Source organism: Mustela lutreola, chromosome 2 (genome assembly GCF_030435805.1).
Source record: "Mustela lutreola isolate mMusLut2 chromosome 2, mMusLut2.pri, whole genome shotgun sequence".
In the NCBI taxonomy this organism is placed as follows: domain Eukaryota; kingdom Metazoa; phylum Chordata; class Mammalia; order Carnivora; family Mustelidae; genus Mustela; species Mustela lutreola.
Genome location: NC_081291.1, coordinates 14,180,188 through 15,285,186, shown reverse-complemented (window position 1 = coordinate 15,285,186; position 1,104,999 = coordinate 14,180,188). Strand labels below are relative to the sequence as shown.

The window sequence follows — 1,104,999 nt, the reverse complement described above, 5'->3', positions numbered from 1 at the left end:
CCTCCTAAGGCTTTGGACTACATAGGTGAAAAATACACTCGGAGAGGCTCTCTGCACTTTATCTCCTCACAGGGCAGGCAACTCCAGTTTTTATTCTTCCTCTCCCAAAAGGCTGCTTGTAAACAGCATCTGCTAGACAAGAACTCAACCTGTCACCTAGGGAGTCCTGTTGGGTGAGTGAAGGGATGCAGCCCTCTACCTGCAGGCCCCATTTCTATGCAGAACAGAACAAGGCCGTCCATATAAACCCATATTATAGACAACAGGCAGCTGCAACATGTTACTTTCAGATTCATTTTTGGTTTTAGGAGAACACAGGCGTTGACATGAATGTGGGTGATGTGCCCGCACACAATACACCACTGCAGGACAACCAAGCCCCGGTGATGTCTCTGGACACAGAAGGTGTGCCTCATTTCTTTTTTTTCCCTCTTTTTTGGTGACTAGTTTCTTTAAAGATGTGTCACCCCCATGATATCCTTGGTGAATGTCAAAGTCTCTAAAGAAAGATGGGACAGTGATTCTGTCATCAAAAACACCAACTTTAACAAAAGGGTCCTGCTTTGCAGGCCTGGTAAACAGAGGGTGCTTTCAGTGCATTTTTAGTCTGTTTGAGTTCGCAAGTGCTTTGACTTAGGGAGGTGGAAAACCAGAAAAACTCAAGTCAGGAACAGCTCTAATGGCTCAGACTACTGCCAGTAGGCCATGGACCCCTCAGTGGCAGAGAGGAGCCCCTTCTACCCAGGGGGCAGGCCCTCAGTCTGAGTGAAGCCCTGACCTGTAGCAAATCAGATGCATGATGGAAAGAGGGATGGGCAGAGCTAGGAGGGAGACATGCAGCTATCCAAAGGCCACACACCCCAACAGAAGCCAGGAAGGGAAGTCATCCAAACATCTGCCCCACATTCACTGAGGCCCACATAGCAGGCTATTGAGAAGTGGAAGCTGGCCTACTTGACTGTCCCTGCCTCACCCATGGGACCCAGGGAGCCTCAGCCCTGTTTCCGCTCAGATAAAATGAGGAAGTAGAGATGGGTCTTGCTTTGGCACCCATGGACTTCCATCCCCAATGAGCTATACCCCTTAATCTCTAGTCTTTGTCTCCAAGACCTCTGCACATTGTTTCATATTATAGTACACCAGAAAGTAGCTGTGATCACATCCTATCCTATCATTTTTTTTTAAATTAACATATAATGTGTTATTTGTTTCAGGGGTACACGTCTGTGATTCATCAGTCTTTCAGAAACTGTCACAATGTGGGTCACAGAGTCAGCCTAGTCCTGGCCTATTAACAATCCAGGAAGGGCCGATGTCTCAGAAAAAGGCATATACATACACGTTTTCAGTAAAGCATGCGGGTGGCTGTTGATGAAGCCCACACCCCACAAAGGCCCAGACTGACAAGACACCCAGTCCTCACCTTTCAGGTGCAGAGCCTCTAAAGAAAAGGCTCATGTTTTATTAAGTTAAATGCTCCTCCACCCGAAAGTGGGGGTAGGGGGAGTTTTTCTCACCTGTGCATAGCCCAGATTATTTCTAAAGATCAGCAACTTGTGAAAGAAAGAGACTCTCTATAGGAAAGTATAGGAGTAGAATCTATTTATCACAGAAACAAAATAGAGTACCCAACATAGATTCCTCTGCCTGCCCCAACTCCAGCCTCTTCCAACAATCCTGATTTGGGGTGGGGTAGGAGGAGGGCAAGCATGTGTCCATGACCTTTGGGTTGGTCTCACAAGACCAGTAGGCTCAAGTTCCACCTTTGTGGATTTTTGTTTTACTATGAGCACGTTTATGGATGCCAGAAAAAAAACCCCAAACTATTTTAAGCTCATTAATTTTTTTAAATGTCCATATTGAAGTACAATTTACATACCCCTAAAATTCATTCACTGTAGTATAGTTCAATGATTTTTAATAAACTTAAGAGTTGTACAATCTCTACCACAATCTAATTTTAGAATACTTTCACCACCCCCCAAAAGTTCCCTTTGTGCCCATGAGATGTTAATCACTGCTCCCACCCACCCCCATCCCCAGGCAACTACCGGTCACTGACTTTATAATAAGTTTGTTTTGGATATTCCCCATAGATGAAATTATACAACATGCAGTCTCTGGGTCTGTTGTCTCCCCACCAGCATGGGGAGTCTGAGGTTAATCCAAGCTGCTGCACAAATTGGGAGTTCATTTTTAGATTTCTCAATAGTAATCCACTGCATGGTTATAGCAAGTTTTTTTTTAAGATTTTATTTATTTATTTGACAGACAGAGATCACAAGTAGGCAGAGAAATAGGCAGAGGGAGAGGGAGAAGCAGACTCCCCACTGAGCAGAGAGCCTGATGTGGGGCTCGATCCCAGGACCCTGGGAATCATGACCTGAGCTGAAGGCAGAGGCTTTAACCCTCTGAGCCACCCAGGCGCCCCTATAGCATGTTTTATCTATCTTTGCCTGGCTATCTGGATTGTTTCCATCTTTCAGTTATTATGAATTACGCTGTGAACACCCACGTACCTGTCTTTGTGTAGACACACGTTTTTATCATTTCTCTTGAGTATGTTCCTTGGATAGAAAGCAGGGTCTGTGTTAAGTTCATGTGTAACTTTGTAAGAAACCGCTGAATGTTATGCCATTTTACATTTCCACTAGCAAAGTATGAGGGTTCCACCTTCTCCACATCACCAACACTTGTTATTGTGGTTTTTTTTTTTCTTTAAAAAAACAAAAACAAAAACAAAACCATCCCTGAGAGTTGCTTAATGGTCCAGCCTTTGGTCTACCCTGGAGAATGTTCCATGAGCATGTATAAAGATGTATTCTGTTTTCCGTAGTCACTGGTGCTCTATAGATTCCTGTTAGGCCAAATGGATCAACAATGTTCTCTGAGTCTTCTAGAACCTTAACAATTTTCTATTTAGTAGCTCTACCAATTAAGAGTGGAATACTGAATTCTCTAACAATAATTGATAAAATGTGATTTCTACTACCTTATCAGTTTATATCTCAGGTATTTTGGGGTTCTATTCTTAGGTTGATATAAACTTTTGACTGGTATGTCTGTCTCCCTGCTAAATAATTATAAAATGTCGCTCTTTGGCTCTAGTACTATTTTTTGGTCTTATAGTTAATTTCATCTGACATTGGTAACAGTCACTCTAGCTTTCCTATGGTTACTTATAGTATAGCTTTTCCTATTATTTTACCAAAGGATAAAGCATCCTTAAAACTAGTAAGTGTCTTTTATAGACAATATACAATTAAGTGGGATCTTGCTTTTTTTTTTATCTAGTCTGATAACCTCTGCCTTGATAACTGGGGTTTTTAGACCCCTCACATTTAAAACAGTAATTGATCTGATTGGATTTATATGTGTTAATGTGTCATTTTGCTAGTTGTGTTGTACATACATTCCTTTTTTGTTGTTCCTCATTGACAGTCTGCTTTTGTGTTATACATTTCTTAGTATACAACTAAATTCTTCTGATTTTTTAAACTGTATTTTAAAGTTATTCTTAATAGTTGCCCTAGAGATTACAATGATCATCTTATTAATTAACCACAATCTGCGTCAAATTAATATTAACTTGATTCCAGTAAAATGTAGAAAAATTTTACCCCAATGGAGCTCCATTTCATTCCTCCTGTTTTGTACTATTATTCTCTGACATATCTGTCACCATTATAAACACAACAGACTTTGGTATGCTTTGGTCAATTTCCACAGAGATGAAATGGTTATTTTGGTCTATTCTATGACCAATGTTAGTTACAGTTAACACTTTACATAGTGTTACGTGTTTTAAGAAGAAATAAGAATAAAGTTTTTTATGTTAGCCCACACATTTACCATTTCTAGTGCTCTTTTCTTCCTGGGAACCTAAGTTACCAACATGTCATTTTCTTTCAGCCTGAAGAACTGGCAGGTCTGCCAGTGGTGGATTCTTTCGGACTATACCTGAAAATGTCTTTTTTGCCTTCATTTCTGAAGGAGTTCTGCTGGACACAGAATTCCAGGTTGACAGTTTTCTTCCTTGAGCGCTCATGAATACCATTCAGCTTTTATCTTGGGCGAGAAGCCAGCTGTTGTTAATCATATGAATGCTCCCCTGTATGTAATAAGCCCTTTTTCTCTTGCTACTTTTAAGATTTTCTTTTTCTCTGGCTTGTAACATCTTGACTATCTATAATGTGTCTAGGTACAGATCACTTTGTGTTTCCGCTACTTGAGGTCTGTTGAACTTTTTGAATGAGAGCAGGCAGGAATTCTCCTCACGTATGTTCTTGAACATTATTTCTTCAGTTTTTGTCTTGCCCCAACCATGACTGCAATCCTGGGCTAACAGAGTCATTGTCCTTCCCCATTTCCCACCTCTAAGACTGTCATTCCAACCAATAAGGCCAAGGTTTCAGGGCTACTGTCCACAGCTCTCCTAAATCGAATGAGCCCCTTCTCAATCCTGCAAAGGGGCTGGTCTTCATAGCCTGCACCTGCCAGGCAGAAGTTCCCTACCAGAACTGGGGAGAGGGAATGGAAAGAGCCCCAGGCTAAATCCTCACATATTCTCACTATTCTTACCCAAAATTCAGTAGTTCCTTAAGCACAAACACTTCTCAGATCATTATATGCCTCTGATCAATTTCCAAAGTGTTGAAATGATTGACATTTTTGGGCTTATTTCGTCCTGTTTTATAGTTGAGGGGGGTGAAAATCTCTCCTCAATCAATTGTTGCTGGAAATTACCCTCCAGCTTTGATTTACTTTGAAAATAAAATACACACAAACTGGGAGCCTAAAACAGAAAAGCTGCCAGAGATGGAGAGGGGAACTGTTGAGAGGGAAAGAACTGATTTTACCCTTTGGTCTTCCTATGTATGCTACACATCACACCAATGTAGTAAAAAAAAAGTTTTATCTTGGTGATTTTAATTCATCAGCCACTTCCTTAAAGAAAATTCTCTCTCCTAGAAGCTACCAGAAACTCCCTTTAGTCTTCAACATGTCCAATTTGAGTCATAAGATAGCCTGAGGGGCGCCTAGATGTCTCAGTAGGTTAAATGTCTGCCTTCTGCTCAGGTCATGACCCTGGGGCCCTGGGATCAAGCCCCAAGTCTACTTCTCCCTCTCCCTCTGACCCTCCCCCCACTCATGCTTTCATTTGCATGCACTCTAACTCAAATGAATTTTTAAAATCTTAAAAAAAAAAAAAAAGAACAGAACAGTGTAAAAGAAAACGAAGCAGTTGTGAAACAAAGCCAAAGAGAAATTCTAGACACAGAATACCATGCAGCAATGAAAATGAATTAACTACCGCTAAACTCAATGTAGATAAATCTCACAAACAGTTGAATGAAAGCAAGCAAAGGGTACAGACTGTGTAATACCATTATGTATTATGCAAAACCAGGAAAAACTAACCTATGCTATTAGAAGCCAAGAAACTGGTTACCCTTGTGGTGGTGACAATAAGCAGGCGTAAGGGGGTTTCAAGGCTGTTTCTTGAATCAAGCTGTAAGGATGTGTTCACATTTGGGTAAATGTTATCAAGTAGCACCCTTCAGTATGTGTCCTCTATCTCAATTTAAAGAAAAAATGAAATTCTCTCAGAACCATCTAAAATTGCTTGTTAGTTTTACAAGATTCAGTGAACCTGAAGCTGAAGAGCTTCAACCCACTTAAACTATGGTTAGTACAGCTATGCCTTTTGATCTACCCAATGTGGGATTTCACACTAACCTGAGAACCAATGGAACAACCACACCATGATACAGGGAGGTTCCTAAAGGGATGTTCTCAAACCAGATGCACTCAACAAGGAAGGATTCAAAGACCACCTGTTTCTAACACAGAAGCTGGGGCCACGCACTCCAGAACAGGTAAGTTTTAGAATAGTTGTAGGATATACCTAATCCTATGATTTTTGTCAAAACTCACAACTGTACTTCTTAAATAAATTAAACAGAATATTCTATGTCGAAACTCAGGGACATACTAGCTCTACATGTAGACCACCTTATTTTTTTTTTTTTTTTTTTTAAAGATTTTATTTATTTATTTGACAGGGAGAGATCACAAGCAGGCAGAGAGGCAGGCAGAGAGAGAGGAAGGGAAGCAGGCCCCCTGCTGAGCAGAGAGCCCGATGCGGGACTCGACCCCAGGACCCTGAGATCATGACCCGAGCCGAAGGTAGTGGCTTAACCCACTGAGCCACCCAGGCGCCCCTAGACCACCTTATTTTGAGTGTAGACTTTAGGACAGTTGTCACCAATACTTCCCACACTAGGACCAATTCTGGGTACCTGTCACCCAATAACCAGCAAGGCAGAGACTATCACCTATTTTACTAACGAAGAAACAAAAAGACCATCTGCTCAAGATCAGTCAGGGAATATAATGTGACCCCAACTCTGCCTACCAGCCACCAGAGCCAAACTCTTTCCACTCTCTTACTGCTCCATGAGTGCCCTGGGGAGTCTCTAGTCCTGTAGGATCACCCCTGCCCTGTGTGCCTGGGTTAATCTCTGATCCCTGCTCCCTTGTTTCCTTTGTGTCATAAGGATATTATCCCCACCAACCTCAAAAACACCAAACTGTCCAAGTAACGTTGGGTTGGAAGTCAATAGGGCATAATGGGGAAAGTCTGGAAGCAAGAGGCCCAAAGGCCAAATGTAGCCCCAGGCTTTGTCAACAGAAAGATGTGGTAATCTCTCCCTCATAATCTGCTGGGTTGCCTTGCAGAGAACAAGGTGATTACAGGAAAAAATGCACACCAGGAGCCCAGACGCAAGAAGAACCCAGCAGATCTTCACAGGCAGGGGCTCTTCCTCTTCCTCAGCTACCTGAGACAGCACCTGAAACACTAAGGACCAAGTCAGATGGAAGGAAAGAAAGCCCAGACTTAACGATTTTATTTCTGAAGCTTTCAAAGAGGCCTCTGGTTTCAGAACAGGGAGAGCAAAAAGCAGAGCCAGACAGAAAAAGGCCTTTTGGGGTAGTAGAAAAAGAAAGTACCCCCCAATCCACTTTGAATGCTTTCCCCATAGAAAAGGTTGGATTCTCCCATTTATCTCAGAGAGGTTAAGAATTGTAAAACCTGGGGCACCTGGGTGGCTCAGTGGGTTGAAGCCTCTGCCTTTGGCTTGGGTCATGATCCCAGGGTCCTGGGATTGAGCCCCGAGTCAGGCTCTCTGCTTGGCAGGGAGCCCGCTTCCTCCTCTCTCTCTCTCTGCCTACTTATGATCTCTGTCTGTCAAATAAATAAAATCTTAAAAAAAAAAAAAAAAAAAAAAAAAAAAAAAAAAAAGAATTGTAAAAGCTGAGAAATGTCAGGCCAAATGACCTCTGAAATCTGTAGGATTCTGAAAATCTGGCCTCCAAAATGAATTTAACATGAAGACTGCAGGGCAGAATCATCCCTGTGTGAGTTAATCAACAATCATGCTCCCAACTTCCCTGGCTCTGCACCTGCTCCCCTAACCCCCACCCAGGGCAAACAGACTTGGAAAGGAGTCTGTAGGGGAGGACCAGGGAGTTGGTGAGGGAGGGCCAGGAGGGCCACACACCAGTTGTGGCATATCTGGTTCAAAAGACATCTAGGTGTGAACATTCTAGAGAGAATGGTTCTCTCATCAGACCTCCGAGGGGAGCAGTAACAGTAGATGCCAGGCCCAGACCTCTCTTTACAAGAAAATAATGTTTCTGAGTGAAGAAATTGGTGGGGGGCAGGGGGTATGACAGGAACAACATTGAGTCTTAATTCCTCCAAGTTTTCTCCTTAAGAACCTCACAAAACTGAGGATCAGTAAAGTTACTCTTGAAGTAATCAGTACTAAGGAGAAATCAAAACACACACCACAGTAGACTTGAACAGAATGATCTCCTCCCTCATAATGGGCTGGCTATAAGGAGTGATGGCACAAGTACAAGGTATCCCTGGGGTGGACTCCAGACTCTGCCCCCAGCCCAGTGACCCAGAAGAAGCTTAGAACCCCTGCTCTCCTGAACCCCAAATCTACAAAGCAAGGAGATATATTCAAATTCAAAACTCTTGAGCTTTCCCACAAATCAAAAGCATCAGTTGAACAGACAAGAAGTAGGAGTTTAGTGAAGACTTGCTGCCTTACAAGGGAGCTGATGGAGAATACTATCCCTCCTCTTTTGAAAACCACACCTCTGTCACTGATATCCAGGCCCCAGTGGGGAGGTCTGTCCAGGACAGCACAGCGATGCCAGGACTAGAACCCACAGCCATTTCCACAACTCACCCAAAGTTGCTTCCTGAAGACCTGAAGGGAAGCCTCATCCCCATCTCCTCACCACCTCTTCACACCCAGGAGACCTGGTTCCAGGTCCCTCCTGCTCACCTGTATGAGGTACGCATGTCCACGGGCCCGTCACCCGCCTGCCCTTCGCATCTGCCCACAGTCGGCACCTCTGCCCCCCTCAGCAACCCTTGGGCTGGGCCTGCTCCTGGCTCAGGCGTCACTCTCATGTCTCCGTCAGTGTTTAAATCTGAAGACAACAATCCTCTCTCCATTTTTATTTTCTTGCTCTCCACATCATCCTCTGCTGGGTCCCGTTCAAGCGCTCGTTTCTGACTCCGTGTTCGGCATGCTTCTTCAGTCATTCTGAACTTTGGGAGAAGGAGAAAACACGACATTTAAACTTGGCACAACCAAGTTGCTACCTTCTTAGAAACTTTTTCAGAGTGTCAGCTTGGAGAGTTTTCCTTGCCACATGCTGTTAGCGGAAGTAGGCACAACAAATCCAGGAACCCACAAAGTATGCCCAAGACCTTTCTTCACTGCCTGGGGAAGGCTAGGAAGGATCAGTGGAGCATCTGGGGAGTTGAGACCTTTGGGGACCTGGACAAGAACAATGGAAAGTGGCTCCTTATCAGAAGGAGGGGGAATCCTCTGTGCTCCAAACTCACAAACAAACAGAGGCAAACTGTTCTAGGTCTGAACTCCCTGCATTTGGGATTCTGAGTACCTGCCCTGGATTGGAGGTGTCTGTAATCTGGCAAAGGGAAATCACACTGTCCCAGGAGCAGGGTCAATGCCACATCCAGCCTAGCGCTGCCTCAGGTTGACCCTTTTTCTCTCTTTTAGTGAGGGACAGGCTCCTCATTCTCCTCATTCCCTGCTCACCTCTGGGGGTGAGAGGTGGGGGTCACGTTTAACCCTTTGACTGCCAGCAAGGTAAACTTTGAGTGGAATAAGAACTGGCTCGTCACTGTGCCAGCACCCTGTACCTGCAGTACACACATATCTTGATTTAAAGAAAAGAAGAAAAAAAAAAAAAGCTGAGTCAGTTTTTGATCCCATGACATCACTGGGCTCCACATGACCCTTCCCAGGATTCAGTCTGAGAGACAAAGCACTTTCCAGAAAACCAGTCTGAACCGGTTCCAGACAACAAGCTGAAGTGTTGTTAACCCTCACGGAGACAGGACAGAGGACAGCACAGTGATGTCTGTCTGCAGGGAGGCTGCTGGCATTCCACAACAGAGTCTGGGACACAGGCACTCGCTCTTAAAGGAGCCACTCCGAGCCCAGCCTTGATGTCCCAACAAGGCAGGACACAGGAAATAAAACTGCAACAAGAGTTCAGTCAGTCTTAAAAGCCAAGCCAGAGTTCGTGAGAGGACAAAAAAGAATTTAGCTGCCAGGCTCTAATAGAATTCCCAAAGTGCCAGTTCTACACAGGATAGTAGGCATCCAGTCTACCAACATGGGGCCCATGGAGGAATACACCATGGGCTCAGAGAATCTCAGTTCATACCTGTGGTGTACCTACACTGAAGGCACCTGTGTCCACAGGCACAGGCTCTGTCTGTGTCCACAGGCAGGGCACCTGGCACCTCAGTTTCCTCACCACTGAATACCCTGGGAGGCCTATCCTGGACAGAGCCAGTCATTCCCAGTGCCAGAGCCCACCTTCTGGGAGGCTGGGGGCAACACAGAGTAATGAGGGGGCCACTTCATCATACATGGGATACCCTCCTGAGATTATTCACTCACAATCTTCTTTAGGAGCCAATTCCACAAATGAGCAGTAGTAGTGCAGGGCCTTTCCCCAAGGGCCCCTTCGGTTGGACTTAGAGTGAAAGGAATGAAACAGACAGCTGCCTCATGCTGCTGGCTCAGGAGGCAGAATGGCCCATATACACACATCAGGCCAGTGTGGCCTGGCCAGGCACTCAGATATCTGCTACTACAGGCAGGACAAGTGAGTCCAAATGAGCAAGTCTCCTAGTGGTCATGTCACCCCTAGGGTGCTCCACCCATGTTGAAGGAACGTGGGGCTTGAGAACTCAGAGCTCAAGGGCACAGGATATCAACAAGACCTTCATCTGCCGCCAACCCCTGCTGGCATCCTACCCGTGCCTGCCACCAACCCCGTACCAACTGCTCAGTCCCAGTCACACTCCCCCAAATATCCCCCCATCCTCTCCTCCCATTCTGTGTGTGGATATGGTCTCCTAACTGCTCGGAGAAAGCAAGGATACCCCCCATGTCCCTCTTAGCCTAAAACTCTATGGCTTCTGTCCTCCTTTTTTAAAATGTTATTTACTTGACAGACAGAGAAGAGAGAGAGAGAGAGGGAACACAAGCAGGGGGAGTAGGAGAGGGAGAAGAAGGCTTCCCGCCAAGCGGGGAGCCCAAGGCAGGGCTTGATCTCAGGACCCTGGGATCATAACCTAAACCAAGGGCAGATGCTTAAGACTGAACCACCGAGGCGTCCCTGGCTTCTGTCCTCTGATATGCCTTTACCACAAACCCAGTCAGCCCGCTCACTGAGTCTATCAGCCCTGTCTCTGTGAGACTGCAGATAAGTCACTGTCCTGAGTGTCAGTCACCCTCCCCTCCCTCACTGTGGGCACATGGGTCATCTTTCCTTGGGGACGGCCTAAAACAGGAGCCCCTTGAACATTTGGGAATTAGACAAGAGGAACAATTTCAGTAGCTGCCTTGGACAGCAGGTAGCTGCGCTCCCCAGACCAGAAAGGAGCCGATCAAGATCAAACAGGAGAGGACTGGAGACAGAACCAGAAAAAAAGGAAAGAGGGTCCCCACTAGTCAGAAGAAATTCTGCCCCTAAGGGAGAAGCTCCTAGTCTGGCCCGGTACCCACTGAAGGAGAAGCGGGACTACAGTCAATGTGGAGGATGCCCTCCCCAATCTTGTACTCAAACTCCCTCATGCTTCCCCACTCTGCCTCTGCTCCAGCCTGGTACCCTCACCCACCCACCCACCCTGCCGGCCAGCACAGTCTCTGGCCTTGTAAATTCCAGGTTCCAATCCATGAAACTCATCTAAACCCAGACCCTACGTGAAGTCTTTCCTCTCAACTGCCCACACAGATAAGGGGAGAGGGTGAACCAAACCAGACTGCTGTGTGCCAAGTCACCAGACTACCAAGGTAGTGCCCAGGTGACCTCACTTCATTGTCACTGGTGTAAAACAAGAAATGGCAAAGGGCCAGAGCAGAGCCTCACACCCACAGGGCTGCTCCTTCCGGCCCTAGTGACCACCCTGGGTCATAAGATCCTCCACAGCACCCCAGTTTGGGTAGTTGATTAGGGTTGCCAGCAGAAGACCCGCAACATAGCCTTTTTACGCTGTGTGTGCCTCTGAAGCTGAGGGGCTAGAACTCTGCCAACCCTAAGCCCAGAACTAACAGCCATCCTGACAGTGCACACATGCCCTGCCCCTCCAGCTCTGGTGGGGGATTCTTGGGAGGGGGGCTGCTGCATGCCTCCCATACCAAAAGAAGGACCAGCATAGCTGGAGGGGGTACGGGGTGGGGATGGGGCCGAACACTGCACAGAGTGCCTCCAGCTCTGCACCCCACCCCCTGTCCTGCCTTAGGTGGAGCCTGTTCCACACAAGGTGGCTGTCTTAGAGGCCACAAAGGGCACGTGCTCCTGGGGACGGCAGGTGCTGGTAAACAGCAGCTTCTCCCTCCTCGCAGCATGAAGGACCAGTGGTGCCCACCCCCCTCCCCACGCCTCCCGCACTTAGGGCTAGCACCCACCACCTGCAGGCATGAACCCAGGATCGGCCACAAACCTATAGGGAAGAAACCAGCCTTGAGGAATGAAGCATGATTTATGATCTCTGCAAAAAACAGTGAGGAGGTACATTAGAATACATTCTAAAGAGCAGGTGAAGAGGCTGGATTAGTGTGATAGCAAATTAGGATCTGCTTCACATCCCTGGCCAGTAAGGGTAGAATGAAGGGAAAGACAACAGAGTTTCTACCACAGGCCCATTCAGGAACGGCCAGCCCACAAACAGCAGCTCCCTCTTACTGAAGGGGGACCCCATGCAGGTAGGGGAATATCCTGACAGCAGCTCGCCCACTGTAAAGCTGAGTCCCCCAGGTCTGCAAAAGGCCGCTGCCTAAGGCACAGGATGCTACCCAGAAAGCAAGGCTAAAACGCAGGTGGCCTCAGCCCCTCGCAGAGCCTGCTCTAATACATCCTCAGACAGGGATGGGGGGGCAGAGAGGTGGCAGGATGAAACCCAGATCTTCCTCACCCCAAGAAAGAGGTTGTAGCTACACTAGAGGCTACACAGGTATACTTACAAAGCAACCCCAGAACAAAGGGGCCATGAAATCACAGGTGAAATGATGATATGGGGCTTTGGGTCAGTGCAAACTGTAATTGCCTCTACCAAAGGCTACTTTATTTATTTATTTTTTTGGAAAATGCTTTGACAATATATTTTTCCATTTTTTAATTTTTTATTGTTTTTAAGATTTTATTTATTTATTTGACAGATAGAGATCGCAAGTAGGCAGAGAGAAGGGGAAGCAGGCTCCCCACTGAGCAGAGAGCCCGATGTGGGGCTCGATCCCAGGACCCCAGGACCATGACCTGAGCTGAAGGCAGAGGCTTAACCCACTGAGCCACCCAGGCGCCCCAAGGCTACTTTATTTTAAAGATTTTAATTAATTAATTAATTTATTTGAGAGACAGAGAGAGAGAATGCACATGCAAGTTGGGGGGAGAATCCCAAGCAGACTCCACATGAGCATGGAGCCTAACATGAGGCTTGAGCCCACAACCCCAAGATCATGACCTGAGCCAATCAGAGTCAATCAAGAGTCACCTGTCTAGCCAACTGAGCCAACCCCTACTTTATTTTAGTAAAATCCCACTGTCTCACTGATCTGAGAACCTCAGAGGAGAAAAACCTATTCTCAAACAACTCCAAAGGGGTGAATGATGTAGGAACCAGAATTTTTAAACCAAACTAAGGAGACCAATGAAAGCACCTGGCACAAGTTGAGCACATAACACCAGTAAATGTCTCCTGACAATTAAAAAAAAAAAAAAAAAGTAAACAAACACAAGTCATGGAGCTATAACCCTAAGGCATTATCATTCTGTACTTGGAAATATTTATACTATACAGTTACTAACACACCAGCAGGAATACTACCAGTAACACTCCTGTTTCAGGCATGAGAAAAGTGATTAGCGATACATGCTTAGGAAAAGTGACCAGGCTGAGGCTCTAAAAGGTGGACCTGGGGTGCTCCTTCCAGAGCTGAGAGAAGAGCATGAGGAGGTGGGGGAAAGAGGGTACTGAGTGTGGACTACTCTCAGGGAGAGCATGGACAGGTTGGGGGGTGGGTATCCAATTTACTGTAAAGGATCATCTGGCTGATCTGGGGACAGACTAGAGCAGAGGTGGTGGGGGAAAAAGTCTTGGGAGGCTTCTGTATTTTATGGATCAGGATGAGAAGGAGACTGAGCAGTGGGGAGACACAGCCAAACACTTAGGATACTTTAGAGGATATGGACAACACAACATGCCAGCAGCTGGATAGGAGGCAAGAAAGGAGTGCTTTGGGAACCTGGATGGCTCAGTTGGTTAAGTGACTGCCCTCAGCTCAGGTCATGATCCTGGAGTCCTGGGATCGAATCCTACATCAGGCTCCCTGCTTGGCAGGGAGTCTGCTTCTCCCTCTGAACCACCCTCCTCTCATGCACTCTCTCAAATAAATAAATAAAATCTTAAAAAAAAAAGAAAAGAAAGAAAGAAAGGACTGCTTTGTTTGTTTTTGCCTGAGCAACTGGAAAGATGGAATTATTTTCTGAAATGGGGAGAGAGCAGATCTGAGAGAAGGCTGGGACTAGGGTAGTTTGGACATGCTGAGCATGGGTCTACCAGAGCCACAGAGGGAGGCTGAGGAGTGTCTGCTGAAAGGTAGAGGCCTACACATGGGCTAGCCAACTATCCTCAGTAGCACAGGGCCCCCTTTTCTGTCAGGAAGGAAGAAACGCCTGTGATGCATCCAATGCCAAGCTGGGTAACAAGATCCAGACACTGGCCTCACTTGGCACAAGCCAATCTCCTCACTCAACATATAGGCCCTGCTGTGTGGCAGCTCTATCAGGACTCAGCCGGGCACCCACCAAAAGAGTGCCTCCGAGCAGATGCAAAGTGCAGGTGGATGTTTGTGCCCTGGTGATCCTGAGGCTGGGGCTGTGATGCCCCCCTGCATAGCCTCCCCCTTGTCTCCTGCCTCAACCCAGGAATCCCATCCACTCTCCCGAACAGCCTGAGGAAGCTCGGGAAGATGAGTCTCAGACCTGTACACCCTCTACTCACCCTCTGGAGGCTTCCCACATTCTTGAGAGTCAAACCCAAGACCCGAGGAGGGGCCAGGGAAAAGAACAGCTAAGCTGTATTTTGATGCCAGCAGCCTCTGGCTGACAAGCACGTCTTCCCTTCCAGAACAGAGGCCTCCCTCTGTTTGAGTCCTGAGCCACTCTTTGATATATCTCTCTGAGCAACAGCAACAGGGATGAAGTGGCTGTGTTCTGGAAGGAACTCATACTAAAGAGTTCAAATTTTAAACATCATACTCAAGTTTTAAACATCAAACCCTATTAAGGTTGAGTATAAGGGATACAATTTAACTTGGGATCTAGAAGGATGATTCCAACAGTCGGCCTCTACTATCAGACACTAAAGAGAACAGAAGCCAGATCTCAGTGAACTGGATGAAGGATCCTGTTATTCTGTGAGCCTCAGTTTCCCTACCAATACCTCACAGACATACTAAGTGAAGAAACACATAATGATGTTAGAAGTAACTTGAATGAGAAAACAAAATTGCAGAATAGTATAAGCTATAATAGAATAAGTAAAGTATTTGTTAAAATATTTATTATGTATAAATATTATAATATAAATAGCATAAACACACGGCTTAAAAAGGCTTTAATCTTCAGAAAAAAAAATACTGAAAAAGCTTACTAAAATCAAAAGTGAAAGAAATTGGGCTAAAAGCCATAGCACTCATTTCTGAAGAATTAAGAAACTTTCACTTTCTGTATTAATAATTTCTATTGAAATTATTCAATAATTATTCAATAATTATTCAATAATTATTCAATAATTATTCAATAATTATTCAATAATTTCTATTGAAATTATTTCTCCTAAGGATGACTTCATCTCAGTCTTATATTCAAAGAACACAAAGATAAAACAGAGTGCTAGACAAAGTAACACTCCAACATGCAGAGGCTGAAAACTGAAAGGACTAGTGGGAGTGAGACAAGGGAAGAGGGCCCTTTGGAGGGAAGTGCTCCCAGGCCAGAGGGAGGGTGTTCTGTAACACAGGGAAATCACAAGGCTGGCTCCTCCAATAGGAAGAACCAAGAACATAAGACAAACATGCAACCTTCAGCGGACCGAGAGGGGATGCTGCTGCGACATTTCTGTCCACTATGAGCAAGTGTCTATGCAGCTTAAGAGTTTACCCTCTGTGTCACTAAAGAGACTCTCAAGCTCTAAGCCGTAAACCCAGACCCCTCAGCTCCTCCCCACAGTCCACCCTCTACCTGGACTACCAGTTGTGAACTGGCTGCCAGGCGATGGCATCAGTGTGGGCTCACTCTGAGCGAAGCCGGGTCTCACCCAGTTCCTCAGGAAGACTGCCCACAGCAACAACCCCTAAGCTACTCAGCGGCTTCATCTCTCTTCCCAGCTTGCTAAACTCTTCTATGGAAGAAACTCTGTTTTCCCATTCACCTTCAAATTCAGTGTGGAGCAAAACAATACAGGTTCAGTACACGCTACTGTGTTAAACCTACATAAATTAGCTGCATGAAATAATGTATGCTTCCTGGCATTTGCCCTATAGGTCAAAACGAAGCAAACAAGTACTTTCATTAAATACTCTGCGTTCAGCGGCACCTGGGTGGCTTAGTCGGTTAAGCGGCTGCCTTTGGCTCAGGTTGTGATCTCTGGATCTTGGGATTGAGCCCCACATTGGGCTTCCGTCTGCTTCTCTTCTCTCTCCCTCTCCCCCAGCCACCCCCGCTGGTACTCTCTCTCTCAAATAAATAAAATCTAAAAAATAACAACCCTCTGGGGGGCCTGGGGGGCTGAGTGGGTTGGGCCTCTGCCTTCAGCTCAGGTCATGATCCCAGAGTATTGGGATCGAGCCCCGCATAGGGCTCTCTGCTCAATGGGGAGCCTACTTCCCCCCTTCTCTCTGCCTGCCTCTCTGCCTACCTTTTGTTAAATCATGTTTAAATGGTTTGTTTTCATCTGGAGTGATAAGCACATAGTACAGCTAAAATGATGCCCGTGCTAATGAGGAGGAAGATAAAACACCCATCCTCAAATGAGAGGGAACTGCGCCTGAGATAATTAAGATTTGCGCTGCCCAGGGCCAGGGCAGGGAGGACCCTGCAGCCAGGAGCTATGGGACCCCACAGTTAAATGTCACCACCAGCCACGAGGTAACAGGCTACATGACAGCTGTTGCCTCAGTGTCAACGCTCCTGTTTGTCCCTAGCCCTGGAAGAGAAGAGTGTCCGCCACACAGCAGACAGACGAGAGACATCTGATGAATGAACAAATCTAAGTTTTATGAAGAGGAGCTCCCAGTAGGGGAAAGGGTGCTGGTCCAGACATCTCAACCCCATTTCAACACTGAGATCCTCAGATTATGACCCAAGTTTATTGCTCCTCTGTTGTTACCAGAAATGTGGGGTCTTCTTACTTTTAAGGGCAAAACATCTAACACTGAGCTTTTACCTCACACAGATCACATCAAATGCTCCTCATAACCACCTGCAAGGTAAGTGCCACCACCTACCCCCACCTTACAGGTGGGAAAACTGAGGCAGATTGTAGTCACACAGCAAATGGGTAAGACATGCTGAGAACTGAAGCCTATGCTCCAGGCAGTTCCAAATGAAAGATTCCATTAACCACCCAAAGTCACATGTGAGGTTTCCAAAGGATAGTGGGAGCTCCTCACAAGTATAGAATTGGGCTTGACCTCTCACCCACAAGGTCCAGATGAGATATTAAATGATTACAACTTTATATTGTTGAATGAGATCACATCTTTTGCTGTTTGCTTTTTAAGTACAGTAAAAGTTCTGGAGCACAACATATATGCATTTCTTTTTTTTTTTTTTTTTTTTTTTTTTTAAAGATTTTAATTATTTATTTATTTGACAGGCAGAGATCACAAGTAGGCAGAGAAGCAGGCAGAGAGAGAGCGAAGCAGGCTCCCTGCTGAGCAGAGAACCCGACGCGGGACTCGATCCCAGGACCCTGAGATCATGACCCGAGCCGAAGGCAGTGGCCCAACCCACTGAGCCACCCAGGCGCCCCATATATGCATTTCTAAAAAAACATGGCATGTTGCAAAATCGTGCAATAAAAACACAGGGCTACCAGAACAACAGGGTTAGGTACACAACACCCCAAAACTTCATCATGACATTAAAAAAAAAAAAAAAAAAAAAAAAAAGACAGGAACCTGATTTTTAAATGGTAGCATGTTAAACAGCAAAAAATACACAAATGCTACCTACCTGAAGACTGACTCCTCACTGAAGGGAAGACCTGGCACTTGCTGTGGCTGTTTTCTGAGTTACTGTGACATGCTGGAATGAAGCTGTCTGACCCCAAGAGAAAATGGTATGGTCTAGAGGGGGCCTGAAGCATATCTGAGGTGTGCATTTCCATTTTGTGTACTATCAGGTGCTCTTTCAGCTGGGAGCAATTTTCTGGATTCACCTACTGCAGGAGCTGGCAAACTTGTTCTTAAAGGGACACGGTAAATATTTTCAGTTTTGCAGGTCATTCTGTCTCTGTCCTGGTTACACAGCTCTGCAGTTGTATTAGTATGTCCTCAAATGGGCATAGCTGTGTCCCAATCAAACTTTTATTTACCAAAACAGACCACAGGTTGTGGGCCATAGCTCCCCAACCTCTAACCTGAACTTGGCATTTCTCCTGGACAAAAGCATACATGTGTTGTACTCCAACTGTGTCCTAATGTATCAATAGTGTTGGAACAAATCTGCTTTTCCAAAACATGCATTATCAGAGAATTGACTACAGAGGAAAACAGGTTTCAAAAAAGGACGTGAACATGTAAATTCAATCTGGGCCCAGGACTCAAGGTTACCCCTTTTGATAAGTCAGAAGAAATTTAGTTTCAAAAAGTGCTGAGTGCAGAGAGCTTACCAAAGGGTTAGCCTGTCTCACTATTTTATACCATCCTAAAAGCCCTATACACTCTCAAGATAAATAGGTCCATCGTTTAAGGAAATTATGTGCTATAAACTCAATTACTGCAGTGGCTGGAACTTTAACCCAGTTACAAAAGCAAGTGGTTCCTCAGCACTCATACCTGAGCATCAGACCAAAGCTCTAAGGAAAAGCACAGGGATGTGAAGGACCTTGATGGGCACAGGGCTGGGAGGGAATGGGCTGGGGTGAGCCCTTCTTGAAATAGGAATGCTTGAGCTGGGATGAAAAGTGACTTGAACACACTGGGGCGAACCTGCTGAAGGACCAGGGAGTCTCTAGAGATGTCATGCAGTAGGAAGGGAGCTGCAGGACCCAACCAACTTCCCAGGTAACCAGGACTTACCTTCACCCTTGAGGGCTAGGAGGAAAGGGGTCATCTGTGCCAGAGAAACTTCAAGAAGGGGGTGGGGAGAACCCCTCCTGGGGACTAGAAGGATGCAGATCCATACCACAGTGCCCCCCAAGTGCCCCACTCTAGGGCAGGTCCTGGGCAGACAAGTAGCACTGTCATAGCTTTGTACCCTGTGTCCTGCCCCACAGAATGGACAGAGATTTCTTTGTAATCATGACCTTCATTTGGTACATTCTGCCTTCAGCTGCAGCTCCACAGCCCAGCTCAGCCTGGGGACACCAAGAGAACCCCAAGGACCCTCCTGGGGACTCCACCGAATCACCACTTTGGTCCTTCTATTCTGCTTTTATGTGAACACTGGACCTGACTGGTGGGCATATCACTTCACCCCTAACCTGGGGTCTCAGTGCAGGTTTACTGAGCTTTCTCCTTTGTGTTAAAAGCAGCAAACACAGCTCACCAGACGGACAACCACTTTATAAAAATGAGACACATGACCAACAAATTCTTCTGTCCTGTTGGGAGGGGATTAGTCACTCTTTCAAAGGCTTCTCACAAGTTGGACAATCTCACTATCAACCTCCAGTGGCTATAGTGCCCCAGCTCCGGATGCTGGGGAGGATGAGGGAAGTGAGAAAAGAAGAAAAGGAACAGGGAACACATAATGCCCCAGACTTGGGATCATTTGACCCCACTCAGCAGACACCTTATTGGTAGGAGGACATGGAAACTGGGGCACTGACAGATACCTCCCAACTCCCCAAAGCTACAACTCACCAAGGAACTTTGCACTACAAATATACATATATTCACACTCATGCATACTCACAGACACATGCATCCCCACATACATGCACTCACATATGTGCACAGTTTTTAATCCCTTCCTCCCACGTCCAAATCTTGCCTAATTATCTCAGAAAAGGTGTTTCCCTGTTCAATTCAGAGCAAAAGATCAGCATTTCTTTCTTTCTTTCTTTTTTTTTTTTTAAGATTTTATTTATTTGACAGAGAGAGAAATCACAAGTAGGCAGAGAGGCAGGCAGAGAGAGAGAGGGGAGGAAGCAGGCTCCCTGAGGAGCAGAGAGCCCGATGCCGGGCTCGATCCCAGGACCCTGGGATCATGACCTGAGCCGAAGGCAGAGGTTTTAACCCACTGAGCCACCCAGGCGCCCCAAAGATCAGCATTTCTTATGAGTGATCAGTGTCCAACTTCTGATCCACCTGTCTCAAAAAGGAAAACCCTGAAGTTTGAAAATGAGATCAGACTTGGGGCCAGAATCACCACAAAGACACCCAGAACCCCACAGGGCCTCGCATAAATCCCCATGCACCTCAGCCACTTTAGCCCACATTTCCCCAATCCCTGCCCAAGACTAATGATTTCAGAGCTGGCTGGAGCGGCGGAGCATTTTCAGATCACCAGCACTGCAACCATGTTATTTCTACTACTTTGTGCATACAGTAAGCTAAGATTCCAGGGAGGACAAAGAACTAACCACTCTTTACTGTTGTTTATCTGAGTAATGCCCAAACCCAGAAGGGAACTTCTACAGCACAAGGAGCCTGGTCAGTTACAAACTCTGCCTAGGACACTCCCATCTCTTAGTTCACAGCCTACCCAGCCCAGCAGGATGTAGATGCTGACAGGCTCCTAACAAATGCTGATACCACACCAGATAACGACCTCTCCAAGAGACCAGTAACCGAGAGGTACCTGCTCTCTGGAGGGTAGGAGAAAGAGTAGTTCAGGGTCCCTGCCTTCATGGGAGCATAGACCTTATAAACGCTGTGAAATGCATGTGCTAAATCACCATTTTATTACAACTAAATGCCAGAAAAGGAGTTCATCCTGGTAGAAGGGAACAATCTAGAAATGCTTCATTGGTGCTGGGCCCCAAGAACAAAATCTGGATTTGTAAAGATAGAGGGGGGAGGGGGATGCCTGGGTGGCTCAGTGGGTTAAAGCCTCTGCCTTCAGCTCAGGTCATGATCCCAGGGTCCCCTGGGATCTCTGCTCAGCAGGGAGCCTGCTTCCCCCTCTCTGTCTCTGTCTGCCTCTCTGCCTACTTGTAATCTCTATCAAATAAATAAATAAAATCTTGGGGAAAAAAAAAAAAGATAGAGGAGGGAGGAAATATATTAGAAAAGATGAAGTGGAAAATACATAGGCACATGAAAACCCATCTCCAGGAAAAGTAAATGAAACCAAATAAAAGGAGATCAAAACCTTAAAGTTTTTTTTTTAATGGGATGAAATTGTGTAGGAAGGAAAAGGAATCCTGTTAGACCACTTATACTCTGTGTGAGAGGCTCTTGGTGATGGCAGGCCCTCACATGGACTTCTCTGGGTACTTCTGGAACCCTTCAGGAGTCCAGGGACTGGGGTTGGGGTGGAGGTCAGGACCAGTCATCAGCCTGTGAGAGTGAGAAGGGCTAGAACCTGTAACTGGATCCTAAAGGAAAGGGTGGGAGGAAGCCCTAAGAGCCATGATATGGAAAAGGATGCTCCAAAGACACATACACACGACTTAAAATCAAGTGCCTCCAGTCACTCCATCAACCAAATCAATCTGAGCACAGGCACTCTCTTCTGGGGACTTCTCTGCTTCTGGAAAACTCTTTATAACTGCAGTCCTTAGCTTGGACTAGGAGCCAAAGGGAAAGGTTAAGTTCAGGAGCATCTCAGCCTCCTCATAACAGAGCACCTCTAATATCCCAGGTGTGCCCACACACTGCACACCATCTGAAATCCTAATGACCCATCAAATATAAGCCTGTTACCATCAAGGGGTTGGGGGGCCATCTGACACAGGCCACGATATCATCTATCATAGTTACCTCTAGTCCTTTGTTCAAGAACCATCCAGAGAAACAGGTTAAGAATGAAAAAGATTAAAAAGGAATTAGAGGAACACCTCTAGTTTTCACATTTACAAATAGACACACATTTACAATCAGATTTTGTTAAAGCGGAGGACTTGTAAATGATGTCTCTGAATTTATGCTTTTTGGGGATATATTTAACAAAGTTAACCTGGAGAGAAGAAACTTTAACAAACTTAAGTGGTGATGATCAACATTTTTTGTTAAAGATTTTATGTATTGGGGCGCCTGGCTCAGTGGGTTAAATCCTCTGCCTTCAGCTTGGGTCATGATTTCAAGGTCCTGAGATCAAGCCCCACATCTGGATCTCTGCTCAGTGGAAGCCTGCTTCCCAGAGAGCACAAGCATGGGGAGGAGAGAAGAGGGAGATGGAGAAGCAGGCCCCACAATGAGCAGGGAGCCCCATGCAAGACCTGATCCCAGTAACCCCGGGATCATGACCTGAGCCTAAGGCCACTGCTTAACCAACTGAGCCACCAAGGCGTCTGACCATCAACATTTTAAAGACAAAACTTTAATGATCCTCAAATTCCTTGGGGCGCCTGGGTGGCTCAGTGGGTTAAAGCCTCTGCTTTCGGCTCGGGTCATGATCCCTGAGTCCTGGGATCGAGCCCCACATCGGGCTCTCTGCTCAGCCAGGAGCCTGCTTCCTCCTCTTTCTCTGCCTGCCTCTCTGCCTACTTGTGATCTCTGTCAAATAAATAAATAAAATCTTAAAAAAAAAAATTCCTAAACACACAGGCCACACAGGCTACACAGTAAAGAACACAGCACTCATAGTAGCTCACTCAGGCACAGTGCGTGGGAATAAAGCGGGGTTTGGTACAAGTCATCTCCAGAAAATAGACAGGCATGAGGCCAGCCTGCTGACAGTTCACTAGGCGGCTCAAACTCGCCTCCAGGATGTGCAGTGCCAGGCCTGGGACATCAGGTCCTCAGACCTCAACCTCCCTCCCTGGAGTCATGGGAGAAATGGTGGGGGATGGGGGGCAGGAGGGTGGAGAGTTGAAGAAAGTACAGATACTATCCTGGAGAGACAGTGTACAGAATATATTCTTATCTTCCCTCAGACACAGCCAATCTCCTGCAAACTTCTGAAAACAGGGAATAAGGTGGATTAAACAGATCCCCCTCAACTACATCTGCACCATAGCCCCATGCCTTGGCTTCTGAGCACCCCTTCCCAGAGACATGAAATGAAAGCCAGTCTTCATCTTCAGTCAGAGCACACAGTAGTAAAAAGGTGCACTTACACTGATCACATGTTAAGAGAGGGAAAGACCAGTAGCAAGTATCTTTAAAACTACAGTAGCTCCTCCCGGCTCACACTGGAGATTAAGTACCTGGCTTCTGTGTTTGCTCTAGAAGTACCCCGTGAGCACCCAACACCACCCACCTGGAAGTGGCTCCACATACACATACACCAGCAGCAGCCAGAGCCGCTGGGCCAAATCCCAACCCTACAGCCAGAAAGAAATAGATGCTGTTGTAGGAGCACACGACAGAGAAACAAAGGTGCTGCCTGTGAAGGGGAATCTGAGCAATATTAAATGTCCACCGGGAAACACTGACCAGGAATCCCCCTGGTGCGGGATGTTACCCTCAGGGTAGTGGGCTACATTTGCCTCCCATGGGAAAGGAAGAACCCTCTGTTCCTTCCCAGCTGCCTTCTGAACCATGCGCCTCTATGGTCTACAAAGGGTTACACCTACCATTTTCATGCCATCTGCAATGTCCCCATTAGGTGTCACATCACAAAATGGGAAGCCTTAACCCTTTCAGTGCCAAATCCCTCAGGGCCAAGACACAGCTCTAACCACCAGCTCCACTGAGGCCCGTGGCTGAAAATGGCAGGGAGATTTTGCACAGGCAAGTCCAAAAAGGACCAAAAAAGTCACTTCCATTCCTAGGAGGAGACAGAAGGAGAAAGTAGGGGAACCAGGGGTGCCTCTTTTGTCATTTTGTCATCAGGGTACCCAGCAATATGGTAACACCTAGAGGCCTTTCCTGGGTTTCCTTTGTCAAGCTCCTCCCTGCATATTCTGTGCTATCAGAGCACACTGGCAAATGCCCCAGGAGGATCAGAGTCAGCAAGGGAAACTTACTTTTAGGACTAAGTTTCTGGTCTCAATAAAGCCCATGGGACTAAGAAACCATTCCTACAAAGGAAAAGTTCTCTCAGCACTTTCTGCCCAGCTGTAAGAGCTGAAACAGAAATCCCACTTCTAGCCTCTATGATAAGTGGAAATCTTCCCCTTGGGCAGACAGTTGTTCAGATACCTACATCAATCAATCAATCACTGGGAAACAGCAGAGCTGGGCTTAAGGGTATCACATTAAGTGGTCCTTTTTACTATTCAAGGTAAAAGCAAGGCCCTCGCCTCAAGCAGCCTGTCTGTCTCTCTGATTTTGTCTCCTCCCATCCCATGCCCTACTCCACCCTGACCCCATTCTTTTAGGCCACAGTGACATTCTGGCTACTCCAGACAGTCAAGCTCACTCCCAACTCCCACCCCAGGGCCTTTACACTTCCTGCTCTCTCAGCCTGGAAGGTCCCTACCCCCAGGTCTCTGAACTACCCTCTCTTTTTCAGGTCTTAGCTGAGACAGCAAAGTGGTATCATCTCCCCTACACACAACCCCCTCCGTAGATTTCTAACTTCTTTCCCACTTATTACCACTTAACATTCTATTTACTCATCTCTCTGTGTACCCTCCTAACCCAATCTCCCATTAGACAAGGAATAGCCCAGGACACATATTTGTGTGTTAAACATACAAGAAAAAGTATTTTCAGAACTCCCAGCTATCATTCTCTCTTCCTTGTTAAAAAAGCCAAAATGTCTTAATGTCAATAAAAAAAATAAGGATCAAAAACAAAACTCTTAGCTTTTAATAAAAATTAACTCACAATAGGTAAAAGACCTAACTATTAAAAGCTAAACCTATAAACCTCTTAGAAAAAAACAAAAGGGTAAATCATGACCTTGATTTGGCAACATATTCTTAAATGTGAAACCAAAAGCACAGTATCAACAGAAGGAAAAAATAAAAAAGGCAAACTGGACTTCATCAAAATTAAAATCTAATGTGCAAAGGACACTATCAAGGGAGTGAGGCAGGGTCTGGCTGGCTCAGTCAGTTGAACAGAGAAGTGTTCAACTCTCTATCTTGGCATTGTAACTTGAAGCCCCACATTTGGTATAAAGATTACTTAAAATTGTTAAAAAAAAAAAAAAAGAGAGAGAGAGAGAGTGTGTGAAGAAACAACCCACAAAATGGGAGAAAACACTTGCAAATCATCTATCTGGTAAGGGTCTAGTGTATAGAATATATAAAGAACTCTGAACAGGGGCGTCTGGGTGCCTCAGTGGGTTAAGCCTCTGCCTTCGGCTCGGGTCATGATTTCAAGGTCCTGAGATCAAGCCCCACATCCGAATCTCTGCTCAGTGGGAGCCTGCTTCCCCCTCTCTCCCTGCCTGTCTCTCTACCTACTTGTGGTCTCTCTCTCTCTCTCTGTCAAATGAATAAATAAAATCTTAAAAGAAGAAAAAACACAAAAAATCTCTGAACAATTAAAAACAAATCCAATTCAAAAATATACAGACATTTCTCCAAAGAAGATACACAAATGGCCAATAAACACATGAAAAGCTGTCCACTATTTGTCATCAGGTAAATGCAAATCGAAACCACAATGAGATACTACCTCATACCCATTAGGATGACTGTAATTAATTTAAAAAAAGGAAAAAAAAAGTGTCATCAAGGACCTGGAGAAACTGGAGCCCTTATATATTACTGACAGAAACATAAAATGGTGCAGTGATGTGGTAACAGACAGTCTCTCAAAAAGTTAAATACAGCATTACCATATGACCCTGCAATCTACTGCTAGGTAAATAAGCTAAGAGATGTGAAAACAGTCACACAAAACCTTACACACAAATGTTAAAAGCAGCACTATTCACAACAGTCAACAAACAGAATCAACCCAAATGTCCATCAACAGATGAATGAATGAACAAAATGTGATATATCCATACAATGAAATACTATTCACTCATAAAAAGGAATGAAGTTCTGATTCATGTCACAGGTGGATGAACAGTACTATACTGAATGAGAGAAGCCAGATAAAAAAGGCCACAGAGAATCAAAAATTATTCCATTTCTATGACATGCCCAGAACAGGCAAATCCATGGAGACAGAAAGTAGATTAGTGGTTGCTAGGGGCCCTGAAGGGCACAGAGGTGGAGAAGTGGGAAATGACTGCTAATGGGTACAGGCTTCTTTTGGGGATAAAAACATTCTGGAATTTGACAGAAATGATGATCATATGATATTGTGAATGTATTTATTAAATGCCAACTTTGAAATGGCTAAACTGGTGAATTTTAGGTTCTGTGAATCAGTCATTCAGTTCTTACAGCGACGAACTCACAACAAACCCACCACACAAGTGGGAACTAAGAATTGCCTCCAACCAAAGGAGCCAATGCCTGAGAGCATGGCCACGTGGGCAAAGATCAATTTAGCAATGGGGAGCCAAGGCAGAAAGAGGGCAAGGCCTCAGACAATTGGGGTCACACAAACCACCATCAGCAGAACACGATTTAAGTCAGGTTCATTATAGGATCCACACTGCCTAAAAGCAAAACAACACACACTATGGTTTTATATTAATACACTACTGGGAATGTGCCACCTGCCTCAGTCACACGGGTATTTTACTTGCTCATCTAAATACCTGCATAGTTTCTCTTTTTCTTTCTTTTATTAAGCTACAATGTTGTGTGGTTTTTTCTTTTAATATTTTATTTATTTGACAGAGAGAGACAAACCAAGAGAGGAAACACAAGCAGGGGGAGTTGGGAGAGGGAGAAGCAGACTCCCCCTGCTGAGCAGGGAGCCTGATGAGGGGCTTGATCCCAGGACCCTGGCATCATGACCTGACCTGAAGGCAGATGCTTAACAACTGAGTCACCCAGGCACCCCAACCTGCTAAGTTTCTACCAGGAACAAAGGGCTGACTGGACCCCATGACAGGCCTCCTCCTAGGAAACTCTGGGAAGATACACAAGGAGGAGGTAAGTGGACACCGGCTCAAGAGACACAGAGTGAGGTCCCTTCCATGAAGAGTTACAGTGATAATCCCTAAATCACACACAGAATCAAACCATCTATTTTATCCACTCCTCACTGGCTATGGCTACTATGGAAATATGACACCAGTGAGGTGAGTGTGGTTTCTAATCAAAAATATATTAAATTGGGGGCACCTGGGTGGCTCAGGGGGTTAAGCCTCTACCTTTGGCTCAGGTCATGATCTCGGGGTCCTGGGATTGAGCCCCGCATCAGGCTCTCTGCTCAGTGGGGAGCCTGCTCCCCCCCCACCCCCGCCTGCCTCTCTGCCTACTTCTGGTCTCTTCCCTCTCTGTCAAATAAATAAATAAAATCTTTTTAAAAAAACTATATATATGTATATAATGTTGGGCGCCTGGGTGGCTCAGTTTGTTAGGTGACTGCCTTCAGCTCAGGTCATGATCCTGGACTCCCGAGATCTAGTCCCCACATCGGGCTCCCAGCTCCACGGGGAGTCTGCTTCTCCCTCTGACCTTCTCCTCGTTCATGCTCTCTCTCACTCTCTCTCAAATAAATGAATAAAATGTTAAAAAAAAAAAAAAACCCCAAACATAAATTATGTGAGAAAACAAAGTATGCGATATCAGAGTTAAAGTATTGAAGTGAAGAAGCACATGCAGTGGTAAAATGAGCTCCAAGTACTGGAGAAGGAGGCTAGAGGCTCAGGGAAAGGAAGGTGCCATCAGCATCACTGTGCATCAGGTAAAAATCAGAATGCCTGGTTTGCCTCAGTTTCTTCCCCTGTGAAATGGAACAATACCCACTTTATAACTATTGCTCTTTGAAGGCTCTGTGAAAGGTAGTTGTAAGTATTATTATTACAGAAAGTAACGATGCTGTAATCGGAAGCTGTTCCACCTGAAAGGCCACCAGCCACAGATCCTCATTAACAATTCCAGAATCTGAAAGTTTTCTGTTTGAATTTTAAACTAACCACAAGTGGCCACCACCCTCACTTTTGTAAGCAGCTGTCTCCCCTGCCCTGGGTGACAGATGTCATAAAGTTCCCTGAGGGAATACCTGGATTAAGCCCATTTTTCAAATCCTAGATTATGGAAAACTGCAAATATACCCAGAGAAGTAGCAAGAAGAGCATGACTCACAGAGCACATCCATCACTCAGCCTGCAGGTCTTCCACACTCAGCCTTCCCCCACACTCTACTGGCTCCTGGAAAGCAATTCTACACAGCATTCATTTTATGAATAAACTGGTCAGTATTTATCTCTACAGCACAAACAAACCACAATTCCATGAGCTGAGCTCCAACAATTTAACAAGCATTTTTTTTTTAAAAGATTTTATTTCTTTCTTTGACAGAGATCACAAATAGGCAGAAAGGCAGGCAGAGAGAGGGGGAAGCAAGCTCCCTGCTAGGCAGAGAGCCCAATGTGGGGCTCGATCCCAGGACCCTGAGATCATAACCTGAGCCTAAGGCAGAGAAACCACTGAACCACCCATGCGCCCCCGCAACAAGCATGGTTGAAATCTATAGGTGCCCCTCCAACCTTTCCTTTCAACCACACATTTATTTATCCTGTTTCCCACAGTCAAGTTGGCATCCCTGTAACTATAACGCAACATGCCCCTGATTTACTATAAACTAGATTTTGAGGCCCAACCAAGCACACGTCATTACAGAAGGACACACATTCTCCTTGATGGCAGGCAGCTACAGAGGATCACTGTCTGGATTCACATTTCATTAGGTACCTAAAAACTTTTAAGTTTTTAATTCCATCATTTCATTTTAATTAGCTAGAATATGTTAATAGCTGCACTGTCTGCTAGCTGCATGTGGTTATTTAAAGACTAAAATTAAATGAAAATTTGACTTCTTCAAACTATTCCAGGTGCCACATTGGACAGTGAGGGTACAAAGAGTTCCAGGAAGTTATGCAGGGCAGCACTGAACCTGTGAAGGAAGCTTGCTCTCTCCATTTTGTTCCTCGAGAGTTCAGTCCATAGAAAAGTGAAAGAATAAATACTAGTTTCTATTTACCAGTTTTAAAAATGAATCAGTTCAATAGAACCTTCCAAAAAGGACCAAAGCATTTCTTCCTTTCCAGTACCAATATAAATGAACCTGTGGATTTTTAACACATCTGATGTTCCAACTTGGGAATCCATTTTTATTCATACTCCTCTGTCCCACCCTTCGCAGTCTTACACAATGAGGACATTCCCGATGCAGATTTAGAATTAAAATGTAACTTAAATGCTTTGATTTTATATTTGTATTTTTCTTAGTGCTAAAAATTCTGATTCTTAAAGACATTAACTGCTTGTTTTCTCCTGCAATATAATTGTCCCCACTATCCACAGTTTTAGTTACCTGCAGTCAATCACGGTCCAGGAGCTGATGATCCCCTGGCAGACCAACAGAAGTCAATAGTAGCCTAATGCTATGTTGCAACACCTACGTCACTCACCTCACTCCATCTCATCACACAGGCATTTTATCATCTCACATCATCACAAGAAGGGTGAGTACAGTACTAAGATATTTTGAGAGAGACCACATTTACACAACTTTTATTTTAGTATATCTCTAACAGTTCTATTACAATTAGTTATTGTAGTTAATCTCTTACTGCTAACTTTTAAACTAAAATTTTTAAGTATACATGCATAGGAAAAATCATAGTATATATAGGGTTTGATAGTATTGCGTTTTCAGGCATCCCATGATGGTCCTGGAAAGTGTTCTCATAGGGCAAGGGGCACTACTTTATATAACAATAAGACTACTGGTATAATTAACCTAAAACCAAAAATAATTCCTAAAAACAGTTAATGATTTTCTTAAAAAGAAGTTTTTGCTCTTATGGTTTATCACATTACAACATTTACAGTCTAACTACTATGTTTAAAACTCTAGCAAAGGAAATTCTCTCAGATATTAAGTCACCAACCTCAGTCACAACTGACATATACCTAGATTCCTATTCACTTCCTTTTGCTTCTGGTTTTTAGGGGTTGCTTCTCTCCCTTGCCCCAAACAACATCTGCCATACTTTTGTTTATAATTACGTAAAACACCCATCTGGTGCTACACCAAAAAAGAAAGCCAGAGACATCTCCTGGTAACCCTGTCTCTTCTCAGCCTTCCTCCCAGAAATGACCATGTTGTTCATTTATGGCTTAGATTTCCTATATTTAAAAATAAAATATAGGGGCGCCTGGGTGGCTCAGTGTGTTAAAGCCTCTTCCTTTGGCTCAGGTCATGATCTCAGGGTCCTGGGATCAAGCCCTGCATCGGGCTCTCTGCTCAGCGGGCAGCCTGCTTCCTCCTCTCTCTCTGCCTGCCTCTCTGCCTACTTGTGATCTGTCTGTCCAATAAATAAATAAAATTTTTTAAAAAAATAAAAATAAAATAAAAGCAAACACAAACACATACAGCCATGTCTCCTCATCTTCCCTTGGACAGGTAAGTGCACGACATCTCTTTATCTTCCACCTTGTTTTTTCCACTTATTTTTTCATCCTAGAAATCCTGTCACCATGACATGAGGACACGCCTCTTTCCTTCAGGGACTTGACACCACCTCACCAGAAGCTCTACCCCTAACTGCCTCCAGTCCCAACTGACATTCATTTAAGTCATTTCCATCTTTGCTACTTCAGAATGTTGTAAGGAACATCCTTGTCACAATTCTTATTTTTGACAGTGTATCTTTGTGATACATTTCTAGAAGTGGAATTTCTGGAGCAAAGGGTAAGCCAATCTCTCTCTGAGGAGTGGTGAACCTCTAAAGGCAACATATGGCAGTGCCTGATTTCCACCAACACACTGGTATCCACCTCTGGGGACAAAAGGTCAGAAATGTTGTTTTGGGGACGCCTGAGTGGCTCAGTTGGTTAAGCAGCTGCCTTCGGCTCGGGTCATGATCCCAGCATCCTGGGATCGAGTCCCACATCGGGCTCCTTGCTCAGCGGGGAGCCTGCTTCTCCCTCTGCCTCTGCCTGCCATTCTGTCTGCCTGTGCTCGCTCTCTCCCCCTCTCTCCCTCTTGTAAATAAATAAAATCTTTAAAAAAAAAAAAAAAAGAAAGAAAGAAATGTTGTTTTGGGGAAGCTCAAAGAGCACTATTCTTTAGTATCAGAAAGATCTGAGCATCTTTCCATACCTTGGTTAGAGACATCCACATTCACTTTCTCTGTGAACTGTATTTCTGTAAGTCACACCCATTTTTAATCCTTAACACCCAACATAAGGTTAGTCATTCAGCACACTAACAGTGTGCACTTGAACAAACACAGCTCCTGACAAGAAAAATTCAAGAGGCAGATGCCACATCCATTAGCCCAAGCTGACAGTCTGACCCAAGGTGTACACACCTCCACTGTGTACATGGTGGGGCACTATGTGGGGGCTATGTGAGTACCTCAGGGTTCATCAGGAACCTACCTTCCTCCTGCCCCGCTCCTCTTCTGTGCCCACTGAGTCCTGGATGGCAGGAACAGGGAGATACTAGCTGACCACAGGCCATGGTACAATTAAAAGTGGGTATGGGCTAGTATTAACCAGAGAAAAGCCAAATTGCTGAGGTGACTTATACCCCACAACAAAAAGTATAAGCTGACATATTAACAGATCTTAAAAAATAATTATTCAAGGGTGTTTTTGCCTGTTTGGCATTAACCATCATATGCCATAACTGTTCACAGACAGCCCCTTTCCTATCAAGCCCCTTCATGTACTGGGTAGGGAGAGGCAAGGCCAGAAAGAACACTTAGGATGACTTCTAGGAGTTTAAACCCCCAAACTGTCTGCTTCTAATGCTATGGTTGTGTCTTCCCTGCTGGCCCTGTGACAGGAAAGGAGGAGCTTGCTTTCATTCATTCATTCAGCACGTACTTACTACTTCTGAGTTAACAAAGAACCAGGCAAATGGTGGAGCTCCCATCCTAGAACCTCAGAGAATACTAAGCTAGCCCACTGCCTTCAGACAATGACCTGAGCTGCAAGACAAGGGAAGTCCCTAACCCCACTGGGCTGGGGTTCAAGTGAGATATTTTTCAGATGTGAAGTTCCTTGATTTTTGAATGCTAATGTCTAAAGATAGCCTATCAACAGCCAAGTGCCAGGCCCACCCCCTGTGGATGTCCCACTATGCCACCAGGACCAGGTATTGGTCCAAACCTCATCTAGCTCTGGGAAACCAGCACAGACTTAAGGTTACTTCTTGTCTCCAGAACTCTGAGGACCTCAGGCAGGGCTGGGCTATGTAAAATGGTACGGCTGCCACGACAACAGTCTGGAAGGGCCTCAAAATGTTCAACAGTTACCATTATGACCCAGCAACTCCACTCCTAGGTATATACCCAAAGGAATAAAAAGCACATCCACACATACTATGTACACAAATGTTCACAGCAGCACTATTCAGAACTGCTAAAATGTGGAAACACCCAAATTTATCCCAGGTGAACGAGTACATGGTCCATCCATGTGATGGAATTATTACTCAGCCATAAAAGTGTATGAAGCACTGAATCATGCTACAATGTGGATGAACCTCAAAAACTACGCTGAGAAGCCAGACACACAAGGTTATATACTGGGTAACTCTGCTGATATGTCCAGGACAGGCAAATGCGTAGAGAGAGAAAGCAGATTAGTGGGAGAGGGAGTATAAGGAGTGATAGCTAATGAGGATGGAATTTCTTTTTGGGGTGATAAGTGCTCTGGAACTAGACAGAGGTGAAGGTTGCACAACACTATTAAATAAACAAACAAACAAAAATCACCGAATCATATACTATAAATGAGTGAAATGTATGGTAGACAAATTAGATCTTAATTGTTAAAAAATTTTTTTAAAGTTGGGCTCCTTGCTCAGCGGGGAATCTGCTTCTCCCTCTACCCCTCTCCCCAACTCATTGTTGAGCTCACTTTCCCCAAACAAACAAACAAATAAATAAAATCTTCAAAAAAAATTTTTTTTAAATACTGATAAAGCTTGTTTGTTGAAAGAACATTCTGGAACTGTTTTCCCACTAACAGGATTAACTTGACTATGCTCATGTGGGTTTTTTTGCTACATGCAAATAAGAGCCAAAACCTCACAAAATTAATCCCAACTATTATCAAGAAGCAGGCAAATCCAGGCAGCTGGTTCTCACTCCATGCAACTATGGTGCTGTTAAGAGTGGCATGCACCTCTCAGCAAGTCACCTGCTGGCTGGCCTGGAAAAGGAAGCAGCTGACCAACCCAGGTGGTCTCCAACCTGCCTTAAAGTTCTAACTCTGAGCTCTTAAGTTCTCCAGACAGACAGTCCTCAGCCAAAACATGGCTGGGAAAACCCTGCTAATAACAAGACAAAAATCCCACCCAGGGGTCAAGATCAGTCCTGCTAGGTTCTGACAGTTCTTGAGTTGAGGGCCCTAAGCAAGAGGTCAGCCTGCCTCAGTTTCTGCACAGGCATGAGTCGGACGTCAGGGCAACCAGCTCCAACCACTAGTGCCAGGCCCTGTGCCACAGAAAGTGGTCAGGGAAAAATTCTACTCATTTTGGTCAGTGTTGAGAAATCACAAAAATGGCCAAAGGGCAAAAGGCCACCTGGCCAGGATTATCTTTTACTCCTGACACTCCCTGGAAGGTTTATTCCATTTAGGCCTGGGCTTTTCAAATGAGTGAACCCTGAGACAGGAAGGGAGAAGAAATGGCCTCCCTGGAAGCAAGGGCAGGGCCTCAGTGATCCCGTGGTGACAATCCAGTACACAATCCTGGAGGGACTTGCTTCCCTCCCTTTCCTCTAGAAGTGGCTGCAAGCTTCTCAAGCAGTGCTCAGTTTCAAATGTCCAAGAAGCCGGGCAAGTCATTCCACAGATACCAGACGCCAAACACTCACCTGGCTTCTGTGCATGGGATGCTAGTCCTACCAGCTGGCCATGGCGGCAGCTACGTCAAAAGGCAACTTGTGTCAACGTGCTGACCAACCTAAAGTAAAAGAGAGAAAAACAAACACTGAATTTCCAAGGAAATCTTCTGGAATATATGGATGATTTTCAGTTATCTCCCACCCAAATTTATATAGCAAAATTTTAGATTTCAACCACAACTGTGCCTGTGCTACTTTCCACAGGGGGACAGGCTGAGGAAATAAATTTCTATCACTCTCTGACCTATGACCCAATACAGTGTTAACCAATAAACCCTAGCGTCCCAGATACTGACTTCAGCAATATGGTCAGAGATATGAGGTGGTAATAAGCAGCCACAACCTGACATACTGAATATATAGCAAATGGTTCAACATTCTGGTTAAAACAGTAATAACATTAATAGCAGAAACAGTAATATCGAGAATTTAATAGGTGCTCAGTAGCGAGTTCCAGTTACTATGCTAAAATTCCCTACACCTCTTTGAATCCCAAGAACAATTTTGGGTTACACAATCATCCCCATTTTACAGACAAGGGATATGATAGATCTAATATTCAGGAATTTGTCCAGAGTCACCCAGATCTCCCTCTACAGACATAAACTTTTTGCTCCCCAGTCCACGCTCCCTTGCAAAGATGGCAGAGAAACCACCCACTATTCCAGGCAGTTGTAGGGTTTGTCCTCAAGAAGCTGAGGCCATGTGCCTGGAGCCTGGCAGACTTTACCTCCATAGGGCAACTCGAAGTTTTACTCTGAGGATCATTTCCACAGGGGTTACAAAACTGCCCAGAGAGGAACCAGCTGCCTGTTTTACAGACAGGAAAATTAAGGATCAAGAATGTTCAGAACTCTCCAAGGTCACAGAGACAGTGTGGCCCTAGGACTTCCCCCTCCTTTGTGACATCAGATATGCAGGGCTCCACCCACAGAGGCTAAACCTAGAGAAGGAGCCAAACCAGACTCCTAGGCAGTGCTGTCAGTTGTAGCTTGGTGAATATTGTCAGCATCACCTCTGCTGTCATTCTTTGTGCTCACATGACTACCAGGAGCTTGGCTCTGATATAAAACCTTTATTTTTAAACTGGGTTCACAGCAATTCACAGTTCATGGATAGTGAGAAACACTCCCACAGGAGAACTTGCAAAAAAAAAGCAAACATCAGTGAATTCTATGGAAAGACCTTTGGGCACCAAGAAGCACATGGCATCCTCCTCAGTGAGGCCCAGGACCAGCCATAGCCACCATCTGGGCTAGTTTTTGGGGAGTGGGGCACTTTCTGCCACTCTTTTTTAGCCCCATTCAGGCCAGAAAACACAGTGGACACTGTTAACCCTGGTTTTTTCTTTTTTTTTTTTTTTTTTTAAAGATTTTATTTATTTATTTGACAGACAGAGATCACAAGTAGGGAGAGAGGCACGTAGAGAGAGAGGGAAGCAGGCTCCCTGCTGAGCAGAGAGCCCGATGTGGGACTCGATCCCAGGACCCTGAGATCATGACCTGAGCCGAAGGCAGCGGCTTAATCCACTGAGCCACCCAGGCGCCCCAACCCTGGTTTTTTCATATCACCTGAGCCATGGCCTCACTCTGCAATGGAGATGGAAAGCCCAGCAGCAGAGGCTTTCCGAACACCTACCTCTTAGGAACAAGGTCAATGCAAGTCAGCAGTATTTCCACAGTTTTTAAAAATCCATTTACAACAGCATAAATATGAAATACTTAAATCTTTGGCAGACTCCCCACTGAGCTTGGAGCCCAACATGGGGTTCCATCCCAGGACCCTGAGATCATGACCCGAGTTGAAATCAAGAGTTGGATGCTTAAACGAGTGAGCCATCCAGGTGCCCCAGGATAAATTTAATTTTTATTTTGTGTGTGTGTGGTTTTTTTTTTAAGATTTTATTCATTTATTTGACAAACAGAGATCACAAGTAGGCAGAGAGGTAGGCGGGGGGTGGGGGGGGGGTGGGAGCAGGCTCCTTGCTGAGCAGAGAGCCCAATGCAGGGCTCAATCCCAGGACCGAAATCATGACCTGAGCCAAAGGCAGAGGCTCAATCCACTGAGCCACCCAGGCGCCCCAAATTTAATTTTTAAAAAGATGTCAAGGGTAACCCTCTCAGGTCCCCTCCCTCCTTAGGAGCTTTGTGCTATCACTTTGATATCACTCAATAAACTTTGCTTCACTGTCCACCCCCCCCAAAATGTTCTAGACCTATAAAGAGGAACTATAGTAAGACATCACTAAGAGAAATGAAAGAAAACCTAAATGAAGACATGCCTTGTCCATGGGTCAGGAGGTGTCAATCCTCTTTCAAACTGATCCACAGATTAAATGCAGACCCAATAAAAAAATTCCCAGAATTTTTTCTATAGAAAAAAAACAATCTGACTCTAAAATTTACATGGAAATCCAAAGGACCTAGAATAGTAAAAACAACTGAAAAAGAGGAACGAATTTGGAGGACTTACCCTACCTGATTTTAAGACCCACCATTAAGCTACAGTAACCAAGGGGCACCTTGATTTTGGCTCAGGTCATGATCTCACGGTTGTGAGATCAAGTCCCACACTGGGCTCCTCACTGGGTATAGAGACTGCTTAAGATCTGCTCTCCCTCTGCCCTTCCCTCCCCCTCTTAAAAAAAAGAAATCTACAGTAACCAAGACAGTGTGAAAAAGACAGAGGAAAGATGGATGAACAGAATACACCCATGTACCTGTGGACAACTGTTACTCAACAAAGATCCAGTATTCTACTCTGTAAGACCACAAGACACTTTGGATGACAATTTCCAAGACAGTTAACCCTGCAAGGAAGAAGGCCATCTTAATGTGTTCATCACAATACACATCCTGCATCACAGGACAGAATGCAACGTGCAAGAAATTTTAAAGTAAACTCCCACTTTCACACTCAACCATAGCTTTCCCCATCTCAGCTCACAACAAACCTAGTCTTTCAGCTGCTCAGATTAAAAGCAGGAGTTGCCCTCCTGATAAGACTACCCACTACCCAGTCCATCAGGAAATCCTATTGGTTCTGCCATCAAACACATTTGAAGCCCAACATTCTCAAACCTCCACTAGCCACACCATGTTTGGGTGTTTGCTCTGTGAAGCACTATCATCTCCTGGCCCGAGGCCTGCCTGGGGCCCACCTGCTCATCCTGCCCCAGGAAGCCAGGCTGGCTTCCCGGGTCATGCCTTCAACAAATCAAGTACCTTCCCACCTTGGGGTCTTTTTATGTTTTAAACAAAATCCCAGATACTTTATCATTTTAACAATCACTTCTTCAACCAGCATCCCAAATTGAAAATGACCTTTGAAAACATAACTACCATATAATAATCCCTAAATGTCAGCAAATGTCCAGTTCATATTTAGCTTCACACAATTTCTCAGAAATGTTTTGTATGGTCTATTCTAACAGTAGCTGTTACAGTGTTTGTATTACACCTGCTCCCTCAGCCTTGATCACTCTCACCCCCCAGATGGCAGGCCCTTCAAAGTCCATGCTCCCTTCTCTCCCCATCAAGTCAATGCTCAAAATGTCTCCTTTGCAGGTCCACCCTACTCTTTCTCTCTCACAGGCCCAGCTTCTCTGCATATTCCATATTATGCAGCTACTATCTATGGACTTTCTCACCCAATAAGAACAGAAATGCCACAAGAAAAGGGGTGTTTTGTCTGCCTGATGCGTGCTTTTATTTCAAGCACCTAGAACAGGGTCAGACACACACCAGTGCTTGATAAATATTTATGAAATGAACAGGCGGGGATGACTTAACATTGAAGGAAAAGGAACCTATATGAGGATCCCAGAGCATTAGTCCCCCCATACAAATAGTGTGAAATTCACAAAGGAACAGAAACCAGGCAGATATCACTTAGCACCATCAGAACTAGGAGCATTTCTCTAAAATAAACTGTAGTTGCTTTTTACTGATACATCATCTGGACTGTTTTGCCATCCACCCGCATTGGCTGGGTTTAGAGAGCTTTTACCGTTTTTATTTCCAATCCATACATCTAAAACAGTATCAAGTAACCCTTAAATACACAATTACCAACTCATTAAGAGACTCTTCCACTCCCTTGATAAATCATTATGTTTTGGCTTTGACCCCCACACCAGGGTCTAATGCACACCCATACACACACGTACCACCCCAACTCTGAAACCCACCCAAACACATGATTTCCCAGTTTAGGGGGGCAATCACCCTCGGTAAGAAGGTAGCCATAGTAATTTACATGAAATCAAGTCACTGCACTTTGGGGAACAGAAGTCCTTTGTTGCCATTTCATCCTCTCTAGCTCAGGCAAAAGGTTGGCTCCCTTTAAACGTGAGGGGAGGAACACTGGCCAAAAACCAACTGCTGTCTGGGGAACTCCAGTTCTGCAGACACACTCCAGCTGCAGCATCCATGGCCAGCGCAGAGATGGATCTCTGGGGCCACAGTCACCTAAACAGCCTGGGCTCTCCAAGGCACCCCCAAAGGGCCTCATCTGAGGCCTGGCCCTAAAAGAAACTGCACACCTCTTGTCTCCTCTACCACCATCTGCACTCACCAAACATTTGTGCTATCTAAAAATTCTTCAACTGTGTCTGTAACCAAATATTTATCACCCTGGTTCTAATCTAGTTCTGGAAAATAACATGAGGCAAACAAAAAATTCTAAGATGAAACCCAACAATACCCTTCACCTTCTTCCATCTGTAAGTCCACAAAGTCTACTTGCTCCATGAAAACTGAGTGCCCCTGAAGAAAAGGGTTACCTAGACCATCTCTGGCAAAGGTCTTAAGAGACTGCACCACCACATTGTCAAGGAGGGGATTCCCTGGGTCAGCCTTATCAGAAAGGCAAGAACTGAGGCAGGGCAACCATAAAACATCACAAGGAAGCCCAGAGGTCATATTGCCCTATGCGCTGGCTGGCCAGGGAATGATTAACTTGGGCCAACAATTCGATTTCTAATCCAGGTCGGCAAACTTGCCTGAGTGGTCCTTATGAAGGGTATTCCTGAAACAAAGCCACACCCACTCAAATACGCAATGTCTACAGCTGCTTCCACCTATAAGACAGAACTGAGTTATAGCAACAGAGACAGTACAGCCCCAGAAGCTGAAAACATGGGACTACCTATTGAATGCAGGAGGAAACTGCAGCCCTGACAGGTTGTGCTGAGTGAGTAGCAAAGGGACAGAGGTGACCCAGACACACGACAACAAAAAGTCAGGGCACAGGCACACCAAGGAGATGCTCCAGCTCTGAGTTGGCCCCAGGGCACAAAGCAGTACCTGCTCTCTCCAAAGCATGGAGCCTCATTAACCCTCTGTCCCCATGGAGTAGGGGAGAGCATGACTTGGCATACTAGAGAGGCAAAGAACCAGCCCCATGAGAGCCAAGGAGCCAACAGTGAGGCCAGCTACACAAGCCCATCCTTGGCAACCAGAACTGGCCTGTCTCTACTGTCAAACCTAGGAGGCATCCTCTGGGTAACAGCCAGTATGTGCCCTCCAGGCCCCTGATCTGTCCCTGCCTATCTTCCCTTAGCCATGATCAACATGCCCTCACTGAGGAATATATCATTTACTCTCCACACCATGCCAGTGCAGCCATTCCTAAAGCCCCTCAAAACCCCCCAATGCTTATTAACATCTTACCCTGACCTTTGAGGGCCTGCCTGCTTTAGGCCCAAGAGAACCTATGAAGTCATCTGACATGCATGTATATATGTATATACACACACAACATTCCTGGCTTACACTAATCTTGTCTCAATTCTTCATACTGCCACATCTTGCCTCTACCACTGGGCTTTTGCACACAGTGTTCCTATAACTGGGAAAACCCTTCCCTCCTCCCACTCATCCTTCAGACTCAAGCACCTGTTACTTAAGCATCTCTCCCTAAGCAGTCCCTCCCCATTCCCCCTTCTATTACTGAGGACTACAGCCTCAACACTTAGCACAGCTGATCTTGACATTTGACATCCAGCATCCCATTAGGCTCTCTTCCCCAAACACCATGGAGAAAAAGCTCTTGTTCATCTCTTTATCCAATGCCTAATGAAGCAAGAGTAGGAAATGGCACCCTCCATGAGTTATAAATACCCAACCACTATGTTTCCACCATGGACCTGAGGCAAAAACATAGCAATATAAATATAAACCCTACCCTTAATTAGAACAGCAAGTCAACTTGCCAGGAAGAAGTAACACTGAGATAGTCAAGGCCACAGCGCCACCACAACCCCTGAGGGAAGCTCTTCCCACCCTCCCTTATACTGTGTTTGGAGAAAGGCAGAGAGCTTCATGTATCACTGGGAGGTTCCAGAGACCTCTATAGCCTTGCATCTGGAAAGGCTTTCTCTGTCACTGCTAAGAAGCATGACCTACCCCCAGCACCCACACCCTGTACTCCCCTCCTCCTTTCCTATTCTAGCCTAAAACACTCAGTACAATCTTTCCAACAGATCCCTTCCCTCTCCAAGGCTTGGCTCCACCACTCTGGCTCCATCCCTTTTTCCTGGGCATTCCAGGAATCCCTCCCCTTCATACCACCAAACCTGAATGCTCTAGTGCTCCCTCCTAATGAATCATAACTAGTTGCAGGAGCCCACCTGAGCCCTTGGGCAGACCTCAAGTCTTAAGACCATCCGAAGGACCAAGACCATCCAAAGGACCAAGTTACAAGCCCTGGCACCAGGCAGGCTCTCAGAACCAACAAGCTTTATGCTAAGTAGTCTCATTAATGTTGTTCCTCGACATATTTCAACTCCTATCTAGAGTTTCCACCTTGCTCCCCAGCAGTTGCCCTGGCAAGTCCACACAGAAGTTCAAAACTTCAGATAAACCCCGATATTTAAAATGCTCATTAATCGGGGCGCCTGGGTGGCTCAGTGGTTTAAGCCGCTGCCTTCGGCTCAGGTCATGATCTCAGGGTCCTGGGATCGGGTCCCGCATCGGGCTCTCTGCTCGGCAGAGAGCCTGCTTCCCTCTCTCTCTCTCTGCCTGTTTCTCCATCTACTTGTGATTTCTCTCTGTCAAATAAATAAATAAAATCTTAAAAAAAAAAAATGCTCATTAATCAAATGTCCACATCTATCTAGACATGTCTGAGACTTTGGGAAGTGTCTGAAGTGTTAGTGTTTAGCACTGAGGATGCTTGGTATGTTACACTAGCAAAGGACATCTCAAAGAAAATGACCCAAGAACAAAAGAGGAGATAACATCTCTGTTAATGAGAAACTAAGAACTGGTGTCTACCATTCTGTGTACATGTACCAATATACACTACTATTAAGGAAATTTGCTGACAAACAGCCATAGGAAACAAGGAATACCCTCAATCTCCAAGTCAAGCACTGGAGTAGCAAAGACCTCAATCTGTTTCTGGACACTGCTCTCCTAAGTCCCCTGAAGACTCTAAGAGTCCCATGTCACCCCACACAGCTGGAGAAAGTGCATCCAAGCCCCACCCCTGTGGGGACCAAAAAATACCCACAGAATCCCTGTGCTCCAACATTCCCAAAATGATGTTATAATGAGCCTTCTAGAATCACACATATCCACATCTCTTTTTCTTTTTTTTCTTTTTTTTTTTTTTAACCTCATAGCATCCAGCACAAGCTAAGCCATCAAAATGTGAGTGCCTTTGCTCTTTTCTCCCTAAACTAACTCTTGGGAGGATAAAATGCAGGATGCAAGACATTTCTGACTTCAGAAAAATTCCATTTTCCGCCCAATGTACTAAGATATAAGTAACATCAAATTGACCATTTAGCTAGTAAGTCTACAGCTCAATGGTGTTAAGTCCATTCACATTGTTGTGCAACCCTCACCACCAGCACCATCCATTTCTGGAACTTTGTCACCTTGCAAAACTGAATCTCTCCCCAATTAAACACTAACTCCCCCTTCCCCCACCCCAGCCCCTAGCAGCCACCATTCCACTTTTCTAGCTCTGTGAATTTGACAACTCTAGGGACCTCATAAGTGGAATCATACAATATTTGTCCTTTTGTGTCTGGCTTATTTCCCTCAGCACGACATCTCTTAAGGTAGAACCACATACAACATTTTAACCTTTTGAGGCCAAACTGTGTACAGAACAAAGCCCATAGGCCTTGTATTCTACAGCCAAATGTATGACTCTAGAACCCTGCTTCCCAGACAAGCCATGTCTCTGACACCCTCTACTCACCAAATAAACTACACAAAATGGCACTGGAAAAACGTAGAATGGTAAAATGAGAGTAGCAGTAAACATTATGTCTCAGATGGACTTTAAGTATGCTTATCTCACCCCAACTCTGACCTCCCAAAGCACTCCATCTCCCTGGGATATACCTCTTCCAGCTCTATCTCTAACCAAGGGAATCAAGGGAACCAAGCAATCAAGCAATGCCTGATGACTAGCTTGTCTTAGACATAAACATTTCCTAAAATGGAAGCCAGAGATACCACAGCCCAATCCAAAACTATTCCCTGGAGCATCTGGGTTAGATGTGGAAACTTAACACATGCCCACCAGGGGTGCAAGCCTGAGTTCCTGACACAACCAACTCTACACAAGGGAGACCCACACAAGTAGCCCAAACAGTGTCATGCCAATCAGCATCAGTGAAAAGAAAACATTGTAACCCACCCGCTCAAATTTTAAGAAACCAAGCCCAACTATCTTGCGAGGCAAAGCCAGGCCCAGGGGATTCACCACACTAGCTGAGTCCATGGATGATGCTGCCTAGAAAAAGAGTAACATCAAGTGACCCCAATATGAAGCACCAACTCACACAGAGGGAGGACATTTCATTGCCCATCATTTCAGACAGGAATGCCCAGAGCACCCCTATCTCCTGGTCAACTGCCCCGGTACAGATTAAAAGAGGAGCAAAAATAATTGTCTGAGGTTCTCAGACTAGGGAAAGGCAAGCAGGCAGTCAGTCTCCTTTGCCAAACACCTATGTCCCTGTGTGGCCTGTGATAGTAAAACATACAAAGAATAGTCCTCAGATGTGTAAAGAGTGGTCCTGAGTCTCCAGGACCAGTCAAAACAGGAAAATCTGGGAGTGAGGATCACAAAAAGTCCCACGTGCAGAAGACATCACCTCCATCTCTAGGGCAGCCAACAGAAAATCTAATGGCAGCCAGTCTCATTCCCAAGAACATATCATCCAGGCTGCCTCCACATCTTACAGGATCTCAATCACCTCTATTAGCTTTATAATTGGCTGCCAGGTCATGTTTATTTTCATGTCAAGAAATAAAACCTCCAGCCATTCTATTCTTAGGCAAGTTTTCTTGAGTTTGCTTTTAAAGAAGCAACACCTGGGGCGCCTGGGTGGCTCAGTGGGTTAAGCCTCTGCCTTCGGCTCAGGTCATGATCTCAGGGTCCTGGGATCGAGTCCCGCATCGGGCTCTTTGCTCAGCAGGGAGCCTGCTTCCCTCTCTCTCTCTCTGCCTGCCTCTCCATCTACTTGTGATTTCTCTCTGTCAAATAAATAAATAAAATCTTAAAAAAAAAAAAGAAGCAACACCTTACTTATCATAAAGGCAACCTCCTGGAAAGGTGAAACTCCTCCTTTCACCAGTAGACAGTTATCATCCACTACCACTGAGGCATCGTGGGCCCTAACCAGAGGTACCACGTGCCTCCACAGCCAGGTCTGGGTGACCTGGAGCCTTATTGGACCATGCAAGCAAGAGCAAAGCTACCAGTTGAGCACCTTCTCCAAGCTGTGAAGACAGCCCCTAAATCAGCAACCCACACACTCTCATCTGGTGACAACACAGGCACCAACCCTGATCTACATATTCATGAGCAGGACAAAGACCAGTAAATTACACCAAGTCTCTCTGAGGAGCAGCATAAAGGCCATGAGCTGAGCTTACTTCCCCACAAGCCATGGTCCTGGAGAATAACAGCTGCACTGGTACACCTGAAACTAATGTAATATTATGCATCAACTATACTCAAATTTAGAAAGAGGGGGAGCAGATAGACTGCCACTATCTGGTAATCATCTACAAGTACTGCCCAAGTGTTAAAGAACCCTATCTTACTTTTTAGCATATTTTTCTTTGGAAGGAGAAGCTTTTACTATTCAAGAGCACCCAGAGGGAGCAGCATTCTAAAGACGGCCCTACTGTATACATACAAATGAAGACCTGGGCCTAGAAGAAAATAACTCCACAGTCCTGAAATCTAAACGAAGTCTACCCACAGTAGTTCACATAACTTATCTTTGAAATGTCCAAGATAAGACAGTACTATTTTGGTCAGTCAGCAGTTGGTGGGATGGCAGAAATCTCCCCAAAGAAATATAAATGGGAGAGAATCTCCAGTTTTCACCTCTAAACTGCACCTCACCTCTTTTCCCTGTCTTCTCACTGCCAATGAAATTATCCACCAGCCATCCTACTACAGCTGGATGGACATGGAGCCTCAGGTGACCTCTGCCACCTTGATCCCCGAGAAGGATACTATCTTCCAAGCTGGCAATGGGAGACCAAGAAGCAGGGACACAGGTCTATTTAAGCTGGTAGTTTCCCCAAACACTAAAGGTCTGACTAGATCCAAATCCAAAGGGGCAGGTGAGTACCCAGGCAGGCAGCACAGTCAGTGTTGTCCAACCACAAACCTTCCCGATACCCCCAAGCTGAGTTTCAGACAGGAAGGTGGGGCTTAGTAGAATTTTAGAAATCCAGTCTGACAGCAGGTCTTCAAATACAAAACCGCCTACAACCATCTGACCAACCAAGCTTCCCTAAGTGGCAGAATTCATTTCTTTGACCATCAAGGCCCAGGTCAAATAGTCAATACCAACAGGTAACCTTTTTTTTTGTTGTTCTTTTAAAGATTTTTAAGTAATCTCTGCACTCAACGTGGAGCTCAAACTCACAATCCCAAGATCAAAAGTCACACACACTCTACTGACTGAGCCAGGCAGGCACTCCCAACTGGTAACTTCTCAGAAGTAGCTGAACTGTCCACCAACCACACTATGGCATTGATGGCCCTGATTAAAGCCACAAGGCCAGCCCAGGAGTCCTGAGGCCCTGCAGCATAGTGCAGGACAATGAATTTGTTCCTGGCCCCAGATGCTTCATCACTGCTGTAAACTCTGATGATGTACCACAGCAATCACAAAAACTTCAGGACTAAAATGCTGCAAATGGAGAAGGAAAAAACTGTAACAATGGCAACATCTATCAGTAAATAGTGGCTTACACTACATACACCAATTAAGAACAAATTGAGAAATGATGTAAACAGATGCCACACTTACCTGACAATGTATCCAACAATAAAAGTTATGATCAGAGGATGTCAAGAACAGAGGGGCTCCCCAGGGAGAGTATTCACAGAACCATCAACTGTCAGGGGCATCTGGGTGGCTCAGTGTTGGTTAAGCCTCTGCCTTTAGCTCAGGTTATGGTCTCTGGGTCCTGGGATTGAGCCCCACATGGGGCTCTCTGCTCAGCAGGGAGCCTGCTTCCCTTCCCCTCTCTTTCTCTGCCTGCCTCTTTGCTTACTTATGATCTTGCTTTCTCAAATACATAAATAAAATCTTAAAAAAGAAAAAAGAAAAAAAAAAGGAACCATCAACTGTTTTCACCATCCCTAGGTACCCTACAGGGTAAACTGAAGCCAAGGTGTAGGTGAGGGTGAGCCACACCTGGCTTCTCTCAGCCATCAGAGCTCACCAGTGCCCGCATGGACACTTACCCTCACAGAAGGGTCAAGAGGAGGGGGAAGAGGAGGAACCGGGTGGACACAGGGCCCTGCTTGCTAGTTCTGCTGACTAGAATGTTGGTCTAACTGCTACCTGACTAACACAGCCCATGAACTGGCATCTAAGAAGCAGAAAGAAAACTGCACTGAAGATCAGATGCCTGGAGAACCCTGCTCTAAGAGAAGCAAAGCAGACAAGACCAAACTGCCCCCACAGAAGTTTTACGAAGAGTTAAGGGCTGCCTTCTGGGGAGCGATGGCAAGACCAGAGTCTCATAATTTGCTTGCTGCTTCTACCTCTAGTCAAAATTCTCCTTGCTGGTAAGAGGTTTTAGTATTAAAACTCTGAGGTGTTACAAGACGCAATGCAAACGTCAAACGAACCTCTGCCTTAATAAAAGAATACAGAAATAAATTAAAAGCATAAAGAAAACTGCAAGGGCCATACTGGCTCAGACCATGCCCTTAATGGGACTTCAACTGTACCTGAGACTAACCCCAAAGTAAGCTGGAGGCACAATCAGCACATGTGCACACACAAGACCAATATATTCAGGTCACCACACAAGCACACATAGGGCTAACACACTTTGTCCTCCAGGCAAAGGCACAGTTCTAAGCCTTCGAAACTTGTGAAAACACAAGAGCACACATCCCAGAAAAACACTGTCCTACATGTGCCAGGTCCAAACTTCCTCACTCCAAGGCCCACCCCACTGCTCTGCTCTGCCTCCAGCTGCCTCACACAGACCTAGGTCCTACCTAACCATCCAGCATCAAGATGCAGCCTAAGACCCAGGCCCTACAGATCTGTCCCCAAGACCACAGTGACACCACTGCCAAGGCAAGGGCTCTACTGTTCCCATGGTCCAAGCCTCTTCCTGAGTGCTCAAGCATCAGTGGGGCAAGAAGGTGAGCGCCTGACTCTTCACTGAGAAAGTGACCATTAGGCACGTAGTTTCAAACTTCTACAGGAAAGCCAACTGATGTCAACTTCTGGGACACTGAAAGAATCATCTTTAACATGTTGACCAGAGATTTTGTTACTAAACAAGGAAAAGAAAAGCGTAACAGTGACTAAGAATTATTGAATTCTTTATTTGATATCAGGCAGGGTGCCAGCACTTTACATGTCTGATTTCATTTAATCCTTATGACCACAGAACAAGGTACTGCCAATGCCACCCAGTTCACAAGGGAAACGGCCAGGGGGTACTTCACGTGGGGGAACTTCCAGGGTTACCACATTTCACAGAGGGTATTGCCATTATTACTCCTCCTTCACATGAGGTACTATCATTGATGTGGGTACTACCCACACTTCACACAGGGTGGCACTGATGCCCAGATCTGACAGGTGAGAAAACAGAGACTGACAGAAGTCAAATGGGGATCCAAACCCAAACCAGCTATCTCCCAGGCCCAGGCTCAAATCTGAACTACTGTACCATCAGGGACAGTCTGACTTCAAAACCATCCTGAGGCTGGATCCTTCTCAAGGTTCTGGGAAATTTTCCTAGAGCAAAGATCAGCACACCCACAATTCCTCTTCTAAGAGCACATTAACTTAGCCCTTTGCTGAATTGCTAGAAACTTCATGGAGGAGTGAGCCTCAACTGCACAAGCAGTATCCTGTGGACCATGTAGCAAATTCAATGACTCCCTTTCTTCAAAAGGCACAAAACCCGTAAGAGGTATTGAAACTCATGTATCTGAGCCCTTACCTGCCAAGGTACAAGCGAAAGGGCTTAAAGGACATAATCGACTGCCAGCCTAGATCACAAACCAGAACGAATTTTCATCTTCACTCCTAATAAGATGTACACACCCGCCAACCACTCTCTAGTGCATCACAGGAGCAAACCAGAATCCCTCAGCAAGGAGAGCATGTATGCAGATTTCTCTCCTTTTTTCCATAAGAACAGCACAGGCTCACAAGTGTGAGGCAGTAAACAGAGCAGATACAAACCAGCAGGAAGATTGATCTCCTGGCCACTGACACAGCAGAGGACACAGGGCTCAGGGACAGCCCAGGTCCTACAAGGAGGGCTTCCCGGGGTGGGCAGGGGCCAGGACACATGCCAGCCCTCCTAGCTCTGTATAAGGCGCACCAGGCTGCTACCCTCAATTAACTGGCTTGATTCCTCACTCCCATCCTCCCCTCAAAATCGGGATTGTGACAGCATATATTGTACATCACCAACCAGGTGCTACTCTGGAACCCAAGTCATTTCTTTCCAAATGCCAAATCCCCAAGGCCCCTTTCCTTCCTGCAACTACATGCCCTCCCCTCCTCTCAATGCTAGTGTTGTCACTCTGTGGGATGCCCACCTGTCTTCTCCCCTAGACTCTGCCCAAAGAGCCATGATTTGAAAACATTTCAGCAATGCAAGAAAAAAGGAAACTTTCTCAAACCAGGAAGGAGCAGCTGTTGAAATAATTCACGTGAATGTTTCAGAAAAGTGCCTTAATTGCTCTGGGTCTCTCTGGAAAAGTGTCCAAAACCTCAAGTTGGAAAATCCTGAGAATCTGGAAAATACAGGTTGCCAACCAGCTCTTGGGTCACTGGAATTATATCGAGTCTCTTCCTGATTCCTCTAGTTGCTACAATTCCTCAGACTATGGGCTGTGTCCGTGTAGGTTCCATCCATTTGCCATTACTTCACTTCTGGAAACAGAGCAGAACGTTTCCTACATGTACGAGTATGTGATGGTCCCTTTCACCTGCTTTTTGCGCTTTCTTCTAACACAAAGCACGATTAGTTTGGGAGGAAGAAACATAAGAACAGATTAAGTTCTGCACCCCCCCACCACAACAGAGGCCACAATCTGGCAAATTCACAGACATACCTCTTGCATTCAAAAGGGTTCGAGAAATCACAGAGGGCCTTCATACCGCAATTCACTGAATCCTCCCTCCCAGACAGGTAGAACAAAGAGGAGTCATCCAGCACCAAAGGCCAGACTGTCTCACCAACACCCACTTTTTCCCAGGCAGTAGACACTACCTTGAACCACTTTCTCCAGGACCCAGTTCACCTCACCTTTGCTCAAATTTAGAACCCCTTAAAGCAAAGACCCACAATCTCGGGGCCTGCGTCACCTTCCAGTCCTTACCCTGCTGCTACCTCTTAGACATGCTCATACCCACTCTTCCCTCTCTCAAGGCACCCTATCCTATCTCCCTTATGTGGCCGTAAGACCCTTGAGGACAGGAAAAGACCATCAGCAGACCACAAGGGTTTAACATAGGTTGAACAGGGAAGGGACCCCAATTTTTTTTTAAGATTTCATGTATTGGGGCGCCTGGGTGGCTCAGTGGGTTAAAGCCTCTGCCTTCGGCACAGGTCATGATCCCAGAGTCCTGGGATCGAGCCCCACATCATCTCTGCCGAGCAGAGAGCCTGCTTTCTCCTCTCTCTCTGCCTGCCTCTCTGCCTACTTGTGATCTCTGTCTGTCAAATAAATAAATAAACAAAATCTTTAAAGATTTCATGTATTTATTTTTGTGAGAAAGAGAGAGAAAGAACAAGTGGGGGCATGGGGGGGAGGGGCAGAGGGAGAAGCAGACTCCCCATTGAGCAGGGAGCCCGATGTGGGACTGGATCCCAGGATCCCAGAACCATGATCCAAGCCAAATGCAGATGCCTAACCGACTGAGCCACCCAGGTGCCCTGGGACCCCAGTTTTTGAAGGACAGATGACTTGTTCTTAGCCCCTCATATTATGCTACTCCCCACCCAATCTCCTTACACAGTGTCTCTGGCACCTTTTCTCTGCTTTTTATTCCCCATCAGGCAAATTCAAGGCCATATTAGCTCATGCCTGCCTTTTATCCATGTCTCTTTTTCCTGACTGGCTTCCCTGCTCAATTCAAGTGCATACTCTCCTCACAAATCTCTGAGGGCTCTCCATGCTTTTCAGATGAAGTATAAACAATCTTCCATTTAAAGTCGTCAACTATAACTGGAACGACCTGCATTTTTTTTAAAACCTTATTTCCCACTATGACTTTCCATAAAACACTGAGGTCTAGGAAGGTTATCTGCCAACTCCATCCATCCAGGATGCTCCAGTGCAAGGAAACACTCCTTGTAAAATGGTCTAGTCAAACATTACCAACCTTTTCCACGAGAGCTACGGACCTCCTGGGACCAAGAAAACCTCCCCTCACAGAGGAGTGTGCTGGGGAGTGGAAGGAGACAGATCAGAAGTCCCATCCTGTTCATAACAAGATGGCATATAACAAAAATTACATTTGTACAGAGTACTGGAGTATAATAAGAGCGACTCACAACCTGGGGCTAGGACCACCTGGCCGCAAAGACATCTCTGCAACATTGTCACCCATCCCAACCAGCCTGCTAAAGAAGCTCAGAGCCAGCAACACGTCTCCTTCTCTGTTCATTCCACCATGTGGTGGTGAGGAGTCTACACAGCATTTCACTCCATCAGAGCAGCTTAGCTCTTCAATGTCAGTGGTTAACTTAAAAAAAAAAAAAAAAAAAAAAAGCCAAAGGTGATTCATAGACTCAGAAGTCTGGTCAAACAGATTAAAGTTACCTTAATTTTTCTAAGCAATTTAAGTCTCCTTTTTCCCTTAAGCCACAACCATGGCAACAGAGTGGACAAGCTCTCCCACCATCTTAACCTTCACATAAGATGGGGACACATCTGAAATGCTCACCCAACACTAAGCCCCTTCTTTGACCACGTTCACTGCCTATTGTGGCAGGTTCACCTGATTGTCTCTCTAGAAAGAAGAACCCTATTCCATACTCCCTGAGGGGGTCAGTGGGTGCCTACCGGCACTAGGAGTAGAAAGGACCTCTGTCAAATAGTGACTCACCAATGGGCCTCCTAGAATCCCCCATGGCTCCCACCCCCAACCTTCTCTTTTCCAAACAAAACATGTTTAATTCCTCTAAACGGTTCTGTGATAAAGTTTAAAGACCACTCCAGCACCAGATTGTGCTGTTCTAGAACCATCCAGCACCCTTAGGTGGGTGTTAATCCACTCCCACCCCACCCCAGACTAGCATAGCCAACCACTGAAGCCTAGTTCAGCAAATGACATTTAGCCCATTCCACCTTATTTCCATGATTGCTTGTTTTGATCTTGAAATGGTCACCTACATGTCACCTGAAGGACTGCAAGTAAGTGCCATTACTTTTTTTTTTAAGGTAAAAGGAGTTTTATGCTCTTAAAATTGAAAGCCATCACCCACTCAATTCCAAAAGAGGAAACACTGCTAGTTTTGTTTTTGTTTTTTCTAAGGCTGCCCTGAGATTCCAGAAGCAGCCTTGAGTTCTTCTTCCCTATGTCCTGTCCTATCCTTATACTACAGACACCATGATGATGTCAGAACTCAGAAAAGATGAGGCTCCTTCACTTATCCTGATGGCATCAGGTGATGTGTGGAATTCTTTTTTTTTTTTTTTTAATATTTTATTTATTTATTTGACAGAGAGAAATTACAAGTACATTGAGAGGCAAGCAGAGAGAGAGAGAAGGAAGCAGGCTCCCCGCTGAGCAGAGAGCCCGATGCGGGACTCGATCCCAGGACCCTGAGATCATGACCTGAGCCGAAGGCAGCGGCTTAACCCACTGAGCCACCCAGGCGCCCCTGGAATTCTTTAATTACTATGTTATACACCTGAAACTAATAGAACACCATACTGTTAACTGAATTAAAATAAACAAACAACAAAAAAAGAGGCCATGAGGAAGGAAACCTATCAATGGACCTCCTAATTAGGAAGGAGGAACCTAGACAAAACAGAACTGACCAAACCTGTGGATGGAACTAGAGGGTATTACGCTAAGTGAAGTAAGTCACTCAGAGAAAGACAAATATCGTATGATTTCACTCATGTGTGAAATCTAAGAAACAAAACTGATGAACATAAAGAAAGGGAAGGAAAAATAAAATAAGAAACAGAGGGGAGACAAACCATAAAAGACTCTTAACTAGGTAACTAGGGGCGCCTGGGTGGCTCAGTGGGTTAAGCCTCTGCCTTTGGCTCAGGTCATGATCTCAGGGTCCTGGGATCAAGTCCCGCATCGGGCTCTCTGCTCAGCGGGGAGCCTGCTTCCTCCTATTTCTGCCTGCCTCTCTGCCTACTTATGATCTCTCTCTCTGTGTCAAATAAATAAATAAATAAATAAGACTCTTAACTATAGGAAACAAACTGAGGGTTGCTGGAGGGGTGGGGGGTGGCGGGATGGGGTAACTAGGTGATGACATTAAGGAGGGCACGTGATGGAATGAGCACTATACATTACACTTAACTAATGAATCTCTAAATTCTACCTCTGAAACAAGTAATATACTGTATGTTAATTAAATTGAATTTAAGCAAGAAATTTAAAAATTAATTAGACAGATAGACAGATAGATAGATAACTAGCTGACCCAACCATAAAGAAATAAGGATACAGGGTGCCTGGCTGGCTCAGTTAGTAGAGCATGCAACTCTTGATCTCAGGGCTGTAAATTCAAGCCCCACACTGGATACAGAGATTACTCAAAAGTAAAATCTTTGGGGGCACTGGGTGGCTCAGTGGATTAAGGCCTCTGCCTTTGGCTCAGGTCATGGTCCTGGGGTCCTGGAATCAAGACCCACATCAGGCTCTCTGCTCAGCGGGGAGCCTGCTTCCCTTCCTCTCTCTCTGTCTGCCTCTCTGCCTACTTGTGATTTCTGTCAAATAAATAAATAAAATCTTTTTTTTTTTTTAAAGGTAAAATCTTTAAAAGAAACAAGTAAATAAGGATGACAGAGATCAGACGAGGGAAGCTCCAGGAGAGAACAGAGAGCTATGTTCTCCTTCCTTCTACAAATTAAACCAGGGGCAGGCCACTCTTCCTCTCAGGCCTCAGTCTGTAACACCAAGGGCTGCCCCCACTCATCTTTAAGTCTGTGTTATGTTCAGTAAAATGGCACACAGAAGCAAGGTAGTCCCAGGTGAATTCTAAACTTGTCTGGGGCCCAAGGATCAAACATAGTTACATTTCTAATGTTCTGTCTGATAAACATAAACTGACTACCAGGATTCAATTTCATTTCCATCCAAACTGGGTATATTAATATCTCTGCCCAAGAAAACTTCAAAAGCAGACCAGCCAACTCCTACTACTGACACTGGAGGTTCCACCTCCTCCCTGGCTTTCACCAGAGACAAAAGCCTCAACAAGAGAAACTTCAAAGTTTGGGAAGCAGAAGGAAGAGACAGATAACCCACATACAAACTGCTAAGAAGGTCCAATCAAACCTGGAATCTCCCAGGTTCTAGTGCATGTAAGAGAATCCCAGGGAAGGTGGGGATTCAGAATTCTCTGAAAAAACCATTGCCATTGAAGGGGTGGGTGCACACCCTTTTACATGCAGAGGAGTAACACATGAGACAACAGAAAATGAAGTTCGGGGACACTTAGGTGGCTCAGCCAGTTAAGCATCTGCTTCTGCTCAGGTCACGATCCCAGAGTCCTGGGATAGAGCCTAAAGCCCCTATCACATTGGTCTCTCTGCTCAGCAGGGAGCCTGCATCTTTCCCCCACCCCTCCATCTACCACTCTATTTGTGTGCTCTCTCTGTCAAATAAAATCTTTTAAAAATGTTTTTTGGAAAAAAAAAAAAATGTTTTTTGAGGGGCACCAGGGTGGCTCAGTGGGCTAAAGCCTCTGCCTTCAGCTCAGGTTGTGATCCCAGAGTCCTGGGATCAAGCCCCACATCAGGCTCTCTGCTTGGCGGGGCGCCTGCTTCCTCCTCTCCCTGCCAGCCTCTCTGCCTGCTTGTGATCTCTGTCAAATAAATAAAATCTTTTTTTAAAAAAACGTTTTATGAAAAAAATAAAATCTAATCATTTGAACTGGCAATGTTCTGTCAATGATACACAAGTCCTGAGAATACTACAGGTGTGGAGTGACTTGACCAATTCAACCAATGCCTTCAAACCAAGAATTCAGTTTGCTACACTCCTACTTTCCCCAAACCATTGAACAACTGGGGGAAAAAAATGTGCTTCCTCTGCAGATGTGAATAAGGTTGTAGTAGCAAAGTTTTCAGAACCTGCTGAGTAAATCTGCCCAAAACAGACAATAAAACTAAAAATCTCTTATCACTACCACAAAAATCCACCAAGTGAGGAGAATACTGGCCTGAAACCCGCTCACCTCCAAAGTCATGTCAAGCAGTTGCCTCTAAGGTAAGAATGTGTGGAGTATAGTTTAACAGCCACTAAATCAAAGGCTAATTGCACAAAACAACTGGGATTTGAGGAAATATTATGCTGGGATTGTATGCAGGGTTCCTTTTTTTTTTCCCACTTCCCTTCCAAATAATTTGATGACTTTTTTAGGTGAGATCTCCTTACAATGAGCTCTAAAGACCTCCAAATTGTGAGGCTATGGTGGAATTTTGTTACAGAGAAAACCCAAAGCCTCAATCTGTCTGTTTCACTGTGTGATAATTGAGATGTGCAACCTTACGGGGATCACCAGGCAGTTGTCATCTGGAGGGAGAATTTTGTCTTAAAGGTGAATGGAGGAGTCAGGAGCTGGGATACCTCTTACTTGGGAATATTTTCTGTTTGTCCTCACAGTCATCCTAGGAGATCAAAGATATATTCCCTGTCTACAGACAGGAAAGCTGAGGCCAGGTAGCCAGGCAATCCGCCCGAGGGTGAAAACAGTAAACCACTCAGGTGCAAAGCCTATCTATCCAATTTCCAGGCCAGCTTGGGAGCTGTAAGTCTGGAAGGAGCCTAGGATTCGGTCCCAGGATCTCCCATTTGCCACTACATGCACCATCAGGAGGCAACCCACTTCCCATCCTGGGTCAGAGACTACTTAGGGATAAAGCCAAAAGTGCCAGGGGCTCCTCCTGGTTCTTAAACGCAAGAACCCCTGGCAAATACCTTCCCATCTCACACATGGAGGCACTATCAGAACATGAGATTTAGCAAACCCAGGAAAAGGGTTATCTCCTTTCCCCTAGTGGGGCCCCACCAACCAAGCTACCCTATATCACTAGAGAGGCACCCAGGCTAATGGAAAAAACATACAAAATCTGAACTCATAAAGGCTGGAGCCCACTCCCAGTTGTAGAATAATCAGCAAGGTGGCCCTAGAAAGTGTCACCCTCTCTAGGGGACTCCAGCTTCTTCCATCTAGAACATGAAGACAGGCTATGGCTCTAAGGGGCACACAGCATACAGGGACAGTTTGTCCTCCAAGTGTGGAGATGTTCCACAACTGAAGCAAAGCAGTGCCTTTGTGCCCTACCTCATCCATTCTAATAGTAACAGCACTCACTGAACTATATACACACACCAGGCCCTGTGCTAAGCCACCTGAATTTATTATCGCCTTCCAACTCAGTTGTTCAAGGTAGACATTACCTGCTTTTTAGAAACTGGAAACAGAGGGTAAGGTTCAGTCAGCAAGGTCACATCACTAGGAAAGTGGCAAGTGGAACTTACACCCAACAATCTAGGGCAAAGCCAGGGCTGGTCCATCACACCACTGCAGGGACCTGCTGCCTGGGAATAGGCACAGGGGCTCACTTCTCACTCAGCAAACAGCAGGCAGCCCTGGATAAGGAACTGGTTGGCCACTGTTTTAAAGTGGGTTCAAAGGCATCACCTCATTTAGGCTGAATTAAGTCTGAAGATTCAAATCAAAAGATCTGTTCAAAAGGGCAGGTCAGGCGGTGCCACGTCTGGGGACAAAGCTGCAGGAGGTAAGGCTGAAAGATTCTTCAACCTACAAGTGCAGACTTTCTCATCAACCCTGCATTGCTTCTACCCTCTCCAACCACCCCTACCCGCCCCTCAATCCCCAGCTGCAGCTAGCTATCTTTGAGGCCAAGCAACCGCAAAGTACAACAGTCTCAAACGTTCCCCAAAATTCCTACTCCAATTTCCTAATTCAACTTGCAGATACTGTCCATATCCTGCCAGGACACTACTCTATCTCAGATGCTGGTCTCTCTCATTCTCAGACAGGTATCAAGCCTTCAGTCCTTTCATGTAAGGAACCAAGAAACAAGAAGGCAAGGCTCCTGGCAAACTTAACCTAGAAAGAGGGTAACCCTTCTGAGGATCAAGAGAAAGTGGGTGCAGTGCACTGAGAAGCTGCAAGGGCCCTTCTCCCGCAGCGCCCCCCCCCACGACCTCAGAGGGTTTTGGAGGAGTCCCAGTCAATTCCTAAGGCTACCTGCAGGTATTCAATTAGAGTAAGTTCCTTTGTCTTCTAAAAGACTAACCTACATTTTCATCAGACAAAAAGAGGTCAAAAATACAGCCTAGAAAATGAAGGGAGGGGCTTATTGCCCATGGTCTGACATTCCTCTTGACTAAAAAGTCCTGGATCATATTTGCCAGTATCTACAAGTATGCAGGATCTGTCCCCAGCTGGTACTTCTGTTTCTAAGAACACCAGCCTCACTACTCCACTTTCCTGCCACCACTTCAGATCCCGTCTTTTATCTCAACCTTAACCCGTTGCCTTCTAATTCAATGCAAGATACAGTCTTCTACAGTTAGAACATCTTACCCAAAAGAATAGCAACCCAAAGCCAGACTGTCTAACTAACCTAAAACAGTTCAGGTAACTCAAGAGCATCCATTCTATCAACCAACCACACTTAACAGTCAACACAGTTCTGTGAGCCTCAAACTATGACAGTGGCAACTTGTTCTTCCAGTTTTGCCACACTTCCCAACCCAACAACTGTTAAAAGGAAACCCTAGAGATGCTCTATTACCCCAGGATGACTGCTCATAAAGACCTCACCTAATCACCTGTTTCATAATCTTCCCAGTCTTCTACAATGAGCATAAATTAACTCAATTATCAGGGGGAGAAAAAGTCTAGGGAAAATAGCCTTGCTCATTCCATCTAATGGCACAGAAACATCACAAGTCCAAGCAGGTAGTTCTCCAGACAAGCATTTGAGTTGCCCATGGTTTCGGAGATTAGCACACTGACAGTCCTTAACTGAATTCATTGGTAAGGCAGTTACATTTTTGGTCTCTGTGGGGAATTGACATATCCAAGACTCTGGTGGTCATTCTTAATTTTTCCCTAAGAGAACAAATATCAGAAAATGCCAACATTTGGGATTCCTGGGTGGCTCAGTTGGTTGAGCATCTGCCTTCAGCTCAGGTTCCGATCCCAGGGTCCTGGGATCCCCTGGGATGGAGCCCCCAACAGGCCCTCGGCTCAGCAGGAAGTCTGCCTCTGCCCCTCCCTTCCACTTGTTCTCTCCAGCTCTCAAATAAATAAATAAATAAATAAAATCTTTTTTTTTTTTTTTTTTTAAAGTGAAGAAAAAGAAAATGCCAATATTTGGGGCACCAGCTGGCTCAGTTGGTAGAATACGTGACTCTTGGTCTCTGGGTCATGAGACCCCCCATTTTGGGGGGTAGAAATTACTTTAAAAAAAAATGAAGAAAACGGGCACCTGGGTGGCTCAGTCAGTTAAGTGTCTGCCTTCAGCTCTGGTCATGGCCTCAGGGTCATGGGATCGGGCCCCACGTTGGGCTCCCTGCTTCCCCCTCTCCCTCTGCTTCTCCTCCACTCATGCTCTCCCTCGTGCATGCACACTCTCTCTCTCTCAAATAAAATCTTTTAAAAAATAATAAAGAGGGGCGACTGGGTGGCTCAGTGGGTTGGAGCCTCTACCTTCGGCTCAGGTCATGATCCCAGGGTCCTGGGATTGAGCCCTGCGTCAGGCTCTCTGCTCCGCGGGGAGCCTGCCTCCCCCTCTCTCTCTGCCTGCCTGCCTGTCAAATACATAAATAAAATCTTAAAATTTGAAAAAAAAAAAAAAAAAAAAAAAAAAAGACGGGACGCCTGGGTGGCTCAGCGGGTTAAAGCCTCTGCCTTCGGCTCAGGTCATGATCCCAGGGTCCTGGGATCGAGCCCCACATCAGGCTCTCTGCTCAGCCAGGAGCCTGCTTCCTCCTCTCTCTCTCTGCCTGCCTCTCTGCCTACTTGTGATCTCTGTCTGTCAAATAAATAAATAAATAATCTTTAAAAAAAAAGAAAGAAAAAAAAAATAGAGAAAATAAATGGGGGGGGGGGGCTCCCTGGGTTAAGCCTCTACCTTTGGCTCAGGTTGTGACCTCAGGGTCCTGGACTCCAGCCCCACATTGGGCTCTCTGCTCTGTGGGGAGCCTGCATCCCCCCCCTTCTGCCTGTCTCTCTGCCTACTTGTGATCTGTCAGATAAATAACATCTTTAAAAAAATAAATGTAGGATTGCTGAAAGAAAGAAGAGAAAGAAAGCCAGCCAGCCAACATTTCAGAATGGCTTCCCTATTTCCTACCTGTGCCCTTCAGAAGCATCCTTCAGTGATCTGCTATCTAAGGCCCAAGGTGGTCCTGGCTGTGAATTCCATCACATGGGTCTCTGTCTTGTCCTCTTCAATAGCGGTCCCACTGTTCTCAAGGGAAATCCCAGACCCTCTTAGGTCTCTGTGCATGTGTCTCTCTCTCTGCTCCAATCACCCTAATCTTCCTTCAGTCCTAGACACTCTATCAGAAATGCTCTTCCCATTTCTCTTTACCTACTTAGCTCCTACATGCCCTCCAATCCCAGCTGGAGAAAGGCCCCCTTGAGTCTTGCTCACCAGGTCACAGCATCCTTTTCTCCTTGACCCTTTTAAGTTTCCCCATGTTTATGAGATTAATTATGATTTCTCTCCTACTAATCTCATGGTAAACTGCACTGAGCAGGGATTCCTAGCGCAGTGCCGGAGGCACAGTGTACACTTTGGTATTTATTAATCACTCCTCACAATGTCAGAATTCACAAAATACATGACGCAAAGCAAGTGAGAGCTACTGAAGAATTGAGAACTGGAGTCCTTAAACTGTATTTTATTACTCAAATGAAAGTTTCTTGAGGCGCCTGGCTGGCTCAGCTGGAAGAAAGTATGCAACTCTCAATCTCAGGGTAGTGAGTTCAAGCCCCACATTAGGTATAGAGATTACTTAAAAATAATGATAATGAAGAATATCTTTTTGAAGCAATTTCTTATTTTTTAAATAATCATAAAACATAAAGATATAAAAACCTTTAAGGGGAAAAAAAAACCACTCCTCACCCTAACCCAGAAATTTTGTTGACATTCCGGTACAAATCCTTCCAGGATTTTTCCTACCACGAGAAGCATTATTTCTTTCCTCATTATCAAAATATACGATTGTACCTGTACCCCTGGAGCTAATAATACATTATTTAATGAAAAAATTAAAAAATTAAAAAAATATATACGATTGTAGGATCTGCCAAATGATACTGCATTAATAGAGGAGACTTGACATTTAAAAAAAATGATGCTGAGTGGAAAAAACAATGCATCCAAATCGGTAATATAGGACCCATCCCAATTTCTACATCACATCCTAGATGAGAAGTCAGAGTCTGCAAAAATCAGCTTCAGAATTTTAGGGAAAGAATATGGGATGAAAGACAAAGAATGGGGGAATTACATGAGGAAAGTATCTTTTGCAAATTGCTCTCAAAATCTCCACTCTAAACTACTTCCTCTAGAAAAAGGCCAACTTAGGGCACCTGGGTGGTTCAGTGGGGTAGGCCTCTGCCTTCACTTCAGGTCATGATCTCTGGGTCTTGGATGGAGCCCTGCATCAGGCTGTCTGTTTGGCAGGGAACCTGCTTCCCCTCACTCTCTGCCTGCCGCTCTGACAACTTGTGATCTCTGTCAAATAATTAAATGAAATCTTCAAAAAAAAAGATAAAAGAAAAAGGCCAACTTTTAGGAGTTGGAAGCTGAGGAAGCAAATGCAAAGGGGCAAGTCTGTGGCCTGGATCCTTCAGGGCCAGCTGGTAACTCTGCTGAGGACAACACAGGGCTACAATGGTGTCCCTAAGTTATCAGGTCATCCCCTCTACTCCCAGCAGAAGTAGCCTGGAGCCTGGAGAAGTAAATGACCTCTTGTTTTAGGAGGGACCAGGAAATGTTCACACAGTGGGTTGCAAACAGTAATACTCCTGGACTCTGATGCCCCAAACATCAGGCTCAAGCCAAGCTCTGCCCTCTACAACTCAAGCCTTGGATAAACAGCCTGGCCTCCAGGAGCCTCAGTTTCCTCAGCTGTAATGTGGGGATTATATCCTCCACCACACTGGAGTGTTATGGGCAAGGAAGATGTGTGTGTACAACAGGCATTCTAATCTGAGGACTGGTGTCTATCCTGCCCTCCTCCACAGCTTGCTGTCAGGTGTAACATGCTACTAATCTTAGCATCATGATCTGAAGCCAACAAACATTATTTCACCTCATCTAACTTAAAAGAAAACTTGTAACCACTACCAGGGGGGAAAAAAAAAAAAAGAACATCAAAGAACAGTCAGTACAAGTCTGAAGCAACTACACAGAAGGCTGCCTGTCCCTCAGTTTATCTGTGCTGCCACAACCAGAAGGTGTCACTGTGCGAAATGGACACAGAACCACTTAAGCACTGTGTACTCAAGAAAACTGAAAGAAGTAAAAGGGTGAGGAAGAGAGAAAAATTAAAGGCTCAAGTGACTCACCCGGACTTTGATCTAAAGACTCCAAAGCTCTCAAGATAAGGATGAACTACACAGCTAAAAACGATGGGTCAAATACACAAAATTAAACAGCCCCCGCAAAGTTCCCAGGGCAGGGCAGAAATGCGCACCCAAGGGTTGACATTCAGTTCCTGAGAGAGGGCTCCCCATTCATTTCTGGGTCCCAGTGTGTTCACACACACCAAGTGTCAATCACGCTCTAGGCTGGGGCCCTGCCCATAAGCCTTTCCTTGTTGAAGTGATCAATTCCGATTCTTGGCAATAATCCCTTTAAAAGGCCAGCTGCTGCTGTCTAGTCACTGAAGCCGACCCATTCCAGGTGCGGGTAAAAAATCAATACAGCCACCGCCTAAACCGGGAGGCAAATTCAAAGTGTACGGCCCTATGAAGGACTCAAGCCCAGAGTGGGGGGAAGGGTCCTGCGGCTCTCGGGGGGTCAGACAGTAAGGGCGCGAGCAAGGAGAGGGCCGGCCCTGCAGGCGTGGGCGCGCGGGGACTCTTATTCTGACACGGGATCCTCCGCCGCCGCCGTCGCCGCCGCCGCGGGGTTCAGCGCAGCGGCCAGGCCGGCCCGGGACCCCCGCCCCGCCTTGCCTGGGACCCCCCGCCCCGCGCGCCCACGTGCCGCCCGCCCGCCGCCCCCTCCCCCGCCCGTCCCGGCCGCTCGGAAGCGACCCCTGGAGGCCCAGCCCCTCCCCCGGCCCCGGAGGAAGCGCAGAAGGAAGGGGGGCGACGCCGATACTTTCCGGGACCCCCGCCTACCCCGGCCCCCACGTGCCTGGGCGACGTCGGAGCGCGGAACTTTCTAGGGTAGCGCTAGGAAGACGCTCCCAGAATACAAGGAGTAGATAGAACTCACTCGCCCGCTCTCACTTTTCTAGGCTCACGCGGGGGTCCCTCAGAGACCACTGACCCCCGACCCTGCCCGACCCTCGCCACCCCTGCCGCTCCAGGGGGGTCCCAGTCCGGACCCCACCCCCCACCCCCTGCTCCCCGCCAAGTTTGGTCCAGAACTTACCGGGCCGCGGGCCGGCCGGGCCCTAGGGCAGCGCGCGGGTTCGCGGGGCCGTCGGGTCAGGGTCGCCTGCGGGGCCGGGCGGCCGAGGGGCCGGGGGCGCGGGGCCGCGCGCGCTCGCTCCGCCTGTGGGGCCGCCCGGGCCCGCGGCGCTCGCTCCGCCGGTCCGCCCGCCCGCCCGCGCCGCCGGCCAGATAATGCGCCCCTCGGCCGCACACATGGAGCCCGGCGCCGGCGTCACCGCCCGGGACATGCGCACCAGGTCAGCGCGCCCGGCCCGCGGCCCCCAAAACACCGGGGAGCTCTTAAAGGCGACGCCGCCCGCCCGCGCCCGGCTGGGCGGGGACAGACAGCGGATGGGCGGGGCCTTATTGTGGGGGCGGGACGAGTGTGCGGGAAGGGCGGGGCAAGGGAGGCCGGCACCGCCCCGGAAACACCGCCTCTCGGGACTGCGCTCCACGCACCGCCCAGCTCCGCCGGTTGGGTTTCCCACGCGGGTTCGGGCGGGCTCCCTCCCAGCGGAATCCCAGTGCCTTCCACAGGGCCGAGGGGTCGTCGCCAGCTCACCGGAGGCAGAGCCTGGCGGACCGCGCCCAGAGCTGACTCACGACGCGCTCACTACTGACCTCGCTCCAGCTTAGCTACAAGACCTGGAGCAACTCAGCTGCTTCTGAAAAGGAGGTTAAAATGCCACCTCTGTGAGGGTCACACAGAAGCTGCACTCCCAGGTATCGGCTAAACCATCAAGTCTGTGCAATAAAAAGAGTTCTACAGAGTAAGCTCCAGACCCACCCACTTCTAGACACTTGAGGATGACTGCTCTCCCTCTCCCAGTTACCTCCCAATCTGCAAGCCCCCACCCCGAGTTCTGGGAGGTGAACGCCCACCCCCCCGCCCCGGAGAGCAAATCTACCTTTCCCTCTTCAGTGACTTGAAGTAAACACGGGAACAGTCTAAACTGAGAAAGGATGGTTTTGGATGTGTTAAACTACATAAAGGGAAACACAATTTCAAGAAAAAAATAATATAACAAGAAAGTTCTCAATATCAAGATTATGTTTTGGGGCGCCTGGGTGGCTCAGTGGGTTAAGCCGCTGCCTTCGGCTCAGGTCATGATCTCAGGGTCCTGGGATCGAGTCCCGCATCGGGCTCTCTGCTCGGCAGGGAGCCTGCTTCCTCCTCTCTCTGCCTGCCTCTCTGCCTACTTGTGATCTCTCTCTGTCAAATAAATAAATAAAATCTTTAAAAAAAAAAAAAAAGATTATGTTTTGAAGAATCACCAAAAAAGGCCCTTTCCATGTTCTTATTCCAGAGTTCAAACAATTCATAAAACTCCTAGACTCCTGATTAGCGGCTTTTGTTTTATAACATATATTAATACACATTCAAACAGCCAAACAAAAAAGTCTCACCAAACATACTTAAACCACTTGAAATGCACTCTGATATTAACTGTTCTGTTCCATTTCTTTTAAAAGAGATTCAGTGTAATTTAAACCCACCATTGGTCTTTACTCCAAACTTGAAAAACAATGTAGAACTTTTATGTATAAAATTGTTTTCCTATTATGTGCCCCCCAACAATAAGTTTAAAAAGGCCCATTTTAATTTCGTGCTGAGTTCCACACATAATAAGCAATTTTTTGCCCTTGATTTCACCCCTCACTCCACTCCCCAAATCTTCAAATGGCTTAATGCAACATCTGGCACAACTCCCCTGGGCCAAAAGCAAAGCATTCCTCAAACAAAATGATACAAAATGCAAAGTGTTGACCCCCAAACGCCTTCCCTGACCGAGTTTTGTCAGCAGTTTGCTTTGATACAAAGAATTTCAAATGTTCAAATTCAAAAACCAAACAAAAACAGTCTTATTCTCAAACAGGTGACTTGGTAAAGGAATGCAGGAGGCTCCCTGATCCCATGTGCAAGGACAGGTTAAAAGCAAATATCCAATATTTTCACTGTAATCCGGCAGCTTTATATTTTGAGAACTGCTTTACTCTAGGACTATTAATCAGATGATGTATATTAAAGCAATACAAGCAAAATATTACCTCACTGCTCCTCACCTGGGTCTTGATTAACGTCAACTTAATTAACTACAAACACAGCAATGTGTGGTCAGGTGGGAGACCTAAGACTTGAGATAGACACAGAGATTCCAGAGTCTGAACTGGCAAGCCCTAGGTGAGTCACCAAGGTGACAACCATCCTGTTTTAAAGAGAGAGGCATCAGCTGTGACATATTAATGGCACACCCCTGTGGACTGAGGTGTGCACTGGTGACAGGTGGGCTGCTCCAGAGGGCAGTGCCAACATCTCCAGCTGGGAAAGCAGGGGTGGGGGTAGGGTGAAGTAGTTACAGGGTTTATTTCTGTGATAGAAAGAGAAGGCCAGGTGTGTAGATGGAAAAAGTGACAGTAAATCCAGACTTGTTTGGGGTCCCCGGAGCTCAGGCAGGCAAATGCTAAGGCTGCTCAGACAAGAAACCTTGCTACCTCAGTGTCTAGTACTGGACTAAACAGCAAATAGTTCAGCTGGCTGATTATGAAATATGATGCAATCACTTTTAGATTCCATTCTAAAGCTGAAGAAACTAATTAAAAGACAAATAGGGCTCAAACCATGTTGTTGTTGTTTTTTAAGTTTTCCCCCTGCCCTAAAAACAAGGCAGTCAATTAATACTTACAGATACCAGTTAATGTAATACTTTAAAAACACTTCTGTTACTTAGTTAAGCATAATTTCCTTCCAAATTCATTTTAAACTTAATATCCTTCAAAGATCAGAACCTTGCTAATAATAGCCAGGCCTCCTTCCACCCTAACCACTGCAAAAATATTCTAATTACCTTTCTAACACAGTGTTAGATAAACTTCTAAGTAGCATCTGAGCCTGTTCCTGCACAACAGAGGGACAAAAGAAAAAAAGGGGGGGGCTGAATTCCATGTCCATGGCCTCTTTTATAGCAGAAAATTGGTCAAAGGCTCCATACTAGCATGAGACTGAAAAGGAGTAGCATCACCTACTGCATGTTTAAGGTACTGTACTTTTTTGTTTTTAATCAGGAGATTTCTTTAAAGTTTCTGGCAGACAAGATTCAAGATGTTTTATGTGATAAACACTGATGGACAAGAACTATCTAAGAGACAACTCATCCCAAGGGTTTTGCAAGCTGAGGAGCCTGCAGGCACCATCTCCAGAAGTTCACAGGCTGGTAGCACGAAAGACAGTATGATTTCTAAGCAGAAAATGCATTCATAGGAAAGACAGGAATCACAGAGGAAGAGGCTGCTCCCCTGCCTGGGGAGGAGTCTGGGAAATCTTTGTGGATGTGACATTTAAGCCAGTGCTCAACAGATGAATATCCCAGGCACCTAGAACAGCAGAGGCAAAGGCCAGAGCTGGCCACACCTGCAGTGTGGGGTTCTGGGGGCAGATACAGCTAAAAAGGGATGGGTTCATTATCCTTTAAACTTTCTAGGTGGCTTTCTCAAAACACAGAATGAACTGTCATCTACTTACTTAAATTCAAAGGCTAAGCAGACCTAGTTCTGTAGACTTTAACCAATTTTGAAATTACTGCTATCAGTGACACTAGGCTCCCACTTGTTTTCTGAGGTCTCTAAAGAATAAACAGGTGGTTCATTTAAAAGTGTACCAAGTCAGCTCAGGTCATGATCTCAGGGTCTTGGGATCGAGTCCCACATCGGGCTCTCTGCTCAGTGGGGAGCCTGCTTCCTTCTCTCTCTCTCTGCCTGCCTCTCCATCTACTTGTGATCTCTCTCTGTCAAATAAATAAATAAAATCTTTAAAAAAAATAAAAATAAAAAATAAAAGTGTACCAAAATCTTTTTAAAAGTAAACTTTTATGAAAAAGAGCACTGACTGCTTTTCACACTTTGCATTTTTGTTATTTTTAAAAATATTTATTTATTTTGAGAGAGAGAGTGCACAGGGTGGGGTGGCAGGGGAGAGGAAAAGAAAGAATCTTAAACAGGCTCCATACTCAGCGTGATACCCAACACAGGGCTGGATCTCAAGACCCTGAGATCATAACCTGAACCAAAATCGTGTGTCAGATGCTTAACCAACTAAGTCACCCAGATGCCTCCACATTTTGCATTTTTAGAGCTCAAAGGTCTAAAACTGTTTTCACTGAGTTCAGGGACAATCATAACTACACTCTCTAAGGGAGGAGTGTTTTAAAGTTTCTTATTTCACCCCAAATTCACACTCACAGCGACATTACAATGTAATTGGTCAGAAAAGAGAAAGAAAAGATTCATTTCTATGTTAATATTATTTCTTTAGTACTTTGATATTTTTGATACCTTTTTCAAAGATAAGAAAATAGTTAAAAGAACTATTACAGTGGTACTTTATGAAAAATACAATACTCCCAGTGCATAACTCCTGCTAAAACAAATGTCACTTTTTAAGTCACAGCATTCTTACACTAGATTAGTTTGTGGGAGACAGATCTGCACCCCTTTGACCGGTCCCTGTTGTACATACATACACTGAAAAGCTCTCTGAAACACAGCTCTGTAGAGATGGGCCACTTTGTCAGCATGTTTGTTTGTTGTTTGTTTGTTTTGAGTGTCATATCCAACCACAGTTCTGTATACTTAGTGGCTGGGCAACATGGAGTTCAGGCTCCATCTGTACTTAGTCTCTGTGTGGCCCTAAAGAAGTCCCACTACAGTGGAGTTCTGAGCACATGTGCTACCCTGAAGGGTTAAATACAAATGGCTAGATGTATCACTGTGAACCTGGAGGTATATCTCCCACTGTCCTCATCTGCATGTGTCACCAGTTGGCAAGAATATCTCTTTTGTACCTATACATCGCTTACAAAAAAAAATGCCCACCTGATGTAGATCAATTTTAAGTCTTTGAGAAGTCAGTAAGTGAACTATTTTCTAGAAATTAAAAAATTAAAAGGAAAAAAATCAGGAAGTTACAAGGAAAAAAGAATAAAAAAGGCTGTATGTCAGTCTTAAGTCTTAAGTCTGGAGATCAACCTATTCTAACCTACTTAACAAAGAAAGAGTGCTAGTCACATCATTGATCTGTTAATAAACATCCATTATTTAGACATGAAGAAAAATATGTTTTAAAAACTTGATATCCAGGGGCGCCTGGGTGGCTCAGTGGGTTAAAAGCCTCTGTCTTCAGCTCAAGTTGTGATCCCAGGGTTCTGGGATCGAGCCCCATATTGGGCTCCCTGCTCAGCAGGCAGCCTGTTTCTCCCTCTCCAGCTCCTGCATCTTGTATTCCCTCTCTCACTATCTCTTTTTTTTTTTAAGATTTTTTTTTTAAAGATTTTATTTATTTGACAGGCAGAGATTACAAGTAGTCAGAGAGGCAGGCAGGGAGAGAGGAAAAAGTAGGCTCCCCGCCAAGCAGAGAGCCCGATGTGGGGCTCGATCCCAGGATCCTGAGACCATGACCTGAGTCGAAGGCAGAGGCTTTAACCCACTGAGCCACCCAAGTGCCCCTAAGTAAGATCTTTTTTAAAAACATGATAACAGGGACGCCTGGGTGGCTCAGTTGGTTAAGCAGCTGCCTTCAGCTCAGGTCATGATCCCAGCGTCCTGGGATCGAGTCCCACATCGGGCTCCTTGCTCGGCAGGGAGCCTGCTTCTCCCTCTGCCTCTGCCTGCCATTCTGTCTGCCTGTGCTCGCTCTCTCTCTCCCTCTCTCTGACAAATAAATAAAATCTTTTAAAAAATAAATAAATAGGGGCGCCTGGGTGGCTCAGTGGGTTAAACCGCTGCCTTCGGCTCGGGTCATGATCTCAGGGTCCTGGGATCGAGTCCCGCATCGGGCTCTCTGCTCAGCGGGGAGCCTGCTTCCTCCTCTCTCTCTGTCTGCCTCTCTGCCTACTTGTAATCTCTCTCTGTCAAATAAATAAATAAAATCTTTAAAAATAAATAAATAAATAAATAAATAAATAAAAAATAAAAACATGATAACAATTCTCAAAGAAAAATAGCTGAGAAGCAGTCTGCCCAAATTTGTTCTCTCTCTCTCTTTTTTAAAGATTTTATTTATCTATTTGACAGAGATCACAATTAGGCAGAGAGGCAGGCAGAGACGGGGGGGGGGTGGGGGGGAAGGGGGGCACCGTGGGAAGCAGGCTCCCCACTGAGCAGAGAGCCTGATGCAGGGATCAATCCCAGGGCCCTGGGATCATGACCTGAGCCCAAGGCAGGCTTTAACCCACTGAGCCACCCAGATGCCCCATAGACTACATTCTCTTAAAAACAGAGTCCAGGTTTGGTCTGATTTCACAAGACATCATTGATATTTCTGATTGAAAATGCTTACTAAGAGCTCAATTTATATATTATTTAAAGCCTCTGCCTTCAGCTCAGGTTTTGATCCTGGGACCCTGGGATCAAGCCCCATATCGCATGGCTCTCTGCTCCGCAGGGAGCCTGCTTCCCTTCCTATCTCTCTGCCTGCCTCTCTGCCTGCCTCTCTGCCTGCCTATGATCTCTGTCAAATAAATAAATAAAATCTTTTAAAAAATAAATATTATTTTAATCTGAATTCAATTTTGAATCCTACTGTGGCACATTTTATAAAACTTCCTACCTTTGAAGGTAACTGGACTTTTCTTGCCAAAGGTGCTCAGTTCATACTCTGATTTTCAGATGTTCATAACCTCCTCAGGTCAAGAGAACTCACCAGGTTGCTTTTCACCTCCAGGTCCCTGCCCTGGCCCATGCTATTCCAATCCCCAGAATGCCTAGCCACCTAACAAGTAGCTCTCCCTATTGCCCCCCTTTGCTAACCCTCCAATTTGGGCCTTTTTCCCAGTTACCCTATCCATGCTTCAGGGGGCACTGCAAGTCCATATAATAAATATACAAAGGCGATGCACAGCAGCATAAAGCCACAATGAACTGAGGAAACTCAATGGGAAAAATCAGCCAATCTGGGAACCTCTAGATCATCGGTCTTCAGTTACACCCAGCTTGTGGCCCCAACGTGGACTGGTTTGCTCTCAGACAGTATAAACTGCCATAGGTAGCTATCCAAACTTGGGTGCCAATCTTAACAGGGTCAGTAAGCTTTTATATGATTCCATAACGACTACCTTTATTGGACACCTACAACAATCTGGCCACCTGCTTCATTCTTATCATCCCCACCTCACAAATGAAAAACTGAGACTCAAAGAATTTAGGCTATTTGCAATAAAGCCACTTTCCTGAGATCACAGAGCCAGCAAGTGGCAGAATCTGGATACAAACCCAAGTCTTTCTAACTCGGAAGCTTCTACTCCATAGAGGGTACTGTTCTAAGATAATGAAGACAAGTAACGGTAAACCATTCTTCAGGAGCATACTCTTGCAAAAGGACCTTCTAATGTCTGCTTCCTTGAGTTCTACATACATCTCCAGAGCAGCCCTCTCTGTAGGCAAGCTCCTGTGGTTATACAACAGGAAACCATCCTGTTGTCTACCCTGCCAGACAATCCTAAATTTGTGAGTACACTAGCTGAACCCCCAGAACTGCCACGTACAAGTCCCCTGGCGGCTTCCAGCTCTGAAAAAGCAGCTGACCAGGAAAAAGTGAGAATCTGAACATGTTTTCTGTGCTCAAACTGGGGCCCAGGAACTCCGCTGGAGGTGGAGGGCAAGGAACAGGAAGTAGGAGGGAGCAAGCATCCACTTCCCAAGGGCAGCAGAGCCAGAGGTGGGAGCCTGATCATGTGCACAGTTGCATTACTTGTCCACGCCCACTTCCGGCCAGAGCCTGCCTCTTCACCTCCGAGTCAGTATTTTGGTTGAAGGAAAGAGAGACAGACTACTAGAAACTCTCCTTGTAATCTCCCTCTTCCCCTTGGAGCCTGTATCCTGAATGAATACCCACCCCTGCTCTCTGGCTCCACCCCTCACAAATACCCTTAAGAAAAGCACCTGTCCGGGCGCCTGGGTAGCTCAGTGGGTTAAGCCTCTGCCTTCGGCTCAGGTCATGATCTCAGGGTCCTGGGATGGAGTCCTGCATCGGGCTCTCTGCTCAGCGTGAAGCCTGCTTCTCCCTCTCTCTGCCTACTTGTGATCTCTGTCTGTCAAATAAATAAATAAAATCTTTAAAAAGGAAAAAAAAAAAAAGAAAGGCACCTGTCATATAATTGATCTCCGTGGACTCACATCAAATCTGACCACAACATAGCAAAGTCAAAATAGTGCTTTCCCAGTCCCAGCATAAGGGGGAACCGTAGGCCAGACGGAACTGTGTGCCAAGAACCTACTAATACACAAGAAAGCAATCTATTTGAAATCTCACTTTTCTTTCCTAGGCTATAAACAACACCCAAGCACTCTACTTGTCTGAATTTGTTTTTAAGATTTCAAACAAGGTGTAAAGGGATTTTAGAACTGTTTATCTCTCTGCATAATATGCACTGCCATGAAGAAACGTCACAGGATTCCAAAAACACACTACCACTGACTTCAAGAAGAGCAAAGCTGAAAATACTTCTGGCAGTGACCATCCCAGATTCTCTCTTGTGTCTCTAACATTACAGTCACAATCATCCTGGATCAACTAGAGCCAAAAGCCAACAATCAACCAGGAAAACGCCAAAATTTCTGCTCCTTTTCGAGGGAAGAAACAGAAGCAAGTAACCCAGTGAGGAAATCAGACGGATAGTGAGGTTTCACTTCTAACCCTCCAAGAAACTCTACTCCAAGTTCCCAACATCCAAGGATAGTCCCAAAGAAGTCCTGCAATAGTCTTCCATTCCATAGTTTGTTTTCTTGTCTGTGACTGGGATGTATGCACCTTGAAAGCCGACTTCAGGGATGCCTGGGTGGCTCAGTTGTTAAGCATCTGACCTCAGCTCAGATCATGATCCCAGAGTCCTGGGACTGAGCCCCGCATGGGGCACGCTGCTCCATGGGAAGCCTGCTTCTCCCTCTCACACTCCCCCTACTTGTGTTCCCTTTCTCGCTGTGTCTCTCTCTGTCAAATAAATAAATAAAATCTTAAAAAAAAAAAAAAATGAGGGGTGCCTGGATGGCTCAGTGGGTTAAAGCCTTTACCTTTGGCTCAGGTCATGATCCCAAAGTCCTGAGATCAAGCCCCACACTGGATTCTCTGCTCATTGGGGAGCCTGCTTCCTCCTCTTTCTCTGCCTGCCTCTCCACCTACTTGAGATTTCTGTCTGTCAAATAAATAAATAAAATCTTTAATAAAAAGAAAGAAAGAAAGAAAGCTGACTTCATCCATCCTGCTCACTGCTAGGCCCACAGCACTCAGCATTGTGCACTGTAGGTACACAAACATTTATTGCTTGATTATTTGCTGGTGTAAGAGGAAGTTACATGAGTCAAAACAATTAAGACTATTTTTCAATCCAATTTAAGTTAAACTAAAAAAAGAGAAAAATGACCTACGTTATGGCCACACAGGAAAAACCTAGTTTAGTTGAGTGCTCCAACTGTCCCTTATAAGCCAGTTTGAAGGGATAAATTCTTTTTTTTTTAAGACTTTATTTTTATTTATTTATTTATTTATCTGAGAGAGAGACAGATAGTGACAGAGATAGCAAGAAGAAGCACAAACTGGGAGGAAAGGGAGAAGTAGGCTCCTGTGAGCTGGGGGCCAGACCTGGGTCTTGATCTTTTTTTTTTTTTTTTTTTTTTTTAAGATTTTATTTATTTATTTGACAGAGAGAAATCACAAGTAGGCAGAGAGGCAGGCAGAGAGAGAGAGAGGAGGAAGCAGGCTCCCTGCTGAGCAGAGAGCCCGATGCGGGACCCGATGCGGGACCCGATCCCAGGACCCTGAGATCATGACCTGAGCCGAAGGCAGCGGCTTAACCACTGCGCCACCCAGGCGCCCCTGGGTCTTGATCTTGATCCCCGGACCCTGGGATCATACCCTGAGCCAAAGACAGATGCTTAACCAACTGAGCCACCCAGTTTTATTCGGACAACAAACCACTATAAGCAAAGGTAGCCAGGCTGCAGAGAGAATAAAGCCAAAATTAATACTAGAAATTAAAAATAACATCTTCCATTCATTTGGATGGAACGACTTCAGACAGTAGTTATTTCTCAGTTCCAAAAGAGGTCAGGTTCTTTCTTATCATCAAGATCCACAGGGATTTAATGCCCCCAGTGCTGTCTCCAACAGGAAGGAAACCCTGACTTCCCTAGCTATTTCAGTTATATAAATCAACAGTTGATTGTCCAGAGTTAGAAGCTGAGCAGTGTTGGGACCCACATGCCTTTTAGAGCTCCCCACCGACGGGTAACCATGTTACATTAAATCTAATAAATGTACCTAGATCAATATCATTTCTAACTATCCAAGGGTTTTTATTGCTGTAAGGACCTTTCAATTTAAAAAAAAAAAAAAAAGGCTAAAAAAAAAACTTCCTGTTAGATAAAAGAGACTTGGTGGTGGCGCCACCATCCACCAAAGTGACGTCTGTGGCACACAAAAAAACGCAGCATAATTTCAAAAGGGATAGTGATCCCTTTAAAGTTATTTACCTTATTTTTTTATATTTTAAAAATAATAAAACTTTGTTCCTTTTTCTTTAATTGAATAATTGTCCTTAAAAGGATTGAGAGAAACTTAAGATTGGTGGATTCTTTGCCTCAATAGCAAAGTTGAGACAGAGACAGACAGACAGACAGAGACAGGCAGGCAGACGAAAAAAAAGAGGGAGGGAGAGGGTATAATTTCAAAGGTGGAGGGAATCCTTCAAACCTGGGAGTAGCCCAGTGGAGGCCTAGTTCAGATTTTCACCCATTATTTTCCCCTGGGTTTTAGATATTAGTGGCAAGTGCCATCTGTCACCACACTAGTAAGTGAAAAAGGTTAGACCCAAATCACTGGCCATGATTTTAGGGCTTTCACTAATGGCTAAAAAAGAATCCTCTCAACAACAGTAACAAAGGGTGTCCTGCCCACTTTAGCCCCCTATCTCCACCCCTACCCCAGAGGCTGAGTTAGCATCTTCTACAGCTCTCTAGATCTTGGGAGCTCAAGGTGAACTCTGATCTCCTCATGGGCACTAAGCTACACACTGGCCCTCTCAATGCACTATTATTATGGGACATCAAATGCCTTTGTACATCACTTTCTCAGTCTTTTGTCCTCAAATCTGATTCATTACACCAAAAGAACATTCTGCTTTCAAATTTCTAATGTGTAAGAAGAGACACTCACCAAGTAACTGCTGTATATCACTCACTCAAACAGTCCTAAAATATACATATGATCCTTTAGGTTTATAGTTCATCTACTTTTTTCTTCCCACAACTCTTGAAGTTCGTTATAATCTTCTATTTTGCCTACAGTCTAATTATAGTAATACATCTCCCTACTTGCCCTCAACTCACAAATTACCCCATTTTACAGAGGCAGAAGGCAAGGCCAAGGCAACACAAATGCCTGCTACACAGCAAATCCATCTCACAGCTCCCATCTGAACACAGAAAAACGCTGGAAGACCCAGGGTGGCAATGGGTTTTGCCAGAGACATACCACATTTCCTTCTCTACGAACACATTTAACTTTGGCAGAATATCAAGTGTTTCCTGGTCTGGAACCTTAAACTCCTGAGCACGACAGTCAACTTTATTGCACACCAACCATGTGCTAGGTGTTAGGCTGGCTGCCTGCCTCCCTTTCATTACCTCAGATTCATTCATTCATTGTCTAAGAAGCACTTCCCATCTATTGGCACATTCACACACATAGATATGTGACCCCTCAACTATTTAGTAATGTGCTGATTTTGCATTATAACTTGTACAGGACCACACAACTAGTAAGGACAGACCAAAACCTGGATCAGGTCCTTCTGACTTCAAAGCTCCCCCTTCCCTTTCCAACACCCTATCCTGTTGGTCCTACGGGTTTCATTCAAAATAGTAAATATGTGCCAGCACTTCTCTGCGCTGTCTCAGGAAACCCTAAACTCCAAGCTCCCCACCATCCTTCCCCTTCCCCTCAGGGCAGTGCCTACAACTGACCAGGAAGAGGCAGTAGGAGAACATCCAGGTATGAGGCACCATCCTGCCTGGACTTGACTACCCAGGAGCAAAGGGCCCAGGAAACTCTCCAAGCGCTTATCCACAGAAGAAAATAGCTCGAGTTGAAACTTGTGTCCACATGGTCCACCGACAGATTTAGAACTCAAATTATAGCCTCGGCAGGAATCTTCACAAAGGACTCAAATTAAGCAAGACCAGATGGAAATGAACAGGAGAGAGACAGCCTTAAGTCACATTGTTAAGTGAACTGCAGTTCTAGCAGAGTCAGAGAGAAGAACTTGTTGAAATGCTAAACCAAACAGTTCAGTCTTCATTTCAGAACTCCACTTCAAAAACGTTGTCCCCATGTTTTTAGCTCGAGTCTTGTACATGGACACGAAGTGGTTACAAGTTACTCAGGTTTCAAACTGAGTTCATTCCTGTCCTTTGGACCATCTCTCAATGCCAGCATTCATCTACTTGGGCTCCAGAGAGCTCTGCGTTTGGCAAAGCAGATAAAATTAGCTACTGGAGTGAATTTGGAATCCAGGGTGGACCATTAAAAAAAGCACACATGAGATTTGTAAAAGCCATGTAAAAACTTCCTTTGGGCTAGGCTGAAGTTACCTAAAACTTAGAGAAATACTGTCAAATACCTAGTCCTCTGCCTCCCTTCTACTCTTCCTGGATCTAAGGTGACCCATTTCCTGTTCTTGCCCTGCCATTCAAACCAAATTGGCCCACAAACTGGGGATCCTCTAGAGATCAAGGGGTGAATCAGAGAAAACAGAGCAGGAAGACCTGAAGGAGTGTGTTTTTGCTTCTCCTTTTTTGGGGAGTGTGTGACACTATGCAGAAGGAGGACTGAGGGATGGGACAGGAAGTGGGTCGGTCCCACAGCCTAACAGTGTGATAATGGAGGATAATGGGAGGACAATGCTCCAGCCCTGTCCCTCCTGCCTCCACAATGGCCTGACAATACTGTGGTGGCTGATGGTTCAAAATGGAGTAACCAAGATGGTCATCTGGCAACAGCCCCTGCTCCCCCCTCAAATCTAGCAGGTCTCAGAAGGACGAGAGAAAACAGTGCTCTTTGACTGTCTCTCAAAATTCCTTTCCAGCCACAAAATTCTCCAGGTCCTTGGAAGCTGAGGTAAAAGTTCAAAGGACTCCTCCTCCAATCTAGCAAGAAATAAGACTAAAAAGGGGGTCACATTTCTGGTCTCTTCTTCCAGAGAGGAAGAGGGTGCCCAAAAAAGGAACAGGGGAACCTTGAAGTTAGGGGATCCACGAAATGAAAGAAGAGTTTCTCCCTTGAGAATAGGGTAGGTAACCACCTCAGGAAAGGGGGACATGACCTCGGGCAAGTGAGAGGGGAATGCCTCAGAAGCTGGGGCCACCCCTCAGAGAAGTGAGGAAATCTAAAGTGTTTCCCACCAGCAGAGGATATCTTGGAAAAGTGGAGGCAAACTTAAGAGACACTGAGGATCCCCTGGGAGAAGGACAACCCACATTAGGGAGAGAACCTCTGGAGAAGCCAGAAACCCCTCAGAAAATTGTGGCTTCCATAGATTAGTGGAGACCCTAAAAGAAAATATTTTGGGAAAGTGGGGAACTTTTCCTCTGAGAACTAAGGATCCAGTCAGATGAATGGGTGTTTCAGGGTAGTGGGGGACCCCTCAGGAAAGAGAAGACACTTATCAAAATGTGGGGGTCCCAGCAAGAGTGGAAATAGTTCAGAAAAGTGGGGAACACGTCCAGAAGGAATTCTGACAGAGGCAGGAACACCTCGGATTAGTTGGGGTACCCTTGGGAGAAGGAGGTCACCCAGGGAGAGGGGAGGGCAGCAGGGAGAGCATCTCAGAAAGGGGGGGGCCCTATGCAAGGTGGGAGATACCTTAGCAAAGCAAGGGCAAAAAGGGGGTAAGAGGGACAACAGCTCAGAGAAGCAGGGCTCTCCTCAGAGAACTGGGTGGGGGCTCCCTGGAAAAGCCGGGAGGTCTCCTCAGAGAAGCTGTGCCCCCCGAGAAGTGAGAGGGTCCCCCAGAAGCACGGTGTCTCCTGAGAGAAGCAGGAGTTCAGAGAAAATCAGGAGGGGGTCCCTCAGAGACAGAGCACCGCTCAGAGAAGTAGGGGTCCCCTTAGAGAAGTTGGGAGGGGGCTCTCAGGGAGGCGGGACCCTCAGAGAAGGGATGAGGGGGTCCCTCAATGGCACGGGGGAGGGAGGGCTACCTCGGAGAGGGAGAAAAGTGGAGCGTCTATCAGAGAAGGGGGGCGCCCCTCGGAAAAGTGGACGTCCCTCAGAGGAAAGAAGTATCTCAGAGAGGTGGGGTCCCTCAGAGAAGTGGGGGTCCCTCAGAGAGATGGGGGTCCCTCGGAGAAGGGGGTCTCCCCTCAGAGAGGCGGGGGTCCCCTCAGACAAGAGGGTCCGCGCACCGAAGGCGGTCCCCTCAGAGAAGCGGAAGCCCCAGAGAAGCCCGGGGCACCGGAAGCCGGGGACCCGCCACCGGCGGCGCCGGCCCCTCACTCACCGAAGTTGCTCGGCGCCTCTGCGGGCGGCTGCTGGGCCCCGGGTGGCCTCGGGAGGCGGGGTCCGGTCCAATCAGCTCGGGTCCCGCGGCGGCGGCTCCCTCAGGTGGCGCCCGCGGCGGCGGCTGCGACAGGACGACGGACGACCGACCGACCGACTGCGCGGGCGGCGCGGAGCGCGCTCGGGTGGCGGGGGTGCGCGTGCGCGCGCCGGGGCGCTGACCCCGGGCAGGAGGAGCCGCCTCGCCGCGCTCGGAGCCGCCGCTCGGTCTCGCCGCTCCTTCTCACACTGAAATTGCCCGCTTCGCAGCCCGGCTTCCCCGGTTGCTAGGCAGATTTCGCCTCGCACACTTCCGGGTTGAGGCGCGTCTCGTCGAGTGGCGGCGCCGCAGGCCAATGAGGTCCGGCCGAGGCTCCGGGGATCCGCGCCCCACGGAGGGCGTGGCCAGCCTCACGACGGACAGGGCCCCACAGCCAATGAGAGAGCGAGCCGGCTGGCCCTCGGGACCGCGCCGGCGGTCTGGGCGGCCCCGAGGAGGTGGGACGGGGTGACTGACAAGCGGTCTACCAATAGAAGAGTGGAGCGGACCTCGGGGCCAGTTAGGGACCTTTGGGGGCGGGGATTCGGCTTCGGGGCGGGAACGCCACGAGGGGCGGGGACTTGGAGACGCGTCAATTCTTGGCCGGCTCGCTCGGACCCCGGAGGGCGTTTCAGCTGGGCCGCCCCGCGGCCGACCACTGGCTGGGCAGGGGGTTCCCCGCAGTGCTCAGCAGGGGCGCCCCACCCACAATGCACCGGAGAGGGCCTGGGCAGGGCGGGCGTGGGGCGGTTACGCCGGGCGGTGGGCGGGACCGCGTGAGGCGCGCTCTGAGAAGACTGGGCAGCCCTTGGCTCGGCCTTGTTCCCGAGGGAATTCGTTGCCCTGCCCCCCCCCATCCCCCACCCACCCTCGCGCCCGCCCGGATCTTTTCTGACAAGAGTTGTGGTTCGACTTCTGAGAAGAATCTTGGGGATTCTTGTCCCTGGCCCCCGTTCTGAGGAGAATCTTCGGAATTCGTTTCCGAGCCCCCATTCTGAGGAGAAGCCAGGAATCTTGCCCCTAGCCCCTCTGCTAAAGAGAATCTTGGAGGCTCTTGCTCTGGCCCTCTCCTGAAGAAAGTTTTGGCGATTCTTGCCCCGCCCGCTTTTTTCAGTGTGGCCAGGATGAGGGTGATTTTATAGCTTCGCACCCCTAACTCTGTTTTCTAAGCAGATTTGTAGAGTTTCGGGTCCTTGCCCCCTTTACTAAAGAGAATTGGAGGATCTTAGGGTCCACTGCCTTTCCTGGAGAGTATTTGCGGAGCAGACCCTGGCTCTTTTCTGAGCACTATTAGGGGCCACTGGCCCTATCCCTCCCTTGGCTGAGGGGCAGTGGGGGCTGTGTGCCGCGGCCTTCATATCTAAAGATAACTCGGGAAATTCCTATGTCGTATCTCCCTCCCCCGACCAGAGGAGAAACTTGAGACTTCAAGCACCTCTCTTTTCTTCAGAGACAACTCTCAGGAGATTGATACCCCCTCATCCCTTTTACTAAAGAAATGTCAGGTTGTGCTCCCTGAACTTTTTCAAAACAGTGTCCGTGTTGCAGTAATGGCTCCCCTTTTCCTAGGAACTGTGACCGTTTGACTCGTCCCCTAGAAAATTTTGGGGAGTTAAATACTTCCTTTTTGGAAAAGCCACCCATTTAGCCCTCTCTTCTCTTATTTTGAGAGTGGTTTTCGGCGCAGCTCTCTTCTCTTTCCCAAGAGGTAATCAAATCTGTGGCCATTCCTGATTCTGTCCCCTGTTGAGCTCTTTAGCTTGTTTCCTTCTCTACTGGGTGGGGCCGTTCCAGGAAGCATTCCTGCTTCCCACCCACCCCCAGACAAAATTCATCAGTCCCTCAAACTGCAGTGTTCGCACCTATGCTGTAGTAAGTACTGTGGGCCACCAGGTGTCAAAGGCCTTTGCCTGCCTCTGTCTTCCCCCTGTTGATCTGAACTCCTTGCCTGATTTCCCCCTCAAAGAACGCAACTTTGGGATGCCTGGTTGGCTCGGTTGGTAGAACATGGGACTCTTGATCTTGGGGTTGTAAATTCAAGCCTCACACTGGATATGAGGTTACTTAAAAATAAAATCTTGGGGCACCTCGGTGGCTTAGTGGGTTAAGCCTCTGCCTTACGCTCAGGTCATGATCCCAGGGTCCTGGGATCAAGCCCCGCATTGGGCTCTCTGCTCAGCAGGGAACCTGCCTCCTCCTCTCTCTCTGCCTGCCGCTCTACCTACTTGTGATCTCTCTCTGTCAAATAAATGAATAAAATCTTTAAAATTTAATTAATTAAAATCTTTTTGGGGGTGCCTGGGTGGCTCACTTGGTTAAGCAACTGCCTTTTTGGCTCGGGTCATGATCCTGGAGTCCCAGGATCAAGTTCCTGCTCAGAAGGGAGTCTGCTTCTCCCTCTGACCCTCCCACCTCTCATGCTCTCTCTCTCTCTCTCTCTCTCTCTCTCTCATTCTCTCTCTTTCAAATAAACAAATAAAATCTTTAATAAAATAAAAAAATAAAATCTTTTTGAAGAACCTAGCTCTGGGACACCTAGCTGGCCCAGTCAGAAAAGCATGCAACTGTTGATCTCAGGGTTGAGAGTTTGAGCCCCACCTTGGGTTTGAAGATTACTTATAAATAAACAAAAACAAAACAAAACAAAAGAACCCAGCTTTGCCCTTCGTAGACAACCAACCAACCATTGAATCAAAGGAGTGAAGAGAGTAGCCAAGAGAAAGGCCCACAACACTGTGAGGATTCAATATGGCAAACTTTGATCTCCCCACTTTGTGCACAGAAACGTGCAAGGTACTGAGATTCCTAAATTATAGGATGGAACTTTGTGAGCCAAGATGAATACTATAAAGGGAAACAGGCCTGTCAGGCAAGGCAGAATGTTATACTAAAGAGATACCAAGAAGATATTGTAGGAATGTGATTAAATGAGATAATGATGTGAAACTGTTTTGTAAACCATGAAGCGGTGGTGGAAAAGATTGTTACAAGTGGGCTAACATTCCTGGAAGAAAAGTAAAGGATAAATTCTGAGAGTCACAAAAATGGGAGGTTGGCGGGCAGCCCTGTGGGGCCTGATTTCCCTGAACTCAGCCTGGACTCAAGTGGCAAGGTTGACAGAGTCCTTGGCTAGAGAAGGAAGCCACTGGAAACATGAAGACAACTTGTTCCCAGAGCCCCTTGTTTGCACCTCTGTTGTAACACTTACCACATTCTGCAAGTGTCTGAGCTGGTCTCGGTGGACAATAACCACTCAGAATTTGGTGACTAGCAGAACTGTAGCTGAACTCACAGGAGCTAGGCCAGTTACTTTCCTCAGCCCTGTCAGAAATGAGAACACCAATCTCAAAGTTGCCCAGAGAAGAGTGTACCGTGTATGGTGCACAGTAGGATTCAGGAGCTTTCCCTTTCATTCCAGCCACTAAGCAGGATGCTTTCTGAGAGCAGGGATCCAGCCTTATTCGTTTAAGTAGTCTCTCAGTGCTTTTATAGTGACTGAGTTGAACTGGGATCAAAGAGCAACTCATTGTCCAAAGCTTCATTTCATACATGAGAAATGGAGAGACCTACAGGGCCACTGTGACTTATTCACATCCCACTGCTGTTCTATGGCTGGATCCTAAACTTGCATTGCTTTAATCTCATGTTGGGCCTACGTACTGGAAAGAGGAGAAGAGGGACCTATCCCCTTCAGTCCTTATACCAAGTTGAGACATGTTAGGAATCAAAAACTTCCTGAGCCTTATCTCTCTCTTAGGCAAGCCGTGGGAAGATTCTGGATATAGATCTGCTAGAGCCCCCTAACTCCAAGAGCAAAAGCCCGGATGGGGGACCATAACCAGGGTCAAGGCCACTGAAATTAACTTTGTCAAAGGGAGATTGAAAGGTTATTTCAGGTTATTTCAGGGATGTCTTGTGTAATTTCCAGACTAATCCCTAGAAATGTCAGGACCTATAATTATGTTTCACCTTTTTATTTTAAGAATGTACAGAATTTCTTTTTTCTCTGGAAAAAGGCATTGCCTAGAGGCAGCAATGTTGGATTAAGGGATGTCTGAGAAGTCTGGAATCCTAAACATAAACAAGAGCGCCATTTGGCTGGGAAATTGTATCCTGGAAGAGTCCAAGGCAAATGGGCATTCATCAGAGCGAGTGAAAGTCCCACCAAAATGGATGGCACAAGTCGGCTTCTGACACAAAAAATGAAAAGAAGGGCATGTGACCCATACCAAGGATGGCTGTCCTTTCCACAGTGGTAGTAATGATTGCATCTCTCGGCATCAAGGCGTGTCCCTTCCTGGGTCTGGGAAATCATGTGGGCAAACTGGCTAAGTGACATTCACATCCAAATAGGGAAACGGGAACTGAGCCAGGTGACTACACAGGCAGCAAGGAAGGCAAGGCCTCAGTGATAGTTAGAAAAACAAGGGCCTGGTGGGTGCCAGCCCCCTATTGGTGTTATGGTCTTGGATAAGGAAGAGTGCTTACCAACAGTGAAGAATGACAGCTGGTTAAAACCAGTGGGAAGGGTACTAAGCACAAAAGTTAAAGTCCTCCAGGGTCACTTGGCAGTTCAAGTGACCAGAGCAAAGTGCCCTTTCTGTCACTGCCTCCTAAGATTGTGGGACTGCAGAATTCTTTGGGTTTGCCAAGCACTTTGAAATTCACATATGTGAATTGCTAATCTATTGAAACCTGCATCTTTTAGCAGGTCTTTGGAATTGGCCCTGGTTCTCCCAAGGAAAAGATTCAGTGTCTGTTTTCAGGGAGAAATAGACACTACCAAATCAAGAGGTGGCCTAAGTCATCCTCCTGCTCCCCCAACAGAAAGGCAGAGAGCACCTGAAGTACTCAAGGGTGAGGAGCAGAGTGTAATTTCATTGGTGTTGGATGGCTAGAAAAGCTGGAACCGAGTCCTGCCCAGGAGCCCTCTCTGCCAGGCTTTTTTAGTCTCTAGGTCAAAAACCTGGACTGTAGTAACAAATCTTACCTGGTTCTTACTGACATAATTAAATGGGATTAGTGATAACCCTTTGCTGGAGCAAAAAATATTGTTGTCTACACCTGCATGCCTACAACCTAGAAGACTAAGTCAAAAGGGTGACTTCCCCAACCAGGATGGAAAACATTTCTTAATGGGAGGGAGGTGATCTTTGACATGTGTGGCCACTTTGTGTGCAGAGGGAGGAGCCAGCTGCAGTGCTGGACGGGAAAGAGTTGCGTTATTGGCACCAGCGGAGAATTTCCCCTGAGGTTCTGTGGGATCCAAAGGCCTTTAGCATCCTAGACAAGCACTTACATCTGAGCCTAAAACCCAGGTCTCGGCTTTCATTCCACTGCATTTCAGACCCTTCCCCCAACCTCTCTCTGCCTTGAGACAAGAGTCCTGTGCCCTAGGACTGAAGTGACTGCCTCTCTGTCTCCAAGCGACATGCACATCACACCTGTGAATCTGGCCACTACTTACATTCTCTTGCCATTCCTTCTTCCCTGTCAGGCTGGTGTCTAATCCTGCCACTAAAATCCTTCTCTCGGATTACTGAGAACTCAGTGATTCCCTTCGAGGAGCTCTTCTTGGTCTGCATTTTCTCCAACCTCCAGCATCTAGAGAACACTCCCTACTCCTTGAAATGTCTTTCACAGCTTCTGGAGAACTTTCCTCTTCTGGTCTCCTGTTCTGTCTTCATCCAACTTCTACCTGGAAATTCTGCCAGGCTGCTCGTCTCTTGCTACTACTCTGTGCCTTCAGTGTTTCTTCAGAGAATGAATCCCTTCAAGGAGTGGAACTCAGGAACCCCCAGATTTGTATTTCCAGTCCACCTGAGTTCCTGTCCAGGATATCCTTCCCCTCCAGGTGAGATGTGAGTGAAACCCAACAGCTAAATGTATTTCAGACAAAATTTGACGTCTTTCTCTTTGACCCATTCTCCATTCTTTTTTTTTTTCCAAAGAAAAGTTCTCATATATTTATTACTGAACCAACCTACTCATGCAGAAGCATAGAAACAAAGAGAAAAAAATATATTTTCCTAATAAAACACATCCAACTGTTCAGAGAAGAGTGGTGATCTTTTCAACATGACATGGTAAGATGTTAGTGACCTTGATACAGTATAAATGTGTGTGTCATCTCATAAGTGATTCCTTATAGATTCAGTTTCGTCTTTCTTCAGTGTCTCCTCTTGAGTTATTCTTGATTTTATTACCAGTTTTCATCAAAATCCATGTGGAACAGAATGATTCTACTTTTGTTTCTTAAACAGGAAGTTAATCCTAAAAGTTGTGCAAAAAGACATGAGATCTGTGCACAGAATCAGCTGCACACACCACAGTGGCAGAAAAAGAGAGAGGGACCTTATCCTTTCAACCAACTTCCCTTTTTCACTCTTTTCTTCTTCACTAACATTACCTTCCCGGTGTTCCAGGTTGAAAGCTCTTAAATATTTGGAGATTTCTTTAACATCACTCATCAAACTCAGTTAGTTGTTCAACATTATAATTTGTCCCCTTGCTTTTCTGTCTTTTCTTTTGATTTCTATCACTACCACCCGTTCCCAAAAAATGCTCTAAGTGACTCTCTCATAATTACACGCAAACTGTTAGACGGATTTCTCTTAAATCAAGAACCATGTCATACTCCTACTTGAAAAACTTCCATTTTCAAGGAGGCTGTACTCTATTGGTTTTATAATTAAAAAAGAAGAAATTTTCTAAAGCTGCCCATCACCAAAGGTTGAATCTTAGCTTGGCACTCAAAGTCTTTCTCTCTTTGACCCTCCCTTCACTCCAGTTTCTTCCTGGAATGTGTCATAACCCCTTTACCTGAGGTTTCGCTTTCCGTGGTTCAGTTCCCTGAGGATAAATGCTGGTCTGGATACAGACGATCCTCCTTCTAAGGTATTGTCAGGAAGTCAATAGTAGCCCAGTACTGTCACAATGCCTACATCATTCACCTCACTTCATCTCATCCTGTATGAATTGTATCATTTCACATCATCACAAGAAGAAGGATAAGTATGATACCATAAGGTATTTAGAGAGAATGTGAAAGAGACACCAAATACACTTAATTTTTATTATTTATATTCTGATGATTCTAGCTTATTTATTTTTATTTTTAAAATATTTTATTTATTTGAGAGCGAGAGAGAGAGCATAAGCAGGAGTAGCTGCAGGCAGAGGGAGAATGAGACTCCCTCTGAGCAAGGAGCCCAACATAGGGCTCGATTCCAGGACCCTGGGATCATGACCTGAGCCAAAGGCAGATGCTTAACCAACTGAGCCACCCAGGTGCCCCTATTTTATTATCAGTTATTGTCATTGTCATGCCTTTCTAATTTATAAACCAAACTTTATGGAAGGTACGTATGTATATGAAAAAGTCATAGTATATATAGCGTTCAGTACTGTCTGTGATTTCAGGCATCCACTGGGTGTTTTGGAATGGATTTCCACCCACCCCCCATGGGGATATGTTGATCTACACAAAATTTCCCACTCTGGATTCCATGGGACATCAGAATGCCTCAAGATGTCAACAGAGAGGGGCGCCTGGGTGGATCAGTGGGTTAAGCCTCTGCCTTTGGCTCAGGTCATGATCCCAGGGTCCTGGGATCGAGTCCCACATCGGACTCTCTGTTCAGTGGGGAGCCTGCTTCCCTCTCTCTCTCTCTCTGCCTGCCTCTCTGTCTACTTGTGATCTCTCTCTGTAAAATAAATAAATAAAATCTTTAAAAAAAATGTCAACAGAGATTCTGTGATTAGTTTCTCTCTTACAAAAATTATTTTTCAACTAGAGGATTTTGCTAATCCTTTCCTATTGTTAATGGATGTTGTCATGGTATATTGCAAACTTCCTTTGTGACATGGTCTGTTTTCTTTAATTCTTAAAGATTTTTAAAAAATTTATTTATTTGACAGATCACAAGTAGGCAGAGAGGCAGGCAGAGAGAGAGGAGGAAGCAGGCTCCCCACTGAGCAGAGAGCCCGAATCGGGGCTCAATCGTGGGGCTCAATCGTGGGGCTCGATCACGGGGCTCGATCCCAGGACCTCTGAGATCACGACCTGAGCCAAAGGTAGAGGTTTTAACCCACTGAGCCACCCAGGCACCCCTGTTTTCTTTACTTCTAAGAACACCCATTCACCTCCTGGAGAGCTGAGCTCTCCAGGAGAGCTCGGTAGACTGTGGGTCATGGTTTGAAAAGGGCTGGTTCCGCATGCTGCCCTTGCCTAAGCCAGCTTCTGTCACCCCTTATTGCCTCCCCCTCTCTTAGTAGTTATTTTTTTTTAAGAATTTATTTATTTATTTGACAGAGAGAGATCACAAGCAGGCAGAGAGGCAGGCAGAGAGAGAGGGGAAGCAGGCTCCCTGCTGAGCAGAGAGCCCGATGCGGGGCTCAATTCCAGGACTCTGAGATGATGACCTGAGCCGAAGGCAGAGGCTTTAACCCACTGAGCCACATAGGCGCCCCTCTTAGTAGTTATTTGGGGTCAAGGGATAGTGCCCCATTTTGGAGGAGATACAATTGAGGCTCAGGGGTTTTTATTTGGCCAGGGTCACAAATAAATAAAACCAGAACCTCAGTCTGAATTCCAATCTTGAAATCTTTGCAGTTGCCCACACTGTCCCCAAAGCCCTCCTGGCTGCTTCACATTAGACCTGGGTATGGTCACAGCTCTTTGGGCTACAGCGTGGGAAGGTGGGAAGGTGCCAGAGTAAAGAACAAAATCCCTGACTCCAGTCAAACCTTTCTACCTGCTGGGGCCATGAATGTGTTGGTGACTAATATTTTCTGTTTATAATCCTTTAGGTTTTGTGTATTTTGCATTAATTCATCACAAAAGTGTCCCCTTCCTTCCTTCTCTCCTTTTTCCCTCCCTCTTTTCCCTTCTCCCCCGCCCCTCTTTTTTTTTTTTTTTTAATTTTATTTATCTATTTGACAGAGAGAGAGCACAAGCAGGTGGAGTAGCAGGTAGAGAAAAGGGAGAAGCAGGCTCCGCACTGAGCAAGGAGCCCGATGTGGGGGACTATCTGAGGATCCTGGGATCATGACCTGAGCTGAAGGCAGATACTTAACCAACTGAGCTACTCAGGCACCCTTCTTTCTTCCTTTCTTATCTCCATTAGATAATACATTCCCAGAGGATTAGCACCATATTCCTCAGAATATATGTAATGAATACACATACACATTTAATATACACATGGCCAATTACCTATAAACAATAGCTGCCTGGGTCACCCATCTTCTTGGAAATGCCTCCTCATTTCTTTTTCTCTGTGTCCCCTCTTCATGTGGATAGTCCCACGTTGGGGACCGTCAGAGCAAAGAGGAAGTTAAGAAATCAGCCATTCCACTTTCTTCTACATTTCCCAAGGGAGGAGGGCCGGGAGAGGGTGTGACTTAGCTCTGTAGCGAGGAGAGGGCCAAGCTGGTCTCTGAGCTGAGCCTGACTCAGTCTCCAAGGCCAGACACTCACTGCGCTTTCCTGCTTATTTAAGCTCTAGGGGGAGAACAGACAGCTTGGGGTTCCAAAGTTTGTGCTCTTGTCTTGGGTGGAATTCAGCAGTCCCCAAGGAGCTCTGAGCCCTCAGGGACTATGCCCCAAGGGTCACACATGTGCCTTAGCAAGGGAGGTTTCCCTGTCGCTGTCATCATCTGCCGCTGCTGATTGGCTTCCATCCTCCATGTTAAGGCTTTTGGGCCAGTCTGTGGGGAAGCAGCCACCAAGGTTCCCTGCCTTTGGCTTCCACCCAGACTGGGCCAGCCTTGTCCTTCCTGTTGCTCCGCCTCTGACACATCTGATCACCAAGGCTCTGGTCTTTATGAGAATTTTTTCCTGGATTGTTGCTGAAGCATAGGCAAGAGAGCTGGAAGAAAAAGATTTTTTCCCCCAGATGAATTAAAAACTATAGAAACAGGGGCACTTGGGTGGCTCAGTGGGTTAAAGCCTCTACCTTCGGCTCAGGTTATGATCCCAGGGTCCTGGGATTGAGCCCCACGTCAGGCTCTCTGCTCCGTGGGGAGCCTGCTTCCCTTCCTCTCTCTCTGCCTGTTTCTCTGCCTACTTGTGATCTCTGTCTGACAAATAAATAAATAAAATCTCTAAAAAAGCAAAACAAAACTATAGAAACAGACCTGATCAGCCCAGATTCTCCTCTTTCTCCCCTGTAGAGGGGCACAGGGCTGGCAGTGGACAGGTGAGCAAGGTGAGCCCCGCAAGGGGGCCTGGAATGAAAAGGGATTCCTAGTACCTCCATCTCATTTTGTTCTTTTGGTTCTAACTTTTCAAAAGGTCACATATCTGTTTGTATATTAACTTATGCCGTTAAGTGTTTATTGAGCTCCTAAAATGGTGAGACACCCTGAGGCAGAGCAGTGGGCAAAGGCACCAGAGAGAAGGCCTCTCTCTCTTTTGCTCTGAACTTCGGGCCTCTGGTCTCCTCGCCCACAGGCTGTGTGATGTCAGACTCTGATCTTAAACTGAAAACAAGGGATCTGGTGGGTAATGCTTCAAACCACAGATTCAAGTCACCAGTCTCAATCAGTGATTCAGGACTGTCCTGTGGGGTTTGGTTTCAGCCGCCGGAATGTTACTGAGATTGCTGACCACCATAGAAAGCCCTAGAAGCTCCTGCACTGGGGAAGGTGCTAAGATCCTTGGAGCAAGGGTATTCATTTCTACATGTCCTTTATTGGAAAATGCTGAATCCCAACTTTTGCTTAGATTTAGAGATTAACTTGCCTTTCTTACTAGTATAGGAGTGTCTCGAACTGCCTGGTCTTGGCAACCTTCATTCTTGCTCCAGGTGATGCTGAGAGCCGGGAGCTTGTGGCATAGGGGGTCTCGGGTGCCGTGGCAGGAGTTTCGGTGCAAGGCTCAGGTTCCTGATTGGAGTTGTCACCCATGGATACTCAGAGACCCGTGATCATGGGTCTGGATGCTGTGGTGAGCAAGGCGAGTGGGAAGGGACAGACTGACAAAGAAATGCACAAGGTAATTTCAACTACTGATGATGATGATGATGAAGAAAAATAATCAAGGGTGTGACAGTGACTGGGGAGGGCTCTGGCCAGGGCAGAAGTCATGGGCTTGCAAGCAGGTGGATTTGAGCAGAAACCTGGATCTTACAGAGTCAAACTGGAAACAAGCATTCTGGGCAGAGGGGAATAGTGAGTGCCACAGGTGACACTGAGTACGGGACAGAGCAGCTGGCAAGCTGGTGGGAAGGGAAGAGGTGGGAGAGGCTGGCTGATATTTGGGGCCTGGGAGGAGGTGGGATTTTATTCTGATGGGAGGAAGGAAGTGTACTGCAGAGCCCTATGAGTTCTGTTTCCCACCAGGAAAACTCCTTATTTGGACTCAGTCAACTTCCAGTTTTCCGATCGCGGGCCTATGTTCTCTTATTCAAGGATATTATGGAGCTCCCTGGGTGGCCAGACATAGCAAATGAAAACAGAAGACACCCACTCAGATTTGAATTTCAGATCAATGATGGAGAGTCCTTCAGTATAAACCTATCTGAGAACGTCAGAGTCTCTTCTGTGTGCCATGTCGCCACTAAGAGTCAGTCCAGTTTGAGTCATTCATTTCACATAACCCCATAGCTTGGTGTCTTTGGAAGAACTGGTGAAATGTGAAGGTTAGAATCTGGTGTGGATCGGGAGAAAGAGATGAACAAGCTTCAAAAACCCACTTTGGAGGGCACCTGGGTGGCTCAGTGGGTTAAAGCCTCTGCCTTCTGCTCAGGTCATGATCCTGGGGTCCTGGGATAGAGCCCCACATCCGGCTTTCTGCTCAGCGGGGAGCCTGCTTCCTCCTCTCTCTCTCTCTGCCTGCCTCTGCCTGCCTCTGCCTACTTGTGTTCTCTGTCTGTCAAATACATAAATAAAATCTTTAAAAAAATTATTTAAAAAAAACACCCCACTTTGGCCCCAAATCGTGACCTTGAACTGGTGATCCTTTTGGGTGCCCCAACTCTTGTTAGATGCCCACATAGCATGGATTGAAATGACTCTGGCGTTCTCTGCTTCACAAGGGTGTATCATGTTGTATTCTGTTTCTCAGACAGATCTAAGTTCTGCCTTTTTTTTTTTTTAAGATTTTATTTATTTATTTGACAGAGAGAGAGAGATCACAGGTAGGCAGAGAGGCAGACAGAGAGAGAGGGGGAAGCAGGCTCCCCACTGAGCAGAGAGCCTGATGTGGGGCTCGATCCCAGGACTCTGAGATCATGACCTGAGCTGAAGGCAGAGGCTTAACCCACTGAGCCACCCAGACCCCCTTAGCCTTTTTCGTGGGAGTTAAGAGAAGGGAGGGGAGCGTGTCCAGCACTCATCGACTGCCCTGGCTGTGAGGCCCAAGGCGAGGTGTGAAGGTTGGAAGAATCCAGAGAGAGATGATATGGCCATGGGTTGCTCTTCCCATCCCAGTGACTGAGTGGACACTGCCCTGGTACCTCTGTGTGCAAAGTCCACCCGGCCTTGCGCTCTGGAGTCAAGGCATGTGGCTGTCCCACAGCCAGGCCAACCACAAGTGTGGCCTGTGGCCATTTCAGGACACAGTCAGGGAGGGGTAAATAATCCCTGAAAAATAATCTCCTTAAGCTTTTGGGTCTGAGGAGAACTAGATGCCGAGAGAGAAACAGATCCTGTGAATGAGGGATTTGGGTGTGGCCCAGCTGGGACTTCCTTCTGCTGGCACCAGAAGACAGGGGAATGTTCTGGAGGCAGGAAGAAGTCCTTTAAGCGATGAATTCCCTTTTCCTGGGGAGGGGGTGGCTCAGGAAGCAGTGTGGTAGGAGTCTTCAGATCAGAGACCTGGCTCTGAAGCATCTGGTAGGTTTGTGGTGATGTCAGGAGTGCCCCTGCCCCTGGTCACCTGCCAAGGGGAGTCCCTATTACACAAGGGGGTAATGACCCCATCTTTGTCATTGCCACTGTTTGACCCACACTCCTTTGCACATCTAGCCCTGTTTGCACCACCATCACCCAGTTTGTTTCTGGGATATTGGCCTGAGTGTGACGCGGGGAGAAGGAAGGACCTGAGGAGATCTAGGGATTTGATCCCTCTTCTGGAAGTGGGGGCTCAGCCACTTTCCCCACCCATCCATGTCTCCCAGACATGACCCAGGCATCAGCGGTACTCAAGGTGTTGTGTGGCAGCCCCTGGCCTCCAGAATGCCACCGGAGGGCTGGCAGCTCCCATGCCTACCCAGTGTCCTCTTGAAGAGCCAGACACCAGGGCCGGCCCATCCCCTTTCCACAGTCTTGGCGTCTACGTAGCAGAAGTTGAAACATCCATCTAGCTCTGACTGGCTGGCTGAGGGAGGTCTCCCCTCTGTCCTGTTACAGTGTCCCCCACCTGTTCCTGATTTCCCATCCTACAGTGTGTTGGTCTCATCTCACAAGTGGGGTATGGCTCACTCTTACTTGAGGCCCGTGGTCAGACTCCTGGTAGAATGTCCACTCCCTGAGGGTAGGAACTTTGCCAGAAATGGCTCCCGCTGTGTCCCCGACGTTGAGCATCTAGTAAGTGCCAAATAGCTGTTTGGCAAGAAAAGGAGGGAATGTTGTAGCCCTAACCCTTGGGAGATCAGCATCTTCTCTCCCACGTGATACAGGAGAGGAACTGAGAGACTCTGTGGTGAAGGTTTTTCCACATCCCTGCAAATGAGGACAAGGCCAGGCCGCACTGGGTGGGGACTGGCAACTTTCAGCCCATCCTGCCCAGGAGTCCTGTCGGCCCAACCTGGTGGGAACTCTGCCCGAGCCGCCGCGCCCCCTGGTGGCCGAGGATGGATCAGGCCAAGCTGTCCACAGCAACTGGTGACACATGCAGATGAAGACGGAGTAGAAGATACACTTCCGGTTCAAAGCCTTACTTCTGAGCAGTTTGTACTTAACCCTTTAGGGGAGCATCTGTGCGCAGAACTCGAAAGTAGTAGAGTTTTATAAGGGCCACATGCTCACTCTGGACAGAGTGTGACTAACTGCTGGTGGAACCTCAACTCCGTGTTGCGCAGACACTAAGTGTGCGGAATGGAATCGTGGTTGGAAATGACACTCAACACAAAAGAAACGCACGCGGACAAAGTGGCCCATCTCTAGAGAGCCGTGTTTCAGAGGGCTGTTTAGAATATATACGACAAGGATGGGGCAAATGGTGCCGATCTCTCTCCCACAAACTTCTAATCTAGTGTAAAAATGCTATGATTTTTAAAATGCCATATATCGTAGCAGCTGTAATTCATCGGGAGTATGGTATTTTTCATAAAGTACCAGTGATAGTCCCTTTATCTATTTTCTGGTCCTCGAAAAAGGTACCCAAAATATCAAAGTGCTAAGGAAATCAAATTAACATAGAAATGATTCTTTCCTTTTCCCAACCAATTGCACTGTAATCTCAGAATGTGAGCATGACCTGGGGGTGAAATGAATTTTTGAATTCTTCAGCAGTCCTCCTCCTCCCCCTCCCTGGCTCTCTGGGGACCAGCAGCAGACCTTGGAGAGGGTAGGGGATGAGGGAGTAGAGTCCCTGTGGCCCTCAGAGTCCAGCTCCCTCGTGCCACCCCCCCAACCTCTGTTCCTTGACCTCAGGAGACACCCAACCCTCCTCTGACCACAGTAAGCCCCTCAGCCTCTTGTGTCCAGTTGGCACATCTGAACTGACTGGGGTTGTCTCAGTGTGGTTCAAATCAAGGAAGCCATGCCAGGTGCTGGACAGACAGGACCACAGAGGCAAGACTGCCTGCCTCTCCCTGAGTAGCCTTCTTTGTGGAAAAATGTCAGTCTAACGGCCAAACGAAGCCAATACACACTGTGATCATTTTCAGGACCCCCAGTGCCCATTGGCTTGGGGCTGTGAAGTTCACACTCCCTTGCAGTACAGTAGGGTCCTGTTAGCATTTCAGGGGTGGGGGGGCGGGGGGGCAAGCTCAGCGCCTGAGTGTGCTGCCACCTGCAGACAACATAGGCAGGTGTCCATGGAGGCGTCTACCAGAACTGTTTGTCTGTTCTTCCTCCTGGGCTGTCCCCTGGAACTGCCAGCATGTGCCAGGCCTGGGCCAGGACATTCCTGGCTGATGCTGGGCTTCTGAGCAGAGGAGCCGCGGGGAGAGGGCCCCTGGCAGGCAGAGATGTGGGAGCAAGCATACAGAGTGTTCCAGGACCGTTCAGGGAGGAGGTTGGACAACATCCAGGTGGGAGATGTGGCGGGGACTTGGGGAGGGGCAGTGGAGATAGCCAGAAATGGGTGGAGTACAGGATTTCTGAGGATGGGGGTGTGTGTGTGAAGGACAGCCACTCAGTGCTTGGGCCAGCTGCCCTGGCCACCCGCTGGCCTCTACAAGGCCCACTCCTGTCCCCCCATCCTGTGACTACTTCCTGTGTTCGTCGTCCACTTCCTGAGTGTGTCCTGCACACCTGCAGAGCTTCTCCATACCGTGTCCATTTGTGCTGACCAGTCCTGCTGAAAGGAATCTGCTCGGCTTTACCCAAGACATTCCCCAAAACCTAGGACTCCAACACCCACTCTTTGTTCATTAAGATTTGGCAATTCGTGGAAAGTTTTCTGGAACTGCTGATTAATTCAACCAGGGCATTGTTCTGCAGCACCCAAATGAGCCTACTTCCTGTGAAATAGTGGCCATCTCGGGACTGGCTTACTAGCCACACGTGATCCCAGCTGGTGGCCACATGCCTGCTGGTGAGTGGCTTGTCACATGGTGGATTTGTGGCTGTGTTCTGGTTGGGTAGGCTCAGGATGTGATTCTTGCAGAAAGGCTGTGAAACTTAAGGTGGGAAGAATGATGTCCATACCAATAGGGCAGGCAGTCCACCCCATGACGAAGCCATTTATGGCTGGGTTGTTGGGTATAGGGCGGGGGTGGGATCACTGTGTTAGGGGTTCTTCCTGGAAGGGCCTATGGAATCCCTGATACACCCAGTGGCCAGTGGTTCTGCCTCAGGAGCATGGCCCAAAGGAGAGCTCAGACATGCCCCTATTAGTCAGCAGTTGAGAGCACGTTGGTATCATGAGGGGCACGGTGATGAGAGCAACACGAGGGCCTTGACAAAGGGTGGGTGGCAGCCAGGCACCATCTCTGCACGTTAAAAACAAGGCACAACCCAAGAGAATTGAAAACACGTTTGAACAAAAATGTGTAGGGGTACATTCACAATGGCAGCACTACTCACAACAGTTAAAAGGAAGCAGCAACCCAAATGCCCACCAGTGGAGGAACCCGTAAGCAAGCTGGTCCGTCTACAGAGTGTAATATTATTCAGCTTTCGGGAATGAAATTCTGATTCATGCTAGGTCGATGAACCTTCAAGTCATTTGAGTGAGAGAAGCTAGACCTGAAAGGCCACGCATATGATCCCATTTGTGGCATGTCCAGAACAGGCAAATCAGAGCTTGAGAGCAGATTAGAGGCTGCCAGGGGCTGGAGAGAAGGTGAGTGGAACTGACTGTTAATGGGGACAAGGTTTCCTTTTGAGCTGATGAAAATGTGCTGGAACTAGACACGTGTTGGTTGTACATTGTGAAGGTATTTAGTGCCACTGAACTGTACACATTGAATGGTTAATTTTATGTGACTTTCATGTTAAAAAGAAAAAAAAAAAACACAACCCACAAAACCCAAACCACCCTAGACACATGGAGGCTGGCTGATGTGTTTTCTAGGAACACAGGAAATAGGACACTAGGTGAGCAAGCGTGTCTGGGGTGAGGGCCAGGGAGGAACAGGCAGCTGTGGGCCAAATGTTTGAGGTCCTAGGGGTCCACTCTCCTCCAGGCGAGGCTGTTCTGGAGGAACATCATCAGTAAAGGAGAGGACTCAGGTTTCTACCAGGTCCTCCAGTCTGGGGCCTGGGATCTGTCGCTCTGCAGAACTCCCTGATGCCCACTCACCAAGCGGCCCCCCACTGCCCTGGGAAGAGGGCAAAAGCTGTCTCTGGAGTGGTGCACAAAAGGGACAACGCGACAAAGACAAAGCGAGTGATGGCTCCTGCAAATTATTTTACTTGGAATATATAGGAAAAGAAATCCACAAATGGGAATCTATGTTCTATGGTTATGTCTTTTAAACAATGTTTTGTATTTACAAAATTTTTTTTCCTGATTAAAAGCACCAGCTGAAGTTACAGGCTGCTAAAACCATAGATATTACAAACCCATTAAAAGACATTATGCCAAACATACTTATTAAAAACCCTTAACAAAACAGAGACAATGCAATCAACAAATTTACCCACTGCACCAGGCAGCCCTTTTCTGATTTCCTTGCCAGTGTTCCCAATAATGGGGTGTGGAGTGCTTACCCCAGGGAGAGGACCCTCGCTTCACCCATGGATGACTGCAAACACCCAGCACGGGGGAGGCAGCGGTGTGCGCATGCGTGCCAGCGAACCTGGGATCTCCCAGCCCAATCTCCCAAACCTACAGGCCCTGAGGACCCCAGGAGGAGGTGGGAGGAACATACGAGAGTCAGAAGAGCTTTCAGTAATTTACCTGCCAACAGGGATCTTTCTGCTGCTCCCTTGCATTGCTATACACTGAAAGGCTTGGAGTTTTTAATCTGGTCTTCCTAAACACTTAGTTATGACACTGTGTAAGGTCTCCCTTGGGGCTCACTTGCTGCCTGTCTTAAATTCTGATGACTGAGTGAGAAACTGTGAGGCACTCAATTTGGACTTGCAGGAAGGTACTTACGACAGCTTTATGTAACCAGAAGATGCTACGGGAAAGGGGAGGTTCAAAGCTTGCACATGCAGAAATGCATGTACACCCGGTTTGGCTTCCATAAAGCTAGAGTGAATATTAAATATCGAGTACTGAATTTTTAGCTGTAAACATAAAAACTTATCCTTAACTTTACATGAACATAGATAACAGAGTGGTCACTAAAAGCACTTTAACATCGGGACAGATGTTAAGTTTTGAGGTTCTTATTTCAACTGCTCTACATAAAAAATGCCCTAGAAGCAAAGAAAGGCTTAAATAAATATGCAGAGACAAACATGATGCGCAGCGTGATCAAAGTAATGAGGGTCTGGAGAGGTCAGGCGGTGCGGGGTCTAGGCCAGTAGGGGCAGCCTATGGCAAGGGGAGGGGGGGCTCTGTCCCGTGGATGGAGGGGAGGGCCTAGGGGATACCCTTGAGCGGGGGAGGAAGACAGGACAGGGCAGCTCACGGCCACATGTCACACCCTCCTCTGTAGGCCTCCCAGGCCCGGGGAGGGCGGGGTCAGCCAAGAAGGTGGCCCTGAGCAGCACAGGACAGTGCTAGGCTCTCCTGGGTGACCCAGGATGCCACACAGATGGTGGGTCCTCTTATGACAAGCCCCAGCCAGCCCATGCCTCCAATCAGCAGCTCACTTTGCATGCCTGTCGCTGGCCCCCAGTGGCCTGATGCTGGCCTGGGAAGGGCACTGGCCCTGCGCAGGGAGGTCTGCTGACAGCCCTGCTTGTGGCTAAGGCACACTCAGGCCTCAGGGCCTGAGCAGCTGACCTGAGTGATCCCAGTGTTCCTTCTGTCAGACACTGAGGCTTTGAAAAGCAGCCCTCACAGTGTAAGGATAACAAGATGCAAACTAACAAGCCACCTGACTAGCAAGACCACTCACCACTCCTCTGTGGGGGGATGCTCCCAGGCACTGGAAGCTGGAGGAGGTGGTAACCTCCACTGCCCCCAATGCCCCCATCACCACGGGGAACTCCCTCAGTTATCCAAGAGGAGCACAAAGAACCAAGCATGGTTGTCTGGGCCTGGCAGAGCCTCCTGGGGTCCAGCTCAGGGAGAGCTTTCAGTGCTGTCCCAAGACCCAAGGTGGGTAGGTCTCCTCATCCTTCCTCCTGAGAGCAGCATGAGGGACCAGGCTCTGCAAATGTCTTCTGCTGAGGAGGCCACAGAGTTGCCAGGAAGCAAGCCCCTTCTTCGTTCAGGCACCCTGAGTTGGGCTGAGGAGGGTCCCCTCCCTTTTCCTCTGCTTCCTGCCCAGCAGTATGGATGCTGATGGGGGAAGGCGGCTGGCGCCAACAGGAGTCTCAGCCCCCCGCCCCAGCTCCATAAATCACCACACACACACACGCACACACGTGCACACCCGTGTCTACAAGAACGTGCACCTCCACGGCTGGACACGGACTCCAGTCAAGGTGCAGATGTTTTGGAAGCCGAGTTCCTGGATTCCCCAGGATTTCGAACCAGAGGTCCTGGCTGTCAGATGGGGGGACACTGGGCAGAAAGGCAAGCTGGGAAAGTGTTATGGTAGGATGTGCATTTTTGTCCCTGACATGCGCCATCACTTCTTCCCTCCCATTCTGGGGCAGAAACTGGCGTTTTGCCTCTGGGCTCTGGAAGCTGCTGTGAACAGAGGAAACACTCCAGCCAGGCACAGGGGCCCAGGCGACGGAAGTCACGTGGCAACGCACCAGTGGTACCACCCACCCTGGCAACTGGTACCCCACTCCCCGCCCAGACACGCTCCCTTGAAGGCGTGACTCAGACGTGGAAGCAGAACTGGCAATTCAAGTCCACTTTAAAGGATGGCTCTGGAAAGTTGGCTCCAACATCCCACCTGCAAGCCTCAGCATTGGGGTCTTGTTACATGGTGGGAGTGGCTGGCCAGCCCTTCCTGGGAGGGCGGAATCAGCCCTGCACACTGCCTGGGGACCTGGAAGCTCTGAAGACAGTCAGAAAAGAGGCCTGGGGACACCCACTCCAGCACACCTCCAAGGAAAGCTCAAGTGCCGTCTGGATGGAAGTAGGGGATATGCCGGGCCCCACAGAGGCCCTAAGAAGCTGGGCAGCTCCCTCCAGGAGCCTCACAGGAGGCTGGCCAGGCTCGTATTGGGTCCATTCTGAGCTTGGAACTGCACGGGGGGTGGGCCGTCCGTCCACTGCAGAGGGCAGAGAACACACAGGTGAGGTCTTTCCTAAGAAGGAGCAGAGCTGTGCCAGGCTGCGTGTCTGCTCTGGACTGCTGCACTCTTTGGGCTGAATGCCCGGCCAGGGCCCTTTCTCCTCCACACCTCAGTCAGTCAGTGCGGCCCCAGGAAGCACCATGTATCACCCACTTGGGGACTGATGCCACCTCTCCCATCCGAGGGGGCCCCTGAGTCTAAGCTGAGCTAGGGATTGCTGGAGACACGCAAGGAGATGACAGCCAAGCGTGTACTTCCCTTCTCAGGGAATGTGCCCCCTGGAGGTCACAAGGCAAGTGAGCAGGCGCTGAGGAGTCACCCAGTACCCCCATTTTACCTCCCCAAACCCAGGTCCTATACCGTGATGAGGTTGTGTTCAGGGAGACTGCAGGCTTCAATGTGGTCCTGGAGCAGTTGCTGGGAGAAGTTCTGGTGCATCTGGGCGGCTTCATGGGCGTCCATGGCATTCCCACAGGCCTTGTTCAGGTCTAAGGGTGGGACACATACATAGGGTGGATCCACCTTGCCCAGCCCCACGTCTTCCCCTTGGACGTGGGTAGAGCCCTAAGGTCAAAGCCCACTCTGCCAGAGAGTTCTTGTATATCTGGCATGCCACCTGCCCTAAGCCATGCCTGTCTCAGGGTCAGCAAAGCCCACTGCCAACAGCGCTCACACATGCCCCCCTGAGCTCCTGAGTCACATTCTTGGAGGTGGGTGAGCAGTGTGGGTGACACAAGGGTCGGCTGGGCAGTGAGAGCCTCAGCGCTGCGCCCTGTGGACTCTGGCCCTCCTGGGGAGGTCCTGGCCAAGTCCCAGGCACAAAGAAACTCACCAGAGCAGAGTACCCAATACCCCCTCCGGAAGCAGAGACACTGCATGGGCCCACAACCCCACTGCACACCCTCTGCCTCCTCCCCAGAGCCCTTGGCAAGACTCTGGATTTTAGGGGTGCCTGGGTGGCTCTTGGTTAAGCATCTGCCTTCGACTCAGGTCATGATCCCAGGGTCCTGGGATCCAGCCCCGAATAGGGCTACCTGTTTAGCAGGGAGTCAGTCTGCTTCTCCCTCTCCCCCTGCTCATGCTGTTTCTTTCTCAAATAAATAAAATCTTAAAAAAAAAAAAAAAAAAGACGCTGGATTTTAATAGTCCAATCTAAAGAAGGGATCAGCAGTAACGACACTGACACCTGCTGAGAGCCTCCTGGGCACCCAGAGTGTCCTGGCCAGTACCGTTCAATAGGGACGACTGCCACAGCTATTCACGGAGAGGGAAACTGAGGGCAGGGGCTAGGACTCACAGCCCACATCTTCGCCCAGACTCCAAGAAATGGCCTTGTAGAGAGGGCGGACCGCTCCTGTATGGAGGTGATGTCATGAATAAGCCTAGTGTCTACTGCCCCCAAATGGGGCCTGCCGTGGTGCCTGAGCATATGCTAGAACTGGGAGTGTGGCATGCAGAGGCCCAGTCTGGGCACAAGTTCATCAGGGCTTACCTGAGCTCTTTCAGATTCGGGCTCCCAACAGCCCTGATGCCTGGGCAGGGCTGGCCGTTGTACTCACCTCTCAGCAGGGCTGAGGACCACAGCTGCACGGACATGTCTGGGATCTTGCTAGCCAGCTGCATGGCAGGCACCACCATGTTGTTACTCTCCTGTTGACCGAGAGCAGCCAGGGAAGGGCGTGGGGGCTGCGGCCAGTGGCAGGGACAGCCCAGCACCCATCCACCACCCCCAGCCCAGGCTGTGCCCTCCTGCTGCTGCCTGGAAGGCTCCTACTCCTACTCCAGAGCCCATCTCAAATGACCTCCTCTGATGTACTCTTCAACCGCCACAGAAGAAAATGAACTGCACCCGCTTTCCGCTCTCATGGGGACGCTGCTGGCCCTGCACGAGTCTACGCGCCTTTGTCTCTAACCAGAACATCAGAGGTAGTTAGCTCTGGACCCAGAACAGAAGCCGGTTAGAAATGCACATTCAGGGGCGCCTGGGTGGCTCAGTGGGTTAAAGCCACTGCCTTCGGCTCAGGTCATAGCCCCAGAGTCCTGGGATCGAGCCCCACATCAGGCTCTGCTCAGCAGGGAGCCCGCTTCCCTTCCTCTCTCTCTGCCTGCCTCTGCCTGCTTGTGATCTCTGTCTGTCAAATTAAAAAAAAAAAAAAAAAAAAAAAGAAAAGCACATTCAGAGACCCCAGGGCGGGGCCTGGGAGGAGGAAGCAGTCTGCCCTGGTGGGGGTGAGGAGGGCTGAACAGATAGGAGGAAGAGGCAGGGTGGTGTCTCTTCTATATACAAGCCCACTTTCATGGGAGGCTACCTGACATGTGGTTCTGTGGGACACCAGGGCACGCTAACTCTCCAACCCCAACTGTGTGACTTTATAATGCTGCCCCCCTTATCCTTAGGATGTGCCGAGAGGGGGCGGGGGGACCTCAACACCCATTCCTGACCCCATGATGACTGGCAGCACTGTTCCGACCCTGCTCAACCTGGGGACAACAAGCTCTGCTGGCCTGGATGCAGGATTCAAAGTGACAGACAGGGAAGAACTCCCAGTGCAGCAGCCACTGGCAGATACTCGCACATAGACGAGAGATTTGTAAACCCTCCAAACCAGCTCCCGAGGCCTAGCTTCAACACAGGCAGGACTGTTCAAAACACAAAAGCGCAATGACTTCACACTGCCCCACAGTGGGCACCTCAAAGATGAGCTCCAGGTGGGTCTCCAACCTTTTCAGAATTGAATAAAGTCTTTCCAAGACCTCAGAATGCCCAACAGAACACGAAAAACTACTCTTCTCCTCGAGACCTGGGTTGGACCTCTGTCTGGAAGCTGCCAGGAGAGGACTCATGGAGCAGTGGGGAGGTTACTGAGATAAGGTCACGGAGGGGCACAGGATACAAACTGCTGCTAGGTGGTAGTACACAAGCACTGTGCTGGTCCCCTCTTGGCCCAGCCCCGGGCACTCACTCTGTGGTTCCCCAGCACATAGAAGATGTGGCCCAGGAGCACAAGGGAGCAGGCTGTGAGCCGGTTCAGGTCCTCTGCATTGGACATCTTCAGAGTTTCTCGAAGAAATCGCCTATGTGATAACAGATGCTGAAGGCCCATTGGACGCCTTATCAGTAGGCAGAGGCTGTAGCCACCTCAAGGACCTGAGCACATGCTGTCAGGGAGCACACCGAGGGCCAGCCCAAGAGGCGCCAGGCAGGGGCAACCTGTCCTCTCCCCATACTCACTTGGCCTCATTGTATCGTCCCTGGAAGAAGGAGAAGAGTCCGCGCACGTAGAAAGCTGCTGCTCGCAGGCAGTGTGAGCTGACAAGAGAGACGGGCACACTTTGGTGGTGTTTTTGCGAGTGCAGCAGGTTTCCAAAGGGGAGTAAGAAGAGAGGGGCGAGAGGCATCGGGGACACAGGGCGGATGGGTCCCATGAGCACCGGCGCCACCCCGTGAGCAACGAAAGCATGAAGACAACAGGTCCGGTGGGCACTCAGCTCTTGGGCCGCCTACCTGACAGGGAAGCTATGGTCCGGATTGATCCTTTCCAACAAACTGTACAGCTGTGGCAGAAATGTCAGTTAGGATCGTTTTGCATTTTGAAACACAGGAAAATTCAGCCTCAAATTCACCACTAAATTTGACTAGGGCTGCTTGCATCTTCTCAACCCGAGAGCACCACGCCCTCACCCCGAATCCCATGCCTGAGTAACCTGAGTGGGGAGTGGGGTCAGGACCTTCGAGGTTTGGGCACTACAGAGACTGCATGGAGCTGTTTACTTCCTAAGCGCCCCCCGCCACCACCTGATGGCAATCATGGCCTCCAGTGTGAGGAGTTAAGGTTGGGGTCCTCACAGCGTTAGCCTGCCCCACATCAGAGGGGGCTGGGTGGTCAGAGCAGTGGCTCAGTCTCAGCCTTTGTATGGTCAGAAGAGCCCAGTGCGGGGGAGCGCGGTGGGAAGACTGGCCCACATGGGTCTTATGGGCCGGGGGTTTATCTGGAGGTGCAGGAATCCTGGGAGGCTCTGATAGGCAGCCACGGAACTGACGTTCTAGGTCTCCTCTGGCTGCCAAGGAGGAAGGAGGGGTAAAGGACATGGCTAAAGTGAGCTGAAGCTGCTTCCAGTGCCCCACAGCACCTCCAGGAGGCAGACACTGGGAAGGCAAAGACACACGGAAGACAAGCTCTCCCATGACCCATCAAGTGTGACCCACAGAGCCCACTCCTAGTCCTAGACGACACTGCCCTAACTGCTAACTGCTGGAGCAGACAAGGCTGGGCCTTCTGCTCCCCGGAGCCCAATGCATCCAAACCCAGAAGCTGGGAGGTTGGCTAACCTTTCTCTAGACTAAAGATAAAATGAAAGGAGGTGGAACAGCAACTAAATCTCGACACTCTGGAGGCAGGAGGCTAGGGCTGGGAGTGGGTAACCCTAGGGCTGAGGGGATGCCCAGGGCTGAAGGGACTCGTAGGGCTGAGGGTCGCACAGGGAACCTGGTGTGAAGCACCTGTCCTCCAAGGACATGCCCTACTGGAAGGTGAAACTTTGGGGCTGCTGAGATCGGCTGGTACCCAGGACCACCCCAACCCCACCGCCCCGAGTAAGAGTTGAAAAGATACCAAACATGAAGCATGTCACCTACTACCTCTTGGTGTCTATTTCCTTCCCGTATATACACACTCGCCAGATTGGTCACGATGAAGGCCCACAGCTCCTGGTGGTTGGTGAGCTAGAATGGGACACATGGACATTAGAGGGCCAGGCCAGGCAGAGCCCCATCACACTGAGGCCACTCAGTGGCAGCTGAGCCATCCAATCCTCCAGGGAAGCTAATCTGGAATCATGCTTTTTCTTTCCTTTCAGACAGATCCCCCTACCTGCCTCCCAGACCCCAGAAACATAGAGCTGTTAGCTCTCTTTACTGTAAAACCATCCTCTACAATAGGAGAAACTTAGGAAACAGAAAAGGAAAATCAGCTGCCCCTGATCCTGCCCTGAGAACACACTACACTTCAGTCTCTTTTCTGCTTGTTTCCCAAGACTGAGACCCAGACACGCCCTCCCTCCACACCACAAGCAGTGACCCCTGCGACCCCAGGGTGGGCTGACACAGCAGAGGCCCGGGCTGGCCCTGGGAAGGCCGCTGTCAGGAGGGTAACAGAGGCTGTTGGGCACCACAGACGCTGCTCATAGCTGCTGGTGGGTGGACCACTGTCCTCAGTTATCGGGAAATGAGGACAGTCCAGCAAGAGACCAATTTGAACAGCCCGAGCAGTATCAGGATCCTGGTTCCCAGCAGGGCAGAGTGAGCACAGCGGTGCAGGAGGCTGGGGCTGCCTAGGAAATGCAGCCCCCCCACCCCGGACCCTGGCATGCACTGAGGGGGCCCAGGAGGTCTTCTGCTACGAGTATCATGCTCTAGTTTGCTGTAGGACCACAGGAAGAGCACGTGTCTAGGCCCAGGGTCTGAGCGTGTATCCTGGCCGCACCGCTTCCCACGTGGCCTGTAGGAGTGCCGTGTGGGAAGAACGCCTCCCCTGAGGCGCATACCATCAAAGCAGCAGCAGCAGCAGCAGCCCCTAGGTGCACGTTGAGATGGGGAGGCTCACGGCCATGGGGTAATTGCAGGGAATAGGGCAGCCGTGTATGGGTGTCCCGGTACCACTGCAGCCAGCAGTGCGAGCCTCCCAGGGCCCAGACGAGTGGGCAAGGACAAAGAGGCTCAGAAGGCCATGCGAGTGGGTCCCCTGCCCACTCTTCAGACTCTGGCATGCTGCCAGAGGCTCCTCCATGTTGTCAAGACCAACGGCGGGGCTGGCAGCATCCAGAGCCACATGGAACGTCTCAGAGGAGCAGTAATGCCTCTGAACCCAACCCCAGGAGCAAAAAGATCTGGAGAGTAGCACAAGGGGACAGAGCAGAACTCCTCATCTGACAGAGTGCAAACTGCCCCCACCGCCCCCCTCTGCTTGCGCCCCCCTCAGGACCCTGGTGGGGGGAGGTGTTGCCAGCCTCCTTTTCCTGTGGGGACACCAAGGCCAAGGTGGGGATGTGCTTATCTGGTCCTGGAACAAGTCAGGCAGAACCGAGACCTGGCCCCGGGCTATCAACTCCCATGCCTGGGGTGGCCCTGTCTAGGGGGACGCACCAGCTTCCTCCCGGGGCCTGTTGCAATCCTGTCTGAGGTGAGGACGTCGCCCCAGCAGAGCTCCTTTATGACCCCCCGGGGCAATCAGCCTGCCGCAGTGTGAGAGCAGACCCAGTACGGCTGCAGGGGTGACTCCAGGGAGCCCCAGAGCCCTGCCGAGGGACTGCATCTTCAGCTGTAACAGGAGCCAACACCAACCCGCAGGTTATCAGGAAGGCTGGGAACTGGGAGTGCAAGCAGCTGAACAGGTCGTGGCACCAGTAGGCACCGGGCTCTCCCTGATGGAGGCCCTCCAGGTTCACCCCACCCCAGGCTGGCCAAAGGCCTCCTTGCCCAAAGCTATCCCTCGTCATACTGTGCTGCCAGTGCTGGCCTTGCCGCAGAAAGGCCTGGATAAACGGCACGTCACTGCCACGGCCGGCGTCAGGCTGAATGCTGCAGAGTCACCCACCAAGCACGGTTTTGTGCAGAGGTTGTACTCCTCACAGACCGTGCCCGGTTCCTCACTGAGAGGCACCGCCCGCCCCTTGCAGTGAGGGCCGGCACCTTACCCGCAGGGCTGTGGTAAACTGGGCTTCTGCATTGTCCATGCAGTTGACGGAGACGCAGTACAGGCCCTGGAAGGAGGAGGCACAGAGGGCTTGAGGCCACGCAGACTGCCCAGGGCTGCACGACTCGACAAGTGACTGCTGAGCTGGCTACCTCTGCGTTTTACTCCCGCAAAGGCGCATAAAGATGGCATGCTTAATGATTCCCTCCTCCCGGGACCCAACTCCACTCCAACCTCAGATGCTTATCAGAATACGGCCCACTGGAACCATTCTGGGTCCCGCCTGGGGCAGCTGTCATGGGATTTCTCGCTGGAAGGGGGCCGGGGGTGGGCAGGCCCGGGCACTTACCAGCAGTGTGTGCAGCTGTGCCGCGTGGTTGGAGAAGAGCCGGGGGGACTGCTGGCACAGCTGGCAGACCTGGGAAATCTGCCAGGAAAGAGCAAGATCACCGTCACGTGGTCTCTATGGTGGCACCTGGTGTCCCACTGGCCTTTGGGAGACCCCTAAAGCTGACAGGTGTGCCACAAAGTCCCAGCAGATGCATCTGTCACAAGGGCCAAGTGCAGCCCTGACCTCCTTAAGAACAACAACCCTTGTCCATTACTCCCACTTTACCCTCCTTTTCTAACACGGGTCTCAGCCGTACAGCACCTTACCCCTACTCAGGCCCCCCTCCCCCACTCTCTCAAGAACATAAACATCAGAGAGTATGGATTGGGGCAGGAGGAATGCTAGGATCCCTGCCAGGGAACCCCAAATCCTCAGACCCTGTGTTCTTGGGGCATGCAAACTTTTAGGGAAGGAGCACTGATTTGTCACATCCATCGGGGCCATGACCTAACAAAGTACAGTGAAATGACAAGATTCAGATGTTCTGCTGCCACACACTGGGCAAATTTACACTTTCCCACGGACGACTTCTGAGACCCGGCCAGCTCCAACAGCTCTCCCACCCACGCATGTGGCCTCTGGCAGCATTACCTCCTGCAGCGCGGTGGCCTTATGTCCCGTGACAAGCCTGCACATGATGATGTGCTCGAGCAGGATGACTTGGAAGGAGGACAGGATGGGGCTGCAGTCAAGCACTGGGGACGAGAGGCGGGGGTGAGCACTCAATGCGCAGCTAGAGGAGACCCAAGGAGACGGACACAGAGCCTCCTCAGGACTCTGTGTCCTCCCACCTCCTGCCACACTGGGCCCCTGGCTGCCCAGGCCTAAGCCCATTTGCTCTGCAAGGCACGAGTTCAGCACCAGCTCTGTCACCTCTGTCGGTGCCCACTGCACCCTAGAGTGAGGGGTTCATCTCCCTATCCAGGTGGGAAGACAGGCCCGGAGCCAGGTTTTAGTGACCAGAGCGTTCTAAGAGGAAGAAATCCCTGGAAAGATCCGCCTTCCATCCTCACTCTACTGTGACCCAGGGACATGCTCCATAACGCTCTGCATGCAGTGGGTTCTAGAAATGCTGCAGGAGCCCAGGAGAGTGAAAATGAGCAACAGGCCCCAGGCAGCAGTGAGGGAACCCAGCTCTTGGCTTCCCTGAGAGGCTGTCCTCATACTGGAGCCAGAAGGCACCCACAGCCCTTTCCCAGCTCATCTGGAGGGAGAGAACCACCATCCCCGTGGGCTTCGGTTCTCTAGTTCTGAAGGCTCCACCCCCAGCAGCACTGATGAGGGCACAGGATTATCAGGGGTGCCGAGCCAGCCAGGGACATGGACGGCTCTGCGTTCCTACTAATCAAAGGTCCCTGGTCCCACAGGATGGATTAGCTGAGCTTCCAGGAAGAACCCATAACCTCCAGAGGACCTGTTGCTAGTCCGGGACATCTGAGTTCCAGTCCCAGCCTCACCCGGCATGATCCATGTCACAGCACTGAGAACAGACTGCAAAAGCAGCCACCGTCTGTTTCAACTGAGCACTGCTGTCCCAACAGGCCCAGCTTGGGACCCACAAACCCTCATAGTCATCTTGAGCAGTGAGGGGATAGGACAGACATGGCACAAGAGCATTTCTGGCCTGGGATTGAGGATCAAGCCTAAGGCTTGGCCTGGTCTGCTCCAACCCGAGACCACTCCCATCTTCCAACTGGGTTAACAAGACCCACGGGGTGGGGGATTCATGGTGACTGCTCAAGGCTGCTGTCATTCCGGGTTTTTCAGGCCAGCACAAGAGGTGGTACTCAGGCCACTCACCAGGGGGCGCTGTGACTACATGCCCCGCCAAGTAGAGTCCAGTCCGCGGAGACTTACTTTTGAGCTTCTCCAGCTGCATGAGCGCTTTGTCTGTGTACTTCTGTGCTTTCTCCAGGTAGCCAGCCTGCATGGAGTGCATCACGGTCACCTGGCGACAAGACCAGACAGTGGTGGTCACTGTGATCCTCCTCTCCCCGCTGCAGCCATGGCCCCCGTCCCCTGGAGACTCACCAGGTAAACGAGCACACACATGTGCTCCTTGGGCAGCCAGTGGAAGAGGTCAGCGGGGTTGCTGGGCAGGATCTCATCATCATGCAGTGTGGAGATGGTCTGGATGCACTGCTGCAGCTGCTTCAAGCACGGCTTCACACTCTTCACCTGCAGTGGGAGAGAGGTGCCAAGAAGCTGATGGGCTGCCGACTCCCACCGGGGCCAGGCCCCTTAGGATACGAGGCCCCCATGGGGTCAGCTAGCCACATCCTGCCTGTCCAGTCACCTCTCAGGCCCTTCCTCCCAGGAGCTCCTGCTATGCTCACTGCCTACAGGAGACCCACCCCCTGATGGGTCAGCCGGCTCTTGGGGCACAGGGTTGGGCCAGGGAGGTCATTTGGGGGACCAAAACTTCGCCACCACCCACTTTTGGGTCAAATCCCAAGGCCTGAGAGAAGCCTGTTCAAAGACCCTGCTAGAGCCATGTTCCTTCTTTGCTGTAGTGACCCCAGGAGAGGAAAGTAGGGCTGGGGCTGCTGGTTATCCTGAGGGTATGAAGCAACTCCCTGGGAGTCCCGTAGGTGCCATGGTTTGTACAGACTTGCCTCTCTATACTGGGAAGCCCTGTCCCAAGGCCCCCCTAGGCTACCTCTGCAGCCATCAGCTCAGCACGAGAGTTTGCTCTATACTCCTGTGTGTCGAGTGTGGTGCTTAGCCCAACAGGCACAGCTGGGTGCAGATAGGGGAACAGAGGAGGCCCCTTACCAATCAGACACCCACTAGGCTGTACCCGTGGCCTCCCCGCACACCAGAGAGGTCCTGCCTGTGGCTGATCACTAGGCCGGGGCAGGGGAGGTTGGATGCAGCGGCACCCCCAAAAGGCTGCAGTGCTCTCGCACACACAGAAGCACCTGCTGCTCAGCCCCACAGGGATTACGGTCTACATCTAGATACAGCTGATCCTGTCAGTCCCTTCTCAAACTTCATAAAGCTGTCACCAGCTGGGGGATGGTGATCAGACATGGCCAGAGCACCTGCTCTGGGCCAGGCACCATGCCACAATGCTCACTGTATTCTCATGGATTCCACAAACTGCCCTGAGATGCCTTCAGCCATCCATGCTCTGAGCACACATCTGTGCCACCACTACCCCCTCCATGATGCTAGGACAAGGAGACCCCCATTCTCCAGTGCCCTCTGCCCATGGGGACAAAGCACCCGTACCAGACCATGACAAGGTGTGTAGGTAAGGCTGAGCCCCTAATGATAGACATATCACGTGGCCAGTGATAGGAGGCAACAGCAGAAGTGACGTCTTGGCCTAAAGCCCACTCACAGCCTGCCCATTCCCCAACAGTCCTTGGGTTGGAGGCCCTACGTACCTGCCCGGCATCCAAGTAGTGGGTCACCTGGAGGACCAGGAAGAAGACACGCAGAGACTCCTTCTGGATGGGGTTCCCTTGCCAGTTCTCAACTATCTGTCCACAGAGGGTCAGCAGCGGATGCACTTCCTGTAGCTTGCGCTCCATCAGCAGCAGCTGGGGAGGGATGCATGGGTGCTGGGAGCACCTCTTGGTGCCCAGATCTGCCCCTCTCCAGGGGACCACCAGCACCGTACAGAGAGAGCACAAAACTAACCCGGGGCTGCTTCTTCCTTAGCACAAATCCCTGGAATCAGAGTTTCATTCTGAACCCGGCAGGGGCACCAGAGCCTCACCCTTGCTACAGCCTGCTGTGTATGAGGGTCAGGGACCCTAAGAGGCTACACTGCAGCATATGAGTGGGGCCCGGCCTCAAGTCCTCCACACCAGCCCCCCTTCACCCAGTCTTGACTTACCATTCCTTTGCTGAGCAGGAATAGAGCCCTAGAAAAGAGAGGGTGAGTCAGTCTGTGAGGTCCTGGCACCTCCCAGGAAGACCGTGCTACCCCAATGTTCACAGGGACCCAATGTGCAGCAGTCCCTGGTGGTCTCCAGTGAGGTCTGTTTCATAGGCTGTTCTACTTCACCCTGTCTGATCTCTTTTTTGCCTGGCTAGGTGTTCATAAGGTTCAAAAGCCCAGAAGGCATAAACAGGGGCTGAGAAAGTGTGGAGGAGCGGAGTACAGAATGGCAAGCGTGCCACGAACCCAGCCTGGTGGACAGAGTAAAGGGGCTCCTTGTCAGCGGATAGTACTGGGCCAGCGCTGGTGGGAGGCTGGCGCTGCTGCTTTCCGGAGTGGCTGAGCAGAGCCCACTGGCCCCCAGTTTGTTCAAAAGCAAAGTTTCTGTTCTGCCAGTCTTTATAGAGTGCCTGTGTGCTACGACACACTCCCATCCAGCAGGTGCCATTCTCCCCATGTTCTGGGTGAGGAGACTGGGTGAGGTGGGGAGGTCACAGTCACACATAACAGATGTCTATGCTCTAGGCCACCATGTCATTCTCCGTTGTTACCTCATGGCCATCGAAATGTAAGGCTGGGAACTTTTTATCAAGGTTCCCACAGTGTCACATGTTAGTACCCTACGTCCGTGGTCAGAGGTTCTGGGCCAAATGATCTGCAGCTGCTATGCTCTGCTGGAGCCCACCCAGGCCGCCTGTCCTCAGTGGCACAGAGACCTGGCAGGAGGCACTCTCGAGCGAACATGTATAGTGTTCAGCTGCCCCCATGCCCTGTGGGGCCTGAGTGGTGCCAGGAACCCAGTGACAGCTACAGCACAAAGCAGGCAGGAAAGGCCAGGAATGTGGGACCAGAGTGTGTGACAGCCACTGTCTCAGGGCAGGGTGGCCAAGAGTCCAGGACAGCCTGGAGGAAACTGAGTGACTCCAGTGGGCACTTTCAAGTCTCAAGTTCAGAGAACGGAGTCGGGGACAGTTTTTTCCCAACAGCTCCATGGGCTCAGATCAGCCCCTGTGAAACCAAATGTTCCAGAACCCTAAAGTATACAACAGAATAAGAGCACTGGAGCCTGGTGCCTGCCTACTGCAGAGCTCTTTAAGGGGGGGGAAAAAAAAAGACGTAGACTGGAGGCCTTTACAGAGGGTACACAGTGAAGCACCAGTGCCCTCTGACTCCTGACCACAGTGCACCAGTCTCCAGACCTCGGTCTAAGCAGTTCTGTAGGTAACATGAACTCATGTCCCCTCTTCTATACAAAAGTCCATTTCCTCGATCTCCTATTGTACATCTAAAGCTCCTCAGTGTCCCCTGAGCGGGGACACCGGGGCTGCCCGCAGGCACTGCCAAGCACACCATGTTTGCCCTCCGGGGGCACCACTCCTGCGTCTGTGCCTCTAAGGAACCAGCCCAGCACATCATATGAGCACTTTTTATCTTACGAGACACTAGATCCATGCAAGCTCCGAGAATGCAGGCTGCCCTCCCTTCCAATCCACTCTCCCCTCCAACTCCACAAACCAACAGGGCAAGGGACATCAGGTGCTGCTTTTATCCTCGTGGTTTTTACTCTGTGCAAAAGCGATCCCCGTTTCTAGCCAGAGTGCCAATGCTCTTTGCTGCTCGGGACCAGACAGCCAGGCCGTCTCCAAGTAAGAGGGAGAGGGGTGTGGAGAGAGGGTGCCTACCGTGTGTACTCGGATCCCACCACCCGGGCGTACTCAGCCCCCACGCCCAGGAGGTCGCAGGCTGACACCAGGTCCTTCTCAAGTGTGTGCAGTTGCTAGAAAGGAGAGAGTAATGACACTTGCTTTACAGTACCTAATACCTGACCTTAGTGCTCTGCCGGTGACTTAAAACTGAACCCCCCCACACACCTACCAAATTGTTTCAGTGTCAGTTTTGAGCTAAATCAACCAAATCATCTCATCACGTTAATTACTTTGGGCGGAGAACTCTACCTCGTCTAGTCTACGGTATAGATGATGATGGCTCAGAGAGGCAGGAGTTAACTCTTATGGGCACAGACCCCCAATACTTTGTGAGTGTGTCACTGCCTTTGGGGGCTAGTCACAGGGGAGGCACCCAGAGGGTCCCCAAGTGAGGAGGGACTCCCTCCGGGATAAGTGTCTAAAGACACTGTGAACAGGAAAGGCTCAACAGGTTCAGAAGTAAGTGCAGGTGCCGGGTCTTGGTCAGGGGTGTCGGCCCCTGCAGGGACCAAGGCAGGTGACTCACAGTCTGGCTGCACAGGCAGGTGACAGGGTTGTCATGGAGTGTGGGCAAGAGCAGCTTGGTAGGCAGGCTGGATCTGAGACAGAAGAGACTGGAGGCCAGCCAATGAGGGGGGAGGTGTGGGCAGAGCCCAGAACAAAAGAGGTGTCCCTCACAGTAGAGCATACCTGTCCCCATCCTGACCCCCAGCTGGCAGGCCTCTCCACTGTGGCCAGGAAGGCCCAGCCTAGAAAGGCCACTACCCCTGGAGTGTGTCAAAGCACTATGTCTGCAGAGCTGAAGGGAGGTTGGGCAGGGGACCTACATGGACACTCATGATCCAATAGGCAGTCCCCTGGACTCTTAGGTCAACTCTCTTTTTTTTTTTTTTTTTTTTTAAAGATTTTTATTTATTTATTTGACAGAGAGAAATCACAAGCAAGCAGAGAGGCAGGCAGAGAGAGAGAGAGGAGGAAGCAGGCTCCCCGCCGAGCAGAGAGCCCGATGCGGGACTCGATCCCAGGACCCTGAGATCATGACCTGAGCCGAAGGCAGCGGCTTAACCCACTGAGCCACCCAGGCGCCCTCTTAGGTCAACTCTTATAATAAAACACAGTGGGTCACTGGCAAGAAATGCTCCCCAAATTTACAAGAACACAGGCCAAAGGAAGCACCAGAAGGGAGGAGAACATGAAGACAAGGCCCTGTGTCAGCCCCCATGGGGATGGACACTCCCACCATCACCCTGGGTGCTGCCTGGGGTGGTGGGTGTCTTGCAGAGGACAGAGGCTGGTTATCAGGTAAAAGAAACATCTCTGTGCCCCCACCCATTCAGTGCAGCAGCCTAAGGAGGGCCAGTGTGTCCTGGAGTTTGTTATTTGTACTTGGGAGGGCCTGCCCCAAGGTCAGGGCTCCTGCTGAGCACCCATCCTTCTTGGCTAGGCCCGAGGTACTCACAGCGAGCTGGAAGAGCAGGCGGCAGTGCCAGTATGGAGTCTGCTGTGAGATCTGGATCGCTTTCCGCAGCAGTGGCTTTGCTGCGTCTACGGAATTCTGAAAGGAAGCAGTCAAGTTTGGGAAGGAAAAAACAAGCCAGAGAGCAAGCTGGATTCCTTATGGAACAGCTGCAGCACCAGAAGGCCACTCCTGTTCACGCTCACCAAAGGATTTGTGGGTTGCCAATTTACTTTATTAATAAAAGAGAAGATTTTATTGGACTCAGTGGCTGAGAAGTTTTTGCATTACTCTTAAAATAACTTCACATTCAACTAAACTGAAAGTAGCTTTAGCCCTAAGTCTTGAACAGTCAAATTAGACAACAAATTGCCATCTTTCCTGTTCTGCAACCAGAGAGAGGGGCCAGGGATATGAAGCAGGCACTCCCTGCTTCCCAGGGAGCCTCATGTGTGGCTGCTTAAAGAAAGGAAAGGTGATTTTCAGCTATGCTTGAGATTAGGAACCAGGTTAAGGCGGCTTATGGATTTGTTTAGAAATGAATCGCCCAGAACCTAGGAACACAGCTATTTTTCAACAGTCTTTGATGGAAAGATTTTGCTGGCCTTCATAGCAAGTGATGACCCATGGATGCTCTATTCCAGGGCATGGGAGGTAAAAAAGGGGAAGTAGTAAAAGCCAGAAGGGAGTCCACTTCTGAGAGCCCTAATCTGCCGTTGTGCCTTTGCCACAGGGAGAGTCACTTTGCTTTCAGAAACCTTCATGTGCTCTTACCTCTTGACAGTATAACTCAGACAAGAGACTTGCTGCTTCAAATTTAACATCTTCAAACTGTTGGATCTAATAACACCCAGTTAAGGAAGCAGAGACATGGCAAAGAGATCAGTTCAAAAGGGCCACAACTTGGAGATCTTAAACGGTAGAGGCTGGTGGGACAGGAGCACCCCTGCCTGCTCTGATATGTCAAGTTCCCACCTACTCTTCTAGCAACTTCTATGTCTGGTGCCAGCTGGGTGCAGAGCTAGATGACAGGGCACAGGCAGGAGCATGGCTGGTACCCAGGGACAGGATGCTGGTCTGTAAGGGGAGCCACATCCAAGAAGGCATTCTTCAGCTGAGGCAAAGCCTAAAACTTTGGGGTGCTTCACGGGGGGATTCAAATTTACATCAAAATCTTTGCTTCCGACCTCCGGCTCCCGCAATGGAGCTTTCTTTAACAGATATGGTACCAATAAGAAAAGGATACTTGCTGCGATATCAACCACTGAAAAGAAAAAGAAAAAAGGATTAATTCTCAGCCAAATACTGGATGCCCTCTTACTGGCCCACTTCAGGGTTTACACAGGATGTCCTATCACCAAAAGCTGCAGGTGTTCAGTTAAGTGGGAAGATGGACTGCTTGGCCAGAAAGGGTGGGCTTACTTTCCCTGCAATCCCATCACCAGAGTGCACCTGGGGGAGACAGAATGAGTACCTGTGGGATTCCTTACAGACAGGAGTTTTCTGTCCTGCTAGCCCCCCAAGTCAGATTCAGAGCCCCCTCCTATCACAGCAGAGATGCTTCAGGAGGACAAGTGCTGAGAGCCCCCGTGTACCACTCACTGCAGTACATGGACAGTCAGCAAATCATGACACAGGAATCAATTGCAACTGGAGAGTGGATCGGGAGGTGTCAGTCCTTCCTGGAGAAATGACATTTAAAAGATGTTTGGAATTGAGCAAAGCTAGCCTCAGAGTGGAGGTGGGAGTGCTCTGAGAAGGACTGCTGTGGGTAAATATGGCCAGATGGTGGCAGGGATGGCTCTAAGACCCTGTCCTACCCTCTGCCGGCATACACATCAGCACCGGGTTCAAATAACATGCTCCCACTTGGGGACTGCTGTGCCCTGCAGCTCCACGTTTCAACAGGAGGTGATGGTCAGGACGTTATGGGCCAGTCCACCACATGAGGTACACCAAGCATGCTCTGTCAGACCACCTAAAACCCAAGCATACGCCAGACACTGTTCTGGCCCATCCACTCAGCCTACAGACATTCACAGAGCCTTGCCAATTGCTGGCAGGAAGATCTGGAGCTGAACAGAAGACCCTGACTCACCATGCTCTGTGGGAGAACAGTGTGTGTGGGGGGTATGATACTTGGGGTTGGGCCTTGAAAGGCGAGGGTGTAGAAAGAGAGGGGGGCAGTTGTCCCTAGGCAAAGAGGGAGTAGGAGGTACTCGGGGCAGAGGAAAGCCCAAGAAAAAGTCAGAGGTCCAGGAAGGTTTGGTTGGAAGGCCTGATGGATCTCTGTGCCATGCATGTGGGAGCACTACCGATGGGTGAGAATGCCCCAATATCACTTCCAGGGCCTTTCTTAGAAGCATAAAACAGAAGCACCCTATCAGATCTGGGTTTTAAAAGTACCTAGAGGTAGCAAAGAGAATGTGAAGGGAGGAAGAGGGGCCGTGGGGCTGCTGGTCTTAGGGCTAGAGATGCCTCTGGGCCAAGGGTGAATGGTGGCTCAGAAAGTCATAGAGGCAGCGAGAGCCTTAGAGCTGCCAGAGATCAGCTGCCTGCAAAACATAGGTGGGCCAGGAGGGGACGCTGTGGGAGAGGGAGAGAGAAACAGAGCTCAAAACCTCCACACCATGGGGCTCCTGACAGACACACACAAACGTGCACACATGCAGGGCCCAGGCAAAAGGCACTCTGCAGCCTGTCTAAATGTCCTCTCCCAAAGCCCCACTGTGTCAGGGACAGGAGGGGTTCAGGGTCCCCGGGGCGGGGGGGTGGGGGGAGGCAGGACCAGGTTCAGCTACATGGGTGATGTCAATGGAGCCCGTAAATAGAGAAGTCAGGGTGTGCTTTCTTTTCTTTTCTTTTTTTCCTTTAAGATTTTACTTATTTGACAGAGAGAGAGATCACAAGTAGGCAGAGAGGTAGGCAGAGAAGGCTCCCCGCTGAGCAGAGAGCCCGACTCGGGGCTCGATCCCAGGACCCTGGGCCGGAGGCAGAGGCTTTAACTCACTGAGCCACCCAGGCACCCCAGTGTGTGCTTTTCTACTGAAACCACCCATCCCCACAGTGAAGTTCAGTTCAGGGAGAGAAGCTCCCAAAGACCACCAGCTGGAAGAAGGGAAACCAGTGGAGGAAACTGTGTGACTGGAGATAGGGTTGGGCCGGGAGAGCTGCAAGACTGGTCCTGTGTCAGGGCAAGTCAGTCACTTTCCCAGGACTGTCAGTCAGACAGACAAAAGACTTCACTTCTGTATCTTTGTAACACCTGCAACATAAATACACAAACGGGAAATATGGACACATCAGAAAATATATCTCACAATTAGATACATAGAACACTTTACCTAAGGTGACTACTTTATTCAAAGTTGCCACCTGATCTGTACGGTTTTACTGCGCAATGCTAAAAAATAGCTTTAATGTCTCCTTCTTCCTGATGGGAAAGAAGCCAAAGCGAAAGCTCACCACTACTGGGCAGCCTGCAGCTGCGGGGCAAGGATACAAACTAACCCTCGAGAAGTTCCTGGGGTTACCTTGGGGTTCTCAGGGGAAGTAAGGGTCACCACAGTGCCAGCACAAGCCCTGAGGGGTGGTGGGCTTGAATGAGCCCATCTCTCATGCCCGGAAGACCATCAAGGCTTCTTGTGCCTCAAAATCAAAATAATTGTTTTTAAAATCAGGTTTTTAAAACCACCAAAATGTGCAGAAATAGTTATTAACCACAACTCCTTTCGGATGCAAGCACAGCACTTACGAAGCCAGCCTGCCTCCTTCTGCTGTGTGACCTTGACTATGAAAAAGCCCCTGTCAGCAGCAAGTTGGAAGTGGTCCCTACCTCATGGGTTTGGGGATGCAATGAGATAGTGTCCCTCAGAAGGCCACACGCGGAGCCTGGCATGTAGAAGGTGACAATAATACTTCCATGATTTCCAAGCAGGAACAGGAAGAAATCAGGGGTTGGAGGGGAGGCAGAGGGGTGAGTTGGTGGAACCGTGAAGGGATGGTTCCTAGACAGATTTCACATCCTGAAGTCAGGGGAGGCTCAGAGAGTTAGTGAAGAAAATAGAAATGAAAACAGGAGGAAGCACGGATCACTCTTCCCTGAAAATGCTTAATGCCAAGTTCTGCAGATGCAGCTTCTGCACAAGGTTTTGCTCCCAGCGATGGGGCATGGAATTTGGCAGGACATGATGCTGAGCAATTAAAGATCTGCTCCAGCCACACCTGTCGATGAAAGGCCCAGAACTCGGCCCTTTCGGGCTTTCAGAGGAGAAAGGGAAGCATTTAATCACTTGCTGAGAAAGTAAACCAGAGATTCTCAGGTTAAATCTGGAAGAGGAATTAAAAAGCATCTGGATGGCACAGTTGGGAGCTGCTTTCTAAGTCAGGGAGCAAAACCACCACTGATAAGCAGCTCCATTCCAAACCCAAAGAGAAAGCAAACGTGGCACCAACAAGGATAACGCCGTCAAAAAAACAAGTGTATAAAGGAAGACAACCTGGATTATAGAAAATTGAGAACAATTCACTGCAGCAAAGTAGCGCTTCCTCCTCTGTGGCTTTCAAATTCGCAAAGTCTAAGATGATGATGCATCTAAGATGATGATGCATTTTCTAGGCCAAGGGATCAAGAGGAATGTGATCAAAAGTTTAGTTAACAGGGTATAGATACACATCTTAGTACAGACACTCAGGTTCTCTTGATTCCACGGAGGACGTGCAAATGACTACAACGGAACTGTCTGCTGGAACCACAGTGTGAAAATAAGGCAAGAGAAGACTGAAAATGCACACAGACACAGGTATGCAGCAAGAGAAAAACCAAGGTGAAAACAAAATGAAAAGGAACACGATATGAAAGAAGCTACAGGAGACAGCTTCACAAATTCTCTAGCCAAGAGATTTCTGAGTAAAGCGACATCTCTTACAACCATGAACTATTTACTCCAGGAGTCCCAGAGCAGCCAAGAATTCTGATGATACACACACACCATTGCCAAAACCATAATCTAAAAGGAGAGACTCTCAGGTGGAGCGTCCAGCCATGCGCCACAATAGCTACTGAGTTGCTGAGCAGACCCGGGGAATGAAGAAGCCAGCAGGCGATCCAAAGGCCTACAGAGGCAGGAACCAGAGAGACCAACAGCTTTGACCTCAGAGAAAGCTGCTGAGCCAACGGAGAAATATCCTTCATAACTCTGATAGAAACACTTAACAGATAATTCTTTCAAAGTTGGTAGAACTGATGAAACTGATTGGTAAGTATAAAGATTATTCTTTTTTTTTTTTTTAAGATTTTATTTATTTGAGAGAGAGAGAGTGAGCGAGAGAGGGGCACAAGGGCGGGGAGGTGCAGAGGGAGAGGGAGAAGCAGACTCCCCATTAAGCAGGGACCCTGATATGGGGCTTGATCCTGGGAATCCAGGATAATGACCTGAGCGGAAAGCAGAAGCTTAACCAACTGAGCCATCCAGGCACACCCCAAATATATTATATACTTTAATATATTCCTTCTACAATGTTTACAAATGTGGCTGAGGCAGTTAGACACTGACAGAAGGCAAACAGAGGGTAAATAATCAAGCCTTATATGTAAAAAAGTGGTTACTGGGGCTCCTGGGTGGCTCAGTGGGTTAAGCTGCTGCCTTCGGCTCAGGTCATGATCTCAGGGTCCTGGGATCGAGTCCCACATCGGGCTCTCTGCTCGGCCAGGGAGCCTGCTTCCTCCTCTCTCTCTCTGCCTGCCTCTCTTCCTACCTGTGATCTCTCTCTGTCAAATAAATAAATAAAATCTTTAAAAAAAAAAAAAAAAAAAAAAAGCAGAACATGCAACTATTGATTTCACATCGTGAGATTAGCGTCCCATGTTGGAGGTAGAGTTTATTTTATTTATTTATTTATTTATTTTAAAGATTTTATTTATTTATTTGACAGAGATCACAAGTAGGCAGAGAGGCAGGCAGAGAGAGAGAGACAGAGGAGGAAGCAGGCTCCCTGCTGAGCAGAGAGCCCGATGTGGGACTCGATCCCAGGACCCCGGAATCCTGACCCGAGGCGGAGGCAGAGTCTTTAACCCACTGAGCCACCAAGGCGCCCCGGAGGTAGAGTTTATTTAAAAGAAAAAAACCTGCTTTTTGATACTTTAGTTTGGCTCCCTAAAAAGAAATTGGAACCTTTTTGGCCATTTGCTCTTCAGGACTAGGAACAAAACACTTCTAAAAGTAGAACATATTAACAATTTTTTTGTTGAGCGAGTGTGGGAAAGGAACCAATAAAAGTTGAAAGCAGCCTGATTGGGGGAAAATCAAAAGACTAATAAAGAATGAAGATTCAAGAAACATATTTGTGTTGCAACACAATGGAAGATTACATACAATTGCAGAAGAAAAACAGCACTGAGAACAGCACTTTAACTGAAATCTGGACAAATTCCTAGCTGTGGATGCAACTGACAGAAAGGAAGCGATTTCCAAGTATAACATTAGTGTGAGTGCAGAGGGGACCTTGTGGCTCTGTGGGAAACCCCGCAAGATTCAAGGTTCTGTAAAATCAAGGGAAGACATTTCACAAGCATAAGAGATTAAATTATGGGTCCAAAAGCCCAGCGGCTACAAAGAAGCAATCTGAGGCATGGCTGCTTCCGAACTCCACAGCACCGGGTGGGCAAAATGGGACAATATACACAGCAAATAGGAACCACTGCTAGAAAAAGACTGAATAACCCTCAAGATGAGGGAGGGGAGGGAAGGATATGTTGTGAATCCAGAGAAGGGAGAGATTCAGAACCACTCTTTACTGAAGGCACAGGGCTACCGGGCCAGAGCAGTCAGCCTCCAGCATGCCCACACCCAGGAGAGTCTGGAGCTTCATCTGATCTCTCCCTCATCACTGCCTAGGAGAGACTACACCAGCTGGTCACAGCTCGGGCATTCCTTGGGATCGACCTGACACCTTGAGTCATTTTCCAGGTTCGCTTTCTCCATCCCATTCAGGCCTCCTCAAGTGTCACTCTTACAAATAGATTTCACTACCTTTGCCAAAAAAAAGCACCATCTTTTCACCCTGGACCATATTTTCCATGGTTCTTCTATCATGGCTTTCCCTTTTACTACATATTTAGTATTTGTCTCTTTCACATGAAAACATAAGCTCACGCTCACATTAACAGGGACTATTTTAGTCATCACTGATCTACAGCACCTAGAATAGAGCTTAGCACCTGGTATGAGCTGAATAAGTATCTGCTGAATGAATAAAAGGGATAAAAAAATTCATAAAAACAATAATGACTTATTGTCTAGGCATTGAAGCTGGAGATCCTGAGCCCAGGTTTGAGCCACTTTTGTTAATAACTTGATGTGTAGCTTTAGGCAAATCACTTTATCTCTCGGGACCCCTACTGCCTCACTCCTAAAACAAGGAAGGTGATCAAGCAAGGACTAAAGACCCCTTCCAACTCTACATTCTGCAAAACAAACATTTGATATCCTCCCAAAGGCAACTCACTACTGGCCACAGGTGGGCTGGGATTTACCTCAGATCAATACATTTCAAAAACTTAAGTTGATTCTTTTTAAGGAATCAGTTAAGTCAAATAAAGCTGGATAAATGGCAAATGGGGGCCTGGTCTGATGGGAGCACAATGTTGCTGTGACAAGAAACAACACCAAGGGCAGAAGGGTCACAATGACAGCCACTTTCCCACATCCTTTGAAGCACCAAGATCCCACAAGTCAAGTTGGGGGAGATGGGGTCTCTCTTCTGAAGGGGAGAGAGGAATGAATGACTGGAGGAGGAGAAGTCACCAGGGATACAGAGAGAGCAGGGGCTTGGAGATCATCCCCCATTCCACCCCACCGAACCAAGTGGTCCTGGAACCTAGGCCCCCGTCAGTCCTGCCTTAGAGGATTTTAACCTCTTCTCTCTGAGCCTCAGCCCGTCGCCTGTGACACCCTGCATCAGTGATTGGGGCACAATACCCTCCAGACACTTAACAGAATTCCAGGTCCAGGGAGAGAAGCCCTTCTTAGATTTCCTGAGAGCCCAAACTTCAGATTCTCAAGGGATGCTTGTACTGTCACTCTGACCCTCTCCTATTCTGAGTCACGTCAGGAGGGAGCGTTGAGGCTGAAGCTCCAGGGGCTGAGCCCTGAGGAGCTGGAAGCTGCAGATCCCACTGGCCGATCTGGTGGCCTTCCCTAAGGCGCCAACAGATGATATGCTCCTGAAATCCTGAAGAATCTGGGGACCTTGTTGCTCCTGACAAGAGACAACTCTCGAGTACCCTGAGCGGGGTCCTGGTACCCTGCCTGTCACCAAAGACATTAAGTAAGGTACAGAGAGAGGCCCTTGGGGTCCCTGAGAGGCTGGCGGTTTCGGGGTCCTGCTGCCCATGCCGAAGTCGCGCCCCAGGTCCCCGAAGAGAGGCCAGGCGGCCCCTGCCCGCTGGGGTCGCAGTGTGTCAGGCCAGGCCCCGAAAAGAGCCCGCGCCTCCTCCCTCGCGGCCGGGTCCGCGCTCACCGCCTTCTCCAGGTGGCTGCGCGCCTGCTCGCTGTTCTTGGTGTGGTGGTAGAGCACGGAACCGAGCTGCAAGTGCGTGCGGGCCTCGATGCGCTGCGGGGGCTTGAAGGGGAACACGGCCTGCAGGCAGTGCACACACAAGCGGATCTTGGGAGGGCTGGAAGTTCGGAAGTGCTCGGCGAAGCCCAGAAGCGCCAGGTACCACGACTCGGCCGCCTCCGCCTGCGCTGCCTGGGCCGCCGCCGCCTGGGCCGCCGCCGCCGCTTGAGCCGCCATTTTGGCCTCCACAACAACAAGCCGCCGCCACAGGGAGGCGGAAGCAGGCGCGCGGGGCGGGGCCGGGGAAACCCTTCTCACGTCTCTCGCGATAGCTGCCTAATAAAGCATTCTGGAACATGTAGTTCGTCTTTGGAGTGGCCGCGGCTCCGGGGAAGTGTGCGAAAAGTCAGTGCCCTGTGGTCCACGGGACTGAGAAAAGACATTGCAAATCGACTGGGGTTTGTTTTTCTTGGGAAACGACCCCAGGTATCAACTCAGTGGCCGGACTTTCTTGGGGGACCGGACTACATCTCCCATCAGGCCATGCGCACTATAACTAGCCTGTTCAAGTGGAACCGGAGCATTGTGGGATTGTATGAGTCTCAAGATGGACAACCGGGATGTTGCAGGTAACAGCCCCCGCCTCCCTTGAAGCGCCCTCCTGGGTCAGCGGGGCTACGCGTCGCGGTTTTGTCTTCCCATCGGGTCTGCCCGGACCCACGGGCTCCTCGCCCCAGTCCCTAGGGCGTCCCAAAGCGGAGGCTTATGCATCTTCCCCGTCTCCCGAGACCCCAGACCCAGTTGCTGCCCCCACCGCCGGGTTTGCTGTGGGCGCCTGGTGTTCCATAAAGGCCGCCCCTGGGTCGGTCCTGTTCTCCCTTTCCCGAACAATCGCCTTCAGGACTGTTCAGAGCTCTGTTCCGCGAAACAGCAGCAATTTTGGGCTGACCTGCGCCCCTCTGTTCGTAGCAACCGTGGTCTGGCCTGTGTCCACTTGGCGAAAAAGCTGCTTTTTGGAACTGCTCTAGCACCGTCTCTACACACTTTCTCGGTCTTTTGAGCCCCCACTTTACCACAAGTCTTGCCCTTCCCTCTCTCCTAGCCCTAGCGGTCCCCGCCCTCAAGACTGGGATGCATTCATTCAGCAAATACTGTGCTAGGCCCTATGCTAGGCGCTGGGAATGCAGTGGTAATGCAAAAGGGTCCTACTTTCCTGAAGGTTATTTTCTACTGGGCCGTCAGACAATGCACCCAGAGGAAGTATTTACAAAGACACAGGTTATAATGATGTGAGAGAATGGGGGTGGAGGCTGCTGATATTGGGTGGTGAAGGAAGGCCTTTTAGGCAGAAGGCATTTGAGATGAGAAGATGGCAGCTATGGGAAGGCCGGGAGGGCAGAGCTCTGCCCTCCAGGCCTTCCCACACAGAGGGGTGACAGCCAGTGCAAAGTCTTTGGGCTGTGACAGGCTTGTCATTTTGAAGAATGTCAAGAATGAAGTGGAAGTGAGGAGGGGAGTCTCTTCTGACAGGGCCCTGAAAATCAACTTTCAGAATTTGGATTTTAGTCTGAGTCCCATGAGGAACCCTTGAGGTGTCTTCTCACCTTCATCTGAAGACACCATCATCCTCCAAGACACCATCCAAGCCTCCTCGTTGGTCTTCTTGCTGCCACCGTGCACTCTACAATTAGTATCCAGAATTATCTTTAAAATACTGTTTGTCAGCTTAATACTCCTCTGTTCCTCCATAGAGCCCTTAAAGTAAAACCTAGACTCCTCCATCTTGCACCCCCCACTTCCATTCCTTAAACAGTGTGCTCTGGCCACAGAGGGCCCTTGCTGGTCCTTGCATATACCAGGCTTCTTTTTGCCTTAGGTTTTTTGTGTTTTTTTTTTTTTTTTTTTTAAGATTTTAAAAATTTATTTGACAGAGAGAGACACAGAGAGAGAGGTAACACAAGCAGGGGGAGTGGGAGAGGGAGAAGCAGGCTTCCTGCTGAGTGGGGAGCCTGATGCGGAGTTCGATTCCAGGACCCTGGGATCATGACCTGAGCTGAAGGCCGCCGCTTAACTACTGGGCTACCTAGCGCCTCATGCTTTAGGTTTTTGCAACTGCTTATTCTGCCCAGATAGCTTCCCAGGTGGCTTTTCAGGAGGCTGGCCCTTTATCTTCTGGTTTCAACTTAAATGTCTTCTCTTCTATCAGTTATTTTCTGGCTGCCCTAGCTGTATAGGTGCTCATCTATCATTCTTCTAATCCCTTTTTTTGGTTTCTAGCAAAGAGCTCTTACTACAATTTTACTGCAGCTTTTTGGGTGTAAGTCTATTGCCTTCTTTGCCCAAGGTGAGACCCACATTGGCAGAGATCCCTTCTCTGGTTGGTTGAGCTGAGCACCTGGTACATTAGCTAAGTAAATATTCATGGAATAAATCAAGAAGTTGACATTTGAATGTCAGTTGGTGCAGGCAGCCACAACTGGGCTGCTCCTGTAGCAGCCGCTATGCATGTATGTGGAGCAAAGATGATTTCTGATCTGAGTTTTTCTCCTCAGGAAAGGCTAACCGGTGGTTTGGGGTTGCTCCTCCCAAGTCCGGAAAAATGAACATGAACATCCTTCACCAGGAGGAGCTCATTGCTCAGAAGAAACGTGAAATTGAAGCCAAAATGGAGCAGAAAGCCAAGCAGAATCAGGTGGTCATCAGCCCTCAGCCCCCACATCCTGGCGAGTAAGTTCCCCCTGCAGCTGGGCTGGGGTATTAGAGGGTCACTGGCAGAGGGTTTTGTGTTCAAGGGCAGTCTGGGTATTCTAGCACCTGGCCACAACCTGGTGATGCAAGGAGTGACACAGATGCTCTGTTTCAGAAGGCTCAGGTGGCAAGAGAGAAACTGGTGTCGTGTGGGAGCTCAGAGGATGGCCTGCCTATATTCACCAGTTATTTACTGCTGACCAGCTGTGGGCTAGGGCCCAGGGATGTAGCACGGAACAAAACCCCAGACTCCCATCTCTACCCTTTTGGGGCTCATGGTCTACTAACGAAGAGGGTGCCAGTTCTACCCCAGAGCTGCCAATGGGTATCATGAGGCAGTGTGTTCCCCGGTGCAGGAGCCACTGTGGGGGCACAGCAGAGGCTCTCCGTTCTCAGAGCCAGCCCACTGAGGAAGCAGGGAAAGACCTATCTAGTAGAAGACAGGAAGGAAAGAGAGCCCTTGTGTGTCAGGTGGCTCAAGCTGTTGCATCAAAGTGGTTGTTTCATAGCCAAGCAGGAGGAGGAGAAATGCTCAGGGCACCCAAGAGTTTTGAGCAGGGGTGGTGTAATTAGGATGATGAGATCCAAGAATTTTAGGGTGGAGATTGACAGTCAGAGAGACAGGCCCCTTCCTCTGGGGTCTGAAGCATGGAGTATGTTAAACCCTCTACAGAGCTGTCTCAGCTTCCACCTTTTCTAAGAATCTGTGGCACGTCATTGAGGGCAGGACTTAGACCTTATTCTTAACGGGAACCCAGAGCCTGGGATCTCCAAGGCACTTATGAATGTGGGGACTGGATATGGAGTGATCCGTCAGTCAGTGGGCTTGTGGCTCTTACCCTAGGGTTATAGAAGGACTTGCACAAGATGGGAGAGATCTATAGACATGCTTCCAAGTAGGTCTCCTGGAAGCAGCTGGATCCCAGCACCAGCATCAGGCAGGTGGATGCATGATACAGTTAGCTTTGGAAATAAGGTTATTTCTTTAACTGTAAAAGCCTAGAACAACAAGTGTTAAAATTTCTCACTGAAGAAATAAACATTCAAGTTGCCTCAGGCAACCATTTTGCTAACCCTAACCCTACCCCGTGTCTTTGCTTTGTTTCACAAAGTTATGATCCATTTCATGTGCTACTTCCCCCTCACCTTTTTATTTTATTTATATTTAAAAGATTTTATTTATTTATTTGACAGAGAGAGACACGGTGAGAGAGGGAACGCAAGCAGAAGGAGTGGGAGAGGGAGAAGCCGGCTTCCTGCCGAGCAGGGAGCTCAATGTGGGGCTTGATCCCAGGATTCTGGGCTCATGACCTGAGCTGAAAGCAGACACTTAATGACTGAGCCACCCAGGCATCCCATACCCCTCAACTTTTTTAAGGAAAACCTTTCCCTGGATCGCAACTCTTTAGAACCATTATAGTTTTTAAGTTTTATTCTTACTAAGATATAATTAATATGTCATAAAGGTGGTCTTTTTTTTTTTTTTTTAAAGATTTTATTTATTTATTTGACAGATAGATCACAAGTAGGCAGAGAGGCAGGCAGAGAGAGGAAGGAAGGCAGGCTCCCTGCTGAGCAGAGAGCGCGATGCGGGGCTCGATCCCAGGACCCTGGGATCATGATCTGAGCTGAAGGCAGAGGCTTTAATCCACTGAGCCACCTAGGTGCCCCTGGTCTTTTAAACTATACAATTTAGTGATTTTTTGGTAAATTCACGATGTCATGCAACCATCACCAATATGTAGTTCTAGAACATTTGTGTCATCCCAAAAGGAAACTCAGTATCCATTTGCATTGACTCCCTATTTCCTCCTTCCCCGGCCCATGCCAGCCCCTAATTTACCATCTTTATGGATTGATCTGTCCTACAGATTTTAAACATTTGGCCTTTTATGTCTGGCTTCTTTCACTGGACAGGATGCTTTCAAGGTTTACTTTTTAGAAAGCGTCAGGACTTCATTCCTTTTCATGGCCAAATAATATTCTGCTGTGTGGATGGATCATGTGTTGTTTATCCTTTTATCAGGAGCCAGAATTTTTAAAGGCTGCGTAATATCTCTTACCACCTGTTAATGGGTGGTTTTCAAGTGGGATTCATTTGCTGCTTGCTGCTGCCCTGAGGTGTTTTCTTGTCTTTCATTGTCTCCACCTTCTTTCCATCCCTCTTGAGGGAGATATTCATAGTATGAGGACAAGGGCAGGGTCAGCAGAACCTTCTCCTTTGTATGGGGGAAAAAAAAATTTTACAGGGGTACCTGGGTGGTGCAGTCCATTGAGTGTCCAACTCTTGGTTTTGACTCAGGTTGTGGGTGATCTCAGGGTTGTGGGATCAAGCCCCACGTCGGGCTCCATGCTTGGCACGGAGTCCACTTGATACACTCTCTCCCTCTCCTTCTGTCCTTCCCTGCTGTGCTTGTGTGGGCTCTTTCTCTCTCTAAAAAATAAATAAATCTTGGGATGCTGGGTGGCTCAGTCGGTTAAGTGTCTGCCTTCGGCTTAGGTCATGATCCCAGAGTCCTGGGATCCAACCCTGTGTCGGGCTCCCTGCTCAGCTGGGAGTCTGCTTCTCCCTCTGCCTACTCTCTTTGTCTGACAAATAAATAAAATCTTAAAAAAAAATAAATCTTCAAAAAAAAAAAAAACCCCACACAACTTTACGTATATGTGGCAGACTTTATGGAAACTGAAGGAGAGGAAAACGAGGCAAAACCAAAATGAATTTTAACGCTGCAACCCAGAAACAGTGCTGTTAGCATTTTGTTGGGTTTTTTTCCTTTTTTTTTTTAAGATTTGTGAGAGAGAGAGCAACAGAGCATGAGCAAAGGGGAGGGGCGGAGGGAGGAGCAGGCTCCCGGTGAGCAGGGACCCCAAAGGCAGGTGCTTAACTGACTGAGCTACCCAGACACCCATCAATGGGTTTTTCTTTCTTTCAAGATTTTATTTATTTATTTGACAGAGAGAGACATAGTGAGAGAGGGAACATAAGCTTGGGGAGAGGGAGAGGGAGAAGCAGCATTCCTGCTGAGCAGGTGGCCTGATGTGGGGCTCAGTTCTAGGACCCTGGGATCATGACTTGAGCCAAAGGCAGATTCTTTTTTTTTTTTTTTTTTTTTATTATTTTTTATTTTTATTTAAAGATTTTTATTTATTTATTTGACAGAGAGAAATCACAAGTAGATGGAGAGGCAGACAGAGAGAGAGAGGGAAGCAGGCTCTCCGCTGAGCAGAGAGCCCGATGCGGGACTCGATCCCAGGACTCTGAGATCATGACCTGAGCCGAAGGCAGCGGCTTAACCCACTGAGCCACCCAGGCGCCCCAAAGGCAGATTCTTGATGACTGAGCCACCCAGGCCCCTCTTGATGTTTTTTCCTAACAATTTTTTTTTTTTTAATTTGACATAGTTGGGGAGGAGAGAGTAAGCACAAGCAGGCAGAATGGCAGACAGGGGAGGAGACTTCCCGCTGAGCAAGGAGCCAGATGTGGGACTCTGTCCCAAGGCAGCTGTTTAACCAACTAAGCCACCCAAGCGCCCCTAACAATTTTAATTCAGATTTTTTTTTTACATAAATAAGGCTGTATTGTAGTTGTTGTCTGGTTTTCTTTGGGGGTGGCATTGGAAGGGTAGGGGGAGATGGGGAGGGAGAGAAAGAATCGTAAGCAGGCTCCGTGCTCAGTACAGAGAATGATGTCGGGCTCAGTCTCACCCTGAGATGATGACCTAAGTAGCAGTCAAAAGTGGGATTCTTGGGGCGCCTGGGTGGCTCAGTGGATTAAGCCGCTGCCTTTGGTTCAGGTCATGATCTCAGGGTCCTGGGATCGAGCCCCGCATCGGGCTCTCTGCTTGGCAGGGAGCCTGCTTCCCCCTCTCTCTCTGCCTGCCTCTCTGCCTACTTGTGATCTCTCTCTCTGTCAAATAAATAAAATCTTTAAAAAAAAAAAAAAGTTTTAAAAAGAAATTTAAAAAAAAGGAAAGAAAGAGTGGGATTCTTAACCACCCCTGTAGTTTTATATCCTGCTTTTTTTTTTTTTTTTTTTCATTTAAAGTTGCACTTTATTGCTTTATCTCTAGAATTTTTGGTTTTCAGGGCTGCTTCATCTGCCCAATGGAAGTCCTGTGATTTATTTAACTAGTGCTACTTGTTTCCATTTTTAATTCATTATAACAGATTTTTAAAAGAATAAGACTTTTTAGAATTTTACAATTTTTAGAAGAATAAAACTTAATTTTGAAGGAAAAACTCTAGGCCTGTGGGCTCCCTGAGCCTTTACCAATTATTGGATGTGTCACTGTAACGATAATGATAATTGTGTTATAATAATAAAATATGTAATATATAACAGTTACACAAGTATTAGTAATTTAATAACTAATAACAAAAGTTAGAGGGTTGTGTGGCCTTGAAAGCAACATATATGAGCAATTTCTGAGGTTTGGGCAGAGTGGTATGTTATAGTAGAAACCGGAAGAAATATGATATATACTATGATTGTAGCCTTATTTCCTTCTGTTTCTAATTAGGGGACAAATAAAAGAAATACACTAAAGAGTTAGTAGTGGCTGTTCTGAGGGAAGAGACTCTTCTGGATGTTTCCCTTTGCTTTCCATTTTCCTATGTTCCTGTTTGTTCCATAATAAGCCTCCCTCGCCTTTATGATCAGGAAAAATGAATTTGAATTAAACATTTAGGCTCCTGCGTTTGTTTTATTGCTGACTTGTTGAAAATAGATGTTTAAGCATAACTTTGCAAACAAAAGAGAGTGTAAAAATAGTAAGAATACAAAATTCCCCTTTAATTCTTCTACCAAATGATTGCTTTGGGTGTTTTGGTGTGCACCGGTGATACCCACAGAAGTGCCATTTGGCTCAGGCCCCGAACTGCAGTGACGTGGGTATAGACACATAGGCCCTGCCTTGGAAATCTCTGATATCTAGCCGAGAAGACAGACATGGGAGCCAGGAACAGCCCAAATAGTTAACAAGGATGCAGGTGCTATGCGGGCGGGGCAGGTGCTTCTGAGCTGTCAATATAGATAGTATCGCTTTGACTGGAGCAACATTATTCCATTTTACTATGAAGGCTGCTCTGTGCACTTAGTAGTCCCCACTCTCTGGGGGAGGGTTTTAGGTCCCACTAGGTAAGAATGTGGGTTGGGTGTGGGGCTGAGATGGGAGAGACAGACCCCTGCCCCTCCTCTGTGGCTCACCATCTCTGTCCTCTGTCTTGGGTCTAGAATTGCGAATGCACACAACTCTTCCATTTCCAACAAGTTTGCTAATGATGGCAGCTTCTTGCAGCAGTTTCTGAAGTTGCAGAAGGCACAGACCAGCACAGGTGAGTGCCCTCACCCATTTCCTGAGTCTCCCTCTGCTGTGACTTGTCCTGCTGGCTCTCTCCTCTGAGGGTCCCTAGGCATCACAGTAATAGCAGGCCCTGCCTCACACTTATTCCTCTGATCCCGTATTGATTGGGATGAATTCTGTTCATCCTACAGTACCTGACCAAGGGGAGAGCTTAGACCCATCCTTCAAGGTGCTTACCCTAAAGGAACAGAGACAGATAAGCCAGGTTTCAGTCCAGCGGGTAGGGGCCTGACTAAAAACGCCCTGGGTGTTGGGGAATGTCATGGAAAAGATGTGCCCTCCAGTTGGCCAGTGAGCTGGACCCTGGCTGGCACTCAGCGGCCCCTTGCCTCCTCCCCTGTGCTTGAAATGCGGGCTCCCCTTGTTTTTCCCACTCCTGGAAGCTACTCCAAGCACATAGTCTTGAGAGAGTGCTGTGGTATTGAGAACATCTGTGAGTATATGTGACTGAACCCACTTGAGGTCTCTATAAACTTTCAAGATTTGGTGGGCGGGTGCAGGGATCCATTCATGTTGCTGCCGCCCAAGACAAGCCTCATATGCAAGTTCCTTTTGCTTATTACAGCTACTTACAAGCCTGGAGTGGCCTTCCTTTTTCTGTGGTCTCTTCCTGCTCTCTGAGTATAGGGGCCAATTTCAGATTACACCAGGGAAACTCCCCTGAGGATTACAGACCAACATTAGGTCTGTGGGATCACATCATGGGTTAGGGCAGCAACTTAGGTTTAGGGATGGGACCCCATCCCTAGGTGGGAGGGCCACCTGGTCTATGGGAGCTCCATGGGACATGTGAGGTGTGAGAATCCCTCACTACAGGGAGTCCCCCCACATCTGTGGTTGTACAGTTTACCAGTCAGCTTAATTTTTTTAAATTTTTATTTATTTTTATTTCAGAGAGAGCATGCAGGAATAGAGGGGAGGAGCTGAGCAGGGAGCCCTACACGGGGCCCTGAGATCATGACCTGAGCTGAAGGCAGATTTTATTTATTCATTAGAGAGAGTGGGTGAGGCAGAGGGAGAAGCAGACTCCGCACTGATCCCTGAGATCATGACCTGAGCTGAAGGCAGATTTTATTTATTCATTAGAGAGAGTGGGTGAGGCAGAGGGAGAAGCAGACTCCGCACTGAGTAGGGAGCCTAATGTGGGGCTCAATCCTAGGACCCTGGGATTGTGACCTGAGCTAAAAGCCATTGCTTAACTGATGGAGCCACCCAGATGCCCCCTAATTTTGTTTTTTATAAAAGATTCATTTATTTTAGAGAGAGTGCCTGCATGGGTGGGGGTAGGGAAAGAGGGAGATAGAATCTGAAGCAGACTCCCCGCCGAGTGGGTAGCCTGTAGTGACACCAGATTTCAAGATCCTGAGATCATGACCTGAGCCAAAATCAAGAGTCGGATCATTAACTGACTGAACCATCCAGGTGCTCCCTCAGTCAGCTTACTTTTAGTGTAAGAAAGTTGCTGGCAAAACAGCTGACCTTCAGTCTTTGTCAGTCTTTCTAGGAAATAGCTAAGAAACCTAACCTAACTAACCTAAGACGAAATCATCCACAGAGAGGGAGGGAGAATTTCAGCCCTTCACTGAAGGATCTTGGGCCAGAAGCTGTGTTTGAAAAGCCCCGAGTAGGCTGTCTCCAGCTTGCCACTGGCAGGAGGAATGGTCATGGCCAGGTGTGGGGATTCAGGCCTGACCCAGCGGAGCTGGCACATCCTTGGGCGCAAATGTTAGGGAGTCTTCTGCCAGAGCTGCTGCCTGCAGAGCCCAGCCTTTCTGTTCCAGGCTGAGTGACCGTGACAAGTCATTCTTCTCTGAGCCTTAGTGTCCTCTTCTATAAAATGAGGATGGTGTCCTCTCTTGGTGCCCACCCCCCTGCCAGTCACCATGCTGGAAGCCAAGGACTCAGCCCTACTTAATGCACTCATGCCTACGTGTTAGGAGAGAAGATGGGGAAATGTGCGTCTCAGACCTTGAGCATGGGTGTCTTTCTTTCTATGCCAAGATGCCCCACCTAGCACGCCCAGCGCTCCCACTCGAGTCCCCCCACGTACTGGGAAGAGGCCCCCGCTCATCAGCAGCCCGCCAGGCCAGGTGAAGAACTATGTGCACGCCAAGCAGCTGCCCGTGGCCAGCCGCCCAAGTGTCTTCCAGTCTCCTGATGAGGATGAGGAGGAAGACTACGAGCAGTGGCTGGAGATCAAAGGTAGGGTGCGGGAGCTGCCACCTTACTTTGACCACTGCCCTCCAGCTCCATGGGTGGGACCCGTGGTCAGTGGGGAAGGTGTGGCTAGTGGGGGGGAGGCACCAGCCCCCCAGGCTGAGCCGAGGGTCAGCATGGGACCCTCCAGGCTTGGGGGGAGAGAAGAAAGGGTGTGGGGAGCAGTGAAAGGGAAGTGTGGAGGGGCTATAGACTGTGGACTTTGTTCTGGGAGCCGTGGGAACCATCCTCCACCCATGTGGGCTGGTCTGCAGCCAGGGCTGTGGCCTTCTCAGAGGAGGGTTCAGTTATGTCTCTCCTTGTCCCAACATGAGAGGAGGAGCTTCCCTGCTTGCCCTGTCTGGGTGTGTGCTTTCTGAGCCCTCTGAGAACCACACGCCTCTTCTCTTCATGGGTTGTTGTCCCCACCAGTTTGGGCCAGAGGTGCAAGCCCACAGGTTGGAGGACATGCTCTCCTGTCCAGGGGAAGGATGGTCATTTTTCTTGGAAAGCCAGTCTAGGCCATATATTGTAGGAGGGCGGTGCGGTGCGATGGCAGCACTCCCACTGTGTCTGACTCCATCTGCATTCGGAATGAGGCTTCAGTGCCTCCTGAGCTGTGTGGAGGCCTGGGCCATCTCTGCCCCAGCCAGGCTGACAGATTGAAGGAACCATATAGTTATACTGTGACAGCCTTCAGACTTGTTACTCTCAGGGAGGGTGCTGGCTTGTGGCCATGCATCTGAGCAGATCAGGGGCCATTCATTGTCAGGATGGAGCCAGGGAGGGGGCTCTTTCCTGAGGCATCACGGCAGCTCTGACAGCACCCTGCTAGGAAGCAATGCTTTGCAGGGAGCAGTGAGTGTCTCAAGGTCATTGAGGCCTCTTACGGGTTGCTATTGATGTGGCTTCGGAAAAGCACCTGTGCCTGTAAATGGCAAGCAGGTCAGTGTCATGACCAGGCAGTCAGGAAGAGTGTAAGGATAGGGGGAAAGGTGGCTACAGAAAGTCCTTGGGATCTCTTGAGGGTCCTCCTCAGGCTCCAGGTCCCTGATCTCCCATCCCGCAGCTTCCTGGCAGCCAAAGCAATAAGAGGAATAAGTCTGGCTGCAGGTTTGGTGTCTAGCCCCTTGCTGAGAGTAGTGAACATTCCTAGGCAGCGGCAGGGAGAAATTTCTTCTGGGAGTTCTCATAAAAGGAACAGGAGCTATAAATTGGCGGAGAGATGCCTCGGGAACAGGCCAGCAATAAAATACAAAAACAAGTTCCACGCGCATCAAAGGGGAAGCTAATAAAACTACAAAAAGAACATTTCTGTAGCTCTGTTCACTGTAAAGACCCTGAGGTAATGATTAAGCCTGTTGCTGTGAGCGCCCCTGGCACCCAGATGGTGGTCTGGAAACACTTCCTCCCTCATGGACACCAGGACTTCTTGGAGAAATGGCTGGCTCTAGGTCTGGTCAGGAAGTGTATGAGATGACCCTGGAGCACCTTGTCCCAGCAGATAGCGAGGAGGCCATCAGAGACTCCTGGGGTCAGGCCCAAAGGCCTCGGGAGCCAGCTTGAAGAGGCTCTACCAGCCGCAGAGGGGACAATTGAGCTTCTGTGATGACGTTAATTGCAATGGATTGAAACCCAGCTGATATGTTTAAAATGGATTGAAACTCACTCAATGTGTTTAAGTCAGAGTTTGTAATGATACTTTAAAAAGGAATCTGTCATCTTTGAAGGGTGACAGGAAACCAGTTTGTTAAACTGAACCCTGGTGAATAAAAAGAATGAAGCATTTCAGAAAAAGGGGGAGACTGGCTATGTTTTCTCACGTCTCTCTCCAAGCATGGGCATCAGCCTGGTCTCCCAGAGGCTCCCACACTTCTCTCCCGCCCAGTGTGTCTCACGAAGACTGTTTAGACGGCCTCCCCCCTCGTCACAGTGCTTTGTGCTTGGACCCAGGACACCCGACAACCTCCCGCATTTCACCCTCTTCTCCCCCACCCCTCTGTCGTTGTGGTCCATAGAGAGAGTGTGCCTGTTGACTGTGGGGTGTGTGAGTTGAACCCCAGTACTGACAGCCTCCTTAAAGTTTCACCCCCAGAGGGAGCCGAGACTCGGAAAGTGATAGAGAAATTGGCCCGCTTTGTGGCAGAAGGAGGCCCCGAGTTAGAAAAAGTAGCTATGGAGAACTACAAGGATAACCCGGCGTTTTCGTAAGTATTTCTGGGAGGGGAAGGCCACCACTACTTAATATTCTTGACACACAGTAGTACGTTCACTCTTGTAAAACCCTGCTGGTTACTGAGGCTAGTCGGGGCTGGGGGCTTGCTCGTGTGGGCCAGACTGGTCTGAGTTTCCAAGTACTTACTCACACCAGAGGCCACAGGGGCTCCGGTATGATGCGGAGGCTTAGTCTTAGGACCCATCAAGGTGTCTCTGCTCACCAGACTGCTTTTGTTTTGTTTTTGTTTTTAATGTTTTTAAGATTTTATTTATTTGAGAGAGCACAAGTGGGCAGAGGGGCAGAGGGAAAGGGAGAAACAGACTCCCTGCTGGGCAGGGAGCCCGACGTGGGGCTCCATCCCAGGACTCTGGGATCATGACCTGAGCCGAAGGCAGGTGCTTAACCGACTGAGCCACCCAGGCACCCCACCAGCTTGCTTTTGTACAACATTCTTCAGAAGCTGCTTGGGTCACCCCATCCCTCTGCTCACCATTCTGTCTGTTTTTCGGAACTTCTCCCCAGGTTTTTGCATGATAAGAATAGCAGGGAATTCCTCTACTACAGAAAGAAGGTGGCTGAGATAAGAAAGGAGGCACAAAAGTTGCAGGCATCCTCTCAGAAAGGTAAGTGGGTGGAGGGGGTGGGAGGTTCTGGGAAGATGTGTGGACAGATCACATCCCATTTGGAAATGGGGTTCTGGGAGGCTCTGGTGCATGGGGTGGTGCCTAGGGCCCAGGTCTGTGCCCTCTCAGGCAGCCAGGGTCACGCTGGGGATGGCATTGCCCCCTTCACCAGTGGTGGGCGGTGAGTAAGAGTCTGAGGGCCAAGGTCAAGGTCATTGTTATGTTCAAGAACACTGCTCTGTGCATGTATAGGGTGCAAAGGGGTGGAATGCTTGTCTGTTGGTTCTTGGTCATTTAAATAAATGTTAATGAGCTCCTGCTGCCTCTCTGGCACAGAGGACATAAAGACAAATGTGTCTGTCACTTGGGGAGGGGGATTGAGGACAGCCAGGATCTTGGCTGGTGAGCTCCTGCTGGGGTATGTATCAGGGGACGGGGAGATGCTAGCTGGTCTCCAGCCATCATGAAGTAAAATCCCAGCCAGATTGTGGTGGGTGGCAGGCGCACTGATGTTCAGGCCAAACACAGGCCACAGAGGTCAATATGTTTGTCTGTCTCCCGCCACCCTCTGTCCTCCTGCGCCTTCTCCCCAGGAGAGGAGGGCCAGGCCCACTTCTGTGTGTGACCTGGATGGCAGAAAGACTGAGGTGGGGCTTCCATCTCCCCTGCGGCCTGGCTCCAGACCTTCTCTCATGTTCCGTTCTATGATCTATGGGGTGGGAAGGGACGGGGTGCAGGGTGGGGGCACGGGCTCAAGATAATATTGTAATATTAACTCTGGTATTTGGTCCCAGTGCAGTAATCTGATTCCCATTTGCCTGTTTTTCTTTGCATTGTTCCTAAAATAAACCCCTCTTGTTGCCCATGGGGTTCTTAGCAGAAATTAGGCTGTTGGGTGTGGTGAGTTGAGCTCAGTACTGACAGCCTGCTTAAAGTTTCACCCCCAGAGGACGAAGAGGCCAAGAACCTTGCAGAAAAGTTGGCCAGGTTCATAGCGGACGGGGGTCCAGAAGTGGAAACCATTGCTCTCCAGAACAACCGCGAGAACCAGGCGTTCAGGTAAGAGGGGAACTAAACAAGATGACCCCACACACACACTGATCACAGCACCACTACCCCCTGCCCCCAGTGGGCTTGACATGTCAGAGTCCCACAGTCAGAAGGTGGCAGGGTCAGGCCCAGGAGCTCTGACCCCCAAGCCCAGCTCTGCCACCTGCATGGGCAACGATGAGCAACTACTTGTCAGAGCCTAAATCATCTCTGAGGCAGGCATGCGGGGACCCTTGGGGTGTTCTGTTTTCAACGTGCCTCATGGAGAAAGTCTCTGGTGCTCCCCAGGCTCCCTTTGTACCAAAGATGGCAGCCTAGGCTAGGAGCAGGCCAGGGTCTTGGGCAGAAACTCTGAGAAGTGTTCACTTTGTGCATTTGTAGGGTCAGACCTTTCCAGTGAGGGAATGGCAGCGAAGTTGGAATGGGGTACCTTAGGCTCTGTGAAATGGGAACCGTCAGCCTGTACACAGGTTCCATGGAGGGCCTGGGACAAGCAGCCTGGCTTCCCAGCTGTCTCCAGCCATGCAGCCACATCCCAGCCCTCAGGCTGGGTGTGTGTTTACCTGTTCATTCGTGCTGTGGGTTCAGCACCTCTTTGCTGGGGGAGGTTCCTGGGGGGCAGGGCATTGGAGTGGGGACTGGGCAGTCACTGCTGCTCGGTAGGGACCAGCGGGGGCTTAGGAAGTGGATGCTCAAGTCGGTGTGGGGGTCATGCCCCGTGAGGATGTTTTTGGCCATGAATAACACGAATTCTAACTGGGGAAGCGAGGAGGTGTGATGGCATGTGTAACAAAAAGTCCGGGAGCAGCAGTCTGGGCTAGTTGAGTCAGTGGCTCTAGATGCCACTGTGGACTCAGGACAAAGGAAACAGGAGGGAAGCAGCAGAAATCCAAGTGCTGCACCAATGTGGCTGGCATGCAGGGCAAGCATCAGTGCACATGGGCCCTGGGCCTCGGAGCCAGTTAGGGCCAGGTCCCAGAGGGCAGGTGTTCACTGACAGCCTCTGGAGAGTGTGCATAGAGAGTGACAGGGTAAACTGTGCTTCCAGGGGCACTGGCCATAGTTGTAAGGGCAGGGATGGGGTCAGACACACCAGGTCAAAGCAGACCAGCAGAAGAGAAACATTGGGGTTGGGGGAACCGTGTGGGTCGAACCTTGGGGACTAGGGGAGGAAGGGCCAAGGGTCAGTGACTCAGTGGATGAGGGCAGGGGGACCGCTGCTGGGGAATTCAGGGATCTGTGTACATGGTACCTGGGCAGCCAGGAGCCCTTGTGGGGGCAATGGGATATTTGGGTCCGGAGTTCAAGAGAGGGGTCTGCCTGGCCTAGAGATCCACCGGAGATCTCTTCACACGTTGTGATGCTGGCCAGCACTCTGCACCACCCAAACCAGCGTTGACTTAATATTTTAAGTCACTGCATTTTTTAAAAAATTCTATTTACCTAAGTAAGGTATTTACCTAACTAAGGACACTTAATTTACTGTCACTTGTCATAAGTAGGACTGACTATGAAAAAATCTATGGCAGGTAAGGCGGGCAAGGTTATGGATTTCTGTCAAGGCTGTAAGCCCAGCCTGCTCTCCTTGGTCAGAGAGGTCCAGGCCCCAGCAGCACCCTCCCAGGGGGTCAGAACTCAAGAGACACTCTCGGCACAGGCAGCTCTGGGTCCTCTGTGGGTATTCACTGGTGGTCGCCCAGCTCATTGGGTGTTACTCTGATGAGGCCAGAGGGAAGAAGGGGTGCCAGGGCAAGGGCAGAGCCTGGGGTCCCTGATGGGGAAGTGGCCAAAGGTGAGCAGTGTGATCTGTTTAATCTCTGCATGGAGACAGGTGTGAGGCAGCTTCTTTCACCTCCGAATGTAACAGGAACAGCTCCTGTGTTTGCCTCTCTTGGCCCTTCCATGCCCTCCTGATTTCTCACACGGGCCAGGCACACCCCAGTGGCTCTGTATTTTGGGAAACAATCTGTAACAATGGCTGATTCTATAAAGAAACTGGAGGGGCGCCTGGGTGGCTCAGTGGGTTAAGCCGCTGCCTTCGGCTCGGGTCATGATCTCAGGGTCCTGGGATCGAGTCCCGCATCGGGCTCTCTGCTCAGCAGGGAGCCTGCTTCCTCCTCTCTCTCTCTGCCTGCCTCTCTGCCTACTTGTGATCTCTCTCTGTCAAATAAATAAATAAAATCTTTAAAAAAAAAAAAAAAAAAAAGAAACTGGAAACCCCCATTCCTTCTACCAGCCATCCCACTTGTGCGATTCCATCCCCAGAAATAATGTTAAATACAGCATCATCTGTAGTCTTGAAAAATGAGGCACAAGTTGAATGTTGAGCCTCAGTGGGGCTAAATTCTTTTTTTTTAATTTTTTTAAAAGATTTTATTTATTTATTTGACAGATTACAAGTAGGCAGAGAGGCAGGCAGGGTGGGGGGGAAGCAAGCTCCCCCCAACCCCCCCACCAAGCAGAGAGCTCAATATGGGGCTCAATCCCAGGACCCTGGGACCAGGACCTGACCCGAAGACAGAGGCTTTAACCCTCTGAGCCACCCAGGCACCCCTCTGTGGACTAAATTCTTAATGACTGCATCCCTCAGTGGGCTCATGGCCATCAGAAGGCATGTTAGATGAAGGCTGTAGCAGCAAGCACAGCATCGCCCATGAGACACGTGCCACTCTTAACCTGTCACCTGGGTGAGCCATGTTGTTCTTTTCAAGCCCCATTCCTGGCCTCTTACAGGGGAGGAAACTGAGGCGGAGACTGGTGGGAGGAGGTGCCTTCACCACCACACTCCATGCCATTTTAACAGGAAACCCTTATGCTGTCAAGTTGAAAAATCTTTTAAATCTGAATACAGAAACCAGATCTGTATCCCACCATAGCCTTAAATCCATATCCGACCCTTTCTGGTTGCCAGGTTCTTTTTTCATATCCAGCCAACTGTTCCCTTCCCTCCTTGAAAATTTTTTCACTTTTGTCTCTTAACTTTTTTTAAGATGTCATTTCTTTTTTTTTTTTTTTAGAGCAGTTTTAAGTTCACAGCAAAATTGAAGGCAAGGTACAGAGATTTCTCATGTGTCCCTGCCTGTACATGTGCACAGCCTGCCCTGTTATCAGTATTCCCCACCAGAATAGTAATCGATGCACCTACACTGATAACATCATGATCCCCCGAAGTCCGCAGTTTACGTTAGAGTTCACTCTTGGTCTTGTACCTTCTGTGAATTTGAACCAGTGTATGATGACACGTATCCATCATCATGGCATCATATAAAGTATTCTTACTGCCCCAAAGTCACCTGTGTTCCACATAATTCATCCCTTCTTCCTTCTCAACTCCTGGCAACTGATCTTTTTACCGATTCCATGTTTGCCTTTCCCAAAATGTTGTGTAATTGGCATCATATAGTATGTAGTCTTTTCAGATTGGCTTTTTTTGCTTAGTAATACTCATTTAAGACTGATTGTTCCATGTCTTTATATGGCTTGACAGTTCATTTCTTTTTAGCACTGAGTAATATTCCACTGTCTGGATGTCCCATAGTCTTGTTTTTCCATCTAGCTACAGCAGAGCATCTTGGTTGCTTCCAGATTTTGGCGATTGTGAAGGAAACTGCTATAAACATCTGTGTGCAGGTTTTTGTGTGGACATAAGTTTTCAACTCTTGGGTAAAATACCAAGAAACGTGATTGCTGGATCGTGTGGTATGTTTAGTTTTGCAAGAAACTGCCAAACTGTCTTCCAAAGTGGCTGTATCATTTGCATTTCCCTCCGTAGTGAGTGAGGGTTCCTGTTGCTCCACATGCTTGCCAACGTTTGATGTTCTCAGTGTTCTGGATTTTGGCCATTCTAATACATGTGTAGTGGTATCTCAGTGTTGTTTTAATTTGCATTTTCTTGATGACATATGATGTGGAAGATCTTTTCGTATGCTTATTTGCCATCTGTGTATCTTCTTTGGTGAAGTGTATGTTAAAATCATCAGTTCATGTTTTAATTGGGTTATTTGTTATTGTTGAGTTTTAAGAGTTCTTTGTATATTTTGGATCATAATCCTTTATCAGATGTGACTTTTGCAAATATTATTTCCCAGTCAGTGGTGTGTCTTCTCTTGATGATATCTTTTGAAGAGCAGAAGTTTTCAATTTTAGGGATGCCTGGGTGGCTCAGTCAGTTGGGTGTCTGCCTTCAGTTCAGTCATGATCCTGGGGTCCTGGGATCAAGCCCCATGTTGGGCTTTCTGCTCAGTGGGGAGGCTACTTCTTCCTCTCCTTCTGTCTGCCACTCCAACTGCTCGTGCTCTTTCTCTCTGTAAAATAAATAAAATCTTTAAAAACATTTTTTAATTTTTTTTAAAAAGATTTTATTTATTTGACAGAGATCACAGGTAGGCAGAGAGGCGGGCAGAGAGAGAGGAGGAAGCAGACTCCCTGCTAAGCAGAGAGCCTGATGCAGGGCTCGATCCCAGAACCCTGGGATCATGACCTGAGCTGAAGGCAGAGGCTTTAACCCACTGAGCCACCCAGGTGCCCCCCCCAATTTTTTTTTTTTTTTATTAAGTCCAGCTTATCAGTTTCATGATTGTACCTTGAGTGTATCAGAAAAGTCATCACCATCCATGAGGTCATCTAAGTTTTCTCCTCTGTTACCTTCTAGAAGCCCTATAGCCTTGCATTTTACATTTAAGTCTATGGTCCATTTTAGTTAATTTTTGTGAAGGGTGTGAGGTCTGTGTCTAGATTCTTTTTTTATATTTTTGCATGCAGATGTCCAGATCCATTCTTTTTTGGAAAAGAATGTCTTTGCTCCATTGGACTGCCTTTGCCTCTTTGTCAAAGATCAGTTGGCCATGTTTATATGGGTTTATTTCTGGGCTCTTGTCTGTTCTGTTGATCTGTTTGTCTATTCTCTCACTAATACCTCACTGCCTTGATACTATACAGACAGTAAACCTTGAAATCTGGTCATGTCAGTCTTCCAACTTTGTTCTTGTTCAATATTGTGTTGGCTGTTTTGGGTCTTTTATGCCTATATACCCTTTAGAATCAGTGTCCACAAAATAACTTGTTGGGATTTTGACTCAGATGGCATTGAATCTATAAATCAAGTGGGAAAGAAGCAACATCTTGATAATACTGAGTTTTCCTATTTACTGTTAAAGAATATCTCTCAAGTTTTTTAGTTTTGAACGCATTTCCTCAGAGTTGTGTAGTTTTCTTTATATAGAATCTGTTTATATTTTGTAGACTTATACCTAAGAACTACATTTTGTTGTGTAAATGGTATTGTGTTTTTAATTTCAAATCCACTTGTTCATTGCTGGGGTATAGGAAAGCAGGGGACTTTTGTATACTAACCTTGTATCCTGCAGCCTTGTTACAATCACCTGTTAGTTCCAGGAGTTTTTTCATTAGCTTTTTTCTACATAGATGCTCATGTTATTTGTGAACAGACAGTTTTGTTTCTCCTTTCTTAATGTACTTGTTCTTACCTTCTTTTATTACATTAGCTAAGACTTTTAGGACAGTGTTGAAACTCAATTGGTGGGATAGGATATTCTGGCCTTGTTTCCATTCTTAGTGGGAAACCTGGTTTTCTCCCTATTAAGTATGATGTTAGCTGTAGGATTTTTGGTAGATACTCGTTTTGGGAAAGTTCTCTCATGTGTCTAGTTTGCTGTTTTTATCATGAATGGGTGTTGGATTTCATCAAAGAGTTTTTCTGCAGCTATTGATAGGATTATGTGATTGAACTTTTTCAGCCTGTTGATAGTGATGGGTTGCTTTTTTTTTTTTTTTTTTTAAACGTTAAACCAGCTTTGCATGCCTGCAATAAATCCACTGTGTGTAATTCTTTAAAAATTAAAAAAGATTTAGTTGAAGTATGGTTGACACATAGTAACGTAGTTTTAGGTATACAACATCGTGATAAGACAGCTAATATCACGAAATGCTCACGATGAGAAGTGTAGTTACCACGTGTCACCATACAAAGTTATTACAATATTATTGACTGTATTTTCTATGCTGTATTTTTCATCCCCCTGACTTATTTATGACTGGAAGTTTGTACTTCTTAATCTTCACATATGTTGTCTGCTCCCCCCGTCCTCCTATAATTCTTGTTATACATTTGTGGATTTGGTTTGCTAATACTTGGTTGAGAATTTTTACATCTATGTTCATGAGAGATCCTGGTCTGTAGTTTTCTTGTGATATCTTTGGTTTTGGTATTAGGGTAATTGATGAGTTAGGAAGTATTCTCTCTTCTATCCTCTGAAAGGGATTATAGAGAATTGATATAATTTCTTCCTTAAATATTTGGTAGAATTCACCAGTGAGCTCCTAGGCCTAGTGCTTTCAGTTTTTGAAAGGTTATTACTTACTCATTTTCTTTCTTTCTTTCTTTCTTTTTTTTTTTTTTTTTTTAAGATTTTATTTTTAAGTAATCTCTACACCCAACATGGGGCTCGAACCCACCACCCCAAGATCATGAGTCACATGCTCTGCTGACTGAGCCAACCAGGCATCACATTTCTTTAATAGAAGTACATCTGTTCACATTGTCTACCTCTAGGGCGAAGAAGTACAAAGGAAGACAGAAGGGATGCCACCATCTCTCTGCCCTTCTGTCCCACCTTAGGTACTGATGTTAGCTGGGCTGGGGTCCTTCTGCCCCTTCCTAGCTCTCATGTCTATGGTGCTTCTTTCTGCTGTCTTTCTTGTATGAAAAGAATTTATAGCATCCTTGAGCCTGCACGTTGCTTTCACAGCACAGCATTATGCTGTGACCACAGACTTCAAGTCCATGAGTGCAGGTCTGGCCCCTCCATGTGGAATCCTGTGTAGCCCGTGCTGTGACTGAGCTGTGACTCTTCGCTCTGGTGTGGACCACAGAGGTGGAACCGTCAGCTCAAGATATGCATAATCTGAGATGAGACATGCTGGGCAGGTGCAGAGGGAGCCATAGTTTCTGCCAGCTCTGAACCCAGCCTCACCTGCTTCACACTTGGGACTGGAATTGATAGGGAGAGACCAAGGGGACCTCAACTTCCAGTGAGGTGTGGGGCTTTTGCCCTTCAGTTGGAGTCCAGTCCCTGTCCATTCTGATGTTCAGTGTTTCTGTCTTGGCTCATTTGCTATTGATGCCTCTCAGGGTACATCGGAGAGAAGCACAGATGTGTCGGGCCATCAGGTTTGGGACAAACCCTGCCCTTTTGAGCACCAGGTATCTCTCCCAACTCAGGATTTCTTGGTTTGAAGGCACCAGAGTGCTCATCTAGAACAGCAGGGGAAGAAGCCCCACAGAGCCTGGGAAAGGTCTGACAGAGCCCACCCCTTGTCCTTCGAAGCAGGGGGTCAATTACATTGTGATGGGTGCCTGATAGTGCTGGTACCAGGACTTGGGAGTGACAGGTGGCTCGCAGGAATGGCATGGTATCAAGCTGCGAGCCTGCCGTGCTATTCCTCTAGCTTGAACCACCCAAGACAGCAGCCACTGAAGCTTGGCAGTGCAGGAGGTCATGGTGGAGACCTCGACCCTCCTATGACCCTGGCTTACCTGGGCACGTGTGCACAAGGCCCAAGCTGCTCCTGCCCAGAGTCAGGCAGGGGGCTTGGGCCCAGCTGACAGTGTGCCCCCTCTCCAACTCTCCTTTGCAGCTTTCTATATGAACCCAACAGCCAAGGGTACAAATACTACCGCCAGAAGCTGGAAGAGTTCCGGAAAGCTAAGGCTGGCCCTGCAGGCACTGTCGTGGCACCCGACCTCAGCCTGAAACGCAAATCCCCTCCTGATAACCCCTCGGTGTCCTTGCCCCCAGCTGCTGCCTGCCCTGCCTCATCTGCCCCCTCGCCTGCAGTCACCCCAGCTCCAGCCGCCCCCGGGAAGCCAGCCACCACAGCCACTGTGAAAAAGAAGCGAAAGAGCCGGTGGGGGCCCGAAGAGGACAAGGTGGAACTCCCACCCGCCGAGCTGGTACAGAGGGATGTAGACGCCTCTCCCTCACCTCTGTCAGGTGGGCTGACCCCCTTCCCCCACCTCTGTCAGGACAGCCTGGCTCCTTCACTGAGGGAAGGTTTCCACACTTCATCTGTGTCGTAGCATGTGTCAGAGTTTCATTCCTTCTTAATGGCTAAATAATACTCCCATTTTCACGGATGGGACTACACTTTGTTTATCTGTTCACCGGTTGATGGACACGTGGGTTGTTTCCACCTTTTGGCAGCTGCGAATACTGCTGTTGTGAACGTTGGTCTCCAAGTACTGTGTGCGTCCCTGATTTTGATTCTCTTGTCCCTACCTAGGAGTGCAATCACTGGGTCATACCATCATTTGGTTTCACTTTTTGCGGAACCGCCAAACCATTTTCTACAGCAGCTGCACCATTTGCTAGTCCCACCAGCGGCGCCCAAAGGTTCCCATTTCTCAACATCCTTCCCTTTTGATAATGCCATCCTCGCAGGTGTGAAGTGGTGTCCCTCTGTAGTTTGGAATTGCATTTCCCTAATGTCTCATGGTGTTGAGCATATTTTCATGTGCTAATTGGTCATTTGTGTAGCTTATTTGGAAAAATGCCTATTTAAGTCCTTTGCCCACTTTTAAACTGCGTTGTCTTTGTTGTTGAGTTGTAAGAGTTCTTTATATATTTTGGACGTTGACCCCCCCTATTCAGATACATGGTTTGCAAATACAGCCTCTCATTCTGTGGATTGTCTTTTTAGTCTCTTGATGGTTAGTGTCCTTTGATGCACAAACGTTTTGAAATTTTGACTAAGTTCAATTTATTTTTTCTTTCATTGTCTGTGCTTTTGGTTTCATTTGTGAAACCGTAGCTAAGTTCAAGGTCGTGAGGATTTGCCCCTATGTTCTGAGTTTTTTTAGTTTTAGGTCTTTGATCTATCTTGAAGCAGTTTTTATATGTGATATAAGCTAAGGATCCAACTTTATTCTCTTGCATGTGGAGATCCGGTTTTCCCAGCACCATTTGTTGAAGAGACTTTTCTTTCCCCATTGGATGGTCTTGATGCCCTTGTCAAATCTCAGTTGTCCTTAGATGTAAGGGTTTATTTCTGGGCTCTCTTTTCTGTCCTGCTGGTTTGTATGTCTGTCTTTAGGTCAGTATCAACTGTTTTTGATTACTGTAGCTTTGTAGTAAGTTGGTCTTCCAACTTTGTCCTTCTTCCTCAAGCTTTAGCTGTTGAGGATCTTGAATTTTCAGATGGGCTTCTCCATTTCTGCAAAAACACTGTTGGGATTTTGATAGGGATTGCCTTGAGTCTGTAGATTGCTTTGGATAGTATGGACACAATAATGTTAACAATATTTACGTCTCCTTACAACAACAGCAACAACAACCAGTCTTCCAGACTGTGAACACAGATGTCTTTGTGTTTATCTAGATCTTCTTTAATTTCTTTCAACATGGTTTGTGGTTTTCATTGTACATGTCTCATACTTCCCTGGTTAAATTTGTTTCGAAGTGATTTTTTTTTTTTTTGGATGCTATTGTAAACAGAATTGCTTTTTAAATTTTCATTTAGGATTGTTTGTTGCTAATGTATAGAAATACAACTGATTTTTGCATGTTCGTGTTGGATCCTCCAACTTCACTAAATTCACTTATTAGCTCTGACAATCTTTTGATGGATTCTTTAGGTTTTTCCGTATGTATAATTATGGTAATGTCATGTGCAACAAGAGATACTTCTTGCTTTCCAAGTGGGATGCCTCTTATTTCTTTTTCTTGCCTGATTGCTCTGGTTAGCACTTCTAGTACTAAGTTGAATGGAGGTGGGGGAAAATGGGCATCCTTGTCTTATTTTGATCTTAAGGGGCATGTTTTTTCAGTTTTTCATTATTGAATATGATGTTAGCTATGTGTTTATCATGTTGATATGTTCTTTCCGTTCCTAGTTCATTGAATGTTTTTACCATGAAGTGGTACTGGATTTTGTCCCATGCTTTCTCTGTATCAGTTGAAATGATTGCATGGGTTTTTTTCTTCAGTCTGCTAATGTGGTATATTACATTGGTTAATTTTCTCATATTGAGCCATGTGACATTGTGGTTTACTAGAAATACATATTTGGCCATTCAGATGACCAAAATAATATTTCTCATATGTATTTGATCTTTGTTCACAGTTCCTGGCTCACAGTTACTCCCAAAACCCTTGGAATTTCCTGAGTGATAAGAGCAGTGGGAGCATCTTTTGTTGTATTATTGGTCTCCATCCTCAGTTCATGAAAATGCTTCAGAGCCATAAAGGTGAAATGGGGGTCTTGTTGTTTATAATAAGCCCCTTTCCACTGCAACTGGGTTTACATTACTGAGGTGACTTTTGGAAAGCACCTAAGGATAGGGGCTCGTTGCCCGGGGAACTGACCATGAACGGAGGGCTAGCACTTTCCATCCCACCCTCTAGTTTCCAGGGAGGGGAGAGGGGCTGGAGATTGAATCAGTCAACAGCAGCTAGCGATTTCATCAACCATGCCTGTGCACCGAAGCCTCCACAAAACTCGAAGACACAGGGTTCAGAGAGCTTCCAGGTTGCACACGTGGAGGTTTAGAGAGAATGGCACACTCAGAGCATAGAAGCTCTGGCTGCTTTCCCCATACCTTGCCCAGGGCATCTTTTCCATCTGGCCTTACTAAGTTATTTCCATGCATGATATGTAAGTAAGGCAGTAATCCGGTAAGTAAAGTGTTTTTCTGAGTTCTGTGAGTCAGTATAGCAAGCTAATTGAACCCAGGAGGGGATTGCTAGAACGTCTGATCTGCAGCTAGCCAGTAGCTTATGTGATGACCTGGGCCTGTAGCTGGTGGCTAAAGGTGGCCGGGGTGGAGGGAGCAGTCTGAAAAGACTGACCCCTTAACCCATGGAATCCAGTGCTACCTCCTGGTGAATAGTGCTAGAACTGAGTTGACCTATTGGACACCCAGCAGGTATCTGAGAATTGCTTGTTGTGTGGGTGACCCTCCCACATACACATTGGCACCAGAATTCTGTTTAAACCACCCTTGCATTTCTGGGATAAACCCCACTTGCTCATAGTGAATAATCCTTTTAACATGCTGCTGTATTCAGTGTGCTGGTATTTTGTTGCGGATGTCTGCATCTATATGCATAAGGAATGTTGTTCTGTAGTTTTCTTGTGTCCTTGTCTGCTTTTAGTATCAGAGTAATACTAGTGTTACGGAATGAGGAAATATTCCCTCCACTTTTTTGGAAGAGTTTGAGAATTATTAACATTAATTGTTCTTTTAAATGGTTCTAGAGGGTGCCTGGGTGGCTCAGTTGGTTGGGTGACTGCCTTCGGGTCAGGTCAGGATCCCAGAGTCCCAGGATCGAGTCCTGCCTCGGGCTCCCTGCTCGGTGGGGTGTCTGCTTCTCCCTCTGACCCTCCACTTCTCATGCTTGCTCATTCTCTCTCTCTCAAATAAATAAAATCTTTAAAAAAAAAAAAAGGTTGGTAGAAATAATAAATAAATATGTAAATGGTTCGTAGAATTCGGGGCACCTAGGTGGCTCAGTCAGTTAAGTGTCTGCCTTCGGCTCAGGTCAGGATCTCCGGGTCCTGGAATAGAGACCTGCATAGGGCTCTCTGCTTGGCAGGGAGTCTGCTTCTTCCTCTCATTCTCCCTCTGTGTTTTCTCTCTCTCTCTCAAATGAATAATAAAATATTAGTAATAAATGGTTGGAATTCACCAGTAATGGCATCTGGTTCTGGGCTTTTGTTCATTGGAAGGCTTTTTTTTTTTTAATTTTTTTAATTTTTTTTTTTTTAAGATTTTTTTTTTTTTTTTTTTTTTTTTTTTTTGACAGACAGAGATCACAGGTAGACATAGAGGCAGGCAGAGAGAGAGAGGAGGAAGCAGGCTCCCTGCTGAGCAGAGAGCCCGATGCGGGGCTCGATCCCAGAACCCTGGGACCATGACCTGAGCCGAAGGCAGAGGCTTTAACCCACTGAGCCACCCAGGCGTCCCCATTGGAAGGCTTTTGATTGCTGATTCAGTCTCCTTACTTGATAAAAGTCTGTTTAGATTTTCTCTTTCTTTCTTTCTTTTTTTTTTTTTTAAGATTTTATTTATTTATTTGACACAGAGAGAGAGATCACAAGTAGGCAGAGAGGCAGGCAGAGAGAGGGGGAAGCAGGCTTCCCGCTGAGCAGAAAGCCCGACACCGGGCTCGATCCCAAGACCCTGAGATCACGACCCGAGCTGAAGGCAGAGCCTTAACCTACTGAACCATCCAGGTGCCCCAGGTTTTCTCTTCTTGAGTTAGTTTTGGTGGTTTATACGTTTCTAGGAATTGGTTCACTTCATCCATGTTATCCAAGTAGTTGGCTTAACAGGTGTTCATTGTAATCTTTTATAGTTCCTTTTTATTTCTGTAATGTCATTCGTAATATCCCCTCTTTTATTTCTAATTTTAGTGAGTCTTTTCTCATGTTTTTCCTTAGGCAGTCTGTCTAAAGGTATGTCACTTTGGTTGATCTTTTCAAAAAACCAGCTTTTGGTTTTGTGGATTTTCTGTATTTCTCTTCCCTACTTCTTATATCTTCATTCTGATCTTTATTTCCTTCCCTCTGCTAGCTCTGAAATTAGTTTGCTTTTCTTTTTCTAGTCCTTTAAAGTATGTAGTTAAGTTATTGATTAGAGATCATTCTTTTTATTTTTATTTTTTTTTTTTAAGATTTTATTTATTTGACAGAGAGATCACAAGTAGGCAGAGAGGCAGGCAGAGAGAGAGAGGAGGAAGCAGGCTCCCTGCTGAGCAGAGAGCCCGATGCGGGACTCGATCCCAGAACCCTGAGATCACTACCTGAGCCAAAGGCAGCGGCTTAACCCACTGAGCCACCCAGGCGCCCTAGAGATCATTCTTTTTAATTATGTGCAGTTATAGCTCTATGTTTCTCTTGTAGCACTGCTTTTGTTCTATCCCACCTGTTTTGCTCTCATGCTTTTGTGTTCATCTCTTAAATATTTTCTTATCTCTCTTGGTGATTTCTTCTTAGGCCCATTGATTGTTTAAGAGTATGTTGTTTAATTTCCAGCTATTTGTGAGTTTTCCAATTTTCCCTCTGTTACTGATCTCTAGTTTTATTCCATCGTGATCAGAAAAGGTACTTGTTATGATTTCGGTCTTTTAAAATGTATTAAAACCCGTTTTTGGAGCCTAACAGGTAATCTGTTGTGGGGAATGTTCCATGTGCACTGTATTCTGCCATTGTTGGTTTGCATGTTCTGTGTACATCGGTTAGGTCTCCCTGGTTGTAGTGTTTAATTCTATATCCTTATTGATTTTCTATCTAGATACCCTGTCCCTTTAAAAAATGGGTCATTGAAGCCTCTAGTGGTTATTGTAGAACTGTGTATTTCTCTCCTCAGTTTTGTCAATTTTGCTATATACTCGTTACATCATTTTTCTGTTTCAAATTTTTTACCAACATAGAACCTCTTTCTTGGTCTCTTGTAACCTTTTTGGCTAGAAGTCTGTTTTGTCTGATGCTGGTAAGGCCATCCCAGCTGGCTGTTGGTTACTGTTTGCACGTAGTATATTTTTCTATCCTTTCACTTTGAACTTATTTGTGACTTTGTATCTAAAGCGAGTCTCCTGTAGACAGCATACAGATGGATCCTGTTACCTCCCTTAAGCTTTAAAGTACTTGGATCCATTCTTGTCATAGAAAGCTTGGGAAGTACATGATGCTAAGCCCCATGATTGCCACAGTCAGTTTTGCACAATCCACTCCAACGTCCGCCTCCTTGACAGTTTCAGAGGTGGCCAGAGCATGTGGTCTCATTTCTCCTTTTCTACGACAAACCCACCAGGATGGGGAGTCTGTTGCCGTCCCATTCTGCAGGTGAGAATGAGTGAGAGAGCCTTTCTCATGCCCTCTGGCACACTGCCCTCCACACAGCCTGCCCCGAAGGTGGAACCCTCTCCACAGCCCTCGCCCCCGGACGCACAAGTATGCCGAGGAGGCCTTTGCGCCCTGGTGCTGACACCTACGTTTCTTGTGCAAGGATGGGCCAAGAGGGAAGGCAGCCCACCCAAGTTACGTGGCTGGCCTTTTGGCCTTGACCGTCCAGCTTTGAGGATGGTCTTTTAGTCCAAGGAGAAAAGCTAGTGAAGATTCTACTACTCCCTAGGGTTCTAGATAGCATCACTCCCCAGGGTTGAGGGTGTCTCGGGTCAGATTGCCATCAAGCGTCCAACTCTGGGGCCCACAGTAATGGAGGGTGCTCAGCCGTGAGTGCTCTTCTGCCATGTGTGTGCCCTGCGGTTCAGAACTCATATCCCTGAAGCGTGGCCCATCTCCCAGCTGGTGAGGAAGCCTCCCTGTGTGGTCTAGTGTGCAGGCACAGGCTCCAAGGGCTCATGTCCAGGTTTAAGGCCCACTGGTCCGCATCGTCCCAAGGGGAGGTTGAGCAGTCCCCACCTGGTTGCTTGCTGGTAAAGGGGCCCAAGGAGAGGGACGATGGGCATGCTGCAAGCACACAGCAGGCTGCTCAAACCTTGCCTACCTTGCCCTGTTCACAGGACTCTCACACAGACCTTCTAGAAGGTATTAGGGTATAAACATGGGCTCAAGGAGCACTTGTGGGTGGTTCTGGCAGGCAAGGCCTCAACCCTGGTGTTCTGGGAGGACCTGGCTCTTTGCATGTACCAGAAGGGCCTCTGTACCCCGTCTGCCCAGCTTCTCCCCCAGGAAGCTGTCGCCTGAGGGGTGGTGGTTTCCGCCACCCAGATGGGGCCGTCACAGCATCTTCGTGTGCATTAGTGTTGCTGGCTCCAGTCAAACTCCGAAGCTGATGCCAAACTAAATGTCAGTTGCTTTGAGGATGGTCGGCTGCCTCCCCGGAAGGAGCTAACAGCCACACAGCCGAGACTTATGCCAGACTCTGAACCCTTGTGTGTCTACGCTGGGTGTCTGTTCCCTGCAGGCCTATTTCCAAGAGTCAGTGTGTGTCACACACACACACACGCACAGGCACAGTCTATCTTGGCTCTCATGTCTTTGCCTTTGCAAAGTCCCCATCCTGTCACCCGTCAGACATGTGACCTTGAGTGAGGCCCTTGACCTGTAAGTTCTGATGTCATCATCTGCAACATGGGGCTATAGCGCCTGCCTGGAGAGGTCATGTGCCTGGACACTGTGCCTCATGCAGGAGCAAGTCTGGACCTGTGCATCCATGGCTGACCAGCCTGTGTCTTGTTTCCAGTTCAGGACCTCAAGGGGCTTGGCTATGAGAAAGGGAAGCCCGTAGGTCTGGTGGGTGTCACAGAGCTGTCAGATGCCCAGAAGAAGCAGCTGAAGGAGCAGCAGGAGGTAAGTCTGTGGGGCAGAACAGGCAGGCTCTGGCAGGGCTCGTGGGGTACTGCCCCCGCGTCGTCTCACAGTTGTCAGTGGTCGTGTGCTGTTCTTTCTGAGCCTCCCTCTGCTGGGTGGAGCCCACAGTCAGGGGAGAGGTCCTTGGGCAGACAGGGCCCTGTCAGCGGCATTCTGCCTCCCAGGGACCCTCCCCAGCCTGCGCTGGACCCAGAGCTGAGGCCGTCTCCCACTGCCTGGGCAGCCCCTGAGGCTGGTGCTGTGCAGCTACTCCCCAGCATGCTTGTGGGCTTTTCCTGACTAGGTAGTCTCCACTTAGTTTTCCTTCCAGTGCCCCCCGGCATCCAGGACAGGACAGACCTGGGTGCCCGAATCAATGGGACAAATGCTCAGTTGGTGTTGGGCTGTGATTGGGCTAAGGGCTGACTTGGCCTCTCTGCTGCTTTCCTGGGGAGCTGCGGGCACCTGTCTGTTGGTCCTTGGGGACACTCAACTCCAGTCACCTCCTCAGGGCCAGCAGCTGCGTTGCCTCTCCCTCAGCCCTTCCATGGTCAGGGGCCTGTGGTGCGTTCGCTTGGTCCACAGCAAGGGTGCCTGCGATGTGCTGGGTTCCGGGCCAGACTTGGTGCAGTAGAGAGGGTGCTTCCCTGCTCCATGCAGGTGTTCAGGGAAGGCGGGGTACGCCCTGATGCGGGACCTTGTGTCTTCCTGAGTACTTGCTCCGAGCCCTGCTCCTGTGCCTGCCCTGGGGAGGGCGGGACGTGGGACGGGTGAGGGCACCTGGCATGTGCAGGGAAGGCAGGGGGGTTAGCCACCTGCACGTGCGGTCCCAGGCCCCACTCACCAGCATGTGTCGCCCACAGATGCAGCAGATGTATGACATGATCATGCAGCACAAGCGTGCGATGCAGGACATGCAGTTGTTGTGGGAGAAGGCCCTGCAGCAGCACCAGCATGGCTATGACAGTGACGAGGAGGTGGACAGCGAGCTGGGCACCTGGGAACATCAGCTGCGGCGCATGGAGATGGACAAGACTCGGGGTACGCCGGGGAGCACATTGCAGGTGGGGTGAAGGCCGGGGTCTCTGGGTAAGGCCGTGCCCTTGGCACCGCAGGCTCAGGAAGCCTGCCCAGGAAGGAAGCTAGAGGCACCACCTGGGGCCTTAAGCCGCCTGTGCAACTTGTACGGTCTGGAGCCAGAGACTCCTGGCTTCTCTCCCTCTGCTCGGTGGAAAAAAGAGGAATTCTCTAAGCTGTCACTGCTGTTTGAACATGGCACTTAGAAGGGCTCCCTGGAGGAGCAGGGTTTGGGTCGGGGCCTCAACCAGCCACCTCATTCCCCTGGGACCTGAGTCCCTGCCCCCCGCCCAAGACTCACATCTGTGCTGTGGGGCCACCCAGCCCGCTCCCTGCCTCTTCCTTTCTCTCACTTTCCCCCGCTTCACTGGGCAGAGTGGGCCGAGCAGCTGACAAAGATGGGCCGCGGCAAGCACTTTATCGGAGACTTCCTGCCTCCAGATGAGCTGGAGAAGTTCATGGAAACCTTCAAGGCCCTGAAGGTGAGCTGGGAAGGTCCCCGGGACCAGCAGGGGCTGTGGGCGGGCTGGCAGGCAGCCAGGCTAGTGGCCCAGCCCCTCCTGTTAGCCTCATGAGGCAGGAGTCTGAGGCAGCCTCAAGCCCCCCCCGTCCCCCCCATTCACAGGGGGAGCTGGGCCCTCTTGCCTCAGGAGGCATCTGTTGATGATAGACACCGTCTGTGGAGAGAATTAGCAGAAAGCAGCTCAGCTGCTGCTTTAGAAATATCTCCCAGGGCTTCTGGGAAAATCTGCTTTCAGTGGAGCCAATTAAGTGCAGTTTACAGGCAAAGCGTCTCTCAGGCAGAAGGCCCTATGGACTGGCTTCTCCAGAAGAGGAATTCACATTCCTCCCATGCTGTCATTGTGCTTCTGAGGAGAGTCTGCCTGATGGGGCACCTCCCTTGTCATCTTTTGGGGGATTTTTGTAAAACTGTTTTGTACCGCATAACGTCGTCAACAACTTACTGACCTCATCTTTTTAGCATTCTGTGTAAAGAATTGCCCTCAGAACCTAGGACTTCTCTTTGCTGATGAACCATTAATCTTTCCCGTGGTGGGTGAGGCCTGTGTGACCTGTCTCCTTGCCCTTGTTGACTTGGCCACCAGGCAGCTTGGTACAAAGTCTGGCCTTGGGACCCTGAGAAGGAGCATTTTGGTCTGTTCTCAAGGAATCTGACCTGGTACAGAGGCTTCATATGAGCAGGAGGTCCCAGCATCCAGTGAGGCCATTGCTGGTGGGACGTGGTGGTGTTCTGGCCAGGGCTGGGACCCGGGACAGTTGCAACCCTGGTGGATGACAGGTACCTCCTTGCTCTGCAGGAAGGCCGAGAACCTGACTACTCAGAGTACAAGGAGTTCAAGCTGACGGTGGAGAACATTGGTTACCAGATGCTGATGAAAATGGGCTGGAAGGAGGGCGACGGGCTGGGCTCAGAGGGCCAGGGCATCAAGAACCCAGTGAACAAGTGAGTGCACCCCCTGCCGCCTCTTGTGCTGCCAGCAGCCTGGCCCTCTGCTCACTTGGCCCTGTCATCCCCCTGCCCCCCTGCAGAGGCACCACCACAGTAGATGGAGCAGGCTTTGGCATCGACCGGCCAGCTGAGCTCTCCAAAGAGGATGATGAGTATGAGGCTTTCCGAAAGAGGATGATGCTGGCCTACCGCTTCCGGCCCAACCCCCTGGTGCGTGTGTCCCCAGCCCCCGTGTGATTCTGGGTTGCCCAGAATCTCAGCAGGGGGCGGCGGTGCTGGTGACAGAGCTGTCTCTCCTTTCACAGTCCAACTAGGCCAGGTCTCACTAGCGACTCCCCACCTTTCCACCTGCCCTCTGCTCTGGAGGATGTGGGCTTAGCTGTCCCTGGAACGTTCTGGGCAAGAGAAACTGCTGTCTTTAGCATTGACCCCCTCTCCTTTTTATCTTTTTTGCCTCCCACAGAACAACCCCAGACGGCCTTACTACTGAGTATTCTGGAAAAACACACAAATGTATTTTCCAAACGACTGACCATCCCTGGACTGTGGAATGTTCTGGCCTGCATTTCTGCCTGCCCCTCCCATTGTCTCGAATGTCGTGCCGTGTATTAAAGTTCCAGTGCTTGCCTACCATGGAAGCCTGGTTTTGCCATCACCAGAAACCCCTCTGTTTCCTTAGCAACGGGGCTGGGCTGGGCAGATGGGGCTGGGATGCCACTGGGAAAGCTCCGTAGTGCCTGAAAAATATGAGAACCGTCTAGACCTGTGTCTGTGGGCCCCTCTCCCACCAGCCTGGCTTGGAGTTGAGGGGAGGATCCACAGATCCTCTGAGAGGAACTGGTGGCTGACCAGCCAAGCCCTGGCTGCACCTGGACCAGGGGCACCAGGGACCTCCTATCGTGGCACTGTGCTGTAGGGCTTAGGGTGGAAGGGGTCCCCAGACAGGGCCCAACCCTCCTCAGATCTGCGGGTCCGCTGGACCCAGGACACACCTGTACCAATCACCTCACCAGCAGGTGGCGCTGACAGCCACTCCTTGAAGCTAGTCAGCGACAGTTGTAGCCAAGCCACCCCAGCTGCCCTGGATCCTTTCAGTGGATGGACACGGGACTCTCTGGGGCTCATGTCCACTCTGTGGACAGATGCAGCATACCAAGTACTCCCCACATCGCCAGAGCCTGAGCCGAACATCTGTGCCGAGACCACCTGGGGTCAGTTGTAGCTGCTGAGTGAGCAGCTTGTGTGGGGTCCTAGGAATCTGAGAGCCACCATTCAAGTATGGCTTGGAGACCTGGGGGATCCCCACAACCCACCCATCTGTCCACACATGTGCCTTGTGGGTCTTGGTCAACCCCTGTGGGCTCATGGGCTTGAGGACTCCAGCTGGAGTTGGGCTTCTGGGCCAGTCTGCGTTCTCACAGTCATTTAGTAAGCAGCACCAACTGCGTGAACCGGATGGATAGGCTCTGTGCCCTGGGGCAGCCAGTCTGTCGTATTGTGTCCGTGGTGGTGAACCTGAGACTAATAAATGTGAAGAGGAATTGGGTTGCTGTCTTGGTGGCAGCCTGGGGAGTTTGGGGAACAGGGGCATCCAGGGACTGTGAGTCTCAGCAGCAGAGCCCAGGCTGGGACGACATATGCCACTCTATGTTCCCTCTGTAGATGCTGTGCCCAGCAAGGCAAGGGTTGACGTTCCCATGTGTGCCAGCTGTCCTGTGGTCCCAGGGCTTGAGCACAAGAGTAGCTCTGGGCAGCCAGAGGTTCCAGTGATGGGGACCCTAGGCCTTGGTCCCAGGCACCTTGCCACCTAGGTGAATGTCACCCTTCAGTTGAATTAAGGACCTGGAGGCTCTCCAGACTCAGCCCATGGACTTTACCCCCAGGCAAATGGAAAGTTGGAAAATGGCCCCCAAATTTGATGTGCATGTACAGGCACATCCCAGACACAGATACAAGGCCGGGTTGTTAGACAGCTGGATCAGACAGCCGGCCTTCCAGCAGGAGGAGCGGGGCTGGGGTGGCAGAGAGGGCTACATGGAGGAGAGGACATTGGGATCTGCTTTAAGGAGTGAGGAAATACTAGAGGATCCATTTTGCAGATAGGAGGCTTGGGGGGTGTTGGCACCGCTAGAGTTGGGAAAAGTGAAAGAAACAAGACTGGAGCCTCAGGTCAGCCCAGAGGAACCTGAACTTAACCCATGGGCAACGGACAGCTGGGTGCGACACTGTCAGGTCTGTGGCCTGAAGATCATCTTGTTGCCCAGGCTCAGAGAAAGGACCCAGCTGGCACAAGGACAAGGAGGTGCATGGAAAAAGGATGACTCTTCCCCACCCACAGACTGTGGGCCCCCCCAAGGGCAGGTACTGAGTGGGTACCTGCTTACTCTTTTCCAGCAGCTATGAGTACCACATGGGTGAGAGTCCAAAGCTGCTTGGAAAGCACTGCTTCCTTATTCTCTCCCCACCCAACTATAGTTCCCTCCTTGGTGCCACCCCCCCCCCCACCAATACCATTTGCGTCTTCCGGTGGACCCAGCCCAGCCTCCTACAGGCTGTTCAGAATCCTCCCTCAGCTCTGCCACTCTGACCCTCTGAGCCCCCTCACCACACCTCAGCCTCAGGCCTGAACTCGCTAGTCTCTCTGCCAGACACACTGTTCCAAACTCAACCAAACTAGCAATCCATGCCTAATCTAAGCCCACCCTTTGGACTCTCTCCCTTGGACACCACCCACTGAGCAGGGGCACAGCTTCAACTGCCCACAAGGTGCCCAGGCTATATGGAAGGAACACAGCACACAGTCCTTCAAGAGACCCCCCCCCCCCAACCATGACCTTGGCTGCCTGCCTTGAGATGATCCCCAGACCCAGTCAAAGCTTTACACCCCGCCACGTATTTAAATATGTGTGGCCACTGCCTGAACACTCAAATCCAAAGGACCTGAAGGGAACTCTTTGTGTCCAAGCAACTGAGGTTCCTCCATCCGCGTGGAAAGCCTCCAATATCCCCTTCATCCTACGAGGATGTGGCATTTAAAAGGGTCCCCTTTAGAGTCGAGGTAGGTACACAGGTGGCTTAGGACGGAGAAAACAGAAGTACAGAAGGAGGCCTGGAAAACAAATTCCCCTAGCTTGAAATATCTGGCCCAGGGCCTCCAGGTTGCAGTCCCGCGCCTCAAGAGCGGTAGCATCGGGCAACACGGAGTTTTAGACTTTAATAGTGAAGCCGCGGCCGGGAAGGCCACTGAAACCAAGCTGAGTCCCAAGCTGAGTCCGGTGACGGTGACGCGGGAAAGGGAGGGCTGGGGAAAGGGACCGCTTCCAGGGGGACGGGCCTCGGAGGCTCCCCGGGAGCGCGGGGCACAGTCACGGCTAGGCTAGGCTGCAGGACCAAGGCACAGCTGGGGGCGACCTTTGCGCAGGGCGGGGCGGGGCGGGGTGGGGCGGGCCCGGACTGGGGCCCTGGCAACCCCCGAACCCAGACGCGCTGCCGCAGAAGAGTCGAGCGCCCTGGAGGCCGCGCGGCGACCGAGCCGGGGTCCGGCCGCCGCCACTATGGACATCCCGCCGCTGGCCGGCAAGATCGCGGCTCTGTCACTCGGCGCCCTCCCCTTGTCCTACGCGCTTAACCACGTCTCGGCGCTCTCGCAGTGCGTGAGGGGAGGGGCCAGGCCAGCCCCGGGGAGGGGGGCCGGGCTGCGGGGCCAGGTTGGCAGTGGCTGGGAGGGACGAAGCGCGGGCGGCAAGTCTGGCTGCTCGGAGCCCGGAACCCCTGCGCAGCTCCCGCCGGGAGGAAGGGACCTAGGCCGGAACTACCCCAGCCCCATGCAACCTGAAGTCCCCTCTCTGCCGGCCAGCGGGTTGTGTTGTGGGGGTGGGGTCGCTCCCGGGACGTTTAGGATTTGAGGAGAAAGTTTGAGAAGGAGAGCCCCCCCATCACCCCACACAGGACAGAGTTTTGGAGGGTTTCTGGAGTTTCCCAGGGATGTGCCCAGCTCCAAAGTTACCAAAGGTCAAAGTATCGACCCAGATAAGGGCCTGATGACCCAGCTCTTGACACAGGCACACTCGGACTTGCGTTCTGTTCCACCACCCCTAGCAGATAGCCCCTCCATTGCCTGTCTCAGGCCTGAGACTTTATTCTGCTAAGGTTTGGCCCACCCTGTCTTTAGCCTCGGTTTCACCTACATGCTGTGACCTCCCTTGCTTCCTAACCCTAGACCCCAGTCCTGTGGATCCTGCCACTGGGTACTGGGCATCTATAGGCCCCTCATACTCCCAGACCTAGCTCCACTCAAGACATGGGGTAGGAGAGAGTCTTGACTGTGGGGTTGGCTCCTTGGGTACAAATACCTGGCTCCATTCCCCATGGATCCTGGGTGAGTCAGGTTGCTTCTGGGAGCCCGAGTTTCTTCAGTGTATAATGAACAGAATCCTCAATCTTGGCTCATAGGTAGAGTTAAGGATTATAAGTTGTGTGCAAAGACTTGCATGGTCTTATCTGATTACTATAATTGTCATTGTTGGTCAGATGGGACCAGGATGGGAATCTTAGATGTCAGAGGGGTCTATGAGAAGATAGGAGCCTGGAGAACGTGTAGGGGAGTGTGGGACCCTGGATAGCTTTCCCACCCACCCACTCTGCCCACCTGTTGTTGGAGGCTTCCAACCTGACTTCTATTTCTTATCTATGCAGCTGGTTGACCTGTCTTATCTGGTTGATGGAACAGATCAGGGCAGGGGTGGGGTGTGGTTCACAGAAGCATTTGGACTTCAGCTGGGAGGAGTCAGGAGCTTCAGAAAGTGAGGTGTACAGGGCTGAGCATTAGAGACTTTGCAGGCTTTGGGAGGTGGGTCTGGCTACAGAGGGGCTTGGTGGTGTTGAATGACTGAGAGCAAATTGAGTTGAACACGGGATGGATTGTATAGTCAGAAAGAGTTGACTGATGCCCTCTCTGTACTTGGCCCAAGTAGCGCAATAATTCTTTCTAAGGAGTCAGGGAGGGCTTCCTGGAGGAGAAGCCATGAAAGATAGGCCACAGAGTAAGAGTAGGAGTTTGCCAAGTGGAAGAGACTTCTAGAGGGAGGTCCCAGGAGGGAGAAACAGCTCAGGTAACAACCTAGTGATAGAAAAGAGCAGTTGCAGGGAACGAGATTCCTGGATGGAAAGACACCTCAGTCTCGACATCTGAAGCATCCTGGAATCTGCTTTTGCCCTCACCAGGGTGGGTGGGCCTCAGCATTGAGCTTGGCCTCTCTGACTTGTTTTCCCTCTCCACAGCCCCCTAGGGCTGGCATTGATGAGTGCCCTGATCCTGGGCCTGCTTTTTGTGGCTATCTACAGTTTGTCCCCCGGCGAGATCTACTATGACCCACTCTATGCTGGTGAGTCAGTCAGAACTGGGTGAGCGGGGGCCTCCTCCATCCCCTTGAAGGGCTCCCATCAGGCTGAAGAACCTCAAATACACTGGAGAAACCACATTGGTTGGGGAACCTCAGGGGGCCTTCCCCTTCAGACCTGGGGCTCCTGAGAGCAGGACTGTCTCTTCCCATCAGACTGGGAGCCCCTGAGAGACCACTGTTCCTCATCACTTTGGGATTTCCTCAGGGTAGGGTCAGTGCCTTCTCAGCCTGAGGCCTCCCAAAGGCAGGACTGTGCCTCCTCAACAGGGCTGTGGGTCATGTGACCTGTGAAGCGGCAACTGGGAGCAATTGGGTGTGGTTCCTTGCCTCTGCTCTGGGTCCCAGACTAGGGGCCTCAGGCCCCGCCCACACCCGGGTCAGGCTCCGCCCACTCTCCCCGCAGTGTTCGCTGTCTTCTCCTTCACCTCCGTGGTGGATCTCCTCATTGCTCTCCAGGAAGATGGCTACGCGGGGGGCTTCATGGAATTCTTTACTAAAGAGGTACGTAGGGGTCGCCCGGGTTGCCTCCTGCCCTGCGGCCCAGCTGAGCCCTGATCTGCCCTGGCAGGGAGAGCCTTATTTGCGCACGGCACACGGAGTCTTCATCTGCTACTGGGATGGCACGGTTCACTACCTCCTCTACTTGGCCATGGCTGGTGCCATCCGCAGAAGGTGCATGGGGCAGGGTTAGAGTTTTGGGTGGGGGTGGTGTGGCACCTGGACCCTGGAGATCCAAGTCCTCAGGTGGGGTCCCAAGTTTGGGTGCAGTCAGCAGTGTCTGTAGGGGAAATCATGAGTCCTCTCTAGGGCTCCAGCCAGGAGTAACCCGGAGAAGGTTCCAGAATGCCAAGGTGTAAGTGGTAGTCAGCTCTCTTCTCTTGTACACTCCTGTGCCTAAGCAACCATGTGTGTCCTTAGACAGACAATCTGTTCAGTCCCTCATTCACCTCACTGTTGTCCCTTCTGTCCTGGACAAAAATGGGAGGTACCCAGAGCTGGGGAGCCAAGGGTGGACCCTGGGCCCTGGCTAGGGCTCTGAGATAGGAACAGGCATCTGTTGGTCACCCCTCCATCCTCCACCACAGGAAGAGATACAGGAACCTTGGACTGTACTGGCTGGGATCTTTCGTCATGAGCGTCTTGGTGTTCCTCCCAGGAAACATCCTTGGTAAGGACTTGGCTTTGAAGGATCCCGCCTCCTCAGGCTGGGTTACTGTCCTGCGCCTAGAAGGTTCATAGGTAGGTCTTGGGAAGTAGAGGGGAGAGGCAGCCCAGTATGTGGGGATGGCTGAGCTAGAGAAATACACAAGATGTATTCAGGAGAAGCAAAGAACAGCTGAGAGAAAGAAGCCATTTCCAGAAAATAAATTGAGTCAGGCCAGGCTGAGGGGTCTGGACACCATCTGATGAGCACTGGGGAGCCAGAGGTGTTGGAGCTTGAAAAGGACTGCATTCATGAATTACTGCTTCCAACCCAGGGATTCTGGTGTGACTCACCTATGGGTCTGGCCAGGCCTGGGGGATCCTCCCTGAGGGACACCCCCTCTCTCCTACCATGACAGGTAAATACAGCTCGGAGATCAGACCTGCCTTCTTCCTTGCCATCCCCTATGTGCTAGTCCCATGCTGGGCTGGTGTGAGGGTCTTCAACCAGGCCCGGGCACCAACCTGCTATGCCCCCAATGTGGTAAGTGCCTTGCCCCCAGACAGTTTGTTGTGCCAACGTGCCTGAATGCTCCCTCTGACCCCCATTAGAATTGCTTCTGGTCAAAAACATTAACTCTTTGGAAGGATCTCCTTGGCCATTAGGAAAGAAGGGATGAGCCTTTATCAAGTGCCTGTTGGATACCAGACTTCTCACGCTGTCTCTCTCCCATGGGGCAGGTACAGGAGGAACAAAGCAAGGGTATCCTGCGACGTCCAGTAGACTTGGCCCTTGTCATATACCTCACCCTCGCCGGGTTCTTCACCCTCTTTCGGGGCCTGGTGAGTCTGCAGTGGTCAGCCTACTTTTCTTCTGCCCCAGCTCCCTTTCCTGTCCCCACCAATCATCTTCCTTTAACCAAAGCGAAAAGACCACTGCTCGCCTGTCTGATCATCCGGGAGGTTCTTCATCAAGTCTGATCCATGTCTGTCCATGACAAAACCCCATTCCCTGTAACCTTCCTAGCCAAAGTGAAAGAACCAAGGCTAGGGGAAGCCAGAGCAAGGGATAGGGGACCCACCTGGGAGGGTAGAGAAGGTTTCTTGTGGGAAAAATATTTGATGTGGGTTGTTGGTTTGTCTGTCTGCCCCAGGTGGTGCTTGACTGCCCCACAGATGCGTGCTTTGTGTACATCTATCAGTATGAGCCATACCTACGGGATCCTGTGGCCTATCCAAAGGTGCAGGTGAGAAGACAGATGGGAAACGAGGACCATATGGTTCTGCAAGGGGTAGAGGCCTAGCAAGCCCTCTTAGAAGCAGGTACCAGAAACACAAAAGTCAATCTGTTGTCCTCCCAAAAATGTCTGTCTTCCAGTGAAGACAGATATGGTCTTCAAGTATGGCTGGATCTAGGTGTCGAGGATAACTCTGTCTCAGGGCTCTGTTTTCTTTGCATGGACTCCACTTCCAGGTAGTCACTTTGTGGGATTGCAGAGACAGCCTTGGGCAGCAGCAGGCCTCCATCTGCCCTACTTAGCCACCCCAGAGGAATGTGAGCGATTATTTCTCCAGAGCTTAAGCACAAATCTCAGACAGGCTCTGATTGGCCCGCGTGCCATCATCACTGAATAACAGGTGCATCCTGTCGCTGGTCATTATGGCCGGCGGGCCTGGAGTGGTCCAGTTGGCCAGGCCCGGGTCATATGCCACTTCTGGAGTAACATGGGTGAGCTCATGGTGCATGTGACCAGGGGTGGGGGTGGGTCGAGGGAAATTGAGGAGCAGTGTGCACAGGGTTGTGATATTCAGAGAGCCCCCTCACCCAATCCTGGGCAGGGTCTGAGGTTGGCCGGATCCTCCCTGGGGGCCTCTGCCTCAGGGGGCTCAGGGAGGCAGCTACTGCTCATCCTATGGGTTGTGTCCCCCACAGATGCTGGTGTACATGTTCTACGTGCTGCCCTTCTATGGCCTGGCTGTCTATGGCCTCATCTTCCCTGGCTGCTCTTGGCTGCCTGACTGGGCCTTGGTGTTTGCTGGAGCTGTTGGCCAGGTGTGGTGGGGTGTGGGGGCAGAGGGGTGGAGTCTGTAAGGAAGAAAGTTCCTGCCTCCCCATCAGTTTCCTTTCATGCTCTCCCTGGGCAGGGGGGTTGCTGAGCCTCTAAGAGGCCCCAGTCACAACTTCATACCTTAGGATTCCCTCGTCTTGGGGAGAAAGGACCTAACACTAACACTCCCGACCCTGTGAGGTCAGAACTGGGGAGAGTCAAGACTAGGGGCTGAGAGCAATTGCAGAAGGGGAAGATTGCCTAGGAGAGTGAGCCTAGGAGCTGGGCTTTGATGTATGGGTATGAGTTCTCTAGGTAAGGAAGAGCATTGCAGGAATGGGAACAGCATAAAGACACAGAGGGGAATGGTGGTTTAGCACAGCCACAACGCCGAGAGAGAGTCAGAGGCACAAGAGGCTACCTAGGGTAGGGAAGAGCAGGAGGAGAAGCTGGACCCACATCAAGGAGAAGGGAAACAGGGCGGGCCTCACAGAAAGAGTGAAGACAGTTCCGGTTACACAGCTGGGAAGAGGCTCACGGACAAGTGCACAGGAAATGTGGTGACAGTGTTATTTAGAGGCAGACAGATGGACTAGAGAGGGGAGACAGGTCAGCAGCCAGTGAAAGGGACAGGGACCCTCTGGGCTCCGTAGGGTGGGATATTAGGGATGCTGGGCCTTGTTCTTTCCTGACCCCTGACCTATACCTCCTTGTGTGGCCACTAGGCACAGTTCTCGCACATGGGGGCCTCGATGCACGTGCGCACACCCTTCACCTACCGCGTGCCTGATGACGCCTGGGCCTGCTTCTTCGGGAGCAACCTGCTATATGCGCTGGGTCCCCAGCTGCTGGCCTTCCGCTGCCTGTGGCGGCCTGCCTTCTTCCTGCACCCGCCCCCTGGTCCCCTGGCCCACCACAAGAAGGAGGACTGAGAGCTGGGGACTCCCTATGACTCTGTTTTCATGCCCAAAGAGCCCTGCCCCGGGAAGGGTGGGCTGGGTCTCTTAGAGTCAGGAAATATATCTTCAGGTGTCTTCGGTCCTGGCTATGGTGGTATAAGCCCAGCGCACAGGGTGGGACACCCAGGGACTCTCAGCTGTCACAGTATTCCAATCCCACACAGACTGCTCTACACCAGAGCTTACCTATCATACTCACATGGATCCTTTCAGTAAAAAACAAAACAAAACAAAACAAAACAAAAAACCCACAAAACTTTTAAAGCCTCAGTATTGCTGCTGCTTAAGTGTTTCAGGATTCAGAGGTGAGGGATTGCTTCTCTAGAGGCCTACCATCACTGCCAGCATGACCATCGGAGCTGGAGGTACTGGCTAGCAGAAGTCTGCCTCTGTTTGGTGTGTTCAGCTCCATCTTCCAGATGGGAAAAACGGAGGCTCAGAGAGGTCCAAAGACCTGTCTGATGTCACAATCAGGAGAGAAACATCCAAAATCCAGGCTCTGACAATAAATTATAATAAATGATGGCATGGCACAGTTATTAAGCACCTACCACATACCATCACCAAGGGCCAAACTCAAGTGCTACATGCTGGATCTCACCCTATATTCCAGATGGGGAGACTGAGCCTGTAGGCAGTCAAGGTCCTTGTTGGAGGTCATGGCTCCTAGATGCCTCTGAGCTCAAGGACTTCGTGCCAGCCTAGCCTATCCAACCATGGGCCCTATAACCCTGCCTCTATTGTATGGTTGGCTCATATTTTGGGGAAACTGAGGCTGAGGACGCTGCCAAGGGGTTGGGAGAAAGGCACATTGTTTTTTCCTGATTGGATTTTTGAACTTGAGTGAAAGGCCAGGTTTTGGTATGAGTCAGCCGCAGAGTGGGTCAGGGGCTTGATCAGTCTCCCCTGCTCCCGCTCCTACCGACATTAGGCCCCTATCGTATGTCTAACCGTTGGATCTTCACCAAGGAACCAACACTCCCATTTCCCAGAGGTGGAAACTGAGGCTCAGAGAGACAAAGCCTCTCTTATAAGGTCCTGCAGCAGGTGAGAGGCACAGTCAGATTTGGACTTGTTGCTGCAGGTTCCCTCTGCAGAGTGTGTGACAATTGTGGGGCCCCACCCCACAGAGTGAGCACCTTCGCGTGTCAGAGCCCAGGACACGGCGATGGCCATCAAGTGACAAATGGGAAAACTGTGACATGCAAGCCAAGCCTCTTTCCCAGGTTACTCAGACCTCTGGCTCACGTGGGCATCCTAGATGGAAGACCGTCAGGGCCCCCCTCCTCTATCTTAAAGAGAGTTAAACTGACACCCAGAGGTTCCTTTGCCCGCCCAAGATCAGCCAGCAGAATCAGCGACGTGGTCCTGCATTCACTGTCCAGTGTGGCCCTTCCTCCGCCCGCGCCCAGGTTTCTTCGCGGAGCGCGCGTCGCCGCGTCGCCTTTAAAGCTCCTCCCCGCACCCCCATCCGCCTCCCTCCTCCCCTTGCAGGCAGACGCCGGGATTGCGCCGCCCGAAGGAACTGGCCCAGTCCTTTCTGGGTGTGCGGGGAGCGCAGTCCCGGCGCGTAGGGGCCGCTCGGCGGGGGCCGCACCGGCAAGATGGTGAGTGGGGCGCGGGCGCGGGTCCGTGTAGGTCCCTCTCTGGGATTCTGTCTCGCTCCGTGTCTTAATCTACGTCCCTCCGGGTTCCTCTTCTCAGTCTCTCTCCTCTCTGTCTCTCCCATCCCTCCCTTCTCTCACCCTCTTGTATCTCTGTTTCTCGAACTCTGCCTCTCATTTTATATCCCTCTCTGCCTCTCCCTACTTTTCTCTCCCTCTTTTTGTCTTCCTGGTCCCTTTTCTTTTCCTCTGAGTCTCCGTCTCTCCCTACCTTCAAGCCCCCTCTTCTTTCTCGTTCCCCCTCTTGCTCTCTTTGCTCTCTCTTTCAGTCTGTCTCTCCATCTTTCCATACCCTTCTCTGAGTCTCTACCTCTCCACCCCCATCTCTTCCTGGTTTTCTGTCTCTTTCCCTTTCCTCGCCCTCTCCCCGTGTCTCTACATCTCTGTGGCTCTACCCCTCGCGTCCCACCGCCTCCCCCCGCCGCCTGCACACCGCGACCGGCCGGTTTGCTGCAGTCTCCTGGCGCACCGATAACCTTGCCGCTGCCGCGGCTCCAACTCCTCCCCCCTCCCCCCATCCCTGCCTGGGCTGGCCTGAGAAGGGGGCGGAGCTCCGAGCGGCGGGTGTTGGGGTTACGGGATCTGGCGGGTCGCTGGCGCTGGACTGAGCGCAGGTGAGCCCAGAGGCGTGGGCTTTGCGTAGGAGCTGGAGTGTGAAGTCCGGGGAGAGTGCGGGGGACAGGGGGTGAGGGCTGGGAGGGTCTGCTAGCCTTCTCCTTGAGAGAGTCCCCTGGGACCCTGGCCTGGGTAGGGACTTGGGCATGCGAGAAGTCCTGGCCGTGAGGAAGGAAGGTCAGGGGTCTAGTCCTACGACAGGCAAAGTCCAGGAGGCTGGACTGAGTACCCTGTGCCCCCAGGTGTGTCCTCGGGCGGCCCTCGGTCCCGGCGCGCTCTGGGCAGCGGCCTGGGGAGTCCTGCTGCTCACGGTCCCCGCAGGGGCGCAGCGCGGACGCAAGAAGGTCGTGCACGTGCTCGGTGAGTCTGGATAGCGGAAGCCGGTCTTGCCCCGCAGGAGCAGTGGCCGAATGTAATTGCCTGGATGCAGGGAGGATATAGGGGGTAGGGCATGGAGCCTTCTTAGCGGTTACAGACCTCAACCCTCGCCCCTCCCCCTCTGAGTCGCAGTTCCCTTTCCTGATCTCCTTTAACCTTACGATCTCCTGACCTGCGCCCAAGCCTTCTCCCACAACACTTTCACGGGATCCCCTTCCCCCGGTTCCTCACCCCGCCCCCTGGGCCCTCTTCTGAACCCTGCTTGGCCCTCCCGCAGAGGGTGAGTCTGGCTCGGTGGTGGTGCAGACGGCGCCTGGGCAGGTGGTCAGTCACAGGGGTGGCACCATCGTCCTGCCCTGCCGCTACCACTATGAGGCAGCTGCCCATGACCACGACGGCGTCCGTCTGAAGTGGACCAAGGTGGTGGACCCACTGGCCTTTGCTGACGTCTTCGTGGCCCTGGGCCCCCAGCACCGAGCATTTGGCAGCTACCGTGGGCGTGCCGAGCTGCAGGGCGACGGACCCGGGGATGCCTCCCTGGTTCTCCGAAACGTTACGCTGCAGGATTATGGGCGCTATGAATGCGAGGTCACCAATGAGCTGGAGGATGACACTGGCATGGTCAAGCTAGACCTGGAAGGTAACCAGCTGGTGGACGGAATAAAGCATGTTTCTAAGAGAGAAGAGGGGGAAATATTGCAAAAGACAGAAACCATATCAAGTTGGCCTTAAAGAATTTGAGGCTTGGTAGGGTAGGGTAATGGTTCTGATCTGAGGTGAATTTGCTCTCCAAGGTCACTGGCCATGTCTAGAAATGGGTTGCTGATGGCATCTAGTGGGCAGAGGGCAGGGAGGCTGCAGTACATCCTGCAAGCTCGCAGAACAGCCCTGCACAGCAAAGAAGGAACCAGTCTAAAATGCCAATAGTAAGGACTTTGGGGAACCCTTAGGGCTGAGATCCAGGGACATCCACTCATACCATGTCAGGAATTCCTCTCTCAGTTCTCTTTCCCTAAGTGGGCTTTCTTCTGGCAGGTTTCCCCTGATGGATCCAAAAACTAGTGCCAGGCTTCCATCCTCCAACTTGGCAATAAATTTACTCGCAGTGCTAGCTGGAGTCCCAGAGTTGTCCCTCATTGGCCCAGGTTGAGTCATGTGCCCATCCATAAACCAATTACTGTGACTGGGAGATGGGATGCTCTGATTGGCTGACTATGGACCTGGGAGGTGGGGTTTCTACCTGAAAAATTCTCTCCCACCTGTTGTTTGCCTTCCTCAGTCCATCTGAGAAGCTTCTAGAAGAGATTTCAGAGCCCTCACTTGCTGTACCTCCCAACAATAACAAATAACAGCAATAACAGCAGGAAGTTTTCTTATTGTCCAAAGTAAAAGAATCTCTTGTTTAATTTTCCCAAAAACTTTGAGGGAGGTGCTATTACCAACAGATGAGCAACAGGCTCAGAGAGGTTAGACCTTGCTTGAGGTACATGTAAGCGACGTAGTTAGGACTCAAGCTTCGGTCTTCATGCTCCAGGTGTTCACTTGGCCCCTGTTTGCTCCTCCCTGTGTCTACTGAAAGATCCATCTGCCCCTCCAAGGTCTGCCCCTCAAGCACACACACACACACAATGCTGTTGAAGTGAGTTGACTGTGGGTCCAATGAGGGCAAGTTATAAGAACTGAAGGTGGAAGAGAAACCAGTGGAAACTGCCCTGGACAATTCTGGGGATCAAAGAAGTCTTTGCCCAAGGTCATACTTTCAGGGGCTCCCTGTGGAGGAGTCAGCACTGGACACAAACATTCCCAGCTCCATCAGCTCAGGGCTTGACCAGCGTGAAGCTCCCAGTACTGGGGGAATGTCAGAAGCAGTGAAGATTGAAGGGAGAAAGGTTGTGGGGGCTGGGTTTTGAAGGATGAATAGGAGTTCAGCAGATGGAAGAAATGGGAAGTACATAAACATCTCCCGTGGTGGAAAGGGAATGATTGAGATTAAGTAACTTAAGAGGGAGGGTCAAATGAATTCCAGACTTAAGGCAAAGGGAATCACAAGGGGTTGTGAGGTTGTGAATAGCGAATAGCGTGATCAGGTCTACGTCCAGAGTGAGGGATGGAGTGGAAAGTCTAGGTTGAAGAGTCACGCAGCACCCCAAATGTTAGGTGGGTAGGGGTGGGCTGGGATTCCCCAGCTGAACCCCCTACGTATGTCCTCCTAGGAGTTGTCTTCCCTTACCATCCCCGTGGAGGCCGCTACAAGCTGACCTTCACGGAGGCGCAGCGCGCCTGCGCTGAGCAGGACGGCATCCTGGCGTCGGCAGAGCAGCTGCACGCGGCCTGGCGCGACGGCCTGGACTGGTGCAACGCAGGCTGGCTTCGAGACGGGTCCGTGCAGTACCCGGTGAGCCAGCCCCGGGAGCCTTGTGGCGGCCTGGGCGGAGCCGGGAGCGCCGGGACCGGCGGTGGCACCGCCTCCGGGGGCGTGCGCAACTACGGCTACCGCCACAATGCCGAAGAACGCTACGACGCCTTCTGCTTCACGTCCAACCTCCCGGGTGTGTAGGCCCCGCCCCTAGGAAGGAGACCCCGCCCCCCACAGGCTCGGGGTCCGCCCCGCCGGTGAGGCCCCACCCCCATAGAACCCTCTCCCCAGTCCCCCTCCCTCTCAGTCTCTTTCCCACCCTCTCAGTTTCCTGCTCTTAACCCGTCTATCTACTCTGGTCCTTGGAGGTCCAGAACACGATATCCCACCCCCGGCCTGCCATGGCGCAGCAATCACGCATCGCCTGGCACCAACACTATCCTGGACACGGCTGGGGTCCAGGACTGCAGGAGAGAGGGTGTTCCTGAATCCTGTGGCTGGGGTTCTGGGTGGCAGGCACGTCGGGGGTGGGAAGCGTTCTGAACCCGGAGGAGGCCGTCTGCCGGGAGTGGCCTTAACCACTCTCCCCCACTCCACTGCAGGACGTGTGTTCTTCCTGAAGCCGCTGCGGCCTGTGCCCTTCTCGGGAGCAGCGCGTGCGTGCGCGGCGCGCGGCGCGGCCGTGGCCAAGGTGGGACAGCTGTTCGCTGCGTGGAAGCTGCAGCTGCTGGACCGCTGCACCGCGGGCTGGCTGGCCGACGGGAGCGCGCGCTACCCCATCGTGAATCCGCGCGCGCGCTGCGGCGGCCGCCGGCCGGGCGTTCGCAGCCTGGGCTTCCCAGACGCCACGCGCCGGCTCTTTGGCGTCTACTGCTACCGTGCACCCGGCGCGCCGGACCCTGCACCCGGCGGCTGGGGCTGGGGCTGGGCCGGAGGCGGCGGCTGGGCCGGAGGCGCGCGCGACCCGGCCGCTTGGACCCCGCTGCGCGTCTAGGCCCCGGGCGCAGTTGGTTTGGGTGCTTGGCGGCTGGCCGAGTGCTCTGCGGTCTCTTGGAAACGGACCACGTGACTGGAGACTGGCCACGCCTCCTGCGGTACCCTGCAGGCTGACCAGGTCTTCTGTGGTCTTTGACCCCTAGCTGCCCTTCCTGGGGTCCTCATAGACTGCCAGTTCCGGGAGACTGATCAAGCCCCCACTTCTCCTGGACAGTGGATCTCCCTCCTCCCTCGACTTCCCCAGGAGATGGGCCATGTACCCTGAAGACCCCTGGAGGCCAACAAACCTTGAGGTCTCCTAAGATTGGCTACGCCTCCCGAGGTTACTTGAAAACAGACAGAACCACCCCCCTTCGCGGTCTCCTGGAGGCTGGACCCCCAGGATTATCTGGAGAGTGGCCTCAGGCCTTCTGCATCTCCCTGGAGACTGAAGACTGTTCCCTTATGATCATCTGGACCCTGAACCCTCCTCCCCCTCCTACGTAGAGAAACCTCGGAGTTCACCAGGTGATCACGCCCCGTGGTCACATGGAAACTGGGCTCTTGTCCTCTACCCTGTGGTGATCTGGAAATTGGGTATTCCCATTCTGCTGCCTTCCCCTGTGAATCCCTTTAAGTTTGCCGATTAACAGGCCATGTTCCCAGGTCACCCTGAACACCCCCACCCTTCCAGTTTCAGGGGAGACTAGCCTTGTCTGTCACCACTAAAACAGAATGATATGCCCCAGCTGGCTCGCATGACTGGTGGCCGTGCCCCAGCCCTCAGGTATCTCTTTGGACGGAGAAAACCCGCTCCCATCTGATGGACGGCCTCTTTCCCAACTGTCAACAAAGAGACCATCCCCTGGGCCCAGGGATCCATAGGATCCATGTCACTCACTATGGAGACGAGCTGTCCCACTTCCCATTGTTACCAAGGCGACCAGCCCAACTTCTACCTGTAACCTAGTCATACAGCCCTTCCCTCATCAGTCACACCCATGGAGCTAGTGCCTACCTCCTCCAGCTGTAACCATGGATACCACACGTTTCCCATCTCACCTCCGGGATTCCAGAGAGCTACAACTCTACTTCTGAATGTCCCCATTCTTACCAACAGCCCTGAAGACCATTTCCTCCCCCAACTGTCCCGAGAGTGACCCAACATTCAGTTCTCCAGCTCTCACCATGGGAACAGGCTGCCCCAGTGCACCCCAGCTCCTTGCCACCCTCCAAACTCTGCCTCCAAGCTGCTGAAACCCCATAGCTGTTGCCATGGAGACCAAACTCTGGTGTCTGAGGTCACAGAACACCTTTCCCTCTAGACTTTCCCAGGTCAGCAGGGCCCCGCCCCACCAAACTATTGCCATAGAGACTGTCAGCGTAATCCCCATGACAACCCACTCAGGCTCTCAGGAACTTCTTACTGGGGGCCGGAACTGCACCCCTTAGGGCTTCATGTCTGCCCTTAACCAGATAGGCCCAGCCCCCCCGGGCAGCATCCCTTGATATGGCTGGACTTCTGGAGCTGCTAGACACCCTCTGTTTGCACGCTAACTCTATCTCAGACAACAGTGCACGAGAAACCCTTGCAACCCCCAGGTGTTGGCATTGCTGCCATACAGATGAGCCAAATGACTGGCAGGCCTGGCCCTTTATCCTGTGCAAGTACTCGGCTCCCCCCTTCCCTTCTGAGACCACAGCTCCATTCTCACAGAGCTCCGCTCTCCTCTAACTGCCCCCGGCCCTCACATTCCACTTCTTAAAGATCCAGGAGAGATGGAATGTTTTTAAGCTTCAAAATCCACAGTGAGCTCCAGATTCTAAAGGGCAATTTGTGCTAAGAAGTTAGCCAGACACCCCTCCCACTCCCAGTGTTGAGAGCCAGCTCAGGAGAGACGGTCCATGAACAAATCCACCCCAGCCATGGCAGACCTCAGCTCCAAGGTCTTCCCTGGAGTAGCACAGAGGGCCTTCCTGGACCCCTCCCCCCACCACCTTATTGTCACATCCATCTTGAGGAAACCCATCTGTGAGTTTGGGAATCCGGTGGGCTCGGGTTCGAATCCTGCCTCTGTGACCAAGTGACAAGCCTGTTTTCCTCCTCTGTACCAGAGCTGTTCTGAGATCCCAGTGAGTGCAAAGCATACAGCAGGGGCTCAATTAAAAAAGTGTTTGTTTGTTTGTTTGTTTGTTTGTTTTTGGATGAATGAGAAAATGGGACAGCTGGTGGCTAATTGCTTCATAAATGCACTTTGGTGGACAAAATATTTCCCAGCTGGGGGTGTGTGTGGTGGTGATTTGATTGGGAGGCATCCCCCTCGTTCCTCAGGACCATCCTCACTCCCCAATGCCCCCCCACCTCCCCACCCTCCCCCACCCCCGTCTTCCCTCATTCTGCCTTCCCTCTCCCCTCTCTTCCTTGCATCATCCCCTCCCCCCATGTGTCCGGCCCCTTTCAGCCCTGGCCTGACTGGGTCAATGACACACCAAGTGGTCCCTCTCAATCCCCCAGGCACAAAGTGTGCAAAACTGGAAGGAAAGTTCTTGCACCAGGAAGGCAGAGAGATTGCAAATTTTCCCTGGTGCGGAGGTGGAGTGGGGGTGGGGGGTATCGTGGACGGAGAAACATTGTAACTTTCTGGGATACAAGCAAAGGGAGAAGAGGAAAACCTGTAAAAGTGATTAGGCTGTAGACGTGAGATAGTCGATGTTAACTTACCTTTCATCCTTCAATACCAGACGTGACAGAACTTCCAGAGACTCAAACCACTCATCTGAAGGCAGCGCCCAGCCCCTTGGTTAGACGGCCTTGGGCTTCAGCTGGGTTCTTTCCTTCCTTGATTACGAAGTAGGGGGCATATGTCCAGGCATGAGTCATGGGATTTCTAGAATCCCGCCTTTTCCCCGCTGGCATTTTTTCTCCCTTCCGTGGTTCCAGTTTTCTAGTTTTCCCGTGAATACGTAACTTTCTTTTTTCTCCCCCGTCAATACGTAACTTTCTAACCACCGCGGGTACAATGAGAGTCGGAGGGGATGACAGCACCCCCTTCTAGTTTAGCCAGTGAGTGCTGGCCGCAATTCCTTGGGAAAACCTGATTGGTCCAAGGAGGGAGAGAGAGGCAGGGGGACAGTGCCACTGAGTCCCTGGGATTCTGGTGAACCAGTTGTGCCACAGGAACCTTCGTTCTGCTGGAGTTGCTGCACTGTTGGAGTGGAGGTCTCCAGGGCCCACCTGAAGGAGAGCTAAGGGATGGCAACCCGGATAGAAACCTTCCTGACGCCAGATATTCCGAAAATCGCTCTTTCCCATCCAACACCTCCCAGTTCACTGTCCGGAGACATCCAAAGTTTCTTACAAGCCCTTCCAAGAAATGTTGTGTTCATTCAAGCAAACATGCTTATGTATTTTCCCCCATTTTTACATAAATGGCATTTACACAATTCACACTGTTGGAGATTATCTATCTAGTTCCAAGACATTTTTATCATCCCCAAAGGAAACACCATACCCATTAAGCAAACGTACCCCCATGTTTTCCTACCCTCTCCCCGGGCAGTTGCTTATCTACTTTCTGTCTCTCTAGTTTTGCCTATTCTTGATTCACATAAAGAGAATCATATAGGGACACCTGAGTGGCTCACTCTTTAGGATTTTTTGGTTTTTGTTTGTTTTGTTTTGTTTTGTTTGACTCTTGATTCTCTGCTCTGATTGTATTTTCGGGTGGTGGTATGGAACCCTGCATTGCTCCAAGCTGGGCGTGGAGCCTGCTTGAGATTCTCTCTTTCTCCCTCTGCTCCTCCCCCCACCCCGCCACTTGCTCTCACTCTAAATAAAAAAATAAATTGAATCTTATAATATGTGTCCTTATGTGTCTGGCTTCTTTCACTCAGCATAATGTTTCTGAGGCTCATGTTGTGATGTGTATCAAGACTTCATTCCTTTTTATGGCTGAATAATATTCTGTGTCACGTATATGCCCTGTTCTGTTTATTCACTTATCAGTTAATGGACATTTGGGTTTTTCCATCTTTTTGGTGATTGTGACTATGCTGCTATGAACATCTATGTGCCATGTATACTTTTCAAGTCACTCTCCTTTTACTTAGTATTTTACTTTGGAGATAGTTTCAATCACCATATCAAGATCCCCCACGCCCACATTCTTTTTTTTTTTTTTAAGATTTTATATATTTATTTATTTGACAGACAGAGATCACAAGTAGGCAGAGAGGCAGGCAGAGAGAGAGGAGGAAGCAGGCTCCCCGCGGAGCAGAGAGCCTGACAAGGGGCTTGATCCTAGGACCCCGGGATCATGACCTGAGCCGAAGGCAGAGGCTTTAACCTACTGAGCCACCCAGGCGCCCTACCCACACATTCTTTTGAAGGTCAGCCAGAGCATTCATTGCTTGGATGCACCATAATTTGATAGCCCGTCTCTTAATGGCGGATGTTTAGATTTTCCTATTTTGATGTTACTAATAAGTACCTGCCTCACCGCACACAAATTCTAGCATAATTGGGGGATGACATTAGAAGTTGTTTAATCAAGGAGTGAAACTTGCCATTTTGATAGCACTCTCCAGCTCTTCTTAGAGGCGGGGACAACTTAGACCCCACCAGTAATAGATGTACCTGCCTCTTTCCACACATCCTAATCAGCATCGTGTGTTAACGCTTTTTACTTTAGCCAACTTGATAGGTTAAAAAAAAAAATCTCATTGTGGTTGTCACATGCAATTCTCTTATTATGTGTGAGCCTGAGCAAACATCCCCCATGTTGACCTTAGGTGCAAGGGGTGGAAGTCATAAATCATTCACAGTTCGAGTGTGTTGTCATTGTTGATCAATGCAAGTCCCCTCTCTTGTTAGATTTGATTCTCTTTTGAAATATGCTCTTCTTGGGCGCCTGGGTAGCTCAGTGGGTTAAGCCTCTGCCTTCAGCTCAGGTCATGATGCCAGGGTCCTGGGATCGAGCCCTGCGACTTCGGGCTCTCTGCTCGGTGGGGAGCCTGCTTCCCCTTCTCTCTCTGCCTGCCTCTCTGCCTACTTATGATCTCTCTCTCTCTCTGTGTCAAATAAATAAATAAAATCTTTTAAAATAAATAAATTAATTAATAATAAATAAATAAATAAATGTGCTCTTCTTGGGGTTCCTGGGTGGCTCAGTCATTAAGCGTCTGCCTTCAGCTCAGGTCATAATCCCAGAGTCCTGGGATCAAGTCCTGCATCAGACCCCCTGCCTGGCAGGAAGCCTGCTTCTCCTCTTCCACTCCCCCTGCTTGTGTTCTCTTTCTCACTGTGTCTCTCGCTGTCAAATGAATAAGTAAAATCTTTTTAAAAAAATAAATATGCTCTTTGTTCATCCTGGTGTCCTCGCAAAATGTGTATTATTCTGTTGAGTATACATTGTAGTTTAAGAGCATCTGTATTTTCGGGGCGCCTGGGTGGCTCAGTGGGTTAAGCTGCTGCCTTCGGCTCGGGTCATGATCTCGGGATCCTGGGATCGAATCCCGCATCGGGCTCTCTGCTCAGCGGGGAGCCTGCTTCCCTCTCTCTCTCTCTGCCTGCCTCTCCATCTACTTGTGATTTCTGTCAAATAAATAAATTTAAAAAAAAAAGAAAAAGAGCATCTGTATTTTCTTTCCTGTCAATGTTTTATTCATATACTTTGCCTATTTGGCTATTGGATTATTCGGGTTTTTTTCCCCATTAGTTTGTAGGAGCGCTTTATGTATTAAGACAAGTCCACTATCTCTGATATGAAAAATTGTTCCCAAGTTTGGCATTTGCCTTTTGACTTTGTTTTTTGTTTTGCTTTGCTTTTTGTTTTGTTTTGTTTTGTTTTTGCCACTGTTGTGGCACTGTTGTTTTTTCTTTTCAATCTCTTTTAAAAATATATATTTTTTATTTATCTGACAGAGAGGGCACAAGCAGGAAGAGCAGCAGGCAGAGGGAGAAGCAGGCTCCCCCCTCCACCCCAAGCAAGGAGCCCAATGTGGGGCTCCATTCCAAGACCCCAAGATCATGACCCAAGCCGAAGGCAGACGCTTAACCATCCAGGCACCCCTGCCACTATTGCTTTTTAAATAAAACCTAAACTCCTCACTATAGCCTCTATGATCCCGAGTTGTCCATCTTCTGCTTCTCTGACCCCATTTCCTTCTACTATCTACCTCTACCCCTCTCCTCCAGCCACTGTTGATTCCTTGCTGTTTCTCAAATAATCGATGTCCTTTCTGCAAGAGGATGTTTGCCTTTGCTCTTCCCTCTGCCTGAAATTGTCTTCCTTTCTTCCTCTTCTCATCTAGTAGCCACTATTCCTCCTTTAGATTCCATTCACCTCCTCTAGGAAGCCTTCCTTGACCACCTCCCAGGGGCCATGTCTGTCTTGTTCACCGTTGTCTCCCCAGCTCCCAGCACAGTACATGGCTCATAACAGTTGCTCAGTAAGTACTCGCTGAGTGAATAAATGAAGAAAGGTCCCAGGAGGTGACAGGCAGGTTGAACCGTTAAAAAATTTTATTAAAATGTCCAAGAAGTACATTAATGTCCACAGTGTCAGATACCACAGACCCACAGAACACTGCAGCTCACAGCAAAACCAGCAGAACCTGAAGCTGTTCACACGCACACACACTCACACGCATGCCACACACGCGGCACACGCAAACACACACGTACATCCCAAAGGGAAAGACTAAAAGACAAACCACCCACTTTAGAAAAGACCAGAGCCCCCTCCCACCACGGAGCTGGGATGGAGGCAGAGCAAGGGACTAAAGGGGTCAAGGGCAGGGAGCATAAACCAAGACACCCCCCCCAAAAAAAAGTTGCATCCCAGCACCACCCCCAAAAGGAAAATTATTTTATGACATGAATTACTGAAGTTGTATTATTATATTTTTAAACCAAAAAAGTTATCAAAGCAAGAAGGCCAATGTACATCCCTGGGCTTTCTCTATGACAATAAGGTGGAACAGTGGATAATGTCTATAGCAGGGAAGACTGACAACCATGGTCAAGGACAAGGGTCTAGTTTGCACTTCTCAGTCTTATCCTAAGTCTGCCATGTATGTGAGAGAGTGCAATTACATTTCAACCCTTTCCCCCAAAGTAAAGGGCAGTGTTTGGAGTCACAGTGGATGGACCAAATCCTTGCTCCCATCTTGGCTGTGACTTCAAACCAGTGCATTTTTCTTACCTGAGCCTCAGTTTTGTCATGTATAAAATGGGAAAATAATGGTTCCAAAATCACCGGGCTGTTGAGAAGATTCAACGAGAGAGTGTGTCTCTTTAGCTCAGTATAGACTCCACAGTATTATTTCCCAGGAGGAATAGAGGCTCAATGAACACGTTTCTTTCTCTATGGAACCCTTGGACCATATGTTTGCTTATTTTTCTTTCCTGCAGAGGACCATTCTTCACTGTGGTTTTTAACACAAATCCACAGATTTTGCCCAGAGTAGAGGAGTTGAGAGCGGACAAAACATGGAGGATAAGGTGTGGGTTTTTCTGCCAGAGATCAGGGAGCTGAATCCTGGCCTTTGGCCTGGAAAGTTCTTTTACAGGTTGCAGATTTGGGGGAACAGATTCAGTCAGTTCTTTCCCACTTAAAAGATTTTTTTAGACGATGAGAGAAAAATATGTGTGTGTGTGCACGTGTGTGCGTGTATGTGTGTGTTTCGGTTTTAACACTGTGCATTTCTCTACAACATGACTGCAGGTAGATGTCACTACTTCAAGTTTTAAGCATTTCTAGTCCGCCAGGCAATGAATGGAGACAAGGATGGGGTAGGAATAGGAGTGGGACACAGGGCAGGGGCACTACTGATGTCTCTTGAGGGATGGGTATGGGCACTGAGCTAGAAAACTTGGCACCTCCTTGGTCCAGGAAGGAGGTTCTTTGTCTCCCTGAGAGATGGAGGGGGAAGAAATCTGGGCTCATCAAGCCCTAAACATCCTCTCTTCTGTGTGTGTGAGAGAGACTCACCACACATACAGAACCACCAAATCTCAGCATTGGACTCGACCTGGGAGGGTAAGCAATACACCTTCCCTCCATTGCCCATATGTTGCTCTGACTATCCTGACCCCTAACTCTGAGGGCACAGAGGAGGTTGTTCTAAAACATTCCTAAAATTCAGTACGTTGGAGTTCCACACTCCATTTATCTCCCAAGACCAAAGACGGAACTTGGGCTGAAGTCCAGGGTGGAGGAAGAGCAGCTGTCAAGTTCAACTTTCAACTTCCAAAGCCAATGACCTTAATTAAAAGCTCCAGCCCACATTTAGGACATCTGATGGTTTACTAAGCCTGCATGTCTGATGTGATAAACAATTCCTTAGTGTGAATCCAAATATATACCTTTGCACCCTCATCAAAGCCTTAGTTCAACAACTGGTAGTCAGCCTCACCAACAAAGGACTTAACCGGTGCAAAGAATGATCTTTGCTGATTGTGCTTCCCTCCACTGGGAGATGCTCCCAGAGTTCAGCCTGACTAGAAGTGACCTTTCAGATACCTGGCTTTGCCTGCCAAGTGGACCTTGTGTATATAAGAAAGAGGAGAGAGTAGTTTTTTACAAAGGGTTATGGGGGTGGGATGTGGTTTGGGGCACAGGGGCTTCCAGACCCTCTTGTTTTTCTCTGGGCTCTGTCTCCCCAGGTGAAGGCTCCAGAGAAGGTGTGGGAAGGGGGTTGTGCTTCCTTTTGCCTGGTTTCTCAGCAGAAATTCCCTTCTTCCTTCTCCCAGTCCTCCACTGGGTGTTTCTTGTGTTTTCTGCACTCTTTGCGTGATTTGTGGTGGTGATGCTGGTGATGGTGCTGGTGGTGGTGATGGTGTCGCCGCATCCGATGGGACCGTCTGGCTGCAAGGAAATGAGGGAGAACAAGGAAGTGGCAAGAGGTGGTGAGAGACAGGTGGCCTGATGCAGGGAGCCTTTCCAGGCAGAGGAGAAATGAAGGAAACACCAGGTGGGCTGGTAAGTTCCCACTTATCTGCAGGGCTGTATTATCAGGCAGATCAACATGTGTAGCAATAAGATGTTGTGATTGGAGACTACAAATAGCTGGAAACCTGTGTTGGGGTGTCTGGGGACAGCCACTTACGTTTGGTACAGACGATTTGGGGCTGGTCCCACTTGCCATTGCTCCGGCATCGAATTATGGCCACATGGTGCTGGGTAAATCCTTCATCACACTGGTACCGTACAGTGGCATGGACATTATACTTGGCCTTGCGAGCACCAATGGGTGAGGCATTCTGCACTGTCGGAGGGGGACCACAAAGCACTGGAGACAGAGGAACCACCAGTTAGGGAAGTGGCCACAACTGGGGCTGAACTGGTTTCCTCTCTTTTGGGGTATAATACACCCCTCAGCAAAATCCTGCCCTTTGCCCAGCTGTGACTTCTCCAGCTGGATGTGACTGTGGGTCTCCTCTATTCAAACCAAGAGCTCCTTAGGGACAGAAACCTCCTGGACACATCCCAACCTCCTCAGTTCTTACGCATGATGGCAGAGAAGGAGGTGGGAAACAAGAATAAACCTGTGCAAATGAAAAGAAGAAAGGACACGAAAACTGGCAAAGAAACACAGGTAAGAATAAACAAAAGTATCAGAGGTAGGTAGACATGAGACTGCTTCCAAGTGTTCTCTTAATATGTAAAGAGCTCTTACAAATCAACAAGACCAACATGTTTACAGAAAGTTATGCAAAGGAGATGAACTATTTTCCTAGAAAAATAAACACATACAAATAGCTTATTGACATAGGAACAGCTGGTTATTCTCATGCTTAAAGACATGCAAACGACCATAACAAGTAGATACTATTTTTTCCCCTCTCAGATGAACACAGAACAAAAAGATGGAGAACACACGGAGTTGGCCAAAGTGGGAAAAAATGGTCACTCTCACACAGTGTTGTAGTGAAAAGTGGGCAGGGCTGACTTATACTTACAAAAACGGAAATAAAACAAAGAACCAGTGAGTGTGAGAGGCAGGAGGGAAGTGGTGGGGCGAGTAGCAGCCTACCTGTTCCCTTCTTACAGACGTATGGGAGGTTGTAGTTGCAGGGAACGTCGTTCCAGCGCCCGCTCTCATGTGCAACCATCACCACACAGTCCTCCCCGCCCGCGAAGAAATTGTCAGGCTGGTTCTCCCGCCAGTTCTCATATTGCTGCGGGAATAGGGAAGAGAGGGACTCAGGCTCTGTCACTGCCTAGCGCAGGACTCCCCTGGCCAGACCGTTCAAACTTTAAGGACTCAGTGTTTCGATTTACACAACGGGCACCACTCCTGACAGTGGGCTCTGCTGCACTCGGAGTCACCCCTCCTTTGGCCAAGAGGCGGCAGTGCCCTCTTCCTCAGCCCTCCTACCTCCTTCCTTTCTCCCTGACAGTCTGTTTTCCACATGGGTCACTGTTACATGAATAGCTGAACAAAGGTCCCAGAGGGATTCCCTGAGGAGGCAAGGGGATAGCCGAAGACTCAAGGACAGAAATGGCAGGGAACAGAATTCCGAGCAGAGAGAAGAGCTAGTGCAAAGGCCCAGAGGCAGGACAGAGCTTATCCTGTTTGAGGAACAGAACGGAGGCCAGTGGGCAGGAGCTGTTAGATGGAGTTGGGGTCAGTAGGAGACCAAGGGCCAGTTTTTGCAGTAGAGGAGATGGATTCTCTTAAACTGAGCATACTACGTATCACATAATATTTACCATTTTAACCATTTATAAGTGTCCATTTCATTGGTATTAATACAATTCACAACGTTGTACAACTCTCATCATTATCCGTCCCCAGGATTTTGTCATCCCTTCAGACAGAAACTCTGTCCTATTGGCAATCACTCCTCATTCGGCCCTGTCCTAAGCCCCAGGCAACCACTGATCTATGTTCTGTCTCTATGAATTTGCCTGTTTTAGATATTTCATGTAAATAGAATCATACGTCATACATTATGTGACCTTTTTATGCCTGGCTTGTTTCATTAAGCATAATACTGAGCAGGACCCTGGGATCATGACCTGAGCTGAAGGCAGAGGCTTTAACCCACTGAGCCACCCAGGTGCCCCATCATTAAGCATAATATTTTCAAGTTTCATCCTCATTGTACCATGTCTTCGCTTAGTATCCAAACAGTGTTCATCATATGGATGGACGGCATTTTGTTCTGCTGATGGACATTTGGTTGTTTCCATCTTTTGGCTATTATAAATAGTATTGTCGTGCACATGAGGGTCCAAACGTCTGTTTGAGTACCTGCTTTCACTTCTTTGGGGTGTCTCCCTAGGAGTGAAGTTTCTGGGTCATGTGGTAGTCCCATGTGACTAACTTTTTAAGGGACCGCCAGACTGTTTTCCACAGCAGGAAGAGGTGGCCTTTTATCTTGAGAACAATAGAGAGTCTGAGAGAATCGTGATCTGATGTGTGACTTTTAGAAGGTCCCCGTGTATATAGGTTTTCCATTTGGGGTGATGAAAACATTCTTGAACCAGACCGAGGTCACAGTTGCATAACACTGTGAAGGTACTAAATACCACTGATTTATACATTTTAAAATGATCGATTTGGGGGGCAGCTGGCTGGCTCTGTCGGAAGAGCATGCGACGCGACGCTCGCTCTCCGGGTCATGAGTTCCAGCCCCCCTACTGGGTGTGAGGACTTAAATAAAAAAATGTAAAAAAGGAAGCTTTAAAATGATTAATTTTATGTTATGTGAAGTTCGCCACAATTGTTCAAAAAGTTCTCCTGGGTGCCAGGTAGAGAGGCAGGAGTGTGGGTAGCGGGTGTGTTGGGGATGGGGTTGAGGGGCTGCTGGAGGGGTCCCAGTGAGTGATAAGGGAGGCTGTAGGGCATTCGGCATATCTTAGTGTCCATGGCTCGAGGACAGGGTCGTGAGCAAGAGGAGGCCTTAGGCCCCCGGCCCTAGGTTTCTAACTTTAGCCACTGGGTAGACCAGATGTTTACAGGGCTGAGAAGTCAAGGGCTATCTGGGGCTTTGCTGAAGCTCCTTTGCCAACCAAGTTGAGAATCTCAGAGCTATAAGGACCTCTGGTGGATCTGCACAAGAGGGTAAAGTCAGGCCAGAGCACAGAGCCCACGTAGCTCCTACCCATCCCACTGTCCTAGGAAGACCCAAGCCTGGCTTCTGCCACTCACCAGCCCCGTGTTGTCCGTCCACTGGAAATCCCTCTCCACGATCCTGTCATTCAGGCCGATCCACGTGTTTTCACGCCCAAAGCCTGCGAGGTGGGGCATCCTGAGGGCTGGGTGCCCACCCCTCCCCCAGCCTGGGATGTGGGCTGGAGGAGTGGTGGAAGGTGTGGGGAGGGAGGAGCCCAGCCCTTCCCCCAGCCTCTGTGTGGGCTCACTCCTGCTCCCTCGCTTCCCGCACAGATGAGAGGGGGAAGGGGAGGGAAGCATGAAAAAAGCCGGGATTAAGCTCCAGTCTTGCCATGATCTGTGGCTTCAACAAACAGCCAGAAGAAGGAATAAACAGAGACGCGTCAGATCTTTGCAGAAAAGGAGAGTAAGGGATGGGAGAACCCGCAGTGGGGTCGGACAGGGCGGGCAGGTGAGCGAGTGAGGGCATTAGTCACTGACTGTGTTTGATTACGATGGAGGCGTAAACAATCACAAGGAGGGAACCAGGGAATGAACAGATGAAGGAATTAACAGGGGAGGGGATGGGGGAAATGCGAATCATTGGATGGATGAGCCAATGGCATGGGGATAATGAATAAATCAATAAATGCCAGATGTAATTGATGCAACGCTCTTTTTCTAGATTTCTGCAGAGCTCCGTCCTCATTTCATCCCCCACATCACAGATGCCTCTTCATTGCCCTCTTTCCCCTGGCTCTGTTTTGTCATTTGTGCACTCAGGACTCGCTAAATTATAGTATAGACTTATTTAATTAGATATTTACTTGTTTGCCAATAGCCCCCGCAAGAACGTCAGTCCCTGAAGACAGGACAATCTGTGTCTCACTCACCGTTGTGTCCCAGCGCCTGGAACGGTGCCAGCACATACTCAGTCAATTTTTGGTGAATGAAGGAATGAAGTGAATAAATGGAATGGCGAGTGGATAAATGGACATGTGAATTCAAGGGGTCAGGGCCGGCATGAATGCACATAGCTTCAGAAAGGTAGGGTCTTCAGGATCCTAGGGGATGCCCAGGCAGAGGGACAGCAGGGGCCACCCTGCCCACCCCAGCGTCCCTACTGTTAATGAAGCTGTGTTCCTCAGGTGAGTGGATGCTGGTCAGATGGCCAGCCCGGCGGCGGCAGTCCCTCTCGGCGTCCTCCCACGCCCGTCGATGGGCGAAGTAGCGGTAGCAGTGGCCTTGGAACTTGTGCCAGCCGTGGTCACAGCCCTCCGTGTCTGGGAGGTGGGATGGGAGTGTGAGGGAAACTGGCCTTGGGCCAAGCCCCGCCCTCCTGGCCATGAGCACAGCCAGTGCACCAGAGAGAGGACAAAACCCAAGGTTACTGTGGGGCCAGATCACCCCTCTTCCTGTCCCCATCCCCCAGAGGCTCTGCCCTCCCCCCAACCCTGGTCATCTCTCCCCTCCCATATTCACTTCTCTGTTGCAGGAAGAGATTCAACTGGAGATCTTTACACCCACCCCTCTCATCCCAACCCTGACGTCTCCTTCTCTGATTGGCCCGCACACTCTGTGTGGCCCCGGGGAACTTGGGAAATGGATCTCAGGACTTCCTAAAATTTCTCTCCTGCCAAAAGGCTCAGATAGATATTTTTCCCAAAGAGCTACACAAATGGCCAATAAACACATAAAAAGATGCTCAACATCATTAGCCATTAGGAAATGCAAATCAGAATCATCATGGGACACCACCTCACACCCACTAGGAGGGCTAAAATTAAAAATAAATAAATAAATAAGTAAAAAGGGCAACACCAAGTGTTGGCGAGGATGTGGAGAAACTGGCACTCTCGTACTTTGTCTGTGGGAATGTAAAATGGGGGCAGCCACTGCGGGAAACAGCCTAGCAGTTCCTCCAAACATTGAATACAGCATTGCCCTGTGACCCAGCCATTCCAGCCAGGTGTAACCAAAAAGAATGAGATGAGAGGAAAGGAAACTGGTGTTTAAACAAAAACTTACACATGAATGCTCACAGTGGCACTCTTCACATTAACCACAAGGGGGGGAACAACCCAAATAGCTACTAAGTGATGAACAGATAAGGAGAATGTGGTCGATCCCTATAATGGAATATTACTCTGCCATAAAAAGGAATGGAGCCCTGAGTCACACGACAATGTAGATATGTTTTGAAAACATGCTGAGCGAAAGAAGGCAGACACAAAATGACACACAGTGCGGGATTCCATTTATATGAGACGTCTAGAACAGGCAAATCCATAGAGACAGAAAGGAGATCGGTGCCTCCCAGGGGCTGAGAGAGGAGGATGGGGAGTGACTGCTCATGGATACAGGATTCCCTTTCAGGGTGACAAAAACGTCTTGGAAATGGCTAGAGGTGGTCGTTGCACAACATTGTGAATGTACCGAATGCCACTGAATTGTACACTCTAAGGTTAATTCTATGTTATGTGAGTTTCAGCCCCAAATGACAACTGGTCATCTGTTCAACTCATGGCCACAGAAGCAGAGATGGAGACCTAAAGCACGGGAGGGGCATGCGTGGCCCAACCACCAAACCCACTCCTTGGTACTATTTCCAGGAGTCTTGGGAGAGACTCACCTTTCTCGCAGAGGCTGCCCCCATAGCTGGGGAGGCAAAGGCAGACGAATGTGTTCACCTCGTCAATGCAGGTGCCTCCGTTCTCACAGGGGCTGGAGACGCAGTCATCAATATCTGGAGGGGTGGGACAGAGTCAGAGGTCCGCCTCCCCTTGGCTCCCAGGCCCCATAAGGAACCAGGCAGAAGATGAGGTCATGATCCTACCATCCGTCCTGGGCCAGAGAGAACCAACGGTGTGGTCTGCACAGCTGGCCCAAGGACTCTGGAGGTCAAGGGGAGAAACCCCACGCAATTAACATGAATTAGCATTAATGAGAGCAGATGCCACTGGGCCAGCTGAGGGCCTGGGTGTGTGGAATGTTCCACTGGACTTCGGAACAGTGAAAGTAATGCTCTGGCAACCAGACTCACAGAATGTCAAAGATGGAGGGTCTTTCCAGAATGCGGAACTTAGGGAAACCGAGATCCAGAGCATTTGCAAGGACACGCGCCGAGGCAGCATGCTGTTTGTAGGTGGACCTAGCTATCATTTGAGCTCTCCTAACAACTCCTGTGTAGACAGCGCCTGGGATTTGTATTCCTTGGGCAAGTCACTTCCCCTCCCTGGAACTCTTTAATTTTTGCAAAGTGGTGATGAAAAGAGCACCTTCTCAAGGGTGATTGTAAGTGGAGGGTTGGTAAAAGAGTTCAAGAAATCACACCGCTTATGTTTATTGTTATAATTCTGTAATTAGTGTGGTTGTGAAGTCAATGAGGTAGTGCGCAGAGGTCAAGACTGATAGCATTTATATTTGTTGTTAAAATTTCGTAATTTTTCTTATTTCCTGTGTTGAGCTTTCGGGCTCAGAAGGGCCCCCTCGGATCTGGGAGGAGTCCGAGCCTTATCGTTTATCTTCCCCTCTCATCTCTGCCGGAGTAAATGGGAGGAAGCACACCTGAGCCTTGGTCCCCAGGACAAGAGCTCAGCTGTTTGGTGCTGGTTCAGCAAACTGGGGCTGATTTATTGGATCCCAGGAGATGGGGAGGGGAAGGGAGCTTCTGAAGTCAGCCTTTTTTTTATTCCTGAGTCTTCCTGGGGATGTCCGCTGGAGTAGACCCCAGGCCTCGGATTCAAGTAAGTCTAGGTTCCCATCCTGAGTCTGTGGCACTCACCGATCTCACAGTTCTCCCCGGCGAAGCCCTGGTCACAGCTACAACCGTACATGGTACCGTTGGCCTTACAGGTGCCCCCATGCAGGCAAGGGTTGTTCTCGCACGGATCCAAGGCAGCTGCAGAGTGGACAGGCAGTGTGGAGAGGAGGTAGGCCACCAAGTTGCCTGCTTTCCCGGAAGCCAGACCTAAGAATCCCAAAAAACCCTCTCCAGGGAGTCCCCTCTATAACTTCCAGTAGGCAGCTACCAATCTCCTCTTGCATGCTCCTGTGATGAGGAGCTTACTCCCCTCAGGAACTGCCCAGAGCATCAGTGGGCCACTCTGCTTATGCACACTGACTGAACGAGAATGGGCTTCCTGAAGCTTCTTTTTGGAAGTCTCCTGGAATGTGGGTTTAAGTGCCTCCCTGACCTGTCCCTCTCTTCAAGGCTTGCCCTAATGGTTATCGTAATTCTCCCAGTTTGGAGCACAGAAGTGGACATAAGGTTCCAAGCGGGGTATAAGCAGCACTGGCAATAGTGGGAATCATCACCTCCCTCATTCTGGTGGCTCAATCTTTTTTGATGCAACCTCAGTGGTTTTACTGCAGAGAGGTGATGGATTATAGTAGTTCTAACCACGAGCTCTGGAATCAGAGAGGTTAGTTTAATCCTTGGCTCTGCCACTCACTAGGGACCCTGGACAAATTACTTCTCTGAATTTCAGTTGCCTCATCTACAAGATAGAAATCAAAACAATTCATCCCTCTCCCAGTCGCGACCATAATGTCTTGTCTGGCTCTGTCTATATCAACCTGAGGCATCTTGAAGAGTCTCAGCATTGCTCGGTATGGACTGGGCACTCACGGGGCAGTGAGGAATATGAGTCCTTGTCTCCCTCGCCCACCATTTCCCCCCATCAGCTGGGTTTCCCTGGAGGCAGCTGAGTCTCCCCTTGGCCTCTCTGAGGCCCAGATGTCTTGGTGGGTGGTCTCCACCCTTGGGCCTGATAGGGGCAGAGCAAGAATTGTCATGCTATCCCAGGCCAACCACCCATCTTCTCCTGCAGACATTAGAGCCATCACCCAGAGAAGAGTGGGCCTGGCTTAAAGTCACACAGCAGAACAGTATGAGAACCAAGTCTGGCCTCCAAGGTTCTGGAAGTTTAAGGGCCTCTCTCTGGCCCCTAAAATCTAGAATTTGCTTCCGTTTTTCCTGGTCCAAGGCCTCCCAAGAAACTGAGATGGTAATAACCAGTTGACTTCCTCCCTGGTCTGATCTCTGCTGTCACCCTCCATAGGCTGTTCTCCCCATAGTCGCCAGAGAGAGCCTATGTAACCTGAGTCAGGTTACATCCCTCCTCTGCCTAGGTCCCTCCATGGCTCCCCATTACCCTCAGAGGAAAAGCCAAAGTCCTCACTGCAGCCCACAGGGCTCTGTGTGATTTTCCCCAACCTCTCCCTGCCCCACCTCCTCTTTTCTTCCCCTCGCTCATTCTGTTCCAGCCACACTAGCCTTGCTGTTCCTACTACAGGTCAGGCAGGGGTCTGCCTTTGTCCAGTTTATTCCCTCCGCTTGGAATGCTCTTCCTCTCGATCTCTCCATGGCTCTTGCCTCACCCTCTTCCGGCTTGTTCAGATTTCATGTGGTTGGAGAGGTCTTTCTGACTCCCCCTTTCCACTATGAGAAAACTCCCACTGGGATACCCCACACTTTGCTTTATTTTTCTCTTTTGCCCATATCACTTTCTAACCTCCCGTATAATTTGCTTATTTACTGGGGTCATCATTACTGGTCTGTGTCTTCCCCCAGAACACTGACGCTCCACATGGCAGCCACATATAGTTATTCAAGTTCAAATTAAAATGGAATAAAAGTAAAAACACAGTTTCTCAGTCACACGAACCACATTGCAAGGACTCAGTAAGCCCACGTGGCTGGTTGCTACCATGTTAGACAGCACAGCTCTGGAACATTTCTATCATTTTAAAGTTCTAGAATGCTGCCCCAGAGTGTCAGCTTCCAGGGGACAAGGGACTTGGTCTCCAGATGGGGCCTGAAACACAGCACTCACTAATTGCTTGTTAACTGAATGCAAGTAGCTGCTGGCCCTTCTGTCACTCACAGACACCAATGCTAGTCCGCGGGGTGGTGGCATGTGCCCCCGTGGATGGCCAGAGGGGCCTGTGGCTGGATGGATCCGTCCCTGTTACCATCCCAGCACGTGTGTGCACATGCATGGGGCTGCCGGGCGCTGGGACGCGTGAGCCTCGCCAGGTGCCCCGAGCTGCCGACACCTACCCACGGGCTGGCGGTGACTCAGTCGCACACTGGTGCTGCGTTTATTTTTGGCTTCATTAGCATTTCTGCTACAAGCAGGCGGGTGGGTAGGCGCTTGGGTCTCCCCCAGCGTTGGCTGCCTCCCTCTACCCAGGCTGCCACTGGCTTCAGTCTGGAGCCAAGAACCCAGCAGAGTCCAAGACAGACGCAACTATGGTGTTGGGGGCTCCACCAAGGGTGCCCTTTCCTGAGCACCCCTACCCATGATTTTCCCCTTCTGCCTCTCTGAGCAACCCCTTCTCTAGCTCCTCTGGCTTTGAGCCTCCTTTAGTCTGCCTATCCCCCGCCACCAGTCTCTTCTCTGCTCCTTCCCTGGGTGAGCTCACCCCTTCCCCAAGACCTCGGGTGTTTGTTTCTGATACCAATGAAATATGCACCATGCGACCTAGTGTCTGGGACACACTATTGTCCAATGGCCTTCATTCAAATCTTAGCATTTACGCTCTCCTCAGCGGCATGATTCGGCTGAAGCCACTGACTTCCCTGTGCCTCAGTCTCTCCATCTGTAAAGTGGATCATGCTAGGACTTGTTCCACACGGACGTTATAAGGATGGAGCAAGCTGATTCCAGTAAAGACCTCAGAACAAGGGGCGCCTGGGTGGCTCAGTGGGTTAAGCCTCTGCCTTCAGCTCAGGTCATGATCCCAGGGTCCTGGGATCGAGCCCCACGTCAGGCTTTCTGCTCAGCAGGGAGCCTACTCCCCATCCCCCCCGCATGCTTCTCTGCCTCTTTGAGAACTCTCTCTCTGTCAAATAAATAAATAAAATCTTTTTTTAAAAAAATCAATTGATCCCAAAAAGAAGGGTTAAAAAAAAAAAAAAGACCCCAGAACAAGCCAAGCAAGCAAGAAGCGCTGATAAGCTTCAGCCTTTACGGAGGCTTGTGCCCCTGGCCAGAATCCACTTGCCTCTTGGGCATCCGAGAAAAGGAGATGCCATCCTGAACACCGCCCAGGGGTGAGCAGGGCGGGGGGTGGTGGAAGATGGAACCATGCCTCTGCTATTTGCAGCACGGCCACACCTGGCCTTCAAAAAAAGGAGCAAGTGTAAAACCAGTTGTGTTAATAAGAGTGTTTTGCAACTCAGAAAAAGTGTCTTTTAGTTAGCTGCTGCTGCCTTTTTTTTTTTTAAACCTCAATTAACCAAAAAGGAAAAAAAAAAAAAAAAGCCAGCATTTGCTAGCTGAGGTGGCGGGCCGACGAGGCCCAGGAGAACCAGCATTTGACTTTCTTTGGACTCCCCCAGATAGAGAGAGGTTAAGACTGCCACAGACTCGGGCTCTGACTGAAGTCTGGCTACTCACTAGGAAGCAGACATACTTCCCTAAGTCTTATTTTGGTCTCTATAAAGTGGGGGTGATGCCCACCCCTCCTGCCTCTTCCCAGTACCCATTTTCCCTGTGGCTCAAGGGCCCCCACGATCCGCACCACTGAATTCCACTTGCAATTCCTACTTGAACAAAAAGCCCTTCCTGCCACGTCACCTCGCTGGGTCCCCGGGAATAACCCTCCCTTCCCAGCGCTGAGCTCCCCGGCCTCTTGCCCCTCAGCCATGACCACAGTGGGCTAGATGAGGTCACAAGCTTTGAACTCACCCTCCTCTGCACTCCCATTTGCAGGGGTCCCTGGCAGGGTCGGCTCTTCTCCACTCGCTGCCTCTTCCCAGAAGCCCTCCACACCTGGGCTCCCTGCGAGGACCTCCAGCTCAAATTCCTCTGGGCCCAGGGAGGCAGGCAGAAGGGTGCTGGGGGAGTCCCCCGGCACTGTAGGTGCTCCTGAGGAAACTGAGGCAGGCTTGTCCACGCTGGCTGCCGTTGGTGCCCAAGAAGGAAAAACCGACTCCTCTGGGGGGCTGCCCTCATGTGAAGGGGCCAAGGCTCCCAGTGTTCCTGGGGTCACCATCTGGCCCTCTGGCTCTGGATGGGGTTGGGAGCTTGAGGAGACCACTGTGGACATGGCCAGGACCCCAACCTTGTCCCCCTGGGACCAGGGGGACATTGCCATGCTTGAATCCACAGCCACTTGAGGGCTCAAGGTAGGGCTTTTGGCTCCCTCAACTACGTGGGATCCAGGTTCCCAAATCCCATCAGCATCACTGGGATCCAGTGTGGTTGTGGAATCTGTGGGCTCCAACATGGCTTCTCCATTTATGGGGGCCCAAGCCTCTGAACTTGGGGTGACCCTAGGAATCAGGACGACTCTGGGGCCCCCTGAGGGCACCGATGGGGAGCGGGAGTCCAGCCCATCAGTGTGCAGTGAGGGCCACGTGCCCTGTGCCTCGTCCATGATGGCCTGAGAACTGGAACTGGGGCTTTCCGCTGTGCTGAAAACCCCAGACTCAGACCCTGAGATGTCTCTCAGTCCTGTGGGCTCAGTGGCTATCTTGGCAGGATAGAAATCTTCTGCCACATTCCTGTCCACAGAAGTTTGTGGACTGGATCTGGGGAGCTCAGTTTTGCTGAACCCAGTAGGGTGGCTCTCCCCCATTTCTCCAAAGTCTGTCCTGGAATGGTCAGGACTGGCTCCGGCTTGCGTGTCTGTGGCTGTCTGCGAAGAAACTACTGGACGTCCCGCTCGGTAGCTGCCGACTGTCGGGGATGCAGTCTCTCTACTTTGTCCTGTCGGGACTGAGGAGAGGGACAGGGAATGCTCCTCGGGGTGGATGGGGTCCTGGGGGACAGCCTCAGTCTCTGAGGCAGGAGAGAGTGGACCAGTGGCCATGACCTCACTCTGCCCCTTGACCCTGTCGGCCTGCGTGGGGAGGGGCGTAGAGTGTGAATGTAGCCACAGTTTCGGGGCACGAAGCATGGCCATGACAGGGAAGTCTGGGGAAGAGACCATAGGGGACAACCCCCAGGAGGCAGTGCTGGGGCCTTCTGAGGGGCTGGATGCCAGGGCAGTGGCCTCTGAGGGGGACCAGGGCAGGTCAGGAATGGCTGGCCTCACACTGGGGCCCTTGGCTTCCTCTAACTTCAGGCCAAGGACACTGCTGGGGCCTGGGATGCTAGGTGGTACAGCAGTTGGGGGCCACAGCCAGGGGTCTGGGGGGCTCCTGCCACCAGGGAAACCTGAAACAATATTAACAAGAGTAATTCGAATTATCTCTCAGTGGTACCTTCTGTTGAGTCCCCTTAGCCCAAGGAAGAGGGGGCTTCTGAGGCTTGGTGAGGCCGGGGGCCCCAGCTGGGATATGGAGCCTCTTCCTACATCCCCCTCAAACCGCCCCCCAGCAGGTCCCACCTCCTTTAACCCCACTCACCAGCTTCAGGCCCATCCACTTCATTAGTCAGCACGGCCCAGGGGCTTTGGCTCTGGGTCTTTCCTGAGGCTTCTGTGGCTCCTGTGGCCAGCAGAGGCTCCACGTGATTTCCAGCAGCCTCTGGGGTCGGGGGCTGGGTGCCGTCCTCAAGCCCCATCTCTAGGCCTTGCTGGGGTTCCTGCTGCTGGAAGTGGCGCCCATTTAACCCTTTAAAGCGTCCCCTCCTCCTGGGTATGGGGCCAGTAGGAGTGGCCTCCGTGTGTGTGCCCACTGCAGTGCTAGGGCCGCTAGGGCTGGGGGCCACTGTGGTCAGCCACACTTCTTCAGTCTCCAGGGGGGCCCTTGAGGCTAGTGTGAAGCCTGCAGAGGCAGGGCTGGGGGTCTCCTGAGATTCCTGCTTCCCTGCCAGGATCAGAGGCTCTTCCTCCCCACTGGACACTACAGGATCCTGGAAGTCGGGGGTGACCACCTCTTCCCCAATGCTGGGCTCCAGTTCTTGGGTTGGGGGCCCTTCTGCTGACAGAATCTCCCCCTCATCCCCAGATGAGGGGGTCTCTGAGTCTCCGTGTTGATGTGGTGTAGGGTGATGAGCTGTGGGAGAAAGCCAAAAAGGTTGTGTCAGGTCCAGGGGCTGGCTGAAATCTACCTGAAATCTACTCCCATTCCAGCATGCTGCGGCACACACCTGTGTATCTCTCTCTCTGTGCCTCTCTGTCTGAAACTTCTGAGTGGTTTCTGGGATTCCCCCAGACTGAGAGAGGGAGATGCGAAATTATCACCCCTACTGTTCAGGCTAGGACCCACTGTCAAGGTCGGTCAGGCCTTCACCCTGCGATGGAGCATCACAGAGCTCATTTCCAAGGGTCTCTCCTCCATCTGGGCTCCACCTCCACCAGAAGGCAAAACTCCCAGGGGCGTGGCCTTGACCTGGCTGTGTCACCTCGGGGCGGGCCCTTAAACGCACCTCGGAAGCAGTAGGCATCAAAGCGTTCTCCGGGCGCTGGGAAGCCGGTGCGGTTGGCGAAACGGTAGACAGTGCGCACACCCGGGGCTGGGCCCCCGCAGCGCCGGCGCGGCGTCTGGATCGGATAGCGCACGCTGCCGTCGGCCAGCCAGCCCGGGTCGCACTGGTCCAGGCCCTCGTGCCAGGCCAGGTGCAGCTGTCCCACCGAGGCTAGCACGGCGCCCTGGCGGCGGCACTGGGCACGCGCGCCGGCCAGTGTCAGGCGGCGGGCCGGGCCCACATAGAAGACTTCGCCTGCGGGAAGGCCCGGTCCAACGTCATCCCGGCCTGGAGGATCTTTCCCCAGAGCCCGGGAAGGGGGTCCCACTCTAAACCCCAGCCTGGTCGGGTTTGGGTGATGGCTAAACCAGGCGGGCGGGGACAGCCACAGCTGTGCTCACCCGGACCCGTCTAAGTCTTGACCTCTCATGCAGTGCTAAGAGAAGGGCCTTAACTTCTTTTTACAAACAGGGTAACTCAGGTCCTTGAGTGTGCTGGGTTTCAGAGAAATGGAGGGCCTTGGTGAGGGGGCGCTCAGAGAGGAAGAAGACAGAGTAGGAAGAGGGAGAGGGCCAGGGAGGAGAGGCTCAGAAAAGGGACAGGGTCTCAGAGAGAGGGGCTGAGGGAGGGTAGGAAAGCTCCGAAAAGGGGGAGTTCAGATACTGGCTGCAGGTTTAGAGAAGGATGAGACTTAAGAGAGCTCGGCAAGGATTTAGGGAAGCATGGGGCTTGGGGAGGTAACCAGAGCTCCAGGAAGTGGGGTGGGGGTGTCCTGCCAGCCCCAGACTTACCCCCCAGCTCACGGGCAAAGCAATACACATCGTAGAGTTCCCGTGGGTCGCGCCTCCCATAGCTCCTCACCCCTGGAAGGCTGCTACGGTCGCCATAGCAACCAGGACGGGACTGGGTGATGGGATACCTGACAAGACAAGGAGGGGGTCCCTGTCAAATATGTGAGCGTGGGGCTCCCCCATGACCATCTTTCTCCAGGGTCTTGGTCTTCACGTCCCCTGACCCTGTGTGCCCCCTCACCGAACGGTGCGGTCAGAGAGCCACCCGGCATCACAGTTGTCAAAGCCATCTTCAAAGGCGGCCTGTAGGTGCCGTGGGGCTGCAATGGTGGCCGAGCTGAGCCGGCAGGCCTCCTGGGCCTCTGCGAACGTCAGTGCATAGCGATCCTGAGCTGCCCGGTAGTGGAACACCACACCTGTGGGAGAACATCCAGGACAGAGGCTGATTTATGCTGGGATCTTCAAGAACAGACCTCCCTCTTGTAGAATGCCCCTTCCCCTGGTTTGATAATAAGAGACCTGCCCCCCCATACTGCCCTATACCATGCCAGACTGATAGGCCCCCATTTTTAGATAGGGAAACTGATAAAAATGGCCATAAAGGGTTACAGTTTGTCAAAGGTTTACCATGTAATAAGCATTTATAAGCTTTTTTCATTGAAATCTTATAATAACACCATGATTAGCCCCATTTCCAGAGGAGAAAACTGAGGCTAAGAAAGGCTGAGGGACATGTCCAGTTCCATACAGCCCGTGTGAGGCACAGCCAAAATTTGTATCCGGGATGGTCTGGCTTCAAAGATAGCACTCTCCATGGCCAGGTTTAGACCCTGGGAGTGACAGGAGGCATGGAAAAGAGTGCAAGAAACTCTGCCTTTTAAGATATAAGTACATCCTGGCACCTGGCTGGCTCAGCTGGTTGAGCAGGCAACTCGACCTCAGGGTTGTGAGTTCAAGCCCCACACTGGGTGTGGAAATTACTTAAAAATAAAATCTTTTTTTTTTTTTTAAGATTTTATTTATTTGTTTGACACAGAGAGATCACAAGTAGGCAGAGAGGCAGGCAGAGAGAGAAAGGGGGAAGCAGGCTCTCTGCCGAGCAGACAGCCCAATTCGGGGCTTGATCCCAGGACCCTGGGATCATGACCTGAGCCGAAGGCAGAGGCTTTAACCCACTGAGCCACCCAGGCACCTCTTAAAAATAAAATCTTAAGGAGCGCCTGGGTGGCTCAGTTGTTAAGTGTCTGCCTTCAGCTCAGGTCATGATTCCAGTGTCCTGGGATGGAGCCCCACATCCGGCTCCCTGCTCACCAGGAAGCCTCCCTCTCCCACTCCCCCTGCTTGTGTTCCCTCTCCCACTCTGTCTCTCTCTCTGTCAAAGAAATAAACAAAATCTTAAAACGGGGGGGGGGGATAAATATATGTATTGATAGAGGAAGCTATGGAAGATGACAATGGGAGATCAAGTGTTTCTTGCTCAGCCTGGAAATGGAGTCATGGAAGACTTCCTGGAGGAGGTGACATGGGCTCACTGTGACTGAAATTTTGATTTAGGGATGAAAGAAATATCTGAGCAAAACAAAGGAATGAAACATTTTATTCTCTTTTATCAGAGGCCCTGGAAGGCAACAGCTGCATCTCAGTTATGATTCTATCCCCAGCACCAGACTAGCATATGGTAGGTGCTCAATAAATGTTTCATTGAATGGATCGATTGAACAAGCCTAGAGGTGGAATTTTCTTCCTTCCTCATTTACCAGTTTCCTTCAAGCTTTATCAGTTTTGAGCAGCAAGGCCTTGGAAAAGGAATAGTTGGCTGACCGCATAAAATATGCAGTAAGACACTGTTGGGTGGGGGAAGACTGGGGGTGTAGGGACTTGCCCATGGCCAACAAAGGTTAAGGGAAATCAACTTCCCAGCAAGCATCCACAGGATGTTTTCCACACAACACGCATTCACTGAGTCCTTTGTCAATTACCTTTTTACGCATCAACTGTGCCACACCCTGTTCTAGGACTTTGCTTTAATAATCAAGAAATTTTTTTGTTTTGTTCACCTTGATCAGTTAGGAAAAGAAGCACAGGATATTTCAACAGAAGGAATTTAATACTGAAGTGGGTTAAACAGGTATTTGAGGACTGTTATTTACTTAAGATATTTTTCAATTGACTTTAGAAGGAAAACCTCACTCTTTAAAACATAAATTTATTTTATTGTATTAAAAACATAAATTTATTGTAAAAGCAAATCTGTATTCCTATTTCAAATAGAAAGTCAATATACTCTGTCTTATGGGAAAGTAAGTAACCATGGAAGGGACTTAAAGTTATAAAAGCCTATAAAATACTATGGTCCACAAGAGACTGAGCCAGAAGCTGCTCTCTCTTAGCTAAGAGAGAAGTGTGACAGAAAGGGTAGTCCTGGAGAAGATTTTCTTTGGGATGTTATCAGAAGACTCAAAAGAGAATCATTGTTCAAGAAGTGATCTCTAGGGACGCCTGGGTGGCTCAGTTGGTTGGACGACTGCCTTCGGCTCAGGTCATGATCCTGGAGTCCCGGGATCGAGTCCCGCATCAGGCTCCCAGCTCCATGGGGAGTCTGCTTCTCTCTCTGACCTTCTCCTCGTTCATGCTCTCTCTCAAGTAAATAAATAATAAAATCTTTAAAAAAAAAAAAAAAAAAAAAAAAAAGAAGTGATCTCTAAGGTGACATTCTGTGGATGAGCTTCAGGCTCAGCCCCCCTCCCAGGCTTGTCCTCTCCCCTGCCCTCAACTGACCTGTCACCTCCAGGGGCACTAGGTCCTGCTCATCCTCGATGCCCCTCACCACCTGGCAGCGATAGAGCCCAGAGTCGCTGGCCCTCAGTGGTCCCAGTAGCAGCGTCGCGTTGGCCCGGCGCCGTGGGTAAGCAGGCAGGGACACGCGTCCCTGCCAGCCCTTGGCCACCCGAACCACGTTGTCCTTGGCCACCAGGATGGGCAAGTCCTGACGCTGGCCCGATGCAGCCCGCACCTTGGTCCACTTGATCCGAGGGGCTTCTCGGGCTGTACCTGGCCGTGGCCGCAGGGTGAAGAGACAGGGCAAGGCTACCAGCTCAGCCAGCGCGGCCCGAACCAACCCCGATCCCACTTTCTGCATGTGGAGCCCCTTGTCAATGGTGGCAGAGGCAGCAGCAGTGGTGTCCTGTGTGCCTGGAGTGGACAACATGGAAAGAGGACAGGACTCAAAGACAAGGACTATCAGAGAACGTTATTTCCCTCACCTTATGGATGGAGAGACTGAAGCCAGAAAGAGTAGGTTGCCTAAAACGTCGTAATAGGGGCACCTGGGTGGCTCAGTAGGTTAAGCCGCTGCCTTCAGCTCAGGTCATGATCTCGAGGTCCTGGGATCGAGTCCCACATCGGGCTCCTTGCTCAGCAGGGAGCCTGCTTTCCTCTCTCTCTCTCTCTCTCTCTGCCTGCCTCTCTGCCTACTTGTGATCTCTCTCTGTCAAATAAATAAATAAAATCTTAAAAAAAAAAAAAACGTCATAATATAGTCAGCGGATCTGTGATGTGCACAGATCTGTGAGCAGAAGAGGTGTAATAGGGTCAGATCCCTTCATATTCTGCCTCTACTCCAAAACCAGATCTTGGCTGCCAGGGGTTTGACTCTCTTGTCACTGCTCACTGTACGGCCATGGGAAAGTCACTGTCCTTCTCTGAGTCACAGTTGCTCCAAAAGTTAAGGCAGCCATGAGAAGGGAAATGTTGTGGAGTACCTTCTAGATAATGGACACTCTATACATAGCAATCAGTTCATTTGATTTTCATAACCATAGGCCGAGGTAGTCATGTCTCATTATGTTTCAGGGGAGTTGAGGAAACTGAGTCTCAGACACATCATTGTACTTGCCTAAGACCACAGAACCAATCAGGAGGCATTTCTAACGGCTGGGCTTTTAACCACCACTGGGGAGATGCCAAGGAGAGTTACACATACCTTATTTCAATTGCCCCACCCTTGGCAGGCATCACTAATCAATCTCTACACTATTCTCATCATTTTTTTTTTTTTCCCTCTCTCTCCAGCTCATCTCAGCAAAACAGTGAGAGGCAGGAACCTCCAGCCTCCGCTGGCAATGACTAAAAATAACCTCTCAGGTGTCTTGTTCGCTTTTGACTGTTCAAAGACCTTTTTTATCTATTCTCATTTTATTCTCCAGACCAAGCCAGAGAGCCAGCAGGAAAAGGCTCTAGAGTTAAAAAGCTTCCCCATCTTGTCAGTACCCCGGAAACCAACCTCTCCCACCCCACAAGCCCACTCACTCTGTTCCCCAGCCACAAACAGCAGCATCTGGAACATCAGGAGGCCTGAGGCCCACACAGATGTGGCCCCCATACTGGACCTGGAACAAGATGGAGAGAGAAGTGGAATGGGAGTGAGTGTAACCTTCCCAGACAGTGTGGAAGGACCAAGTCCCCCCACTCTACACATCTGGAAACTGGGGCTCAGAGCAGCTAGTGTGTCACTGAAGGTCACACAGTCAGCAAGCAAGGGTTGATCTAGGATCTAAGCCCACGACCAGCTGACTTTAGAATCCCAACAAACAAGTCTCACAGTCAGAAGCATGCGTGCTGGAGTGAATCAGAGTTGGGGTTATCTCTCTGCCTGTTCTTTGCTGTGTGACCTGGAGAAAGCAGATTAGCTTCTCTGTGCCTTGGTTTCTTTGTAGGTTAGACAGGGATAACATCAGGTAGTTGGAAGGAACAGATGCAAAAATACAGTTGATACATATCAAATGTCCAGAACTGGGTGGCTCAGTCAGTTAAGCAACTGCCTTCAGCTCAGGTCATGATCCCAGGGTCCTGGAATCAGGCCACACATGTGGTTCCCTACTTTGTGGGGAGCCTGCTTCTCCTCTCCCTGCCATTCCCCTTGCTTGTGCACTCACTAGCTCTCTCTGTCTAATAAATAAATAAAATGCCTAGAACTGCTTCACATGAAGGAGTAAATTTGAGCTGTTGTTATTATTATTTAAAAAAATTATTTATTTAGGTGATTTCTACACCCAACCTGAGACTCAAACTCATGACCGTGAGATCAAAAGCCACATGCTCTTCCAATTACGCCACCAGCCTCCCCTGAGCTGTTGTTATTATTATTATTATTGACATTAACACAGCCAAGATCGAAATCTCATTTTTCAGGTTGGCCTCACCCGTAAGACTAGGGTTTCCTAAAGGGCAGCAGTCAGTCCCAGTCTGCCTGGGGTCCCCAGTCCTGGCAGTAGGCTGGCCTCCATGCCAGCCTTTAATCTGGTTTGCTGACTGACACGATTCTCAGCTTCAATTCCAGGATTTGGTTGTCGCCAAGATTCTATTCTTGGTTTCTGAGATTTTTGAGAAGCTGCCAAGTCCCAGCTGGAGGAAGGGGCCTCACCCCTGCCCACCCCAATCTCTTTCTGTCTTCATACTACCTAGTGAAGCTGCCTCCTAGGTCCACAGAGAAACTCTAGTTATGGGTCAGGTCTTCTCCCCTGTGGCCCCAGGAGGACCACAACCGGGAGGGCAATTATTGAGTGCCAACCATAAGGCCCAAACCAGGCACTGGGACACAGCAGTGCCCTCCCGGGTTTCACATCCTTCCAGAGACTAGAAACCCTGGGGAGGTAGTCCCTCCCCAATGTGTTCCAACCCTCTGTACCACTCCCCTCACTGGGGCTCAGGAGATGGGGACAGATGGCAAGTTAAAACACACTTTATAAACCCAGCTTTTGCACCCTTACCCCAATAAAAGGATAGCCCCGAGAAAGGGAGTGTAGATAGAGCCAGAATGGGGGCTGTGGAGGACAACTAGTCCCATCCCCAACGACCTTTCCCAGATCCCAGAAGCCCTACTGGGAGGCCAGCCAGGGACCTATCCGTGGTGCTGAACTCTGGGGCGGCAATGAGGGGACCCTGCCCAGAGGGGACACTGCCACTTAGTCTCCTTGCCTTCCTCTGGCAGCACCTCTAGCCCAGAGAGGACAGCAGTTTGCCTAAGGCTGCACAGCAGAGCAGAGTCCAGACCCCAGGATGGTGTTCCCAACTACCAACCCGTAAATCTCAGCAACATCTCTCTCCATCCCAGGCTGTCCTCATTTCTCCACCTTGGAACCTTGAATAAGTGTGACGTCCCCTGATGGCTGTTCTAGGCCTGGCAAGGTATTAGAGGGTGGGGCAGGACTCTGGGCTGCACCTGCCCCAAGACGGCTTTAGGAGGGGGTGAGTTCAGAGAATACACAGAACACACACACACACACACACAGAGTATGATTAAAAGCACAGATTACATCCAGGGCTGCCTGGCTAGTTCAGTTGGAGAAGCATGTGACTCTTGATCTGGGGTCATGAGTTCAAGCCCCACACTGTGTGTAGAGATTAAGTAGGAAAAAAAAAAAAAAAAGCCCTGCCTCTACTTTTCATACATTGTATGACCCTTTAAACAGGCTGCTTCATCATCCTCAGTCTCCCCACCTGTAAAATGGGGATCACCCAGCATGTACCTCATAGGGTTATGGTGAGGATGGAACAAGCTAAGACTGGTGACATGCTAGAAATGTCAAATTAAAAATCAGCTTTTTGTATACAAAGCCTCATGTACACATGCAAATGTACAGAGGTGATCCAAACAGTGACAGTTTCAGGTGCACCCTCCCACGTGCACACATGCCCTCCCAGATGCACTCTGTTCCCTCCACTTGCACCCTCACACACCCACACCTCTTTTCTTAAAATACCTCCTCCCCAGAGCAGCCAGAGGTGAGCATTTACACAGCTGTCTGGGGCTCGTCCCCTCATGAATAATGCACAAGCCTCATGCATATGCAAACAGGGGCTTGTGGGGCCTTGGAGGAGGGGCGGCCCGGAAGGAGTGTGTGTGTGTGTGTGTGTGTGTGTGTGTGTGTGTGTATCCTTCCCTCATACCCACCTCCTGTCTTAGTGGGGACTGAATGTGGGTGAGATTGCCAGCAGGCGTTTTTGTGTGTGCCTAGATGCACATCAGGATGCTGTGTCCAGGCAAGGATATGAACTTGTGCCCTGTGATGTACGGATGTGTGCATGGGTCTGCAGCCGCTCTGTGCACTGCATGGAGCATAGGAGACCCACTGTGGTCTCTGGGTGTGCAGGTCCAAGTGCCCCTCTGCAGGGGCCATGAGCACATGTGTGTTTCTAGCCTTGGAGTCTGGGCATATTCGTGAGCATGGCCATGACCGTGGAACTCCTCAGAGGAGAACGGAAGCCAGGCTCAATAAACCATCTCAGGCTGCCCCTTGGGAACCTGAACCCCAATGTCTCCCCGTTAGCTCCCCAACTCTGCACACAAACCATATCTTACACCCCCATGCTCAGGGTCCACACCACCAATCACAAGGAGAGGACCCCCTTTCTGTACATGCAGCCACACACCCCAGACTCAGAGCCTGGGAGACACACACGCACACTCGGATTCACAGTGACATTAACAAAGAGAGACAATATGGGCACTTACAAGGCAGGCAGCACGTCTTCTGCACAAAGACACACACCCACAGTCTCAGGCTCTCCACATAAACCCCTCGATGAGGCCATACCAGCAGACACAGTTCCTCACACACACTCACACATGGTGATGCCAACCCCTGGCACAGACCAGGCTGGATAAATGTGGCCTTGGTGACTGGTGGGCACACATCATTTTGCCACCTGGTGATGTGGCCCCCGGCATAAGTTTCCTGACAAAGACACAATCTCAGTCACATTAGAGTCACAGAGGACCCCAGACCCTCCATGGGCACACAACATCTCTCAGCATGGGGTAGAGACACACACACACACACACACACACACACACACCACCTCCTGGGGCGGGGGCACCTTCCATCTGGGAATGTCCCTGAGCCAGCGAAGGTGCTGGGTTCTGAGGTCCCACGATCTGCCCACCCCTCCCTCTCTGCCCTTCCCCCACATCCCCCGCTGGGGCCCAGCGCCAACCCTCTCTTCATCCTGGCTGTCTCCCATTAATGCTGCTGAGAGGAACAAAGCCCCGCGCACAGAAATGGGGGTCGCTCCTCCCTAGGCTGGGCCTGGGGTCCCAGTCCCCTACTTTCTAGTGCCTATGCCCCCAAACCAAGCCAGGACTTCTACAAGCATCTCTGTGGGCAGCCTGAACTAAAGGGGTGAGGCAAGAGTCTGTGTCTGTGAGGACACGGTCAGATGTGGAGGTGCTGGGAGCGGCCCCCCTCTTGGGACTGGGTGCCCCTCACGGGTCCTGGGGATCCTAACTGGGGGCTTTTGTTGACTCACACCTAGCATTCACCTGGAAGACCCAGTGTGCTCCCTGAGAGAAGGGACACCACCCCAACTCTAGATCTGAGGGAACAACAGGGACCACCTTGGGAAGGAGCCCCCCAGAGCCTCCTCCCTGAATCAGGATGTTGTGACAGGACCTGGGCCAAAAGGAGAGGGAGCCTGTAGGGTGCCCCTTTCCTGTGGCGGTTCATACTCAGGAAAGGCCCCCTTTCATCATACTCAGGCTAATCTGGAGGGACCCCCTCCCTGCTGCAGTCCAGCCTGGATTCCTCCATTCATCTGCAAATTGGGAATCCCCACTTAAAATCCTGGGGTGTCTCGTCTCAGACACTAGGATGCCCAGTTCTGGAGCCCCCATATAGCATCTGGGTGTCCCCTTCTTCTCTCTAAAGTCAGGGTGCCCTCCCTTAGCCTTGGTTCCCAGTGTCCCCTCCCCACTTCTGAGACCCACCCCCAGTCCTGCCCCCCTCCCCACCTTGGGATTGTCTCCGCATTCCCCGGCAAGCCTGGGATTGACCCCCAAATCCAAGTCCCCTTGATATTCCCAAGCGCCCTCCCAGTTTGCGTTCTCTCCCCAACCTGGATTTCCCCTCCCCCCCGCTCAACCCCCCTTTTCTGGGGGCTTCTCTCTGATCCCAGGCCCCCTCCCCAATCTTGTGCTGTCTCTAATCCAGAGGACCTCTCCCCCAACGCGGCCCCCTCCCCACGACGGACCCCCCCACCTGACTCCTAGCTCGGACGCATCCCGGGGCGGTCGCGCGGCACAAAGGACGCTCCGGCTCGCCTTGCTCGCGCGGGGTCCAGCCCCTGCGCCCTGCGCTCCGCTCGCCCCAGAGCCGCTTCAGCGCTTATAAAGGGGCCGCGGGGCTGCTCTGCGCATGCGTCCCTGCCTGCCGGAGGCCTCCGGCTGCGCGAGAGCGGGGGCTCCACCTACCTAAAGCCCCCCTTCCCACCTCTGTCACCTCACACCCCACCCAAAGGAAGACTGCGTCTGATTTCCTGACCATTCGCTCATGTGCCCCAGGAATCACATTAAATATTCCCAGACTCCCCATGGTGGGGTCTGTCCCATCTTACAGATGTGGAAACTGAGCCCCAGGGAAACGAAGTAGCTCCCGCGGTAGCGCGGAGAGGAAGGGCAGAGCTGGGATTCCAACCCTGCTCTGCCTGACTTTCCAGGGCTCACACCTGAAGCAGTTTTGGCTACAGTTGCTGCTTTATCTCGCGTGTAGAGAGGAAGCTCAGGCTCAGAGAGGATAGGAATATCCCTGGGTCACATAGTTGGTGAGAGACTCGCAGCGCTGGAGCCCAGGCTTGTCACACCCCACAGCTGTTTCCATCAGCTGCAGCCTGAATGTATCATTCTTTCATTCGTTCCTTGATCCAGTGGGCATGCATAGCGCATGAGCAGATACTGTTATCACAGGAATGCTTTTGCTTTGGGCAAGTCTTCGCAGAAAGACTTCAACCTTAAGAAGTCCAGATCCATTACAAAGAAATATTATTCAGCCATAAAAAGGGAAGGAGCGCTGCTACACACACATCATGGATGAATCTTGAAAGCATGCTGAGTGAAAGAAACCAGACACAAAAGACCATAGTATGGTTCAACTTATATGGCATGTTTAGAACAGACAAATCCAGAGACAGGAAGTAGATTAGCGGTTACCGGGGGTTGGGGGAGGGGCAATGGAGAATGACTGCAAATGGGTCCCGGTTTCCTTTTGGGATGATGAAAGTGTTCTAGAACAAGATAGTGGTGATCGTTGCTCCCTCAGGCACATATAACTAATGCTACTGAATTGTACACCTGAAAATGGTAAATCCCCCCTATCCCACGTGTGTGTGCACGCTGATGGGGGGACAAATAGGTGACAAGATAGTTTTGACAATATTACCAAAGAGCAAAGAGGGGATGGAAATGAGTGAAGGTTGAAGAAGAATCTCAGAGAGCAATGTTGCCTCAAGGCATCGGTACGGGTCCATGTCTCGTGCATGTGGCCCCAGTCTTCTGGTCCAGGAGTGGGCCAGTAATGGCCGTAGGGGTCAGAGTGACACACCGGAAGGGACGCTTACTGTTCAGTCCTCATCACAGAGGAGAGATGGAGGTCAGGGATCATGATGAGATCAGTGTCTGCGGCTGACAGGCTGGTGTATGGGGTGATCGTGGCAGCATTTGGTGGGGCGGTCGGGGGTCTGGGTGTGATTGTGCAACATGCAAGGGATCCAAGCAGCTTTGCCTCCACGAGTTCAGGGTTCAAAACGTCTCTTTTCCACTCCGAAGAGAGTGACTCTGGGCCGGCCATTTCATCTTTCTGTGTCTCAGTTACCTTATCTAAAAGAAGGAAAATTAATGAGAGTCCCAGTCTTACTGGATTGCTGAGAGAATGAAGTGGGAAGTAAACACATAAGATGGGGGCTGCTGTTGGGCTGTTGCCCATTTTCCAGCTGGAGAAACTGAGGCTCAGAGGTGTGGGACCATCTGCTTGAGGTTGTACGATATGGATACAGGCCAAGTGGGAGCCTAGGTTCATGGCCTCAGAGCCAAGTTGACCCTCGCCCCTGACTGCCTCCACCTCTCTACACCCCTTCCTCCCTACCCCCATGTCCCCCTGGCCAGTGCCAGGACTGAGCTTAGAGGGGCTGGCCTGCGGCCCAGGGGAGGTGGGAGGGGCGGGCTGTTGCTGGGGGCTTGAATGAGGCAACCTTGCCTGGGAATCTGCTGGGCTCAAAGAACTATTTATAGGCCTGCACTGGGATTGGGTGATCCACCCCCGCCAGCCCTGAGTGCCTTCTCTGTACCCCCACACTGGGGCCCAGGCCAGGGGCTGGAGCGAAGTTGGGGGAGGAAACAGGCGAGGAGGCTGGTGGGCAAGAGCAGGAGCCAGGAGTTCGGAGCTTCTGGGAGAGCTGGTTCTCAGGGGTGGACAGTACTCCAACGTGCTTCTTAACATACCCAAGGTGACACAGAATTGACACAAGCAGTCCCGTTCACATGTGTCACACAATGTCACCAACAAACCCTTAACCCACATCACATCCCAGACACACTGTGACAGCACGGGTGGGTTATATAGAACCACATGAGACAAGGCCGCATATATGTCACACCAACCATGTACGACCTCATTTGGTCACACGCAAGTCACTTGTGTTACACAACCAAACTCATAGCTGCGATCCCAGCCACACCTCTAGCCCCTTCACGCTCAAATACACGCGTCGCCGTTCATACCTACTGCCCCTTTGCCTTGCCGGCAGCCACCAAGGCCCACATTTGTCCCACATCGCTCACCTCTAACCCTGTTTATAGACAAGGGTGCACCTCCAGACAGCCAGCACCCAACGAAAATCCCTGGGCCCCCCTGGTACCTGCACAGAGATCCATCTCAGAGCCCAGCCAATCATGCTCACCATTCAACACACCCGGCCACCCCCTCCCACTCCTACTGTCACCTCCACTTCTCCAGGCTCCCAGGTTCCCAGGCTCGCACCTCACTAGGACTGACAAGTCCAGCCGGCAGCTAGTGTGCATGTCTCTTCTAAGGTGGGCCTTGTCCGGACCAGGCAGACCCTGGCAGATAAGTCACACCTGGACCTGCCCCACTGGGACCTGCTGGCCTGGGAACGGTCACCCTCACCCCCACAGACTCTAGGCTGGGGCCTTAAAGCAATCATTACACTTATCCCCCAGGGGGAAACCAAGGCTTGAAGCTTTCTGAAGACCTTTTCCTACCCAGCTCTGCTGTGACAAACACATGGGAAGTTGGACCTGTTTTTTTTTTTTTTTTTTTTTTGCAACGGGTGGGGCTGTATCCCCAGAGAGAGACCTTGCTGACCCAAACTGGCTGTGTGACTTCAGCAAATACCTGATCCTCTCTGAGCCTGTTTCCTCTCTTGACAAACACAAAACCCAATCCAGGGGGAAAAGACCTCCAGAGCCAGACAGGTTTGAATCTTGGTCCCCCTGGAGGACCTTAGCCAAATGACTTTGCTTTTCTGTGCCTCAGTTTCCCTCGGTGAACTGGAGTGGCAGCTCCTGGCTCTTCCAGAGCTTCCTCAGCCCCAACCTCTGGGTGAGGAGGGAGGGAGTGGCTAGTTTCTTCGCACCAGGCAAATGAATGGGCCACTTTTGGCTGCCCTGCTGGGAGCTTAGAGCTTAGAGCTGCTAATTCCCTGGAGAAACAGGAGGTTCTTTCATGCCCAGGCGCCAGTGGGGTGAGGAGGCGGGAAGAGGGTACTGAGCTGGCCTCATCCCAATGGGCAAGGTGGCTCCATGCCAAGACCAAGAATGGTGTGCAGGGCCCTAGGGCCATGCATATCCTCCCTGGGAGCTATTGGCTGTATCCTCAGCTGTAAAATGGAGGTGATATGGACCCGTACAGAAGGTTTAATGAAACAGTGGATGGAGACAGAATGTGACTTCAAGTCAAACACAGGATGGGCTGGCCATCTTTGTTATGTGTCAGCCCATAGAATCCACTGAATTCTCCAGCAGTCCTATAAATAGAATTCCCTCCATTTTACAGATGAGAAAATCGAGGTTCAGAGAGGTCAGCATAGTTGTCCAAGATCACATGGCCAGTGAGTGAGTGACCCACCCAAGATTCGAACCAAATCTGGACGCTCCAGGGTCCATGCTCTTCCCACCTTCCTCTGGGTATAAGGAGGTCTATTCTGCCACCCGCAGTCTTGGCCCCAGCCCTGAGACAAAGAGATCCAGGTCTAGATGGCACCAGGCCATGACTGAATGCAGGAAGTCCTGGCAGGCAGTGGCTGATGGGGCGGCTCTTCCGCTGGTGCCCCAGTTTCCCAGCCAGCCCCCTCTCCTGGAGTGGGCTTGGGACGATGCTAGCAGGATGCCAAGAGAACCATTCCCCTAGCCCTTGAAGAAAGGGGCTGGATTCTAGATCATTCAGCTAAAGCCAGGAACCTGCAGCCTCCTGCCAATGGCTGATCTGTCTCAGAACCTTCCATTCATGCAGCAGGGACAGTGTCCTGCCTTTTCCCAAACACCTTCAGGCCCAGGATCTTGCTCCATATATTTTATCTAAAATCATGGTCTTTCACCCAACCGGGCCTTTAGTTATGCTGCTCTCCCGCCTGGACAAATCTAACCCCATTTTTCTTACCCTGATAAATTCCTGCCCACCCATTAAAGTACAGACACAATATCTCCTCTCCCAGAAAGCCCTCCCTCCAGGTAGAACCCCTGGTCTCCCAGCCCTATTCTCTTTCTTGTTCAGCCCTCGCCACATGAGTCTGGGGGTGAGTGTGTCTAGCTCCCCAGCACCACCCAGCACAGAGCTGAGCAGTAGGGAGCAAGTCATTTAGTAAATCAGTGAACCAAATATTTAGCATTTGTGCAATCTGGTTTCGCAAACCCCTGTTCATCCTTCAAAACCCACTTCACATGCCCCGCTCCATGAAGCCTGTCCCAGGCAGCATTTACTGGAAAGAAAGATTTGGAGGCTAAGCCTGTGTTCCATCTGAAACACGGGAGGTTGATGAAGACTCCCTGCACAGGCAACATCGTGGTCTCTTTCTCGGCTCTTCCTTTGGTCCCTGGGAGGCAGTGAGGTGCGAGGCAGCCTTAGCAGTTACAGAATGGATTTGGCAGACCTCCCCGGGTAGGGAGACATCATTATAGTAAGTCTCTCAGACTCCAAAACCAGTGCTCTATACCCACAGGCACCAGAGACTGCGAGCCCCACACACTCAGCACACAGTGTTTTAGATGCCCGCCTTCTTCCTCCAGCTCCAACGGAAACTTAATCGGGGGATGGTAACCCTTTAAGAGGCGGGCACGGAGGGGCGGGGCTCAGATTACGTCCTGCCCCGGGAGCGCAGGCTGGGCGGGTCTGAGTCACACTGCGCCTGCGCGGTGTCCTCGTGGTTCCGGGTCTCGCTTTGGTTCTCCGAGCTGTTTGCCGAGAAACGGAGGCTCCGAGCCTGAGCAACCTCCCGAAACCCACATGAAACCTGTTTCCCTTCCTTAACCCTGCTGTGAAACTCTGGCCTCGGGTCACTGGCAATTTCTTTGAAACCCTTGCAGAATCGGGTGTGAAGGTCGTGCCGCCGTGGCTGCGTTGGCGCCGGGATTCGCACACCGGCTGAAGTCAGCTCTGAGACTGCGAGGCTTTGTGGAGTCGAGATGACCCACTCTTTGGTTTGTCCAGAGACAGTGAGCAGGTGAGAACCTAGGGTTGGGGCAGCGGCGGGCGTGGCCCTTGAGTCCAGCGTTGACCGAGCTGGGTCCGCCGGGGAAAGCTGGAGGGGTGAGGAGGGGGCGGGCCCCTTAGTGGGCGGGGCCTCGGTGCCGCGTTCAGTCCCTCATTTCTCTGGTATTCTGTGCCTCCAGGGTAAGTTCAGTGCTGAATCGCGACACCCGGCAGTTTGGAAAGAAGCATCTGTTCGACCAGAATGAGGAGACGTGCTGGAACTCGGACCAGGTGAGGCACCTCTTCCTGGGGACTCCACCCCTCCCGTGAATCAGATTCACGGAGAACTAAGGAGCACTTGAGAACTAAGGAGCACTCCTGCTGGGGAGTCAGGCTGGCCAAGGAGGGAAGGTGTGCCAACGCTCCGCCCCCCACCCCACCCCACCCTAGACTGTGTGAATGGGACGGGAATAGCAGGGCTCTGAGCAAGTGATTGTGAGCCTGTTTCCCTGTCTCCTTCCAGGGCCCCTCCCAGTGGGTGATACTAGAGTTTCCCCAGCGCATCCGTGTCTCCCAGCTGCAGATCCAGTTCCAGGGGGGCTTCTCCAGTCGCCGGGGCCACCTGGAAGGTACTGGAAGGCTCTGGAAGGTGGGGGTTTGGGAGGGACACCCCAGCCTCACACCTACCCCTTTCTCTGCTGCAGGTTCCCAGGGAAGTGAGGCTCTTAGCAAGATTGTGGACTTTTATCCCGAGGACAACAACTCCCTTCAGATATCCTGCCTGGGCCTCTGGGGTGGCAAGGTGGGGGGATGGGAGGTGGTCTGTGCTTCTGAAAGCTATGGACCCTGGTGTATGACCTTGAGTAAGTGGGTTCTGGGCCTCCACTGCTTCATCTGTAAAATGAGCTGGTGGTACCCTGTTCTGTGTGAGAGCTTCAGAGGGGCTCAGAATGTGCTGGGTCATGTGGCACACTGGTCATGTCTACGCTGGGCCTGACAGATGGGAAATGATGAGCTACCTATCTCCCTTGACTGCTTGTGCTCACACCTTCCCTGTGCCAGCTGCCGAGGTGGACCAGCTGAAGGTGACCCTTGAGGACGCCACTGACTTTTTTGGCCGAGTTGTCATCTACCACCTGCGGGTGCTAGGGGAGAGGGTGTGAGATCCCTGGGTAGCTGACTCCTCCAGGAGGCCCCTGGGGAAGCACAGTAAAGCCCTTCAAGTTACGCACACAGAAGGTTTATTGGTTCCTCTTGGGAAGGATCCCCTCCCGCTGTCCGTCCAGGAGCTGCCTTTGAAGCCAGTTCTGGGTTTCCCCAGCTCTGGGTCAACTATTTTGTTCCCTGAGTATCTGAGTGCCCAGCAGGCAGTCTTCACTCAGGATCTGCGGGCACCAGGTTGCTCTGGAAGAGTTTGAGGATGTGGTTCTCGATAACCTGTTGCACTGGAAACAGGACAGGGGAGATGTGGCCCATAAGTCCAGTGGAGGCTGCAGAGGCACCAGCCAAATTATGCACTTTCCTGGAGGATGAACTGGGTTTTCCCACCGTGAGAACTGCACCTGCCTCTCAGGGAACAAACAGGGATCTCCAAACCCTGGGACATGGATGGAGGATCTACTTCATACATGGGGAAATCCACACTCTTCTTCACAGAGTACAGCTGGGAAAACTGAGGCACCCAAGCCAGGAAACTCAACTTCCCCATGGTTTGTAGAAATGCACTTTGGGATGCTTTTTAGGGTCATAAAAATAATCTTTACCAAACAAAATTGGTGACTTGTGACTTGTACTAAAGGATGAGAAGGACCATGAGGAATGATTTCTGTCCCAAATGGGATAAATCTCAAAGGAATCCCTCATTGACCCCAAGGGGTTGGTTCTGTTAGGCTCTCTCCATTTTGGAGATGGGGAAGCTGAAGGGGGAAGTAGAAAATCAAACTGGGGTCTGCCTATGGTCCTGCTCACACCCACCTCCTGCCATGGAGAGGGTTGGCCTCGGTGAGCCTGTGCCTTGTGGCCCAGCCCCTCCTTGATATTCTCATCCTGCCAGGCCTCTGCATGTACTGTTCCTCCAGCCAGGACACCATCCTCCCACCTGTCAGGCCTTCAGGCAGCCCTCCCCGCCTCCCACCTATCATGGGGCTGGGCCAGGGCTTCCTGTGGGCCTCCCAGCGCCTGTGTGTATCCCATGATGAACCCAGTCGCTGACCCATGTCAGCCTCCTGCACGTGCCCAGGCCAGGTACACAGTGGCACTAAATGTTTGCTAACATGAATGCTCTCACTGCTAGCATCTGACATAACTAAGAGAGATGTCCTGTGTACCCCTTCACGGTCATCCTGCCTACAGCACACTGTTACCACCCCATGTCTCAGGCTGACCTTTCCGATATCCTAGGGCTACGGCAAGATCCATTGGGGTATAGCCAGAGTCAGCCTCAGTGGTGAGATCAGCTCCTCGGGCTGCAAAGCAAAGCAGGTGGTACGAGAAGGCGGGGGTACCGGGAGCCCAGAATGGGGCATGGCGACTTGGGAAGTCCAGGGATCCCTCACAGGACAGCCACAGGCCTGCTGTTTGCCCATGTGGGCCTGGATGAGAACCTGGGCTCTCCGAAGAATGTGGCCAACAGCATCCCCACCTCCAGGGCCCCTGAGGCACAGAGGGTATGGATAGTTCAACCTGGTCAGCCAGACCCCCATACTATCCCACCATCTCCTGTTCCCAAATCAGTCCCCTGGGAAAAGCAGATCATGATCACTCATTCCAAGGGCTGTTCAATCAGCTTGGACCCCTCCCTGGACCTCAGGATTCCTGTGGGGCCAGCTGTTACTCCCACTTACCCAGCAAGGCTTCTACGCACTTCACATGGTTCCCACGCACGGCGTACAGCAGTGGTGTCCCTCCATTCTGTCAAGGACAAGGGCAACCAACATTCTGTCTTTTCCAGTTTTGCACAACACCCCCAACCCTCTAATTTAATGTGGTTCCTCCTCCTACTCATCACCTGGTCTAATTCCTCCCTTTGGGTCTCAGCTTAGATACCCCTTCTTCCAGGAAGCCCTCCTTGACTTCCCTTGGCTATATAGGCTACCTCTGAGCTCTTGGAGTTGCCTGTGTGTCTGCTATTACAGTGTTATTCACTGTAATTCAGCTGACTGTTTACGTGTTGTCTTCCTTCCCCCCGAACTAGGAGCTCTGCGAGGTCATGGATGGGTCTGTCTTGTGTTCTGAACACCTAGAACAGGTCTGGTACCCTGCAAGGTGCCTCACCCAGTCGTAGATGTTGATGTCCACATCACGCTCGAGTAGCAGCCCTACGATGTCTGTGTAGCCTCCCATGCTGGCCAGTGACAGGGCACTTTCCCGCTCCTTGGCCAGGATGTGGGGGTCAGCACCCTGCAGTGGTGGTAGCGGGGAGCAGAGGGAGTGGTGATGGGATGGGTGGGGGCATACCCTGGAATCCTGGAGTACCTATCTCAGCCCCATCTTACAGACAGGGCACCAGCAGACTCGGACCCCAGCCCACCCTCCAGTCTCTGGGAAGCCCTGAGCTGGGCTGGGACGCACCCACTCGAGCAAGAAGCGGACAGTCTCGATTTCTCCAAAGGCAGAGGCCCAGATGAGGGGGGTGAAGCCATGCTCGTCCGGCTTGTTGATGAGGTTGTCGCCTGGCAGGAGGGGGGTGGTACCACTGGGATGCACCCCTGCCCACTCTCCCTAGTTTGGCGGGAGCAGGGACAGGGCGGGTGGCTGGGGTCAGATGGGAGTGGGAGTTACACATGTGGACACTCAGGTCCTTTCAGTACCCACATGCCTACCCCAGCACATGTGGTCAAGACGGGTATAGACACACCAGCGGACTCATGTGGACACACACCTTTCCTCAGATGTTCCTTCAGCTGGCTCAGCTCCCCTTGGGCTGCGAGCTGGTGGATGGACAGGGCTAGGGGCCAGAGAGAGGCAGAGTCCTCACCCGTCCTGTCCCCACTCCGTGCCTCCGTTTACCCAACCCGAAGTTGCTCCCCTCAGCCCCCACTATTCCTACTACTTAGGGAGGCTGAGGGACTACAGGCCCACTTACAGTCCAGGGTGGCCGGCAGGGCAGAAACCTCATTCCCCCGTTGCCGGTTGGTGAGGGTTGTGGAATGCTTTAGGGAGCTGCTGCCTGGAACAGAGAGGAAGGGCCTCAGTTTTCAGCTACCAAAGACAGTGCCCCACACCATTGTTCACTCACTCTGCCCTCCTGGATACCCAGATGAGCCTTTCTCCTCTCCACCTGGTGATGTTCTGGGCAGATGAGACAGTCCCTGCCCTCAAGGAGGGGACAGAATAGAAAAATAGGTGTTCAGGAGCTATGAAAAAGAGAAGAAAACAGAAAGAGGGGAGGGCAGGGGGTGAGTCCCTTTTAGACAAGGTGGTCAGGGAAGGCCACTCCGAGGATGGGATACCAATGGAGAGCTTGGTCAGTTGAAGAAACCAGTGCTGGGAAGAGGTGGGAGAAGCAGGGACCAAGGCCCCAAGAGGTACTGAATTCGATGTGTTCAAGGATTCCAGTCCAAAGAAGTCCTTGGGTCCTCCACAGGGTCAACAGAATCACCATCTGTCCCAGCAATTCCACTTCTAGGTATCTACCCCTAAGAGTTGAAATCAATGGCTCAGACAAAAACTTGTACACCAATGTGTACAGCAACGGTAGTCACGATCGCCCAAAGAGGAGCAACCCTAGTGTCCATCAGTGGGTGAACGGATAAACAGAATGTGGTCTGGAACGGACTGTTATCAGGTCAGAAAAAGGAATGAAGCACTGACATGCTGTAATGCGAACGAACCTCAAAAACCATCATGCTGAGGGCTTCCTGGCTGGCTCGGTTGGAGGAGCACGTGACTCTTGATCTCGGGCTCGTGGGTTCGAGCCCCAGGTAGAGATTAGATAAACAAGACTTAAAACAGAAAACCATCATGCTGAGCAAAAGAAGTGAGACACAAATGACATGTATGATTCATTTATATGAAATGTCCAGAACAGGCAAATCCCTAGAGACAGAAAGTAGATTAGTGGTTGAAGAAGGAAGGGGAGGAGGGATGGAGGGTGACTACTAATGGGAATAGGGTTTCCTTTTGGGGTGATGGAAATGGTCTGTAACAAGAGATAGAGGGGGGATTATCCACACTGTGAAAGTACTTACTACCACTGAATTGTTTGCAAGTCTCCTTAAAATAGTAACTTTTATGTTACGTGGATTTAAGCATCATATATACATATATATTCATGTATGTGTATGCGTCTATGTACATATAAAAGCAATCTCTCACTGGGTGGAGAGAGAAGACACATGCTAGGTAGAGAAACACAAAGACAGAGGTCCTATCTGGGGCCTGACATTCCACTGTCCTAGAGGCGGAAGGAGTCCAGGGGAAATATCCCACCTACCCTGAGGTGAGGAGGCACCAGCGTCTGGTTCAGGATTCCCGGGCTCCAGAGTGCAGGGGAAAAGACTGAGCACTACAGTGTCTGAGCCATCAGGAGCCTCATCCCCAGGATCTTCAGGGTCCCCAAATTCGGGGACAGGAAGCTGCTGGGTCCCACCGAGGTCTTCTGCAGGCTGGGTGGGCTCCATGGGGGAAGCTGGAAGAAGCATCAAAAGGGGAGAGAACAATACTTATCAACAACTCCTATTGAGTAGGCACCTACAGCATACCCAGCCTTGCACAGTGAGGGTGGCTACACTCCTTTCAGGTCCACTCCTCCATCCTACCCCCAACCAGGACACATATAACATGCCTAACTTAAAATGGGGTCAACTCTCTGGGTCCGAATCCCTCCACTTATAGGCCCGGGCACATGATTTAACTTATCTGAGCCTCAGTTTCCTCAATAAAATAGGGAAGTGATGTCAAAATCATGCTTGTAAACAGCTAAGCTGGGGGCCTGACACACGAGCAGAGCTTAATAAACATTCCCTGTAGTTATTTGGGGGGGGGTGTCCCCGGAACGAGTGAGTGTTCAACAAAGATGTGATTGGTCCCATCCCCACCGGCCCCTCCCAAACAGATCCAAGAGGTCCACTCACCTCTAACGAGCCTCCTCTGTCACCTCACGCCGCAAGGCCGGGTCCCCCAAAACTTGGGGGCCCAATTCACAAACTTTTCTCCTCCAACTGATACAGGAGGGAGCAAGCTAGAGCCTGGACCCTCAACGTCCCCGTTTCTTCTGCCGGGACAGGGAGCAACTTGATACACGACCGCTACCCCCACCCCAGAGTTCCCCCACTGCGCCTGCGCACCCTGCCTCCCCAAAAGTGCCTAAAGGCGAGAGCAGAAGCTGCTTCTGGCCCTTTAAGGCTCAAGGGAGGGGCGTGGTTTCCGCTGGGGGCCCGAGCACTGCTGTCGCACTTGCGCGTTCTTGCTCCGGCAACTCCGGAGGGAGCCCGGCCGGGTCAGGAGGGATGGGTGGAGCCTCAGAGGGCTCCGAGGATTTCATTGCGCCTGTCTTCCGTCACTCTTTCCCAGCTCCGCCCACAGGTTTTTCCGGAGCTCGTCTCTAGGCTCCAGTTGAGGCCGGATGGGTGGGGCTTTCTCCGGTCGGATGGCGGTGGGCGGGGAGCAGTCGGGGCGTCAGGGATTTAAAGGGGCGACACACCGTTGCACCCGTCCACAACAATGCCCTCCTTGCGTCCTGGGGGCTTACGAGCATTTGTAAGAATCTAATGGCAGCAGAAGGGGTACAGAAAGACCGTTTACACAGCCCGAAGTGGGCAATGTCTGGAGCGTTTCCCCAATCCGTCTGCCCCCGGAAAAGGGAATTCGGGAAGGGAGGGTACCCTTGCCTCTCCCTGTCTGGGTGTCCCTTCTGGAGCTTCAGGGGGTTTCCGCCCCTTCCTCACCCGCCCACCGGTGTGCCTCCTTCCCCAGTCTCTCACTCACGGCTTCTTTCCAGCCTGGTTACAGAGAGGAGTGGGGAAGGCGGGCCAATTGACACTGGAACTAGAATGGCATAGCGTTTGGTTTCACGGGGTGGGAGGTTTAAGTATTCTTCCCCAGCGCCCGATTTCCGCTTCCGGTCTTCGGAACGGTCCGTGGTAGCTATGGAGGAACCGGAGATGCAGCTCAAGGGAAAGAAAGGTGGTGCGGAGCACTGGGCTGGGCAGCAGGGGGACCCGACAGAGGGAAGAAGGGGGCAGTGGCTTGGAGGGAGCATGCAGGGGAACTGATTGAACGACCATTTAACCCTGGCTTGGCCGATGACTAGTTTTAAAACCTTTAGAAAGTCTCCGTCCCTCGGTCTTGTCATCTGTAAAATGGGGTGTATAGCAGTCTTTCCTGGCCCCGCATAGGTTTGTTGTGAGAATTAAGTGACCTGGTATTTGTAATGCATTGGAAGAACGCCTGGGACTTGGCAGTCGTGCGTATTATTCCCGAATGCATTTACGCTTTTGTCTAGCTTTACATTAAAATATTTGTGAGTCACGCGTTTACAAATTACCAAGTGCCAAAAACGATTTTTTTTTTTTAAAGATTTTATTTATTTGTCAGAGAGAGAGCGAGCGAGAGCGAGCACAGGCAGAGTGGAAGGCAGAGTCAGAGGGAGAAGCAGGCTCCCCGCGGAGCAAGGAGCCCGATGTGGGACTCGATCCCAGGACGCTGGGATCATGACCTGAGCCGAAGGCAGCTGCTTAACCAACTGAGCCACCCAGGCGTCCCCAAAAACGATTTTTTAAATAAATATTTTATTTATTTATTTGACAGAGAGAGATCACAAGTAGGCAGAGAGGGAGGCAGAGAGAGGAGGAAGCAGGCTCCCTGCTGAGCAGAGAGCCCAGATGTGGGGCTTGATCCCAGGACCCCGGGACCATGACCCAAGCCGAAGGCAGAGGCTATAACCCACTGAGCCACACAGGCGCCCCGCCAAAAACGATTTTTAAATCACAAAGGTTTTTGGTATTTTCTTACACCCTTTTTATTTTTAATTTTTTAAAAGATTTTATTTATTTATTTGACAGATTACAAGTAGGCAGAGAGGCAGGCAGAGAGAGGGGGAAGCAGGCTCTGAGCAGAGAGCCGGATGCAGTGCTGGATCCCGACCCTGAGATCATGACCCCAGCCGAAGGCAGTCTTACCCCATTGAGCCACCCAGGCGCCCCTACACACGTTTGTTTTCTAATTAATTATTTAGATGGCACAAGTACATTTCATTTGCAAGGACACCGAAGGGTAAGCTGTTCTCATTTTCAAAACGAGGAGGACTAGGAAGATTTCAAAAGGAGGATTCCAAGTTTGGAGATGGCAGGATGGGCTGTGCCCTTCTGAGGGCAGTAGTGAGCTAGAGGGACTGTCACTAGCCAGACTCATGCAGAGCCTTCCCTGACTGTGCCCCTCAACCCCCATCAGGGTTCTCTCTCATCTACAGCCCTATGCTGGTCAATAGCAAGGGGCCCATCTGTGTAACAAACCTCAAGGTGGGTGCTATTATTCCATTTTACAGATGAGGAAACAGGCTCAGAGAAGCCCCTGCCCTCCACTCCAGAGTCCAAGCTTTGATTTTTTTTTTTTTTTGTAAACATATAACCTAATAAAGAATGAGAATTTAAGTGTAAGAAAATGAGCAAGTGCTGAGGTTGAGAATGAGGTGGAAGGGCCATCAGATTAAGCTTGCTGATCAGGGAAGACCGTGCCCAGAAGGTGACATTTGATCTGACACAGAAGGGGTGAAAAGAGGTCAGTGAGGGAAAGGCAGGTCAGTGGCAGAACAGCAGATGCAGAGGCGCCGAGGTGGCAAAGTGTTCAGAGCTGTGCAGCAATACAGCAACTCCTGGTCACACAGTATTTGTGGGTATTTAATTTAACTGAAATTAGGTAAAATTTAAACTTCATAGGGTGAGCACCACGTAATGTATAGAATTATTCAATCACTGCATTAGTACACCTGAAACTAATATAAAACTGTATGTGATCTATACTGGAATTAAAATGTAAAAAAATAATAAAATAAGATTCAGTTTGTGAGTCATATTAGCCACATTTCAAGTGCTTAGTAGCCATATGTGCCTAGTGGCTACATTATTGGACAATTATAGATTATAGAACCTTTCTGTCATCTCTGAAAGTTCTTTTGGGACAGTCCTGGCAGTGTTCAAGGAACACTTTGTGTTCTGGGAGGCCGTTGTGCCATGGGTGGAGGGTGGGGAGGGCAGGGAGGCAACAGCAGGCAGAATATACAGAGCCTTATGGATCATGGTAAGTTGGGTGATTTTCTGCTGTGGCGGATGGGAGCCATGGGAGGATTTCAGACAAGGGAGGGAAAGACTTGATATGGTCATTAGATGCTCACTCCATCTGTTGTGTGGAGATCAGACTGTTGGCAGAGGGGGAGCTGGGAGACCAGGGAGGAGCTGACTGAACCTGGTATCCAAGTGGGAGGTGGCCAAACCCAGACCAGTGGGTGTGGTGTAGTGTAAGAAGGGATGAGGGAAGGGGGCAACAGGATAGGGAGGAAGCTGAGCAAGGAGTGCTGTCAGGTAAAATTCTCAGCCTGATCCTTCAGGAGGACTCAGAAGGATGAGGTATACATTGTCCCAGCAGAAGGCATGGGGCATGATTTAATACCCTTTCATGGTCAGTCATGACTGAAGGCCATCCAGGGATCTGAGCATCCAGGCATTTTCAGATGCAGTAACTGGTGGGTTCCTCGAAGAAGAATCTCAGATTCGTTTCTTGGGATACAAGGAAGGTGAGGGGGTCCAAGTGGACAGAAGCAGGCTCGGGAGGGGAAGGATCGTGAGTGCCCCGATGGGTTAGCATCATGATTAATTGAGGCCGTTTTGTGACCATCTCCTTCCACCTATCCCTGGGGCCACAGGTGACCCAGCTCCTGGACAGTCCCTGCTCTAACTGGATTCATGAATTAAGCAGTCAAGAGTCTTACGCATTGTCTCCTTGTGTCTCCCTACCCTTCCCCTTGTTCTGCCACCACCACCCCCACCCCCCGCCCCGGCCCCATCAACTCCTACCCCAACTGTCGATTCCCGATCCAGTCACAGACAAGTTCACTGAGAGCGTCTATGTCCTGGCCAACGAGCCGTCCGTGGCCCTATACCGGCTGCAGGAGCACGTGCGCCGCTCTCTGCCCGAGCTGGCCCAGCATAAGGTGAGCCCCAGTTGCTCCTGTCCCTGTCCTCCCTGAGAGTCCTCATGAGCTGAGACCTGCTCTGTGGAGCAGGGGCTGTTGGCTGTGGGGGCGGAGTCAAGGCTGGGACACCGGCAAGGAGGCAGAGGGTCACTGAGACAGGTTGGGGCCTTGGGTGGACAGACTTAGAAGAAGAGGGCAGCAGGATGTGCATTAGTTGTGACCTGTGTGGTGAGAAGGGAGGAGGCAGCTGCACGTGGACCCAAAGGAAAGGTGTGCTGGGCAGAGGGAACAGCCAGAGCAAAGGCCCCGAAGCACGGTAGCCAGGTGTTCACAGAAAGCCCAGACTGGTGGGGCAGGGGATCTGTAGGAGGAAAGATCGGGATGGAGGGGGCTGGTCTCTGTGGCCATGGTGATGGGTGATCAGGCGCTCCATCCCAGAGAACTAGGAGGATGGAGGTGGGAGCCCGCTTATTAACAGCTTCCCATCCCCCACAGGCCGACATGCAACGGTGGGAGGAGCAGAGCCAGGGAGCCATTTACACAGTGGAGTATGCCTGCAGGTGAGCGAGGTGGCCTCCCCACTCCCCGGCTGGTCCCACTGTGCCCCGGGGTCAGCTCTTGGGCATTCAGGCACATCACAGCTACCCGCCCAGTGAATCTTGCCCTGTTGAATGCACCTGAGTTGGGGCATGTGCAGGCCGGCTTACCCGGCCACACAGCAGATTCCAGCCCAGGCAGGTTCCTCTCACTATCGCCCCAATCCACATGTGCCTCAGACAGGCTGCTTCGGGAGTCCCTCCCCATGTGGCACAGGGTGGTAATGGTTTCAGGGAGGTGCTACCTGGGCCAGGGAGCCAAGGCCTCAAGGGGTATTTCCCTGCCACAGCCAGGACCACAGACTGGCTAGTGGAGTGAGCAGCAGCTTGGGGGGAGAGCCAAAGCACAAATATGGCTGTTTATTTTTAAATTTTTATTTTTATTTACTTATTTTTTAAAGATTTCCTTATTTATTTGAGAGAGAAAGCACAAGTGGGGATGGGGGGCAGGTGGAAAGGGAAAAACAGGTTCCCTGCTGAGCAGGGAGCGCAGTAGGGGGCTTGGTGCCAGGACTCTGGGATCATGACCTGAGCTGAAGGCAGATGCTTAGCAGACTGAGCCACCCAGGCACCCCTTAAATTTTTATTTCTTTCCAATTTTTTTTTTTAAAACTTCTAAGTAGGCTCCACACCCAGTGTGGGGCTTGAACTCACAACCCTGAGATCAAGAGCCCCAGGTTCCACTTAGTGAGCCAGCAAGGCGCTCCTCCAGTTTTTTTTACTGTGTAACATACACAAAATGTGTCACCTCGACCATTTTTAAGTGTACAGTTCAGTGGTATTAAATACATTGATAATGCTGTGCAGCTGTCCCCACCGTCCATTTCCAGAATTTTTTTCATCTTGCAAATCTGAAACTCCTCGTTCAACCCTAACTCCCCTTCCCCTCTCTCCTAGGCCCTGGCCCCCACCATTCGTTTCCTGGTTATGAATCTGGCCATTCGAGGGACCTCACATAAATAGAACCTTCCAGGATTTGTCTTTTCATGTCCTCTCCTGTCCCTCCATGTGCTGTCCCCCGGGTCTACCCATGTGACAGCCTGAGTCAGAATGTCCTTCCTCTTGAAGGCCAAGTGCCATCCCACTGCGTGGAGGCACCACGTCGTCGGCGTCTGGCAGTGGACTTCCGGGTGGCGCCCATGCTCTAGCTTCTGTGGAGAGCGCTGCTGTGAACGTGGGTGGACCACTGAATCTCATTCTTCCTATTTTGTGTTTAGCTTTGGCTAAATCTTCAGATCCCTGCCCCCTTCCCAAGGGAAGGATGTGTGAGAGAGCCAAAACCAGCAGGCAGCGTTCCTTGTCATCCTTGCTCCTTTGCAGGTCTCGCCTCCCGCTCTTCTGTTGGTTCCCCTGAATATGTGTAATGGCCTGGCTCGTTCTGTCTGCCTCGGGAGCCCGGCAGTTTTGTTTAGAAGTGCTGCTTGTCCCTTGTGCTGGCTAAGTCATTTTGGTGGAGGCCAGAAATCCCAGCCGTTCTCATCTGTGGCACCACGGGCTTGGCCTGCCTGTTCCTGTTGTGTGGGCGAGGGCTCCTTGACAGGCAGTCCTGCTGCCAGGGGCACTGAGCTGTGTGTTCTGCCATTAGCAGCCTGGACTCCTCCGCTGGGACAGAAGGCAGCCCAGACAGATGGCATCTTCTTGAGGCTGATGGCCTCAAACACCCTCCTTGATTAGCTCAAGGAAGAGTAGTAAAGAAGTAGAGGACTTTCTCTCTCACAGCTGCCAGACAGCTGCCAGACCGCTCCTGGACAGCCGCGAGGAGGAACACATCAGAATCTGTACTTTGTCCCGGTTCTTCTAGCCGCCCCATCTAGCACAGGAGTCTGGGCTGTGGGGGACTGTTCACACTCAGATTTTAATGCAGCAAAATGAAATAAAAGATTCAGCCCTTCTGTCTCACATAATCATATTTTAACTGCTTAGCAGCCAAGTCAGTGGATAAAGATGTTCCAGAAAGTTCCACCGGGCCATGCTGAGCTAGACAGGAGGCTGGAGTACTCTGAGTGCTTCTCTTGAGGGAGAGGCAAATTTCTGTCTGCTAAGAAACCAGGTTTCCTTTTAGGGACGTGAAAGAGCCCTTATCTTCTAGTTGTTCAGAATGCTTTACACAGTGTTAACGGTGTGAAATTTAAAGTTACTGAATTGGGGTAAACTATTCCATAGGGAACTTAACAGTGGAAAGTTTTTTATCAAGGTGGGCAAATCCTAGAGCTGACCGCGTTTGGTGGTGCTAAGATGAGCAAGCTAACAGCGGGTATTGGCCAAGGCTCCTCCCCTCTCCCCCAGACCCCCCTTCACCCCTGCCACCCCCCACCCCACCCCTGGCTTTGATCTCTTGGCCATTTTCCAGCAGATTCCTGACTGATAACAAGTGGGAGTGATTTCTTTGTCTTTAATAGAAGAGCTTTAAAAAGACACTTTTCATTGTTCCTGCAGCTGTTATGCTGGTGACTTGCTGGCATCAGCAAGGCCCTGAGTGGCCTGGTAAATATTTTCTGCAGTACTTTCAGAAGGGCCACTTTCCTTAGACATTCCTCAGTGTGGTACCAACATGAGGTTAGCACAGCTTTGCCATAGTGCCCTCCCACCCCCATTTGGTGGTGAATTATTCTAGTTCCCTCCAGACTCAACCTCCAGAGCTTTTCATAGTTGAGTTGATAAAGCTTTCTTCAGAGGCAGGAATAGATTATCTGAGAGGAAAGCCAGGATGTCTTTGAGGCCATCTTTACAGGCTTATAGCTTCTTCAAAACATTAGGTGATCTGGGGTGGCTGGGGGGCTCGGTTGGGGGGCTCATTCGGTTAAGCATCTCCCTTTGGCTCAGGCCATGATCCTGGGATCTTGGGATCGAGCCCCGAGTCAGGCTCTTTGCTCAATGGGAGCCTGCATCTCTCTCTCCCTCTGCCATTCCCCCTACTTGTGTGCTCGCTCTCTCTCTCAAGCGTGTGCGCTCTTTCTCTCAAATAAATAAAATCTTGGGGCACCTGGGTGGCTCAGTGGGTTAAAGCCTCTGCCTTCGGCTCAGGTCGTGATCCCGGGGTCCAGGGATCGAGCCCCGCGTCGGGCTCTCTGCTCAGCAGGGAGCCTGCTTCCTCCTCTCTCTCTGGCTGCCTCTCTGCCTATCTCTGTGAAATAAATAAATAAAATCTTTAAAATAAATAAATAAATAAATAAATAAATAAAATCTTCAGCCAAACAAACGAAACCATGAGGTGACCTGGCAGCAGGCATGTAAAAGGTGCATCTCGGGGCACCTGGCTGCCTCCGTCGGAAGAGCATGCGACCTTTGATCTCAGGGTCATGAGTTTGAGCCCCATGCTGGGTGTAGAGAGGACTTAAATGAATAAATAAATAAGAATTTAAAAGTTGCTTCTAGGGGCGCCTGGGTGGCTCAGTGGGTTAAGCCGCTGCCTTCAGATCGGGTCATGGTCTCAGAGTCCTGGGATCGAGTCCCATGTCGGGCTCTCTGCTCGGCGGGGAGCCTGCTTCCTCCTCTCTCTCTCTGCCTGCCTCTCCATCTACTTGTGATTTCTCTCTGTCAAATAAATAAATAAAATCTTAAAAAAAAAAAAAAGAATTTAAAAGTTGCTTCTAGCCATCATGTGTTCTATTGGATGGATGCCATCTACGCAGGGCAAGGAAATTGAAACTTGAAGGCCACGATGAGCCCTCGGGGAGGAGGTGCCTGAATCCGCAGGGTACTTGCTGGCCCTGAGCCCGTGTGGGCCCCCAACGAGCCTCTGGTAGGGAGGATACATGGGCAGGCCTGGGACGGGGAGGGTAAGGCAAGTGTGGCACTGACCGGTCCGTCCTCCCGTTTCAGCGCCGTGAAGAACCTGGTGGACAGCAGCCTCTACTTCCGCAGCGTGGAGGGTCTTCTCAAACAGGCCATCAGCATCCGGGACCACATGAACGCCACTGCGCAGGGCCACAGGTAGCTCCGGGGACCGCCCGCTCCTGCTGCCCTCAGCCTCCTCGCTGTGAGGACCTTTGCTGCTCAGCCGGGAACTGCCGCTTCTCGCTCCGCTCCTCCGACAGCTCCTTTTCCTCATCTCACGGTGTCTGGTGGCTTCCTCCTGTCCTTCGGCATCTGTAGCAGGGACCATTCAGCCACTCAGCTCCTAGTCCTGAGCTCTGCTGTGGGCCCGGCCCCGGCTGGGGATGGGGGACACGGCAGTGACCAACACTGCGTGCTCGTGGTCTCACAGGGAGGCACACAGCGACTGTGTAAACACAGAACAGATGAGAGCACTTCACATGCCTGCAGGAAGGAAAGGGAGGTGGGAGCAGAGGCCTGCACACTGTGCAGAGGTGCAGTGGGGAGGGTGCTCCAGTTTTGACAGGGGTGAGGCCAGAGGCCCTGGGGCTGGTGTTGGAGGAAGGGCTAGGAGGTGGGTGTGGCTAGGAGGTAGGTGTGGCTGCCCACCTTGGGGTGGGCAGGGGCCCCGGAGCTGAAGGAGGCTTCAGACCCGGGACCAGATGGCCTCAAGTCCTTGCGCCCTGGAAAGAGTTTTTGTTTTCATTGTCATTTTAACATAATAAACATGCATTTGAACCCCCGGGCATGTGCCGTGAGCTGGAGCTCGACTTTGAGGTGTGTCTGGCCCTTGCAGTTTGGGGCTCCGGCGTGCCTGTCCCCCACCAGACATTTAGAAAGAAAGAAGGAAAAAATCTGCATCACTGTTGCTGAGAACTGAGACACAAGAATTGTCAAAAACAAAAAAGCCCCGAGGATGTGTGAGAAGGGGCTTGCGGCTCTGAGTTAGTCCCACGTGCCTGTCTCTGGATTCCTTCTGCTGCAGGGCAGTGACAGCCGTCCAGATGAATGTACTGTGTGGTGTTACACACGGCACCCTGGACACAGTAGGGCTGCAGAGGGCCATGGCTCTTGACTCTTCACTCATGGTCCGCTGAGTGCTTTCGAAGGCCTTGCTTGTGCCTGCCGCTCTGAAGATGCAGGTGCTTCCGAAAGAGGCCGGAGCCACTGAGGTGCTGCTGCCGCTTCCCTGAGCAGGCCCTGTGGCTTTGAAGGGCCCGGGCCTGCGTGAGTCCCCGCCATGACCTCTGAAGTCGGTGGCTGGGCCCGTGGTTACAGAGGGTTCCCTGAAGGCTGTGGCCGGGGTCTTAGGGGACTAGAGGGTGACCCAGGCCCATCTCCAGCCTGACTGAGCAGGCCCAAGGGGCTCTGACCTTGGCCTCAGGGGCGCTGCACATGTTTTGTTCCAGCCCTGAGGAACCACCCCTGCCCTCCTCAGCCTGATCCCAGAAGAGACTTGGAGGTGCTTCGGCCCCTCTGACTCAGGTCAGTGACAAGTGGGGTTGTGAGCCTCTGTCCTCCGTGTTCTGAACTAATCCACCCTGTCTGTGTCCCAGAAGGGACCCGCTTGTCTAACCGCTGGGGCTTTCTCCCTGGGGCCGGTAGGATGCTTTCCTCAGTGCGAGGCTTCAGGGTCGTAGGAACCTTGAGGCCTTCGCTGCTCCGGACGTCATCAGCCTTTCTCCCTCATGCCCTTTCTGCCATCTTCCTGTCCCTTCTCCAGACCACAGGCCCTGTCTCCACCCCACAACACACCTGCCAAGACAGAAAGGGGTTCCCATGTTTCTCCTAGCCTGCCACATGCCAGCTGTCTGCTTTACTCATGCTGTTCCCTCAGGCAGAGCCCAGCATGGCCGTTACCCACCCAGCTCAGGAATCTCTGCTCCACTGCCGACCTGCTGTGTGACCCTGAGGAGGTCCCTCCCCTCTCTGGTCTCTGCTGTTCCCTTCTGTCAGAGTGGTTCATCAGGCAGCAGAGGGCGCTGCTGCCCAGTGCCGTGTGTTGTAGCCGTCAGCTGCTGCTGCGTGACAAGCTATTCCAGAGCTTAGTGGCCGACACACCAGTCATCTGGCTGCTCACAGTTCTGCAGCGTGGGCTGGGTCTGCTGGGCAGTTTGGCGGGGCTTAGCCAGAGGCCACCATCTGGCACTCTCAGAGTTCGATGGGGCTGCCCAGTCAGAGGTGGCTTTGCTCACACGTCTGAACATCGACCAGTGCTATCAGCTGTTGGGGCTCCAGTTCTCCTGTGCCCAGCCTCCCTGGCAGGCCTGCCCAGGCTTCTCTGGAGACCAGGTGCCAAGAGGGCAACCCCAGTGTACCTGTGTTCATCCAGCATCTTCTTGCTTCCCCTTGTGAATGTCCTATTAGTCAAGGCCAGCTGCATGCTATTCTTTGCCCATGGAGGACAGACCCCGGCAGATGGGAGGCCTCTGAGGGACTTTCTAGCCCTCAACTCTGTATCTCTTAAATCCCTGCTCATTTGATAGCCACAGTGATGGCACACTGGGCTTCAGAGGCCCTCTTGGAGGGTTGGGGAGGCATGGGTGCAACAGGGCCTTCCCAGCCCCTGAGCAACAGCCCCTTCCCAGACCTAAGAGGCAGCAGAGCTCATGCCTGTGCAGTCAGAGTACTCAATGAACGCCTGCTGTGTGCCAGGTTTAGCTCTCTGTCTGGGGGTACTGAGGACTTCTGCAGGCTGTGGGATCGCCTATGGGGCATCTGGGAGGGCCTGGAGCCAGAGGGGCTGCCCAGAGGCTCAGCAGCCCACCCAGGGCCCTGCACCAGGTGCCCGCCAGCCCTGGGTTCACACATCACCTTCTCTCTCCCCTCCCATCTCTTTGCCCCGGTGCCCCTCCCCCACCATCCAGCCTCAAGGCTACTGCCCTTCCGACAGCCCGTGTCACCTGCCATCCCTCTGCTGCTGCAGACCTTTCTGAATAAAATGCTCTGTGGCTCCTCCTGATCCTGCCTGGTCCCTGCAGACCCTGGTCCCTTCCTCTTCGAGTTGCTGCCCATTGTCCCTCACAGAGCCTGCCATCCCCACTTTTCCCCCAGCACCGCTCCCCACAGGGTGGTTCGTGACCTTTATAGCATCAAGTTCTAGTCTCCCCTGGCCTCTGACTTCACCTGCCTTTCCAGTCCTGGGCCTGTAGGCACGGTTCCCTTTTACAGAAGAGGAAACAGGCTCCAGACAGGTGAGACGCGGTCACTGCCGTTGACCAGAAGAGGGAGTCATATCCAGACCATCCAAGCCCTGGGTTTCACTTCTCCCAGTCCCACCCAAGCTCCTGCCTCAGGTGCTGTCTCATCCGGGTGGCCGTGCAGCCCTGAGGGTCTCCCACCTCTCCCTAACCCTCGCCCTTCAGCCCAACTAGAGCTGGGCCTCTGGACACAAGTCTGGGATCTGGCAGGGACTAAAAACCAAGCAAGTGTGGCCAGCACATTCCTCTTCTGCCCAGAGCCTCTGGGGGCCCTCTGTGAATGTCTAGAGACAAGGCTTTGCTGCTCCTCGACTTCTACCTGCCCCCCATCAATCAGGGACACGGTCATGGCCACAGGCCTGCAGACCAATAACTGCCATCCTGTTAAACCTGATCAACCACCCACTGTGCCTGGCACCATGCTGGGGCTTTTGGAAGGCTCATCTTTTCATCCTTCATCCTCAGGCAGCCCTGTAAGGCAGGTGTCACCCACAAGTAAAAATGGAAAAAGAGCCTTCCAGAGGTGGCATGAGCTGTACAAGGTCAGTGGACTCCAGTCTGGCTTAGTCCCAGCCCTGTCTCAGATGCTGTGTGACCTGGACCCCAGACCTGGGCCTCTCTGATCCTCCCTTTCTCCACCTGGACAAGGAAAACTGGCTTGGACCTTCTCTGCAGGCTGAGGCGGACATTTGTGTGCCTGCATGCGTGGCCCACATTCTGTCTTGAGCAGAAACGCCTACCCCAGACTCAGGCCATATGGCAAAGCCACCTTCAATTACAGGGGTGGCCGTGGGACACTGGCCTGGCCAATCAGAGCCTCCATCTCCCAGGTCACTGTGATGGGGTGGACATGAGCGTGTGACCCGGTGAGCGGTCTTACCCAGGAATTTTGCTGGGAAGCATGGGAAAGTCACTATCTTTCGTGAGGGTCGTTGAGCTAGGCAGATGGCAGACCAAGAACACTCATGGGGTCTTGGACCCAGCTGTACCCGACACTAGCAAAACTTGATTCTTCAGTTTCATTAGTCTGCAACTTACCATATTCGCCAAAATTGCTCCGAGTCCATTTCTGCTGACTACAGAAGAGCCCACACTGACTGCTATGAATGTCAAGGCTGGAAGGTCATGGCACAATTTGCCCCCCGCTGAGGCCAGCTGTGTACTGGTGCAGTGTCCAGCACCACATATCGGGGAGATCAGAATGGAGTCGTCTGTGGGGTAGAGTCTGGGTGGGTCCCACACCCGCTGCTCTGAGGGGATCCCCACACCTCCCTTGGTGGTGTGGGTGGTTGGAAGAGAGGGGTGGCAAGGATCGGGGCACCCTAGGGGGGAGAGGGTCCTGGTGGGGTGTCAGTGTTGTGGAAGAGCCTAAGGGCCTAGGACAGGGTTCATGAACACAGGAGGTGTGGGAGAAGGACTACCTCCTACTGCCAGGAAATGGGTCAGTTCTGTCTCCTTTCTGGGGTATATTAGGGGCCTCATTTCGCCATCCTGCCTCCCTGCTGCCCCCAGCTCATTTTGGCGGCGAGGGAGGATCCTTAGGGCCATCCCATTAATGGCCTTGACTGGTGTGTGGCACCCCAGAGTCACTCGCCCTCTGTTGGCCAACTCTGAAGGCATTTCTTGTCCAGCTGTCCTTCTACCTGTCCATCAAGCAGTCATTTGTCCAGCCAACCTTGACTGCCCTCTGTGGGCCAGGCCCTGCCCAGGGAATGCCCTGGTGAGCAAGAAAGCCCAGCCCTTTCAGACCTAGGGGTCAGACGGACAGCCAAATGAGTTCATTGCATATACTCCAGGGGCTGCCGTGGGCTATTCTGTGTTGTGAACTAGGTGGGCATAGTCGTGGGGTCCCCCAGACCCTCCCAGGGCCCCCTTCATCATCCACGGTCCCTCTCTGCGATCTCCCCTAGTGATTAATAAATAGTCTTCTCCATTCAAAGAGCAGGACTGGGCTGAAGACCCCTTCCACTCCCTGCCTGGGGGCTCTCCATGTCCCTGGTTTATTTGCATTTCATTTGCATGTCCCTCTCTCACTTCCCACCTAGAGAACGTCCACACCCACTTGGCCACCAGGAGGCACAAGAGGCAAAGACTTGGTTAGGCCCCTGGGCCTCCCAAGTAGTCATCCCCACTCTTGGCTGTTCCTGGTGGATATGTTGTGATCCTCTTTACTTTTTCACCCCATACGTCCTCGCTCCCATTTTTCAGAAAGTGAATTAGGGTTCCATGAGGCCGGATTACCCAGCAGAACCTCGCACCAACCCCTATGTGCTCCTGGGCTGTTCTGGCAGTCTCCCCTCCTTGCCAAGGTGGAGGTGTGGGCATTCCCAGCCCCGATTCAGTAGGATTTGCTTGCAGGACAGCCCCAGAGACAGGAGGTGGGGGTAGCTGGGAAAGAAGCAGTGAGCAACCTGTGCCATGGGGCATTCAAGCTAGAATCTAGAACCCATGAGGGTAGGGATGACCTGAAAAGGATCTCAGCTCTGGGTGAATTGTGAGGCCACCCCAGGCTCTCTCAGATCTGTGGATGCGGTAAAAGGAGGCACGAGAGAGCAGTGGCTTGCCCCTAGTTGGCCCACAGTGATCAGGATGGGAATCAGACTTCAGTTTTGGCTTTTTGTCCTTAGCCCCAGTCTAAGTTCTGTTTTTTATTTCAGTCCTGCTCTATACTCCCAGAGGGCCCTACCCCTAGGAAATTCCTTCCTAGTTCAGCCACATCCCCCAGCAAGGTCTTACCATGCCTCAAGCTTGGTCCTCATGCGCCTCCATCGCTCAGACCCTCTCCAGGTCTCTTTAGTTCTTCAGGAAACCCTTGGAGACACCCTTTTGGTATGACTCCACGCAGGACCTGTCCTGGAGGAGCCTCCACAATGGGGGAAACCGAGTCACACACAGACATCCCCAACTGCCTGGGTCAGCGCTGGGCTGGGAAGAGGAATGGGGGTAGAGGAACTCCAAATGGGAGGAGGGGGCATTGAAGGCAGGCCTCGAAATGATTCCAGCCTCTAGGAGGAGGGGCTGCTATTGTCCCCATTTTTCACATGCGCAAACAGGCTCATGGTGCAGTGACCAGCTTGAGGTCATGTGGTGAATGGAAACCAGAGCTGTAGTGGGGACCCAGGCTCTCTAACCCTGGGCCTATCTACTGGGTCACACTATACTTGCCATGGCGGGTCCTTCAAAGCCACCGCATCCTGACATTGTGGGAGAGGATCTGGAAGAGGGAGAGGCGGTTTTTCCACCTCCATCCTATCTTCTCACCCCTACCTCCACCTCCCCGCATCCCCCATTGTCCAGGCCCCTGCCCAAATCCCCCTCTGTGACCCTTTGTACTCCCTTCTCCCCCCCAGCAACCAAGGGTGTCCCCTCATCTGAGAAGACTGAGGTCGAGACTTTGACTGCCCTGATGGGGGACGAAGGTTCACGTGGGATGACACAGCCAGTGATGGGGGAGGGTACAGGACAGGAACTGGAGTAAAGACAAAAAGGAGCAGCTGTTAGAGGAAACAGTATGAATGGTAGAAGATGGGACTGGCCAGAATAGGAAGGGGGAGTGGAACAGAGTGGGGGGGGGAGCGGGGGCAGGAACATGGGAGGGAGCCCTTGTGGTGGGAAGGGGCAGCGGGTGGGATGCATGGGGGTAGACCCAACCAGCTCAAATCAGGCAGACCCTTCCTGACACACTCTGGCTGTTCCCAGAGCTACTCCAGCTGCTGCCCTCACGTAACCAGAGCCTGCCTGTTGCATCAGAGGCGGGCGGGCAGCCACGGGTAAACAGAGCAGCCCTCGGGGGGCCCGGGGCTCCCCAGCCACCTCCACGCTCCCCAAGCCTTGTTCTGTGCTTTGGAGCCAAGGCAGAAGCCCCCATCCTAGCCTGGGCTCTGGTGTGTTCTTGGGACATCTGAGCATTTGGTGTGGAGCATTGTGGGGGAGCCCAGTGGGGCAGAGGGACAGGACCCCTGGTCCCTATGTTTCTTTGACAATGTGAACCCTAGCTTATGTCTAAAGATGAAAGCTTTGCCCATGTCACAAATGGGTAGATTGAAGTTTGGGGAGAGGCCTTCCAGAACCCCAGTTCCCTGCCTCAGTGTCCCCCACACACTGACATCTCTGCTTGCTCCCCACAGAGTCCAGGAGTCTAGCTATCTCCTGCTATCTTCCAAGAAGGTGGATACCAGGCAGCCCTTGCAACCCACCTGCTCTCCCACTTTATCTACCCCAAATCCCCCCCAAATCCCTCCCCCTCCTCTCCATCTCCCAGCCTCTCTTTGTGTGCCCAGCCCAGGCTGCTGCTTCCTATTGCTCTGGCTTCATCTACCTCATCTCCCCCACCAAAGAACACTCTGCTCTCTGCCTCTACACTTTTGCAAGTGCTGTTGCCTCTTGGAAAACCCTTCTCGCAGTGGCAAACTCCTATTCATGCTTCGAGGCCCCAAAAAAATGCCCCCCTTTCTGGGAAGCCCTCCCTGGCCCCTCTGGGCCAGTCCTGACTCCCCAGAGCTTGGGGCGGGGGGGGGGGGTGTCAATGTGTGTGACAGCTCTGCCTTCTCCAGACCAGTGGTTTCTCTAGGACTACACATTCCAAAATCATCTTCATTCTGTAATTCTATCCACACTGATTCTCTCACCAGTCCTGTTCTGATTTCCTTGTGCCTGGACCTCTGCTAGGTGGTGCTGGGATCCCAGGGAGGAAGTGGATGCAGGGGTCTGGGCTGGGGTCAGGTTCTGGAAGCCACACCCCCTGCACACAGCTGGCCTTTCTAGAGAAGGCCTGCACGCAGCAGCCAGAGGGGTCTGTTGCCCTCCTGTGGGGACACAGGAAGCAAGCAAGCATTCGGCTACAGGGGCACCTCATCGGGGGCCCCAGAGTCAACTTTCTGCAGTCCTTCCATTTGGGTGAGAGCAAGGATCAATGGTGGCTTCCAGGCACCACCCCTGCAGCCTTCAGGGTCTCGGGACCAAGTTGCATTTCACTCAGTTTAGAATAAGTCTAGGGTTGGATTAGCAGTGATCCGAACTAGAGACCAGGTCCGAATTAGCGTCAGGGTCACAGTAGCAAGGTCAGGGCCCCCCGTGAAGGCGGGGGAAGTCTCGCGGGTCTGATCCAGCCCCCGCCCTAGTCCCCTTTCTTCATTATACGCCCTCCTCATTTCAGCGTCTTCCGGGGTCTGAGTCCGGTCCCCAGAACTCCCTGGGCGGGGCCACGCCCTAGTGCCCGCCCATCACGGTCCATATGCAAATATTCACCGCCCCACCCAATCAGCTCCCGCGGGGGCGGGACCGCCCATTCTGGAGGCACCTGTGGCCGCCCCGCGCTCGGAGCGCTTTGCTGCGGCTGCCAGACCGGTCCGCGAGCGTCCAGAGGGCCCCGGGCCCAGCAGGTGCGTGTCACGTCAGGCCGTGGTTTGTGCGGTGTCACCTGAACGGCATCTGTTAGCGGGCTTTGGAAGTCCGAGTGTGCTGCTGTGCATTGGAGAGTTGTGTGTGTCTAAGAGATGTGCGTCCCGGGATGTGAGTCTGAGATATTGTGCGTCCTGTTATGGCCAAAGAGTGTGAATCTGAGGGTTGTGTTCCAAGGGAGGGGTGTGTCCTGCACCTGGAAGCTGACCAGAAAGGGTTGCGAGTCCAAGGGTTGTGTTTCTGAGAGGTTGTGTGTCCAAGGGGCACGTGTCTGAGGGTTTTGATGTCATTTACAAAATTGCGTGTCCAAAGTTGTGGGGCCCTGGGCCCCTGTTACGTGTCTATGAGTTGTGTGTCTGGTCTGTGAGCTGGACTGTGCCCCTCTCCGGGAATGCATCCCTTTTGCACATCCTCCGGGCCCTTGTACACAACCCCATGCCTCTCTGCTGTGGCTGTGCCCTTGTGTGTTATTGCCCTGCACCTGCATGTAGCGTGACTCTGCATGTGTGCATGTGACTGCCAGGACCCTTGTCCGAGCTTCAGGCTGTGAGTGTGGGGGCCTTAGCTGGGCCCATGAGGTACCTGTGAACCTTGGGGGCAGGATAGGAGGTGTGGAGCCCTGGGGGGGAGGCAGCACAGCTGCCTGGATCTGCGCTTCCCTGTGCCTCAGTTTCCCCATCGGGGAGATAGGTATAGGAACAATAGTCACAGCCCTCTGAGGTTGTCAGCACATGACAAGCTGGTGACTCTGTTACCTTCGCAGTCATGCTCCCCCTACCCGCGTCCCCTGCACCTCCTGCACCTCTCCCAGGGTCTGGGGCTGCAGACTTGGCTGACTGATTACCTGGCTGTCCTCGGTCCCTTTGTTGCAGACTTGAGAAGTCCGAAATAGCTGAGGCCATGCCTGGCCTGCCCCAGAAGCCTCACCTGGGAAGGTCAGGACCTTTGGACATTTGACATCCAGTCATGAGAGCTCTCAGACTATTGGGGTGACAGAAACTGGGTTCAAAGCAGTATTTAGACCAGGAAGGACAAGTGTGTGGGGTTTGATTGCAAAGGTCAAAGGGGCTTTGGGAGAAGTCGGCCTTCCTCCCTCCTGTCCCCGTGTCTGCCTCCCACTGCCTGCCTGAGTCTAGGAGTGAATCTTGACTTCCAGGGAATGAAATTGTAGAACATTGAGGGCCTGGGGGAAGCGGGGATCTCACCTGCAGGAGCTGGAGGCTGTTTATCTGGCCCCCCAGAGGAAGTATGGGCTCAAGGCTGCCGTTCTGCCATCCAGAGAGAACAGAACCAGGGATGAGGGCCTAGTCTTCTCTCTCCCCTCTCTGTGTGACTTCAGAGAGATCCCTGCACCTCTCTGAGCTCTGTAGCTGCCCCTGTGACCTGAGTGTTGAGCTCAGTTTTACATCCCACCTCCAACTAATGATTTATTTTGTTAAATCATTAGCCAACCAGGCAGACATCTGGAAAATGCAAATTAAGGGGGGAAAGGAAATTAAAATTATTTGTCACCCCAACTCAGATGCAATGCTTGTAGAAATCTTTGGGGTCTAGCCTTCTAGAAGATTTGAGGAACATAGGCACCTGAAGACAGATGTTATTCTTCAGAGCATTTATCATATACTGGGATCCCATTCAGGGTCAGAGAGCTCAACCCAGTTCTTGCCCTTAAATTCCTGTGGGGTGCACACACACAGGTTGGGTCCTGTTTCCCAACCCCCAAAAAGGGGGGTCTCCCTAGGCCTGCATCTTGGGAGCTATGAGGCTGCCCTGTCACCAGCCCCAGGCCCAAGAATGAGTGTCTTGGACCCCAATGATGCCTCAGGCTCACTTCCCAGAATATACAAGGGTGGGGGTTTGGGAGTGCGGCAGAATGGCTCTGGGGCACAAGCCAAGGCTAGAGTGAGAATCTGTGGGGGTCTCGCTATGTGGCCTGGAGAAGACTGCTTCCTTTTGTATAAAATGGGGACAGTGATCTCCGCTTCACTGGGCTGTTTGTGGGTCAGGCAGGTTCTGTGTGTAAATAAAGTGGCACGTAGGCCTGGGCAAACAGTAGTCACTCAATAATAGGAGGTACCATCCAAACTGTGACCAAGTGGAAATCCCTGTAAGCCCCATCTAGGCCCATCCCCACCCCACCCTCTACTAGGGCCTAGGAGGCCTCAGAGCTATCTGCTTTCCTGGCCTGCTCTCCTCCAGGTCCAGGTTCAGCCAGAATCAAGGCAGGGCCCTCAGCACTGAGCAGTTGAGGCCGGTTGGCATAGGGAGTCACAGGCTGTGGACACAGGACTGCTCCTGTCCACTGTCCACACCCACAGCCTCCCTGTCTTCCACAAAATGCTGTCCTGGCCTCCTGTGCCAGTAGGACTTCTCCCCACAGCAGACATGGTGTCTTTTGAAAACCTTGAATCAGACCACAGCTCTCACCTCCTTGTGCACCCTCCGTGGCTCCCCATTGCTCTCTAGTCCACCTTCTCATCTCCACCCCTGAGGCCCCATGTGGCCTCTATGCCTTCCTCTGTCTCCATCGGCTCCCCCCTGCTTTAGTCACACTGGCTGCCCTGCACCTGGAAGCTGACCAGCAGCTGACCACCTCAGGTCCTTTGCACCTGCCATTTCTTCCGCCAGGTGGTCTCTCCCCCACATCCCAACCTGGCTGGTGTCCTCTAGTCCTTGAGGGCCCCCTTTTCAGAAAGGCCCTTCTGACCCCTCTGTCCAAAGAAGCTCCCTCCCCTGCCACTCACCCCTCTTGCTTCCCCCTGTTGAATTTCTTCCCTGAAGGCCTCTGTCTCTGCCATGATTATGTGTCTGTTGTCCCCGCTCCCACGGGCTTGATCTGTCCACTCCCTGTCGCTGTGTCCCCTGCCCTTGGTGTACTCTCAGACATTTCTGGGGGAAGAGAGTGGAGGCCAGGGATGCCCAAAGATCCCATCTTTGGATGGCTATGTCTTGGGTCTGCGTGGCTATGGGCTGAGTCCCTTCTGCCCAGCGCTGACAGATGTGCTAATTTCCCAAGCAGGGAGGACCTGGCCTCAGGGGATGAATTTCTGGGGTCCCATGGGGAGATCTTTCTCTGGAACAAAGAGAGAGTAATCTTGGGCTGTCCCTGCAGTTGCCCCTAAGGCTCAGGGGACATCACCAGGTGCCTTGGGTGGCCCTGGACTCCAACCTGGGACAGCAGGGTTGGGTTCTGAATGTAAAGGCTCTCCCAGCTCCAAGTGTCAGGGTCCCAAACCCATCAGGAAGGTGTGATGGGGTAGTGGGCTTCTCTCTGCGGTGGCTGTGTCAAAGAATTCGGCCTTCTTGCCAGATGAGAGGCAAGATTTCCTTTTTGGATGGACACTGACACCTATGGAGGGTCAGTCCCTGGGCCCGAGAGGAACATGAGCACCCCTCACTTGGCTCTTGTGCTAGTGGCTGTTTAGAGCAGGGTCTCTAACTGGAAGGGGGCAGGGCACAAATTTATTTTAGTGGCCACGGGGCCTTTGAAAGAAAACTGAACCAGTTGTCCATGTTTCTGTTGATTAAGCAGTTTGCTCATCGACTCAAGGAAGGGTGACTGAGGGCCTACTGTGTGCCGGGCACTGGGCGGGGAGGGCTCTGTCCCTGCCCTCACTGAGCGGACATCCGAGTGGGGCAGCATGAGCCTCAAAGAAAGTAGCGAAGAAGCAGAGAAAGGTTCCAGTGGGGCCAAGTGCCTCAGAGAGAGGTGACTGTCCTCTGGGAAAAGGGGCACCTCCAGAAAAAGGGATTTCTGCCTGGTCTTAAAAGACATGGAGCAGCTCCTCAGACCTGGGCAAGCCTGGCAAGGGTGGTAGCCCCAGGGAAAGGCCCAGCCTGGGCAAAGGCCCGGTGGTGGAAATGTGTCAGATGCCCGAAAAGGGGCAGAAGGGGTACTGGGAATTTGCTGGTAGATGAGGCCTTTCTAAAGAGGAGGGACAGGTGGGTGGGCACTGGGGGGCTCCCAGGGACTCACAGTACAAATGGGGAAACTAAGGCTCGAAGCACGTCAGGCAGTGAATGTGCCATGGAGCTGAGAATTATAACACTGTGGTCTGGCCAGGTTCACAGCCACAGTCCTGGCTTCTCAGCACATGGCCTCCTAGGAGCAGACCTTGGGAGGGGAGGTCTGAGGGACCCCATTGGGCCTCAGTTTCCCCATGAATATCAGAGGGCCTCATGGACAAGGGGCCCTGAGGGGCCTTCTCCAACTGGAACATTCTCAGTTTCTGGGATTCAGAGCTGCATGAGGCTTCCAGATATGTGACCCACCTTAGATGCTCACTTCCCACACACTCCCCAGCCCCCCACCCTCCCCTGGAGCTGCTGACCACTGTGCTTCCAGAAGCCGGTGGGTTGGGCATTGTTACCACCGCAGGGCTGGGAGCCCTACCTGTGTCTGCGGCTCTACAGGAAATGGACAAGAAGCATGCATGTTTTGGGGGGGCATGGTATGCTGAGGGGTGTCTGCATGTATTGGAGAGTCTGTGTGCATTTGGGGAATTAGAATGTGTTGGGGGCTCAGCATCTGGAGAGGTCTGTATGTACTTGGGGGTCTGCACGTGCAGCACGTTCTGAGTGTTTAAGGATATGTGTGTTTGGAAAGCTGCCTGGGCTTAAGGGGGTCCCTGTGTATTTGGAGCCGCATGTCTTCTGGGGACTTTTGTATGGAGGGATCTACTGTGTTGGAGGGTGATACATGTGTCCAGGAGATCTCTGTGGATTTTGAGGGGCTCTGCATGTGTTTGGGGCATCTCCCTACCTGCATCTGTCCATTTGAGGAATGGGCTTTCTCTTTGTCCCCCTATTCCTCAGCCCCCCTGCCTAGTCTGCCCAGGGGGCTTGCTCAGATCTGGGCACCTCCCAGGACCAAGCAGAGGTGACCATGTGACCATGAAAGCTGGCTGCACAGGGGAAGGAGGGAACCAGTATCTATAGAGGACCTACTCGGAAGCCCCAGCAGCCCCCTCCCCCGCCCCCCTACCCCAGCTCAGCAAGGTAGCCCTGACTCTCCCATTTCCTGGTGGAGGAAACTGAGGCCCACAGAAGTTTGGCCACACCAGAGTCACTGCCAGAGCCCACCTGCCCTCGGGGACTACTGTGGGCTGAATCAGCCCCTAGGTCATCCACAGAGGCACCCCCACACTTGGGGCACCATCTCCCCAGGCCCCCAGGGTAGGAGGCAGGCCCAGGGCCCCTGCTGGGAAGGGGAGGGTCTCTGGCAGCTGGGGTCAGAACTGCTTGAGCCCTCAGGAGAGGGGAGGGGGAGGGTCCCAGCTTTCCAAGGGGCTCTTCCTGTCTCCTGTAATGAGGTACTTGGGGAACAGGTGATGAAACCAGCTGCTGGGTTGCGTGAGGCGGGGCTCCAGGCCTGATTCGCTGTGGCCGCCCAGGAGCAGCGCCCCCTCCCCGCTTCGCCAGTCCCCGTGGGCCCTCCCCTCCCCCCCCCACCGCCACCCACCTGCCTCTCACTTCTCCTTTCCTCTCCTCCTGTCCCGGGTCTGGGTCCCGGTGCTCCGCCAAGCTGTGGCTCCGGGGTCGGGCAGCGTGACTGTGCCACTCATCCCCCCATTTATGCCCCACTGGGAGCCAAGAAGGGGAACTTGACTGGCTCCTGGTCTTTTCTCTCAAACCCTCCCCACAAGGCCTTTGAGGTCAGAATTCTGTGACCCATTTTATGGGGGCTTGATGTCACCCAGCCTGTCGCTGTGTGTGTGTCACTGTGGTCTTCCAAGATGGCATGCTGACTCAGCGCCCCCAGCTCCAAGGCCCGGCCCTTCTTCCTTCTGGCTTCTGGAAGGGCCAGAAGACAAGTTCAGCAGAGCCATCCACCACCCCGCCCTCCCCAGCTGGTGGGGGAGAAGGAGTCTCACCCCCATTTACAGGTGAGAAAACTGAGTCCTCAGACAGGGTGTGCACCATGGTAAAGGGTCAGTGGGGGCAAGAATACCAATGGTGGTATTCTTTCCAGCTCCCGTATCTCCATCGCCAAGGTGCTAAAAGGCCTCACCAAGTCAAAGAGGTGACATGCTATAGCCTGAAGGACCCCAGACATGTTTGTTGATCGTCTTAGTGACCACAGGGACAGCTGAAGAGAGTTTCTGGTGCTCTGGGCACTCATGGAACCGTCCTGTGTCTTCTCAGTTCTTTGCTTGCACAGTGCTCAGGCCTGGGAGCTGGGCTCTTCTCCCAGCCCTCATAGATGCCACCAGTGCATCCGGGCCTTTTCCCTGACAAAGGATTCTTCTGCTTCTGCCCCACCCCCCAACCCCCAACCCCGTTCAGGCCTCTCGTCTCCCACCTGGACACCTGCCCCAGCCTCTCCCTGTCACTTTCCTCCTTCTCAGATGCTACTCCCCACAGCATCCTTGAACAGGGGACGCTTTTTATTATTTTTTTTAAAAAGATTTTATTTATTTATTTGACAGAGATCACAAATATGCAGAGAGGCAGGCAGAGAGAGAGGAGGAAGCAGGCTCCCTGGTGAGCAGAGAGCTCAATGCGGGGCTTGATCCCAGGACCCTGGGATCATGACCTGAGCCAAAGGCAGAGGCTCAACCCACTGAGCCACCCAGGCGCCCCGGGGGATGCTTTAATAATAATAATAAAAAAAAAACCTTTTGATTGAGATACATCATGGAGAGAAAAAGGCACCAATCATCAGAGTAGGGCTAACACATCTGCACAAACTAAGCACGCCTGAGTCCCTGGACTCTGGGCCAGGGAGCGAGCGGCCCCAGCAACTCCTACAGCCGTGCCACAGCGCCTGCCCGGCATGGCCACTGAGCTGACCCTCATCACTGTAAGGAAATTTTGCCTCTTCTGGAACTTCATGTAAATGGGATTACACTGTGTGTCCCCACTGTCTCGTCCAGCACTGTGGGGAGGGCCCGCCATCTGGGAGGTCCAGGATGCGATCGCACTGAGCGGGAATGCTTCCTTTTACTGGGCTTCGTAGTCGTCCATTGTGGAGTCTAGTGGAGAGTAGTAGCCGATTCTCCCAGGGAGGGCATCTGGGTGGGTTCCAGTTCGGGGCAAGGATGAATGGAGCTCCTGAAAACATTCTTATCTGTGTCCTTCGGTAAAATACGGACCCGTTTCTCTTGGGTGAATACTGAGCAAAGAGACTGCTTGGTCATAGGGAAGACGGATATTTACTAGTAGACACCAGATAGATTTCCAGAGTGGCTCCACCTCTTCCCCCTCCCACCGGCCAGGTAAGAGAGCGCAAGGGGATTTTTCAAACTGTAAAATTATATCCCGACCCCCCTGCCCCCCAAACTCCCCACGGCTCCTCGTTGACCTCCCAGTAAAGCCCACTGTCTTCACTGTGGCGCTATGTGATCTGACCCTCACAATCTTCCCCACCAGCGTCCTTCATGCTTCTCCCTTCTTCCCACTGTCATGCTGTCCAGCCATAGAGTCTTCTGTGATTTCTTTTAAAATACCAAACTCCAGGGGCGCCTGGGTGGCTCAGTGGGTTAAGCCTCTGCCTTCGGCTCAGATCATGATCTCAGAGTCCGGGGATTGAGCCCCGCATCGAGGCCCGCAGCCCCGCATAGAGCCCCACATCGAGCCCCGCATCGAGCCCCACATCGAGCCCCACATCGAGCCCCGCATCGAGCCCCGCATCGGGCTCTCTGCTCAGCAGGGAGCCTGCTCCCCCACCCCACCTCTCTGCCTGCCTCTCTGCCTACTTGTGATCTCTGTCTGTCAAATACATAAATTTAAAAAATCTTTTAAAAATGCTTTAAAACTCCTGCTTTTTAAAAAAGCTACTACTTAAAAAAAAAAAAATGCTTTAAAACTTAAAACTAAACTCCTGGGATGCCTGGGTGGCTCAGTCAGTTAAGCATCTGCCTTTGGCTCAGGTCATGATCCAGGGTCTGGGGATGGAGTCCTCTCAGCCTTCTCGCTCAGCAGAGAGCCTGCTTCTCCCTCTCCCTCTGCCTGCTGCTCCTCCTGCTTGTGCTTTTCTCACTCTAACAAATAAATAAAATCTTAAAAAATAAAAATAAAATACCAAACTCTTGATTGCTTTGGACTTTTGCCCTTGGAGATCCCCCTGCCAGAAACACCCTCCCCCACCCCACCCTTCCCCCACCCATCCCCCCTCCCCCTACTCGTGCCCCCTCCCCCCCACCTCACCCCAGGCTGTCTTAGCATGACGGGCTCTTCCCTTGCTTTGATGTCTCTCTTGTGCTTCAGCTCTCAGTCCCAATCTCACCTCTTCAGAGAAGTCTTTCCTGAAACCCCTGATTCCCATTGCCCCTTTCATGGTTCATACATCTCTTTCTGGACTTAGTCAGATTCTGACATACAGGATTTTTCATAAAAATGACTTGGGCAATTCTCATTGCTTGCAATGGTCTGAGTTAGTTTCAATAACATTGCGTTTCCCTCTCCTTTGAGGTTTGATAAAAGCCATAAAACCATGTGAGCCTGCTGTCCTTTTAATGGTAGGTCTTGAGTCACTTTTCTATTCTTCTGTGGTCATTGGTCTACTTAAACTTTCTACTTCTGTGATCAGCTTATCGCAGGGGTTGGCACATGGTTGATACTTCCTACATGCTAAGAATGAGGGTATGAAGAAAAGGGTAGGCAGGTGCCGGACTCTTGGCTTCAAATGCCTACCCCCTTCCCATCTGCTCAGACCCCCATTCAACCTGTCCATCAAGGCCCAACCACATGCTTCCTCCTCTGAGATGCCCTCTTGGATTTCTCCTGGCCCTTCTTTGCTGCTCCATTCTTGGGTCAATGGGTCCATCTCTTTGCTCTTCTGCTGGGCAGATGCCACGAGCTCTCTGCCTCCTAGCTGGCTGTCATGAGGGTGGAGGGGGGGATGTGTGCACAGAAGAGGCCTCCCCCCTCGTGCCTGGCACATTCAGCATGTGCTGCCACCTCCCCCCAGCAGTTCTGATCACGCCAACATCTGGAGAACAGGCCACCGGGTCTGTCTGCGGCTCGGTGGGGATTTGCATGTGAGTACAAATATATATGCACACCCTGGGCCTTCGCCTCCGCATTCCTTAGCTGGCCCTTCACACCTGGGCCTGAGACAGGTCAACGCTGAGTGACTGGATTTGCATGCCCATGTATTTCTGGGTAGGGAGTCAGCTGGGGGAGTCTGAGAGGAAGTTGTTGAGGGAGGCTGGGGGGAGTTCAGAGTCTCTCTTGACCTGCTCCATTCACTAAATCTGGGCCTGCGGGACTTCCAGTCTGAGGGAGACAGAGCTGGATATACACACCCGTGGTCCCATGGGGTCAAAACTGGAGGGGAAGTTTGGGAGCTGTAGGAGTCCAGAGTAAGGGCAGGGAAGGATTCCTAGAGGAATGAATTTTTTGAGCCAGGTTTTGAAGTGTGAATAGGAGTTGGCCAAGTGAAAAAAAAAAAAGCTTTCCAGGCAGAGTCATTTTGCTGAAGGTAGATTAAGATGGGCAGGGGCTATGTTGTGAAAAGAAGGGCCATCTGTACCCCAATGTTTATAGCAGCAATGGCCACGGTCGCCAAACTGTGGAAAGAACCAATATGCCCTTCAATGGACGGAATGGATAAGGAAGATGTGGTCCATATACACTATGGAGTATTATGCCTTCATCAGAAAGGAGGAATGCCCAACTTTTGTAGCAACATGGATGGGACTGGAAGAGATTATGCTGAGTGAAATAAGTCAAGCAGAGAGAGTCAATTATCATATGGTTTCACTTATTTGTGGAGTCTAACAAATAGCATGGAGGACATGGGGAGTTAGAGAGGAGAAGGGACTTGGGGGAAATTGGAAGGGTAGGTGAACCATGAGAGACTATGGACTCTGAAAAACAATCTGAGGGATTTTAAGTGGCGGGGGGGTGGGAGGTTGGGGTATGGGGTACCAGGTGGGGACTAGAAACTTCTCCTGAGGACAGAGGAGAGCCATGAAGCGTGTGTGAGCAGGAAGAGGGTACGATCAAAGCTGTATGTTGGGTAGATCGCTCAAGGGCCAGAATTGAGGATGACTTCGGTTCTTGGGTGAGGGTTGGGGGTTCCAAAGTCATTGAAGTTTGGAAGAGTCAAGCCCCTGCATGAGCCCATCTGCATTTGTCAGGCCTGGCCCCAGAGATGGCAGAGGATCTGGTGGCTTCAGGAGGAACCAAAGACCCCTGGAGTACAGTGACTTAAAGTGTATGCTGTAGGCCTAGAACAGAGGGGGTATCACCCCTAGTCTCTTCCCCTGATGGACACAGCCCTGGTCTCCCCTCAAGTCTCCTGTCTTCTCTCATCCGGCCCCCAACAGTCCTGCTCCCCATGGCAGCTGTGGCTAAGCTCATAAATGATAAATCAAAACCCCATTCCTTTTTGCTCAAAACCCTCTCATAGCTCTCTGTCACTTAGACCAAAACACATAGTCCTCCCCACAGATCAGAGGACCCAGAGTGATCTCTGTGGCCTCTACCCCTGGCCGCCTTGCTCTAGCCTCATTACCATGTCTCGCCCTTCCTCAGGGCCTTTGCACCTGCCCCTCCTTCTACCTGGAACTCACTTCCTGTCTTGGCTCTTAGGTCTCAGTTCAAAGAGACCCACGGCCCCAGCCTTTGGCTCATGGATCTCCCTCATTATGTGAACCCTGCCCTGGCCAGGATGTCCTTGTCTAAACCGGGGACAGACTGAGAAAGGTCCAGATTCAGATTTGCCAGGCCCGGAGATTCATGTCTGAGTCCCATGTTCTCATGGGACCCCAGGCATGGGGGCATTTCCGGAGTCACCTTGGCACCAGGACCTCCGGACCAGTGCCCCCCTTCTGTCCCCAGGGACCTGTCAGGGCTGGGGCAACACGTCCCAGCCGTGGGAACGCACCCGATTCCGGCCAGGGAGTAAAATTAGCCTGGGAAGTTAAATTTAGCAAGTTGAGCTGGAGCTGGGGGGCCAGGACTGGGGTTCCCGTGGGTCCTGGCTCTGCCTGGTTGTGACTGCTCAGAGACCCAGACCAGAGAGAGTAGAGGGCACACCTGGGATCACACAGCAAGCCAAATACGACAGTGTCTAACAGGACTGGGCCTGGGACTCTGGGACAGTGAGGGGCAGGGGGAGTCCCACCCAGACCCTTGGGGGGAGTCTGGGAAGCAGGTATGGTTGCTCCTGGAGATGGACCTACGTTTTCCTCCACTTCCCAAGAGCTCATTCCCAGGCCTCGTGTCAGGTGCTCTGTATTTCATACCCAACCCCTTTCATACCCAGACCAGCACACTGAGGCCTAGGGAGAGGCCTGCCTTGCTGAGGATTGCCCCATGGGTCAGAGGCTGTCTGGGATCTGCCAGCAGGCCCGCCTGACCCTGGGCAGGCCACCCGCCTAAAGCCTCAGTCACCTGTGACATGAGAAGTGCCAGGAGGTCATGTGGTCGGAGACGTGGTGGAAGGGGTCTTGGATGTCTTGAGGAGGCTGTCTGTGTGGTGGGAGGTGTGCTCTACAACGGGCAATGTGACTCCTTCATTCCAAGAAGCCCGGCATGGGGAGAGCTGGGGAAGGCCTGGAGCCCACTATGTTGCCTGTCTGGGGGACATGTTGCCCTCCACGAGCTCTCCCTTCTCACCCTGAGCACCCTTCTAGGGAGGTCCTCGTGAGAAGGGTGCAGCATTTCTCTCTAGCTGACCTCAGGCTCAAATCCCAGTGTGAGCTCTACGCTTGAGGTCCTTTTAGGGACCTACTCCAACCTGTTATTCTTGTTTATGTATTTTTTTTTTTTAAGATTTTATTTATTTATCAGAGAGAGAGAGGGGAGAGAGCGAGCACAGGCAGACAGAATGGCAGGCAGAGGCAGAGGGAGAAGCAGGCTCCCCGCCGAGCAAGGAGCCCGATGTGGGACTCGATCCCAGGATGCTGGGATCATGACCTGAGCCGAAGGCAGCTGCCTAACCAACTGAGCCACCCAGGCATCCCTGTTTATGTATTTTTTTTAAAGATTTTATTTATTTATTTGACAGACAGAGATCACAAGTAGGCAGAGAGGCAGGCAGAGAGAGGAAGGGAAGCAGGCTCCCTGCTGAGCAGAGAGCCTGATGCAGGGCTCGATCCCAAGACCTTGAGATCAAGACCAGAGCCTAAGGCAGAGGCTTTAACCCACTGAGCCACCAGGCGCCCCTTGTTTACGTATTTTTTTTTTTTTTTAAGATTCATTTATCCATTGTGGGGGGAGGGGCAGAAGGAGAAGGAAAGAGAATTCTCAAGCAGACTCCCTGCTAAGCACAACCACCTGCCCCCCACCTACCGCCCCCGTCCCGCCCCGCAGGGCTTGATCCTAGGACCCTGATACCAGAACCCAAGCTGAAATCAAGAGTCAGGTGCTTGGGGCACCTGGGTGGCTCAGACAGTTAAGTGTCGGCCTTCGGCTCAGGTCATGATCCCAGAGGCCTGGGATTGAGCCCCCCATCCAGCTCTCTGCTTTATGGAGGGCCTGCTTCTCCCTCTCCCTCTGCCAGCCGCTCACCCTGCTTGGGCTTTCCCTTTCTCTGTCAAATAAATGAATGGAATCTTTAAAAGAGAGGGGAAAGAAAAAGACTCAGAGGCTCAGACTGAACCACCCAGGTATCCCCCCTGTTATTCTTTTAATTTTTTTTATATTTTTTTAAAATTTATTTGAGAGAGAGAGAGAATGAGCAGGGTAAGGGGCAGAAGGAGAAACAGGCTTTCTGCTGAGCAGGAAGCCTGAGGTGGAACTCGATTCCAGGACTCTGGGATCATGACCTGAACCAAAGGTGATGCTTAACTGACTGAGCCACCCAGGGCCCCAATTCTTTCTATTTTATTTTTTTTTTAAAGATTTTTTATTTCTTTACTTAACAGAGAAAGAGAGATCACAAGTAGGCAGAAAGGCAGGCAGAGAGAAAGGGGGAAGCAGGCTCCCCACTGAGCAGAGAGCCCTATGTGGGGTTTGATCCCAGGACCCTGAGATCATGACCTGAGCCGAAGGCAGAGGCTTAACCCACTGAGCCACCCAGGTGCCCCCAATTCTTTTTAAATGAATGTAATCTATAATCACTGAGAGGGGAAAGTTAGAAAATTCAGGTAATTGAAAAGGGCGGGGAAAAAAAGGCCAACGTTCACACATTGTATGATTTCATTTATGAAACATCTAGCATGCACCAGTCCATAGAGACCGCAGAGCCATGGTTGCCACGGGCTGGGGAGGGAGGATAGGGAGTGGCTGTTAATATGCATGGGTTCTCCTTTTGGGGGGATGGAAACTTTCAGGAGCTAGCTGGAGGTGGTTTTGTGCAATGTTGTGAACACACTCCATGCTACTGAATTGCACACTTTAAACTGGTGAACTTCAGGTGGTGTGAATTGCATCTAAATTTTTTTTAAAAGGGGGGAAACTTCACCCATAAATTTCCACCCAGCAGTGACTCTCATCTTGCTCATTTCCTTCTAGTCTTTTTTCTACTCTCGATGCAATTTTTATTTTATTTTATTTTATTTTATTTTTTTTTAAAGATTTTATTTATTTATTTGACAGAGAGAGATCACAAGTAGGCAGAGAGGCAGGCAGAGAGAGAGAGGAGGAAGCAGGCTCCCCGCTGAGCAGAGAGCCCGATGCGGGACTCGATCCCAGGACCCTGAGATCATGACCTGAGCCGAAGGCAGCGGCTTAACCCACTGAGCCACCCAGGCGCCCCCTCGATGCAATTTTTAAATACGTTTTCTGGGAACCACAGCCCTCGATCTTGCTTGTTGGGGAGCTGTTACAGGATTGAATGGCTTCCCAGTGTCCGGTGTGCAGACCGGGTTTTTGTTTTTGTTTTTTCCAATGGCTCGAGATTAGTCATTCAGTGAGCAATGTTTCCTGAGCGCCACCAGGTATGGGCATCAGATGTCCATCTAACGGGGCCCATCAAGGGCTTTTAGGCTGTTGCCAGTATTCATAATAGCAGCACATATGTGGCAACTGCTGTATGCTTGGTGGATGTGAATATTTCCCATGGGCTAGCTCATTCATCTTCCAACAACACTGGGCTGTGCGTGACGCTGTTAAGCCATTGCACACACCGAGGGGCTTAGGAAGGTCAAGGTCCCCCAAGGTCCCACAATTACAAGCTTGTTTCATTTTAGGGCCAAGGGTGGGACATCTATATCCCGACCCTTTGCCCTCGGTTAGCCTTCTCTTCATGTGGAATTCACTGAGCATCTGCTGCATCTGGGGTTGGTTGAGTGGGGACTGTGGGACTGCCACACTGCCTTGATTATCCCCGTCATCTCCCTTCTCAGTGCTTGGCAGGGGCAGGTGGAAGACAGAAGGGAGGCTGGGTACCTGGTCTCACTTTCCACCCACCCACTCTGTTCTCTTTTCCTTCCCCCCAAGGCCAAGGTCGCTCCACCCAGCCTGGCACAATGGGGAGGAAAAAAATCCAGATCTCACGCATTCTGGACCAAAGGAATCGGCAGGTGAGTTCACTGGGTGGAAAAGCGGCTGGGGGAAAGTTGTTCTTGGCACTGGACCGAGCCTGGGCAAAGGCCTGTCCATTTGGGGGAACTGCAAGGGAATGGGGAGCCTTGAGGTGGTGCCTGGGGTTTGAGATATAACATTTGCTCATTTTCATGCTGATTTATTCAGTTATTCTCCCTGATGACGGGAGCCCCAGTCATAGGAGAGATGACACTTGACACAAACCCACCCAACTCAGAGGGCTGGTCCAGAGGGAGGCACAGAACGGAGAAGCCCAAAGAGGGAATGTGGGCCCTGTCCTGGAGACCCAGGAAAACTTCCCAAAGGAGAGGATATTCAGGCTAGGTTTTGAAGCACCAATAGGAGTTTTCCCAGTTGAGAAGTGGAAAGTGGGGGAGCAGTATAGTCAGAACGGACAGTATGCACAAAGCCCGACAGAATCTTGAGGCATGATCGGGGAACGATTGGCCCCTCCCTCTCCTCCTTGCCACGCCCAATCCACGTCTCCTCCCACCCTGCCGGTGGGTCCCGGTTCCAGGTGACATTTACGAAGCGGAAGTTCGGGCTGATGAAGAAGGCCTATGAGCTGAGCGTGCTCTGCGACTGTGAGATCGCCCTCATCATCTTCAACAGCGCCAATCGCCTCTTCCAGTACGCCAGCACAGACATGGACCGCGTGCTCCTGAAGTACACGGAGTACAGCGAGCCCCACGAGAGCCGCACCAACACCGACATCCTCGAGGTACCCCTGGGGCCCTCCTCCCCAGTACCCTGATGTCCAGCTCCTGGCGCTCGCTCCGAGCCTAGGGACTCTGGATTGGCACAAAAGACCAGTGTTGCAATCTAGCTTTGCTGCTGGTAAAAGGTTTGAGGCAATGTGGGGTCCCTCCAAGGGGCATCTGCCCCCATTGTAGAGATAAAAACACCTACCACCGGGCATCGAGGGCTCCACGGCATGCCCTGCACACAGCTCATCTCACTAAATCCTGTCCCCTGTTTGGCGAGGGCAGAAACAGAATAAAGGGCACATCGAAGCAAGGGAGACCTCACTGAGGGCCAGGAGTATTTTTATCTGAGCTGCTGTGTCCCCAGGAGAAAGAGGCAGCCTGGTGCCAGGTGATTCATCCCCCACCCACACCCGCCATCTAGGATGGGTGAGATCACTTCCCTTTGGAAATGGGAATCTTTTCCCAAGATGGGAAGCCGAAGCCACAGAGACGGAAAGACCAGCAAGCCTAGGGCTGTGCGTGGAGCCCCCTTAATGTTTCAGGAGGGTGGGGAGGAGTGGTCAAAGAAGAGGCAGGGGTCCAGGAGTGTGCAGGTCCAGGGGGAGGCAGCTCAGGAAAGCCTAGAAAGTTGTCCTCCAACATTTACGAAACACCTGTCGCACGCGGGGCGTGGAGGCTATGCTCGAGCGCGGAATGGAGGCACCAGGGTCATATTCAGGAGGAGAGTTAGGACAGCGCCAGCAGGGCTGGTGGATCCCGGCCCCCACTGTGTGACCTGGGCCTCTCTGGTCCCAGGGCAGGACAGTCCCTTTGTCACACACATTTGGAATTTGCTAGATGATAACTCACCGGGGTTTTTGGTCAATGGGATTTGCCTGCACTCCAGCGGGTCCGCCCACAGAGGTGGGGGGGGTAGGTCTCCTCCCTCTCCCAAAGAACCAGGTTCCCTGGCTAGGATGGGGGAGGGGAGGGTCACCGTATTTTCTCCCCTCTCTACAGACACTGAAGAGGAGGGGTGTGGGCCTCGATGGACCAGAGCTGGAGCCCGATGAAGGGCCTGACGGGCCAGGAGAGAAGCTGCGGAGGTTGGCAGGTGACGGGGGTGACCCAGCCTTGCCCCGGCCCCGGCTCTATGTAAGTGACTTCCCGCACCACGATGATGGGGCACTCCCTCACCTCCTAGGCCCAAATGGTCAAGGCTGAGACTGAGACAGGGACCTAGAGTTAGGGAGCTGGTCTCTGCCTAGGCAGAATGGGAAGGCTTCCTGGAGGAGTTGTCATTATAGTTGGGGCTTTGAAGGATGAATAAGGGTTCAGTGGACAGCCGTTTCTTTCCTTCTTTATTTCTTTGATTCATCAAACATCCTGGGAAGCCCCCTCAGTGTCAACACCACGCTGAATAAGAAGCCTCAGCTCTGGGCCTAGCTGTTGAGGAGTGACAGCACCAAACACAGGTTCCTTCCATCTTGTGGAAGGAGCCAGAAAGAAGCATAGCAAGGGTTTCAGGAGGCAGAGGCTAGCCCCTGGTTTTCTGTCTTGGATCTGATGTCCTTATCTCCATGTTCTTCCACCAATCCCATTCTCTGCAGCCTGCAGCCCCTACGATGCCCAGCCCGGACATGGTATATGGGGCCCTGCCTCCCCCAGGCTGCGACCCCAGTGGGCTTGGGGAGGCCCTTCCTGCCCAGAGCCGCCCATCCCCTTTCCGGCCAGCAGCCCCCAAAGCTGGGCCCCCAGGTGAGCATGGGTCATAGGCCCTGGGGCAAAAGGGGGCGGGAATCCCAGGGGGGCCTGTAAGGGGGATCTTGGTTCAGGCCCTGCTTGTCTGTGTGTATTACCTCTGGACCTCAGACTTCATTCGATGACATGGCCACATGCCCTCTCTCGGGGGTTTCCTGCTCCTCAGGCCTGGCACACCCTCTCTTCTCACCGAGCCACCTTGCCAGCAAGACACCACCACCCCTGTACTTAGCAGCGGACGGGCGGAGGCCCGACCTGCCTGGAAGCCTGGCGGGGGCCCGAGGGGGACTGAGCACCTCAGTGAGTGAGGGGGAAGTGTGGCAGGGCTGATGGGGGAGGGCAGGATGGCGTGGGTGTGGGCCTCAGTTTCCACTTGACCCTGTTTCCCCACAGAGAGGCCTCTACGGTAGCCTACAGAGTCCATGCTCCGCCACAGCTCCGGGACCCCCACTCGGGAGTTTCCCCTTCCTCCCGGCAGGTCCCCCAGGTATACACCCCCCCTATTGTACCCTGCCCTGGGAGATATCCATACACTTGACTTCTGGGGGTGAGGGTCACCATTTCCCCATCCACCAGATGGGATGGGAAAAGCTTGGGCAAAGGTCTCCCTGAGGTCAAGGCCTCAGTTTTTTCCTCCTACCCTCCAGAATATGGGCTGGGAGACCCCCCTCCGCCCCCTGGCCTGCTGCAGCCCCCCACCCTGGCCCCCTGGCAGCATTCGAGGGGTGATGGGCCCCCAGCTGCCCCACCCCAGCCCAGGTAAGTGCCCCAACTCTCCCTCCTTTCTCCCCTCCCTAGCTGTGTGGCCCCTCCCAGTCTTCCCAAGCCCTAGCCACTGCTGACCTCTGGTGGCCACTCCTGGTTCTACACTCAGCCCCTGCCGTCGGTTCTTGGTGGGATGAGTGACTATTTTGGAAACCCCAAGAGGGACTGCCACCCCCTCCTTTCCCAAGGTCCTCCTGCCGAGCCTTTGCCAAACCACCTCCCTGTCTTCCCTCCCTTCCTCGCTGAGCTCACAGCCCTCCTTCTCTTTCTCTGTCTCTCCCTGCAGTGGGAGCCGTAGCCTGAGTGAGGAGGGTCCCCCCGCCCGTGGCGCCTCCCCGCCGACCCCCCCAATCAGCATCAAGTCCGAACGCCTGTCGCCGGCCCCCGGGGGCCCCGGCGACTTTCCCAAGACTTTCCCCTATCCCTTGCTCCTGTCACGGCCCCTGGCAGAGCCCCTACGGCCCGGGCCCCCCCTGCGCCGGCTGCCCACAGCCGACGGCTGGGCTCGATAGTGGACCCAGGGATGGCACCAGTCCTTCCTCCCACGCAGGGCTGGGTGAGGGCACGTGGGGCCCCAGTCTCCCTCCCCGCCTCGTTAGAGAAGAGCCAGCAGTTACGTCCTTCCAAAGTGAGGGCCTGGAGTTCGGATCCACGGTCGGGGGGCTCCCTTCTCCCTTTCCTGTGTGTGTATCCACCAATAAAACGCTCATGGTGTCCATGGACGAAACTAGCTGTCGCTGCTCAGAGCCACCACCACATGCGGGCCCTCCCATCTGTTCCCAAGAAATATCAGTCTTGCCTTGTCACGGTTTGGGGTACCCCCCTCCAGAATCCTATCCTGAGACTAGGATTCGAAGGTGGGTATCCCGGTGGAAGGCAGTTGAGGGGTAGGGATGTGACAGAGAGGAGCCCTGCAGGGGGCGCCAGCGAGCAGGTGACTCCGTGGGCATCGCTGCCCACCTCTTCCGTCCCTGGGTCCACTGGGCAGCGGGGGTGGGGGGGCTTAGAGTGCGCACCTATAGGGGTTCCACTCCAGGGGCTAGAGGCTGGGCTACTAGCCTCTGAGGGTGTCCAGTCGTGTGCTCAAGGGCAAGTTCCTAGGCTGGGTTGCGATCGCTTGCAGCAAGTAGTTGGGAGTCTTGAACGTTGCGCTACCTACCTGCCGGCTGGGAGCGGTCACTACACGATTTGTCTTTTAATGGGCATATCCCTTGATCCCTTGACCCAGCAATTTCGATCCGCCAGAGGCAGGAGGGAGCCGGGCGTTTATCTACCCACAAACTCCTCCCACTCTGGCGGGTATCCTGAGCGCAGATGGGTGTCCAGGAACCAGAAGGAGCTCCGTCTAGTTCTTCCGTCCAGTCATCCCCGAGGTTGTTTCGTGGGATGTTTATAGCACTCATATCTAATCCCTGACCTTTCCGAGCTCCTGAGTTGCTCCCACCCCTTCACTCTGTCTGCCCCTGTCGCCCACCATGTCTCTTGCTCTGACCCCCACCCCTAGAAATATTTCCTGTCCCAAGCCTTGGCTGGATAAAATGGAAGCAAGGCTGGAGAGGGTCCCTTCTTAGCCTCTGGATCTCACCTTCACGGGGAACAGGAAGCCAGGCCAGCCCATGAAATCAGTGCCCACAGGTTAAGTGCCCCATGTCGGGTTCCTAAAAATGTGGGCTGATTTCAAAGACTCGGGGTTGGGGGGCATGGGCGGGTGGGTGTGGTTCTGCACGCCCATCTTGGGAGACTGCACTTTCGCCATCGTCCATTAGGCGGCGCCCAAGAGCGAACTTTGCTCAAAAGTACTCCCTGCTCAAAAGTTAAAAAAAAAAAAAAAAGTAATTAAAAGATAAAATCCTTCTTGCCTTCCAGGGGCTTCACCACATGTTTTCAGGGTCTGAGCCTGGGGACTCAGAAAGGACTGTGTCACATATTGCCTGCACATGTATAATTATACTGTACAGCTTGGGGTCTCCTGGGTCACGAGAGGTCAGTGAGCAGCAGGCTACTGGCTTCTGAAAACACCTTTTTCCAGACTCCAGCTCTGCAGCTGCTGGCTCTGCCCGAGGAGGGTGGGGAGCAGTGAGGGTTGTGTGAAAGTGTCCTCTGACAGCCTTTCTAAGGACACCATGGTGATGTCAGTCAGAGCCATTGTCACCATCAGAGGGAACCTGAGTCTCCCAGGAGCTCAGTCACTGGCTGAAAGCATCATGGGAACTGTGGCACAAATGCAGCCATGGGAATCGGAAACCTGAGAGATGCATTTTCCAGCGCATCATACACAGAGATGGTGGAATGAGAATGTGGACTTCAGTGTAGTCAGGGAAGCTGGGAGGCGAATACAGACAGACATAGGGAGTGTCTATGAGGGATCAGGGAACATGGAGTACCCAGTGCAGGACAGGGAATGTGTATTCACCCAGTGGAAAACAGAGAACAAGGAGTGTCCAGTGTGGAACAGATAACATACGCGTCCAATGTAGAGTAGAGAGAAGGAGTGTCCATTTTAGAACAAAGGAGGGACATTGTCTGGCTTAAGTGTTAAGAGGTGTCCTCAAGCTGCTCTGGGAAAAATAGACTGGGGGGGGGGGAGGTAAGGTGTGGGGGTGGAAGCCAGAGATTGGGGAGCTAGGGACTGCAGTGGGGTTAAGACGGAAGTTGATTGGGTGGAGGTCATGGGGCTGGTGAGACTGGCTACGCTTGGAAGGTGGAACCATCATCAGGAGGGTCTGACAGATCACGTATGGGTGAGAGAGGAGTCAAGGTCAACTCCAGAGCTTGTGGATCACCTGGAGGATGGGGAGCTGCTGGACGGAACATCAGGACAGCCTGTGTGAATTTCCCGTGGTTCACCGCATGGGCACCTCTGGGACACCTAAACTCATAAGCCCTGGGTCCAGGAGGAGAGGTCAAGGTGTCATGTAGAGATTTGGGCCTCCCAGAGCCTCAGTGTCTGCGTCAATGAAATGGAGACAATCGTCCTGCCACTTCAACCTAATGGAAGGAGCACAAGTGTCAGCAACCCCTCCCAGCCTGGTATTCGGAGGACCTGCAGCACATGTCCCTCCTTTCTTTCTTGGTCCCCTTCTCTGACACCCTTCCCAAATCCCAGCTTCCTTGAATCCCTCGTGGATTCATAGATTGGCTCACAGAACCGTGTTGGTCCAGGGAAATCCCAGTGCCCCTCACCACAACTGTCACCCATCTTCATAGGACACTCTGAGTCCACAGGACCAAAACTACAGTGAATCCCCTGCAAACAGACATCCACATGTGCTCATAAACAAAGACAAAAGCATCCACAGAGGGGTCCTTGGGTGGCTCAGTGGGTTAAAGCCTCTGCTTTCAGCTCAGGTCATGATCCCAGGGTCCTGGGATTGAGCCCAGCATCAGGCTCTCTGCTCAACGGGGAGCCTGCTTCCCACTCTCCCTCTGCCTACTTGTGATCTCTGCCTGTCAAAAAAATATATATATATAAAAAACCAATAACACCCATAGAGACAAGGCAATCAACTATATAGGCCCCTCTCACAGGCCCCATAAAAATCCTCAGACATCTAGGGTGCCTGGGTGACTCAGTTAAGTGACTGCCTTTGGCTCAGGTCATGATCCTAGGATCCTGGGGTTGAGCCCCCACATTGGGCTCCCTGCTCAGGGGGGAGTCTGCTTGTACCTCTCCCTCTGCCCCTCCCCCCAGTTCGAGCTCTCTCTCTCACTTGCTCTCCCTCTCTCTCAAAAAAAAAAAAAAAAAAAAAAAAAAAGGAGGGGCACCTGGGTGGCTCAGTGAGTTAAGCCTCTGCCTTAGACTCAGGTCATGATCTCAGGGTCCTGGGATCGAGCCCCACATCAGTCTTGCTGCTCAGTGGCGAGCCTGCTTCCCCCTCTCTCTCTGCCTGCTGCTCTACCTACTTGTGATCTCTCTATCTTTGTCAAATAAAATCTTTTTTAAAAAACTTTTAAAAAGTTAAAAAAAGAAAAACAGCTCAGACATCTCATCATACCCACATATATGTCCACATTCAGGTAGACACACTTATCCATAAAAACTTAAGTACCCATGCTAGAAGCCCTTTCCTCCAAGCCTCAAAACACAACATATTGGATTCTAGAGACTGACATTTTTTTTGGTCCTTGATCTAGCCATGCCTGAAGCTCACTATGCTTTTAGAGTTCTTTGTCACAAAATTTTCCCTTTTTTTGCTGGAGCCCATTTGAGTTGGTGTGTGTGTGTGTGTGTTCAATCAGAGTCCTGACTTACAGAAATGAATAAGGCTTTGCTAAATGAAAAAGATTGAGAAAGGAGGTATTCTGAGATGAAAGATAGCATTTGCAGATAGCATGGCCAGTGGCAAGCTGTATTCTGGTGAATACAATATGCTGGCGGCCGACTGAAATCAGGTAGAGACTTTACTATGAGACTATGAGCACTTGGGAGTCCAGTCAGTGGGAGCCAGCGAATGCTCTTGATCAGGGGAGTTCCACACTCAGAACTCTCCAGGGGGACAGTGAATTTGCCTCAGACCTGCGAGATGGGTGCAGAGGCTCGGAGAGTAAATCTCAGAGAGGGCAGCCACACAGGGTACCAGAGAGTCCTGACTCTACGGGTGCCTGATCTTGCCGTGGGTCTTCGAACTACAATTTCCAGCATGCAACGCGAGCGACCTCGTGTCCCTCGTGGTTTGCTCCAGCTACAGCCTGACAATTGGTCCTAAGGGCTGTTTGTCAGAAACGTCGGGCTCTGATTGGCTGGATTCCCGAGAGCCGCCCGGAGCTTCAGGTCAGCGGACCGCGCTCCCGCCCGCGACATGGTGAGCCGGCAGCCAGCGGCATGGGGTGGGGGGTGGGGAGGGGCTTGACTGAGGGGCAGGAGATCCAGCTGAGGGGGTCCAGGGAAACACCGAGGGGACTGGGATCCCTTTGTGGGGGTTGGGAACTCTGAGGGACTCTGGGTCGCGCTGAGGGCCATGTGTCCCTCTCTGGGTTCAGTCTCCCTGCAGGACCTATGTGGGGGTTGGGGATTCTGCCTAAAGAATTGGAGGTTTCCAAGCGTTCGGGAATTTTGCAAGATCTCTGAGGGCCCTCTAGGGGCCTGGGGTCCTGCCGAGGGGTCACAACCCCGCGAAGGGGACTGGGGAACGCACAGATCCTCGCTGGGAAATTTGAGGGCCCCATTGGAGCCCAGGCTGGCGACATGGGTCCTCCGGAAGCATGAGGGCGGCTGCGTGGATTTAGGTGTGTGGAAGGGCCAGGGAGAGCCCTGAGAGGAGGAGCCAAGCCAAGGGGATCTGGGAGGCTTCGGGGCGCGCGAGGGTCCCAGAATCGGAGACAGCACAGTCGGAAGCTTCAGGTCTCACGCAGTCCTGGGTCCAACCTATTGAGTTTATTCTTCAGACTTAGCCTGGCCACTGTGGGTGGGTCAGGCTGATGCGGGGCGAGAGCGGGGACTCCCAACCCCTAAATGTTCGAACTGGGCAGAGGAGGGGCCCCAGAGGACGACCGGACCCTGTGTGGAGGATTCCCCAAGGAGGGGCGTTGGAAGTGCGCCTGAACCTGAAAAGTGGACATGGTTCCAGGCCTGGGTGCGGGAAGGAATGGGAGATAATCGGAAGGGTTCCCGAGAACAGGATGGAGGAAAGCCTTATTGGTGTTAGCACGTAGCAGGAGTCTCCTATTCTCAGATTGTAGGTCCAGGGAAAGACTGAGCAGGAAAGGGACGTGAGCTGATGGGAGGCTCCAGGTATCTTTGGAAATCTGCAGAGGCAGGACAAGACCGGAGGCTGCTGGGGGGCGGGGCTTGAAATATATCCCTGGACAGACCTCAGGAGCTTCAGGTGAAGGGAAGCGTGTCTTCCTTCCCTTCTTCCCTTCCTCCCTGCTTCTCCTAAGTCTTCTCTCCCTCCTACCTGTCCTAGGTGCTGGGACGGAAGCTTGAACAAGGGTCTCCTCCCTGGGAGGTGTCAGAGCTTGATAGGTATCTGCAGTGGAGAGGCCAGGGGTCTGGGAGGGCTTCTGAGACCCCAGTGAATTAACGCAGAGAGGGCTACGGAGAAAGCCGGCCAGTGAGAGGCAGGGTGTCTTGAGTTGGGCCCTCCAAGAGTTGCAGGCTGCAAAAAGGATTTGGATGTTGACTGACATCAGGACTCGCCGGAAAGGGCCGAGTGCTGTGTTCGCGGGAGTGAGGGGCGGGTACTGGGGCCTTTAGAGACCTAGATGGTCTGCGCGCTACGCACAGAGGTGCAGGCTAGAGGTGCCGCTGTGTTGGGGTCGTGCAGGGCCGTAGGTGGTTAAAAACCTAGCAGGAGATTGAATCACAGGGTGGAAGCCACAGAGGGAAGAGGAAAATCAGCAGGGGAGCCCCAGAATCTGATGTCTGCAGAATCGCGGATGGGAGGCTGGGGGTGGCACCGGAAAGGACTGGAGAGGATCGTAGGAGGAGCCGCGGGCCCTCCGAGAGGCCCGCTTCACTGATCTTGGGGCTCCCTGACTGTGCTTGTCCCCACGGTCTTTAGTGACCCCTAGCCAGCCTGCACTTGGGGGTTAGGGAGGGTGGGCAGTGAGATTTAATGACCAGAAAGTTGGAGCCCCGACCTCATTACTGAGAAAATGTTTCTGGTTTACAAGTTACAGGCATAGAGAAAATATCCTGTTAGTTATCTTAATGATGGATTTCTCAGCAGTGGTTCTGAATTACTGTGTTGGCCCGATACCCATCCCATTAGAGCTTTTCCTACTGAAGTCAGCATAGTCTTGCCTGATTAAAAGGATAATTTTAATAATTAATTGTAATATTAAAGTAATCTTTATTTCACTTTAGTTGTTAATTATAATATCATAATACTAGTCGACAGCACTCCTGAGCACATAATTTTATATAATTGCATAGTTACTGATACCAAATTGGTATTTACTGCATTCAAGCAGGAAAACCCAGCTTCCGACTGATTACCAAAAGCATTTCTTCTAAAACGTTTTAAAATTAATATACGAAAACGTGTTATGAATTGGTAAAAACTTTGTTATGTAGAACTTAGTGAGAAATTCCTAATTTAAAAAGCCATCCCCTTCATATGTGTAAGTCTTTTGTCCTGAGACTGGTAGTGGCCAGAAATAGGCTTTTCAAGGAGGTTGGTTACAAAGGGAGGGAGGAGGAGAGGGCGATGGAATCATGAGGATAATTTCTGGTGGGACGCGGAGCTGCCAGGGGGAACTACGGAGGGGAGCCTCTTTCACTGGCTGTGCTCCTTGTAGGTCCGGATAGTGGACAGTACATGAAACAAAATAGGCAGCACCTCATTTCCAGATGGGGAAACTGAGGCCTCAGGGAGATGAATACCTGAAATCCATAGCAAAGGCCAGAAGCGAACCCCAGCGTGAGCTCTCCACCACCCTACCCCGCAGCTAGGTGGGGGTGGTAGGGAGTGCGGGAATCCACACACAGCAGGGGCTCCCCCAGTTGAGTCTGAGCCCACCCCAGGACCCTCCTTCAAGACTCAGCTGGAACCCAGGACGCCCACCCTCTCCAACCTGGCCCCAGCCTCTCTATAAATAGCCTGAGTTCTGAGGCAGTGAGCTTGTGACCTCCTGGCAGGCACTGCCCTTCGTATCCCCTCCCCCCAGGCGGTCCTGGGAGTGCAGCTGGTGGTGACGCTGCTCACCGCCACCCTCATGCACAGGCTGGCACCGCACTGCTCCTTCGCACGCTGGCTGCTCTGCAATGGCAGGTGAGCCGCAGCCCCGCCCCGGGCGGTGGGAGGAGCCCCCACCGGGCCCCGCCCCCTCGGCTTCCTCCAATCCCTGCCTTGCGCCCTCCAAAGTGTTTTTAGTTTTTTAAAAACAACTTTATTGAGATATAACTGACACACAATAAACTGCAGATATTTGAAGCACACAGTTGGATCCGTTTTGACAGGTGTCCACACCCGCGCGACCACATTTCCACACTGAGAAGAGCAGCTGCTTTTCCCCACTCCTGCCTTCCTGGAATCTAAACCCCCTTCCACACTACTCTCGCTGTAGATCTGTTTCCTACAGTGCTTTTTGTCCCTGTTGGGATCTCGGACCCTTTCTGAGACCTAGTGGAAACTGAACTTTCCCTCCAGGACAAGGCACACGTCTGCTCCACCAGAAGAGATAGCCGGCAGATTCAGGGGTGTCCGGGACTCCCCGCCACCCTGCGATCTCCCCAGAGCTGCTCGCGGCATTCCCCCCAGCAAACCCCCAGCCCCCCCCCCCGGCGTTCCCCCTGGTTTTGCATAGCCCCAGTCCATCCTGTTCCCATGCATTTTGGGTCCAGGTCTCCCCCTGACACCAGTCCTGGGTTTGAGGATTCATTGCCATGCTGGAGCTTTCCTGACTTCCCGTCTTTGCCCTCAGTCTCTTCCGATACAAGCACCCTACTGAGGAAGAGCTTCGGGCCCTGGAGGGAAAACCACCGAGGCCCAGAGGCAGGAAGGAGCGGTGAGTGAGGCCCCAGACTTAGGGGAACGGCTTCCCTTCCAGGTGCAGTTCTGGGCACCGAGGAGAGTGGTGGACACCCCAGGTTAAGAAGATGTCTGTGTCATTCCTTGGTTGCCTCTAGCTGACAGTTTGCTCGGGGCCAGCCCTGTGAGCAGCTGGCCTCCGCACCCCGGTGTGCCAAGACCCCGGCTGGGGAGAAGGCACCTCCCAAGTCAGCTCCTCCTGTGTTCCGAGGATGGCACAGTGGAACCTTCCAGACTGGTGTGGGGAGGGCTGCCATGTCTGGCTGGGGAGGAGAGAACAGAGGATGCTGGTCTGACACTCCTCCTCTCCTTACTGCCTATCCCTCCCCCAACAGGTGGGCCAATGGCTATAGTGAAGAAAAGCCCTTGTCTGTGCCCCGAGATGCCCCTTTCCAGCTGGAGACCTGCCCCCTCACAGCGGTTGATGCCCTCGGTAACCATCCAGCTGGGTCCCCAGCATCCCAGCCTCAGCCTATACCCCGGGGGGATTGGTGAGGGGGTGTCCTGCGCGGGGCTGCGGACTGAGCCGCAAACTCCCCGCAGTCCTGCGCTTCTTCCTGGAGTACCAGTGGTTCGTGGACTTCGCCGTGTACTCCTGCGGCGTGTATGTCTTCACAGAGGCCTACTACTATGTGCTGGGCCCGGCCAAAGAGACCAACATCGCTGTGTTCTGGTGCCTGCTCACCGTCGCCTTCTCCCTGTATCCTTCCTCAGGCTGCCGAAATGGTCAGGGAGGCGGGAGGCATGTGGGAGCCGGACTGGAGCTTTCCTTCCCCGCTGTCCCGAAATTGGTATATCAGTTATCAGCTGCTGTCCCACAAAACTCCCCAGAACTGGGTGGTGGTGTAAAATGGCCACTGTTCTACTTGATCTGCTCCTGGGCCACAGCCTTATCTCTGCTCTGAGGGGTCCCACCCTCCAGCAGGGTAAGCCAGGCTTCCTCCTAGCAGCAGAAACACCAGCAAGAAGGAAGGGGTGCTGCGAGCCTTCTGAGGCTTTGCAGGAAGTTGGCCCACCCCCATCTCTGTCCCTTCTCTCGGTCAAAGCAAGTCATCGGCCCAGATACAGGGACAGGAAAAGAGATGTCCCCTCTGCTTTTTTTCCCCCTTTTTTTTTAATTAAAAAAAAAAAAGGATTTATTTATTTATTTATTTGACATTGAGAGAGAGAGAGAGAGAGAACAAGCAGGGAGAGTGGCAGGCAGAGGGAGAAGGAGAGGGGAAAACTGGCTTCCTGCTGAGCAGGGAGCCTGATGTGGGGCTCGATCCCAGGACCCTGGGATCTTAACCCCACAGAGCCACCCAGGTCTCCCTCTGCTGTGTTTTATGAAGCTGCTTCGGGAACAGAGGCAAACCTGTGACACTGAGGACCCAAGTCTGAGAAAATGCGCTCATGGAATGGGTTTGTGCAGAAAAATCCATCTTGAAGCCCACACTTGTTCTGGAAAGCCCCATGGGTCTCTTTCGGGGCAGATTTGGGATACAGACAGCCCTTTTATCTCTGAGAGCTTCTCAGAGGAACCGGAAATTCCCCTGCTGCAAATGCAGGTGGGTCAGGGAGGCCAGACCTCCTGAAGAAACGGACTTGCTAGCTCTTTCAGGGAAAAATGGCCACGGGGTGGGGGGTGCCTGATTGAGCGCCCAACTCTTGGTTTCAGCTGGGATCATGGTGTCCGTGTCTTGGGATGGAGGCCCCTGCCCGGGGCTCCAAGCTTGACATGGAGTCTGCCTGACATTCTATCCCTCTCCCACACCCTCCTCCCCTGCTCCTCCCCACCACTCGCTCTCTCTCTAAAATAAATGTTTTTTAAAAAGGAAAGAAAGAAATGGCCACAGGTCGTGTGCTGAGGCAAAACTGGAGGCCCAGGCACACCTGCCACCCACCCACACCCCAAGCCTGCGGACATAGGCATGAGCCGCCCTGGACCTCTTGTCTTCAACTTGTTCAGTGGCTCGCTCTTCTCCTGGGTCACCGTCTTGGTCCCCGAGACGCCAGACTCCAGTGCTGGTGTGTGGGTTCTGCAGTTGGGGGAAATCCCTGGCTGGGAGTGGGGGAGTGGGGAAGGGACACCCTAGTTGCTCCAGGCTTTCTTAGCCCTGCCCCCAGCAAGATGTTCCTGATGGTGACCCGGTTGTACTTCAGTGCAGAGGAGGGGGGCGAACGCTCTGTCTGCCTCACCTTTGCCTTCCTCTTCCTGCTCCTGGCCATGCTGGTGCAGGTGGTCCAGGAGGAGACTCTCGAGCTGGGCCTGGAGCCAGGTACGTGCAGCCTTTGGGGTCACCACGCCCATCACTCCCTCACGGAAGCACAGGACAGGTGAAGGGAGGGGGCCTCCTTGGGCCTGAGTAGTCTCTAGGGCTGCTTCCTGTCCTGGGGTCTCCTGGGGCTTTAGGGTAAGAGGATGTCCAGTCTCGCTGCCTCTGATGGCGGCCCGGAGCTGTAGTTAAGATTTTATTTCATTTTTTTATTATTTATTTGACAGACAGATCCCAAGTAGGCAGAGAGGCAGGCAGAGAGAGGAAGGGAAGCAGGCTCCCCGCTGAGCAGAGAACCCAATGCGGGGCTCGATCCCAGGACCTTGAGATCATGACTTGAGCTGAAGGCAGAGGCTTTAACCCACTGAGCCACCCAGGTGCCCCCTGTAGCTGTAGTTCTTCGCAGGTTCCCTGCCTCTGCCCTTCTCCAAGGCAGCGGTAATGATTTCATACTTCCCCATTCTAATTTAATTTGGTGAAGGAAATGGGTAAATGGCACAGCATTCACAAAGTCCAAGAGGATATACATAGAGTAAAAATCACCCACGTTGGCTCTCTTTCCAAGAGGAAAACTGGGAGGCCACTTTCCTTTATCCCCATAAAACAGTAGTGTTGAAGGCTCTACACCTTGTCTTTTTTCCTTAAAAAGCATCAATGTGGAGATTGTCCCTTGACACAACATACAGAGTGGGTGGGCTTGTGGTGTGTGTGTGTGTGTTTTTTTTATAACACCCACATAGTATTTCATTTTATGGAGGTTTCATGATTTTTTTTAAAGACTTTATTTATTTATTTGACAGACAGAGACCACAAGTAGGCAGAGAGGCAGAGAGAGAGGGGGAAGCAGGCTCCCTGCTGAGCAGAGAGCCTGGTGCAGGGCTCGATCCCAGGACCCTGAGATCATGACCTGAGCCGAAGGTAGAGGCTTAACCCACTGAGCCACCCAGGCGCCCCGAGGTTTCATGATTATTTAACCAGTCCCCTACTTCTGGACATATAAGTATTTCACTATTAAATGTTATTGTTCAAAACCATGTTTTGTTACAACAGTGTCATAGCCCATAGCCCATAGTCATATGGGAAGGCGGCCCTGTGCAAGTAAGTGCATTTGTAATTTCAATAGTGTTGTAAATTGCCATTTAGGAAAAGATTAATGAAGTGCCTACTTCCCCATATTCTCTCCAATGTGTTTCCATGGACTTTTTTTTGTCTTGGGTAACCTGATGGGTGAAACGTAGGCGATGTTGAGCATCTTTCCGAGGTGGAAAAGATAGCATCTTTCCTATCTGCCTTCCAGAAAGGTCTGTTCTTTTGCCCAGTTTTCTAGTGACCCTTTTATTGATATGTAGGAGCTCTTTATATATTAGAGACATTAGTCTTTGTGTGTGATAGTTGTTGCAAATATTTTTTCTTAGTTTCCCATTTTTCTTTTGACTTTCTCTACTCTTTGGATGATCTTTCAAAAATATAATCTGGATCACATCACTTCTCTGCCTGATGCCAGACTCTAGTGGTCTTTGGATAAAGATCAAAATACTCACTCTGCTGTGCACAGCCTTGCTGTGCTCCTTGACCTTTATCTTCACCAATTCTCCCTGCTTTTCAATTTGTAAAATTATATAATGTTTGATATATATATGCATGTGTATAGAACATGTATATGTAAGTTACAAAGCAAAATAATAATGTAACAGACTCATTTTTTTAAGGTTTTACTTATTTATTTGAGAGAAAGAGAGAGAACATGAGGGGAGAGGTCAGAGGGAGAAGCAGACTCTCCCCCAAGCAGGGAGGAGACCCCTGCAGGACTCGATCCTAGGATTCCAGGATCTTGATCTGAATTGAAGGTAGTTGCTTAACCAACTGAGCCACCCAGGCATCCCACAACCTCCCTTCTTAAATGAGAACTAGAACCTTCCCAACGTTCTTGCATGTCTCTGGTGCTTCTTTCCAATCCTCACACTTTCCTCTTTTACTCACAGCCCCAACTAGTCTCTCAAATCTTGTGTTTATCATTTTTTGCCTTTTTTTTTTTTTTAAGTAGGTTCCATGCCCAGTGTGGAGCCCAATGGAAGGCTTAAACTTCACAATCTTGAACTCAAGACCCAAGTTGAGACCAAGAGTCGGATTCTTAACTGGCTGAGCCACCCAGGCTCCCATTCATCACATATGTTTCTGTCCCTAAAGAATTCATCGTAGTTTGCTTGCTGTTGTGGGTGGCGTCAGCCAGTGTGTAATCCGCCAGCTGGTGCTTTCCAGTCTTTTTGATATTGTTTACAGAACGAGGCCCTCTTGGTCTGGGCAGCTTTCGTTTTTCTCTTCACACGGATGAATGGTGCTCTGTTGTGAGGCCCCTTGTCTTTATTTGTCCAGTGTCCTGTTGCTGGACATCTAGGTGGTTTCCAGGTTTGAGGTTTTTTTCACAGTTGCTATAGGGAAGGAACATTCTTGTACCTTTCTTTGTATGCATGTGTAGGCATTTGTTTGGGGCATGGGATCTGGGGACAAGGGGGATGTGTTCACCTTCATAAGATGGTGCCTTGGCATTTTCAGAGCAGTTCTCTCCCATGCCCACCAGCCATGCAGCTGGGGCTTCCGAGGGTGGACCCCCAGACTCAGTCCCAGCCACCCTGGGCAAGTATGGGTGAAGTTGCACCAGCCCCTTGCCTCACCTCCCTGCTTGTAAGGTGGTGAACCTTACAGGGACATGGTCAGCTGTAAGTGAGTTGAGGTCCATGGGAAGTGCTTGATTTTCGTCCATCTAGTGGTGGGAAATGATGCCTTTAGTGGTCTTAACGTGCATTTCTCTGATTACCTAGGAGGCTGAGCAGCTTTTCCTGTCTGTCTAGTTAAGATTCTCGTTTCCTCTTCTTTGAAGAGCCTGTTCATGTTTGTTGCCCATTTTTCTTTGAGGTGGTATGTGTTTTTCCCTCCATTTTTTTTTATTGTGGTAAAATACACATACCATTTATTATTTTGTCTTTAAGAGTCCATCTCAGTGGCATTAAGCACATTCACCTTGTTGTGTGACCATCACCACCATCCGTTCCCCACCCTTTTCATCTTGCAAATCTGAAACTCTGTCCCCATTAAACACTGACTCTCCATTTTCCCCCACCCCAGCCCCTGGTGCCCGCCATCTTACTTTCTGTCTCTATGAATCCAGCCACCCTAGACATGTCATATGAGGGCAATCATGCAATAGCTGTCTTTCAGTGCTGGCCTATTTCCTTTTTTTTTTTTTTTTTTTTAAGATTTTGTTTATTTTGACAGACAAAGATCACAAGTAGACAGAGGCAGGCAGAGAGAGAGAGAGAGAGAGAAGGAAGCAGGCTTCCTGCTAAGCAGAGAGCCTGATATGGGGCTCAATCCCAGGACCTTGGGATCATGACCTGAGCTGAAGGCAGAGGCTCCCTGAGCCACCCAGGTGCCCTGTGATGGCTTATTTCATTCAGCATAATATCCTTAAGGTTCATCCATGCTGCCTTCAAATTTCCTCCCTTTTTAACACTGACTAGTGTTCCTTTTGCAGGAATATATCCCATTCTGCTCATCCATTTATGTATTGGTGGACATTTTTGTTGCTCCTGTGTTTGAGCTGATGCGAATAGTGTTGCTATGAACATGGGTTTACAGGTCTCCGCTTTTAATTCTTTGGGGTACAGATCCAGAGGTGAATTGCTGGATTATGTAGTAATTCTCTTTAATTTTTTGAGGAGTCAACCAACTTGTGTTCTTGGGTGGCTGCACCATTTTGTACTCCTACCAGCCATGCACAAGATTTCCAGCTTCCCCACATCCTCAACAACATGTGTTATCTTCCTTTTCTTTTTCCTTAAGTGACCATCCTAGTGGGTGTGAAGTGGTATCTTGTTGTGGTTTTTATTTGTATTTGCCTAATGATGAGTGATGTTGAGCACTTTTTTTTTTTTTTTTTTTTTTTTAACAGAAAGGGAGATCACAAGTAGGCAGAGAGGCAGGCAGGGAGAGAAGGGAAGCAGGCTCCCCACCGAGCAGAGAGCCCGATTTGGGGCTGGATTCCAGGACCCTGAGATCATGACCTGAAGTGAAGGCAGAGGCTCAACCCACTGAGCTACCCAGGCGCCCCTGAGCCCATCTTCTTATTCTTGTTGGTCATCTGTATATCTTGGAGAAATTGTCTATTAACTCCTTTGTCTATTTTTTTTTTTCTTTTTCAAAGATTTTATTTTCAAGTAATCTCTACACCCAACTTGAGGCTCAAACTTATAACTCTGAGATCAAGAGTCACACGTTCCACCAACCAAGCCAGCTAGATGCCCCCTTTGCCTATTTTTGAACCTGGGTTTTTTGTTTTTTGTTGTTTTTTTGGGGGGGGGTGATGAGTTTTAGGAGTTCTGTATATATTATATATATTTGGGATATTCGTCCCTTATCAAATGTATGATTTGCAAATATTTTTCCCATTCTGTGGGTTACCTTTTCACTCCATTGGTAGTATCTTTTGATGTACAAAATGTTTTAATTCTCATGAGTCCAACTGGTCTATATTTTCTTTTGTTGCTCATACTTTTGGTGCCAAATCTAAGACATCATCACTGAATCCAATGTTTTATGAAGCTTTTCTGGGCTGTGTATCTTTATTACTTTTTTTTTTCTTGTTGATTTGTAGAGTTTCTTTATATACCATGGGAATTGATCCTTTGTTACATGTGTGGGACATAAACTTCCTTCTATGAAACATGACACACCATTATTTCTGGAACTGCAGAAAAAAGATTGAAAACACTTGTTACTTAGACTAGTGCATGTCATCAGTGGTCATGTGTATTTCAATTTTAAAGAAGTTAAAGTGGGGGATGGGGAGTGTGTCTTAAAATCTGTGGCATGGCTTTTTACTTTCTTTTTGTTGTTGTTTTTTTTGTTTTTTGTTTTTTGTTTTTTTGTCTTAAAAAAATTGTGGAGCACCTGTCTGGCTCAGTGGGTGGAGCATGCAACTCTTGATCTCGGGGTTGTGAGTTCCAGCCCTGTGTTGGGTGTAGAGATTGCTTAAAAATAAAATCTTAAGGGACGCCTGGGTGGCTCAGTTGGTTGGACGACTGCCTTCGGCTCAGGTCATGATCCTGGAGTCCCAGGATCGAGTCCCGCATCGGGCTCCCAGCTCCATGGAGAGTCTGCTTCTCTCTCTGACCTTCTCCTTGCTCATGCTCTCTCTCACTGTCTCTCTCTCAAATAAATAAATAAAATCTTTAAAAAATAAATAAATAAATAAATAAATAAAATCTTAAAAAAAAATTGTCCTCAAGGGGCGCCTGGGTGGCTCAGTGGGTTAAAGCCTCTGCCTTCGGCTCAGGTCATGATCCCAGGGTCCTGGGATCGAGCCCTGCATTGGGCTCTCTGCTCAGCAGGGAGCCTGCTTCCCTTCCTCTCTCTCTGCCTGCCTCTCTGCCTAACTGTTATCTCTGTCTGTCAAATAAATAAAATATATTTTTTTAAATTGTCCTCAAATATTTTATTTTGAAAAATTCCAAACCTGCAGAATGATTGGAAGAATCCTCTGATGCTCTTGACCTAGATTCATTTAGCATCATTTGCATTATTCTCTGCACATGAATACACCACACTTTTTTGGGCTCAGCCACTGAATATAGCTGCAGCCCTCACCTCTGGTTTCTTCTGATGAATAGCAGTTCCTTATTTTAGTTGATTTTTGTCTTGAAGATATTCCCCTCTCTTCCCTACAATCAGAAAGATATTTTGTATTTTCCGACATGATATTTCAATTTTGCCTCTCGCATAAACCCTTAAACTCCTGGTAGTTCACTACTGTCTTATGAAATAGGGATGAAACTAAGTGTTTTTCCATGGGACAACCTTGCTGTACAATTGTATTTTTAGTGAATTGTGGGTTCTTTTGGTTTTTCTTTTATCTTTTCCAGTCTTTCTCTCTTGTATGGCTAGGACCTCTGGATTTTCTAGCCCTATTCTGGTAGGCTTCTTTTTCTTGTTTCCAATTTCTTAGTTGGCTATTTAGCTCATTAATTTTCAGCTTCTTCTATTTCTCTTTCTAGCATTTCTAGCATGGAAGGCTATAAATATTTTATTAAGTCCCACTTTAAATTTTGATTTGTAATCTTCATTATCACACCATTGTTTGTATTTTAAAGTTTCCATTATGATTTTCCTTTCTTTCGTTCGTTCTTTCCTTCTCTCTCTCTCTCTCTCTCTTTTTTAGAGGGGGGTAAGGGGTAAAAGAAGAGAGAGAATCCCAAGCAAGCTCCATGCCCAGTGCTGAGCCTGGTGCAGGGCACAATCTCACAACCGTAAAATCATGACCTAAGCTGAAATCAAGAGTCAGATGCTTAAATGACTGAGCCACCCAGGCACCCCAGTCAGTGTTTTCTTTATATGTTTTGTGGCTAATTGGCAAGGTTTTTACAAGTGTAGAATTTCTGTATATACCTGGTGAATCAACCATTTTATCATAGTATATTAACCACTTCTGATTCTAATACTTCTGTCTTACACTAGTTTATCTGGTAATAATATAGTCTTTTCAGCTTTTTTTTTAAGTTGAGATATAACTGACATATAACATTGTTAGTATCAGGTACACAATATAATGATTCAATATTTGTATGTATTACAAAACAATCACAATAAATCTGCTTAACTTCCTTTTTTACACATACAACTTTTTTTCCTTACAATGAAAACTTTTAAGATCTACTCATAGCAACTCTCAAATATACAATACCACCTTTCTTTTGATTAGTATTTGTCACATCTTTTTAACATCCCTTTTTTTTTTCCAACTTACAGGGACCTTGTATTGAGCTATGTCTCTTAAAAAACACACAGTAAGGTAGTTTCAAGTCTGACAATCTGTGTCATTTAACTTCAAAGTTTAATCCGCTTACATTTATTATGATTACTGACATATTTGGCATTGTTTCTACCATCTTACCATTTCACCTTATTTTTGTTCTTTTTCTGTGATTGCTGTTGACATTGGCTGCCAGTCTAATTGTCTTTCCTCTATAGGTGATCTGTCTTAAATCCCTGGCTGCTTTGCGATCTCTTTGTTTTTGGTATTCCAGTGTCACTACGGTGTCTAGGTATGGATTTCTTTGTATTACTCTGGTTTGATATACTTTGTGTGTCATTCATTCCACAGTCTTTCCAACTTCCAAATCCCCTCTCCTTCTTTATCCTCTCTTCCCTTCTCTCTCTGGGGCTCTTATTTGACTTTTGCTGGACTCTCTATTCTGTCTTCCTTATCTCTTCATCTCCCTTCACATTTCCTACCTTTTTATCTTTCTGAGTTGGAATCTGAGTGATTTCTTCAGATCCAATTCATTCATTCTTTCTTTGGCTGTTTTGAATATGCCATTTAACAACCTATCGTTTCAATAATTGTATTTTCCCTTTGGATGAGCTTAACTGGTTCCTTGGCAGATATATCTGGTCATCTAAGGTAGCCTCATGTTGCCTGTTCTGTGATTCCACCTGTTATTTTCCTCAGTAATTTCACACATAATAACACCTGCAAAGTTTCTATAGTCTGTAGGGTCTAAACTACTCCCCCCCCCGGGGCTTTATGGTGATTTGTTCAGTGGTGTGTTTGGTGATTTGGGTTGTAAGCTCATTTTTATTTGCTTTTACTCTGCGGAAAATCTGAGGGCCTGAACTGAGGATTCTTTTGAGGATTTTGGCTCTCTCCTATGGGAGTCCTTCACGCACCTCCAGATTCCTCGTACAGCCCCAGAAACTCAGACTCAGTGGTCCCCCCTCCCCACCATTCTTTCCCCCAGTCCAGTCAAGGGTGTCTGCCTGATACATTTTCTTGTTCTTTAAAACAAAACCAAAAAATGCACATAACCAGAACACAATAAAGTTTTCCTTTTGCCTGGCCCAGGGCTGGCTCCCATGGGTACAATCCTACGGGTGGAGCAAAAGTCTATCTGGGATGGGGGCAGAGCAGACAGTGAGTCTCCAGGGGTCTACTAGACACTGCTCTCTCCTTGTCTTCCCCAGGCCTGGCCAGTATGACCCAGAACTTGGAGCCACTTCTGAAGACTCAGGGCTGGGACTGGGCGTGAGTCCTGGGAAGCGAGGTGGGGCAAGGGCTGGCTGGGACTTTTAGGTGGGTGGTGCTAACGGGCTTTGGGGCCTCCCGACCCTTCTCTTCTTCCCCAGGCTCCCTTTGGCCAAGCTGGGCGTCCGCATAGGGCTGGCATTCGTGGGATCCATGCTGGGTGCCTTCCTCACCTTTCCAGGCCTGCGGCTGGCTCAGACACACCTGGATGCACTGACCATGTCGGAGGACCGGCCCATGCTGCAGTTAATGCAGAGTGCCAGACTGGGGGGTGGGGCGGGATGGGTGGGTGGGTGGAGGTGGGAATCTAAAGGAGAGGCTAGGGGGATGGTGGGTGCCCAGGCCTCAATCCTCTGTGCCCTTATCCCTAGGTTCCTTCTGCATACCAGCTTCGTGTCCCCTCTGATCATCCTGTGGCTCTGGACCAAGCCCATTGCACGGGACTTCCTGCACCAGGCACCCCTGGGGGAGGTGCCCCTCCCTCTGTGCGCATCCGGTGGTGCCTGGAGGGGCGGGGGGGGGGGAGGGCGTGAGGGAAGGGGGGTAGGAGCGTAGGGTGGGTGCTGTGTAGCCCAGTCTCTGAGGCTCAGGGAGAAGCCTTGGATCCTGGGGGTGATCCTGGAGCAGGGGAGGCTTCCCTAGCCCCCTCATTTCCCTTCCCACAGGCTGTCAGACTCAGCCTTCGACTCCCTGCGCCTCTGGGTGCTGGTGGCATTGTGCCTGCTAAGGCTGGCTGTGACCAGGCCTCACCTGCAGGCCTACCTGTGCCTGGCCAAGGCCCGTGTGGAGCAGCTGCGACGGGAGGCCGGCCGCATAGAGGCCCGTGAGATCCAGAGGCGGGTATGGGCACCGAAGGTTGGGAGGGGACCTGGGGCTCAGGGCAGGGGTCCCTGCCCCTGGGGCTTAGGGTTACCGGAAGCCCAGAAAGCCCCCTCCCCCCACGTAGTCCCTGCTACCGGCCTCCTAGGTAGTGCGCGTCTACTGCTACGTGACGGTGGTGAGCCTGCAGTACCTGACGCCGCTCATTCTCACCCTCAGCTGCACGCTGCTGCTCAAGACGCTGGGTGAGAAGCGGCTCGGGGCGCGTAGGGTCGGAGCCGGGTGCGTGGAGGTGCGGGCGGCTGGGGAGCGAAGCCCCGCGGGGCTGAAACGGAGCGAGGTGGCGGCGGGACGGGACTTGGCAATAATCGGGGGCGGAGAGGGGGCGGAGTCTGGAGGGCTCGGAGGAGGGGCGAGTAGGAGGCGGGCCGAAGTTGGGGTGGGAGGCAGGAGATAGAGTTGGGGTGGGGGCGGGGGTAAGAGGTGAAGCCTGGGGCTGGGGGAGGGTCCCAGAAATCAAACAGCGCCTGTACTTCTACCCCTCCCTACCTCCACCCTCTTCTCCGCACAGGCGGCTACTCCTGGGGGCCAGGCCCGGTCCCCACGCTGTCCCCCGCCGCGTCCTCAGCCCGCGACCGCCTGGTAGGCCTCGGGGAGGACGAGGCCCAGCAGACCGCGGCCCGGATCGCTGGGGCGCTGGGCAGCCTCCTCACGCCTCTATTCCTCCGCGCCGTCCTCACCTTCCTCATCTGGTGGACAGCAGCCTGCCAACTGCTCTGCAGCCTCTTCGGCCTCTACTTCCACCGGCACTTGACGGGCTCCTAGCTACCTGCAGAGGCCCCCCGGGGCCCCAAGGTCCGGGCCTGAGCCAGCGGCTAAGGGCCGCCTCCTCCGTGTGTGCCTCAGTGTCATCAGGTGCCAGCTGGGCCCGGGAGTCCCCACAGCACCTGCTGTGCCCGCCCACTTCACCGCAGTGCCTGAGCCCTGGCCCCTCGGATCCCGTGCTTCTGCCTCAAAACTGTTGCCCTGGGCCCAGGGGCAGAGGATCCCAGGGTCGTTGTTCTCGGACTGCATGCTCCGCTCCCCCCCCCCCCCAGCCAAATTTGAGGCAGAGGTGGGGGGGGGGGGGTGTCATTCTTCCGAACAAATAAAAGAACAGGCTGATTTTTACTGTCAGGATTGGAGTGGTCTGGAAGGTAGCTTTCTCCATGTTGGCATTTGGTGCTGAGAGAAGGGGATGACAGGGGAGAGCACAGGGTGACACCGACAGTGAGCAAAGGCCTGGAAGCAAGAAGTGAAGGGGAGAGAAGAAATGCAACAAAGTTGAGAGGAGATGCCACAAGTCAGGGGAGAAGGAGCAGGGGGGTGGGTGAGCCTGGGCAGGGGAGAGTGAAGGGAGGGGACTCAAGAGTGAGGGAGATGGAGATGACAGATGAAGCTTAGAAATCTTGCAGGACAAACAAAATGATAAAAGATGGAAGACAAAGGAAATCAGAGAACCAGCCCAGAAGATCTCCCAAAGAAAGAGACTTCTGGGAAGAGACACTGGAGCAGAGGGAGACCCTGAAGGGACCAGGCGATGGCAATCCCCAGGACCGCAAGCTTCCAGGTGCTGCGGGACAAGAGCCCCATCCCAAGGCATGTGTCTGGAAAGTTCCAGAATGAAGACCAGCTCCGTGCCAGGACAGGTCACACCTGGAATCAGGAGATGATGGAGTTTTCTCCTAGTTCTGCCTGTTCTGCACTGTGGCCGGCATCTCAGGAGTCCCCGAAACCGGCGCCCGGATCCCACTGGGACAGTCCCCCCTCACCCCTACATGTCAGCCAGCGGCGTTGGTGCGGCTGGCCACCCAGCCCTTCGCTTGCTCAGCCAGGGCCATGGCTGCTCTCTGCTCTCAGAGTGCAACACCCTCAGGGACACACAGGAAGGCAGGAATGGCCTAAAGAAAAGCAAGGGCCTGAGTGGTACCGTATCAGGCACAGCAGGTACAATAGGGTGTGGGGCCCACAGGCCAGCCAAGGCAGGAAGAACTCCCGATGGCCACTGGCTCTCACCACGGAGCGTTAAACCACAGACTTTGGGACACATTTCACAACTGAAAAAAAAAAAAAAAAGAAAAAGAAAAAAAAAAGAAACAAAATGGAACCACAATCAGGGAAAAATAGGGAAGCTAGAAGGGGGTGGTCAGGATCCTGTGTTTTCAGAAGTGTTACACTCCTGTTACCTGGCTTCGGTGGTCATCACTGCACATCAGCGCTTTGCAAAGGAGGGGATGAGTCTGCCCACAAGGGACACTAGTCAGTGTCTGGAGACTTTCCAGAGACAGTTTTGGTTGTCACGACCGAGAGGGGACGGGGACGCTACTTTGTCTGGAGGGTGGAGGCCAAGGATGTTGCTCAGCACCCTGAGGAGCCCGGATGTCAGAAGCCCTGTGTTACAAGAAACAAGGTATCGGGGTGCCTGGGGGAGCTCAGGTCGCGATCCTGGGGTCCTGGGATTGAGCCTCTCGTCAGGCTCCCTGCTCAGTGGGGAGTCTGCTTCTCCCTCTGCTGGTCTCCCTGCTTGTGATCTCTGTGGCTCAAACAAATAAATAAAATCTTACAAAAAAAAATAAATAAAAAGAAGAAGAAGAAAGAAACCCAATGACAAGTCAAACTTTCAACTCTAGGAAGTGAGCAAAGGAAAAAAACCAGTGGAAAGACATGACATAACAAATCAGAAGCAGGACCCAAGATGCATTCACACAGCTCACACCTCCGAACCACTCTGGTCCGGGTCCCTGGGGCCTCCATCTGGTCAAGCCCTCGGGCCTCCTGATCTGGCTGTCTCTTCCCCTGTTGCTGCCTGGTCACCACCCAGGCCCTGGACGTCTTGGGGCTTCCCGGTCAGAATTGTAAAGATCCACAAGGCTGATGGCTGGCTCTTACCGAGGGGAGGCGCTGAAATATGTTCTCCCCAAATTCTATGTGCAGGTCCTAACCCCTAGGATCTCAGGATGGTTACTGAGGCTTTAAAAAGGTGATCAGGTTCCGGGCGCCTGAGTGGCTCAGTGGGTTAAAGCCTCTGCTTTCAGCTCAGGTCATGGTCCTGGGGTCCTGGGATCAAGCCCCGCATCGGGCTCTCTATTCAGCAGGGAGCCTGCTTCCTCCTCTCTCTCTTCCTGCCTCTCTGCCTACTTGTGATCTCTGTCTATCAAATAAATAAATAAAATCTTAAGAAAAAAAGAAAAAAAAAAAAAGGTGATCAGGTTCAAATAAGGTCATAAGATGGGCCCTGATCCAACAGGACTGGTATACTTATAAGAGGAAATTTGCTTTTTTCCTTCCCCCTTTTCTTCATTATAAGAAAAATTAGATACAGACATGCCCAGAAGGAAGGCAAGGTGAAGACACAGCCGTCTGGTCAGCTGTAAGCCAAGAGGCCAGAACAGACCCTTCCCTCATGGCCTCGAAGGAATCAAACCCGCTGCCATCTTGATTTTGGACTTCCAGTCTCCAGAACTATGAAGGGAATATATTGGTTTTAAGCCCCCAGTCTGGGGTGCTTTGTTATGGCGGCCACAGGAAACTCAAGACAGTGAGGGTATGAGGTACAAAGAAAGGCTCCCATCGGGGTGCCCAGGTGGCTCAGTCAGTGAAGTGCCCAACTCTTGGTTTCGGCTCAGATCATGGTCTCAGGGTCCTGGGATCTGGCTCGGCTCAGTGGGTTCTCGCTCAGGGATTCTCTCTCTCCCTCTGCCCCCCCCCCCCCACCCATCATGCACACACGTTCTCTTGCTCTAAAATAAATGAATAAATCTTTTTTTAAAAATATGCTACCACGTCCTTGCAGGAGTATCTGGCATTTCTATCCTTCCCTGGATAGATTCCCTTCAAAGATAACTCAGGGCCCATGGTTTACCTGGGAGGCCACCCCAGGGAGACTCCCTGGGGCCAGAGACATGAAACAGGGAGGGAGGAGCCCTGTGGAGGTGCCGATGAACAGGTGAGGAAGTGGGCCACCTGGGCTTGGTCCTGTGGGGGGCCCTCGGGTGACAGTGGATCTCCCTTGAGTGACCCACCCCAGTGGTAAGAGGCTGTCCACAATCATCGGCTGAGGGCCACTCCTGGGGTGTCAGGGCTTCTTCACAGGGCCCCCCAGACCGGGCTGCAGGGGCTTACAGCCCACAGCAGTTTTGGCAACCATGAACGCTGGACTTAGTGAGGGGCACTGGCAGTGTCGGTTAACATATCCCTTGATCTTTTCTTAACAAATTGTTCCTGAAAGACCATAGACACACTAGTGCATAGAAGCAAAGAGGCATATACAAGATTTGTTTCAGAAAATGCCAGGAAGCTCAACCCTAACTGTTTTCAATAGACAGGATATAGCCACTCCTATTGCTAGACATTGAGAAGTAGTCGAGAGCTTCAGGCAGAGCTGGATCCAGCAGCCCAGACAAACATCACCAATAATCCCACTCCTTCTCTGTTTTCTGTATGTCACCTTCATCCGGGGATCACTTCCTATCTTGTGATCGTAGGACAGTCCCACCAATTGCCTGTGCTGGTGTTTCTTCCCTCAAGACCAGTGGGAGAAAGGGAGGGTGCCTCTAGACGTTCTCCCTGGAAGGGATTAACAAACATCTCCCCTGCTGTCATGGGCTCAAATGGGGTCATGTGCCCACCTCTGTATTTTAGGGGATGCAACGGTGGTTGGGGGAAAATGGGGATTTGATCCCCATCTTCTGAGGCTCAGGGGCTGGGACGAGAGGTGGGACTGACAGAAATCAGTAGGACATGAGAGGCAAGCTGGATGGGCCCCAGGAGCCGCCACCACACTGTCATCGAACAACCCTGACGGCCATCAATAAAGGATGGGTAGAGGTCATCACAGGCCACCACCCTGGGGGAAACACCAAACTGTGGCTGAACAATGAGATCAACCATATGCAGTGGGGACGAAGGTATAAGAAATCCGGCTGGAAGAAAGCAGCAGGCCGAGTGGCTCCAGGCCACCGAGGCTGACCCTGCAGAATGCGCCCACCCAGGCACACATGCTCACCCAGTCACCCCTCCCCTGGCACGTGGAGGCTCCTACTTCCTGCCTCTGGCTGGCCGGGCCCTGCAAGTTGGTCCAGGAGCCGGGCTACAGCAGAAGCAAGTCTCAGTGCCTGACGTGAGACCTCTGACGGCCTCGACCTTGGGCCCTGCAGACAGCCAATCTCGCTCCTAAACCAGCTTCAGAGCGGAGCCCCTGGCACGTGGCACGCTGGCAGGGCACGGGGGACAAACAGCGGGCCTCTGCGGCCCTGCTCGCTGCAGCAGGACGCAACCTGTGCTGACCGGGGATGTGGCGAGCCACCTATGTCCTCAAAAGGAGCAAGTGTTCATGCACAGGATGTCTCCGGAAGGATACATGAGAAACTGGTAACAGAAGACACCTCAGCGGAGGGAACTGGCAGGGGGACCTACTTCTCACCGCAACCCTCTGTGCAGTTGGGAGTTTTCTAGAAGACCTGTATGTAGTAATAATTCAAATAATAAACACATTAAAAAGGGTTATTCAAGGGGTATCTAGCTGGCTCAATCTTTCGAGCTCTGACTGCCCCCCAACCCCAGAGGGAGAGGTAGGGGAGGGGTAGAGAGAGACTCCCAAGCAGGCTCCACTCCCAGCACAGAGCGGGGGGCCGGGCTCCATCCCACCGCCCTGACATCACCACCTGAGCCCAAACCAAGAAGTGGACGCTCAACCCACTGAGTGCTCTGAGCATGTGACTCTTGATTTCAGAGTCTTGAGTTCAAGCCCCACACTGGGTGTGGGGCCTACTTTGAAGAAAAAAAAAGAAGAAAAAAAAGGTTTATTCAAGAATATATTAAAAAAATCTGTCAAAATAACCTCAACTCTAACCATTTTTGGTTCACAGGGAGTGGAGGTCGGTGGATAAAGTCGCAGAAAAGAGGGGCACCTGGGTGGCTCGGTGGGTTGAGCCTCTGCCTTCGGCTCAGGTCATGGTCTCGGGGTCCTGGGATCGAGCCCCACATGGGGCTCTCTGCTCAGCAGAGCCTGCTTCCTCCTCTCTCTCTGCCTGCCTCTCTGCCTACTTGTGATCTCTGTCTGTCAAATACATAAATAAAAAATCTTAAAAAAAAAAAAGTCGCAGAAAAGAAGGACATAGTCAGGAAAAAAAATCATTTTAATTTTTATTAAATATACTCTCTTGGCACAAATCTTTAAAATATATAAACATTATATATAAACAAAGTGTCTTCATGGCATCAAAATGTAACTCCAGATCAGGATGGACACCGGTGAGAGGGGTGAGGCCGAGGAGGGCACTGGCCCAGCTGTGTGCAGGGCTGGGGGTGGGGGGGATGCTGCTGAGGCTGTCAGCTGAGAGCCACCTCGGGGAGGCACACTGGGGCCAGCAGGACCTGGGGGCCCTTCCCTCTGCAGCCCAGCCTGCGGCTCAGAGAAGGGTGCCGCCTAACCATTCCTTTGGTCTCACCTGCCTGGGGTGGTCCCCAGCCCCTGCTGCTTTCTCTCACCCCAGCAGGCCCTTGGGTCCCCACCCCATCTCCCTGAGAGGGGCCCCTGCCTCTCCTGCCTCTCCTGGGCATGGGGCAAGGCTGGCAGAGGAGGTGGGAAGCCCCCCAACAGAACAGCCATGGCCCCGGGGACGAGACTCAGGCCGGCCGGGGGACACATGCGAGGAAGGACAGAGAGAGGGGTCTTCACCCCCGCAGGTCCAAGGCAAGAACAGAAATGGGACAGAACACAAGGGAAAAATGAAAGTCATGACTGGAACTGTGCGTGGGGCAAGCACGCCCTCTCAGACCCTTTTGCACAGGGTGGCTGCCCATGGATCCGGTCACCCTCTGGTCACTCTCTGCTGGAACCAGATCAGGCCGGTTAGGGTTTACTGTGACTAGACCCAGGGGCAGCCTGATTGAAAAGCAAAGCCAAAAGAAATCAAGAAACTCCACAGGTCATTCAGAAATGGGTGTTTCTGCATCTGTGATACCCGGCAGACCCCAGGGAACATCTCCGAGACCACTCCCTGGGGATTCCCTGGGGTACACCGGCTGCCCACCCCCAGGCCACACAATGTCTCAGGCGCTCTCACTTTGGGAGGATCAAGGCTGCGGGTCACCTCCATGCACTCTGTTTATGCAAATCAGACTACCCTGTGTGCCTTAAACTGCCCCGAGTCCTGGCCAAGTGCCTGCTAAGGGGGGGAGGGGAGCCAGGGACACGTCAGATGCCACAGGCCTCCAGGAGCCACTGTGCCTAGGGGCTGAGGGTTAGGGCCTGAGGCCTGGCCTCTGGTGGTGAGGCCTGTGGGACAGTGGTGGGAGCTTCCTGGCCCAGAGGAGGTGACTTGGGTCCCAGCAGATGCCTCCAGGTTAGGACTCAGGCCCAAAGCCATGGCGATTCCACAAACCCTGCTGGCTGGAGGCGGCACAACCCTCCTGGGAACATTACAAACCGGGTGGGTGGGCAAGAGAGGAGATGACCCACTCCTGGGGCCTTATTTGGGCCACGGAGTCCAGGACCCAAATAATGCTATCAGGAGGCTCTGGTGACAGAGGAGTCATGTCATCTGGGAAGTAATGGCAAAGGCAAGACAGGTGGGCGGGGAAGTGGGTTTGGGGGTTGGGGGGCAGAGTTGGGGGGCAAGATACTATTTTTCTAGCCCCAGCTGAAAACGAGGCCAGCCCCACCTCACCAGGGCTGGGAGGCTGGGGCCTCTCTGTCCATCCTGGGGCTCCCTCCTCTCTGTAAGAACAGGGGCAGGCGAAGTCTGGCTCCAGGCCCAATGGGCATTGGGTCACTAGAAGCAGGACCGTGTCCCAGGTCACAGAGCACCAGGAGGTGGCGCTGGTCACTCCCAGCTTGGGGCATTTAGGGCAGCCCCTCCAGAACGCAGGGCCTCCCACCTGGGGAGGAGGGCTGGGGAGAGCCCGAGAGGCCCCGCCCACCAGTCCCAACATTGCACTTCAAGGACCACTGCCTTTGGGACCCCCACAAGGCCCCCCAGCTTGTTCTACAAGGTGCTCCGACGTCCCGGTTCCCAGGGTGGAATCGAGCGCACCCTCGCCCCACAGGCTCAGAAACAAGGGGTCGGTGGTCCACCGCACATGGAAGCCCGGCTCCCTGGCGCGCGGGTCCCTAGCTCTGCAGGTGCCGAAGCAGGATCTGCATGAGGTCGAAGGTGGTGAAGCTGATGCCCACGGCGATGGGGCCCTTGAGCCAGTTCATGCTCAGGCCCTTGTAGAGGCCGCGCACAGCGCCCTCCTCCCGCACGATAGCCTGCAGCGTGCCCACGATGGAGGCGTGTGGGTGCCCGGTGACCCCAGCCGTCTGCATGCGCCGCCGCACCACGTCCAGTGGGTATGAGGCCGACTGCCCGATGAGGCCGGCGCAGGCCCCGAATATCATGCGCTCAAAGGGGTAGGGCTGCGGGCGGCCGCTGTACTCTGCGGGTGGGCACAGAGGGGCGGCGTCATTGTGTGGGGGCCGGACCCCCGAGCTGGCGCTCACACGAGCTCAGAGCTCACAGTCCGACCCCCTGCTCCCCAGGACCTTCCCGCCCTGGGCCTCCTCACCTTCTAGCCATTCCTTTTGAGAAGAAAACTTTTTAAGAAAGGCAGAAATGCACAAATAATCACTTAGCCAAGTCCTACGGCGCACAGCGAGCTCACATCTGATCCCTCTTGTTCCGGCTGACAGCCCTCTCCATGCCCCCAGCCTGCTCCATGGGCACTGTCTGCAGGGGTACAGGGGCAGGCAGGGCGAGCAGCTGCCAGGACAGGACACATGGGCAGGATGGAGTGGGGGGCAGCAACCAAACAACAGAGTTCTTTAAAAACATGGGCTTATAAATTTAATAGGAGCAAGCCCCGTGAGACAGCGTTCCTCACCACGCACAGTGGCCGAGGGTGAGGGACTCCACCAGCACCCGAGGGTGGTGAGTGAGCAGGGATGGGGCTGGGCAGAGTGGGGGAGTGGAGTAGATGCCAAAACCTGGGGCTCACACAGAACACACAGGGAGGCACTCCGGGGTGATCACCTGTGATCACTGTCGGGCTGATCCCCGACAACCTGGGAACAGGGGAGGCCGGCTTACAAAGCCGATGGGACAGAGCCTCGGGTACTGCAGGATGGACTCAGAGGTGGCCTGGGGCCCTGCAGAGGGAGCAGAGCTGGGAGTGGGAACATTTGCTTTCTTTAACAAAAACCATCTTGGAACACTGTTAACACCTGGTTGCCTGGGGTAGCCGGTCCGGGTAGCGGTCTACTGTTCTCTGTACGCTTCTGCGCTTTCTGAATTCCTCAAAATTACCACCACCCAAGAGCCCTCTTCCCCTTCTGGCTAGGTTGTATCCGGACGCTTTGGCCACAAGTGACTGCCACTGCTCTTGGTGACACTCAGGATGTCACCAAGCTGGTCTTAAAACTCGGCAAGGAAGGCTGGGAGTCCAGCTGCCTCCGTGGTGGCCTGGTGTCCGTGCCGTTCTGATCTGGACCTTGGCCGGGAGCTTGTCCCTCCCAGGGCAGGGACCTCAGTGGCCCGCCTCTTAAGTCTTCGTGGCCCCGGGGAAGCATGGCCCTGGGGAGGCGCAACCTGTGTGGCCTGTGCGGCCTCCCCACCAGCCCCTTACCTCGGTGCAGGCTCTTGAGCGTCTCATAGGTGAAGAAGCTGAGCCCCGCGTAGGGAATGACCCCCAGCACGGTGGGCGTGAAGCCATGGTAGAGGGTCTTCAGACCCTCTTCGCGGGAGATGCGGATAAAGACGTGAAAGATGTTGCTGTACCTGCAGGACAGAGGCACGGGGCGGGTGGCTCGCGGGCACAGAGAGGGGCCGCTGGCCTACGCTAATGCACAGCGGCCCCCGCCCCCCCCCCCCGGAATGGGGGCTGGGTGTAGGTGCTTGCTTTCTTTAAGGAACACAACCGCACTGCGAAATCTTGGTCACTGGAGGGGGAAATGGGTGCCTTGGGCCATATCCCACCTTCACAGGCCAGATCACTGCAGGGAGCGGCCTTTGTCTTTTAACTGTGGCCATGTGTAACCTACCTGTGCTAATTCAAAACGAAGAGTTGGAGGGGAGCGGGGGCATCCGGGTGGTGCAGTTGGTTAAAGGTCTGACTCTCGGTTTCGGTTCTGGTCATGATCTCGGGGCCATGGGATCAAGCCCCATGTCAGGCCCCACACTCAAGTGTGGAGTCTGCTTGGGATTTGTGCTCTCCCTCTCCCTCTGCCCCTACCCCTTCCCTACTCTCTCTCTAAAAATGGATGGATAGATCTTTTAAAGAAGTGCAGACTTTGGACGTGATGTAAGCAGAAGCTGAGCCCGGGGCGAGGGGAACAATTAGTGCCTTTTTAGCGCGGCTGCAGGCGGCCCGCCCGGCCTCGGGACTCACATTTCCTTTGGGGTCACGGCCATCCTGGCTCTGACCAGGTCCAGGGGGTAGGTCAGTGAAGCAGCTGTCGTTCCGGCCAGCGCACCCGCAAGGAGGCGGGGCCATGGGGGCAGGGCTCTGAAAGAGGGGGAGGCGAGAAAGTGAGACCCCCTCAAGACTCGGGGTGCCCACAGGTCTCAGCCAGTGGGGAGAACCAAGTGAAGGGCAGGGGCTGGCTTCCTCATGGCTGAGTAGTGGGGTCCCTGGGGTGGATGTCATTTTGAGGTTCCCATGGCTGCTGTCCCTTCCCGATGGCTTGTGCGGATAAATGAAGAGTTCCTTCCCTGCAGACACTGCGGGGCAAGCTGGGATCATGGGACCTCTGGGGACTTGGGTTCTCAGGGAAGGACTTCTGCCATGGCGAGCATGTGGAGGACAGGAGGGCAGGGTGACCGGACAGAGCTAAGAGGGTGGGGGGGGGTGGGGACAGGTGGGGGCAGGCACTCACTCCCCGCGGAAGCCATAGTAGCGGCCCAGGACCCGCTTGTACTCCTCATGGGCGCTGAACTGGATGGCGGCGTAGGGCACCACGCGCACCATGGTGGCCGAGTTCCCGCGCCACAGGCTGAAGAAGCCCTCGTTGAGGTAGGTGAAGTACAGCAGCCGGAAGGCCTCCTGGCGGGAAGGGAAAGGTCAGCATTCCCCCGTGAGCACCCTCTTTTGTCCGGCATGCTGACTTATCCCCAGGCAGGGGGACTGAGCTGCCACCTCACTCCTGGGAAAAGTGAGGGTCTCTGCAGATGCTGTGACAGGGGCCCACGTTAGCGAAACCCTGCCCGCCGCCTTATCTCCCTCACATTCTCCCCCACATCCCCCGCACGGGGACCCCTCTCTCCCTACTGCCCTGACCTTACGAGGAGTAAAGTGAGCCAGGGCAAGCCAGGTTTGCAGACGGCAGCCCCACAGAGAAGGTGTGTGGTCCGTCGGTCTAGTAGTCTAGCTTTTAAAGATATGCTTTCTCTTTCCCCAAGAAGGTAATGCCCCCTCTGTTTAAAAATGAATCAAATGGGGGGGGCGCCTGGGTGGCTCAGTCGCTTAAACATTTGCCTCTGGCTTGGGTCATGATCTCGGGGTCCTGGGACCAAGCCCCACCTCGGGCTCCCTGCTTCTCCCTGTCCCTCCCGCTGTCCCTGCTCTTGCATTTGTACTTGCTCTCTCGCTAATAAATAAATAAAATTAAAAAAAAAAAAAAAGAATAAAATGTGAACTCCAAGTCCCCTCCCCACCGCCCCAAGGATGGTGGGGGGGTCTCCTGTTAGTTGCCAGAATGGGCTACACCCGGGCAGAGCTTGGGGTACCAGGACAGGTGGCCCCCTGGTAGCTCGGGGAACTGGCTTGTGGAGGAACCAGATGGAAAAAACACTCTGTAAAGCCTCTCCCTCCACCCCCGGGCCCTGTGCCTCCATCACCTCCTGCCAGCCTAGTAGGGAACATGGTAGTGGCCCCAGAGCCAGGAGTTGGTGACCTAGTGGCTCACCTTGGCAGAAAATCTCTTTGAAGACACTGGAAAAAAACCAAAAACATAACAGAGGCCATTAGCTGTGAAGGGCAGAGCTGGGTCTGCGGGACCCCCAATGCACAGGGAGCGAGAACCACCCGTGTGGATGCTTCCCCGCCAGGGGCCGAGGGGCGGGGCATGCCCAAGCAGGGTCACCCTCCTCCAGGGAACCGCCTCACCTGCTGCGCCCCATACCACCACCCCCTGCCCAGCCCACCTCCCCACTCCCCAAGTCCGGCATGCTGACTTATCCCTAGGCAGGGGGACTGAGCTGCCACCTCACTCCTGGGAAAAGTGAGGGTCTCTGTGGATGCCTGTGCCTCTTGGGGTTGACACTCAGCACCCTGCACCTGGGTGGACCCCAAGTCAACCAAACCCCTTCAGGAAAGGCCTCGCTGCCAGCTGTGCAGAGTGACGGAGGGCCTTGGGCCTCTCAGAACAAGGCCCCGCTGTGCTCTCTGCCCAGAGCTGGCCCTTTCTTCTCCGGGGGCAGGCATGGCGCCCCTGACCAGCCTCTCCCACCCTTGATCGCTTGCACCTTGCTCCCCGACGCCACCTGGTGCCCTGCTGGCAGGGGTCTGAGCCGCTGCGGCCATAAGGGTTTGTGTCCTGCAGCCTCCCTCTCCTCATTCCCAGAGCATCTGCCGAGTGTCTCTGCCATGCTCCCAGGACACCCTCGCACACCCATCTGTGCAGACGTGTGCGCACGCCGATGCGGCCGGTTTTAACCCTGCAGGGCACAATGCTGTGCCTTCGCTCCAGGTAACAACGCTGCCGACGCAAGGGGAGCTGGGCGCCCAGCCGAAGGCCCTTTCCCATGCCAGCTTGTGCCTTCGGGAGGCTGATATGAATGTCCTGTTTTGTGGATAAGGAAACCGAGGCATGGGGAGGCTAAGGGACCAGCTCGCACAAGTGGGGATGGCCTGGCTTGAATCTGCAGTCCCTTCCTCCCCAACGGCGGAGGGGCAGGGGTCCCAGCTTATGCCTGCCCTCCTATAGGCACCGGTCACTGTCTGTGGGACAGAAAGGCCTCATCCTCAGGGGATCCTATGGCTGCTTAACCCAAGGAGAGAGGCTGATGGTCATCTGAACTGGGCCTCCCCAAAAGATATGTCTGTGCCCTTGAGCCCAGTACAACTGAAGGCTTGGAAACGGGGTCTTGGCCGATATAATTTTATTAAGATGAGGTCATAGTGGAGTGGAGTGAGCCCTAAATCCAATGACAAGTATCCTTCTAAGAGGAGAGGACACCGCCATGGGGGGAAGCAGAGACTGGGGTGCTGCGACAAGCCAGGGATGCCTGGAGCCTGGGGCGCTGGACGAGGCCAGGAGGGCTCCTCCCCTGGAGTCCACAATAGGAACCAACCCGCTGGCACCCCGATTTCAGACTTCTGGCCTCTGGAATGGAAGCTGCTTGGTTTGTGGTGCTTTGTGATGGCGGCCCTGGGATGCTAACGGGGCTTCTAAGTGGATTTTAAAGAGGCATTTTTAGGGACGCCTGGGTGGCTCAGTGGGTTAAAGCCTCTGCCTTCGGCTCAGGTCGTGATCCCAGGGTCCTGGGATCGAGTCCCGCATCGGGCTCTCTGCTTGGCAGGGAGCCTGCTTCCTCCTCTCTCTGCCTGCCTCTCTGCCTCCTTGTGATTTCTGTCTATCAAATAAATAAATAAATCTTTAAAAAAAAAAAAAAATAAAGAGGCATTTTTAAAGCCCATTTGTAAGTGCAGTTTGGGGGCTGCGGAGGAGGGGCGCTGCTGGGAAGCCTCTCTGGCACACAGGACAGACGCACAGGAGGCATTTACCTTGGAAGATGATTTTGGTTCGGTCCAGGGGAGCTACAGCCGTTTTGGCAAGAGCACCCGCCAGGGCCCCAGACAGGAGGGAGCTGAGAACTTGCCTGTGATCACTCTGCAAGAAAACACACACACAGCCTGTCACGAGGAAGGGACGGACAGGGGTCGGCTCTGCGAGGGACCTCCTGGAGCAGAAGCATCTTCCTTCTGTCCCCAGTCAAGGGCTATAAAAGGCACAGCTGTTCAGGCTTCACAGTCCTGCTGGGCCCAGGGTACCGTAGGGCAGAGGGAAGGCGTCGTGAGTCCAACAGCCACAGAACCTGGGTGGGACATAGTGAAAAGCTTCCAGAGGACAGGGACCATTAGCATGAGAGGTGACCCACTGGTGGGGCTGTCCCATGAGTTTCCAACTTTTCGGGACAGCCTACAGTAAGACTGGCCCCAAACAGAAGGGTCACTCCACCCTAAGTGGAGACACAGGCTGTGCCTACTGCCTGTGCGTGCTGGACAAGGGCCCCTATGGTCCGGGGATGAGGTCGGGGTTGGGCAACCAGACCCCGTGTCCGTGTGACCCCTTTCCACAAAGTTCCATCAGGTCCGCAGTGGTCAGGCAAGGCAAGGGTGATGGTGATGGTGGCCAGCCTGCATTATTAGGCCAGCCTCAGAGCCAGCACCTTCCCGAGTCTTCTCGAAGTTCCCCGTGAGGAGTCGCACAAGAAGTCCCCTCATCAGCTTGGAGTCTCCGTCCCCCCAGCTGACTTGGCCACAGAGCTCTTGCCAAGCAATCATGAGGAGCACTGGGGACCAGAGGGGCTCGCATCTTCCGTGGTTCTGCAGTGAGGAAGGACGGTGCGGGGCAGGCCAGTCAGTGATCCCAGGACTCCCTGGAGTCTGACAGGAAGCAGGTGCCCCGAGGGGCCATGAGACACATTTGTGTTTGGGGGGTAGGGATGTGTACAACACTCCACTGTCCGTGGGGCTGCTAGTCCACAGGGAGAGCCAGACATGAACTGAAGCTTTAGACAAACGTGTAGGGCACCTGGGTGGCTCAGGCAGTTAGGTGCTCGACTCTTGATTGTGGTTCAGGTCATGATCTCGGGGTCCTGAGATCAAGCCCCGCATCGAGCTCTGGGCTCTGTACAGAGTCTGTTTGTCCCTCTCCCTCTCACAAATAAATAAATAAATAAAATTAAATAAAAATGTGTGGAGTCACCAATCTAGGATGACCATAATGAGGGGGCTTAGGGTCCCAGGAGAAAATGGGGGGTGGGGGTAGGGGGCTGAGGTGCAGCTAACCGGGATGTGTGTGTGAGACTGTATTAGAGGGGGAGGAATGGAACACCCAGGGGCTTTGCTGAGAAGAAGCTCCCAGGGGACCACAAGAAAGGCAGGGTGGCTGACACAGGGAAAGGGAGGGGGCACAGGGAGGAGGAGATGAAAGGCAGGTGGGGGCAAGACTCCACGGTGCCTGTGGGCTCAGCAAGCAGGCTGGGGTTTACCCAAAGAGAAATGGAGATGCACGGAAGGTAGGCAGACCCTTTTAACTGTTAACCAGAGAGGAGGCAACGCCTGCAGAAGCTCAGGGTGAAAAGATGGGGGGCAAGACCAGGGCACAGATAAGGGGCATGTGGGGAGTACAACCGGCAGCCTGGGTCTGGGTGGGCATGGTGGGGTCCAGGGCGACTCCCCAGGTTTGCTTGGCTCAGTGGGTGGATCAGGGTAAAGGGCTGGGCTCCAAGTCTGTCTACACACCTGGCCTGAACCTGGGCTCTGTTCTGATTGTCCACAGTGACCAATGCCTCTCTGATCCCCTTTCCTCACCTCTGACACACCAACGTGCTGTCTGGGGCCAGGTTTGGGTGCTCCCTGGGGCCATGACACCCTGCGACCCGGCCCTGTCCCTGGAGGGCTTCAGCTCCTTTCTCTTAATGTTCCCGGGATCTCCCCTCCCTGAAGAAGCAACTTCCCATGGCACTGTTTTCCCTTCTAAGTTTCTGAGGTGGAGCTTCACCGTGGGGTTCCATCTCCTCCTTGCTGATAGAAGCCTGTCACTGGGGGACCCCTGCCTTTTCTGGATCACACAGCAAGGTTCTGGAGGTCTGGCTATCTACACCCACTTTGTGAACCGTGGATGTCAGGCACCAGAAGGTTCGGTGGTATTCCTTGCACCAGCTCCGAGACCCAGCCGGCCCCCAATCTCCTCTAGGAGTCAAGGTGAGCACCGTTCTCGTCGTGAGCCGCCATGAACTGAGGGCCTATCCATGGTTGGTCCGTGTGCCCTGCTGCTACTAGAGGCAGAGCCAAGGTGCCCATTCCATGGCCTTCACCAGGCAGGTGCCTGGGCCACCTGTGGCGCTCACAGTCACGTGCCTGGCATGTGCATCCTTAAACCCTCACTCAGGGTCTGGTGCTCTGGGGATGCGCTGCGAGCCCAACCCGTGCTCAGCAGAGGGGGCCACTGCCGCATTTGGCCAACGCTCCCGGTGACTCTTAAGTGACCAGGGCCAGTTGATTCTTTGAAGAGCTCAGCCCAGGCATCATGGAATGGCCAGGCTTCATACCCGCCCGCCGGAGAGAACCCTCAAGTGAAGAATGAGCCAGACAGCGCAGCAGAGAGAAAGCAGGCAAGCCCCAGATAGGAGCCATGTGGGCTGTGAATGCCCCACGGCTCCTTCCTAAGACATGGGACTTGACAGAGTAGGCTCCCTCCATCAGGCTGGCCACAAGAATCAGACTGACCACAGCCGTGCTGGCCAGTGCAGAGTAAAACCAGCTCCAGCAAGCGGTCCCAGTGCATGATAGATGCTGGGCCTATGGCTGGGCACATCCGCTTGGTGGGATTCAGCCGGCCCGCCAGGGGCTGGGGACTTTGCTACACCAGTAACAGATGTGCCTGCTCTGGGTTTTGGCCTTGGTCCCCCACACCATGCCCAGCAACGACAACACCAGCCCCACACACTGACCCTACAAAGCAGTCCTCCTGCCCACTTGGTGCTTCCCAGAACAATCTAGAATCTGGGGAAAGCTGGGGGTGGGGTGGGCAGAGGATGACCCCGCTGCGGCCTTGGATCCCACGGACTTTGAGAATGGCCCGTGGGTGCCAGAGCCGGGTTTCTGTGTGGGGCTGGGTCAGCCTGTGCTCGGGTGCAGCCGCCAGAGCCCCTATTGGCCTCTTCGGTGAACAAGGACAGGGTTGCTCCCACTTCTTTCAAAGGGAATATCCCTTCTCTTCAAGTGAAGGGTGGACTCAGAGATGAACCTCAGAGAGGAGACTTGGAGCTGGGAGCACACCCTGCGTGCGAGCGTCTGCCCCCGCAGCGGGCCCTCCCCGTGACTCATTCTCTCATGCTCCTGGTCGCAAATCCCAGCAGGGAGAGGAGTTCAAGGACACCTTCTGGCATCCTAGCCAAAATCTGGGCGAGGTTCTGGCGTCATACCAAGTGGCTGGGCAGACTGGATCCACATCACAAACGGGACTTGAAATGGAACAGAAGGTGGCCAACCAGCGCCCCACTCCGCCCACGGCCTCCCAACAACACAGCTCGGCTCAGAGTGCGTGTGTGTGCGTGTGTGTGTGGGGGGGGTGCGATTTGCCGCGGCGTGCAGGAACACAGAAGAGGGACCTCAGGAAGATGCCCATCCGGGAGGCAGGGTACTTGCCTTGGAACTGACGGGTGAGGGCAGGATGGCCTCGGCATCCTCACGCACGCGCGCCGTACTCTCCTTCACACCATTACCCATTCCAGGCCAGCTCTGGGCGGCAGGAGACTTGGTCCTGGGACAGAAGCGGCAGGGTGAGACCTGGTGAGAGGAAGGCCAACCCGACCTGCCTCAGGCTTGTGACTCATCCCTGAGTCACCTGAAGCCAGAACTGCCCCAGCACGGCGCTAGTCCCAGCCTGGCTTCCGTCCCCTGTGGGGGAAGGATGTGGGCACCTGCAATCCTGCCACCCAACCCTGGTCCCTGGAGCCGATCGCCTAATCATTGACAAGCGCCTTCCTCGTCAGCTCTCTGATCTGATCATCACAAGCCTCTGAGCTTTTTTTTTTTTTTTTTTAACCTAGTACCTCCCTGGCAGATGGGCTCAGAGAAATGAAGCCACCCTGGCAAGGTCACACAGCAGGAGGAAGAGGTGGTCCCACCTGCCTAGACCTGAGCACCCACTGGGCTTTCGTCAGCTTGGACCTGAGTATCTCTCCACAGAAACACTTAGGAAATTACTTTTTCCTACTGTAAGTTTGCCTCTTTCTGGCCAAGCTTATAGTAAAGGGTCCTCATACTTGAGGATTCATCCCTGGAAACCTCCATTTAACCTCGAGGAGGAAGTACCTGCAAAGCTCAGCAAACAGGGAGAGGAAGAGACTGAAAAATGGATGAAGGACGGATGTCACCAAGATGCCAACCTTGCACTGGTGTTCCTGAGGTCTCTGTTTCTGTGCTTCAAGATTATCCAATAAATCAAGGTGCTTTCTTGTAAAATGCTGCAAATGACGCAGACATCTCAACAGTGGGCTGTGAAGGCCTCTCCTGCCTTCCAGGTCCTCCCAGGGACCCTACATCAAAGCTGGAGTTGGGGGGTGGTGCGCGGAGAAGGTCCTAGAAAGCACAAATAGGATTCCCCTCCACTTGTCCTCTGCTGCTGATTCCTACCTAAAATGGGCCCTGGCTCCAGGAGGAATGGCTGCTTGGAAGACGGGCAGGAATGAGCCCGGAGCGCCCGGAGCTGCCAAGGAGGAACCAAACCCATGCGGGTGTGACAACGGGAGAGGGAGGGGAAGGAAAGAGCAGCCGGTGACCGAAGCTGGAACACCCTGAGCAACAAGCACTAGACTATAGCCCGAGGGATAAAATAGATAACCCCAAGCCCACAGTTAGAAGTCAATGATTAGGGGCACCTGGCTGGCTCAGTGGTGGAGTGTGGGACTCCTGAGCTCAGGGTTGTGGGTTCGAGCCCCACGCTGGGTGTGGAGATTACTTAAAAATAAAATCTTAAAAAAGAAAGAAAGAAAGAAAAGGATGATTGAATACATAAATACATAGGAAGGGACAATCTCCCAGGCAGAAGAATCCCAAATAATTTGTGTAGCTGCTCTGCTCTGGAGGAAGGGTGTGTGTGTGACTTCCCACCCCTTGGGTGTGGGCTGCACGTGGTGACTTCCTCCCAAGGAGTGCAGCACCCACAGGGCGAAGAGAGTAACTTTACAGCAGAGACATCTCGGCCAGGTTATCAAGGTCAATAGCCACCAAGAGTCAGGCTGACAGCATGTGCCATGGATACGGTGTGACAAAGAGGACACTTCACCTGTGTGGTCCTCATTGAACCCATCACCCAGGTGAGCCAGGAAAAAAACACGAAACAAATCCCAGCTGGAGAGCATCCTACAAAACACCTGACCAGCTCTCCTCAAAGCGATCAAGGTCAGGGCGCCTGGGTGGCTCAGTGGGTTAAGCCTCTGCCTTCGGCTCAGGTCATGATCTCAGGGTTCTGGGATCGAGCCCCGCATCGGGCTCTCTGCCTGCCTCTCTGCCTACTTGTGATCCCTATCTGTCAAATTAATAAATAAAATCTTAAAAAAAAAAAAAAAAGCGATCAAGGTCATTGAAAACAAGAACGTTTGAGAAACTGTCTCAGCCCAGAAGAGCCCAAGGAGACATGACAACTAGATGTCAGGTGGAAAACCGAGGCAATCTGAATAAACCGAAGATTTTAGTTAATAGTCACCTGTCAGTATCTGCTCATTAGTTGTGACAGATGTGCCAAAGGAGAGTAAGATGTCATTAGTAGGGAGAGTTAGGTGTGTGGGGAATCGGGGAGCTGGTACTTTTGCCAATTTTTATATAAACCCCAAACTGTTCACGACACACAGGGAGACACTAGGCCCTAGGGAACGTCTCAAGCCAGCTGCTGGCGTCCTCGCTTGTGGGGGGCATGGAGACCGCATCACCCCGACCCGTGGTGTGGACAGCTGTGGACCGAGGCTATGGACCCCCCCAGGGGACGATGCCCACATCTGGGCATGCGATGGACAGTGCAGCCTTTCTCAGCGCTGTGTCGGGGACGTGGGCACATTACTGTGGACACATTTTGTGAAAGTGCTTTCCTGAGAAAGGATCCAGCCCTTTGGTCTCGGCCTCAAGTGGCCCTGCTCTGTGGCCTCACCCTCCCTCCAACTCCCGCTCCAAGCCACCCAGGCAGCAACAGCCGGTTAGAATCCAGCAGGGCGGGGGCGGGAGGTGGGGGTGGCTCCTCACTGGGCAGGCCAAGCAGGCTCAGAGGGACCTTCCTTCCCTCAGGTGCCTGGCTCTGGGACCTGCTGCGGAAACTCAATGCCGACCACTCATGAAGGGGCCTTGGTGTGGTGGCTGTGGACAGAAACAGCGTCCCCACACAGTCGTGCTGACCTACGAGACTGTGTCACCGCAGGTGACAGCGCGCCGGAAGCAAGTCATGGGAGCTCTCCCAGAGACATCTCCACCTGCGACTCGTGACTGGATTCCAAAGGGATTGGGTAAAAGGTCTCTGCAGATGTAATTAAGGAAGGGATCTTGAAGGGAGATCATCCCGGATCATCCCCTCACCTTCGTGATCTGGTAAGACAGAGGGGAGACACAGATGGGAAGGCCATGCGACTGGGGGCAGAGACTGGAGTGATGTGGCCACAAGCCGGGCAACCCCGGGAGGCTCCAGAACTGGGAGAGACAAGATCCTGCCCTGGGGCCTTCTGAGACTGTGCGGGGGGGGCCCCTCCACCCCCCCCACTCTGACACGCACCTATTTTGAACTTTGAACCTCAGAATGGTGAGACGAAATTGTGTTGTCTCATGCCTCTAGTCTGTGGCGACTTGCTACGGCCGCCACAGGACACTAAGACTGAGGGCCCTTTTTAGGGAAGCAGGGAGTGTACCGGCCCCCCACCCCACCCCAGTAGAGCGGGCAGTCTGAGACTGCCAACTGCTCCCTAGGGTTCAGCGCCTCCTGGCAGCTCTCCAAGGCTCACAGGGTAGAAAGGAGATCCTTGCCCTGGGGAAGCGAGGGGGGAAAGATCTCAGAGTTTGTCCCCTTGGACCAAAGGCTAATTTCTCTAAGAAGTAGAGTTCTTTGCTCTTTCAAGTCAGTAAAACACAAAAAAACCAACCCAAGACCAAAAAAAAAAAAGGCAAAGAAACTGCCAGGTCACCAGGAAACAACTTTAAAATCTTTAAAATATGATAAAAACAAAAAACAAAGAAAACCAGAAAGGCGCCCGACTCCACGTGAAGGCAGTTTGCAAGTACAGAGCCAGGAACGCCACGGGCAGGAGATGGGGGCGGGCACGGAGGGAGGCCGGAGGGACACCTCTCTGCGGAGGGGGCGGGGGTCTGGAATGTGTGCTCCCCAATACATGAGCATGAGGACTCGGGGCCACTAAGGTGAATAGGTAAGTGCCAGTGAAGGCCTGGAAGGGAAGCTACACGGGGAGGTGGGGGGGTGGGGGGGTGGGGGAGAGGGAATGTGTGACTCACATCCCCACAGGAGAAGGCCACCCAGCCTGTCACTCATGAACAGACCCCATCTTGACGAAGTGATCAAGGTCAACACCACCTGTGACAGGGCCAACAGGGCTGACAGACAGCTCGCCTCCCCCATGTGGTGCCCCAGGAAGGATGCCCCATGGCGTCGGTGGGATTCCTCCCAAAGGATCATGAGGAAGCAGCAAACAGACCACACAGAGGAGACACTGGGTGACACCTGAACGAGCAGTTCTCAGCCCAAGTCCAAAGTCTGTGGACAATGAGGGAAGCACTGAGGAGCTGTCATGGGTTGGGCAGAGGAAGCAGATAGTGTGATGGGGGGGGGGGGGGTCTGGACCGGAAGGAGCCCTTTAGGGGAAGCACTGGGGAGGCCTGCGGCCAGACTGGAAGGGGAGCTCCCACGTGGCATTGCTGCCTATTTTCTGCCACCTGACTGTGCCCGGTACGGTGCTAACCAACACTGGGGGTGGCTAGGTGGAGCATCTACTGGAACTCTTAGCATTTCTGCTACTTTTCTGTCACCCTAAAATAAAGACTAAAGAAAAAAATGCCCTATGAAAACCATGAGCTTCTGGATGTGCCAGAGGTTTCAGAGAAACACACTTCAGATGCGTGTGGCTGTGGAGGGGCTGGGGGGCTGATCTGGCTCCTTCTTGTCCACTTGGGGCCTCCAAGCCAGGGGCTTAGTGTGTTGGGTTGGGGAAGGGCGCTGGCAGCCACGGGAGCCCCGTGCAAGGGACTGGGGCTCCCAGTTTGTGGGAAGACCAGCAGGGAGAGCCTGACCTTGGTCTCTCTTGGGAGTGGGGTGCTGGAGGTCACAGCTGCAGGCCCTCAGGCTGAGGCCTTCACCCAGGGCCCACCTGTGGCTCTGCACGTGGGCTGAGAACAGGGTGAAGGCAGACGCTACACACGATGACATGACGGCAGTTTTAGGAACTCCCTCTGCTCCCGTGCTCTTTAATCTGACCGGCCTTCGCCACCGATAGGGGTGCTGCTTTACCGATGGGGAAACTAAGGCAGCACGAGTTCCCCTGCTGGAGACAACTATGGTGGTAACCGCTGCCACCATCAATTAGGGGTGTCGTGGTCACTGGTTTCTTTCTCCACCTTGCTGATGAGACACAGAAAAACTTGGGTCAGACCAAGGGCATAAGGAAATCCAACCCTGACACCAGATTCCAAAGTCATATGGCATATATCCAAAGTCAAATGGCCATATCCTTCTCCTTGGAGCCCTTACCCTTGGACAGCCCCAGGACCTGATGATTCTTCTAGAGAACCATGTGCCCCTTAAGACTTTGCTTAACCTGAAGGAACAGCAGGGGAGGGAAAGCGGGGTGAAGGTCCGGCCTCCCTCAAGCATCCCCTGAGGACAACTTGTACCCAGCCCTCGGACAACCTGTTCACAGAAGTGTCGTGCACCTAAAGGGACAGCATGGGTTCCTGGGCTGCAAGCCAAGGGGCCCAAGGCTCTGTGCCTGGGGCGGGAGCCTGGAAGAGGCAGACAAGGGCTGGCGAGGCCACCCGCAGGGACAGACAAGGAGGGGCACTGGGTGAGCAGTCCCTGCTGTGGGCTGGCACCTGGCAGAAGGAAGGAATGGGAAGAGGTCCTTGAGGGACCAAGGCCTGAGAACTTCCAGTCTTGAACTTGGAAGGTAGCCCTGGTCTGCCGGCTCCCACAAGCCTAGAAGAAGCCGCAGAAATCATGTCTGGGGTTGATACCCTGGGCCTTGCATGATTCGAAAAACCTAATATCCTGGACACAACCTAAGCACATGAGGCACACAGCAGACTGGACATTTGAAACACATTCTGAAACACGGACATCTGAAAACACGGACTGAAGGTCTGAGTGGGAGGAACCCCGGCTGCCCGACCTTCCGGACGTGGGGCCTCATGTGAAGCAGTGCCCAGGGATTCTGAGGCTCTGGTTCCCTGGCAGTGGAGGACAATAAGGGGCAGTGGACAGTGGCCCATGGCGGAATCTGATAAAACAGAAGAAGAAGAAGCAGGGGCCTCTTGAGACCCTGCAGTGCCACGGCCTGAAGAGCCAAGAAGGGCGACCAAAGAGGGAGCCTGGCTCGAGGTGCTGGTCGTGAAGGCGGCCCGGGCTGTCCGGGTCGGTGAGACTGTTACAACTCCTGTTCCAACACGACTGTCCACACAACTCTGGGCTTTGTTCCGTCTGGCCATTTAGTCCCCCAGCTGCCCTCTTCTGCCCCAGAATCCCACGCCCTCATGCCCCAAGCCCATCTGTCTGAGGTGTTTTCTCACCATGAGCCTGCGGTTGTGTGGTCTTGGGAGGACCTCGCCGGTGAGGTGACATTATACCTGAGAGTACAGACTTAATCCCGGTGAGGCCGACTTGGACCTCTTGGTCAAGGTGGGGTCTGCGGCCATCTGTCCGCCTGCTGAGTGACCCTGTTCTAGACTCTTCTCTTTGGAACCAGTGCCCCATGGGGAGTGGGGGGGCAGTTAAGCTCCCCTCCTGGAGTGGGAGAATCGACATCCGTGACTAGGAATTCTTACACCAAGACTGTGCTCTCTTCTTCCCAACTGACCGACTTCCTCAGTCCTTTACTCAGATCACAATGACCTTGCGGACAGCTACTTAGGCTCTGTTACTGATCTGCTGTTCCAACGCTGGCCCCAGGCCGAGATCCCTTCTGCCCACTGGACGTGGAGGGGCAGGTTTGGGGTGGGGGGCAGGAGGGCAGTGGGAGGACTGACACTGTGCAGATAACAAGTGGTAGTCCAGAGGATCCCAGCAGCGGCAGGAGCTGGACCAGGATGCTAGAGGACAGGTGTGAATGTGCCCGAGCCTGATTCAGCAGATACAGAGGTGAGGCTGGGTGGTGCAGGGACCAGGGCAAGCTCCTGCCTGAGGCCCAGCTCTGCTGCTCATCTCCCTGGTCCTTGCTGCTCCCATGTCATCCCTCTACCCCACTCGCTCACCGTGCTCCCCCGGCTTTGGGACACCTCCCCCCTGCCCCAGCCTTCCACAGGGTACTCTGGGTTACTCAGAGGCCGGGAAGGGGGCACTGAAGGGAATTCACTCCTCTGCTCCCAGTAAGACGAGCCCGGCAAGTTGGAATGGTGCTGCTGGGCAGGCCAGGCCTTGGCCAGGCTGGGAGCCTGTGATGGGGGCTGACGCTTTTAGAATCCTCCTGTCCTGATACTCAGGGGGATGGTCCTAGAAAGGGGAGACCTGAAGACCGGCGTGCTCTGGTCCAATATGGACACCCCTCTGGGGTTGAATCCGATGATCCATGTGCCTGCAGAGTGTATACCCTGGGGAGGTGGCACCACAGTGGGCAGGGGAGATGGCATGGGGAGTGCGGGCAGATGGCCCACAGGGATGCTGCTGAGTGGGACTCTGCGGCAGGAGAGATGCAGGGCAGGGTCTGTCCTGGGGTCTGGGAAGGCCTCCTGAGGAACGTGCAGGGTGGGAGTGGTGGAATGAGCTCCCCGGGGTGGCTCAGGGAGAAAAGGGGACTCCCCAAGGCCGGAGGCAGCTCAGGCTGGTGCACGTGGGCTATCAAAGGCTCTGCTTGTGGGAGAACACCAAACACCCACGCCCCACAACACCCCTGCTGGTGCTTCCACCTCCAGACTGCAGCCAAGCTGACCACCACACGCCTCCCCCAGCACCTCTCACAGTGCTGGCGACCCTGAGACTGCATCTGGGGACTCGGATCGCTAGTACAGCCTGTCTCACGGGGATGTCGAGCACCTTCTGTGAACACAGTCACACGCCTCCGGTGCCACACGACAGAAAAGGATGAGCTGCTGTCACACACAACGACAGGGACAAACCTCGGACATAACAGTGGAGAGCGAGAAGCCAGCGCGAAAGACTGAGCACTGACCGAGTCTAAGTACAATCCAAACACAGTCACACAACGTGGTCTGTGCGAACAGTGGCATGTCACTGAGCTGCAAAGAGGAAGGACCTTCTGACACGAGCCACACTGCGGATGAACCAGGGGTCAAGTGCAATGGGGCCACCTCCACCCCACATGCCACGGGCAGAGAGCAGTCACAGACCAGCCCCAGTGAACAAAAATTCATTTTTTCACATCGTATTTCTGTTCAAGCAATCTTACCACCCATCAAAAAGCACAGCAAAGCAGGACGGGGGTGGGGGGTACAATTCCACAAGCGAGGTCTAGGAATGGTCTAGGAAATGGGAACCAGGGCTCTGGGATCTTAAGCAGCCCAGTCTGTAAGCACCCCCATCCCCACAGCAGCTCCGCGTGTGCCTCCATCCTGGTACATGCGCACGCACGCACACGTGTGCCTGGCTCCCTCAGCTCCCTGGCCAGGGCCACCATTCCTGTTGGTGAGTGCGTGGCGCGCCACTCCAGGCGACAAAGAAAATGTTTGCGCAAACGCCTTTGAGCGGGTATGTGGGGTGGGGGGGCAGCTTCACAGTTGATGGAGTTTACAAGCCATCACGGAATGGATCCTGTAATCTTTCAGTAAACGGAAGCCAATTAACATCCTCTCTGGCTGTTGATAAAGGCTGTTTTCTTTTCCAGTTAACGGGCATTAACTTCTGCCGTTAAGAGAGCAGTAGCATCTTACATAATGGCTGTTCCCTGGTGACCCAGCCCCGACCAGCTGTTGCCCGTCTCTCCCTGCTGCATTCGCTTCTACTTGGGTCTTCCAGACAAACTGGCCTCTGCAAGACACAGAACATCTCACTGTCAATCACTGTCCTGGGTCCTTTCAACACAGGGCTGCTGACACCTGTTACCAACTGCACTTGAATGACCTACAACAAACCAAGGTACTCAACACCACTCACGCTCCTCTCACCTGTGGAAAGCCCTCATCCCCACAGAAGTCTTGGGTTTTCGCAGGGGGAGCCTAGCACAGTGCTTGTTATCTACTCAATTATTTGCTGGTTGAAGTCACTAATTTTTTGGACATACCAAGTTTTGCTTTGGCTGTACTCTCCCCACCCTGGGCCTGGCAAACTCCTCCACAGCCTGCAAAGCCCTTCCTAAATGTCCTGGCCTCGCCTCCCAGAACTTAGTTGCTCTGCCCCATCCTGAGCACTCTGTGGTCCCCTGTGGCATGAGACGGGCTGCTTTCCACTGGCTTCCCCAGCTGGGGCGGGGCGGGGGGAGGCGTGTCTGTGGGAGGCAATGCCCGGGGCTGTGTTCAGGGTCCTTGCTTAGCAAGCAGTCAGAGGCACATACCTGCTAACAGGGGCTTCTGCTATCTGTCATCCGGCCCCTCCGGCGCCCCTCACAGGGCAGCAGAAATGCACCTCTTCTACCCTGTCCACGTCCTTCCCCAAGTAGGACCATATAGGTTCCCAGCCACACCACGCTGGTGTGGTGGGAAGATGGGGTCCGGCGTGTGACCTTGGGCATGTTACTAAACCTCCCCAGGGGGCGCCTGGGTGGCTCAGTCAGTTAAGCGTCTGCCTTCGGCTCAGGTCATGATCCCAGGGTCCCGGGATCCAGCCCCACATCAGGCTCCCTGCTCAGTGGGGAGTCTGCTTCCCTCTCTCCCTCAGCCTGCCTCTCTACCTACTTGTGTTCTTTCTCCCTCTGTCAAATAAATAAATAAATAAATAAGCAAGCAAGCCAGCCAGCCTCCCCAGGCCTCCATTTCCATCTGTTACTCTATTGGGGTAACACTGGTCGGCTGGGTCACAGGTGTGGGTAAGTATCATTCCGCCTTATACTAAGGAGTCAGACATAGCTGGGATGGAGCCCATTGCACACCACCCGGTCCTACTGAGTGGGCCTCCCCAGTTCCTAGATCTCACCATTCAGCCTGCATCCCCCATGCCAGGGCCTCTGAAAGAGCTAAGCCTCAGTTCCTGGCGTCCAGCATCGCCCCACCCCTACTTTCTCCAGGTTCATTTCCCCAAAGCATTAAATAGAAGCTGGCTGGTGGGGCCCTGCTGCCCGCCACATGACAATGGTTTAGGAAGCACGTGTTCCAGCCAAGCGCTCTGCCAATGCCAGCGCCCCTGTCCCACACAACGGGCGGCGCCATCTCCCACACTGACATTCAGAGCTAGCTGACACTTGGCTTTGACCCGTGAGCTCCAAGCCAAAGGGGCTGCTCACAGTCCCCAAATCTATCCCTTCTTCAAGGCCTGGCTCCCACATGCCCCCTTGCCAGCCCAAGGCTAGACCAGCCTAAGGCCTGACCAGTAATGGGTCCTGTCTGCCTGTCCAGTCTGCTGGAAGCCAGGCCCGCCAGCCTCGTCCCTCCCCTCCTTCAGCTAGAGGATCTTCCTCCAGCTCTGGGCTGCTACTCCAGGGAGTTCTAAGAACACCTGTTCCAGAATCCCCAGGACACTTGTACGGGATTCCTGAGCTCCTCCTCAGGCTTAATTTGGGGTCTGCTTAGTGAGGCCTGGGAACCTGCCCTTACGGTAGGGACACATACTATAGACTGGATGGGACTTGGGTCAGCATGGCTAATTAACACTGAATGCAAACATGTATGTTCTCTTTTTCCACTCATCCCATGGCAAAGGCACATGACCTAGAGACGGAATAACGGTGATGACTTCTGTCGGGAGCACTTCATGGGCACATTTCATCAAGGCAGGCTTGCAAATGGTCACAAGGTGTTGTCACCTCCTGCCCCAGTCCCGGTCCCCTGTGCTGGGGAGGCACGGGCTGGGCTGCTAAGGGCTCTGAGCTCAGGTATGGTGACCGTGCCTTGTTGGCAGTGGCCTCGAGGTGAGTCCCCTCCTGTGCCTGTTATGGGCTCCATGGACCAGGTCCCTCAATCTCCTCTCACACTCCTTGCCTTGTGTTCCCAAATACCCAGGCTCTCTTGTTCCCTTTGCTTGCAATGCTTTGCTATCTAGCTAACTCCTTGCTGGCTTTCAGATCTCTGAGAACCTTCTGCTCCCTGAGTTAGCATCCCAATCCTCTGCTAGAACTCATCAATTACAGAGCTCCAGTCATTTGGTGAGAACGGATCCACATCTCCGTCCCCTTCCCTTCTGAGCCCCAGTGTTTCTGCCTCCTCTGCATCTGTCCCTGTCTCACAGGTATTTACAGACTGTAGAACAATGGTATGGTCAGGCTTCAAGTTCGTTCCATTCCTGGAGCCCAGGCTCTGGGCACCATGGTGGCGTTTTGGCCGTCTTAAAGACGCCCATGTCTAACAGCAGCATAAAGCATGAGTGCCACCGGTGACTTGCCTAAGGGACAGGGGTCTGGATTTGGGCTAACCTGCGTCCATCTTGGCTCCTGTTATGTTCTCCCCTTGGTGACTCTTCTACAGACTGGAATATCTAGGACCAAGCTCACAGTCCAGTAAGCACAAGCTGAGGGCGGGCAAAGAGCAAAACATACATGCAACATGTTCGCTTGTCTCCGTCCTTGCTAGCTCTGGGCAGATGCCTCCACCTTCCAGTAAGAAGGCAGGTTGAGTGAGGGGCTGCTCACTTCAACCGCCCAGCCCTGTTTTGCCTAAAACAGCAGAGGCAGCCATACACACACTTCTCTGAATAACATCCTGGCAGAAATTCTGGCTTTACAGCTGGAGGGGTTAAATGGTGCACCCCCCCCCCCAAGTTCATGGACATCCAGAATCTCAGAAAGTCACCATATTTGGAAATAGGGTCTCTGCAGGTGAAATGAGTTAAGGATATTGAGATGAGATCATACTGAATTTATGGCGGGCCCTAAATCCCAAGATGGGTTTCCTTGTAAGAAGAAAAACACAAAGGGAAGAGCGATGTGTGAAGATGGGGGCAGAGACTGGGTTGACGTGGCTGTAAGCCAAAGCCCCGAGGACTGCCAACAGCCACCAAGCCAGGAGAGGGGCCTGGTGACATTCTCCCTCCTGTCCATTGGGAGGAAGCGACCCTGCAGTCTTAGTCTGCTGGGGCCGGTGACAGAAGACCATAGCCTGGGTGGCTTCCAGACAATATGTCTCACAGTTCTGGAGGCTGGGAAGTCCATGATCAAAGTGCCCGCAGACTACGTGTCTGGTTGAGAGCCCTCTCCCTGGTCCACAGATGGCTTCTTGCTGTGCCTCACCAAGCAGAAAGGGCAAGGGCCCGCTTGTAAGGCCTCCCATCCCATTCAGTAGGGCTCCACCCTCATGACCTAATCACCTCCTCAAGGCCCCACCTCCTAAAGCCACCACGTTCGGATTAGCTTTCAACACAGGAATTTCACGGAGACCACCATCCATCTCTAGCACCCGGCAACACCTTGATTTTAGCCTTCTAACCTCCATAACTATGGCGGAATGACTTCTTCTTGTCTGAAGCCACCCAGTTTGTGGTATTCTGTTACAACAGCCCCAGGACGCTGACACGACAGGAGTCTAAGGCCAATGCTCCTGGCACCAGCGGGTGCCCTGCCCATGGCCCTGAGGTCATTCCTCCCCTCCCTGGATCTCTCAGGTCGCCCTGTTGACACAGCTCCGACAGAAAACCTGGCTTCTGCTGACCTTTGTTGAGACCCTAGAATCCAAGCACTCAGCTGCAGCAAAAGGTACTCAGGGAAGAAAACAAACGTTGACAAGCATATTTTAAAAATAGCGCAGTGACCGGGGAGGGGCCGCCGGGGGCCACGTTCTATCTCTTCAGCTGAGTGTCACCTTTGTTATCCTGTACACTCTTTTCACACGCACATTACGGACTTGCTATTAAGAAATATTTCGCACTCCAAATAGAAAATATAACGCATTTTTAAAAAGAGCTGGTTGGCAAAACCCAATCAAGCTAATAGTTCTGATCATCTCAGCATTCCTCTAGTATCTAACTGCCAAAACCGAAAAACAAAAGCAGGACGGGTGGGAAAAGGCCTGGCCTCAGTCTGATGATGCCCTCCACCTGGCACCAATGGCGGGAAACAGCTGACAACTTCCCCCAAAAGATTTAACATCTGACTTATCTCAATCTCATCTGACAGTCAAGTTCTCCTGCTGGATCCAAAGGGAAAAACAAAAACTTAGTAACAGCCAAAATCTTAAATCTCCCCTCCCAGGACTGTGGCCAATGACCAGGTCTGTCTCTTGCAAGTAACGGACCCACCCCCCTCACCCAACCCGGCCCCTCGTCAAACCCAAGGTTTCCTCCAGAGCTCTACAGAGGAGGGACTCAAATATTCCTTGGATTGAACTTTAGTCCAACTGGGGAAGAGGAATAGAGATATAATGTTTAATCACCACTGCACGGGCCAGAACACCCAAGAGATGGACAGAAAGCCCAGAAGTGGCGTTCAAAAGGATCTCTCGGGCTGTGCTTTATCTATCAGATTAGAGAAACCAGGACACTTGATTGTTAACTGTTCTGGCGGCTGGGAGAGGAAACAAGCAAGCCAGTTTTACAGCGGAGAGAAAACTGAGGGAGGAACATTACCATTTCAATAGACATGCCCTTTGGCCTGGCCTCTCCTAGGAAGCTCCCTGAAGACCAAGGGGTTTCGGAAGCATCAGGGCTGGAACCCACACATGATCGTCGCGTATCTGCTCATGACTGTGTCCATCTATTCATTTCAGCGCAGCTTGTAGGAGAAAGTATGAGTGACAACTTCAACAGTCGTTGATAAGCGACTGGCTATAAAACTGGCACACCCATTTGGTAAGAATCTCAGGTAAATCTATCAGGGGTTTAAAAGAGGTGGGGGATATACAAGCCATAGATTATCTCTGGTAGGAAACAGGGCAAGTTGACCATGGATGCTTCCAGAAGGGTACAGGGTGCAGACAAACCCGCCTGGTTTTCACTGTATGTCCTTCTGTATTTTTTTAACCATATAAATCAAATACTTTGTCCAAGTTTATATATTTGCGTATGTATATATGTAACATATGTACATCTGTAGTATATAAAACGTATGTATATGCACATATATATATGTATACATCTACATATACACACACACACATGCACATACATAAACACAAACATCTTAAATGACACTCTTGGAATGTGGACAGAAAACCCCCTTGGCTTCGGTTTCTGAAGGTGAAGGTGACATGACCCTCTGGCATATTTTGGCACCATCTTTGCCAGGAGAGACAGAGGGGGTGAGGCACTATACAGACTTCACAGGAAACCACACCACGTTATGACTTTTCCACAACAAAGCTACTGTCTCCTTCTATCCTGCACACTTGCAAATCATACTCCAGGGAACTTACACAGTTCCAGAAAGATCATTACTCCCAGCACCTCATCAGTTTTACAGTTTGGTTCAGAGTGGTTATAGTATTAGCTCTCCTCACTGAGCCACCCAGGCGCCCCAGTATTAGCTCTCCTCAATCTGAAGAGTGTTTCCCTACTCTCTAGGTTTATCGACTTTAAGAGCCCAAGGAGTTCTTGAGGGTCTTTGGACTGCAAGAGCTGGGGTCAAAGGCCGGAAGCCTGTAACTCCCTCCCAGGCGACCCAGCCGCTGGAGGCAGCCACGGTGCTGAAGTCCTGCCCCTGCAGTATCCCCGCCCCCACCCAGCCCGGGACACTGAGACACGTGCTACAGCAACGATCAGGGGCCGCCCCTTCCAGCTCAGTCTTTCCGGACTCAAAGTCATGACTCCTGAGGAACAGCTGCAGAGAAGGTGGGGGTCCCCTCCCCTACCGACCCCTCAGAGAAAAGCACAACAGATGGGCAAAAATGGGGAAGGTCTACATAGAAGGGTCAGCAAAGCTCAGGGAGGGATGGGCTCTGCCTCCCCAATTCAAGTCTCTTTATGTTTGTTGCTGATAAAATGGAGATAATTCTCGGTTTGCATGGCCAAAGGGATTATTGTAAGCCTGGAAATCACTTTACAGACTGTCAAAAAAGAAAAGATAACATCTGGGTGGGCTCTTCTTTTGGGTGGGGGAGGGTGATATCCTGAGATTGCTAGGCTTGGGTGAATGTTGGGGGACCTGGATGTATGCGGGACGGGGGGGGGGGGGTGGTGGGTTGCGGTTCAAGGATTACAGAGAGGGGCACAAATACAGGTGCACATTTAAGAAAGTACAGGTGGGCACACAGCCTGGGCTGTGTGATGGAGAAGGCCTGGAAACGCACAGAGCAGGTGGAGGGATGGGGGAGATTACCTGAAGGCCCTGACCCAAGTGGCTGAAGGAAGGAAAGAAGCAAGAGAGGGGCACAGACCTGGACATGAGCAAAAGCAGTGAGGGGATATGAACCGGTCCAGGTGTGAGTGGGGGCCACGAGTTGGGCACCACAGGCTCAGGCGTAAGTGGAGGGGGTGCAGGCCCAGTGGCAGAGGTGGGGGTGCATGGATCTGGGTGTGGAGGTCTCATCAGAGGAAGGATTTTAGGTGATCTGAGGGGTATCCATAAGGACGGGGGCGGTGGCAGGTGTGTGAGGGAGAATATCGGTGGGGACACGGACTCAGGTGCGTATAGGTGTGAAGATCCAACTGTGCCAAGCGCCTGGAGACACGGCCCCAGAGGCGTGGGGGACGTCAGCGAGGTGGACAGTCTCAGGTGTATTGGGGGGGGGGGGTGTCAACAAGGAGGGACATGGTGTCAGGTGTGCGCGGACTGTGAGGGTTCAGATCCGGCTAGAAAGGCCCCCAAAGAGCACCAGACGCGGGGTGTGTGTGGGGCAGGGGGCTTTAACCTCTCCCTACCCCTGCGACGCTGCTGTCACGCCCTGTTTCGCCCTCCTCCGCCCCCGGACCAACGACAAGACAGTGCCTCGCCCTGGCTCGGCCCGAGGGGCGCGGGTCCCCGGACGCCTGCGTCACCCCGCGCCCTCTGCTCCCCCTCACCGGCTGGGACGAGTCGCCTTCACCACCACCGCCGCCGCCGCCGCCACCGCCGCCACCGCCGCCTCCGGCCACCTCGGCTCCGCCTCGCGCACCACCCCTCCCAAGCGCGCGCGGCGGGAGGGGTTCACGCCACGCTCCGATTGGCTGCACGATGGCCAGTCGGCGTCGAAAAAGACAACGATTGGTTGTCATGAGACAGACGGGCAGCTCCCAAGGCCAGTCACTGATGGGTAGAGGCGGGCTTTTGGGTAAGGTTTTCGGTCCCAGAGGTGGTCCTGCAGGGTGCGAGGTGCTGGAGGTGAGAGCGGGGCGGTAGGCGAGGATTGGAGCTCTGGCAGAAGACGAGCATCCCTAGTAACCAATCCCTGAGGGGCAAGGGCAGGGCTCCGAAGTGGCTGGCGCGGTTGGCGCTAGAAGAACGGAGGGCGTAGCCTAGAGGGCGATGAGGATTGGCTGCGACGCCGAAGACAGGCAGGCCCTGTGGCCGATCGCAGGGGCCGTGGGCGGTGTACCTCGCGACTGGGCAGGAGAGCGCAAGGTGCAGAGTTTGGCCCGGAGCGCGGCGACGGTAGGTGGCCTCAGGTGCCCCGGGCCGGGTACCCTGAGGCTGTGTGGAAGAGGCAAGCCCTCGGACCTCGCAGCGCGGAGGCAGGACCTCCAACTCTGGCTGTGAACATGGGCCATCGCAGCTGAAAAGACTCCTGGATGATTTTACATTCCTTCACTCCCCGCTATTTCCCTGCCAACTACAAGGAGAAGGCAGACTCTCTGAGGACACTCAGGCTTGTCCTCTGCAGCTCCGGGGTGTTGTGAAGACGCGGAAACAGGTGGAATCCCTACCCATGAGCTTTATGGTTTTCCGCAAGTATTGTACTTGTCTGATTTCAAGCTTTCTCGTTTACGGGATCCAATGGCAGCCCCATCCGGCCTCCTCCCGGATAAGCCTTTGTGAATCAACTGAAAACTAACCACTATCTCATGAGGTCAAAGCGACCACTGGCCATTTTACGGTAACAGAGTGCAGAGAGGTCCAGCTCCTTGCCCACAGTGCTTCAAGTGGCTGAATCTAAGGGTGAATTTAGAGCAGCCTGCTCTTTGGAAGTGGGGTAAAGCAGTGTCAGAGAAGAGCAACCAGGGCCCTGAGCCATCTGGGCCGATTCCATGTCCAGCCACTGGCCCAAATCCATGTCCAGCCATAGGCCCAAGACATAACCTTGGGCAAGGTGGTTGTGGATCAGTTTCCTCAGAGGACAGGGATTCCTACACCTTGATCTTTACTCTTTTGGGCTTCTCCTCTGGGAGAACTTATATCTCAGCCCTTGCCTTGACCTTCTGGTGGAAGCACTGGACCCTCAGCTTCTCTGTGAGGTGAAGTTCATGGGATTCTTTGAAGACAGATGCCAGCAGTTTAGAGAAGACACCTGCCATCCAGTGCTTCGCTGTGTCCCTGGCACTCCCCCCAAGTCCACCCAGTTCTCTGACTCACCAAATGCACACTCCTAATCTCGAGGGCAGAAAGGGTTACAAATGTTCCCAGATACTGGCTCTTATTTCCTCTAGGTGCCGGCTAGGGTTGGTGGAGATCAAGTTCAGAACCAGGGAATGCTGGGAGGGAGCAATCTGAAGCTAGGCCTTAATAAGGGTTCACATTTCAGGGCTGGGCAAGTCCCCTGCCTAGTGCTTAATCCACAACATCTCAAAGGGCTGCCGGTAAGGACGGGGAAGGGGAAAACACTGAGGCTCACACTGTCAATGTCACTAGCCTGAGGCCACCATCTGACTCAGGATATTCCCGTGATATTCCCACCTGGGCCTCTCTCCCATACCTCCCTACTGTGGTTTGCTTCCCAGCCAACTTCCAGGTCCTGATCTCCATTCTGCTCTCTGGACAAGCAGAGGACATTGAGGTCCGCTGAACACCTAATGGGTATCAGATCCTTACTGGGTGATTCCCAGATGGTGGAGGGAGGCGATAGCACCTACTTTGCCCATGAGAAAACTGAGCCTCACACTACAAGTGTTCCTTGCTGAAATGGCCAGAGGCTGGGTTTGAATCCCTGCTGTTTTTTACTCACTGGCCACCAGACCTTCGGCAAGAGACTCAAATTCTCTGCTTCAGTTTCTCCAACTACCTCCCAGGGTTGAAGGCAGCACTAACGAGATGAATGGAAGTAAAAAACTCACAACTTCACTGGTCCACAGCCAGCACTTTTTGAGTGTTGGTGATAGATAAACTGTTCTCGGGGCCTGTTTCCCTTTCTGTAAATAGCACTTCATGGAATGTGGACATAGACCAACTATGGGTGGGGTTTGCCACCCAAAGAGGGAGAGATATTCATGTAGGAGTCCCTACCCACAGCACCCACCTGCCAGGTCCTGGGAGGGAGGCAGCAAGCTCCTGGAAGGTCTCACGGTACTCCTAGGGACAGTGCCAACTGAGGCAAGGGTCAGGCAGCAGCCCAGCACCAGGCTGCCTCTCCTGAGAGTGCCAAAGGCACTGCCTGGGCTCTGGCTTCTTTTGCTTGTCAGCATGCTGGCGCTGGTCAACCTCCCTGCCACCTTCCAACAATGGCCAGTAATGCCCCTTGGCACCAGCGACTGACACCCCCACTGTGGGCACTGCAGCTGTGCCTGGTCAGGGTGCCTGGGATCCCAGCTCTTCCATGTCACCCTGGTTGGCTCTAGGCAGGACACTGTCTCTCTGTCCCCCAGTCTCCTCTAGGTCTTGGGGATCCCTGGAATCATCTGACACGATGGCTCTGAGCCAGGCCTGGGCAGAGTGACAGGGCTTAATCAATGGAGGCCAGAGAGCCATTGGCCCAAGGTCAGGTTAGCAATGCTGGCAAGAAAGGAGGGGCATGGAGGCAGGCCAATCTGGGTTCTCATCCCACTGTGGCCCCTCAAAGGCCAGCGAGTCTATTTCTCATCTGAGAAATGGTGTGCATAGGCCCTTCTTCTCAAAGATGTATGCATAAGCCAGGACGCTGGGTCCTTCCCTGGGTGGAGGGGTACCTGCTGAATGCAACAGTGATGTCACCCAGGCCCAGCCGGTGTCAAGGCAGTTACAGCCAGCCTTCCAGAGATTCAGCCAGGTCATCAACGGAGATGGCAAACACTCTTTAGAGAGGGGCTGTGTATCTTACTGGGGCTGTGGTCCTGTATAGCAACACACTTACCCTGTTTTCAGGGGAGGGGAGGAGGCTGAGGTTCACCTGAGGCGGCAAAGCAGGGACTGGAAGCCAGGTTTGGCCAGCCTCAATTCTGTGCCTACCCACTGTGGGGACCTCCAAACAGACCCTGAGCCAGGCTCACTGACGAAGTCCGTTCCTTCAGACTAAGGTGGGAAGGACGGAGAAGCTAGAGCTCTGCCTCCCCAAAGAGGCCTGCAACTGTAGGAAGGCTGGCCAGGAGCTCGTCGCGGGAGAGGACTAGAGCTGTGGGGGCAGAGGCCTTCCCTCCAAACCACCCCCTTATTATTTAGGTGTATATTCAAAAACATTCAGAGGAAGCTGGAGCAGAGCAGGGAGAGGAGCCTGCTTACATGCAATTCCTGGTCAGTAGGGGACAGAAACACAAAAGCACACAAGCAAGGAGACCTCAGGGAGGCTCAGAGATCAGAGACACGACACAAGAGGTGATGGGACCAAGGCACCAGTGAAGGACAACAGCAGGGGATCTCTCCTGGAGGCAACATGTGAGCTCGAACTTGGTGCCAGGGAAGAGGCAGCCATGGGGAGGGCTGGAGAAAAGGTGCTCCATGTAAGGACAGCATGTGCAAAGGCCCGAAAATGGGGAAGCTGATGTGGCTAGAAAGACAACTAAAAGAGAACGTGGTGGGGGGCACCTGGGTGGCTCAGTGGGTTGAGCCTCTGCCTTCGGCTCAGGTCATGATCTCAGGGTCCTGGGATCGACCCCCACGTCGGATTCTCTGCTCAGCAGGGAGCCTGCTTCCCCCTTTCTCTCTGCCTGCCTCTCTGCCTACTTGTGATCTGTCTGTCAAATAAATAAATAAAATCTTTTTAAAAATAAATAAATAAATAAAAGAGAACATAGGGAAGATGAAGTTGGGAGGTGGACGGGTCCTGGAGGACAGTTGGTTTTGCGGAGAGGGCAATGGGGAGCCTTGGGCAGATTGAGAGCAGAGCCTGGGCAGGAATTACAGGAACGGAACCTCAGGCTTCCCCAGAAATGGGCTGGCATCACCCACTCCCATGAGACAGATGATGATATATGAGGCTCACAGGGCCTGCAGAATGCCCCAAGGTCACATGGGTGGCAGAAGTCAAGGCAGGGCAGCCTGGAGCAAGTGCAAGAAACTTCTACAGGCTGGGTGTGTTCCCAGTGGGGGAAGTCAGGGTGAGGTGACTGGGTTAGAGGTTCATGTCAACCCCTCAGAGCTGGCAGGGCCCTCCCAGCCAGGAGTGGGGAACAGTTTGCCACCAAGGGGAGCTAGGACCCGGGTGACGCCACACGCCACCCCAGCCACTCGCCCAGCCACGGCAACCAGAAGCCTTCTAGGAAGGGGCTTGAGCTGATATTAAGGACCAAATTCAGGTCCTGCTTGAGCTAGGGGAGATGTATATCCAGCAGTGGACTGCGTTTCAAGAGAGTTCAGGTACCACGCCCGGAGCCCACCAGAGCTCTTGAAGCTAACCACCCAACTGGGCCACATGAGATGCACAAGCTGCCGGGTGACCACGGCACGACCCCCAGGTGTAAATGCAGAGGAGTGCTGGGGTTTGCTAAGCACAGCTGCTTGGGGACCCCCAGAACACTTTGGAGGTACAGTGGGTATTTGAGGCAGTAACACTGATGTCCATACTACAGATGGGGAAACTGAGGCTCAAAGAAGGAGGCAGACTTCCCAAGCCGCCCAGCGAGCAATGACCTCAAGCAGCCGGGCAGACGAAGACAGTCCTTTGAGGGTGACTGAGGTGGTGAAGCTAAGATGGTCAGGTGCCTCCCACGTGCCCAGCTCTGCCTGCACACGCCACGGAAGAGGGCTCTATTTTCCCCCATCCCCATTTCACAGAAGATCAGATCAAGGCTTAGACAGAATACGTCGCTAGCTGAAGGCCACAGAGCTCAGTGAGACATAATCAGAAACAGTGGCCGTGGGGCCGAGACCCCAGGTATGAACCATGGCCCCAGCAGACCATATATCCCAGGCGGTTCTCAAAACCCCTTTACTTTCCTCAGCGACTCCATGGCCTCCCCAGACATCTGCCCCCTCCCATTCTCTGAAGCCACGGAGGCAGCACCCATACTCCATCGCGCTATGGAAGAGATCCCTCCATTGTTAACTAACAGAGTCTTTTATTACTGGGCAGTACTGGCTGACCTGGGACCCCTGTAGGCAGAAGAGCTTGGTCCCTGCTCTCTGTCCAGCAGAGCAAGACACCTACAAACCATATTATAAGTAAGAGACGAGCAGGGGAGAGAACAGACTTGTAGGAACCAAAGCAGGGTCCCCACCCTCCTGTGAGACTGGCCAGTATGGATCCCACATTTCAATTAGCACTTTGCCCCCAAGTAATACTAAGGGCCCTCCTTCTGCTAGGAAAGGGCACGGGGTGGGTTTGGGAGGCCAGGACGGGTCACAGCAATGTGGTCAGCTGGCCTGGAGAACAAGGCGAAAGGAGGCCAGGACCCAGGGGCTGCGCTCTGCTGTGTAGACGCTTCATCATGGCTTCCTTCCCACCCCCCCTGTACCTGGTGGCCATCAGAAAACACCTGTCACTGAATGGGAGAGGAATCCGGGGAGTAGAGTGACAGGACATGGACCTCTTCCTGTTCCTGAGTCACATAACTCACCCAGAGCCATGGCCCAGACTGAGCCTGAGGTCACGGCGCCAGGTTGCCCTTCTGGCCAGTCCACAGCTCCCGCAGCTCAACACGGCAACCAAGGTCCCGAAGGGCAGCCTTGGCCACATCCTCGCAGTCACGGTGGGCAGCACGGGCCTGCAAGATGAGTGCTTCGGCCCCCAGGTCCAGGATGGGCTGTGAGAAGGCCTGGCTGCGGGCCACCAGGTTACGGATCAGCATGCAGGCCTGTTTCTGGGAGGAAGAACTGAAGGTGAGTGGTGGTGTGCTGGTGGGTGGGGTCCACTCTGACCTCAGGGCCCCCTCATCATAACATAACAAGACAAAGGTGACCACGGTCAAGGTCCAGTAGGTGCCTACACTGTGTGACTTATCAGGCTAGATTCATTTCTCCACTTTATCCTCTCAATCGCCATGGGAAGCAGGGCTAATTCCCCCATCTCCCAGGTGAGGAAACAGATGCTCACGGCAGTCAAGTGCTTGGCAGGTGTGGCTGATCCCTCAGGTATGGGACCCTCAGCCTCAGGGCAAGATTTCCCTGTGGCTGGCAAGAGCCTGGGTAGGAAGCCCAGGAAAGGAGAGCAGAGAGACAGTGGGAAGAGGGGGTTGTGCACAGGGCCCACCTGTCAATTACATCATCACACGTTCATCAACATCTGTGCCCTGCTTATCTGCTGTGTGTGGGTGCCACAAAGCACCCCACCATTAGGAAATTAGAAGAGAAGTAGGTGGGGTGGGAGAGGCTGCCCAGCCAGGGTGGTGAGGGGTAGGCAAGGTGATTGGTGAGCCAAGGGCAGTGTTCCCGAGGAGACACCATCCCGAAGAGGGAGGCAAAGACCCATAGTGGGACAGAGTCTGGTATGTCTGAAGACCAACAAGGAGGCCCCTGGGCTGGGAGGGCGCTTGAGGTGGGAGTCAGGGAGGCAGGGAGAGCCCTGGAAACTACAAGGAAGTGTGTGGGTTTCAGGCAGGGGCGCACGCAGCCCCGTCTACTGCTCAGCTTCACTGACTCCCCAGTAAGGTATGGACTGTGGGTCCCACGTGCTGAACATGAAGGAGCAGCCCACGGACAGCAAGGAACCTTCCCGAAGTCCCAGAAGATCCCCACCTGCTCTCCTCCCATCTCCTCCTCTTCCTATCCCTCTGAAGGAACTGTTAGGAAAAGATCAATGCTGGAAGAGCAAAGGAGCAGGAAGACAGCCGAGGGCAGAACTGGGTGCATTCTCAAGGATGGGTAGATACCTTCGGGAGCTGGGAAGGAAGAAGAATTGGAGAGAAGTGGGCTAGGCTGGGGATGAGGACAAGGACAGGGACCGGGAGGGCCTGGGTCTGCCCCGCCCTCCTGCCCCCAGGCCCACCTGCACTCCGGCCTCCGCAGGGTGCGCCTTCATGGCCCGCAGTGCTACCAGGGCGCCGCCGCCCTCCATGATGACCCGGCTGTTCTCCGGCTTCCGCAGGGCTAGGACGCACAGGGCCGCACAGCTCTGCTCGCATACCTGTGGGGGTCACGGGGACAGCGGAGACAATCAGATGCCCATTACCCCGACGGCCCTCCGTGGCCACCACTGTTAATTCCCCAGGTGAGTGCCCTGCAGTTTCCCCTGGAGAGTCCACGGCCAGCCCGCATATATATCTGATCAGTAATAACAGGGATGATAAAAACTTCAACCACGCGCTTAGGGGGCATGGTCTCAACGCAGGCCTCTCATGGGCCCCACCCTAGCCCTGCTTGAGGAAATGGGGCAGAGCACCAGGTGAACCCAGACACTAAGCTGGGACTCCAGCCACTGTGCCCCACCGAGTGCGCCGCCTGCCTGGGGTAGGTACCTGGGGACTGGCCAAGTGCTGGGTCATGGCAGCCACGATGGACTCTGTCCCGCCAGCTCGGACAATGGCGTCCTTCACATCATCATTGCCTGCGATGGCCCGCAGGGCACTCAACACTTGCTTTACAACGTCCTATGGGGATGGGGGGAGGTGGGGGTCAGCTCTGGCCAGCTCGTCCTCCTGTGCTGGGCCAGACACTAACTGCTTGGTTGCTGGTTTGTGGAGGGTGCGGGGGGGTGGTCTTGAGGAGAGTCTGTTGTTCCACGGTCCAAAAAACAGGTGGGGCCACCCTGGGGCACACATGGAGCCAGTAAGGGCAGGGGAGGCTCAGAAAGGTGGAGCCTATGAATTAGCCCACCTGTGCCTAGCCCAAGTGTCTGGACAACCTGGACATCCACCCCTCACGCACAGAGGCAGGCATGTGGCTCAGGCCAGGAATCAAAGCATAGGGTCCCCTGGCCATAGCTAAGTCCCCAGGTCCTGAGCTGAGGACAGCTGACCAGACGCTGCCGGGACTCCTAACCGCCCTGCTGAGGGGCAGAGCTATAAAAGAGAAAGCAGTGGGAGGGAAACCAAGCCTCTACCCACTGCCTGGCTGTCCAGGAGTACAAACAAAATGCATTCCCTCATGTGCTTAAGCTGGTTCAAATTCAGCTTTCTGCCATGTGTCCAGAAGGAGACTGGCTGATATCACCAGCTGAAGCTGGGGCCAGCAGGACCATTGCTGCCACAGGACAGGGAGGTACTCCCGCCCTAGGTCAGGCATGGAGAGAGGGGGTTAAGTGGCTGCTAAATGAAAGAATAATGAATAGGAGGCCCCGCCCCATTTTATGGATGGGGAAACCGAGGCACTAAGGATTTGCCTCACCCAAGCATCACACTCCTGAACTGGGAGCTGGGCCAGCCCCTGCCAACACCCACTGGCATTCCTCCCACTGCTGGTAGAAAATACGAAGGTGTTAAAGGTCAGTAAGAGAGGGTGGGTGGCTTTGTTTTCCCCCAAAACTTAACTTCCTGCCCAGGGGTCAATGAGAAGTGAAAATTGCACTTTGCTTCCAGGGTCAGCAGATAGGGCCAGTGTGTTCTGATTCAGGCTGGTCTGGGTGGCTGGGGCTCAAGGGGGCAGAGTTCACTGGGAGATCTGGAACCTTCCTGCAGCATCAAGAGAAATGACAAATCGAAATCCAAGTGAAGGGTGCTTCACACCCTAAGACAGCCTGGACACCCACCTGGTGGTCGCTGCAGTTGGCCAGTAGGGCCACCAGGACACCGAGGCCCCCAAGGTCGACAATCTCCTGGCAGAATTCGTTGCGGACGGCCAGGCGGGATAGGGTGCTGCAGAGCTCACTCAGGACACTGGGGTTGTCAGAGAATGCTGTGGAGAGGGAGGGAGAGGAACCACTGGGGCGAGGACATGGAGAGAACCAGTCCCAGCTTGGAACCAGGAGCCAGCAGTCCTGGTACAAATCCTGTTCCACCTGGGAAGTGGGGCCCTTCTGCCCAGCAGGCAGGTCACACACACCAGGAGAGCCCCACTGAACACCAGGGCTGCCAGGCCTGGAGTGCCCCCTGCTGGCCGCAGGAGAAGACAGCCAAACACACCCTCCCCCACACCGTGTCCCAGATAAATTCCAGACCAACTGATGATCCCAACTAAAAAAAGAAAACCATAATAGTGCTATAATAAAACATCCAAGACTGTTTTTATGTTCTTGGGGTGGGAATGACCTTTCTAAGTGCAACGGGAAACCCAGAAACTGTAGAGCGACATATGGATAGAGCGGACCTGGGTAAAATTGAACACAGATGCCGAAGACAAAGCTCAGAGGCCCTAGGGAGGAGAGGCCTGTGCTGAGGCTCAGATGGGGGTGGGGTGGTGGGGAGTGGAAGGATGGCGGGTGGACAGCCTTAATTTATACAAAGCTCTGTGACAGTCAGCTGGTATGTCTCCATGGTCAGGGTGAAGCCCCAGCAATGCTGGGAGCACTAATCTGGGTGGAGGAATTCTCTAGATGTGGTGACATCTATGATCAGCTGACTTCAAGATGAACCCTGATGGTCTGACTGGGCCTCATCCAGTCAGCTCATGGCCTTAAGAGGGAAACTGAGGTATTCCTGAAGAGGAAGAAGCTCTCTGGAGGAGAGAGCTCTCTGGTGGTGTTGGCTGTTGGCTCCTGCCCAAGCTACTCCGTGGATTTCAGACTCACCAGCCCCTCGGCCAGCCACATGAGCCAATTCCTTGAAACACCCCCCCCCCCCCAATGGCTCTACTTCTCTGGCAGAACCCAGACTAATAGGAGCTCCTGTCAACAAACGAGAGAGATGTAAACTCCCCCTCAGAAAAGGAGCTCGACTTCACAGATGGCGGGACTGTTTTCACCTTCTCCAGAGGTATGAGACTGAGGTAGTAGGCTTGCCTCTCCAGAAGATGGCCAAAGGCCCACAAACAAGACTGGCTGGCTATAGGGCCAGAGCTACAGGCAGGCTGGGAAGAACTCATTCTTCTCTCACCTTCTGTGCACCAGACCACAGTCAGGCCTTTTCTAGTGGGTACAATGGATGGGGGCAGGGAATTTCGGGTCTGAACATCAGTGTTGTGGTCTCCTACGGCTGGCTTGTCTTGGTCATCCCAGTTGGGAACATGTACGTGCATAACAATTTGAGGCTAAGTATGAACCAAACTGTAAACCTTCACTGGGAACCAGACACACTCCCCCACTTTTAGAAAACACCCTTATTTGTCCCTTTGGGGAGCTCTCCTTTCCGTGTACTCTCAGTCTGTGTGGTTGAACAGAGCCAAGCCCCTTCCTCAAATGGCTCCAGAGATGGGCACAAGATTTGGTCTTGGCCAATGAGACCTGGCTGGGAACTCACCTAGAGCAACCAAGAGTAAGGAACTATTCCACTAGGGCTGGCATGTGGGTGTTGGTAAGCCAGAAGAGGCAAGTGGAGCCTGGAGCCAGCCACACCTGAAGCCATCCTAAAACCCAACTCTCATTCTCACACCGCTCCTACCTTTGGCGGCCTCAATGAGTACCTTCAAGCCTCCATTCTCCTGCACAATCATCTTGGCATGGTCGTGGGCATGGCCAAAGGGCACACGGATGTCATCATCGAAGGTCATGACTCGGAGGGCCCAGCAGGCCTCCCTGACCACATCAGCACAGTGGCCATGCCGGGTAATGGCACCCGTCAGCAGAGGAAGCACACCGGCCTTCACCAGGCTCTGCCGATTCTGCTCGTGCTTCAGGCTGGCATGGCACACACAGCGGATGCCAGAACATGTCAGATCAGCCGCGTCGGCATTCTGGGCCAGTGTGACCACCAGCAGCTGCAGGCCCTGGGTGTCTAGGAGATCGGGCTGGCCATCGGTCAGGGCTGACAGGGCGTTGAGGGCCTGGAGCAGGAGGCCCTGGTCGCTTGCTACAGCAAGCTTCCAGGCGGCGAGAAGGATGGGGTAGGCCCCCTTCTGGGCTGCCAGGAAGCGGCTCGCCTTATGCTGCTTGCACTGCTCTAAAAAGCGGGTGAGGTGTGCGGATACTTCCTGGGGGTGAGAGCGGGCCACGGACTCCTGCAGGTCATCCAGGGCCTAGAGGACACGGGAGAGACTTCAGTGTCAGCTCAGCCCAAAGAGGTTCTATAGCAACAATGCCCCTGTGCCCCCACCCCATCAGATCCCCCTTCCCGGGACCTAGGCCTGTGGTGGAAATGCAGTCCAGCCGCGGTAGCTTCCACATATGGGCTTCTAGGAGCTTCGAGCTCCAGAGGTCACACAGAGACGGAGAGACCCAGCTATCTCAGGGTCCCTCCATGGAGCCACACACGTGAGCGCAGGCACAGTCAATGCTCCAACCCTAGCTGCCATTGCAAGAGGCTCTCTAAGCAAGACCTGTGGAACCATCTGGCTGAGCTCAGTCAAACCATAAGGAACAAGAAAAGGCCGTTGTTCTGGGTTGTTTACTGTGCAGCTACAACTAACCGACATACCCTCCAGGGGCCACCTCTCCAAGGAAGGTGAAAGTTACCTTTGCCAGACCGGCCCCTACCAGATGTCTCCTGTTTGTTTCTCCCATCCATTCCACAAACGTTTATCTGCCAAATGAAACCACACCATACACACTGTTGATTTACCCAAATTCAACTCAAAGCCTTTGGGGGAAAAACAGTAATAATGAGAGGAAACGACTTGAAAAGAGCATCCAACTCTAGCTGCCATTCAATTCCATGACCTCCAGATCTGCCTCAGCAATGAGCCCAAGATGAACCTGAGCCTCCTGGGACTTATGAAATCACCAGTCCCTGGCCCTAGGGAGAGCAGCTCTATAGATGCCATCAACCCAGCGCAGAGGGCTGGGATTTGGCCACCACTGTTCTGAATGGCAAGGATGCCAGTTGGCTCTCTGTCCCTGAGCTGGACTTAACTGAGGATATGTTACAATGACACAGAATATTAATATGCCTAAAGCAGAGAATGTGCCTCGAATGGACATTCACCAAAGAAAATATACTGGTGGCCACTATGGCGACAAAATGATGGTCCACATCGCTAGTGGTTAGGGAAATACTCAAGAAAGTAAATATACAATTACCACGTGATCCAGCAATCCCACTTCCAAGGATATATCCTGAAGAACTGAAAGGAGTCTTAAAGAAATGTCTGTATATCCGTGTTCACAGCAGCATTAATTCTGGGAGACGAAAGCTAGAAGCAACCCAACTTTCCATCCACGGACGAATGGATAAACAGACTGTGGTCCATCCACGCAATAGAATATTATTCAGCCATAGCAAGGAACAAAATTCTGACCCAGGCTCCAACATGGATTAACCCTGATGACATTACGCTGAACGAAAGAAGCCAGCCATGAAAGGACAAACTCTGTGATTGTACTTAGAGGAGTCCCCAGAGAAGTCCCATTCAGAGGGGCGGGAAGGAGAATGCTGAGTGACAGGGGCTAGGGGAGGGGAACAGGAAGTTAGTGTTTCATGGGGACAGGGTTTCAGTTTGGGAAGATGAGAAAGTCCTGGAAATGGCTGGTGGGTGGGTGATGGTTCCACAACAGTGTGAAAGTACTTCGTGTCACTGAAATGTACACTTAGAAACGGTTAAGATGGTGAATCTGTGTAATATTTTACCACAAACCCAAAGCAGAGGATGGAGCATTTGAGAAGGAACTTGGCAAGAAACCTGAAAAGCAGTGGCCCAAGTGCCATTAAGATGCACAGTGCTGGAGTTACAACACTCTGGATTTAGTCAGGTGAGAGAGGAAAAGATAAAGGGCACAAGCTGCACACTAGTCTCTATCCAGTTTGTTGGAATCTCCTCTTGCCCCAGATGGTATCAGGAAGGTGAGTCTCTGCGCTGGCTGGCTGAGACAGTGGTCTTCATCGCCCCTAGGTGCTGCCTGAGACCCCAGACCCTGTGGGTGGCTGAGGAGAGGATAGTCACTGAAGTGAAGGTGGCAGAGTCAGCTGTACCCCACCTGTGACACCTTGGCCTGATGATGGGGGCTTTGTCCACTAACCTGGGAGGTCATTCTCTCTATGGCTGATGGCTTGGATTCTGACACTCCTCACATATAAAACCAGTCCGGCTTGTTTTTTCCTTAGTGTTCCAAGACTTTTTGGTTTTGTTTCTGCAAGTTTGTGTGCAACAAACTTCCTGACTCTGGTAGACTCATTTCAAAAGACATCAGCAGAGTTGAATTTTTCCCCCACAGATAAGCATTTTTCACAGGTTGGAGCCGCAGCAGCAGCAGAGGTCAATGCTGCCGTGGCAAGAGAAGGGGCTGGTTCAATTGCAAGGTGAGAATAAGGAAGGATATGAAACCCAAAGCGTGTGGCGCCTCCCACACAGGAAGGGAGAGAAGGGGTTTGGTGGGAGAGAAGGGGACAGGGCCTATCAGATTTTGCTATAAATGCTTGAGTACTGCTTGAATCTTTTATGCCAAGAACATATTCACATTCTTCTTCAGTAATGGAAAAATAAAATTAAAAGTCAAATTAAGAAGAATAAAAAAGTGAAGGTTGTAAACAAAAGGAGTTTTCTGTACTGCTGGTAGAAAACAACAGAGCTGTTCCCAGCTTGATTTCCCTGGGAGATGGACCTGGATCTGGGTCCTAGCTCTGCCCTTCACTGGCTGTGACCACAAGTGAGTCATTTATCTTTTGGAAGCCTCAGATTCCTAATCAGCAAAACAGGCTAACAACAGATTGAGATAATATGTTTTAAGGATTTAGCACAATGCTGAGTGCTTAAGAAGTGCTCAGTGATTCTTAGAGACTGTTGTTATTGAGACCCTTCATATGTAAAGGGCACATACAAATCAATGAGAACGAGATGAACAACCCAATTAAAAAACTGCCAAGACAACAAATGCATTTCTTACTAACAAATAAGTCAAAACAATGAGGTAATTTTCTCAAAATCTCTGTGAGGCTGGAGATGGTGAGGACCCTGAGAGCAGAGAGAAGTAAACACGTTGCCTTAGGCAGAGCTGGGTTCATACCCAGGGCTGTGCTCTCCAACTTCCTCTTTTGTCACGATATTCACTTGCTGTCAGGTAAATCATTGTTTTTGTCTCCGGATTACCCATCTATAAAATGGGATAGTAATCCCCGCCTTGCAGGGATCTTGAGAGAACAACTGAGACAGCACAAAGAAAGCGCCTCACACAGAACTGACTCCACAGTCAGTTCTCAATAAACACTATAGCCTTTTGCCTTTTTATCAACAGCTTATGGTTGTTTAATAGGTGACCTTAAGGATGGCATATAATCTCTGTGATCTTTAACTTCCTTGTCTGTGTGCTAGAGAGTGAGGGTAGGCTCTGGGCCTCTGTTTGCCCATCAGTAAGTCAGGAAGGATGACAACACCCACCTCACAGGCCAGTTTTCATGCTAAAGGGGCTAAATAGTGTCCTGCTGAATAATCAGTGCTCCACAGGTGGTGGAGCACACTTTCTGTAATTCCTATTCATCTTTGAGCAGACTTAGCGGTTGGGAGGGTCCTCCTGAAAGGCTCCTCCATGGTGCCCTCTCCCCCAAGGCTGCCAATACTGGGGACAACCTGAGTGTTGTCCATCCCAAAAAGGACACTCAAATCTGGATTCAGGGAGCCCTGGCTGCAAGCTCGGGCTCCCATGTACACGTTGGGTGCCTGCCCTTCAGAACTGGCATCTGTCATTTAGGAACCAGTGGAAAGGTGCCCCTAACAGACTGTTCAATGGTGACGTGTGTGGAACCACATGTGTAAGGTCAGCCATGCCCACATGGGCCACGCCCACCTACCTGCAGGATGTCGTGTGTAGGTTCCTGGGGTCCATCTGCAGAGACTTTGGGTGCCATCTTTATAATGTTGCTCAGATCAACCCCTGCGGTGGGGTGGGGGGGGGGTTTAGGAAACAAGTGACAGCCAACATCCCCATAGGCCTTCCAGAACATACTCATGTCCCTTCTTCTGGAACCACCCCACTCTGGAGGCCTTTGGGGGTCTGCTCAGCTCCCCACCCTAACCCCCTCCCTACCAGGGCCACATTCATACAAGGGATATAGAATATGGAGAGGGTGGTCTTTGCCCCTGGGCCCTGTCCAGCCAATGGGAGCGGAGCAGTCGTGAGGCTACAGGTCATCACTGCAGTGAGGGACATGTTCTACTTGGTGGTCTAAGAGGGGAGGGGACCCCATAGCCTTTTTCCTTGGGCTCCCATTGTTTTTCAACCTGGTTGCATCCCCCACCCTCCCTGACACCCCCCAGGAGAAGCTTGCACTGCACAACACACATGCGGGTACTCCTCCAGTCCCTGGCCAGTATCTAGATCCCACTCTGTGCCGGGGACACAAGCCTCTGATATCTGAGGCTGGACCCCCTGAACCCTTGCCCTCTTGAGTCTGACTGGGCTTGGCCAATGGGAAATAGGACTTCAGATCAAAAGGAGTGGGAGGGTGGGGTATTTATTCCCAGCTCCCTGCCTCTGCCTCTGCCAGGTGGCTCGCCAACCCCAGCCATGGCCTGTTGTGGGGCTGGGGAGGTCCCTGCTATGGCCAGCAGGATCTCCTAACCCTGGCAACACCACTATAAATAATCCCCTCCTAACCACTGTCCCCCATAGCCTATTTTGAAAATGCCACAGGCTGGTGACCAACCCTCCATGAACTCAGACTGGAGTGTCAGTGAGGCAGGGAGGCAGGTGGCCCTGTTTCTTGGGAGGCAGTCAGAAAAAGCCTCTTCAAGGAAGTGGCAATTAAAAAAGAGACCCATCTGGAAGGATTCAGCCCTGCAGATGTCTGAGTGGGGTCAAGGCAAGTAGAGGGAGGCTAAGAACAAAGTGGGAGGAAGCCACCAGCCTGCTCAGGCCGGGGACCAGGGCTGCCACCAGAGGCAAGACAGAGCCATGGTGGGAAATCATTCTCGCACGTTAAGAGCTGGGGAATGGAACTGACTTTCGGCCAAAAAGCCAGACCAGTGCTGGGCCTGGCCACAGTGCCTTACCTTGTGATTCGAATTGTTCCACAGCCTCTTTTACTGCCTCCTCTGGCCCCATCTCGAACTCTTCAATGTTTTCATGAACGGCTGCATCGAAGGTCTCCTGGGTGATGCGCTTGGCGGACATCTTCATCTCCTGCTCATGGGGCGGCAGGTGCCCGCCTGACAGACACTCTCAAACTGAGAAATCAAGACAGGAAGAAAGCTTCATGGAGGGTGAGATGATAACCGTGAGCCTGGCTATCACTTAGGGAAGAGTGACCAAGAGCCAAAGCCCAGGACCTCCCAGGAAAAAGTCTTACAAGCTGGGTCACAGGGAAGGCTGATACCCCAGCACCTGCACAGCCTCTAGAAGTGCAGAAGAGGGCAGATAGTTGACATTTTATCTAAGAAAGAGAGACTGTTAATACATGTCCTTTTAGTTAACAAAGAATAAAATAATAGTTTAATAATATTACAGGTTGTAAGTTGTTACATGATCATAATGAAATAACACGGTTATAATGCCACATTTTACATAATGTGTTATTTATGATATGCCATATTTGTCATAATATGTAACACGAGAACTATATGGCATTTTATTATATACTTTAGGTATTTCATATGTAACTATGTAATAAAACTACTTACAATGGTATGCTGTTATACCAACAAAAGTTTCAAAATAAAAATTAATTATAATAAAGTGGAATGCTAAATCAAAAACTAATAGAAATAATTACCATAAGGGGAAGTAGGAAAAAGAGGGATGAGGCCAGGAATAGAAGCTGGATTATTTTCTTCAAATGTACCTTGTTTCATGGTTGTTGAGGTTATTGTTGTTGAAGATTTTATTTATTTATTTGTCAGCGAGAGAAAGAACAAGGGGGGGAATGGCAGGCAGAGGGAGAAGCAGGCTACCCTCTGAACAAGGAGCCAGATTCAGGACTCAATCCCAGGACCCCCGGGATCATGACCTGAGCTGAAGGCAGACGCTTAACTGACTGAGCCACTCAGGCATCTCATTTTGCTGAAAACTGGCTAATAAAGAATATAGCATTCATCCTACTTCCTAATTACCGGATTATAAAGACAGGAAGAGGAAAAGTTCTGTTTTGTAGATGAATTCCAACAAATTATCCACAACAGGCCAGATTTAGATGACAGTCCCCATAGGCCGTAAAACCGTGAGGAGTGAACCTGATGGGGAACGTGACAATGAGGGGACTGTACCCTCATCCACTGTGTGATTTCACATGGCCAGAAGAGAAACCCAATACTACCTGTCTCCAGACAGGAATGAAATGCACCTGTGAAGTCTTCTTGCCAAAAACTCAAACCCAATCTGACAATGGATCCAATAGAACTTTCTGTGAAGATGGGATATTCCCTATCTGTGCCGTCCAGGTGGGTTCTAGCACTTGAAATATAGCTAAGGTGACGGAGGCACTGAACGTGTACTTTTTATTTTTTGTACATTGTATTTACTTATTTTTTGTTTTAAGTAGACTCCACGCCCAGAGTAGAGCCCAACATGGGGCTTGAACCCACAACCCTGAGATCAAGACCTGAGCTGAGATCAAGAGTGGGCTGCTTAACCGACTGAGCCCCCCAGGCGCTCTACTCTCTCTTTTCAACAAAGTGGGAAACGGGCCTCAGGCCTAGAGCCTAACAGGGGTTAACAACTCCTTTCATTTTGCTTCTTTTGCTATTTCTACTTTGTTTATTGAAGTAATATTAAGTTTCTGTTAAAATACATCACTTTTTAAATTTGTAACAGAGTTTCAAGAATAGTACAAAGAACACCTATTTCCTTCTAACTTTACCAGTTGTTAACATTTTGCCAAGTTAATCTCTGAGAGCGTGTGTTCCTGCACACACATGTGCCATGTGAGAATACGCTCCAGGAATCAGGAATCCCTCTGAAAGACGTCAGCATGAATCTCCCAAGAAAAGGGCACTCTCACACATTCAATGTGCATCGAAAATTTAACACAGGAGATTTAACAGCGATACGTTACTATTTTCTAATAGACACTCCATGACCAACTTTCTCAATTGTCCTAAGGCTGTCTTTCAAAACAATTATTTTTTCCATCCCAGGTCTGTTAAAGAATCGTACATCACAGAAAATGTAAGGGGAACAAAGGCACAGGGAGTACTAGGACGCCAGGAAGGGAATGTGGCAAAAGTACAAGGGCAGATTTGGGCTGTATGGGAAACAGGCCACTCAAGCCTGTGCTTCTCTTTCTGGAGGTGGCACAGGAAGTGAAGACTCCATTTGTGTTTGTGCAGATGTTTTGGGGGAGGAGGAGGACAGGCTCTGGGGCCAGCAGTGGCGACTTGAATCCTAGGCCCTCCACCTAACCTCACTGTTGGTCAACTCTCTCTTGTGTGACATGGGGATAAACAGAGAGAATCTACCTCATAGGACTGTAGTGACATTTCAAGCATACAATCCCTATAAAGTGCTTAAATAGGATTTGGCACAGAGTAGGAGCTCAATAAACATTAGCGGTTGTTCCTTTCCTTTGCTGTCTAGAAGTAATTCAACCAGTTTAATTGGGGGGAGAGGCAGAAGGGCATCACACACCTCACTTTGCTTCCTTGCAGATAGCCCCCTTACTTCTTTCTGCCCCAGAAGAACAAGGATCCCTTTAGGGGTTGCTAAGGATTTCCATGGTCAAAGGTGAAGGAAAAATAATAAAGGATTTTGTTTCAATAAAGAGCCTCTCAGTGAGGCACCCAGGCTGGTATGCCTGTGTGGTGTTCCTGACCAGTTTCGAGGGGCAGAAACATCCCCGCTGGGGCTGTTGGGAGGACTCTGTTTCCGACTCTGCCACCAAATGATGCTTCCACCACCCCAGCCATGCTTCAGACCTGAGTGGGCCAACAGTGAGGGGCCACACTACCACAGCGACACAGTCCAAAAGGCGAATGTCAATTATGCCTACTTTATGGATGAGAAATCTGAAGCTAAGAGACGGGACGAACCTGCCAGAGATCACACAAGCAGTAAGAGGCCTGGCCATCATGCCGCCTTGCTTCACTAACGCCTTCCCTCCACCTGGGTTCTCTGCAGAGTGTCTGCTATCTGGGTGCCTTCCCTGACCACTTAGAACCTGTATGTGCTTTCTGGCCTTGGCTCCCCTACCCCATGAACCTTCCTCTGCCCAGTCCTGTGCTTGGGAGATCAATGTCTGGCTCTGGGATCCCCCTCTACGGCAAGTCCTACAGGGGTCCCCTAGGTTAGGCACGAGGCTAGGTGGCAGAATGAAAGTACGTATCTGGAGTTCATGAGAAACACAATGCCTAGGAATGGTCGTCTGGGAGCCACCTGGGAACAGTCCAGGTTAGGAAAGGGGGAAAAACAGCATTACCAGTCCCCATGATAGAAGCAAGGTGTCCTGGAGGAAAGAAAGGGAGTTAGCAAGACCTCAAATGACAGCCGGTTTTCCTTTCTAAGCCAGGGTTCCACTCACTGAGAAAACGGTGCCCTGACATAGCAGGGACTCTATCATCTTCCTCCACCCGACAAAACCACCCTGGTTCAGGCACAGTCCTAAGGGTAGTCTCACCAGGTTCCTCCCTGCCACACTCTGTACCTCTATTCTCCATTCAGCAGGCACGGAGAAACTTGAAATCACAGAGACCTCACTGCTCAAAATCCTGCACTGGCGTCCCAACCCTCTCAACAAAATCCAATCTACCTACCAGCACTTTCTCTACATGGACCTTACCTAGGTCTCTAACCTAGACCTTCTCACGGGCGCATCCCAGCCAGCCAAGGGACGCTCTTAATAACCACTGTGGTTAAAGCTGCCCCACCCTCCTATCGCATCATCCTTTTTGAGTACTGTATCTACCTGGAACATGTCCATTTACCTTACTGCCTTTTACTGTCTAGCCTCCCCTCCCAATTAAAATTTAACCTCCAGGACAACTGGGGCTCAGTTAACTTTGTTCTCCTTCCCCCCCTGCCCAGGATGGAGTCAGACACGCAGCAGTCACTCAGTACATAGGTTATGAATGAATGAATAATGAAAAGAAATGAATAATCAAATGAATGAAAAGAAAGAGGAGGCCAGGGAAACAGGGATTTTGGTTCCCTGGCGGCTTCTGTAAGTCATTCCCCAAAATCAAGTCCCCGAGGGCGGCGCCACAGTCACCAGTCCGACCCCGCGGTGCCCACTCCCCTCCCCGCGCGAGGGAACTCCGCAGCCCCGGCTTCTCACCCGGTTTTCACAGCCACGTGGGGAAAGGGTGGGGCTCCCGACTGTCACCGGCAGAACCACCTCTGGTCCCTTCCGGCCACCGTACGGGCGCAGCCGCGCTGGCGCCAACTCGCCTCGGCCTCCCGCAGCTCCACGGACCGCTCCCGGAGAGCTCAAGAGAGACCGCGAGCGCAGGTAAAAGCCGAAAGAGCCAACAGGTGTGCAGCGGCGGCGTCTTTGGCACGTTTTCCCGGCCGCTTTCCGTTGCCGCCGCTCTCAACAAATTAATCTTTCGCCTCGGGAGCGTCTGCCCTGAGAAGCGAGCAACGCGCCTGCGCAAGAGAACTTGGCGGCGGCCGCCTGCGCCTGCGCATCAGGGCTCGGCGGCAGCTTGCGCCTGCGCGGCGCGGCGCTGCGGAGACCGTTGGCTCATTTGCATGTCCCCGCCTCGCGCGGCGGCGGCGGCGGCGGCGGCGGCGGCGGGTGAGGAACCTGAGGCGGTGGCGGGGGCGGCTCCGCGCGCGGTGGGTTCGGGGTGAGGCCTGGGCCCCGGCGTCGTCGGTGGGCGGGTCCCCGGGTGGGAGGCCCGGGTTCCGCTCCGGGGCCCAGGGGCCCCGCGATGACGCCGCGAGCTCGGCCCTCGGGCTGCGCGCCGGTCGCGTCCCCGCCTGCTCGGCCTGGGGGGCGGTCTTCGGCCTCCCGGGCCCGACGCCCCCTTGTCTTCGTTCTCGGAGGCCGGTAGGAGGCGGGCCACGCCCGAAAGGGTTCATTCGTTCATTCATTCCACCCGAGCCCAGAGCAGTTCCGTTCGTACGGGGATTACTGCAGCCGACCGCTGTATCGGGCTCTTGACCATTTTTCACCCGGTTCAATCCCCACAACAGCCCCCACCATTAGCTGCCCATTACATGGATGGGGAAACGGAGGCGCAAAAAGGTTCGGTCACTTGATTTTGATCCGGAGCCGCCTGACTGGGAGACCCTATCCTTCGACAGCAGAGAACAAGGGGCGCCCCAGGAAAAGGGTTTAGGGATGAGAAAGGGGGATGATGGTTATAAGAAATGGCTCGAAGGAAGGGCAGGTTTGGGTCTTGAAGTTGGAGGTTTCAAGACGGAACGGGTATTTTGGTTAAGGACGCAGCCACCGGGTTCCTGAGCGTTGCTTCTCAAGTCTTTTTCCAGTCAGTCTTAAGGGCTTTGTCCCCGATACCAGTGCCCTGTTTTCCAGGTTCCGGTCTGGGCTCTCTGACCTTGGGTGGGTCACTTAAGCCCGAGTCTTTCTCTTTTTCTGTATACTGTCATTCATAACAGGATCTGCTTTTCACTGGGTTCTTGGAAAAACTAAAGGAGATTGTGAGAGTCCCTTTCCTCCGAGAGGACCTGGTACAGAGCAAGCTCTGTCACTAGCCACGGATTCCTCCACTCACTTGTTGAGAGGCAGTTCTCAGAGGGCCAGGCAGTTCTCAGAGCCTCTTTGCATGTCTGTCATACAAGAGAATAGAAATGGGAAAGATCCCATCTTTCCTAACCACCATTTGCAAGGGTTATGCTCCGCCCCCCACTTACATTCATTTGTGTGTGTTGTTTTACTGCAGTTCTCCTCTTAGCCCCAACAGGTAGGGAGTCTGAGGAAATGGGCTCGGAGAAGCAAGGTAGATTGTCTAAGGTCACAGTGCTCGTTTTGTTCCTTCTAACCAACGCACCTGTGAGCTCCGTAAGGGCAGAAGCCCCCTTCATATAATCCAGCCTCCCTCTGAAGCACCATCTGAATTATAAATTACTGTCTCATTACTTTGAGGATTAGGTGAAATTAAGCAGGTTGTGTGTGAGCGTTAGTTGTCATTCTTAGTGTCTTTTTTTCCCCTCTCGCTACAGGTCAGAGAAACATGGCAGCTAGGCGAATTGCACAGGAGACTTTTGATGCTGTTTTGCAAGAAAAAGCTAACCGATATCACATGGACCCCAGTGGTGAGGCCGTAGGTGAAGCTCTTCAGTTTAAAGCTCAAGGTGAATTAAAGTGCTTGGTTTCTTTGGGGGGAGGGTAGTTATTGGGTGTTCTTTTAGCGTCAGGGCAGTAGGATATCAGTGCCTTGGGAAAACTATTCAACTCCTTGAATAGGGGAGATAAAGTTATCTTTTGGTCTACCTGTCAAATCATTATGCAGAAGTGGGCATTATGGTCTGAAGCTTCTTTGCTTCTGTCCTCCCCCACCTGAAGAAGGGTTCTTGAATCAGTCTGTCTCCATCGTCCCCACCACCGCTGCCCACATTTGAGCTCTTACTAGTTTTCGCCTGGATTATTGCAGTAATCTTCTGAACCGTCTCTCAGCTTCTGGCTCCATTCCCCTCAAATCGGCCCTCCCCGACAGGTCTATTAATGCCAGCCTTGCTGGGCCAAGGTCCTGCTTGGATTCTTTGGGGTTCCCCATTTCGGGGTTACATCCTCAGGACAAGTGCAGGAGCAACCAGGTAATGGTAATAGTGGTGTGTACAAGATGAGGGCATGGGAGGTTGCCAAGTGTAGGCCTTGCCTGAAAACATTGTCCTTGGAAAGTTTTGAAATGTGACACCCACAGAATCAAAAATGGTGCATACACCGTTTGCAAGATGACGGGGGTCCCTCACCAGGCACCTAACGCTCCCAGCCCTCGTCTCCTACCTTTGGGGCTCATGTTTCAGTGACACTGTGCTGCCTGTTTGTGCTTTGAATCCCTCTCCAGCCCAGGCCAGCCTGGTTAAGTCTCTCGGGCACTAAGACCCAGCTTACACGTGCCTTCCCTCAGGAAGCTTGGCAGGTTTTGAGGTTGATTTGATTGCTCTCCTGGGCCCACTGAGCACTCCCTTTTTTGAGGTGGGCCAGCCTCCTCCAGACTTTCTTTGGGCCTGTGCTGTCCCCTGCACCAGCCTCTGAGCCAGTGTCCACTGAGGAAGCTGCCTCAGTATTGATCAAGTGAGTCTGAATGCAGGGGCAGGGATAACTTGTGTACTTTGGATGGGCAGAAACCAAAGCCTAGAAGCTATCTTCAGCTACTGTATTTTTTTAAATGCTTGAATATTTCTACACAAGAACATTCCCATTATAAGGGATTGGAAGAATTAAGAAGTACTTAGGAGTATGGGGCGCCTGAGTGAATTTTTTTAAAAAGCAGTAGTTAGGAGTATAATGTAAAAGTTTCTAGCTGCTTCCTTACCCCTCAGAGGCAACCATATCTGTGGTGTTTTGTGAATACTTCAGTTCTTCCATGGTACGTTTATGTAATCCTAAATACTTACGTATAGAAATATGCATACAGGCACATTTATATGTATATATTTGTATGTGTATGTATACACATGTATATATCTAGTGATTTAAATCTTGGTTTATTTTTATCTAGAGACTCAGACATTAACTGACAGTGTATCTTAGTCTCCTCAAGAAAAATGGGGGATGGTAGCTGTACCAGGAAACCAGCAGGATGCTAGATGGTTCTGGAACCACCACTTTGTCACAGGGCTAGCTGCATGGTCCATCCACCGGCCTTTCACTGTGTCTGTTCTAGTCTGTATTGCTTTATAAGGCGTCAGAAAACCCCGTTGTGCAGACCCCATCCCCCACCACTCCTAATGCTGTTGCCCTAACCGTGCTGTCAGTAGCCATCAATACCTGCGTTATCCCAGTGGACTTTTTGCTGGAACATCCATATTCACTATTGTACCTGAGTGGTCAGTCCCGTGCACTAGCCAGGGAGGTTTCCCCTTTGCTCCAGACCCCTTCATGGCTTTCCATCTTGTTCAGAATAAACTGTGGAGTCCCATTGAGGGCCTGACTTGATTTGTTACCCCCATTCTGTTCACATCTTCTAGCATAGCAGGTCCTTAACTTCGCTGCTTGTTAGAATCATCTGGGGACCCTTTGAGATTTTATTTATTTATTTATTTATTTATTTATTTATTTATTTTAGTGAGAGAGCACGTGTACAAGCTAGAGAACATGCACACGTGCATGGGGAGGGGCAGAGGGGGAAGGAGAGGGACAAGCAGACTCCATAATGAGTGTGGAGCCCAATCTCATGAACCTAAGATCGTGAGTGGACTCAACCAACTGAGCTAATTAGATACCCCTTGGGGACCCTTTAAAAATCCTAATGCAAAAAAAAAAAAAAATCCTAATGCCTGGGGCACCTGGGTGGCTCAGTGGTTGAGCCTCTGCCTTCCGCTCAGGTCATGATCTCAGGGTCCTGGGATCGAGCCCTGCATCGGGCTCTCTGCTCAGCAGGGAGCCTGCTTCCCCCTCTCTCTCTCTGCCTGCCTCTCTACTTGTGATCTCTGTAAAATAAATAAATAAAATATTAAAAAAAATTCCTAATTCCCAGGCCACATCCCCATCCCAATTACTTAAATAAGGATGCCTGGGGATCCTGAAGGACTCCAGTAAGCAGTAGAGTTTAGGGGCCACCTTTTATCACTTTGCCCCTGGTTCCTCTGTTCCATTCTGGCTCTGCTCCTTCCTTGCTAGTCTTAGCTCTGGGCTTTGTCCTGATGTCCCACTGCCTGGAAGGCTTCCTCCATAACTGCACAGTCTGACCTCTTACACCAGGCCTTTGCTGCACAGATACGATGCTGTCAGAGCAGCCCTCCTTGACCAGCCTGTCCGAAAATGGCTCTCTTCTTCCTGCTCCTGTCTGCTTGATTCTTACGTATGGTGGATTTCTGTTTACTGCTGGCTCCCTCAACTGATAAATCTAGAGGATAAATCTAGAGGAGTAGGGACTTCGCTGTCTCCTTTCCCTGCTCTATAAATCCATTGCCTGAGCAGTGCCCACACACAGTAGTTGTTCATTTGCTTATTTGTTGAACAAATCAACTTGGGTTTATACACAGCTTTAGCTTCTTGTGGTATCTTGGCCCATTACTCCTTCCTGGCATCTCTCCTACCTTTTACTTGACTTCTTGACTAGGTAATATTCTGCCATAAGCTAGAAAGTTAGAAAGCAACTCTGCAAAGTCTCCCTGAGGCCTGCTCTTCCCGTGTTCCTGGCTTCTTACAGAGTTTCTTTATGTGTGAATAAGCAAGTGCAAATTTCAGCTCCTGTTTTTCTCATTTCTACACATTCTGTTCTGTTTTCATTGGGACCTCTCTCGCTGTGGCTTGTTTAGCTTCTGCGTTCTCTCTTATCTGTTTTGGTCTCTGTTTTTTCAGAGAATTGGTTGGCCCAGTGGACATTTGTAAGGGAGCCTGTCTGCCACCTTTGGGTCAGATGCTCAGCTATGGTTGGCTCTGGTGGGTGTAGTGTCAAACATGGCTCCAGCCACAGTGGCACTGTGGTCTAACATTTTCTCCTCAGAGGCAGGGAGGGCAGGCAGCCGCCAGAGGAGCTGTCTACTGTGTGGTAAGGTAGAAATACATAAGTTGTGTAAAGTTGTAGTAAAGAAGCCCGGGTTATTTGGGGGTCAGATACCCTTCTGTGAGTCTAAAAGAGGGCTAATAAAAGATGCCTGCAGAGCCTGGCCAGCAAGGCCAAATGAGTGACGGGCACTATTGCCCAGCCTCTGTGGCCTGTCACCCAGGCACATGCAGGGCCAGTGCTTGGAGGTCTCCTATTTTTATAAGTTGACAGTCCGGATTTTTAAGTAAAGCCACCCACATTTTAAATGTTAGAAACAAATACAAATTTCTAAAATGTATTCTGGCAAAAAAAGGACCCCTCCTGGCTGCTGGTATGTGGACTGTCTTTTTGCAACCTCTGGTCTAAATTACCTTTGTGCTTCTCTTTGAATCATTTATTTCAGATCTTCTAAGGACAGTCCCAAGAGCCAGAGCAGATATGTACGATGACATTCCTAGTGACAGCAGATATACTCTGGCTGGATCTGTAGCTCATGCTCGAGACACTGGAAGAGAAAGCCTGCGAGGTGATGTATTTCCAGGACCTTCCTTCAGATCAAGCAATCCTTCTGTAAGTGAAGACAACTACTTTCGCAAAGAGTGTGGCCGGGATCTGGAATTTTCCCACTCTGAATCCCGAGACCAGGTTTTTGGCCACCGGAAATTGGGACATTTCCGTTCTCAGGACTGGAAATTTGCACTCCGTGGCTCTTGGGAACAAGACTTTGCCCACCCAGTTTCTCAAGAATCCCCTTGGTCACAGGAGTATAATTTTGGTCCTTCTGCACTCCTGGGGGACTTTGGTTCCTCCAGGCTGATTGAGAAAGAGTGTTTGGAGAAAGAGAGTCGGGATTATGACGTGGACCGTCCAGCAGAGGCAGACTCTGTGCTCAGGGGCAGTGCCCAAGTCCAGGGCAGAGGCCGAGGTCTAAACATCGTTGACCAGGAAGGGGCCCTTTTAGGAAAGGGAGAGACTCAGGGCCTGCTCCCAACTAAAGGGGGAGTTGGGAAACTTGTCACACTGAGAAGTGTGAGCACAAAGAAAGTACCCACTGTAAATCGTATTACTCCCAAAACTCAGGGCACCAACCAAATCCAGAAAACCACCTCAAGTCCTGATGTGACCCTGGGGACAAACCCAGGGACAGAAGATATCCAGTTTCCCACTCAGATCCCTTTGGGGCTTAATCTGAAGGATATTCGGCTCCCCAGAAGAAAGATGAGCTTTGACCTCATAGATAAGTCTGATGTCTTTTCAAGATTTGGGATAGAAATAATCAAATGGGCAGGATTTCACACCATAAAAGATGATGTTAAATTTTCCCAGCTTTTCCAGACTCTCTTTGAACTCGAAACCGAAACCTGTGCTAAAATGCTTGCTTCGTTCAAATGCTCCTTAAAACCAGAGCACCGAGATTTTTGCTTTTTTACTATCAAATTTTTAAAGCACTCTGCTTTGAAAACACCCAGAGTTGATAACGAGTTTTTAAACATGCTTTTAGACAAAGGTGCTGTGAAGACCAAAAATTGCTTTTTTGAAATTATAAAGCCCTTTGACAAGTACATCATGCGGCTTCAAGACCGGCTCCTGAAGAGTGTCACACCCCTGCTCATGGCGTGCAACGCCTATGAGCTGAGTGTCAAGATGAAGACCCTTAGTAACCCCCTGGACTTGGCTCTTGCCCTGGAGACCACCAATTCTCTCTGCCGGAAATCTTTAGCCCTCTTGGGACAGACTTTCTCCTTGGCCTCCTCTTTCCGGCAAGAGAAAATTTTAGAAGCCGTGGGCCTCCAAGATATAGCTCCCTCTCCTGCCGCATTTCCAAATTTTGAGGACTCTACGCTGTTTGGGAGAGAGTACATCGATCACCTGAAGGCCTGGCTGGTCAGCAGTGGGTGTCCCCTCCAGGTCAAGAAAGCCGAACCTGAGCCAGCCCAAGAGGAGGAGAAAATGGCTCCCCCTACCAAACCCGAAGTTCAGGCCAAGGCTCCGAGTGGTCTGAGTGATGGTAAGGAAAGCACCGAAAGTTCCTGTTTACTGTGATTAGTTTGTTATTCACGTGTTCTTGCAATGTCTTTTATTTTTGAGATTTTTTGCCCCGAAGTTTTTTTTAGCCAACTGGAAACATTCAGAGTTTTAGTAGAAAACTCATATTGGCCAGTGTGCGTGGGCGCTGTTCATTCTGTAAGCATATATTAGGAATCTTCTGTCTACCACAGAAGTTTTTAGGCGTTTCTGGGTCACAGACTCCTTTGGGAATCTGATGAAAAGGTGTGGCGCTTGCCAGGAAAAAGGCACACATATTTGTACACAATTCTGTCTGTGCTTTCTGGGGGGCTTATACCATCCTGCAGCCAAGGTTAAGAACCCTTTGTTAGCATCTCCCTCCCCCCACTCTAAGATATTCATTCATAGAGGGGAAAGGAAGCACTGGGCACTGTCTCTGGGGAATCCCTAGGCTCCTAAGGGACAAGTCAAAAAACCCTCCTGTGCCAGGATGAAGGGGATGGAAGAGCCCCCAGCCCGGGGGAGGCCGGGAGGCCATGTTTGAGCTGTGTTGAGGGATCAGTGGAGATTAGCCACATCAGCCCACGTAGTAGAAGCACCTTTCTACCCACTTGCTTTTCTAGAATGACTAAAAGTCGATACATCAGTTAGGTACATCTGGTAATCTGTAGGTAATGAGTCAGCTTCGTGGAGGTTCCAGAAAGGCCAAGAAAGAGGTAATAGTTTTTTTAAAAAAAGGAAGAAGTAGTAGTAATAGAAATATTTGGCTGTTTAGTGTCCCTTTTCTCTCCCTCTTAGCACCAAGGATGGATGCTCTCCTAGCCCAGACATCCCAGAAGTCATGAGCATATGTGGTGCCCATGTGACCAGCAAGGAAGCACTTTCCCCCTCTTTATCTCCCCACAAGGCAGTGTTCAGCTTCCATTGCCCTAACCAAGTGGGAAGGCCTTGTTTGTCCCTGAGTCTCTTTACTCCTCTATACCCTTACGGAGCCCTGACTACATCAGGCACTGGGTAGGTCCCACCATGGATGGGCAGCCACCCCTCATCCTGGAGAGGGAGCCTTCCAGAAGTGAGCTTAGGGCTGAAGCAGGACCCCTCCTCCCCACATCCTTCATAGTGGTGGAGTGGAAAGTTAGTGTAATGATGATAATGAAGAACTTTGTTTGAAGGAGGAAGAAAACACCCATAACTGAAAGTCGCCCACCGCTGTTTTCTGGTTTTGTTGCTCTGCAGGTGCCCCCCACAGCAGCGGTCTTGCTGTACTGAAAACACTACAGTCTGTTCTTTTACAGGATCATCAAAGGCCTTTTTCTGTGTTTCTGCAGCATTTGCTGCCTCATGATACTGACCTAACGTAAATGACCTCACCCTTCCCTTGATGTGGACTCAGGCTGCCTTTTACTAGAGGCCTCCGAGGCTGAGCAGAGTCGGGTTCCCTTGTAAATGATGTCTGCAAACATGGGCTGTCTGGACAGCAGATTGCTGGCACCAGCGCCCGTCTCATGGGGGACTGCCCCGCCACTGCTTCCATTACTGTCAGAAACACAGGGATGACATCTTCCGTTGAATGTTTGGATTACTGCTATTGTTATTTTTTAAGTTCCCCTCTACGGAATATGGTCAGGGGAGGAGGAGTGTGGGATCAAAGCTGGGATACTTGCTTATGGTTGCCTTCTCGAGAGATGGTTGCAGTAATCCACAAATTGCATTGTTTTTAAAAGCTTCCAACTTTGAACCTTTTATTCTTTGGTAAGATCATGTAAAACTAGCAATTCTGTAAGATGAGACCTGATATTAAAAAAAAAAAAAAAAAAAAAAAAAGAAGCAATTTCAACGGGGAAATAGTTGCAGTAGCCTGACAATTGAAGAATCCATTTAGCAGGTATAAAGAGTTCACAGTGAGGTTTAAAATAAGCTCAAAGCTGCAACTCAGGCATGAGCAAGGACAGGACAAACTGGGAAACCTCTCCAGTTCAGAAGTGGTTTTTATCGAATGACTAAACAAACAGACCGTTCTGTGCAGTTAAAACCAGCAAATATCTGAAAATGAAACAGTCTTACTAATTGAGTGCCAGATGCTTTTCTGTGTTGCCAGGGGCCTTTTTTAAATTGAAATTTATGTTAAGGTGGCTCAGTCAGGGGGCGCCTGGGTTGCTCAGTGGGTTGGAGCCTCTGCTTTCAGCTCAGGTCATGATCCCAGGGTCCTGGGATCCAGCCCCGCATCGGGCTCTCTGCTTGGCACAGAGCCTGCTTTCTTCCCTTTCTCTCTGCCTGCCCCTGCCTACTTGTGATCTCTGTCAAATTTAAAAAAAAAAAGAGAAGAGAAATTAAAAAAAAAAAAAAAGGTGGCTCAGTCAGTTAAAGCTCTGAGTCTTGATCTCAGGGTCCTGAGTTCAAGCTCCCTATTGGGCTCCACACTGGGTCTGGTGCTTATTTAAAATAACAAAAACAAGAAATACACCTCATATTGAAGGAGATTTACTCTTTGAGAAATGTTTTTCTTTTCATACATTCAGCAAATATTTTCTGTAAACACCTATCTTATGACCACTGACTTATTTGATTAGGGAATTTTTCTTTGCAAATTTACATATATGTTTTCTGATTATAAAGCACATGCATATTTATTTTTTATAGATAAAGCACAAAGAAAATGAAGTCACTGGTTAATCTACCCATAGAGAATATCTATTAATATTCTGGCATGTTTCCTTTTTGTCTCTGGGTGTCCTTATTTATGTATCTTTTCTTCCTGCCTTCACACTGGGAATCATAATCTAGATTTTTTTAATGTATTTTGTACAGAGTCACATTTTATATCTTTATGTTTTTCACTTAATGTGAACATTCCAGTTAAGCGATACCTGACAAGCAGAATAGAATTGCTTCGTATCATTTCCTTTTGTAGAATATGTGCATATGTTGCTCTGTACAGTCATTGTAAGCTTGTGACTTTCTCTTCTAGTGGTTATGCTCTTCTGTCTTTTGGGAGGATGTTTTGGGTATTGGTTTTTAGAATACTGGGCTGCTTTCCTCTTTTCAATGCTGATTTCTCTTGAATGAGGATTTTGGTCACCGGTGCCTGCTTAGATTCCGTCCTAAGTTTTTGACTCCATCCTGGTCATCCCAGGCGCGATCTGGTCCAGTGTGTTTCTCAGAAAAGCCCTTTTTTTGTGTTCCAGCGGTCCCCCAGCGAGCGGATCACAAGGTGGTGGACACCATCGACCAACTGGTCACTCGTGTTGTTGAAGGCAGCTTGTCTCCCAAAGAGAGAGCTCTTCTCAAGGAGGACCCTGCTTACTGGTAGGTCTTTAAATGTTGCCCCTCTGAATCCCTCCCATAGAACACACAGCAAAATTCGTGTCTCAATGGTGTCCGCTGCGGAGGGTGAGATAGCGATTTTGAGGCATGGTATTAGCCAGTGGGAAGAGCATGAGAGAGGGTCGGGTTCACCTACATTCAAGCCCCAGCTCCGCTGCCGCCCTGCCACCCTGCCACCCTGCCATGGTCTCCCTGCCACTCTGGCCTTCTCTCATCCAGGCAGGGAGCCCCTCATGCCTCTGTGCTGGCTTAAGGATGAGGGGAGAGGCGCATGCAAAGAGCACATGAAGTTCAGGGTGGGTCACCTCAGTTGCTTATGACTTCCTGCTGCTGTCCGCTAAACTCTCTTCTCCTTTTGCCTCATTGCCTCTTCACGCCAGTGGAACAAGTTTTTAAAATTAAAGTTTTCAGCATAAATACAGTACTTGCTGGGGCGCCTGGGTGGCTCATTCATTAAGCATCAGGCTCCCTACTCGGCAAGAATTCTGCTTCTCTCTCTCCCACTCCCCCTGCTTGTATTCCCTCTCTCGCTGTGTCTCTCTCTGTCTATAAATAAATAAAAATTTTTAATAAATAAAATCTTTTAATATACACATACATACGGTACTTGCTTATTAGAGGAAATCGAGAATAAGACAGTGGAGGGAAGCCCCCATGTGCCACCGGTGTCTACTGCCAGTTTTCCTTATTTGCTCCCAGTCTTTCTGCCTGTTGTGGACTGTTTGGGTTTTCGTGTCATGTAGCTATGATTTCACTGTGCTATAATGTATGTTGCTCTTTTGCGGTTTATGTATGTATTTTTCTTGCTCATTTTAGATAGCACAGGAAAATGCTCGTATTCCTTATTTTTCATAAACATTTTCAGACAGCTGCGTTTGTTAGTCCATAGTGGAGGTGGCCGGAGTTCAGTCAGCCATCCCTCTCTGGCTACACTTTCAGAATGATTTTGATTGCATACTGTTTTAAACTGGTTAAGTGAATGGCTTAATGCATCCCATTTTCTGGTGTGTTTAGGATTACCTCTAGATTGCTGCAAGTGGAAAATATTCACACTTTAACTTTTTTTTTAAGATTCTATTTTTTAAATTTTTATTATTTATTTGAGAGAGAGAACATGTAAGCAGGGGAGGAACAGAAGGAGAGGGAGCAGGAGACAGTTTCCAGCAGACAACACACTGAGCACAGAGCAGAGCCCAACTCGGGGCTCGATCCCAGGACCCTGAGGTCATGACCTGAGCCAAGACCAAGAATCAGGAGCTTAACCAGCTGAGCCACCCAGGCACCCCTTACTTTTTAAATCCTAAAAGTAGCATATGTCCTTTAGAAAAATGTAATAGAAAAAAGTAATAAAGAAGGTAAAGATGCCATCACTCAGCACTCCACCACTTCTCCCTCTCAGCGTGTCCTGTGTTTCAGACCTAACATCGCTGTCCCTGTTAGCAGCGGTTGCGTGCTCTTCCGTTGTACACAGGTACCCGAGCACAGTCAACCATTGCCAGTTGATGCGTTCTTAAGATTCTTTCCAGTTTTTCCTCACTGTAAACACCATTATGATAAACAATGTTTTCTATTTATTTCTGTCTACATTTCTGGCAGTTGATTAGTAATATCTGGGAGTGAAATTTCTGGGTTAAAGAGAAAGTTAACTTGAGAAGCCTTTGATCTCTGTTGTTTTTTCTCAGCTGCAACACAGTTGACCTTTGAGACTGGATAATTCTCTGGTGGGGGCTGTCCTGAGCTTTGCAGGACACTTAGCAGCATCCTTGGCCTTCCCCCTTACACTAGATGCCAGTAGAGTTCTCCTTCCCACTGGGGGCAGGAGTTGCCCTTGATGGAAGCCATCAGTCTTTATCATCAGGTTACTTTCTGTGGCTTATCTGTCCCAGTTGAGACCTGTTACCACTCTCTAAGCATGCCATGCCCTCACCTGTGTTTTAACTTAAAGATAATTTCATAGTGTGATGTTTTACCTCCTAGTCCTTTGTTAATTAACAAAGATTATACATTTCCTCATAGTATATCTAGTTGTAGTTCCTCTTTTTATGTGTCTATTTAGGTCTTGTGTGATCAATATTGTACCCATTCTGGACTCAATATTCTTGCTGTTGTAATCGCTAAAAGTGCTTTGAAAGCATAAATTTCCTTGTAACGTTACTAGAGTTTTGGTCTTAACCAGCATCATTTACCAGACGGGAGGGTTGGAGCTTACATGGTTTTACTTTTACAGGATTCTCAGACTCATTTGGATTATTTTCATGTTTAGAATGAGGTATGCATATAATTTAAAAATTAAAAAAACAAACAGCCCAATAAACAAATTGTCCCATCATAATTTATTGAAATCTTGATTGTCAAACACTCTTGCATTCTCCGTACTTGGTACTATTCTCGGCACTTTTCTGATTTAAGCCCTAGCTGACTGAATCTTCATAAACCTTGTGAGACAGATATGTTCTCATCCTTATTTTATAGACAGGAAACTTGAGGATCAAAGAGGCCTCTTACCTAAAGAGTGCAAAACTAGTAAGACAAACTTGAGATTCTCATCCAGGCTCTTGGCCTCAATCAGTGTGCATGCTGAAGGAAGGAAGCTAGATAACCTCAGATTGAAGGGTGAAAGCAGAGACCAAATCCTCTTGGGTAAGGTACTCCAGATTTGGAAGGCCTAGGGGCAATTTCCAGGTGATTGGGCTGGAGAGAAAGGGGACCCCGAGAAGACTGAGGACATGTAACTCTGTATTACAATTGACCAGGCTCATGGTCCCTGACGGCCAGTGGTAACAGACAGAATCATAGCCAGAGTTGTAACTATGGGAGGTACAAAATTAGAAGTAAGCATTGAATTAGAAATAAGATATTTGAGGAAAATCATCATGAAGAAGAGTCACCAAACTCAAATAGAGCTGACACCTGAGAAGATGGAGTTACTATAAGAAAAATAATTAGTCTAAACATGTATGTGTGTAATTAACAGTCTTAGGTGGAAAATAGTATATTGTATCCATGAAATAGGAGCTTTATGTTTTTGAAAAGAACCTGTGTTAAAGATCTTGGAAATGAAAAGTCTCAATGTTGAAATAAAAATGTCAGTGGTTGGCTAGAATAGACCCAGATGAAGAACAGATTAGGGAGCTGAACTCAGACTTGACTCTGAAAACTCTTTCAGAAGGAATTACTGGAGACTATCAGAGGAGAAGATGTGGTGCCAAGAAAGAATGATAAGAAACTAGTAAACTTAGGACTAAGAGTACATGTATGTAGTTCATCAAAAATATCATTTGAATTGGGGTGCCTGGGTGGCTCAGTGGGTTAAGCCTCTGCCTTTGGCTCAGGTCATGATCCCAGGATCCTGGGATCAAGCCGAGTCTGGGCTCTGTGCTCAACAGGGAGCCTGCCTCCCCTGCACCCTGCCTGCCTCTCTGCCTACTTGTGATTTCTGTCAAATAAATAATAAAATCTTTAAAAAAAAAAAAAAAAACTGTCTGAGGGGATGGGGCTTGTATCCTGGGCTTTGGAGTCACCTGGGTGCTGACTCTGCTTTCTGCTCTGGGTGAGGGGGTACCTTACTGGGGCTGTGTTTAATTAACAGGATAACCAGACCGTTTCTGTTAGTCAGTGCTCTTGTATGTGGGAACCCTTGCTTGTTATGGGGCCATCCGACGGGATGGTGGTGTTGGCCCAGCAGAGTGTCCAGGGCAGCGATGGAGAGGGTATGCTCCATCCGATCCAGGCAGACCTTAACGAGAGCTGCCCGGGAAGCTGCCCCCCAGCAGCTCTCCACATTAGGCCATGCTGCCAGCACCCTGCTTCACGCAGCCCTGCCTCCAGTCAGCCTCTGTCATTCCTAATCGGGAACCTCACCAGTTCAGCCACCTTTTAATGTCAGGCAGTCTGAAGGCCACCTGAAATATTCCCCTGCCTACCAGTGTTCATTCCTCTTGAATACAAACTGAAACTGAACATTCTTGAACTCCTGAAATGTGCGAGGTCCCTGAGAAACTCAGCACATTCCAGGAAAGGAAAATCACATGGGCCACATTACACAATGCATATAAGTCAAAACTAGCAACAACCAAAATAAAACTTGCTTCTAAATAACTTTTGAGTGGAGGAGGAGGAGCAAAGACATTAGAAACTTCACAAGGAAGCAGCAGGGGGCGCTCTGCACCCGTTGCATCCAGCTGCAACCGGTTCAATGTGGGACACCTTTGTCAGAAATAGAGTGAATGTGAGCATTCACCCAGGAGGCCAGAAGGAAACGGCGAGAAAAGCCCAGACCCTAGAAGGGAAGGATTAATGGAGATGAAAGAAGGTGCTCACGAAGTGGAAAACAGTAAAGAGTTTAAGTTCCCCTCCGTGCCTCATATGTCCTTTCCCCAGGCTAATTAAGTTTGCTTTATATTCTTTCTACCCATGGGAAGAAAGCAGATGCACATGGATCCGTGTACACAGAGCAGATTCATGTGGTCCATGTCGATGCTGTTCTTCTGTAACATACTGCCTTCTACGCCTATATCGTGGGTGTCTTTCTGTGTCAGCGCTTGGGACTCACCCTCCTTCTCTTTCCTATACTGTTCTTCTTTTTCTTCTTTTTTTTAAAGATTTTATTTATTTATTTGACAGAGTGTGCACAGGCAGGGGAACAGCAGGCAGAGGGAGAGGGAGAAGCAGGCTCACTGCTGAGTAGAGAGCCTGATGGGCTCCATCCCAGGACCCTGGGATTGTGACCCAAGCCAAAGGCAGACACTTAACCACCCCAGCACCTCTGTCTCGTTATAACGCCGGCATATGATTTCACAGCCACAGCACCCTGGCCTCAGTGGTGCAGTTGAAGCCAGGCTCTCTTGAGTACCCAGCGTCCCTGGGCCCTCTGAAGTATGTCATCTCCCAAAAATGGCACCCACAAGCGACAGAGTGGCAGTGTCTCTGTGGCTACAGAGTGAATGTGTTACGAGGCCACCACGAGTTGTGAGCACCTTCATCACTGGGGATGAAACCCAAGGAGGAACGACCAGTGCTGGTTTAGAGCTCCTATTGCTCTGCAGTTACTCTGGGCAGGAGGGGACCCAGGTCATCCGTGGGGCAGAGCCTCTCAGACGGCAGGCAAGGGTGTACAGAAATGGGATCATAGCATTGATTCAGTACGTGGTGGTGGTTTTGTTTGTTTGTTTGTTTGTTTTTGTTTTTGTTTTTAAGATTTTATTTATTTATCTGACAGAGATCACAAGTAGGCAGAGAGGCAGGCAGAGAGAGGAGGAAGCAGGCTCCATGCTGAACAGAGAACCTGATGCCGGGCTCGATCTCAGGACCTTGGGATCATGACCTGAGCCGAAGGCAGAGGCTTTAACCCACTGAGCCACCAGGTGCCCCTACATGGTGGTGTTTTAACCAATATCCTTCTGTGTCTGTTTTGTTATGTAGGTTTCTGTCCGATGACAGTAGTCTGGAGTACAAGTATTACAAACTGAAGCTGGCAGAAGTGCAGCGGGTCAGCCACACCTTGCCGGGAGCAGATCAAAAGCCGACAGCGGCCGAGTGTGCGGTCCGGGCCATGCTGTATGCCCGGGCCATCCGGAGCCTCAAGAAGAGGCTCCTCCCAGGCCGGCGGCGGGGGCTGCTCCGCACCCAAGGGCTCCGGGGCTGGAAGGTGAGGAGAGCAACCACTGGGACCCAGACCCTCCTCTCCTCGGGCACCAGACTGAAACACCATGGCCGGCAGGCTCCAGGTTCATTGCAGGGAAAGCTGTCCCAGCCAGATGGAAATGATACTGCCAAGGACTGCCCACCTGACCCGGCCGGACCCTCTCCTGGGGACCCCAGCCCAGAAGCCTCGGGCCCATCCCCCAAGCCAGCAGGAGTGGAAGTCTCTGGAGCCCCTCAAACCTCCTCTCCCTGCCCATCTGCTGACGGTGGGTGCTCCCTCCCATCCCCCTCTTAACGGGCCCCAGCTTCAACTCTCCAACCTCCAGGGGGTCTCTAAGGAGTGGGGGTGGTAGACCTGGGTGGCCTGAGCGGTGGTGCAGCAGGCAGAAGCAACGGGGACCTGGTCAGGACAGGTGCACGTGGAGGCGCACTTCACTTATTTCCTAGAGGGGCTGGCCCTCCAGTCCTGTAGCCGTGTTCCTCCTGTCCGGGGATGGAGCTAACTCACCGCGCTCCCCTGCAAGGTCGTCTTACTGCCCCCCGCCCCCAAGTTGTGCCGTGGGCCATGCTTGGGGCTTCGAGCTGCTCGATCCATTTCTCTGTTCTTGCCCCTCTTTACGTTCCATAGGGCTGCCCTCGTCTCTTATTCTGCTCCTTCTTCCCTGAGGTCTCTGTTTCCTTCCTCAGACTTAGCTGACCTGCCATTTCTTCTGTTTCTCCTGGCCATTACTTTTTCTCTGTGTGGCAAGCCTGCCCCTGGCCCACTTAGCACTGGGTGTGAACGGAGAGGGGAACCAGAATCTACACCACTGCTACATTCTCTAGCTGTCGCCATTTAACTAGCCATTCTGAACTGTGGCTTCAGACGGGGGGCGTAGTGCCCCGAGTCTGCTGAACTGGGCTGGGCCCACACATGTGTTTGCAGGCAACAGGTTTTATGGGGCCATCAGCGGAAGTAACTGGTGCCTGGGTCACATGCCTGTCGCCCCCTAGCAGTCAGCCTTGATTTGTTCACCTGACAGTCAGGAGGGCGGTGGAGGTGCTCAAGGCCTCAAGCCCAGGTTCCACACTGACGCCTCCTCCTGTCAGTCAGCAGGCAGCTCCAGGTCAGCCCTGATTTGGGGGGACAGAAGAGGATCTGCCTCTGCTGGACAGAGCTGCAGAGTCCCATGCAAAGGGCAGGGATGCAGTGAGGGGACACCAGGGGCTGTCTTTATAATTAGTCTCCATACCCAACCCCCAAAGCAGAAATTGGAAGCAGCAGCTCAGAATTGACATGTGACAGTCGCTTTGTTTTGTAGTTGACACGAAGACCATGGAGACTGCGGAGAAACTGGCCAGATTTGTTGCTCAGGTGGGACCAGAGATTGAACAGTTCAGCATAGAAAACAGCACCGACAACCCCGACTTGTGGTATGTAGCCATCGTGCCCTTTGAATTTGAGTGTCCTGAGAGCCTCTGGGTGGCCTGGCAGACGCTTCTGCCCCGAGAGGCACCTGAGGAGAAGTCATGGCATCACTTCTGCCGAGCTCAGGGCTGTGAGGAGGAAGCATCTGCTTTGGGGTGTTGGACCGTACTGCCCTCATCTGTGGCATCAGGAAAAAACCTGCCCTGGAGGGAAGTTTAAGCTGTATTTGAAGGTCAAGTGGACTTTGATCAGGGCAAGGGGGAGAGAGCACCCAGGCATAGAGGCCAGTGGGTTCCCCAGAACCTTTACAGAGGCCAAGTGTTGTGGGGGAGGGGGAGGCGGGGCACTGTCCCTGGTCACACCAGTGCTCCGGGTGGTGATGGATGGCGCCCGGTCCAGCCGTGGGCAGCTGGCACTTCCACTTAGCAGTGGCCTGGCATCCTTTTGCCAGGAGGGGGTGCTGCTACCACTGTCATTCCTCAGATGCGGTGCCCACTCAACAGCACACAGCCTGCGGGTGACAGAACCAGGAGCCTGCACTGCCTTGTGGGGCGGGTTCCCCTCCTTCAGTGGGAGGCTGCCCAGGAGCTCCATGTTCCTGGTGCTGAGCCGTAACCCAGGTGGGGATCCCATGTTGTGTGTATTTTATCCTCCCATCGGCTGGGAACTCTGGACCCTTGCCTTGCTCCTACCATGCTGGAGAGCCATGCCTTAGTCTAATGAATGAAGACTAGGGTTGAAAACTACACATGTCCTAGAGCATTGCTGGGACCCAGTAGTGACCCAGCACATTCTTCTAGCTTGTTGGGGACCTTGAGTAGATTCTGCACTGGGCCTGCCTCCTGCTTCCTGTGAGACCCAGTCCAGCCTTGGGGAGCACCGACGGCTTCATGGGGTTCAGCCCGTCCTGCCTTTTACAGGCCTGGTGACCTTGGGGCCAGCTGGGCCTAGCACGCCTCACAGTTGGGCAGGACCCAGGTAAGGGGATGGCTCCGCTGAGGGCAGCCGGGAGCATTCCATCGGTTGTGTTGTCTGTCTGTCTGTCTGTCTGTTTTTCTCCAAGTGAGAGTTCTGCAGTATTCTAGGAACCTGCAACTGCCAGGTTTGAGTTTGTCACCATTTCTGACAGCCTTTTCTGAGCAGTGTTCCTAAGGCGGCACTGTCCCTTCCGTCCCCACACAGAGTCCCCCACTGTACAGCAACATTAGGTGGAGTGATTCCCCCTGTCCCCCAGTCCGGTGCTCAGGGAGCAGTTTGAGAATGACTGCACCTGGCAGCACACATACATAATAAATGTCAAAGTGACTTTGTGTTTCTTTTCCTTTAGAAAAATGATACCTCTAACGTGCTCAATAGTCATCTGAGTTAAATCCTTTTTTTGTGTGTGGTTAGGTCATCAATTTGACATATTGTCAGGTTCATTTGTTTCTACAGAGATTCAGTTTAGGGCTATATTTTTCTACCCTTTTTAATTTAATTTTAAAAATAAATTCAGCATTTGAATGGTTCTAAAGTAGAAATTATAGAAGGTAATCTCAGAGAAGTCTCTGAGTGGGAATCCCCCCACCAACAACAGGAAACCATTTTCATTCAATTATAGGGGGTGTGTGCATTTCCCCCTGTTCTTCTACCACTAACCCCTTTGTTCTTACATGTAACTTTCTATATGTAATAGACACTTGTGCATCTTGCTTTTTACCCTTCACCACCTATCCAGAAGTCCCTTGTGCCTTCCCCACTTGTCCCTTCATTCTTTTGTCCACTGTCATTCTCTACATGTAGCCACACCAGGGTCATTCCCCAGCCTTCGTCATTCACATTGTTCTTATGGCCTTATCAGTGGCCTCACACACAGTGACTTCCTGGAGAGAATCTTCATGTATCTTTCAGAAGGGGGACTGTAGGGCCTCAGGGTCAGTGCACTGGTAATTTTGTTAGATAATAGAAATCCCCCTCCCCGAGGGCCACGCCTAGAGCAGTATCCAGAGTACTTGTCCCCACCCCTCACCTTTTGGCATGCCTTAGGGTCAGTAGGATTTATGAGAAATTTCTCATTTCCATGAAATTTTAGTTTCCATTTTCCTTAGGAGTGAAATTGAACATCTTTTCATAAACTTGTGTCCTTTATTTTCCTGTGGACTGTTCATTTGTCCCTTTAAAAAAACAAAAGAAAGAAAGAAACATTTGTCCTTTAAAAAAGCTTTGGTGTTGTAAATAGTTTGCATTTTTTACAATTTTTTGTAAATGCAGCTTGTTCTCACTTTTTGTCCAGCGCAGTTGTTCAGAGTCAGTTGTGTTTGTTGCGTGTGTGCCCAGTTCATTCCTCTTTGCTGCTGAGTGTGTCCCACTGTGCGGCTAGACCAGTGGTTTCCGCACTGCCTGTTGATGGCACCGAGATGTTTCCAGTCTGGGATGGTTACAGATAAAGCAGCTGTGAGCAGCTGTGGATAAGGTCTTTATTTTTCTCTAGGAAAGGCTGGCTCCATGATGAGTCTATGGTTAACTTCTGAAGAAACTACCAAGCTGCCTTTCCGAGGAGTGGCACCATTTTGCATTTCCAGCAGCCTGGACGAGAGTTCTGGTTCTTCCCCATCCTCGCCAGCACTTGCTCGTGTCAGCTTGGTCATGTTAGCGTCCCAGCACGGGGAGACGGGGTTGCACCGTAGTTCTCATTTCTCCAAGGACTAGCCGTGCTGAGTGCCCTCAGGTGTCCTTGTGTGTTTTCTATACTTAAGTGTCTGGATCTTCGGTCCATCTTTTGATTGATTTTTTTTTTTTTACTTATTAATCAGTTTTGAGGGTTCACTACATACATCCTTTATCGGAGTCCTTTATCAGGTGTATGATTTGCAGATATTTTCTCCTGTTCTGTGACTTGTTTTCTCATTCTAGCTGTCTTTTGGAGGGCTCAAGTTCTTAATCTTTGCCCTTCTTTCTGTTGGTTTTTTGGGACTTTTTCTTTCTCCGTTTTTTTGTTTGTTTGTTTGTTTGTTTTTTATTTGACAGGCAGAGATCACAAGTAGGCAGAGAGGGAAGCAGAGAGAGAAAGGAGGAAGCAGACTTCCTGCTGAGCAGAGAGCCCGATGTGGGGCTCGATCCCAGGACCCTGAGATTATGACCTGAGCCAAAGGCAGAGGCTTAACACACTGAGCCACCCAGGCACCCCAGTGTAGTTTATTTTTAAGCCATCTCTGTAGCTGACTTCAGATACCATGTTTCTGACCTTTGTGTTGGTGTTTTCTGTCCGTGTATCCAAGGACTGGTACCACACTGCTATAACTGTAGGGGCCTCGTACACTGTAATATCTGTAAGGTCAGAACCCTTCATTGATTTTATTCAGAGTTCTCCCAGATACTCTTAGAGATTATTTTTTTCCTCTGTGAAGTCTAGAATCATGTTCAAATGCAGGAAAAAAATGAGGCATTTATTGAGATAGATTTATGCATTGATACTTTGATCAGTGAAGAATTGACATCATTATAAGGTTGAGTTGTTCTAGCCAAGAACAAGGGTTTCTTTACTTGGGTCCAAGTGTATTTGTGTCCTCGTGCATGTTTTCAGTTTCTCACACTAGCTGTGGCCCTGGATCAAGGTGGCCGGGGGACCCAGAGGCTCAGAGAGGCAGTATTGCCACCACGCTGACGCAGCTTCACTGTAGAATGAGGGGCAGGAGTGATGTGCCTTCCTCTGTCTTACCTGGCGGTGTGAAAGGAACCGTACAGTCACAGCGAGTGCACGGGAGTCCCAGAGTGTCTGGTGACAGACTAGAAGGGGATGAGGAGAGGGCCAGGTTGGATCTCTGACTACAATGCTAAAGCAGCACATTCCTTGGTCATTCCTGCGTACCATGTTCCTCCACCTCCCTCCCCTGAAAAGCAATGAGGCTTCTTTGCTTGGTTACCACCAGTCCTCGGATCTCTATCTCCTTGTGCGGCTGCGCCATCAACCGTAGTTGGTAGAAAGGGGTTAGGTTATTTGTTTCCTGGTCCCACTCCAGCTTTGCTGGATCTCTTCTGGACAGTGTAATAAATATGAACGTTCAGAGGTCACTCTGATTAACCAGTATCCTTCATCCTTATCCTAGGTTTCTCCATGACCAAAATAGTTCAGCCTTCAAATTCTATCGAAAGAAAGTATTTGAATTATGCCCGTCGATTTGTTTTACATCGTCTCCACGGAACCTCCACGCTGGTGAGGGCGCAGATTCTCAGGAAGGCCCCCTTGATCCCATGGAAGGGGAAGGAGAGTTCGAAGATGAGCCCCCTCAGCACGAGGCTGAGCTGGAAAGCCCAGAGGTGATGCCTGAGGAGGAGGAGGACGAGGAGGAGGACGACGACGAGGAGGAGGGGGGTGAAGAGGTCCCCACTCCTAGAGGGTCCTCCAGGTCCGCAGGAGGAGCGGCCAAGTCCGAGGGTTCTGAGGGCAGCCCCCCCACCGATGGCCTCCCGAGTGAGGCGGCCGAAGATGGCCCAGCTGGGGCACCTGCGCTGTCCCAGGCCTCCTCGGGGTCCTGCTTCCCCCGGAAGAGGGTCAGCAGCAAGTCCTTGAAGGTCGGCATGATCCCAGCTCCCAAGAGGCTGTGTCTCATCCAGGAGCCCAAAGGTGAGTGCCAGGTCATCGCCCCATCTGCCCTAACACGGCCTTCCGGTCAGCACCTCAGAGGAGCTGTGCTGCTCAGTAGTGACCAGGAAAAGTTGTGGAGACCAGGTGACGTCGCCTGACAGTATGGAAGAGTTTACTGGCCTTTAGCCCAGGCTTTTAGCCACAAGATGACCAGCCGGTCCCTGTCCCCCTTCCCGCCTCTGGTTATACCTGCCAGCCTGGACGTTATCTCCCTAAACCCCCCAGGGCCAACAGAACATGAAGTTCTTTGGTCTTGTGTTTTTAACCTAAAATAATTGTAGTGGTTTTGCATACCACTCCGAAATGTTCCTGCGAAGCTCGCGTTGCCAGCTGGTGTAGGGCTGGCAGTCCGAGGACGTGCTGCTGTGTTGGTGCAGCGGCCGTGTGTCAGCATCAGAGGCTGCTCGGTGTTTCCAGGATTGCTCACAGTCCAGAGGAGGAGCCCCAGCCATGAAGGGCACAGGCCTCGGTCATGTCAGCTGTTTCCTGCTGGTGACCTTGGGGAGTACCCAGCCTTCTAAGTCCCTGGACGGCCCAGGGCACTGATGCCTGCTTAGTGATGATGAGGAAGGAGGGCACAGGTGGGGCTGGTCTTGGGCAGGGTTAGTGGGAGCCATGTGCCCTGTGCTCTGCTGCCTGGGCCACGGGAGGTCATCTGCTCTTCTTCCGTGGGGAGGGTTAAGATTCTTGAGGTACCGTTTAACAGCAGTAACACACGTCCTTCTTAAGGGCACAGTCTGAGGAGCTTGGGCAATCGTGTACAGCCAGGAATTGCTCCAGCACAGTGGAGCTGGAGCCTTTCTCCAGAAATGTCTGTCTCTCTCTCTGTGGTCCCCTCCCCATTTTCTGGCCTCGTGGTCGTGCCTTTTCTAGACTGTCAGCAGACAGAATGGGATCGTGTGCGACCTTCTGATGGACCGGCCCTGGCCCTCGTTATTCCTCGTGCCCCCCACCCTTCCAGGTGTCGTCACAAACGCAGGCCTGGGCTGTGCTTGCTGCCGTACCTTCCTGGGAGGTGGTTGTGGCAAACGGTGCCCCATCTTGTGTCACTTCTGTGCTCACTGTCACACTTACTTCCAAGAGCATCAGTTCAGTTTCTCTTGCTGACAGAATAGTCCTGTGGTTTGTGTTTGGAAACTTTGGCGCTACCACGGATTGCCAGCTGTTCTACCCAATTCAGACGTCCGTAAGAACTTCCTGCTGCTGCTGGCAGCCTCTCCCAGTGCCTCAAGTCTCTCATGGGGAAAAAGTGGAGCTCTTTCTGTTTTGGAAGCTCTCAGTTCCTTGGGTGGTTGATGAGAAAAAACCCAGCCCTGCTGATCTCTCCTTCATTAAAAATAAGGCTATAATGTGATTCAGTGCTCAGTATGAGAAGCACGGTTGTTTTGTACTGGAAAGTTCTATGTGGACGTTTAAGTCTTTATCAGCAGAACAGTTGCAGAAACTCTAGGAGGGCTGGAGACTGCGAATAATTTATTTGTTGAAGCAAAACGTGTTGTTATAGTCATGGAAAGTGGCCTGTGCATCGAACCCTTCATCATACATGCAGGAAGTCCTTTGTTAAAGTAGACTCTTTCCAGTTGAGCAGCCCTCACTGGGGCCCGTGTATTCCTGCCTTTGTGCTCCTGGTGCCCGTGATTCCTGAGAGGCAGCCTGCAGGCCACGGTGTGGGCAGTGCTGAGAGATGCGGAGAAATTGATGTGTGTGTACGGGTATGTTTCTCGTGTCTTCCAGTTCATGAACCAGTTCGCATCGCCTATGACAGACCTCGGGGGCGGCCCGTGTCCAAAAAGAAGGTGAGCATGACCAAGTTCTCACACATGCCAGTTGGGATTTGCCGGAGCTTTAAAGGACACTGTGGCTTATAACTAAGGAACACTGGTACTTTAGACCGCACAACGTACAAAGCATAACAAACAGCCTTTTTTCTTGGGGATTTCTTGAAACTGATTTATGTTGCCAGAAGCACAGGTGAGTAGTAATGTGTTTATTTAACCAATAGGCGAGGCCTGATACACGCACTGTGTTGGGAGGTAACGTCCTGGCCCTTACAGTTCGGATTTAGCGGACTGTAAATGTAGCTAAAGAGCTCACTGATTGGCTAGAAGCCAAGACATTGTGTGGATGGGTATTTGCACACATGTGTGCAGTAACTGGCAGACCCTGCGCATGTGCCAGGCCCCGTCTGCCACCTGGAGGCAGTAGCAAGCAGGGCCAACAGGGACAGGAATGTGTGAGACTCTTGTGGCCCGTGTGCTGGAAGCAGGTCTAAGGGAAATAGGGAATAATGTGGGGTTCGGGGTGCCATTTATTCAGGGAGGCCTGGGAGAGGCCCCAGGGTGGTCTTGTGTCAACAGGTAGCCCTTTGTGGCCCCCACGTGGGGTAAGGAGGTGAGGAAATAAAGGCAGTGAGGCCCCAGCTCATGGAAGGCCCGTAGACAGATGTCAGCAGTGAGGCTGCTTCTCTGGGCGAGGCCCGCAGGGACCCATGGTGGTAGTTTGAGGGGAAGACATGGCCGCTGTGGCTGCTGTGCTGAGAGCAGCCTGTCAACAGGGGCCCAGGAGGGTGAAGACACGGTCAGTGGGACTTGCCGATGGATTGCGTGTGGAATAGCCAAAGCCCAGCATGCAGGCCGCCTCCGTGGTTGTCTACCCGGGCAGCTCGGAGTTCGGAGCTGCCACTGTCTGAAATGTACAGACCCGGGGTGGGGGTGGGGGGCAGGTCTTCAGGGAGATGGGGTGCACTCCAGACAGGTGCATACGTGGGGGCAGGTAAGGCTGGCCGAGATCACCTAGGACATATGTGGCACATCCCAGGTCCTTAGAGGTCAGGGAGATGAGTCGGGAACCAGGTGAGGGCTCTGCTGGTGTGGGGTGGTCAGGAAAGCCTGTGTGGAGGACACCTGTTCAAGAGCACTATCGGTCTCAGCAGCCAGAGGCAGGGTCGGCAAACAGCAGGGAGGGGGGACTTTCCTGGGCCCAAATCTCGTGGTCCTAACTGATACGCTCAGTTCGAATTGGTGTTCACAGCCGGCTGCGCCTCCAGTGGTCGGGGTGAGGGGGCACCCGGGCTCGGGCTCAGCCTGGCCCCCTGATCTCAGCATGTGGTTCCCGAGTCTTCATTTGTACCTCTGTGACTTGGTTCAGAGGGGGTTTAATGGGTGAAAAGAAATGCATGTTAACTGGCTGTGCAGCCGAGGCCTGCGAGCTCCAGTCTCTCGGTGGGCCAAGAGCTTCCAGCTTGCTCCGTCTGAGCCGCTTTCCCGGAGGGGTGAGGATCTGCCCTTTGGGGACCTGTGGCCGGCCTTTCCCTTGCCTTAGCCACCCCCTTGTCCTCTCACACGTGTTCCTGCTCAGACCCTCAGACTCTCACCATTACCCTCAGCACCAGCTGATCAGGATGCAGGAGCCCTTTCCCCGTGCGGCCTTCTCAGCCTACCCAGACTGTCCTCGGTGTTAATTAAATGTTTTTAAAAATAGGCTCAGGTGGTAGGGACAGTGTGTACTTATGAATATTCATGAGTAAATGAAAACTTTTTTTTTTTTTTTAAAGATTTTACTTGTTTATCTGGCAGAGAGAGAACATGCGTGCATAAACAAGGAAAGTGGCGGGTGGAGAGAGAGGGGGAAACAGGCTCCCCGTTGAGCAGGGAGCCTGATGTGGGGCTCCATCAGGACCTGAGCCAAAGGCAGACGCTTGACTAACTGAGCCATCCTGGCACCCCATAAACGGAAATATTTTCTGCTCACACTGGGCAGGCTCTCCAGAGGCCCCCCAGGCCTTTTAACCTGTCTTCCCACAGCCGGCTCTGGTGCCCATGTCTTATCCAGGGCTTCTTGCTCCTCTACTTGTAGGGTCTTTCCCTAGCCCTTCTTTCCAGCTTTCCCAGCTCTCAGTGAGGTCTGCTTTGTGCTAGACATGGATCCCAGAGTCCCAGTAAAACCCAGTCTCTGCCCCTGGGGAGCTCCCAGACCTGGGACGGGGCAGCTGGACAGATGAACAAGTCATTCAGGTTTGCTGAGCAATGTCTGAGGGCGAGCGGAGAGGTTTCCAGGATAGGGTCACTGCTCAAGTTCCGGAAGCCCATAGGCGTGTTCCAAACAGGTAGGGGAGTAGGGAGGACCCTGTGAGCCACTTTTTCACATAGAGTGTCTCTATAGCAGGTTCATGGCCTGTTCAGCCCCCTCCTGCCTCAGCCCTGCCTCCCTTCTGACTCCTTACACCAGGGGCCTTGCTGCCTCAAGCCTCTGCTCTGGTTACCCCAGTGTGGGGCTGTACCCTCTGATCATCACCACCTTGGGCTCTTCCTGCTAACCTCTTGGCCCCAAGACCCTCCAACCCCTCGGGGTTTTCCTCATGGTCTTAGCACCACGGTGCTGGTGGTCACACTGGGGCCTGAGAGCCTGGTCTGGCTGGGTTCTGTGGGGGCATCTCTTACTCTTCACTTTTAGAAGCCCCAGTCCACCCAGGGAGTGTTGCTGGGAAGTGGGAAATAGCCCGTGGCTTCATCCCAGTGTCCCCCAGTGTCTGTGGAATCAGAGTCAGTTGCGGCGGGGGAGGGGGTGCTGGACTGTGCCAGGTGCAGCACGAGCAGGCCCGTGCTCCGGGCGCTTTTTGCAGTCTGCAAAGTTCTTACGTGCTATACCCTTATCTCTCTTCAGAAACCCAAGGACTTTGACTTCGCCCAGCAGAAGCTGACTGACAAGAACCTGGGGTTCCAGATGCTGCAGAAGATGGGCTGGAAGGAGGGCCACGGCCTGGGCTCCTGCGGGAAGGGCATCAGGGAGCCCGTCAGTGTGTACGCAGCAGGCGCTTGGGGCCAGGGATGGGGTGGGCAGCGTGCTTGGAGAGAAGAGGCTTTCTCTGGGATTCTGGTCCTGAGTCTTTGATCCGCAGCCTGATTTCTTGGCTCCCCTCATGTTAAACATGGCTTCAAACTGGCAGGGTTTTTTCCCTGACAAAGGGAGTCTTCAGATGAGGTGAGAAGCAGATGATTTACATATACAGGTGTTCCTACAGGCTCCTTGTTGCACTCACACAGATGAGTTAAATGGTTTCTTGGCCCCTGGCATTTCAGCCACATTCCTTATTGTCAGAAAAGCTCAGTGGTAATCTAGGTAGTTCCAATAAAAACCACTTTGCTTTTTCTGGGAACCCATAAGCCAGCTAGCCAGGGTGGGAGAAGATGGCCCAGAGTTTGTTAGGCCCCATTAATATCCAGCAGGGATTGCCTTTAAAACTGAGCTTACCACCTGCTGGGGGAGGCTTTCTGCTGTAATCAGGCTTGTGAGCACGCCCCTCAGAAAGTCCACACACCCGCGCAGGTGAGTACCCTTGTTCGCCGCGGTGACTCATGTCTTCACTTTCCCTCTCCTTCTCCCTGTTGCGTGTCCCACGTGCCTCCATCCACTCTGACCCCTTGTGCCATTTCCAGTCCCCTGGTGGCCAGGCTCTGTGCTTGGGTGTGGCTAACTCTCCATTTTGCTCCTAGGGGAACTGCGTCGGAAGGGGAGGGGTTAGGTGCCGACGGGCAGGAGCACAAGGAAGACACATTTGACGTGTTCCGTCAGAGGATGATGCAGATGTACAGACACAAACGGGCCAACAAATAGGTATGTGTGGGAGCTGGTGCATGGGGCGTTCCGCCCAAGCTGACGTGCTGGTACGTAGAGGCGGTTCCTCCCCCAAAACCAAACAGGAAACCACACATGCGCACACACACACACACACACACACACACACACGGACGTGCACGAAAACATTCTGTGAGGTTAACAAGGAGTGTTTGGATGTGGATGTGTCCCACCTCTCCCCTTCCAGGTTTGGTTGAAGGCGCAAGCCCTGCGCTCACAGGCGTGCAGCCCACCAGCGGGCCTTGGGAGGGGCCTGGTGTCCCGCAAGTGTGAGGGCGATCTGGAAACCGGCGCTGCACCGGGCAGCTGCTTTGCCACATCCCTTTTCTGAGCATCTTCAAATCCTTTTCCTTCTCAAGGGCCTTGGGCCCATATAAACATTCCCTTCTTTCTCTTCTCTTCTTAGTAGCCTTCCCACCTGTAATTTCCAACTCAGTTATGAACAAAATCATTCTCTCCCTGAATAGATGAAACCATTGGTGAGACAAATAAGGCTCGAAGCAGCAGTTACTCTTAAAGCACCACCTCTGCCCGGATCTGCCCTGGAGCCAGTGGCCAAGTAGGTCTGGCGCGTCCTCGAGAGACGAGCGCCTCTGCAGCTCTGGTGTGGAGGTCCCCCTGGCTTTTCTTCTTAAAAGAGAGTGCACCACTTTGATCTGCTTTTGCCTTTACCCCTCTTCCAAATGCTTGCGGCAGCCAGTCCCCTGCAAGTCTTTCCTGGCTCCCACCACAGAAGGTGGTGCTGCCCTTGGAAGCACCGTTTCCTTGTTTGTGCTCTAGCGCCGGCTCTGGTCGGGTTTCCCGTCGCAGGGCGCCTTGCTCTCTTTGGTGCTCTCTTTGCAAACTTGGTGCCAAAATGATGACAGATGGGGGCTTCTCGTTGCTTCTAGGCCGTAAATAGGGGCTGTAATCCGGTATTAGTGGAGTCTGCTCTGGCACACAGCCTGCGGGCTGGGGCTCAGGATCTGAGAAGCGGAGATGCTGGATTCCACAAACATGTGACTGATGGAGGCTCGGCTCCTGAGGGACGGAGTGGAAGTTGAGCGACAGGATAACAGAGCTGTGTTTGGTGGGGAGTAATCATTATGTTGATGAAACTTCCCTCAAATTCGCTGATCTCCCTAGAATCCACACACTGCAGTTTGCTTTTTTGAAAAACCACATATGGAGTCTCTTCTACGAAGGGGCGGGGGTGTAGACTCTTCAGGAAGCATCGTTTCTGGCATGCACCTCGGCAAAGAATTGTGTTGTCAGGGCCCTTGTACAGAACAGAAAGCGTTGTCCTTGTGGGGCGGGCCCGCAGCTGTTCGCTATTTCTAGGCGCGTGATCGCCGCTTTTCCCTCTTCTCCCGGTGCACACTCTTTGCAGCTACGTGCGAGGTTCTCGGGCTGCGGGGCTCTCAAGCCTTTCTTGTAAAGCAGCAGTGTGGAAGCTTTAAATGCGTGCTTGGATCTGGGAACCTTGGGATCCTGCTGACTCTGCAAGCTGGGGGGACAGAGGGGCACAGCTGTGAGTTACCATGTCGGCGCATCTTCCGTTTCTTAAAGCCATAGGCCTCGCCTCTAGGCCTGGGCTCCTCAGGCTCCATCTTGAGGGGCCCACACCATCCCCACCACCACAGCCACCACCACCACGCCCGTCACAGGCCTATGCTGTCTCTTCGCATCAGGTGCGGCCTCCAGGCTCTCCTCGCTTCTCACTGCTCTGTTGCGTGGGCTCCTGGCGGATCTTTGTGGCCGGGCAGATGACGAGACTCCTTGGCACAGCTGAAGCAGCCTGCAGGGTGTGGGGACCACAGCTGTAGGGGTTCATCTCCTTTCTTTCCTCATCCTTCCGGTAGCTTTCCTTGTTGGCCGTGGGTGGAGCAGGTGTATGGAACTCTGAGAACAGGGCTTTGGTCTTCTCTGGCGTTTCACAGAGCGCCTGTTGGCCCCAAGCAAAACATGGACTCCCCAGATAGGTTCTGGCTCTTTCTCTGCAGCGTAGATAGCTCTGCCCATCATCTTCACTCTGTGCTAGTATCTTCGCTCTTGGTCAACTCTGCTTTTATCTGTAAGTAAAATAGGGATTCCCAGGCTATAAGCCCTGTCCCTACAGCCTCCTGCCACTCTTCCTCCTGGGGACATCCCGCTTTGAGCTGACCCTGGGAGCCTTTGGCAAACGTCAAAGGGAACACCTTCTTGATCCTGGAATGTCCTCTGAGCACTCAGGTGATGCTTTTCCTGGGGGGTGGCGTCATGGGAGCCGGGGCGGAGCCTGGTGGTGTGTCCTCATGCCAGCCGTTGGCTAGGGACCAGGGCACACAGGCCCTCGGCACTCGCCCTCGCCCTCTCTGGCAGGGGCTGCTCGCAGGGAGTGTGTGTGCGAGCGCGATGTGCAGTTGCATAGCCTCGTCAAAGTCACAGTGTCTTTTCTGTCATTCTAGTTCCAGGGTCTCTTCCATGAGGACGACAGGCATCCGGAAAGTGCTAACTCACCACTTTGGGTGCTTACTGTCTCTGGCTTGTTTCCATCACTGGAAATCATATAGAGAATTTTAGCGTTTTTGGTCCTTGATAAAACCTAGAAGACATTTGTGATGTTACAAAACGGAAGTTTTTCGGTTTGTTTTTTCTTTCTTTTTTTTAATCTAAGAAGTTGTGAATGTTGTTAATCATTTAGCAGTTGCAATAAATGTAGAGGAAATCCAATGGTCTCTGGTGATGTGTTTTGAAAACGTGGTGGGTCAGGGACCACGTGACGGATGCTGAAGTACCTGCAGGGAAGCCGGTTGGACACACCGAGACCCCGCAGGCGCGCCCTCTGCCCTCCAGAGCCTTTCTGCTAGCTCGCCCCCACCGGCGGGCCTGTTGAGTTGCTGGGAAAGCCCGGAGGGTGCCAGAGAGCAGACAGGGACCAGGGCTAACCAGAGGGCATGGACATGTCCTCTTCTGAGTGGGGATTACTGCTGGATATGAAACCCACCTTCAAGAGCATCAGGGATACCTGCCCTACTGCCCCTTTCAAGGCTTCACCTGCTCCCAGGTCGGCGCTCCAGCTGTCAGGTGTTCAACCGGGGCTACTGGTTGGGCCTCCCCCTGACCAAAGAGGCCTGCCTATGGGGCATCTTCTCAGCTCCCTCAGCTCCCTGCTGTTCTGCGGGCTGCGAATCTGTGTCTGACTCCCCCACCGACAGCTTCTGGCCCTGTGGGGAAGGTCTGAGGGCAGAGGCTGCATCAGGCACAAACCAGACCTGCAGGGGCCTCCCCCTGAGGGTGGACTGATGTGCGGGAGCCAGGCTGCTGTTGGACCCAGGAAGGGGCCAGTTAGGGCTGGATGAAACAGGGCCCCCAAGGAACTGATGTGGAAACCCAGGTGCCCCTTACCCTACTGTGTCCTAGAAAACATCTTTTTCTTGGCTTTTTTTTTTTTTTTTTTTTTTTTTTTTAGATTTTATTTATTTATTTGGCAGAGAGAGAGATCACAAGTACGCAGAGAGGCAGGGAGAGAGAGAGGGAAGCAGGTTCCCTGCTGAGCAGAGAGCTCAACACACAGGACCCTGAGACCAGGGCCTGAGCTGAAGGCAGAGGCTTAACTCACTGAGCCACCCAGGCGCTCCTCTTGCCTTTATCTTGACAAGAGCCTGAGAGGACAGTGCCTGACTGTGGACCTCCGTGCCCTCCCTCCCTGAGACAGTCACTCGGACCCCACAGCTGCCCCCCCCCTCCTCTCCCACCCCTTCTCAAGAGACTGGAGGGAGGGGATGTGCAGATTGGCTCTCCAGCAGCTGCCCCTAACAGGCCAACACCTCATTTTGTCACCTCCCCGGGCTGGTGAAGGTCACTTAGATGAGGACACATGGAGGAAGAGTCTCCAGGCTGGGACACCCATGTTTAGGCTTTGATCTTCGGCTTTGTTTCCACTCCGAAGCCTGGGGAGGATTTTCTTCTAGTCTGGCAGGAAGGATTTCCTCTGCTCTCTTGTTGTTCAGAGCTAACTGGGACCTAAATATGCCTTTCTTGGCCCAGAGGGCCCCTCCCCTTTCCTTCTCCTCCCCAGCACCCTTTCCTGGAAGCCTTTGGGGTGTCCCAAGGCCCTGAGAAGAATGTGTAAAGCAGCTGTGGTTTTAAAGCAGGCTTTTGCTCCGCGTGCACGCACGTGGGTGTCCGTAAAGTGGGTACGTGACGCACACAGACCTGCATGTTCAAGCAACACGTGTATGTATTCTTTGCAAATGAGGGCAGCACATACTTGCAGAGTAAGACACAGAAGCTGCCCCCCCCCACATAAACATGAAATATAAATATCAAATAAAAACTTTTTTCAAAATAAGACGCCGGGGGCACCTGGGTAGCTCAGTGGGTTAAAGTCTCTGCTTTCGATTTGGGTCAGGATCCCAGAGTCCTGGGATCGAGCCCCACATCGGGTTCTCTGCTCAGCAGGGAGCCTGCTTCCCCCCTCTCTCTCTTTGCCTGCCTCTCTGTCTACTTGTGAGTTCTCTCTGTCAAATAAATAAAATCTTTAAAAAAAAAAAAAAAAAAAGACGTCAGGTATGCTCCCTGGAGACTTGCGTCCTCATGCAACTAGAGCTCCACAGTCAAATAAATAAATCCTTTAAAAAAATTTTTTTCCCCAGAAAATTTACATACATATGTAATGAACTGTTGTTTAAGTTCCCCACCCAGAGGCATTTGAGTTGTTCCCAAACCTTGGCTCCTACATCCCAGCACTCTCTGTGGATAAAGCCCTCAAAATGGCATTTCTGGGACCAAGGGCATGCTCCTGGCATCTCCCCTACTTCACTGCCTGCCTCTACAGCATTCCTGTGCTATGCGATTTTGGGGTGACCCCGTTAGCACTCCAGTTTCCCTAGCTGTACCTGCCTCTCCAGGATGTGGGGGGCTATGGTCCCTAGAAGAGGCAGGCTCTACCCTCAAGGTGGACTGAACCACAGAGCGTGGGCTCTGACCCCTCCAGACCCAGTCCCCATGCTCTGCTCCAGATAGGGACCCAGCTGCCACCCCTCTGTGCTTCCTCCAGATTCCCCCACTCTGAGCCCCCGAACCTTGAGCTTCCTGCAGGTGACCTTGTTTGGCCTGGGCAGAGGGGAGCCTGGGTCCCTCCAGTTCTTGATGTCCCCTTCCATCCAATGGCCGCCTGGTGTCCACCCATGGAGGTGGGTCTCAAAGGTCAGAGATGGGCCAGCAGGGAGGAGGCCCCAGCAACCCTCCCCACAGCTGGTGAGCAGTAGGACTCCCCGAGCCTTGGTTGCCTTCCTGGAAAATGAGGCCTTGGGCTTACAGAATTAAAAGCAGTAATCCAGGGCGTGTGGGTGGCTCAGTAGGTTGAGCCGCTGCCTTCGGCTCAGGTCATGATCTCAGGGTCATGGGATCAAGTCCTACATCGGGCTCTCTGCTCAGCAGGGAGCCTGCTTCCCTCTCTCTCTCTCTCTCTGCCTGCCTCTCCGTCTACTTGTGATTTCTCTCTGTCAAATAAATAAATAAAATCTTTAAAAAAAATAAAAAATAAAAGCAGTAATCCAGGACCTCTCATGGAGAGATGGCTTACTTAGGAGGGGCTGGTCCTGATCTGGAACCTGTTTCCCCTCCTGGGAGGCAGATCTTGTGCATGAAGATTCCCCAAGCCCAGTCACGGTACACCCAGGCCCTGCTCTGCTGCCAGCTGGAGGGTGGGGTCACACCCCCAAATTAACCCACTTTGAGAGAGGAAGGGTTGAGGCCTACGGTCAGCCAGAGAGGAGTAATGTGGAACTCCCGTGTGTTTGAGGGGTTGAGAGTTGCGGGGTGGAGGGAGGGTGACCGTGTTGGAGCTGGAGCCAGATTCTTGCCTAGCTCCCACTCTGCCAGCTGCCCCCGCCGCGTTGTACTCTTGGGGAAACTGAGGCTCCGGAAGGGGAAGAGCCTGGCCCCAGGCTGCACCGGTTCTTCAAAGCCTTCAAAGTCTCCACACCTGCTCCAGCCTCAGTTTCCCCATGTGGGTGGGTCTGTGGGTCTGGCTCCAAAGCCACCCAGCCGGTCAACATGGCGGGGGGACGCTTCCCCCTGCCCCCAGACCCCACCATGCCTGTGGGGACCTCCACTCAATCTCCAAGGCCCACTTGCCACCCTTCTCTCTCCAAATAGAGCCCTCTGGCTTCCGTAGGCCTGTCCCTGACCCCCTGAGCTAAGGGTGCCCAGCTCTGTTGTACCCGGGCTGGGGCCACCTCCACAGGGGACCGCATCAAGTAAATGTTCAATGAAAAGGACAACAAACAAGTGAACTGTGTCTCAAGTCCCATCCTTACAGAAGGGACCCACCTTGGGATGCGCGGTAAACCCTAGCCACGTCTCAGCTTGGGGTTATGACAACAGGTGACCTTGAGCAAGCTCTGTGCCCTCTGGGACTCTATTGCCTGCGTTCATAACATTGGATAAGGAAGAATGAGCTAGAGGAGTCAAGGATGTCCCATTAATTGAAAATCCGCTTTTCGTGGCACCTGGGTGGTTCTGTGGATTAAAGTCTCTGATTTTGGCTCAGGTCATGATCTCAGGTCCTGGGATCAAGCCCTGCATCGGGCTCTCTGCTCAGCAGGAGCCTGCTTCTCCCTCTCTCTGCCTGCCTCTCTGCCTACTTGTGATCTCTTCTGTCAAATAAATAAATAAATAAAATCTTAAAAAAATAAAGATGCTGCTAAAAAAAAAATCCACTTTTTACAGTATTTCCATCACCATTTAAATATACTATATTGGACTATATAGAAATAGAAAACAAACTCCAATCTGTAAATGCGTGGTCACGAATTCTGGAAAACTCCACACCCACCTATTAACAGATGTCCCTTTGGGAAGCGGGCTGGGTGGTGGGTAGAATATTCACTCTTTTTTTTTTTTTATGATTTTATTTGACAGAGAGAAAGAGATCACAAGTAGGCAGAGAGGCAGGCAGAGAGAGAGGGGGAAGCAGGCTCCCTGCTGAGCAGAAAGCCCAGTGTGGGACTTGATCCCAGGACCCTGATACGGTGACCTGAGCCAAAGGCAGAGGCTTAAACCACTGAGCCACGGAGGCACCCCAAATATTCAATTTACTGCATACATGGTTTGAAGCTTCTGCTTGTATCATTTTAAAATGGCAAGAAAATTAAGGGTCTGAAAATGTGGATGATAAACTCAGCCTTGAATTTGCTTTGAGAGTCAAAGAATATCACAGGTGTCAACTTCAGAGCCCATAGCACAGACTGTATCCTGTGCCAGATCTTCTGATAGTTCCTGGTCTCCGTGGAGTCCAATCCTCGCATCCAGCAGAAGCAGGTCCATTTCTCGATGGAGAAACGGGCCCTGAACAGTCTGACCCCAGACCCCCACTCAACACCAGGATTTCCACTTGGTCTTATCTGGTTTTGAAGCTCGGCACAGACACGCACACGTGTGCACACACACACACAGCCCCATACAAACACATGCATGCCCACACCCAAAGATACACATGTGCCTGGACAAGCTCAAAGACGGGCACCTGCAGACACGGGCAGACTCACAGGTACGCGTGCGCTCGCGGTTTACTTCCCACCAAGCCCACATCACCGCCGTGGGCACTTGGACATTCCCAGGAATTGAGCTTCTCTCTGATTCGAGGACCAGCCACTTCCTTCAGACCCCAGGAGGGGGACCTCATGAGCTGAGCTTTGCTTCACTGTAGTTTTCTCCAGGGAATTCTCAGGTCACACTTGGGGGAGTGCCGCCTGCTCTCAGTTCCTGGAGCTCCTAGTCTGGTTGTGAGCAGTGAAGTTTCCGCTTCAGAGATTTCAACATCCACGTCTTGGTGACTTGCTTTTTTTGCCCAGAGGCAGCTCCGAGCAAAGCGGAACTTGAGGTTTGGAATACTATAATTGACTTTGGCATGTGCTCCTCCTGCTACAGATAAAGGTCGCAAGCCTCTACCTAAACCCTGCGATGTGCTGGGCAGGCCACAATGGGGGACCTCGGAAAATTCCCTTCACCCCTTAATGCCTCAGTTTCTTCATTTGTAGAATAAGGATATCCCTCCCATCCTGGAACATCAGCCAAGAAGAATTTCTGTGTAAGGGATTCAGAGGACAGCAACGCAGGCAGCAAATAAATTGCCCGAGAAGAAGTGCCCTCCTGCTGACCACATGCCAGCTAAATGTTAGAACGACTAACACCCAGCGCTTGCCTGCTTGCCTGCTTGCCTGTGTTGGCAAGGACGATGCCCCCTCCCTGCTGGGTTCCATGGGCATTGCCCCAACTTTTTGGTTTCTAATTCATGTAAACATAACATGAAATTAACCATTTTAAAGGGAACAATTCAGTGGCAGGTAGTACATTCCCCATGTTGTGCAACCAGCAGCCCTGTCCGGTTCTAGAACATTCTGTCCCATCACCCCAAAAGGACACCCTGTGCCCATTAGCCGTCACTCTCTATTTCTCCTAACCTCTCCAGCCCCTGACAATCACTAATCCCCTTCTTAAATCTGTGGATTTGCCTGCTCTGAACATTTCCTATAGATAGAACCACAGAACCTGTGGGTTTTTCGTGTCTGGCTTCTTCGACTGAGCATGGTGTTTTCAAGTTTCATCCACACCGTGGCGTGTGTCCGAGCTTCATTCCTTTCTCTGGCTGAACAACATTCCATTGCATGGATGGACAGCATTTTGTTTATCCACTCATCCACTGATGGACACGTGGGCAGTTTCTACTTTTTGACGATCATGAGCAGCGCGGCCGTGAACGTGGTGTACAGAGATTTGTGTGAACACCTGTTTCCCTTTTTTGGGGTCTATACCTTGGAGTGGAATTTCTGGATCATGAGGTACTTCTATGTTTTGAGGAAGTGCCAAGCTGTTTTCCACAGGGTTGTACCCCACTCCAGCCTTTGGACCGACCCACCAGAGACAGCGTCTTTAAAAGCCTTATTACAAAAACAAAAATAAAAAACAAACAAAAAAACAAAACAAAAAAAAAAAAAAAAACACGCAAAAAGCCTCATTCCTCTCCCTCACAAGGGCAAACCCACTGAGATCAGCCCAGGGCATGAGGTCTATCCACAGATCTAGGACCCTCACTTGTGCCGGCGGAATCCTAGGGACAAAGCAAAGAGAGGGAAGGAAGGGAAAAATGAAGGGAACTTCAGATGTGAAATGAGATGGAGCGTTTAACCAAGAGCATAAATATGGAGATAAAATCCCATTACGAAGTATGATGTGATTTTCATAGAAATTTTGTGCAATGGGGACCTATCCCCTATCTACAAGGAGGCTCAGCTCTGTTTGAGCCCCAAGAAGACCAGAAAACGGGGCTTCTAACCTGGGGAAATGGGTAAGGGCGGGGCAGGGGCTCTTCCTGCGCCCCTCCTCCCTTCCCCCTCCCCTCCCTCCCCCCCCCACCCCCGCCCCGCCCCCGCTGCATGCCTGTCACGCCATGAAAGCAAGCCTGTGCAGTTTGGAAAGAAAATCCATTGAAGAATATTCAAAGGAAGTAAAAATGACGGAGCACGTGTTGGCAGCAATTGTAGGTCTTTGTTTCGGAGACAGCTGTGCTTTTCTGAGGAAAAAAAGCACCAGATTTGAATGGAGACAGTCTCTTTCCGTGTCAACTGGTTGATGAAGCACCGCTTCCTTTTAGGACCTCAGTCTGCAGGCTGCTGTGAAAGTCGCTCCAGCTTCTCCCTGACAGAGTCCCTCCGTTGCTTTCCTCCATCTATCTGTTGGTTCACTCACTCACTCTTCATTCATTCATTCATTCATTCATTTATTTGCCACACGTTTGAGGAACACCTAACCACTGCAACTTTCTGCCGAATGCCTAAAACCACAGTGAAATGGCCAACTGCAGTCAGTGATTTGAAGGAAACATCTGAGGAACAAAAAAAGGGTAGTAATGGGGCCCAGTCTGGGAGGTGACATTTCGTGAGCAATCTGAAGGATGGATAAGAGCATGCCAGGCAGAGGGAATGACATGTGCAAAGGCCCTGAGGTACAAATGAGCCTGGCTGTGGAAAGAGGATAAAGAGGCAAGAAGGAGTCAAGGGTAGGGGGGTTTAAGGGTGAGATACAAGTATATATTTTGTTTTGAGGCAATGGGGAGCCATGGGAGGTTTCAGAGCACAGCAGGGATAGAGCCCTATTTATACATTTTTTGTTGTGGTAAAATTCATGTAATGTAAAATTAACCATTTTAAAGCAAACATTCCCACAGCATTTGGTACATTCACAATATTGTACAATTACCACCTCTCTGTAGTTCCTCCCCAACATTTTTTTTAAATTTTTTTTTTAATTTATTTATCAGAGAGAGAGAGGGGAAGAGAGAGAGCACAGGCAGACAGAATGGCAGGCAGAGGCAGAAGGAGAAGCAGGCTCCCTGCTGAGCAAGGAGCCCAATGTGGGACTGGATCCCAGGACGCTGGGGTCATGACCTGAGCCGAAGGCAGCTGCTTAACCCACTGAGCCACCCAGGCGTCCCCCTCCCCAACATTTTTATCACTCCCAAAAGAACCCCTGTGCCCATGACCAATCACTCCCCATCCTCCTTCCCCCAGGCCCTGGCAACCACTCATCTGCCTTCTGTCTCTATGGATTTGCCTCTTCTGCACATTTCTTATCACTACGATCACACACTATGTGACCTTTCGTGTGTCTGACTTCTTCAATGTATACTTTAAAAAGAACAATTTGGAAGGGCGGGAATGGAAGCAGGCACTGCGCTCTGCCATCCCCACCCCTGGATCCCTGCCCCACTTAGCAACAGCCCCAGGAACTCAGCTGAATGCACCCCCCCCCCCCAGTTACTTAGTCTCTACTCCCTCCACCTACCTCACAAACTCCCCGCCCCACTGTCTGCCTGGGAGCTTTCTTGCAAAATCACTCACCCGCAAATCCTCTCTCTCTGGCTCTGTGTGATTTGGTGGGGGGGTTGCCCTGGGCTGGAATTGATATCCCCAGGGCAGCCCTGACCAGTTGGTGTGGGGGTATAGATACCCCTGCTGCCTTCCCCTCAAGCAGGAAGCATTTCCAGACCACCCAGCAGGACAGAGACAAGGCACTCCCTTACTTAGTCTCCCCCCTCCTGCACTGACTTCACAAGCTCCCCGCCCCTGTCTGCCTGGGAGCTTTCTTTCAAAATCACTCACCCGCAAATCCTCTCTCTGGGCTCTGCTCCTAGGGCAGGCCACAGGTGCTGGAGGCCAGGGTGGAGGGTGTCATGTCCTCCAGTCCCCATGTACAAGCCACTCCTGTCCCAGAGTGGGCCAAGGGAAACAGAGTGGCCGACCCTGTGCGCCAGACAGCTGCTTGGCCAAATGACCCCATGTGTTCATCAGGAAGGATTTTCCAAGCAGTTCCGTCGGTGCATGGATGCCCCCGTCTCAATGAAGCCATGTCAGAGCAGCCATCGCGTGACCATTGCTCCAGAGCCCAGATCTGAGATGCCCACTCGCTCCATCCTTCTGGTCTTCAGTGTTCGGCGTGGCTTATTGAAGTGGGCGAGGATGGCTGGGCCCAACCGTGTCCCTCAGAAAACTTTTCAGATCTGAGTAAACAGGAGGCTCGTGGAGCTGAGAGTGTTGTTAATGACATCAGAAGTTTTATAACATCAGCCACAGCCCAGGGTGCTCACCATACATGTTCCTTTCCTCTTAGACGATCGCAACCTGTTTTACAGATGAGGAAACTGAGGCCCCGAGAGGTTGTTTAACATCTTTATCACAGGGTGCCTGGGTGGCTCAGTGGGTTAAGCCTCTGCCTTTGGCCCAGGTCATGATCTCAGGATCCTGGGATCAAGTCCCGCATCGGGCTCTCTGCTTGGCAGGGAGCCTGCTTCCTCCTCTCTCTCTCTCTGCCTACTTGTGATATCTCTCTATTATTATTTAAATAATATCTTTCCAAAAAAATCTTTATCACACCACTAATGAGGGTTCTATCCATGGGAACTTTTTGGCTGCATAAAACCAAAAGGGAACTCATTGGTTAATGGAATTGAAAATGATGGCTTCATTCTCAGCTGGATCAAGGGACTTAACCAACCTCACTGGGCAGGATCTTTCTCCATTCCTTGGCTTTGCTGCCCTTGTGTCAGCTCTGTTCCCAGATGAGATGGCAACCAACAACTCTGAATTGACCCTTATCCACTCAAGCAACATTGCAAAAGCTCTGTTATCTTATAGCTTTAGTGGAAGCAGCAGCACTGCATCTTTTGACCCAACCTGGGGCATACGACTGTCTCTGAACAAATCACAGTGACCCAAGGTCCGTAGTAGACCAACTGGCAGGGCCTGAGTGACCTAGCAGAGAAGGGAGAAGCCTATACATGCTGAGATGTCGATCCCAGAGGGAACAGCACATACCCTGCGAGTGGGTAGAGCTAGGATCCAAACCCAGGACTCCACCCCCCCCAGATAGACTCAGCTCAGAAGCAGTTGTCCTAGCACATTCACACTTGCACACGCCTCCAGCTTCAAAATTGCCCTCATCAGTCCTGGAGAGGACTCCGGGAGTCCCCCACCACGAACCCCAATGCCTACTCTCCCCCTCCTCAATTTCATCTGTAAAATGGGTCACAGGGAGGAAGCATCTTGCACTCAGTGAATGGTCAAAGGCCACGCCGGGGTTGCAGAAAACAAAACCCACATTGAGAGGGCAGGGAAAGGGCTTCTTGGAGTGACAACGGGACCCACGCTGGGAAAGGCATCAGCTCCAGGGGTCGGGACTCAGCAGGAAAGGTACAGTGGGTACCAGGCGCTTGGGAGCAGAGGCGGAGCACGTGGCTGCCGGCCCAGCCCTGGGAGGCCAGCCTCTGAAGGCTGCATTCATCTTCCCGGGAAAGGCACAATTCTCTCTTTCCCCTCTGCCCCTCCCGGCCCCCTCCTCCGCCCTACTTTCTTGTTTACCCATTCAGGGCCACGATTTATTTTCGGACCAGAACGTCCGTCCTCCTCACTGTCTGTGGCCACCTGCCAGAGCCATGTACTGGCCACACCAGGAGAAAAAAGGACAGAAAGAATCTAGCTTGGCTGAGAGGACGCAGGGTCTTGGGGAAGGTTCTAGGTCAGGCCCGCCCTTGACCTTCTGTTTATCCTCATAGAGAGCAACTAGGGGTGTGTGTGGCCCTGAATTTCTCATTTTGTCACACTCTTAATGAAAGAAGAGATTGACATGCTGTTTACAGCACTGTCTTTGTGGTGGACATGGACAACATCATCAGGAATTGGCCTGGGTGAGTGAAGTGTGGTTTAGGATGAGTGTGGAAATGTCTCAGTATATTACTCCTTCAGTTTGTGTAGATGAATGAGGAGGCACTCATTTTCATTTTCATTATTTCAGTTATATTATTTTATTCTCTTTATTAGGTTTGATAAAGCTGAGTTCGTGATTAACCCCCAGTTTCAACTTGGCAAACTCCTATTCATCCTTCAAAACCCAACATGCATATGCCCTCCTCCATCCTTCACATGTCCACGCAAATGCTCCATCTTTCCCTTCTCTATGCTACCACCATCTGTTTCTGACTCTCCCCATCTGAGCCCTGTTCTAGCACCCAATTCAGTGCCTGGTATACAGTGGATATTCAGTAAATGCGGGGATTTGGGGGGACATTTTTAAAAACAACTTCATTGAAATATAATTCACATACCATTTCAATTTATCCATTAAAGTAGACAATGGTTCTTAGGCAAATCACAGCTTTGATCAACCATCACCACATTCAATTTTAGAAAACTAAATTATCCCACACACAAACCTTGTCCCCATTAGTGGTTACTCCCGATCCCTCTCCCCTGACCCCTGGCAGTCACTCATTCACTTTCTGTCTCCATGGATTTGCCTGTTCTGGACATGTCACAGAAAAGGGATTCCCCAACAGGTGGCCTCTTGCATCTGGCTTCTCTCACTCGGCACAAGGTTTTCAAGGTTCATCCATAAGGTAAAATACGTCCAAGCTTTGTTCCTTTTTTTTTTTTTTTTAAGAGTTTATTTATTTATTTGACAGACAGAGATCACAAGTAGGCAGAGAGGCAGGCAGAGAGAGGAGGAAGCAGGCTCTCTGCAGAGCAGAGAGGCCGATGTGGGGCTCAATCCTAGGACCCTGGGACCATGACCCGAGCTGAAGGCAGAGGCTTTAACCCACTGAGCCACCCAGGCACCCAAGCTTTGTTCCTTTTTACGACTAGTATTTCACAGTGTGGATGGGCCACATTGTGATCATCTATTCATCTGTTGGTGGACGCTTGGGTTAATTTCCACCTTCTGGCTATTGGGACTAGTGCTGCTATGACCAGGTATGCCCAGGTGTTTGTGTGGACGTCTAATTTCACTCATCCCAGCTGTAGACAGAGATTGGTAAGTCCTGACTCGTTATTTTGACCCCTGTTACACTTTAGTCAGTTGTCACCTGGGTTGGGTAGAGGAGCTATCCAGTCATGCAGGCTTAGAAATCAGGAATATGGACTGCCCGTCCTGACTTATCTGTGAAGGGAGCCACAGAAGCCTGAGATTATACCAATTGCCTTGGAGGGACCCCAGGGCTGCCCACAACCCAGGCAGAAAATTGTCAGCCGCTGTAATCACTTCCTCTTGCCTAGATCTCTTCAGAATGAAAATTTTCTAAATCAGTTGGTCCATGTCTCAGCAACCGTTGGGTCTGCAACTCTCTGTGACCCCAGATCAGGCCATGGGGTTTTGGGGGTAGCTGATCTAAGCACCTTCCCCGGGGTTTATTTTGGTCGAGGGTGGCGGGCTGGGTCAGCACCTTGGGGGCAGCCTCTGCCCGGGACTGTGAAACCTGAGGCCTCTAATGGGTGTCCTTGGCCTGCAGGTGTCTTGGGTAGCGTCCGAGGCTGAAAGCCTGGTCTGCGTCCAGCCAGGGAAAGGCCAAGGTAAGTGGCTGAGATCTGCTTCTGGGCGCTCTCAGTTTGTCAGGAGAATGCTGTCTCTGAAAAGCAAGCCCTGCTAACCCCCAGTGCCAGGCACCTGAGTGTCTGCATCAGTCAGGGCTCTCCAGAGAGATGGAACCAACATGATATGTGTATATTATACATACGAAGAGGTTCGTTTTAAGGAATGGGCTCATGCGATTGTGGGAGCTAATAAATCTGAAATCTATTTCCAATGTTATTTTATTTCCTCCCTGGAAACTCAGGGGGGATGTCTATGTTGCAGTTTTGAAGAGAATGCCTTTTTCCTTACCTCAGCTTTTGCCCTTATCTCCTTCAACTGATTAGATAAGGCCCACCCGGGGTGTCTCGGATAATTTTCTTTCCTTAAGGTCAATTGATCAGATGTGTTAACTACATCTAGAAGATGTTTTCACAGTAACATCTCGACGAGTGTTTGACCAAATATCTTGGCACCATTGGCCGACCAAGTTCACACATAAATTTTAACTGTCAGTATGCTGTTCCCCTGTTCCCCTACCCCTACACACTACTCCTAGAATGCCATCTTCTCTGAGAAGTCTTCTGTGATGTGCCCCACCACATAGGAGAGAACACGGAGATGTGTGACTGGCTGCATCTGGGCAGAGCGGGACGGAAGGAGAGCGGGCAGGGCAGGCAAGAGGGGTGCCTTTGGAGGAGTGGTGGGTATTTCAGCAGAGGCAAGAGCTCCGAGATCAGCTAAGGAGCCCAGGTGGTGGGCATCCCTAATAGGCACTGGAGCAAACAGGGTCTAGTTAGATATACCAACTATTACAAGACTTATATAACACTGGCCATTATGGGTCTATTAGCATCCTGAGTGGGGAATGGTTGAGGAGCAGGGGTCAGTGCCCAAGTCCAGGCAGGGAATGTCAAGGCCTGGGCCAAGGGCTGTGGGGATTGGGGGGTGCAGATTCAAGAGGTTCTGGCGGGGGGAGACTGAGTCAGCCTGGGATGTAAGAATACAAGTTGCTAAACCATCATTCTGAGCCATGAGCTGTGGGTGCAGTGCCAGAAATACCTCTTTGGGCTGCCCAAGGTCAAGGACCCAACCCTGAATGTCTGCAGCAGAGGCCCCTTGGATGCAACCCTGTGGTGCTGCGCGATCATTTTCTATAAGGCTTTCTTACATTTCTACTTGGACAAGAGCATGCAAATTTTTTATCTGCTGCTCTCAAGCACAATCCCGCCGTTTCACAGTCGGGGCTAGATTCAAGGTGTTTCCAGATTCTTCTAGGAGTTGTGATTCTTCTCCTTTTTTTTTTTTTTTTTTTTTTTTGCAATTTGTCAGCTATCCCCTAAGGAATAGCAAAAAGCTTAGAAATCCCATATGGGTAAAGGAGGAGCATTGGGCTATGTCTTAGAGAGTTCAGTCCCTCTCTGGAATATTCTGTCTTCTTGATATTTAGTTGCTCTGTAAGACTGACAAGAGCAGGAAAAAACCATATCTTGTTGCAAGAGGTTGTACTAACTGAATGGAAGGATCTTGCCTAAGGCACCTCCAAGCAGCCTTGCTGGGTACCAGTCTTAGAGATGAGAAGTTGGAGACTCTGGGAGACCAGGAGACAGCTCAGCTGCCTCATGATGGCCCCATGGGAGGCATCCTAACCCGGACAGCCCAGACCCACAGTAGGACACAGGACATCATGGAGCCCCATGTTGGTCATCTGAGTAAAGGGGACCATGCTCCAACTTGGTGACAAGATGCCCTGGAGATCCACGTCAGGGGGCACACAGCTTGCTATTATTGTTGTTATTACCTTTTAAATTTTAATTTTTCCTTTTCTTTATTGTTACTTTTCGCAGTTTTTTGTTTGGTGGTAAAACATACATATAACACCAAATTCACCACCTTAATCATGCTTAAGTAAGTGTACTTTTCGGTGGTATTAAGTATGTTTACATGGTTGTACAAATCATTACCGCCATCCATCCATGCCCAGAACTTTTTTATAAGATTTTATTCATTTGAGAGAGAGGGAGAGAACAAGTGAGAGGCAGAGGGAGAAGCAGACGCCCCACTGAGCAAGGAGCCCAATGCGAAGCTTGATCTCAGGACCCGGGGATTGTGACCTGAGCCGAAGGCAGATGCTTAATTGACTGAGCCCAGGCTCTGGCACCCACCATTCCACTTTCTCTCTCTATGAATCTGACCAGTCCAGGAACTCCTAACAGTGGAATCGATTAGGATTTTTCCCCTTGTGGTTGGTTTATTTCACTCAGCCTAATGTCCTCAATGTCCTCATAATCCATATGGATTCACCCAAATCAAAAACTTTATTCCTTTTCAAGGTTAGTATCCTACCGTATATACACGCCACATTTTGTTTATCCATTCATCCATAAATGGACACTTGGATGGCCTTCACCTTTTGTCTGTTGTAAATAATGCTGCCACGAACTCAGTGTACAAACGTCTCTCTAAGTCCCCGTTGTCAGTTCTCCCGGGGACACACCCAGAAATGGAGTTGCTGGATCATGCAGCAATTCTAAGTTTAAATTTTCCAGTAAAAAAACCATTCAGGGGGCGCCTGGGTGGCTCAGTGGGTTAAAGCCTCTGCCTTCGGCTCAGGTCATGATCTCAGCGTTCTGGGATCGAGCCCCACATCGGGCTCTCTGCTCAGCGGGGAGCCTGCTTCCTCCTCTCTCTCTGCCTGCCTCTCTGCTCACTTGTGATCTCTGTCTGTTAAAAAAAAAAAAAAAAAAAAAAAAAAAAAACAGTTCTCCACAGCAGCTGCAACACTGTACCCCTCACGTTCCAACCAGCAGCGCAGAGGGTTCCCATTTCTCCATATCCTCACTCATGCTTGTTTTCCCTTTGGTGTCATGATCACCGCCCTAATAAGCATAAAGCGATACCTCACTGTGGGTTTGATTTGCGTCTCCCCGGTGACTAGTGATGCGGAGTGTCTTTTCGTGAGCTTATTGGCCGTTTGTATATCTGCTTTCATAAGAGCGTCTGTTCAAATTCTTTGCCTGTTACAAAAAATTGGGCTGTTCGTCTTTTTTTGCTGTTGAATTGTAAGAGTTCTTATATATTCTGGATATTAATCCCTTATCAGATATATAATTGGCAAATCTTTTTCTCTTGTTCTGTGGGTTGCCTTTTTACGCCCGATTGTTTCTTTTGATGCAAGGAAGATCTTAGTTTAGGGGCACCTGGGTGGCTCAGTGGGTTGCATGTCTGCCTTTGGCTGGGGTCGTGATCCCAGGATCCTGGGATTCAGTCCCGTATTGGGCTCCTTGCTGGGCAGGAGTCTCTTTCTCCCTCTGCTGGTTGCTCCCCCTGCCCTCTCTCTCTCTGTCAAATGAATAAATACAATCTTTAAAAAACAAAACTAAAGTCTCAGTTTTGATAAATTCTAATTTTATACACACACACACAAATACATATATATGTATATTTTTTAAGATTTTATTTATTTTTTTGACAGAGAGAGACACAGCAAGAAAGGGAACAGAGAAGCAGGGGGAGTGGGAGAGGGAGAAGCAGGCTCCCTGCTGATTAGGGAGCCTGATGCAGGGCTCCATCCCAAGACCCCGCAATCATGACCTGAGCCAAAGGCAGATGCGTATATTTCTTTTATTGTCTGTGCTTTTGGTGTTTATATCCAATGAACCACTGCCAAATCCAAAGTTGTGAAGTTTTTGCCCTATGTTTTCGATTTTTAGCTCTTATGTTCAGGTCTCTGATCCATTTTAAGTTCTTTTTTTTTTCTTTAAATAGTTAACTTTTTAAGAAGATTTTATTTATTTATTTGACACAGAGAGAGAGATCACAAGTAGGCAGAGAGGCAGGCAGAGAGAGAGGGGGAAGCAGGCTCCCCGCTGAGCAGAGAGCCTGATGCAGGGCTCAATCCCAGGACCCTGAGATCATGACCTGAGCTGAAGGCAGAGGCTTTAACCCACTGAGCCTCCCATATGCCCCTTTTTTTCTTTCTTGAATTAATTTTTGAACATGGTGTGAGGTAAGGGTTCAACATTTTTTTTTTTTTTTTTTGCATGTGGAGATCCAGTTTTCCCAGCACCATTTTTTAAAAAGACTTTTTTTTCCCCCCCGAACTTTATGGTCTTGGTATCTCAATGAAAAATCATTTGAGGGGGCGCCTGGGTGGCTCAGTGGATTAAAGCCTCTGCCTTCCGCTCGGGTCATGATCCCGGGGTCCTAGAATCAAGTCCCGCATCAGGCTCTCTGCTCAGCCAGGAGCCCGCTTCCCCCCCCCCCCAACCCCCTGCCTGCTCTCTGCCTATTTGTGATCTCTGTCAAATAAATAAATAAAATCTTTTTAAAAAAATCATTTGAGTATATATTTGAGGGTTTGTTTCTGGGCTCTTTATTCTATTCTACTGGTATACATATCTGTTCTTATGTCAGTACCTTACTGTTTTGATTTTATTAAAGCTTTGTAGTAAGTTTTTTTTTAAAGATTTTATTTATTTATTTGACAGAGAGAGAGAGAGTGAAAGAGCATGAGTAGGGCGGGGGATAGTAGCAGATAGAGGGAGAGGGAGAAGCAGGCTCCCGGTTGAACAGAGAGCCCAGTTCGGGGACTCAATCCCAGGACCCAGGGATCATGACCCTGAAGGCAGACGTTTAACCCGCTAAGCCATCCAGGCCCCCCTGCAGTAAGTTTTGACATGGGGAAGTTTGAGTCCTCCAACTTTGTTTTTCTTTTTCAGTGTTTTGGTTATGCAAGGCCCCTTGAAATATATTCTATATAAGTTTTAGAGTGGGTTTTTCTATTTCTGCAAAAAAAAAAAAATGTCACTATGATTTTGATGGGGGTGGCATTGAATCTGTAGATCCCTTTGGGTAATATTATCATCTTAATGGTATTAAATTTTCCAACCTATGAACTTGGGAGGACTTTCCATCTATTTATGTCTTCTTTAATTTCTTTCTGCAACATTTTGTAGTTTCCAGTGTAGTCATTCCCCTCCGTGGTTCATTCCTAAGTATTTGATTCTTTGGAGGCCATTGTAAATAAAGTTAGTTTCTTAATTTCCTTTCTGGATTGTCATTGTTAGTATATAGAAATGCAACTGATTGTTACATGTTGAGCTTATATCCTTTTATTTTGCTCTGGCAGGTTTTTTTTTCTTTTTTTAAGATTTTATTTATTTATCAGAGAGAGAGAGGGGGAGAGAGCGAGCACAGGCAGACAGAGTGGCAGCAGAGGCAGAGGGAGAAGCAGGCTCCCTGCTGAGCAAGGAGCCCGATGTGGGACTCGATCCCAGGACGCTGGGATCATGACCTGAGCCTAAAGCAGCTGCTTAACCAACTGAGCCACCCAGGCGTCCCGCTCTGGCAGGTTTTTTTTAATGGTGAAATCTTTGGGGGGTTTCTACATTAAGAGCACCTCCTCTGCAGAGATAATTTTACTTCTTTTCCAACTTGGACGCCTTTTATCTCTTTTTCTAGTCTAATTGCTCTGGAGAGAACTTCTAGAACTAAGTTGAATAGAATTGTGGAAAGTGGGCAATCTTGTTCTAAATTGAGTGGGTCCCCCCAAAATTCATATGTTGAAATCCTAACCCCCAATGGGATGGTATGAGAAGGTGAGGGCTTCAGGAGGTGATGAGGTCATGAGGAAGGGCCCCAAAGTGGGCTTATAAAAGAGCCCCCAGAGGACTCTCTTGCCCTCTTTCTGCCATATGAGTATATAAAGACAGTCCAGAAGAAGGTTGTCACCAGCACCTGACCATGCTGGCACCCTGATCTCAGAATTCCAACCTCCAGAACCGTGAGAAATAAATTCCTGTGTTTTTTTTAATTATTTTAAAAAACATTTTATTTATTTATTTGACAGACAGAGATCACAAGTAGGCAGAGAAGCAGGCAGAGAGAGAGGAGGAAGCAGGCTCCCTGCTGAGTAGAGAGCCCAATGCGGGGCTTGATCCCAAGACCCTAGGATCATGACCTGAGCCAAAGGCAGAGGCTTTAACCCACTGAGCCACCCAGGTGCCCTAAATTCCTGGTTTTTATAAGCCACCTAGTCTCAGCTACTTTGCCACAGCAGCCTGAACAGACTAAGACACTTATCCTGTTCCCGATCTCAGATGACAAGCTTTCTGTGTTAAATCACGATGTATGATGTGACCTATGAGTTTTGCTTTGTAGCGTTATCATACTGAGGAAGTCCCCTTCTCTTACTGGTTGAGTGGGTTTTTTTTTTTTTTTAACCTGAATGGGCGCTGGATCTTGTTGGGCACTTTTTCTGCATCAGTTGGGATGACCATGCCATGTTTATCTTTCCTTCTGTTCAGGTGCTATATGACTGACTGTTGTACATGGATCTGTTTGGTGAGAATTGTTAGAATCTCACATAAGTGGGAGCAGCTTTGCAGCATAATGACTGTGAGGTTCTTCCACGTGACTGTGGGCTGGCTGCCAACTCTTTTCGTAGTCTATAGGATCTCGCAGACGCCTCAAGCACAGGGTCTCCACCTTCCCATGGAGGGCTATTTTGGGGGGTTTTCCATTTGGGGTGACTAGCAGTGGTACTTGGGGCACACTGGTGTTGCATTTCTGGAGGGCACTTCTCAGCAGTGGGGTTGCCGATGTGGGCGTGGTCTTCTATGGGTGAGGACTCTTTTGATTTCCACTCTCTCCTGGCTGCATCACTGTCATTGACACTCACTTAACCAGGCCCTTTAGACTGGGGCTGTGGGCTGCTCCCAATTGCCCTCAGTCCTAGAAATTTTCCAAGCTGGGCCACCCTGAGCCAGAGCCCCTCAGCTGCCTCTCACAGAAGGACAGCATCTGGGATATTTGATGCCCCCCCCAATCTGGCCTTTCCTGCTTGCTCCGCCCGCCCCCCTCCCCCCCGCCTGTCTCTGCCTACTTGTGATCTCTGTCTGTCAAATAAATAAATAAAATCTTTCAAAAAATTTAAAATTAAAATTAAAATAAATAAAAAATAAAATGAAAGGTAGCTCCAGAAACTGGTGCCACTATGCTCATGTTCATATCTTTTGGTTACAAATTTTATGGATGGCTCCGCTCTGTGCAGGGCGCCAGGGCCCAGTGATTCTGGACCCATGACATACCTCAGTCCTGAAGAGCCCCCCTGCCAGAAGAGCAGACCCAAACCCAGATACTCCCAGGCCCACAGGGTCAGGGCTAGGCTAGAGGGAAGAACTGAGGTTGGGTGACCCCCAGAGTAGGGGGCTGGGCCCTGCCGGGGGGTTGGACAAGACTTCCTTGGAAAAAGATACTGGGTATTGAGAGATGAATAGGAGTTTGGCAGGTGGCAAGGTAGTGGTGTAAACCTGACAGAGGGAATCTGCAAGAACATGAAGACAGGAACATTGAGCAAACATGGGGAACCGTGAACAGGTGCACACACCAAGGTCAGGGACACTGCTCAGGGATCCCTGTTTGCAGAGCAACCTCAGGGAAAAGTGTCTCCTGCAGAAACAGCGGCCATGTCTTCCTCAAGGTCTGCCTCCTCTGCTCTGTCCTGAGACCAGCTCCCACTTCAATGTCCTGCAAGAGAGAAACTTGCTCTTACCAGGATCATTATGCTGCCGTGGTAAATGGACATCAGTTCTGTGCCTCTTTTTTTTTTTTTTTTAAACAAATGTGATCTTTTTAAAGATTTTTAAAAAGATTTTATTTATTTATTTGACAGAGAGAAATCACAAGTAGGCAGAGAGGTAGACAGAGAGAGAGGAGGAAGCAGGCTCCCCACCAAGCAGAGAGCCTTATGGGGGACTCCATCCCAGGACTTCGAGATCATGACCCGAGCCAAAGGCAGAGGCTTAACCCACTGAGCCACCCAGATGCCCAGTTCTGAGCCTTTCGAGAGCAATAATATGACACCCACTGCATGCTGGCCTCATGTCAGCTTCTTGTTGTCAGAGGCTAAAACAACCACTCAGGGTTGGATTTGAACCCCAGTCTGCAGGGAGGCGTGACCAGGTGGAGATAGCCCCCTCCTGGATCCTGCATCGCTTCATCCCATCGTCACCCCAACACAGGGAGGGTGTGGCAACAGAGAGAGTCTGAGACCCACGTACTGAGCCTCCAAGAGAGCTTTCCTTCTCCAGGATCCACAATGCAAATTCCAAGGAATTGTAGAACCCGTGACCCCTGCCTGCACCCATAAGCTCTTAGAAGCTCAAACCGGGCAAGGGGCCGAGACCCACCCTCAAGACCGGTCCCTGCAAGGAGGTGTTGCACCCAGGGTAACTAACCCACCCCAGTGACCATTTTCCCCTGATTATAAAAAACGTTGGGCAATTTCCTGATGAAGAATCAAAGAAGCAGAAAAGAAAACAAACGAAAAAAGTCATAACCTCTCCCATAATCGCCCAGCATGGAGATAATCTCTGTTGGTATTTTCAGGCACTGCCTTCCAGCATCTAAAAAATGGTCTCATTATTTTGTTGTCGTTGTTATCCGAGTAATGTGACTCTACTGGAGAAAAAGCAACCAACGAGATAAGCAGAAAGAAATAATAAACAGAAGTTACCTATCATTTTCCAGACAAGAACTGTTAATACTTTAAAGTATTTATTTTTCTTTGCACGCAACCCTTCACGTCTACTGCAGACAATTTGGAAAATTCAGAAGAGCAAAAGCAGAGTGGTTGCTTTTTCGTTCCTTCACCCAGAGACATGCCTGGTTTTCTCTGTGCTTTTCCACACTACGAATGCTCATCAGATAAAGGATAGCAAGTGGGTATGAGCAAAGGTTCTGGACCTGGACGCAGAGAGCTCAGGTTCAGATCCCAGCTCCTCCCACTGGCTGTGTGTCTTTGGAGAAGAAACTTCACCTCTCTGAGCCCCAGTTTCCTTGTCTGTACACTGGGAAGGATGATCATCATTCTGACATCCTCCAAGGACGCAGTGAAAATGGAGATCATGCAGTTGCATTACCTAAGACTTTATTTTTTCTTTTTAAAGATTTTATTTATTTATTTATTTGACAGAGAGAGAGATCACAAGTAGGCAGAGAGGCAGGCAGAGAGAGAGAGAGGAGGAAGCAGGCTCCCTGCTGAGCAGAGAGCCCGATGCGGGACTCGATCCCAGGACCCTGGGATCATGACCTGAGCTGAAGGCAGCGGCTTAACCCACTGAGCCACCCAGGCACCCTACCTAAGACATTTTTAAAAGCTTAATTTTTATACTTCTTTCCTCTACTTACAAAAATAAGACATACATACTTCACCCACAATATCCGGTGTAGGAAGGGCAAGGCTGGCCGTCCCCCTCACTGAGCAGGGAGCCCAGTGCAGGACTTGATCCCAGGACCCCAGGATCATGACCTGAGCTGAAGGTAGGTGCTTAACCCACCCAGGCGCCCCTAAAGGTAATTGTTTAAGCGAGATTTCCTTTTGTTATTTTATTTTAAATACAAAAGGGGGGGGACAACGTGGGTGAAGGTAGTCAAAAAATACAAACTTCCTGAGATTATAAATAAATCCTAGATGGAATGTCCAGCGTGGTGGCTAGGGTTAATAATACCATATTGTATACTTGAAAGTTGCTGAGAGAGTAGATCTTCTCATCACAAGAAAAAATACTTTGTAACTGTGTGGTCATGGATGTTAACTGTTAAAGAGTGATAGTTTAGTAATATACACAAATATTAAATCGTGTACATCTGAAACTACTGTAATGTTACATGTCAATTGTATCTCAATAAAAAGGATGTCTGGGTGGTTCAGTCATCAGGGTCTGCTCAGTAGGGAGCCTGCTTCCCCCTCCCCCTCTGCCTGACCCTTTGTCAAATAAATTTTTAAAACTTAAAAAAAAAAAAAGGAGTCTCATGTTCCACGGACTAAGTCAGCCAGGCACCCCTGCAAATCTCCCTCCCCAACTTCATTAAACTTTTTATTTGGAAATAATTCTAGATTCATGTGCAGTTGTCAAAAGTAAGACGGAGAACCGAAAGCATGTATTCATACAAAGCTTATAGCTGAATATTCACAGCAGTGTTATTTAGAGTAGTCAAAAGTAGAAACCAGGGGTGCCTGGGTGGCTCAGTCTTTAAGCATTTGCCTTCCACTCAGGTCATGATCCCAGGATACTGGGATGGAGCCTGGCATCGGGCTCCTTGCTCGGCGTGAAGACTGCTTCTCCCTCTCCCACTCTCCCTGCTTCTGTTCCCTCTCTTTCAGTGTCTCTCTGTGTCAAATAAATAATAAAACCTTAAAAAAAAAAAGTAGAAACCATCCAAATGTCCACTGACCGATGAATGGACACATAAAATGTGAACTAGCTACGCAGTGGGATATTACTCAGCCACCAAAAGGAATGAAATACTGAAACGTGCTAATCTTAAAAACCTGATGCCCGGGATGCCTGGGTGGCTCAGTGGGTTAAGCCTCTGCCTTTGGCCGGGGTCATGATCCCAGGGTCCTGGGATCGAGCCCCACATCGGGCTCTCTGCTCAGCGGGGAGCCTGCTTCCTCCTCTCTCTCTGCCTGTCTCTGCCTACTTGTGATCTCTGTCTGTCAAATAAATAAATAAAATCTTTAAAAACAAAAACAAAAACATGATGCTGAGTGAAAGGAGCCAGACATAAAAGACCGCATATTATATGAGTCTATTTCTATGAAAGGTCCAAAATAGACAAGTCTACAGAGACAGAAGAAAGTAGATTAGTGGCTAGCACGAGGTGGGGGAAGAGGAAAATGAGAAGTGACAGCTAATGGGCATGGAGTTTCTGTGGGTGATGAGAATATTCTGGAATTAGAAAGTGATGATGGTTGTATAACTTCGTGAATATACTAAAAACCACTGAATTGAACCCTTTAAACGAGTGAATTTTATGGTATGTGAGTCATATCTCAATGAAGCTGTTGGTTTTTGTTTTTTTTTTTTTAAAGGAAGAAAGAATACAGAGAGGTCTGGGTTACCTTTCGCATCACTTCCCCTGATGCTGACCTCCTGCGTGATTTATACATTATCACAACCAGGAAGTTGATTTTCAGACAACCAAGAGAGAAAGGGCTTTGCCTAGAGTTGAGATTTTGTATATGGCATGAGGTAAGGATCGGGGTCCGATTTACCCCACATGGATATCTGGTTGCCCCAGAACAGTTATTTGAAAAAGCCATCGTGTCTAAGCTTCACACAGGTAACCAGGGAAGGAACAGGGATTCCAAGCCGGGTCCATCTGACTCCACGCTCAACTCGGGAACAGTCTTCATGTTCCCTGGGGGCCTGTCCTAAGGCCAGCCAGCTAAGCAAGCTTTGCCCTGTCAGCAAAATGCAATGACTTTCTCCGGCATTGCCAAGGGACGCAGGGTGGGGAGGCACAGGCCAGCTCTAACTCGCTTCCTTCCTGCAGGGATGATGAAACATCTCACGCTGCCTCCTGCCTGGTCTGACCCCACCTATTTTTATTTTTTCCCTTTTCCTGCCTTCTTTCAAGGGGAAATGTGGATGTCTTGGCTGTAGGTCCATTCCAGGAGATGCAGCACGTCTTCAGCAAGGGGACATTCAAGATCACGCCCATGTCCAGCACTTCCCTTCGTCCCTTGGGATTTGTGGATGTGAAGCTCCCAGGCCACCCTCAAACCTGCCCAGTGCCCCCCAAGTCTCCCCAGATCAAGGAGAGTCCTCATCAAACATTCCCTACCCTGGCCAACTTCTCAGGATCGCTCCCCGATACCCCCTCGGGCAGGCTGTCTCTCCCCAAGAGACTGCTCCAGCTCATCTTTGGTTTGGGGATGATCAGGGAGCCCCGTTAGGTTGGTGCCTAATTAATGCTGAACTTAGTAATAGTTACACTTATGATTCCTTCTCCCTACATCAGCCACAGGGGGCTTTTTCAGAATTTGAAAAATACACCAAGTTACCCTTTAAAAATTGCCTGTGGCTCCCATCATCTTAGAAGGGAACCTCCCTCCTCTGTGCAGCCCTGCCAGAAGGCCCAGCTCCTTTCCTCAAATATGCCCAACTCCTTTCCCACCTCAGGACCTTTGCATGTGCTGTGCCCTCCAGCTGGGATGCCCTTCCATCCCCATCTCAAAGTGCCTGACTCTTTCCCTCTTTCAGATCTCAGCTCAAAGGTCACTTCCTCAGAACAGCCGCCCCCACCCCCACCATGCTCTCCAGGCCATCCCCCATTTCCTGTTTGGTTCCCTTCTCAGTACATATTGCCATGTGACCTCTCCATGTTTATATATTTGCCTTTTCTGTTGATCATATCCTCCACATCCAGCCCAGAACCTGTGATGTAAAGACGCCTTGATATATATTTGCAGAATGGATAAGAGAATGGTGGGATAGATCCAGTTAAGGGGCTGGAAATGACAAGAACCCCCTTCTGAGGCCCAGCTACAGAGTGGACTGCTTGTAGCTTTCCCAATTTGGAGGTGGGCACCTCTGGAAGCAGCCAGTAGGGGTGGAGGTGAGGGTGCAGCCCAGACTCCCCCTCTCCCCCCAGCCACTGGATTTAGCCCTGGGGCAAAGCCAGCACTCTGAGCCTGTTTCCTTCTTGGAAAAACAGGCAGAGTAATCATTGTGACCTCTCTAGCCCACCTCCCTCCACCTGGTTTGGGCGGGCTCGGGGTCCAGACACAACATCTGCTGGGATGGTAGGGGCGCCAGGAGGCCTGGGAGCCACGGCTGGTGCTTAATCAATGCCTAAGGGAGTCATAGTTACACTCCATGCCTCCTTTTGGGTCTTTTTTTTTTTTTTTAAGATTTTATTTATTTAGGGGCGCCTGGGTGGCTCAGTGGGTTAAAGCCTCTGCCTTCAGCCCAGGTCATGATCACAGGGTCCTGGGATCAAGCCCCATATTGGGCTTTCTGCTCAGCAGGGAGCCTGCTTCCCCCACTCTCTCTCTACCTGCCTCCCTGCCTACTTGTGATCTCCATCTGTCAAATAAATAAATAAAATCTTTTTTTAAAAAAAAAAAAAGATTTTATTTATTTATTTGACAGACAGAGATCACAAGTAGGCAGAGAGGCAGGCAGAGAGAGAGGAGGAGGCAGGTTCCCTGCCGAGCAGAGAGCCTGATGCGGGGCTCAATCCCAGGACCCTGGGATCATGACCTGAGCCAAAGGCAGAGGCCTTAACCCACTGAGCCACCCAGGCGCCCCTTCCTTTTGGGTCTTAATGTGGGGAGCTCTTAGTACTTCCCTCTGCCTCTCCTCCCCCAGGGTGGGAATGCTTCATCTCTCTGGATCTCTCTGAACCCCTGGATTTGGAATAAGATGGGACCTTGGGGCCTTGGGGGTCCCCACCCCCATGTCACCCCAATGAGGGAACATCCCCAGTACCCTGAGTTTCATGGCAGCCAAGATGGGGAAACTGAGGCTCAGAGATGCTTCCCTACCTGTCCAGCCCTTCTCAAGCAACCAGGCTGGCTGTCCATGCTGCAGGATGACAGCAAAAGCAACCAAACACGCCTGCTTCCGAACGCCCATGAGTGCCAGGCATGCACGGAGCCAGGCTGTAGAAGTGTGAGATGATTCCGAGCACCTCCCATCTGACACCCAGGAAACCCCTCCTTCCCTCCCTGTCTGGTTCCCTCCCTCCCTCCCTCTTTCCCTTGAGCATCCACACGAACTCATGGATTTTTAACACTCATGCTTCAACCCCTCGGGTCCTTACTCTAATTCTTGCTTACTCATCCCATAGTTACCTGCAGGCGCCCCTCGGTGTTTGTTCCTTTCACAGGATCTCAAAATCTGTAGAAGCTTCCTTGCTTTCTGGTCTCACGATAGACTCCTGGCTCTTCCGGCCTGTCTCCTGCCCAGATATGGAAACAGTGCTTCCTCCAGGAAGGAGCCCTGGCTTCTTTTGTGGGAAGTGAGACCAGAGGGGTCATGAGGGGGCTCCTAGCTACAGGTCTGGTTACTGTTTCTAGGCCTTTTCAGTGGACTGAGCCAAAGAACGCTTTTTCTTTTTAGAAGATAATACATTCTGTGTTCGGACTGATTTTCCCATTCTGTTATTTAGGATTGCAAAATTTTAACTGTCATGCTTTTATACTGGTCCATCTTTCCTTTAACATTGAAAACCTTGGTTGCTAACATTCACAGAATCACTAATTGACTTTATCAAAAAATATAATGGTTTCAGAATAGCAATATCAACACTAACACTATGATTGTCAAAAACAGTTTAAGATGTCTTAGTGATTCTGTTTGTCCTCGGGGTAAAGCCCACCAGGGAACGTACTGTGTTCAGATGACTGCGTCTTAAAGTCATCTGAAGTAATTTCTGTCTATAGCATTAAACCACCAGCTCAAAAACAGTTAGTTTCATTTGTCTCATTTTGATTTCAAGGTTTTATTTTGTTGGGCTTTTTTTTTTTTGGTCTTTCTCTCATATAATTTTTTTTTCAAAGATTTTATTTATTTGACACAGACACAGAGAGAGGGAATGAGTACCCAAGCAGGCAGAGGGAGAAGCAGAATCCCCACTGAGCAGGGAGCCCGATGCAGGGCTCAATCCCAGGACCCTGGGATCATGACCAGAACCAAAGGCAAACGCTGAACTGACTGAGTCACCCAGGCGCCCTTAATTTTATTTTATAACCATACAAAACATTGACATGATCCCAAAATTGCATTTAGAAAACAAGAAACCAGCTTTTATTTATTTTTCTTTAAGATTTTATTTATTTATTTGACAGATAGAGATCACAAGTAGGCAGAGAAGCAGGCAGAGAAGGGGAGGAAGCAGCTCCCTGCTGAGCAGAGAGCTGGATGTGGGGCTCCATCCCAGGACTCTGGGGTCATGACCTGAACTGAACTGAAGGCAGAGGCTTTAACCCACTGAGCCACCCAGGTACCCTAAGAAACCATCTTTTAGATGGTCCCTTTCATCCTGTTTCTTACTCTTAAATTTTGAGGATTATTTTTCCATATATTTTTTAAAGATTTTGTTTATTTATTTATTTGACAGACAGAGATCACAAGTAGGCAGAGAGGCAGGCAGAGAGAGAGAGGAGGAAGCAGGCTCCCTCCCAGGACCCTGGGATCATGACCTGAGCCCAAGGCAGAGGCTTTAACCCACTGAGCCACCCAGGCGCCCCAAGGATTATTTTTCCATTTCAAATATAAGCAATAAATGATAGCATACTCTGTGTTCTTTTCCCTGCTTTGCTCTTTGTACTTTGTAACATACAGAAAGATTACTCTGGTTGCTTCTTACAGTCGTGTGCATCACTGGGTGGATGTATGGGTCATTCACCTCCACCATCCCCTCTAGGCTGCTTACAGAAGTTCACTCACATCTCTTTGGGAAAGATCCCTAGAAGTAAAGTGGCTAGTTCAAAGGGTAAATGAACATGTAGATTTGTTACATATGTTCTCCTTTCCCCTCTTTCATGCCATTATACTATTTTACATTCCTACGAGCAATGAATACCTGTTTCTCTGCAGCCTCACCAAGGAAGTAGGATCACACTTCTATCTCCATGTATTTTTTTTCCCCAAACAAAATGGAAATTTAATTTTTTTCTTGTAAGAGTTCAGAGGTAGATGGTTCAGGGCAGGCCTGGTGACTCCTCCACAGAGTCCTCTGAGATTCAGGATCCTTCCATCTTGACCTCCATGCCCATTGCCTCTTGGCTCAAGGTGGCTGCTTCAGCTCCAGCCGTCATTTGCATCCCAGGTAGTAGGAAGGAGGAATGGGATAGAGACGGTCCAAAGAGATGCCCTCCATGGAATTTTAATTTGCATTTCTCATTAGAACATGTTTTCAAGGCAATCACATTTATTTACTGTCATTTCTTGCCCCCCCCCCTTTTTGGACATAGGATAGTTAATTTTCTTATTTGTTTTGGGAAACTATATATTAGGTTAACTCTTCTCAAAATAACTTGCAATATAACTTTTTCCTACTTCATCATCTACCATATTACATTGATAATGATGTGTGGTGACATACAAAACTTCTGTTCTGTTTTATATATTCACAGACTTACATCCTTTCCCTTCTCTGGGCTCTGAATTACCATTAGGAAAGCTCTCTTCCTTCCCAAACAGTAAAGGAGTGTGCACACATTGTCTTTTAGGGTTTGTAGGTGTCTGTTTACAAATACATCTCTGATCCATTAGGGATTATTCTACTATACCTGGTGAGGTATAGACCCAATTCTATATGTTTTTGTATTACTCTCCAATTGTCCCAACAACATTTTTCCCTCTCATAAATTTGAAACTGAAGGGAGGGAGCTACTTTGGCCAGGTGGCAGCACTTGAGCTGAGTGACCTGAAGGAACAGCCAATCAGGAGGAAGAGCTGAGGGAAGGAGCTGTAGGCAGAGGGACCAGCATGTGCAAAGGTCCTGAGGTGGGAATGTTGTTGCCCTGAGCGAGGACCAAGAGGAATGCTTGTGGCTGGAGTGAGCAGATGAGGGAGAGTGGAGGGAAGAGAAGGTGGAGAGGAGAGCAGTCTGACTTTATTCTGAAGCCTCCGGAGTGCAGAGAAGTTTCCAGCTCTGGTGTACAAAAGGTCCTGTCTGGCTCACGTAAGTCCTGGCCTGCCATTTGTCAGATGTGTTAACAGACAAAGGAAACGGGCCGGGTGGAACCGAGCGCAGACAGGGGGTGAGGATCGCGACTTCATTTCCCTGAAGAGGACCTTAGGCCAGCGGCTTCCTCCCCTCGCCTAGTGCGTGGACGGCCGGCAGCCTCGTTTACACCCGCTCCCTGGAGTTGCCAGAGGGGACACCGCAATCTCCAAAAACCCGGCTTGCCTCATCTGGCCGACAGTTTCTTCTCAACCCCGTAAACTTTCTCAGCCCCGCCCAGGCCACGCCCACCAGGTACTACTCCACTTAGTCCGCCCCAAGGGGGTAACCCCGCCCCCAGCGCTGTGGCTCCGCCCACCCAAGTCGAGTAGCCTTGCACCCCCAGGTGCAACCTTGCCACTCGTCCCTTGGAAATCCAGACTCCAAGCTGCACACGGCCTCAGCATAGAGGTGCCGCGTCCATCCCCACCAGAACCCGCCAGGCACGTCTGGGTTCAAGTTCACTCCTCACTGCGCACAGCTGTGTGGTTCCGGCACCCTGCTGATCTCTGTGCCTCCCCTCCCCTCTATGCAGTGAACACGGGACTAACCTTGCCGCCAATATCTGCCTTGTGACCTCAGGGGTGTCACTTCACCTCTCCAAACCTCAGCTTACCATTCTGTACAATGGGTGTGGGTCGCACTCCCTCTTGAAAACCCTGACCCTTGTTCCCCAGCCGTGTTCGCTTTGGCAAGCACTTAACTGCGTTTTGCCTGTTTACTCACATTCAGTGGGGCTGCCGAGAGGGCGAACTTTGGGCCTGCAGGTTGGTCGCTCCGTGTAAAACATGTACTCAATAAACATTTAAGGTTGTTCGCTCAGTTGGTCCAGGAGAGGAGATGCAGAAACAGACTTGGTTGGAGGGGGCTGGCTGAGGGAGAAGCCCGCAGACCAAGGTCCCAGGGCAGCACTGAACCTCAGTTTCTTTATCTGCAAAATGGGCCTGTGAGGTTGTGGTGAGGTCAAAGGGAATTCCCCCGCGGGAGCTTGGTGACAGCACAGAACAGGTGCTTTAGACATGAGGGGTTGCCCTCTGGTGGTGTCAGGAACAGCCATCCCCAGGTGGTCCACCCTTATTCTAGAAATATTTCTCGTCGGCCCCTGCCTCAAGCAGACCTCAGGTGCTCCAAGGGCCTGGAGGCTGGCATGTGCTTGGCACTTTTAAGGACAAGATTTCTGATTCTGGCTGGAGTGAGGAGGAGCGAAGAGGGGCAGGCACTGGGCATCTGAGACCTAGGAGGATCCCTCCCCACCAGGGCTCGAACTGAGAGGTAGGGGAGAGTGTGACTGGCCTGCGGTTCTGTGGGGCCTGTGGCAGAGGGGCTGAGAAGCCAACTCCAGTACTGAGTCCTGGCCTGGAGTCCGCCTGGTTCTGCTCACGTCTGCCCCTGCAAAGACACCTCAACCCCCAACTCATATTCCAAGCCCCACACAACCTGAGGCTTTGGAAGGAGTTGGGAGAACACAGAGAGTCCAGAGTCAGGCCTGTGTCCACCCCCGGTGCTGCCCCCGCTCCTCCTCCCCCATGGCCACTCCTGGGGCCTGTGGCCATGGCTGTGGCCATCACAGTCCTTGGGCTCAGTTTCTGCATCTGTGACATGGGGATGAAGATGTGAGCCTGGGAGGTAGAAATGCCCTGGAGATGGGGGTGGGGAAGGGTCTGGCCAAGAGTGTGTGTGTGTGTGTGTGTGTGTGTGTGTGCAGGGACTGGGGAGGGGTCCTCTTTAAAGGGTTGTAGAGAAAACGAGCAAACCCAGAACATATGACATTCAATTTGGTCACCGTTGCTTTGGTTGGGACCTGCAGAAGCTGACCCCCGGAAGCTGTGGTCCAGGGTGGGGAGATAAGATGGGGAGGGAGGGAGGGTTGCAGGTGATGGGGAGATGGGGAGCCTTGCAGGTGACACTGGGCAACAGGGGCACAGTCCCACTGAGGACCTGGGGGATGTGGCAGAAGGGTCACAGGGATGACTTGGCACTTCCGGCCAGCCCCACAGGTGGGCAAAGTGGGCTGACACCAGAGCAACGGCCGGGCAGGTCCTAGGGGGACAGAAGAAACTGCTCCAGCGCTCGCTCTTTGCTCATCATCCCAGTGAATCCTCCCCTGCCCCTCGAGCCTGGCCTCAGTGTCCTCTTGAGTAGCTAAAGTAACTGAGGCCCAGAGAGGGTGTGCACATGCCCCGGTCACACAACCAGGACAGGGCAGACCCAAGATGCCCCCAGGGTCTGTGTGGGACAGGCAAAGCCTGGAGCTCTAGTCCTACCCCCAGACAACAGGTACCTGCCCAAGACCCATGGTGACTGCCGTGATGGTCAGCAGGGAAGAGGCCCCAGGATTCCCAGGCCATGGGTTTCATGGAGCTGACTTTCCAGAAGGGATGACCACCACCTCCTGGGTCATCAGCCTGACCCATGAAGAGTCTGTCCCTCTATACAGCTTATCCCTTCAGCCCCGAAGACATCCTGAGTCTACGAACTTTTACCTGGTGCTGGCCCAGTCTCCTCCCAGAAGCCCTCAGCCCTGCTTCCAACTCTCTCATGCCTCCCTCATTCTGCCAAAGAGGACTTCTCCAAATCCTTCTAAGGATCTTCCAGCCTGGTGGGAATAGAACTCAAACTCCTCACCAAGGCCTTGCCCCATCTGGACCCTCCCACTACCTCCACCTGCAAGTGAGCTCAGGCTACATTTTGTCTCCCTCTGTTCACCCTGTCACGTACATCATTCTTACTGCTGGGCATTTGCACATGCAATGCCCTCTACAGGAACTCCTTCTCCTGTATCTGCCCCTTTCACTGAGTTCCTCTGTCCCTTAGGTCTAGCTACCCCCCTCCCTGGGGAGCCTTATCCCAATCCCCCAGTCCAGGTCTGGCTCCTTGATATAATCTCTCATTGAACAAATTCTTTTCCTTCCAAATAGCTCTGTTCATACTTAGACATTCATTTCTCTGGCTATAACTTCTACACCGGACCATTGCTCAATGGGGACAGGCCCAGATCTCTACTTGTTCCCAGTAGCATCCCAGGACCTGCACACAGTAGGACTCAACGAGTGCCCAATAAACCTCTTCCATCACCTCATCCTCCCAGGCTAGGACTTCCCTTTGCTCTTCTTTCCTCCAGCAAACAGTTATTGACTGTGTGCCCCCATGTGATCCCTCAGGATGGCAGGCGGAAAAAGGACCCAGCATCTCAGCCCTGAAGTCCCCTCTATGTCCCTCTTTTGGTGCCACATGTCCCCAAATTATCCCTGGTCTCCTCCATCCTCCCTTACTCCAGGCCCCTGAGCCTAAAACCAGGGGAGCCCCTGATGCCTCTCATGCCCAAACCCACATGCACTCGGGTCCCTGGTCCTCAGCTGTTCGGCTGACCGTTTGCTATCCTCTTGGCTCTCAGGTTCCCACCCAGACCCCACCTGGACTCCTCCCTAGACCCCACGTATGGCTCACCCCAGAGAGTCATGGCTGGCCCACCTCCCTTGTTCATACACCTTCATGGCTCCCCAGCGCTCTGAGGTGCTAGAGGGAGGGCCCCATTGCTGCCCTGCTGGCCTGGAGGCCCTGCCCTGGTGTGCAGGGCCCACTGGAGGCCAGGAAGCCTGGGAGGAAGCCGGAGAAGAGGCTTCAGATCCCGGTACTTAGCCCTTGCCCACTCCATCCAAAGGCTGCTGGGCCACAGAGAGAGCCTGTTTTTGAAGGTCAGAGGCAGCCTGCCACTCACTAGCTCCTCAGCCCGGCAGGGCCCACAATGCCTCTTACTTGTAGCCTTCCAGAAAAGTGCAGCTTCTGCTAATGGCCTGAGGCCACCACCAGCTCTGCTTTAACCAAGCTCTGGCCTGAGACCCCGCCCGACTGTTCCTGAGTCCCGCCTCTCACCTGTGGCCTCCAGCAGGCCCAGCCCCCTGGCCTGGCCCCTGGGGGACACACAGCCCCACTGAAGCAGTTGCCAGCCCACAGAGGCCCAGACCGAGGCCATCTCTCACTGCCATTTCACAGGAGGGAACCACTCTCTTAGAAACCCACAATGGGGGGCATCTGGGTGGCTCAGTGGGTTAAAGCCTCTGCCTTCAGCTCAGGTCATGATCCCAGGGTCCTGGAATCGAGTCCTGCATCGGGCTCTCTGCTCAGCAGAGGGCCTGCTTCCTCCTCTCTGTCTGCCTGCCTCTCTGCCTACTTATGATCTCTGTCTGTCAAATAAATAAATAAAATCTTTAAAAAAGAAAAAAAAGAAACCCACGATGGTAATGATAATTGATGTGTCAAGTAGCCTTAAAGCAGGGAACCTCCTGTCTGTTTCAGGAGCAGGTACCGAGTTGCCTTAGACTGAGCAGCTTAGCAAGAGGGGAAGGAGAAAGGGCATTCCAAGTGGAGGGCACTGCTCGGACAAAGGTGTGGTGGCCGAAGGGGTTGGAGGGGAATTGGAGGTCTGCGCTTGACCTGGTGTCACTGCACTGTGGGGAACAGTGGGAGAGAAGGCTGAGCTGGGTCACAGGGGGCTTGGATGCCTATAAGAACCATAAGCGGTTCCAGCATTTATTGAGCACCTACTGTATGCAAGCTGTCCGGCACTAAGTCCTGTTTATTTATGATGACTCCTCACACTGCCATTGGAAGTCCATGCTCACGAGGGTAGGATGGAGACAGAACTAGGCCTTCAGGTGGTTTCCTCCCTGTTTGGGGGCAATTAATTCAGAGCGTCCAACAGGGAAGCATGTCGACTGTTCCCCAGATGTTTAGTAGACACAGAACTGGGAGGCCCCTCTGTTACCTCTATACAGGTTCCCCCAGACACTTAGGTTGGGCTGTTTTGTTTTGTTTTGTTTTTTTCCTCTGTCCAGAGAGTGTTTATGCTGACCAGGAACCAGGAACTGCAGCCAATGGGGCCCCAGGGCTCGTGTTTTATGTTTGGAGACAATTATAGGTGTCAGCTCAAGCCGGGAGAGGGCAACCCTTCTCTCTGCCATCCCCAACCCCCTAGGTCCAACTCCACAGCCACTCAAGGCCCGGAGGCCCCTCCCTAGGGCCAGAGCCCCTAGCCTGTCACCTCCTGGGACACCTTCTTACCCTTACCTTGGGGAGTCACTCTTTGGAAAAGTTTCTGTTCACCTCCCACGCTCTGTGTGGCTAAAGGCACACCATTCATTTGCCCTCCGGCTGTTCATAAAACTAGACATCAAGGGAAATGCTCACAAGCCAAGAGAGGCCAGAAACTGTGTGACTGTCTCTGCCCCCCACCTCACCTTGCCAGAATGCCTTTTCTAGGGGGTGGATTTTGCTTTTTCTCGCTGGGCCCTGATCCCACTCTCGTGGTATATCGTGCCCAGCCTTTTTGAGGGACATGACAGCGATCCCTGGATTCTGATGGTTGTTTCAGGAACATTCATGTATTCAACAAATTTTTACTGAGGACCTACTGTGCGCCCAGCAAGGTTAGTGGATGAGTGAACCAATACGTGAATGAAACAAAGTCAGGGAGAGATGGGAGTTATGAAGACACTTAGAGGACCCATGAAAAGTGCTAGAAGATGTATGGGGGGAGGTGGTTGGGTGTGGCAAGGGGAAGCTTCTGGAAGAGGTGGCATTTGAGCAGAGTTTTCGGGACTTTCTGGAAACCAGAGATGTCAGGTTGGGGGTCTCTGATTTTAATCCACATCACATCTTGCAAATCAACTGTCTCTAATATTTATTTGCAAATGTCAGATGTCCAAGGAAATGGACACACTCAGCTGCTGGCAACAAATTGAGACATGGGGTACCAATATGGAAGGTAGCGTGGCCCTAGGTACCCATCAAAAGCCTTGAAAATATAATTCCACTTTAAAAATTTTTTAAAAGATTTTATTCATTTATTCAACAGAGAGAGAAATCACAAGTAGGCAGAGAGGCAGGGAGAAGCAGTTTCCCTGCTGAGCAGAGAGTCCAATGCAGGACTTGATCCCAGGACCCTGAGACTATGACTTGAGCAGAAAGCAGAAGTTCAATCAATTGAGCCACCCAGGTGCCCCTCCACTTTTTTTTTTTTTAAGATTTTATTTATTTATTTGACAGAGAGAGATCACAAGTAGGCAGAGAAGCAGGCAGAGAGAGAGGGGGAAGCAGCTCTCCCCACTGAGCAGAGAGCCCAATGCAGGGCTCGATCCCAGGACCTGGGATCATGACCTAAGCCGAAGGCAGAGGTTTTAACCCATTGAGCCACCCAGGCGCACCCCCCTTTTTTTAAAGGATTTTATTTATTTATTTGAGGGGGAGTGTGTGTGTGCACACACCAGTGAGTGGGAAGAGAGGAAGAGGGGGAGGAAGGGGGAGAGATTCCAATGCAGATGCCCCTCTGAGAGCGGAGCCCTACTTGGGGGCTCAATCTCATGACCCCAAGATCCATCATAACCTGAGCTGAAAACAAGAGTTGGGTGCTTCACTGACGGTGCCACCTAGGTGCCACCTACGTGCCCCGATTCCACTTTTTTTTTTTTTTTTAAAGATTTTATTGATTTGACAGAGAGAAATCACAAGTAGGCAGAGAGGCAGGCAGAGAGAGAGAGAGGGGAGGAAGCAGGCTCCCCGTGGAGCAGAGAGCCCGACACGGGGCTCGATCTCAGGACCCTGGAATCATGACCTGAGCTGAAGGCAGAGGCCTTAACCCACTGAGCCACCCAGGCGCCACCCCCCCCCCCATTCTACTTTTAAAGCTGTCCTCAAAAGGCATCCCTGCAGGAAACGACCTAGATGCCCAACCATAGGGGATCCATTTAAGAAATCACAAAGAGCCCCAGATGGAGCACAGTAAAGTCCATCAACACAAGAGGGTAGATGGGTGTCCCTCCATGCAGAACGTGGTGCTTGACTGGTATGGTAAATCATGTGTACACAGGACGCCTGGGTGGCTCAGTCCATTAAGCATCTACCTTAGGCTCAGGTCATGATCCCAGGGTCCCGCATGGAGCTGCCTGCATCAGTGGGGGGTCTGCTTCTTCCTCTCCCTCCACCCTGTCCTCTGCTTGTGCTCTTTCTTTTTCTCTCTGACAAATAAATCAATCAAATCTTTAAAATTAAATAAATAAATAAATCATGTATAGCAGGAGACAGTTGTGGCTGGAAAATGTAAAAAAGAAAAAAATCTAGAATGAAATTAGCCATTCAGTTCATAACAAGGATTTCTGGGTGTTGATTTTATTGTAAAAATTTCACGTACTAAACGGATATTTTGGGAGCACGTGGTGCGTGCCAGCCCATGCGCAGGTCAGAGACCACGTCTGGGTTGAGTTTCTTTTGCCAGTGGTTTGCAAACTTACCAGTGAGCCCCAAGCACGTCATCAAGTGTATCATAAAGATTCATTCAGGAAATTAAATGCAATGACAAGGGAGCTATTTTGGTTATTTACATTACATTTGTGTTTTCTGAAGCTGTTTTTACACTGAGTCCATATTACTTTGGCAATCAGAAAAGAAAACATGTAAAGATGCTTCTGCTAGAAGATGTACGTGTGTTACAAGCGGGACGTGTTAGAAAATGTACGATTCCCGTGCCCTCCCTGCCCGCCCCCCAACAGTCCTCTGCCTTCGCAGCCACCCCTCTTTTTCTCTAGCCTGGCTCCTCCTGGCTTCTCATCAAGAGTGGGGGCCTGGGGCAGGTCTGGGCTCCTGGAACAATTAAGGAGCAATTAAGATGAGACGGAGAGATTTCCAGATGGAGGAACTGAGGCTCAGAGAGGTAAAGTAAGCTCTCTAATGTCACACAGTGTAGAATTGTCAGGGGAAGCTGTCTCCTCCCAGAACTCCTTACTGTTCCTTAAATTGGACACAGGTCAAGCCCAGTTTCCTTTCTTCCCTGTGGCCTTTTTATTGGGCTTCTATGACAGTGGTTTTATTGCTGAGGGGGGAGATGGCACCCTCCTCCATGGAAGCCTGGCTGGTTCTTCCATGAACCCTGGGCAGAGATCACTGGGCTTCTCCTCAGTACCCACCTCCTACTGGCGTTGCTGGGCCCCCGAGGAGCCTCAGCCCCAGGACCTCAAAGAGCCCCCAGTCTGGGGAGGCCAAGTCAGACACCTTCATTCTCAGCTCCCTTGGGTCAGGTTTGAGCCAGGTGCTCTGTCTGAAGAGCCTGGAGGGCTGCGTGGAGGAGGGGACACAGAACTGGGGCTTGAAGAAGGAGAGTGTTAGACTGAGAAGAGCTGCACAGATGCACGGATAGGGAATCATGAATGATGCCTGCATCTGTGGGACGGTGGGCAGATGGGGGGGTGTTGCTGGGTGAATGGGTGGGTGGTGAATGGGTGAATGGGTGGGTGGGTGGGTGGACAAAGAGGTATGGGAGTGGAGAGGAGGCACTTGGCCTTGGGCCTCTACACTCTGTAAGCACTGCCCCCACCCACCTCCTAGCAACCCCAATGTAGAATGTCACAGTGGTGGCGCCCCACAGCACCGCCTGCCTTGTGGCCCCTTCTCCCACCTGCCCCTGACAGGGGGTTCTTGAAGGGCCAGCTCCTTCACTCATCTGACTCCTGGACACCTGACCTTGAACCTGTCTGATGTTGTTCAATACCACAGAGACCCAGGCTGGGCGCTGTGACTGCCAGCTGGTGGAGAGCGCTGGCTGGTGTCCCCTGCAGGTCCATTGGCCACCCTGTCTTGGACGCAGGCCCCATGATGCAGTTTCTAGCTGGGCTCAGAGGCACCCCTAGGAGATGGGTCAGCCTGCTGGGGAAATCCCTGGGAGTGGCCACTCTCCCAGGTCTGTAGTGCACATTTGCCTTCCTGTCTCTCACCCTCCTCACCTGGATCCTCACAGCAGTGGTGGTGGGGGGTGTCGTGTGCGCCCAGGCACCCCAGAACCTTGAGGAAGGGGTGCCTGGGAAGGCCGCCAATTGCAGCCTGGACATAGGGTCTCCCCCGTGTATGTAGTTGGTGCCCAGTGTGTGATCTTTTCTCTTCCCCACAGTGGCCTCCCTCCCCCAGCCCAGGGGACAGCAGGCTCCTCTGTGACCTCCTTTGGGGCCGCTTAGGGAAGCAGGTGCTTCCGTCCAGTCGGAGGCCTGGGATCTCCGCGATAAGTCCAGGGCCAAGATCAGGGCTAATGTGTGGGAGAGAAAGGAAGGCTGGACAAGGCAGAAAGAGGGTTGCTGAAATGGACTTCCTCCCTGAGGCCCTGGGAGGGATATAAACTCACAGCCTGTGGACATCCCCAAAGAAATAATGATAGTGCTCACAACAATGTCATTTGTTTGTCAAGCACAGCCCCAGGATACCTTCTGCATCGTGACAATGGAGGAGGACAGTATTAAAATCAGCCCATCTGTCAAAAGCCTCCCATGGCTCTCCAGTGCTCAGAGTATAAAGCCCATACTCTTCCCTGGAGACTATGGGGCCCCTTGTGACCCAGCCTATGGGTCTGCCCACCCCTAGTCCTTCCCCACAACTGCCCCTGTTCTGGCCACACCCACCTCCTTGATGCTGCTGCTCCAAGGAGCTGAGCACATTCCCACCCCAGGACCTTTGCACATACTGTCCACTGAATCACAACCTCATCAGAGCAGCCTTCACTGAACACCCATCTTTGCTTATTGCTTTGCCTGGTTTTCTTTTCTTGGTAAATTGCTGTCAGAATCATTCTACCTCGTGGTCCACTTGTCTTGCTCACCAGGTAGCTGAAGCGCCCTGAGGTCAGAGCCTTCTGCCGTGCTGACACATAGTAGGTGCTCAATAAACATGCATTAACGGATTAACCCCCACCTTACAGAGAAGGAAGCCTCCTGAAAGGCCCCCACTGCATCCATGGAGACAGGCTGTCAGACCCCTGGAAGCTGAGCCTGGATTGTACCTAATCCGCCCACAGGAAAGTGAATGCTCCCTTCTCCCTCCTATGGGTAAATAAGCCTCCAAAAGCTGCAAAGAACAGGGTCTGGTCTCTCAGACCTGGGTTTAAGGCCAAGCTTTTCCACTTAGCCAGCTTTTAAATTGGGAAATTGGCTTGAGCCTCTGGAGCCTCAGTTTCCTTTTTTATAAAAATGGAGTTGGGGGCGCCTGGGTGGCTCAACCGGTTAAGTGTTGTCTCTAATTTTGGCTCAGGTCAATCTCAGGGTCCTAAGATTGAGTCCCGCCTCAGGCGCTGCGCTGGGCTGGGCGTGGAGCCCTATTAAGATTTTCCCTCTCGGCTCGCCCTCTGCCCCTCCCCCATTCTCTCTCTCTTAAGAAGGAAGGAATTAAAGATAGGGCCAAGGAGATTCCTCCTCCTCTAGGGTCCCTTTGCTCCTACCCATGCTGGGCAACAATAGGACCCCTGAGAGGCCTTTCCCTGAGCTGGGACTCCAAGGAGCGCCCTCCTACCCCCTTATACCCCATCTGCAGGGGTTGCGGCGGTGGAGGGAGTCTGAGAAGGCTTCCTGGAGGAGACCAGTGTCAGAGCTGGCATTTCAGGCCATTGGTGGGGCTGAGTACAAAGGCTCAGTGGTGGGGCTAAGGGCAAGCATTCAGAGCTGGGCTTCAGTTGCTAGAACAATAGCAACAAGGAGCCAGATTCTCCCTCTGAAGTCTCCAGCAGAGCCATGGAAGCTACCAGAGCAGGAAAGTGAGCAATGCATCCAGTTACAGGGATCCACGGAGCTGGTTTGGGGGCCACGCAGAGGGGCACATGCTGATTCTCGCCTGTGCCTCGGGACCGGGATTGGCCTCCCCTGGCAGACCGAGGGAGGAGGCTGCAGCATCTGAGTCACCCGGTTCCTGTAAGAACATTCGGCACCCAGCGGCCCCATGTGGGCTGTCACCAAGCGGGAACACGGCCCCCGGAGCCCCTCCGTGTTGCTTTCCCCACGGCTTCCCGCTCTCTGTTCCCACAGCTGTTCCTCAAGGCCACAGAAGGAGAGTAGGAGGAGAGGGCAGGCAGAGAGGAGGCCATGTAGGAATTTGGGAGCGTGGGGGGAAGGGAGCTTCCCTGGCTCAGGGTCCAGTGTGTCCTGGGGCTGTCTGGGCCTCAGGATCTGTCTCAGATGGGAAAATGGAGGCTCGAATAGAGGGAGGGTCTGCCCCCATTCTGCACATGTACAGATACCTGATTCTCTCTCAAGAGCTGCCCCGGAAGTTGCGATGTAAATCTGATGATGTCCCTCTCTGTCTCCAAACTCTCCCATGGCTCCCCAGTACCCTTGGGACAAAACTCATACATTACACCACCACTTATCTCACAGAGATCTCACCTGTGACCTTCTTAGCCCTCAGTGATCTCTACTCTCTTCACATTCACTCTTCTCTGGCTATCCTGGGCCCCCACTGTTCCTCCAACACACTTAGTCCATCCCACCTCAGGGCCTTTGCATATGCAGTGCCCTCTGCCCAGAGTACTCTTTGTGAATTGTTATCCCCATATGATCCCTCAGGAAAGGTGCAAAGAGAGGAGCTCACATGTTCAGTAACATTCATCAAACCGGTGGGAGTCGGGACTTGCACCCAGGCCCATCCAACCAGCTGCCCCAGCCTTCTCCCCACAGTGGTGTCACATTTAAAACAGGCCTCCAGAGCCACGTACCTTAGAGCTGGATGATTCTCATTCCCTCCAGATCTTGCAACCTCCAGCTGGGTGCCAAAGACCCTGAGGCCTGGGGCCCAAACCACCCCCCTCCCCACCGCTCAGGGAACTTCTGGGCCAACCTGACCCCCTAAATTTCCCACTGTCCCTCCTGATGTGGCCGCAATTATCCCGCCCCACTTTCTGCCCTTCATGCAGAAGGATGGCGGAGCCTTCAAGGACGATACAGCCAAAAATAATCGGGCCCCGACCTACCTCCCAAAAGTGGGGCAGCCCCGCCCAGCCACCTGGCACCGCAGAGGTAATTAGTGCATGTGGCAAATGAGGGTAATTAGGTCTGTGGGAATCAAGCCACAGATCCAGGTTCGGAGGGGGCTCAAGTGCTACTTACCCCCACCCCTCACCCAATCCTGCTCCTGGGAGCTTAAGTCCATAACCCAGTGTCAGATGTCTTCCCCCATGCAAGCCCATTCATGCCTTCCTGGAGGCTAGTTATTTAATGAATTAACCTTGGCCTTGTGCAGAAGTTGAATTGGATTTGAATTTAAGGGGGGGTCTCTTTCTAGTGATGAAGAATCATCAATATCAAGTCACCAAATTCACCTGTGCTAGGACCCCCATTCAACCACTCCATGCTGGGAGATATCAAGCCCAAGAGTGGCCTCAGCTCAGCCCTGAGAGGCCTTCAGGCTCAGGAAGTGACAGCTAGTCACAGATGCCCCTAGTACCTAAGATCAGGGTTGGGTTGGAAGGAGGGAGGATGTTGGGGAAGGTCTAGAGGGAGACATAGGAGGGCTTCTCAAAGAAGAGGGCATTGGAGGTGGGACTTTGAGGGATGAATAGGAGCTTCTCAGGATGCTAAGGTCTGGTGACTGGCCCTATTGCCCATGTTCAGGGGAACGTGGAGAAAGAAGAGGAATGTGGCTAGAAGAGCACATAAGGTCCTCCTAGCTAAAGATTTAGAGGTTATCATGCCAAGTTGGACCTATTTCTGCCCTTGAAAGCTCATGCCTAGTTGGGATCCTTCAACCCATAAAAGAAAATCTGAAGACTTTGGCTCAGGATCAAAACCGTATGTCCAGACAGCCAAGAGTAAGTGTAATGCTACGACAACCAGCAATTATTAAGCTCTCAGGGTCATGCCCTTTTCACAGAAGGACTTGTTGGATCCTTAAAGGAAACTTCAGAAATGGGCACCATTATTATGTCCATTTTATAGATGGGGTAACTAAGGCACAGAAAGGGAAAATGGCTTCTTTAAGGTCACACTGCTAGTAAGAGGCAGGGATAGAAGTCAGTCCCGGAAGTCAGTCCCTGGGCATGTGATTCTGGAGACCACCAAAGACCAAGACAAGGGATTAGAGATCCTCTCCTTCTTGAAGCATTTAAAGAGTTCCCGCTGCAAGTCAGGCTTGTTCTAGGTGCAGACCCATGGAAGAGGTGGACAGTAACCAAATCGTGTCATTAACAGATCTAAGTGGCCACTGTCATCCACACCTGGCCATGTGGCTTTGAGAAAAGGTGATAAACTCCCTTTGATCTGGTGTGATAGGAACCCTCTAGGTAAGAGAGACAATTTAGCTCAGTCCACAGGTGGGTCAGCTTTAACTAGGCGGAGGCCAGAGTCTAACCCACAAGAGCTACTCTGCAAATGCAGCATCCCTAGAGCCAGATAAACTGTTCAAGTCTCTGCTTGGTCCCTCCTGTGACAGGAAGTTCATTTTCTTATATCTTCTCTCAGGCCCAAAGGAAAGCTATCACTTCTTATCAGCCACCCTGGGGTGGTGGCCTCTGCCCAGTCTGTAAGGACATCCCCAGGCAGAAGAGGGCTCAGGCTGGGGTGGAGGTGGTAGCTTAGGGCAGCCCCCTCCCTACCTGTCTACCAGAGGAAGGTGAGGAGCTGCTTGTGTTACCTGGATTCTCCTGCCTCCTCCCTGTACCCCCAGGCCTGTAAGCATCAGCCCATTCTCCAGGTGAAAAAAGTGAGGTCCACACTGACAAAGTCACTCCCTCAATTTGTACTTGAGTAACACAACTTCAGGTCAGGGCTGCTCAAGGCAAGCCCCATCCTAACTCCTCCCGGAGGCCTTTGAGTGGGGCCCAGGGAAAGAATTCAACTCCCCACTCTCTCTCATGTTGTTGCCTTCTGCCTGAACAAGGAGTAAAGTCTGCCTGGGCCCCTTTCTTGGCTGCCCCCACAGAATGGCCACCTGGCCCTGGGTCTGCCACCGGCCAGCACTCAGCACACCCTGAGTGGCTTCCAGAAGCCTAAGCCCTGTCGGCACCTTTCCCAGTTAATTTTTTTTTTTTAATCATTTTTTTGGTAATAAGGAAAAGTCACTCTTTGCACAGAACAGACGGTATTTTCTTTGTTCCCCACAATGTTCAAAGCGTTTTGTGGCTTCAGGCCTGAAAGCCAAGCCAAAACCTTTCCTTGTGCAGATGCCTGGCGCAGTTGAAAGCAGTTGGGGAAACTGAGGCTCAGGCTCAGGCTAGCAGGGGTGAGCAGTTCTTCTCATACTGGGTGAGGCTGGGGCTCCAGGATGGGCTAGCCCTCCAAAGAGTGCCCAGACTTGGCTGCAACGGAAGTGATCACAGATAATACAGATCAGGGATCCTAGAGAAAGTGATGGGGGCCCAGTGCAAAACATGGCAGGATCCCTTCCAAGCCCCAGAGAGTCAGAAAAGCTTCCAAGAGGAGAGGGGCCAGTGGAGCTGAGCCTGGAAGGACAAGGCAGAATATACACCTGCAGGAAAGGCTTTCCAGGTGGAGGGAAGAGCTTGGGCAAAGATAATTCCATCTTGGCCCAGGGATAAGGCTCCAGAAACCACGTGACCTAGAATTCGCCTAAAGGTAACTTGAAGATAGCTACCAGCCCAGATGTATGATTCTTGTCAGCGGGGGGAAGCGGAAAGAAAAGAACAGGGAAAGGAGACAGGACAGAGAAGACGAAAAGCAAAATCTCCGAGGTCATCAGAAAGTTCAAACATGAAGTTTGGGGGTCTGTGGGCCTTGGTTTGGGGGAGCTGCAGCCCCTCTATCCATGATTCCGATGGCCCTGCATGACTTTGGAAGAGCCCAGAGAAAGGGCAGCCACAGGATAGACAAGTGGGTCCCACAGGTAGACTCAGGTCTGGGGAAGATGATCCTGGCGGCTCATTTTGAGAAGGACCCCTTTTGGCAACTGTACAAAAGGCTCCCTCTGATCAGAGATGGCAAACCCAGACCTGAGGACCTCCAGGGGATTCACTCATTTAGTGGGAACGGGGTCTCAACATTCCATCTGCCCTAAGTTCTTGGGGCCCTGCAACACAGCAATACTGATAATTCCACCATGGTTGGTATCCATTCCTTCCTCTCCTGGGAGACACGGTGGGCAGAAGCCCCTCCCCAACCGGGGATCAGAGCTAGGTAGAAGTCAGGCAGGAAGGACTCTGATGGGACATCCCTGATCAAGCCTCATGAAGTGCCTACTGTTTGCCTCTCTAACCTCTCTCCCAGCCTGTCTCTTTTATTTCCTGGTAACACCCACAGAGCACCTACTGTGTGCAGACACCGCCCTCTGTGCTGTAGAGGTGCCCTGCCCCAAATCCCTGTCCCCTGGAGAAGGATTCCCATGAAAAGCAGAAGGTGATGACCTCAGGCAGCTAGAGAATGGGCAGCAGTGACCTGGAGGGTCAGGGCCACCCCTGATAGGATGATGAAGTTACGTTCTCCACCCGTCTGTCTCCAGTGTCTCTCTCTGATATCTCTGCTTCTGGGTCTGGGTCTCTGTCCCCATCCTCACCCCCAGTCCCTCTTCCCTGGGACTCCTTCCCAAGGCCGGTCCTGTCCCGCCTTCCTCCGGGCTTCCGCCCCTCCCTCTCCCCCTCCCCCCCACTGCGGAGGGCCGGCAGGGGGCGCTGCGGGGCGGCCTCGGCAGCCCGGGGAGGCGGGGCAGGCGGCGGCCGCGTCGGGACCCGCCGCGATGGGACCGGAGGCGGCGCGGGCGGCGGCGGAGGCGCAGACAAAGGCGCGGGCGGTGCGGAGGGCGGCGCGGAGGGCGCGGGCCCCGGAGCCAGCAAGCGAGCGGGGCGCCCGGCTGCGGGGAGTCGGCGGCGCGGGGCAGCACCCGACTCGCGCCCGGACACTCGCGGGGCGCCGAGCCCGCAGGGTGAGCCCGGCTGTCCGAGCCTGCGCCGGGGACGCGGGGGGCCCGAGGTTCCAGGACCGGGGGAGGGCGCGGCGGGTCCCCGAAGTTCCGCACAGGGAGGCTGGGGGCGGCTCGGGGAGCCCCGAAATTCCGGGGCTTGAGAGGGCGCGGGGGCCTCGAAGTTCCGGAGTCGGGGTCGGAGAGGGCATAGGGCGAGGGGTTCCCAAAGTTCCGGACCGGTCGTTGGAAGAGGCTGCGGTGTCCCCGACGTTCCCGGCCTGGGGTAGGGAGGCGGCGCGAGGAGATCCCGAAATTCCGGACCCGGGGTTGGAGAGGTGGCAGGGAGTCCCCGAAATTTAGGAGTCGGAGGTGGCGCGAGGGATCCCCGAAGTTCTGGACCTGGGGTTGGAGGAGGCAGAGAATGTGTCCCTGAAGTTCTGGGCCCGGAGTTGGGGGGCGTCGCGCGGATCTCGGAAGTTCCCGGGTCGAGGGTGGCACTTCCCGAAGTCGGGGCGCGTATTGGGCGCCCCGCTTCTGACGCGGATGGGAACTCCTTCCTTACTGAATATCAGGCCCCCCGGACTGGGGCGCATGGGGTGGGGCTTCGCCCCCACACGCAATTGGGGATCCTGGGCACCGGGCGGGGTCGGGGCCTCCTCCGGGAGCCCCGCGGGCCGGCGGCATCCGAGGCACATGACTAGTTGGTGAGTAACTTTCCCCAAAGCTGCAAGTCGCGGCAGGACCTTCAGGGCCGGAAGGGCCTTTGTTTCTGGGACCCCTGCACCCTGGAACCCTGCTTCGCTCCAGGACCTGCTCCCAACCCAGGCCAGAGCTGCCGCCCCTCCCCCACACAGGGACTCCGGTTTCAGACCCTGTGACCGGGGCAGCAGCTGCCCAGGACAGGGTGGGGGGGCATCCCTCCTCTGACCCGAGGAGGCCGCTCCGCGGGGTCCTCCCTTCCCCCACTTTGCCACCTCCCTTCCCCCTGGCCCCTGCTGGTCCTCTACAGATGCCCCAAGTGCAGGTTTTGGGGGCACAGAGGTGAGGGTCAAGAATTCTCTAGGACAGCCATTCCTGGTTTCTGTGGGGTTGTGACTAAAGGCACCAAGAGGAGCTGGGGGGCCTCTTCTCCTAATTCTTGATGCCACCCAGCCCAGCCCTATTGGGATTGAGTGGGTATGGGTGACCAGGAACTGGGCACCAAGATAAACTTGTTTGGCTACATCTTATCTTTTTAACTAGGCTGGGAGCTCCCTGGGGATTTGGACTCTGACTCCACAAGGTGTGCTTCTGCCCTACAGTGGAAGTTGAGGGGTCCCCCTGTGGATTCTGGGGGTGGGGGACTAGTCTCCCAGTAGGCGCCTAATCCTGCCCCACATTTGGATGAAAATCTTAGTTTAGGGAGTGATGAGTGAATGTGGCAGAAAATACCAAGCAGGAGTTCACCTTGGCCTTCTCTACCTACCCCAAGATTGAGGGGGTGTCACCGGGGGTTCAGTAAACAGCATGCTGAGAAGTTTATGCTGGAATAATGAGGGCCACCTGTCTCCTCTCAGAGAGCCATCTCCTGCTCGGCATATGTGGGGGCTTCCTCGATGGAGAGGGACAGGGTCTTTTTGCTCTGAGTGATCTGCTGATGCCCTTACCTTTTTTTTTTTTTTTTTTTTTTTTTTTTTTTTTTAAAGATTTTATTTATTTGTCAGAGAGAGAGAGAGTGAAAGCGAGCACAGGCAGACAGAGTGGAAGGCAGAGGCAGAGGGAGAAGCAGGCTCCCTGCGGAGCAAGGAGCCCGATGTGGGACTCGATCCCAGGACGCTGGGATCATGACCTGAGCCGAAGGCAGCTGCTTAACCAACTGAGCCACCCAGGCGTCCCGCCCTTACCTTTTTGACTGACGTTCTATGAATGCTGTACCTTGGCAGTGGATCCTGAGGTTGGACCCGCTTGGTTTCCTTAAGCCTGGAGAGACACTCACAAGCCCCCTCTCCCCCCACCCCCGCCAGAGACTGAGCCCGCAGCTCCTGCCATCCCTCTGGCTGCTTCTTGGAGCCCACCCAGCCCAGCCTGACCAATGTCCACAGCCAGGTGAGCCCCCACCTCCCCAGCTTGGCCCTGAGTCCCCTGGGTGCTGCCCAGCCCCTCTGAGAATGCTCTCCCCCTACAGGGAGCAGCCCATCTTCAGCACACGGGCGCATGTGTTCCAGATTGACCCAGCCACCAAGCGGAACTGGATCCCCGCGGGCAAGCATGCACTCACTGTCTCCTACTTCTACGATGCCACCCGCAATGTCTACCGAATCATCAGCATTGGGGGTGCCAAGGTCCTGGCAGGGCCTGGGTGGGGTGGCAGACTCCTGGAGTTTCAGGCACAGGCCTGGATCTGGTCATTGCCTTGCTGTGTGCCTGGGGGATTGGGGTTGGGAAGAGCCCAGAATCAGTCTCCCTCCTGCAATGGCTCACACCAAGGATCTCCCAGGAGCTAATATAAAATAATACCCTGGGGGGTTTCACGTTCATTATCAGTCTCATCAACCTTGAATTTTGTTTGTCCCCCCCACCCAGGCCATCATCAACAGCACTGTCACCCCCAACATGACCTTTACCAAAACCTCCCAGAAGTTCGGGCAGTGGGCAGACAGTCGCGCCAACACTGTTTATGGCCTTGGCTTTGCTTCTGAGCAGCATCTGACCCAGGTGGGCTTGCAGGGTTCCGTGGTGGGACGGACAGGGCTGGGCCTGGGTCTTCTCCCAGGTACACTGGGGCCCCTGGGCAGGTGTTGTAGGATGGGCCTCCGAGTTAGACAGCCCTTCCTGGTTCCCTGGATCATGTCTCGGCGGGCCACCTACTCCAATTTTGGACACACCCTGACCTTTTCTGGGTGCCTGGGACGGGCTGAGAGTTCCCTCACACACCCTAGCACTCACTCCCTTCATCATCGCCTCCCTCCACCCTCTGCTGTCTCCAGACTTCAGTATTGTCTCATCCCATTTTTTCCCTGGATGGATAGTGCTTTCTGATTCCTAATGAGATCGTGAGGATTCTCTCGCTTCTAGAAGCTTTCATTTTCCTTTCAAATTTAGGTCTTGAATTAATTTCTGTGGGTGGTATAAGGCAGGAGTATTTTTTTTTTTTCCCACTGAGTATTCAGTGGCTGTTGGACTGTTTTGGGAAATGACTTCCTCCCTCCCCCCCACCCGCCCCACCAGTGAATGGCGCTGGCCCCTTTGCCCCAATCAAGTGACTGTTTTTCTTTAAATTTTTCTTTAAAATTTCTTTTAAAAAATTTCTTTAAAAAATTATTATTCAATGAAAGAAATTTATTTTAAAATGAAAAACAGCGTATCCTACCCACCCTAATTGGAAAACTGGTAGTGTGGTAAAGGTAATACAGTAGGAGAACAGGGCAATTTACATTCTCCCTGGGCACAGGTGCCCTTTCGGAGGCTCTGAGCCCAAGACTTGCTTTTTCTTTGTTATAAAACGATATATTCACAAGTGTCCCGGGCACTAAAGAGAGCACCTACCTGAGGCTCTCCTTGCTGAAATAAGCCAGACTGAGAGAAAAGGGGAGCCCTTTCTCAAGGTGGCTCGGTGTACTCCGCTTCCGTGAACATCCCACCCCCGCCACCATACTCAGTCTGCTCGCTGGGAAATGTCCCAAGTCTTCTTCCAGTTCATGAGATGAGAGGATATGCGCGGCTCCTAAAGTCCCTTCCAGAGTGACAGGGCTGGCGCTGGGTGGGGGTGACCAAGTGGGGCCCTGGGAGAGGGGGCTGGGCTTTCTTTGATTGTTTGTTCTGCTTCTCCGCCACCGCCCCCCCTGCCCCGCCCCAGTTTGCTGAGAAGTTCCAGGAAGTAAAGGAAGCAGCGAGGCTCGCCAGGGAGAAATCTCAGGATGGGGGGGAGCTCACCAGTCCAGCCCTGGGGCTCGCTGCCCACCAGGTCAGTACTCCCTGTCCCATGCCTCCTAGTCACTCAGCTGCTACTGAGCGCCCCTGTGCTGTGCAGGTGCCCAAGACCAGTGCTCACAGATCGGGTCCAACTAGACCTACAGCAGGAGCCTTGGAGGGAAAGTGTCAGGAGCACGAACGACCTGGGGGTCTGGCTAGGCTTGGATCCCTGAAGGCCTGGAAACCAGCTCAGATGGCAGAGTAGAAACCTGGAGGTTGAAATAGCTAAGTAGCAGCAAGGTGGCAGAGTGAAAAACTGTCCTGGGAGCCTTCCCCCATTGATTTATTCAGCAGAATTTACCGACCACCAACTGTGTGCCAGGTCCAGGGCTGGGAAAGAGGGTTACAGAGATGAAAAAGCAGGCTCCTGGTCCAGGCAGTGAATTCAGCCTGGAAGAGAGCTTCCCGTCTGAATCTTAAACTCCTGTTGAAATTTGGCCCCAGGGAAGGGTAGTGCCATCAGAGGATAGCACGGAGGTTTCACTTCACTCCCCCCACCTTTGCAGATTTTGAATATCTCAGTGGGTTTATTTAGACTAGCCTGCCTCAGGTGTGCTCCTGGGACTTGATGAGAGCCTAGGCAGGCAAGGTGGGGGTACGGCTCGAGGAGCTCTGGCCCAGGGGTCATGGGGAGCCATAGAGGGGGGATGAGGAGAGGAAGGGCTTACTTGCATCCCAGCGCTTCAGAAAGGACTCCTGTCTTCCGTCACAACCCCAGTAACATCAGCCCTGATCCCAGCCATGACCTAACCAACCTGTCCTTTACCGAAGCCGGACCCCAGTGTGACCTCGCTTCTGCCCATACCCTTAGGTGCCCCCAAGTCCCCTCGTCAGCGCCAACGGCCCCGGTGATGAGAAACTGTTCCGTAGCCAGAGCGCGGACGTCCCCGGCCCCGCGGAGCGCGAGCGGCTCAAGAAGATGTTGTCGGAGGGGTGAGGCGGGTAGGGCGGGCATAGTGCGTGGCGGGACGGAAGGCGCGGAGAGGAGCTTCCTTGAAGCCGGGGGGCGCGACCGGCCGCGGGATCTCACTGTGTACCCAAGGCCCGGGGAGGGGAGGGGGCTGACTCCGGTCCTGCGGCTTCTGGAGCGGACCGCGCCCCGCGAACGCGCTCCTCCTTTGACCACGCCTTTTCGGGGCTGACCCTATCCCTACCTCGTCAGCCCCTGGGAACTAACCCTGCCTCAGCCACGCCTCCCCGACCCGCACCCGGTTCTGAGCTCGCTCGGATGGACTGACCCCGCCCCCGACTAGACCGCGCTCCCCCGGGACGTCCCCACCTGTGGCCCCGCCCCCAGCACGGCCCCATCCCTCGCGCCGCCCCGCCCTGTTCCCCCCTCCCCCAGCCCCCCCCCCCGCCCCCTACCTGTGCGGCCTGGCCTCGCCCCCGCCAACCCTTGCGTCCCTGCAGCTCGGTGGGCGAGGTGCAGTGGGAGGCCGAGTTCTTCGCGCTGCAGGACAGCAACAACAAGTTGGCGGGCGCCTTGCGAGAAGCCAACGCCGCGGCCGCCCAGTGGAGGCAGCAGCTGGAGGCCCAGCGCGCGGAGGCCGAGAGGCTGCGGCAGCGGGTGAGGGGACCCCTTGGAGAGACCCCAGGTGGCTCAGGTAGCTGGGGAGCCCCTGCCTCCGCATGTCCTATCCGTCCTGGGTTCATTGCCTGGCCGTGTGATCTCTGCAGGTCCTTTCCCTGAGCCTCAGTTTCTTGTTCTGTATTATGGGTCTGAGAGAATGCCAACTTTTGCCAAACCCACTAAAGTCCTCCCTGCTTGGAGGTGGTACCCCCAATCAGAGGGGGCTGAGTGTCTGGAGTGTGATTGAGCAAAGGACAGATTCCCCAGGGGTCAGGAGAGTGCAGGCTGGGGTGTCAGGGTCTGACTTTCCTGTCCACACAGGTAGCTGAGCTGGAGGCCCAGGCAGCCGCCGAGCAACCCTCAGCCAGCGAGAAGGAAGGGAGCCAGGCACTGGAGCAGCTGGAGGCATTAGTGCAGACAAAGGACCAGGTGAGCAGAGGGAGTGTCCCTGGGCTTCATCTTCCCTGACCTCCTACAGGGGAGCCAGGACCCCCAGAATAGACCCTGGGAACTCTTCTCTAGGAGATCCAGACACTGAAGAACCAGACTGGTGGACCACGTGAGGCCGTGGATGCCACGGAGCGGGAGGAGACGCAGCATAAAGTGCAGGTGTGTGTTGCTATCACGGGACAGGGTGTCCCAGCCCACCCCCTCTGTGGGACAGATCTGGGGTCTTTCCTTCCTGATGGGTCCTGGGCTGCTGTATGCCTCTCCAAGCCTCAGTTTCTTCACCTGTAAGTGGGGTCAGGAAGAGATTTACCCAAGGTTGTAAAGGATTAGGAGGACCCTACGTTGCAGCCAGTGTTTTGTGATAGTTATTAGTACAATGGTTCATTCTTTGACTAGGCAAGAAATTTTTAAAGAGTTTATTCATTTTTTTGACATAGAGTATGGCAGTGGGGGGAGGAGGGCAGAGGGGGTTGGGAGAAGCATGCTCCCTGCTGAGCAGGGAGCCCAACATGGGGCTTAATCCCAGGACCCTGAGATCACGACCCAAGCGGAAGGCACACGCTTAACCAATTGAGCTACAACAAGCAATTTTTGAGTCCCTGCTGAATTGTCGTGCTTGACCCCATCAAGCCCTCAGGGTCAGCAGCCTGCATTTGAAGCCAGGTCTGACTGGTCTGGCTTTCACTGAAGACTTTTTCTGAGAAATGTTCATGGGGAATGTCCCAAGTCCAGCAGGTGAAGATGTTAAAGGATCTGGGGACCCAGAAGAGACAAGTTGGGGAAATGCTCCCTCTTGTCTTCTGGGCAGAGTACTCAGCCTGTGCAAAGGCCCTGAGGTGAGGAGAAACTCAACATGTTCAAGGAACCACAAGGAAGCCAGAAAGTCTGAGCTGGAATGAGCAAGGAGGGAGGGATGTGGATTTTGTTCCTAGCCTGATGTGTCACAGAAGGGTCTTGAGCAGAAGAGGGATGTGATCAGTTCTATGACCTTTATATTGGCCAAGGGCTCAGGGAGTGTCTTGGGAGAAGCTGCAGGGAGGGTAAGAGACGGAGGGGGCATGGCAGTCCAAAGTGGGGTCTGATGGGATAGCACTCAGATCCTGGATGCCCCAAGCAGGGCTGGTGACCCTAGACTTGTTGGGCCCTAAATCTTGTCTACCGTGTCCCTGCAGGACCTGGAGACCCGCAATGCTGAGCTGGAACACCAGCTGCGGGCAACTGAGCGCAGCCTGGAGGAGGCACGGGCCGAGCGGGAACGAGCACGGGCTGAGGTGGGCCGGGCCGCACAGCTGCTGGACGTCAGGCTGTTTGAGCTGAGCGAGCTGCGAGAGGGCCTTGCCCGCCTGGCTGAGGGCACCCCCTGAGCCTGGCTGCAGGGTCTGCGTGGGAGCCGTGGGAGCTGGGGGCCTGCGGGAGCTGGTTTCAGAAGCATGATTCCCGCCTGGAGCACGAGGCGGGCCGCGGGCGGCACAGTGGGCTATTCACCCTGGCAGGGACCGGGGGGCCCAACTCGGCCTGGGGAGGACCTGGCCACAGTGCCCCAGCTGGCCCTGGCCACTCACAGCTCAGGGGCTGTTTAGAGGGCTTTTCATTGTGTAGAATTTCTAGAATCCCCAGGGCGTGCGTTGGCGCCCAGATTACATTTCTAAGAGCGGCGGTGCGTGTGTGTGTGTTGTGTGGACACCCCGGCATCTAACCGCCGTCACTGCACCCTCTACCTGCTTCCTCTTGGAGGCACCTCAGCTGCTCTGTTGGGCTTAGCAACCCACTTGCCCGTGAGAAGAGTAAGTTTCAGAGTCCGAGAAGCACATCATGCCACAGGGCCAGGAGTCCAGCTCTGCCCAGCACAGCTGTCCCCACTCCCTTGGGCTCAAATCCTCTTGTCTGGACCGGTTTGCCTTTAGGTGTCCCCTGGTTAAGTACCCCTCCCTTTACTCTGGCTACAAACCCCAGATTCTGGTGGGCAGGTTGGGAAGCTTCTAGAACATGGTAGTGTTCAATACACACAGGCGTCATGTCACTGAACCTGATAACCACATTTGGAGAATGGTGTCCTTGCAGTGCCCATTTTCTAGATGAGGAAACTGAGGTCTACAGGGGGCTTCTCAAACCCAAGGTCACCTGGCCAGAATGGCCAGCACTGTAGTTGAAACCTTTGGCTTGGCCTGATGGGAATGGAGGACTGGGGTGGGGTGGGGGGTGACATGATATTCTGGGGGCCTTGGGAAGCACCAGCAGCTGAACCCTCCTCTCCTGCCCCCACTCCTGCAGAGTTCGATGGGAAAAAGTCAAGAGACCCATTTATTAGGTGACTCCTGCAAGCAACACACCTTTGCTCTGGGTCCCTGCAGCATCCACCCCCCAGGGTCACTGTGTGTGGAGCTGGGCCCAACCTCGTAGCCAGTGTTCCTTCTCATCTGCAGGCAGGGGCTCCAAGAAGGGGCCAGCCAGGGGTGGCAAGGTGGAAAGCTGTGTGGAGCACAACATGGGTGTCCCTGGGTCCCACTGACAGGGACTGAGTAGGTCTGGGGGGAGGGGAGGAGCCGTCTGACTGTTAGTTCCAGGAAGGAATTCCAGGCAGGGCCGGTGGGGGCCACAGTGGTGCTCAGGACGGGCCCTGGCTGGGTGCCGGGGCCGATTGTGCTCCAGGGGGGGCCCTGGGTGGACGCCCCCTGCGGCCAGCCCCCCTGGCCTTCTGCCGCTGGAGCACCTGCTCCACCTTGTCCTTGAAGCGCCGGTTCTTCTGCTTGATCTTGGCCAGCTCAGCCTTGCGCTTGGCCTCCAGGTCGGGATCCTGGCATGGGAGGACCCGCAGGTGACCAAGCTGCCAGTCTGCCTCCTGTAAGCCCTCCCTGCCATCCACGTGCCCCTCACCCCTCACCTTCCCCTCCAGGATCAGCTGCTTCCGCTTATTGATCTCCTTCTTTTCGTCAAAGTTGGCCGCCTCCAGTTTCTGGGGAGGGAAGGAGAGGCCGTCACGGGGGCCCTCATCTCCAAGGGGGCACCGGGGGTCTCACGGCTTCTAATACTCACAATTTCACACTCCCTCCGCACCACGTTGACCTGCGTGAGGATCTGCAGCACACTGGCCTCCTCCACAGAGAACTCCTCCAGCTTCTTCTCTGCAGGGGCAGGGGTCCCAGCGGGTGGGAGAGAGCAGACAAGGGAGAGATTCTGGCTTGGGAATGAGCTTCCCATGCAGTAGGGCATGCAAGACTGGCTTCAGAGCAGATTAGGGTCAGATAAGCAAGATCTGGGATCGTAGACCTGAAGAGGCTGTCCTTTTATTTGTCACTGTTAGCAATACTATGAATTTGACAGGAAATATTTTTTTTAAACACTGTCCTTTAGGGGTGCCTGGATGGCTCCGTCAGAACAGGGTGCGACTCTTGATCTTGGGATCTTGGGATCTTGGGATCTTGAGCCTCACGCTGGGTGTAAGGATTACTCAAACACTGCCCTTTGCAGTCCAGAGATTTCTGAATTTTAGGGCAATCTGTGCAGTGATTACAGATTTTCCAATGCTGGTTGGTCTGGGCTGCACATTAAAACACCCAAGGGGGTTGTTAAACACACCCAGACACTGGCCCTGGGGCTCTGACTCATCCACAGGGACCACCGATACATCCCAGGCTGAGAAACTGAAGTCTCTTCCCACCGGATGTAGCTTTCAGCGGCTGAGGGCCACTGTGGGAAGCTGGTTTTGATAACCGGGCTAAAAGCCATCACTTGGGGTTGCACAGAGCGGGAAGTGCAGTCCAAGCTCTGCTCCGCGAGCAGCCTGGCAGGTATCTCACCCAGATGCACCCGTCTCCCCCCCGGCCCCTCTCCTGTCCCTCCACTCACTGATCTGCTCCTCGATGGCATGGACAAGGTGGATGTCGTACTGCGTCACCAGTGTGATGGCCTGTCCTTGCCGCCCTGCGAGGACATGCCACAGTTACCTGCTGTGAGCTAGGGGCCAACAGAGACAGGCTGCGACCACCAGGCAGCTCTCTTGGTGGGAACGGAGTGAGGGCAGGTCCCTCCCAGAGGAGACACAGGGCCCTGGGAGAGGCGGCTCTCCTGGCAGGCCAGCTGTCCACAGGGGCTGGGGACGTGGCTGATTTCCCTCCAGGGCACGGCTGTCAGGGAGTTTTGTCAGTGAGAAGCCTTGACATGCCTCAGTGCAGAGCTGTGCCCACTAGTCTCTCTGTCCCCCATTTCTGTGAGGGTGACGGTGTCTCCCTCAGCACTCAAAGCTGGTGAGGTTCACAACCCTTGGAGCAGCACAAACATGCATCATTCCTGCTACCTGTCCTTTGATGACGAGACGGACCTAGAGAGCTGATATGCCCTGCCCCAGGGCCACAGGACAGGGGAGAAGCACCAGGCCTCGGCTGGCCACCCCAGAAACCCTGTCTCTGACCACCCCGGGCTGAGAATCTCAGAAACCAAAACATTCCCTGCCTTTGCTTTCGAAAGGAAGATTCCCCCAACTTTTGACCCTGCTTCTTGCCTGCGGGCTCTACCCCATTTTCTCCCACTGGCTCCTGACTTGGGCTCCTCGAGGGGTGGGCAGGGTGGAGGGTAACAGGTCCGAAGGCCACCCGGCCCTGTCTGCTTACCTGCCCGAGCTGTCCGGCCGACTCGGTGTATGTAGATCTTGGGGAGCCCGGGGGTGTTGTGGTTGATGACCACCTGCACTGTGGGAATGTCCAGGCCCCTGGAGGCAGAGGCCAGTCAATGGTGCCATCCACATGCAGAAACCAAGGCGGGGACCCACCCCAGGTCACTCAGCCAGAAGTTGGGGCAGCCCCACCCCTCGCCAGGGGAGCCCTCTGATCCCTCTGTGGGGGTGCCACTGGCCAGCCCACAGGAGGGAGTACGGTGGGGCTGCTCACCGGGAAGCTACATCTGTGGCAATCAGGATCCTGTAGATGCTGGACTTGAATTTGGCCAGGGCAGCAAAGCGTTCTTTCTGTTGCCAGATTAGGAAGAGAATTGGGAAGACTGGGGGTCAGGGTTAGCAAATGTTTGGGCATTTACCGTTTGAGGCCTGGGAACATGGGAGTCCAGGCTTCCCACCCTCACGGGCGCCCCCATGAGGACAGACCAAGGTTAACGCATGGAGGAAGTGTTTCAGGCAGAGTGAAGAGGAGTGGGCAAAGGCCCTGAGGCTGGGAGGAGCAGAGAGGCCAGGGCTAGGGATGGGGAGGGGTGTGTCTCTGGGGCAGCCTGACCCCACACCTGTTTCATCATGGAATGCAGAGCCACAGTGGGGAAGTTGAATTTCCGCAGCATCATGCACAGAATCTGGCAGGTCCTGGGGGGGAAGGACACGCTGGCAGCCTCTCCAGGGCCCCGGTCAGGGAAGGCACTCCCACCCCGGCACACCCCAAGATGGCAAGTAGGGAGCTCTGCACAGCTGGTGAAGGAGAAGCAGGGGTGCAGGGTATCCTGCCTGCCGACCCTGGCCTAAGCCAATGAAAGTCAGCCCTAAACCCAGACTTTCCTCTTCTGGTAGCTGATACATTCTTAGGGGGCAGCAGCCACTCAGGAGGTCTCCTCCATGTGACGTAGGCTGCGTTTCCACTCCAGATCATGCTACAGCTTCCTAAGGACCTCCCCAAGAGCTTCAAAGGATTCTGAAGGCCTCCAGGACTGCAGAGAGGAGGGCCTGGCTGTGGGAGCCAATGTGCTGGGCCTTAGCGACAGCCCGAGACACAGTAAAAAGCTGCTGCTTCGAGGCCTTCCTGGCTGCAGCAGGGCGTTTCTGGGGGACACCCAGAGGCCCCCATGCCTTCTGGTTAAGAGCGGGTCTTGGGGAGCCTGGGTGGTTGAGTCGGTTAAGTGTCTGTCTGCCTTCGGCTCAGATCATGGTAGCAGGGTCCTGGGATCGAGCCCCACATCAGGCTCCCTGCTCAGTGAGAAGCCTGCTTCTTCCTCTGCCTGCTGCCCCCCTACCCCCGGCTTGTATGCACACACATGGGCCGCATGCTCTCTCTCTCTGACAAATAAAGAAAAATCTTAAAAAAGAAAAAAGAAAGAAAAAGAAAAAAAAAGGGGAGTCTGAGGAACCCCAAGTCCTGGCTCCCTCTTCAGGAGGTGTGGCCTCAGCAAACTGCTTGATCTGAGCTTCCCTGAGTGAATCCTCTGAAATCTCTGGTCTCAGCAGAGGCTCCAGAGTGCCAACACTGGCCATGTGCCTCGCACCTCAGGCCTCATAAAGGCTACGGGAAGGGGTCTGAGGAGAAGAGAGGCAGCCCGTGCTCACTTGCACGTGTTGGTAAAGATGATGATGGACCAGTCCTCATGCTCGTCCTGGAAGTTCTGAATCAGATGGACCAGATAGGCATCTTTGACCTTCTCAGGCACCAACAGGTAGCGCTGGTCCAGCTGTTCCACTGTACGTACCCTGCGGATAGGGAGGTGGGGGACCGGACTCAGTTTCCCCTACTGCTGAAGGGAGCCAATGCCCTGCACGGTCCATGGGCAAGAACCTCTGTTGGGTGTGGCCCCCGCACCCGACCCCTTGCCTGCCCTGCCCTGCCCCTCGGGACCTGGCTATGGACTCACGGGGCCTGAGCCTCCCAGAAGAAGGGCTGGTTGGTGGCTAGGCCCTGAAGCTCTCTGAGTGTGTCAGTCAGTGTGGCGCTGAAGAGGAGGGTCTGCCGGCGAGCAGGCACGGCCGCCAGGATGGCCTCCAGGTCCACGGTGAAGTCGGTGCAGCCCTGCTCCAACAGCCGGTCTGCCTCGTCCATCACCTGAGAACCAGTAGCCAGGGGTAGGGGATCTGGAGTGATAGCGCTGTCCAGGGCCCGCTCACGTGCCCAGCCTGCTTCTCCCCCACCCATGCCTCCTTCCCAGCCCTGGAGATGGGCCCTGGAGTGTTCTCCCTCAAGGTCTCAGACATCCGCTCCCTCAACTATCTCAGCGCTTCAGAGAGGCCCTGCCCCCGACCACCCTGGCTAGTCTGGGCTACCTCATATTGCTTCTCTGCTGTCCTTGTCACCCCTCCTACGGCTCTACTGGATGGCCTATGGGACACGTGTCCCAAATGGATGAATCCGGGCCTTGGGCCGACTCACCAGGAAACGGATCTTCTTTATGCTAAAAGTGTTGGAGCTCCGTAGGTGGTCAGCCAGGCGCCCTGGTGTGGCGATGACCACGTGTGGTTTCCGGGAGAGCTCCAGGGCCTGGGCCACCATATCTGCAGGTGGAGAGCGAGAAGTGGGTCTGGGTAGGTGGCCTGAGGCCGAGGGGGTTCCCTACCCAGAGCCTCCCCAGGCCCCTTGTACCCATGCCGCCAACAATGATGCAGTCTTTCAGGCCCAGAGGCTTCCCCAGCACCCGGAATTGCTCTGCAATCTGGTAGGCCAGCTCCCTGTGGGTGTAAAGGGGTCAGGCTGGGTTAGATAGGGGTTCTGTGCCTGCCTCCCATTCCCATATCCAACCCTCAGACTTCCTGACTGTCCCTCTCCTACTTACACACGCATCACAGCTCCCAGTTCCCTCTGGATAAAGGCTCTGATATGGAGCGCTGGAGCCCCTCTGACCACATCCCATGGCCCCTTTCCCACCAGTTCCACCCAACCTGGCCTCTCTTCCTCGGCAGTGGCCTTGACACCACAGTCACCAAAGTCCGAAAACCTAAGCATCAGTCCCCTCTCCCCTGAGGCTGGTCAGTGTCCAAGTCCCTTCTTCCCTACCCTTCAGCCCCAGCTCTGCCCAGGCCTGCCCTTGGCTCATGTGCCCACTTACTGTCCTCTGTCTTGCCCTCCCCTGCTCAGATGCCCACAGAATTGGTTCTAATTCTCTTCCTGGCATTCTAGGCTTTTCTCCAGTTGGCTCTAACCCCAAGTACCTAATCTGTTCCCTGCATTTCTCCCACCTCTACTCGAATGCACTAGCAGCTTCCTCTGCCTAGCGTATCCTTCTCCAAACTTGTCCCTTTGAGACATACTTGTCACCCTTTAAGGAATATCTGGAATGACGTGTTCCTCGACTTCCCCTCCCCAGGCCACACTCTTACAACATACAGTGCCTACCTCTCCTACTGCTGTTAGAGGACTTACCACGTCAACTGCCATATTTATATCTGCCCAAGAACAAGAAATGTGTCTCTGTCTTGGGCTACAAGACAACTGACAGCTTACCACGAGACAAGACCTATGCTCAGCACTTCTCACACACTATCCCAGTAAATTGTGCTTCCCTTAAGAGGCAGGAATGATTTCCATCCCCGTTTTAAACATAGGGAAAGGGCACTCGGAGAGGTAAAGGTGCTTGCCCAAGAAAACACAGATGGTTAACTCACCCAGAAGGCCTATGGGGGGCTCACCTGGTGGGTGTCAGGACGAGGCAGAAGATGCCATAGGGATCCTCAGACAGCTTCTGCAAGATGGGCAGGACAAATGCTGCTGTCTTGCCACTGCCTGTCTTGGCACAGCCCAAGCAGTCCCGACCTGGGCAGAGGGCAAAGAGGCATCAACACACACCAGATGCAGACAAGGTTCTACTGGGCAGTTCACAATAGCTAACGTTTGATGAGCGGTTACCATGTGTCCAATGTGTCCTATGTCATTTGTGTTCTGGGCATATGGACAAATTCTAGGAGAGTGTGACCATTATTATCTCCATTGAACAGACAGGGAAACAGAGTCTCAGAGACGTGCTCAGCACACACAGCCAGTGAGTAGCAGGCTGGACTGGAACCCACATCCATCTGACCCAAGATGCCACTACTATCTTTTTTCTTTTTTCAAGACTTTATTTATTCATTTGACAGAGAGAGAGAGAGCAAGCTTGTGTGCGAGAGAGCACAAGCAGGTCGAGTGGCAGAGGGAGAGGATGGAGAAGCAGGCTCCCTGCTTGAGCCAGACACGGGGCTCGATCCCAGGACCCTGGCTGGAATCATGACCTAAGCTGAAGGCAGATGCTTAACCAACTGAGCTACCCAGGTGCCCCACTACAACTCACTATCTCATCTGACTCCCTCACAGAACATCCCAGCTTGGGGAAACCTGAAAACCTTCCCCCAATCTTATATTCTAGGCTGGCTATCAATTTTTCCATCTTTGTCTATTTAATACCTCAACTCTCAGCTTATTATATCCTAGGCTGGCTTTCTTTCTCTCTTTCTACAGAGAAAGAAAGAGAAAACGCGGGGAAGGGAGAGAAGCGCGGGAGAGAGGGAGAGAGAGAATCCCAAGCAGGCTCTACGTCCAGCATGGAGCCAGCCTTGATCTCCACCCTGAAATCATGACCTGAGTGGAAATCAAGAGTGGGACGCTCAATCAACTAAGCCACCCAGGTGCCCCTAACAGCATCTCTTTAATGGCAAACGGGATTGCACTACCAGAGTGGGGAGTGGGGAGTATTCACGGGACCAGAGTCCTGCATTTACTAGTAATCTCGACAAACTCAGTTTCCGTTTGTAAAATTAAGATGTAGTGCAAACTACCAAAGTTTCTCAGTAGTGGCCATTAGTCATTCATCCCTGTGCTCTGAGGTCCCAAGTTTCTGGGATTACATCACTTGTGTGCGGGTGTCCGCACAGGAAATCAACTGTGCGTTACAAACGCCAACACTGCCCAGTCTACTTCGGGGATCCAGGCTCGCCAATAACGCCCAAGCATATTCCCTCGCCTCGCAGAAGTGGGGTGCGCAAAAGCTGCGGAAGGAAAGGGAGCCGATAAGAGGAGGTAGGCTTCCTGGGGAAGAGGCCGAGACACACTTACCCTCTAGGATGGCAGGGATGCAGCCGAGCTGTACAGGCGTAGGCTGCTTCAAACCCAGCTGCCGACATTGTTCCACAAGCCAAGACGACAGTCCGAGCTCCGCGAAACCGGCCATTCCCCTCACCAGCTTCGTGCGAGCACTCGTGTGAGCCGTGCTTTCCGGCGCGTACAGATGACGTCACGAACCGCTCCCGTTTACTGGATCGCTAGCTGCGTGGTCCCACCCACCTCTAGCTCACTCGACCATTCCCAGCCTCGACCACATGCTTACCATCTTTTCCCGATTTCCATTGGCTCTCGCGATAAAATCAAACTACAGTTCCCGAATGCCCTGCGAGTCGTCCTTGCGACTCCCGTCCTTTAACTCCCTTTGGTTCATCATCAGGTAGAAACGAGTAAACTACAATTCCCAGCGTGCCTTGCGGTGACTCTCTGCTTCCGGTCGACGTGTCCCTCCGGAAGAGGAGCGACGGGAACCACAGCGGTATGGCGCCTCCGGCTCCCAGCCCGGCCACCGGCGGCTCCGGAGAAGTGGACGAGCTGTTCGACGTGAAGAATGCCTTCTACATTGGCAGCTACCAGCAGTGCATTAACGAGGCGCAGCGGGTGAAGGTGCGGCCGTTCGGGGGCGAGGGGATGGTGGTGGAGAAAGACGCTTCCAGGCGGCCACGGGTCGCTCTCTTATTTTTAAAATCTTCTTCTTCTCGCGGCGTCTGCCTACCAGTGTACCTTTTCAGAGCACTGTGAGGAGTTAGTTACCCTGACCTTTGACAAAACTCAAAGCTGTGACATATTTTGATATTTCTCACTCAGAGCTCGTTCTGCCCCGTGGAAGGTATTTGAGTAAGGAAGGTGTTTATACCTCTGTAGTAATAATAGTAGTATTTGTCACTTGGGGAGAGCCCGCTTATGCCACCATACCCTCAATCCCCGTGAAGTAGGAACTGTTGTTTGTTCTCATTTTATGATGCTGACACTGCTGTTTGGGAGAGAAATGGCTTCCTCGACATTACCCTGCGCCACGAGCCAGGTTGTTTCTCCTCGAATTTTCCCATTCGTTTCTTTCTTTCTTTCCTTTCTTCATTCGTTCATTGAGCTTCTTTGTGGACCAGGCAGTGTATTTGTGCTGGGTCAAAGCAGTGATAAAATAGATAAAACTCTGAGGTCTCTTGGAAACCTTAAGCTCCTCAGGGAGACAGTAAACAAGTACATAAACAAGAAGTCAGGGGGGTGGTGTGATGGACAGTGATGGGAATGAGGTTGGTCATTTGAGAGCTAGAAAATAGCCCTGCTAGGCAGGACCCAGCTAATGGATGACAAGAGGGGACAGCAGGTCCTTCTGCAGGAACTTTTAGGGAGGGACATGGGTGTTACTGACACTTTGAGAGTGAACTACTGGCCGTGCATTAGAGCTGTGAAATTGACAGGATCTTGCTCGCCCTCCTTGTTAACCTTAAAAAGAAAAATCAGTTATTTTATTAGGAAAATGGGTTCATTGGGGATTAACGGATAATTGCATCTTGGGATGTGTAACCTATGGCAAAACCATGGGCAAGTCCAGAGAACAGAGAGGACTCCTCTTTCACAGGGGAAAGGAAATCGAGAGGATTTGTTATAGACAAAAACCCATTGGAGTAAACTGGGAGCTCAGAGTCCGGTGGCTTCTCATTGCCTGAGTTGTGACAGTCTCCTTGGCTAGCCAGTTGCCAGGCAAGGAGAAAATCTCATCCTCCTGTGGGGAATTCATGGTACCCCTCTTCTGTTGGGGTCTGTCATGGACTTGGAGTGTGTCGTGGCTTGAGAGCTCCCCCTTCTGGCCGCCTGATTCTATTTTCAACGCGTTTTTTGTTTTGTTTGGGTTTTGGTTTTTTTGGTTTTTTTTTTTTTTAAGATTTTTATTGATTTATTTGACAGACAGAGATTACAAGTAGGCAGAGAAGCAGGCAGAGAGAGAGGTAGGGAAGTAGGCTCCCTGATGAGCAGAGAGCCTGATGCGGGGCTCCATCCCAGGACCCTGGGATCATGACCTGAGCCAAAGGCAGAGGCCTCAACCCACTGAGCCACCCAGGTGCCCAAACGAGTTTTGTTTTTATTAATTTTCACATAGCCTTGTGTTCTGGGGATATCAGATGAGAAAAGAAGTGAGTGAATGTGTAATAGCTTGAGTGCTTAAGGGGGCAAGTCTTCTGTCGTATTTTTCAGACTTTCCGTCACTGCTGAAAGGGAGAACCAGTGTGCCCTGCTGTACTCAGGGACTGGAAGCAGTCACAGAAACCAGATTGGCAGTTGCCGTGGGTGGAGGCACACTGCGACCCAGCCTCTGAGCTGGGGAACTGCTCCCTCTTTGGTGATGTAGGAAACATGCACTGCTGCAAAACCATGTCATTGACCCTGATGCATCCAGAATGAGCATACTGTCCCCACTGAGCCATTCAGTGTGATTTAATTTTGGTCCACGGTCCACGAACCCTCTTGGGCAGCCTGTACTGGGTTTAACGGTGTCCCCTGAAAGATATGTTCACTGGGAACCTGGGAACATGACTTATTTGGCAAGAGGATGATTGCAGATAGAATTCAGTAAAGGCTATTTGGATGCAATCAGCCAGGATTTCAGATAGGCCCTAAATCCAATGAGAAATGCCTTCTAAGTGGGGCGCGTGGCTGGCTCAGTGGGTTAAGCCTCTGGGTTCGGTTCAGGTCATGATCTCAGGGTCCTGGGATTGAGCCCTGCATCGTGCTCTCTGCTCAGGGGGGAGCCTGCTTCCCCCTCTCTGCCTGCTGCTCTGCCTAGTTGTGATCTCTCACTCTTTCTGACAAATAAATAAATAAAATCTTTAAAAAGAAAAATGCCTTCTAAGAGAAAGGCAAAGAGAGGTTTGAGGCAGACAGAGAAGATGGAGGTAGAGATTGGGGGGAGGGGACTACAACCCAATGAATACTTGGAGCCCCCAGAAGCTGGAAGAGGCCGGAAAGGATCCTCCATGGAGCCTTTGGTGGGAGTGTGGTCCTGCTGACACCTTGATTCGAACAGCTAGCTTCCGGGACTGTGAGAGGATAATTTTCTGTTCTTTCCCACCATTACGGTGGCCCCAGCAATCTCTGACAGACTCGAGCTGAGGTGACCCCACGTGGGACACCTGGGGAGTCATTGCCCTTGATCGGATGTAGTGCTGTGTCACCATCGTGACATATCCTCATTTGTCAGACATTTCTTAAGTGCCCACAAGATCGTAGGTGCTGCCTGGCGTTGGGGACGAAGCAGTGCAGGAAGCCTCAAGGCGCTGCAGGTCTAGTGGGGCCATCCTGACGGCGGTCCTCATCCCATCACTACCCAACCCCACCATGGTACTTACTGTCCTCAGGACTGGCTGCACCTTGGAGCCGTCTGAGGTCAGTCGGGGGCCACTCAGGGGTCTGCCGGCTTTGGTGGGTGTGGGCCTCCTGGCTTTGTTCTCAGGTAATTCTGGTGAGCTCTCCTCCCCAAGCCACACATGGCAGGAAAACGTTTGCTCAGAAAGATGCCATCCCTGTTTTCTCGGATCTGGAGATCAGCCCAGCACTCACCATGCAGCTTCTGCCCAAGTTTTTTTTTTTGTTTTTTTTTTTTTTTTGTTTTCTTAAGATTTTATTTATTTATTTGACAGAGAGAGAGAGATCACAAATAGGCAGAGAGACAGACAGAGAGAGAGATGAGGAGAAGCAGGCTCCCTGCTCCCTGCTGAGCAGAGAGCCCTATGCGGGACTCGATCGTAGGCCCCTGGGATCATGACCTGAGCTGAAGGTAGAGGCTTAACCCACTGAGCCACCCAGGCGCCCCTCTGCCCAAGTTTTTACGAGCCTTCCTCTTTTCCTGGCTCTGGTCCGTATCCCCCATAGCCTCATGGCCTGGCCAAGGCTCAGGGGGCTTCTTCCCACAGGCCCCGAGTGAGAGGATAATTTTCTCTTCTTTCCCCAAGTGAAATCCCCTCCGCAGGGCTTCCCGGCTTCAAGGCACCAGGGCCGAGCGGCGTGGCCCAGGCTGGATGCAGATGTCATTGTTCCCGGGCAGCCCCGCTGAGCTCTCCTCTGAGTGAGGCAGACCTTTGTCTCTTCTGTTTTCCATGATTAAAACGTGTTTTGGAACAAAAACAGGACAATAACAGGTTACATGGAAGTATTTGTTACCACAAGTAAAGTCCCTTTTGCAGGTCTCCCGGGTCCCATCGGTTCTTCAGAATCAACCATTGGCCTCTGGATGGGAATCCTCCCAGGCCTCTTTTTTCTACCTTTTTTCTTTAAGATTTTGTTCATTTCGGCTGGGGGGAGCATGAGCCAAGGGGAGGGGCAGAGGGAGATTGGGGCTACCCACTGAGCAGGGACTGCCAATGCAGGGCTCAATCCCAGGTCCCTGGGATCACAACCTGAGCTGAAGGCAGACACTTAACCGATTGAGCCGCCCAGGTGCCCCAGTTTTCTCTACTTTTACAAACTCAGGCACTGAGGCATTTCCCCACCAACCTCCTGGACCACCCACATCATTAAGCAGCTTCTGTTTTGACCCATCGCACTCTGGGGGCACCTGTCAGTACTTGTGGCCACATGTCCGGTGGTTAAAGGCATGGGCTCCAGCCTGGCCCGTGACCATGCAGCTGGAGTGAGTGCCCCACTTTCTTCACTTGGGTGGATGCGGGTAAGGATCGAACCCCCTTCCTGGGGTGGTGATGGTCTGGGACAAGATCAGGGCTGTGATGTAGGCCCGGCAGCCACTGGGGAAGCTTCCTGGCCTCCCCTGAGGACAGGTCTGACACACAGCTCGAGGCATCCTGACCGGTCTCCCTGTCTCTCTGCAGCCCTCAAGCCCGGAGAGAGATATAGAAAGGGACGTCTTCCTCTACAGAGCATACCTTGCACAGGTGAGTGTGGGCCTGTGACCTCCAAGGCCCCGGGGACAGGAGAGTAAAGAACAGAGTGCTGGGCGGCGACTGGGGTGGGGACAACAGACAAAGGAGGCCAGAGTTCAGGACCTTGAGCAGCGAGTGTGGCCTCCACAAGTAGGTGGCTGTGTTCCCGAGGTTGTGGACTCATGAGGCCCAACGACCATTATAGAGATTTCTTCCTCCTTTTTTTCTTTATTTATGTAATCAGTAGGTTCTCTTTGCTTAGTATAGCTTTAGGTTTTTGGAATAAGCAAGAGAATCCTGTGTAACCCCCTGTAGTCCACAGGCAGCTTTTCTTCTTGCACTGGCCATGCAGGCAGTCCAGATGGTGTAGACCGAGCTGTGCCCTGCCCTGGCCTCCCCCGCCAAGGCCCACTGGCAGCTGGCCTCCCACCTGCCTCTCCTCCCCAGCTTCAACCTTGGACCGTGATCTGTCCTGGGCACATGGCTCCGCGGCTGCCTCCACCTCACATCAGGCCCTGGGTGGCTTCCTGCATTCTGTTCACATCTTTCCCTCTGTGGAGTGTTCTGAAGCCTGCTGGGACCCCAGCCCTCCCATTGACCCATCCTACTCACCCGGCCTCCGTGCCCTGCCCTTACCTGAACAGTATATGCGGCCCCCAGCAGAGGGGATGCTCTGGTGTACCTGGCGGATGTATGCATACAAAAGGACACCTGCAGGTGGCAGCAAAAACATCAAGACCACCAGGGAAGGAATGTGGTGAAAGTGGGCCCCTGACTCCAGTTCCCCTCCCAGCAGTGAGCACCACCACTGGTTCTGAGCATCAGCGGGAGGGGGTGTGTGTCCTGATGCCTAGACCCCCGACCCCTGGGAGATGCCTTCCACCCGGAGCTGGCGGGGCCCTCGCCCTTCACTTCAGCCCTGGGGTCTCCCGCTAGAGTGGTGGGCATTGTGGCTTGACAGGTGGCAGGTGACGTCGTGCTGGCTCACAGCAGGTCCTGTGGCAGGCCTGGCCCTGGCAGGCCGAGGGGCCCCTGCGGGCAGTGGGTTCTGGGGGAAGCCACTGGTTCCAGGCGTCAGGGCTCTGCCAGAATGCTCCTAGAGCCCTAAAAAGCTCTCGTGTTCCTGGGGGCTGAGGTGTGAGGCCCAGCTGACAGCATGCTTCTCTTGACTGCAGAGGAAGTATGGTGTGGTCCTGGATGAGATCAAGCCCTCCTCCGCCCCTGAGCTCCAGGCCGTGCGTATGTTTGCTGAGTACCTGGCCAACGACAGCCAGAGGTGAGGATGAGAGGGCGGGGTTTGCATCTCTCCCCACCTTCTTGGCTCCCTGAGCCTCAGGGCATTCCTACTCTGCCGGGGCAGTTGTGTGAGCCGTTCATTGTGTTGCTGGCTGGGATACTTGCCTGGTGCTTACAGCTGTGCCTCTGCCCAGGCCTGGAGCACCAGCAGGACCCAGCAGGCTCCGTGCTCCTCTGTGCTGCCTCCCCAGCCCAGGAATGGCTGGTCAAGAGGCCCCCTGGGGTTAGGAAGTTTTACATTCAAATATCCTCCCCACAGGGTGCCTGGGGTAGGGCAACAGCCTAGCCCAGGACTGGGAGACACTCTACCCTGTGGGTCTTCCCCCGCCCACCTGCCCTCCCCCACCCGCCCCTCTGCCCACCTCCCCACCTGCCCAGCCCTGAGACCCCACCACCACCCTGGAGCATCCCTTTTAGTAGCAGGGAAGCTCACAGAAAGGCCTAGTGGAACTTATTAGATACCAGGACTTGATCATGACCTTGTTGATACTATGCTACTCTCGTGGGCCACCGAGGTTGTCTTTGGGTCCCAGGTGTGGGTGAGACCGCCTGCTGTGACCCCCGGCCGCTGCCCTGATGAAGGGCAGCATTCTGTGCCCTGTCTCCTGATTGGGGTCCTTGGCCCTTGAAGCTTGAGGCTGGGGGGAATTTACTTGTCAGCAGTGACAGCTGAATGGGGGCCCCCAGGTTCTGATCCCCAGAACCCATAAACGCGGCGTCATTGGAGATGAGGTCTTTGCAAATATAATTAGGTAAGGATCTTGAGATCATCTTGGATGTAGGGTGGACCCTGAATCCGGGACTGGTGTCCTGATTAGAGACAGATGAGAAGACAGAGTCGGTACGGAGGGGAGGCTTGCGTGAAGACGGAGGCAGAATCGGGATGACACGGAAGCCAATGCGCGCCAAGGACTGTGGGCAGCTGGTTGAAGCCAGGAGAGAGGCTTGGGATGGATTCATCTTCGGGGGCCTCAGAAGGAACCTTCCCTGCCCACACTTGGATATCGGACTTCTACCTTCTAGAATTCTCTGTGAGAGAGTCTGTCCCCGTTGTTTGCATCTTCCGGGTCTGCGGGGCTTTGTGACAGCAGCCCCAGGATGCCAAGGCAGGCAGGCTCCTGAGGCTGTCCTTTCTCCCTCACACCACACTTCATGAGCCAAGAAGACAAGCCCTGTTCTCCTTTTGGAAGAGGAGGGGACCCAGGGACCTTGTAGGAGCAGGGGCTGCCGTGGGGCAGGAGCTCAGGAAGGCGGAGGGATTCAGGGTGCGTCCGTCCTGGCATCCCCACAGCCAGCGCAGCAAGCAGGCTGTGGAGAAAGTCCCAGAACCTGCAGGTGACCCGTGTCATGTTAAAGTAACACCGTATGATGCTCCCATCACATCAACAATAGCAGGTGGCGTGTCTAGTCCTGGTGCCACAAACCAGGCAGGGAACGTCGTGGGGTGGCCACAAGGGCTCCTGTGCCAACCCTGTGTCACACCCTGCACGCGCTCCGGGTGTGCGGAGTGGGAGATAGTCTCGGGTTTGAAGTCATTTGTCCTTCCAGTACCTTGGTGGTCACAAGGACAGTGACAGGCGTGTCTCCATCCTCCAGGGCCTTAGATGCAGATTCTGGCCAGTGGCCCCCGAGCAGCCCACGTGACATGCACACATTTCTGGGGATCCTGTGGACCCTGAACAGCAGTTTTGGTCTGGTGGCATCTTGGGGCCGGGCTCTTCCCTTCTGTCAACTGCTCAGCAGCCTTTTGAAATAAGGGGTTTGGGCTCTGTTTTCTAGTTAAGCAGATAATGGTTCGGGTATCCTATGGTCTGTGGGGGACCCGGCTGATTGTTGGTGGAGACCTGGCTCCAGCCCGGTCACCAGCCTGCACGCGGTCCGCCTGCCCGGAGCAGCTGGCCATTGCAGCTGCCCACTGCAGAAGGCGGCGATGTCACCAGAGTGAGAGTTATCTGTGTGGCTTCCTGTCCCCAGAGAGGCGACCCTGGCAAGTCAGTCTGTCCCTCCACATCTAGGGTGATGTGGACACTACAGCCTCCTGTCTCTGAGGGCCAGGAGGTCTGTAGGCCTAGCAGTCGTCTGTGCTGCTCTGTGGACATGTCCCCTCCTGCCCCCCACCTCCTCATGGGGCCTGAAAGCACCCAGCCTCAGTCTCTCTGTGTAAGGGCAAGAAGTACCATGTGGAAAGGCGGTGAAGTTGGTGCCCAGGGGGCTTGATGGCAACAGCTGGGCCTGTTCTTTTTTTTTTTTTTTTAAGATTTTATTTATTCATTTGAGAGAGAGAACACAAGCAGGGGGAGAAGCAGACTCCTGCTGAGCTGGGAGCCCAACACGGGGCTCAGTCCCAGGACCTGGAGATCATGACCAGAGCCAAAGGCATATACTTAACCAACTGAGCCACCCAGGCATCCCACGAGGGGCCCGTTCTGCCTGCAGCTGCTGTGTTCCCCTGGGGGCCTGGCCCACCCTCTCTGGACCTGTCTGCTCCCACAGGGGCAAGGCTGCTGCCCACCTCTGGCTGCAGGCTTTCAGCAGCCTTGTCTTGCAGGGACTCCATTGTGGCCGAGCTGGACCGAGAGATGAGTCGGAGTGTGGACGTGACCAATACCACCTTCCTGCTGATGGCTGCCTCCATCTACTTCCACGACCAGAACCCAGATGCGGCCCTGCGTGCCCTGCACCAGGGGGACAGCCTGGAGTGGTGAGTGTCCTCCCTGTTCTAGCGGGAAGGCCTAGAGGCCTGAGTGGCCCCTCTGGTCTCCAGGCTGCTCAAGGCCTCATTGGCCGTTGTCATGGGAACAGTGGGGGGCTGTCGGGAGAGACTGGTGGGGCCCAGGCTTCCCATTCAGGCTGCAGCTCCCATTCTTGGTCCAGGAGACACTCCTTTCTGCACGGCTGGGCTGCTGTTCCCAAGGACACGGCTCCCAGGGCTGGAAACCCTCTGTTCCCGATGGCAGAGGAGAAAGCACCTTTGTTCTGCCCGTGGTTTCTGTACCCCCACCCCCACTACGGAGCCTTGTGTTCCTGGGCCCTGGCCTTTCTGTGTCCTCCCCGCGTCCCCCCAGGCCCTCCCCTGATGCCAGCCCCCATTCAGCGCACTCCAGAGCTGGCAGCGTGCCACGGGTGCCACCCCCCGCCCTAGGAGGTGACTCTGGGCCAGTGCTTCATCTAGGGCGCCGTGTCCAGGCTCTGGCCTGGAGGGTGCGACTGCCCTCCCCTATGAACTCTCTGGGTACCTGTTGTCCCTTGGTTAGTTGGTCCCCACAGGTTCATTTTTGTATCTGTTTCTGCCCCCCCCCCCATCCAGAAAGGGATTTGTGGCAGCTTAGAAATAGGTCTCGTGGGGTGCCTGGGTGGCTCAGTGGGTTAAGCCGCTGCCTTCGGCTCAGGTCATGATCTCAGGGTCCTGGGATCGAGTCCCGCATCGGGCTCTCTGCTCAGCAGGGAGTCTGCTTCCTCCTCTCTCTCTCTCTGCCTGCCTCTCTGCCTACTTGTGATCTCTCTCTGTCAAATAAATAAATAAAATCTTTAAAAAAAAAAAAAAAAAGAAATAGAAGAAATAGGTCTCGCACGCAGCTTACAAAGCAGCAGACTCTGTAACTGTTTCTCAGACTCCTACCCCGTTGCTCTGGGCGGGGAGATGAGGGAGCGAGTGACTCATACATGAGCAGTGGCCACAGCTCTCAAGCAGAGAGGGAAGCCATAGGTGTGGGCCCTGGAGGGCGTGAGCACGTGCCCCTCGCAGCCACGCTGTGACTGGACCCACAGCATTCCCTGGGGGCTGACCCTGGGTCTGGCTGCTCAGCTCGCTTCCTGGGCTCCTGCCACTGGGTGGTGGCCAGTGTCCCCCTCGCACCAGGATTGGGGCACAGATATGGTGTCCAGTCTCAGGGTAGTCAGAGTGGGACGACATGGGACTTGATGAAAACTCCGGCCCCACGCGTGCTCAGTGGTGAAATGGGGAAGCCAGGGCCTCAGGAAGCTGTGGGAGGCTTGGCCCAGCCTGTAGAGCCTGGGTCAGTCCAGTGTGGCTCAGCATCGCCCCCGGCCAGGCAGGGCTGGCAGCCGAGGGACCCCTAGGAATGTTCCGGAGGTGGTGCCCACACAGAGTGAACCCTGATGAGCCGCAGAGTGGTGAGGCTGACTGCCTGTCTGTCCCACAGCATGGCCATGACTGTGCAGATCCTGCTGAAGTTGGACCGCCTGGACCTTGCCCGGTACGTCTCTCCCACGCGTCCCCAGCTGCAGCTCCCAGGCTGGGGCCCCCCCGGCGTCAGGACTGTCAGAGCAGCGGCTGTCAGTGCAGCAGGACGCCATGCTTCCCAGAAGCCAGGCCTCTGGCCGCTAGGGGGCACTCAGCTTGGGGGCCCTCCCTGGGCCCTTTCTGAAGGCCCAGAGCATCAGGAGTGCAATTGCTTGTCCATTCACTTCATTCAAGCCCATGGGGGTGACACACTGTTGGTTTGCCTGCCCCTCCCTGCAGGGTGTTGCCTGGGGCGGGGTGTTGCCTGGGATGAGGGATGGTGCTGTCCTTGTCTCCCTGCAGAGTTGGGGTGGGCTTCCCAAGTGTGCAGTGGGGGCAGCTGGGTCAGGGCCGTGAGCCGGCACCAGTATGTGTCCCATGAGCAGAATGCGGGGGGCTCCCTCCTACCCTTCTCTTCTGTCTCCAGGAAGGAGCTGAAGAAAATGCAGGACCAGGATGAGGACGCTACCCTCACCCAGCTGGCCACTGCCTGGGTCAATCTGGCTGTGGTGAGCCCCTGGGCCTTGCTGGGGGAATGAGGGAACATCAGAGGCCCGGGAGGTGCCCCCTGGATCCAGCGCTGGCCGCTGTCTGGGGAGAGTGCTGATACAGGCTTCTATGGACGCACTGGACCTGCTCCTTCGTTTGGGTCAAGGGCCCGTCCCCTAGGGGAACCCCCAGCGCAGTGCGCCCTGGCACATTTCGCACCTTGATCAGCTGCAGCCCCATTCCCGGCTCCTCATAGCCGAGCATCTTGGCCAGAGCCAGAGCAGATGAGCTGGGGGGCTCTGGGACCAGACTTGATGGACCGAGTGAGCCTGCCTGGTGGGGCAGCCTCCCAGGCCTGACCCTGGGCTTGGCTCCCACTCAGCTCACTGCCTGGGCTCCTGGCACTGGGTAGTGGCCAGTGTCTCTCGTGCACCTTCCCTTACGCCCAGCCCCTATCTCCTCCATGCCTTGCCCCTCCTGCCCGCCGGCAGTGGCCCCTTTTCTGGCTTCTGGCACTGGGTTTTCTCTAAGCTTTTCTTTTTCTTGTCTTTTTTTTTTTTTTTTTTTTTCATGGCTGCTTAAAATGTGTGCCCCATCCGCATGCGCCTGCACTGGCCTTTGGGGCTGAGGCCTCACCCAAACTGTTTTCTAGTCCCTGCAACTTAGGGGGGGAGCCCTGCCCACTGTTCACCAGCTCTGTGTTTTTTCCCAAGCCCATCTTGGTCTCAGGGGTCCCCTGTAAGTGATGCTGCATCTCTAGCACGCAGACAGAGCCTTTCATTCTGAACCCGGACTTTCGGCGACAGAAGAGAGGGGTCCAGGGACGGCCTGCCGCATGCTGGCCACGCTGGCATCACTTCCGCGGAGTGCCAGCTGGCGTCACCCTGCCGTGTGCGGGAGCAGGCGGTGGCAGGGCTGGGGAGTAGGGTGACAAACCAGTGATGTTGAAACTCTGCCCGCAGGGTGGTGAGAAGCTGCAGGATGCCTACTACATCTTTCAGGAGATGGCTGACAAGTGCTCGTCCACCCTGCTGCTGCTCAATGGGCAGGCGGCCTGCCACATGGCCCAGGGCCGATGGGAGGCTGCTGAAGGCGTGCTGCAGGAGGCTCTGGACAAGGTATGGCAGGCCCAGCCCACACGGCGGCTCCCGGTGGGGGCGGCAGGGGACGCAGGGCTTGCTGCAGAGGCATACCGACCGGGCAGAGGGAGACCCCACGGGCCTGGCACGTGATGTGGGAATTTATTTTGATAGCAAATCAGCTAAGATTCGGACTGTAAATAGAAGTGTTGATTGTGGCCTTTCTCGGAAATGGGAGGCTCCTATCGGCTTGGACTTCAGCAGGGCTGAGCTGAGCAAAAAGGTCTTGGCTGCATGGTCTGGCAGCCTCTTGATGTGACTTCTCCCCTGAGCCAGTACTTGGAAGAGATGCCTGCCGTTCGTTACCAAGGGGAGAGCGGGCTGCCGATGGGAGGCGTTGCCTGGGCCTTTCGGGTCTAGGAGAGGAACCGCTAGTGAGGCCCTGGCAGGGCAGCCCCGCTGCCTTCTCCCAAATGACGCATGAGGTCTTGTGTGTTACTTTTATAATCAGAGGAAATGTCAAAGTTTTTTCCGTTTTTGGAAAACGTTTTTTGATGTAACGAGAAAAGGACACCAGTAGGAAGCTTTCTCCCCCATACCTGTGCAGGGGGTTGAGTTACCATCAGGAGATTGTTTGCAGATCACGAACAGGCCAGGGGCCATCCGTCGGGTGCTCCTTGGGCTGCCCGCGTGGAGCTGCTTTGGCCTGCCAGGGCGCCTGTGTCTGTGCTGGCCGCTGTGCCTCCCTGACAGGCTTGGACCTTAACTGGACTGCTGGGTGCAGTCAGGAACGTCTGGCCTGGTGGGATGTTTGTGCCCCGGAAGGAGAAGGCAGTGGGGTCCCCAGTGAAATGACACCCATCTGTCCTCATTCTCTGAGATCCCACCTGGGGCAGGGTGCTGCCAGTGGCCCTGACCCCCTCCTCTCCCTGCCATGCCACGGCCTCTCTTGTCCCGGTGCCTTGGGCCACCCCCTGCTTTCCACTGTCCTTTCCATTCCTCTGGCGTTCCCCTCGTTTTGCTTCCATGGGCACGTGCCATTGTCCCTCTTGACAACCTCCGCGAGGAGACTAAGGTGGGGGGGAGTTGAGTCGCCCTGGAGAGGGGCAGCAGTGGAGCAGAGCCGGGTCCATGCAGGAGGCTGGGGTCTATGCAGTCCCTCGAACCTATGACACCTCGCATCCAGGTTGCTGTGTCTCTGTTCGAGTGCGCGGTCAGGGCCCCCTGCAGCGGTCTTGCCTTCCTGCTCCAGGGGGTCTGGGGCCAGTTCCCTGCATTCCCTGTGCCTCAACGCCTCATGTGGGTGGGCGGGGTGAGGTCACCTGCTTGGATGTTCTGGTAGTTTCCCAGGAGCTTCTTGCTAAGGCCCCTAGAGAGCCGGAAGGGTGGGTAGGGTCTGCCCTGTGGTCTCAGATCTCATTTTTGCAGGGAGGGGGACCCCTTGTCTGTGATGGTGTTCAGGCCACCTGGGGTTGGGCTCTATTCCTTTGCCATTGGTGTGATAAATTACTCCTCAAAGACTGCCACCAGCAAGGAGGCTTGGTCTCATCCTGGCCCACAGATGAGACATCGGGCTGAGGGGAAGCTGCTGCTGTGGGGAGGCGGGAAGACGGGTGAGGGCCGGGGCTCCCCCCTTGCCACCACGCTGCCTCCCAGGCAGAAGGGGGGCCCTGAGGTCATGGCCTTGTGGAGTGGCCAGTGGACATGCTTTGGGTCCCCTAGCCCTGCCCCCTGCCCCAGCTCTGAGGGTATGACTTTGAGTGGGTCCTGTCTTTACCCTGGGTCAACGGGAGCCGGTTTCCCACCAGAGATGGGGGTGGACAGGCCAAGTTGGGGGCCTGGGGGAGCTGACCCTACTCGCCTGGTGTCTCCTGTGTTTCCAGGACAGTGGCCACCCGGAGACACTGATCAACCTCGTCGTCCTGTCGCAGCACCTGGGCAAGCCCCCCGAGGTAGGGCCCCCTGGCTCAGGGAGGTTTTCTGGCCTTCTTGCTTTGGGCAGGTCTCTGCGGTGTGGCCCCAGCCCTGGACGAAGCTCAGGGTCTCAAAGCCACTTCTTTGGCAGGGAGGCAGGTGCGGTTGCCATCAGCACAAGGGTCGCTATGAAGTTGGTGTTGCGGGCGCTGAGGCTATCGGTCGGCTGCTCCCGTGGGCTGTGTGAACTAGTGGGCCGTGTCTCAGAGCGTGCCCAAGCCAGGGCCAGCTGAGCCAGGTCCCCCACCTGTGCCACCTCTGGGAGGTCACTGGGCAGAAGAACAGAGGAGAGGGGCCCAGGGGAGCCATCCCTGTGAGCCCCTGTTGTGTGAGGGCAGGGAGGGAGGGAGAACTCTGGGGCCCGGCTGTTTAGGTGGCTGACTGGCCCACTTGACCAGGGACCCACCCTAGGGCTTCCTGGCCGTCTGGTACCCATCCCTATAGCAGGATCCCCGGGTGGCCTCGGGGCTAGCGTAGTATAGCAGATAGAGCAACTCTTCCACTCACCCCAGAGATGGCACTGGACCCTTGGGCTTGGGGAGACAGCTGCCCCCGCCCCATATAGTCAGTGTGGGCCTGAGGAGGAGGGGCGAGGCTGGCAGCAAGGGCTCTGTCTGGGGTCCAGGTTCTAGCACCAGGATCCCTGGGGATTCTCTGCACAGTGTGCCCAGAACAAACCCCCCTCCCCTCCCAGCCCTGTTCCCCCTGACCTGCGCTCCGCCCTCTCCTTGGGCCTGGGTCCTTCCCAACCCACTCACTGAGCCCCTCGGCACATCCTTCCACTGTGCGCTGAGCAGAGGTTCTGTGCCACCTGTCCCCTCTTTCTGCCCCAACCCTGAGGGTCCCACCCAGCATCAGCCAGATTTCCGGATGGAGTAATGGAGGTGATGGGAGATGGAAGCTCTTGCTTGGGGTCAGTGGGAAGCTGGGAAGCTACCCCATCCCCCCACCCCTCCCCTTGCCCTGTATGTGAGCAGCACCTGGCTCCCCTCGCCCCCTTTCAGCTCCCCTGGCCTCCTGTCCCCTGCAGGTGACAAACCGCTACCTGTCCCAGCTGAAGGATGCACATCGGTCCCACCCTTTCATCAAGGAGTACCAGGCCAAGGTGAGCCCAGGCGGACTGTCTGTCCCTGGTCCCAAGACACCCCGGGCAGGGCCAGGGAAGGAGGGTGACTGGGGTCCTGACTCATGTTCTCTCTGTGTCTCCCCCTTCCCCCACCACGTTGAAGGAGAATGACTTTGACCGGCTGGTGCTACAGTACGCTCCCAGTGCATAAGACCGGTTCCCGAGCCAGGGGACAGCAAGGTGTGCCGCCTTCCCTGCTGGGCACCCCTCCTCAAGCTCTCTCACCTGTTCTGGCCAGAAGCAGAGGCTGGAAGCCCAGCCCAGCCCCACTCTTGTCAATAAATGTATCCACCATGGGAGCCACCTCCCCCCGCATCTGTGTCTGCTGTGGCCACTTTGGGAGGGACATGTGGGAACCAAGGCTCAGAAGGGAGGGTTCTAGGCACTGTCCTCCCAGGGCTTTTGCTGGGAGGGGGTCCCCTGGAGACCAGGGCCTGTGAGCAGCAGAGGTGCAGACTCCCGCCCCTCAGACACCACCATATGGTGGTCTGGGCAGCACAGCCGTGTCTCCCAAGCCCCCATGGCACCCAGGGAAACTGAGGTGGCAGCCATCACCAGGGCATCAGAGCTCAAAGGCAGTATCCCAGGGAGGCCTGTAGGGGGCCAGGGAGGTAGGAAGTACTCAGGCTTCAGTTTAGTCGCATGCGCAGTGTATGTGCGCTGGGTGCAAATGCTCTCCATCCCCCATCCCTCCAGATTGTCCCCGCTCCTCGCTGCTGTCCTGTGGGCGGTCCATGGCCCAGATGGAGACCTGCTGCTGTCGGGCTGTGGGCGCAGGAGGGCCACAGTGCTGTGCTGTCTACCTGGAGGGAGAAACCCATGGCGAGCACCCTTCCATAAGAGAAAGCCAGGGTTGGGGCGCATGTGTGGCTCAGTGGGTTTTAAGCCTCTGCCTTCAGCTCGGGTCATGATCTCAGGGTCCCGGGATTGAGCCTCGTATCGGACTTTGTGCTCAGCAGGGAGACTGCTTCCCCTTCTCTGCCTGCTTGGGATCTCTCTCTCTGTCAAATAAATAAATAAAATCTTAAAAAAAGAGAGAGAAAGAGAAAGCCAGGGCACCAGCTGGCGTCTCTTGTCAAGAGATGGTGGTAGGCGAGCAAGGGAGAGCTGTTGGTTGGGCCTCTTAGATGAGGTCACCACCCAAACAACTAGAAGGATCTGCGAAGGCCAGGTTCAAGGGATGGGGGTGACCAGCATTCATTCAAAGCAGCATGAACAGCCCATGCAAAGCCCCTGTGGCTGTGCTGGGCTCCGTGAGTGGGATAGCGCTTTTTGCCCTTTGTCCCTAGGTCAGTGTCTGCCTGATACCTGGTGCTTGGTGGCCAGGACAGGATGCAGAGCTCAGGATTCCCAGGGGCAGGACCCACCCAGCCCTCCCTGCCTGTTGAGGAGCTCAGGGGAGAGAGAGGAGAGAGGTGACAGAGGCATCCGGCAGGGGTGGGGATGGGGGGCCTGGAGATGAGCTTTCCGGAGAGAAGAGGCCTGCCCTCAGGTGGAACAGGGAAGGGGCGCCAGCCTTGGGACCTTAGCAGCCCCTTGTCAGGTCCCAGCTGCCGGCATGGGGAGCCACCTTCCATTTCTGCTCTGCACCCACGGGCTGGTGGCCTCCCAGCTGGCTGCCCCAGGATGAAACTCAAGGCGCTGGGGCTGGGCTGGTGGGTGGGAGCTCCTCTCGAATTACTGATGGCTGCCATGGTGACCAGATAGGGACAGATAGTGCTGGGTGGGAGGGCGGGGGAGGTGGGGGAGCTGGAAGGCCCAGGTCTGCACCACAGGCCCAGTCAGACCTCTGAGGGTGCAGGTAGTTAGCTAATTGAGGATTCCCAAGGCCCCTTCTGCCTGCTGGGCAAGCTGCAGCTTTAGTGAGGTCTCTGGCCTCTGGCTGAGCCTTAATGCTTGACCAGGTCAGGCAGGCCTCATACCGCAATATGCTGGGCTTCTCACTTCCTGGTCTGATGGGCCAGATGGACCCCAGCCCACACAGAGTGCACGTTCAAGGAGGAGGGGGAGGTACCATGCGCAGATGGTGAAAATGGTCAAGAAGACTGATGGGAGGGGCGCCTGGGTGGCTCAGTGGGTTAGGCCGCTGCCTTTGGCTCAGGTCATGATCTCAGGGTCCTGGGATCGAGTCCCGCATCGGGCTCTCTGCTCGGCAGGGAGCCTGCTTCCCCTCTCTCTCTGCCTGTTTCTCTGCCTACTTGTAATCTCTCTCTCTCTCTGTCAAATAAATAAATAAAATATAAAAAAAAAAAAGAAGACTGATGGGAAAGTCGGGTGCACTGAGCAGCTGACATTCGTACGTAAAGTGTGAAGGAAGTGAGGGAGGGTCCCTACTTGTACCTGGGGGACCTGCATTCCAGGCAGAGGGAACAGCCAGTGCAAAGGCCCTGAGGCAGGACTGTGCCAGAGGAACAGTGAGGTGGCCAGTGTGGCATGTGGGGAGCAAGGTGGAGAGAAGAGCATCACAGTAGGTCATGAGTTAGTGAGGAGTTGGCCTTTCACTCTGCACAATGGGAGCCGTGGGTGCTGTGAACAGCGGAAGGGTCGCAAACAGTCTCCCTCCAGCCTCTGCACAGGCTGAGGAGGAAGCCAGGATACCAGGCAAGAGGCACTAGGGGAGCCCAGGGCCACAGGAGGCTGTGCAGGTGCAGAGAAGTGGAGGAATTCGTGAACTTTTGAAGTAGGGCCAACACTGTGTTGCCGGACTGGATGAAGGTTGAGGGGGAAGAGGAGAGAGGATGCCTCCTCCATCCTCTTGGCTGTTTTCCTCCATGTACCTGAAAGTTAGGTCAAGACTCCTGCGGGGCCCATACTGATTTTTACTCTGCATCTTAAAGGCTTTGGGATGAGGACCTTGTTGGGAGGGGAGGAGGAACACAGGAATGTGGGAGTCCTGGGGGGCTGTCTGTGAGGGAAGGTGATATTCCCAACAGGTGACTGGTGTCCTCGGTCATGGCAGTTGAGGGCTTCAGGCACAGGGCCTGGTTGCTGTTTAGTAGAGTATCACCAGGGGTGGTCCCAATGGAGCCAGGGGTCTTGATCCAGCCTCTAAGTCCCATCGGGTGGGTGTCCACTCCCTCTGCCTCTCCGCAGGCCTGTGTTAACCTGCTGCCGGGGAGGGAGGCCTCCCAGGTCCTTAGGGTCACGGAGAGCAGCAGGTGGTCCTGAGGGCAGGGAGAGGTGGAGGGCCAGAGACTGAGTTACCGCTGGAGGGCACTGCCTGTTGGTGCTCACCGTGTCCCAGAGCGGTGGCGTGGGGGAGCCCCGGGTGGGCAAGGGAGTGGGGACGGGGGCTGTGGACACGGTGTCCAGGCCAGGCGTGCACCTGGCAGACCCCCTCCCCCGCCGCTCCGCGCCTTGGTTTTCTCCTGGAAAATGGGCAGGAACGCGGGCCCGTCTCCAGGACACGTCGCGACAGCGCCGCGTCTTAATCGCCCGTGCTCGCCGCTACTGCCTCCAGGAGACCAAGCGCCCACGCGCCCTCAGGGTCTCAGACGTCGCACCCAGGCCCCAAGTCCCCGCCGCCCGCGCCCCCACAGGGGCGGAGCTTGTGCCGGCTCCGCCCCTCCCCGTCCCCAGCTCAGGCCGGCGCGCCCCCGGCCCAGCCGCGGCGCGTGACGCGGGGCGCGCGGCTCCGGCGGCCACCGCAGGCGGGCGCAAGCGGCGGCGGCGGCGGCGGCGGCGGCCAGCGAGCGAGAGGCATGGCGGCGGCGGGGACAGCGGCGGGGCCGGCGGGGCCCGAGCCCATGCCGAGCTACGCGCAGCTGGTGCAGCGCAGCTGGGGCAGCGCGCTGGCGGCGGCGCGGGGCTGCGCGGACTGCGGCTGGGGGCTGGCGCGCCGCGGCCTGGCCGAGCACGCGCACCTGGCGCCGCCCGAGCTGCTGCTGCTGGCGCTCGGCGCGCTCGGCTGGACGGCGCTGCGCTCCGCGGCCACCGCGCGCCTCTTTCGGGTCAGTGCCGCCGGGGGCCGGGCAGCGGGGTCGCGGGCTGGGGGGCCGGGTTGTTATGTGGGGCGTGGGACGCGGACCCCGGGCCCTCGCGGACCCCTTTCTGCCTCTCCAGGCGGGGTCACTGGAACGCGGGGGGCCTCGGGCTGGAGCTTTCGGGCTGAGGGCGGTGGGGGTGGGGTGGATGCGGGGGTGTGGCCGAGCTGGAGGAGGGCCGGAACGTGGGGACCCCTGCACGGATGGGGCTTTCGAGATGTGGGGGAACCGGGGCCGACTTACGCCGGGCGGTGCGGGACAAGGGGGCCCCGGCCGGTGGGAGGGCCCGGGCCGCCGCGCGCTCTTTCGGGCAGGGCCGAACCGAGGGCGGAGGAGCGGAGGACGCGGGGCGGGGTGGTCTCGGGGTACAGAAGCCGCCGGCGCCTTGCGCCTTGGGGCCATGCGGGGCGCGTCCGGAACCGGAGCGGGGCACGAGGTCCACGCGGCCGCAGAGCGGACTTGTCCGCTGCTCCCGGGAAGAGGCAGGAGCTACCCGGTTGCTGTCTCGCGCATGTCTGGAGTCAGCGCCACCCTCCGACCTGGGGAGGCAGAGGCCTGGACTCCCCGGCCACGCCGGTGGTCGCAATCTTAGGAGGTGGTGCGGTCCGGGTCTTCAGAGCTGGACCCAGCTGCCTTTAAGGAGCTGCGTCCGAATTGCCCAGTTTCTAGCAAGTCTGGGGAGGCTACGGCCCCAACTGGAGTGACCCTGTGGGTGACATTGGCGCCTGGCCTCCCTCCCATCCTTAGGGAGGCGTCGCTGCTATGGTAGCTGGTGGGAAGGCGTTTGGGCCCCTAGCTTGGCTGCGACTCCCTCCTGGACTGACTGGGGTCACCCCGCCCCAATCTGGCTGGAGGTGGCAGGGGCTGCGGGGACAGAGAGCCCGGCGCCAACAAAGGGGCCTTTCTCTGCTGGCTGGGAAGAGGCTAGCCCTTGTTAAGTCAAGGATAGGGTGTTGTCCGGCGCCACTGTCCCCACCATCATCCCCATCAACCGCATGGGGAGGGGACCCCGGCCACCACCCTTCTTCAGGTAGGAGGAGGCAGGCACGAGGGCCCCTGCACAGGTCAGCCTTCGTTCCCACCTGGCGTTGTTGGTCCCCTTGCTTTCCCAGTTTCCAGCTGGTAAGTGGGAGGTCCAGGAGGTTGAGGGTCAGAGCCTCTAGGAGGGGGATGTGGTCGCTCTGGGACAACCAGAGTGGAGTGGGCTCTCCCCCTGAGGAGGAGGCTTCACAATGAGGGTGTGGGAGACAGCAACAGCGCGTGCACCCTCCCTTTTGGAGTCCCCACAGCTGTGGCCAGTCCCGCCAGTCCGGGTGGGGCAGAGCAGTTCGAGGCTCGCCCTTCCCAAGAAAGGGGTGGAGGGGCTGCCCTTTCCTCCAAAGCTCATCTTCTTGGCAGCCGCCTGGTTGCCAGGGGTGACTGGAACCGGCTCTGCCTGTCTCCATGGCAACTGTTGGTGCTCCGGCCCCCTCGAGCCTCTCCTCCGGGGAAGGGGGCGGGGAAGGGGGCGGGCTTGACCCAGCAGCTCTGGAGCCCCGCCCCTAGGGAGCGGGAGGCGGGGCGGGGGGCGGGGGGCTCCTGGACTCGGTGTGTGGGGGGGGAGTTGCGCCCCTCAGACTCCTCCATACCTCACTGCTGCATGACCTTTCTTCCTTCCAGGCCTCCCTGGTTGTCCTTAGGTGGCTCAGTTCATGTCCCCTGTCTCATTGTACATCCTTTCCCTGCCTGCCCTCTCTTTCTCTGCCCCATTCTCTCCTCTTTTGCCCCCCCACATTCTCATGCTCTCCCCCAACTACCCACCCCATCTTCCCCAACCTCTTTCGTTCTCTAGCCTACCCCCAGATTCTCCCTCCGAGGTACCCCTTCCCTCAGGTTTCTCTCCCATGGGAGTCCCTTGAGGTTCCATCCTCCCCACTTTCTCCCAGATGCCCCCATACTCACCTCCATGCTCTCTTCACAGCTTCACCCCTACAGGCCCCTCCATATCTTCTCTTTAATCTCCCCTCCTCCCTGGCGTAGCTCCAGCTCCCTCTGGGACCCCCAGGTCCCCCAGCTCCCCTGGGCTGGCCCCATTGGTCTTCCTTGCACCATACTCACGTGTCCCCCTTCTCCCCGCCACAGCCTTCCCTACGTTTCCTCAGTCCCCCCCACTCCCCTCCCCACACTGTGTCGGACAGCTGGGCACTAAGTTTAGCCTTTGGCTGGCACATGTGGGCTCTGGTTACGCTCCCGGCCCTCCCCAACACTACCCAGCCTGGAGAGCCCCTGAGCCTGGCTTTCTCCGCCCTGGAGGTATGGTCCCCGGCCCTTGGCCCCCAGCACTGATGGCCACCCACCTTCTCACCCGTAGCCCCTGGCCAAGCGGTGTCGCCTCCAGCCTAGAGATGCCGCCAAGATGCCTGAGAGCGCCTGGAAGTTTCTCTTCTATCTGGGCGCCTGGAGCTACAGCGCCTACCTGCTCTTCGGCACCGACTACCCCTTCTTTCACGACCCACCCTCTGTCTTCTACGGTAGGGGCCCTGCCAGACAGAGCAGGGTGGGGGAAGGTTCTCCACATGGGGGAGCTGGACACTCATCATATGTCTCATGCTGGATGTCTGCCTTAAGACAATCCCCGCCTCCGCAAGGTAGCTCAAAGACAAGGGTGCCTGAAAGGCTCCAGGGACAGGAAAGGGTCCTGTTTAGGACCTGGTACTGTTAGGGCTCAGGGAGGTGTCCTGAATGAGGTGACCCCTTGTATGGACCCAGGTGGGCATTCCAGGTGTCTGGAACCATGTGTGCAAAGGCCCTGGGACCAGCACGAGCTTGGTGTGTGAGGATGAGAGGAGGATAGGAGGAGTTTGAATTTCATTCTAAATGGGATGGGTTTGTGGCTCATAAAAAGCTTCCTCTGGCTGCCATGTGGAGGCAGGAGAGTCTTGGATAAGGAAGAAAGTGGCCCAGTGGGGAGGTGAGGGACTACTGTGGCTTGGACCGGCTTGGTGAAGAGATAAAGATGACGAGAAATGGCCGCATCCATCAATTGGATTAGGTGTGGGGGTGGTCAAGGCCTGAGCTTGGTGGGATAGGCAGGAAGGTGACTGCATTGTCCTTTATCACCGTCAGGCAGGCCGTTCTAGAAAACCCGATCTGTGATGGGGGCGTCCAGATTTCTCTATTCCTATGTTGACCACGTGGATGTGTTTCCTGCCATGGGACGTAAACAGTTTCTGAAGCCGCCTGGTGGCACCAAGCCCCACGCCCCCATCTGAGGGCTTGGCACACAACTTTGGTGTTTCAGTATCCCAGTGGCGAGCACCGCATTTGCTGGGCACCTGTCTGTCTCAGTGGGACTGCATCACCCACATGGCCACTCGCCCACATGTATTGCCCTTGTTATAAATCCCTGGAGGCAGGTTTTAGCTGTCATTCAATTTCCCTTTGTGTGAATGAACCATTGTGGGTCCTTGTCAGTTTCAGGCATGGCGTTGCCTCTGGCTTTTTCTTTTAAATTATGCAGTGATAACATGCTTGCAAGTGAGCTGCTGCTTTGCATGTGCACTTACTGTGTACCAGGCACCATGCAGACACAGCTTTGAGTGCTCCAAAGAAAGCCCCCCACGTTGATGGCTTGTGGTGACAGTGAAGTACGAAATCTGTTAACAGCTGATGAGAAAATTCCAGGCAAGGCCCGGGAATATTCTAGAGATGAGGATGGCCCCACCAAAAGTGACCTTTCCGTGGGGGACCTGGAGGAGCCCGAAGCAGAGAGGATATGCAAAGGCCACTATGGGACAGGCCCACTCCTGGCAGATGCTCAGAGGCAGAGAGCAGCCCCCCAGGACGGGGTGTTTCCCGGAGGACTGTGAGGTAGGGGGGCAGATACTGACAGGCCCAGTTGAATAGGATGCTGAGGGCGCAAGCGGGCGCTGCCCAGGACGGGGCCCAGAATGGGAGAGAAGTGGTTGGTTTGAGAAATGTTTTGAAGGCAGGCTGGGGTTCCATGGCCGATGAGTGCAGGGAGGCGCAGACAGAGTCTAGATGGGGGATCCCCTGGGGGCTGCACTCTCCCTACCCCGCCCCACATCCGGGGCTCGAGGCTGGAAGGGAGCGCTGGCCCAGTGGTAAAAGTCTTGCCACTGCGATGGGTGGAAAATTCGGTGTCCTGTTTCCACAGCAGGCTGGCTCTGTACGCTGAGGCGCCTCTGTGTCCCTTCCTTCTCGAGGGGGACAGAAGTGCACGGCAGGTGTGTGTATGTAGGAGCCTCCCCCGGCCGCGGCCAGTCCCACAGAGCTCAGAGGGAGGGCCCTCCCGGAAGTGTGCATTTTGTTGTCAAACTTGGAGGAGCCCCTGGACCTGATAAAGTGGTAGGAGGAGAGCTAGAGCTAATCCATTGGTCGGGGGGGGGGGGTAGCATTTTTTAAAATTAGGTGAAATATACATGCCGTAAAGTCAACCATAATTTGCCAGTCGTCAGTTCTGCCTGCTTGTCTGAGGTCCTTGGAGTAGGCAGCTGCGTGGATCTGGGAGACAGGTCTGGGGTGCACCCAGGTAGCTGGTGTTTCATGGGCGCAGAGGTTCGAGTGTGCACCTTGAGGAGTGTTCTGGAGATCGCCGTGCCACGGTGCAAGCACAGTGGTGCCGCCAAACGTAAACATGGCTGGGGGTCAGCGTATCATAGTTTTTAACTATTCGCCATGTTCAAGTGGACGGTTCAGGGGCACGTAGCCCATTCCCCGTGTTGTGCCTCCATCCTCCCAGAAGGAGACCCTGTCTCCCTCCCCCTGGCCACCACGGATCTGCTTTCTGTCTCTGGATTTGCCAGTTCTGGACATTTCCTAGACATGGGATCAGGCAGCATGTGACCTTTTGTGTCTGGCTTCTCTCACTCAGCATCTGGTTTTTGAGGCTCATAGTGGGAGTCAGTGCCTCGCCACTTTGCACCGCCGGGCAGCCTTCCATTGTGTGGGGGCCCGCGTTCTGCTCACCCAACTCACGCATTGGCGGGCGCTTGGGTTGCTGCCACCATTTGGTGGCGGCCAGCAGTGCTGCTGTGCACGCATGTGTGCAAGGAGCCCTGGCTTCAGCTCCCTCGGGCACCTCGCTAGGAGTGGACTTGCCAGAGCTTGGGGCTTGTGTGTTCATGGCGGCCACAGGGAAGGTGGACAGTCGGGGACAGGCTCTGGAAGGCTGGCAGGGCAGGGGGAGCTGGGCCCGAGCTGAGCAGGAGACAGTGGTGTCGGGAACAGGGGCAGGGTGGCGAGGGCAGGGGAAGCAAGCAGAGGCCTGGACCCACATGGGGTCAAGGCATGAGGTCAAGGCACAGATGAAGAACTGTTGCTGAGATGAGGCACTGGTGGGCGGGGGGCGTGGTTTAGGGCATGGCCAGCCTCCAGGGGGCTCCCAGTCTCTGAGGCTGGAGGTGGGAGGCCCCAGAGGGAGCCCAGGGTGGCTGTTTTTGGGGAGTGGCCAGGGAAGTCTGGGTGGATGTAGCCAGAGTCCTCTTGGTAATGGTCCTGAGACAGGAAATGGGGAGAGCTGGAAGTCAGGGTCACCAGAAGGGGGTGAAGCCTGAGTAGGTGGGCACAGGTGCCAGGAGAAGCCAGGGGCAGGAGCAGCGGCGGTGGGGGCGGGGGAGCAGCCACACCCCACGAGGTGGGCCAGCCCATCCCAAACGGCACTGGCCGGGGAAACCAAGCCAGAGTTGGAAATCCTGCAAAGGACAGATTTCAGGGGTAGGAGCACCTTTTCCTATAAATCTAGAACCATTCCCCCCAAAAGAACACTCATTTGTTAAAAAATCATGGGTAGAGGGGCGCCTGGGTTAAAGCCTCTGTCTTTGGCTCAGGTCATGATCTCAAGGTCCTGGGATCGAGGCCCACATCAGGCTCTCTGCTCAGCGGGGAGCCTGCTCTCTCCTCTCTCTCTGCCTGCCTCTCTGCCTACTTGTGATCTCTGTCTGTCAAATAAATAAATAAAATCTTTAAAAAAAAAATCAGGGGTAGAGACTGGGAGCAGAAAAGCAGTAGCCAGGGCGCCTGCGGAAGGGGGTGGCACACCCCAGCCGGAGGGGGTCCTGGAGGCCCCTAACCACATACGCCTGCTCTCCCCAGACTGGACGCCAGGCATGGCGGTGCCCCGGGACATCGCAGCTGCCTACCTGCTGCAAGGAAGCTTTTACGGTCACTCCATCTATGCCACACTGTACATGGACGCCTGGCGCAAGGACTCGGTGGTCATGCTTATCCACCACGTGGTCACCCTGGTCCTCATCGTCTCCTCCTATGCTTTCCGGTGAGTCCGGCAGCGGGCAGGAGGGCAAAGGGCCCAGCATGAGCAGAGAGGGGAGGCTGGTGGGGGCCAGTGGGTATCCACAGGGCTAGGTTCTGGAAAGAGACTGCTAGAGGGATGGTGCAGGGGGTGGGGTATCAGGTGCAGGAAACCCCCAGCCCGTTCGTACACTGCCCATCTCCCTCCGGCCCCTCCAACCTGTGGCAACCTCGGGCGGGACACTTAGAAGTGTTTCCTGGGGGGCGCCTGGGTGGCTCAGTGGGTTAAAGCCTCTGCTTTTGGCTCAGGTCATGATCCCAGGGTCCTGGGATCGAGCCCCGAATCGGGCTCTCTGCTCTGCAGGGAGCCTGCTTCCTCCTCTCTCTCTACCTGTCTCTCTGCCTACTTGTGATTTCTGTCTGTCAAATGAATAAATAAAATCTTAAAAACAAAACAAAAACAAAAACGAAGTGTTTCCTGGGCCGCCCGCTGTGCCTGGCTGCTGCGGGGGGTGTGGCTAGGAGCACAGCAGACCCACCTTGGCATTCTGGAGCCCGCTGCAGCCACCACGTGTGGTCCCTGAGGGCCTCCGGCACAGCCCATCTGCACCTCAACCTGTCCTACATGTAAGATCTCCCCTTTGTTTCAAAGGCAGTGGAGAGTGAATCTCTCTTGCCAATCCTTTCATTGTATCAGTTGCACGTGAAGATGACAATGTTCCGGACTTATTGAGTTAGTTAGAATGTAGCATTAGGATTAATTGTACCTCTTCTTTACGTCTTGTTTTAAATGAGGCTAATAGGGGCCTGGATGGCTCGGTGGCTTAAAGCCTCTGCTTTCGGCTTGGGTAGTAGTCTCAGGGTCCTGGAATCGAGCCCCACATCAGGCGCTCCACTCGGCGGGGAGCCTGCTTCCCCCTCTATTTCTGCCTACCTCTCTGTCTACTTGTGATCTCTGTCAAATAAATAAATAAAATCTTTAAAAAAAATGTGGCTGATAGGGAATCTGAAATAACATTCATGGCTCATGTGCTGTCCCTTTTAGACGGGCTGCCCCATGAGTCTGGTGCGGCAGCTGCTGACCACCCATGCCCATGTCAGCTGGAATTAAACTGAAATAAAGTTGCATACTTCATTCTGTAGCCACACTAGCTACATGGCAGCTGCTCAGTGGACCCATGTGGCTGCTGGCTCTCATACAGGATAATGCAGGTTTAGAACATTCCTATCATTCTAGAAAGTTCTATGAGATAGCATTGCTCTAGAGTAGAATCAGGTGATAAAACCCAAACAAACAAACAGATAAGAAGAGAACTAACAGTTTGTTTGAAGGTGATAACTATGGGGGAAAATCGGAAGATGAAGACCTGGGGGTGGTGAGGTGTGGGTGGTTGGGTGACAGGTGAGCAAAGTCTGAAAGGTGAAGAAAGACTCCATGAACACTGGGAGGTGCGTGTTAGGTGTTGGGATCAGCATGTGCAAAGGGTCTGTGGCACATGAGCTGTCGGAAGGGTGGAGTGAGAGAGATGCCCAGCCATGTCCAGGCTGAATTCAGGTCCAGTGGCCCAAGCAGCTGTCAGGTGGAATGCTGAGGTGGGACTGGGGGGACGGCCTTCAGGCTTCTTTAGAGCCTGCTGGGGACTCAGTCTTCCCTAGACAGGTCTCCAGATTGCAGCAATGTTCAGGTTAAATGAACAGATCTAGGAGGGTCAGCGTGGCAATGATGTTGGAGGTGAGGGACAAACTTGCGGAGGATCTGGATGCAAAATGGCCCTGGCCACCAAGGGTCAGGGGTCACAGAGGCGAGATGGGGCAGACAAGGAGCCTCCAGGGAGGCTCCTGGGTCACCTGGGGACAGTGAAGCAGGGAGGATGAGGGTGCGGGTGGGGCCATCAAGGGGCAGGCACAGCTTGGGTGCTGCCCCTGATCTGGCCCTGTGGGGAAATGGGCAGGTCACGTGGTCACAGCTTTGAACGGCCCTCCAGGAGGCTTGGGGTGCAGACTCGGTGCAGGGTAACGGTCCCCGTGTGACCTACCCTCTCTCCTCTCCTATCCCACCTCCTCCCCAGGTACCACAACGTGGGCATCCTCGTGCTCTTCCTGCATGACATTAGTGACGTGCAGCTGGAATTCACCAAGCTTAATGTCTACTTCAAGTCCCGGGGAGGCTCCCACCACCGGCTCCACGCCCTGGCGGCTGACCTGGGCTGCCTCAGCTTCAGCCTCAGCTGGTGAGGGGGCTGGTGAGAAGGAGTGGGACCAAGCAGGAAGTGGGTGGGGCCTGGTGAAGTGGGCAGGGTAGGAGGTGGGGCTGGTGAGAAGGGGCGGAGCATTCAGGGAGGGAGGAAGGGCTTGAGGGAATGGGTGGGGCCAGGCAGGAAGCGGGTGGGGCCTGATGAAGTGGGCAGGGCCTGGCAGACAGGCTAGCAAGAGGTGGGGCAGAAGGCAGGCAGAAAGCAGGATTAGGCGGGAAAGGATAGAGCTGGGATGGAGACAGATGGGCAGGGGTGAGCAAGGAGGGGACAGAGGGACTGGGATGGGTGAGGCTATGCAGGGACAGATGGATGAGTCCAGATGGAATAGCATAGGGCCTGGGTGGGGCAAGCCACCCCCCCAACAGCTTCCCCAAGCCCCCCTCCCCTCTGCAGGTTCTGGTTCCGCCTCTACTGGTTCCCGCTCAAGGTTCTGTACGCCACGTGCCACAGCAGCCTGCGCTCGGTGCCTGACATCCCCTTTTACTTCTTCTTCAATGCACTCCTTCTGTTGCTCACTCTCATGAACCTCTACTGGTTCCTGGTGAGTTGGCAGCCCACAGCTCCTTGCCCACCCAGCAGGCAGTCCCCAGGCAGTAGTCTAGGCGCAGGCCCTTCTCAGTCACGCCCAGGAGGGGCATATTTGGTCCCCAGGACAGCACATGCAAAGGGCCAGTGGCAGAAGCACAAGGCCGGCCATTGGGAGGGTAGCAGAGGGAGGGAAGTGCCTTTTTCTCACCCGTGCTCCCTCCCCCCACCCAGTACATCGTGGCCTTTGCTGCCAAGGTGCTGACGGGCCAGGTACGTGAACTGAAGGACGTGCGGGAATACGACGCGGCAGAGGCCCAGAGCCCCAAGCCCAGCAAAGCTGAGTGAGTGTGGAGGGGCTGCCGCCCCGGTTCATTCCTTTAGCCACGTCTGTCCGGCCGCGTGTGCTCTGGGGGCCTGCCCTGGAGACGAGGCAGTGAATGATGCCACCATGGACGCTGCCCCCGGAGCCTACGTCCCACAGAGACTGCAATAAAGGCATGGAAGCTTAGCGACAGTTAGACGCCATCAGGCCAGACAGGAAGTGGGTAGAGTAGCCTGGGGCTGGGGCAGGTTGGCAGGAGCAGAGAATTGGGGTGTTGGTGGTAGGAGCATGAGGGCCAGACTGGGTCGCTGGCCCAGTGGGTGAGCAGCTGTGATCCAGGCCACAGAGGAGCCTCTAAGCAGGTGGCAGTGGAGGTGGGGAGGAAGGGGGGCTATTGTGGCCCGGAGACCCCATGCTCGGTCCATGCTGACGCTCCTTGGCCTTGAGGTCCGGCGGGGCAGCCCGCTGGTGAGTCAGGCAGGAGAGGGGGCTTGGGACTCAGACCCAGTCGGGCCCAGGCGGGAGTCCTAGGGAAGGAGGGGAAACAGGCCTCATTGAGCATCACAGAGGTAGGACCCCCAGGACTCGCCAGCCCTGGGGTGTAAGCCAGATAGTGTCCAATGCTCTCAGCCTAGAGGGGGCGCCAGGAGTGACTGGAGACAGGTTTGGGTGACCAGCAGAGTCTAGGGAGTATGACACCCAGAGGGAAAACGGGGAGCGAGACGCAGCAAGGTAGGGGGGCTGCTTACCGCTCACAACGTACTGAGTCAGTCGACCCTGTGATTTGACCTCTGGGGGTGCTCATCAGTGACCATCTGGGAGAGGGGATTTCAAGGAAGCAGGTGGGTCAGAATGGGCCAGGAGGAGGATGAGAGAAGCAGAGATCTTAAAAATCTTATTGGGATACATAAGAAGGGGAGGAGAGAACTGGGGGTTCCAGAGTGGAGAGCTCTGTGGCCAATTCACATATATGAAAGCACTTTGCATCCCCCAAGCGTGGCACTACAGGTGGGGGGTGCTAAGGCCAAGAAGCCAGCGCCCAAGCCAGAGAGGGACCAGACAGGCGAGCAGGGATCACAGACACGAGAGGGCTGGGCAACAGGTGAGGTCTCCCCAGGGGGCTGATGTGCAGGGCCCTGTCAGCCCAGGTGACTGATCACCATGAGGCCATCTCTGTCATCGGGGCATGTGGGCACAGGGGCGGTAGCCAGAATGGGCGTGGTCAGATCCCAACTCTGCTGTAGAACCCACCAGACTTGTTTCAGGTGAAAGAGAAATAAAAGAAACAAGGACAATCCACGGCTTCCTGCTCGAGCTGCCATTTCCCGAGATGGAAGTTGGGGCTGAGCTGGGGGAGGGCTGTGTGCACCGGGCTGAGAGGGGGGAAGGGGGAGGGCTGTGTGCACATGCCAGGAGTGGGGAGGGGCAATCAGGCATCTAGTCTGGGGGCTGTTCGATTGTCCGATGTCCAGTGAGTGTGAGTTGAGAATTCCACGAAGACATTGGTGAGGTGTCACCAAGGGGTCTGACCAGCCCTCAGAAGTTTCCAGAAAGAGCAACGGCTAAAGCAGTGGGTGGGAGAAGGGGGCACCTGCTTGTCCCAAACTGAACACTGGAAAGATATCTCTGTTGGAGACCCGTGAACTCCCGGTGGAGATGTCCAGACCAACCAGTCCCGCCGGGTGCGGCTCCCTAATCTCTCTGCCCTGAGAAGGCACGTCCAGAACGTGGGGTGGGGGCTGGCGCAGGGGGACTGGCACCTAGCCAGCATGTCCAGTAGGGTGACAGCGTGAACTCTGCCCAGAAAGGACAGGGCAGACCAAGGAATGCACTGCCGTGGTCCCCCCAACCCCAGCAGTCACCTGCAGAACTCAGTTCCCTGAGGCTGGCCAGGGTTCGCACAGTCAGGTGTAACGTGTAACGTGGGGTAAGAAGCAAGGAGAGTGTGGAGCGTGTTGCCGGAGTGGTCAGGACCGCCCCCCCAGACCTTCAGGTCATGGAAAGCAAGGCCACTGAGGCACGTCCCCAGTCGGAGGAGACGAGGACACAGTGACTAAATGCGGCATGGGCTGGCAGGCCAAAACAAAAGGATGTCCGCAGAAAAACTCGTGAAATCAAATAAGGTCTACGTTTCGTTCATAGCTGGCCTCAGTGCCCTAGTTGTGACGGATACACGGTGGAGGTGTGAGACGGTGACATTCAGGGAAACCAGGCGAGGGCTACCCCATGGCTACCCGGCCTGCCTTCACGACATCTCTGCCCACTGATGATTACCCTAGAATAAACGTTTTATTAAAAAAACAAACAAAAGCACGAAAGACTGTCAGAGATGACATCAGGTGTCATAGAGCGTTGCCGGTTCTGTCCTAACAAAGTACCAGGAGTTGGAGGGGGCCTTAGAACACCAGAAATGTGTCTCTCACAGTTCTGGAGACTGGAAGTCTAACATTGTCAGCGGGGCCGTGCGCGCTCTGACGTCTCCAGCAGAGAGCACGTCCTCGTCTCTTCCAGCGTCCAGGGGCCCCAAGTGTCCCTTAGCTTCTGGCCGTGACGCTCCAGTGCCCATTCTGTCTTTACATGACCTTCTCTCAGAGCTCTTCTCTCTTACAAGGACCCTTGTCTTCTGATTTTGGGCCCGCCCTAAGTCCAGTCTGATCCCAGCCCATATTCCTACACTTAATCACATCTGCAGAGAGCCTTTTTTCCTCATCAAGTCACCTGCCCAGGTTCCAGAGATGAGGATGTGGATAGACCATTTTGGGGACCGCCCTTCAACCCACTGCGGATGTTAAGGCTCATACAATTAGATGCTGCTAGAGAGAGAATCAGGAAGTTGAAAGCTGCAAAGTGACCCAGATTGCAGTGGCCGTAGTGGAAGCGATGACGGCTGGAATTGTGAGAATAACCCGGCCTCACCGAGTTCTGATAGGAAGCGGAGACAACACAAGAAGATGCAGGGCTGAGAATTTTCCAACGTAAAAGACACAAATCAGAAAGAGGATGAATAAGAAGGCATCTGTGCCCCAAACATGTCGCAGCAAGAAGTGCAAAACAGCCACAGGAAAGGGGCTACGTGACAATGACACAGCAGCAAGGGACACTGGTCAAGTGTGGAGGGAACTATCCTGTCCAGTGTCAAAAAGAAGGAACCAGCAACTGGGAATCTCATACACAATTTTGAAAACATTTACCTGAGGGCTCCTGGCTGTCTCTGTAAGTGGAACACAGGCCTCTTGAGCTTAGGGTCCTATGTTCAAGCCCCATGTTGGGTGTAGACAAAATCTTTAAAAATAAACAAACAAGGGCGCCTGGGTGGCTCAGTGGGTTAAGCTGCTGCCTTCGGCTCAGGTCATGATCTCAGGGTCCTGGGATTGAGTCCCGCATCAGGCTCTCTGCTCGGCAGGGAGCCTGCTTCCTCCTCTCTCTCTCTGCCTGCCTCTCTGCCTACTTGTAATCTCTCTCTGTCAAATAAATAAATAAAATCTTTAAAAAAATTAAAAAATAAACAAAAACAATGAAGAGACAGGACACCCACAGGAACAAAAACTAGGAAAGTTTACCGCCCGCAGATCTCATTGGGTATGTTTCAGAACACAGGAAAGCTATCCCAAGAGGGAGACCAGCAGGAGAAATGACACATGTCTGGGTAAAAAAAATTTAAATGCCTGATTGGAGCTTTTAAAAAATGAGAACTGAAGTAGTAAATGCTGAAATGGGATTGGGGCCTTTGCCCTTTGCAAGTGGGCGGGGATTACCTTTAGGCTATATTAAGGACTTCCGGGAATGCTAGTAGGGTGTAGAGAGGAACTCAGGACAGGCACCCCCCCAAAAGAATAAATAAATAAATGCAAAAAGGGAAGGTTAGTAAACGTAGGATAAGAAATGCACAACGAAGAGGGTAGACTCTCGAACATTACACAACCAAACAAGGAGACATGGAATAATCGTGACAGTACAGGACTGGTTTTTTTCTTTTTTAAGATTTTATTTATTCACTTGACAGAGATCACACGTAGGCAGAGAGGCAGGCAGAGAGAGCGGAGGAAGCAGGCTCCCTGCCGAGCAGAGAGCCCGATGTGGGACTTGATCCCAGGACCTTGAGATCATGACCTGAGCCAAAGGCAGAGGCTTAACCCACTGAGCCACCCAGGCTCCCCAAATTGTTTTTTGTTTTTTTTTTAAGATTTTTTAATTTATTTGTTAGAGAGAGATACAGAGCGCAAGCACAGGCAGACAGAGTGGCAGGCTAGAGGCAGAGGGAGAAGCAGGCTCCCTGCCGAGCAAGGAGCCCGATGTGGGACTCGATCCCAGGATGCTGGGATCATGACCTGAGCCGAAGGCAGCCGCTTAACCAACTGAGCCAGCCAGGCGTCCCCCAAATTGGGTTTTTATTTATTTTGTTTTAAAGAAATTTTTATTTATTTATTTATTTATTTATTTATTTAGAGAGCATGCAAGGGGGAGGGGCAGAGGGAGAGAAACTCATGTAGACTCTCTGCTGTGGACCGCCCCCCCCCCCCACACACGGGGCTCAATCCCACAACCCTGAGATCATGACCTGAGCCAAAACCAAGAGTCAGATGCTCAACCCACTGAGCCACCAGGCACCCCACAAGATTTTTTTTTTTTTTTTTAATTCACCTCTCCACTGGTTAAAAGACTTCAAGTCCAGGGTATGTGAACATTGCAAGTAAAAGGACAGGACAAGAAATTCAGATGCAATCCTTGATCTGGAACATTCCATGGGATACAGTCCTAAATCTCTGCGTGACAGGACCACGGGAGGTAGTCCTCACTCGTCATTGAGCAGCTCAGAAGCAGGGCGAACAGACGTTCCTTTCGAGCACAGGCTGTCTCAGACTTGACCACACCCAGCCACAGAAGACATCTCCCGGACCTAAAACCAGGATCCTGCAGGCTGCGAGGACGAAAATTCAACAAAGTTTGAGAACAGTAAGGAGATGACAATGGAGAGCGCAGTGGAGTAACTCAGGACCTGGCCAGTGAGTAGAACTGCCCCCTTCCTTGGGGCACCCAGCTCCATTCATTCCAGCTGCTTCTTTCTTCTCACTCCCTCTGCCTCCCAGAGCGCCTGCTCCTCTGGCTGACCACCCTCAGGGACCATCACCACCCCCCACGCCCCCCACCTCCGCCATCAGCCCTCTGGAGGGGGCCCTGTGCCCAGCTCCTGACCCAGGTACTGACCCAGCTCCTTGGTCTGAAGTCCACACTGTCGCCTCAGGGGCTGCTGGTCTCCACAGCCATCAAGGGCTGTCACCTGGCTCTGCCCTGCGGCCCCCACCACTTCCCCGTGGCCTCCCGCTCCTGCAGTCCCTTCATTTAATTCACCTGACTTCCAGGGTGCTCCCCTAGCTCTCGGTGCTCCTCTACTCGCCATTCTCTATCTCCTGGTCTGCTTGACGTTCCCAGCATCTGTGGAACTATCTGGAATCAGCCCCCCCCTTCCCTCCCCAAACCACCCGTCCGGAACACTGGCCCATTGCAGTGGAGAGAAATCATGCCAAACCACTGGCAGTAGCCAGTGCCATGACCAGTCCCCTCACTCCCTGTCCTCCTTAGCTCTGAGGAAATAGCCAGAGTCCTCCCAAGATGCTGCCTGCCTTCATCTCCATCTGGTCTCCGCCCTTGTTCTGATTCTCTTGCCCCCACAATGGTGCGATGAAACCAAAAAGCGCAAATCTGACATCATAGAGAAGCCACACACACCCCCACCCCGCGCCAAATGCTAACACGAACACTGGTTTTGAGCAGGGAGAGGTGCTTGGAAGCTTGTACAGGAAAATAAACCAGCATCATCGGGAAAGTTCTGATAGAATGTCACATGGTGTGGTGCAGATCCTTGAATGTATTAAACCTACTATGAAAGTATAGGAACGAAAACAGTGCGGAACAGAGCTGAGTCCATGAATAGAAATAGGCTCCAGTCCTAAATATCAGTGGGAGGGAAGAGCCGTCAGAATAACCATCTGGAGAAAAGCGCAGACTCGTGTATCTCGAATCAGCCTGAGGCAGGAGCAGAAGCTGCGAAATGAAACCAGAGCTGTAAAGGGAGATTGTGGCATCTAGCGATGGAACTAGGAGACGAGCCCCCACCTCTGCTCCATCTGGAGAACCAGCAAGCAGAAACAGACAACACAGGACAGACCTGAGCGCTTATCTCTAGGGGCTTATCTCGAACCTCACAGATCAACGGCTCCTGCCAGGGGCAGCAGCAAGAGAAAGGGCAGCAAGGCCCCGGGAAAGTGGGCAGAGGACGGGATGCATGCTCCCAGGAAGGGACACCCAGTGGCTCCAGACCAAGGGAAGAATGAATTAAAGTGACTGGGGTCATCTAGTTTCTTATACGGAAGGGTCTCCGAGTTAGAGTGCTCTTCGGGATGAGGGGATGCAGGGGACGGTAACAACCTCGTGTGCTAGGATCAGTGTGAGATACCAGCGAGATGTGTGTGAAATGCTACACACAGCCAGGAAGCCCAGGTTGATTTCCAGGAGCGGTCCAGGCAAACTGTGAGTTCTCTGTGCTTTCTGATGTCTAGATCGTGAGAATATAGTACCAGCTCAGAAAACTTAATACATATGTACGTCATAAGCCGGACCGTAGAACCCACTTCTGCAAAGGCATGAGGGGCTCCCCGAAGTGGGAACAGCAGTAGCCAGTGCCATGACCAGTAAGCCGCAGCAAGATGCTGTTTCAGCATCAGCAGATGCTGACAAAGGCACCAAGGAGCAGGGGCGGAAACCCTCGTTGAATCTGGTAAGGTGGTCCTGGGCAGACCCCGAGTTGGAACCCAGACCTGCCACTAATTCAGGTAGGGAAAATGGATTTGATGGAGAACAGTGGTGCGCACAGCAGCAATCTCAGTGTCGACTTTTTGGAACATTGGGGTGAAGAAGACTTTTTTTTTTTTTTTTTTTTTTTTTAATTTGAGAGGGATGGGGGAGGGAGAAGCAGACTCCCTGCTGAGCAGGGAGCCCAACGTGGGACTCCATCCCAGGACCCTCAGATCATGACCTGCGCGGAAGGCAGACGCTTAACCGACTGGGCTACCCAGGCGCCCCCAGAGGACATCTTTATAGTTTGAAATATGCAAGCTATATGTGATTTAAAAATTAGGGGCCTTTCTCTGGTGGACACTTACCATATTGATTGAGTTTTTTTTTTAAACGCTGCATAATCTTTTCAGAACGTGGAAGGAAAGTAGGGGCTGTGGCAGATGTAGACAGAGGCCAGTGGATGGAGAATCATAGGGGCTGTGAAGACTTGCTTTTGTCCTACTCTGGGTGGAGTGTCAGGGAGCTCTGGCCAATTTTGCCCACTCTCTGAAAGGGGCTGAGTATAAAGTGTAGGGTTTATCCAGACCCAAGTGGTGGGGTTAAATCGGGGCAAAAGCCATCCGGCGGGCGGCGGTGGGTAGCTCAGGAGGGAGGAGAGAGGAGGGTTTAATTGGGAGGATCTGGGACGCCCTGGCCACTAGGCGGAAGGGGCCGTGTGGGCAGGGAGGAGGGACCCCGGTGGGCTGCAGCCTGGCCGGAAGAAGGGATGTGGAGGGCGATGCAGGCGAGACAGGGCAATATGCGGGGACATGGGTCCCGGGGCTAACCTGGGCCCGGTTCTGGCCCCCCCAGGAAGCCGCTGAGGAACGGCCTGGTGAAAGACAAGCGCTTCTGAATTCCTTGATCACCGTCCCTCCCCTTAGGACCCAGCCCCGCCCGACGACGCTCCACAGGGACCGACCACGCCCCTCCCCGGGACTCTGGCTGGGTCCAGCTCCGCCCCACCTGGGCCCTGGCCACTCCGGGTCACCTCCCTCTGGACCCCTGCCCCTCATCCCCCGAGGCCCCGCCCCCGGGGTCTATCCCCGTCCGGCTTCAGGACCGCGGCCACTTCCCTCGGGACCCTGACCCCGCCCAGTCCCAGACCTCCGTCCGGGCCCCTCCGGGGACCTCGGCCCCGCCCCCAGCCTGCAAGTCGAGGGTGCCCGGCGGCTCCTGAGCACTCGTCCGGCTGCTGCCAGCGAGGAAAATGTCACGGCCGCGCTACCGTCCTGGCCGCCGCGTCCTTTTCCTCCTCCTGGCCATGCTGCTCCCCTCACTGCCCCCAACCCGCGCCCCAGCGCCCCCGGGCCCCGCCGCCGCCCTGCTCCAGGCTCTCGGGCTGCCGGACGTGCATCGGGGCGCCCCCACGCCTCGGCCCGTACCCCCCGTCATGTGGCGCCTCTTCCGCCACCGGGACCCCCAGGAGGCCAGGGTGGGCCCGCGGCGGATGCCCCAGGAGACCACCCTGAGACCGTGCCACGTGGAGGAGCTGGGGGTCGCCGGAAACATCGTGCGCCACATCCCGGACCGCGGTGAGTAGGGCCCGTGCTGGCGGGGCGTGTGCCGGGGAGGCGGAGACCCCGCTGTGCGCCCCGCCACGAGCCTCCAGCGCCGCGTGGGGGAATCCAGAGCACCTCCGAATGTCCGCACCCACCCCGTCCAGCCCATGAGAAATCTGGACCCGCCCGCACTCCATGGCCTCTTCCCCGTGGGCATCTGCGGGGACCGGTTGGAATGGTCCCAAGGCCAGGCTCCCTTGCACTGGGCAAAGCTCCTAGCTTGCAGCTGAAGCCCTGCCCCCACTCTCCTCTCCTTCCCCCCGCTGTTTCACACCATTTGATGCCTTTCCTGCAGATACCACCTCTCCAGCATCGCTTCCCCAGGGGCCCCAGGCATCCGTTCATCTCTCGCCCTGCCTGGGTTCCGCGGGCAGGCCGCCCTGCACCCGGGCCGGGCCTCCTCTTGCTTGCAATGGATGCCCTGCCCCCCACTCCCCGCCCCCTCACCCGCGCGCCACTTCACACCATTTGACGCCTTCTAACAGTTGGCGCCCCCAGCCCCGGGGGCTCACCTTTTCCCGGTCCGCAGCAGAAACCCCCTCGCGGGCAGGCAAGGCAGGGCGCGGGGGCGCAGCGCGAGCCCAGCCCTCTCCCTGCCTCCCCAGGTGCGCCCACCCGGCTCCCGGAGCCCACCTGGGCCGCGGGGCAGTGCCCTGAGTGGACCGTCGTCTTCGATCTGTCCGCCGTGGAACCTGCAGAGCGCCCGAGCCGAGCCCGCCTGGAGCTGCGCTTTGCGGCGGCTGAGGCGCTGGCCAGCTGGGAGCTGAGCATAAGGCAGGCGGCGGAGGGCCAGGGCGCGGGCGCCGGGCCGGTGCTGCTCCGTCAGGCGGTGCCCACCCTGAGAACGCCCGTGCGCGCCGAGCTGCTGGGCGCCGCCTGGCCCCGCAACACGTCGGCGCCGCGCAGCGTTCGCCTGGCGCTGGCGCTGCGTCCCCGGGCCCCCGCCGCCTGCGCGCACCTGGCCGAGGCCTCGCTGCTGCTGGTGACCCTCGACCCGCGCCTGTGCCACCCACTGGCCCGGCCGCGGCGCGAAGCTGAGCCCGCAGTGGGCGGCAGCCCCGGGGGCGCGTGTCGCACGAGGCGGCTCTATGTGAGCTTCCGCGAGGTGGGCTGGCACCGCTGGGTCATTGCGCCGCGCGGCTTCCTGGCCAACTACTGCCAGGGCCATTGCGCACTGCCCGCCACGCTGACGGGCCCCGGCGGGTCGCCCCCGCTCAACCACGCCGTGCTGCGCGCACTCATGCACGCGGCTGCCCCCAGCGCCGGCGGTCTGCCCTGCTGCGTGCCTGCGCGCCTGTCGCCCATCTCCGTGCTCTTCTTCGACAACAGCGACAACGTGGTACTGCGGCACTACGAGGACATGGTGGTGGATGAGTGTGGCTGCCGCTGACGGAGCCAGAGGGGGGCCCAAACAATAAATACTGCGTGGTCCGCTCCCCAGTCTCGTCTGGTCACGTAAGGGTGGGAGAGGAAGCAGCCACCTCCACCATCACCCATTGGTGGGACAGTGACCCCAGTGACCCCACCTGCCCATCTTTGCCAGGGCTGGGGTCCCAGATCCCCATCCCCAGGCAGCCCATCAACTAACCCACCCAAGAGCCCAGGAGCTGCCCACTGCAGGCCCAGCTGCTGCCAGTTGCAGGGGCCAAGGTCACCCCCGCCCAACAGCCTTGCCGCACAGATCTGGTCATTCTCAGCTTTGCTGTCCAGGTGACCCCAAGGCTTCCAACCAGCCAGGTCCCCAGGCCAAGTGCTCTGCTATTTCCCTGCAGTTCATCTGCCCCGGTGTGAACACAAGAGCTGTTTATTAAGATTTTATTGGTGACAATAGAGCTTAAAACAAATCGACCAGAAATCAAAAGTTACATTGCCTTGGTACAGATGCTCCTCAATCTGGAAAATGGAACTGCTGCTATGAAGGTGGAGAACAAAGCAAACAGCACAAAGCGGAGGCAAAGCATGCCAAGGACAGACAGGGCAGGTGGGCGGGCGCAGGTGTTGCCCACGGGGTGTGTCGCACAAGGGGTCATAGCGGAAACCTATCCAAACTCTATGCCTCTATGTGGCCTATCAAAAGAAGGGGGAAACCGAAAGCCCTACAGCAATGGTAATAAATAAGAGGCCTTGCCAGAAGGAAGGTGGCTTGTGTGTCCCCGTCTCCCAAGTACAAGCTGGAATCTGGAGGCTTCGATAAGGGCCAGTGTCGGCCTCACAGGGATGGGGAAGCTGGAAGGGGGGCGGTGTAGGGTCACCAGGGCCTAGGTAGGCAGGGGATGGTCCCCAAAGAGGTGGTTGTCAGGGAGACTACTATCCCACCACGGGGTGCAAGGAGCTGGGGGTGGCTCTCCCTGCTACAGCAGTTCCTTGAGTCCTGGCCCAGACCCCACAGAGGCCCCCTCTACCAGCTAAGGTGACAAACTGCTCCAAGCCCCTTCAGCATAGAACCCATTTTTTTCTGAAACTCCTTTTCCCAAAAAAAGCAGAAATCACCCCACCCCATCACAGCTGTACCCACAGGCAGAAGGTCTCCCAACTTGGAGGGTGGGGTAAAGAACAAGGTAGGTGGGGCGCTCGGCGTGTCCGACCAGCCACAGGGACTGTGGGTGCCTCCTGGGGAGACGGGTCCTCTTGGCTGCTGTCTTCCACCAAATCCTCAGGAAGGACCCCGGGGAAGAAGCCTCTGGTCAGGGAACCGCCACCTCCCCACCCTCTGGCCTCCCGGCCAGTCCTGCCCAAGGCCCGGCCCAGGGTGGGTGGGGCACGAGTCCGCGGCGTGTGGGAAGCACGTTGCTTCTCAGAGTCCAGCGGAGACTGGGGCTGCCTGGCCCAGGACGAGACTGTGCTCTCTCACCGCCCTGACATGCAGGGAGAAGCCGCTGGAAGCTAAATCTGAAAACAAAAATTCTCCTCGCGATCCCGTCAAAGGTGTTGATCCTAATCTTGAGATGTGTTGCCTTGTTTAAACTTCGTTTCTGGAAGCTTCTCGAATCTCCCAGGTCCACCACTAAGATTTGAGAGACAAACTCAGGAAAGTATATTTTTCAGTACTCCTTTGAAAGAATCTTTAAAAAACAAACAGAAAAACCCCAAAACACCGTGTTTTCTTTAAATGAAACCCTCTTAGAACACAGGCAGCGTGACCAGGGCAGTTTCAGAGCTGGCGGGGACAGAACCCACACCTCCGCGGGGATCTCCCGGCACGGCCGCCCCGGCAAGGAGCCTGCTCGGCACAGAAATGCGAAGTTTTTCCTGCTAAAACGTAGTCCCCTTTCAATAAAAGAGAAACAGAAAGAAAAGAACAGAGGAAAGGGCTACTCTGAGATGAGGGTCTTCCTCCCTCCGCCCTGGTCGCAGACCCAGGTGTGGACGCGGCGAGCGCTGGGCCTCCTTGGCGAGCGGGGCTGGCAGGGCTCGCTGGCGGGCGGTCCTCCGCGGCCGCCTGCCTCCCGTTCTCCCTTCTCCTTCTCCTCGCCGCCGCGGGCCAGCAGTGGGCGCTCGCTCTGTCTCGGGCTCCTCTCTCCCTCGGGTGCTCCTCTCCCTCTCCTGTTGCTCACAGTGGTGCTTCAGTTTTAGCAGTGGAAAACAGGTATCCATTTATTTTTATTTTTTATTACCCAGAATAAGATGCTGATGGACTAAGCCACATAGCTTAGCTCTTCCGCTGCCACCTGCAGGGAGGGAGGAGGGCAAGGGGCCATCAGAGCAGCTCAGGGTGGGGGGGCCCCGCAGGTGCAGGGCTCCTCCCCCCACTCCACTGTGTGCCTGTGAAACGGGACCTCGGAGGCTGGCCGGGCACCCAGACTAGTGACTCCCCACCCAAAGAGAAGGAAGCCAACCACCCCACTCACCCGGCACACACACGGGTAGAGGACCCGGGCCCAGGTTTACCCAGCTCTGGTCATACCACATTCAGGGGAATCCTATGTCAAGGTCTTAATGGCACCGTGAAGCCCCTCGTGCAGAGGTGCCCCATGTAGCTGCGGCCAGGACTCCCACATCCACCCCTTCCTCACGGAGCTCCAGGACTCAGCAAAGGACTACCATGTAGGGAGCTGGGATGAAGCCCCTATTCCCCGGCCACCACAAGCAGATGCACAGGACAAGCTGGCCTCCTGGGGACCTGAGACCCCTACCACACATTTCCCTGATTTCCCATCATGTCCAGATCCCAATAAAGACCTCCTGCAGGGGTCAGCTTGCCTTCTAGTACTGGGACAGCCCTGTCACTCCGCCGTGCTGGTATGCCCGCTCCCCTTGGTACGTGGAGTCTTGCGACAGTGCCACATCAATCTGTGACTTAAACTCATCACCAAGGTAACTGTCCTGGAAAACAAAATTGGGGAGATAAGCATCCCCTTGGAGGATGTGCTGACATCCTTCCAGCCTCAAGAACCTACCCCAGAGAAGGATCTGAAAACCTGGTTCCGAAATCTAAGTGGCAGGAAACCCATATGGGTCACATCACCATCCGACACAGGTCATCCAGCTCCGCTAAGACCCTGTCGTCCCCCTGCCAAGGGCGGCCAGACAGAGCGGTGCTCAGGTCTGCAGGGGTGAATGTGTGGGCTCAGTCCCAGCAGCCCTGCCCTCCCTGCTCACCTGGGACAGCTCGGGCTGGGAGAGGCCGGGCTGGCTCATCTGGGAGGGCTGGCTCATGGAGATGTAGCCCTGGGTCAGGGCGCCCTGGGAGAATGGCTGCGACGCCACGTCTTGGCTGGCCTGGCTGTTGGGGAGATTCGTCTGGCTGGGTCCAGGGAGCCCAAAGCGGTTCTTCTGACGCCCCCCACGACCAGTCTTGCCTTTTGGGGTACCCCGGCCTGAAAGACAGCAGTCCAGGTTCCTTGAAGGAGATCTGCACCCAGCCGACAAGCCCGGCTGCCCGAAGCCCAGATGTGAAAAAATTTTGGTGCCAGCGTGCTTTTCACGACGAGCAGCCACCCGGCGGCTCACCTGCGGCCGGCCCGTTTGCTTGTCCGAAGTACCCTGGCGGTGGCATGGGGGGCATGACCAGATTGAAGGGGATGGGAATGTTCATGGCGGCCACGTGGCTGGGGCCCGCGCTGATCATGCCAATCTGGTCGTGGGTCTGGAAGTACATGTTTGAGGGCCGGCCTGCAAGACACAAGGTAGACGGCGGGTGTCACCGCCACATCCCACTGCGCCCACGCCTGGGCCACGAATGAATGCTGAGGAGCTGGAATGTCACTCTCATCCTGCCGCTGCTGTCACAGGGTTTCTTGGTGCAGCCTGACAGCAAAGCCACTGTAGTGATACAGAATCTCACGACTCGACCCCCACTCTGGACAGCCTCCCAGGGGTGGCTCCTGGGAACAGGACTTTTCTCCCAGGGGACTGGAGAATCCCTGGCCTGTAAGCATCCAAAAGACTGAAGCTGTGATGCATTTCCAACTGAAAAAAAAAAGTTCTTTAAGCTCACATTACCTGCACACACACACACACACACCCCCACCATAACCACCAAAAGCAAGAAAACACCTAAGTGGACAGACCAGTGGATCCCACTGAAAATGCAGGCCCCCAGGCACCCCCGGGCTAGGCTAGACTTGGTCTTTGTCAGTGTCTAGAGCTGCCCAAGGGCTGGGAAGTCAAAGGGAGCCAAGGCAGGACAGCATAGCCTTCTGGTCCGCCCCCCGGGGCCGAGAACCTTAGCTGGATCCACAGGGAGCTCAAGGATGAAAGACGGGCCCAGTGTTCCTACACGGCAACTCCCTGGATGTGGCAACATCTGTCACTTGAGCCCAGCAACCAGAATACAAGGGAAGCAGGGAAAGGTGGCTTGCCTACTTCACAAGTGAGAGGAACTGCTGGGCTGCCCTGGCCCCAGGATGGCCACTGAACCCACAAGACGACAAAGCTCAGTGTAAAATGCAGGCTTGTGGCACCAAGCACCCAGGTGAGCAAGTCACCCTCTGTAGAGGCTGGTGCAAGGAAGGGTCCCAGGGGACAGGGACCTGGGGGATGAATGGGAACCATCTAGACACCGGCTCAGGCAAGAGGAGGTGCTGCACACAGCAGGGGTAAGGCTCAGCCCCAGGACAGAGACCCCATACAGGAGAGCAAGCGGAAATGGGAAGGCCAGTGAAACGGGAACCGAGTCTGTGGGCGGCCTGGAGAGCTACAGGGGGGCCCCCCTAACTGAGTAGGTGAACCAAGTGTAGGGTGGGTAGGGAGCACTGCGCCCTGGGGCCCGGGAGCAAACAGAACTACAGTATTTGCTTGCAAACCTCCACAAGCAAAGCTCTGATAGCTAAGAAACAAAAACAAAATACAAAAAACCACAACGTATGTAGACACTGACAAAGACCAAGTCTTTGATTTCAGACAAGAGAAGGTGAGAAGGTGCTCTGTCAGGCAGTTTCTGTGGACGGAGGCTTGGGAGGTCACCCCAGGAGTGACAGGGCCAAAAGCTGCAGGCGTGGGAACAATCAACACCCACAGGGCCAGTGCACTCCCCCGGAGAGCAGACTCACCCTGGCTGCTGCGATCGTAGACCGATCCGGGGATGATGGCCTCCCGAGCATCATACATGGCTGTTGTCATGAAGCGGGCTCCCTGCAAGGGTTCGCACAGGTGAGGAATTTACCACCTTGACACAAGAACTCTCTCAAGCTCTGGGGGCCAGGCCACGCCAAGGCCGAACTCCAGGCCGACCCCAGGCTTGCTGACTGCTGGGCTCTGGGCCTCGCCCACCCCTCCTCCACTGGCCTAGCCTTTGACACTGAATGGATCTGTCTTCGGGCTTCACCTCAAACAGCACCAGCTCCTAGGTCCCCCAGAGCACCCTGGGTTCACAGGGTTTCTCACTGCCCAGTCCACCTCCTAACTGCCACCCAGGACTTTACAACCCAAAAGGCCAAGTTGGAAAGCTTCGGAGACACGGGACGAGAGAGATCCGTGACAACAGGCCACACGGACACGTGTGACTGCCCTCAGCTCACACTTGCGGGGAACAGCAGCCCGGCTGGGCCCCCGACCCCGCCCGCGGCCGCTCACCGGATTGATGGTGTTGACGAGCTTCCTGGGCTTGCTGAACTGCATGAGGCTCTCGCGCAGGTTGTTCAGCGGCCCCTCCACCAGCACCTTCTGCTCCTTGTAGTAGTTCAGCAGGTGGTTCCAGAGCGGCTGCTTGGACAGGGCCTTCGGGTTGCCCACGATAATGACCCCGTACCTGCAAGGTGTGGCCACAAAAACAAGGCATCTGAGGCTCTGCATGGTATGCAGACCACCACCTAACACAGTGAAGCAAGACAAAACAAAAGCCCCAAATCCATACCCAAGGTCACAGGATGCGCTCCTCGCGCCCCATCTGCCTCCCTGCCCGGGCGCCCAGCCTGCCTCCGACAGCGCCATGAGCGCTGGGCCCAGACGAGCACACTGCTGTCACAGTGACCTGGTGCTGGAGCCCACCAGGCAAGCTGTCCCTAGCGCACCGGGCGTATCTGCAGACAACTTCGGAGGTGCCCAGACATCAAAACCCCTCCATGAGCAGAGGAGCTCAGACGAGCCTCCTTGTTTGAGCCACGGGTTGGCCTTCTGGGAAGTCAGCCGCAGCCCCCAGCAGGCTCTGTGGCCTCGGGAAGCCCGACAGGCCAGGGCACAGACCTCAGTGACCAAGCCGGGGACTGGCTTCTCTGGTGGACGCTCACCCCACCCAGCTGTTTCAGGACCCCCATACCCCAGGGCTGGCCACCAAACAAGACAGCAGCCTAGAAGGGGGAGGCGGTGACAAATAACCACCAATGTGCCCTGACAGGGAAAGGAACCAATGGAAGAAGCGAGCCTGACTTCAGGCTGGTGTGGTGGTAGCTGTGGTCTGGTTTTACTCAAAGGTGACGAAGAGCCACCTTATTCTCTCTAGGCCCCCTCTGCTATCATCATCATTTCAAAACATATTACATTCTAGGGCTAAAAACATAGACAAGACCAAAAGATAAGATTCAGGGATTAACTGTCTTCACAGAGATACAAACTGCACTAGTGGGTTTTGAGCTTAGGACAAAAGGGCCTAGATGACCCTGCCCACAAAACTGAGGCCACACAAGCCCACCAGGACAGGAAACAAAGGCACCTCGTCGGGACGACTTCTCCCTAAACTACCTCTTGGGAGCACTCTGAGCTCTGGCACTGGCAAAGCCCAGTGACACCCACGTGGGGCCTGAAGTTCAGCTGTGGTGGGAGGAGAACTGGAGGAGGCAGCGAACCAGGCCAGCAGCAGCCCTTGGGCAGACCCTCCCAGCTTCAGGGAAGTCAATCTGGAACTCCCGTGGCAGGAGGGAGGCACCTGCCACCAGCAAGGCCCAACAGGACACAGTCCTCCATACCTCGCTCTGGTCAGGGCCACATTAAGCCGCCTGGGGTCATTTAAAAACCCGATGCCTTGGTGCTCGTTGGCTCGCACACAGGAAAGGATGATGAAGTCCTTCTCTCGCCCCTGGAATGCGTCCACACTGGCGATCTCCACCTCCTACAAGGGACCCATGGTCGCAGTCAGCCAGCTGGCTGCCTTTAAGAACCCTCAGACTGTGGGAATGTTGTTGGGATGAACTGTCCAGTCCCATCAAGGAGCCTGGGACCTGAAGCCTACAGAGACCCCAGCGCCAGCCTCCAGCAGCAAGGAGGGAGCCCCTCTGACTGGACCTACTCCCCCTGGGCTTTCCCGGTCCCCAGCCCCTCTCTCCTGGCCTTCCCATGCTCTGGTTGTTTTCTTAACTGTGGCAATTTGTTTCCCAATAATAAAAGCACACATCCTTGCCGCAAAAGCCCTTAGACGGCACCCAAGTTAACAAAACAGAGACCACCTGACATGGTCACTTGGGCACTACTTCGTGTTTTGGTTCATCTCTGCAGAGAAAGAGAATCCTGTGGTCCCGCACCCTTCCAGCACACAAACCCTGGATGCTTCACCCAGACAATGGTGCAAGAGGGAACGGCATTTTCATGACCATGTAACATCCACCATAAGGCCAGAGGGTAATCATACTATACGGTTCAACTTGGAAGTATTTTCAGTTTTGCTCTGAAAACCATCCTGAGAAAAATCCAAAGGGAACACATGCCCTCCCAGGACGGCGGCAAGGGCCGCAGGCACAGCTAGGCGTGCGCACCTGGTAGAGCTTGGTGTGCAGGGAGCCGCTGAACTGCATGTACTGCACCAGGTAGGAGCGCTGGCCCTCGTACGGGGTGATAATGCCGATCTGGTCGGGCTTGGCCCCTGCCTTCAGCAACTTCGTGGTGATCTTCTCCACGTTGGCAGCTTCCGTCCTAGGAAAACCCACCTTTCAGTTCCTCAGCTGCCCCCGCGGGCCTGGAGACCGAGGCCGGAAGCCACGGGAGGTGTAGGGCAGTTCCACGTCCAGGGCAGCCCTGAGAAGGCTTTGCCTGCTGCGCCCAGAGCCAGGCTCCCCACCATTTACCAAGGGAGTCAAAGGAGATGGGGGAGGCTCACACGTGGGCTTAGCAGTATCTGCTCAATAGAACACACATTGAAGATGCAAAGTGGAAACAGCTGCTGGTTTAAGTGTCTACACACAGCGGGGACAAGGAGGGCTAGGAGAAGCTTCAGAACCATGGCAGAAAACGAACACATGGGCAGCGGCCAGTGGCTATTCGCCAAGCTGCCACTGAAGCCGGCAGACACCAAGGGCGAGTCTCCGCTTACCTGTTCAGGTAGGAGGTGCCTGAGCTAGCGATCTCCTCTTGGCCCTGGGTCACGTAGAAGAACATTGGCTTATCAGGCTGGGGCCACTGGAAGTCAAACCCCTTCTTCACTCGGTCCGCTATCACCAGGGAGGGAAAAGAGGCAACACTTCTCATTAGAGAAGAAAGCCACTGCCCATTCTGACTGCATACAAAGGGAACAGTGCAGAAACCCGTGCTACAGCAGTCAGCAGCAGGCTTCAGGCAAGAGACCCCGGTCAGTGGGGCCCTGAGGGGGCCACCCAAGCTGGTCCAACTGGCCTGAAATGCCCCGGAGGGAGTGAAGCTGTGCATTCCAACACCCAGCTGCGCACTGCACAAAGCCGGCTCACTCCCTGAACGTTACCTCCCCGTCTGGTGCTTTCTGTGGCCTGTTTAAGAAATCTCCACCTACCCCAGGGTCATGAATACATTTTTTCTTCTAGAAGCTTTACTGCGGTGCCTTAAAGGACCCATAAATCCCTCCAACTGGCTTTTGTGGATGACACTGCTGAGTCCATCTCTTCCTGTCACAGACCAAAGTCTTCGAACAGGTGGTTCTGCCCCTGGATTCTACCTTGGGCACTGTGCCCACACTACCTGAGCAACGGCAGCTCTGTAGTAACTCGGGACATCTGGACGTGTAAGCCACCACCTCCACAGAGCTCTTCATGTGCACCCTGGCTATTCTGGGCCCTGTGTATTTCCTTATAATTTCAAAAATTAGCTTGTCCATTCACTTGCCCCACTGACCTCTTTGGGAATTGTGGAGCTGCATCTAATCTATAGATCAGCATGAGAAAAATGGCGTTTTTGCATCAAAACAGCCTAACACCAATGATCCACTTTATGTCAAGCTGAGAAAGAGTCCACGTCCATCTCTATCCTTCTAGCGAGGGCAGTAGCCAACAGGCTAGCTCAGTGGCACATTAGCCGAGGGGTTGCTGGAGAATGTTTGACCACTGGGGGTAGTGGGGACAGGGCTGGTCTATTACAGCCTTCAATTTCTTTCCTTTTTTTTTTTTTTTTTAAAAGATTTTATCCATTTATTTGACAGAGAGAGACACAGTGAGAGAGGGAACAGAAGCAGGGGGAGAGTGGGAGAGGGAGAAGCAGGCTTCTCACTGAGCAGGGAGCCTGATGTGGGGCTTGATCCCAGGACCCTGGAATCATGACCCAAGCCGAAGGCAGACGCCTAGTGACTGAGTCACCCAGGTGCCCCATGGCCTCCAATTTCTGTAGTGCAAATGCTCCCGCCACAGCTGATGTCACGCTACCCCAAGAAGGGGTCTGGGTGGGTGCCAGCACTGCCTTGGGCAGGGGCCACCTTGGACCTCAAGGGTACTTCTGGGAATTAGGCTGTACTCTGGGTTCAGATTCTAGTTATTCAGATGTGTTCACTTAGAGAAGACTCACTAAGCTGAACACTTAGGACTTGGGCACTTCTTTATACTTTAATGAAGAATTTAAAAATGTGTACTCAGGGTGCCTAGGCAACACAGTCAATTAAGCTTCCAACTCCTGGTGTCCGCTCAGGTTATGATCTCAGGGTCGTGAGATCAAGCCCCGAGTTGGGCTCTGAGCTCAGCATGGGATCTGCTTCAGATTCTCTCTCCCCTCTCCCTGTCCCTCCTGCTCATGCTCAGTCACTCTAAAATAAAAAAACTTCGTTATTGTTTTTTTTATTTTTTTAATTTCTTTTCGTTTTTAAAAAATTTTTATTTATTTATTTGACAGAAAAATAGCACAAGTAAGCAGATCAACAGGCAGAGGGAGAGAAAGAAGTGGGCTCTCTGCTGAGCAGGGAGCCTGATGCGGAACTCGATCCCAGGACCCCGGAATCATGACCTGAACCGAAGGCAGCAGCTTAACCAACTGAGCCACCCAGGTGCCCCTGTTATTGTTTTTTGAGGATTTTATTTATGTATTTGGCAAAAAGAGAGTGAGAGAGGGAACACAAGAAGGAGAAGCAGGAGAGGGAAAGCAGGCTTCCCGCCAAGCAGAAAGCCTGATGTGGAGCTTGATTCCAGGACCCTGGGATCATGATCTGAGTTGAGTAAGACACTTAACAACTGAGCCATCCAGGTGCCCCTGAAATAAATAAATCTTAAAAAATATATATATATACATGTATGTACTTAGCAGGTGCTGACCATGTGCTGGGCACAGAGGACACCACAGGGAGAAGCCACCACGACCCCTGCTCCCTGCCCCTCAGATCTGCCACCATGGAGGCAGGCAGAGCAGGGCCAGCAAGGGTCAGAATCCATGCTGAGCGTGGCTTTCCCAACTTGTGTCAAATTGCAAACAAGTTCCTTGTAGCCTGGCCTTTCCTAGCACCACCACCATGGACCAGCAATGCTGTAAGCGTCATCGTGATGGGAACACTCATAGTGCCATCAACTCCCAGGACCGCATGGCACCATGGCTGCACAGCCTGGCCAGGCGCACACGCTCAGCCTCCATCTCACCTAGGTGGTAGGCCAGAGAAGGCCAACATGGCAGGCTACTGGCATTAACCAGACATTAAGAACGCCAGTCTCGGGGCGGCTGGGTGGCTAGGTGGGTTAAAACCTCTGCCTTTGGCTCAGGTCATGATCCCAGGGCCCTGGGATCCAGACCTACATGGGGCTCTCTACTTGGTGGGGTGCCTGCTTTCTCCTCTCCCTCTCTGCCTACTTGTGATCTCTGTCAAATAAATAAATAAATAATCTTTTTTAAAAAATGAAGAAAAAAAGCAAGCCAGTCTCGGGGCACCTGGATGGCTCAGTTAAATGTCTGCCTTCGATTCAGGTCACGATCCCAGGGTCCTGTGATCAACCCCCGAATCAGGCTCCCTGCTCGGCAGTGCCTCCTCCCTACTCCCATTCCTCCTGCTTCTATTCCCGCTCTCTGTCAAATAAATAAATAAAAATCTTTAAAAAAATAAATAAATAAATAAATAAAAAGGAATGCCATTCTCAGGATCCCTTATATGCCCTAAAAAGTTGAGGAATCCAAGCAGCTACCATTTCCATAGTTTACATCTAGTGACATTTACTACATTTTAAACCCAGAAACATAAAATACTTATGAATTCCTTTAAAAATAAACATATCAGCAAAAATTTTTAATGAAAAGTAGTATTTCCCATGAAAATATACATCTCGAGTTTCTACAACTCAGCTGTGGCTGACTGCTTCTGTGCACAGTCTCGCATCAGCCCCCGCAGTAGGACAATCGGACCTCACAGATGGGACGGAATTGGAAAAGGGAAGAATGTTTTCTAACTTTCTCCACAATCGTGGGATTCTGCCTGAATCCACACCAAAGCTGCATAGGAGGTCACCCTGCAGGTTGGTGATGGCTTTTCTCCTCTGCCTGCCCTTGGGATGGCCTCTGACTTTGTAACATCCTTGTGGGCCATCAGAATGGAAAGTACTTGTTCACCAAGTCAGAGCTCCCAAAAGACTCACACACTTCATAGACACTTGTCACTACCACAGATCTCATCAGAAAAGCCACTCGACATTGGAGAGACTTGGTTGGCCCAGATCAGGAACATGAGTTTTCCAAAATTCTGCTTTTCATTTTGAGTCCTTAGGTTTTATCACTGGAGATAAGTATTGTCAATTGTTTTCCTTGAAGCCACAGGCTGACTCACTTTGATCATTTCTGGGAAAGAACCTGCTGAACACCTCAGTCTGAATGACTGACCATACTGTGTCCCTGAGTCCTTTTAAAAACACCTACCATACTTGCCAAGTGTCTTAGAAGAGCTCCCTACCTCGACACGCACAGGGTCATATGGATGTGCACAAAGTGAGTACGCGTCACTGAGGCATTCAGGGTCTTGCCTGCTGCAAGCATGTGGCAGTGACGACACATGGTAGTCTGGCAGCACTGTCCCCACTGATGCCAAGGCACCAGCCAGCAGCCCTCCAGGGTTGCCTCTACACCCTCAGCACGAGCGTCCTCATGGCAAAAGGGCATACAATGCCTCAGTATTATCACGAGGGTAGTTCTAACCTCCGTCCTGTGAAGCCCCAGGGCCCGGGTTTCGAGAACAACAGGGTAAGGAGTGGGAGGAACAGTCGGCTCTGCCACCTCCCGTTCTGTCCGCTGTGTGATAAGCCCAAGGTGTGAGTTCTCAGGTAGTGACTCTGCATTTCACCAGGTCAAGCTCCCCCACGGCCACATGCCAAGGATGTTCCACACTCCAGGGGGGACACGCCATCCCGCAGACCACTGTACCTCTCTGAGGTGCCCCTTACACATGAGATCACCACATAAGACAACTTAGGCAGTGACAACAGGTGTCATCTCGCCAGGCTCAGTTCCCTTTGGCCCCCCACTGCGGGTTGAGCGCTACCTGCAGTGACGCCGTTCTGGAGGGAGCCCTCGTAGAAGATGTTGGAAGGGAAGGCGCTGAGTGCGGGATGCATCCGGTACTGGACCTGCAGGCGGATGGGGCGGATGCCCAGCACCACCAGGCGCTCGAAGAGCGACTGAGACAGTCCCGCTTTGGCCGCTTTCTTGCACATCACCACAGGGCCCAGCTGGCAGTGATCGCCCACGAGGATGAGCTGTGGTGAGAGGCCCACACAGGTGAGGATCTCAAGTATGAAACAGGAGACGTCTGCGTAGGGGGCACGAAAGGGCCCTGGTGTTCTACGACCACCCAGTCATGTAGGACTCAAGCAGTAAGAGCCAACCAGCACGGGAAACCGCCCCCACATCCAGGTATCCACCTTTCCCAAACAAGCTTGGTCACATCACTTCTCTTTTATGAAAGACCTCCCTTAGCATGGCAACAGCGTTTGTCGTAAAAGCAAAAATCTTATCATTTCTTTTGGTTGTCAGAAACAGATACTACCGGAGGTCTTCTGTAAAAGCAAAGCAGTGTAATATGAATTTTCAGAAAGCAGGGATATTCTTCACTTTATCCCATTTTGGCTTGTGAGAGGTTTCAAGGCAGAGCTTTACTGTTGGATAGCAGGGGAAACCTAAACATGGAACAACAGACTTGCACTCAGGACCCACAAGAGGTGGGGAAACCCATCCTTCCAAGAACCCTCAGTAAGCCCACTGGGCACCCCTCTGCTCTGCCAAGACATCACACAGCACTACAAAGCATTACCAAAAACAACCCCCCAGCGCTGAGAATGACACGGAACTGGAAAGAGAGAACACACACTGGTTTTCAAACAGGACGACGGTGAATGGCCCACCTGCTTGGCGCCAAGGACCACAGGGACCATGCACTCTGGTTCAGTGGCCTGGGTGCTCTCGTCAATTAAAATGGAGCGGAACTGCATCTTGGCAAGCCTCGGGTCCCCTGCACCCACACACGTGCAGCAGATGACATCTGCGTTCTGAAGACGAGAGCAGGCAAAACATCAGGGAACTTGCATGGTAAATGCTATCAGGTCCCCAAGGGCAGGTGGGGCAGGGCACTGGTTTGCGCCCTCCCTGACACCTACGGAAACAGGCCGCTGTCCCACCTGGACAATATCTACATCCAGACTGTAGTGGCACTACCTTCTGAGATCCTAACTGATCTAGCTTCATCAAGAAAACCTCTCAGCACAGATGTGGTTCTGTGCCTCAAGAGAGCCTCCGAGAGGCAGTGCAGAGCTGGGGAAACCTTGCTTGGTTTGCTATAGAAGAGCAGAGAGTGTTCCAGACCCACCTACAGGCCAAGATGTGCAACCACTGAGAAGGCAAACGTGGGAGGTATCAACGTTTTCTCAAACGCAAAATAAACTGCCGTAAAGGCGCCATGGTCTGCCCGGCACACTGAAACAGGTCCCACAGCCAAACAGAACCGAGCAGCCCAGTGGTTAAGAGCTCACCATGAGCAGCTCCCTCTCGGCGGTGCGCTTCAGGGCCCGGTACCGCTTCTCGTCAGCAGAGGACAGCTCCCCCGTCTCGTCCTTCAGCTGCTGCAGCTTCTGCAGCTCTGGCATGCTGGAAGCACCGTGACACGTCAGCAGGCAGGGGAGCCAGGTGTTGCCAGGGACCGCGCCCAGGACACGTGCCACGCTCGAGGCAGGCTACCCCACACCCACCTATCCATGTTCCTGATCTGGTTGTGCAGGGCCAGGAAGGACACTGGGGAGTCAATGGCCTCACGGCTCTTGGCACAGAGCCGCACGACCTTCAGCCCAGTCTGGTGGATCTTCTCAGTCAGCTGGTCCACAGCTATGTTACTTGGAGCACAGACGAGCACAGGCCTTCAACACAAGGTGAACAAATGTCTCAGAGCTCAGCCAGAGGAAATTCAGGAAATGCTAACTGTTAAGACTGTTTTTCTGACTCCCAGAGAGTGGAGTCCCCCAACTTGTGACCTAAGACTAAAGCCAGGAGTGAACAAAGCTGGAGAAGCAAAAAACCCCACTGGTCTGGAGCTTCCAGCTCCCACCTGGTTGACACGCTTCTCATGTGCAGCTACGCTACTAACGGAATCCTGCATCTCTACCCCCGTCAGCACCGTAAAGACTCTCAAAGTCCGTGATGCGTACGGGCCCGACACCTGCTGCCCCACCACGGCCCTTACTGGAGCAGCAGGCTTGCTTGGGAAGAGCAACCACAGAGGCCAGATCTCATACAAATAATGTTCTCATACAAATAATGTAAAACCCAGCGTGCCAGGTAACAGGGGCCCCCAGACGTCCTGGCAGACAGGTCTCTCTCTTCCCACCTTGGGCTACCCCGAGTCCTACCCATTGCCCTGCCGCGCGAGATGGTAGACGATGGTGGCAGAGGTCACTGTCTTCCCTGTGCCTGGTGGTCCCTGGATCAAACTCAGCGGTCTCTGCAGCACAGTCTTGACAGCATAAACCTTCAGATAACAGGTAGTCGTGAGGTGGCAGCCAGACCCGGGGAGTGGTGGGAACGCCCGCCCCAGCAGGCCCTGCCAGCTGGGCCCGCACTGCGCCGCGCCGCGCCCCGCCCCAGGGCAGGTGGGCACCTGGGAGTGGTTGAGGTCGGGGAGCCCCTGTGCCGTGAAGCGTTTGGGCAGCTGGCACTTGATGATCACGTCCTCCACCTCATGCCCGAGCAGCTTATGGTAGATGTAGCCCGAGACGGACGTCTCATCCACAGCGAACGTTTTCAATGCACTCTGCATCCTGGAAGGAGAACTCGAGGTCGGCGATGCGCACAACACAGCCCCCGCAGACGAGGATGATCACTGAGACGCTGGAGGCAGAAGCCGCGCCCTGGGCCAGGCACGGAAGCAGAGCCAGCAGAGCCTGCAGGGCCAAGGCACACGTACCTATCAAATGAGGTGGACTTCCACACGAAATCCACCTGGAAGTTATGCGTCACCTCCACAGGCGCACCCACACTGCTCCGAAGCTCAATGGCGATCTCATCGCCATAATCTGTGCCGCTGAGTTAAGTTTCGTCGTTGTCAAAAGCTGGGTTTACCTTTCTGAGGAGCCTTCACTGGGTTACCGGGGAGAAAGAGCCTCCTCTGTGCCAAACATTAGCAGACACCGCCCACCTGGCCCACCCTCATCAGCAGATGCCGCCGTGGGGTCCAGGCCCCCCACTGCCAGCTCCCACATCCTCCCTGTGAGCGCGAGGGCAGCGCCCGGCATGAAGCAGTCGCATCCCGGCCGGGATTCCAACTGAGCCTCCAGAGCCCTGGGGCGCAGAGCTGGACACATCCGCACAGCACAACTGAAGCAAGGACTCAGTGGCAAATGCCAGTCAGAGGGGCCCCCTGAGCCAAGGCCGCCTACGATGCCCTTTCCTCCACCTGCGGTGACCCCATGCAGGCCACCTGTGCTCAGGACAAGCTCACCCATCTGTACGCAAAGGATACTATCAGGGACCTTGATGACGTGGCCGATCCCTTTCCACAGGGGTGCCAGATCCCCTTTGTACCTCAGACATATCTCATCCCCCTGCATGAGCCGCATATCTTACAGAGAAAACACAGCAAGAAAATTAGCGTTTTCAACATGTGCCGAGGCTGCCATCATGAAGAGTTCAAATTAAGGGACACTTTACAAGGGAGAAACTAGGAATTTTATGCTACTTATGGTCACAAATATTTTAAAACTTAAAATCACCTCTTAACCAAATTATGACTAAATCCTCATTACCAGAGTCAGTCTTGGGCAAAGTGAAGTAGGCGATTCTCTTCTTGTTAAGGCCCAGGTCCCACCTGACCGTGATGTTATCTTGAGTCTGAGCACATGAAAAATAAGAGCCCTGTTAGCCTGAGACACAGACACGGGCCTGGACTCCTCGTGTCTGGGTTTCCACAGCTGCGCGCCCTATGGCGCCCTCACAAGCCACGATGTCAGTGTGCTGCGTGCAGCAGCCAACCGCCTGCAACACCAGCAAGGGCACATCCAGGACAGAAGCCATGAGGACCCCCAGAACCCGCTCCAGACGACCAGGAGACCCCCACTCGACGGCTGCTCTCGGAGGCGGCTTCTCTGTGAACTGCGGAGGAAGAAGCAGCTGGCGGCCGATCCTCGGAGCTCCCGCTTCCTACACGTGCTCTTCATGAGACCGGTGCCAGAAGTGCCCTCGGTGTGCCACAGGCTCCTCGGCCCGGGCTCTCACAGCCGTGGGCAAAGGACGCAACCCTGACTGTGAGAGATTTTGGCTGGATTTTAAATCAGAAAACACTCAGGCCGGTGTTTAGCTCCGAGCAACCAGGCATCAGCCCAAGGGTCGCTCCCTCGCCTGCCCTCAATCCACCGTCCGTCTCCGGGCACTGCGCCTCGGCCCACGTCAGCATCCGCCGTTTGCAGAGGAAACCGCCCTCCCCAGACCTTAGGAGAGATGCTGTGTTAAATGACCGAAACCCTCCTGCACACACCACATCACCTGGGACTCTTTCAGTTTCTTATCGTAGTCAGCCTCCAGCTTGACCAGAGGCCCGAATATGTTCTGGTACTGGTAGGCGTCCTCATACCGCAGGAGCACGTGCTGCGGCTCCTCGTCCACACCTGGCTTCTCCAGGTCCTCCAAGGTGGCAGAAGGATTTTCCTAGAAGACAAGCACCGCGCCTGTTCTTCCCCATTTTCGCCTATATACGAAAGGAACTACAAGCAGGCTCACGAGTCCCTAGAAGAGCAAGGCCTATCCGTCACCTGTCAGAACAAGCATCGTACAGAGGGCACCGTTGCCGGTGGCATCCACCCCAGGAGGAGAGTCCTCGTATGGGGAAGTGTACGGGGCACAGGGACACAGACACTGGCTGGGTCTCTGCACACCCTTCAGTCCTTGCCATTGCCGTTACCCCTGCCCCTGCCCAGGGCTACACCAGCAGGGTAAATACTGGTGATGTCACGCCAGGGACATAGCCTGACATGCCTAGACCATCAAATTGGCTACGTTCCCCAACAAATGCCTAGCCCCTGAACCAGGAGAGAGAATACCGCTTTGGGGTTGCCAGAAGACCACCAGTTCTCTGTGTAAACAAAAGGGGAGGCCCTTCTTCTTCCCCCAGCCCCCCAGTTTCCTCCTCACCCTGTACTGCACCAATAGGGGTGACACACTCTTCTCTGGCAGGGACAGAACAGTATTTGGTATTAGCTATAAACAGGAAAAGTCAAAGAGTTCTGGGGAGCCTGGGTGGCTCAGTCAGTTAAGCATTTGCCTTCGACTCGGGTCATGATCCTGGGGTCCTGGGATTGAGTCCCGCATCAGGCTCGCCGCTTAGCAGGGAGTCTACTTCTCCCTCTTCCCCTCCCCTCTGCTTGTGATCTCTCTAATAAAATATTTTAAAAGAGGGGGCGCCTGGGTGGCTCAGTGGTTAAAGCCTCTGCCTTCAGCTTGGGTCATGATCTTGGGGTCCTGGGATCGAGCTCCGCATCGGGCTCTCTGCTCAGCAGGGAGCCTGCTTCCCCCACCCCCACCGCCTGCCTCTTTGCCTACTTGTGATCTCTGCCTGTCAAATAAATAAATAAAATCTTAAAAAAAAAAAAAAGTTCTGGCCATCCAAAAATCGAAGCAGAAAGGTACCTTGCTAGAGACACTTGAGAAATATTTTGACTTGCACTCAAAGTGAAAATAAATTTACATTTAAGATTTTGGATTATGGGGGGGCACCTGGGTGGCTCAGTGGGTTAAGCCTCTGCCTTCGGCTCAGGTCATGATCCCAGGGTCCCGGGACTGAGCCCCGCATCGGGCTCTCTGCTCAGCGGCAAGCCCGCTTCCCCTTCTCTCTCTGCCTACTTGTGATCTCTCTCTCTGTCAAATAAATGAATAAAATCTTAAAAAAAGGGAAAAAAAGATTTTGGATTACACAGGCAATTAAAATTTATAGCCCAATTACTAAAACTTTATCATAAAAGCTGAACAGCCAGAACCAGAGAAGGGCTTCCCTAGAGAACTGGGTCTGTTGGGCAGGGCAGACACCCCACTACCCAACCAGGAAGCCCCTCCCCTCTGCTCATCCAGCCGTTGTGGGCCCTGCCTCTCTGACTTTTGTGACCCGGACTCCTTTTCCCCTGAACATTCACCCCTGGCCTGGAGTCACCCTGGCTCAGACACGTTACAGGCCCAACAAGGTCTCCCAGCACCCTCACAGTCCTGTTTCCCCAGGCCCGGCTCCCCCTGACATATGCACCCACAGCCGCCCAGGGCCATTTCTGCTCTCCCTCCTCCTCTGCAATAAGAGAAAAAATTCCAACAACCAGAGCTGTCCTTTCCCAGAGGCCCAGCAGAAGGTGCCTGTGGGATTCCACCAAAGGGCCATTCCAGGTAGAGACTGCAGTCTCTCCCTCAAGTTGCTTCTGGAATCTCCTGTTCCAGAAACACTCTCAGCAGCTCTCCCTGGACAAGAACCACGCTGAGGCAATTTTGCATTCTCGGCAGGCCCTCACCTTCCAGAGCTCCTCCAGCTTGTTGATCTGCTGGGCAGTGATCTGCCGGGCCCGCAGCTGCTCCTGCTCAGAAGGGATCTTGACCAGCCAAGAGAGGAAGCAGCGGTCCTGGATCAGGGGCTGCCACTGGGAGCTGTCCCAGTTGATGTCCTTGAGGCTGCTCTGACTGGCGCAGGGCTGCCTACAGAGACACCAAGGGCGGGAAGAGCCCAGGTGAGGATGACCTCCACCCACAAGGCTTACCTTTCATCCCAAAGTGACGTTCCCTACATCTTACTATGTGATCGTATTACCTTTAAATTGTTAGTAATACGTTGCCTCTCCCCATGCACTTGAGCTCTGAACTCTCAAAACTCTTAACACTGTTGTTACAGAATTCTTTTTATGATTTAACCAGAACACACCCCAGAAGAGTTACTCAGCATTCCCAGTTCTCTAACTAGTCCCAGCCCCCAAATATCCTCACACCTCTCCGCCCACTGGGGCTGAATGCACCCGCCCCTCACCTGCACAGCAGCACCACTACTGAGTCGGCCTTGGCAGGGATGAAGCCGAGGAGGAAGACATTGCGGCAGCCGCAGTTGTAACACTCCAGAACTGTCTCCCCCAGGGGCCCATCCTTGTGCAGAGTCACCTCTTTGCATTTTGCCCTCACGAGGTGATTTACAATGTGGCTGAAACCAGGAAATGATAAATAGTTAACACCCAAAGTTTGGCTTTTCACCACTTCCAATTTTCGAGCCCCCCGTTAAAAGTTCCGGTACCGTTCACAGTCCATTAGCAGGGGCGGTCACACCTCATCCATCTGGCGTCCCAGGGGATCAGCCCGCCCCTGAACTGGTTCCCCACTGAGCGCAAAAATCAATCCGACTTGAACAGCCTTTAAGGAAAACTAACATGTTTCCTAACATGTTTCACATAGTTCCTGCTCCTTTTTTTTAGTTCCTGCTTTCTGAAATCCTCCATACAGGGCGTGAATGAACTTATGGCTAAGGCCAAAGCTGCTGTCCCAGAGAGGCAAGAGGCCTGCCCCTTCCATGGCTCCTCTCGGCTTGCTGAGGCTTCTCGGCTGCTGCTGCTTTCCATTGCTTCTCCGGGTCCCTGTGCCTGCTTTCAGGAGCAACAGCCCCTCCTACCTTGCTGCAGGCCAGGAAACTTGATAACCAAACATATTAGAAACCTGAGGGCAGTAAAAAATATAGAGCAACGGGGCTCAGGGCTACACTCAGGAAGCACAGGGCCGGCTCTAAACCTTCTGAAACCACGCTGTCCCGGCTCCTTCCTTGCTGCCGCGTGGCCAGGATTCTGCTGTCCCTCCCATTTCCGGGACACAGCTCACCGACACCCAGGGCTTATGAACTCCACCTAAGACAAGCTGGCCTCGCCTGGGGTCCACGCATGGTGCATGGCTCTGCCTTAGTCTCCCCCAGCTACCTACAGCCATGCTGCGGGTCTGTCAGATACCGCCTGGCCGCACCTCGGGGAAACCCCTGCTGTTGCAAGCTTCGGCTCAGGCTCCACATTCCAACCCTCTCTGGCCTGTTCTAGCCCAGGAAGCCAGTCAGATTATCTAACCAGCTGTCACCACTCTCTGTACCCACAGAGCACCCTCTCTTCTGAAACTGTCACAACTGGGCATTTTACCAGACTGACTTCCTCCCGTCTTTTCTACACCCACCTCACCCCATTATACTGGAAGCTCCCTGAAGGCAAGTGGCTGTCCCATCATTTCTACCATCTGGCCTCATGCAAACACTCAGTGCTGGCTGATGGAGTCTATTTTCTCTTAGAGGCCTTTCACTAACTTCCCTGATCTTGGCTCTGCTGACCGGAAGATGGGGTTGCCAGCTAAGAAGTTTTATTTAATTGCTTTTCCTGAAGGAGAGGAACTAATGCAACCACAGTAATGATGAAATTACCCAGAACATTCTGAAAATGGGACATGAATCTGGTTACCCTGAAGACACTTTTTCTTTCAAATCTGTAGAATTAAACATCAGCCCATTTTGCCTCATCTAGAATCCCACAGTTTGCATTGCTAACTCTAAGATGACTCGAGATCTGACCACTGTGTCCTCAGGCAGCACAAGATGGTGAGCCCTGGCATGCAGCTGTGGAAGACACAGGAAGGGTGGGGACTCTGTGCAAATAAACCTGCCTATGGGCTTTTGTCACTGTATGTCTCCAAAACACGAACCCCAGAAGATGCTGCTTTCTTGTTAGCGGCCTGGAGCCCTACAAGACTCTGCTCTGCTTCTCTGTGACAGTAGTGTGAGCTGTCACACAACACGGCAGCTCTGGAGGGACACAGGACTGGATTCTGTGCTGAAATCCAAGCACCAGCACAAAACTGGTCTCACCCCAAACACAAAACACAAAACAAGAGACCTAGTCACAGCTGCTGCTGATCAACAGCAGGAAGGGAAGCCCAGAGACGATAGTCAAGTGAACTTAATTTAATCCGATGATTCAGGATCTGGCCCGTATTAACCTCAGGACTGCTCCGATGAGCTAAGGCCAGAGGGAGCCTTCTCAGGAAGCGGCTCCCATGGATGCCCATTACTGTCCTGGGAACATCCTCCCCAGGCACCCAGTAATGAAGATGAATGGGTGTGCCAGGAGCTCATCTTGCAGAAAAATATAAATAAAAACTGGGAATGAGAATTAAGCCAACCCTACTTGCATAATAAAAGAACCACAGAGAATAAATCAAGGGTAAATACATTAAGGCATTCACACACCACCATCTGTTTCAAGTTAAACCAGTCACAGAGGAGGGAAAAAACCAGGTTTGTTAGCGTGATTTTATATTGTGCTTTTGCTTCAACATTTCCATAATTTACACACAAATCTGAGCACAGCACTGATTAAAGACACATGCGCGGTCTGATTATCTACCTGCCAGAAGTATTTCCACGCCCGTTACAGAACCACTTCTTGCTGGTGTTACAGTAAACCACGCAAGCAGGATCGTGTATTCCGCAGTAACTAAAAAAGTCAAAACATCAACAGTTAAAGCTGGAAGATCTCTCTCTGGTTTTAATTTGGCAGGATGTAAAATTCTTTCCTCTTACAACATTTTAAAATTTTTCATTAAACACATACTCAAACCCAACGATCCCACTAGCAAAATCCAATCAGTTAACTGCAGAGGCGTCCTGATCTTGCAAATGCAGGGAAGGGGTACAGGGTGCTGTGAGGCTTCCCGAGAGAGAGGCCCTAGGAAACAGCAAAGCCTCTGCCAGGTGGGGGATGAGAGCTGTGGAAGGTGCCAGGGGAACCCAACAGCAGAAGTCTGACACCCCAAAGCAATTCCTAGCTACCCCACCTTGGACTTAAGTTTCAGGAGCCCTGATTTAAGCAGGGAAATCAGCATCCTTGGCTTGGGGCACACAGAGTTAAGCTGGGACCACGCTGTGTTCAAAAGACGCTCCACTTCCCGGCAGAGGGCGCCATGCTCCTGGGAACGCTCAGCTCAGACCCAGCAACAAAGGGTCGCCGGGTGCGGGTTGCAGCCTGAGCTCAAGCTTGCAAGGAGCACCTCGAGAGAGCCCCCAGCCTCATTCTTCTGAAAACCAACAAACACATCAAAAACAAAAACCAGCTCACCACAGAATTCTGTATGTGTATGAAGCCAAGCCTCAGTCTCAAACTATAATGTGCTCCAGCCAAGAACCTTCCCTCCAACCCCCCACACCATGGGGACAGCCGGGTGGGTAAGGGCATATGCAAACTAAGCACCTGCAACTTTACCAGAACCACTTCTTCGGCAAATGTGTAGATAACAGGAACACGAAAACATCATTAACACATACGTAAAAACATTTGTAAACAAGTAAGAAAAGAGCCAAAATAAAGTTAAAAACAAAAACCCAAAATAATGTTAAAAAAAAAAAAAAGTCTCCCGACAAAGCAGGGAACAGAGCAGCACTCTGTCCTGTGGTGGGTACAACCTTCCAAGGAGCAGTGGCCTGGGAGGTCGGCAAGACAGTGACATGGCTCAGGCCCAGAGTGGCCTGACTGGCCAAGTGCCCTGAACAAGATCAATTCATCTCTTTTGGTTTCAATTTCCTTGTGTATGTGTAACAAAAAACTAAACACAAGTCTCATCTTATGGGTCCAGATACAAGGGATGGGTCCTGCTCTAGGTGAGAATTCCAAATTTGGTCAACAAGCAGTTCAAGCCACTGGCTATTTAATACCAACTTTTGGGGAATTTTGAACTCATCAGAGAGGCAGATATTTTAAAGTATCCTACAATCATCTATTTGTAAAAGAAATCTTAGCTGCTGTTTTTACTCTCTAAACCCAAGTCCTCACCAAATGTAATTCATTTCAAATGAGTGAGTGAGACAGGTACTGGGACCCACCAGGACCTGAGAGAAGGCCTCTGGGTGAATCGGGTATGAGAGGGCTGATTCCACCCTCCTGCCCAGTAACAAGGACTATGTATACACTGGCCTGAAGAACCTTCTTATTTTGGACTAACAAATGTCACAATCCATCAACTTACATGGGCTTCCAAAGCCAGCAAACCCACTCAGAATGCAAGAGCTCTAGGACATAAGTCCATGCCTCCGCCATCAGCACTTACCTGCAGGCATGTACAGGGAGATCCTTAGTGTAATAGGTATCCTCCTCATCTTCTTCGAAGTTCAACTCAGCCAACAACTGGCTGGTCTTGGCCACGCTGTCATCCACAGCCCCATTCTGCAGAATGCCCTCTGGTCCACCGACCTACAGCAGAACAGCAGCATCACCATGCAAGGCTGCAGCTCTCCGCCCCTTAGACCAGACCCACAGCTTCCCCCCGAATGAGCAGCCATGACGACCTTCCCATGAAGCGCTGGCCTGCTCTCCACCTTGAGAGAGTTCAGCTTCTTCTGAATGGACTTTTCACACTCTCCCACCTCCCTATTAAACCTACCTGGCCAAAAACAGGGTGCTGGTGGCCTAGGTCATCCACCCTGCCTCCTGCATATCCAGGTCCAACCCCACCTGGTCACAGAGCCATGACCAAACTGGGATGCTGAAGATGATGCTTTGTTCCCATGACGGGGAGCCGCAAGGAGCAAGATGACTTTATACAAAGCAGCTGCAATCCCCTCTGGGGACAGTTGCACAATGTCAGGCCACAAGGCCTGGAATCCCACCAGAGTGAAGGTTCCCGCCAAAGCCTAAGCCAGAAGAAAAGGCTGTGTCCACTGAAGATGTGAGAGAGCAGGTACCCCGTTAGTCAACATACTTCCTCTGCTGCCAGTTTCCCTTTCCAGAGAGCAGACCATCTTCATTATGAATTAGAAGTTCAATGTTTAGGATTACCTTCTGAACTCAGGCTATATCCTTACTACACATATTACCTTTTATATGTTACAATAGCAAAAACGTACGAACAGGCAACTTTAACAACAAGCCATGAATCTCACAGGCACTTCTGCTGAGCTCACATGTCCATTCAGAGGCACACAGACTCAGTTCGCCAGAGTAACAGGCATCCTAAAGCCATCTCCAGGAACCCTGGGTGGCAGTCAACAGTCCTTGTTATCTTCCCCCTCCTGTGGGGATGACACATCTCCCACATGAGGCTGGGTCAGGCGGCAAGGGTGTGGAGTGGTGACAAGGACAGGGAGGAATAACAGGAGCCCCAGGGCAGGTGCCAGGTTTCTCTGAACTGTGGGAGAGGATCAGACACCAGCCCCCCTCCCTCCAAGAGCCCCTGCCACCTAGAGCCATGCCGTGTGGGGCCAGCTCAGGTCAGTGCAGCTCAGTCCAGCAGTGCCCACAGGGCCTTTCCCTCTCCACTGCTCCAGCCAAGTCACCTCTAAGATTCTAAAGACAGCAGTCGGGGACACCTAAGGGGCTCAGTCAGTTGAGCCTTGGATTCTTTTTTTTTTTTTTTTTTTTTTTTTTAAAGATTTATTTATTTATTTGACAGAGAGAGATCACAAGCAGGCAGAGAGGCAGGCAGAGAGAGAGAGGAGGAAGCAGGCTCCCTGCCGAGCAGAGAGCCCGATGCGGGACTCGATCCCAGGACCCTGAGATCATGACCTGAGCCGAAGGCAGCGGCTTAACCCACTGAGCCACCCAGGCGCCCGAGCCTTGGATTCTTGAGCCTTGGATTCTTGGATTCAGATCATGATCTCAAGGTCATGGGATCAAGCCTGTGCTTCTGGGCTCCATGCTGCTGAGTCTTCTTGGGATTCCTTCCCTCCTCCTCTCCCTCCCCCTTTGCCCCCTGCCACTCACAAACTTGCACTCTAATAAATAAGAAAATAAAATCTTAACAACAACAACAACAAAAAAGACAGCAGTTCATTTAGGGACGGAGGGGGACAGGTGGGAATGGAGAATGCCCTAGGGGGCATTCTGGAAATTGCAGTGGTGAATTTGGGTTAAGCAGGGGGTCAACATCTTTGTCTATTATGGTCTCAGCCCAGACCCGAACCCCATTTCAGAGCTTCTGCCACTACTTTAACGTGCTTTTTTCATGTAGGCAACAACTAGGTTAAATGGAAGAAAACTAGACTTTGTTTGAAAAAAGAAAAATCAAAATCAACTTTTGAATTTTAATGCAAAGATGGTGCTGTAACATAATTACAAGCACTTCTTTGGGAATCCCTGATCTCTTTTTAAAACTGTGTACAAACCACTGTAACCACTTTTTTTTTTTTTAAGATTTTATTTATTTATTTCTCAGAGTGAGCACAGGCAGACAGAGTGGCAGGGAGAGGCAGAGGGAGAAGCAGGCTCCCCGCTGAGCAAGGAACCTGATGCAGGACTCGATCCCAGGACCCTGGGATCACGACCTGAGCCGAAAGGCAGCCGCTTAACCAACTGAGCCACCCAGGCATCCCAACTGTAACCACTTTTAAGTGCACAGCTCAGTGGCATTAAGTACATTCATATTATTCTGCAACCATCATCACCATCCTTCTCCAGCACTTTTCCATCTGCCCAATTTTCATCTGTCCCCATTAAACACCAGCTCCTCATTCCCCTCCCCTAGCCCCCAGAGCTCACCATTCTAACTTCTGTCTCTGTGAATGGGACTACCCTAGAGACACCATATAAATGTCTCATAGTTTGTCTTTTGTGACTGGCTTGTTTCAAATAGCACAATGTCCTCAACACTCATCCATGTTTTATGTAGCAGGTGTCAGAATTTCCTTTTTTAAGGCTGGGGCACCTGGGTGGCTCTGTCAGTTAAGCATCTGACTCTTGATTTCAGCTCAGGTCATGATCTTAGGGGTGTGAGATCAAGCCCCATGTCAGGCTCCGAGCTGGGTGTGCAGCCTGCTTGAGATTCTCTCTCTCTACCTTTCCATCTTCTCCCCCCACTGCTGCACATATGTGCTCTCTCTCAAAAAAAAAAATAAATTAAATAAAAATTTTTTTTTTCCTTTTTTAAGGCTGAGTAACATTTCACTAAATAGACACACATTTTGTTTATCCATTTATTCTTCAGTGGGCTCTTGGGTTTCTTCCACCTTTTGGCTGCTCTGAACATGGTATACAAAGACCAAGTCCCCACTTTCAATTTTGGGGATATGCCCAGAAGTGGGCTTGCCAGATCTTATGGTAATTCTCTGTGTAACTTTTTAAAAGAAACTGCCATAGTATTTTCCACAGAAGCTACATTATTCTCCATTCCCACCCACGGTGCACAAGGATTACAAATTTCTCCACAGCCTCTTCAATACCCATTATCATTTTTGTTTGTTCTTAAATAGCCATCCTAGTGAATGCGAGGTGATGTCTCTCAGCGGTTTTGATCTGCATTTCTCTAATAAAGAATGAAACTGAGCATCTCTTCATCTGTTTGTTGGCCACCTGTGTATCTCCTTTGGAAAAAAGAAGTCCTTTGCCCATTTTTAATCGACTGTTTGATTTTTTGAGTTGTGCTCTGAAATTCTGATAGTTGGCCATCACTTCAAAAAGTCACCTCTCTGTTTCACAACACTTCTCCTGACACATGCAGTGGAAACGCTAGTGTGAGGCCACCCGCAGGGGTCACTCCTGGTGTGACTGTGCCCAGGCACACTCACTGGTTGGTTTTCCGAAACTCTGTAGCCAAGTTATGGCACCTGGATTTTACCTTAACAGCAGTGAAGGAAGTACACATTATCACAATACAGAAGGCAGCAATTAGAAACCGACATTTGTGACCCCTTAAACCCAATAAACTGGTTTATCAAGTATTTGAGGTAACAGAGTTTTTAAGAATATTATGAAACTTGAACTTCTTTTTACTTGATCTGAAACTATTCTTTCCATAGCTCTGGTAACCTGAGCTTGGATAAATGGGTATTGACACCTTCTATGACTTAACTTTGATCAGCTTTCACCTTTCCAAAGAGAAATGTGCTACTTTTCCAATCTAATCTCAGCAGAAAAACTCCGTAAAACCTAGGATCAACAGAGGGCTAAGGTAGTCCAGTAAGGAATTAGCATGCAGGACCCCCCCTCTCTCAAGCTCAAAATGGTACTTACATTTTTAAATGGTTGGATTAAATAACTAATAATATCCTCAATTTTGCCTCTTGTCCCACAAAGTCTAGAATATTTACTATTTAGTCCTTTAAGAAAATGTTAACAGATTCCTTGTCTAAAACAACTCATAAAATTTTTTACCAGGCTGCATAAGCTTTTACATATAAATAAATGCCCTTGGTGATATCTGAATACTTACCTCCCTGAAATAACAGAATTAGTACCTAGAGTAATATAGAAAAGTGCACACCACCCAGGGGCCCTTTTTCAATCCACTCCTGCCCCATTTGGGCCTCAGCTCCTAGTTCACCTCCCCTCCTCAGGGGGAAGCATGAACCAGCAGAGAACACATCCTGACCAGCCACGTGAGGGGGCTCCCTGTACAACACCACACCCCTTCCGATTAATAAGGGGCAGGAAATTTGGGTCTGCTCTCAGAACTCTTGGGAGACAACATGATACAGATATAAGGTCAGGTAGACTTTCCACACCTCTCTAAAGCTGGAGAGGCTGGAGAGAAGAGTCCAGATTTCCCAAGGCCCAGTAGCCCTGTAGCCTCCTGGTTGGGAAACGTGTACATGCGCCCCCCCCCTCCACACACCCACTTCCAGCTCCCACTCAGCCCCACTCCTCCCCAGCTATGATCTGGCCACAATACAAACTGACTTCTACAGCTGGCTTGTTAGTTTCTCCCTCTACTCTTTGGAAAGTTTTAAGATAAACATTAACTTCTAAAATACATTTGACCTTAAAACTATAATTAAATTAGTTAAAACAAAGCACTAGAGAGTGCCCAGCACAGAGAAGGTCCACAACCCATGCCAGGTGACATGATGGGAGGACAGAAGGGACCTTGTCCTCTGAGGTTATCAACCTTGCACTTCCAGCCAGGACCCCAGTGCCTGCTAAACTGAAGGACAGGACCGTCCCCATCCCACCAAAGGCAAAGCCTGCCTCCAGGCACCACATCACTGGGAAAAGGAGTCCCTCTTCACCTCTGCTCTGCGTACTATTTGAAGTAATGAGCTGATCAAGGCCTGCAGACACTCTCTGCCAGGGACTGTTTCATACAACTGACTACAGAACTCAGACTGTGCACAGCAGAGTAATAGGAAGAGAGGTCACATCAGACCCACAGAGGAAAAGCATGTAAATTCAAAAATTACTCCTAAATGTGCTGGTAAGAACTTTTAGGCTACAGATTTTTACGCCAAAAGTACTGTACCACTCAGAAATAAATGGATCTTTCATAGTCCCTCAGTCCCAGAGTCTGCCAGTGCCACAGGGTCTTTGCACTCACTGTCCCTTGACTTCTGCATGGCTGGCTCTCAGTTCTTTGGATCTCAGTGCACAGGGCATCTCCTAGGGAGGCCTCCCCTGACCCATGTGGGGCCCCATAGCAAGTGTCCCTGCTATCACCCCAGCACCCACACCCCAGGAGGCCCTCATAGTGTAGGCTGTATCTTCACATCCAAAAGCCTAAAGGCTGGAATATAAAATAATTAATCAAGTATTCTTTTATCCCAAGGTTTAAATAAAAAATGGGAAATCACCTTTCCCTCAGCGTGGCCCAAGGTAGGGGGGCAGTGGCAGAACCCCTGAGCCTCCCCTCAGGAAAAGGCTAATAATAACAGAAGTTTTGGCCTCCCCCTAGCTTCTGAGAAAGTTTCAAAACTACAGAGAATGAACACCTCACACACCTATCACCTGGATCCACCAGTCACTCATATTTTGCCATACTTGCTTTACACACACACGTTTATCTTCCCAATGCATTTCAGAGTCACAGGCCCCAAGACAAGCACTTTCTCCACACAATCACAAGCCTCCCACTCAGGAATAATACTGATGAAACCGACAGAATACTGCTATCTAATAAGCATAGTCACAATTCCCCAATGTCCACAAGTCCTAATGTCCTTTATAGTTTTTTACATTCAAGACCTGTTATGTCTCTTTAGCCTTCAATTCATTAGTTTTAACCACACGTAATGACTGAGAGTCAACCATTTCTGACCCACAAAGATGACGTCACATGGTCCCACTTGAGAGAGTGGTCCCCAGGTTCTAGATGAAAAGGATCTTCAGGGACACCTGGGTGGCTCAGTCAGTTAAGCGTTTGCCTTCGGCTCAGGTCATCACCCAGCATGGGCGGGGGGGAGTTCCCTGCTTGGGCAGGGGGAGCCTGCTTCTCTCTCCCCCTTTGCCACCCCCCCTGCTTGTGCTCAGTCGCTGACAAATAAATAAAATCTTAAGAAAGAAAGAAGGTGGGCACCTGGGTGGCTCAGTGGGTTAAAGCCACTGCTTTCGGCCAGGTCATGTGGGATGGAGCCGCATCAGGCTCTGCTCAGCAGGGAACCTGCTTCCCTTCCTCTCTCTCTGCCTGCCTCTCTGCCTACTTGTGATCTCTGTCAAATAAATAAAATCTTTAAAAAAAAAAAAAAAAAAAAGAAAAGAAACAAAGAGGAAAGGAAAGGGAAAAGGATCTTCACTGGCCTCTCCCTTTATAGTGGACCCTTTCTCTGGTCAGCATGCTGAGTTCAGCCCTATAGCTCATTTCAATGCTCCAAGTATCCTTGACATGTCCAAAGTATCTCCAGCTCATCCTGGGCTGCCCCTGCCTGCCCAGCCCTGGGGATCACCACTCTCAAAGGAGCCCACTCCACACCTGCAGGGAGCAGCCAGGGTTTGATGGAGGTTCAGTCCAAAAACCAGGATACTTCACAGGACAATGACCCAGACTGAACCCCACCTCAGGGGTGTTAAAGGAAGAGGAAGGGGCTGCCCTGGAGAGCGGGACCAGGAGACAAGACAATCACATTAATACTGGACCTCACAAAGAACCAGACCAAGCCAAGCCATTTTCTGACTAGTGAGAATGTGACTGTGGAGTCAGGGAAACCCCATGTATTAGATGATCCCAGAAAAATTACTGTCGTGCTGTTCCTCTGACAACAGCAGTGCTGTGAGAGAAAGATGCTTTTTTTTTTTTTTTTAAATTTTTAAGATTTTATTTATTTATTTAACATAGACACAGTGAGAGAGGGAGGGGGAGTGGGAGAGGCAGAAGCAGGCTCCCTGCTGAGCAGAGAGCCCAACAGGGTGCTCAATCCCAGGACCCTGGGATCATGACCTGAGCTGAAGGCAGACACTTAACCGACTGAACCACACAGGTGCCCTGAAAGATGCCTTTCGTTTCTAGAATTGCATGCTAAATACAGTAGGTCACAGTGACTGGATATCACTAACTCATACGGCTCAACCTCAGAAGGAAGGGTGAAATGGCGAGATGGATTTGCTTTAGAAGAGAAATGGGGAGAGGCAAATCTTCACAACCGCTGAGCTGAGGAAATGGGTATCAGGGTTTGTTTTACTTATGGAGAATTCATAATCAACATTTTTACACAATACGGCTAGACAAGGTGGCCTCCTAGAATCCAGGTTAACTCCATAGAGCCAAACACTCAAAAAAAGAGTAACGGAAAACAAGCACAGCTCTGACGAAACACCTTCCAGTCTAGGATACGGAAAGCCACCTCCACAAATTCACTGTCATCCCGGCAGCTGAGCTCTGCAAAGAGCTAAGCAGAGGGGAAGGTGCCGTCCTCAGTTGTGACAAAGGGCTGCGCACAGAGCTCAACAAGCCTCCTATGTCTAGAAGCCATCCTGGCAACAGTCTGCAGGGATCCTTAGAAGCCTGGCTTGCCTCGGTAGTCCAGCTCACAAGCTGCTACCAGAATGACACATATCAATGGCACAATGACCCTTTCCCAGCCATGGGGTCCCAGGACTTAGGACCTCGGTATTTATCAGAGGTAGCAGGGTTCTGTTCTCAACAACAGCTCCTCTGGCAAGAAGAGTTCAAAGCACCCCCCTCCAAGAGGGGGACTCTGAGACCTGGAAAGGAACACCAAAGACTCAGCCAGACTCGCTGCCCTTCTGCACCTTCTAGGCTACATTCTGTTCTGGGTCCCACTGAGCAGAGCTGGGTGTCAGGACCTTTCTCTGTAGTCAGGACTACTGCCCACCACCAAAAGACCACCCTGCCACGGTGACCACCCCAACTGCCCCCCCAGCTGAGAGCCACAGCCCAGAATCTGCCCCCTCCAGCCTCTGTACGTGCTGCCCTTGGTGGGGTCTCTTGCCCTTCCTCTCAGGGCAGTGCCTCCAAAGGCTCCGCTAACCAGAAGCACCGCTCCACACCTCCCATCAGAGGAGAGCCCTGCCTCACCCTTAGGGGGGCCTGATGAAAACCACACACAGAAACTCATGTCTGCTCTAGCTATAATTCCTTCTGAGGACTCAGGGCCAACAGGGTATCCAGTATAGTGAACCCGTCCCAGGAGGAGTGGCCACTCTGGCCACCTGGCAGAGTGGTAGCTCATGCACACACACTAGCGCACATGGGCAAACATCTGAGCACCATGCCACTCTGCCTGCACTCCCCTCTGGCCTTACCCACACTCTGCTGTGTCAACCCACCATCTAAGGGCCCTTTCTCCAAGAAGTGAGGTCCCAGCACTTCCACAGCTCCATGAGGCCCCACGATTCAGCCCAAGCCCCTTGGCATGGCATCCCTGCCTGTGTCTGCACCCACTCTCCCTCTACACAAAGCCAAGTGTAGGGCCCCATGCTCACCCCTCTTCCTAGGAGGCATGCCTTCCTGAACAACTCAAGGACCACTACTTATAAAAGCTTTCCCTGTGCAGTGCAAACCACTCTCTTTTCTGGGTCCTCATGATCCCTAAGGTCAACTGCAGTCTGGCCAGCACCTGTCATCTCTAACAAAATAACTACAGATGGCAAAGGATTCACTTTGACCTCCAGCCCTCACAGAGCTCAGCAAGGCAAGGAGGTAAGAACTGCTGAGAGTGGCAAGAGCCAAGGACCATGCCAAAGAGGCTGACCTGACAGCCTGTACAGTGGGGACAAGAGTAAACATGAACAGGTATATGAGGGCACCCAGGTTCACCCTGAAAGTAGTGTGGCCAGGCTCAAGTGGAGGGCTCAGCACACAGGGCGGTGAATCTCCCCAACATGTGGCTGGGAATGGCAGAGCACAGGATCACTCCATTTCCCTACCTTAGAGCCACTGAGAATACACTACAAAGATTAACAGGAGCAAAAATGAAGGAGAAGGAAAGAAAAAGAGAAGTGAAGGAGAATCGAAGACAATGAACAACTGTGGGATGATCAAACTCCCCAAATTTACTAGGAAACACTGAGCTGCACACATACAAACAAGAGACTCTACAGTATGTGATCATGCCTCAATAAAGCTATTAGAAAGATGTCTCCTTTTTGTTGTTGTTGTTGTGGGAGCCAGAAAGAGAACGTTTTTGGTTAATACTGATATTGTAGGGATGCCTAGGTGGCTCAGTGGGTTAAGCCTCTGCCTTCAATTCATGCCATAATCCCAGGGTCCTGGGACTGAGTCCCGTATCAGGCTCTCTGCTCAGCAGGGAGCCTGCTCCCCACCCCCGCCACCTACTTGTGACCTCTCTGTCATAAACAAATAAAATCTTTAAAAAATATATTGATATTGTACTAGTGTTAATTTTGCCTTCCATCATACTGAATCTGGGTTAAGAAATTGGGGTAAATAAAGAAAGAAGTCATTTTGCTTATGTGACTGACACAGAAGCCCTTCCTCTCCCCTAATTGCCCATAGAGTTCTAACCATCTGGAAACAAACCCAGGAAATCCAATAAGGGGAAAGTGCCGGACGAACACTTGCCAGAGCTCCTGCAAGGTTATCAGCCTTTTATCTCCAATTTTCTCAAGGTGTGCTTATATCACAGCTGAACTGAGTGTTCATGAAACCTGATGGAAAAAGTCACTCAAATTTTTAACTCACCACTTTCAGGAACCCCTGGACTGTATCAAACTCATTCCTCCTCTTCATAAGCTACATGCCAGTAAGCAGAAGATGATCTGTTTACCTAGCCGGTCATGAATATGTTAGCACAGTACCTTCCACGATGAATTCTGAAGGCAGTCACAACTATGGTTCTGAAGACCAAGTAGCAACTCTTTAGCCAAGTATCTCACTGCTTAAATAGGAAAAAGAAGCCCAAGTGTATGTACTCAAGACTACAACCGATAGGGACTGGCTCAGTTCGTAGAGCGAGCAATGCTTCACCTCAGGGTCATGAGTTCAAGCCCCAAGCTGGGCACGGAGTCTACTTAGAAAAGACTACAAATAATGAGGAGCCTCTGCTGATCTGTTTACCTGCGGATGGCCGCTGAGGCTGTCTCCCATCCGGGGCTCTCACGAACCAAGCAGCTATAAACACTCAGAGCAGCTCCACGTGTGGACAACTGCCTTTGCTTCTCTGTTGGACCACAGAGGTGGGTATGAACCATTCTACCAGCAAGGTATGAAAGTTCCAAGTGGTTTTCCATCCAGCCTTTTAAAAAATTTGAGCCACTCTTATGAGTGGGTAGTGGTATCTCTGGGTGGTCTTCAAGTTTCACTGGGGTATAACTGACATACAATAAACAGCGCAGGCTTAAAGTGTACATTTTATAAACTGACATACATCAATGTATGTAAACACCCACAATCGAGATAATGAACACATCTACCACCAAGTCTCCTTATGCCCTTTGTCATCCCTTCCTCCCACCCCCCCACCACTGATCTGCTTTCTATTACTACTAGTTAGCTAGCACTTTCTAGAGCTTTTTATGAACAGAATCACAGAGTATACACTTTTTTGGTCACAATACTTTTACTCCGTGTAATTATTCTGAGATGCAGCCACATTACTGTGTGTATCAATAGTTTGTTCGTTCTTTCTTTTTCTTTCTTTCTTTTAAAGTCAGGTAGTGTTCCCAACTCAGATTTTTACTGTAATTTCCATATTTGAAAAAAACATGACAGTAGTGACCATCAAAAGGAGATATAACAACTAGACACGGCAAAAGGTTTGTAATACCAGCTATTACGCAAAGCACTTCTGAAATTACCTTTCCTGCCCTTTGAGGGGTAGGGAAATGGCCCAGGAGAGACTTAGATAAGCAAAAGAAAATGGTCCCTGTATCTTAAGACACTTGGCAGGATTATGTCATCCCAGGATCTCAAGGGCTTTAAGAAATATCAGTTTTACTTCCTAAACAAGAATACAAATGTTCCCTGAAACAAATAATACATATATTAATAAAAAAAAAAAAAAAAGAAAGAAAGAAAAGAAAAGAAAACAAGTGTTATTTGAATGGACTAAGAGCTCAGCAGGAGTCACCCAGGCCTGCCATTCTCCTACTCTGGCAGGGACACACATTCCGCCTCTAAACAAACTTTCAGGTAAAACCAACTAAGCAAAACTGGTATCAAATGTGGCTGCATGCTGGGAAATAGTCTGGCAGCTCCTGGAAGGGTCACACACAGAGGTACCACACAACCCAGCAAACTCACCTACCGCCGCACTGAAACTTGCACATGAATGTCCACGGCAGCATTACCTATAACAACTAAAGGCAGAAACAACCCAAATGTTCACCATCAGGTAAGCGGATCAACAGAATGTAGTCTGTCTGTACTATGAAATACTATTCAGTCCCAGCAAGAAATGGGAGTAGATTCGTGTTACACCACAGATGAACCTTGAAACATGTTCAGTGAAAAGAAGCCAGACACAGAAGACCACACATTATCATTTATAGCAAATGTCCACAGTAGGTAAACCCGAGACATTAAGATTAGTGCTTGCTTCGCATTGGAGAAGGCAGGACGAACAGGCTAAGAAGTGTGGGTTTCTTTTCAGGGTGATGAAAATGTCCAAAAATTGATTATGGAGATGGCTGCACACCTGTGAAGTACTAAAAGGTACTGAACTGTACACTCTAAATGGGCAATTACTCCCATGGTCTATGAATTCTATCTCAAGAAAGCTGTGAAACAAAAGGGGATGCACAGCATTTGATAAGTCACAGCCACTCACCCAGTAAGATAAAATCAAAAGGCATTCAGAATGGGTTTTTTGAGTCTTTCTGAAAGCCCCATCAGACCATTAGCTACACAGCCAACTCCTGAGGACAAATAAGGAAAATCCCAGATGTGGTAGGCAGCCAATGCCACCAACTGGCACAGGAGATACTCAACTTTTTTCCATTTTCCAATTCTATTCAGACTTTTCTGTCCCCAAATTCAGGGCCTTCTCTTGTGATTACAAATGTAATTACTCCCATTTCCCAAAGACAAGAGGTAGGCTATAGGTGAGTGGGTCATCAGAGTTAACTAAAGGTAAGGAAGGATAAAGCCTTCTAATGTCATCAGAACTCAAGTGAGCTCAACTCAACATCTACCTACAGTGGAGAGTTTTAAGGTCTTACTTTACACAGCTCAGTGTCCAGGTGCAGAAAAACAGATCATTTCAACTTAAAGAGAAGGACACACCCTGCAATTAATTGCACACAGAATGCAAGGAACAAAACTTGAAGTCAGAGCTGCTGTATTACATTAGTTACAGTTTAAAAAGAATTTCCAATAGAACAATTACCTTTCCCATTCCTGAGCTGCTATGAATCATGGCACACTGCTTCAACTGAGAGCTCTTTCTCCTCAGCCTTCTAGACAAGTTATAGACAGCGCTATCTGGTCCACCTAAACATGAGTCCAGATTTCGTGTATGTTTAAAAACAACAAAAATGAAACTCCTATACCCCCTTTTCACAGCTGTGGAAACAAGAGAGGTCTACAGAGTAAGAAACTACAGGTGTTGTTATGAGCCTCCAACAGCTCATTGATTTCTCCAGGCAAACTCTCCCGACTCTACCTTCCTCCACCATATGTAAACCAAACTGAAAAAACATACATACTTGCACACCTGTCTCCCTGATGCTCCGCCCATCAGGCATCTATTTTTAAGGAATCTGGGGTTAGAATGAGTCAAATGTTTTCTGCTTCTATTAGGGGCTAAAAGAAAATCTAAGTGGGTGGTCTACCCACGGGAGTGACTCAATCAACTAGAATGCAAGCCCTCCCAGAGTCTGAGCTCACTGTGGCTGAGATGGGGTGGCTCCCCCAGCCCTGACAGTGGGTCCTCCTGCCAAGGGACTCCTGTGACAAGGGATCCCAGCCGAAGACACCAGTCAGTTCCCTCTGCATCTTCAGGGCAGGGGCCTAGGTTCAAGAAGACTGAGCGTGATACTTCCCATAACACATACCCAAACTTAAAATACTTAAGTAGCTTTCCCTAAACATTCACATCACTGAAAACAAACTGTCCAACGTGGCAGTACCATTTATGTAAAACCCACTATCACTGCCCCACTGGAGGAAAAAACTCAAGCCTAACTTTTCCAAGGCAGGGCTGTAGAGTTACATAACAGGTCGGTTTCAGCAACAGGCAATGCAAGGAGGAAAAACAAAACGCAACCTGTCTCTCGAATAATCTCAGTAGTTACCGCGTATGAGCTTCTCCACTGGAGGAAAAAATTCCGTTTCTGCTCTGGGAGCTTCAACCCTCCCCTCTCCAGCGTCCCTGAGCCCGGGTAAATTTGAACCCGTGGCTCAACGGGCATGATTAGGGGGGTGGGGGAATCACAGGTGGGGGGTGGGGCAGGGAGGACGAATCCGTCACAAGGGGAACGGGGCAGATCACCACCCCGGGAGCCGGCATGAGCAAGGCACGAACCCAGCAGGAGGGAAACCCGGAGAGAGATCACCTCCGACCTGGCCAGGGACAGACCGAGGGCAGGTCACCTCGGACACGCCCGGAAGGGACTTCGGGCTGGTGACCTAAGACGCGGCCTGAGATAGTCTTGAGCAAATCACCCGGACCGAACCAGAGCCGGACTCTAAACAGATCTACCTGGGCCCGGCTGAAGACCGAGAACCTAGGCAGGTTACTCCGGACCCGGCTGGAATGGGGGGACCCGGGGAAGGTCAGCCCGGGCCTGAGTGGAAGACCAGGGATAGGTTACTCCGGACCCAGCCAGAGTGTGGGACCCGGGGAAAGTTCCCGGGCGCCGAGGCCCGGCCCGGGCTTCCGGCGCCGCCATGTGCAGCTCACCTGCGCGTCTAGCTGTCCGGCCGCAGCTCCCGCGCCCGCGCCAACCGGGCCGCCCGCGCCACCTCCTCCGGGGCCGCCGGGGCCACCCGGGGGCGTCTGCGTCTGGCTAGGGAGAGTGAAGTCGGTGAACTCGAACTCTGAGCCCTGTGTGTCGGCGCCAAGCAGCTCGGCTTCCTCGGTGTCCAGGAAGGTGAGCGTCTGAGAACTGGGCCCGTACGCCTCCACGCTCATGGTGCCGCCGAGTAGGGCCCTCAGACCGGCTCCCCGCCGCACTCGAGCCCGCCGCCGCGCTGAGGCCTAGGCCGCAGGCTTCGAGCTGCTGCCGCCGCCGCGCCCACGCTCCTAAACCGGACTGAAACGCCTGCCGCAGCGCGAGCCGGGACAAAAGCCACGCGTGACAAGGCGCCGCTGCCGCCGAGCCCCTCAGAGCCGCTTCTCCCCTCGGAGCCGCCCGCCGCTCGCAGCCCCCGGCAGGAACCGCCGCCGCCGCCGCCGCCGCCGCCACCGTCGTGCGCGTGCGCGAGCCCGACGCCGGCGAAGGTGCGCGTGTGCGAGCCCGACGCCGGCGCAGGCGCGCGCGCTCCTCGCGGACGCCTCCAACCGCGCCCGTACGCCCGCAGCCGAGTAGGCCGGCGGAACACCTAGCACGCACGCGCGGGGGGCGGGGCTTTTAACCGCCGTCTCGCCGGCCGCACGAGGACGTGGTCCCGCCCCAACCGCTGCTCAGTGGCGCCCGGCGGCGTGGCTGCGGTGGTTGCTTCCGTAGGGGCGGCGACTGTGCCTCGGCTTAATTGAGCACTATCTGGTTGATTTACAAAGGTGGTGTCGGAACACCCAGTTGAGGAGGCTTGGCAGGGACAATGTACCTCCATCTCTGAGAGAAGCTCCCTGCCTCAATTTCCCCATCTGTAAAATGGGGTTGCCTGGCACAGAACCAGTGCTCAGTATTTATTGCTTGAATAAAAGGAATGGGGATAGTCCTTAGTACGGAGCCTGGCTCAGGGTAATGGTGATTGCTGCTGCTTCCAACAATAATCATAATAATAATGTTAACTATTAATATAATAATTATATTAGCTATAATAACATGACATATTGTAATTATTAATTATAACTACATAACTTTTAATCTTACTATTCAGAGGCAGTATATAACAAAGTGATTGGGAGCACCTGTGCGGTGAAATTCAGACCTGGACACTTGCCAGCTGTGTGACTTTGTACACGTGACTTGTCCTCTCTGGCCTAGAATTTCCTTTAAGGAAATACTGTCCATTAAGATGGGATGAAGGGGGCATCTGGGTGGCTCAGTCGGTTAGGCCGTATGATTTCCACCCCAGGTCCTGATCCCTGGGACCTGGGATCCAGCCCAGTCTCCGGCTCTCTATTCAGTGGGGAGTCTGCTTCTCCCTCTCCATCTGCCATTCCTGGCTCCTGGTGTTCTTTCCCACTCACTCACTCTCTCAAATGGGTAAAATCTTTAAAAAAAAAAAAAAAAAAAAAAGTGGGATGAAGAGGGGCACCTGACTGGCTCAGTGAATGTCGCTTGTCACTCCATCTCCAGACTGTGAGTTCGAGCCCCATGTTGGGTGTAGAGATTGCTTAAAAATAGAATCTTAAAAAAATAATATTTTTAAAAATGGGATGTAGAATACATGAATTTATTCACTACCTTAAGTATTTATAAAGGAAAATTCCACATGGACAGAGGTTGGCTTTGTTCACATCACACACAGTCTTCCCCAAGGAGAGAATAATGCCACTGCACAGTAAGTGTTCAGTAAAAGTTTGTCCAAGTTCAGCTACTGATTTATGAACTTAACTCGAGGACTCAACTTCCTTTTTTATATAGCGACTCAGAGAACCTCCCCACCTCCGCTTCCCTTTTTGTAGCAAGATTCTGGGGCCCTCTAAATGCTTGAAGTCAGTTCACAGGGCTCCTGGGTTTGCACAGCTACACTAAAATTTCCTGACCCTATTTGGTTCCTCATTTTCCAATATTCCTGTCACTACATGATAAGCGGTTCCTTTTTCTTTCTTTACATCTTCTTCTGGCCTCTTACCATGCATTAAAATGTGGTAATATAGTAATTGAATAATTAGGTCCCCAGGAAGTCACAGTTTAAGAAGAAATTCCAACAAACCAATGGATGGTTTCAATAAAACACAAAGCCCTCTTTGGAAAATATTCAATTAGATTGATAGAAGCATTTAAACCCCACCTACTAACACCTATCAGTTTAAATGCCTCCTCCTCCCGTCCTTTGACCTAGCAATTCCACTTCTAGGAATTTCCTCCTTAATTTCTACATACAGTCACATTTGCAAAATGAAATTTTGGATAATACACTGAAACATTATTTAACATTTAAAAAGTTGATAATGGAGAAATTGTTGGCGGGGAAGACATAGACATATAAAAAACAAATAGCAACAGGACAGCAATAAGCTCTTATCAGTAATTTCTTAAATGTAAATGGATTAAACTCTTCACATCAAAGGCAGTGATTGTCAGACGGCTTTTAAAAAAATGATCCAGGGGTGCCTGGGTGGCTCAGTGGGTTTAGCCTCTGCCTTCAGCTCAGGTCATGGTCTCAGGGTCCTGGGATCCAGCCCCGGATCGAGCCCCATGTTGGGCTCTCTGCTCTGCAGGGAGCCTGCTTCCCCTTCTCTCTCTGCCTACTTCTGATCTCTCTCTCTCTCTCAAATAAATAAATAAAATCTTTAAAAAAATGATCCAACTAGGGGTGCCTAGGTAGTTCAGTCAGTTAAGTGTTTGCCTTTGGCTTAGGTCATGATCTCAGGGTCTCTGCTTCTCCCTCTCCCTTTGCCCCTCCCCCTGCTCATGCTCTCTCTCTCAAATAAATAAAGTCTTTTTTTTTAAGATTTTATTATTTATTTATCAGAGAGAGAGAGGGAGAGAGAGCGAGCACAGGCAGACAGAATGGCAGGCAGAGGCAGAGGGAGAAGCAGGCTCCCTGCTGAGCAACAAGCCCGGTTCGGGACTCGATCCCAGGATGCTGGGATCATGACCTGAGCCGAAGGCAGCTGATTAACCAACTGAGCCACCCAGGCGTCCCAATAAGGTCTTTTAAAAAAATGGTCCAACTAGATGCTGTCTACAAGAGAGTCACTTTAGACTCAAAAACACAAATAGCTTGGGGCACCTGGGTGGCTGCCTTCAGTTCAGGTCATGATCCCGGGGTCCTGGGATCAAGTCCTGCATCAGGCTCTCTGCTCAGCAGGGAGCTTGCTTCCCCCTCTCTCTCTGCCTGTCTCTCTACCTACTTGTGATCTCTGTCTGTCAAATAAATAAATAAAATCTGAATATAAAAAAAAAAACACAAATAGCTTGAAAGTAGAGGGATAGAAAGAGATAGTCCATGCAAACAAAAACTAAAATAGAGCTGAATTGGCTATACTAATATCAGAAAAAATAAATGCAAGACAAAAATTGTTAAGACAGGGGCGCCTGGGTGGCTCAGTGGGTTAAAGCCTCTGCTTTCGGCTCAGGTCATGATTCCAGGGTCCTGGGATCGAGCCCCGCATAGGGCTCTCTGCTCGGCGGGGAGCCTGCTTCCTCCTCTCTCTCTGCCTGCCTCTCTGCCTACTTGTGATCTCTCTCTGTCGAATAAATAAAATCTTTAAAAAAAAATTGTTAAGACAAAGAACATTATATAACAATAAATGTTTCAATGTATGGGATAAATAAATAAATGGGATAAAATCTAAAGGAGAAATAAACAATTTAACGTTAATTATAGTTTACAATAGAGAAAAGAAGTCAAAAACTTACCAGAGATCGGAATGTTAGAGTGGATTGCTGTTTAAGACCACCTTTAGAGGTTCCAGAGGACACAATTTTCTCTATGACTGTGAGAGGTGAATTTGTGGGAGCAGGGGTTGGGGAGAGCCCCAGCATCCTTGAGATGAGCTCTCTTATCACTCGTCTCTGTAGGCCAGAACTTAGAGTGGCAACTGTGGCCCCTGACTTGGGGAACCTGAATGTAAAGAGAGTAATTGGACTTTGGGGTGGTAGGGACCCGGTGGTGGCCCTCAATTACCAAAGACAAGGTAGGTGTGGTTACCATAACGGATAGCAGAGTCAAAGGAGCAATCAGAAAAGTCTGACCCGGGCGCCTGGGTGGCTCAGTGGGTTAAGCCGCTGCCTTCGGCTCAGATCATGATCTCAGGGTCCTGGGATCGAGGCCCGCATCGGGCTCTCTGCTCAGCGGGGAGCCTGCTTCCCTCTCTCTCTCTCTGCCTGCCTCTCTGTCTACTTGTGATCTCTCTCTGTCGAGTAAATAAATAAAATCTTTAAAAAAAAAAAAAAAAAAAAAAAAAAAAAAAAAGAAAAGTCTGACCCACAGAATAGTGTGTGGTTTGGTCTAGTTGATCATGGTACTCTCACAGGTGAAATAGATGGGAAACTTACTAAATTCTTATTTGTTCTGTATAAGCAGAGGAACTCTAGATCCAGTGAACAAAAGTCTAACTTGAATCATAAAAACAGAGAGTCATAGCCCCTCAATCAACTTCTAGACGGACTTGAGTCAGTTCACAAACCTAAGTCCCTTGAATAAAAGGGAGGTAGGGTCACCTTGAGGAAAGACCCCAGTATACTACTGAAAATTTATACTATCAATCTTTTTCTCAGCCTCCCCCATGGGACCGATGGCCAGCCCTTTACCAGGGTTACTGTGCATTAGGGAAAAGGGAATAATCAGACTTCTCAGGGATTACTGGATGCTGGCTCTATTTATTTACTTACTTACTTATTTTAAGATTTTATTTGTCAGAGAGGGAGAGCACAAGCAGGGGGAGTGGCAGGCAGAGCAGGGAGGGGGAGAAGCAGGCTCCCCGCTGAGCAAGGAATTCCATATGGGACTTGATCCCAGGACTCTGGGATCATGACCTGAGCCGAAGGCAGATGCTTAACCAACTGAGCCACCCAGGGATCCCTGGACACTGGTTCTAAACTGACACTAATTCCAGGAGACCCAAAACATCACTATTGTCCGCCAGTCAGAGTTGGGCCTTCTGGAGGTGGGTCCAGGGGTCCCCAAACCCATCCTGTGGTTATTTCCCCAGTTCTGGAATACGGTTGGAATAAGTACACTTGGCAGAATCTTTCTATTGGTTCCCCGACCTGTGGAGTAAGGGTTATTATGGGGGGAGGGGGTATAGCAAAGGGAAAGCCACTAGAAATTCTTCCACCTAAGAAAATGGTAAACTGAAGAGACACTCTTGGAATTCCAGAGATCAGTGCTACAACCAAAGACTTAAAAGATGCAGGGGTGGGGATTCTCACTCTATTCCCATTCAACGCTTCTGTGAGGCTTGTGCAGAGGACGGATGGAGCTGGGGGCATGCTGATGGATTACTGCAAGCTCAACCAGGTGGTAACGCTAATTGCAACCACTCTACCAATGTGGCTTCACTGCTGAAGCAAATGAACACACCCCTTGGTACCTGGTGGGCAGCTCTTGGGCAGGCAAATGTCTTTTTCTCCTATCCTATCCCTAAGGCCCACCAGAAGTAGTTTGCTTCCAGCTGGCAAAGCCAGCAGCAAACCTTCCTGGTCCTATCTCAGGGCTGTACCCACTCTCCAGCCTTTATGTCACAATTCAGGTATCAGGCATCCTTCCACGAGATACCACGCGGGGCCATGACATAAGTAGCCTTATGTTGATTGAGCCTAGCAAGGAAGGAGAAAATCCTCTAGGCTAATTGGCAAGACATTCACATACAGGAAGATGGGAAGTCAATCTGACAAAATTTCAGGGACCCTCTATCTCAGTGGAATGTCTTTTTTTTTTAAGATTTTATTTATTCATCTGACAGACAGAGATCACAAGTAGGCAGAGAGGAAGGCAGGGGTGGGGGGGGAAAAGCAGGCTCCCCGCTGAGCAGAGAGCCCGATGCGGGGCTCGATCCCAGGACCCTGGGATCATGACCTGAGCCGAAGGCAGAGGCTTCAACCCACTGAGCCACCGAGGCACCCCTCTAAGTGGAATTTCTAGAGACCCGGCAGTGTGGGGAAATGCCAAGATACCCCTTCTAAGGCGAAGGTTAAGTTGTTGCATCTGTCCCCTACCACAACCGAAAAGGAAGCACAATGCTTAACGGGCCCTTTGATTTTGGAGACAACAGATCCCTCATTTGGGTGTGCTCCTCTGGCTTGTTTACTAGGTGACTCAAACAACCTAGCTCAAGTTTTGCCACTTGAGCCACGAGGCCGAGCAGTTACCATGGCGCTCAAAGTGGCCGTGGCTGGATGGGGAGCTGTAAGAGAATCACAGCACAGGCCCTTAGGATTTCGGTGCAAAGCCTGGCCCTCCTCTGCAGATAAGTCCCCTCCTTTCATGAAACAGCTCTAGGCCTGCTACTGGGCCTTAGTGATGACTGAATACTACACCACGAGCCACGAAGTTACCACGTGAACCAAGCTACCCACCATGAAGACGATATCGTCTGACACGGCAACCCAGAAAGGTGGATAGGTTTCACAGTAGCCCTCTACCATCAAAGGGACGTGGTGTATATACAAGATCTGGCCCAAGCAGATCCCAGAGGCTCAGGTAAGCCACATGAAGAAGTAAGCCACATGGGGAACCCCATGGTCCCCACGTGTCCTCTGCTGCCTTCTCTCTTCTGTATCTGTGGCCTCCTGTGAAGGTCATTATGACGGGCTCACAGAGGAAGCCATCTGAGGCCGGGATTCTATAATAGGCAGTCACCCTCGGAAGGGGACAACTGCAACACTACCATCCCTCTGGGGACATCCCAGAAGGGCAAGGGTGAAGGGAAGTGCTCCCAGCCAGCGGCGTTTCAAGCAATGCACTTAGTTGTTCATTTGCTTGGAAGGAGAAATGGCCAAACAGGGAACTTTATACTGATTTATGGGCTGTTGCGGATGGTTTGTTTGGACAGTCAGAGAATTGGAAGGAAGGCGATTGGAAAATTCATGACAAAGAAATCTGGGAAAGCGGTATGTGCATGGACCTCCCGGAATGGGGGTGTGTGTGTGAAGATATTTATGTCCTGAGTGAATGCTTACCAAAGAATGACCTCAGCAGAGGAGGGTTTTCAGTCAAGCGGATAGGATAATGGGTTCCATGGATTCCAGGCAGCCCCTCTCCCCAGCCACCCCTGCTATTGCCCAGTGGGCTCGTGAAACACGTGGCCATGCGGCAGGAATGGAGGTTATGCGTGCGCTCAGCAATATGGACTTCCACTCACCAAGGCTAGTCTGGCTGCAGCCATGGCTGGCTGCCGTGTAGCCGAGACCCACATTGAGCCCTCAGTATGGCCCCATTCCGGGACATCATCAGCCAGCCACCTAGTGGTAGGTTGATTAAGGTGGTTCCATTATGGGAAGGATCCACCATCATAGTGTTCCCCACAGCGTTCCTTCAGGCCAAGGAACTTGCTTCCCTGCAAAGAAAGTGTAGCAAGGGACCCATGCATATGGAATTCACTGGTTTTCCCATGTTCCCCACCGCCCTGAAGCAGCTGGTTCAGTAGAGCAGTAGAAGAGCCATAGGAAGACTCAGGTACGGGTGGCACTACACTGTAGGACTGGGGCACGTTTCTCTGGGAGGCTGCTTGGGCTCAGAATCAGCGTTCAGTATCTGGGGCTGATTTTCCCCCAACCAGGTTCAAGGATCCAGGAATCAAGGATCTAGGAACTATTACCCCCAGTGACCCACTAGTGAAGTTTCTGCTTCCTGTCCCTGTGACTTCATGTTCTCCCAGCCTAAAGGTCTTCATTCCAAAGGGAGGAATGCGTAGATCAGGAGAAACAATGATCCCACTGAACTGGAAGTTAAGAGGGTCACCTGGCCACCCCAGATTCCTCATGCCTTGAAATTAATAGGCAAGGAAGGGAGTTATTGTGCCTGGAAGGGGTGACTGATCCTGGCCACCAAGGGGAAATGGCCAGCAACTAGCAATGCAGGTAAGAAGGAGCACGTCTGCTCTGGAATATGGGAGGTCCATGAAGTTATCTCTTCGAATTACCATACCCTTAGCATGACCATTAAGGTCAATAGAAAACTGCAACGCAATTCAGCCAGGACCGCTCATGGCCCAGACACTTCAGGAATCAAGATTTGGCTCACCCCATGAAGTGAAAAACTATGACCCCTCAGGAGCTTGCTGAGGGCAACGGGAATATGGAATGGGTGGTGGGAGAAGACAGTTAAAACCAGCTATGCCCATGAGACCAGTCTCAGAGAGGAGGACTAGAATGGGCATGAGTATTTCTTCCTTCTTTCGTTACGAAGGTGTGTGGATAATGTAAATAGCAAATAGCTTTGTTTCCTTCCTTCTTTGCTCCTCTTCTCATGTGACGTGATTGATGTATTGACGTTATATCATAGCATTTAAGTGTTGTCAGTTTCACATCATAGTATTTAACCTACAGGATATCAAGGTCAAGAATAAACATCACCCACGTTCCCTTGCCTTCGTTCTGGAGAAAGGATTAGTGCATTTCTGGTTGTACTCAGAAGATTTGTGTCATGTTAGGTGAAATTATGACCTTGTTAGTGTCTTTATTTGAAGATTAAATATGATTTAGGACATGTGTATGATTGCCCAGCTGAGAAGAGGTGGGCTTATGATAGTTAATTTTCTGTGTCCACTTCATTAGGTCACAGTACCCACGTGTTTGCTCAAACATTGTTTTAGATGTCTCCATGAAGGTATTTTTTAGATGAGATGAACTTAAATCAGCAGACTTTGAGAAAAGCAGATTCGTCTCCATAGTATGGGTGGGCCTTATCCTATCAGTTGAAGGAGTTAATAGAAAAAGATTGACCTCAAGAAAAAAGGAATTTTGCCAGGAAACTGCCTTTGGACTCAAAGTGCAACCTTCCCTGAGTCTCTAGCCTGGTGGTCTACCCAGAAGATGTTGAATTGGCCAAGTTTCTATAATCATGTGAGCCAGCTGTCTGAAATAAATTCTCAATCTCCCTCCTTTCTCCCTTGTTCCTTCTCCCTCTCCTGCTTCTCCTCTCTCTCACTTTCTGTTCTGTTGGTTCTATTTTTCTGGAGAATCTTGACTTTTGTACCATGATATGGGGGAAAATATTCTTTTCAGTAAATGATGCTGGGACGACTGGATATCCACAGGTAAAAGAGAGAGAGAGAGAATTCAGAGCACCACCTCACATCATACACAAAAATTCATTCAGAATAGATCCAAGATTGAAATGGAAGAGCTAAAAACATTTAACTCTTATAAGAAAACACAGGGGCTAATCTGTGTGATCTTGAAATAGACAAAGGTTTCTTAGACATTGACAGTAAAAGCATCAGCAGCCAAAGGAAAACTAGACCACTGGACTTGATGAAAAGTGCCAATTTTTCTGTATCAAGGGACATATGAAGAAAGGGGAAAGATCATGAACAGCATGGGTTGAACCCCGAACCTCCAATGCAATGGTATTGGAGGTGGGGCCTTTGGGAGGTAGTGAGGGGTAGACAAGATCATGAGGGTGGGGCCCTTATGACAGGATTCGTGCCCTTATAAGAAGAGACACCAGAGCGTGTCGTCCCCCCTCCTGCCAGGCAAGGGCACAGCAAGAAGGTGGCCATCTATAAGCCACAAAGAGCTCTCACCAGGAACCGCATTGTCTGGCACCTTGGACTTGGACATCCAGCCCCCAGAACAGAGAGAAATGGATGTCTGGTGTTTAATCCCATCCCCTCAAAGTCTATAGGATTATAGCAGCTCAAGCAGATTAAGATAGGGCCCTTCTTGAAAATCAACGGATTGTGAATGTCAGGCTTGACTTCTTGATTCCCAATTCCATTTGTCTATGCTCATGCTAGTATCACTCCATCGTAATTACTGTGAGTGGGAGTGATTTCCAAAATCAGGAAGTATGAGTCTTCTGATTTTGTTCCTTTTTTTTTTTTTTAAGGTTGTTTTCTGGAGGAAAACTGCCTGTTTGAGTCCTTTGTCCCTTTTAAATTGTCTTTTTATTATTGCCCAGAAGGAGTTCTTTCTATCTTCTGGATACAAGTCCCTATCAGATGTATGATTCGCGAATGTTTTCTCCCAATGCGTGGGTTGTCTTTTTCAGTTTCTGGAGGGTGTTATTTGCAGAACCAAAGTTTTAAATTGTGATCAAGTCCACCTTATCTGTTTTTCCTGTTATCACCTGGTGCTTTCAGGGTCATTTCTAAGCGAATGTTGCCTAATCCAAGGTCGCAGAGATTTGTTCCTGTGTACAGTGGGGGTCCAACTTCATTTTTTTGTGTGAGGATGTCCAGATGCCCCAGGACCATTTGTCAAAAAAATTGTTCTTCTGCATTGAATTGCGTTGGCACTCTTGTCAGTGTTTTTGCCATACAGTATTTGGAATGTACTCAGGCTAAAAAATTACTCCGTCTATCTGAAATTCAAAGTTACTCCAGGCACCCTGAGTTTGTATGTGCTGAATCTGGCAGCTCTATATGGGCATCCAGCGGGTAGAGGCAATGGATGCTGCTAGAAGTCCTACAACACACAGGGCAGTCTCCTCCCCTCTCCCACCCCAGGGAAATCTGGCCCCAAACGTCGAAAGCGCTGAGGTTGAGAGACCCCTCCCATGAAACAAACACGGGGATAGCATCACCTGACAACTGTCACCATGGGAAGTCTGAGAGTAGGTGGTATTGGCCCATTTTCCAAGACCGGAGACTGAGGCTCAGAGCAGTGAAACACACTACATTGAATCCAACACTGGGAGAGAAGAGGGTGGGATTCACCTGGATACTCTTTTTTTTTTTTTTTTTAACATTTTTATTCATTTATTTGACAGAGGGAGAGAGAGCATGCGCACAAGCAAGGGGAGAGGCAGGCAGAGGGAGAGGGAGAAGCAGGCTCCCTGCTGAGCACGGAACCAATTTAGGGCTCAATCCCAGGACCCTGGGATCATGACCTGAGCCAAAGGCAGACACTTAACAGACTGATCCACCCAGGCACCCCCATAAGAGCTTTCTAAGGATATCACATGGAAAGGATGAGAAAGAAAATAATGCTAGGTCTGGCCAAATTCTCATCACTAGAGGTTCTATGACCACTTTTGTTTACTTGGTTACTAGTCATTTTTTAAAAACCTAACAAGCCGTAATTACCATTTGCCTCCTATACTAGGTCGATTGGTGGTCCTCCAATCTGGAGGTTCAAGTCCTGACCCCTAGAACCTCCAGATGTGTCCTCATTTGGGAAAAGGGTCCTTGCAAATGTACTTAAGTGAAGGACCTCAAGAGGAGATCATCCTGGTGGGCTCTGAATCCCACGCCAGGTGTCCATGTAAGAGACAGAAGAGGAGACACACACACAGGGAGAAGGCCATGTGGACACAGGGAGAAGGCTGTGTGGACACAGAGGCAGAGTTTGGAGTGATACGGCTGCAAGTCAGAGAATGCCTGGAGCCCCCCCAGGCTGTAAGAGGCCAGTAAGCACCAGACAGAGTTTTTGCTGGGAACATTGTCCCTCTGATGCCTTATTCCAGGCTCCAGAACTGTGAGAGAATAAATTCCTGGTGTGAAAGCCACCCAGTCCGTGGTGACGTGTTTCAGCAGCCCCAGCGAACTAAGACCTCTACCAAGTAGTGCTCACCTCGAACCCCCTGTTCAGCCCTTATGCTCTAATTTTTTTGTACCCCTATTTGATACTAAAGAGGCAAATAGAGGCACCTGAGTGGCTCAACCAGTTAAGCTTCTGACTTTTTTTTTTTTTTAAGATTTTTTGTATTTATTTGTCAGAGAGAGAGAGCACAAGCAGGGGAGTGACAGGCAGAGGAAGAAGCAGGCTCCTCGCTGAGCAGGAAGCCCAATGGGAGGCTCGATCCCAGGACCCCGGATTCATGACCTGAGCTGAAGGCAGACGCTCAGCTGACTGAGCCACAGAGGCGTCCCAAGTGTCTGACTCTTGATCTTAGCTCAGGTCTTGATCTGAGTCGTGAATTCAAGTCCCATATTGGGCTCCACACTGGGCATGAAGCCTGCTTAGAAAAAGAAATGCGTATACATTTTTAGTTGGATTGTGTTTCACTTTATAAAGGTGCTCATGCTAGCCTGATCTTAGGGAGCTTTACTCCTCTTCACATGGTGGTTCTATGTCTGAGCTGTGGCCGCTTTGGTGCCTGGCCCTCGGGGTGCACTTCCGGATGGCTCTCTGACCTCCTTTCGGCTAGAGGTAGATTTCAGGTTTGCCCGGCTGCGGACACCTCCAACACAGCCAGCAACTCCTCTTGGGCAAATTGCAGGGCGTGTGAATATTCCACTCCAGGAGGAAGAACCAGCTGGCTTTCACAGGGCCAGCGCCGTAACACACACCAGCAATGCGTCCCCCACCATCGGTGAGACTCTCTCTGGGGAACCCCATTCCCACCACTCTGGGTGTTGTCTCCCTTGGTCAATTTTCCCAAACAACTGGAGGCAAAGTGGTATCTCATAGAGATACCAGGTTATTCTGATGAATTTATTTATTTAAAAAAATTTTTTTTAAGATTTTATTTTATTTTATTTGACACAGAGAGAGAGAGATCACAAGCAGGCAGAGAGGCAGGCGGGGGGTGGGGGGGTGGGGAAGCAGGCTCCCTGCTGAGCAGAGAGCCCGATGCAGGACTCGATCCCAAGACCCTGAGATCATGACCTGAGCCGAAGGCAGAGGCTTTAACCCACTGAGCCACCCAGGTGACCCGAAAAATTGAATTTAAAAAAATTGAATTAAAAAAAAATTCTCATGACATAAAATGTAAGACATTGGCTAAAGTTAGGCAATTCAGCGGTATTTAGTACATTCACAATGTTGTGCAACCATCAGCTCTCTCTAGTTCCAGAACATTTTCATCACCTTAAAAGGAAACTTTCTACCTTTAATGCGACTTCCGAGCAAAACTAAGCCGCTGTCTTATGAGCATTTAATGTTTGTGTGTTTCTCCTATTTGGGAAACACCCAGAAGGTTTGTGTGCAGGAGATGGAGTTGTCCACAACTATAAAAGTAACTTATTCTTGACGTTGGGAAAGAAAAAAAAAATCGGACAAAACAGAAAAGTAGAATATAAAACCTCACACCCCAGAACACTGTGTCAACCGCTGTGAACTCCTACCTCCAGGATAACAGGAAAAAGCTGACATGAACAAGTGCTGGTGAGGATGGGGAGGGACCCGGACTCTCGTCCAGGCTGCTGGAAATGTAGAAGGGCCCAGCCGCTTGGAAGGGCAGCTTGGCAGTTTCTGCCCATGTTCATGGGAGACCTACCATGGAGCCAGGCTTTCCCCACCTTGGTGTTTCCTGGAGAGAAATGAAAGCAGGTGCCCATTGAGGGCCGGGTACAGGACTGCTCACAGCAGCTGTGTCTGTAATCGTTCCCTGCTGGAACAACCTGAGTGTCTATCATCAGGATGATGGATGAAGCCATGGATGAAATACTTCTCAACATTGAAAAGGCGGAAGCTGGCAACTCCCTCGGGGATGTACCTCCAGGGCATTATGCTGAGTGAGAGAAGCCGGACCATCACTCAAGATTCCATTCATCTGCCGTGGTAGAAAGTGTATTGTAAGTGCAGAGTATTGCAAATGGACAGAAAACGGATCACAAGTTGTCCTAGGGGAGGTAAGAGGGAGGGATGAGAAAGAGCAGGAGGGAACATTCGGGAGTGATGGCTGTGCTCACTATCTTTTTTTTTTTTTTTTAAAGATTTTATTTATTTATTTGACAGACAGAGATCACAAGTAGGCAGAGAGGCAGGCAGAGAGAGAGAGAGAGGAGGAAGCAGGCTCCCTGCCGAGCAGAGAGCCCGATGCGGGGCTCGATCCCAGGACCCTGGGATCATGACTTGAGCTGAAGGCAGAGGCTTTAACCCACTGAGCCAACCAGGTGCCCCTGTGCTCACTATCTTAATCCTGGTGACAGTTTCATAGGTATAGATGTAAGTCAAATGTATAAAGTATACACGTTAGGGGCACCTGGGTGGCTCAGTCGGTTAAGCCTGATTTCAGGATCCCAGGATTGAGCCCAGCACGGAGCTCCCTGCTCAGTGGGGAGTCTGCATCTCCCTCTCCTTCTGCCCCTCTCCCAGCTCATGCTCACTTGCTCGTTCCTGCTCTCTGTGTCAAATAAATAAACAAAATCTTTTTAAAAAATTGTACACTTTAGCCACAGAGGAGAGCCTATTGATGAGTTTAGGTTAAGTAGAACAGGCCTGGATTCACATCCTTGCCCTGCCATTGGCTTGCTGTGTGACCTCTCTCAGATGTCTTGACCTCTCTGTGCCTCAACCGTGAAATGGGATTCGAGGGTCCCCAACGACCCACAGTGTGTGACTTAGGGCAGTGTCTGGCTCACAGCCATCAAGCACTGGCTTATACAAATGCTCAGCTCTGCTTTGTTTTGTCTGTATTTTAACAATTCATCATTGAAACTAAAAAAAAAAAAAAAATCATTTCAGACCATACCAAAGTCCCACGGGGCTTCCACCACAGGAGTGTGTGTGTGTGTGAGCCCAGGCTGGATCCCAGATACTTCTTGGCCAATCCCAGGCCCATCCCACTTGGTGACTTTCACCCAGCTCAGGTTGCACTTCGGAATCCACCCACCAGTCCCGAATTCACAGCTTCGGCCTACATCCTGGTCCAGCCCCTCCTGAGTTTCCCTGCCAGCCTCCAAGTCCAGGAAACTGGAATTCTTCTCTTGTACCAAGAGAGGTCCCTCAAGGGTAAGCAGCGGCTGTGGCTGCTGCAGGAAAGTTTCACGACTTTGGAGAAAGGAGATTTAGGATCGGGAAGCTGCTTTCTCCCAGACCTGCCACCAGCTTTTTTGAAACCCCCTCTCTTGGGGTCCTGGCTCCCACAGAGGTGGCCCTCTCTCCCTGCCCTTGCTGAAATGAAGCTAGTTCCTGCAAACCTAGATCCCATGTAGGGTCCCCCCGCAAGAACAGTGGGCTCTTGTAGGTTTTTGTGGGCACCCCACTGTGGCCCCATTCTTGCTTCAAAGGAGCCCTTTGTGGAACATGACTGTGTGGCTGAGTCCCCAGCGACACTGGTGGGGAACAGAAAAAGAGGCATGTGTGTATGTTTCATAGTCCTTCTCCTCTCTCTGAACGGCCCCTTTGAAGGTGATGATGGGTCACAGCAGGTCTTGCGTGGGAGGACAGTGTGTGGTCACCTTAATTCTAATTTGACCATACGTTGCTCTTTTGGGGGATGCACTGGGGTGTCTGGAGAGGTGGGTTTTGGTGTGGCCTCAAAGCTCTGGTTCCCACAGAGACTCAAGGCTCCTATTGTGGGTGGCAGGGCTCTGAGGAGGAAGGCAGCCCCGGGGGATCCCCTTCTATTCCCACAGCGGGCTGCATGCCGGGATGTATTTTGGGTGAAATTCCACCATGGCTATTTTTGAAGGTGCTAGGGTGGGAAACTGAGTAACGCCTTCTTAGAGGCCCCGAGCCCATGTCACTGTCCCCCATTCACAGAGAGCTGTGTGGCCTCTTCCAGCAGTGGGACGGACGAAAAGCAAAGTCCTTGGAAACCAGTAACCAGCATAGTGTGTCAGGAGGTGAAGAAAAGAATCAAAAAGAAAAACAGACCATGTCACACCCACTAGGAGGACCGTTGTCCAAAATGGAAAATAACAAGTGTTGTCAAGGATATGGGGATGCTGGAACCCTCGCGCACTGCCAGCCGGAGTGTAGAATGGGGCCAGCCGCTGTGGAAAGAAGTTTGGCGGTTCCTTAAATAGTTAAACATAGAATTATTTTACAACCCAGAAATCCCACTTCTGGGTGTGTACCCAAAATAAGTGAAAATAGGGGGCACCTGAGTGGCTCAGTGGGTTAAAGCCCCTGCTCTCGGCTCAGGTCATGATCTCTGGGTTCCGGGATCAAGCCCCACGTCCGGCTCTCTGCTCAGCGGGGAGCCTGCTTCCTCCTCTCTCTCTGCCTGCCTCTCTGCCTACTTGTGATCTCTGTCTGTCAAGTAAATTAAAAAAAAATAAGTGAAAATAGGGTCTTAATGAGATTCTTGTACATGTACGATAGCAGCAGCATCACCCAAAGGTTGAGAGAACCCAAGTTTCCATGAACAAAGGAGTGGATAAACAATGTGGTCCATGTGCATTTGGAATATTACTGAGCCATGAAAAAGAACAGAGCCCGGATACACATCACATCACGGATGAACCTAGAAAACATCCTGTGGAGGGAAAGAAGCCAGACACAAAAGGCCACATCGTGTGCGATTCCATGTATATGAAATGTCCAATACAGGCAAATCCATGGAGACAGAAAGCAGATACTGTGGGTCCCAAGGACTGGGGGAGGGGGATGGCAAGTGACAGCTAATGGGGCTGGGGCCTTTGTGTGGGACTGATCAAAATTACTCGAGGTGGCTCCATTGGTGGAGTGGTCAACTCTTGATTTTAGCTCAAGTCGTGATCTCAGGGTCATGAGATCAAGCCCGATGTCCGCTTGAGATTCTCTCTCTCTCTGTCCCTGAGCCCCTCCCCTGCTTCTGTGCTCTCTTTCTCTCTCTCTAAAGTAAATAAATATGTCTTTTAAAAAATGATTTGAAAGCGGAGAGGTGATGGTTGCCACATCATTGCAATTGTACTAAATGCCCCTGAATCGTCTGTTTTCAAATGGTGAATTTCAGGTCATGTAAATGTCACCCTGATGAAAAGAGGGTGACAGTGCTGGGAGAATTGATGAGCCATTACCTGCAGGATATGCTGTCAGTGGGAAAATCAGCACACGCTGGGGCATGGGAAGTGTACCCTCAGGACCCTCACACGTACAATGATGGGAGACTCGGTAGACATGCATCTTTCCAGACATGGATGATGTCTGTGGAAGGAGCTTACATCCAGGCACCCCTAGAAGGGAGTAGATGTGCTAAGGGGTTTGGGGGGAGCGCTGCTGATGGAGGCTGGCCAGGCCATCAGACCATGCAAGTACCACCCCGAGAAGGAGGGGAGGAAGGGGGATGGGGAGAGGCTTGGGAGTGGGAGCCATGAGAAGGTCCAGGCCTGGTGGAAGGAGTCCTCCGATTGGGCCCTGCCAGATTTCAGTGTTGCTGTCTGTGGCTGGTGCGCTGGACACCTCCAGAGCAGTGGTAGCTGGATCACCGTTGTAAGTGGGGTGCCTGCTGCTGGCTTATGTGTCGCCCCTTTTCAACCTCATGACTGCTCTGTTCGTGAGCCTGTCACGTGACAAATGACCAAGACAGCCAACGTCACCCGGCCACGTCGTGTGGTCTGTGTGGTGCTTCCAAGTCCCTTCATGGCGGGTGCCTCTGGAGGACATCGCTGCTGAGATAAGAATCCTCATGCTTAGTCCAGCCCCGTTGGCCCACAGGTGCCTCTACCCCTGATCTCCTTGTCCGTGTCCTTTTCCTTGCGGCCTTGGACCAGGCATCCCTGCGCACTCTCATTCAAGGTCACATCCCCTCCCGACAAAGTGGGGGGCCACGGTCTCCCTCATAGCTCTGCCTGTGGGGAAGGATGTCCGTCCACTGCCCTTCAGCCTCCCTTCCGACGACCCCCCACCGAGCCACGCAGGAGGGACAACGTGCCCTGAGTGTCGGGGTGCCAGATTTATCGGCACAGACAAACACACACCCCGATGACACACCAAGCTTTTTATTTTTATTTTTTTTTTTTAAGATTTTATTTATTTATTTGACAGAGATCACAAGCAGGCAGAGAGGCAGGCAGAGAGAGAGGAGGAAGCAGGCTCCCTGCTGAGCAGAGAGCCCGATGTGGGGCTCGATCCCAGGTCCCTGAGATCATGACCTGGGCCGAAGGCAGCGGCCCAACCACTGAGCCACCCAGGCGCCCCCACACCAAGCTTTTTAAAAAGCACACCCAGAATTTGAATTTGAATGTCACAGAAGCAGCAACAAATTTCACTTACGGTTTTTAAAAAATGTGGTAAAATATACACAACAGAAAGTTTGCCATTTTAACTTTTTTTTTTTTTAAGATTATTAATTTATTTGACAGACAAAGATCACAAGTAGGCAGAGAGGCAGGCAGAGAGAGAGGAGGAAGCAGGCTCCCCGCTGAGCAGAGAGCCCGATGCGGGGCTCAATCCCAGGACCCTGGGACCATGACCCGAGCCGAAGGCAGAGGCTTTAACCCACCCATCCACCCAGGTGCCCCCATTTTAACCATTTTTAAAGGTGCATTTAGTAGTGGGGTTTTTTAAAGATTTTTTTTTTTTTTAATTTATGAGAGAAAGAGAGAGAGGGGGCAAGCATGAGCCGGGGAAGAGGCAGATGGAGAGGGAGAGGCTGAGCAGGGAGCCCGTCACGGAGCTCCATCCCTGGAGTCGGGGATCATAACCTGAGCCGAAGGCAGACACTTAACCGACTGAGCTATCTGGGTGCCTCTGCCTTTGGTGTTCCTGATGGCAGCCCCTGGATGGGGATGTAGATAGCTCATTGTAGTTTGGGTTTGCATTTCCCTAATGATTAGTCCTGTTGAGCAACAGACACATTTGGGATATAGTTATCCTTAAAAAATTCATTGTTGATCTGAATTCAAATTCAGATTGAGCGTCCTGTATTTTTGTTTCTTTTTTCATGGCGGTAAAGAACACACAATATAAACTTTGCCATTTTAACTATTTTTAGGCGGACAAATCCTTTGGCTTTTAGTACATTTACGATGTTACATAAACACCACTGCTATCTAGTTCCAGAACTTCCCCCCACCCCCAAACAGAATAGGCATCTGTATCTTATCTGGTGATCCTAGCTCCGGGGCAAAAACTATAAATGCATATTCTTGTCCATCTCATGGGAATGTGAACTATTTCTCATCCCTTTTCCTTTCTTTCCTTTTCCCCGCCATCCTTCTTTCTCACAGGAATGAACGAGAAAAGAATGTGTTCACCCAGCCAGCAGCCATGAGCCCCGGGCACAGGCCACGTAACAGGGATGAGCTCTGGCAAGGCTCCCCACAATGGCCCAGCAGCCGGATGCAGGCAGCTACTTGCTCGGGCCTGTGGGGGTTCATGGTCATTCTCAGGGGCCCAGCTAGTGTCTGCAGACGCTGACTGGAGGAGTCACTTAAGAGGTACAGGGAATCACGCCTCCATTCTTTAGGCCTTTGATGGTGGCCTCTTGGCCAGTGCCATAGCAGTTATCTTTTACTGCTCTGGCAGGAGTTGGGGGGCAGTTTCAGAGACCTCCTCCAGCCTTCCCCACTCTCATGCCCCAGGCCAGGAGCTCCATGGTCAGTGGAAGTTCCGCCAGCTCTCATCAGCTCTAATCGCACACTGGGAGCCCAGTGAGCCGGTCCACTGTGAGCCCAACCTTCTCCAGGACTCTGTCCATTACCCGGACCCCCAGCTCTCCATCTGCAGATGGTTATAGGGACTTGTTGGTCTCTGGGGATCCATGTCAACTCAGCCTCTGCATCTGACCGTCCTTGAAATGTCTGGGCACCCCCTTCTGTGGTGAACGGTGACTCAAGATCAGTACTGCACACAGGTCATCGTGGGGAAGGACCTGGGGATGTCATGACCACCTCTTTTGTTTAGCCCAGGCCTGAGAAACAGGCTCTTTATTGGAGCACCCGGCCGCAACCCCATACTCCTCTCTTCTTCTTTTCTCAGATTCTGGATGTCGATCAAGAGACACCTTCAGGGCGCCTGGGTGGCTCAGTGGGTTAAAGCCTCAGGTCATATCTCAGAGACCGGGGATTGAGCCCTGCATCGGGCTCTCTGCTCAGCGGGGAGCATGCTTCCCTCTCTCTCTGCCTGCCTCTCTGCCTACTGGTGATCTCTCTCTGTCAAATAAATAAATAAAATTGTTGAGAAAAAAAACTACAACAACAAAAAAAGAGACACCTTCAGTGGCCTCCTGTCCATCTCATCTGGAGAGACATTTGTTAACCCTGTTCACCATCCCCATGACTCAGTGGGGACTTGACCACCTTGCCTGGCATGGCAACCAGGTTCTCCCAGAGAGGGAACCACCAGGATTTGCGTATATCAAGAGACTTAGTGCAAGGAGCTGGCTCATGCAGTCTCGGGGGCTCACCAGTCCGAAATTCGCAGGGCTGGCAGGCAGCCCAGAGACCCAGATAGAAGCTGGTGCTGTTGTCAAAGGCTGGCAGAGACTCTCCAGAACCAAACTCAAGCCCAGCTCCTCTGAACCCACTTCTCAGCTAGGCCTGAACCTTGGCTTCTAAAGACTCAGACAGAAATTAACATGGTGTCTCAAGGCTCAAGGCCACATCCCTAGGATGGCCCTAGCCCCTCTTAGAGTACCTGCCTGAGGAAACTCAAAGCTGCTCAAAGAACTGCCCGTTTGAGGGCCCCGTTTCCCAGCCTCGGGGGCCAAACTTTAAGAAGCACCTGTTAGCGAACCCGGATGGGATCCACAAGGACCAAGCCCTCCTTCCTTCCAGATTTTTTGGTATTTGTTCACGTTCCCTGACTCTGAAGTCCCCCTTACCCACCTCCCCGTTCCCCCACTCTCCCTGTAAAACGCCCAACTGAGGTGGAGTTCACTACCCCCACCCGGGCCCTTTGCCTAATGCAATAGTCCATTACTGACTCAAGTCTGTCCCGACATCAGCGAGGGTCTGGCTTTATCTTGGACGAGCTGGACCTTGTTCCTCCTGAGGAAAACCTCAGTTTTGCTCTCAAGGCCTTTCAGCTGACTGGAGGAGGCCCCCCCAATTACTGAGGGCCCAATGGCGTAGATGTTAATCACGTGCACAAAAAGAACTCCACGGCAACACCTGGGCTGGTGTTTAATAGTTGACCGGGCGTTAGGGCTCAGCCGCCTTGACATATAGAACTCTCCACGGCACTGTCTTAGGACAATCAAGAGCTCTGGCAGGACGGGTCCCCTCTTGTCCCCACTGGGTCCCCAGCGCCCGACAGGGACGGGTGCACAGTGGGAGAATAGCAGGTGTTTGTTGAGTGAACACACGATGGAAAATACATTAGCCCCTGGCTGTAGCCCAAGCCTCTGGGGACTTCACCCCAGTCTGGGGGACAGGCATGAAGGGGATTTTGCTCAGGTAAAGACTCTCTGCAGAGCCCAGACCTCCAAGGAGGGCAGAAGAGGGCGGGTGGGGTCCGAGCCCCTCTGTAGAAGAAAGAACAGCATGACGAGGCCTTTCCACTCTGCGGTCAGACTCCTGGTCCCGAGAGCCATAAAACAGCCCTGCTTGGACTGGAAACATTTTCCTTTAATATGTTCCTGGAGGCGTTGGCAGGGCCTGTAAGGAAAATTCCAGGGGAATAAGAAGAGAGGTCTTCGGCAACCATTGAGGGCTGGGAGGTGCTGGCCAGACCCGCGGCTTTGGGGGGACCCAACTGTCTTGAGGGGAGGGTGAGGGAGCTGGGAAGGGCCAGGCAGCTGTCAGGGAGTTATCCGGGTCTGGAAGGATCCTGAGGACTGACAGACCTCCCTGAGCTTTGTGGTGGCGGGGATGGCGGGTGGCCTCACCGGCCGGAGACGGTTCTCCACAAGTATTAGTATAAAGCTGCCTCTGCCTGGAGACGGTCTCAGCGAGCATGAGCATGTTGAACCCACAGGGTGCTGAGGTCTGGGGAGAGAGCCTCCAAGGGCCCGGCACAGGTCAGGGGGGTATAGGTCTGCTCGGTCTTCTGCCCCCTGACCTCCTAGGGCTCCCCATTTCCCTGGGATGGAATCCAGGTGCTGTCATCACATCCAGCTCTGTCACCTGTCTCCCCTCATCCCATGTGGGGCGGGCACCCCCAAACCCAGTTCTGAGAACACTGACTGTTCTCATCGGGGGCCTGCTACCCCAAGCACCCTCTGTGGCCTCGGACCTGGCTTATTCTTATCTCTCCTTCAGCTGGAACTTAGACATTCCATTTCCCGGCCCCCCATGGCTGCCTGTGCACCCCTCATCACAGCCGCAACCATCCTGGCATGTACTGAGAGCAGTTCTTGGTTTTATTTATTTATTTATTTATTTATTTATAAAGGATAATATTCTCTTTCTTTCTTTTTTTTTTTTTAAGATTTTTTTTTTTTTTTAATTTGACAGACAGAGATCACAAGTAGGCAGAGAGGCAGGCAGAGAGAGGAGGAAGCAGAGAGCTTGATGTGGGCTTGATCCCAGGATTCTGGGATCATGACTTGAGCCAAAGGCAGGGGCTTTAACCCACTGAGCCACCCAGGTGCTCCTCTTTTTTTTTTTTTTTTAAGATTTTATTTATTTATTTGACAGACAGAGATCACAAGCAGGCAGAGAGGCAGGCAGAGAGAAAGGGGGAAGCAGGCTCCCTGTTGAGCAGAGAGCCCGATGTGGGGCTCCATCCCAGGACCCTGAGATCATGACCCGAGGTGAAGGCGGGGTCTGAGCCCCTGAGCCCCTGAGCCACCCAGGCACCTCCCAGCGGTTCTTGGTTTTAAATCCCAGGGTGTTGGCGGGGGAGGTCAGGGAGCCTTGGAAAGATAGATGTTTCTCAAATGTTGTCATTGGGACTGGTATGTCCTTTTGTCCCCAAGAAGACACAACCCCACCTATTATGTGCCAGGCACCATGGTATGCAAACATAGTTTATATTTGGATGAACACAAGAAGATGGTAATTCCAAAGGTTGGAGAGTATCGGAAGAAAGTGGGAGGTATTTCTGCTCAGGGGTTGTGAGAGGCCCCCTGAGGGGCTAACATTTCAGGTGAGACTAGAAGTTGGAGAGAAGGGTATCATGTTGATGTGGAGGATGAGCATTCCAGACAGAACGGATGACTCGTGGAGCCCTGGGGCAGGAAAGGGCTTGGGTGCTGGGCGGACATGGAGGAGGCTGGCGCAGCTGCAGCTCAGAGAGCAAGGGAGGGGGAGACAAGCCAGAGGGATGGGCTGAGGCCAGATCACATGGGGCTCTGTAAGCCACAGAGAGAAAGTGGGTTTTATTCTGAGAGGAATGGGGAGCCATGAAGGGTGGGAGAGGGAGGGGAACATAATCTGATTTATGATTTTGAGACATCCCCTGTGGCTGCCGTGGGGAGGAGGCTGGGGCCGGCATCCAGGCAGGAGTCGGGAGGGCAGAGACCAGGGCTGGCGGGCAGGAGAGGAGAAGTGGTTGAACTTGGATATTTTGGAAGCTGAGAGGACAAGAGCTATTGATGTACTGGATGGAGGGGGCCAGGGAGGAGTCTCAGACACCACCCAGGTCTCGGGCCGGGCGCTGAGTGAATGGTGGGGTCATTGCCTGAGACAGGAAGACTTGGAGGGATGACGTCAGGGACCAACAGCCCCACCTTGGCCTTGTGCTTGTGGTGTCTGGTTGGACCCATGTGCCTGGGCTAGGATGGCCAGGCTCCAGATGGAGCCATGGGTTCTACAGGCAAAGAGTGGCCTTTGGTGGCCGGGCCTGGATGGGGTCCACCAGAGAGAGACAGGCAGGGGGCATGGGCCAAGCCCTTGACGCCCAACTTTTGTGCAAGAGGCAGGGCCCACCCAGGTCCTTTTGTTCCAGCTGGAAACCAGGACCAAATCAAAAAGTCCAGATGTGGAGTTGGATGCGGTCCTGTGACCGTGCGGTTTGAGGAGGCCCAGCGGCCAGGCGTCCAGTGGGTCAGGACTCCGTGTGGCCTCGCTGGCCACCGCCCGGCCGGGTTGGGGGGGTGCAGGACGGCTTCGGCTTTGAGTCTCTGGCTGCAACAAAGGTTAAAAAAATAATCACCAGCCCTGAGACCTGGCCCCTCCCAGCATCAACCCCAGCGCCGTGTGGAAAAACAGGTCCCGGGACCCCCGCCAGCCCACAGGCCTGAGACTTGCCCAGGGGCCCCCATTCAAGAGCAGAGACAGGGGTCAAGAGGGCATAAGACTGGATCCCAGTCTCTCTCTACCTGGGTGACTCAGTTTCCCATCTGGACAATGGGGCATTGCTCTAGAATCACATCACGCTCAAGTTCTCCTGAAGCACATACTGGGCTCCAAGCCCCCCACCCACTACCTACCCCCTCTCCCCAGGTGCCAAGGACTGGAATGTCAGACATGCCAAGGCTGGCTCGGCCCTCACAGCCTCCCAGGCAGGTGTGATGAAAGGTAGGATTCGCTGGACAAGGGCTGTCCCATCCCCGAGCCTTGGTTTTTCCATCTCTGTGATGGGGAGAGAAATAGTTACCTCTGAGAGTCATCATTATCCTGTGTAAGCTACTTCTTACAGGACCGTTTAATGACCCAGCTTGGAGCACCGGTGGTCCCAAATCCTCCAGGCCACGGGGGCAAGTTGGTTGATTAAAATCAGGTCTTCTGGGGCACCTGGGTGGTTCAGTGGGTTAAAGCCTTTGCCTTCGGCTCAGGTCATGATCCCAGGGTCCTGGGATTGAGCCCTGCATTGGGCTCTCTGCTTGGCGGGGAGCCTGCTTCCTCCTTTCTCTGTCTCTGCCTGCCTCTCTGCCTACTTGCAATCTCTGTCTGTCAAATAAATAAATAAATAAATAAATAAATAAATAAATAAAATAAAATCGGGTCTTCTGGGTCTTCAGTTAAGTATCTACCTTTGGCTCAGGTTATGATCCCAGGGTCCTGCCCCTCCCTCCACATGTGCTCTCTCTCAAATAAATAAGTAAAATCTTTTTTAAAAAAAGAAAAAGGTGGCTTGGTGGGTTGAGCTTCTGCCTTCGGCTCAGGTCTTGGGGTCCTGAGATCGAGCCCCGCATCGGGCTCTCTGCTCAGCTGGGAGCCTACTTCTCCCTCTACCTGCCTCTCTGCATACTTGTGATTTCTCTCTCTCTCTGTCAAATAATTAAATAAAATCTTAAAAAAAAAAAAAAAGAAAGAAAGAAAGAAAGAAAAATGGGTGCCTGGGTGGCTCAGTTGGTTAAGCCACTGCCTTTGGCTCAGGTCGTGATCCCGGGGTTCTAGGATGGAATCCCACATTGGGCTCCCCGAGCCACGGGAAATCTGCTTCTCCCTCTGACCTTCTCCTCTCTCATGCTCTCTCTCACTCTCTCTCTGTCTCAAATAAATAAAATCTTTAAAAGAAATAGAAAAGAGCTCTGGAAATGACTGCACAAAATGTGAACTTGATGCCATTTAAAAATGATTAAGTTGGTAAATTTTATGTTAGTGTTTTTTACTACAAAAAAAGCTGATTTTTTTTTTTTTTAAGGGAGAAAAGGCTTGAGTTTGGAATCAGATCCCCGCCTCGTTTACTGTGTGGCCTGAGCAAATGTCTTACCCTCTCTAGGCTTCTGTTTGTTCCCTACCTCCCTTCCCCCACCAGGATCTGGGTCACTGTCACCACCCTGATCTTACAGATTCCCTTCAATTCTGCCGTTTCTGCCCACTTCAGCCCTTTGGGGCTTGAAGCAGGGCTGGGAGCAAGGGAGCTGAACATCACTTGTGCTACCTTGGAACTGGCGATGGGGTGAGGAGGCCCCTCCTGTGGGCTCCTCCACTACCCGCCAGCCATTTGGAAATAACAGGCGGCGGTAGCAGCCGTTCTGGGCAAAGCCTGTTTCCTGTGATGTTCAAGGTTGCCTGGTACCCAGGAGAGGTCAAGAGGCCACCAGAGTAGGGAATGGCTTTGGCTGGGCCTGCAGCCGCCCCCAGTGGCACCCTTCCAGGGAAGCCTGGGTCAGAGCCGGGATCACCACCACGCTTCCCAAGGGCAGAGGGCAGCAAGAAGGGCCTCTCTTAGTGTTTGGAGACAGAGGGGAGGATGGGGGCTTGGCACGCTGCCAGAATCACCCCCATGAAAGCAGGTCGGAAGTAAGAGCCTGCGATCCGGAAAGCCCATTGGAGCCCAAGAATGACGGGTGGGGGAATCCAGTCTCTACCATTTGCCTACTCACAGTAACATCCAGGAGGGGCTCACTACCACCAGGGGCCCCCACCCGCCCCACCCAGAGAGGCAGGCTCGGGCCAGAGCACGGTGATTGGTCCTGGGAGGGGCGTGGGACCTGAGCTGAACCAATGAGAGTCAGCCCCGAGATCTCGGCTGGGCCTATCAGGGGAAAGGCGCTCAGTTTCCTTTAGACCTTGGCTTGGAGAAATAGGCACCCGGAGGGGCTGGAAGAGAGCTGAGCGGGGAGATGAAAATCAGATTCCACCTCACACCCACTAGGATGGCCGTCATCACAAGCCGAAAACGAGTGTTGGCCGGGTGGCGGAGAAGCCGGAACCCTCCGGAAGTGCTGGAGAGAGTGTCCGTGGCGTGGCCACCGTGGAAAACAGGGTGGCAGTTCCTCAGAAAGACAATCCAGTTACAGGATTCAGGGATCTCTCCCGCCAGTTACATACTCCAGAGACCTGAAGACAGGTCTTCAGACGACACTTGGCGCCGACGCAATCACAGCATTCATTACGCACAATCGCAAAAGGGTAGGAACAACCCAGGTTGTTGAATGAATACGCGAAGTGAGTACGCCAAATGTGGTCCGTGCGTCCAGTAAAATGCTAGTTAGGCATGAAAAAGAACGGAACTCCTATACCATCGGCAACGGCAATGAACCTTGAGGACACGATCCGTGAGAGAAGCCAGACGCGAAAGGACACATGTTGTACGACTCTGTTTATATGAAACATTTAGAACAGGGAAATCCATAGAGACAGAAAACAGATTAGTGATTGCCAGGGCGTGGAGGAGGGGATGGGGAGTGCCTGCTAATGGGGACCAGGTTTCCTTTTTGGAGAAGAGGAACATGTTCTGAGACAGAAGGGATTCCTGCAGGGCATCACAAATGCACTAAAAACCACTGAATTGTACACTTTATAATTGTTGAAATGATAAATTTATGTCATGGGTATGTTACCACAAGGGTTTTTTTTTGTGTTTTGTGTTTTGTTGTTGTTTTTTGTTTGTTTGTTTGTTTTAGGAAGAAGAATGGGGCACTGGGTGGCTCAGTTGGTTAGGCATCTGCCTTCAGCTCGGCTCATGATCCTAGGGTCGTTGGATTGAGCCCTGCATCAGGCTCACTGCTCAATGGGGAGTCTGCTTCTCCTTCTCCCTCTGCTGCTCTCCCTGCTTGTTTTCTCTCTCTCTCTCTCTCTCTCTGTGTGTGTGTGTGTGTGTGTGAAATGAATAATTTTTTTAAAAAAATATATTTTTTTAAAAAGTAGTTTTAAAAAAAATGTTAAAAATAAAGGAAGAAGAAGACAGCTGATGGAGAGACACATATCCTGGAGGCTTCATTTGAGGATCTGGATCCAGCCATGCCTGAAGGCAACCCTGCAATTGGGGTAAGGCAGTAAGAGATGGGCATTCTCTCCCTATAACTTGGCATTTCTGAAATTCAGCTGAAGTTTGTTCTTGCCCATGCCCCCATTGTGTCAGCCTCACTGAAGGTCCTGGGGCCTCAGGAGTGTCCAAACTTCACTCCTTGGCTCTCTGCTTTCCCATCTGTAAGATGGGGGTGGGGCAAGGTCCCGCTATGCTAGCAATACCAGGTCCCAGTATGCCCTCACTAGGATGATGTTTCATTGCCTATCACAGGCCTGTGAGCAAGGTGCTCTGAGCTCTGCAAAGGGAAGAAATTGCCATGACCCCTGTTCCCACCTTCCGTGCTGTGCCACCTTCAAGCAAACTGCCAGGGCCTCAGGAGGAAGGTGGCCAGGGCTCTGAGAAGCAGCCCAGCTGGGTGCTGATGAGCTCACGCTTAGCATCTGATCAGTTTGGGTTCCTGTCTTGGCTCTGGCCCTCTGTGATTCTGGGCCAACTGTCTTCCCTTCTGGGCCTCAGTTTCCCCTCTCCAATACAGACTGGTTGTTCTGGGTGTCAGGTGTGGGGTCTGCTGGGTGAGCAGTTGCCGTTTCAGGAGAGCTCATTAAGACCTGGATGTGTCTGGGCTAGGACTGCTGGCATGGGCAGAGCTGGGTGCTGGGGGGGAGGAGCAGCTTACCAGTTTACTGCCCCCTCCCCCAAGGGGGATGCAGCCAGGATACATCCTCCCCTCCGTGCCTTGTTGCTATTGGCTTCTGAAAGGATATGGATGTAGAAGTAACTCGTTGATTCTCTTTCCACTTGCTGCTGAGCACTCAGCGTCCTGGCGCGCCCAGCCGGAGGCTGGCACTGTTTCCAGGCACCTGGAGAGCCTCACTTGGCCCTGGCACAGGGACTCACTGAGTGTTTGGCGGCTGGCAGGCTCCAGGAGTCGGCACATGGCGTGGTCTTTCTCTCCTGTGGCTGTTCCAGAGGTGGGGGGTGGTAACCGCCTCATAGCTCCCGCAGCCTCCGGGAGCCTCCCTGGGCAGCTGGCAGGCGAGGGTATGGCCAAGAGGGCAGTTCTGCTGGACTCGGGGATGCCCCCGGGCCTTGTCTCCAGCCTCCCTGGGGCCCTGTGGCTTCCACCATCCTACAGCTCTGGGTCCCTACTGTCTAACAGCCGCGTGACCCCCAGGTCCGCGGCTCTGTAAGACCATGGTCTCTTGGCTCTAGGATCCCACAGTCCTGTGGCTTTAGCATCCTGTGGTCCTCTGGCCCCACTGACCCATGACACTATGACTTTGTCATTCCTAAGTTCTGTGTCTCTTTGTTCTGTGGTCTCGTGACTCTTGGATTCCGTGGAACTTCATGACTCTAGAAAAGAGTAAGTCATTCACACCAGTGGGAAATAGAGTCAGGAAGCCTCATGGGCTGGGTGTTGAGGGACCCCTCCCCAGCAACACGTGGACCAACAGCAACAGTGACATCACCCCTTTTGCAGAGGGCCCCGTGGACTTGTCCTCACCCCACAGCTCCCTCTCAGACTCCCCTGATAGCTGCTGTGCTTTGGCCATTCCTGAACGGTTTCATTAAACACCTCAGTCTCGCTCTGTGGTGAAAGAATATGGACACATGGGCCAGAAAGCCTGGTCTGGCCTGAGGGAGTAAAGTTTAAATTAGGGTAAGCAGGGGTCAGCCTGGTAAAGAGCAGGAGGAAGAGTGCTCCAGGCAGAGGGCAGCCTGTGCAAAGGTCCTGACATGGGGAGGAGCTGAAAGGTAAGAGGCCCAGAGAGGCAGCCAGTGAGGCTGTGGTGAGGGCCTAACTATTCACTGCCCTTTGTCTCAGGCAGGGCAAAGAGGACAGAGAATGGGCAAAAAACAACCACCGTATGCCTCAACTTCATTCTCTCATTGACTCCGTATAGTGATCTCTGAATGGGGTTCCCATCTTGCCAGAGAGGCTCCCAAGGGGTCCAGCCAGCCAGCCAGCCAGCCACCGACCCACCTAACCACTCACTCATCCATTCATCTGCCCAACCACCCGACTGTCCATCCATCCACCTACCCAGCCATCCCATCTGTCTGCCTATCCATCATTTATCTATCCATCCATCCATCTATCCATCCATCCGTGACCCATCCATCTAGCCACTCATCCCCAAACCATCCGGCAATAGAAACATCCATGATCCATCTACCCATCCAGTCACGCATCCATTCATCATCCTTCCCATCTGTCCACCCAGCCAGCCAGCCACCCACCTCCTCACCTGCGGAGCCCAAACACGGCTCATGGCTCTGTCCCTGCACAGGGCTTCTATCACCACACCCTGCTCTGGGCTCCGGCCCTCCTCCCTACTCCAGTGCTCCTCACCTCTCTGCTCCAGCCACACCTGCCTTCTCAGTGAACCCCCAATGTATCAGACACCTCCCACTTCTGGGCTCTTGCCTTTGTCATGCCCTCTGCCTGGGCTGCTCATCAGCCAGAACCCATTCACCTGCCTTGGTCTTGGCACCAACGTCCCCCCACAGTGGCCTCCCTGACCCCTGGGCTTCGTTTCCTGCAGACCAGCCGGCTCCTCCTTCCGAGTGGCAAGCCCTCCATGCCACCGCGTGCACCTGCCCACCTTTGAGATCACGCACCTCGGGGCTGAGACGCCAAGACCACCTCCTTCCTGTGGGCCACAAGGCAAGGGGTCTGTATGGTGGATGAAATGGTCTGATTTCATCCCACTGATCGATAATGGTTTCTTTGGCACCCATTGTATGCCAGTCCTCCTACATTGGGGCTGAGGCTCCTCCCTGCCCAGAACCCTCCCTCTCCTAACTGGCCCATGCCCTGGTCTGGGCCTCTGCCTGCCAGGCCGCCGGTGGGTAAACACACCCCGCCCTCGGTCTCCCGCGCCATCCATCCCTGGCCTGAACAAGGGCCTCCTGTTAATGAGCTGGGGTGGGGGATGCGAGAGGGGCGGGAGGAGGGAGGATGAGGAATCAGGGTTGGGGCCCTGGTTCCTGCGCTCTCTGCTGCCCACCCCCCCATCCTCTGGACAGCTGCAGAAGTCTGGGTGGGAGACCCTCTCCCTATGGCCTTCGTGGGGAGGGGAGTGGGTGACTTCCTTCTCTGAGCATCCAGTGCCCAAACCGAGGCAACAGGCTGAACTTGCCTCTCTGAGCCTCAGTTTTCTCATCTGTAGAGTGGGGACGTTCATGAGTGTCCCCACGGAAAAGTGCTCAGTGCACTTCTCATGGACTAACTTATTCCGTTCTCCTGACACCCCTACGATGTGGGGGCTCTTGTCCCCATTTCATCTCAGTTTTTACTGCTCCTGTTAATGTGCCCCAAACTTTAGCCATTTCTGTGCTTCACTTTGTTTAACAGAGAGAGAACAAAACTTGTGTAGTTAGCCCCATAGACTGTCTGTCCCCCTGTACCACAGACACAGGCTGGTTTTCCTATTACCCCACAAAACTCTCCTTCAGTGTGAGAGGCAAGGAGAGAGGACCAGGGTGCTCATTCGCTCTGCCACAGTTATCTCTGGAAAATTCTAACTTCTTTCTCCCAAATCAGTTCCTGCTGAATGTCACATCGGACTGGGTCAATTCCAGTACTTTCTCCCTGGCAGCGACTCTTCAGTACAACTCACAAATGTTGGGAATTCGAAATTTCCATGATAATAAACTTTTGAAGGTGCCTCTGCTCCTCCCTCCAAAAAAGAAAAAAGAAAAAAGAAGAAACCAAGACACAGAGAAGTTAAGCAACCTGCCTCAGGCCCCACAGCAGAGCTGGGCTACATGGCCCACGGCCCCCATATTGGAAAACAAGACCTTCATGCTTGTGCCCTGCTCCCCACCCCTGGGGCGGGGGTTGGGGGAGCAGAAAGGGGAAAGCCACACATGCGGTATGGCAAGGTTTTGAGCACTTGGCACTTGCCCAATAAAATTGTAGCCACTGTATTTATTGTTATCTCCTTTCTTTATCAGCACCTTCCTAGGACCGGACTGGGACAGGGTTGGGGCAGACAGAAAATGGGAGTGTGGGCGGGGCTTCCTGAAGTTCACAGCGTAAGTCACGATGGGTGTGCCTGACTCCAGTATCTGGGTAGCACCCTGGCACCCGCTCCCATACCCTCAGCTACTTGGTCCTTCTGGGTCCGATGGGTCCGGTGGGGCCGTGCGAGGCAGGCTGGGTCGGGATCTCAGCTACGGATGCAGCCGTGGCCAAGTGGCCTCCCTCATGGCCCTGATGAATTCCCCAGACCCGGGGCCTGTGGCCGGGCCCGCCCAGGGCAGGGCAGCTGCCTTCCCGACATACTTTCCCTCTGGATTCATGAGGAGAGGCGGCTGGCTAAGCTGGGGGCGCCCACATGTCTCCTGGCCCAGCAAACCCCTGCCAGGAAGGGCCCCGGGGCCCCATCATCACACAGGCACCAGCCCCTCTGCCCTATCCTGGCCGGGGTCCCAGAACCACTGGGTCTGGCGTGATGGGAAGGGGAGCTGGCTGGGGCGGCCAGCCAAAGGCTCAGGCCAGGCAGTCCTGGGCAGCAGAATCTTCACAGCTAATGAGGTGCTTGGGCCAGCATTTCTTCTGTCTAGATTCTGGGGCCAAGGGCAATGGGGGTGTGTGTGAAGGCCTTAGGGGTCCTGCCTTCCCCAGTTCTAATTCCTGCTGTGTGACCTCGAGCTGTCTCGTCTCCTCTCTAAGGAAAATGTGAATAAGGACAATCGGAGGTATAAGTGACACAGGGTATACGTTCCATATGGCATAACAAGGCTAACGCAGGAGCCAGACATCCAGTACAGGTTAGCTCCTTCAATTCTCTCCACCATGGTCTCTCGACCCCCATTTTACAAGTGAGGCAACTGAGGCACAGAGAGGTCATGCAACTTGCCCGAAGTCACACAGCAAGACTACGCCCTGCCAACATTTGAACCTAGACCATGTAGCCCCCAAGTCCGTTGTAAAGTACAGTGGGGGCAGGTATTACTATTAGTAATAATAATGATGTCCCAGCAATAATAAGGAATAAGAAGTGATCTGCTAATCCCAATAGGTAATCTCACAGTTCACCAGCCTCCTCTCTCAGCACCGAGGGATCCCCAGGCTGTGAGAGACAGAACCAAACAAACAATCCCAGTTCCCTGAGTCAGGCCATCCCAACCTTTTCTGCCAGGAATATTCTGCCAGGGGTCCCAGCAGGCTCTCATACAGGCACCAGCCCCTGAGCCTGGCCCAGGAAGAGCATGGAGGGCTTCATGGAAGAGGAGGCATTGGATCCTGGACTTGAAGGATGGAAGAAGGTCCTCGGGGTGATGGGGAACAGTATCTGCAAAGACCGGGGAGGACACCTAGAGTAAGTTATTCTGTAATGTGAGCAGTGTGGTGTTCTCAAGAGAAGTCACTGGTTGGAAGGAGGATTTCATGGTCGGTGAGATCCAGGAGGCAGGATCCTGAAACCAGACTGCTCATCTGGGCTTCTGTTGTCTGATCTGCAAACTGGGACATCCTCAGGACTTCTGTCTTTGCCATTCCCCCTGCTTGGAATGCTCTTCCCTGCATCTCCCCATGGCCTGGCCTTGAACAAGGCCACGTGCATCCAAGTCCCAGCCTCGTGTCCAGCCTGTGGCAGAGGCTGGCTTCCATGCACTCTTGTTTCAGCTGCATGAGGCACACGCAAGCCCACAGGTCCTGCTGGAGTTTGTGGTTTTCCCAAGAATTCCAGTGCTAGCCGGGAGCGGCCGCCAGGTGTGCTGAAAGCCAAGGAAAACAGGAGGTGAGCTCATGGCCCAGCCACAGGCAGCAGGCAAGGTGGGCACTGTCAGGGCACAGGCTTCACTAGAAATGCCCAGGTTGGGGCTGACTGCTCCCACTCAGTCTCCTCGCCAGACCCATCCCCTCTTACTTACTCTCTGTGGCTCCCTATTGCTCTAGAAAACAGCCCAGCTCCACACCACTGGTACTGCATCTCCTGAGCCCCAACATCTTTCCACCCTAAGATCATTCCTTCTAATGGACCATGCTCGTTTCTGTCACAGGGCCTTTGCATATTCTGTTCCTCTACCTGAATGCCTACCACCATTATTTATTTATTTATTTTGGCCTGGCCATGTCCTCCTCACCTTCCTGCTCCTGGTTTCATGTTCCCTCTTCCTCTGAAAAGCCTACCTAGATCCTCCCCACCCCACCCCACCCCAGGCTAGGTCAGGCACCTCACTGGAGCTCCCACTGTTGCCTGTGTATTGCTGTCGCAGCTCCACCCTCTTTGGGGGATAATGCAGCTGCCTCCCTACCAACCTGGGCTCCCCTAGAGGGAGGGGCCCTATCTGTCTTGTTCATCCTGTGTCAAGAGTCCAGCCTAGGTCATGACACATAGTAGATGCTCAGTGTGTGTTTGTGGAAGAAATAAATGTGTCTGAAATTTCTCTACCTCCAAGCCATAGGTGCTTCCTCTGCTGGAGCTGTCCTCACCTTCCCTCTGTTGATCTGAGTCCTTCCTTTCCTTCAGGTTTCCTTTCCACCTCCGGGAAGCCCTCAGTGACTTCTCTGAAGCCTTCTGGCTATGACCCTACTCTGACTTCATTCTTGCCCCTTGCAGGGGCCTTAGGCTAGCCACTTCCCCTTCCCAGCCTCTGTTTCCTGATCTATACAATAGAGACTTCGAGCAGTTGGAGGGTGGGGTGGAGAGGGTTAATCCCAGAAAGTCGAAGTGTTTTGTAGCTCAGGAGCTGGGAGGAACGATTTTCCTGATTAGCAGTAATTCTTATTTTTATTACAGGCTGTTCCCACAGCAGCTGGAGCGGAGCTCGGTAGGTATGGCAAGGTCTCCACAAACAGAAGCCCTGGCCACCCCCCGCAGACCTCCTCCAGCTGGAGCCCTTGAATTTGTGCACTCCCCTGCTGAGGATGGATCTGCACACAGCCCATTACACAGATTGGGAAACTGAGTGGGCTCACCACCAGGCTGTCCCCCAGCACTCACCAGCCAGAGAACCACAGACAGAGAAGACCATAAAGCCGATCGGGGACCCACTTGCAACTCTCTAGACCTGGGCAGGGAACCCAAGAGTCCCCACTCTCACTTGAGCCCCCATTTTCCTGTTATAATGATAATCATCAACAATGAAACTTATTACCTCCATGGTACAGAGGAGGAAACTGAAGCACAGAGACGTCATTGGCCGCATTTTGAAGCAAGTGAGGAAGGAGTGGAGGGCCAGTCAGCCTGACTTAAAGCAGAGTCGGGGGGTGCAGGCCCTAGTCTTTAGCCTGCCTTGACTCTGTTTCCCCAAGTGTGAGCTGAGGGGAGCAGCCATAGGAATCGCCTGGTACTCAGCTATGTCCCAATCTTGGCATACAGCAGGCACTCAATAAATAAGTTAAAGAAGGCTAGAGGGTGGTCCCACCTGACGACCCGCGCCACCGATCTCTACACTCAGTTTCCCCCGTGACTCAGTTTCCCTGTCGTGTCCAGGTTCAGTAACACCGGGCGGGCCCTTGAACGCTGAGACTAGCGCCGTCTGTTTACCTTGCGGCTGGACTCTGGGCAGGGCCGCGGGTGGGCCGTCCCGGGAGCCGGCTGCGCCGCTGGGATAAATAGGCCCCGCGGGCCTCGTGAGCAGCAGAGAGCGAGCTGCAGTCCAGCTCCCCGCCGCCGCCATGGTTCCTGCCGCCGCCTGCGTTCTCTTTCTCTCCCTGGCTGCCCTCAGCGCATCGGGTCAGGGCCAGATACCACTAGGTAAGCCGCCCCTTCCCCACGCGTGGCCTCGACCCCTAACCATACCGGAGGACCCAAGAGGCCTGGGGTCGAGGCTCCTAGGGGCTCGGGGACTGTTCATCGGGACGTGCAGGACGGAGAAAGCAGGCAGCAGGGCGGACTTCAAGGAATGAGGGCGTCCCGGGTCCCTGCCGCGTTGCGGTGAGGATTGATGGTGGGGGGGGGGGTCCCCAAACCCCCATGCCCCATCAGCGCCTCCTGTCGGCGCAGGTGGAGATCTGGGCCCGCAGATGCTTCGGGAACTTCAGGAGACCAACGCGGCGTTGCAGGACGTGCGGGAGCTGTTGCGGCAGCAGGTGCGGGCCAGGGTGGGGACACAGGGAGCGCGGAGGAGGGGAGAGGCTTGAAAGAGGAGCGTGGGGAGGAGGATAGGAGAAGCAGGTCCCGGTGGAGAGGGAGAGGGTTCTGGGTGCCAAGATCGGGGAAGAAGTTGTAGAAAGGGGGGAAAGGGGAGTCCCAGGGGTAGAAGTTTCCTCGGGAGAAGACAGGGGTTCGTGAGGGGTTGAAGGAAGTCCCTGGGAAAGAGGGGTGGAGCGGGGAGGATAGGGAGTACAGAGCGGGGGGTGGGGGGGGTGGGGAGCGGTGTGCAGGGGAGAGGGAGGATCCGAGGGTGGTGAGTGGGCCTGTGGAAAGGGAGTCTGGGGGAGGGGGAGGGGAGACCCAAGGGAGGAAGAGAAGGATGGGGCCCCGCTGACTACACTCCATCCTCCTGCACCGCAGGTCAAGGAGATCACGTTTCTGAAAAACACTGTGATGGAGTGTGATGCGTGCGGTGAGCGCCGCTGGGGCGGCAGAGACGTGGCAGGCGGGAGATGGAGAAGAGATGGGGAGACAAAGGCAGAGACAGCGAAGGAAAGACCGGGAGGAAAAGAGGAAGAGACGGAGAGAGACAGAGATGGAGAGACTGGACGAGGGATGGAGAGAGGCGAACAAGGAGCGGAGACAGAGATTATGGGAAGGGACACACGAAAAGAAGCAGAGGCCGTGCGAGAGATGCAGGGAGATGCAGAGACGCAGAGGGAGAAGGCGAAAACGGACGGGCGCCGAGATACAGTGACTGAGAAAATCTGGCGGGCAGGGAGCGTGGTCCGGGGCGGGGTCTCAGAGGGCCCAGGACGGGGCGTGGTCCCATAGACTCCGCCCCGGGGCGTGGCCCTGACCTGCCCTGTATCCCTGCCGGCAGGGATGCAGCCTGCGCGCACACCGGGTCTGAGCGTGCGGCCCCTATCCCAGTGCGCGCCCGGCTTCTGCTACCCCGGCGTGGTCTGCACTCAGACCTCAAGCGGCGCGCGCTGTGGACCTTGTCCCGCGGGATTCACTGGCAATGGCTCGCACTGCGTGGACGTCAACGAGGTGCGCTCGCCCCCCCCCCGCCCCCCACCGCCCGGACGATCCCCCTAACGCCTGCCTCCGCAACTACCCACCTCCCCAGCAATCTCCTCCCCAGCTGAGGGTTCTCACCCAGAGGACCCCTTCACCTCTGGGGGCGCAAGTCCAGACGACCTTGCCGGCAGGGGGCCCTCACACCGACCGGTTCCCTCACCACCAGTGACGCCGGTCCCGCCAAACCCCTCTGTGGCCAGTGACGCCCGCCCCGACCACTCTCCTACCTCCGAGAGTGGTCCGCCCCAACGACCCCCCTCACCTCCCGGGCTCACAAGCCCCAACGGCCCTTGCACCACCGCGAGGCCCCCGCCGGGACGACGCTTCCACCGCCGGGCACGCACGCCCCGACGACCACTTCCCCCTTCGGCTGGGGACGCCCGCCCTCGCAATTCCTTCCCCCATCCTTCAACACCCAGCTCATCTGCTCCCGGGAACAGCCCCCTCCAGGCACTCCCCTCTCCCCGCCAGGTCGCTCCCCTGGCCCCATCAAGGCAAAGTCGTGTCTGACCGCTGGGACGATGGCCTCTGCCCCACAGGGCACCCCCGACCCCAAGTGCTGGCTGATGGTCCCTGAATTTTCTAAGTTTAAGCCCAAAAGATCCTGAGGCTCCGCTCTCGAGGGGGCCCACCACCTGCATCTTCTGACCCTCCGTGGCTCTTCCTCCTCCAGTGCAACGCCCATCCCTGCTTCCCCCGCGTCCGCTGCATCAACACCAGCCCGGGCTTCCGCTGCGAGGCTTGCCCGCCGGGGTACAGCGGCCGGGCTCACGAGGGCGTGGGGCTGGCCTTCGCCAAGGCCAACAAGCAGGTGAGGGCCCTGGAGTGGGCTCCAGGAGGGAATGAGGGATTCGTTTTGTTTAATAAACTGGTCCTACAGTCTTGCGGCCATTTTCCTGCCTCGCTTCAGCGGGAAGGGGTGGGGGTCCGGGGCCTGGGGGACTGATGGGGGAAGGGTCCTCATCAGGATGGTTGAGGTTGGGGGTTGGAATAAAGGGGAGACGTAGGATGCAGAGGAGACATGAACTGGAAGGGAGGTTTGAGGGTTTTGTGCGTGTGGGCGGTGACCTCTGCGCTCCCTGCCATCCAGGTTTGCACGGACATTAACGAGTGTGAGACCGGGCAGCATAACTGTGTCCCCAACTCCGTGTGTGTCAACACCCGGGTAAGGCCCGGGAGGAGTGGATAGGATCGAAACACGGGGTGGGTGCGAAGTGGCAGGCAGCCCAAGCTCACTGCCCGCCGTCCGGGCCCAGGGCTCCTTCCAGTGCGGCCCTTGCCAGCCTGGCTTCGTGGGCGACCAGACATCTGGCTGCAAGCGGCGCTCAGAACGCTTCTGCCCCGACGGCACGCCCAGCCCGTGCCACGAGAAAGCCGACTGCATTCTGGAACGCGATGGCTCGCGATCGTGCGTGGTGAGTGCAGGGGGGCAGGGAGGGGTGTGGCGTGGGTATGCAGGAGTGAGGCGGGGTGGCTATCACGCCGGGGCACCTACTCACTATCCCACCCGCAGTGCGTCGTTGGCTGGGCGGGCAACGGGCTCCTCTGCGGCAGAGACACGGATTTGGACGGCTTCCCAGACGAGAAGCTTCGCTGCTCAGAACGCCAGTGCCGTAAGGTGGGCGGGGTCTGAAAGGCGTGAAATGGACAGTGGTGGGCGGGGTTCCCCGACCACTCCCCTCATGCCGGCTGTGCCCGCCCCTAGGACAACTGTGTGACGGTGCCCAACTCAGGGCAAGAGGACGTTGATCGCGACGGCATTGGAGACGCCTGTGATCCGGATGCCGATGGGGACGGGGTCCTCAATGAGCAGGTGGGGCCAACGTCGAGTCCTAGGCAAGGCTGTTGGGGGTGTGTGTGTCTTGGGTGAGGGAAGCGGCCTCAGAAGGTGTGGCTACGGGGGCTCAGGAGGGATGGGGCGTCTCTGCGGAGGAGGGGGGTCCTCGGAGATGGGCTGGACAGGGGAGTGACATTTGCCCCTCCAGGCCTATCCCCCCTCCTTAACCGGCCCTGTTCCCCAGGACAACTGTAAGCTGGTGCGGAATCCAGACCAGCGCAATGCAGATGGCGACAAGTGGGGTGATGCTTGCGACAACTGCCGGTCCCAGAAGAACGACGACCAAAAGGACACAGATCAGGATGGCAAAGGCGACGCCTGCGACGACGACATCGACGGCGATCGTGAGCGCTGCAGCAGGGGGAGGGGAGAGGGAAGGGCTGGCACCGAGGGCTGGCAGGGCTTGCCTGAGGGCGGGGCTCGGCTAGTTTTGGAAGCAGCAGCGAGTGAGCCTATCCTGCGGTCCAGGGACGGTGGACTGTGCTCTGGTGGGCAGAGAAAATGCAACCCGGGACACAACGCAGAGGGTGAAAGGCAGGAACATTTGGAGGAGGGGGAGGTGGGCCCTTTGTCAGATGCTGCCGGGAATAAGTAGAAGAACAGGGACGCGAACTTGGGGTTTAGGGCCAGGGACATGCCAGTTTTGCACCTGGCACCCTAAGTGTGTTCACACTCAGGGTGCATTCACAGTACCAGTGGAGGGTGCCTCTGAGCTTCCCCTGTGAGAGCCTGTTCCCTGACCCCCTGTCCATCATTAAGTCTCTGAGACGTGGGTCCCTGCAGGAGCACTTGTATCTACTGGAGAGGCGTGCTTTGCATCTGCCTTCCTGGTCAGCCTGGCCCCGCCCCCATCTTGGGATCCTGTGCTGTACCCCCGCTTCTCGCAGGGATCCGAAATACGGTGGACAACTGCCCAAGGGTGCCCAACTCAGACCAGAAGGACAGAGATGGTGATGGTGTAGGGGATGCCTGTGACAACTGTCCCCAGAAAAGCAACCCAGACCAGGTGAGCACAGGCCACACCCCAGCGGAGTCAGATCCCTGAGATGAGCTCCACGCTAGTTAAGGAGACTGAACTCTAGTCTAAGCATGGTGGTGGTGGGTTGTTCCGTGGGGTCAGGATGACTTTGGCTCTGGAACTGGGGGTGGGTGGGAGGCTTCTGAATTTTCCTGCCCTGATTTTGGACTCCTGCATTCTTCCTCCCCAGAGGGATGTAGACCACGACTTTGTGGGAGACGCTTGTGACAGCGACCAAGACCAGTAAGGAAACCATCTGGGGTGGGAGTGGGACCGACGGTGGGCGGCCCTGACCCAGCACTCTGGGAAATCTCACTTTGTGTCCCACCCACTAATTTTAGGGATGGGGATGGGCACCAGGACTCACGGGACAACTGCCCTACAGTACCAAATAGTGCCCAGCAGGACTCGGACCACGATGGCCAGGGTGATGCCTGTGACGAGGATGACGACAACGACGGAGTCCCTGACAGTCGGGACAACTGTCGCCTGGTGCCCAACCCAAACCAGGAAGACGCAGACCGTAAGGCAGAGGGCGGGGCCTGTGGTGGGATTGCGGCTGGTGTGGGGACCTTGGCAGGTGTGGGCGTGGCTAGGTCTTGGGCGGGGCTGCCGCTGACCCCACCGTCCGGGTCTTTCAGGGGACGGAGTGGGCGACGCGTGCCAGGGCGACTTCGACGCGGACAAGGTGGTGGACAAGATCGATGTGTGTCCGGAGAACGCCGAGGTCACCCTCACCGACTTCCGGGCCTTCCAGACCGTCGTACTGGACCCCGAGGGTGACGCGCAGATAGATCCCAACTGGGTGGTGCTCAACCAGGTTGGGACCTGGCCCTGGCAGAAGGCGATGGGAGAGGGTTCTAAGCTGGGGGCGGGGGAACCGAGGGCCCCCGCGGCCAGCCTGAGGCCCTTCTTCTTTTGATCCCTTCAGGGTATGGAGATAGTGCAGACGATGAACAGCGATCCTGGCCTGGCTGTGGGTGAGACACCGAGAAGGGCAAGGCGGTGCGGCGAGCGGAGTAGAGGGTGGGGTCAGAGGAGGGCGGTGCGGGGGCGGGGCTGAACTCAGGAAAGGCGGAGCCAGGTTGGGACTGGGCTCAGGGGCCAGACAGCTCTGGACTCTGAACGAGCATGGTCCTCGGCGGTTGGGGCAGGCTTAGGGGAGTGGTCATGGCTGGTCTTGGGGAGTGGGGACCCGGGTCTAGGAGGCGAGTGGAAATCCAGGGTGGGGGGCGGTGACAGGGCGCCGGTTTAGGTAGGGCTGGGTGGGGGCAGGGCTAGCGTCCCGGAGCCCCACCGCTCCCCTCTCTTTGCCCAGGTTACACGGCCTTCAATGGAGTGGACTTCGAAGGCACATTCCACGTGAACACGGTCACGGATGACGACTACGCAGGCTTCATCTTTGGCTACCAGGACAGCTCCAGCTTTTATGTGGTTATGTGGAAGCAGATGGAGCAGACATACTGGCAGGCCAATCCCTTCCGGGCGGTGGCTGAACCTGGCATTCAGCTTAAGGTGTCTGTGGCCCTACCTGACCTCTAGGTCCCTGTGGTCCTTCCTTAGGAGGCCCCAAGTCCTTCGCTGGACTCCCAAAGCCTTTGCAGCCCCCCAGCATCATTCTATGGATCTCAGAGTCCTCCCAGACCTCCTCTGGATTCCCACAGGCTGATCACACACTCCCTGAGGTCCCCCAGTCTGCCTTTAGGCCCCCAAACCTACTCATGGAGCCTAAACTTTCTCTCAGATTCCAAATCCTCCTGCAGAACCTCTAGACCCCAGTATATCACAAAACCCTGCAGTAAATCCCCCAAATCCTCCAGCCCCCAGTTAATCCCATGGACACCCAAGACTTTCTGTAGGTCACTAAGTCTTCTTGCAGACCCTTCCAAATCCTTTCAGACTCCAAACCTGTCCATGGACTCCTACATCCTCTCATGAGATCCTGGACCATTCCTGCCCCCTGTATCCCACCTATGAATCTCCACATGACCCTCAAGAAAGCTTTCTTGCTGGTCTCCCATCCAGGAACCCTAAGCCCCCACCCCCACCCCACTGCCAAGACTTGCAGCTCCCCACCTGTTCTGGCAGGCAGGGTTTTGGGGGTCTCCAGTAGCTGGTGCGGTCTCTGACTCTGTTCCCCCATTGCTGGGCTCCGCAGGCTGTGAAGTCCTCCACAGGCCCTGGGGAACAGCTGCGGAATGCACTCTGGCACACTGGGGACACAGCATCCCAGGTGCGGCTGCTGTGGAAGGACCCCCGCAACGTGGGTTGGAAGGACAAGACATCCTACCGCTGGTTCCTGCAGCACCGGCCCCAAGTGGGCTACATCAGGTGGGGTCCCCACCCCTTGCTGGTGGACCAGGAGTCCCTTGCTCTGTCCTGGCTCCTGGAGGTTCAGGGGGCCTCAGTCCCCTGATCTGTAAAATGGGAATGATATGCGCCATTAGATTCACTGTGTCTGGCTCAGGGACATGGCACACATCCTAAGATCCAGGGCACAGCAGGTCATCAGATAGAAGGTGGGGTCCCACTCACTCTGTTCTTGGTTCCCACTCCGCATGGCCAGCAAGTCCCGGCATTCTGCTTTAGCAGGTGCTGTATCCATCCTCTCACACCGAGAAACAGGCTCAGCTCAGCAGCCCCACCTGCCCTAAATGTGGCCCAGGCACGGGGGAGGCACAGGGCCCCCTACCCTGGGATAGGAGGGGACCCATCTTCCAAGGCAGACACCAAGGCCTCAGAAGGGAGGGCCTAGCCCAGGACCCTGACTCACCAGCCCGTCCTCCTCACAGGGTGCGGTTCTACGAGGGCCCTGAGCTGGTGGCCGACAGCAACGTGGTCCTGGACACAACCATGCGGGGTGGCCGCCTGGGGGTCTTTTGCTTCTCCCAAGAGAACATCATCTGGGCCAATCTGCGCTACCGATGCAACGGTGAGGGGCGCGTCCTGCCGGGGAGGGTGTGGCACTCACCCTGCCCAAGCTCATCTCTCCTCACTTGCTTGCCCTTTCTCTGCAGATACCATCCCAGAGGACTACGAGACTCAGAGGCTGCTGCAGGCCTAGGGATGGGGAGTGGCGACCCACTGCTGGAAGATGGCCACCCTCGTGGCTGCCCTCGCTGCGACAAGCAGGGAACTCGACACACAGCTCCAAGGGGTGGCTGTCCTAGAGGGGCTCAGGGAGGACAGAATAAAGTGTGGGCGGTGGAGTGGCTGGCTGCTGGGTCTGCTGTGGGGAGATGGTGGCGGGGGCCTCAGAGGGAGTGCTGGGACAGGGACCCCCAAACCCAGGCCTGTGGCTGACTCCCTTCCTGACTGGTTAGGGCCCGATGACCCAACTAGGGGTGTCCAACCCTGACGGGGGAGGACACAGGCCTGCTGCGGCACCCCACCCACTTGAAGTCACGGGCTTCCATCTCCACCATGGAGTGCCTGCCCCAGGATGATGGGGTGGGGGTCCTTCCCCTTTCAGATATTAGCCCTGACTAGCTGGCTAGGGGTGGGGATGAGGCCCTCATGTCTGTGTGTCCATATTCATGTGTGTGTTTTGTGTGTGGGGGGGGTGCCTGTGTGTGGCTCCCAACCTGGCCTGTCTGACTGGGCCCAGGCTCTGTCCCTGGTGTGGGGGGGAAGAGCAGGAAAAAAGGGGAGGAGGCAGAGACGAAAACATTGGATTTTTATTATGTTTCATTACAAAGGATGCAAAGGTACAAAGACAAAAGCGTCCACGCCAGAAGGGATGGGCAGGGGCCGGCCGAGTGCGCCCTGAGCCGCCCGCCCCCACCCGCCGTGGGCACCCAACCCACGGCCCATGGGACATCCACAGCAGAGTGTACATGCTGGGGGCGGGGGAGAGCCAGCCTGCGGACAGAGGAACAGAGGCGGAGCAGAGCTCGGAGGGCGGTTTGCATATATCAGTGGGCCCGCCCAGCCCCCTGGGGGGCACTCTCCTAAAGTGGGGCACAGTGGGACAGGTGGACCTTGGCTGCCAAAGCCCTCCTCTCAGGGCCTGGTGGCAAAGGCCACGGCTATGTCCACCTGTCCCGAGTGGGCAAGAGGTCAGAAGTGGTGGGCTAGGATGGGCTGGGCATTAACGGCCCCCGAGCTCCAGAACCCTGCTAAATGGGGGCGATGCCACTCCCCTACAAGTACTGCCTGTCAGTGGCATCCTGGGGACAGGATGTGGAGGGCTGGCCGAGAGACAGAAGGCAGAGGGAACTGTCTGGAGCCAGCAACGCTCTCATGTCTAGCCCCTATCCCTGACCTTGCCAGGGAGGAGCCGGAGGCCCTAAGACCCATGGGTCTGAGCCAGTGACAGGAGGGAAGCTGAGGCCTGGGTCACAAGGGTCTTTTTAGCATTACCCGTGGCCCACCCCAATACCTCTAAGAGTACTCCAGTGCTCAGGCCTGGGGGTTCAGGTCACCCCACCTCCCTCCTGGGGAGAGGCCACTTCGGAGAGAACGGGTCTGTGGCCAGTTGCCTGCGGCACAGGAAGGGTAATGAGAGGTGCCTGGGCCCCACCCAACCGGGAACCCTGGAGACCAAAGATCAAGAGAAACCAAGGACAGAGTCAGCTCCAGCCAGGCAGGGCCTGATGGGGGAATGATTCAGGAACCCCCAGGAGGTGGGGCAGCAACAGACCCCACAGCCTACTCACCCTAGGCAGGCCTCCAGCAGTGGGGGAAGCACACAGTACGCCCCTCCCCTTCCCCCCAACAGCTCTTCAAGCCAAGTGGGACTGGCTCTGATGGCCAGAGCTCCCTTCCCTGCAGTGGCACCTGCAGGAACAATGGGCCAAGACCAGGGGTACAAGGTACCCTTGACCTTGCAGCTCCCACACTCTAACCCCACACTGAGAACCTCTGTGGCCTTTGACCTGGGGCTCCATCAGATCCCAGGGAAGGTGATGGGTGCTGCTGCTGCTTTGTCAGGACCGGGGCAGGGGGTGGAAGGCCTCCCAATACCAACAGGCCTTACCACACCCAGCCTGTACCCAGGAGTGGGGATGCCTTCTTTGGAAATGCACAAAACCCAGAATCCAGCTGGGGGTGGGAGTCTGGAAGGATGTTTGGTTATGAACCAGCTCAGGGTTGGCTGAGATGTGGAGGTCTGGGGAGGGGGGAGCATTTCCATGTGTCCTCAGCTCCACTGAGGGCCCCTCTAAGGACAGTCCCTTACAGGGGCTCACCAGGTCCAGGATGCTGGATGGGGGTAGGCAACCCAGTTCCCCACAGCCCGGGCATTGGCTCCCATCCTGCCTGACCAGGCCACAGCTAGCACCTGGCACACAGCCCACAAACCAGACCGCCACCCCAAGACATCTGGATGGACGTGGAGCCTTCTCACCCTTCATGCGGGGGGTCTCCTCGTGCTGGACACCCATCCTTGCCTGCCCCACTATGACACATGGGCCTCGCAACAGGGCCCACCCAGCGAGGCACTCTCTGGGGAGCTCAGCCACCCAAAGAAATCAGGCCAAAACACAGACATCAGAACCCCTTTTCCCAGCCCACCAAGCCCCAAAAGAGACAAGAAAAGACCTGCAAAGGCAGGACCCCTGCCCTCAAGGCACAAGCCCGGGGCAGGCAGGTGGCTCAGAAGCCCAAAGGGAGATCTGCATGGAGGTGTGTCTGGGGAAAGGGCCACAAACACACATGGATGCCCTTCCCTTAGGCCTAGCTGCTCCCAGGGAGTCCTCTGGAGTGCAGTGGCAGGGGAGACTGGACTTACACCATTTAGGGCACCTTTCGCTCTGGTTTGTCCCCCAGAGGAGAGCATACACAGTTCTTGAATCTATCAGCTGGGAGTCCCTAAATTTTGTGGAAGGGTCAACCTGCCTCCTGAACTTTCCACTGAGGGTCTCAGGGCTCCTTGCCCCAAGGGACTGGCACCCCCCAACCCTTCCTGCCCAGAAGAGCATTGGGAGGAAGCCGGGGGGTATGAGGAGAACAAGGAGGGGGTCACAGTACGTCCTGAAGAGCACTGCCTGTCTTCCCCCGGAAAGGACTCAGTGGGGATGGAGGTTGGCATGGATACCTGTCACAGGGAATATGGTCCCAACAAGACCCCTTCTCCTCCCCCACATGAGTCCTGGACACTGTGGGGGTGACTCTGATGGGTGTGTGTTGAGGGGACAGGGGCAGAAGCCCTCTTCTCTGGAGGACACAGAGGGGCTGATCCCAGGCTCTACTTTGACCCACAAGCCTCCCTGGGGGTAAACAACTCACTGTCCTGGGAGCTTGGGGGACAGAGGGTAAACTGAGGGAGGTGGGAACATACTGTTCAGCTTGTTCCCAGGGCAGAAGGTCACACAGCTGAAGGGACTAAAATCGAGAGCACTCAGCGGGGGGTGGGGGGTGGGGGGTGGTGCAGCAGCAGAGGGACAGACTGGCTTGGCCTCTGACTTCACGCGGGCTGAGCATCCAGGCCTGTCCCAAGCGCATGAGCGAGGACACAGGCGGCGGGTCTATGTACAATATTCAGGGGCCCCGGCCCACCCCTCTCGGCGCAGCTCGCCTGAAATCACAGTATTTCACATCACAAGTCAAAGGGCTGGTTCCCTTAGGCTGTCCTGTTTCAGGAAATCTTGGCAATTCAAGAATACTTAGTAGAGAAGCAATATTTACGAAATAAGCAAAATCCCCCGCTACGACCTCAGGAGGCCTGCCCAGGCCCAGGCAGGGGTGTGAACCCTTTTGAGGACACAGGGATGCCTGGCCACTGGCTCCTGGCTGGGACCCCCTCCCTCGGAAAACTGCACCTACGCCCCTCCTGGGCGAAAGTGGCCATGTAAATACAATGTCTCCCATGCCCCCCAAGCCAAGGGGCTGTCGGACATGGACCGCAGGGGTGGACGTCCACCCTCTCCTGCCCACCTGTGCTGAGAGCCAGGCGCCGAGCAGGTGGGAAGTACGGGCGGACAAGGCTCCCTCACGGGGGTCCCCAATGCCTTGTTTTGAAAATTGCATCCAGGAAGGTTGCTTGTAGTTTTATTAAGGCCATTTTTAAAAAAGTTCTACACACAAGTCTAATGGTAATCAAACTCTTCTATGTACATGTAGTTTTTTCTTTAAAAAAAAAAAGAAGAAGAAGAAGAAAAAGTCTCACTCTTTGCTCCCAGCCCCTGCCTTGGTAAGAGGCTGGGCCCCCGACCTGGACAGACCAACCCTGTGTCCCCCAGCCCAGACGCGGGCAGCAGGGGTTAACTGACTGAGGACGGGGTCTTCTCACGCCTGGGGCTGCCCAGTTGCTTGGCCAGATGCTAATGGCCTGGCCGAGGGAAGAGAGGGAGGGATATGACTAGGATGGAATCTGGCTCCCGCGAGGACAGAGCCGAGGGCTCAAAAGACCTAGAGACAGTGGCTGGGACACCACAGAGAAATGCACCGAGCAGAAGGTGCCAGCCCAGCCTGCAGTCCGCAGAGCCAGCCAGCGCTCAAGGTGCAGCTTTGGAGGGACTGAGACAGCAGTTCCAATCCCAGGGCAGCTGACAGAAAAGAAAGACAGCCCTGTCACCCCCTCCCAGGCCCAGGGACAGTCCCCAGTATGGTGGCTGTGCCCCAAGGGTCACCTCAGCCTCCCTGAAGGCCACCCCTACAACACACACTGCTCTTGGCCTCCGGAGCCAGCCCTGATGGGAGGAGCCCTGACAGGGGTGGCTGGAAGGGAAGAATGTCAGCCAGTTCTCCGGGCTGAGCGGGGCGAGAGGGCAGCCTCATCCCTGGGGGGGGGGGTGGTGGTGAGGGGAGGCAGAGGGGCTGCTGCTGCCGCCAGCCTCAGAGTCTGGGCCTAGTCCTTCCTGAGCAGCGGCAGGCACCTTGAGGACGACCAGGCAGGGGTGGGCCTTCGAGGGACCCTTAATAAAAGCCGTGGCTCCTTCCTGGAAGTCTTGTCATGTGGCTGGAGGGGAGGCACCCCCGGCCACCTGGAGCTTCTGCCAGGGACCCCAGCAGGCCCCAGCTGCCCTCACTCAGCCTTAGCTCAAGTGGCCGGAGACTCAGCTCAGGCCCGGCAGGCCGCAGGCCGCGTCCGGTTAGCTTAAAAAATATGTAACATGGGATTTCCGGAATAAAAACATGCTCTCAGGAAAGTACTGGATTGAAGGAGTCAGCTACTCGTCTACAACCAAAGTGTAAATACAAACCGAAAGAAACAAACAAAAACACAACAAAACCCGCCCTGGCAGTCCCCACCCCACCCCGCTCTTTAAACAACAGTAACAGTGACCACCGTACAGAGAAGAAAAGATGAGAACGAGTTGAGAGATGAAAACAACCCCCAGAAACACACGCGGTCCCCACATGCACCCCCCAGCTGGCCCCTCCATCCCGGCTAGGGGCTTCATTTTTGGAGCAAAGGCGGCCGCAGAGGGACCTGGCTGGGGGCGGGCAAAGCGGGAGCGCGGGTCCCAGGAAGATTTAGCTGCTTGCCATGCTCTGTTCACACCTTTGATATTCTACCTCCGTGGGATGGAGCATAGCATTCTCTGAATGTGCTCAGAAATATAAAAGACAGCAGTCAAAATAGTGTTTATTTCACGTTGTGTCTGCCCCTCTCTGGCACCTTCTCCCTTTGGCAGGGTGGGGCTGGCTCGCTACCTAACCTCGGGCTGGGGGTGGCGGGCGGGTTGGGATGGGGGGACCAGGAACGAAGGAAGGCAGTGAGAGCTGGACAAACAGTCGGAAAATGCACCTCAGCCCACCGCCGCCGTGGACCACAGCGCCCCCTCCAGGCCGGCGGCCCTGCCCAACACGTTTTCTGCATCTTACAGGGGGACGGCTCATGGCCCAGGGTGAGGGTCGAGAGAGCACGCGCAGGGAGGGTCCGCGGGGGTGACACGCGGCCTCCCGAGGGAGGTGGACAGCTGGGGGGTGGGACGGGCGGGTGGGCAGGGAGCGCTTGGCGGCATTGCAAGCTCAGAATCACAAGCTCGGCCGTTTGCGAAGGACGGAGCGCGGCCGTCCCTGGGCTCAGGGAGACGCCGTCGGGACCACTGACCGGCGGGGTGATGGAGCCGGGGGCTGGGCGGCGACGTGCCGGGTGTGCAGCTCACAGACGGTCCATCCGGAAGGTGTCCTCGGTGGCCGGGTCGGCCAGGACCATGTCAGGGTCGTTGAGCATGTGCAGTCCGTCCAGGGTCAGGGGGTCAATCTTGAGTTCGTCCAGGGGGAACTGGTTGTCGGAGTCGAAGCTGACGTCACCGACCCCTGCCAGTGTGCTGGTCAGTTCTTTAGACAGGCTGGGAGGGGACTCTCCCGTCACTGGGGGTGGGGTGGGGGGGGGCACAGGACAAAAGTCTCAGCACAGCCCTGACTCTCTGTTCCACACCCTGTGCCTCCATGACCCCCTGTCAATGTTCAGGGAAGAGGGGCTTGGGCCACCCCAGGGTACTTACATGGGGGTTGGCCCTCTGGGGGTTACACTGGTGACAACTAGGGGGATTTTGTGTTGTCATGAGTGGGGAGCAGGGATACTGCTCAGCACCTCAGAATGCACGGTGAGCCCCACCACCCCCAGAGAAAGATCCAGCCCCACATACTGGCAGTGCCAAGGCTGCGAAGCCCTGGGCTGGGTCCTCTTCCGCTCTGCCAGGCTCTGCCAGGATGTCGCCTTCACATGCATCCCTGACAAGTAGCCTGGGGTGTGTGTGAATTCCCACCCACCCCCCAAAGAGCCAGTCAACCCTGGGCTCTCTCCTTTACTTGCAGTGCCACCTTAGGCGTTAGTCTCCCAATCTGAGACATGGGTATGAAAATTCTAGTCTTTCTGGGCCACTGGGGCAATCACAGGGGCCTAAGCCTCCTCACGCATCGGAAGCTACTGTTCCCAGAGCACCTGCTGCGGACCGCTGCCTGCACCCCCAAGGTAGGCAGGAAGCACCATGGCGTGGGGTGGGGTGGGGGGGTGGCTCTGGCATGGACTCCTCCATCCTGGAGATGTCAGTGGGACCACCAGGGGGTGTCACTCTCAATCAGACAGTGCTGGCTTATAAGATAATGCTTCTTTTGGTAAAATCCAGAACCCACAGGGTAGGGCGGGGGCAGCAAAGGGTCTGGGTTCTCTGTTGCACGGAGCAGGGACCTGTTTACATATACTTCGCTCGGGCGGCTCATTGCAGTGTCGGGGCGGTTGCAGGTATGTTGGCTGCATGGCAAGAGCCCTGCCGGGCAGGGCCCATCCCCGTTACCTGTGACCCTAGTACACTCAGCTAATGGGGCAGAGGGACCCGGGCAGAGGACACAGGGCGGGGTGAGTGACCGGCTCTGTCCTGTCCTTGCTCTGAGCACGGGACACAGGAAGCCTGGTCCAGTGTGCAGTGGGTCCCCCAGGGCCCATTCCACACAGTCCAGCAACAGGTCAAGATCAGTGGGGTCTGACTCCCTTTGGCCTGGTCATGGCATGGCTCATCCTGCAGGGCAGGGACATCTCTCCTGGGGATGAGGCCCTTTGCAGCTGCCAGGCCCAATCGAGGCACTGTGCCCAAGAGTAGCCCTCCCCAGCCCCAGGATGCCACAGCCAGGGGCGCCTCACCTGTGAGGATGATGTTGGGGATGCTGCTGTGGCTGGGGTAGCCAAGCTGCTGCGTGTCCGGCAGGCTCCCATGGCTGCCCGTGAGGCCCATCATGGCCGCCTGCGAATAGTTCAGCGTCGAACCCGGGCTGTACAGGCTGCTGGAGCTGATGGCATTCTCCATCATGTTGAACTGCTCCAGCTGGGGGGTGGAAGCACACAGGCATGAGGCCGGCCCTGCTGAGGCCCTGCCTGCTGCTGGCTGGTCCGTTCTGCAGCCGGCAGCCGCCGGGACCAGCTCCTCAGGGGGATGCCCAGTGCCTATGCCCAGAGGGCTTGTTGACTAGGAGACCGTATGGTCTAGGGTCTCCCCCTCCTCCATCTCTGACCCTTCCCGGGCCTGTCCACACACTGCCCCTTCAGGGCTTGCTGGATGGATGGATTGATGGAAGGATGGATGGGTGAGTGACCTGCTCCAGTAAGCGACCAACCCTTCTCATGCCCACATGCCCTTGACCCTGCTTCCACGCAAAGCCAGCTCCACCTCCCGGGCAAACCCACATGCACAGCCCACGCTGAGGCGATGCTACAGCAGCTGCCTGTCCCTGTTTGCTGCCCTCCCCCCCCCCCCCCCCCCCCCGCTGTTGGCCTCATCCTGTGGGCGTGGCACAAGCGCCCGGGGAGGCCAAGCCAAGCCACCCCCTCCAAGGCCTGGAGACAGGAGGGAGCCTTAGGAGCGAAGCTCACGCCCGAGGGGCGGGCGGGGTCCGGGTGAGCGTCTGCTGTGGGCGCTGTGACCCGGGCACCCGCTCACCTGGTGGGACAGAGCATTGGCCTGCCTGGCCGCCATCTGCTGCTCATAGTACGAGTCCCCAAACACGCTGCCCAAGGTGGAGGAGTGCTGCAGACAGAAGAAAGGCCTGCTGTCATCATGGTCCCCCAAACCAGGTCGGGGGCTGCCGGGATGGGGGGCCTCCCACAGGCTGCTTGTGCCCATAGGGAAGCCCCTGGAACCTCCTGGAGGGCACTCAGGAAAAAGGAGGTTGAGCAACTTTCACACGCCTCCTGGGAGAGAGCCCACACCTTCCAGGAAGGAGAGGTGCCCCCCATCTCAGGATGCCTCTTTCCACCGCCTGCTCCTGGAGGGCCTCTCTACCCCAAGAGCCAAGGCACCATCCCCATCTCCTCTGCTTGAGCCCAAGTACGGGTGACCCTGTTGCCATCGGATAGAGGACAGGGGGCCCACAGGGATCAGGAAACCCCCCCCAACAAGTTCCAGAGGAAAACACGTGGGGGGCCAAGGAGGGAGGTGTTTTGAATTTCAGGATGGGCAGTGCACTTGGTGACCCTTGTCAGGCCCCCAGGGAGACATGGGACATGATGGCAGGCCAGATACACGTGGACAGGACGGGTGTACGGAGCCAGATGCTGGCTGAGCGAGCACAGGACAGTTACACGGAAAGCCCCCTGCCCGGCTATCTCCCCCTGACTGCTGCCTGGGGGACCCCAGGGCCCATAGGTGGGCAGGGAGCCCACCTCCTGCTCTTCCAAGGCCAGCCGGGGGCCAGGTCTGCTGCTGGGAGAAGAGCGGGGGACTGGGGACCCTCACAGGCAGTAGAGACAACAGGACAGGAGCTGGGAGCCCCTGCCTACTCCCATGATGCCAGCGAGAGATGGCAGGATAGAGCCTGGTGGAATGTGCAAGGGAGGGACAGTGTGGCCAGACCTCACCCGCGGCACCAGGCCTCAGGAAACACATCCGCAGCCCAGACCCAACTCTGCTTCCTCCTTGGTGAGTGAGCTGAGAGCAGAAAGAAAAACAGCCCATGTGGCAAAAAAGCCCATTTTGCCCTAAATACAGCCAGCTTCAGGTTTGGAAAAGGGAGCTGCAAGGTTGTGGCTGGGTTTCCCCATAAAGGAGACCTGCTTCCTGTCCTGGGTTATCTGTGTCTATGGGTTATCTCTGTGTATCTCCACGGCCTTGGCCTCAAAGGGGCGGCCACAAGCAGGGCACCCAGGCTAAGGTTTCTTTTGTGAAGTTGCCATTAGACTTTGCCAGAAGGGTCCACTCAGAGTGGAAGGGAGGAACACAGTACCGAAGGCCAGCTGCCTAAGGGCCAGGGTATGGTCAGACAGATAGAACGTGTACCTGAGAGGCTGGGGAGGTTGTGGATGGGAGGTCCTGGCCCATAGGGCCACCGAATGCAACCTAGAGCCCCAGCTGCAGTGCGAAGCCAGGCCTGGCCTCCACCCAGCACAGTCTGCCCCCCAGCGAGCCTCTGGGCCATCTTAAGCCCAGGTCTGGTTGAGTCTGGACAACCTGAAAGCCCTCACAGCCTCTTAAGCGGCCCACCTCCCTCGCCAGCACCCAGTGAATGGATGGACAGACTGACAGACACACAGACGTGGGCTTGACGAGATGACAACACACTTCCTGCCTAGGATAGACAAACCCACTTTGGTCTACGCAAACCTCTCCCAAGAGATCCGCTCCACCCTTAAATTCCTGTCCTGCTTCCTATGTAAAAAGGGACATGAGTCAAGGTCCAGCCCCAGGAACAGGCGGCACCTGCTCCTTCCCCTGCCTGGACTTGCTTCTCCCTTCCCTCAGCATCCTGTGACACCATGTGACCCGACAAGACACTTTTCGGGAGCCACAGAACTGAGAGCCCACATGGATGGGTCTAGAGCTGGCAGACACCAGGCCGACCTCTGGCTCACTAATACCCTGCCCACCTGGCTGTGGAGCAAGAAGCTGTACACCGATGGTCCCAGCAGGACCCCTCCTATGGCAGATTGGACCATGAGGGCAGCCTTCCTGAACAGGACACCCACAATCTCAACACAGGGCCCAATTTGGGTATATTTCTGGGAACTGGGGATATGGGGACAGAAGGGCATGTGCCCTGGAGCCCGACATTATTCTTGCATGGTCCTGCCTGGTAGGACAGCTCCTCTCCCTTCTTTAGCAGGGAAGGAAAGTCCTATTGCCCTCTAGGCCAAGAATGAGGCTTGAGCCTCGGGCACTGCCCTATGGCAGCAGCTCTTGGGAGTCTCTCAGCTTGGTGACATTTTGCAGATGGAGTGGCAGGGTCCTGAGGAGGCTCTGCAGCATGGAAATTTCGAGCCCAGATGAAGTTCTGTGGGCACCTCTTCTCCTCTGGTGGAATGTTCCAGATGGAATTCGGCCACGGGTTGAGAGCGGCACCAAGGCAAATTCTGAGGAACCCAGGGGGGGGGTATGTGTGCATGTACGTGCATCAGAAACTGGGGTCCAATGGTGTTGGGCGGAAAGCCAAGTCTGATGATGTGGTCAAGCCCTTCCACTGCCTGAGAAAGCCTCAGTCTCCTCATCTGTTGAGACGGGGACAGAAGGCCCTGAGAGGCTGCACTACCACTCAGAGAAGCTTCCTGTGAGGACCCGCCTTCCAGCGAGGCAGACAGGAGAACCTGAGTCGGGGCCCCACCCACAGGCCAGCTGTCACCTCAGCTACTCCCCCCAAAGTGGGAGGAGAACACCCCCCCCCCCCCACTGAGAGCCTCGTGTGGGCAGGTGCGGGGGGCGGGGACACGGGTGCACGGGTGCAGGGGCTGTGGGACACATGCTCTGAGCCACACATGGAGGTGTCCCTGCCTGCCAGGCAAGGGACCAGGGTGGGGCCAATACTGAGATCACTAATGCGAGTGAGGAGCCTGCCACCTCTAGGCGAGGGTCTCCGCAGAGGCCACAGAGACACAGAGGGAATGTGGCAGCTCCTGGGCTGGGCCAGGGGAGGCGTGCAGGGCCTTCTGCTCCCGGCCCCACCCGACTGGACGAGATGGGATGGAATGAGGCGCGCGCAGCACAGAAGGCAGGGGGATCGATGCTGGGGCTGGAGTGCAGGCCACTGGGAGAGGGGAGGCGGCGTCCCTTACTTGCGGGGAGCTCCCCGGGGAGAAGCCTTGATTGGAGACAGGCGAGGTGGGAGACTGGTTGGCCGGGGAGCCGGCGCTAGCGCGGTACTGCTGCAGGGCCGGCGCCTGTGACGACAGACAGGTCAGGACGCGCGAGGGGCCCCAGGCCTGGTGTCCTAGGATTGGCTGCTCCCCACTGGCCACCCCCACCAAAGACCGCCCCCTCCACCTGGCAGGGGATCACCTGCCAGAAGTGTGGGTCCCTGAACCCAGTCTGAGCCTGGCACCTTTTGGGGCTCCAGGGGTGTGGTGTCAAGAGAATCCAGCTTCCTGGAATCACACTGGAGGGCTGTGGGAGGGGCACGGTGGGCTCCAGAGCACCCACATGAACGCAACCTACACCCACATATTGTGCACACTGCCACACGTGTGTACAAACACACCCACACTCAGCAGGGCACAGGAGGCCCAGGGCAGGGCAGGGAGGTGCTGCCTTGCCTGCCGACTCCGGGCAGCACCCTCGGCTCTCTGAGCTCCAGCCCTGGGCGCGGGCACGTCCTGCCCACCTTGAGGGCTGGTGGAACTGACAGCAAAGGCTATCTGGGGCACACTGCAGGACAGCCAGCACTGGGCAGTCTCGATCAGCAGCGTCACTGGAGACAAGCCTGATGAGTATGCTGTCCTGAGACCTCCACGGGGTAGCAACCTCCTCACCTGAAGGAGTGGGGGTGGTGTAGGGGGTGGCTTGGCTTCTCCCCAGGGACAGGATGGGCGGCATTGGGAACCTGGATTTAGGCCCTGCTCTGTTCCCAGTCTAGCCAGGACATGCTGTGTGCCTTTGGACAGGCTGCCTGACTTCTCCGGGCCTGTTGTTCACTGAGACCCAGAGGACCAGCCCAGGGCCCCATAAGCACTCGGTCTCCATTTCCTCAGTGGCCCGTTCCAAGTAGTCTGGGACAGGGGTGGAGCATGAGGGGAGGGGCGGCACGGGGGCTCAGTTAACAGGGATCAGTGCTGGAAGCACTAGCATGGTCACTTGGCAATGACTGGCCCGGGCCTTTTCAGGGTTGAAAAGAGGAAAATGTCCAGAGGGACATTCTCCTTATTTGGCTGAGTCAGCACAAACCCAAGGAAGTGGCCACCAGAGCCCCTCCCCCAAGGAAGTCAGGAAGTCCCTGGTGAAGGTGCCTGGGTGCAGATGTGCTGGCCTGCAAGACTGGGGTGGTGATATCTGTGCCCCTGGCCCAGACACCCATGCCTCCCTTGCCTGCCCAGCTTAGAAGTGAGGCACCACTCAGGGAATGAGGTGCCCCCAGGCAGGCTCCACCATCAGGACTGCTCCCATACCAGCTGTGTGTCTGACAAAGGAAAGGCTTGCACACTTTCCTGGCCGGGGACCCCTAGGGTCTGCCCTATGAGGGGTCAGAGCAGCTTGGAAACAGGTCTCCATTCAACCAGGCTGCCCAACTCAGGGGGGTCTAGTCTTTGCAGAGCACAAGATAGTCTGAAGACATTTATCTTGGGGTTGACAGCCAATGGCCTGAGTGGAGAGGGCTTGCTGTACCCCAAATGTGGTCCCTATTCCTTGGATATGGCCAAAGATCAGCCCCTTGACACCAGGGCAAAAGCCAGAACAAGAAGCTTTGGGGGTGCAGAGGTCAAAACCTAGCACCCATTTCCCTGAGCCCAGACCCAGGCCCAGGCCCGTGGGCTACCCTGCACCTCTGGGCCCCTGCACCATGCTGCTTAAACCACAGGGGAGCTTTATCCCTTCTCCTCCAAGTTCCCCCTGTGCCTCAGGCTCCCAGAATCTGTCCCCAGGCCCTAAGAGCTCTGCATCCTCCCCGCCTCCAAGGAGCCATTTTAGGTGGGAAAGCTTGAAGCACTGGGCTTCAAGGACCATGGGGGGGGAGCCTTGGCAGCCAGACACAGGTGGCCCATCTCGAGTGAAGTTTGGGTCAAATGATCCCTGCTTGTATCTCAGCCTCCCCATCTATACACATGAGATGACGACCTCAGCCCAGCAGTATCTGCTTCAGCCCTGACCCCTGGCCAAGTTGGCCTTGAAGTGGAACCTTGAGGAAGCTTCAGCCAGATGCCTGAGTGTCTCTGGGTCTTGGGAGCCCAGTGGGGGCCCCCACAGCCTCTGGGATACTCCTACATGAGCCCCCCCAACCGCCCCAGCAAGGCCCCTCAAAACCCCATCCTGGGCTTACCGAGGTAATGTCGATCCCCATTGGTGGCTGGCCTGGGTTCTCTGGGGGGGACTGGGGGAGAGAGGACGGTACCGTGACCGCGAGTGGGGGCAGCTGGGGCCCCCGCGTCAAGCTGGCACTTGGCATCAGGGGGCCGCCTGGGGGGAGGCCGACGGGCACCTGCGGGGGTGGCGGGGGTGGCTGCTGTTGGGACGCGGGTGGCGGCGGTGGAGGGGGCTGGGGCTGCGGCGGCGGCGGCTGCTGGGAGCCTGCTTGGGTGAAGAAGGCGTAGGGCAGCTGCTGCTCCAGAGACAGGGCATCCATGGCCACAGCCTGGGGGAAGAGGAGGGCATCAGGGGGGAGGCCACGAGACAGGAGGGGCCAGGCTGGGAATACCTGGTCCCTGGGAACACCCCATGCTTGACATGCTCACCAAAGATGTCACAGGTAAACAAAGGGACATCCAGAGCCTGGACTGGGAAAGCACAGGCTGAGAGAGGGCAGACCTTGCCCAGGGTCACAGAGGGTTAGGCTACAGCTGGATGGGGCCTGGACTTCTAATCCAGCTGTAAGTGCTCTGCTCCCAATGAGCCTTTCCTCCAGCTGTGCCCCACACGGAAAGGTGGGTACCCCCTTCTGTACCTACTCAGGCTCAGAAGGTCCCTGGTGGGTGACCCTGTTGGGACCCCTCTCACTCTGGAGAGCTTTTTCTGTATCTTTACTTAACAAACTTCTATTGCTTTACTCAATCAAAAAACAAAACAAAACAAAACACCAAAAATATTATCTTTCAGGGATTAAAAAAATGGACAAATTCCTAGAAAAACACAAACTATCAAACTTATTCAAGAAAAAAATGGAAAATCTGAATAGACCTACACCAAGAAAGGAGACTAAATCAATAATCAAAAACCTCCCAAGGGAAGATATTTGCAAATGACATATCTGATAAAGGGTTAGTTTCCGAAACACAGGAAGAATTTACAAAACTCAACACCCAAGAAATGAATAATCTAATTAAAAAATGGGCGGAAGACATGAATAGACATTTTTCCAAAAAAGACATAGAGATGACAACTGACACGTTAAAAGACGCTCAACATCACTCACCATCAAGGAAATGCAAATCACAGCTACAGTGAGGTATCACCTCACCCCTGTGACGATGGCTAAAGTCAACGACACAAGCAGCAACAGGGGTTGGTGAGGACGTGGAGAGGGGAGCCCTGCACTGTTGGTGGGGATGCAAACTGGGGCAGCCACCATGGAAAACAGTGTGGAGGATTCTCAGGAAGTTCAAAACAGAGCTACCCTACCATCCAGCAACTGCACCACTAGGGATTTACCCAAAGATACACCAAAACACTTATTCAAAGGGATACATGCACCCCAGTGCTTATGGCAGTATTACCTACAAGAGCTGAATCATGGAAGCAGCTCGAGTGTCCACTGATTGATAAATGGGTAAAGGAGGTGTGGTATATAAACAATGGAATATTATTCGGCCATTAAAAAAAGTTGAAATCTTGCCATTTGCAACAACATGGGTGGACCTAGAGACTGTAACGCTAAGCGAAATTAGTCAATCAGAGAAAGACAAATACCCCATGATCTCACTCATCCGTGTAATTTAAGAAACAGAACAAGCAAGCAAGAGAGAGAAAGAGAGAGCCAGACAGACAAACCAAGAAAACAGACTCCACTACAGACAATAAGCTACTGGTTACCAGAGGTGGAGGTAGGTGGGGGAATGGGAGAAACAGGTGACGGGGATTAAGGAGGCACGTGTTGTGATGGGCACGGGGTGATGTGTGGAAGTGATGAATCACTGTACTGCACACTTGAAACGACTACAACACGGTATGCTACCTAACTGGAATTTAAATGAAAACTTAAAAAAGAAAAACCCTCCCCATAAGGATAAGCTCAGACCAGTGGCTTTGCTGGTGAATTCTACTAAATATTTAAAGAGTTTACAACACCAGTGCTTTTCAAACACTTCCCCCACCCCAAAAAGGAAAAAACAGATGAAGAGGGAACACTTCCTAACTTGTTTTGTGGGCATAAACTAAGTAAAAAAGAATCAAATTGCTGAAATCAAAAATGAAAGTGGGAATATTACTATAGACTTAAGAAAAGTGATTATGAGTGCTATGAATGATCGTATGCCAGCACAATGGATAACCTAGATGAAAGGTTATCCTTTCATCCTAAACACACACGAGCTACCAAAAAAGCAAATGAAACAAAATTACGGTAAACTGAAACAAAAAACAAAACAAACAAAAAGCTTTCTAGGGGTGCCTGGGTGGCTCAGTTGGTTAAGCGTCTGCTTTCGACTAGGGTCGTGATCCCGGAAGTTCTGGGATCGAGTCCTGCATCGAGCTCCTTCCTCGGCAGGGAGCCTGCTTCTCCCTCTGTTTGCCGCTCCCCACTGCTTGTGTGTGCTCCCTCTGATAAATACATAAATAAAATCTTTAAAAAAATGTTTAACAAAATAACTCTAAACTTTTATTTCAGAGAATTTCAACTAGATCCTCAAGGGAAAGTAGCACAATGAAGAATGCTCAGTCACACGAATCCGCCCGTGACAGGTATGGGAGGTTCCAGGACAAGAAAACACACACAGAAAACACACAGGCCAGAAAACACTCCCATTTCCGTGTGTTTGAAAATCTTACAAACAGCCAAAAGCATTGGGAACCTTTGTCTTCAGGAGTCTATGACCCCCAGGGAGGATGGGGAGGTCTCCCAGAGAGGTAGAGCTGGCCACACCTCCCCCACCCCACCAGGCCCTCACACCTGAGTGATGGGTGACAGCTGGGAGAGGGTGGATGACACCTGCTGGGCCTGCTGCCTCCTTGCCTCTGTGTTCAGGGACAACGGGCTGACGCCAGCCGGGCGGTGCTGCGGTGAGGAGCCTGGTGTGCTCATCCCTGAAAGGGAGGACAGGAGAGAAGGGCAGGCATGACTCTAGCCTCCAGAGGGCCGCTCAAACACCACGATCACTGCTGAGAACAGCCCAATCAATCCGACAAAATCTACTGTGTCCTCATCACCAAACCCAGGGTGCCCCCTCCAAGGCCCCAGACTAGTGTGGGCTCTGTTCTCCTTCCTGACCTATCCCCACGTTGGTCAACACTCTCCCACTGATCCTACCATCCCTCCAAGAGGGGTGTGATCCACAGGCCCTGCCAATCAGCACTTCCCTGCTTCTGGACCACATGATTGGCTCCCAGATGGACATGTTACCAGACTGGCCCAATGAGAGCCTGCCCTGGGACTTTTGATGAACTCCAAGGAGTGACATCTGGAGCTGTGTAGGAAGGGGCATCACATGGCTGTAAGTGGAAGAGCCAGCAGGAGAATCAGGTGCTGAGGGGTAGAGGCAGCACCTGAGCCCTGCATCCGGCCTAACTGGAGCTTCCTGGTTTGGGGAGATAATCAGTGCCCTTTTTTGCCTACACTGGCTTGGGGGTGGGTTAGCTTCAAGAAAGCTGCTCCTGGGTGTGCCTGGGTGGCTCAGTCAGTTAAGCGTCTGCCTTTGGCTCAGGTCATGCATGATCCCAGGATCCTAGGATCTGGCCCACGTCAGGCTCCCTGCTCAGCTGGGAGTCTGCTTCTCCCTCTGCCCCCGCTTCCCTCCCTGGCTAGTGTGTGTGCGCTTGCTCTCAAATAAATAAAATACCTAAAAAGAAAAAGAAAAAAGAAAGCTGGTCCTGTCCAGAGGCTGCAGTTTCTCTAAAGCCTCATGCTCTCCTTATCCTCCTCCAACAAAACTGTACCTTCCTATAACTGCTCCTTTGGCCCCTCCCCCGACACCTCTCCACCTTCTGTGCTCCCCATGCTGAACCACCAGTCCTGCTGGAAACTCAATCACTCTCTACCTTCTTACAATACCTACGTTCCTGATTGAGCTCCGTCAGGAAGGCTCCGTGTTGAACTTTCCCTCACCCTGCGCCCCTCCCCCAGCAATCCTATCCCTGGATGCGTCTGTCATGAAGGAGCTGAGGTCAAGTTCAGTGTGGCAGCAGTTGGGGCCTGCCCCATCCTGGGGCACTGTGCCAGGGAGGCAACAGGTCTCCTGATGATGCCTAGGAGAGCCCTGGGGGCTTGGCTTGATCTCCCAGACTTGGTGTCCTTATCCTTGAGATGGAGATGGTAACAGCCACCCTCAAGAGTTCACTGTGAGGCTCCTGGTGAGGCTGGGAGCAAGCTCAGAAGACAGTCCAGCCTGCAGTTAAGGCCAATGCAGGGGCCTGACTCACCCAGGGTGGCTGGGCCCAACCTGCCAAGGGCATCAGATCAACCTGGTTCCAGCAGGTGAGAGAGCGGGCTCCCAGGTCAGTGGGAGCACACCCAGCATGCACCGAGGGGAGAGGATGGGCAGCCTTCCCTCTACCCCAGGAGGCTGCTCACTGTGCAAGGCAAGCCTGGTCACGCCTGCACTTCCCCTCAGTCGCCCTGGCAGCTCCACTCAGCCGTGCATCGCAGGAGGGCCTGGCACCTCGGAGGGCTCCTAAGGCAGAGCCCCAGTTTCCAGGTTATGCACAGACCTTGGGCCCCAGAATTATGCTGCTGCACGCACAGCATGGACAGGAAGCCTGAGTAGGCAGAGTCCAGGAGATATCTGGTAGGAAGACATTCAGATCAGGCCCACGGGCTGCTCCTTCTCTGAGCATCCACGGCCCTTATGTCCCCAGGCTGAGAACACACTACACCCAGGGAGCAGTGATGTCAGGACCCAGTAGCAGCAGAAGCAAAGGCCAGGAGAGACAGGGTCAGGGGAGCAACAGGGGCTGGGGGCAAACCGGACCATCTCAAGGCACAGAACCTCGACCCACCACTGCTGGGCCTTCCAATTCTTCAAGAGAAGCCAGAAATCCCAAGTCTTAACATGTACTTAGTCCTGATTTTTACATGTTGATTCAGACATCACGCACGCAACCACAGGCCAGACAAAATACACTGGCAGGCTGCATCTGTGCTTGCGCTGCCAGCCTCTGTCTATCCAGAATACAAGGGGGTTTTTAATCCTCTGCTGGGCTGCAGGGTGAGCTCCTGGTCTCACACTGGGAGGGCCACCACCCTGGGAGAGGCCAGTTGGGCCAGGAGGGTGGACAGACGCCTTGCTGTTGAATTCCTTTTGGCAACCTGGATCACCTTTGGGAAAAGGAGTGAGGCCAGCTGGAAGGGAAGTCTGGGGCGGGCAGGGAGAGCTGCCAGGGGAGGGCAAGCCAGGTGGCAGGGGCCCAGCCTCAGGCACGCAAGCCTTGTGTGCGGGGCCGGCAGGCCTCGGAGCTGTGCCAGGAAGGAGGACCCGGGCCTGCCCTCCTCCGGGTTCTGGCCGACGACCAGGAAAACGACCTCAGCAAATATTCAAGAGGACGAGAGGGGCCGCTGTCTCCCTGGCGGCGGACACCTCCCATTTTTCTTTGAGGGGCTCACGTTCTGACTGGCGGGTGGGCTAGTGGAGGGGGGGTGATCTCCACGTGTGCCAGGGGCCGGCGGCTCGGCCTGATTTAAAATGCGCCCAGAAAGTGAAGCCCCTGCCAGGCGAGCTGCTCGAGCGGCAGGTTCGCAAACAACCGAACACATGTCAGACATTACTGGGCTGACGCTCCCAGCCAGGCGGGCCAGGGTCTGGGCCCCACACTCGGGGTCTGCGCTTGTTCCCGCGTCTATGGCTTTCACATGTGTTGTGTTTTCCTGTGCTTGTTTAGACTCGGCGTGGGCCGGAGGTGCACAGCTCCCGGGCGGGTGCTGGGGGGCTGCCAAGGACCCTCTGGAGGAGGGGGTAGTGCTCTAGAGGCCACGGCGAGACGTGAGGAGAAAGACGGGGGGCCAGGAAACAGCGGTATCTGCACAAGGGGCCCCCACCGGCATCCCCAGAGCCAACCTTCTGATTTCTTGCTTCGTGCAGGCCTGTGTGGGTGCTGCCTGCCCACCCACCTCTCAGGAGGCCGTCAGTCCCAGGCTCTCCTGTATTTGCTCATTTTGTCTTCTAGGCCTTCCTGGGGCTGGGGGGAGTACAGCAGGGGCTAGTGCCCTCTGCCTAGTGGCTGAACCTGGGTGGGCACGGGGCCAGGGGTGCACAAGCAGGAACAAAGCCTCAGTGTTAGGCCAGGGTCTTGCTCCCCTTTGTACTGTGCCGGCTTCTATGTTCTTGTCTAGAATCCTAGGAACACCTACATTATTCTTGGCACCCCTGCCCTGACTTTTGCCCCATCAGCACCAAAGCCAGGAATGACTCTAGGCTCCTCAAGTCCTCTGCTCCCCATACTGACCCAGCTCCCAAGCCAGCCAACTTCACCTGGAAGTCTCTCTAGAACGTCTGATGGGGCCCTGCCCTGGCACTGCCACCCCTCCCGATAGCCCGTTCTCCCTGCGGAGCCAGAAGGGCTGTAGCAGATGTGAACTGGAGCACGTGGTTCTCCCAGACGAAACCCCACATGGTGCTGCCCATCACACCTGGGGCAGAGGTGTGACACGCAGATGGATGGGATGAGCACTGGCTTCCAGGCGGGACAGAGGGCACAGCAAGGTTGTGCTCGCACTGGCTGCCAAGTCCTGACATGTGCGGACTCACAGAGGGGTCCCCCCATAGCCCATCCTGCCTGTCCCGCCACAAGGCTGTTGGGGCTGCCTTATCTCCTCCCTGGATGCAAACCCACACATCCCACAGTCCACATGGGTGCAGAATGACAGCAGGAACTTGGGGACAGCGGAGTCTTAGTGGGGACACAGGAGAGCTCGGCCTGAGCAAAGGAGTGACTAAAGAGCAACAGGTGAGTGCAGAAAAGCAGTGCCGAGTGAGACGGGGGATAAGGCTGTGTGGGCAGGGGACCAAGATGGCTCACCAAGAAGAGGAGGTATAAGTGGGGATGGAGTGGGTGAGGGGCTCTGCAGCCACCTGGAGGAAGAGGAGGACTGTGGGAGAGGGGCAGCATGTGTCAAGGCCCTGCTTGGCTGGACAGAAGATGGTGTAGGCAACAGAGGTAGGGGTGGGGGCGGAGACCAAGTTGGAGGGTGAACTGGACTTCCTAGGCCCCAGGGGTCTCGGGTTTTCATTGGGAGGTAGATGAGGACCCGTGCAAGGTGCTGAGCAGACAAGAGTCACAAAGGGATTCTGGGTAAGAAGAGGATGGGGTTCGGATGGAGGGCAGACAGGTGGAGGCCATGCAAGGTGGAGGAGCTCCAGGTTGGGCTGGGTCCTTAATGGTGGGGCTAAGGGGATGCATCCACAGGTCAGGGCAGGCAAGAGAAGAAGGCAAGCCACTGGGAAACAGAGCTGCTCATCCCTAGGGGAGGAGCACTAGGGCAGCACCGGAAGCTATGAGGAAGGTGATGGGCCCATGGGATGTCCCCATGGACATGGCCTGGGCTGGAGTGTCCCAAGCAGGGGACACCGTAAGCCACTGGGCAAGAGGGAGTGTGGACGGAGCAGGTCAGGCCTGGTACCGTCCCTCCATGAAGAGCTGAGGACAAGGAGAGGCAGGGGAAAAGCCTGGTATACCCCACAAGTGAAACCCTTGGGGGCTCCCCTCCTAGAATGTTCTGGACTCACCCAGTTTCCCCTCAGAACCACTGTCTGATCCCTGGGGACACTGGGAGTTTTCCCACCTCCAGGTTGTGTGCCCTCCACCTGGGATGCCTTCCCAGGCAGTACTGGGAAATGCCCAGCCCCTGGGATAGGTTCTAGCTCCCACCTGGTACCCGGCATTCTAGAGGGCACCTTGCCAAATCATCATTCCGCTAGTTGCTGCGCTCTGCCGGGGAAGGCAATCCTGCCCCCGCCTGGCCTGGCCTTACCCTGGCTGGCGCCGCCGATGCCCAGATGAGTCAGGTTGGCTGCGAGGTTGCCGGTGCTGCTGGAGCTGCTGAGCGCGGGGAAGGTGGGCTCCTCAGGGTCCAGCGGGGTCGGGAGGGGGGAGGGGAAGTGTATGTTGGTCAGGTCGGGCAGGGAGCCCCCTGTGTTGTGGGTGGCAGGGATCAGGGCTGTAGTGTTTTCCTGGTCAGCGGATGGAAAGATGCTGGGGGAAGGCCAGACAGAGGGGGGGAGGTGAGCTCTCGCCCCGGCCCATTCTCCCCCAAGAGCTGTGGTGGGGGGTGAGGGGGTGGGGGGGGGAGACTGGCCCAAAAACATCAGGAGGCAGAGAATGGTACCCTGGGATCAGGTGCTGCCATGTTTGGCCCGCACCTCCAGTGGGACCTTGGGAAACAACCTATCTACGCAGGAGAGGGGGCTGGGGTGAGGGTCCTCCTGGCCCGGGACAGGCTGGGGCTGACAAGCGCGCCAGCTGAGGCTGAGTGGAGGCGAGAGAGGGCTCAGTCCCTGCATGCAGGGACGGGTAGGAGGGCCCCTTCTTCCCCCACCCAGTGAGGGTTGTTAGACAGCCGCCAGCGCGGGGCAGTCCTCTTATAGGACTTGTAGCCTCCTGAGCAGACGGGAAGCCCGGGGTTCATCGGAGCAGCCCCACCAGCCCTGGGCATGCAGGGAGGGCCCTGCTGACACTTACTTGATCCCGGGGACCTCGCAGGACTTGGGCCTGGACCCCGCCTGAAAGAAAAGACAATAGAGGCTAAGCGGGCCTCCTCACGCACCGTGGCTCCTTGGGGCGCAGCTGACCATGCCAGCAAGAGGGGAAGTTTATAAGGTCCCACGATGTCTCACAAACCAGAACTAGGCAGCCTCAAAGCCAAGGGGCCTGTCCTGGACGTGTGCAGGGGCAAAAGCAAGAGTCATACGCAGAGGAGTCTCTACCGCTCCCACCACCAGCACCTGCCCTTGGGGGCAACAGGCACATCCTAGCCTAGCTCCGCCTGCCCCTAAGGTGGGGGCAGCGGACAGAGGTGACGAGGTCCCTTGTCAGAACAGACATTTGAGGGAGAACGTGCCTTGTCTACTCTACACCTGAAAACCCCAGGGCCATGCCACAGGGGTCAGACACCAGCTCAGCGATGGCACCACTGGAAACCCAGGAACCCAAGGCTGGTCCCCCATTCCATTCCTAGATCAGAGCGGTGGAGCTCCTGGGGAGAGCGGGACAGCACAACAAACACACAGAGGGTGCTGCCCACGCCCCTAATGGACTCACTTACCAGTGGTCCCCCAGTTCTGGCTCTCACAGGGACCCATGGAGCCCACGTCCCACCACCTGAGGACGAAGGTCGAAGACTCTGGCTGCCCTGTGGGCTGGGGAGGAGTCCCAGGGAAAGCCCGCTGGCAGCAAGGCCCTGGTTTCTCGCCCTCGAGCTGGGGCCACTAGGTCACCTGAGAACTACAGGCTCTAGGCAGAGATCCTAGACTCTCATTCAAGGACAAAGGAGAGAACTCTTCAGACAGCAGCAGACGTGACTGGACAGAGCCCCGAGTGCTGATGTGAGGGCTCCAGCTGTGTCACATTCCCTAATTCCCCATCTGCCTCGAAGGCCCTCAGGCTGATGTGTTCTTTGGGGATTATCAGCTAGAAGAAGGTGGGTGCACTAGTGGGGGGCTGGGCTGGCAGCCTCTATGCGCAGGCCCAGCATGTATGGGGTGGGGGGAGGCTGGGGGCAGGTGGCGGGGGTGTGCCAGCAGTGACTGGGGATCCTGAGGGGTGGTGTGCGACCAGGAGGGTTAAGCCTCTGCAGAGTATGCCAGAGGAACGGGTTTCTACTTGGCCATGGGCTCCTTAATTCTGTGAGTAAACACTCGCTTCATTACCGGATTTTTGCAAAGCATGAAGACAATGACTTTCTAAAGAATCTTTTCAAAAGCATTCCCATGAACATTATGGAGATAACAGCAGATTTCTAAACAGTATTAAAAACTCACCCATCATTGCCTGCCCCCCCCAACGCCACCCCACTCCCAATGACTCCAACGGAATCCTTTTGCCGACATCCTTCAGAACGCATCTGCGCACGAGGCAGTTAAAAGCTGGGCCACGATGTTGAGGTCTGCTACCCTCTCCGCACGCCCAGGATGTCAAGTGTGTTTCCACCGACACTCGCCGCTTTCGCTTGAGGGCTCAGTGGCACACTGAACACTCGGAAGGATCCTGATGTCTGTCCTTACCCACCTCTCTGCAACCACAATTCTGTCGGGGTTGGTAGAATTCTTTTTGAGTTATTTTCTTCCCTGAACATGTCAAAAATCACACGTGTTCTCTATCTAAAACTGGAAGATGTAGACAGGGATAAGGGCTGCCGGTGGCGCCCACACCTGCCACTGGAGAGGACACTACCCCCCTCCCCGCCCCCACACCGTGCACATCTCCCCAGGCATCTGTGTGTAGACGGTGTATCTGGGAGATACGCTGGTTCTGTTCCAGACCCACCCCAATAAGATAAGTATCACAGCGAAGTAAGACAAGTGAATTTTTTGGTTTCCTGGTGCATATAAAAGTTATGTTCACCCTCTCCTGCAGTGGTTAAGTATGTGACAGCACTATATCTGAAAAAACTTATGAAAAAAAAAAAAACAAAAACCAAACTTATGTACCTTAATTAAATATGCTGAGCATTTATCTGAGCTTTCAGCGAGTTGTAATCATGAATCAAACATCACACAACAAATACAGTGACGAGAACAGGGGTACCCGGGGGGCTCAATTGGTTAAAACGCACCTGCCTTCAGCTCAGATCCGGCATCCTGCTCAGCACGGAGTCTGCTTTTCTCTCTTTCTCCCTCTGCCCCTCCTCACCATCCATTCCCCCCATCTCTCTCTCTCTGTCTCTCTAATAGATTAAAAAAAATCTGCGATGCCTGGGTGGCTCAGTCAGCTAAGCCGCTGCCTTTGGCTCAGGTCATGATCCCAGGGTCCTGGGATCCAGTCCCGCATCGGGCTACTTCCTCAGTGGGGAGCCTGCTTCTCTCCCTGCCTCTGCCTGCCACTCTGCCTGCTTGTGTTCTCCCTCTCTTTGACAAATAAAAAATAAAATCTTTTTTTGAAAAATCTTTAAAAATAATAATGAAAACACGTGAACTACCATGAGAATTACCAGAATGTGACCCAGAGACACAAAGTGAGAAAATTGCTGTTGGAAAAATGGTGCCGATGTTCTTGTTCAACACAAGGTTGCCACAAACCTTCCACTGGTAAAAAAAACACAGCACAGTAAAGAAAAGTGCAATAAAATGAGGTGTGCCTGTCCATTTCTAAGTGTTGTACACCTTTCCAAATAGCTTTATCCCGTTCTTTCCACACAACAGTATTATAAGAAGCATCACTCATGCCTCCAAAATTCCATCACAAATCCTAACTCCAGGGGCGAATGGTGGCTCAGTTGGTTAAACGTCCTATTCTTTCCTTTTTAAAGATTTATTTATTTTTAAGAGAGGGGGTGCCTGGGTTGCTCAGTGGGTTAAGCCTCTGCCTTTGGCTCAGGTCATAATCTCAGGGTCCTGGAATCAAGCCCTGCATCAGGCTCCCTGCTCAGTGTGAAGCCTGATTCTCCCTTTCCCACTCCCTCTGCTCTCACTGTCATTCTCTCTCTGTCAAATAGATAGATAAAATCTTTAAAAAAAAAAAAAAAAAGAAAGAAAGAAAGAAAAAGAAAAAAACAGAGAGAGAGAGAGAGGGAAAGAGAACATGAGCAGGGAGATGAGAGGGAGAAGCAGACTCCTCAGCTAAGCAGGGAGCCTGACACGGGGCTCAATCCCTAGACCCTGGTATTGAGACCTGAGCCAAAGGCAGTCACTTAACAGACTGAGCCACCCAGGCATCCCTAATGTCTGACTCCAGGTCTTGATCTCAGGGTCATAAGTTCAAGCCCTGCACTGGGCTCCATGCTGGGCAGGGAGCCTACTTAAAAAACAAAATCTCTACTCCACATATGTGGAACTTTCCACAAGGGACAAAGGATAATTTCATTATAAATCCCCTACTGTTGAACATTCAGGTTGTTTCCAGTTTATTCCAAAAGCTCTAACACGCCTTTGAGGAACACATCGGTTTGCTCATTTGTCACCTCCCTACGATTCCCTGAAGGGGATGAGCAATTCATGTTGCTGCCCCATTCACCACAACTTGACCAGCAATAGGTTTTAGTTCTTTTTTTTTTTAATATTCAAAATAGCTCTCTTTTTAAGTGTACCTTGTTCTATGCAAATTCTTTGAAATCTGTATTCATAGCACAAATTCTATCTTACCGCTAGACATTTTATAGGTTGAACTTCAGAAATTTGTTTCTGGACCTGGAAATAATACAGAAATCCCAACTCAATTGGAAATTCCAAGTAGACTTTGTAATCTAATAAACGTTGTAGTTACTGTGCAGATGAATAAAAGTTTTAAGGATGACCATCAACATTTAAAAACATTGATGATGACCCAATACTAGGGGTTAGTAGGAACATCACAGGCTCAGAATTAGGAGGTACAAGTTCTAAACCCTGAGTATCTTCATAGCCTTGGACAAGTCACTTAACCTCCATAGCTTTGACTTCTTTTTTTTTTTTGAGCTATAGCAGACCTATAACATTGTATTAGTTTCAGGTCACACGATGGTTCGCTAGCTGTATGTACTGTGAAGTGGTCACCACAGTAAGTCTAGTTCACAGCCAATACCATACACAGAAATCCGGAATGCTTCATGAATTTGCACGTCATTCTTGGGCACTCTGGGCATTTTTGGGGAGCGGCCACGCTGAGCTCTGAACCACTGCACTTTTAGTACACACTCCGCTATGGCAAACATGGGTTTTCATTTTTCACCGCTTCTGCCAGCCTGACAGGTCTGCCATTCATGTTAAAAGGGCCTATATGACTGGTCAAATCTGTGAGAAGGTTACATTTGAGGGAAGGCAAAACTTCCCCAATAGGCTAATTCTCCACCTTGGGCCAGGCTACACTTAAAAAAAAGATCAAGAAGGAAAATCATTTCTAAAATCCCTTAGGACTCTCTTACCTTCTTGGTGTCCCATGCTTGCTTAGAAAGATTCTTATCTGTCTCCGACGTGGTCTCCTCCATTCCTGGAACTGTTAATAGTAAGACTGGGGGTGGGGTGGGGAGAGAAGGATGATCACAACCTTTTCACTCTGAAGCTATGTGGCACCAAGGGGGGAGCTGCCCCGACATATACAATCATGACTGTGACACCAGTCTAACCGCCCCGACAGTAACTTCTGGGGACTGCACTCAAGTACAAAAAATGGTTTCATGCAAGGCAAGAGGAAGGACAGTTAAAAAAAAATAAATAAGTGGGGGTGCCTGGGTGGCTCAGTCAGGTGACGGTCTGGCTCAGGTCATGATCTCATGATCTCAGTCATGGGATACAGCCCCACATCTGGCTCCGTACTCAGTGGGGAGTCTGCTTGGGATTCTCTATCCCCCTCTCCTTCTGCCCCCCTCCCCCGCTTAAGCATGAGCATGCTCTCTCTCTCTCTCTCAAATAGGTAAATCTAGTAAATAAATAAATAAATAAACTAGAGACCCTGTGACTTAAAAAGAAATGAAAATAGGAGCTCTGGAGCTGAGGACATGTATTACTTCTGCCTCCCATGGGACTGATACAGGCTTTGGAGGTCTCAGGCTGCAGAGAACAGCAGAGAAATTCTTCCAGACTCTTGCCCCACCTGCCACCTTGTGGTCACCTGTCTCCCAGCCCATGATGCTCAGTGTCAGCCTGAGGTTGACTGATCCACTCATTGTAGCTGCAGCCTCGCAAATCAGTTGCAATGCCAGCCAGCCCCACAGGAGGAGAGGAGGGGAGGAAAGGTCTGAGGGATTGGATGGGCATCATTTAAGGCCCTGGAACCAGCTATGCCTGAAGGCCCCTTTCTTTGGACCTTTTGGTTAAGGTGAGATTAAACATTTTCTTTATGAGACCCAGTTTCTTTATGCCTCTTGGAGGTTCAGTCTTTCGCTTGCAATAGAGCTACACTGAACACAGCCAGATGGGTCACCTCCTCCTCCTTCAAACCCAAAGAGAGCAGCTGTGACGGGTGGGAGGGCAGCCAGGCTAACTCCTCACCCTGTCACTGCTTGGGTCCCTTCCAGAGAAACGGGAGCAGGTGACATGTCTCCCCTCTCTCCACCCCGAAGACAGCTGGACTCTGCACTATCAAGGGCCCCTGCATTGCAACTCCCTTCCATGGTCACAGAGTCCCAAGGGATAATGACATTTGCCTTGGAAAGCCTACCTTGAAAGTCTCACTTTCCTGGGGAGCCCATCAAGGAGACGGCCCCCTCAGAATGGCTCCTAACATTGGGAACAGGAGGGCAGCATCTGGCGCCCTGTTCTCTTCACCCCCAGGACACCTGGAATTCCTGCTTTCAGTACGGAGCCCATTCTTTCTGCAATCTCACCTTCACTGTCTGATGAGCGGGGATCCCGGGACGATGGCACATGCAAAGACCCCCGCCCCTCAAGGGGTGAAGATCTGCTTGATAATCCTCATTCTACCAGCAGAATCTCCCTTGTATGTTCACACATTCACACAGTGCAATGCTACCCAAAAAACTGGGAAGTGTTCGGACCTTAACGGCATGTGATTAACTCTCTGGCTTCTGTGTCTCTGGGCAGATCAAGCCTGGGTGGGGATTCTTGCAGCCTCACAGCACTGTGCTCCCCTCTCTGGGCAACACTGCCCAATTTTTAAGATGGCATGCACCCTCCCAGAAGATCCCAGGGACACTGTCCCTGTGCCCAGCTCTGGGGAGGGGCTGAGGGCCTGGGTACAGATCTGCCCTAGCTACTGGTACACAGAGCCCAGAGAGGAGAGTAGGGAAGAGGTGGGAAAGGACTGGCCCCATTTCAACCCACAGGAGGCAGAATGGGCCCAGAGACTGTGAACCAGGAGGGTTCTGAGCTGCAGAGCCAGGAAGTGGTACAGCATGAAGCCGTGACTTGAACTGCACCTAAAGCAGACATCTAGGTCTAGACTGCTTGGTCATGAGCTGATAAATGCCTCCTTTTGGTGGGGCTGGCTGTCCTCTACAACCAAAAGAACTGGCAAGGCCCGCATACTGTATGGCCATGCCCTGAATCCATGAATGGAAGCCAATGAGTCTTTGCAGGGGCAGTTTTCTCCGCCCAGAAAACTCCTATGCACTCCTCAAAACCCAACTCAAGCAGCACCATTTCTGAACATGTTCAAGCCTCTCCCCTTGTCCCATACCACCCACTGACTCTTCCCTGGCAGGTCTCTCCACCTATAAGCTTGTGACCTCTGGGAGCCCACGTGCCTGCTAATACCTCTTTTCTGGTGTGCGTCCTGGGACCCGCCTGTGAAGGGCTCTGGTTGGGTGGGTGTCATTGTGCTCTGGTGCAGGGCAGAGTCAGAATTGGTCCTGAGAAGAAGAGAGAGACAGTGAGGCTTGGCCCCAACGGGGATAAAGGGATAGTCCTGGCCCCACTCTATCCATGATATGCTCATGGGACAGGGTGAGAATGGTGAGTGGTATTTGGGAGCTGTTAAACCTGCATAAAACCACAGGCACACTTTTCTCAAAAGAACCACAGCAGTGACCCTGATTTTCATCTACAAAGACTGCTGAAGACAAAAAGCTACAGTAGAAATGCCCCTCCATTCCCACCAGCCCCTCCCCACTACCACCCTTCTGTGGGCCTCTCAGCTTTGAGGGAAACACTGGTGCCTTCCTCCTGAAACTCTCTGGAGAAGGGGCCCCACGGTCCCACAATGGCCCAGCTCTGGGAGTACAAGGCCCAGCCCATCACTGTGTCCCCTTCTGGTGACAAACACCAGTGGGCAACTGTGCCACCCCAGGATGCTCAGTTGCAAACCAGGTGTAATAAGCAAAAAGGAGAGGCAGCAATAGGAGGCTCAGAGAACAACCCAGAAAGAATGCAGCCCCTGGGGAGGGGGTGTGGCATGAGAGCTGCTAGCTCTGCCTTCTGCACCAGGGATGGGGTAACTCAGTGTACTCCCAGCTGCATATGCCTGGAGGGATGGTCCCCAGAAGAGCCCCTTGGGTACCCAGAAAACTGTGGGCACCCAAGGGGAGCTGGGCAGGTCCAGCCACACGGCTGGCAATCTGGGGATGAAAGAGCAGCATGAATCCAAAAGGGACATCCTAGCTACAGAGAGTGACATGGAGGAAACTCAGTTCAAGGAGAAGAGCAGTTTACAAAGGATTGGGCCAGCTGACCTCTGACCCTGGGGCCATACAAGCAATGAGAAGCTGGTCCGGATCCCGGCTCCCCCCCAATCAGCTGTGTGTCCTTGAGTAAGTCTCCTGACCTCTCTGTGCTCACTTTCCTTATATCTAAAACGTGGAGAATAAAAGCACCGACTCCACAAAGCTCCACAAAGCTCTGTGCATTTTGTATCAGTTAATAACTATGATGGTTAAAACTGATATACGATACATGCCCAGGAGTTTAATTACATTACTGAATGATACATCATATAAATTATATTTCATACATACACATGGGTTTTTTTAAATAACTTTCAGTCTTCGGTGAAATCACCTACATATTTTTTTATGTGTGGTAAAATAAATATAACATACAATTTACCATTTTAACCATTTTTAAGTATACACTTCCATGATATAAGCATATTCACACTGGTGCACAATCATCCCACTATTTGCTGTGGGCATTAACACTAACTATATTATTGTTATTCTAAATCTTTGTAGATGATGGCACTATAGACTTTTTCCCCCTTCTAGGTACACTTATGTGTATTCCTAAACTTCTGCTAATAAATATATAATACTTATATAATCACATTTTCAGTGACTGTTCAGCAATATGAGAAACCACTCATAATATAACATTAAATGGAAAAAGGCAAGTTACAAGACTAAATATCCAACCTAATCGCAACTCTGTCTATAAAAGAAAAAAAAAAGTCATGGAAAAAGAAAAAAAAATCCCTGGAAGACTCCAAAGCTATGACCTTGGTATTACAATGATAGAGCTGGTATTACAAGGATAGAGCTGATTTCTAGAAACTTCTGAAGACTTCTTAGCTTTGTCATTTTAAAGTAACTGCATATTGGTTTTCCAAGCACAAGCATGATGTAAGTTTGTTTTTGTTTCCAACAAGAGGGCTGAGGGCCGGTTCTGGGTCACTGACCTTCTCCAGCTGGTGTCCGCGGGCGGCGAGAGGTACACGGTGCCGTACGGGCAGCTGTCCGCTTGAGTGTGAGTTAAGGGGACAGCACTGTTGGCTCAGGCCCCATCCCAAGCCCCAGGAACCTCGTGGCCAGGCTGCTGGGAGCCTGCAAACAGCTGGGGCTGCAGGGCGGGGGCCTTTCCTGCCTGGCTGCAAGCAGCCCCCGGGGTTCGGCCCTGTCCACCTAGCACTCAGCACTCACCCCCTGCAAGCACACGTGCGGGCTGCGCCCCTTCCAAGAGGGGCCTCGGCTGAGAAACTGGGGCCCGTGGGGGGCAGTGGGGAGTTTCATTCAGCTGACCTGGGTCTTGACTCTTAATTCTAGGCTGACAGGGTGGCTCCTGGGGCCCGAGGGCTCTGTCTGGGGCCTAGCTGGTCGGGCTGCCCCAGCCACGGAAATGAGAAGTGGGAAATGACAGGCTTCTCTGTTCTCAAATGCTTGGGGTGGGGGGTGCATGTCCCAAGAGCAGCCGCTCAGACTCTGGTGATGGGGGGAGGGGTGTGTGCTGGCTGGCCAAGCACCAAGGGGCGGCCAAGTCTGGAGGTGGGGGAGAAACTCTTGATGATCTCTGCTTGGCCAAGGTGCAGAGGAGAATTCTGTCTTCAGATGGAGCCTCCCTTGGATATGTCTGGGTCTGGTTCAGACCCCCCTCGGCTCAGCTGCCTCGGCTGGGCTGCCCTCTGCACGGCCCCAACATGTGGACACCCTGTCACAGTCTTTCTGGGTTCTACTGCCCAGCCAGGTGTCCAACACAGTGTGGGTCCGACCTTACCTTCCCCAACCCTCTCCGCAGCCTGCACACCCCAGCAGCCCGGGGCCTCAGTCCCATGGGCCCCGGCCCTAGCCCAAGGCCCTTTGGCTAGCCACACCGCTTCTGCCAGGGTTGCCCCACAAGTGCACCCTCCCCAGGGCTGCCCGGAGCCCCGGAGCACAGGGGGAGCCCTTATTCAGCTCAGTCAGCTAGACTCCGGGTCCTGCAGTCACCAGTAGCCCCCCTCCCGTCCTCCGGGTAAAAGATATCTGCCGTCCGTGTTTGTCCACTGACAAGGGCCGGCGATGTGGCGAGCCCAACCGGCCACGCTCTCGGTACACTCTGTCCACCAGCCCGTGGTGCCGGGTGGTTCGGCTGGTGTCCAGGCCCGAGGACTGGAAGGGTGTCTGGGCGAGGCGGGGTGGGGAGGTGGGGAGAAGGAGACCAGAAAAGAGAGAGAAACCCAAACAGTTATCAGCCATGGCCTGAGACCCAACCCAGCTCTGCCCCCAGAATGTGACCACAGGGCCCCCCAATCCTGAGTTACCCTTTGTCACCATTCTATAGCCCAGACAGGCTTCCTCCTACAGCCAGGGCCCCCAGCCTCTGAGTGCTGCCGGGGTAGGGGCGAGCCGGGGATCCTGGGCGCCGGGCGGCAGGCGTGCAGTGCGGCTGGCATGCACGGGCCAGGCAGGGCAGCGCAAGCTTGGGGCCCGGTGCCGGCTGGGGTGCCAGGGGTGCAGACGGCCCAAGCGCCCCCCAGCCTCGCCAGGTGCAGACAGGCCTCTGCCTTCTCTCTCTGGGCCTGGCTGGCCTCCTCTCCCCACCTACGTCATCCCTGGAGGGGCCTGCCAAAAGACAGCCCCCAGGGCTTCCAGCTGAGGACGTCAAGGGGCCCACCTGGCCAAGTGCTGACTCCCCAGAGGCTCCTAACTGAGCCCTGGCCGGTCTTGATTGAGATGAGCTCCCCACACCCTCCCCCACCACCTCATCCCTCCACCATGGGAGCCAAGTGCAAGCACTTTCCGGAGCCCTGGCCCGAGGCTGGGCCGGAAGGGGCTTCCTTCCAGCACCTGGGGCTGGCACGAGGCCTCCAGCCAGACCTTGCTCCCTCTCCTAGCTCCATGCCCCTGGGGCCCCTGGGAGTCTGCTCCCTGCCTGCCCTGGGGCTCTGGACCCCTCAGGCCCCTTGCCATCTGACTGGGGTGAGACTGGCAACCTTAGCCAGCTCTGGAGGCAGCCAGTACCCCCGCCCCGCCATCTGGCCCTCGAGCCCTTCTGCCTTCTCTGGGCAGTCAGGCAAAAGCAATTTCCTTCCGGAAGACTGTCACTGGCTGGAAACACTGCTCTTCCCTACCCGTCCGAATGCCTGGGCCAGTGTTCAGGGCTGACAGCTCTCCCTGGAGTCTGGGGCCCCCTGTTTCTCCCTGACCCAGAAAGAATCCTGCCAGCTTGGGTCTTTCTGCACTTTTGCCTCCGAAAGGCCTTGGGCCTGGAGACTTCAGAGACTGAGGGAAGGTGGGAACCTTGCCATCCAGGCACAAACAACGGAGGGCAGGGGCTGCTCATCACCTCCCAGAGACGCCTAGAAGGCCGGGGGGAAAACCAAGGCAGCTGAAGCAGAGCCAGAGGCAGAGAGAAGCTCGGGCCCGGCCACAGCCCGGCTCACCAGGCCGCACCTGGGACCCACACACACACATGTGCATGTGTCACAGGGACGAACCATGCAGCATTGATGCCCATGCTCGGATCCTCCAGGCGGGGGCCTCGCCCTCGTGACGCAACCACGCACGCTCCCCCACACAGGGCAGGGGAAGGTGCAGCGTGGGTCCACTTCTTTTGGCAGACAGGACACTTCCCGCCAGGCCACTGGGGTAGCCACACAGGGATACCCAGCACCCGCACACGTGCCAGGGACGCCAAGGCCTCAGCCCAGGGGCTCATTTACCAGAGAGACAGGAGCCGCCGCCAGGGCCTCCCCCAGATATCCGCTGGGCTGAAAATGCAAAGAACCGAGACTTTGAGACACTCCTGCCTCGTCCGGCCCCCCAGCGGGATGCCCAACAGGCCCCAGTGCACCCTTGGCCCAAGGAGGCTCTATGCTGGCACTAGCCATGGCCGTACTCGGGGGCTGCCCAGAGAGATGCTCCCCTTGAGGGAGAGGGAGATGGGGGAAACAGAGGAAGGGGAGAGGCAGGAAGAGGGGACAAAAACGCAAACTAGGAAGGGCCTTGACAAAGAGGTCAGACTCGTGGAGCACACTCAGGATCAGCACAACGGCCCCATGTGTCTGCTCCTGCAAGGGGGCCCTCTGAGGAGGGCCATGCTCCGAGAAGCCCGGGGGACATAGGGCTGAGCCAGGTGTACCCCGAGCCAGCCTAGGGGACCCCAGGCCAGTGCCCTGCTGCATTCCAGCAGTAGTGTGGGAGGAGGAGAAACTGGGGAGTGACTCAGGTGGGTGGGGGACTAAGCTCCATGTGGGACAGGCTGGGCTCCACCTGGCCTGTCAACACATGGATAGACATGGCTATTTCTGAGGCCCTGTCCCAACAAAGGGGCAGGTGTGTGGCCGTCTGGTGGACCTGTCCCTACAGAGCCCAGACAAGCTAGGGGTGGCCCCAGCTCCCGGCCCCGCTCCCAGGCCCACCTCACCCCTGCTTCCATCTGCAGACCAGGGTCAGGGCACAGTCTGGGGTAAGAGGCCAGTCCTGCACCCAGGTGGTGGGCCTTATCTCTCATTATTTATGATAAGGACGTGCACGGCGGCTGTGTGGCCTGCAGGAGCCGTGTTGTGTGCGTCCCTGCCAAGAAACGTTTGCAGACAAGTGGGGTCAGGCCACAGGGCCTCCTTCTGAGAATTGCTGGGCTTGCGGATTAGTGAGGCAGGATGGAGCCAAGCCCCAGAGGCCCCGAGCGGTTCCCGATGCCGCACAGCCGGCCAACAGGTGTAGCGGCTGCCGAAACGCTCTTGGGCCAGACCACAGCCTCGCTGCGGGCTCTGCTGACAGAGGACAGGCAGGGGGATCCAGGGAAGGCCTGGCCAAGCTGTCCCAGGGACAGGAAAAGAGTAGGTGGGGGCGGGGGAGGCGAGCTGCACCAATTATTTGGTGACCCCAGCTCTCCGCAGCAGCCGACACACATGCTGGCTCGCTCCCTCTGTGGCCAGGGTGGGGCCTGGATACAATGTGCACCAGGTGGGAGGCTGTAGTGGGCAAGGGCTCACCTGGAAGGGCAGATCCACGGTGCCACTCCCGATCTGGTTCACGTTGGGCAAGGACCCACCGTAGTACTGGCCCCGGCTTGGGCCCAGCTGCAGGTACTGAGACTTCTGGAGCTGGAGCTGTAAGAGAAGCTGGCAGCTGCAACGCAGGCCCGACGCCTTCCTGAGCACATCATGAAGAGTGCCACCCCAGGGGGGCGCCCAGAAAGGTACCAAGCGATGGGGTTGATGGCACCAGTCACAGAGGGTATGGGACCCTGTGACTCACATACTCAAAAGAGCCCCATGTCTCTCCACCCCAAAGAGCAGAACCAGAAACCCACAGTGCCCCCAGGCAGCTCTCCCCAGGCAAGGCAGCAGGCCCTGAGGGGGCTGCCTCCATGAACTCGGGGAGCCTTGCTGGTTCCCGTGCATCGTTTGTGAACGAGCAAGACAGTATCAGATAGACCTGGAGCCCAGAGCCCGTGGAGAAGGCCCCTTACCCACGCAGGGGAGCCATTTCTTTCCACAGCTAAAGACTGTGTTCCCGGGGCAGAGGCCAGACATCAGAAGCTGACACCAGGACACACGAGGAATTGTCTTTCCAATGGCCTGAAGCAGAGGGGCTGGCTCAGAAGCCCAGGGCTACCTTTCAAAGCACAGGGTGTATGATCCCGCCGGCCACACACATGGGGCAAGCAGGGCGGCCATATCCCGCCCAAGTGGTAAGGGGTCCTGCCCAAGCCCCCAGACTCCTTCTGCCTCTCTTGCTGGCCTCCCTGGAGCTGGGCGCAGCGGAGGGCCTTCATCTGGGATGGCTGGATGCCTGCATGGGCCTCCCCCCGTCATTCACATAAGGATCTGTCCCACTGGGCCACACCTAAGACCCAGGAGCCCAGCTCTCTGACTGGCCGGCTGCCTTGAGGTGAGGCTGGGACCTCTCCTTCTCTCCCTCGAATAGCTGATTCCACTTTCCTGGGTCCCTGGTGTAGTCAGCACCACTCGTGACCTGCAGGGCTGATGGTCCACGACACCTGTCCTGCTCCCTTGGGAGGCAGGCGTCATGTCCGAGAGGTGGTGGCCAGGCACTCAGGGAGGGTGGGCGTCCGCTCTGGCCCTGGCCAGGGCGGTTGCTAGGGTTGATACTGTGTACACAACAAGGCCGGCTCACGTTCCCTCACAAACAGCTCCTGGCAGCGCTCCGTGAGCTGGCTGCCCGCGCCGCCCCACTCTCCCACGCCGGCCCCTGCTTCCTGGGGGGGCCCAGGATACTGGAGGGGGAAGTGAGACTCGGGAACTGGCTGCCTGCCCAGTAGAGTACCTCACCCAGGTAAACAGCTGTTTCCTGTGAGCGACAGTGGAGTCAGGAGGGAGACTGACCCCATTCCATCCTTCGCGGGTGGTTCTTGGGGTCTGCGGGGCCCAGCCCAGGATCGGTCTCCAATGGCTAGAGACCTCACTGTAAATACCCCACTGTGTCCCTCCTACCCTATAGTCATGAGAGATGAAATAGGCCAGCCTCCGGCCACAGGCAGGGGGAGACCAAGCAGGGTAGGGCCCCCACCCCTGCCTGGGCATGAGTCACCTCAGACCCAAGACACCCACAGGCTTGTGTCTGAGGCTTGTGACAGAAGCCTGCCTTGCAGCCAACCCTCAAGAACCATGTGCCCCACCCCCCCACTGCCCTTCATGGCCTCGGTTTCCCCCTCCATTAGTCCAGAAGTGGGTAGGGACGCCTGGCATGTGGCACATGAAGTGCTTACAAAACAAGTATTTTTGTCAGAGGCTGAACTGCCAGCTCAGGGAGCCCCAGCATCCTGCCCAAGCACTCCACAGAGCCGCCATGTTCCAGGCCAGAGAGAGCCTGGTGTTGGGGATGATCTACAGGACCGGGGACTGACAGGAAGCCCACGCTCGCACACTGCTGGGACACCAGCCCTCCCAGGCCCCACCTCTGCCCCCTTCTTTCTAGCAACGACCTCCCACCCGCCTCCCTGTTTTGCTCCAGGACTGTCAGGCTTTGGAGCACAGCCTCTGGGTTTGGAGTGGGAGGTGTGTGGGGCCCTGCACTTCTTTGAGGCACCCGGTGCCTGTCCCCCACAGGAAAGTGTCCACCTGGCCTGGAGAGGTCTGGTCTTTGTCCCCAGTGCCTGAGAGGTGGAAGCCCTCTGGACATTCTGCCTGACAAGACTCTCTTTGTTTGCCTGCACTCTCAGGCCACACTGGGTGGTCTATGCCAACAGTGTGATTTAGGGGAGGGGTCTTGGGCCACGTGGAATCAGCTCGCCCCCTGTAGGGCTAGAGAGGCAGTCAGCCAGGTCCATGTAAGTCCCAGTAAAAAGCCAGGACCCCGAGGCTCAGGGAGCATCCCTGGATGGCAATACACCATGTGTGTGGCCACAAGGGGTGCTGGGAGAACTGAAAGCTGTCCACACGACTCCACAGACGGGGGACACCCGGAAGCTCATGCACAGAACTCTCCAGGACGCCACCCAGACACCCCTTCCCTTTGCCGTTGAAACCTGTGTCCTTTCGCTTGTAATAAACCCTAAGTGTGAGCATTTAACAGCTTCCGCGAATCCTGTGTCCCTCAAGTGACCTGCTGACCTGAGTGTGATCTTGGGGCTCCCCCCCAATGTTGCAGGAGCTGACTGCCCTCCCAGCCTTGGCCAGGAAGTCCCAGAAGCTGGGAAATGAGGTGAGAAGATGCCAGCTGGGGCCCTGCCCAAGAACCTGCTGCCTGGGAAGGAAGGACAGCAGAATGACATCACGAGGCAGGACCCGATGAGCTAAAGGTTGAAGCTCGAGCCTCTTGCTATTGCCAAGCCACAGCCCCTCGTGCATCCTTCCAGCCAGCAGTCCTCACTCTGTGTCCCCCCCAAATGGCACTTGCCCTTAGTGGGGCACAAGCCTCGCCAACAGAGCTCCATAAACCCAGCATCCAAGCCAGGGCATGTCACTCAGCAGCACCTGCTCGTGGAACAAATACACGTGTGCACACCTGAGTAAGGGAATGACTGAATACCGCTGTTCCTGCTCTCGAGGGCCAACATTCACAAGCCAGGTAACAGGCCCATTTGGAGACCACACAAGCGCCTATCAGAAGGCCCACATGGCTCCCAATACAGTTAGAGGTTCAAGGTCAAACAGGGCTTGGATGCCTCTCTCCCCCAACATCCCCCACACCCACATGGATGTTGGAAAGGGCAGTGCAGATGGGAAAGCGAGGCCCACATGAGGCCATCACGTGCTGGAGGCCAGGTGCTAGAAGAGGAGACCTGCATCTCTCAGGGCTCCCCCTTGCTTGCGGCCTGTGGTCCGATAGCCTGGGGCAGGAGTCTGCGCCTCCCGACTATGAGAGTGGCCTCCACTCCAGATTCAGAGGGCCTGGGCTAAGGGTGGGTGAGTGCCTCATTTCCCATGCTTGTACCTAAACTTCCTGCCTTCTGCTCTCCCCACCCCTTGGCCCCAAAGCACCCTGAGTCTGTGCACCCCCAGGGCCTTGGCCTGTGACAGGCCCCGCTTCTATGCCCATCCCACAGGGGCCTCCCTGACACCCCACCCAGGGAGCAGCCCCTCCAAGTCACTATCACATCAGCCTCCAGCTTGGTTTGTGTTGTTCTTTTTTTTTTTTTTAAGATTTTATTTATTTATTTGACAGACAGAGATCACAAGTAGGCAGAGAGGCAGGCAGAGAGAGAGGAGGAAGCAGGCTCCCCGCTGAGCAGAGAGCCCAACGTGGGACTCAATCCCAGGACCCTGAGATCACGACCCGAGCCGAAGGCAGCGGCCTAACCCACTGAGCCACCCAGGTGCCCCGGTTTGTGTTGTTCTTAATAAAGTTTTCATCGCAGAGGTTTTAGAGTTACAGAAAAACTGCAAAGACTGTTCTGCAACACCTCTCCCTAAAGCCACCCTCCTGCCTTACTGGGACAAAATTAGGGAAGTGGAGGTAGGCTGGCATCCCTGGCTGACCCAGACCCACTCGTGTGAAGCCTCCAGTGGGTCTCATCAGGTTTGCTGTACTGGGACCCTGTCCACCATCTCCATCCGGGACCCACCAAATAGTGGGGACTCAAGACTCACAGTGTGCTGGTCACACTGTGTCCAGCACAGGACTGTGCGTGGTCACAGAACCCCCATAAATAGTATCACGTGTCTGCCTTACCTCCCACAAGCCTGCCGCAGGCTCAAATCTTTCCAGAACAACATGTGCAGTCCCTGCCTCTCAAACCCCCTTGCTCTCAGGTCTGAACTGACTGGGCAATGGGCAGCAGGCCCTGGGGTCAGAGGTATCTGATCCACGATGGATGGCCTAGAAGCACAGCACAGACCCTGGCCATCCTGCACTCAACGACTCCCCACCCCAAGCGTTACAGATGGCACCACGAGTGTCCCTGAGTCCCCGCCACGGCTCCTTCTCAGATTTAAAGTATCAACAATAGTCCTACCACCTTCAGCGTCCCAGGGCTACCGTAACAAATGACCACAAACAGCATGGCTTAAAACAGTAAGAATTTACTCTCTCACGGTTCAGGAGATGGAAATTCAAAATCAAGGTGTGGGCACGGTTGGTTCCTTCCTTCTTGAAACTCTGAGGGAGAGTCTGTCCCAGGCCTGTCCCAGTTTCTGGTGGCTCCAGGGTTCCTGGGGTTGTGGCCATATCTCTTCAGTCTCCACCTCCATCCCCACGTGACCTTCCCCCATTGTGTGCCTCAAATCTCCCTCTCCTTTCTCTTATAATAGCTGTCACTGGATTCAGGATCCCCCCCCCCCCCCCGCCAATCAAGAATGATCTCATCCTGAGCTGTCTACCTACATCTGCAAAGACCCACCTGCCAATAAGGGCACATTCCCAGGTCCTGGGGTAAACACATGGACAGAGGTTTTGGAGGGATACAATTCAACCAAGACAGGCCTTTTTTTTTTTTTTCCCCAAAGATTTCATTTATTTATTTGACAGAGAGAAATCACAAATAGGCAGAGAGGCAGGCAGAGAGAGGGGGGAAGCAGGCTCCCCGCTGAGCAGAGAGCCGGATGTGGGACTCGATCCCAGGACCCTGAGATCATGACCTGAGCCAAAGGCAGAGGCTCCAACTCACTCAGCCACCTAGGCGCCCAAGACAGGCCTTTTGAGAGCAGCACCAGCACACGCCACTTTCCAGATGGGAAAAGCAAGACTTACTGGGCAAGGGAACTGCCTAAGACTGTTAGCCACCCAGCTTGGGAGTGGCTGAGCAGGGCACAGACTTCACTTCTGGAACTTGACCCCTGCGTGACCCCGCAGACTAGGAGGCAGCTGGACCAGAGAGTGTCAGAGGCCATGTGGCATTAAGGATAAGAGCACACCTGCTTCCCAGGGAGCCTCCTGTCAGAGCATCGCTCTGAGGACAAGTCTACCACACTGATGCCATCAACACAAGTCTCTCCATACAAAGCCGCTTGGGTTCCTGCCCCAGCCCGAGGACCCTTGTTTCCAGACAGGGCATCCCCACTTCTTGACACAGCCCAGGCCTAGACCACCTCCCTCCACTATCCCACACAAAGTCCCCTCCCCTGTCCCAACCTGACACCAGCCCTAAGTAAACAGCAGCTTCTCCAGCCTCTTCCAGCCCCACCTTGCTGATCCTCTAGCACAGTGCACATCCCCCACCTCTGTCTATGCCCACAGCCTCTGCTGGCCCGCTGGACACATCCCCCACTTGCTGGTATCTCCAGCAAGGCAGAGGGGAAGCCACAAGGCTGGGCAATGGGGGCCGGTGGCCCTGGAAAGGCCTGGTGTGACAAACACCCACACTTCTCCAGGGCAGCCCCCCAGGACCCTGCGCAGGGTGCAGCAACACCCCTACCTGCCAGCCCCACCCAGTCCTCACTCTCTAGATGAAGCTGCCCTTGGCTTTCCCCATTCCCCCCCCACCCCACCCAGCAATCGCCATGGCAACTGGCTGGCCTTCTAATGAGATTAAGGGGAACAGACCTGCTGAAGGCTGAGCTCTATCCTCCGCAAAGCCAAGGCCAGCGTGGGGGCCATGCTACAGAGGCCCAGAGAGGAGCTGTGTGCTCCAAATGGACCTTGATTCCACCCCCGCCACCACCAAAAAAGGCGTGCATGATCTGGTCCTCTGCTCTCCACCACTAGAGCAAGTCGCTGCCTCGGGGTGCTCACGCTGGCACCCCTCCCCCACTGGGTCACGCCAATGCCGTGTACCTACACAGGATCCCCTGCTCCACAGCTCAGTGTCCAAACCCACTGGACTCAGGTCCTTCTCCTCTAATCTGTCAGCCCCACAAGGACCCTGGCACAATGGAGGGGCCTGGCATCCACAGGGGGAACCTCTGTCAGGACAAACACACAAGTGTAGGACGTACTGAGGTGTACTGTGAGTCCCAAGCAGGGACCACTTTTCTCCCACAACCACATAGGACTACCTGGACGCCCTCCCCACCATTAGTAAAATGAGGCCCAAGGGAGAAGGGCCATTGCCCAAGTGCAGAGGCAAAGATCCACCTGGGAGAGGAAGGCAGAGTAAACACTCTCTGGAGAACATTGAGCACCTGGGGCTCTGAGGGAGACAGCTGGGCATGCACAGGTACCCAACCAGGAAGGTCCGTGATGGCTTTTTCTGTCCTTCTCAACTTATTCATCGAAGTAAGAGTCACATAACAGAAAAGCGCACCCTTTCCGCGTGTACGGTTCAGTGGCACACAGTACGCATGCAGTGTTAGTTGCAACCATCCCCTCTGTCCAGGTCCAGAACATTTCCAGCACCCCAAAAGGAGACCCCATTCCCATCAATAGCCCCATCCCCCTGCCCCTGGCAACCACCACCTTGCCTTCAGTCTCTACAGATCTGCCTGTTCTAAACATGTCATCTAAATGGAATCACATGTGACCCTTTATGACAGGCTTCTCTTACACAGCACTTTTTTTGTTGTTTTGTTTTGTTTTCTTAAAGTAATCTCCACACCCAACATGGGGCTCGAACTCATCACCCCAAGATCAAGAGTCACGTACTCTACCGCCTGAGCCAACCAGGTGCTCCTCTCTCAGAACCACGTTTTTAAGGTTTATCCACATTGTAGCACGTGTCGGGTATCTGCTCCTTTTTGTGGCTGAATAATACTCTATCATAGGGCTGGACCACATTTTGCTTACCAGTTCAGCTGCTGATGGACATTTGGGCTGGTTCTGCCCTTTGGCAATGGTGACCAGTGCTGCTGTGACGGAAAAGGCAAGTACCAGTATCTGTTTGAGTCCCTGTCCTCAAATCTCTGGGTAAACGGCTAGGAGTGAATGAGGGAATGAACTGCCCAGCATGGAGCCCAATGCAGGACTCGAACTTGCCACCCTGAGACCAACACCAGAGCTGAGATCAAGAGTTGGATGCTTCACCAACTGAGCCACCCAGGCGTCCCTGTTATTGTTTTATCGTCATATCTAAAAACCCATCACCCCTGAGCCGGGGAGGCTCAGTCGGCGAAGCATCTGCCTTCTGCTCAGGTCATAATCCCGGGGTCCTGGGATTGAGCCCCACATTAGGCTCCCTGCTCAGCGGGGAGCCTGCTTCTCCCTCTGCCTACTCCCGCTGCTTGTGCTCTCTCTCTCTCTGACAAGTAAGTAAAATCTTAAAAAAATAAAAACCCATCTCCTCAGCTAAGTCTGGGCTGATTCACACCTATGTTTCCTTCCAGGAGCTTTCCAGATCTCAGAGTCAGCTCTTTGGTACACTGTGAGTTAATTCTGAAGTCTCTCGCTGCCCCAGTCCCCCCTCACTGGCGGTACACCCCCCCACCCCACCCCCCACCCCCGCTGGCAGCCTGAGAGGGCTCTGCTGGGAGGAGCACCCGGCTGACCCTGCGGAAGCGTGCTGGTACGCTGGAGTGGCTCATCTAGCGTCCGCTGAGCGCGGGAGGGAATACTGAATGAATGAGGGAATGAATGAAAGCGTCACAGGCGTGTGGCCGAGCGTGGATTCCAGGCTGAGTCACCCCTGCCCCCGGCCCCCCGGCCGACTGAGACACTCCCCAGCTGCCTCCTCACTCGTTCCCAAAGTGTAAATACAGAACCAGATACACAAACACCGAGTGTGCCTCGGAATGCCTTTAATCAGGCTCCGTTGCCGCTGCCAAATTCCCAGCCCCGGCTGAATCAGAGGGTCCTCTGTGAGCACGTTCTGCTTCCCTTGTTGGTGGCGGCTGTTGAGCACAGACGTTCCGGCTGGGATGTGTGAAGGGTCCCTCGGGGCCTGAGCATAGCACAGCTGGCTCACGGGGGCCTCTTTCCCTGTGAACGAGACCCCGGCCCTGCCAGCCGGCTGCAAGCCAAACCTGGGTGGGGACTTGCAGCAGCTCTGGGACGGGGAGACACAGCTTCACCTCCATTTTACAAGGGGGGGAACTGAAACACTGAGGGACTACAGGCTTGCCCTGAGGTCACTCGGTGACAGGAGGGGGCCTCAGTTACAATCCAGGGACTTTCTCCAGCGAGGCCCACAAGGTCCTTTCAAATGCTCTGCTTTCTGCCTCTGGGCCCCTGCACCCAACTCATTCTTTTTCTGGAAACTTCCATGGAGTTCCTTCTCATCATTTAGGTTTCAGCTCAAACATCACCTCCTTAAGAAGCTCTCCTCAACCCCCTCCTTCTAAAATAACCCTCTGTATTCATTCTGGCCGCCCCAACAAAATGCCACAGACTGGGCGGCTTGAATGACACTTACTTCTCCAATTCCGGAAGCTAGAAGTCCAAGACCAGGGTGCTGTCCCTGTAAGAGCCCTCCTGCCGGCTTGCAGAAAGCCACCTTCTCCGTGTCCTCATGTGGCCTTTCCGGGTGGTGCGTGCGGGTGGAGAGGATGCTCTCTCCTCGCTCTCCCTCTTCTCATAAGGATGCCTGTCCTAGCAGATCAGGACCCCACTCTTATGACCCCAATGCACCCTAGTCACCTCCTCCGCACAGACCCTGTCTCCACACACCGGCATGCTGGTGATTAAGGCTTCCACGTAGGAATCTGGGGGACATGCTTCAGTGCACGACACTCTCTCACAGATATGCTGCCTGCCGGTGTCTGTCTGGCAGGCTGGCCTGTCCTCACAGGCCCCTATGATCACCTCAGGGACCAGAGCCTACCTCCAGGTAGTGACCCCTGGAATGGGAAACCTCAGGCTGAGTCCTCTGGGAACACTCCTTGCTAGCCAGTCCCAGACAAAGCCCGGGGACCCCGGAAGTATCCCAGCAGGAGCCCCCAGGATGCAGGGTGCGGCGGCCTATGAGGTGCCCAGAGCCTGGCCCTGGAGAGCCCCAGGGTCAGTGACGTGAGAATGACAAACAGCGCATGCTCCGGGCTAGCGAGCCATGATGGTGGGAAATCAGGAGCACCACTGCCCCAATATAAAATGACGCTGCTACTCGCCTGGGCTATGGGCTGGCGCGGGGGGAGAGTACCCAGAGAGCAGCTCAGGTGGCTGCAAGGGTGTGTGACAGAGCAGGAACAGCCTGAGGTGGATCAGCTCAGCCCCTGCACTGGGCTGGCCAGTGTCCCCCAGATTCACACCCAAGCAGATCCTCAGAATGGGACCTTGTCTGGAAAGAGAGTTTTTGCAAATGAAATTAGTTAAGACTCTTGAGATGAGATCATCATGGTTTTAAAAAGGTTCCTAAACCCTAATTACCATTGTCCTTATAAGAAGGGGACACAGAGGGGCACCTGGTTGGCTCAGTCGGTAGAGCACGTCACTCAGACTTGGGGTGGTAAGTTCGATCCCCACATTGGGTGTGGAGATTACTTAAAAAAAAAAAAAACACTCTTTAAAATGATAAGAGGACACAGAGACACAAAAAAGGCCACGTGAAGATGGAGGCAGAGATCGGGGTGATGTAGCCACAAGACAAGAAACTGCAAAGGTTACTGGAAGCCTCAAGAAACTGGGAGAGAGGCCTGGGACAGATCCCCCTGCAGAAGCCCCAGAAGGATCCAATGCTGCCCACACCCCGACCTCTGACTTCTGTTGTCTGGAACTGCGAGAGAACAGATTTCTGTCATTTTAGGCCTCCCAGCTGACGGTTCCTTGCTGTGGCAGCCCCAGGAAATGAACACCTGCAGAGCAGAGTCCATGGGGGTCCAGGGGGAGGTAGGGCCACTCAGAGCCAAGCTTGGGGCAAGAGGGGACCCGAAAATTAAACAGTTGGGGAAAGCCGACCATGGGGACCCACAAAGAATGAGCTAGGAAGGGACCAGGCAGAGGGAACAGCAGGGGCAGAAGTGAAGGCCCAGGGAGAGAGGGAGGACGGACAAGGCCAGGTCAGCTCTGATGGGCGCGCACTGCGGAGGGGCAGGCTGGGCAGTGCTGGGCCCAGACCAGGGCAGCACGAGGGACAGTGACTCCGGGGCTGGAAACACCACAGTGGGCTCACCAGCCAAGGGAGTCTCGGCACATCAGCAGCAGCGAGAGGGCCCATCCCCAAAACACACCTCCCTGTTAGGTCATGGGAGACTCCATCCATGACCTCATGCCAACCCCAGCCCCAGGTCCCCGGGGACTGCAAGAGGTGGAGTGAGAAGAATGTAGGGTATCACGTTCTGGCTCATGGGCCTCCCGCCGGCGTGAGGGCACCACAGCCTACAGGCCTGGGGTGGGATCTGGTGAGCTGGGGCCTGGGCGGCACGACCCCTCCCATTCCCTCACCCACATACTGATTGCAGGGTCGCAACACATCGTCATTGGACCCCACGGGGCTACGCACAGCAGGCCAGGGGGGGTCTAGCATTCACTCACCCGCCTCTGCACTGTATAAGCCCAGGCAGGCCCAGAGGAGGCGTGAGGGCCCCAAGTGGGAGATGGGGCAGTACTTGACAGGGTCCATACGTGGCTCAAAAGCAAAGCCCAGCGCCACCAGCACAGCCAACAACAGATGCAGGCCGCCTTCTGCTGTCATCTGCTGGAGGCCACGGACAACCCACACTGCTCCGGCGGCTTTTCACATTCCCCTATCTGCTCCCCCTAGTTCCACGTCACGGTGGCCATGGAAGAGGAAGCCGACTGGCCCACAGGGGACAGGGTGACCAACACCCGAGAGGCACCCCACCCCCCAACGATCTGAGTGCCGGTTCCCACAGCATAGCCGAGCATGTTCGCTGCTGGCCAGCGTCCCCTGAGACAGGCAGCTGGCCCCGGCACACATCAAGGCCCCGTCCAAAGGTCCAGGGGCAGCTGGCTTCACCTGTGACTTCTGGAAGCTCTCCCAGCCTCGGCGAGAGGCTCTGGGGAGGCCACAGGGCTGGAGGACTCATGGCCAGGAGGCCTCAAGAAGGAGGCAAATGGCATCAAGTCAACTTCTAAAGACCAGGCTTAAACAAGTCACTTCGAGCTGCTGGTTATGACTACGTCCTAGTGTGATTTGCTTTCGGGAGACGATAAGATCTAGATCACTGATATTTTTAAGTCCAAACCATTTGGACCCTGCAGCTCTTTCCGGGTTTTGCTCCCCCACCACCCATTCTACACAGCTAATCAAGCTGAAAAAGCCTGGGAATAAAGTGCGGGACAAAGCCAATCAAGTTCCTCGCCTCATAACAAAAACAAAGAGCCAGAATGAGGGAGAGGGGTGAGCACAGGGTGGGCGGCAGGGCGCTGGGAAACGGGAGCTTCTCCAAGGGCAGGGATCCTGACCCCAGAGGCTCTCTGTCCACTCCCACTCTTGGGCACTCAACAAGTTTCCTGGGGCTGCCGTGACAGAAGACCACACTTCACAGGGATTCAAACAACAGGAATGTATTCCCTCAGCAGGTCAGAGGCCAGACAACTGAAATCAAGGTGTGGCAGGGCTAGACCCTTCCAGAGGCCTGTCGGAGAATCTATCCAGGCCTCTCTCCTGGCTTCTGGAGGCTATCAGCAGTTCCGTGGTATCCCTGGGCTTGTGGACGCCTCATTCTGACCCATACCTCTACATTCACACAGCCTTCTGCCTGTGTGTCTCTGTGCTGCCTTCTTGTAAGGACACCAGTCTCTGGTGAGGGGTTCTGTGAGAATGGGGAGGGCTCCCCAAAGACCCTGGGGAGGGACAGCCCACTTGGATGGTGCTGGGGAAGGGGGATGCTCAGGGTGCAGACACCCCACAGAGTTGGTTTTTTGTTTTTTAAGATTTTATTATTTATTTGACAGAGAGAGACACAGCAAGAGAGGGAACACAAGCAGGGAGAGTGGGAGAGGGAGAAGCAGGCTTCCCACCGAGCAGGGTGCCTGATGGCAGGGCTCGAGCCCAGGACCCCGGGATCCTGACCTGAACAGAAGGCAGATGCTTAATTAAGACTGAGCCACCCAGGTGCCCCATGAGGCCCCACAGAGTTTAGAGAGGAGATTCCCCCTACTCAGGCCAAGGGGTCAGGGGAGTGGCAGGTGTGTGATCCCACATATGGACAGCAGGTCACAGACATCACCCTGGTATACTCAAGACACAGGGGCCTCCCCAGCTCCAGAGAGGCCCCTCCAAAAAGGGCATGAGGTTGGGAGGGGCAGGTAACCATGGTGAGGCAAACGGGGTGGGGGGTGGGCAGGCAACAGGGTTGGAAGCCCCTAAACTGACAAAGTCAAGAACACAGTAACAGCAAGATCCAGCACGTGTCTCCCCGTCATGGGGGTGTCACTGAAGCACTCAAGGTGGGTCAACTCAGGTACGTGCAGTGGGTTCACGCGAGCCCTGGAAAACTCATGTCCCCATCCTCACCCCGGAACCTGTGACTGACCTTATTTAGAAACAAGGTCTTTGCAGATGTAAATTAAGATAAGTATATTAGAAAGAAGAAATCTTCCTGTGTTTGCCGGGTGGGTCCTCAATCCAAAGACAAGTGTCCTTATAAGGATGCACAGGGACAAGGCCATGTGGAGATGGAAGCAGAGACTGGGCTCACACAGTACAAGCCAGGAACTACCAGCATCCCCAGGAGCTGTAAGAGACCCGGAAGTATCCTCCTCCAGAGCCCTCGAGATGGCGTGGCCCTGTGACACCCTGACTTCAGATATCTGGCCTCCAGATGGTGGGATAACAAACTTCTGCTGTTGTAGCAGAAGTCCCTCGTTATAGCAGCCCTGAGACACGCACAGGCATGGTGCCCCTAAGCCAGGACACGGGCTGCCATCTCCCCTGCCCAGGGGAAGCTGAGGCCAGGTGGGTAGGCCCTGAAGCCCAACCTCATACCAGGAAACCCAACCCCCCCAAACACAGACAGCACCTCGTTAGCTCTTCCTTTTAACGTGAACATGAAATTGACATCCCACAAGCACAAAAAACAACATACCTCCGCCCCAGCCCGAGACCTAACGGCTGTCACTGTCACGTCGTCTTGGCCTCCACAAAGAGGGGGCCCCGAGGAGGCTGCGGGTGACCTGTGTTTGCACCACACTTCCCTCCACATGATGCGGGAGGTCACGACTGTTGACGCACTGACTCATGGCTGGCCTTCCAGGGGCTCTGAGGCAATGGCGGCCAGCGGGCAACCCTCTCCGTCCATCTGGGCCCTGCAGCCCTCCTGCTTAGAAAACTCCCCCTTCCCTCTGGCTTAGAAGGGTTCATGGCTCTTTAGGCATCCCCACCCCCAAAGGGCCCCAAAGCAGGAAACACCAAACAGATAAGCACATGCCCTAGAGTTCCCCACAGGGTCCCCCAGCCAGCAGGCACCAAGCCCATTGCTGGGAACGCCGCCCTGAAGCGGCCACAGCCACAAACATCTGACATGTTAAACTGTGTCACGTTAAAACTGTCATGTTAAACTGGAGTGTGGTGGTGCTACATGTCCCGAGGCTGGGCGGCCCCATGGCCCCAGGGCCCCACAGTGCTCCGTTCCTGCTGGCCTTAGGAGGACGGACACTCACCCTTCCCAGGGCCTCTTGCATCCACACCTGGCTCCCAGGTACTTCCTGAGCACTGGCTTCAGGGGCAGGAACACCAGGGCAGACAGGGACAGATATGGTGGGGAAGCTGAAGGTCAGGGGTAAATAAACGTATAACCTGTAGATGGGCCATTCACAACGGCCAAGGTGGGGAAACAACCCCACGATGAAGGTGTAACTAAAATGCGACCCATCTGTACAGTGGAACATCATTCAGCCATAAAAAGGAGGAAACCTCGGACACAAACTACAACATGGACAAACCTTGGGAACTTTATGCTGAGTGAGAGAAGCCAGACCCAAAAGACCACACCATGTGTGATTCCACGTATACAAAATGTCCAGCATAGGCAAATCCACAGAGCCAGAAAGCAGATATGTGTGTGCCAGGGGCTAAGAGCAAAGAGGTGGGGAGTAAGAGTGACTGCTCAGGGGGACAGGTCTTTCTTTGGGATTGATGAAAATGTTCTGGAATGAGACAGACAGCCTGACGGCAACTGTGAATACACTGAATGCCACTGAACTGTTCACTTAAAAATGGTGAATTTTAGGACTCCTGGGGGGCTCAGTCGGTAGAGCGTCTGACTCTTGGTTTCAGCTCAGGTCATGACCTCGGGCTCCTGGGATCAAGCCCCCACGTCAGGCTCCACGCTCGGCAGGGGGGCAGGGATGTGGGTGGCAGTCTGCTTGAGATTCTCTTGCCCTCCGCCCCTCCCCCACTACATGCCTGCCTTCTTCCTCTAAAATAAAGGAGATGAATCTCCAAAAAATATATGATAAATTTGATCTTTTTAAAAAAAAATACTTTATTTATTTATTTGACAGAGAGAGATCACAAGCAGGCAGAGAGAGAGGAGGAAGTAGGCTCCCTGCCGAGCAGAGAGCCCTATGAAGGGCTCGATCCCAGGACCCTGGGATCATGACCTGCATCAGACAGGGAACCTACTTCCCCCTCTCTCCCAGTCTGCTGCTCTGCTTACATGTGATCTCTCTCCCTCTCTGTCAAATAGATAAATAAAATCTTTAAAAAATTAAATTAAATTAAAATAAGCATTGGGGGTTCTTGGCAATCCTTGGTGCTTCTTGGCTTGTGGATGCCCTCATAGCAACCTCCACCTCTGTCCTCACGTGGCCTTAGAAGGACACAAGTTCATTGGATTCAGTGCTCGCCCTACTCCAGATGATCTCATCTCCAAATATTTAACTTAGTCACATCTCCAAAGATCCTTTTTCTAAAGTGGGTCTCGGCCACATATTCTGGGGCTTAGGACCCAGACACAGATGTCTGGGGGATACCATGCAACCTGCTCCACCAGGGTTGCTGTAAGACTGACGGGGAGCAAGGGGTGTCCGGTGTGCACATGGCCTGTGTCCGTGCCCAGCCCTGGCCTGCCAGTCCCTGGCCAAGTATCTAGCCCAGTTTGTAATCATTTGCGCTCAGTTTCCCATCTGCAACACAGGGCTCTCCGGTAAGACTGAGTGCACAGATGATTCTCCCACAGGAAGCGTCACGTGGTGACCAGGATGCAGTAAGCCTGTGCACAGACATCAGGGGCCCACAGTGCTTGTCCACAAAACCCATGGCTCTGGGACCAGACAGCAGAGACCCCACCCACATTTGGCTAAGCCTCTGGCCTCAGTGTGACCCAGGTAACCCCCATGTGCTTGAATGTAAGGCAGGTATGTCGCCGTACCTCTCCGTGGGCCTCACCGAGGGCCAGGGGACCCACCCGGTGGAGGATCCGTTGTGGGATGAACTGCGTCGCCCCAAAATCTACATCCATGTCCTGACCACCCTGTTCCTGGGAATGTGACTTTATCTGGAGACTGAAGATGACATTAGTTAAGACAAGAGCATACTGGAGTAGGACATGCCCTGATCCCCTGACTGGTGTCTTATTGAGAAGGAGCAGACAGAGACGCACAGACACGGAGAGGACCACACGGAGACGGAGGCAGAGACTGGGTGACACAGCCATAAGCCGAGGAATGCCAGAGCCTCCAGAAGCTGTAAGGGAGCAAGGAAGGAATCTCTCCCAGGGAGCCTCTGGAGGGAGCACAGCCCTGCCGACCACCTGATTTTGGACCTCTGGCCTCCAGAACTGTGAGAGAATCAGTTTCCGGTGTTTAAGCCCCCCACTTTGTGGTTATTTATTACAGTGGCCCCAGGACACTAAGAATGTCCACGAGACCCCACACGTACATGCGTGCGGTACATAGAAGAGAGCGAGAGAAAACTTAAAACCTGTCCTTTCTCCGCCTTGACTCTGAACACAGCCCGAAGGTGCACGCAGCTTCTGGAGCGAGCGAGTACACGTCTCTATTTGTAGCTGAGGGAACAGATCCTTCGCAGTTTAATTTTAAATCTTGTCACCAATTGGATAACACATATCACCAGCCGGAACGCTGGCCACTAGAAACGGGGGCTGCCTCCCAGTGAGTGGCCCCCCAGCCGGCCGAGGCAGGGAGCCAGACGGGGATGCTGCCGCCAGAGCGGGTCCCACACCTCCCCCGGCCCGGCCCACCTGGAAAAAAGCAGGCTGTGACAGGTGCATGACCGGCCTCGGGGAGGAGGGTCCCAGAGGTGACATGGAAGTCAGCCTTTCCCCAGCCAGGTGGGCAGCGCCTACCAGCCTCCCCTATCCCAGGTACCGCAGGGCGGTCTGCCAGCAGCAGCCGCGGGCTGATACCAAACAAATGATTTTTGAAAACGGCACCCACATGCTGACACATAGCCTTGCTGGGGTTCTGGGAGGAAACCACCTCCTGCGAGCAGTTCCTTCAATGCTGCCTCCCCCCAGATGGCTGGCAGGGGCCATGGGAAGATAAGACAAAAGCGAGATGCCCTCATTACCACGGGCCCAAAATAGCTTTATGCTCCATTTTTTAGACATAGCACAACTATGGAGTTACATAATAACAACGAAAGCCATTTTGTGGTCTGGAAGGCAGGATCCTGAAGGCCACCCAGACCCCCTCTGTACCCCCTGGATACCTGTCTTGCTCCAAGCCCCCCCAAGACCCCAAATACCCAGGGGCAGCACCCACTGCAGGTAAGGGGACGGAGCAGGGTCGGCCCTCCAGCTGCCTCACTGCCCTCAGACCACAAGCTCAGCCTCGTGAAACGGGCCCCATACAGAACCATGTGTGGCTCAGGTAGCTGGACAGGCGACATGGCAGAGAGACCATGAAGAGGTGAGGCCGGAGGGCTTGCCAGGATGGGCTGGGGTGAAGCCTGAGCACTGCCCTGAGGAAGTAAAGGGCTGGCAGGGGAACACCGAGGGGTCTACTCAGGCCCCTTTCTCCCAGCAACTTAACCTCCAGGGCCACGTGCGACTCACCCCTGGTCCCAGCCCGTGTCATCTCACACCGGGACACCCACACCACCTCCTTCCCAGTTCTCCTGTCTGAAGCCTTCTTCCCTGCACACCGCTGCCAGGAACGCTTCCTCTCCTTTTCTTGATTAATGAAGTTCAAACCAGGGGCACCTGGGTGGCTCAGTGGGTTAAAGCCTCTGCCTTCGGCTCAGGTCATGATCCCAGGGTCCTGGGATCGAGCCCCACATCAGGCTCTTTGCTCAGCAGGGAGCCTGCTTCCCTTCCTCTCTCTGCCTGCCTCTCTGCCTACTTGTAATCTCCGTAAAATAAATAAATAAAATCTTAAAAAAAAAAAGTGAAGTACAAACCACATCACACTCCTGTTTTAAACACACCAGTAGGTTGCCACCCTACTTAAAATAAAACCCGACCCCGGTTTCGCAGCTCCTGAACACATTAAACAGAGTTACCACACAACACAGCAACTCCACTCCTCAGCACACACCCCAACAAAACGAAGACTAACAGCTACACCCACACTTGCACACCCAGGTTCCCAGCGGCCAGAAAGGTGGGAAGAGCCCAAGGGTCTGCCGCCAGATGAATGGATAAACAGAACAGAGGGCATCCACAGGATGGAATTATTCAGCCATAAACAGGAACGAAGCCCGGACACATGCTACAACCCAGAAGAACCTCAAAAACCCCATGCCCAGTGAGAGAAGCCAGTCACAAAAGACCACATGGTTCATGATTCCATGCATGTGAAATGTCCAGAACAGACATGTCCGCAGACACAGAAAGCAGATCACCAGGTGCCGGGTGCTGAAGGAGTGGGGCAGGGAGTGTCTGCTCGTGGGGATGGGGTTTCCTTCCTAGGGTCACGGAAATATTTCAGAATGAGATGATGGTGTCAGCTGTACAACACTGTGAATGTCCTAAGTGGCATTTGGCTGTTCATCTGAAATGGCTAATTTTATGTTCTCTCAAAGTCACCTCAATAATAAATAGATGACCGATGAAAATCAAACCAGACCCCATTACCATGCTGGCCGAGCCTTGCCATCTTGGCCCTTGCTCCCTGTTCCACCTACCGGGTCTTCCTCCTGCTCCAGGAGATGGCCAAGTCCCTCGCCCTTGGGACCTCTGTCTGTGCCGGCCCCTCCACCTGCCCAGCTCTGGGATGGCTGTGTCCCAGCCTGGGGCTGGCACACCGAGCCCCCTCCTCCAAGAAGCCTTGCCTCATCCCCAAGCCTCATCAGCTCCCTACCTCCGTCCCCGGGTGCTGGAGGACAGGAGCAGTGTCACAGCTGCCTGGGGTAGCATGGGGGTTGCCCCTGAGGACAGGAAGGCCTGGCCCCTTGGCTCTGCCAGCGCACAGTGGTTCTGCCCCTGCATGCGGGGTACGGTGGCAACCCTGATCCTCTTCACGGACCCCTGAGAGGACTGAAGCTGGGCTTGACCCCGAGGACTGCCATCTGGAAGCTATTAATGCACCCAGGACAGAGAACCTGGAAGAGAGAGACCTTGTCCTGAGCTCCACACACCCTGGACGCCCCGTAAACTAGAAGACCCCCTGGGAGCGAGTGCCGGGTCAGAGGACACCCTCCTCGGCCCTTGACTGAAGCCCACTTGGATGCCCACTCCCTAATGCAGCAGCCCTCTTTCCTGCCCCACCTCACGCTTGTCAGGATCCTCCTGGAGCCCCCAAATTCATGCCTCCCACCCAGCGCCTGCATGCTCCTGAGGAGACTGTACAGACAGCCCGGGCGAGCATATGTTCACACTCTTCCTCACATGTGTATGCACAGAAGCACGCATGCGCACCCAGGCATACACACCAACACAAACGTGTTCATACACACCCAGCTGCCGAAGGCATACACGCAGACACAAGTGCACACTACTTATCCACACTCTCCTGTGTGCACACTTGTTCACAAATGCGCATGCTCGCTCACTTATGCACGCTGACCTGTGCACACCTTCCTGTTGTCCCCTGGGACACAGTCCCCCGACTCGTTCCCACACCTGCTCTAGTGCCAGGCCCTGCCACCCCCAGCCATCACCTGCTCCCACTGCTACCCACCGGGTCTGAGCCCCAGCACCTCTGGCTCCAAAAATGCAAAAGTCTCCCGCCTGGGCACCTGAATCAACTCCACAGTCCCCAACCCCTTCTGCAGGTGGCAACCAGAGTCTTGCCCAACTGCCTACCTGAGCAGAGGGCCTCTCCTCACTGGGCCCTCTGACCCCCACTTCCCGAGGAGCCTCTACCAGCACAGGCCCTGCTCCCCCCGACCACACTTACCCCGGGCTCCACAGAAGCTGCATGCCAGCACTACCTCCAACAAGGATCCTTGGGCCAAGGTCCCCTCCTTGGGCTGCAGGATGGGGGGGGCACGGCTGTTGTGCACCCCCGTGGAATCCTCAGAGCCCCCAAGACTTCTTCCCGCCTGCAGCCCAGTGTGGGGCCTGCCCAGAGCATCGAGCCCTCTCTGCGGCCCCCCGCATCTCACAGCATGCATGCCCTGGGCTAGAACCGCAGGGATGCACGGGGCAGCCCCGCACCACAGCAAAGCGGGAGCCACGCTGGGCAGGAGCACCAACCGCGGCAAGCCCGGCTAAGGAAGACGAGCCGGCGCCAAGCAGGGCAGGCATGCTAACTCCTCGGCCAAGATGAACCGCAAGACCCAGGACAACTCAGAAAGATGCCAGACCTGGGGGTCCACCTGCACATGGGCAAACAGCACTCCCTTCTGGGCTCTGAAAGTTCCATGACAAAGGCAGAGTGTGATGCCAGTGCACCGAGGAGTGTGGTGGAGTGGGAAGACAGGGGTGTCCGTGGAGGGTGTCAGGCGGTCGAGGGGGATGCTCTACCCCGAGCTGGGCTCCGAGGCTTCACCGTGCTGTTGCCTCATTCACAGAGCTCCTGTTGCTGGCTGAATTATGTCCCCCCCAAAAGATATGTCCAAATCCTAACCACTGGACAGGGGAATGTGACTTTGAAAATGGGGTTATCTGCAGATGTGATCAAGTTAAGCAAGGCCACTCTGGAGTGGGGTGGGCACTAACCCGATGATGGGTGTCCTTCTGAGATGATGGGACAGAGACACACCAGGGAAGGCAGATGCCACAGTGATGCGGCCACAGGCTGAGGACGATGGGAACCGCAAGAAGCTGCAAGAGGTCAAGGAAGTCTCCTCCCCCAGGGCTCCTGGAAGGAATGAGGGAGCCTGGCAACACCTTAATTTCAGACTGCTTGCCTCCAGGATATGAGACAATAAATTCTTGTCGTTTTAAGTTACTCAGTTTGTGGTCATTTGCTGCGGCAGCCCCTAGGCACTAAAACACACAATACCAGAACCTTGGGAATATTCCCAGAAGAACCTCCCCAAGACTGCCCTCAGGCCATGCGCCCCAGAGCCCAGGGGGAGCAGCAGGGGCCCTCAGAGGCACTGAAGGAGGGCAAGAAAGGTGCAAGCAACAGGATCTGGCCGGGGGATGGAGGCCCCTGAGGTCATCACCAGCCCTAGGACGGCAGATGGGGGGTAACAATGCCCCAGTCCTGCCATCCTGCAATACTGAAAACTCCGCAGAAACCCTTCTGGTGAGCACGGCACAGGCCCACCAGGAGACACATCTGATCAGTGGACAGAAGGCTGCCCTGGTCTGTTCTCAGAGCATCGCTTTGTTGCAAATATATCCCCAGGTCCACACTGGGAGGCTGCTCAGACTCCACTGAGGGGGCTCCCTCATGTCGGCACACTAAGCCACCTTCCTGAAAATGGAACCGATGTGATATCTGGTGCCCTTGTGACCCCCTGCTTCAGACGGCCTGCCTGGCATCGTGGCATAGGCTGCAAGCCGATGGGGGTGCTATGTGGGCCCTGGCCAGCACCCTCACTCCGAGGCCCCTGGGCAGGCCCCCGTGCACAGACAGGAAGCCAGCACAGACTGCTCACGGGGACCACGTGGCTGCTATTTTCAAAGTGGTTTCCACACTCACACGCCCTCCCGCTAGGGCAGAGAATGGACTGCATGGGTCTGGAGCACAGCTGGGTTGGGGACTCAAGGGCAGCCATGGCATAAGCACCCAGGAGCGACCCCTGCGCACACAAAGGGTTTCCCCACTCCGATCCATGCCCTGAGTGTGCTGCGTCACATCCCTAGGCCTTCACTTCCTAGCACACACGGGATATTCCAAATGCACCAGGGCAGGAATCCCAACCTTCATCGATTCCTTGGATGCTGAGCTAAGACCAACCAGCAGTGAGCTTTACAATTACAGGGCCATGAGAAAATGCCACAAACCTCAACAATGTAAAGTAGTAACACACCCAATAAAATCAGGAGCACGTGGGGAGGGCAGGTGGAAGACCCAGAAGTGGGCTGAGAGCTCCAGCTCCCAAGCAGGGGTGCAGCCAGGGGCATGGAAGAAGTGGTGTGCAGACCTGTACCCTGGGGCAAATTAGACATTATATGTTAATTTTAAAAAATAATAAAGATAAAACAAAATAAAATTTTAAAAAATTTTAAAAAATAAGGTGTTTACACATCTGCTCTCGGGAGATGACCTGGTAGGTCCTCAAAAAGTGAAACACAGAATTACCATAAGACCCAGCAATTCCACTTCTGGGTATAGACCCCAAAGAACTCAGGTGTTCAGACAAAAACTTATACACACACATTCACAGCAGCACTCGTCACAATCACCAAGCAGTGGAAACAACCCCAAAGCCCACCGATGGGTGAATGGACAGATAAGATGTGGTTCATCCTCATAGTGGAATATTACTAAGCCATAAAAAGGAGCGATGAAGCACGGCCTCATGCTACAACGTGGGGGAGCCTCAGAAATATCACACTGAGAGAAGCCAGATGCAAAAGGCCACAGATCGTACAATCGCGTTTACATGAAATGTCCAGAACACATGAACCCATAGCGACGGCCAGTGGTGCCAAGGGGCTGCAGGAGGGGCCGTGACTCCTCAGGGGGCTGGGGCTTCCTGCAGGGGTGATAAAACTGCTCTGGGAGCACAGAGGTGGTGCTGGCACAACATTGTGAATGTACTAAATGCCACTAAATTGCTTGCTAAAAAAATGGTGACTTTTGTTAAGTGAATTTTGCCACACACACACAAAAGTACGAAGAAGAGATGAATAGCCTTCCCAACATTCTGGCCAAGAGCAAAGTGCATGTCAGCATGAGGGTGAGCAGCAGGCAGGGCCCAGAGTATCTCATCCCCAGCCTGTGCCTTTGGGACAGAAGCATGGGTAGGGGACTGTCCCAAGGACAGCGTCCCTGCCCTCAGAGCGGTGTCATCTAACTGGAAAGCCACTGTGGCCCCGTGTGTGTACCCAGAGGAAGCCCATGGCCTGCAAGAGGGCCTGGGCCATGTGGCTCCTTGTCCACAGCACACTCCCTCTGTGGGAAGCCCAGGAATGGGGGACCCACAAGGCACCCATCCCTGGAGTCACACAGCCACCTGTCCATTGCAACCCAGACGCCCTCAGGGTCCACTGGCCCACATCAGAGCCTACCACCTGGCAGGCAGGAGCACGGTGGCTGCAGCTGCGGCCTTCCTGAGGTCTGAGAAGCATTTTAAAGAATGTGAACTGGTGGCCAACTTTAAAAGAAAAAAGAATTTTTTTTTTTTTTAAATTAACTTAAACACCAGAATTGCTGGCTTCTCCTGAAGCACCAGAAGTGCCAACAACTCAGGGCCTGGATTCCCGGCTGGTGAATTTTCATCAGTCAGTGCAGGGCCAGGCATAAAGGCATCATGGGTCCCCTTGCACCCCACACCCAACCCCAGGCTTCAAGAGGGTCGGCACAGCCTGAGGTCACCCTGCTGGCTGCAGACCCGGGGCCTCCGAGCCCAGCTCATCCCTGCTGCCCTCACTCCAGCTCGGCAGCTGCGTGGCCTGACCCAAGGCCTAGAGGGAGGAAGCCCCCACCCCACCCCAAGAAGCAGGCCAACTGGGACGGGAAGGTGCAGAGCTAGGATGCTGCATGTGGGCCAAGCAAGGCCCGGAATGCAGGTCTCACCCTGAGCCAAAACCCCAAAGAAATCCACTGCTGCCTGCTCAGCATTTAACCATTAGCAGCCCAGGCGTGAGTGAATGCTGAGAGGCCTGTAGAGCAAGCACTGGGGCAGGGTACGGCAGTGGTAAAAGCAGAGGGGTCGGCAGCCAGGCCTACCTGAGGCTTGCTCAAGAGCCGGAGGTTCCAGGAGGGCAGCCCGCACTACACCCCTATCCAAAGCACCCACCTGAGGGAACGCCCCAACACAGCCCAGAAGCCCAGCGACTCACACTGGCTCCTGGCTTTGCCCTCCAGCAGTCCCTGAACATCCTGCCTGTCTGAACCAGCAGGCAGGGCCAGTCCCTTCCAGGGAGGGTCCAAAGGGCACTGCCTAGGGTCAGCAGGACGGGAGGCCTGGGCAGGCAGCTGGAAACAGAAGGAATCTGTCACCCAAAGGTGCTGGAAAGGAGGCTGGCAGAGGAAGCCAGCAGCCCTGCAGTGTCTGAGGACAAGCTCTACCCACTCACGAGCTTGCCCCCAAGCACAAAGCACAAACAGGTCCTGCTGTGCTCTAGGCAGAGAGACTAGAGAAAAAGGAAGGAGCCTGAGGATTTCCAAGTAAGAGGGCCTGTGCCGAAAACAAGCAGGAAATAGGAGGGGGAAGCAGGGGGGAGCAGGCAGGTGGCCAAGGAGGTGACACTGGAGCTGGGAAGAGGACTCTAGGCAGGAGGCCCAGAGAGTGCAAAGGCCCTGGGGTCAGAATGAGCACGATGGGGGGAGGACTAGCATGGAGGGGACAAGGGGGCCAGGCCGCCCACCAGTAAACAAGGAGGCTGGGGCAGGGGGAGGCTCAGAGCCTCATGGGACCCTCACTCTGAATATGATGAGAATCCACTGGAAAGATTTAAGGCAAAGTGACCTGAGCCACCCTCCCTTGCACAGGGTCCTCCGTGCCAGGAGGAGCTGGACTGAGGGGCCCGGGTGAGGTAGGCAATGTGGGAGAGGGTGGTTCATTCTTGGTAAATGGACACAGGGCAGATCAGGAGGGGACCCCTGACTCTAGTACCTTCCAGGATAGGGCCCAATGGGACATCTGGTTTATCAGCTTCTGTCCGGATACAAGGAAGACTGCCCAGGGCAGGAAGAACCTGAAGACACCTGTCCCAGGGGCTAAGTGCTCCTAGGATGCACCGTGGATGGATTTATAGCTTCCCAAAGGGTCCCACGAGGGTGTCCACAGGCAGGTCGGCTCACCCAACTCCTGTCCACAGCTTCTCGTGGATACAGCCCCTGGCCAGACACTCTGTCTGTCCCTTTCTCGCCCCCATGTAGGCGCGGGACAGCCTTCCTCCTGATGTCTCTCTCCTTCATGTCCAGTGTGGCTACTTGAGAATCACGAAAGGTGCCACAGCTGTCCTTGCTTCCCATCACCCTACCTGTTCCCTGCACCAGCACCTGTGCCCCGCACCATAGGGTTCCCGCCACCACCCTTGGGATGAAGTCCATCATGCCTGAGGGAACATGAGAATAAGCTGGGGAACTCCCAGGACCATCCCCTTGGGCCCGCCTTCTAACGCACATGCCCCCCATGCCAAGCCTCCGCAGCTCCTGTGCCCCTACAAGGTGCACCTTCCTCCTACCCACTATGCACATACTCGGGAACCACTGTGCTCGATGTGGCTGTCCGCATGCACTACCCGGCACCAACTGCTCCAGGAGCAGCTGCAGTCCCGCACCTCCCAGCACCAGCAGGCTCCAAGCAGGTACTGGTTACACATCCGTTCACCGGCGAAGCCTCTCCAGCCTGGCACCCATGGCTGCCCTCACAAGAGGATCCCCTCCCACTCCTCACCCCATGGCTCCTCCTCTGGCCTGTGCCTTGTGGTCCCCCCCCAACCCCTTCAAATGTGACTCTGCAAGGGCTCAGGCCTCTGTGTCCCTCATGTGCCACCCCTCCTAGGGAGGCCTTTTAATGCCAAGTTGGCCAGCAGCTCCCGAGTGGGACCTGGCCCTGCCCTTGGAATGCCCCCTGATGCTCAGAGGAACCTCTTCTATCCCAGCAGCCCACTGACCAGGCTTGTCTCCTCCTGAATCCTCCACTCCACCCTCCTGTTCCTCCCAGCCCTGGCAGGTGGCACCACAACCTACCTGTGCTGCAGCCCGTACCCCCATCGGGCCTCACGCCCTCACTAGCCTGGCAGGCACCTCTCACAGCTCCTGAGCTCCCCAGGACCCCGTGCCTCCCACACCTGGTCTCTTGTTCCCCCCACCAACCAGTCTTTTCTCAAGCTCTTCCTAAAACCCAAAGCTAATTTGAGTCTCCCCTTCTGTACCACATCAGCTAGCTTCTGGATAGTGCCCAAGCTCCCCACCTTGGCTCTTAGGGCCCTTCCAGATCTGACTCCCACCCCTCACTCCTCTCTCACCACTTGCCCCCTCCAGAGGTTCGTCTTATGCCACAGTCAGGCCTCAGACAGCCCCTCTTCAAGCATCTGTGCCTCCATACACATCATTCCTCCTCTTTCTAATGACCCTTCCCCGCCTTACCCCTCTCGTGTCCCACCACAGAGCTCTCCTCTTCCAGGCAGCCCTCCCAGCTCGGCCCCACCCTCCCATAGCCTGTTCTTGCCTCTAAGTCAGTGGCTCCCTGAGCCAGTCCACAGACACCACCTCCTCCTCAGAGCACCAACCCGTGCAGGTCCAGTCCTAAGGGCTCCTCATGCGCTGACAGAGCTGACCCCGTCCACAAGCACATCTGAGGACTGGCGATGGGCAACCTGACAGGACCCAGATATATGCTTGCCACGGTCACACAGCCGGATGGAGGAGAACAGGGCTTCATAATGTTAGGATGACAACACAGCCCAAAGCAATCTACAGAGTCAGTGCGATCCCTATCAAAATCCCAGCAATGATTTTTGCAGAAACAGAAAAGGCTACCATAAAACTCATATGAAATCTCAAAGGACCCTGAACGGCCAAGACAATCTTTACAAAAGAAGAAAGTTGGCAGACTCACACTTCCTGATTTTTAAACTTACTACAAAGCTACAGTAACAAAGACAGTGTGGTACTGGCATAAAAACAGACCTAGAAACCAATGGAATAGAAAGCCCAGAAATAAACCCTTGTATGCATGGTCAAATGATTTTTTTTTTTTTTTTTTTTTTTTGGTCAAATGATTTTTGACTAGGGTGCCAAGATCATTCAAGAGAGAAAGGACAGTCTTTTCAACGAGGTGCTGGGAAAAATGGATCTCCACATGCGATGAATAAAGTTGGACTCACACCTTATTCCATATATAAAAATCAACATGGATCAAAGACTGAGAGCTAAAACTATAAAACTCAGAAGAAAAAAAGAGGAAAAGCTTAATAATATTAGATTTGGCAGTGACTTCTTGGCTATAAAACCAAAAGCACACTCAACAAAAGAAAAAATATATAAATTGGACTTTACCAAAATTAAAACCATTTGTGCTATGAAGGACACAACGGACACAGAGTAAAGGCCCTGTTCTCAAGGAACGCGAGAAAACATTTGCAGATCGTACACTGGATAAGAGATTGATATCCAGCATGTGTCCAGAACTCGACAACAAAAAACAAATTCAAAAACGGGCCAAAGACTTGAATAGACATTTCTCCAAATAAGATCTACAAATGGCCAACATGCACACAAAAAGATGCTCAATGTCACTCAACATTAGGGAAATGCACACTAAAACAAAATGGGAACCACCTCACAGCCACAGGGATTTGATACCAAAAACAAAACAGAACAAAACAAAACAAAAAAAACCACCATGGGGCGCCTGGGTGGCTCAGTGGGTTAAAGCCTCTGCCTTCAGCTCAGGTCATGATCCCAGGGTCCTGGGATCGAGTCCCGCATCTGGCTCTCTGCTCAGCAGGGAGCCTGCTTCCTCCTCTCTCTCTGCCTGCCTCTCTGCCTACTTGCGATCTCTCTCTGTCAAATAAATAAATAAAATCTAAAAAAAACCCCAAAAAAACAAAAAACAAAAAACCCACCATAAAAGGACAAGCATTGGTGAGGCTGTGAAGAGACTGGAACCTTTGTGCATTGCTGGTGGGAATGTGAAACGGCACAACCACTGTGGAAACCATTCCAGCGATTCCTCACAAAATTAACCAGCAATCCCGCCTCTGCGTATACACCCCCAAAATGGAAGCAGGGATTCGTACCCCCATGTTCACAGCACCATTATCTGAAAGAGACAAAGAAGTGCCCAGATGAATGAGGAATGGATGAATCAAATGTGATGCATACATGTAATGGAGTATTATTCAACCCTGAAAGGAAATTCTGACACACGTTACAACATAGACACGCACTGCAATATTGAGGACATTATGCTGACTGGAATACGCCAGTCACAAAAAGACAAATCCTATGAGTCCATTTCTAGGAGTGTGGTCAAATTTATAGAGCTAGAAAAGCGGAATAGCAGGCACCAGGTGCAGGGCGAGAAGGGATGGGGAGTTAGCGTTTAACAGCAAAGAGTTCCCTCTGAAGACCTAGAGATGGACGGCGGGGATGGTACCACCACAGTAAGAATGTGTTTAATGCCCAAGAGCCACACACGTACTTTCTTTCTTTCTTTCTTTCTTTTTAAGATCTGCGAGTGAGAGAGAGAGAGATAGTGCACATGCATGAGTGGGGATGGGGAGCGTGGGACAAAGGGAGAGGGAGAGAGAGAATCCCAGGCAGACTCCCCACGGAGCACAGAGCCCAACGTAGGGCTCGACCTCACAACCCTAAGATCATGACCCGAGCCAAAATCAAGAGCTGGATGCTTAACCAATTGAGCCACCCAGGTGCCCCAAACCACACATTTAAAAACGAGTAAGGGGCGCCTGGGTGGCTTAGTTGTTAAGTGTTTGCCTTCAGTTCAGGTCATGATCCCAGGGTCCTGAGATCGAGCCCCACATCAGTCTCCTTGCTCAGCGGGAAGCCTGCTTGTCCCTCTGCCACTCCCCCTTGTGTTCCCTCTCTTGCTGTGTCTCTGTCAAATAAATAAATAAAATCTTTTTAAAAAAAATGAGTAAGATGATAAATTTTATGTACATTTTTTACCACAATTTGAGGAAAGGAAAAATATAAAAAGAAAATTAGCACTGTGGGATTCCTGCCCAAAACATACCACCTAAGCTCAATTGCAAGAAAACATCAGACAAACCACCCTGAACAACAAAGAGATTGAGCAGTTCTCATCCAGGGATGGAAGGTCACGGGTGACACGGAAACCCTGAGCAATGGTCGTGGGTTGGAGACCAAGGAGACATGATGACCAAACATGACACGGGAGCCTGGATGGGATCCTGGGCCAGAGAAAAGTCACTGTGGGACGTCTGGGGGAAATCCAAACGCAGTCCGGAGCCTAGTCAATAGAAGAGTGCCACCACTGTCCTCGTTTGACCAGCCCATGCTGGTCACGTGACATGTTCAAGGGCGGGAGTGAGGAGGTATGGACACGGTCTGTACTCCTCTCTGAAATCGAAAACTATCTCAAAAGGAAAAATGAATGGCGTGCCTGGGTGGCTCAGTCAGTTGAGCGTCTGCCTTCGGCTCAGGTCATGATCCCAGGGTCCTCGGATGGAGTCCCACATCGGGATCCTTGCTCTGCAGGGAGTCTGCTTTTCCCTCTGCCCCTCTCCCAACTCTTGTGCACGCTCTCTCTAATAAATAAATAAAAATCTTTTAAAAAAGGAAAGGAAAAAAGAAAAAAATGAAGAGAAATGAATACACTCACTGCCCAGCCCCCAAATGAAACCAAGCAAATGGTTCCTAAGCCACGTCGTGGAATCTGTCACATGTCAAGCCACGGCATATGGGTCCAAAGGGTAAGACCCTGCCCTCACAATGCCCCACAGAGCACCCTGATGCCAGCTAGGCAAGGAGTCAAGCACTTGGTGTAGGCATGTCCTAAGCTGTGCAACTCTACTGATGGGAAACTGAGGCACTGAGAAGTGTAGTCATTTGAGGGAAGTCCGCAGAGGCAGGGCTGGAGCCAGAGGAAGCCACTTGGCCAGCCACTGGGGTGACAGGGCAGGGCCATGGGCAGGCTCTTAGGGCACAAGTGGCCCCCAGCAGGGCCCGGCTGTGGACTCCCAGGGCTTCCCCCACCCCTGCATGTGCTGAGCCAGCAGTGAGGGAATTAGCATCTCCTCGCCACCTGCAGGCAAAGACTGAGGCTGCTGGGCCTACAAATCACTCCCTGGGCTCCACATTGATTCTGTGATGATTTAATGAGCCACTCCCGTCCTAATTACAGCTATCAAACCCTGCCTGCCTGGGAGGACAGAAGGGACTGAGGAAGCACGCTGCTCACAGGTGCACAAGGACCCACAGAAGACGGCCACAGGAGCCTGCTCCTTCAGTTCCTTGAGAACCACTGAACTTACCAAGAGACGCTTTTTAGCCAGGCTGGGACGTGCTCTGCTTCCCCCTGTCCCCGGCTATCCAGCCCCCCAGCCCGAGGACTGGTTGGCCCTGCAGAGCCAGCCCCGGGCACTGTGCCTGGCTGGGCCGACACTTCCTCCCTGAGATTTCCAGGCAAATGACCAGCTGGCACGCACCCACCCACCCTCTGCGCCCAGGTGAGCTGTGTCAGATGCACAGAAGAAAGGGGAAGTGCTTTGGGTTTTGTTTTCAACTTTCATCGAAGTTTTAAAACATAATTTCTTTTTTTTTTTTAATTAAAAAAAAAAAAAAAAGGTGTGGCACAGAGCTCCCCTGCAAGCCCAGCAGGCAGGGAAGGCAGCTTCGGGAGTTCTCAGGGGACTCCACCGCTTGACAGGGGAGTCCTGGGCAGTCAGGGAGGGACCACAGAGCTCTGAGGCTGTGGCTGGGAATGGGTGCTGGTCCACTGAACAGCTGACAGGAATCTGTCCTTCAAAGCAGAGACTCACTCCTCTGGACAGATGCCACACACCCCCTTTTGGGGGAAAACACTGTGACCAGTGGGGTGTCAGGTTGGGACCACAAGACAAAGAGGAATTTCGCGTATGAAATTCGGACTCCAGGTCTCGACTGCAAAAATGCCTTTCCTGGGACGCCTGGGTGGCTCAGTTGGTTAAGCAGCTGCCTTCGGCTCAGGTCATGATCCCAGCGTCCTGGGATCGAGTCCCACATCGGGCTCCTTGCTCGGCAGCGAGCCTGCTTCTCCCTCTGCCTCTGCCTGCCATTCTGTCTGCCTGTGCTTGCTCTCTCACCCTCTCTCTCTCTGATAAATAAATAAAATCTTAAAAAAAAAAAAATGCCTTTCCTCAGCCCAGGAGCCACCAGAGCACAAAATCGAAACTATATAATATAAACTGCTCCCATCACCTTCCTGGAGAATCAGATTCCTGATTCTAGGATGAAAGAACATCTCCCAGGTCAGCAAGTCCTGGTCTGTAATGAATTCAACGCCCATGATCTCGGGGTGGGGGGGGGGGAGACCCCTATCCCAGCCCCCTCTTGGGTCCCCTGAACCACCCATATGGCCAGAAGGATCTTTGCTAAACCGACATCTTGTATCAGAGCCCTGCTTAAAACCTTCCCAGAGCAGCCCACTACCAGACCCTGATCACTGACCAGGGCCCAGGAGCAATCCATTCACTGAGCTCGGTCAGGTCAGGCTCTCCCCCATGACAAGCTTCACACTCTTAATCTCCATGGCTCATCCTCATCTCCTGGGTTCAGCCCAAACGTCACCTCCCCCAAAAGGTCCCCATCCCATTTCACTCTCTTAGAGCCATGACTTCAGGGCTGAGGACCAGCTGGCCACTGTTTCCTTTGACTTGTTCTGCAAGGCCTTTCCAGGACAAAGCACAGGGTAGGTGCTCAATAAATACTGAATGATGATCTCAGGATCCTGGGATCAAGCCCCACATCAGGCTCCCTACTCAGCAGGAAGTCTGCTTCTCCTTCTGCCTGTCCCTCTGCCTCTCACTCATGTGTGTGCTCTCTCTCTCAAATTAATAAAATTCCTAAAAATAAGTAAATTCTGACTGAACAAATGGACTTTCCAGTCCAAATTCTGGTCACTGCAGGGAGACCTCACTGGACAATCCTGATGCTTCTTACTCTCCATCCCAGGGCACCACCGCTGCCCCAGGGCCACTGGCCCCAAGCCCATATGGGTCTGCAGTCCATGCCATAACATACCATGCCTGGTCAATACTCACACTTTCTCCCTGAAGTTGTTCAGCCAAACTGAAGCTCCAGTAAGACCACCATGCACCCCACCAGGCTCCTGGCCCCTCAGCACCGTGGATGTGTTCCCAGACGGTGAAGAGGAACACACATCACACTCCTGCTACATAAGATGGGGAAGCCTGACTGTGTGATGGGAAACTGGCCCTTTTAAAGGACACTTGCACCTGAGCAATTCCAGAATGAACTGGAGACAGGCCGGCCTTCAGGGAGGTCTCAGTTCAGTGTCTGCTTAGCACCTGCTGAATGCCCACTATGCGCCTACTGTGTGTCTGCTGAGTATATCCTGTGTGCCTGCCAAATGTCTGCCAAATGCTTGCCGAGTACATGCTGTGCGCCTGCCGGACGCTTGCAGAGTACACACTGTGCACCAGCCGGACGCTTGCCTAGCACACGCTCTGCCTGCCGGATGCAGAGTATACTCTGCGGCCCTGCTGATTGCTTGCCGAGTACACGCTGCACATCTGCCAGACGCTTGCCCAGTACGCGCTGCGGCGCGCCTGCCATACGCTTGCCCAGTACGCGCTGCGCCTGCCGAATGCTGAGCATACTTTGCGCGCCTGCCGATTGCGTTCCAAGTACACTCTGCACACCTGTTGAATGCTTGCTGAGTACACTCTGCGTGCCTGCCCAATGCTTGCCGAGTACACGCTGCACGCCCGCCAGACGCTTGCCGAGTACACTCTGCATGCCTGCCGAATGCTGAGTACACGCTGCGCGCCTGCCCAACGCTTGCCGAGTACACGCTGCGCTCCCGCCGAACGCTTGCCGAGTACACGCTGCGCTCCCGCCGAACGCTTGCCGAGTACACGCTGCGCTCCCGCCCAACGCTTGCCGAGTACACACTGCGCCTTCCAAGTGTTTGCGAGTACACTCTGCGCACCTGCCGAAAGCCTGCCGAATAGGCTCTGCGCACCTGCCGGACGCCTGCTGAGTACACTCTGAGTGCCTGCCGGGTGCCTGCCGGGCGCCTGCCGAGTACATGCTGAGCCTACCGAACACCTGCCGAGTACACTCTGCACACCTGCCGAACGCTTGCCGAGTACACACTGTGTGCCTGCTGAATGCTTGCTGAGTACACACTGTATGCAGGCTAACTGCCTGCTGACTGTAAGCTGTGTGCTCACCCGCAGTGCACCGTGTGCCTGCTGCCAAGAGCTACCGAGCACCCGCTAAGCACACACACACACAGTGTGCCTATCAGAGGAGTGCCCACTGAGCGCCACCATGTGTTCACTGTGCACACACCTCCAGAATCTCAGCAGCAGCAGCGACCACGCAGTGAGCATCTCCCTGCTGGCCCCATTCTGGATGTGCCACCTGCAATAACCTAAATCTGATCTCAGTCCGACCAGACCAAGACCACTGGAACCCCTGCTTCACAGAGAGGGAGCAGAGCACAGAGAAAGCTCAGCCAGGTCTAAACTCACCTGCAAGGAAGCAAGGAGAAGGCCAGCAGCCGTGGCCCTGGGGGGGGGGGCACAGTTGCTACAGAATCCCCCCAGACTTTCTGCACTCCCTTTCCATTTGGCAAATAAATATGGACTCTCTCTGTGTCCTTGGCTCAAAAGGCAGGCCGTGGCTTCCTTGTTTGTGCACCTGGACCCCCATCCAGCTAGCAGCACCGGGCCACACCCAGCCAGGGCAAGCCACCCACCTCTGCCCCAGGATGGGGCTGGATGTGGTAGCAGGAGGCAGGGCAGGGAGTCAGAAACAGCCCAGCCAGGACCAGGGGCCATTCCATCCCACAGGCTCCAAGGCCCAGCGGGACTCTCCCCCGCACCCCTTTCTCTCTGGTTCCCCCACCACAGCCAGAGATCCTCCACCCTGCCCTCCTTCCTCTCACCTCCTGATTAACTCTGTCATCATTAACAGCTAAGTATCTCAAATCAGCCCTCTCTTTGCCCCACTGCCCACCCCAAGCTGCTCTATGCCCCCTCCCCGCCATGGGGCAAAAGGACACACAGGTGGGGCCATGCTGGGTGCATGCATCCATGGGGACAAATGTTAACAATTGTCTGGTTTGCGAAAAACCAGGGATAACCTCCATGATCCTCAACAGATGGATGTGAATGGAAGTTCAGCATACAACAGGGTCCTCTGCACCTACATGAAGAGAAATATGAGCCCCGGATTCAGACATGGGTTCAAAGGGAGCCCCTCTGCACAGGGAGCCAATCACTCCTCCCACTCGTTTCTCATCTGTGCAACAGGAGAAGCAGCAGGCTTCCTCATGGGTTACTACAACAACCCACTGGGCATATGGACACAGGCTCTAGCAAGTCTGGCTCCTGCCTCTCCCTGCATCTTTGTGTCACTCATGTTACCATCCTGCTAGAACATTCCATGGCTCCCCATGGCCCACACACAGGGTCTGGCCCAGGGTCCTCCACCACCTGCCCCGCCTCCCTCCCAGCTGCTCTGCCCATGCTGCCTATGCTGCCTATGCTCCCCAAGCGCAGGGTTTCAGGAGCCCGGCAGGCTCTGCTCCACCCTGACCAGCTGACAAAGTCCCAGAGCAGCATGAGAAGAGCGAAAACACACAGAAGACTCAGGTCAAATCCCAGCTCACCTGTCTCTAGTGCTGTGACATTCCCCAAGCCTCAGTTTCCCCCTCTATAAACCAGGGAGAAGACCATCAGCTGCCCAGGAGTGTTATTACCTGTCACTAGGCTTCACACTTGTAGTTTCTGGATGTGGGGCCTCGACCCGGCCCCTCCGCACCTGCACAATCCCAGCACACTGGGGGCTGCAAGAGCAGGGTTGCCCAACCTGGGCACCACAGATGCCTGGGGCTGCATCCTTCTCTGGGTTGGGACTGTCCAGGGTACTGCGGAGTGCTGAGCAGCATCTCCAGACTCCACCCCCCACAAGCCAACAGCATCCTCCCAGCCCAAGTCAGGACAACCTCAAATGTCCCCAATGTTGCCAAAAGCCCCTGGAGGCAGAACAGGCCGGGGTGAGCCCTCCCTGTGCCATTTGTCTCTGATGCTTCCCTGGTACTGCGTTCAGGCCAGTCTCTCCCCAGGGATCCCACCCCTGACATCAGCATGGCATTTTCCAGAGGGTCCCATTTAAAAAGAAATCACCAGCACCACGGTCTCTTAATCCTGACCACTGAGGTACCTGTACCTCGTCTCATGGAACAGCACCAGAAGGAGCTCCAGACCCCTGAGCTAAGACCAAAAAGCCCCCAGCACAGAAAAGCAGCAGAAAAGGGCTGATGTGGGAACACCTGGGTGGTTCAGTTGGTTAAGCAGCTGCCTTCAGCTCAGGTCATGATCCTAGGGTCCTAGGATCGAGTCCCACATCGGGATCCTCACTCAAGAGGGAGCCTGCTTCTCCCTCTGTGTGCTCTGCCTGCTATTCCCCCTGCTTTTGCCCATGCTCTCTCGCTCTCTGTTTAAATAAATAAATGAAATCTTTTAAAAAAAAAAAAAAAAAAGAAAGAAAGAAAGAAAGAAAGAAAGAAAGAAAGAAGAAAGAAAAGCACTGATGTGCACCCTTCCACAGCTCTTGCAATGGCCCAGCTCTAACCCAGAGAAATCTAATTAATCCCAACCAGGACCAAAAGGTCCAAACCAAAGACAAGAGTCACCTTGCACTGTCCCCCCGGGCCAGCTTTAGGACCAGTGACAGTGGAACACCTTCCTTGGCTCTACTGACCGACAAATACCACTGTGCCACCAAGCAAGGGCCAGGCAGCTGGTTCACACCCCCAACCAAGGCCGACACTCTCCCTCTGCGTGGCACAGCCCTGGTGACCACAGGGCAGAGGACTGCCAGCAAGGCCTGTGTGGCAGGCTCTTCGAGCCCCCACTCAGAATTCAGGCTCCCCCCGGATCTGGATCTGCAGAAGCAGAATCGTGGGTGAGCCCAGGAGTTTGCATCCTTTATCTCACAGGTGGTTTAGAGGCCCCCAAAGTGACAGAACCACCACCCACCATCTTCCCAACCTTCCCTGTTGCTCTAAGTCAGAAGGTCTCAAGCTGTGGGCCAGACCCATTGTCCTGGTGCCCGCAAACCTTCCACAAATCTCCAGATGGGAAATATTTTAGCCTCTGCAGGCCATGTGGTCTCTGTCAAAATGACTCAACTCTGCCATAGATAAGGCATAAACGAACGGGCATGGCCACATTCTAATAAAGCTTTATTTACAAAAACAAGAATAGTCACTCAACTCCGGATTAGTGGGGTTAGAAATCAATTCAGTGAGTTCCCACTAGCATTCTATGTTACACAGAAGGGAACGGATTTTATCAAATTTCCCCCCACGGATGGGGAGGCAGGACTCCTTGGAGAAAGTTATTTCTATTTCATGTTTGTTGCTGGGTGCTTGGATGCCATGAAATAGTAATTTCTAACCCTGTCACCTGGGTCACAGTCAAAAAAGTGAGAAGGCATCTTCAGGACTAAGCCCTCTGTTCCCATGCCTGTCTCTCAGCCCACTGCCCCTGAACCTCGCCCAGCAAGTGTTTGCTTGAGCCCCTGTTTTCACATCATGGGGACATGCTCAGGACAGGAACTGCCCTGAATATGGTTTCACTAGGCAGTGCGCAGAGGTGGGGCCCACCTGCTCTGAGGAATCCAGGAGGCCTTCCTGGAGCTGTAGTGTATATGGAACCAGGGGTGTCTGGGACTAGGTGTGAGCTTTGGGAGGGGTTCTCTGCATAGGACCTCAGGCTGGTGGGGGACACTCAAAAGTCACCTGTGGGAAGCATGCATGGAAAGGCTGGGAAAGTGCTGGGACTCCCATGCAAAGCCTCCTTCCAAACAACACCTTAGGAGCTTGTCTCTTGCGGGCTGTGGAGAACTGGAACACCCAGTCTGATCTAGGCAGTGACTTTCAGAGGGAGAAGAGCCACACACGAAGGGGCATGTGATGCACCCCAGAGCCACCACCTCTGCGACAACAATAGTCAATGGCAAGAAATATGTATGCCTGGGTCATAGCACGAACATGCGCTTAGCGGCAGAAACAACCACATCTCAGAGAAATCAAGGCCCAAGTGAGACCACATGTGCTCTGGCAAGCAACAGAAGGTTCCAGTCTGTGGTTTTAAGTCCTTGTTTTAGACACATTGTGTGTGATGGTCTTGGGGCTGAGCACCAACTCTATCTCTTCACAGCTAGGATACCACTCTAGGCCTCAGTTTCCCCATCTGTATGGTGAGGAAGACAACACTTCCTCTATGAGGGGGGCTGGGCATCAAGAATCAGGAGACTGGGGCACCTGGATGGCTCAGTGGGTTAAAGCCTCTGCCTTCAGCTCGGTCATGATCCCAGGGTCCTGGGATCGAGCCACATCGGGCTCTCTGCTCAGCAGGGAACCTGCTTCCTCCTTTCTCTGCCTGCCTCTCTGCCTACTTATGATCTCTGTCAAATAAATAAATAAAATCTTTAAAAAAAAAAAAAAAAAAAAAGAATCAGGGGACTTAGTGAAAGGCACATGGTGCCAGGCAGGGATCAGGAACCAAGAGGGCTAACTTGACCCACTGCCTTAGGATAAACCTTCATCTCGCCCCTGGGCCTTGCTCCTAGAATCATCCCTCTGGCTTAATCACCCTTGGCCAGCAATGGGGTGAGGGTCCCCAGTTCCTGACAATAGATGAATGAAGGGTCCCCTCTAGGCCTCAATGGTAAAGGCCACACGACCTGTATGACCAGCCCAGAGAAGGACAGATGTGTGCATCTGCAGATAAGCCCGAGGCCCACTGTCCTGAGATGGTTTCAACAAGGCACCCAGACTCTGCCTTAGCCCAGCGAGAGAGCAACCTGGGGCCACCGTCACAAAGGACCACAAACTGAGCAATATAAAACAAAAGGACTTTATTCTGTCACAGTTCTGGAGACCAGACTTCTCAAATCCAGATCTGGGCAGGGCCGCATTCCTCCCAAGGCTCTAGGGGAGGATCTTTTTTGGTCTCTTCCAGCTTCTGCGGGCTCCTGGCATCCTTGGCTCATGGGAGCATCACTCTGGTCTCTGCCTCCATCATCACCATCATGTGGCCTTCTCCTGAGCGTGCCTATGTGTCCACTTTTTACGAGAACACCAGTCACAAGATTCAGGACCACCATAAATCCAGGATGAACTCATCCCAAGATCCTTACCCGAATTTCATCTACAGAGACATCTTTTCTAAATGTCATAGCCACAGTTTCTGGGGGTCTGGACACGGACAAATCTCTTGAGAGGCCCCCATTCTATTCAACCCGATCCTCGGCGTGCAGCTCACAACCTGGAGAGCACTGAGCCTGCTGGGGCTTTCTGGGGGCGGGAGATGGCTCACTCCAGCCTCTCAAACAGAGCAGCTCGGGGAGCCCTGCGTGCGTGTGTGTTGAGGCTGCAGATGGCACCAGACACTTGAAGCAGCCGGCACAGAGGCAAACAGTGCCAAAGCCAGGACTGGGGCCAGGACTGGGGGCGGCCTTCACGCTCAGCGAACCCGAGCCACCGCTGCGCTCTGCCTGCCGCCCAGGGACCCGTTTTCCTCCAGCCTGTGCAGAGCCACCCCCGTAGCAGGGTAGGGCCGGGAGAACACCCTCCTTCAGTGCAGCCATAACTGGCAGCCCCAGCGGGGCCACCACGGACTGCTTTGCTCTGCGTGTGGGCTTTTTCTGGCCCAGGGGCCACTCCCTGTAATGCTTAGTGATCGGTCACACACAGAGCCTGCTGTGTCCTGAGCCCCCACCAGGCAGGTGACACACCCCATACTCCTTCCCCTCACTCCCCTACAGGAGATCTACCTGCACATCCGGGCGGCTCTGCTGCCGAAATATCACCCAAAGCCCCTGACCCTTGTTTCCACCACAAACACCTCCCTGTTCAAGCCTGCTCCCCGATCCCAAACCTGGGTGCCACAGCAGCCTCTCGCTGTCTGCCTGCTTTCCCTCTTACCCCTGTCCCGTTCGGCCCATAGCCACCTTCGTGAGACATGAAGAGTCCTCAGATGGTTAAATGGACAGTGACCCTATGACCTGGCACCTGTCATGTGACCTCCGCTCCCTGGTCCACACTCAAGGGAGAAGAAGGGCTGCAGCCACACAAGCTCCCGGGCGCGGAAGTCTGTGGCAGGGATAGTCACAATCACAATGCTCAAAGGTGGAAACAACCCAAACGTCCACTGGTGGATAAACGCGTATAAGGAACATGGCAGGGCCACAAAAAGCAGTAATATGCAGCCTTAAACAGGAAATGACGCATGTGCCCAGCACCGTGAATGTACTCATTGCCACGGAACTATCCACTTAAAAACAGTAAAGGTGGTGAATTTTTTTTTTTTTAAGATTTTATTTATTTATTTGACAGAGAGAGATCACAAGTAGGCAGAGAGGCAGGAGGGGGAGAGGAGGAAGCAGGCTCCCCGCTGAGCAGAGAGCCCGATGCGGGGCTCAATCCCAGGACCCTGGGATCATGACCTGAGCCGAAGGCAGCGGCTTAACTCACTGAGCCACCCAGGCGCCCCGAAGGTGGTAAATTTTATGATCTATATGTTTTACCACAATTTACTTTTACAAAGAATGAAGGCCTGACACACCCTACAGTGTGGATGGACCTCAAAGACCTCGTGCTGAGTGAGAAGCCAGCCACAAGAGGCCTCGTGGTTCACGATTCCACATATTTAAAATGCCCGGAATGCACAAATCCAGAGACAGAAAACAGATGAGTGGGTGCCCAGGGCGGGGGGAGAGGGCATGGGGGCCTCCTTTCGGAGTGATGGAAGCACTTCAAAGTTGACTGGTGATGGTTATACACCTCTGTGGACATGCTAAAAACCACTGAATGGTACACTTTCGGTGCACAAACTGACTATATGGGGAAATATATCTCAATAAAGCAAAAGATCAAGCCATTCACCATCACAAACCTTCCCGGGGCCCTTCCCTCGATGAAATCCAGGGCTCGCCAAGCCACGCCAACCTCACCTTGACTCTCACTCTCTCTACGTGCCAGCCTCACTGTCTTCTGATCTGTCCTCAATCTCGCCAAGCCTTTCCCACTTTAGGGCCTCTGTGCCTGCCTGTCCCTCACCTGGGACATTTTTCCCCCATGTTGGGTGGCTGCATCTCACTGTCGGGGTGTCAACCTTCCACCCCGGCCAGTCCCCACATGTCACTCTGTCGCTTCTGAGAACATCCATTTTATTCATTTGCAGCAATTCTCTCCTGTCCCCCCTAAAACCACCCTGGCTCCCCAAGACCAAGGCCCTCACGTGCCTCTAATGCTGCTGTTTCCCCAGCACCCAACATGGTCCCTGGCCAGTCCCTGATATGTGCTGCCCCACCTTGCAGGTCAAGATGCTAAAGCCCAGAGAGCTTGCAAGACCTGCCCAAAGTCACACAGCAGAGCACCACAGCCCTCCCTGCACCTCCGGCCGCCCCCCCAAGTCTGAGGACAAGAATGTAATACTCCCGCACTGACCCTTCTACCCTGCAACCTCAAAGTGGTCTCACTGACATCACAACTCATCCACACACCTGACCTGGTCCTTAGGGTCCCTGCCCCTGGGTAAGGTCACAGGACGGATTTTTGCATCAGGCTGCACTACCGCTGGCTTTCACGTGGTAATGGCATGCCTATCACCACCCAGGACTATAGATTGACACTCAGGCATGCTGTCCTAAAGAATTCAGGGGAAGGAGGAGGTACAGAACCAGTCGCATCCCACCTGTTCTCAGGTATGGGCAACACTCTGGCGTCTATCACAGGGGAAGGCTGCACCCACAGGAGGGCGGGAGGGGAGCCTGCATCCCGTGGATTCTCTCCCCCGCACCAGGCACTGCGGATGTGCCACTCATCACACGCAACAGCCCAAAGGGCCTGGAGAGAGCTTGCCCATCCTGCTACCAGGTGTGGGAAAAGCCACCAGCCAATCCAAGATGGCCCAGCCATCCAGGTGAGTGCAGAGCTTTGAACTCTAGCTGCCCAGGTGCAAAGCTTGTATCCCCGCACCCCCAACATTTCCTCCAAACTGAAGGGTTTTTAGCCTCAGCACTGCTGACATTTGGGCCCACATCCTTCTCTGCGGTAGGGGCCATCCGGGAATTGTGGGGTGTTGAGCAGCATCCCTATTCTCTACCCACCAGATGCCAGGAGCACCCCACCCCCAGACAAGACAACCAAAATGTCTCCAGACACTGCCTAATGTCCCTGCAGGACAGAATCACCCCCTAGTACAGAATACTGCTCTGTCTCACAAGATCCCGTGTTAGCTCACCTCTGCCCAGGGCTCACGCCCAACTCCCAGTGTAAAGGAAGGTGACAGGGAGGAAAGAGACAAAAAATGGTTACCAGGACCAAAAGAATGACTGTCCACATATCTTACAAATCTTTTCTAACACCATCAATAGATGACACGTAAGCAAATGTGCTCCCTGCGTTCAAGGGAGTATTACTTGGCCATCAAAAGCAATGAAGTTCTCTGATACCCGCTCCAATGTGGATGAACCTGAAAAATATTATGCTGAGTGAAGAGAAGCCAGACAGAAAAGGCCACATGTTGTAGGATCCCATGTATATGAAATGTCCAGAATAGGTAAATCCATAAAGACAGAAAGCAGATTGGTGGTTGCCAGAGGCTGAGGGAAGGAGGAATGGGGAGTGACTGCACATGAGGATGGGATTTATTTCGAGGGTGATGACAGTGTTCTGGAATTAGACACTGGTGATACTTGCACAAGTCTTAAAATACACTAAAAACCACTAATTTTTACACTTTCAACAGGTGAATTTTACAGTACACAAACTAGATCTCAATAAAGCTGTTATTTTAATGAAACCTTTTAAAAAACAGTAATACATTTCCAACCTCAATGCAGAAACCAGACCTCCAGTCATGAAAACAGCCATCAACCTAGTATGACCCTCTTCTTCCTGTCATACTACATACATTGACTGCATGAGACAAGATAAAGTGGACATTCTTGCCCTCCACAGCGCTGACTTATGGGGACACTCAAGGTGCTTGCTTGCTTTCATTGATTCATTTACCGGCCATCTCTTCCTCTACATGCTAACCAAGAACATAAGCTGCTGGGGCAAGTACCTGGTCAATGGTAAGCACCCCATCAATATGAACAAAATAAATCCACAGAAATGAAGATACAGATTCTAGCCTATGTGGTCATGATCTCACAGAGAAACTAGGTGCTAATTAGAAAAGAATATGACTGGAAAATTCCACCTGAAGAATCAGAGACTGAGGCTCATGTCACAGAGGTACATCGGCCTGGGACAGTCGGATCAGAGGCCAAATCCAGAAACCAGACATATGGGTGTCTGCAGCTCCCATTCAAACCCTTCCCAAGACCTCAGGATGCAGGACAGCAGGGAGGGTCTCACCACTCTGCAGGAATGCAGCAGAGACTTACTGTCACCTGCGCAAAGCATGCTCTTCTCTTTGACACACAAGGAAGGACCTGCTAGACAGACTTGACAAAAGAGAGTACTGAGGAGCTTGGGACCTCAGTGGACTCATGTGGCCAGAGAGCTGGGCCCAGGAGAAGAGCCAAGCTTCCAACTCCTCTCAGGGCCCACAGTAGCTTCCCAGGTGAGATGAGCAGGTAACTGGGTCTGCCCCTGCACGCCAAACACAGCAAGCAACTTGAGGAAGAACTGTCCCTCCACTCTGGTCCTGAGCGGCCAGGAGCCATCCGTGGCCAGCTGTCCCTTGTCTCAGTGGGAGGAACACAACCTGGTCCCCACCATATGGGCTACATGGGGAAGGGGTAGCTGTCTCCACTCCAAGCTCCAGGATGAGCACAATCTGTCTTCCTGACCACCCTCAGGTCCCCACAGAAGAGGGCACCAAAACTTTCCTTCAGATAATCCGAAAGGGAGAAATACCTACCCTACCTCAAGTCTACAGATTACAAATGAAGATACCTATCCTTCCTCTAACACCCAGGGAGTGGAGGTACAGGTGACAAAGATGTAGAGACACCCGTCCCTTCAGGTAGCAATGATGTGAGGACAGCTGTTCCCCTCAGGTCGCAATGATGTGGGGACACTTTCCCCGCATTAGGTACCAACGATGTGGGAACATCTATAGCCCCCTGCCCAGGTAACAATGATGCTTGCAAGCAGCTCCCAGTTCATACACCTCACGGTGCCATCCTGTCTCCCCTAGTAGCACTGATAATGGAGGCATCTGACCCCCTCAGGTAGCAAGGATGTAGGGACACCTGTCCCTCCTCAGGTAACAAGGATGTGGTGGCACCTACTCCCTCCAGATAGTAATGAGGTAGAGGCCACTGTCCGCTCCAAATAATAATGATATAGTGACACCTATCCCAGCCTCCAGGTAGCAATGATGTGGGGGCACCTGAACCCTTTCAGATATCGGTGATGTGGGGGGCACCTGTCCCGCCCACGATGCCCGGGGCGGAGGGACACCTGTACCCTCAGGCTGTGCCAAGCCCCGCCCAGCCGCGCGCGCCCCGCCCCCGCCGCGCGCCCCCCGCCCCGTGCACACGCCGGACACGCGCCCCCTCCCTCCCTTCCTTCCCGGCCCCGAAGGGTCGGGGCAGACAGCCCCCTTACCCGCGCGGCCCGCGTCAGGCTCAGGTCCTTCATGACCTCCTCGAAGGCCGCTGTCTCCTCTGCCTGCTTCTGGTTGTGCAGCGCGATCTTCTCGCTGAATTTCCGCGGATTGTTCGAAGTCGCCATCTTCTCGCCGCCACCTCCTCCTCCTCCTCCTCCTCCTCCACCTCCTCACACCCCCCCCCACTCGCCAGTGCCACCGCGCAAGCGCCGGCCGGGCCCGCGGGCGGCGGGCAGTGCGCAGGCGCCTTGGTGTTCGTGAGTGCGGCGCAGGCGTACGGGAGGGGCGCGCGGCGCGGGGGCGACAGCGCATGCGCACGCCCTAGCGGCGCGCTGGGGTACAACAGAAGAGGCGGGGTTGAGGAGAGGCTGGAAAAAAAAGACTAGGGTTTAAGCACATGCGTAGTGAGTAGACTCCTGGCCCGCTGGACAGCGGCCGCCCGGCTGTTGGGCAAACGTGGTTCGCGGGCGGGCTGGGACGCTGGAGCCCCCAAGGAGACCGCCGGACCCAAAACCTTCCAATTTACAAGGATGGGGCCAGCAACCCACAAGGACAGGTAGCACCCCGATGCTGAGCTGGGGCTCGGACTAGTTTAGCTTTGAGACCATTTCAGGGAGATGCTCATTCATGCATTCATTCATTCAACCATATTTATTGAGCGCCTGTATGTGCCAGGCACAGTGGGGGAAAGGCGTGAGCAAGCAGACGTGCTCCCTGACCTGACGGGGTGCGCAGTTAGGGAGGGGGACAAACACAACCAACCAAAAAATGACCCAAGAACATTTCTGATGGAAATAATTGTGATGTGGAAAGTAAAACTAGGGGCGCCTGGGTGGCTCAGTGGGTTAAGCCGCTGCCTTCGGCTCAGGTCATGATCCCAGGGTCCTGGGATCGAGCCCCGCATCGGGCTCTCTGCTCAGCCGGGAGCCTGCTTCCTTCTCTCTCTCTCTGCCTGCCTCTCTGCCTACTTGTGATCTCTCTCTGTCAAATAAATAAATAAAATCTTAAAAAAAAAAAAAAAAAGAAAAAAGAAAGTAAAACTAGGGGCACCTGCGTGGCTCAGTAGGTTAAGCCTCTGCCTTTGGCTCAGGTCATGATCCCAGGTTCCTCTGATCAAGGCCCACATCACGCTCCCTAGAGCCGGAGACTGCTTCTCCCTCCTCTTCTGCCTGCTTCCCCCTCTGCCTATGCTGTGTGTGTATCTTTGTGTGTGTCAAATAAATAAAATATTTTTTAGAAAGAAAACTAGGGGGCGCCTGGGTGGCTCAGTGGGTTAAGCCGCTGCCTTCGGCTCAGGTCATGATCTCAGGGTCCTAGGATCGAGTCCCACATCGGGCTCTCTGCTCAGCAGGGAGCCTGCTTCCCGCTCGCTCTCTCTCTCTCTCTCTCTCTCTCTCTGCCAGTCTCTCTACCTACCTGTGATCTCTCTCTGTCAAATAAATAAATAAAATCTTTAAAAAAAAAAAAAAAAGAAAGAAAACTAGTAATGACTGGCAGTTTATTTTTTTAAGATTTTATTTATTTGACAGAGTACAAGCAGGGGGAGCAGCAGAGGAAGAGGGAGAAGCAGGCTCCCTGCTTAGCAAGGAACCTGATGTGGGGATTGATCCCAGGATCCCAGGATCATGACCTGAGCCAAAGGCAGATGCTTAACCAACTGAGCCACCCAGATGCCCCTGGACTGGCAGGACATCGATGATAGGGAGGGAGGCTCAGGGCCACTACTGTCAGGGAAGTGGGGGGGGGGGTGGTATTTGAGCTGAGGCCTGAACCTTGTCAGCAGCCCCCACGGTCCCAAATCCCAGGCATCATCTTTAACACCTTGCTTTCCCCATCACCTTACTTGACCAGTTTCTATTTTCTGGATCCTTAAGGCAGAAGGACCACAGGTTTGCCATGGGGTGCTATAGGAAAGGTCCAGAAACCCCACCTAGACTAGATCCAGCCCTGAAAAGGGTAGCAGGGTCTTCCCAGTGGCAGGAGGTTGACCAGGGGAAATAAAAAACTTCTGACATCTAGCTGTTCCCTCCCACATCTAACTGTTCCTTCCCAAGTGGAGGAACCATGACCACCAATATCAAAGGTTTATTTTCAGAAGGCTCCAGGGATTTCCAGGCACAGACAGGGTGGGAGCCAAGAGGGGCAGCTAGGGAATAGTGGAAAACCTCTAATTAAACAAAAAGCACACTAGAAGGAAGGAAAGAAAGATAGATTCATTTTTTAAAAACATACTTCTTACTAGGGTAAGGGATGGCTGGAGGGGTTGCTGGTGGTGATCATAGAGGGATCACCAGTATTTTCTGAACATGCTTTTATTCACACTTTACAACTATTTGCTGAAATGTCCATATTAAGTATATATATATATTTTTTAATTGGATTGTCTTGGGCACTACTATTACTTTATCCTTTTTTGTTCTAATGGTTTTGAGTCCTTTTGTGGTCTTTTTTTTTTTTAAGATTTTTATTTATTTATTTGACAGACAGAGATCACAAGTAAGCAGAGAGGCAGGCAGAGAGAGAGGAGGAAGCAGGCTCCCCGCCAAGCAGAAAGCCAGATGTGGGGCTCGATCCCAGAACCCTGGGATCATGACCTGAGCCGAAGGCAGAGGCTTTAACCCACTGAGCCACCCAGGTACCCCCTTTTGTGGTCTTCTAACCTTTTTGACTAACAAGCATCTGCCCTCCTCTTTTGGGTGCCAACAACCAATTGCCCTTCAGGGAACATTCTGCAATTTTCAGTCCATGATATGTAGATGGCATGGGCTTCATTACCCTCTCTCCCCACAAACACGCCTTCCCAAGTTGAAAGTCTTTACCAATCATCAGGGCCCATTGCTTTGCTTTCACGATTGGCTAGGGCAGGCATGTGGTTCTGTTTGCCCAGTGAGATGCAATTCTGGAATTTTTGCTTAAACCACTGGAAAGAGAAGCGCCTTTTTGCTTGGATGGCTGGTTTGAAGGATAACACAAATTTGCAGTGCCAGATGTCACTAGGTAAGAGAGATGTCCCAAGAGTGTGACCGTACACAGAGAGAAAGAAGCAAAGTTACAGAGACACTGAGCTCCTGGGTCCAGCCATACCTGAAGCTGAACCCTCCTGGATTTTCAGTTATACGAGCCAATAATTTATTCTCTCTTTTGCTGGAGTTGGCTTGAGATCTATTTTCTGTCTCTAGCATTAAGACCACAGCTTCTGGGAGTCAGGTGCAGAGCTGGGCATTCTACAAATACGACTTCCAGTTCCAGCCACCATCCTATAAGATTAGAGAGGAAATAGAGACAGAGCAGGAATGGCAGCTGCCTGTACCAAGTTAAGTGCCAGAGCCAGGACTAGACCTCAGGTCTGACAGCAGAGCTTGGCTTCCTTCTCCACACTGGGTTTTGTAAGGTTTAAATGCTGCTAATACATGTCAGGTGCCTGGCTCACAAGTGCTCAGAAATTGCTGGTTACCCTTATCACTTACATATGCCTGCACTAAGCCAGTTTCTGGGCAGAGAAAACAAAAAAGATTTGGTAGTAGCAGGGGTTATCAGGTCACCGAACTGGGCCATGCCTGCAGCGCAGAGGTGAAGAGCCAATGCTCACCCTACTCACCCCCATTCACCCCACACCCAGGCAGTAACCCAATCTGTCCTAAACCCTGGTGATGAGTCAGAGGAAGCTGTGAGCCTGCTTATTGTGCAATGGCCGGACAGTGACCCAAGCCCTCCTCCCGCTCCATTGACCCCCAGTCCCAAGGAAGGCGAGGCTGAAGTGTCTGGTGACCAGGGCAGAACCCAACCCTGACTGTTTTTGGTTCTTCACTCATCAAAGAAAGCTGCTAACGCTAGTGTGTCCTGGCCTGGCTTCTCGGAGCAGCCCATAGTCTCTGTAAATCAGGGTGGATCTCGTGCTCCCCATCACACTTAGGAAAAAATCCACACTTCTACTGTCAACTCAGGAGGCCCTCATCCCCTTTCCGCCTCCCTGGCCTCTCATTCCAGCCAGTCCAACCTCCTTGCTGTACCACCTCCAGATCTCAGCATGCACTGCTGCCTCTGCTAACTGCTTTTGCATCGTGGCACCCTCCACCTTCTCATCTTTCAGGTCTTTCTTCTGAGAGACCCTCCCTGAGGGCCTAACGGAAATCTGTCCCTGTGTGTGTCTCATGACCTGGGAACATCCCACTCTCTGAAGGCAGCTGTTTCCAGGATCCTGTCTGCACCTTGCTAGACCAACTGAGACCAGAAGCTGAAAGTATGTTCACCCTACCCAAACATTCCTGGGCTTAAGTTCCCTGTCTGAGGCACAAAGGACAGAGACATACCAATTCCTTAGTCTTAAGGCTTATTCTTTATCCCTTGAAGGTTCTGTGTACTTTAAGCCTCATTTTTAAAAATAGATTTATTTATTTGAGAGAGATAGAGAGAGAGAGCGCACAAGAAGACTCCCTGCTAAGCTCGGAGCCTGATACAGGAGCTCGATCTCACAACCCATGAGATCATGACCTGAGCCAAAATTACGAGTTGGACGCTCAACCCGACTGCGCCACACAGGCGCCCCTAAGCCTCATTTTATACTTGCCTATTCATTTTGTTTTTCTGGGTCCCCAGAGCTAACAGAAAACTAGGCACAGAGGGAGAGTTAGGAAGTGTTTGTTAAGTGAATAATTTTCTGCCTGGGAAACTCCTATTCATCCCTCAAAACCCACCTCAAATGCCCCCACGTCCAGAAAGTCCATCCCGAACCCTAAGGAGAGCTGTGTTCCTCCCTCTAGGGTCACCCAGTCCTGAGTCCTTCTCCAGCCAATCCTGACCCAAAGGGTCTGAGAGGGTCCAATTGTTGACTAGTTCCACTTTAATTACATAGCACATCCAAGTGTGAGCTAAGAAGTGAGTCCTTTTAAGCCACTTTCTGCTGCATGCAGGATACGGTTTTCTATCCTCTGCTTCATAGTTCTGCCTAGCTTCCTTTGTTCCTGGCCAGCTTCCCCAGCATCAGCTCCCACTCTTCCCTTTCTCGTGTCCACAACTCCAGCCTGGCTGCATTCAGCCACAGGCTCTCTCCCTGCCTAGAAGGCCTTTCCTCTGCATCCAGACTATTGCACTCCTCAGCATAAAGCTTCTAAATACATCCTAAATTAAAACCTAAACTCCTGGGCCACCTGGCTGGCTCTGTCAGAGGAGCACACGACTCTTGGTCTTGGGGTCATGGATGTTACTTGAATAAATCTTTAAAATAATAATAATAAAATAAACCTAGGGATGCCTGTGTGGCTCATTCGGTTGGGCGTCTGCCTTCACCTCAGGTCATGATCCCAGGGTCCTGGGATTGAGTCCCATGTTGGGTTCCCTACTCGTTGGGGAGCCTGCTTCTCCTCTGTCTGCTGCTCCCCCTGCTTGTGCGCATGCTCTCTCTCTCTCCTTGACAAATAAATCTTTAAAATAAATAAATAAAATCTTCTAAAAAATAAAATAAAATAAACCTAAACTCCTGAGCATTCCTTTGTGGTCCCGCCCTTACCAATTCTCCACCTGTGTGACAAAAGAAAAGTGACTTCACCTCTCTGAGCCAGGATGTCTGGTATTAAATGAGAACAGTGGTACTCCTTCTTGCAGGCTCTTGGGAAGATTAAATAGATAAAGCACGTAAAGCACTTAGCTCAGCGCCTGCTTCCTTGCAAGCATTCAATAACTGTTAGGGAAGAAAACCCTACCTCGAGATGTTAGTTTTCGTGCCTTGCTTTTCTGCACTGCCTTATATGGAATCTTAGTCAATCCGGGGTACCCACATTGCATAGAGGTGAATTCGGGCCATTGGAGCGGGAAGGCAAAGAGGAAAACCATCCAGGGCCCGTCTTTGACTTCCAAACCAGGCCCTCGTCAAAGTTTTGAAAAGGCGAAGCAAGAGCCAGGTTTGATTACGAAGCAAAAGGGGAGAACCTGAAGCAAGCCAGAAATGGCCAGGCATGGAACGCACCCTTTACTATAGAATAGGAAGGGGTTTGCTGAGGACCGAGGCCCCTTATCCCCCCATCCCAGGTTGAGTGTAGGTTAAAGGGGGAACAGGGTGGGGCTGCCAAAGAGGGTAACAAGAAGCTGGAACTAAGGGGACAGGGAACCAAGGAACAGCTTTATGGGATGGCGGGACAGGAGCAGAGTCAACAGTCCACTGGCTCCCTAGAAACCACCCATGCTGAGGGGATGTCTGGGGTAGGCATTCCAATGACACCGTGTTGCCTGAGACTTGGACACGCTCCAACTGAACTCCCCACACAGACCCCTTCCCTGCAGCCCAAAAGCCCAGGACACTTAGAGCCACAACCTACATTACAGAAAAGGGGTCAGCCACCAGGGGGTAGATTGGCTGCAGGAGTCATGGAGCTGGCTTTTCTTTTTGGTGGCCCAGTGTCTGAGTCCCCTTCCAAGTCTGGGGAGTCCTCACAGTGTCAAATAGGCCCCACTAACAAGCCTCAAAGCCTCTGGTATGACTGATCAAATGATGGGCCTCTGTCCCCCTTTGTTCCTGTGTCCCGGCCTTTGCAACACTCCTATGCAGGTCTACCTTCTTAAGTTTGAAGATACGTCCCCAGCCCTGATTCTGGACTTGACCCTGTCATCTGCTTTGGCCAAAGGCATACAGGCAGAAGAGACAGCACATGTTTCCCAATTGGGACCTTGGAAGACTCACGTGATTCCACTTGTCCTCTGGTAGCACTGTAGAGCATGCTGGCCAGCTGCTAGTCCAAGGCTGTGGGACAGGTGGGTCTGAGACTCCTGGCTACTCCACCCGGAGTAGAGAGCATGCCCAGCCGAGGGCAGCCCAGAACAAGCCCCCTCCAGCTCAGTCACAGACACATGAGAAACAAACATCCGTTTTTGCATGCCATTGAGACATGGGGCTGTTTGTTACCCAGTAGTGGCAGCTAACATACTTTAGGTCGTCCTTTTCCCCACTCTCTGGGCAGCTACAGCATTGATACAGGATGTGGGCTAGGCCAACAGGATATTTGCACTCAGAGCAAGTGGTGCAAAGAAGCAGCATCGAAATGGGCATCTGGTTTTTAGGGGAAGCTGTGGCTGAGTGCCAAGGGCAGGTGGCAGTGCTAATTGAGGCATCTGGAGTCCATGGTGATGGCAAAAGTGTCCACGCCAACCAGTTCCCCGGCATGATTTCAGCTGATCGCCCTGGCTGCCTCGCCCCCTACGTTTCTACTGTTTTCTGAGCCTGGTTTTCCAGCCTTCCTGCCTCTTTTGTAAGGAAATGAACAGCCTTCCAATGCACATTTTTGCCATTTAAATCAGCCTGAGGCAGTTTCTGTTGCTTGCAATAAAAACCCTGGTTTATATAAGATGGGCAATCCCAGCATGTTACATTTATAATTTTGAAACTGAGTTACAAGTATCAGAATATCTGACCACTAGTATCTTCAGCAACACAGGCATTGTGATTTCCCATAAAAAGGAGTCTGGCAGTCAGAGGTTTCCAGGGTGGGACAGGTGGCCCTGTGATTTTGGGGCTTTGGGAGGCGGCATCTCTACACCTCACTTAACTTGCTCCTCATGGCCACAAGATGGCTGCAGAAGCTCCTGGCATCGTGTCCTCACAGGAAGCAGTAAGGGAGAGAAGGGGGCAATAAGGCCTCTCTCTTGTCCAGAAACCCCCACCCCAGACCTCCCCTTAAAGCTTGCTGGCCAGATCTGGGAAACGCCCAAATCAAAAACAACCCCGGCAAAAGGAGTTGCCAAGAATGGCTCAGCCAAATCCTAAATTAACCCCCGAGGCTGGGCACGCTGCTGCTGGCACCAAATCAGGGCTCTATTGGCAAGGAAGGAGAAATGGCTGCCGGGATGGCAATAACCAGGGTCAGCCACAAGATGTAAGCTGGGGCCTTGCTGTAGGCAGGAGTATGGCTTCATGGCCCTCTTGCTTGTGGGGTCCACAGGCAGATGGTACCCACAGACCATGGAGTGGATGAAGCTCTGCTCCCACCTCCCCAGCCCAGGACCTCTCGCTTGTGTGGTAAACATTCGGACCGTGCCTCCAAGGCCAGATGCCCCTAATAAAACCCATGCACCGAGTCTGCACCATGAGAAGCAAAATCTCCAGGGCCTGTGGGAACACAGGAGAAGGAGCTACGTTCTCGGAGACAAAGCCAGGGGCAGGTTTCCAAGCTGGCCAGGTCCGGGGCAGATTCCCACCTCACACAGCTCCCCAGAGGCCCCCTTGGCCTCTCTTGCTGCTAGGCCCCAGAAGTCACATTTGGCCTGCCTCTAGCGGGCCTGAATCCCACCGTCCCCGGAGACAGTGTTTTCCCACAGCCCGAGCCCAGGTGTGGAGGGAGGCTCCTGCCGGCTGCATCCAGGGCCTTGGTGGGGAAGCAGGCCATCTGGAAGCAGACGGGCTTTCCCAAGTTCAGTCCCTACATGCAGTGGCTGGCCATTCATGGCCCCAGCGCCCAGGATGGAAGGTAAAGGGAGGAGATGAGGTGACAGGCTCGAGACCCCTTCAGGGTGCTCTGCAGAGAGGCCCAGGCTGGTCCAAGGGTGAGTGTGTGTTTGTGTGAGCAAGCACGTGAGCATGTCGTTGGGCATATGAGCAAGGCTCCGTGTGAGCACCAGTTGTGACCATGTGAGTGTGCATGTCACAGTGCGTGAGTGCAGGTGTTCTTGTGAGCTTACGCCTGTGCGTGCATTTGTATAAGCATGTGTGTGCAAAGGCATGTTCCGCCTTTCTCTGAAGGACACAAACGTTCACAAAGTGAAGATTCAAGCCAGTTTCTGCTAAATTAAAAACAGCTTTTTCGTGTTTAAAGTTTACAATACGAAAAATAATTTTCCTTTCTTCCGGCGGGGGGGGGGGGGGGCGCGGTGAAGAGGGAGGGGCAGGGGGCCCCTGAGAACATTCCATGAACCAGCCCAGACGGTTATGCACAATCGACCCGGTTAGATACGGCAGAGCCCCCCCGAACCCCACCCCCCGCGCCGGCACCCCTGCCAGCTCATTGGGGACAAGATGTTCTGAGGTGTGAGCTGATCTGGGGGGACTTGCAGCTGGCAAAAGATTCTCACTGCCCCCCTGAAGGGGCCATGCCTCTAGCAGGGAAGGGTTCTCCTTGGGGGAGCTCAGGTTGGGGGGGGGGGATGAAAAGGGACTAGAATGTTCTGGTAAGTCCCCAAGGGCTCCTGCTTTCGTTTCAATGCCCCTGGCAGCATGGGCTCCTTCCCGGTTCCCAACCAAGTTTTTATTTCAACGCTGCCCCCCACCCACACATCCAGCCTTCCTCTGGGGCCCCGATAGCCGCTGTACAGGAGCACCAGGCCTGAGGGTGCGCTTTGAGGGTGACCCTGGACACCTCGCCTCTCAGAAAGCTGTCTGTGAACAGGAGGCTTTCTCCACCAACATACAGCCCAGTTCGCGGCGAGGCCAGCCACGGGAGCAGGGGTTGGGGGTAATTCACAGAGCTCTTACGCCCATATGGAATGGTGATGACTTCGTGTTTCTTTTAGGACCTGCCCTGCGTCTCCCCCACCATGCCCTCCAGGGAGAGGGGCTCCCCAGCTCCCCCATCTCACACCCCAGGACTGAGCAGATGGAGACAACCTGCCAGGAGCTGGGGGCTGTCTGGTGGCAAGGGGCCAAGCCACCAGGCCCATGGAACAACCTGGAGAGAGTCTCTCCAAAGGCCACCCAGCCCAGGACAGATTTGCCCTCTGTCTTCCAGGCACCCAGTAGGAGTTCTGGCCATACCTCTCACTGCCCCACACCCCTGAGCCAAAGGCCAGCCCCCCTTCCTGCTCCCCCACAATGCTAGAAAAGGGCAAAGAGGGGAGGGGAGCCCCTAACCACATAGAGGACATGAGGAATCTGTGACCCATCAGGCCCCACAAGCTCAGCACTGGGCCTGCTCCATCTTTTCACCAAAACATTTTTATTAAATGAAGGAAAATACTAGGAGACAACATCTGCTAAGATAGGAGGTTAATTCTTTACACGGTGAGTGGGTCACAGAGACTCAACATCAATCGTGCATTAGCAGCAAGAGACACTTTAAGTTGCCCCGAGGGTACAAATCCCATTTATAAGACAGTAATGCCGGTGTCTTAAAAAAAGCAAAACAGAACCCTCCCACCCAAAAAAATAATAATAATAAAAATGAACAGCTTTAGAGCTTTGACACTGAAACAGATGTGGCCAGAGATGTCGCGAAGCCCTTAAAAGAACAGGTCACACCACTCCCCTGACTTCCCTTGCTGAGGGGGCCCAGGCAGGCCTAGAGGCACGACAACCAGCACACAGGACAAGGCAGGAGTGGAGGGCTGGAGAAAGGGAGGGAAATAAAAAGTATGAGACCTGTAGGAATGCAGACACACTGAGTTCTAAAGCAGGTGTCCCCCTTGAACCAAGGGGCAAGGATGGGAACAGGGCCATCTCAGCCCGTTCCTCCTCAAGGCCCCACGAGACACCCAGCACCAAATGGAAGGCTGGACAATTGTGATGACCGTCTCTGAGAGCTGGGCATGTTTTTTCCTTCTGAAAGTGGACAACCGCACATACCAAAGGTATTGGGACTGAGACAGGCATGGAGACAAATGAGAAACTCCTCCAAGGCCACCCTCCCACCCACCCTAGCAGCCTGGACTTGTTGGAGGCAGAAACATGCCCACCCTTGAGGTCAACCCTGAGCTGGGTGCTTCCCTGCCACCTCACCAGCTCCTGGACGTCCATATGTTAGAGTTTGGGGGTGGTGTTTATTTTAAAAAATAGATGGTGCAAGAAACTTGAGAGTGGGGCAGGGTGCAAACCAGGGATTTGGGGATCAATGTTAAGGAGCTCGTATCCAAATGTCTGAGGCCCCCAAGCTGGGAGAGGAGAGAAGTGGGGCAAAGCCACAAAACCACATCTCAAAGGAGACCCTGATTCCCTCCCTGAGCGGGGACATGGGGCAGGTAAAGAAACCTCCTCAAGTGTGACTCTGCTGCCACAACACGTCAGCCTCATCACTGGCAGCCTCCCTCAGTGGGCACAAAGCCAGGATCTGCTCTGGGAAAGAAGGAGGGACCCCAGGAGGGGGCCTTATCAATGCAGCAGGCCCCAAGGCGTCAGCCCCCACCACGTCAGCCACAGACCAGGGGTGGTTCTGTGGCTCTCGGCCCCAGTGTGCGCTCAGCACACCCCTTACAGAGACAGCCTGAGGCTGGCCTGGCTCCCAGGGGTGCCAGGAGCTACCTCCTGGTCCCTGACCGGGGCAGCAGGACAGGGGCACAAGCGATGCCTGCGAAGGACTCTGGGAAGTGCAGGTCGCGCTCCCACTCATCCGTCTCCGTGTTGTACACCTGCACGATGCCCGTGACGTTGTTGAGGCGCCAGTTGTAGCCCCCCACGATATAGATCTTCCTATCCAGTAGGCAGCAGCCAGCCTCCGACTGGCCGGCCCGCATGGGGCTCACACTGGTCCACTGGTCCGTCTCAGGCACGTAGTACTCCACCGCCAGCACGTCAAAGCAGCGGTCAACGTGGTCCATGCGGCCCCCAAGGGCATAGATGCGGCCGCCGGCCCCCACCATGGCATGGAGCACGCGGGGCTCACTCATGGGTGCCTTGAACTCCCACTGGTCGGTGGCAGGGTCGTAGCAGTGCAGCGCCTTCTTGTCCTCTACGGAGATGCCGTAGCCTCCGGAGATGTAGAGGCGGCCCCCAGCCGAGGCACCTGCGTGGCCCCAGGTGCGGCGCTTCAGAGAGCAGGCGTAGCCCCACTCGTTGCGCCGCGGGCAGTACCGCTCCACCGAGGCCAGGCTGCCCGCCCGGTTGCGGCCACCCGTGGCATACACCATGCCACACAGCACGTTCAGCTGAAACTGGATGCGGCTCTCCTGCATGGCCTGAAGGCGCAGCCAGCGGTTCCGGTGCGGGTCGTAGCGGTAGCAGGCGTCCACCGCGCCCTCGCCGCTGCGGTACTGCAGGTGCTGGCCCCCGGCCACGTACACAAAGTTGTCGAGGACGGCCACGCACGTGTGGCTGCAGCCCACCTCCATCTCGGTGAGTTCCCGGAAGTGGCGGGCACCCGGCTCAGGCAGCTGGTACACCTTGCTGCTCACAGAGCGGTCACTGTCGGTGTAGGGCGTGCCCCCAAAGGCCACCAGGGAGGGCACGTCGGAGCGCACAACCGTGCGTGGGGACTGCATCTCATGCTGCCGGAAGGGTAGCACCTGGTAGTTGAAGGCCTCCAGCAGGTACTGCCGGCACAGCACGTCCTCCACCATGATGTCCAGCGTCTGCACGCTGTCCACCAGGTCCGACGAGCGCATGAGCGGGAAGCGGATGTGGCAGAGCACATGGCTGGCGCGCGGCCGCCGGGCCGGGTCGTGTTGCAGCCAGCGGACCGCCGCACGGAACAGGTCGATCTCTGCACAGCTCTGCAGCCGATTGCTCTGCAGGAAGAAGACGAGGCGCTCCAGCGGGAGGTGCAGGAAGTCCTCCTCCTCCGCGATCTGCAGGAAGTGCTGGAAGGTGAAGGCATCCACGGACTCCTTGAGCGAGGCCAGGCTGAAGGTGGTGGCCATGTGGCCGATGTTCAGGCAGGTCTCTACACTCATGGCGGCCTTAAGGAACTCCTCGCACAGCTCCACCACGGGCAGCATCTGCAGGAACACGGCCGCACCCAGCACATCCTGCACGCAGTCCAGGTCTAGCGTCACCTCGGCACTATAGGCAAAGTCGATGATGTGCCGTAGGCCACGGGCGGACACACCCTTCAGCTCGATGATGTCCTGGCTCGCCTCCCTCATGCCACCCGTGAACATGGCCCTGAAGTTCAGAAACACAGCACGTGGGCTCGGGGTTGCCAAGGGGGCCTCATGGCCACCCAGGAATAGACTGGCCCCTGGACACCACAAGCAGGGCACAGCCAACCAGGGGAAAGAGGCCAGATGCTCATTAAAGACATGTAGAAAAGAAAAGGATTTTTAATCCACCCAAGCCATGTGTCTTCCTACAAACAGCAGCTCCCCCCTCAGCCCCTCTGTGTGGGGGTACGTCCAGCCTACCCAGAGGTGTGGAAGACTGGCTCAGAGGGAGGGGGCTGGGGGGCCACTCATGGCAGGGCAGGTACAGGAGGGCAGGAAAAGGCCAAACGTTGATTTTGGCCATGAGGCAAGTGCCACCCCCACCTTGGCACCCAGCCCTGTTAAGACCACACATACAGCAGGCTCAGGAGAGGGTGGGGACCCCAAGAACACTGTGCACCATGGTTATCCTGACCTCAGGAGGTGAGGTGAGGTCAGGTGAGGCCAGCCCCTCACCAACACCAGCAGACACATGTGGGCATGTGTCTCCACCACCCCAGCCCAAGTCTCATTCCCATCACCCACAGATGGGGAAGGGATGAGGGTCCCCAGGTCAGAGCACCTACTAGGAGGCCCCACCAGGGTCACTGTCATCTCTAGAGAGAGGCCCAGACAGGAAAGCCCTCCGAGAATGGCCTACAGGAGCCCTATTTCACTGTGAGACATCCCCCAACCCCAGGGAGTGAGTGACACTAGCTGTCAGCCTTTCTGTCCTGCTCTGGCAAGTGGTGTTAATGATGTGAGCACCAGTGCGAGAAACAGGACCTGGGTCACAGCACCCCCTGGCTTTTGGGGGAGCCCCAACAGGAAGAGGGGCAAGAACCCCAACACACCCTCTGGGAGTGCATAAGAGGTTTCTATCATGGGGCAAGCACATATTGTGATGGCTGACCCAGGAGAAGGAACCTCCCTCATCCATTCATCCAACAGATGCCTGTTCCCCAGTCACACACTCAGTGTGGCCTGGGCTCAGGTCCCAGAGTGGGGACAGCTGAGCTGGATGCTGCTGTGGGGCCGCCAACTAACAACTGCCCAACACTCTGAGCAACGGCACCATGGAGCCTTCTAGGAGCAGCACTTGGGCAGCCCCTCGGACCCTGCCCCTTCTTGTCCCCATGAGTCCCATCAGCCCATCGAAGGCAGAGGCAGCCACGGCGACGGGAGGGAGCTTTGCCTTTTAAGGCCTCGCTGGCTGCAGTGCCAGCGCAGAGGAGCCTTTAAAGGGCATTTCTGGCTGGGCCGGCCCACCCGTCCCCAAATCCAGAATAAAAATAGACACGGCGCCCCAGATGGCTTGGCTGCTCCAGCTCCCCAGAACAGCCTTGTTGAGCCTGGGGGGCGGGCAGCTGGGGGGCGCAGCAGGCAAGCCGTCCCAGCCTTGCCACCCTAGCCTCGAGGACCATGCAGCCCTCGGAACGCACCTAAGCTGGGGCTCTGCGAGACAGTCTGAAGGGTCGCCCCAGCCACCACTGGCAAAGCAGGGTCAGAAAGCCACCCCTAGGACAGCACCCCAGCTCTCTCTGGCAGGGTCACAGCCTGGCAGGAGGAACTGGCCAGCTGGTCACTGAGGAAATGAGGGAGACTGTCCTCAGCCCATGACAGTCCCCAGCTGGTGAGAACGGCCCTAGTCCTGCTCTAAGGGGCCCTCACTCCCCCACACAGCCCAGCACAGGGAAGGGGATTTTAGGAAAGGGCTCTCGCAGCAGACTGACCAGTACACCCAGGAAGGCCTCACCTGTTGTGAAGGGACTACGATACAGCCTGGCATGCATGGGGACCCCCATCTGGGCGTCCTTCCTATGACTCAGCCTGAGTACAGGAACCTATGGAGGCAGAGACTTGTGTCTGATTTGTCTTTGCTGGATACCAGCACAGGGCCTGGTACACACAGGTGTCAAGTAAAGACAGAATGAAAACAAGGTCAAGCCCTGCTATTCCCCCAGGGCAGAAGCAGCTAATTGGGTACCAGGGGCCACCTCTAGCCCCCAGGCATGTTCTGCTTGCCTATACCATGTCCCCCAAAAGTCTGAGAAAGTTATAAACCTAGAAAAAGCTTCAGATTTACTGAATATGTGACCAACACCAGCCACATTCCCTCACAGCCATCCTGGCTGGCTGGCCGGCTGGTGCTGAGGTCATTCCCTCTTAGCTGGGGGGGACACTCTCCAGCCCCCGAAACCTGGGCTCACCTGAAGTAGTCGCTGCAGGCGGCCAGGACCACCTTGTGTGCGTGGAAGGTCTCTCTGTTGATGGTGAGTACAACGTCCAGCAGTTGGCCCTGGGCACGGAGGGCAGCAAGGCCCTGCAGGAGGCTGGTGCTATGGCCGGGCGCTGAGAAGGTGCACTTGAGAGCTCCATTTTTGTCAGCCATGCTGTAGGAGAGCAGATGTGGGGGCTGAGCTCAGAGGCCTGAGGTCTGACTAATCTCTGCCCAGTGACACTGGGCTAGCCCACCTGGACTCTGAAGCTGCCCCAGGCACAGGCAAAATCACCAGAACTGGCCCTGGAGAAGCAGACACAAAACCGGGGTCCCCATCTCATTAGCCACCTGCCTGGCAACTGGCCTTGGCAAGGGACATCACCTCTCTGGCTTCCATTTGCCACCTGTGAAAAGGCCAGGGTTTCTCCTAGGATCTGAGGAGGCTCTAATGCCCATTTTGGTTTTTAATTGAGCTAGGATTCATGTCACATTGAATTCATAGTTTTATTTTTTTTTTAAGATTTTATTTATTTGACAGACAGAGATCACAAGTAGGCAGAGAAGCAGGCAGAGAGAGAAAAGAGGAGGAAGCAGGCTCCCTGCTGAGCAGAGAGCCCGATGCGGGGCTCAATCCCAGGACCCTGGGATCATGACCTGAGCCAAAGGCAGAAGCTTTAACCCACTAAGCCACCCAGGCACCCCATGACTTCATCGTTTTAAAGTGAACAGTTCAGTGACATTTAGTACATACACAACATTGCGCAACCACCACCTCTAGCTAGTTCCAGAAAATCTTCATCCCCTCAAAATAAGACCCCATCCCCATCAGCAGTCTCTCCTCACCCCCCTCCACCAGCCCCTCGCAACCACCAATCTGTCTTCTGTCTCTGGATTTGCTTCTCCTGGACACTTTGCATAAATGGAGTCAGGTACTGTGTGGCCTTTCGCATGGGGTTTCTCTCGCTCAGAATGTCACAAGGTTCACCCATGTTGTCGTGTCATCCTTCTCATGGCTCAGTAATATTCCATAGTGTGGACAGACCAAGTCTCCGTGTCATATCACTGCCCCCCCCCATGCCCTAGCAAGCCGCCCCCGAGGGCAAAGCCCTTGTCCGTCCCCTGCAGGGGGTGAAGGTGGGATTAAGATGCTGGCACGGAGCCCCAGTGTGGCTGTGGAGGAGGAACCTACAGCTTCCAGGGCAGCTCTGATCCCCAGGGTCGGGGGTGGGGTGGTTCACAGGCCAAGAGAGGCCAACCGCCTTGGAGGCCCAGCTACTTGGCCACCTGCCCAGTGAGCCCCTTGTGCTCCAATGAGCACCCCAGGGGAGGGCAGCCACACAACCACAAAGTCATTTTCCAAAGACTTTGGCTCTGGGGTCTACTTGATTGTCTAATGGAAGCGAAAAGCCCATTGGTCCTACCTCCCAAGGATAAGGACACAATAAGTAACTTGTAAGCCCAGAGCTGTAAGACCACACAGCCGGATTTGAACCCAGGCTCAGGATGGGACAGAGTGGGTGGGATCTCCCTATCTGTCATGGCCAATGAAGCGGGCAGGGGGTGAGTCTCAGCAAATTGTGGGGAAGCCACAAAACCAAGAATATCTACCCTAAGAGGATGGGTTTGCCTATGGGGGTAGTTCAATGCGGGGATGGGGACAAGTTAAACAGAGATTGCTGTGCCTCAAAATAACCGTTCAGGATGCAAAGGTCTTCTTAGAACAAACAATGAACTTTAAAAAAAGAGAAGAGGTGGAAACAGCCCAAATGTCCACCAAAGGGTAAATGGGTAAACACAGTGTGGTCATCCACACAACGGAATAGTCCTCAGTCATAAAAAGGAATGAAGCTGATTCACGCTACAACGTGAATGAACCTCAAAAACATCACATTGAGTGAACGAAGCCAGTCACGCGAGGGCGTAAACTGTACGATTCCTTTTATATGAAATGTCCCAAACAAGCAAATCCACAGAGACAGAAAGCAGATTCGTGGTTGCTGGGCTGCAGGAGGCGGGTGGGGAGTGACAGCTAATGGGCACAGGGTCTCTTCTGGGGGTGAGGGAAATGTTCTGGAACTAGATAGAGATGATGTGTGCACAACACTAAATGCACGAAATGCCACTGAATTGTTCATTTTGAAATGGTAGATTTTATGTTATGTGAATTTCACATCAGATTAAATAAATAAGACTAAACAAAAGGGTATCTGAGCTTTCTTAGGTCTGCATAAAACCCTGCCATGGCCATCCACCATGGCCCTCGCCCCCTCACAGTATATGAGGACTTCTATTCCCCCCTTGCCCTGCTCACCCCCACATCCCCTCCCCTCCAGCACCACTGTCCCCTCTGCTGTTTTGTCTTGAAAAACTGGTTGACTATATTAAAGAATGAATGGTTTATGGGGCCCTATTACATCACTTCACCCCCCCGAACACAACAGGAGGGAACAATGCCATCACCTCTAGGGTCAGGCCACTGTGGGGTCAAGAACCCCCACCAGGACTCTCCCAGCCCATCCCTCACCCACTCCAGGCCAAGGCCAAGTACTCTCCCCACGGCTTCCAGCTCTCTGGAACTTGGTTTCCCATTCCTGGGACTGACGCCTGCCCACAAATGAGGGCCAGGAATGTGGGCACTGGTCTTTCCAAGAAAGCAGGAGAAAGAAGCCTCCTCAGCCCTCACTGTCCAGCAGCTCCCAAAACAATATTAGGGACAGAAGAGCTGATGCCAAACACATACTGTCGGCGCTCAGTCAACGCAGCTGCTGCCAGCTGATGGTCCTTGACTTGCGCAGACCACCAGCTCAGTGGCTCCTCCATGAGAGCCTCAGGAAAGAGGGGCAAACCAACTGAGGGCCAGAGGAGCTGCAGGCCCTGGGGTGCTGACCACAGGCCTGCAAGGTACACAGGGTCCTGGTGTGGGAGAAGGGGACATGGGACATGGCATGGGGGACACAGGACGCGGCAGGGGGACATGGTTGCACTTGGCAGACCTCCCACCCGTGGGAGGCTGTAGCGCATGCTTCAGAACTCCGCACGGTGCTCCCCTGGGCCAGTAATGCGGGGACGCCGGTGGTGCCGGTGGCCAGAGCCTTGGTTTGCCCAGAAGATTTGGCCTACAGCCCTCCTGAAGGCCACAGAGGCCCAGAAGGCCCAAGTCTCTAATTTGGTCTGGTTGCCTCTCCCTGCCAGGTGGAGGGGATGCCCACCTCACATGCCTCCGTTTCCCTCCCATATTGTTACGTCCAGACCACCGTGCCTGACCCGGCTGCTGCTGGAAATTCAAGTCTCTGTTCTTCCAGTTTCCCACAATCCACCCAAGTTCTGCAGATCATAAAGGGAATGTCACTGGTTCACAGACCCTTAGGCTTCAAAGTGCACCCATCCTCTGGTCAGGGCTGTCCTCCAGCATACAGCCCTTACTGGGACGCCTCCAGAAGGGCTTCCACTGGGTCTTCTCACCAACCCCCCCAACAGGCCTCCAGACCGCCTGAGATAAGCCCACATGCCATAGGAGCCTCTAAGGACCCTTGAGGTGCTCAGGTCTGAGCCCCCACCCCCTGCCCTCCTCTCACTTCACTGGCATTGTCAGCCCCTTGCCCCTTTCCCATGGGTGGGAACACACAGAATGAACGAGATGAAGAGGCCTTCCCCTCACCGGCTGCACAGTCTGGGGAATGGAGACCCAGAGCAGTCAAATCATCCAGAAGAGGCTTCACATCGCAGCTCTGAGCGTCCCATGGCTGGGGAGGGGAGAGGAGCCTAGAGCAGAAATGTGCAGAGGCCAGAAAGTTGGGGTGTCCCCAGCCCTGCCACCCCCACTGTTAGACAGTGACACCCAGCCTCTCCCTTGGAGCAGAGGGCTTGGCTGCATCCTGGATCTTGGCCCCAAAGGCCTGGCTTCCACAAAAGGCCTACCCTGAGAAGCCCACCCTCTCCCTCTAGCCCCACCTGGGGCCCGGCCAACACCAAGACAGCACCGGGAACCACCTTCCCCTATGCCACAGGGCCCTACTGCCAAAGGCCAGCACTCGACCTCTTTGTGAAGCACAGTGGCCTAGAGGCCAGGAACAGCTGGTGTGACCTCTTGGGGACTCCCCAGCAGGGCCAGGGAGTGGAGAAGAGGCATATCTCAACCTTCACCATGCGTGTGAATAACCAGGGACCACATCAAGACCCAGACCGGACTCAGCAGGTGTGGGCACCCTGGGGATGGCAGTACCATTCTCCATAGACCCCACTCCACATTGCAGAGGCTGGGGGTGGGGTATAAGAAGGTGACACTTAGACAGCTTCAACATCCCATCTTCCTAACCAGGATCCCTCAGAATCCCAGACATCCAGAGCCTGGCTCTAAGCAGAGTGTTTCAAGGTTGGTCCAGGATGCAAAGGTGGGGAGATGCAGCTAAGTGAGTGAGACACACTCCTCCAGGAAGCCTGCCAGGGCCACACCACAGCCCTTGCTCCATCAGGCTACTGGTGTGAGAGGCAGAGAGGGCAAGATTCCAACCCCTGCTCTGCCATCTGTCAGCTCTGTGACTTCAGCACATACCCTAGTCCTCTGGATCTTCACTTTCTTGTCTGTCAAATAAATCACGGATGTCATAGGGCTGCAGTGAGGTTCCCCCTTGTCCCCATAACCTCCTGGTAAATGAGGGGCCGCAGATATTTCCCTTGGCTTCCCTTTGGGCTGAGAAGGTGGCATGGCCCAGTGAGGGGCTACATCCCGCCGCCACCCATACGAGCCACCCACATGCCCCTGAATGGTGCCAAGTGCTTAGAAACTTGAAGCTTGGAACCACCCACAGAGCACTGGCACATGGCAGGTCCTCTCTGTGGACACCTTGCCTCATAAATTCTGTACATGTGTCCCCCCCACACCCCAGTCTTTGCCATTTTGCTTTCAGCTAGCTTCATTTTTTTCTTAGAAGTTTCTGATTGATTATGAAGCAAGGCCAGAAGACTTTATGTGCTTTCCTCTAAGCTCCAGGGACTGGCATGCACACACATTTCCACCAGAAGAAAGATTTCATACCAGAGGCAACTTCATTCTGGAGCCTGTTGGTCCCTGGACATATTTCTGCCATGGTCCTCCATATATAAAGAGCACCAAAAAATCAATATAAAACCAGCAATCTCACAGAAAGATATACAAAGGATGTGGGCTGATGGTTCATAGGAAAGGAAGCACACCTGACTAAAGAGACCTAAGAGTCAGCATGGCTCACAATAAGGGAAGTACACTCAGCAAGGGAGTGGCTTCACCCCTAGGTGAGCAGAAGCATTGGCTGTGTGGCACTAGACACTCACATTAGTTCCCAGTGGGAGTGTGAAGTGGAAGAATCCCCAGGAAGACAGTTCAACAGAGCTAGCAAAATTCTAAAGCCTTACATCTTTGATCCTGCAAGTCTGGTGAGATTTATCTCAGGGATACTTACATATGCAAGACGATGGATCCAGGAGGATATTCACCAAATACCGTTTCTGGGGGCCAAAGATGAGAAACAAGCTAAACACCTTCCAAAGGAGTATAAAGAATTATCGTACCTTCTGACAAAGGGCTGACCTTCAGCTGAGCACAGAGGCCCTGCACACTCCAAGCATGAAAATGCTCCCACCCAGGAGTTAGGACATACCTACCCAGAGCCCCCAACCAAGTCCACTCCACAGCTGCTTACAAGGTATGAGGCCTGAGATACACTGTGTGGGGAGGAAATGGCCCCTTTCTGTACATACCTCATCCTCCTCCAGGCCCTTCTCCTCATGCCCTTGGCAAGGCTCACAGTACCCAAGAGGTTGTTTTTCCCCTCTCATCTCACAGATGGCACAGTTGTCCCTGAAGCCCCCATCAAAACCCCCCACACACACCTCACAGCCTCTGGGGAGCTCAGAGAAGGAGGAAGGAAGCCAGCAGGGGCTGGAGTCCCCAGGACAGACAGGCTCGGCTGGGCGGAGGTGGGCAGGAGGAGGAGGGAGGGCTGAGGCCTGGGACCGATGACTAAGGGAAGGACCCATTACTCAGGCCAGCCCAGACAGGGGGCGGCCGGCGCGGCGGGGCCACGGGCCCCCAGGAAGGCGGCGGCGGCAGCCCTGAGCCTGTCCGAGTCTCCAGACGGCCACCCGAGCCACGGTCACCCGCACTGAGTCATCGGAGCCAATGCGTCAGCAGCCGGGTCAGGACGTCTCTGGAGGCCGCTTACTGCCGCCCCAGCTGCACCCTTGGCCTGGATCTGGCCTCTGAGGGGCTATGCGTGCCCCCTCAGGCCTGGCCTGGGCTCAAGGCTGTCCTGACCCCCTACTCCCATAGTGCATCCCCTACCACTGTCATTAGGCACCCCTGGCCAGGTCCAGGCCTATGCTGGACATGGGGACACAGCCACTGTGTCCCTTGGAGTTTCCCCTACACCAGGGCTAATGTAAAGTGGGACTGGGTAGGGTAAAGACCCCTGAGTGGACCACCCATGGCAAGACATCCACAATCCCCTGGGGGTCCTCAGACAGCCAAGGCCTTTGCCCATGTTGTCTCCAGCTCCTGGTTGGTACCCCCGTGTGGGCTCCTTTCCCCAAAAACACCAGTCCTTCGTGGGGTCACCCCCAAAACACCATGGGCTGGAATCTTTGTTTGAGGGTCTGCTTTAGGGGGACCCAGCCCAAGAGAAGATGTCCAAGTGGGGGAGGCCACAAGAAGGGCAGGGCCACACCAACTGCAGTTCCCGTACCCCAGTGACAGGGCCCCACAGTGGAAGTGGGGTCTGCCCTGGAAGCGACACCTGGTGGGGTGGGTGCTCCCCAAGTCCTGCCCTCATCTGGCTGCTGGCCCTGGTCTCCATGCTTGGTTTCTCAACCCTACAGGAGAGATCTGAAGCCCCGGAACAGTTCTTTTCATTGGAATGTCGAGAAAAAAAAAAAGGCAAGGCAAGAACAAGAAAGAATTTCATGGAAACATTTCTTTGGGGTTTTGTAAAATCCTTTCCCACCCCCACATGGAGCCCAAAGCTCGGGCCAGAACAGAGTCTGACGGTATTGCCCCTTTAACATACTGTTCTGACATGCAAATTCCCTCACTTCCCCTCAAAACGGAGAGCACTTCCACTTTCAAAGCCAATTTTGGTTTTATTGTCCATGTGGCTCGATGGAGCACAGCAGCGCAGCACAGCTGGTTGGCTCACACCCCGGCCGAAGTCGTACCAGGGAGCTCCAGGCCACTCCACCCGAGGGTCCCGGCTGCACCAGCAGGGAAGATGCTGCACTTCACAGGAGAGAGAGGGGACAGAGACCCAGAATGAAGTGGGGAGGGAGACCGGAGAAAGGGGGGGCAAACAGAAAACCAGAAAAAGGGGGATAGAGATCCAGGGAGGGAGACAGAACCCAGAGGTGGGGTGGGTGGAGAAGCTCTGGCGGCCAGCTGGTCCACCCCTCTGCCCTATTTCACACAACACCCTCCCCCTACCCCCTGTCCTCCAGCCATACTGGAAACTTCTCTGCCTTCTCCCTCCCATCCACCTCTGACTCTTAACAAGGCAGGCCCACTGACTGAGTGTGTGGTGGGTGGCCAGGCGTGGTTCTTCGCATGCAACTTCATGAATCCCACTCCAAGACAGGGAAACTGAGGCCCAGGACAGCCCCTCCAGTCGCAAGCAGCTCCAGCACTGGCTTCTACTTCTTGCTCTACTACAACCTGCTGACTGCTGAGACCCAGGCGTTGGCTTCTAGGCACGCAGCTCCGTGGGTAAAAGTGCATCTGAACCGGAGTCCCATATGCCCCACAAAGGCAGACACCCCCAGCTACTGTTGCCACGGTTACCACAATATTTCACAGTTCCGGGTACTGTGCTCCCAGCCCAAAGGATAGAATCACCATGTTCTGGCACCTTGCATGGGCCCTCAAATGTTCAGGCTGGCCGGCAGCCCCCACGCTCACGTCAGTGTGCTTTCTCTTGGGACTGCTCACCAGAGGCAGGCCCGCCCTCCTCACCCCTCGCAGGGCAACAGGCCCATGCCTGGGGCTGTCCCTCCTGATAAGGGCTTGATCCCTGGGCTCCCAGGAGAACAGACAAAAGACCAGGGCTTCTGAGTGGACAAGCATGGAGCCCAGCAGCAGAAGAAGGTCCTCACTGCAGTGGCCCCGCAGGCCAGGACACCAAAGCACTAGCAGAGATCCAGGGGGACAAAGACTCAGAGAGCAAGGGACTGAGACCCAGACAGACGCAGACAGACAGCCGGGGCGGGGGGAAGAGACAAAGACCTAGAACGGGAGAGAAGAAATCCAGCCAGGGCCCCTGGATCCCATGCGCCCCACCGAGCCTGGGCCCTCTCTATGCCATCAGTGGTTGTTTATTTCTCATTCCTGCTCATCATGCTGTTTTTTCCCCCACATCTTCTGAGATAATTTTCAACAGGAGGCCCAGAGCCAAAGCTTATCTGTGCACCCGTGAGTGGATCTGTGCCAGGAGGGCAGGTGCACCAGGCCGATGGACAGGGGCAGAGTCTCATCCGCTCCCTCCCACGCAAGCTGCCTCCAAGTGCTGGAGGCGTGAGCATGGCCACAGCCCTCTGAGTCCATCCTGGAAACACGCTGCCTATGAAGACGCCCTCTCAGGGTCCTGCAAAGAGCCCCAGGCCACACTTGCTCACTTCACCTTCTTCATGGCATCACCACTACAGCCATCTCCCTACGTGTATATCCTTGGCTCCTGCCTGTCTGGGCTCACCAAACAGTGACAGGGTGACAGAAGAGAGGGGGTATCAAAGAGATCCCAGTAGGAAGTAACCATGCCCCCTGCAGGGCCCGAGGGCTGGCAACTCAGAGAGCCCCCATGTGACAGCTGGGGAGCCTAAGGGTGGAAAGGTCATCAAGACAGGCAGGCAGAGGTTCTGGAACCCCCATCTACCTTGAAAGAACCATCCCGAACCCTCCCAAGGACCAAGAACCCAGCATGGTGAGAGAAGTAAAGCTTCGCGGGGCTTGAACTCATGACCCTGAGATTAAGACCTGAGCTGAGGGCAAGACCCTATCCAACTGAGCCACCCAGGCATCCCGAGAAGGGAACTCTTCAGGGCTGGGAGTAGTGGCTGGGGTCTGCCCCCGCACAGCACAAGCCTCACAACGAGGCCCCGTCGAGCCCACCCAGAAGCCCGCCCAAGATTCCATGTCCACAGAGCCCGGACTCGTCTAGGTGCCAGCTCCACTCAAGGCAAGCGCTGCCAGCTCGGTTGTCCCGCTCTTCTATGACAGGGACAAACCACATGGAGCCCTGCATTCCCCAAATATCCACTGGGTCACAATCAGAACTCTGCCGACACTGCCCATCTCCCACCTGCACAGGTCAACAATGTTGAATCCCATCACTCTCCTACCTCAGTGCCCCATGGTCCTCCACAGCCTCCTTCTTCATGGGCCACTGTCAGCCCAGTGTCCCGCAAGCTGGGCTGTGACCCCCTGCCTGGGCCCTGTGCCATCACACCAGCCTCTGACTAAGCCTAGGACATACAGGGACCTAGCCACTGCTGATGGACAGGAAGACCCAGAGGCAGCACTCCTCCAATCCCCAACCTGTCCCACTCTGGCCATTTCTCAAGCCTAGAAAGAAAAGTGGACCTCCAGACCCTACCTCCCTCACCAGCAGCAAGCTCTCTGCCTTCACCGTACCTCTACCCCTCCCTGCCCTGCAGAATGAGCACCTACTCCATGCAGGTAGGGCCAGGGTTGTGCAGATGTGGCTCCCAGCTCACCTCCTGGTGGGCAATATGGAAAGGAGAATACCACTATTATCAAGATGAGGACACAGAAGCACAGAGAGGTTCGGGCACCCACCCAAGGCCACACAGCACACAAGAGGCCCTGGCTAGTGCCGGCCTTTCTGTAGCCTCAGATGGGTAGGCCCCACATCACTTCCATGATATAGATGGGGAGACCAAAGCTGGGCTGAGACCACCCACCAAGGGCACTGAACCATGACTGCATATAAAGCTGGCCAGCAGGAAGGGCAGGATGTGGCTCCTCGATGCAGGCAGGACAAGGATGTGGACTATCCCACCAACCCTCCAGCCACTAGGAGGGACACAATCCCACTCTGCCAGGTCACCCTGCAAGAGCCTCACCCGGGCCCCTGTGTCTCTCTGACCCCAGCCCAGCTCTATTTGCCTTCCCTCTCAGTGCTCTGTCTGGTGCACCATCCGTTTACAGCCTAGCTCTCCAAGGCTGAAACAGGAGCCTCACCAGGGAAGGACAGGGCAGGTTCCGTCTCCTGCTGTGTCCCAGCACCTGGCACCACGTGCTCAGAGCTGTCATGCCCACTGACTAGATGGCTGAATGGGTGAGTGGGTAGGTAAGTAGACGGAGGGATGGATGGATGGACGGATGGATAGGTGGGTGGAAAGGTGGGTAGATGGATGGGTGAGGTGCCAGGTGGATGGTTGACGGTTACCAGGTGGCAGCATGGGCTGGCTGGAGCCTGACTCATATCTCTGCTTGCTGCAGATATATACTGCAGAGATCTGCTCTCTTCATCCCCTCCATGCAACCTTCTGGTCCAAGTTCTGGGACTGGGTATGTTATCCTTTGGGCTCAATCCAGGAAGCACTCAGCAGGATTTTTTTCTAGAATGTCTGACCTCCACACTTTGTTCATACTATTCCCCATATTGAAGGGCTGACTCCTCCTGTCCCCCGACCCAACCTTCCTCCTTATGCCACACTTCCAAGTCCACCAGCTCTTCCGTGCACCTCTGCCATGTTACCCTCCAAGCCTTCAGAAAGGAGAAGGTCTCCCCTATGGCCATGCTTGCCCTCCTGACCCAGCCAGGGTTCTCCACAGCCTCTCTTTCCCCTCAAAGCCCAGCCAGGGCCTCCACGTGAGGCAGGGGCAGGGACAAGCTAGGGAACCAGGCTCAGGCTGAGGCCATGCCTATTTTGCTCCCACCCACTGACACAAGGCTGATCCTGGGCAGAGCCCATCCCCTCACATGGCACTGGGCTTGGAAATGGAGCCACTCGAATAAGCAAAACCTCTTCACTCTACAGGTCAGGCAAGTAGGGGCATGACTACGTGGCCCAAAGCATCACTCAACCAATAAACCCAGTGCGATTCCAGCACTGCCAAATTCCAGCATCTCAGTGTCCAGTCCGGCTACCTCACCTGGAAGGACAGGGGCTGAGGCCCAAAAGAGACAGTTCTGCCAAACGGCACATGCTCACGACCAGTGGTGCTGGGCTAGGCACAGGCAGATGCAGATACAGAGATGGCTCAGCCTGGCCCTTCCAACAGCAGCACAGATTGAGGCATGGGAAGAGGCCTGTCATGACTGCTGTCATTTTAGGGGTGCCAACATCCTTCCCCTCTTCTGATAAGGGCCTCCTGTTTTCCTCAGGGAACCTCCTATTCCCCAGGGGTAGGAATCAGGAGACCCCATCACTGGGTTGAAAAAGGAGACTCACGACCAATCAGAGCCTCCCAGATCCCTGGCCACAGGATCGGGGTGTGACCCGTGTGATCCAATCAGAGCCTTCCCTGGGACTTTTGCTGGAGGGACCAGAATGGAGATTAGTGTTCCCCCTGGGGTTGCAAGGCCAGGTCACCTTGCAGAACCAGGAGGGAAGGCAGAGCCGAGAGAAAGGAGTCACAGAGTCCAAGGGAATCATCTCAGACTTGAATCTCAATGTACCTAAAACTAGAACTCTCCCTGAACTTTTTTTTTTTTTAATGTGAACAATGAACTTTTATTTTCTAACTGAAGGCAGAGAATTGAATTTCTGGCACTCATAACCAAAGGGGACCTTCAATGTCAGAAGACTCTGGTCCAGGGCTCCTGTCCACCACGTTCCAGATGAGCCTCTGAAAAAAACCACCAGGGAGTTACCGCTTCTCCAGCTGCCGCCTCTCCCTGCGCTGCAACAGGCTTTCTACTCTGGGGATGGGAGGAGGGACGGGGGTGGGGGGCAGGGCGGAAGTCCAAGCTGGGCGATGTGCAGCAAGTGGGTAGTGGCGGTACCCAGCCTAAGTCCTGCCCGCCTGTGACAAGACAGCCGGCTCCCCACGAAAGGTCAGCAAGCTCCTCGTGTCCCCCACTGCGAAAGTTCAGCAACTCTAAATGCTAAAATGCTGGAAGCAAGCCCAAGGCTGGGGCTGCAGGGCCGTGCGATGCCATCAGCCTCAGCAAGAAAAACACCACATCTTGCTTCTGTAAGTGACTCACGTGGAGCGTAAACATTTGCGTGCTCCCAACTGCCCTGCCTCACCGCCTTGCATGACAGAGAGGGGGAGAAAAGAGCAAGAGACACCATCCCAGGACCCACCAGATTTCACCGAGGCAAGCACACAGTTACAACTTTCAAACACAGTCCTGTCAGTTTTCTATGTGGGGGCTGCCTCAGGGGGCTTTGGTGGGCTCCTTCATGTGCCTGCCGCCTCCAGGACACAGCGCCACCTCCTCAACCCCACCTCGGGAGACCGCCCTACTCGCAGCTCCAGTATCTCGGTAGATTCTGGAGATCGGGTCTCTCTGCTCCCGCTTCCTCCAGCAGGCTGCTTCAAATTCGAACATCCCATGGAGAGGACAGCTCTCCGGATATGCAGCCCAGCCCGCTCCCACCCGATCCGTCTCTGACCCCTGTGGAATTCTGCAGTTGTGGCGTCAGAAAACATCTTCAGCCTCGATCTTGATCTCGGGTGACCCCCCTCGAGGCCTTTAAAACCCCAAAGGTCCGCCCCTCAAGATTTCCTCTAGGCTGAGCTGTTCAATTCCGGAAGCTGCTTCCCTCACAGGAAAGGTCTGTGATTCCCCAAAGGTGCCGGTTACTTCCTCCCGAATCACAATATTTTCAGTGTGCAGTGAGATAGTGTGTGCGAAGGAATCAGCCACTGGCCGGTCAGCCGGGGCTCTGAAACCACGCTGGCGGCGCCCCAACACCCGCTCCTGCTCCGCAGACGAGGAATGCTGGGGAAGCGCTCTCCTAGCCATGGGGGACGAGTTCTGTGAATCCTGAGTAGCCCTCCCTGGAGGGAAATGGGGAAGGGGAGGGGGCAGGAGGAAGAGACTGGAGACTTGGGGTTAACAAGTGTTAAGAGCTCGGCTGCACAGCTGCGGAGCGGCTACCACAGGAGGGAGGCGGCTCTGCCGGCAGTGGGGACCCCGCGGCCCCCACTCCCCACTGAAGGCAGCTGGACAGGGAGAGCAAGCGGCTGGCCGTTTCCCGTCCTCAGCACACAGGGCTGAGATCCTGTTCATTAACTACACGAAGCACACGCAAAAGAGCACTGCTCACTGGCTTCTACTCTAATGGGCTGATTCACTGCCAACATGCCTGCCTCTGTTTCTCTACCCAGACCATGCCATTAAATACAGTGAGGAAAAGGGGGATCCCCACCCAGCAGAGTGCAGCACGCTCTTCCAGAAGCCTCTAGGTCAGGCCAGGTCCCCTCAAAATCCTGTCACAGACTATGTGTTGGGGTATTTGCTGGAGCAAATCAGGGCTACCACGGCAAAGCTCTGCCCCAGGGAGCAGACATTCGAGGGGATGTGGGTCTCTAAGCCTACAGAATGTACTGTGAGCACAGGGCAATGGATGCAGAAAGGCAGGTGGACAGAGCCACCAGGCCCCGAGGAGGCAACGGTGGAGCTGTGCAAAGCACTGGGACAGAGGACACTCCAGCCAAGGAAGAGCCAGGTCAAACCTCCAGGAGGGGTGCCGGAGGAGTGCTGCTGGGAGAACAGCAGGGCTGTGGAAACACGGAGGGCCCCACGGGTGGGCAGGGTCTCACTATGAGGGTGGGAGCGGGGGTCACATGGAGAAGTAAAATTTGTTCTGAGAGTGAAGAACCACCCTGTCCCCTGGCAGGTGGCAGGCAGAGTGATGTGGTCTGATACCTATCTTGGGAAGGACCCGCTCACTGGCCAGAGTGTGGGGCAGCAGTTAGAGGGCAAGAGCCAATGGTGGCTCAGAGCAGGGATGAGGAAGAGATGCAAGAAGGGACCAGACGGGGATGTGGCTCAAAGGTGGAACCAGCACGATGCGCCAGCAGGTGAGGGGAGGAGATAGTAGTGTGGTGAGCGCTCTCCAGGCAAAGCTCAGAGCAGGGCAGCAAAACTGTAACAGGGGAGACCTCCCAGGCTGGCTCAGTCTAGGCCAAAGCCTCTTCTCAGAAGAAGGGACGTTCCGGGGATCAGGAGCTGCTCGCTGGAAGACCTGAGGCCTTTGAGCAAGAAGAGGCACAAGGGCTTTCCAGAGTAGAGACAAGCCCTCAAGCCTTCCAGGCCAGATGTCCACCTCTGCCTCCCATCTCCGCTGGGTGCTCACAGGCAACACAGCCACAGGCAAGTGGGGCCTCATCCTCCCTCCTGCCTGCCTCCCTGCTGGATGAGTTCTTCCCCAGCACTCACTCCTCCGTCCCTGGAGGAAACCTGAAAGCCAGTGACCCGGTGATCAGCACATGGCATGAGTTCAGTTTTGAATCTTCCCCAAAACTCATGCCTATCTTACCATCTCTACAACTCCCACCTAGGCCTGGGCCCCCTTATCTCTTGAAAGAGGGATTCTTCTGACCCAGGTCCCTGCCCCCATTCAAATTTTACACCCCCCACTCCGGCTCCCAGCCTCCTCCTTCCCACCTCTTCCAGCTCCTCTTTGCCCTCATGACCCCTGAAAAGCCAGGTTGCTCCTCCTTCAGTACCTACACATGCCACTTGCCTATACCCAGGAAATAATCTACTTCCTCATGACCCACTTCCCCCTAAGCTGATGACATGAACCCTCAGACTCAGCTCAACCTCATTCATGAGGAGGCTCTCAGAACCTCCCAGAAAAGGTAGGAACCTCCCACTTGGCCTCAGGATCATTTATGGCAAGCATGGAGAAATGACTGCACAACTGTCTTGCTAACCCTGCTGGCATGTCCCACGTGGGCAAGGCCGGACTGTCCTGGGGGCCCACATGCCCAGCACCAAGCACAGCAGCAGGTGTACACGAACCATGCGATGATCACCAGCGGAAGAGAAAGCTGTCAAATGAGTCCTGACCACAAGAGAAAGGAGCCAGGGATGCCAGAAGTCACCTCCGTTGATGAATTGTTTCTATCTGGGTCCTTCCTCCCCGTCCCCTTACCCCTCCCACCTTTCTCTGGGGCCTTCAAGTCCAAGTCTGCAACATGTCCTAAGACCAAAGGGCAGGAATGCAGAGAAAGCCCCACTTTTAAAGCATCTGGGGTGGTGGGGGTATGCGAGCACAAACCTCCGACCTGGTCTCACTAAGCTCTCCCATGCGGATCAGCAATAAAAAATAACTGGCGTGAAGAAAAGCGGGATGACACACGGCGTGGGCTCCCTGGAGATGGCACTATGATAGCGGAGGCTAATAAAACCTTTCCACCCCAATGGCCGACGACAAGAAGGCCGTGCCCCAGGGGAGTCGCAGCTACCAGGTGGAAGCGGTCCAGCTGTGAGACAAATGCTCCACAATCAGGGCGAAGTGAGCAGTCTGCAGAGCAACTGCACATCATGAGCTCGCAAGGCCCTGCTGGCGAGAAGGTGAGGAAAGGGGCGCCTCTCTCCCTGAGGAGGAGCTGAGCTTCCTGGCCCAGCCCTCTAGCGCCTCCAGCCCAACACTCCCCACAGCTTGCCTCAGACTCAGCTGCCCCCATCCCAATACTCTGCAGAGACCCACAGAGCTGCGCTCTGCTCTGCTGCCAGGTGCCAGGCCTGCACGGAGCCATCCGTTGCAGAAGCAGCCTGGACCGGAATGTTCCATTCTCCTCCCGCCCCTGCCACTGACCCTCTCTCATGACCACCCAGTAACGGAGCCACCATCCTCCCAACTGCATGAAATTCATATGTTAAAATCGAACCCCCAAAGTGATGGTACTAAGATGGCCGAGGGGGGTGCTTTGGGAAGTGATTGGGTAATGACGGTGGAGCCATCAATGGGATCAGTGCCCTTATAATGGGGACCCTGGGGTGCCTGCTGGCTCAGTTGGTAGAGCATATGACCCTTTTTTTTTTTTAAGATTTTATTTATTTGGGGCACCTGGGTGGCTCAGTGGGTTAAACCTCTGCCTTCAGCTTGGGTCATGATCCCAGGGTGCTGGGATCCAGCCCTGCATCGGGCTCTCTGCTCAGCAGGGAGCCTGCTTCCTCCTCTCTCTCTGCCTGCTTCTTGCCTACTTGTGATCTCTTTGTCCAATAAATAAATAAAATCTATAAAATAAAAAAAAAGATTTTATTTATTTGACAGAGAAAGACACAGTGAGAGAGGGAACACAAGCGAGGGGAGTGAGAAAGGGAGAAGCAGGCTTCCCAAGGAGCAGGGAGCCCAATGCAGGACTTGATCCCAGGATCCTGGGATCATGACCTGAGCCAAAGGCAGATGCTTAATGGCTGAGCCACTCAGGTGCCCCAAGAATGTGACTCTTGATCTCAGGCTTATAAGCTCGAGCCCCACATTGAGTGTAGAGATTACTTAAAAAAAAAAAAATAATCTTTAAAGTCTTTTTTAAAAGGGGGAGGAGGACTCGCAGAGTGCCCCCTTACCTCTTCGACCCGGTGAGGATACACTGAAGAAACAGGAATCGCTGAACTGGAAAGTGGCTTCACCAGACACCAAACCTGCCGGTGCCTCGATCTTGGAATTCCTAGCCTCCAGAACTTTGAGAAACATGTTTCTGTTGTTTATAAGCCACCTGGTCTTGGGTATTCCACAGCCAGAATGGACTAATACACCAACTTTCTCTTTCTCCCCACCTACCACACTGACTCACAGGCAAGACCTGCCAACAAGAGCCGGCAGCCCCGTCAGGCCCCAGGCGGGCGCGGCACACAGGACTGCAGGCTAACTCAGCCACTTCTGCATTAACATTTACACCCTGGTCCTAGCTTCCTTTATCCCAGCTACCCTGCCCAGTGGGCCTATGGTCCCACTTCCCAGATGAGCAGTCTGAGGTGCAGAGAGTTGCAGACATGCCCAAGGTGCACAGTGAGTATGTGGGGTGGCCCTGCTCGCCAGAGGAGGGGCCACAGACACAGGTGGGTCTGATAAGGCACCTGCTATCACCAAATCTCCCAGAATTCTCAAGAGGATGAGCTGAGGCCCCATCTCTGCAGGGTCAAACCCCTATACCTCCCTCCTGGCTGAAAAGAGGACAAAGCCAAAGGAACAAGAACCTTCTCAGAAGGCCAAAAGGTCCCCCAATCTTTCATACAAGGTTTGGGGGACTGGACTCTTCCAGGGCCTCAGGGCTGAGTGGCTACAATCTAGGACACTGCCAGAGAGGGCTTGTTAAGAAAGTTTAAACAAGTAAAGATCACCAAGCCAGAAGCAGATAGTTGCCTCGCTGAACTGTGCTGAACCCACTCACACTGTGGGCCCTAACTGCCCATGAAACACCTGTGGCAAGCACATCGCTCACCCGATGCCTTCGTCTCAACCCCCGGGAGCTGCATGAGTCAGCGAGACTGTGCCCCCTCCAGACACCTTTCAGGAAGATGGGCTGAGGAGTGAGGATGCCAATAACCCAACATCTGAAAAGCCTCTGTGGCAAGAAGCCTCTGGAACTCAGCCATCCAGGTACCTCACAGTGACGAATTTAGCTGGGGACATCCAACTCCCAGGAGAGTTCCTCCATTTCCCCCCGCCACACCACTCAACCCCCAACATGGCCATAAACTTGTCTTCCCTCCTGAGCCTGGACCCTTGTGGAAGGCCTGAGGTGGAGCTGGGCAGGGGGCCACTAGAGAACAAGTGTCTTTCTTGTGAGTGAGCCTACAGCTAGGACCCCGCCTCCCCTCTGCAAGCCCTCGGCTGAGACAGCCACACTCCCACCATCCGGAAGCTTCGGCCTGGTTATTAACAACCATCTCTACTAGGCAATGAGTTTTTTGTTGATCCCTCGAGATGGGAAGGAAGGAGAATAAGCTTTTCTCTTTCTTTTTTTCCCCCTTGGTTGCAGAAAAGTGAAGTTGGAACAAACAAGTTATATAACGCTGGGGGCGGTGGGGGATGGAGGAACTCAGTCCCTCCTGAGGACAGTTTCTTGAGTTGTGGGACCGTTGGAAAGGCCAAGGGGAAGACAGGAACCGCCCCCATCCCTGGCCAAATGACAAAGCCCTTCATGGGACAAAAAGGCAGATGCAGACGCTTCCTGGCAGACTGCAAAACCAACCTCATGGATAAGGCCAGCCTCCCCCAGTCTTCCGCAACCCCCCAAGTCTCCCTGAAAAGGCAAAGGACTGACCGAATCCCACAGAAGGGACATCCTACCCGCCAGACTGCAAGCCCTAGAGAGCTTTTCCACACCCCTTTCATCCATCCCTTTCTCTTTCCCTCCCCACCTCCAGCCATATTTCTTGAACATTTACTTCGTCTGTGCAACCCTTGCTCCAGGCACATGACAGCATGAGGCAGATTAGCATTTCCACTAATAAACACACCAAGGAGCACTGGGTTGAGAGAACATGATCAAGGACACACAACAGCCATATGACCCAACGACTCCACTCCTGATACATACCCCAAGAAACTGAACACAAGTGTTCCGACAAAAGGGGCACCCGGGTGGCTCAGTGGGTTAAGCCTCTGCCTTCGGCTCAGGTCATGATCTCAGGGTCCTGGGATCGAGCCCCGCATCGGGCTTTCTGCTCAGCAGGTAGCCTGCTTCTCCCTCTCCCGCTCCCCCAGCTTGTGTTCTCTCTCTCTCGCAAATAAATAAATAAAATCTTAAAAAAAAAAAAGTGTTCCAACAAAAACTGGAACATGCGTGGTGACAGGAGCACTATCCAAATAGCCAAAAGGTGGAACCAACCTAAATGTCCACCTGCTGGTCAAATGGTTAAACAAAATGTGGTCTGTCCACACAGTGAGGTATCACACAGTCCTAAAGAGGAATGGAGTACTGATGCACACTCCAGTGCGGATGAACCCTGAAAACATACGAAGTGAAGAAGCCAGACACAGAAGGTCACATATTGTATGATTCCATTTATGAAACAAGTACATTTATAGAGACAGAAATGAGATGAATGGCTGTAGGGTGCTGAGGTAGGAGGAATGGGGAATGATTGCCAATAGGTACAGAATTTTCTTTTGGAGTGGTGGAAATGTTCTGGAACTAGACAGATGGGATAGTTGCTCAACATCGTGAACATACTAAATGTCACGGAATTGTTCAGTTTTAATAGGTGAGTTTTATGCTATATAAATTTTACCGAACAATCCAAGGTGACCAGGAAAAGCATTCTGGGAGCTAACTGAGCTCGGTGGTCAGGCAGATGGCTCTGAGACGCCAGGACCCGGGAGTGTGGAAGGATGAAGAGAAATGAGGCATGGGCAAGTGATACACCAGGCCTTGCTGGCCCCTCTGGAATAAATGAAGGAAGGAATCAAAGAACGTTACAAGGGCTTCTATATCTCAAGGGATCCTTGGCAAAATATTGTGTGCCACAATCCCCCTCAAAACCTGATCCTCTTGGGGTGCCTGGGTGGCTCAGTGGGTTGAGCATCTGCCTTCAGCTCAGGTCATGGTCTCGGGGTCCTGGGATCGAGGCCCGCATTGGGCTCTCTGCTTGGTGGGGAGCCTGCTTCCCCCTCTCTCTCTGCCTGCCTCTCTGCCTTCTTGTCTTCTCTCTTTCAAATAAATAAATAAAATCTTAAAAAACAAACAAACCACCACAACAAAAAAAAAACCTGCTCCTCTTCCCACATGATCCATCTCACCATTTAAGGGATTCTTGCCCTTTGCCCCACTCAAGCACCACAGGGATAAGAGCTCCTCTCCTATCAGTTGCTCCGGACAACTGTAATTTTTCACTAGGATGGATGGAGGGGGACAAATGGGAATCTCAGAAGTGGGGGAAAGTGCCTCCAGGTCACCTGGGTGGCTCGGTTGGTTAAGTAAGTGTCTGCCTTTGGCTCAGGTCATGATCCCAGGGTCCTGGGATTGAACCCCGCATCAAACTCTTTGCTCAGCAGGGAGCCTGCTTCCCTTCCTCTCTCTCTGCCTGCCTCTCTGCCTACTTGTGATCTCTGTCTGTCAAATAAATAAATAAAATCTTAAAAATAAATAAATAGGGGCGCCTGGGTGGCTCAGTGGTTGAAGCCGCTGCCTTTGGCTCGGGTCATGATCTCAGGGTGCTGGGATCGAGTCCCGCGTCGGGCTCTCTGCTCAGCGGGGAGCCTGCTTCCCTCTGTCTCTCTCTGTCTGCCTCTCCATCTACTTGTGATTTCTCTCTGTCAAATAAATAAATAAATAAATACAATCTCCGAAGAAAAATAAATAAATAAATAAAATATTTATTTTTTAAAAGTGCTTCCATTTAGAAAAGATTTCTTAGGGGATGCCTGGGTGGCTCAGTCAGTTAGGCATCCAACTCTTGATCTCAGCTCAGGTCTTGATCTCAGGGTCATGAGTTCAAGCCCCATGCTGGGCTCCATGCCAGGCACAGAGCCTGCTTAAAATAAAATTAAAAAAAAGAAACTATTCTTAGATATGACCCTAAAAGTATAATCCATAAGGGAAGAACACTGATAAACTTGCCCTTCATCAAAATGACAAAATTTTGCCCTGTGAAAGATATCACTAAGAAAATGAGTGAAAATGAATGAGGGGTGCCTGTGTGGCTCCGTTGGTTGAGCAACTGCCTTCGGCTCAAGTCATGATCCTGGAGTCCTGGGATGGAGTCCCGCATCGGGCTCCCTGCTTCTCCCTCTGACCCTCCCCCTTCTCATGCTCTCTCTCCCTCTCTCATTCTCTGTCTCTCTGACAAAAAATAAATAAATAAATAAAATCTCTAAAAAGAAAGAAAGAAAGAAAGAAAGAAAGAAAGAAAGAAAATGAATGAATGAATGAAAGAAAGATAGAGGAGCCAGACTGGGAGAAAATGTTTGCGAATCATATATCTGATAAAGGACTTGTAGCCAGAATATATAAAGAATTCTTAAAAGTCAACAATAAGGGGCGCCTGGGTGGCTCAGTGGATTAAGCCGCTGCCTTCGGCTCAGGTCATGATCTCAGTGTCCTGGGATCGAGCCCCACATCGGGCTCTCTGCTCAGCAGGGAGCCTGTTTCCCACTCTGTCTCTGCCTGCCTCTCTGCCTGCTTGTCATCTCTCTCTGTCAAATAAAATAAATAAAATCTATTTAAAAAAAAAAAAAAAAAAAAAGTCAACAATAAGAAGACAACTCAATTAGAAAATGGGCAAAAGCTTTGAAAAGACACTTTACCAAAGATATGAATAGACAATGAGCCCATGAAAAAGTATCTAACATCATTACTTATTAGGGAGATAGAAACTGAAACCAAAATAAGATACCAGTATATACTAAAATGGCTAAAATTAAAGACTGGCTACATCAAGTGTAGATGAGAACGCAGTGCAACTGGAACTCCTGTACATTTGCTGGTAGAAGTCCAAATAGTACAGTCACTCTGGAAAACAGCTTGGCAGTTTCTTAAAAAGCTAAACCTAATCTACCATAGGACCCAGTCAGTCCACTCCTAGGTATTTACCCAAGAGAATAAAAAAACACATATCTGGATGTTCGCAGGGACTTTATTTGTATTGTCAAAATGGAAACCCAAATGTCCACTAACCAGTAAATGAATAAGCAAACTGTCCACCCGCACAATGGAATACTCTACAGCAATGAAAAAGAAAAACACTTCTGATACTTGTGACAACCTAGATGCACTTCCAAAACCATTCAGTTGAGGGGAAGAAGCCAGACATAAGAACCCACATATTGTAGGGTTGCCGGCATATAAAATTTCTAAAAAGGCAAAACTAGAGAGCAAAAGCAGATCAGGGTGTGTCTGAGGGCTGGGGGTTGACTGCAAGGGACTTGAGAGAACTCTTTGGGGTGATGGAAACCTTCTCAAAAAATTGGATTGTTTTAAAGGGTACATAATGCCATAAATTAATTAAAACTCAATCAAATGCTCAGCTAAAATAAGTGACTTATATGGTATGTAATAAGTTATACCCTGCTGTTGCCCCCAGACTATCCCATCCCAGGGCCCAAGGCAGGGACCTGGGGTTAGCTGTCCCCTTCTATCTGTTCATTACATGTCACCTCAGGCCTGGTCAACAAGCCCTGCCAAATCTACCCTCTGAATGTCTTAAAATCTTCTGATCTCTCCTCACTCCCCACTGTAGGCCTCTAAAGCCCAAATCATGCCTCAAGCCATCAGGTCTTTCAGGCCTGTACCAGCCCAAGTCTCCACAATAAGAAATGCCTCCACAGGACAAAAGTAGTAAACAACTTCCTCGCTTTTCACACTGGAATTATTTGTTCCCATAAGCTCACCATCAAGGAAGAGCCCAGATTTCCTCTTTGGCCAATCGAAGGTGGCAGGCTTTCCTGGGAGGCCGGGATGGGAGGATTTGGGCCATGCTGGCCCTGTGAGAAGAGGGAGATTGTGCTACCTAAGGGAGATGTTCCTCCCCTCTGAAAAGCCATAACAATGCATATCAACACCTTCAATTTTTACACCAATTCTGGGGTTCAAGCAACCCGTCTCTGGACTTGGGCAAAGGAAAAGGGAGCTTCCCTTTGACCAAAGGGGGTGAATTCTGCCCCCTTGGTTTGTGGGCCAGACCTTGCTTTAAGTCCTTTAGCTTGAACCCCATGGGGATGGGAGACCAGAGCACCAAGGATGGACTCTCCTTAGACTTTCAGGGTTTTCTCATCAACCACACGTTCTCCAAGACCCACTAGGCACTTAGGACCCCGGGAAGTCCAGATGCTTCCCTGACCAAAAGGACTCATTGGGACCCCTGGGCAGCAACCTCAGCCTCCCCTTTCAGGTTTTCCTAGGCCCTTTAAGGCCTCTTTCAGGCCCTCAGATTCGCTTGAGGCCCTACCTCCAGCCTTCCACAGAACCCCTAGGCATGCCCACAGGACCACCTTTAGACACTTCAGGGCAGGGTCCTACAGCACACTCCAGGAAGCCTTAGGCCTCAGCCCCTCAAGCTTCCATCAATCTCCTCCTTTAGAGTCCTCAAGACAGCCTCAACAAGCTCAAGACGGCCCATGGCCCCCTCCTCAGGCCCTCTCTGCCTCCCAGATCCCTTGCCATCCCCAGTTCCCCTATGGTCCCATCAGTCAGGAGTCCATGGCTTTCCCTTCAGACTTCCATGCTCCTCAATGCCTCCTCGAACCCCTAGGGCCGCATGCAGATACCTCGAGGTCCTGGGGTCCCCAGCCCGCCTTCAGCTGCCCTTCAGCAGCCCTCGGTACCCCCAGTACTCCATGACCCCCTAAAGCCCGCAATCCCCCGTAAAGACCCTCGAGCCGGCCCAGATGGCTCCTCAGTACTCACGACCCCCAGGACTCCCCACACGTCACCCTGGCCCCGGGGCAGGTGCCGGCCCACCCTGCGGACGGGTCTCACCTGCTCGGGCGCTCGGGGCCCGGGCCCGTGCCGAAGCCGCCGCCACCAGCGCCACCGCCGCCACCGGACTCCGCCATCTTCCCGCCGCCGCCGCAGCCGCTGCCGCCGCCGCCGCCGCCACCGCCGCGCGTTCAAGTGACGGGAGCCGCGCGCGCCGGCCCGGGAGACAGAGACGCGGGGGGGGGGGCGGGGCGGCACCGGGTCGGCTCTGCAGGGGGCGGGGCCCTGGGCTCGGGATGGGGCCTGGCCTAAAGAGAGGTGGAGCTGGGCGGAGAAGGGTGGAGTCTGCGGATGGGCGGGAACTGTGAAGGCAGGGGCCCGCTCAATTGAGGGAGGGGGCGGGGCCTGGATGGAGGGCGGACTCTTGATGAGGGGCGGGGCGTTATCTAGGCGGCGGGGCCTACTCCGGGCAGGGGCGGGGCAAAGGCGAGTTGTGAGGGGTTGATGGGACCTGGGAGGGGGCTCAGAAAGTAAGGGCGGGCTCGAAGGTGAAGTGCAGCAGGTCTGGGAGGAGTCTATTCTACGAAGGGGGAGGGGCAAGGCCGAGATGGGAGGAACAAGAAGAAACGGATCCTAGAGCTCTGATAACTTTCCCTTCCCCTCCATGACCACTCACTCCCCAAGACCTCCCTCAGATGTGGGAATTCATCCCTTGCTCAGGCCTCAGACTTCCAACCGGGCTTTGGGTCCCAACCGTCCCCTGATCTACCCTCCCAGAACCTCCACCCTCAAACCCAAAAACCTCTACCTTCAGACCCTAGTCATCTGCCCTTAGATCCCCAAGCCTCCTGCTTCATCCACAATTCTGGTTTTCACACCCCCAAACCCCTCCCCTCAGATTATCTCCCCCATCCTCTACTCCAATCATAACTCCCAATCCCCCAAATTCTTGCCTACAGGCCCTTCATACCCATACTTACACCCCCAAAGCCCACACCACCAGACCCAATGGCCTTGAACTCCCCAAATTCCAGTTCCCCAATTACCCAATCTTCAGCCAATGCTTAAGTTTGTGCGTCTATATCCTTCCTTTTTCTCTTTGTTCTCCCTCCTTCTTTTTTCCTCCCCTTCCTTCTTTCATTGCTCCCCACTCCAGACCCCATGGAGCCCAGGGCCAGCAAGTGCTTTGTAAAGCTTCCAGAGCCTTTCAAGGACATTTCCCACTCCCCACCCCCAATCCACTGAAAGCCTGAAATCTCCATCCTAGAAGGGTCCAAGTTCCCAGGATCCTCTCTCCGGCCCTGTGCCCATTTATACTTACACCTTCTGAGTTGGAAGACCCTCCCTTCGTGCAGCCTTGAGCAGGGTCCAGGTGTCCAAATGAAGCTCAGAGTTTTCCCTGCAATCAGTGCTAGGAGAGAGGGTTAGACATGCATGGGGCAAGGAGGAAGCAAGGAGGCTGCCTGGGTGGGCTCCTGCAGCTAGAACCAGACTCAACTGATCCATCTGCCACAAAGGATCAGGTGGGTACACAGTAGATACTCAATTGCTTGTGTTAAATGCTCAGGAGTTGACATCGTGCAAGTTGACAGATATCAGGTGCTGAGGGGTCCCGCTGATTTCTCCAGCACACAATAAGCACTCTATAAATGCTGAATTGTGCATGCGTGAGCAGCTCAAGTTCTGGCAAGCTCTGCACACACACCCTTGCCCACCCGAGGTTGGCACTTGAGCCTTTGTTCCAAATGAACCCCATGCAGGCATCAAACTCCGCTCAGCGGAGAACTACAGCTCACACGCCTGCCACACATACAGCTGCAGTCAATGGCATCCATATGCACTCACACTTCATAAACACCAAGATCCGCCCCACATGTCAGACACACAGACATACGGCTGAAGATAAGCAAGGAGAGGTTCCCTGGGCCCCTGGCTGTGTGCTTACATGTAGCATGCTGCAGATGCATAGTGCAAGGGACCTACTAGGTATTCCAAGATCACATGGCACAGGACAGCCTGTGCGAAGGCCCTGAGGCAGGAGCATGTCTGGAGTGTTGCCTAGCAGGGGAAAATTGAGGGAGAGGGAAAGGGGAGAAGATGGGGTGGGTAGGGATGAGTGGTATGCTCCAGGTCACAGAGGACCTTGTGGACCACCATGGAAGCATTTCCCCTGCACGAAATGAAGAGTACGGGGAGGGAGCTTATGAGCAGAGGGGTGTAACCAACACCAACAGTCAGGGGTAATATCTTGAATTAGGGATGTTACTTAGAAGGCAAATATTCAGGCCAAGTGATGGGGCTCATCCCAAGGTAGTGGCCAGGGAGAGGGTGGTCTTAGCTGGGATATACTTTGCAGGTGAAGCCAACAGGAGATGCAGCAGATGGGATATGAGGGTGAGGCAGAGCGAGGCGGGGGACCTCCCCCAGGGTTCTAGACTGAAGCCTGATTGGTGGCTGTCATATCTGGGATGGGACACAGGCAGGTTAGGGGACCAGGAGGGCCCATGGAGGTTACTGCACACCCTCCTCCAAGAATGCTGACCCGTGGTCTGGCAGAGCTTGGAAGCGGGACACAGCAGACAGCGTCCACAGGTCTGGCCGCCATCTGGCCCGCAGCTGGCATTGTTCTCCCAGAGGCGGGGGCCTCGCCACCTGCTCCCCCGCTCCACACCAGCTGTGGGCCTTGTAGCCCCAGGTCAGAGTTCAGAGGCCTCCTTGTAACCCCCAGGTGTTACAGAGGAGGAAATGGAGGCCTGGAAGTTGGGGGATGCCTTGTTTTCCCTTAGCCCTGCACTGGGGCCAGCATGTGCCCTGTCTGCCCTTCCCCACTGAGAAACCTCACAAAAAGCTGCTGATGCTTCCAGCACCTCCTTTTGCTTCTCTGTCAACAAGACAGTCAACAAGACAAACGCCTGCTATCTTTTTTTTTTTTAAGATTTTATTTATTTATTTGACAGACAGAGATCACAAGTAGGCAGAGAGGCAGGCAGAGAAAGAACGAAAGGAAAGCAGGCTCCTACCTGAGCAGAGAGCCCAATGTGGGACTCCATCTCAAGACCCTGAGATCAGGGGCGCCTGGGTGGCTCAGTGGGTTAAGCCGCTGCCTTCGGCTCGGGTCATGATCTCAGGGTCCTGGGATCGAGTCCCGCATCGGGCTCTCTGCTCAGCGGGAAGCCTGCTTCCCCCTCTCTCTCTCTGCCTGCCTCTCCATCTACTTGTAATTTCTCTCTGTCAAATAAATAAATAAAATCTTTAAAAAAAAAAAAAAAAAAAAAAAAAAGACCCTGAGATCATGACCTGAGCCAAAGGCAGAGGCTTAACCCACTGAGCCACCCAGGCGCCCCAAACGCCCGCTATCTTTGCTATTACCCTTTGTTTGGCACGCGCTTCGTGCAAGCCTCAAGTCCTTGGGCAGGATGCTTTTTATACCTTATAAAATATACCTTATAGTTTTTTATACCTCAGTTTCCACATGTTGAAAGTATCCCTGTAGGACAGAGCAAGGCCAGGATGAAGTAAACATAGGGCACTCAGGGCAGCTCAGGTGGTAAGCGCCAAGTTCATGGCGGCTCTCAGTACTTTTCCCCTCCCACGCCCACTCTCTGTCCCAACCACTGCTTGATTTTTTCCCCATAAATGCATGGCATTTCAGTTTTCCTTTGTTTAAAATTGAAAAATATGGGGCTTCTGGGTGGCTCAGTGGGTTAAAGCCTCTGTCTTCAGCTCAGGTCATGATATCGGGGTCCTGGGATCGAGCCCCACTCTGTGGAGCAGAGAGCCTGCTTCCTCCTCTCTCTCTGCTGCCTCTCTGCCTACTTGTGATCTCTGTCTGTCAAATAAATAAATAAATAAATAAATATAAAATTGAAAAATAAGAAGAACTCAGTCAGTTAAGACTCTTGATTGCAACTCCAATCAAGATCTCAGGGTGCGGGATCGTGCCCCACTTTGGGCTCTGCACTTGGTACAGAGTCTGCTCGAGATTCTTTCCCTCTGCCCCCCAACGTTCTCTCTCTCTCCCTCTCTCTCAAATAAATAAATAAATAAATCTTTTTAAAAATTAAATTAAATTAAAATGAAATAAAATTGAGGGGTGCCTGGTGGCTCAATTGGCTAAGCATCTGCCTTCAGCTCAGGTCATGATCCTGGGGTCCTGGGAACAACCCCCACGTCAGGCTCCCTCCTCAGCGGGAAACCTGCTTCTCCCTCTCCTATTGCCTGCCACTCCCCCTGCTTGTAGTCTTTCTCTCTGTCAAATAAATAAATACAATCTTTTTCTTTTTAAAGATTCTATTTATTTATTTGACAGAGAGAGATCACTAGTAAGCAGAGAGGCAGGCAGAGAGGGGGCGGGGAAGCAGGCTCCCTGTGATGAGGGACTAGATCCCAGGACCCTGAGATCATGACCTGAACCAAAGGCAGAGGCTTAATGCACTGAGCCACCCAGGTGCCCCAACAAACAAAATTAAAAAAAAAAAATTTATAGTCCCATTGTCCCCAGGGGCAGTCAATCCCCATCCACCACCCCCAGCCCCTGAGAACCATCAGTTTGCTTTCTGTCTCTATGCATTTTTTAAAATCTATTTTTTTAAGATTTTATTTATTTATTTATTTATTTATTTAACAGAGAGATTGAGATCACAAGTAGGCAGAGAGGGGGAAGCAGGCTCCCTGCCGAGCAGAGAGCCAGATATGGGGCTCTATCCTAGGACCATGAGATCATGACGGGAGCTGAAGGCAGAAGCTTAACCCACTGAGCCACCCAGGCACCCCATGTCTCTATGGATTTGCCTATTCTGGACATTTTATACATGCGGGATTCTACTGCACGTGACCTTCTCAACGTAGTGTTTTCAAAGTTCCTCCACGTCGTAGCATGTTATCAGGGCTTCCTTCCATTTTATGACTGAGTAATATCCTGTAGTGCGGATGGACCACATGTCATTTCTTCATTTGTCCACTGATGAGCATTTGGGATGTTCACTTTTTGGTGACTGACTAGCGCTGCTGTGAACTGTGACTAGCGCTGCTGTGACTAGCTCAGTCCTGCTTTCACTTCTCCTGGGTGCCTCTGTAGGAATGGAATTGCTACATCACAGGGTAGCTCTTGGAGGAACTTTCTGAGGAATTGTCGTGTATTTCCTTCTTTTTTTTTTTTTTTTAAAGATTTTATTTATTTGACAGAGAGACACAGCAAGAGAGGGAACGCAAGAGAGGGAGAGGGAGAAGCAGGCTTCCTTCCCACCAAGCAGGGAGCCCGATGCAGGGTTCGATCCCAGGACCCTGGGATCATGACCTGAGCTGAAAGGAGAGACTTAATGACTGAGCCACCCAGGTGCCCCTGTATTTCCTTTTCTTATTTACCATCCATCCTCCCCCAGGAATGTCAGGTCCCCAAGGGGCGAGGACTCTCTTTTCTTTTTTTTTTTTTTTTTAAAGATTTTATTTATTTATTTGACAGAGAGAAATTACAAGTACACTGAGAGGCAGGCAGAGAGAGAGAGAAGGAAGCAGGCTCCCTGCCGAGCAGAGAGCCCGATGCGGGACTCGATCCCAGGACCCTGAGATCATGACCTGAGCCGAAGGCAGCGGCTTAACCCACTGAGCCACCCAGGCGCCCGAGGACTCTCTTTTCTTCCTGGCCATGGTAATCGCACAACATTGTGAATGCACTAAATGCCATCACAGAATTCACTTTAAAATGGTGAATTTTACATGATGTGACTCTCGCTTCAATGGTGGGAAAAAAAGGAGGGGCATATAAACCACTTCCTTCCAGGATTATGCGTGGGCTCAGTGAAGAATAAACACAGTTGCCTTTGATCTTGGGCTCTCTGTCACTTCAGCTGGCAGCACCTCCAGTGCCTCCTTCAAGGCAGGTCTGAGCTAGGTCCACCTTCTCTAACTTACCTGCAGTCTAGAAGGTTACCTGCCTGTGTCCCTTCCTACCACAACCACAGCTACATCTCCTAGGGGCCTATTGGGGCCTGGTGACCCCCAGACTTTTCCTCTGGTCCTCACGATGACCTTGCAAAACAAGGAAAGCAAGACTCAGAGAGTGGAAGAAGGCTGCCAAGGCTCGGGAGCAAGAAATGGGACCCTTACTCTCTGAGTCTGAGGCTCAAGGCCTCTCCAGGGCCCCATGCTGGGGCTCCGTTTTCTCCTTTCTTTTAATCAGGCATTCAGCAAGAGTTTGCTGTTGGCCTCCTGTTCACCAGACCCCGTGGTGGACGTGGGACACACATACCAGACAAAACGAAGGAAGCCCCGCCCTCGAGGAAACAGTCTCGCTGAAAAGACATTGAACAAACACTCTCAGTATACTGGGTGAATGGTGTCCCCCCAAAAGACATATCTACCTGGAGGCTCAAAAAGACTTTTTTTGAAATAAGAGTCTTGGCAGATACAATTAATGTGAGGATCTCAGGATGAGATCTTCCTGGAGTAGGGTGGGCCCTAAACCCCATAACTTCGTATCCTCATAAAAAGAAGGAAAGACAGGGCGGTGGGGGGGAGAGGGTGGTATTTGGGTGGCTCAGTCGCTAGAGTGGGAGCCTGTGACTCTGGATCTCAGGGTTGGGAGTTTGAGGCCCATGTTGGGTGCAGAGATTACTTAAAAATAAAATCTTTGGGGTGCCTGGGTGGCTCAGTGGGTTAAGACCTCTGCCTTCAGCTCAGGTCATGATCCCAGGGTCCTGGGATAGAGCCCGGCAGGGAGCCTGCATCCGCCTCTCTCTGCCTGCTTGTGATCTCTGTCTGTCAAATAAATAAATAAAATATTTTTTAAAAATTAAAATTTAAAAAAAATCTTTTTTTTTAAGATTTTATTCATTTATCTGACACAGAGAGAGAGCAAAAGAGGGAACACAAGCAGGGGGAGTGGGAGAGGAAGAAGCAGGCTCCCCATTGAGCAGGGAGCCCAATGTGGGGCTCAATCCCAGGACCCTGGGATCATGACCTGAGTCGAAGGCAGATGCTTAATGACTAAGCCACCCAGGCACCCCTTAAAAATAAAATCTTAAAAAAAAAAAAAAAGAGGGAAATTCAAACAGAGAGAAAGCCATGTGAAGAGAGAGGCAGAGACTGAGGTGATGCTGTCACAAGCCAGAAAACACCTGGGTCCACCAGAGCTCCAAGAGGCAAAGAAACATTCTCCCCGAGAGTCTACAGAGGCAGCATGCCTGCCAAAACTTTGTTTCCAGACTGCTGGCTTCCAGGGAGGTGAGGGACACAGAGGTCTCTGGACATCTTCCCACATTTTTCACACCCACCACAGGTCTCCTCCTCCAGGGAGCCTTCCTGGCTGCCCAGCAGAGGAGGGTTATTTTCCTTCTGCCCAGCCTGGCTGCCTAGCCTGTGTCTAGGTTGGGACCTCGCCAGGATCCTAGACTCCTACATCCTACATCAACTGGTAGCAAATCTGTCGGTGAATGAATGAATGTATGAATGAATAAATGAATAAATGAATGGGGTTCTCCTGTGTTGATTATGTTTGGCTTCACCTTAGTTACCTTCAGCCCTGTGGCCTTTCTCAGGCCTCCCAGTATCCCCACCATCACCCCAGAACCCAGCCTCTACTGGCTCTTCCTACAGGAGGTGATGGTCCCCATCTGTGTGTGACTCCAGCTGGGGACAAGCAGAAAAACTCGACTTTAAAGATAGATGGAGGAGCGCCTGGGTGGCTCAGTGGGTTAAAGCCTCTGCCTTCGGCTCCAGTCACAATCCCAGGGCCCTGGGATCGAGCCCCACATCGGGCTCTCTGCCCCGCAGGGAGCTTGCTTCCTCCTCTCTCTCTCTCTCTCTGCCTACTTGTGATCTTTATCTGTCAAATAAATAAATAAAATCATAAAGATAGATGGAGACAGGTTGCATCTTGGCTGTCACTTTTTTTCTTTTAAATCAGTTACATTTACAGAGTATTTTCAATGCCCCAAACTGTGTATTCTCACCATAACTACAAAGGGAAGGAAGCAGTTACTACTATCTCCTCTGGATCCTTAGCTAAATTACATCTGCAAGGGTTCTATTCCCAAATAAGGTCACGTTCTAATGTTCCAGGTGGATGTGAGTTAAGTGGGGATACCACTTAACCCACTACAGGTATTTATCCAACAGAAAGGAAGGTATGGTTTTACCAAAGACATGAACTCAAGTGGTCATAGGAGCCCCAAATGGAAATATCGCAGAGGTCTGTCAACAGGTCAGTGGGTAAGCAAGCCGTGACACAATCACACAATTGAATACTATACAGCAAGGAAGAAGAACTAAGCACCACCGTGTACATCGCACAGGTGGATCTCACCAATGCTGAGTTAAAGAAGCAGGCACAAAGAGGACATTTGACTCTGTTTATTTAAAGTAACATGACACACAGGCCATGTTAACCTGTGATGGGGGACAGATCATTGGGGATGAAAGGCTATTACCACAAAGAGGCACAAGCACTTAGGGTGATAGAAACATTCTATATCTTGGCGATGGAGGAACAGGGAGGTTTACATTTGTCAAAACTTGTTGAACTGGGCATTTTAAAATGGTTGTGTCGTTGGATGTAAATTACGTCTCATTAAAGCTGACTTATTAAAAAGCAAACAAAAAATGAAACTGGTCAAATGGAGCCAAGGTGATAGAGGTCAGACCCAGGGCTACCTCTGGGAGGTGACCAACTGGAAGAGGACATGAGGGAGTCCCCCGGGACTGGGGGATGCTCTGTATTTGGGTCACAGAAGTGTGAACATTGGTGGAAATGTGAAATGGGCACACCTCGCCATTTGCAGATGAAACCTTAATTAAAAGGAAAGACCCTGCGGTTCAGAGAGGTAAGTAACTCTCCCAAGGCTCCAGCAGGAGAGCATCAGAGTTGTCCCAACTCCTAGTCTCATTCCTGACTCCTCCACTCAATAGCATGGGGGTCATAACAGAAGACTCTGCTGTGTATATTACAGCAGAGAAAGACAGACCTGAGACGCTAAATGGGCCAGTGATGAGGGCCTTTCTAAAAGGTGGTAACTGTCATAAAGGCAATGGCTGAGAGTGACCAGGTAGACAAGGGACTGCTTTAACTAGGAGGTTGGGGAGACCCTCTTTGAGAAGGTGATGTCCCAGCTTTAATAAAGGAACAGACTGGTCTAAGATGTTCTGAGAAATTCCAGAACATTGTAGAAGGGCCCAGAATGTTTCAGAACATTCCAGGTAGAAGTAATGTGTAGGGTCTGAGCCTGATGCCAGAAAGAGCCTGGGAGACAGAGATGAGACCACATTGTCTGGGGTGTTGTAGGCAAGGCTTGGAGTGAGAAGGGAGAGTGTCGACAATGACGTATTGAAAGCAGCCTCCTTGGTGTGTGGGACACAGCTGTGACTGAGACTGCTAGTGTGTCGCATCTGGCAGGGGGAACATTTATTAAACCAATCATCACACAAGCAAAGAAGCAATAACTTAATTGTCAACATGATAGAGGTTTGATTTGGGGCGTAGTGACTTAGAGTGCCAGGCTGAGCCTGGAGGTCAGAGGGGGATATTTGGGCTGAAGAGCTGGCCAGGAAGAGAGCAGAAACGTACAGGCAGAGAGAACAACCTGTGAGGGGATCCTGAGAAGGGAGGGTGCCAGGATCCACAGGGAGCCTGGCAGCAATGGGTGGGAAGGGGGTGGTGGGCAGTGTTACATGACAAAGGACCCTCCCCCCCCTAAGCTTCAGCTTCCCTGTTGGGCTCATTCCTGGCCCTGAGAAGGAACTGGGGCAACCCCCAGCTGGGATCCAGCCTGAACTGTCCCTCCACTCTGCCCCAAGGGAAAGACATGAGTCCCCATCTTTTCTTTTTCTTTCTTTCTTTTTTTTTTTTAAGATTTTATTTATTTACTTGACAGACAGAGATCACAAGTAGGCAGAGAGGCAGGCAGAGAGAGAGGGGGAAGCAGGCTCCCTGTGGAGCAGAGAGCCCGATGCGGGACTCGATCCCAGGACCCTGAGATCATGACCTGAGCCGAAGGCAGCGGCTTAACCCACTGAGCCACCCAGGCGTCGTAGGCTACAGATTTTTACGCCAAAAGTACTGTACCACTCAGAAAGAAATGGATCTTTCACAGGACTCTGGGATCATGACCTGAGCCGAAGGCAGAGGCTTTAACCCACTGAGCCACCCAGGTGCCCCTTTTTCTTTTTTTTTTTAAAGATTTTTATTTATTGAGGTGCCTGGGTGGCTCAGTGGGGTAAAGCCTCTGCCTTCGGCTCAGGTCATGATCCCAGGGTCCTGGGATCAAGCCCCACATCGGGCTCTCTGCTGGGCCGGGAGACTGCTTTCCCTCTCTCTCTGCCTGCCTCTCTGTATACTTGTGATTTCTCTCTCTCTCTCTCTCTGCCTCAAATAAATAAATAAATAATCTTAAAAAAAAATATTTTTACTTATTTATTTGACAGAGGGAACGAGAGGGAGCACAAGCAGGGGGAGCAACAGGGAGCGGAGGAAGCAGGCTCCTCGCTGAGCAGGGAGCCCCATGCGAGGCTCAATCCCAGGACCCTCAGATCATGACCTGAACGGGAGGCAGACGCTTACATGACTGAGCCCCCTGGGCACCCCTAGTCCCTATCCTTTCCTCCATCTGTTTATGAGTGTCGCCAGGCACACCTTGCTCCCTCCCTCCCTTCCTGGACAGATTACCACCTCTGGGCCCAGAACTGGGGCCTGTCACCAGGGAACCAGGACTGCCAGTTGCCATAGCAACACTACACTTCAGGGACACATGGGCGCTCCTGCCTTATGCCATGACGCCAGCCACCCACCCACCTTCCATGAGGCCTGTATCAGTGCGGGAGGAAGGCACAGGAAGGGGTGGAGGGGGCAATTTCCCAGATGATTCATGGAGCAGGGGGACTGAGACTCAGAGGGCTCTGGAGGGAGCTCTTTCACAAGGTCCCTTTGGCTGGTGCTTCCCCCTTGGAAGAGCCCCGGACAGAGGCAAAGGGCCCTCTCATTCCTGAGACTCCAGAAGGGGCCAGGAGCTACTCAGCAGAGGAGACTGAAGGCATTGGCTTGGCACTTGGAGTGTCTCCCCAGAGCTCCCAGGTGGTCCTGCTGGGGGATTCCTCAAAAGTCTAGGTGCTGAGGTCACACCAGATCCAATCATGCCCTTCAGTGCATCCAGTTTGAGGTAACGAAGAAGATGATCCTAGAGCCATAAATAAGTCAATGGAGGAGAAAGACCCAGCCAATGACGAGCTGATACAGGAGGCCTCAGAGAAAAAGAAAAATCAAATTAAAAAAAAAAAAAAGAATGAATCCAGGGCCAGGGCCAGATTATCCAGGGAAAAGGAATTCTAGGTGGAGGGCATACCAGTGCAAAGGCCCTGAGGTTCATGCTATATCAAGAAGAGAGGAAAAGAGGAAGAAGCAGACAGGAGGTGGCAGGGGCCAGGCCATGCGGGCCTTGTGGGCAGTAAGCAAAGCCCTCAGAAGGGTAGATGATATGAGTGAACATTGCTTTTCTCTGCACACACACATTCACACACACACACACCCCTGGGACGCGTCTAACACAGCCCCATATCTGGACACCCTGCCTTCTCAGATTCTATCCATCCCTCAAAGCCCAAACAAGTCAGCTGCCAACTCTTTGGGCAACCATCACTCACCACATATTTGCAATGGACTCCTCACCCCACACCACGCACCCACAGTGCTCTTAGTTTCTACCCTACACCACCTGGCATTATTCATTCCACATCCATGAGCCACCCGCTCTGGCCCCAGCCTGGGGCTGGTCACCAGAGCTTCCAGAATTCATATACTAGACACACAGCAGCAAAACATACAAACAAACAAATAACAAAAAAAAAAAAAAAACCAACAAACTAATTACTCTACCCTTGGGGGCTCCATCCCGAGAGAGAAGAGGGAGATGAAAGGACTGGGACCAGTCACAAGTTTTTAGTTCCAAGAAGCTCGACGTGAACTGGCTTAAGGCAAGAAAGGGGGCAGGGTGGACTTCGAGCATGTTCGATCCAGGACTTACAGCAACGGCATGAAGATGTGGTCTCTCTCCATCCCTCTGGTGGACTCTGTTGCAGTGGTAACCAATCCTCCCAGCTCAGCAACCCCAGCTAACAGCGCGGGCCTCTGTCCCAGTAAATCCCACCAATGCCTGAGAAGGCTCGGGTCAGGCTGCTCAGCCTCTTCTAAGCCACGCAAGCTTGGTCACGCCAAACCAGAGCTCGGCTAAGAAGGAAGAAAAGAGGGGCGCCTGGGTGGCTCAGTTGGTTAAGCATCTGCCTTCAGTTCAGGTCAGAATCCCAGGGTCCTGAGATGGAGCCCTGCATTGAGCTCCTTGCTCAGCAGGGGGGGGTCTGCTCCCCTCCCTCCTCTCCCCCTACTTCTCCTTCTCCACTGCCCCTGCTTGTGTTCCCTCTCTTGCTGTTTCTCTGTCAAATAAATAAAAGAAAAAAAGAAGAAGAAGAAGAAAGAAGGGAGCAACAAGTGCCAGGTAGATTCCTGTCAAATCTATGACAGTTTTCCAAGCAGAAGGAGCAGCTACAGCAAAGGCCCTGAGGCTGGACAGCGGGTTGGTGTTGATGTTACCGCAGGAAACAGTGAGGATAGGACCCATTTTGTCCTCAGACCAAAAGGTAGGAGGGATATAACAGGAAAGGTGGCTGCCAGGTTGGAGAGTATTGAAAATGTTTATTTTTCTGTTTTTCAAGGTTTTATTTATTTATTTACTTGAGAGAGAGAGAGAGAGAGAGCATGAGTGGGGGGAAGAGAGAGGCAGAGGGATAGAAAGCAGCAGACTCCCCACTGAGTGTGGAACCAGACAGACGATTTGATCCCAACCGAAAGCAGATGCTTAACCAACTGAGTCACCAAGGTATCCCTACTGAAAGCCTTTAAACGAAGAAGCTTTGGGGGGCACTGAGTGGCTCAGTGGGTTAAGTCTCTGTCTTCAACTCAGGTCATGATCTCAGTGTTCTGGGATTGAGACCTGCATCGGGCTCTCTGCTCAGCAGGGAGTCTGCTTCCCCCTCTCTCTCTCTGCCTGCCTCTCTGTATACTTGTGATCTCTCTCTGTCAAATAAATAAATAAAATCTTAAAAAAAAAAAAAAGAGCAGGCCAACCTTGAAACAAGTAATTAATTAATTATGTATGTTGTAAAGGTAGGGGCAGGAGTTGAACATGGGGATAACAGGGGAAGCTGGCCCACTCTGAGAGGCCAAGATGTCTTTTGCTGAGGAGGAGCCCTTTAAGATGAGAACTCGGGCAGAGCAGGTCCGTGAGGGAGTTCTTCACATAGGGATGTGTAAATGCAGAGCTCCTGGGGCAGGAAAGAACAGGGTGGGCTCCAGGAAGCCAAAGAGAAGCACTGTGGCTGGAGCACAGTGAGCGATGATGGGGAAAGCCTCCATAGATGTGGTTGGAAATGTTCGTGTGGCCAGATTCAGGGCCTGCCTCACTGGTACATGTAGAGGTTTGGACTCCTGAGTGACTCAGTCAGTTAAACGTCTGACCACTGATCTCAGTTCAGGTCTTGATGTCAGGGTCGTGAGTTCAAGCCCTGCATTGCACTACACACCGGGTGTGAAGCCTACTTAAAAATAAATAAATAAAAATTAAAAATTAAAAAATAGGAAAACCTGGGTGGCTCAGTCAATTAAGCTTGGCTCAGGTCATGATCCCATGGGATCGAGCCCTGCATTGGGATCCCTGCTCAGCTGGGAGTCTGCTTCTCCCCCTCCTTCCTGCTCATGCTTTCTCTCACGACCTCTGTCTCTCTCAAAAAAATAATTTTTAAAAAATTAAAATTACGGGGCGCCTGGGTGGCTCAGTGGGTTAAGGCCTCTGCCTTCGGCTCGGGTCATGATCCCAGGGTCCTGGGATCGAGCCCCACGTCGGGCTCTCTGCTCCGTGGGGAGCCTGCTTCCTCCTCTCTCTCTCTGCCTGCCTCTCTGCCTACTTGTGATTTCTCTCTCTCTGTCAAATAAATAAAAATCTTTAAAAAAAATTAAAATTACAATTAAAAAATTAAAAATTTGGGGGCACCTAAGTGACTCAGTAAGTTAAGTGTCCAGCTCTTAATTTCAGCTCAGGTCATGATCTCAGGGCGATAAGATCAAGCCCCACATTGAGTTCCTCGCTCAGTGGGAAGCCTGCTTGAGATTCTCTCCTCACCCCTCCCCTAAAATAAATAAACCTTAAAAAAACTGATTAAAATATGTGATATATTTGTTTTACCACCACCACCAAAAAAAAAAAAAAAAAAAAAAAAGGATAAACCTTACATGTACACTAACCCTAACCAAATAAAATGAGAAATGAGGGACTTCAGCCACATTGGCCGCATAGCAAGGGACCCATAAAGCCACGTGGCTGGAGGTGTTGCAGACATAATAGTTCCATCATTCCAGGAAGTTCTACTGGGCGACACTGGTCTTCAGCTGCTTCTTACCTCCACCCAGGTATCATTTCTTGGTGACATTCCAAGGGGGTGCCTTCAAACCCCACCAGGACCCAGAACAATACCTGGGGGGGGGGGGTGCAAAATTGTCTTTGAATGTTGGATGGTGATGTTCATGGTATCACACAGGGTCCTGGCAGGAAGTAGGAGCTACTCAGAAAGGATGCCTCGGAAGTTTTAGTGAAGGTGTGGGCAGGGTTGGGTAACAGACAGGAAGGGCGCACCACCCCAGGTGAGCAGTGGTGGGGAGCTGTGACCAGGCACAGGCTGAAGGTTGGAGGGTGTAGGGAGGGACACTAGGAGAGAAACACCTTGAATTCCCAATCTTCCCTCCCCCTACCTCCTGCCTGTGCTGATCCTCACCCACCCCCAACCCCTCCCCAGCTGACTCTAGCAGAAGGTGCAGAGCCCAAGTGGATCTCCTGGGACACAAGGCAAGGTAAAGGGTGGATGGATGGCTGACAATCAGTCCTACCTGATTCCCTCTAGCACCCCACCCCCACCCACCTGTCACCCATAGACCTCCACTGGCCTGTGAAAACCTTCACCCCACTGACCACCCCACCCCTCATCCGAAATTCTTCCCAGGAATCTCTGATTGCTAACAATAGACACCACTCCAGCTGACTGAAGCTAAAAGAGGATTTTTCTGGGAAGATCTCCGGGAGTCTGCAGAATGGACAGGAAGGATAGAAAGCCAAGGCCATGGCCTCATCAGGGTAGGCTGCTCCTATCCTGCAAGGTTGTTCTCAAATGCGAAGTACAGGGCAAGGTCAAGTCTGGATCCCTTGGATAGGGAAAGGGCTAGGACTCACTGTCAATGCCCCGAAGCTGCCCCACGTCTGAAAGAAAGGGGGGTGGAAGCCAGATGCCGGCAACATTAACCAAACATCCTCCTAAGATTCAACCTGTGCATTTCAGAGGAGGGACCCCAAAAGGGAGGCAAGAAGGGGTACCGACCCATCCGGCCCAAGCAGGTAACAAAGGCCACTTTTCCCGGGACCTCCCTAGTCAGAATTGTGGTGCAGGTTGGGCAGCAGCAGAGGCGCTGTCCTTCCTGAAGCCACGGAGAGTTCCCAGGGCGGTCCCCAACTCAGAAAGGGCCAAGTGGACTGGGGCCATAACCATGCTCAGGCTCTTCTCCCAAGGGCAGATGGAAAGATAAACAGAAGTAGGCTCAGTCCAAAATATCTTTTATATACATGGTTTATTCCTCCCGACCCCCATGTTGCAAACCCAGCCTCAGCCGCCCTCCCAGCTTCGACCTGCCCACCACCAACTCTCGCAGGGGCCTCTTCTCTTAGGACTGGATCTCTGGAGGTGAGGTGGGGGAAAGGAGGGTGCCCTAGCACAGGGTGGTTCCCCTGTGCCCTCAGCCCCCACCCTCCAAGGGAGAAAGGAGGCGGGAGGGAGGAAGCACAGAACTGGGGATTGAATACTCAAGAAGCTACAAGATAGAAGGCAAAAGTAGAAAGCTCTGGGGAAGGGGAGAGCAAGGAGGGACCAAGGCCAGATCCCGCCCTCCCCCCCCGCCCTATGGGGGCATGGCGATCCCAGGACTCAGAGGGGCAAGGAGTGGGACTGGAGAAAGAAGAAGGATGGGGGAGTGGAGGAGCCCAAGGATGGTCCTACCCTGACTTGGACTCCTGGGCACAGGACAAACGAGGCCCAAGGAGCCCCTGCACTGGGCGATGCACGGGCCAATCAAGACCTACAGCTTGGTCAGGTCCAGCTTCAGCTTGTAGGGTGGGGGGCTGTCCCCAAAGGCATGCGACGGGGGAGGATAGAGGGGCCAGTCTGGCTCTACCATGAAGCCCTTGTGCTGCTCCAGGGTCAGGGGCTGCAGGGGGAGGAAGAGGGAGGGAAGGAGGGCTACTGAGCCCCCACCCTGCCAAGGTTCCTTCCCACCCCGATCTCAGGTCACCCCAGCTAAGGACTGGCATTACCCACCCCCAACTTGATAAGGAAGTAGAGCAAGTTGCCCAGTGTCACACAAGGAGTCAGGGGATCTTGTCGCCTGGGGAGAGCAGGCAGCCCAATTCAGGGCCAAGGAGCGGCCCTTCTCCCACCCCTTCACCAGGTCCCACCCACCTGGAACTTGAGGTGCTGGCCAGGTGCGGTCACCAGTGTGGAGCAGCTCAGCCACAGCATCACCAGCACGGAAAGGAAGAGGCAGCAGGCCAGGATCCAGCGAGGGAGCCCCGAGCGCCTGACCAGCCCAGAAGGCAGGCTCAGCGGTTCCAGTGGGCTTTGGGAGACCTTCCCCTCCAGCTACACTCCCATCCCCCCGCCCAGGGCCCTGCCACCCACCGGGACATGCAACTGAGGAAGTCGTTGTCCTGCAGCTCATCAGATTCCACCTTGGCCTTACTGCTGGTCTTGACTCGAATCTTGGCCTTCCTTACCTTGTCCAAGGGGCCTACGGGGTCTGAGAGACAGGTCATCTCTTAGTGGCCCCCAGGCCTTCCCCAAGAGACCATTGCAGCCAGGAGAGGAGAAAGGAGACCAGGACCTAAGGCAATGTGGCACGGAGTCCTGGAAGAGATCAGAACCCTGGGAAATGGACCGTGGCATCCTAGGAAATTGACCATGGCACCGGGGAGCCCTAGGAGTTGGACCACAGAACCTAAGAAGATGAATCACAAAACCCTGGGAGACAGACCATGGAACCTTTGGAGGTAGACCTGGGAAGCCTGGGAGAGGGATTTTGAATCCCCAGGAGAAGAATCACAGAACCCTGGAGATGGACTGTGGAATCCTGGGAAACAGACCACAGAATCATGGGAGATGGATCATAGAACCCTGGAAGATGGACCAAGGAACCCTAAGAGTTGAGAGATGAAATCCCAGGGTTCATTTGCCACTAGGATTCCTTATGGCAGTGGAGCTACCTGTGGAAGGAACATTGGTCTTGCCTTGGACCTTACCCACGTGCACCTCCAAGGCCTCAGGGTGGGATCCCCGCCAGGTCACCTCTACTCGTTGCAGACGGGCTCCCTCGTGCCCCAGGCTCTCTACCACAGGCTGGGTCTGGGTTGGGAACAAGACAGCACAGAAGAGCCATTTAGAAAGGCACCACCTTGGCCCTGGGAAGCACATCTCTGTGTCCCCTCTAGGTTACATTGTCCCATGCCCAGCTGACACATAGTTCCACGATGCCGAGGGAACCCTTCTGTGGGAGCTGTGGTTCCCTGCTGCTGCAGGCATCCCAATGCAGACCCAATCCTTTAGCTCCTGAAGTAGGAACGCTACCTAGGTCAATAGAATCACGGGGATTGGATGAGAGATGGTCACATGACCCAGCCAGGGCCAATCAGAGTAAGTCTCCATCGAGTTAAAACTTGAGAGATGTTATACCCTAGCCCTCTGGCATCTACCATCAGGGGGGAAGAGCTTTCCTGGGACTACAACCACCACAAAGGGAGGCGGACTCAAGAGGGGAGTGAGACAGTGAAGCCCTGAATCTAGCTGGGTCCAAACATTGATCACCCGAGGACTTTGCATCCCATGAGCCAAAAGCCAATGCATCCCACCTTCTTAACCCGACCACCCACCTACCGCACTGGCACCGCCCCGGCCAGACCCCTCACCTGGAACACCACCACCTTCCCGTTGTCGGTCTGCAGGTAGTACGTCCAGGTGGAGGAGACAAAGCCTTGGGCTGAGTTGACAAGGTCATTGCAGAGGGTGGAAAACAAGTCCAAGAGCGAAAGAGCTCCACTTGGAGCTTCCAGGACCTTTCTCTGCCAAGGGGAGACCCAAGCCATAGACATGTCACCAAGGTAGGGGAGTGAGCTGAGAGAGTTCACTGGGACCGGAATTTGCTAAGTGGTTTGGGGCATTGGGGCTTGATGCCATGAACGTGGTATTTGGCTTGCTGTTGCCCTTGGAGAAGGGGATTGCCCTCTCTGAGCCCTAAAATGGGGATGATTCTCTTCCATCGTGGGGTTGTTATGAGAGTTCAGTTAAACGATGGCACAGCACCAATGTGTAATACATGGTAGCTGCTGTTATTAAAAATTGCACATCCTCACTCTTATTCTGACAGCATCAGGAGAGAATTCAGAACAGGAAGGAATGATATAGTACAGCGTGCTTTAGCGAACAATGAAGGCCTGGAGTGGGTGGAGGAAAATGGGTGAAGGTGAGGAGCTTTCTGGGCAATCTTAGTTCAGGGGTCTCTGGCTGTGATAAGTGGTTCCCTGTGCCTTAGTTTCCCCTAACACAGTGTTTCCTAGACTCACTCATGGACGTGATGAGTGAGCAGTTATCTCTCCCTGGGTTAGGGGAGTAAGTAGCTCCTCCCTGAAACTCAGTTCTGAGGGTCCCCCCCCCCCATGACAGTGACCACCTGTTCACCAAAAGGAAAGTGCTTAGACCAGCACCTGGCATACAGTAGGGGCTCAACAAAGTTAGCTCTGATAACACTGAAGATGGGTGAGGTGAGGCATGCTCACAGCCTTAAATCCTAGGTCTTGCCCAGCCCTAACTATGTGACCTTGGGCAGTTCCTTTGTGGGCATGAAATGAGAGTGACTTGCACTGTCCCAGGTGCCTCTAGGTGGCATGAGGAATTTGAGATAGGCTGTTTTGGGGCCTGGACCAGGACCAATGACTGATAAGCCCGAGCTGTTTTCTGCCATTTACTCCTTGTACGGTGGTGGGAGGGGAGGGTCCTTCTCATATCACAGAGATGATTACTGAGGCTTGAGGCAAGACAAGACTCCATCGAGAATCCCTAGTAAGCCCAGAATGGATGACAGAGCCCGGGAGACTCAAGACATGAGTGCGGATTTAGGGAGGAGAGAAAGGACGGGGGATGTTCCCAGGGCCACAAGTGGGAGGCTGCCCACCTTCTGTTCTGGTTCAGGCTCAGGTTCAGGCTCCGGCTCCGGGTTCTGACTCCAGCAGCCCTCGCTGCAGGCCTGCTGCTCTGTCTCCTTCACATAGGCCTCCACACACGCTGGGGGTGGCAGGAGGGGTGACTAGGGAGTGACCCTTCCCAGGCCACCTCGCCCCACCCTGGCCACTACACCACACACACCCCCCCCACCCACCCCCCCACTGCCCCTGGCCCTCACCTGCTTCACACTCAGTCTGGGTGGCGTTAGGCTTGGAGCTCCTTGCCACAAATCGGCAGATGGAGAAGAGGCGGCAGCCGCGCTCACAAGCACTGATCAGGACAGCCCTGTCATACTCATTGGGGGACTCAGAAGGGTCCCCCTCCTCCAGCTCTGCCTGGGAGAGGGGACATGGGGTTCAGGCCAGGGGGAGGGGTAGTGGGAGGTTTGCACTGGAAGCACAGGCTCAGAGCAGGAGATAGAAGATTTGTTGTTCTCTCCCTCCTCCTCTCTTCCCCCTCACCCCCCACCACTGCCCAGATCCAGAGTGACTGAGGTGGGGAGGGAAGGCTAATATTAGTAGGGCTTCTTAGCGCTGAGGAAAGGAGAGGGGAACGGACGGTGGAGGACACTGGATTTGGGCAATGGTTGTAAAATGGACGAGTTGGAGAGAAATGCTTCTCCCTCCCCACCCTACCCCACGCCAAGGCTTCACGGGAGGAAGACAGAGATTGAGGGGAATTCTCAGGCCTGAGGAAGGAGGGAGGAGGTAAGAGGAGGAGGTTTGTCATCTCTTCTGGCCTGGGAAAATGGAGATCCAGCTGGTGGGTGAGGATGTGAATGGGGGCTGGTAGCTCGCTCTTGGGGAGGGTAGGGAAGAGGTTGTGGAAAGGAGGAGGAAGAGGAGGAGGAAAAGAGAAAGAGGAGGAGGGGAAGGAGGAGGAGGAAAGGATTATCAGACCTGAGGGAGGTGGGGGATGGGCGCCCCGAGGGTCTTTGCGCAGCAGTGCACAGCCAGAGCCGGCGAGGTGGCCTAAGAAGGCTCGATCCCCTTTCCTTTCCTTCCTTGGAAGGACCCCCCCCCAACTCCGCATTCATCGGAGGGATTCGCATCTCCAAACCCTTCCCCCATCAGAGGGACAGAGGGACCCCCCCCCCGTCCTTCCCCCGCGGGAGGAACAACCCCCATCTCCTTCGGAGGGACCCCCGACCTCGATAGAAAGGACCCCAGTCCCTCCCTCACCAGATGGACCCACCTCCATTGTTGAACCCCCATTTCCGACTCCTTCCCGCTCGGAGGAACCCCTATCTCGCGCTCGCAACGGAGGGAACCGCATCCCCAGCCCCTCCCCCACCGGAGAGATCGCCGCTCCTCTGGCTGGCGCCGCAAGCGCTTCACCTGCGAGAGCTGCGGACCAGGATATCGGTCGCGGCACCGCAGCTGGCAGCTCTGCGTATCCCCGAGCTGCGGGGCGAAGGGGTCGCGGGCGGGCGGAGCGGGGATGGCAGGTGGAGGCTGCAGCAACAGCAGCAGCAGCAGCGGCGGCATCAGTGAGACCAAAGCCATGGCCGTGCCCGGAGCGAGGGGCTCGGGGGACGCCGGCTCCTGGCAGGCACCGAGGATGCAGCGGCGGCGGCGGGGACCGGGTCGCTGACGTCACCCGAGCGAGGCAGCCTGGGAAGGGCGGGCGGGGGATGCGGAGAACGGGCGGGGGAGCCGCGCTGCTGCACGGTCGGGGTGCGGGTGGGGCGGGGCAGGTGGACGGTGATCCCCGCCGCCTGTCCCATCTCGATGGTGCCATGACACCTCCCTCGTATCCACGGGCTAGAGGATCTCCGCCAGCGCTATGGGGTCAAAAGGAAAAAAATAGGGTGATGGGATGGGGTGTCTCTTGGCCAGGGGATTCAGGGAGGGCCTACCTGAGGTGGCAAAATTTGAGCTGGCTTCGCGGGGAGGGCAATCCAGGCACAGGGAATAGAGAGTGCCCCGAGGCGGGAAAGAGAGTGTTGGAAGAGTAGGTAAGAGGGCGATGATGCTGGAGCTAGACACTGGAGATGGAGCGACATGAGTGAGGGTCACAGCGCTGGAGCAGCCAGGGCCTCTGGAAGGTCTGTGGCATCGTGTCCCTTGTCACCCAAGTGAAAGGGGTGGCAACTTTGTAATTGGTTTGCCTCCTGTAGGAAGCCCTCCCAGGCCCTTCAAGGTCCCCCCAGCCTTGCCCGCTTCTGGGCCAGCCCTGATCCACTGGCCTGGGGGATCTAGCGCTGTCTACCCTCCAACTGAGGGCCTCTCGGTCCGGGGCTGAGTGGGAGGAGACACAGAGGTGCAAGTAGGAGCAGGGTGAGAGTGCTGCTTAAAGTCCTAATTCTTGGGACGCCTGGGTGGCTCAGTTGGTTGGACGACTGCCTTCGGCTCAGGTCATGATCCCGGAGTCGCGGGATCGAGTCCCGCATCGGGCTCCCAGCTCCATGGGGAGTCTGCTTCTCCCTCTGACCTTCTCCTCGCTCATGCTCTCTCTCACTGTCTCTCTCTCAAATAAATAAATAAAATTTAAAAAAAAAAAAAAAAGTCCTAATTCTTTTTTTTTTTTTTTAAAGATTTTATTTATTTGTCAGAGAGAGGGAAAGAGCGAGCACAGGCAGACAGAATGGCAGGCAGAGGCAGAGGGAGAAGCAGGCTCCCTGCCGAGCAAGGAGCCCGATGTGGGACTCGATCCCAGGACGCTGGGATCATGACCTGAGCCGAAGGCAGCTGCTTAACCAACTGAGCCACCCAGGCGTCCCTAAAGTCCTAATTCTTGTGGGAAAACTTCGGACAGGGACACTTCTGGCTTCCATAATAGCCACACCCCAAGATGATGGATTGGAGCCCCATGAATCTCTGTTTAAGAGGTTTCCCTAGCTTCCTCTCTGCCAGGCAAGGCAGCGGGGGGTGGGGGGCGCCTCCCTAAGCCTTGGACCCCTGCAAAGAAGACCCCCCCCCCCCCCCGCTGGCAAGCCCCGCGCAGGTGCCTGCCGAGGTTGCGCTGCCGCCGGTGTGGCTTCTTGCTTCTACTCTCCGCCCCCACAGACGGGGCGGCAGCCTCTCGGGGTCGGCAGGTCAGAGGGCGCCGCAGGTTCCGGCCGAGGAGGAAGGGACCCCGGCGGGGGGGTCTGGCGCACCCCCTCCCCTGGCCGGCCGCGGCGCTTTCATCTCCGCGGCCTCGGCGGGCCCCCACGTGGCTTAATCAGGCGCGGCTGTGCCTGGCGGACCCTGAACATCTGGATCCCGGCGCGGCCCCTCCCCCGCCCCGCCCCTCCTGGGCTGCGCCGCGGCGACCCTGCGGCAAGGGCCTCCCGCCTGCGGTTTTCGCGAAAGCGAGGGAACCCCGCGTCTAACCTCCCGCGAGTCAGGGCCTGTGCCTTGGGAAATAGCCATTGGTTAGGACCAATGCTGTCTCCCATTTCACAGGTGGGAAACTTAGGCTCCAGGACCCCTCAGCAGAGCTAGGATTCAAGCCCACACATGTCAGTTCAGAGCCCTGCGCGCTTAAGCGTCTTCCACAATTACTATACTTCGTTCATTCCAAACAAAGCCCTTCCCAGGTATTTTCTTGCAACAACCTAAAAGGAAGTACCGGTAGCGTTGTCTAATCTACTGATGAGGAAACTGAGGCTGAGGGTGGAAAAAGGGGTGGGCCCGGATACAAGCGAGAGAAGCAAAGAGAGGCGGGCGGAGGTTGGGGCATTCGACATAAGAGGCGTCACTTAAAGCGCAACAGGAAGGAAAGACTCCCCCCATCCTCTTGCGGAAGGGGAAACTGAGGCTGGAGAGGTTGGAGCGTTGGCCTAGGTTGCCGGAGGGGAGCGAGAGGGCTTGGTTGCCGCCCACCCACCCCCCTTTCCGCTCTACGAGGCCGCTGGGGGCGGGAGCGGAAGGAGGACTTGACCCTGGCCCCCCAGGTGAGCCCCCGCGCCCCTCCTGCCGTTCCCGAGGGAGCAGGTCCAGGTGAGGGGCGGGAGGGCCGGCGGGCGGCCGGGGTCGGGTTTCAGGAAATCCGCCGACATTCCTTCGGGGCTTAAGAGGGAAAGTTGACTCGGCGCCGCCCCTCGCCCCCCCCACTTCCTACCCCCCGGGGCGGCCCGGCCGGGGGCGGCAGGCGCGGGGCGCTGCGGCCGGCCTGGGCGTGAATCAGCGGCTGGCCGGGCGTCCGGGAAGCGGCGGCCGAGGTCAGGGCGGGCATCGGACAAGCGCCCTTTGTCCCTTGCCGCCCTCACCACGACCCCGCTGACCCCCACCCTCAAGCCGGGTACAGGCTGAGGAGGAGGCACGGCTCGGTGGCGCCGGCGCTTGCTGACAGTGGGCCGGGGGTGGGGGGTGGAGGAGTGGTGGAGGGAAAGGGGCACAGCTGTCTACCCCCTTCACACACACCGCAGCTGGCACCTCCTAGAACCCAGACATCTGAGGTTCTCCAGGAAGCCGAGGGGCAGGGAACTCAGGCCTCCGTGGCGGGTGCGCAGGGGCCCTGACCTAGACCTAGGCGGCATTCCTGAGGCCCTAGCTCCACTGCCTATGGGGTCTGAATTTTTCAAGTTCAGTGCACAAAGCTTTGAACCTAGGCATCCCAGTTACCCAGGCTAAAGCTCCCGGGTAGAAATAACGAAGCCCCACCTTCTCCTGCACCCAGGTCCTGAACCTAAGTTCTGCTGTCCCAAACCCATGTCCAGGTCTGGACCCTGACTGGCCCCGCTTCCTGGGAACACAGGCCTGGAGCACGGGCAGCTAATCCCAAACTGAGAAGCCCTGAGCATAGAGGTATCAGCATGGGAGAGGCGGTGCTGTGCTCTACCCCCTCCCACGGGCTCTGGGTTCCTATGGGCCACTGAAGGTGCTGCCTTCTCCCCAGGGTCCCTTCAATGCCCTTCAGTTATACAGGGAGCTAGGGCCAGAGGCTCGCCCTCAACTTAATCCTTAGATGCAGAGTGTGTGGACTAAGGAGGAGCCCTTCTCCATCCTAGGTGGGGCCCTCTCTCCATCTGTACATTCCCAGCCACCTTCAAGGACTTGGGTCAATATTTGCCAGAAGTTCCGTCAATGCTGGCTCCCCTTCCAGCGCAAAAGGCAGTAGGACTGGGAAGGAAGGGGTTAAACCTCTGGGAGAACCGTGGATAGGGAAGCAAGCACCTGGGGGTCAAATCTCTTTCCTTAAAGTCAAAGGTATGAAGTGAAGGTTACCCAGGGGAGAGAGTACCTACCTGCTCCAGGGCAGAGCTGGGCAAACGATCCTTACTGTTCTGTGGGTAAGGACTAGAGAGGGATGGCTACCAGCTTGGGTCACAGAGCAAGTCAGGGGGCGTGGGCCTCACTGGGACCCCAGGCAGCACGATTCACTGGGACTGAGTTTTCTTGCCACTTGGAAGAACCGAGAATTCTCCATCCTTCCATTTTTTTGCAACTATTCACTGAGCCCCTCACTGGGCCCAGCATGAGGTCCTAATGGGTCTCAGGGCAGTCACAGTCTAAAGAAAAAAGTCTCAAGAGAATGACAGTGTTGAAAGACAATGTTCAAAGAACTGTGTTACGAAGACAATTTTAAAAGGAGAAGGGGATGAAGGGTGCCTGGAAAGGATGGGGGGGGCCCTCTGAGGTGACACTTGACCCGTGACCTGATGGAAGAGAAGGTCCTAAGCAGGGTGGGGAGGAGATTTTGGGGAAGCGCATCCCTGCAGAGAGAACAGCAAATCTGCAAAGCCCCTGTGATAGCAACAAGCCTGGTGTGTTTGGGGAAACAGCGCTGCAGTGGCTGGAGCGAAGTGAGGGAGAGGAAAGGGAAAGGGAGAATGGAGGAGAGGAAAGGAGAGGCGGGGCGGATAGGGTGGCCGGGCAGAGAAGACCTGCTTTGCTTCTTTTAAAAGCTTCCTCTTCCTGTCATGCAGACAAGGAAGGGCAGGAGGGTCACCGGGGACGCCCAGGAGGAGTCCGGGCACCATCCCGGAGGGAGATGGTGGGGCCTGGACCTGGACAGGGTGGAGAGAAGGGGTCAGAATCTCAGAATGGGGATGTGTTTTGGAATCAGAGCCAACAGGATTTGCTGATGGATTGGACGTGGGGGATGAGCGAAGGAGAGAGTTGTCACGCACGCCTCCAGGTCTCTGGCCTGAGCACCTGGGTGGATGGGGGAGCTTTTTCCCCAAAACCCGGGGGTGACTGGGGGAGGAGCAGAGATTGGGGGAAAAACATCAAGATTTCCCTCCAGAAGAAGCCTGAAGTCCTTGGGGAGAGAGTCAAACTTCGCAGGGCAGTGGTTGTGGGGGAGGGGTGTGCGTATCCTGGAAAGGCAATTCTAGTTAAGAACTGCCACTGCCTCTTAACCCTCTGCATCACCTGGCAGATGGAGCTATGGCCCCGTTTTTCAGAGGTGACAAACCGAGGCCTGGGGACCACCACTGCTCCAGGAGAACATGCCCCCCAGTGCTGGGAGCTGTGCCAAGGGCTTAGAATGTGACACCTTCTGTAGGACTGCATCTTTTTTTAAAAAAGATATTTATTTATTTATTTGATAGAGATCACAAGTAGGCAGAGAGGCAGGCAGAGAGAGAGGAAGGTAAGCAGGCTCCCTGCTGAACAGAGAACCCGATGTGGGGCTTGATCTCAGGACCCTGGGATCATGACCTGAGCTGAAGGCAGAGGCTTTAACCCACCCAGGCGCCCCAGCATTGCATCTTCTCACAGAAGACCTTAGGTTGGCTGGGAGCTGCCCATTGTACAGAGCAGAAAACTGAGGCTGAGAGGCCTGGTTGCATCTGTGAAGGGCAGTGTATCACTCCAGGGCTTTAGTCTCCCTCTCATAAAACCCATTAAGAATCCAGATTGTGGGTGTGCAGAGTCCCCAGTGTGTGCAGAGCCTCCTGTCCTCCAATCCTCTTTTATTCTGACAGTCTGGGGTCTGAGCTGGGGATCCAAGTAAGAAGGGGGGAGGGTAGCCTTGACCAAACAAGGTGGGGGCTCCTGAGTCATCATCCTCAGACACTTTTACCCCATTGGCTGGTTAGGGATATGGAGAGAGGGTCTAGGCCTCTAAGGGAACCCCTCTGTAAGGGGGAATTAGAGCCCTTCCTCTCTCTGGGCACACCGCTGGGGGCAGGGCTGAGACTCAGACCTCCGGGCTGGAGGCGTCCCTGGAAATAAATCTCGTCTCAAGCACCCGGTACCCTGAAGGCCGGGAGCCCTTCTATCTTGGGCGCCGTATCGGGTGCTGACCGAGAGGAAGGCGGTGGGGGGTGAGGCGCTTGGGCCAGGAGGGGTCCCGAAACCCAAGCAGTGGCCAAGAATAATAACACGGGGAAGGATCCCGGCGCAGGGAGGGGGGGAAAAAAAAAAAAGGAAGATAGACTATGCGTCGCTCCCGGCAGCCGGCGTTACCTGGAGCCGGCGGGCGGCGGCCGCCCGAGCGATTACTCACTGCGTGGCGCACCCCACCCGCGGGCCGCTGAACTGATGTTTCCGTGGGGAGGGGTGTCACTGAGTCGGGGGGTTTCCTTACGGCTCTCCTGGGAATCCTTCCCATCCCACTGGCGGGACCTGGGCAAACCCCGGTCCCCGCTCCCACCGAGACCCATTTCTCCCCGTCTATCCACGCGGGAGCTCTCTCCTGAGGTCCCCGGGAGCCCTCCGAGGAAACTCAGCCCTGTCCTGCGTGAATGGGACAGCTGAGCCCGGGCGAGGGCCCGGGACTCCGTTGCCTTCCAGCTTTTTCTCAGTCTTCCCTCCAGCAAAGCCTGGGACCGAGGCTGCGCGCAGATCACCGAAGAGAGGCGGGATGAAATGGGAGGCGGGGGGCGCTGGGCCGAGAGAGCGGTGGGACCCGCGCGTCCAGGGCGTGGGGCTGGGGGTGTGCGACTCTCAGGCCCCTGGGAAAGAAGGGGGATTGGAAATGGGAGCAGGCGGGGCTCAGGGACCACTCAGGGGGGCGGGGCCAAAAGCTGGGGTGGGGGCAGAGACAGGATGGGGGGAGGAGCGGGCCAAGGCTGGGGGCCGCAGGAGACACTTAAGGGGCACAGGGCTGAAAGCAGGGTGCAGGGAAGTGGGCAGGGGTATGGAAACGGGATTGGGGGCGCCTGGTCTCAGATTGGGGGTGGGGAGTCTGGAGCTGGCTGGGTTGGAAAGAGAGTTCTCAGGCTGGCAGGGGCTGAGTGGGGGCTTCCGGGCCGCGGGACAGGGCGCGCGCGGTGCGCGGCGGGGCGGAGGCCGGACGGGTGGGGCGCGCGGTGCCCGCGGGCGGGCGGGCGGCGGGGAGGCCGGTGCGGGGCCCGCCGCCCCCCCGGGGCCGGGCCGGGCCGGGGGCGGGGCCGGGCGGGGCCAGCGGCGCATTAGCGCCTTGTCAATTCGGCTGCTCAGACTTGCTCCGGCCTCCGCGCCCGCGCCCAGCGACGTGCGGGCTGCCCAGCCCGCGCCCTCCCGCGCCAGCCTCCAGCCCCGCACCCCGCGCCGCCGCAGCCGCCGCCCGCCGCCTCCTGCCGCGCGCCCCCGGCAGCGCCGGCCCCATGCCCGCCGGCCGCTCGGGCCCCGCCGCCCAATCCGCGCGGCGGCCGCCGCTGCTGCTGCCCCTACTGCTACTCTGCGTCCTCGGGGCGCCGAGAGCCGGATCAGGAGCCCGTGAGTACCCGGCGTCCTGTTCCCTTCTTCCCGCCTGGGCCGAGAGCGTGCGCCCCGGGGGCAGCTGCGGGGGGAGGGGGCGCGGGCGCCACCTGGACGGCCCGGGAACAAAGGAAGGCGCCCCCGGCGCGGCCCTCGGGGCGCCCTCACCTGCGGGGCGCACGGTGCCGCAGTCCCCCGTCCCGAGGGTCCGGCTTCCGCGCCCTAGGCCTTCTTACCTGGGCCGCCCGGCCGGGGATACCCGGCCCTGACCCGGGGGGTCGGGGGGCCGCGGCCTGGGACTTTCTGAACTCCGGGACCCGGCGGGTGCACGCAACAGCTCCCGCGGACTTGGAGCCGTAGAGACCGAGGGGCACCGCTCCCGGGCAGGGGCGCACGCGGTAGGCGCGTTGGGTGCTGGCCCTGGGCGGGCCCCCCCACCAGTGGAGGGATGAGCCCCGCGAGGAAGGCGGGGCGGCGGGAGGGGGGCCGCTCTGGCCGCCTGGCGCGCGGCCCGGGGTCCCCGGGGACGCGCCTCTCCGCGGGCCGGCGCCGCCGCCCTCCCCTGGCGGGACCCCGCGCGCGGGGGTCCGGGGAGTCCCAGCCACCGGCGGGCTCGGGACCTTTCCTGGCCGGGCTGCGCGTGGCTGAGAGCCTCCAGCGAGAGAAATCTTTGTGAGCGAGTGGGTGAGAGTGAGAGGGAGCAGGAGCCAGCGAGTCGGGGCACCGCGGGCCCAGCCTTGGTTGGAGGGAGGGGGACCGGGAACCCACAGCCTCTCAGGCCGAGACCACTGGCCTGTCAGGAGCTCCTGGCCCGCGGCACTCTCTGTCCCCCCACCCAAAGTACACCCCCTCCAGGACACCGTTTCTACATCCAGACCTTCTCTGGGACACACCCAGAGACACACAAAGACACACTGGCTTGTGGCCCGTCACCCTCGCCCTCAGATGAGCGCACACTGCATCCCAGATGCACATTCGCACACCATCGGGGCGCGCACACACACATTCCATCCCTGACACACACACATTCGTGGTCACATACATTCCGCGGGGGGAGGCAACACAGGGGTATACACGCAGGCACAGCTTGCCCTAGACGTTCACAACCACTCCACGCACCGATCCAGGCGCTCATGTCCACTCGGGCCAGCACACACTGCTCCCCAGGCCATCCCACCCTGCACAGAGCTGTTTGCAAGCTTCCTGTGGTGCGTCTTTAGAAAGGACAGGGTCTGGGCACCTCCTGGGGGCACTTGCTGAAAGCCCAGCACACCCCAGGCGCCTGGGCAGGTGAGGGGATGCCCCAGGCCATCCTGGGGTTCCTGGCAGCTCCGTTAGGCAGTGAGCAGCGCCTGTAAAGGCTACTCTGCGTGGCCGGCTTTGTTTTCCAGCTCCTGGAGCGGCAGGCAAAGGTGGTGGAGGTTGGGGGGGACTGTTGTGTGTGTTTTTTCCTTTAAGGGGGAAGAAATTAAATAAAAGATTCTCACACCTCAGCAATATGTTTCTACTTACGGTGTGTCTTAGCACCTGACCAATAGGCGGGTGGGTCGTAAAGTATCTGCAGGTACCAGCGGGACTGGAGATGGGACCCCTGTCGGGACCCCGGGATGGAGGCCACCCTCCTGCCTTGCTTGCAGAGAATCTCACACTTTACCCTTTTAAAACACATGGTGTTCCTTTTTAATAACGGCAGTGGCTCCAGATTGGGAAGGGAGAAGGAAAAAACTTTTAAAGGCCCCAGCTCTGTGTGAAAAGCAGGGAGGCAGGGAGCAAGGGGGTTGGGGGGGCTGTCCAAAAGCGTAGCTCAGGGATCTGCTTTGGGGAGCCTTCTAGGAGGCCCCCCAAACCAGGCAAGGGCCCCCACAACCTTAGTGGGCTGTTCCCAGCTGCTTCGCCTGGGTGCCTTGGCCCATTGTTTGGGGAGGCCTGAAGGGAGTTGGGAGTCAGCTGGGACCCCAGAGCTGGGAGGGGCTGTGACCTTAATAGTTCCTAGGTCCTGCAATGTGCTGGGTCCTGGACATCGCCATCTCATCTCATTAATCTCCCCAACAGGTAGAACTTATTTTCCTCCCATTTTATGGAGGAGGAAACTGAGAACAGGATAGGGGAATCCAGTGGCTCAGGTGCTCCAGCTGGGATTGGCACCAACGTCCCAGGAGAAGTCCTCCCTCTGACCTTTTCTGGTGGAACCTGGGGTTGGGGGGGGACTGGCCTGTCCAGGCCCGCCTGGCCTTGCCCTCCCGCCCTGTACACCCCCCCGCCCCCCCCAGGAGGGCAGCTGCAGCTGCTGGCTGGCAATGCTCGCCAGCCCAGGCCAGGCGGGTGTGGCAGAGGGGCAGTGCCCCCCAGCCAAGACCCCCCAGAGAGCCCCTTCCTGGCTAGACTCTGCTGGCGGGTGGGGGGCAGGAGGGGCGTGACCTACCCCCAAAGGGTTGAGAGTGGGCCTGGGGTCCAGGCAGGCCCGGCTGTGCCTCCCACCCTGCTGGGGGGGCCCAGGCAGGAAGCGGTGGGTGGGCCAGGGCAGAGACGCTGGCACGCCCGAGTTCATGCCGAAGGAATTCCGAATTAGCGGGCGGCTGGCTGCCTGGGACCTCCGGGGCGGCCCCCTGGCCCCCGCCCCCGGCCGCCCCCGCCTCCTCGACTCTGGCCCGCTCAGTCGGCTCCTTCGCACGGACGCTGAGACCTCCGGCGAGCCCTGGGCCAAGCCCCAAACGCAACTGTGATCCCAGGCTCCAGCGAGAAATGGCCCTCAAGCCAAGTTTGCCCCGGAAAATTGTGAGGGCCGGCCGGAGAACGGCGTGGACCCCATCTCGCCCATCTGGGGCTGTGAGGGCCAGCACAGGGCAGCCGCTAGCACTCAGAGTGCCTCCCAAGGGGCCAGGATGACCCTCTCCTTGGCTGTCATCTCAGAGAAGCTGGGCTACCTCCTGCTGTCACTGCTGCTCCCCCCACCTCCAGTCCCTTTTTACAGCAGCCTGGGGATCCTTTTAAAATGTAAATCATCCCCTGCGCAGAACCCTGGAATAACCCCTCCCCACCAGGTCTGGCACTACTGACCTCCTAGACTTCACTCCCCACCACTCCTGCCCCAGGACCTTTGCACTTGCTGCTCCCACCACCTGGTCACTCTCTCCTAGACATTTTCATGGTGATTTCTTTCACTTTATTCAGGTCTCAGCTCTAATGCCTCCCCACATAGGCCTCCTGGGCCATTGAGCTGCCACCACTAATATGTACTTCACTTTCTTCCTTATTTATTCTTAGATATTTATTTGTTCTTTCTCCTGTTGATCCCTTGGATTCAAGGCCTATAAGGGCAGGAAATTTGAGTATCTTGGTCACCATTGTGCCCCCAGCTCCAGGCAAACTGTAGGTGCTCTATGCATGGATGCATGAATGAATGAATGAATGAATGAACAAGTGAGTGAATAAGTCCTCACAGCTGCTCTTGGTGGAGGGAGAGGCCCCTTCCCAGAGGCTCAAAGAAATAAAACGAATGGGCCAAGCTGTCTCCAGTGAACTGGGGGCACTTGAACCCAGGTCAGCCTGGCTTAATGGTCCCACAGGGTTGTCCTTAAGACATTTTCACTCCTCTCAAACATGTAGTCGATAATGTGATGCCGAATTCCCAGATGGGGAGATTGAGGCTCAGAGAGAGGTAGCAGGGTCTTGCACTTGTATCTGTGAAAGCCCTTGCCCTTATCTGGACCTTGACTTCTCCTTGGATAAAAACAGACTCCTCCTAGGTTCCCCTTCCAGAAGGGGAAGACTTGGCATCCCTAAGAGCCTCGTGCCCAGCACCCAGTCCATACACAATCCTGTTTAGGAAGTCGCTTTCCATCTCATCTTCACAATGGCCCTAGGGATCATGAACGTTTTTGTTCCCATTTTGCAGATTATGAAAAATGAGTTGAAGGAAAGAACAACAATGCCAAGTCCCTTTGGATAGGGGCTGGGAGCCTAGAGTTTGCCTCAGCCTTCTTCAGTTCCGGCAACAGCACAGAGCAGAATTCTGGAGACCACCAAATCAGGGATTAAATTGTGTGCCCTTTCCTGAGTGACTCTGGGCAAGAGATGATTTCTCAGAGCCTCAGTTTTTTTCATCCATAAAATAAGCAGGATTCTAGTATGAGTCACGGTACTCCATCTTCGAAGCATCTTTCCCCCCAAAGACTATGTGTGAGGTTCTAGGGATACCAGTCTTTGCTTTCTAATTGCCAAAAATAAAATGAAAAGAAAAGAAAAAAGCAGAATGTGATAGTTGCCAGAACTATGTGCCAAGCTAGATTTCTTTGAATCTGGATGGACATTTATGCCTGAGTTCTGTGTCCACTCCCAGAGCCTTGAGCAAGTCTGTGAAGAAGCAGCTTGGAAGGACCTGAGCTGTGGGATCACACAGCTCTAAGGCTGAATCTTGCTTCTGCCACCAACCTTGGGCTGGTCATGTGCCCTAATTGAACCTCTGTCTCCTTATCTGTAAAATGGGAGGGAGACAACAGGAAAAGGCTCCCACACAGAACTGCCATGGGTCCTGGAGGTCCTAGTATGGTGGTGGCGGGGGCGGGGGGGGGTTCAGAGTGACTCCATCTCAGGCCTGACAGGCCCTCCTCTCTGACCCCAGACATGGCTGTCATCAGCCCCCAGGACCCCACGCTCCTCATCGGCTCCTCCCTGCAGGCCACATGCTCAGTGCATGGGGACCCACCAGGCGCCACCGCCGAGGGCCTCTACTGGACCCTCAATGGACGCCGTCTAGCCCCTGAGCTCTCCCGTGTGCTCAACACGTCCACCCTGGCCCTCGCCCTGGCCAACCTCAACGGATCCAGGCAGCAGTCTGGTGACAACCTCGTGTGCCATGCTCGCGACGGCAGCATCCTGGCGGGCTCCTGCCTCTATGTTGGCTGTAAGTGGGCCCCCATGATAACTAGGGGTAACTCTTGTGGGCAGCGTCTCCCTCTGGAGAGGGGCATGGACCATGGGCCCTGTGGCCCACTACTGACAGTGGGTATGGTGGCGCAGATGGGGTGGAGAGAGGACCTAGAACACCCACGCCCTGTCCCCAAGGGATCCCTGGTAGGCTGTCATGCCAACATCCACTCTGTTCACCCTCCTTCCACTCCAGGGTGGGGGCCCAGCTGGTGGCTAGTGACTTCTCCACCTATAGAGGGCTGGTCCAGACCCTCAGCCCCCTGCACACCCTCCACCCTTCCCCAGTGCCCCCAGAGAAACCCTTCAACATCAGTTGCTGGTCCAAGAACATGAAGGACCTGACATGCCGCTGGACGCCGGGGGCCCACGGGGAAACCTTCCTCCACACCAACTACTCTCTCAAGTACAAGCTGAGGTTGGTGGAGGCCCTTGGGTGACACGTGTTCTAGTCTTGGCTAAAGCCCACGGTCTCCAAACCTGGTGTCCCATCTGCACTCCGGGGCTGCCCTGGGGAGGTCTGGAGGGCCTGAAAGGACCTCCGAGTGTCCTCACAGCCCCTCCTGCCCCGCAGGTGGTACGGGCAGGACAACACGTGTGAGGAGTACCACACGGTGGGACCTCATTCCTGTCATATCCCCAAGGACCTGGCTCTCTTTACCCCCTATGAGATCTGGGTAGAGGCCACCAACCGGCTGGGCTCAGCCCGCTCCGATGTGCTCACGCTGGACATCCTGGATGTGGGTGAGCCCCCCACCCCAACTACTAGGCCCACAAGGGATCCTGCACCCCCTCTACTAGCTCAGCTCCGGGCTGCAGCTTCAGCCCCGACCCTGCTGGTTGGGGCCGAGAGGAACAAGGCATCCACCCATAGGTCCCTAGTCCCCTGAAGCAGCCAGGATACCCCCACTCTGTGGAGAACACCTGGCCTGGCTCTCTCCCCCTCAGCAGCCCAGGTGTGCAGGAGGGGGCCCCGGGGGGAACTGGGAGGGGGCGCCCAGGTCGGGGAGGCGCCCCAGGAAGCCTCAGCCTGGAGCTGGGGAGGGGGGTGCGCAGGCGGGAGGCAGGAAACAGATGATCTGCGAGCAGAATTGGGCCTAATCTAATTAGGGTGTTTCTCAGCCCCAAGCAGGCCTGTGCCTTAACCCTTTCAGACCCTTACTAAGGCCTCAGGGGGAGAGGCCAGACCTCCGTGCTGCCCACCGGGCTCCCAGAAGGATCCCCAGAAGGCTGGTAGTCGCCCCCCACCTCAGTCTGCTTCCTGCTTTGCTTCCTCAAGCCCTGAAGCTGCAGTGAGCAGGTTCTGAGCCTCAGTTTCCCCTCTGCACCAGCAAGGCTGTCATATTGAAAACCTCTGCAAAGTAGGAAGGATCTGGAAGTGCAGGTGGGCCGTCGGGGGTCAGGAGGAACTTCCCAGGGGTCTGGCAGCCTGCTGACCCCTGAGCTCCTGGGCATAATAAGAACAATGTCATCAGCCAGGCAGATGGCTGCTTTTCTGTAGTTCCCCGAAGATAGGATTATATTTCTCCTGTCATAGATAATAATGGTGATAACAGCTAACATTAATTGAATGCTTCTAGGTGCTGAGTGTTTCCCAAATATTATCTAATGTAATCCACCCGGCTGGAAGCAGGGAGGGGGTAGAGGGCAGGACAGAGGCAGGTGCCCCCGACAAGCCATGTGCTCTGAGATCTGAACCCAGGTGGGGGCTGGCCATGTGCAAGGACGGCTGGCTGATTAAGCCTTGCCCTGCCCCGTCTCACAGTGACCACGGATCCCCCACCCGATGTGCACGTGAGCCGTGTCGGGGGCCTGGAGGACCAGCTGAGTGTGCGCTGGGTTTCCCCACCGGCCCTCAAGGACTTCCTCTTCCAAGCCAAGTACCAAATCCGCTACCGAGTGGAGGACAGCGTGGATTGGAAGGTGCCTGACAATCGACCCCCCCTCTCCCCTGGTCCCCATCCCACCTCGTGCTTCCCTACCCCCCACCCCAACCTCTGGCCTCTGACCCTGCCATGGCCACCAGGTGGTGGACGATGTCAGCAACCAGACCTCGTGCCGCCTGGCCGGCCTGAAGCCAGGCACAGTCTACTTCGTGCAGGTGCGTTGCAATCCCTTCGGGATCTACGGCTCCAAGAAGGCAGGGATCTGGAGTGAGTGGAGCCACCCCACGGCCGCCTCCACCCCTCGTAGTGGTGAGCACCCCCATAGCTCTGGGTGGTCGGGAGACCCGTCCCAAAGCAGCCAAAGCCTCTGTTTCTTTGTTTCCTCTGAGGGAGTAGGGGTCTCAAATTGGTAGCCCTTAGGTCCATTTTCTTTGACCTGTTATTTGGAAAAAGAAAAAAAAAGTGACCAACTTGCAGACATTCAAAACCAGGAAGTTTTCACACAAATATCCTTGGTTTCCTAGAAAATTGAATGATCTAGAAAGTGTTGGTGCACCTGGCTGGCTCAGTCGGAAGAGCATGGGACTCTTGATCTTGGGGTTGTGAGTTCGAGCCCCATGTTCGGTGTAGAGAGTGCTTAAAAATGTAAACTTTTTTTTTTAAGATTTTATTTATTTATTTGAGAGAGAGAGAGTGAAGGACAGAGAGATCACGGATTGGGAGGGGAGGCCAGAGGGAGAGGAAGGAACAGACTCCCCCCTGGGCAGGGAGCCCGATGCCGGCCTCTATCCCAGGGCCTTGGGATCATGACTTCAACTGAAGGCAGACTCTTAAACCACTGAGATACCCAGGCATCCCTAAAAATAGCATCTTTAAGCAAGGAAATGTAACAGGACACAGCTGGAGTGTGCCCACAGCCCCCATCAGCACTCCTCATTCAAGGGTCTCATTTTCCAGTTCCCCACCTGGCCCATTTTACCCACCTGTATCCCCTCCCTACCCCCTAAAGGCAGGTGGGTTTGAGACCTCTGCCTCTGTGGCTGATTGGCTGCCAACTCTCCCTCTAATGGGTCTTGAGTTCCCCTTCTTTCTTTTTCTTTTTCTTTTTAGTTTTATTTATTTGACAGATCACAAGTAGGCAGAGAGGCAGGCAGAGAGAGAGGAAGGGAAGCAGGCTCCCTGCTGAGCAGAGAGTCCGATACATGGCTCAATCCCAGGACCCTGGGATCACGACCTGAGCCGAAGGCAGAGGCTTAACCCAATGAGCCACCCAGGCACCCCTTGGGTTCCCCTTCGATCCAAGCAGGGGAGTGGGGACAACCAGGAGCCTGGGTCTGATTGAACCCCTTCCCTTCTGGGGTTTCTCTAAGCCCATGATCCTCCATTCTCTCCTTTGTGAAATGTTATGAAATACATTAATTGAAATATCTGACCTCAGCTTTTCCATCTGGAAAGTGGGTATAATAATCATACCCACATCAGGCTATTGTTAGGGGTAAATGAGACAACCCAAGAAAAGTTCACTCACGGTGGGCGCCTTCTCAGTGTTTGCAGGCAGTAGTTACTGAGCCTCCTAGCTCTTGCTTCCCCATGATTTCACCCCAAGGGAATCCCTTTTCTCAGGTGAGGACCCTGAGCTCCTAGGACGTTCAGCCAAGCCCCCAGGGCCACACAGGGATCTGAATTCAGTTTCCTGGAAGTCCAGGCCCATGCTTGTGGGTTGATGGGGAAACTGAGGCCCAGAGGGGGTCCCAAAGCCAGGGACAGCCAGTTCCCCAGCCCTCATCCTGGGCCCCTCCAGGTTCTGGGGGTGGGCGGGATCTAGCGCGGCTGGGAGGGGCCTGCGCCTTGGCCCCTGCTCGTGCCCAGCACCTGCGATTCTTGCACGCGAGCCAGTAGGCGGCTGCGTCCGCTGGAGAGGCTGGGGAGGCCGGGGGAGGCCAGCAGGGGCGGTGGGGGCCGTGACCGTGCCAGGGCCTGTCAGCGGGTTCCCGGCGTTATTTATGACGTGAGGCCGATGTCCTTATCTGCCGGCCTGCTAGGGGCTGGCTGCGGCCGGCAGCTGGACAGACAGGCCGGCCTCCCACCTGGCCCTCCCAGCCCACTCTCCACCCCACTGGCTCGAGCTCTCAGGCCTGTCCTGGGGACTGCCTCCCTGCTCACACCGCCCCCCCCCCCCCCGCGCTCCCTTCATCCTTCTGTCATTCTCTTACCCTGTATCTCTCTGTATTTTTGCCTTTTTGGGTTTCTGTGTCCCCACACACATGGTCTCTGTCTCTGCCTGCTGCAGCCCTCTCTCCACCTCTCCCTTTTCTGTCCCTCTGCGTCTCCTTGGCTGTCCCCTGTTGCTTTGGCCCTCCCCACAGCTCCCTGTCTCACCTTGTATCCATCTTTTCATCTCTACCTCTTTCTCTCTCTCAAGCTCTTCCTCACTAGTGGCGCCCTTTCTCAGTCCCTTGCTCTGGGTCGGGGTCTCATCCCTCTGGCCCTGGCTCCTCTCCTCCTTCCCCTCCCTTTCACTCACACCTGGTTCAGACCACGGGAATCAGGTTCCTGCAGGAGACGGGGGGAAGTGCCCCCTCCTTCCCCTGCCTCCCACCTCCTCCTGGGCTCAGCTGGGCTGCTGTGCTGGGCGGTGGAGGGACCCGATCCCGCGGAGACACCCGGGAGGGAGGTGCCCAAGGGAAACACCGTCCGCGGAGCTGCAGAACCTCCCTCTCCGGCCCTCGCGCGCCCTCTGGCGGGCGCGCCGTGACGCTACCGCTTCCCCCGTCAGAGCGCCCGGGCCCGGGCGGCGGGGCGTGCGAGCCGAGGGGCGGCGAGCCGAGCTCGGGGCCGGTGCGGCGCGAGCTCAAGCAGTTCCTGGGCTGGCTCAAGAAGCACGCCTACTGCTCGAACCTGAGCTTCCGCCTCTACGACCAGTGGCGAGCCTGGATGCAGAAGACACACAAGACCCGCAACCAGGTAGGAAGGAGAGACCGGCGGGCGAGGGATGGAGTGGTGGGAGCAGGGAGGGAATCGGATTGGGGGCGGGGGGAGGTCCGCAGCCCCCAGACACTGCCTCCTTCCTTCCAAGCACAGGACGAGGGGATCCTGCCCTCGGGCAGACGGGGCACGACGAGAGGTAAGGGGAGCCCACCCCTACTGGGTGGGTGGGCAGGGAGGGAGACAAGGGCCCCTCCTAGTGGCCACAGGCCGTGCCCCCTCCCCCCAGCCTTAGAGTTGGTGAGATGGAATCCCTTCCTCCCTCTCCTAAACCAGCGTTTACCTAACCACAGTGGTCGCCTGGTCCTGTGGCCTTCAACCTAGTAAAAGCATCTGACCCCCGAAAACGTCCAAAGTGGAATATAATCCTCAGGAATGAACATACTCGCCCCAGTATGAGCGCCTACTGCATGCTCACTCTGCGCCAAGAGTTTTACCCACAGGGTACCCCTTGGGACAATTTTTCCTACTTCTCAAATGGGGGAAACTGAGGCCCTGAGAGGGGGCAGTACCCTACCGGAGGTCCCCAAGCTGAAAGTGATGGGGCCAGGACCTGAACTGGGGCTTCCTCGATTGCTCTGTGGTACTGGCCCCTCCTATACTCCCTGCTTAGCTTGGCTTCCCCTCTGCCTGCAGGTCCTGCCAGATAAGCTCTAGGGACTGGGGCCACCCTCCCTGCTGCGTGGAGACCTGGGGGCCGCACCCAGACTGGGGGCTAACTCTGTACCCTCGCCTCAGGGCACCCAAGCACCCTCGGCAGGAGCTGGGGTGGATATTCTGAGGGTAACAACATCTTTGGTCTCCACGTGAGGCCACTCTTGGATGCAACTCCAGTGGGTGTGTGTATGAGGGTTGGCTAAGCTGCCCAGAACCCCTCCCAGGGCTGGGGGTGAAGAGGGGTCATTGCTCCCCCCACCCCATCCAAAGTCTTTTTAAATAAACAAGCTATTTAGGTGCCCTGATTGTGAAGCTGTTTCGGGCTGGACTGGCCCAGGGTAGGGGCTGTGGTGTTCAAGGGAAGCATGAGGAATCCTAATGGCCCTATGGCATTGGAGTCTTTGGGTCCCAGAATTTCAGACTCTCCAGGATGTGAAAGATCTGGTTTTAAATTCATTGGAGGGTGTGATTCAAAATGCCATTTCTACTGGGAGTGGGGGGAGGGGGGTCTCTCACCTGGCATCCCTGGCTTTGTGGGGCCTCCTCCCCAGTGACACCCATCCCAGCACCCCAGGACACAGAGACAGTGGAGCAGCTGAAAATGAAAGGTCCTTTATTGTGGGAGTCACAGCAAACTCAAGGGCAGTCAGCAACCCGGTGGCGTGTGACCCCCAGCCAGCTGACAGTCCAGGGGTGGGCTGGGTGCCATTCACCCCATTTTCCGTATCCCTCGGCGTGTCCCTAGGGAGCCTCCATCACTCAACAGATTCTGCATCAAATCTAAGGTCCTGAAGAACCTCGCTGATCGCTTCCATGGTTTTAATTACCCTACAAGAGTGGATGGGAACTATAAATAAAACCCAGATGGAGCAAATTAGCCGCCACTGCGCAGCTCCTAGGGGGCTGTGACAAGCCCCGGGCCCTCCTGCCTGCCGCCTAAGTTCCAGGCAGCACCAGTGGCCAAGAGAACCATTTGGATGCCAGGGAGGAGGGGTAGTCTGTGGGTGAGAGTGGGCAGAGAGGAAAAAGCCATCTTGGGCGGGTGCCATCCGAAGGTTGTGCTGTGTCACAGAGCAGATAGCAAGTGGGAGTGCACTTGTGCGTGCTGGAGCAGGGCTGGGGGCAGGAATGTGCAGCCTGTGTCTGGTGGGCCTGGGCAACCATGTCCAAGCTCTAAGTCCAGCCATGGGAGTGGGACTGGCATGTGTGAGGTGCCCAAATGTGTCCCGGAAATGCACAGTGAGTCTGGTGTGAAATTGCAGGGTGCAGGTCCTGGGGGCAATGTGTGCGTATGTCTGGTACCCCCAGGTAAGGGCCCTGATGTGCATACCCTGAGGGCTGCGTGCAGGTCCAGAGGGTCAAGCCAGTATGACTGTGCCAGCTCGGGGACACCCCTAGCTAGGAATGGGTGCCTAAAGGTACATGTGCAAAGCTACCACCACCAGCCCACTGGGAGGGAGTGCTCACTTCATCTTCAGCTGGCGCATCTCCAGAGTGTTCTCCTGCTCAGACAGCTCTGGTGCCCCCATCAGCTGCAGCAGAGCCACCTGGTATGGGCAACAGGGAGGGCATCATAACTGGCAGAGGTCCTCCCCCGGCCCTCCCACACAGATCAGGAAGGGAGACACAGAAGCGCCCAGAAAGGGAGCTATGACCCACAGTCTCAAGGGGCGATACTTTGCACGGGAGGAGTCTGGGATTCAAAGGGGCTGCTGAGGAGGACCCAGTGGGCAGGCCCTAGAGTGTGTGGGTGCTGCCCCGTGGGTGTGGTCGCAGGAAGGCGTGGCATGGGAAAAGCGGATGCGGCAGGGTGGAAGTAGGCAGAACACCTAGACTGGGATTGGGGTCTCCTAAAGCAGCGTGGTCTGGAAATCCTAGTTTGGAGACGATGTGGGCGTGGCCTCACGTGGGTTTGGTCTGGGAACAGTGTGTCTCGGCCAGGATTGGCTGTAAGGGCAGAGTAGGCGGGGCCTTGGAACGCCCCGCGGAGGGGCAGGCCCAGAACCTAGGCTGGGATACAGGGTTACTCAAGGCCGGGTGTGCCGTGGAAATTCACTCTCTCCAATATTCAGGGGGCTGAGAACCAGAACGGAAGCAATGGGGACTGCCAAAGGGGTAGGAGCGGAGTGGGAGGGCACTGGGCCTCCCGGCAAAGCGCGGGGACTGCGGGAGGGGGTGTTGAGATGAAGTGGGCACGTCCTGGCACTAAACAAAACTTGAACGACCCGGAGAAGGACTGGAGAGATCAGGGCCAGAGAATCCCAAGTGAAACCTTAGTGGAGTTTTTGAGGTGGGAAAGAAAGAAGTGGGGTCAGGGGCGCCGGAGGCGCACAGTGGGCCGTGAGAGACCAGGCGCTGTGCAGGGGACCGGGGCTGGGGGTGGGGCCTCACCGTGGCCAGGTGCGTCTGCTCCAGCTGTTGTAGGCTGCGCACGTGGCTCGCGAGCAGCGGCTGCCCTCTGGGTCCGGCCAGCTCGGCCTCCACCGCCAGCACCTCCCGCGAGGCGGCGGCGAAGGCCTGGGTCACCTCGTGCACCGTGCTCCGGTAGCTCGGGAAGTCGTAGGGAGGACCGCTTCGCTGGTACTGGAGGTGGCCTCTGCGGCAGGTGGGGGTCCTGAGGCTACGCCCTCAGGCTCTCCTGGCCCTGCATTCGCACTGGCCACCTGAAAGCCCCCAGCAAGTGTCCCTGGACCCCAGAGTGTGGAGGACGCTCTCTGACTCCCGCAGGGTAACCGGAGATGGGCCCACTCCTGCGCCTGGGGAAGGGAGAGGCGCCACGCGCAGTGGTCCACGGGACAGTGGGACCGCGCCCTGAGTTCCAGAGGGGGAAAGCAGAGATCTGGTCCCCCAGCGAATCCCGCCCCACCTCTGACAACGCAGCCGCAGGGGGATCCAGCTCCGCCCCCGCTCACGGCCATCCCCGGAGCCGGCCGGGGGCTGCACTCTGCGACCCCTGCCCGCCCTTGCGCCCGCACTTACTCCTCCAGCCGGCGGAAGGCCTGCGCGCGCTCAGCCTGCAACTGGTGGATGCGCTGCACCAGCGTCCGGATCGGGGCATCTTTCTACGGAGCAGGGGGCATGGCTGGGGCATGAAGCCGGTCCCCCCAAGCCTATACCGCCCACCCCGCGCCTGTTCCTGCTTGAGCCCGGGCTCACCCAGGGCCACGCTGGCTCCTCGCGCTCCGGGACACCGGTAGCCACCGCAGCACCGGGCACCGACGGGACAGCGGAGTCCACCGAGGCCTTGGCAGTGATCATGACTGCGCAGCCCCGGCCCCGCCCAGGACCAGGGCGCTCCATTGCGCCAGGCGCCCCCTGCAGGCCCGGAGGTCTTTCGACCCCAAGCAGGTGGCCAGCCGAAACCGAAACCTGAAGACCTGCAGCAAAGACCGCGGTCTTAGGCCTGACCTATCCTCCTGCTTGTTCCCGTCAAACGCGAGCATCTTTTCATCATGTTTGCCCTCGAATGTAAAGCAAGGGCATCCCTCGGCTTGTATACACTTACCCCAATATCGACTTCATGTCACCCTCACATCCTGTCCCCACTCCAATAAAGAAAACAAAACCCCAGAAGTCACATTTTGTCTTCCATGGTAACATGGCTTTGACTGGATTTGAAGTGGTTCCGATCCTGTAGAGCCCAAAAGGCCGTATTCCAGCTGCTTAACAAATTTGGCAGGTACTATGTGCCTTCCTCAGAAATGACCGGAGGAGGGCCTGTGCAAAGGCCCAGAGTCTGGCGTGGGTACAAGGCCAACAAGGTCTCACTTTAAGTGCAAGGCAGGCCTCAGAGCTTTCTGCTGGGGGTACACTCTGTAGTTTGAGCTTTGGGAAGCTTTTTTCCAGGGATAAACGTGGGATTAGACCAGAAAGATGTTGGCAGCCTATCCTGGGGGGCAGAGGGCAGCTGACAGGGAGACCTGTGGAAAAACTGAGACACCAGCCTTCAGCAGGCACTCCGGGTGTCAGGAGTACGACAGTATCACTGCCCTGGGTTGTCATCTGACACCAAGTCCAAGTCACCCTGAGATAAATAAAAGGCTGGCCTTACCAGGGCCAGTCCGGGAACTAAAAAGCTCACCTGATTCTCAAGAGCATCAGCACAAACTTTAGAAACACCCAGGCCCACCCTGCCAAGACTGATGTCACAGGCATCAGGTAGGGCACAGGTGCTCCTCAGGTTCAGCAGACACCAGAGGTCTTACACGAGGTGGGGTGTCTACCTACCCACAGCATACCTCCAGGGCACAGGCATGAACGTCATCAAAGTGCCTAAGGAGGGCGCAGTCAGTGATGTGGCTCACCTGCAGTCCCTAGAGAGCCTGCGCTGGGGGTTAGTCCCATTTATAGATGACAAAACCCAGATGTGCAGGCTCATCAGGCTATGTGGCAGAGGGCTGAGACCACAGCACATTATACAAGTGAGATGACCAGAACCAAAGGACACAGGACGCTCAAGGGCTATGCACAATCAAGTGGCAGGGAGTCCCCAAGGCAGAGACCCACGACTCAACCAGCTCTCCCTTGGACAGACCAGCCACGCAGACACCAGTTACTGCTCCAGTCAATGAAAGGGAAACTTTATTGAGGCCCCAGGACCTTGGGGCTCGGGCAGGAGGTTGCCTTGCGGGCAAAGAAAGAGCCGGTGGAGGGGCCTTATTTGACCTTCTTTTTGGGGCGCAGGTTGTTGGTGTGGCCGCACTTCTTCTTGCGGCAGTTGACGGCGCGGGGGTGCAGGCGAGCGTAACACCTGCACAAGACGAGAGAGTGGTGAGGCCACAGCCCAACCCGACACCCTCCTTCCCAGGGCCGCCCCTCCCCCCAGGGTACACACTTGCGGCAGATCATCTTATCGCAGTTGTATTTCTGGGCCAGCTGGCGGAGCGAAGGCTCGATGATGCCACCCCGGAGGCGAAGCACCAAGTGCAGGGTGGACTCTACGGGCGGGTTCAAAAGAGACAGTGACTGAGCCTGGCCCCAGCACCTCAGGTAGAGTAGGGTCCCCCAGACCAGAGCTCCTCAAATGTGATGGGGTATTCTATACACAGATGGACACACTGGCAAGAACCAGCCCACAGAACCTCCATCTTGCTTCCCACTAGCCCTTGGGGAGTCTGAGGCTAACATGTGCCAACTATAGTGTGCATCGGGGTTTCCTGACAAACAAGGTTACTTCTAAGTGGTGCAAAGATGATCTTTCACTTTGCTGAGCAAAATAATTAAATCTAGTTGCTAAAAAAAGGGACATCAAGGGACACCTGGGTGGCTCAATCAGTTAAGCAGCTGCTTTAGGCTCAGGTCATGATCCCAGCATCTTGGAATCAAGTCCCACATCCAGCAGGGAGCCTGCTTCTCCCTCTGCCTCTGTCTGCCACTGTGCCTGCCTATGCTCTCTCTCTCTCTCTGACAAATAAATAAAATCTTTAAAAAAAAAGGGGGGGGATATCAAGGGGGTGCCTGGCTGACTTAGTCAGTAGAGCATGTGACTCCTAATAAAAATATGTACTTTTTAATTTACTTATTTTTTTTTAAAGAGTTTGTCAGAGAAAGAGCACACATGCGCATGCACATATGAGCACAAGCAGGGGGAGCAGCAGGCAGAGAGAGCAGACTTCCCACCAAGCAAGGAGCCCGATGCTGGACTTGATTCCAATCCTGATTACCTGCCATAAAATCTTTCTTTAAAAAATATGGGCGCCTGGGTGGCTCAGTGGGTTAAGCCGCTGCCTTCGGCTCAGGTCATGATCCCAGGGTCCTGGGATCAAGTCCCGCATCGGGCTCTCTGCTCAGCTCTCTTTCTCTCTCTGCCTGCCTCTCTGTCTACTTGTAATCTCTGTCAAATAAACAAATAAAATCTTTAAAAATAAAAAATAATAAATAATAATTTTTTTTTAGGGACACCTGGGTGGCTCAGTTGGTTAAGCAGCTGCCTTGGACTCGGGTCATGATCCCAGAGTCCAGAGTTCGAGTTCCACATCATTGAGGAGCCTGCTTCTCTGCCTCTGCCTGTCACTCTGCCTGCTTGTGCGCTCTAACAAATAATCTTAAAAAAAAATATTTTATTTTATTTTTTTTTAAGATTTTATTTATTTATTTGACAGAGAGAGATCACAAGTAGGCAGAGGCAGGCAGAGAGAGAGGAGGAAGCAGGCTCCCTGCTGAGCAGAGAGCCCGATGTGGGACTCGATCCCAGGACCCTGAGATCATGACCTGAGCCGAAGGCAGCGGCTTAACCCACTGAGCCACCCAGGCGCCCCTTAAAAAAAATATTTTAGAGAGAGAGCATGAGCAGGGGAAAGAACAGAGGAAAAGGGAGAGGGAACCTCAAGCAGATTCCCTGCTGAACCTGATTTGGGGCTGGATCCTAGGACCCTGAGCTCACGACCCCAGCTGACATCAAGAGTCGGTTGCTTAACCTTCCTGAGCCACTCAAGTGCCCAAATAAACTTAACAAGCAAAAAAACAACCTACCCCTCAAAAACCAAACAACCAAACAAAAGGGGCAGGCAGAGGAGAAGCAGCCTCCCCACTGAGCAAGGTGCCTGATGGGAGACTCAATCCCAGGACCCTGGGATCGTAACCTAAGCTGAAGGCAAACTCTTTTTCTTTTTTTTTTTTTTTAAGATTTTATTTATTTATTTGATAGACAGAAATCACAAGCAGGCAGAGAGAGAGGAGAAAGCAGGCTCCCCGCTAAGCAGAGTGCCCGATGCGGGGCTCGATCCCAGGACCCTGGGACCATGACCTGAGCCGAAAGCAGAGGCTTTAACCCACTGAGCCACCCAGGCGTCCCTGAAGGCAGACTCTTAACCGATTGAGCCACCCAGGCATCCCTAAGATTTTATTTTTAAGTAATGTTTACACCAAACATGGGGCTTGAACTCACAACCCTGAGATCAAGAGCCCCATGCTTTATAGACTGTGCCAGCCAGATACCAATTTACCGCATTTTTAAACAAAACAGTCTTTAAAAAAAAAAAAAAAAAAAAAAGGCAAGAACATTAGAAACCACTGCCACTTGGAAAATGAAGTGGAGTTAAGATCTTGCCTCCAATGAAAACTATTTCATAAAAAGAAAATTCATCAGCCTCATCTGATCCTCACCTTAAGACAGCCACCACTCTCCCCTCCCCCCCAGCGTTGCCGACGAAACCATCAAAGCTTGATCCTGGGTCCTAGACCTCCTGGGCCCTGTCCAGCCACCCTATCCTTAGTACCTTTCTGGATATTGTAATCTGACAGAGTGCGGCCATCTTCCAGCTGTTTGCCCGCAAAAATCAGACGCTGCTGGTCAGGGGGGATACCTGGAGAAAAGAAAGCTCAGTTACTGAGGCTCTGGCAAGCATTTTATTGGCAGCTTCTCCATAATCCACAGGGATGCTCTGGCATTACCCACAATCTGTTAAAAAGGAAACTAAGATAACAAGAACAAGCTGCCTTCCCAAGCTCACACAAGTCAAGTCCTGGCCAAGGCCCAGGTCTAGACAACCCATCTTGCACATGACAATGGCTCCTCTGGGCTGGGGACTCCCGTGGGATAGCCTCTAGACTCAGCCCAACTCACCCTCCTTGTCTTGGATTTTGGCTTTGACATTCTCAATGGTGTCACTGGGCTCAACCTCGAGGGTGATGGTCTTGCCCGTCAGGGTCTTCACGAAGATTTGCATCTCTGCGTCTGCTGGAGAGTAGAAAGTAGAAATGGAAGGGTGAGAACTGCAGGTGTGAGGAGCTTGAGCTCAGAGGCTGGCAAGCCTTGGCCCCACCAGCCCCTGTCCCAGCATCAAGCACAACTACAGGCTCACCCCAGGGCCTGCTTCCTTCACCCCTCTAAGCCTGCAGCCCAAACTTGTCCTATAATCAAGGATCATGCTTCCTCCACCTTACCCCAGGGCCCCTGTGGCAAAGTGTGCTTCATGGGAATGAGGGCTGTGGTTACGCTTCTTGGGCCGAGCAAATGAGATCATCAACTTTTCTTTTTTTTAAATGTTTATTTATTTATGTGACACAGAGAGAGATCACAAGTAGGCAGAGAGGCAGGCAGAGAGAGAGGGAGAGAAGCAGACTCCCTGCTGAGCAGAGAGCCCGATGCGGGGCTCGATCCCAGGACCCTGAGATCATGACCTGAGCCAAAGGCAGAGGCTTAACCCACTGAGCTATCCAGGCACCCCAGATTCTGTCAACTTTTATGATGGAATGAGAAGTACCCGGCAGGGACACTGTTCTGCTTTTATAGCTTTTCTTCTGGTGTCTTGGTCTGAAGATGGGATCTCCCCACCCTCCCCTCCCTACCACTCTGTAAGCCACATCTGCTCCACAAGCAACCCTTCCTGCAACCTGATTGGGAATTCCATTTTTTTTTTTAAAGATTTTATTTATTTATTTGACAGAGAGAGATCACAAGTAGGCAGAGAGGCAGGCAGAGAGAGAGAGGAGGAAGCAGGCTCCCTGCTGAGCAGAGAGCCCGATGCGGCACTCGATCCCAGGACCCTGAGATCATGACCTGAGCCGAAGGCAGCGGCTTAACCCACTGAGCCACCCATGCACCCGGGAATTCCATTTTAGTAGCCACCCCTCCAACACTCTTTCCTGCCTTGCAGTTCTCTCCAACTCCACGCTCAGACACCCAACACCCTGGCTTCCTTCCGAGTTTACAGCCAAACTCGCCAGACCACGTTTCCTGCGTCTGCTCCAACCTATAAACAGTATCTGCCAACCACGTGCCAGGTACTTGTTTACACATAATTCCATCGTCATCCCTCAACACCCCCGACAAAAAAACCCTCTAAGGTGGGCGCTACCACCCTCTCCTTACGGATATATTAAATAAGGCAGGTAGAAGGAAGGAGAAAAAGGTAGGAAAAAACCTCGTAGGGGAAGAAAACTTAATGATTCTAAGTCGACTGGCACACAACATGGCACGGAAAAAAATCTATACACTTCATACCAGTTCTCCATTAAAGGATTTGTCCAGGAAGACCATCCTCGCCCCCAGGCCCTGTGGGACAGCTTGGGCTGGCGGGGCACACAGGATCCTCTCCCAAAAGCCGGTTCGCATTCCGGGGCCCGGTCCCGCTCGGAACCCCGACGCCACGCGCCCAATTGAGCCGACCCGGCCGTCCGGCGGAACCCGGGCCGCGCGGACGGGTTCCGGGCCACCTCCTCCGCTACCCGAACGCCCGCAGCCCCCCACAGTCTACCGCCCGACCCCCACCTGGCGCGAATCCCCAAGACCGCCGCAACCAAACCGCTCCGCCACCTCGTTGAAGAGAAAGAGGGCGGCGGAACCGGAAACCGCCGAGTTGCCGCCGAGAGCGCCTGCGCACCGAGCACGCTGCGCGCTTGCGTCACAATCCGCGCCGCGCGTTTTACCCCACCCCGGCCCCGCCCTGCTGCCATGTTGGGTGCTGGCGAACGAAGCCGTGGCGTCTGTGGGCGAGTGTCGCCAACCCGCTTCCGGGCTCGGGCCTTTTCTTCCAGGTCACGTGAGGAGACAACTTCATCTTTCCAGGTGTTTCCACCTGTTGTCTGTGGGTTGGCCAAAATCTGATGACACATAGCGGCCTCTCGGGGAATGCTTGCTGACTAGAGAGGAGACCATTTGTGCTAAAGCAAAGAAATGAAGCAGGGGTTCAGCTGGTCCCTGACTTCGGAGTCAGGACAGGCAAGCTATAAGGAGGCACGGGGGTGGGACGTGCGAGACCCTTGGGAGCCACCTAACACCAGGAGTCAGTTGTTTGAAAACTTTCTGGACTCTGTGCGCAGATGAAATTTCAAGGCGGCGCTTACCAGGGCAGCGAGGGCACGTGGAGCTGCTGCATTCACTCAAGAAAATGGGGTGCGTCCCAGGGTGTTTGGGCCAAGGATAACTTCTGTTAGGACTAAGGAGTCTCGTGGATAGCTAAAAAGTGCCGGGAGCGGTAAGGGAGAAGGCTGAGATGTTACCTATGGGTTTGGCAGCGTGGCTCTTTATTTCCTTGAATGCTTACCAGCGCCCCCTATTGACAGGCAAAAGCACACACTCTTGGTTCTAGGAAGATGCCTTTAGTGACAATTTCTAAGTGCTTAAAAGATGAGGAAACTCTACACAGTGTCTGCTGAGGAATGGACCCAGCCTAGCTCCCTGTGGCAGATGAAGTTTTTCACAGAGATAAGGAACAGTGTTGTGAGCAGTGGGAACAGCATGTGTGACTATACATAGGTGGTGATAGGAACTTGGGTTATTAAGGTTGCTACCACTGGATACTTCCACCAAGAGCGGACACATCTCTTTCTAGGTCAGTGGTGCCTGGCTGCCATACCCCTCCCGTCTCACATCCTGCACTTGTTCCCCTTATGGCCTGCTGGGCCCCAGGATGGAAGGAAGCCACTGTTAAGTACACCCTTCCCTTTTTAGTAACAGAGTCTTTTTATTGATAACTTCCCAATAGCATCTGTAAACATCGGGTACAAAAATATTCCGTTTAACTCTGTTTTCCAAGGTGGCTCAGCTTGCTCCATGGAGGCCCTGTGAGAGGCCTGCTGGGCCTTCAAGGTTCACACCTCTGGTCAGAGAAACAAAGGCCTTATCAGGCTTGCAGCTGAATGGCCAGCCTCCATCTTGAACCTTCTACAATTATCTCAGAAACCTCCTTGAGATACCTATTGGAGACAGTATTCAATACTTTTGTTGGAAAAAGGGACAGGGAGACCAGAATTAGTGGGTACAGGGATGCAGGGGTGAACTCAGACAAGACAGTGCTGGTCCACTTTGAGGAGGTCTCAACCAGGGCACTGGGGCAGGGGCTATCTGGCTGTGGTCTCTGGGAGCCTTTAAATGTTGTTTAGAGCAGACCTCAAGTTTGGCTCTGGAAAAGCTCCCTTACACCCTGCCCAACAACTCCAGCTGAGCTGGTCATCCCCTGGCCTGGCAGAGGGGTCTGCAGAAGACAGATGTTCTCAATGAGGAAGCAGAAAGGACAGACCCCCTAGGAATTCCACACCCCCAGAGGGAGCCAGGTCCCCCGGGGAGCCCTGGGTGACAAAACAGGGTGGCAAAACTGCTGATCTCCAGGCAGGGTTACCTGCTGCCACCGCAGACACCGGGGGAGTGCTGCCACTGCCCTGAGACCCCTCGGGGCACCAGGGAATGGTGTTACTCGCCCGGTGTCTCCTCATCATCCGTCTGGCTTCGGCCATTGATGACAGGGGAACTGGACCGGACATGGGAGAGGTCCTCGAAGCCAGGGCTGAGGGAGGGTGAGACAGTGTCAGGGCTGGTGTCACAGGAGCCCGTGCTCTGTTCCGAGGTGGCAATGGTGGTCGTGGTACTGGGTGGGATGGGGTCTTCATCCTCGTCCTCCAGGAGGGATGCCTCTGGGATGTCTGGGGGATGGAGGCCAGGAATTGGCTTAGTCACTGTGATGGGCACCATGATGAGGGATTACCTGGGCCTGTGACCCCTGACAGCTCCCCTGCCACCCTATGGGGGATAATGCAGCCCATTTTACAGAGGAAGAAACTGAGGCTCAGGCAGGTGAGAGGTTTTCCTGCAAGGTGCGGCCAGGACTTGGCTTCTCTGGGGTCAAGCCTGAGCCTGGCTCTGGCTTCTTGACTGTGTGGCCAGGGCCAGGCCTCTCACCATCCTTGCCTCAGCATTCTGCTCTAGAAACCAGGCCTGATGACAGCATTGCCTTTTTTTTTTTTTTTTTTTAAGTAAGCTCTGCACTCAATGTGGAGCTTGAATTTACAACCCCAAGATGAAGAGTTGCAGGCTCCACTGACTCAGGCAGCCAGATGCCCCAACAGCATTGCCTTTGTGCCCATAGCTGTTAGTAGCCTTGGGGCAGGGAGATGTTGGTCCATTTGGCAGAGGGGGCAAACTGAGGCTCAGCATGGGGGATGCTGCACTTCCTCTGAGAGGTCACTGCTCCTTTAGGCTACACAGTCTCCCCTATATGAAATGGGCTACTCACAGCCCCCACTTCATGGGGAATTACAGGTAAGAGCCTGGCTCATAGGGCTATGTTACATCCACTTGGGCAAGGACTGTCATCTTTCTTATCCACATTCCCCCATGTAACCTCTCCCCAGGGAGGGGATCCTGGTCCCGGCACCTGCTCTACCAGTTGCCAAGACCAGCCAAGCACCTCCATCTCTGCCCCCTGCTCCAGGTCTCTCTGGATCTACTGGCCACCAGGGCCTGGGCTTAGTGTCAGCCCCTGAGGTGACCTTCTAGAAGGAAGCCCTGGGATGAAGGCACAGGCATCCGCGGGTGCAGAGGCCAGGCGTGGGGGACAGGAGCTCTGGGTGACACTTACGGCTGAAGGCCTCCGGGTGCTGCCTGGCCAGCTTCCCTTTCAGCGTCCTGCAGGGGAAGGGAAGGCATACAGGGCTGAACCTGCCAAGCAGACAGGCTGGGCCTGGTGCAAGGAACCCTTGCTGCCAGCTCTAGGTGGGTGGGGATGGGAACTGCCCACCTCCCGCACACATACTGCTTGTCACTCTCTGGTTCTCGGCTGGAGGGAGGCCGGCCCACGTGCTCAACCCTGCAGACCTCTCACCCACAGGGCAGATGGCAGCCACCTAGCTGTCACAAGCTTGTGTGGGTCCTCAGTGCTGGGTCTGGCTGGGCCCTCTACCTGCCATGCTCTTCTTATGTCCAACCTTCCTCTGCCCAGATAACCTTCCAGGAAGCTTCCTCACCCCCTCCTCAGCAGTCACTCCTATGGGTGACTTGTCCAGCCTGTCCCCCATCAGCGGGATGAGTGTGTCTGGGGGACAGGAGTGACGATCCACACCCCAGACACTGAGCACTTGCACGCGTTAAACAGACATTTACAGAGAAAGGCCTGCTTCATTTTCAACCTGCTCTTTTTCCTTTTTCCCCCAAAGTTATGAAGTCATGTTTACAAAGAATGAGAAAGGGGTTTTTGGGATGGAAAGACCCCTTCTCATAGTCAAGGAGTGACTATGGCCAACCAGTCCCTCCCAGAAGTACCACCACACTGGGTGCCCCACCCAAGGGGCAGAAACAACTGTCTTCTTCCTGGGCAACACAGATACGCACGAAGGGCGCCAACCTGAAGGGTTCTTGCTCACCCACAAACACCATGCCTAGGCAACCAGTTTGATATGCCCCAGAAAATATATGCTTTTATAAAGGAATTAATTGGCCTGTCTCCTGATTTCTGCTCCCCAGTGTGCCAGTGGGTGTGGGGGCGGCTGCCCAGCTGCTGCTCTGGCTAATTCCAGACCCGGCCACGTGACCATGGTTGGCAGCGGTGGCATTCATCTGGCTCCAGGTACTGCAGGAGTGTTCTGCGTGCCTGTGGACTGGAGTATCATTTTTCTCTGTCCTCACAGGAAACAGCTCAGAAGGGGACCCACAAAACCCAGCAATCACATAGGCCTCTTGAGAGAAGACTTGAGTTGGGGACTGGAGGACCAGAGGCTTGCCTTTCCCTGGCTGTACCTGCCTGCCTTTTTGCATGATGCATCTGCTGCTATGTTACATTTTTTGAAAGATAAATAAAACTTAAATTCAGAAACTTCAAGATTTTCTTTCCCAAAGCTCAGATCTTCTCAGATGCTAAGTGAGTGCTGAAGCCTCATAAAACAAATGAATGTCCCCATTGCTCTGTTATATGGAATGCATGGTCCTCACTGAAGAGGGGAGGAACCCGAGGCTCAGAGCGGGGAGGCAGAGGGCTGGAGGGGCTGAGGACCCACCTGATTCTGCGGAAGATGCTATCCAGGTCCCGCTTCATCTCCACCAGGGTCCTTGTATGGTGCAGGAAGCGCTCGTTCATTTGCTGCAGGCGGGCGCTTGACAGGTTGTTGAAATTCAGCAGCATTTCATTGGTCTTCTCAAAGCGGTCCAGCCTGGCAGTGGAGAGAAGGCACCAGCCCTACAAACCACGCCCTACAAACTAATCATGCTAAGCTCCCTCCTGTTCCATGACCTCTTCATGTGTTGTTCCTTTGCCCTGCAGAACTCTCCCTACTGTTTGAGCGACCTAGCAAACTCTTATTCAACCTTCAAAACCCTACCATGTAGCCTTTACCCCACTTCAGCAAGCAGACTCTGACTCCAACTCCCCTGACCTTCTAGACCCAGCTATTCCTTTGGCCCAGCCCTGACACCATGGAGCCAGGAAGGTCTGTGTCTGGTTTTGTCTTCCCTCACTGTGGGAGTTCACCAGGGCAGGCCTAAATCTGACCCAGACAAAGCCAGCACCCCTGTCACTGGATGAGAGAAATGCAAGGGTATCAGGTCTGTGCTGTGTCATAAATGGCATGAAGAGCTTTGTCTTAAACACACAAAAATAAAGCCACAGGAGGCTGTTCTTCTACCCCAGATTGTGCAAGATTTTCTTCCCCACAGAGCAGGTTGGAATTAGGGTGAGGCTGTGGTGGTCACAGTGCCAAGCCCCAACGAGGGTAAAAGCTACTGATGGCCCCTCCAAAAGACCATGGGTACTCTCCAGAGACAGCCTAGGCTCTCAGAGACCAGGCTCCTAACAGAGACCAGCTCACTGGCTTCCTTAAATCCCCTCCTGCAGCCCCTTCCTATCCCAACTCCCCACCCCCAGGCCCTGGGACAGGAGCTGCTGCGGCCCCTGCCAAGCCATCCACAGCTGTGAAACCATCCCAAAACCCTGCTTCCTGTGCCAAGGCCTCGCCTCCAGGCCATGAAGGAATTTACTTTGGAGCCAGCCAGCAGATTTGCTCATTTCCTTCATTTTATCACCAGTGTGGGCCCAGGGTAAGGGCGGGCAGGGCAAGAATGCTGGCCAGCGGGTGAATTCCTTCCCACGCCTGGGGCCCACAGCCCTTGGCCACCACTCACATGTTCTTCTGAGCCAGGATGATAGCGTTGACGTCGTCTGTGTTCACCATGCTCAGGATGCGGCTGCAGAAGACCCTCGAGGCCGAGTCCGGGGGGTCCATCTCTTCCTCCTCCTCCGCTGCCTGAAACAGGCAGGAAGAGATTCTTCAGTCTATACCAGGGAGTGGGGTAGGTGGGGTAGGAAGGAGGGGCTGGGAACCCTGGGCCCCATGACCGTAAGTCCTGGGTCAAACCACCCGAGTCTCAGCTTTGTTCATGATCCTGAGGATTCAGGGGTATTGAGAGGATGTATATCTAAAACTGTATCCCAGCACATCAGAATCCCATCACCCACCCACCTCTATGGCCCCCCCGTCTCCATGATCCCAAGCCCATGGCCACCTTCCACCTGCACAGATCTACCAGCCTCCTCCCACATCCTTCTGACTTTGTTCATCCCATCCCAGGGCTTTTGCACCTGCTGTCCCCATATGCATGACTGCCCCCTCAAATCATCAGCATCTCCAGATCCTCTCTCCCAGGTCTTTGATGACTACCCCCGACTCCAGTCACTTAGCACTTCGTTTTACTGCTTCATTAGCTCATCTTGTCCTGAAATTATCTTGGTTATCAGTTGTCTTTTTTTTTTTCCAAACAAGTATTTATCTTAGAGAGTGTACGTGCACACAGGCAAGTGGTAGGGAGGGGCAGAGAGAGGGTGAGGGAGAGAATCTCAGCAGACTCCTTCCTGAGTGCAGAGCCTGACCCCGGGCTCGATCCCATGACCCTGAGATCATGACCTGAGCTGAAACCAAGAGCTGAACCTTAACTGACTTAGCCATCCAGGTGCCCCCTCAGTTGACCCTTTCACCTGTGGCTCCCAAAACAATGTCAGCTCTAGAGAACAGAAGCATGTCTCTGACTCCAGAGCCCAGCCCAGAACCCAGCTTACAGCAAGGGATCACCAGAACTTAGCTTGGCGGCTTTCAAACTCAGCTCTGACGGTAGACTTTTATTAGCAAATTAAAGCCAAGAATTCCAGTCAGGCTGTGGGCTGCAGCAACCTAGATGGCTCTGTGGCTAGGCAAATAACCTTCATGGAAGGTGGGGGGCTCCTGGACCATGCCAGGGCAGAAAGGGGCCACAGGTTCAGCACTCACCCTCCAGGGGGCGGTATCAGGCAAAACCCGGAATCTTGACATAGCTTGGCTCTGGGATCCACATTATTTAACTGCCGATAGAAAGGCCCAGTTGCAATTGGTTGAGATTCACATGCAGGACCAGGAAGGGCTTTCAGAGCCCACTTGATCCACCCTCCACTTTATTGAGCACTTACTGTATGCTATTAAACCACTAAGCTTCAAACACAGAACTGTTATCCTTAATTATGTATTAGGAAATTGAGACTCAGAAACTGAGGAAATGGACCATTGCCACAAACCCAGTAAACCTGAGTCACAACTCAAAATGCCCATAGTCTACAGGATCTGCAAAGGTGTGAATCCGAACAGATGTTTAGTGCCCACCTATGCCAGGACGGTTACTTCTTACGGCAACTGACTTCTGCCAGACTTCTGAATTTTTCCAGAAACGTGAATGGGTGTGTGTGTGTGTGTGTGTGTGTGTGACATTGCCTCATTTACAAATGTTAGCAGCTAGTACTTTTCTCCCTGCAAAGCATGGAGACCAGAAGTTATTTATTTGCAGCCCCTGGGGGCCTTCTGGAAATAAACTACACACTTGGTGAAGTTCCCCCTCACCCAATAACCACTATGTTTATTGAATTCCTACTATGTGCCAGGTACCAACACCCACAGTATCCAGACTTCCAAAGAAGCGTGATCATGTATGAAGAAGACACCTGGACTCAAGGGGAGAGCCCGGTGGCAGGAAGCCCCTTAGCTAGTGCTTGGCAGGTGTAAGATTTGGACCTGTAGAAAAGGGTTCTGCTTCAAAGTAGAGCTCTTTCCTGCCTCTGGCTCCCAGATGTGAAGGCTGATGGATTCAAGGCACACTCTCCACCCAGCTGCCTTTCTCAGGAAAACTTCCCTAATAGTCTGGCCCACATACAAAGTGGAAATGACAGCAAGGGCTCTGGTCTCTGCTCCAAATATATTTATGAGGGAAACACGCAGAGAAGTAGGCTGTGTGACCTTGGGAGAGTCCTCTCACCTCCCCGATCAGTTTTCTCATCCAGAAAATGAGAATAACAAATAATCAGAATCTCACAGCGCTATCTGTGGCGGCTGAAACCAAGAGTGATAAGGAGCTAGGCTCGGAGCTGGCTGTTTCTCCAAAGAGAGTACGAAGTCCTAGGGCGGGGCCCGGGAACCAACATTTTAGCAAGGGGCTCCCTGGTACTTATAAGAACAGGAGCAAACACTTGTACAGCACTTCATTTAATCCTCAATCATCCCTATGAAGTAAACACTACCATCTCCAAGGCCAACGACGGCTCAGACGGGTGGGCTCAGTTATCCAAGGTCACACCGCAAGGCAGAGATGCCGTGATTCCACCCAGTTATTTACACAGAATTTAATTTGGCGGCCCAAGCTCAGCAAAACCCGCGAGCGAGGTGGGACTCGCATACCCCCTCACGCCCCGCCCCTGCAAAGCGGGGAAACTGAGGCCCAAAGAGGGCAATGCCCGGTTCCGGGTGACACTGCACAGCCTGAACACAGGAGGCCCCAGCTCCCGCGCCCCGGATCCGGAACCGGCCCTTTGAGCCACCGGAGACTACACTGCGCGTCCGGGGAAACTGAGGCCTCTACGCAAGAGGGGTGCCCAGATGTGGCCAGCGGCGCGTCCCACCCCGCCACAGCCCGGGGGCGGCGCCCGACCCGGCCCAGCTACCCAGCGGCCCCGGCGCCCCAGCCCCACCCCGAACTCGGCCCCGGCGTCGGTGGCAGCAGCACCTGCACATCTGGCGGCCTTGCTCGCGCTTCCGGGATGGCGCCCCCGCCGCCACAACGTCACCACGCACCATGCGTGCGACCGCGCGTGTAAGCGTCGTGCACGGGGCCGATAGGCGTGCTAGGAGGCGCGGCAGGAAGGGGTGGGGCTTAGGTGCTGTTATTGCTCGTGAGTGCGTCACAACGAATAGCCAATCAAGCAGTCCCCCTCGCGCCTGCGTGGTTTCCAAGGCCTGAGATGCCCGACAGCCCGGAAGTGGGTGAGGGACTCTAAAAGACAGCCTACTTAACAGATAGTAAGACTGAGGTCCAGCAGCGACAGGTACTCCCTCAAGGCCCGTGGTTGACCCAGAGCCAGACAACCTATTTTCTAGGTTGGGAATCAGATTCATCCAGTTCAAAAATCCCTGCTTCGGTTTTGGTGACATTTCTCTGGTCTAGGATCCCAACCAGGAAGTATCCCATGCTACGTTTAGTCATGTCTCCTTATAGTCTCCACTCGGTGACATTTCCTCAGTCTTTCCTAATCTTTTATGACCTTAATACTTGGGAAGAGTACTGGTTTTGTAGACTACTCATCGATATGGGTTTGTCCAGTGTTTCCTCATGATTAGACGGAAGTTTCTCACTTTTGGCAGGAATCCCACAGAAGGGACGTGTTCTTCTCAGTATGTCATATCTGGAGTCACAGGTTATTGATGTGTCTCATCATTGGTGATGTTGACGTTGGTTACTTAAGGCATTGCTTGCCCGTTTCTCAACTGTTAAGTTACCATTTTCCCCTTTACAGTAATTATCTTATGGGGAGATACCTTAAGAGACCATGCAAATATCCTAGTTGTTTTTTTTTTTTTTTAATACTTTTTAAAAATTTTTTATTTATTTCTTTGACAGAGAGAGAGAGCCAGCGAGCACAGTTGGGGGTGGAGGTGGAGGGGAGATGGCAGAGGGAGATGGAGAAGCAGGCTCCCCGCTGAGCAGGGAGCCCCATGTGGGGCTTCATCCCAGGGCCCCTAGATCATGACCAGAGCCAAAGGCCAACCCTTAACTGACTGAGCCACCCAGGTGCCCTACTTTTTTTTCTTTTTTAAAGTATTTTCATCCACTAATTTTAGCATCTATCCATGGCTCTTACCAGCAAAAATTGCTATGGTGATTTCTGTTTATTAATTAGTTATAAATTGGAATTCTATTGTAAACAAGAGTTGTCCATTCTTCTCTAGTTATGCATTTATTCAAGTATTTATATCACTATGAACTCATGAGTATTTATTTTATTTTGTGGGTTACAATAATTTCTTTCTTTCTTTCTTTCTCTCTTTTTTGTAGGCTTCATGCCCAACATGGGACTTGAACTCATGACCTGAGATCAAGAGTCACGTGCTCTGCAGACTGAGCCAGCCAGCACCCCTATAATTAATTCACTACTTACTTTGCTGCCCCTTTAGGTTAGCTTCTATGTTCTTTTAATATGTCTTCATCTTTGGGGCTCCTGGGTGGCTCAGTTGGTTAAGTGTCTGACTCTTGATTTCAGCTCAGGTCGTGATTTCAGGGTCATGGGATCAGGCTCTGTGCTCAGGGGGGGGGGGCTGCTTGAGAGTCTCTCTCTCCCTTTCCCTCTGCCTGTCCCCACAAATAAATATTTTAAAAAATATGTCTCCATCTTTCTCTGAAAACGTCCTTAGTTTTAGCACTACAAGCTGTTCCATGTTTGGTTTGGAATATCCCTGGAATCAGCCATTTCTCCAAGGAGACTGGTTCCTCTTCTTGGAGAATGGTGTTGAGAAACTAAGATCTGGGTGGTTGGTGTGCTCACTGCTACTGGGGTATCATTCATTGCTCAGAGATCCTCTCAGCAGTAAGAGTTAGAAAATACAAATATATGGGCCGCCTGGATGGCTTAGTCGTTAGGCGTCTGCCCTCAACTCAGGTCACGATTGGTATCAGGGTCCTGGGATGGAGCCCCGCATTGGGCTCCCTGCTTGGCAGGAAGCCTGCTTCTCCCTCTCCCTCTGCTTGTGTTCCCTCTCTCGCTGTGTCTCTCTATGACAAATAAATAAATAAATAAAATCTTAAAAAGAAAAAAAAAAGAGGACGCCTGGGTGGCTCGGTTGGGCGACTGCCTTCCGGTTCTGGTCAGGTCATGATCCGGGAGTCCCACATAGGGCTCCCTGCTCAGTGGGGAGTCTCCTTCTCCCTCTGACCTTCTCCCTTCTCATGCCCCCTCTCTCTCTCTCTCTCAAATAAATAAAGTAAAATCTTAAAAAATAATAATAAAAAGAAAAAAGAAAGAAAGAATTGTGGAGCTCTGTGAGTCAGGCAGCAGCCAGTGCTGAGAGAAGAGCCTGGGTGCGGGATGCTGGGAACCATGGCTTCTGTTTGCAGACTGCACCAGAAGTGGCCCATGCTGGAAAAACCAAGCTTTTCTTTTTTTTTTTTTTTTAAAGATTTAATTTATTTATTTGTTAGAGAGAGAGAGCAGGAGCAGAGGCAGACAGAGTGGTAGGCAGAGGCAGAGGGAGAAGCAGGCTCCCCACCGAGCAAGGAGCCCGATGTGGGACTCGATCCCAGGACGCTGGGATCATGACCTGAGCTGAAGGCAGCCGCTTAACCAACTGAGCCACCCAGGCGTCCCAAAACCAAGCTTTTCAATGGGTCCCTCAGGCTCTGTGGGAAGCCAGGAAATTTTTCGTAAGGGTCTTGGAAGGGCTGGGGGGTACAGGTCAAGGCTAAAAGGGTCTTGGTTGGCCCCAAATGTTTGTGCAGAGTAGAGACAAGAAAATATTTTTCTCTTTTGTATTCAAGGGAGAAGGTGAAAAGTGATGGGGACACTCAGATCAGTGATGGGAACATTGTTGGGGGGAGGCCTGAGTCTGGGGACTGGAAGCTGCTCTCTGCCCCTTTTTTAGTTTTATTTCCCACTTAGTGCTTATCACAGCTGCTATTAGATACTTACCTCAATCATTGTTTGTGCAATATCCCGCTCCCTAAGTGAAATAAAAGCTCAATAGGGAAGAGACCTGACCTATATTGTTTTTCATCACTGTGACCTTGAACAAGGCAATTACTTTCTTTGTGCCTCAGTTTCTCCATCTGTAAGATGAGGATAGTCTTACCAAAAAACATGCATCCAATCCCAGAAAAGGCAAGAAAAGAGAGAGAAAAGGAACACAGAGCAGGTGAGTCAGAGAAAAAACACATAGGAAGTCAAATAGGTCCATAATTATATTAAATGTAAATGGGCCAAATGCCCCAGTTAAAAGACAAAAGATAGACTAAATCAAAAAGCAAAACCCAATTCTGTGCTACTTACAGGAGACACATACAACATAAAGATACAGAAAGATAGAAGATAAAGGTTGCAAAAGAATGGTGCATTTTAAAAATGAGGCTGGAGCACCTGGGTGGCTCAGTTAAGCATCTGCCTTCGGGCTCAGGTCATGATCCTGGTGTCCTGAGATCAAGCTCTGCACTGGGCCCCCTGCTCAGCGGAAAGCCTGCTTCTCTCTCTCCCCTTGCTTGTGTTCCCTGTCTCTCTATATTTGTGTCAAATAAAGTCTTGGGGGAAAAAAAAGAAAAATAAATAAATAACCAGCCAAGGGTCACCTGGGTAGCTCAAGTCAGTTGGGCATCTGCCTTCGGCTCAGGTTGTGATCCTGGTGGGGGGGGGGGGTCCTGGGATTGAGTCCCACATTGGGCTCCTTGCTCAGCGGGGAACCTGCTTCTCTCTCTGCCTGTTGCTCCCCCTGCTTGTGTGCTCTCTCTCTGACAAATAAATAAAGATAGTCTTTAAAAAAATGAGCCAAAGAAAAAACAATGAACCGAAAGAGAACTGTGAGTCATCTTAATATGAGACAAACTCCACTCCAAGGCAAGAAACACTGAAATAAAGAGGAACACATCATAACAATAAAAAGTCGAGTTCACCAGGAAAACTATGACAATTGCAATACCATGTAGTCAATGACATGATCTTCATATATCAGAGCATTTGTCTCCTAAGGCTCATACAACAACGATTAAATACATGTGAATGTTTGCCTTCACCTGTGAAGTCTGAGTGTCAGCCATTATTGTTAGTGTTTCAATAGTTGCTGTTATTAGTTTATATTGAATTTGGTTGTCTACTTATTAGTATCAGTGTTTATTACAATTCTTCCAGCCCTTATAATAGAGATGGGGCTGGATGGGTAAGAGATTCCACTATGCAGATAAAAACACTAACTAGGTTGCCTGGGTGGCTCAGTGTGTTAAAGCCTCTGCCTTTGGCTCAGGTCATGATCCCAGGGTCCTGAGATTAAGCCCTGCATCGGGCTCTCTGCTCTGCAGGGAGCCTGCTTCCTACTCTCTCTCTGCCTGCCTCTCCGCTTACTTGTGATCTCTCTGTCAAATAAATAAATAAATAATCTTAACAAACAGACAAAACCATTGAGGTTCAGAGATGGATAGGGAGTAGTCCCAAGTCCCTCAGAACTAGCACTGGCCCAGGGTTTATTTGATGTTCTTTCCCAGGAAATTTCTCACATATCTTCACCACCCTAGCACCTCTTTCGCTGGTTAGCTTGCCTGCCTTCCAACCACAATGATTTCCCTGAATTCCCCCACCTCCTCTCCTTTTGTGCCAGTCACTGTGTAGGCCCCGGTGCTAAAACAATGACAAACAACAGACCCTTCCTAGACTATGGGGGTTTTCCAACCTAGTGGGCAAGGCAGAGTTAAGTCAAATAATAGTACAGACATAAAATCAGTTATGAAGTGATTCTTCATAACTAGTGATATCCTGCTAAGAGGGGAGCCAATCAGGCTTTGCCTTGGGGGGGTCTGGGAGAGCGTCCTGTAGGAGGTGACCTTGGAAGGAGCACCAATCTGACAAATTAGTTACCTCCAAAGCCAGTTACCTCCTCTGGTGTTAGCTACCTCCAATAGCCAGTGACTCATTCATTCATTCATTCATTCATTCATTCATTTATCCAACTCCCAAACCATAGGTGCTAGGCATCAATCAAGGATGCAGTAGGGACAAAACAGGCAAAATTCTTCCAAGGGTGGAGCAGAGTGGTATAAGAACGAAGGAGATCTGCAAATGGTAACTCCTGGGAAAGAAACAAAATAGAACGAGGGAAGAGTAAGTGTCCCCCCTCCTTTTCAAAACAAGATCCATAAAAACCCATCTAATCGAAGCTACCACCTTCTCCTGAGGCCATGGGTATCTTATCAACCTCTGGCAGAGGGTGCAGGGAGAAGAAACTCCTTCCAGCAGCCCTGCTTGCTCACTCCCTAACCATTAACTGTGTTTCTTCTCTGTGCAAAAGAAAAGCTTTCTTAGGGATTAGACCATGCGAGGGTGACAGAGGTTCTGCGTGCCCTTGGGTGATCGCTCCCCTCGAGGCCTTGGGTCCATATCTGTAATTAGTGCTTAAGGGTGGTTCGTCCAGCAGTCCCAGCGCTGCACTGTCACGTCTGAGCTCCTTAAGGCAACACCTTTTAGGGCTGTCCTACTACAGCCCCACAAGGTGAGAGTGCGTGCATGGGAGTGTTTATCCCCATTTTTCAGATGAGCAAGATGAAGCTCAAACGGGAACGGTGAGTTCTGGTAGGCAGCGCGGCGCTGATTGGCGAAGACACCCCGGAGACCCCTTCTCCCGCCCCCGCCCCCGCCCCCGCCCCCGCTCCGGGTGGCGCGGCAGCCTCTGCCCCTTTAAGAACGCCCCGCGGAAACAAGCAGGAAGGGGGTGGTGCTTGCTTCCGAGACGGATGTGCGCACAGACCAATGGATGCTACAGTCGCAGCAGCGGCGGCCAATCGGCACGGCGGGGGCGGGGCCGGGCGCCCGAGCCTGGTTCCCGAGGCGCGGCGGCCGCGGCTGGGGGCGGGGAGGGGGGCGCAGGACCCCAGGCGGGGGTCCCGGAGCCGGAGGCACGTGTCCCGGGGCGCCGGCAGGGTTGCGCCGGCTGGGGGCGCTGCCCAGGCCTGGGCTGGTCTGGGTGCCGGGGCGACGGGTGCTGGGGCCGATGGGCGGGGCCAAGGGCCGCGGGGGGAGGCGAGCCGGGGGGCGCGGAGGGTCGGAGTGCTAGAGGGGGCGCGGCCGAGCGCGGGCGGCTGGGGATGGGAACCGAAGGGGACTGAGGGGAGTAGGTGGGGGCAGTGCTGGCAGAGAAGTGCAGGGCCAGGGGCCCCGAGGGGTGCGGGGGGTCGGGGGCCCCAGACTGGTGGCGTCAAACAGGCATGAGGCGTTGGGGGCCTGGGTGGGAGGTTGACGGAGAGCCAGGCCCGGGTGGGGGGCTCGTCTGGAGGGTGTAGGGTATGATGCGATCTGTTGAGGGGCGTCTGGGGACATCAGGGTGTTTACGGGTCGACTGAGCGGCTGTGGGGAGAGCGGGCCGAGGCTGGGGGCGGTGGTTGGGGGAGGGGGGAGGGCGAGTTATGCGGGCGCAGGGGATTGTGGGGGTGGGGGCTGGGAGGGTCTCAGAAAATGGGGCCGGAGCCCGGAAGGAGCTGGCAGGTGAGGGTTAGGGAGGAGATGCTGTGGGTTAGAATCAGAATGAAAGCTAGGCTTTACCACCTCTGAGCTTGGGGCCTGGGGAAGAGGGGCAGTTGTTCATAGCCAGAAGAGGAGGCTGTAGAATCCCTTGGGGGTCTTGACCACCCCTGTAAAGGAGGCTACTTTGAGAGAGTGGTCAGGAGTCTTGAGGAGAGGAGGAAGGGCTCCCAGGGAAGGGTATGGGCCAGGGTCCTTGGCATTGGGGGATTGGTATTAGATTCAGGGTATGGAAAGAAAAGTCTTGGGATTTCTAGTGGCAACCCTTAGGAGAAGGGGCAGCTGGAGGTGGGAGTCCTGGTAAAGATTCAATTCCCTTTGGGCTCTAAAAACAGACTTCCTGAGACTTAAGTCACCCTAAAAAAAATCCTAGCAACCCCCTCTGGGCGTTTAAAACCCCAGGTTCAAATTCTGTCCCTGCAGTTACCTTGCTCTGTGACCTTGGGCAAATAGCTTTACCCCTCTGGGCCTCAATTTACTTTTCTGTAAAATATGGGGGCAGAGGATGTTTCCTACTCTGGGTATTTGTAAAAACTAAAAAATAATCAGCTGCAAAACAGCTAACATTGAGACTGATTGATGGCTAGGGTTCGATGTGTGGGACAAGCCTGGGTTGTTCTTTACCCGCCGTACGGATGAGGAAATTAAGGCCGGGTGCCCCTAAGTCACACAGCGGGTGAATGGATGCAGAGGAGAATGTGAGGGTGGGATTCTTACCCCATCCGTTCCCCCCACCAGGGCCAATTCCCGTCCCCCCAGCAGCATGGCTTCCTGTGCTGAGCCCTCTGCCTCGGGGCCTGAGCCCACTGCCCCACCGCCTGCTGGGGTCCCACCACTCGAGGACTTCGAAGTGCTGGATGGGGTGGAAGACGCAGAGGGCGAGGAGGAGGAGGAGGAGGAGGAGGAAGATCTGAGTGAGCTGCCACCACTTGAAGATGTGGGGCGGCCTCCACTGGAGGAGGCCGAGCAGCCTGGGGCCCTGGCCCGAGAGTTCCTGGCCGCCATGGAGCCTGAGCCCGAGCCCGCCCCAGCCCCGGATGAGTGGCTGGACATCCTGGGTAAGGAGCAGGGGTGGCTTGGGTTGACCCACATGGCCTGGACAGCTCAGGTTCAGGAATGACCTTGGCCTAGGCCATCTTCTCCCCTGAGCCTTATTTCCCCCTTTCTGCTATGCAGTAGTTTGGAAGTCAAACATGTAACCACGGTGATCGCTTGCCACAGGCAACTGGTTGAGACACTTCATATCTAAGAACCCCTTTCATTGTCACATGCACACATGCACGTCGTGTTCTAGCCCTATTTCTCAGAGCTGCTAAGAGCAGCTCAGAGAGGCTGAGTCACCTGCCCAGGGCCACACAGCCAGTACTCCAGGTGCTGGCAGGTCCCAACCCCCACTGCTTCCTTTTTTGGCATTTGTCTGACAAGTGCCTCTTCTCTGAAAATGTGTCCAGGGGTCAAATAGATCTGGAAGACATCTCATTTTGTTCAATCCTCTGACTCATAGCATGCATTAGCATTGCAACTGCTCAGAGAAGGCCTACAAGAAAGAAACTGGGGGATCCCACACACATGCCCCATCATGTACCCCATGATAGTGACCCCGGAAACTAGAGAGAAATACTGTTACTGGTACTGATACTTGGTATATTAAATAACGTTAGTGTCCACTAATAATGATGGCAGTGAAACATCGTTAATAGGATCACAAATACTGATATTAAAACAATAGTGTCAAATAATCCTGATTTGATAACGCAGAATTGTTACTGTTATCATCTCTACTGCTGATAGAAATGCCACTTCTAAAAATAACACCAGGTTGGGGTGCCTGGGTGGCTCAGTCAGTTAAGCATTTGTCTTCAGCTCAGGTCATGATTTCAGGGTCCAGGAATCGAGTTCCCACATCCCCACATCATGCTCTCTGCTTGGAGGGGAGTTTGCTACTCCCTCTCTGCCTGCCCCTACCCCAGCTCATGCTGTCTCTCGTTCTTGCTAGGTCTCAAATAAATAAATAATAACATTACAAAAAATAAAAATAACACCAGGTAATATTTGCTGAACACTGGGTCCGTGCCAGGCCCACACATCATATTTTAGCCTTACAACGACCCTATAATGTAATTTTACCAAATCCCCGTTTTATTTTTTTTAAGATTTTATTTATTTATTTGAGAGAGAGCATGCCCGAGAAGGGAGAGGGTCAGAGAGAGAAGTAGATGCAGGACTCGATTCTGAGACTCCCGGATCATGACCCAAACCCAAGGCAGATGCTTAACCAAATCAGCCACCCAGGCATCCCACCATCTCCCCATCTTACAGATGAGGGAACTGAGGCTCAGTGAATGGAGGTGCTTGCCCAGCAGACAGTTTCCTTGGCTGTATTAGAATTTGGGAAGCTCTTCTTTACTGATATTAAGAGCTGCTCTGCTTTCCCTCTGAGCACAAACCTGACTGTCCATTTATGTTTAAGGCAGCTGCTTTCTGAGGTGAGAATTTGGGCTTCTGTCCAAGGAAACTGAGGCCTTGAGAGGGTACATGATTTGCCCAGAGTCTACTGAGATAAGAGAAGAGGCAGTGCCTGCTTATAACCCGACCAGCACATCCACCATTCGTGCCCAGAAACTTAAGAGACAGGGATTCCTAGGGAGCCACTAGATGAGTTCTGAAACTGGATGTGTAGCATGGACAAGGTGGGGAACAGTACAGAAATTTTGGAACATTCTAGACTACTCCAGCTATTTCCCTGTTCCTCACCTTTAGTCAAAGGTCCATTCAGAGTTACAGTATATCCCAAACTAGTGGAATATTATGGAATCCAGGTAAATGCTGGGAATATGGATGACTGCAGGTATTAGTCTGATGGTCCTCACAGGTGTAAGCCCTCAGTTGCCTCAGTGGTGGTCGTGGGATGACAGTGGCTTTCTTTGTTGTGCGGGTTCCTTGAGTGGATTCATGAGGATGCTGGGCCTCATGGCTGCTCAGTAGCTGTTCACCATGGCCATTTGGCCATTCCTGTGATTGCTTGGGGCTTGGAGGAAAACATGGGCTGTGGGCCCATCAGGGACACTGTTGCTTATAGGCCCTCTGGCTGCTTAACTTTGAAGTGTAGTGATGTGCTTCTTTGGCGGAGACACATCCTGGTGTCACAGAGACTCTGATAACCAAGCAGACTGCTCACTGGGTATCACCAGGGGTCTCCCTGATGTGTCCATTTCATGGCTAGGTAAATGGAGGCCCAGTGTTGAAGGGCTGGTTGGGAACCAGGAGAGGGAGTGGAGGGTGGCTCCAGAGTCTGTCCTGGACATCCCTGCCAGCCTGATTCTGCTTGGCAGGATAGGATGACTTTTCTCAGCTCTTTGTCCGGGCCAAGACTTAATTTTCTTTTATTTATTTATTTATTTGTCAGAGAGGGGTGTGTGTGCACACAAGCAGGGGAGTGATAGGCAGAGGGAGAAGCAGGCTCCCCACTGAGCAAGGAGCCTGGTAATGGTACTCAATCCCAGGACCCCAGGATCATGACCTGAGCCAAAGGCAGACGCTTAACCAACTGAGCCACCCAGTCATTCTAGATCTAAATTTTCTTAAGATAATGGTCAGACAGGCCATAATTGTCACCCCTCAGATTGATCCTTTCATGTCTAGTGTCCAGCCAGGGACAGTTCCAGGGGCATGGGATCACCTACCCAGTAAGTGGCAGAGCAGCTCTTTGAGGCTCAGCTGGGTGCTGGGAGAGGGGTGCCGGGGCAGCAAGCACCCATCTGACCTGTGTGGTGATAGGCTGCTCGTCCCTGGTCCCTGGCAGGGAACGGGCTGTTACGGAAGAAGACGCTGGTCCCAGGCCCACCCGGCTCGAGCCGCCCAGCTAAAGGCCAGGTAGTCACTGTACAGCTGCAGACCTCGCTGGAGAACGGCACTCGGGTGCAGGAAGAGCCAGAGCTGGTGTTCACCCTGGGCGACTGTGACGTCATCCAGGTGGGAGGGCTCAAGGGCCCTGGCCGCTGGTCTAGAGCTGAGTGGAGGAGGCCTGCGGGGACTGAGGGGGAGGTGGTGGCCACTGGGGGGCAGGGCGGTGGTAGGGTTGGAGTGGGCATGGCATTGCTACTCTGTACCTGAGCCTGCCTGACCCTTTTGCCCCCACACACCAGGCCCTGGATCTCAGCGTTCCACTCATGGATGTGGGGGAGACAGCTATGGTCACTGCTGATTCCAAGTACTGCTATGGCCCCCAGGGCAGGTGAGAACCTGTTACCAGCAGGGTCCCCTTGGGGGACCCCTTTGCCCACCAAATTGATAGCAAAAGAAACAGACTTAGGGAGGGGAAGTCACTCACCAAGTCAGGAAGCCCATGGGTGGCAAGTTATTTCCCTTTCATTTATTTCACTGAGGAGGGGGTGATGGTGGGGCCAGCTCCCAAGTCTTGAGCCCTCGCCCTTTCCCCCCTGCTCCCTAGCCAACCCAGTGTGTCTGGGGTTTGCTCCTGGTGGCCGCTGGGTCTGAGTGCTGCTCTTGCCCCATCCCCCAGCAGGAGCCCGTACATCCCCCCACACGCGGCCCTGTGCCTGGAGGTGACCCTGAAGACTGCCGTAGATGGGCCTGACCTGGAAATGCTCACAGGGCAGGAGCGTGTGGCTCTGGCCAACCGGAAGCGGGAGTGTGGCAATGCCCACTACCAGCGGGCCGACTTCGTGTTGGCTGCCAATTCCTACGACCTCGCCATCAAGGCCATCACCTCTAGCGCCAAAGGTAAGTGCCAAGTCAAATCCTGCCGCCCCCCCGCCCCGCGAAGCCATCCACTCGTGCCAGAAGCATCCAGCCACAGAAGGACTCAGACTCAGAATGATCTAGAATATTCCAGAATGTGGACAGATGTTCAACTATTCCTGACCCTTAGACTAGAGTCCACTGTAGACTTACGGTATGTCCTCGATCAACAGAATAGTACACGGGTAGATGTTGGAATGTGAGTGACTGGGGACCATGTCAATCCATGTGCCTTGTGGTTAGGTCTTTGCATTGCTTAGGCTCGGTCTTACTCCTTAGGAGCGCCCTGAGGATGGGCTGGTCTTGGCCCGTGTTAGAAATAGGGAAACTGAGACCAGAGAGGCTTGAGGTCCTCCAAGGAATAGACGGTGGAGGCCCCACCCCTGGGAATTCAGAGCCCCTCTCTTCAGTCTCTTGGAACTGGGGTACTCCGAGGCCCTCTCCACTCAGTCCCCTCTACCACCAGGTCCAGAGGGAGCGGGCCTTGGCCTGGGTCACAGTGTGTGGGGCGCCTTTCCCTGGGGTCAAATGTGGCCAGCCCTCCACAGAAGGCTGGCTGTGTGGGGCTGGCGGTGCGGTAACCAAGGCCACGGTTGAACACCAACATCCCCTGCCCCCCGTCGCAGTGGACATGACATTCGAGGAGGAGGAGCAGCTCCTGCAGCTGAAGGTGAAATGTCTGAACAACCTGGCAGCATCACAGCTGAAGCTGGACCACTACCGAGCCGCACTGCGCTCTTGCAGCCTTGTGCTGGAGCACCAGCCCGACAACATCAAGGCTCTCTTCCGCAAGGGCAAGGTGAGCTGCGGGCCAGTGGACCCACTGATAGCCCCACACCCAGAGCAGTGGGGTTGGTTCCAAACGCTGGATTTGAGACGAGCACAGCATCAGCCAGCCAAGCTCTCTGGGATACAGGTGGGAAAACTGAGTCCCAGACAGGTGCTGGGGTGTGGTCTGGATCATAGCAATTTGTTGACAAGCCAGACTTGAACCGTAGGTCTTAAGTTCCCTCCTAACTGCTGACACTGCCCTGTGGCCCTTTGGTGACTGCTCCTTGTATATAATCCTCCATGGTTCACACGTCTCAGAGTAAAAAGCCAAGTCCTCATTGCATCCCTTGGGGCTCTGGGTCATCGGGTCCTCCCACCATCCCCTCCATCTCTCCTCCTCCTCCTCTCCATCCTGCTCAGCTTCCTCACTGCTTGCTGCCCAGGCTGGGGTTATTCCCACCCTAGTGACTTTGCACAAGCTCTGCCCTCTGCTTGAGCCGTTCACACCCCAGATCGCCCCATGGGTCCCTCTTTCACCTCCTTCAGGTCTTTGCTCCGATGTCCCCTCCTCAGGAAGCTCTCCCCCCCACACCCACCTGACCCCCTGCCCTGTCTTCATGTTCACCGTGATGCCATTAGCAGAGGCAGGTGTCATCGTGGCTGTTAGGTCCCTTATTAGAAGCTGGAGATTTTGTCCATTTCACTCACTAGTAAATCTCTAGCCATGCAAACAGGGCCAGGTACACAGTGGGTGCCCAGTAAATGCTGTGGAATGTAGGAATGAATTTGGCCTGTGTAGACTTGACCGTAATTGCTTTTGTCCTCATCTGCTATTCATCTCCACCTGTGTGTGTGTGTGTGTGTGTGTGTGTGTGTGTGTGTATGTGTGTTTGGTGCGGGGGGCAGGGGCAGAATTCAGTGCCTTTAGCAGTACTGAGGAAACTGAGACACAAGCAAATGGTGGGTCACCTAGCCTGTCAATGAGAGGCATGAGCAGGGCTTCCCTCCAATCAGCATTTTTAAACCACTTGTGTGTAGGGTTCTGTGTAGAAACGTGGGAAGAAGATGCTATCTTTATTTTTTCAGGGGTCTGATGCTCTAGGGGGCAGTGGAATTGTCTGCTCCTATAGCCTCACATTTGTATCTGCTGGTTGTAGGTGACACAGACCCATCCTAACAGTTTCAGACAAGAGGAGGAATTAATAACTTAGGAATTGTTAATTATAGGGTGTTGGCTTCAGGCATGGCTGAATCCAGGCATTAGCAATGTTGTTGGGATGCTGTGCCTGTCTGCTGTGGGTTTTCCCCTCAGGGGGACCAAGGTGCTTCTACCTGCTCACTCAGAAAGTTCAAGGCTTCCATGTTTGTCAGTGACACCTGCATGGTTCAGGTGGGCCTCATTGGCTGGCTCTGAATCATTCACTGTAGTCAAAGCTTTGGAAATGCTCATTTGGCTTCTTGAGCCAGCTAGGGTGGAAAGGGAGGAGGTGAGGCCAGCACCCAGATTTCCTGCAAAGGCTGAGACAGACATGCAGAGGAGGGAGCAGATTGGGATGACACTGAGCCTAGTGGGGCGCTTATGTTGTCTGAAGGCTCAGGGACGGTATAAGGGTGGCTGCGGTCCCTGGTGTGATTGTGGGTGATAGATTTGGGTCTAGTCAGGATAACCAGGAGCCTAGCAGGGCTGGGCTTTTTTTTTTTTTTTTTTTTTTTTTTTTTTTTCTTAAGATTTTTATTTATTTATTTGACAGATCACAAGTAGGCAGAGAAGCAGGCAGAGAGAAAGAGAGGAGGAAGCAGGCTCCCTGCTGAGCAGAGAGCCCAAGGCGGGGCCCAATCCCTGGACCCTGGGATCATGACCTGAGCCTAAGGCAGAGGCTCCAACCCACTGAGCCACCCAGGTGCCCCAAGGGCTGGGCCTTTTGAAGAATATCGTGGTGCACTGTGGTTCTAGAATGACGCCATCCATTTCCTTCCACAGGTGCTGGCCCAGCAAGGGGAGTACAGTGAGGCCATCCCCATTCTGAGGGCAGCCCTGAAGCTGGAACCTTCCAACAAGGTGAGCAGAAAGGAGGCAACCTTGGGACCTACCCTGCTAGCTTGTCTGGGAAGTCATCCTGTGGTCTTTGCCTTGTCCTGTTTGCTATGGCTCTCCTGGGGTTCTAGCCTAGGCAGTGACTGCAAGGGGCTGGGTGACTGAGGAGCCCCAGCCAGCTTGCTGAGACCCTTATGACCCCTGCATAGATGGTCTGGGCTCACCCCTCCCCAGCCAGAATCCCAGAGGCCAAGGGTGCTACCAACATGGCCAGTGTCAGTGTCCTCAGGTTTTCTACCAAAATCTTCCTTTCTCCTGGCCACCTTGTACTCTGCCCCATCCACTGGTTGCCTAGGGGGATAGAGATGGCAGCCCCTACTTTGCTGATGTCCCGAGAGGAGCAGATGGAACTTCCGTGTCCCAGTGGTCCTCGCCCCAAAGTGACCAGGTTCCCCAGAAAGGCGGAACATCGGAGACGGTGGTCAGGTTGGCTGCTACCACGGCATGTTCTTAGTCCAGCTGACACCCACCTCTTGCAGACGATCCACGCAGAGCTTTCAAAACTGGTGAAGAAGCACGCAGCCCAGAGGAGCACAGAGACCGCCCTGTACCGGAAAATGCTGGGGAACCCCAGCCGGCTGCCTGCCAAGTGTCCTGGCAAGGGTGCCTGGGTGAGCGGGGGCTGGCAGGCGCAGGGATGTTCCCAGAGGAGGGGCAGGGGCTAAGGGTGGGGCATGCCACCCAGAAGGAGTTTCTTCATTTTGCAAACGTTGATGTCAGCTGGGCTGTGTTGGACCATGTTGGGAACACAGAGAAGCCTCAGTCCTGTGCAGTCAGGGTTAGAGCAGAAGATGGAAGAAGACTTGGAGGGCTCAGGGTGCGCAGAGATAGCTCTTTCAGAGGGGAAGGGGAGGAGTTCTAGAGCAGGGGACACTTGGCTTGAGTTTTGATGTATGAGTAGGAGTTTGCCAGAAGGTAGGAAAGGCGTTGTCAGGCAGTGGTTTGCTGGGAGGCCTTTTGGGGCCATGTTAGTGGCTGAAGCCTGGGGAATCAATCTTGAGCACTCTCCAGCCTTCTCTTCCCTCCCCTTTATCCACAGTCCATCCCCTGGAAGTGGCTGTTTGGGGCAACTGCTGTTGCCCTGGGGGGTGTGGCTCTCTCCGTGGTCATCGCTGCCAGGAACTGACCACCCAGGTGGCCACCACCCCCTTGCACACCATGGACCCCACCCCGCGCTCCTTAACTTCCCCAGGCTCCCTGTCCACTGCCCTGTCTGATCCAGCCCCCTCCTCTGGGGCAGGAGCAGTGAGGTGTGGGGGCCACATGGCCCCAGTGAGACAGGAGGGACTATGGCCCTGTAGGAGGAAAGTGAGGCAGGGCCCGGGCTCCATGTCCAGCCCAGAGGGAGGGGGCCCTCATTCCTCCAGACCCAATTCCCATCCCCACCCCCATCCCCCTGGGTTAGGTCTCAACAGAGGCCAGCCTCAGTTTCTCCTTCCCAACAGGCCTGGGGGCAGCCCTTCCCCAACCCAGTCCCTGTCCAAGTGTCAGTCCCCACCCACACCGCCTGCTGCCCTCTGTCCAGGTTCTCCCTCCCACTCCTTCAGTGAAATAAAGCCTCCTACCCTGCACTCTGCTGCCTCCAGTCCCTTCTTTTGCTGTCACTTGCGGCTGGGCCAGAGATAACCTGTGTCACATCCAGGGTCATGTGGGACTAAAGCAGGGGTGGGGGCATCTCCTCTTAGGCCACGGCAGATCTGCTTTACAAAGGGGGCAGGAGAGACCTGGAGAAGTGGGGCAATGCATTCAGGGTACACAGGTGGCCTCTGCAGAAGTTTACACCCAGTTAAACTCCACTTCTCTTGTCTCTGTTGCCTCATCTGAAAGTGGGGATCCTGACAGGATCTAACTGGGGACAGTGCTGAGACCTGAGCGACCATAGGGGGCTGGCTGTGCGGCAAGCAGACAGCCCCATGTCTGGGTAACAGCATAGACAGTGCAAAGGCCCTGGAACAGGATTGAGCCCAGTGCGTTCAAGGTTAAGGAGAGTGTGTGGTCAGCAGTTCCTCTTGATCTCGTTTAGTTTTCACAACCTGGGGCTGTAGGAGCTTCTCCCTTAAATGCTGCCTACCGTCACAGCCAGAGTGGGTGGTCAGGCCTCTGTCAAGGACAGTGCCTGTGACCCTTTTCACAGCTTCATCCTGCCTCCGAGAGAGGAGATCTCCAGGAATAGACCACCACCACAAGGATCTGTGCTGCACCTGTCCCCTAATAGCCGCAGTAGGGAAAGCTACCAGCCATAGCCACCCAGCAGAAGGTAGCAGTTAGGCCATGAGCTTGCCTACTTTGGGGTCCTGGTCTGTGAGCCACCTGAATGACTCTCTGGGCACAGATCTGTTGGTGCTTGAACCTATTACCCTTTCCAGCATTTAGCTGCTTTAGGCTTAGACACAGCAGGGGCTCTGTGGGTAGCACTGCGGTAGGGGCTGTGGGTTGGTCATGCTTATCGGGGCTAGAGTCCTAGGTAGGACACCCCCTCTTTCCTCAGTCTTGCTGACCTCAGGCTGGGGAGCGGGCCTGAGTGGTGACCAGCGGGATGGTGGGCTGGAGGGTGACTTCCTGGCCCGGGTTGTGAGGGTCACAGCTGCCGTTGTTCCCAAGCATTGATCATTAGCGTGGCATTAGTCCACCAGGGACACATGGTGGCTTCGTTTTGTGCCCATTCTTTGCATATTTTGGAGACAAGTCCTTTCTCGGGCAGGTATATTATGAATATTTTTCCCATTCTGAGGCTCACTTTTCATTTTCTTAGAGCAGACATTTTAATTTTGAAGAAGTTCAGTTTATGTTTTTGTCAATAATTGCTAACCAGGTTTGTAAGGATTTTCAAGGTGTTCTTTTATTTTTTTTATTTTTTACTTTTATTATATAAGGATTTTATTTATTTGACAGAGCGCGAGAGCAAGAACACAAGCAGGGGGAGTGGGAGAGGGAAAAGCAGGCCTCCCAACAAGCAGAGAGCCCAGTGCAGGGCTCGATCCCAGGGTTTTCTTTTAAATGGTATGGCTTCATCTTTTCTATGGAGATCCACGATTCACTTTCGTGTGAGGTTGGAGTTGAGGTTCATTTTCCAGGTAGCCTATCCAGTTGTTCTAGAAACAACTGTGGGGAAGACTTTCTTTTTCCTAGCAAGTTATTGTGGCAGCCTTGTTAAAAATCAGCTGATCACGCATGTGTGAGTCTTCTGGCCTCTGCTCCACGCTCAGGATCTCTCTGTCCTCAGGTTTTCTGTGTCCTCTTTGTGGGTCCCACGCTGGGTTCCATGCTGTCCTGAAGGCTGTAGCTTTCTAGTAATGCTGGAGTCAGGCTTTGCTCCAAGGTTCTTTTGGTTGTGCCCATTACTGGTTAAGCACACTGAGGCCCAGAAAGGAGTCAGCTCCCAACCAAGGTCCCATCACCTGGGCACAATGGACAAGATTAGCCCCAGGTCAACCTCCCTTTAGAGCCCATGCTGTGCCCACCAGCCAGGTCTACACCTCCCTGCAGGTTAGAGCCAGAAAACAAGAGAGGCTTTGAAGGCCATGGCCAGGAGTGTGAACTTTCGTATGTTCCTTCCTTTGGTCTTTCCATCCTCTGGTCTGAATGGCAGCGGGGACAGGGTGTCCAGGACAAGGGGCACTGATGTTTCCTTGAAGGCACAGGAGTACTTTGGCAGGTGTGAAGCATGCTCCCAGGACTGGCATGGCTTGTGCAAGAGGTGTGCTGGCCAGGCAGTACATGACACATTCAGAGGACAGCTAGGATGGATTTTTATTTCATATGAAAACATGTACCAATGCCTCCTGTATACTTGGTGTTAGGCAATGACTCAACCTGGCCTTGCCCTTGAGGGGTACAGCTCACAGTGGGCTATGAATTGGAAGCGAGCAAGACAGAATGAGCTCTGTGTGTGTGTGTGTTTGAGCGAGAGAGGGAAGGCATTTGTATCTGAGCACTGGACATCCTTTGCATGCCTCCATGTCAAGTCATTGTTAAGGGAAAACCTCCTGGGTCACCGAGTGTGGGACCATCGGGGAGCCTCCCTCATCGGGCAGAGGACAGAAAGGAGTGATCATGAATGCTTGTGGGCAGATGGGTGGGTGGAAGAAAATTACCATGGAATCATCAGTCACCGGGGCTGATGGAGATGTTTTAACCGACACTGAAATGTTCCCAGGAGGTCTAGCAAGCGCAGGGGCCATCTTTGAGGAAGAATCCGCACGGCTGTCCCTACAAACTGTTCCCACGGAATGCTAGGCCTTACCTTGTTCATGGGTCCCAGGGAGGAAAATTCAGCTGATTCATGAAGCAAAATGGAGGTTTGGGGGTACTTGAATGCCCTACTGATGTAGGTCAGTAAAAAAAAATAACTAAGCAGACTTAGGTTATTCGGACCTGCATGATCTCAAGAAAGGACAGGCCCTTGGTCAGCTCCTGGCAGGTGGTGTTCTAAGTTCTTGGGATGTTCTGGCTGAGAGTCTATGCTAACAATACAATTTAGGGTGGGACCTTTGGCCCCATGGTTTCAGCTTGACCTGTGGAGTGGCTGGAGACTAAGTTCAAGCACATGGGTGGTCCGCACTCCTTCCCAGTAAAAACCCTGGACAAGGCTCAGGTGAGCTTCCTTGGTTGGCATTACTCTGTGCATGTTGTCGCAAAGATTTCTGGGAGAATTAAGGGGTCCGCACCTGGATGCTTGCCTGGTTTCTCCTAGTCTCTGCCTTATGCACTTTTATCCTTTCACTGTGATCAACCATGGCCACGAATATCACAGCTAGACTTGCTGGTTCTGAGATGCCCAGCTGAACTAGCAGCGGAACAGGCCTGGGACCCTGGGACTGCAGGCTGGCTGCCCACCATGCAGAGGGACTGGCTCCAAAGTGAGTGCTTTCAGGACACCTGGGTGGCTCAGTGGGATAACCCTCTGCCTTCAGCTCAGGTCATGCTCTTGGGGTCCTGGGATCGAGACCTACTCAGCAGGGAGCTTGCATCCCCATCTCTCTTTCTGCCTACCTCTCTGCCTACTTTTGATCTTTGTCAAATAAATAAAATATTAAAACAACAACAACAAAACAAAAGTGAGTGCTCTCATGGATCCTTGCATTCCCTCTGCTACAAAACAATATGGTTCAACATCTCTAAGGCTCATTGACTGGCTGAGCAGCTGAGCGGGTCGGATGCTGGCTCCGAGGGCTGTGGGCTACAGAAATTTTAAGGGGCTCCTGAGATTTCTTCTGTGTATCATCCCAGGACTGGAAGTGGGCAGGATCTCACTCCTGTGATTACGTTGTTATTGGGCACAGTTAACTTTAAGATATAGAGATAATCTGGGTGGGTCTGACCTCATGGGTTGCAGATGAGGAAGCCAGAGAGACTTGAACTATGAGAGAGATTCAACATTCAAAATTCTTCCTCTCAAGAGAGGCAGACTCTTTATTACTGAGGTGGAGGGGGCCACGTGGCTAGCACCTGAGAGTGGCTCCCAGCCGACAACAAGGAAATGGGGACCAGAGTCCTACAACCACCAGGAAATGAGTTTCACCCACAACCTGAAGAAGCTTGGACATTGGGCGCCTGGGTGGCTCAGTGGGTTAAGCCGCTGCCTTCGGCTCAGGTCATGATCTCAGGGTGCTGGGATCGAGTCCCGCATCGGGCTCTCTGCTCAGCAGGGAGCCTGCTTCCCTTCCTCTCTCTCTGCCTGCCTCTCTGCCTACTTGTGATCTCTCTCTGTTAAATAAATAAATAAAATCTTTAAAAAAAAAGAAGCTTGGACATTGAGCCTTGGGATGAGGATGTAGCCAGTCAACCCCTTGCTTGCAGCTTCATGAGACCTCAAGCAGAGGACCAGTTAAGACATACCAGACTTCTGACTCACGGAAACTGCGAGATAATAAACATTTATTGTTTTAGACCTAAGTGTGAAGTGCTTTGTTATGCAGCAATAGCTAGCTAATGTGTATTGACAGCAGCTATGTTAGCAACTGCTGACTAACAAAGAGTGGGTATTCATCTCAGTGTGGTTGAAAAACACATAAATAAACTGCAAGCGACATAAATAGATGATAGAAAAGGATTAGATAGATAAATTATCAAAAACTCATTAATAATAATGATTTCTGGGGCATCTGGGTGCCTCAGTTATTAAGCGTCTGCTTTCAGCTCAGGTCATGATCCCAGGGTCCTTGGATCAAGCCCTGCATCGGGCTCCTTGCTTGTCGGGAGGCCTGCTTCTCCCTCTCCCACTCCCCCTGTTTGTGTTCCTGCTCTTGATGTCTCTCTCTCTCTGTCAAATAAATACGTAAAATCTTAAACAAACAAACAACGGTTTCCATGATGTTACCATTTGCCGTTTGCTGTGCTTATCCCTATTTTATGATGTAGGCACACCGAGGAGGGCAAGACAAGTCCCAAGCCAAATAGGGAATGAGGAGCTGATGAGGGTCATAGAGCTAGAACTTCTGCAATGAGCTTGGCAGGTGGAGTGCTTGTCCCGGGTCATCCCATGGTGATCAACCAGCTTCCTGGGGTTCCACTGGGAGCCACTGGGGCATCAAGCATAAAGTGGAGAAATGCTTGTTGTGAAGCAGCACAGCCCATGGCTGTGGTGTTCTTAATTCCTTCTCTCTTTGGCGGGGGGGCAGTAAGGAAGGAAGGGAGAGGGGTCAGTAGGGCCAGAGGGAGAGAGAGAGAATGTTAAAGCAGGCTCCACCCAGCACGGAACCCAAGACGCAGCTTGATCTCACAACCCTGAAATCATGACCTGAGCCAAAATCAAGAGTCAGACACTTGACCAACTCAGCCACCCAGGTGACCCCTTTCTCTTTTTAAAAATATTTATTTAAGGGCGCCTGGGTGGCTCAGTGGGTTAAGCTGCTGCCTTCAGCTCAGGTCATGATCTCAGAGTCCTGGGATCGAGTCCCGCATCGGGCTCTCTGCTCAGCAGAGAGTCTGCTTCCCTCTCTCTCTATCTGCCTGCCTCTCCATCTACTTGTGATTTCTCTCTGTCAAATAAATAAATAAAATCTTTAAAAAAAAAATATTTATTTAAGTGTCTCTGCACCTAACCTGGGGATTGAACTCACAACCCTGAGATAATAAAATCACACGCTCCCGCAACTAAGCCAGGCAGGCACCCCTGTTCTTAATTCCCTTAACTTCTCCAAGCCTTGGTTTCCTTATCTGGTGGATGAGTCCAAACCACTGTATTTACTCCAAAAGGTGGTATTGGATGCCAAGCACTGAACACAGAGCCCGGTGCATTTTAAACACTCAGTGTTACTACTGTTTATGAGCTAAATTCACAGAGGCTCAGAAAGGGGTCCTGCCTTTCCCAGTGTTATTACACAGTGAGCTGGTCAGCCCGCAAAGATGGCTCCTCCCATGTTCTCCATTCAGCAGTCCAGCTGTCTCTATCCTCCCCATCCTTCTCTCCAGACTGCCCACACTTCAGCCACATTATTCCTGCCCTTCTGCAGTGCAGGGCAGTGCAGCCCTGCCTGCTCCAATATTTATCTGGCCTAGCCCCTGGATAAACAGCTCGGCCCAGACAGCGGGCAGAGGGCTCAGTGTGTCTGAGCAAGTGCTGGCATCTTCCATTTAGGAGGGACTGATCCCAGGTGAAGGGTGGGGGATTCCAGAGTTTTGACCCTGGGCTTAGGCAGTCTGGAGTTGGAATCTCTGCAGCAGCGTGTGAAACCATTCTGAGCCTCATTCTCCTCATCTACAAAATGAGCTGATATCTGTGTTGGGAGAATTAAATGATATCATTTATTCATTCAGCACATATTTCCTGAACACCTAGTTCATGCTAGGTGCTGTGCTGAGCGTGCTCAATGAGGAAATATACAGAAAGGGACCTGGGTACCAGAGGCAGAGTGAAGGGGAATCAGGGAGGCTCTGGGTCAGAAAGATTTTAAGTTTAAGTTCCAGCCAGCCAGCTCACTGGTAGTCCCACTCACCTTGAGTCCTGAGTCCTAAGTCCCTCTGGGCCTTAGTTTCTCCATTTGTAAGTGGAGATATTAATGGCAGGTATGGGAGAATGTTTCAAGGAATCTGTCATTGCCTTGGGCTCAGCATTTTATGGTTAGGGGGTAAATGAATAATAGTGCCAACTTGGCAGTGGTGGGCAGAAATAAGGAGGTCACCTTGGTAGAGATACATAGGTGCCTGAACTTCACCTTCTTCTCTTACCTCAAAATCTTTATCTTATGACCACTGTCTGTAATTAGATTGAAGGGGAAAAGAAAACAAGAACTTCCCACAGGTTAGGAGACCCAGGAGTCCAGGAGAAGCTTGCCTGGGCAAGTCAGTGCTGTTTTCCAGCCTCAGTTTCCCCACCTCTAAAATGAGAGATTGATAAAACTGCACAGTTCCTGTGGAAGAAAATCTGGCAGGTCCTTGAAAAGTTAAACATGGAATTACAATAGGACTTAGTAATGTCACTTGTAAGTATAGACCCAGGAAAAGGGAAGACATTCATCCACACAAAAGCTTGAACATGAGTGTTCACAGCAGCGCTACTCATAATAGGGAAATGGTGGAAACAATCCAAATGGCCATCGATGGATGAATGAATAAACAAAATGTGGTCTGTCCACACAATGGGGTATTACATAGTCATAAAAAAGGAATGAAACAGGGGCACCTGGGTGGCTCAGTGGGGTAAGCCTCTGCCTTCGGCCCTGGGTCATGATCTCAGGATCTTGGGATCAAGCTCAGCGAGGAGCCTGCTTCCCCCTCTCTCTCTGCCTGGCTCTGTGCCTATTTGTGATCTCTCTGTCAAATAAATAAATAAAATTAAAAAAAAAAAAGGAATGAAACATTGATATATCCTATAATGGGACCAGCCTTGAAAATACCAATCATTTTTTTTTTTTAGTTCTTTAAAAAAATTTCCCCCCCAATTATTTTTATTTTATTTTTAATTTTTTTATATTTTCTTAATTAACATATACTGTATTATTAGCCCCAGGGGTTCAGATGTGTGAATCCTCAGGCTTACACACTTCACAGCACTCACCATAGTGCATACCCTCCCCTATGTCCATAACCCAACCACCCTCTCCCTAGAAAATACCAATCTTGAAAATAAAACAGCAAGTTATTTTACCGGAAAAATAATTTATTCAGGAATAGCAGAGGAATGGCAACTCAGGACACTCAAGCTATGACAAAACTCTTGGCAAAATGGAACAAAGAAGTTGAAACATTACCTCATGGAGGAGGAGGAAGTTGGAAGGGGCTGCTTTGGAGGAAAGTAAGAGTTCAAGGTAGTGACAGTTTCTCATTGGCTGAGTTGCATTAGGTTCGTTGGCTGGGCTATTGCTGGGCCAGGGGAAAATCATCCTTCATCTTGCCAGGGTAGCAAAGTAGACTCCTTCCTGTTGGGGTTTGCATTTGAAAATGAGTCAGTAGGGCACAGAGCTCCCTCTTCTGACTTCCTGACTTCATTTATTTACTGAGAGAGAGAGAGAGAGAGAGAAGGGGCAGGGAGTGACGGAGAGAATCTTAAGTAGGCTCCATGTCCAGTGAAGAGCTCAACTTGGGGCTTGATCTCACAACTCTGCGATCATGACCTGAGCCAAAATCAAGAGTTGGACACTTAACCCACTGAGCCACCCAGATGTCCATGACTCGATTTTAAATGAGGTTGCCTTCATTCAGTTTCAAAAAAACATCATGCTGGGGCGCCTGGGTGGCTCAGTGGGTTAAGCCTCTGCTTTCAGCTCAGGGTCCTTGGATGGAGCCCCAAGCCGCGCCCACCTCTCAGTGCCCCTCAGTCGGGCTCTCTGCTCAGCGGGGAGCCTGCTTCCCTTCCTCTCTCTCTGTGGGCCTTTCTGCCTACTTGTGATCTCTCTCTGTCAAATGAATAAATAAAATATTAAAAAAACAAACAAACAAACAAACATATGCTGAGTTTTTCACTGAGTGCCAGTCACAGAAAGTCACATATGGTATGATCCCAGTGATATGAAATATCCAAAATAAGTAAAAGCATAGACACAGAAAGTTGGTTAATAGTTGCAGGGGCTGGGAAGGGAGGAATGCAGAGTGACCATTTTGGTGGGTAGGGGTTTTCCTTAGCGGTGATAAAAATTTCCCCAAATGAGATAGTTGTAGTGGCTGCACAGTGTTCTAAATGTACTAAATGCCACTGAATAGTACACTGTATTTATTACTTATTTAAGATTTTATTTATTTATCTGACAGAGAGAGGTACAGTGAGAGAGGGAGCATAAGCAGGGGGAGTGGGAGAGGGGGAAGCACGTTCTCCTCATGCCAGGCTGTATCTCAGGTCCCCAGGATCATGACCCCAGCAGAAAGCAGATGCTCAATGACTGAGCTACCCAGGCTCCCCTGAATAATATATTTTATTTATTTTTTAAAGATTTTTTTTTTTTTTATTTGACAGAGAGAGATCACAAGTAGGCAGAGAGGCAGGCAGAGAGAGAGAGAGGAGGAAGCAGGCTCCCTGCTGAGCAGAGAGCCCGATGCGGGACTCGATCCCAGGACTCTGAGATCATGACCTGAGCCGAAGGCAGCGGCCCAACCCACTGAGCCACCCAGGCACCCTATTTTATTTATTTTTTAAAAAGATTTTTATTTATGGGGCACCTGGGTGGCTTAGTGGGTTAAGCCTCTGCCTTCGGCTCAGGTCATGATCTCGGGGTCCTGGGATGGAGACCCGCGTCCTGCTCTCTGCTCGGCAGGGAGCCTGCTTCCCTCTCTCTCTCTGCCTGCCTCTCTGCCTACTTGTGATCTCTATCAAATAAATAAATAAAATCTTAAAAAAAAAAGATTTTTATTTATTTGACAGGACCCCGAGATCATGACCTGAGCCGAAGGCAGAGGCTTAACCCACTAAGCCACCCAGGGGTCCCCTGAATAGTATATTTTAAATGGATTTTTGGTAACTTATGATACCTAAATGCTTTCTTAAAATGCGAAAGCTGGACAAACACCATGTCTCAGGAACCTCGAGGATATAGAATTTTATTCTATTAAAACTGTACTTTTTTTTTTTTTTTTAAAGATTTTATTTATTTATTTGACAGAGAGAAATCACAAGTAGGCAGAGAGGCAGGCAGAGAGAGAGAGGAGGAAGCAGGCTCCCCGCTGAGCAGAGAGCCCGATGCGGGACTCGATCCCAGGACCCTGAGATCATGACCTGAGCCGAAGGCAGCGGCTTAACCCACTGAGCCACCCAGGCGCCCTAAAACTGTACTTTTATCACTAGCAAAATTTACCTCCTCCCCAACATCCTTAATGCCCCAACAGCCCCGGGCAGGGAATCCCATCTGCTTACCTTAAGAGAAGCTCCGCCAGCCCCACCCAGCGTCCAACGCGCACTCGGTTTGCATAGTCACGCCCATTCACCCCGCCAGTAGCCGGCCCCGCCCCCCACGTGTTTTGCACTGGCCCCGCCCCCTTCTTGCGCTAGCTCTCAGCAGAAACCGAGGACGAAAAGCAGGGAGCGATCTCATAAATAATGCATCACGTCAGCAGGCAGTGGGGCGTGGCTTCGGTCATTGCCTGGCGGAGCCAGGATCATGAATTATGCATCTTGAGGCGGGGCCTGAAGGTGTGCGCGTGTCGGGGCGGAGTCCGGGCACGGAAGTTGTCCCCTCTGGGGCCTTGAAAGGTGGGGCCATCCACGCCTCATGAATATACAGCACCTCGGGGCGGTGACTGTGAACTTCGCCAGGCCTATAGGGGGCGCGACCAGCTGCATTCATGAATAATACAACAATCGGCGGGCCGTGCAGAGATGACCGTGGGCTTCACTAGAGCCATAAGGGGCGTGGTCAGCCGCGTCTCATGAATAATGCAGCGCGTCAGCGGGCGGCGGGGCGGGGCGGGGCTGGCGCGCCGGCGCTGGAACCGGGAAGGGGGGGCGGGGGAGCGATGGTCGCAAGATGGCGGCGCTAAAGGAGGCTCGGAGCTATGGGCTGTCGTGCGGGCGGGTCAGCGACGGCAGCAAGGTGTCCGTGTTCCACGTGAAGCTCACCGACAGTGCCCTGAGGGCCTTCGAGAGCTACCGCGCCAGCCAGGTGAGCGGAGCGGTGCCCGGAGCGACCGTCGGGGACGTCGAGGCGCAGGCCGGCCTCATGCGCCCCTCGCGGAGGCGTCCTGTCCTGGGGGCGCGGGGTCCAGTGTCCGGCGTGCTGCTCGCGGGTCCCTGGACCGACAGGTCGCGGGGTGAGCACCTGTCCGGCTTGAAGCTCGGGGAACCGCGTTCCCTCACGGCTCTGGGAGGTGACACCGGCAGGCGGCCCGGGGCGGCCAAGGGGCTCCGAGCTAGCGCATCTGGTCCGCGGTGGGGTGGGGGGGGGCGGTGTTTGCGACTGAGTGGGCACCTGGAGGCGTCCGGAGCCTTCTTGGCTCACCCAGCCTCTGAGCGGGAACTGAGCTATTCACCTGGCTGGGGGGTGGGGGAGAAGGTTGGGGAGGGTTGAGGTTTTTCTGTCCGGGTCCCAGGCAGGGTGGGTCAGTGGGGCCCCGCTGTTGGGACACCTGTGGAGAACCTGTTCCGTCTGTGTGGGGAGGCTGAGTCTGCACTTGAGGGGGCTTTAACACCAATGAAGCCCTTGAAATTGGGCTCACTCTTGGCTCCGTGGGAAGGGGAGTTTGGGCAGAAACTGACAGCTTGTTTGCACCTCCCCTGCTCCTCGCAGGTGACTCTGTCTTACTGGACATTTTTGGAGAATGGGAGTGTTTTGGTTTGGGGGAGAAGCTGTGCATGTGTGTGTGGGGGTCGCTGGCATGGTTCCTTTCCCAGGCTGGGAGCTCTTAGTGGGCACCTGGGAGGGAGCTCTGGCCACCGCACCTGGCCGCTGACTCTCAAACTTCTCAAGGGCCAATTTGGGTCCATCTGGGGGAAGTTAGAGGCGTTTCACTTCTGCCACCTGGCCCAGGGTACGGGGGTTGTGGGGAGGCTGCTGTGCACCTTCTTTCAGGCTTGATTTGCGGACACATCTGGGGCCCTGGTCAGAAACCTGCTTCTTCCCGTTTCTGTTTGTCATGGTGCCCTCTTTGTCGGGACAGAAGTTGCAGGTGCCCAGAGTGGTCAGGGCTTGAGGGGAAGTGGTTTGGGAGCCCTTTTTCTTGTTGTCTGGAAAGTGGGAGCTTTATAGTCATGAAATGGCTGGGGAAGGGTCTGGTGTCGGGCTCAGGGAGGCCCTGCTCCCTGTGTGTGTGTGTGTGTGTGTGTGTGTGTGTTTGTATATACTGGGAATGGGGGGGCTGAGGGCGGGTGAGGAGAGAGACTAACTAGGAAGGAATGTGGCTTTCTTCCTGCCCCAGACTTGTTCAGCACCATTAGCTAAGTCGGGAATTTCTTCCCCTGTTACGTTCCCACCACTTTCCTGGTGCCCACCCTTCCCGTGCTTCTTCCCACTTTTTTGGGGCAGTTTCCTTCCTGTCCTAGTATCTTGTATCATAGTTTCCCATTGGTAGAAGAGGTCTTCTTTTTCTTTTTTTTCTTTTTTCTTTCTTTTTTTTTTTTTTTTAGAAGAGCGAGTTCTTCCCTTGTCAGAAGGATTCCTCAGGATGAGGCTAAGGTGCCCTTGCAGGTGAGAAGTTGGGGTGGGGGAACAACATACATTGTGTCCAGCTTAAGTTGCCCTTCCTTGTGGAATTCCAGTGTGGAGTCTTTTCCCTAGGCAATTCTGACTTGTCCTGCAGGAAGGCAGGCTTTCCTAGAAACAGCTGGGGGAGAGCTCATGAGTCATGTAAATAAGGTGAACTTGGTACCTGGTCACTTATGAGCCCCGCCCTCCCTACCATGCTGCCCTCGCTTGATCTAGTTGTTAGGAAGGCCCGCCTATGTGTCCACCTCATGCTGTCACACGGCTATTTTTAATTTAGGGTGTTGGTTACATCCCCTAACTAAGCTGGATCTTCCTCATGTGAGGGTGAAGGTAACTGCAGACTCTAAGTAGCTCATCCCACTGGGAGCCCAGCTGTGGATATCAGCCAGGAGGGGCTCCCTTGAAGAACTTCTCCAGTCCATTTGGGGCATCTTGGCCAGCTGGGCTAAACTTTGAGGGTGACCTAGTTTGCATTTTTCTCCGAAGCTGTTTCATTTTTTTTTTTTTTTTAAAGATTTTGTTTATTTATTTGACAGACAGATACCACAAGTAGGCAGAGAGGCAGGCAGAGCGAGAGAGAAGGGTTGAAGCAGGCTCCCCGCTGAGCAGAGAGCCCGACGCGGGGCTTGATCCCAGGACCCCGGGACCACGACCCGAGCCAAAGGCAGTGGCTCAACCAACTGAGCCACCCAGGCACCCCTCGAAGCTGTTTCATATTTAACATTACTTGTTTGGACATTGTAGTGGACTGAGCTAAAGTCAGGGCAGCTTAGGTGCTTTTGGGTGGTGGGGATAGGAAAAGTGACTTGAAGAACTGGTTTGTGTGACCAGAGAAGTGTATGGGTAACAAAAGAAGAGGTAACAAAACCTCTTCCGCACAGCCGTCAATAGTGTCTGGAGTTTTCTGTCCTGTAGCACTGTGGTTATATGGTTTGCCAATGGCAACTTGTGGAGAGGATTTTTATTTTTACTTTTAATTGCAAAGAGGCTTTTGCAGATTCAGATGTGGCAGGGACTGGAGAGGAAGTTCCTGTGAAACTTTCTCTGTGGCTCAAGAGAGCCTGTAATCCTAGCTCTTGGAGGAGCCTGAGTAAAAGTCCTCCATGGTTTCTCTCTCCAGAGTGGTGTGGCATCTGAGCTGCCTTTGTGCAGACCTGGTGGCCAGCCTGGATTGTGGCAGAAGGTAACATATGCTGCCACCATTGACTTGGACTTCATGCAGTTTCTCTTTGAATTTAAAAAACTCAAGTGAGTCCTGATGTGGCTCCTCCTATAGATCTCCCTTTTCACTGTGATGGGCTACTTTTGGGAGAGAAGAGAGAGGAAGCATACACCTATCCTTCCAAGATAGTGTAATGTGCCTGCTCAGAGAAGTGTTCCCTGGCCACTCTGAGGAAGTGTCCCTTCCTGGGGCGCCTGCTCCAACCACCTGGGTATTTCATTTTTGGATTTGGTGGGCTCTGTTGCTTAGTGACCTTCTCCTCTCCTGGTTTATAAGCTCCTTGGTGGAGAGGAGCATATTGTTGTTCAGTAAAAACTGAGGACCCAGGGGAGGGGCTTAAGAAACCTGAGGATTGTAGCCTAGCAGGGTTTAAATCTTGATTCTATCTGCTTGAGGCCTCGGGCCAGTGCGTGGCCCTCTCCCAGTCCCGATCTTCCCCTTTGGAGGGGAGGATCCCAGTGTCCAACCCTCTCCCAGCTCTGGATCCTTCCTGTCCTCAGGATTGTACACATCACAATAGTTGACCCCTCCCAGCCCTGAGAGTCCTTCTGAGAGCGTCCCAGTGCCCTGTCCTCTTTGAGCTCTGGATTCTTCTCAGGTCTGGGAGGGTCCTACTGCCTGGCCATTTCTGAGCTCTAGATCCTTCTCTTCAAGCCTGTGAGGGTCCCAGTACCCAACCCCTCCCAGCTCCAGATCCTTTTCTCAGGGCTGTGAGGGTCCCAGTGCCTGGCTTCTTTCTGATCCCTGGATCCTTCTCAGGACTATTGAGGGTCCCAGTGCCCTGCCCTGTCTAAGCTTTGGCTCCTTCTTTTCTTAGGGCTGTGAGGATTCTTTTTTTTTTTTTTTTTTTTAAAGATTTTATTTATTTATTTGACAGAGAGAGATCACAGTAGGAGAGAGGAAGGGAAGAGATCACAGAGAGAGGAAGGGAAGCAGGCCCCCTGCTGAGCAGAGAGCCCGATGTGGGACTCGATCCCAGGACCCTGAGATCATGACCTGAGCCGAAGGCAGCGGCTTAACCCACTGAGCCACCCAGGCGCCCCTGTGAGGATTCTTTTGACACGTGTGGCCATCAGTGCAGCCCTGACACCTTCCCCTCCCCCTGTGTTCTCAGCATTTGGTGCCTGTACCCAGAGCTGGTTCCCACCTGGAGGTTTGAATAGAGACTGTGAGAGACAGGGAGCCTGGGCTCCTGCATCTGCCTCGGTCTGATTGAGCACCTGGTTTGTATAGGGCTCCTGCTCAAGTGTGGGACATTCAGGAGTGACCAGAATGGGCCCCTAGCATCATGAGCTGGTATTCTGGAGGCAGGAGACATAACGTGAACAGGGCAGCACAGAAATTGGTACAAAGAACTTGTCAGCAGTCAGCATCAGGAAGGAAATAAAATGGGGTGATGTGAGGGTGCGGGGTGGTGTGAAAGGATACTGACTGAGAGAGCTGATTCTAGGATATGGCCAGAGCTGAGGTCTCCCTGGTGAGGGGTCCTTTGCAGGGAGGGGTGGGGGTTCCAGGCATGCTGCCTTCAAGCCTTAAGACACAAGAGGCTGGGGAGGGTGTTGGGGCATAGAAGGCGGCTGCTGGGGTTCTGTCTTGGGGAACGGTGTGTGGGGAGAGGAGATGGAAGAGGCCTGGAGCAACTAGCCCATGACTCTTGCAGAGCTGTGCTAGGGGCTGCTCGCCTGCTGCTAAGGGGGCGGCTGTGTGGATGTCATCTCGGGCACTGGTGGCAGGAGGAGCCTTAATTTAGCCTCTATTCCCCTCCCACAGCGAGGCTCCAGGAGGTAGGCTTGTCTCCCCTTTCTGGGGTTGGGGGTGTGCACTGGGTCCTAAGCAGGGCAGCTTCTCACCAGCGCTGCCTGCTTTTCAGACTGGCCATCTTTAGGAATAGTCAGGGCTGCTCCTCTCAGCTGTGGGCCAGACCCCTCTAAGTCCTTTGTCCAGGCCTCTGTCATCTTGTTAGTGACCTTGGCAAGAAGGCTAGTTTATTGTTTTCCCTATGCATTGGGGGCAGTTGGAGCTCAGCGGGTCCTCTTCTACCTCTCCAAGATCACTCAGACTGCCTTCAGTGGCCTGGGCTGCTTCTTGAGTTGGGGGAGATCTTGGGCTACTGGGGTACAGCTAGGAAAGGGGGTCCCAGCATGGTCTCAAGTTCTTGTTAAACAGCAGCGTTCTGGACTCCTGCAAGCACCGGTGACTTGAGTGGCCCTGAAAATTCCTGAGGTTGCTGTAGTGCCTGTACTGTGCCCCCTGCCCCCGATGGTGATAACCAACATCTGTGGATCACACCCCACATGCCAGCATGGGCCCGAGCTGCTGCACACACTCATCTCACCCTTGTCTGTCAGCCCTGCAGTGGGGAATGGTTCCCACCTCTCAGGTGAGGAAAAGGGAAGAGACTCTAGGAGTCCACGTCACTGGAAGGAAATTCCCAGCTGGGTCGGGACTGAGAACCAGGCATCAGGCTAGAATGCCACATATGGCTCCAAGCGCTACCCCCTCTGAAGGGAGGTGGTCCGGTGGGGTGGGCCAGCTGCAGCAGCCTGGCCCACTCGTGTTAGGGGCATGGCTTTCTGTCTTCTGTGCTCTGGCTGTAGGGGTTCAGTTTACATGTGTGTTTCAGAGTGGGCTCTTGGTAGTTCTGGGTGGGGTGAGTCCTTCCTCGAAGGTGTCTGTCTCATAGATGCTGTGGGAAGATGTATGAGTGACCTGACGTGTGGGGTAAGTGATGGACGTTTCTGCAAGGCAGCCAGTGACGCTGTGTGTGACGGGCCAGACCCCGCCTCAGCCACTGTGACCCTTGACTAGGCTTCCGGCTTGCGACACGGTGACTGTGGTGATCGTGTGTAAACAGCAGGCTGCTTGGCGGAAACCCACCCTCTGTTGACTCATCGGCAAGGCCAGAGTTCATCACCCTTGAAGCAGTTTTGACATCATACCCGGATTGTGACATCTCTGGGGAGTCTTTGAAAATAACACTGCTTCTCCCGTTCCGAGTAACTGTGGTTGTAGAGCAGACACGGGAGATCTGCTTCTGGGGCAGTAGACCTGCTTGATGCAGCCTGGCCAGGCCCACGCTGGCCCTACCTGTTGTGCCTTGGGGATTTGGCCTCCTCTGGATCCTTCATTTTTAGGGCCTTGCTCCCCTGCTCCCTGGCCTGGTGATTTTCCCTTTGGTCTGTGGCAACCATGGTCTGGAGTTGTCTGAGATCTTACTCCGGCGATGTGTGGCCGCTGAACAGACGCCAAGTGCCCAAAGGGATGCCTTTGAGACCAAGTGACCTCTGACCTGTAGGCGCAGTGAGTGATAGACAACTACAATGTGTAGTTTTGTCACTTTACTCTTCAGTAAAAAAGCTGGTATCCAAATGAACCATCTAGAGAGAGACCTCCTGTGCCCACACCAAGTGGCCGTGCAGGAGTCTGATGCTAATTATATTCTCTGGGTCCGTCCCTCCCTGGCCACGTTGTGACGCGGATCTCAGCTGAGTCACCAGGTCACCGGGGCACATTTGTGACTCCCCGCAGCCATTCTGGGGGGGAGTGGACCTCACATGTTTGTGAAGTTCTTGGGGTCACCTAGCTATTATTTAAAAGTAATACATGTTGAGAAGTTTACTATAAAGGGGAGTATAGCTCAGCGTAGAAAACTTGCAAAATACCTGAAAGGAGCCATTTCCTGTTCCTATGGGCATGGTCGTGGGGCTGTTGTTGTCACCTGGGCACCTTCCTCTGTCTTGTGTCCGGGCACCTCATCATCACAGTGGTATCCACGTATTGTGTTAGATCTTTCTTCTTCCCTGACACCCTTTTAACTGTTATTCCATATAATCGTAAGCTTTACGTTTTAGTGACTGCATCTCCCTTGCAGTGTTCACCCTAATGGGTCAGTATTCCTAAGTATATGTTCCAGGCATCACACAGCTGCTGGGGATTCCCGTGTGCTGGGATCCTTGTCTGCTGTCCCATGCCGAGGGCTGTGCAGAGGCGCCGAAGGGCAGTGAGGGGCATCCCTGCTGTGCCGGTGCATCAGAGCGGACCATGAGGGTGCGTGGGGCTGAGTGGGTACAACTGTATGATGAATTTGAGGCTTGGGAAACATGTGGTCTGGCCCGTGGTGTGGTGGATGGTCCGGGAGGGACAGGGCTAGAGGTGGGCCAGGGAAGGAGGCTCTGAGGGCCCGAGCTGGGGTGGCACTGGGGAATGGGCCAGGGGACAGGTGTGAGAAGTGTTTGGGCAGCCACCTATGGCTAGTTGGGGAGGTGGACATTTCTAACCTTTCCTGATTCTGGCCATGTGGCAGAAACATCTTCATACTCAGCTTTATTGTTGTGCCTGAGCTGGGTTTGTGAGAGTAGCGTTATGTGTGGCTTGAGATGTTGACAGTTGCCCCTGGAGTGACTCTGGACTGGAGGACGGATGAGGGCAGCTGATGGGAGAGCTGCTGCAGGTCTGTGGCAGGTGCCCGTCATGTCCCCATTGATGTCGAGGAGCCGAGTGGTGGATGTGTATACCCTGCCTCATTGATGCCGGCTCTGGAGCCCACACATTTCTGGGTTGCTGCTTTTGTGCTCAGACACGGGTGTCATGTGGTTCTTTCAAGTGTCCTGAGTGTAATTGGAAGGTGTTTTGAACTGATGTGGCAGCTCTGGAAGCCAGCAGCCCTTTTTTCCCCAGTTCTTAGATTGTGTTCTTTGCTCGGGGGTAGTTGGATGCCAGCTTTCCCTTATTGTGCTGGTGTGACCAGTTTCTGGGTAATGGGTGCTCGGGATATTGGGGGAGCCAAGGCTGGACGGAGGGCAGGTGATATGGTCCAAAGCATTGAGAAAGTTGGGTTGAGGGCCTTGTGACCACTCATCACTTCCCAGCTTTCTCAGATGTGCTGTGGCACAGGTGGCCTTGGATCACCCCATCCTTGAGAAGCTCCTGAGCTGCCTCGGATTGAGGACTGGGTTAGTCCTCCACGCCGTCGTGCCGTTGTGGGTGTTCTCACTGTTCTTTAGATGGGGAAACTGATGCTTGACTCGGGACACCTTTCCTGAATGTGTGCCCTTCCAGTGACCCCCAACTCCTACCTTGGACTGTCAGTGGGTGTCAGCTCCTCAGTGTTTGCCTTGCTGTCCTCATGTCCGTCTTAGACATCTTAGGGGTCCTAATAAGGAGGTGCCTCCCTCAAAGGATGCTGAGGACCAAGAGTTGGGGTCAGGTAGACTGGCTCTAGCTAGCTCCAGCTGACAGCCTGGAGACCCAGGCTTCCTCCTGAGCTTCAGTTTCCCTGGGTTGAAGCAACACCTACGATGGTAGTAGGCACCCCAGGTCAGAGGGTCCTGCCATCCCATCCCGTCTTGTCGGTTCCTCCCCTGCCCCTCCCTGCCTTGTATGCATGTTACTATACCATAAGTTTAAAATATCCACTCATTTGTTTCTGTTGTTAAGGGTTTCTTTATTTATTTTAAAAAAGATTTTATTTATTTATTTGACAGATTACAAGTAGGCAGAGAGGCAGGCAGAGAGGAAGGAAGCAGGCTCCCTGCCGAGCAGAGAGCCCGATGTGGGGCTTGATCCCAGGACCCCGGGATCGTGACCTGAGCCACCTGAGTGCCCTGGCTTTCCCCAGATTCTTTATCAGCCTTTCTGCCAGGAAGCCCAGGCCCCTTGTGCATGTCCCCCTTCACTATCCCTCGAGCAGCCTCACCAGGTGGTGGTAATGGAGTGGGCAGTGGGCAGGGGCCATACAGAGCAGAGGAGGACCTAGGAAGTGCTGACTGAGTTTCTGACGAGACTTCTGACCTGGCCTGGGGGCCACTGCTGATGGAGTATGAGGAGTCAGGCCCAGAACTGTGGATGCCATGGCTCCGTCTTTACCTTCAGGTTGCATGTGAACTCAGGGCTGTTGGGGAGTCACATAAGGGCAGTCTCAAGGGGCTAAGCCCCCTCTCCACTGGAGAATGCTATTCCTTAGGGACGGGAGGTGGGGGTCTGTTTCCTCTATGGTCTACCTTGGGCAAGTGGAGCCCCAGTGTGTAACGGCTGAGTAACAGGGGACACCCCCTACATTTCCCCATGCTCCTTGGCCTCTTTCTGATACGGGGACACGTCCACCACAGCCCTTGTGTGGACATGTGCATGTGGCATGTGGCCTCGTTGTCCTGTTTATTAGAGTGACTTTGGATTTGGTGGTGGGTTGAGGCAGGCCAGGTGCTGTTCTGGGCCTGGGGGCTTCATGATGAGCAGGCTAGCCAGGCTCCATCCCAAGGTCCTCACATCTCTGGGGGAGGCCCATTAAGAGCATGGTGGTGGTGGTGACCATGGGTGATGACTTCTGGGAGGGAGAAACACAGCCGGCTGTGGGCAGGAGGTGCCGTGGGAATTGGGGCAGGCGGAACCGTCTGGGAAGAGGCTGAGATTGCCGAAGTCTGCGTGAGATCTGAGAGGGTGGCCACAGGAGGGAGGCTGGGGTAGTAGGGCAGCTGGAGGGCGTGGGGGTAAGGGGTGCCCTGGCAGGAAGTTGGGGTTAATTTCATCATTTAGCTGACTAAGGAGTTGTGACTGCAAGGACCTAAGCGGGTATAGACAAGCTCCATCCCCTGTCTAGGCTCACTGTGGGGGGACTGACGCAGTGCTGATTTCATTCATGGATAAACATTTTTTCTGGGGGGTTCCATCCTGTGACTGGCCATGGTCAGGAAGGCCTTGGGAATGCTAAGACCAATCAGTAAGTCTTTATTGGAACCTCTTAGAGTCTTTCTTAAATTATTTATTTATTTATTTATTCATTCATTCATTCATTCATGCTCCTTTCCTTCATTTTGTCCCCTTGTAAAGGGAGATTCAAGTTTCTTGGAGCCTTTTAATAAAAATGGTGGTGAGAGGCGCCTGGGTGGTTCAGTGGTTAAGCCTCTGCCTTCTGCTCAAGTTATGATCCCAGGGTTTTGGGATGGAGCCCAACAACAGACTCTCTGCTCAGCAGGGAGCGTGTTTCCCCCTCTCTCTGCCTACTTTTAATCTTTCTCTCTTTCTCCAAATAAATAAATAAAATCTTGAAAAAAAACTAGTGAGATATACATAACTTAAAATTACCATCTTAGCCGTTTTTTTCCCTTCTTAACCGTTTTTTGTTTTTTTTTTTAAGGTTTTTATTTATTTATTTGACAGAGATCACAAGTAGTAGGCAGAGAGGCAGGCAGAGAGAGAGGAGGAAGTAGGCTCCCTGCCGAGCTGAGAGCCCGAAGCTGGGCTCGATTCCGGGACCCTGAGATCATGACCTGAGCCGAATGAAGGCAGAGGCTTTAATCCACCGAGCCACCTAGGCACCCCTCTTAACCGTTTTTGAGTGTACCGATCAGTGGTATGAAGTGTGTGCACAGCCGTCACCGCCATCCCTCCCCAGAGCTTTTTTGTCTTGCCAAACTGAAACTTGGTCCGCATTGAGCCATAACTCCCCCTTCCCTTCCTCAGCCTCTGGTGTCTGCTGCTCTGGTTTTCTGTCTTTATGAATTTGATAACATTTGGGATCTCATATAGCGGAGATCATATGGTATTTGTCCTTTAAATTTTTTAAAACTTTGTTTGTTTGTTTATTTAAATCTTTACACCCAGCATGGGGCTTGAACCCATGACCCCAAGATCAAGAGTTGCATGCTCTGAGCCAGACAGGCGCCCTGGTATTTATCTTTTTATGACTGGTTTCTTTCACTGATCGTAATGGGTCCAAGGTTCATCTGTGCAGTAGCATGTGTCAGTTTCCTTCTGTTGTAAGGCTGACTAGTGTTCCATCATATGGGGTATACCACATTTTGTTTATCTTTTTGTCTGTTGATAGGCGCTGGATTGTTTCTATTTCTTGGCTGCTGTGAATAATGCTGCTGTGAACCTGGGCATAGAAACATCTGGTCAAGTCCCTGCCTTTTTTTCCCCTCCTGGTTTTATTAAGATATATTTGAGATCTAGCACTGTATAAGGTTAAGGTGTATAGCATAATAATATGACTGACATATATCATGAGATCATGACCATAACAAGTTTAGTTAACATTTAGAATCTCATGTTGATACAAAAACAGAAAAAAAAGTTTATTTTTTTTAAGAACTCTTAAGATGTTTTCTTTCTTTCTTTCTTTCTTTCTTTCTTTCTTTCTCTCCCTTTCCCTTCCTTCCTTTCTTCTCTCTCTCTTTCTTGCTTTCTAACATTTTATCTATTTATTTGAAAGAGGGAGTGAGCGGCAAGAAAGAGCATGACCAAGGGGGTTGTGGGTAGGAGCAGAGGGAGAGAGAGAAGCAGATTCCCTGCTGAGAAGGGAGCCCTACACAGGGCTTGATCCCAGGACCAGTGGTCTTGACCTGAGCTGAAGGCAGACACTTAACCGACTGAGCTACCCAGGCACCCCTAAGATCTACCGTCTCAAGATCCACTCTTCACAGGGAGCCTGGGTGGCTCAGTGGGTTAAGCCTCTGCCTTTGGCTACGGTCATGATCTCGGTGTCCTGGGATAGAGCCCCATATCTGGCTCTCTGCTTAGTGGGGAGCCTGCTCTCCGCCCCCCCCCCCGCCTCCTCTGCCTGCCTCTCTGCCTACTTGTGATCTCTGTCAAATAAATAAATAAAATCTTAAAAAAAAAAAAAAAAGAAGATCTACTCTTCACAATTTTCCTGTATATCACATAGCCATGTTAACTGTCGTCATCAAGTTATGTATTACATCTCTGGTGCTTATTTATCTTATAACTGGAAGTTTGTAGCTTTTGATCCCCTTCCTCCCATTTCCCCTCTCCACACCCCCTGTCTTTGGTGACCACAAGTCTGATCTCTTTTTCTGTGGTTTATGTTTTTCTTTTCTTTTTTAGGATTCTGCACATAATTGAGATCTTACAGATCTTTCTCGGTCTGAGAGAAAGAAACTTGAGTCCTTGAGTCCTTATTTTCAGTTCTTTTGAGTATATATCCAGAAATTGAGTTGCTAGATCATATAGTAATTCTGTTTACCTTTGAAAAACTGCTAAGCTGTTTTGCACAGTGGATGTCCCATTTCCCCTTTTACATTCCCACCAGCAGTGATTGAGGGCTTCAGTTTCTCCAACCAGCCATCCTCACCAACACTTGTTCTTTTCTGCTTTTTTGTTTTTGTTTTTTTTGTAATAGCAGTACTGATGGGTGTGAAGTGGTCTCTGAGCCTTTAAAAGTACGTGACTCTTCAGTGAGAGTTAAGGTCTGTTAGGATGCTGACACCTACTGCATCATTGATGGGCTCAGGAGTCTCGTCTTAGGTGACAGAGAGCTGGACCCCAGTGGAAATCAGGCCATGTTGGTTCTCACACTTGAGATGGACTTGGGCTAGTTTTAGGTTCTGCCCGAGGGAGGATCTTGATCAGGGTCACCTGGGTGCAGAAGGCAGGAAGGACAAGAAGAGCTGTTACCATACCCCAGCGCTCCCAGGGGCAGGACTTCTGTGTCCCTTCTTGTCCTCAAACAGGGGCCCTGAGGGTGATGGGCAAAGCTAGGTTCCGCCCTTTAGCACCTGAGGCTGCTGAGCCTGGCCATAAGTTCAGATGGGGCAGAGTTTGTGCTTTGGTGAATTTACCTCTTTGTGTCCCATGTTGAATCACAAGGTGACTGGTGGAAAATGGGCTTTCTTCCAGATAGGAAGTGGCTTGGAGGCCCCTCAGGTTGGGTGCTGCACTTTGGGGGGTATTAGACAGGTAGGGAGCTATACCTTTGGCTTGGCCTTGGGCCTGGGGTCTGTGCCGGTGCCCAAGATGGATGGGAAGCAGGAGTGTTTTTTTTCTGACCCTGTGGGCAGATGCAGTCCACTTGTCTCAGGGCTTTTGACTCCGGAGGCTGTGCTCCTTGCCTCTGTCCTGCTCCTGTCTCCCCTTCTCCTGCAGGATGTGCCTGTGTGTCTGGGGCTGCACACTTGCTTTCAGGCCCCATAGGTAAACATAGGCTGATCAGAGCCCAGCTGAGGGACTGGGCTGAGGCAGCTGTCCCTTTATGCTGCTCTTCCTGGCGGTGTTGGTACTGCTGGGACCCAGGGGCCTTTTGGAGCAGCATCGTCTCCTGCCATTGGCCGGAGGAGGATAAGTGGGCTCAGAGGTTCCCTTTTTTATTTTCCTCTTTTTCTGCACAATGACTTTTTGGAGGAAATTCAGCTTCCTGATATGGCCCTTGTGGTTCTCCCCACATCTGGAGGGGATGATTTAAGGGTCCTATAGCAACACTTACACTAAGGAGAATGCCCACTGAATGAAGTCAGGACAGCTAGGTTTGTAGTAGCTGGGGTAGAACATGAGCTTAGTATGGCTTTCCCTTTGACAATGGGTGCCTCCTGCCTGTGACCTCCCTACCATGTTGTTCTCAAGGTCCTGACAGGGATTGTGCACCTTGTCCCCATCCTGGCTGCTCTGTTTCCTCCCTCCCTTCCTTCCTAGATTTTATTTATTTGAGAGAGAGAATGAGCACATGCATGAACAGGGGGAGGGGCAGAGGGAGAGGGAGGAGAAGCAGACTCCCTGCTGAGCAGGACCCTGGGATCTTGACCTGAGCCAAAGGCAGGGGCTTAACTGACTGAACCACCCAGGCACTTCTCTTTCTTTTTTTTTTTTCTCTTCTCTTCTCTTTTCTCTTTCCCTCCCTCCCTCCCTCTCTTCTTCTTTCTCTCTTTCTTTTATTTTTCAACATTCATTTATTTTTTTTAGAGAGCGTACATGGATATGAGTGGAGTTGAGGGGATGGCGGGCAGAGGGGAAGAATCTCCAAGCTGACTCCCGGCCGAGCGCGGAGCCTGATGCAGGGCTCTATCTGTGGACCCTGAGATCATGACCTGGGTCAAAATCAAGAGTCATCCAACTGAGCCACCCAGGTGCTCAGTTTTCTGGCTACTCTGTTTTCTGTACCATTAGTGGTAGAGCTTTCCCCATACCATAAGTGGTAGTGTGAGGTCTGCTGTGCCTGGTGGTGCTGCTGAGGCTGCGAGACCCTAAAATGAGGGCCTCAGCATGTTTGCTGCCATGTTAGGGGAGCAGAATTGGATAAGGATGCCAATGAAGTAGACTGTTACAGCATTCTCTTCTTTCAGTGCCAACCTTAGAATCTAAAACAAGTTGGTAAACCATGACCCAGGGGGCAAATCCAGCCTGCCAAGTGTATTTATATTTTATTGGGACAGAAGCATCGTTTATGGCTGCTTTTGCTGTATGAGAGCATCTGAGTCTTTGTGACAGAGATTGTCTAATTCTCAAAACCTGTGGTTGATTCTCTAGCCCATTACAGACAAAGTTCAAGAGCTGTGGTTTGGAATGTTGGGATGTGTGTGTGGCATGAGAACTGTTTGTGTTAGTGGAATGTGCTGTCCAGACCTCACAACCTGGGCTCCTGTGCTGTGACCTAACACCCTGTGGGTCTTGGCTTCCTGTCACATCTTGGCTGGACTGAGATCTTGGAGCATCCTTTTGGTCTGGCCCCTTCATTTCACTGATGGGATGTCTAGAGGATGCTGGCTGACTTGAGGGCCTATGGTCAGTGTAGATTAAATTGCCTCAAACCCAAGGGTGTCTGCTCTGGGACTACCTCCCCCTCTCCCCACCCCTGATTCCATGCAGACTTGCAATGCTTCCCACCCCATGTGCGAGTCCCTGGGGTTCCCAGGAGTTTTTCTCAGGCACATCGTCAAGACTGACAGAGCCTTTGGTGGGCCTGACTTTTTATTCGTGACCTGCTGGTGAGCTCTGGAAACACATTCACACATAGCCTGGCAGGAAGGGCCAAGCATGGGTGTCCCGGGTGGAGCTGGGAGGGCATGCATCTGCCTCCCATTGGAGTTAGGCTCTGGGGGCAGCATCCCCCTCCCCTCCCTTCCTCTTCTCAGCCTCAGTTCCCTGGGGATACAGTGGGACCAGTGTCATCTTCCAAGGGAGGATTGTGCTCAGTTAGGGGTTCGTTGTTTGTATGGGTGCCTGTCAGATGTGTGCTTCATGGCAGGAGAAACAACCAGATGACAGTGGCTTCGGATGGGTCCCTTGTGTGGAGACTGGGCAGCAGGTGTCTCCTGTTCCCTAGGAGTGAGCTTTCCATGGGCTGGGGGGCCTTGGTGAATCTTGCAGAGCTTTCTCAGCTCAGGATGAGTTTCATCTATAAATGGCTTCTGAATTAGATACCAGCAGCCTGAAAAGCCTGGAGAAGGCCTTCTCAGAAAGGCCTCTCTGCCAAGGGGCTGAGGTTTCTGGGTTCTGTCAGCAGAAATGGCATGATTTTGGTGTTCTTTTCTTTTTTTCTTTCTTTTTAAATATTTATTTATTTATTTATTTATTTGAGAGAGAGAGAGAGAGAGAGAGAGCGAGCGAGTGCACATGATGGGGGTAGAGGGAGAGAGAATCCTGAAGCAGACTCCCCACTGAATACAGAGCCCATGGGCAGCTTGATCTCGGGACTCCGAGATCGTGATCTGAGCCAAGATCAAGAGTCGGGCACATAACCTACTGAGCCCCCCAGGTGCCCCTGCTGTTCTTATCATTTGACTTTTTTTCTCCCTTTTCAGGATCAGGTGGGTGTTGAGCAGGTGTGGGCTGGGTGGGTGGGGGGTTACAGTATGGTGGGGAGGATCTGGCGGGGATTTCCCTGTGTGCAGGGAGATGTCTGAGGCAGAGACAGGTCACAGCTAGAAGAGTGTGTTCCTTCCTCCCCTGGTCACACTATTTTTGGTGTTGGACGCTCACAGATGTCTGCTTGTTCCAGTGAAATGTGCTCAACTCGCAGTGGATCTGGCAAGTGGGATGAGGACAACCAGCACTGTGTTCAGCTTGTCTCTAGCTCGCTTTGGCACTGGGGTGAGGCCTTGCTGGCTCCCGTACCTGTGCACAGGGTCCTGCTGGTTGGGAGCCTTGTGCACAGAGCCTCATGACCCAGTGATCTGTGCCAGTTCCTCCTGACAGGAAGTGGAGCTGTGTCAAGGATTCTGAGACAGGCTTTGGCCTAGAGTGTAGGATTGACGATACTGGCCCTTCCTTCCTTCCTTTAGCTCTGCCAGCTAGTGTCTCTGTGAGGAGGGTCCTGTCTTGTCTCTGAACAGATGAGGTTAATGCCACCACCCCACCCGCTGGGTGAGCGTGGTCTGGGAGAATGTGGCCAGAGGACCAGGTTCGCTTGTGCCCAGGTATGCAGGGCGAGGCTTGCAGGCTGTCAGCAGAAGTTGGGCTGGGCTGATGCTGTTCCAAAAAGACCTGAGGCTTTGGACCCCTTTCTCCTCAGGGGTGGATGCCAACTCCCAGGGATCTGTACCCCAGAGCAGTGGCTCTATTTAACATTCATTCTCAGATCTTCTCATGGCCTCGGCCACCTGCCTCTCCTCTCCTCTTCTCTTGGTCTCTCATGTGTAAATTCACTGAGGCCCCATGCTCTCGGGTGATAGGAATTAGTGAGCATGTGATCTGCTAGGCACAGCTCAGCTTTGGGGAGTGGCTGGTCTGAGTGCACATGGTATTACCTCTGTGCTCCCTCCTTGGGGCTCATGGTGCTGTTCCTGGGGTTCAGCCAGTCAAGAGCAAGCACTCTGTGTGTTGCACGTGTGGGCGTCCCTCTGCTGCTGTGAAGCTCAGGGGGCGGACAAGCTTGTGGGGGACGTCGCAGGCAGGTCACTGGGGGACTCAGGCCGGGGGTGGTAGGACAGGATGCCTCACCTCGACTGAGCTGGGGCCGGTTCTGAAGCAGCCTGCAGACCCAGGAAGTTGCCACTGCCTGGAGTTCATGTGGATGTCTGGTGTGCCCAGGTTCCAGCTCTCTGAGCTGCTGTCCCTTGGACAGCTGAGGACCAGGGTAGGGGACAGACTATATTGCTTCCAAACCTTCACATGTATTGACCTGGCTAGGTGGCTGCGAAGTTCAGAGCAGGACACAGGACAGGGAGGAGGAGGTGAGAAGGGGCTGGCTCTACAGCAGTACCACCCTTTGGGGCTCAGATTACCACCCTGCGGGGTGGGGGTCATCATTATATCTTGTGTCTGTGTCTTCCTTACATGCTGTAGCCCCGGCTGTCTAGGAGAATAATTAAGGCCTGCGGTGTCTCAAAGTCAGGACTTTGCTCTTGGTTGAAACACTGGATGAAGGGTCTCCTGAGCACAGATGCCACAGACCCCAGGCCAGCCGGCTCCATGGGTGCTCAAGGCTGCAGGGTCTGTGTGAGTCCCCAGAACCTATTGATTGGACAGGTTGGTGGCAGGCCTCAGTGGTGGCTATGGAGGGCTTCCCACTGTGGGCGCTGTCTCAAGATAGCCCGCAGGGCATGTTAGAGGAGGGGTGGGGACACAGCTCCTGGGCAGACACTGTGGGGCTTTATGGGGGATGTAGCCTGGGTAGCTCTGTTTGTGTCAAGTTGGGCCTAATGTTTCTTGTTACTTTTTAACCTATTGATTAAAGCTGTGGGTGGTGATGAGCTCATTTAGGCTTGACACATGGGGTTGGGAGGCCCAGAGACTGAGCTCTGCAAGCTGGCCACTTCTGGGGAGAGGAGCATCGCTGTTCTGAAAACCAGGTTCCAGGCTTGAGTGTTGGCTTTTCTTTCTTTCTTTCTTTCTTTCTTTCTTTCTTTCTTTCTTTCTTTCCTTCCTTCCTTCCTTCCTTCCTTCTTTCTTTCTTTTTTTTTTAAGATTTAATTTATCTGTCAGAGAGGGAGAGGGAGAGGGGCAAGTGAGCACAAGCAGGGGGAGCTGCAGGCAGAGGAAGAAGCAGGCTTCCTGCTGAGCGAGGATCCCTACCTAGGACTCGATTCTAGGACCCCATGACCATGACCTGAGGTGAAGGAAGACCCTTAACCAGCTGAGCCACCCAGGCGTCCCAGGCTTGAGGGTTCTGAAGCCTTTAGCTGCTTCCCCTTGTCTCTGCCCCAGTCATAGATGAACATGACAGAAATCTGATGTGCACAGCAGTTTTCTGTTAGGAGTCTGGGAGGAATCCTGAAGTCTGCGGAAAATTTAGGGGAAATTCAGAAAACCAAGCCCCGTGTCATCGTTTTTACTCAGGATGTGTGTTGAGATTTGGGTAACCCAGAGAGTCACGCGATTACGCTTAAGAAACAGAACAGGAGTGGCATCAGTCCGCCCACACAGGCAGATCGCTTAACAGAGTAGCTCCCCTCCCTGTCCTGTAGCCACTTATGGGGCCGGGCCGGCCTTCCTTAACCCCTGTGCCACCCTGGCCCACCTGCACGGTGGATGAGCATCCCCCTACCCAGGGCCTGAAATGAAGCCATGTGTGCCCATCTTCACACTGTGGCCACCTGGTAAGTCATCCCAGACTCTCCAGCCCAGGTGAGGCCATGGGTGATGAGTAAGTGGGATGTGTACATGTGGGGTCCCAGTCAGGCCTGGGTATCTGGCCTCCAAGGTGTGTCCTTAAGCTTGGTGAGACTGCAGCCAGACCCCAGGTATGACCACGAAGCAAGCAAACAGCCCTCTAGCACCTGGCCTTGTGCTGGGCAGTGAGGGTCCCAAGTGAGGAGTGACAGTCTCATGGGCTCTAATCCTGCCTGTGGGCCAGGAGAGCTCCCCGGAGAGAAGATATTTGTCAGGACCTGAAGGAAAAGTGGTGTTCCTGGGCCATGAGCAGGTGGTGGGGAAGAGCCTATACCCTGAGGAGGCCTGGAAGGATGTGCTGAGGGAGCGCCTGGCCCTCTCCCTTGGGTACCAAGGTCAGGGTGGGAGGGTGGCCAGGACATGCTGCACCACAGGGCACCACATGATTCTGGGCTTCAAGACATAGTGCACCATGTCCACACCTGGAATGCTCTTCCTCCAGGTCTTCCTGGCCCTCTCCCTGGCCCTTCTATTTCATCTCTGGCCAGAGGGCCTCTCCTCCACGTGCCTTCCAGCACTCAGTGTGTCCCCAGAGGTCAGCTTCTGTCTCAGCATGCAGGAGTGCGGTGAATCATTTGTTACCGCATGAAGGTATCGGGGGGCCACATCAGGGGAGTGACACAGGTCCTGTGTGATCTCCTGGCCCAGTTCCCCTTGCACAGTCTGTTCTGTTGTTCCAAAGGTGAACGTCTTGGTTGGGGCCTGGATACGAGCAGCTCAGCTTCCATGGTGGACCCCTGGCGGCTCCTGGTAACTCCTCTGTAGAGGCCTCTCCATGTTCATATGTTTGATTTTGTTGCTGTTTTCCAGCTCTGCCAGATTCCTTTTCCAAAAAGAAAGCCCTGCCACCTCCTTTTCACTTGCATTATCCCGGTTCTCAGCCCAGACTGGTGGTGGTCTCTCACAGAGCATCGTGCAGGCGCCTCTGAAATGGCCTGCGGCAGCTTGGGCCCACAGGGCGGACAGGGTAGTCGGACGTGCCCTGAAACGGCTGTTCACGGTGTCTTTCTGGTCGTAGGCCTGTGCCTGGGGTGCTACACGTATTTTTACACTTTTCTTGTTGAGTTGAGTTTCCTTTTTACCAAGTAAACCGGGTGTAAAGTGCTGGTTCATGAAGAAGGAGGCAGGAGTGGGGGCAGGGAGTCTCACAGTGTGGCCTGGCTCTGTCTAGGAGCTGGCGGCCGGTGGCGAGTTCTTGGCCTTGTGTGGTTGCGGGCAGTGCCTTCTCCTGCGGGGTGCTCTCAGTACGGAGAGCTCCCTCTTCCTTCCCGTGGGGGGGCCCTGGCCCGCAGCATCAGGGCTGTTTGCTTGGGGCCCCGGCCTGTATGTTCCCGCAGGCAGGCTCGTGCCCGGCATTGGCAAACCTGGTGAGGCTGCTGAGTGGTTTCCCCAGGCAGGGGCTTTGGATTCTGCATTTATGGTCTCTAAACTTCTTCCCTAACTTGGTTCAGAAGCAGAAAGACAGAGGTCATTGGTTTTCCTCACAGAACACCGACCATGCTGTATTCCCCAGATGCTGGCACTTTGTGATGTAACAAGTGGCAAATGTCATCACTGACGTTTGTCTTCCTTCAGAGATCTGGTTTGGGGGCCTCCCATGTTTAGGGTACTAGAACGTCCTTGGTGAGGGACATTTACCTTTTCAACTCTAAACATTTGCTCCTAATTTAGCTGGTTGCAGGATTTTCTGCGGTGGTGGGGTTGGTGGTCCTTGTTTGCCGGATTGACTGAAGCCAGCTCTCTCTGCTTTCTGGCGGCCCTGCCTGGGGCACTGCCATCGTGGTACACTGGGGTGAGTGCCTGCGGCTCACCAGAGCTTCCGCCTGGAGCAGAGGCAACAGTCAGTGCAGACCTGTGCCTCTCTCTCCTCGGGCCTGTGCTCCTTGACCCTCTCACCTGAGATGCCTTCCATCCTCTCCTGACTCACTCCCGTCATGCCCATACCCCATAGAAAATGCCCTGTCAGCAAAGATAGCTCTGTGGTCACGGCTCCCGGAAACTTCTCTCTACCCACAGCCACAGAGCCTGTCCTGTGTCCTTGTGGCTCATCACCCCAGGGTGGCTGCGCATGTTCCCTTGGTCCCCTGCTGTCCCGGAGCCCTTCTTCATTTCTGGCTGGACTGAGAGCGTGGGTTCTTTTTGTTTTACTTATAGCAGGGCCCAAACCCACAACCCTGAGATGAAGACCTGAGCCGAAATCAAGAGTCTCACACTTTTTTTTTTTTAAGATTTTATCTATTTATTTGACAGACAGAGATCACAAGTAGGCAGAGAGAGAGGGAGAAGCAGGCTTCCCGCTGAGCAGAGATCCCGATACGGGACTCCATCCCAGGATCCTGAGATCATGACCTGAGCTGAAGGCAGAGCCTTTAACCCACTGAGCCACCCAGGCACCCCAAGAGTCTGACACTTCTGACTGAGCCACCCAGCTGCCCCGAGAGTGTGGGTTCTTAATGGAGGATATTGAGCCGCAGTGACAGGGGCCACTTCTGGGGCATTCCTATCCCACAGCTCTGGCACATTTGGTGGCCTAACACAGGGCTTCTTCCGCCGGTTACAAACCCGTTGTTTCAGCCAGCTGGGTAGCAGTGCCACTCAGTGCCACTGGGGGATGCTTACAGTGGCAGTATGCTGATCATGTGTCTCCCATGCCTAGATCACCCTCCCAGGGTTCCTAAGGGCTCTGCTGCTCAGACCCCACTGTGCTCTCCTTGGCTGCCGAGGGCCTCTCTTTGGCAGTCTCCTCTCCAGTTTCTGTACCCTCTCTGCCTCCCCACCCTCCTACCCATTGAGAGGCACATTCCCAGAGCCCAGGACTCTCCTCAGGACAGAGTGTGCGTGGGAGGGCAGCACACACCAGGCCTTCACTGCGAGCCCATGGATTGGATTGGACCTTTCTTTTCTGGATCAGTGGCTTCTGACTTCATGTTGCTTTTACATGTCCTAACCTGCTCTTGGGCACCAGCCAGGTGTGCCAGCCATACCTGAGGGAAGTGCTTGGGATTACGTTCCTCACACACATCCTGCTGAGGCCCGTGGATTCCACTCCGTGACTCCTGTCTGTCCTCGTCTGAGCAAGTGGCCCTGGCCTGAGACACTAGCCCAGCCTGCCCACACAGACCCAAGGGAGGGCCTGGCTCTGAGCTGTTGACCCATGGGTTGTGCCTTGTTCTCTCCGCCCCCTAGCTCCACCGTGCCTTTCCCACTTCCTCTTGCACACCAGATTATCTGATTCTTCCTAATTTTGTGGTAGTGCTGGGCAAAAATGATACCTCCTTCTTGTGTTTTGCTGATGACTTCTCATGTTTTTGACAACTTGCAGCTATCTTTTCAGTCTGTGCTGTGTTCATTGCCATTTCCAGTTGGTTGGTCTATCTTTTAATGGGGCTTTCTCCAGCACGGGTTGATCCTGGTTCTCTCTGAGTGCTGTCTGCTGGCTGAGAGGGTGAGGTTGGCAGCGTGGCATGTTCCTTCTCCCTGGTGTGACCCACCACGCTGCTCATGGATTCCCCTCTTGCTGTAAGCTTTGGCCTCAGGTGGTGGCTGGAAGTGGCAGTTACTTCAGGGCTCTGCTCTGGTGAATTAAATGTGCGCAGTTGGCACCCAGCGGCCTTTTATCATTTCCTTGATCTTGACAGTGGACCCAGCTGGCTGGTGACTTTGAAGTACTCGGGCTATGTTGTCAGGCTCTTTTCCAGGGTCTCAGGTTTGCTTCACCTTATCTCAGTGACATATTAGTGAAAAAACTGACGTGGCATTTGGATTGAAAAATACTAAATTCTGTTTGACTCCTGATGGTTCCCAAAGTCTGTTCATACACATGTCACGCTCAAACTCACAACTGCTGAATCTTGGAAGCAGGGACAGGGCCACCGTGCTGGGCCATGTGAAGTGCTTCCTGTCACTGGGGCAGAACAAAGGCTCTGGAGGTTTGGGCACCTGTGCCATGCTGACCTCTGCAGGGACAAGGGTGCACTGTCAGCTCTGACCACACAGCCACTTCCCTGAAGTTCATGGTTCCTTCTCTGTCCCTTCATCCCTTCCTCCTGCAAGGACATTTCCCATTTCCACCTTTGTCAGAGGAGGGAGTTGGAGGAGGAAGGTGCTAGCAGTCCTTCCTGAGAAGACCGCAGTTGGTGTGCAGGATTTCAGATGTCATGATTGGAGGGTTGGCAGGGCTGCTGTTAAATCTATGGCGCCTCCACATGGTGAGTTCTCTGCATCACCTAAGGGGGTTTGCTCAGATGTCGAGTGCGTGCCAGACTCTTTGTGATGATAACCTGCCACATACGTGGTAGACATGGGGACATGAGCATGGCCGCTAGCCATGTTTTCCTTAAATGAGCATCTATTATTATTAATTGCTTGTTATTACTTTGCTGAATATTGTTTAAAGTCGTTGATGTAGTTTTGAGAAAGGTTATCTGGTTCTTCTGATGGTTCTCTTGGTTTGGGGGCAGGGGCACTCCCTTTGTCAGGGCTTGTCCCATCAGCTATCCCTGATGGGGGCCTCCTGGGGCACCTGAGAGAAATGATACAGTGAGGTCATGTGCCTGTTCCCTCTTTATTGCCTCTCAGGGTTGAGGGTGTAAAGTTGCCCAGTCCTGACTGCAGCCATTGAAAGTCAAGAATGGGATCATTCCCATTTCACAGATGAGGAAACTGATTAGTGCAGGTATGACATCCATCATCACCCAAGGTCACGTGGTCAGTTAAGGGGTGGTCTCCCTGACTCCAGTGGCCTTGCCCCCTTACTTGCATTTCCTATTTGTTTGTTTTCTCTTCCCTGGAGATCGTTGCAGTGCTTTACTTTCCTGTGCACAGAAACTTGGAAGTGGGAGCTGGAGGTCATGTGTGTGGCAGAGCTGGTGTGTGTTTTTCATCCTTGTTTCAGCAGCCTGGTGAGTTCCATCACCAGCCCTGTGAGACCAAGCCAGAAGGATTCAGTTACCTCACTTAGCTCACACAGCTTTTTTAAATTTTACTTTATTTTGTTGGTTAAGATTTTATTGTGTAAGATTTTATTTACTTGTGAGAGAGAGAATGAGAGCGTGCTGGGGGAGGGGCAGAGGGAGGGGGGGAGCAGACTCTCCACTGAGCAGGGAACCCATTGTGGGCCTTGATCCCAGGACCTGGAATCACAGCTTGAGCAAAAGGCAGACGCTTAACGGACTGAGCCACCCAGGCGCCCCTGTCATACAGCTTTTAAATGGCCCATCCTGAAGCAGAAGTGAATCTTCTGATCTCAGCTTCTGGGCTCTGAGACAGAAGTTTCGCTTTTAATTCCCAGTAGCTGTCAGTGGCCTAGTGTGTCATTCCTGTTCTTGAGCCCTTGGTTCCCTGTCCCTACTGGGACTGGTTGAGATGCGGAAGCTGGGCAGGAGTGCTGCATGGGTCTAGATCTACTGTAAGGAAGGGATATGACACCTTCAGGCACTGCCTCAGCTTTTAAGGGAGGTCGGGCCCTTTCCCCCCAGCCCTGGGTTGGGTTTGAGTGTCCAGGGATGTAGAGCAGGGAGCTCAGGACCAGGGTGGTTTTAGTGCCTTTAACTTTGTCATTCCTGCCTGCGTCTGTGAGTTTCACGTTGAGTTCTTTGTAACCCAGGCCCCTGGCTGTGTGACCTTTGCTCACTGGCTGCTGTGGTGGGCAGCATGGTGATGGTGTGAAGCCAGACCAGCCTCAGGCCATGAGGGAGGGCCTTAAAAGGCCTCTGGAGTTATCCATGCCTCTGGTCTTGGTCAGTTACAGGTTCCTAGCCTAGAAGTCCAGAAAGGGGTAGGATCATACTCTGCATCTCACTGCTGATACACGCAGCTGCCAGTGCCAGCCGTTTTCCCTTCCTAAATAGACCTTCTGGCCTCCTCCGGCAGACGCGGCTGGCCTGGAGTCCTGCCAGGTTTTGCTCTCGTGATGGCGCACATCATGAGCTGCTCCCAAAATTTAATTTCAGGCCTGAAGTAAAATGATTATCACGACCTTGAGGTTGTCTGGGAGGGAGGCAGATGTTTCTTGTTACTGATGTGATGTTTGTGTCCTTGGAAGACTTAATACTATAGCCACAGTGAGCCGCTGTGCTCCTCCAGTCACTGGGGCTTGCCTCACTGTTCCTTCTACCCAAATTACACTTCTACTAATGTTTTTATTTATTCTTACTTTTTTAAAAAAGATTTTGTTTATTTAAGAGAGAATGAGAGAGAGGAGCATGAGAGGGGGAAGGTCAGAGGGAGAAGCAAGCAGACTCCCTGCTGAGCAGGAAGCTAGGCAGGGGTGCGGGGCTTGATCCCAGGATCGTGGGATCATGACCTGAGCTGAAGGCAGTCACTCAACCAACTGAGCCACCCAGGCGTTCTCTGGTAGTGTTTTAAAAAGTTGTTCCTTGCATCTGACTTGGTTTTATTTATCTTTGAGTACAGGAAACACTCTGGTGTGGCTTGTAGTCTGGTCTGGTCTGGTGTGGTCCTGTGACAGCTGAGTGGTTGCAGTGGCACCTTACCAAGGCACCCTTGGGGAGGGTCGCTGGTTCTGGAGGGCGGCGTGTGCTCCATTGTGCACCTGGGTTGCATAAACGCTCCAGGAACTCCTGCCTCATTCAGAGTTTTGGCCAGCATTGTCTCAGTCAGCACTTGAGCCCTTCCTTCATATTGAGGATGTTTCTGGATGAAGCAAGGACCCATTCTGTCCACAGGGGCTGATATGTAGCTCTCCTTCCCTCAGGCCACGTATCACATGCTCCGGCATGGCGATCTCTGCTCATTGCTGTCACATTCTGTTGTTTGGCATAGGGGTGCCTTTAGGTGTCTGTGTGGGAACCCAGACTTTCTGAGTTGAGTCCTCCTTCCCTTGTTATGGGACACCTCTGTGACTGTCTTGCCTGCCCTGCTCATTGGGTCACCTGGGTGGGTTAGAGATGGAAAAATAGGCCACATTCATGTCATTCCATCCTCCTGAGTGAGCTGTCGTGCTCCCATTTAATTGTCTCTGTTTTCCACCCAAAATGAAAGGCCCGCAGGCTCTGTGTTTGGGAGAGCCCAGAGTGGACAAAAGTGTCATGCTGCCTGGAGTCCAGGGCAAGCTCCGTGGAGGCATGGTTTAGAGAGGGTCTTTTCTGGAAGATGCAAGGCAGAACTTTCCAGCATGGCCTGGTAGGCAGTTCTGGTGACTGGTCTCTCAGCTGCCTCTCACCATCTTCTGCCTCTTTCCTCCTTTTTTTTTTTTTTTTTTTTTTTTTTAAGGTTTATTTGTGTATTTATTTGTTTGAAAGAGAGAGACACGGCAAGAGAGGGAACACAAGCAAGGGAATAGGAGAGGGAGAAGTGGACTCCCCGCTGAGCCGGGAGCTGGGTGCGGGGTGTGGGGCTTGATCCCGGGACTCTGGGATCATGACCTGAGCTGAAGGCAGATGCTTAAGCGACTGAGCCACCCAGGCGCCCCTGCCTTTTTCCTTTTTAATTTTTCAGACAAATCTCTGGGCTTGTAGAAAAGGTTTGTCTTAATTGGTTTAAGCCCTCATTTTCTTTCTTGGTTGCCCTAGTGTTCTGATCTCAATGCAGTAGGCGAAGGCAGCTGCTGCTTGCTTGCCTCTGCTTGTCCCTTTTGGCTTTAGAAAGCACACTGGATCAGAAGCAGCAGCAGCACGGTGAGATCACTGTGTGGCCAGGCCTGCTCACAGATGTGCTCAAAGTTGTACTTTTCATTTTGGGGGTTGGAGGGGTCTTAGCAGGAGGACTCATGAGGGTGGGACTGGGGCACATACTTGTCCCAGCCTTTCCTGGAGTCATCTCAGCCTGGCCAGTGTGTCTTCATGATCCTGTTTTCCAGAAGAGGAAACTGAGGCTTCAGGAAGCTTACCCATTTGCCCAAGACCATGAGGATATGAAGGGAGAGGCCTGGGTGTGTGGCCTGGCCCCTGGACTCAGAGCCCTGCTCTCTGCTCTGAGCTGCCTTCCCCAGCTTCAGCCTGCCTGTTGTCACCTCCATCCGTTGGTCATTGAAGGGTCTGGGAACATCTTGGGCAGAGAGGGCAAGGGGGCACCCACGTGCTTTAGGCCCTGGAGGCCATGCATAGTTGCACTTCATTTGGGTCAGAATGCTGGAGGTTGGTGTCAGAAGCCACCATGCTCACTGCTGAAAATTTGCTGAATTTTTTTTTTTAAGATTTTATTTATTTATTTGACAGAGATCACAAGTAGGTGGAGAGGCAGGCAGAGAGAGGGGGAAGCAGGATCCCTGCTGAGCAGAGAGCCCGATGTGGGGCTCGATCCCAGGACCCTGAGATCATGACCTGAGCCAAAGGGAGAGGCTTTATCCACTGAGCCACCCAGGCACCCCATGATTGCTAAATTTGTAAGTAGGTCACTGAGTTTATAAGATCACTGGGTTCCCTCTGGTCAGGACTGTGGGGCCCAGAGGTGAAGAGAATGATGTGCTTTCACACTGCAGAATGCTTGAGTTCATGCTGCTGGAGGTTGAGTTGTGGGCAGTGCACAGGTGCTCTCTGCTGGGGCTGTGGGGAGTTGGAGCAGAAGGGGTAGCCACTCCAGGGCGTACCATCTGTGCCCACCTGGAAAGCTGTGGGAGACGCCCAAGAAGGGAAGGCACAAAAGAGGCCAGGCAGGGGGTAGGCAGGGGCTCCCATAGGGCCTGCGGTTAGAGGGTGGGGGTGGGCGTTCAAGTCTAGGTGTCCTCTGTCATGTGAAGTCTTGCTTGTGTTCATGGTGTAGTTATGGCATTTCTAGTAACGAGAACCAAATATTCGTGCATTTGTCTATGTGTTTCCTGCTGCATGGAGACCGCTCACCCGACCCCTGTAGGTCCCAGGCAGCTCCGGGGATGTCAGTGCCCAGCAGCCCTGGTGTGGATTAGGCTCTTGATGTTTCATGCCTGAGCTAGCGGTTTATGTGGCTCATATGGTAAGGCCTCACTCGGGCTTTCTGTAGCCAGGAGTAAATACTGGTTCAGAAAAAGCAGATTGTTGAGGCTGATTTTTTAATTTTTATTTTTTAGTTCCAGTTGACTTTATAAGTACCTTCCTAATGCAGCCCTCCATGCCTGAACCTTAGTTAAGGCAGGTTGTGTTAAGACAGCAAGTCACAGGCAGGGGCCTTGGGCTTTTCTGGACACAGATCCCTCTCAGAGACCCAAAATATGTAGAATTACCAAAGCAATGCGCTATGCAGACAGCAAGTAATGTGTTAAGTAGAAATTTGTGACCTAGTAACGCATTTACTGTTAATGTGTTAAATGGTGAGATTTAATTGCTGCTACACATATTGTAATTTAGAAATAATGGTGAGTGAAATGACATTTGAAGGCACCGATACAGCTGTCGTCTGATGTGCCAGAGCATAGCAGAGTTGATGCTCCTTGTCCTACTGCACCGTTGACCCCTGACCCATGTGGGGACTAGGGGTGCTGACCCCGCCACACAGTTGCAAATCTGTGTATGACTCTTGACTCCCACAAAACTTAATAGCCTATTGTTGACCAGAAGCTTTACCGACAGCACAGTCAGTTAGCATATGCTTTGTGTGTCATATGTATTCTTACAAAGTCAGCTAGAGAAAAGGAAATGTTATCAAGAAAATTATAAGGATGAGGGGTGCCTGCTTGGCTCAGTCGGTTAAGGGTCAGACTCTCTGAGGTCATGATCAGGTCATGATCTCAGGGTGGCAAGATCAAACCCTGTGTCAGGCTGAGTGTGCAGCCTGCTTGAGATTCTCCCTCTCCCCCATTCCTCTCTCCTTCCCTCTTAAAAAAAAAAAAGTCATAAGGAGGAGAAAATATATTTAAGTACTGTTACTGTATTTCTCAAAAAACAAACAAACAAACAAAAAAAAACCAGCATGTAACTGGACTCTTGTAGTTTAAGCCAGGGTTGTTCAAGGTCAGCTGTGTTTTTAACTAAAAAAAAAAAAAAAAAAAAAAGCTAAATTTCAGTTAGTGGAAATACGTTTTTTTCTTCCCACTCAAATTCAAGAACACCCCAAATTCAAGCCATGTCCTGTGGACTTCCTCTGATGCAGTGCTCTTAGGAGCTATCCTGGTAGGGGCCTTTGTAAGCTGCTCTGACAGATGAAGCTTCTAGATTTCAGTCTTGGAACCAGGGCTCCTTAGAGAGGTAGGAGATGCTACTGCTGTGCTGCCCTGGGCCAGGTGGGGCCTGGAGCTTCTTGTGGTGCCAGGACTTCAGGGGGGACTCAGAGGAGGGCAGAGGTAAGGCCAGAGCCAACACCAAGTGCTCCAGAGCCAGCCTGGGGCAGTCTGAGCATCAAAATAATTAAGGACTGTAGTGCGCTGGAGGCCTTTACAAAAGGCACTCCTCAAATCTGTCTGTATTAGGGTTCTCCAAAGAAACAGAACCAGTAGAGAGCAAGAGGGAGAGAGACTTATTTTTAAGGAATCAGCTCATGCAGTTGTGGGAGCTGGTAAGTCCAGATTTGCAGGGCAGACTGGCAGGCTAGAGACCCAGGGAAGAGCTAATGGTATATCTTGAGTCTAAAGGCAGTCTGGAGGCAGAATTCTTTCTTTCTCCAGGATATCATGGTCTTTTGGGTAATAAGGACTTCGACTTATGACTTCGACTTAGAAGAGGTCTACCCACATTGTGAAGGATAATTTATTCAAAGTCTATTGATTTGAATGTTTTTCCCATCTAAAAAATGTCTTTGCTGTAGCATGTAGACTGGTGTTTGAGCAAACAGCTGGATTCTGTGACCTAGCCAGGCTGACCCATAAAATGAAGCTTCGCACTGCCGATGGCAAGCAAGGAAATAAATGATCAAGAAGGGAAGGCTCCTGCTTACTGTGGGATGCCGAGGCTGCTAGAGACGGGAACTCGGTTTTCTGGCCGCAGCCCTGAAGCAGTGGATGGCAGGGTGGAACCCAGACTGTGAGTTGGGAGGAGGCATCCTTTCTGAGCTGCACAGGGAGAAGGTGGACCGAGCAGGGCGGCCCTGCCTGGGCAATCAGTGTTCATGGCCCCATGAGAGCTGACGGACTCTGTGTGTTGAAGGTGGGGTGCCATGGAGGGCCACTGTCACCTTGAGGCCTGCAACTGGAACGCACCATGGGTTGCATGAGTCAGACCTGAAATGTACCACACTCTAGTCAAGAAAGGGGGTGCTGTCCCGAATTATCCCCAAACGGCAGTGCCTAAATGTCAAAGGACTGCTAAGAAATTTCCAGATTAAAGCTGGCTTTCAGGGTGGTGTGGCTCAGTGTGGTACTCTCCCTAGAGTGATGCAAGGACACCACTGCGCCAGGTGGCAACATGGGAGCTGGACTGTGGTACGAAATGTCCTGTTACCTGTTAACAGGAAATGTAGTGCGGCTGGCAGCTGCCGTGTGGTTGTGGGAGAGTGCATTCACTTTTGGAAGCATGCCGCGTGTTCAGGGGTGACGTGTGGTGGTGTGTGAAGCTTGCTCTCGGGTGATCCAGGAAAGCAAGCGTGTGTCCCTGGGTTGGTCTGCATGTTGGGAGGCTGCAGGGAGAAAACCCACATGCTTGTGAGCACAGGGAGGGAAACCTAACAGCAGGCCAGCATGGGGTTTAAATGCGTTTGGGTGTTCATTGCACCCTTACAGCTTTTCTGTGAGTTTGATACTGTTTCTAGATCACGTCTAGGAGAGGGAACTGGGCAGTGAAACTTACTCCCTGCCTTTGGAAGCAGTGTGTCTCACCGGACACATGGTGTAGGTGGGGCAGCCTCTGTCAGCCTGGTGCCAGGCTCAAGGCCCTGGGGCTCTGATGGGGCATACTCTCCACCTAGGCTTCACCTTCACGTAGGGAGAGACCACTCAAGCACATCGGTCAGGGAGAAGCCCTCAGCTAGGGTCTGAGTGAGTGTGCCTGGCGGGAAGTCTGTCTGAGGAGCCCTCTGTTGAGAAGTCTGGGGGGTGGACCCGAGGACCAGTGCCGAAGATGGGGGTTCCCATGAGTGCTGGGTTTGGGAACCATGAAGGGGGCCGGTGTGGGCGCTCAGGGCTGCAGGGCAAGATTTAACGAATGCTTGTACAAGATTGGAGCCCCCATCTTGGGGGTCTGGGAGGAGCTGGGGGAACTGGCTGGGGGGGGAGGTATAGTGCCTCTGGGTCAGTGGGTGAGGAGGTCCACTCAGGAGGGAGCATGGCAGGAGGTAAACCATGTGAGAGGGAGGTGGCCAGCCTGAAGTCCATCCGGGCTTGGACTGCCATCTCCAGACCTCTCCGTCACAGTGACGTTGTCTGATTTTACATACTTTAAGAACTATTCTTCTGAAACTCCAAGGGCTGTGCTGCAGCTGCTAGAGGAGCTCTGAGTTAGTGTCTGTGTGTCCTTACCTGGATCTGCAGTTTGCTCAGCAGAACTTGAGCTGCCTCCTGGTTTCTGGGCCACATCAGCTTTTGGCAACTACGTGATGCTCATCTTATCACTCTGATCCGAGATCAGGCACTTTTGTTTTTAGGCAGGTGACAAAACGTTCTGTAAAAAGCCCGTTGACAGTTTCAGACTTCTGGCTCATTCGTCTTGTCAGGGCAAGGCTCTTCCCCAGCCGATGGGTTAAGGAAAGCAGAGCTGCAGAAATGGGGAGCCCCCCCCCGCATAGCTCCAGCTGACGAGGCTGGTTAGCCGGTGTGGAAGGGTGGCAGGCGTGTCCAAAGCAGTGTGACCCCATTGATGTGGAAAGAAGGGCAGTCAGGAGAAAAGACAGATCCGAAGTAGCAGTGGGCCTGCTCCCTCCTTATTATTATTTTTAAGAATTTTCTGTTTCTTGGGGCTCCCGGGTGGCTCAGTTGGTTGAGCGTCTGCCTTCGGCTCAGGTCATGGTCTCCGGGTCCTTGGATGGAGACCTGCATGGGGCTCTCTGCTCAGCAGGGAGCCTGCTTCCCTGCCACCCCCACCACCTGCCTCTCTGCCTACTTGTGATCTCTGTCTGTCAAATAAAGTCTTCAAAAAAAGAAAAGAATTTTTGCTTCTTTATCTGAGAGAGAGACAAAGTGAGCACAAGTAGGAGGAGGGGCAGAGGGAGAGGGACAAGCAGACTCTCTGCAGAACAGGGAGCCGAACGGGGGATTCAGTCCCAGGACCTTAAGGTCTGACCTGAGCCAAACTCAGATGCTTAACCGACTGAGCCACCCAGGCGGCCCTGCTCCCTCCTTCCTTGAGGAAGGTCCTGGTTCCAAGTGCGTGCTTGGCTGCTTACTGAGCAGGTGGTCTTGAATCAGTTGCCTGGTTTTCCTGAGCCTGTTTCCTTATCTGCCTGAAGCTGGCCCTGGAAATGCATGGCATTGTACACAGGAGGTCCCCATGGCCAGGCTCTTGAGGGCCAGGGGGCCCTGGGCACTTGACAGAGCCCGTGCTGTTCTCTGGCCTCACCACACAGGAAGCGGGTATCACTGCCCCATGTGCTCTGCAGGATGAGCCCAGTTTGGTGGCACTTTTCACTGGGCAGTGTGCTCGCAGGGATGGCCATCCTTCTGCAGAGTAGCCTGTCAGTGGACCTTGGTGGATGCTTATGTGTGACTTACCCTGAGAACGGAACTGATCCTTTTGTGTCGTGGGAGCCGGGTGGTGGGAGCGGGGTGGTGGCCACCGTGCATAAAGCAGCAGTGTGGGACAAACTTCCCTTAGCTGCTCACCTGCCAGGTGTCCTAAGGGGGAGTGTGGTTGAGGATGCTCACCCCTCAGATGCCCTTCAGCCTATCTGTCTGCGCTTAGAGGGGCCACATTCCGCTCCAGGTGGGTATAGCAGGCAGAGCGCCTTTCTTGGGATAGGTCTGGAGCCCGTTCCTGAGATGACAGGTGGATGGGTGGATAGGCTCTGCTTCCTTGGGCTCCACAGCTCCTGAGCCTCCAGAGACTGAAAGTCCAGGTTATTCTAGGATGGTCTGTTCTGTTTGTCCAGGTGACAGCGGATCTTGTTGTCCCAAAGACAACAGTTAGGCCCCCTGGAAGCCAAGCCAGGACCTGAAGGGATCGATCTGTTCTTGGCTCTACTGGTGATGAAAGCTGAGCACCTGGCAGCCACAGGGGACCTCATTGAGGAGACATGGTGGTGCTCTTTGGGTGTAGGATGCAGGGTGTTGTTTGGTCCTGGAGCCTCCCTGCGGGACCTAACCCAGCCTGGCCTGGGCCAAGTAAGGTTCTGGTTCTTAAAAGTAAAAATGCACGGGGCGCCTGGGTGGCACAGTGGGTTGAACCTCTGCCTTCGGCTCAAGTCATAGTCTCAGGGTCCTAGGATCGAGCCCCACATCGGCTCTCTTCTCAGCAGGGAGCCTGCTCCCTCCCACCACCCCTGCCTACCTCTCTGCCTACTTGTGATCTCTGTCTGTCAAGTGAATCAATAAAATCTTTTTTTTTAAGATTTTATTGATTTATTTGACAGACAGAGATCACAAGAAGACAGGCAGGTAGAGCAGTAGGCAGAGAGAGAGGAGGAAGCAGGCTCCCCGCTAAGCAAAGAGCCCGATGCGGGGCTCGATCCCAGAACCCTGAGATCATGACCTGAGCCGAAGGCAGAGCCTTAAACCCACTGAGCCACCTAGGTGCCCCAATAAATAAAATCTTTTTTAAAAAAAAGAAAGTAAAAATGCATGGATTTCATGCAGCCTGCTTTGTGTCAGACCCAGTGAGGGTGAGAGCTTTCCTGAGATGTGCTGCTGGTAACTAGGGGCCTGTACCTAAGCCGGCTGGCTGCTCTGAGCCTGACCCCTGAACCCCAAGTCTGGCTCCCTGCACAGTGCCTGTGAGCTTCTCCAGGAGAAGGAACACCACGGGCCGACAGAGCCAGGTATGCTTTCGGAGGCTTCACTGTACCCACCTCACGTGTGTTGGTCACATCTGCTCACTCTCGTTAGAGAGTAGGTCCAGTTGAACCCTGGGCCCAGTGCCCTCCCTCTGGTGTCAGCAAGAGTGTGTTGCCAGTGACTGAGGGACTCAGAACTGGCACGTGGGTGGGCCCAGAGCCTCAGACAATTTTGACACCTCTTTGATACGTTTGGAGTGTTCTGGCTTAAAATATTAGAGCTTCTAGAAAAAGAGAGGGTGACCCAGCTCCCTGGGGAGGTTGGCTTCTCCAGACAGCCCCCTAAAGCCTCAGGGATGTCTTTGGAGGTCTTAGAAGGGATTTCCCAGGTGAACCTCGCCCTGCATTCCAAGGTCAAGTCTCTGAACCGGACTTCTGGCAGAAGCAGCCTCCTTGGCACAGAGGCAGTCCCTGTTCCCGGGGCCCTGGCCGGCGAGTGGCGGAGTCCGCCTGCTCTGCATTCCTGAGCAGTTGGAATTTACTGCAGTGTGCTGAGAAAGCTGGCGCAAAGCTGGCGCCGGGTGTTGAGCACGGCCTGGAGCTGACACCCAGGCTTGGAGGCTGGTGTTACCTGGAGGCTTCGCTGGGGCTGGAGGGGTGGAGAGGCTGTGGAATCCCAGAGCGTGCCCAGGAGACAGGGCTGGACCAACATGAGTACTGAGGCCGGGGAAGGTCCCCGGCCTACTGCTTCCTACTTGCAGGTCCTGCTCTGTCTGTGACAGGGATGTCGGAGAATGACCTTTCACTAGGTACTGACCAGAGGCCCTGGGGTACCGCTGTGCCGCGAAAGGAAGAGAAGGCTCGGTTTGCAGCCATCACTTTTCCTTGTGATTTGGGCCCGCGTCTCCAGGGACAAGTTCGTGGCACTTGGCAGGAGGTGGGCTGTGAGACAGGACACGTGCAGCTGTGCCTGCTGTGAGATGCAGAGCATCCGGTAGCCCAAATCCCGGGCAGTACCCCCCGGGGACCTGGGGACCTAGTCAGGCCCTCAGCTTGCTCCACTATTACTCGATCCTCTGTCAGTTGTCTGGGGAGCGGGGCTGTCATGCCCCCGACCCCTGCCCACCGGGCTCTGGGCAGAGTGAAAGTTGACACTGAGTTCAATGCCTGGTGTGATGAGTTTTAGTCAAGTTAGGAAAGCCGAAGCAGCCCCCCCAGCACTCAGGCTCCTCATGGGGCTGTGCTCCGTGGGCTTTCTTGCTCGTTGATCTGGGTTTCCCATGGGTTTTCGTTGGGTTGCTCAAGGACTTTGTGAGAGAAACTAGTGGCCAAGGACACATCTTCCTGAGGTTGGCTCCTGCCTAGACAGAGGAGTCTTGGATCCCAGGAGCAGAGCGACGGGCTGGGGACTAGGGCTTCTGTACCTGAGCTTGCTCTGTCCCGGAAGGTGAATGGTAACACAGACAAGACGAGATTTGAGGTTGGGCGGTTTGGCCATTCGCCACCGTGGGGACAGAGGGGCCAAGTCTGACGTGAGGATCTGGCCCCTGCGTAGGCTCTACTCAGCTCTGCGGGCTGTGTGCATGGAGGGTGTGCAGCAAGCATCGGGGGAGGGATCGGCTTGATTCCTCTCTTTGAGGAAAGACAGAGGGGAAAGATGAAATAGTAATGAGACATAAGTGTTGAAAAGAGGGCCTGGCCCAGGCACAGGTCACATGACTCAGAGAGGTGGCACTGGCTGGCAGCTCACGATAGCTGCACTCCCCTGGGAGCGGGCCTGCGATTGTGGGAGCACCTTGCTGCGGGCGGTGTTTTCTGCGAATGGAGCAGGGCCCGGTGGCATAGAAGCACTTCGTTGTGAAGTTTTGTTTAGTGAATATTTGTCTCATCCCATCACCGTGGGGTTGTGCAGCTTACATAAGGAATTTGGATAAATTGTGAAATTGGATTAAGATCAGATGAGCCAGTGACAGTGTGAGGCAGGCGGGGGCCCCAGGGCTAGTCTTCTGTGAGGCTGAAATAAGCTCTGCTTGCCGAGTGGGGACCCCAGCCCCTACCCCCTGCCCCGTGACCTCCAGCAGCCTTGTCTTCTCCTTGTGCCTCATTTTCCTCACTTGTAACAACGGTTATGGGCTACCTGAGTAGTTGAAGAGGGTTTTTTACGATGGAGGCTGGTTGTTATCACAAGTTGTTATGTTCAGTTTGGCTGCAGATTCTGCACCAAGCCTGTGACTAGCAAGTCCATGGAGCACCTGCTCTGGTCAGGGCTCAGATGTGGCCCACCCTCATCTGAGGGGAACATGCGCCAGACCCTGCCTTATGGGTCCTTCTGCACTTCCTGTGTCCCTGTGTACCCTGTGTTCTGATTCACTTGGTGTCCCCACTGTAGGGTCACTGCTTTGGGCACCAAGGGGTAATCGTTAATCGTGTTGGCTGACACACAAGGGGACACGAAACCCACTGCAGGAATGGTCTTGGGTCTTGGCCCCATGTGGCCCCGACCCAACTTGTTGGCCGCACCAGTGTATAAGTCTTGAAGCAGTGAGGGCTGTAGTTCACGGTGAGGGGCAGTTGTGGTGGGAAGACAGCACCCGGCCCACCCACTAGGGTCAGGAGGCGAAGTCCAGATGGTGTCTGAGCAGTCAGCATCCAGGGAGCATCCGTGGTCCTGATCTGAGTGCGCCAGACATGGGAATTGGAAAGAAATGCTTCCGTGGGGACTCTGGGAGAAGGGGGCTGGACCTGGAAGGTCCCAGGAGCTTCTTTTCTGGGAAAGAAGGGGAGAGTTGGTAAGAATGGCAGTTTAGAAGATTTTCTTAAAATAGAACTATTTGAAGAAAGGAAAGGGGTAGTTATAACACCAAAGAGCAAGGCCCATAAAAGAAAAAATGGTCAGTGCCACTTCATCAGAATTAAGAACGTCTCTTTGAAGGACACTGTTTTTGGTTATAAGACGGAGAAGACAAGCTGTGGACTGGGAGAGACTTGCCAAAAGTTAACGTGATGAAGCTCTTGTAGCCAGAACTCTCAAAATGCAGTATTAAGAAAATGACCCATTTTTTTTGTTTTTATTTTAATTATTTATTTTAAAGATTTCGTTTATTTGAGAGAGGGAGTGAGAGAGAGAGAGCACAAGATGGGGGCGAGTCAGAGGGAGAAGCAGACTCCCCGCCGAGCAGAGAGCCTGATGTGGGGCTCGATCCTGGGAGCCTGGGAGCATGACTTGAGCTGAAGGCAGATGCTTAACCCATTGAGCCCCCAGATGCCCTGACCGGTTTGTAAAAATGCTCTACAGCTTTGTGTAGCTTTACCACGAAGGTACAAGAATGGCAGATTAGTCCAAGAAAGACGTTCCACATTAGTGGTCCATAAGGAATTGCAAACTGAAATCCCAGTGAGCTCCCACTTCCCACCTCTGAGAATGGCTAAAATAAAACAGCCGACACTGCCCAGTGCTGGTGTGGACAGAGTGTGGCTGGACCACCTCACTGTTGGTGGGACGCAGAGTGATGAAGCCACACTGGGAGGTGGTTTGGCAGCTTCTTGTAAAGTTAAACAGACACTTACAAGAGGACCTTCCAGTTATGCTCTTGGGTAAAAAGAAAACTCATGTCCATACAAAATCCGTATGTGAAGGTTTATGGCAGCTTCATTCATTCGTCCCCAGAATAGGAGACAAGGCTTGTGTTCTTCAGGCAGCAAATGGATGAACAAACTGGTATACCGCAGGAGCTTAACAACAGCATGAAGGAAGGGACTTTGGAGACAGCAGCACAGATGTATCTCAAAGGCGTTCTGCTCAGTTTATGTGGTCAGTGGGACAACGGTCTGATAAATGTCCAGGACTCAACACCTAGAACTTGTGAATGGGACCTTACATGGAAAAAAGGGCTTTGTAGATGGGACTTAAGAATCTTTAGATGGGGAGATCATCCTGGATTATCTGGTTGGGCCCCACATATAATCACAAGTGACCCTGCCAGAAAGAGGCAGGAAGGGGCACCTGGGTGGCTCAGTTGGTTAAGCCTCTACCTTCAGCTCAGGTCATGATCCCAGGGTTCTGGGATCGAGCCCCGCATCGGGCTCCCTGCTCAGCGGAGAGCCTGCTGCTCCCCTGTTTTGCTCGCTCCCTTGCTCTCTCTGTGTCAAATAAATAAATAAAATCTTAAAAAAAAAAAAAAAGGAAGAAATATGACAAAGAAGAGAAGGTGGTATGACCACATAGGCAGAGGTTGGGGTGATGTGACTATAAGCTGAGAGATCCCTAGGGGTCCCAAGAGGCTGGAAAAAGTGAGGAAGGTTCACCCCCGAGAGCCTCTGGGCAGAGTGCAGCCCTGCCCACACCTGGATTTCAGCCGGGAATGCTGATTTCAGACTTCTGGCCTGTAGGACTGGGAGAAGATACACTTCTCTTGTTTCCAGCCACCAGGTTTGTGGTGATTTGTTACAGTGGCCACAGGAAACTAAGACCGTGTAATTCCATTTATGTAACCGGGAAGAGGCTCAACTCTAGGGGGACAGAAAACAGATCTGTGATTGCCAGGGACCGGGGTGGCAGAGGTTTGGAGTATAGGTGGGCACGGGAAATCAGTGGAAAGAAGATGGCATTTCTAGTCTGCCTTTCTTTGAGGACCCAAGAGGAGCAAACAGAACACGCAGAGGTGGGGGTGTCCGGGTCACAGTTTCAGGTGATTTGCATCTTTTTTTTTTTTTTTTTCCTAGTCCTCAATCTTTTCTAAACCTCAAACAACTCTGTACCTCCATGAATTTAGATAGAAATATGTGCTGTGCTGGCCATTGTGTAGTCCTGATTTACACCTGGCTCTTGGCCACTTGGAATCTCTTTTCTTGCCTTTATTTATTTATTTTTTAAGATTTTATTTATTTATTGACAGAGACAGATGGAACACAAGCAGAGGGAGTGGGAGAGGGAGAAGCAGGCTTCCCACCAAGCAGGGAGCTTGATCCCAGGACTCCAGGATCTTGACCTGAGCCGAAGGCAGATGCTTAACGACTGAGCCCCTCCTCTTTTCTTGCTTTTATGTGCCCCTCCGTGTAGTGATCAGTGTGTTGCCGTTCTCCCTGTCTTACTTCATGGAAATGGCCCCTCACTGTCCCAGACACTGTCTAAACTCTCCACAGCCTCGGCATCCTGCTCTGAGTCTGCCAGGAAGTTGCAGGGAGGATTCCTTGAAAGGAGTTTCCCAATTGTTTGTGCTTTACTGGAAAGGGGGGGAACAGTTGCCAGGAGGTCGGCAGCCAGGCCTTTTCTCAGGACTTAACTGCCCCCTTTCCTGGCCACATTCTGCTCAGGAGAGGGTGATTGATTGATAGCAGCCCCTGAGAAGTCCTGGTGCACTCCTCTTGTGCTTTGTCAAGACAGTCTTTAAGGAGGAACAGACACGCCTTCTTTTGGGTCCATTTTCCACAGGCACCTCTGTGCCATGGGGGTCAGGCCCTGCAGACTGCCAGGAGCATGTCTCTCCAGGCAGAGCTGACACCGAGCCCAACATGCACTTGGCAGCTGGGAGGGGTGGAGTTCAGTGCTGCTCCCAGGTGGGGCCAGTGGCAGGCCTCGTGGGGCTCTGTCCAGGTCAGGCCAGTTCTCACTTGTCCTACCTCTGCTGGCTCTGTCCCCCTTCCCCAGGTGATGTGCAGCCTCTGTGCTTGTCTCTCTCACTGGCTTTGCCCCATGTCCATTCTGTGTGGCATGGGAGGTCTCGTACATGTGCACTTTTTATTTTAAACCCTTCACATGGGAATGCTAACGTGTGGAGGTGACAGAGATGAGAAGAACATTCGGCCCTCTGCCTTCGCCCTGCCTTGCCCGCTGTGAGAGCCTGGCCCTTCTGGTCACAACTCCTCCCTGCGCCCTCCCCACTTCTGTTTGTTTAGTTTTGCTGGTGCATTTGTAAAACAATCCCAGGTGTCTTTTTGTTTCGCACTGGTTTTTTCCAAGACCAAGTTAAACGTTAACAGACACTGACTGTTTGCAGACTGGTCTTCCCGCGAGCACCTGAGCGCTGCCCCTGGCGTCCTTGCAGGCTGTGTCCGCTGGAGCTTCACGTGGCGGGATCCGCGCTGAGCCACATGTGGTATGCCTGTCAAGTCTGGCAATTTATAGCACTCCATCCCTCTTCCTTTTGTGCCATCCATCTGTTGAAACCAGGTCATTTGTCCCGTGGGCTGTCCCACGTTATAGCCCATGTTCTGCTCTGACGATTGCTTTCCCCTTTGTTTTCCTCATGGCAGCCTTAGCTCAGGGCTCTGGGCTTGGCACTGCTGATGCTGGGGGCACAGCATCCTGGGCCCTGTTGTACCTGATTCCAGAAGTGCCCTGCTCCCCAATCAAGGATGTCTCCAGATGTCACCTGTGTCCCCGGGGCACGATCACTCACCAGAGAATCCTGAGAGTAACTCCTTGCCTTACCCAGGGTGCTTCCTGGACTCAGGCGGGTTTTGAAAGCTCTGTCCTGTGGCTCCACCCGGGAAGCATTCTTCTCCGTTGGGGGCCATAGGGGGATTCTGGCCGTGGTTAAGTTCTCACTCGCCCTCTCCTGGTGCTAGTGTGGTGGGGTCTTGAGCAGGACTCTGTGCCCTCTCCCACGGGGCTGTCTGTTCCCTTGCTCTGCCTGCTCCCTTTGTCTTCCTGCCCACATCAGCACCTCTGGGATGCCTGTGGGAGCTGCTTGGGCCAAAGACCGCAGGCTGTCCTGGGGTGATGCCTCACTGGCCGCCCCCACTGGGCCTCCTGACTCATGCTGGGCTCTTGGCTGAAGCACAGCACCAGCAGTGACACTTGTCCCACTGAGCTCCTGGTTTCAAACCCCACACATGCCCAGTCGGAGATGGGGTTCTGCTACACAGGGTCCTGATGGGGCCAGCAGGGGCGGGGGGCGGCCCTCCATGCCTGCTGCAGTCACTGCGGTCACTGGGGTTCTCAGTCCCTAGGGCGGATGTGACCTCTGAGCTTGGGGTAGGAGTGACGTGACCCCCTCAAAAAGGTCTGCAGAGACTAGAGGCATCGTGTGTAACTTTGCCAGCCTGAAGCACAGCCCACACAGGCCCTGAGCGCGACGCATGCAGACAGGTAGTACCATGTGCCAGAAACTGTTCTAGAAAGTTACATTACCTGGTGACTTGCTTGTCACAGTCTGTGTAATAACGCAAAAGCTGCCAGGGCAACAGGGAAATGGGCAACACCCTGGCTAGTCTGTTGGACCCTCCTGGCCTTGCCATGTTCACTGCCTTTTGCCTTCTGTCCTGCTGAGGAGGCAAGGTAATAGGGTGACAGGGCTCCCCTAACAAATGGTATGGCCCTGGTTCCGTGAGCTGTCATCCCCTGCAGGGAATAGCCAGCTAGAAGGCCGTGATCGGCCATGTTAGCATGGTGCACCCATGCATTGCCAGGGTGTCCCAGCTGCTGGGGGCTGGGCCAGGCCCGGCGGGTCCAGAGGGCGAGCGTGGGTCCCACTGAGAAGGCATCTCTGACAAGGGCTCTGGCTGTTTGCTTCACAGACACTGTTGGTGCCACCCCTTGGGGCAAGTCCATGAGCCTGGGGAAAGGCCTACAGCTGCCACACTGCCACTGACTTCCATTTGCACCATGTTTTCTTACCTGGGGTCACTGTCCCACCTTCCCTCGGCAGCCCTGCAGCTCCACACCAGCCGCTGCCCGCCCTTGGTCAGTTCTACTCTCTGGCCATGTGCGCCGTACCCCTCACTTGATCCTTCATGTGCAGTCATGGCCATGTGGTGGTGTGGTCTGTGTCCAGTTGTCCCGCCCTGCCTGCCATGCTCTGTGGGCCTGGCCTGGGACCCAAGGAACTCAGGAAGTACCCCTCGAGTACGTAAAGGGCCGAGTGGTCCCACCATGCTAGAGGTGCACGGACAGTGTGTCCAGCAGGCAAATGTACAGAGCCTGGCTGCTCTATTACCCCAGAGCCATGGTTCAGGGAGGTCAGGGTTAGCTTGGTGCTGGGGGAACACAGCCCTCCAGTTAACCTTGTGCCTCAGGTCATATGGTGGCAGGACCCTGGCATAGTTTGAGTCCATCTCCCCACCCCGCCCACCCCAGTCCTTGTGCCCTGTAGCCACATTTTCAGGGCTGCACTTCCAAATCCTGTACTTCGTCACTGTTTACACCCTCAATAGTCCATGATCATCTGTAGAAATGTAACCACGAGACAGTCTTCCATGTTTATATGCACACTCCCTGTGCCCTGGTGCTCTTAAATCAGTGTGCAGATCCACACGTCCATCTGGTGTCACTGTCCCTCCTGAAGGACTTCTGGAACCTTCCTTTGCAGTGCAGCTCTATTGCAGAGATGCTCTCAGACTTTGTGTGCCTGAATAAGCTTTTGTTTCTCCTTCTCCTTCACTGGATGAGGAACATTGCTGGCATTGGCATTCACTGTTCTTCCCTCGGTGTTTTACAGATATCCTTCCCTGGTCTCCAGGCTTGTTTCTGACACTTGGCCTTGTGAATCTTACCTTTGCTCCTTGGCTCGTAGCATGGCAGTCAGTGGTCAGACAGTTTTGCTTATGGTGTTGCTGTGACACGGTTCTTTGTTTTCCTGCTGGTGCTCCTTGGATCTGTGGAATTATTGTGTTCCTCACATTTGGGCCATTCTTTCCTCGGATACCACGCTTGCGGGATTCCAGTTACGCATATGTTGGAACTCTTGGTACCATCATCCCACAGTTCTGTAGACTTCTGTCTGTGTATGATTCATCTTGGATAGTTTCTGGTAGTTTGTCATCAGGTTCATAACCTTTTCTTCCACATTGTCTAATATCATTCCCACCTCGTGAATTTTTCTTTCCAGATATTTCATTTCTCGGCTCTAGAAGTTCCATGTGGCTCTCTCCTCATGCCTCATATTTCTCTTCTCACCAGTTCAAGTTTCTTTAAAGTCCTTGAATGTTTTCCAAAGGTAGTAGTTGCTCTGAAGTGAAACCCTTGTCTTTCAGTTCCGTTGTCTCTGTTCTTTGTGAGTCTGTTTTCATTTGCTGAATTTTCTCCTGGGTTAGAGGTGGGTTGCATTTTCCTATGGCTTCACACATCTGGAGGTTTTGGTTTCGGATACTGAGTGTTGTGAATTCCATGGGGTCGTGTGGTGGATTTCGTTGTCTCGAAGTGCGTTGGTTCTGCTGCTTGCTGCTGGGATAGCAGCCAGTGGATCAACTGATCCTGCGGAAGCTTGTTTCTGAGATTTTTTTAGTAAAGGGAACTGAGTGAAGCCTTTACTTGAGGGCCAGTTTTGCTCCCTTGCTGAATGGGGTACAACGAGGGCTCCCCTGGACTAGCAACACATATGGACATCTCCTAGGCCACATCCTCTGGCCCTGGGCCCTGCCTAGGGGGATTGCCCCCGAGCCTTCAAGGGGAGCAGCTCCAGGCCCCAAGTGCAGGCTCCAGGAGAGGCTTCTGCACTGCCCCCTCCTCCGTTTTGTGCCTCTGCCCACACATCCGGTGCCTTCAGCCTCCCCAGCCCATGATCTGGAAGGTTTCTTAAGGCAGTGAGCTGGGCAGGCAGAGACTGCCACAGGGGCCTACAGCATTTGGGGTTCTCCTGAGCCTGCCTGCCCCACTCTGAACCTGACTCAGAGGGAAGGTGAAGAATTGATGAATTATGCAGCCAGCTTTATTCCAGTAGGTTCTTGGAGGTGATAGGCTTGATGTGTTTTGAGTCATTCAAATTAAATATATTTGCTTTATAATAAGTAGCCGAGAACCTTTGTTTAGAAAAATAAAAACTTTATTTTGATCTAAAAACAGATTAACATTGCAAGTAGCAAATCTCCCCCCATAACAGAGTGTGTGCCAAAGGCCACTTGAGTGGATGTTAGAGACACACAAGTGGTTTTAGTACATTTTAGAACTCTTTAGAGATTTCTCTTTTCTTAAGCCTTTTCATAACAATTTTAATTTCGTTACCCTTCATTGAAATGTTGCTGGGCCTCTGAGCTGGGAGTTTGTGGCAGGTGGGGTGATCACATGCCAGTGTGCAGGACCACTCCAAATCAGATTCCTGCAGCCCCAGGAGAGGAGCCCCAGCTGGGACCTGTGGTTCCTCCTGGAAATCTGAAGCGGGGCAGGGGGCGGTGGGCACAGTGGTGAGCAGATGCCCCATGTAAAAGAGTTTGCACAAAAGGTCAAGGTAGTCTGCCCTGGGGTGGAGGAGCTGAGTCAGGCAGCCTCATTAACCCCGATTACCAAGGGTGGGTCCTGCTGGGCCTGTAAATGTGGCTAGGACTGTGACCAGCTGTCCACTGCTGGGTGGCATGGCCTGAGAGCCATTAGAGCACATCATGTCATCCAGTGAGTGTGAGAGCACTGGGGGCTGCTTCTCCCTCTGTTCTAATGTCTTAGCAGGTGGGGCCTCTATCCCCCTGCCTGCACAGGCTAGTGGAACTTAGCTGGGTCCAGGCCTGGTGACTCTTTTTGTTAGGGGCTATGGATGGGGCCTGTGGGTAGTCAACCAGGTATGTATGTGATAGGATACGTGAACGGCTCTGCTGTTGACAAGAAGGGCCTGGTTCTCCTGCTGAAGGGAGGAGTCACCATGAGAACCAGGGGCCTGGTTCCATGATGATAGGCCGCGTGGGGACTGGGGACATGTACTTGGCATTGTTGAGAAAGCCTGGGCTTTTGGGTCTCTCTGCCAGCTTCTTCAATGGGTAAAGTCATGGCTCTTGGGGAATGAGTGACTGCAGGAAAGGAATCTTCTAGATAACTTGCTTGACAGCTTCCAAACCAGTTAAACGCTTCACCAAATGGCCCACGGGGAGCATGCGGTCCAGGGGGAGGGTGGCCCACCACACCAGCTGGTGGGGGTGCTGGTTGTTGGTGCCCAGGCACTGCTGGGGCTGCCCTGGTGGGGTTCCTTCTGGGGAAATGTGCCCTTTCAGGTTCCTCCCTGTTATTACTCTAAATCCAGACTTGCATCATTACCATTGTCATGGCCCCTGTCCCCCAAGCCCCTAGAGCCCACAGGCCTTGCCCTGTGTTGATAGCAGACACACACGGCCCTTGAGTTAGCCCCAGGCTGGCTCACATGGGGGTCTGGGCCTGCAGACCTTGGGGTCCGAGAAGCCAAGCCCCAGGAGCTCTCTGTCACTGTGGCATCCCGTGTGTCTGCTCTGGGCTTTGTGCCTGCTGTTCTTTCTGCCAGGAGCAGCCTGCCTTCCTGTCCTTGACGATCAGGTAAGGTAGGTAGAGAGTTCCCGAGGACTGCTTTGCCTTAGCTGTGGTGTTCTTGTATCTTCTGCTGTTTTCTTCCATCTGCTCTATATCCTGCACTGAAAATGGTTAACAGAATGGAATATCTCCCCCGGGTGTTCAGGAATCTTCTGGGTTCAGGTGATTGCCCAGGAGTCTGCAGAGAAAGACCCTCCGTGAGCCTGAGGGCAGGTCGCAGCTGTCACGGAGGTGTGCTGAGGGTTGGTGGAACTTACCCATTTTAGGTGTAGAGTCTGTGAGTGTTAACACGGCGCCCTAGACCTTGCCTCCTGCAGCCACTCCCTTCTCCCGCCCGTGGCCCAGGCACTCACTGATCTGCTTTCTGTCTCTTTGGTTTTGCCTTTCCTGGACATGTATGTGAGCAGAGTCATATGGTGCAGGGTGTCCTTTGTGGAGGTGTGCTTACTTACTTACTAGGCAGTGGCTTGAGGTTTATCCATGTGTCTACCCGGAGTTTGTTCCTTTTCTTCGGGGTAGTATTCTCTTGTACCTAGTCCGCCGGTTGGTGGATGCTTGGGTTGTTGCTGCCTTTTGGATCCTACGAGTAATTCTGCTGTGCACATCTGTACATACGTTTTCGTGTAGACCTATATTTTAATGGAAATGCGGGGTCATACAGTAACTGTGTTTAACCTTTTTTTAGAAGCTACCAGACCATTTTCCACAGTGGCTTTGCTGTTTGAGCTCCCACCGGTGTGTTGAGTCTTGTCTTTGTTAGTTTAGCCATCCTGATAAGTGCATGGTATCTCCTGCAAAACCTGCATCTTCTAGTGAGCTCATCGGCCACCTGCAGGTTTTTCTTTTTGGTCTCTGTCTTTAATCCAATCCCAAGCAAAGACCTCTTAAATGTTGTGTCTCCAAGGGCCCAGGCCAGGCCAGGGACCCCACGGGTGCTGTTTCTTATTCTCTGAACATCAGCACAGAGGGTGGTCATAGCTTATAGGATGGGTCAGCTGGTCCTGAGCCTGCTTTGGGGAAGCCTGGCCTCTGTCTTCGAAGCACAACAACCCTCCGAGGCAGGGGCTGGTTTCCAGTCCTGGAGCCGGATGAGGGGCTGGAGGATGTCTCACGTCTGACAGCCTGGCAGTGAGAGGTGACGTGCTTTGGAAGTGTAGACTGTGTAGGAAGTGTCGGCTGGTTTCTAGGGTGTCAGATAAGTGCTGGTGCTTGGTGTCGTCTCTCAGGACATTTGGAATTCTGCCCCAAGTTCACTGACAAGCTGCTGCAGATGACAAGAGTCCTTGAGATTTGGCAAAAGAGCAAGCTCTTGGTAAACAAAGTGTGGGTTGGGGGGAGCACATGTGTGGCTTGTGTGGGCTGTGCCTGCCTCATACGACAGCCCTCAGCCGAGCCCCTAATGGACCCATGCACGTCGAGAGGTCAACCTGCCCGTTGGTTGGTCCTTCCATGATTCTAGAGAGCTGCTTCACCCACCCAAGGCCCGTGGTGGGCCTGAAAGTCTGGGTGGGGAGCAGACAAGTAGTCACTCCAGACACCTCGGGTCTAGGAGTGTGGGGACCGGCTGGGGGGTGCCTTCTCTCACTGCCAGTCAGGCTGGGGTGCAGACCCGAGGGCAGACTCGGATGGAGATGGGAGGCCCAGCCATCTGGAGGAGGCTGCGGAGGACATTGGGCACAGAAGCAAGGAGGGGTTTGGAGGCAGAGGGAAGGGGTTCTTATGACAAACGAGGGCCACACCATGGGTTGATAATGTGTTGTACAGAAGGTGGGTGCTCGGGTCCAAGATGGGTGAGAAAAGTTATGTGCGACCCTCCATCTGGATCCACGTTCTTTCTGAAATTCTAACAGAAGGCCGATCTCTGAATAGCTGAAGCTTAAAGTATTTTGAGTTTTTATGTATATTTTTTCTTGTGACATTTGGAAATTCCGCCACCCCAGGCTCAGTGACAAACTGCTCTGAAGCTGTCATGTGTGGGTGAGCAGGCCTTGGGCCCTGTCCTGGGAGCCTTCTGGTCAGCGGTGCTCATCCATCGTGATTCCTGGGGATGTCTCCAGGGCAGGGCGGTCTGGGCTGATGTTGATCTGGGGGAAGAGTGAGGGGCTTGCCCATTGCTTGTGTCTCCATTCTGACCTCTCATCTACCTGCCCCCATGCCGTCCAGGAACTCCTACTGAGCCTTCAAAATCCTGCTCCAGAGACCTTTCCTGTAATTTTTAGATGCGTGTGTGTTTTCTCTTGCCTCTTCTGAAAACACTGTCCTTACCCTACTCTTTTTTTTTTTTTAAAGATTTTTTATTTCTTTCTTTAACAGAGAGAGAGATCACAAGTATGTAGAGGCAGGCAGAGAGAGAGGGGGAAGCAGGCTCCCTGCTGAGCAGAGAGCCTGATGTGGGCCTTAATCCCAGAACCCTGAGATCATGCCCTGAGCCGAAGGCAGAGGCTTAACCCACTAAGCCACCTAGGCACCCTACCCTACTCTTTCTAAAACTGGGAAGTGAGTCTTGGATTTCGAGATATCTTTATTGACATTTTCCCATTTTGCTTTTTTGCAGGAGTCTGTTTCACTGAGACCATCAATCCGATTTCAAGGAAGTCAGGGGGTGAGTGTTCTTTGTGTTAAACACATCTGGAATTGTGGCAGCGTGGTCTCTGGCCTGTCGTGGCATGCTGGGTGCAGAAGCGGGCTGGGGGCAGCATTTTGGTCCCATCTCTGTGTGTCAGGGCAGGTGCTGGGCCGAGCTAAGGTCTGCCAGGTTGGTCCCACCTGGGCTATACCAAGAGGCTCTCTGGGGTGAATGCAGCTTTTCTGTCCAGCAGCCCCTCAGACTCCCCTTTCTTCCTGTAGCCAATGCATAGCTGACTCCCAGACCCCCAGGTCTCTATTCTGATCTCATCTCTGCACTGATTCAAAACTGAGGTGTCCCAGGGGCCAAGCAGGCCTGGAGCTGTGGCCTCCCCAGGACCTGGTTTGTTGGTGCACCTGGGACCATGGGTGTCTGATTTTAGTACTGGGCTACCGATGGGGGAAGGGGGTTGTTATAGAAACTGAGCACTCCATGTTTTCTGAAATGCATTTATTTCATTCTAAATGACCATCTTACAGAAAAATTGGAGAATAAAAGAAAGGATGAGTTGTCCACAATCCTTGCCCCCCAAGGCTTGGACATCTCCCACCCCCATCCCCTTATCCCTCGCATACCAAACATGCCTTGGAACATTTCAGGTTTTTTTCTGGTATTTATTGTAATTCTTTTTTATTTTTTATTTTTTATTTTTTTTTTTAATCTGAAGTGTTGCTGCAAGTGTCTGAGTCAGTTTCCACCTGACAGCTGGCCGGCTGCCTCCTTATGGAGGAGGTCTGTGGGTTTCACCCCCTGCCAGCATGCTGTAGAGAGACAGGGCCTGTAGAAGATCCCTGTGTCTGTGTGCAGATGCAAAGATACCAGAAGATACATTGTAAGGCATTGTCTCCCACAGTTGTGGGGCTGGTGAGGCTGAAGTCCATCTGTGGGGCAGGCAGGAATGGACACTGTGGTACACAGGAGAGTTTCTTTGTCCCCAGGGAAACCTCAGTTTCCCTCTTAAGGCCTTTAGCTGATTGGATGAGGCCCACTCAGACCATTGAAGGTCTTTTTCTTAAAATCAGCTGGTCGTGGATGTCACCACATCTATAGAATACCTCCATCCAGATTAGCGTTCAAGGTGAAAATCAGCTGGTCGTGGATGTCACCACATCTATAGAATACCTCCATCCAGATTAGCATTCAAGGTGTCACTTGGGGCTGTGGCCTGGCCAGGTACATATGTGAACTGAACTGACCATTATGCCAAGACCTGTCAAGGTCAGCAAGACTCCCTGAAAGGCCCCAGACTCCCTGCTCCCCACGCAGTGCCTCCTCTGGGACATCCACACCTTTGTTGGGCCCCTTCGGGAGTCTTGTGGCAGCTTTCTCTTTGTCTTCCCTGGGACATTTCCCCAAGAGCAGAGGTCAGTGTTGGGGGCAGGACTCCCTGGGCTTGCTGCCAGGCTAGCCTTCATGGCGCCCTCTGGTGGCCAGTGTTCCTGCTGCGCCCTCAGCAGTCAGGGAAAGAAGAGCAAGTGGATCCATGGAAAGAGCCACTGAGTTCTGTGGCTTATCTAGTGAGCAGCATTTTCTGGTCAGCAAGACACCACACGACCACTCACAAAAGGCACAGAAGCACCACGAGGTCCTCTTGGGCCGTGCCTTGTGTTACCGAAATTTCTGTGCAAAGCCTGAGAGCCACATCCATTTAACTTGGGGGTCCTCCACCTCAGATTTAGAATCGTTTTACCTGCTTTTTCTTCTTTTTGGATTTTTCTCATGTGTTACAGAGTTTCTAGAGGGTTCTGAGGGTACAGAGGTCCCGTGCTACAGCTCCGGGCAAGCCAGACCACGATTCTCTGCTAGGAGGCTGTTCCCTGTGCAAGCCTGTGTGAGGGCTGGAGGATGCCAAATGGCGAGGAGGAATGCTATTCTTTCCCCGCTTGCCGTGAGGTGTCAGGCACTAGGTCTGCCATCTGTGTTCTCTTAAGCTTGTCCTTCTCCTCCTGGGCATTGATGGGATGCGTCCCCTCCTCCCTGCCAGTTGTGACGGGCTTGGCATGGTGCTAGGCACATAGCAGGCCGCATCCACATAGTCACCTTGCTGCGGGAAGACGCAGGGCACCCGGGCTCTCACCTCCCACTTCTGGTCGCTCAGCCGCTTGTGGATAGCTGGGGCTGGAGATGAACCAGTAAGGTCGGCTGGACAGTGGTCAGTGGGGTGGGGCTGGGCAGGCTCATTCATTTTTCATGGTACGTGGGCTGATTCCATGTTTGGCTCCTTGTAGGGTGACGGGGACCCTCCTTCCCAGAGCCCCATGAAGCTAACAGACTGAAGATTGAGACCCCATCTGTGGGCTCCTGAGCTCAGGGAGCTTGGCCAGTTCTTTTCACCATGCCTCATCCTCCTTGCCCAGGAGATGGGCTCTCTCCCTCAGGGGTCATGTGTGGGCCATTAATGAGGCCTTAGGAGAACCAGTGTCCTCCCTGCAGCCTGGAAGAAGCTCACTCAGCCTCTTATGTGTGTCCCCCTCCATGCACACAGCCAGCATCAGGCTGTAGCATTGGGTGCCACCCAGGTGGGGGTGTGCCACTTGGCCTGGCCACTTCCCTGCCTATGCTTACAAGCACCATGAGCCCAACCTGCCCTGGGAGGTGTGCAGCTGGGCCCTGGTGTTGGCTGCTTCCTTGGAGTGACTAATGGCATTTGCCACGGCGTCCAGAGAGCCCGGCCTGCCTGTGGCGTTTTGGGCCTCTAGGGTGTCATGTGCCCTGACAAGATGTTCATCCTTGTTTCATTTGCTGGGTACGTGTTTGTGTTTGGATTCTCGGCCTTGTCCTAGACACTACGCTGGCTGACATGGGTCCCTCTGGTCTCTGGTGGTCACTTCTAAGTCATTAACCTCTGACAGCTGTGAAAAGTCAGCTCCAGAGGGGAAGAGAAACCCCCACCTGGCCAGCCTCACCCTGAAACTCTTCAGTTGATGAAAAAAGAGAAGTTGGGTCGGCATCCAGGGCTGTGAAGGGTCTTGGCATTTCCCTGCACTGTGCCAGGAGCCTTAGCTGCACTTTCTAGAATGAAGTTTGACAGCTCTGGTAAGAAGTGTTTGACCAGTTTTTGTGTGTGTGGCCAGGAGCCGTCTCTGCAGGTAAGAGCACATACAAGATTGAACCACTAGGTGCCTGCTGCTGCGTCATTTGTAACAGGGGCAATTTGGAAACAGTCTAAAAAATTTCTAAAATGGGGAGTTTCTGGGGTGCCTGGGTGGCTCATTGGGTTGAAGCCTCTGCCTTCAGCTCAGGTCATGATCCCAGGGTCCTGGGATTCAGCCTCGAATTGGGCTCTCTGCTCAGCAGGGAGCCTGCTTCCTCCTCTCTCTCTGCCTGCCTCTCTGCCTACTTGTGATCTCTGTCTGTTAAATAAATTAAAAAAAAAAATTATAAAATGGGGCGTTTCCGAGTTGGGGGCCAACCATGTGCCAGGGTTGAACAGAGTGCAGGGGCTGTGTGCTCCCTCTCCTGAGCCTCCTGACTCAGTGAGTGCTTGAAGGCGAGGCTTTTGGAATGCAGGCAGGTGCTTACTATGCATCCTGGGGCTGGAGCTGATGGAGTGCCCCTGGGCAGAAGAGAGTGCCTTGCTCTTGGAAATCCAGTTCAGCAGTGGTAGTTCTCTTTACCCAGAATACATTTTATTCTGAAGCTTCCTTGGGAAGTGACAGTAAGTAGGAAAACAAATGAGGTGTACAAACTCCTCTGGCCAGAGAGAGAGAAGCTCCTGGTCGGTTGGCGTTTGGGTTCCTATACATGCCTGTTGCCCTCGTTCTTGTCCAGATGGAATATCAGGTGCTTTCCCCCACCAGTTTTTGCCCCCAAGACTTGCTGTGTCTTTTCACAGCCCTCACCTGCACCACAGATGAGGCCCTGCAGACCGGGGCCGGTGCGGGGGGTGGGGGGACCTGCAGAGGCAGGCCCCGCTTGGGACAGATTTCAAAGGCAGGAACCCGTGCCCCCTTGCAGACCTCAGAAGCACTCAGGGCCACAAAGGAAGGATAGACCCGTTTGCTGCTCCAGGTCTGTGTGCACAGATGCTCGATTAGGTTAATAGTGACCTAACCCAGAGTCCAGGCTGTCATTAGACACACCCAAACCTGCATGCTCAGGCCAGCTGAGGGCCACATCATGTCCCCCATGGGGCAGTTGAGACTCGGTCTGGAAGGCACATGGTCCAGCCAAGCAGGGCTGAGTTTCAGGCCACATCCTGGAACATGTGTCAAGCACTTTGATGACCCAGAGAAAGCCATGCACTCCTGGGCTGTTCGTGCCCCGCTGGCTAATTTCCCTGCCTGGTTCCCCGTGACTGGTAACCAGTAACCATTGTCATTTGGGGGCTGGCAAAGCAGCCTGTTAACCAGGGGATTCCACAGGCCGTGGTAGTGCTGGGAAGGAGCTGGGACTGACAGAACGGGCCACCCCAGGCCCCTGGCAAACCTCCCCTCTACTTTCCTCCCTCCCCGACTCGGGTGCTCCCCGCTTTGTCCCGAAGGATACCAGAGACCTCAACACGTGTCCTCCCCTGTCATGGGCAGCATCATGTTCTCGTCCATCAGTTTCAAGCCCTGGGATCCTTATCATCCTATGGCTCCAGGAGCTACACAAACCCACTTCTAGGATGAATTTTGAAAGTGGGCATACCCACCTGCATGGTAAAGGTTTAGGTGGGGTAAAAGAGTCAGAGTGAAGAGTGCCCCACAGGCCCTACCCACAGAGAAGCACGGTCACTTTGGGAGTCAGACCTGACCTCCTTCCCTCCTCTTAGGGGTGTAGCCCAGTCACTGTCCTGAGCAGACTGAAAAATGCCACCTGGGGAGGCCATGTCTCCACCAGAGCCAGGATGGGATAAGGGAGAGGTTCAAGAGTGAGGTGAAGAAAGTGCCCCCCTGCCCCGCCATGGCAGCAGGTATCCGGCTTCACTGGAAGCTGCTTTTGATTTGCTGACTTGGTGGCGCGTGAGTGTCCTATGGCATTTTGGGCCACTGCGTCAGTGTGCGTCTGGCTCTGGGTGCATCTCCTGCAGTGACCCTTAGCAGCCTAAACCTTGGCCTCTGGGCAGCGTGTTTTCTGCTACTTCTATAAAGGAAAACAGGAGTCACATCCAGGAAGGGATGAGTGGAAGCACAGGGTAGCCCCATGTGTTGGAAAGGAGATCCCATATGCGGGCAAGACAGGCCCCCACTGCTGGGTCTGGGAGCCACTCTGAGCCAGGCTGGCTCTCACTGTGCATATCCGGACCTCTCCTTGGGGCAGGGACTGACTGTATGCTGGGCAGGTCACTCAGTATTTGGGGACCAACTCTAGGCCAGGTGGATATGCAGGTTCCCTATGGGTCCATGCACCACCCTGAGGGGAGAGGCAGGAGGCCGTGGAGCCAGGTCAGGAGCAGCATCCCTTCTTATGGCCTGAGCCACTGCGTCCTCAGTGTCAGGCTGAACTGCCCTGATTTACCCATGACAGTGGAGCAGGGCTGGAATTCAGCTGCACCGCGTTCAGTCCGGTGCTGATGAAGGGTGTTGGCGTGCTCACTTCATTGGAGAGGAAACAGGGCTTGGACATACCGAGGTGGTTTGGCAGCCTGGGGATGAGACCGGAATGTGGCCTGCCTATCCCCTTAACCTCCATTTATCACTCGTGCCCCCTTGTTCATTTTCCAGCTGTGATGAGCTCTAGCACCCAAAACCCAGGGATTACTTTATGAGGGGTGACCACTGGTGACAGGGCTCTAGAGGCCCATCCTGTACCCTGAATATTGGCCAGCAGCCAGAACATGGGGTCTTCCTACAAGTCCCTCCATAGTCCCTAGGATCTCACCGAGGGAGGGTTGGTCTGGAATCCTGCAGTGGCCTCTGGGCACAAGGCTGTCCCACCTGTGCTGAGCCCTGCACCTTGGGTGGGATCGTTGCTGTCTGTCTGTCTGTCTGCTAGCCAGGCTGGCCATCCTTTCTGCAGAGGCACTGCCCAAAGTGAGGTTTACATTAACCAAGACATACATCCTATGTCACATCTAACCATGTTCCTGATCTGTTGGGGTGAGTGCTGCCCATCCGTGAGCCCCTCAGGGCCTGCCGGGCAGTGACAGACACTCAGGTGGAGTCTGCATCGCACAGGGGAGCAAGGATTGGGGCATCTTGGCTGCTCCGTGTGCTCTGATGGCTCCTGATGCCCATCTTGTCTCATTTCATCTTCACGCACGTCCCAGGCCAGATCTGCCTCATATGCTGGGCAGGAAGCTGGGTCATGGCCCAGATCAAGCTGGGATTTCTGCCTCTGGGTGTATGTTAAGCACTCTGTGCTCCTCAGACTGAGATGCCATTGCTGCTTAGAAAGCGCTAGCACATTCTCATTGTGTCAAGTTGTGGGATGGTCGGGGGTCCAGTGGATGGGCCATTCCATGGTTCCCCACCCCCCATGCCCCTGTGTTGTGAACCTCCCAGTGATGTCTCCCGTTCTCTGCACAGCACATCTCCATCCCCCAGCCTGACTGCCCCACAGAGGCACGGACGTTCTCCTTCTACCTCTCCAACATTGGCCGTGACAGCCCCCAGGGCAGCTTCGACTGCATCCAGCAATATGTCTCCAGGTGAGGTCCCACCCAGGCCCAGTGCCCCCTTCTTTTTCTTTTTCTTCTTCTTCTTTTTTTACATAAGTTTATTTATTTAAATAATCTCTACACACAACATGGGCCTTAAACTCAGGACCACGAGATTGAGAGCCGCATACTCTACAGGCTGAGCCAGCCAGGCTGGCCTGGTGCCTCCTTCCTTTCTCTGCATGAGCCTTGCTGCTTATTTCACTGTGTCTGGGGCACGGGTACAAGTTCTGGCCTGCTGCTGCGTCTGCCCAGGGGCCTGAGTTCCCTTGTTTCTTCCAGATCGAGATGTGCCATGTGGAAACATGCTGCTCAAGTTAGCCCTGACCCCATTTCCCAACTGAGGGTCATGGGGTGGGGGGCGGCACGGGCTCCTAGACCGCCTGTCCTTGTCATCCCAGGAGCTCACCTTGGCTCCTGGCCCCTTATCTTACAGCCACGGGGATGTTCACCTGGACTGCCTCGGCAGCATCCAGGACAAAATCACAGTGTGTGCCACCGACGACTCCTACCAGAAAGCACGGCAGAGCATGGCACAGGCCGAAGAGGAGACACGGAGCCGTGGGGCCATCGTCATCAAGGCTGGAGGCCGCTACCTGGGTGAGGATGAGGCCCGGGACTCCCACCTGTCGGGGGCTCGTGCCTGCTGGGCACCTGTGGGGGTGGGGAGCAGGAGAGACTCAGGGCCTGTCCTGGCCAGGAGCTGGAGGTATGGGTTGATGGGTATGGCCCCAAGCAGGGTGAGCCAGGTCGTTGTTGGATCAAAAAGGAAGGTCCCATTACACTGGATGAGTCAGCTGGGGGCTATGACATCTGTTCATTGCCCAGTTTGGATAAGAGCCCCAAGAACTCTAGGAATTCCAAATCCACAGGCCCCTCTCCTACGCTCTGGCCTCAGGGATCTCTACCCGTCAGAGAGATAGTGCTCCTTGAAGGTTGCGGTTTATCCTCCTCTAGTGGCCACCCCTGCCCTCACCTGCCTGCCCAACTCTTCCCCAAGACCAACACGGCCAGTGGCAAGGTGCACATGGCGAGAGGTACCCTGTGGCAAAAGGCCTGCTACTGGGTTGGTGTCAGTGAGGAGCTATCGGGTCGCACCTGGGAAGGAGATGTGTTGACCCCCTGCCGGATGAGAAGCCCCTGGCAGTGCATCATCTGTTTGGAAACAGTTTTGGTGAAGTTGAGACACCCCCAGTGTGGAGAGTGTGTTTACTTAGGAAGCTCTGTGGCTGCTTTAGGCTTCCTAGCACCTAGGCATGGACAAATGCACGAGTCATCAGGATTCAAGGCCAGAAGGAAGGGTGTTAGGCCTGAGGGAGACACGAGGTGGCTTACAGCAAATGGCTTTGGGGGCTTTTTTTTTTAAGAAAAGGTAGGAGGATTTCAAAGACCCCACCCCCCAAAGGAACACGTGATTTCACTGGCTTGGCGGTGGGATTGACTGTGGACAAAACCCCAGACGTCCTTGCAGGAGTCTGTGCTGCCAGTGAACGCTGCATCCGGGCGGACGTGGCTATGCCTGCTGAGGGAGCCTATGCTCTGGGGTGTGAGCCACTGCTGGGGACAGAGCCCACCCCCCACCCCCCAGAACCTCAGCCAGAATCCCAGCATGCTTCCCCTGCCTGCTGTCACCTTGATGTGCAAACATGAACGTGCTTACACATGTTCATAAATTTCTGGTCCTTTAGCCTAAAACTGGGACAGAAATGTGGCTTCTTTGGTCACTGAGGGTACAGCAAGAGTTTTGCAGTGGTTTCGGTTCTGGTGGAAACACTTATCTCCTGGCCTCTGAAGACAGACATGCATGTCCCACTGTGTCAGGCCTCTCGCTGACCCTAAGCCTGACCCTGAGGATTCTGAATGCATTTCTTCCTGTGTTAATTTGACAAATGAGATTTAAGGGATGAGAACAAAAACAACAAAAAGAAGTCCTCATGGAGAGCTTTCTGGCCCAAGTTCATGAGGCATGCACCGCCTGCCCTTGGCCATGCATGTTCCTCAGGGGTGATGCCGCTGTCCAGAGTGGAGTTCACAGTTTCTGAGCCGAGGCCCCTCCATCCAGAGCAGAGCTGGAGTCTGTTTGCTCTGAAAGGGTGGGGGGATCTGGCTGCTGCCCCTGGGACTCTGAGCATAGCCATGTCTGCCCAAGAAGTGCCTGATGGGGCTGCAGCCAGGGAGCTGCTCTTACCCTGGCATCTCCAGAGAAGCTACCCAAGCGGCCCGATGCCTTTGTTCAGTCCTCCTTTTTCATAAAAGTGAATGGGGGATCCTGTGGGGCCAGCACAGTGCTCTGATGTGTAGGCTCTGGGGATACCTGTCTCTGACCATTCAGGAACCCTACTCTTTTTACTTTTGGCCCCTTCTCCCTGTAGTGGTTGGACTGCCCATGATGAAGTACATTTTGTCTCCTGTAGCTCCCGCTTCTGACGCTGGGGGCCCTGTAAGCCCCTGCTGAGCTGTGTGCGGTCAGCAGGTGGTGCTCTCAGCTGTCCTGGGTCTCCACTGAGCCACCCAGGCAGGGCCTAGCTCAGACTGCCTTCCCCTGGGGCTGGCGGCCATGGGTGGGCATCCTCGCATTCGTTCAGAACTTGGCATCCGCCCCAGGCAGAGGGACACTGAGGGATACCCCCTCACCCCCTCACCCCCTCACATCCCTAATGCCTTGGCTCTTGTTGCAGGCAAGAAGGTTCAGTTTCGGAAACCAGCCCCGGGGGCCACGGACGCTGTCCCCTCCCGGAAGCGGGCGACCCCCATCAACCTGGCCAGTGCCATCAAGAAGAGCAATGTTGGTGGCATTAGCGGGGGCAGTGGGGTGTCTCAGAGGCCCTTTCGCGACCGGGTGCTTCACCTCCTGGCGCTGAGGCCCTACCGGAAGGCCGAGCTGTTGCTGCGGCTGCAGAAGGACGGCCTGGCCCAGGCGGACAAGGATGCGCTGGATGGCCTCCTCCAGCAGGTTCGTGCTTGCCCGGGGCCAGGTTGAGGGTCCAGTCAGCCTTGAGTGGCTTCTGCACCGGGTCTGGACACAGGGTGGCTTGGGAAGGGCCCTTCCCGGGGTCTCTTCCAGGAGTGTCAGCCTGCCTCAGAGCCTCGGCCTTCTCGGTTAGGACATGCTTAGGGCTGTCACGGACATGTCCCTGGTTGTGGTGCTTGCTGTCCAGTGGCCTTGAGGTTGGTCAGCGTGAGGTCAGCACCCTAGTCTGCACCATCTGCGAACACACAGGCAGCAGGCACAGCACACAGGATCCTGGACATCAGTTGCCCAGTTATTGTAGAGTCCAGAGAAGCCTGGGTAACCTCAGAGCTCAGCCTCCTCAGTCAGGCAGCTTCCCTGCCACTCGACAGCCGCAGCCCTGGGCAAGGGGCTTCACTTGTGGACCCTTGGGCTGCTGTGTGTGGCCACAGCTTGACTGCAGCACCTCGGGGTGAGAGGCTGAGCTGTGGGGGGAACGTGATGTCAGCAGATGGAGCCTGCTATTACGGAAGAGCTCAGGCCTCAGAGCAAGAGCTGTAGGCCTGGCCGCTTCCCCTACGCCCTTCCCTGTCTCCCAGAGCCTGTGGAGGGAGCTGGAGGACCCCTGGGAAGGTGAACAGCTTGTTCTGGCCTCGCCACGTCAGCTGGACCATGCAGCTGCCTCGGGGCCCTGCCAAGAGGTTCACTTGGCTGGCAGTGGACAGTCCTGTCCTGTGGAGGAGGCATGGTTGAACCTCGAGGGGTTCTGTCCTCCAGCTCACTTGCCCCCCTTACATCCTGCCTCAGATGCTCTGGGCGTGCAGACAGTGCAAAATTCACATACTGTGATAATGAGTAGTTGTGTTTGAAGATGAGCTATGGGGCTCACTGCCCCTTGTCACTGGGACTCTGGCTTCAGGGGCGCCACTTGCCGGGAAACTCTGGATATGGCCTCTTGTTTTTTTTTTTTTTTTTTTTTTTTTTTTTAATGGCCTCTTGTTTTAAGGGTGCGTGTGAAGGCAGGAGGGAGGTGGGCAGAGGGAGAGAGAATTCTAAGCAGGCTCCATGTCCAGCATGGAGCCCAACATGGGGTTCGGGCTCAATCTCATGACCCTGAGATCATGATGAAATCAGGAGTCAGCTGCCTGACCAACTGAGCCACCCAGGTGCCCCTGGATTTGACCTCTTGAGCCACTCTCCCCCGCCCGGAGTAGTGCAGGTGAGGACCAAGCTGCGCAGTTCTCCCTCTGAGCATACGGGTCGGCTCAAGGCCTGTTTAGAAGATAGACGTGTAGCTTCACAGCTCAGAAGTTTTCTTTGGCAGAGGGGCCTGTCAAAGCATCCAGAAAGCTCCAGAACCAGGAATGATGTTCTGAGGGGGTTGGTTTCCTTGGAAGGTCACAGGTGTCAGCCTTATCCGTGGGAACTCAAAGGAGGCACAGTGGAGGCCCTTCCCCTGGGCTGGAACTCGGAGAGAATGAGGCAGGGCTGGCAAAATGCCGGGTCTTTAGACGTGAGCCAGCATTGTCCCCGGGTGTGCTGTAGCCCACACTGCTGGCCGGTCAGGCTGCCATCAGCCCCTACTGTAGCATTCTTGGAAGTGGCCCTTGCTCCCATCATCCTCTCTCACCCTGTTTGTGCCCAGAATAAAGAAGAAGCACATGAGCCCCTCAAATGCAGAATGTGGAACTTGGCTGACCAAGCACACAGTTAACATCTGAGATTTACCCTCTGAGCAACCCTCAAGTGCAGCCAGCAGGCCAGGCTCGGTTTTTGAAGAGCTGGGGATCTGTTGGTACTGATGTCATTCTGCCTGGGGTGCCTGCTTTTCTAACCTCTGAGATGCTGCCGTTGTTCCCAGCCCTTGCCTGGGATCAGAAAGGCCCCGTGCTGGGCTCCGGCTTCTCTGGTTGATTCGAATTCAGCAGCCTTCTGTGGGGCAGCTTATCTGGTGTCTGTGGGCAGAACATCCCCCCCTTGTGTACTCTGTTTTCTTCTGAATGGCCCCGTCTGCTTTGTGCTTCTGTATTTACTACCCAGCATGTCCTCCCTGGGGGCTGGGTGCAGTAGCAGGACCCCAACAGCTTGAGGAAGGGGAAGGTCTCAGGGGATACTGTGGGCTGGTCATTTCCAGCCCCCCCACCCCAAGGGATCAGGGATTCTGATGAGCAGCACAGATGAAATCACACTCTTCAAAGGCACCTTCTCTCTTCCTTCTATAAGAACATCTGTCTCCGGTGCTGGCAGGGCCTCAGAGAAGCCTGGAGGCTCATCCTCTGTGGGGGGTGAGTGTGGATGGGTGGGTGGCTCTTCTGGGGAGCATTTTAGCAAACTGCATCAAGAGCTGTAAAAATGTTCAGAGCCGTTGACCCACTCATCCCAGTTCTGGGAAGCTGGCTGAAGGAAACCGTCACCAGCGTGGGAGAACCTGCACACAGTGGTGTCTGTTTAAGCTACAGAGAAACTGGAAATGGCATCCAGTGCAGATGCTTGGTGGAATATTACTCAGCCATTAAAAAAAATGCTCCTTGTGGAAACCCTTGTGACCTGGAGTCCCCTTAGAAGCCCGTGGTAGTGAAAACGGCTGCTGTCACACCAGCTCCCCCGCAGTTGCGTGCTGTGGGCCCAGCGAGGCTGGCACAGGGGCTCCCGCTTGGGAGTGGGACCTGAACTTCTTCAAGTGCCCTTAAGATCGACGTTCTGAGTCCATCTTTGCCATCTTGGAGACAAGCTCGGCCATAGTTAATCAGCCTGAGCAGGGCTAGCTGGCTGCGGGGAAGATGGACTTAGCCTGGTCCCTGGGGGCCCCAGCTCCCCGACCTGCTGCCATCTCTGCCACTGGAGTGCATGTCCAAGAGGGGGTGTCTGTCTCTTCAGACTGCTCTACTGGAATAACATAAACTGGGAAGCTTATGAACAACAGATGTTTACTCCTTGCGGTTCTGGAGGCTGGGAAGTCTTACAGTCAAGGCACCATAAAATTGGGTGATTGCTGAAGACCCCCTTCCCGGTTCACAGACTGTCTTCTCACGGTGTTACCACATGGCAGCGGTTGGGAGGGAGCTTCTGGAGTCTCTTTTACAGGGACACTGGTCCCATTCATGAGGGCTCCACCCTGATGACCTGATCACCTCCCAGAGGCCCCACCTCCTAATATCTCATTTTGGGTGCTGAGATTTAACATGAATTTTGGTAAGACGAAAACCTTCAGTCCATAACAGGGGAGGCCGGTGCTGGGGTCCTGGGAGTGTAGACGGCAGCCCCGCCTGCTTTGGAGCCGAAGTGTCTTCCAGCAGCTGTAAGACCTGGGTGTCAGGACCTGGTGTTCGGATCCTTTTGCAACCTCAGGCTTGTTGCCCCAGTGTGCAGGGGATTGGGGGAGTGCTGTCCTCTTTCCCCTTGTGTGTCTCTGCCCCCCAGCCTCCATCACCTACTTTCAGTAACTTCTGCCTCTCCTAGGCTTCCAGCAAGGTGATCCTGTCTCTGTCTTACAGGTGGCCAACGTGAATGCCAAGGATGGTACGTGCACATTGAAGGACTGTGTATATAAGGACGTGCAGAAGGACTGGCCTGGCTACTCGGAAGGGGACCAGCAGCTGTTGAAGCGGATGCTTGTCCGGTAATGCCACCTCCCGTGCCTGGGCATGTCCCCCCACCCTGGTTCTGGGACAGATAGCATCCTGAGGGAGCTAGGGTGGCCTTGTATGGTCCTGAAGGTCATAGGGCCCTTGAGCAGGATGGAGGGGATCTGTGGAGACTCTCTGGCATCTTTCCCACTACCTGGGACACCTCAGGGCCGGGCCAGCACCTGCTGAGTGGAGTGAAGGGTGCAAGTCACGCACCAGAGCCCCATAGTGCCCACACAGGACGCTTCGGTCCGCTCTGCTTGTTCCACGCTTCCTTTCCTGTCAAGCGCCCTTCCAAAATCTGCGCAGCCCCACAGGCTTGAGCTACAGGCCGCCTCCTCTTTAAAAGAACCTCCCAAGAACTTGAAGCAGAGAGAAACAAAGCAAAACAAAACTCCCCACAGGTGTGATTAAGTAGCATTAATTAAACACATTCCCTTTCAGATTAATTGGGACCCAAGGTCAGGAGTGGCCTTGGTGGCTCCAGGGAAGAGTGGTTAAGTAGGCCCCTGCCTGGCTCAGGCGAGCAGTTAATGATTTCCTTCTCTGCCGATGCCTGACGGGAGCGCAGGCTGTGAAGCGCCACTCGGAACTGGCTGATAGACTAATTAGTCTTTAAATGATTTCTCAGGGACTTGAGTTATTTATGTGGTTGTGGGTTTTTTTTTTTTTTTTTTTGAAGCTCGGCTTTTTAAAGCAGTAATTGCATGTAGACTTGGGGCAACTCTAGGTGAACCCGGAGTTCCTCCTCAGCCCTGCAGCGCACTCCTCCCCAAACCAGTACCTGCTTCCAAACTAGCCTGGGGTCACCGCTCCGACTGTCCAAAGGTCATGGGGGGCTTGAGGAGCTGTTCTCAGCAGAAGACCGCTCCCACCCCCATCCTCTTTCTGGCGTTTCCTGTTGCCACAGCTAAACGCGCCTGGCGTTGGTTCTGTCACCTACAGGTGTTTTAATCCATCAGACATTTTTGGACAGAGTCTGGTGTTGAATTGGTCAGATTTACCCACTGAAGTGCTTTGAGGTGACAAGGCGTGCATTAGGGACACTGCAAGGCTATTCCTGCCCTCCCTTCAGAGTCTCTTGCTGGGTAGCTGCTTTTCTCAAAACCCAAGGGCCTTGGCCGCACAGAGTGCTCCAGAAGGAGCATGGCCGAGACCAAGTAGCCTTGTTGTGTGTTGGTGTGTAGGTGGGGTCAGTAGGAATCTCGGCTCTGGAGCTTTGTCATTCCGGGCTCCTCCTCCCTGTTCCTTCCTGCTCCGCTGAGTGAGCTGCCGGGCCTTGTGTGAACCCAGGGCGCTCAGCCTTCACCTGGACCAGCAAGGCCAGTACCGGGGCCCTGCTTGGGGATCAGCCGTGCCAGAAACCACTTGTTGCCAGCAGCACCTGCTGTCCTTGGAAGCTTGGTCCGGTTGGTGTGCAAAGGTCACCGTCGGCATCCTCGATGCCAGCAACCGCACTGAAGGTTACCCAGCCACCCGTCTACACACTTTTTTCCTTCAGTTTAGGTTGTTCCCTCCCTGAAGAAAACCCAATTTATAGCAGTTCTTGAAGCCTCGCAGCAAAAAGGAAAAATAAGGCCTTGGGGTATTTCTGTCGCTGAGGATTAGTATCACCCAGAAGCTGGGCTGCCTCCTTTTCCTACAGCTTGTTCAAAATCATACCTGACCTAAGTATGCTGATGCTTCCAGGGTTAGCCTGGGCCCCTGAGGCTCGGCTCTACGTGGACACCTGCTGCCACCACCATTTTGATTCTTCCTCTGTGTTTCTGTTTCCCGTGTGTGGGGCTGCTGGGGCCCGTCCTGTCCCGGGTGTTCCAGGGCACTGCGAGGCCTCAGCAGCCGTGCCCAGCCCTGTAGTCACTTTCCTTGTGTCTATCTTTCATGCCAAGGCCATACTGTGTTGACTATTATGGCTTTGGAGTAGATCTTGAAATCTGGGATTGTGAGGCCTCCAGCCTTGTTCTTCTTTCTCACAATTCAGTGGTGTGAATTACATTTTCAGTGTTGTACAGCTGCTACCTGTACTAGTTCCAGAACACGTGCCCCAAAATGGAACCCCAAATGTCAGCAGATACTCCCGCGTCCCCTCCCCCCAGCCCCTGGCAGCCATGAATCTTTCGGTCTCTGTGGATTTGCCTGTTCTGGATGTTTCCTATCAATGGGATCTTTGGGACTTTGGGATTTTTGGCCTTTTGTGACTGCCTTCTATCTGTGTACGGTTAGGGCTCACATAGGCCATAACATGTATCAGAGCTTCGTTCCTTTACGTGCGCTGCGTGGGGACCTGGTGCACGTGGAGATCCGCCACAGTTGTCTGTCTGCTGATGGGGCCATCTCCGCCTCCCGGCATGGGAGTCCGGGGTCCTGTGAACATTTGTGTACGAGAATCTGTATGGACATGGATTCTCCATTCTCTCCAGGAGGAGTGGAATTGAGGTTTTTGCGAAACTGCCAGACTTTTTTCCACAACGTCTCCCGCTCTAGCGACACACACAGAGGTTTCTAGTTTCCCCCACTTTCTTACCAACACTTGTTCTTTTCCGTTCTTGTTTTGTTTTATTCCAGCCCTCCTAGTGGGTGTGAGGTAATATCCCCTTGTGGTTCTGACTTGCATTTTCCTGATGACCAAACACGTGTACTTGTTCGTGTGCTTATTGGCCATTTGTTTATCATCTTTGGAGAAATTCTATTCAAGTACTTTGTCTTTCTGGGGATACTGAGGCTGGTGTTTCTATAGTGGATTTAAAGTTTTCATTTGCTTAGAGAGTCTCTCTTTGCTTTCAGATGCTTTCTCTTGTCTCTTTTGGACTCTGACATTTGTTACCTGGAGGCCCCGGTGCAGCCCTTCAAGGCTTTGCTGAGTGGCTCTGTCCCCTCAGGAGGGCTGCCGAGCTTTCTCCGCACCCCCCGTGGGCCCCTCTGTTTCCTCAGTCTCCTAAGGCCACACCTCTGTCCATCCCATGGTCCAGGTGTGGCTAGAGCAGCCTGGCCTCCTAGGACACTGTGGGTTCCTTCCCCACAGCCCCAGAGCAGAGCAGGGACAGTCCTGCAGGAGTCCCTTCTGTGAGGTCTCTGAGCTCCGGGCCGGGGGGTGCTGTGGCTTGGGGCCCCATGTCTGCTTTCAGCATTAGATCGTGCTGCTCTCTCCACGCACTGCACCGGGCTGGCTGTTGGGCTCCCGTGAGACTCACAGCCTCGGAATATGAGAGGGGATCAGAGGGCGGCCTCAAGCCAGGGTCCCTAGTGGGGCCTCTATCTGCCCTTTGAGTGTCACGGTGTCTTTTCTGGTCCCTGGCTGCACTGTTGTGCTCGGGTACCGGTAGGCTGGTGACTGCCCCTGTCATCCTTGAGGAGATACTGTCATGTTGGCTCTCAGGAAGGTGGGACCTGAATCCAGGAGTCCTTCCTGTGAGGCTAGGGCATCACAGTCCCCTGCAGCATCTTCTAAGGTTTCTGCAGTAAGCATTGTTAGGATGAATTATTGCTTTTAAAAGGAGGGGTCGGTGCTCAAGTGTGCCCAGCTTCCACAGGGACATAGCACAGAGCTTGAATATCCAGTTAGTTTTACTCGGGTCTCTGGTCTCCACAGTAACAGGTGTCTGGGTGAGCGGGCGGCCCACTGAGCCTTCTCTAGGCACACAGGACTCCGGGTGGGCCATCCTCCAGGCTGTGGGTGAGCCTGGGGGGCGGGGGTGTTCGGACTGCTCTCTGCCCGCCATGCCCTGAGGTACTCCATGTACTTGGCCCTGCTCTGGTTCATTGGGACAGCGGGTCCACCCTGAATCACTCTTGTAGGAGACACAGTGTGGCATCAACGGGAAGGCAGGTTGTGGGGCCGTACAGCTACCCCGCCTCTCCTCTGTAGGAAGCTGTGTCAGCCACAGAGTGCCGTTGGCCTGCCCGGAGACCCTGCTGCAGCCAGTCCTCCCAGGGAACATGGAAACTCGGCCTCACCCCCTCAGGTAGGAGCAGTGGGCCAGGCTGGGACAAGGCGCGGTGGCCGTGAGGGAGGAGGGTGGGCAAGGGGCCCGTGGGCCAGGCCTGAGCTGTGTTAGGGCAGCCCATGAGGCCCTTCCTTCAGAGGCAGGTGTTTTCTTCGGTGAATGAGCAACTGCCCGACCTTCCCCAGACTGGGCCTGGGCCCTCCGTGCAGCTCCCTCGAATGTTTGTAGGTCTTGTGGCCAAGGGAGGGCAGGCTCCCGGATTGCCCTGAGCCCAGGGTTCTGTGTACAGCAGGCATGGCAAGTGCACTGGCCTCCCAGGGCTGTCATGAAGGATCCGTAGAATCGAGCAGGCCAGCTGCAGGTGCAGGGCCTTGTGAGCCGTGACCACTGCTGGTTCAGTCAGTAGTCAGGATGGGTGCTCAGGTGTCCCCACCTGTGCGCTCTGGCTCGTGAGTCCTTCACCCTAAGTCCCTTATTTCCCCCTTTCCCAGCGTATGTCCAAGGCCCTGAATCCTCCTCGTGGAGAGGTCAGGTCTGTGCCTGACCTGGCCCTGGGCCAAAGTAGAGGGCTGACAGCCTCCTTGCCCTGTTCCCCCACCGATGGTGGGCCCGCCACCTTGCTCTCTAGTCATTTCCCAGGGTCTGGGAGATCCGTGGTCTGGCCTCGTCTCACATGCCTCAGCGTTCTCACTTGTGGAGTAAGGCTGCGCCTGCACCATGTCACAGGGTGTCCCTTGGGGATGCAAGTAGTCTTGGGTCTGGTGGGGGGGGGGGTGTCCCAGCCTGAGGGGCTGCTGTGTGTCCTTCAGACTTGGTCCTTTCACCATCCCTATCATCCAGAGATGACGCCGAATACTGCCAAGTTTCAGAGCAGTCCGTAGAGACGGCCCTTCTTGACTGCTCAGCTGGCTAGTTCCATGATGCTGCCCTTCCTTGGCTCTGTCCTCAGGGTGAGCTGAGCCTAGGTTAGCAAAAGGCTGGTTCTTTTCTGGGTATGCCCCCTTGTGGCCAGAGTGGGCCTTGCAGTTAGGCCCCAGGTTTCCTAGGGCCTCCTGAGCTCAGGGCCTGTTGCTCCCCCACCTACTCCTCAGGAGACATCTGTGGCTCCAGACACAGTCTCCCTTTTAAATTTGTTTCCCTACCGTTGCAGAAACGATCACAGCCTCCTGACTTCACCGACTCCCTGGTCAGCAAGAAAACCAGGATATCACATTTTACCCAGAGAGCACAGCCTGCCATCAATGGGAAGCTGAGTGCACCCCACGGCCGTGAGGCCCTGCTGCCCACTCCAGGCCCACTAGCTGGCTCAGACGCCCACCTGCCCCCACGGTTGGAGCCCCCGAGGACCCATGACCCTCTAGCTGACGTCAGCAATGACCTGGGTCACAGTGGCCGGGACTGTGAGCACGGGGAAGTGGCCGCACCGGCCCCGACTACGTGCCTCAGCTTGCCCCTGCTGACGGACTGTGCCCAGCCCAGCAGGCCCCATGGTGGCTCATCACGCAGCAAATCCAAGAAGAAGTCCAAGAAGCACAAAGACAAGGAGAGAGCAGCTGAGGATAGACACCGGGCCCGGTTGCCAGACCACATGCCCAGCCCCCTAGGAGCCCCACCAGATGCCCCGGGTATGTACCAGGAGGCAGGCCTGGGGTGGGGGACTCTGTAGGAGGACAGTGCCAGGAGCCTGAGCTCCAGCCTACCCCCACCATTGCCCAGAGAGGGACTCTACCACCGCAAGAGCCCCATAGTGGTATGCCCTGCACATTCAGTTTCTTTGTGCCATGTGTTTGGTTGTTTGTTTTTTAGGATTTTATTTATTTATTTGAAAAAAAAGTGAGAAAGAGAGCATGAGCGGGGTTGGGAGCGGTTAGAGAAGCAGACTCCCCGCTGAACAGGGAGCCCAATGTGGAGCTCGACCCCAGGACCCCGACAGCATGACCTGAGCCGAAGATAGACATTTAACCAACTGAGCCACCCCGGCGCACCCATGCCCAGTGTTTTTTTTGTTTTTTTAAGATTTTTTGTTTATTCACTAAAGAGAGAGGCAGAGAGAGCCCAGGCAGGAGAAGAGGCAGAGAGAGGAAGAAGCAGATACCCTGTTGAGCTTAGAGCCCGATGTGGGGCGTGATCTGCAAAACTGGAGATCATGACCTGAGCTAAAGGCAGATGCTTAACCATCTGAGCCACCCGGGCGCCCCTGCACCCTGTGTTCTTATACAAGGTTGTCTGTGAAGGTCCCAGCGGTCTCAGCCCTGCTGTGTGTCAGGCCAGTGCTGGGAGCACAGAGCCTCTGACCTGGGGCCTGTGGGAGGAGACAGTCCACCCAGAGAGGAACTAGTTCCGGGCTCAGCTCTGGTTGCTGGGAGGTCCGAGACACTGAAAGGGAGCAGGGTGGAGCTGGGGTTCAAGGAAGGCAGTGGGGTGCAGGGCCTGGCTGGAGTGGGGCAGCACCTGGACTGCCACAGGCCTCATGTAGCCTGCTGACTGGCAAACATTCAGCACGTGGAGACTGGGTTTGGGAAGCTGTCCATAGAACAGCAGGCAATAGGAGTCAGAAGGAGGTCACAGAGTGGGAAGTCGAGAGATCTGGGATCACAGCAGCAGGATGAGAGGGGTGTGGGGCCAGCTGGGGCTGTGTGCTGAGCCAGAGAACCTTTGTGAGGCCCAGAGATACTGTGGAGGTATATGGACAGGCCAGACTTGGGGTGGGAGTAGGGATCTTCACCCTCAGAGCCTGGGCTACCTTGAGTTTGTAGCCCAGGGCTCCTGAGTGGAACAGCCCATGTTGCTGTTAACCTGATGGGCATGGCGTGGCCACAGAGCTGCGGCTGCAGACACTCCTGGCTGTGAAACTTGCTGCTGCTTTCAGATCAGTTCCCCCCAAAGGATCCACCCAGGAGGCATTCCTGGGGCAAGAACAGAGCTGCTTTCTCCTGAAGGCTTTTCAATGAGTTGTTCACCTGCTCTCCAGAAAGGTGGTTTGCCAGCCCCTCCCTCTGGCTGGAGGGCAGGTGTTGGCAGCAGCGGGGTGGGGAGACAAGGCCTGGCTCCCCGGAGGTGGTCCTGTCTGGAGAGACAAACTCTGAGCAGGCCCAGCCAGGCAGCACGTCCTGTGCTAAATGGTGAAAGCAAAGACCCATGTTCCCCCAGCAGGGCCCGGGAAGGGAGGAGGACATGTGGCACTCAGCTGGCTTCAGATCCTGTCTAGGGCACATGGGCCTGGGCATCTTGTCCCCAGGTTAAGGTGGGAAAGTGAGATTTGGAATCAGCACACCAGGGAGTAGGGGGCCCAAGGAAGAGAGAAGGACAACTAAGGTACTAAAAGCAATGTTTTGTCCATCTGAATCTCCGTCTCCCAGGCGCCTCAAATGTAACAGGAATGGCCGAGCACAGAGGCCTACCGCCCTGTTCCCGGATGCCTTCTGGGACGTCCTCTGTGTGCTCTGCTGGTGGGGGCAGCCACACATGCTGGAACCACCCACCTTCCTTAACAATGGCATTGTTCTTTGTGCACCATGCCCCTCCCTCAGATGCGCTGGAGAAGGTTCCAGGGCAGCATGTGAGGAAGCTTCCTTGCATCTGTGTCTCATGTGGGAGGGACGGCATCAGTTGAACCCACTCCTCCGTGGGCCACCGTCCAGGCCCTGCACCACGCTCATCTCTGCCCCAGGCAGACGCAGCAGCCTGCACCTGTCCAGCGGATGGCTTTCCTTAGCCACCCCTGTGTGGATGCCAACCTGGACCTTGTAGCCCCAACTTGTGTTCCTCAGGGCTACCTGTCCCCCGTGCTACCGGTCCAGCTCTGGGTCCTCTGTCCATTCTCGTGCCTGCTCCCCGCTCTTGCTCGGTCTGTCTCCCCCTCCTGCTGCCTCCGTGTGCCTTCCTGGGCAGGCTGGTGTGCTGGGTGGGGAGCCTTCTCCTAGTGGCACCCAGCCCCAGGGAAGCACAGGAGAAGCTGGTAGAAGGGGCAGGAGGCAGCTGCGGGGAGGGTTCCCTTTAGGCCCCAGCCCTGCCGTGGGAACCAGCTCAGTGGGTTTGGTGGGGGCTGAGCCCTGAGGTTTGCCTCATGCTAGAGCTCGAAGGTGGCTTAAGTGCCAGGAGAATATGACCCTGAGCCTTGGTTTCTCTGTTTGTTCTCTCACCTGGTAAAGATTCAGAAGGGCTAAATAAGGCTGTGTTGACTGGGCCCACAAATGGCAGAACACTCTGGAAGGCGTAACTCACACAAAGCATGTGTGGCAGAAGTATGGCCTAAGCTCTCACATGTGTGTTCATTGGGCTACAGCCCTGAGAGGTGGGAAACATGCGCTCCCTCCATTAGTGGGAGTCCCGGGGCACAGGGATTCCCGGGGGGGGGTCCACTGCCCCTCTAGGGACACACGCTGTGTACTGACGACATGTGGCACAGTGACAGAATCTCTTCTACGCTGGGAAGAAACGCCATTGGAAGGAAGCCCCTGGGAAGGCTACATTGTAGTTCTGGTCAGCTGTGCCCCCAAGTGGCATGGACAATCCCATGTCCCACAGTCCCACCTCGTGGGCGGCCTGCGGTGCAGGCTGGAGCCAGGGCTCTCCCATGCAGCCCTCTGGCTCTGTCCGCTTGGCCAGAGGTGGGCAGGTGGGTTGCTTATCTCCAGAGTAATGGTCTTTGCCACGCAGTTCGCAGAGCCAGCAGTGTTGCTGACTAGCTCAGGCTCTGGGCCTGCAATGAACTTGTACTTGCTTGCAGCTCCTTGCTGAAAACCTGCACATGGCACCGTCATGCTCTCTGCACATCCCACGACTGGTTCGGGGACACATGCTATGCTCGGCTGTGGTGCTGCCAGGTCCCGTGAGGCCCCCTAGGTGGCCCCTGACGGGCCTTCTCCCTGCCTCTGCCATCTGCTGCCCCTCCGTGTCCTTCAGACAACAGACCTTTTGATCTTTCTTTGTAGCTTTGAACGGGACCTGCAGCAGCTCAAGTGTCCCCACATCGACCTCAGAGACGCCCGACTACTTGCTGTGAGCACTTCCCTCGCTGGCCTAGCGCCTTCTCCCCACCCTGCCCTCTGCCCTGCGCTGCAGCTGGGCCTCTGGAGGACTTCCCCGGGGGCGGGGGTCGTCTTGGGCCACACAGCCTGTTCCAGGCCCAGGCTCCTCCTGGAGCCGGGCGGTTGCCCCTGACGTTGGCGCCCGGTGGGGCCAGGCGTGCAGCCAGGGGCACTCCACCCTCTCCCCCCGCAGCCCCCTGAGCCCTGCCGGGCCCCTCTTTTCTGTCTCCTCAGAAAATATGCTACCATTTCCTCCTCGGAGCAGCGCCAGAGCTACAAGAACGACTTCAATGCAGAATACAGCGAGTACCGCGACCTGCACGCACGCATCGAGCAGATCACGCGGCGCTTCACGCAGCTGGACGCCCAGCTCCGGCAGCTGTCCCAGGGCTCCGAGGAATACGAGGTAGGTAGCGCCCCGGCCATGGCCCCCGGCCCCCCGCCCTGTTCCCTGCTCCCCACCCCTGGTGGGGTGTGCTAGTCCCTGCGCTCTGCACCCTGCCTGGGTAGGGTGGCAGGTTTCTCATGGGTGCAGCCAAAGCCAAGACTTCCAACCCCACCGGTGGCCCCAGAGCCTGGCCACTACCTCTCCCAGGTGAGGAGGGCTGCCTCGCTCAGCCCGTGTTTCTCCCTGTCGCAGCCTGGCAGGCAGCTGTCCCTAGCTGCTGGTGTGCTTGGTCAGTCCTCCAGGGCTCTGCCATGGGAGTCCACGGGCTCTGGGGCCCGGCTCCACTTCCTGTGCAGTGGGGACACTGGAGACCGGCTCCACAGGCAGGAGATGGCCCCCCACCTGGGGAGTCTTGTTCAGAGCCCCTGAAACAGCCAGGACCTGTAGGGTTGGGTCTGCTGTGCAGCTCACAGCCCATCTGTGCTATCAGAGCCACAGGGCTGGGGCTGGAGAGTCCCTGTGGCTCCTCCCCCTCTGCTCAAGCTGACCCATGTTGGGAGCTCCCTGCTGGGAGGAGTGGGGGCAGTGCCGTTGGTCACTCCCCTCATGCCACCTTTCAGAGTTAGTCTGATTAATTAGGGTGTTGGGGTTGTGGGGACCTCTTTGGTTTCCAGAGGAAACAGCTCATAGTTGGAGGAGTGATGAGGGTTCCGAGGGTCTGGGACAGAGGAGTCCTGGGGTCTTGCTCTTCTCCCTCCTGTAGCCCCCACATGGACGTTCCTCAGTATCCCCCTGCACCCCCAGGTGGTGGGGGGGCTCTGCTCTTGGCCTTGAACAGTGGGCAGGCCAGCTGGGTGTGAGGGAAGGAGGCCGCCCGGCCTGCTCTTAGCCTCCTCCCTCCCACTGCATAGGCCACTGTGTTTGTCCCTGAGGCTGGGCCCCTGCCCCTCACTCCCCTGGCCCGGCTTCCTCCCCCACCTCCTGCCCTGCTCATCCTCCCCTCCCGCACCACCCCCAACCCCAGCCTGGCTCTCTTTACTTTGTCAACTTCTCTCAGGCCTACTGTCTCAAGGCTGGTGGTGACTCTGCAGGTCACAGGTTATCAGACAAGCTCAGTCTGGGCCTCCTGCAGGCGAGAGCATTGTTCGCTTTCTCTTTTGTTTCTCCTCCAGACTACTCGGGGCCAGATTTTGCAGGAATATCGAAAAATCAAAAAGGTAAGTTTCCACCCCTTGTGGGGGGTGGGGTGGGGTCAGATGAAGATGGCTCAAGGTGAGCCACACTAGGGAAGGGCCTTGGCTAGGTCTCCAGTCCTCAGAGCAGCTCCTGCCTCCCCCTCCCCCACCATTTACTGCTGAGAAGCTCAGCGCATCCCTTCCCTGGCAGCAAAACACCCTCCAGCACTCCCACTCCTCTGTGGGTGCAGCCCCCAGGCTCTTTCCAGCTCCCCACAAGGACAGGGGAGGAGCTGAAGCTCCCTGCCCCCCTGCAGCAGGAATGCACCTTCAGGGCTCTCTCAGTTCTTGCTCTGAAGGCCGCTAGCTGTGGGTTCGCCATGTGTGTGCCCCTGTGTGCCAGGCCTCCAGTCCAGGAAGGAGACTTCCTGACAGTCTTGCCTCTGGCCGCCCTCATCCTGGCAGTGACTCTGTTTCCCAGGATGGGGCTTGGGGAGAGGCACCAGCCCAGGGCTCTGGCCTGAGGTAGAGCAAGGGTCCTCGTCCTTGCGTGGTAGGCGCTGGCCTGCAGGCAGGGGGGTGGGAGCCCAGGGCTGCCCGTAGGCTGGCACACGAGGCAGCACTTGGCCCTGCTGCGCTCTGGGACGCTGGCTGGTGGGGGATGTGGCTCAAGTCTGCCTCTCTCTTGCAGACCAACACCAACTACAGCCAGGAAAAGCACCGCTGCGAGTACCTGCACAGCAAGCTGGCCCACATCAAGAGGCTCATTGCCGAGTACGACCAGCGGCAGCTGCAGGCCTGGCCCTAGCCTGACGCCAGGGCGCCGGAGGTTCTGCGCGGCCTGCTGGGCCAGCTCCCCTTGCTGGGCTGACCCTTCTGGACAGCGGGGGAGTGGGGGGGCTGGGCGGGGGTGGGGGAGGCTACAGAGCGGAAAAAGAGATTTATTTAAAAAAATAAACACAAGGAAGACATGTTCATCTGAGCCAGCAACGCCGGCTTTCAGGGGAGCCCCCGCAGACTGCGGCCCTCAGCTCACCGAGGAAGGTGGGGTGGCCAGTGTCTCATCCCACGCCCCCAGCCCCCCACATCTCCTGGGGAGCCCCCACCCAGGATGGGCTCTTCAGGATGCCCACCTCCTCTCCAGCCTGCAGCCCAAGGGGTTTCAGTGTCCCCTCCTGGAAAGACTCCAAGGCCAGCCTGTCTGCCTTTTCTAGTTTTATACAAAGACAGCCACTTTTAGCTACTACTTAGGAGACTCGTCTATTTTTGTATGAGAGAGAAAGCATCTTTTCTAAACCTGTGCCTCCCCTCCTTGGATACCAGGGTCCAGATGCCGCCCTGTGTCCTGCCTGCAGTATTACAGATGCCATCGCAAAGTTCAGAGCTGTTCCTGAGGGCTGGGGGCCGGGGAGGGTGGGGCGCAGGGGCTGCTGCTGGCTGGGCTGGCCTCCCAGGCTGTCCTCCTGGGCTGGTGTCTGGCTGTGTTCCTGCCCTGGCCTCCCCAGCCCTCACGGCACCCCCAGGCCAGGACAGGGTTTGTGCTGTACCGGGGTGGAGGCCCGCCCAGGGCTATTTCAAGAACTCCAGCTGGCCCGGAGCAGCTGCGGGAGCAGAGCGGCTCTTGGCCCACCGGGCCTGCCCTGCTATTTCAGGCCCTCAGCTGTAGGGGGTCACTGGGGCTTTTCTGGGCTACGAGCTCACATTGCAAGAGCAGTGTCGGATTTTATTATGTTCTCAATTTCCCCCTTTGCTGCTGCTTTTCTTTTCGCGCTGAGACTGTGTGGTCTCCATGCTGTTGACCTCGCTCTGTCCCTCAGTCCGCTTGTGGATCTTGGGGTCATCTTAGCAGAGCCACCGCAGGCTTTGCACTCAGGGAGGAGCTGGGGGTCAGGGGGGTCGGGGGACCCCCCACCCCCCCACCGAGAGCGAGCTTAGAAAATGTGCCCTGTCCGCCCACTCTGGGGGCATGGGCTCCATGGACACCATAATTGCTGCTTAGTAGCTGTGCCTAGTCCAGTGTCCCCCAGAGTGTTGGGGGACCATGCACACGCATGCACCTGTGTGTGCGTGCGTATGCACGTGTGTGTGTATGTGGGAGGGGACCCTGCCGGGTTGCAATGGGGCCTGAGGCATGTGTTCACATTCAGGGCCACAGTCCATGGAGCCACCAGGACTGGGGAGGCAGAGGGAGTGGCTGCAACCTGGAGCCTAGGGCTGGCAAGCTGGGGGGTGCTGGGGATGCGGCCGCCCACAGGAGTGAGGCAGGGAGAGCATGAGTGATCGGCAGGCAGGTCTGTTCTTCTAAGCCACAGGGAGGTCTCCTGCTGGCTTCCCAAAGAGCGGCGCCGAGTGGAGGCTCCCCTGCAGCGTGCCCGGCCCACTGGTGCCTTCCTGGGTGCCCCTGGGATGCCCAGAGCACCAAGGCAACTGATCCTTCATGTTTCAATAAGTGTTTTGTTTTTTCATTTGGGATGGAGTGGGAGGGCTGAGCGGACCCCAGGGACCCCCGAGCTCCACATATAGCCGTGTCGTGTGCGCAGACTGTACCCAGCCGGACAGGCAGACTCGGGTGAAGGATTATTTAAGGAGGCCGCAGCCAGAGGGCTGACCCAGCCCTCTGCCCTGGGAACCAGTTCAAGGGACTCCATTAAGTTGAATTTCCTTTTTGTTGTTGGCTTTTTGTTGTTTTTTTGTTATTGTTGTTTTTCTCCTTTTAAGGAATTATGAAGCTAAAAAAAGTATTGTGCTTTGGGGGATGATGGACAAAAGTTCTAGCTGATTAAATATGGTCTAACTTATTGATATTGTGTCCCCCCCCCCTTTTAATATTGTACTATGGAGAAAAACTATTTTGAGCCATGGAGTTGGTGTTTACAAGAACTTTTCACTTTTGCCAAAATGTTATGATTGAAAGGCATCTGCGTCTTCAGTTTCCTAATATTTTCTTAAAAGATCTAGTGTCCTTTTTGTACACTAAGCAGGTGAATGCTGATTTTTTCAACCTACAATAAATTTCACTGAACCGAACCCCGCAGCCCTAGGTGCTTGGGTGCATTTGTGTCTGTCCTAACCGGGGCCTCCTGGCCCCCTGTGGGGGTGGGCTGGGGTCGGGAGGAGACGGGGCGCTGGAGCAGCCGTGGTGTTGAGCAGGTATGAGGTGTGGGTTAGGGCGGGAGGCAGGGAGGCGGGCAGGTGGAGACTAGCCGAGACGCAGGGGCCTTGCTAATGCGAGGCATGAGGTCAAACTGCCTGGTCATAGGTAGGAAAGGATGAAGACAAGCTATGGGGCTAGTGGGGAGCCACGGTAGGTATAGGAGTTGGGCTGTGTCCTCAGGTGGTAGACCAGGTCCAGCAGGGGCCTTCCAAAGTGCCACAGCCCCCAGGAGTAGTAGGGACATATGGGGCCAGGGGAGTGCCCTTCCTTGGGGGTAAATGACCTGTGGGTGGGGAAAAGGGCAGTGATGGCGCTGTTTTATTGTTTCTTCCCACCAGGCCAGCTCGCAGGGGCTGCCCCTGTGCCCATGATGGGGATGGGGAGGCCAAGGCCCAGTGGGATTCCCCAGGCCCAGAATGCCAGCAGGGATGGCTGTCCTTGTCTCATGCTCCAGGTGAGGAGATGAAGGCAGGGGTCAGGGTCCGGCTTTTGAAGGACAGGGTGGGGGTGGGTGTTTATTTTAGAAAGGAAAAACAGACAAAGAATAATAAGCCTGGGATGAAAGGGGTCCAGGGGTCAGGGGCTCTGGGCCTTAGGCTTTTGGACAGCCCCGCTGGCTCCAGCCTTGGCCTGAGTTCTAAGGTGGCCTGGGAATCCAAGGGGCACAGGAGATAAGATCAGGCGGGCCTGTGGGGCAGGGTGTACCCTGCTCCCTGGGCAGCCTGGCTATCCGTCCTATCGGGATAACATCTCTATCCCCACAGTCCAGGGTCCAGGGCCAGTGTCTGCTTCTTTGTACCCTGTCATGCCTTAGCTTTGCTGTGGCCACGTGCTCCCCAGGTCCTTCACCAGACTCCCCTGCAGCCCCTCACGCTGCCCAGAGGCACCATGGCCATCACGCCCTGAGCACGCCTCAACTGCAGGAGGTGCCCCCAGCACTCTGATCCCACGGCCCCTTCTATGTGCTAGGCTCTGCATGGGCACTGGCACTTGGTGGACATAGCCCTGCCCCTGCCTTCAGTAGCCTGTGTTACGGTGGGGACAGGGATTCCCCCGTCCCTCCCAGGGAGCACAGTACCTCTGTGTCACACACCCAGGCAGTCCCTGCAATTGCTGTCCGGTGCCCCACTGACTGTTCTGTTTTCGCCCTTCTCCCGGCACCTCCCACAGGCTGCCCCGTGAATGCTGGGGCTCCCCAAGCCTGGGTCTTGGGGCCTTTCCAGTCTCTGCACATTCCCAGGTCACCTGGCACTTGGAGGCACAAGTGTCTTCCAGACCGCTGGCACCAACTGGATTTCAGTTCTTGGAGCTGGTAGCAGAGCCTGCAGGCTAAGGGCTCAGTCCCATGAGACCGCCCCCCACTCCAGGCACCTGCCACAAGTCTCTGGCCACTGGCTATCAATCAGGTGTTCCCACGGCTCCCTCCTAGGTTTGCTCGAATGGCTTACAGCACTCAGGAGAACACTTCAGCCGCCAAACAGGAGGTAGATGCTGAAGGCAGGGTGTGGGGAATGTCACCGGGCGCCCATGCCCTTCTCCAGGTGTGCCCTCCCACATTTCCTGTGTTCGCTCAACCTGTGTGGTTTCGGGGTGTTTATGGAGGTTCCATTACATAGGTGTGATGAAATCGCCAGCCTTTGGTTGTTGCACTCCATCTCCGGCCAGAAACTAGGGACAAGACCCAAATACTTATTGCACAATATTCCCTGTCCCCAGCCTTGAGGGCCGGCCCTGGTCCCCAGACTGCTGCTCCCCCCATCCCACCTGGCCACCTTTTCACCTGCCCCTGAACCCATTCCCCCCAGGTTTTTGCATGGGCAGTTCTTCATGTATCTTGATAAAAGATGTGTCATGTCTCAAGACCCCTTCCAGCAACCACCTCTCCTAGGCAGCCTGCCCTGCCAGACCAACTTCCAGGTTGCCTCTGGCTTGGGGTGCCCCAGTCTACTTCCGGCTCCCCCACACTGGAGTCCCTTGAGGTTGAAGCTTGGAGCCCCCAACCCCCAAGGCCAGGCCCATGTTTCCTGCGAGTGTTCCCAACTATCCACCTTTTGGGTCAGCTCCAGTGGTGGAAACTTTCCAGCCGGAGGAGGCCGCTTGTTTTGGAAAGTTCCTGGGGGAGCCGCCCCCGCCCTCCCCGCCGGGTTCCCACGCTCCCTTATCACTGGGTGCTAGGGGGGCGCAGTGCTGTGCATGCCTTGCTCCTCCCCAGCTGACCTCCTTGGTCCTGCCCCCTCCTCCCTTCCCCTCCTCTCCTCAGGGAACACTGGCCCCTCCAGCCTGGCTCCGCCAAGCCCTCCTGCTACAGGTAGGGAAACTGAGGCCTCGCAGTGCCCCCTCCAACACACCATGTGAGCCAGGTCGGGAGTGCCTGGTGGGTAGTACGGCTCAGGAAAGGGGAGGCGGAGGCGGCCTGGGCTGGAGGACTAAGCCCCGGCTCAGCCTTTGGCCCTAGCTTCCACAGCAGCATCTCAGACCCAGGTGCCCAGCCCCACCTCCTGCCTGGTGGCTGGGCCTGGCTCGCTCTCTCGCAGCCCTAATGTTCTCTTTTGTAAAATGAGGAAAAGTGGCCGTGCGCCCTAACTGGCTGTGATGCGAAGCGAGTCCACGCGCCTGATGCGGGTGGCCGGGTCTGTAGCCCACGTGGATGTCCCGCCGCACCCGGTGGGGCGGGAACCCAAGGGCAGGGATGGCTTGGGCCTGCGGGGCCTTGAACCCCAGACCTCCGAGTACTAGGCGGGCGCGCCCCTCCTCCCCGCGCGCCCCTCCTCCTTGGCGCGGGTGGGGTGAGGGGCGGGGCGTGGGCGGGGCTGCGGCTCTTTTCTCCGGAGTTCGCGCGCCCCGAGCCCTCGCCGACCGCCACTGTCCGAGTTGACTCCGCACCGGTGAGTGCGGCTCCGGGACGTGGTGCGGGCTCTCTGGGGACCGCGGTGGGCCCGGTCTGCCGGCTCTTGTGTCCCCGCTGACCTTCTGCCCACCCTGCGCCCCTAGCTCTCCGGGATGGAGGCCACAGCCAATTTCGTGGTCGAGAGCCCCGACGTGGTCTACGGCCCCGATACCATCGAGGCTCAGTACGAGTACCGGACAGCGTGTGTCAGCCGCGAGGGCAGCGTCCTCAAGGTAGGCAACGGACCAGGGCTGGAGGGTGGGAGCTGGGGGAACCTGGGAGCCGGGAGGGGACGGGAATTACCCAACGTCGAAGACTCTGCTTGGACAGTGAGAGAGGAAGGGCCTGTGACCGCAGACTCACTGCACTGCCCGCCCCTAGGTATACCCCACGTCCACGCGCTTCACCTTTCGGACCGCTCGGCAGGTGCCCCGGCTTGGGGTCATGCTCGTCGGCTGGGGCGGGAACAACGGCTCCACGCTCACCGCCGCGGTGCTGGCCAACCGACTGCGCCTCTCCTGGCCCACGCGCACTGGCCGCAAGGTGGGGGGGTCGGGTGGGGCTCGGCCGGAGTCCCTGCAGGAGGGGGAAGGGCCTTTAGGGCGCGGAGCTCTACGAAGGAGACGACCCATGGGGACAGAGCCTAAAGTGCCCTCGTGCTGTCCTGGGTGTGTGTGTGTGTGTGGGGTGGTCTCCAAAGGGGGAATGGCTTCTGCCTTGACTCGGAGCACAGAGCTGAGGCGCCCAGAAGAAAGGCGGAGCTTGAGGGTGCTAGGTGGGGCGGTGGGGGCTGGTGGTTCACGCCACGCCCCACCTCACCCCGCCCTGCCTGCCGCCCCCCAGGAGGCCAACTACTACGGCTCGCTGACGCAGGCGGGCACCGTTAGCCTGGGCTTGGACGCCGAGGGCCAGGAGGTGTTCGTGCCCTTCAGCTCACTGCTGCCCATGGTGGCACCCGACGACCTCGTGTTCGACGGTGGGCGGGGCCCTAGGCAGGGGGTTGGTGTGGGAGGCGGGGTCTGGAGGGGTCCATGTTCTGAGTTGGGCTGAGTTTGGGCGTGTGTCGTCCCCCGCCCCCCCCCAGGCTGGGACATATCATCGCTGAACTTGGCTGAAGCAATGCGGCGCGCGCAGGTACTGGATTGGGGGCTGCAGGAGCAACTGTGGCCGCACCTGGAGGCGCTGCGCCCGCGGCCCTCTGTCTACATCCCCGAGTTCATCGCAGCTAACCAGAGTGTGCGCGCTGACAACCTCATACAGGGCACGCGCGCACAGCAGGTGCGGCCCTGCCCCAAGCCCTGTATCCCTTGCCACTTGTTGCTCTTTCCTTCCGAGCCTGAGTTACCACCCACCACCCCTCCCATTCCACGCCCCTCACCCCTTATTGGCCTTTGTCTCCTCATTCCCATTCTGAGGTTCCAGACCTCACTTTGTACTTGGGGAACTGAGTATCCCAGACCTCCCCAGGTCGAGGGTCCTGTACAATCCCTTTCCCTCCCCACCCAGCTGGAGCAGATCCGTAGGGACATCCGTGACTTCCGGTCCAGCGCTGGGCTAGACAAGGTCATCGTGCTGTGGACAGCGAATACTGAGCGCTTCTGCGAAGTGGTCCCTGGCCTCAATGACACCGCTGAGAACCTGCTGCAGACCATCCAGGTGGGTGCACCCAGGGTTGGAGAGAGGGGTCAGGACCCGTCCCAAAGGATCCCTCCCTGCTGATCCCCCGCCTGTGTCCACAGCTGGGCCTGGAGGTGTCGCCCTCCACTCTCTTCGCTGTGGCCAGCATCTTGGAGGGCTGCGCCTTCCTCAATGGGTCCCCACAGAACACACTGGTGCCCGGGGCACTTGAGCTCGCCCGGCAACGACGTGTCTTCGTGGGTGGTGATGACTTCAAGTCAGGCCAGACCAAGGTCAAGTCCGTGCTTGTGGACTTCCTCATAGGCTCTGGCCTCAAGGTGCGTGGGCCTGGGGGGTGCACAGCTCAGGAGCGGGGATGGGGTGGGCTGGACCCTAAGCACCAGGCTTGTGGCTGCGGGGCTTGTGGCCCTGGGGCCTGCAGCTGCTGTGGGGCCCCTTGTTCCCACAGACCATGTCCATCGTGAGCTACAACCACCTGGGCAACAACGATGGGCAGAACCTGTCAGCGCCGCCACAGTTCCGCTCCAAGGAGGTGTCCAAGAGCAGCGTGGTGGATGACATGGTGCAGAGCAACCCAGTGCTCTACAGGCCCGGCGAGGAGCCTGACCACTGCGTGCGTGGGCCATAGGCCTCTGGGGGGCCGGGGGCAGGGGGGAGCCCCTGGTGGAGCAGGGCAGGGCCCCCCGTGACCTCATGCTGCTCCCCAGGTGGTCATCAAGTACGTGCCATACGTTGGCGACAGCAAGCGCGCGCTGGACGAGTACACCTCGGAGCTGATGCTGGGTGGCACTAACACGCTGGTGCTGCACAACACGTGTGAGGTGCGGGGCCCGCCAGGGCGGGAGTGGGGCTGCCCACCGGCCCCACCTGCCTCCTAACCCACCGGCCCCGCAGGATTCCCTCCTGGCTGCGCCCATCATGCTGGACCTGGTGCTGCTGACCGAGCTGTGCCAGCGTGTGAGCTTCTGCACGGATGCCGACCCAGAGCCACAGGGCTTCCACTCAGTGCTGTCGCTGCTCAGCTTCCTGTTCAAGGCGCCGCTGGTGCCGCCGGGCAGCCCGGTAGTGAACGCGCTCTTCCGCCAGCGCAGCTGCATCGAGAATATCCTCAGGTGGGCCCTGGCTTTGAGGTCCCCATCAGAGGCCCGCACATCCGCTGGCTGCCTCGGCACAGGGACTGGAGGGCCTGGAGGCTTTGGGGACCCCGGCCTCGGAGTCCAGCCCCACTCAGTCCTGACCTTTCCCCCAGGGCCTGTGTGGGGCTCCCACCGCAGAACCACATGCTTCTGGAGCACAAGATGGAGCGCCCCGGGGTCAAGCGAGTGGGGCCTGTGGTAGCCACCTGCCCTGTGCCTTGCAAGAGAGGAGCGGCGCCCACTGCCCCCAATGGCTGTACGGGTGATGCCAATGGGCTCTCACAGGCTGACGCACCCCAGATGCCCACCACTTAAGGCCATGGCCATCCTCCCCCAAAACTCTTGCCCCACTGCCCCCTCAGGACCCAACCCTTCCAAGACCCCTGAAGACAATAAAGCCAGTGCCACTCTCAGCCACAGCATCATCTGTGGGTTCTGGGCGCCTGCGACCTAACCCTAGCCACCCCCCCAACTCCAGCCCCATCTCCCATCTTTCTCATGGTAGACTCCTACCTACCCTTCCCAAACTGATGCCCCAGCTCTTGAAACTTACAGAACCCTGAGGCCTCTGCCTAACCCCTGATGGGAGGACGTGGCCACAAGCCACAGCGAAGAAATCTGGAGACCAGATACCAAAAACCAAAACCAAGTTACATTTATTGATGGGGCCCACCCCTGCCGTCCAGGGGAAAGGAGGTCCCCAAGAATCCCCCGGGGACAAAATAGAAATAGCGGGAAGGGCCTATACAGGAAAGAACGTCTCTGAGGTCCTTGCGTTTTGTTTTGTTTTTTTATAAAATGAGAGTCCTTCGTGTGGGGCCTCCAAGCTGTCCAATCCTTCAACTGGATGGAGTACAGTCGCCCGAGGTGTGACCTCAGACCCTCACCCAGCAGACTGCCCCAGGCCCTGGGCCTTGGTCCCAGGCAGGGGCACTGGGCAGAAGCCGAGGCCGGCAGTGGGCAAGGGGCTGCTGCCCCATCACACGCTCATGGTCATCCCGGGCGAGTACTGCGGAGAGATGAGGGGGTGGCGCGCGGAGGCGGGCTCAGCTCTGGCCTACGCTGGGACCCGCCCCCCGGGGAGAATGGGGGAGGGGGCGGGGCGGAGGGAGGGGAAGAGAGGAGTGGCGATGCGTGGGGAGACTGCCCTGGGGTGCGGGTCCCAGGATGGGGTGGGGACAGGGAGGAGAGCCGGTGAGATTAGGGCGGGAGTGGGGGAGAGAAAGAGAGGGGGGAGGGGAAGGATGCCGCGGCCGCCCCCCCACCTGGCCCGCCGCGGTCACGGTCTTGCTCTTGCCCCCCGGCCGCCCCGCCGGGGCCTGCCCGCCAGGCCCCTCCGGCCCGACGCCGCCGCGGGGGGGGAGTCGACGCAGTCGCTTACGCTTTCGCTCGGGAACGGGTGCAGGAAGGTCCCGGCAGCCGCCATCTCACCGTCGTCCGGGGCGTTGCTCAGGCCGGCCACGGCGCCGGGGGAGCTCTGGGGGCAGCCGCGGTCAGCGTAGGATTCCCCGCCCCGCGGGCCGGGCCCTGCCCACGGCTCCGCCCAACCCCGATTAGGCCTCCCAGCTCTGACCCAGGCCGCATCCCCGCACCCAGGTTGTCCCAGGTTCCGCACCCACGCAGGACCGCGGCCCCTCACCTTCGGCAACCCGTCCATATCGCCCGAGCCTGTGGACCAACAGACCGCGGACCGTGGCTCAGATGTGCCTGCGACAGGCCAGCACCAATGCCCCGCTCACCCCAGCCCAGGGTCAACTAACCCCTTCCTGAACTTGCTGCGTGGCCCTACCTCCCTCCCTGGGCCCAGCCCGCTGGGACCCCGCTGGGGGTCTCGGATGGAGGGTCGGGACAGGGGCCAGTGATGTCACTCTTGATTTAGTTGCTGGAACTCCCCACACCCCGCACACCTTCCGCCACTTCCCCCCTTGCAGCCCCTGCCAGTGGACTTGGGGCGCAACCGGGATGCCAGCAGAGAAACTGGGGGGGTGGGGCAGGAGCATCCGCCAGGGGGCGCAGAAGGCTCGCAAAGTAGCAGGGGTGGGGAGTGAGGTGTGTGTCTCTACTCAACGCCCACTCACCCAGGGATCCGTTCACGTGGTGAGGTTCCATCGCACTCATGGCCGCCATGGGGCCCTCCGGACCAGGGCCAAGCGGGAACTGCGGGCGGGGGGCAGTGTGGGACTAGGGCCATCAAATCCCCGGCGGGGCCACCGCCTGCCACAACACCCACCCTGGAACCCCCACAACTCACATTAGCCCTGCCGGCGCCCGGCCCAATAGGGTTCATGATAGTGTACATGTTCTCGCTGGAGTTGGTGGAGTCTGGGGGAGATACCGGAGCGTAAGGGGAAGGGCTGCGAGGAGTTCTCCAGCCACGCACACCCCTCCCTGTACCCCGCCCAGGCTGCAGCACCTCCAGGGCTGGGCATGATGGGTGTTCCAGGGGGCCCACCTCCTCCTGGGGGTCCCTGCGCAAGGAAGGAGACAGAACATGAGAAAGACCCCCCCCCCTCATCTGCCAACCACCACCCCTGCCCCCTGGCTCGAGTGGCCCAGCCACTGCGTCACTCAGTCACTCACCGTGTAGCTGCCGGGGGAGGAGGAGGAATAGGGAATCTGGGGAGAAGGGCAGCCATGAGAAGTTGCCCTGCTGTACCCCCACACCGCTCATCTGCTCATCCACCCACCACCCTCCCGGGGCAGCCAGCCCGCCTCTCACCGAGTTTCCACTGGGGCTGGCCCAGGGGCCTCGCACTCCAGGGCCCCTAGAAGACACAGTGGGTGGATCCCAGGGTGAGGCCAGGTGGTATACAGCCCCCTACTACACATTTCATGACCTCCCCCACTCTGCCCCACCGTCCCCCAAACAGGGCCGCAGAGCAGCCCATGTTGGCTGAGAGTTGGTACCCAGGGATGGATTCCAGTTAGCCTCCGAATCCCATCCTATCACTCACTGGCCTTTGGGCCTCAGTTTACCCCCCAATACAGAGTAAACCACCAGAGCGGTTGTGCAGACTGAGTATGCCCCAGCAGCGTCAGCCCATGAAGCTGGGTGCTGGCCTTACATGTTCATGGTGGGCAGGCCCGGGCCAGCGAGGGAGTTGGGTGGGGGCCGCATGCCACCTCCGTAGTTCTGGGAAGGCAAAAGCATGTTGAATGCAGGCCAAGATGTCGGGGAAAGCCCCGGAAGCGTACCCTCTCTCCTGGCCCAGCCCTTACCTGGGGTCCAATGCTGGCCATGCCCCGTGGAGGTGTCACTCTCTGCATCGGGCCCAGGCTAGGATGTCCTGGTGGGGAGGGAGGCAGGAGGAAGGGGGCTCAGGCCAGGAATACTCCCCAGTGTGGACATGCACTGGAGGGGGGTGGTTCTGCACCAGCAGGCAGCAGGGACAAGGAACTTGGAGCAGAGGGTGGCAGCAGTGGGAGCTTCCCTACTCACCCTGAGCACGCGGGGAGGGTTCCATGGTGCCAGGGAGGAGGGGCTGGGAGCCAGGGAGCCCCACAGGAGGCTGCAGAGGGGGTGTGGCAGCACTGAGCGTGGGTACCCCCGCGCTGGCCCAACTCCTGCCCCCCCTCCCCTCATCCCTCTCTCACCTGACTCGGCATCCGCAGGGTGGGCCGGGGGCCCCCTGGGAACCGCGGTGACATGAAGGGCTGGAAGAGGTGGGCCGGGGATCAGCACCTCCCACCGCCCGCTCACCCCCCAAAGCTACCCCATTCCTGCAGCCGCCCGGGCCCCCAGCCTGGACAGCCCCCCTCCTCCAGGACCAGCCAGCAAAGCACAGCCAGCCAGTGCCTGGTGCGTGAGTGCGGTGGGGCTGGGGGCTCCATCTGCCGGGATGTGCGTGTGCAAAGGGGCAAGGCATCACAGGTCCTTACCTGAACATGAGGCCCCATCATGGGGGCGTTGGGGTTGTGGGGGGGTTGCTGGGAGCCGGGGGGGCCCTAGGAGGACAGAACCAGGTGGGTTGGGAGGAGCGAGGTCCACCGAAGCTTCACTGTTTTCTGTGGCCCTACTGAGCATGGCCAGGGAGGGTGAGGGGACACCATGGAGGTGGGAGGGTGGGCCAGCCCTGTGCTCCCCCGAGGGGAAGACGGGGTTTGGAGTGAGGGGCCCTAGGGAACAGTCACAGGCAAGACCCATGGCTCAGAGAGCCATGCTCTGAAGCCCTTAGCAACCAGGCCCACACTGGCCAACCTCACAGAGACGCCTCCCTCTCCTGCTTTGGGGCCCAGCCCAAACGGTCCCACCCCTGCCCTTGCCACCAAAGCCACCACACAAATACCCACCTCTTGGAAAGCCCCCGACCCACCTGCAGCCGGCCTGGGCCTCTCCCCTTAAGATCCACCACCCCCCACCCTCACGGCCCATGCCTTCACCCTCCAACATATGCCCACTCAAGTTGGAGAACAAGGGGCACCGGCCCTGGCTGTACCTGGAAGAAGCCGGGGGCCATGGGGCCTGCTGCCATCGCGTCGTTGGGGGCCATGCTCCCCATCACAGGACTGGGGGCCGCTACAGCACTCTGCAGGGGTGAGGAAGACCAGGAGAACTAGCTCTCTTCACTTGCTGCTGAGTGCCCCCTCCTACCTGCAAACAGCCCACTCTGCAGAACAAGGAGCCTGGGCCGTGGGATCCTCCACCCTGGTGAGGGTGTGGGGACACCTGGAGGCTTCTCTACATGAAGGAGGAGCCGCTGCCCCAGTCCCCAGCCCGGTGTCAGCTGCCCCCACTCAGGGCTGCTCCTTTGTCCTCAAACCTGCTGACAATGTGGACACAAGCTTTGCCTCTTGGCAGCACCCAAGACACTGGCAGTGGTCGGGGCCCTGCCTGACGCCACCCACAGCCCAGGGAGGAGGCCAGAGACTTGGGGATCCCAGCTCCTAAGGAGTCAGTCCCAAGCCTGAGGATTCTGGGGGTCTGAAGATGCCAATGACCCAGGACCTCCGTGGGCACGTGCCCCCCGCATCTGGCACGGCTCGCTCTTCCCATCGGAATTTCACCTCAGACTAGTGGGCGCGTCATCCCTGACTCTAGCCCCAGCCCCACGTGCCCCAGGTTCTCCTGGCTGGGAAGACGGACTAGCTGGACTCCCAGCTCTGCCCAAGACACCCAAATAAACAGAAATCAACTGGCAGCTTCAAGGTGAACCTCCCTCCCAAAAGGCTCCTCCCGGGAGCTGCGGGGGCAGAGCACCCCCCTTCCAGTCAGGAGGGTGAGGAAGAGCAGGACTAGGGGGCGGGGTGTCCAGGCTCCAGACCTCTCTTCAGTTGGAGGAGGGGAGAAGACCGGGTGCTAGACAGGGGAGTTCCCATGTCAGCCAAGGGTGGAGATGCTGGTGGCAGGCCAGAGCTGGCAGGGGGACAGGCTGACAGGCCACTTCCTCTGGTAGGTTCCAAGTCCCAGGCTTGTCTGCCTTTGGGAACAGAGGAGGGAGGAGGGAAATGGAGGCCTAGTCTACAGGGTAGAGGGAACACATTAAAGGACAGGGAAGGAGGACTCTGCAAGGACTGAGTAAAGATAGTACTTCTGTGGGGGCCCCTCTTCTCTTGCCTGCTGGATCATCTGCACCCACTCCACCTCCAACGGGATCTGAGAGGGAGGGGATGGTCTGCTTGGGACACAGCTCTTCCTGGCACTGACCCAGCCATCACATGGGGATGCTCAGGAATTTGTAAAACTGCAGCCACTTCGGCTCAGAGAAGTGAAGCATTTTGCCCACAGTCACACAGCATTTCCTGCTCCAAAGAAGCAGGGAGAGGGCCCCTTGGCTGGGTCAGAGCAGGACCCCTGGAGACATACTCCTCCCCTTGGGTATTGCAAGCTGCCCCTTCTCAAAGATCAACCTCCAAAGGTCTCCTACCCAGGTCCCAAGCTGGGGGGGCGGGGGACACGCCTTCCCTGGCCTATGGTGACTGAAAACAATCCTAGGGCCCATCACCAACCTTTTGAAAGCCCAAGAGATCCTAGGAGTGGGGGGATAAAGCTCTCACACCCTCCAAACTGCCAGGTCCCCCCTGCCTCCACCCATTCCCCCCCACGGACACACACAGCCTGACAGCTGGAGCGCCTACTGTATTCTCAAAGGCGCCTGCCTCAGTGGCTGAAGGAGGCACTTCTGAGCCTTCCGTCTGTCAACTCCCCCCAACCTACCCCACAGAGAGGATGGGAGAGCAGTCCCCCCTTTCAAGCCACAGCAGGCGCCAAAGCATTTCCTGGTCAGGAGGGAGGAGGGGGGGCAGCCGCTCTCTGGGCTGCCAACGAGGTGTGGGGGCAGGGAGAAGATGGGGTATCCCACACTCACTGGGGCTCCCCAACTCTAGACCCAGAAAGGTTAATACAGGGCCCACCCTCACTGGCGGGTGGCCTGCGCGAGACCCCCCCCCCACGTCAATCATCCACCCGGAGACGCCCTGGCCCATCCCGCGTTGCTATGACGATGGGTTGGGCGCGCTAGCGTTTCCTGGAGACGCCACAGTCGGTTGCCGGGAGGGGTGAACTGAGCCCCCACTCGGAGGGGGCCCCCGACCATGCGTGGGAGGCAAGCACGGTGCTCCCCCCACGTTAGAGCAGAGGCCGGGCAGGATGTGCGCCCGCAGCTACAGGGAACCCGTCACCCGGGGCCGGGGCGCTCCCTTCCCCCCCACCACGCCCGCTGTGCCCGCACTATCTCCCCCGACGCACTCCGTTGCCATGGTAACCGTCGCGCTCCCAGAAGCGCGCTCCCGCCGACTGTGCTCTGCCTTCCTGCCCTCCCCAGAGGGGCCCTGAGAGGCCGCTGGGGGGGGGGGGGCAGAGGAGAAGCCGGGGTAGGAGTGGGGAGGGAAGGGGGCACCAGCAGGCTGGAGGGGGCTAGGGCCCGACTGGGAATGAGCGCCCACGCAGAGTCATGCACGCACACAGCTCAGACACCCCTGGAGCCCCATTCTGGCAGAAGAGGGACCGGGGTGGGGGGCGGGGGCGGGAGGGACGCTTAGGGGCAGTGGAACCCAGTGGGGACCCAGGCTCCCAGGCACACTGTACAACAGGTGCGGAGCGGATTCCGGACATGATGACTACCCCTCGTGGACTGCACCCCGGCTCTAGAAAGGCGGTCACTTGCGGGGTGGGGGGAGGAAGCGCTTTTTGTGGGGAGGCGGTGCACGACCTTGACCAATTGCAGAACGATTGGTCGGCAGGACGGGCCACGCCCTGGGAGGCCCTAGAAGGCACAGCAGGGCACAGCAGGGTGGACTGCTCAGGCAGTGAAGCCGGCAGCTGTAGGAGAGTGGGTGCACAAGGGGGGCCGCGAGGGGAGAAGGGAGAACTCGCTTAGAGCTGCACCGCCCCTAGACGCCAGCTGAGCTGCTGCTTCCCCCTTGAGTGGGCCCGGAGGCCCCAAGCCCTTCCTGCCCAGCCGCAGACTTCTCTGGGAAGCCAGGTGGCCAAGCCCCACAGCCAGGACCAAGAGGATAAAGGCAGGGGCAGCCATCTGCTCCCCATGACGACGAGATGCCACAGCCCTTTCATGTTATTCCCCTCCTCTCCAGATAGGCCTTGGACCTGCACTCAACCTGGACAGAAACTGAGGCCAAAAAGGTGGGGTCAACAGCCCCAATCACCAAGCAAAGTCAGGAAGTGTCCCTGTGCTGGGCCTCTACTGCTGGAGGTTGCCCCTGCCCCTTAGCCAAGCCCATAGCCCCAGGGGCTCAAAAAGGCTGGGGTGGGAGGGGCTATGCCATGGTGGGCCCACCCCCCAACACACACACACACACACACCCCACCACCACCACCACCACCACCGCCACCACCCCACCCCAGGGCAGATGGGGAGGCAGAGCTCCCCACTCCCGGCTCCCAAGGGATTCAGATGAGGAGGAGGTGAGGTAGGGCTGGGGTCAGGAAGGTGGGGGGTGCTGTGGGGACCCTCAGGAGCTGGGTGCAATGGAAGGAGCCTCCCCCACCCCATGAGTGACTCTAGACTGAGGGCATAGGGAAGCCCCAGAAGTGGCCAACATCCCAGATTAAACCCCAACACCAGACCCACCTGCCCACCCCAGCCAGCCTCAGGCCATGCAGGCCCCCAAGGCCCCAGGCCCTGAAACTGGCCCATGCCCAAGAGCCCTGATCCAGGTCCATGGGGCAGGGACTCACGTAGTCCTGGAAGGCCTTGGCCTCATTCGAGTGCTCACACGCCTCTCTGCGGTCAGGTGCTGCACAGTACAAGTCCCAGAACACGCTGTGGGCGGCAGGGGGTGGGGGGGAAGATGGTTTCCCTAGGCGTCCCCACCCAGTCCGGCTCCATACCCCCCACCAGCCCCACACGCACCACCACCAGGAATGCAGGAAGCCTGGGGGCTCCCCCAGCGTAATGTTCTTCTCCCATCGGATCTGCAGGGGAAAAGCAAGATGGTGAGGGGGACCTGCTGCCCAGGCCCGCCTGACCTGTTCCAATGTGAGGCAGCCCCAGCCCAGCCTGGTACCTGGGGAATGGGGAACCAGCCACCCCAAGCAAGGGTGCGGGGCAGGGGACAACCGGGTCAGGGGCAGAGAAGTGGGCACAGATCCTCAGATGGCCAGACAGATGCCCTGATCCCAGCCCACGGACCCTGACCCCCCCAGTCCTCAGTCCCCAGAGCCAGCAGAGGAGCAACCCAACCCCACCACTGGAGCCCCAGTGGAAGGGGGTGGAGAGGACGCCAGGGTATGGGTAGTAAGGAAGGATCCTGCCTGGGGGGCTCTGCCTGGCAAGGCTGGCTTACCTCGGAAAGAAAGGTCTGGGCTGACTTCTGGGCACCGACGTGCAGCAGGTACTCGTACACATAGAGCGCCAACCTGCAGGCAGGATGCCGACCAGTTTAGGCTCTCCGGAGGCCTGCAGCTGTCGCCACAAGCCCCTCCCCAAGGGTCCCCGGGAGAGGCCTCGGTGAGCCCTTTCGTGACACCATCCTCAGCCTCACTCACCGCCCCTTACTGGTTCCCCAACTGCCCTCCCGCCATCTCTCAACTGCCCCCCCCCCCCGCCATTTCTCCCACCCTGATGTGACGCCTTCATCAGGTGCTCAGTCCCGCCAGCTCCTACCTACATATTCATCCACACCCAGCCAGCAGGCCCTTCATCTAGGCAGCACTCCTGCAGTCCCCGACCCCTGACTTGCAAGCCACCCCTTATGTTCAGAACAGCCTTCATCCCCCAGGACGACCTGGCCAGGAGAAAGGGCTCCTGAATGTCACACCAGATTAGACCCTGGGTGGGGTCTCCCAGCGGGTACCTGAGGCCATGTGGCCAGGGCCCAACACCTAATTTCCTTCTGGCTTTCTCTGCTAGGGAAAGAAAGGTGTCCTCTAACCTGAGGTCTTCCTCCTCTAGATGCCCCCATAACCCCATTTTCTTTTTCAGGTCAAGAGCCCATCTACCATTGGGGCCATGACCCAGCTCCACCAGCCCCGCAGGAGTAGTATGGACAAGTGAGGGCAGGTGAGGGGCCACCGGGCCGGTGGTGCCACTTGGCTGCTATGGCACTGCCTTGTGGAAACACAGTGCCCAGTACTCCTGGATGGACCAGCCTGGCTGCTACATGCCCCTAGAACACAGCCACCTTCTGACCAGCAGGGTCCTCCACAGGCCACACAGGAATGCTGGGCCGTCTACACCATCTTCGGAGCCTCCACATCCTTGGCCCTGACACCCCTCCCTCATCAGTCCTCCCCACCAGCAAGCAGAAATACTTCCTGCCGGGGCGCCTGGGTGGCTCAGTGGTTTGGTCTGCTGCCTTCGGCTTGGGTCATGATCTCAGGGTCCTGGGATCGAGCCCCGCATCGGGCTCCCTGCTCCGCAGGAAGCCTGCTTCCCTCTCTCTCTCTCTCTCTCTCTGCCTGCCTCTCTGCCTACTGGTGATCTCTGTCTGTCAAATAAATAAATAAAATCTTAAAAAACAAACAAACAAACAAAAAAAAAAAACTTCCTGCCTCCTGGGGTCACCCACTTCCCAACCATCCACAGTTACTGGCCCTTCCCAGTGCTCCCAGGAACCTACTGTCCATCCAGGCCCCACATAGGCTGAGAGGGTAGGGTCTAGATCCAAGACCGGGGGGCTCCCCAAGGGTTGCCCTGAGCTAGAAGCTCTTCCAGGACGCCTCTCCACTCAGTTGGCCACCCTTCCCTGGCTGAGGGCCCCATCCTAAAATAACCCTGCTTTGACTCATGTTCCTGTTCTCTCCCACCTTCCCAGCCAGGCTTCTTGGTCCTCACATCCCCGCTCCCCATCAGATCACCCCCCACTTCCTCAGCTCCCCTCAGACCTTGAGGAGGCAGCTCTTGCCATTCTGTCCCGGCCCCTGCTCCCTGCTCCCCACCACTGCTTCTGCTCTTACCCTGGATCCTCTTCCTTCCTCCACCCGTTTTCATGCATTCAACACTCGCCCAGCACATTTGTGCAGTATACGTTACAGACACATGAACCCCTGGAGGCTACCTGAGGAGTTCTATGGTAGGCAGGAAGGTAGTGCGTGCTAGGGGAGGACAAGAAGCAGATGTTTGAGGGACTGGGGTGGGTGGACCCAGGGCAAGGTGTGCCCCCCACTCCCATTGCACCAGATGAGTTGTGACAGCCACCGACGGGACAGGGCACCTTGGGGCATAGCTCATGGTGGTCCCGTCGCTCCAAGTGTGGGTTTTCCTCAAGACCAGCTATTGAGGGCGCCTGGGTGGCTCAGTGGGTTAAGCCGCTGCCTTCGGCTCAGGTCATGATCTCAGGGTCCTGGGATCGAGTCCCGCATCGGGCTCTCTGCTCAGCAGGGAGCCTGCTTCCTCCTCTCTCTGCCTGCCTCTCTGCTTACTTGTGATTTCTCTCTGTCAAATAAATAAATAAAATCTTTAAAAAAAAAAAAAAGACCAGCTATTGACTCGGCCACATGATCACACTGCTCTCTCAGCCTCCCTGGCCCCACAGCCTCCAGGTTTAGCTGCCCAACTCACTGCTAGGATTCTCTTCCTTTTCAGAGGCTTCCTGAGCCTTCAAGTAGTCTGCATCTGCTGGCCCAGCGTCCATCAGTGAAGGAACAACGGGGTGAAGCAGAGCCAACCAGCCCAGGCCTGCCCGTCCCCTCCCCCACCCTCCACGCAAGGAGAGAGGCGGACGAGAGATCCAGCCAGCCCCTCACCCATTCTGGGGGTCACTGCAGGAAGCAGGAAAGTTTGGGGGTGAGATGCCCAGAGATAAGGGAGTTGGATGGGATGGGGGAATCAAGCTAGGCAGGTGTAGGGAGAGGGACAGGGAGACTGCAGTCTTGCCCTTTGGGCATTCTGGCTCAGAAAGCTTCCTGAAAAAGTGACCCTTGGCTCCTACCACATCCACCAAGGACTCAACACCGCCAGCCATCAGGTCCTCCCACATCTCCCTTTTGCCCTCAACTGTTCAGAGGTGGCACGTGACCCAGGATGCAGGACCCCACTCCTGCCTGCTCCCCCTCCCCCTCCACTAGCCCTGCCCCAGCTCAACCCTGGGCCCTAGCTTTTCGCTGGGTAGCATCCTCGCCCGCTTTGATGACATCTTTGTGCAGATGCCCAAACTCGCGGTTCACATGACATCTTCAACATGCTTCAACAGTGGACTATCTTCAACATGCTCCCCACGAGCTTCTTCCTTTCCCACCTCCCCTGTCCCATCTGACTTGGGTAGTCTGGCCTTGACTCATAAAAAGATATACACAGGTGCATGACTATCCACCCAGCCATCCCCCTGAGATCACTGCACTTACTGAATGTCGGGGAAAAACTTAAGGAAAACACTCTCTCTTCTGCTTTGGAGCCCTCCTCTTGCCTTCTCTACCACACTGGGTCCAGGCCACTACCACCTCTTGCTTGGATTTCAACAGGGCTCCCCCAGGGGCTACTCTCTCCCCAGCCTCTAGAGTCTCCACATACACATGTACCCTACAGCACTCCTTCAGTCCTTCCAATGCCCCAGCACACGTACAGTGGCCCCCCCCTCCACCCCAGGGCCTTTGCACAGGGAGTTCTCCCACCTGGGGCACTTCCAGCTAAAAACCTATGTGGCTCAAATGTCACCTGGCACAGTCTTCCCTGTCACACCTCACCTCCACTTGCCCCATCCACCCTCCGACCTCCTTATTTATCCCCTTCTGACACAGGTCTCTCTGCTCACTGCCCGCAGCTCCTTCTGAAACAGCTTTGGGAGGGCAGGGACTTGGTCTCTTTAGCTCACGACTGAACGTACAACTGCACCCGGGGCTTCCTGCGCCCCTAGCTACCCCAGATGAATGAACAAACCAACATGGGGACTCCCTCCTGCGAGAACAGGATTGACACAGGCAGTCAACTGGTAAGCACCAGTAAAAATCAAAATCAGCTTAGTATTTTGATGTTAAGGATTTGGGAGTTTTATCCTCAAAGCAAAGAGAAGCCAGAAAATATTTTAAGTTTTGTTGGTTTCTCTTAAGTGTTCATACTCTCATTTTTACCAGGATAGAGTCTCAGGGAAGGACTGTGAGCTGTTTTGTTTTGAGGAAAAACTTTTGAAGCCTGGACATTAGACCATGCTGTTTGAGACACACAGGAGCCTGCCACCTGAGGTGTCCTGCCCAGCCCTGATCTCAGTTACGGGGAAGGGCCTGGGCTCTGAATCCAAATCCTGGCATTCCCACCCCTAACCAGGCTGGCAAATGACCTGTGGAACAAAGAGCACACTTATGGGAGGGGCTTCTGCTGTAAGAGGACAAGTGGATGGATACGGGGGAGTGTCCCCAGACCCCAAGTGTTCACAGGAAGAAATGCACGAAGGGTTGCTCAGGTGACAGAAGGGGACATTAGAGCCTTGGAGACTACAATGTGGCCCCACCACTGAGCAAGAACTAAGGCAGGGGCACCTGGATGGCTCAGTGGGTTGACCCTCTGCCTTCTGCTCAGGTCATGATCTCAGGGTCCTGGGATCCAGCCCTCCAAAGGGCTCTCGGCTCAGCAGGGGGCCTGCTTTCCCCTTCCCCTCTGCCTGCCTCTCTGCCTGCTTGTGCTCTCTCTGTCAAATAAATAATATAAAATCTTTTTTTTTTTTTTTTTTTTTTTTAAAGATTTTATTTATTTATTTGACAGGCAGAGATCACCAGTAGGCAGAGAAGCAGGCAGAGAGAGAGGAGAGGGGGAAGCAGGCTCCCTGCTGAGCAGAGAGCCCGATGCGGGGCTCGATCCCAGGACCCTGAGATCATGACCTGAGCTGAAGGCAGAGGCTTAACCCACTGAGCCACCCAGGCGCCCCAATAATATAAAATCTTTAAAAAAATAAAGAACTATGGCAGGTAACAGAAGTTCTGAGCACTAGTACAGTGTCCTCCTCCTGCTTAAAGCCTCTGGACTTGCTCCTGGGGGCTGGGAGACGCCCTCTACTCAGGGCCTTGTATCCCTTCCCAACAGAGGGACACTCCAGCCCACACATTTCTTTCCCCAAGCCCCTTCACCCTGCTACCCTCAAGGCCAGGCCTTTGGGTGTCTCCTCACCATCTGCCTGGCAGCCCCCATGCTTGCCCCTTCTCCCAGCCAGTGGCCTGGGTGATGTCCCCCACTCACAAATTCGCCCTCTGTCTTCCTCCTCCTGTTCCTTCCTTCTTCTCAAGCCCTTCCTTGGAAGCTTCCCTGTGTCCCCTGGCTCTGCTCAGCCTCCAGGACTCAGTTCAGGGATTCTTTTCTCAAGAACCTTTCACTCATTTGCCCTCCAAACAAGGATGCCCACAGCCACACCTGGAAGCCCGGCAAGAGACAGAGCAAACCACAAGGTGATTCCCTCACCTGCTGGGCTACGGAACGAACTACCTGTGGTCAGGTGCCCCTTCTCAAAACCAATCCCGGCAAAAAACACAACACACCAACCACGGTTGTCATTTACAGAACTATTTAAACCTACCTGGCAGGACTTCACATCGGCAGAACCTCTGGGGCCACAGAGGAAAGGATATAAAGGGGACTAAGGGGATTTCCACTAACCCTGTGACCTTGGTCCTCTTATTTAAAAAGCCTCGAAACCAAGGACCAAATGCAAGTGCTAGTTAGTCCTGGGTGGTAGGTGCCCTCCAGGCTGCCCTGTAGGCTGGGAATGTTTATTATTGGATTCACCATCCATGCACCCAGCAGGTACTCAATCCATTTTGGGGACAGGCTGTCCCAGACCTAGTGCTGAGATGAGGAGCAAGAAGTGGGCCCAAGACAGGGACCCGGGAAGGAAGAAGGGCAGGAGGAGGCAGGACTGCCAGCCGGGAGAAAAACAGCACCACAGAGGGGCATCTGGGTGGCTCAGTCGTTAAGCGTCTGTCTAAGCGTCTGCCTTTGGCTCAGATCATGATCCCAGTGTCCTGGGATGGAGCCCCACATCAGGTTCCCTGCTCCTAAGGAAGCCTGCTTCTCTCTCTCCCCCTTCCGTGCTTGTATTTCCTCTCTCACTGTCTCTCTCTCTGCCAAATAAATAAATGAAATCTTAAAAAAAAAAAAAAAACAAAAAAAAAAAAAAAAACAAAAAAAAAAACAAAAAAAAAACCCAACAAAAAAAAAACCAGCACCACAGAGCTGAGGACCTGAACAGTGTAGCCTCCCCACACCCCCATTTCACAGAGGAAGAAACCGAGGCCCGGAGACAGGAAGTGGCTCCGCTGGTGGCTGCCTGTATGGGGTGCCCTCCCTGCAGCCTCTCACCCCTGTCCTTGTGAGAATCCTACAAGGCCGGCTGTCCATATTTCAGAAACGGATGCTCAGAGCAACCAGCCATCCTCTCCAGGGTGCCCTCCCCCCTCCTGCCTTCTGAGATCTCTCCCGCGCCCCAGACCCAGAGACCTCCCTCAGCAGATCGCTTCCTCTCCAGGGTTCGGGCACCCCCACGGATGAAATACGGGATGTGACCATCTGGTGTTTTCTAAACTTTCTTTAGCAGCAGAACCCTATCTCCAAACCAAGGCTCCGATGGGACCCTCTCGAAGCAATGGACAAGCACAGGACGGGTCTGGCCACCCAGGGGGGCTGGAAAACAGGCACGACGGGGCCTTTAGCCCCGGCAGGAGGTGTTTTTGCAGCAGATCGTAGAGTCCTCCCACTGTGAGCGGTGTGGCCTCCCCTGGGGACCCACCCAGCCGCCAGCGCGGGGGCCGCCAGCCCTCACGCCCTCTCCTCGCGCAAGCTCTTCCCGACGTGCAGGAGTCCCCAACTGGTCAGAACCCCACCCCACCCCATCCACGGCCCCAGCAACTTCGCTGGAGACCGGGAGATGCCGCTCCCGGGCGCGACCTCGCGCGCACGCGCGTCCGCAAACTAGCGCACCCAAGACTCGACGGTCGGGAGGTCGCACGCCCCCTCAAATCCTGCGCCCTCGAGTCTCGCACGCCCCCGCAATGTCGCGACCCCTCCAGCAGGTCGGGTCTCCGCAGCCCTCGGGATTCACGCGCCCCCTCAGATCTCGCGAACCTCGGGGCTTCCCGCGCCCCTTCAACTCTCACGACCTCTCTGCTCTCGCGCACCCCGCCCCCTCCAAACCTCACAACTCCTGGCGCCCTTCGCGCCCCCCAGAGTCTCAGCGCCCCCTCAAATCTCGCGAACTCTCAAGCACCTCACATGCCTTCGATCCAGCACGCTCCCACATATCTCGCGACCCCTCGAGCCCCTCGGGCCTCACGCGCCCCTCAAATCTCGCGCCCCTCGGGTCTCGCGCGCCCCCGCAAATCTCGCGACCCCTCGAGCTCGCTCGGGCCCCGCACGCCCTGCCCCCGCGCCCACGTGCCCCGCGCGGTGCCCGCCGGCATTGGGGCCCACGGAAACTGCGCGGCCGCCGAGCCCCGCCCCCGGCTCCCGCGGCCCCTGCCCACCGACTCACTTCTCGCGGGCCTGGCTGTCGGAGGGCACGGCCGAGCCCTTGCCCCCCTTGGCGTACATGCTGCTCGGAGCCGCCGCCGCCGGGGCCCACACCTGTCAGGCGGCACCGCGGGCCGCGCTAGCGGTCGCCATAGCTACCCCGCGCCCCGGGCCTCACCGCCCCGAGCCCCGCGCGGGCACCGCGGGCATCGTCCGCGCGGGGGAGCTCCAGACTGCCAAGGCGGCGGCGGCGGCGGCGGCAGCGGCGGCAGCTCCAGCTTCAGCTCCAGCCACGGGTTTTATTTTCTTCCTCTCTTCCCTCAGCGCGGGCTGTTCCGGGAAGCGCGCGCCCCCTCCTCCCGCCGCGCGCGCCCCCGCCTGCCGCCTCCCTGCCGCCCGCGGGCGCCGCTCTTAAAGGGGCGATGGCGGGCGCGCGGATGGGTCCCTCTGTGGGGACCGTGGGCCGGGCGCGCACGCGCAGTGCCCGCCGCGGGAGGGGGGGCGGGTACACACACGCAGGCACGGGTGGGGACGGCCACCTGGGGACACGCAGCAGGATACAGTCGATCACGGCTACACGCACACTCCCTCAGATAGGACCAGCCCCCCAAATTGTACGCCCAGGAACACAGCCACACACAGTTGCAGCTACACTCTCGGACACCGAACTACACACATAGATCCACACAGCTCCTGGAACAACCGGTGAGAGTTCCATAAAGCAATAGGCAGTCACGGGGGTACCACCCCGCAGAACTACCCCCACGCAGCTTGAGAGGGAACGCCACACACACAGCTCACCCAGGGAAACGTTGTCATATACACAGAGGTATACACAGTGGCTATCAGAACAGCAAAACACACAGATCACCACTCACACAGACACACAACCAGAGAGACACACTGAAACTCAGCTATGCTGCAGCTTCAGACAAGTTGTGGAAAGAGTCCATTCAGCTACTTACGATCACCCTGGGCCACACGGTCACCCTGGGGAACACAGTCACCGCCTACGCGGGGCTCCACGCACAGACCTGGGGTCTCCCAGTGCCACAGATGAGTCAGTGTCACACAGTCACATGGCTTGTGGACACTCACACACATGCAACACAAAGACAACCACACGAGGGATACCCGGGTCACATGCTGGGAGCCGCCCTGCCCGGCCCCACAGTCACACCCTCTGTCAATAGTAGCCCCTGGGTGATTGTCAACTAGGTCATTTCTTGCTGCTGTTTCTCAACTTTTGTGTTGGCTCCTGTAAATGGGGCCCATCCCACCTTTAATTGCCCCTCTGCAGGAGTCAGGAATCCATTCCCCCTCCTGGGGCCCTTCTCCCTCCAGAGGGTGTGAGATTGGGGAGGGGGGGGAAAGGGGGGGAGACAGACGCAGAGATAAGGGCCCCAGGGCAAGGGTGCTTGGAAGGGGTGGCTACCTCTGCCCCAGACCTGCCGGGAACGAGGATGGGGGAGGCAGACCAGTTGTGATTCCAAGTCTGGATGTTTCTGTGAATACTTGACATGGGTGTTCGTTTTTCCTGTGCCAGACTGCGAGTGTGTGTTTGTGTCCGTGTGTGAGCACGTGGTTCCTGTGTGAGTGCACGTGTGCCTCGTTATGCCTGAGGGTTGGCAGGTACCCAGTGAAAGGTTGCTGTCTGGTCTACTGGCCCTGGCTCTGTGGCCAGTGATCGTGTGTCCTTGGTGCTTGTGGGGCCCCGAGTGACGCCGCCAGCTTGCGTTCACAAGTGTGTGTGCATTGCGTGCGTGTGCCTGTGCTTCCGCGCGTGGGTTGATTGCTAGCTCTAGGTGGTTGGTGGTTGTGAGCTAAGGTTTCCTACGTGGTGCGTGCGTGTGTGTGTGTGTGTGTGTGTGTGTGTGTGTCTTGGGAGTACCCCCCGCCCATTGCGAGCTGACCCCGTTATACCTCCCTTTTAGAGGCCGCACCCCCCAGTGGGGGTCCCCGACCGACCGTCAGGCCTTTTGGCGGCCGGGACGTCGGGAGACGCTGGGGTTCCAGACAGACGGAGAGGAAGGGAAGGGCCAGGCTGGCCCCAGCCCCGCCTCCATCCCGAGGGGCCTCGGCCGGGGTTGGAAGGGGACGCCAGCCCTTCCCACTTCCTGTCCAGCCGGTCGTCCCCTCCCCCAGCTTCCTCTCCCGCAGCACCCCCGCCCCCCCACCCCAGAGCCCGGGCCGGCTTAGAGGAGGGGCCTGTGCTGCGAAGTCGTGGGGGTGCGGCCGCCAAGCTTCTGTAGGGCCTCCAGCTGGGAGCGTCAGCGCCCCAGACGCCACGGGTGGACATGGGCGTTAAGGGGACCCTCATCGGAATACCCGCTCCCAGTACCACTCTCCAGCGCCTACTTTCAACAAGACAGGGTGCTTCACCCAAGTCACACAGTGAATTGGTGACAACTGTGACACCCAAGGCCCTGCGGACGCTCCTCCTACCACCCCCTATTTATCTCCCAAAGCTCCGTGGCTCCCCAGGATTCTGTGTCCAGCGTGGGTCCCTCGCCCTCTCTGAGCCACGGTTCCTTGAGTCGTTGAATCCAACCTCCCACAAACATTTATTGAGCGTCTATTGTATGCAGGGCTCTGGGGACCCAGGCAGGACGCGTTGCTACTGTTTGTGGAGCAGAGATTCTGACGGAGAAGGCTGACCGTCAAAAGCTGGCGAGTCAGTAGGATAATTTCAGGGAGTACCGCATGCTAGGCAGAGGGAGGGGTTCTCGGTGGAGAGGACCAAGCAACGGGCGAGTGGGCCCGGATCCCGGAGCAGGGTGGAGGAGAGGGGAGAGAAGGAGGGAGACGGAGGCGCGAGCTGCGAAGGGGGAGGCGCGGCCGGTTGGAGAGACAGGCGCCGTTCTCATGGCAACGGGGACGGTTCTCCAAACAGTCTCGGTGCCGGCGGAAAAGTCCGAGAAGAGCGAGCTCTGGGCCCCACGCGGCGTCAGGGAAGCTGAGCCGCAAGCACACCCAAACAGGGCGCACGCCCAGCAAAAGCCGAACCCACAGAAGAGGCCCCCCCGCCCCCGCCCCCGCCCCCGCCCCCGCCCCGATGCGAGGGAGGAGCATGGGAGGGGAGGAAAGTTTTGTTTTGTTTAGTAAGGGGAGGGGTGGATCTGAAAGATCTCAAAGCAAAATGTTCAGACTGCAGTCACAGAGGTGCAAAGGCCCTGAGGTGGGTGCACGGTTGAGGTGTTGGACGCAGAGGAGTGCAGTGTGGCTGGAGCAGGGGGAAGAGGGAGCCGGATCACTCCCGAGAGGACGGGTTGAGAGTTGTTCCAAGAGCAATAGGGAACAACGGGAAGGTGTGTAGCCATGAGGGGCTGGATAGGCAACAGGATTTTTCGGAAGCTCCGTGGGGCTTCTAGGTAGACTGGAGTGGCATGGAGGAGGCAGGAGGTTGCCCCGGTAAGAGGCCCAGGCAGACCGGAGCTCTGAGCCATGGCACGCCCGGGAATTGATTAAAGGGCCCGGGTGGGGACCGCAAGCAGAAAAGGCTAAGCGTCTAGGATGGATCCCAGACCGGCCATCTCTCCACCAGCTCCCGATCGCCCCCGTGTGGCTGCGCGGGCACTGCAGCCTTGAGCCGATTCTCTCTGCCTCTTGGGATTACCACCGGACCGGGGCTGTTCCTGGGGGAGCCTGAAGCTGGCTGTGCTTGTAGGGCTGGAGGGTTGCCTGGAGGGGAGGCTGTCCCTCCCCATTTTGTTCCAGTCCTTCCCACCTCACGGTCTTTGCCCTAGCTGTTCCTGCTGCCTGGAGGGCAGTATGACTCCAGGCTTAGCCTATTCTAGTTCCTTCTCCGTCCCCCCATCTTCTCCCTCCTTCCCCTCTTTCTCCTCCCCTCCCTTCTTCCTGCCTTCCTTGGGCATCTTCCCTAGATCCCGGACTCTGTCTGCACCGGCCTTGGTTGGATTTGTCACTGTTACGATAAAATGATGCATCAGATAATCTGAGGGCAGCCTCCGCCTCCCACCGGATTTGTCCTCCCTACGGACCCAGCTCTGGCGGCCGGTGAATATGTTGCAGGAGTCGCTCGGAAGTCGGCTTTGGGTTTTCCTAATGATGGTTATTCCTCTCCACTGGAGATGGAAGCAGCGCCCCCCACCTCCATTCCCATTAAAGTGGCAGGCGTGGGGAGGGGCCGGGATCCTCAGGGCGGCTCCTGCAGCCCCGCCCCGGCCCTGCGGGGGAGGCGGGCCACAGCTGGGAGCAGGGTCTGGGCCCTGAGATGTTTCCTCGCAGAAGCTGTAATTACGGGTAATTTTCTAACTGCAACACAAAAATTAAAACCCAAACAACACCGGGAAGGGAGAAGCCGCAACAGCCGGTGAGCGCTAGAGCAGGGGTGGGAGTTCCCGCCCTGGCGGGAGGACCAAGGCCCCCAGTCCAGGAATGCTGGGGGAGGGAGAGGCAAAGGCTCCCTCAGATAGGGTAGGATCCTTGAAGAGGCAGCAACCCCATGGAGTTTCAGGTTCCTGTATTCCCAAGACGATTAACCAGAGGCAGAAGTCCTCGGATGGAGGATGAGCCTGGGTTTGAATCCTGGCTGTGCAGGTCCCCTTGTGAGTCTCTGAGCAGGGGAGGACTGAACTCCCAAGTGTGCAGAGCTGGGAGGAACCCAAGCGAGAGAAGGGACCCAGCAGGACCGGGAGGAGGAGCCCCAACCAAACCCACAGCACCGGCCCCTACCCCAACACCTGTGTCCATCCTCCACAAGGCTTAGCCTGAGCCAGTAAACTGCCCTGCTTCCAGTACTTTCTGTGGGCTCCGGCGCCCACAAATTAAGTCTCTGCCTCTTCTTCCTGCACTTGAATTCCAGTGCCAAACCAATCATTAGAAACTGGTGTACTCAGTCCGGGATCAGAGCATCCCTGGGAAATCCATCCTGCAGCCTCATTGGAGAGGCAGCCTCTCTTCTCCCCATGCTATAGAATGGGGAAACTGAGCCCTGAGAGGTACTGAGGGAGTCACATGGGTGACCCAGAGGCAGCACTTCACCCACTGTCATGCCTGCCCTGCCCTGCCTGCATCTGGGAAATTGGAGGCATTTTGTGGAAACCTCAGGCCTGGGGGGAAGGAGGAGGGAAGAGAGGAATGAAGGAGGGGAGAGCCTGTGGCAGCTACAGAGAAAGTTCTGCAGATAAAACTGAGGCTCAGCACAGGGAAGCAACTTGCCTAAAGACACACAGCAAAGAGTGGAGGTCCCACGTTGGGGTGCACTGGCAGCATCCCTCCCTTACCTCCCCTCTCCAGAGCTCCAGTCTCTTCCTGTGGCAGAGGAAAGAGTTTCCATGGCATCCTAAGGTCCCACTCTCTTTCTGGGAGGTAAAGTGGAGGAATCTTTTCTTCTCCATTTAGGAGTCCCTCAGCTTAATAACAACATTGGGGAATGGATGCTTGCTAAGCACCAGAATTTGGGTATTTTTTGTCCATGATCCTGTTGTATGCATCCAGTTCAACCCGACCCCAGGGCCTTTGCATGGCTGTTCTCCCTGCCTGGGACACCTTTCCTCCAGCCCTTCCCCATGTCCTGCTTCTCTTCCTCCTACAGGCCTCAGCTCCAGCAATGTCTTCTCAGAGAGGCCCTCCAACCTGGGTCACATTGGATTTTCCTGAAAATGTTGATTTTGCACATTGATTTTGTATGTCACCAGTAATCCATGAGGCCCACGAGGGCAGAGAATTTGAATGTTTTGTTCAGTGCTCAGAGCAATGCTTGGCACACAGCAGGAGCTCAATAAACACCTGTTGCTAAACAAATGAATTAAAAATTACCACTGTCCCCTCTGTGCTGGGATCCGAGGCCACCAGTGTCCTCAGGGGTCTCAGCCTGACTGTGACACAACTGTCATTACCATCCTCCCATCATTACTGTCCTTCCTAGAGCCAGAGCCAGCTGAACCAGTCCAAAGGGCCAGGGACCAATTTTCTGTCTCTGCCAAGGCCACTGGCACCTGCAGTCCTGAGTATGGCCACACGAGGACAGCAGAGACTCACCGCACCTGCTCCCAGGGGCAGGACTTGCCCTGGTACCCCTTCAGAATAGCTCTTGAGACCTCAAGTTTCAGGCTTGGAATGTTGTCAGCTTCTCTTGACCTTGTCCATGCCCCCAAGTTGGCTTCCAAATACATACTTATATTTTTTACATGTTGAATTATTTCATAGCAAAAAAGGAGACAAATACAGAAAAACCCCACCCAGTTCCCCTACAACCTTAAGAGACTTCCCGTTTTGAACTCTGACCTGTATATCTTTTGTCTCCCCCCCTTTTTTTTCTGCATTTCCCCCCCTCTGGCGGTCTTCCTTGCTTAACCTTTTCAAAACTGTGAACCACCCCGTCTTGCTCTCCAAATCCCCCCACACTGTCCTTAACTTTTTCTCCATGGAGCTATTACTTCCTAACCGCTTTTAAATTTGAAAATTTACGGCTCATGGTGCCCTCCCCAGTGGAACAGCAGCTCCTCAAGGTCACAAGTTTTGCTGCATTCAGTAGGCACTCAGTAAATATTTGAGGAAGGAAAGAAATCATACCCAAAATAAACAAATAAAGCCTAACAAATAAAGTACCTTCTTAGGCCACAGCTGCAGAGAATCGCTATCATGAACTCAAGTCCAAATCCATGTCTTTGGGAGTGACATGGAGATTCATTGGGTGCCTTGAAATAGTTCTGCAGCCGCCCTGCCCCCCCACCCCCGGTAGATGCAGACAAATGCATCTTGTGTTTGAGCACAGTGTAGCCTCATGGTCAGCCCCACAGATTCCGGGCTGACCTTCAGTTGCTGTAGAGCTTTGGGCAAGCTACTCAAACAGGCCATGCCTCAGTTTCCCTGTCTGTAAAATGGGGGAACGTTCTTATCTGTTCCAATGAACTGGTAATGACAGTTCCTATCTCAAGCGGTTATCCTGAAGATTACGTCTCTCTTTTTTTAAGTTTATTTTTTATTTATTTTGAATAATCACTACACCCAATGTGGGGCTTGAACTCATGACCCTGAGATCAAGAGTTGCATGCTCTGGGCGCCTGGGTAGCTCAGTCAATTGATTATGCCCTCCGCTCTTCATTTTGGCTCAGGTCATGATCTCAGGGTCCTGGGGATGGAGCTCCACGTTGCATTCCGTGCTGAGAGGGAAGTGTGCATCGGGATTCTCTTTCCCTCTGCTCCTCCCGGAGCAACAAAGCAGGAACTCTCTTATCTCTCTAAAATGAATGGATAAATCTTAAAAAAAAAAAAAAAAAAAAAAGGAAAAAGGAAAAAAAGGTTGAGTGTTCTACCCACTGAGCCAGCCAGGTGTCCCAATCACTCCACCTGTCTTAATTTGAGGTCCCTGAGAAGCAGGCCCTAAAAACAGAATCGGGGAGCTTAACTGTTTGGGGAGGTCATTCCTCGCAGCCCCTGTCCCGGCGCGAGGAGAGAGAGGGAGCCCTGCAGGGGGCGCCAACCAGCACTCCCAGGGACGGGGCTCCCAGGGGGCCCTCTGAGCCACAGGCCAGAGCCCGCCTCGGTGAGGTCCTACCGGAGGTGGTGAGGAGCTGAGGCATTTCTAATCAGCTCGCCTTCCGTCCTGCGGTTGAGGACTGTCCCCAGGAGAGCCCTGCGGGCCAGCAGCGTGGCCTCCCCCCGCCGGAGCAGCCCTTGGCTAAGCAGCGAGCAGTGGACGGTGCTCGCTGACCTTGACCGCAGCCGCCTTGGTGCCCCATTTTGTTGCCGCCCCCCCCCCCCGCAACCCCCCCCCCCGCAACCCCCCCCCCCCGCCTGCCCCGACTCTTTCTGCATCGTTAAAAATCCAGCTTTAACCTTCTGAATTTGATGTTGGTGCATCGATGGGCCCTCATGTACTCCTCCCCCTCCTCCATGAGACACTCAGCCTGCGTCTTCAGTCGCACATGTCCCCCGTGCCAGGCGTTCACATCTGCTACTCGGCCCTTCGCAGCCGCCCCACGGGGTGGTTTTCACTGTCCGGCTTTTACAGAGGAGGAAGCGGGGGCGGAGAGAGATGAAGGCACCGGTTCTGGGTCATGCGTCGGTGAAGTGGCCAAGCCGACCTTAGGCAGTGTTTGACGGACGCACCCCTGATTGGCGGTCACCAAGTCGGCCCATAGTCCAGGTTTGCCCCTAAGTCAGCTCTGCGGCCCCAGCTGAGCCCTGGATTGTCACACCTGCCCCTGGACCTGATCTGCTGGCTCCAGAGCCTCTGAGACACCTTAAGATCCCCAGGCCTCTAGGCGGCCTCCACTGCTGGGCTGGGTGGCCTGGCACCCTGCCCTCCACCCTCCCCCAGGTGAGATGGGCCCCTCAGGGCAGCCCGGCCTCCCGGGGGTGCTGGGGAAGGATGTCTGGCATTCAAAGGTTGCACTTTGAACTCGTGGGGAATGGAAATGCCAGGACAGCGGCCCCAGAGCTCCAGAGAAGGGGACAAGTGTGAGATCCAGGACCTGGATGGGAGGTGGATAGTGGGGGAGGGCAAACCCTTGATCCCACTTCAGCAGCCCAGTCTCCAGCATACTGGGAGCAGGGCCCAGGCTGAGGCCTCACCCAGCACAGGTAGGTACATGGGGGTCAGAGGGTGTGGGGCAAATATGGCTAAATTGAAGGGGCTGTGGATTGGTGGCCCTGGATGTAGTTTATCCCCAGAAGCTCTGTCTTTGTCTTTGTGAGAGGTCTCTTTGTTTTCTTGGCTATTTTGGGGGGTCTCTGAAGATCTCTAAAGGTCTCCGAGTACCCTGGCGTATTGGGGATTCTGAGCTGTTCTAGGTATCTCTGGGGATTTCTGAAGGTCTCTAGGGGTTCCTAAGGACCTCTGGAAGTCTCTGTGCTGAGAGACTGGCCCTTCCTGGCCCTCAGGCTTTGTTTCAGACCCAGGCTCAGGGCATGTCAGGCAGGGAGGAGGCGGAGTATAGAGATGTGCCCTCTGGAAGCTTCTGGTCCCCCTCAGGCAGTGGAGCCCATAGCTGCCCTGCTTCCCATAGCCTGGCCATGACCTGCTAGGGCAGCAGCAAAAGGACCCAGGCCCCAGGCTCATCAGACGGCTGGCATGCTCCAGAACCCAGGACCACCCTACATGCCAGCAATTTCGAGACCCCCAAATCCCAGGACCTAGGCCTCCCAAACTTCAGACCCCTGTAAGTGTTCTAGACTCCAGGTCCCGCAGGTCCCCCACACCCACCTCCAGAACCCACTATCCTAGGCCCCAAGCCTGCCTCCCTCCGCCACCCCCCTCCCACATAACCCCTGTGCCCGGCAGTTCTCATTTCCTCATTTCCTCCTCTTCTAAGAGGCCTTAGTGCTGGTTGCTGCCTACTCCACCCAGGGTGTGGGATGTGGGGGACATCCACCCACACCCAGGCCTGAGGCGGGCTGCTGCCCCTCTGTCCCTCTTATCCCAAAAGCCTGAATGTCTTTATGTGTGTTTATTGGCTGAGTTCAGTGCTGTAATTAAAAAACATAGGGGGTGATGTTCTCCTGCCATCTGCCTGCTGCTAAGAGGGAAGCATGAATATTCGTTTTTCCAGTTTCATCCAAGGTTTCTTTAGCCAATTGAAATCTAGGAGTTTATTTTTTGGCCTTTTTTTTTTTTTTTTTAAAGATTTTATTTATTTGAGGGTGCCTGGGTGGCTCAGTAGGTTAAAGCCTCTGCCTTCAGCTCAGGTCATGATCCCAGAGTCCTAGGATCGAGCCCCATATCGGGCTCTCTGCTCAGTGGGGAGCCTGTTTCCCTTCCTCTCTCTGCCTGCCTCACTGCCTACCCGTGATCTCTCTCTGTCAAATAAATAAATAAAATCTTTAAAAAAAAAAAAAAAGGATTTTATTTATTTATTTATTTTAAGATTTTATTTATTTATTTGACAGACAGAGATCACAAGTAGGCAGAGAGGCAGGCAGAGATAGCGGAGGAAGCAGGCTCCCCGCTGAGCAGAGAGCCTGATGTGGGGCTCCATCCCAGAACCCTGAGATCATGACCTGAGCCAAAGGCAGAGGCTTAGACCACTGAGCCACCCAGGCACCCCGGATTTTATTTATTTGAGATAGAGAAAGAGCCCAGAGGGAGAGTGAAAGGGAGAAACAGATCGACTAGGGCTCCATCCCAGGACCCTGGGATCGTGGCCTGAGTTGAAGGCAGATGGTTAACCAACTGACACACCCAGGCGTCCCTAAATAAATAAAATCTTAAAAATAAATAAATAAAAAAGAATTACCACCTTCCCAGCTTGCTTCTCACTTTTATTTTCCTCTGCATGGCTCCTTCTACCTGTGTCCCCTATTTTCCCGGTAGATCCTGCACGTCGCTGGTTTCTCCAATGGCTACAAGAAGCTCATGAGGACAAGGCTTTTTGTCTGTTTTGTTCAGACAAAAACTGTGTGCCTGGCACACAGTAGGTGCTTCATAAAGGTTTGTGGAAAAAGATGAGTGAGTCTTCCCTTCTCAGTTCATAGAGCACTATCATTTTGTTTTTATGACTCTGAGACATGCCCCCCCATGGATGAGCTGTTTTTCACCTACCCAACCCCTTAGGTTGCCCCCCCCCCCCATAACAACAATGTTACAGTGAATCATCTCTTAGCTGTGCTATCTTTTTGTCTTCCCTCTTTTTAAATGGTGCAAAAGACACTTAACATAAAATTTACCATTTTAGCCATTTTATAGTGAACAATCCAGTGTTTTGCAAGTACCACCAATATCTAGTTCCAGAACATTTCCATTGTCCCAACTGGAAAACCCTGTCCCCAGGAGCGGACCCTACCCCCCCCCTCCGGCCCTTCCCCAGCCCCTGGCAACCACTAGTCCCGCTTTCTGTCCTCATGGATTTGCCTGTTCTGGACGTTTCCTATCAATGGAGTCACAGGCTATGTGGTCTTTTGTGTCTGGCTTCTCTCGCTCAGTGTTGTTTTCAAAGTTCATCCATGATGTAAGCGCGTGTAAGGGCTTCGTCCCTTTCTATGGCTGAGTAACATTACACTGTATGTCCATTTACTGCTGCCCTTGTTGCTTTGTAAACATCAAGTTATTCAGGAGTGTCCCAGAACTGGGCTGCTGGGTCAGCAGGCACAAGTGTTTGTAATTCTGGTGGCCTGTGTCATTGTGCCTTCCACTGGGACAGGGCCCCAGATGCTCCTGCAGCAGGGCACGGGGCTGCCACTGTCCCCACAGCCCCTCTAGCACCAAACATTATCACGCTTTTGAAGTTTTACCAATCTAAAGGGGAAAAACACACACAGTACCCCAGAGTCATGCTTTGTAATTTTTCTGTGCAGAGTGTGTACCTTTGGGTGTGTTGGATCAAAGATTTGCAGCTTTCTATAAAGTCTCAGTTCAAAACCTTTGGTGAATTCCTCTGAGCTCGAAGATGTAGAGGGGCAGAGTTTGAGGAGAGGGGAAATCGTGGGGGAGTGGACTTCCACTTCCCACAGTCAGGGAGAAGGCTCTAGCATTTATCCCATTTTACAGATGTGGAAACTGAGGCACAGAGTGGTTGAAGTTGCATTGTGAGCCAGGGTCCAGGATGGATTTGAACCTGGTGGGCCTGATGTCAGGACCTCGGTGAGGCTGAGACCCTCTCTAGGCCCTTAATCTCCTCCTTAATCTACTTTTTTTTTTTTTTAAGATTTTATTTATTTATTTGACAGAGAGAAATCACAAGTAGACTGAGAGGCAGGCAGAGAGAGAGAGAGGGAAGCAGGCTCCCTGCTGAGCAGAGAGCCCGATGCGGGACTCGATCCCAGGACCCTGAGATCATGACCTGAGCCGAAGGCAGCGGCTTAACCCACTGAGCCACCCAGGCGCCCCTTAATCTACTTTTGTTACTACTGCTTAGGTCTGATTCAGGCCCCCCTCCTCCTCTGGGACTCTGGCTTCCTCCCCAGGTTCCCCATCTCTAGACACCAGGCTCACTCCAGAGGAATCTTACAACACAGTACCCCTCCACTGCTCACACATCTTCCTTGGCTCCCCATGGCCCTGGAAATAACATCCCAGTCTTCAGCCTGGCTTCTGAGGCCAGCATTGCCCACCCCCTGCCCACACCACCATCTCATCCTCTTAACCCGGCCACTCCAGCCACTCCACTCCTCAACACACAGTTCCAGGGGCCTGCTCTCTCAAGCTGTAGGGGGGCTTTGCTCCTGTTGTACTTCTGCCTGGAATCTTCCTTGCATTTGTTTCTGTCAGCTACTGTGTGACTCATCCTCCAAGCCCCAGACTCAACTGTCTCGTTCCCCAGGGCACCCTCCTCACAGCCCCCTCCAGCATGGAGGCATCCCTGTACCAGAACAGAAGCTCTGAGGCTGTGGGGGAGGCTAGCAGCTTGGAGAGTCAAAGGCAGGTTTTAGGAATCCTCAGCAAACCCCACTCACGTGTTGATGCCCCAATTCTAATGCTTCCTCCTCCAGGAAGCCTTCCAGGACTCTGTCCCTCTCTCGGACCTGATTAACACCACTGGACAGGGTGTGTCTGGTGTGTGTCTAGCTCTGTCCGCTTGGAGGACTGGGTGCTCCCGCAGAACCTGGCCGTACAGAGGCCTTTTGGAAGTCAGCCTGGGTGATTGTAGAATGAACACAGAATGTACGGGCTGGGCGTCAACTGAGCTGACACCAGGAAGCGAGTTGATGAGGTAGCAGTCGGTTGGTTGGGGTATTAATGGGGGACATTTAGTCACTGGGTTCCAGCAAAAGAGAAGCAGGTCGCCCCTCCCCCTCCCGTGAGAATCCTGGGCCTCAGGCCTTGCAGGGGGGCGGGTCTCAGTGTCTTCATTCTTCCCCTCAGCATTGCACCCGGACACCAGTTCCTCTTCCCTGAGTCGCTGGGTGCAGATCCTGAGGAGAACCCCGGACCACTGCGGATCCGCGGAGGGTGCCGACCACTTCGGCCCCCACGTCCAGGTGAGCCACCACGCAGCCCCTCCCGCCCCAGATCCTTCCAGCACCGCCGAGGCAAGAGCGTGGCAGTGGGACCAGAACGAACGCGCTAGAACTTGGGTCCGGGAAGGGACCTCAAGCCAGACTGGAGGGGCTTCCTTACGGCAGCCCCGTCCAACCCCAGCCTGAGACTCCCAGCACCCCGCAGTTTTCTGTGAAACAATTAGCGCGGCCCCCTGCAGGCCGTTTCCGGGGCAACCTCTTATTTTGCATATGGTCCCGTCTTGACCAATGAGGGCGCCTGAAATATTCGTGATGGGGGGTGGGGGAGAAGGGGAGACTTAACCAGAAGGGATTCCAATGGGAGAAGGGGAGGGGCTGACTGGACCGGGTTTTCCTGCTTTCCAGCACCATCAGGCACCGGGATTACGTACCCATTCCCCAGAGGGGGCGACTGAGGCCAGAGGCTAGAGCCAACCAGAGGGGCGCCAAGCGAGGGCCCGCGTTTTACCATTTCAGAAACAGCCTGGGCCACTCTGAGATGATAGTAATAACAATAAGAATAATAATAAAACACAGGCGGTGAGGGTGAGGTGACCACAGGCTAAGGTCCGGGCCTTGATTCTGGTGTCTCTGCCTAGGTTGCTTGAATGGGGGGCTCCCTGGCGTGGATGCTGTTGTTGCCACTGCTCCTGCAGGATCCAGGCAGCCAAGCATTTTCCTGCAACGTGTCGTCTGGGAACATGGACTGGAACACAGAGTTCAAAGACACATGCCTGAATTTCAGTGGCCAAGGCCTCAGACTGCCCCAGAACCAGTCTCTGCAGGCCAGGAGCCTGCTCCACCTTATCCTGTCTGGGAATGGTCTTCGAGAGCTACCACCGCTCTTCTTTAAACTGCTGGGAAACCTGAGTGTCCTTGATGTGACGAACAACCCACTGGAACGCGTGGATGGGGAGCTGGCCCTGCGCTGTACGCTTGACCTGAAGGCTGACTGCAGCTGTGTCCTAGTATCCTGGCACCAGATCCGACAGGACAACTGCTCTGGCTGGCTACCTCTCCAGTGCTGGGACACAGCTACTGATGGCTGGCACAATGTCTCCTCCTTCCTGGAGGCTGGCTGCCCCCCTGGCCTATCCTTATCGGTCATCGGGGCACTGGTGGCCAGTGGGAGCCTGCTCCTGGGGCTCGCCATTGCTGGCCTAGTGCTGGCCTGGAGACTCTGGGGCCGTGGGAGGATCAGTAAACGGGACGTGAACAAAACAAGGGCTGCTCAGGATGGTTCTCGGTCTGGCTCTGGCAAGCAGCCGAGATACAGTAGCCGGGGCCTCAGCCCTAAGCCCCCAGCAGCAGCCGTGCCCAGACCCTGCACCCCCGACTATGAGAATGTGTTCGTGGGCCAGCCAGCTGCCGGGCACCAGTGGGCCGAACATGGGTGAGTGATTCAGATCTGTCTGTAAGACTCTGGAACCAGATGGCCGGGGTTCAAATCCTGGTGCCACCTCTTGTAAGCCAGTCGATTTACCTCAGTGCCTCCGTTTTCTCATCTGTAAAATGGGGATAATAACAGCCCCCACCTAATAGAGTTGGGATAAGAATTAAGCGAGTTCTTGTATATGAGACAAGTTTCCTCCTTCGTGACCTGCAAACTTGAGTTTCTGGTGGCCAAGGATGGGGAGAGAGGAAGCAAGTGTTCTAGGCAGAGTAGGGGCTTTGCAGAAGTAGTCGGTGGCCTGGGCTTAGATTCTGTGTGACCCAGGGCTATCTCTGAGCCTCTCTTTCAGTCTCTGTAAAATGGGGACAGCTCCCCTTTCCACATATCCCTTTGACACTAGAGAGGCTCAGAAAGCTGTGTCCTTCTCTCCCCCACAAAGCCCTGATACCTCCAGACTTGGCTGGACTTAGCTGGATGGGTTCAGCTTTTCCAGGTTGGGTGAGGGAATGAAAGGAGTTGCTGCAGGAGGCAGCCCCCACAGGGGTGAAGGCCTGGAGGTGGGAGAGAATGGAGACTCTTCTGTGAATCAGTTTGAGAAGGCAAGACCTGAGAGCTGAGGCTAGAGGGGCCTGGGAGAATCCAGGCAGGAATGGAACAGAGTCATGGATGGGTGTGAGTAGGGGAATCCACAAAGTGGGGAGGCTGGTGGGAAGCTGTGGGTGAGAAATGAGAGGATATGCAAAGCAGATGCAAATAGAGCTCAAAGGCAGAAGTGGCCTGGAGGAGGGAGTCCTATACACTCATCTCCCTAAGGTGTCTTGGGCTGTGATGCTCACTTCTGCCTCAATGTCACCAAAGCCTCAGGATCAGTCTCCACCAAAGGCATTGTTTAGAACGGGATCTGTCATTCTCACCCTACTTGTATCAATGGAGGCTCTGGGAGGCAGGGGAGTGACTGGCCCAAGATCATAGCAAATGTGAGGCAAATATGAGTTTGATTTCTATTCTTATCTGTGGACAAGCTTTTATGTGTTTGGGTTGATTTTTTTCTTAAAAGATGAGTAGTTGATGGGTATCAGCTACCCAACAGAGAATAGAGTTAAAATGTTCTAGAAGCAGGAGAGTTTTTTTTGGGGGTGGGGGGTGGAGGGGTTAAGAGGATGTTCTTCTCTGCCATATACAGTTAGACATCACTAAGAAGCTATCTTCTCCTACACCAGTTTTATGGATTCAGAAACTAAGACTCCAAATTGTTTTTGTATTGAGGTCACAAAGTGTCTTGTTTTAGAGAATCTAATGAAAACAACTCCCAGCTGAAAGGGCACTGGTTTGGCCCTAGCCACTGTGTCCATGTCTTTGGTGTGACCAGAGCTTCTGATTTTTGAAAAGGAAACTGAAAAATTAGAGTTAAGATTAAAAAAAAAAAAATCTAGACTTCAATGTAAAAAGTGAGCAACTATCTCAACTTTAAGGAAGGAAACAATTTGACCATGGGCTTGAGGTCCTCGGACCAGAGCATTACAATGCTGAATCCATGGAATCTTCCATGGATTCCATTCGTGATGGGGGGTGGGGGGGAAGGGGAGACTTAACCAGAAGGGACTGAATCCCTGGCCTCCACCTCTTCTCCTCAGACAAAGTTGGGAGGCTGGGAGAATACTGCCGTGTACCTCAGTTTCCTCCTATGTAAATACTAGGAGGGGACTCAGGCGCCCAGAGCTTTCTTTGCCTCTCAAAGCTGACGTACCTACCCCTAAGAGCCCTCCTCCTCCTGTTTATCCGTCTCCCCAGGGCTCACCCATCAGAGGATAGCGACTTCTACATGAACTACGAGGGCCCGGACCATGCCTCCCAGCCTGTCTACTGCAACCTGCAGTCATTGCGCAAGACCCCGCTGGATGAGGAGGAGTATGTGATCCCTGGGCGCTAAGCCTCTGATGCCCTGAACTCCAGCCTGCTGCCTTCTATGTAACTTCGGGGCATTCTGACTCTTCCCTGGCCTCAGTCTTCCCACCTGAGGAATGGGGACAGGGAAGGACCGTCGCTGAGGCCCCAGGGAGGTTCTTCAGCTCCCTCTCCAGTCCCTGCTCTGCTTCTCAGCTCCCTAAGCTGCTGGAAGGGGAAGAGGAGAGGCTCCGGTATGGCGACAGGAGGGGTCAGTTCGTGAACTCTGTCATCACCCTTGGTGTGCAGACTGAGCTTAATAAATGCCGTAGGGCTCACAAAGCTGCTGGCTCAGGGCAAGTGGGTTCTTTGAGGTGGGGATTCCCTAAGCTCCCCAAACCAGATTCTCTGAGAGATTCCCGAATTGTTCCCCACTCTTGGTCCGTCCCCTCTGTCCCTTTCAGGCCCTGTTCCCAGCCATTTGGTACCCCGGCTCAGCTCCCAGGGCAGCCCACACCAGCCCCAAGGGATCATTATAACTTATGAATGGGACTGTGCCCCTCCCCTGCTCACACACCCTCCGTGGCTCCCCATTACCCTCCCCCAGGACTTCAGCCTGGTGGTTGAGGCCTGCGTAATTCTGCCCTACTCACCTCACTATCACTACCCTCTTCTGTTCTTCTGGTCTAGGCCTCCTCACCACCTAGCCCACCTCACTCCTGAAATTTCCATTTGCCCATGCCATTCCTTTTGCCCAGAATGCCATCTCCTTCCATTTTTTTCTCACTCTTAAACATCTTTTATTTTTTTAAAAGATTTTATTTATTTATTTGACAGAGAGAGATCACAGGTAGACAGAGAGGCAGGCAGAGAGAGAGAGAGAGAGAGAGAGAAGCAGGCTCCCTGCTGAGCAGAGAGCCCAATGCGGGATTCGATCCCAGGACCCTGAGATCATGACCTGAACCCACTGAGCCACCCAGGCGCCCCTCACTCTTAAACATCTTAATACAGATGCAGAACCCTGGTCTGAGTGTCAGAAGGCATGGGTCCAAGTCTGGACTCTGCCACTAACAGGCCCTTAGTTTCCCCATCTGTACAACAAGGCAACTAGTCGCTGTAGCTGCTTTAGCTTAATAAGCTGAGATGTCTTAACTCATCCTTCAAGGCCAGGTTCAATGCCACTCTACTGAGGCCTTTCTCGGTTCCTCCTCAGGCAGAGTTAATCACTCCCAGAGCTCTGTGTATTTCAGGACTTTTTTCCAAACTCGTGCCTCAGCTGGGTTTCTTGTCAGGGGCTCCCAGCCTGGCTCCTGTCAATCCTCCAGTATAGGCGAGACAGCTGGACACAGACACCCTCGGTCCTGAAAGGTTAAGCCTGGGCTGGAGGGAGGGATGGGGCCAAGGGCTCCAGAGGGAGACAAACGAAAGAGTTTGGAAACGGCTGTGCATAAGAAGGAAACATGGAGTGGGTTTTGAAGGATGTGTAAGTGTTTGAGAAGTGGAGAGGACACGAATACTGGGCAGGGGGACCAGCTTGGTAAATTGCAACTAGAGATACGAATATGCACACAGGTATTACAATGTTCAGCAAAGGCAACAGCTGATATTTGGGGAGATGCTTACAGGGCATCTGTTAGCTTTGGGGGACCCTGGAATTGAGCTTAATTTTGAGCCTTTCTTGGGTTCCCCAGAACTTGGGAATGATCTGAGGTGGGAGAGGGAACCTGTAAGGGTCTTTAGCTTCCTTGAACCCCTGCGTCCCCACCCTAGACACTGTTCTAATGCCCACTATTGTCCCTGATCATTTGCCTTCTTCACCTCCAGGGTAAATCAGATCACAGCCCTCCCCAGCTCCCAACCCTTCACATCTACCCTTGGCTCTTCAAACACACCCACACCCCTCACCACCACCGGTGGATTCTGGCCCCCGCCCACCCCACTGGCCCCATCTTCAACAGTTTTGCCTCTGAACACTAAGCTCATTTCCACCCCAGGGCCTTTGCACCTGCTGTTCTGACTTCCACAAATGCCCATTCCCCACCTGTCCCCCGAGTCCTGTTCTTCCTCCAGGTCTCGGTTCAGATGACCCCTCCCCCCCATCTACAGCACCTCTTCACTCATTAATGCATTCCCCAGGTTGACTCCTCAGCACAATTCCTACCACAATCCACCACCTTCTTAGTATTTCTCTTTGTACTCACTTGTCTTCCTCACTCAACTGGCTCAGATGGAATGCTTTTGCCTGTCTTGTTCCTCCTGTGTCCTGAGTGGCCCAGTCAAGGTCTGGCACAAAGCTGTCATTTGCTGAATACATTCAGAGGTACTTACATTCAAGTCTGCCTCTGGGTGGCAGCATTCACAGGCTACACACCTCACTCACTGCTGCAAGCAGGTCCCCCAGGCCCCATAACCTTTCCCTTTGGAGATTCTCAGGGTGGACAGGCAGGTGGCTGTGGGGAGGGGGCTGACCTGGCACATCTCGGAGATTCCAAGATCCTAAGTAGAAAGACTAGATAAAATGGGAGATGCCATGTGCATGAAAATGTTCTTCACAACATATCTATTTCCTCCCTTTTTTTTTTTTTCCCTTTTTTAACTGACTGCTTGGAGTTACTTTTCCACTTGGTGCAGGGCACCCAGTTATGGGGTGTCAGGAGAGCATGCATGTGGCTTGGATAGTGAAGAGTGGGGTTCTCTCAACTTCCTTTTTGGTGTTTTGCTGTTTTGATATTAAAAAAAAAAAAAGAAGAAAAAAAAACTGCTTCTGCTTGCTGCAGCCGGCCTTGTCTGGGGGAGGGGAGGTGAAGAGAGGGGAAGGGCTCTGATGAGCCCAGCGCTGCCTGAGGCCTGGTGGCTCGGGGTGGCCACAGGACTGGGGTGGGGAGTTGGCTTTGCCAGGCTGGCCACGGAGCTGCTTCCTCATGGCTTCCAGAACCAAGTCACAGGTGATTATGTTTCTGGAGGCCTGGAGAGATCCTGAGAGTTCTGGGGACTCTAACACTGAAGCCATGTATGGGAGAGAGGACTTCCTGAAAAAGAAGCTCGCCCACCAGTGACCCGGGTCAGCTCTGGGGAGACCAGGGTGCTGAGGGATGGCTTCCCCAGGGTACTCTGCACTTCCGCGTGAGCTGTTGCTGAAAATGGATCACAGATAGCGCTGGTAATGACCATGGGTGGTGACCAGTGAGCAGCTAGAGGGGATGGCTGCCATGCTGTTGCTTGTGGACTGGTGCAAACCAAGCACAGGCAGAGCCCCATAACTCCCAGCTGTCCTAGCTGCACAGGCGGTGCCCCCCACACCACCCTTGCTCTTTTTAAATGAAAGAATAGAGGTACCATTAACATGGAGGGAGATGCCCCAAATAGAAGTGATGGGACTCTTCTGGGTTGGAGGCAACATCACACACGATACACTTGGCTGCAGATGGACATGACTCGGGCTGCCTGTGTTTGGAAAGGTGACTCCAATGCAGAGAGAGGCAGAAGGACAGTAAGAGACAGGTGCCCTGTAAGAACTGAGGCCAGGGAAGAACGCCTAGGTGGCTCAGTGGATTAAGCTCTACCTTCAGCTTGGGTCATAGTCTCAGGGTCCTGGAATCGAGCCCCCAATAGGGCTCTAAGAACTGAGGCCAGGGAGGGGAAGATTCCTCCCAAGGTCACCAGCTCCATCCTGGACACCACGGGGTTCAGGTCAAACACCTTCACTTTTATTACCACAGTTTTAAATAAGTGCACACCGTCAGACTAGCCCTCCCCAGCCCTCCAGTCCCCACAGAGAGCATCCCAATAAATTAATAATAAATACAAACTTATAAATACAGAGGTGTGGGAAGGGGGGGTTGACAGCAGAGGTGGGAAATCGGGTATCTCAGGTCCCACAAGCCCATTCGACAGACAAGGATCTCTGAGGTCGCTTCCATTGCTCACGAGCCGTAAGTAAAAGACCAGCACCGCTCATACACAGTGGCAGTCCTTGGCTACGAGATCGTCGAAGGGCGTAAGCGACACGCGACCGTCGCTGTCTTGGTGCAGGAGCACCACCGGCTCATAGCTGGCGGGCACGCAGCATGGCGCAGGCGCGGCTTCGGGATTCAGGCCGTGCAGGCGCGCCTGCATCTGCGCGTGCGTGTTAGCCGACCGGAACTGGCTTGGGCACGCGCCAATACACATGCGCACGTCTAGCTCGCGAGGCGCCACCACCCAGTTGGCCCAACCCAAGTCCTCGAGCGACGCGCGCAGGCTTTGCAGGCGGCAACAGCGTCCCTCCCCGAGGGGGCAACCGTCTCCGGCGTGCGCATGCGCGTCGCGGCGCCCCCTGGCCGCGCTTGGCCGCCAATGCAGCTCAAGCTGGGGACGTGCGGAAGGTAACGTTGCTCGCAACCGGTTCAACCGAGGCAGCAGTCGTAGGTGTAGTGCGGAGGCCCTGGAACCTCCAAGGCTGAGCTGACGTTGCAGCGGCCGAGTCACGTCCCACGAGCTGGGCTCCGTTGGCGACAGCCTGAGCAGCGCCTGATGCAGGCGGGAGGTTGCGGGGAGCCCCTCGGTCAGGTCCGCCAGGGCGATGCGCAGGTGCAGGTGGCCGCCCGGTCCCAGTCGCACTGAGGAAGAGAGGAAAGCCAGTCAACCACGGGCCTACTGTGCGCCAGGCGCGGAGTGCCCATTTCCTTCCACGCGCCAGGCAGCATCCCACCTCAGGGCCTTTGCACAAGCTGCTTCCTCCTCCAAGCACACTATTCCCCTGACTGTCAGCATGGCAGGCTACATATCCCCCCAGCCTGCCTAAAATAGGCACTGCCTTATTTTCTTTTATTTCATTGTGTATCATTTCATCTCCCCTCCTGAATCCCCTCAGGGATTTCTGTTTGCCTGGTTACCATCATGTCTGGCATACAGTAGGTATTTAGAAAATACTTGATGAAATTAGGACACCTAGGTGGCTCAGTCGGCTCAGTCGGCTAAACCTCTGCCTTTAGCTCCCAGGGTCCTCGGATGGAGCCCCATGTCAGGCTTCCTGCTCAGCTGGGAGACTGCTTCTCCATCTCCCTCTGCCCCTCCCTAGCCCTGCTTGTGCTCTTTCTCTCTCTCTCTCTCTCAAATAAATAAAACTAAAAAGAAAAAACAAACAAACAAACAAATAAACAAACAAAAGCTTGCAGGATTAATGTCTACATGATATTTAGAGGGACTAAAATCCAAACACTGGTTCTGCCTCTTGTGGCAGTCAAAAACATTTCACTGAAGGCCTACTAAGTGCTGGGGTTAGCTACTTTGTTTTCAACGCTGTGCGTCTTGGTTTCCATATCTGAAAATGAAGGATATCTGGATCCCCAGGATTCTCAGGGCCCTAGGCTGGTGCAGGTGTTGGAGATACTTCGGGGACTAGGGTTTGAGGGCCCTGGACTCACTAGGCTCAGAAAGGACAAGAAGAAGATTACCTGGAGTCTCATAGCTCTAGTAGGATTAGGGTGCGATAGTAACGCTCCCTTCTGGCCTGACACTCCTCCCCTAACCCCTCCCACTTTCTAGCATAACCCAGATCTCCTGCTCTCTCTTCCCCCTAGATCCTCTGTGGATGGCGAGAGAATATCTCCTCCCTCTCTAAGGCACATGCCACATGCAACTTGAGCGATGCCGTGTCAAGGGATTGCGTCAGATCTGGAACAAGTACAGGCACATTCCATCTACCCCTGGGCTGTGCTGCTCTCCTCTGCTCCCCCCACCCCTTTTGTCCACTCTGCTGGCTCCCCTGCACCCACTCTCCTGGATTGTACGCCCTCCCCCAACCCTCACATCCAAGGATAAGTCCCCCCCCCACACACACACACCCTGCCGCCGGACTTTGTCTCAGGGCATTCCAGTCTCTGTGGGATTTCAGAAGCATCCCTGGCTTCTCTGAGCCTCAGTTTCCCCATCTGCAATCTGTAACATCTCACTTTGGCCAAGCCTCACCTTGTCTTGGCATAAACCAGGCCACCAGCCTCCCCTCAGCCCCAACGGGAGCTGTTCTTGTCTGTTTCACAGATGGGGAAACTGAGGCTCGGTGGCAGGCCTGGGCCCCTAGGACTCAGAACCACTGGTTAGATGATGGTAGCTGCCTAGGGGACAGAGGTCTCTTAGATTTCACTCACGCTTTGGAGTGAGTATCCGGACTGGAGCTGTAAGGTTGAGGTCAGAGTTTGAATCACCCCAGCTTTGGTTCAACCGCAGCCTGGTCTGCAGGTGTTCGTAGTGTTTCCGAAACTCCTGGGCTCTGGAGATGTCCGTACTGGAGTGTGCGTCTGAGGGTCCTGGAAAGGCTGGGAGGCGCTCCTGGGCCAGAGACAGGGCACCTCCCAAAGGCAGCCATGAGAACATCAGCAGCACTGGCAGCATGGGTGAGGAGTGTGGTGCCCTTGTCCAGCTGTGCCGAGCTAGCTGAGCTCTGAACTGAGACACCGGACGCTGCTGGACTGGCCTTTATAACCCCCGGACTTTGTCCGCCCCCGCCTGCCTGGTCCCTTCCGCCCTGGGTGCAGAGTAAACACTCCGGGGACCATAGTTGGCGGAGTCTTGGGCTGCTTTTCAGGGGGAGGCCCTTCTGGGGGGATTTCTCCTGGAGAAGCAGGGGTACCCTCCCCCTAGAAGCCTCTCTGAACCTCAGTATCCTCTTCGATGAGATAGGGACTTCCAGCTTGGTGGGCTGGTGGAAAGAATGCTTTTGTGGAAAAAAAAAAAAAAAGACTTAATTAGCTACCAACTATATGCTAAATTCCACAGCAGCACCTTAAGTGGTGGTGTTCTCCCTCATGGGATTCTTGCTCTCCCTTCTTGGTTAGGACCAAAGACTGAAGATGTTGAAAAACAAAGGAAGCAGAGGAGAAAGGGACAGGAAGAGCCAGAAAATACAACCTAAATCAAGTCAGTCCTCTCCATCCTGTCTCCGTTTCTTCATCTGGAAAATGAGAACTGAGACTTTCAAGTTCAAATGAGGTAGAAGGGACAGGGCCAGATACATAGGAGGTATGTAGTTAACTGGGTGTGTTTGCAGTCACTCATCCTTAGCTGGAACTCCAGCTAAGTTAAGTTAGAACTTAACTTAGGGGTACTCCTACTTGCTCCTCAAAACCCTACTCAAAAAGCCCCTTCTCTGACACTACCTTCCCAGGCTCAGCTGGGTGCTCCCAACCCCTATCCTTTCCCCCAGCCCAGCCTTGACCTCACAGTTCTGGGCATGTCTATGCTTTGCTCTGTCTGCCCCAGAGTGGAAGGAGGCCCTTAGCCAGAGCTGAAGCTACTCTGCGACCCAGTCTCTTGGCTCTGGGCCCAGAGCAGAGCTGGTAGGGAATTGGAGTCAGGGAGGGCTGGTGCGTCAGATCCAGACCCCAGATGGTGGACGGCCAAGGGGTGCCCCAGAAAGACTCAGGTCTTCCCCTCAGAGCCTTCTCCAAGGTTCAGGCCCCCTGGCCTCACCCCCTCGTGCCTGCATCTAGCTTCCTGGCCAGAGAGAAGACAGAAAGCTGTGTGAGATAGATGGAGGGGGTGTGTCAAGTGTGATGGAGTGTGCGCAGGTGAGAGACACAAGGATGTGCTGGGGGGCGCACACAGCAAGTCCCCCCTGGGCAAAGAGGGTCAGGCCTTCCCCAACCCCAGAAAGCACCCACTGGGAAGACTCAGTCCCCCCTGAGTCTCAATCTCAGCCTCTGTGAAGTGGCATCATCACCCAGCTATGGGTCCCAATGTCCCCCCACTCCTGGCTCCGTGATGCTCTGGGCCTTCAGGTGCTTTGTAAACACACTGGTTCCCGCCCTGTCACTTCGATCCTGACGGGGGCTGTTGGGAAGGACAGCCTCTTGCCTCACCAGCTTGGCACACACAGTAAGTGCTTAGTAACGGGGCTTGGACCGACCAGACAAGGCCCGGGGCCACTTCACAGCCACACTGCCGTGCCCTCTGCAGAGGCCGGGCCCTGAAGGCAAGCCAGAGTGCTGAGTAATCCGAACTGGTAGGGACAGGTCAGCAAGGGGCACCAGTGGCTGGACCTGACCTAACCTGGGGGTTAGGTGGGGCAAAGGGGGCACTGTCCTAATAGGCATCCTTGCAAGATCAATGGTGGCGAGACGTCAACTTTCCGTAGCCTCTGCCCTCAGACACTGTTAACACACTTTTCCATTACTGAATAAGAGAACCAAACCAAGAGGAGGCAAGGAGGTGCGTAAGGTCGTAGGGGCGAGTCCACGCTAGAGACCTCACATATATCCAACCCCTGGCTGGTCATCTGTTTCCCCGGCATTTCTAAGCCTGGGATAGGATTCTGAAGTTCCTTGTGTCTACGACTGTTTCCCGCCACCCTCCCCCCCCCAATTTCAAAGCCTTGTGAAGAGTTTTCCCTGATCAGGTCCCAACAGATTGGACATTTGTCAGCTCCAGAGAAGCTGGCCTGGGTTGATGTTCTGGCCCACTTCTCCCTGGCCATGACACGCGGGACAAGGGGCATCAACTGGCAGAACCTCAGTTTCCCCATCTGTAAAACGTGGTAACGGCACTCTGTGTCAGGGTTGTAGGGAGAACACACAGGGAGTGAGAGTGTCTGTACAAGCTGTGTGTCATCCTGATCGTGATTCAGATCCCAGTGCCACCCACTTTGCTGTGTGACCATAGGCAAATTACTCAAACTCTCTGTGCATCAGAACAAAGGCCGTGTGTTGTGAGGAAGGAGAACGTTCAGTACAGAACTCTTACCATTCTTAACTCGGTGCACTCATAAGAGCCGCCACAGACTGGGCACCAGGTCGCATACCAAGGACAGGAATCCCACGGTTTCTGGGCCCCCTCTGTCCGCTGCCACTCCCCCTAGGTAGATGCCCCCCCCCCCGGCAGATGCCCCTTGGTGGACACTAACCTCTCAAAAAGATGCATAAGAAATCACATATTTCAGGGGCACCTGGGTGGCTCAGTGGGTTAAAGCCTCTGCTTTCAGCTCAGGTCATGATCCCAGGGTCCTGGGATCGAGCTCCACATCGGGCTCTCTGCTCAGCAGGGAGCCTGCTTCCTCCTCTCTCTCTCTGCCTGCCTCTCTGCCTACTTGTGATCTCTCTCTGTCAAATAAATAAATAAATAAAATCTTTAAAAAAAAAAAAAAGAAATCACATATTTCAGCTGTTTTATTAGCTTTCTGGGGTGTAATTCGGACAAAGCCCACTGGACCCTGGGGTCCCAGTCATGGGGGTTTTGGACAAGGCACTCACAGGAACTCTGGGCCTCAGGGAGAAGGCAACCAGAGGGGCCAGGGGCCAGCCCCTTCCTTGGGGACAGAAGACGCTGTCACCTGCAGCAGGACAGTTTTCCTGAAAGATTTAGGAGCAGCTAGAAACCTGAGATGTTAAGGGAGCCCCAGAAACACAGCAGGTATACCTCCAGGGCAGGCCGAAAGTCAACTCTGTTCCCCAAAATCTCCTCTAATGCCCAGGGATACCACCTGCCTTGAGAGCAAAGAGCCCAATTTCAAACCAGCTTTCCTGGGGATTTCCTCAAGACAAAGTATGTGGGCCACGAAAGCCACTTGCTCCGGACCCCACCCCTCAGACGCTTGGGTGACTCCAGCTCAAGCAGTGAGGAGCCACGGCCACCTCCCAGAGCCTGGGGTTGCTTCTCTCTTTCCCATCTCATCCCGTTTCTCTGTGTCCCATACGTATGGGGGACGCAGGCACTTCTGTGGGTCTCTGGGCAGCTGAAGGGATGCTTGGTGAGGAGAGGGAGGAAGAGAAATGGATTTGGGGAAGAAGGAACAACTAAAGGCTGGACTGGAGTCCCGCGAGATCTGTGAGGCCTCTACCCTCAGCTTGTGACCGGTGAGCCTCAGTTTCCCTGTCTGTAAAAGGAGATAATGGCAGCCCCTCACACGGTTGGAAGGAGGACTCATAGGCTATGAGTGAGTCAGGGGACAACGTGCACTCAGCATCTGTTAGGAATTAAGTTTCACGTCAAGGCCATTGGCAAGTGCCCTCCTGACCCAAAAGGTTGCCATTCTGACCTGTGGGCTTGGGGCCAAAATGGCAGCATTATGGTCAGGCTAAGAGAAATATCCCAAATGCTTTTTACTCGGTCTTCCTGGTGGCTCCGGCGCTCCAGGGGCCAGCATGGTACACCCAGGTTGGACAAGGAGCTGAGTCCCAGGCTCCCGGCCCTTCAAGGACTGTAGGAATCACAGTGGGCTTGGCGCCACTGGAGACAGTGGGAGTAGGGCCTGGATAAAGCAGGATCTCTCATGGACAGGAGAGATGCTAAGCTGGAGGTTTCCTATGGAGACAGAAAGAGAAACTGGCCACTCATGGGCCTCCTTATGTGCAGGGCACAGGGTACCAGACCACACAGGATGCCCAGTTTCCAGATTCCTTGGACCCTCAGGATCCCTAGACAACTCCCCACCCAGGTCTTGAGGACAACTGCGGAGTGGGCCTGTGGTTTTAGGGCCCTTGGCCTAGTTGTTAGGCTACTCTGTCCGAGAGGACAGAGGTTTACTTGGAAATACACAGTCTGGGAGAGACCAAGGTGGGTTCAGAGCCCTTCCTGGAGCCTGACACTTGCCCGATCCCCCAAATCCTCCCCCTACCCCAGGATCCTAGGTAGCCCAGTTCTCCAGGGCACCTTCTGCTGGCAACTTTAGCTGCGTTTGGCCCTCGACTGCCTCCAACCTGGAACCAACCTGACATGCAGATCCCCAGCCAAGGGCAAAAACCATGCCCTCCCAGGGTCGGCCTTTCTGGGTTCCGCAGGTGCTGTGTGCTTTCAGGAGAGTCGCTGGCCCCTCTGGGCTTCTGTTTCCCCATCTGTGATCAGGATGGGGTTATAATAATCCCATGTTGGCCGAGCCCTACCCCATCTGGCCACAGATGAGCCTGCTAGCTCCTTCATCGGTCCCAGTGGAGGATAGAATATTGCTGCCGAGGTCACAACTGGTTCAGCAGTGTGTCTCTAAGACACAGAACCACTGGTTGCATGTGGGGACTGCCCGTAAAGGTCTCTGAGACTTCATCCACACTTCAGGATGCGGCTGGGGTGTGAGTCTTTCAAGTTCTTGGTCAACAGCAGCATAGTCGGGGTGTCCTGGAAGTGTTTCGGCAACTTCTGGAATCTGGGGACATCCAGCCTGAATTGCATCTTGGAGGGTCCTGGGAAGGTCCTGGGCCAGGGATAGGGCATGGCTCCCGTGGTAGCCACCCAGGGCGTCGGCAGCATCGGGGATCAACGTGATGGTGTTGATTCCTGCCCTGGCATGGCTGTGCTCCTTACTCTCTGAGCTGGGACTGACACTGTAGGACCAAACTTCATAGTCTGAATTTACCCATCCCAGCCCGCCCAGCATCTCCTGCCTGCCCCGGCGTACAGACTAAACTTAGTCAAGCGGTCACAGCGGGGCCTCGTTTCAGGGATGTATTCCCGATAAAGCTGGGGAACCACTTGGAACCTCAGTATCCTCCTCCCTAAAATGAGAACATCGTCTCAGCCTGGTGGACTGGTGGAAAGAATGCTTTTGTCAAAGAAGACTTAGTACAGTGTCATTGTGTGCTAAGTTCCATGCAGGAGCTTAAGAGCTGGCCTTCTCCCTCATGGGATTCTTGCTCTCCCTTCCTTTCCTGGTTAAGACCAAAGGCTGGAGATGTTGAAAAACTAAGGAAGCAGAAGAGAAAGGGACAGAAAGAGCCAGAAAATACAACCTTAGCCAAGTCAGTCCTCTTCATCCTGTCTCCGTTTCTTCACCTGGAAATGAGAACTGAGACTTACACTGCAGAGAAATTCAAACGAGGGAGAAGGGACAAGGTCAGGTACATAGGAGGTATGTAGTTAACTGGGTGTGTTTGCAGTCACTCATCCTTAGCTGGAACTCCAGCTAAGTTAAGTTAGAACTTAACTTAGGGAAACTCCTACTTGCTCCTCAAAACCCTACTCAAAAAGCCCCTTCTCTGACACTACCTTCCCAGGCTCAGCTGGGTGCTCCCAACCCCTATCCTTTCCCCCAGCCCAGCCTTGACCTCACAGCCCTGGGCATGTCTGTGCTTGGCTCTGTCTGTCCCAGACTGGAGGGAGGCCCTTAGCCAGAGCTGAAGCTACTCTGCGACCCAGTCTCTTGGCTCTGGGCCCAGAGCAGAGCTGGTAGGGAATTGGAGTGCTTGGGTTTAGGTCAGGGAGGGCTGGTGCGTCAGATCCAGACCCCAGATGGTGGACGGCCAAGGGGTGCCCCCAGAAAGACTCAGGTCTTCCCCTCAGAGCCTTCTCCAAGGTTCAGGCCCCCTGGCCCCACCCCCTGTGCCTGCATCTAGCTTCCTGGCCAGAGAGAAGACAGAAAGCTGTGTGAGATAGATGGAGGGGGTGTGTCAAGTGTGATGGAGTGTGTGCAGGCGAGAGGCACAAGGGCGTGCAGGGCAGTGGGGGCCACACAGCAAGTTCCCCCTGGACGAAGAGGCTCAGGCCTTCTTCCACCCTTAGCATGCACCCACTGGGGAGACTCGGGCCCCCCGAGTCTCAGTCTCAGCTTCTGTACAGTGAGATTATCACCCAGCTTCAGAAGGGTCCCAAAGTGTCCCGAGGGATACCCCAGCAAGCAGAAGGTGCTTAAACTGGCTCCTGCCAAGGCCACTTCCAGCCAGATTGCAGCTGGTTGGGAGGTTGGACCCAGCCTCTTTCCATTCAGACCCAGTGGCTTTCTAGAGTTAAGAAAGCCAGGGCCCTGGCGGGAGGTGGGCAAGTGCGATAGCAAGAGTTGTAGGAGGCAATCCCACCAGGTCCCCTCTGGCCATGCAGGCCCTTCTCTGCGTCTTGTCGGAAGGCCTAGGTCCCCGGGGACAAAGAAGTTGGAGGCCTGGAAGGGTTTCTCCGAAGACCTCTCTACTCGCCCCCTAACTCTCCTAGGAGGCTGTCAGGTTTGAGGCTCCGTGGAAAAGTAACAGATGGCTCAACATTTTCAAGTGAATGGTGGAGTGACATGTGGCAGTTGTGCTGCTGTCACCTCTGTTTTTTCAAGAACATTCTGACCACCACCCAAAGTAGACCCCGTCCCTCTGAGCAGCCACTTCCCCTCCGCCTCCCCCAGCCCCTGGCAAACACCAATCAGCTTTCTGTCTCTCTGGATCTTTCTGGTCTGGACATTTCATATTAAGTGTGCTGCAGTTTCCAATGTGGTGGGGTGAGGGGTAGGGCTCCGCACGCCAACAATTCTCTAACAATGGGTGTCCTACAATGCCACTTAATCCTGAAACCACCTACCTGGGTCAGATCCCACAGATTCGGGGTTCCATCCTAGAAGACTGTCTCCACTTCAGATGCCCAGAGCTCATCCAGGAGTCCTGGATGCGGTCCCGATAGACTGGCTTTAACCAGAGGTTTCCAGGACCCCCTGTCCTTGGGTTCGGTTGCTTTTCCAGAGCATCTCACAGAGCTCAGGAAACCTGTTCATGCACTTACTGATTTATGCAAAGGATGTTAAAGGATACAAATCAGGGGCGCCTGGGTGGCTCTGTGGGTTAAAGCCTCTGCTTTCGGCTCAGGTCATGATCCCAGGGTCCTGGGATCAAGCCCCGCATCGGGCTCTCGGCTCAGCAGGGAGCCTGCTTCTGCCTGCCTCTCTGCCTACTTGTGATCTCTGTCTGTCAAATAAATAAATAAAATATTTAAAAAAAAAAAAAAAAAAAAAAAAAAAAAAAAAAAAAAAAAAAAGGATACAAATCAGTAGCCAGAGGAAGACATGCATAGGGCAAGGTATGTGCAAGGGGTACCCTCTCCCCAAATCCCCATTTCGATCAACCTGGAAGCTCTTTGGGGAGCCCCACCCCCCATATTTAAAAAAGATTTTATTTATTTATTTGAAAGAGAGAGAAATCACAAGTAGGCAGAGAGAGGCGGGGAAGCAGGCTCCCCGCTAAGCAGAGAGCTCGATGTGGGACTCAATCCTAGGACCCTGAGATCATGACCTGATCGGAAGGCAGAGGCTTAACCCACTGAGACACACAGGTGCCCCCACCCTTTGGGTTTGTATGGAAGCTTCCTCACGTAGGCATGATTTTTTTTTTTTTAAAGATTTTATTTATTTATTTGACAGAGAGATATTACAAGTACACTGAGAGGCAGGCAGAGAGAGAGAGAAGGAAGCAGGCTCCCTGCTGAGCAGAGAGCCCGATGCGGGACTCGATCCCAGGACCCTGAGATCATGACCTGAGCCGAAGGCAGCGGCTTAACCCACTGAGCCACCCAGGCGCCCCTCACGTAGGCATGATTAAGTCATTGGTGGCTTAGGCCTCCAGCCACTCTCTCCTCCCCTGAGGTCAGGGTGGGGGTTGGGACTGAAAGTTCAACTCTCTAATCACAGGGTTAGGTGTCTTCCAGAAGTCAACCACAGGAGGAAAGTAAAAGACCTCTTTGCAGCCCTTGGGGCACCTGGTTGTCTCCTTTGGTAGAGCACTGAACTCTTAATCTCAGGGTGGTGAGTTCAAGCCCTATGGGGGGAGGATGGGCATGGAGCCTACTTAAAAAAAAAACATACAATTACACTCTGATCATAGGAATTCCAAGAGTCAAAAACCAAATGCATATTTCTTATTGTGAGTGACAGTGTCACATGTAAATGTGGAATCATACAACAGGTGGCCTTTCATGCCCGGCTTCCTTCACTGAGCAGGACGTTTTCACTGTTCACCCGTGGTCTAGGGTGTGTCAGGGTTTCATTCCTTTTTACGGCTGAGTAATATTCCACCAGATGGACAGACCATGTTGTGTTCATCTCTTCATCCACTGATGGTCGTGTGGATTGTTTTCACCTTTTGGTGACTATGAACAGGGTTGCTGGGAACGTTCATATGCAAAGATATGAGGCCCTGTTGGGGGAAAGGCCCAAAAGTGGCATTGTTGGGTCAAATCGTGATTCTGTGTTTAACATTTCAAGGAGTGACCTGAATATTTTCCACAGCCTCTGCCTTCCCCTCCTCCCCCTTTTAAAAGATTTTATTTATTTATTTTACAGAGATCATAGGTAGGCAGAGAGGCAGGCAGAGAGAGGGGTGGGGGGGGGGAGCAGGCTCGCCACTGAGCAGAGAACCCAATGTGGGGCTTGATCCCAGGACCTTGGGATCATGACCTGAGCTGAAGGCAGAGGTTTTAACCCATTGAGCCACTCAGGTGCCTCCCCTCTTTTTTTTTTTTTTTTTTTTTTTTTAAAGATTTCATTTACTTATTTGACAGAGGGAGAGAGAGATCGCAAGTAGGCAGAGGCAGGCAGAGAGAGAGGGGGAAGCAGGTTCCCCACCAAGCAGAGAGCCCGACATGGGGCTTGATCCCAGGACCCTGAGACCATGACCTGAGCCTAAGGCAGAGGATCAACCCACTGAGCCACCCGGGCACCTCTGCCTTTTTCCTTTTAAACTTTTTTTGAGCTATGACTTCCATAAAAGCAAAAGAAAGCCATTCTGGTGTTTGTCTTGATGGCATTTCGCACACAGTAGGCCTGTGGGACCACTTCCCAGATGAGGTTCCAGAACATTCCAGGCCCAGGAACCCTCTAGGCCCCCTCCTGTCACTCTCCCCATCCCTGGAATAACAGCCAGGCCCACTTCTGTGACTGGGGACGAGTTTGCCCGATTTCCAGCCTCTTATAATACAACCAGCCCGAGTGTTCTCCTCACGGCCCGTCGTCTTTCACCCAACGCCATGGCCGAGACACTTGTTCTTTCTCTCCCCTGTGGTCCATCCTTTTCCCTTGCTATGCCCATCCAGGAGAGGAGCTGTCACTTTACAAGCAGGACCAGTAATTCACGTATTTCTGGAATTTCCCAATGGAACACAGCGCCACGGAGGGCCTGGGGGATCCCCAGGGACAGGGAAAGGGGGACATAAGCTCTGTGGTGTTTCCGGTTCACCAGACTCTGGAATGCTGACAGCCAGGCCCATCTGGCTCCCTGTTACAACATCATTAGCAGATGACCTCATAGCCAGCCCCGTGGCCAAGGGGGAGGGGCAGTGGGACGGACTGTGGGCAGCCGGCCATCTATGAGCTCAGCAGCCCGGGACCCTGCATTCCTCGCTGGCAGCTTCCGTGGGTCCTCAGGGGCCAGTCCAAGGTGGGTGTAAACAGCATGTAGGCCAGGGGTCAGGCCGTCCCTGCCACCAGGCTTGGCCCCAAGCCGCCCAGAATTTTCTCTCATCACCTACTCTTGGCCATAGTCACCCTCGTCAAACACACACAACACACAACAGAACACACACCCACTTTTATTGTTTGTTTCTTGTAACAGGAGGCACACAGTCACGGCAGGAGGTCCGGAAGAGGCAAGAAAAAAAAATCAGGTTATTTGAAAATTTCCTCTGAGCTCACAGGACAAGGGAGAATTGGTATCCCAAAACGCCCCTCTGGGCCACCAGGCACCTGTGCCATCTAGAGGGTTCTACAGCTAGCCCTTGCGTCAAATCCTGGCTCAGGCCTCCAGATGCCCAGCAGATCTGGAAGCATTGCTAACCTCTTCCCAAGGTCGGTTTCTCAGTAGTACCCGCTTAGAGAGTAGCACTGAGTAGATGAGGCTTGAGAGGAGTTGTAATCCCAGTATTTTAGAATTAATAACTATCATGAGGATGGGTGGTTGGGCGGCAATGTCTGCTTTAGCCGGAGTTGGGTTGAGCGAGGCCGGGGCAAACTTGCTCAGAAAGAATGTCTCCTTCCAATGAACTATTTATCGTTAAACCCCAGCTTTGATGTCCTATCTTCCAACAAGCACTCCCCCTTCTCTCTCTGGGTTCCCTCAAGCTGAGGGGCCTCTCTCTGACACTATGCTGCCGGAACTCTGCTTTGACATGAACAGTATTTTGAGCTCAAAGCAATCAAAACCCAGCGGATTCAGACAAAGCTCACTTCCTCTCCCTCAACTGCTTGCTTGTACCAGGAAGAGGGCTATTTTTTTTTTTTTAAGATTTTATTTATTTATTTGACTGAGAGAGAGAGACAGTGAGAGAGGGAACACAACCAAGGGGAGTGTGAGAGGGAGACGCAGGCCTTCCGCGGAGCAGGGATCCCGACACGGTGCTCGATCCCACGACCCCAGGATCGCGACCTGAGCCGAAGGCAGATGCTTAACGGCTGAGCCACCCAGGTGCCCCTGCCTGGAAGAGGGCTATTTTAAAAAATTCTTTTAATTTGGGCACCTGCGTGGCTCAGTTGGTTAGGCAGCTGCCTTCGGCTTGGGTCATGATCACTGAATCCTGAGATCGAGGCCCGCATCAGGCTCCCAGCTCTACGGGGAGTCTGCTTCTCCCTCTGATCTTCTCCTCTCTCGCTGTCTCTCTCTCTCAAAGAAATAAATAAAATTAGGGGGAAAATTTCTTTTAATTCAATTTAGTTAACATACACTGTATTATTAGTTTCAGGGGTAGAACTTAGTGATTCATCAGTGGCATATAAAACCTGGGGCTCGTTCCATCCAGTGGCCTCCTTAATCCCCATCACCCAGTTTCCCCATCCCCGGACTCACCTAAGGAAGAGAACTATTAACAGAGATTCCTCTCCACCTAAGCAACTCGCCTACATAATAGGGCGATCTTTGTTTTCCAAACATGTCCTCCCACTTTCCTGCTAGTGGTCTTTCTCCCCTTTCCTCCTCAGCAACCCCCCGCCCCCCCGCCCTGAGTTCATGTCATCATGGAGTTGCCTCGCTGTCTCTGGCACTCCCATGTCTGTGTGGATTCCCCGGACATATGCACGCTATTAAATTTTATTTTCTCAGTCTGCCTGGGTGGCTCAGTGGGTTAAGCCTCTGCCTTCGGCTCGGGTCATGGTCTCAGGGTCCTGGGATCGAGCCCCGCATCTGGCTCTCTGCTCAGCGGGGAGCCTGCTTCCTCCTCTCTCTCTGCCTGCCTCTCTGCCTACTTGTGATCTCTGTCTGTCAAATAAATAAATAAAATCTTTTAAAAATTTTGATTTTCTTCTGTTAATCTGTCTCATGTCAATTGGATTCTTAGTCCCAAGAGAGGGACCTTGAAAGAATTCTTCCTCCCCAACACTTGGCCTGTGGCCACGTCCCTCCAAACTCTGTTTCCGTCTTTACACGGCTTTCTCCTCTTCCCTGTCTCTCCTCTTCCCTCGCTAAGGACACCTGTCATATTTAAGGCCCACTGTAAATCCAGAGTGATGTCATTCCCGATTTTAACTCATCCGCAAATGCACTTTTGCCGGCTAAGGTCGCATTCACAGGGACTGAGGGGTGGATATCCAGATCAGGTATGGTCCAGAAAAGGGCCCTAAAAGCAGCTGAGAGACATCCACAGCAGCCAATGGGGGTGGCAAGGGCTTGGGAGGGGGATGCCTACTTCCGCGGAGTGTGGAAGAAAGAAAGAAATACCAAGGGGCACATTTCTGAGCCTCTATCACATGTCAAGTGCTTAAGACACATCTCTATAAAACCTGAGGCATTCGATGTGTGTCTCCATTTCACAAATGAGACCCTGAGGCCGGAGAGGTGGGCTTGCCAAGGTCACAGGGCTGGCAGCCAGTGGGGTGGGGGCTGGAGTCCCTTACAGCCAAACCCAAGCCGGCTCTACCTCCCTCAGCATCCCTAACATGAGGGTATATGGCCGCCCTGAGGTTGAGCTTGAGATGCGGTGGGGAAGAAGAAGATTCTCACCCCACCCTTCCGAGTTCTTGGCGGAGACCTCCTATAATAAAAGACAGGTTAAGAAGAGAAAAACCGAAGTTTAACATGTATACCTCAAATATACACGAGAAAGACCCAGGAAAACAGGAAACACCAATTTTAGTATATGTGCTGCGAAGCGACCCAGGAAAACAGGAAACTCCAGAGATGACCCAAGCCATCACCTTAAATACCATCTCCAGCTAAAGACAAAAGAAAGCTGTTGGGGGTGAGGCTTCAGGTTGCTATGAGCTTCTCCATTGATAATATTCTCTTGTGATTTGGAGCCAGCCTTCTTGTCCTGCTACAGAGAGGGACACACTCTTACAAATGGAGACCCTCCTTATAAATGTAAATTTTCCTTACAAAAGGGTCACTTCTACGCTGCTTTTTCAGAGCTTTTCCTGCGTTTGCAGTTTCTCAAAACAGTCCTTATGCCAAAGAGGCATTTTCTGCCGTGCTACCTCCGGATGGGAATGATACACACGTACTGTGGGGTGTATGATGGGCTTGCAATACTTGGGCATTGTAGGACAAATCCATGCTCAGGGAAAGGAGACTCAAGTTCAAATCCTGATTTTTGTCAGTTCCTGGCTGTGTGATCTTGGGCAGGTGTCTTGACAAATACTACCTTAACATCTATCACAACCAGGGGGCTCCTTTCAAGTGGCAAGAGAAGGCTCTGGGTATGGAAGGAGTAGAGAAAAGGGAACTCCTGCTGGGAGACATGGCCTATGCAAAGGCCCTGAGGTTGGAAACTCTCACACAGACAACCTGGAGGTGACGCCCTGGCTCAGGAACTCAAAAGCAGACCCAGGCCCGAGAGGCTGCTCAATGCAGACGAGCCTGTTTGAAACCCAGGTTTGGCTTCTCCTCAGCTCTGTGAGCAGGTGAGCTCTTTACATCCTAGATTCTTTTTCTTGTCAAGGGCAATTTTCCTCACCTGAAGAGCTTTATTTGTGACTCTTTGGGATCAAGGTAAGATGAAAAATCTGTGAGCATGTAGAGGCACCCCGAAAACTACCCAATTGATGGCAAGGGCGGCTACTTGAGCGAAGTCAGTTTCATTATTAAAAAAAAAAGACAGGGGCACCTGGGTAGCTCAGTGGGTTAAAGCCTCTGCCTTCGGTTCAATTATGATCTCAGGGTCCTGGGATCGAGCCCTGAGTCGGGCTCTCTGTTCAGTGGGGAGCCTTCTTCCCTCCCTCTCTCTCTGCCTGCCTCTCTGCCTGCTTGTGGTCTCTGTCTGTCAAATAAATAAATAAAATCTTTAAAAAAAAGACAAATTTTTTTACTGTGTAAAAGACATACAACATAAAATATATCATTTTAACCATTTCAAAACGTGCAATTCAGTGCATTATAGCACATTCACAGGGTGGTGTAACCACCACATCTGTCTAGTTCCAGAATCTTTCATCACCCCAAAAGGAAATCCCATCGTATTCACTGTTACCTTCCCATCCCCTGCCCCTGCCAACCACCAATATACTTTTTGTCCCTACAATTTTGTCTCTTCTAAACATCCCATGCAAGTGGAATCATATAATCTTTATATTATATTTTGGCAATCATGACCAGTGCTGCTGGGAACATGCCCCTACAAGGTTAGTCTGACCCCCTGTGTCCAGTTCTCTCGAGCCCACACTGAGGAGTGGAATTCCTGGGCCGTGTGATGGTTTTATGTCTAACTTGCTGAGAAACTGCCAAACCTTCTCTTGTCAGTTTTATCTTCGTTATGGAAGACTTCAGATATACCCAAAAGTATCAATCCTAAAATAACAAACACTCACCTACCTCATACCCAGTTAAAGAAACAGTCCCCCTAAGAGTTGCAGCCCCTGTACACCCCCCATTATCCATCCACCATGCCCTCCTCTCCAGTCTCAGGGAACCCTCTCTCTGCAAATGGGATTTGATCATCCCCAGGCCTATTTATATACTATTATATATATATATATATATATATATATATATATATATATATATATATTTTTTTTAAGGGGTAGGCTTATTTAAAACTTTACCAGCAAGGGAGGGGGGCCTGGCTGGCTCAGTCAGTGGAATGTGTGACTCTTGATCTCAGGGTTGTGGGTTGGAGCCCCATGTTGTGTGTAGAGATTACTTAAAAATGAAATCTTAGGGGCGCCTGGGTGGCTCAGTGGGTTGAGCTGCTGCCTTCGGCTCCGGTCATGATCTCAGGGTCCTGGGATCGAGTCCCACATCGGGGTCTCTGCTCAGCGGGGAGCCTGCTTCCTCCTCTCTCTCTCTGCCTGCTTCTCTGCCTACTTGTGATCTCTCTCTGTCAAATAAATAAATTTAAAAAATCTTTAAAAAAATGAAATCTTAAAAAACAAAACAAAACCCAAAAGCCTTTTATCAGCAAAATGGTAGAGTGGACAGCTCCCAACTTCTCCTCCTCCCACAGGAACATCAAACAAAAACTAACAGAATTCACTTTGTCAGAATATGGAAAACAGTCAAAAGTTTGCAGCAACTAAGCAAATATTGAAGCAAAAAGAAAGGAAGGAAGAAAATTTCAAAAATTTGAAAATGGTAGGAGGGTGACTCAGTGGTTGGGTGTCTGCCTTGGGCTCAGGTTGTGATCCCGTGGTCTTGGGATCAAGCCCCATGCTGGGCTCCCTGCTCAGCAGGGGTCTGCTTCTCCCTCTCCCACTCCTCTTGCTTGTGTTTCCTCTCTTGCTGTCTCTCTCTGTCAAATAAATAAATAAATAAATAAATAAATAAATAAAATCTTTAAAAATGAAAAGAAAATGGTAGGAAAGCTTTTTAAAAATTTTTTTTAAAAGATCTTGAGGCGCCTGGGTGGCTCAGTGGGTTAAGCCTCTGCCTTCGGTTCAATCATGATCTCAGGGTCCTGGGATCGAGCCCCGCATTGAGCTCTTTGCTCTGCCTACTTGTGATCTCTCTCTCTGTCAAATAAATAAATAAAATTTTTTTAAAAAAAGATTTTATTTATTTATTTGACAGAGAGATCACAAGTAGATAGAGAGGCAGGCAGAGAGAGAGGGGAAAGCAGGCTCTCCGCTGAGCGGAGAGCCTGACTCGGGGCTCTATCCCAGGATTCTGGGATCGTGACCTGAGCCGCAGGCAGAGGTTTTAACCCACTGAGCCACCCAGGCGCCCCAATAAAATCTTTTTTAAAAAGATTTTTATTTATTTGAGACAGAGAGAGACAATACAAGCAGGGAGGAGGTCAGAGGGAGAGGAAGAAGCAGGCTTCCTGCCAAGTAGGGAGCCTGATGTGGGGCTGGATCCCAGGACCCTGAGATCATGACCCGAGCCAAAAGCAACCGCTCAGCTGACTGAGCCACCCAGGCTCCCCTGAAAAGGGTAAGAAAGCTTTGTGGCATTTTTACTTGCCCTTGCCAAGAGATGACACCCTTGCCAAAGATGTTCTTGCCCTCCCCAGCTCAGTAGTGAGTTAACAAAAGCAACCTGTGTTTCTGGTGCTAAACCCTGATCCTGATCCCTGATTCTGGAGAAGGGAGAGCAGATCTTATTCACAAATTATTTCATAGGTCTGTTCTAACCTACTCAGGGCTTCTTGAAGCACTGACACAGAGTGCTCCTCTCTGAATTAACTCAGAGCTCAGGCCAGAAAAGTGGTGTGGATTGCTCAAAAACACTGCAAGATGAACTCATAACCTGCAAACATGTAGGATGAAAGATCATGGTCAGAATCAAGTACCTACACAATGTATTTTTTCAATGAAATTCAATTAATTAACATATAATGTATTATTTGTTTCAGGGGTACAGGTCTGTGATTCTTCAGGCTTATATAATACCCAGTGAATACTTGTGTATTCACAAATTAAATAATACAGCCTTCAACAATTTAAAGATGAAAACAAAAACAGCAAGCAAAGAAAGCCAAAGTTGGTGGCATCACAATTCCGGACTTCAAGCTCTATTACAAAGCTGTCATCATCAAGACAGTATGGTACTGGCACAAAAACAGGCACACAGATCAATGGAACAGAATAGAAAGCCCAGAAATAGACCCTCAACTCTATGGTCAACTCATCTTTGACAAAGCAGGAAAGAATGTCCAATGAAAAAAAGTCTTTTCAACAAATGGTGTTGGGAAAATTGAACAGCCACATGCAGAAAAATGAAACTGGACCATTTCCTTACACCACACACGAAAACAGCCTCCAAACGGATGAAAGACCTCAATGCGAGAAAGGAATCCATCAAAATCCTTGGGGAGAACACACTCAGCAACCTCTTCGACCTCAGCCGCAGCAACATCTTCCTAGAAACATTGCCAAAGTCAAGGGAAGCAAGGGCAAAAATGAACTATTGGGACTTCGTCAAGATCAGAAGCTTTTGCACAGCAAAGGAAACAATCAACAAGACCAAAAGAAAACCGACAGAATGGGAGAAGAGATTTGCAAATAACATATCAGATAAAAGGCTACTATCCAAAATCTATAAAGAATTTTATACTCAACACCCAAAGAACAAATAATCCGGTCAAGAAATGTGCAGAGGACATGAACAGACATTTCTGCAAAGAAGACATCCAGATGGCCAACAGATACATGAAAAAGTGCTCCACATCACCCGGCATCAGGGAAATACAAATCAAAACCTCAATGAGACATCACCTCACACCAGTCAGAATGGCTAAAATTAACAAGTCAGGAAATGACAGATGCTGGTGAGGGTGTGGAGAAAGGGGAACCCTCCTACACTGTTGGTGGGAATGCAACCTGGTGCAGCCACTCTGGAAAACAGCATGGAGGTTCCCCAAAAAGTTAAAAATAGAGCTACCCTAAGACCCAGCAATCGCACTACTGGGTATTTACCTTAAAGATACAAACGTAGTGATCCAAAGGGGCACATGCACCCCAATGTTTATAGCAGCAATGTCCACAATAGCCAAACTATGGAAAGAACCTAGATGTCTATCAACTGATGGATGGATAAAGAAGATGTGGTATATATATACAAAGGAATACTATGCAGCCATCAAAAGAAATGAAATCTTGCCATTTGTGATGACATGGATGGAACTAGAGGGTATTATGCAGAGTGAAATAAGTCAATCAGAGAAAGACAATTATCACATGATCTCCCTGATATGAGGAAGTTGAGAGGCAGCATGGGGGGTTTGAGGGGGTAGGAAAGGAATGAATGAAACAAGATGGGATCAGGAGGGAGACATACCATAAGAGACTCTTAATCTCACAAAACAAACTGAGAGTTGCCAGTGGGAGGGGGGGTAGGGAGAGGGTGGTGGGGTTATGGACATTGGGGAAGGTATGTGCTATGATGAGCGCTGTGAAGTGTGTAAACCTGGCAATCCACAGACCTGTACCCCTGGGAAAAATAATACATTATATGTTAATTAAAAAATAAAAAATAAACCCAGCAAACAAGAGGAGAATGTGACTTCTACAGTTACCACATTGGAATGTTCAAACGCCTAGTTTTCAACAAAAAAAAAATCACAAGGCATAAAAGTAAATGTAAAATTATGGCCTATTCAAAGGAATAGAAGGGGGCACCCGGGTGCCTTAGTCCGTTAAGCAGCTGACTCTTAACTTCAGCTCAAGTCATGATCTCATGGTCATGAGATCAAGCGCCACCTGGGGCTCTGCACTGGGCATGGGGCCTGCTTAAGAGTCTCTCTCCCTCTCCACTGCCTGTCCCTACAACTTTGTGCTCTCTATTTCTCTCTCTCTCCAACAAACAAACAAAAACTACCCATCATGTATAAGCTATCCTCAATAGGATTAAAAAAAAAAAAAAGATTTTAGGGGCGCCTGGGTGGCTCAGTGGGTTAAGGTCTCTGCCTTCAGCTCAGGTCATGATTCTGGGGTCCTAGGATTGAGCCCCACATTGGACTTTTTGCTCAGTGGGGACCCTGCTTACCCCCCTCTCTCTCTGCCTACTCCTCCGCTGTCAAATAAATAAAATCTTTAAAAATTTTTTAAAAGGTTTTATTTATTTATTTGAGAGAGAGAGTGAGTGAAAGAGAGAGCAAGTGTGGGGGGAGGGGCAGAAAAAGAGCTGAGCAGGGGGCCTGAAATGAGGCTTGATCCCAGGACCCCAGGATCATAACCTGAGCTAAAGGCAGATGCTTAACCAACTGAGCCACCCAGGTGCCCCTTTCCTCAATAAAATTAACAGCCTGACCAAGAATTCTATATCCAATAAAACTGTTCTTCAAACATGAGGAAGAAATAAAGACGTTCTCAGATAAGCAAAAGCTGTGGGAGTTTTTGCCATTATGTCTACCCTTCAAGAAAAGCTAAAGGAGTCCTACAGGTTGAAATAAAAGGGCACTAGATACTAACTCCAACCGTATCTAAATATATATGCATCAAACAACAGAGTTTATAACAAATGGTATAAGAAACAAACATTGACAGGACCGAAAGGAAAAACAAATAGTTCTACAAAAGCAGTCGGAGAGGTCGCCAGTGGCTCAGTTGGTTGAACAACTGTCTTTGGCTCAGGTCATGATCCTGGAGTCCCGAGATCGAGTCCCAGGTCAGGCTCCCTGCTCTGAGGGGAGATGGCTTCTCCCTCTGACCCTCCCCCATCTCATGCTCGTTCTCTCTCTCTCTCTCTCAATAAATAAAATCTTGGAAAAAAAAAAAAAAGCAGTTGGAGACTCCAGTACCCCACTTTTAATAATGAATAGAACATCTGAACAGAAGATTAAGAACATACAGGGTTGAACAACACTATAATCCAACTAGACTGAAGGGACATCTCTAGAACATTCCATGAAAGAGGAGCAGAACAGACATTCCTAGCAAGTGCACATGAACTGTCCTCCAGGAGCGGCCATATGCTACGAAAAAGAAAAGTCTCAACAGGTCTGAAAAAAATGAAGTTGGGGCGCCTGGGTGGCTCAGTGGGTTGAGCCTCTGCCTTCGGCTCAAGTCAGGATTCCAGGGTCCTGGGGTCGAGCCCCGCATCGGGCTCTCTGCTTGGCGGGGAGCCTACTTTTTCCTCTCTCCCTGCCTGCCTCTCTGTCAAATAAATAAAATCTTAAAAAAAAAAAAAATGAAGTCATACAGGGTCGTCTCCAACCATGATGGAATGAATGAAACTAGACATTAATAACAGAAGGGAAAATGAAAAGTTTGCAGATAGGTAGATATTAAACAACACATTTTTGAAGAAACTGTGGGTCAAAGAAATCACAAAGGAAACTGGGAAATATCTGGAGACAAGGGAAAACAAAGGACAACATATTCAACATCATAGGATGCAGCCAAGGCTGTGTACGTATTCAATTTACAGCTATGAGTGACTATATTGAGAAAGAAGAAAGATCTCAAATGAATAACCTTAAAAAAAAAAAAAGATGTTATTTATTTATTTGACAGACAGAGATCACAAGTAGGCAGAGAGGCAGGCAGAGAGAGAGGGGGCGGGAAGCAGGCTCCCTGCAGAGCAGAGAGCCCGATGCAGGGTTCCATCCCAGGATCCTGGGATCATGACCTGAGCCAAAGGCAGAGGCTTAACCCACTCAGTCACCCAGGCGCCCCTCAAATGAATAATCTATCTTTACACTTGGTGGAAGTAGAAAAAGAAGAGTAAATGTAAATCAAAGCTAGCACCAGGAAGGAGATAGTAAGGATGAGAGCAAACTTAAACAGAGAATAGAGAAAAATGGAATCACTGGAATCAATAAAACCAAACGTTGCATCTTTGAAAAGATCAACAGAATCAAGACATGTTTAGCTAGACTGACAAAGAAAAAAAGAGAGAAGATGCAAATCTTCAAAATAAGAAATAAAAGTGGGGGCATTACTACTGGATCTATAGAAATAAAAAAGATCAGGCGTGCCTGGGTGGCTCAGTGGGTTAAAGCCTCTGCCTTGGGCTCAGGTCATGGTCCCGAATTGGGCTCTCTGCTCAGCGGGGAGCCTGCTTCTCTGCCCCTCCCCTGGCTCATGCTCTCTCTCTCTCTCTGTGTGTGTCTCTCTCTTAGGAAGGAAGGAAGGAAGGAAGGAAGGAAGGAAAAGAAAGAGAAGAAAATCATAAGGAGGAGAAAATACATTTACAGGCCTGTACCATATTTATCAGAGAAAAAAAATCCACGTACAGCCCCGTGCAGTTCAAGTCCATCTTGTTCTAGCTCAACCATAATACCAACTCTTTCTAATTCTTCCAAGAAATAGGAGAGGAAGCAGCACTTACAATGAACCCAGCACTACCCTGATAATAAAGACGGATAAATATAAGAAAGGAAAATTACAGGGGCACGTGGGTGGCTCAGTTGGTTGGGTGTCTGCCTTGGGCTCAGATCGTGATGCCAGGGTCCTAGGACTGAATCTCACATCAGGCTCCCTAGAGCCTGCTTCTCTCTTTCCCTCTGCCTGCCGCTTCCCCTGCTTGTGATATCTCTTTCTATCAAATTAATAAATAAAATATTTTAAAAATAAAAAGAAATGAAAATTACAGCCAGTGAGAAAAGAAAAAAAAATATATATATATATATATTTGCATGCCCCTGATTTCCGGGATAGAACTCCTGAAGCCTTTGTAATTTCCTAAGTGATAAAAGCATGAGGAGCATCTTTTGTTATACTATTTGGTCTTTGACCCCAGTTCCTGGCACAGGGCTCCTAAAACCCTTGGAATTTCCTGATAGGAGTGTCTTTTGTTGCAATGAGGCAAGTCTGGGTGGGCTCCTGGAGGGGGGCTGGTCACCAGAAAGGCCAAGGCATTATTAGAAGTTTGGAATTTTCAGCCACACCCCCCATTCTTCAGAGAGGGGAGAGGGGCTATAAATGGAGTTAATGATTTATTATGCCTACGTGACGAAGCCTCCATAAAAATCCCAAAAGTACGGGGTTCAGAGAGCTTCCGGGTCAGTGAGCATGTGGAGGTGCTGGGAGAATGGTGCACGCAGAGGATGGAAGCTCCAGGCCTCTTCCCACATACCCTGCCCTACAGACCTCCTCCATCTGGATGTTCATCTATACCTTTATCGTGTCCTTTCATAATAAACAGGTAAACAGTAAGGAAACTGTTGTCCTGAGTTCTGTGGGCCACTCTAGGAAATCAACTGAATCCAAAGAAGGGGTCATGGAAACCTCTGATTTATAGCCAGTCCGTCAGGACGACAGCTAACAACCCAGACATGCCTGGGCATCTGGATGTGCCTGGGCATCAGGACGTGCCTGGGCAGTATTGTAGGACCGAACCCTTAACCTGAAGGATTTGACACTATCTCCAGATATATAGTGTCAGAACTGAGTTAAGTTGTCAGACCCCCAACTGGTGTTGCAGAGAATTTCTTGTGGTGGTGGTATAGAAGGGTTGTGATTGTGGTAGTTGGGTACGAGTGAAGGAAAAACACGTATGGAGCACTGAAGTTTTTCCTTAAACACAGATCAATAGCCCTTAAGAATACAGCTGCAAAATTTCTAAACCAAAAGCTGGCAAACTAAATCCAAAACCGTATCAAAAGACCGTATCAAAACCGTATCAAAAGGATTACACACCATGACCAAACAGGAGCTCAGGAATGCAAGGATGGTTCAACATAAGAAAATCGATCAATGAAATACCCATGTCAATGGAACAAACTGAAAAAAAATCATATCATTTTCTTAATTGTTGCATTAAAGACATTTGGTAAAATCTAATATCCTTTTATGATAAAAACTCTCCAAAAACTAGGGATAGAAAGAACTTCTTGCACATCATAAAGGACATTTATGAAAAACCCACAGCTAACTTTATACTTAATGGTGAGAGACTGAAAACCTTCCCCCTAAGATAAGGAACAAGACAAGACTGTCTACCATCACCATTGACACTCAGCATCACACTGGAAGTTCTAACCAAAGCAATTAGACAAGAAAAATAAACAAAAGGCATCTAGAGGTGCCTGGGTGGCTTTGTCAGTTAAGCATCTACTTTCCACTCAGGTCATGATCCCAGAGATCATGGGTCAAGCCCCATGTTGGGCTCCCTGCTCCTTGGGGAACCTGCTTCTCCCTCTCCCTCTGCCTGCCGCTCTCCCTGCTTGTGCACGCTCTCTCTCTCTGTCTGTCAAATAAATAAATAAAATCTTTTTAAAAATCAAAAGCATTTAAATTTGAAAGGCAAAGGTAAAACTACTATTCACAGATGACATGACCCTATTTATAGAAAATCCTAAGGAATCCATGAGAGAGCTAGAACATATGTGCAAATCATGTACCTCGTGAAGGTTTAATATCCAGAATATACAAAGAACTCTTACAACTCAACAACAAAAAGACAAACGACCCAATTTAAAAATGGGCAAAGGTCTTGAATACATATTATCCCAAGAAACTATATAAATGGGCAATTAACACCTAACAAGACACTCAACAACACCGGACATTAGGAAAATGCAAATGGAAACCACAATGAGATACCACTTCACACTCAGTAACGTGGTTATTATAAAAAATAATGTGTTGGAAAAAAAATAATAACGTGTTGAGGGCACCTGGGTGGCTCAGTGGGTTAAGCCTCTGTCTTCAGCTCAGGTCATGATCCTAGGATTCTGGGATCGAGCCCCGCATTGGGCTCTCTGCTTAGCAGGGAGCCTGCTTCCTCCTCTCTCTGCCTGTCTCTCTGCCTGCTTGTGATCTGTCAAATAAATAAATAAAATCTTTAAAAAATAATAATAATGTGTTGATGTTGAGAAATTGGAACATTCTTATACCGCTGGTGGGGATGTAAAATGGCGCAGCTGCTGTGCATTTTGGTGGTTCTTCAAAACCATAAACATAGAATTATCATATGATCCAGCAATTCTGCTTCTGGGTGTATATCCAAAAGAACTGAAAGCAGGGACTGAAACTGAGCATGTACACCGATGTTCATTGTAGCACTATTCACTACAGCCCAAAGGTGGAGATCGCTGAAGGATCCATCACGGGCTGAATGGATAAACAAAATGTGGTATGTCTAGGTAATGGAGGATTACTTAGCCATAAAAAAGAATGAAGTATGGATCCATGATACAATGATGAAATTTATTTTTTTAAGATCTTATTTATTTATTTGAGAGAGAGCGAGAGAGAGAGCATGCACACAAGCAGGGGGAGGGGCAGTGGGAGGGAGAAGCAGACTTCCCACTGAGCAGGGAGCCTGACGCGTTCATCTGCATTAGGGGTATCTGGGTGGCTCAGTTGTTAAGCATCTGTCTTCAGCTCAGGTCATGATCCCAGGGTTCTGGGATGGAGCCATGCACTGGGCTCTCTGCTCCGCAGGAAGCCTACTTCTCCCTCTGCTTCTCCCTCTCTCTGCTTGTGTTCCCTCTCTTGCTGAGAGAGATAAATAAAATAAATATAAAATAAAATAAAATAAAATAGATAAAAATAAAAAACATGCTGAGTGAAATAAGTCAGAGACAGGCAAGCATTATATGGCTACACTAATAAGAAATATCTAGAATATGCAAATCCATAGAGACAGAAGAAAGTGGATTAGAGGGGCGCCTGGGTGGCTCAGTGGGTTAAGCCTCTGCCTTCGGCTCAGGTCATGATCCTAGGGTTCTGGGATCGAGCCCCGCATCGGGCTCTCTGCTCAGCAGGGAGCCTGCTTCCTCCTCCTCTCTCTCTCTGCCTGCCTCTCTGCCTGCTTGTGATCTCTGTCTGTCAAATAAAAAAATCTTAAAAAAAAAAAAAAGAAAGTGGATTAGAGGTTACCTGGGGCTGGAGGAGGAGAAACAGGAATGAGGAATTACTGCTTAACAGTTAAAGAGTTTCCATCTGGGGGTGATGGAAAAGTTTTGGAATTAAATAGAGGTCTGGTACTGTGTGTATTCAACCTTGTGAAGGTACTGATGCCACCAAACAGTACACTTAGAAACAGTTAAAACCAAAAATGTTGACTTCTGTATATTTTATCACAATACAAAAATGCAAATTAAAAAGAACACCTTTATAACATTGGTATCACACTGTTTGTTCCCTTTTGCAACCTGCTTCTATTTTCAGCCAAGGTTCTGGTTTGGAAATTATTGCCTGGAAGTCTGCCTCATTCTTTTTCTGGGCTATAGAGTATTCCACAGTTTAAGAGTCCCCTGGTGGTTTTCTGGGCTCCAACTCCTCGTTAAACCAGGCAGCGGGGAAGACAGACACGTTGAATTTTCCTGGGATTCACACCAGCAGCAGAAGGGCCAGGTCGGAGGGTCCCGCCGTCCTCAGCAGCACTAGTGTGGGCAAATTACTCTTTAACATGGTCAGACGGATTCCCTCATCCGTCATGGGTGCACTCCCACTGACCCCTGCCCGTTGTCTCTAGGGCCTGCCTGGGAGCCTCCCTAGGGCGGAGGAGAGGCCTCTGGGTGATTTTCGTTCCCTGATCTCCTGGTTTGCATTGTCCTGATTCACCTTCCCTGAATCACCTGTTTCTGCCAGTACTTCATTGACTACTGTGTCCCCAGATTCTCATCCACCTGGAACCTCAGATGGTGACTTTTAGGGTCTTTGAGATATAATTACTTACATTAAAATGAGGTCACCCTAGAGGAGCCCGGGCCCTCAGTCCAGAGACTGGGGTCCTTCCAAGAAGGCTGTGAGAAAACGGCAGAGATACGAATGATGGATCCAGAAGCCAGAGGCCATCCAGCAGTGCTGGAAACCCGCAGAAGCCGCAAGAGGGGGCTGGGACCAATTCTCCGTCTCAGCCGCCAGCCCTGACCACACTCAGATCTGGGACTTGTGGCCTCTACACCAGAAGAGAATACATTTCTGCTCCTTTAAGCCACCAGTTCCGGGTGACTCTTATGGCCGCCCCATGAAACAATGTCATCCGCCCATCTTAATATCTTTTTCTCTGGTCTAGGGTGTCTTCATATGTTCTGGAAGCTACTCCTCGATCAGTTAAATGCAGGACAGACATCTCTCAGTCCCTGGCTTGTCCTCTCAATTTCTTTATGGATTTTTGTGTGTGTGTGTGTGTGTCCAAAAGTAGGACATCTGTTTGGTGTATCCCAAACGGCCCAATTATTATTACCCCCCCCCCCAAACTTGGCAAGGGTGGGTTTTCACGTGCCAGTAAGACTGGAGCATGGCTCTCCTCCCTGATGCTTCCAGCCTGACCTCTCCACATTCTGGGCTTGGGTGACCGCCAGCTCCCCCTACCCCCGCTTGCCCCCAACTGAGGCTCCGTGGGGGAGGGTTGCGGAGAGCAGCGGAGTGTGAGTCACCCGGGGCCAAACTGCCTGGAGCGGAAGTGGTTGGCTCAGCCTCTGGGACCGGCTGTGTGGGTTCCCGGCCGAGGGGGGCTAAGGGCAGAGTGAGCCGGGCAGGAAGTGGGTCAGCTGAGGCAGCAGGCTTCTGGACCCCACGTGTTCTCTGACCGGAATGTTAGGCAGGGGTAACCCCGAGAGCCTGCGCTCCCTCCCCCGCCGGGCTCCAGCACCCCGGTTTGCACGCGGGAGGTTTGCACACGTGCGCTCCTCTATTGGCCCTGCCAACGGCAGTGTGCGCTTATGAAGCACCTGTTTTGCATAGTGGGGGGTATGGATGGTGCGGAAAGGACGGGGGGGGGGGTGGGGGGGAGCGGGGACGTACAAGCCTGCCCGGAGTGGGGGTGGGGGTGGAGTTGGGTGTCATCGCCTTCCCGAGGGAGAACTGAGGCCCGCAGCAGGGCACCCCCCCACCCCCGTCTCACCCAACGTATCAAATCCTTTTCCTTGGCTGGCTAGGGCCCTCTCTGCCCCTCACTGTTCTCACTCTAAACACGGGACTTGGGAAGAGAAAATATCTAGGGAGTTTCCACATTGTCTCCCTGCTCCTATTTCAGTCTCTCCCTTGCTCTCTCTGCATTTCTGCGTTTCAGTCTCTCATAGTGTCTTTGTCTTAGCCTCCCCTCCTCTCCCATCAGCACCACACAGTGTGTGTGTGTGTGTGGGGGGGGGGGGATGCCACCTGAGCCTGCCCCTCACCCTTTCCAGGGGACCTGGACATGTCCAGGCAGGTCTGAGACGCTCCTTGTAGAAACTGCTGAATGCCTGGTGGCAAACTGCCAGCGCAGAAAGGAGGGGATAGTGAAAGAGGGTGTGGGGGAAGGACTTTGGGATTTCCGGTTCAGTACTCCCCCCCCCCCATACCTACCCAGGACTTCACACTCAATGTGTTCCAAGATGTTGGGTTTTGAGGTATGCATAGGAGTTCTCCAGGTATAAATGGGGGCAGGGGGTCTTCCAGGCAGAGGGGCCTGATTGGGGTCAGTGGTAAGAAGAAAATGGAGATTCAAATGCCCAGGAGTTTAGCTTTCTCCTGGAAGCCAAAGGGAGCCATGGAGGGTATGAGAGGTGGGGAGGAACCCCCATTAGATCCCCAGGATGGGGTGGACCAATAGGTGAGACTGGTGTCCAAGAGCTGAAGGAAACTGGTGAATGGGGCCACGCGAGGCCTCTCTAAAATGGGGTCAAGCAAGGCCTTTCTAAGTCTTACCCTCCAATGAACCTGCCCCTATCTGCCTTGGACTGTTCAGCTGCCTGTGTGACTCTCATTATTTCTGGGTCCCCTGCGCTGTACTCCCAGCCTGGAAACTGCTGGATCCCTGATGTGTCCCCAGCCCCAGGAACCAATGCCCAGTAGGCACTTTATAAGTGACCAAGGCAGCCACAGGATAAGGCAAGGAAAACACAGCGCAGGCAGGTCCACTGGAGAAGGAAGCTGGCCTTCTGGGGCAGGTCTTCCGCTCTCAGGAGGCTCCACCGCCTCTCTGCGCCCCCTGCTGGCCTCAGCACGGAACACCGGGCACTCACCCCTTTTCCTATGTCCTCCCATGGTTTATTACACACCAGTTACATGCCTGGGGCTGCCCCGGGTGCAAAGGACACTTGCTCTGAGGGTGCAAAGACCCTGTGTCTCCCCTCCCTTGGAACCCACGTTCTCCAAGACAAGTCCTTTTGGATTCAGAGATCTATTCTTTGAAAGCCACGGATGCTTAAAATGTCTTCATCCTGAGGACATACATAGGGGAATGACCAAATCCTGTTTCTGGTTCAAACTACTTAGCTCCAGAGAACCTGGCGGGTTCCCTGCCTCTCCACAACCTGGCCATGACACGTAGGACAAGAGTCTTCACCTGGCAGAGCCTCAGTTTCCCTGTCTGTAAAAGGGGGTAACGGAACCTGCCCCCGCCACCCCAGGGTTGTGAGTGGGAACTTGGCACAAGCTGGAGGTCTAAATAATCATGATTTAAATCCCAGCACCCCACCAGCTTGCTGTGTGACTGCAGGAAGTTACTCAGCCTCTCTGTGCATCAGAACAAAGGCTCTGGGTTGTGGAAGGGAGACTGTTCAGTACAGAAATCCTCTCCTCATTCATACAGAAATCTTATCATTCTTAACTCAGTGCAATCATAACATTGGCCACAGACTGAGCCCCAGGTCATATACCAGTGACAGAAATCCCAGTGAATCAGGGCCCCCATTCCGCCCATTCAGGCCGTCGGGCGGAGGGGGACCCCAGTGGACACTAACCTCTCACAAAGACACACAAGAAATCACATATTTCAACTGTTTTATTTGCTTCCTGGGGTGTCAAGTTTGGGACCTTCCAGAGCCCAGCCCCCAGCAAAGTCATGGCAGACCCTTCCCCAGCCTGGGCTCCCAGACAGGACAGTTTCAGACAAGGCACTCATAGGGAACTCTGGGGGTCAGGGAGAGGCCACCCCGGGGCTCAGGGGCCAGGCCCACCTGGGGGGACAGAAAACCCAGTTACCTTAGGTAGGAAAGGCTTTTCCTAAAGAGACATTTAGGATGAGCTAGAAACCTGAGATGTTAAGGGAGCCCCAGAAGCGTGCCAGGTCCCCCCAGGGTGGGCAGAAAGCCAGCTCTGCTTCCCAAGACCCAGATGTGGCTTCCCTGGTCCCTGGGGACGCCACAGGCCTTGGGAGCAGAGAGCCCAATTCCAAACTGGCTTTCTCTGGGATTCGCTAGGGACAAACTGTGACAGCCTCAGAAGTCACTCACCCAAGACCCCCAGCTCTATAAATGGCTCTGGTGACCCTGGGCTGGGCCCTGGGGGGACCAGAACCCCCCGGCCTGGGGTTTCTTCTCTCTTTCCCAGCTCACCTTTCTCTGAGTCCCAAGCTTACTGGAGAGGCAGGCACTTCTGTGAGTCTCAGGGCAGCTGAAAATAAGGCCTGGGGTGGGGGAGGGGAGTGGGAAGGGAGGAAAAATGGCCAGGGGAGCTCAGGGCTGGACCTCCCTTCCCTGCTGCAAAAATAGAGATGCTCTCCCTCCTGGCCAGCAGCCCGAGGCCCTTATGAGGCACTTGTGCCTGGGAAGGGAAATTTCATCTGGGATATAAAACCAAAAGCCCTCTTCGGTCTGCTGGATACGGTGGGATTTGTGGCCTCCGGGAGCCACCTGGGAATGAGTGTCCAGGCTCTGCCCACAGGGACCACCAGCGCCCCACACCGGCTGCAGGCTGCCTCGGAGGCTGGAGCCCGAGGAGAAGAATGGGGCTTTGTCCCCGCAAAGGGGACTTTGGGGTTTAAACACTCCAAGGGGAGGAGAGGTCAAAGGTCAACAGTCTAGACAGTGGCAGCAGAAAAGAGGCCAGGGCAGTGGGCGGATTTCCAGGCGCAGCTCCCCTCCCTGGCCCAGTTGCCCCCCACCCCCACCCTAGGGCACACAGGCATGGGAGCAGACACACACACACACACACACACACACACACACCCCAGCTGGCCTGGCTTCCTGGCAGAAACTTCTAAGACAAAAAAAGGCATCCTGAATCTCCTTTTCCAGCCATCCCCCTGGTCGAGCCTTTTCTGTTCTAGAAGTCACTATGCCAGTCAAGAGCAAGGCGGCTGAAAACGACTTTCCTTGCCAAAACCACTGCAATCAGACGATCCCTCAAAGGCCTCTTGGGAAGCCATGATTTCTGTCCCCCACCTGCTCTTGTCTCTCCCCATGACCAAGGGACCTTGGCTGTTCCTTGACTGGACCATGTGGCCCAGGTGGCACAAACCCAGTCCACCAACTCCAATTCCTGCTTCTTCCCACCTTTCCTTCTTACTAACGTCTCCATACTTCTTTTTCAAGCTACGAGATCATGTCCCTACCACTGGCCTTCTTTTCAGTAAGCAAAGGGGGAGCTGAAGGGGCCGAGAGAGGAAGAAAGGTATCAGGTGTAGAGGGTCTGACATCATAAAGGAGACGTGACCACCAGACACCCAGATGACCATTGCTGCCCCGCTCCCCCAGCCTCGGCTACCCCCACGGGGGGCCAGGGGGAGGCCCCCACTCCGCTTTCTTACAAGAAATTCCCCCAGCAGCCTTCCCACCACATCCCTCTGCCCATTCTTCTTCCTAGAACACCTGCCGCCTAACCATTCAGCATCTCTCCCCTCCACACCCTGCCAAGCCACACCCACTTCACAGCCCCATCCCTCTGCCCTGTTCTGTGCCCGCCTCCGCCTGAGACTCTGCAAAGAACAAGGGGGCAAGAATGGGCCTAGGTTCTCCCTTCTCACGGGGAGACATTTCAGTCGGAGACCCAGTGAATGCAGACAGACACACCATGGAGAGAACAGATGAGTTTGCCCAAAAGAAGAAACATTTTTCCAATTTTTAAAGTGGAAAATCACAGTTAAAAAAAAAAAAAAAAGCTGGCAGTAAGTGAGTGAAGTGTTTAATGGCGGTGTGATTAAATGAGAATGAGCGAAATGCTCTGCGTCGTGGACAAGGACAGGATTCCAGCTTGACTTGATGAGAAAACCTAAAACCATTGCAGAAACACAAAAATGACACACATACACTCAACACATGATCAGACAATAAGTTATACTTCTAAATTTCTGAATCACATGGTGCTTTAAACAGAGAGGCAAAATGAAGACAAAGGAAAGACGAAAATGTGGAGTTTGGGGATGGTGTGTGCGGGTTCTAGTGGGTACCCAGCTAAGCTGAGGCCTGGCTCATCTCCAGGTTCCCCCTCTTTTCCCTCCTCATCCTGCCCGAATTCGTTTCCTCCTTCACACCCCTGCAGATCAGAACTCTGGGGAACAGAGCTAGATGAAGCCTCATGTTCTCAATGAGACCTCTGGGGGTATCTTCCCGAGCTCCCCACATCCAGAACGGCCACAATTTCTGCTCACAGAACCCTACACAGCAGATTTCTCAGGAGATGACAATCTCAGCCGGGGGATGTAAACAGGGCATTTCTGGCAGACGGTGGGCTGGCATGCAGGGAAGGGCAGAGTCCCAATCAGTTCAACCTGCCAGCCACAGGCCACTCTCACTGCCAAGTGCAGGCCCCGAGTCACCCACCTGGAGCCACTTTCCCCTCCAGAGAAAACCCAGGATCTAGAAAATGCATTGAACTCAGAAACCCGTCCACCTGGTTCCCAAGCGGCACAGCCGCTCAGCCGAGGCAGGAACTCCCCTGGCCATGAGAACAAGAGGCCAAGAAGGTGAGTGTTTAAGAAAACGAAACAGAACAAGCATCACATCTGTTTTAGGAAGAACTGCATGCTGGGTAACACTGACAAGATCCAACCCGCATCAGACTCCAGCACACCTCGCACTTCGGGAAATTATAAAAACCCGTCTTCCTCCCACCCCACCCCCCAAATAGGAGAACACTTCCAAAATGTGTGTTTTCCTCAGTTGGCAGCACGGCTGCTGTTGTCATTCGTTTCCTCTGATGGATATCAAGGTCCCGCTGAGTTCAGTGGCCTCCCGGGGGACGTTCCTCTCATCCCTGGTTGCTAAGTTCGAAGTTGCCAGGGAGTGAGATCAAAATTTACTCCTGAGTCCTGGGCCCGTCTCCAGAACCATCTATACAGAAGCCCACTGGCTACTCCACCACCCTCCTGCTCAAACACGCCAGCACACATGGAGACCAGCAAACTCCAGCCCCCGGGCCCCATTCTGTGCCTCCCCACCCCCACTTAAGGAGAACAAGAGCTGGTCGCCAGCACCAAGCCTGCAAAACTCTGGGTCACATGTGGGGTGGGTTTGCAGCTGCTACAGATTTTTACATATTTAAAAAAAAAAAAAAAAAGTCATGTGCAAGGTCAAAATGACAAGGGCTGTTTTCCCACCCCTGCTCCAGAGTCCCCAAGGGTACAGCGTCAAAAGGGTCAGCTCACCTTTTTAACCACCTGGGGCAGCAGCTTCCACCCCCCTCTCCCCCACCTCCCTCCCACGGCCTGGCTAAAGGCCCCACTGGCTCTGAGGAAAGGGAACTCGATGTCAGCTCCAATACAAAGACGTGGGTCCTGTTTTCAGAGAAAGAGGCAAAACAGGGCTGCATCCCAGGAAAAAGAAAAGACACGTTGCTGTCCAGGAAATCCCGCCTTTTAACCAAAGGGAATATAAATTCCTCTGTGCCCAAACTAGCACTATTGTTTTTAAAAAAGAGGATAAGAAAGAGAAGAAAAAAAAAGCCCCAGCCATATCCCAAGGCAGCCCTTTCTGGGGCCATCCAGACTGTTGGGATGTGGTTCAGGGCAAAGACTCTTCAAGGAGGTTTTAAGTTTGGGAAAAACCAGTCATGGACGGAGGGAACTCCAGAATCCCTTCATCAGGGACTTAGAAAAGCAGGTGAGCAGGTGGCCCCAGCTGAGGGCTCAAGAGCAAAGACCCACCTGACCGGGATTCCCTGCAGAGATCAGAAGCCACCAGCTTCCCAGCCGCTGGGGCTGTGTCCCCAGATGCAAAGGGAAATAGAGAAAAAAATTTTCAGCCACCTCCTTCCAGGCGACCAGCCCTTTCGTGGAGAAGAAGGAAGAGGAAGTGTGTAAGTTGGAATATTGATCCAAATCAGATCCCCAGCTGATGCGCTGATCCTCCTTGGCCAGGAGGGTGGACATCCCTCCCGGGGTCTCTAGTAGGACGAGATCTTGGGAGGCCCAAGAGGCTCTCAGTGTTTGTGGCGACAGCTGATTTTGCCTTCTGACTGCTCCAGGACATCCAGCATCTCCTCGATGATGGCCCGCAGCGCCCTGCCCAGCTGGTCTGCATTGTAGGGCTTGCCCAGGGGAGGCACGTGAACAAAGGCTGAGCGGCCATGACTCTGGTACAGCGAGGTGTAGTAGGTGAAGTCACAGAGGTACCTGAGTTTCAGGGCATCAGAGGCAGGAGGAAGACCAAAATGGGGTCAGAGAGTCAGTAATGGGACAGCCTCCATCCAGACCCCCAACCTCGCCAGAAATCTACAAGACGGAATATGCTTGTCCCCCCTACCCTCCTCACCCTGGCTCTCCAGGTTGGCAAAAATGAACAAATCTGGTAACTCGGAGTGCTGGTGTGTATGGGACCAAGGAGGGAGTGGGATACAGCTAGTTGCCCCAGGGGGAGGATTGGGCAGACTAGGAACATGGCAAAGGCCTGGGTTGGATGACAGGTTCTTGCTGGTTTTGGAGAATCTACCTTCAGAAGCCATCTGCAGGAGGGCACAAGACAGATGAAGAAGGTATTCGCTGCACGGCTAAGTATAAAGGCAGAATAAGAAGCAACCTGCTGGGGTCTGCATGTCCCTCCTCAAATTCAGTGTTGAAATCCCAGCTCCCCATGGGATGGAATTAAGAGGCAAGGCCCTTGGGAAGCGAGAGCCCTCACGAATGGCACGAGTGCCCTTATAAAAGACATCCCAGAGGGCTGTCCTCCTCCTCCTGCCACGTGCGGATGCAGCAAGAAGTCAGCAGTCTGCAACCTAGAAGGAGGCCTTCAGCAGAACGTGGCCAGGCTGGCGCCATGATCTTGAACTTCCCAGCCTCCGAAACTGTAAGCCATCACTCTTGGGTGCTTATAAGCTGCCCGGTCGGTGGTGTTTTCTTAGAGCATAACGAAGGGGCTGGGGGCACAACATGACTTGTCTACAGAGAGAGGTGTGGCTTGACACATAGCCACACCGAGGAATGAGTACCATGTAGCTGTTTGCAAAGCATGCAGTAGGCCCCGGAGGGGAGCAGAGATTCCGCCAAGACCCGTGTTGGGTGCCCGCGAGTGAAACTGAGGAAGGGGGCTCTCAGGAAAAGGCACCTCCTGTCACTTTATCCACAGAAAAGCAGAGCAAATTAGGACAGAATCCTAAAGCAGCACTCCAAGCGTTCCCTAGGCAGCTGACCCTTGAACATGGGTTCGAACTGCAAGGACCCACGTCTTCAAGGACTGTTTTCAAGAAACAGAAGACAGTACTGTAAATGTATCTTCTCATGATTTTCTCCTTTAAGTTTTTATTTTAATTCCAGTTCATATATAGTGTTCTATTATTTTTTAAAAGATTTTATTTATCTATTTGAGAGAGAGATCATGAGCAGGGGGGAGAGGGGGAAGCAGGCTCCCCGCTGAGCTGGGAGTCCGATGTGGGGCTCGATCCCAGGACCCCGGGATCATGACCTGAACCGAAGGCAGACACTTAACCCACTGAGCCGCCCAGGCGCCCCTACAGTGTCCTATTAGTTTCAGCGTGTGATATAGTGATTCAACACGTCCATCCATCACCGGCCTCTCAGCATGAGAAGTCCCCCTCCTTCATGGCCACCACCTATTTCCCTCACTCCCCGCTGGTAAACCGCAGCTTGTTCTCTATAGCTAACCATCTATTTCTTGATGCGCTCAGGTCGTGATCCCAGGGTCCTGGGATGGAGCCCTGCGCGGGACATCCCTGCTCCGTGGGGAGTCGTCTTCTCCCCTTCCCTCTGCCTGCCACTCTGTCTACTTGGGCTCTATGTGTCGAATAAAGAAAGAAAATGTTTTTTGGTTTCTCTCTCTCTTTTCTCCTCGGCTTGTTTGTTCTGTTTCTTAAATTCCACGCATGACTAAATCACAGGGTCTTTATCTTTCTCTGGTTTATTTCACTTAGCATAATAGTCTCTAGCTCTGTCTGTGTTGCTGCAAACAGCTGGATTTCATTCTTTTTGTTTGCTGAGTAATATTCCTATGTGTGTGTGTCTGTATCTCTATACAGATATATCTCACATCTTATCCATTCATCAGCCAATGCATACGTGGCTGCTTTCATCTCCTTATGATTTTTTTTTTTTTTTCTTAACGTAAGCACTATGCTCCGCACTGGGCTCAAACTCACAGAGATCAAGAGTTGCACACTCTACGACTGAGCCAGCCAGGTGCCTCTCCTCATGATTTTCTTAATAACATTTTCTTTTCTCAGGCTGACTAAGAATACAGTACAGAACACATACAACCAACACAATATATATTAACCCACTGTTTATGTGACCGGTAAGTTTCCGGTCAGCAGCGGGCTATTAGTAGCTAAATTTGGGGGATGGGGAGTCAAATGTTACACAATTTTCAATTACACAGGGGGATGGTCAGCACCCCTCCCCCCACACTGTCCAAGGGTTAGTTGTCTATGGAAAGGTGTAGGATGTTTTACAATTAAGTCTCAGATCTAATAGAGGGATTGCTGGGGAGAAGGAGAGAAGGCGAGAGAATTTTTCACGATGGGAACATATGAGAAGATATTCCAGAATTATCTGTGCAATTTAGAATTAGTTTTAAAAACAGAATGGTGGCGAATTCGGTTACTCCATTCAGTCAACTGAATCTGCCACCTGCCGCCTTTGGGCTGGAGAAGTATACAAAGTGCTGAGAAACGGAGACACTCGTGCTGACAAGACCCAGAACAGAGAGGACTCAACTTGGTCTAGGGGGTTGAGGAGACCCCCCCCCGCCAAGAAGGCCACCTGTTGGAGCTAAGGCCTGAAAGACGCCTTATCAAAGGGAGATGAGTTCTGAGCAGCGGCCACAGCATGAGCAAAGGCCCTGAGGCTAGAATGAGCGTGCCAGAGGAGGCTGGTTGGTGGGACTGGTGTGCAGTAGGGGCAGGGAGAGCAAAGGTAGATGAGCGGGGAGAGGTGGCAAGGGCCAAACCACACATGCCCTGTGGGTGCTGGAGATAGATTGGGATTTTATTCTAGGATACCATCTGATTTAAATGTGTAAAAGACTTGTAAGAGGCTATTTCTTCCTCAAAGTAATGTTTACCCTGAACCTTAAGATGCGACCTTATTTGGATACAAGGGTCTTGCAGATATAATTAGTTAAGATGACATCCTGCCGGACTTGGGTGGGTCCTAAATCCAGCAACGGGGTCCTCGGAAGCAGGCCACGTGAACACATGCACGCAGGGAAGAAGGTCATGGGGAGATGGAGGCAGAGATTGGGGTGACACAGCCCCAAGCCAAGGAACACCCAGTGTTACCAGCAGCCACCAAAAAGCTGGGAACAGTCTCCCTCAGAGCCTCCAGAAGGAGTAAATGTTGCCAACAGAAGGATCTGGACTTTGGACTTGGCTTTGGACTTTTAGCCTCCAGAACTAGAAGAGCATGAATCTTGGTTGTCCTAAGCGACCAAGTTGATGGGCTTTGTCATGAGAGCCACAGAAAACTACCACAAAAACCAAATGCTTGGAGGGGGAGGACTGTCTAGGCCTGGGCAGAGGGGCAGGAGGACCACCAGAGAGGTGGCTGGGGCAGTGCCCACGCAGAAGAAGCCAGGACTTGGGTGAGGCCACATGGGCAGACCCACACATCATGAGCCTTGGAAGCAGAATGAGTGGGACCTCTTGGAGCATATACTTATTCCGAGGCTCATGACTGGTGAGTGCTCGGCCCACAGAGGCCAAAGTCAACACACTTGGCTTGCCCATTGCTAGCCTGGGCCAGTAGACGAGGGAAACCACCACTCACACTCACCCCCAGGAGCCCTACCTGCCGGCATCCTGTGAAATGGTCACAGACACATCCAGGCCCAGCGTCGTGACCCTCTTACAGACAGCGTCCATGTCGATGATGGAATCAATGCTTTCCGGGCCGTCCTCCACGCAGCACTGGGAGCCAGGGCAGAAGCGACAGTTGTCCAGCCCCTTGTAGCCCTTGTTATGCCCGCACTTCTCCAGTGTGACCGTGGTCGCCATGCCCGACACCCCCACATGCACCACGAGCTGCAGACAGACGGGCAGGGCTTAACTGGGTTTGGCCATGAGACTGTGGGTCCCATTCCCCCTACCCCAGACCAAGACAATGACAGCATCCTCCCCGGGGCTCTGCCCAGGGTCACATTGTTTCTGGCCCCCGGCTGCAGGAAGAGATCATACAGTCACCCCACTGAAAGGTCTGCCCAGAAAACATGCCCGGATGTGCAACATGCCAGGATGTTCATTGCAGCTGTGTTACCCCGAGCCAACACCAGAAACCACCTCATTGGCCACTACCAGGGGGCTGGCTAATAAATTAGGAGCTACCAGGTAGCTGTTAACGTGCCAAAAGCAGTTTTTTTTTTTTTTTTTAATTTTATTTATTTACTTGTCAGAGATAGAGGGAGAGAGTGCAAGTGAGCACAAGCAGACAGAGAGGCAGGCAGAGGCAGAGGGAGAAGCAGGCTCCCTGCTGAGCAAGGAGCCCGATGTGGGACTCGATCCCAGGGTGCTGGGATCATGACCTGAGCCGAAGGCAGCTGCCCAACCAAAGAGCCACCCAGGCGTCCCAGTTTTTTTTTTTTTTCTTTTTAAGATTTTATTTATTTATTTGAGACAGAGGGAGAGAGAGAGAGAGCATGAGTGGTGGGAGGGGAAGAAGGAGAAGGAGAAGCAGACTCCCCAGGGAGTCCAATGTGGGGCTCGAACCCAAGACCCTGAGATTATGACCTGAGCTGAAGGCAGATGCTTAACCGACTGAGCCTCCCAGGTGCTCCCCAAAAGCAGTTCTGTAAGGAAGGATCTTCAAGACATATTGCCAAATACCCAAGACAAGGTGTAACCTCAAGGAATCTAACCTACGTTCCAAGAGGTCATAATCTGGGGATATAGCTAAGTGGCAGAGCATTTGACTGCAAAGAGGTAATAATCTGTCAGTTGTCACTTCAGTGTTTTTTCTAAAAATGAGAAAAAAAAACCAAACCGAAAACACAGGCTCAATAATGGAAAAACAGTTATATTCATTACTAAAAATTGCCCAGCTGTTACAATGACGACAGGGAGATAAGTTATTGAGCACTACATCTGAAACTAATGAAGTACTGTACATTGGCTAATTGAATTTAATTTGAAAACAAAACAAAACAAAAAAACAAAAAGGAATAACGTAAGGGAGACTTTCATGACCAGGTAATTAAGATGCTCATGATAAAATATTTATAAAAGGCAGAAGACCTCAAAGAATACAGTTGAATTTCAACTATTAATTGTGTATATGCTTACGCACAGAAAGGGCGATACAAACGTAAACATTTATATATGTAGACATTTAAAGTAGGGGCTGAGGAGCATTCTAGGTGGCCGTGGTTGGGGGGGGGGCACATGGCTAGTGGGCACTGAAAATGTGGCTGGTATGAACTGAGATGTGACATCAGTGTGGAACACACACCAGGTTCTGGAGGCTGGGCACCTACATACACAAAGGAATGTAAGATATCTCCATAATAACTCTTTTAAAGTTGATTATGGTCGAGATAATTTTTTAATTTATATTTTTAAAAAAGATTTTATTTATTTATTTGACAGACAGACAGAGATCACAAGTAGGCAGAGAGAGAGGGGGAAGCAGGCTCCCCACTGAGCAGAGAGCCCGATGAGGGGCTTGACCTTAGGACCCTGAGAACTTGACCTCAGCCAAAGGCAGTCACTTAACAACTGAGCCACCCAGGCGCCCCGACTGAAAATATTATTAAAATTTATTTCACCCATTTATTCTGACATTTTTAAAAGGTTCCTAGTGGGACATTTAAAGGGTCCTAGGGAATGGCGTGCTAACGTCTAGGGGGCCACTCTGGTGCAGAATGGAACTCTCTGGAGTTACAAAGTTCATTCACTGACTGGACGGCCCACACCTGGTGCTCCATAAACAGAATCGGGGAACATGAAAACAAAGCAGCAGCTGTAGTATAATGAGCTGAATGGTGATACTCCCCTCATACCAACCCTCCCCCCGCCAAAAAACAAAAACAAACCAAAAAAAACTGTCCCTGTTCCACTGCCAGGAAACCGTGACCGAGACCTTATTTGGAAAAAGGGTTTTTCACAGACGCAAAAAAGTAAAGGATCACGGGAGGAGACCCCCATGCATTGTGTGGGTGGGTCCCAAATCCACTGACGTGTGTCCTTCAGAGACGCAGGAAGCAAAGGCAGAGACACGTGGGGGAAGTCCGTGTGACCGCAGACGCAGACACGCGAGAGACCCCGCTACAAGCCAAGGAACGTGGAGCCCCCAGAAGCTGGAGGAGACCAGGCGGGCAGGGGTGCCGCTGCTGAGGCCCGGATCGTGGACTTCCGGCCTCCAGGAATGGGAGAACCCATTTCTGCTGTTCTAAGTGTCTACAGCGTCTGCTACAGCAGACCCAGGAACCGCGTCCACGTGGACTGCTTTCAACCGCGCGTGCGTATGGGCACCTGCGCGTGTGAGTGACAGCCGTAACCGTGGTGCCTGGTGACTCACCAGGGCTGACTCTCGGGCACGGAAATTAAAAACAAACAAACAAAACAAACAAACAAACGAACGAACAAACAAAAACATGTTCAGGGGCGCCTGGGTGTTCAGTGGGTTAAAGTCTCTGCCTTTGGCTCAGGTCATGGTCCTGGGGTCCTGGGATCTGGCCCCCCCATCGGGCTCTCTGCTCAGCGGGGAGCCTGCTTCCCCCCTCTCTCTCTGCCTGCCTCTCTGCCCACCTGTGATCTCTGTCTGTCAAATAAATAAAATCTTTAAAAAGAAACAACAGGTTCATCCTTTAGGGTAATTTTGTTTGTTTAACTAGAAAGAGGCCAGAGGGCACAGACAGAGAGGAAAATGCCCTCTCACAGAGGCTTCAGGGACATCTCCCTAAGCCTCCAGGTCGCCCTGTACAAAGGGACGGATTCCATTTGAGACCCGACAGAAGAGCTCCTGAGGAAGGAGGTTTCCAGGGGTTGACCCTGGAAAATCCAGAAGGGCAGGCTAGCTGGGAAGCTGGGCGCGGCCCCCACAGGCCACCAGTACCCCACCCATCAGAGAGGCCAGCACCCCCCCCCCAACTTCCCAGGCAACTTTCACTCCTGACCCCCTGGGGCTCTCCAAGTCCATTGTCTGGGCTGGTCGCATGTATCTGTGGTGGGAGGATGTAGCTCCTGCTTTTCCATTCCACCATATCTGGCAAGAGCCAGTTCCCTGCCATTCTCATGCTCCCTTTGTGGAACTCCCAAGTCCCCCTTCTCCTTCAACTAGGTTTGGACGGAGGTGATGCCACTTCCTGGCCACCAAAGTAGGCATGTGACCAGGCCTCATAAATGAGAGCATTTCGTCCTTCCTCGAACCCCCCAGCCGTAGTGCTTGGTTCAGGGACTGGTGTGGGACCCAGGTGCACCAGTGAGAATCAACCATGGACTCTGGGAAATTATCAAGAGGGAGGTTGTTCTCCTTCCGCTGAGGGGCTCAGTTGGGAGGGTATCACCCAGCAGCCATCTGTCTTTGCCAAAGCAAAAATGAAGAGCAAAGCAAAGCTGAATGGCCAGGAGGGAATGCTGATAGCACTGGGAGAGTGCCTGGATCAAGCTATACCTGAAGCATACAATGCTGGCGTTTAAGCTGAGCTAAGGTGTGTTTTGACTGTCACATATAGCCAAACATGTCATGACTGAAACTGACTGTCCAGTGGGACAGAGCCAGGCTATGGGAGGTCCCAAATGTTTGCTTTCCTCCCGGACATCCACGGGTAACCCAGGAAAGTATGGCCCTTTTGGGGGACGAGGCCATGTCATCAGGCACACGAATGAAGCAGGAACAAAGCCACTAACAAATTATCCATGTGTGGGGTGCCCACCTGCGGGTCCTGATGAGGGAGCACCTGCCTTCGCCCCACTCACCTGTGGGCTGTGCTTCTCCCACAGGGCAGGGATGAGCCTCTGGACCGTCTGGTACTCGACGGGAATCTCATACACGTGCAGGTCCACACTGTCACCAAGCCCGAGCTTCTCCAGCTCCTGGAAGGGAGAGGAGATAAGAGTGTTGTGGCATTAGGCAAGGGCTGCAAGGTGAATAAGCTCCCAGGGGATACACTGACCCATCCTCAGAAACCAGGTGGGGCTCCTGACTCAGTGTGCAGAGTAGAAGGGAAGGTGCCCTTTGGGACTGGTCTGCCCCAAAGCTCCTCCCTCCCCCCACTTCCCCTCCCCCCCAATCTCAAACTCTCTCCACATCTCCACGGGCAGCAGCATAACTCTGCAGTCTTCAGAGCTAAGCAGCCCAGTTTGAATGCTGTGTGACCTTGGGCAAGTTACTTAACCTCTCTGAGCCTCAGCTTCCTCATCCATAAAATCAGGACAAAAAAGTACTTAATTCATAAGGTAGCTGTAAGAATTAAATGAACAAGTTCATACAAAGAATTCTAAGCCATGCCCGGCACATAGCAAGTGCTCAACTAATATTGGCTACCATTACCACATTTGTTTTTGCTGTTGTCATTACACTTTCCTCTTCGTTACACCTGTTAAGAATTATTTATAGGGGTGCCTGGGTGGCTCAGTGGGTTAAATCCTTTGCCTTCAGCTCAGGTCATGATCCCAGGGTCTTGGGATCGAGCCCTGCATTGGGCTCTCTGTTCCGCTGGGAGCCTGCTTCCTCCTCTCTCTCTCTGCCTACTTGTGATCTCTGTCAAATAAATAAATAAAAATCTTTTTTTTAAAAAGAGAATTATTTATAGATTTGGTGCTTGCTACATAGCAGGGTCTCACAGAATGTGTTTACAGAGGGATCTACCTCCTTAGGGACCCCCTAAGGACCTTGAGCATGAGGTGGCTTAGAAACATCACAAATTGTGCACAAAACTGGGCTACATGTGCCCCTTTCTGGGGGAAATATTGATGCTTTCTTTCCTTGGATTCTCCATGTGGTCCAGCAAGTGTCCACTTCTTTATTCCCTGTGGGTAGAGCCTAGGACCAGGTCTCTTTCCCCAGACGGCCCAAGGCACAGTAGGAACAGTGATCCCTCCACTCCCAGGACCCAGGGGCAGGGAGATGAAGGTTTTCGGCGATGAAGGTTTTGGCTCAACATGAAACGCTGAGTATTTTTCACAGTAAAATTAATACTCTGAATAACGATTATTGGCAGGATTGTCTCCTTTCATTCTCCAGTCTCATGTACTGCCTTGAAAATGCTACTGCTGGTGGATGTCACGGGAAGGTTCTATGGATGGGTCCCAGGCAAAGGTTTTTTTGCACGCGCTTGGCCTCACTGAATTAATTCACTGCAGGTGAGTTCCCGCATCTCCTTAAGTGGCTTCAGGATTTCTTTATCTGGTTGCCTTGACCTTGCTATCCATGCTGTCCCAACGTCATGCTCATTTGACCGCAGTGGCTGGAAAGTAGCCAACACTTGGCAAGGCAGGCACCTCCTTATGGACAGATCATTCCAAATTACTTCCCCAAGAAAGTGCATCAAGGTCACTTGGAGACAAGGACACCTGGAGGGTAGGTGGGATGAGGTGTATGTGTGGGGGGAGTCTCAAACGCCAACACAGGGAACTGGGACCCCATTCTTGTCACAAAGCCCGATGATGTGCATGATCAGAAAGAGCCCAGCCCCCCAGGAAATCTCATGGCCAGACCGATGAGGGCAGGGGGCAGACCTGCCCCCCCCCAAACACTGGTGCCCGGGTGGGCTGCAGACCGCTGCTGAGGCACGTGGCTGGGAGGCGAGGGGGGTGACATTGTCTGTGAAGTCAATTTCAAGACATTTAAAACATACATTAAGAGAAACTTTGTAAATGGTTACAATGATTTCTCTGTCATCAGTATTTTTACTCTGCTCGTTCCCCTCTCATCTAAGCCTCACCTTCCTGGACTGTGCAGTGGGATCAGGGTGGACATTCTGTAAAGGGTGTGGGCACCTGGAGATGAAGCAGGCAAGGGGGCTTGCCAGTGGAATCCCCTAGAAGGCTTTACATCTGGGATCCCTGTTTCCATTTCCACCGATTCATAAACGCTCACTGGCTTGCTGCGTGCCGTGGGCCTGGAGTGATGGTTTCAAATGACTACACAAGCATGGACGGACCCTCTTCTCCTTGAGCATTCTTCATAGTAAAGTGAATACTCCGAGTAATAATTATCAGTAGGGCTGTTTCATAGAACTCCCAGATCTCACTCAGTGATTTGAAAATGCTACCCTGGTGGATATCAGAGAGATCCACCCGTGGGATTTATGGGGTACCCCAAGTTTTTTTTTTAAAGATTTTATTTATTTATTTGACAGACAGAGATCGCAATTAGGCAGAGAGGCAGGCAGAGCAAGAGGAAGGGAAGCAGGCTCTCTGCTGAGCAGAGAGCCCGACGTGGGGCTCGATCCCAGGACACTGGGATCATGACCTGAGCTGAAGGCAGAGGCTTTAACCCACTGAGCCACCCAGGCGCCCCCCCACCAAGTTTTTTTTTAATGAACATATGATGTATTATTTGCCCCAGGGGTACAGGTCTGTGAATCATCAGGCTTACACATTTCACAGCACTCACCATAGCACATACCCTCCCCAATGTCCATCAGCCAGCCACCCTGTCCCTCCCCGCATGACCCCCCAGCAACCCTGAGTTTGTTTCATGAGATTAAGAATCTCTTATGGTTTGTCTCCCTCCTGATCCCATCTTGTTTCCAGTTTGTCCTTCCCTACACCCCACAGTCCCCCGCTCTGCCTCTCAAATTCGTTATATCAGAGAGATCATATGATAATTGTCTTTCTCTGATTGACTTATTTTGCTCAGCATAATACTCTCTAGTTCCATCCACGTTGTTGCAAATGGCAAGATTTTGTTTTTGATGGCTGCATAGTATTCCACTGTATGTATGTATATGTATTTTTTTATATATCCAATCTTCTTTATCTATTCATCTGTTGATGGACATCTAGGTTCTTCCCATAGTTTGGTTATTGTGGACATTGCTGCTATAAACATTCGGGTGCACGAGCCCCTTCGGATCACTATGTTTGTATCTTTAGGGTAAATACCCAGTAGTGCAATTGCTGGGTTGTAGGGTAGCTCTATTTTCAACTTTTTGAGGAACCTCCATACTATTTTCCAGAGTGGCTGCACCAGCTTGCATTCCCATCAACAGCGTAGGAGGGTTTGGGGTACCCTAAGTTTTGTTTGGCAAATTGATTTGGAGACCCAAGCCCCATGGTCTCCCACCCCACACTGCCCCAACCTCTTGCCTCCCAAGGCAGAATCAAAAATCACATCCTACCCTTCCTCGGCTCCCACTCTGTTTTTGCCTCCTGCCACATTCAGAATAAAAATCCTAACTCCCCACCATGGTCTATGAGGCCCTGTGGGAGCAGGACATTGCCAACTTCCTTGCCCTCCTCTCCCGTCATCCCCCCTCCCTGGTTCACCTCCTTCAGCCTCCCCACATAGCCTCCCGCACACCAGATTCACACCTGCGTCAGGACCTTTGCACTGGCTGTTCTCACTGTGTGGAACACTCTTCCCCTCACTTTCCGGTCAATGGACTCTCTCCTTAGCCTTCATGTCTCAGCCTCCTGAGAAGCACTTCTAGCCCCATAAGGTGGTGTCCTTGCCCCAGGACAGGACATACACAGAGCAGGTGCTCGTGAATATTGGCTGAACAATTGACCAGCTCAAGCGTAGACTAGGCAAAATGTAGACCTAAGTGCCCACTTTCCTCAACTATAAATGTGGGTTTGGACTAGCTGCTACCGTGAACCCTCTCTTTTCTTTTCATCCATTCTTACATTCAAAAGTAGTTCCTGGGTTGCCAGGCTGACTTAGTCAGAAGGGCATGTGACTCTTGATCTCAAGGTCATGAGTTTGAGCCCCACGATGGGTGTAGATATTATTTGAACAACCTTTTAAGATAAATTTAAAAAGTAACTCCTCACTATGCACAATAATGAAGAGACAGAGACAGCCCAAGCGCCCATCAGTGGATAAAAGCATAAATAAATTAAATGCAATCTAGCCACATGATTGAATATTATTCAGCCATGGAAAGGAATGGAGCCCTGATTCATGCTATGATGTGGATGAACCATGAAAACAGTGTACTGAGTGAAAGAAGCCAGATACAGGAGGCCACACAGTGTATGATTTCATGTACATGAAATGTCCAGAACAGCCAAATCCATAGACACAGAAAGGGAACTAGAGGTTGTCAGGCACTGGAGAAGGCAGCATAGGGAGTGGCTACTGATGGAGATGGGATTTCCTTTGGGGTGACAGAAACGTTCTGGAACTGGATAGAGGTGGTGGTTGGACAACATTGTGAACGTACTAAATGCCACTGAATTGTTCATTTTAAAACAGTTACTTTGGGACGCCTGGGTGGCTCAGTTGGTTGGACGACTGCCTTCGGCTCAGGTCATGATCCCGGAGTCCCGGGATCGAGTCCCGCATCGGGCTCCCAGCTCCATGGGGAGTCTGCTTCTCCCTCTGACCTTCTCCTCGCTCATGCTCTCTCTCACTGTCTCTCTCTCAAATAAATAAATAAAATTTTTAAAAAAAATAAAAAAATAAAACAGTTACTTTTATAGTATGTAAATTTCATCTCAGTAAACAAAGAAAAGAGAAAAAAAAGTAGCTCTTAACTGCATGGATGGTGGAAGGTAGGAGTCACAGCCTCCAGAGCCAGGTAACCACCTTTGTTCTTTCTTCCTACCACTCACTGGCTGGGTGACCTTGGGCAAGTCATTCACCTACTCTGTGCCTCTGTTTTCTCATCTGTAAATGGGATTAACAGCAGTACCCCTGTCACAGGGAGGAAAAAGGAAACAATATACATAAAAGGCATAGTGCCTAAAAATGGCTCCAAAGATGTTAACTTAAATTATATTTTAAAACATGTATGTGCTTCCTTTAAAAAGAAAAAATCAAAGGAATTTCTTCTGGCTGGGGCACCTGGGTGGCTCAGTGGGTTAAGCCTCTGCCTTCAGCTCAGGTCATGATCCCAGGGTCTTGGGATCGAGCCCCACATCGGGCTCTCTGCTCAGCGGGGAGCCTGCATCCTCCTCTCTCTCTGCCTGCCTCTCTGCCTACTTGTGATCTCTCTCTCTCTCTCTGTCAAATAAATAAATAAAATCTTAAAAAAAAAAAAAAAGAAATTTCTTCTGGCTAAAATGGAACCTCAGGAATCAGATTTTCATGCCCCTCGCCCCCGATCTGGAACAACTGGGAAAAAAAATAGACAAAGCGTGTAAAATAACACTTTTCTGACCTTGAGGAGTTAAAGCTGGGGTTCTAGAAAGGGTAAGAAGGCTACAGTTTGCAGAGTGGAATTCTGGAAAGAAGACAGCTAAGGGGAAGGGGAGGGAAGAGCTCAGTAATGCGGAGATCTGTTGAGGGTCTGAGAACTAATGGGCATATATAGGTGCGAGACCAGGGACAGAGCTACCTGAAAGCAGCAGAGGGAAAAGCCCTCAGAGTTCACACAGGGTGTAAATACTTCGTGTTCCTCCCAGTCAGAGTGGAAAGACTTCTTAAGGAAGGGGGGAAAAATTAGCCCCAGAATAAAGGACTATTCTGGTCCTGCCTCGCAAAACTTAACAGCAAGGCTGGAAAGGATCAAACTATTTCCAGCAACTTTATTGTATCCCAGAACAAAGCTCAAGAACACGCAGAGGAAATTAAAAAGTATCCGGTGGGCCACAAGGTAAAATCCACTAGGTCTGGCATTAAACCAAAATTCACCAGAGAAGCAAAGAAGCAGAAAATTAAGACCCATAATGAGGAGAAAAATCAATTACTAGAAACATGCCCAGAAACAACAGAGATGCTAGAATTAATTAATATTTAAAGACATTAAAGCTGGGGCGCCTGGGTGGCTCAGTGGGTTAAGCCTCTGCCTTTGGCTCAGGTCATGATCCCAGGGTCCTGGGATTGAGCCCCATAATGGGCTCTCTGCTCGGCAGGGAGCCTGCTTCCCCTGCCCCCTCTCTGCCTACTTGTGATCTCTATCAAATAAATAAATAAAATCTTAAAAAAAAAAAGACATTAAAGCAGCATATTGAGGTGCCTGGGTAGCTCAGTGGGTTAAGCCTCTGCCTTCGGCTCGGGTCAGGGTCTCAGGGTCCTGGGATCGAGCCCCATATCGGGCTCTCGGCTCAGCAGGGAGCCTGCTTCCTCTTCTCTCTCTGCCTGCCTCTCTGCCTACTTGTGATCTCTGTCAAATAAATAAATAAAATCTTTTTTAAAAAAATGCAGCATAGGGGCACCTGGGTGGCTCAGTGGCTTAAACCTCTGCCTTCGGCTCAGGTCATGATCTCAGGGTCCTGGGATGGAGCCCCGCATCAGGCTCTCCGCTCAGCGGGGAGCCTGCTTCCTCCTCTCTCTCTGCCTGCCTCTCTGCCTGCCTCTCTGCCTACTTGTGATCTCTATCAAATAAATAAATAAATAAAATCTTTTTAAAAAATGCAGCATATTTTAAAAATCCATACAGATCAAGTCTGAGGAAACCCCGTCTAGATCTCATCCCCAGACTTCACCCGTAAGCACTGTAAACAGCACACACACCCGTGCAGACCTGAGAAAACACAGTATTCTTTGTACATCAACTGTATCCTTCAGCTTGTTTTCTCTACTCAGTCATTGTTGAAGAGGTCTAGCTAGATTGTTCCATGTAGATCTCTTTCCTTCCCTTTTCCCTGGAGCCCAGTACTCCATCTCAGACATGAGCTGCCGTGGATTTACATATTTTGCTACACTGGAATATTTAAGTGGCTTCCAAGTTTCCACAATTACAGGCCATGCCACCTCGAACATCCTGTGTACATTTCTTGCATCTGTGTGTGAGGCATCAATGCTAATAAGAAGTGGCCTGGGGATGCCTGGGTGGCTCAGTCAGTTCAGAGTCTGCCTTTGGCTCGCATCATGATCCCAGAATCCTGGGATTGAGTCCCATGTCAGGCTCCCTGCTCTGTGGGGCCTGCTTCTCCCTCTGCTTCTGCTCCTCTCCCTCTCTCTCTATCTCTCTTGAATAAATAAATAAAAATCTTTGGGGTTAAAAAAAAAATTGGAGGTTATCTGTGTAAACTCCAGGGTTTTGACACAGAAATGGGTACAGGTAAGGGTGTGTGTGTGTGCGCGCGCGTGAGTGTGTGTGTTTTCCACCTCTGCCCCCTGACAGAGCTCAAGAGGTAATGACACCCCAGTAGCAGTGAGCACACCCAGCCCCCAGCTCCTGGTTTTTAAATGTTATTACCGAAGACAAAAATGAAGGCTTTATGTCAAAATTGCTAATTTCAAGGCTGCAGCTGGAAAAGAACATGGGTGAACCTGGAGTTCCCATAGGACCTTTCTGTTCCCTTCTGACGCATATGTATACCCAAGAGAAATGAAAGCCTATGTCCATACAAAAATGTGTATGCGAATATCCACAGCAGCACCCTTCACAACAACCGGAAGGTGGAAAGAGCCCAAATATCCATCAGGGAATGAATGACTAGTCAAAATGCAGTACGTCCATAGAATGGAATATTACTCGGCCATAAAAAGGAATGAAGCTTGGACGTATACACACTACAGCATGGACAAGGCTTGAAAACATAACACTGAGTGAAAGAAGCCAGACATAAAAGGCCGCATGCCGTATGATTCCACATAAAATATCCAGAACTGGCAAATCCACAGAGACAGAAAGTAAATTAGTCATTACCAGGCACGGTGGAAAGGAGGAATGGGGAGTGACAGTTAATGGCATGGGGTTTCTTTCTGGAGCGATGAAAATGTTCTGGAATTAGATTAGTGGTGATGGTTATACAATTCTGTGAATATACTTAAAAAAACCCCACAAAAGTATTTATTTCAAAAGGGTGAATTTTATGGTATGTGATTATATTTCAATTAGATTATAGTTTGGTTTTTATTTAATTTTTTAAAAATTTTATTCATTCAAGAGAGAAGATAAGCCAGAAAGATTCTCAAGCAGACTCCATGCTGAGCAGGGAGCCTGGTTTCACAACCTTGAGGTCACACTCTGAGCCGTAACCAACGGTCAATGGCTTAATCCACTGAGCCACCCAGGCACCCCCTCTATCTTGTTTTTGTTTTTGTTTTTTAAATGACATGAAGCACCTGATATCCAATACTTAGGTAGAAACCAGAAAGGAAAAAAGAAAGGGATGTCTGACAAATGCAGTGAAGAGACTGGATGAGATCATGGAACAGAAGAAGGACATTGGTGGGAAAAATCCATGAAACCTGAATAAAGTCTCGACTTTAGTTTTAGTAATGGAGCAGCAGGGTTCTTCATTTTGCGAAATGTAGTAGTTACAAGAGATGTTAACACCAGGGGAGATCAAGTGAGGCACAGACAAGAACTCTTTGTATTCTCTTTGTAATCTTTCTAAACTCCTAAATTCATCTCTAAAATTATTCTGAAATAAAGCTGATTTACAAAAAGTGAGCCTAGGACCAAAGAAAGAAAGATATGCACAGAAGAAGATAGGAACACAGCAAAAGGACACAGGAGCCAGCTGGAAGGGGCCGCCATGAGCCAAGTCTGGGACAATTTGAATATTAAAATAGGACAGTAAGCAATTGTCACATATTGAGGACAGTAAGTATCCATGAGTCTACACGGATACAAATAGACTCCTACAGCAAAGGCCATAAAAATGTCAAAGGAAAGATGGAATTAGAGGCACCTGGTGGCTCAGTGGGTTAAAGCCTCTTCCTTTGGCTAGGTCATGATCTCAGGGTCCTGGGATGGAGCCCCGCATCTTAAAAAAAGAAAGAAAGAAAAAAGAAAGAATGGTGGATTAGAAAACCACCATTTGGTATTCATCAACTAAAATATAACAGATTCAGGGGTGCCTGGGTGGCTTAGTGGGTTAAAGCCTCTGCCTTTGGCTCAGGTCATGATCTTAGGGTCTTAGAATCGAGCCCCACATCGGGCTCTCTGCTCAGCAAGGAGCCTGCTTCCTCCTCTCTCTCTGCCTGCTTCTCTGCACTTGTGATCTCTGTCTGTCAAATAAATAAATAAAATAAAATATAACAGATTCAGGCAAGACTCAGCAAGAGATGCTAAAAGGAGTGTGGGGAAGTCTAAAGAAGTATTTGTATGGTACAAAGTATCATATGACAGGACACTTTTCAATTAAAAGCACAAGAAGAGAAAACTACCAGATCTCATCTTTTGTAGCAAGTGATCAAGGGCAACAACACGGCAATACTTCAAACTCTGATGCCTCCTGATACAATGCACCAAGAAAGACACAACACTTCTGTGGGATTCCTGCCAAAACCAACAGCCTCAGTACAATCACGAGGAAACAGCAAACCATCCATCCTGAAAGACACCACCAAGGAGTGAGCAGTTCCCAGCAAACCTCGTCGTGTTTGACACAAAGACAGACTGAGGAAACTTCCAGATTACAGTGGATTAAAGAGGTAAACAACTGAACACAACATATGATAGAATTTTATCATTAATAAATCAATGATCAAGTGATGCATTAGTAATTAATCACTTATTAATAATTAAGTATTAACAATTTAGTAATAAATATTAAATAGGTGTTGGTAAAAACTGAAGAAGACCTGTAGATTCTAGAATTGTATCTATGTTAAATGAGTCTGATTTTAATCACTGCGCTGAGCCTGTGTTTTAGGAAAAACACAATGAATTATTTAGGGAGACAAGGGGTATCGTGTCTGTGGGGCGTCTGGTTGGCTCAGTCGTTGGGCATCTGCGTTCGACTCAGGTCCTGATCTCAGCATCCTGGGATTAAGCCCCATGTTGGACTGCCTGCTCAGTGGGGAGCCTGCTTCTCCCTCTCCCTCTGCCCTTGCTTGTGTTCCCTCTCTCACTGTCTCTCTGTCAAATAAATAAATAAATAAATAAAATCTTTAATTAAAAAAGGGGGGGTATCATGTCTGCAACTGACCTTTAAGTGATTCAGAACAGGGGCACCTGGCTGGCTCAGATGGTTAAGCCTCTGCCTTCAGCTCAGGTCATGATCTCAGGGTTCTAGGATCGAGCCCTACATCTGGCTCTTTGCTCGTAGGAAGCCTGCTTCTTCCTCACTCTCTGCCTGCAGCTCCCCTTGCTTGTGCTCTCTCTTTCTCTCTCTCTCACTGTCAAATATATAAAATTAAAAAAAAAAAAAAAGAAAAAAGAAAGAAATGACTCAGAACAGGGGTGCCTGACTGGCTTGGTGGAGCATGTGGGTCTTGATCTTAGGGTCATGAGTTTGAGCCCCACACTGGGTGTAGATTTGCATAAATAAATAAACCTAAATAGATAGATAAATGAATGAATGTATGACTTGGAACAGGGCAATTCCTCAAACAATTAAACATTATTATAATATGATCCAGCAATTCCATTTCTGGGTGTATATTGAAAACAGCCTCTTGGGGCGCCTGGGTGGCTCAGGGGGTTAAAGTTTCTGCCTTCCGCTCAGGTCATGATCTCAAGGTCCTGGGATGGAGCCCCGTATCGAATGGGGCTCTCTTCTCAGCAGGGAGCCTGCTTCCTCCTCTCTCTCTGCCTGCCTCTCTGCCTACTTGTGATCTCTGTCAAATAAATAAATAAAATCTTCAAAAAAAAAAAAAAAGAAAGAAAGAAAGCAGCCTCTTAAATATTTGTATGCCCATGTTCGCAGCAGGGCTCAACACTATAGCTAAGATATGGAAGCCACACAGGTGTCTATCAGTGGATGCACGGGGATAAGCAAAAGGTGGTATAGCCACGTGGTGGCATATTATTCAGTCTTAAAAAAGGAAAAAAATTCTGACTGAGGCTACGTCGTGGATGAACCTTGAGGACATTATGCTGCCTGAAATCAGCCAGTCGCCAAGAGGACAAACCCTGTAATGTTCCACTGATAGGAGTCCCGAGAGTCACCAAATCATTACCCACACAGGACACAGAAGGGAGGGGCTGGGGCCGAGGGAGGGCAACGGGGAAGTCCGCGTTTAATGGGGACCAAGCGTCAGTGTGGGAAGATGCGAGAAAGTTCTGGAGAGGGATCGTGGTGACGGTGGCACACCAGTGTGAATGTGTTTAATGCTGCCGAACTGTACACTTAAAGATAATTAAGATGGTAAATGTTATGTTATATATATTTTACCACAATAAAATAAGATGACTTGGAAGTCAAAAAAAATTTTTTTTTACATTATACTTATCTATCTCATTTATCCTTAGAGAAAGAGCAAATGTAATACGATGCTAACGTTTGAGGAAATCTGGTTACGGAAGGACTACTTCTCCGCCCTCTTCTATAACTGGTCAAAATTGTTCTTTCAGTGGAATTAGTAGAAGGAAGGTTGCTTCTTCTGCCCCCAGGGCTGGGAGAGCCTCCAGCAAAGACTTTTATCTTGGAATGAGGTCGCTAATCTGTCTATCTTGACCTGCTCTCACCAAGATTCCACTCTTTATGACTCTCCCCACCAACCCTTTTATTTTACTGTGGCTCTGGCAGACCTTTCTGGCAAGTGAAAATATGTTAAAAAGCCAGGAATTAAAAGAATCCATCTCTTGGACTTACACTGAGGACTTCAATGGATCACCTTTACTTGTCTGGGTCCAGCTGGGGAGCTGTCCCCAGTTAAGCCTGCTGTCCACGGACCAGGCCCCCCACAAGCCCAGGCACTGTACTTCGTGAAACCACCTCCGTGCACAGGGGCACTCAGGATGCCAACTCGATCAGTGACCAACCCAAGACACCTCTGGGGCACGATAACCACACACGCCCCCACTCCAGGTCACTATGACACATGATGTGCTGGGGTCCCTGGGTGCTCAGTCATTAAGCGTCTGCCTTCGGCTCAGGTCATGATCCCAGGGTCCTGGGATCGAATCCCACATCGGGCTCTCTGCTTAGCGGGGAGCCTGCTTCTCCCTCTGTCTACCACTCCCCCTGCTTGTGCTCACTCTCTGTCAATAAATAAATAAAATCTTAAAAAAAAAAAAAAAAGACATGTAATATGCCAAGGCTGGATGCATGCCTGGCTTGGAACAGCAAACCCTCCCACGGATCCTCTCTGCCTGGCAGAATGGGCAGTCCAATGGCGCTGAGCCACCTCCCTTGCCCGGAGTGACTTAACGGCTGTCCCCACTGGGTGATATTTCTTTGAGCATTAGTGGGATGGCCACACGCCCACATCAGTTCTCAGTAGTAGGAAATGAGTTGACATCACCAGGAGATCACAGACTGAGTCACCTTCTTTTTCAAACTTTTTTTTTTTTTTTAACGTAGGCTCCATGCCTCACTTGGGGCTTGAATTCCCGACTCTGAGATCAAGAGTCACGTCTCCTACTGACGAAGCCAGCCAGGTGCCCTGTGAGTCACCTTCTCATCCTAAACTTTGCTCCTCACGTCCTCTGGGCCCTCAGCTATGCTCCCCTCACCAGCGGAAAAAAAATCTAAACTAAGAAAACTGCCACCATAGGGGCGGCTGGGTGGTTCCATGAGTTAAGCATCTGCCTTCCACTCAGATCACGATCCCAGGGGCTCCCTGCTCAGCGGGGAGCATGTTTCCCCCCTCTTTCTCGCTTTCACTGTTACTCTCTCTCTCTCAAATAAATAAATTAAAATCTTAAGAAAAAAACAAAATGAAACAGCCTCCAAAAATATACACCAGCACACCCACCCCGTGCTATCTCCCGCCCACAGCATCCCCACAATGAGGCAAACCACCTGTTCATCAAACACCCGGAGAGGAGCGTCTCTGTTCATTATGGAAGCCCCCCCCCCCCGCCAGTGCCAATGGGAGTGGGAGTAGGGGGTCAGTAGGAAAAAGAGCCAGCTGCCCCCCCACCCCAATTCAGGCTAAGCAAGTAGCAGCTGGCACCTGGGGGGGACACAGACTCCATACCCGCCTGTCCACTGGCAGCTTGAGACCAGTCAAACTCCTCTAAGATGACCGAGGTCAGGAGAGCAGCTGCCTCCCAGGCAGGGTGGGGAATGCTGGGGAAGCGGGGGTGGGAGGGAACATTCCAGGTTGACAGAATTGTTCACTATCCTCATTGAAGCAGAAGGGATATGGATAGAAATACTCTTCCCCGCAGTGACAGGGGTACGGAGACCTGTCAGTATCACTTTATGCAAATTGCTTCCCAATTTTAAACCAGGCAACGGAAGGGAAGGAACAAGCTATCAAAGTTCAGGGGGAGTTATCAGAAATAGGTGGTCTGTAATCTAGCTGAAACTCTTGCCTCTGGACACTTTCTGATCCAAGAGAGCTGGGCGGTTCTCCTGTGGGAGGAGGCGGGTGGCAGCATCCCCCAAGTTCCACGACACGGCAGCGAGCGCACCGCAGCAAGCACAGCCGCCCCGCACACATACCGTGAAAGGAACAGGGCTCACACACCCCCAGACGGCGCATTGTCTACACCCCGGTCTACCTGACAAGACCCTGCCGCAAGGCCGCATCTGACCGATTCCCTTGACCCCACAACAAAGACCCCCTTTGTTCCCTGGTTAATATCCTTAGCAGGTCTGTCTAGACTCACTGTGGCAGTAATTGTCCCGTGATGTCACCAGGACCTGTGACCCAGCTCCTCCTCGCTGTGCTTGGGCAGGGAACACTCCGGACGGCCAAACAAGGGGGTCCCGGCCCTTGACACCCACCTGAGCCTCCTAGGAAGAGAGAGACCTGCGGCCAGCGTCCTACATCCACCACCCTAGACCTAGAAGAAGACAGGACGCTCCAAAAACGAAGTCCGTCCTGTGCGAGGTGCTTAGGGGCAGTGCCATGCTGGGGAATGAGGAAAAGGGGGTGCCCTCTGTCTCCACACTCCCACCTCCCCAATGTAGCTGGTGGGAGACAGTTCATTCTGCACTAGAGCACAAGTTCACGGAAGGCGTGAAGAAGGAAGGTTAGATGAGAGAGGGACCAGGGGAGGGCCAGGGGAGAGAGGAGACAGTGACAGACAGAGACACAGAGAGATGGAGACATAAGGGGAGGGAGACACGAAAAGAGAGAAACGGAGACCCACAGAAAGACCAAATGAAACTGAGAGAGGGGGACACAAGGGGAGAGAGCCAGAGATGGAGAGTGCTACAGAGACGTAAGGGGAGAGAGGGAGAGACCAGAGGGAGGCTCAGAGAGACAGAGACAGAAAGACAGATAGAGAAGGGGAGAAAAAAGAGAAATGAGTGGGTCCCTGAGAGAGGAGGCGTTCCTTCTACAGGGGACAGTTTGGGCTTCTGAAAAATCCATGGGGACAGGAAGTTAACTGCTGCTCACTCTGGGACACGAAACTCCCATCTTCAGCTTGAGCCGATCACCGTGAACTGCCACCTGATCTCACGTCTGGATCCCACCAAGAACACTCCAAGCCATATTTTCCTGAGGGACAGATTGGACCCATCCAACTGGATGCCTTTTCATGCGCAAGTCTGTTTCATCCAGGTCAACTAAAACACACCAAGGGCAGCTCCCAGCAACCCCACAGACAGATCCCGCACACACTGCGCTTTGCGGAAGGCGACGGACCCAAGCACAAGTCCGCTGACGCCAAGTTCTAGAACAGGTGACACCCACGTGGCAGAAAAAAAAAAAGAGAGAAAGTCAGCAGAGATGTTTACACCTGGGGAGAAATAGCTAAGAAGGGCCACAAGGAGCTTCTGTGATGAGAAAGGGGCTAGGAATGTTCTAGATCTTGATCCAGATGCGGGTAGCACGGAGGTGCACATGCGTGAAATTTCATGGAGTTACATGAGGCAATCACTCAGCGTATGTATGTGCAACTCTAGCTTTTGGTTTTGGTTTTAAGGGGAACAATCACATCTTGGGAAAGTTGGTGTCTTTTTTTTTTTTTTTTTTTTTTAATCCATGGAATGGTAGAGAATCTTCTCTTATTGTTTCACAGGCTTGAGGTAGAAAATGGAAAGACTTCCAGAGGCAAGGTCTGGCAAGATGGGCAACCAAAATATCAGGGGCACTTCCCCTCCAGCAGCAGAATGAAAAAGCTGCCACCCTCCACCATCCGCATCCCAAAGCTCAGAGGGATTTCCAAAGATTGTTTAATTGATTTTTCTCCTATTTAGATGCAGATCATAGTGTCTGGGGCCCAGGAATTCAGACACACGGCTTTGTGTCCACTCAGCCCCGTGAAGGCTCCTGTCTGAAACTCGCACAAAGCCAGACACACAACGTCTTCAGAAACACGCTGTTTCCTTTTTGTCTGGGGCTCCAGGGAGAGGGTACGACGAGCAGAGCCTGGGACACGCTCCCATCTGCAGGGTCCTGGGGACCCTATCCCTCTGTCCTGCTCACAAAGTGGGGTGAAATGTTTTTTAATAGAAAAAGAAAAGCAGCCAAGATTTTGAGGTCTCTACTTGGGGTGATATAAAAAAGTGGGGGGGGGGCAAAACTAGGGGTGGACACATGGAGGTTTCAACTTGGATTTTTCTCCAAATTCAGGGCTCTGGCATGAAAAGCAGGGGATGCTTTAAATCAAGCAGCTAATGGGCTAGGATTAACATGAGTTTGGCTCCGGTCTCTGCAGACCTGATTTATATAAGAAGAAAACGGTTCTCTCTTTCTCTCTCCCCATTGTTCCCGTCTGTCTCTCCAAATGCCCCATCTGACAAAGAAAGTGGAAGGCTCACAGGCTGACAACCTGCTCAGGACAGTGGGAAAGACACCCCCTACCCCCCAATCAGCAGCCTTCTCCTCCCACAACTGCTGGGAGGCAACAGTGAGGGTCACTATACCTTCTCTAAAAGGCTAATACAACCCCCCAACATCCCTGCCTGGTTCCCCCCAAAACCTGGCTGGGGCAGGGGACACTTTTGAGTCACTGCCACTCCCGTTTCCTGACTGTGTGACCTCAGATAACTCTCTGGGGACCCCCGGTTGCCCAATCAGGAGCGTGGGCACAAGAATGAGTACACCCAACCATGCAAAGGCTGTGAGGGAAATTCAGAGTGCTTCGTACACAGCAAGCCAACAAATGTGGTCATACTGGTCACCATCTGGAAAGGTGTGGATATCAGACTTAAATGTTTTGCTGGAAGCTTCAAGGGACCCGTTCTCTTTCATAGGTTCCTTCCTCTCTTTGGTGCCATATATGTCCACGGGGAGCCCAGCCCTGAGTCTGATTCCTACCCTCCAGATCCAAGTTACCTGGACTGCAATCCAGCTGGCGTTCACGGTGTGTTCTCCAAAAGGGCCAAATCCTGAAAGAGAAAACAGGAGAAGCCACATATCACCACCCAGTGACCTCTTGTAGCCTGCCCAGGGTTGCGTTGCTGCCTCCACCCAGCGGAAAGGAACGGGGAACTTGGGCAGCAGCTGCCACCAGGGCCAATGTCAGAGGCCTGGTCCTGCTATCTGGGGCACACCCAGGGCCCTTCAGAGAGCCTCCCTATTTCTCACTCTTAACTGCTTTTATTATTATTTTTTAAAGATTTTATTTATTTATTTGACAGAGGGGGAGATCACAAGTAGGCAGAGCAGCAGGCAGAGAGAGGGAAAAGCAGGCTCCCTGCCAAGCAGAGAGCCCAATGCGGGGCTTGATCTCAGGACTCTGAGATCACGACCTGAGCTGAAGGCAGAGCCTTAACCCACTGAGCCACCCAGGCGCCCCTCTTAACTGCTTTTAACTGTCCTTTCCTATCTTCCCCTTTGCCCAACCCTCGTGCCTTCCAAGGGGCCAGTGGCCTCCTGTTGCCCCCAAAAGGGCTGGCCTTTTTCCCCCTTTCGATTTTTTCCACTATCCCTGATCCCCATCTATAATTACTTTACCACCGTCTTTGTGCAGGGCCTCTGTGCTCCGTGAATCACCACCAAGTGAGGAATGGCCCTTAAGGGATACATGTGGGTGTCTCCTAGGCCAGGCTGTCCAGACAACCTCCTGCCACCCTCTTCCCTGCTTGCTCGAACTCCAAGTCCCACTTACAAACTGAGGGAGTGGTCAGAGGATGCGTTAAGGGTTCTGCCTGCACTGTGGCCTTCAGCCTCCCTGAGTGCTTTTTAGGCAAGGCTATTTTCTGCACCCCTTTTACAGGAGCAGGACTAAGGCACAGATAGGTGAAAACCACTGCCCAGGGTCACAGACCAAGAAGGCAGAAGAGCTGGGATTTGAAACCAGGCCCATGAGAATTCACAACTCTTCTCTTCTAATCACCCTGTCCCCCTGCCTAGAAAGGAATATCTCCAAGAGAGGATGCCCTGGAACTGGGGGTCACTCCAGCTGTACTGAGGGTCCCAGGTGGTGTCGTGGCCTTGGGAGGGAAGCTGCACCTTGGAACAACAGAGCCTCCCCCACAGTGGGGCAGGACCTCTCCACCCCTTATCTTCTCCTGTAGAGACTAAGTTTGAGTCCCAGCTCCACCACCTACAAACAGGGTGACCTCTGTAAGCCTCAGTTTCCTCTGTGCAAAATGGAGATGGTACAGATGTAATGAATTCATGCAAGGAAAATGCCCAGTCCGGTGGTTACCTACAGAGCCCAGCACTAGAGGAACAGATTACCAGATACAGGAGGGCTGCGGGGCGGGGGCGGGGGGGGGGGGGTGGCGGCAGCAACTCTCCCTGCAATTAGGCACACCTGTTAAGTGAGTGCTTCTTCCACCTTCCTGGGAATGCCAGGATCAGCCTCATCCTCCCCAGGCCAGAAAACACTTGTGGGAAGCTTAGCTGGATCTCCCACTCTGACCCTTCTAGAGAGCAGGCCAAAATGACACCCCCCCCCCCAACCAGAGGCCAGCGGAAGTTGACGTTCACGTGGCCCTGAGGCGGAGTCTTCCCCAGGAGGAACAGTTAGTTTCGGGGAGTTAGTGACAGCAGGCACGGGCTCACCCATAAACAGCTCGGGGCGGGGTGGGGGTGTGTGGAGATTTTTGACCCTCACGGTCCTGGGGACAACAGAAACAGCAGCTGGCCACCCGAGGTTCCCCGACCTCCACCTGTTCTTGCCTCGGGAGAACAGCCCCCCCATTAGCACAGGGCTGGGGGAGCAGTGGCTGGCAGGAGGTTCATTTGTCACTGGGGCACTTCCTGCCCGCAAATCGGCCTTTGTCCCCTGGGGCCGTGGGTGGGGACAGAACCGACCTCGGGAGGGGCAGGGAGAAGTCCAGTCCTGCCCACCGGCTGGTCAGACGGAACAGACAGGTGCCCAGAGAACCACTGTCCTCACCCGGGGAAGGAAGGACGCCAGAGGGGCCTGTTCTGCGCGGGGCACTTGGCTGGACCCTCACACCCCTGCTTGCCCCGACCCCTGACAGTGGGGCCAGAGGGGCGCCCCTTCTCCACTTTCTACGTGTTGCGCGGAACAAGCTGGGCGATGACATCTTCCAAACCTGGGACGACTTCTAGCACCTGCCCCTGCCGGGCCACCGCGCCCCTACCAACCCCGCCGGCTCTGGAGCCGCCCAACCCGCCCCTGCCCGCGGTCGCTATCGCCGCGGCCGCCATCAGCGTACCCGTCACCACCACCGCCTTCCTGGGCTGCTCCATGGCGGGCTCGGGCGCCGCCTCTGACCCGCTCCAGTCGGGACTGGCAAGTCGGTCGCCGCAGCCGCCGGGACCCCGCGCCGCCCCGCCCCCGGGCCCGCCCCCAGCCCCGGCCCTGGCCCCGCCCCCAGCCGGGCCGCTCGGCGTGCGCGCCCCGCAGCCCGAGGCGCGGCGTGCGCGCCCCGACTCCAACACGCGCCCTAGGAGCTCCGGATCCGCACCTTCCCCAAGTTCGGTTTCCCCCTTCTAAGATGGGGACAGTTTGTTTCGTACGATGTGGCCGCTTGAACTCACTTGAGTCAGGCGCTGCGACGAGCGCGTCATTTCATTCCGCGAGTTCACTGAGCGCCGCTATCCGCCCTCTCCTGGGGATAATCTGGCTCTCCCTCCCCCGCCACCTCCCGTAAGACTCGGTTATTCACTTCGTTTTGCAGAGGAAGAACCTGAAGCACGGTTCTAAGGGCTGCTCTACTAGAGCCTCCTGGAGTCAGAGAAGTGGCATGCATGAAGACCCGGAGGTTTAGAGGGGAACGGAATAAAGTGAAAACCCAACACCACAGTAAGATGTTGCCGGAGGTCCTCTGCAGGCTCCCATGTTGCAAAGAAGGAGGCTGATGTGGCGCCACAGACCTCGGCCTCCCCTCTCAACATCTCCCCAACACTCAATTCACTTCTAGCCCCAACAGTACTTTAAGGGCCTAGCGGGGTCCCACCCCAGGGCCTTTGCACTTCCTGTTGCTTATGCCCGGAGCATGCCCTGCAAGTTATCTAGCTGTTTCTCTTCCTTCAAAGTTCAGGGGAACTTCACCTCTTCCTAGGGGTTCTACTTACCCTACCTGGCTGAGATCTCCCACCATACTTCTCATCCTCTGTGAACAGATCATCTCCTTTCCTTATTTCATCCTGTTTGTCGCAGTGATCACACTCCATTATAGACACTGCTTTTCTGGTTTGTTTCCCATTTCTTCTGACATAGAGATTAGGACTTCCAGAGCAAGGATGTGTCTCCATTACAACCATATCAGTGCACCCAATATGTGCCTGGCATACAGTAAGTCACCCACTAATGTTGATCAGATTTCTCCAAAATGGCCAGAAAAATAAGGCTGAGTGTCTGGCCACATCATCAGAAAACAGGGCTAGACCCTGGACTTGGGTCACCGACATCTCATTCCAAGCAGCCTTGGCCCCGGATTAGCTAGGATGCCAACTCAAGAGCCATCTACCTCTGGCCCTGGTCTCAGAATACCCAGGGCAGAGTTCACTGGGCTGGCCTGGAGCCCTGGTCTGCGAGCACAGAACAGAGGTCACATACTCAGTGGCTATTTTGGTCTCTGGCAGCTTCAGGTAGAATTCAGAAAATCTGAGAGCCGGCCTGAACCAGCTGTGGGAGCAAGACCCAAGCCAAGTGGGAGAAGAGAACAGAACAAAAATCTCAGCAAGGATCAGGTTTCATAACTCCGACATGTAATAAGTGTCTGCACATGTTCCTGAAGCCAGGGTTGTGGAGGGAGGGAAGCCACATCATTTTCCCTCATCCCACCACACAAAAGGGAGGAAACCTATATAACATCCAGAGTGAGTGCTGATGGGGAGAAACTGAGTCATACACTACCGCTGAGACTGGATGGGAGAAAGGCTCAGATACACAGGTAGCCCACACCACACCCCGTTCCTGTCTGAGCATATCACTTGGGTTTTCTTTCTTAATCTCACAAACCCCTTCAAGGGAGGACTGTTCTGACCCCATTTTTCAAGTATGGAAACAGGCCCAGAGCAACTCAGTCATTTGTCCCAGGATCACATGTGCGAGGGACAGGGATTTGGAGCAGGAGTAAATAGGCCTGTCCTTAGGGAGGACAAGCAGCCCCCAAAATATCCTGGCTGGTGCTTCCGAGGTCTGCACTCCAGGATCTGCTTTGCAACAGTGGCGGGATAGATGAAGAGATAGAGCGCACCTTAAAAAAATTTTTTAAAAAAGCAAGATGGGGGGGGGCGCCTGGGTGGCTCAGTGGGTTAAAGCCTCTGCCTTCGGCTCGGGTCATGATCTCATGGGCCCGGGATCGAGCCCCACTTAGAACTCCGTATTCAGCGGGAAATCTGCTTGAGGGTTCTCTCTCTTCCTCTTTCTTTGCCCAGCCCCCTGCTCATGTGCACTCTCTGTCTTTCTCAAATAAATAAGTCTTGAAAAAAAAAAAAAACACAAGATGGTTATATTGGAAAGCCAAGTGCAATAAAGGGCTTCTGCTACATGGAAAAGCTTGGCAGTTCCTCAAGTTCAACATACTTACTGGACGACCAGCAATTCCACTCCTAGGCATAAATCCCAAATAATTGCAAAGAGGTTTTCAAACAAATACTTGTACATGAGTGGTCATGACAATACTTAATTGTTGAAAGGTCAGTACCGGGGCACCTGGGTGACTCAGTGGGTTAAGCCTTTGCCTTCGGCTCAGGCCATGATCCCAAAGTCCTGGGATGGAGCCCCCGCATCGGGCTCTTTGCTCAGCAGGGAGCCTGCTTCTCCCTCTCTCTCTACCTGCCTCTCTGCCTACTTGTGATCTCTCTCTCTCTCTATCCAATAAATAAATAAATAAAATCTTAAAAAAAAAAAAAAAGGTCAGTACAAACAAACAAACGTCCATCGACAGATGAATGGGGAAAAAATTGGTCTATCCAGGAATGGAATATTACTCAGTTATACAAAGGGAGTTTTTTTGATACACGCATGGATGAACCTTGAAAACATCATGCCTAGTGAAGGAAGCCAGTTACAAAAGGCCACAGGGTGTAAGATTCCACTTACATGAATCCTCCAGAACAGGGAAGTCCGTAGACAGAGAAGGGAGGTTAATGGTCACCAGCGGCTGGGGGAGGAGGGCAGGGAGTGACCATTCACGGGGATGGTGTTTGCTTTTAGGTGATGAAAATGTTCCAGAACTAGATAGAGGTGACGGTTGCACAACACGGTGGATGTATTCAATGCCAATGAATTGTATACTTTAAAATGGTTTCAGTGTGGGGCGTCTGGGTGGCTCAGTGGGTTAAGCCTCTGCCTTTGGCTCCGGTCATGATCTCAGGGTCCTGGATCAAGCCATGCATTGGGCTCTCTGCTTGGCAGGGGCCCTGCTTCCTCCTCTCTCTCTGCCTACTTGTGATCTCTCTCCTTGTCAAATAAATAAATAAAATCTTTAAAAAAGAAAAAAGAAAATTGGTTAAGTGTTAAGTTTTATGTTATGTGAATTTTATAGAAAGAAAGAGGAAAGGAAGGAAGGAAAGAAAGGGAAAGAAAGAGAGAGAGAGAGAGAGAAAGGAAAGGAAAAAAAAAAGAAAGGAAAGGGGAGGAGAGGCTCCTGGCTGGCTCAGTGGGTAGAGTGTGGAACTCTTGATCTTGGGGTCCTAAGCTCAAGCCCCAAGTTTGGTGTAGTTTTACTTTAAAAATAAATAAATAAATAAATAAATAAATAAATAAATAAATAAAATATTTAAAAAGAAAAAGGAAAGCCAGCGTGGAAGCATTTACGGAATGAAAAGCTAATGTAAAGTTAGAAACACACACACAAATGTGTTTGCGAAGACAGAAAATATCTCAGGAAGGAAAAGCAAGAAATTTGATAAGACTTTCCCGGAGAGAACCAGGATGGGGGAGGTGTGACAGTGGGGGCAGCAGAGGAGCCCTGCGAACACGCTTCTTGCACGAGGTACATACATCCACTACAGGTGTCCGCTGCTGTCTGAAAGTAGAGCATTTCTGTGAACCCTTATAGGAAGCGGAGATGGCGAGGAAGCAATCGCCACTCATTTATATGGGAAACATTTTGAACATTCCCAGACACCCCCCGCCAAAATAACCTTTCTCAGGCTTTTCTGGTACCTGAGGGCACATCCTGTTAACAGATACACAAAATCAGTTAAAACGCAGACACTCACAGCCACAGTTTAGTGCTCTGGTGGGTTGATGCCGGGATGCTGAGTGCAATTCTCAGAGAAGGACCTAGGCTAGCTCTATCAGGACTTGCTGAAGAATGAGCTCTGAAGGCTATCTTTGCCCTTCACTCTTTCCTCAGAGCCAAAGCCCCTTCAGATCTTTTCCAGTTAGGGAAAACAGATACTAATGTGTAGGTATTTTGTAAAAGCAAATGACTTAACGTGAACTTTCAAAAACTTGGGTATAGGGCACCTGGGTGGCTCAGTGGGTTGGGCCGCTGCCTTCGGCTCAGGTCATGATCTCAGGGTCCTGGGATTGAGTCCCGCATCGGGCTCTCTGCTCGAAGGGGAGCCTGCTTCCCTCTCTTTCTCTCTCTGCCTGCCTCTCTGTCTGCTGTGATCTCTCTCTGTCAAGTAAATAAATAGAATCTTTAAAAAAAAAAAAAAAAAACTTGGGTATACCTGTGCTCATAAATAAATATAATTCAGAAACTTTTGCTTTTAAAAAATGCCACTAGGGAAGTCTGGGTGGCTCAGTAGGTTAAGCCTCTGCCTTCAGCTCAGGTCATGATCCCAGGGTCCTGGGATCGAGCCCTGCGTCAGGCTCTCTGCTCCACGGAGAGCCTGCTTCTCCCTCTCCTTCCGCTGCTTCCCTTGGTTGTGCTCTCTCGCTCTCTCTGTCAAATAAATAAATAAAATCTTTTTTAAAAAATGCCACTAGGCTTTTGGTGATATTGTTATTTTTAGGGGTAAAGGGAGAAAGAGAAACTTAAGCAGATTCCATGCCCAGCGCAGACCCTGATGTCAGTCTCGATCTCACAACCCTGAGATCATGACCTGAGTCAAAAATCAAGAGTCAGATGCCTAACTCACTGAGACACCCAGGTGCCCCGGTGTTTTTTTCTTTAATTGTGGTAAAATACACATAAAATTTGTCATTTTTAAGTGTACCTTTCAGTAGTGTGAAAAGTACATTCACGTTGTCATGCAACTTCAGAACTCTTTTCATCTTGTAAAATGAAAACTCTGTCCCCATTAAACAGTAATTCCCCATTCCCTCTCCCCCAGCCCAAGCACCCACCATTCTACCTGACGACCTTAGGGTCGTCATGTAAGTAGAATCATGCAGTCTTTGTCTTTTTTGTGACTGGCTTATTTCAGTTAGCAGCTTAAGGATGTGTTAAGGTTCATCCACGTTTTCGCATCGGTCAGAATTTCCTTCCTGTTTAAGGCTGATAAAAAACCCTTGCATGAGGGGTGCCTGGGTGGCTCAGTGGATTAAGCCGCCGCCTTCGGCTCAGGTCATGATCTCAGGGTCCTGGGATCGAGTCCCGCATCGGGCTCTCTGCTCAGCAGGGAGCCTGCTTCCCTCTCTCTCTCTCTCTGGCTGCCTCTCTGTCTACTTGTGATTTCTCTCTGTCAAATAAATAAATCTTAAAAAAAAACAAAAAAACAAAAACCCTTGCATGAATATACCACATTTAGTTTACCCACTCATCCACTCTTGGACACTTGGGTAGCTTCCCCCTTTTGGCCATCATGAATAGAGCTTCTAAGAACATGGGTATACAAATATCTCTTCAAGACCCTGCTTTCAATTCTTTTGGCCACCTAGCTTTTATAACTTCTTATTATGAAATAACTTAATAAGACTAATAAAAAGTTGGAAAAATAGCATTTCCATGAACCTTTAACTCAGCTTCCCCCAGTGAACTGGTCTATCTTACTAAACTTTTGTCAAACAAGAAATTGACATTGGTATAATGTAATTGTCTCAGGAACCACACCTAATTTCCCAGAGTTGCTGGAAGATAAAAACAATTTCATTTGTAAATAATTGTTTCTTTTAAAATGTTTATGCAAGGGGGTGCCTGGGTGGCTCAGTGGTTTAAGCCTCTGCCTTTGGCTCAGGTCATGGTCTCAGGGTCCTGGGATCGAGCCCTGCATCCGGGCCTCTGCTCAGCAGGGAGCCTGCTTCCCCCTCTCTCTCTGCCTGCCTCTCTGCCTACTTGTAATCTCTCAGTCAAATAAATAAATTAAATCTTTTAAAAAAACTAAAAAAAAAAAAATTATATGCAAGGGGTGCCTGGGTGGCTCAGTCAATTAGTTAAACATGGCCTTTAGCTCAGGTGGTGATGACAGGGTACTGGGGTTGAGCCCCATATCAGGCTCCCTGCTTAGCAGGGAACCTGCTTCTCCCTCTCCCCCTCCCATCACTAATGCCCTCTCTTGCTCTCTCTTGAATAAATAAATAAAATATTTTAAAAAATAAATAGAAGGGGTGCCTGGGTGGCTCAGTCCATAACCATCTGCCTTTGGCTCTGGGATCAAGCCCCGCACTGGGCTCCCTGCTTCTCCTTGTCCCATTCCCCTGCTTATATTACCTCTTTTGATGTCTCTCTCTCTCTGTCAAATAAATAAATAAGGGACGCCTGAGTGGCTCAGTTGGTCAAGGGACTGCCTTCAGTTCAGGTCATGATTCTAGGCTCCTGAGATCACATCCCACATTGAGCTCCTTGCTCAGCAGGGAACCTGCTTCTCTCTCTGCCTGCCGCTCCCCCTGCTGTGCTCTCTCTCTCTCTGACAAATAAGTAAATAAAATCTTTAAAATAAATAAATAAATAAATTCTTTTAAAAATAAATAAATAAAATGTTTATGCGATTTTCTTAGGGAGAGAATGGAAGACAGCAAGTGTGGTGGTTAGAGCCAGTTGGCTTGAGTTCAAATGCATGCCCTCAGATGAGCTACTTTCCCATTCCAAGCCTCAATTTCCTCTTCTGTAAAATGGGGATTACAGATTGCGGCGGGGGGTTACCTAGAGAGTACCGGGAGGGAAGGTAAAATCTAAAATAGGAATATTAGCCTGGATAGCAATGTGGTCATACAGAATGGAGCATCTTTTTTTTTTTTTTTAATAAAATGAAATTTGTATCTTTCCTTGCTGTTCATAACCTTAGCAGTTGTTTTTTTTGTTTTGTTTTGTTTTTTGGGTTTTTTTTTTTTTAAGATTTTATTTATTTGGTAGAGAGAGAAAGAGCTCCTAAACAGGGGTGGGGGAGGAGACTCCCAATAGAGCAGGGAGCCCAACACAGGGCTCAAACCCAGGACCCTGAGATCATGACCTAAGCTGAAGGCAGATGCTTAACTGACTGAGGCACCCAGGTGTCCCCTGCTTTTTTTAAACTAGACTCCATGCTGGGCTTGGAGGCTTGAACTCAAAAGCCCAAGATCAAGCCTGAGCTGAGATCAAGAGTCAGCTGCTTAACTGAGTGAGCTACCTAGGAACCCCATGACTTTAGCAGTCTTGAGGAAGCCTGGCCAGGTGTCCTGCGGGATGCCCCCGATCTGGGTCTGTTTGGTGTTCTTGTTGTGATTGGAATGGGGCTGTGGGTGCTTGGGGAAGACCACAGAGGTGAGATGCCCCTTTTATCTCACCATATGAGGGGTTCCTGACATCCTCTCAATTTATCATAGTGGCGTAATCTGGATCCCTTGGTGCAGGTGGTGTATGAGTTTCCTGTGGCTTCTGTAACAAATGACCACAGACTTGGCTTAAAACAACATAAATTCATTCTCTCAGAGTTCAGGAGACCAGGAGTACAACATCCATGTGTCATCAGGGCCATATTCCCTCTGGAGGCTCCAGGGAGGAACCTTCTTTATATCTTCCAGGTTCTGCGGGTTCCTTAGCTTATGTTAGCATGGCTCCAACCCCTTGCCTCTGTTTTCTCTGTGTCTCAAATCTCCCTCTGTGTTTCTCTTAGAAGGACATCAGTCATTTAGTTTTATTTCCAGCCTAAACTCCAGACAACCTCATCGCAGGATCCTTAACTTAAATCTGAAAAGACTCTTTCTCCAAATAAGGTCCCATTCACAGGTTCTGGAGCTAGGACGTGGGTATGTCTTTAGGGACCTGCCCCTCAGCCCAGTGCGTGTGGTAACTATCACAAGTCTCTACTATCAAGTCACTATTTACCCCTTTTCTCTACTCTATTCTTTGAAAGTGAGTCACTGAGCCCAGCCCACCCTTGGTGATGGTGGTGAGGTTACCTATAATTTTTAATGAATGGAAAATATTCTGTCTAGTGGGTAAACCATAGCTTACTCAACAAGTCCACTGCTGTTCTTTCTGCTCTTTTACAATTGGCAACATTGCTGCAAGGCCTTGGCATCGAATGTTTCCCTTCATTTCCAAGACCTCCTTAGTATAAAATTTCAGAAATGGCTTACTGAGTTGAAGGGCATAACACTTTTATGGACTTTGAGACGTAATTGGCAGATCATGCCAATATTTTCCCCACTTAAAAAGAGATATATACGTCTACCAGTTTCACCACAAGTTTGACAACGTTGGGTCTTACACACACACACATACCCTTTTTAGTGGAGGGTAGGGTGTTTTTGTTAATTTGATAGGTACATTGACCTTCACTCTTGAGGTTTCTGCTGTCAGAAATACATTTTATTTTATTTTTTAAAGATTTTATTTATTTATTTATAAATTTATTCTATTAAATTTATTAAATATTTATAATTATAATCAATGATTATATTTATAATCAATCAATTATTTTATGATCATATTTATTATATATAATATATTATCATATTTTATAGTTAATAATTATAATTAATGATAATTAATTAAATAAATTTTAAAATAGATTTATTTATTTATTTATTTATCTCTCTCTCTCACAGAGAGAGATCACAAGTAGGCAAAGAGTCAGGCAGAGAGAGAAGGGGAAGCAGGCTCCCTGCTGAGCAGGGCTTGATCCCAGGACACTAAGATCATGACCTTAGCCGAAGGCAGCGGCTTAATCCACTGAGCCACCCAGGCGGCCCCAGAAATACATTTTAAAGTGGATTTTTAAAATTGCACTATTCAAGGGATAAGGTAAGATGTGGATTTATGAAACATCCGGTACGGCTGGATCCAGGGGATTAAACAGGGCCAAGATTCTGAAGAGACAGTATCTGTATCTGACTCACATTACTCCAGCTCTGCAGTTTCAGAACCGGCCCAGGGAACCTCTCTGACTGGTTGATTCTGGGTCGTGTGTCCATAATGAGAGGGGGGAAGGAACTAGGCTGACAGCCACAAACTGGCCCATGCAAACTCTCATATTTGTAGCACTGTTTCTACAAGTCAGAGTTGAGAAGGCTTAAACGTGCAAGCAATCAATGACAATGTGGCACAAACCAGGTAGTGATGAAAATCAGTGCAAGCTATCCAGGTTCGATGGATGAGAAGGAATGATTAGATTTGGGGGGCAGTCATTGAAGTGTTGTCAGAGCAGCTACGCATTAGTGCACATTATGCCAATTGCCAGGGACAAAGTCCAGACTCCAAAATAATTAATAAAGGACAACTTCCTGGGCTCATGTAAATGGAATGGCACGCCTACAGCTTCAGATATAGCTGGATCCGGGGGCTCACACCATGCCTCCTTTCCACAAAGCAGCTGTAATGTACGCTGGATTCACCCCGCAGAAAGCTTCATCCAGAAAATCAATCGGAGGCTTTCACTGCCTCAGTTCTAACAACCTCCTCAGAACCCTCTTCTACCGCCTCAGTATCCCTCCCAAGGGAGACCTAACTGCCCTTGGTTAGTCACAGGCTCCCCTTTAACCAATCACTATGGCCAGGGGCATGGAGAACTCTGATTGGCCAGCCCTATGTTGAAAGAACTGACAAAAACTGCAGTGACCGCAGTCTGCCACATGGGGTCACCCAAGCAGAGTTTTCAAGGATGAATAGGAGTTTGCTAGCTCAGCGAAAGGAGAAAGAGGGCACCTAGAGAAGTCAAGAAGTCAGAAAGGAGTGTACCAGCACATGATGTTCTTCCTACTTCCACCACCATGTGGATGCTGAGACAGTTCGCTGTACCCCAGTTTCTGTAGTTTATAAATTAAGCTTTGCTGGTCCTTCCAATCCTTCTAACCCAGCTGGCATCACTATTTAGCCATCTACCAGGGTCCTGCACACATCCCAGATCTCACCAGCACCCCTAAGAGCAACCCAAAGCCAATGATAGATGGAACTTGAATAAATACCCCAGCTGCCCTGACCAGCTTTTATTTTGTCTCCATGAGGTCTCCAGTTGCCTACTGTGTTGCCTACTCATTGGTTCCCTCTGCAAAAATTCTTCCCTCCCTTTCTCAGGTGGAGATCTAGATTGTCCCCTTCCCCATCTCCAGAGGGGGCTTCTTGAGGTCACCCTCTGAATACTCTGTGCCCTTGAGTCTTCATTTCAGGGTTGGTTTCTGTGGGCAGGAAGACCCCGAACTAAGATATGAAGGACAATGGCCTGTTCAGGCCTACTGGGTGCTTGGCACTTTATGTGAGTTCCACTTTTTTTTTTTTTTTTTAAATGTGGGTTCCACATTTGATCAATTCACACGGTAACCCTGGTTGGTAGAGACGATTCTTCCTGTTTTCAGGGAGGAGGAAAGGGAGAAACATGCCTGAGTCACTCAGCTCATTTATAGCAGAGCTGGGCATCCAGACCGCCCTCTCTTCACTAGATCCTGGAGGAGAAATATCAGTGCCTAAAACCTTTCTGGTGGGAAGCAGCTGTGGCCTATGGGTTCCCATCTTCTTCTGCTCAGGTCTCTGAGGCCTGATGCAGGGGAATCTTTTATTGAGAAGGTGAGCATGAGGGCCTCCCCAAGCCAGCTCCAAGAAGCACAGGGTTTTTTCAGCTGGAAGAACTTGGCCCTGGTCTTGGTAAGGAAGGCTCTCTGGGAACCTGGGTGGCTCAGTCAGTTAACCGTCTGCCGTTGGCTCAGGTCATGATCCCAGGATCCTGGAATCAAGCTTCACAACAGGCTCCCTAAGCAGTGGAGAGTCTTCTTCTCTGCCTTCCCTGCTTGTGCATGCGTGCTCTCTCTCTCTTGCTTTTTCTCTTGCTTTTTAAGAAATAAAATATTTTTTAAAAAAAAAAGGAAGGAGGAAGAAAGAGGGAGGGAAAAAAAGAAAGGCTCTCAAGCCAATGCTGACACTTGGGAGGCCCGGAGGATAGCCACTGGTGGAGGGCACCTATTGCTTATTTGGGGGCTTGAAGGTCAAGGCAAAAGAAGGAACCCTTGATGGTCATCCAGTTGTTAATTACTTGATGTAATGGGTAAAGTAGTGTCCCCTAAAAATATATGTTCTAACATAACATAGGTAAGCTCTAACCCCCATATCTGTGAATAGGACCTTTTTTGAAATAAAATCTTTGCAAATGTAATTAAGGATCTCAAGATGATTCTATCCTCGATTTAGGGTGGACATAATAAGATACTGTCCTTATAACAAAGTGAAACAAAGACTTGAGATAGGGAGACACACAAAGAAAACCATGTGAAGATAGTGGCAGAGATTTATGTTTCTGGGAGCCAAAGAACTGTGAGGACTGCTGACAGCCACCAGAAGCTAGGAGAGATGTGGGGGACACATTGTCCCTCAGAACCTTCAGAAGGAACCAACCCTGGTGATACCTTGACTTCAGACTCATGAATCAAGTTATATTGTTTTAAGCCATCCAATTTGTGGTAATTTGTTATGGCAGCCCAGGGAAACGAATACATTTGCCTATTTAGTTTGCTTACCGTCTATCTCCCCACTGGGCTCCTAAGTCCTAGGAGGGCCCGTTTTGTCTGGTTTACTGTTTCCAGGAACAGGTACATACCAGGTCCTCAATAACTATTGCACTCCTGGGTTCTAAGTGCTCCGTTTGTGCTAGACGCTTTTCTAAATGATTTTACTTGGCTTAACTCATTTCATCCTCACTACACCCTAGGACAGACACTATCATTAAACCAATTTTACAGAGGGGCAAACCGAGGCTCAGAGAGGCACAGTCAGTATTTCAACCCACCAAAAGGCATGCCCTGGATAAGGATCAACTACAATAATGAAAATCAGAAGTGAAGGAGCCCTAAGGGAGGCATTAAACACAACGCAATAACCACGGAGCCTCAACTCCTTCCTTTGCAAATTGTAGCAATATCCGGCTTTGCCCACAGTGTGGAGCCCAGGAGATCTGCGAGATTTTTCACCTGCGCATGCGTCTTTACCCACAAGGCCTCTAGGGCAGGCCCACTGGCTCCGCCCCCGCTTTTCAGCATTCACGTCGACACTTTACGGCCCTTTCTCTTATTCCCTCCCGCGAGAACACAGCCAATCCTGCCCGTCGTGTCTAGTTGATCCCTCCCTACTCCGTGTGGATTGGTTGCTCTTCCCTCGAGCCCTGCTCTGACTGGCTCGTGTCGCTGCCACTTCATTTCAGCCTAAGTGGCGCGCGGCAGGGCGGCTACCGGCGGACGCGTGAGCGGCGGCGGCGGAAGTGGTCGGCGAGCCCGCTCCCCGCCGACAACATGGTGAGGGCAGGGAGGCGGCGAAGTCTCTCCGGGAGGCGGGGAACGTGGCCGCCGGGGACCCTCGCGGCGGGCGCTGAGGCAGGGGCACGCGGAGCTAGCATGCATTCAGGGCCTCGGTTCTGCTCCCCGGAATGAGACGGGCATATTGAGGCCGGAGAGGGCATGGAGGTCTCCCAGAGCATCCAGCCTGTCAGTCCCGGAGGACTTAGAATCGGACGAACGTGTAATCATGTGTTAGCCTAGCTGCTGTCTTTCCACTTTGCAGATGGGGAACCGAGGCTTGAGAGTGGGGACCTGCCAAAGGGTCCGGTGAAAGCCGCAGAGTGAGTTCGGACAGGGGAGTGGCTCCGAGTGTATCCGTAGCGGTCTAACTTCATATTATTGAAAAGGGGCCGATTTGAGTTTTCAAATTAAACCAGGTTGAGAATTTCAAGCGGTCTAACTTCATATTATTGAAAAGGGGCCGATTTGAGTTTTCAAATTAAACCAGGTTGAGAATTTCAAGCCTTGCAAGGCACTTTAGAATGTTAGCACAATCTTCTCTGCCTCTCATTCTGAGGCTGAAAAAGCAGACCTAGAGAGGGGGTTTGGCTTCTCCCTGGATCACACTGGTTGTAGTTTCAGGAGAAGGGGCAGCATTTTGAGCCAGGAGTGGACTAACTGCATCCTTCCAGTTCAGTGAAGGAGAAATTGAGGCCCTGACGGGAGCCCTTTCCAGGACCATGCTGCTCTCCAATCTTGAAAGTTCTAGGTTTAGGTCAGAGAGTGCCTCTGTCTTCAGCGTTTAGAAGGGAGTTGCGTCTGGTTGACTCAGTCGGTAGAGCCTGGAACTCTTGATCTCAACGTAGTGAGTTCAAGCCCCTCGTTGGGCCTGGAGCGAGCTTAAGGGAAAAAAAAAAATGTATGGAAGGGAAACAGGACCACACAAATTCAGAGCCAGGCTTCCTAGGAGAGATGCAGGAGAGTGCTTGGCCCATCAGCTCCAGAGTCACTCTGCAGGTCACTAACATGTTTTTCAGAGCTTAGTGGAGATTCGTTCTAAATACTGCTCTGCTGGCTGGCGCAGGAAATGAGAGAGGGGGTGGGTTCCTCTGTGCTGGAGGGGAGTTGGCCTGAGGGGATGGGTGGAACTGGAAGGTTCCTTCCTCCTTAAGCTCCTTGGAGACTGGACCTGTTATCTCTGATAAATTTCTGGAGTCTAGAACAGTGCTTGTGCAAAGAACAGACTCTGTCAGCCTGAAGAATAGCCAGGAAGAGACAAGGCGTGGTACATTCCCAGTTCCCCAAGGTCATGATGGTGTCGGAAATAGGGGTCTGAGGGTGTGTATGGAGAGGAGATGGGTCTCTTTAACATCTTCTTGAATTGGGAGCCTCAGGAAGCCACATGGTCTAGTCTTAGATTGGTCTAGATATAACAACCAGATCCCAGACATTCTGAAAAAGCCCAGAGAAAAGGCTGCTCTTTCCTGAAGCTTTTGATTTTCCCAACTCCAGATGGCCCTGTCTTCTCCTGAACAGTGTTCTAGCCAGTCCCATCTCAGCACCTTCAAGAACTTCCCCACCAAGTTTTTTTAAGTTCTTGGGGATCTTCCCCTTCCTCTCTCCTTCGTCTCCAACAGTTTGGGGGTGATGATCTGGAAAATGGCAAGATGTGAATGTTGCTCCAGACTGTTGCAGCCTTGGAGGACTGTCCCTCCCAAAACCACCTCTCCCCATCTGAGCCTCTCCTTTCTGATTCAATTTGATTTGATAGCCAGCACAAGCACGGAGAGGCAGGCAAAGGCAGAGGGAGAAGCAGGCTCCCTGCTGAGCAAGGACCAACCCCCACCCCCCCCCCCCCCCCCCCGCGCGCCCCACACACTTGGGGCTTGATCCCAAGGCCCTGGGATCATGGGCTGAAGGCAGATGCTCAACTGACTGAGCCATCTAGGCGCCCCTGAGCCGCTCCTTTTCTTATCTGTGGGTTGGGGCAGGTTTCCCACCCATGCCATGTGCCTCCCTGGATGTTGTGTGCATTTTCTTGTGTATTTGTTCAGCAAATATTTAGTGAGTCCCTCTTGAGTGCCTGGCCCCCGAGCTCGGCCCTGGACAGAGTCCACACCCTCTTGAGTTTTCCAGTCTGGCGGGGAGACATAATAAACAAGATAATTAGAGACTGGCAGTGTCCTATAATGAAAGCAGCAGGGGGTGGCCCAGGTGGAAATCTCAACCCCTAGATGAGGTTATTATGAGGGCCTGGCCAAGCCAGTTAAGAGGTGACACGTGAGCAGCCACCGGCCAGGACAGCCCTTCTCCAGGCCGAGGGAACTGCAGGAACAAAGGTCAGAAGGCAGGATTGGGCGTGGCTAGTGAGAAACAGAAGGGGCTACTTCCTGGAGCTGGCTTGGCCTTGTGATTCTGTTGGGGGGGTGTTGGGAGCAGGTGTTGGTCACTTCTGTGTCTTAAACGTCCTTTCAGCTGTTTTGTGAATAGGGCGCTGCCAGTGACAATCAGGGAAGCCATGGGTTCTCCAGGGCAGGGAGAGGCCAGCACGGGCGCAGGAGCTGCACACACCATAAGAGGACCCCTGTGGGGCCCCTGCTGACAGGCTTCAGCTTAATTTCGTGGGCTTTCTCAGGATCTTGCTGTGGTGTCCCTGGGAAGGTCCCTCCCACTCTGGTCATTGGTCCGTTGTCTAGAGGGGCCTTGGCTATACTTCTCCGCGGCTCACCGCTGAACCCGTCCTCATTCTCGCGTTCCAGGCCTTGTCCTGTCCGCTCTCAGGTGATCTGGAAGGACGACCCATGTGTGTCATTGCACTGGTCCACATTCCTGTCTTGGACACAAGAAAACAGGCTTGCTCAGGAAAGCCTGAGGCTTCGCAACAGTAAAAGGCGACTGAGGCTCATGGCCCCAGTGCGTGAGTGGGAGCCTCCTGGTTTTCCATGGCTCTCTGCTCGCAGGCACCCAGGTACCATCGCACAGATGAACTCCAGATGAGAGGGCTAGAGCCTCAGGTTGGTTAGGCTGGGGGCCCCAGCCTGCTTGCTGGTGGTCCTTTGAGCAGCCACCCTTCTCCATGTTTCCCTTCTTCCTTTTTACCAGGAAGCCAGTGCAGGAAGTGGGCATGGCCCTGGCTTCCTGCAGCCACTGGACCTCCCCTAGGCAGCTCTTCTCAGGAAAGGCGGTGGGATGTGGGAATCCCCCTCGAGCCTTTCCTTGGCAGCTGTCCTGTGGGGGTTGAGGGCCATTTCTGGCCTTCAGTTCCCCCCATGTAGAGAAGCAGCCACCCTGCGTTGAGAGTGTGAGGGCAGGCTGAGACTGCCCTGTGGCGAGCTTCTGGGGGGATGGCTGACTGAGAATTCCAAAGCTGGGGCAAGGTGTGGTAAAGCTCCGTCCTCTCCGAGGCAGTGAGTGTCTCATCTGTGGGACCCTCAGACCAGAACCTTCATTTGACCTTGCTGGATGGGCTGTCGTTGGATCCTGGACCTAAGCACTGCCACCCGAGTCATCTTCCTGGAGGCCGAGACGCAGGCCCCAGTGTTGTATGGACTGTGATTTGTGTTCCCAAAATGAAAAGAATATTTTTTAGTATCTTGAAAGCTGACTTTATGTGGGTGAATTTTTAAAAATTGCATATTTTATATGCCATCACATTTGTAATAATGACAGATTTTTCCCCCCCTGGGATGTTTTTTCTCCTTTTCTGAAGAATTCTCTCTGAAAAACCAGCTCAGATGTAGCCACCATGGATCAAGGTTGATACTCCACTGCCTGGCAGAATCACTCTTGGTCCAGTCGGGGCTGCTCTTTGGGGCGTGGGCTTGGAATGAGCGGACTTCCAGCCAGTGGGGTTCTCTTTACTGGCTCTGTAGTGCCGAGCGAGTTCCTCAGTCTCTTCAGCCTCGGTATCCCCATCTGTAAAGTAGGTGTGACAGTAACCGTATATGAGGATGAAAATGAAAGCTGCATCTTAAAAAAAAAAAAAAAGATTTATTTATATGAGAGAGAGAGGGCCTGTGCATTGGGGCGGGGGGGGGCAAGGGATATGCAGACTGCCCATTGAGCACAGAGCCTGACTCGGGGCTCAATCCCAGTACCCCAAGATCACCACCTGAGCTGGAGTCCGATGCTTATCCTACTCAGCCACCCAGGCGTTCCAAAAAAGCTACATGTTTAATGTGGTTGCATCTCAGGGATATCAGTCGAACAAAAAAGGAAGGCAGGAGAAGGACCCGTGTGCTGTGGCACTAATGACCAGCATGGAAGGCTAGGCCCTCTCCTGTCAAGAGTGTGGATATAGGTAGGTAACACGAGTTATAAGGAAACGCCCAGAATGGGCAGCACCAAGACCAGATGACTGCTGCCTCTGAGATTGGGCACGGGGGAGTGTTCCAGGCTTTACGTCCTAAACTGGGAGGCAGGTGTGTGTCTTGGGGCTGGGCCGAGTTAGGAGCATGCGTTTTCTGTCAGGGGGTTAGGGCCATGTGCCCCTGTATCCCCGCACAGCGATAAGGTGGCAGATTGGCGAGATTGGAGTCCCAGCCCCACCCGGGTGGCTGGCGTCCCTCAGTGCTGATCAGACAAGTTACGGGCCTCTGTTTCCCTTACAGCTTCCCTTGTCGCTGCTGAAGACGGCTCAGAATCATCCCATGGTGAGTACATGCCTGTCAAGGGCAGCGAGTTTCAGTGGGGACCAGCCTCAGCGCAGGGACTGGGACACTGGGCCAAGGGTGAAGGGCCTCCAGCCATACCTGCGTCCCGCCTGCCCACAAAACAGCCGCTTGTCCTCTTCTCCCTCCTACGCGTGTCAGGACCTGTTTTTAGTTCTGCTTATAAAAGTAATACGTACTTATTAAAAATGTCAAACATTGGAGGTACGTAGAAACTAGAAGCTCGTCATTACTCTTGCCAGCAAATTAACCACATCTTTGATATATGGTTTTTTTTTTTTTCTTTTTAAAGTAAGCTCCGTGCCCAACATGGGGCTTGAACTCACAGAGCCAAGATCAAGAGTTGCACGCATCACCAGTTGAGCCAGCCAGGTGCCTTGCACATCCAGGCTTAACATACGTGTAGAAATAGGAATCTGAGAGGGTGCTTGGCTGCCTCTGTTGTTAAGCCTCAGCCTTCGGCTCAGGTCATGGTCCCAGGGTCCTGGGATCGAACCCCACGTCAGGCTCCAGCAGGGAGCCTGCTTCTCCCTCTGCCTCTACCCCTGCTTGTGTTTCCTCTCTTGCTGTTTCTCTCTTTGTCGAATAAATAAATAAAATCTTTAAAAAATAAATAAAATTTAAAAAAATAAAGATACAAATGTGACTTTTTAAAAACCCAAATGGGATCACGTAACACACGTTATTCCCTAAATGACTTTTGCCATTAACGATAACAGTTTTTTTCTTCTGAAGTTCTTATTTATTCTTTTATTTAAGGCATCTCTGCACGCAACATGGGGCTTGAATTCATGATCCCAAGATCAAGATACACATGCTCTTCCCACCGAGCCCACCAGGCACCTTTACAGTTCAGCCTTTTAACATATAGAGCTCAGGGGTATTTAGTACATTCACAGCATCATAAACCACCACCTCTGTGTAGTTCCAGAACATTCCATCACCCCAGAAGGAAACCCCATCCCTAGTAGCAGTCCCCATCCCCTTTCCCCAGTCCCTGGCAACCACTAATCTGCTTTCTGTCCATGGATTTGCTTGTTCTAAACATTGCCTGTAAATGGGATCATATAGTGTGTGGCCTTTTTTATGTGGCTTCTTCAACTCTGCATGTTTTTCGAGATTCAGCTACATTGTACCATGTGTCAGGGCTTCCTACCTGATGGCCTTGGCCATGTGGTAACATACTGTGTGGACATACTACATTTTGTGTCTTCACTTGTCTGCTGGTGATGGACATTTGGGTGGTTTTTACTTCCTGTCTTTGAATATTTTGGTTGCCATGAACATTTGTGCACACATTTTTTTTTAATTTTATTTTTCGTTTATTTCAGAGCGAAAAAGAGCACACAAGTGGGAGAAGGGGCAGAGGGAGAAGCAGACTCCCTGCTAAGCCAGGAGCCCAACGTGGGGCTCAATCCCTGGACTCCGGGATCATGACCTGAGCCCAAGGCAGATGCTTAACCAACTGAGCCCCCCATGCGCCCTTTGTGCACACATTTTTGCACAGATGTTTGCCTTTATTTCTCTTGGGGAGATACCTTGAGTCGATTCTTTCTCAAGTCTCAGCGGAGCTTCAGATGATGAGCTACCTTTGTATTTTCCCAGAACACATTAGAATAGATGAGTATTTCTTGGACTGAAAAGGTGTTTCCGGACCACCAAGGCTTGTACACATGCTGTCAGAGAACACCTGCCCCCAGGCCGCTGTCTGGACCAACTAAGACGTGTCGCCCTGGCTGTTCTGAGTTAGTGGCCACTGTTCCTCTAAACTCGCTCTTTCCTTTAAAGTTTTATAGAGGATTTTTTTGTGGGTTTTTTTGCTTTTTTGTTTGCACAAAAAAATCTGGTTTCATCATAGAAGACCACAGTGCCCAGCAAAATGTACAGAGGATGCCAATCATGTCGCCCATAAGATGGCCCACTAGGGGCAGTAGAGGGGGAGGGGACAGTACTAGGCACCATGTGCTGTGGCGACAGTCCCCCGAGGTCCCGTGTCTGGATGAGCCCCAGGTGGTAGTCACCCAGGACTTAGGGGTAGGGCTGCCCTTCCTTGGGACCCATGGCTGACTTGGGGTTCATTTCTCTTGCAGTTGGTGGAACTAAAAAATGGGGAGACATACAATGGGCATCTGGTGAGCTGTGATAACTGGATGAACATTAACCTTCGAGAGGTGATCTGCACATCCAGGGTAAGTGCCCTGTGCCCACCGCCTGAGGGCCCTCTGACCCACTAGGTCAGGCAGGGCCAGGCTGACATAGGGACTGTGGGTGGTGTGGCCGCCAAGTGCAACCCAGACCCTCAGCATCCTCCGTGGAGTGAAGGCCCTTCCCTGCCCTTGTGGGAGGAGTAGGGAGGGGCATAGCACAGCCAGGTCTTCCTGCCATGGTGAGGCTTGATGGAATGGGTGGGGCTTAGGAGGGGCAGGGCTTGAGGGACTGGGTGGGGGGTGCAGCCAGCAGAAGGACAGGGTTCCAAGTCCCTCTAGTGCCCTGGACTTTGTACCTATGGGGATGCTGCCCCATGCCCCACTGCTGCTGCCAGTCCTAAACAAGAAGGACTTAGGCCTGGGGGGCACTTCTGGCTACAAATCCCTAGTGTACGGGTAGGGGTGGCCTCCAAGACAGGCCTGACCTTCCTTGTCAGCCCCTGCTGCCTTTGGTCCTGGCTGTAGACATCACCAGCCAACCAGGCCAGGGTGGTGTGGCCGTGGGATATCCAGGCCACCAGGGGGCGAGGGCAGCCCTGTGGCCCTGTGGACCAGGAGACTTGTTTCCCTCTGGAGGCCTGAAATCAGGAAGTATAGGGCCAGGAACACCACCTGGTGGGCCAGAGCTGGGGAACAGTTCTCAAGCTCAAGTTGCTTGGCTCTTGCCATGGAACACAGAGTAAGCTCTGGTTCCTGCAAACTCTCAGAGCAATGAGGAAGACCGTGGCAAAGGCAGGGCGCCCCCCTGTGAACCTGTGCTGGGGTGGGCTGGGGCTTGCCTCCTGCCTTGATTCCAGTTTCCAACCGCCTTGGCGACAGCCCCCTAGATTACAAGGGAAGAAAGTGCTCGCGGGCCCATCCAAGATGAGGCTGTCTTGAGCTCCTGGGCAGGTGTCCCTGAGGCTTGCCATACCAGAGTATAGCAGAGCCCTAGGAAGCCCATCTTGCCCCTGGTCTGTCCTCCTGGATGGCCCACATCCAGCAGGCAGACTGGTAAGTGTGACCGTCTCCCCTCACCTGTGAGGCTCTGTGCCCTGCATCTTGTGATGTATATTATGCGAGGTCTTCCACTAGAACCTTCCTCCTGGTTTGGCTACTGCACTTGTGGCGGCAGGGCTCTGGGCAGCTCCAGTGTGACTATAGCAGCCATTGCTGCAGTACGTAACTGAGCGAGGGGCCAGTAGGTCTTTGTCCCTCTCTGGGACCTGGAAGCAACCACGGGTTTGCAGAGCAAGGTCGGCCGACCTCCATAGCCAGTGGAGACTGGACATGTGGCTCATCCTGCGTAGTCCACCCTCTGACCTGCTGGTTGCAAGGAGAGGCTGGTGTGAGGTTCAGTGTCACTTGGGCTGTCCGGAATCCTCCCCGTAAACGGGGTAGCAGCCTGTCCCCAGGGCAGCAGCGTGGGCAGGATGCAGACACGCAGGATTGAGAAAGCCCTGGAGAGCCAGGGTTGGTTGGAGAATGGTTAGCTCAAGTTGCTTGGCTCTTGCCATGGAACACAGAGTAAGCTCTGGTTCCTGCAGGGAGTATGCTGGGCCCAGCTCGTCCTCGGCTAAGGGAGCGCCAAGCCCTGAGCTTCCCTGGAATCATTATGTATCTGTCAGGCTGTAAGTTTGCATCCCTGAGGACTTGGGCCTTTGCCTGCCCTTCCTGGGAAAGGAGTGCTCGAGACTTCATGGGGTTCCAGTGTAGGTTGGGGGCTTATGCACATTCCTGGGAAGAGTTGGCCTTTGAACTTTCCCTTTGTCCTATTGAGTGTCTCTGCTGTGCCAGACCAGCCTGAGCCAGGCACTGCCAACGACTGTCATGCTTGAGGACTTTGGGCCTTTCAGGGTGGCTAGGAACAAGACCTATTGGGGGTCAGAGTTAGCCACACACAGAAAAGTGGGAACAGCATGTGCAAAGTGCTGGGGGCAAGACGCCCATTATATGCGTTCCAGAAATTTCCATCTGGAAAGCACGTCAGGGAGAGCTGAGTGAGAGCAGCCAGGGTGGGGCTGGATCTTGGGCCCTTGGGAGCCACACTGAGGAGTTTGGACTTTGTCCTTGGGCCAAGGGGGCCCTGATTGGGTCCTAAGCAGGGAAATGTCTTGGTCTGATTTCTAGGGATGTGGGGAGCAGAGAGGGCTGCCAAGACTTCTGGCTCAGGGCACCAGGGGTGGGGCTGGAGAACGAAGAAGCCCTGGGCTCCTGCCCAAGGGCAACAGGAGGGGCTGTGGAGGAAGGCCTTGTGCTGGTCACAGGGTACATGGTGGTGGGGGCTTGGGGGGGAGGTGATTGACGTCCTTGGACCTTCAGGGTTGGCATTGCTCCAGAATCTGTGACTTTGCAAGCCTCCTAATCTCTCTGGCCTTAATTAGCTCCCCTGAAAACTGGCATCATTGGTCACTGCCCCTGGCCAGCCATGGGCTCACCTCCCCACCCACCTCCCGCCCTCTTCACTGGTCACACATAGTCTCTATCCCACTTACCTGTGTCCCACACCCACCTCAGAGTCCATCAGGAGATAAGTGGATGAATGAATGAGTCAGGACACATAGAGAGGGTTCCAGAAGGTAGGTTCCAAAGGCTGGGGGCAGGAGGGTGGAGGAGCTGGGCTGTGGCTGGGCTGTCGCAGTGGCTGGTGCGAAGGTCCCCAGCCTTTTCTCGGCTTTGGGCTGTAGGTAACAAACCTCATCCCACACTGGAGGACAGGCTGAGGATGAGGAAGCTAGCTGATGGGATTCTTTGCCCCTTCCTGGGTAACAGGGGACCACGAGTCTGGAGAGAGTCCCCTGAAAGACAGCTCCCCTACGCCCACGTCAAGTCCGGGACTGAGAACTGTGCAGGGGGGATGCCAGGCACAGGCAGGCTAGGACGATGACCCAGGTGGGAACGGGGGCACGAGGGGACAGATGCGCCCTGGTTCTTGGCACCCACCCTGCAGGGACCTCCCCCCACCCCCGATCCGAGACTCCCCCCTCTCACACAGGACGGGGACAAGTTTTGGCGGATGCCAGAGTGCTATATCCGCGGCAGCACCATCAAGTACCTGCGCATCCCCGACGAGATCATTGACATGGTCAAGGAGGAGGTGGTGGCCAAGGGCCGCGGCCGCGGTGGCCTGCAGCAGCAGAAGCAGCAGAAGGGCCGAGGCATGGGGGGCGCTGGGCGAGGTAGGTCCTTCTCTCCCCTCCTCTCCCTCCCCCCTACCCCACCCCTTGCCCAGCAGGCTAGGCCGAAGAGTCTGCCCGGGCCTTGCCGCTGAAGGGTGACTGCAGCACGTGGCAGCCATCCCGTCCCAGTGTTGACATTCCTGGGTGGTGCCGTCATGGTGCCACAGGCCTGGCTCTGAGCCCCCTCCACAGAGCTGGGGGTTATGACTCACAGGCCTCCTCTGGTGCGGAGCGGCCGTGCTGCTGCTCGCTGCCTGCCCCGGGCCCCGCAGCCCCAGCCCTGGAAGCCTCGTGTAGTCCCAGCGGGCAGTGCTGACTCCCCCACTCCCCGGGCCCTGGTGCCCAGCAGCAGCCCTCCATGCTCCTGAGGCCTGGCTCTGGCCCAGCAGACAGACACTGGGCCCGTGCAGACTTGGGGCTTGAGCCCTCACCCGATGGCCGCCTGTGTCTCCTGGCAGGTGCTCGGAGAATGGCGTGCCACCTCCCCGGCTCGTTGCCCCTCTGCAGGGAGAGTCCGGTGGTCCCCGCCTCACCAAGGCTGCTGGCGGGGATCCTGGCTCAGGGCCTGGCACGAGCCCCTTCCCTGCTATCACTCCTTTTCACAAGGCCTAGTTCATGCCTTTTTGATAAACTCCCCTCACCCTACCCGCCCCCGCCCCGCGCCACTGAGACTATAAATCTGGCATAAAGTTGAGTTTATTGTGCAGTCAGCTGGGGATTGAGCCTAGAGGCCATCTGCAGACCCTCCCTCCCCCCTCACCCCCCTCCTCTTGGAGGGCCCCGGCTTTGTCTCTTCCATCTGGAGGAGCCTTCGGTGTGCCAGGCCCAGGCTCCCCCATGGGGGCTCACAGGCAGGGCCAGGAAGGATATAAGAGCCGGCCCTGAGCTGAGGCTCACGTGACAGCCAGGAGTGAGACAGAGGGAGGGGTCAGGAGGGCACTGCAGGTGGGGAGGTTGCCAAGAACTAGGGGTGAGCAGGGCCCTTTCCATATCTAAGGGCCAGGCTCTTCATGCTGGGGGCCACCACTGTTGGGTGAGCTGCCCAGAGGAGCAGGGAGGGAGGGAGGGAGGGAAGAGTGATGGCTTGGGCCACTCTGAAGAGAGGCCATGGGGCCCTCGGCAGCAGGTGGAAATCTTACCCTGTGTGGCAGAGCTGCCCTTGGCAAAGCTGGGCTTGCCCCCGGGGATGGCGAGGGCAGGCAGGGATGGGCCTCCCTTCTCGTGGGACCCACATGATGTTTGTGGTGGAAGGGTGACTATGTGTGCCCTTCTGTGTCCCCATGCCACCCTGGTCCTCCTAGGACCTCCTGGGCTGGGGTGTGTTCTGTCTCTGATTACTCAGCCTCCCACACAGCTCCTACCTTGGGCTCCACGTATCTTAGAAGCACAGCTCCTTCACTGGCTGGCCGAGGTTAGAAGGCAGGGAGCTCCCCTGTCTCCACTCCTTGGCTGGACACACACAATCTCCCAGTTGTTTCTCTGTGGATGTGGACAGTGCTGGAGAAAGAGGGAAACCTTAGAGCTGGGGGCCTGTGGCTGGCCCCCTGGGCTCAGTCCTGCCCCTATTCTGCCTCGTGCTTTCCTCTTCTGGGAAACCATCTAGCTTTGTCCTTTTGATGACTGCCCCCTACCCTGGCCCCACTCCCTGTCCCAGGAAGCCTGCCCCAAGCCCTAGTGTGACGTAGAGCTGACCTCTGTCCTCCCTGGCGTCCCTCATAGCCCTTCAGAGCTGGTCTTGTCCCTTGTTGACACTGAGAACTTTCTGGAGCACCACCCCCACGTTTTCAGCTGGGCTTCCAAACCCAGCTCTGCTGCAGCCCCCTCCTCTGTCTCACAGGTGTGTTTGGCGGCCGGGGCCGCGGTGGGATACCAGGCACAGGCAGAGGTCAGCCGGAAAAGAAGCCGGGCAGACAGGCGGGCAAACAGTGAGCCGCCCTCCGTTCCCCAGAGACTGAGCTGCCACACTGCTCGCCAAGGCTGTGTTTCTACTCTCTGGTTCACAAGTGTGTTCAGAACAAAAAGAAGCAGGTGTTGGGGAAGAGCCCCCCTCTCCGCCTGTCATTCTGTGATCCTTTTTACGTAGAGTATCCCCCACCTTTTTTTTTAAGCCAGCAGTTCTGCAGTTGGATATGTTTGGTGTGTTTGGTTTTTCTGAAGCCGCAGCTGACTTGATTCCTGGAAGACTCCATGTTTAATGTGTCTTTAAAGCTCTCGCTCTTGTTTTAAGGGCGGGCAGTTTCCAAGCAGGCTTGTTTTGCATTTTGAGTTGGATCCTCATGTGGTGAGCAGACCGGAGGTTTTTATTTTAAGCTCTTTGCACTGAGATTGACAGCCTTGGGAGTTCCCTGAAACACGGACCGCAGGATTGCCTTTTGAAAACAAACACATATGAACGTATGCCACGGAAGCTGTGCTGGGGACAGTGCTGCGCCCTGCCCCTTTGCCTCCTCTCTCCCTGTTTGTGTTACAAAAATAAAAACACATACAACTACAAACTGCAAATTCCTAATTCCTTTTGAGTCACTAGGCACATCTAAAGTGTGGTATCCTCAGGAAATCACAGCCCAGTAAGGGAAGTTTCCTTTCGAGGGTTGCTGTCTGTCTCGCCAAAGGGAAGTATTTCAACAGGACACTGGTTCCGTGTCCCTTGATGTCCTTTTAAGAACTATGAGGCTTTTGTCTGCGCAGTGGGAGTGGCCCTCCACTAGGTTTGCCCGTAATCCCTGCCCCTTTGTAGAGAGAGTTGATGGGGGGCAGGGGAGAGAAGGCCCAGGCAGGAGCCAGTGCAGTACCCATGCAGCCCCTCCTTGTGACCAATGTCCTGCCCGCCATCCCTGCTTTGTAAGCAGCATTCACCCCAGAGTTCACGGAGAAGCTGTGACAAGCAGCTGCCTCAAGGAATGCGCTGGGAAGGCTCTTGCCGCCTCCTCTCCGAGTTGGGTCACCGCCTGTCCACATCATGATGATTTGCGAGGGATGTTGAGCCAGCACTTTTGCAAAATGTTTCTGGGACATTGTCCACGGGCTGCTTTTCCTCTTTTATTATAAGTGAGGGGCACTGCAGGATGGCCGGGTGTGGGGAGGTGAGATGGGGTGCCAGCTGGTTCCCATGGGAGCGGATTCTAATTGTCACTGTGTTGAGACCTGTTCTGAGGGATGATCAGAATAAAAGGTGTTGCCCGAGAACTCCATTGTTGGAGCTGCCAAGCGCTGGCCGGGCGGTCTTACAGATACCCACATTTAAGACTCAGCCCGCCTCAAGAATGCGCTCTGCCCCTGGGCACCTCTCAGGGGACCTGCTGCAGCCAGAAGGCTTGCCTAGCGTCAGAGCAGCCCCCTGGCACAGGCTGGAGACCGGGCATGGGGTTTGAGTGGGACCTGGGAGCGTCTGAGAAGCCCCAGGCCTGGAGAAATCCCCTCTCAGAAATGCGGGCTGCGGGCCGGTATGGGTTTGAGGACCTGGGGGCGACAGGAGGGGCAGGAGCTAGAAGGAAGGGACCGGCGGCGGCGGCGGCGGCGGCGGGGAGGGAGCTACCCGGGTCCTCAGCGCCCCTCCCCCAAGGCCCTGGACTCAACGGCCGGTAAAAGCCTCAGGGGCCCTGGTCTGACGAGGCTCTGATAAAAGCCGGGGTCAGGTGTCCAGCCCGGCGGCGGCGAACGGCCAGCCCTGGGGCGGCCCCGCCCCTTCCTGCTTCGGGCGGTTCGGGTTTTCCTCCCGGCTCCGCTGTGCTGGGAGATCGCCCGCGTCCTCCCGCCTTTCGCAGGCGGGGCCTTGGGCCCCCGCGGCGCCCGCCCTCCCTCCCTCCCTCGCCACCACTCCGCGCTGGGGCTCAGCTCCGGTCCCCGGTCCCCGGAGCCTGCGTGAGCCTGTGTGCATAATCGCGGCTTCCCGCGTGTGTCGCCAGACAACGCCAGCCGGCCCTGACCTTTCAGCCAGTCAGCCCGGGCTGGCGGTCCAGTCCCCTCCTCGCCTGCCGGTGACGTGAACCACCTCGCTGGCCCCTGGCTCCCAGGTGCAGTGGGCTTCCGGAAGGTTCTGTCCCTCTGAGCCAGCTGTCGGGACAACCCCGTTTTTTCAGTCTTCTTCCTGGTTGGTTTTGAGAAATGAGCCCCAGCCCCCTCAACAAGAAAAGAAACCAAAATCACCCGTCTAGTTCCTAGACACTGGGCCTCGATCTTTCCACCCTTCTGATGGTTGTGTACTGGGGTCTGAGCCCTCATCAGCTGACTGGTGCGTGACTCGGGGCAGCAGGACCGCTTAAACGTAGGTGGTTCCCTGGAACCAGCGACCAGAGAACTCCTACCACCGGAGTTTGCTCCAGTTCCCTTCTGAGCAGAGGTGTGACTTAGCCTGGGGCCCAAGCTCTGCGGGGGCCAGCCAGGACAGCCCCACTCTTGCCTGACCTGGGACCAAGAGCCCTTTTTGGAGACCCGGATGCAGCTGGCAAGCAGGAGCAGCAGCCCCACTTGGTGGCAGTGGGAGGGCCTCTGGCTTGCCATCCTGCGTCATCCCTTCCTGCGCACATGTCCTCGGATTCCTCCTCTGCTGGGCCTCACCTGCTGCTCCCGGAGCAGCTCTGCCGGGAAGCCCTGTACCCACTGCGTCCATGTGGGCATGATGGCAGGTGTCCTCCCCACCCATCCATGTGGACCCCGGGGCCCAGCCTCTCCCGGTATCAGCAACATCTTCAGTGGCTCAGTGCATGACCTGGTGTCCTCTGCTGTCCCTCAGGACAAAGGGCCACTTGGCCAGGGAGGGGTATAGGAGATGGCTTGATGTCCATTCAGACCACCCCTATGGGAGAAGCCGCCCACCTCAGTGGAGCAGAGGGCTGGCCTCGAGGCGGAGGACCTGGGGCCGCAACCCAATTCCAGGGACTGGAGACTCAGCATGAATTAGGCAAAGAGCCCCAGCCCAGTGGCCCTTACCTCCCACAAGGTGAGCTAGCAACAAACAAGCCCAGTGCATCAATGTGGAGAAAAAGAAAGCAAGGGTGGCAGAAAGGGGGGGTCAGGGCAGGCCAGAGGGTGACTGACATTTGAGGAAGGGGCTTGAGGAAGGCAAGGGAAGCAGCCATCTAGGAGAAGAGCATTTCAGATGAAGGGAACAGCCTGTGCAAGTGCCAAGGCCCTACACAGAGTGGTGACAGGAACAAAGGTTGGGAGGCGGGTAGGAAATGGGGCAAGTGCAGTCCCTGAGCAAGATGGGAAGCACAGAAGGTTCTGGAACAGATTAAGCTGCAAGATCAGGAGGAGGTGGGGCTGGGGGCTCAGCCCAGGGTAGAGGTTGAAGAGGTGGTGAAAGAAGAGGCAGGGGTGCCTTGAGGGCCTAGGCAGGAAGCCCAGGATGCTACGGATGGGAGCTTTCCAGAGTGGAAGGGGAGGCCTTGCCGAGCGGGGCATGTTCAGACCAACTCCCAAGGTCAAGAAGTCATGGTCCATGGGAAGAGAGCAGGAAACAGGTGGAGGGAACAGCAAGTGAAAAGCTCCCGAGCTTCTGTGGCCTGCTCAGGTCAGGCAGAGATGGGGTCAGGAGTCCTCAGACCCAACATGATCCGAACAACAGCCTCGTGTGCCTGGCAGCTCCTACGCTCGGGCACAGAGTGGGTGAGCCACCTGCCCAGGGTCACACAGCTTCAGAGGCCTCCTCAGAGCTCCTTCCTCTGTTGCCTCCTTGAACTTGGAGGATCCATTTACCTTCTCTGGGTTCAGTTGTGTCAGGTGTAGAATCAGGAGTCAGGAGTCATGTGGGGTGGGGGCAGGTGAGGTCGTCATTGGTTTGAAAGTGTATTCCCCTGTTGAGGGACAAGGTTCGAGACACACAAAGTGCCTGGCAAGTTTTACCCCATTGTGCCTCAGTTTTCTTGCTGGTCAGAGGGGGCAGTAGCAGCCTCCACTTCACAGGGGTTGTTGGGAGGATTACTTGGGGTGGGGGAGGCTGGGTATACAGCAAGTGCTTCATACATACTTGCGCACCCCTAAGAGCACTGCTTCATTCTTCGTTGATCACCTGTAGAGGGGCCGAAAACTCTCCGGGGAATCTCTCCATCTCTATCACTCTTGAGCTCAGCCCGAGCTACTCGCTCATTGTCTGGGAGGCTCCGGGCAACGGTGCCACAGGCTTGGCCTGCCCTGTGGTCAGTGGCTGGGCCACTGTCCTCCATGCCCCAGAGGCCAGCCCTGGATGCCGTGCCCCAGCTGGTGAGTGGTCCCCTTGCAGGCCCCTGGTGCTGCCCTAAGAGCCCCCTGCCAGTCTGGGTCCAGCCACCCAGCAGTGACTCACCCTTGCCTGCCCCGCCTCCACTGGAACCAGGCACCGAAATAGTCACCCTGCTCACCCTCGGGAGTGGCCGTGGAAATATTTTAGGGCTGCATTCAGTGCCTAAAAATACTTGGCGCGTCCTCCTGCATCTTCCCCTCCCTCATACCCTTCTCTGTTCCTTTGAAAACTGTCCCTGTAAGCACCCCTAGGGCCTTCCACCCTGTGTCCCTCTAGCCTGTTCAGTGTCCCTGGCAAGCAGGGCTCGGGGCTGTCCCCAAATGCCCAAGTGCGTGTGGATGAATGGTGAGGTGGCCTCCCTCCTCCCTCCTTCGCACCCTCCCGGTCACCATGGAGAGACTCAGACACAATTTCCCCCAGAACCTTCTAGAAAGGCTGTCTTTTCCAAAAGCCCCCAGAAGACTCAGTTCCTGGGGCACAGTGATACTGTCCAGGGAGATCTTCATTACTCAGCAATTTTCCTTAAAATTTTTTTTAAAAATCCCTCTTGCTGTTTGTGTTCATGAGGCGGCTGGAAACAGAACATGGCCCCCAGCTGGACAGAATCCATTGCCTCTCCATTCCACTTGCTGCCGAACCCCACAAGCTTGTAGGGCTTTATCCCTCCGTGAGGGAGTGCAGACTGACCCTCCAAGGCACTCAAATGTCCTCAACATCATCTCTAAGCACCAAACACCTTGACCTTTCCTGCAATTGGAGGGGGCGGAGTGGGGTGAGCAAATGGAATCAGACTGCTGCTCAGCCCACCCACGGTCTGATCCAGCTTTTCAGTTACCTGAAGCCTCAGCTCGATGGAGCAGCAGGTGCAAATGCCCAGGGGCAGGTGCATGCTGGCTTCTTGAAGACGCAGTAAGCTGATCGTTTTTGACTAAAGAGCACATTTTATTCAGATTGTCCTCAGGTTGTACCCACTGTGCTTTATTTTTTTTTTAAGATTTTATTTATTTATTTGATAGTGAGAGGGATCACAAGCAGGCAGAGAGGCAGGCAGAGGCGGGGGGAGGGGAAGCAGGCTCCCTGCTGAGCAGAGAGCCTGATGTGGGGCTTGATCCCAGGACCTCAAGATCATGACCTGAGCTGAAGGCAGAGGCTTAACCCACTGAGCCCACCAGGCGCCCCTGTAACGTGCTTTTTATAAAATTATTATTGTGGTAAGATCCACTGACACAAAATTCACCATTTTATTTATTTTTATTTTAAAAAGATTTTATTTATTTATTTGACACAGAGAGACAGCAAGAGAGGTAACACAAGCAGGAGGAGTGAGAGAGAGAGAGAAGCAGGTTTCCCACTGAGTAGGGAGCCCAACATGGGGCTTGATCCCAGGACCCTAGGATCATGACCGGAGCTGAAGACAGATGCTTAACCACTGAGCCACCCAGGCGCCCCCAAATTCACCATTTTAAAGTGAACACTCCAGTGACTTTGATACCTTACAGTGTTGTGAAACCAGCACTTGTGTTTAGTTCCAGAACATTTTCAGCACCCCAGAAAGAAACCCTGTTTTCCCCATGACCAGTCACCCTCCACCCTCTCCCTGAGACCCTGAACAACCATGAATTGGCTTTCTGTCTCTGTGGGTTTGCCTGCTCTGGACATTTCACATACATGGGATCCTACAATAGGTGGCCTCTTGGGTCTGGCTTCTTTCGCTTGGTGTGATATTTTCAAGGTTCATCCACGCAGTAGAGTGTGTCAGAATTTTGTATAGCTCTGTGCTATTATGGCTGAGTACTATTCCACTGTACAGCCAGACCACATTTTATCCTTCATCATTTGGACTCCTTGCCTCCTTCCCTCCTTCTCTTTCTTTCTTTTTAAACAGATTTTATTTATTTATTTGACAGAGAGATACACAGTGAGAGATGGAACACAACCCGGGCAGAGGGAGAGGGAGAAGCAGGCTTCCTGCTGAGCAGGGAGCCAGGATTCGGGCTGGATCCCAGGACCCTGGGATCATGACCTGAGTCTAAGTCACAGGCTTAATGACTGAGCCAGCTGGGCGCCCCTGGACTATTTCTAAGAACGTGTTTGTTGAGCACTTACTCTGTGCCAGGTACATTTCTGAGGGCTTAATTCCTCCCCCCAACCCCTTCCATAAAAGCCTTATTGTGAACACCATTCCCATCTGCCCATTTCACAGTGGGCGAAATGAAGGCAGAGATAGGCTAAGACAGGACACTAAAGGAACCGCAGGCCATCTCAGGTCTTTACACTCTGGAGATGGGGCTAGAGACAGATAATAAGGAAACCAAGAAATAAGCAAGATAAATGGAGGTGAAAACCTTAAGGGTTTTCCAGATAGGGAGAGCAACATGTGCAAAGGCCCTGAGGTGGGAATGAGCTGATGTGTTAGTGGAAAAACACAGAGGCTCATGTGCCTGGAAGAGACAAATGAGGGGAAGAGAGGAAGGAGGCTATACAGTGGCTTTGGGGCCAGGGGTAGAGGTGGGGAAGGGTCTGGGCTGTACTCAGAAATGGAGACAGACACTGAAATAGATACTGGGAGCAGGAGGGAGAGAAGGGACCTCAAGTTCTCAAGGTCGGGACTCAAGGGGACTCAGAGGCCTTGTCCTCCTCTGTATCCCTCCAGTCCAGATCCTTCATGGATACCATGACTGCTGGAGCAAGGGACAACTGTCCTGTGCTGAGAGCAAGGTGGGCGCACAGTGGGTACTCCATGACTAATGAATGAATGGGTAAATGGAGGGACGGACAGATTAGTGGGTGGGTGGATGGATGGACCTATAAACAGATGAATGGGAAGATGGGTGTCCTGAAGGTGGGTGGGAGACGTGGCACCCAGCACCCAGGTAAGTGTGATAAAAGAGCATCTCCCCCCTTCCAACAGGTGATTGGGTGGGTGAAGGAATTCATCCAGCCGCTCTGGGGTCTCACCCACCCCTCTCCCAGAGTGGAGGCTGCAGGGTGGGTGTTGGGTGAGGTGCCAGGAGCACAGGGGTGGGCTGGCGGGGGCTAGATGCTGCTACCTGCCTCTGCCTCTGAGTCAGCGTTGCCATGACAACGCAGGCCCTGCCGGATGCTCCTCCTGGCACAGCCCCCGTCACCACAGCCACAGTCATGCCTCCTCCAAGGAGGCAGGTGTAGAGGGGCAGAGGGGACTGCGATTTTCCCCCAGGCTCAAGGACCGTGCTACCCACCTTCCCCCATTCCCCCCAGTCCTGTCTCTTAAGCCAGCCCCCTCCTTGCTGAGGAGCCCGGGGCTGAGTGAGGGGCCCCGTGGGATTGGAGAGCTACCTGAGGGAGGGAAGGGGTTCCCACTGCCCGGAATGTCTCAGGAAGTGGATACTGCTGGTGAAGGAACATCACGCCAATGTCAAGGGAGTCTGGATAATAGGACAGGCAGAGCTAGGGGGTAACGGGGAGCCACAGAGGGAGAGGGCAGTCCAGCGGGGCAACCACAGAGGGCAGAAGACAGGTCCCTATGACTCTGGGCAGCCCCGAGGCTCCCAAGACTCTGCTGTGCCCTCTGGAACATGGGCACTGGTGGGGAAACTGAGGCAGGGAGACACAGGGTCACAGGGTCCTCCTGGGCTGGCAAGGAGTCCAACTCCCACCCCCCCCACCCCAGCTGCTGTTGGCCTGGGTGCCCCTGGGCTCCTTCTGCTCTTACCTTCCCTCCATGCCCCTTCACCTCACCCCACTTCGGGCCTCCTCCTCAATTCCCCGCCATGTGCGTTCCTAGCTTGGGGCCTTAGCTCGTGCTATTCTGGCTCTCAGTAATCTACCCTTCCTGGTGCCCACTTTGTCTGCGGGTGTCGCTGGCCCTCTGCTCATCCCCACCCCCCCCCCCCCATTCCTTCATAGCTCCTGCCAGGGCTTGACGTTAGAATACCTATTTTTCCAGTGGTTCCCACCCAAGAATGTTGGGTGCCTCTCAGATGTTCAGTTGGCCCAGCCCCACCAAGGCAGGGGTCTGTGTGTGGAGGGTAGGGGGAGCCAGGCGGGGATAAGGGCTGTGTCTGGGTCCTCTCCACTTGACTCCACCTGACCCAGAGCTATAGATAGGCACGGGATGGAGACTTGGGGTGGCTTACAGCTGGCGCCTGGGCCTCGAATTACCCGTCCATCAAATGGGTTGTCCCAGGGCCCCGAGTCAGGGGCGGAGAGGAGCTGAGCGGCGTCGGCGCTTCCCTTCCTCAGCGCCGGGAAGCCCTTCAGGACCCGACGGGAAGGGGTTAACTGCGAGCCGCCCCCTCCGCCAGCTCTGCATTTAATTAGCGGGGGATGGGAGAGGGAAGGGGGACTAGGGAATCGGGGAAAGTGGAGTGGTTAGACGCAGAGGGAGGGGGACGGGAGAGGGCGGAGGTAGGGAGGACGAAAGGAGGATCCGGAGCCAGCTGTGGATTCGAATCCCGTCTCGCTAGTGTCCCCCGACTCGTACCTCTCTCCTCTAGGCTGTCTCCCCCGCCCCTCGGCGTGGGAATCCCCACCCACCCCACCCCACCGCTTCCCGAAGGCCGAGCAGTGCGCCGGCCGTGAAATGTCAGCTTGCCTTCATTGGTCCGTTTGAGGAAACTGAGGCCCACAAAGATGGAGTGATTTGCCAGGGCACAGCTCTGGGACGCCCAGCGCTTAACTGGTAGGTTTTGTAGGGATTTGTCTACGTGCCGGGGGGGAAAAAAAAAACACAAAACACCAGTTCGTCTGACCCTGGGGCTATCACGGCGACGTAGGCCAACGCAAGCGAAAGAAAGGGAGAGGGCGACGGTGTGGGACAGAAGCGGCCAGAGGCTGAGGGCCGGGGACCTGGAGCCCTGGGGCCCAGCTTCGGTCTCGGCTAGGCCACTCGCCTCTCCGTGCCTCAGTTTCCCCTCTGCGCAGCGTCAGGGCAGCTGGAGGGCGGACTCTGCCCACCACCACACCCACGACTTCCAGCGCTGCGTGGGGCACCGGCTGGGTGCCCGAATCCACGTGGCCCCGCCTCGCCTTGACGTCGGCGCTGACGCCACCCGCCTCCCTTGCCACCGAGTCTGGCCGCAGCGCGGGGTTAACTCCGCGGCTGCGGCTGGCGGCGCCGAGGCCCTCCAGATCCTTCCCCCACCCCCGCCGGAGGAGGGGCCAGGCTGGGGGGAGAGACAAGGGGCAGGTCCTGGGCAGGCCCAGCGGCCTGGCGAGGCGGGAGGTCCCGAGCAGCCGCCAGGCTTTGGCCTGCGCCGTTCCCTCCGCGTGGAATGCACCTCCCGCCCCGGTCCAAGTCCCTGTTTACAGCGACGTCTCTCCCTCCGGCCGGGCCCTGACCCCTCCGGGCCTGGGAGTGTCCTTATCGGGTTTGGTCTCCTTGGGCCTGGGGCGGAGTCCTCTCACCCAGCAACCCATTGTTTCAGGGTCGAGTTTCTTCCCCACCACGTTTCAGATGAGAACCATCGAAACTTAGGAGAATCGAACTTAGAGAGCGCACCCAACGAGGGTCCGCACCGCCCTGCCGGGCCCCAGCTGTTGGGGCTCCCAGCCCCCACTCCTGTCGGCACCCCCATCCTTGCGGCGGGGGAGGGGGACCCTGCAGGCTCCGCCCCGCCCCAGGGGAAGTGAGAATGGGGGCCCTCCCCCGCACCCTCACCACTTCCTCCCTGGGAGAGGCGGTGGCGAAGGAAGGGGGGAAGCTGGCGGGCGAAGGAGTTCACGGTGGCGGCCTCAGGTTGCGAGTGTTGTGGGGCGGAGAGAATGTCTTTGGCTCCCCACGCCCAGGAGACGCAAGGCTGGTGTTTCTGTGTCTCGCGTGCCGGGAGGCCCCCCAAACTCGCTCTTAACTTGGAGCCCCTTCCTAATCGACTGGGAGTCTGCCCGCTCCTCCCCGCTCCGGAGGCCCCGCCGCCACCGCTTCTCTGCCCTTGTCTGCTGCCCGCTTCGCCCCGGTTCAACCTACTCCCCCACTGGGGGGCCCGGCTCCTCTACTCGGCCCTCTGTCCTGCAGCTCACGGTGAGCGAGCGAGGCCACCTGTATTCCAGTCTGCGTATTCCTGTAGTATTCCTCCAGTCTGAGGCCACCTGTATTCCCCTCTGAAAATGGGCAGGGAGCCATGCTTGCTCAGAGCCTGTGTGTCCCTCTGAAAACCGTGGACAGATGTCCCTCTTAGCAGTGCTGGCGTGGGGCTATTAAGAAAAAATGTGGGGAGTGGGTTTCCCATCTTGGGGGCATGGATGCATCCTCTCATCCATTAATTAGCTCATCCATTCATTACTTCGCCAAATCATCCATTAACACCATTCACGCATTAATTCCTTTACTTATTTAATTCATACTTACTGATTCACACATTTTCCCCTCCCCAATCCCTGGGCAGCCTGGGCAGGACGTCAAGGGCCCACAGCTCATTGCAGAAGGCTGTCAGGGGACACAGGACTGTGGGTGGGGACACCCCCAAGGTCTTGAGGAGGAAGCAGGAGCTTCTACTTAACTGAACCAACCCGAAGTCTCCCCAGAGAGGCCCTGTGGGGGTTCCCCCTACAAGGAGCTGCTACCTGGCGCCACCACCATCATTTGTCCCAGAGAATGGGTCAGTAAACTTAAAGGCCCCCAGAAGCATGCTATGGGATGCAGGCAAACCCCATGTGTTGTAGGTGCTCACTGCCAAGGCTTGGCACATTACTGAGCACCTACTGTGTGCTGAGGCCCTTAGAGACAAAAACACCAGGTGGATCCCTGTGGTCCTTCTTGGCTTGGCTTGGGGCTTCCCTGCCTTCAATGCTTTCTGGATATTTGAACATCCCAGAGCTTCCCTTAGGAAGGAATTCCTGGGTTTTGCTCTCATTTCATCGTTTTTCAGTTTCTTTCTATTTATGGCAAGAGAAACTGGTTTTCCATTCTTGGTGGTGACATGGAAGTTTCCCTTTTGAAATATATTTGCTGAAGTAAAAACAGAAAAGGGGGTCGACCTAAAGGAGAAATAGTGACATCAGCCTAAAGCGTACTTCATTTATGGTGGGTATTTCTGTCTCATTCTGGACTATCAACTCAGGGGTTGATGAGGGATGGTGGAAAACCCTGGCCCAGCACACAGGGCAGGGCACACAGTAGGTACTCCGTAGAGGGTGGTGAACAGCTGAATGATGGTTCTGGAGGTTGGCTGAAAGATAAACAAAACCAAAGCAAATCAGCTTCTCAAGCTGGTTTAGCAAAGTCGAGCTCACCACCCTTGGATCCCCAACCTTCAGGTTTCCCCGCGTCTGTCTGGGAAAGGGCCTAACGTGGGCCTGGGTACACAGCAGATGCACATTACATGAGCGCAGGAATCTTGCCCATCCTGGGGGTGGGGGAAGAAGGTGGTGGTGTGAAAAGTTGTTTTCTCCTTTGCCCGGGCGCCCTTCCGGGCTCACTGTGGCCCGTCGATCAATGAACACGGGGCTGGCCTGGGCCGCTCATCCGGGCCTGCGGGAGGCTGGGGACACTGCAGCCTCCGGGTGCAGTCAAGAGGGCCACCGGTCGCAAAGCAGGCTGTCAGTCTGGTTCCATCCGGGCTGAAAGGAGCTGACGAAGCGTCAGTTTCCTCGTCGGTAAAATGGTCTCGTGAGACTGGAAAGCGCCAGTGCCGGCCCAGAGGACTGGGTGTGGGTACACCCCCCCCCACCCCCACCCCCCCGCCTGCGGGCCAAGCACCTGCGCAGGACGGGGGAGGTGATTGTGGTTCCTGCTCCCGGCGAGGGCGGAAGCGGGGCAGGAGGGGAGGGGAGGGGCCACCGCTTTGGCCCGTAACCCGATCCTTAGGAATGCGAGGAGGCCAGACGCGCCCCCGGCCCCAAGACTGCACCCCTTCCCCGGCCCCCTCGCGGGGTCCCGCCACCCGCGGATGGTCCCCGCAAGCCCCACCCCCACCAGCCCATGGGTCCTAAGCGCCGTAGGACGTTCCCCATGAGCCCTACCCAGACCCGCGGGGTCGAGCGATCCCCCGCAAACCTCCCCCTTAAGAGGTTCCGCCGCCTTACCCCTTTCTGCTTCCCGCTTAACTCTTTTTTTTTTCTCTTTCTTTGGGGCTTTGCGTTTTATCAAGTAAATTTGAGGTCCCTGGGTCTTCAAATAAAGACTAAACATTAAACCGACTTGCAGTTTGCTTTAAACAAGAAGCGTAACCTCGACGCTGGATCGAAAGACAGACAGAGAGAGAGAGAGAGAGAGAGAGAGAGAGAGGCCCCGGAGCGGAGGGGAGGAGATTCAAATCTCGCCTGGGGCGGGTGGTAGTTTCAGCTTTCCTTCGGAAACTAGGATAGGGATTGGGGACCGGGCTGAATTTTAGCTGGGCCGGTACTGTGCGACACCTCAAGGCAGGTTCCGCATCCTCCCTGGACTGCTCTGGAAAGTGAGATAAAGTGGAGCCGCTGGGAGAGTAAGGGTGGAAAAATCAGGGTCTAGGCTGAGGCCTGTGACCGATTTCTCCCTCAATCCCATCTTCCAGGGCCACTGCCACTACACTGGGCATACACTAACCAGGCTCCCATGGAAGCCTGCTTTCCTTCTCTCCATCTGGCTTCCCGGGGCTCACACAATCCAGCCCCACAGGCTGTCTCCATCAAAGTGGCCAGCCGCCCCAGGGCTTTTGCATTGTCTGTTCCCACAGTCTGGGATGTTTGGCCTTCAAATTATCTCCAGCTCCTCCTTCATTCAGCATCACCTCTGGGGCACCCCACCCCAATTACCCAACTCTAAAACATACCCCCCAGTCCACAGAGGGGGCACCATTCTCCTTGAAATTGTGTTTGAAGGTTCCTCCTTCAGAGCCTGTGCTGGGAAGGTGAGGGTCTTTGTGTCATTCCCATGTGTCCCCATCACTTGGCTCACAGTAGGAGCTCAGATAGTGTATACAGAATGAATGAATGAATGAATGAATGAGAGTTATCCCTAATTCACTGTGTATGATTGGTTGGTGGATCTAGCTAGGCTCCCCTTGACCTGCCTGACTAGGTAGGGACAGGGTTGGTCCAAATGGAAGAGCAGGTCTAAGGTGTCCCAGAGCACTCCCTGGCTAGGAGGAAGGAGAAGGTAGGGAAAATTATTGGGTCAGAGGGAACAGCAAGTACATAGCAGTAGAGACTGAAGAAGCCAGGCCTTGAAAAGTAGCGCTGGCAGAGTCTGTCCAGGGCCACTCCTCATACGAAGGGGCCAAGGCAGGTCCTCTCTATCCAGCCTCAAGAACCTTCCCCTCCCCCATCTGGGGTAGACAAAGATGGTGGACAGGCTTAGCCAGATGGTAGGGGGTCACTTAGGGGATTCCTTGGGCGTCAGGTTAGGGAAGGCTTCTTGGAGGACAAGATATTGGGTTTTGAAGCATGAGTAGGAATTTGCCTGGAGGGTAAGGAAGGGCACTTCAGCTAAGGGAACTCCAGACCAAACAACCATACACAATTAAGGTTGGCTTAAAAATAATAATAATATTAATAGGGGCGCCTGGGTGGCTCAGTGGGTTAAGCCTCTGCCTTTGGCTCAGGTTATGATCCCAGGGTCCTAGGATCAAGTCCCACATTTGGCTCTCTGCTCAGCAGGCAGCCTGTTTCCCCTCTCTCTACACCTGCCTCTCTGCCTACTTGTAAACTTTGTCAAATAATGTCTTTAAAAAAATAATAATGGAAAATACTTATAGAAAACATGGAGTTCTTACTATTTTTTCAAATCCAATGCAAATCACAATACTCCAGGCACCTGGCTGGGTTCGTCAGTAGAGCATGCACTCTCTCGAATCTCAGGGTCCCCAGGTCCAGCCCCAGGATGGGGGTAGAGTTTACTTACTGAAAAAAAAAAAAAAAAAATCACAAGACTCCATGAGGTGGGTGAGATTATTCACTCCCATTTTCATGAGGAGGAAAACTTGAGTCAGAGAGACCTTGGACTCCTGGTGCCTCCATTTCCCAAGGCTTGTTTGCTGGTCAGTCTTTCAGCTCAGGCAGGTTCTGCCCATTGTTTACCAGACCATTCACCCACTTGTCAGGGTTAAGGCCCAAGGTCAGGGTGGAGGCTCCCTAGGCCACCCACTCACGTCCTGCCTTGGGGAGAAGCATGGCCCCATTTCCTCCAATCTAGCCCCATTGCATAGGCCTAGAGAGGGGGGTCTCAGAGCAGAGTTAGCAACAGGATGGAGGCTGGATCCCCTCTCATCAGGGGTCCCTTTGCTCAGGCTGGGACCTGAGAGGTCAGGTCTGGAGGACACAGAGACCACAGCAACCAGACCAGGCAGCATTCTCCTTTAACACTGAGCCAGGTGCTCTACCAGATGTTGGAGACCCAGCAGGTTCAGGATAGACAAGGTCCTTGCCCTCCGGGAACTTTTGGTCACCCTGTCATTCTGAACTGCTTCCAAGGCTCTAATGGAAATAAGGTGAGTGGGAGGGGCCTCTCCAAGGATACAAGTTTGCCTTGGGGAAGGGAGCCTCACACAGAGGGCATAGCATATGCAAAGGGCCTGAGGCATCATGGGCTGAGAGGCCAAGGCTCAGAGAAGCTGAAAGGTTAGAAGAGGTCTGTGGAAGAAGGGTCCTTAGCCTCTACCATCTGGCTGAGAAATTGTCTCTATCCTGAGTGTGGTGGGAGGCAGGGAGGGGCTGTGTGAAGGAGCTGTCAGCCAGACCCAGGTGTCCCGAGAATTCCTAGGGAGTGTTGGACAGGTTGTTACCTCCCTCCTCCCTCATATTCCATCTCCAGCCAGCCTTTAGGGAGGCCCACTGAGCGCTGACTATAACCTAACAGTATTAAATAGTTAACAATTACCAGCTGGGATTCCGGCCTTAACAACAGGGAAGGGGAGGGACGCTAAGGAGGAAACTGGGGCGGCCGGTAGTCAACCACCCTCACCTCAAGACCCACAGCAGGCCCTGTCAGATGCAGAGTAAAAAATACAGGTGGCCGCCCAGGAGCAGGAGACCAGAGTTCTACCAGGTGAAAGAGAGATCTGGCCGGGTCGCACCATGCTGAGCCTCGGTTTCCTGCCTGTAAAGTCAGGAAGTCGGACTCGGTACTTTTATACTCCTCAGTGAGAAGTATCAGGCTCAAAGCGTTTCCAGCAACGTCTGGCAGCTCTCCTTTTCCCTCCCTCGTCTTTCTGGGGCAAACACATCACCGCAGATTTAGGGGTGAGGGTGAGACAGAGGTAGATCTGACCAAAACGCCCAGGAAGCCACCAGGATAAGCCCCCTCGGGCCTTCTGCCGCCAGCCCGTACCGAGCCAGGATGGAGGAACTCTAAGGAAGGCACTTGTAGGCGTAGTGGAGCGGGAGGTGCCTTGGAGTTATTTATCCATCTAGGCCCCATCCCCCGCCGGTCCCCGGAGGCCGGCACCGCCCCCGCCCCCGCCCCCGCCCAGCCGGGGCCCCACGCGCGGATACGGGGCGGGGCTTGGGGGCCGGCAGGCGTCTGGTGGCCGGGCTCATCACGCCACCCGGGACGTGCCTTGGCGGGAGGCAGCACTGGGGGCATTGGTCGTACATCGCGCTCCCGGGGCGGGGTAACCGGGTTCGGCGTGGGACCCGCCCCCATGACGTCAACCCACAAGGCAGCGCGCTGTTGTGCGGTTTACCGCGCGTCACCCGGGCAACGGCAGCCAGAGGAGGGCGGTCGCGGCTTAGCCCCGCCCCACCATGCAAATGAGCGACGTCACCTACGCCCAATGGCGAGCGGGGGCAGTGAGCTCATCGCGCTGGGCCGAGGCTATAAGAGGGCGCGCGAAGTGCGCGGCGCAGGAGCCGCCGCCAGTGGAGGGCCGGGCGCAGCGGCCTCGGCCGGGGCGGGCGCAGGGCCGAGCGGACGGGGGGGCGCAGGCCCCCCGGGCGGCCGCGGCCACTCCCCCCTCCCCCCCCCACCCCAGGCCGGCGCGGCGGGGGAGGCGGAGGATGGAAACACCCTTCTACGGCGATGAGGCGCTGAGCGGCCTGGGCGGCGGCGTCAGTAGCAGTGGCGGCGGTGGTAGCTTCGCGTCCCCGGGTCGCCTGTTCCCCGGGGCGCCCCCGACGGCGGTGACCGGCAGCATGATGAAGAAAGACGCGCTGACGCTGAGCCTGAGTGAGCAGGTGGCGGCGGCGCTCAAGCCCACGGCCGCGCCGCCCCCGGCCCCCCTGCGCACCGACGGCGCCCCAGGCGCGGCGCCCCCCGACGGCCTGCTCGCGTCACCCGACCTGGGGCTGCTCAAGCTCGCCTCGCCCGAGCTCGAGCGCCTCATCATCCAGTCCAACGGGCTGGTCACCACCACGCCGACGAGCACTCAGTTCCTCTACCCCAAGGTGGCGGCCAGCGAGGAGCAGGAGTTTGCCGAGGGCTTCGTCAAGGCCCTGGAGGACTTGCACAAGCAGAACCAGCTGGGCACGGGCGCGGCCTCCGCTGCTGCGGCCGCCGGGGGACCCTCGAGCACGGCTGCGGGCACCGCGCCTCCTGGCGAACTGGCCCCGGCGGCAGCCACGCCCGAGGCGCCCGTCTACGCGAACCTGAGCAGCTACGCGGGCGGCACCGGCGGTTCGGGGGGTGCTGCGACGGTCGCCTTTACCGCCGAGCCTGTACCCTTCCCTCCACCGCCTCCCCCAGGCGCGCTGGGGCCGCCCCGCCTGACCGCGCTCAAGGATGAGCCGCAGACGGTGCCCGACGTGCCAAGCTTCGGCGAGAGCCCGCCGTTGTCGCCCATCGACATGGACACGCAGGAGCGCATTAAGGCGGAGCGCAAGCGGCTGCGCAACCGCATCGCTGCCTCTAAGTGCCGCAAGCGCAAGCTGGAGCGCATCTCGCGCCTCGAGGAGAAAGTGAAGACGCTCAAGAGCCAGAACACGGAGCTGGCGTCCACAGCGAGTTTGCTGCGGGAGCAGGTGGCGCAGCTCAAGCAGAAGGTCCTCAGCCACGTCAACAGCGGCTGCCAGCTGCTGCCCCAGCACCAGGTGTCCGCGTACTGAGCCCGCGCGCGGGGCGCATGCGCGGCCCCCCTCCCGGGGAGGCGGGCTCGAGTGGGGGGTGGACGTGGGCGCCCCGGACTCGAAGAGGGCGCGGCCCCGGGGACTCCCCCCTCCCCACACCCCGAGGGTGCCAGGATTCCGAGAGGGCGCGGTCCCTGAGGACCCCCCGAGGGTGCTCAGGACTCGAAGAGGGCGCCTCGGACTCGACAAGCTGGACCCCCTGCTCCTGGGGGCAAGCGCATGACACCCCCCCCCCCGCCCTTGGCGCTGCCTCTATTCCCCGAGCGCGGCCACCCAGTGTTGCACAAACCCGCGCGCCCCGGCAGCCTCTTTGTACACACCACCGCAGAAGGGGGCTCCGAGGGGGCGCAGCCTCAAACCCTGCCTTTCCTTTTACTTTTTTTTTTTTTTTTTTGCCTTTGGAAGAGAGAAGAACAGAGTGTTCGATTCTGCCCTATTTATGTTTCTACTTGGGAACAAACGTTGGTTGTGTGTGTGTGTTTTTTCTTGTGTTGGTTTTTTAAAGAAATGGGAAGAAAAAAAAAAAAACCACCTCCCTTCCCTTTCCTCGCTCTTGCTCACCCCCCCTTCCGTCCTTCCGACATCCCTCCTCCCGCCCTTTTTGTTCTGTTGTTTTGTTTTGCTACGAGTCCACATTCCTGTTTGTAATCCTTGGTTCGCCCGGTTTTCTGTTTTCAGTAAAGTCTCGTTACGCCAGCTCGGCTCTCTGCCTCCTTCTTCCCCCGCCGGGGCCTGATGGGCTGGGCAGGGCCTGGCTCACACGCTCCCCTCCCCCCTCCCTTGCCTCCTTTCCCCTCCTCCCTCTGCCTGTGCTCGGAGGAGGAGAGCGGGAGTACGGGAGGGGCCCCGAACATCTGGCGCTCAACGAGCGCCATCTAGGTGCTCCCGGGCTTGGGGCCCACCGGTGTCCAGGTTAGGTGAGGGATACTACGATCTCCAACCAGCATTTGGGACTAGCGAGCCCACGCGTGTCCCCTTTAGGACAGATGGACTACAAGATGGAAAGAGCACAGCCCAGCCCCAGGCGGGTAGGAAAAGGCAGTAACTTGAACCTCTGGGCATCACTTACCCTGTCTAAAATGGGCAGAACAGTTGTAAGCTTGCTCCGGAAAGTTGGAGGATTAACAGTTTGTTCCAGAGCCGCGCTTGGCCTGTAGTTGGTGCTCAGCGTAAGCTTCTATTATTGTCGGGCGGATGGGGGTTGCTGAGTCTCAGGGCCAGAGGAACGTGGCGCAGGTGGGGTCGGACTGGAGCAGGCTTCCTCCAGTAGGGGTGGTGTAGCTACGCTCCGTGGTACTTCCCTAGGCATTCACTCGGAATCAGGATTTCCCAAGTACTCCCAGAAGACCTCTCCCTTCCCAACATCCTAGTATCCCATTTTGAGGAAACTCCTGTTCAGAGAGGTTGAGTGATGAGAGGTCACAGAGCCTGAAATTTTTAGGAGTTTGCAGGAATATCTGGACCTTGGGCTGTTCACCTCCAGAGCCTTGACCTCTGGGCTGCCTTCATCCCCTGCCTACCCTGACCCTTGCAGTTTTGTAGGCAAAAGACCCCAGGCCTTGGGTCTCTGTCTCACGTGGTGCCAGGAGGGACCTAAGCATCAGTGGTCAAGGACATGGGGCAAGTCGATCTGGTGCGCATGTGTTGAGCATCAGCTGTATACCCAGCCCTGTTAAGGAAGGCAGGTGAATTGTGCCTGTATACCCAGCCCTGTTAAGGCAGGTGAATTGTGCCTGTTTTACAGATGGGGGCACAGGTGCAAAGAAGGAACATGCCCACAGACCCTCTTGCCATTGAAAGGGTGGGGCCTCGCCATCTACCTGTTTCCTCTTCTTCCTGATCACCCTGGCTGCCTATTTTTCAAGGCTTCGAGAGCTGCTTTGGGGTTTGGTTTTTGACAGCATGACCTCACCTTGCACCGCCCTCACACTGGGAGGGACCCAGCAGTGCCCCGCCAAAGCTGAGGTGAGGGTGTCTTGACACAGGAGACCCTGAACCAGGCTTTGGGACCACAGCTTCACTCTTTAGGAGCCTGAGTCTCAGCTTGGGTGCCAATTTGCCCCTGTGTAACCTCAACCCAGCCCTCTCCCCTCTCCCCCCTCTACCTCCTATGCTATGAAATGGGTAAGTTCATGTCCAGGTAACAGCAGCTCCCACAACAGTTCGGTGAATGAGTAATAATGATACTGAAGGGCTCTCCGTGCACCCCCAACCTACAGAGAAGGGGAGAGGCCCAGGAGGTCGGAAGATCTGCATCAGGCCCCCCAAACCGTTTTATTCATAATCCTGATGCCAACTGTGTTGTGGGGGGGCGATTTCTCCACAGTCACCGGTTCTGAATTCTAGACATCACCCAGGTGTCCTATAATTCAGTTCTGACACTACCTGGAGTTTGCACAGACCCTACAGGCAGGGGGTTCTTAGTCCCACAACACCACCCCCACTTCAATGCCATTTGGAAGTCTCTGGCTGCCACCTGGATTTTGGGACAGTAAGCCCTAAACCAAGGATTTCCTCACCCCCCACGCCAGTCTTGATAATTTAGAACCGCTCACAGAAACTAGGAAAGTGTTTTATTTACTATTATTGGTTTATTTATTTACTTTCAAGATCTAATTAATTTATTTATTTGAGACAGGGAAAGAGAGCATGAGTGGTGGGAAGGGGCAGAGAGAGAGGGAGTAGTAGTCTGCCCGCTGAGCAGAGAGCCCGATGGGGATCTGAGCTGAAGGCAGACGCTTAACCAACTGAGCCACCCAGGTGCCCATATTACTGGCTTATAAAGGCTACAACTCAGGTACAGTTAGGTGGAGGAGACAGAGGGAGGGCAAGGTACAGTGGAAGGGGCACTGGACTTCCATGCCCCGTGTGGGTGGGCCACGCTCCCAGTCTGTCCATGTTTTCATTAACTGAGAAGCTCTCCGACCCTAGCTGGTTTCATTCCATAGGTGTGATTGGTTAACTCACTGGCCTTTGGTGATTGGTTCAATCTCCAGTCCCTCTTCTCACTCAGGAGGTCTGGGAGGTGTGGCTGAAACCTCCAACCCTCTAATGCCTCTGTCTTTCTGGGGACCAGCCCCTATCCTGAAGCTATCTGCTGGTCCCCAGCCACCACTCATAAGTATAGAAAAGATATTTACCAGGACGCCTGGGTGGCTCAGTTGGTTAGGCATCCAGCTGGGTTTCGGCTCAGGTCATGATCTCAGGGCTGGGAGATGGAACCCCACACTGGGCTCTGGACTCAGAGTTTGCTTGGGAGTCTCTCTCCCTCTCCCCCTGTCCCTCCCACTTGTGCTAACTCTCACACGCGCTTCCTCTCAAATAAATCAATCTTCAGAAAGAAAGAAAGAAAAAAAGACCAGGAGACTTGGGTCTAAGTGGAGGCCCTATGTTTTCACTAGCATGTGACATGGGGCTTTTTGGAAACCACAGATATGACTCCCTACTTGAAACCTTTATGGAAAAAAGTCCTTGGGTGCATCTGGCCCTGGAAAGATCATTGTCGCTCCAGGCACCTCCCTACCCAAACTCTCCTTCCTTCCCCTTTGGCCTCAGGGACTTTGCATGGCTACAACCCTGATAACACTTCTTCTCTCAACTACCCAGCTGATCTTCCTTCAAACTCAGGTGCTTTTGCCCTCCTGGTCCCCAGTAACCCCCAGGGCTGGGTCTTATTGAGTTCCAGTAGTACCCTGTGGTTCCACCATTATTGCCCTGACCCACTCTGGATTTGTGTTTAGCTCAAGGAGGGCATGGATGGGAGCTGTCCTGGTCGTTGCTGAAACCAAGGACATAAGTTCTGTCCAACTGTCATGTCTCTGATTTTGCCCAGAGCTACAGCCACAGCATGGAGAAGATGAGGGGATCTCTGCCCCATGAGGCTGGGTGTCTCTGCTTGCCGGCCTCTTGCTCTGGTGCCACCCAGTGGCTCCCCAGGGAAGCGAGGCTAAGGCTGCGGGCCAGGTGGTGTGGCTTTGGCAGGACCCTGCTGAACTGAGGCCAAGAAGTGTGTCAGCTCCATCCTGGCCAGCAGTGATTCACCTCAGGCATCAGCCCAGCCCCAGGTGGTGGATGGGAATGGTGGCTTCACTTTCCCCTTAAGGACTGTGGCTCAGAGTTGATACCTACTGTTGCCAGGCCCATATCGGGATCCCAAGGGACTTTGGGCCCAGCCCTACCCTAAGGAGCCCCCATCCTCAGGGCCAGACTTCTAGGATGCGAATCAGAGTACAAACTATGCGTCTTTTTCTCTGGACCCTCTCGTGGCTCTGCCAGTGCCTTCTTAACAAAACCCACACTTTTTTTTTTTTTTTTTTTTAGATTTTTATTTAGAAAACACAGCAGGGGGAGTGGCAGGCAGAGGAAGAGGGAGAAGCAGGCTCACCGTGCAGGGGGCCCGATGCGGGGCTCGATCCCAGGACTGTGGCTGGGATCATGACCTGAGCCCAAGGCAGGTGCTTAATGACAGAGCCACCCAGGAGCCACAAAACCCAAGCTCTTGGGACCTCTCTGAGGTCCCACCGATTCAGTACTCTGCCTCCTGGCCCTCTTGTCCCTTGCCTCCAACCACACCAGCCTCCACATTCCCTAATCGTGCCCAACTTCCTCTCACCTTGGGCCCTTTGCCCGTGCTGTGTCCTCCACCCGGGATGTCCCTCCCCTAGCTCTCCTATGATTCTCCTTCTCCTCCTATGGAACCCAGCCCATCTACCCCTTCTTTGATTCCTGCCTAGCCATTTCACACCCCCAAATTATTTGAGTTGTGTGTGTCCCCAGGCCCAGATAAGGTCCCACTACCAAGTTAGGTGTTCAGAGACACCCAGCAGGTTCGGTCGGCAGAGCACATGACTCTGCATTACGCAGCTGTAAGTTCGAGTCCCACGTTGAGCGGAGAGATTACTTAAAAGAAAAATCTTAAAAAAAAAGACAAAAACAAAAAGTGAGGTGTTCAACAAATACCTTGAGACACATATAGGGGAAGAATTTGGGGCCCCCTCTCTGCTCAGAGCCCTAATTTTCCATTCAGGACAGGCAGGTAGTAGGAAGCAACTGCCATGACTGTCAGCGCTGATCTAGGCCCTGCCCCCCATGTTGGGTCAGCCTTCTAGAACCCCCTTCCCCCAGGAGCTGATAGGGATTGGCTGGAACTTGGCTGTGAGTCACAAAGCCATTGTGGCACCAGGGCCCCAAGGCTGGCCATTCGGGCTGGTGGGTTCAGCTTCAGGGGCAGGTGAGTGGGGCTGGTGGAGGGTTTGGTGGGGGGGTACATGGAGACTGGGTTGTTCTCCTCTGGCCCCCAGCATCCTCAGAGCCTTTTGGGGACCTCCAGGCCACTTCAAGAAGTGGGTCAGCTTCTCAGCCCCTCAGAGCAGGGGCATTTGGGGATCCCCAAAACCTGATGGTGTGTTTGTCCATCTGGGATCCCAGCCTGGGGAGCCGAGGATGTTTCCTTGGGAGGCTGGGAAAGTGGTCTTAGCTTGTGTGACAAGGAAACTGAGACTCAGAGGGCTTTACTCAAAATTGCCAAGCCAGCCACTTGGCTTACATGTCTGGGGGCCCCTATTCCTTTTTCCTGTCCCCTGTAATCACATTCCTCTCACTCTGCTGTCTGTCTGTTCGCTCATTCTGGTTGAGTTCGTTTAAAGGGCTGAATCGGGGCGCCTGGGTGGCTCAGTGGGTTAAAGCCTCTGTCTTCGGCTCAGGTCATGATCCCAGGGTCCTGGGATCGAGCCCCACATGGGGCTCTCTGCTCAGCAGGGAGCCTGCTTCCTTTCCTCTCTCTCTGCCTTTCTCTCTGCCTACCTGTGATCACTGTCTGTCAAATAAATAAAATCTTAAAAAAAAATAAAGGGCTGAATCATGTGGTTGGTGAAACCGCAGAGTCTGGGATAGGCCACTTCAGATCCTGAAGCTGTTCTCTCTAAGATCTGAAGCTCGGATGGTACTCATCCAGCCAGACATCCATCCACCTGTCCACTCATCCATCTATCCATCCGTATGTCCATCCGTCCACTCATCCATTCACCCATGCATCTACCAATAAACATCTATTGAACATCTATTGTGTGTACTGTTCTAGGCACTGGAGATTCAACAGCAAACAAAAGAGACGGACATCCCTACCCATGTCCTACCATAGTTCAATGGGGGAGACAAATCAGAAATAACTTAAAGAAATAGGGGCATCTGGGTGGCTCAGAGGGTTAAAGCCTCTTCCTTCAGCTCAGGTGATGATCCCAGGGCTCTGGGATCAAGTCCCGCATTAGCCTCTCTGCTCAGTGAGGAACCTGCTTTTCTCCTCTCTCTCTGCCTGCTGCTCTGCCTACTTGTGATCTCTGTCAAATAAATAAAATCTTAAAAAAAAGTAAGAAATATGATATGTGGCTTCTCTGGGCCTCAGGTTCCTCCTCTGTGAAATGGGGACAATGACTGCCTACCTCCAGGAGAACCAGCCTCAGGCCCACTTGCTGTTACGATTCAGTTCACACTGATGCTTGTTCTGAATGAGCCCAGCCCATTTGGGATTTGGGGTGAAGATGAGGCAGGGCAGGACATTCAGGCCATCACGTAGGTTAAGCTAGAACACTTATCGTGAAAGGAGGCAGCACATGGGTCTTTGAAAGCAAATCTATTTTGATCATCTTTGTCTTGAAGTGTTTAGTCTATTAGCACGTCAGTCACTGATGTGGTTGAATTTAGATCTTCCGTCAGTGGGCATTTGGATGGTTTCTGGTTTGGGGTGAGTACCAACACTTGTACCTCTTGAATGTAAATATCAGGGTGGAATTAACAAGCTGTCTCTAAGATAGTGACAATTTCCCCAGGTGGCCATGATGTGTCCACTTTTCAATTTTAGCCATTTTTGTGGATCTGGACACCATTTCTTTTCTTTTCTTTTTTTTTTTTTTTAAAGCTCAGTGGCTTTAACCCACTGAGCCACCCAGGCGCCCCTGTACACCATTTCTAATGGCTGGATAGTACACCACTGTATGAATGTTCTGTTTAATTTAAACCACTGTGCATTTGAGTTGTTTTCAGCTTTAACTCTTCATAAACAGTACCGTGGTGAACATCTTTGAACATCCTCCTTTAAGCACTTACAACGGGTCCCCTAGCAATCACCTTTTTGGTTATTTCTAGTTGTTTTGCTTTTATGTACAAAAGAACACAAGTGTAAACTTCTTTGTACATTCACCTTGGTGGACTTAAAAGTTTTTAGTTTCTGTTTTGAGATGTTAGGGTTTTTTTGTCCTTGTTTTTGTTTCTGTCTTAACATCTCTTCTCCCGTTGGTCTTGACGACAGAGCCAGCCAAGGGCAGTGTTGCTGCATGTTGCATAGGATGAAGGGCTGAATGAAGGCTGCATCCTCTTGCAAGCTGGCCTCTGAGATTGTACCTTCTCCTCCTGCTCCTCCTCCAACTCTATGGCCCTCCAAGGTATGAAGATGTCTGGGAAAGGAATCGGCTGTTTCAGCCAGAAAGAGGGTTGGGGTAGGGGTGGGGCTTCTGCCCAACAAGCATATTATGCTCCAGGTGACGTATCAGGGCTGTTTGGCAGTATCCCAGTTCCCCCTGAACCGAGGTGCTTCTAGAAACCACAGTCACTCCCTTGTTCTTCTACCCATCCATCTGCCAGTGATGTACCCGTCGTCAGTCCTCCCCCATCCATGCACAGATCATCCAGCACACGTCAGTCATGCACAGATCATCCAGCACACGTCAATCATTCACTGATCTCTACACCAATTCCTTCAGCTCTCTCCATTCACATACTCCTTTATCGACTCAGATCTCATCCTACTTAGTCTTCCACACAGCCCTTTACCCATCTTTCCAACCCATCTAGCATTCCTTTAGCCAGATTTATCCATTCACTATCTAGTCATTCATCCTTCTATCCACCCAGCTCGGCCACACGTTTATGAAGTTAGCCGCCCACCCAGCACGCACCTGTTCCCAGCCCAGAACCAGGACCTATGACTGAGCTGGGGACAAGGAAATGACTCAGACCTGGTTCCTGCCCTCTAGGAGATCACAGTAAATGGGGAGAGGCACTCACTCACACACAAATAGGAAATTTCCCAAATAGGAAATTCAAAAAGAAGGCGGTTGGCCATTCAGCTGAGAAGGCGCACTATTGCCAGCATCAAAGTGGCCACAGGATCAAGAGGGAGACATAGGTGCCGAAGGCCACTGGGACAGGTGGCTGGGAGAGGGCGGGGCCTGTAAAGGTGAGGAGGAAGATTGTGAGGCGTCAGGAACGAGGAGCGCTTGCTCCAGCCAGGACCCCTCTCGTCTGTACGATCCCCCTCTTTGTCCCCCTCTATGCCACCCCTGCAAACAGAGCTGACTCGCCCAGAAACCAAGACAATGCAGGAAGCAGCACAGCTACCGTCGTCAACCGATAGGCAGAACGTCTACCAGCCCCAGTCTGTCTCCAGTCTCCAAGACAAAGCAGGGACACTGAGTCCGCAGCTTCAGCATGAGCCAGTTGAGTCCAGGGAGACCCTTCTGCAACAGCATGACAAGGATGTGACGGTACCTCGTCACATCCCACGTCTGCGGGCTGTGGTTGAGAGCCAGGCCTTCAAGAATGTGCTGGTGGACGAGATGGACATGATGCTGTCCCGGGCGGCCACCCTCATCCAAGCCAACTGGAGGGGCTACCGGCTCCGGCAGAAGCTCATCTCCCAGATGAAGGCAGCAAAGGCCATCCAGGAGGCCTGGCGACGCTTCAACACCAGGCGACTCCTCCATTCTGGCAAGACCGTGGAAAAGAAAGTGAGTGTAGATGAGGGCGACATCCCTTACCACGCCCCCCAGCAGGTGCGGTTCCAGCCTCCAGGAGAGGTCAAGCCTCCCGTGGCCCAGCCGGTCATGGTGAGCAAGGAGACCCAGTTCCCTTCCTCCGACAACCTGGACACCTGCACCCACCAGCTGGCCCTGCTCCAGGCCCAGGGTGGTCCCCAGCCTGGCATGCAGGCACCTGGCTCCACTGGGGGACCCAGCGTCACCTTCCTGCCCCACCAGACCATTGCCATCAGACTGCCATGTCCAGTGAATCTAGACGCAAAGTGCCACCCGTGCCTGATGACGAGAACTGTCAGAAATGCTTGCCTTGTCCATGTAGAAGGGGACATGGTGAAGACCAAGCAAGTAACCACCAGAGCCAACAAGGCAGGAGCCCCGGGGCCGCCCCCATGTGGGAGGTATGCCCAGGCAGTTCACGGGTCCCTCAAGAACCAGACCCAGGGCCACGTGGAGACAGAGGTCCTCAAAGCCCCACCCCAGACAGGCCCAGCCCTTGTGATAAATAAGACCGCGCCCCAGATGTATCCGGTGACCACGATGACCAAGACCCCGCCCCAGCCATGCGCGGCGCCCATGGTGACAATAGCCAAGACCCCACCCCAGGTATACCCAGCGGCCCGGATGACCAAAACCCCAACCCAGATGAACCCAGCGGCTGCCATGACCAAGACCCCACCCCACCCGTATCCTGCTGTTGCGATGCCCAAAAGCCCACTCCAGTCGTGCCTGGCGGCCATGATGAGCAAGACCCTGCCGCCGCCGTGTTCTGCGCCCACAGTAACGATAACCAAGGCCCCACCCCAGACTTACCCGGTGGCCCCAATGGCCAAGAGCCCACCCCAGACGTGCCCGGTGGCTCCGATAGCCAAGGCTTCACCCCAGACATCCCAGCCAGCCACCACGATCAAGACCCCACTTCAGTCTGGCCTGGGGGGCATGGCGAACAAGACCCCAACCCAGCCATGCCCAGTAGCCCCGATGTCCAAGACCCCCACCCAGATGCGACCCACAGCCTCAATGACCAATGCTTCACCCCAGACACGACCAGCAGCCATGATGGCCAAGATCTCACCACAGATATGCCTTTTGGCCTCTATGATCAAGCCCCAAACCCAGACACGGCCCATGGCCACCATGGGTAAGGCTCCACCCCAGACGTGCCCAGTGCCCACCATGGCCAAGACTCCGGCCCAGATGCGCCCGGCAGCCCCGATGACCAAGACCCCACTGCAGACATGTCCAGCCACTGCCATGGCCAAGACTCCATCTCAGATGCTCCCGGGGACCTCCGTGACCAAGACCCCTCCCCAGACGCGTCTGGCAGCCATGGTCACCAAAACCCCAGCCCAATTTCGCTCCATGGCCGCCATCCTCAAGACCCTGTGCCTGCCACCTTCAGCAGCTGGAAATCTGAAGTCTTCTCCTCCGGCAACTGTGGCATCTGGGATTCCCAACGCCTCATCCCGCACGTGTCTGAACGGACCAAAGGCCAAGGCTATGGTGAACGCCAAGCAGACCGCCGGGATGGTCCGGGTCTCTTCTCACTCCTACCTGGCTGAGGGAAAGGTCAAATACTTTAACGCACCACATCTGGGGGCTGGGACCCCAAAGGCTCCAGCCAGGCCTCCTTTGGAAGCTGAAAGAATGAAGGCCTTTTCCCAGAAGCAGGTGAAAATGGAAACAGTGTCCAGTTCCAATGTGGCCATCGAAATGTCCCAGGCATCCCCCTGGGTGAAAACGGCCGAGGACAGGAACAAGCCCCTGTTACAGACATGCCCGAGGGCAGATGTGGTGAAGGTTCAGTCCCAGGTGTACGTGCCCATGGAAACGGCCGTGGTCCTGCCCCGGGCACAGCTGGCCCCATGTCCGACCAAGGTCCCACCCCAGACACATCTGGAGACCTGTCTGGCCAAAGGGCTGCCCCAGGAGCAGCTGGCCACCTGTAGGACCACAGCCTCGTCCCAGGAGCAGCTGCTGGCCGAACTGACAGCAGCTCTGCCCCAGGCACACCCGGGCACGTGTCTGTCCAAGACCCTGTCCCAGGCCCATCCGTCCACCAAGCTGACCCCAACTCAGGCTCAGGCGCACCCGGGCACGTGTCTGTCCAAGGCCCTGTCCCAGGCCCATTCGCCCGCCAAGCTAACCAAGACCCCGTCCTTTGCACATCTGGGCACGTGTCTGACCAAGGTGCAGTCCCGGGCACATCTGGCCAGCAGAGTGATAAAGGTCCAGTCCAAAGCACATCTGTCCACCGAGCTGACCAAGGCGCAGTCCCAGGCCCAGCTGGTCACAGAAACAGCCAAGTGCCTCTACACAGCCCAGCACTCGGCTGAACTCAGCGGCAAGACCCAGTCGCAGCCACTCCTGGCCGGGTTCAAGGTCTCCACTCAGCCCTGCAAGCATACTGGTGCCCTTGGCAATCTGCCCCGAGCCAAGCCAGAGGACAGACTGACCCAGATCCAGCCCCGCAGCTATGTGCAGGGCAAAGGCACCCAGGGCCCAAGCCAAGGGCCCTGCGAGACCAAGAGCATGCTGGTGCCTCTGGCGGCCTCTGCTGGACACCCCACCTGTAATGTTGAATCCTGGGGTGACAGTGGGGCTACCCGGGCCCAGTCACCGATGCCTGGCCCAGCCACACCCTGTCCAGAAGAGCTGGCTGCCTCCCAGCTCGCCTCCCTGTGCGCCGAGCTGGCCGCTGAGCTGGGATCCCAGGAGGACCTCCGCACCCTATTGACCAAAGCCCTCTCCCAGGGGCAAGTGAGGGCAGCCCTGAACCAGGCCCTGTCCAAGAAAGCCCTGGGCTCCACGATGGCCAAGGCCCTGCCCCAGGGCAAGCTGGGAACGGCGCTGATGAAAGTGCTCTCCTGGGGCGAGCTGGGCCTTGCGTTGTCCCGCACCCTCTCCCCTGGTGAGCTGCGGGCAGAACTCACCAAGGCCAAGCAGGGTAAGCTGGCGGATGTGCTCAGCAAGGCCCTGACAGAGGAGGAGTGGGCCGCTCTGAGCCAGGCCCTGTGTCAGGGGGAGCTGGGTGCTGTCCTCAGCCAGTCTTTGTCTCAGGCAGCCCTGAGGACTGGCGTCGTCCTCCCCAAGGCAGCCTCGAAAACAGCAGGAAGCAGGATGTCTGTGATTCCGGCCCCCGTGGAGGTGGACTGCAGGGGGAACCCAGCGGCCGCATGGGGGTCCGCCGTAGGCCCCGTGAGACCACAGCCCAGCAAGGTCAGGGTTCCCCAGGACGGGGCCTGGGAGGGCTTCTTCACAGGCTGGCCTGCCGGCTTCTTGGAAGAGATGGGGGATGGGGCCATGCTCGGGGGGTCACCCTGCTCGCCGGTGGTCTCTGTGGGTGCCTCCTTGGCCAGTAGAGTGATCTCTGCCATTCATCAGCATCCCCTGATCGCTGCCCTGGACCCCAGCAGGGGCGGCGGCTCAGACCTACATCTGAACCCTGCGGTCAGTGAGGAAAACGTACGCCTGCCCCCAAGGGCCAGTGAATTAGCATCAGATCTCAACCCCGTGGAGAGTGACAAGGGCCCCAGCTTACCTAAGCCACCCCACCTGCAGCCGCCCTCCAGTCTGTGGCAGCCGCTTATTGCCAATGGTGTGGGCCCAAGCACCAGCCAGCAGTCGGTGGTGGCTGGGGGCACAGCCCCGAGCTCCCATAGTCCACATGCGGTCAGCAGGGTGACCCCGCGTCTGTGGGTGTCGTCAGGGGAGGGCCGGGCGGCCTCGGGTGCGCGCGTTGGGGCGGCGGGTAGGGGGAGCACTGCACACTCCCACCAGTGCGCCGCTGCCTATGGGGGATCTGTTTGTTGGTGTCAGTACCCCGGGGTCAACAAGGTGCCCTCCAGCATGTACCGAGCTTCAACCAAAGCTCGACGACAGCCATCTGTGCTCCAAGAGGAGACCATGCAGAAAACTCAGTCCCCAAATCACAAACGGGCCTCCGTAGACACTAGGGAGAGGATCAACAAGGCCACCCCGGGTGTACTGAGGGGTGCCAGTGGGAGCAAAGTGTCCCTAAGCCAACCCCAGACTCTCAAGACCGGTGACACAACCCTGGGTCTCTTGCCTAATTCCATGGCTCCTGGTCATCGCTGGGCACTCAAGACTCAGGTGGAGGCCGGCATGTTCCCAGCCTCCCCAGGGAGCAGGTCGGCACGCACCCTTTCCCGCACAGCCATCCCCAGGCAGGAGAGGACTCGAACCCTGGGTACCAGTGCCGGGGTGCGCTGTGCTCCGGAGCAAGGGACTGGCCATATACTCAATGAAGTGGCCAGTTTGGCCCAGAGTCCCGACAATGACATGGCTGGAAGCCTCTCCCAGGGCTCCACAGACTATGGCCCAAATGTGAGTAATTCCCAGAGTTCGTTGCCTAGCGGCAGCTCACCCAGCCCCTCCACTATGTCTGTGGCCAGTCTGACGGCCGGGGACCTGGTGGAGGAGGAGTCCTGGGAGGCCAGCTTCGACACCGTCCTCTCTGGTGAGGCTGTGGGGAGTCCCCAGCGGCCTAGAGGCAGGGAAAAAACCAAGAGAGGAGCCCGGGGACATAGGTCTCCAAACCCCTACCCCCAGCCCTCTGCAGGCTCAGAGCTGATACCCATTCTGCACCATAGTTCAGTGTCTGGCCGCATGACCTTGAGTGTCCACTGGGGCTCAGATGATCAGGAGGAGAGGGATGAGTCCTCAGGCCAAAGCTCCATGGGTCTGACAGAAACATTGCCCCAGAAATCCTACAGGATGGGACTGACCAAAAGTTTGTCCTTGGATAATGTGGTCCCCACCATGTATCAGCAGCCATCTGCGGCCTCCAGGCTGACCTCAAGCCTATCCCAGCCACTGGTAGTCAGTAAGGTGGCCCCAAACCCAGGCCAGCCATCTGTGGTCAGTAAGGTCACCACCAGCCCATCTGAATTATCGATGGCTAGTAAGGTCATCCCCAGCCTAACTGAGCCATCTGTGTGTAGTACAGTGAATCTCGGCCTGGACCAGAAATCCTGGACTAGTCAGATGAACCCCAGCCTCGCCCAGCCATATATGACCGGTGGGGTAGCCACAAACCTAGTCCAGCCATCTGTGACCGGTGAGGTAGCTCCCAGCCTAGCCCAGCCATCAGGGACCCATGGGTTAGCCCCCAACCTAGCCCAGACATCTATGACCAGTGCTTTAGCCCCCAGCCTAACCCAGCCACCTGTGACTGGTAGGGTAGCTCCCAGTCTAGCCCAGGCCTCTGTGACCAGTGGGGTGGCTCCCAGCCTAGCATGGGGATCTGTGACTGGTGGGGTGGCCCCCAGCCTAGCCCAGGCATCTATGACTGATGGGGTGGCCCCTAGCCTAGCCCGGCCATCTGTGACCAGTGGGGTAGCCTCCAGCCTAGCCCAGGCATCTCTGACTGGTGTGGTGGCCCCCAGCCTAGCACGAGCATCGGTGACCAGTGGGGTGACCCCCAGCCTAGCACGGGCATCTGTGACAGGTGGGGTAGCCCCCAGCCTAGCCCAGGCATCCATGACCAGTGGGGTGGCCCCTAGCCTAGCCAGGCCATCTGTGACAGGTGGGGTGGCCCCCAGCTTAGCCCAGGCATCCATGACCAGTGGGGTGGCCCCCAGCCTAGCCCGGCCATCTGTGACAGGTGGGGTGGCCCCCAGCCTACCCCAGGCATCTATGACTGGTGTGGTGGCCCCTAGTCTAGCCCGGCTATCTGTGACCAGTGGGGTGGCCCCCAGCATAGCACGGGCATCTATGACCAGTGGGGTGGCCTCCAACCTGGCCCAGGCATCTGTGACCGGTGGGGTGGCCCCTAGCCTAGCCCGGCTATCAGTGACCAGTGGGGTGGCCCCCAGCCTAGCCCAGCCACCTGTGACCAGTGTGGTGGCCCCCAGCCTAGATCAGGCATCTATGACCAGTGGGGTGGTCCCCAGCCTAGCACGGGTATCTGTGACCAGTGGAGTTGCCCCCAGCCTAGCCTGGCCATCTGTAACAGGTGGGGTGGCCCCAAGTCTAGCCCAGGCATCTATGACCGGTGGGATCTCCCCCAGCCTAGCCCAGGCATCTATGACGGGTGGGGTGGCCCCCAGCCTAGCCCAGGCATCTATGACCGGTGGGGTGGCCCCCAGCCGAGCCCAGACATCTATGACCGGTGGGGTGGATCCCAGCCTAGCCCGGCCATCAGTGACCATTGTGGTGTCCCCCAGCCTAGCCCAGGCATCTATGACCGGTGGGGTGTCCCCCAGCCTAGCCCAGGCATCTATGACCGGTAGGGTGGCCCCTAGCCGAGCCCAGACATCTATGACCGGTGGGGTGGTTCCCAGCCTAGCCCGGCCATCAGTGACCAGTGTGGTGTCCCCTAGCCTAGCCCAAGCATCTGTGACCGGTGGGGTGTCCCCCAGCCTAGCCCAGGCATCTGTGACCGGTGGGGTGTCCCCCAGCCTAGCCCAGGCATCTATGACCGGTGGGGTGGCCCCAAGTCTAGCCCAGGCATCTATGACCGGTGGGGTGTCCCCCAGCCTAGCCCAGGCATCTATGACCGGTAGGGTGGCCCCTAGCCGAGCCCAGACATCTATGACCGGTGGGGTGGTTCCCAGCCTAGCCCGGCCATCAGTGACCAGTGTGGTGTCCCCCAGCCTAGCCCAAGCATCTGTGACTGGTGAGGTGGCCCCCAGCCTAGCCCAGGCGTCTATGACCGGTGGGGTGTCCCCCAGCCTAGCCCAGGCATCTGTGACTGGTAGGGTGTCCCCCAGCCTAGCCCAGGCATCTATGACCGGTGGGGTGGCCCCCAGCCTAGCCCAGGCATCTATGACTGGTGGGGTGTCCCCCAGCCTGGCTCGGACATCTGTGACCATTGGGGTGGCCCCCAGCCTAGTCCAGGCATCTATGACCAGTGGGGTGTCCCCCAGCCTAGCCCAGGTGTCTGTGACTGGTGGGGTGGCCCCCAGCCTAGCCCAGGCATCTATGACCGGTAGGGTGTCCCCCAGCCTAGCCCAGGTGTCTGTGACCGGTGGGGTGGTTCCCAGCCTAGCCCGGCCATCAGTGACCAGTGTGGTGTCCCCCAACCTAGCCCAGGCATCTATGACCGGTGGGGTGTCCCCCAGCCTAGCCCAGGCATCTGTGATCGGTAGGGTGTCCCCCAACCTAGCCCAGGCATCTATGACCGGTGGGGTGTCCCCCAGCCTAGCCCAGGCATCTGTGACCCGTGGGGTGTCCCCCAACCTAGTCCAGGCATCTATGACCGGTGGGGTGGCCCCCAGCCTAGCCCAGGCGTCTATGACCGGTGGGGTGTCCCCCAGCCTAGCCCAGGCATCTGTGACTGGTAGGGTGTCCCCCAGCCTAGCCCAGGCATCTATGACCGGTGGGGTGGCCCCCAGCCTAGCCCAGGCATCTATGACTGGTGGGGTGTCCCCCAGCCTGGCTCGGACATCTGTGACCATTGGGGTGGCCCCCAGCCTAGCCCAGGCATCTATGACCAGTGGGGTGGCCCCCAGCCTAGCCCAGGCATCTATGACCGGTGGAGTGGCTCCCAGCTTGGCTCAGACATCTGTGACCGGTGGGGTGGCCCCTGGCCTAGCCCAGGCATCTGTGACCGGTGGGGTGGTTCCCAGCCTACCCCGGTCATCGGTGACCAGTAGGGTGTCCCCCAGCCTAGCCCAGGCATCTATGACCCATGGGGTAGTCCCCAGCCTAGTCCAGGCATCTATGACCGGTGGGCTGGCCCCTCGCTTAGCCCGGCCATCAGTGACCAATGTGGTGTCCCCCAGCCTAGCCCAGGCATCTATGACTGGTGGGGTGTCCCCCAGCCTGGCTCGGACATCTGTGACCAGTGGGGTAGTTCCCAGCCTAGCCCGGTCATTGGTGACCAGTGGGGTGGCCCCCAGCCTAACCCAGGCATCTGTGACCGGTGGGGTGGCCCCCAGCCTAACCCAGGCATCTGTGACCGGTAGGGTGTCCCCCAGCCTAGCCCAGGCATCTGTGACCGGTGGGGTGGCCCCCAGACTTGCCCAGCCATCCGTGTCCAGTGGGGTAACACCCAGCCTAGCTAAGCCATGTGTGGCCGATGCGATGACCCCCAGCTTAACTAAGCCATCTATGACTGATGGGGAGGGTCCCACTATAGCGCAGCCATCAGTGACTGGTGGGGTGACCCCCAGCCTAGCCCAAGCACCAGTGGCCTGTGCAGTGGCCCCCAGCCTACACCAGCCATCAGTGACCAGTGGAGAGGCTCCCAGCCTAGGCCAGTCATCAGTGGCCTGTGTGGTGGCTCCCAGCCTAGCCCCACCATCAGGGCCTTCTGTGGTGGTCTCTAGCCTAGGCCCGCCACCTATGACCAGTGGGGTGGCCCCGAGCCTAGCCCAGTCCTTTGTGGCCAATCGGGGGCCCCTCAGCCTCTTCCAGCCATCGGTAATTGCTGGTACCAATTGTGCAGCTGGTCAATCAGGTTGGGCCCCTAAGGTGGGTTCAAATCTACCCTCAAGGGTGAGTGCAGTGGCCCCCATTCTGGGTCATCCGTCATTGGTCACTGAAGTCCCTTTGAGTTCATCATATTCTTATGCTGCTAGCAGCACGAGCCGAGACCTGAGCCAGTCACCTGTGGCCACCAGCATGGCCCCCTGTCAGGATCCCGTAATGGTTGATGGGGTAGCCCCGAACCCCCAGGCCCATGAGTTCAGCCAGGTGTCGCTAACGTTTCATCAGCCACTCAGAGTCAGCAGGGGGCACCCAAGCATCACTGAACATTCTGCTCTCCCTCTCTCAGCCCCAAATCTCTTCCAGGCATCTGGGGCTAGTGGCGAGGACTCTTGTCTAGACCAGGGAACCAATCCATGTCCTGGGTCTCTGTTCCCGGGTGTGCCTACAGGCATCGGTCTGGGCACTATGGCTGCTGGCATGTTCCCAAATATGTCTCGAGGGACCCTGGCTGCTGGTATGTTCCTGAGTATGTCTCCAGGGTCTCTGTCTCCGGGCACGACAGGGAGTGTGTGCCAGAGAAGTGTGGCGCCTGGTATGGGCCCAAACCAGTTTCAGGAGGCCCGTGGCGTGGATCCCCGTGCATCTCTGGCCTCTGGGGCAGGTGCCCCTTTGATTCATGAGCAAGCCTCAGAGGTGGGCCCTGGTTTCTCTCGGGCTTCAGTGCCCAACAGACTGGGTACGAGTCCAATCAAGTTTTCTCAGGCCGACGCAGGCCCTAGCATGTCTCAGGTCAATGTTGATCTTCCAATATCTTTGAACCAGCAGCATCCTTCTGTGGCCACAATCGTGGCACCCGGTTATGAACAAGCAAAAGATTTCAATCAGGAGCCCGTAGTGGACACAGCTAGTGGCCTGGTACCAGGTTCTGTACCCAGTAGGATGACCACAGCCATGGCCCCAGGTACCGTGGCCAGTGGTACGGCCCCCAGCCTTGCCCCAGGGTCTGTGATCCGGGGCGTGGGCCAGAGCCTGCCTCCGGGGTCTGTGATCAATGGTGTGCCTCCCCACCTTCCGCCTGGTTTTGTGGTCAGTGGTGTGCCTCAGAACCTTCCCGAAGGGTCTGTGATCTATGGTATCAGCCACAGCCTTCCCCCAGGATCTGTGATCAGCGGCATGGGCCAGGGTCTTCCTCCAGATCCCGTGGCCAGTGCTGTGGCCCAGAACTTTCCTCCAGTTTCTGTGGCTAGTGGGATGCCCCCTAGTCTGATTGCAACATCTGGGGCTGGAGGGAAGGGACAAAGCTTTGTAAGACCCTCATTTAGTTTGACTGTTCCAAACCTGATCTCGGGTTCAGCGGCGGGTGGCATGGTCCCGGGTGTATCTGCCAGGCCTGTGACCTCTAGTGTGGTTCCAGCCATAGATTCTGGGGAACTGAATCAGGGCCTGATTCTGGAGTCCACGGATAATGTAGCTGGCCTGCCATCCACAGTGGGAAATGTGGCCCAGAGCCTTCCCCAGGGGTCCATGTTGATCGGGATCACTCCCCGTCCTTACCATGGAGCCCCGGCTAGGGAAGGGTCTACAGCCCCCTTCCAGGGATCCCATGTCACTGGCCTGGCTCAGCTGCATCCCCAGGCCTTGGAAGCTAGCAGCATAACCAGGAGAGTACACCGGGCGCCCACGGTTCTACAAAGGGCCACCCAGTTGAGCCACGCTCTTGAGATGATGTCATTTGAGACCACAGATGACCAGGTCATGAGGAAGCCAGACAACCTGAGCCAGGCTGTGTCCCGGGCGTCCGTATCCAGTGCGGAGTCCATGGTCCTTGATGCAACTCCATGGATGCCCCAGAATCCCCCGTCAGCTGACGTCAGCCACAGCCACAGCCACAGCCAGCAATTCTTTCCCGATGTCCAAAGGCCGTTGTTGGAGATGGTTCCCAGCCAGACCAAGTCTCTGACCAGTGGCATGGCTCCTGTCCCGCCCCAGTCCCTGAGTTTTGCCAAGCCCTCGATGGCTGGGAACACCACCCCAACTCTGCTGCCGAGGTCAGCTACCAGCTGGGGGGCTCCCAGTTCCCACTTTGTGACTGCTAGCACAGCTTCCAGTGTGCACAGGGAGTCTGTCAAGGCTGTTGGGGCCCCCTTGGCTCGACGGGCATCGGTGGCTCACATTGTGCCCCAGAGTCCCTCGGTGACTCACGTGGTGCCTCAGGGCCATCCCCACAAGATGGGGGCTTCTCCCGTAGCCTCAGCATCCCCCAAGCTGGCCCAAAGCCGTTCTAGGACCTTCAGTGTTCACCCAGGGTCTGTAGTGGGGGTGGGGACCCCAACCACTTCCCAGAAGTCCGGGACCACCTACAAGGCCTCTCAGGTGCTGTATCCACCCACGGCTGGTGGGGTGGGATCTGATGGCTTCCAGGTAGACGCGGTCCCCAGGGCCCACAAGAAGCCAGCACCTGAGGACCTGGCTCAGAGCAGCCACAAATCTCTTGGCTCCAGAAAATCCTATAGGTCAGTGCATGATTATCTTGTCTCAGACATGCTAGACAGTAATGTTGCCAGGGTGGTGCCCTTGTACGACGTGCAGGAGCAGGTCCCCAGGTCCTCTCAGGAGAGTCCCGGGCACGCTGAGAGCACCCCACCAGCCGTTACACCCATCATCCGCACCATGGATATGGCCCCCAATGTGGCTGCCCCTAGGCTGCACCCGGGGTTTCGGAGGGTGTCTCTGGGCTATGAGTCTTCACCTGACGGTTCCCGGAGGCCCCTTTTTACCCCGGAGTCAACGCCGGGCTCCTGGGATTTCCAGAGCGCTGTGGTTCCCTCAGGCTTTCGGAGGGTGTCCCTGACTCCCACTGTACTCCAGGGCCCTGTGGACGCTGGCATAGCTGGTGGCCAAGCGTGGAACTCTGCCGCCGTCCCCAGTGGAGCGGCCGGGCCCACGACCAGCACCGTGGCCCCTGACAGCGCATGGGATCTGGCCAGGGCTTCAGAACCCTGGGACACCGTGGGCAGAGAGGCAGCAGTGGACTCCAAACAGTCGGGGGAACAGGTGGCGTCGCTGCAGGCTGTGGAGAAGGTCGTCACCCGTGCCGTGGTCACCATCCAGGCATGCGCCCGCGGCTACCTCGTGCGCCGAACCATCAGGGTGTGGCACCAGTGGGCTGTCATCATCCAGGCCGCCTGGCGCGGCTACCGTGTGCGGCGGGACTTGGCCCGGCTCTCTCAAGCGGCCACCACCATCCAGGCCACATGGCGAGGCTTCCGCGCCCGCCAGATAGAGACCCAGCAGCAGTTGGTCCCTGGTGTATGGACCAAGGCGGATGACAGGACCAAGTCCACATCAGACCACCGCTGTTTCCAGTCCTGCCAGCCGCGCATCTGTCCCTTCTGCCAGTCCCTGAGCCCCAGCCTGGGGAGCCCGCCCAGCGTGGTGATGCTTGTGGGCTCCAGCCCCCGCACCTGCCACATGTGTGGCCACACCCTGCCCACTCGGGTGGTGCACGGCATGGGTCGGGGCTCCAGGGTCCAGGCCAGCATGCCAGGGGGCTGTGACTCCCCGATGGCCTCCCAGAGCTCCCAACAGTCCCATCTCCAGAATAAGGCAGCCACGACCATCCAGTCAGCCTGGAGGGGCTTTGCCGTGCGCCGCCAGCTGAGGCAGCAGCAGATGGCCGCGAAGATGCTTCAGGCCAACTGGCGCGGCCACCACACCCGGGTCGGTCTCACTCCAGATGCACTTTTGGGAGCAGCAGCGTGGGACAACCCAGAGGACATGCAGTGGCCGGGCGTCTAGGACATTGGCTAACTGGTGGGCGGCAGGGGGACGCCCAGGGAGGGGCAGTGTGGCTCTCTGGGTCTAACGAATAAAACCCTCCACAGCCTGGATCTTGGTCCAACTGTGCTCATGGAGATGTCTTGGGCCTGGTTTGGGGAGTGTGGGGTGGAATTTGGGAGGGTCTGGAACAGCCTGGATGGGAGCCTCCAACCAGGCACTTGATACATGGGGTCTGTGGCTGGGATGGGGACCCTAAGCCCTTTTCCGGAGGTCAGGGCCGAACATGGGACCCCACCTAGGTTGCTGTGTCTATCCACCGCTAGTAGGGTTCTGTCAGTTCCAGATGGAAGTTGTCCCCAGCACATTCCAGAAGCCAGTGTCTGGGGACCTGGCCTGGAATGGCTACCATGAGTTCGTTGGCTCTGGAAAATCCTACAGGTGCATGTCTTGTTCAGGAAATGCTAGGGGGTCCCAGCCACTTCCTCATTTGGGAGGTGTACCCTGCCTTTCTCGCTGCCCACCACCCCGCTCCGATCTAGGGGAGATCAAGGCAGATACAGATATACCCAGCCTGTAGGGGCAGGAACAGGGCAGAGAGGGAGGGAGGGAGAGGAGGGGGGAAGAAATGGGTGGTGGCATGGGTTTGGGGCAGCTGTGGAGGGGGCCACAGAGTGGAGGGGAAGGGGAACTGGCGGGGGGCAGGAAGTGTCTTGAAGAGAAAGGGAGAGTTTGAGGGCTTCAGAGTCATGGTCTAGGTGAGGTTTTTAGGAAAGGTGGGGGTTCCAGGTGGAGAGGGCGGCAGGAGAAGGCATCAGGGGCACCAAGGTGAGCACTAAGTAGCAGTGCCCCACCCCCACCCCGACCTCGCTTCCCCGCCCTCAGGGCCTCAGTCTGGATCTGGAGGCCCCACCAGGGCGCAGTCGCCCCCGGCTGCCAGCAGGGTGTGCCTGCACCTGCGCCTGCAGGTGCAGACGGCAGGCACCTGGCCGCACACCTGTGCAGAGCCCGCCTTCAGCCCTCCCTGTCCCAGAATGGCAGCCTCCCAGCTGTCCCCGCCACTTCTGCTGCTGGCTCTGGTGCTGCTGTCCGGGAATTTCTCTCCACTGCTGCATGTAAAGGTAAGAACAGGTCAGGAGGAGGCCTGGCTTCCAGGGAGCTGGAGCAGGGCCCATGGCTGAGCTCCACACCTGGCTTCTGGACCCCTCTCTCCGGCCACACTGGTCAGCCTGCCCCTCCTCTCATCTTCCCTGCCCCCCCCCAAACCCGGAGGGTCGCTCCTCTCTGAAGCAAGGTGGGGCACTGGTGACAAGAGCTGGAGGGCCACCACAGCTGTAGCCCTCAGCCCCACCCAGCCCCGAAACTGCCCGTTCTGCCATCCCAGCGGGAGCTGGACCAGCCAGAGGCTAGAAGGGCCTCCATACCCAGTCCGAGGTTTTGTTTCAAACTTCAGTTTCTTGGAGCCCACCCCCACAGGGAGAGGAGTGAGGACCCCACCCCCGCCCGCCGTGGCTCTGGTGGAGTGGGGGTGGGGTGGGGGGGCTCACTTCCTGGTCACTTATGCTATTTATGGCTCCCAGGAGACATTCTTGGCACCTGACTTAATTTCGTTTGCCGCCCTGTAAGACAGTTCCCAGACTGCAGAAGAGTTGAACTTGGATCCTTCTCCCCCCGTTCTCCGTCTCCCACCAAGTCATTGCTCTCTCTGAGCCCATCCCCCCGCCCCAAACCTGGACTCTCCTGAGTTGGGGGCCACCATGCATGGGACTCCTCCTGCGGGCAAGAGCGTTCCAAAGACCCCACACTTAGCCTCTTCGAGGAGCTCGGGAAACAGCCTTAGGCAAGACGAGTCCCCCAGCTGTGCCAGCCCCAGATTGGAACCCGTTGATTTGGCTCTCGCCAGCCTCCTGGTCTAGGACTCTCGGGGCAAAGCGAACTTCCGGTACAGTGCATGGAAAGGACCCCACTTCACCTTCTGGTCGAGTCTCCCGCAGCCCATAAGCACCTGCCTACTGGCATCCCGCAGGGATGGTGTCCCCCCGCACCCCCGCCTCCTCTCTCAAGACCCACTGCTATTCTTCAGTTCACTTTAAAAGTTTGGCTCCCCGAGGGTCCTGAATTGGCTGGGGGTCCACCATGGCCCTGAGTCAACTTCTGATTTCAGCAGAAATTCCTCAGTGATGGGAAGCAGTTTGGGGAGGCTGGCCTCTTCGTCCCTGACTTCTCGGGGGCCCTCAGGGGCCCTCTTCCCACCTTCCCAGTCACCTGGGGCCAGACTCCCTACCCTCCTGAGCCTCAGTTCCCCATCTGAAAAATGAAAATGACATCACGCCAGCGCACGATGCCTCTTCAAGCCTTCCCTGGTCATCGCCACAGAGCCTAGGAGACCGGACAGAGAAATGGGGTGGGGTGGGATGGGGCATTGTGGGTGCATACACCCAGCTCCCTCCTGGGGCGAGCCCTGGAGTTACTTCCTCATTTTTGCTACCTGGGGTTAGGCAAGAGGAGCAGCAGACTTTTGCGCAGGCCAAAGTGGATGGGGTGGGGCAGGGAGCGGTTGACGAACGAACTGGCAAATTGTTAAAGAACCCGGGAGCCCAGAACTGAGAAGTCATTGTGGGAGGTGGCCCACAAAACCTTCACCCACTCTGTCTAGCTCCGGGGCTCAGTGCCTGGGGTGGGGTAGGAGCCAGGAAGCGGCTGGAACAAAGCAGGGTAGATTTTCAGAGACCCAATCCACTGATTCTTCCTTCCCAGAGCCCAGGACTCTAAGCCAGGCCCTTATTTAAGGCTCTGAGTTTAGCCTGGGGACCTTCCAGGTACCTAGCAAAGAAAATTAGGGGCTGATTCTCCCCGGGAGCTCAGAACTGCATCTGTACAGCTGAGCGTCACTGGGCACCAGACCTGTGTGAGTGCTCAGAGGCCCTGACTTAATGTGATGTCCATTTTACAGGCAAACAGAGCCCCCAAAGGTTTAAAAGAGTTCCCCAGGGGGGTTGCAGCTGACTGGTTCAGGTGGTGGAGGTTGGGAATCTTGATCTCAGGGTCATGCGTTTAATTAAGCCCCACATGGAGGGTAGAGTTTGCTGAATTGGAAGAAGGAAGGAAAGAAAGAAAAGAAAGAAAGAAAGAAAGGAAAGGAAAGAAAAGAAAAGAAAGAGCGAGCTCCCCAGCATGCTGCCTGGGCTCAGAGGGCCTCTAGAATCCTAAAGCAAGGTTGGGGGCTGGGAGAATCTGACCTGGCCTGGAACTCTGGCTGTGGGACTTCAGACAGGATGCCTTGCTTTCCCACTGAGCACTCAAGGTGGTGCACTAAATTTTCCCTGTCTTGCTGAGAGGCAGGTGTTTACTATCTGGGATAATAAGGAAATTGACATCCAGAGAGACGCTGGGGCTGGTGCCTCCCATCTCGTCCCTAACCATCCCCTCCCCTCCAGGTCAGTGGCATTTTCCTTCCAAGCGTTATTTTTTGGGGGGCTCTTGGAGAGCAGAATAGAGAAGCCAGCTTCGGCGCTACAGCCCTCCCTCGCCCAAGTTCAGTGGAAACCTCCACCAACCACTTCAGCCCCCTGAGTTCAGAGACAGGCTTTACCATCCACCCCAGAACCCTGAGTTTAGAGGCAGACTTATTAAAACACAAAATCCAATGGAGTAAATTTGAAGATCTAAATGGCTTTATTCAATAATTCACAAATTGGGCAGGGGCCCATCTTAGCAGATAGAAAGGAGCTCTGAGGAGCTGTACAAAATGGAAGCCTTTTATAGGCAGAAGGGGGAAGGGAAAGGAAGTTTCTGGCAAACGGTGGATTGTTTCAAGCAGGTGTACCTTCCTAGCGGGAAAAGTGGAGGAGAGGGAGTCTACGAGGCAGATTATCTCCCAAATCCTGACTGGGTCATTCCAGATTGACAGGGTAGAGGTCACACTTCTGTGAGAGGGGTGGACACTGCAATTAGATCAGGTAGTAAGTCTTGGTTTGGTGATGTGGGGCTTAGCACAAGTGACTCCATTTTGAACCTGTTTCTTTTTTAACAGACTCAACTGACCAGAGCTCATAGGTCAGGGGAAAACTACCCGAACCCCCACAACTCTTTAAATTTAGAGACATCGTCCTTCACCCAACCCAACCCCAGCCCCACCCCCCCCAATTCAGGGCTGGCGTCCGCCTCCTCACAACCCACTCACCCGAGTCCTGTCTACCCTGGTTCAGAGCTTACCCCTTTCTCCCACTCCAGTCCCCCAACTTCCTCCACCCTGACCCTGCCTTGGAGCCCCACCTCTCTCAGCCCCAGAACAGAGCCCTCCTCCTTGCCCTCAGCCACCAGTGATGAGACATCTGTGACCACCTGCCCTGGTGAGTACCAAGAGGTTTGGGGGTTGGAGAAATGGATGGGGGTACCAGGCTGCAGTTCTGGGATTGACCACTAGGGAGAGACACAGACCTGAGAATATGTGGAGAAGGGCTTCTCCCCAGTCTCTACCAGGTCTCATCTTAGCCTTTCAGACCTTCCTTCTATGCACATTTATTAAGCACCTAGTGTGTATCACCAGGTACTGTGAAAGATAGCTTTGTCAGAAGACAGATTATAAGTAAATTATGTATTTTTTTATACAAGAACAAAATAGACAGGATAAGGGGCCAGAATGCCAATATAAGTGGATTGAATTTAAAAAAAAATTTTTTTAAACCTTTTTTACTAAGTAATCTCTACCTGCATGTGGGGCTTGAACTCACAGCCCCGAGATCAAGAGCTGCATGGTAGGACTGACTTTTTTTTTTTTTTTTGAAAGATGTTTATTTATTTGTCGGGAGAGAGAGAAAGAGCACAAGCAGAGGGAGAAGCAGGCTCCCTGTTGAGCGAGGACCCTGATGCGGGACTAGATCTCAGGACCCTGGGTTCATGACCTGAGCCAAAGGCAGATGCTTCACTGACTGAGCTACCTGGGCGCCCCTAGGATTGAAATTTTTAAAGAACGGTCAGCAAATGTCTCCGTTTAAGGAGGTGAAGGAGGGAATCACCCAGGTATCTAGCAGGAGAGCAGTCCAGGCACAGCCCGCCAAAAGGTCTTGAGGTCAGTCTGTACCTGGTAGATCTTGGGGAGGGCAAAGTGGCTGGAACGGTTGGTTGGGGTGGATGAGTGGGTTGCGAGTGGATGGGGGGCAGCCAGGGTAGAGTAGTTGCAGAATGTGACCATACAGGGCCCCAGGGGTTCTGTAGAAGCCAAGTATTGTTAGGGAGTTTAGAAAAATCTGTCCTTCTAAATAATACGTCATCTCCAAAATGTTCAAAGGACGGTGTGAACACAAGTCACAGGATGCAAACCGCCTTCCCGAAGTGTCAATTTTTATGTGTATCCTCAGAGCATTTCTGCATTTGGAAATAGAATTCTAGATTCGATTTTTCTCACTTTGCAAGAACCCCCGGCGAGTGGCCAGTGAGGGCAGTGAAAACACAGAGAACTGAACGAATTCCTTACAGATGGATGATATTCGCAAGGAAAAGGACAAAGCTGCTTTAAAAAAAAAAAAAAAATTCACAGCACCAGCAGGAGGGGAAGGCAAGCACAGCTTCCTGGGAAAGGACTCAAAAAAGCTCCAGGCCCTGGTGGGTGTTTCAGCCTTGGGAGGGGTGGGGTCCACTGCTGACTCAGGCTTCCTCCCTTCAGCTCCAGGTGACTCTGGGGCCCCCGAGTTGCACAGGAACCCAGGCGTGGTGGTGGCTGTGTGTCTGGTGGTGTCTGTTTTGCTCATCGGGTCTGTGCTGATGGCTGTGAAGTGCCGCCACCAGGGTGTGTCTGAGTTCTAGAAGCTGGATGACGTCTCCACGATGAGGTGGGGGCTGGGCTGGAGGGATGGCCTTCCCAAGTCCCTGCTGTAAACCCTGCTGGTGCCTGAATGTCTTTTGTGTGTCCCTCCTCCAGGATGCTGTGAACCGAATGTCATCTTCAGCCCATTGCCTACCGGAGTGATCTCCACGGGGCTGAGAGAGAAGGGGGCTTGGATGGGGCAGAAGCACCTGTGGAGGGGCTATGCTTACCAGAATAAAGCCCGTACCATTCCTCTGTGTCCTCCTGCGTCATGGGCTTCTGTGACAAACGTTTCTGGGTGTCTACTTTGTGCTGGCGTCATAGTGGGGACCATTTCTCTACCCTCATGGGGCCCACAGTCTCAAAGGTGGGGATGGACAATAGCCAGGGGACCAAATGACATCATTTTGGGTGGAATGGAGGGTCATGGAGTCACAGATTGGGGCTGTGGCGAAATCCCAAGGGCCCACGTGTCCAGGTTTTCTGAGAGGGCAGGGAGGTCTCTCTGGGAAGGTAATATTTGAACTAAGACCTGAAAGGTGGGAAGGAGCCACCCTGGAGAAAGCTAGGAGGGTGTCCCAGGAAGCAGGCACAGCAAGTGTAAAGGCTCTGTGGTAGGAAGAACTTGAGATGTTTGGGAAACAACAAATAAATGAGTGGCATCAGAGTAGGGTGAGCGATTGGTGACTGTGGGGGCTGCACTGACTGTGAGCAAGAGTGTGGGTTTTAGCTCAAACATCAAAGGGTAGTGTCCAGCCAGCAAATTCCACAATCTAGTAGATCTTCCTTCAAGTGTTCAGGAGGGCAAATCAGCAGGGGGAGAAGGCAGTCCAGGAGGCAAAGAAAGCACCAGAAATGGTTCCCCCATCTTGTCTCAGTCCTGTTTCCCAGAGTCTGAGCCCGGTCCCCCACCTTCTCCCCTCTCATCACATAGGAATGAAAATAGTACAGGGAGGGGCAGGCCTTTGCTTGGGAACCCTTGGTGGGTTAGCGGGTTCTTCCTGTGTCCCACCCACCCTGTGCCCCCCCCCACCCCGCCCCGCCGAAATTTCCAGGCTTCTCCAGTGGAGTGGGACGTGGAGGCTCCAGGCTGTGCCTTGGCCAGGACTCTGGCCTGGAACCCCCTTCAAAGCTGGGTTTACCCTTCCGTGAAATGGGTGGTGACAGAGGTGGGGTGTCAAGGTCACACAGCACATGGGGATGAAGCCTGTTGGGCAGGGATGGGGGAGGTCATGCTCTAATGATTTTCAGGGGCAGAGGGATGGCGGGGCCTCCTGGGCAGGCAGCCATTCCAGTGAAACATTAACTTTCAGTAGCTCCCAAGGGTTCAGAGCCACATAGCACCTTTCCTCTGGTCACAGGACCCCCCCACCTTGCCCCCCACCCGCTGTGGTTCCAGTCGCGGCTGTTTGTGAGGACTGCATTGAGCAGAGAGGATCATCTACCTGCCTAGGGGGGGTACAGCGTGGTGACCAACTTTCCTGGAGCCTCCAGGGACCCCAGACGGCCACCCCTGAACTCCTGAGGCCACACCGCATGGGCTGTCCTATGAAGCACCTGTCCCAGACCCTGAGCTGGTAAAATCTTTCCATTCTTAACCTCAAATCTGCACCTTGCTCTGTCTCCCTCTCTCTCTCTTCGTGTCTCTCCATGTCTCTCCCTTTCTCTCTCTTTCTCTTTGGCTCTTCGTGTTTCCACCTCTCTCTTATAAGCACACAAATATTTAAACGTAACACCCGCTCACCCTGAGCCTCCCTCCCCCTCACACACACTCCCTGCCGCTCTCCCACCCGTGTAGGGGACATGCTCCCCCCCTCCCCATCACTCAGAACTAGGTGTGCTATGTGGGTGTGTCCCGTCCGTCTGAGCCTGGCACTGAGGTAGTTAAGGGGCTCTGCGGGGTGGGGGGCCGGGGGGGGGAGCAGCTGGGGGGGACTTTGGGCCACCCACTTGGGCAGGTCCAGTCCTCCCCTCCTCTGCTCCCAGGGAGGTCACGGGACTCAGACCGGCCTCAGCGGTGGCAGGGAGTTCCAGGCCTGCCTGAGCCCAGCCGATCCTGTATGAGTTGGGGGCAGAGGAGGAGGTTCTGAGGCACTGGGTCCAGAAGCCACCGGGAGCTGTGCTGGAAGGTGAATGGAGTCCCCGAAGGGGCCCAGGGCCAGGGGATTTCTTCCTGAAGGTCCTGATGCTCCAAGGCTGTGGACCCTGGCATGGAGGGGGCAGGAGGCTTGGGTAGGGTGCGTAGGCTCCAGGAGCCCCTGCAGAGCTCCGGGGGCTGTCCCACAGCAGTGCCTGTGGTATGGCCCGGGATCCCTTGATTGAGCATCTGTGGGCACCAGGAGAAGGGTACAGGGTGTGGGATGAGCTCCTTGACTAGGGGGAGTCTCATGGGAGTACAGCTTGATCCCAGGGCCTGAGGGGTCTCACATCTGTCCCCACAGGCTCAGAGATGTCTGCAGCATGCGGCGCAGTGGGACAGCCCTCTCCTTCCTGCTAAGCGAGGTGAGTGGGGGTGGAGCTGGGCTGTCCAGGCCCTGGGGGTGGGGCTCACAGTACCTCTCCTAGTGGAAACATCCAGAGCTGTCTGGGGACCTATTTACAGACAGGGAAACTGAGTCCCAGAAAGGTTACTGGGAGTCTGGGACTCAATCCCACTCCACTGTCCAGCCCAGGGCTGCAGCCTTGGCTTTTAGGGGCAGGAATGGGCAGTGGAGCAGCAGGGACCCTTTGGGCTCTAGATGCAAGGTTTTGATGGCCCAATGAGAGGAGGCTTGGATGCCCCCAGTCCAGGGAGCGCATGTGAGGTCACACCTTTGGGGCAGAGCCAATGACCTCATTCTAGGGAACTGAGATAGTGAGCAGAGAACCCAGCAGGAGCTAATGGTCACCAATGCCGGAGTGACTGATAACCTCTCTGGGGCTCTGTTTGCTCATATAAAGAAAAGGGGCTAACATTGTGTGGGTTAAGGGAGGTCTGGATGCGCTAGTACCTGTAGTCAGCAAGGTCCCACATGCGTTGGTTGACTCATTGATCCACACCTCAGCTGTCTATGCAAGGAGAATAAAGATGAGGGTAGTCCCAGTTTACAGATGAGGAAACTGAGGCACAGAGAGGCTAGCCCGCCCTCAAAGTGAGGGGCCAACGGAGATTTGAGCCTGGGCCTTCAGGACCCTTGTGTGTGCTCTGAACCCCACTGCTGAGCTCCCCCAACTGCTTCAACCACCCAAGATCCTTCCTTTTCCTCCTTTTTTTTTTCCCTAAGATTTTATTCATTTATTTGACAGAGAGAGAGTGCTAGCAGGCAGAGGCAGGCAGAGGGAGAGGGAGAAGCAGGCTCCCTGCTGAGCCAGAGCCCAATATGGGGCTCAATCCCAGGACCATGGGATCATGACCTAAGGCAAAAGCATATGCTTAACTGAGCAACCCAGGTGCCCCCCCGTTCCTCCTTTTTAACATGGTGTGTTGCAAGGCCCTGGTCAGGCAGCCCTGATGAGCCCTGGCAGCCAGCTCCTTCTCTGAGCCGTAACTTCTTCCTCGGTAAAGTGGGGACCCCTTAGAGCTCCCCTCAAACACTCAATTTACAGCATCAGTCATTCTACTTGTACATGGGATGCTCCCTGAGTTTGGGGCCCAGCTTTGGGCATGGGGGCCATGGAGGCTCATAGGCTGTGGTGACAGATGTTCAACTAAGGAAAAGGATAAAATCTGGGGATGGGTGAGTGGGAATGAGATTGCCCAAGCTGGGCAGGAAGGTGACATTTAAAGATTTTTTTTTTTTTTTTTTTGGACAGAGATCACAAGTAGGCAGAGAGGCAGGCAGAGAGAGAAGGGTGGGGGGAAGCAGGCTCCCTGCGGAGCAGAGAGCCCAATGCAGGACTTGATCCCAGGACCCTGGGATCATGACCTGAGCCGAAACAAAGCCAGAGGCTTTAACCCACTGAGCCACCCAGGTGCCCCGGAATATGACTTTTAAAAGAGTAGATGAAAACAGGCAGCCACTTAGGGGGAAGAGCTGGGGGAAGGGCTTTCCCTGTAGAGGGCCTAGCTCCTGCAAAGGCCCTGAGGCAGGTATAGTTGGGGCTGGGGCTGGGGAGGTGGAGCTAGGGAAGATGGAGGAAGGTGAGAGGCAGCTGTGGGCGGGGACTCGGCAGTTAGGGTTGGTCCTAGAGGCTGGACTTGGTAGCACCCAGGGCTAGCACACATGAAGATCTTGGGGACAGGCAAGATGGACAAATCAAAAGGCAGCTGCTCAGTGTCCCTCCAAGCCCTTCCCCCTCCTCCCCTCCTGCCCCCACCCCCACCCCTGGGCTTTCTGTCCCCACTCCAACCTCTCAACGGGGAAAGCAATCAGTCTGGAGTGGCAGATTGATTAATGCTGCCGCTGAGAGGTGTGGGGGGGTGGGGTGGGGTGGGGGGTGACCCTCCCCTCTCCCGCCTGCAGCTCTCAGAGTGCCGCATCCTTACTCCAGCCTCAGTCCAGATGGGGGAGGGTCGGTCAACTGCTCCCCACAGGGCCTGTCTTACCTGTTTCACCCTAAAACCAGCCTGGCCCCCCACAAGCCCAGACCCAAACATCCAGCTGCCTCCGCTGGCTCTGTTGGGGGGGGGTCACATGATGATTAAACCAAGCCCTAATTTTTTAAAAAGATTTTATTTATTTGTGGGGGGAAAGATAGAGGGAGAGGGAGAAGCAGACTCTCCGCTGAGCAGGGAGCCCGATGCGGGGCTTGACCCCAGGACTCTGGGGTGCCTAGGTGGCTCATTTGGTTAAGCGTCTGCTTTTGGCTCAGGTCATGATCCCAGGGTCCTGGAATCGAGCCCTGCATCAGGCTCCTTGCTCAGCGGGGAGTCTGCTTCTCCCTCTCCCTCTGCCTGCTGTTCCACCTGCTTGTGCTCTCGCTCTCTCTGCCAAATACATAAATAAAATTTATTAAAGAAAAACAAGGGGCGCCTGGGTGGCTCAGTGGGTTAAGCCTCTGCCTTCAGCTCAGGTCATGATCTCAGGGTCCTGGGATGGAGCCCCACATCGGGCTCTCTGCTCCGCAGGGAGCCTGCTTCCCCCTCTCTCTCTGCCTGCCTCTCTGCCTACGTGTGATCTCTCTGTCAAATAAATAAATAAAATCTTAAAAAAAAAAAAAGAAAAGAGAAACAAAAACAAAAAACCAAAGTTGCCTCTTCAGAAAGGCCCCTACCTCTGCCGTGACAACATTATCAGTGGCCCTTCCATCACCCTCCAGGCTCCTACACGGTTTAATTTTCTTTCTAGTACGATGTGCTTGACCTATCATTTTGTATCTGTATCTGAATAAACAAGTGAGTAGGAGTGTAGGGAAGTGGTTTCCCCATCTGGAACTCACCTTCCGCAAGAAGACAGCCGGCAGTTGATAGCTCAGGGGGCCTCCCGTTCTGGGAGGGGCCCCCTGTAGCCACACACTCCACCTTCTGCTTTCCTGCACATCCTCCCAGCTACCAGGAACCCTCCCAGGGGAGGCCTAGTGTTGAACACTTAGATTTCTACATTAGAACTCAGCTACTCCTGGAAGAGGGTTATGTTCCTATGAGGCTGGGAGTGGGAGGACCGGTTAAGCATCCTGGGTCCTAGAAGGATCAGATCTGTGCAAAGAGCTAAGTGGGTTTGCGGGGAACTGAGTGGTTCCCAGTTGTGTGACTCTCAGCAGAGCATTTCCTCTTCTCCTGTGAAGAAATGCCCTGTAGAAATACGCCCCTTGGAGCCTGAACTGACATGTGTTCCTCATACCTTCTTTGCGGAACCCCCTTGCCTTAGCTCTGACCCTAATTAGCCATATTTTCTTGGACCTTGGTTTTCCCATCTGAATGATCTGATTACTGAGACAGATTAATCTGTAAGGTTCGGTGGCAGAGCAAGAGAAGGCGGGCCTGCCCCTCTGAGATCCACCTCTCCCACAGCCCATTGGCTCCTTTGACACTCCCCCAGCACAGCCCTGCGCCTCCTCCCCAACGTAGTGAATTTTAAGTCCTAGGGTCAGCACCACTGACAGCTCTCAGCCTGGGACTGGAACATCTAGGGGTCTGTCCTTATATTACTAACAACCCCAAGTAGTTGGTACCATTTTCATCCCATTTCATAGACAGGAAAACTGAGGTGGGCTTTTCCTACACCACACGGCATGGGCTGAACCCAGTTCTGCTGGGCTGGAAAGGTCATGTTGCTGACTCATCAATTCATCCCAATTCTATCTGATTTTCAAATGTCTCAAGTGTTTACTCAGGGCGCGATTGCCAGCATCATCTTATTTAATGTCTCCTGCTCAGTTCTTCCTTCAAGAATTGAGGCACTAGGGGCACCTGGGTGGCTCAGTGGGTTAAGCCTCTGCCTTCGGCTCAGGTCATGATCCCAGGGTCCTGGGATCGAGCCCTGCATCAGGCTCTCTGCTTGGTGGGGAGCCTGCTTCCTCCTCTCTCCCTCTCTGCCTGCTTCTGCCTGCTTGTGATCTCTGTCTGTCAAATAAATAAATTTTAAAAATTTTTGATAAAATGAGGATAATGGTATAAAATAGCCTTATTGTGCCCTTATGACCTGATCTATGAGGGATTCCCTAGAACAGTGCCGATGGAGCGTCCGTGTGCAAGAAAGGTTAGCTGTTGGTACTGCTGTTATTATCCACTTGTTTACTTATTGCATATTTTATTTTTATATTTTTAAAAGATTTTATTTATTTATTTGACAAACAGATCACAAGTAGGCAGAGAAGCAGGCAGAGAGAGAGGGGGAAGCAGGCTCCCCGCTGAGCACAGAGTCACCCAGGTACCCCTTATTTTTATATTTTAATACAAATATAATATGATACAATACTGTCAGAAGGAGTGTTATTGTAATAAATAGCAGTATATATCATAATGTTATAAATATGAATATACAATGTACTAACTGATTAATAAATATTTCTGCAATGCCTACTGTGGGCCAGGCACTGTTCATATCCTGCAAGTTTGAGATCCACATCCCCATTTCTTAGATGAGGAAGCTGAGGCTCAGAGAGGTAAATTCAATCAGGGGGAAAGAAACACTCAGGATTTCCTGGGAGGTTCAGTTGGTTAAGCATCTGCCTTTGGCTCAGGTCATGGTCTCAATGGTCCTGGGATCGAGCCCCAAGGGCCCCACTGAGCTCCACGTGGGTCTCCCTGCTCAGCAGGGACTTTGTTTCTCCTTTTCCCTCTGCCCTGCCACCACCCATGCTCCCCCCCCCCTCAAATAAATAAATAAATGAAATCTAAAGAAAGACACACAGACAGACAGACAGACAGACAGACTCAGATACTCTGGTCCAGACTAGGAATCTGGGTGAGGGAATCTTGGAGCTTCCCCCTGGTCCCCCATGTCCCAGAGAGGCTCCCTGCCTGGGAACTTGCTTATGTCTCGCCACTGTCTCTCTCCAGAGGGTCCGGGAGCCAGTGGATTCTGGCTTGGTCCCCATGAGCCCACTTGGCAGTGGTGTCATCCGGAGAAGATTTTCAGGGACTCCACTGCTGCCACCGCTGTCAAGCCGCCTTGGAACCCCTGGAGAGGTTGAGCCCAGTGCCTGTGTGGTGTTCACTATCGAGTCTCAAGGGGCAGAGCAAGGCCACAATCCAGACCCAGGAAGGTGAGGAGGCAGATTGGGACCAAGGGGACCAGTCTTAGGTGAGAGAGCATGCCCTGTCTAGCTGAACTTTTCTCTAACTTGTTCAGAAAACGTTTATTAAATGCCTACTGTGTACTGGGACCTGTACTAGAATCACAGCCATGGGCAAGCAGGTGCTCAGAGGCTGATGATGGAAAGAGACTCGTATCAGGTGGAGAGATCAAGGTGTCTTGGGAACCCAGATGAGACTTCTGGCCCAGCGTTGGGGAGTATAAGGTGAGGAAAGGACCACTTGGAAGAGGTGGCATCTAAGATTAGCTTGAAGGATGAAGATAAGTCAACCATAGACATTCAGGGAAGCCTATGCCAATTAGAAGGAACAGATTGTACAAAGCCTTGGACCCAAGAAGATCAGGTATATGAAGAATTTAACACAGATCAGTGTGACTGGAGAGGAGCCTGGTGATATGGGCAGGAGCTGGACCACACAAGACCTTATGGGATACAATGGGAGGCCATGGAGAGGTTTTCAAGAGAGTGAGTTGATCAGATTGGCATTAGAAAAATTCTCTGTGACAACTGGGATTGTCAAGGCTTGGGCAGTTCTGGGCAGTAGATGGATGGATCAAGGTGGAGAGAAGTAGGCAGATTTAGAAGTTATTTATGAGGTAGACACAGCAGGTATTGGTGGGCACGAGCAGGGGGTAAAAGAGAGGGGGTACTGGTGTGGACAGCTCCTGGTCTTTGACCCTTCAGTTGTGATACCCCTTTTCATCCTTCCAACAATGCTAAGATGTGGGACACCATCATTATCCCCATTTTTCAGAATAGAAAACAGGCTTAGAAGGGGGGAGCGACAGCCAGCCAGTGGCAGAACCCATGTTCCCCACCAGTGGACCAAGTGGTCTCCCACATCTTTGGAGGGTAGGGGGCTAAAAGGAAGGGCAGTGACTGAGCCATGAAAGTAAAGGATAGAGCAAGAGTCATTTGTTTTCCTTCACCCAGCAAGATGTGGCAGTCCTTGTTGAACAAGATGATCGCAGTCAGCCTGACCCAAACATTTCCCATTTCTCCAACCTGGGGACACAACTAGGGTAGAGGGTGGAGAATCTCCATGAGAAATAGTCTTGAAATACCCTTCTGAGATCATGGCTCTTCCTGCCCCCAAACCTACTGCACCAAGTGTCTCCAAATGCCTCCCTGCCCCAGCCCAGAGCCCACACCCACCCACCCAGCCCTGCTCCTATGCATTTCTGCTTCTGTTAACCATAATAGAAAATGTTCTCACCCTCCCTTTGCCACCTACCAGGAAATTACCCCTGAGATTAGGATGCCTGGTGGGCAGGGCCTTGAGTTTCTAGAACTGGAGAAGGGAGGGGCAGGTCTGGGATTTGAGGGCAGGAATCGTGCCTGTGAGGTGGGGCCCAAGGCATAATGGGACGAATGAGATCCCGCCATTTCCGCTGAGGGTCTGGGCGTTGGTATGGCTATAAAAGCGTGCCCCTCTCTACCCACCCCCACCGTTGGCAGCCCCGACTAGACGCAGATTCTCTGTGCCCACCCTAGCGATGCGAAGACCCTGTTACAGCTCTCCCCATTTCTCTGCCCTTCCTGGATCCCTGCTCTGTGCGAGTGGGGGTTTTAGGGCTCCAAAGAGACCCCATCTGGGGCTGAATCGCTAAGCCTACCTTCCTCAGCTTGGCAGAGAAACACCATCCGTGCCTACCTCTGAAGATCAGAGCCCTTGACTCTGCTTCCAGACTCCTTGCTACGGTCACTGGGGAGGGTTGAGGACCCGCCGCTGCTCAGCTTTCAGCACCTCCTGGGCAGACGACGCTCTGGTGTGGAGGTGCTCCCGAACCCCTGTCTCTCCGTGCTTCCTGCAGCTAGCTTCTCGCGTCTCATCCACCAGCCCCTGAATCTACTACCTGCTTCCCTTTCAGCACCAGGAGAAGGGACAGAGTCTTAGAGCTGGGGGGTCTTCAGAGTCCCTTCCTCCCTGGTCTTCATTCGGCATCAACAGGGAGGACAATTTCTGTCGTCTCCTCTCCAAGCTCGTGTCTTGACCCTCCTTCATCCAGCACTACAGGGGACAGCAAACCATTCTCTCCTCTGGGGTTGTCCCTTGCCCCGGTTTCCAACCTCTACCCCAAGTTCTTTTTCCCTTGCTACCCTTCTGCACCATCTGGCACGGACAGCTCCTCCGTGTCAGCCCCACCTTGAGCCCCTGTTTCTACCTTCTCCCGCCTCAGCACCTCCGGCGCGGACAGCTCCTCGCTGTTGCCTTCACCCCCGGCCCTGGCCCGACCCCGGCTCAGATACTCTTGGTTCCCAGGGACGGCTCCCGCGCCCTGTTCTCTTTGCTCCCTGCTCTCCCCGCTCCCTTCTTCTGGCGCATGGAGACCTCAGGGGTCCAAGAAGGGGCGGAGGCATCCAGCGAGCTGAGTCGCGCTCGCAGCCGGCAAGGCATAGCCAGACCCCCGAAGCACTTGTGGCGTCAGCCCCGGCGCCCCATCCGCATCCAGCAGCGCTTCTACTCGGACCCGGACAAGTCCGCGGGCCGCAGTGAGCGGGACCGGAGCCCGCGGCTGGGGCTCGAGAAGTCTCGGCGCTCCTGGCCCACCTCCTACAGGCGGTAGGTGGGCGGGGGCAGGGCACTCCCGAGCCGTGGGGGAGGGGCGCGCGGGGCCTGGCGGGAGTGGGGGAGGGTCCTCGCTTCTCCCGGGGCGGAGGGTCTCTGCCGCCTGGCTGGAAGCCGGTTCTTTGGAGGAAGAGAGCTGTTTTCATGTGGGGTGGAGCTGGTGGTGTCATGATGGCTTATGTGATTGGGTGTGCTGAGGTGCTGTCGCTTCTGAGTGTGTGTGAGTCTGAGCAGCTGCCTGCCGTGTGTGCTCCGACCCGTGGTGTGAGTGCCCACAGCCAGCTGTGTCTCTGCGTGACTGGATGTGTCTGGGTGTGTGTACACCAGTTGTGTACGTCCCTTTGTGTTTCCGCTTGTGGTGCCCATGGGCTTGTGACTGGGCGTTACTTCACTCTGACCCAGTTAGGTGTCCAAGGGTCTTCCAGATCTTGGAATGTCCTGGGATGTTTGCGGGGTTTGTGGCCATCATGAGTATCTGAGGGCACCTTGCAGAGGATGTATGAGGACCAGGGCGGGCCAGCCACAGCACTGGGGAAGGAGCCTTCTCTGTGGTCCGTCTGGGCCCCTGTCACTTGGGAGGAGTGGAAGCCTCTTGGGGAGCCTGAGCACAGGATGTTTTTTCCACATCAGAAGAGATGGAATGGAGAAGGGGGGAGTCGGGGTGGGGAGGGCTGCGCCTCCTTTTTCATATAAACCCAGGAGGGCAGACAGGAGAATAAGAGACCAAAAAGAAACACAGAGAGGGGAAACAGGGGACTTAGAGGGACCAGAGATGGGAGTCCCAGGGCTGGACGACTGGATCTAGGAGTCCCAGGCCCTCTTTGGAGAGGAGGGGGAGCCATCTAGGCGAGATCTAGAGTCTGGGGTTTGAGGTTAGGCTGGGTGACGTCAGGGAAGTTCCTTTCCTCTCTGGATCTTGGTTTTCATTTTCTCCCACCTTGGTCCGTGGACCTTTTGGGGCCAGTGACTTCTTACTTAATAAACAACCCTGACCTAACACTCCCAGCCTGGTCCTCAGCGCCCTCCCCCCCATTCCTCATCTCCTCCTGCCCCCACTCCCAGTGACTCATGATTTTCCATCTTCAAGAAAGAACAAACAGACAGGTTTGCACCCGTCTTAGGGGGAGACCCCAAGTGACTCTGGAAGGCAGGAGATCGTGTTCCTGTGAGTGTGCACACATGTGCGTGTGCGTGTATATGCTGGTGTGGGGGGAGGGGCTCAGCCCTCAGAGAAGCCGGGTTTAAGGACAACCTACTGTGTGGTCCCGAAAAAGTGACAGTGCTTCTCTGAACATCAGTGTCGACAGTGAGATGCAAACATGAATCTGGTATTTTCTACATTTTGTCTTGAACTTTCTGTGTGGAAGCCTGGTTCCCAGATCTGGCTTCCCTCCCCACTGGCCCAGGCAGATCATGTGGTCTGGGATCCTAGCATTTTGTTCAGCAAGCACTTATTAAGCATCTACTCTGTGCCAGGCCCTGTACTGGAGACCCAGCAGTGGACAAGCAGGTGTGGACAGGCTCATGGTGGAGACACTTATAGCAGGTGGAGATAGCACAGTGTGATCTGTGTTTTGATGGGGAGAACTTAGGGAACCAGGGGAGCCCAGAGGAGGTTTCTGATCCAGCACCGGGCGAGGAGGAGGTGGGAAAAGATGGCTTGAAAGAGGTGACATCTAAGCTTAAACTGAAGGATTTTTTTATTTATTATTTTTAAAGATTTTATTTATTCATTTGACAGAGACATAGCAAGAGAGGCAACACAAGCAGGGGGAGTGGGAGAGGGAGAAGCAGGCTTCCTGCTGAGCAGGGAGCCCGATGTGGGGCTTCATCCCAGGACCTTGGGATCATGACCTGAGCCGAAGACGGACACTTACAGACTGAGTCACCCAGGCGCCCCAAACAGAAAGATTTAAACCGAAGAAAATTTAGCCAGGAGGACTGAAGGGAAGGGTGTACCGAGCAGAATGAACAGAATGTGCAAAGACTCAGAGTCAAGAGGATCAGGTGTACAAACAGCTGACTACAGATCACTGTGGCTGAAGGGTGGGAGGAGGAGGCTCTCTATTGACTTCCAAGGGTTTATTGAGCACCTACTGAGTGTCGGACACTGAGGGCGCACTGTGAGCAAACGCAGGTCCTGCCTTAGAGGGCCTGGTGGGCCGGGCAGATCCAGATCAGGTGGTCATGACAAGGAAATGTGAAATTGTGCCCATGAGAGAAGGGTGCTCTGAGAATATTTACCCAGCTGGTCAGGGAGGGCTTCCTGGAGGGGTCATGCTCCAGCTGTGACCTGAAACATGAAGAGTCAGCAGGAGAAGAACATATGGGCAAGGGCAGGGGATGGCATGAACCTGGCTGGTTCAAAGAAAAGTAAGGAGGGGGATGAGTCTGGAGCAGAGTGAGCAAAGAGGAAGGGGTCAGGGAGGGTCAGACCTCAAAACCTCAGAGAGGTATGGATTGAGATGGAAGGCAAAAGAGGGCCATGGGAAGGGCCTGGAGCAGAGGAGGGTGAGATCTGACCCATGTGAGCATCTATACATTAACTCAGCCCCTGCTCTCCACTCTGTCTAGATTCTCCATGGGGGCGGGGCCGAGGGGAGGCAAGCTTGGGCGGCTCAGTCAGTTAAGCGTCTGCCTTCAGTTCAAGTCATGATCCCAGGGTCCTAGGATCCAGTCCCTGCTCAACAGGAAGCCTGCTTCTCCTTCTTCCTCTCCTTTTACACCTTCCTGCTGCTCATGCTCTCTGTTTCTCCCTCTCAAACAAATAAACTCTTTTCGAAAAATAGACTCTCCATGGGGACTTGGGCAAGTCCCCTCTCCTCTCCAGACCTGTTTACTTGTCTGTAAAATGGGCATAACAACACCCACCTCCCACCTCACTGGGGCCACTTGGTGGCAGAGGAGGAAAGCATCTGCCAAAAGAAGAACTGTTTCAATGGAAATTCGAGACAGTGCTAAGGACACTAGACTGCTGGGCACTTCCTCAGGTCAGGCAGGACACAGGGACAAAGTTGGGATGAGGGTTCTCTTTCCACCCCTCCTTCAGCCTTAGCCCCTTCCCGGGCTGGGTTTGGGGCCTCCCAAAGTCAAGCAGACCAGGCTTCAAATGCTGAGTCTTGGCTCTGTGGCTCATTTTCTCCATCCCAAAAGTTATTAATAGAACATTACTGTTAAAACTTTTAATAAAATATTTAAAGTTGAATCTATTAATGTTTCAAACCACTAAACTATTAAAACTCTTGATAAAACATTAATGTCAGAGTAGCCTCTGGGACTTCAGAGGGGATGGAGTCAGTTAAGCATTAAGTGGGAGAGGGGTCAGGCTAGGGAGCCCTCTAGGCTGGGCTTGAATGACACTGGCACTGCCACTCAGGGCTATGTGACCCCGAGCGAGTGACCACCACCTCCCTGTGCCTCAATTTCCCCATCCACAAAATGAGCATGATAGTCCCCATTTTGCAGAGTTGCTCTGAAAATCAAATTACTTTTACATGCTCTGCCCTGGGCTCAGCTCCAGGCAAGTAGGAAGCTGTCTGTATTGATGCATTTTGTCTTAGTTTTCCATTTCATGTCTGTGACTTCTGGGGAGCAACTGAATCTCTCCGTACCTCAGTTTCTCTTTGAGGACATGGGACCCTTACAAGCCCCTCCCATGGGGCTGAGGTGGTATGGAGGCTCCTCTGACCCTGTCCCCAGTGCCTCCACCAGATGGATCCTGGCAGCCTCTATCCCCTGGGGACTGGCTATAATTAGGTCCAGCCACAGCAACTAGAGATGGTATTTTTGACTTTGGGACAGCGAGTCTGGTTCCCACCAGGTGTCCGGTTGCAGGGCCATGGGGGCAGAAGGAGGTTCCCAGCCAGGTCCTTGAGACTGTCTGCACTCCTGGGCCCCAGTGTGCCCCTTCTCTGAGCCTCCATTTTCTTACCTGTACAATGGGGACAATGGGATGGTTGGGAGTCAGGAGAGAGTCAGAGTCTCCTCTCTGTGGCATCTCAGGTTCCCCCACTGAAGCTCTAATCACCCCCTTTGTATATCACATTCCCCTCAGAGTGGCAGAAGTGTGGGTGCCATTTGCCTAGGGACCCCCCAAAATGCATGAAGTCCCCTGGGATAAAGTCCAGGCTGGGGAGGGGGTGTCATCCCACAGCAGGGACATAGTTGGACTTAGAGCTTCTGTGTGGCCTCAGCTGAGAAGCCCAGCCTCCTTGGTCCTTGGCTGCCTCTGCCTAAGACATATAGGCATTCAAGGTCCTGCCCTCAGATGTGACATCTGAGACTTGCTATCCTTTTCTGTGGCATGGGGCAGGGCCACCCCAAAGCCATTCAGAGGATAGAGCACCTGCTACAAACCCCAGAAAACCCTCCAGAATCTCCCTTTCCAGGCCCCCTGTGTCCTTCCCGAGGCAGAGGGAGAGGCGGCTGATGCTTCACAGACGGAAGAGCTGGCGGGAGTGGAGTGCGGATGTTTGTTCAGTAGAGACAGCGGGAGAAGGAAAAGGATCCAGAGACAGGGCCTGGGGAATGTCAGAGCCGGTGGGGGTCACGTGAGGACTTGTGGAGGGGGACTGGGAGAGGGGGAGCTGGGTTCAAACCTCTGCTGTCCTGCAGCAAAGCCACGTGCATGTTACTACCTCTTTCCCAGCCTCAGTTTCCCCACCTGGTAAAGGGTTAAGGGTTTGTAGTTTGAGGAGCAGCCCCTGGTGGCTTCAGGCCTCATTTTCTCCATATGGAAAATGGGCAAAGCGATATTGGAAACACTGCGTGGGATCTGGGCAGCCCCTCAGCAAACTCCGTGCCTCGGTGACCCTCTCGCAATGGAGGCCACTTCCCTTTCTGACTTCCGCATTTCACTTTCCAGCCAAGTTGTCAACCCAACAAGCTGCCCTAATTAGGGCCATGTTGACAGAAGGAAGTGTCTAAGATCCGGGTTCTGGGACCCACAGGGCCACCCTCGAAGGGAGGGAGCAAAGAGTCGCGTCCAGCCCAGTGCCTCAGTTTCCCCATTTGTCCCGGTAGGGGCATCCAGGAGAGGTCCAGCGGCGAGGCGGAGCCGGTGCGCCCTCTGCCCCCTCCCCGCCGGGCCCCGCCCCCGCGGCCGTCCAGAAAAGGTCCCGCGCAGCCTGCGCTGGGTTCAGCCTCCACGCGGTCTTGGCGATGCAGGGACCCCCCGCGCCCGCCCCGGCCCCCGGGCCCAGCTCCCCTCGGGGATCCCCGCGCGGCTCCCCCGGGCTCTTCAGGAAACTCCTGGTGAACCAGAGCATCCGCCTGCAGCGGCGCTTCACTGTGGCCCATCCGCTGTGGTGAGGCGAGACGGAGGGCCCGCCGGGGGTCACCAGAACGGCTAGGCTGGAGGTGGGAAGGGCAAAGTCAGGGACAGCTGGAGCCGGGTCGCGAATCAGGGTAGGGACGCTCTGCCCTGCCCTCTCTTTCTCAGTATCTCTCTCCTCCAGCCCTATCTCCGTCTCCCGTACTTGGAGACTCTGTCTTTCTCTATCTCTGTCTCCCTCCACCCCTCCACCGCCCTCCACCCGCTGCTCGTACAAATGCCCGGGGGACCAGCGTCTGTCCCCTTCCAGCTGTATGGCCCAGAGCAGGACGGGCTGAGGCTCACGTCTCCTCCTGACCCTTTGCCTGCCGGGGGCAGGCGGGCTGAACGCCCTGCGAGTGAGGGGAGGAGGGAGTGACTCCTCCCCTTGTTGTCGCTCCCCAATCAATCCGGAGCTCGCAAGGAGATGGCCCCGGGGGCCAAACACTAAGCCTCCGGTGTCCACAGGGGAGGACCGGATTTGACTGGGGGCCTCGAAGTAGGCTGTTCGCAGTGTAAGAGCGCGAGTTGCGTGTCCCACGCAGAAAGTGGACCCGCGTTGACTGGGAGCCGGTTCCTCGCAGCCCCACGCGGTTGCGTCCTAGAAAGACTGCATCCATCGTTCTGGGTTCTAATCCCGACCCCTTCAGGAAGCTGTGACCTCGTGGGGCGCGGGGGCGAGGCTGGGGTCGGAGGTGTGGCCTTGTGGGCGCCGACCACTGTCTGGTGCTTTGCTCTGGATTCGTGCCACATTGGCATCCACTTGATAATTTGGCACCTGCCGGCTCAGGGACTGAAGGTCCCTTCGCCAAGGTCACACGGCCAGTGACAGCTGGCAGGGTGGAGGCAGTCGTGACGGTGGTCCTTGATGGCGCCCTTTCAGTCCGAGAGGGGCGCGGTGTCCCAGGTCCCAGAGAGCGCCGGCAGGGCACCAGACACCTGCGAAGAGGGGTCCCTGCGGAGGGTTCCGGAGAGAGTTCAGGGGCGTCGGTGGTCAGCCCTCAGTCCCAGAAGGTGAGGCTGGAAGAGGGTGGGTCCCTCCGAGGCCCCCTTGCCTCAGTTTACCTATCCAGTCGGAAGACAGACGCACGGTTCCCACAGTGCGCGCGACCTCGTCCCGCGCCGCCCGCGTCATGGAACCAGGGTCTGACCCCACCGCTCCCGGCTAAGTTTAGAGCAGAAAGAAAAACAGCTTTTCTCGCGGCGCGAAAATCCCTGCCTGGCCCTTAACCCTCCGCACCCATTACCTGGATTCTAATCCAGCACCCTGTTGCCTCTCCTCAGTTTCCCTATTGGTCCATAGGTTTGCTCTTCCAGAAACTTTGGGGAGAGGCAAGGGAGGTGTAGGGAGTCGCCACTCCCAGGGCTCCCCCTCCGAGCAGGTTTGGGTATCCGCTGCCGCTAGCCCTCCTGGGCGTCTCTTTGCTAGCTTCCGAGCCCCGGCCTGGGCAGGGTAGGGTTAAGAGGCACCCGCTCTTCAGGGTGACGTCAGGAAGCGGGCTCGGAAGCCCCAGCTGTCAGGAGATTCTCTGGGAAGCGCCGAATTCGAAACGGCTCGAGAGCAGCCGGACATAGCCGACTATTTCCGAAAATACCCGAGTGAGACCGGAAGAAGCCGAATATGCCCGATTCGGGCCGAGGGCTACACGGGCTTGCTCGGAAACCTAGCGCAGCGGGATTTCGGCGAAGATGCCCGTATGCATCCGAACCTGCCTGAGCACCGTCGGGCGACGTAGCAGGACCTTACCGAATTCGCGAGACCGAACCTGTCAGGATCAGGGCAAACATGTGTGATGAGACCCAACTCAGGTCAAACGTGACCGGGACGGACCGAATCCAGTCGAACTGGACAGAATCATGTCGGAATTCCCCACTCCCACTGCCATCTGAGCCGAATCCCCTGCCCCGAGTCTTCTGGCAGATGCCAATCCCGGCCGGTGGACTGGGATGGGGTCGCTTGACAGGGGACCAGGGGTACACTGGCTCTTGGCCAGGAGCCCTGTGTCTTGGGCGGTCCCAGGTGTCTTGCTGGTTTCGCCTCTCCTGTCTATCCCCTTCTCCCTTCTCAAAAGCCAATGACTCCCACACAGGCAGCTCCTCTCCCCGGTTGCTAAGTCTTCTCTCTCCTACTAACTCCTCTCCTGAACTTCTATTTCCTCCCGCCCCTCCCACTTTTTCTCTGATCTGTAATCCCAGAGGATAGGGGTATAGTTCCCCCTTACCCAGTTCGGGCTGAGAGTTGGGAAGGGGTGTCGGGGTTTATGGCCACAAGGGGCACTGGGGGGAGGATAGCGCTGCGGGCAGAGGGCACAGCCTGTGAAAGGCCCGGAGGTAAAAGATAATAGGCAGATCCTTTGGGCCTAAGATGAAGCAATGGTGGGGAAACTGAGGACAAGACCAAGTGAGCTGGGAGCGTGGTGACACAATTGGGACAGGGCCATACAGAATGAGTGTGGGGGCCTGGAAGCTGGGGGAGAGGACAAGTGATCCGGAACATGGCCAAAGAGGGCTGGGAGAGGCTTGGAACATGTCAGATCCAAGCTGGACCCAGGCCCCCTCTAGAAAGGAAAGCCCAGGAAGTCGTTTCCAGTCCCAGTGAATTTATCATGTGATATAGATCTTAGTTTACTCAGTAGTACAGGCCCACAGCCGCAGTCTGCTCGTCTAAAAACACTCTCGGAGAAGGAGTATGCCACATCCATATTAGAGAGCAAGTGGTTGATGTCCAGAGAAAGGCCTAAACCTACCCGTGGTCACACAGCCACTTGGGGACAGACCTGAAACTCATGTTCTGGGGTCCAGATTGGTCTCAGGGGGAAGGGCTCTGGGGTACAGATGTGGAGACGGAGGAATGACGGGCACAGGGTCCCTGGGGGGTGGAGTGCGACTGTGGGGCAGGTGGACAACCTGGAGGCTACTTCTGTCCAACCCACCAAAGCTCCAGGGAGGATGTGACACAACGGGTGTGGGCCACAGCCAGGCATCAGCACGCCAGGACCCGCGGCTCTGACCAAGCCTAATCTGCCTTCAGCTTTGACCTGGAAAATGGATTCTCATGCGGCAGAAGCACCCTGGACCCTCAGGCTGGGCCTGGTCTTGGCCGGGTCATCCAGGCCGCTGCTCAGCACAGCCAGAGGCGAGAGTCCTTCCTGTACCGTACCGACAGTGACTACGAACTCTCGCCCAAGGCCATGTCCCGGAACTCCTCTGCAGCTAGCGATCTGTGAGTCCAAGCCTGGCGGGATGACACCTCCCGGTTCCTCCCTCCTTCCTTAATTCCTCCACTCTGCACACCTCCTTCAAATGGTCATTTGAACTGGGCTTTGAGGTTTAAGGAGGTGTTTTCCAGACAGCTCACTCATGCCGTGGAATATGGGGAGAATGATATCCGAGAATTATCTGTGTTTGACTTGCCCCTGGGGTTGGGTGGCAATCTGGAGACATTAAACCCAGTTAGAGGCAACCGAAAAACACCTTGGTCTGAGATTCTTGGTAGCCATAATGAAAAGAGAAATACAATAATTTCCGCTCTGCCTCTATTAAGATCTCTGCCGCCCCTGGTTCCCTAGTTGGGAGATGGGAATTGGCCAGAGGAGATGCTTTCAGAGAAGAGTTAGGTGAGGGGAGCTTAGGGACTAAAAGGACACCCAAAGGAGAGTCATGAGGGGAGGACGCGCTCAGCGGAGGTCATAGTATGGGTAAAAGCTGGAAGATGGGAACCAGCGTGAGGGCTTCTCCTGGCCGCCTTTCCTGATGTCCCGTCTCCCTTCAGACACGGAGAAGACATGATTGTGACGCCCTTTGCCCAGGTGGGTGCCCACCCTTTGTCCCTCCTCCCGTGAGCCAAGCTGGCAGAGCCGACCCCTGCTTTCCATCGCTGATCGCGACCCTTCCGACAGGTCCTAGCCAGTCTGAGGACCGTTCGGAGCAACGTCGCAGCCCTCGCCCACCTGCAAGGCCGCGGGACAGTCAAGTACGTAGGGAGCGGGGTGGGGGCGGGGCCTGGCGGAGAGAGGTGGGGCCGACGGGCACAGGCATCGGGGCGGGGCCTGCATTAGAGATGGGCGGGGCTGGCGGAGGGGTGGAACCAGGCCTAGAAGGGCGGGGCCTGAAGACAAGGGGAGGCAGGCTGAGGCGGGGCCCGACCCGAAAGAACACGGCCAGCAACCCTGGGGTGGAAGGGATGGGGTATGCTGGGTGGGGGCGGGGCCTGGGAGACTTGAAGGCGGGGCTGTATGAGTGACGTAGGCCACCCCTACCGCAGGCAGGCATCGGTTGAGAACCCCCCAACTGGCAGTCAGCCCCCTCCACCTACAGGTAATGTGCCTGCTCCCACTCCCTCCTCCCACTGCTGGACAGCTGTGAACCTCCTCTCCATGGTGACCTACTCCGCGCATGAGTCCTTAGGCTTTGCTAATTGTAGTCTCCAAAACACCCTTGGGGATGGAGTCTTCCACGCCCATATTACAGATGGGGAGGCCAAGGCCCAGAGCGGGCAGAGACCTGCTCACAGTCACACAGCTACGTGGGGATAGATCTATCACTCAGATCTTGGGGTCCTTAATGGCCTTATTGGGAAGGGCTCCAGGGTCCAGATGTAGAGATAGAGGCATGAGGGGCGCAGGGACCCCCAGGGGGGTTGGTCAGCCCCTGACCAGCTTGTCCCCCAGAGGACACTAGGCAGAAGCTGGCTTTGGAGACACTGGACGAGCTGGACTGGTGTCTGGATCAGCTGGAGACACTGCAGACACGGCACTCAGTGGGGGAAATGGCCTCCAACAAGGTGAGGAGGACCAGATAGCCGAGATCATTTGCCTCTGCCCACAGTGTCCCCATCATCACTGCCCTCACCTTCCCCTGCAGTTCAAGCGGATGCTGAACCGGGAGTTAACTCACCTGTCCGAAACCAGCCGCTCTGGGAACCAGGTGTCCGAGTACATCTCTCAAACCTTCCTGGGTGAGCTGTGGTGGGTCACTGCTTGGGCAAGATTATAGAGGTAGGAAGGAGGAAGAAAAAGAAAGATTTGTAATACAAATCTCAATCTGAGGAAGACAGAGCCAGACATGAACACCTCCGACCCCACGGGTCAGAGACGGACCGCAGGGAAGAACAGAGGGAACTTTCAGGAGGAGGAGGAGATTAAAGCTAGGGTTCTGAAGCCTGTGTAGAAGTTTTCCAAGGGGGACATGGAGTGAACATGGAGACAGCTAGGTCTCCAGTTTGGGAGATGGAAAGAACATTTGGCTGTTTGGGGGAACTACTGAATCCCAGGTACCCAAGGGCAATGTCAAACAGAAGGGGGTCCCTGAAGTCAGCCATGAACGGAGGAGAAAGGTAGTTACAGGTGAGAGAGACTTTACTCCAAGCTTACTTTGATCTAGGTAAAAAGGCAATAGGTTGACCCTGAAGCTTGGCAAGATCCAGGACCTGACTCTAGGCAGGATAAGCCCAGCAGGTCTGAATCAGTTTCCCTGAGCCCTACTGTTTTCTGTCTACAGACCAGCAGACTGAGATGGAGCTGCTTAGGGTGACTCCCATGGAGAGCCCAAGGCCCATGTCCCAGATCAGCAGCCTCCGTGGGCTCCCCCACAGGGCCAGCCTCTCTGCAGCCACCGTCCCACGCTTTGGGGTCCAGACTGACCAGGAGGGGCAGTTGGCCAAGGTGGGTCCCCAGCTGGAATCCTGAGACTCGAGTCTGAGTCATGACTCTGCTTGTTTGGGTGCCCTGTCTTGGGCCTCAGTTTGCCCGCTTGTCTACTGGGCAGGTGGGGCTCAGTGTAGGACCTGGGGCATGCTGGGGAGTGTCTGTGGTCCAGGGGCTGAGGAAGGGGAGCTGGAGTTAAGCTCCAGTTCTGCACATTCTAGGAACTGGAAGACACCAACAAGTGGGGGCTTGATGTGTTCAAGGTGGCAGAGCTAAGTGGAAACCGTCCCCTCACAACCGTCATGTTCAGCATCTTCCAGGTATCTACCTGCCCTTGGCTTCCAGGGCATCTGGAGTTTCTTTCCTTTTCATCTTCCTACCCCAAGACCTCCGGGGGCACTCATTTTCAAATCCTCCCTGATACTTCTGAATGGCATAATTTAAGCTGCATATTGAAGGTCGGATAGGAGGTCACTGGGTTGAAAAATTCATTGTCAACAAACCTCAGCCCCAAGCCTGGCCCTGAAGAGACCCAGTCTTGGAGGAAACAGCTGGATACCCTCAGCCTTGTGAGGTCAGGGCTAGACCAGAGGGGAAGGACAGGGACCAAGGGAGTTCAGAGGGAAAGATGGGAGGGCATCTTGGAAGAGGGGGTATTTGAAGGTTGGAGAGGAGTTCAGAAGAAGAGAACGCATAGTGCGTGCTGCTGCCCAGAGGCCAAGGCCTTGACTGGAGGCCTGTGATGGACCAGGAACGGGACCTGCTCAAGACATTTCAGATCCCAGCGGACACACTTGTCACCTACCTTCTGACCTTGGAGAGTCACTATCATGCCGACGTGGCCTACCACAACAGCCTCCATGCCGCTGATGTGGCCCAGTCCACGCACGTGCTGCTGGCCACACCCGCCCTCGAGGTACTACCCTGAGGCTAGAGGCAGCCAGGGTGGGTGCTGGGGGCAGAGCCCACCCCTTACCTCTTATGCCACGTGCCTGTGCAGGCTGTTTTCACAGACCTGGAAATCCTGGCTGCCATCTTTGCAAGTGCCATCCATGATGTGGACCATCCTGGGGTCTCCAACCAGTTTCTCATCAACACCAGTGAGTCATGGGGTGGGGCCCTACCTCCGCTGTCAGTCATGTGATCTCGGGCCCACCCATTCCTGTTGTGAGCCCAGTTTCCCTGTTTGTTGAAAGGGCTGAGACCATCCCTCGCTTAGGTGCTCAGAGTGGTTCCAGGTACACAGTAGGTGCTCAATAAATGAGAAAATAACCAATGTGGGAGAATGGACCTGGGGCCACAAAGATTTTAAAGCTCAGAGTCCTTTGAGGTCTCTGAAGAACTCAGTCAAATAATTATTGGGTGTCTCGGGTATACATCCTTGGAGAGCTGGGGACAAAAGTAGAGACTTCTTACTCGACGACCCCAGAGTCTAATAAGATGACGACTTAGTTGTTCAATCAACCAGAGCTCAGTACACAATGTCTCCTGCAGGCAGGATTGGGCTAGCTAAGGGGAAAGACAGAATTCTAGAAGATTTCCCAGTGTAGAAAGGCATTAGAGGCAGGGCCTCCACAGATGAGTAGGAGTTTGCCGAGGGCTTGCGAAACCTACCATTGGGTGGAGTGGGCAGGTGGACAGGTCTTGATGCTGTCCGCCTCCCCCGAAGACTCAGAGCTTGCCCTTATGTACAACGATGCCTCCGTGCTGGAGAACCACCACCTGGCCGTGGGCTTCAAGCTTCTGCAAGCCGAGAACTGCGACATCTTCCAGAACCTCAGTGCCAAGCAGCGGCTGAGTCTGCGCAGGATGGTCATCGACATGGTGAGGCCATAGCTAGGAACGGAGCAGGGTGATCTTGGGCTGGCGCGGGTTCAGCTGGACCTGGCCATGTCTCCTCTCTGAACCTGAGCTTCCTCCTCTGTAAAATGGGGTAATGACCAGCTAAGCCCGGGGCGAGGCTCGCCAGAATTAAGTCCCGGCTGCCCTTCATACACCAAGTTTCTGGGGTCTCAGGTACTGTTTTTTCTGAAACATAAGTCTGCCCATTTGATATTATTCAGATTCGAAGGCGAGAGTAAGTTTTGGTGTTTTGTGCCTCAATTCATTAATAATAATAATAATAACATATAGTTATTATTATATATTTATTATATAATAGTATAGAATATTATTACATGTTTTAAAAGATTTTATTTATTTATATGACAGAGAGAGATCACAAGTAGGCAGAGAGGCAGACAGAGGGGAAGGGGGAAGCAGGCCCCCTGCTGAGCAGACAGCCTGATGCGGGGAGCGATCCCAGAACCCTGAGATCATGACCTGAGCTGAAAGCAGAGGCTTAACCCACTGAGCCACCCAGGCACTCCAGAATATTATTATTATTTTAATTAAGCAGGCTCCACACCCAACATTGGGCTTAAACTAACGACCCTGAGATCAAGAGTCACATACTCTAGCAACTGAGCCAGCCAGGTGCCTCTCATTTATTAACCTAACACGCATTTACTGGACCCCTATTGTGTGCTTGCTGTGCGTCAATGACCAGTAGAGTTCTGGCCTTTATAAGACTCATGGACTATGGGGGAGATGGAACCCCAGGCGAAGTCATGATGGGAGACCTGGAGACAGAGTTGGGAGAGGGGCTGTTCATAGCTGGGGAGGGGTCCTCCCCACTCCATGGAGGGAACACCGCAGTCAGTGGGGTGCATGGTGTGGAGGGCCATGAAGTAGGGAGTAGTGTTCCCAGCAGAGGGAATAGCACGTGGGGTTAGCTCAGAGGAAACCAAAGGTCTGAGTGCCGAGGAATTAAAGATTTGAGGAGGTGGAGTTAGGGACTTGGGCAAGAGGTACCCCCAGTGGGCGCAACGTTGAGGCAAATGGGAGATTTGGGGAGAATTTTTGAGATTTTTATCTGATCCACAGAGCCTTTGGGCTGCCTGTGGGATCGTTCCTGCGCTGGCTCTGCTTGGGTGTGCCCAGTTAATTTTTTTTTTTTCAGTTGAGTTTTAAATAGTGTTTAGAGCTAAATTTCCTTCCAAATGGCTGAAAACAGCCCTTTTGATCACACTGTGGCCACAGGAAGGTGGTTGGAGAGCACCAAGGCAGGTCCTTTCTGACTTTAGATCCATCTGTGGCTCCCATGGCCCTCTGGATAAGTCCCCCAGTCCCCTCTGAGACCCACTGCACTCCTCACCGACTGTTACTACTGTGCACTCACTTGCTCCAGCTACAACTGCCTCCTTTCTGTTCCTCAGCTCATCCAGCCCCAGGGCCTTTGCATAGGCCGTACCCTCTGCTGGGCCTCACCCCTGCTATCAGGCACAACTCACCTCAGTCCCCAGTTTAATCTCCCTCTCCCTTGCCCTGTCCCATATGTGGGATGCTCCCCGTGATCCCAACAACCCCAGAGAAGGGACCAGTAACTCAGTCTCCCTTGTGAATCTTGTGACATCCCCCCATTTCACAGATGAGGAAACTGAGGCTCAGAGGACTAAGGGTCAGAGTAGGTGTGGTGTCTGGAAGGTGGGGAGTGAGGGGTGGAGCAGGCGCAGTCCTCATACTTGTCATCTTCCCTTGTCTGCCCTCCAGGTCCTGGCCACAGACATGTCCAAACACATGAACCTCCTGGCTGACCTCAAGACCATGGTGGAGACCAAGAAGGTGACAAGCCTTGGAGTCCTGCTATTGGACAACTACTCCGACCGCATCCAGGTGTGTGGCCAGGTGGGCCCTAGGAACACCACCCCCCCGCACCCCCCCGCCCTGGTGCCCGTGGCTCTCACTTCATTTCTGAAACACCAACTGTGCACCAAGCTTGAAGAAACAGAGGCACCTAGAGTCCCATGCCTGTGCCTTAGCCATGACTTCCCCAGCCCCAGTTGTAAGATGGGTATGTTCATGGTCCCAGTCTCTTGGGGATGGGGTGCTATGACCAGAGCCCTCCCTGAACCTTGATCTCCCCAGGTCTTGCAGAACCTGGTGCACTGTGCAGACCTCAGCAACCCCACCAAGCCGCTGGAGTTGTACCGCCGGTGGACGGACCGCATCATGGCCGAATTCTTCCAGCAGGGCGACCGGGAGCGCGAATCAGGCCTGGATATCAGCCCCATGTGTGATAAGCACACTGCCTCGGTGGAGAAGTCCCAGGTCTGAGGGCTCCCAGGCTGAGCCACCAGCAGACAAGGGGGGAAAGGGGAGGGAAATGGTGGGCGAACCAACTCCCAGGAGTCCTGGCTTGACCATAGCTGGCCAGGGAAGGGGAGTGGCCTCAGCATGAGGTCTGCCCTGGACTGGGCGGAGTCAGGCCTGGGACCCTTTCTCTCTGGGATGCTGGGGGAGGGGTCTGCCCTCATGGAGTTTGGAAATGTCTGTTTTGGGTGATGTGAGGGTCAGGGCTGGAATACAAGGAAAGATTTAGTAGTTAGGGGAGTCCAGAAGGGGCCGGGGACGTTCCCTAGAGGAAGGGTTGTTTGAAGAGGGTTTTGAGGGATGAGTAGGAGTTGGGAAATGGGATTCCAGACAGAGGGAACAAGCTGGGCAAAGGCCTGGAGGCTGTTCTAGGTCTAGATTCCATGGTGACTCACCACACAGCTACCCCCTCCCCCATATCAACCCGTAGGTGGGTTTCATTGACTACATTGCACACCCACTGTGGGAGACGTGGGCTGATCTGGTGCACCCAGATGCACAGGACCTGCTGGACACGCTGGAGGACAACCGTGAGTGGTACCAGAGCAAGATCCCCCGCAGTCCTGTGGATCTCACCAGCCCCGAGCAGGGGAGCCCTGACCGATTCCGCTTTGAGCTGACTCTGGAGGAGGCGGAAGAAGAGGAGGAGGAGGAAGGAGCTTTAGACACAGAGGTCTCGGAGTCACCTGACACTGAGCTTCCGGCCCCAGAAGGCAGCCCAGAGCCTGGGGCCCTACTCCTGGACAACCAGAGGACTGGGGGCAAGCCCTGCGTGGACCATGAGGCCAATGTGATGGCCGAGCCCTTTGGCACCTAATGGCTCCTGGCGGATGAGTGGACCTTCCAGAAAGAGGTCCCAGGTGGCCCTTGCCTTGCCTCCCCCACTTCCACCCCCCTCTGCACCAAGGGAGACAACCAGGCTTTTAGTTAGAGGCAGACCTTAGGATCAAATTGGAGGCACTTGGCTGGGGTCCATTCTGACCCCAGGCTTTGCCAAGAGAGTTCTCCAAGGGGCTTGACTGCAGGCAGCCTCTTCCAGCGCCCTTGGGATCTCCTTCCTGGGCTTCCATGCTCAGTGTGGAAAGAGGGTGTCTACCAGGCCCCTTGTCCACCTTCTCCAGTGGTCATTCTGGAGGCACAGCCATCACTTTATCTTTTCAGTCTTGATCCCGTATTTATTGAGCATCTACTATGTGCCAGGCTCGTGCCTGTCGTGTGCTTCTAGGGTTGCCCTGCATTAGGTGGTGGCGAGTCAGCCCCCAGGAGACCTACCTGTCCCCCACCCCAGGTACCACCCCTTCATCTGCCAGGCAGCTCCATGCGAGAGAATGGAAACTTGAATCGGAGAATTTTTAGCACCAAAGCTTTGTCCAGAGCCGAACCTGGCTCAAGAGGTCTGATGCGGAGCGGGAAGGGGCAGGAAAGACAGAGCTCTGTGTCCGGAACTGTCTCTCAAGACTGACTTAGCTTGTGGCTGCCTGTGTACGGGTTCTTGCTCTAAGTCAGTGTAGTTTCTGTCTTGGGGTCTCTGGGTCTGTTCTCCTGAGCCCCAGGACCCCCTGCTGGGTCCCCCTCCCACTTTCTCCCTCTTTTAGAATAGCAACAAAAGCACAGCCTTCTCTCCACACCTCCCCGCGAAGGTCTCTGTTTCTGAGGCTGCCCCCAGACTCCCAATAGGGGGAAGGAGACCTCGGAGGCTTTCTTCCCAGTCATAGCCCCTTCTGGGCCTCAGTTTCTCCTCTACGGCCTGATCCTTGTACTTGGGTAAATTGTGGTTGGAGGGTGGTGTCTGTGACCTTTCTGAAATACCTTAGAAACGTGGGGTCATTGGACGTGTCTCTGGGGTTAAATAAACCCTATTACCCAAAATTAATACCATCCCCACTGGGGATGGGGAAACTGAGTGCCAATAGGCGGTGTTGCCTGGTCAAGGCCATGCGGCTAGGAGCAGGACATTAGCCAGCAGCGCCCCCTGGCGGAGGGAGGTGCGGAGGGGAGGCGGGGTGAACCTGGGGATTCTTGCCTCACTGGCTGTTCCTCAGGCTCCCGACTCGCGCTGGAGGGGCTTTCCTAGCTCTCAGCAAAAGAGGCGCCTCTGCTTAAGTATGCCGTTCTATTCCCGCTTCCAGAAGCCTCAGTATCTCCCCCACCGTCCTCTCCTCCCGTGCCTGAAGAATTATAATGGGACTCAAGTCGTGGAGCAGCCCCTCGCTTCAAGAACAGCCGGCTTCATTCCTGAATAATTCCATTCCACTGATAATTCAGCATCATCACAAGTAATGATCAAATTCCACAGAAGGAGAATTAAAATTTATCTGGGTCACAAACTTAGTGCATTTCCTTCCAGACTTTTAAAAGGCAAAGATTTAGGGGCGTCTGGGTGGCTTATTCGCTTAAGCGTGGGACTCTTGGTTTTGGTTCAGGTCCTGATCTCAGGGTCCTAGGACTAAGCCCCGCATCGGGCTCACGCTCAGTATGGAGTCAGCTTGACATTCTCTCTCTCCCTCTGCCTCTGCCCCGCCTCCCCACTGTGCACACACACACCCCTCTCTCTAAATAATAAAAGCTTAAAAAAAAAGGCAGAGATTTAGGGGATTTTTACTTATAATTTTTCTCCCTCCCCCTTTTGTTGCAAGTAATACATGTTTACTATAGAGAATTTTAATGCAAACAGATTAAAAAAAAAAGGAAAGAAAATTCTGCTATAACCTTCCTGTAGGTCATCTGCCTTCAGCATTTCACCTTATTTCCCTGTTTCTTTCTTATGTGCCCCTTTAATTTGGGCCACAGGCATCTGTCCATCTCCTTCTTATTGACTGCACTCCACCCATGCTGGTGGTTTTCCATTCCCCAAGCTGTGGCACCAACTCAGGGCCTTTGCACATGCTGTCCCCACCTCCTGGATTGCTCTTCCTCCCCCCTCATCCTCACCCGTTGGGTCTCAGCTCAGCATCTGCTCCCCTGCAAAGTCCTCTTTGACCCCCACCCCCATACCAGGCTGGAACTAGTAGAAGTTCTCGGGGATTCTTTTAATTCATGTCCACTACACTCTCCACACCCTGATCCCCATAGGTCTGGGCCACGTCCACCACTCCATCCTTGGTATCCCCTAGAGATGGATATGGACAATTTCAAGTCTCTTAACCTCTTTGAGCTTTTATTGCTTCATGGGTAACACGGGCTCTTTTTAAGGATCACATAATTGCAACAGGTGACATCTGAGAAGAATGCGTCCTGAGTTGGGCACTGAGCCACCTTGCTGTTCCCCCTTTCTGGAGTCTTGTTCCCCCGCCGCCTCCTCTGGGCAGCTCCTTCTCCTTCAGGTTCCTGCTCACTGTAACTTCTCCAGGGAGCTCTGTCCTAACCTCCCTAACCAAAGTTACCCTCTCTCCAATCATTCATTCATATATATTATACCATCACAGGGCACTTACTGTGTCCACGGGTCTAGGTGTTAGGGACACCAATTCCTAACTCTCAGAGGTCTTAGATGGCTAATGGATAAATAACTCAAATAATTATTTATTTTCCTTTCTCTCTCTCTCTCTCTCTCTCTCTTTCTTTCTAATTAGACTCCACATCCAACGTGGAGCCCAATGTAAGGCTTAAACTCATGACTCTGAGATCAAGACCTGAGCTGAGGTCAAGTGGGACTCTTAACTGATGGAGCCACCCAGGCTCCCCTCAAATAATTATTTCTGATACAGGATGTGCCAGGAAGGAAAAATATGGTGATGTGATAGGAGGTGACATGAAATTGGAATCTCTGAAAGGAGGTGGGTGTCCATCAGAGATCTGAAGGGGATGAGAGAGCCAGGTTTGGAAGGAGGTTGGGGAACAGTGCTCCAGGCAGCGGGAACAACAGGTAGAAAGGTCCTGAGGCAGGATTGCCCCCTGGAACCAAAGGGAGCATCTAACTGGAGGAGAAAGATGAGATGGGGAGGTAGCTGGTGGGAGGTAGGTGGCTAGGGGGCCTGGGCTGTGAGGTGGAGTCTGGGCTTTACTCTAAGTGGGATGGGTTAACCCTTAGAAGGGTTTAATCCCTTTCTCTTACCAGCTCTGGCGTCCACCCCTGCGCAACAGTCCCCCATGCAACCGTCCTTAATTCTGGAGTGGAATGTTGATTCTTAACAATAAAGGCCTTTTTATTATTTTTAATTTAAAATACAAATCCCGGGGTGCCTGGGTGACTCAGTGAGTTACAGCCTCTGCCTTTGGCTCAGGTCGTGATCCCAGGGTCCTGGGGTGGAGCCCGGCTTCAGGCTCTCTGCTCAGCCGGGAGCCTGCTCACGCCCCCCCCCCACCCCCGCCTCTCTGCCTACTTGTGATCTCTGTCTGTCAAATAAATAAAAAATCTTTTAAAAAAATTTAAATTAAAAACAAAAACAAAAACAAAAACAAATCCAAGGGCTCCTGGGTGGCTCAGGTGGTTTAGGATCTGCCTTTGGCTCAGGCCATAATTCCAGGGTCCTGGGATTGGTCCCCGTGTGGGGCTCCATGCTCAGTGGGGAGTCTGCTTCTCCCTCTGCCCCTTCCCCTGCTTGTGCTCTGTCTCTCAAATAAATACATTAAAAAAAAAAAAATCCCTCTGTTCAGCAACGACGTGCCTTGTTGTAGGCCTTTTCTCCTTGGGCGGGGTGGGGGGGAGACACCAAAACAGGTATTTCTGTTCAGGTGCCACCCACGTACAAATCCCAAAACAAGCATTTGGGAAGTGAGGAAGCTGAGCAGCCTTACGGATCCTCACCTCCACCGGGATGCGGCCTGTTCCTGCGCCAGCCGTGTTTAGGGCGCCACCGACTGCCAGTCTCCTTGGAGGGGGAGATCGGGGGTGAATTTATTTTTGTTTATTTTTCTTTCCTTTTTTTTTTTTTTTTAAGATTTTATTTATTTATTTGACAGAGATCACAAGTAGGCAGAGAGGCAGGCAGAGAGAGGAGGAAGCAGGCTCCCCGCTGAGCAGAGAGCCCGACGCGATCCCAGGACCCTGGGATCATGACCTGAGCCGAAGGCAGAGGCTTTAACCCACTGAGCCACCCAGGCGCCCCTATTTTTGTTTATTTTTCATGTTTTTCTCAATTTTCCAATTCTCCGCAGTAGGTTCTTAATACTTTTATAGTCTCGAGTGGAGGAGAGGGACAAAAATGTTGCCCTTAATAAAAATAGGTTTCCCAAACGCTTGCGGAAAAAGTGAGGGACGTCCCGCACTTCCAAGGGGCGAGGGGAGGAGGCGGGCTCGAGGCGCTAAGTTATTCTGGTCTCTAGGCGCCTCCGCAGCTGGCGAGCTTTTTTTTTTTTTTTTTTTTTTTTTTTAAAAGATTTTATTTATTTATTTGACAGAGAGAAATCACAAGTAGACAGAGAGGCAGGCAGAGAGAGAGGAGGAAGCAGGCTCCCCACTGAGCAGAGAGCCCGATGCGGGACTCGATCTCAGGACCCCGAGATCATGACCTGAGCCGAAGGCAGCGGCTTAACCCACTGAGCCACCCAGGCGCCCTGGCGAGCTTTTTATAAACAGGAGGAACACCGCCCGCCCTTCCCGCCCCGCGCCTGGGGAGGAAGCAAGCAAGGAGATCAGGATTCTCTGGGGGCCACGCTCCTCCTGGTCTGGGTACCAGAGTTGAGGGGGAGGGATCCAAAAAGGGGGTAAGGATCTCATTCTCCCGCCCCCCTCCGCCATTCTGACATTTCCCCCCTCAAGATTTGGGGAAATAAACGCCTGAGCCCTTCAGTCCCCAAAGTCTCCACTCTCTGAGTCTTGTTTACCCAGGATGGGGGGAATGGGTTCCCTGTCATTTAAGTCAGGAACCAGGATCGGTTAAGCATCTCCCAGCCCCATCTTTATTTTGGGGTCTTTGAACCTCGCTAAGACCCTCCCCATTTCCCGTCGTTGTTTCCTGCAGGTTTGCGGGGATTTAGGAGGTGAGCCGTTTCTTTGCCCTCCTTCAGCATTATCTTCGAATTTTTCTCCGCAAAGTGGGGCTCAGGGAGAGGTGGGGTTCTTGGGTCGGTTAGCCCTTTCCTTCTTTTCTAGAAATTAGTTCCCTTGATCCCAATTTCTTCTTCTTCTTTTTTTTTTTTTTTTCATCTCAGAAACAGGATCGGGCATCTACCAACCCGGTCCTCTTTGGAGATCTTAAACCTCAGAAGTTGCAAGGAGTCCCTCTTGACCCCTACTGTCGCTTTTTCTTCATTTATCCTTATTTTGAACCCGTAGTTAGGGAGCATGGAGCAACTCTCAGCTGCCTACTCCTCTTTTCTGAGATTGGGAATTGGGAACGCTTTTAACCAGAGGTCGTTGCACCCAAAACAGGGCGGGGACCACGGAAATCCCACACCAAAGGTGGGAGGGGGCGGGGAAAGGGAACGCCCCCTGAAGACCCAGGCTCGGTGAAGGCCTCAACCCTTTATCCCCGCAACCACTTGGGAGCCATCATTGGACCAGAACAGAAAGGTGGTGATCTCTGATTGGTACTCAGTCCGTCGCTCGGACGTTTAAGCCAGTGAGAGGTTGGCACTCAGTCCCGCCTCCCTGACAGAGGCAGGAGGCGGAGCAAGTAGACACCTCCCCCGCGCGCTACTGGATAAGCACACTGGCTCCCGCCCCATTCGTGCGTCAATCTGCGCAGGAGCCCCGCCCCTCCTGGCTTCTACGTGCGTCAGCGGGCTACTTCTCCAGGCGCGGCTCCGCCCCAGGATGGCGTCACGGCTGTATCTGCATGTGAGGCCCCGCCTCACTCTTTGCAGGACGTCACCGCGGACTGCAGGGGCCTGAGCCGCTGCTGCCGCCGCCGCTGCCCCTGTCGCGCAGCCCCACATCAACGCAGGGGGCCCCGGCACCACCGCCACCAAAAAGTCGCTGCCGCTAGGGTCACGACCGCATCGGTGCAGGGCAAGGTGAGTTGCGGGGCGGCCTGGGTCGCCGCCTCTCCGAACACCTACATAACCTTCATTTGACTGATGGGCTTGCCCGAGTAGGGGACGAGGTTGGCTAGGGTTAAATCGGGGAAGGATGCGGCGGTCACAGCCCTAGTATGGGTAGGGCCCTGGCTCCCCCTAACTGCCCGCTCCTCACCCCCACCCCCCCGCCCCTGGCCTCTGCGGCGGAGGGGGAGGGGAGGCTAGTGCCTTGCGGGAAGCTGTGCGCGCGGGAGGCTCTGTGCGTGCGCGTGCGTGTGGTGTGAACACGCGTGTGCGCGCCCGCCTGTGCCAGTGGATCTGTGTGCATACCCTTTTGCTTATGTACCGGGGTATGCTCGTGTGACCCTGTGGGTGTCCCGACCCCGGAGAGTGCATGCCGCACGCCGATGGAAGGAGACGCATGGACTGTGCGTGTGCGTGCACGGGAATGCGTGTCCGCGTGGGTGTCGTGTACACGCCTGCATAGGTGGAGGAAGCTTTGAGCACGGGTGGGTTTGTACATTTGCATATGTGTGTTGGTGTGCGCACAAGTGTTTGTGTCTCTTTCCTGTGCACCGAGTGTATTCGACTCTGATGTGCACACGCGTGAACGGGTGTGTTCCTACTGCGTGCACGTTAGCGTGTGCACGCCCCGCCCCTATCACACGACCAGCTGTCTCAGCCCGATCTTTCCCTGCTTGCGAGCTGCGACGCACCTCCCCGCGGGAACGTACACACGTATGCACTTGCGTCCGTTCTGAGCAACATAAATGATTGATGGGGGGCGGGGCCGGCCGCAGCTGCCCCTACCTGCTCAGCCTTAAGAGTGTAGAATTACAGCCCGACCTGGGGGGAAAGACGTGCTGGAGGGGTCTACAGGGGTGTCCCCATCCCCATCTCTCTGAGCTCCTCCCTTGACACTTCCGGCCTTTCAAGGTCATGGCCCACCCTTTGCCGTGAGCCCCACCATTGGTACTGGGGCTCCTGACCAGATGAGGGTAATCTCTATAAACACTAGTCCCTCTCAAGAGCTCTGGAGTTCTCTTCACCCTGTGCCTGGGACTTGGGCAGTTGGGGTCTGGAATGGGACTCCTCAGGCTTACCTACACCTTGCACACCCAGATGGCATCCGCCACAGACTCACGCTATGGGCAGAAAGAGTCCTCGGACCAGAACTTTGACTACATGTTCAAGATCCTCATCATTGGCAACAGCAGCGTGGGCAAGACCTCATTCCTATTCCGCTATGCAGATGACTCCTTCACGCCTGCTTTCGTCAGCACTGTGGGCATCGACTTCAAGGTCAAGACCATCTACCGCAACGACAAGAGGATCAAGCTGCAGATCTGGGTGGGTCCAGCTGGAGAGCTCCTGTCTCTTACCAGTTTACCTTTCCAGAAAAGCAGCCCCTACTTTGCCTCTTTCCTGCCTCGATTCATTCATTCACACACTGGGCATTTATCGGGTGCCTACTGTGTATCAGGGGCTAGAAGCCCAGAAGACAGTGCCCTATTCTCCCATGGGTGCCTCATCACTGCTCTCCAGGAGTGAGGAAGGAGCCAAGGCTGGGTCCCCTCCTCTGCCTGCTGTTATGGAGAGCATCACTTAGCTCGGTACCTCAGTTTCCCCCTTTATGTTCTTTCTTGTGAGTCTTCATGAGGTTTCATCAGGATCTTGGCCCCAACCTCATCCTCTGGGACAGGAGCAAGCACCTTCTGTAGGGTCTACTGGCCACCTCCCTTAACCCCATGGAGGCTTGAAGGAACCTGTTAAATCCCAAGCTGGAACTGTCCCTTCTGTGCTGTGTTCCCATGGCTCTAACTTCACCCGTCCCCTGGCCTGGGAGACCTTGCCTGGTCTGTCTCCTTCTAACTCCACCTCCTCACGGTTTCTCAGATGCACCTGGCACAGACCCACTCCAGGGCCTTGGCCCCTGCTGTGCCCTTGGCCTGGATTCTTTCCCCAAATCTCCACATGGTTCCCTCCTCACTCCCTTCAGCTTCTAAAATCATACCCTCGCCCACTGCCCGGCCATGTCTGTCCAACTTTCTTTTTCTCCTCTGTCTACATCACTCTCTGATATGGGATACATTTTCTTCCTTTTTACGTGTTTATTGTCTGTTTTCTGTACTGGGTAGTTGGTTCCACGAGGCAGTGATTCTTGTCCATTTTGTTAACAGCTGTGTCCCCGGTGCCCAGCACGGGGTGTGGCACACACAGGTGAATGCGCGGGTATGTTGAATGAATGACGGAATGATTCTGTAGGTACCTGCCTCCAGAGGGTGGTTGAACCCCATGTTCTCCGTGTAGGTGACCAGTCGGCTTTCCTGACCCACTGTGCCTTTGGGCTGGCCCCTGCTCCTCTCCAATTCTCACCGGGGCTGGACTGGACAATTTCAGAGTTGGTTTCCACTCTTAGTTGTTCACGTGTGGGGCCTCTCTGACCCCCGTCTTTTCTTCCTCCCAGGACACAGCAGGGCAAGAACGGTACAGGACCATCACCACTGCCTACTACCGGGGAGCCATGGGTTTTATCCTCATGTATGACATTACCAATGAAGAGTCCTTCAACGCCGTGCAGGACTGGTGAGCACAGCCTCACGCCCTCCCAGACGGTCTTTGGAGCTGGATTCTGACCTGCTCTGTAATAACAAAAACGTAGCACTGGCTCCAACTAAGGGGAATAAAGGAGCTCGTTGTAAATTTATAGGTTAAGAAGAAAAAAAAATCAGGGAAGGGGCAGAAAATATAAGGTCAGTTTGTATTGGACGGAAGAACAGAAACGTTTACATTTCTGCCCAAAGTAATGATACATTTTAGGGAAATTTCTGAATTAGCAGAGGGAGAAGGTCTTGTGTCTGGGGGATGGGGCTCTGGGAAGGGCAGGCAAACCTGCGTGAAAGGGATTTTTGAAGATCAGGGAGCTGTGGGACCATGTTCCTGGCAGGACAGAGGCCAGGAGGAAGGACCAAGCCTGCCAAGTTCAAGCAATAACCGGGACGTGGGGGGCTAGAGGGTGGCGAGGGAGGGGGAGACAGAGGTCAGTGGAGCTTGAATCTTCCCAGGCCTAACCCACTCATCGCTGCTTCCTCCAGGTCGACCCAGATCAAGACGTACTCATGGGACAATGCCCAGGTGCTGCTAGTGGGGAACAAGTGCGACATGGAGGATGAGCGGGTGGTATCATCCGAGCGTGGCCGACAGTTGGCTGACCACCTCGGTGAGTGCCTAGCGGGGCTACACACCAACAGGCTACGAAAGGGACCCTGAGGCCCTGTAAGGGGAGGGGACACCCCTAAGACCTCCTAGCAAAGTCAGGACAGGGCCTGGATTTGAATCCAGCCAATTCACACTTTCTGCAAATGGCCTGGAGCCAGGAGCTGGATCCTGAAGGATGCATAGGAGTTCGCTGTGCAGTTAAGTTACTGACTCACTCTGACACCCTCACTGCCAGCCTCATGTTGGTTTGCTAGGCCCAAGAGGGGGGTGGAGGGAGAGACCCGGGCTGGGGCAATGCACTGATGGGGGCGGCAAGCTGCTCTGCCTGGTGTAGGTAAGACCTGGAGGAAGGTGCTAGATCTGGAGCTCAGGCAAAGGGTGGTCTCTCAGGCAAAGGAAACTGTAGGTAAAGGCCCGAGCTGGGGAAGATCCTGGGTGTTCTGGCAAGTAAATTTCTATGGCTGGAACACAAGGGACACTTGGGGGAAACCTGGCTGATCACGCAGGGCCTGAACGATACGGCGAAGATCTGGGACTCCTGTGAGGGCGACAGGGAGCCACAGGGCGTGTAAGCAAGGGAGGGCCCAGGTGGTTGGGAGTTTCAGATGCTGCCAGGGGCCAGTGCACACATTACAGCTGGTGGCAGGAGCAAGGAAATAGGTCTGGGGGGGAGGTGCCTGGAGACGACAAGGGGACAGTTTTAGAGCAAAGGAAAGAGTATGAGAAACAGGGCTGAGCGGCCTCCCTGCAGGACTTGGCGCTTCTAACAAGTGGTCAGCACCAGGAATCTCCAGATGTTCCCTGCCCTCTGAGAAGCGTCTCTGGGATGGGGTGGGGGTGGGGCCAGGGTCCTCACCCCTCCCCTCCCCACCCACAGGCTTTGAGTTCTTTGAGGCGAGCGCCAAGGACAACATTAATGTCAAGCAGACCTTTGAGCGCCTGGTGGATGTCATCTGTGAGAAGATGTCCGAGTCTCTGGACACGGCCGACCCCGCAATCACGGGCGCCAAGCAGGGCCCACAGCTCACGGACCAGCAGGCGCCCCCACACCAGGACTGCGCCTGCTGAGAGCTGCCCTCGCCCCCTCCCGGCCCCACCCCTGCCCACCCCCTGGGCCCGATCCAGCCCCGCACCGGCCCAGGGCGTGAGACCCCCACCCCCAACTTAGCCCCTCACTCTTATTTATTATCGTAGTTATTTATTTATTTATTTATTGGAGAGGTCTCCCAGGGGCTCAGGCTCCCTGCCTACCCCCTCCAGGGGCTCAGGCTCCCTGCCTACCCCCTCCCCCTCCCGCCCTGTACATACAGCCCTGTCCCCACTCTGCTGTGGCGTGTCGTGGCCCTGTGAACTCACCGCTCCCCCTCCTCTCAAGAACCCACCTTTTTTAAAAATTCACCCCTATCAACAGTTACCAGTTTTGCAGAGGGGGCCCGATGACCCCCCCCCAGGGCAGGCTGATTGGGTGAGGGGACGCAGTCAGGTCAGCAAGCCTGTCGGCTGTGACTTGGTGGGCCAAGGCCACTGTGGGGGGATCTCAGCATGGACCACGGGGTGGACCAGAGCCAGGTAATGGCCTGCCTGGCTCCTCACCCCCTACGTTTTACCCTTATTTGGAGGTGAGGGCTGCTGTGGGTACTCGCCACCCTGGGACTCCCCCCCAACACCAGACCTGTTCTGACGTCATGAGTGTCAAACATGCCCCCCAAATCCCCAGGAGATGTCATGACAACACTACACACACCCAATAAAGCGAATGGATGACGCTGTGTCCCTATGAGTGCCAGCCTGCCATGGTGGCCTTGGTCACCCACAGGAATTGCAATGATGAGAGAATTTAATAGAATTTCTACAGCCTGTGACCTGAGTATGAGACAGAGGCCACTAGGCCTTGCCTTAGGCTCCGGATTCTGGGGGCTAACTCCAGGCTGTGTCCCCGCCTTGTGCCCAATGCCCAGCTCATAACCGTGTTGAGGGGCTGGGGCTTGGGACTGCCTGGCTTGGGCCATGTGCTGTAGATGGGAACACGTGTGTCACTGGTTCACAGAGGGCCTGTGATGAGAGGGGCTCCTGGATGACCATCTTCACGGTTGTCTTCCAGATGGGGAAACAGGTCTTATACTGGGCTTGGAAGAGGCAGCCCAGCCAGATGCCCAGGGGTTGGGGAGGGGCCGGGACCAGGCCTGTTGTGCCCAGAGTCAGTCTCGCCCTGTCTGGCACCCAGCTGGGAGGGCTGGGGCAGCTCAGTCTGCACAGTGCCCAGGGCCACACAGCCAGGAGTGGATGGCTCCGGATCTGTCCGTGCAAGAGGCGTCTGGTCACACAGCCCGTCCACCCCTGTGGACTCCTCTTCACCCAAGCGAGTCCTCACCCACCTGTCTTCTCGCTAGGCTCAGTCTTGTGGGACAGACACAGCAGGAACCCGGCCAAGGTCATCCAACAGCAGGGAGGCTGGGTGTTCACCCTGCTGGGGATCAGCTCCGTGCCCACCTGCTGTGCTTGGCAGATTATCACAGGCCCAGGAGGACCTCACCCTAGAGCACAGCGGAACTGCCACTTGGAGTTTACACATGTGGCCCCTGAGGAGCCCCCTGGGTGTCTGGTCCACCCACTGAGCTCACCCGGTACTTCAGGTAGGAGAGGTACGTGTCCCAGCCCAGCGTCAGGCCGTTGATGTAGGTGACTCGGAACTGCGGGGGCACGAAGAGGAAGTTCACCAGCTGGGCTGCCGGCCAAACACACCAGTCGGCCTGCAGGGAGGGGTGGGAGTGTGGTGAGGGGTGGGGCCTTGGCACAGGGGTGGAGGTGGGGGGCTGTGAAGGGCAGGGCAAGGGAATGAAGGGGTGGGCAGGGCCCACCTTGTAGAATTCCCAGAACTTGTCCCGCAGCTCCTGGCAGCTCTCATCCAGGGTTTGGCCCTCCAGGCAGCCCAGGCCTGGGAAGGAGACCAAGAAATTAAGAGTGTCAGAGGCTCGGGAGTACCGGTGATGGAGCAAATGGGGCAGGAGCCCTGAGGGACAGTGATGTCCCAGGCAGACGGACCAAGAAATTTAAAAGCCTTGAGGTGGGAAGGGCCACACACAGCAGAATGGCTGGTGTGGAGGAACACAGCAGAACAAGTTGGTTCCAGTGAGGGACACTCCCTTAGGGGCACTTGGATGGTTTAGTAGTTTAAGCAACTGGTCCTTGGTTTTTGGCTCAGGTCATGATCTCAGGGTCCTGGGACTGAGCCCGAGTTGGGCTCTGCAATGGGCATGGAGCCTGCTTAGGATTCTCTCTCCCTCTCCCTTTTGCCCCTGCCACTTCCCTTACTCTAAAAACAAACAAACAAACAGACAAACAGACACACAGGCACCCCAAGGTAGATGCACCCTTCCTGAGGCTGAGGCTGTTTTATTTCCTTTCTTTCACAAAGGAGGAAACTAAGCTCAGGGGGGCGGGCTGACACTCTTCTCAGAGCCAAGGGCTGGATGATTATACCCCATCAACCCTAGCCTCAGCAACTCTTCTTTCAGCCTCAGGGCCTTTGCATGGGCCATTCTTCATGCCTGCTGGCACCTTCTTCAAGTCTCAGCGGAGTGGCCTCTCCTCTGGGCAGTCCTCCCAACCACTGCCCAGGGCAGCCCCACCCAACACCGCTTCATCCCTCCTACACAAAGCACTGCTGTCCGACTCTGCCGTTCATACCTGCCCCCCGTGGGTCTGTCCTGGCGCTACTGTGACCCAGCACCCAGTCCAGAGCCACACACAGAAGAGGCCCATCAGAAACGCCAACTCAGCACCCCTCTTAACACAAAGCTGGCTCTGCCCCTCCTGACATGGGGGGGGGGGGGCAGAGCCCAAGCTCACAAGGCTCCTTACCCAAGAAGTACCAGACGCCTAGCATGGGAGAGGCCAGCAGCTGGTCGATGAGGACCTTCCTGAGGACGTTTGGGAGGCCACGGAGGCCAGACGCTGGGAGCAGGTGGTCCAGCCAGAGGTACCAGTAGTGCAGGAAGGGACCCATACTGCAGCCCACTGCAAACATGCTCGCTGAGAGCAGTTCAAGAGTCAGGCCAGGCCAGCAAGTCCCCAGTCCATGGTACCCTCCCTCCCTGATAAACCTGAAGCCCTCCCCGAGCCCACCTGTAAGTTCTTCCATTACAAGCCCCACTGCCAGGCACCGTTCCAGTGGCTCCTCTCCCGTTTTCTCTTCTCATCCCCTTCACTACCCCGAGAGCGGGTTCTACCACTGCTCTGCTTTCCGGAGGAGGAAACAGGCATAACAGGTTGGGAAGTGTGGGGCCAAGGCACAATCCCAGGCTGGCTGGGTCCAGACGCTGAGCCCTTGACTATCCTTGGTGTAGTTTCCAGTGCTCAGTGTTTGGTCTCAGTGTTGGGAGTAAGGGAAGCGGACGAGGGGGTGGGCGGAAACTGGGGCCGGGAGGGGACAGGGACCAGGAAGTAGAAGGAGATGGAGACCTGAGGTGGGGAGCGGACTGAGACCCTGGGGTGAGGAGGAGGGACGGAGACCCGAGCGTGGGCTATGAGGGTCTTGGATGCACACCATGGTCAAGGGTCCCGCCGGGAATTGAGGCCACAGGTCAGGGGTCTCCGATTCTGAGATTGGGCTCAAAGGTCCCCCGGGGTCAAGGGCCAGTGGCTCCAGACTTGCTCACCTGAGCGCCGGGGGTTGAACTTCTGGCCAGGCCGGGCGCGGACCTCCCAGGATTGGCGCACACCGTCCCCGACCGCCATGAGAACACCACAGCCCAGCGTGTTGGTGACGAGCAGCGCACGGCCTTGGAACAGGGGCTGCCCCAAGGCCCGCAGGGCGCGCAGCCAGCGCCAGCCGCCGGAAGCCATAGCCCGCCGAGCCGCAGGACCCCACACCGGGGATGCCCTCCCGGCGCTGACCAATCGCACGCGGTCTTCGCGGTCTGCACGCCCGCTCCAGCCCTCGCCAGCCGATCGCTGACCGCTCGGCGCTCCACTTTGCCGGGCTCGAGACGTAGTAGCCAATAAAAGGCCGGCATCCCATTCCTAGGCCAATCGCTGAACGAGGCCAAACGCTGCCTTCCCCACTTGCGGGCCAATCGCAAATAAGCGTCTCACCCCAGCGCACGGATCAATGGCCGCCTCGCCACCTCGTTTCCCCGCCCCTTTCCGCGCCAGCCTATGGACAAGCGCCGCCGGACTCTAACCAACCAGCCCGATACTGCACTGACCAATCGCAGGCTAGTCTTACGCCAGCGACCGCCTGTTGTCCCGCCTCCCCGGTGGAGGTGGCCAATCTTGCTCCCTCCAGACTAGTAGCCCTCCAGATTCTCCGATTCTTCCGAAATTCTAGAGAAGGGATCTCAGCTGGGGCCTTGGCGGCTCGACCCGGGCGGAAGTCTAATCTCGCAAAGATTCACGGAAGTCGGAGCGGGTTATGCGTTGGCTGCGCCCGCGGCCCTGTAGGATCGGACCCAACCGTTGACCTTTAGCTGGGTATCTGACCTCGGTTCCAAAATAGTAATAGTTAAAACGCTAGGCGGTGATCTGGGCGCGTTGCGTGCATTAACTTACCCCACAGGCACCTCTGCAAACAGCTATATCCCTACTTTACCTCCTGTGTTCCGGTAGCGGAAAATAGGAGTTTCCATGGAAACCTATGCGTTATTTACAGGGAACGAGGGTGTTGCAAACTGCGGCCAGAGGTCCAAATCCCGTTGCTGTTCCTGTGAGGCTCAAGAGGTAAAAATGTTTCTTAAATTTTTTAAATGTGTGAAATAGTATAAAGTTTCTGGACATGAGAGAATCCGTTTTGAATCCCGTTTCCTTTACAACGAATGAGCTCATGGACTGGCCAGAAGCAGCAATAATTTTACAAGCAGTTGCTCATAAAATTTCAACAGAGCAATTGGCATTGGGATCATATGGAGAAGTAAAGTTAATAATATCAGGGACAGTTTCATTTGATAGCACCAATAAAATTATAATAACCAGAAGTGACTCAGCTGGTCAGTGATGTGGGAAACAAAGGCAAAAGAAAATTTAATTTCCTTACTACCTACAGCCCGCTGACAAGTCCTTGAAACGGGCAAAGTGACATTCCTCTAGGGACTCAACTGCCTTGATGATAATACTTTGCTCAGGGCAAAAGGCAATCTTAACCTGACCCCCAGGTTATGTTAAAAAACATAAAAATTCCTTCGGAAACTTCCTTTATCTCTACCCCCCCCCCCCAAGATACATGTTGGCAATCATCCCCCAAGCATATGACCCATCGATATGCATCGGAAGGTTCTTATGACGCAGGTTTTACTAGAGGGTAATAAATGACCTTTTCCCAACAAGAGCTAGCCCCTTGGAGGTCCTGGAAACCTTGCTTCCAGTTTGCTTAGAGAATTATGCTCTCCCTAACCCCCCCCCCCCCAACCTGAAAGTATGTAACTGGCCACTCCTTATGACCACAGTGCAGCTCCTTCTGCCCTGCGGCGCTGTCCCCTTCCTGTAATAAAACCACCTTTTTGCACCAAAGATGTCTCAAGGATTTTTTCTTGGCCGTCAGCTTCGAACCCTAACATCTTTCCAACTTCAGTCAGCACCAAATGAGTAGGATTTCTTTCTTCTTTATCTCAATCAGGTAATTACCCCTTCCTTCTTTCTCATAACCCTTTCCTTCCATGAAGGAGACACTTTCCTGGTTACTCTGGAATTTGGGCTCCCAAATTGTAATTCTGAGCCCCCCAAAGAAACATTTGCTCCTTTTCAGTTTTGCCTCCTTTTCTTAGTTGACAAAAGGTTGGGGGAAAATGGAATAATATTCTATGACATGGAAATTATATGAAAATCAAATTTTTAAACCATAAATAAAGCTATAATTTGAACAGAGCCTTGCCCATTTGTTTCTGTATTGTCTCCTCTCTCCCTACAGTGAGTGATTGCAACAAAGACCGCATGGTCTGTAACTAAACTATTTACTATATGCTGGCTCAGTTGGCAGAATGGGTGGCGCTTGATCTTGGGGTTGTGAGTTTGAGCCCCCTGTTGGGTGTGGAGATTACTTAAGAATAAAATCCTAAATTGGGAGGGCACCTGGGTGGCTCAGCAGGTTAAAGCCTCTGCCTTCGGCTCGGGTCATGATCCCAGGGTCCTGGGATCAAGCCCCACATCGGGCTCTGCTCCGCGGTGAGTCTTCTTCCTCCTCTCTCTCTGCCTGCCTCTCTGCCTACTTGTGATTTCTGTCTGTCAATTAAATAAATAAAATCTTAAAAAAAAAAATCCTAAGGGGGAGGGGGCACCTAGGTGGCTCAGTGGGTTAAACCTCTGCCTTTGGCTTAGGTCATGATCTTAGGGTCCTGGTATGGAGGACCGAGTGGGGCTCTCTGCTGAGCAGGGAGCCTGCTTCCCCCTCTATCGCTGCCTGCCTCTCTGCCTACTTGTGATCTCTCTCTCTCTCCATCAAATAAATTAATAAAATCTTTAAAAAAAATAAAAAGGAGTACATCAGGAAGAAGGGACTTTGGTATCTGAACCTGTGGTATTTAGTGTCTCTTTTGAAGGTGGTCAAGATAGGCCATCCCAAAATACGCCGCTCTGGCGGATTGATTCTTTTGAAAGACAGCAACATGCACAAAGGTATACTGAGCTGCTTTTCCCTTCCTAAGACCAGGAGATAAAATTCCCCAAGTGGAAGGTGCTGCCCCTGTACCAGGAGAAAGAAACACTGTTATTACCAGAGGGGAAGCTGAGGCTGAAGGCATCCGTCCAAACAGACCTTGTTTTGTTTTTTTTTTTTTTAAGATTTTATTTATTTGACAGAGAGATTAGAAGGCAGGCAGAGAGAGAAGGGGAAACAGGCTCGCCGCTGACCAGAGAGCCAGAACTGAAGAATCACAACCAGAGCTGATCACAACCACTGCACCACCCAGGCGCCCCAAACAGACCTTATTAAAATAATTGATCTTCCTGTAGTCTCTGCATATCCTTCAGTTGTTTTTCCATCCTTGTCTCCCTCTGTTGAACCTAGTAGGTAAATCACCGAGGCCCAGTTACTTCTTGGATCTTCTTTTTTTTCTTGTAAAGTTTCCCCCGGTTTGGTAATGAGATGGGATCGCCTTGGCTGGGGCTCTGTTGGCTCAGGGATCTGCAGCTGACAGGTCCTGGGGCCTGATGAAGCCCATAGGTAAGGTAAGAATTTTTGCCTCGTTTGCTTTCTGGATCTCTGTTGGGAGAGGATGGTAAAAATTTCCTTGTCCATCCTCTCTGGGTTTAGATGGGCAAGAGACAAGCATTTGTAAGGATTAGTTCTTTGGAAACTTTGTGACTCTTGTAAATTTGGTTTTGGGTACCCACTTGTTGGTCCCCGCCTCCAGGGACAGCTATTGCTTTCTGTATGAGTCTCCTTCTTCTTCTTCTTTTTTTTTTTTTTTAAATTTTTTAAAAAGATTTTATTTGTTTATTTGACAGACAGAGATCACAAGTAGGCAGAGAGGCAGGCAGAGGTGGGGAAGGGGAGCAGGCTCCCTGCTGAGCAGAGAGCCCAATGCGGGGCTCCATCCCAGGACCCTGAGATCATGACCTGAGCTGAAGGCAGAGGCTTTAACCGACTGAGCCACCCAGGCGCCCCTGTTATGAGTCTCCTTTTGTGTGCTGAAAGCTTGGCTTGGCTTTCTGCATGCTGCAGGGGACCAGACATCAGGTTAGGAGCCCTGGGAATGTGTCGATGAGCAGACAGGTATGTGAGTTGTACTCCACTGTGGCTAGGGTCATTGTCAGCTCTCTAGAGAATTGTCTGTCTGTCTGTCTTTTGGCTGTCTTTGGGAGTGGCTCTTTATCTTGGGAAGAATGCATCTTTTGTACGCTCTTGGAGGCATCTCTTGTGTCCCTGGTTGGATCATAAAAGACTTTAGTTTGGGTTTGGGTTCTGAATCACTTGGAATAGGTATACTTCTGGTTTAAAAAAAAAAAAAAAAAAAAAGGGAGGGGCACCTGGGTGGCTCAGTGGGTTAAAGCCTCTGCCTTCTGCTGGGGGCATGATCCCGGGGTGCTGGGATCGAGCCCCACCTTGGGCTCTCTGCTCAGCAGGGAGCCTGCTTACCTTCCTCTCTCTCTCTCTCTCTCTGCCTGCCTCTCTGCCTGCTTGTGATCTCTGTCTGTCAAATAAATAAATAAAATATTTAAAAAAAAAAAAAAGGAGTTCAGTAGTGCCAGAAAACTTAGTTTGTTTGAGCTGAAACCTGATAAGATATTTGAAAGGACTTTTTAAATTCTTTTTTTTTTTTTTAAGATTTTATTTATTTATTTGAGAGAGAGAGAGAACTTGAGCAGGGGGGAGGAGTAGAGGGAGAGAGAGAGGGAGAAGCAGATTCCCCGCTGAGCAGGAAGGCTTGATTCCAGAACCCTGGGATCATGACCTGAGCTAAATGCAGACGAATACCCAACTGAGCTACCCAGGTACCCCAGGACTCTTTTTATTCTTACAGGAACTCTGTAGACAGAAATCGGCCTAATTGGAGGCTAATGTTCCCAGGCTGACAGGAACTATTTCCAAAGCCTTCTCTCCAAAGCTAAAAGGAACTACCTAGTCAGAGGGCTATTTGGGAACAAACTAGCATGTGAAATCTCTTAAAAGTCTTCTTTGCAAATATTAGTAACTTGTTCCATCTGCCAGAAACATAGTTTCAATTCAACTACTTTTTAAAAACTTTTTAAATTTATTTTTAAAAATTTTTTAAGGATTTTTTTTTAAGTAATCTTTTCACCCAGCGTGGGACTCCACCTTACAACCCAGAGACCAAGAGTCGCATGCTTTACCAACTGAGCCAGCCAGGTACCCCTAATTTAATTTTTTTTAATGTAAGCTCAATACCCAACATGGGGCCTGAACTCATGGCCCAGAGATCAAGAGCCCCTCATGACTGAGCTACTCAGGGCCTCCTCAGCTATTTTTTTTTAAAGATTAAAAAATAATTTAAAGGGGCGCCTGGGTGGTTCAGTGGGTTAAGCCGCTGCCTTCGGCTCAGGTCATGATCTCAGGATCCTGGGATCAAGCCCCGCATCGGGCTCTCTGCTCGGCGGGGAGCCTGCTTCTCTCTCTCTCTCTCTGCCTGCCTCTCCATCTACTTGTGATTTCTCTCTGTCAAATAAATAAATAAAATCTTTAAAAATAAATAAATAGGGCGCCTGGGTGGCTCAGTGGGTTAAGCCGCTGCCTTCGGCTCAGGTCATGATCTCAGGGTCCTGGGATCGAGTCCCGCATCGGGCTCTCTGCTCAGCAGGGAGCCTGCTTCCCTCTCTCTCTCTCTGCCTGCCTCTCCATCTACTTGTGATTTCTCTCTGTCAAATAAATAAATAAAATCTTTAAAAAAAAAAATAAAAAAAATAAAAATAAATAAATAAATAATTAAAAAAATTTTTTTTTAAGTAATCCCTATACCCAACATGGGGCGTGAACTCATGACCCCGAGTTGGACTCACACAGTCTTCCAACTGAGCCAGCCAGACGCCCCTCAACTCTATTTTTTTAAACATGTGAGTATTGGGTTCTTGTACCTGTCTCATGGCCTAAAATTTAAAAATAAGGGCTATAAGATCTGTGATTGTGTCTCTCATGTTTATGTAATATTTTTCTACCTCCAGAAGCTATTGCTAAAAAGTCATTGTCAAGAGCTCTAAATATTTAATTGACTTATTAAAAAAGTGCTTACATAAGATTAGTCAAACACATTATCTCTCTGTTTAAGATTATAAAACTATAAATTCAACCCTAAGAACAAAATCTATGTTAAAAGTGAATTGTTTGGGTGCCTGGGTGGCTCAGTTGGTTAAGCCTCTGCCTTCGGCTAAAGTCATGATTCCAGGGTCCTGGGATCGAGCCCTGCATCAGGCTCTCTGCTCAGCGGGGAGCCTGCTTCCCCCTCTCTCTCTGTCTGCCTCTCTGCCTATTTATGATCTCTCTCTTTCAAATAAATAAATCAAATCTTTAAAAAAAATGGGTGGGGGGGAGGTGCTTGGGTGGCTCAGTGGGTTAAAGCCTCTGCCTTTGGCTCAGGTCATGATCCCAGAGTCCTGGGATGGAGCCCCAAATTAGGCTCTCTGCTCCGCAGGGAGCCTGCTCCCCCCCCACTCCGCCTGCCTCTCAGCCTACTTGTGGTCTCTGTCAAATAAATAAATAAATCTTAAAAAAAAAAAAAAAAAAGTCAGCTCAAAAGTAGTTTGCCAAATCCTTTGGGAAACTTGGAACCTTGAAGTTTGGCTAAGTTAGATGATGGATAATTGTTGAATATCTAGATCCTTTCCAAAGAAGATAAAATGCTGAAACATACTTACTAAAAATGAGTTCAAGTTTGTCTCCTTTGGCTTCTTGATTTTTACAGATGGACTAAAAGATACTTGGTTAGTTTGTGAACGTGTCCTTTGGCACATTGAAATATTGTTTTTTCTTTTTTGAAAAAAAAATTTTTAAGATCTTATTTATTTATTTGAGAGAGAGGAGAGAGCATGAGCCGGAGGGGGCTGGGGGGGTGCTGGGAGGGCCAGAGGGAGAGGGAGAAGCAGACTCCCCGCTGACCAGGGAGATGCGGGGCTCCATCCCAGGACCCCGGGATCATGACCTGAGCCGAAGGCAGTTGCTTAACTGACTGAGCCACCCAGGAGCCCCTGACACATTGAAATATTACACGGTAAGAAAGCGTATGCCTTCAGGAATGACAAAACTGTGGATTCAAAGATTTGCTGACCTAGGGCGGAATGTGGGCATGTCTACAGTTTACAACTGCCAGCTGCCTGGTTTTACTGGAAATAAGTGTTATATATTCGAATCAATATAAGAAAATGAAACTATTATTACTAATCAGGGTACAGGAAAAAAACTCATAAAATATGCAAGAAAAATAGGGTGTGTTTTGGTAAGAAATGAAGGAAATATGAAGGCTGGAAGGAGAGTAATTTTGTCTTAACTTAAGCGTATTTAAAGACTGGTTCAGGGGCGCCTGGGTGGCTCAGTGGGTTAAAGCCTCTGCCTTCAGCCCAGGTCATGATCCCAGGGTCCTGGGATCGAGCCCCGCATTGGGCTCTCTGCTCGGTGCAGAGCCTGCTTCTCTCTCTCTCTCTCTCTGCCTGCTTCTCTGCCTACTTGTGTTCTCTGTCAAATAAATAAATAAAATCTTAAAAAAAAAAAAAAAAGACTGGTTCAAAATAAGAATGAGGAAAACAAAGGACCAAAATCTAAGGCGGTAGAGAAAGTTGGAGAGGGAGAAAGAGAGAGAGAAAATTGTATCTTGTGCGAGCAAGGTTGTGCAAATCACATGGATTTATTATAAGGGTTTTAACAATGAGCTTCAATATCAGTGTACTGTGCAGACTACAATTCGATCTGCTTTCTCTGTTAAAAGAACGACCTTATCTTGGATTATGGTCAAATGCTTTTCTTTACCTGTTGAGTGATTCACGGGGAAAACAAAGATTCTCTATGTTTTACCAAAATGCTGTTGCTTGGAGGTCTTTGATTACTTAGGAAAACGGAGTCTCCTCAATATTAAAAGAGCTAAGCCTTCCCCTGACCCCCAACTGTAGAACTTACTGTTTTTGTCTTTAAAACCTTTTGTTGTCACTTTGGTATTATATAAGTAACAGATTAGGGGCACCTGGGTGGCTCAGTCGATTAAGAATCTGACTTCTGCTCAGGTTGTCATGACCCCAGGGTCCTGGGATGGAGCCCCACCTCCTGCTCCCTGCTCAGCTGGGCATCTGCTCCTCTCTCCCGCTGCCTCTCCCCCTGCTCAAGCTCTCTCTCTCTTAAATAAATAAATAAATAAAATAAAAAAAATAAGTAATCCAGTATTGTTTTGTAATTGGGGCTTGAACTCACAACCCTGAGACTGAGAGTCACATGTTTCACTGACTGGGTCAGCCAGGCTCCTGCCCTCCTATCTTTCTATCTATCTATCTATCTATCTATCTATCTATCTATTGACAGACAGAGATCACAAGTAGGCAGAGAGGCAGGCGGGGGTGTGGGGGATGCAGGCTCCCCGCTGAGTAGGGAGCTTGATGCGGGGCTCAATCCCAGGACCCTGGGATCATGATCTGAGCCGATGGCAGAGACTTAACCCACTGAGCCCCCCAGGTGCCCCCTGCCCTCCTATTTAATCAAATGTTCAAACCATTGACATTTTCAACCAAGTTCCCCAAATCAAATTCTAAATTTTTTTTTAAAGATTTTATTTATTTATTTGACAGAGAGAAATCACAAGTAGATGGAGAGGCAGGCAGAGAGAGAGAGAGGGAAGCAGGCTCCCTGCTGAGCAGAGAGCCCGATGCGGGACTCAATCCCAGGACCCCGAGATCATGACCCGAGCCGAAGGCAGCGGCTTAACCCACTGAGCCACCCAGGCGCCCCTCAAATTCTAAATTTTACCTTGCCTTCACTATGTATTGTCTTCTCCCATGGTTGAAATATTATTTTATTTTGTTTAATTAATTACTTATTTATGTAAGTAGGTTCCACACCCAACATGGGACTTGACTCACAACCCTGACATCAAGAGTCACACGCTCTACCAACTGAGCCAGCTAGACGCCCCAGTGGCTGAAAATTTTTAGAATTGAAGCCATAAACTCTCTCTGCCCATATACTGGTCTGTAATTCAGAAAGGTCTTCTCACTGTGTGAGTCGGTCATCTTTTTCTACATCAGGAGGTGTGAGAGGCAGGAGTCTAGGTTGGCCCCAAGGTTTCTACCGCAGGTGTGTGCACCTGCGTGTCCGCCTCCAGTGCGGGTAGATCTTGTCGGTATGATAGAATGTGAATGTGATAATAGGTGATATTCCAGGAAGGATTTTGCAGGCATAATTATCCTAATTAGTTCATCTAAAGGGAGTTTGGTTAATACCCTCACTGTCTGTGATACATTTCTATCTGTCAGATTCCCAGAAGAGCCTTGGCTGATTTGAGGCAAGAGTAGTTCCGTGTTTGGGGCACCTGGGTGGCTCAGTCATTAAGCGCCAGTCTTCAGCTCAGGTCATGATCCCAGAGTCCTGGGATGGAGCCCTGCATCAGATTCCCTGCTCAGCTGGGAGCCTGCTTCTCACTCTCCCACTACCCCCTGCTTGTGTTCCCTCTCTCGCTGTCTCTCTCTCTCTCTCTGCGTCAAATAAATAAAATCTTAAGAAAGAAAAGAAGAATAGTGCCATGTTAATCATAATTCCAGTTATTCCTTAAAATGTTCCTTTAGCCAGGATCCCACTAAGTTAGTTTCCTCCGGTCAGTGACACTTTCTCCGTTTTCTCTTGTTGTTCATGACTTGGGCACTTTGGAGGAATACTGGTGAGATATCCTGTAGAATGTCGCTCAGTCTGGGTTGGGATGATATTTTCTCATGGTTGGGCTGGTGTTCTGGGTTTTTGGGGAGAGTCCTAAAGAGATGGAGTGTCTCCTTTTTTTTTTTTTTTTTTTAAGATTTTATTTATTTATTTGAGAGAGAGAGAGAGAGAGAGCGTGTGCATGAGCAGGAAGAGCGGCCGGAAGAGGGAGAGGGAGAAGCAGGCTTCCTGATGCGGGGCTTGATCCCATGACCCTGAGATCATGACCTGAGCCGAAGGCAGAGGTTTAACCCACTGAGCCACAAGGCACCCCCGGAGGGTGGTGGTATTTATTTATTTATTTATTTATTTATAGAAGATTTTATTTATTTATTTGACGGACAGAGATCACAAGTAGGCAGAGAAACAGGCAGAGAGATAGGAGGAAGCAGGCTCCCTGCTGAGCAGAGAGCCTAATGCAGGACTCCATCCTAGGACCCTGGGATCATGACCTGAGCTGAAGGCAGAGCTTTAACCCACTGAGCCACCCAGGAGGGTGGTATTTAAAATAGCAACTCAGGGGACACCTAGCTCGCTCTATTGGTGGAACTACTCTTGATCTCCAGGCTGTGAATCGAGCCCCACATTGGGTGTGGAGATTATTGTGAAATAAAAACAAAGGGGCGTGTGGGTGGCTCAGTCAGCTAAAAGTGGTCTGCTCTTGACTCAGGTCATGATCCCAGGGTCCTGGGATCCAGTCCCATGTTGGGCTCCTTGCTCAGCGGGGAGCCTGTGTCTCCCTCTGCCCCTTCCCCCTGCTCATGCTCTGTCTCTCTCTCCCTCAAATAAAATCTAAAATAAAAATATTAAAAGGAACTTTTAAAAAGATTTTATTTATTTGACAGAGAGAAACAGCAAGAGAGGGAACACAGCAGGAAGGAGCTGGAGAGGGAGAAGCAGTCTCCGCCATGAGCAGGAAGCCCAGTGCGGGGCTCAATCCCATGACGCTGGGATCATGACCTGAGCCGAAGGCAGATGCTTAATGACTGAGCCATCCAAGTGCCCCCAAAATAAAAAATTTGAAAAAAAAATTAAAGTGGTGGCTTTGACCACTTTGGGGAGTTTACCCAGTTTTAGTGGGTATTTCCCATGTATTCATGACGTACGCGTGTTATTAAATTTGTCTTTCTCTTGTTAATCTTTATTACAGGAGTCTCGCTGCAGAGCCTAGGATGGGGGCAGTGATGTTTCCTGCCCTGTACGGTAATCAATCACCCACTGGGCTCGTGCGCATGTGCAGTGTAGTTAATCTGAGTTGAGAGATGCTATAAAATACATAGCAGTTAAGACTTAGTATGAGAAAAAGACTTAGGAAGAAAAAAAGAATGAAGAGGCTCTCATTAAATTTTTCGTATTGCCTAGAGGTTGAAATGATAATGTATCAGATTTGTATCAGGTTAAAGAAAATCTATTCCTTTTTTGGGGGAGGGGCAAAGATTTATTTATTTATTTGAGAGAGGGAGAGTGGTAGGAGGGGCAAAGGGAGAGAGAGAGAGAGAACTTCAAGCAGATTCCCTGCTGACCCGGGAGCCTGAAGCGGGACTCAATCTCATGACTTGCAGGTCACAACCCGAGCCAAAATCAAATTGGGCACTTAACCGGCTGTGCTACCGCAATAAAACCTATTATTAAAATTTGAAAAAAAGGGGCGCTTGGGTGGCTCAGTGGGTTAAGCCGCCGCCTTCGGCTCAGGTCATGATCTCAGGGTCTTGGGATGGAGTCCTGCATCGGGCTCTCTGCTCAGCAGGGAGCCTGCTTCCCTCTCTCTCTCTCTGCCTGCCTCTCCGTCTACTTGTGATTTCTGTCAAATAAATAAATAAAATCTTTAAAAAAACACATTTTGAAAAAAAAAAAAAGCTGGGAGTGAAGAAAGTGTTACCCCCACTGCTTTGTGAAAAAGTGGATCAATTTTTTCTTTGCACCATCATTTCAAGATTTCTCATTTATAAATCTATCTGTTCTTTGAAACATTTGACCAGTTTTCCTCATTAGTCATGGGTTAAATAAAATCTTTGGCATGTAATCATTCTAGATCAGTGTAAGAATCATGATTTTTTTTTTAATAGTATCCCATAACATGCCCTGATGTTCTCAGATGTCTCAGCCCCCATTCTAGCTTCAGATTTTGCTGCTCGCTTGTCTTTTGCGCACTCTGTTCCTCTTTCCTGGAACACTGTGACACAGCCCCTACCACCAGGGAACACATTCTTTGAAACTCCCAGCCAAAATCCCCAGCTCCATCTTCTGGCTCATTGTGGGGTCTGCAAAAGGGAGTAGTTAGGGTTGTTTGTTGAATTACTGAGTATGTCTTCTGCCTCATGAACTCCTAGTCACCCTTCAAAACCCCAACCCCTGTGCTCCTATTCCCTAAGCAGAGCCTTCACTCTCTCTCTCTGGGCTCCTCCAGGCCTGGTACCTCCCTCTGGCCCATTTCTGCTCCCCGTGGGATGAGGAGTGTCTGTCCGCCTCTGCCTCCCCGAGAAAGGGGCCTTCTCAGGAGGGTCCCAGCAGCGTGTCGTGGTCCAGGGGGAATTTGTTAACTTATTAAATGAATCACAAAATCCAGAAGTGTTTATTAAACTCGTTTCAATGTAGCACCATTCTCAGTGGGGCAAGATGCTTGATCCTGGGGCAGGAGTCTGAGTCTGGGCTTTCATGGAATGTGTAGAAGTTATCTGGATGGTAGGCAGGGGCTGCTGAGAGTCAGGGACGGGACAGGCAGGGACAGGTGTGCTCCTGCTCTTCCTCCAGCAGGTCCCTCCCAGGGCACCAGCTGTCACTTGAAGCAGACTTCCCTCTGGGAGCTGGCCATAGGTTGGCAGATGTCTGGCTTCTCACCCTGGAGGAGAGGGCCATGAGCTGGGGGTCCTGAAAGCAGCCGCTGCCCACCCCTGCCCCCAGTGGATCCCTCCGTTCCCCTTCCGGCTTGCCTGGTACAGATGGCACACGAGGCTTAGGAGCTGACTTGGATTTTTCAGGGGTTTCTGCAGAAAGCAAGACAGGAAGTCACACAGTCTTCTTTGCTTCCCGCCCCCCGTCAACCCACTCCCGGCTCAGAAGGGCGGCAAATGGCCCCATGGCTGGCCTCCTGCCAGAGGGCACACTCGTCATGCTGGTGCTGGCCCGGTGGCCAGAGCGAGGGCTGTAAGAACTCTTACCCCATTGACGACGACCCAGGGCACATACTCGTGGGGCGGCTGCAGGGCATCGGTAAGCTGGGCATTGACATGCAAAAGCTGCATGCCCCGGTCCCCCATTGCGCACTCCATGATGGTGTCCGGGGACACCTTTGGGGCATAGATCTGCAGGCACTGAGGGCAGACAAGGGTGCCTGGTGAGCGGGAGCATTGCCTCAGCTTCCTAGGCATTGTCTCCCCAGTGTTCCCTCCTCCAGCCACCCCGCCCCCCCCTCCCCGGCTGCTGGGGCCAAGCTTGTACCTCCTGGGCAATAGGAGACAGTTGGGTCCACAGCATAGACAGCACATGCTTAACACTTACTTGAGTGGACGCCCCCAAGGCAGGGGCTCAGGCTGCTCTTGCTTTTCAGAAGACCAGACTCAGAAGACCGCAGCCCCGGACCCCTTACAGGGTCTCATTTTCCTCAGAGCTTCTGTCTGTGCTATTCCCTCCACCAGGAACGCCCTTCCACTTCCTTCCCCCAGAATCTTTCCAGTGCTCCCTCCTCCTCTGCCCACCTCTGGCCCCGCTATGACTCTGTAGGGCTGCTGGGGGTGTCCCAGGGTGAGCCTTTTGGGTGGTCCAGATGTTCCATGAATGAATAAGCTATTGGTGTCAATGAGTCACTCCACTGGGAGTTGTTTTTCATAACCCTCCAGAGAAGCAGGCGGGCCTGTCCTGCCATCCCCATACCCCAGGTGAGGATCATCATCTACGTCCCTGCATGTTTCTGTTCATCCAAGCCCGGCTCAGAGGCACCTCCTCCAGGAAGCCCTCCTTGATCTACTCATGCTTCCCAAAGATCTTTGTTCCCTTGCTTCAGAGATCGGAGGCTTCCAGAGGGAAGGCCATTTTCCTGGGGCTACAAAGAGAGTGGTGGTCAGGCCAGAACCTGAACCTGGGTCTGTCTGGGGACAGGGAAGATCAGGGTCTCCCAACCCAGGGCCAAGTGAGGGGTGCTGCTCACCGGTCTCAGATTTTTCTCCATGTCCTCCATTTCCTCCATGCAGACAATGGTCAGGAAGGCTATTTCCTTCTCCAGTTGGTCCCACAGGCAGGCCTGTAGGATAGCGGGTGGATAGGCAAGGGCAGAAAGCGGGCCCAGGGCAGCTCGAGACCGCTCTGGGAGTGATCACGGGTGTTCCCTAATGAAGCGGCGAATGAAGAGGTGATTGAAGACACAGAGGATGGGGCTGCTTCCAGTCCCTTCTGAGCCTGGCTTTAGCCTTTCTCAACAGTGGGCAGGCCCCCCAGCCTCCATGCCCCTCACCGCTCAGGTTCCTGGGGGGCCGCTCACCTCCACCTTGTTGAGCTTGCATTCCTGCTCCCCGTGCTGGCAGGTGAACTCCCACCGGCCGCTGACATTCTGTTCCTGTAAGGCAGCTAGGTGAGTGCTGGCCAGCCCATCAGGTGCCCCCCTCCCTGGCCTAGTGCCTCGGTTTCCCCAGTACCAACATACCTGGGCATTTCCATAGGGCACCAGTGTGACATTGAGGATCTCCATCACCATCAGCCAGGTCGGGAAAAGTTCTCGGACCAGGAAGGCCCGGCAGCCGGGGCACAGCGCCTCGTAGTAGAGGCTTACATTGACAGGAGGTGCTTGTGACTTCCTGAGGGGCACAGGCAGGCACAGGCCCCCAGCCTATGCAGGAGGAAGGGGTGTGAAGGGAGTTTAGCCCTGCTTGGTTCTCTGGCAACTACAAACAGTAGGTAGTCTATCTTGCACTCTTTCCAGACAAGGCCAGGTGGAATCCTGACTCTAAGATTTTACCGCATCCCTCAATCTTCCTTGATCTCAGTTTATCTGCAAAACGGATGTGACATAGACTTGGAAGCAGTAGGCATTTAATTTATGAACAGCTCTTGCTTTCCTTCAGTTGAGGTGAGACCCCTCGCCCCCCAGGTAAATGTATGCAGTAAGGACTCAACACATGCACATTTCTGGTCACTGCTCTCCATCCTGCCTTCCCAAGGTGCTTACCACTGGAGACTAATGCCTGCTCATTTGTTGCCACTTCATCCCCAGAGCCTTGGTCCTGACCTGAGCAAGGCCCTACATTTGCGCTGAGCCTTTATTTATTCTTCTTCTCAAGGCGCCCAGGTGAACCCCTCCCGAGCCCTGCTGCTGAGGCGGCGCCTAATATGTGCGGACTTCCGGTTGCAGCTGCGGGGCAGCAGGCAGCCAGTGTCTATGCAGCCGAGAGCAAGTGGCTCAGCCTCCGGGGAATCTCTTTGCCGCCCCCCCCGCCCCCCCCCCCCCCCGCACCAGAAACTTGTGAGCTCTTCCCTGGCCGAAAGGCACCCAGTAAGCAGCACCTAGAGGGTCTGTGCCACGGCCCGACTTCTCTGGGCTTCCCCTGGACTCCGAGAGGAGACTCCATTCCCGCCCCAGACGTACACAGCAGGAGCTCAATGCATCCCCGCGTGGGGCGGGTGTGGATGGGGTAGAGGACAGCTGAGAGTGTCAGACGCGAGATGGGGAAGTGAAACGACTCGGCGCGAGGCCACAGTGCTGGGGGGTTTTCAGTCCCGAGCGGGGCAGCGTCCCCCTCTCCGAACCGGTCTTTCGCGGCAAAACCTGGGGAGAGGGGAGGCGGCGCCGGTCCCGCAGCACCCGCTGCCTGGGCGCCTGTCCCCCCCCTGGCCTCCCACCGCGTTGCCGTCCCTACCTTGCAGGCGGCCGCCCCCTCGGGGAGTGTCCCCAGCGGGGACGCCCGCGCCGCCGCGGGGACCTCTGGCAGTAGCAGCAGCAGCAGCAGCAAGAACAGGGGCGGCAGGACCGGCAGGAGTGGCGACGAGGCCATCACTGAGGGGCCGGGGTGCGGAGGCGGGAGCAGCGGCCCGGGAAGGAGCCGCCTTTAACCCCGCGGTGGCCCAGCCCCCGGGCCGGACCCGCCTCCCGGTGTCCACGCCCCTGGGGGCTGGGGCGGGAGTCTCTCGGTGTCTACTGGCAGGTCTGGGTCCTCTTCCAACCTGGCCCCCATCCGCACTCCCGCCAGGTGCGGGGCCCGCAGTCACCCGGCCGTGGGGCCGCCCTACTTCCACTCCCCCGCCCGCCCCCTCCGGGCCGTCAGGGCCGCCAGGTCACATGAGCCTGGGGCAAGAGCAGAGATTAGGTGGCGGCTTCAGAGACAGGGAGACACAGGCAGGCAGACTGAGACGGGTCTCCACGCGCGCACGCCCCGCGGATCGATCTGGTGGCTGCGGGGGTGATCCAAGCCCTCCGTTCCTAGCCTGGGAACCTCGCCTCCCTAACCTGCCCTCTTACGGCGGCTGATCCCCTGCCCGATCGTGGGCAGGGACTACGGCGACCCGGCCCTCACCCACTCCCTCCCCCTTAACCCATCGGAGCTGCCCCGGGCGCCCGGTCCTCCTCTCAGGGTCCTCCGCCCCGACGCTCCAGTCCCACCAAGCGTGGTCGCGTGGGGCTGACTCAGGCGTCGTCACTGCTAGGCCAGAAAGCAGAAGCCAGCGCGGGGAGGGCGCCTCACTTCTCTTGGTCTTCCCAGCCCTGTCTGGGGTAGGGGTGGGGGTGGGGGTGGGGGGGTAAAAGAAAAGCCGGGCTGCTGCTTTCCAGCATCCAGAGCTCGAGGCGGTCGTTGGGGTGGGGTAGGGGGCATGCAGGCCCGCAGGAGCTCCCACGGGAGAGGGAAGCCCGGGTTGGGAGGAAGCCTATACTGTGCATGCATGTCAGGTAGACTGGGGGAGGGGGTTGGTGATGTGGGACCCAGACCTCCTGGAGTCACCAGGTTTGCCTCAGGATTGCACCAGGCACCTCAAGCGCTGGACCCTCAGCTTCCCCTTCTGTCCATGGGCACAAGAGTGAAGCTTGGGGAGTGCAGCTACCCGGAAGGCTCGAGGCAGAAGTAGAGTTGCCCCAGGTTGGGGTGGGGGTGGGGGAAGCCGGTGGAGGGGTGTTGACAGCCGAGGGGAAGGCAGGCAGAGAAGGGCCTAGGCGTGGAGGCTGGGGTGGTGAGGGAATAACCCACATGTTCAGAATTTGCAGGGCCTCAAATGCCAAGCATTACCGGGCACCTGATCCCACGGGAGGAAACACCCACGTCTGGCCCAGATTACAGGCAAGTCCCCAGCTCCTGTCTTCTTCCGGTTTGGGGGAAGCCCCAGCCTGCTGTCTAGAGCAGCAGCCCCAGACTGGGGTTTCTCTCAAGTTCCCACAGCAAAACCCAGGTTCTCTGTGATGCGTCTAAGACTAAGCAGCCCGAGGGCAGTTAGCCCATGCTTGCCCTGTTGCTGGGTGGGACAGAAGCCGTCATCCGAGGCTACTTTTCCCAGGGCTCACTAAGCATGGCCCTGATGGATAGCTTCATGAAGGTAACCTCACTCATTGGGTTGTCCGATCCTCAATCCTTGAGCGACTTCCCCTTGGGGGTTGGGGGAAGCAGATATTGACCCTATTTGATAAGAGGAGTTTGAGGATCAGAGGTGGGGGGTGACTTTCCCCCGAGGTGACATGCCCAGGCTGGTGGTGGTGGACAGACACCTGCAGAGGCCATGTGAGGCCACGTGGGCTGTTATCTTCGGTCTCCAAGCTCCGCCAACTGGGGTCACGGGATCTAGAAAGTGGCCTTTACTCTGTGCGGCCCTTGCGGTGGGTGAAGACCACAGGGGAGATAGCATCGGGGCTGGGGTTCCTCATGCGGCAGTTCCTGACTTGGGCACACAGTAGGGACAGCACTTGGGAAGGCCCGAGGTCTCTGAGGCCGGGGGCAAGGGGGCCAGGTCCTGTCCTTCTGAGATCCCAGCAGAGAAAAGATTAGAGGGCAGCTTTGTTCATTCACCGGCTGCTGTGGGCATGCTGGGCTCTGATGGGTGCCATATGGGGAGAGAAGGGGGGCAGGTTTAGTCTTCTAAGAATGGAAGGGCCAAGACACAGGCACTCTGGGGAGGGGAGGGTAACGAATGTTCCAGGTCAAAGACGCCATGAGGCCCCAAGTCAATGTCCCCCTGGGACCTGGCGGCCTGCACGTCAGGGACAGGTATGGAGAGGAGGTCAGAAGAGAGTCGGCAGGGAGGGGTGGCACTGAGGGCATTAGGACGTGGGGGGGCCTCTCTGGGTGCCAGGGAAGGGGTCGTGCTCTTGCCTCCACCCGACCATGATGCTGCTGCATGTCAGAGGGGAGGGGACTTTCCGAAGGGCCTGGCTGGTGGTGTCTGAGTGCTGGGACTCCAGCCTTGGGGGGCTGGGGCCAGGCCGGGTACTGGTGAAAGGCTGGTGTCTGATGTCTGGGGTGCCTTGAGCAGTGCTGTACTGTAGAGCAGAGCTCAGGGTTTGAACCGTACTGTAGAGCAGAGCTCAGGGTTTGAACCTCTTTGCTGTGTGACCTTGGTTGGGCAAGTCTCTCACCTTCTCTGGTCACAAGCAGCTAAACTGGGTGGTGCTCGGGGAGGGTCGTCAGCCTTCCTTTGCTCCCTGGAATTATAAACCCAGGGGCTAGATGTGTGTGTGACCCTGGGAACGCCGGGGTCCCCAGCACACTGCAGCCATAGAGAAGCCCCCCCCACCACCAACAGAAGCATCCACATGTTCTGTGTTTTATATCCATATCAGTATCAACGTACCATACAAAACCGGCCCGCCAGCCTAGCTGGGCAGGCGGGGGGAGGGGGTTGGGGGTCCGCGGGCAGTGTAGAAAACCAGGGCTCTCGTCCCAAAAGAGGAGAGAAAAAAGGGCTTTACAGTCAAGAAGAAATAAAATCAGAACCCAGGTGATCGAGGAGAAGCCTTGACTCTGCACGGGGTAGAAGTGCCATGGGCAGCAGTGCGGCCGGGCCACCTCTACTTCTGGGAGGCCTGCTGCCGAGTGGAGCGGGCTCGTCCGTTTATTTTTAATTCTTTTCTTTTTTTGGGGGTACTTCTTGGCAGTGGCCCCTTTGTGGGGACGACCAAGTGGTGGTTTCACTTCAGGGTTTGGAGGGGAAGTTGGGGTCTGTGGGGCGGGTCCCGCCCGGCCCAGAATGTCCCGGCCAAGGTGGTTCTTGGATGTGGCCAAGTAAAGTTCCTTCCTGCCGTGACTCCAGGTCTATGGCTTAAAAATTGGGGCACCCAGGCTGGGGCCGCACAGCCCAGGGGCCTCTGTAAACATGGCAGGTGCAGCCAGGTGGGTCTTTGGGGACCCTGGGGAGGGGGGGCCTCTGGTGGGCAGGGCACAGGGTTCAGGGTGGCCAGAGGGCAATGCCTACAAGAGAGGGGCATATGGGGCAGGGGAGGCAGGAGTCCCAACCCAGAGACATGGAGGGCAGAGAGAAGGGCAGTTGGATGGGAAGGGAAAGAGACAGGGAGAGACAGAGAGAGGCTCAGAAAGAGAGAAATGGAGAAAGAGACAGGAAGAGACTCACAAAGGAGAGAGGCAGACAGAAAACCCAAAAGACGGAGCCCTCGGTCGGGTGAGGGGGGGTTGCCTCCCCAGCCTCCAGGCCCTGGGGTGTATCCGCTCTGCGCTGTCCTGCGCCCAGCGCTCAGCGGGCAGGGGGCGGGGGCCCAGGGCCGGGGGCGCGCACCGGGTGGGCGAGCGTGACCGTGAGCGCGTCGTTGTGCTGCACGAGCGAGGCGTGCTGGTAGTGCAGCACCAGCTCCTTCAGCGACCCGTACAGGTTGTAGGGCTCCGCGAAGCCGAAGCCTGTGGCCGTGCGGTAGATGACGCAGTGCTTGGTGTCGCCGTCCACCCTGCAGGCACGGGCAGAGGGGCTGGCGGTCAGGGGGTGGGGGGCGCTCCCGCAGGATTCCCCTGAGTTCCTGCCGTTTCTTTCTGGTGACCTCTTCCCACGACCCTAACCTGGCCCAGATGCCACCACCTCCTGCCCAAATGCGGCCCTAGCTTCCTCCCTTGCCCCCCAACAATCCCTTCTGCCTCTGGCAGCCATGGAGGGCAGGACTCCTTCCCGGCAGATCTTCCCAGAGGTGCAGATCCCCCACCCCTCAGCTCACTCCTGGAGCCCCCACCAGGCACTCACACCACGGAGCAGGCGTAGCAGCCACGCTGGCTGCTCTCGCGGATGAGGAAGGTGCCATCCCGCTTGCCGCTCAGCATTTCCTCAGCCTGTGTCCGGTTGATCTTGCCCACATACCACGTGCGTTCCTCATGGTGGGGCAGGTCGTCCTCATCCTCCATCAGCGCATACTGGCTGTGGGGGAAGCAAGGAGGGGTCCTGGTCACTCACCCCCATGCCTCTGAGGCTCCCCTGTTGCCTGGATAGCGCTCATGGCGAACTCCTACTCATTCTGCAAAACCCCCTGAAAATGGCCCCTCCTCTGGGAAGCCTTCCCTGGCCCCTAGCAGGTAGGGGTTCACTTACTCCTCAGTCTCATTTTTGATCCCCAACCACTCGTTGATTTTCTTCTGCCGGGCGCCTTTCTGAGTGAGCCACCTGGAGGAAGAGGAAAGGTGGGCTTGTTCCACACTGCTGGTAGGGGAAGAGCAGCCGCAGCACAGGCTGACTAGCCCCCAGTGGGCCAGGGCGGGCCTGGCTGGAGGCAAGGGGTGCGGGGGACCGAGGGCCGGTTCTCGGTGCAATGACGCCAGTTGCCACAAGGGGTCAGCCTTGGCTTGGTCAAGGAAAGCTGGACTTACTACTTACTATTATGTGTCTGCTCATTCTTACTGAACCCCCAGAATGCACCATTCCAGCAAGGTCTTATCACCACCAGTCTCACCTGAGGGTTGCATGGCAGTGTGACTTCACACAGGGCAGCTGTCTGTTCTGTACCTCAGTTTCCCTCAGCTATTAAAGGGCAACTTTGCAAAGAACTTTGAGAAGACAGAGTGAGCTCATGTGCACGGGGTGCTCAGCACAGTGCCTGGTACACGGCAGGTACATGTGAGCACCTAAGGCAGGGAGGTTCCCAGGGGGCAGAGGCAGGAGTTGAGCCCAGACTGGGGCTGCTGCAGCCCCAGCACGTACGAGGGCATCCAGTTAGCATTCAGGGAGTCCATCCTGTGGGAGGCTCCCAGCGACCCAGCCCCAGGGGAACAGTGCTCCCATGTCACAGACACCTGGGAGGCTGAGACCCACCCACAGGGAGCCCTGCTGAGGGGGCCAGGAGGGACCTATGGAGAGGGAGGGGGCTCCTGGACAGCTGAGGGGTCTCAGGGGCAAGGTGGGACCACTTGGTGGAGAAAACACAAGTGAGACAGCGGCAGAGATCACCTCACCAGATGTCCCCGAACCAAGGGGCCTGCCGGTGAGCATGGGGCCGGGCACTCACACGAGGTACTGGTCTCGGATCTTGCGCAGCTGCATGAGGTCTGGCTTGAGGCTGTTCATGCGCTTGTCGATCTCCCGGTTGTCTGAGGCCTGCGCCCGCAGCTCCTGCTCCAGCTTTGTGCGGCTCTCGTGGATCTCGGCGATGCGAGACTTGAGCCGCTCTGAGTTCAGCAGGATCCTGGCAGAGGGGCAGCTCTGAGGCCTCAGAAGGCTCCTAGCTTCCAAGCCTTGGCACATGCCGATTTCCCTGACTGCTTGCTAGTGAACTCCTATTCATCCTTCAAAGCCCATTTTTATTTACTTTTTAAGATTTTATTTATTTGATAGAGAGACATCACAAGTTGGCAGAGCGTGGCGGGTGTGGGGGGGAAGCAGGCTCCCCGCCAAGCAGAGAGCCCGATGCAGGGCTCGATCCCAGGACCCTGAGATCATGACCTGGGCCAAAGGTAGAGGCTCAACCCACTGAGCCATCCAGGCATCCCAAGTCCATTTTTAAATGATGCCCCTCCTCCTGGAACTCAGGCTGCCCAGTGTTTCCTTTCTTTTCCCACTTGCCTATGCCAGATCAGGTGGGGCAGGGCAGGGCAGGGGAGGCAACTCACCTCTGCATCTCCTTCTCATTGCCCTCACGTCGGAAGCGCTCCAGATATTCCTTGCTACACTTCTCTTGTGTCTGGCCCTGCTCTTCAAAGATCTTGATGGTCTCATTGAAGGCCTCGATAGCTGTGCGCTTCATCTGCAGCTCCTGCGGGAACGGGGGCGAATCTCAGCTTCTGACAAGACTCCTGACAAGCCCCTCATGGGGGGCGAAGGCAGAGCCCACCTCTGATACGGAGACTTTGCTCAAGCTGTTCCCTCTATCAGGTGCCTCATTCCTCTAGCCCCTACTGTACTCAACGAACTCCTATTCAGCCTTCAGAACCCCACTCCCCAAACCCACTCCTCCTTAGCGCTGCTAAGAATTAAAGACAGATCTAGTTGCAACATACAGTTCACGGGGCCTCTCAGGGTAGATGCTCTGCGGAGTACTTTCTATACATCATCTTGTAGAACCTGCCAACAGCCTCCTACAAAGTCAGAACTATTCATGGGGAAACAGACTCAGGGGCTCTAAGTCACTTCCAAGATCCTGATGTTCATAACCAATCTTGGACAGGCATCTTGTCCACTCAGAGCTTCAGTTGATCCATCATGTAAAACGGGGACAAGAAAGAAATTTCTTGGGGATAACAGGGGAGACAGAAATATTCTCTGCCTGAGATGGGATGTCTGGTCTGAATAAGCTACATCCCAACTTTTGAAAGGTAATTTATTAACAAAGTCCTCATGTGACAAAACCGTCCTCCCTCTTTCCTGTTTTAAAAGACCCTGCCCTTTCCCATGACCTCCTGACTCTGTTTCTGTCAACTCTCATCAGGTTACTAGCTAGCACTTTGAATAACATCCAGGTTGAAGGGCCAGGAGAAATAGACCTGCGGCCCCAGTTTACAGTTCCAGATGGGGAAAGTGAGGCCCAGGGAGACTCAGAGGCTCAAGGAGACACTCCAAGGTCCTGACTTGGCTGTTCCCCAGGGCGTTGGCTGGTGCTTTCTGATCAGTTCTTTTGTGTTTTTTTGAAAACATTGATTTCTGTCCTGGGCACTACATGGCTGCTCTGTGACCTGGAAGCAGGTGTCTGTCCCCAGGGCCTCGCCACTGCCCCTCGGTGCCTGTGGTACCTGGGAGGTGCGGGTGTACTCCTCATAGAGCTGGTCGTACTCGCGGCTCTTGTCCTGGTACTGCTGGTGGTAGACTTTGAGCTGGGCACCCACCGCCTCCACACTGTCCTCCTTGACAATCTGGTCCTGGGGAGAGCCGGTGTGATCAGAGAAGCTGCCGGGGACACTTGGGCCCACGACTGGAGCCGCCCTCCCTGGCCACAGACCTGCTGGTACTTGGACACGGGGTAGAGGAGCCGGGTGTCCAGCTTGGCATTGTACTGGGCCAGCGACTCATGGCGGTAGTGGGTGATGAGGTCCACAACAGAGCAGAAGGTGAGAGGCTCCGAGAAGCCGTAGTGCCCGTCGCGGTGGAAGACTTTGATCAGCTTGTTGTTCCCGCCTTTCCTGGGGGCAGGAAGGGGGTCAGCAGCCAGGGTGACCCCCAGCCATCCTGCTAACTGTACCTATCCCGCTCCCCATGCCATCCCCAGTCCTCCTGACCTGGTAGCCTCCCTTGCAGCTCTCACACCCAGTCACCCTGAAGGGACAGGCCCCCACCTGAGGGTCAGCGTGTACTCCCCTTGGATCTTGCTAGATGCATCTCGGACCAGAAAGGTGCCATCAGGCGTGTCCCGGAGCTTCTCGTTCACCTCCTCCCTGTGGCGACACCCAGGATTGGGGGCGCCCGCCCAGAGACCCTGCCCTCCGGGCCCTGCCCGCCTCGTGGCCCATCCCCAAACCCTACCTGGAGATGTCACCCCAGTACCACTCCGCGTCCTGCAGGGAGGGTGGGCTTCCCCCATTGGCCAGGCCTGCAGGGGCAGGCTTTGCTTTGGGGGGTTTAGGAGGCAGCGCTGAGGGACAGGAAAAAATGCACATTGAGTACCGACTGTATACTGTGGCTAGCTCCTACTGCAACAGACCTTCTGGGTATCGGCAAGGCCCTGAGTTAGCATTCGAGGTTCCCAACAATAAGAGATAATATGGGGACAGGGGTCACCTGGGGGCGCAACCTCCTGCTCCTCCAGATGTTCCTGAAGCAACTTCTCCACCAGCAGCACCGGGAAGTCAGGGCTGGACTCAGTCCTGGGGGGAAGGGGAGTGCAGTGGGTAGGGCCTGAGGTGCACCTGGTCCTGCACCGTGTCTGCACGCCTGGGGCAGCTGGACGGGAAAGCAGGTGTAGGGAAGAAGGGCAGATGACAGGCAGGTGTGGGAAACCAACTCCTGTTTATGTATATGCAGCAAGCACTCAATAAACGTTCGTACAACGAACGCACAGGAGTCCAGCACCTGTGGTGGTGGGGAGCAGAAGCGATGGGACACCTACCACCCATGTGCCTTCCCTCTGGTCTGGGTCCCATCACTCCGTCTTAGGCCTGCTGGGGTCTTCCTGGGGCCCAGGTCCCAGCCTCGCTATCCTTTCTGGCCTGCTGTCACAACAGCTCTGTCCTCTTTCCCCCCAGGGCCCTGTTCGCAATCCTTTAACTTGGTCTGGACCCCTGCCAGGCAGAGGCTCTCGGGCCCTTCCTCCATTTAAAGCCCCACCCCTTGCTAATCGGGCAGAGGCCCCGCCCCCTCCGTCAGCTCACCCGTCGGGCGCGCCCCCTGGCGGCGGCGAGGGAGGAGGCGCCCGCAGCAGCAGCGGCCCGAAGGTGGCGCCCAGGGCTCGCACGGCGGGGCCCGGAGCTGGGGCGCGTCGGGCCACCCGGCCCAGGTGCTGAAGCAGGAACCGTAGGGTGAGCGCGCGGTGCAGTGGCAGCGTCGGGGGCTCCAGCGCAGGCCCCACTGGCCCCGCGGCCTCTGCGGACAGACGGCCAGAGCAGGGTGAGCCGGAGTCGGCTCCTGTCTGCCGCAGCCCCCTCCCCAACCGGGCTTCCCGCCAGGCTCACCCCGCAGGGCCCGGCGTGCCTCGGCCACGGCCTCGGGAGTCACGAGGGGCGCGGGCAGCGCCAGCAGGAAGCCCTTGACACCGTCTGTCAGGGCTGCGGAGTCCCACTGCTCCACGTCGCTCAGGGACCAGTCTGCAGGTGCAGGGGGGGCATGTCGGCCGTGATGTCCGGGCCAGCTGTCCCCCCACCCCTGCCCATCGAAGCTTCCCCTTACCTGTGCGCGGGGCAGGCAGTTCAGGCCTGTAGAGGGATTCACTGTCTAAACCTGGGGAGAAAGGGGAAAGGGTGGATCAGCTCTACCCCAGGTGGCAAGTCCAGCTCGAAGATGGTTCCTGGACCCGTTTGTGGGGCCTGGGATGGCTATTCAACCTCCCAGGGATAATTGGAGGGGGCAGGGGAGAAAGATGGTGCCAGAGGGCACAGTACATGCAATGGAGGGTCTGGTGACATTCCCATCCACATCCTAGGAGTCACTACTGCCCCGACTCAACATGGGGACCCAGAGCATCCAAGCTCAGCTTCTTTCCACACAGAGTGTCTGGCAGCCCCCTGAAGGAATGAGTTGCCCATCACCAGAGGTAAGCAAGAAGCATACAGGGGTTCTAAGTGGGCTGAGGCTCACCTGTCCGCTCAATGGCCTCCACCAGCTTCACCAGGATCGGGGGAGCCACATCAGGTGGGGAGAACTGCTCTGGCAGGTCGGGGAGAGTGAGGCCTGGCAGAAGGGGATGGCGTGTTGGTGGGGTCCCTGGAAGGCCCCCATCCCCTTTCTTTGCCTGGTGGACCTCAGCTTGGGCAGCTCCAGGTAGGGTCTGGTCTAAGCAAGTGCCTGACATCTGCACCACCATCCTAGGGAAGCCAAAACCTGGCTGGAGGGGCTGGGAGGGCTGAGTTGGTGGTCAGCAATTTTCTGGGTTAAAATATCAGTTTACACAACTTCAGAGACTAAGTATAGTGGGTTGATTAGTGTCCCTCAAAATGATATGTCCACATCTTAATCTGATTCGTGTGACTATGACCTTACTATGCAGATATAATGAAAATAAGAATTCTGAGACAAGATCTTAGATTCTGGGCTCTCAACCCAATGACTGGTATTTTTATAAGAAGAGAAGGCCACATGAGGATAGAGGCAGAGACTGGGGTGATGCGGCCGCAAGCCAAGGGACACCTGGAGGTACTGGAAGCCGGAGGAGGCAAAGAACCATCCACTCTGAGAACCTCCAGAGGGAGCAGGGCCCCGCCGACACCTGGATCTTGGGCTTCCGGCCTCCAGAATATCGAGGAAGTAAACTGTTGCTTGAAGCCATCGAGCTTGTGGGCGTTCAGGAGAGCAGGTTCAGGGGCCTGCCAGGGCTCTGCTGTGCAATCTAGGGCCCAGCACTCGCCCTCTCTGTGCCTCAGTCTCCTCAAGTAAGAAACTTGCTCACGGTGTCCTCTCTCCCTCCTCCGTGTGAACAACAAAGTGGTTGAAAAGAATAAAAGGACGAAATCCCTCTGTGCGTCAGAACACCTCATTCCGAGGACCTTCCTTCATTCTCTAAGTCATCTTGTCTTAAAAAAAAAAAAAAAAAGTATTTCCCCCGTTTTTAACAATGCTGAAAGCCCTCTCAGCAGGTGCCAGGGGCCTCCATGGCCCTGCGTTTCTCGCTCCACCGGGCCCTTTGTGTGCAGGCGCGCTCTGCCTGCCCGGACACCGTCTGATGCGGCTTGGCCCTCGGCAGGGACGCCCTGGCATAGAGCAGGGGCAAGCCCAGGCCTGCGGGGCGTCCCTGAGTGACAGGCCAGGTGGTGCCTCAAGCTGGAGAAAGGCCCAGCTAAGTCCAAAACACTGAAGGGGAAAAAAAAAAAAAAAAAAGGAGAGAGAGAACAAGGGGAGAGCAGGCGGGTGACGGAGGGGAAGGCACGGTTCTAAAATCTGCCTGTGATGAGTCTGCACAACGGGGAGGGAAGACTCATCAGAACATGTGTCACGCCCATTTTATGGATTGGGACTGAGGCTGAGAGAGGGAGCAACCTCCCTCTGGGGGCCCAGATGACACTGTTCTGCACTCAGCTCCCGGTGTGGGGTTGAGTAGAGGAAACACAGGCGGCCACAGCATGTTGCTGGGTGGTCCTAGGACCCTGGAGGGGCCGGGCCTGAGCGTGCAAAGAACCAAGCCTTCTAGTTGCCAGATGAGGAAACTGAGGCCCCGGGGAGGGCTGGCCCCAGCGGCTGTCACACAACCCTGGAGGATTTGGAGGGCGGGGCCAGGCAGCCACCCGGAGTGGGCATGTGTGTGGAGGCTGGACGGAGGCCAGGCAGAGGAGGGAGGCGGCTGTTACCAGGGGGAGAGGCAGCTTTTGGCTGGGAGCCCGGATGGGGCCGCCTCCTGCTCCTCCAGGCTGAGGCGGGACATAGGCCCCAGCCCTGGAGGCACCAGATGCTGCAAACCGTCGCCTCCATGCCTCCCATCCGGCCCCATGCTGTGGGGCTCTGGCATGACCCTCTTGGGGTACCAGGGTCCCTCTGGCACAAAACCAGGCAGGCCAAAGGTCAGGACCATGGTGCTTCCCAGGGCCTTGGCCTTCACCGGGGGATGGACCCCGAGTGCGTGGTTTGACCCCTTTGCACCTCGGTCTCCCTATCTGTACACGGGGCCTCCCTAGGTTGTTGTGAAGGTTGGTGCAGACTACCAGGCACTGGGAACTTGGCCTCCTCCCCACAAGCTGAGCCTCAGTTTCCCTGGCTGGAACCCATGCACTCTGCCCAGCACACAGCAACTGCCACATACCCTGAGTGCCCTCAATTCTTCCCTCCCAGCACATCCCTTGGAAGTGTAGATGGCCAAGGATCTTCGGGGAGGGATATGGGGTCCTCACGCTGCATGGCCCCAAGGGATCAGTCCATCCTTTTTGGCCTTGTGGCTCCCTTCATTTTGGAAACCAGGTAACAAAGGGGGTTTCTCAAGGGACTCTATCTGCAAACTGAGGGACGAAGCTAAGGTGAACCTCTGAATCCTACTGAACGCTCCCCACTGTCATCAAAATCAATCCCACAGAGTCCCTGAGGCACAGCCCCGCTGCCCTTCCCCTCCCACTCCACTCCGCTGGCTGTTCCCCGAACCTGCCATTACATTCCTACCTCATAGCCTGGAGCCCTTCACCCTCAGCTCTCCCCACTGAGGCTCCTTCCCCACAGCATTTTTCATCACCTAATCACATCCTTGTCACTTCTTGAACAGGGAGCCCCGCAAGGGCAGGGCCAGGCCTATGCCCCCCACTGTGTTCCCAGTGCCATGAATGGAACCCAGCCCTGACAGCAGCATAGTCAACACTTGTCAACTGACCAAATGAGCTTATTCCTCCTCCTCTGGAAGACATGCCACTGCCTCATGAGAAAGAAGAGGAAATTGAGGGTCTGAGGGGACCCCATCCCTGCCAGGGCCCCTGCCTGCTGCTCACCTGGCTCAGGGGGCCCATCCCGGGGCCTGGCGGGCAGTGGGCGGGGGCCACGTGGACGAGGGCCAGGCCGGGCCAGGGCTACAGGACCCAGGAACTCGACGTAGGTGCCAGGGAAGTCACCTCGTTGCCGCGTGCGCTCATTGAGGCCAGGCATCCAGCCCACGCTCTGTGGGCAGCGCTCGTTGCCCTCAGCCACGCCCAGCACCTGCAGGGCTGCCCGGCTCACCACCAGCACGTCGCCCGGCAGCAGCTCCAGGTCCTCCGGCCGCTCCCGGCGGAACGGGTACAGTGCACGGTACTGGAAGCCCTCGGCACCGGCCATGGCTGGGCCGGGTGGGGTCTGGACGGTCAAGCTGCTGCTCGGGGCCCCAGTGGCCCCATCAGCTGGGCCGAGGGCTGGGAGGGTCTGCTGAGTCGGCCTGGGGCACTGAGACCACTATTTCTACTGAGAAGTTACAGGTGACCGCGGGGGGGTCACTCATGCCTTGCTTCCCACCATTATTCCATGACCCTGAAATGGGTCACTCATTGCTCGGTCCACCATTCGTCAGCTGGTGGGAGGGGGTCGGCAGCGTGGTCTCAGCTCACTCAGCCGCTGCGTCCCCCCTCAATCCGTAGGGCAATGCCAGGCTGCTCACTCCCTCACATGGGGGGCCATCGGCGCCCGAGGCTGGCGGCTCTTCCGGCTGCGCCAGACGAGGGGGCCGAGGGCACAGGCTGTCACCATGCTTGGCCAGGACGCCGACCTAGGGGGGAGATGGGCAGGGTGGCATCAGCCAGGTTGGGCTCCTCCCACCCCCCACCCCCGCCCCAGAGATGGGCCCCAATACAGGGTCGCAATCCCCTGACTCACTAGGTAACCTTGGGGCAATCCAAGCCCCTCTCTAGGCTTGTTTCCCCAGCTGTAAAATGGGTGTAACAACAGCCCTGCCTTGGGGGTCCCTGCGAGCAGAGCTTCGAGGAACCTGCCCCAGGCATAATGCATGCTCAGTAAACCAGCTCTTCCTTGCCCCTTAATTACAGATGGAGAAACTGAGGCTCAGAGCTGGAGGTCTTTGTTCGATCACTCAGTGCACCAGGAAGCCAGGACTCAAAGACCGGGATCCACCCAACCTCAAGGCCCAGAATGGATTGCAGGAGGCAGGAGGCAGCAGCCACATGGCCAGGTGGTTATGCCCACAGTGGGTGGAGTGTGATGGGGAATTCTCAGGGTACTGTGGGAGCCCGAGGAGGGGCTGGGCCACTTAAGCACAAGAGGAGGCAGTAAGGAAGCAAAGAGGTAGGAAAGCCGGTCCAGGCAGAGGCCCCAGCACAGTCAAAGGACTAAGAAGTGAGTCCAAGGTCTCTGCAGGGGAGAAATGAAGAGAGGGGACCATGTCCCGGCTTGACTAAATGAGGGGCCTAGAGGAGGATCTCAAAACATGAGGAGGGGGGTCATGGGAGATCAAGGGGATCTTGGCCCCAAGGGAGACATGGAGCCAGGAGAACGTGAATGGGAGGAGGGCATCACAGCTGCCAAGGGGGCAGACTGCTGGATGCAGGGCGATGCTCAAGCCCCAGGAGTCCCAACTTTTGGGGAAACAGCCCACCACACATAGCATTCCCAGTCTCAGTCCTGCAGATTCAGTTCTCCAGAGAGTGGGTAGTGGGGGAGGGCATGCTTTTTTAGAGGGTAGGTCCTCACAGAGGCAAGGAGACAGCACCGGCTAGAGGAAATAGTCCCTGCAAAGGCTTGACAGCGGGAAGTTGCTTGCCAAGAGTTCAGGTTGGCTTTTATAAAGCCACCAAGTGTGGACCACGCTGGTGCTCGAGTGCCAGAGAGCAGGTCGGGGCTTTATATCCCCCGACCACGAGAGCCTCGGAAGGTGTTGGAGCAGGGAGCAGAGGCTCCACATTCCGGGGTGCCCAAACTTACCTGCTTCCTGATCTCCCCCCCGCCCCGTACTCCCATTCTACAAGTGGGGAAACTGAGGCCCAGCGAGGGGACATCCAGGAAAGCGCCTGGATCCGCTTGCCTGCCCGCCTCCGCGCTCCAGCATGCACAGGTTTGCACACGCCCCAGTGTGTGCGCCCGGGAACCAGCGCTCCCCGAATCCAAGAGGCGGGGTGGAGGGGCTAGGCCTGGCCAGGGGTTTGGCGGCTGGACGCAGGGCCCGCGCGCGCTCATGCGTGTTCAGACGCGCACGCGGGCCTCCGTGGACCCCGCAGCCTAGCCCGAGCAACGCAAGCGGAGTCGACCCCCGACCCTCCTGCATCCCACTATGTCCCACACAATGCCTGGGTGCCCCTCATTACTGCTCGACGCCCCACTCCAGGCAGGGCCTCCTTCCATTCGGGGCCGCAGCCCCAGCCCCTTATCTCGGCCTGCGAGCATTCCGTTCCCCTCCCACAGTCCCGGGCAGGCAACACCGCTGCCAGGTCGAGCCCGAGGCCTCCCTCCCGTCCCCTGAGGCCCCCAGTTCCCGCGGGACGCGATGCAGCTCGGAGGCTGCGTTCTGACTTCCACCTCGGCCCCACATTCTGCTTAGGAGCCCCGCATCTGAGCGCACGCCAGCCCAGCCTGCCACACCGGCCGGCCTGGACTTACCTGGTCGCGGCCGCCACCGCCGCCGAGGCCGCCGTCACACCGAGCAGAGGCCGACCCGTGGCTCCACCGCGGCCGCCGTCGCCGCAGCCCCGGGATCCCCGCCTCCGCCACCGCCGCCGCGGTTCCGAACAGCCGGGCCCGCCCCCGGCGGAAATGGCCGAGCGCATTCGGGCCAGGCGGGCGAAGCGCGGCGGAGGCGGAGCCTCGGGACGTCCGAGTATTTCCGGAAAGAACCGAACATACTCCCGCGGGACTGGCGGGTAGAGGCTGCCACGAGATCGCCGATCATTTCCGGAAACAGCCGAGTGCAATCGGGTCAGCTAAGCCTCTCCCCGGCTGGGCTGGGCTTTGAGACGACGGAGCAATTCCGGAAATCGCCGAGCGCCTTCCAGCGGGACTTACGGAACAGAGGCTGAGCCTCCAGACTGCGGAGAGTTTTGAAAAGAACACTCGTGTGCTCGGACCCAGATAGAGGCCCTGGAAGTTTAGATCCACAGGCTGACCACTAACTTCCGGAACTTGCCAAGAATGGATAACTCCAGAGGGCGATTGAGGTGGACCGAGGCTCAGGGAAGGAACGTCGGATGGAAGAGGAGCTCGCCACAGAAAGCTCAACTTTTCAGGAAAGCGGAACAGGCCTGGGTTGAAGGCGTTTCCATGGCAACCTAGAGCTTGTGGGACCAGCTGAACGAACGCAGCCCTGCGATCGCGAGAACACGCCCAACAAGAGCCTAGATGTGGACGAGTGTTTCCGGAAATAGCCGAAGACACTCGGGGACGGGGGCGTGGCCAAAGGTTTCTGGTACCACCCGGAGCTCAGGAAGTAACCCAAAGCACTAGAGCTGAGCTGAGTAGGGGGATTTGGGCGGGGGAGAGGGGGTTTGGTGGTGGGGTACAGTCCAAGCAAAAACCTGTATACAAAGGGCACAAAGATAGTTTATTTACTTAACATAGCTCAGGGCCCCAGATCGCTGTCTGGATGAAGATTTTAAGGGCAGAGCCTATGATGGGTATTCAGGGAGAGGGCAGCAAGAGGCCAGGGACCTGAGAAGGCATCAGGGAGATACCTCATTGGTGAACTCCTGTGCAGCCTTCAGAACCCCTGTAAATGAAGCCACCCGGTCCCCACCGCACTCTCTCTTCCCTTACCCCTTCCTTTGCCCCTCACAAATCCAGACACTGGACCTTTTTGTAAATGTGGGCTTTTATTCACGGTCAGCTCCAGGATGGAAAGAGGGAGCAAGTCATGCACAGCCTCGGTCTAGCTCCAACACCAGACAGTGCTGGGTGGGGGTCTCTGGGAGGGATGCAGAGTGGGCTGCAGTGCCTGGAAAGTGCCCTTACCATGTGGGGGCACAGTGATCTTGCCAGGCACCTCCAAATAGGAAATGGAGGTTCTGTCTGACATGCCCAGTGGGTCATATAGCATCCTAGGGAAGAAAGCTGGAGATGGGAGTCAGCTGTATGTGGCACCAGACTCTCCATTCAAGCTCCCTTCTTGACTAGGCCCATCAAAGGGCCTGGCTGCATGATTTTTACCATGTGATTTGTGGGACAAGTCTCCACTCCTCACCAGGCCTCAGTTACTTGACTGTAAAATGGGGATGACGACACCACCTGCAGCCTTCTCAAGGCTGGCTGAGGAAGAAGCCACGAGTAAAAGCGTTTGGCATAGAGTAGATGCTGAATAAATAGTCATTGGGATTAGTTTTGTAAACACAAGGAAACTGAGGCACAGAGCGGGAAAGCCATTTTCCCAGAGCCACACATGGAAGCCAAGATTCAAACTTGGGCCCCACTGCCCCCCAGTTGGGTTTTCTCACTTGAATTTCAATCTAGGAAGGCTGTGACACATGGAGGTACCACCCCCTGCCATGGGGTGTTTCAGACACATCACGGTCAAGGGTTCACCCTGGTGGGCATCAAGCACATGAAATCTTGTGCAGGGTGGACATTCTTCTGCCCTGGCAGTAGTACCCTTGGAGTCCTGAGTCTCCCTCCCAGAGCATCTGTGTCACCCTGTGGGATGGAGGACCCCTCTGCCTAGATCGGTCGAACTCCTACTCATCCATCAAAGTCCCAGTTTCCACACTCCCTCCTCTAAGCTGAAGCCTTCAGGACTAGAAACAAACTCTAGCAATAGACTGGCCTAAGGATGGAGGCTATGATAGTGAGAAGGAGCTTCCAGAATCCAGTTCATCATTGCCATTGCTTGTTTTGTGGTAGAGGGGAATCAGTTGTAGACTCTCCAAACTGGGCCCAGACAGGTAAGCTTGCCTGTATCCCCTCAGATCAGTGGGTCTTGGGCCAGGATGGGATCAAGTAACACACACACACACACATACAAAACTAAAAAAATACAGGAAACCTAGAAAACACGAACATACATGACTTGTCCAAAGTGCTTCCTTCTCAGCCCAGGGGGCAGCGTCTGCAAGGGGCAGGACCCGGGCAGCCGCCTTCACAGTGGCAGCTCAGTCTACCCAGCGCTTATAAAAAGTAATAAATTAGTCGCAGGGATTTGCTGCTATTTACAATGCCACCCTCGTTCCCCATTTCGGCCCCTACGGCCCCTGATCTGCACCAGAACATGAGGGAGGTGCGGTCTCTGCCTTCCAGTAAGGACCGAGATGGGTTCTCGCCTTCCAGGTGTCTTAAGTCTGGTGGCTCAGTCTCCATCCAGAAGTCACTTTATGGAAAACACATTGCACAAAAAAAGCCCAACTCCTAGGCCAGGGAGAGGCCAGGTGGGAGGGATCAGTCCTTCCCGGCAGGTCCAAGAGTTCCCAGCACAGCCTCAGCGCCCTCCACGGCAATCTGTGGTACAGAGGTGAGTGGTCCGGTGGCCTCCTCGGGTGGCTCATCAAAGCTCACCTCCTGCACAGCCTCCTGCTTCTTGAAGGAGTCTCGGCGCTCGGACAGGTGTAGCCGCCGCATGACCACCAGCTCTGAGTCTGGCCCACGGCCGCGGCGCCCTGACTCCCCATCCAGCCGTTCGCCAGAACCCAGCTTATCAGCTGACTGCCCCCGGCGTAACCGCGGAGATCGGGCAGGTGCCGGCGGGTGTCCGGGGAGGGGTGAGGGTGAGCGGGGTGGGGGCACAGGCACGGGTGGGCAGGCCAGTGGTGAGGGCGGGATGCTGCTGGTAGACTTGCGGCGGCCAGTCTTGGGGCGGGGGGGCCCGAGCTTGGCGGCCAGGCCATGCAGGGAGCTAGGGCGGGTGTGGCCACTGGCGGCAGGAGAGGCAGGGCTGCTGGAGCTCGGGGAGACACTGGGAGGGGATGTGGTGTCTGTGGGGGACAGATGAGGGTCAGGACCACCAGCTTCAATGTCTCTAGCCTTGAGGTGGGGCTGAGCACACCTGCCAAAGCCCACGTCCTTCCCCATGGCTACCCAGAATGTCTGCTTTTCTTGCCTCCTATTCTGTGTGCAAGTTGTTCCCTTGTCTTGGATATGGTGAACTCCTACTCATCCATCAAAGCCCTAGTTCCTATCCACCCACTTCCCATCTAATGACCTAGTTCTCAAAAGGCCGAAGATATGCTCCACCCCATGAAGTCAGAGTGAGCCAGAGGGGTAGCAGCTGGGGTGCCCCGGCCCCCTGGAGGCCTTCCCTGCTTCCCCTTTGGGTTGCCCCAGCCTATTCCTCCCTTCAGCTGAATGCTAACCCAGTGAGGCTGGGGGTGTCTGTGTTTGGCTGTCTCATGGACTGGGGTGCTCAGCATTGGGCCAAGTCACCCTTTCCTACCCCAGAATGATCTTTCTAAAACTCAGATTCATCTAAAACATGCACTCTTCTGCTCACACACCCTCCATGGCTCCCAACTGCCCACCAACATAAGCCCAGCTCCTTGGCCTGACCCATCTCCCAACTTCCTCCCTCCCCATTCTTCCCCTGTTTTCACAACCCTTCTGTCTGCTGTTCGTGATGCTCCCTTGGCTGGGGGCGGGGTACACTCTCCTTTGCTCTCACGCCTGTCTCCTACCACCTCTAGGCTGCCTGGAAAGGCCCTTCTGGGGGCCTTATTTCCCACCTCCTGTCCTTCCCTCCTTTAAACCCAGCTGGCTCCCTCGATGGCCCCGGGCACCACAGACCTGAGCTGCCCCCGGGGAGCGCACGTACCTGTACCTGCTGGGACATCGGGAGCTGGGCTGCGGCAAGGCGTGGTGGGGCTGGGGGAGAGGCTGTGGGTGGGCGACCCTGGGAGGCTCTCGCTGGACGACAGGGAGTGGTGGAGGCCGGAAGAGAAGCTGCGGCTGGTATGCAGCACAGAGGACTGTTTTGAGATCTTCTTGAAGAGCGACTTCCGCCTGAGGGTGAGAGAGCCTGATGCTTCAGAACCCGCGCTCGCCTCCCCACACCCAGCAGCCTGGGGAGCCCACCCGGGTCCTCCACCAACACTCCGTGGAGGGCCCACCCAGCGCTCACCGGTCCTGCGTCTCCCGCCGGCGGCTCCGCTTGCTCCGCCGCGCCATGCGGCCCTTGGCCACATTCTTCCGGGCGGGGCCCACCTTGATGGAGGTGTTCTCCAGGGCGGTGGTCCGGAGGGCGATCTTGTTGCCGCTCTGCCGGCGGGGACAGTGAGGGGTGACCTGGGTGCCTCCCATCTAGGGAGCCACCTGCCCACCTGTCTCCTCATCCACTGAAGCTCCCGATCTTATCTACCCACTTTTCGCCTCATGTCCACCACCCAGTGGACCAAAGGTACATGTCCATCATCTGTGTGCCCACGCAACCAGCCGCCCGCCCCCCACCTGCCGGTCCTAGGAGCTATCCAGGCAAGGCCCTGCCTCCTGGCCTGTGCCCGCCTCCCCACCCCCAGGCCTCAGCCCCTAAGGACGCATGGTTTGAGGAAGACAAAGACAGTACAGATACCCCCAGCCTCAAATGGTTGAGGTAAGCCAGAGGGAGAGCCGGGGGGAAGGGGACAAAGAAGGCGGTACAACCTGGGCAGAGGGGAGGGGACCTGCAAGGCCTGGAGGTGGGACCAGGTGTGGAAAGGTGTGGTTCTGGGGCAAGAACCTCAGAGTCTGGAGCTGTCAGGGGGTCACAGGAGCAAAGCAGAGTGTCGAGGTCAGGGGCAGGGGTTCTGGGAGCCCCAAGGGTGGGCAGCAGTAGGGGGCTGCACCTTCAGCAGCAGCTCAACGACGTCCATGTGCACCAGCCCCAGGACGGACTCGCCGTTGATGTGGGTGATGAGGTCCCCAGCTCGCAGGCCCGCCTCCTGGGCAGGGCTTCCCTCCTCCACGTTCTGGGGGTGAGGGTGGATGGCAGCGTCAGTGGTCTGGGGCCCCGCGGCTGGAGACCCCATGCCACCTGAGTCAGCCAGGGGAGCTCAGCGAGCTGCTGCCGCCCATGCTGTTTCCTTGACGTTGCAGGCTGTTCAGAGAGTGACCAGTGGAGAGGGAACAGGCCCTGGGCTGGGGGGAGGCAGGACGATACCCCACTCCGCACCTGCAGGCATGGGGTGGGAGCTTTGTGCCCCACTGAGGTCTCTCTCTCTCTGTCCGTCCCTGTGTGTCTTGCCCAACCCCCCTGCCCATAAAGAAGAGGGACAGCAAAGGCCCAGGTGGCCCCAGCTCCCTGCCCTGGACTCCAAATCTTGCAGGGAATGAGCCTGCCTTCCTGAGACTAGAGAGGGCAGCTCCAAAAGTGAGGCACCTTGGCAGGGGGAAGCTAGACTCAAACCAGTTCCCGCTTTTCCTGCTCACCCCACGGCCAACTTACCCAGACGACGTGGTGCACAGTGTAGACATCGCTATCGCCCATGTAGACGCGGATGGCCCGTAGGCTGAAGCCATACTTCTTGCCTGAGCTGTGGATGACAATGGGGGGCCGCAGGCTGCCACACACAGGGGACGGGTCTCGGCTCGGAGAGGAGTCTCGGGATGACGGGTTTGAGGACAGTGAGCGTGGGGACAGAGGGCTCATGAGGGGGCCGCCGCTGCCATCATCTGCAGGACCAGGGTTGGGAGGGGGTCACTCCCTTGCAGGGACCAGGGTTGGGAGGGCACCCCCCACCCCCACCAAGCTGATCACTCTGGCTGCTTTGCTGCTGTTCCAATGCCCCAAGCACGGTCTCCCTATCTGGCTTCTGCACAGGAATGCCAGTCCCCCAGCTCTCCCTGGGTCTAGCTGCGGCCCCCTGTCCCATGGCATGGCCCCAACCCAGAGGTCGAAATAGACGTGGGCAGGCAAAGACAGACAAGGCTGGGCCATGCGCGGTACCGGCTGTGATGATGAGGGATAGGGCGGACACTGAGGCAGACTTGGGCACGCGGCCCCCGCTGGGGGAGACCCGGGACTTCTCGGGAGCTGGCTCTCTTGAGCCCCCAAGGCGGCGGCCCCGCCCAGCATCCAGGGCCCGCGGTGTCGAGTGTCGGGCTCCAGTGCTGTTGCTTCGCAGGCGCGCATGGCTGAGGGCGGCTGTGTCAGCTGGGGGTCAGCACGGTTGGGGGTTAGCCTGGCCAGTCTCATCACTCTGCCCCTCTGCCCTCAGGGAGCAAAGCTCCTTCCTCTCCAGTCGGCGTTTCTTCAGGCAGTTCCCTCTTCCTACACTTCCTTCCTGCCTTGCTCTCCCTGGAAAGCTCCACTCTCAAGTCCCCTCCTCTGGGAAGCCTTCCCCCACCCCTCACACCCCTACATCCCTCTCAGAGCTCCCCAGCCTCCTCCCCATTCCAGTCCCATCCTGACCCCGTGAAACTGGGGGTATCACGCCGGAGTAACACTGAGGCCTGAGGCCTCTCTGAAGCCCTGGCCTTTCCTATCTTAAAGCCTTTGTTAGGCATGTGAATGGTCTCTCTGGAGAGCTCCTATTCAGCCTTCAAAGCCCATCTCAAATAGTCCCTCCTCTGGATAACTTTCTACAAAACTATCCCTCTCATCCGGGACCTCACCTACCAGAAAGGCTTGAGGGCTTGGACATCACAGGGGTGGCTACTGGGGGTGGATCAGGCTCCCCCAGAATGAAGATGGGCCTCTTGGGGCCCACAGAGGCTGTACTGGCTCCTTCATCCTCTGACGAGAAGGCAAACTTAGGCATTGTGTCCAGGCTAATAGTATTCAAGAGGGATGGGCTGGGCCCCCGCTCAGGCTGGGAAGAAGACGACTGGCAGGAAGAACCAGAGGATGTCCAGGACCGTAGCCTGCAGCAGAGAAGAGCTAAAGTCACACTTGCCAGGTACCCTGGCCCCAGGACACCCAGTCACCCCCCGCCCCCAGTGGCCATATTTTAACTTCCAGCTTAGAAACAGAGGTAATCTGTAAATGCAAGTGAGTTCGCTGTGCATGCTGGGTCTTCTGTCTGCCTGAGGAATTTGTGTCTTTTATTAAAATCCAGCTTCCAACACTCATCCTTTAGCAGACATTGATTATTTTTCTGTTGAGTCTGGTCTTTGGGGAATGAATAGGAGTTCGTTAGCAAAGGATATTCTGGTGGAGGGAACAGGGCCAACACAGTATGGTCACGCCGCTGCGCTATGCTCGCTGTGGTTAGAGACACAAAGCCCCTGGCCACATTGACGGGGCTTGAACACGCCGGCCCATGGGTTTGACCCTTTTTGACTGGGCCACTGGGAAGCTTTCTAGTGGCTCCAGCCCCCGGTGGGCTGGAAGGCTGGATCTGCGCATGCTCCCCGGCCCACCTACCGGATCTCTGTGCTCAAGCCAGTGCTCAAGCCCGTGCTCAAGGCGGTGTTCAAGCTCAAGCGGCGGCGGTAGTCCACCTCGCCGCTGCGCTCCCAGCCTTCCTCCCGGTCCTCGCTGAAGCTGCGTTCAGCGAAGGTTGGGGTGGGCTGAACAGCCAGGAACTCGGAGCTGCTGTAGACCTGGCAACAAGAGAACACACCAGTAAGGACAAGGAGACAGGCAACCACACCCCCGGGGAAGAAGAGCTCGCTGAGTCAAAAGCTTCCTATATTCCCCATGCTTCCCTGTGAGTCGTTTCCTTCCATCCATACCCGCCACATCCCGAAGAATAGAGGAGTCTTTAGCCCACTGTACAGATGGAGAAACTGAGGTTCAGAGGGGCCTGGCTACCAATGGGGCCCCAGCTGGGAGTTTCTGCTGCTGATCAGGGCACTCCGCATGGGGCTCAGGCCCGTAAGTGGCACAGTTTTTTTCATCCAGTTACAAAGGAAGGAGGCCCTGAAGCTGGCGAGGCTCTAAGGTGAGACCCAGCAGAGCAGCACTGCTTACAACGACCCCAACGCGGACGCATCCCAAATGTCCATTATTGGAGGGGTGAACACAGTGGGGCCCATCCATACAACAGACTGTTACTGGGCCATAAAGAGGAACGAAGCTGATATGCGGTCTACAGCGCAGATGAGCCTGGAAGATGTCGGGCTGAGAATGCAAGAGGCCAGACGTGTTATGGGATTCTGGCTCGGTGAAAGATCCAGAACAGGCAAATCCAGAGACAGAAAGATTAGTGGTTGCAGGGGCAAGGGGCCAGAGGAGGAGGGCAGGGGAGTGACTGCCCCTGGGGTGACAGGAAGGTTCTCGAGCTAGACCAGAAGTGATGGGGGTCCAACATTTTGAATGTACTAAAGAACACTGCTGCGCCCCCAGAATGAACATCTCGCCAGGCTTCCAGAGCACTAGCAGTGTCTGGGGCCCCCGCCCACCTTGCTGAACCGGTGGGAACAAGACGAGAACTGAGGGATCTCTGTGGATGATTCCTCATCGTTGGTCTCCTCATCCTCCGAGCCCAGGTGGCGGTACCGTTCTGAGCGTGCTGTGGGAGGGAAAGGCACATGCAGCCCACCCGATGCCCAGAGGTGGCTGCAAAGGCTGTGGGGGTGATGTGTGGAGGGCATCCTAGGCAGGGAGACACTGTCAGGGCAAAGGCATTGAAGTGGGACCGTGTCTGGTGTACTCAGGGATCACAGGATGCTTGAGCGGCAGACTACATGGCAATAAACCCCAGCTGTGTCCCTATGATCTGTGGCATCGTGGGTGGGAATTCTTGTGTGTGGCCCTCTGTATCCTCACCTTTGGGATGGGTCACCCAGAATTAGGGAATTCTGTGCATCTTAAAAGGATGCTCCCCTTTTTACATAAGAGGAAACAGATGCTCAGAGGACCTCTGACATGCCCAAGATCATACAGCAAGTTCTGGAAGAGGAATTGGGAGACGGACGGCCTTTCATCTATTTGGCTGGAACCCCAAGTAGGCAAAGGAAGACTCGTCTGAGCCCACCCACAGTGGCAGAGGGACACAGCAAAGCGCCCTGCCCTCTTGTTTGACAGACAGGGCTCCCTGTCTGGTCAGGGCTGGACACTGAGGAGGCTGAACCTGCTGGGCAAGGGTGTGCACACTCAGCACCTCGGCTTCCTCTCCCGCAACCAGGAGGATGCTGTGGCCTCCTGAACCCAGATGCACAGGAAACCAGTCAAGTGGGGAGCAGCTGCCAGCAGACATGCTCTAATTTCTCAGAAAGCTCAGGAAGTCAGAAGCTCCAGGCTCAGGGTGAGGCACTTGGGTGGAGACCCTGGCAGACACCCCCCTCCCTGTCTCAGGAGAATGTGGGATGGCAGAGCCTACCCCCTCAAGCTGCACTTACTGTCAAAGTAGCTCGTGTCGTCCTCGGCTTCAAGCTGTGGCACAAACTCAGCTTTGTGTCGCAGGAGCCCAGCCCAGTCCAGGGTCCAGAAGAAGGGGTGCTGCTTTACCTCATGGGTGCCCCCTGCAGACATGTCCAGCTTAGCCCTGCAGGTCCCTGTCCCCACTGCTCCCTGGGCTAGCTATGAGCCCGAACTTGGCCAACACAGAACCATGAAGGTGGCTATGGGAGCAGCCGCTGTTTCATAGCCTGAAGAGGGACAGAGCTGGGCCTAGAACCCAGGCCTTGCTCTTGCCTCTGCTGGATTCTGAGATCCCACCACCTGGAGAAACCGCAGAGCCCCAGGAGGGCTTCCTTCCCAGGCTTTTTCCGTGTATTTCAACTCCATGGAGTAGAGCCGGCGGCATGAAGATATCCTATTCCCCAGCCTTAGCCCCTATGCTTCTCCCCAGTGGCTAAGCTTCATCAAGAACGTGACCTATAGTGGCTCCAAGAGTCTCAAACAGTCCCTTAACCATTAATTAGATGGCTAGGGAAATCCAAACAGTGGGATCCAGTGGGCTGGGCCTCTGAGGACCTTAGGACATAGACTATGGTGACCTTGCAGGCTCCCATACTTGGCCTCAGTGCCCCTTGTCTGCATCAGACCCAGCTATCTGCAAGTTCCTGGTGAACTCCTATGTATCCTTCAAAACCCCAGCCCCAAGTCCCCCTCCTCCATGTAGCCTCTCAAAATAGAGTTCTTGCTTACCCCCCACCTGGGCCCCCACCCCCCACATTCACATACCAGTGCCCAGACGGTCCAGTGGGCTCTGTCGGAGAAGCCTGGTGATGAGGTCCTGGGCATCAGCTGGGAGGGCCTCATCCCCTTCTGGCCACATGATCTCATCTAAAATGAGGAGCGAGGAAAAAAAAAATGAAATAAATTAATAAGCTGAAATAAATAGATTACTAAAATGAAATAAAATAAGAGGGAGGGAGAGCGTGAGGATAGCCCTTTGTAGCAACTCCCCCACCTCCCCTCTCTCACTGCACACCAAACCAGCAGCCTCCTCTGTCCCCTCAACGCCACCAGGCTCGGTCCTGCCCACAGCCTTTGCTCTGGCTGCGCCCCTCTACCAGGGCTGCACCCTTCTCCTACTTCTGCGGCTCCCTCTTGCTCCTTTAGGCTTTGCTCACACGTCACCTCGGAGGCCTCTGTGACCCCCTATTTAAGGCAGCCCCTGTCACGTCTAGTACCTCATCCCTTCCCCTCTCCCTGCTTCTTTTCCTTGGCATTTTTGGTATCTGATGTCCCGTAATTTGCATACCGATCTCCCTCACTGTCTGTCTTGCCCTTGGCCATGTCCCCAGTGTCTGGTTGGGGCAAGGCACCCTGAAGGGGGTGCGCGGCTGCTGCCCAGAGCCCCGGCAGGGTGGGGTAAGACTCGAACCGCGGCCATGTGGGGAGAAACGCACCACTGACCACCTGGCCGAAGAGTTCCTCGGGGGTGTCTCCGAAGAAAGGCACACAGCCCACCAGGAATTCATAGAGGACAACGCCCATGGCCCACCAGTCCACTGGCTTCCCATAGCCTTGGCGGAAGATCACCTCGGGCGCGATGTACTCAGGTGTCCCGCACACCTGGGTCAGGCAGAAGGGGGAGGAGGAGGATGGCCTCCAACTCCAGAGAGGCCGCGAGAGAGACAGCGGCCAAGGCCAGGCTGTGCACCGGGGTGGAGGTGCTGCAGGGTCTCCCCATGTCCCGAGGGTCGGGGTCCAGACAGAGGGAGGTGGTCCCACCCCTGGGGCCACTGGCACATCCGCACACCTGCTTGTCCACGAACTCCCGGGTGTCCTTCTCGATGTGACCCTCGTAGAGGTTGGTGGCCATGCTCATGAGCCCAATCTTGGACAGGCCGAAGTCAGTCAGCTTGATGTGGCCAAGCGAGGTGATGAGCAGGCTGCGGGCGGGTAAGTGGTGTACTCAGGGCCGGAGGGAGTCCCCCCTGAGGTGCCTGGTGCCTGCTCATGCTACCCCGGAACCTGGTGCCACCCCAGCTGGGCGGAGGTCCAGCCAGGGAAGCTTCCTGAACGCTGGCACGTTCTCATAATAACCAGTAGGTTCTTAGGCGGTATTTCAAATCTGGCAAACACCTTGGTGCACCTACTGCATGCTTCTGCTGTTGCTACTGAGCACCTACTGTATACACCACTTTTCAAATATAAAATTCCTAAGAATCACTCCGTCTCCCCACTGTGTGTTAAAACACCTGTACCCCTACTGGGGGGGGATCTACAATGTATTTTTGTACACGTGTTCGTTCTTTTTAACAAACGAAACCCTTTCAGGCACTTATTGTTTACATTCCCTGTTGAACAGTGAACAAAGCTTGAGGAGCTGCTGTATACAGAAATCTTTCTATGCACTTCCCAAGAGGACCCACTTTTGAAAACTTGTACACCTACTGTGTACCCTGCTGCTGGAGTTTTCCCATCAGCTGAAGTACATACACATTTTCCTAGGTTGTAGAACGCCCCCCACCATCTTTATAAAGTCACATTTTCACGTACCTCCTGGTACATGGGCTGGTTCATTTCTAGAGAACTCACTGTGTAGATCCAAGTGGTCTGATAAACCCTTCATTTGGCACATCCTGTGTACCTCGACTCTATGAAGAAACAACTCCCTACACCGACTATGTGCAGACACTATTTTTAAACACAAGGGATGTTTCCTGAGCAACTACTCTGTACACCAATCAAGGAAAACCATTTTGGTGTAGCCGCCAGGTACAGTTAAAACCAAGGGATTGGGGCCCGAGTGGCTTAGTCGTTTAAGAATCTGCCTTCTGGGGCACCTGGGTGGCTCAGTGGGTTAAGCCGCTGCCTTCAGCTCGGGTCATGATCTCAGGGTCCTGGGATCAAGTCCTGCGTTGGACTCTCTGCTCAGCAGGGAGCCTGCTTCCCTTCCTCTCTCTCTGCCTACTTGTGATCTCTGTCTGTCAAATAAATAAATAAAATCTTAAAAAAAAAAAAAAAAAGAATCTGCCTTCCGCTCAGGTTATGATCCCAGGGTCCTGGGTTCGAGCCCATCGGGCTCCTAGCTCAGCGGAGAGCCTGATTCTCCCTCTCCCATTCCCCCTGCTTGTGTTCCCTCTCTTGCTGTGTCTCTCTCTGTCCAATAAGTAAATAAAATCTTTTTAAAAATAAATAAATGAGGATGTGCTAGAGCACGGCGGCCCCTCATCCAACAGGACTAGCATCCTTATGAAGAGGGGACATGTGGAAACAGTTATGCAGAGGGAGGATACCACGTGAAGGCTGGAGCGATGCTGTCACAAGCCATGAAATCACCAGAACCTTGGGGAGAGATCTGGAAGAGATCGCTTCCTGGCACTTCCAGAGGTAGCCCTTGCTGATACCCTGATCTTGGACTTCTGGCCTCCAGGACCGTGAAAACACATTTTTGTGGCTTCAGCAGCCTAGTCTGTGCTACTCTGCTCTGATAGCCCTCGCCAATGAATGCACCTTCTCCTGACTTTGGGATATATTTGAAATTTTCCAAAGTGAAAAAAATATCTATTGTTCTCAAGCACCTGTTACATGTGCCTACCTCCCTGAGCACTCTGGGGCCAGACACTTGCCTGTACCTTTTTGCAGATGACGGTCCCACACCTGGGAGTGGCAGGTCCTGCCTTGGGGTGTGACCTGAGACCCTGGGGAGACCCCACCCCACTCTAGGACGATCCACCGAGTTTTGCTGGGCTTCCTTAGAGCGTTGAGCATAGAGGCCCAGGTATACAGCAGGTGCCAAATACATACTTCATCTTCTGAGCCACTGGCAAACTATGAGATGCCCTGGAAACAGGCAGGGCTCTTAACGCTTCTAGCCTGGTAGCCACAGGGCACTTGATATAAAAACAGCCCCTGGCTCTATAAACAGCAGGTGCTCAATTAATGCAGGTGACAGTGCCTTGCAAATTATGTAGGGTTTACAGAGCATGAAGGATTATTCACACATGTGTCACCCATAGAGAACCTGGTATGCAGTAGGTGCTTCTTAGGTGCTAGAGTAAAATAAACCTCCCAACGCTTTCAAGAAACACATTCTTTTCTTCCCTTCACGAACATACAACACATGCTCAAGATATGCACAGTCCCTTCCTTCACATGTAGGTCTTGCAAAGGGCCTATCCCTATTCCCGGTATACAGATGTTGCCTCCTAAGTGCATGTTCTCTCTCCCCCTGGAGCAACAGCTCTGTGAGTACACAGTTCCTTCCCCTGTATATTTTGTGCATCCATTCTCTCTTTGCTTGGCAGCCTCTCTATAAATGTACTGTCTCTCCCTTACATACAGCAGGTGCCTATTAAGTACCTGCTTGCCTCTGTATACACCAGCTGCCCAAGATTGCCACTGTTCTGTGTCTTCCTGTCACCGGGGGCCCCAGGGGCCAGGAGAATCCGGGCAGGCGAGGCTCTGAGCAGCCCCAGACCTCAATCAGAGGCCCTACCTACCCCCATACCCCCAAGACTCCAGGCTGCTCACTTGTCAGGCTTGAGGTCACGGTGCACGATGCCATAGTTGTGCAAATATTCGAGCGCCAGCACTGTCTCGGCGAAGTACATGCGGGCCATGTCCACGGGCAGTGGGCCCATGTTCTTCAGGAGTGTGGCGCAGTCACCGCCTGTGGGGGGTGCAGACACATTCACAGAGGCCCTGGGCTCTACAGCCTCGCCCCAGGTCTACAGGACCACTCCAACCTCCTATAGAATGTCCCCAGTCTGGACCGAACCAAGGCAGGGAACCAAGAGGGGCAGGAGGGTGGGCAGACCTTGACTCCTGATTCTTTTGCTGGCAGGACAGCAGCTCCGGAAGGGCACCAGTCCCCTACCCTGTACACAGCTGGTGCCTCCTAAGTGGTCATTCCCTTTCCTTGCCTAAAACCCCTGCACTCACCTGGAGTGCTCATTCTTAAACTGCAAACTTGCTCCCCAAACTCCTCTCCCTGGCCCCCAACCATGCCAGCCCTTCCGCCCCACCCCTCCCTCCCTTCCCTGCTTTAACTAACTCCTGGCCTTCAGGCCTCTGCTCATCAGGTCCCCCCTGCCGAAGATGTCCATCCTCACCCTATCCCCCAGGGTTCTACTCTCACACTCCTCTTTGAGCTCCCTCAGCCCCAAGCCCTGAGGATGGGCCCCTCCACCACAGACTGAGGGTCCCCCAAGGCAAGCTGGGACCCCTTGGAGGACAGAGCAAACCCCAGCATGGTCAAAGGAGGGACTCTCTTTCAGGGTAGAGGGTGAGCTCCCCGTCACCAGAGGCATACAAAGCCCTTGTGACCGCACCTTCCACATACTCCATGACCATACACAAGTGGCGCCGGGTCTCGAAGGAGCAGAACATGCTGACCACAAACGGGTTCTCGGCAAATGTGAGGATGTCACGCTCCACAAAGACCTGTTGGATCTGGTTGCGCAGAATCAGGTTCTGCTTGTTGATCTTCTTGATGGCAAAGCGCTGCCGTGTGTCTCGGTGCCGCACCAGGTAGACAGCCCTGGGGGAGCCGGAGTCGCTGAGGCTGGACGCTGAGGCCCCCACACTCAGTGGGGCCAGGCCTTCACCCAAGCCGTCTGACCCTATATCCGGGACAGCCTTTCTCCTTCCCCAGCCCCTCTCTGAAAGCAGCCCTGCTATGGGTCTCAGCCACTCTCCCTGGTGTCACAGAGAAGCCCAAGATGGCCTCTAGGTTACTTCTTCATAGCAGACGGTGACCTTTTAGCTCAAAAGCCCCAGCACCAGGCTCAAACTGCTTTATGCACAGCCGAAATGAGCAGATTTTGAGGCACTTAGAGCTTGCCAGGTTTGTGTATCTAGTAAAACTGCCTTGAACTGACTAGCCAACAGTAAGATCACCCAGGGGGCTATGAAGACCCCAGAGCCACTACGGCCTTCTGGAGCTGTCTGACCTGGACTCCTGGCCACGCTGCTGAGTGACGTCACCCAGACGAGAAGCCCCCCTCTCTGGCCACCCGCTCCATAGTCTGATGCTGTGGGGAAGGCCCCTCCCCCCCACCTCCACACACAAATCCGTGAGTGGGGGGGTCTCATATAATGCTCGCTGCACGTTCCTGCTGCCGTGCAGCCATCTGCTGGCTTGCATGGCCCTGAAATGCCTATGACTTCCTATATGTGGAGAGTTACTTGGGGCAGGTAACGGCCTAGATCATGGACGAGACCGTCTGAGGCTCTGGCCTGGCTGTACTACATTTCTACTTTCTTCATCTGGCCTTGGTTTCCCCATCTCCACATTCAGGGGCCACTGTTGGACCCCAGGGCAGCCCCATGGGCATCTGAGAAATGGGTCTATGGGGGATCTGAGGACTTACCCGTAGGCCCCGTTGCTAATGAGTTTGATGGTCTCGAAGTCGCTCTCACATGGCTTCCTCCGTGATGGGCCGATGAGGGCACGGCTCTAGCGGGCAAGAAGGGGTCAGTGTCCCTGCCCTCAAGTCCCAACTACTGGGCCTGGTGTTACTTCCTCCTTCTCAGCTTCTCCAGCTCAGCTTCTGAGTTTCTAAGCTTTGGCTCAAGCAATGTTCTCCTTCCAGAAAACTCTACATCCTCCAAAACTCCCCTTTCTGATGCCCCCTCCAGTCTGGCCCTGCCCAACCACCACGGCAGGGTAGTCTCATTTGCCTCTATTTTCTCCCTGAAGTCACAGGCATTTATTAAGCACCTACTACATGCAAAAGCTTAACAAACTCAGCCCTTCCCACGGCCGCTTGGTCTATCTTGAAAAGAACAAGACAGGTGGGAGCCTCAAAGCTCTGTGACTTACCTCCGGGGACTCAGGAGCTGGAGGCTGTCCTTCTTCTTCCAGGTGACTCAGAGGCACCATCTCTGTAAGACAAGGGAGGAGCCTGAAATGTGGCCTCCATGCCCTGCCCCTCGATCCCCCAGAGATCTCCTACGGCTTCCAAGGCTCATCCTGGGCTGTAGACATGGTGCTTCCCTGACCAGAACCCATGATACCATCAGTGAGCCCCTACTACATCCAATTCTTGGCCAAACCCAGGAGGCCAAATGAAGCAATAACCTGGGAACCTTCTAGAAGGACCAGTGGGAAGCCCAGCCTCTGGATGGCACCGTTGTCATCCTGGCTCCCAGCCTTGAGCCTGTTAACATAGGCTGTGACATGGGCCTCTGGGTTTTGGCTCCTAATATCCTCGTCAGCTTGGGGTGTGGCCCAGAGGGAGCCCCTCGCCATTTTCTGGCCCTAGGGCTTGGCAGAGGGGTGGCCCCAATTGAGTGATGGGGGAACATGAGATGTGAGGATGGCAATGAAGACAGTGTCTCACGGTCACAGGGCAGGGCTGGGATGGGACAATGTGGAGTCTCACAGGCGAGGGAAGCCCGGGTTTGAATGCAGCCCTTTCCACTTCCACGCCGAGGGTTCCCTGCCGGGGGCACAGGACAGATGATCTGCCCCACAGTGTCAGCCGCCAACCACCTGGCCACTTTCTGTCTCCTCTGACACTGGGACCACCCACAGCACCACCTGCGTTATCTCCACTGGAGGGCCAAGTCCGGCCATGGCCACACAGCAAGTCTCTAAGTGGTCTGGCCTTGGGCCCACTGAGGTCTGACCCCTGCTCGACCTCATCAACCCAGAGCCTCAGTCTTTCCAGCTTTAAAGGGGACGATGGCAGCCCAGTCCCAATGTGAGCACTCAGCTTACATGTCACCTTTCCTCAGAGCCACCCGTGACCACACCTGGACCAGGCCAGGTCCAAGTTCGATGCTCCCCTAGTACCAAGTCTCAGTTTTCCTGCCTCAGCTATCTGGGGGGATGGGGGTCGTCCCTGGCCAGCTTGGTCCAGCCCATGGGTCGCCCTGACTGACTCCGAGTCTACCTCCTGGGCCACAGTCAGATGACATCGGGGAAGTATTTCTGGAGTCTGCGGGATGATGGGAATGCTATTGTTAATGGTGGCTCCCTGGCTCATCTTAACTTTGCACTGGAAGACACTGAGGCTCCTAGGCCCTGGCAGGTCAGGGGGTCTGACGTGTGGCTGTTCGACGAAGGAACCCCAGGCACTTCCCCACAGTGGGCCCCGCAGGTGGCTGAGGGCAGGGCCACAGAGGGATAAAGGACAATATGGCAGCTGTGAAGTCAACGGGCCTGGGCTCGAACCACAGGTCTGCTCTGGCCTTGCCTTGGGTTTTCTCTTTCCACACCACTCCCCTGTCAGCTCACCCTCGAGGGGGTCCTTAGCCAGGCCCAGCTGCCCAATGATGTACTGTGGCAGGTCCGTCTTGATGCCCTGGCCCTCTCGGGCCTGGCCCTCCGCAGCCTCCAGCAGATGATAAAACTCCTCGGGGTCAAACTCCTGGAGGTGCAGAGAGGCTGGTCAGACGGGGCTTGGTCTCACCCCCAGGCCTTTGCACATGGTGCTCCCTCTGTCTGGAGCAGCCTGAGGGGCGGTCCCAGCTCTCCCCTGAGTCTCAGCGCCTGACCCTTCCCCGGGGAAAGAAGCCCACCCCGGCCCAGAGGCACCCTGGGTGCCCCTCAAACCTCCACCCCCACGGGCACTGTCTCCTGTACGTCGGTGGGACTGTCACCCGGCCGTGTGCAGAGACTCACCAGGCACTCAAGGAGCCTCGCTGGCCTCGAGATGATGATGAGCAGCTTCCGGACAAGCTGGACAATGAAGCCGACCTCTTCACTGTCTGAGCGCTCGTGGGCCTGCGGGGGCAGGTGGGTGATGGCGTCACCTGTGGGCCCCGGGCCCTGGCCGGCCTGGGGACCCCTGAACCCCTGCGCTCCCCCCACTGCCCACGCACATCTTGAAGCAGCCTCTCCAGCTTCTCCTGCATCTCCAGAAAGTAGCGGGAGGTGACGAGCGCCTCTCCGGACTTGGCCAGGCAGTCGCGGGCCAGCTCAATGATCTGGTGGTGGATGAAGCCCAGGACGCCATCAGCCAGTGCCAGCCGGGCGCCGGGCGCAAAGGCCGCCAGGAACTCCTGCAGACGGCCTTCCATCTGTGCCGTGGCCTGGGCAGGGTGGACGGGGCAACCTGGTCATTGGATGGGGCTGGGAAGTGACACACAGATCGGAGCAAGAGAGACAGTTGGGGAGAGAGACATGGCGATGGGGTCAGGGAGCAATATGCCTAGGTTGTGGGAGGGGCAGTTTGAGACAGAGAGGTAAGGACAGGCAGGAAAGGGACAGAGGCGGGGCGACAGAGCCAGGAAGACAAGAGTGTCACGGAGGAACAACGACACGGAGGGGAGTTAGGGCCGGTGCAGGCACCGGCACTGCCCACCTTCGGGAACCGCTCCCGGTATACATGATTCATCATGACGATCTCATTGTCGAACGTCCCTGTGGTGCGTCCCGGGCTGGGGGAGGGGGGATGACGACACACAGTCAGCTTGCGATGTGGGACCAGAGACCCAGTTCAGGGGAGGGTTGAGGATCAGAGGCCAAGCTTGGACAGGGTCGGGGGCAGAGATGGAGGAGGAGTCACAATGTGGGCCCCAAAGCCAGCCCAGGGAGGGGCTGGAGTCCGAGGTCAAGACCCACCTGAGGCTGCGGGAACGGGGGCGAAGGTGGGGTGAGCGGTGGCCACCCTCCTCATCAACCACGCTCTCTGAGCTGCGGAAATGCTTGGACAGGAAGCATAGTTCATCCGGCGTCGGCTGGAAAGGAAGCTGGTGGAGGCGCTCCCGGGAGGATGAGCTCGACTGGCAGTAGGGGGTACCAAGACCACGAGTTCACAGTCAGCGCCAAAGCAAGAACCCCAGCATTACCCATTAAGGCCTAGGCTGCCTGCTGGTCACTGGATGGTAATATGCTCCTGCCTGGCTCCTATGTATCCCTCAAAACCCCAGCTCCGATGCCCCCTCCTCCAGCAATCCTCCCCGCCTGCTCCCTAAGCAACCCGAAGACTCCCTCTGGCTGGGCACTAACCCCATGGGATGAGGATGTCTGTGTCCTCCAGATTGGGGGCTCTTTGGGACTGAGGCTGGGTCTTTTCAGGGATGCATATGTTGCCCAGAATGGGGCACAAAGGGGGCAGCCAGGATGTTGGCTGACTGGACAACTATCCAACACCTTGATAAAAACCAAAGACGTGTCCCGCCCCACCTCGCACCCGCCTGTCTGCTGGCCAAGGTGGGACTGTGGGTACCGAGACGGTGGAGCTGGGCGTGTTGGTTCCGTAGCCAGAAGATGGGAGGGATGCAAGGGACCATCTTCTGCCGTCAGCCCTAGAGAGGAGAACCGGAAGAGTTAGAAGGAAGGCATGGCCCCCGTGGTGTGCGGGGACTAAAGACAGATACCATGGCTGGCAGATTCTGGCTCTGTTGGAGGAAGAATCTTCTGAAAAGGCTGAGAACAGAGATACAAGGTCAACAAGTCTGCTATATGTTTTCTCCTCATCCTTCAGACACCTCCTCCGGGAAGTCCTCCCTGACCCAGCTGTCAAAGCATACCCCATCAAAGCTCCGACTTCTCTGAGTTGCAGCTGCTGGGACACATGCTAGTCATGCCCCTGCCCTACCCGACTGAGGACTCCTCAGGGGCCAGAGTCTGGCCTCCCCTTCCTCGGCCCCCAGCATAGGGTATAGCACATGGCAAATACCGAGTAAATGTTATAGAGTAAGTGACATTTAAGCGCCTGCTACCAACAGGCCCTTCATCAACTCTCATTGAGTGAGTTCGTGGCTTTTAGTGAGTTAATAGTTTTTAGACGGGAAGGTGTGCCCTCCTCCTCCCCAAGGGCTCCCTGAAATTACCTTTCCACGCGTGGGATGTGGCTGCAGAAGGCCGTGCATGTTTGCCAGGGGCAGAAGCCAGAGGGAGAGACCACCACAGGGCAGGGGATAGGGGAGGGGGAAAAGTGAATGAGGAGGCAGGCCCAGCCACCAAGCACATGCTCCTGCCTGTCCCCTCCCCAGCTGTGCCAACACCAGCCCTCAAAGCCAGTGACCACTCACCTTCGGGCAAAGGGGAAGTTCACAGCAGATGCCGCTGAGAAGTTCCGAGGACTGTCCAGGGGGCTGTTGCCTGCTGGGGACGAGGCGGGGGACAATGAGTCAGAGGGGGCGAAGATAGGGCGCCGCCCCTGCGTGCTTGCTCCCACACTCACCTGTGGGCACGGAGAGTGGAGACAGGGGCCGGGAGAGGGTCGGCGAGGGCGTTCCTACCACCAGGCTTTTGCGGTTCCCGCTACGGCAGCTGTCAGGAGACAAGGGGACAGGGTTAGGCGCTGGCCCAGGCCTCCAGGCACAGAGACGTGCATGCCCTGGCCGGAGAACACATCTGGCCACCTTTGGGGCAGGACGGGAAGCTAGGCGCGACCACTGCCCCTCTGACCCCAGCTGGATGCTGGCATGGCCCCTTGTTCACACCACCTTTGAGGCCTGGGGTAGCACTTTTTGACGAATATTACCTATTATTAAGATTACTGTGGTTATTATCAGTGGTGGCATTGAGCACTTCTGGGCTCCTGGTGAACCCTGCCCACGGCCAGGAGCCCCTGGCTCGCCTTCTCGGGCTTCTGTGTTCGTGATCCTACCCCTACACCTTTGCCTATGCCCTGCCCGCTGCCAGGAGCACTGGCAAATAAAACAGATGGTGGAGAGGACCCTGGAGCCCTAGGGAACTGAAGCTGGTGTCCATTCCATCCCATGGACCCTTTCCCAGGCCCATGGCCCCAAGTGTCTTGGCAACCCCCGCTCCCCCGGACCTCCCCAAAAGGCCAATCTGACCCTTAAAAACCCTCAAGCCAGCACCTTGCAGAAGGTGCCATCCTTCTTAACTTTTGTCCACGCGTATCCCTCCCTCCATCCCAATTCCCTTCTTCCAGAACCCCCTGGCCCAGGCCACTCCCACCCTGGCCCAGCCTCTCCCACCTGTGCCGGGGCCCCAGCCCCCGCCCTGGCAGAGGGAAATTGAGAGCAACATCATCTCCCCTCCCTCCCCGGTGCAGTCGCCCAGCAACGGCTCTGGAAGTGCATCAGCCCACAGACTCCCAGCCGCCAACGCAGCTCAGTGGCTCAGGGAGGGAGAGATGAAACCTCAGGGCCTCACGGGGCCAGGAATGGTGTCCCAGGCAGAAGGCACAGTGCAGGTTAAGGCATGGGTCAGCCACCGACTGAGGCATCAAGACAGGCAGGGAGCCATGAGCAGCTGCCCTTCTGAGGCTCAGTTTCCCAACCTGTATACCTTGCAAGGTACCAGGAAGATTTGATGAAGTATATACACAGTGTTCAGGTCTGGGCCCAGCACTGGGTAGACGGCAGTGGGTACGGGCGGTGTTGTCTCTCTCCCCACAGGGCCTGGGATGTGCAGCAGGAGGCCAGGCAACGCCTCCCCAGTGAATTCAGTCACCAGCTGCCCATCCCAACAGCTCCAGAGGTGGGAGAGACCACCTGCACCCATTTCCCAGCCGAGGAAACTGAGGCCACAGATGTCAACAGCCGCAGGGAACTGCCTGTAGTCTGACGTGCAGAAGCAAAAGTGAAACCCACAGGTTCCTGCAAAACTTCCTGCCAACACCCAGCCCCCCCACCCATATAGCCGCCGGTGCCATATCCTCTCCCAGCCCTCATCTGGGTCCTCAGCCCCATGCTGCGCATTTGACACCAGTGACAGCCTTTGGGAAAAACACTTGCCCCACCTCCCTCTTGCGCTCAGGCGGGGCCTTCTTGAAAACAGCCATATTTGATGTCTCAAGGGGAACCTGGGCATCATTTATTCACTTGCCGAGCATCTGTCCAGTGTCCACCCGCTCAGCCCTCCCTGGAGAAGATCCACGACCCTGAGAGGCTGCCTGGCCATTCAATAAACCCCCACGTGGGACAACACAGAGTCAGAATATGGCAGAAAACACTGGCCTGAGGCCAGCTGCCTGCACCTGATCCCTGAGGTGCCCCTAAGTCCTCTGTCACTCCACAGGACCTGGGAAAAGGGTCTAAGTCCTGACCCCTAGCACTCCAGGTCCTTTAGCAGCTGCCGTCCCTGCCTGGCCTTTGCCTGTGCTCCCCTCTAGGAATGCCCCAACCCAGCACCAGTGAAAGGCCTGAAAACAGAGACGTTAAGGAACTGCCAGAGGTCACACAGCCAGGGGAGCGGAGCTGTAATTTGAAGCAAAGTACTGTCAAGTCCACAGCCCTTACTTGGCCTTTGCTTTTCAGAAAGGGAAACGGAGACTCCAAAACAGGCGAGGCTTTGCTGTGGTTAAACCCAGTATTTTACCCGATTTACCCGCTCCTACCACACCACCTGCACACCAGCCTCGTGCAGCAAATATCTGTTTCTGAAACAGTATTTCCGCTGACGCGGGCCCCAGAGACAGACGAGCTTCAGTTTTTCCAAGAAGATCCTCTCCAGGTCTGCCCAGGCCTAAAGACCCGGGTTTGAATCCTGGCCCGGTCCCACACCCTAACTGCGACCCCGGCAGGCAGACATCCAACTCCTGGTAACGAGGGGCAAAAGGAGGTTGTCTGGGCCCCTAGCGAATACCCTGATCCCAAAGCGTCCTCCCCCTTCCCCCTACTGTCGCACACACAGCGGCCCTCGCCACGCTGCCGGGATATACTTCTGGCAACTCGTGTTTGCTTGGCCGGCCGCCGAGCCTTTGCCCGCACGGTGCCCCTACCTCTTGGAGCGCTGCAGCAGCGCGCCTTTGGCAAGGCGGCTCCGGTGGCCTGGCGCAGCCACCGCCGTCCAGTAGCTGGGATCGGACATGCTGCTTCTCTTTGTGCCGCCGCCGCCGTCGGAGACCCGGGAGGCGCGGGGGCGCAGCCGGCGGCGGCGGGGCGCGAACCTCCGCGGCCGGATTGGCCCCGGGAGCCCCGCGGAGCGGGGCAGAGGGTGCGCGCCGCGGGGTTGGGGTAGGGGGCGAGGAGGAAGCGCGCGCCCCGCAGCGCGGCCGGGAACCCCGCCCAGGCGAGCGCGGGGGCGGGGCCTTGCGGGGGCGGGGCCTTGCGGGGCGGGGCGAGCGACGCGGAAGCGAGGCTGGAAGACCCGCGTGCAAGCTAGTGGGCTGGGCGTTGCCAGGGCCGCGGGCGGAGGGGCGGGGCGTTGCCAGGGCTGCGAGCAGCGGGGGCGGAGCGTTGGCGCCTAGTAGGTTAGGCCCTGGAACTTGGCCCCTTTCCTCGAAATGTAAATCTGTTCATGTTCCTTTTTCCCTCTCTCTCTTTCCCCCCACTCCCCTGCGCTAACCTCTTCTGAGTGTGGCACTTGAGAACTCTCCAATGGCCTGGCTTGGCTCATGCTACCGCGCCCACGCTGGCTTCAGTTCTCGGAATGTCCTTCCTGCCTGGCAAAATCTAGCGTCCCCTCTCCCTGGGAGCCTTTTCTTGTGTCTGGCTCTGTCTTCCCCAGGCTTCGGCTCCTGGGGGTCCCAGCATCTCCCAGCACTGGACTGGCAGAAAGGGCATGATTAATCGAGTCAGGGCATCTGACATGCTCTGCCTATGTGATGGAAAGGCCATCAACCTGGCTACAGTCAGGACTCAGAGGACACCTAATAGGTACCGCCTCACACCTGTCTTCTCGATTGTAAAATGGGAGGGGAACCAGGTCAATGGGATGATTACACGAATTAGATGCAAGGTGGCACCCACAGTGCCTGATACATGTTTGATCAATGTTCGCATCAGGCTAACTTCCACGCCTCTGCTTCTCCATCTACAAATGTTCCCTCATGAAAATGGAATCGAATCAGAGGGACAGAAAGTGCTAGGAGTATGGTACCTGCTCACCATGGGAATAGGACTATCTCACACAGTAGGCAGTAGGCAGTAGGCAGTAAGGCAGAATTAATGCTTCTGCTTGTGACACTCCCAAGAAGACAGGGACGGTGTCACCTTAAGAGCAGCCCCTTCACAGGTCACAGGACACATTGGGAACTAACCCAAGGGGCCTGACATTGAAGCCCAGACCCCACATCTGAGAAGGGAAGGCACAGAAAGGCACCCTTGCCTGATATGTAATCCTAACTCTCTCCAACCCTCTTGCCACCAATTTTGCTTCTCAGGTCTCCCAAGAGACTCCCCACCCTGTCTTCCCGGCCAGTGTCACTCTCAGGTATCTCTTGGGTGTGTCCCCCAGAACGCTCTCCATCTCCAGGTCCCCCAAGCCTGGGTCTCAAACACCCATAACTGGTCATTCAGTCACTCAACATTCATTGAGTACCTACTGTGTGCCTGACCCTGCGCTGAACCCTGAAGACCATGCCCTCAAGAGGCCCCAAGTCTGGAGGGGGGAGGCAGAGAGTAAACCGGAAGCAATGAAATGATCAAGGTAGTTTCGAACACTGAAGTCAAGGAAAGAAAGGAACAGAGGTAACAATGGCAAAGGATGACTTTAGTCTGGAGGCCTCTGTGAGGAGATGACACTAAAGCCAGTAGAGATTGAGAAGGAAGAGGAGCCAGTCATGGAAACAGTGTTCCAGGCAGAGGGCACAGCTTGGGCAAAGGTCCTGAGACAGGACTGAGGGAAGGATGCCAGCAGGGCTTACCATGTAAGCCTTGTGCACTGTTAAGAGGAGTACAGCTGAACAGTAGAATCAAAGGGGTGCCATGAAGGGTGTGTGGGCAGGGGAGGGGCACGATCTGAACTGTCACCGCCCTCCCATGTCTGCCATGTGGAACAGGAGATATCAGGCACAGGAATGCAGATGGCATTAGGCCAGTGAAAGACTGTGACGGGGTCTGGGAGGGGAGACACTGAGGCCTGGACCAGGGGGACGCTGTGGAGAAAAGTGGGGGAGATTCTGGAATTGTTTTGTGGCCAATGGATGGGCCCTGCTGAAGGGCCAGATGTGGAAGGGAGGATGGAAGCAGTCACTTCTGACCCTTAGGTGTCCCATCTGGGCCACGGGCCAGGGACAGAGCCTCCTGCTCATGGGAAATGCAAATTCCCATAGGTCTGGGGACCCAAGTAGGGATGGAGTCATGGTCTCGCGTCACCCTCTGCTGACATGCTATGCCCACGAACCCTCCCTGCTACGTGTGCCAGGGACAATGCTGCGCAGTTAGGAAAGGAACTACCCTGCTTAGTCCCAGCTGTGGCTACACCCCACACCATCTACATGCGCCCCATTACGCCCACTGCTCTGGCATCCCCAGCAGCCACTTCTCCCACGGCCATCTGGCCTCAGTTTCCTCCTCTGCAGAACAGGGATGCAGCTCACAATCCAGAGTGCCCGTGGTCACAGCCAAGGCCTCCCATGAAAGCCTGACCAAGCCGCTGATCTCTGGCGCCAGCTCGCTGCCCAGCAGATCCTGTCCCTCCCCAACTCACACATTCTCCATGGCTCCTCATTGCTTTTACAGCCAAACCACACTTCTGGGTGAATTCGTCTCAGATCCCAACCCTGTCTGCGACTCAGAATCTGTCTCCCTCTGCTTGTCCTCGTGACTGCGTAAATGGCAAAGCCACAGGGAGCATACAGACCCCTACCCCCAACTCTTCCTTGGTCTGACCACCCTTCCCACCTGCCCATGTCTTGTCCACACCACTTCCAGTCACGGATGCTATGCATTTCTTAGTACCCTGGAGAGAAAAATGCAAATTCTTCCTGTCTTTGACACTCAAGGCCCCAAGGGAACACTCTTCTGACAATACCTTTTGCTCTGACCCTGTCGAAAAGGACCAAACTCACAGCTTTCCTCTACCCACCACCACCACCACCACAAGCAGAGCCCTACCTGCTTCCCATGTGTCCGTGCCACAAGCATTAAACTGAGCATCAGCTATAGACCAAGCCCTGCCCTAGGATAGAGGACAGATCCAGGTCTGGTCCTCAAGGGGCTCCCAAGCCTCTGGATAAGAAAAACAACCCAAAAATCACACAAGAAAACATAGAAATCACACCTATAATGCAGTGTCCATGAGGGAAAGGGACAGGTATAATGGACATAATCGGGGCTTGGGAGACCCTGAATGGGGGGCTGTGGTTTGGAAAAGCTTCCTATATGGGGGCTTGATAGAGATTTGACAAATGAAGAAATGAAGAAATGGAGGAAATGGAGCTCTGGGCAGACAAGCAGCACTTGCCCTGAGGTTGGACCAGCTTGTGTTCTGGCAGCCCAGGAGGTCTCATGGCTAGGGTAGGGTGAGCCAGATCGGGAGATAGACGGGGAGGAGGTGGGGGTTGCAGGGGCCAGACTGATGGGGCCTCAGAAGCTGAGGGAAAAAATGTGGGCTTATTCCTAGGGTGCTTGGGGCAGGAGAGGTAGGGACCCATTTCCTTTCCTGGCCCCAAGTGATGTGGTTCTGCTGCCCTCTCGTGGTGGGTGAGGAGACTTTTCTGCTCAGAACCCCAAACACTGCCTCCATTTGCTCCTGGTAAAGCTGGCTCAGCGGTTCACAACAGGTTCCTCCCCTCCTCTGGTCCTCACCCGGGGTAGAGGCCAAGGAGGTAGTAGAGGCCAAAGAGTCAGGGTCAGATTTGGCCTGACATTCTCTCCCAGGGTGGCCCTGGACAACACACTCTTAAATCCTGAGTTTCCTCCTCTCCTAAATAGGAGTACAGCAGTCCCTGCCTTCCACAGCACACCCCAACCTGGTCCAGCCCCCACCATCTCCTACCCTGACATTGTCCTAGCCACCTCCCTGACTGCCACCTCCATTACTGTCACATGCCCCAGCAGATACTCTTCCCCCCAAACAGCCACAGAGGCTTTAAAAATCTTGGTCCTGGGGCACCTGGGTGGCTCAGCTGGTTAGTATCTGCCTTCGGCTCAGGTCTTGGTTGGGGTTGAGCCCCACATTGGGTTCCCTGCTTGGCAGGGGGCCTGCTTCTCCCTCTCCTCCCCACTCATGCTGTCACTATTTCTGTCTCTCTCTCTCTCTCAAATAAATAAATAAAATCTTCAAAAAAACCCCACAAAAACCTTGGCCCTGCCTCAGGACCTTTGCATGTGCAGTTCCCATTGTCTGGTGCCCCCCTGTCCCTGGCTCTGCCTAGGTCTTGACTAAAACCCACCTCCCTGGAGTGCCTGGGTAACTCAGGTGGTTAAGCATCTGTCATCTGCTCAGGTCACAATCCCAGGGGCCTGGGATCAAGCCCCACATTAGACTCCCTGCTTAGTGAGGAGTCTGCTTCTCCCTCTCCCACTCCCCCTGCTTGTGCCCTCTGTCAAATAAATAAATAAATAAATAAATAAAATCTTAAATAAAATAAAACACCACCTCCCCCAAGAGGTGACTATCTGAATGTATCCTGTTTGTCCACTCACTTCTTTACTGCCCACCTCCCTAGAGCTGACTAAAAGCCACTTGAAGGAGGGGCTATTTCAGTCCTGTTCACATCTATGCCCTTAGCATCTGGCTTGCAGTAGGCATCTACTTAATGTTAACTGTCTGTTACCCAGCACCCAGTGTGGACTTCAAATTGTTCTCTCTTCTCCCCATTAAAGGTGTGTGGAAAGAATCTAAGCAGCTCATTCACCCTAAGGTATAAATGATTGATCGGACCTCAAATTCTAGATATCACTGATTCACACATCTGTCGTCTCCCTGAACTTTTCCCAAGCTGTGCGAAGAGCCCGTGATAACCCTTATATTCCCACCTGTACCAGGCAGGGGATTGGGGGGGACCCTGAGATGCACCAGTCACAGAGGGTGGCTCAGACCCTCAAAAGACTTGGGCAGCCAAGCTGGCCCTGATGCTTAGTCTCCAGATGTACTAAACGAGGAGAACTGGTGTCTCCTCTCTAAGCCTCGGTTTCTCCAGCTGAGGAATAGGGTCGGGAAGGGCACCTCTCTCCTGGGGCACCTTTCCTCCCTCCTGGGGGAGGAAACAGAAGGCATTTGGGAGAGCTGGCCCCAGTCAGGCTGATTCTCTCCTGACACCACTTTGCCTTGTTCAGTGCATGGGGCCGTCATGGTGAACTCTCAGCCTTGGGTGGGTATGTGTGTGCGTGTGCCCACGTGAGTGTGTGTCTATAAACTCTGAGGGAGGAGCTTTCCGACCCGCTGACCTGGATGTGGGGAGGGTCCCTGAGGTCCTAGCCTGGAAGGCGAGGCTGATTCAGTAGGGGTCAGGCTGGGAACCCAACACCTGTCTTAGGATGTCCTTGGGCAAGAGCTCAAGTTCTGGCCTCACCTTGGCCACCTGTCGGATGGAGGACCTGTTGGCTAGAGCTGAAAATGGAATTTCCCATCAAGGTCCTAGTGTGGATAGCACTTTCATTTTATGGAGGGGTAAACTGAGGCCCAGAGAGGCAATGTCACCAGCCCACAGTACCTTGGTGGGTTGGGTCTAGGTTGCTTCTGAGGCTCTGGGGGTGCCAGGGCAATGTCCAAGCCCCGCCCCGATAGGCTGTCACTTACCTCCAGGGGTGCAGGCCCAGCGAGGGGCTGCAGGGGCTGCAGGGGCTGCTGGGGCTCAGCAAAGATGGGCTCTGGCTGCTCGGAGACAGACTGCAAAGAAAGAGGCCGGGGACGGTGAACCTGGTGGTGGCCCCTGCGTGTGGCCAAAGCCGGAGATGGACAGGGACTTCAGTTCCCTTAGGGAGAAGGGACCCCAAGGCCCGGGATTCTGGGTCTCTGGCAGGCCGCGAGGGCGGGGCCTGACTGATGACCCCGGAGGGCTCCCCGGAGGCGGCGGTGCGACTCTGGGCGACTTAAACTGAGACACACGGATAAGGGTGGTTATCTGTCTGCTTCTCTCCCCGCCACCCTATTTCCCCCCTTCTCCGACAAGCACTCACTCAAGGGTCAGCGCCGGGATGTGCAGCTTGTCTCTGCGAGACTTCATGCCGAGGCCGGGGCTGCGTCTACGTGGCCGGGTGCCAAAACCACCTTTGTGGCCCCCTGAACCCCGATCACCGTGCGATCGGACAGACCCACAGACGCCGACGTGGGGACAGCACGCCTGGCCGGCGCTACCACCGCGGCGTGGAGGCTGGGCCGCTGGGGGCGCGGGGGGCGGGCTCTCTCCTCCTCGGGGCGGGGCTCGGAGCCCCGCACCTGCGCGCAGGCCCAGCCCAGCAGGAAAAGTCGGGTTGCAGGAGGCTGGAGTCGCGGGTGCCACCCCCTCCCGGAGATCGATGCCAAGGCTGCCAGGTCTCGAGCCCCCAGGCTGCGCCACCGGAAAGGAAGGGCGGTCACTGTCTTCCAGATTGGCAATATTGCTCCATCGTCTGGCCCCGCCCCTTCCCGGCTACGGCCGGGTCTCTGCCCTCGCCCCGCCCCCCCGGGGGTTGCGTGGGGGCGGGGTGTCACTCGCACCCGGGATCTGAGTGCGACTTGACCCTGCTCCCCATCCCCAGCAGCTCAGCAGCATTCGGAGCCCCTCCTGGCGGTCTCAGCATCCCCGCGGTTACCAGGGGCCGGGGCCACGCCTCCAGGCCTTTGCTTCACCGGGTTCCCTCTCGTCAGGAGCGTCGTCCCCCTCACCCACATCCGAATTCAGGCCCGCGGGCCCCTCTTTCGCGGAGCCGTCCCTACACAACGACGCATGGCTCCCTGAGTCCCATCCTCTCTTTTGCCCAGTGCAGATCCCAAGAGTCCGGGGTTGTTTGTGTCTGGCTATGGCCCCCTTGACACCCCACTTGGACCCAATCAGGAACACGGCAGGTAGCAGAGTAGACAACCCTCAGGGAGTCTTTGTCCTGGTCCTGCCCCAGTAGCCCAGGACTTTGCCCTCTATGGTTCCTTTTCCTGCCCACTACCCCGCCCCCAAACTGGGCAAAGGCCAGAAACAGTGCCCGCCTTCTGGTCAGTGTTGGAGCCCTGCCCCTACTGGGCCCCTCAGGCTCCTCCTCACCAGCTGCACTATCCCCAGCCCAACAAGAACAGATGGTTTGGGCTTGGGGGCCAGTTTGACCTCATCCCCACCATCAGATTTCAAACTCTCAACCAACCCCTAGGACTTCCCCCTTCTCACCCTCCATCTCCCCTGTGCTGTCTTCACTCCAGCTACCCCTGTTTCCACGGTGTTCTTCCAATGTCAAGCTGGTTTGCACCCCAGGACCTTTGCCCATGCTATTCCCTCTAGCTGGAAGGCCATTCCCCTCGAATTTTCCCCCTTGCCTCTGCCTCCTTTTCCAGATCTAGGCTCAAATGTCACCTCCTTCAAGAGGCCCCATATCTTCAGGGTTAAAGCTGGCCCCTAGCCCCTCTATCTCTGTTTAATTTTTCCCCTGCATAGTATCACTTCACCATCACTCTCCCCAAGAGAGTATGAGCTCATGGGCAGGGTTCAGCATTGGACCCCATCTCTGGGTCCCCCTTGCCTGGAATAGGGCCTGACACACAGTAGGCACTCAAAAAAAGTTTGTTAAGTGGATGATTTCACTGCAAGGCAAGAGAATTCCCACCCCTCAGGCCAACACAGCCCCCAAAGAGGGGGTGTCTTGCACTTACACACTTTCGGACCACCAGCACAAGGCAAACCCCTCCCTGTCTTGGGCTTTGGTTTCCCATCCATACACTGGCAAAGGCACGGACCAAAATGTTCTGTGAGCTTTTGGGATCCAAAAATGCCAACCTCCAGACAAACGCTAATGAGACCCTGAAGCATACACTTTTCTACCCGTGTTTCCTGAGAGTGAGCACCTCATCACGGGAGGCATGCAAGCTGGTTCTGGGATACTTGGCTGGAATTCTATAGTTTGGACTTTAGGTGTGAGACAATTTTCCCTTTTCCAGGCTGGATGTCCTTGTGTCAGTGGTAAACCCTGCTGCACTTGTCAATTGTTTCCTAAATTGCAAACTGGCCTGGGCCTCCCAGTTTGTGACCACCAAGTAAAGCACTTCTGAAACATTTTCTGAAACGCCGGGGGAAAGGATCAAAGTGAGAAGCTTTGTTATAATTATTAAGTATATTCACAGTTTGGAGGCTGCTGCTGAAAAAATCTGTATCCAGGACCATAGGGCCCAGCCCATTGGCCTTAGATGAACTCACCCACGTCCCCGGCGTGGCAGGCTCAGCTCCTTCTGAAATGAGAGGAAACAAGGGTCATTCCTGAGGTGGCAAGGCCTTCACATCCCTGGCCCTCCTCCCAGCCCCCCCCCCACCCCATTGGTCCCTTCATCACCCAACTCCAGCCAATGTCTCCTTTCTACTGCCCCACACACTGGGCTCTGCCCTGCCTCAGAGCCTTTGCATCTGCTGTGTCTTCTGCCAGGACGGCCTTCCCTCTCCTTTGGTGCTAGTTAATTACATCCTTCCTCAGCTCAGGCATCCCTTCCTCCCGGAAGCCCTCCCAGACTCCCAGTCACTTCCCTGCCCAGCTCATACCCTACTTGCACCAAAAACAGCTTCATAACTTTAAATAACAAATTAGTTATATTTATAAAGAAGTATGCCAGTAGTGGCTAAATACTAACGATCTGCTGAGGAATGAGAGATTTTTTTTTTTTCTTAAGATTTTATTTATTTGACAGAGAGAGACAGCGAGAGAGGGAATACAAGCAAGGGGAGAAGCAGAGGGAGAAGCAGAGGGAGAAGCTCCCTGCTGAGCAGGGAACCCAATGCTTTGGGGCTTGATCATGATTTGAGCTGAAGGCAGATGCTTAATGACTGAGCCACTCAGATGCCCCAGAAAGGGAGATCCTTGACTCATCCTCATCCTGCCCCTGCCAGATCTGAAAGCCCTTCCCCTCTTACCTATGTAGATTTGTGTCCTGGGAGCCACTGAAGGGTGGGGACCCTGATCTGTGACTCCCTATTGAAGACCCTTTTAGAGCTCAACGAGCTGACTTGCATCAACCCTGGGTGTCCTCACCAGGGCAAAAAGCCCGAACTTGGGGTCCACGTGACCTGAATCCATCCTCAAATGTGGCTCACTCAAGAAGGTTTTTAAATTCTCAAAAGGTCATGTAGCACCAGTTTAGAATCTGTGGATACTCAGCCCTGGGTCAGGATCTACTTATTATCCGTTCCTTCCTGGCTGTGGGACCTTGAGCAAGTAACTTGTACTATCTGTGCTTTGATTTTCCCATCTATAATGTGGAGGTTAACATCAGGAGGGGTCCAGGGTAATAAGGATCAGTTAGTATTACTGTTGCTGTTGTGTGTCGCTGTGCTATTGTTGAGCTCAGCCAGGGTCCAGGCGGACTGTTATAATACCTGATACATTTTACATTTACCGAGCCACCTACTAGAGATCAGGAGCAGGGCCATTTCACAGGCTGGGAAACTGAGGCGCAGAGGGAAGCCTGCCGCCCATGTCTCTTGGCAGGGAGAAGGTGGGGAATCCGGGTCTCTGGACATCCCTCTTCCCCCCACTCCCCGTCCCCACCACCAACAAACACACACATACACACACACACACACACCAGGGCAGTCGCATAGAGGACACATGACTATTTTTACCCAGGTGGGCTCTGGGCTGCCCACATCCAGAGCGGGGCGTTCACCATGGCAACCACTGACGTCATCAGCCTCCGCAGCCAATTCCAGAGGGCCGGAAGCTGCCCCGCGAAGGACTCAGCTGGGAGAGGCTGGCTGGGTCCCCCAGCTAGGTAAGGGGAGGGTCCACAGGATTGGGGTATAATCCCAAGGGCTGACCCCAATTACCTTGAGCCCACAAAACAAAACCAAGCCATGCAAGACGGGAAGAGGCTAACCTGCCATCCTGAGATGTTTCTGTCTGCCTGAATGAATACCTCTGGGGACCGGGAGCTCAGTATCATTCAGGGCAATTGATTATAGTCCCAGAACCACCACCACCACCACCACCATTAATACCTCCTTCGGCCCCCTCCAATTGTTTTGGGATCTTATGCCAGCTTACCCTTCTCCTCTAACCTGTGAAAGAGTGAGGAGCTGGTGTCTGCCAGGGCTGCTAGCTGCACCCTCCCCCTCATCCCAACCATTTCCTTCCAAAGCCCAGCAGTCCTGTGTTCTGGCAAGCTCCCCCTCATCTGAGCTGTGTGACCCCCTCCAAGCAATCTCACACCTCTGTGCCTCAGTTTCTTCATTTGGAAAGCCTCCTGGTGACACAAGGTCCTGGAAGGAATCAAGTAGCAAGCCAAGGGCTTGGCACCAGGGGAGGTTTTGATAAATCAGAGCCAAGACAGTGATTTCGTGAGATTAATAATAACCACCAATTGAACCACATATTTTAATTTGCTTCCGAAATACAAAAAGATGTGAAGTGGCAGAGAGAAGCGAGGGAAGGTCGGCAGCCCCCTGCAAAGGCTCTGTGGAAAGCTAGGACCACATGGAACTCTCCTGGCACCGCCCCCGGTCCCTCTGCTCCCAGAGCCATCTGCTTCCGCCTTCAGCCCCCTCTTTGCAGGCTGTTCCCCAAGGAGTGACTCCCGCGTAGACGGGGTAGGTGGGGGCTCCGATCCCTTAAAACTGCCCTTTAAAGATAATATTTACGGCATCCTCTTGTGTTCTTGGCTGGGCTGGGCAATGCTGCCTTCCAGCAAGAAGTCTCAGCTCCATCCTGAGGAACCCTCAATCTGAAGAAGACAGAGCAGGACATGGACACCCCCATACTGGAGGCAACAGGGAGGACCCAAAGGGAGAGAAGGGTTGGAGGTGGGGCTGGAGGGAGCCAAGAGGCTTCTTTGGAGGGGCTGTCAGGCTAGTGGGAAACTGTAGGGTGGAGGTGGGACTCAGCCCACCTGGCACCGAGCCCCATGGGAAGTTGGCAGCTGCAACGAAGGGAGAGAAGTCAGCAGGGACCACATAGCACCAGCCTGAGGGCTTTTGGGAGGAACAGAGTTAAGTGGAAATGGGCCACGAGGAGAAAGGCTGGGCCTTTCAGGGAAGCCCTCCAACAGCTGCGGGAGAGACAAAGTACAGATACCAGCTCTGACCACCTCCTCGCTGCCTGGATTTAGGCACCTAGGGTTTTAAAATTCTGTCCTGGGGCACCTGGGTGGCTCAGTTAACTGGTTAAGCCTCTGTCTTCAGCTCAGGTCATGATCCCAGCGTCCTGGGATCAAGCTCCGCCTCTGGCTCCCAGCTCAGCAGAGAGCCTGTTTCTCCATCTCCCTGCCACTCTACTTGTGCTCTCTGTATCTCTCTGCCAAATAAATAAATAAATAAATAAAACTTTAAAAAAAAAAAAATTCTGTCCTTTGTGAAGCAAAAGGCCAAGTGGGAAATGATAAAAATAATGATAAAATAGTAAGAATAGTATTTGTAGCAATAACGGCTTCCACGAACTAGTCCCTAAAATCACGGCACAGAAGAGGGAGCTGAAGCCAAACCCAGAAGGCCCAGATGCCGGCTCCTGCCTTGACCAAACGCAAACTGGTGGTCGGAGGGCAAGACCAGGTCCTGTTCACCACCTCCCAGCGCACAGCCAGCTGCGTGGCCTACACTGGCACAACCAGACTGGCCAGCGTGCCCAGAGCCACTGCCTGGACTGCTCAGTAAGCAACTGACCTCGCCACGGCTTCCTAAAGCTTTTATGAATTGACTCTCTGACCTTTACCAAGTCAGCCTCCAGAATATCTGATTGGCTCGGACCAGTAGGCTGCCCCGTGATTGGCCGGGAGGTGGTGCTCCTGGGCCCATTAACGAAGCTCCAGTTAAGGGACTGTATACCTAATGGCCCAAACTGAGGTCCTCAACATCTTTGTACCCACAGGAGCCAGACTGGCTAGAATTCCAAATCTCTTACTCTCCCTCTCTGATCCTCAGTTTCCGCCTCTGAAAAAGGAGGCTAATAATAGCACTGATCTCTTGCGATGTTAGGAGAATTAAATGTACAGCCAGTGCTTAGCATTTATAGGTGCCTGTTCATGTGAGCCGTTATTTATTCACATTTTTTAAATTAATTTTTAAAATTTTTTATAAACATATAATGTATTTTTATCCCCAGGGTACAGGTCTGTGAATCGCCAGGTTTACACATTTCACAGCACCCACCCACATACCCTCCCCAATGACCATATCCCCACCACCCTCTCCTGACCCCTTTCCCCCCAGCAACCCTCAGTCTGTTTTTTGAGATCGAGTCTTCTATGGTTTATCTCCCTCCTGATCCCATCTTCTTTCATTTTTTTCTTTTCCTACCCCCCAAACTCCCCATGTTGCATCTCCACTTCCTCATATCAGGGAGATCATATGATAGTTGTCTTTCTCCGATTGACTTATTTCGCTAAGCATGTTACCCTCTAGTTCCATCCACGTCGTCGCAAATGGAAAGATTTCCATTTCTTTTGATGTGAGCCGTTATTTATACTAATATTATTCTTTATAAATTATTTTCATTGTCTGGGGCACCTGGGTGGCTTGGTGGGTTGAGCGTCTGACTCTTGATTTCGGCTCAGGTCAGGATTTCTGGGAGGTGGGCTCGAGCCCTGCATCTGTTTGACCCTCTCTGTGCTCCTCCCCCACTCATGCTCTCTCTTTCTCACTCTAAAGTAAGTAAGTAAATAAATAATTTTAAAGATTTTCTTTATTTATTTGACAGAGAGACAGCGAGAGAGAGAGAGAGAGAGAGAGAGAACACAAGCAGGGGAAGTGGGAGAGGGAGAAGTAGGCTCCCCACCGAGCTGGGTTTCAGAGGCTTGATCCCAGGACCCTGAGATCATGACCTGAGCTGATGGCTGACGCTTAACTGACTGAGCCACCCAGGTGCCCCTCCTTTTTTTTTTTTGTTTTTTTTTTTTTTTAAAGATTTTATTTATTTAATTAAATTTAATAAATTTAATTTGATTATTAAATATATTTTCACGTGGCTCAGTCGGTTAAGCGTCTGCTTTTGACTCGGGCTGTGATCCCAGGGTCCTGAGATGGAGCCCCATGTTGGGCTCTCTGCTCAGCGGGGAGCCTGCTTCTCCCTCCCCCTCTGCCTGCCACTCTGCCTACTTGTGTTCCCTTTCTTTGCCAAATGAACAAATAAAATCTTTAAAAAATATATATATATACATATATATATATATATATATATTTTTTTTTTTCCCATAATTTTGTCTCCTACTTGGTCGTTCACTCCAGTCCCCTCCCTGGCTTCGGGCCACCTCTTTGCCCTCCATCAGCTCCAGAGGAGTCCTTCAAAGCCCCGGCATGTTTTTCTCCCCTGCTCCAGCACTTTTTCTAGTTCCCAGTCACCCTAGGGGGAAAGTCTAACCTCTTCCAAATCAGCGCTGGAAGCCCCTGAAGCAGATGGTTCCCCTCTGACATCCCCAGCTCTGGAGCTAAGAAATGGCTTCTAGTTTTCCCATACAACACATAGAGTTACATGCTTCTGGGCCCAGAATTCCGGCACCCATCTGGGGGTGTCCCCACGTGTTCCTCTGCCTCCATGGGGAAGGACTGCTAGTGCAGAGCTGGTCTGGAGGGGGAGCCAAATCTGCCTGGGTTCAAATCCTGACTCTGTCACCTACCTGCTGTGACACCTGAACAGTGGCTATGCTTCTCAAAGCCTCAGTTTCCCCTTTTGTAGCATGGGGCTCGCCATCAGGGTACGGATGCCCCCACCATGGAACAGGCCCCCACTTCCTGACGTCAGCAGCGCCCCCATTCGCCTACCCGATGGCAGTTTCTCTATTTTAAGAGGCCGCGGGCGGGGCTCGAGTCTAACTGGGGCTCCGGGCGGGGCCTGTCCCCCCACAACACCCCACTGCTCACCGCCCCCTCCTCTAGGCCCAGGCCCCTCACTCCTGCCTCTGGCCTCGGACTTTCGTCTTTCAGCCCCCTCCCCCCAACGCCGAGCGGGAGTGGGGGTGTTTCTGCCCGCAGCTCTGGCCCTGCCCTCCCTGACCCACCGCCCACCCCGTCCTTTCTAGGTTTTAGCTTCGCTCAGACGCTTTTATTTCCCCATACCCCTCCACCCCCCCGCGGCTGCTTCCTCCGCTCCGAGGCCACCCAGCCACGCTCAGTTCAGGCGCCTTCTCCAAGTGTGCCCGAGCGTCCCACGATGCAGCTGACCACTCCTTGGGGTCGCTGCTGCTCATTGTTTCCCCCCCAAAGGCTGGGAGATCCCGAAGAGCGGTTTTAGAGGGTCAGCACCCCGTTGCCTCTCCACTGCCGGGCACACAGCAGGCACTCAATAAATGTTTGTAGTGTAAATGATGCGTCTCAGATTCCCGACCAGCAACCTGGGAGCTTGTTAAGGGTGTGGTCTAAGGCCCCAGGGGGAATTGGCTAAATCGCCTCAATTCCCTTTGCACCGAGGTCCAGAAAGGTCAAAGATGTTGCCCACCGGGGTCACAGGGCCCCCTGCGTGGGTTCGAATTCTGACACCCATGTTCTTACCTCCTAGTAACTGAGCCTCCCAAACACAAACCCAGGGCTAGAGGTCAGAAAAGGAGAGCCCTTACAGCAAATGGGGAAACTGAGGTCCGGAGAAGCAAAAGTGGCTCCCGCCCTCCTCCTCCTCCCCACTCCCCACCGCCGCAGCCAGTTGGCAGTGCCCTGTGCACGATAGAGCTGGTTAAAGCCGCCGGATTGAAGCCCTGTTGGGCCACCTCGAGTTTGTGACTTTTCCGGACTCGAGCCTCACTTTCCTTATCTGACAAATGGGCGCCTGGACAGCCCTAACCTCCCGGGCTCACCTTAGGGGTGATCTGAGGCTGGGGCGCGGTGGCGCAGCGAAACCAAGAGGCAGGTAATAATACACATTAATTAATATTAATATATCACTAGTAGAAAGATGAATTCAAGGATGAACATATGGTGAGCGCTCAAAGGCTGCTGTTGCTCATATTATTATTAGAGCAGCTGGTGGTAAGGGGCGCAGCCTTCAGCCCCTTTTTCCCACACTGGCGCTTGGAGCCTCAGTTTCCCCATATGTCAAACGGGGTATAGCCCCTTCCCACAAAGCAAAAAGCACTTTGAGAAGCGGGTGGGCAGAAGGAAAGACTGGAGCGCACGTCCCGCCTTCCGCCTCAGTTTCTCCGGATACCGAAGCTCCGCCCCTGGCACCCAGTTCAGGTCTACTCTGCCGTGCCCTCCGCCCGCCCACGCAGGGGCCTCACCTGGAGCCCTCGGCGCCGCAGGAGGCTCGGTTCGTCCATGGCCCGCTAGTCCGCACCGCCCGGCCCGCCCCCGGCCCCGCCCCAACCTGCCAAGCCCCGCCACCCCGCGCCATTGGTCAAGCCGGTCAGCTGATGGGCCTTGCCCCGCCCCTCTCTCGGAACCCTCCTGGCAGGGCTCCGCCTCCATCGGATGGCCGGACCTCCTTCCAGGCCCCACCCTACCCACCAGCGAAGATGAAAACATTTTTTTTTTCAATGAGTCCTCCCAGAAGTAAGGGAACGTTATCATCCCCATTTTGCAGATGAAGAAACTGAGGCTCCTAGAAGTTAGTTAATATGCCCAGGGCACACAACAGGGCTGGTTCTAGGGTGAGGTGAATGAAGCACCCAGTTCCATTCAAAATTTAAGAGGGCCCACAAACATCAGTAATTAAGATACCCAAGATTGTAAGAGGATAGCTTAAAGAATTTAAACTAACGCAAAAGAGGCGTGATGAACTAAATATCACAATTTAAAATAAAGACAGTATCAAACTCTGCCTGTACGTGAACCTGCCTCTCTTTTTTTCACCCTAATCCTTGCCTTAGTCCCAATAAAACTTTATTTACAAGAACAGGAAGCCACTGTTGTTGCCAGTTTCTGTTTTGAGGATGGCTGCTTTTGCTAAGCCAACTGGGCACCCGGCTAAGTGCCTCATGAGGACCACCTTTCACAGGTTATCTGATGATAATTGGGTCAGCTCCACTTTGCAGAAGGGAAACTGAGGCAGGGAAAATCCCAAAGTCCCAAGATGACATCCGTGTTCTCTCTGGGACTTCCATTCTCTGGTCTCTGCAGCTTCAGATTCCCTTGGCTACTCCACTGTTGGACCTGGGCATTAACAGTATCTTCTCAGGCTGGAGGAGACCCTAGGGAGGGTCCACTTGCCTTTGATGTTCTATAGGTAGGCTCCTACCCAATCACAATGGTCAGATTGAGCACATAAAAATACATTAAAAAAACACAGAAAAATCCCTGACAGTACTAGCTTTTCTTATGCACATTTAAAAATTGACATATAATTCACACACCATAAAATACACTCTTTGTAAATTTTTTAAAAAGATTTTATTTATTTACTTGACAGAGAGAGACAGTGAGAGAGGGAACACAAGCAGGAGGAGTGGGAGAGGGAGTATCAGGCTTCCCACTAAGCAGGGAACCCGATGCGGGGCTTGATTCCAGGACCCTGGGATCATGCCCTGAGCCGAAGGCAGACGCTTTACAACTGAGCCACCCAGGCACCCCAATTTTTTTATTTTTCTAAACACAGCTTTTTAAAGTGGTTTTTAACATATTCTCAGAGGTGTGTAATCATCACCGCTATCTAACCCCAGAATATTACATCAACCCTAAAAGAAAACCTTGACCCAGGAGCTGTCTCCGTCCTCCTTCCCCAGCCCCTGGCAACCACCAGTCTGCTTTCTCTCTATGGATTTGCCTGTTCTAGACATTTCATATATATGGGCCCACACAACACATGGCTTTGTGTGTCTGGCTTCTTTTGCTCATTGCATTTTTAAGATTTTATTTATTTATTTGACAGAGAGAGAGATCACAAGTAAGCAGAGAGGAAGGCAGAGAGAGTGGGAGAAACAGCCTCCCCGCTGAGCAGAGAGCCTGATGCGGGGCTCGATCCCACGACCCCGAGACCATGACCTGAGCCAAAGGCAGAGGCTTAACCCACTGAGCCACCCAGGCATACTCAGTACGTTTTCAAGGTTTATCTGTATCATAGCTTGAGTCAGTGCCTCCTTCCTTTTTTTTGGCTAAATAGTATTCCGTTGTGTGGATGGACCACATTTTGTTTCCTCATTCATCTGTTAATAGATGCTGGAGTTTTCCCACCTTTTGGCTATTGTGAATTGTTTTGCTCTGAACACTCACGCACAAGTTATTGTGTGGACATCTGCTTTCAATGCTCTTGGGTTTTTACCCTTAGGAGGAGAATCCCTGGCTCATATGGGAATTCTCTATTTCAGCTTTTCCAGAAACTGCCAGACTGTTACGGGCAGTCCAAAGCAGTCACAGTCATGGGCTGAGTAGTGTCTTTCCAAAACTTGTATGTTGAAATCCTTACAGTTTTTACTTCAGAATGTGGCTGCATTTGGAGATAAGGCCTTTATGGTTTGTTTGTTTGTTTGTTTGTTTTTTAAGATTTTATTTATTTATTTGAGAGAGAGCACATGCACTACGGGGAGGCACAGGGAGAAGGAGAAACATTTATTTATTTATTTATTTGGGAGAGAGAGCACGAGTGGTGGTGGGGTGTGGGCAGAGGAAGCAGACGTCCTGCTGAGCAGGGAGCCTGACTTAGGGCTCTATCCCAGGACCCTGGGATCATGTCCTGAGCTGAAGGCAGATGCTTAACCGATTGAGCTGCCCAGGCACCCCTAGAGATCATCCACTTCATCCACTGTGATTAGCTCATGGAAGAAGGTAACTCAAGCTCAGCCAATCATTGGGGATTTGGTCTGGAATCCCGGAGAAAGACAGGATCCCTGAACCGGAAGTGGTTGGACCAGGTAAATTGGGACCTGCTGGAGGAGCCATCAGGGCTGTATCAAATGCCCCTGCTCCATCGGGAGAATACATAGAACTTCCAAGATGACAAGAACTTACACAAGAATTTCCAAGCTGTCCCTTCAATGGGCTACAAGGGACATCTGACTCACTGACTGACTGAACACATGAATCAATGCGTGAAATTTTCCCATGGTGAACACCTATGCATCCTTCAAAACCCACTTCAAGTTTTCTTTGAGAAGCATCAGAGAACACTTATTGAATGAATAAATTTTTTCCTGTGAACTTCTACACACCCATCAAAACCCTTTTCATATGTCTCTAGAGGGCATCAGGGAATGTGATTGTTGAATGAACACGAGTTTATTTTCTTGATAATCTTCTGTGTTGGTTTTTTTTTTTTTTAAGATTTTATTTATTTGACAGTGAGAGGCACAGTGAGAGAGGAAACACAAGCAGGGGGAGTGAGAGAGGGAGAAGAAGGCTTCCTGCTGAGCAGAGAGCCCGATGCAGAGCTTGATTCTAGGACCCTGGTATCATGACCTGAGCTGAAGGCAGATGCTTAATGACTGAGCCACCCAGATTTTATTTATTTATTTATTTATCTGAATGAGAGAGAGAAAGAAAGAAAGAAAGAAAGAAAGCAATGGGAGGAGCAGAGGGAGAGGGACAAGAAGTCTCCGTGCCCAGGGCAGAGCTGTATGCAGGGCTTGATCCCATGACCCCAAGATTACTATACTGAGCTGAAATCAAGAGTCAGATGCTCAACCAACTGAGCCATCCAGACACCCCTTCTTTTTTTCTTCCTTGTTAAAGATTTTATTTATTCATTTGACAGAAAGCAAGCAAGCACAAGTAGAGGGAGCAGCAGGCAGAGGGAGAGGGAGAAGCAGGTTCTTTGCTGAGCAGAGAAGCTGATGGGGGGCTTGATGGAGGGCTTGGTGGGGGGCTCAATGCTGGGCTTGGTCCCAGGACTCTGGGATCACGACCTGAGTCGAAGGCAGATGGTTAACGACTGAGCCACCCAGGCGCATCCTTTTGGGTATTATTTAAAATATCCTTAAATGATCCCTGGAGGCATTAGAAAGTTCTGGATGAATGGATGAACGGATGAAAATTGATCTTATTGGTGAATGAGAAACCACAAATGTGTTTGTAAACTAAGATTTTCTCCTTGCAAACTCCTACTTATCCTTCAGCATTCTCCTTAGATGCCCTCTAGAGGCATTAGGGTCTCGTGGCCACATGGAGAGAAGCTCAGCCTTCCTTGGGCTGCAAGTCACTCACCCTGGAAGAAAACGGAAACCAAGGGGGTGGGGAAATTCTGTGGTCCCTCCCATCATGATTTCCATTTCCTGGGCCCCTTTTAACCCAGTCCTTCCTGCCTCACCCTCCCCGCAGCTAGTGAGGAGGCATCTGAAAGTGGGGAAGCCCTAGAAGCATATCCTGGCTGTATTTCTGGGGCAGCAGGGAGGGACCCATAAGGGCACCCTGAGGGCTTCCTGGCGGAGGGTGCAGGCAGACCAGGGGCGGTGGGTGTGCAGATGTGGCACGGGGAAGGTGAAGTGCAGTGAACCTTGGGGCAAGCTTCAGATCCCGACTTTGATAAGAGTAGAAACACCACCTCCCCTGTGGCTGGTATCGTGCTCACACACCTCTATGGCTCCCCAGTCCCCTTAGGAGAAAGTCCAGCCCTTCAGCCTGGCACTTGAGGTGCTCATCTGCCTTACTCCTGTGGAGCTACAGATTGCCGTGTTCATTTTGATATCCCCCAAAGCATGTCCCTGAACTTGGCTTCTGCTGTGCCCTCTGCCAGGAATGCTTTTTCTATAAACCGAGTTCAAGAGCCCCCTTCTCTGGGCATCTCTCCCGACTCTCCCTTGGGACGTGCCCCCACCTCTGACACTCCCTGCACCCACCCCTGCCGCCAAGGAGCTGTGGGCACCTGTGTCCAGCTCTGTCCCTTCCTCTGCTCCTCCCCCACCCCCCAGTGTCTTTCCAAGGGCTGCTCTGGGAAGTCCGGTGACTTTGGGGGGCTGGGAAAGATCTGCAACAAGAGCAGAGGCTGCTGGGGACCCCCCAAAGAACGATTCATTACCCTGGCTGTCTGGTGGGCATTACCTGCCGGGAGCCGGGCCCTCCTTGAGCGTTTCACAACTGTCTATTTTGCAGATGGTGTAGCTGAAGCTTAGACGGGCCAGCCTTGGTGGGGGCCAGCCCTGGGGCATGAGGCTTGTTCCTGAAAATGCAAAGCTCACCCTCGCTGGGGGGAAAGGGGGAGTCTCTGTCTGAATCCATCTCTTCATGTGCAGCTGGGGACTCGAGGGGTCTGGGCACCTCAGGGCTCAGTCTCTCCATCTGTGAAATGGGACACAGAGATGGTGTCTCCTGGGGTAGGGGTGTCAGGATCTTCGAGAGGAGACCAAGGATTTGGCTCCATCTCTGTCTCTTTCATCTTTCTTTATGTTTCTACCAATCTGTCTCTGTCTCTGTCTCTGTCTCTGTCTCTCTCTGTCTCTACCCCTCCCCCCAGGCCTCACACATCCGTCCTGCAGCCCGCTCCACCCCCTGGCCTGGTCTGGGCCCTATTGCCAGTGAAGGCTGCTCTGTGCGGGGTCACGGGGTCCCCGTCCCCACTGTGCCAGGCCTGGGACACTGCCTCTTTGTTCCCATGTCTCTGACCTCATGGCCTCCTGGGCGCCTGACCCTGACTAGCTCAGCCGCCCGCAGGGACAGGGAGCCTCTGAGACTGGGCTTCCTCCCAGCCCACCTGGGTCCCGGTCCCCAGATGCTCTTCCGGGAGAGACTCCCACCATGTTCCTCAGTCCCCCTGTGCTCCAGGAACATTTTTCTTTAAGGTGAAAATCACATAACCTAAAATAAACCATTTTAAAATCTACACTTCAGGGACATTTAGAACTTTCACCATGTTCTGCAACCATCTCCTTTGTCCAGTCCCAGAACATTCTCATCACCCCAAATGGACACTCGTCCCCATTAGCAGTCACTCCCCAAACCCCATCTCCCAGCCCCTGGCAACCACTCATCTTTCTGTCTCTGAATTTGCTGGTTCTGGACATTTCACGTACATGGGGACCATACAACATGTGGGCTGCTGTGTCTGGCTGTTCTCACTCAGCAGGACTTTTTTGGGGTTCACCCACTTTTTAGCATGAGTCTGTCCTTCTCCATGGACATTTTGGGACTTTGTAGACAGTGAGGAGAAAGGCTCAGAAACTGAGACCCGCCCGCCCCCGATGCCAAGAAACAGACGCAGAGAGGGGACAAAGCTTAGTCTGAAGGAAGCAAAGAGCTCTTCAGGAGCGGGGACCCAGGGTGCCCTGGGGTGGAGTTGGGGAAATGGAGAGGTGGGCGTGTGGGGAGGGGGCAGCGTAGAGCAAACACTTCATAACGGTTTGTTAGGAGAGTGAACACAGACATCCGAGAACACTGGGCTCCCGCTTGGCACCTGAGTCTCAGAGGTCAGCTAGAGAGGGCCAGAAACCAGGCCAAGGGCTCAGAGCAGCTGGCCACTCAAGGGGTTGGCACCTCCGGCTAAGGCTTGGGCCATCAGTGTAGACCCCCAGATCCGTGACTCCAGGTGGGTTTGTGGCCGCGATGAGGCCGCCACCACGATGCTGACTTCTAGTTTCTCTTTCAGTTTGACTTGTGCCAGGAGGGGCCATGACATCTAACTCCTTTTTTTTTTTTTTTTTTTTTTTTTGATCTTTTAAGTCCTCCTTCTTACTCAGCTTCAACATGTTCAGGGGCAAGGACAGGGTGGCTGGCAGAAGTTCATCTGGGGCTGTGAGCTTCTGTGTGGGCTCCATGGGACAGCTGTGGGCCAGGCTGGTCCCCCTCCTTCTGCTCCTGCTCCGAGGGCAAGGCGGTGAGTTCCCCACCTTGACATCATGGCTTTTCTTGCCGCGGGGCATGTGCGTGTAGGGTGGTGGACCTGGCTTTCCCTCTATCAAACTTGGGCATCTCTGCTCTGGTCTTGACATCATCTTCTGTGGAATGGGCTAAATCTCTGAATCTTAACCACCCCCTGGGGTTCTGTGAGAAATGCTAAAATCCAAAAATGATAAGGAGAGGCACCTGAGTGGCTCAGTCTGCTTTCGGCTCAGGTCATGATCCCAGGGTCCCGGGATGGAGCCCTGTGTTGGTGGGGAGTCTGCTTCTCCCTCTCCCTTTGCCTGCCGTTCTGCCTGCCTGTGCCTTCTCTCTCTGTAAAATAAATAAAATCTTTAAAAAAAGAAAAAGCGGGACGCCTGGGTTGCTCAGTTGGTTGAGTGTCTGCCTTCAGTTCAGGTCATGATCCCGGGATCCAGGGATCGAGTCCCACATCAGGCTCCTTGCTCAGTGGGGAGCCTGCTTCTCCCTCTGCCCCTCCCCCTGATTGTGTTCTCTCTCTCTCTCTCTCAAATAAATAAATAAAATCTTTAAGAAAAAAAAAGAAAAAGAAAAGGATAAGGAACAAGTATGTATATAATGGATATACATGTTTATAGTTTTATTTTATTATTAGACAAAATATATGTACATACTCTCTCTCCTTCTCGTGGGATCGGACGGAAAGGAGCCCAGACTCCTGCAGATGACTGAGTTTGAAATCTAATTCCAGCTCTCCTGTGGCTGCTGTGTGACCTCAAGTCACTACTTTGCCTCTCTGTGTGTCTCTGTAAACTGATCATCAGCAAGGTTTCAGGGCTTGCAGGGATTAGGCAGGGCTGGAGACCAGAAACTGAGAGAAGGACAGGGGCCGAGCAGCCTCAGAGGTTGTTGAGTGGATGAATGAGCGATGGATGAATGGGTGGTTGGATGGATGGATGGAGCGTAGGACAGATGAATGCGTGCGCGCCTGATGGCTGGCTGGGTGGAAGATAGGATGTGTGGATGGATGGGTGGGCGGACCCATAGATGGGAGAGTGGGTGGGTGGATGGATGATCTCTTGGCAAGCCCCCCGCCAGAGCGCCTCCGCCCTGCAGTAAAAGACTGGAAACATCATTCTGTCTTCGTTGTCTTTGCAGCTGAAGCCTGCAGTACCAGTGGGTGCTGTTTTCAGGACCCGCCGTATCCGGATGCAGGCGCAGGTCTGGGACAGTTCCTTATTGTGGGGAGAGGTCATGCTAGGGTCTGACTGCCCCTTCCTTAGCCGCTCCTCCTTCCGCTCCCTCCCGCCCAGTCAAAGATTCAGGTGCACCTGAGGTCTTGGGAACAGCCTGAGAGCCTACTCTTCCTGTCCTCACCAAGCTCCGGTGTCCCAGGGTCTGCCACCAAACAGGTGTTTCGTCCTTCCTTTCGTGCAAGAACTACTTACCAAGCTCCTACTGCATGCAGACCCAGTTCTAGGCGTGAAAGAATCAGCCACAAGCCCGACTGACTTCCTGGGGCCACAGCCTAGTGTGGGAGGTGGATAACAGGCAGACAAATGCACAGACAGCATGCCAGAATGTGCTATGAGAAACCAGAGGACGGGGAGGGAGGATGGAGGAGGTGGCGGATTCAGGTTGCCTGGTGGTCAAGGAGGTGACGCTGAAGGAGAAACTAGAATGTCAAGATCTGTGGGAAAAGCATTCCGGGCAGATGGCACAGCATGCGCAAAGGCCCTGAGGTGGGAGTGAGCCTGCTGTGTTTGGGGACTGGTGAGGAGGCTGGTGTGGCTGGAGGAGGGTGAGCAGGGGCGAAGGCAGGAGACAGGAGCGAAGGGCACAGGGAGGTGCTGGGAGTGCGCCAAGGCTGAGGTTGACACTGGATTACTTAAATGTCACAAAGATTCATTCCAAGTGTGCACCAGCAAGGAGGGCCCCCTCCCAGCTCTTGGTTCCTTCTAAAACCTTTGGGATCTCCTCCAGGCTCGGCTTCAGGCCCCAGGGACCTGAACTGCTACCGGATAGTCAGTGCTGGTTATGAATGCTCCTGGCAGTATGAGGGCCCCACGACTGGGGTCAGCCACTTCCTGAGGTGCTGGTAAGGACCCTGCCCCGGTCCCCAAACCTTCACCCATCATCCCACACTTGCTCCTGCCCCCATGCCCCTGCTCTCAGAGATGTGATCTTAGCAAGGTCCTTGCCCTTCCTGGTGGCTCAGTGTCTTATGTGAGAAGGGAGAGTGGGGACTCTATTTGGGGGGGGGGGCGTGTCCGTGTAGGTGGGCATCTAAGTTGGGTGGCAATTAGGGTCTCTCTCATCCTTCTTCCTCACCCGCTCACTCATTTGTCCATCCTTCCAACCATTCATTTCTTCATCTGCATCGTGAGATTCTGGGGTTCCCCCAAACCCTCAGTGGCAGGCTGATTCCCCTCCAGTTCCCAGGCTGGGGAGGGGGAGTCAAAAGGGCAGAAGAAGATCCTGGGATGGGGCGCCTGGGTGGCTCAGTGGGTTAGAGCCTCTGCCTTCAGCTCGGGTCATGGTCCCAGGGTCCTGGGATCGAGTCCTGCATCGGGCTCTCTGCTTGGCGGGGAGCCTGCTTCCCCCCATCTCTCTGCCTGCCTCTCTGCCTACTTGTGATCTCTGTCTGTCAAATAAATAAATAAAATCTTTAAAAAAAAAAAAAAAAAAGAAAAGAAGAAGATCCTGGAACATGACGCGGCCCATCTACCGGGGCTGCTGAGCCCCTCTGTGGGTCCTGCAACCCCAGACTCAGCCCCAGTGCTCCCCTCACACAGCCTCAGGTCCGGGCGCTGCTGCTACTTTGCCGCGGGCTCAGCCACCAGCCTGCGGTTCTCTGACCAGGACGGCATAGCTGTGCTCCAAGCCGTCACGCTCTGGGTGGAATCTCGAGCTGAGAACCGGACACAGAAGTCCCCTAAGATCACCCTGAAGCTTCATAGTGCAGGTCAGCACCCGTTCTCCTCCTCCTCTCTGCCGCCCCTTCCTCATCCAGAGATGCCTCGGGTCCCTGAGCCTAGACCCGCAGGGATCTGGGCCAGGGGCTTGATAATGCCAATGATTTTCACATCAAACCCTGTTGCAGAACATGGTAGAGTTCTTCACGGTCCCCTCACCAATCCCCATCTGCTGGGCACTTAGGTTGCTTCTGGTTTCTCCCCGAAACTGTAATACCACTGGAATCTCGTTGGGTCTTTAAAATCTGTTTTCACGACGCAACCACGGACACTTAGTACCTAGAGTTTGAGATGCTCCTGTGTGCTATGCTGACTCATAGGGGACACGAGTGAGGCCAACAAAGTTGGCCGCTCCGGGCTGGCATTAGGGTAAGGTGAGGGAGGAACCTGACTTGGGCACGAAATTGTAAGGGATGCCAGAAAACTCAGGAGTCAATATAAATAATTTTGTAAAGAGATGTTTTTTGAAAAATCAAAATTAATGCCAAAAAATCCATGATGAACAATGTATCAAATTTTAAGATGAAGGCAGGATCCGACCATCCCTCATGGAGGCCAGAGTCCAGAGGAAGTGATGAGCAGGAAGGACTATTATATATGAGGAAATGCTGCTGGGAGGTCAAGCTGAGCACGGAAGGACAAAAAGGATCCAACAATAATTAGGGGTAGAGAAGTGTGTTTCAGGCAGAGGGCATAAGGGCACAGCAAGTGCAAAGGTCCTGAGGTAGAATCAGACATGGTATGACCAAGATGCAGAAAAGAATGATGGATGCTTCTCTTCAAGTCAGGGTTTAAAAAATTAGTAAGATTTCCCTAATAGTCTTCTAAAAAATAGATTCAATTAATTATCCTCTTATCAGCAATTCACAAAAGTGCCCATCTCACCACAATATTGCTACAAGGAGTGTCAGTCTTGAATCTTTGAGCCATAGAATCCTAGGCTTAGATGGAACTTATAAGGGTTTCCCTGATGCACATCCTGGAGACTCAGTCAGTTATCCTGGGTTGGGTGGGGCAGATTTTCCAAAATTTTAAGTACCAATAACTTATACATATGCTGGCTCCCCTCCCCAATCTCCATCTCTGTTCCTAGTTAAATACGACCCCCCGCTGGTTGGAGACATCACCGTGTCTAGGTTCTCAGGGCAGGTGCTCTTGAAGTGGGAGAACCCAGCCCGCCAGGATGGCGCCGAGGTGCAGTTCCGGCACCGGACATCCAGCAGCCTGTGGGAGTTGGTGAGTTTATTCCCCAGGCCAGGAGAGAACACAGGCTTCTCCCCGGGGAACATGACCCCCAAATCAGTTTCACCATCTCTACATCCATCTTCCCTCCTGCCTGGTCTCCACTCTTGCCCTGCAGCTAGCCTCTGGAGTCTCTTTGACACTCAGATCTCATCGGAACCTCCCTTGTTCACACACCCTCCATAGCTCCCTATTACCTCGGGAGAGCATCCTTTCCTCACCTGGCCCCAGGCACCCTCACCAACCTCATGTTTCCTCTGGCCCCCTCTGAATGGCCATGATTCTCTGCCCATGCCCTGAATTTCCAAACTCTACCTTTGCCCATGCAGTCTCCTCCATCTTCATGCCTTCTTCTCTATGAGTGGCTGAAAATCCAGTTGATCTTCAGGGTCTAGTTCAAGGGCAGCCTCTCTAGGAAGCTCCCCTTCCACTTCCCTCTTTCCTTCTTTCTTTCCTTCCTCCCTTCCTTTTTCTTCTTTTTTTTTTTTTTTTTTTTTTTTTTTTTTAGATACAATTGACATATAACATTATGTTGGCTGTAGGTGTACAACATCATTATTTGGTATTTGTATGTATTGTGAAATGATCACAGTCAGACTAGCTACTGTCCATCACCATCTGCGATACAAACCTTATGTCTTGTAAGAACTTGTAAGATCTACTCTCCTAGGCGCGTCCAAGTACATCATACAGTATTAGGAACTATAGTCACCATGCAGTACATGACATCCTAGGACTTATTTATTCTATAACTGAAGTGTGTACCTTTGACCCCCATTCCTCCCACCACACAACCCCCTGCCTCTGGTGACCCCCGATCTGTTCTCCATGTCCATGAGTTTCATTTTATTTTGATTTAGATTCCCTGTGTGCGAGAGAGATCCTATGGTATTTGTCCTTCTCTGAATTATTTCACTTAGTATAGTGCCCTCGAGGATTGTTCACATCGTCACACACGTCAGGGTGTCCTTCTTTTACAGCTGAATAATATCCCTGTGTATGTGTGTGTGTGTGTGTGTGTGTGTGTGTGTGTGTGTATACCCCATGTTCTTTTTGCATTCGTCGGCGGATGAATGGAAACACTTTGGTTGCTTCAGTATCTTGGCTATTATATGTGAGGCTGCAGTAAACATTTTTTTCAAGACTATTTATTTATTTATTTGTTGGGGGGTGTTGTGTGTGGAACACAAGCAGGGAGAATTGGAGAGGGAGAAGCAGGCTTCCCACCAAGCAGGGAGCCCGATGTGGAGCTCGATCCCAGGACCCTGGGGACATGAAGGCAGATACTTAACCAACTGAGCTACCCAGGCGCCCCTGTCTTGTGTCTTCTTGATGATAGTCATTTGAACTGAGATGGTTTCTCATTATGGTTTTGATTTGCACTTCCCTGATGAAGAGTGATGTCAAGCATGGTCTTTCTACCTGTTGGCTGTCTGTATGTCTTCCGCAGACCTTCGTTCATTCTTCAGCTACCTTCTGCTGTCCCTTCTGTTGCCCCCACGCGGAGCAAGCTGGGTCTGCAAGGAACCTCAGCCCTTGCTTCAGGCCCAAGAAGCCCCTAGATGGGGAGAGACAGAGAACTCCAGCCTCTGAATCGTGGCATCTCCTCCTCCCTCAGACTGGTGGCATTTGCAGGCCAGGGAGCAACCCCAGCTTCAGCCCCATCTCCCTTTCCAGTGTCGGAGCCCCCTGAGCCTCAGTGACCCCATCCCGTAAATGGGATCTGTCAGAGGCAGGTGATATGGGACTCCTGCTGGGGGAGGGGCCTCTCTGTCAGTTTGATTTGAAGTTCCGGATGTTGGGGGACCTCTCCGCATGACACAGGGTGTGGGGGGCAGGCCATGTCCTATACCTGACTCTCCTGACCCCCAACACCACTGACATACAGGTTTTCCCTCCTAAAACAATTTTTGTAGGAAAGTACAGAATAATAATTTTGTCTCTGAAAATCTTTTAAGCCAACTTTTACTTTGGGAATAGTCTTAGATTTTCAGAAAAGTTACAAAGAAGTAGCCAGCTCCCCTAGAAAGGCCCCCCAGCTGCCCCACATGCGAACATCTTACATTCTTTTTTTTTTTTAAGATTTTATTTATTTATTTGACAGATCACAAGTAGGCCAAGAGGCAGGCAGAGAGAGAGGAAAGGAAGCAGGCTCCCTGCTGGGCAGAGAGCCCAACATGGGGCTCGATCCCAGGACCCTGGGATCATGACCTGAGCTGAAGGCTTAACCCACTGAGCCACCCAGGAACCCCACATCTTACATTCTTGAGCGTGTCTGTCCACAACTGAGATAAACGTTGCCACGTTGCTGGGGACTAAATCCCTGGGCTTATTCTGAGCCACCTGTTTTTCCACGAAAGTCCTCTTTTTTTTTTTTTTTTTAAAGCGCCTGGGTGGCTCAGTGGGTTAAGCCTCTGCCTTCAGCTCAGGTCATAGTCTCAGGGTCCTGAGATCGAGCCCCTCATCATGCTCTCTGCTCAGTGGGGAGTCCGCTTCTCCCTCTCTATCTGTGTGCTTCTCTGCCTGCTTGCGATCTCTCTCTCTCTGTCAAATAAATAAATAAATAATCTTTAAAAAACAAAACAAAACAAAAAGCAAATGTCCTCTTTCTTTCTTTTTCTAACCCAAGCTTCCACATTGCACTTAGAATAATTGTTTAAAATTATAAAAGAGCTAATATTTCTTTCCAAAAAAAACCTTTTTTTTTTTTTTTTTTTTTTACCTTTTACCAAAAGGTAAAACTATGTCTATATGATCTGGTCCTAGGGCAACTGCGGACCTCAGGAGGATGCTGGCTTCGGTGAGAATAATAGTACCAACAACAGCTGCAGCATGCTAGCATTAATTGAGCGCCTACTGTGTGCCAGGCCCAGTGCTAATTTCGTTGTACGCTTGCTGGCCCATCCTTAGTTCCATATTGGATTATTCCCATTTCTCAGGTGAGGAAACGGGCTCGGGGGTGAGAAGCCATTGACCAGGCTCACATCCCAATGGATAGCCTTGCCACGACGTCAACCTAGGGCCAGGGCAAGAATGGGACACCTTGAGGTCCCCCAAGAGGACAGGGCCTGGCCTATTCCCACAGTGGTCCCAGGGCCCAGCACACAGTTGGCACTCAATTAAGTGTCTGGTGGCTAAATGATGAGTGCCAAGCCCCGGGCACCCCCAAGTCTGAGACAACCCTTCAGCTTGAAGTTCGGCTTATTTCCCCACCAGAGTCCTGCCTCTGCCCCCTGCGGATGGACGCAGCCCAGGAATTCCAGCTCCGCAGGAGGCGACTCAGGCCAGCAGCCCCAGGAGACCCAGGAGACCCCTGGAGCAGCTGGAGCAGCCCCGTGTGTGTCCCCCCTGGTGAGAGCAGTCCAGAGCCTGGAACTGGGGCAGGCATTAGAAATACAGCAGTGGGTACTAGAAATAAGGTGGCAAGAGAAATTTGGGGAAATTAGTAAAAGGTGCTAGGGCAGGGGACCTAGGTGGCTCAGTGGGCTAAGCGTCTGCCTTCAGCTCAGGTCATGATCCCAGGGTCCTGGGACTGAGCCTGGCCTTGGGCTCCCTGCTCAGCAGGGAGTCGGCTTCTGTCCTCTCCCTGGGCCCCTCCATCTCCCATCCCCCACCCTCACTCATGCGTGCTCTCTCTTGCAAATCAATAAATAAAATCTTAAAAAAAAAAAAAAAGAGGTGGAGCGAGTTTCACTTTGTAAAATGTGGAGAATTCATAATCTGAAAAGAAACATTTCCCAGTCTTTCTTTCCTTCCCATGTGTCCTGTTGGCTTTGTTCTTTAAGGCCACGCAGGGAGTCGGCAGGGGGAAATGGCCGTGTCGTGAAGACATAGCTTCCCGAAGGACACAGGAAGCTGGAGTTTGGGCAGCTCCCAAGTGGAGATGGGACCCGAGAGGCAAGGAAGGATGAGGTGATTGTCAACATTTTGCCCCTGACCTTGTGACCTTGGCAGGTCTCTTCCTGCCCCCCGGTGCATTATCTACTGCGAAACAGCTCCAAGAGTTCTTTTCAGACTTTAAAACGAAAATTGTAGTAGAAAATGCATTAGATAAGATCTACCATTTTAACCATTTTAAAGCATAGGGTTTTTTTTGTTTTTTGTTTTTTTGTTTTGTTTTTAGGACTGTATTTATTTATTTGAGAGAGAGAGAGCACATGCACGGCAGGGGGAGGGACAGAGGGAGAGAGCATTCCAAGCAGACTCCCCATCAAGCCTGGAGCCTAATCCCATGACCCCGAGACCATGACCTGAGCTGAAATCAAGAGTCCAATGCCACCCAGGAGCCCCCAAAGTGGATAGTTTTATGGCATTAAGTATAGTCACATGGTCATAGACTAGATCTCCATGTTTCCGCTTTTGAAAACTTCTTAACAACCCATGGGAATCCTGTGTTTCAAGGGAGGGAAGGAAAATGTCCTGGGTCCCCATGCATGGTCTGTGGGAGGTGGCAGTGAGCAAGGGACCACCCCCCGCGTCACTGTCTCACCATCCCATTACAGAACATCTTCCACAACCCAGCTTGAGGTTCTCTGTGGAGGCGCTCCGTCCCAATGGGAGGAGGCAGGTGACCCTGCACGGGCAGGTAATGGGCTGTCACGGGGCTGTGGGGTGGCCTGGGATGGGGAGAAGGAGACAAGAGGCTGGAGTCAGGGTGCACAAGGGGGATACTGTGAGAGAAGAGATGTGGAGGAGGCGAGGATTCCGAGGACTTTGGGTTTAATGGGGAGCAATGGAGGGTGTGTGAGCAGAAGAGGGATATGACTGGGTTCAGTGTTCCCAGACTTCCCCCAGATCCCATGGGGGGACCAGAGTGTGGGGGGCTAGGGTGGAAGTGGGCAGGCCAGGGGTAGACAATGTTGGTCTAGGTGGGAGATGATTTCTTTGAAGTCTCCCGAGCAACCCATTAAGAGCAGTCTAATTAACTCCCAAGTTATGAGAAGGAAGCTGAAGCACAGAGGGAAAATCTCTTGCCCAAGTCAGGGGCAAAACCATCATATATTTCACCCACTGGCTTTACCATAATTAATTGGCCGGCTCCCTAATAGGCTGGCCCAGTATGCCTACAGTGAAGCTTTACTTCCTGGCATTCCTTTCATTTGAATTCCTTTTTTAAAAAAAGATTTTATTTATTTATTTGACAGAGATCACAAGTAGGCGGGGGGGGGGCAGGCTTCCCGCTGAGCAGAGAGCCTGATGCAGGGCTCCATCCCAGGACCCTGAGATCATGACCTGAGCCGAAAGCAGAGGCTTAAGCTGCTGAGCCACCCAGGCACCCCTGAATTCCCTTTCTTAGGAAACACTTCCAGGCTTGAGGTAACGGGGTCCAAAGAGGAAAAACATTTTTTTCCTGACACTCAGTAGGTTTTGCCAAATTATTTCCTTCCCAAACCAATAGGCACTTGCCACAGATGCCTATTTCCCAACAGCCTCACCAGCACCGAGGGTTTTTGTTTTGTTTTGTTTTGCTTTGTTTTTTTGCTTGTTTGTTTTTAAAAAGTTTTTGGCTCATGTCACAGACTGTGGCCGGTGGATGAGTCTGTTCAGGGGCTGCATGCCGATGTTGGCCCGTGGGGATGATGACGGTGTTCAAGGCTCCACAAACCGTCTCTCACATTCACGACAGCTGCCCCAAGTTGAGCTTCCAGAAGGCTGCCTCGGATCCAACTCTGGCGGGGAGGTGACCTACCGTGCCCGCCTGCACATGCTATCCTGCTCGTGTAAGATCAAGTCGACAATGAACTTTCAGCTGAAGAAACCACTCGACCTCTCTGGTGCGGCCTATGACCTGGCTGTCATCTCTCAGAATCGCTTCGGCCCCGGCCCCAACCAGACATGGCACATTCCTGCCCAAACCCACACCCACACAGGTGCCTCCTCCGGCCGGGGAGGGCTGTGGGAGGGCCTCTCAGAGCTAAATGCCTCCTCTGAGCCTCTACCAGACTAGGGTGAGGCAGGTGAGGCACAAAAATCAAGCAGGTGTCTCATTCAGGAATGTGTCAAAATCACTAATTAAGGTATTGTTAGAATGCAATATTTTACCAAACTCTAGCTGGCAAACTACAGCCCAGGCCAACCATTTGTAAATGAAGTTTCCTGGGACCAGGGCAGAGATCAGGGTGTGGTGAGTGAGGCAGGACAACGCGAATATGCGGCCGACCCTAACTTCATTTCATATCTTGATATTTGCTCGTTCTATATAGGTATCGATATGATTAAAGATGTCCCTATATTTATAGATATGAGAGGAAAAAAAATCAAGATTTATATTTATGTATGCATGCACATGAATATGTCTACATAAGTTATTGAGGTGAAGGTCACACCTCAGCATGAACCAGTTTGGTAGGTAGAATTCAGTGGTGTTTAGGACATTTGCAGCGACGGGCAACTGTCACCTCTGTCTAGTTCCAGAGCATTTCTATCATCCCTAAAAGGAGACCCCACGCCTCTTTTTTTTTTTTTTTAAAGATTTATTTATTTATTTATTTGACTGAGAGATCACAAGGAGGCAGAGAGGCAGGCAGAGAGAGAGAGAGAGAGAGGGAAGCAGGCTCCCTGTTGAGCAGAGAGCCCGATGCGGGACTCGATCTCAGGACCCTGAGACCATGACCTGAGCCGAAGGCAGAGGCTTTAACCCACTGAGCCACCCAGGTGACCCTGATCCCACGCCTCTTATCCCTGGCCCCTGACACCCACTAATCTTTCTGTCTCTGTGGCTTTGCCCATTTTGGACATTCCTTATACATGGGACCGCACACCCTGTGGCTCCTCATGATCGGCTTCTCTCATCCAGCGTCATGTTTTTTGAGGTTCCGCCACATCGTAGAGTGTATCAGGGCTTCCCCCTCCTTTTCGTGGCTGAGTAATATTCCACTGTGTGGCTGAACCACGTGGTGTTTATCTGTTTATCCGTTAATGAATGTTTGGGCTGTTTCCACCTTTGGGCCATCGCAAAGAGCGCTCATGGCATATTTTCCTACTCATTTTATTTTTTAAATTATTTTTTAAAGATTTTATTTATTTATTTGACAGAGAGAGATGACAAGCAGGCAGAGAGGCAGGCAGAGAGAGAGGAGGAAGCAGGCTCCCTGCTGAGCAGAGAGCCTGATGTGGGGCTCGATCCCAGGACCCTGAGATCATGATGTGAGCTGAAGGCAGAGGCTTTAACCCACTGAGCCACGCAGGCACCCCCTCCACTCATTTTTTGGTTCTTAAAAAAAAATGGCATTGGAACAGTGTTTGTCTTGACGACAGAGTTCTTTGGTACCTCTAGCTTTGTGCCTGATATGTGCCTCACTCATCTCACCCTGGTCCTGTCCCTGCTGAGCACTCAGCAATCCTGTGAGGACAGGGCTAGTACGGGCGTGCCCATTTCAGAGATGAGACCTCTGAGGCTCAGAGAGGTAAAGCCATGTGCCAAGATGGCACAGCCACAAGTCCCTCAGCTCCTGGCCTGCTTCAGGTCATGGCCCCACTGTGTGACCTTGTGCCAGTGGCTCTCCCTCTCTGAGTCTCAGTTTCTGTATTATTGGGGTGATCACCTTCTCACTTCTTAGCAGAATGATACCTGTTAAGTGCTCAGCACTGGCCTGGTGCATATAGTTGGCACTCAGTAAATGGTAGTTGTTGTCCCTGGAATTGGAAGCAGTGCCCGCCTCCCTGAGATTGTTGCCCAGGAAGGGAGGAACCCTGGGGACTGAGTGGGTGTGTCCTCAGGCCTCTGAGCTCCTGTCCGGCTGGGAGGCCCACCCTGCAGACACCTGCTAGAGCAGGAGATGCTCCCCAAGCCAGTTGGGGGAGGGTGACAGGTGGGGGTGGGGATAGCAGCACAGGCAGCCCTGATGGTGGGCGTCTTGGCAGGGGACTCACAGTCAGACCAGGAGATCTAACTCATTCAAACCACCATTGTTAGCCTAACCTGCCTCCCTCATCTCCTTCCAGAACCAAGGGCTCTGAATATCAGTGTTGGAGCCAATGGGACCTCCCTGCACTGGCCAGCCCAGGCCAGGGCCAAGGCATATTGCATTGAGTGGCAGGCCCAAGACCAGGACAGGAACCTCACCAACTGCACCCTGACTCCGTCCCAGGACCAGGACCCTACAGGAATGGGTACTGTCATGTCTGTCGCCCTGTTTCTGCTTCTGCTTCTGCCTCCTCCCTTAGGGCTCCTGATTGGCTCCAGCCATAGGGGCGTGTGAGGTGTCTGAGGCCCAGAGAGGTCTTGCTACTTGCCCAGAGTCACACAGAGGTGGGGACGGGCTGAGACTGGGACCCTGCCGCCCATGCATGTCTGAAGCCTCCTGCCAGGACCCTGAGGTGTCAGGGCCATAGCCCCAGGCAGATCACACACCAATAGGTAATGAGTCTTACATCCCAGGGTGTTTGTTAAACAGGTCCCTGTGCCAGAGAAGGTGACAGCTCCCAAGATGCTGGTGGCAAACTAATGAGACCTCTGGAGAAAAAGGGGGAGCCTTCCAGCCCTGGCAGCCTCTCACTCCCACTTCCTACCCGGGGCCTGGCCCAGGGCCCCCGGAAACCTCAGCCTCAGACCTGGCCCTTGAGGTTCCTAGAATGGGGAGAGAGAGATGGAGCCAGATGCACCTGGCTCCGTGGCATCCGGGCTGGGCTGCAGGTGGGGGGATGGGCTGCAGGCGGTGGGAATAAGAAAGGGATCCTGGAAGAGGGGACATTGGCACAAGGGCTTTGAATTATGAGCAGGAGAGCTTTAGGAGTTCCTGGCAGGCAGCACAGCCAGTGCAAAGGGGCAGAGGCATCAGTACAACCTATTTACACCACCGGCCTGGGCCTCGCCAATCTTTCTAGCAACCTACAGCTGGAGCAGAGGATCTGGGGCAATGGAGCAGAAGGTATGTTACCACATCACGATCTTCGCCTCTCCACGTCCAGAGAAGCCCATCTCGTGGTCCACAGTCTTGTCCACCTACCACTTCGGGGGCAATGGTGAGCAGCCCACACCTGCAGGGTGCTCTCTCCAGAGGGGCTTGGTGGGGGTCTTGGGTGTCAGGAGAGGGGAATGAACGCTTAGAGGCACTTACTCCAGGTCAAGCCTTGACCAGAATCCAGATGCGCAGAAGTCTCAGAGGATCCTGAAGACCGCCCCCCACTCTGCTCCCCACGCCTGAAGGGCACTGCCCCCATTTTATAGATAAGAAAAGTGAGTCTCAGAGACAGGCAGCAATGGGGGCTGAGTCGTGGAGCCGGGATGCGAACCCAGGCCCGCCTGACTCTGTTGCCAAGGTTCCCTGGGTCTCTGGACAGCGCCAGGCTGGGCAGGCAGAAAAAATTCAGCCGGTGCTCTTGGAATTGACCATGGTGACCGGGCTGGTTGCAGCCTCGGGGGCAGGACGCCCACAACACGTGTCAGTGAAGAAGCTCAGCCAGGGCTCCGTGAACGTGGACTGGACGCCGTCCCTGCTGAGCGCTTGCCCCGGTGTCCTGAAGGAGTACGTCGTGCGCTGTGAGGATGAGGAAGGCAGCCTTGTCTCTGGTACGTGGGCAGCACGGGCCTGGCTAGGGGAAGAAGGGACCTGGGATCGATGTCTGCCTGGCTATGGGCCCCTGAGCACCTCACCAGCCCTCTCTGGGCCTTGGTTTTCCCACTCATAAAACAAGAGTTGTTCGACTCCAAGAGGCCAGACTGCCCTTTCTGGACCCCCAGGAGGGCTCAGTGGGCACAGCTTCCATGTGTGGAAGTCAGCTCCTCATGCAAATCAGCAGCTTGACTGCCGTGGAGCCGGATGACCGTGTCCATTTCACAGATAGGGAAACTGAGGCTTGGAGAGGGTCTCCTGCCCAAGGGTTAAGCAAGCCTGGATTTGGGCTCAGTCAGATGCTCCTTCCTGCCCCTTGGGAGGGAAAAAGAGCAGTCTGTACATGGTAAGTCTCACCAGCGCTGGAGTTTCCTGTCGTTTCACACACTGGGGGCCCCTCATGCAGTCTTTTCCTGTGGCCTCCCGCAGCAACAGTCCAGGCCAGCAGGACTGGCCTATTCGTGTCTTCATGTTCTTACCCAGCACCCAGCACCGGCCAAGGCCAAGGTGTGAATGCTGGGGAGCGGGGGAGGGATACTGGGGGGATTCTCTCCCATCAGAAACACAGGCATCCTGTCATCTGCTTGACCACCCACTGTTTAGAGGGGGTAAGTGGGGCCAAGTAGGGTTCAGGGACACATTCTGGTGGCACAGCTGGAAGCCACCCCTTTGCCGATTTGCTGAAAGTCAAAAATGCTGAAGATGAATGCACCAAATGCCCGTTCGCCAAATTGAGCAATTCCCCCCATTCCAGTTTCTTTGGAAGAACATTCCTCTTGAATATAGACTTAGGGTTCTAGGAAATTTTTTCTTCTTGATAAGAGCCAACCACTGTATTCTCGTTTTAAGGACTTTTACGGAGAGCTTTATTTGTGAATGAAAGCCAACCGATTCCACACTGTGTGCTGAGGTCCTACTGTGTGCTGAGGTTTGAGGGATACTGAGGAAGCAAGATAAAGTTAATGCTGAACTTGACCCTAAAGATGGGAAGGAGGAGAGGGAGGAAACCATGGGGCTATCTGGGGAAAGGGTGAGCACGGGGTGGGGGCGGTGGTGCAAAGGCCAGTGCAAAGGCCCTGAGGTGCTACTGAACCTGGTATCTTTAAGGAGCTTGGAGGATGGGGTGGCGTGGGGGAGAGAGCAAGGAGCCAGCAGAGGTCAGAATTTGAGAAAAATAGCATCATTCACTAAATATTGGAGGGAAGAACAGTCCCCCAAGTAAGCTGGGGTGAATGGGTGCATTCAGAGTTTTCAGAAGGGGCCAAGGGTCCCTCTCTTGGTTTTGGCTCAGGCCGTGATCTCAGGGCTGTGAGATCGAGCCCCGAGTCAGGCTCCACATTCAGCGAGGAGTCTGCTTGGGATTCTCCTTCTGCCCCTTCCTCTCATGCTCTCTCTCTAAAATAAAATCTTAAATTATTTTCTTTTTAAATGTTTTGAGCAAAATGTCCTTGAGTCCCCACTACCACTCTCAGCATGCGGCTGCCCACCCAGGACCTGGGCATCCCACTCCTGAGTCTGGCCTCCTGGCAGTAAAGGGAGTCTGGGGACCCATGGCTGCCTCCCTCCCACAGAGTTGCCTGTGAAGCCCACAGAGACCCAGGTCACCCTTGATGGCCTTCGGGCTGGGACAGCCTACACCGTGCGGGTTCGAGCGGACACTGTGACGCTGCAGGGTGCCTGGAGCAGGCCCCAGCCATTCAGCATCGGTGAGCAGGAGGGCAGGGCCTGGATATGTACCCAGCATGCACTGCCCCACCCCAAGCTTCTACAAGCAGCCCCACCCTGGCCCTGCTCCCCATGTAGCACCCGCAGGAGAAAGTCCCAGCCTACTCTGCTCTCCCCTCCTTGTGCAGTGTCCCCTTGTGAACCTCCCTTTCATGCTCTCATTGCCTTGCCCATGCAGGCTCCTCTGCCTGGGATGTTTGTTCTTCCTGCTAACTCCTATTCATCCTTAAAACCCAGTTCAAAAGCTTCCTCCTCCAGGAAGCCAACCATGCTTTCTCCAGGGTACCTACCCCACGCGCCTCGCCCCTCCCCCCCAAGCTGTGACAATCCTCCCTTCCTGGCCTGACAGCTTGGGAGTGGGTGAGGCTGTCCAGGCTCTGCCAGGCTCTGTCCAGCTTGGGGGCTCCGGTGGGGGGGGGAGAGAATAGGGGGCCATTTGTTGAGCGAGTGAAAGAATGGGTATCTCTCTTATCACAAAGATAAGGAGGTGGACTCCATTGTCTTGGGGCGTGTGGCCAGAAGAGATTTGGAAACCAAATGATCTCTGCCTGTTGCAGTTTATAATGCAGTTTGGTCTCAAGAGAGACAGTGTGAGTCGGGCTTGGCATCGGGTGGCAGATCTGGGCCCAGGGGAGCAACCACAGGGGCACAACAAGCAGGCATGCGCAGCTAACATGTCCCGAGCCCTGTATGCCAGGACTTATCCTGCAGACCCAGGGCAGGTGGGTTCCCTGGTTCTTTGCTTCACACATGAGGAACCAGGCACAGAGGAACCCACGGTGTGCCACAGTCAGCAGTGAGTTGATGGAGGGTCCAGCCCTCCCAACACCCTGCCTAGTAAGAGGCAGGAGGTGCCCCTCTGCCAACCCAACCTCTCGCACTCCCAGAAGCCCAGGTTTCCCGGTTGTTCGATTTGTCCGTACTCCTCGTGTCTCTGGGGAGCTTCGCCAGCATCCTTCTCCTGGGCGTCTTTGGGTACCTCTGCCTGAACAGGTAATTTGCATGTCTCCCCCAAGATGATCCGTAATGCCAATAGTGATCATAGTAACCGCTCATGCCAAGTCAGTATTTGTGCCCAGTTTACAGATGAGGAAACTGAGGCCCAGAGAGTCAGGGCCCAGGTATCCAGCAAGGGGGGCAGAGCTGGGATTTAAATCCAGGTCTGTCAGCCTCCCGCACCCTCCAAACCCAATCCACATCCAATCTCCCTTTGTAACGTAGTGGAGATGAAAAGAGTAAGTTGGAACAATTAAAAAGTAAAAACAGAAAACGCTGCTTCTCTGACAAGTTTCCTTCCGTCCCCAGGGCTGCGCGGTACCTGTGCCCGCCCCTGCCCACACCTTGCGCCAGCACTGTGATTGAGTTCCCTAGCAGCCAGGGAAAGCAGGTAAGGACTCCTTTTCTGATTTAAAGTCCTATTTCTTGGTTCTATACTCTGGACCAGGGTTCTACAGAGTAATGGCCATGGACTAACTCGTTTTATCCTCCTCTAACCATGGACATAGGGACTCCAAGAACCTGTCCGATTTCACAGATAGGCAAGAAGAGGCCCAGAGAGGAACCTCCTGTGGGTCCTTTCTTAGCAGTAGAAACAACTCAAAGTGGCTTCAACAAAAAGGGAAACTGATGGGAGATGGGGAGATTCCCCAGATGGTGGTCTTCAGGCATGGCTAGATCTAGGAATCCAGAGACTGGGTATCCATTTGTCTGGACAGGCTTCTCTCCCACTCAGGTTCAGCCTTTCCCCAGTGGAAGAAGGGTGTTCAGCTCACTTTAGCAAAAGTCCCAGGGCCATCACCAATAGGCCTAGAGTGGGTCACATGCTCATCCCTGAGCCCATTGCCGGAATCAGAGGCTAGAGTGCTCTGCTTGGCTGGGCCATGTCACATATCCATCAGTCAAATTGTGGTGGGGTCAGTGCACAACCACATCAAAACGAGAAGGGGAGGAATAATTTCCCAAAGAGAAATGGTGTGTGTGTGGTGGGGAGGGCTTCCTAAAAGGGGCTGAATGGGTGGTGGGGGGGGGGGTCATTGAGGCAGAGCTAATCCTCTGGTCTCAGGATTTTAGGGAATTAAGCCAGTAGGAACCTGATTCCAGGAAAATAGGGCCCTGCCCATAGTCTTGGCCCCACCCTTCCTATCTAGGCTTGGCAGTGGACAAGCCCGGCAGACTTCCCGGAGGAGGTGTCCCCAAAAGAGGCCTTGGTGGTGAACATGTCCTGGGAAAAAGGTGACGGAACTGACCTGGACACACCCATGCATCTCAAGGAGAAGACAGAGCTACTTCGGGACACTCTTGAGCTGACCTTGGACACAGAGCTCCCGTTGGAGGACAGGAGACAGGTGCAAGACCATCCTGAGCCTCGGGCTCTGGGGCCAGGCAGGCAGGAAGGTCTGGAGGGCAACCTTGCCCAGGGGGTTGGACTCTCACTGCCCTTGGGAGACCTAATACAGACCCCCATAATCAGTGGCCCTTTGAACATGGACTTGGAGGCCTGAGTGAGAGAAACGAAAGCCGGCCTTGACCTTCAGACAGGAAGACTGAAGGTGGCCGGTTATTAAGCAAACATTGCATACCCAGTCTGTTCTGTCTAGACACACCCATGATGTCCTGATTCCCCATAACCACCTCGAGAGGTACATGGCTATTCTAGTTTACAGAGATGACCACTAAGGGTCAGAGAGAGCAAGTGGGTAGCCAGAAGCTACCCAGCACAGCACAGGCAGGAGTCAAACCTGGGCAGAGAGATCCAGACTCCATTTCCGGTTCCGGCCCCTCCCCTCCTGCCAACACAGGTTGCACCACGTCCTGTGGCGGGAACCCTAGGAACCATCAAGAGAAGGAAGCTGCCACACCCCATGAAACCCATGGGGAAGGGACAGAATTTTTCAGGGTAGACTAGATTGGAGGGGTCCCATAGGACACTAAGCTGGACGTGTGTCCCAGGAGCACTTGATGGGGAGTCTGGGCCCAGAACTCCTGCAGCACTGCAGGCTCCAGGCTCGGAAGATCTAGTCGTTGGAAAACAAGGGCAGCCCTAAGCATTCTGAGGGAGGCGATGGTTTCCTGCTTAGCCTTAGTCTCCTCCCCTCTAGAATGGGGGTGAGGATAATATTGAACTCACAGGTCTATTGAGGGGGTGTACGGCTTAATAAATGAGCCTTCTGTTGGGTAACGTTCCCCTGGCAGAAGCCTGCGTGTCATGTTCAAAATCCCCCAGTAGGGGAGTTCATTCATTCTCCACACGCATTTACCAACATCTCTCCCTCTGGGCGCCCCCAGGAGCACCCGGATTGGGGGGAGACAGAATGATGATCATTCGGCAGAGTCAGGACTGGGCAAGGGGAGGGGCGACTCGAGGGGGAGTGGGATTTGGCTCCCTCAAAACATGAGACTTGGTTCATTCCCCCAGTTCCGCCGGCTTCCCCCCCAACTCCGCCCCGTTTGGGGGTCGATCTGCCCTCCACCCAGGGCTCAGGTCAGGAATCGGGGTTCCCCCTTTCTCCTGACACCCAGCGCCCCACAGCAGGAACGCGTGCCCCCCCCCCCCGCGCCGTTCACACCCTGAATCCCCCCTCTTCCTTTCCCCTCCTGCCCAGAGCTCCTCCCATTGTTAAACGAGGCGTCTCGGATTCCCCTGGTGGCCACCAGGTGGCAACAGCAGCACGTGTCTCTCTGGTCTAGCGGGGACGTGGGGGCACACCGCCCTCCCCGCCCCTTTCAGCCCGCTAGGAGTTTGCAAAACAGATTTTTCCGGTGTTAAGTGGGGACGGGAGGGGGGGGTGGAGATTAGAACCCAGAGCCACTGAATTTTGTGGCAAAAGGACCTGAAGCCTCTGGGTGAGAGCGGTCTGGCCCCACAGGCTGGGAGACTAGTGGTCCAGGCCCCACCCCTTTGGGGGGCCCCCATTTGTGCATCTAGATGGGGACACAGAAGCCTTGGCCTCGTGCTCCAACCACGAGTGACTGCTCCTTGTTCCGCGCATGCTCCCTCCCTTGAATTTGCCACCTCCCCGTCTGGCAGGCCTTCCCGTGTGAATCAGTTCTCATTCTTCGGTGGCAGGACCGAGTGGGCAGACAGGAAGGGATGCTGGGTCAGCGCCCTCACAGAAGAAAACCAGAGGGATCTGAGCCCCGGGCTCAGAACTACCCCTTCAAGACCAGGGCCCCACACCCACCCCTACTGCTCCTGTGCTCCTCACTGCTCACGGCCACCAGCAGGTGCCCCCCCCCCCCGGGATGCCCATTGAGGAACGGAGAAACAGACCCAGCCGCACAGTGGAATATTACCCAGCTATAAAAAGGAATGAGGTTCTGAATCGTGCTACAATGGGGCTGAACTTCAGCCCAGTGAAGAACAGGGGGTAAGAGATGGCTTCCTGGAAGGGGTGATACCAGGGTCAAGATGGTGAGGGGAGGCCAGCAAAACCAGTGAGCAAAGGCCCTGAGGTGGGTGTGGTTAATGGGGGAGTGCGTGAGAGGAGGGTGTTAGAGATCACTGCCTACTGGGGACTTACGGGGTTTATTCCTGGCTGGGGGAGCTGGTGTCCTAGAGCAGGATTCTTGAAACCCGATTTCTGAGTTGTTTAAAGATTCTTCCTGCTGCTGTTCAGAAGAGCGGGTGACCCAGTGCTGCTGGCCTCAGTGTTCTTGTCTGTAAAATGGATAAGGTGGCCTCTCCAGAGCCCTGGGCCCCTTCTCACTTCCTCTCCTCTGTCTCTATCTCTCTTGGTCTCCCGCTCACCATGGCTTCCACCGCGAGTCAGGAAGCATGTC

The 1,104,999-nt window shown here is 53.3% G+C and overlaps 46 protein-coding genes and 5 long non-coding RNA genes across 140 annotated transcripts in view; 27 read left to right on the top strand and 24 right to left on the bottom strand.

Annotated features, from left to right (window-relative positions):
• GATAD2A (GATA zinc finger domain containing 2A) overlaps positions 1 to 76,083 on the bottom strand; it is a 106,181-nt gene extending 30,098 nt beyond the window's left edge. Inside the window, exons 1-3 of one of the 4 annotated variants that reach the window (XM_059160631.1) lie at positions 75,749 to 76,083; positions 33,832 to 33,920; positions 8,367 to 8,635 (exon numbers count right to left, since the gene is read on the bottom strand). In XM_059160631.1, the coding sequence (XP_059016614.1) occupies positions 8,367 to 8,635; positions 33,832 to 33,846 (284 nt within the window). In that variant the 5' untranslated portion in view covers positions 33,847 to 33,920; positions 75,749 to 76,083. Of the gene's footprint in view, positions 1 to 8,366; positions 8,636 to 33,831; positions 33,921 to 61,206; positions 61,494 to 75,748 lie in introns of those variants that run through there. The other 3 variants (XM_059160628.1, XM_059160629.1, XM_059160630.1) reach the window with 3 other exon arrangements.
• On the bottom strand, positions 2,238 to 7,280 carry LOC131823809 (uncharacterized). Its single transcript, XR_009350668.1, has 2 exons — positions 6,234 to 7,280; positions 2,238 to 6,015 (listed from the first exon to the last, which is right to left on the bottom strand). It is a non-coding gene; the product is annotated as an uncharacterized LOC131823809 (long non-coding RNA).
• Positions 76,084 to 92,832: 16,749 nt separating the features above from the next.
• Positions 92,833 to 118,735, bottom strand: MAU2 (MAU2 sister chromatid cohesion factor). 2 transcript variants are annotated; one of them, XM_059160627.1, is made up of 19 exons: positions 118,416 to 118,735; positions 111,142 to 111,159; positions 110,670 to 110,735; positions 109,899 to 109,994; positions 108,416 to 108,510; positions 106,689 to 106,716; positions 106,234 to 106,389; positions 104,873 to 105,019; positions 104,699 to 104,789; positions 103,433 to 103,536; positions 102,800 to 102,877; positions 102,452 to 102,517; positions 100,398 to 100,481; positions 99,264 to 99,313; positions 98,991 to 99,068; positions 98,722 to 98,833; positions 97,318 to 97,408; positions 96,119 to 96,246; positions 92,833 to 95,734 (listed from the first exon to the last, which is right to left on the bottom strand). In XM_059160627.1, exons 1-19 carry the CDS (start codon positions 118,689 to 118,691, stop codon positions 95,660 to 95,662), a joined length of 1,839 nt encoding a protein of 612 aa, XP_059016610.1. In that variant the 5' UTR covers positions 118,692 to 118,735; the 3' UTR covers positions 92,833 to 95,659. The 2 variants fall into 2 exon arrangements, with proteins under 2 accessions (XP_059016610.1, XP_059016607.1); XM_059160624.1 differs by having other exon boundaries at positions 100,395 to 100,481; positions 118,416 to 118,734.
• A 246-nt stretch (positions 118,736 to 118,981) lies between these two features.
• Positions 118,982 to 151,195, top strand: SUGP1 (SURP and G-patch domain containing 1). The gene is made up of 14 exons (XM_059160623.1): positions 118,982 to 119,083; positions 121,007 to 121,181; positions 126,436 to 126,536; positions 128,567 to 128,767; positions 130,845 to 130,968; positions 131,502 to 131,602; positions 132,538 to 132,661; positions 140,309 to 140,664; positions 147,879 to 147,985; positions 148,849 to 149,026; positions 149,438 to 149,544; positions 150,382 to 150,527; positions 150,614 to 150,743; positions 150,997 to 151,195. The coding sequence occupies exons 1-14, from the start codon at positions 119,050 to 119,052 to the stop codon at positions 151,021 to 151,023; spliced, it is 1,911 nt and encodes a 636-aa protein (XP_059016606.1). The 5' UTR covers positions 118,982 to 119,049; the 3' UTR covers positions 151,024 to 151,195.
• A 2,800-nt stretch (positions 151,196 to 153,995) lies between these two features.
• TM6SF2 (transmembrane 6 superfamily member 2) lies at positions 153,996 to 160,608 on the top strand. Its single transcript, XM_059160622.1, has 10 exons — positions 153,996 to 154,182; positions 155,814 to 155,917; positions 156,339 to 156,436; positions 156,504 to 156,607; positions 157,021 to 157,103; positions 157,498 to 157,622; positions 157,820 to 157,921; positions 158,233 to 158,325; positions 159,012 to 159,131; positions 159,852 to 160,608. The coding sequence occupies exons 1-10, from the start codon at positions 154,088 to 154,090 to the stop codon at positions 160,056 to 160,058; spliced, it is 1,131 nt and encodes a 376-aa protein (XP_059016605.1). The 5' UTR covers positions 153,996 to 154,087; the 3' UTR covers positions 160,059 to 160,608.
• A 403-nt stretch (positions 160,609 to 161,011) lies between these two features.
• On the top strand, positions 161,012 to 168,257 carry HAPLN4 (hyaluronan and proteoglycan link protein 4). Its single transcript, XM_059160621.1, has 5 exons — positions 161,012 to 161,692; positions 162,607 to 162,724; positions 163,020 to 163,382; positions 164,956 to 165,291; positions 165,701 to 168,257. Exons 1-5 carry the CDS (start codon positions 161,690 to 161,692, stop codon positions 166,090 to 166,092), a joined length of 1,212 nt encoding a protein of 403 aa, XP_059016604.1. The 5' UTR covers positions 161,012 to 161,689; the 3' UTR covers positions 166,093 to 168,257.
• Positions 168,258 to 172,583: 4,326 nt separating this feature from the next.
• NCAN (neurocan) lies at positions 172,584 to 198,506 on the bottom strand. 2 transcript variants are annotated; one of them, XM_059160619.1, is made up of 15 exons: positions 198,369 to 198,506; positions 193,642 to 193,721; positions 192,112 to 192,525; positions 189,575 to 189,749; positions 189,334 to 189,461; positions 188,504 to 188,797; positions 187,540 to 188,130; positions 185,876 to 187,348; positions 181,963 to 182,079; positions 180,811 to 180,924; positions 179,303 to 179,461; positions 178,236 to 178,318; positions 176,112 to 176,256; positions 175,185 to 175,367; positions 172,584 to 174,943 (listed from the first exon to the last, which is right to left on the bottom strand). In XM_059160619.1, the coding sequence occupies exons 2-15, from the start codon at positions 193,712 to 193,714 to the stop codon at positions 174,798 to 174,800; spliced, it is 4,095 nt and encodes a 1,364-aa protein (XP_059016602.1). In that variant the 5' UTR covers positions 193,715 to 193,721; positions 198,369 to 198,506; the 3' UTR covers positions 172,584 to 174,797. The 2 variants fall into 2 exon arrangements, with proteins under 2 accessions (XP_059016602.1, XP_059016603.1); XM_059160620.1 differs by having other exon boundaries at positions 198,374 to 198,506.
• A 5,007-nt stretch (positions 198,507 to 203,513) lies between these two features.
• On the top strand, positions 203,514 to 205,579 carry NR2C2AP (nuclear receptor 2C2 associated protein). Its single transcript, XM_059160614.1, has 5 exons — positions 203,514 to 203,838; positions 204,008 to 204,098; positions 204,331 to 204,436; positions 204,512 to 204,580; positions 204,855 to 205,579. Exons 1-5 carry the CDS (start codon positions 203,801 to 203,803, stop codon positions 204,968 to 204,970), a joined length of 420 nt encoding a protein of 139 aa, XP_059016597.1. The 5' UTR covers positions 203,514 to 203,800; the 3' UTR covers positions 204,971 to 205,579.
• On the bottom strand, positions 205,032 to 210,836 carry RFXANK (regulatory factor X associated ankyrin containing protein). Of its 2 annotated transcripts, none has more exons than XM_059160613.1 (10): positions 210,735 to 210,836; positions 209,882 to 210,486; positions 209,242 to 209,436; positions 207,892 to 207,975; positions 207,688 to 207,753; positions 207,378 to 207,478; positions 207,081 to 207,206; positions 206,651 to 206,717; positions 206,192 to 206,272; positions 205,032 to 205,252 (listed from the first exon to the last, which is right to left on the bottom strand). In XM_059160613.1, the coding sequence occupies exons 3-10, from the start codon at positions 209,426 to 209,428 to the stop codon at positions 205,182 to 205,184; spliced, it is 783 nt and encodes a 260-aa protein (XP_059016596.1). In that variant the 5' UTR covers positions 209,429 to 209,436; positions 209,882 to 210,486; positions 210,735 to 210,836; the 3' UTR covers positions 205,032 to 205,181. The 2 variants fall into 2 exon arrangements, with proteins under 2 accessions (XP_059016596.1, XP_059016595.1); XM_059160612.1 differs by having other exon boundaries at positions 210,695 to 210,788.
• BORCS8 (BLOC-1 related complex subunit 8) lies at positions 210,828 to 221,310 on the top strand. 3 transcript variants are annotated; one of them, XM_059160618.1, is made up of 6 exons: positions 210,828 to 210,932; positions 213,842 to 213,954; positions 214,432 to 214,496; positions 218,355 to 218,465; positions 219,758 to 219,833; positions 220,190 to 221,310. In XM_059160618.1, exons 1-5 carry the CDS (start codon positions 210,896 to 210,898, stop codon positions 219,789 to 219,791), a joined length of 360 nt encoding a protein of 119 aa, XP_059016601.1. In that variant the 5' UTR covers positions 210,828 to 210,895; the 3' UTR covers positions 219,792 to 219,833; positions 220,190 to 221,310. The 3 variants fall into 3 exon arrangements, with proteins under 3 accessions (XP_059016601.1, XP_059016598.1, XP_059016600.1); XM_059160615.1 differs by having other exon boundaries at positions 220,186 to 221,310; XM_059160617.1 differs by having other exon boundaries at positions 220,072 to 221,310.
• A 4,754-nt stretch (positions 221,311 to 226,064) lies between these two features.
• Positions 226,065 to 245,337, top strand: MEF2B (myocyte enhancer factor 2B). Of its 2 annotated transcripts, XM_059160610.1 has the most exons (9): positions 226,065 to 226,929; positions 241,283 to 241,365; positions 241,905 to 242,108; positions 243,094 to 243,228; positions 243,684 to 243,831; positions 244,001 to 244,134; positions 244,228 to 244,321; positions 244,482 to 244,593; positions 244,886 to 245,337. In XM_059160610.1, the coding sequence occupies exons 1-9, from the start codon at positions 226,782 to 226,784 to the stop codon at positions 245,109 to 245,111; spliced, it is 1,284 nt and encodes a 427-aa protein (XP_059016593.1). In that variant the 5' UTR covers positions 226,065 to 226,781; the 3' UTR covers positions 245,112 to 245,337. The 2 variants fall into 2 exon arrangements, with proteins under 2 accessions (XP_059016593.1, XP_059016594.1); XM_059160611.1 differs by lacking the exon at positions 244,482 to 244,593 and having other exon boundaries at positions 226,069 to 226,929; positions 244,886 to 245,051.
• A 3,988-nt stretch (positions 245,338 to 249,325) lies between these two features.
• TMEM161A (transmembrane protein 161A) lies at positions 249,326 to 265,400 on the top strand. Of its 2 annotated transcripts, none has more exons than XM_059160609.1 (12): positions 249,326 to 249,401; positions 252,211 to 252,314; positions 252,967 to 253,050; positions 253,409 to 253,506; positions 253,692 to 253,773; positions 255,180 to 255,331; positions 263,345 to 263,405; positions 263,507 to 263,650; positions 263,777 to 263,890; positions 264,071 to 264,245; positions 264,373 to 264,469; positions 264,796 to 265,400. In XM_059160609.1, the coding sequence occupies exons 1-12, from the start codon at positions 249,399 to 249,401 to the stop codon at positions 265,047 to 265,049; spliced, it is 1,368 nt and encodes a 455-aa protein (XP_059016592.1). In that variant the 5' UTR covers positions 249,326 to 249,398; the 3' UTR covers positions 265,050 to 265,400. The 2 variants fall into 2 exon arrangements, with proteins under 2 accessions (XP_059016592.1, XP_059016591.1); XM_059160608.1 differs by having other exon boundaries at positions 253,617 to 253,773.
• Positions 265,401 to 270,382: 4,982 nt separating this feature from the next.
• On the bottom strand, positions 270,383 to 297,290 carry SLC25A42 (solute carrier family 25 member 42). 4 transcript variants are annotated; one of them, XM_059160605.1, is made up of 9 exons: positions 297,202 to 297,290; positions 290,058 to 290,154; positions 281,619 to 281,733; positions 277,968 to 278,073; positions 276,148 to 276,173; positions 275,119 to 275,285; positions 274,632 to 274,748; positions 273,870 to 274,021; positions 270,383 to 272,684 (listed from the first exon to the last, which is right to left on the bottom strand). In XM_059160605.1, the coding sequence occupies exons 2-9, from the start codon at positions 290,117 to 290,119 to the stop codon at positions 272,377 to 272,379; spliced, it is 1,053 nt and encodes a 350-aa protein (XP_059016588.1). In that variant the 5' UTR covers positions 290,120 to 290,154; positions 297,202 to 297,290; the 3' UTR covers positions 270,383 to 272,376. The 4 variants fall into 4 exon arrangements, with proteins under 4 accessions (XP_059016588.1, XP_059016589.1, XP_059016587.1 ...); XM_059160606.1 differs by lacking the exon at positions 290,058 to 290,154 and having other exon boundaries at positions 297,202 to 297,288; XM_059160604.1 differs by lacking the exon at positions 290,058 to 290,154 and having other exon boundaries at positions 281,619 to 281,759; positions 297,202 to 297,285.
• A 5,207-nt stretch (positions 297,291 to 302,497) lies between these two features.
• Positions 302,498 to 317,694, bottom strand: ARMC6 (armadillo repeat containing 6). Of its 5 annotated transcripts, none has more exons than XM_059160600.1 (9): positions 317,554 to 317,694; positions 313,343 to 313,516; positions 312,142 to 312,224; positions 307,867 to 308,440; positions 306,081 to 306,226; positions 304,852 to 304,983; positions 304,383 to 304,520; positions 303,016 to 303,258; positions 302,498 to 302,602 (listed from the first exon to the last, which is right to left on the bottom strand). In XM_059160600.1, the coding sequence occupies exons 2-8, from the start codon at positions 313,467 to 313,469 to the stop codon at positions 303,046 to 303,048; spliced, it is 1,413 nt and encodes a 470-aa protein (XP_059016583.1). In that variant the 5' UTR covers positions 313,470 to 313,516; positions 317,554 to 317,694; the 3' UTR covers positions 302,498 to 302,602; positions 303,016 to 303,045. The 5 variants fall into 5 exon arrangements, 4 of the variants coding, with proteins under 4 accessions (XP_059016583.1, XP_059016582.1, XP_059016584.1 ...); XR_009350667.1 differs by lacking the exon at positions 302,498 to 302,602 and adding an exon at positions 304,133 to 304,275 and having other exon boundaries at positions 303,135 to 303,258; XM_059160599.1 differs by having other exon boundaries at positions 302,498 to 303,258.
• Positions 317,597 to 348,231, top strand: SUGP2 (SURP and G-patch domain containing 2). Of its 14 annotated transcripts, none has more exons than XR_009350666.1 (12): positions 317,867 to 318,015; positions 319,407 to 319,538; positions 323,304 to 324,908; positions 328,093 to 328,213; positions 333,653 to 334,140; positions 335,176 to 335,287; positions 339,368 to 339,885; positions 341,641 to 341,702; positions 344,569 to 344,705; positions 345,399 to 345,519; positions 346,008 to 346,099; positions 347,967 to 348,231. XR_009350666.1 is itself a non-coding variant. In XM_059160594.1 (11 exons), the coding sequence occupies exons 1-11, from the start codon at positions 317,970 to 317,972 to the stop codon at positions 345,517 to 345,519; spliced, it is 3,270 nt and encodes a 1,089-aa protein (XP_059016577.1). In that variant the 5' UTR covers positions 317,867 to 317,969; the 3' UTR covers positions 345,520 to 348,231. The 14 variants fall into 14 exon arrangements, 12 of the variants coding, with proteins under 12 accessions (XP_059016574.1, XP_059016579.1, XP_059016577.1 ...); XR_009350665.1 differs by having other exon boundaries at positions 346,431 to 348,231; XM_059160594.1 differs by having other exon boundaries at positions 333,653 to 333,878; positions 333,951 to 334,140; positions 345,399 to 348,231.
• Positions 348,232 to 392,466: 44,235 nt separating this feature from the next.
• HOMER3 (homer scaffold protein 3) lies at positions 392,467 to 400,205 on the top strand. 3 transcript variants are annotated; one of them, XM_059160580.1, is made up of 10 exons: positions 392,467 to 392,601; positions 394,584 to 394,665; positions 394,745 to 394,901; positions 395,143 to 395,274; positions 396,416 to 396,523; positions 397,343 to 397,464; positions 397,942 to 398,098; positions 398,423 to 398,530; positions 398,624 to 398,710; positions 399,724 to 400,205. In XM_059160580.1, the coding sequence occupies exons 2-10, from the start codon at positions 394,652 to 394,654 to the stop codon at positions 399,913 to 399,915; spliced, it is 1,077 nt and encodes a 358-aa protein (XP_059016563.1). In that variant the 5' UTR covers positions 392,467 to 392,601; positions 394,584 to 394,651; the 3' UTR covers positions 399,916 to 400,205. The 3 variants fall into 3 exon arrangements, with proteins under 3 accessions (XP_059016563.1, XP_059016564.1, XP_059016565.1); XM_059160581.1 differs by having other exon boundaries at positions 392,496 to 392,601; positions 394,503 to 394,665; XM_059160582.1 differs by lacking the exon at positions 392,467 to 392,601 and adding an exon at positions 393,122 to 393,284.
• Positions 400,206 to 400,834: 629 nt separating this feature from the next.
• On the bottom strand, positions 400,835 to 408,450 carry DDX49 (DEAD-box helicase 49). Of its 2 annotated transcripts, none has more exons than XM_059160577.1 (13): positions 408,274 to 408,450; positions 406,875 to 406,998; positions 405,832 to 405,917; positions 405,622 to 405,743; positions 405,110 to 405,297; positions 404,808 to 404,948; positions 403,781 to 403,856; positions 403,435 to 403,511; positions 403,159 to 403,256; positions 402,398 to 402,472; positions 401,585 to 401,691; positions 401,433 to 401,504; positions 400,835 to 401,345 (listed from the first exon to the last, which is right to left on the bottom strand). In XM_059160577.1, exons 1-13 carry the CDS (start codon positions 408,386 to 408,388, stop codon positions 401,157 to 401,159), a joined length of 1,470 nt encoding a protein of 489 aa, XP_059016560.1. In that variant the 5' UTR covers positions 408,389 to 408,450; the 3' UTR covers positions 400,835 to 401,156. The 2 variants fall into 2 exon arrangements, with proteins under 2 accessions (XP_059016560.1, XP_059016561.1); XM_059160578.1 differs by having other exon boundaries at positions 401,585 to 401,673; positions 408,274 to 408,449.
• A 260-nt stretch (positions 408,451 to 408,710) lies between these two features.
• Positions 408,711 to 423,675, top strand: COPE (COPI coat complex subunit epsilon). The gene is made up of 10 exons (XM_059160585.1): positions 408,711 to 408,885; positions 413,103 to 413,165; positions 414,329 to 414,429; positions 416,998 to 417,150; positions 418,613 to 418,666; positions 419,120 to 419,201; positions 420,144 to 420,299; positions 422,144 to 422,212; positions 423,265 to 423,339; positions 423,464 to 423,675. Exons 1-10 carry the CDS (start codon positions 408,760 to 408,762, stop codon positions 423,509 to 423,511), a joined length of 927 nt encoding a protein of 308 aa, XP_059016568.1. The 5' UTR covers positions 408,711 to 408,759; the 3' UTR covers positions 423,512 to 423,675.
• Positions 423,676 to 427,032: 3,357 nt separating this feature from the next.
• Positions 427,033 to 444,543, top strand: CERS1 (ceramide synthase 1). Its single transcript, XM_059160584.1, has 7 exons — positions 427,033 to 427,310; positions 429,694 to 429,853; positions 433,437 to 433,617; positions 435,662 to 435,823; positions 436,241 to 436,388; positions 436,607 to 436,716; positions 444,345 to 444,543. The coding sequence occupies exons 1-7, from the start codon at positions 427,062 to 427,064 to the stop codon at positions 444,385 to 444,387; spliced, it is 1,053 nt and encodes a 350-aa protein (XP_059016567.1). The 5' UTR covers positions 427,033 to 427,061; the 3' UTR covers positions 444,388 to 444,543.
• A 134-nt stretch (positions 444,544 to 444,677) lies between these two features.
• On the top strand, positions 444,678 to 446,533 carry GDF1 (growth differentiation factor 1). The gene is made up of 2 exons (XM_059160579.1): positions 444,678 to 445,066; positions 445,699 to 446,533. The coding sequence occupies exons 1-2, from the start codon at positions 444,742 to 444,744 to the stop codon at positions 446,481 to 446,483; spliced, it is 1,110 nt and encodes a 369-aa protein (XP_059016562.1). The 5' UTR covers positions 444,678 to 444,741; the 3' UTR covers positions 446,484 to 446,533.
• Positions 446,534 to 446,894: 361 nt separating this feature from the next.
• On the bottom strand, positions 446,895 to 669,371 carry UPF1 (UPF1 RNA helicase and ATPase). Of its 3 annotated transcripts, none has more exons than XM_059160565.1 (24): positions 669,366 to 669,371; positions 470,219 to 470,361; positions 468,523 to 468,612; positions 466,131 to 466,298; positions 465,625 to 465,805; positions 463,622 to 463,783; positions 462,853 to 462,970; positions 462,603 to 462,701; positions 462,048 to 462,156; positions 461,742 to 461,901; positions 461,494 to 461,612; positions 460,840 to 461,004; positions 460,624 to 460,738; positions 460,000 to 460,143; positions 459,141 to 459,354; positions 454,773 to 454,890; positions 454,219 to 454,375; positions 453,436 to 453,578; positions 452,108 to 452,282; positions 451,585 to 451,666; positions 450,044 to 450,205; positions 449,693 to 449,910; positions 449,294 to 449,416; positions 446,895 to 448,761 (listed from the first exon to the last, which is right to left on the bottom strand). In XM_059160565.1, exons 8-23 carry the CDS (start codon positions 462,697 to 462,699, stop codon positions 449,297 to 449,299), a joined length of 2,298 nt encoding a protein of 765 aa, XP_059016548.1. In that variant the 5' UTR covers positions 462,700 to 462,701; positions 462,853 to 462,970; positions 463,622 to 463,783; positions 465,625 to 465,805; positions 466,131 to 466,298; positions 468,523 to 468,612; positions 470,219 to 470,361; positions 669,366 to 669,371; the 3' UTR covers positions 446,895 to 448,761; positions 449,294 to 449,296. The 3 variants fall into 3 exon arrangements, with proteins under 3 accessions (XP_059016548.1, XP_059016546.1, XP_059016547.1); XM_059160563.1 differs by lacking the exon at positions 669,366 to 669,371 and adding an exon at positions 484,131 to 484,638; XM_059160564.1 differs by lacking the exon at positions 669,366 to 669,371 and adding an exon at positions 484,131 to 484,638 and having other exon boundaries at positions 462,886 to 462,970.
• COMP (cartilage oligomeric matrix protein) lies at positions 518,882 to 526,494 on the top strand. The gene is made up of 19 exons (XM_059160566.1): positions 518,882 to 519,008; positions 519,258 to 519,343; positions 519,768 to 519,819; positions 520,231 to 520,400; positions 521,104 to 521,241; positions 521,521 to 521,595; positions 521,687 to 521,845; positions 521,944 to 522,048; positions 522,136 to 522,243; positions 522,452 to 522,611; positions 523,155 to 523,273; positions 523,476 to 523,528; positions 523,627 to 523,808; positions 523,927 to 524,105; positions 524,217 to 524,265; positions 524,604 to 524,800; positions 525,444 to 525,616; positions 526,078 to 526,217; positions 526,303 to 526,494. The coding sequence occupies exons 1-19, from the start codon at positions 518,930 to 518,932 to the stop codon at positions 526,347 to 526,349; spliced, it is 2,271 nt and encodes a 756-aa protein (XP_059016549.1). The 5' UTR covers positions 518,882 to 518,929; the 3' UTR covers positions 526,350 to 526,494.
• On the bottom strand, positions 526,945 to 604,069 carry CRTC1 (CREB regulated transcription coactivator 1). 8 transcript variants are annotated; one of them, XM_059160573.1, is made up of 16 exons: positions 603,897 to 604,069; positions 560,938 to 561,054; positions 559,663 to 559,710; positions 557,984 to 558,121; positions 556,924 to 556,985; positions 555,069 to 555,163; positions 552,779 to 552,864; positions 548,404 to 548,444; positions 547,697 to 547,917; positions 542,687 to 542,820; positions 539,906 to 539,956; positions 537,711 to 537,815; positions 535,522 to 535,596; positions 534,610 to 534,696; positions 533,817 to 533,997; positions 526,945 to 532,546 (listed from the first exon to the last, which is right to left on the bottom strand). In XM_059160573.1, exons 1-16 carry the CDS (start codon positions 604,020 to 604,022, stop codon positions 532,335 to 532,337), a joined length of 1,779 nt encoding a protein of 592 aa, XP_059016556.1. In that variant the 5' UTR covers positions 604,023 to 604,069; the 3' UTR covers positions 526,945 to 532,334. The 8 variants fall into 8 exon arrangements, with proteins under 8 accessions (XP_059016556.1, XP_059016550.1, XP_059016551.1 ...); XM_059160567.1 differs by having other exon boundaries at positions 539,906 to 540,217; positions 603,897 to 604,068; XM_059160568.1 differs by lacking the exon at positions 559,663 to 559,710 and having other exon boundaries at positions 539,906 to 540,217; positions 603,897 to 604,068.
• KLHL26 (kelch like family member 26) lies at positions 613,793 to 642,436 on the bottom strand. Its single transcript, XM_059160576.1, has 3 exons — positions 642,300 to 642,436; positions 618,915 to 619,097; positions 613,793 to 616,687 (listed from the first exon to the last, which is right to left on the bottom strand). The coding sequence occupies exons 1-3, from the start codon at positions 642,374 to 642,376 to the stop codon at positions 615,106 to 615,108; spliced, it is 1,842 nt and encodes a 613-aa protein (XP_059016559.1). The 5' UTR covers positions 642,377 to 642,436; the 3' UTR covers positions 613,793 to 615,105.
• TMEM59L (transmembrane protein 59 like) lies at positions 657,870 to 663,201 on the bottom strand. Its single transcript, XM_059160583.1, has 8 exons — positions 662,921 to 663,201; positions 661,762 to 661,918; positions 661,534 to 661,643; positions 660,272 to 660,424; positions 659,609 to 659,711; positions 658,992 to 659,109; positions 658,773 to 658,890; positions 657,870 to 658,521 (listed from the first exon to the last, which is right to left on the bottom strand). The coding sequence occupies exons 1-8, from the start codon at positions 663,086 to 663,088 to the stop codon at positions 658,393 to 658,395; spliced, it is 1,056 nt and encodes a 351-aa protein (XP_059016566.1). The 5' UTR covers positions 663,089 to 663,201; the 3' UTR covers positions 657,870 to 658,392.
• A 446-nt stretch (positions 669,372 to 669,817) lies between the features above and the next one.
• Positions 669,818 to 683,457, top strand: CRLF1 (cytokine receptor like factor 1). Of its 3 annotated transcripts, none has more exons than XM_059160553.1 (9): positions 669,818 to 670,156; positions 674,760 to 675,041; positions 675,353 to 675,482; positions 675,639 to 675,808; positions 676,830 to 676,987; positions 677,091 to 677,259; positions 679,727 to 679,914; positions 680,032 to 680,074; positions 683,320 to 683,457. In XM_059160553.1, exons 1-9 carry the CDS (start codon positions 670,045 to 670,047, stop codon positions 683,322 to 683,324), a joined length of 1,257 nt encoding a protein of 418 aa, XP_059016536.1. In that variant the 5' UTR covers positions 669,818 to 670,044; the 3' UTR covers positions 683,325 to 683,457. The 3 variants fall into 3 exon arrangements, with proteins under 3 accessions (XP_059016536.1, XP_059016535.1, XP_059016534.1); XM_059160552.1 differs by lacking the exon at positions 683,320 to 683,457 and adding an exon at positions 680,572 to 680,892; XM_059160551.1 differs by lacking the exon at positions 683,320 to 683,457 and adding an exon at positions 680,572 to 680,892 and having other exon boundaries at positions 680,027 to 680,074.
• Positions 681,189 to 684,115, bottom strand: REX1BD (required for excision 1-B domain containing). Of its 2 annotated transcripts, none has more exons than XM_059160558.1 (5): positions 683,749 to 684,115; positions 683,572 to 683,654; positions 682,984 to 683,188; positions 682,060 to 682,139; positions 681,189 to 681,439 (listed from the first exon to the last, which is right to left on the bottom strand). In XM_059160558.1, exons 1-5 carry the CDS (start codon positions 683,890 to 683,892, stop codon positions 681,421 to 681,423), a joined length of 531 nt encoding a protein of 176 aa, XP_059016541.1. In that variant the 5' UTR covers positions 683,893 to 684,115; the 3' UTR covers positions 681,189 to 681,420. The 2 variants fall into 2 exon arrangements, with proteins under 2 accessions (XP_059016541.1, XP_059016540.1); XM_059160557.1 differs by having other exon boundaries at positions 681,189 to 681,420; positions 683,749 to 684,111.
• A 1,029-nt stretch (positions 684,116 to 685,144) lies between these two features.
• On the bottom strand, positions 685,145 to 689,944 carry UBA52 (ubiquitin A-52 residue ribosomal protein fusion product 1). Of its 3 annotated transcripts, none has more exons than XM_059160559.1 (5): positions 689,804 to 689,944; positions 688,157 to 688,270; positions 687,810 to 687,896; positions 685,427 to 685,529; positions 685,145 to 685,342 (listed from the first exon to the last, which is right to left on the bottom strand). In XM_059160559.1, exons 2-5 carry the CDS (start codon positions 688,257 to 688,259, stop codon positions 685,249 to 685,251), a joined length of 387 nt encoding a protein of 128 aa, XP_059016542.1. In that variant the 5' UTR covers positions 688,260 to 688,270; positions 689,804 to 689,944; the 3' UTR covers positions 685,145 to 685,248. The 3 variants fall into 3 exon arrangements, with proteins under 3 accessions (XP_059016542.1, XP_059016543.1, XP_059016544.1); XM_059160560.1 differs by having other exon boundaries at positions 688,157 to 688,267; positions 689,804 to 689,931; XM_059160561.1 differs by lacking the exon at positions 689,804 to 689,944 and adding an exon at positions 689,537 to 689,747.
• Positions 689,945 to 690,973: 1,029 nt separating this feature from the next.
• KXD1 (KxDL motif containing 1) lies at positions 690,974 to 698,444 on the bottom strand. 3 transcript variants are annotated; one of them, XR_009350663.1, is made up of 6 exons: positions 696,559 to 696,629; positions 695,420 to 695,541; positions 694,300 to 694,452; positions 692,889 to 692,935; positions 691,653 to 691,953; positions 690,974 to 691,230 (listed from the first exon to the last, which is right to left on the bottom strand). XR_009350663.1 is itself a non-coding variant. In XM_059160556.1 (5 exons), exons 2-5 carry the CDS (start codon positions 695,518 to 695,520, stop codon positions 691,724 to 691,726), a joined length of 531 nt encoding a protein of 176 aa, XP_059016539.1. In that variant the 5' UTR covers positions 695,521 to 695,541; positions 698,315 to 698,444; the 3' UTR covers positions 690,974 to 691,723. The 3 variants fall into 3 exon arrangements, 2 of the variants coding, with proteins under 2 accessions (XP_059016539.1, XP_059016538.1); XM_059160556.1 differs by lacking the exon at positions 696,559 to 696,629 and adding an exon at positions 698,315 to 698,444 and having other exon boundaries at positions 690,974 to 691,953; XM_059160555.1 differs by having other exon boundaries at positions 690,974 to 691,953.
• Positions 698,445 to 698,562: 118 nt separating this feature from the next.
• Positions 698,563 to 699,965, top strand: LOC131825762 (uncharacterized). Its single transcript, XR_009351298.1, has 2 exons — positions 698,563 to 698,633; positions 699,641 to 699,965. It is a non-coding gene; the product is annotated as an uncharacterized LOC131825762 (long non-coding RNA).
• Positions 699,966 to 704,108: 4,143 nt separating this feature from the next.
• FKBP8 (FKBP prolyl isomerase 8) lies at positions 704,109 to 714,047 on the top strand. 2 transcript variants are annotated; one of them, XM_059160550.1, is made up of 9 exons: positions 704,109 to 704,227; positions 705,588 to 705,907; positions 708,652 to 708,821; positions 708,995 to 709,083; positions 709,375 to 709,592; positions 710,237 to 710,409; positions 712,363 to 712,440; positions 712,956 to 713,087; positions 713,516 to 714,047. In XM_059160550.1, exons 2-9 carry the CDS (start codon positions 705,613 to 705,615, stop codon positions 713,600 to 713,602), a joined length of 1,242 nt encoding a protein of 413 aa, XP_059016533.1. In that variant the 5' UTR covers positions 704,109 to 704,227; positions 705,588 to 705,612; the 3' UTR covers positions 713,603 to 714,047. The 2 variants fall into 2 exon arrangements, with proteins under 2 accessions (XP_059016533.1, XP_059016532.1); XM_059160549.1 differs by having other exon boundaries at positions 709,372 to 709,592.
• Positions 714,048 to 724,330: 10,283 nt separating this feature from the next.
• ELL (elongation factor for RNA polymerase II) lies at positions 724,331 to 797,878 on the top strand. The gene is made up of 12 exons (XM_059160542.1): positions 724,331 to 724,505; positions 771,084 to 771,131; positions 777,608 to 777,729; positions 778,175 to 778,338; positions 780,417 to 780,691; positions 784,183 to 784,307; positions 788,180 to 788,276; positions 789,409 to 789,883; positions 793,193 to 793,259; positions 793,523 to 793,694; positions 794,849 to 794,893; positions 795,543 to 797,878. Exons 1-12 carry the CDS (start codon positions 724,371 to 724,373, stop codon positions 795,657 to 795,659), a joined length of 1,842 nt encoding a protein of 613 aa, XP_059016525.1. The 5' UTR covers positions 724,331 to 724,370; the 3' UTR covers positions 795,660 to 797,878.
• A 148-nt stretch (positions 797,879 to 798,026) lies between these two features.
• Positions 798,027 to 804,454, top strand: ISYNA1 (inositol-3-phosphate synthase 1). 4 transcript variants are annotated; one of them, XM_059160539.1, is made up of 12 exons: positions 798,027 to 798,459; positions 800,266 to 800,313; positions 800,997 to 801,125; positions 801,274 to 801,435; positions 801,736 to 801,868; positions 801,977 to 802,170; positions 802,399 to 802,548; positions 802,632 to 802,847; positions 802,979 to 803,143; positions 803,238 to 803,351; positions 803,425 to 803,642; positions 803,780 to 804,454. In XM_059160539.1, exons 1-12 carry the CDS (start codon positions 798,250 to 798,252, stop codon positions 803,979 to 803,981), a joined length of 1,941 nt encoding a protein of 646 aa, XP_059016522.1. In that variant the 5' UTR covers positions 798,027 to 798,249; the 3' UTR covers positions 803,982 to 804,454. The 4 variants fall into 4 exon arrangements, with proteins under 4 accessions (XP_059016522.1, XP_059016521.1, XP_059016523.1 ...); XM_059160538.1 differs by lacking the exon at positions 798,027 to 798,459 and having other exon boundaries at positions 799,473 to 800,313; XM_059160540.1 differs by lacking the exons at positions 798,027 to 798,459; positions 800,266 to 800,313 and adding an exon at positions 800,782 to 800,890.
• SSBP4 (single stranded DNA binding protein 4) lies at positions 804,297 to 819,909 on the bottom strand. Of its 6 annotated transcripts, none has more exons than XM_059160543.1 (18): positions 819,513 to 819,909; positions 812,409 to 812,481; positions 811,976 to 812,037; positions 811,801 to 811,885; positions 808,103 to 808,192; positions 807,546 to 807,611; positions 807,261 to 807,320; positions 807,106 to 807,175; positions 806,886 to 806,953; positions 806,732 to 806,799; positions 806,386 to 806,431; positions 806,247 to 806,282; positions 806,080 to 806,134; positions 805,918 to 805,988; positions 805,745 to 805,823; positions 805,306 to 805,334; positions 804,932 to 805,143; positions 804,297 to 804,675 (listed from the first exon to the last, which is right to left on the bottom strand). In XM_059160543.1, the coding sequence occupies exons 1-17, from the start codon at positions 819,569 to 819,571 to the stop codon at positions 804,946 to 804,948; spliced, it is 1,215 nt and encodes a 404-aa protein (XP_059016526.1). In that variant the 5' UTR covers positions 819,572 to 819,909; the 3' UTR covers positions 804,297 to 804,675; positions 804,932 to 804,945. The 6 variants fall into 6 exon arrangements, with proteins under 6 accessions (XP_059016526.1, XP_059016528.1, XP_059016527.1 ...); XM_059160545.1 differs by having other exon boundaries at positions 805,048 to 805,143; positions 819,513 to 819,904; XM_059160544.1 differs by lacking the exon at positions 807,546 to 807,611 and having other exon boundaries at positions 819,513 to 819,907.
• Positions 819,910 to 832,250: 12,341 nt separating this feature from the next.
• LRRC25 (leucine rich repeat containing 25) lies at positions 832,251 to 836,009 on the top strand. The gene is made up of 3 exons (XM_059160537.1): positions 832,251 to 832,372; positions 832,990 to 833,783; positions 835,575 to 836,009. The coding sequence occupies exons 2-3, from the start codon at positions 832,999 to 833,001 to the stop codon at positions 835,711 to 835,713; spliced, it is 924 nt and encodes a 307-aa protein (XP_059016520.1). The 5' UTR covers positions 832,251 to 832,372; positions 832,990 to 832,998; the 3' UTR covers positions 835,714 to 836,009.
• A 3,343-nt stretch (positions 836,010 to 839,352) lies between these two features.
• GDF15 (growth differentiation factor 15) lies at positions 839,353 to 866,559 on the bottom strand. Its single transcript, XM_059159106.1, has 3 exons — positions 866,458 to 866,559; positions 841,796 to 842,093; positions 839,353 to 840,265 (listed from the first exon to the last, which is right to left on the bottom strand). The coding sequence occupies exons 1-3, from the start codon at positions 866,557 to 866,559 to the stop codon at positions 839,622 to 839,624; spliced, it is 1,044 nt and encodes a 347-aa protein (XP_059015089.1). The 3' UTR covers positions 839,353 to 839,621.
• A 7,488-nt stretch (positions 866,560 to 874,047) lies between these two features.
• On the bottom strand, positions 874,048 to 900,760 carry PGPEP1 (pyroglutamyl-peptidase I). 3 transcript variants are annotated; one of them, XM_059160534.1, is made up of 5 exons: positions 900,646 to 900,760; positions 898,346 to 898,398; positions 882,127 to 882,243; positions 878,006 to 878,238; positions 874,048 to 874,381 (listed from the first exon to the last, which is right to left on the bottom strand). In XM_059160534.1, exons 1-5 carry the CDS (start codon positions 900,677 to 900,679, stop codon positions 874,189 to 874,191), a joined length of 630 nt encoding a protein of 209 aa, XP_059016517.1. In that variant the 5' UTR covers positions 900,680 to 900,760; the 3' UTR covers positions 874,048 to 874,188. The 3 variants fall into 3 exon arrangements, with proteins under 3 accessions (XP_059016517.1, XP_059016519.1, XP_059016518.1); XM_059160536.1 differs by lacking the exons at positions 898,346 to 898,398; positions 900,646 to 900,760 and adding an exon at positions 895,725 to 895,867 and having other exon boundaries at positions 882,084 to 882,243; XM_059160535.1 differs by lacking the exons at positions 898,346 to 898,398; positions 900,646 to 900,760 and adding an exon at positions 895,725 to 895,837.
• Positions 900,761 to 912,815: 12,055 nt separating this feature from the next.
• On the top strand, positions 912,816 to 925,483 carry LSM4 (LSM4 homolog, U6 small nuclear RNA and mRNA degradation associated). Its single transcript, XM_059160533.1, has 5 exons — positions 912,816 to 912,971; positions 917,564 to 917,605; positions 919,714 to 919,812; positions 922,805 to 922,988; positions 924,826 to 925,483. Exons 1-5 carry the CDS (start codon positions 912,969 to 912,971, stop codon positions 924,915 to 924,917), a joined length of 420 nt encoding a protein of 139 aa, XP_059016516.1. The 5' UTR covers positions 912,816 to 912,968; the 3' UTR covers positions 924,918 to 925,483.
• LOC131823767 (uncharacterized) lies at positions 915,012 to 922,269 on the bottom strand. Its single transcript, XR_009350661.1, has 3 exons — positions 920,848 to 922,269; positions 917,705 to 917,779; positions 915,012 to 916,868 (listed from the first exon to the last, which is right to left on the bottom strand). It is a non-coding gene; the product is annotated as an uncharacterized LOC131823767 (long non-coding RNA).
• A 10,025-nt stretch (positions 925,484 to 935,508) lies between the features above and the next one.
• On the bottom strand, positions 935,509 to 938,873 carry LOC131823765 (uncharacterized). Its single transcript, XR_009350660.1, has 2 exons — positions 937,213 to 938,873; positions 935,509 to 936,356 (listed from the first exon to the last, which is right to left on the bottom strand). It is a non-coding gene; the product is annotated as an uncharacterized LOC131823765 (long non-coding RNA).
• Positions 938,874 to 940,946: 2,073 nt separating this feature from the next.
• JUND (JunD proto-oncogene, AP-1 transcription factor subunit) lies at positions 940,947 to 942,861 on the top strand. Its single transcript, XM_059160530.1, has one exon. The coding sequence runs from the start codon at positions 941,101 to 941,103 to the stop codon at positions 942,142 to 942,144; it is 1,044 nt and encodes a 347-aa protein (XP_059016513.1). The 5' UTR covers positions 940,947 to 941,100; the 3' UTR covers positions 942,145 to 942,861.
• Positions 942,862 to 946,376: 3,515 nt separating this feature from the next.
• IQCN (IQ motif containing N) lies at positions 946,377 to 963,259 on the top strand. Of its 2 annotated transcripts, XM_059160518.1 has the most exons (4): positions 946,386 to 947,395; positions 949,469 to 949,601; positions 950,509 to 954,191; positions 962,238 to 963,259. In XM_059160518.1, exons 2-4 carry the CDS (start codon positions 949,589 to 949,591, stop codon positions 963,165 to 963,167), a joined length of 4,626 nt encoding a protein of 1,541 aa, XP_059016501.1. In that variant the 5' UTR covers positions 946,386 to 947,395; positions 949,469 to 949,588; the 3' UTR covers positions 963,168 to 963,259. The 2 variants fall into 2 exon arrangements, with proteins under 2 accessions (XP_059016500.1, XP_059016501.1); XM_059160517.1 differs by having other exon boundaries at positions 946,377 to 947,395; positions 950,509 to 963,259.
• An 802-nt stretch (positions 963,260 to 964,061) lies between these two features.
• Positions 964,062 to 969,211, top strand: CIST1 (colon, intestine and stomach enriched 1). Of its 2 annotated transcripts, XM_059160531.1 has the most exons (4): positions 964,068 to 964,267; positions 967,180 to 967,498; positions 968,812 to 968,977; positions 969,067 to 969,211. In XM_059160531.1, exons 1-3 carry the CDS (start codon positions 964,181 to 964,183, stop codon positions 968,949 to 968,951), a joined length of 546 nt encoding a protein of 181 aa, XP_059016514.1. In that variant the 5' UTR covers positions 964,068 to 964,180; the 3' UTR covers positions 968,952 to 968,977; positions 969,067 to 969,211. The 2 variants fall into 2 exon arrangements, with proteins under 2 accessions (XP_059016515.1, XP_059016514.1); XM_059160532.1 differs by lacking the exons at positions 968,812 to 968,977; positions 969,067 to 969,211 and adding an exon at positions 968,437 to 968,575 and having other exon boundaries at positions 964,062 to 964,267.
• A 991-nt stretch (positions 969,212 to 970,202) lies between these two features.
• PDE4C (phosphodiesterase 4C) lies at positions 970,203 to 996,672 on the top strand. 11 transcript variants are annotated; one of them, XM_059160521.1, is made up of 18 exons: positions 970,203 to 970,529; positions 971,394 to 971,454; positions 976,373 to 976,578; positions 987,541 to 987,732; positions 988,282 to 988,318; positions 988,409 to 988,482; positions 988,774 to 988,826; positions 989,180 to 989,292; positions 989,373 to 989,466; positions 990,009 to 990,172; positions 990,376 to 990,474; positions 990,906 to 991,070; positions 991,155 to 991,254; positions 991,824 to 991,978; positions 993,746 to 993,868; positions 994,121 to 994,303; positions 994,776 to 995,198; positions 996,475 to 996,672. In XM_059160521.1, exons 1-17 carry the CDS (start codon positions 970,489 to 970,491, stop codon positions 995,160 to 995,162), a joined length of 2,247 nt encoding a protein of 748 aa, XP_059016504.1. In that variant the 5' UTR covers positions 970,203 to 970,488; the 3' UTR covers positions 995,163 to 995,198; positions 996,475 to 996,672. The 11 variants fall into 11 exon arrangements, 10 of the variants coding, with proteins under 10 accessions (XP_059016504.1, XP_059016502.1, XP_059016505.1 ...); XM_059160519.1 differs by having other exon boundaries at positions 994,776 to 995,205; XR_009350659.1 differs by having other exon boundaries at positions 970,204 to 970,529; positions 994,776 to 996,109.
• Positions 996,673 to 1,001,070: 4,398 nt separating this feature from the next.
• RAB3A (RAB3A, member RAS oncogene family) lies at positions 1,001,071 to 1,005,573 on the top strand. The gene is made up of 5 exons (XM_059160516.1): positions 1,001,071 to 1,001,242; positions 1,002,368 to 1,002,595; positions 1,003,713 to 1,003,831; positions 1,004,341 to 1,004,465; positions 1,005,342 to 1,005,573. Exons 2-5 carry the CDS (start codon positions 1,002,368 to 1,002,370, stop codon positions 1,005,530 to 1,005,532), a joined length of 663 nt encoding a protein of 220 aa, XP_059016499.1. The 5' UTR covers positions 1,001,071 to 1,001,242; the 3' UTR covers positions 1,005,533 to 1,005,573.
• A 652-nt stretch (positions 1,005,574 to 1,006,225) lies between these two features.
• On the bottom strand, positions 1,006,226 to 1,009,467 carry MPV17L2 (MPV17 mitochondrial inner membrane protein like 2). Of its 2 annotated transcripts, XM_059160514.1 has the most exons (5): positions 1,009,123 to 1,009,461; positions 1,008,326 to 1,008,496; positions 1,007,323 to 1,007,399; positions 1,007,086 to 1,007,214; positions 1,006,226 to 1,006,759 (listed from the first exon to the last, which is right to left on the bottom strand). In XM_059160514.1, exons 1-5 carry the CDS (start codon positions 1,009,307 to 1,009,309, stop codon positions 1,006,424 to 1,006,426), a joined length of 900 nt encoding a protein of 299 aa, XP_059016497.1. In that variant the 5' UTR covers positions 1,009,310 to 1,009,461; the 3' UTR covers positions 1,006,226 to 1,006,423. The 2 variants fall into 2 exon arrangements, with proteins under 2 accessions (XP_059016497.1, XP_059016498.1); XM_059160515.1 differs by lacking the exon at positions 1,008,326 to 1,008,496 and having other exon boundaries at positions 1,009,123 to 1,009,467.
• Positions 1,009,468 to 1,021,342: 11,875 nt separating this feature from the next.
• IFI30 (IFI30 lysosomal thiol reductase) lies at positions 1,021,343 to 1,025,034 on the bottom strand. Its single transcript, XM_059160513.1, has 7 exons — positions 1,024,640 to 1,025,034; positions 1,023,430 to 1,023,612; positions 1,023,268 to 1,023,342; positions 1,022,938 to 1,023,030; positions 1,021,952 to 1,022,104; positions 1,021,724 to 1,021,777; positions 1,021,343 to 1,021,632 (listed from the first exon to the last, which is right to left on the bottom strand). Exons 1-7 carry the CDS (start codon positions 1,024,772 to 1,024,774, stop codon positions 1,021,570 to 1,021,572), a joined length of 756 nt encoding a protein of 251 aa, XP_059016496.1. The 5' UTR covers positions 1,024,775 to 1,025,034; the 3' UTR covers positions 1,021,343 to 1,021,569.
• An 849-nt stretch (positions 1,025,035 to 1,025,883) lies between these two features.
• LOC131823756 (uncharacterized) lies at positions 1,025,884 to 1,035,291 on the top strand. Its single transcript, XR_009350658.1, has 3 exons — positions 1,025,884 to 1,026,302; positions 1,034,251 to 1,034,361; positions 1,034,815 to 1,035,291. It is a non-coding gene; the product is annotated as an uncharacterized LOC131823756 (long non-coding RNA).
• Positions 1,027,510 to 1,039,962, bottom strand: PIK3R2 (phosphoinositide-3-kinase regulatory subunit 2). Its single transcript, XM_059160512.1, has 16 exons — positions 1,039,815 to 1,039,962; positions 1,037,228 to 1,037,973; positions 1,034,406 to 1,034,498; positions 1,033,998 to 1,034,048; positions 1,033,784 to 1,033,915; positions 1,033,484 to 1,033,694; positions 1,032,894 to 1,032,979; positions 1,032,639 to 1,032,747; positions 1,032,452 to 1,032,550; positions 1,032,118 to 1,032,298; positions 1,031,912 to 1,032,037; positions 1,030,796 to 1,030,938; positions 1,030,195 to 1,030,371; positions 1,029,285 to 1,029,356; positions 1,028,943 to 1,029,113; positions 1,027,510 to 1,028,655 (listed from the first exon to the last, which is right to left on the bottom strand). Exons 2-16 carry the CDS (start codon positions 1,037,547 to 1,037,549, stop codon positions 1,028,448 to 1,028,450), a joined length of 2,181 nt encoding a protein of 726 aa, XP_059016495.1. The 5' UTR covers positions 1,037,550 to 1,037,973; positions 1,039,815 to 1,039,962; the 3' UTR covers positions 1,027,510 to 1,028,447.
• Positions 1,039,963 to 1,040,738: 776 nt separating this feature from the next.
• On the bottom strand, positions 1,040,739 to 1,078,368 carry MAST3 (microtubule associated serine/threonine kinase 3). 17 transcript variants are annotated; one of them, XM_059160504.1, is made up of 28 exons: positions 1,078,286 to 1,078,368; positions 1,071,300 to 1,071,331; positions 1,060,521 to 1,060,609; positions 1,060,369 to 1,060,441; positions 1,060,168 to 1,060,188; positions 1,059,525 to 1,059,639; positions 1,058,954 to 1,059,114; positions 1,058,694 to 1,058,769; positions 1,058,212 to 1,058,421; positions 1,058,012 to 1,058,113; positions 1,057,625 to 1,057,757; positions 1,056,206 to 1,056,267; positions 1,055,754 to 1,055,839; positions 1,054,713 to 1,054,921; positions 1,053,913 to 1,054,051; positions 1,051,193 to 1,051,325; positions 1,050,840 to 1,051,005; positions 1,050,169 to 1,050,270; positions 1,049,382 to 1,049,504; positions 1,048,443 to 1,048,552; positions 1,047,463 to 1,047,641; positions 1,046,716 to 1,046,960; positions 1,046,044 to 1,046,250; positions 1,045,543 to 1,045,769; positions 1,044,944 to 1,045,066; positions 1,044,244 to 1,044,380; positions 1,043,938 to 1,044,125; positions 1,040,739 to 1,043,104 (listed from the first exon to the last, which is right to left on the bottom strand). In XM_059160504.1, exons 1-28 carry the CDS (start codon positions 1,078,322 to 1,078,324, stop codon positions 1,042,572 to 1,042,574), a joined length of 4,020 nt encoding a protein of 1,339 aa, XP_059016487.1. In that variant the 5' UTR covers positions 1,078,325 to 1,078,368; the 3' UTR covers positions 1,040,739 to 1,042,571. The 17 variants fall into 17 exon arrangements, with proteins under 17 accessions (XP_059016487.1, XP_059016488.1, XP_059016476.1 ...); XM_059160505.1 differs by having other exon boundaries at positions 1,060,369 to 1,060,438; XM_059160493.1 differs by lacking the exons at positions 1,071,300 to 1,071,331; positions 1,078,286 to 1,078,368 and adding exons at positions 1,068,722 to 1,068,811; positions 1,069,102 to 1,069,921.
• Positions 1,078,369 to 1,084,320: 5,952 nt separating this feature from the next.
• IL12RB1 (interleukin 12 receptor subunit beta 1) lies at positions 1,084,321 to 1,103,402 on the top strand. The gene is made up of 17 exons (XM_059160492.1): positions 1,084,321 to 1,084,452; positions 1,084,587 to 1,084,740; positions 1,085,883 to 1,085,945; positions 1,086,708 to 1,086,822; positions 1,087,520 to 1,087,689; positions 1,088,793 to 1,088,935; positions 1,091,708 to 1,091,741; positions 1,092,158 to 1,092,292; positions 1,093,444 to 1,093,526; positions 1,094,568 to 1,094,811; positions 1,096,886 to 1,097,053; positions 1,097,768 to 1,097,905; positions 1,098,297 to 1,098,452; positions 1,100,067 to 1,100,201; positions 1,101,108 to 1,101,213; positions 1,101,526 to 1,101,607; positions 1,102,368 to 1,103,402. Exons 2-17 carry the CDS (start codon positions 1,084,611 to 1,084,613, stop codon positions 1,102,719 to 1,102,721), a joined length of 2,256 nt encoding a protein of 751 aa, XP_059016475.1. The 5' UTR covers positions 1,084,321 to 1,084,452; positions 1,084,587 to 1,084,610; the 3' UTR covers positions 1,102,722 to 1,103,402.
• Positions 1,103,403 to 1,104,999: the final 1,597 nt, after the last annotated feature.

Excerpts from the sequence above, each read along its gene's own strand:
- COMP (XM_059160566.1), top strand. The coding sequence starts at position 518,930 with ATGGTTCCTGCCGCCGCCTGCGTTCTCTTTCTCTCCCTGGCTGCCCTC. Across the intron at positions 520,401-521,103 it reads ACTGCGTGGACGTCAACGAG|TGCAACGCCCATCCCTGCTT; the intron begins GTGCGCTCGCCC and ends TTCCTCCTCCAG. Across the intron at positions 523,809-523,926 it reads AAACCAGGAAGACGCAGACC|GGGACGGAGTGGGCGACGCG; the intron begins GTAAGGCAGAGG and ends CGGGTCTTTCAG.
- COPE (XM_059160585.1), top strand. The coding sequence starts at position 408,760 with ATGGCGCCTCCGGCTCCCAGCCCGGCCACCGGCGGCTCCGGAGAAGTG. Across the intron at positions 413,166-414,328 it reads ACAGAGCATACCTTGCACAG|AGGAAGTATGGTGTGGTCCT; the intron begins GTGAGTGTGGGC and ends TCTTGACTGCAG. Across the intron at positions 423,340-423,463 it reads TCAAGGAGTACCAGGCCAAG|GAGAATGACTTTGACCGGCT; the intron begins GTGAGCCCAGGC and ends ACCACGTTGAAG.
- ARMC6 (XM_059160599.1), bottom strand. The coding sequence starts at position 313,469 with ATGAAGATGTCCGCCAAGCGCATCACCCAGGAGACCTTCGATGCAGCC. Across the intron at positions 308,441-312,141 it reads CTACACACGACATCCTGCAG|GCCCTGGATGACCTGCAGGA; the intron begins GTAGGTGGGCGT and ends CGTGTCCTCTAG. Across the intron at positions 304,984-306,080 it reads CCAACTGCAGCGACCACCAG|GACGTTGTAAAGCAAGTGTT; the intron begins GTGGGTGTCCAG and ends CCATCCCCATAG.
- IFI30 (XM_059160513.1), bottom strand. The coding sequence starts at position 1,024,774 with ATGGCCTCGTCGCCACTCCTGCCGGTCCTGCCGCCCCTGTTCTTGCTG. Across the intron at positions 1,023,613-1,024,639 it reads AGGGGGCGGCCGCCTGCAAG|GCTGGGGGCCTGTGCCTGCC; the intron begins GTAGGGACGGCA and ends CCTCCTGCATAG. Across the intron at positions 1,021,633-1,021,723 it reads TCGTGTGCCATCTGTACCAG|GGTGAGAAGCCAGACATCTG; the intron begins GCAAGCCGGAAG and ends CCTCTCCTCCAG.
- ISYNA1 (XM_059160538.1), top strand. The coding sequence starts at position 800,023 with ATGTTTCCTGCGAGTGTTCCCAACTATCCACCTTTTGGGTCAGCTCCA. Across the intron at positions 801,436-801,735 it reads CCACGCGCACTGGCCGCAAG|GAGGCCAACTACTACGGCTC; the intron begins GTGGGGGGGTCG and ends GCCGCCCCCCAG. Across the intron at positions 802,171-802,398 it reads AGGGCACGCGCGCACAGCAG|CTGGAGCAGATCCGTAGGGA; the intron begins GTGCGGCCCTGC and ends CTCCCCACCCAG.
- TMEM161A (XM_059160608.1), top strand. Across the intron at positions 263,891-264,070 it reads GGGGAGGTGCCCCTCCCTCT|GCTGTCAGACTCAGCCTTCG; the intron begins GTGCGCATCCGG and ends CCCTTCCCACAG. Across the intron at positions 264,246-264,372 it reads CCCGTGAGATCCAGAGGCGG|GTAGTGCGCGTCTACTGCTA; the intron begins GTATGGGCACCG and ends CCGGCCTCCTAG.
- PDE4C (XM_059160521.1), top strand. The coding sequence starts at position 970,489 with ATGGGCTGTCCTATGAAGCACCTGTCCCAGACCCTGAGCTG. Across the intron at positions 971,455-976,372 it reads TCTCCTTCCTGCTAAGCGAG|AGGGTCCGGGAGCCAGTGGA; the intron begins GTGAGTGGGGGT and ends GTCTCTCTCCAG. Across the intron at positions 976,579-987,540 it reads CACAATCCAGACCCAGGAAG|CTTTGACCTGGAAAATGGAT; the intron begins GTGAGGAGGCAG and ends ATCTGCCTTCAG.
- UPF1 (XM_059160563.1), bottom strand. The coding sequence starts at position 484,361 with ATGAGCGTGGAGGCGTACGGGCCCAGTTCTCAGACGCTCACCTTCCTG. Across the intron at positions 463,784-465,624 it reads AGCTGGAGGAGCTCTGGAAG|GAAAATCCTTCTGCCACCTT; the intron begins GTGAGGGCCTGC and ends CTTGTCTTCTAG. Across the intron at positions 461,005-461,493 it reads CTCGCGCGGCAGGGCAATGG|GCCTGTGCTCGTCTGTGCTC; the intron begins GTAGGACTCGGG and ends CTTGTGTTGAAG.
- MEF2B (XM_059160610.1), top strand. The coding sequence starts at position 226,782 with ATGCAAATATTCACCGCCCCACCCAATCAGCTCCCGCGGGGGCGGGAC. Across the intron at positions 242,109-243,093 it reads CCAACACCGACATCCTCGAG|ACACTGAAGAGGAGGGGTGT; the intron begins GTACCCCTGGGG and ends CCCTCTCTACAG. Across the intron at positions 244,135-244,227 it reads GAGGGGGACTGAGCACCTCA|AGAGGCCTCTACGGTAGCCT; the intron begins GTGAGTGAGGGG and ends GTTTCCCCACAG.
- KLHL26 (XM_059160576.1), bottom strand. The coding sequence starts at position 642,376 with ATGGCGGAGTCCGGTGGCGGCGGTGGCGCTGGTGGCGGCGGCTTCGGC. Across the intron at positions 619,098-642,299 it reads GGCCCCGAGCGCCCGAGCAG|CATGGCTGACAAAAATGGAG; the intron begins GTGAGACCCGTC and ends GCTCTCCTACAG. Across the intron at positions 616,688-618,914 it reads GCCTGCAGCGACTACTTCAG|GGCCATGTTCACGGGTGGCA; the intron begins GTGAGCCCAGGT and ends TCTGAACTTCAG.
- CERS1 (XM_059160584.1), top strand. The coding sequence starts at position 427,062 with ATGGCGGCGGCGGGGACAGCGGCGGGGCCGGCGGGGCCCGAGCCCATG. Across the intron at positions 429,854-433,436 it reads CCCACCCTCTGTCTTCTACG|ACTGGACGCCAGGCATGGCG; the intron begins GTAGGGGCCCTG and ends TGCTCTCCCCAG. Across the intron at positions 436,717-444,344 it reads CCCAAGCCCAGCAAAGCTGA|GAAGCCGCTGAGGAACGGCC; the intron begins GTGAGTGTGGAG and ends TGGCCCCCCCAG.
- JUND (XM_059160530.1), top strand. The coding sequence starts at position 941,101 with ATGGAAACACCCTTCTACGGCGATGAGGCGCTGAGCGGCCTGGGCGGC.
- BORCS8 (XM_059160618.1), top strand. The coding sequence starts at position 210,896 with ATGGAGGAACCGGAGATGCAGCTCAAGGGAAAGAAAG. Across the intron at positions 210,933-213,841 it reads GCAGCTCAAGGGAAAGAAAG|TCACAGACAAGTTCACTGAG; the intron begins GTGGTGCGGAGC and ends TTCCCGATCCAG. Across the intron at positions 214,497-218,354 it reads ACAGTGGAGTATGCCTGCAG|CGCCGTGAAGAACCTGGTGG; the intron begins GTGAGCGAGGTG and ends CTCCCGTTTCAG.
- RAB3A (XM_059160516.1), top strand. The coding sequence starts at position 1,002,368 with ATGGCATCCGCCACAGACTCACGCTATGGGCAGAAAGAGTCCTCGGAC. Across the intron at positions 1,002,596-1,003,712 it reads GGATCAAGCTGCAGATCTGG|GACACAGCAGGGCAAGAACG; the intron begins GTGGGTCCAGCT and ends TCTTCCTCCCAG. Across the intron at positions 1,003,832-1,004,340 it reads TTCAACGCCGTGCAGGACTG|GTCGACCCAGATCAAGACGT; the intron begins GTGAGCACAGCC and ends TGCTTCCTCCAG.
- UBA52 (XM_059160559.1), bottom strand. The coding sequence starts at position 688,259 with ATGCAAATCTTCGTGAAGACCCTGACGGGCAAGACCATCACCCTCGAG. Across the intron at positions 685,530-687,809 it reads AGATTACAATATCCAGAAAG|AGTCCACCCTGCACTTGGTG; the intron begins GTACTAAGGATA and ends ACCCGCCCGTAG. Across the intron at positions 685,343-685,426 it reads GATAAGATGATCTGCCGCAA|GTGTTACGCTCGCCTGCACC; the intron begins GTGTGTACCCTG and ends CGTCTTGTGCAG.
- TMEM59L (XM_059160583.1), bottom strand. The coding sequence starts at position 663,088 with ATGGCTTTGGTCTCACTGATGCCGCCGCTGCTGCTGCTGCTGTTGCTG. Across the intron at positions 661,644-661,761 it reads CCAGACTGAGTGTGAAGCAG|CGTGTGTGGAGGCCTATGTG; the intron begins GTGAGGGCCAGG and ends TGCCACCCCCAG. Across the intron at positions 658,522-658,772 it reads GCCAGCACCTCAAGTTCCAG|CCCCTGACCCTGGAGCAGCA; the intron begins GTGGGTGGGACC and ends CTCCCCCTGCAG.
- TM6SF2 (XM_059160622.1), top strand. The coding sequence starts at position 154,088 with ATGGACATCCCGCCGCTGGCCGGCAAGATCGCGGCTCTGTCACTCGGC. Across the intron at positions 154,183-155,813 it reads CACGTCTCGGCGCTCTCGCA|CCCCCTAGGGCTGGCATTGA; the intron begins GTGCGTGAGGGG and ends CCCTCTCCACAG. Across the intron at positions 156,437-156,503 it reads TGGAATTCTTTACTAAAGAG|GGAGAGCCTTATTTGCGCAC; the intron begins GTACGTAGGGGT and ends CTGCCCTGGCAG.
- CRLF1 (XM_059160551.1), top strand. The coding sequence starts at position 670,045 with ATGCCCGCCGGCCGCTCGGGCCCCGCCGCCCAATCCGCGCGGCGGCCG. Across the intron at positions 675,809-676,829 it reads GCTGGACATCCTGGATGTGG|TGACCACGGATCCCCCACCC; the intron begins GTGAGCCCCCCA and ends CCCGTCTCACAG. Across the intron at positions 680,075-680,571 it reads CAGACGGGGCACGACGAGAG|GTCCTGCCAGATAAGCTCTA; the intron begins GTAAGGGGAGCC and ends CTCTGCCTGCAG.
- ELL (XM_059160542.1), top strand. The coding sequence starts at position 724,371 with ATGGCGGCGCTAAAGGAGGCTCGGAGCTATGGGCTGTCGTGCGGGCGG. Across the intron at positions 788,277-789,408 it reads ACTCGGCCTCACCCCCTCAG|AAACGATCACAGCCTCCTGA; the intron begins GTAGGAGCAGTG and ends CTACCGTTGCAG. Across the intron at positions 793,260-793,522 it reads GAGACGCCCGACTACTTGCT|AAAATATGCTACCATTTCCT; the intron begins GTGAGCACTTCC and ends CTGTCTCCTCAG.
- RFXANK (XM_059160613.1), bottom strand. The coding sequence starts at position 209,428 with ATGGAGCCCACCCAGCCTGCAGAAGACCTCGGTGGGACCCAGCAGCTT. Across the intron at positions 207,479-207,687 it reads GAAGGAACATCTGAGGAAAG|GCGACAACCTCATCAACAAG; the intron begins GTGTGTGTCCAC and ends CCCTCCTGCCAG. Across the intron at positions 206,273-206,650 it reads GTGCGTAGAAGCCTTGCTGG|CCCGAGGAGCTGATCTCACC; the intron begins GTAAGTGGGAGT and ends TTTGCTTTGCAG.
- MAST3 (XM_059160493.1), bottom strand. The coding sequence starts at position 1,069,148 with ATGAAGTCTCGCAGAGACAAGCTGCACATCCCGGCGCTGACCCTTGA. Across the intron at positions 1,056,268-1,057,624 it reads GGCTAAGGACCCCCTCGAGG|AGATGGTGCCTCTGAGTCAC; the intron begins GTGAGCTGACAG and ends CTTGTCTTACAG. Across the intron at positions 1,054,922-1,055,753 it reads ATTAGCAACGGGGCCTACGG|GGCTGTCTACCTGGTGCGGC; the intron begins GTAAGTCCTCAG and ends CGGCTCCCCCAG.
- PIK3R2 (XM_059160512.1), bottom strand. The coding sequence starts at position 1,037,549 with ATGGCCGGTGCCGAGGGCTTCCAGTACCGTGCACTGTACCCGTTCCGC. Across the intron at positions 1,033,916-1,033,997 it reads ACTGCCTGCCCCGCGCACAG|ACTGGTCCCTGAGCGACGTG; the intron begins GTAAGGGGAAGC and ends CTGCACCTGCAG. Across the intron at positions 1,033,695-1,033,783 it reads GGCACGCCGGGCCCTGCGGG|AGGCCGCGGGGCCAGTGGGG; the intron begins GTGAGCCTGGCG and ends GTCTGTCCGCAG.
- SUGP1 (XM_059160623.1), top strand. The coding sequence starts at position 119,050 with ATGAGTCTCAAGATGGACAACCGGGATGTTGCAG. Across the intron at positions 140,665-147,878 it reads CTCTCCCTCACCTCTGTCAG|TTCAGGACCTCAAGGGGCTT; the intron begins GTGGGCTGACCC and ends TCTTGTTTCCAG. Across the intron at positions 150,744-150,996 it reads GCTTCCGGCCCAACCCCCTG|AACAACCCCAGACGGCCTTA; the intron begins GTGCGTGTGTCC and ends TGCCTCCCACAG.
- IL12RB1 (XM_059160492.1), top strand. The coding sequence starts at position 1,084,611 with ATGTTCAGGGGCAAGGACAGGGTGGCTGGCAGAAGTTCATCTGGGGCT. Across the intron at positions 1,087,690-1,088,792 it reads CCTGAAGCTTCATAGTGCAG|TTAAATACGACCCCCCGCTG; the intron begins GTCAGCACCCGT and ends CTCTGTTCCTAG. Across the intron at positions 1,093,527-1,094,567 it reads AGGTGACCCTGCACGGGCAG|CTGCCCCAAGTTGAGCTTCC; the intron begins GTAATGGGCTGT and ends CATTCACGACAG.
- DDX49 (XM_059160577.1), bottom strand. The coding sequence starts at position 408,388 with ATGGCCGGTTTCGCGGAGCTCGGACTGTCGTCTTGGCTTGTGGAACAA. Across the intron at positions 404,949-405,109 it reads TTCTGGGAGGCTCAGGCCCC|GGTACGTACAGTGGAACAGC; the intron begins GTGAGTCCATAG and ends CCCTATCCGCAG. Across the intron at positions 401,505-401,584 it reads TGCGGAGGGAGTGTGAAATT|AAACTGGAGGCGGCCAACTT; the intron begins GTGAGTATTAGA and ends TTCCCTCCCCAG.
- NCAN (XM_059160619.1), bottom strand. The coding sequence starts at position 193,714 with ATGGGGGCCACATCTGTGTGGGCCTCAGGCCTCCTGATGTTCCAGATG. Across the intron at positions 188,798-189,333 it reads CTTTGCCCGTGAGCTGGGGG|GCGAAGTCTTCTATGTGGGC; the intron begins GTAAGTCTGGGG and ends GCCTTCCCGCAG. Across the intron at positions 174,944-175,184 it reads CCAAATCGTCTGTACCAAAC|CCAGACGGTCCCATCGGATG; the intron begins GTAAGTGGCTGT and ends ATTTCCTTGCAG.
- NR2C2AP (XM_059160614.1), top strand. The coding sequence starts at position 203,801 with ATGACCCACTCTTTGGTTTGTCCAGAGACAGTGAGCAG. Across the intron at positions 204,099-204,330 it reads CGTGCTGGAACTCGGACCAG|GGCCCCTCCCAGTGGGTGAT; the intron begins GTGAGGCACCTC and ends GTCTCCTTCCAG. Across the intron at positions 204,437-204,511 it reads TCGCCGGGGCCACCTGGAAG|GTTCCCAGGGAAGTGAGGCT; the intron begins GTACTGGAAGGC and ends TCTCTGCTGCAG.
- CRTC1 (XM_059160567.1), bottom strand. The coding sequence starts at position 604,022 with ATGGCGACTTCGAACAATCCGCGGAAATTCAGCGAGAAGATCGCGCTG. Across the intron at positions 555,164-556,923 it reads GCGGACACCAGCTGGAGAAG|GACCAATTCTGACTCTGCCC; the intron begins GTCAGTGACCCA and ends TCTTCTTCTCAG. Across the intron at positions 535,597-537,710 it reads CCCCGGGGAGCTCCCCGCAA|CTCACTCACCAAGGAGGAAG; the intron begins GTAAGGGACGCC and ends TTCTGCTCTCAG.
- HOMER3 (XM_059160580.1), top strand. Across the intron at positions 394,902-395,142 it reads TCAGCATTGGGGGTGCCAAG|GCCATCATCAACAGCACTGT; the intron begins GTCCTGGCAGGG and ends CCCCCCACCCAG. Across the intron at positions 398,711-399,723 it reads AGACGCAGCATAAAGTGCAG|GACCTGGAGACCCGCAATGC; the intron begins GTGTGTGTTGCT and ends GTGTCCCTGCAG.
- SLC25A42 (XM_059160605.1), bottom strand. The coding sequence starts at position 290,119 with ATGCAGCAGGGAGAGACGGGCAACAGCTGGTCGGGGCTGGGTCACCAG. Across the intron at positions 274,749-275,118 it reads TACTATGGCTTCCGCGGGGA|AGCCCTGCCCCCATGGCCCC; the intron begins GTGAGTGCCTGC and ends CCCCTCTTTCAG. Across the intron at positions 272,685-273,869 it reads GCTCAAGAGCCTGCACCGAG|AGTACAGCGGCCGCCCGCAG; the intron begins GTAAGGGGCTGG and ends GCCCACCCGCAG.
- HAPLN4 (XM_059160621.1), top strand. Across the intron at positions 162,725-163,019 it reads GAAGGTCGTGCACGTGCTCG|AGGGTGAGTCTGGCTCGGTG; the intron begins GTGAGTCTGGAT and ends GCCCTCCCGCAG. Across the intron at positions 163,383-164,955 it reads GGTCAAGCTAGACCTGGAAG|GAGTTGTCTTCCCTTACCAT; the intron begins GTAACCAGCTGG and ends ATGTCCTCCTAG.
- PGPEP1 (XM_059160534.1), bottom strand. The coding sequence starts at position 900,679 with ATGGAGCAGCCCAGGAAGGCGGTGGTGGTGACGG. Across the intron at positions 898,399-900,645 it reads GAAGGCGGTGGTGGTGACGG|GATTTGGCCCTTTTGGAGAA; the intron begins GTACGCTGATGG and ends TTTCTCTTTCAG. Across the intron at positions 874,382-878,005 it reads ATTTCACAGGATGCCGGCAG|GTACCTCTGTGACTTCACCT; the intron begins GTAGGGCTCCTG and ends CCTGAAACTCAG.
- MPV17L2 (XM_059160514.1), bottom strand. The coding sequence starts at position 1,009,309 with ATGGCTTCCGGCGGCTGGCGCTGGCTGCGCGCCCTGCGGGCCTTGGGG. Across the intron at positions 1,008,497-1,009,122 it reads GTTCAACCCCCGGCGCTCAG|CGAGCATGTTTGCAGTGGGC; the intron begins GTGAGCAAGTCT and ends AACTGCTCTCAG. Across the intron at positions 1,006,760-1,007,085 it reads TCTCCTACCTGAAGTACCGG|ATCCGGAGCCATCCACTCCT; the intron begins GTGAGCTCAGTG and ends TTGCACGGACAG.
- LSM4 (XM_059160533.1), top strand. Across the intron at positions 917,606-919,713 it reads CGGCTCAGAATCATCCCATG|TTGGTGGAACTAAAAAATGG; the intron begins GTGAGTACATGC and ends TTTCTCTTGCAG. Across the intron at positions 922,989-924,825 it reads CATGGGGGGCGCTGGGCGAG|GTGTGTTTGGCGGCCGGGGC; the intron begins GTAGGTCCTTCT and ends TCTGTCTCACAG.
- GDF15 (XM_059159106.1), bottom strand. The coding sequence starts at position 866,559 with ATGACGGATGAGGGAATCCGTCTGACCATGTTAAAGAGTAATTTGCCC. Across the intron at positions 842,094-866,457 it reads ACCTGGCCCTTCTGCTGCTG|TTCAGAGCTCAGCTAGCTCG; the intron begins GTGTGAATCCCA and ends CCGGTGTCTCAG. Across the intron at positions 840,266-841,795 it reads CCGGATACTCACTCCAAAGC|TGCGACTGGGACCGGGCGGC; the intron begins GTGAGTGAAATC and ends TCTCTTCCTCAG.
- SUGP2 (XM_059160587.1), top strand. The coding sequence starts at position 317,970 with ATGTCCCCGCCTCGCGCGGCGGCGGCGGCGGCGGCGGCGGCGGCGG. Across the intron at positions 318,016-319,406 it reads GGCGGCGGCGGCGGCGGCGG|GTCAGAGAAACATGGCAGCT; the intron begins GTGAGGAACCTG and ends CTCTCGCTACAG. Across the intron at positions 328,214-333,652 it reads AAGGAGGACCCTGCTTACTG|GTTTCTGTCCGATGACAGTA; the intron begins GTAGGTCTTTAA and ends TTTGTTATGTAG.
- FKBP8 (XM_059160549.1), top strand. The coding sequence starts at position 705,613 with ATGGCTTCCTGTGCTGAGCCCTCTGCCTCGGGGCCTGAGCCCACTGCC. Across the intron at positions 709,593-710,236 it reads CATCACCTCTAGCGCCAAAG|TGGACATGACATTCGAGGAG; the intron begins GTAAGTGCCAAG and ends CCCCCGTCGCAG. Across the intron at positions 713,088-713,515 it reads GTCCTGGCAAGGGTGCCTGG|TCCATCCCCTGGAAGTGGCT; the intron begins GTGAGCGGGGGC and ends CTTTATCCACAG.
- CIST1 (XM_059160531.1), top strand. The coding sequence starts at position 964,181 with ATGGCAGCCTCCCAGCTGTCCCCGCCACTTCTGCTGCTGGCTCTGGTG. Across the intron at positions 964,268-967,179 it reads CTCCACTGCTGCATGTAAAG|ACTCAACTGACCAGAGCTCA; the intron begins GTAAGAACAGGT and ends CTTTTTTAACAG. Across the intron at positions 967,499-968,811 it reads ATCTGTGACCACCTGCCCTG|CTCCAGGTGACTCTGGGGCC; the intron begins GTGAGTACCAAG and ends TCCTCCCTTCAG.
- GDF1 (XM_059160579.1), top strand. The coding sequence starts at position 444,742 with ATGTCACGGCCGCGCTACCGTCCTGGCCGCCGCGTCCTTTTCCTCCTC. Across the intron at positions 445,067-445,698 it reads GCGCCACATCCCGGACCGCG|GTGCGCCCACCCGGCTCCCG; the intron begins GTGAGTAGGGCC and ends CTGCCTCCCCAG.
- LRRC25 (XM_059160537.1), top strand. The coding sequence starts at position 832,999 with ATGGGGGGCTCCCTGGCGTGGATGCTGTTGTTGCCACTGCTCCTGCAG. Across the intron at positions 833,784-835,574 it reads CACCAGTGGGCCGAACATGG|GGCTCACCCATCAGAGGATA; the intron begins GTGAGTGATTCA and ends CCGTCTCCCCAG.
- REX1BD (XM_059160557.1), bottom strand. The coding sequence starts at position 683,892 with ATGGAGCGCCCTGGTCCTGGGCGGGGCCGGGGCTGCGCAGTCATGATC. Across the intron at positions 683,655-683,748 it reads AGGAGCCAGCGTGGCCCTGG|AAAGATGCCCCGATCCGGAC; the intron begins GTGAGCCCGGGC and ends CCTGCTCCGTAG. Across the intron at positions 681,421-682,059 it reads ATGCGCCAGCTGAAGATGAA|GGTAATTAAAACCATGGAAG; the intron begins GTGAGCACTCCC and ends CCACTCTTGTAG.
- SSBP4 (XM_059160543.1), bottom strand. The coding sequence starts at position 819,571 with ATGTACGCCAAGGGGGGCAAGGGCTCGGCCGTGCCCTCCGACAGCCAG. Across the intron at positions 807,321-807,545 it reads TGATGGGGCCTCATGTTCAG|CCCTTCATGTCACCGCGGTT; the intron begins GTAAGGACCTGT and ends CACCTCTTCCAG. Across the intron at positions 806,432-806,731 it reads GGCCTGCCCACCATGAACAT|GGGCCCTGGAGTGCGAGGCC; the intron begins GTAAGGCCAGCA and ends TGTGTCTTCTAG.
- MAU2 (XM_059160624.1), bottom strand. The coding sequence starts at position 118,691 with ATGGCGGCTCAAGCGGCGGCGGCGGCCCAGGCGGCGGCGGCCCAGGCA. Across the intron at positions 103,537-104,698 it reads GCAGCTGGAGAAGCTCAAAA|TGCTTGACTGCAGCCCCATC; the intron begins GTAAGTCTCCGC and ends TCTCGTCCCCAG. Across the intron at positions 100,482-102,451 it reads AGTTTACCACAGCCCTGCGG|CTCACCAACCACCAGGAGCT; the intron begins GTAAGGTGCCGG and ends GTCCCATTCTAG.
- KXD1 (XM_059160555.1), bottom strand. The coding sequence starts at position 696,600 with ATGTCAAGATTCCGGGTTTTGCCTGATACCGCCCCCTGGAGG. Across the intron at positions 692,936-694,299 it reads AGCATCTTCCGCAGAATCAG|GACGCTGAAAGGGAAGCTGG; the intron begins GTGGGTCCTCAG and ends CTTCCCCTGCAG. Across the intron at positions 691,954-692,888 it reads GCACCCGGAGGCCTTCAGCC|ACATCCCAGAGGCATCCCTC; the intron begins GTAAGTGTCACC and ends TCCATCCCCCAG.